Source organism: Sorex araneus, chromosome 4, assembly GCF_027595985.1.
Source record: "Sorex araneus isolate mSorAra2 chromosome 4, mSorAra2.pri, whole genome shotgun sequence".
Classification (NCBI taxonomy): Eukaryota; Metazoa; Chordata; class Mammalia; order Eulipotyphla; family Soricidae; genus Sorex; species Sorex araneus.
The window spans coordinates 24,573,289-25,726,721 of record NC_073305.1 but is presented as its reverse complement, the minus strand read 5'-3'; the positions used below and the strand labels follow the sequence as shown (position 1 = coordinate 25,726,721).

Genomic DNA, 1,153,433 nt, shown 5'->3' with positions numbered 1-1,153,433 from the left:
GATCTGTGTGTTAAGGGATGGGGGTATCAGTGGAAACAGCACTAAAGAATTTAAAAGCTGGACTCAAAATTAAAATCTGCAACCCTTCTGGACTTAGGCTTCTGAAAATTTAAAGAATGTTTCTCTTCTCTTGCCCTTACCCCAGAAGCCTTCTCAAAGAAAATAACCTGTAAAGTGAACTCTCTTGCTTAAGAGAAGCATCTCAGAAAGAAATTTATTGACCACCATGACACCAAACAGTCTACAATCTTTCCTTTCTAAAAGTAGACTTTTCGGTGACTTTTCTATAAAACCTATTTTTTGTGATTCTTCAGGTAAGATAATACCACCTTCCAACCTGCAACCAGTTGCTAAAAAAGCTCTTTTCTCAACTTGTCACCTTGTGTCTTGATTGAGTGGTTGCCTCCATCAGCAGCGGATTTAGAGCTTCATGGACACATCAATACTATAGTGAGAGGAAATATAGAGGAAGAGAGGAAATTCAAGAGAGGTTACATGAAGTAGGTCAGTAATGTCAGCACAAGCTTATTTCTAGCCTTTTGTAAAATACCTTAAGAACCACATTATTTGTCAGTGTGTCACAGATTCCAATGTTGGATTTGAGAAGGTAGAAAACAGGCTAGTGGCTCAATATTAGTGTTGCTGTGAGTAGAAAATCATAGTAATATACAAAATAGCCCTTGTCCTAGTATATCAGACAAATGAACAATTCTAACCAATTATTGTTACAATAACTATGTTAATAATCTATTCCAAAATACTTTTAACAAAAGTTATTATACTCATGAAGCATTAGATAATGTGATAAGGAAGAACAGGAGACGATTGGAGCATTTTCTAGAAGCTTTGGAATACAGAGAAAATTGTGGTTCAATTGTTTATTGCAAGTCAAAGAGCAGATAGAATGAATGAAGATTTTAGGAGAGTAAGAAAAACCCTTTCTTAGGTGAAAACCCATTTGACTCAGGTAGAACTTCAAGTTATATGATGAGAGCATAACCATAGTTTCTGGAGTTTTCAAAAACTACTACTGTGGGCTTGGTGAATGGGAAAGAAAAGCTGGAGGGGTGAAGTAAATTGCAATTCAATAAAGGACCAGTGGCTTTTAAATTCCCAAGCAAAAAATAAATGCTCCCTGAAATAAATTCTGGCACAAATGTTAAATTTAAATATAGCCACAGCACTTGTGCAACTACCCGCTGCTCTTAATGGGTCTGTGGACCAGGGCATTAGCATCTGGACTGGCTGGTGGTGTAGTCTCCACTTTAGGGGGCGTGGCCTCCTCAAAAGTGGGTATGGTCTTCTGTGGGGCCATAGTTATATTTCCCATTCCCAGCACTCCTAATTTACACTGCAACCTTTATTATCTAATTCTGTGGAAAACGACCTGGCCACCTCAAACATAGTAAAACAATGATCAACTGGTCTATTCCAATTCCACCAAAAGATCAGTGTACACAAGAAGTTGTACAGGCCAAATATAAAGTAACATCTCTTCCATGGATTCACTAGATGACTATCATAAGTCACAGAATAATTTCTGAGAGGAAGGATGTACTCTAGAAGGGGAGAAGGTTGACCACCATCAACCGAGCTTATTCAGAATTCTTTCCTGCAATAAGAGGGAACAGTGCTAGTGAACTTGAAGGTTTTAACTCTATACAACCACAACAACATGAAGAAACAGTGCAAATCTCCACTACAAGTAGAGGACAAAGAAAAGAGTCCCGAATCCTCAACAGGGGGTACCCACAAATATGATCTCTCTGACAAAAAATTCCGAGATGAAATGCTGAGGATGTTCAAGGAACTTAAGAATCAATGGAACAGACATATAGAAAATTAAAGGAAGAAATGAAAGAAATGGTGGAACAGGTAGCTGAGAAAATACAGGAAGAAATGAGAGCAGAAATAAGAAAGCTACAAAAAGAAATGTCAGAAATAAAGAATTCAGTAGATAAAATTAAAAACTCAGTAGGTGCCATCAACAGTAGAATGTCTACAGCTGAAGACAAAATCAGTGAACTTGAAGATGAGCAGCAGAAATTGTATAGGAAACAACAAACAATAGGAAAAGACTTCAAAATAGGCAAACCAGAGACCTAAGAGATGACTCCAAGAGGAACAGCATTAGAATCATCAGAGTACCGGAAGGACAGGGAGGCAACCCCAATGAAAAAACACAGTTAAAGAAATCATCACTGAAAAGTTCCCAGAGTTAGAGAATGCAAGCATCCAGATCCAAGGATCCAGAAGGGGGTCAGCTAAAAGAAACTGTACTAAAAACACTCCAAGGCATATCATAGAATTATGGATGCTGTGGATAGAGACATAATACTGCAAGCAGCAAGGTCAAAGAAAGAAATCACATACAAAGGAGCACCTTTAGATTTACAGTAGATCTATCAGAGGAAATCCTCCAAGCTCGAAGACAATCGTGGGATATAGTGAAAAAACTCAATGAAATGAACACCTCACCAAGAATACTTTATACGGCTAAACTTTCACTCAAACTCGATGGGATGATACACCATTTTATAGATAAACAATAGCTCAGAAACTTCATAGACTCAAAACCAAACTTAAAAGAAGGACTAAAAGGGCTCCTGTAAGACAAGAAGGAAAACACCCATAAGCACAACAAACCCTTATTAAAAGATGACACAAACCCCCATGACAACAATCTTTCTCAATGTCAAAGATCTAAATGCATCTATCAAGAGACTCAGAGTGGCAAAATGGATCCAGAAACTGAAACCAACATTCTGCTGCCTACAAGAAACACATCTGAACAATCAGAACAAACACCGACTCAAAGCTAAAGGATGGATAACAATCTTGCAAGCAAAAATGCTGGGGTGGCCATACTAGTATCCGACAACATAGACTTCACGTTGAAAAGATTAGAAGGCAATTTTCTATTTATCAAGGGTTATGTTCAACAGGAAGAAATCACACTCTTAGATGTATATGCACCTAATAAGGGACCAGCTAAGTACTTAAAACAACTGCTAACAGATTTTAAGGAGTACATTGCTAGCAATACAATAGTAGTTGGGACTTCAACACCACCTTATCACCTCTGGATAGATCAACAAGAACAAAACTCAGCAAGAAAATACTGGCTCTGAAGGAAGAAATAGAAGAGAGAGGGCAAACAGATGTACACAGTTTTACAACCCAAAAAGAAAGAATACACGTTCTTTTCCAGTGCACATGGAACATTTTCTAAAATATACCACATGCTGGGTCACAAAACATACCTTAATAGAATAAAAAGATAGAAATTGTATCAACTATTTTTTCAGACCACGGTGCACTGAAGATAGAAGCTAATCACACACAGAGACGGAGAACCACCTGGAAATTAAACTACTCAATGTTGAACAATGAGTGGGTCAGGAAGGAAGTCAAGGAAGAAATCAAAAGATACCTGGAAACAAATGAGAATTAAGACACGAGCTACCAAAACCTATGGGACACAGCTAAAGCTGTGTTAAAAGGAAAATTTATAGCTTTGCAAGCATTTCTCAGGAAGAAAGTAAGAGCCTAGATAGATAACTTGACTTCATAGCTCAAAACCTTAGAAAATGATCAACAAAAGAAACCCCAACCTGGCCAAAGGAAAGAAATAATAAAACTTAGACAGAAATTAACAACATGGAAACCGAAAAAACAATCTGAAAGGTCAATGAAACCAAGAGCTGGTTCTTTGAGAAAATAAACAAGATTGATAAATCAGTAGCAGGACTAACAAAAGAGAGAGAGAGAGAGAGAGAGAGAGAGAGAGAGAGAGAGAGAGAGAGAAAGAGAGAACCTTAGTAAACTTAATCAGAAATGAAAAAGAGGACATCACAACAGAAGCTAATGAAATTCGAAAGATCATCAGAGACTACTTTGAGAGTATGCCATGAAACAAGAGAACCTAGAATAAATGGATAAACTCCTGGATTCCTATCATCTCCTAAAACTGAACCAAGAGGACTTGGAATACCTGAATAGACTCATTAATATCAAGGAAATTGAAACTGTAATCAAAAGTCTTCCCAAAAAAAAGCCTAGGCCCAGATGGATTCACTAGCTAATTCTTCCAAACATTTAAAGAGAACCTGTTACCAGTTCTCCTCAATCTTTTCCAAGAAATAGAAGAAACAGGAAGTCTCCCAAATAGTTTCTTTGAGGCACATATCTCCCTAATACCAAAAGCAAGCAAAGACACCACTAACAAAGAAAACTACAGGCCAATATCCTTGATGAACATGAATGTGAAGATCCTCAACAAAATATTAGCAAATAGAATCCAACAATTCATCAAAAAGATCATACACTGAGACCAAGTGGGATTCATCCTGGGGATTCAAGGAAGGTTTAACATTCGGAAATTAATCAACATAATCCATAATATCGACAAAAGTAAATATAAAAACCATATGTTCATATCAATAGATGCAGAGAAAATATTTGAAATATCCAACACCCTTTTATGATGAAAATTCTCACCAAAATTGGTTTTGAAGGAACTTTTCTCAAGATAGTCAAAGCCATCTACCACAAACCCATGGCAAGGATTATCCTCAATGGAGAAAAACTAAGGCCCTTCCCTTTAAGGTCAGGAACAAGGAAAAGAAGAAATCAAGCTTTCACTATTCACAGATAATATGTTACTATACCTAGAGAATCCTAAAATCTCTACGAAGAAACTCCTAGAACAATAGACTTGTACAGTAAAAATGCAGGCAATAAAATCAATATGCCAAAATCCATGGCCTTCCTATATGCAAATAGCAAGACAGAGGAAAGTGACATAAAAAAACAATCCCATTCATAATCGTGCCCCAGAAAATCAAATACCTCAGAATCAGCGTAACTAAGGAGGTAAAGGATCTCTACAAATAAAACTACAAAAATGCTACTCAACAAAATAAAAGAGAACACAAAAAAATGGAAACATATTCCCTGCTCATGGATAGGAAGAATTAGCATTGTCAAAATGGCAATACTCCCCAAAGTACTATACAGATTCAATGTGATTCCTTCAAGGATATCCATGAAATTCTTCAAAGAAATGGATCATGCACTCCTGAAATTCATATGAAACAAGAAATGCCCATGAATAACTAAAGTAATTCTTGGGGAAAAGATGATGGGAGGCATTACCCTCCCCAATGTCAAACTCTACCACAAAGCGGTACCAATTAAAACAACATGGTACTAGAACAAAGGAAGAGCTGCAGACCAACGGATCAGAGTGAAATATCCCTACATACAACCCCAAATGTGTGATCACCTAATCTTTGATAAGGGAGCAAGAAATGTGACATAGAGCAAGGAAAGCCTTTTTAACAACTGGTGCTTGCATAAGTGGACAACCACATGCAAAAGAATGGGCTTAGACCTTGATCTGACATCATGCACAAAAGTCAGATCAAAATGAATTAAAGACCTCAACATCAGACCACAATCCATAAGGTACATTGAAGACAAGGTTGGCAAAACCCTCCACGATGTTGAAGCTAAAGGTATCTTCAAAGATGACATGCAACTGATCAACTAAATGGGAACAGAGATGAACAAATGGGACTATTTTAAACCAAGATGCTTCTGCACTGCAAAAGATACAGTGACCAGAATACAAAGACAGTCTACAAAATGGGAAAGGATATTAACCCAATACTAATCTGATAAGGGGTTGATATCAAGGGTATAAAAGGCACTGGTTGGAATCTGCAAGAAGAAAACATCCAACCCCATCCAAAAAATAGGGTGATGAAATGAACAGAAACTTTCTCAAGGAAGAAATATGAATGACCAAAAGGCACATGAAAAAATGCTCTTTATCGCTAATTCTCAGAGAGATGCAGATCAAAACAACTATGAGATACCACCTCACACCACAGAGACTGGCACACACCCAAAAGAACAAAAGCAACCACTATTGTTGTGGATGTGGGGAGAAACAAACTCTCCTACACTGATGGTGGGAATGCCAACAGCCCTTTTGGAAAACAGTATGGACGCTTTTCAAAAAATTAGAAATTGAGCTCCCATTTGACCCAGCAATACCACTTCTGGGAATATATCCTGGAAAGGCAAAAAAGTATAGTCGAAATGACATCTGCACTTGAATGTTTATTTCAGCACTGTTTACAATAGCTAGAATCTGAAAAAAACCCAAGTGCCCGAGAACAGATGACTGGTTAAAGAAATTTTGGTGCATCTACACAATGGAATACTATGCAGCTATTTTGAAAGGATGATATTTTATGTCCACTTTGCATATAAGTGGATCAACATGGAAAGTATCATGCTAAGTTAAATGAGTCAAAAAAGAGAGAGACAGACATAGAAAGATTTCACTCATGTGTGGAATATAAAGTAACAGAATGGGAGACTAACACCCAAGAATAGTAGAGATAAGTACCAGGAAGTTGGCTCCACAGCGTGGAAGCTGGCCTCACATGCTGGAAGAAAAGGCAGCACAGAGAGAGAAGGGAACACCAGGTAAAGTGTGGTGCGAGGACACACTGGGGATGGGAGATGCGTGCTTAAAGTGGACTATGGATCAAACACGATGGCCACTCAATACCTCTATTGCAAACCACAACACCCAAAAGGAGAGAGAGAACAAAAGGGAATGTCCTGCTATAGAGGCGGGGTGGGGTGGGGGAATGAGATGGGGGGTTGGGAGGGATACTGGGATCATTGGTGGTGGAGAATGGGCTCTGGTGGAGGGATGGGTACTCGAGCATTGTGTGACTGAAACACAAGCACGAAAAGTTGTAAGTCTGTAACTGTACCTCACAGTGATTCACTAGTTTAAAAAAAAAGCCTCAAACAAACAAACAAACAAAGTAATTTTAAAAACGTAATCTATGCACTCTAATGACATAAATACAGAGAACAAATACAGACTACATAAATATCTGTATCTAAGGAAATAAAGAGTATCCACAGGAGAAAAATAAATTTGAATATATAACTAACAATAGTAGATAAAAGAAAAGCATGCCATTCATGGAATAGAATTTTGTGTGTTGCTGCAAAATAGAAAACATATGGAATAGAATTGATATAGCAAATTACAACTGAAATAGGATAATGTGGGGCCCTTAGAAAACTTCAGACAGGATAGAACCCACATAGAAGGTATAGGGCAGTGGTTCCCAATTCCAGCTGTGCGTTGTGTTCCTTTGCTTTCTGTTTTTGTTTTCCTCCCCGCCTAAGTCAACTGAAAATTTGATTCTGGCTCTTTTAGAGCTATAGTTCCCGAGCCACATCCCAGATCAATTATGCTTCCATGCCCAACCCATACCCCATATCCCCATATCAATCATCTCTAGGGATAGTATGCAACATTAGCATTTATCAAAACTCTGCAGTAATTCCAATGTGTAAACAAGTTTGAGAACCTCTGTTAGAGGAATAATCAAAGGATAATTGATGGCAATCAACTAAAGCAGTGCTTCTCAAATTTCACCTGCATATAAATAACCAGAATGCCATTCTAAATACAGATTCTGAATTAGATGTAGAATGGAACCCAATATTCTGTAGTTTTAAACAGTTTCAAGGAATCCCAACCTTGCAGGTTCAAGAGTCATTATTAGAAGAACAAAAAGGGAAATATATCACTCTCATCCCTCTCTCCAAGCTTATATTCCTTTATGGTTAATATTACTGAAGAGTGGTTAACATACACTCTCAGCTCCGTGGTTAAAGCAATGAACCCAATTCTCTAAATTAATGGAGAATAAGTCTGGAGGAGGCTGGGAGGCAAGGACCAAGATCCCACAGTCATTCCAAACCTAATAAAACAAGAGTAGGAAACAAGACAATAAAAGCAACTGAATCCATGATTTGAATAAATTTAGGGTATAATTTTCACTCACAAGAAAAACAAATAAAAGAAGGGTATAATTTACAGTAAATAAAAAACCTTTGGACAATAATCTTAATCATCAGTGATCATGAAATCCTACAAAACTAAATGAAAATTTATGTAGCCACTAAAATATATATTGCGGAAGAATAATGATATGAAAAGTTCATGATGTAGTTTTATTTTTAGAAACCTAGCTTGGTCGATAGAAGGAAAATCAATAAACAAATGAGTAATAAAGAAACACTTTGTGTTTCTTTGAGGTCTGTCGACCCAAGGTTCAATTATCATCATCTCTGCAAAAAAGAGTGGTGGAATTGAGTTGATTTTTCATTTTCCTCTCCATAGAAACAAGATCATAGGAATGCTACTCTCTTTCTCCAAATGAAATGCTTAGGTTTCAAAGTTTGTTTAGTAGTTCCTTTGATTACTCCAAATTAATCAGACTGCTTTCTAGTATATTCTCAGACTCTCTAGATTCTGCTTCCAGTCTCTTTTCAGACTCTGATGCCAAAATACCCGAGGCCATTAAGAGAACATGATGGCACAGCAGCCTCAACACTATAGTGCAGTCTTTGGTGTTGATAAGCTTTCTTAACCTTGGTCTCCAATACTGCCAAGAGCTCTCAGTTAAGCGGACAATGTACTCGTTTTCCCCAACAAAAATAAGTCTTTAATCAAAATTGAATAAATTGATTTTTTAAATAGATTGTGACATAGTTCTTCACTGCTGAGTATATTTATGTAGCAGGATTTTTGTCTAAAAACAATAATCAATACAAAGCTGAATTTACTAATTAATGGGTTTAGGGGATGGGGAAAATGTGGACTAGATGTCACAAAAGAATGGTGGTGGATGATTTGGGGCACTTTGGTGGTAGTAAAGGTTCAGTAACTACACATCAAAACCATAAACATTAACACTGTTATAATCATATAAGTAAAAAATAAAATTTAATTGGAACATTTTATGACTGAAACCCAATCATGTACTTTGTAACTATGTATCTCATGGTGATTTAATAAAAATAAATCAATATAGTTAAAATTAAAAATTTAAAAAACAAAAAATAATATATATTAATACAAAAGACTAAAGAATATTTAGTTCAGTTGTAAATGGCCACTATGCCCTGGGTCCAATTATAATAACATTTGGTCAACAAATTTAACATCACTTTCATAAAGAAAGAAAAATTGGTCTGAGTATTTCAATGTTCTTTGTTATCGACATGGTATTTCAAAATTCTCTGGCTAATGGTTTATGGGTTGTTGCTTCTGTTAGATCATTAATCATTTAATTTCTTTATGGACAACCTTAGGTTTGAAATTATTAGCTTTTTAACCGCCCTTTGTAATTAGATCAGCATAACTTTCAGTTACAAGGAAGCAAATCAATAAGTTAGCTGAAGAAAATATTTTCCTCCCTTAGGCAGCATATAATTACCCTATTAACCTCAAATGTTAAAGAAGTAAATTTTTTACTTTTGTTATCAAATTAAAATTTCTCTAATTTATTAAGCATCCACTGTAGTCTTGTTTATACTTAACTATGATTCAGCCATTTGTTTAGTCATATTTTTATATCAAGATATCTAAATGAAAAAAATTTTAAACTGAACAACAGCCTAAGTACTAAAAAATATATTAATTAATCATTATAAAATATAGGAACAGTCTAGAGACATTGGTGGAAGCAGTTGCTGGTACCAAAACTAGTCTAGCTGGCCTCCGGATCGTGGTCAACAGCAGCAGATCTGCCGCAAAAACATGCCATAGCCCCACGCCGGCCGAGGAGGGGAAAGATCTTTCTTGTTTTTTTTCCCTTTCGGGGGAAAGCAGCATGGCGTCCACCATATTATGAAGACTATTAAGCAGGTACGAACCTGGTGGCTCGGGAAGAAAAATAAAAAAGAGGTTGGAACTTAAAACAGCGGGATGCGTGTGGGCAGTCTCGGGCCGGGGCAATATCGGTGCGTGCTCTGCCAAGATGTGACCCAGGTGGCCACGTTTGTGCGGCCACTCTGCTGCTGATGACCACGATCTGGAGGCCAGCTAGACTACTTTTGGTACCAGCAACTGCTTCCACCAATGTCTGTAGACTGCGAACTAAACCATAGCCCCATGCTGCCTCAGGAAGGGAAATGATGCAATTTCTAACATAAATCTCTCTGGACTTAATTACTAAAATACTAAAATGCAGAAATCCTAAACCACACAGCCACTATCGTGGCCGCACGACTTCATATTTCTTCATTCTGAGCAATGGAAAGCTATCAAATGCTTCCTTGTCAGCAGGGCTGTTTTTTAGGGGGAAACTCCAACAACAGTAGTGAATTTTGTATTGAAGTATGGAATGTAATCAATGTAAAGAGAAAATGAAGTGAAATTTATCAGATCCGTAGGTAGGGGTGGGGGGGTTGGGGGGAGGGAGGTATACTGGGGTTTTTGGCTGTGGAATATGGCACTGGTGAAGGGACAGGTGTTCAAGCATTGTATAGCCAAGGCATAAGCCTAGAAACTTTTTAACTTTCCACATGGTGATTTAATTAAAAAAAAAAAAGAAAGAAAAAAGAAAATGCTATCGGGCCAGTTGGCCCACAAACCTTATTCCAAATATTTCCTCCTCTGATAAAACTCCCTAAATCAGCCAATTCATAATAATCCCCTAGCAGTCCCTGGAAATCATGGAGCTATGTGGCTGTGGCTTAATTGAACTCTTCCCTCCTTCAAATGTTTGGGAAGTATACTGTGTCTCATCTGACCAGATAAAATCATGGCCATTACTTATCCTACCCTGTACCTTCACTACCTATAAGAGTTACTAATGTAGAATTGGTTACACTACACTCTAACCATTATAAACAGCTATACTTACCTTACCGGTTATTTGGAAAATTAAATGTATCAGTATATCTTAAATGTAGTTGGAACATAATATGACTTTAATAAATGCTGGTGATTATCATTTTAAAAAATATATAGGAACAAAAACTAAAACAGTAATCTTCAAAGAAAGTACTATTTGTAAAAATGTCTATTACAGTCATTTCACTTTCTTAAATTTCATCAGGAAGACACAAAAATGCAACTGATGAAAGACAATCTATAATTTTGGAAATCATGAAAAGAAATGATATAAGGTCAGAAGAGCTTGAAAACTGAAAACAAGGATCTGGCAATGATAAAATATCAGTTTTCCATTAAGACAAATGTTCCTTTAAGGTAAAAAACTCTTATTCACTTTAAAGCTTAAAAAAAAAAAAAAACCCTTGGTGCTGGAGGGATAACACAGCGGGTAGGGCGTTTGCCTTGCACGCGGCCGACCCGGGTTCTAATCCCAGCGTCCCATATGGTCCCCTGAGCACCGCCGGGGGTAATTCCTGAGTGAAGAGCCAGGAGTAACTCCTGTGCATCGCCGGGTGTGACCCAAAAACAAAAACAAAAACAAAACCCTTTAATAGTGGATACTATGTAGATGCCCTTAAAAAATATCTGCTATACAATTCATTGCTTGGAGTTGCCCTATGTATGGAAAGATAAATTTAAGGGCAAAAATATTCCATTTATTGAAAAATGATGTTCTATAGCAGTATAAATTATTCTGTAAATTCTAGAGGCCAGCGCAATAGTACAGCAGGCAGGGTGCATACCCCTTGCATACTGCTCACCAGCATTATGGTCGCTCAAGCCCCACCAGGAATGATCCATTAGTGCAGAGCCAAGAATGATCCTTGAGGGGCTGGAGCAATAGCACAGCGAGTCGGGCATTTGCCTTGCACGTGGCCGACCCGGGTTCGATTCCCAGTATCCCATATGGTCCCCCGAGCACTGCCAGGAGTAATTCCTGAGTGCAGAGTCAGGAGTAATCCCTGAGAATCGCTGGGTGTGACCCAAAAAGAAAAAAAAATGATCCTTGAGTACTGTCAGCTAGGTACAGCCCCCCAAACCAAAAGTTCAGTAAATTGTAGCACAATTTATATAATTTTTCCATAGCATTTGATTCTCTTCCAACCTTATGTTTACCAAGTGACTTTCTAATCACAAGTTGCTTGCTCCAGTTACTAGAATAATGCATAACCATTTGTCATTTATGCTCTGACATTCTGGTTTCCAAATCTTCTATGAATTGGCTGCACTGGCAGATTTCATAAAGTTTTTTTCAGTCCTTTGTGACTATACAGCATTGGATTTCTAATTGTTCAAACCTATGTGTTAAATTCTACAAGGTTCTCAAGAAAAGACAGATACTGTTAAAACCCATCAAAAACATCTAGCCAAATATATTCTCATTTCAAAACAATGACTAATCCCAGACATCAGGGGACTGGGTCAACAGCCAACATGAAGGGGGGAAAAAAGATACACAATGATGTCAGAATGTTTCAACTGGAAAGAATTATAGCTTGGTTTAGAGAAAAAACAAAAATGAATCTTAGTGCCCAGACCTGTATTTTTGTACATTCCAAAACCTGTTATTTGTTAATTTTTTCATTTTCTCATAATTAAAATATACACATTGACTATCTCTATTATTTGAGGGATAAGATTTAAGAGAAACAAAAAACATTATTATATAACATAAGGGGAGAGCAAAAAAAAAAAGGCATTCTCACTCTTAACTCCAGGTTTTCATATTAAATAAAACTCAGTCCATCTCATACTAGAATCTGTTATCTTCTTCCTGGTTTCTAAAATTGTGGCTAATCTTCCCAATCAATCTCTCTCCTAAATGGTTTATTCTATTATTCTTCACTTTCATAAATACCCATTTTAAAGATGTCTTCTATTCTTCCTTTTCTTTATATGTCAAGTTAATTTATCATAAAACTTATAAATTATTAAAATAATTCACCCTTTTAACAACCCTATTTTCTCTCCTAGGGTTCCAACCTAAGATATTTTTAAGACATGCCTAAGTAGCCAGCATAACTTAAGAATAGATAAAGTAGCTTTCTGGTTGCATTTATTAAGGTAATAAATATAATGTAAATGCTCCCATTTGCTGTTTTACATTTTTATCATGGTTCTTCCACTGAACTACCATTTTTTAAAATAGGGACCCTAATAATCATAAATTTAAATCGTCAGTTTAAATAATAGGTGACCATATTTAGATTTTTTAAAAATCTTTACTACAGGTTTTACCTGCCTATGTAAAAATGTTTATGTCTGTCAAAATACAGAGTTTCTTTGGATGTGGGCCAGTCTCCGTGATGTGAGATGATATCTCATTGTTGTTTTGATCTGCATCTCTCTGATGATTAGCGATGTCGAGTATTTTCTCATGTGCCTCTCAGTCATTGGATTTCTTCTTTGGGAAAGTTTCTGTTCATTTCATCACCCCATTTTTTGATCGGGTTGGCAGTTTTCTTCTTGTGGAGTTCAACCAGTGCCTTGCATATCCTTGATATCAACCCCTTATCGAATGGGTGTTGGGTAAATATCCTTTCCCATTCTGTAGACTGTCTTTGTACTTTGGTCACTGTTTCTCTTGAGGTGCAGAAGCTTCTTAGTTTAAGGTAGTCCCATTTATTTATCTCTGTTTTCACTTGCTTGGCCAGTGGCATGTCATCTTTGAAGATAACATTGGCTTCAATGTCGTGGAGGGTTTTTCCGACCTTGTCTTCAATGTACCTTAGGGATTCTGGTCTGATGTTGAGGTCTTTAATCCATATTGATCTTACTTTTGTTCATGGTGATAGGTGGAGATCTGAGCCCATTTTTTTGCATGTAGCTGTCCAGTTTTGCCAGCACAGTTTGTTAAACAGGCTTCTCTTCCTCCACTTCACATTTCTTGCTCCCTTATCAAAGATTAGATGTTCATATATATGGGGTGGAGTGTCAGAATATTCAACCCTGTTCCATTGTTCTGCAGCTCTGCCTTTGTTCCAGTACCATGCTGTTTTAATTACTACCGTTTTGTAATAGAGTTGGAAGTTGGGGAGGTTGATTCTCCCATCATATTTTTCCCAAGAATTGATTTAGCTATTCGTGGGGGTTTATTGTTCCATATGAATTTCAGGAGTGCTGGCTCCATTTATTTGAAGAAGATCAAGGATATCCATATAGGGATCACATTGAATTTGTACAATGCTTTGGGAAGTATTGCCATTTTGAAAATATTAACTCTTCCAATCCATGAGCAGGGGATATCTTTCCATTTCATCGTGTCCTCTTTTATTTCCTGAAGTAGTCTTTTGTAGTTTTCTTTATAGAAGTCTGGCCCACATCCAAAAAACAAAAGCAACCAGTGTTGATGTAAATGTGGGGAGAAAGGGACTCTCCTTCATTGCTGGTGGGAATGCCGACTGGTTCAGCCCAAACAAAATGGACGAGTCTCAAAAAATTAGAAATTGAGCTCTCATTTGACCCAGCAATACCACTCTTGGGAATATATAGGTATAGTAGAAATGACGTCTGCATTTGTATGTTCATTGCAGCACTATTTACAATAGCCAAAATCTGGAAAAAAACGGAGTGCCCCAAAACAGATGACTGGTTAAAGAAACTTTGGTACATCTACACAGTTGAATACTATGCAGCTGTTAGAAAAGATGAAGTCATGAAATTTGTATAAAAGTAGATCAACATGGAAAGTATCATGTTGAGTGAAATGAGTCAGAAAGAAAGAGACAGACATAGAAAGATCACACTCATATATGGATTATAAAGTAGCAGAATGGGACACTAACACCCAAGAGTAGTAGAGATAAGAACCAGGAGGTCAGCTCCAGAGCTTGGAAACTGACCTCAGATGCTGGAGGAAAAGTCAGCAGAGACAGAAAAGGGAACACCTAGTAGAGAATGTTGGGAGGACCTACTCGGGTTGAAAGCTGCATACCAAAAGTAGACTATAGACCGAACATAATGTCCACTCGATACCTCTATTACAAACTACAACATCCAACAGGAGAGAGAACAAAAGGGAATGCCCTTCAACCTTTGGTGGTGGGGGTTGGGATGAGGTGGTGGGAAGGATACTGGGATCATTGGTGAAAGAGAATGGGCACTGGTGGAGGGATGAGAACTAAATACAAACATGAAGGTTTATAAGTTTGTAACTGTACCCCATGGTGATTCACTAATAAAAATTAAAAAAAAAACAGTTTCTTCCTCTTTCAAAATACTAAATTAGTTATTCTGTGCTTCAAAATCCTGAAGCTGGCAGACCCACTTCTAAGATAATGGTCTACCTCACATGGCTTTTGGCATGAGGCCTTGTTTCTTCCCCAAGTGGGCGTCTCTCTGCTGCTTGAACATCTCAACACCGTGGCTGCCTCTGCCAGAGTGAGTAATAGGCGCAAACAAATCAGATGACAGAATATCTTTGACGATCGATCTGTCTTTGGAAGTCACACACCACCATCTCATGGTTTCCCAGATCACTTCAAATTATTGTGAAGGAGAACACACAATTGGGAGAATATCAGGAGAAAAGACTACCAAAGGCCATTTAAAGGATAAAAGCGCCAAGAACTTGCTTTCATGTTGATGCAGGTAATAAACACTTCTGTCAATCACCTTCAGTCTGCATTTCCCAAGGTCATTCTTCGTTAAAAGAGACCCTCTATGCCTAAGTTTAGGAATACATTAAAAGAAAGTCATAAATTTGGACTGAACTTTTTAATTGACATAAATTAATTAAATTGAGAACAAGTAGACTGACGTATGCTCATCACCAAAAGTTTGATTTTTCTCCTTTGCTGTAGAATTAATCCTCTTATTTATCTCTATTTTCCCTTCCCTTCTTTTAACCACTATTTGTTTTTATTCTCTCTCTCTCACACTCTCTCTCGCTCTCGCTCGTGCTTGCTCGCTCTCTCTCCCTCTGTCTCTCTGTCTCTCTGTCTCTGTCTCTCTCTCCCTCACACACACACACACAAACACACACAGAACCAAGTGCACACTTTAGACAATATTTTCTGGCCACACCCAGAAGTGCTCAGGGTTTACTCCTTGCTCTGTGCTCAGGAATTACTCCTGGTGAAATTAGGGAACTAACTATGCAGTTCTGGAGACTGAACCCAGGCTAGCTGTATGCAAAATACATACCTAACCCACAAGTACCCTCTCTAATCCCCATTTAGACCATTCTAAATGCAAAACAGTTACAGTAAATTTTCTTCCTTGCCTTATGTGCTTATTTTCAATGTTTCTTTTTTGTTTCTTATTTGAAACAACAAAAAAAATACAAAATATAGAAACTTTTAAGAATGGATTCAAGTATCAGCTGAGCTCTTTAGTCTGAGCCCTTACATAAATTGCAGTTTTGATTCCATATTTGAAAATCTCATCTTTCTCACTCCAAGTGTGGCCCATGGACCAGCAATAGGGCCATCACCAGGGAATTCACTTAAAATGGAAAATAATAAAGGGCTTATTTCAAACCCACTGAATCAGAATGCCTGTTTTTTTTTTAATTTTTATTGAATCATCATGTGGAAAGTTACAAAGTTCTCATGTTTATGTCTCAGTTATACAATATTCAAACACCCATCCATTCACCAGTGCCCATATTCCACCACCAAAAACCCCAGTATACCCCCGCCCCCACGCCCCCACTCCCAACTGTATAACTGATGAATTTCACTTCATTTTCTCTTTACCTTGATTATGTTCCATATTTCAACACAAAACTCACTATTATTGTTGGAGATTCCCCCCAAGAAAGACAGCCCTACTACCAAGGAAGCCTTTGATAATTAGTTTTCCATTAAAAGATTGTATGTTTTCAGTTTTTAGAAAAGATTGGAATTGTCACAGTCCTGCATCCTGTAGCCATGTTAGTTGCTGCTCAGTGTCGCTGGGGCTCCATCTGGAGAGGGTGTGGTGGCTGCACCTCCTCCGTCTGGATCCCTGGTGTTGCTGGCCCGGTTTCGGGTCCGGAGCACAGAATGCCTGTTTTTAACAAGAAATTTGGTGCTTCATGTGAGAATATTTTCTAGGAATCACTTCACATACTGTGAGTTACTATGTCATGTTTTTCGCCTCTCTTTAAAGTACAAAAATATAGGAAATCTCTTCAAACAGATGTCCTGAACAGTGTTGTAAGCATGGTCTCATCAAGTCCTCTGCTAATGGAACACCTTTTTCCTTGTTTTTGTTTTTCAGGGAAACAAACTCATTGCCAGTTGCCTTTAACAAAAACAGCCACTGCACACATAAACAGAGCAGAATTTGAAGAAAAAAAAATTTTTTTCATTTCTGTTTTTCTTCCTTCCAAGACATTAAGTATAAAGGTGTTAGGCTTGTTATTAAGGTTATGATTAAAACCTTTCCACTTTTCAAAGGACAAAATTGCAATTCTTACTGGAAAAATATACAGGTTTCCCAACTCCTACAATCAAATTGGGCAAACCATCTTGAGTGTCAGTAGTCTCATGAGTAAAATCTGGCTATCACTGTATCACTGTCATCCGTTGTTCATCTATTTACTCAACCGGGTGCCAGTAAAATCTCCATTCGTCCCAGCTCTGAGATTTTAGCAGCCTCTCCTTACTCGTTTTTCCCAATAACTGGAGGCTCTTTTCAGAGACAGGGGAATGAGACCTGTTATTGTTACTATATTTGACATATCGAATACGCTATGGGGAGTGTGCCAGGCTCCTCTGTGAAAATCTGGGTAGTAAGAGAAACTCATAAAGTTTTGCACACTAATAGTAAAATGTGCACACTTTAAATGAAAGTCAAGATGAATAATTAACAAACATATCTACCTTTATAATCACCATAGTAACTAAAATAGGAAACATATTCATCACACATAGTTCTGTTGACATCTTTCAATCATTTCTTTCTCCCAAAGAATAAATGGGAAGGAACTTTCTAGATAATATTTAGGAAATTGGAGTTGGGAAAAACTTCATTTTAGAGATGAAATTTGCCTAAGCCAACCAAACCAGTGAGTGGTAGAGCTGAAAGTTTACTCTAGGAGAATGAGCTATTTCTTCTGAAAGTTAAGAAATAACATAGAAGGAGGTAAACATGTGAGGTTTTTTTTTTTAAGGTGGGAACCAGGTCTTGTTCTGGCTCTGCACTCAGGGATCACTCCCGGCAGGCTCAGGGGATCAATGGGGTGCCAGTGATCAAACTCGGTTGGATGGTCACATGTAAGGCAAATGCCCTACCCACTGTACTACTACTCTGACTCAAACACAAAACTTTGCTCCAAAGTTATTTTCACCTATTATAAAATTTAATATAAATGGAATCATTCCACTCATGCCCCAGAACTCTGGATGCCTTTACCCAAAATAAAAATTCTGATATTGTTTCATATAAAGTCCTCACAGGATTATGCTAAAAATTGAATGATATGGGGAAGAGGAGAGCAAGAAAGATAGTCCAAAGCATTTTTCAAATCTAAACAAATCAAAATGTAGTTTGCATACCTTAAACTTCCCAAATTTAATTCCCAGCTACTATAGAATTAGGAGATTAGTGTCAATTTCAATTCAATGACCTACTTCTAATTCTTCTGCCTTAAATCGGATATGTAAGTCAGTTTCTGGCATGACTTTCACAAATACAATGGATTAAGCTCTCTCCAATCAGAATGTTAAATGATAAACTGTCATGTTTTTCATTAGACTAGGAAAAATATCTAATATTGAGAACTATAAAATATGATGGGGATTTACCTGGGGAAGGAGTAAGTACAAGAAAAAATTCTCCTATCTGACCATTGTCACTACAGCAACAACATACAATTATAACTACCCCAAATAGAAAGGCTTTCCCTAAACAACAATAGTTATATTACCTCAAAAGCATTCATTTTCAGTAAAATTGCTCAGCATACACTGACAAAATAATGTTTCAGCTACATTAGTCATGAAAGCTGATTGTGTGAGTGTTATCAAGACTTCAATACTGAGATGAGTGTGGGTTCAAAAATGCAATCTGGTAGGAAACAAGATGAATGTGCTGATTTATATCAATATTTCATGGCCAAAGGAAAAGACATAATTAAGATATTTGTCAAATTCAAATAAAAAAGTATACTAAAATAACAATATTGTTCAGTGCTAGTGGTGTACTCATTGAGATATACATGATTATGTGTCACTGCAGCAATAATATTCCATTTATTCCATGGATCCTAATTTTAGCTCTGATAACTTATTTTCTGATGTATTTCAGACTACTTAACCATTTAAAATTCCTTACTTGGGGAAAATTTGAGTATATGTATATAAAAATAAGTGAGTTTATCATTATTTGTATATTTTTTAACTTCTGGTGTAAGAAAACTGGCAAAATAGTATCTCTGACATCAAGGTCAAGGCAATATGTTCAATAAGAAATATCTTTTGGTTATATCTTCCTGTTAATACAATGGTGTGGATAATTTGCTGTTGGTGTTTCTAAGGTAAAGTATATTACATTATATTTTATAATTCATTGTAATAATGAATTATAGAAATCAGTCTAACAGTTAAAAGCCATGAGAAATCAAGAGACAAGTGGTTCTGGATCCTGATGGCCTGCCTTTATCAATATTCAAATATGTCATTACAAATCTGTTTTTTTCTGTATGATTATATATAATACATATATACATATATATATATATATATATATGCCTCTTGGAGACCCTGGCAAGCTACCAAGAGTATCTCACCTGCACTGGCAGAGCCTGGCAAGCTACCTTTGATGGATTCGATATGCCAAAAATAGTAATGATAGGTCTCATCCCCTGACACTTAAAGAGCCTCCAATCATTGGGAAAGACAAGTAAGGAGAGGCTACTAAAATCTCAGGGCTGGGAAAAATAGAGATCTTTCTGGTGCCCACTCGAGTAAATCGACGAACAACGGGATGACAGTGATACAGCAATACAAAGTGATGATGATTCTACTTTCTTTCCCATCAATATACAATCAATAACTGTTTATTTTAGGTTTTGATTTTGGAAAATAGCCATCTGTAATTAGGGCTTACTCCTGGCTCTACACCCAGGGAAAACTCCAAGATGGACTCAAGGGATAATATGTCATACCAGGACAGTTGCACACAAGGCACATACCTTACCCACGGAGTTCTCTCTGACCCAATTCTATATATTTTTAATATTTTAAGGTATATCATTATGACTTCATATCTGTATATAAGTATATGTATATACTTATATAAAATATACATTTATGTGCTGAAAAATGTTTACTATGATATAGTTAACATGCCTACAACTTCACATAGTTAACATCACATCGCATACTATGTGCATGCATCTGTGTGTGCATATGTACATGCATGACAACTTTTTAAGTCCACTCTCTTAGCAACTTTCAAATATAAAATGCAATCATGCTTGTGATGACTTTATTTCCAGGTTGAATTACTACAAGTGGCAAATAAAATAATTTCACACACAATTTTAGCTTCTTTAAGCTTAGTCAAATCCAGAGAAACTTTAGAAACTGCTTTGTCATTCTATGCCAGCAAGAATCTCAGTATAATTTAGGTGGCCTCATTAGTTCCTATATGCATCCAAAAGGAAAAAGACAAAATCTCTTGCTATTTATCTTTGAAACATATCCAAAGGAGCTTAACTTTACAAATTCACCCCAAAGAGGACTAAAACTTTGAGTTATGTTCCTTAGTGGGGTATTGTTAATAAAATACATATAGTCTAACATATAGTCCTGTGTTATTTTATGCTGAAAATAAACACAACTTATGCCATTTGAGAGTTTACAACTTAATGGAAGATGATTTTAAAAATGAGCAAGAAGCCATGGAAAATAAAATAATATAAACTACTGAATTTAGATTAAAATAGGTAAGAGTCTTTAATAGAGTGATTTAGTATTGGCTGAGTATACGTGATATATGGTCCAGCAATATGTAGACATATTTACTCCAGAGAAACTAAATCCTATGTTCTCAGTGTCCCTGATTCTTGATCATCGACTGAGGACAGAACTCTGGATTCCTTCTCTCATTTGAGTGAATCTTGATACTCCAAACCTAGCTCTTTCTATTCCTCTTTGGGATATCCAAATAGCATTCTCATCCTGTTTGCTTAGGGCCCAGGTCTTTGAGGCTTATGTTAGTGCAGAAAGAATGGTGGAGTCGAAAAGATTTGCCCAGAGGCAGAGGTTCTTCATCCTCTAAACCACTTCTCTGACGCTCTTGAAGGCGTTCCACGCTGCTCTCTTCCTCCTGTGCAGTTCAGGTGCCAGGTTGTTTTTCATGTTGAGTTCTCGACCTAGGTACACATAACTTCTCCATTCGGGGATGTTCGTTCCGTGGAGGGCAAATGGAACATCAGAAACTAGTTTGTTTCATGAACATTGTGTTCATGAGATTCAGCTGCAGTCTAACTTTTTCACACTCACAGTCAAAGTTGGCCAGCATTTGTGCTGCTTGGCTGATATTTGGTGTTATGAGAATGATGTCATCAGTGAAGTGGAGGTAGTGTAGTTGCCGACGGTCTATCTTCACTCCTTCACTCCCATTCCTTCCCATTCCAGTTGTCGCATGATGTTCTCGAGGGTGGCACTGAAGAGTTTCTGTGAAATGGTGTCACCCTTCCAAACCTCTCTTTTTATATCAGTGATCACTTCTTTGTAGAATGGTGAGATCCTGGTGGTGAATCCATAATACAGCTCATGGAGGATCCTGATGTATTGAGTTTGAACACCCTATTTGGCTAGGGCTTCGATGACCACTTCAGTCTCAACAGAATCAAAGGCCTTCTTTAAATCAATGAACGTTAGATAGAGTGGCATCTTGAACTCTCGCAAAACCTCAATGAACTTGGTCACCATGTGGATATGGTCGATTGTGCTGAATCCCTTTTGGAACCCAGCTAGCTCACATGGTTGTCCTTCGTCTAGTGTTCTGCCAATCCTATTCAGGATGACTTGAGTGAATAACTTGTAGACAATGGAGAACAGGCAGATAGGGCGATAATTGCCGATCTCATGACTGTCTTCCTTCTTTTTTTTCCCCCCGCCCCAATCCCCACTGACTGTCTCCCTTCTTGTACAACAGGACAGTCCTACTCATTTTCCACTGGGACGAAACCTTGCATTCATACAGGTAGCATGTAAAGAGCCGAGCCAGTGTATTCACGAGTACTGGTGGCAGATTCTTCAGGTGTTTGGGTCTGACCTTGTCTGAACCTGGTGCTCTATGCTTCTTTACTGACAAAATGGCATGCCAGGTTTCGAAAGGGAGAATGCTGATAACGACATATCCATCCTGCAGAATGTGGTATGTGAGCAGGTAGACACGCTATCAAAGAGATCCGAGTAGAAGTCATGGATAACCTTTTCCATTGCCCTTCTGCAAGATGTGATAGATCCATCAAGATGCTGGAGGGCAGTCATCTTGGTCTTGTAGTTAACTAAGGAAAGGCGAGTGTTGCGAATACTTTTCCTGGCTTCTGCCGCATCGGCCAACACTGCTGCTCTTCTCTCTTTGAGGTCTTTCTTTATCGCTTCTCTTCAGAGCTTTTCGAGCTTGGACGTTATCTTTGATTGCCTGAGGCTCATGCCAGACCTCGTTGGCAAATGAGCACGAGAGTTTCTGAAGACAGGAGACTTTTTGTGACTTTCTCTCTCTCTGCATTCCTCGCACAATCATGGAGGTTCTGAACCAGTCGATCATATTCCTCGTAAATGTTGTCAATGATGGCATCTTCCCATATTGCTGCACTAGTGCCAAAGAGTTCCCAGTTGGTGGTCATTCTGGAAGTTCTCTTCTTAAACTTTGCAGCCCTTTCTCCCCACTTCGTGAAGTAGAATTTCGCATGAAGGTGACAGTGGTCTGATCTCGTAATGAACTCAGACAGTCTCTCACCCTGTTTGTTCCATTCTAGACCATGGGTCCCATTATGGATCTTCTAGATCCTAACTTGGCATTAAGATCACTGATGATGACCTTATAGAAGGTGTGGTCTTCTTTATAGAACTTCCTTAGCTCCATGTAGAACTTCTCGATTTCTTTTTCATCGTAGTTGGATGTTGGTACGTAGACAACGAAGATAGAAACTGCCAGCAATGAGCCACATCTATTCAAATGTAAGCATTCGATTTGGGTTATTAAGCATTCAAACAAATCAATGCTCATGGTTAAGTTCATGTTGACAAGGACACCAACAGCACCGATGCCTCTACTGTTGACTGTTCCAAGGAACAGTTCTTCTCCAGTGTTGAAAATGGCATGATGTGCTCGATGCCTTCTTATCTCGGTCAATCCAATGACATCCTATTTGATCTTCTGTGCTTGCACCATCAGGTCCTGGATGGATGCTTCCCATGCTAGCGTACATGAGTTAAAAGTGCAAACAGTCATTTTAGACCTTCTTTGGCAGACTAGTTCAGCCCTGATATTTTAACAGCCTCTCCTTATTTATCCTTCTTAATGCTGCCATATTTGGGGCTCTTCCAGGGTCAGGGGAATGAGACCCTTTGTTGTAGCAATACTGCTTCTGGGAATATATCCTGGAGATGCAAAAAATTTACATTGGAATGACATCTGCACTTGTTTGTTTATTGCAGCACTATTTACAACAGCCAGAATCTGGAAAAACCCAAGTGCCCGAGAACAGATGACTGGTTAAAGAAACTTTGGCACATATACACAATGGAATACTATGCAGCTGTTAGAAAAGATGAAGGCATAAAATTTGCATATAAGTGGATGGACATGGATAGTCTCATGCTAAGTGAAATGAGCCAGAAAGAGAGTGACAGACATAGAATGACTGCTCTCTTTTGTGGAATATAAAGTGACATAATAGGAGACTAACACCTAAGGATCACTATATCTCTGTATCACTGTCATCCCGTTGCTCATTGATTTGCTCGAGCGGACACCGGTACCATCTCCATTTTGAGACTTGTTACTGTTTTTGGCATATCAAATACTGTCGTGTGGGCAAGATACTCTTGGTAGCTTGCCGGGCTCTCTGAGAAGGACGAAGGAATAGAACCCGGGTCAGCATCATGCAAGGCAAATGCCCTGCCACTGTGCTATCACTCCAGCCCAACACCTAAGGATAGTAGAGATAAGAGCCAGGAGAATGGCTCCACGGCTTGGAAGCTGGCCTCACATGCTGGGGGAAAAGGCAGCTGGGATAGAGAAGGATGGTTGGAGGGCTGCTCAGGATGGGAGATGTTTGCTGAAAGTAGACTATGGACCAAACATGACGGCCACTTAGTACCTGAATTGCAAACTATTAACACCCCAAAGGGGAGATTGAGAGAGAGAGAGAGAGAGAGAGAGAGAGAGAGAGAGAGTAAGAAGGAATGTGTCTGTCACAGAGGGGGATGAAGGGGGGTAGTGGGAGGGATACTGAATGTGATTGGATGTGAGGGCAATCTGGCTTCGACATCTGTGACCTCATTGATCGCCAGGGTTGATTCAGCTGATCTGGCTGGCTAGATGGGTGTCCCCTTCCTCCCTCACCACTCCATGTGCGGCCCTCCTGAAGCTGCGCACTCAGTCGAAGTGGACGAAGTAAACCGCCTTCCCCGAAATAGAGACGGACCCATCTTCGGTCCAGGGTATACGAGTAGCTGCATTCCCTTGCTAGAACCTCCAAACCAATAATCCAAAATTTATTAAATTAGGACTTAACTTTTTGATAATAACTCCAGATTTTCCCTGTATACACAAATGTTTTAGACTAAATAACTTGATACATTGGTTTTTTTTAAAACAGGAAATAGGACTGGAGGGAAAAAGATTATTCTCTTGAGACTTGTTCTTATTTGTGAATATAGACTCCAAATTTCTTCTAGACTTTGACTACCATGAAGGTTCAATAAAAATATCTATGCAAATATAGCATATTACTTTGAATTTTCCATGGTAACTTTAGCAAACAACATTGTTCCATGGAACTTTTACTTAAAGTGGGGAGTACTGTTAAAATCAATAATGTGAGGAAAGGTAATCAAGGTTTTAGGAGAACAATATATGCCAAAATTTTCAACCTTACTACTACTTAGTCTTATACAGTTGAGCAACATTAAGTAATTCTCATTTTCAGGCCAATAAATCTAAAAATAATGATAGTAAATTTAGGTAAAGCAATGGGTAAACTGGCACTTTCACTTACATTGCTGCTAAGAGTGAAAACATCACCTTGGAGAAAATGCTAACATTAATTATTAGATATTAAAATGCATCCCTAGGACCAGAGCCTTAGCATCTCCCAGATAAATATTTTTTCAAGTGCACAAGGAGGGTTATAAAATATTTTCTATGAGGTACTATAACATTTACAGTAACAAAGATCATATGAAAACAATCTAAGTAGTAAAACAAAATAGTAAAAATAAAGCATCATTAAAAAATATATTTTCATACTCTGGAATATGGACAATAGTTAAGAGATTAAGGATTATATGTAGATTTATATAGGGAGATGACCAGGACATATCACTAAGTAAAATTAAAGAATATATGTTATATAACTTTTTCTTTTTTAAGAAAATATATACTACATGGGGTAAAAAAAATCTGTTTCTGTAAGTAGAACTAGTCATACACACAATATATTGATTAAGTAAACATGCTGACAAATGACAAGAGAATATACACAAAACATTTTACTGGTTTTTCTTCTGTAGAGAAAGTTGTACTAGCAGATGCATGACAATAATTTCAATTATATGTGTGTATATATCATTTGGGTCTCATTCCCCTGACCCTGAAAGAACCTCCAATACGGCATCATTGGGAAGGACGAGTAGAGAGAGACTTCTAAAATCTCAGGGCTTGGACGAATGGAGACATTACTGAGACCGCTCAAAAAATTCGACGATCAACAGGATGATGATGATGGTGATGATGATAATGATGATGATGATGCTGATGTATTATTTGATTTTGTTTATAAAAATGAATTAAGCAGGGCTGGAGCGATAGCACAGCAGGTAGGGCATTTGCCTTGCACGTGGCCGACCCAGGTTCGATTCCCAGCACCCCATATGGTCCCGTGAGCACCACCAGGAGTAATTCCTGAGTGCAGAGCCAGGAGTAACCCTTGTGCATCACCAGGTGTGACCCAAAAAGCAAAAAAAAAAAAAATTAAGCAACATGAAGGAGAAATATTTATGGAAATATGGATATTTCATATTTTCATTGAAACTTCTGGAGAAACTAGTATTTTCCATGAAACTGACCTTTAATCATAAATAAAGGCTATTGTCTCCAGAATTATTGTTTTATGGGATGATGTCTGGTTTTTTAACTGAAAGGGTACTTTAACATCTTCACACATAAAATAAAAAATTTTGAAAGTGTTTCACTATAAAACCTTTGGCATTTTCTAAGAGCCTATTTCTTTCAAAAACCACCACTGAAATATTTTGAATATGTACCAGGCTAACCTTTCTCAGAAATTTTGTTTTGAAAAATATGAAAAAATTGAAATACGTGACCACATAATAACATGTCCAATATGTCATTTATACTCATAGCTCCTATTCATACACCTGTCACATATGCACGCACCCTCACAATATATCTTCCCTCAGTTTTGAGGGTGAGCTTGGCATTCACCTAGCATAGACCTTCTGAGCTTATAACCGATTTATGCTCGTCTCCTCAAGCTCCATAAACTCTCCTCTTCCATTCTCTTCTCTACTTGCCCTTTCTCTACTTAATCATTATACTTTTATCAAAAAGTACAGCATAGTATACTTTGATTCTTCCCTCTCCAGCATTTTCTCATCATCCTCTTTATAACAAAACTTCTTTATCGCAATTTTTTTCCTCTAAATTTTCTCCTATTCCCTGAGTCTTCTCTAGACTCAGTTTCTTGAATTACCAAAACTGAGTCTGTCAAAATTATCAGAGACCACCCACATTGTGAAATCCAAAGATCAATACTTAGACCTTTGTTAACAAGCATTTGACACGGGTGATTTCTTTTGACACTTTTTCATCTGATACTTTCTCTTTCATGAAACACTACTTGGTTTACCATATTTCATGTGCTTCTGGACTTCCATATATCTCTAAAACCCTTCCTTGGTCTCCTTGCCTGGTTTTTGCAGTCCATCTGCTAAGAATCAAATATAAAAATATGATAGATATATAGATAGATTAATTGACAGAGAAATGATTTTTATTATGGTTTAACAGCTACATTTGAATGTTCAAAATCTCAGAGAGAAAATGCACAGAACTTAGATTCTGATTTCCCTCCACTCCTCCCTGCCTTCAATGCCCCTACCCACAGAGAGAGAGGGAGAGAGAGAGAGAAAGAGAGAGAGAGAGAGAGAGAGAGAGAGAGAAAGAGAGAGAGAGAGAGAGAGAGAGAGAGAGAACTCTGCAATGTCTCCCATTTGAATTAATGTCAGTTATATCCTTCCAATTGAAATTTAGGTTAACATGCTAAAACTAATTTCCTTACTTCTCTTTCTGTTCTTAACGTGTAGTCAAGTGGAGTTTCAAGAGTGAACCTCTAAAAACATAAATCATATGGGCTTTATGATGGTCTCAGCAGCATATATTGGACCTACTAGGATCCCTGTTTCATTTCTCCTCTCATGTCACACTCTCCTGCTCCCCCTAACCTATATGCTAATTCCATTGTTCTCTGTCTTGTTTTAAGTCAACATAAAAGCAGGGGGAGGGTGGGAAAAGGGGGTTATACTGGGGATATTGGTGGTGGGGAATGTGCACTGGTGGAGGGACGGGTGTTTGATCATTGTGTGATTGTAACTCAAACATGAAAGCTTGTAACTATCTCACAGTGATTCAATACAATTTAAATAAATAAATAAAGACCAACTCCAGTATGTGCTGCGGTCCCCTTATTTTATTTATTTATTTTTAATAGAAAATATTTTATTGAGGTTCTGAGATTTACAATAGTCTTTTATCATATTTTAAATGAAATAGTTGTGATTTACAAAGTTACTGATAGTTGAGTTTAGGTATATCATATTTCTTTTTTTTTGTCTTCTTATTTTAAGTGAGAGTACTTTCAGGTGTTTAATTCTGTAACTCATTTCAGATGTTCAAATGTCAATATCCCATAAGGGGATTATTCTTCTCTGATTACACTGATTTCACCAGCCACATTCCTTCCTGATACTTTACCCATGCCAATGACTTTTTTCTTGTTTATTGCCTGTCTCCTTCATGTGCATATAAGTGAATAGAACAAGGAAGAGTATTCTTTACTATATTCCCATCCTTCAAAACAGCCAAGGGCCAGGGAGACAGCTGACAGGTGGGCAGTTGATCCTTTGTCTGCAGGAGGCCTGTGTTCAATCCCTGGTACCATGGTTCCTGTGTCACACCTTCACACCTGGGAGCAACCTCATGCACAGAACTAGGAGTAACCTCTGATTTTTAACACTATAGCACTGTCACTGTCGTAGCACTGTAGTACCATTGTTTATCGATTTGTTCGAGCGGGCACCAGTAACGTCTCCATTATGAGAGTTGTTGTTACTGGTTTGGGCATGTCTACACCATGGATAGCTTGCCAGGCTCTGCCCTATGGGCGGGATACTCTCAATAGCTTGCCTGGCTCTCTGAGAGGGACAGAGGAATCAAATCCGGGTCGGCCACATGCAAGGCCCTACCCACTGTACTATTGCTCCAGTCCACGTTACCCAAACTTAGAGTTATGCTATCTAAAGGCTAGTCCAATACACCATAGATCAGTTTTTATATACAACAAATCACACCATGTGCATTCTTTTTATATCTTTTACTCCATGTTATGTTTTTGTGAGATTTACTAATCTCACAAAAAGTTGCATATAGAAACAACTATTTCATTCTTAGTTTTATATAGCATTTAATTATATGAATATGACACCTTTTTATCTACTCTACCATTGAGATGTCTTCCACCTGGAATTATTATAAATAAATCTTCTATGAACATTACTATACATAGTTTTTGGTGAATGTATAGGTAAATTTCTGCTGGTACATGCCTTAGAATGTAATTACTGTCTCAGAGTTTGTTTTTGTTCAATCTGAGGAAACATTGCCTGATTATCAATTAATTGTTCCAACTTAATCTCCTACTAGAAGTTTGCTTTTTTTTTTTTCTTTTGGGTTACACTCTATTCTCCGGGATCAAGTCTGGTGGGGTTCTGGATACTATGTGGAGGGAGGGAGGTTCTGGAGATAAAATCTTGGTCAGCACATGCAAGGTAAGCTCCTTGCCTGGTGTATTATCTCCCTGGCCCTTGCTACCAACAGTTTTCCAGTTCCAGTTGTTCCCAGGTTTTGTATTAATATTCTTTGAACACTGAAGCCAGAGAAATTGCTCAAAGAGTTAGCACATATGCTAAGTGTGTGGAAGTTCTGGGTTCAATACTAGGTACCACACAGCTCCCTGTGGCATCACTGGAGATTGACCCCTGATTATGGAGCATGGATAACCCTTGAACACTGCAAGGTATGGCAGCAAAATTAGTATTACTCAACAAATAGATATTGTCTCTTAAACTTAAAATAAAAATGCCCTATTAATCTGCAAACTTGACTACCAAGTGTCACTGACTTTGAAGCACAGTGAGAAAAAAAAAGGAGACTCATAATTATCTTCCAGTTTATTCAGAAAAATTTTCAAGTACAATGGAAAATGACGGTGATTTATATTAAGAATTTTTTACCTACTTTTTAGAGTAATAAATTAATGTTTTGTTATATTTGTTTTATATATCACAGATAGCATCTATTTATACATATTACTTTTTGGATGCATTTCAGAGTGAGTTGCAGAAACCGTACATTCCCATCCAAATACCTGAGTATGCATATAGTTTGCTACAGGTTCAGAATTGTAATTTTCTCAATAAGAGGCAACATAGATTGCTAGCTCCTCAGAACCTAAAAGGAATTAATTATGCTATTGGAAAATGATTCTGGTCTCTGAACTACAAAATTGTAGGAACATGAGGGACCTTTATCCACGAGTCAGTTACAAGGAGACTCACATTCAACAAATGAAAGTAGTGTCCCTAGTGAGTGCAAGAGATGTAAATTACTTATAGTCCAGCACCTGGGGCTCAGAAGTTTGGCAAAACTATATTATTGTTAATGGAACCATATCTGTAAGCATTGGTATACAAAGCTTTCTAACATGAAGTGATATTTATCTCATCTCTTATAAAATAAATTAGGGAAGAAGCTTGAAATTTTAAAACAGATCAAGATTTGAGGCCAACTACTTCAGAGGTATAAATTCTGGTTTGGAACAAGTTATTTAACCTGCAGAGTCTCTTTCTTATCAGCAAATGGATACAACAATAGACACAAAAATAGAGTTTAATAATTATGCAAGGTTATACATGAAAACTCCAACATGACAAATAAGAGGTGATGAATAAGTCAAAATTGTACTAATTTTTCTAGGGATCTCTTCAACAATAAGCAGAGTAACACATTTTGAAGACAGAGTTCCTCCACATGTGTGGTTAACTAGGCTCCAACTTCCAAAAAATTTAAAAATAGAACATATAACTTAATGATTATACTCCTTGTTATCCAAGAGCACAAAAACACTAATTTGAACAAGATTTATGTGCACCCATATTTACTGTATGTTTAAATAGCCAAATCTGGAAATAATTCAAATGTTCAACAACAGATAAATAGACAAAAAAATTTATGAATATATATGAATAATACTCAGCTATGAAAGGATTAAATCTTACATTTTGCTATAGAATTAATAAAACTAGAGGTGTCATGTTGACCAAAATAACTCTGAAGTAAATGACAAATACCAGATAATCTCTTCATAGGTAGTAAATTCATCATCATCATCATCATCATCATCCCATTGATTGTCGATTTTCTTGAGCAGTCTTAGTAACGTCTCCATTCGTCCTAGCTCTGAGATTTTAGAAGCCTTTCTTTACTTGTCCTTCCCAACGGTGCTGCACTGGAAGCTTTTTGGGGGCCAAGGGAATAGATCCATCATTGTTACTGGTTTTGGCATATGAATACACCATGGGGAGCTTGCCAGGTTCTCCCAAACTTGCCAGATTCTCTGATAGGGAGAACTAGGCCATAAGATGTCTTTGGGAACTTGGTTTTATAGTTGGCCACTGATAGGATTACATGGTTCTGGGGGCAGTTTCTGGGTGTGACTGCCTAGCTATTAGAAAATGGGGAATCCGGGTAGAAGAGTCTCAGTCCAGATCCGAGAAGGCTTGGAGATCTTAGCCTTGGGCCCCACACACCTAGGTTCCTCTGTTGGTTCCTTCATGCGTGAGGCTCATCTGAACATGTGGAGAGGGGCCTTGAGCATGGCTGTGGCTGGACTCCAGATGTCTTTGGCTGCCAGGGGCTCTGCTCGGGGCGGGGAGTGAAACTCAACCCACCCTCTCCGAGGGGTCCCGGTGAAGACAGCCAGGTGCAGGAGCAAGAGAGTCTGCGTCACTCTCTTCCAGGAGCTTGGTTTTATAGTGTCTGGATGTCCATACATCTCAAAACTCATATATAACAGATATACACATTTTAAAGTATTATTCAAGCAGCAAAAGTCTATCAAGCCCTCAAATTATAACCGGCCTTGCCTAAAAGGAGACCAGTGGTTGCTGGGAGTTGAGAAACACAGCCATCAAACTCCTCTGCTACCTTCGGCACCCATCTCCCATTGCCCTGAGTCTGTGAGCTTTCTCTGACTCATCCAGGAATAAACTAGCAGCTCATATTTCACCCATGAGAGTTCATTTCTACAACCGGAATAGATCCCAGAGACATATAGGAAAAGTGACTCCAAGCATCAGTGTGTACTGGTTAAATACCCACTAATAATCACACAAGCCCTGGCAGACCGGATGCCATTCCCGAAGATGCTGACCAGTGCACACCCTCAAACAGGCCAGGCTGGGGAGCAGGAGGGAGCATCACCCAAAGGCCTAAGGTCCTGTGTCTCTGCCTTTATCCTTCTTTGCCCAAATCCCAGGGAAACGATAGGCAACCAGGAACCAGCTCCTAGCTGAGTCGGCCTCACTAGTTTCGGCCCCACTCCAAGTCACCTCTGCTTGCACTGTCCTTGCCCAACCGAAGGGTGGAGCTCACCCACGTGGGTGCCCAGGAAACCTCCCACCAGGTGCAATGTTTAAACTTGACTGCTCCACCCCACCCCTGGCCTCTCCCTGGGTTGGCCCCAGCCCCCAGGGCTGGACACCTGCTGGACCCAGAGGCGCGGACACGGTGCCACCGCCTCCCACCCGGGGCCTCTGGGAGCCCTTCTGAGCATGGGATGGGGGGTGCAGGGGCACACGGGAACTGAAAATGGAATGCGGAGCAGCTTGGCGAACCCACATAGGCAAAAGGTGGGTGCTGTCATCTGGGGTCCCCATACAGCATCTTTTAACAAAAATAAAAAGGAGGAGGAAGTAGAGGAGGAAGAAGAAGAGGAGGAGGAGAAGGAAGAAAAGGAGGAAGAGGAGGAGGAGGAGGACAGGAGGATGAGGAGATGGAGGAAGAGGAGGAGGAAGAGAGGGAGGAGGAGGAGGACAAAGTGGAGAGGGAGGAGAGGGAGGAGGAGGAGGAGGAGGATAGGGAGGAGGAGGATGAGGAGGTGGAGGAGGAGGAGGAGGAAGTTGGAGACATAATACAGTTAGTAAGGTACTTTCCTTGACTAACAACAAATATGTTCCCCTGAGCCTCTCCAGCCCTGAGCACAGAGCTAGCAGTAAGCCCTTTGCATTGTCAGATATGGCCCCAAATCCTGAAAAAGAAAAAAGAAAAAGAAACAAAAGAAAGGAATAGACAATATCCAATGAAACCCAAATCCTGAACTATAAAAACAGAACTGTAGTTACTAAGGAGGTGTGGGGAGAGGGATCAGAGGAGAAGTTTTCAGGAGACAATGGTGGAGAAATATTGGCACTTTGTGGTGGGTTTGGTACAATAACACTGTACCATTAAAGTATAGAAATGTACGTTATTGTTAACTATGTTACCTCCATTTAAAAAATATAGCCACTTGACTACAACATATCCAGATTAACTTGAGTTAAATTCAAATAGGTAGATCACTTGCTTCATGACAATATGAATAGAATAGTAATTGGTATATCTTTTTTTAAAAAAGTCATGATAGATGTTTCAAGTATAATTTTTGATTTTTCATTGAGGCCATATTTGGTGATATCAATGGTGAACGTTGGTGAAATAATTACCCTGCTTAGAACAGACACAGATTTTCAGGTTTCTCCTCTTTTCACTGTATTGGAATATGCATTCTAAGTTAAGTAGCACTTATTTCATTTTCGTGCATATTTGTGACCAGCAAATCAGCTGTTGTCTTTCTTTCTTTCTTCCTTTCTTTCTTTCTTTCTTTCTTTCTTTCTTTCTTTCTTTCTTTCTTTCTTTCTTTCTTTCTTTCTTTCTTTCTTTCTTTCTTTCTTTCTTTCTTTCTTTCTTTCTTTCTTTCTTTCTTTCTTTCTTTCTTTCTTTCTTTCTTTCGCTTTTTGGGTCAGACCCAGTGATACACAAGGGTTACTTCTGGCTTTGCACTCAGGAATTTCTCCAGGCAGTGCTCAGGGGACCATATGGGATGCTGGGAATAGAACCTGGGTCGGCTGCGTGCAAGGCAAACGCCCTACTCGCTGTACTATCACTCCAGCCCCAGCTGTTGTGTTTCTTAACTACTTCAATTTGCATTTAAAAAATGATCCACTATTGAGTACAAATTAGGTTGAGAATTATAGAAATGTAACTGACCTGCGATTTTCTACTGGGTTATATAACCACTAAGCATAGCCTTCATTGAATAAGTATCTGAGACAAAGAAGCTAGGTGACTTAAGTAACATAAATAAGCATGCTTGGAGTCTGAGGCTACTGGAATTCTCGATGGTTTTAAAAAGATATCTATTAACAAAATTGAACAATTTTTAGGAAAATAAAGAAAATTATCATTTTTATCTCCTAATCTATCATAATTGGACTAAACATGATATTTAGGGTAATATGGTTTACATCTCATAACACTCACTGTATCACTGTCATCCTGTTGCTAATTGATTTGCTCAAGTGGGCATCAGTAACGTCTCCATTGTGAGACTTTTTGTTACTGTTTTTGGCATATTGAATATGCCACGGGTAGTTTGCTGGGTTCTCCGAGAGGGGTGGAGGAATTGAATTTGAGTCAGCTGCATGCAAGACGAACACCCTACCCGCTGTGCTATCGCACATAACACTCACAGATTAATATCTTACAGTTAACGATATCAAGACAAAAGAAGGACTGAAAAAAAGCTAAGTTTTTAAAAGAATAGGTTTTAATCTATTCACTCTATGCCCTTACCTAGTACCCAAGCAGAAACCTACCTAAGTAAACACCCTGGAATTTGTAAGTTGGATCTCCATTGCCCTTGATTAATTGATTTGGAAATTTTCTGTCTTATCATTCATCTCCACTCCTATTATAACTCTGTCACCATAATATGTAGTCTTGTTTTTTATAGTAAATTTAGTTCATTTGCGATCTTTACAGTATTATGTTTTGAAAGTATATGGGAGTCTCCATTGCTGAAAATATCAAAGTGAATAATCATACTCCTCCCTGCAAACAAAACAGTGAAGTCACATCTTGACATTTTGTACCTCTCATTTACATGTTGTTGTTGAGCATGGAGGTAAAAAAAAATACATAAAATTCTATTAATGTAAAAATATTTTTCTCTAATGGCTAAAAGAATAAAGTGAAAATAATATCAGTAAAATAGTAACGGACTGTGTTTGTGTACCTTTTAAATTTTGTTTTTATTTTATTGGGGTTTGGTGCTAAAAGAGACATTTATATCTTGGAACTTACAAATAATAGTTATAAGCCTGTATTAAATTATATATAATATATGTTATATATTACATATGTATATCTTTTTAAAGTGTATCATTGTCATTCCATTGTTCATCGATTTGCTCGAACGGGCGCCAGTAACATCTCCATTCATCCCTATTGAGTGCTAGTGTAGCCCGATGGCATATTGGGGGCTCTTTCAGGGTCAGGGGAATGAGGACAGTCATTGTTACTATTTTTGGTATATCAAGTATGCCATGCCACGGGTAGCTTGCCAGGCATAGAAAGGGAAATTTTGAGATATTTAAAGGACACTTAGAGAAACAAATATTATTTACTAATGTTCATTTCCAGATTCTTATTACCTTACAAAATTACTGTATTCCTTTTTATGAGTTGTATTTAGCTTCTTAAAGCTTGCATCCTTAATGAATATTCTACAGATATTCATAGTTAAGTCATAAACTTTAAGCTGCTTTTTTTCATTCAAACCTACATTATTTTATTCTGTGTATGACTTGGGGTGGGAGAGGGTCTCAATACAGATATTACCAAAGCTTGGAAAACCCATTTTGATGGGCTTTCATACCTGTGGGTACTCACATTTGCTAGTCATTTCATTTTCAGTTTGAATATTTCGAACTAATTTATGCAGAACTAATTTTTGTTTCCCTAAAGATCTTTCCTAATTAATCTGGGAAACAGTTACTTCCGTTGACACAATTCAGGGTTATAGGATAAGTTGATGTCACCTTGAGTCTCACAAAGGATAGGAGAGATGAGCTGAGTTAAAAGCAAGTAATTAGGGCCCAAAGCTTCCCTCATTTTATCTTTTCTTTAACTAGATGTACAGATACATGAGTGCTGAAAGTAGACACCTTCAAATCAATATCATATTCTTTACAACATTTTTTTTGGTTCTTGATTTTCAAAAATATATTTGCTATTTTTTAGTTTGGGCCACAGCCAGCAATGCTCAGGGTTGACCCCTGGTTCTGTGGTCAAGAATCACTCCTGCCAGAGCTCAGGGGACCATAATAGGGTGGTGGGGATTGAACCGTGGCCAGCCATATTCAAGGCAAGCACCCTACCCACTGTATTATCTCTAGCCCCCAAAATGTGTTTTTATACCGTTATAAAAATATCACATGGTACACTTTCAAATATTTGGTTTACAGACATTTTCAAAAAATATGATATATTTTCTCTTAAACTCATCCCTTAGTTCTGTAAGTGGAAGTGCTTTCCATTTATATTGAGAAAGAATAAGGAATATTATGGAGCTGGAGCAATAGCACAGTGGGAAGGGCATTTGCCTTGCACTCGGTCAACTCGGATCTAATCTCCAGCATTCCATATGGTTTCTAGAGCACTGCCAGGAGTAATTCCTGACTATCGAGCCAGGAGTAACTCCTGTGCATCACTGGGTGTGACCCAAAAAATAAAAAAAAAAAGGAATATGGAATATTCAAGAATTTGCATGTCATCTTTGTGCAGGGGTGATGTTCATGTTCTCTGCACCTTTCCTATCGGCATAGTGTTACCAAAGTGAGCAAAATATTTTCCAAAATTAAACAGATAAATGAACCTATTTGAGCTGGAGTCTAGAAACCAATTATTTTTGTAGAGCAAATTATCCAGCCTGTCTTATTTCAGTCTCATGTGAGACTATAACGAGACTAAAGTCTCTAGAGACCACATGAAGCAAAATCCAAAGGCAATTAAGGTAGATCCAGTCTTATTTTACGGTTCAGTTTCCAATTCCGAAAGGTAATGTCCAAGAATAGAGACATGTATATTGTGTTCTGTTTGATTCTCATTAGTTTGATGGGGAATAACTTTGACAAGCCTAAGAATGGAATTCCTTCTCTGTTGGAAATCAAAGATAATTAATATCTGGGAACAAAGAGTCCAGCAATCATTTTGCTGAGTGACCTTTGGAAGGATATCTTTCATTAATCCTTTGGAGTGCATTGAGATTATTAAGTAGAGAATTATGTCAGTATAGATCAAAAGCCACACAATTTAGCATATCTTTTAATCACATGATTTTTTGCACCAAGCAATGACAGTAAATACACCAACACAGCTAAACAAGCAGCATCTAAGGACTATAGTTTTGTCCTTTATATTCACTTATCTCAAATTCTGCTTGAGGGCACAATTTTTCCATGTGATCAATTCTGAAGGTGTTAATTGAACAATTTGTCCTGATCTTTGACCTTTACTTTGCAGCTGCCAGTAACTCTTTTCATCAAGCTTCCTCACGTGTTTTTAAAAATGAAATCTAAATTGTTTATTATAGGTCAATAAATTTTCATTAGGGCTGGTAGTGCCTGTGTTGCAAAGTGTCTAAATTTCATTCATTTTGGGTTTTAGTTTGAGTTCCTAGAATATTAAGCTCCTGACCTCTAGAACTGCTGTGATCTCTTCAAGCTCTGGTTTTCTGGAGCAACCTTTTTTAAAGTTATTTACTTATTTCTTTTATGACTTAGTACTGATCCTGTTAAAGATCTTTCAATAGCATAAGAACTAATGAAACTAAGAAAAAAACAGTAGCAGTTTGGTGAGCAATCATTGATAACTAATATTTTTCATTTCAACCAGGTCACACAACTTACAAAGAACTTTCATGCTTACCATTTTAGTGTTATGTCTTAGTTTTCTAGCAGGACAGGAGCAATAGCACAGCGGGTAGGGCATTTTTCTTGCACACGGCTGACCCGGGTTCGATTCCCCAGTCCCTCTTGGAGAGCCTGGCAAGCTACCAAGAGACTCCCGCCCAACACGGCAGAGCCTGGCAAGGTACCCGTGGCATATTCGATATGCCAAAAATAGTAACAACAAGTCTCACAATAGAGACGTTACTGGTGCCCGCTTGAGCAAATTGATGAAAAATGGGACAACAGTGCTACAGTGCTACAGTCTTAGTTTTCTAAATCTCCAGAACTCATAAGTAAAACATCCAGAATATAGACCACTGAATTTAAGAACAGGATGCTATCCATGAAAATGTGCTATTATTATATTGTTTTGAGAAACGATGTCTCAAAACGATATCATTTTGATATGGCTATCACTGTCAACCTGGCATTACATGAGCTTTTTAAGCACATATTGAGAACTCATTCTTTCCCTTCTAACATAATACTAACACATAGGCAGGAAGATCTTGAAATTTCATGACATACATATCTAGAACTGCAGTTGAATAAGTACTTATCCTGTGCTATTTTTTTTTCTTGAATTGCCAGGGAGAATCAAATGCTAAGGTGGGCAGGGAATAAGTTCTAGATACTTATTCCCTGACATCAAATCAAGATTTTCCATTAGAAGAATTTAGTGAGTTATATATGATCTTGATGTATAGAGAAAAAAATTCCACTGAAAAGCACTGATGAAATATGTGTGTATGTGTTTGCATATCACACTTGCATTCATTAATTCCTTTCCATATACAGATTTTATAAGAAGCATCATAGAATTTCAACATTTAAGATATTCCAAATCCCTTAGAGGAAGAAAAGTATAAGACTGAATATAAATACAGACCTACTTTTAATAGCTTGTAGGAGTTATTTAAGTTCTTGAAGCATAGTTCTCTCTGCAATATAAAGAGTGTGTGTGTGTCTTTATGTGTGTTTGCATGGGTGTGTTCAACTATCAAAAATGTGATAAATATGATGCTGTGTTTTCATAAAAGAATATTTTTATTATGTAAAGTAATTTTTTTGGTTTTGGGGCCACACTTGATGATGTTCAGGGGTTACTTCTGGCTCTGCACTCAGGAATTACTCCTGGCAGTGCTCAGGGGACCATACAGGGTGCTGGAGATCAAACCCAGGTCAGCCATGTGCAAGACAGGTGCTCTACCTATTGTACTATTGCTTCAGTCCCTATGTAAATTTGGTTTTGCATGATAATAAAATAGGGTTATTAAGACAGTAGAATGCAGAAGTCAGATTGTCTTAGAGATGTTTTCTTTCTCATCCCATATTTTTGTTTATTTAGGGGTCACACCCAAAAGTTCTCAGATCTATGTTTTTTGTTCTATCTAGAACAATAGCACAGCAGGTAGGATGTTTGCCTTGCATGCTGCTGACCCAGGTTTGATTCTTCCTCTTGGAGACCCCGGCAAGCTACCGAGAATATCCCGCCCAGCACAGCAGAGCCTGGCAAGCTTCCCATGGCATATTCAATGTGCCAAAAATAGTAACAACGAGTCTCACAATAGAGACGTTACTGGTGCCCACATGAGCAAATCGATGAACAACAGGATGACAGTGTTCTTTAGTGCTGTGTTCTTTGTTCAAGGATCATTCCTGGTCGGGCATAGGGAACCATACAGAGAGCCAGGAATCAAACCCGGATCAGCTGCATGCAAGGCAAGTGCCCTACCTGCTGTACTATCTCTCCAGCCTCCTCATCACATGCCCCAGTCAACCACTGCTATTTGCTAATACCTAATCCTAAACTATAACAAGCTTCTGCCGAACACAATTGGGTCCTCTGCTCAGTTAGCCCAAACTTTGTGTATTCCCTCAGTTTTTCCAAGTACTCAGCCCTGAAGGTGTTTACTGAACAAATCACTCTGATATTTGACCTTCACTCAGCAGTTGTCAACTTCTCTTTATAACTCACTCCATCAAACAACCTTCACCTTTAAAGGAAAAGAAAGTAAGAAAGAAATCCTGTTATGTTACTAGGAAGTTTTTTTTTTTCTAATTTCAATTCCACCTCCACTTCCTTTTATTGTTGTGGATGAAGAGGTTACTGTAACAATGACCTGGGATTCACACAAACATTTTGTGTGTGGTGCTTATATGCTCTCCTCTTCTCCCTCTCCTCTTTCTTTCTCTTCCCTCTCCAATTGCTCCTTCTCCTTCTTCCCTGTCTTGTTTGACTGTGGGAATCATTTGGGGTGACACACCCAAGATTACAGTTCATGCACTTGTGCCCTCAAGCTAGTTGAGGTCAACAAGTAAAGGTTTCTGTCCCCAGCAGGGGTCACTGCACTGCTCACACATGTGGTTTCTGCTGGTGGTATGCACATACCTTTTTAGTTATTATCACCAGAGGTGGCACCCTGTAAAAAACTAAGGCTCGCCTAGGGGCGAGTGCACTCGCAGGCTCTCCGGACAGCTCTGTCTCACCACCCGCGTTCGGTGCTCTGGAACTGCAGTGTGTGGACTGGATCGGGACGGCCGGTGGTCAAGGACAGGCGAAGGAAGAACGAGGACCAAGCTGGTTGCTGATTAGTTACCATTTATTCAATCTTCAATCTTTCTCATCTCCCGCACTCCCAGCTCCGGCCTCTCTCTGGATCTACTGCCCAACTGCTGCCTCTCTCTGGCTTCTCTCTCTCCTCCTCTTCTAGTCTCTCCCACCTTGCCCTCTAGGCTACAACCAGCCAGGTAGCCAAATCAACATAAGAAAGCCCTTCCTGAGGGCAGGGCACTCCAAAGCACTTCCTCACTCTTAAGGTTTTTTTCTTTTCCTTAGTCCAGGAACTTATTAACATCTTAATACTAGTTATTTTTGTATGGACATAGCAAGGGATACATTGAGGCTTGCAAGGCAGCTCTCCTGGCAACATCTTGCCACAGGCTCAGACCACAGCACTCAGGCCAGATTAATCATTCCTCACCCTAGCAGGGTCCAAATCTAGTATCACTATTTGGATCATGACAACATTTGTCCATGATCAAGCTCTTAACTTATAGTTAAGCATTAGGCACTTTGGCCAGGCCCATCTCGATGCCAGGGTAGCACACAACTCACCGCTTGCCCTGGGTCCTTCTTGTCCCACGTCGGGACCGTGCTTTGGGGGTGCTAGGAAGTAAGGGCAGCTGAGGCTTAGGTCAAGAGAACAGATGCCCTGGAGGAAAATATCATGTAGAGTCAAATGACTCCCAGGTTACAAAAGCATAACATTTGTTAAGTCTTCCTGTGTCCATACAAAAAGGACTTGCTATGAATAAACTATGCAAAGGAGAAGAGAAAAACATTATTTACAAGTCAACAGAACACTAAGAAAGAAGCTACAAATAAACACAGAGGAATAGGAGCACTGTAACAGGAGTAACCCAATAAACCTAAACTACTGAGGCTATGTTATCCTACAGCACCCCCCTAATGGGTGGGTGTACTCACTTAGATGGAGAACAGGTGGGAATTATTTGCATAGCCAAGGTCCACTGGCAGTAAAGTTGTCAAGTTCAAAAAGGAGGTGCTGCCAGGATCATAATTTCACGTGTGGGATCCCAGGGATTTACACTCATAACTATATAGTTGCAGGTCTGACAGATAGTTTATTCCATATCTATTCCTCCAAACCCTAAGCCAGTATCTTAAATTAGGATTAATAGTGAGTCCATTTCAAAGTTGAATAGCTTCTCAGAAGCCTTCTCAAAGTCCCTTTCTCCCTTGTTATCTTGTTGTTGTTTTTAGAGTACAGTTTTACAGAATGTGTGGAATATTATTTTTATTTTCACAAGCATATTATAAATACCTGCATATGAAATGACATGCACAGTATCTATCACTGTGCTCTGCATATAGATTTTTAAAAAATCAATCTCCCTATTCTTTCAAAATATAAATAGTTCTTTTCAAAAGGCACAGGAATTAAGTGAAATTCAAGGTCTCTCAGAGCCTTGGAGGCATTTTCTGAGTTTTCGAGAGAAAACACAGTTAATATTTTTTAAATGGTTGAGAATACAAACTACGAACATCAGTGTAAAATGCCCAGGGTGTTATTCACAGTTCAATATGCAAAGTTTTCAAGGTGGGAATAATAATAATAACATATATACATATGTATATGTATACACCCATGATTTAGCTCAAAGGGGTGAGTACATGGTTTGCATGCAAGATGCGTGGGTGTGATCTCTGGGACCAGTTTTCTGAGCGCTGCCAGGAGTGACACACACCCCCTTTAGCCCTCCCCACACACACAGGACTGGAAGGACATGGGAAACAACACTAACTCACTAAATTTCAAACCTGGAATGATACTTAAAATCTTCCAAATCAACACAGTTAGGTATGTCACCAAACCACTATCATCCTATAGAGAAAAACATGGATCATAATATAACTAATATATTATGATATGTTAAATGGACTGGAGCGATAGCACAGTGCGTAGGGCATTTGCCTTGCATGTGGCCAACCTGGGTACAATTCTTCCATCCTTCTCGAGAGCCCAGCAAGCTACCGAGAGTATCCTGCCCACCTGGCAGAGCTTGGCAAGCTACCCTTGGCATATTCAATATGCCAAAAACAGTAACAAGTAATGGAGACGTTACTGGTGCCCGCTTGCGCAAATCGATGAACAACGGGATGACAGTGCTACAGTGCAGTGCTACCGATACGTTAAATACATCAAACATAAGCTCAGTTCATCTATTCTCATCAGTCTGTTTGATGCCTCCCAACCAACAGGAGATTCCCGCAGACACCTATGATGTTCATGCCACATTAGTGGTTTCATTCAAAACCCCATTAAAATTGAAGTGATTAATAGGCACCTATGCATTAGTGAAACTATGGTAGAAGCCTCTTCTCAGACCACTTTCTCAGCTTGTTTCTGAGACTACACACAGGAAGCAATAGAGAGTGACTGACAAGAGAGAAATCTGAGAAGCAATTTATAGAAGTCATTACACACAACTTGTGTCTGGGGTGGAAGGATACAAACTAAAGCGCTAATTCTTTGGTCTCTGACCAATTCTTAATAAGTCCTTTTACATGGGAAACAACACTAACTCACTGAATTTCAAACCTGGGATGATACTTAAAACCTTCCAAATCAAACATAGGTGTTAGGGTCAATTGATGTTGAAACAGAGGATTAACTTAACAGTACGATTCATATGATACCTGGCAAAAATGTCACATTCGTAAATGTCAGATCCTGTTTTCCTCAGTTAGTTGCTTTTCACCACTTACCTGAATGAAGATACAATGGGTCATTGGGTCTTCCACTGTAGCTATCAAAAACACAACGATGGGCCATTATTCATAGAAAGAAATTGTAATAAGTACAGAGTCATAAAAATAGTAAGGGCTCATGCCCTTCAATAGATAGATGGATAAAGAAGCTATGGTAGATATACTAAATGAAATACTACTCTGCCATTAGAGAAAAATCAAATCATGCATGTTAGGGCAAAATATATGGATCTTGAGGTGTTTATGCTAAGCAAAATAAAGAAGTAAAAAAACAGATGTGTCACTTATATGTGAAACACAAATAACAAATTTATTATAACTCTCAAAAAAAATCCAACTAATTCATAGACTTAATTAAAAGTAAGGACTGGAGCTATAGCACAGTGGGTAGGGCATTTGCCTTTCATGAGGCTGACCTCGGTCCGAGAGTATGCCGCCTGCATGGCAGAGCCTGGCAAGCTACCTGTGGCATATTCGAAATGCCAAAAACAGTACCAAGTCTCACAATGGAGACGTTACTGGTGCCCACCCAAGCAAATCGATAAACAATGGGACGACAGTGCTACAGTACTACAATTAAAATTAGGATGGGTACTAGAGGGAAATGGCGAGAGAAATTAATTTGGGGGCCTTTTTGATGGTGGAATGGCACTGAAAATCTGTTAGTGATATGTTGAATTCTTTGACTTTCTAGGCCCTATAGCTGTATCCCAGAAATTCTGTAGTATTGTAAGCTAATGGCAAGTCAATAGAAACAAGATTTTTAAAAAATAGTTGATGCTCAGCAAAATGAACTTTTATTTCCCATGTCATAGATGAAGAAGTCATATGCATCTCCCTAATTAACAAGTTGCCTTTTCTCAAAAAATAAGCAAGAATAAATTAAAAAAAACACAGGCAATTGCCCATATCAGCACTTGTACTATATTTCCACTGAGAATATTGAAGCTTGCTTTTCTGGATAGTCCTCCAAAATGTCAAAGACAGGGCATTAAATTTTCAGAATGACTATTTTATCTTTATTTTATCCAACACATAGAATTATCATTGAAAGAAAGACCAGAAAATCAATTAAATAGGGTTACTATTCTAATTTATAGTTGCATTTGCAGGTAAACATTCATACATTCCTTCAATAAATTGGTATTGTAGGTCTATTATGTTCTTGGCACTTAACAACTGATTATGAACATAACATAGGAATAATTCCTATTCTCTTCTCATGAGGAAGACCTATACTAATCAAGCAATTGCATTTATGAGTACTATAAGACAAATACAAAAAAAATAAATGGTATGTAGTTGCGCTTAATCATATAATAAGAACAAATTAAAATCAGGAGGGAACTAGGAACTTTTTCATGGAAAAAAATAACTTGACCTAAGATCCAGAGGAAGAATAGGTGTGACACAGGTATAAGATCTGCAATATTTCATAGATCTTGTTAAAGATATTGGTCCTTATTTTTAGAATAAGAATTGAAGTGGAGATGTTTTTAGAAATAGGAAAGCTTTGAACCTGACCCCCCTCAATGGAAGATCTTCTAAGGTACAGAATTTTAGGAGGGCTCTGGAAATGATTACAGATTGCTTTGACTTCACCTTAGGATAAATGCCAAGAATCGTGATCTAAAGCAACATTCTTAGTCATGGGGCATGTCTCCTGCAGTGCTCCTGTGTAATTTCCAAAATGCATCACAGTTTCTTCACTGTAGCCACAAGGGCTAAATCCTGAAGACAGATTCTGCCACAGAAAAAAATTCCTTTAGAGCTCTAACTCAAAAGAAAGTTCCCATTCACCCCACACTCCAATCTTGCCCCATCAAGCTACAACAATCATCAGAATTCCTCCAGTTATTTTTTCTTTCTTTAAATTTTAAAAGGCTCTCTGACATATGCTGTACAATAGTTTAAAAATGGTAGCAGGCAATACCTCTATTGCAAACTACAACACCCAACAGGAGTGAGAACAAAAGGGAATGCCTTGCCGCAGAGACAGGGTGGGGTGGTGGGGGTTGGGGTGGAGGTGGTAGGAGGGATACTGGGAATATTGGTGGAGGAGAATGGGCACTGGTGGAGGGATGTAAACGAAATGCAAACATGAAAGTTCATAAGTTTGTAACTGTACCTCACCGTGATTCACTAATAAAAAATATTTTTTAAAAAATGGTGGCAGGGAGGCTGGAGCAATAAGCAGAGCAGGTAGGGTGTTTTCCTTGCACGCAGCTGACCCGGGTTCGATTCCCAGAATCTTATATGGTCCCCCTATCACCACCAGGAGTAATTCCTAAGTGTAGAACTAGGAGTAACCCCTGAGCATCGCCAGGTGTGAACACCCCCAAAGTAGCAAAAAAAAAAAAATGGTGCAGGGTGTGAAAGGCATGTGATTTCCCGATCTTTGATACGAATACAGATTAGTGAAACCAAATTGCAAGAAGCGAGACAAAGCAAAGCAACCTGAAGAGCCAGCACACATTTTTCAGGACTCCTTGAACAAACATTAACTTCCTGGACACTTTGACAAGTTTTGGCAACATCACACACCTGTTTTGACACAGTTGCCCAAGACCTTGATCCTCAGAGGAAGTGATTTAGTTATTTTGGGGGCTGGAGCAATAGTGCAGTGGGTAGGGTGATTGCTTTACATGTGACTGACCCTGGTTCAATGCTTAGCATGCCATATGGTTCCCGCAGAGCTCTGCCATAGTGATTCCCGAACACAGAGTGAGCCCTGAACACAAAGCCTGGAGTAAGTCCCGAGCAAAGCAGAGTATGACCCAGAAACCAAACATCAAATAAATTTAAAATAGGTCAAAGGTGTTATTTATTCATTAATTAAGGAAGCATCCAGTAAGATATTGATTCCATCTGTGCCACTCAACCATGCTTGCCAATATTAGTTGTTCCTTTGCCTGTAAACCCTTCTTTTCTTTCTTTTATTTTCTTTTGAAATGAATCATCATGAATTACAAAAGTTACAAAGTCACTTATTGTGAGTCCACAAAATAAAATGAGGGATGCTGCGACCCAGAGCTGCCTCCCTACCTCCCCAGGCCTCCCGAGCAGAAAGAAAGACAGAGAGAAAGGGAGACGAGGTACCATAGCCTGATGGTGAAAATGGCCCATTTATTGCAGAGCTGCTGGCATACTTATAGAACATATGAGGGAGTTTGAGGTAAGGGCATAGGTGTGATTGATCATTTCATTAACATAGATAAACATTTGGCAGAGGAAATTATCTTGGGGAGATTAACTCAAGGAGACATTCTGTCTCCCAGGGACATCTACATTAGTTTTATCTTTCCCTCTAGTTGTATTGGGCATAAGTTATTGCCCTATAATGAGAAAGAGCGTTTTAGACTTAAAGTTTGGTTCACGCCTACAACTTCTACCACTCCCAAGGTCACACTTTGTTCATGAACTGGACATTCTCACCTGGTGTTTGGCAAGACACAGAGAGCTACAGGGCAGCACTGACTTACAGGGACCTTGTCATTCACATTGGACAGGCATGTGGTCCTAGGGACCTCTGCATGAGGAGAGGTGTAAATAAGCAACTCAAACTTGACTCCCACCAGCACTGCTATGCTCTACTCATGCTTCTGTAGCATACCATATTTCACCATATAATCACCACCTTTCTTTTCAGTACTATTGGCACAGTTTTTTTTAATTACATATAGATCACACTGTGTATTTGTATAGAAAACAAAAGAAAAACTTGGCATGAAAACTGATAGTGAAGTATGGTATTAACTGAGCAGAGTTCAGAGCTTCCAAGCACCTCATGGGTGAGAGTGCTATTCTTTTGGAACTGGGAATAGTTTCTTCATTTGAGCCTTTGCATTTTAAAACAATTCATGATTCAAATGCACCTAAGTGCTCAGGTCAGGGATCCCCATGTGGATATTAAATCTAATCAAATTCAGTGACAACTTATTGATTTCTGATTATGGCTAGAGTTTGGGAATGTTCTGATGCTCAAAATATTACAGCTCTCAGAATTACCTAAAAACTCAGTTAAAACATAATAATTGGCTCTGTACTGAGATTCTGATTCAATAGGTCTGGGATGAGACCCAGAAATGGCATTTTCAAGTTTGGAGAAAATGCTGCTACTAGTGCTTTATCAATCAGTTTGAGGGCCACTGCCCAAACCGTGAAATCACAGCACTGGATTCAGATGGCTTGTATAGGATACTGTTAATCTGAACACAAAGCAGTGTGTGTTCCTGGCACATAAAAGGCATTCAATAAATAGTTGTTGAGTGAATTAATAAATTAAAATATGAGTGAATAATAAATAAAAATGTATGTGAGATGCAAAAGGGGGGATTTATTCTGAACACAGAATATGTCATTGAAAAAGCCAACAAGGAAATTTGAAGGCCATATGGGACTAGTAAGAACAGTTTGCAAGTTAAGAAAACAGCACAGTAAAATCACACAAGAGGGAAAAGAAATGTGAATGACATTGCAGTTCAAAGATTTGAGAGGTATTTCTGCAGATCTTCAGAATCTTTTGACCCCACACCAGGCTATCTTCACTGAGGCACCTCGGAGGGGGTGGGGTTGAATTTCTCTCCCCTCGCCAAGCAGCCAAAAATCTCCAGAACCCAGCCACAGCCATGTTCAAGGCCACTCTCCATATGCTAAAATGAGCTTCACCCATGAAGGAACCGACAGAGGAACTCAGGTATGCGGGACCTGGGGCTGAGATATCAGCCACAGCCATGCTCAAGGCCACTCTCCACATGTTCGGACAAGCCTCACGCATGAAAGAACCAGCAGAGGAACCTAGGTGTGCGGGACCTGGGGCTGAGATCTCCAAGCCTGTTCAGATTGGGACTGGGCCTCCTCCACCCAGATCCTCCGTTTTCCAGTAGCTTGGCAGTCACACCCACAAACTGCCCCCAGTGCCATGCAATCTCATCAACGGCCAAGATCCAGAGACTATAAAATAAAGCTCCCAGAAGAGAGCAATGTGGTATTTCCTGGAGTATGTGGCCACATTTGTGGCCCACTGATGTATCTAAAGTGGCACACATGTGTTTGGTTTTAACATACTTGCTTGTATTCTTGTATATATGGGCTTAAATGGCCCCAGAATGAAATACAACAACCTTCACAAATTTCCCTCTTATGAAGATGCTCACTGGTTGGGTGAGTGTTTGAATATTATCTATAATGAATGATTGTGAACTACTTTGTGAAAATAAAATGTATAAAAATCATAAAAAAAGAAATGTGCATGAGATGGGGAGGTAATGACACAGAATGAGATGGGTACATAGCATATGAACATGATTCTACTTGATCCCTGTCTGACATAAGTCACTCAGCTACTATTCTCCAACCTCTATCTTCCTACAAAGCATCTGCTTCCTTTCTCAATACTGATTTCCTTTATTACTCTTATTGTTCTTTCCTCTTCAGGGAACCTAAATATCTCCTACCTGAAGAGTTGCTGGACTGAAGAAGATTCTGTGGGGGCCAGCATCTCAGTCATTCAACCCACCTCTAACTTATGGGCAGCCTTAGTAGAGGGTTCCATGGAGTAGAGGCTCTGTTCATATAGTAAAGGCACACATATGATGTTCTATAGTTTCTATTTTTCTGTCTCAGAATACCTTCCAATAACAGGATAAGCCAAAAAGAGGGCAGTTCTGACTCATAGGGTCATCAATTAATAAAGGGAGAGGGGATTCAGTGGACACTTTATTTGTCATCCATTTATCCATTCATATACTGGAAGTAGTAGTCCTCAAAGGGTATGTCATGGAACTAAACTCAGATCCATAGTGGTTACCATGTCAATTATGTACACCATACACATTATTGACTGTATTTGCTAATCCTTCTACTTTCACATCATTTCTACCTCAACCCTGTTTTCTGGGATCTTCTCCTTAATAAACTACCTGAATCTAGATTCTGGTCCCAGAAACCCAAACTGATTTACAGCCTTCATAGAAGACAGGTATGAAAAACTGGATGTTTTTCTTTAATACTTGTCACCTAAGGTGGCAGGTGAAAATTCAAGAATAAAGATCTTACAACACAATAGATTTATAAATAGCAGGACATGTATTCCCCCAAATTCCCTGAGATTGGAGCTATAGTTAAAGCACAGAAGACAAAACAGTTTGTTTTTAATTGGAGCAACACGTTTACTTATTGGAATTTGACTCTGAATTTGTGACTTAGGTCTAGTAATCATTTACTTTTGGTTTGGGGGCCTTGTCCAGTTTTGGTGTTCAGGGCTTAGTCCTCTGCCTGTGCTCAGGTATCACTCCTGAGATCCTCCTCAGAGGCTCAGAGGACCATATGGGATGCCAGGAACTGAATCCTAGGCAGCCATGCAAGGCAAGTGCCTCACCACTGTACTATTTCTCCAGCTTCAGGTCTGATAATTTTAAATGAAAGCAACCACTAGGGTAATTCAGAGATCCTCAGCTGTCATGCCTCAATGATCCCCTAAAATGAGTCTTACAACGTTAGAAAATGGAGAAATAAAAATATATCAGCATTGCTCTTAGTCCACAGACTTATTTACCTGTGAGCTAGGACACATCTCTAACCATAGTGAAATTCTAGGCACAGAAGCCAAACATGTTCTCAGTAAGGAGGTGAAAACAATAGCAGTAGGTCACGGAGACAGGTTCTCATAGTTTCATCCAAGATCCACTTCGAGCAGCTGATTCAAATTGGAAAACTGATTTCTTGAACTCAACTTGGGGTTTTTTCACAGAAACCCAGGCATATTTTAGCAGCAGGCAACTTCACAATTCCTTTCAAGAGGATGATAGCAGAGGCTTTTAGTGGAGTGAAAATGGATGGTCACCAGCATGAATATTTCATCATTCACTCCCCAGGCTCCAGGAGATCAGCATATACAAATTATACTGATGTTGTGCCAAGAGGAGACTGCCCAGTATTTGCAGGTAGGAGGTTCCGGAAAAGCACTTGAAATTCCAACCACCACATGATATGATTTGAAGACAGCTGGGAACTTTCCTAGGTATCTAAGAGTATGAAAAGCACTTTGAACTTCAGGTGTTTTTACTTTTTGCTCAAATCACAGAGGATACTGATTAGGGAATAAATTTACAAGCTGTTTCTGCCTGTATTCTTATCTCAATCAATTATCTCAGTGAAGGCCTCGGTGGCTTGCTTTGCTAAAATTCACAGAATACCCCCACCAAAAGAAAATCAGCAAACAAAATATCTTAACAGGAATTAAAAATAAGAAATCATAGTGCAAAAATTAAAAAAAATTAAAACTAGATCTCTGTGCTACATAAAGAGCTCAGTTATCTCAACACAAATTATTTATGCTCCTCAGCTCTCTTTACCTAATATTAATAAAGAACTTTATCTTTCATAATTTTCACATATATTATACCAATTGCTACTGAAAATCTCTTGCTGAAAGAAGACAGACAGAATCAAAATCTTTCACTTCATTTTACAGATAAGGGAAATATTTTTCAAAGGATCCAATTTTTTGCTCAACATTTTAACACCAGTCGGTGACTTATGATTAGAATCCAGACTTAGAAAACACAGTATAGTGTTTTCTTTGCTTGCTGCCTCTCCAGGCCTAGTGAGAGAAGCTTGGATTGCTTCCCTAACAAGTTGTCCTCATTTTAAGTTAAGAACTAATAGGTGTCTCAAGTGGGTTCAGCTATTAATTGTATATGTTTCTGTGATTTAGGCAAGCTTTTACTTTGACAACATTTGTCTCTCTTAGAGATTACTGTATGCACACTGTTACTCAATTGTTTATGTAATTAAAGTGTACCCACATCAATATTAAGCAATTTTAAATCTAGGTTCATAATTTTAGTCCTAAAATACCACATAAAATATGATTCATATTTTTAAATTTAAAAATACAATTAAATATAAGAGGAAAAATACATATGTCAAAACCACATGTGTATATTTACATGATAAGTATGATAAACAAACATGAGATGTCAATCCCATTTATTGAGGGAAGAAAATTTATGGAAAAGGATCACATATGTAGTTTGAGCTGTTAATGATTAGTTTTGAGGCCAAAATGTACTGTGGATACCTGTTTTACTAAATAAAACAAATTGTGTCATCTGTGTTTCAATACTGATAGAAGGAAACCAATTAAGGATGTTATTTCATCCAATGCAGCAGGTCCAAAATATTAAAATTAAAGTTAAAAAGCACAAAATTTGTTTCACATTATTTAATTTGTAAAAAATATAAACTATATTAGGTTTATGTATAAAGTATATTTATAAAAATATTAGTACTCAGCAGACTCTATTCTCAAAAAACTTGAAGTTCATTCCCTGGATATACCTTTGTTCTAAATCAATGATGCGGACCTTTAACACATCTCAGTAATGTTATGAAGGAAATATACTTTCACACAGCCATGTGGACTCAATTATTGCTAAAAAACATGTTCAGTTAGTGAAGAAAGATTTTGAGAAATTTGATTCCAAATTTTTTTTTCTAACCAGAGACCCCATATTTGGGCATGGCGTGGTTTTCTTCAAGTCCTTTCAAATATAAGGACTAAAGTAAAGAGAACCAAACATAACTAAAGTTTGTTATGCAGAAGCAAAGCTTTGCAATGATACAATGCCCAGATAATGAGTGCTAAGCCAACACCTCAGCTGCATCAAGTTCATTTATTTAGCTTGAAATGAGGATTAATGCTATAAATTTCTCATTAAATATTAATTCACAGCTCTCTCCTCCAAGCAAATTAGCCTAGAAAATACTGATGCCAGTGAAACTTGTCCAGGATCTAACGTGAAGGATGTCATTTTGAGCTCTAACAGGGGCAGAGAAGCAAAACTTCCCTTTTTTTTTTAATTGCATCAAACATTTAAACATAAGTTCATCATTTGTGGAGATAGATTAGAGTGAGCTTAGTTAAGTCATTAGATCTACAACAAAGCATATTATTCCTACTTATTCTTTTATAAAATATTTATCTTTCATTCTATTATTAGTTTGGGTTTTTGTGGGTTTTTTTCACATATTTTGGCCTTAGCTGAGCGTATCACTTTCCTGTAGGATTCACAAGCAAGAGCCATGGGAGAGTTACAGGGTCATTAAAAAGATATCATTGGGGGATGGGAGAGTAGAAATATTTACCTTTAACTAAACATAGGGGATCTCACGTTGCCTATGGCTCTATTCCCAGCCCACGTATGGCCTCCAGAGCACCACCAGAAGGGAGCCTTAAGCACAGAGCTAGTGTAAGACTATTTTTGTGACCCCAAAACAAATTATGCACATATATTTTGTTAAATATGAGCTGAATAGGAATCCTGTAGTAAAATAAACTGAAAATAAATCAAATTGCCTTTGCATGTACTCTAAAATCTATGCATCTCAAAAAAAAATGAAAGTTTCTATATACGGAATTAAAATTAGGAGTTACTATTTGCTCCCACAATTATCTCTTAAAACATAATTAGATAAAATAATCTTCTCAACTAGTCACAAACACAGATTTTCATATTTTATTTTATCTCAACTATTTCTAATAGTTCAAATCAGACTTCTTAATAATTGTATCCAAATTCCAAAATTCAAGGAATATCTTATAATTAGCAACCAAGAAATACTCTATTTTCCTTAAAAATGAATCACTCCTTCAGACATAAATAATGCAAAATAGAGAATTCTCATGAGGCACCTGCCATAATCCAGGCTCCATGCTTAACACTTCATATAACAATGTCTTTCATATACAGTATTTACTGTACTTACCTTCAATAAGGAGACAGAAACCTAGATGTTGGACAGTGTAAAAGAATAGAGCTAGTAGAAGGCAAAACAAAAATTACCCTCTTCCCCAGAATGGACTCACATTTTTTTTCATTATCCTTAATTGGATGCAAAGTTGTACTCAATGTGTATATTCAGTATACAGAGCCCTTAGGTTCTAGGCAATAAAAGTTCAATTTGAAATCATTTTAATAAAATAGGAGAATTAATTTTTCTCCATAAATAAATCCTGAGGGGAAAATATTAGAATTAGTTTAAATAGTAATTTAAAGTGAACTTATAAAAAGTAAAGGCAAGTTTCTTTTTTTTCCTCTCTATGCCAACTTTCCCACATGTTCAACAAAACATTCTCTAATACTGCAGTCTTGGACTGTGACTCCCATCCACCAACTGCTGAATTGATTCTTTAGGCTCTAGCTTCTTAAGAGCAATAATATTGATGCACTGGGTTGAATAATTCTCTTCTAAAAGCTAATTCTTGGCATTTGGGGATTTTTGTACTCATTGCTAACTCTACCCAAGAGATTCCAATAATGTCCTTCATCATGATAATGACAAAAAAAAAGATGTTTCAGGACACTCAATGAAGGGGTGGGAAACTATCCCCTGCAGAAAGCTTTGGGGATTGAAAAATTAGTACAGGGGAGTAAGGTTCTTGCCTTGAATGCAGTTCAGTCTATGGCACAGCATATGGTTTCTTGAGCACTACTAGTAGTGACCCCTGATTACAGCCAGGAGAAGCCCCTTAGTACCACCAGGTATGGTCCAAACCTGTTCCCTCTCAAAAGAAAAAAAAAAGCATACTATAGGAAGATCTATGATGAATCTGGTTTGATTCAAGCATTTACTGTCATACAAACATGGTGACTGTAAAGAATGGGGAGGGGATCATTTAAGATTATAACAAGTCTAACACAAACCCTATGATCAGAGTTGGGTGTGAGGAGGATTTACTGAGAAGAGTAAAGAAAAGCACAGACACAATTGCTAAGAGTCATTAAGACTGAGATCTACACCACTTTGTGTCAATTCCATGCAGAATATTGTAGGACTATATATGAGCTTCTTTCAAGTTAAATTGATAAATCTCTTATGGCTAAATGCCACATCTACCATTGCATTCAGTGTGACTTTCTATTTTCCAAGTGCTCTTATAGATTGCTTATAAATCTTTCTATCCTAACATCCAGATTCCAACACAGCTATGTTCATTGTGACATTAATAGCCAAGATCTGGTAACAACCCAAGTGCAAAATGGCAGATGCATGGATAAAGAAACTGTGGACTAAATTCACAATAGAATATGAAATTGTGCAGTTTTCTATAACTTTAGGATTGTCATACTGAGTTCAGAGAATCAGAGGGACAGATATTGAATACTTTACTCATATGTGGAATATAAGGATATATAGTAAAAAAACAAACTGATAATGGCCTTCAGAAACTACCTATAAAACTGAGTCTGCTAATCTGGGGGTGAGGGAAGATGAATCTAGAGTTAATGGTAGAATATTGACTCTTTGTGGTGGCTGCGGTACAGTGACAGTGTATTTCTAAAACATTAATATAAACACTACTATAAATCATGGTGTCTAGGTATTTGTTAATATGTGGCAAGTCTACTCGATCAGGGCACAAGATAATAACTTATATTTACTAAATATCTACTAAATGTTACAAGGTATTAACTAAGATTTTTCATTAATTTTATTTAATTCTCATAATATAACTAGAAAATAACTCTATTTTTACCTCAGTCTTAGAGAGAAAGGAATGAATTCTAGATAACTGATTTGACCAAGTTCATCTAAGTGGAACTTCAACAACACACACACACACACACACACACAAGCCACAAATGATTTTATTGGATTTTACACTAAAGAATCAGGACAAAAGCAATAAAAAGTTAATGTAAGCCTGCTTTCCCTTTTATCCAGATGTAATCTCCATTGTCCCCACTCTCATTCCTTCTCACATCCTTCCTTTAGAAACAATATGAAAATCACAGAGGCATTTTTCAAAAGCAAGTTGTTAATAAGCAGAGACATTCAATTAACTCAAAACCTAAACATTGCAAAGGGCAGGTGAGGGTTAATTAACATTTTTTCCTATTCAATTATGTTCCATTTCAGTTGATGTTTATGAAGCAAGAGGGCAAAGGGTGAACCAGATAATTGCTCTGAAATATAAGACCCAAGAGATCAGCATAATGATAGGCAACAGACTTTTGCAGAAATTAGGGAAAGTCATTTAAGATCTTTAGAATTTCTGAGCGTTACAAGGAAATCACCACAAAGCAGTCTAGTCATCAGAGTCAACAAGACCTGAACAGGAAGTTTTGAACCTCAGAAAATTTACTCCAGAAAAGACTTCCCACTCTGAGCAGGAAATTAGAAGAAATGGAAATATAGGCAGATCCACTAACGGTTCCAACTCTGCTCCAGTAATTTCAATTCACTTTATAAATGTGTATTTTGACCTTAGTTTCCTCAACTCTAAAATTCTGTGTATGTCTATTAATCATGGACCACTTTTCTTTGGTATATCTGATAGTCCAGGGTTGAGACTATGTTGTACAAAGCACATTTCCTTTAATAGTCTAACCAAAACATATGCTAAACACTTTTCTTGGCAACTCAAGTTCAACTTAGTCAGGAGAATCAAATGTAACACAGTACTCTATCTATAGAGAAGAGGTTTTATGATGGGGTCTCCACTTCTTATTGTTTTTCTTGTTGTTTTTTTAATTTTGTTTTGATGGTTTGGCTATGTAAGTGTTGGAGAGTACACCTTAAGGTACTCAGGAGTACTTAAGGTACTCCTGGTCTGTACTCAAGACTCCTATCAGTACTTGGGGGATCATCCAAGATTTCAGGTGTTGAATCAAGTAGGCAGTCTGTAAAGCAAGTGCCTTGCTTCCTTCACTATCAATCTGGCCTCTGTCATTCCTTATTTTGATGTTTTGCCTCATTTTTAATATGTCTATTGTATAGCTCAAATTTACTCTTTCCTGTGTTAAATTAGTTATCATCTGTGTTTCCAACTAGACGTAAAAGTAGTCTTTGTCTGAACTGCATATATCACTATCTTATAACTTTTGCCATAATTCCTGGTCTTATCAATCCCTGCTCTTTCTTCCACTGGTCATCTAAGTACATGAAAAAATTGGGAATCTCATCTCTTACCAATGTTTTCTTCTAAAACTATCTGATTTTATTGTTTCATAATTCTAAAGCAACCTCAACACAAGCATACAATTCTATACAAAGAGTTGGATCCTCCAATGTATACTTCAGAGTGCCCAAGAGCCTTATAGTTTTATTTTATTTAACTGGATAATATCTGAACAACCTTGCAGCTATAATACTTTATAATGCCAGAAATGCCAAAGAATTGATATTAAACATATGCTAAGCAAAAGAAACTTTCTGAACAGCAAAGAAATAGAACATTAACAGAAACTCAAAAATAGTCTATTATTAGCTACAAAATGGTTATAGATTTTCTACCCTTGACTAACTGCATCACACCTCTAGGAACAAGCAAAAAAAAAAAAAGGCATGAAGTCACATATCCCCACTATGCACTACAAAACTCTAAGTGACTTAGAGGATGGTGGAAAATGACCAAGATTCCAAGCACATTTCTCTTTCCCTTAAATGAGTGGGAACCCATATGTACTTGCCTTGTGATGTGATGTTAGTCACTGTGACTAACATTTTACTAAACCTTCTCTTTTACATCAAATTGTGGGGGTGGGGTGGAGGTGGTGAGATGCTTTTAAAACACATCAGAACAAATACATTCAAATTAATGCAGTTCTTCAAAGAACATACCCTTATAGTAACAATGAAAACTCCTTTGCACAGCTATTCTTTGGGAAGCATTTTTAAAGTCAGTTCATGAACTAATTTTTTGTTCTTTTGTTTCGGGGTCATACTTGGCAGTGTGAAAGGCTTACTCCTGGCTCTGTACTCACTCTTGGCAGGTTTGGGGGACCATATGAAATGCCCGGGATCAAACTATATCACCAGCTATATGCAAAGCAAATACCGTACACACTGTACTATTACTCCAGCTCTATTAGCTAATTTTAGTATATATTTTCTCCTTACACTGATATAAATGTACATATACATATATGTGCTTTTGAAATACATTTTTAGTTTATTTGTCTGGGACTGCATCTGGTGATGCTCCTGCTTACTCCTGGCTTTGGACTCAGGTATCACTTCTAGCAAGGCTTAGGATAGACCATACAGAGGGCTGGAGATCAAACTCAGGTTGACCATGTGCAAGGCAAGTCCCTGTGCCCTATGCTATGTCACAGCATCCTGAAATGCACATATTTTTAAAAGCCATTTGATTGCCTAGCATAATGAATAGAGCCATACACATTAGCAGGTTTCACAAGAAACACTTTTGGTTTTTTTCTAAAAAATGAAATGGTTTTTCAGAGTGTTGAAAATATAGAAATGTTTACACATTATGTCAAGTGGTTAGGGGAAAATTTTAAAAGAGAGATTTCAAAAACACTTTCAATTGTGACAACATGAATGCAACAAATTCTATGGTCTCTGGGGATAAATGTTTTGAAGTTTCTGATACTCATTAAGAAGCATACCTCTCAGCACGTCTGTCATCTTTTTCTTCATTTTTTTATTTAACTGCCCTCAATATTCCTTATTCATATCTACCATCCCTATATTTTTCAGGAAGAATATACATGGGTTTATGAGGAAACATTAAAATACACGAAACAACAAACACTAAAAGCCCAGCGAAGAATGTTTTTTTGAAGCACACACACAAGATATAAACAAATGACATAGGTGAACTTGTGACCTGAAGTGTAGTGGCTGGAAGCCAATGGGAAAAGGAAAACCAGGCCGGCCACATAATTCACAATGTCCATAAGAAAGGAAGCAAGTCAACAGCTCAGAAAGAATTGTGTAACTCAAAGAATTTCCTTTTTCCCATTAGCTGAGACAGACCCATGTAGCTTTTCCTAAGAAAAAGTTTTGACTCAATCCTCTATTACAGAAGATTAAGTGAAAAGGCCCCAACATCTATTCTATGTTGAACTCCTCTATGGAATATGATTTTAATCTTCGTAGCTTTCAAAATATTGAGGCATTGGTGAAAGGCATTGCTGATGCTTTGGTGGTGTGTGTGGTGTTGCTAAAAATCACTAACAGTATTGGAAATCACATTTCTTATGTAAAAATCGAAGGAATAAATATTGAGAAATGCACAGCAGACACATTTGCCTTTAACAATATCTGTCACTGTCACTGTCATCCCGTTGTTTATCAATTTTTTCCCGTGGGTACTAGTACCATTTCCATTTATCCCAGCCCTGAGATTTTAGCACCCTCTCCTTACTTGGCTTTCCCAACGATTGGAGGCTCTTATGGGATCAGGGGAATTCCGTGTCAGCGGGATACTCTCTGAAGCTTGCCGGGCTCTCCGAGTGGGACAGAGAATGTATATCAGCGAAAAGAGGCAAGTATGTTAAAACCAAACACATGTGTGCTGCTTTAGGCACATCAGTGGGCTAGACTATAAGAGGTTGTGCGTGTGCTTGCCTCCAGGAGCTTTGTTTTATATAGTCTCTCTGAAAAAAAAATTAAGAGTGCCTATCTTACAAAAATTTTGTTTCATCCAAATAAATCACTGTATCACTGTCACTGTCATCCCATTGCTCATTGATTGCTCAAGCAGGCACCAATAACATCTCCATTCATCCCTGTCGCATGCTAATGTAGTCCAATGGCATCTGCTCACTCTAGGAATATGAAGAGCATGTTGTTGTTACTGTTTATCCAAATAAATAATATTTGCAAATGCCTCCTGAAGTTATTTGAGTTAAGTCACTATTATGAACTTAGTAAATACCAACTGAAATGAAAGGAAAGTTATTTTATTATAGCTTTATTATAGCAAAGTCAACATGGTTCCTCTATTAGTTTATTATATTTTATTATATATTAGTTTATTTTATTTTGTGTCACTTTATTTTAAAATTAAACTAGAGTAGCTTGGGGGCTACTCCTGACTGTCTGCTCAGGAGTGACTCTCAGGGATATTCAAGATATCACAGTGGTACTGGAGCTCAAACCCTAATAAGTTGATTTTAATGGCTGTGGTCAGGCCTTGTGGGTAGATGAGAGAATAAGATTGTCAAATGGGACTCTTCCATTGGAGAGAGAATACTAGACCAAGAGTAGTTATGATAGATTCTCAGAAACTATTGAAAGAGTGTTTGCTGGACAGAGTATATGTTGATTCAGTTTTGGAGTCTTACCATGAAGCCATATCCAATATGGAGTAAAGCCAGCCATGCCAATTAAATCCAGGTATTCCAAACATTTAAATTGCTATATCTAACAAGTACTAAGTTTTCTCCACATAACTTATATATGCCTTATCATCATAGACTGGTGTGACTTAAAAATTAAACTTTGGAAGATGAAAGAAGATGATTAACTGTTAACTATTAGATATTATTATTCACAAAAGCCTTATGCTTTTAGAAATGAATCAGTGTATATGAGTAATCATATAAACAAAGTTACTAACCGCACTTGGATATTCATTTTTATTTGTAACAAAAGAATTCTATAATATGAATAAGAAATAATGGCAGGCAGTTGAACATATGCTTTTATTACATAAATTAAAATGATAAAAATAAATCATAGAATTTTATCATTGAACGGTATTTTATTCTTTACTGAGTATGGTTATAATTGGAAACTTTTCTAAATATAATTACAAATAGACATAAGTTTGGAGAAAGTCAAAACCACTGACATGGTAGCAAAAACTAATTTTTTGTTTGTTTAAGTGCTATCAACAAGCAAACTTTAGGAATAAAGGAGATGTGTAATTGTTCTAGAGGCTTGATATAGAACAACTCATTCAATCTTAATAGTAAATCTCTAGGTATTTCTCATTATCTTTACCTATAGTGGGAAAAGAAAATTTTGCAACAAGAAAAGATAGAGTCTAAGGATTTTTAATAAGTTGTTATTCTATTTAACTACTTCTGTTGCATCCAGTTGGCGTCATCCCTCAACACTTCCTAAACTTTGAGTGTGGAAGTCGATGTGGAGGTCTTGTTCCGTTCAGCAGGGAGAACCCTTCGTGGGGCTGAGAAGGGGACCCAGCTGAATGAACAGATGCAGAGCCCGGAGGAGGGAGAAAAGGCATTTATTCTATGGCAGTTACAGTATTTTATGCTTGCCTGCTGGGAGGAGCTGATATACTATGCATTCCAGGACCCCCAATAGAAATGCAGGGTGTGGCACAGGCTTTAGCTAGTAATAAACAAATGCTGATAGGATAAGGTCAGTAAGATTAGGAGTGGCAACCTTTGCTTGGTGTGGCATGGGGTTAGCTAGTGATAAACAAATAGTGACAGGATAAGATGACTATTAATATTAATAAGATAAGTAAGGTAAAATGGCTCCCTACATTTGAGGAAAAAATGCAACTTGTATTTTTTCTATCACACTTCAAAAATTTATTTTATTGTATCACAGTGAGATAAACAATTACAAAGTTATCCATGATTGGGATTCATTCATACAATGTTCCAACACCAGTCCTTTCCCTCTATCAATAACCTCAATTTCCCTCCTTCCATCCCCCATCCCTATTCCTCTCTCATTCACACTCTCTCTCTCTCTCTCTCTCTCTCTCTCTCTCTCTCTCTCTCTCTCTCTCTCTCTCTCCCTCTCTCTCCTTTTAGTCACTATGATTTGAGGTACAGGTACTGTAAGGTTATGATCTATATCCTTTTACCTACTTTCAGCACTCAATTCTTGTCCAGAGTGATTATTTCCAACAATGACACATTTTTTGAACAAAGGGCAATTTCATTCCATTTAAGATAATTTACAATCTACTAAGTATTTAGTACTTTTTCTGAACATTTGGGGTTTCAAGTAACCAAAATATAAACAAAATCAGGAAATAAGAAAAAAAGTATGATGTCATATAACATAAAGTTCAGTCATAAGTTAAACTCTAGTTTGGTTGATATGATGGGCCAAATATTATCTAAGAGCAAAATTATTTACATATTTACAATTTGCCCTGTCTGATTTCCCTTATAGATAAAGGATCCTTTGTTGAGATATCATACCCTCAATTGATAACATTTATATCCCTATCTCTTTCTAAGGGACCAGAGAACTCCCTCAGAAGTCCTCAGCCTGCTTTTTCACATTGAGCAGAACTGTCTTACATCTTCCTTCTTAATCATTCACCAGTGGGAGACATGGGATTTCTTGGATTAGCTGGACTAACCAGGATCCAATTTGCAGAGCTGGGGTGGGAACAGCATTTCCTAAAGTGTCTGAGCGTGTGAAGAATACATCATAATTGCTAAGCTGTGGGTATTTTATAAGTAATAAAGATGAATTAAAAAGAAAAGGTCAGAAGATAATCAGCAAGTGGACCCACCCTTCCCGAGTCCCAGCCTGCTCCTTGGACCCTGAGCACCCTAGCTGTCCCTCTTCCCCTGGACTGCCGCCCTAGTGGCTGGCACGCTGCCCCCAAGCACCAAAGCTGTTTTCTCTTCCTGTGCAGGTGTGTGCTATTGTAGGGAAAGGGGCGTGGCCTAATCGTGGGGGCCCCTAGGCAAAAGTGGGCGTGGCCTCTTTTCTGGCCGCAGATATTCTCCTAAAACCCATCAATATGTTGTTTCATCTCAACTTTCATTACCTATGTCATGTCCAAGAGTGATATCCTAGCTATCCGTAAACAGTAGGACAATAAAACACAAGACTTCACATCAAGAGTAGAGGAACATCTGAGCGGGAGGCCATGTTCTAGAAGGGGAAAATATAAAGGCAAGCACCATTGACCGAGCCCATCCAGAATCCTTTTTCACAACAAGAGGGAACTGGGATACTGATCTTGAAAGTCCCTCTTCCACACCACCACAACAACATGAAGAAACAGCACAAATCCCTACCGCAAGGAGAGGACGATGAAATGAGTTCAGAAACCTCAGTAGGCATTTTCTGCAAACTTGAGCTCTCTGATAAAAAATTCAGAGTTAAAATCCTCAAGATGTTCAATGAACTCAATGGAAAGATTGACAACTTAAAGGAGGACCTGACAGAAATCCTGCAACAGACAGCCGAGAAAATACGGGAAGAAATCAGAGCAGAAATAAAAAAAACCCACAAAAAGAAATTAAGGATTCGGTAGATGAAATCAAAAACTCCTTGGCTGCCCTCAACAATAGAATGACTGCAGTGGAAGACAGAATCAGTTAGCTTGAAGATGAGCTGCAAGAAGCCTACAGGCAACAACAAACAATGGGAAGAGACCTCAAAATAGCTCTAGGGCAACTCAGAGTCCTAGGGGATGATTTCAAGAGAAAAAACATTAGAATCATTGAAGTACCAGAAGGACAGGGAACCAACCTCAATGAAAAAGCCACAGTCAAACAAATCATTGCTGAAAAGTTCCCAGAGCTGGAGAATGTAGGCATCCATATTCAAGGCACCCAAAGGGTGCCAGCTAAAAGAGACCCTAACAGAAAAAACCCCAAACATATCATAGTTAGAATGATGAACGTCATGGATAGAGACTCTATACTGTAAGCAGCAAGGTCGAAGAAGGAAATTGAATACAAAGAAGCACCCTTTAGATTCACAGCAGACCTATCAGAGGAAGCCCTCCAAGCCAAAGGCAGTGGTGGGATATAGTGAAAAAACTCAATGAAATGAACGCTTCACCAAGAATACTTTATCTGGCTAAATTCTCATTCAAACTCGAAGAAATGATACACTATTTTGGGGATAAACAACAGCTCAGGAACTTCATAGACTCAAAACCAAACCTAAAAGAAGGACTAAAGGGGCTATTGTAAGACAAGAAGAACCCCTACAAGCACAACAAACCCTTACAGAAAGACGGCGGAAAATCCCATAAAAATAATCTCTCTTAATGTCAATGGTCTAAATTCACTAATTAAGAGACACAGTGGAAAAATGGATTCAAAGACTGAACCCAACCTTCTGCTGCCTGCAAGAAACACAGCTGAATAACCAGAACAAAAACAGACTCAAAGTCAAAGGATGAAAAACAATCATGCAAGCAAACAACTCTCTCAAAAAAGCTGGGCTGTCCTTACTAGTATCAGACAACATAGATTTCAGGGTGAAAAAGATTAGAAAGTATAGGGAAGGCCAATTTTTATCAATCAAGGGATAGGTACAGCAGGAAGAAATCACACTCCTAAACGTGTATGCACCCAATGAGGGACCAGCCAAATTCCTCCAACAGATGCTAATAGACCTTAAGAAGGACATCTTGAGCAACACAATAGCAATAGTCAGTTCAACACTGACCTCTAACCCCTGGATAGATCAAGAAGATTAAAACACACCAAGGAAATACTGGCTCTGAAGGAAGAAATAGAAGAGAGAGGGCTAATAGATCTATACAGGGCTTTATATCCCCCAAAAAGGGAATACACATTCTTCTCCAGCGCACATGGAACATATTCCAGAATAGACCATGTGCTGGGCCACATAACATACCTCAACAGAATCAGCAAGATAGACATTGTACCAGCTATCTTTTTAGACCAAGATGCACTGAAGATAGAAGTGAATCACACACAGACGCAGAAAACCAAATCAAACACCTGTAAATTAAACAATTCGATGTTGAACAATGAGTGGGTCAGGAAGGAAATCAAGAAATAAATCAAAAGGAAACAAATGAGAATGAAGACATGAGCTACCAGAGCCTGTGGGACGCAGCTAAAGCCATGTAAAAGGGGAAATTTCTAGCTCTGCAAGCATTCCTCAGGAAGGAAGGAAGGGCCCACATAAATAACTTGACTTCACAGCTCAAGATTTTAGAAAAGGACCAACAAAAGAAGCCCAAACCAGGCAGAAGAAAAGAGATATAAAACTTAGAGCAGAAATCAACGACATGGAAACCCAAAAGACAATCCGAAAGATCAATGAAACCAAGAGTTGGTTCTTCAAGAAAGTAAACAAGATTGATAAACCATTAGCAAAACTCACAAAGAAAGATAGAGAACCCTTAAAAACAGGATCGAAATGAAAATGGGGACATCACAACAGAAACCAAAGAAATTCAAAAGATCATCAGAGACTACTTTGAAAAGCTGTATGCCATGAAACAAGAGAACCTAGAAGAAATGGAAAAATTCCTGGATTTCTACATTCTCCCAAGACTGAACCAAGAAGACCAGGAATACCTGAACAGTCCTATTAATATCAAGGAAATTGAAGCTGTAATCAAAAGTCTTCCCAAAAACAAAACCCCAGGTCCAGATGGATTCACTACCGAATTCTTCCAAACATTTAAAGAGGACCTGTTGCCAGTTCTTCTCAAGCTTTTCCAGGAACTTGAAAAAACAGAAACCCTCCCAAACAGTTTCTATGAGGCTCATATCTCCGTAATAGCAAAGCAAACAAAGACACCACAAAAAAAGGAAACTACAGGCCAATATCTCTGATGAACACAGATGCAAAGATTCTCAACAGGGGCCGGAGCGATAGCACAGCGGGTAGGGCATTTGCCTTGCACGCGGCCGACCCGGGTTCAATCCCCGGCATCCCATATGGTCCCCCAAGCACCGCCAGGAGTAATTCCTGAGTGCAAAACCAGGAGTAACCCCTGAGCATCGCTGGGTGTGACCCAAAAAGCAAAAAAAAAAAAAAAAAGATTCTCAACAAAATATTAGCAAACAGAATTCAACAACTCATCAAAAAGATCATACACCACGACCAAGTGGGATTCATCCCCGGGGATGCAAGGATGGTTTAACATTCGGAAATCAATCAACATAATCCATCATATCAACAAAAGAAAAATAAGAACCATATGATCATATCAATAGATGCAGAGAAAGCATTTGAAAAGATCCAGCACCCATGTATGATGAAAACTCTCACCAAAATGGGTATAGAAGGGGCTTTCCTCAATATAGTTAAAGCCATCTGCCATAAGCCTACAGCAAGCATCATCCTCAATGGGGAAAAACTAAGAACCTTCCCTCTGAGATCAGGGATGAGACAAGGATTCCAACTCTCTCCACTCCTGTTCAATATAGCACTGGAAGTACTTGCAATAGCAGTTAGGCAAGAAAAAGGTATTAAGGGCATTCAGATAGAAAAGGAAGAAATCAAACTCTCACTATTTGCAGATGATATGATACTTAGAGAACCCTAAAACCTCTACCAAGAAGCTCTTAGAAACAATAGACTTGTATAGTAAAGTTGCAGGTTATAAAACCAACACCGCAAAGTCCATGGCTTTCCTATATGCAAATAATGAGAGAGAAGAAAGCGACATACATGATGAAAGTAATCCCATTTGAAATTGTGCCTCAAAGGATCAAATTCCTTGGAATCAACTTAACTAAGGAGGTAAAAGACTTGTATAATGAAAACTACAAAATGCTACTTCAGGAAATAAAAGAGGACACGATGAAATGGAAAGATATCCCCTGCTCATGAATTAGAAGAATTAATATTATCAAAATGGCAATACTCCCCAAAGCATTGTACAAATTTAATGCAATCCATATAAAGATACCCTTGACATTCTTCAAAAAAATGGAACAAGCACTCCTGAAATTCGTATGGAACAATAAGCCCCCACAAATAGCTAAATCAATTCTTGGGGAAAAGAAAATGGGAGGAATCAACCTCCCAACAACTTCAAACTCTTCTAGAAAGAGGTAGTAATTTAAAAAGCATGGTACTGGAACAAAGGCAGAGCTGCAGACCAATGGAATATGGTTGAATATTCTGACACACCACCCCAAATATATGATCATCTAATCTTTGATAAGGGAGCAAGAAATGTGAAGTGGAGGAAGAGAAGCCTGTTTAACAAATTGTGCTGGCAAAACTGGTGAGCTATATGCAAAAAAATGGACTCAGATCTCCACCTATCACCATGTACAAAAGTCAGATAAAAATGGATTAAAGACCTCAACATCAGACCAGAATCCCTAAGGTACATTGAAGACAAGGTCGGAAAAACCCTCCACGACATTGTAGCCAATGGTATCTTAAAAGCTGACATGCCACTGTCCAAGCAAGTGAAAACAGAGATAAATAAATGGGACTACCTTAAACTAAGAAGCTTCTGCACCTCAAAAAGATACAGTGACCAAAGTACAAAGACAGCCTACAGAATGGGAAAGGATATTTACCCAATACCCACCCGATAAAGGGTTGATATCAAAGATATATAAGGCACTGGTTGAACTCCACAAGAAGAAAACTGCCAACCTGATCAAAAAATGGGGTGATGAAATAAACAGAAACTTCCTCAATGAAGAAATTCTAATGGCTGAGAGGCACATGAGAAAATGCTGGACATCACTAATTATCAGGGAGATGCAGATCAAAACAACAATGAGATACCATCTCACACCACAGAGACTGGCCCACATCTAAAAAAACAAAGGCAGTCAGTGTTGGCGCGGATGTGGGGAAAAAGGGACTCTTCACTGCTGGTTGGAATGCCGACTGGTTCAGCCCTTTTAGAAAACAATATGACAATTCTCAAAAAATTAGAAATTGGGCACTCATTTGACCCAGCAATACCACTCCTCGGAATATATTCTGGAGAGGCAAAAAGGTATAGTAGAAATGACATTTGCATTTCTATGTTCATTGCAGCACTGTTTACAATAGCCACAATCTGGAAAAAAACAGAGTGCCCAAAAACAGATGACTGGTTAAAGAAACTTTAGTACATCTATGCAATGGAATACTATGCAGCTGTTAGAAAACATGAAGTCATGAAATTTGCATATAAGTGGATCAACATGTAAACTATCATGTTGAGTGAAATGACTCAGAAAGAAAGAGACAGACGTAGAAAGATTGCACTCATATGTGGAATATAAAGTAGCAAAGAGGTATGAGCTAGCAATGATGCAACTTCCGGCAGAAATTTCTCTGGACTTAGATACTAAAATACTAAAACACAGAAATCCAAAACCTCGCGGCCACTTTTGCGGCCACACAACCTCATATCTCTTCATTGTCAGCAATGGAAAACAAATTATCAAATGCTTCCTTCCCAGCATGTCTGACTTTGGAGGGGGGGATCTCCAAACAATAATAGTGAGTTTTTTGTTGAAATGTTGAATGTAATCAAAGTAACGAGAAAGTAAAATGAAATTTATCAGCTACACAGGCGGGGTGAAGGGCTGGTGGAGCGGGGGGGTGGGGAGGAGTTTTACTGTGGTTCTTGGTGGTGGAATATGTGCACTGGTGAAGGGTTGGGTGTTTGAGCATTGTGTAACTGAGACTTAAGCCTGAAAGCTTTGTAACTTTCCACATGGTGATTCAATAAAATAAATAAATAAATAAATAAAAAGAAAACAATCAGCAAGTGATGAGCCACAATTTGAAACAAGTTCAAGAGCACTTGAGCTCATGGATGGATATTATCCATTTGTCCATATTTTAAATCTTGTTTAAGGTGACAATTTATTGCTTTCCATGGAATGGCCATGAATTTTACCCAACATTTTTAGGTTTAATTCATCTCACTCTAACCTATTATCTTCTCTCTATAAGCAAGACTCCCCTGAGGATAATTCCATTTAAAAACCTTGTATAAAACACAAATCCCAGATTTCCCACCTCTCAGACTGTGCTGCCAATTGCTAGGAGGGGCAAGTCACTTGCTGTGGGACTATTCATTCTCTTCCTGGCTTACTGCTGCCACATATTTGGCCAGCGCTGTCCCACACCTGGAGCTTCTGGATCTTGCATTTCTTCTTAAATAAACACCACACTACAGATAATGAGAGCTGGCATTGCAAGAAAACACCAAAAAAGACCACATGATACAAACTAGCAGTGTGAAAATGTTAATTTTTCAAGAGAAACATGTGGTGCAATGAAAAACATCAGATGGGAAGGACACAAGCAAATATATTTCCCCCTTCTTTATCATCTCATGGTCTATAGTTTGAGAGTTTAAGTAAACTGGAGATACCCTTTACATTCAGATGAGTATCCCTCCATATAGCTCATCATCGTAAGCAACACCCAGTGTAGTCTTACAGAATTTAGCATCGCTCCATATGTTTCTGGCTTTTCTCCTCTCTCTCTCTCTCTCTCTCTCTCTCTCTCTCTCTCTCTCTCTCTCTCTCTCTCTCTCTCTCTCTCTCTCTCTCTCTCTCTCTCTCTGTCTGTCTTTTCTTTCTGCTTTTGGGTCATGTCTGGTGATGCTCAGGGATCACTCCTGGTTCTGCACTCAGGAATAACTCCTAATAATGCTCAAGAGACCCTATGGAATGCTGGGGATTGAACCTTGGGCAGCTACACACTAGGCAAAAGCATTACCCCCTGTACTACTGCTCCAGCCCTGGCCTTTCACTTTCCAGCCTCAGATTACATCTCCAAGAGACTCAATCCTTGAACCTTTGCCTCAACTCTGCTCTCTAAAACTAAAGCAATGACCAATTTCACAGAAAAATCATGACAAGTGTGTTGCTGGCTTGTCTCAAATGGATCATGATACATTATTACTTTAGAAGTATTGGCAAGTTACATAAACTTGAATGAAGATGTGTTTGGTCTACTTGGGAAGGAATATTTCATTATGTTTGAGGACACAGCAGCAGTGTACTTCACTACACTGTAAATATGTAAATATATTTTACATTACTTGAATATCTAAAAATCACTTGATTTCACTGCAGGTGACACATATAAATCTTCTCTGTGTGAATATTACCTAATTGACTTTAAAACAAATCATGCACAGACTTCATCCCATCAGGTATCAGAAACACCAGCAGGTCTTGGACTTATGTGTTCATGTCATTCTTCAGAACTTGGAGATGAAATTTTGGTAGTGGGTTTGGCAGAAGTTATATAAATTAGCTAAAAGTGTAAATTGAACATGACTAAGAATTATAATAAAACAATCACAGAAATAGCCACAGTCAAAGGAATGTGACAAGGGTGGAAAAGTTGATTCAGATTACACAAAAATATTTTTTTCTTAATTAGTTGGCTTTTGGAAAAAAGGCTTTTGTTTCTCATCTGCATTTTCCTAAGAAATTGTTCACCTAGAACCAATTCCCATACCTTCCTGACTTTTAGATTTTCTATGAATATGTGTGATTTGCCCTGAATTGTTGTCATGCATTTGTTCACACTCTCTCATATGCCTGAGACATTATTCATTTTCTAGTTTTCCAATACCTTCTAGTAACTCAGGTTCTGTATAACCTCCTTGAATAATCTTCTGTACAACTATACAATAATTGGTACACCACATCCCCTTGGTCAGGTCTGGTCCATTCTATTTTTCTCTAGGGTTCATAAGTCAACAACATTTTCAATAGATAATACTTGCAAATCATATAGAAAGAGAATATTAACTGAATTCCAGCTAAATCATTTTTCACTCCCCTCAACAACAGCAATAACAACAACAAAGCAATGGCAATTAAAAAAAATACCTAATCTCATTCTCTTCATTACAAAAGCTGGGTTATTTATTTTAATTATCTCAATAAAAATATATGGATGTTTCTTTTCTCCCATGTCATATGAATGCCTATATCTCATTGTTTGCCTTAGTCTAAAAATTGCAAATATCACTATAGTGCTCAAGAGAGAAAATCCATCAATTTCTGCACTAGAATCGTAGAACTAAAGCAGCCAACACAAAGGTTCCTTGTCCTCATCAAGCTTGTAAAGACACGGAAACCACTACGCAAGGAAGGAGAAAGGGTTTCCTCTTCCATTTCCCAGCAGCATTCGAGCTGTCTTCCCGCATCTGTATAGCACACTGTCCCCTGAGGCACAGATCAAGAGATATTGGTTAAGTAAATAGAAGGACTTCTCAGATAACATTGAAATCAGACTGCAGGCCCAGTCTCCATCAAATATACCCCCCCTACTCCCCCACCCCGCCTTTGGCTCTTGTTTAATTTAATGGAAATCCAATGCTTGGATGAAATTCAAGTCTCACTCTGTTTCCAGCAAGTGCTTGAGGATATTATGTGAGAAGCTGCTGTGAAGAGGGAGTATGATGAGTTAAATGAGAGCAGAGTCAAAAGTCTGAGTAGAATTCTACAGCATAATAATGGTTTATTAAAAAGCCCTGGCAAGGCTGAGAGATTGACAGTTGGCTCACACCTTTCAGCTTCCTTTTCAAACGGTTCAGTAAAGCCAATCTCTGCCTGGAGACCCACCATTCCACACGGCAGAACTTTTTAGCAGGAGTGTAGTGTTTACATTGGAACTCGATTCATCATATTTACAGAAAGGTCAGACGTGAGTGAAAAAGCCTGCCTAGAGATTTTGTTCAAATTTACTGTGTTTTAGGAGGCATTTTTTCAAAAATCGAAGAATTCAACTTATGCTTGGAACGAAGGAGCTATTTTATTTGTGTAATTTATGTTTCAAAGGTCATCAGCTATTATGGAACATGGTTAACTGGGACTGGGAGTAGAGAGATTGAGAGTTACTAATAAGGCAGTCTTCATGAGCATATTGATTATACTAATGCATATTGGTTATGAATACTTTCATAGTATCCATTCCTCCAACAGTTGTGCCCGGGGAGATTAGAATTCTCATTCAAGTGTTTTGTTTTAATGAATCAATTCACCAATTCAAATCATTAAAAATTAGATAGATTGGGGCCAGAGCAATAGTACAGTGGGTAGGGCATTTGCCTTACACACCACCAACCCAGGTTCGATCCCTGGCATCCCATATAGTCCCCTGAACATTGCCAGGTGTGGTCCTAATAAAAGCCCTCCCCCCAAAAATAGAAAAGAAATTAGATAGATGATAAACACTATCTTACATACATAGCCAACTGAGAGAAAAGGGAGGTGATAATGTTATATATAATAAACATGATTCCCAAATCAGTCATCTGAAAACAGAGATTAGTTATTATTCTAAAACTTTTTTTTAAAAAAAAAGATATGCAGGCAGGAACACAGTGCTTAATTTCAAAAGTAAGATTTTTAGAAAGAATATTTGTATTATGGTGGCAGCTGTTTAGGAGTCTCTTATCTGTTTTTAAGTGCGCTGATGTCATAGCAACCCATTACATATTGCTTACATGTGGTTTAAAGACAAAGGTGTCTTTGGTCAATGGGACTTCCTCCATAAAATTGACCGTCTTTCCAAGCTATTCAGTTAACTTCCGTACAAAGAAATACTGCTCTCAAGACTCAAAATTATTGTCAATGTTGATTTGAAAAAAGTAACTCAAAGATACAAGAAGATTTTGACAATCTAAGAAATAAAGGAGTCCCATTTTAAGAATAAATGAAACATGCTTTACTGTTGTGTCAGAAATGAGAATGAAGCACCTGTAGGACTGACATGCAGTCCAAGGAAGGGGTGATAATGAGGGAAAAGCAAGAAATATATCTCACTTTGATATTCTCCTACTTTTTTTCAGGATAAGTTTCTCTATATATTTAGTTTCTACCGATCTTTTGTTTTGAGAATAGCATAGTGGACGGGAGGTGAAAGAGCAATTAAACGTGGGAACTAACTTTGCCACTAGACAAGTTGGACTTGAATCCCAATTGTGCTACTAAATCATTATCTAGTTTTTCTGAACCTCAATTTATACAGGTATAACATAAATATGAAATCATTTGTTAGTTATAAAGCCTGAGTGAGATCATCTGTGTAAATGGTCCAGGAAGTTTCTTGGCTTTGATAGACTCCATAAAAGAATAATGATCGAGGTGCAGTCCAAACCTTCATTTCATGATCCTTCTAAAATTGACTCAAAAGAAATGAAAAGCTAAATCAAAAATTAAGAAAACAAACCAACATAGCAAACTCTTCTAGGCAGAGGAATTTTCTTGCTTTTTCTATATCCCTAAAGCCTCAAATAAAGACAAGTTGAATTCTTACTCAAAAACCTTTGACTTATATTTGCAGAAAAGGGGTACACCTCAAAGAACTCAGCTCATTAAGGAATTTTTTTTTCATTAAGGAAATTTTTAATCACCCTTGTGATCCACCCTTCTTTTAGAAAGGGTCTGCAGCCCATTCTTCCTAAAAATATGCTCGCCTATTCTCTTTCTACAAAAACCTCTTCCTGTGATAATTAGGACTGGATGGATACTTAGAAGACATGAGTTCACTGTCTTCTAACATGCTAGTCTGTTGCCATTAAAACTATTTTTTTTTTTTTTTTTTGCTTTTTTGGGTCACACCCAGCGATGCACAGGGGTCACTCCTGGCTCATGCACTCAGGAATTACTCCTGGCGGTGCTCGGGGGACCATATGGGATGCTGGGATTCGAACCCGGGTCGGCCGCGTGCAAGGCAAACGCCCTACCCGCTGTGCTATCACTCCAGCCCCTAAAACTATTTTTTCATTTGAGGAAACTCAATTTTTAAAATACTGTTACTGACAGAGTTTCTTTCATATAATGTTCTAGCACCCTGAATTCAAACCAAAACTCTTTCTTGACCTATCACTATATCTCTACATTGACTGGTCCTTGAGTGTAGTTGAAATTAGACCTTCATGGTTAACATTTTTACTTAGAATCATGAAAATGAAGAGGATGCTGAAAGGCCTCATGGTCCTCAACTCTGACTGCAAGTCTGAATCAGCTAAGGAAATTTCTCTTGTAAAATCTCTCTTCTACATGAATTCAACTAGAATTTCTGGGAAAGATTTATGATATTGTATGTGTTTTTTTTAAGTCATAAAACTTGTATCAGTAAAACACTACATGGATAAAGGCACATGCCTTGCATCCAGCTAATCCTGGTCTGATTCCCAGCATTCCAGCATTCCATAGAGTCTCCCATGCACTGTCAGGAGTAAACCCAAAACACAATCAGGAGTAAACCCCAAACACTGCCAGGTATGACCCCAAAACAATAACAACAACAATAGCAGCAGCAGCAACAACAACAATAAAAATTTGTTCCTGGGGCTGGAGCGATAGCACATCGGGTAGGGCATTTGCCTTGCACGTGGCCGACCCGGGTTCGATTCCCAGCATCCCATATGGTCCCCTGAGCACCGCCAGGAGTACTTCCTGAGTGCAGAGCCAGGAGTAACCCCTGTGCATCGCCAGGTGTGGCCCAAAAAGAAAAAAAATTGTTCCTAGGTAACTTTGTTAAACAACCAGGCATATGATAGATCTTCTGATTTAACCACTGCCCCTTCCGCTCCTCCCGGCACCCCCGCCCCACCACCACACACACCACTCTGGCCATCATATAAAAGCCACATTGATGCTTTTCAGTAGACAGGATCTCTTGTGGCATTTAATTGCTACATAATATTTTATTATGAGGTCCAATGACCAAATTTCTCTGCCCCATTTGATTTCTTAGTATACAACATGCTTCTTAAATAGCACCCATAATTAGGTTATTCACCAAAGCTGCTGGACTGGAGCGATAGCACAGCAGTAGGGCATTTGCCTTACACACGGCCGACCTAGGTTCAATTCCTCTGTTCCTCTCGGAGAGCCCAGCAAGCTACAGAGAGTCTCCCGCCCGCATGGCAGAGCCTGGCAAGCTACCCATGGCATATTCGATATGCTAAAAACAGTAACAACAAGTCTCACAATGGAGACATTACTGGTGCCCACTCGAGCAAATTGATGAACAACGGGACAGTGCTACAGTGATACCAAAGTGCTGCACTTTTTAAATTTTTTTTATTTTTAAATTAGTGAATCATCACGAGGGTACAGTAACAGATTTGCACATTTTCGTACTTGTGTTTCCCTCATACAATGTTCGAGTACCCATCCCTCCACCAGTGTCCATTCTCCACCACCAGTGAACCCAGTATCCCTCCCACCCCAAATCCCATCCCCTCCTCACCCCCTTTCCACCTCTGTGGCAGGGCACTCCCTTTTGTTCTCTCTCTTCTTTTGGATGTTGTGGTCTGTAATAGGGGTATTGAGTGGCCATCGTGTTCAATCTATAGTCTACTTTCAGCACGCATCTCCCCTCCTGAGTGGGTCCTCCAACTACAGTTTACTTGATGTTCCCTTCTCTATCTGAACTGCCTTTTCCCACAGCATATGAGGCCAGCTTCCATGCCATGGAGTCAACCTCCTGGTACTTATTTCTACTATTCTTGGGTGTTAGTTTCCTACTCTGTTACTTTATATTCCACAGATGAACGCAACCTTTCTATGTCTGTCTGTCTCTTTCTGACTCATTTCACTTAGCAGATACTTTCCACGTTGATCCACTTATATGCAAAATTCATGACTTCATCTTTTCTAACAGCTGCATAGTATTCCATTCTATAGATGCACTTTTTTATCTTGCTTCTTCAAAATTTCTCTGAAGATATCATTTCTAAACCATCTCACCATCATCTTTCTTCCCACTCTAGCACTAATCATCATAATATTCCTTCTTAAAAACCATAGTAGAGCACAACAAAAATTATTGTGGGCCTAATTAACGCAAATAATCATTTCTATATGCCTCTCGAAGTGGTCTACTACATGATTAGCTTCCAACTTTTAGTGGCTAACTAATATTATTCAAATTGCAGTCTGTATAACATACATTCAGAAACTGCCTGCAGGCCATAGCTTTCTTCCTTATTTTTAAACACATGTTTAGCTTTTTTAAAGCAAATTAAAGACTGCACATAAGTGAATTTCAAACTTCTTTTTGGAAACTTTCAAATAATAATTCTAAATTTTGTGATGACCCACATAAAAAATATTCCTTGTTTGGACTGGAGTGATAGCACAAGCAGGTAGGGCATTTGCCTTGCACGTGGCTGACCCAGGTTCGATTCCTCCGCCCCTCTCCAAGCCCAGAAAGCTACTGAGAGCACTGTAATTCTGGGGAAGTCTTTCCCACCAATCTTTTTTGTACTGTGGTCCATTTTCAAATGCAATACTTATTATTTGACATTTAAGTCTAGTTAATTTTTTTTGTTGGTGTGGAGTAGAGGGGGTAAAGAACTTTCTTTGTACATATAGAAAAGTCTGCCAATTCCTAGCTAAGTACTACAAAGGCTTTGCCCTCTTATTGGGTTGATAAAAGGAGAGAACTTTTAGGAGACTGTTGAAAAAGTGCATGTCTATCTCTATCCAAATGTCATGATTTATTAGGAGAAAAAAGTAAGTGTGGACATTTCTTTAAAAATAATAATAATTTTTACCTTATCAGATATCAGAAACTACAGATCAAAAGTCCAACAGTAACTGAAAATCTATTCTCATTTTGTACATTTGGGAATAGCAAAAAATAATTTCATATATTTATTCTCTTCTAGGAAGAATTTGCATTCAAGCTTTGGTAAGACTCTTTCATATTGTTTATCTTTCAAGTTTGGTAACACTATTTTATATTGTTTATCTTTCAATCCTATCCTTGAAGAAAAATAAATACTGACTTCCATGCTAAAATAAAAATTTGTTTCAGATCAGAGAAATAGTACAGTGGGTAGGATGCTTGCCTTGCACATGGCTGAACCTGGGTTCAATCCCTGGTACCACATATGGTACCCACAAGCCCACCAGGAGTGATTCCTGAGCACAAAGCCAAGAGTAACCCTCGAGCATGGCCAGGTGTGATTCAAAAAACAAAATAATATTTTTGCTGTGTAACAACCCCAATATCAGAATTTTTCCATTTTTTCCCTGGGAAACCTGGGTGGTGTTTCTTGATCACACATCAGAATCACATGTGCTGCTTATGCTACATGGTGAATTCCTGAGCTACAATCTCTGGTAGTGAGGTGCCAGAAACTTTTATTTTAAATAGTTTTTCTGGTGATATTCAAGCACCTCAGAGTTTAAGGAAATGTATCAGGGCTATTATTGAAAGGTAACCAACTTATCCAAGGGTCAATCCAGGAAGAATATTCCAAGAATCTCACTGGAAGATTTTGCACTTGAAACCTTTTTAGAAGTTGGCATCACAGTATCATAAAGAGGAAGAAATAGAAAAATTTCATCACTTCTCTTCCTAGACAGTGTGAGACAAGAAGCTTTTTTGTGATAAATAGAGAATGAAAGAATACTGTATGTTCTCACCTATGTCTGGTAACTTTCCAGACAAATACATTTTAACGCATGAATACCCATCCAGTGCCCTTTGCTCTCCTGAGATACAAGCATTAAGGAACTACCAGTCAAGAACTCTTGAAAAGTTTTCAGTAGAATAAAGCAATTGATCTACCTTCTAGAAAACTCTAAACTTCAACAACAGCCTATAGTGTGAAACTGATACATATTCACCATAGAAACCACTGCTACATTTGCATGACAATAAATTTATATTAAATTCCTACTATGCACCCCAACTGAATTGTTAGCTTAGCATTTTTGTTCATGGGTAAAGTGCTTACATATTCTGAAAGAACTCGGAAAACATCTGAAAAAGTCAATACTCAGGGAAAGAAATATAGCTCAATGTGTGTGTGTGTGTGTGTGTGTGTGTGTGTGTGTGTGTGTGTGTGTGTGTGTGTGTGCATCAGTAGTACTGCACTGGATATTCTAGGATAACAGAAAATAGAGGACTTGGATTTAAAATAACAACTAACAAGTGATTCTGGAAGAAGGCGTTGATTCCTGATTTTAACAAAGGGAAAGGATTCCAGCAGAGATGAGACAGTATTATGTCTGGTTAACTGTGGTCATTGCTGCAAACATGTGTTATTCAGGTACTATAGTAGGAACAGATAATTCTATAGGCATATCAGCAACAATCAAGGCTCAGTGAGCAGGAGCTGGAGCGATAGCCCAGCAGGTAGGGCATTTGCCTTGCACGCGGCCAACCCAGGTTCTATTCCCAGCATTCCATATGGCCCCTTGAACACTGCCAGGCATGATTCCTGAGTGCAGAGCCAGGAGTAACTCCTGTGCATCACTAGATGTGACCAAAAAGCAAAAAAAAAAAAAAGAAATCAGTGAGCAAAGAAGCATCAAATTGGTAATGAAACTAAGTCAATATTTACACAAAAGGAGGAGGTGTCACTCATTTGAGAGTTAGGAAAGGTTAGCTTCTGAGAGTTCTTTGGAGTCAGAACCTCCTATGGCCTCCTTATCCTTCAACTTGGGATAAAGACAGAGGTTCCATAATTAAATCTTAAGCCTTTGTAATAGCATTAACTGAGGACAAGATACTTTTTCTACATATGCTAGTACTAAAGAGTTCCTTAATAACTAGCAAAAATTAAAAAATAAGACCATAATGAAATATCACTGGTTGGATTGCAGAAACTCTCCTGGCTTTTATATGCATCAGTTATAGTTCTTAACCCACCCTAAAAGTTCACTGTCACTGTCATTCCGTTGTTCATCGATTTGCTTGAGTGGGCACCAGTAACGTCTCCAGTGTGAGATTTCTTGTTCCTGGTTTTGGCATATCGAATACGCCACAGGTAGCTTGCTGGGCTCTGAGGTGCGGGTGAGATACTCTTGGTAGCTTGCTGGGCCAAGAGGGACGAAGGAATTGAACTCGGGTCGGCCATGTGCAAGGCAAATGCCCTACCTGCTGTGCTATAGCTCCAGCCCACCCTAAAAGGTAAATATATAATAACAAAGACCAAATTAGTGGGGCGGGAGTGATAGCACAGCCGGTAGGGCATTTGCCTTGCATGTGGCCTATCAGGGTTCTATTCCCAGCATCCCATATGTTCCCCCAAGCACTACCAGGAGTAATTCCTGAGTACATGAGCCAGTAGTAACCCCTGTGCAATGCCAGGTGTGACCCAAAAAGAAAAAACAAACAAACAAACAAAACAGACTGAATTAGTTACAATATCTTTTCAAAGATCTAATAGCCTCTGTGAAAAGTAGATTTTTAAATATTGCTGAGAAAATGAATCTTTTTCTTTTCTTTTTCTTTTTTTTTAAATTCTTTTATTAAGTCACCATGTGGAAAGTTACAAAGTGTTCAGGTTAAAGTCTCAGTTATACACTGCTCAAACACCCATCCCTTCACCAGTGCACATATTCCACCACCAAGAACCACGATATAACTCCCCACTTCCCCCCACCTCCCCAGCCCCCCAACCCGCATGTGTAACTGGTAAATTTCACTTTACTTTCACTTTACTTTGATTACATTCAATATTTAAACAAAAAAAATTCACTATTATTGATTTGGAGTTTCTCCCCCCTAAAGTCTATCTGCTGAAAAGAAAGCATTTGGTAATTTGTTTTCCATTGCTGAGAATGAAGAGATATGAGGTCAGGAGGCCGCACTAGCAGCAGCATAGTTTTGGATTTCTGTATTTTAGTATTTTAGTAACTAAGTCCAGAGAAATGTCTGCCAGGAATCTCAACATTGTAAGCTTGTACCTCTCAGCTACTTTATATTCCACATATGAGTGCGATCTTTCTATGTCTGTCTCTTTCTTTCTGACTCATTTCACTCAGCATGATACTTTCCATGTTGATCCACTTATATGCAAATTTCATGACTTCATGTTTTCTGACAGCTACGTAGTATTCCATTGTGTAAATATACCAGAGTTTCTTTAGCCAATCATCTGTTTTCGGGCACTCTGGTTTTTTCCATATTGTGGCAATTGTAAACAGAGCGGCAATGAACATGGAAATGCAGATGTCATCTCTACTATACCTTTTTGCCTCTCCGGGATATATTCCCAGGAGTGGTATTGCTGGGTCAAATGGGAGCTCAATTTCTAACTTTTTGAGAATCGTCCATATTGTTTTCCAAAAGGGCTGAACCAGTCAGCATTCCCACCAGCAGTGAAGGAGAGTCCCTTTCTCCCCACATCCACGCCAACACCGGTTGCTTTTGTTTTTTGGGATGTGGGCCAGTCTCTGTGGTGTGAGATGATATCTCATTGTTGTTTTGATCTGCATCTCCCTGATAATTAGTGATGTTGAACATTTTCTCATGTGCCTCTCAGCCATTCGGATTTCTTCTTTGGAAAAGTTTCTGTTCATTTCATCACCCCATTTTTTGATTGGGTTGGCAGTTTTCTTCTTGTGGAGTTCAACCAGTGCATTGTATACCCTTGTTATCAACCCTTTATCGGATGGGTACTGCATAAATATCCTTTCCCATTCTGTAGATTGTCTTTGTATTTTGGTCACTGTTTCTTTTGAGTTGCAGAAGCTTCTTAGTTTGAGATAGTCCCATTTATTTATCTTTGTTTTCACTTGCTTGGCCAGTGGCGTGTCAGCTTTGAAGATACCTTTGGCTTCAATGTCGTGGATGGTTTTGCCGACCTTATCTTCAATGTACCTTAGGGATTCTGGTCTGATGTTGAGGTCTTTAATCCATTTTGATCTGATTTTTGTACATGGTGATAGATGGAGGTCTAAGCCCATTTTTTTGCATGTAGCTGTCCAGTTTTGCCAGCACAATTTGTTAAACATGCTTTCCTTGCTCCACATCACATTTCTTGCTCCCTTATCAAAGATTATATGATCATATATTTGGGGGTGTATGTCATTCCATTGGTCTGCAGCTCTGCCTTTGTTCCAATACCATGCTGTTTTAATGACTACCGCTTTGTAGTAGAGTTGGAAGTTGGGGAGGTTGATTCCTCCCATTTTCTTTTTCCCAAGGATTGCTTTAGCTATTTGTGGGGGCTTATTGTTCCATATGAATTTCAGGAGCGCTTGCTCCATTTCTTTGAAGAATGTCAAGGGTATCCCTATAGGGATTGCATTGAATTTGTACAATGCTTTGGGGACAATTGCCATTTTGACAATATTAATTCTTCCAATCCATGAGCAGGGGATGTCTTTCCATTTCCTTGTGTCCTCTTTAATTTCCTGAAGTAGTGTTTTATAGTTTTCATTATACAAGTCCTTTGTTAAGCTGATTCCGAGGTATTTGATTTTTTGAGGCGCAATTGTGAACGGGATTGCTTTTCTAAGGTCACTTTCTTCTCTCTCATTATTTGCATATAGGAAAGCAATGGACTTTTGGGTATTGATTCTATAGCCTGCAACTTTACTATATGACTCTATTGTTTCTAGGAGTTTTTGGTAGAGGTTTTAGGGTTCTCTAGGTATAGTATCATATCATCTGCGAATAGTGAGAGCTTGATTTCTTCCTTTCCTACCTGAATGCCCTTAATATCTTTTTCTTGCCTAATCGCTATTGCAAGTACTTCCAGTACTATATTGAACAGAAGTGGAGAGAGTGGGCATCCTTGTCTCGTCCCTGTTCTCAGAGGGAAGGCTCTAAGTTTTTCCCCATTGAGGACAATGCTTGCCATAGGCTTGTGATAAATGGCTTTGACTATATTGAGGAAGGTCCCTTCTATACCCATTTTGGCAAGTGTTTTCATCATAAATGGATGCTGGATCTTGTCAAATGCTTTCTCTGCATCTATTGATATGATTATATGATTTTTATCTTTTCTTTTGTTGATATGATGGATTATGTTGATTGATTTCCGGATGTTAAATAATCCTTGCATCCCCAGGATGAATCCCACTTGGTCGTGGTGTATGATCTTTTTGATGAGTTGTTGAATTCTATTTGCTAATATTTTGTTGAGGATCTTCGCATCTGTGTTCATCAGGGATATTGGCCTGTAGTTTTCTTTTTTTGTGGTGTCTTTGTTTGCTTTTGGTATTAGGGAGATATGAGCCTCATAGAAACTGTTTGGGAGGGTTTCTGTTTCTTCAATTTCCTGGAAAAGCTTGAGAAGGACTGGCAAAAGGTCCTCTTTAAATGTTTGGAAGAACTCGCTAGTGAATCCGTCTGGACCAGGGCTTTTGTTTTTGGGAAGACTTTTGATTACCATTTCAATTTCCTTGATGTTGATTGGACTATTCAGGTACTCCAGGTCTTCTTGGTTCAGCCTTGGGAGATTATAGGAGTTGAGGAATTTATCCATTTCTTCTAGGTTCTCTTGTTTCGTGGCATAGAGATTTTCAAAGTAGTCTCTGATGATCTTTTGAATTTCATTGGTTTCTGTTGTGATGTCCCCCTTTTCATTTCTGATTCGGCTTATAAGGGTTCTCTTTCTCTCTTTCTTTGTGAGTCTTGCTAGTGGTTTATCAATCTTGTTTATTTTCTCGAAGAACCAACTCTTGGTTTCATTGATCTTTCAGATTGTCTTTTGGGTTTCCATGTCGTTAATTTCTGCTCTAAGTTTTATTATCTCTTTCCTTCTGCCTGGTTTGGGCTCCTTTTGTTGGTCCTTTTCTAACGTCTTGAGCTGTGAAGTCAAGTTATTTATGTGGGCCCTTTCTTCCTTCCTGAGATATGCTTGCAGAGCTATAAATTTGCCCCTTAAAACGGCTTTAGCTGCGTCCCACAGGTTCTGGTAGCTTGTGTCTTCATTCTTATTTGTTTCTAGGTACCTTTTGATTTCTTCCTTGATTTCCTTCCTGACCCACTCATTGTTCAATATCGAGCTATTTAATTTCCAGGTGTTTGATTTGGTTTTCTGCATTTGTCCACGATTAAGTTTTATCTTCAGTGCATCATGGTCTGAAAAGATAGCTGGTACAATGTCTATATTTTTTATTCTGTTGAGGTATGCTGTGTGGCTTAGCACATGGTCTATTCTGGAAAATGTTCCATGTGCACTGGAAAAGAATGTGTATTCCTTTTTTGGGGGATATAAAGCCCTGTATAGATCTATTAGCCCTCTCTCTTCTATTTCTTCCTTGAAAGCCAGTATTTCCTTGGTGAGTTTTAATCTTCTTGATCTGTCCAGAGGAGACAGTGCGGTGTTGAAGTCTCCAACTACGATTGTGTTGCTCGAGATGTCCTTCTTAAGGTCTCTTAGCAGCTGTTGTAGGTATTTAGCTGGTCCCTCATTGGTTGCGTAGACATTTAGGAGTGTGATTTCTTCCTGATGTACATATCCCGTGATTAATAAAAAGTGGCCTTCACTATCCCTTCTAATCTTTTTCAACCTGAAGTCTATGTTGTCCGATACTAGTAATGCCACCCCAGCTTTCTTGAGGGAGTTGTTTGCTTGCAGGATTGTTTTCCATCCTTTGACTTTGAGTCTGTGTTTGTTCTGGCTATTCAGATGTGTTTCTTGCAGGCAGCAGAATGTTGGGTTCAGTCTTTGAATCCATTTTGCCAGTCTGTGTCTCTTAATTGGTGAATTCAGACCATTGACATTAAGGGAGATTATTGTTATGGGATTTTGCGCCATTTTTGTGCAAGGGTTTGTTGTGCTTGTAGGGGTTGTTCTTGTCTTACAATAGCCCCTTTAGTGCTTCTTTTAGATTTGGTTTTGAGTCTATGAAGTTCCTGAGCTGTTGTTTATCCCCAAAGTAGTGTATGATTCCTTCTAGTTTGAATGAGAGTTTAGCCGGATAAAATATTCTTGGTAAAGCGTTCATTTCATTGAGTTTTTTCACTATATCTCACCATTGCCTTCGAGCTTGGAGGGTTTCCTCTGATAGATATGCTGTGAGTTTAAGGGGTGCTCCTTTGTATGCCATTTCCTTCTTAGACCTTGCTGCTTGCAGTATTGTGTGTCTCTGAACGATGTCCATCATTGTAACTATGATATGTCTTGGGGTTTTTCTGTTAGGATCTCTTTTAGCTGGCACTCTTCGGGTGCCTTGAATCTGGATGCCCGCATTGTCCAGCTGTGGAAGTTTTCCGCAATGATTTGTTTGACTGTGTCTTTTTCGTTGGGGTTGGTTCCCTGTGGTTCTGGTAGTCCAATGATTCTAATGTTGTTCCTCTTGAAATTATCCCCTAGGCCTCTGATTCTGGCCAGAGCTATTTTGAGGTCTCTTGCCATGGTTTGTTGTTGCCTGTAGGCCTCTTGCAGCTCATCTTCAAGCATACTGATTCTGTCTTCAGCTGCAGTCATCCTATTGTTGAGGGCAGCCAGAGAGTTTTTGATTTCATGTACCGAATCCTTCATTTCTTTTTGAAGGTTTTTTATTTCTGCTCTCATTTCTTCCCGTATTTTGTCGGCTGCCTGTTGTATTGTTTCTGCCAGGTCTTCCTTGAAGTTGTCTATCTTTGCATTGAGTTCATTGAACATGTTGAGGATTTCAACTCTGAATTCTTTCTCAGAGAGGTCAAGTTTGTAGGAAACGCCCCTTGGGGTTTCCGGACTCCTTTGATCGTCCTCTGCTTGCACTGGGGATTTTCGCTGTTTCTTCATGTTATTGTTGTGGTATGAAAGAGGGCCCTTGAAGATGAGTAGCCCTGTTTCCTTTTGTTGCGAAAAAAGATTGTGGATAGGCTCAGTTAATAGTAGTTGCCTTTTTACTTGCCATTTGTAGAACCTGGTCTCCTACTGAGATGTTTCCTTCAATCCTTCTGTGAAGTCTTGTGTTTTATTGTCCTACTGCTTGCGAATAGCTAGGATGTTAGTCTTGGATAGGATGTCAAGGAAATTCTCTGCCGTTGGGTGAGCGGTGGCCGCTGGTGATGAGGCCACGCCCACTTCTCTTAGGCCACTCCCCCTTTCTATTATGCCACGCCCCTTTCCCACAACCCGGCAGCGGTCAAAGCGTGGGGTGCTCAGGGCTGCAGAGCAGGCTGGGTCCAGAAGGGCGGGTCGAGGGAGCGTCACAGACCTTTGCCGGAAGACAGAATGGCGGCGGCGCTTGAGATCGGCGTGCTGGCTACTCGGCCGGCAGTCCGCAGGGGAGGGAAGCGCAGGTGCTCAGGGCCGCGGAGCAGGCTGGGTCCAGAAGTGAAAATGAATCTTTTTCGATGACTTTTCTGACAGTAAACACAGTGGCCCAGTACAATCACTAAGTAGATGGTATTATCTGTTATCTGTCCTATAAATGGTTTTTTGCATTCTGTTAGTGGTCACACAAATAGGTTAGTCTCCTTTTGTCCCTAACAATGACCCTACTATATAAACACAGCAAGTTTTATCCTATGTCATAGAAGTTCATCGAGTAAGTGAAATTCCAAAACTAAGGCCAACCCTTCTGATTACATACATGACCATCACTGTTTTCACAAAATGGAAAAACACAGACTCAGTTCTTCCGTTTAACTATGGGAGAGCCAACATAATATGGTACTTGAGTTATGGTGAAATCAAAATCTAATATTGATTAAATGACATTTTAACATGATTTCTCAAAATGCTTTTTCTGAAACTTAATTGTAGTAAGACTTGAATAGTTCTGGCAATTATTTGTTTCATTAAAATTGCAGTCTTGTTTATCAGCATGGAAATTTCTGCAGAAATGGTTTTGTCTACATCTGTCTGAGAATAAGAGAAGCAGAGGAAGGTTAAACATGCAAATGATGCTTCAAAATTCATGACTGTTGATGCATCTGAATTCCCAGCCCACTGTTTTGGGAGGGGGAACCTGGCTATCCCAGATAAAGGGAAGTAAGCATAAAAAGAAGCTCAAGCTGTTCCAGAAAACACACCGCATTTGGATGCCCTGACTGAAAGAATCAAGCAACATAGCAAGACAATTTAAATGCTTAGTTGCTAACCTCAGTGTGAAGAAGCTTTGTGTTGGCAGTGCTCATAAGTTTTTCATGCTTGACAAATAAAGTCGGCATCCTATACTGCTAAGGAGCCACAGGAAAAAAAAAAAGAGCTTCTTTAGACAGTTCTGGATCAGACAGCCGTCACCACCTCAGGTTCATGAAGACTTTCCAAGGGGAACTAAGAGGATTTGTCATCAAAGTCAGATGCATATATAGCTTCCAAAATTTTTATGGAACCCATATTGCCAAGTGACTTTTCAACTTGCTTAATGTCTTTTGTTATATTAGACAATGTCGTGGGTCAACCGAGATTCTCCTTCATATCCTTTGGTCAGGTGTGGGTATGTCCTCTTCTCCCTTCAGTGTGCTTTTCATTTCAATGGCCAACGCGTGTCTGTAAGACTGTCTCTAGACTACTGGAAGAGAAAGCCTAAAATATCTGAAAATTCAAATGCTATTTGACGAACTCTTAACCAGGAACCAGCAGTTGTTAGAGTATGAAAGACACACACCTCCATTGTTCAGGATCCCAAATAAGCGTTTTTGTGTTCAGAATGATACAAATAGTTCTTCCATCCTTTCCATAAATAAGGGGGCACAGATACAGTTCAAGGAGTGAACTGGAGTGAGAAAAAGCCATCTTTATGTTACATATCTGTCTCTTTGAGAGGCCAATCCAATATAAATTTCACCCTTCACCACCTTTCTCAGTCACACCACCTAAAAGTTTTCAAGTATATCAACAGGAACAAAGAGGAATACAGGATGAAGAGTATAGAACAATTAGTCTATACATGAAAGTTTTTAACATAAATAGTATAAATAGATGAGTTATTCACAATTCTCTATTATAGAATAAGCATCTGGAGAGGGGTAAAAGTTTCTGTTTCAATATTCATTTGTGTTTGTATATACAGGAGAATTTGGAAATATTTTCCCTGGGAAGAAGATCTGAAAAACTAAAGACAAAAACAAATGCATACCTGAGGCAGGAAGTTACTGCGAACGCTCTGGAATGCCGTCCTTCTTTACCTGCAGCCCTGGTTCTAAAAGAGTGATCTTCAATAGAAGTGTGTAAAACACAAAAATAAAAAGAAAGGCGAGGGCGAGGGAAGGGACAGAACGGAGCCAAGATGGTTGGTCTCACTCGCAGTTTATTCCAATCTTCCCTCTATACACTCTCCTCTGGAACTCTCCTCCTCTTCTTCCTCCCCCATCCTACTTCATTCTCTCTCTCTCTCTGACTCTCTCCCGGCTCTGGGTCTCTCTTTTGATCTGTTGCTCTGGCCCCCGTGGATCTGGCCCCCATGAATCTGGCCCCCAACCCACTCCAGCCTAGTTAAATCTCCACAGCATGAAGGGGTTGGGGCATACACATAGGTGTGGTCAGGAATAGGGTAAGGTTCTTTTCCCTCAGGGGATGCTTCTCCTAGGACTTAATTCTCTTTCAGCAGGAGGATCCACCCAAGGGCGGAGCCCCATGAATGTGTTTCTCTACTCCTCAGCCAGCAAACATATAAGAATTCATAATATTAATCATTTTGTATGGACACAATAAGAGATGCATTAAAGCTTATAGAATTGCTCTCCTGGGGCCATCTCAATCTCAGACTACAGTGCTCAGGCCAGAACAGTCTTTCCTATCCCTAGCAGGGTCCCAGTCTCATAATTACTATTGGATCATGACAGCATTTGTCTATGATCAAGCTCTTAACTTATAGTTAAGAATTAGGCACTTTGGCCAGGCCGATCTCGATGCCAGGGTAGCACATAACTCACCGCTTGCCCTGGATCCTTCCCGTCCCACGTCGGGGACCCTACTTTGGGGTGCTAGGAACTGAGGGCAACTGAGGCTTAAGTGGAGAAAGCAGATGCCCGGGAGGGAATAATAGTCAAGGCCAATTAAGTCTTAAGTTATAAAAACATAATATTGTCTTCTTGTGTCTATACAAAAAAGACATAGCTTTAAAGTAAATTATTAAAAGGCATAAAGAGGAGAGAAAGGCAATGTTATAATATTCAGTGTCCTAGGAAGTTCTGACCTTACCAATTAACAGAGTTTGATTAGGGAAGAGCAGATAAACTGGTAGAAATGGTTACAGATAAACAAAGGAATGGGAGTGACTCGGGAGCACTTTGATGGGTGTGACTGATAAACCTAAGCTCCTAGTGGCAAGGGGGAAAGGACAAACCAATGATATCCAACATCAAGCAGTATCCCCTGGGAACTGGTAAGAAATGCAAATTCTCAGGTCCTACCCCAGAATTAGTAGTGTATATGCCTAGTCACTAGTGTTTTTAACAAGTCTTCTAGAACATCTTGATGAAATCTAAAGTCTACAAACAACTAGTGGAAGATATAGAATTCTGACAGAAATCATCCCACACAAATAGTTGGCATAGCCTTAACCAAAATATTAGATGCTATGGTGATTAATGATTTAGACTTTACAAATCTGGTACTAAGCTTTGGTTTACAGAAAAAGTTTGGTTAAGAAAAGAATTTCTTTTCACTATAGCTTTAAGATCTTAAAGAGAAAGGTAAAATTTCTAACCTCTAAACACATCTCTCTCTCTCTCTCTCTCTCTCTCTCTCTCTCTCTCAGAGAAGAATGGTTTCAGTCTTTTTCCTCATCCGTGTAGCAGTTCACTGGAGTTTGCTCCCTTGTAAACACCTTCTCATGCCATCTGGAAACGGTCTCCCAATGATGTTTCTGAATGAAAGAGAAGCTTTAGCAAAGATAATATGCTTCCCATTTTTGTTAACTTAGTTCTCAGAAGTCACTCAGAGGGTGAGAGATCAGGATGATAGAAGACATAATATAGGACATGGGCCAGACTCCATGTTACTAAGACTTCATTTTACTAAGAGAGAAACCACGAGTGAGCAGCTTAGATGTGTTTAATCTACTGATTTGTGAACTTTAAATGGAGTTCCTACAAGATAAGTTTTCAAAGTGTAAAAAATACAGGCATGTACACGCAGAATGGTGATGTGGTGATGTGACATGTGTTTGCGGGCTCTCCGGGCCAGTGCTCTCTCTCTCTCTCTCTCTCTCTCTCTCTCTCTCACTGCTCACATTCAGTGCTCTCTAGCCACTGTGTATGAACCAGATTGGGATGGCTGTTGGCAGTGGGCAGGCAAAAGAAGAGCAAGGACCAAGCTGGTTGCTGATTAATTGTCATTTATTCAATTTCTCATCTCTCCCATCTCAGACACTCTTCCTTCCTAGCCCTTCATTCTTAGATCCCAGATCCTCAGATTCTGACTCTGGCTCTCTCTGACCTGGATTCTGACTCTGGATTCTGACTCTTCTTCCTGTTCTCTGCTTCTCCTCCCATTCTCTGCTTCTTCTTCCCTGGATCCTGACTCTGACCCCGACCCCCTAGATTCTGAGTCTGACTACTTCTCACTCTGATGACTCCCTGACTCTCTTTTTCTGCCTCCTCTGGCTGACTCTCCTTCTCTCCCTGCCTCCTCCTTTATGCTCTGCTTCTGTGTGTGCCACTGTCCTCTCTTCTGTCTGTCTCTCTATCTTTGACTCTGTCTCTGACATCTCTCCTCTGGTCTCTTCTGATCTCTCTCTCTCTCTGATCTCTCTCACTCTGTATAGCAATCACATAGGGTGGATATAAAGGTGGGGTTGAACATTAACAAATCAACAAAGAGAGGTAAGGCCACTCCTCCAGGAGATTAACTCAAGGATAAAATCTCATCTAAAGAGATTACTCCAGATTACTAGGAGATCTGCTTAAGGGCGGGATCCCATCCAGGGTGTGTCAATTTCTTCTTTCCTGGACTAGTAATCCACTTAAATAGTTATAGTAAATTTACTTCAAATATTTCTAGCAATGTCATTCTGTATGTGCACAGTAAAAGATATATCAAACTTAAAGTTGGTTCTTCCTGAGGACATTTCACTATATATTCCAGACCACAGTCCTCAGGTCAGGTTAGTCTTCCTAACCCCAGTAGGGTCCTAGTCTCATCGTTACTTTTGGATCATGATAGTATTTGCCCATGACTGTGTTCTCAACTTATAGTTGATTATTGTGGCACTTTGGCCTGGCTTATTTCGATGCCAGGGTAGCTCATAGCTTGCCCTGGGTCCATTTAGTCCCTCGTTGGGACCCTGCCTTTGGGGTGCTAGAAAATAAGGGCAACTGAGTTGAGAAAGCAGATGCCCAGGAATAAGCATTATTGAAATCAATCAACTCCCAAGTTACAACAGCATGATATCAACTGTCTTCCTATGTCCATACAGAAAGCACACTGCTTTAAGGTAAACTGCAAAAGACATAAGTTACAATACAAGTTCAGTGTTCTTAGGAGGATCTGATCTTATAAGCTAACAGAATTCAATTAGGGAAAAAGATGATTAACTGGTTGGGGAGGAGAGCATAGAGAAGAGTTTACAAATAAACAAAGCAATGGAAGCAATGGTAGTGACTTGGGAGCACTGTGATGGGTGTAACCCAATAAACATAAGTTCCCTGCGGCAAAACTGAAAGGACAAACCCAATGTTATCCTACACAAAGGATCTAGCTAGCTTCTGTACTTCTAGAATGTGATCAAAGCTATGCCACCACCAAAACTCATAGCGTAGGAAAGAGGGAATAGTAGAAATAGGCTGGTTTTAAAACCTACAAATCTTAGTGTCTTTTTTTTTTTTTTTTTTTTTTTTTTTTTTACAGGTTGTGGAATATCCAGGTTTTATTTGTAGCTTAGGAACTACAAATAGGTCTCAACAGAGAGAATCTTAAGGGGTAGTCACTCATTCACACTGTAATAGTTCAAATAGAAATTCAGGACAAGTCTCTCAACGATAAAGATGAAATGAACAAGAAAACCACAGGGCAGCTATAAAACATACCACTGGCAGAGAAAGGTGAGGGAATTAAAGAAAAAGACAAAGAACCTAGTCAAAAAGAAAACTATAACTCAGGTAGTAATAGGAAGTCCCATACATATGGTTTGTACTCTAGGACATAATATCATTGAGAGTCCGTTGAACAGAAGCGTCCTCAGATGAAATCATCAGGTAATGGGGTATGACCAAAGGGGCAAGGGAGCCTGCATCATGTCAGTCCCATTGTTAGTTCCCAAAGCATAGAGCTGGGCAGCAGGCAAAGCTGGGTATGAGAATACAGACACACAATATTCATTCCTCGTGCAAACTGACGGCAATAGAAGTAGCATTTTTCTAAAACACACGGATAGGAAGAAGCCCAGCTGGCATAAAGTGTAGAATCAAGGGCAAGGGAAGCCCTCCAAATTCTCATAATTTCCTGACACTGTACTTGTCTTGTAAAACTTTTCATTCTCTCAAATTCCTCACAGTTCATTAGATTACATCACTAATCGTCAGAGAGATGCAGATCAAAACAACCATGAGATACCACCTCACACCACAGAGGCTAGCACACATCCAAAAGAACAAAAGCAACCGCTGTTGGAGAGGATGTGGGGAGAAAGGGACCCTTCTACACTGCTGGTGGGAATGCCGGCTAGTTCAGCCCTTTTGGAAAACAGTATGGACGACTCTCAAAAAACTTGAGGTTGAGCTCCCATTTGACCCAGCAATACCACTGCTGGGAATATATCCCAGAAAAGCCAAAAAGTATAGTCGAAGTGACGTATGCACTTATATGTTCACCGCAGCACTGTTTACAATAGCCAGAATCTGGAAAAAACCCGAGTGCCCTAGAACAGATGACTGGTTGAAGAAACTCTGGTACATATATACAATGGAATACTATGCAGCTGTTAGAAAAAATGAGGTCATGACGTTTGCATATAAGTGGATCTACATGGAAAGTATCATGCTAAGTGAAATGAGTCAGAAAGAGAGAGACAGACATAGAAAGATTGCACTCACCTGTGGAATATAGAATAATAGACTATAAGACGAACACCCAAGAATAGTAGAAATAAGTACCAGGAGGTTGTCACCATGGCTTGGAGGCTGTTCTCTCACTCTGGGCAACTCAGAGAAGGGAACAGCAAGTAAAATGTGGTTGTTGGTCATGTGGGGGAAAGATGATGCGGGCCAAATATAGACTAGAGACTGAACGCAATGGCCACTCAACACCTTTATCGCAAACCACAACACCTAACCAGAGAGAGAGAACAAAAGGGAATTCCCTGCCATAGTGGCAGGGTGGGGTGGGGGGAGACGGGACTGGGAAGGGGGGGTGGGATGTTGGGTTTACTGGTGGTGGAGAATGGGCACTGGTGAAGGGATGGGTTATCAAACTCTGTAAGGGAGAAACATGAGCACAAAAATGTATAAATCTGTAACTGTACCCTCACGTTGACTCACTAATTAAAAATAAACTATAAAAAAAAAAAAATAAAAAAAAAATAAAATATCTCAGACCAAAAATTAAAAAAAAAAAAAAAAACTGTGACTTATGGGTGCTGGTAGGTACTATCGCCAAAAATGAAGATAGAAATTTGGTAGCTGGACAGTAAGTTTGAAACCTGACTCTGGAAGATATTGGTATGACATTAAATGAGAGAAATTCTCTGAGGCTCAGTTCAATCATCTATGCTAAAAAAAAATTAGTGCATTTCTCCCGTGAAGGTTGTATGTTAGATACCTAATGCAAATCACCTGGCATAGCCCAAATCTTAGTGTCTTAACACAACGTTTTTGCTGGTCTCCTCTTTGTTTTTGCTTGTCTCCCTCTTTGATTTTCTTTGTCACTCTATAGATTGCCACAAGTTCACCAGTGGCTATTCATCCATTCTCACTCTAGAAGCTGACAATTTGCCCTCCATGAAAAAATATCCAGATCACTGTGGGAAAAGAAGAGGACAGGGAAAACAGACATCAGCACTTGAGGTTTCTAACTGGAAGCGACACATGTCTTCCCTACTTGTACCTGAGTGTGAAAGCAAGCTGTGTGACTACACCAAATAAACGGTAAGAGGGCATCAGAAAAGAATAATCCTCCATAAGGTTGTAAAAAGAATCAGAAATACATCATGGATATGATGACTCGCATACTGATGAGTTCCTAAATATTTCAAGGTAATTCAGACCTCAGACAGATAACAACTGACACATCTTCTATACTAGTGACAGTTCATTTTCATTGCATGATTACCATTTTCTGGACAGAACTGTTGCCATTGAATTTCCTGATATAACTCTTCTCCTTGAATTGTCTCTGAGACCTTACACTTAGCATTATCTTCATTTACTGAGAAAGAATCAGACTAAAGAGATTGTGATTGCACCATGCCAACCACTAGAGAATGAAGAGCTAAGATTTCAATTGAAAATTATTGGAAAATAGAAACTAACAACAAAAATGACTTTCTTCTGAGTGGACAATAGTCACAACATATTCAAATAAAGGAATGGCTGAAGACTTTTATGGAAAGTTTATCATCTGATTCCTACTCCCATTCTATCATTTCCATTCCCTTTCCTGTGATTTTTTTTCTTCTTTTGCTCACTAACCCTGATTGCCTAACCCAAGTCTCTTTGAAAACAGGATATCTGGACCAACACAGAAGGCGTGGGTATCTCTATCAGACTTTGAACTTTATCTCCCAGCCACTGAATCTCAGTTTTCTCAATGGCAAAATGGTAATAATCAGGGCTAGAGTAATAGTATAGCAGGTAGAGGACTGGCTTTGCATGAGGCTAACCTAGGTTCAATCCTCAGATTCCTATATAGTTCCTCAAACCCCACTAGGAGTGATCTCTGAGTGCAGAGCCAGGAGTATGTCTTGGGCACAGCTGGATATAGACAAAAAAAATTTAATAATTGTAAAAAACTAAGGCACGCCAAGGGGCGCATGCACTCGCGGGCTCTCCGGGGGGCTCTGTCTCACTGCTCGCGTTCGGTGCTCTGGAACCACTGTGTATGGGCTGGATCGGGATGGCCGTTGACCAAGGATAGGCGAAGGAAGAACGAGGACCAAGCTGGTTGCTGATTAGTTACCGTTTATTCAATCTTCCATCTTTCTCATTTCCTGCACTCCCGGCTCCGGCCTCTCTCTCCATCTACTGCAGCCTCTCTGGCTTCTCTCATCTCTCCTCCTACTTGTCTCTCCCACCTTGCCCTTCCTGAGGGCAGGGCATTCCAAAGCCCTTCCTGAGTCTTAAGATCTTTTTCCTTTCCTTAGTCCAAACACTTGTTAACATCTTTTTTTTTTTGTGATTTTTGGGTCACACCTGGCCATGCACAGGGGTTACTCCTGGCTCTTCACTCAGGAATTACCCCTGGCAGTGCTGAGGGGACCATATGGGATGCTGGGATTAGAACCCGGGTCGGCCGCGTGCAAGGCAGACGCCCTACCCGCTGTGCTATCACTCCAGCCCCCTTATTAACATCTTAATACTAGTTATTTTTGTATGGACATAGCAAGAGATACATTGAGGCTTGCAAGGCAGCTCTCCTGACAATATCTTGCCACAGGCTCAGACCACAGCACTCAGGCCAGATTAATCACTCCTAACCCTAGCAGGGTCCAAATCTAGTTATCACTGTTTGGATCATGACAACATTTGTCCATGATCAAGCTCTTAACTTATAGTTAAGCATTAGGCACTTTGGCCAGGCCCATCTCGATGCCAGGGTAGCACACAACTCATCGCTTGCCCTGGGTCCGTCTCGTCCCTCATCGGGACCTTGCTTTTGGGGGTGGTAGGAAGTAAGGGCAGCTGAGGCTTAGGTCGAGAGAACAGATGCCCAGGAGGAAAATATCATGGAGAGTCAAATGACTCCCAGGTTATAAAAGCATAGCATTTGCTAAGTCTTCCTGTGTCCATACAAAAAAGGACATTGCTCTCAATAAACTATGCAAAGGACTCAAGGAGAAGAGAAAAACTGTGTTTGCAAGTCAACAGAACACTAAGAAAGAAGTTACAAATAAACACAGAGGAGTGGGAGCACTGTAACAGGAGTAACCCAATAAACCTAAACTACCTGAGGCTATGTTATCCTACAAATAATCATCTTAAATTATATCATTCTAGCAGAAATTAATAGTTCATGAGAAAGCACATTGGAAAAATATTTCATATGTAAAATATTTTAGTGGTAAGATGATGCAATATCTACTACAACATGTTACAGCTGAAGAATTTGAAAAATATAATAAAAACACAGAACAGAAAAACCTTACCTCCAAAATCTGAAAGGGTTAATAGTAACTATAGAAAATATTTAAGGAATTATCTTTATAAACTTCTGAAATAAGTTAACCTGAGAGATTAACATCTACTTGTAAGGATTGTCTATTTGTTTGGCGAATAGTTTTCTAAGCCATCTCCTTAACATTCTCCTTTCTAAATAAGTTTACTTCCTTAAGCCTTTCTTCTTAAAAATCCTTACTGCATTTCATGAATTCATAGCAACACAGTTCATGTTCTATTTTATACAGTCCGTTATAATGCACAATAATTAAATGTGCCTCTGAACATTGTGTTGTGTTTACAACTCTGCTCATTTGAGGGAGGCTATCACAAAATTAGGATGCCTGAATTCTCATAGTTTTATAATGTTAAGTGAATAGCAGAGGTCAAAGTAGAATAAAAGTGAAAGTACAGATGAATAGGGTGAAAGGTGACTGCTGATAATTGGGGAAATGTCAGTGACAGCTAAGAGTCTCCATTAAAACATCTCCCATTAAAATTTGTCATGTGCTTGCTATGACCTAGAAGGCCCTAGTCACTTCTTGGAACCTTTTCCATTAATTAAGATACTTTTCCATTGTGTCAATTAGAGTAGAAACTAATAGCTCATAAGCATTCACATCCAAAGTCTGTGTAAATTGTAATATAATGTTCTTTCCTTAAAACTGCTTTGTGCATGGCAAACCCAATGGTAGTAATGGACACTGTGTGATACTAAGAGGATGTGCATTTATTATAAATTAGCAATTCTGTTGCTTAAGAAATAGAACATTTTATGCTCCCTTTGCGAAAAGAAAAAAAAGCATTCACCCTTTTTAATATTTCAAAAAACTATCCTTGTATAAGTAACAGAGAAATAAATAAAGGAAAGATCAACTTGGTGAAAGTCTATTCCTTTTATTATAGTTCAGTAAATTGCATAGTTTGTTTATTTTCAAAGTAGGGGAGAAAAAAAATCTGCCCCCTCCCAAAAAGTCTTTTGGGAATCAGTTCTACTTCATCAGAAGGACTAAATTCTCTTTCATGTGAGGGGCTCTGATAGATGAGCAGAGGTTGCCTTAGAAAGATACATACATACAAACATCTGTGTGTATTTCTGCCCAACCCAAGGTACCAGGAACTAATTTCCTTGCATACTTTCAATGGAAAATGCATAGTGTGAATCTGCATAACAGTCATACCTTTGTTGAGGCTGCCTTAGTAATGTCCCTAACTGACCCTATCTTCCCCCATCCTCCTCTGTCTTAATTATTGCAGATGATGTCCAAAGCCATGTGGTAAATTACTAAGTCTTACTAGATCTCTTCCATGTACATAAGAAGTACACAAGAAATTGTTAAAATTATTTTTGATTTTTGCTCCTATCAGACTAATTCCTATTTAATTATTTGTCCAGCTCTGAAAGCCCCAGAGGGATATGGAATAATTTCCTTTGTACTCTGAGAGCAGCACATTTTCTGTTGAGTAGCATTAGTTTCCAGGAACAGTGAATACCTTTGAACACCATTAGATTATGATGTAATCATATCTAATCAGGTTTTAAAACGGATTTTGCTCATATCTTAAGCAAAACACCTTGAAGAGATAATTAGAAAGTAAACAATTATTTGGTCACAACCACTCTATAGGGCTAGATCATCATTAAATGACTATAACATAATTCTTTTTGTTCAATCAGTATTTCTCTGGTCTTCAAAAATTTAACTTTAATTTTGCTTTCCTGAACTCTAGCTGGGCTGGAGTGATAGCACAATGGGTAGAGCCTTGCACGCAGCCGACCCAGGTTTGATTCCTCCGTCCCTCTCGGAGAGCCTGGCAAGCCACCGAGAGTACCCCGCCCGCATGGCCGAGCCTGGCAAGCTACCCGTGGCATATTCGATATGCCAAAATCAGTAACAACAAGTCTCACAATGAAGACATTACTGGTGCCCGCTCGAGCACATCGATGAGCAATGGGATGACAGTGACAGTGACAGTGAACTCTTGCTACATTTATCTATGGTTGTTTATAAATACTACTATTTATAAACTTACTAAATACTACTATTTATAACCTACTGTAGGTCATAAACTAGAGTCATGATTTGTTGCTTCTTCTTGATGAATTCTGATGCCAAGAAGCTGATGAAAAAGGGATACTATTTTTGGATAGTTCCTTCTGATTTTGCATATGTATCTATCTGTAAAGGGAATATATAAAATACAAAATTTCTGTTTTTTTTTCATAAGAAGTGTTATAAAAATACAACAATAATGTTCCAAGTAAATATTAGCCATAACCTCAAAGCAATCAAGAAGGTAAAGTTACTCCAAGGAAGGTGTCATGTTGAGTCACGGTGGTTGTTCCACTCAGTATGTGCACACATACAGCCTTTGATTGCTTTTCTTTTTTTGTTATTCTTGGTGTATGTTTCTTTGAGGAAAAAAATAGTGGAAAGGGTCATCTTACATATTTCTTTGTTGTCATTCCCTCTTAGTACCACATTGCCTTCACCATTCCTCTACAACTTCTACAACTTGTAACTGAGAAAAACTTTCAAATATTGCGTATCTTACTCTTGCATTTATGAATTTGGCTCCTTGTTATAAAACTGAAAACTGATCTACAGTCTCTAAAAAAATGTATTTCCTTCTATGTATATAATTTTCTTTCCCAAAGGCCTTTAATACAAAAAAAGAAAAGAAAAAAAGAAAGAAGCTCCTCCCCCTGCTGAAAGGCTCCCCAGGAGAACATGCAAGTAGCCACCTTTAATGCCTTGAAAAAAAGAGAACAGGCAGTCATCTCGCACCCCTTGCTGGGAAAATTTGGAAAATGAGGCCATTTACTCATATTTGGCTAATTAAAAAGTTAGAATTGTATTTTTCTGAGTCGATAGAAGTTTTTCTTTTTCTGTACTTGAATATAAACTCATGCACAGGATTTTTATAATTTAATGCTTCATAAAAAAACAATAGCATAAAATTTCTTTTAAGCATTTCTAACTCTAAACCCTAATGGTATTTCTCCACATGAAGCAAGATGATGAGTGTGTTATTCAGGTTCTTCAAGGCCTATTATTCCTAGAGAAGACTATATAAATCAACTTCCCACTAAAATGACATGTGTTCCATATTTAGGTATCAGTGTTGTCTCTGACCCTGATTTGTAAATGCCATGAGTTTTTAAGACAATAAAGTAAGGGTTCTAAGGAGAAGAGTTCTATAACTAGCATGAGGGCAGTAGAATTGGATATTTCTACTTGGCAAAGATAAAACCTCAAGTCTTCTCTGCTTTCTTTATGGAACATGATATGTGGTCTTTTTGCCCAATACAGGTTCAGCATGAAGTTCTTGTTACTTGTAGCCAATAGCATCTGAGTACATGACATTTTGTGTGTGTGTGTGTGTGTGTGTGTTTTCTTTTTGGGTCACACCCGATGATGCACAGGGGTTACTCCTGGCTCTGCACTCAGGAATTATTCCTGGCGGTGCTCAAGGGACCATATGGGATGCTGGGAATCGAACCCAGGTCAGCCACATGCAAGGCAAACGCCCTACCTGCTGTACTATCACTCCAGCCCCAACATTGTGTGTTTTTGTATTGTTTTTCTTTTAGTTTAGAAGTCAGACCCAATGGTACTCAGGCTTTAATCCTGGTTTTGTGCTCAGGTATCAAATCCTTTTGGTGCTTGGTAGACCATAGATGGTGCCAGAGGTAGAACAAAGGTTGGCTATACATGTAAGGGAAGTATAATATTAATTGCTATATTATGTTTTTGGCCTTTAAGACCATTTTGAAAGATAAGAACATTAATAAAACTTACATTCATGTTGGTGTGTGTTCAAGTAATCACACCTTCTGTGGATCACTTTCATTCTATGATTTCTAAGATTATTCTTCAAAGAGAGATTTTATTTAGGAATTTATGAAGATATTTATATAAAAATTGCATATGGGCCAGGTATTTTATCTCTGTCCCTAAAATGGTGTTTTTAATAAAAAGCAACAGGATCCAACTCTGGATTTTTTAATCTGAAAAAATGAGATATATTAAACAGAAACATGAATGGTCACTAGACAGTTTAGAGTCCAAGAGATCAGTTTTGAAACTAGCAGAAACCTAGAAAATTACAGAGGGCTTGTTTTGGAAAACCAGAAATGCCTCCAGTATCATAGACTCAAATAGTTCATTCCTCATTTTTGGTCCCTCACTCAAGATCAATAGCAACATTCTGTAGAATACTGTAAAACTAAAACAAAATATAAATAATATAAATGAAAACTCTCTACAGTCTTAATCCCAATGTTGGAACTAAGGAGAAACTTCCTTTTTCTTTGGAATCAATCACCAGATTTTCTGTGGGAACCACAAACAGGGAGGAACTTTTATATGTTGACCCTCAATAAATTTGATGGGTTAGTGGACCAGAGTGGACAGGAGCTTGTTGCACGCAGATGACCTGGGTTTGATCCCTGCAGTCTCCTGAGCACCACCCGCAGTGATTGCTGAGTGCAGAGCCAGGAGTAAGCCCTGTGGGCCCAAAACAAAATGAAAAGAAAAACAAAAGAATTTGAAGGATTAATAATAAGACAGGACAATGTCTTGGAGGTCATATTTAATCATAATCTCAGTGAATTCCACCTCTAAAGAGTGCCTTTGTAATCTGAATATGACTTCTGGGACTTTCATGGCTGTAATAATTTCTCTTGCAAAATCCATCACTCTGCCTCTGCAGATCTCTGGAAAAGCTGCTATCATTGCAGAAGCTGGCAGAAATACAGCATCCAGGATTTCTGTGTATCTAAAGCATTAAAACTAATAACTTTGGTATGCTTTGTGGTAGCCCATTAACCATTTACAAGTGATAGAAAAACTTTATTTGGGGTCTCCAAACAGCACAGCACTGCAATTAAAATACTAGATTACAAAGTCAGAGAGAACAAGAATTCTGGTTTAGCTCCTTTTAGCCTAAAGAGTTTTAAAATAGTTGCAAACTTAAGCAGGAATCTGCATGGTAAAGGATGCAATGTCCGTTCAGGAACTACTTTTCCCTAACTTTTGTATTTAGGCAGAGCAAGGACTTAACAATGGCATGTAGAAGGGACGTTTATCAGGCTGAAAGTGTTCAGAAGTCAGCTGCCTTCTTCATGTTATTTATCAGCATTAGCTAGAAAGGAGACTGGAGTGCTAGATGGTGAGAAAACCGTGAAATGAAGAGAACCTAGATTCCCAATCCCAAGGTTTTCATCCCATCTTTAAGGGGCTAGAGCAGTGGGTAGGGCTCTTGCTTTTCACGTGGCTAACCTGGCTTCTATCCCCAGCACTCCATATGGTCCCCCAACACTCACCAAGAGTGATCCCTGAGCAAAGAACTAGAAGTATGGCCTGAACACCCCTGTGTGTACCCACCCCTCCCCTAAAAAAATGTCAATTTTGTGCTGTGATGTTTAACCTGTTACACACTGGGTTTTATTTATTTTTGTTGTTGTCCTTTATTTTACCTAACACTTCAAGCATCAAATAAGTCACTGTCATTGTCATCTCATTGCTCATCGATTTGCTCGAGCAGGCACTAGTAATGTCTCCATTGTAAGACTTGTTGCTGGTTTTGGCATATTTCAATATGCCACAGGTAGCTTTCCAGGCTCTGCTGTGGGGGCAAGATACTCTCAGTAGCTTGCTGGGCTCTCTGAGAGGGGCGGAGGAACCAAAGCTGGGTCGGCCGAGTGCAAGACAAATGCCCTATCCACTCTGCTATCGCTCCAGCCCATTAAATAAGTACTTGTTGAGTATTTGAATGTATTTTCTTCCCAGTTTCTTTTCTCTAAGAATGGTTCTTCTAGATTTATGATTGCTTGTAATTGAGGGTATGCTCATATAATACAGTCTTTTATAATACATTTCATTTTAAGCTCATAGGATATTTTTCATACTTTTGTCTATTGTTATGAAAAAAATTTATGATTATGGAATATTCTTAGTTCTATATTATATTCTAGAACTTACTTCATCATTTGGTAGAAATTTATATTTTTTACTAGTCTTTCACCTTTGTGGTTTAATCTGATAATGAAGAATTTTATGATTGAAAATGCATGTGAATGTTTATTTTCCAACCTTATTTCCTTTTTATAGACAATTTTGTTTTGCTCAACAGTTCACATAATCTTTTAATGCTGAAATAAACCAATTTCACTCAAGATCAATAAAGTATTCTAGGCCAATTTTTTCCCATCTGCTTTCTGTCCTCTTTTCTGAAGGGTTCAGCAGGGGTATTCATTTCTTGCTAAAGTATATGATGTCTATGGAAAAAGATTGTTTATTATTGTTTTCAGAAGGCAGGTATCATTTGGCTCCTAGATGAAGTGCTAGTAATAACCAAATCATCAATTTTATGGGATTACTTCTGACTAACTAATTTAATAGTAGGGTTTATCTAGTCACATTGAATTAAAAGAAATGAATATTTTTATACTGGTTTTGGAAATATACTACTACCATATCAAAAACCTATTAGCTGAGGGACCAGAGGTATAGGACAGAAGTTAAAGCACTTGCCTTGTACACAGTTGACTTTAGTTCTATCCTTGATATTGCATCATGCAGTCTACAAAACACCAGTAGGAATGATCCCTATATAGAGATCCAGGAATAGTCTCTGAACATTGCTGGGTGTGGCCCCTCAAATAAAACAAAATCTAGTAGCTGAAACCTAGAATTCTACGGTATTACAAGAAAGATTTTTGATATTTAATTGCGGCAAGAAACAAAATAAAATCTCTTTCATAACATGCTGAAAATGTGTTTTCTCTATGTTCATCATCATCATCATCATCATCATCATCATCATCCCGTTGATCGTCAATTTTCTCGAATGGTCTCAGTAACGTTTCCATTCATCCTAGCCCGGAGATTTTTAGAAGCCTCTCTTTACTTGTCCTTCCCACGGTGCTGCATTGGAGCTCTTTCAGGGTCAGGGGAATGAGACCCATCATTGTTGCTGATTTTGGCATATGAATATGCCACTGGAAGTTTGCCAGGCTCTCCTATGCAGGCAGGAAACTCTCGGTAGCTTGCCAGGTTCTCCGAGAGGGAGAATTAGGGTATAAACTTCCGGGAGCATGGTTTTATACTCTCTGGATGTTGGTCATTGATGGAATTACACGGCGCCGGGAGCAGTTTCTGGGTGGTTTCAGCTATTGGAAAATGAGGGATCTGGGTGGAAGAGGCCTAGTCCCAATCCAAGAAGGCTTGGAGATCCCAGCCCCAGGTCCCACACACCTGGGTTCCTCTGCTGGTTCCTTCATGCGTGAGGCTCATCCAAACATGTGGAGAGGGGCCTTGAGCATGGTTGTGGCTGCATTCCAGAGGTCTTCGGCTTGGGGGACTCTGCTCGGGGCAGGGAGGGAAACTCAACCCACCACCTCCAGGGGGCCCCAGTGAAGACAGTCAGGCGCAGGGGCAAGAGACTCTGTCTTTCTCTATGTTGGACTCTTAAATTCAGATATTTATTGAACCAAAAGGAAAAATAGTTGAATGAATTATGGAAAAAAATAGACTTTAGGTCCCACACTTTAATGATCCTTAAGGTACTATTCCAAGTTTTTTGTTAAAATATATACTAGTACCAACAGTTAATCAATATTTTATAAAATTACAAAAAAAAACTAGAATTAGTAAGATAAATCTGAAAGGGCTGGCTTTAACTCCTCAAATTCCTTGCTTAGATGGAGGGAATATATGTTTATTTATCTTCATTCATGTGGGGAACAAGAAAAAAGAAACCTTGCCTCAAGGTTGTTGTTTTTTCCTGACTTGAATTATCTGTTCCTGCTCATTTCCCAAAAATTTTCATAATGATTTTGTGTGCTTGAGCTGTATCAGAAAGTGACAATGTGGTTTCCACACCATACATGAATAATTCCCTCATTCAGAATCTTTTTGTTTTTTTTCTTCTCCACTTTAAGCTTTACCAAGTAAGAAACAAAAATCAGCTCTCCCTGCCATTTCAGAAGCTAGAGAGCAAACATCTGTCAAATTACCATGTCTATGTGAATAGCTGCAGCAACTCACATCAAATGCTGTCAGATACACACAAGCACATCAACGAACTTGTAAACCAAACTTAGCCTCTGACAATCAAGAAAAAAAAAAAAGCAGCTCTAGGGACATTTTTGCTCAATGTAAGCAATTGATCCCTCCATCAGTCCACAAACCATGCAAGAAGTTACTCAACCATCAAGCGAATTTGTATCTAGAGACCCTGCCATAGATACTCTATGCTGTTGAATTTCTATGCGCTCTTGAATGCACCTGAAAGTATTGACAATTAAAATGTGAATCCACTGATTAAAACAAGTAAGAGTAAACTTTTGTGATATTAGAGCCATCCTTCATCTTTTTTTTTTAACCATCTTACATAACAAACTCTGAAGAATTCCCTGTGCTACAATGGGCTAATTTCATAATTATGGATAATCCAGCAAATTGATCTAGTTATTTTTTAAAAGACACCTAGGTACCTCTGATGTTTTGTTTCCAATTAATGAAATATACTTAGCAAATACTTCAGAATTTTTCTCATTGTATTATAGAGTGTAATATCTAGTCATATTTTTCTTCCCTTTCCCTCCAGGGGGTTATTTATAAATTTAGAGATCACAGCTCTGACTGAATCTCAAGCTTTTACTATTTACTCATAGATGATACAAACTAACTCAACAACATGTTTCTAGTGTATTAATTTTGTCTTTTTGTATATAGGTCGCTTTCAATATACTTCCTCAAATTCTTTCTTTTTCTTGTTTAACTTTTCTATTGACAGTTTTTAAGACTATGAAATGGGCCAGAGATATGAAACTCAACACTACCAGAAGTTATCTTTGAACGCAGAATCAAGAGTAAGCCCTCAGCACTGCTGAGTGTGACCCCCAAATTAATTAAAGTGGCAAAGAGACAGTAATTAGCTGATTGGGAAAATGAAATGTGCAAAAAGTTCATTGAAAATTTGTCATCTAAGAATGTCTCGGTGAGGTGGTTACTTATGAGTTGAGGTCTTCTTCATTAGAAGAAGCCATCATTATGATTGGAATATTCAGCAACAAACTCAAAGTCTAGTCTTAATATTATAAGTAAAGAAAGAGCCACAGGAAGATTGAAGTATGGGCTGGCATCATACAGATCTGGGGATCTACTTTTATTCTGAGCTCACCTGGCAACTCATTTAAGTGAATCTTAAGGAATTAGAGTGACAGGCTCTATTTTACATTTTAAAAGATCATGTGTACAAAAGAAAGCAATTAATAAGGAATTATCATAGATGTTTTTCTCTAGATCATAGTTGGTTACTGTACACTAAGAACAAGGAACCAGATGCATGAGAAGAAAAGTCAGTGACATGTCCTGACTCAGTCGTAAAATTTATAAATTTGAAGTTAAGAGGTAATTAGACCACCTCAGGATAGAGACAAAAATAAGGTAAAGGGTCAGAGAAATATCACAGCCGTAAGGCACTTGTCTTGTTGGTGGTCTACTCAGGTTTTTTTCCTGTCACTTCATATGGTCCCAGGAGCACTGCTAGGAGTGACATCTGAGTTCAGAGCCAGATGTAAGCCTTAAACACTGACAATTATAATCCAAAAGACAAAAAGTAGTGTAGAAAGGAAAGAAAATGAAAGGAGTTGGAAGCAGAAAATAGAATTAAGAATTAAATGCTAAAGCAGAGGAGCAAAGATGGTGTATCATGTGAACCAGGAGAATATAAACAGAAAGTCGGACAAAACTGTGTTCAAATCAACTAAATTATTGAGAAATATCAGGACAGCAAATGACAACTGGATGTAGTAACATAAATGAAAGATCTGTACATTTAACACCTCTTCCAAAACTTTGTAATGAAGGTCAACTGAAATCAGCTAAGGAGGGCAGGTAAGGAGGCAGGTAAGGTAAGGAGCTAAGAATGGAAGCCAGGGTAACATAAACTCTGTATGATTTTCTATACAAGAGAGATCAATAGGAGAATGATAGGTAAAAAAGGATTGTGTTCTTCATGTAACTATTATAGATGAGAAGGTATATTTGCATACCAAGAGGAAGAATTATCTATGCAAGAAACACTAGGTATAAAGGGAGTAGTAGGCTCGAGTTGAGGAGAATGGGAGGGATGGAACCGTGACACACAGCAGTTTCCCTTTAAGTGGATCAGGGACACTAAACTGTAACAGAAGGTTGAGAACTCAGGATCACAACTCCAAAGAGGTAGCGTACTACCAAAGTAACCAAGAGGGACTCAATCTATATATCAGGATGTAGTAATATCATTTGGGGGTTCAGAACTGTAGGTACTGGGATTCGGGCTCCAGCAAGCCCAGTTTTTTCTTTTTTTAATTTAAATTTTATTTTTATAAAGTAGGACTGGAGCAATAACACAGTGGGTAGGACGTTTGCCTTGCACACGGCCAACCCGGGTTCAATACCACTGTCCCTCTTGGAGAGCCCGGCAAGTGACAGAGAGTATCTCGCCCACACGACAGAGCCTGGCAAGCTACCCGTGGTGTATTCAATATGCCAAAAACAGTAACAACAAGTCTCACAATGGAGACGTTACTGGTGCCCGCTAGAGCAAATCAATGAACAACAGGACGACAGTGACAGTGACAGATGTAAAAATATTTTCCCCTCTAAGATTGGTTGCATTCTGCTTTAGGCCCCATCAAAGGAATACTCTTGGAATGTTAGTGGTGTGAGTTATGAGTTGTCAAGCGGCTGCAAATGCGGCCGTGCAGTCCAGGAATAAGTTCATCCATGTGTGAGGCTTGCCCAGTCCTGTGGAAAACAGCTGTGAGCATGGTGGTGGTTGAATCATTGAGGTTTTTGGCTTCTGGGGCTGTGTCCCTTGGGGTGAGAAGAGGCTTCATACACCCCTCTCTGGGGTGCTCCAAATGAAACAGCCTGACAGGGTCTGGCAGTATGGCAAAACCAGCTTTTTCACATCCCATTTCTGACTGCCTTCCAATTCTTCCCCAAGTATCCATGTGATCTCTATGCCAATTTCTCATCACTTCTAAAGTACAATTCAAGAGTTCAGAGAGTAAGTACAAGGATGAAGGCACTTATATGTGGCAACCCCAGTTCAATCTCCAGCATGCTTATCATACTAAGGAGTTTTGCCAGGAGTGAACTCAGAAAACATCACCAAGAGAAGGCTCTGATCAATATTGGGTGTGACCCGAACTCCCACCTCAGATTTTTTTTAAAGTATAATTCAAATGTTATACAATTGTAAACCCAATTGCAAATCAATACAGTTTGTTTAGTCAAGTGGAATTTTCATTTAGCCTTAGTAATAAAATGGAGTGCGTGGATGATGTGTGTAAAAAAAATTAATATCCTCTTCAACCAGAAATGCTTCAATCCATCTAGATTTTTCTATTCTCTGAAAAATTCTCTGTAGCCTGCATGGGACAAGTTATTATGCAGTACTTTCTTTATGCCTTTTATTAGCACAGGTCTTGTTTGCTCAATGGAATCAGAGCTCCCTAAAACAGTGGGAATGCAGTTTTTAATGTCTTGTTCCCTGTGCCTAAATACAAGCAAGTGTATGTTACCCTGTCTTCAGAATTGTTACTTGTTTGTAGATTATAGTAAAGCTACACAAAGAGAAGCAGGAAATTAATTACTGAGCAGTATTTCCAGACAATAGCTACTATCATCACATCATCAAATAAGCAGCAGTATTCCCCGACTATTTCCTGTTATTGCTTTGACTCTAGTTAACTAAAACCAAGTGTGTCAGAGAATCCCCAGAAAGGGCAGATCATTCTAAACTCACCCAGAGCATTTCCCATGTTTAGTAAGAAAACTTTCTAACATTCATCATGATAGGGCCTGATTATTAACTGAATGTTTTGTAGTAAAATATACAATCTTATTCAATCAATACAATCTGCATATCTCAAAGAGTTAACATATTTCCAAGTGGAGAATCCTTTGATAAATTTAAAAAAAAATCTAATTCATGTCATTATCATTTACTGGAGATAATTTATTTCCTTTGGCTTCCCAACTACCTTGCCATTAAATTATGAATATTTTCTTAAATAATTTGCTTCATCATGGGGATGTTAAGTGCTGAAACCACAAATCACACATTCTTCTGTGCTCCCTGTGTTTACCCCAGGCTCTTCTTCCTAACTGACCATTTGGATATAAAGGAGTCAATTATAGCTTGGTCTCTGATAGTGCTAGCTATTATTTGTATAGGAAATCAGTTCTGTGCTCATCTGGTGTTGACTTCATCACCCCTTACATGATGAGAATCTGAGTAAAAACATAATGCTCAAGAAAAATGGAATCTTATTAGCCAGCTCCAAATATGTTATACAAGTTATGATGATAATAACCATAATGCAAAGAAGCTAATTTTCAGTGAATTAAAAGCTGTGTTAATTCCTGTTTATTATCATTTAAAATTCCTGGCAGTGTTCTAAAACTTAACCCTTTCTATACTCTACCACCACTTGTTTCTTTCTTCTAAGTGTAAATTGGTTGAACTTTTCCAAATATTTTTGCTTAAATATCAGACTTTATGGGTGATTTACTAAAGTAGGTTCTTTCTGGTCTATCCACAGCGTAAGTCAAGAAAATAGAAGGAAAGGCAGCAAATGGAGCCAAAGTGATATGGCATTTGTTTAGAAGTCATTTACTCTTGTAGAGAAAAGGCAAAGGTTATCAGACGGAACATTCTGCAGAACTTAAAGGTAAGAAGGGAAATGCTATTGTTCCTTGTAATTTGTGGTGTTTTATTAAATGATTTTCATCACTGAGTAATAATACTTCAAATTCAAATAAAAGAAATACAATGGTCTTTTAAGTCCTTCTGCTGAAAGTTTGTCTAATGCTCTTGAAATTCTTAGTTGAAAATGACTCTTCACCTCTCCCTTACCTTTCCTCCTACTCACTAATCATAGCTCTACTCAAATCCCACCCAAAACAACCAGAAAAAGATCAGAAATTACCACTTCAAGAAAATCTACTCCAAAGGAGAAAATGATAAAACTTTGTGCCATTTGCAGTTTGAAACTAATTATTTTGCTCTCTGAAAACAGATTGCAGCTGTCTAAAAGTCTATCTAGGAAAGGAATTTTCCCTTTCTTTGAATTTTTTGCCTTTGATGCAAACATGAGAAAGGTTATCTTTAATGCAATTTGAAAGCAGTCATTTCACCAAAGTTTCAGAAGCACATTTCTAAATTGGTTTAGGATCATTGAATCTTATATCTGCTCTAATTCCCTGAGACAAAATTTCCAATTAACATTGGAAAGTTTGACAAATAGGAAAGGAACATTCTTTCCCATGGTGAGTAATACCTTCCCAATGCTCTTTCCTTCACCTGAAGTGACCTTTCGAACCTGGTCCTTTGTGTATGTGTGTGAGTGGGTAGGGGGTTGCTTTATTGGTTTGCCTGCTGTAGGGTTAGTCTCTCCCAGGATACCTCTTCAGCTCTTTCATATAGAATGAATCAGGGGCTGGAGCGATAGCATAGCGAGTAGGGCATTTGCCTTGCACGCAGCTGACCTGGGTTCGATTTCCAGCACCCCATATGGTCCCCTGAGCACCGCCAGGAGTAATACCTGAGTACAGAGCCAGTAATAAACCCTGTGCATCGCCAGGTGTGACCCAAAAAGAAAAAAAAAACACCAAAAACCATATAGAATGAATCACACTTTTGGGTGATTAATCCAAATTAATTACTCTTTTGTGCCATTGGTAGACTCAATAAGTAATTGCAGGAGCTTCCCTTACCAAGTAAGTGTCATTATTACTTTCTTCATCGAGCTCCCTCCCCTGCCCCATTACACTATAACACCTCGCAAGCAGGAGTGTGCTTTTACTCCCTCTTCATATTCTCATTGCATACCATAGGTGTTTAATAAATGTCAGGCTAAAGAATGACTCGTTGCTTCATTACTTACTAGCTTTGTAATCCTATATAATTTGTGTAGTTATTCTTTGCCTCAGTTTCCTTATTTGAGGCTAGCAATATAAGTTTTGTTGGCTTGAGGACAGGACTAAAATAACAGACTAGATCATGTAAATGCTTAGCAGAAGCTAACTATTCATACTGTTATAGTTACTAATAATTTCTGTCAGTATTAATTCTCTCTGACTCATATTTATTCACATAAAGGAACAGAAAAGTAGTCCATGCTTCCTTCTGGTGTTATTTTCTAAATAGGAATTTAATAAAATAAGATTATGTATCTTTAGAAAATAGGTTTAAAATGTTATTACGTATCCTCTGACCCCCCCTCATCTTCTCACTTATCAAGGAAACAATGAAAACAAAAATAAGTCTATACTTTAAAACATTTCAGTACTTAATTGATTTTATGAGACAGGGTAGAAAACTGAAGCAGACTATCCCTGAGTCAAACCAACTCAGAGAAGTTAATTCTGAGATAACACTTGTCAACAAGGTCTTATCCATGATCTACTCAATTGAGCTTTGACTATCCCCTAGGTGTCATCAACTTACATTCCAGCGTGAACAATTCATTAATATTTAGAGAGATGGAGTGGATTGAGCTCTGCCTTTTGGAAGGAATGTCTTCAAATTATCATATATTCCACATATTTATTAACCTTTTTTATCAACCTCTCCTATTTCGATGACATTCTTTAAAAAGTTGCAAAAGTTTCACATTTATTTTTTGTTCTTGTTTTGTTGGGGGCTCTACCTGGAAATCCTCAAGGTTCACTCCTGGCTTTGTGCTCAGGGATCAGTCTGGATGGTGTTTGAGGAGCATATGTGATGCAAGAAATAGAACCTAGATCAACATCATGCAAGGCAATCTGTGCCAGCTGTGATATCTCTCTGGCTCCAAAATTTTAGACTTCTGTAGCCACTCCAAAATTTTAAATAACTACTATTTTTTAATCGTCTCTATAGGTATTAAGCATAATGCATTAAAAAGTCCAATATGGATAAAAGTACTTATTTTTACTGTATATAGATATTTTATCAGGATTGAAATGAAAAAATGAGTAATTTTTTTCTTAAAAGTTTTGGGTGAGAAGTAATTGTATTTCCATCCATACACGTATCTAACAGATAAGGCAGATCCCAATATAAGAAAAATGCAATCCTCTAAACTATAGAGAAAGGCATAGTTTGTGGACAGCTTACAGATGCCATGACAAAGGCATAAGGATCACGTAATACCAAGAAATAGAATAGTAGCTGGGAGCAGGAGGAATCAAGTCATTGTCACAGAAGAAAATGGAAAGAGTTTAGTACTGTAGAGAAATCTGTCAAAGAAGTGGATGCTGGTGGATGGACCGTCAACACATGGAACTTTTTCATGGAGAGATTTAACAGGAGTCACTTTAGTCTCCCCATTAATGAAATTTAATCAGAATTCTGAAGATTCAGGAATCCTTTTGATGATACTTAATCAGTCAATGAAACAGAGAACGGAACAAGAAAGTACATCTGGAGAGGAAGAATCTAGGTCCAAAGGAGGTTAATTGTGAGAGGAAAGGTACTGGATTATAGCTGGCTAACATTTCTGGAAAGAATGTTTCATTATGAAAATCCTGGGAAGACCTAGAGTGGAAGTGAGAGAAAGGAAGAATAGGACTAAAACCCTTTTACCTTTCACCTAGATACACTTCAACATCAGGTCTCCATATTTCAGGCCAATTATTGGATCTCTAAACACTAAGAGATACTTCAGTTTAGATATGAGTTAATGAGGAAGCCACCGTTGGAAGCAGAAAAAGTGGAGAATAGTCAATAGTCAATCTCTCTCTCTCTCTCTCTCTCTCTCTCTCTGTATGTATGTATGTATATCTGTCTCATTGCATTTTTTTTCACTACTTGAAAAATACCTTATCTACGAAACATTTTAAAGTACTCTGCCTTAAACTCTGCTCGGCTGGGTATTGATATGGCTAACCATAAAGCAATGCATATCACTTTATAGAAAATTTTCTGAGTGTGCAGAGAGAAAATTATATTCATTTTATTCCTGTATATTTATCTATTTCCCTAAATTTTTTAGAAACTTTGCAGTAAAGTTTATGAACTTAATTTCTCTCATGATCAGATTTTGGGTGGAAATAGATTGAACCACTAAAATTGCACTAACATCTTATGTAGTCTTAATCTTAACTAAGTGAACATAGAATGTTTTTTTTAATGAAAAATGAGATATAAGGCTAAACTCCCTATGGTTATACCTATTGCAAGCATCTATTTGTGGCATACATCCTTCCAGGTCATTTGTCCATGCTTTTGAATATTTATCTACAGTAACATATGCATGTATGTAAGTATATATGCAGAAAGAATATTGCATGCAAATTCGTCTTTCATAAATAGTGAACAAATGACAGTATTTTATATAATTCTGAAGCTTATTCTTACCCCAGCTATATATGTATTAAAAACCTATGATTGTTACTCTGCACAGATTTAGTACATTCTCTTTTGTCCACCACATCTACTCTATTTATACTCAAGTATCATGCATGTTACTTGACTTGAATTAAAAAGACATCATTGATGCCTAACCTTGTCAAGTTTGGGGTTGACTTGAACTCAAACTCTAACAGCTTGTTATTTACACAATAAATTCCAAACTACCCAGGTGATCAACCAGCCCATAGTTAAAAATAATAGTAAATTTTTTAACTACTAAACTCTTAGTAAATGTTGATAAATACAGCACGCTAATTCTAAATTTTAACTAGTGCTTCTCAGCTAAGTTCCAAGACAGATGTGTCATTTACTTTCTTGCCATTAAAGCATGAAGATTCTTGTACACTTGCAATTAATATTTTTGACTAAGAAATTTGGTGGGGAACTTTTTCCTAGCTGAGCATTTCAGTTTGATTACAAAGTAAAAGAAAATTTTATAAATTTCATTTTTAATGAGGAAGTTTAGTTATTACTTTGTGCTTAATAAATAGAGAGGCAAGGTCAAATAGACTTTTCTTTCTTAAATAATTTAGAGAGCTTCCTTTTTATACTCAAAACTATGTGAAACAGTTCAGAGTCATGGAAATGTCTTGTTATCTAGAACCCCAAGTTTAAAGAAATGTTTGAAAAATGACTCTGGATTATTTCCCAGTGGTCAGTCTCTTTGGCCCTAGGTGCATATATGCCAGGGGGAAGCTTGTCTCAAGACAGACATGGTGCTAAATATATAACTCTATTCCTTTCATCTCCCAATCCAATTAAATACAGTCAAGTTAGCTGCTGTCAGAAAATGGCTATAGAAAATTGGGTCAATGCACTTTTGTGAGGAGTTCTTCTGAGCCAATCAGAGGGTCAGTCCAATTATTTTCAGTGATTTGGAGGGTGACAGAAAATCTCTCATTCAATCCTATCATTTAACTTCTAGAGGTTAGAGAGACTTAATGTTAAGCCTATGGAATATGGTGTTCTCAGCATGGACAAAGTGTGCATTTATCAGTGATCTTTGCCAGGACAACCGTTTTTTCATGAGTCATCCTTTTTTTCTACACTCAGAAAAACTCACCACTCAGCTGGTCTAGTAAAAATAGCATGTTTTTCTAAAAATGAGAAGAATCACAGTTGTCTTATAATTCACACAGAGCAGAATTATGCTTTTCTCAAATATTTCCTTTTTGGTTCCCTTTACCCCACTTATAGTACATTTGATGGTTCGTGATTTTAACCCTAGACATGTTCTAAAGCATTCTTGCATTATTTTATGTATCACTGCTTTATAAAAACAGAATCATAATACTGTATTTCAACCTTAATTTTTACTTAATATGCATTATGGGCTCTAGACAGGTAAAAAGTTTCTGCCTTGCTTGCCTTTTCTAAACAACTGTACAGGATGCACCAATTCATTCTTTCTTGATGTGAATTATAGAAGATCATAAGATAAAAGTGAACTCTCACCTTTCAAATCCAACATCTCACCTCAGAATGAGATCAGTGAAGGTTGCAAAAGCAAAGAAAAACAATATATAATTTGGACATGAAAAAACAGTCTAAGAGTTGGAGACATAGAGTTTGTGTGACTCCTACAATAGTTGACTTGAGTCAAGAAGGAAAAAAGAATGAATAGTACTGTCAACAGAGGCAATGTCAAGTTAGCATCAGCACATTATAACTGGAACTTGAGAACACTGATAGAAACATCTTTTCCTTAAAACAACAACAGGTTGTTCTAAAATGAATATGATGGAATTCCATTAAAGCACAGAAATTGTAGCATGTTCTCTTGAATTAAGAAGCACTATAAGAGTCTCGGGATATATTCCCAGAAGTGGTATTGCGGGATCATATGGAAGCTCGATTCCTAGTTTTGGAATGACTGTCCACATTGTTTTCCAAAATGGCTGGACCAGTCGGCATTCCCACCAACAGTGAAAGAGCGTCCCTTTTTTCCCATATCCACGCCAGCACTGGTTGCTTTTGTTCTTTTGAATATGTGCCAGTCTCTGTGGTGTGAGATGATATCTCACTGTTGTTTTGATTTGCATCTCCCTGATGAGTGGCCATGTGGAGCACTTTTTCATGTGTCTTTTGGCCATTTGTATAAGGAAGATTGCTCCATAGTTGGAAGCCTGCCTCATGAGCGGGTGGGGAGAGGACAGCTGGAATGGAGACGGGAACATTAAGAAAATGATGGTTGGAGGAATCGGTCAGGATGGGAGATGTGTGCCGAAAGTAGATAAAGGACCAAACATGATAACCTCTCAGAATCTGCATTGCAGACCATGATGCCCAAAAGTAGAGAGCATGGGGAATATTGTCTGCCATGGAGGCAGTGGGAGGGTGGGAAAGCGGGGGAGATATACTGGGGATATTGGTGGTGGGGAATGTGCACTGATGGAGGGATGGGTGGTGGATCATTTTGTGATCATAACTCAGACATGAAAGCTTGTAACTATATCTCATGGTGAATCAATAACATTTTTATAAAAGATCGTTATCTACTTGCATTGACCCCTCTTAATCTGCATTTATCATGAAATATTTGCTCCTGGATAGCTTCAATTTTCAAACTAAAATCAAATAAAAATAAAAACTGAACCAAACAGCCACTGGAAAAAAATAATAAACCTTTAAAAAAGAAAAATTAATGTGTCTTTGTAGTCCAAAAAGAAAAAAAAAGCACTGTAAGAACCCACCTGATAACTATATTCTCCAAAATGGAACTGAATACAGGTAAATTTTTACTACCAGAAAACTTGTTATTAAGGTCTCAGTAACATCACCATTTAAAAAAAATCACAAACAAGCTGGAGAAGTAGTAGGAGAATTAAGGTCCTTGTCTCACATACAGCTGATCTTAGTTCTATTTATTCCTAGCACCAAATGAACCCTTGAGCTTCCCCAGGGGCAACTCATAATCACAGAACCAGGAGTAGTCCTTGGCCACCAACATAGGTGGCCTAATCCCTCCCCAAATAAAAGTTTAAAGTATCAACAATACCAACAAGTAGGTAAATTAAAATAATATCATATTTTTCTCAGATTATCTTGAATGAAGTGTGACATAGTAAAAATATCTCATGATGTCCAGAAATGAAATTTATTTAGTAGCTAGAAATTTGTGAATAAATTATCATCATTGCTTCATTACTTCTTTTTTTAATCTTTTATTAATGGCATAAGTGTTTTTTACTTCCTAATTTTTTGGACTTCCATTTACTTTTAGAATGCTCAAAGGAAACATATTGATCATTTATGTCTCTATTTGAACTTTTGACTAATTACTTTGTTTGTGAGATTAACACTGTCTTTCACTGTGAATTACGTCACAAATAAAAATGTAAAATCTCCTTAAATCACTTCCAACATTTTCTGCTTACACACTTGAAGAGATAACTAGTAAAACTAATACTTGGAGACCTCATTACTTACATATTCAGTAAGATATTTTCTGAAATATAAAAATATTTTCTTTAAGTTTGATTAAAAACTATGACAAAAGTGTATGCTTCACAGTGCAAAATATGATTTAATAGTACTTGTCAAAGGCAGAGTATTTCCAATTTTCTTGATCAAAGAACTTTTCATAACAGATTCATTCTGAATTCAAACCAAATTCATTCAATCTTTTGAGGACTAGAAATAAAGATCATCACATTTATGTTATTTTTGCTGATCTAGGCATCCTTCTTAGCTGTAATATCCTACTAATTCCTTTTATATGTTTTGGATTAGTATGCATTCAGTTTATTCAGTGAACCCATGTTTGCATGAAAGATAAACTGTAGTGAGCCACTGAGATTCTAAGTCTTATCTTTTACAGTCACTAACAACACCTTAATATTTAATTGTTGGTGAACAATAAGATCATCACTGAGAGATTTGGTGAATTTAGAAAAAAAAATTGAGTCAATGGAGGGAGAAGCCAGTCAAGAGGAAAAGTGTAGAAAGCAGCACATGGCAATTTTCTTAAAGGAAATGACATATCATTTTCTTGTATGTTAGTACTAAAAGAGTTAAGTACAGGAATATTGTTCCAGAAGAGCTGAGGATTATTTAGGAGTCTCATAAATAAGGAGATGTAAACCTTTGCAGTAAAATATATGCCCAAAAGGGGCCAGAGGTGGATAGGACTTTTTGCCTTGCATGCAGTGAACCCAGGTTTGATTTTCAGCATCCCATATGGTTCTCTGAGCACCACTAGGAGTAATTCCTGAGTGCAGAGGCAAGAGTAAATCCTGAGCATCACTAGGTGTGCCTCCCCCTCAATACACACACAAAATGTTCAATCTTGGGTCTTAGAACAGATGAAAGATTTCTACTGATAAAACCCCATAATCATTGTATACCTGGAAGAGAGTTTGTGAAATATTTTATAGCAGCAGTTCTCAACTGGGCTGAGAGATTTTGCTCTTCAAGAGAACTGTGGCATTTCCTGGACTTGTTTGTCACACCTAGTGCCTAGCGAATGCTATTGACATCTAGTAGGTATACTCTAGGAATATTGCTCAATATCCTATGATGCACCGGGTAATTTCCCCTTGAAAAATATATAGAATCCTAATATTAGTAGTAACAGGATTAATCGTTTTAGAGCGCTATATGATGGTAATATAAATCTGACTTTCAATTTTAGTAAAAATTAAAATTATCTAAAGCTACTTGTAGTTTGACATTAGTCCTTAATTTTAGCGTATGTTTATTTTGTCACGATCTCATTTTTGTCTATCATGATGTCCTACGGAGAAAGATAATCTTCCCAGTAAAGTATGTATTAATTGAAGAATAGCCCAGGAGTTTGGCTTATACTTACAAAATTGCACACTGCTGAAATTTATCAAGGACAAAAGTCACTGCACAATCAATAATCCCCTGGGGTAAAATTGCTCATCTCTGCATGGATGTTCTGTTTTCTCCTTAAGATTCATAATTGTTTGCCATATTGTTGACCCCCACAGAGAATGAATAGAGAAAAAAATCTATTGTGTCAAAAGGGGTCTTAGAGTTTTCTGGCTGAGTTGAACACTGAAATAAAGTAATTGTAGGGGCTTATTTTGCCAGTGGGGATGGAGGACAGAAAATTTCAAAGGATTTGTCATCAGCAATCAGTCTAGGTTGGTTAGACATCATGCTGTGTTCTTGAAAATATCTTCCTGTTCTCCGAAATACCCTATTATTAATCTCAGCTTGCCAAAGAGAATTTAATTTATCTTTTTACATTCTCTTCATTTGAAGTTACAGAAAAGACAGCATTTATCATATTTATTTGAATGAGACCATATATATTTAAATGCCATACTGGGAATGTTTATTATAACTGTTTTACTTACATGGGACTAGAGCAATAGCACAGAGGGTAGAGAGTTTGCCTTGCACCCGGGTTCGATTCCTCCGTTCCTCTCAGAGAGCCCAGCAAGCTACTGAGAGTCTCCCGCCTGCACGGCAGAGCCTGGCAAGCTACCCATGGCGTATTCAATATGCCAAAAACAGTAACAAGTCTCATGTTGGAGACATTACTGGTGCCCGCTCGAGCAAATCGATGAGCAACAGGATGACAGTGACGGTGACAGTGATATATGTGCATGGGCTGAATATACTGAAACTATATTATTAGCAATTTATCATTAATTAGCAAGCTGAGTGAAATTGCAATTAACTTTCCTAATATCTATAGAGTTAAAATCAGAGTACTCAATAAATTTTAGTATCTCTTCTAAAAGATTTATTGGGTACTCTGATTTTGACTCTATAGATATTAGGAGAGTTAATTATAATTTCACTCAGCTTGCTGAATGAATGCATAATATTTACACTTTATTTTTTCTAGGGTACTATATATTTTTAAAATGGCAACTCTACTAAATTAGACTAGTAGCAACATCTAAAATAATTTCACTTAAGTAACATTCAGTTGTGGAACCTGTGTTCTTATTAGACTCCCAAAATCTATCTCAAAAGCATTTACTTATGTTTTTTAAAAATGTTTTTAAACCGCTTATCTTTTATAAATTCATAAATCAAGATATCCATCACATTAGTATCTACTTGATAACTTTATTGCTATGTTTAGTTTCAAGGTAATTTTACACATGAATATCATGCAATATAATGTATGTAGGTTATAAAATATTCCTTTTGCCTGTTTTTATTGAAATATTTATTGCATTAATGTGATTGTAAAATACATATGAAATGTTTACAGAAGAAAAGCAAAAAGATGTAAAAAGATATAAATAAGAAAAAAGCAGGGAAAATAAGGTGGCTTTCAATGGATTAAAGAATAATATTGCCTTTAAATATCTAAAATCTTCAAATTTAAGGTACTTTAAATTCAGTTTACTTTCTACTAAGAAAGAATGGTAATTAAAAATAGGAATTTAGAGACATCTGTAAAAATTCTCAAAATTTTAGTTAGTTCTCCAAAAATAAAGATCTCTGAAATATGAGTTAATATGGATACAAAAAATATACGTTTAGCCTAGTTTTTCCAAAAAACAATCGATTCAAAAGACAACTGAAAGGTGACAAGGGAGTTCATTACCAGAGTTGAAAGAGACCAGAGTATATATGGAGTGAATTTTGAGAAAAAAATATGTCTTAAAGAAATAAAAACCAATCTGACCTCCTGCTTGCCACTTCACCATTCCAGGTCAGGTTTACCTATTCCGAATGGGAGGCAGCACTTGAACAGGAAATAGAGCCCATCCCTCTTTGGTGGATCACAGCAACCACCACACCCAACCTGTGTTATCTTAAGGGCCCATATCTTAATATGAGAACTCCTGAAGCATCAACAAATCTACTTAACTAATAAAATGCACTCACAGTTATTCTTGATGTCATTCTGTGAGGATGGGTGGAGATGACAGAGTGATGTCTAATTTAATCCTTCAGTGTTTTCCAGGGACAGGAGGCAGGAAGTGGAGGGGGAGCGAGGAGTTAGGGGAGTTTAAATATAAAGCCTCACCCTCAGCACAGCAAGAACACTAGACAACCAATGGGGAAAATGCATAGAAACCAACCAAGCTCAATAAGCAAAACCAATATCACTGGAAACATAAACATGAGTAAATCCTCAGACAGAGTCTTTAGTGACATGATAATGAGAATATTTGATGAGTTCAAAGAAACAATAGCACAGGTAGTCAGTAAAGCACAAGAAAGTATGAGATTCAAAATGAAAAAAATATTACTGTAGTCAGAAATGACCGAAATGAAGAATATGGCAGGTGATATAAATAAATCAACAGAACCTCTGAGCGGCAGAGAAACAGAAGCTGAGCAAAAGATCCAGGAGTTCCAAGATGAGAAGGAGAAAACCAGTAGGAAATAGCAGAAGGTGGAAAACAGAAAAGAAATAAACAGCATCCTAGAGAACTATGGGCTGAGTTCAAGAGGAACAATATAAGAATCATCAGAGGGCCTGAAGAACAGGGAGGTAAAAATGATGAGGACACAATAGTTAAAGATATCAAGGACTTCCCAGAGTTGAGAATTACAGGCGCTGAGGTCCAAGAGGGCTGAAGAATTCCAGTGAAAATAGGCACAATTAGGAGAACTCCAAGCACATTATACTCAAAATGACAAAATCCAAAGATAGACACAGAACACTGAAAGCAGTTTGAGCAAAAAATAATTTACATATAAAGGAAGGAAATCCCATAGAATGTACAGCAGATTTATAAACTGAAACTCTACAAGCCAGGAGAACATGGAAGGATATATTACAAAACCTCAATGAAATGAACACCTCAGCAAGAACACTCTATCCACTCAGGTTATCATTCAGAGTTAAAGGAACTACTCAAGGCTTCATGGGCAGAACTGTATAAGGAATTCTTAACCTTGAAACCAATTTTCCAAGAATCATCAAAAGAATTTCTTTAAAGAACAGGAGGAATTACTCAAGTGGCACTCACTAATGGTGTATGTGGTTGTCCTTGTCATTATTAGAAAGGTTAAAAACATATAAGAATTAATCATCATAAGTTGACTTCAAATGATTTATTTTCTGTTAATTCTATATGCCATCTTTTTAAGTATTTTTTGACCAAGTGATATGAAATAAATATGTTATATGCCTGCCAAGAGGGCAAAAAGTAAAAGCTTCATTAATGACAGAAAAGTTATAATGATTACTACAATAGGATCCAAGCACAAAATAAAATTTAATGCAATATATTTTAGATGTCAGAGTTGAAGACATATTTATGTAAATGAAAATAGGCAGTATACTATATTGCATCAAATGATTTTAATTTCTTCATTTATACAGGCTAAAATTATATTACAATCAATCCTACAAATTGACTTTTGTTGTTTTATTTTCTGATAATTTCATTTGTCATTTCTCTAAGTTTTGTTCGAGAAGCACCATGAAATAAATTTATTACATGACTGCTAAGGAGACAGGCTGAGAGAGGCTGGCAGGTAATCTAGGGTCACTGGTGGAGGGAAGGGGACATTGATGGTGTGACTAGTGTTGGGACATTATTTGCCTGAAACAATTTTATTATGAATAACTCTGTAAATCACAGTGTTTGCCTGAAATAACCCTATTTTGAATAACTCTGCAAATCACAGTGTCTTAATAAATGTTTTTAAAAATAATAAAATAAAATACAAAAATACCACAATCTTAAGTTTCTGTGTTTTATTCTTTCATGTTTGCATCAGCTTAGAATCAATAATAATATAAAGATGCATTTTGTAATTATAGGTATATGATTACATTGTGCATTTAACTGGAAAAATATCTTAATCATTTCTTTAAAAGAGTTTCACAGTTCAAGTCTGTGCTGCAGTCAAGGCTCTTTGTGGTCACCTCGAAGTGGTTATTTTTGAAATTTAATAATCAGGAAATGTTGAATTTCTTTTTTTTTTTTTTTTGGTTTTTGGCTCACACCCGGTGATGCACAGGGGTACTCCTGGCTCATGCACTTAGGAATTACTCCTGGCATTGCTCAGGGGACCATATGGGATGCTGGGAATCGAACCCAGATCGGCCACGTGCAAGGCAAACACCCTACCCACTGTGCTATTGCCCCAGCCCCAAATTTCTTAAAATATAATTATTAGCACTGGTGAGGCCTTCTAGTTAAAATTCAAAATGAAGGAGAGAAAATAAATAATTATAATTATAGGACCATGGCCTATTTAAGTCAAATGAACTCTATTTCTGTTTTGTTTTTGTTTCGGGGGGAGGTAGGGAACACCAATAGGTAACCAGGGCTTACTCTTGACTCAGCATAATCAGGGATCATCATTGGAGGTATTCTGTGGACTATACAAGGTGTCAGTGATCAAACCGGATTGGCCAACTGTGAGGCAAGCTCCTATACACCTATCACTCCAGCACGGACTTTTTTGTCTTTAGGTATTTTTAAAATACATTCATTCCCCAATCATTGAAAGAACTATCTTAATATCAGTGACATTTACTCGCCTCCATTTCCTTAAGCTTTCTTAGATTCACTTATAATAATTATATTTAAGTGTTTAGATTGCCTTGTATAGGAAAGAAACCAATAAAGAATATGTTTGATGTTTTCAGGGAAGTATTTATACTCATATTAAAATCCTACGTGAGGAAAAAAATAATGTTCCTATTAATATTAATGTATATTAATCATGTGCATTACTAAGTCCCAAAGACTCAGGATCTAAATTGGTTACACCTAAAATAAATTACACTAAGAAGGTGCAGAAATGTTATTAATAATTGAAATTATGAGCCAGAGCAATGAGAATATAATTCACTAGATTTATTTTTAATTATTTCTTTTTATTTACCATGATTTTAAGAATAAGATTTTTTTTCAATTTTTTTTTTTTCAATTTAAAATTCCACCATCCCATGACCCTATCCCTCCACCAATGAACCAAGGTTCCCTCCTACCTCACAACCTGTGTCCATGACAGATGCGTTTTTTAAACTTATTTATAGTAGTACTTCTTGCAGTGTTGGATCTAGTGTTAAGATATATATCAATATATCTAGATATATACTTAGATATATATCTAGGTTTAGACATATACGGTTATCTCACCTCTACACTACAGATGAGCCTAAAATTTCTGTTCTCTTGCATCTATGTCAATTCTCAACCTCTTCTTACTTCTCCCATCCACTTCTCTCCTTCCTTGACATTTTTGTTTCTGCAATATAGATTCATAATATTCACTTCCACAGCATCAAAACTAGGATCAGTTAGATAATTCTGGGAAATCAAATGAAAAGAAATCATACATAAAGAGACCAAGGAGTGGCTCAGTGGGTATAAGTGTCTACCTTATAAATATGAAACCATGAGTTTCATAGTGTATGTTGATAGATTTGGGAACTCTGGTGCAGAGTTCAATAAAGAGACAAATAAAGTGAAGTAAATAGGAATTTATTGGGGTACACTCCCAGAGAACTCCACAAACTCCTGGTGAGGCTGGGGTAGAGCTACATCCTGGGAGAGACTATACGGACTTTTTAATTGTCTTGGGTGCGAAAGAAAGGGGGAGAAGGGACCAAAGACCAGTGGAAACGGTGTGCTTAGTCTAGCCTGTTAGATCTAGGAGATGGACATGAGGAAGCATGGAATGCAGCCTGGTGGCTTCCTCTCCAGGTGAGCCGTAAGTCCTGTCTTCCATGCTGGGGTTAGGGTGATCTTTGATTCTGGTGATTTTGCTCTCTCATTAGCTAATCACCATTTTGTCCCAGTCACCATTTTGTCTGAGCAAACCTAACATATGTGAGGCCTGATACTGGTGTCTTTGCTGTTTGGAACCCTCAACGCCACAACAGATTTTGTGATCACCAGTGCACATCCAGATGTATGAGCAAACCACAAGTAAAGTGTGCAAGCACCACAGTCAATAGCATCACAGTCCACACGCCCTCACCATGCCTCCTGAGAGTATGTGTAGGATAACATTGGGTTTTTCCTTTAAGCCTTGCCACAGGGAACTTAGTTTACCTTGAAGCAATGTCCTTTCCATATGAACACAGGAAGACAGTTAATATTATGCTTTGTAACTTGGGAGCCGATTGACTCCAATAATATTTACTCCCGGGCATCTGCTTTTTCAACTCAGTTGCCCTTAGTTCCTAGCACCCCCAAAGCAGGGTCCCAACGAGGGACAAAATGGATCCAGGGCATTGTGAGCAACTCTGGAATTGAAATGGACCAGGCCAAAGCACCACAATACTCAACTGAGTTGAGAGCATGGTCTTAGACAAATGCTGTCATGAGCCAAAAGTAACGACAAGACTAGGACCCTGCTGGGGTTAGGAAGACTAACCTGACCTGAGGACTGTGGTCTGGAAGATATAGTGAATGTCCTCAGGAAGAACCAAACTTTAAATTTGTTATATCTCTTACTGTGCTTATACAGAATGACATTGCTAGAAATATTTGAAGTAGATTTACTACAACTACTTAAATGGTTACTAGCTGAGGAAAGAACAAGACACCCTGGATGGGATCCCGCCCTTAAGCATATCTCCTAGTAATCTGGAGTAATCTCCTTAGATGAGGTTTTGTTAATCTCCTGGGGAAGTGGTCTTACCCCTCTTTGTTGATTTGTTAATGTTCAACCCACCTTTGTGTCACCACCCTATGTGATTGCTACATACATTAAGACTGTAAGAGAAATAGGGAGAAGACACAGAAGCAGAGCACAAAGCAAAAGAGAATCAGGGAGTCACTGGAGCCAGAAGCAGGGGAAAGAAAGAGCGCAAAGTGAGTCAGAAGTGAGAGTGGTCAGAGTCAGAAGTAAGAGTCAGAGTCGGAAGTGAGAGTGAGAAGGGCTCCAGAGAGAGAAGCAGAAGGGCTCCGGAGAGAGAGATCAGAAGAAGAGATATCAGAAGAGACCAGAGGAGAGACGACAGAGACAGAGAGAGGTCGGAAGAGACCAGAGGAGAGACTACAGAGATAGAGACAGAGATAAAGAGACAGACAGAAGAGAGCACAGTGGCACACAAAGAAGCAGAGCACAAGGAGGAGCCATCCTGATCCAGTCCATACACAGCGGCGAGAGAGCACCAAACTTGAGAAGCGAGAGAGAGAGAGAGAGAGAGAGAGAGAGAGAGAGAGAGAGCTGCCCTAAAAGCCCGAGAACAGCACACAACACATAATCGCACCCATTTGCGAGCGCACATTTGTACAAGTACATCTGTGAGCACCACAGTGAATCTCAATGACCAGTAGAACTAGAATGGGCTCAAGCACAACTGAAGTATGTGACCTGCAATAGTACTGTGGCCAAATGTTTGAGCACCACAATCAGGTGCTGTGTGTGACCCAACATGTTGAGTCATCTCAACAACAAGAACAAAGAGAAGAGAAAAGAGCAAAAAGCATACAGTAGTTAAATTACTGTGCAGAACAAATTAATATACAGGCTTTCTCAATTCACATGCAAGTTTGTATGTGCTTACATGTAATAGATTTTAATAAATTCCACTACATGAGTGTGAAAGATCTGCCTCCATTAGCAAAAACATACATTATAAGGATTTTTAAATGAATGCACTGAAGTATCTATAGTAACTACAAATAGAATAGCAATGAGCTATGTTTCAGAAATCCCAAAGGAGACCTATTTTAATGACTTGGAGGAAAAGATTTGCAATTAGCATATTCATTATTTGTATGTAAATCAATGGTTCCAACAGCTGCTTTAGGGTGTTCAAAAATATTTGTTCTATTAAACACTTTAAACATTCTTAAAAATCTTATTTACCTGTCTAATTTGCTGAGCAATGTCTTTCTTTAGATAAAGTGGAGGCAGGGGGGTGGTAGGACTCAGATTGTGGTCCCTCCTGTCATTTTCTTGTGGTAAATCCTTATACAAAATTCAGAAGAGAAGTCAAGAAGATAGCACTGGATTCAGGGCACATACATCGCATGTGGTTAAACTCCCAGCACTGCATGGTCCTGGAGCATAGATAAGAGAGTGTGATCCCAGTAGCCCCCTCATCAACAGGCCAACCAACCCCATATCAGTCAGTCTGAGTTTTTTTTATGAAGGTAAAATTATAACTATGTTATTTCTCCTGGGGGTTTTATTTTCTATCACTATTTTCTTGTAGGAGAATTTTTCAAAAGATCCTTATCTATACAAGTGTATTACAATCAGCCCTATTCCCTCTTGGCCATTCAGTAAAGAAACAAGCTGGAGACTCTTGAAATTGGTAAGAAAATGTCAGAATGATGAAGTTAAAAATAAAAGATGGACCAATATCATATACTTAAAAGAACAACAACAATAAGGACTTTTGAGAACTCTATATATACTGTCGATCTTTTCTAACCCCTATAATAACCACTTGAGCAAGTACATTTCTATTAAAACCACTTTTGAAGTGCTAAAATGTAGGGCTAAGAGAGGGGAAGTAATTTTTCCAAGATATTAAAATAAAAGCGAGGGTTGAGATCAAATCCAAGTAATTTACTCCAAAGACAAAGATCTCAAATGCCATGATATGTAATTCTCCCAGAACTAACACCATGTGAAATAAAATAGAGAATGGGCCAAAGTCACCTATAAGTCAAATTAAATTAAGATGCCAAGTTTCAGTGTGGTCAAGAATAATAAATCATATACTAAAAACTAATACAGAACTGTAGGCAACTGGGGGAGGAATCAAGTGTTAACAAGCCAAAAGTCCAGACAGATTTTTCGGTCTAACATTCTCTGATGGGGTCCTTACAGAAAAATCTCATGTGTTAACCCAAAGTCTGTATTTGAAACCTTCTCAGTGGAGAAGAATTATCATGCCAGCACCTGAAAACACAGGATTTCTTACTTCACCTGCTGGCATTGTCATCCACCTTTGTCACAAATACCACTAGCATTGAAGTGGCAGCCATTTTTCACATTTACACAACATTGACACTTACCAACATTATGGGGATACAAAACCAACTTTTCTGTGGTGATGAAAGATAAAGTGGTCACCTGGCAAACTTTAACACTGCCTTTACATCTCTATGTATCATAGGTCAATAATAATAATAATTTGGGGGATAGGGTTATGCCTCATCTTTTGTCATGAACTTTGCAAGACTGATGACTTTTCTGGGTGCTCTGGGTAGTGCATTTCTCTGATAACTTTCAAAAGAAATATAACATTGCTATGTGTACAAAGGTTGAAAACTACTAATCTGCTGTCTGTGGATTTGAGCTGCTGACCATGAGACTGTATATATAGATCAGTGTTTGTCCTTCGAAAAGAACATAGACCGGTATATGAAACAGTGTGGTGTCAGAAGGCCTGAAAAGGTTAAAAACTTTTGACCTAATCTAAGGTTTTCCCTACAACATTTCCCTACAACTTTAATGTATAAATATCCCCTTCTTGATTGAAAATGTTATAAATAACAGTTTTGTAATTATAGATAGTGCTTAAGTTATACACGGAGCGGAGTAACCTACAATGCAATTTACTGAGAAATTCAAGAAAATCTATAAAATGTTAACATGAATTATCTGTCTGCCAGAATGCCTTTCACAGAAAAATCACATTATTCTGGAAAACTCCTTGGTCCTATTAGATGTGTATCTAGAAACAAACCACACACAAAAAAAGCTCAAAGATAAGAGGCTTTTCTAGTAAGAAACATAACCACTCCAAGTCTTGTTAAGTCCAAGTCTCTTAATCTTAGTCTTTATACATAATTGAATAGCCTGATCTGTCAAACTAAGTTATTTAGATCATAATCTGAGACAGATAAGCAGAGACTTTTAAGTAAAGAATAGGATAACAGGTAGTTTTAGATAATGTATAACTTTAGACCTAGAAAAGAGTATTGGAAAAAAGAAGGAAGAGAAATAAAAATGGATATAACATTTTATGTATAGCTGCCTTTTATAAATTTTCCCACTAGCTAGTACTTGGCACAAATCCTTCCCTAGCTAACCTCTTGAAAACTCTTTTTTTCATCTTTTCATCAAATTTCTATCTTTAGATAGGATTGCCAAAATTCTCCCACGAATGCATAGCTCTTTCATTTCTTTATTTGTATTACTTCAGTGCAAAGGGAAACCATATGGTATAATAATTTCTAGTTACTATTACTTTCAGTGACTACTGCTCCTACTACTTCCTGCTGCTGGTGCTACTATTCCTACTGCTACTTCTGCTATTGGGCAGGATGTGGCCATGCTCTTCTTCCCAGAATTCTTTTAATTTGACTCACTAGATAGCATGCCATGCAGGCAGGGGAACCTGCTGCTCTAGAGAATACAAAATGTTTTCACATACATGACAATATGCCTCCGCAGGGGTGCCTAGGAAGCTAGAGCTGTTGACAAGCATTTCTATTTCAGCCTACCCAACATGACAGTCTCGATGTACTTAAACTCCATCCGTAACGGTTCATATACTCTAGAGGATGGAATGTGGAGGCGCAGGCAGTAACAGCATGGCTTTAGATTTTCCGATCGAAGCTTGGAAGTCATGAATGTCACATCCTTTATCTTTTTGGTTACAAGTGTGTCACCGTCTAGTCCAATACAAGGGGAGGGGATTAGATACCTCTTCTGATGAGTGCGCGGCAAAGTCATATTGTAGATGAGTGTAGGTAGGATCACAGACACTGAGAAGACCATCTTTGGAAAATACCCTCTGCCACAAGAGCAGAGGAGTGAAGTCAGACAGGCCTATCTTCTAGTCCATCCTCTCTGCTTTCCAAATTGTGAAATTCTTTAGAAATTTTAAGTGCCACAGAAAATGACTTGTTCTATAAACTAGGATACAAAATGGGCTGTCTCCTGTGGTTGGGGAATTATATTAAGTGAGAAGATATATCCAAAGTAATCAGGCTTTAGAAAATATTCAAAGTTGCTGGAGCTCTAGTAAAGTGGTAGCACATTTGCCTTGCACAGAGCCGAGCTGGGTTCGATTCCCAGCATCCCATATGGTCTCCCTCAGCACAGCCAGGAGTAATTGCTGAGTTCAAAGCCAGAGTAACTCTTTTGCACCACCACCGGGTGTGACCCTAAAAGCAAAATAATAATAATAATAATAATAATAATAATAATAATAATAATAGAAAATGTTCAAAACATATATTTCTCTCTCCCCATTCTAGGCCCTATAAAACCACAAACCTGATTCTTACATGGAAGTGATCTCCCCTGCTTTTTTACATCTACTTCTTCCTAACAGATGCTATCATCACTTTTATAATACATGATTTCTTCCACCTTCTGCTACTAGATCTCAATGTTTTTTTCTTCACCTGTTTTCCATGCCTCATCAACCAGATACTGACAGATGAACCACTCACTATATATCAGTCCTCACAAACATATTCATTTCTTGGGAATATTATCAATGTTCTTGATCCAATGTGAAAAGTAATATTCAAGATCACTCATAAAGAAAAAAGAATTTGTTTTTATCTTGTTAGAAAGCAAAATTTCAGGTCAGCTCTTATTTCATTCATCATGCTTTTTTTTTACATACTTTACATATTCTGCTATTTTAAACATATAGTAGTATATTCCAATGTATATACATGAGATTGTTTTTCAAAATGTGGTAAAAGGACAATTTCACTTTTAATACTGAATTTAATAAGCTATACATAAGAATATCTTTGTAAAATTGCAAATTCAGACTTTAAAACAATTAACATTGAATTTGTTATGGTAAAGTTCGTACATTGTCTATAATGTCATGGTAAGTTCAGTTACTTCTATTACTTACTGACTGTGTGCTTTTATCTTCTTCTTCCGTCTTTTCTTTTTTCTTTCATTCTTCTTGTGACAGTATAAATTGTGATTGATGATAGTCTTTCATTGTCTGAAACACATAAAATGGTGATGAAATACAAAATTTGGGCAAGTTCAATATGTGACAATGACAGATTAGTTTTGCTTCTATTTCAATAAATAAACAGTGATATAAGTCAGTCTGCTACCTCGTGGAAGACTTGAGTGAAATGATGCAGATGGGGGCTGGAGAGATAGCACAGCGGGTAGGGCGTTTGCCTTGCACGCGGCCGACCCGGGTTCAAATCCCAGCATCCCATATGGTCCCCTGAGCACGGCCAAGGGTAATTCCTGAGTGCAGAGCCAGGAGTAACCCTTGTGCATCTCCAGGTGTGACCCAAAAAGCAAAAAAAAAAAAAAAAAAGAAAAGAAATGATGCAGATGAATACCCCTGCCAGAGGAGAAAGTTGTGTTATTTTCTTACTATCGCCTATGAAACCAGCTTAAATACATTGATGAATCTTTTTGCAAGAGGCCCAAAACTACACAAATGACTCTGAAGAAACCAGAGAACACTGATTAGGATTAAAATGTGTAGATATCGTAGAGCCTCATTCTTCATATAGAACCATGTGGTCTAAACAGCAGTCAGATCAAAAGATAACTTCACCCTTTGGGGTCTGGAGTCCATTAATGTTCAATGCAATCAAAAGCACCAGCTAGAAGTTTCCACTAGAATACAAGACACAGGAATATTCAACATATAGAATCACTGCTATCTTTGTGCTTCTCTTCTGAGAAAGGTAAAGATAACCATGATCTTTTCAATGACTTGATAGCATCTTATTTCATCATAGGGAAGTCATATTTATCAGTTATGTCATGAGCTTAGAATGACCAAAACTAATTGGAAACAAATTTTCCATGGAAATTTCAGTAATATTTGAAATCACAGATTTATGCTTTTGGAAAATAGGAGATAAATAATCAGAGTACGCCAGCAGGAATATCACAGAGCCAGGAATAAGCCGAGGTATGGCTACCCCATCCCTATCCCCCCAAAAGCAAAGCCCAAGTAAATAAATATCCTTCACCTCAACCTTTTTTCCTAAATAAGTAATTTTTACTATTTGTTACAACTTTATGATACAACATTATTGAAAAAAAAAAAGAATCATGTAGGGGTGAACAACAGGATACTTTTATTTTTATCCACCAGATTTTGGTATGGGCTTTTTTTTTTTGACCTAGAAATTCCTCTTTTTTCTGCTTTTGAATTCCATAGACTCCTAGGCTTAGAAGTATCTCAAAGACTGAACTGGGAAAGAAACAAGGTTCTTGCACCTTAGTTATTTTTCTTATCCTAACATGTTACAGTAGAGGCAAGTCTTGAATTATTTAAGGCTGTGTTAGTAAGTAGCAGAATAAAGGCCAAAACCAAGGTCACAACGAAGCCACATTAAGTCCATGCATTCTGAAACTCAGAACCATGTTTATCTTCTTAATTTACTTAATTGCCACATCTCAGTACTGGAGGTAGAAAAAATAATACCAATATTTTGTGCTGCATCTCATGGTTCTTTATAGTAACCTTTATATAACCTCTTTTTCTGTTCTTAAGTTTTAAAAGGAAGTAACTTGCATATAGAAGCTCTCCATTATCACTTCAATGCTTTCTTTTCCTTGTTTCTACTGGGAAAGGTCTGGATGTAAGTTTATGAAAGATGCCATGCTCTGTGAGTTTAATTTTCTATTAAGCAAAAGTTGAGATGTTCAGAAATACTAATTGTTGATATAGTATAGAGTTTGTTAAATGTGATAATAAAGTGACTAAAAACCTATGCCAAATTTAGAATATCTGGTTCACATCTATGCTTTTCTCCTTCCGAACAAATAGCAAAAACTTTCATCTGTTTTATCTTTGTTTCATTATTTGTAATTTATAAATAATAATATTGCCTTGTCTGGCTGTTATTCAATTCTTATTGAATAAGATTACTTTGAAATTTTCTTCATGTAGCATAGCACATGATAAAACTGAATAATTCTTTAAAGTGGGTGCACAGCACATTTTGTGGAATATAACAAATACATAAGCAACATGTATAAAGCTTAAAATCACGAAATGAGGCTCCTCGTTTACAAAATACTCAAAATAAAAAGCGAGTCAGGATTTGAAAGGCAAAATGGAGTAAGGTGGTAATGAAGGCAAAAGTGAGACCTAAACTCAAATAAGCTTAGTCAGATATATCATGGCCTATGACCATGACAATACCATAAACCAGTGCCTCAAGTATTCTTTGGAGAATATATATGCTCCACTAAGGGACACACGTACATATAACCCTCAAAATTCACAAGAGTTTTCAGAATGAAGGAACCAAATCTAGTGGGGTACATTCCATTACAAAAAAAGTCCTGCCCAGCCACAGAATGTCAAAAAGAATGAATATTAATGCAATGTTGGTCAAGTCTCTCATCCAGATTAAACAGAATCGTATAGCTATCAATGAATTTCTAAGAAAGTAAATAGGAGTAAACACTCCACATTATCCTATATATGAACTTATACCCCCCAACTGTATCATGGGGGATGCACTGTAGAAGGGAATTTTCTGAACTTTCTTAATGGGAGAGTGAAAGAATTACTTTTACATTAGTATGAAAGATAATACAACTTTGTTAAAGACTGTTAATGCAGGGTAAGTTGCTATACAATGATGCAATATTATGAATTAGACATATTTAAGGTTCTTTGCTATTCCAAAATAATTTTTAATCATAAAAAAGATCATAATAACTCTTAGCTACCTAGTCAGGGAACTGAAAGGTAAAGAACTCCCAGAGAAGTTGGCTAAGATTCCTTTCCACCTACAAACAAGTGGTTTATTTATATTTCCTCATTATGGATACCAAGATAACATCATCCAGGAATGGCTATTACAATATATGGAGCTGGATATTTCTAACTTTAATGCTATGTAAGAGCCATAGTAGGAAATAACATAAGCAAATTATTTATTTGCTCTGATATACTTCTATTTCTTTTTAATTTAATTCTAAAATTTAGAAGCCACAATTTACAAAGTTGTTGACAATAGTGTTTTCAATATGCATTGTACTCAACTCCAATCATGCCACTAGACCACATACCTCTACCAATGATGGTATATTTCCTTTCCCACTCACCATTCCCAATTTGTCTCTTTGGCTGAAATGTTAGCTCCTATGCTTACAGCAGTGTTGTGTATTGTGGTCTCGATACATACAGATGCCTCACCTCTAGACCACAGATGAGTCCAAGACCCATGATCCTTTCCCCTTGTTATTTCTGGAATATCTCTCTTCCCCTCACTTATCTCCTTCCCTTACATTTATGTTTCCATAAACTAGAGCAGTTGTTTTCCCATCTTTGATAACTTAATTCTCTAGACATGTTAAATCTATATACCATAGATAAGTGAGAACATCTGGCATTTGTCTTTATCCTTCTGGTTTGCTTCACTTAACATGAGATTCTCCAGTTCTATCCAAAGTTACAGTGAAATGCATAATTTCATCATTCCTTGCTTGTGGCTGGCAGTATTCCTTTTGTATATAGACCTCATTAATGTTAGTAAGTCTTTGCTTAGCCTCCAGACCAAAGGTACCAAGATTCTATCTTAGCTATCATGAATATAAATATATATGCCTACAATTCATAAATATTTATTTGTATAATTATGTTATTGTTTACCTATGCCCTAAGGCTCAAAGCTTTATGAGAAACTGAACCTTATATATTTAGCTTATGTCCAAACATACACACATATTATTTTAATTGGCTGCCACACTCCTATGTACTCTTTTCTCCTAACACAAAATTAGATTAATATTCACTAACCCTAAAAAAAATTTCTAAAGTAAAATAAATCAAAAGAGCTGAGGCATTACATATACGTGTTATAATAGAAATGTCTAAAATGATTAAAAGGAACTTATTTCAGCATCACAAATCTTGCAGCTTTCCAACATCATTGAAAAGTTAGCAGAAATAAAATACCTTATGACATTTCTCAGAAAATAAAAAGGAAAGAATATAAGTTCTAAAGGAAAAAGAAAATGTCATCAAGAAAAATGTAGAGCAAAGGATTTAAAATAGAACTTCTAAAACTTAAAAACAAATCCTTTGTGTGACTTGGTAAATTTAATGAGGACATTCAAAATGATTAATAATAGAGTCACTACTCGAAGAATGAGAGCATCAAGCAAAGCAGTCACAAACACTGTTGGATATGAGTGACGCCACAATGTTATCTGTGGCAGAATGACTATTTCAAAAAGTAAAATCTTACAGAAAAATCCACTTTAATTTTCATCAGTACAATTTCCCTCTCCTCTGCTTTTTACCTTTAGCTATTGTACATTATCTAAAGGTACATTAGCTATTGATATTAAGCAATGCAAAAATGAAGCAGCACATCATTACATTTTTGTTCTCATTCTTCTTGTTGAATTTGTTGTCTCGCACAGTTATTATATAAGTTAGTTCAAACCTTCACATACACATAATTTTCAAAGTGTGTTTTTCCTAAAACAGAGCTTTGGTTCTTAGGATGCTTGAATCAAACACTTTTTGATATTTTTTGGGGAAATTTAGCCGTGGATTTCATATTCAGATCTCAAGTACATATTGGGCCAGTAAACCATGGGCTACATTTATATAATGGAGAAGGAGTCTCAGTCTCAGAAAATTATTTCTTTTCTTGAAACAATATATACAAGCAATAATATTTTCATTTCATATGTGAGAAAATGCTAACTAAATTTAGCTGAATATTTAATATGATACAATATTCCCAAATTTATGAAATAAGGCGTTGGGCAATTAAGATTCTTCCATTTGGTCAAAATCAAAATTCTCTTAAACAATGGAAGAGACACTACTGTACATGCCAATGCAAACCTCTTTCTTGATCAAGTCTCTTTATTTTGATGAGAACCTTTTAATGAGTTTACTTATATACTTAGAGCTATTGAAAAGAGAAGAAAAGGATTTCCTAAAGGTTAAAAGGAAGTCTTTTAAACTATAATTTAATGACACAAGATGGTATCCCAAAGGTACATAAATAAATGAAGACATATACAATATATGGATTAACATAAAACATTCTATAAACATGTATTTTCATACTTTATTAATTTAAGAGACATAAAATTGTATAAAGCAGTAATCATCATATTATACTATTAGATCAATCATAGATGTAATATGTTTAACAAAAATAGCAGCAAAGAAGTGTACAGAATATTTATATCAGAGCAAAGCTTCTATATTTTCTAAAACTAAGTGAATATTAATCTATAGGAGATTAATATTGAGTTAAGAGGCATTATATCACATTAAGGTAATATTAATTTTATAATTCTTATATAAAACATAGTGAAAACATTTTTAAATAATTATAGAGGGAGCTTCAATGTCATTAAAATAACCATCTTGCCCAAAGTAATTTATAAATGTAACATAAATCCCATAAAAATTCTCATGGTATTTTTTAATATACAGAAAATATAATTCTAAAATTTGTATGGAACCCTAAAACTCCCAGATTGGCAGTGTTCATAATAGCACAACACTGACAACTATTCAAATACCCACCACAGCAAAACAATTGATTAATGTCGTACATTCACACAATAAAATAATATAACAATTAAAATGAATAGTATTTTTCCTGTACTGCATATTATTTTTTTAGTCAATTCATATCACTGTACCACTGTCGTCTCATTGCTCATCGATTTGCTAAAGTGGGCACCAGTAATGCCTTCATTCGTTTGTCCCTGGCGCGTTCAGGGGAATGAGGCCCATTATTGTTCCTGTTTTTGGCATATCAAATATGCCACGGGGAGCTCGCCAGGCTCTGCCATGCAAGATTTTGCATTTTGTGTAGCTCTCTTCCAGGAACTTTGTTTTATAGTCTCTGGATCTTGGCTGTTGATGGTATTACACGGCACCGGGGACAGTTTGTGGGTGTGACTGCGAAGCTACTGGAAAGTGGGGGATCTGGGTGGAGGAGGCCCAGTCCTGCTCTGAGTAGGCTTGGAGATCTCAGCCACGGGTCCCGCAGACCTGGGTTCCTCTGCCAGTTCCTTCATGGTGAGGATCATTTGAGCATGTGGAGAGTGACCTTGAGCATGGCTGTGGCTTGGTTCTGGAGGTTTTTGGCTGCCGGAGCTCTGCATGGGGCAGAGAGGGAAACTGCAGCCGCCCCACTCCAAGTGAGCCCCAGTGAAGACAGCCTGGTACAGGGGCAGGAGGTTCTACCAGTCAATTCATAATATAAATAAATATTATAAGTTTAGAAAATAATTACTAAAAATTAAAAGTGAGTATTTAATGCAAAATTGAAAGAGAAATCATGTATTCCTCCTCTAAAAGCTATTATGCCAATTTGGCATACTTTGAGAAAGAATTTTCCCATGGATGATCTTAGATAAAAAATGAGTTTCTTTCTACCACATCACATTTAAAAAATTAGTCCTCTTAAGCCTTTTTTAAAAATATCTTCTCTTTGTCTTGCTCAAGTTTCCTTGTTTTGGTGTTAACGATGTTTCTCCTACCAACTTCATTATTTACTGAACACTAGAAAATACCTAGATATATTAACCAAACCCCTAAAGTTGCAATCTTTACAGCACACTGAACAATGTTAGAGAAAATAAAAGGCACAATAGAGTAGAAAGGAGAATAGCTGATCTCATCATGTATTCAAAGGACATTTCTACCACATAAAACTCCTCATTGGTTCCCTAAAGGTCTAAAACTAACATTGACTCAAGCCTTTGTATTTTTTTCTTATAAATGCAGCCAAATTTACTTTGAACCATTTCCCCTTCTATTTAACAAAAATTAGTCTGTCAGAGACATCCTACTTACCATTAAAGTTGAGAAAACAAATAAGTCATGGTCCCAACCCTCCAGAAACTCAGAGAGTCCAATAGAAAATACAAATATGTACAAACATAACTATAATGAAATATTATTTGAGCAGTATTAGAAGTGTGTAAAACATTAAGGGCACTGCAAATAAGAAGATGGTTAATTCTGGAAGGAGAACTAAAATGATTGCACAGTAGTGGAGACCAATAAATAGGATTTAAAAGATGAATACAAATTTGTTAGATGTTCAGTGCCAGAAAGTATTCTTGGCAATAAACAATGAACTATATGTAGCACATTAATATAAATATAATATAAATTAGTGAGGTACTAAAATGTAAACATTAAGGATGGATGAACAATAGCAAGGATATAAATGTATAGTTAACCCTCTACTAGTTCTATACCATCTAGGTTTTCCTCATTTGTTGATGAAGTCGTGTTAAAAGCCAGGAGAACAGTACAGGACTTGGAGAGGGTCCATGGTAGGTAGCTTGTGGACTATAATTTCAGATACAAGCATTCCTTGCAACTTTACTTGAAATGACTGACATAAGTATGGAAACAATGCAGGTACCAGTTTGGATTTAAGTTAATCATGATACCTTGGTAAAATATAAATAAATAAATAAATAAATAAATAGTAAATCATCTACTAACACAAAAGAATAAAATAAAAATGAAATGGCGCTGCATTTGTTAAAATAAGTGTCACTCCAGGGTATACTATACACTGAAAACGAAAAACAAGGAGTTGATCATTGCATACTGCCTTTTGAGGTGGAAGAAGGCATTAAATGATGAATATACATTATCAGGTTATGATTCATTGTGCACATAATGGCATACGTTTTTCGAAAGCATGGAGCTGAGGAATAGCTTTATTCTTTTTTCTCATTCCCTTTCTCTCATCTATGAAAATGAGCAAGATATACTAATTAGGATGGTAGAAGGAAGAGAGGGAAAAAATGTTAAGAATGAGAATTCATTCTCAGCTTTAGACTATCCACAGAATTAAATGTGATCAATAAAAATATTACACATAATAATTCACTTACAGTGCTTCACTAGCACAGTTTCTTGATAAATAAAGTACTATTTCATTTCTTCTGGGCATAATGGTCCTTGTGTTGAGACAAGAAACAGATACATGGAAATGATCACCCAAATGACTGTATTTCTTACTCTAAGTTAAGAGTCTGACATGAGGGCCGCAGGACATCAGCAATAGCTTGATGTTAAAGGAGAACTAAGTGAATAATGTGGATATATTTTATAAAAACTTCAAAGTACTGTGTAGTGTTGACGGGGTTATGTGAGAATTATCTCTGGCTTGGCCAGGGTCATTTTGAATGTTGTGCTATCTAAACACCCTAATTCTTGGGTAGCTTTCTTGTACCAAAAAAAAGTAAGTGGTAAAATTCCAATTCTACCACAACTTGAAATTATTGTCCTACCCTCACATTCAGATATTTGGCCTATTTTAAACTAATTTGTAGAAATACAAAAGTTAAATTTAAAAGAGAAAAAAAAATGCCATGATCCCAATAGCAGGACTCGTCCATATTGAACCTAGGAGTGATCTACAAGTATAATGCACTAAATTCAACTCCAAGTGCTTTGTATTATATTCTGAAAGAATGAGGGGAAAATATCATGTCTGTTTCAACATTCTTTATTTCATAAAGCCCTACTGCAATACTATACAGAGTAATGAGGCAAAATACCTCGAAGGGGAGCTTCTGGTTCCAGGGATACGCTTTTGTGGCTAGCGAAACAGAAGACAGAGTTCAGAGGCACTGCTTGGGACACTGCCTCTAGACAGAGCTCTTCAAAGAGTTAGCAGGAAGAGAGCTGTATCTATCCATCATTCAGCAGTTACCAGTGGGTGAAGCTCATCCCCCAACAGAAACCCCGCACAGAGTTGTTAATGGCTTCACTTCTTCAGATGTGTTTCTTTTACTTATTCCTAGTGTTTAGGCAACACATGCAACTTTTCCAGCTTTGACTTCTTGAAATGCTAGTTCTTGTCCAGACAGATTGCAGCATCCAAGAACCTATTCACCATCCATTTATCTAATTCTGCTTCTCTTCTTCAAATAGATTCCTTCATTGTAAAAGTAGCTGGTTCACGTCTCCAACCAATTTCTGCTCACCACTGCAACTTGAGTTCCACTGGCTCTCTTCCTAAACTGCAATTCTTGTTTATTCTGAAATTTGAGGTGATCTAACCTAGAAAATGTTAGGGTCTTTGTCCCTAGGGTGAGCGCCACTTCAGTTTCCTCACACTAGACAATTTTCTGGTAACTCTTCGGCATTATAAGTCATCACTGTATCACTGTCATCTCGTTATTCATCAATTTACTCAAGCAGGTGCCAGTAATGTCTCCATTCATCCAAGCCCTGAGATTTTAGCAGTCTCTCCTTACTCGTCTTTCCCAACAATTGGAGGCTCTTTTCAGAGTCAGGGGAATGAGACTGTTATTGTTACTGCATTTGGCATATCGAATATGCCACAGGGAGCTTGCCAGGCTCTTCTGTGCAGAAAGAGTCTAGGGAGGCAAGTGCCTTTTTTCCTGTACTATTTTCCCTGCCCTGGAGGGCAGCTAACAACTGCTGGAGAATAAGCCTTTCAGTACAAAGGGAGATATCCAACACAAGGGCCACTCCAGATGGAAGCTCTTTCTCAAATCCTCCTTCGAGTTCATTTGTTTTTGAAACACTGTTGCTTTTTTTCTTGGACTTATAGATCTCTTTAGTCTGTTTTCCATTTCTCTTTCCTTCTTTTATATACATACACATATACACATGCATATATACACATACATGGGACTCTGTGCCAGGCTGTTTTCACTCAGAACGCCCCAGAGCGGGGTGGGTGAGAACCCTCCCCACCTCAGGAAACCCAGCCCCAGAAGCTGACCTCACTGTCATGCTCCAGGCTGCTTTCCAGACCGCAATGTCACTTTGTGGCCGTGCAACACACTATTAGACATTTCCTACCCATTTTCCATAATTACCACACCATATTTGATGGAATTCAGACAGTAGGCAATAAATCATAGAGTAATATCTAAATACATCTATTTATGTCTATTTATAGATCTATCTCTATCTATCTATCTATCTATCTATCTATCTATCTATCTATCTATCTATCTATTTATCTATCTATATCCTGGGGAGCACGGCAAGCTACTGAGAGTATCCCACCCACATGGGCAGAGCCTGGTAAGCTACTCATGGAGTATTTGATATGCCAAAAACAGTAACAATAGGTTTCATTCCCCTGACCCTGGAAGAGCCTCCAGTCATTGGGAAAGACGAGTAAGGAAAGGCTGCTAAAATTTCAGGGCTGGAAGGAATAGAAATGTTACTGGTGCCCGCTCCAGTAAATTGATGAACAATGGGATGACAGTGATACAGTGATGCCCTCGTTTTATGTACAACTCCTACCTACTGCTCCACTATTACACATACTCTGCCTTACAGTTTCTTGGACCTCAGAGTAATTTGACCTTTGCTCAGCATTTCCACATTAATACCCCCAAGCCTTTTTCCTATCTTGAGAAAGAGAACCCCCTCAAGCTAAATGGGACATTGAGGGAGCAGATCTTGTGAATCAGCTAAATCAAACTGAAAGGTAAAATACCTCCTCCCACAGAGCCAACAGTTCTTTCATTCACTGAAAGTGGGTTAGTCTGATGAAGGAGGGCAGGTAAAGTTCATGGGTCGATTTGTACGATTCTTGATGCACGGGTTACAGCAAGAGACCTACAAATCGGGGTCTCTGACTATCAAATATTCTACAAGCAAAGCAGAAGGTAGGAACAATCTTTAAAATCTGACAAAGAAGTTAAGATTGATTAACCAAGGATAGAGAAATCACTGCCAGCCCTGCAAAGAAAGCCTTCAGAAATGTATCTCTTTTTTTCCCCTAAAAGGTCATTTGCAACCCAGTTACTATTTACACTGAAAGTATTTTCTAAGATAGATTTCAACATTTCAGGAAGAAAAACTCTTCTAGAAAAAGAAGATGTGGCTGCAGCTATCACAGAGGTTCCGTAACACTTGGAAGGGGATGAAAATGCAGCTCTATTGACTTTAACTGGACATCAGGCTAGAAGTCAGTGACTCACCTTTATTAGAACTGAGCTGGAAAGCCAAGGAACTAAAATACAGACACTTCAAAAAGCAGTAAGAACTTTGTACTATGAGTGAGAGCAATTACTGGTATTTTTAATCCTATAAAATAATCTACTATTTTTACTTCTTTTTTTAATGGAGGAAAAAGATATAGGATATTTTAGAAAAGTATTTATCTGGAATGGTAAAAATAAAATAGAAACAATCTTAGAAGAAAACTGTATTTGAAAAAATTATATTAATAAAGTATTCTTGATATAACATTTGCAACTCTTAGGTAGACAAAGACCTAGCACTCCTAAAGGGTATGTCTCTGAAGCCCAGTCCTGCTGCAGAAAAAAGGAAAGAAGCTTACATGTGACTTCTGCACCCTTGAGATCTGTTCAAAAATGCTCTGACTTTAGAGAGCTTTTGAACTGACTTGGTGCAGACAAATATGGGTGGTCCTACACCTACAGGACAATAATGGGCAGCCACAGGGAATGTGTTTCTCAAACTACCTGAAATGTTGCTCAAGAGGGAGTGACCCCAGGTGAGAAGTGTCAATCCATCTACAGAGTCTATTACAAAAGATGGTCATGATGAGATGGCCTTCCACATTCACTTGGGTCACCATTATGCCTTCGAGGACTACACCTGCCCTCCTCAAATATGGAGAACGGCATTTAGAAATTAAGATTACAGTGATTCTACAAATATACTGCTTAAAGCTCCTTTAATCTGCATCTGTTTTTTTTCCAGGGCCAATAAGATACCTTTTCAGAAAATTAGACATCACCCCAAGGACCAAAATGGTAATGATAGAAAAAGCACAGTTTTGCCCACTTCCAAGAAGGTTATTTGCCACACCCTCTTCAATCTGTATTCTGGTTGCAATTCCCATCATACTGACCACAGATAGAACTGCCGTCAGCTTTGGCTGAAATTAAGTCACCCCTAATTCTAGTAAAAATTATTTGAAGGACCCCACAGACTTCCAGATAAACTCCCACCTCATTTCTAGAATGTGAGAGGCATTCCTTCTTCTCTATGGTACTAATTATTCACTTATCTGTCAGTGTCTCCATTTATTTCTGACTTACCATAATAAAAGTTGCAGTGGCTATTCTCCCAACCCCATCTGAGTCATAAAATACTCAAGAAGTTTAATACCTTAAATTAATACCTATGGAACGACTGACAAGCAATCCAAAGTTCTATAGACCTTTTTGGCAAAATATTGAAACTTAGGAGACAAACGGTGGATTTTTCCCTAAGAAAGATCTGGACAACTTACTTGCCTTCCCTGTGTCTCAGTTTTCTCACCTGTAAAATGTCTTGGCATTTAGCTGCTACCTAGGGTCCTTAGGATCTAATATGATGATGTATGTAAAGACTCTAGGTATGTAAACTATAAAGTACACACCTAGACCCTTTATGTATATTATCACACTCCAAGAATTGGATCTTAAAAATGTCTTCAATGATCCGATACCACTGACAAATGCAACAAAATAAAATATGCACAAATAAGACTATATTAAATTGTGTTTTTGCATGACAAAAGAAACATGGACTATAACTAAAAGACAGCTAATTGAATGGAAGAAAATATTTTCATCCAACATTTCAGATACAGGGTTACTATCTAGACTATATAAAATAACCCCCAAATTAAAAAAAAAATAATCTCAACGGCCCTATCAAAAAATGGAGAGAGGAAATGAACAGACAGACTTCTCACAGGAAGACAGTCAGATAGCCAATAGGCACATGAAAAAGTGCTCAGCATAACTTATCACTATGGAAATCCAAATCAAGACAACAATAAGACATCATCTCACATCAATAAAAATGGCATGTATATATTATAATGGAGGAGCAATCTATGTTGGTGAGGATGTGGTGAAAAAAGAGCACTTATCCACTACTAGTGGAAATGTTGTCTGGTTCAACCCCCATGGAAGACAGTATGGTGAGTCCTCAGTAAACTTACAATTGAGCTGCCATATGACCCAGCAGTTCCACTTTTGAGCATCTAACCCCTGGACTTATAAACATTCTTTAAAAATGGATGCATGCAAACCATGACTCACTGCTGCACTTAGTACAATAGCTATGAATTTTTAAAGATATTTACTAAACTATGTTCACTGCAGTGTTATTTATAACAATCAAGATCTGGAGCCACCCCAAATGTCCAAAAATAGATGAGTAGATAAAGAAAGTATGGTATGTATACACCACAGAATACTATCAGCTAGAAGAAAAGATGATATTTTGTATTTTGCATCAGCTTGGATAGAACTGAAGGATGTCATGTTAAACAACATGAGTCATAAGGAAAAGAACAAAGACTAGATTTCACTCATTTATAGTTTATAAAAAAACAAAGTGAGGGAATCTACAATGATAATGAAAACAAATCCTGAGATTCTGCCTACAGAAATATGTCTGCCAAGGAGAAAGGCAACAGAGACAAAAGGAGGCATGAGTGGGAAGGAAGGAACCTAGGGTCAGTGGTATAGAAATACTGGACTCTGTTGGTAAGTGCAGTGTAGCACCATCACTCTGTGCCTAAAATGTAAGTTCTTTTGTAGATTATGATACCTCAATAAAAAGAAGAGTAATTAGGTTAAAGCTCTGCTGCCTATACTCTAGAAATGGAACAAAGCCTAGATAACAACACATCTGTTTATTACATAGTTTAATGAATATTTTAAGCCTACTGTTGAACACTGCTGCTCAAAAAAAGCTTTCCTTTCCAAATATGAGTACTCAGTGACAGTGCACCTGTTCACCCAAGAACACTGATCAATGTCCCCAGGGAGATTAATATTGTGGCAGTGACTGCTAATCCCTTCATTCTGCAGACCATAGAACAAGGACTGCATTCTTATTTTCAAGTGTTGTTGAAGAAACATATTTTACATGGCTTTAGTTGCCAAGGGAGTGATTCTTCCCAAGGCTCTGGACAAAGTGAAATGAAAAACTTCTGGAATGGATTCTCTACCCTAAATACCTGTAAGAATCGCCATGCTTTATGAAAGGTCAAGATACTAACATTCAAAGGAATTTAGAAGTTGATTCTAACCCTCATGGATGACAAGTGATTTCAGTGAAGGAACTAGCCACAGCTATGGTGGGAATATCAAGAGAACTGGAACCACAAATGAAGCCTGAAGACATGACTAAATGCAACCTCAAGATAAACTTTTAATAGATGAGGAATGGCTTCTTAAGGCTGAGCAAGAACAGTAGTTTCTTAAAACGGAATCTACACCTGGTTAAAGATCTTGGGGACATTGTTGGAATGACAATGGATTTAGAATGTTACATAAGCTTATTTGATAAAGCAGTCTGGGAGTTTGCGGAAATTGACTTAAATGCTATCAAACAGTACTGCATGCTACAGATAATTTTTTTTGTGAAAAGAAGAGCAAATCAAAGTGGCAAACTTCATTTTTGACTTATTTTAAGAAATTACTGCCTCCATCCCAACCTACATCAACCATTGTCCTCATCATTTTGTAGCCAACATCAAACCAAGACTTCTATCAGCAAATAAATTACAACTCATTGAAGGATATGATGAGGGTTATCATTTTAGCCAGAAACTTTTTCTTTTTTCCTTTTTTGGTGCTGGGATGAGCTGGAGCGATAGCACAGCGGCTAGGGAATTTGCCTTGCATGCAGCCAATCTGGGTTCGATTCCTCCGCCTCTCTCAGAGAGCCCGGGAAGCTACCAAGAGTATCTCACCTGCACAGCAGAGCCTGCCAAGCTACCCGTGGAGTATTCGATATGCCCAAAACAGTAACAACAAGTCTCACAATGGAGATGTTACTGGTGCCCACTCAAGCAAATTGATGAGCAACAGGATGACAGTGATACAGTGGACCTGGGATAAATACTGTGTTATATATCAGCCCCACTAATAAAGCAATTTTTGTAACTTTTTTGTAACTAAGTTATGTACATTTCCTTTTATTTCTTTTGTTTTTTTTCCATTTTTTAAATTTTATTTATTTTATTGAACCACCATGAGATACACAATTACAAAGTTGTTCATGATTAGGTTTCAGTCATACAATCTTCCAACACCCTTCACCAGTGTATGTTTCCCACCACCAATGTCCCCAATTTCCATCCCACCACCTTTGGACTGAAACTTCAAATATCAGTTTTTTCCACCTAGGATGCTGTTCATTGATCTCACTGATCCTGATCTTCCATTGCTTCCAAATACTGTTCTATTCTTTTTCTGTCTTTGGATTATCTCTTTTGATTCCATCTATATTCCCAATCCTTCTGGCTCCCCTAGCAGCAATGGAAAGGACTTTATTCTGACCTCAAACTCTTCCTTCATCTCCGTCTTCAAATATGAAGTCCAGATGATAAAATTCACGGCATATCTGTTGATAATCATATTGTATAGTGAGATGTACCAGGATTTGCACTGTAGAGATAACTCAAGAGAATGAGCACAGGTTTTGCACACTTGATCAGATGGAGGTCTGGGTTCCATCTGCAACACAGCTTGGTTCCTGGAGTGATCCCCATGAGCCCAAGCACCACCACTATGAGGGTCAGAAAGAGAACTCGGGATTCTAATGTGGGAGCTATAATCATGGGCCATTTATAACCTCCCTGACCATTTAATTTCATTATCTGGACAAGGAAGTATTGAATTGGGCAATCTGTAAGAATTCTTCAAACTTAAGACCATGGCATTTACCTTGCTCATGGCAAACCTGGGTTCAATATCTTCAACCCTGTATGGTCCGCCAAGCCAGCCAAAAATGAGTTGAGCTAAGAGTAAGGAGTAAGACCTGAGCACCACCAGATCTGATCTCCAAGATTGTGATGAAACCTAACTAGAAGGGAAATCACAGAATAGGAAAATAATTCATTAAAAGATTTAACTTTTTGTTTGTTTTTGTTTGTTTGTGGGCACACCCAGCTTTTCTCAAGTCTTACCCCTGGCTCTGTGGTCAAGGATCACTCCTCGAGGGTTGGAGGACAATATGGAGTTCTTCACCACATGCAAGATAAGCACCCTACCCACTATATTATGGCTCTGACCCCAAAGACATAGCTCTTCATAGGATAAAATATTTACTGTGCAGGTGGTGGTGATTGGGAATGTGAGTGTAGGAGAAAACTCCTGTTCCTTTTGCAAAGCTATTAAAATTGCTGTGATAGTTTGAAAGGAGGGAAGTGGCTATGACCTGTCTTATATCCTTTGCATAGTGACCTAATATATTATTTTTTTATTATTATTAGTGAATCACCATAGGGTACCGTTACAGACTTACAAACTGTCGTGCTTGTTTTTCAGTCATACAATAATGGGTACCCATCCTTCCACCAGTGCCCATTTTTACCACCAATGGTCCCAGCATCCCTCCCACCAGCCTCACCCTGTTCCCCCACCCCACCCCACCCCGACTCTGTGGCAGGACATCATTTGTTTTCTCTCTCTCTCTCTCTCTCTCTCTCTCTCTCTCTCTCTCTCTCTCTCTCTCTCTCTCTCTCTCGTTTTGAGTGTTGTGGTTTGCAGTAGAGGTATTAAGTGGCCATCATATTCGGTCTATGGTCTACTTTCAGCCTGCCTCTCCCATCCCGAGCAGGCCCTCCTAGCACCCTTTACTTGGTGGTCCCTTCTCTATCTGAGCTGTCTTTTCCCCAGCATTCGAGGCCAACTTCTAAGCTGTGTAGTAATACTCCTGGTACTTATCTCTGCTGTTCTTGGATGTTATTCTCCCATTCTGTTAATTTATATTACACAAATGAGTGCAAACTTTCTATGCCTGTCCCTCTCTTTCTGACTCATTTCACTTAACATGATACTTTCCATGTTGATCCACCTATATGCAAATTTCATGACTTCATCTTTTCTAATAGCTGCATAGTCTTCCATAGTATAGACATACCAAAGTATCTTTAACTAGTCATCTGTTCTTGGGCACTCAGGTTTTTTCCATATTCTTTCTATTGTAAACAGTGCTGCAATGAACATATAAGTGCAGATGTCATTTCAACTATACTTTTTTGCATCTCTTGGATATATTCCCAGAAGTGGTATTGCTGGGTCAAATGGGAGCTTGAATTTTAATTTTTTGAGAAGCGTCCATACTATTTTCCATAAGGGCTGAGCCATTCAGCATTCCCACCAGCAATCTGTGCATGGTTGACTTCTATCTTCAGTGCATTGTGGTCTGCAAAGGTAGTTGATACACTTTCTATCTTTCTGATTCTATTGAGATATGTTTTACGACCCAGCACATGGTCTATTTTGGAAAATGTTCCGTGTGCTGAAAAAAAATGTGTATTTTCTCTTTTGGGGATGCAAAACCCTGTATAAATCTATTAGCCCTCTCTCTTCTATCTCTTCTTTCAAAGCTAGTGTTTCCTTGCTGAGTTTTAATCTTATTGATCTATCTAGAGGTGATAGGGCAGTGTTGAAGTCTCCAACTATTATTGTGTTGCTAGCAATGTCCTTGCTAAAACCTGTGCGTACATGTTTAAGAGTGTGATTTTTTCCTGCTGTACATATCCCTTGACTAGTAAAAAATGGCCTCACTGTCCCTTCTAATCTTTTTCAACCTGAAACCTATGTTGTACGATACTAGTATGGCCACCCCAGCTTTTTTGAGGGAGTTGTTTGCTTGCAGGATTGTTTTCCATCTTTTGACTTTGAGTCTGTGTTTGCTCTTACTGTTCAGTTGTTTCTTGTAGGCAGTATTAAGGTGGGTTTAGTTTCCAAGTCCATTTTTCCTATTAATTGCTGTCTCTTAATTGGTGTATCTAGACCATTGACTTTGAGGGAGATTATTGTTATAGGTTTTGTGCCATCTTTCTGTAGGGGTTTGTTGTGTTTGTAGGGTTTTTTCTTGTCTTACATTAGCCCTTTAGTCCTTCTCTTAAGCTTGCTTTTGAATCTATGAACTTCCTTAGCTGTTGTTTATCCATGAAATAGTGTATCGTTCCTTCAAATTTAAGTAAGAGTTTAGCCGGATAAAGTATTCCTGATAAACTCAATTTCATTGAGTTCTTTTCACTATATCCCCCCATTGTCTTTGGGCTTGAAGGGTTCCCTCTGATAGATCTGCTGTAAATCTAAGGTGTACTCCATTGTATGTGATTTCCTTCTTTGACCTTGCTGCTTGCAGTGTTGTATCTATCTGTGGCATCCACCCTTCTGAGTATTATATGTTGAAGTCTTTTTACTAGGGTCTGTTTTAGCTGACATTTTTCAGGCTCCTTGGATCTGGATACCTGCCTTCTCCAGCTCTGGGAACTTTTCAGCAATGATATTTTTAACTGCGGCTTTTTCATTGGGGTTGTCTCCCTGTCCTTCTGGTACTCCAATGATTCTAATGTTGTTCCTCTTGAAATCATCCCGTAGGTCTCTGATTTGCCTACAAGCTATTTTGAGGTCTTTTCCCATTGCTTGTTGTTGCCTGTAAGCTTCCTGTAGCTCATCTTCAAGCTCATTGATTTTGTCTTCGGCTGTAGCCATTCTACTATTGAGGGACCCACTGAGTTTTAAATTTCATCTACAGAAACCTTAATTCGTGACACTTCATTTTGTAGCTTTTTTATTTCTGCTCTCATTTCTTCCTATATTTTCTCGGCTTTCATGTCCTCCTTTAATTTACTGGATGTCTGTTGAACCATTTCTTTTTTTTTTAAATTTATCTTTTATTGAATCACCATGTGGAAAGTTACAAAGCTTTCAGGTTTAAGTCTCAGTTATACAATGCTCGAACACCCATCCCTTCACCAGTGCACATATTCCACCACCAAGAATCACAGTATACCTACCCCCACCCCCCACCCCCAGCCCCTTACCCCGCCTGTGCAACTAATAAATTTCACTTTACTTTGATTACATTCAATATTTTAACAAAAAACTCACTACTATTGTTTGGAGTTTCTCCCCCCTAAAGTCAGACCTGCTGAAAAGGAAGCATTTGATAATTTGTTTTTCATTGCTGAGAATGAAAAGATATGAGGTCGAGCAGCCACAATAGTGGCCACATGGTTTTGGATTTCTGTATTTTAGAAACCATTTCTTTGAATTCGTTGAACATCTTCAATATTTCATCCCTGAATTCTTTATCGGAGAGATCGTATTTGTGGGTAATACTTGTTGAGGTGCCTGGACCCTTTTCATCATCTTCTCCTTGTGGTGAGGATTTTTGTTGTTTCTTCATGTTTTTGTAATAGTATGGTAGTGGAACCTTCCAGTTCACTATCAGTATTCCTTTCTTCCTCTCAGGTGCTCCTCAGTGGCTTAGGTGAGGTCTCCAGTGAAGCTACGGAGGATGTGTTCTATTATATTGGACTTGCAGAACTTCTTGTGATGCCAGTATTATGGTGCAATTGGAATACACTACTGGACTATTGGCCTAATGTGTATGAGATGGCCAGGATATTCTCCTCAGAATTAGGTGATAGAAATGAAGAGTGCATATAAGTCATGAAATTTGCACATAAGTGGATCAACATGGAAAGTATCATGGTGAGTGAAATGAGTCAGAAAGAAAGAGACAGACATAGAAAGATTGCACTCATATGTGGAATATAAAGTAGCTGAGAGGTACAAGATTGCAATGATGCAATTTCTGGCAGATATTTCTTTGGACTTAGTTACTAAAATACAGAAATCCAAATCCGGGAGGTATACTGTGATTTTTGGTGGTGGAATATGTGCACTGGTGAAGGGATGGGTGTTCGAGCATTGTATGACTGAGACTTAAACCTGAAAGCTTTGTAACTTTCCACATGGTGATTCAATAAAAGAATAAATTAATTAAAAAAAAGAAAGAAAAGGAAAAATAACTGTGGCTGCCCCAAAAGAGGCCACACCCACTTCTGTGGAGGCCATGCCCCCTCCGGTGCAGGCCACGCCCCCTACTTGGATGTGGGGGGGGGGTACCAGGTGGAGGTCACAAACCTGAGGGAGAAAACTGGAGCAGCGCTGGAGGTGGCGCAGGGGCGATTGGATGGTGCTCCTGAAGGTGGGGGTGCTCAGGGTATGAGGAGCCGTCTGGGGCACAGGCGAGGGGGATCTTTCTTTTGTTTTTTTCTAGTTTTGAGCCATATGTAGAAGAGCTCATTAGTGTTCTTGACTCTATTCTCAGGGATGACTTCTAGTGGTGCTCAAGGGACCACATGGGGTGACAAGGCTAAAAGCCGCATTGGCCACACAAAGGCATATGCCTTGTCCACTGTGTTATCTCAAATGCCAGGCTTTTTCAGAGTTAATGCTTTTATACATTTTATAGACTATAGTGTAGTGTAAACATAATATTTATATGTACCAAGAAAAAAAGGGTGTGACTCACTTTATTGTGCTCTTTGCTTTATGAATAGGAACCAAACTAATATAGGGACTAATATGCCTCACTAAAATGGAAGAGCATTGGTGGAGAGGACTGGGATTACAACTGAGTCTGCCTATGGGAACTCACTTCTGCAGGATATTCAAAGGCATTTGCATCTTGGTAGGCAGTGAGCGCCAATAAAAGTATCTCAGTGCTAAAAATTTTCTGAAAGCTTTTCTGGCTTCTTGGGTTCTTCTCCACTGCTTTAGCGGGCACCTATCTCGAGGAGGGGAAAGGGCATTAATTTGGGGGACTCATCTACCTATACTTCCTTTCATTTCAGGATTCTGATTCTTTCTGATGTTTTTGAGGGAGAGCTATATTTTTTAACTTCCAACAGATTATATTGTCAGTATGTCACCCAAATAGGTCTTCAGGAAAGTATTCTACTTTCACACAAAAATGCTGATTTTGTCATTTATTTTGTAAATTTAATCAACTTTAGTTGATGCTCTACATTACAGGCACTTTTCTAGGACAGATGTAGAGATGATAAGATTGAAATACACATTCAGGGAATTTACATCAGTCAATTAAAAGAATAACCATATTCATTTCACTGAGGTTAAAGTTGACCACGAATGTAGCATGCACAACACAATGGGAGGTTTATAATAAGAGAACCCATTTCAGAATTAGGTGACTGAAATGAAGATGTGAGTTCAGAGTGCTAGGAAAGGGGAAAATAACTGCCACTGGCCCAAAAGAGGCCACACTCACTTCTGCAGAGGCCACGCCCCCTACCACGATGTGGGTGGGGTGCTATGTTGTGGGGCACAAAGCTGGGAATGGGAGAAAATCGGGAGCGCTTATTTTAGTCATTATCTGTGCATTTTTATAACTCAGACACCTCAGTCCCTCTCCCTGAGAAGAGAGAAATGAGCTCTTTTGGGGGATGTGGGGCACAGTGAGGGATGTGTCACACCAGGTGGTACTCAGGGGCTCCTCCCAGTAGCACTCAAGAGACTATATAGTATAGATGATTGAACCCAGTTTCTGGGATGCAATATATGCCATTCAAGTCTGTTGAATTATCTCTCCACTTCAAAACTAAATTCTACTTTAAGAGTCTTTTGCATATAGGCAAAGACAAGAAGGACAAAAAGCAAGTAGAAGATAGTTTCAATCAGGTAGTATTTTGAATTCCTAAATGATCAATTACACACATCCCAGTTCTACTCATGACACATAATCTGGCTAAAAGGTCTATGAGAACCCTTTGTCGAGTGAGACAGAAGGATGCTGTGGCCAGGGTCCTGCCGGGTCTTACATATACACAGCATGCACCCCAGCCCTTTGAGCCATCTCCTAAGTGCTTCCATTGCCCTTCCACATAAGCTGTTGTGTGAGTAGAGCCTGTGAGGGAGCAAGAACTTAGTCACCTCATGGAGGCTTGTTTTTTTTTTTTTTTTAAATGTCTTTCCTTTTTCAAAAATAAATGGGGGCCAAATCTGCTAGTGCTCAGGGCTTACTCCTAACTCCTTGTTTAGGGGTCCTCCTGGAGGGGCTCAGAAGACCATATAGGGTGTCAGGAATGGAGCCCAGATGGCCCATGTGCAAGGCAAGTGCCTTATCCACTGTACGATCTCTCCAGCGCCTTTATTTTAATTCATATGCCCTTTTGGTGTGGGCCACTTACCTGGCTGTACTCAGGACTTACTCCTGGATCTGTGCTCAAGGTTCCCTTCTGGAAGTGCAGTGCTGGGAAATGACCTGAGATGATTTGCATACAAGGCAAGCACCTACCCAATGTGCTATCTCCCAAGCCCTTATTTTTAATCCTTATTAAAGCTTAGGCAACATGGTTTGTTTGGGGGAATCATAAGGGGTGGTGCTCAAGGGTTAGTCCTGGTTCTGCACTCAGAAATTACTCCTGATGGTGCTCAGGGGACCATATGGGATGCTGAGGATCATGCAAGGCAAATGCCCTACTGCTGTGCTTTCACTCTAGCCCCGTGCTTCTGAATTCAATGTACAAAGTTACTGCACCTTTACCACCACTAACGTGCTCAAGACCCTCCTCTACTGTTCTTGTGTCACTGTTAGTCCTCCTTTGCCTCCCCCCACCACTCCCATTGCTTGGTCATCTAAATAGTATAATCCAAGGATAGGATTTGTCATCATTCAATACTAACTATTCCCATATTATGTTTCTCTATATACTACAGATGAGTTAGATCATCTGGTATTTATTCCTCTCTCTCTCACTTGTGTCACAGCAGAGAAAGAGAAAAGTAAATAAGACCACCTTCCTTACTTCTCCCTAACTCTGTAGGAATTTTTCAGACAGAACTATGTCTCTGGCTTCTTCAGCATAGGATTATTTAATAATTACAAAGCCCTCCAAGGTGCTCTAAGGAAACATCCTTTGAATTGTCTTTATTTTCAGCTCTATATTGTCTCCAGCCCCATTGCATGCATTTTCTAAGTAGCTGGCCTGACTTCAGAGTAGTCTTTAAAATATATGTATATATATATATGTATATATATATTTATGTAAATAACATTACCATGCTGCAATCGTGCAAAGTTTAAGGATGATCTCAGCTACAATCCAAAGGACTTTCCAGCCTCCCTATGTGGTCTGTGCTACATGATGAGAAAGCAGACCTGGGGGCTTCCCCCTCTCAGGAGGTGCACTATAGCCCCATGAGAATTCATGTCAGAACAGAGGCCTTTCAAGTTAAAATGCATGACAGGATTTTCAAATCTGTTTTATCATCTGACTCCTCTCTCTCTCTCTCTCTCTCTCTCTCTCTCTCTCTCTCTCTCTCTCTCTCTCTCTCTCTCTCTCTCTCTCTCTCTCTCTCCCCTCTCTCATATGGAAATCAGTTCCCCATAGCACATCTCTGAGCTGCGAATTACACTACAGTCTAACAATGGTAAAGGGACATCTTGAGAGGATATCTAGCAGACATTTGCAAGCAGTTTTCCAAAATTATACACTACAAACACTCTAGACAGAACATCCAATTTGCATTTACTTCTTTTGCATTTGTAAATGGCCTTCCTTCAACTGACATCCATTACACACCACATCATGGAGACAAAAGGACATAATTATGAGCCGCTGCTTCTCCAGAGAAAGATCCCCATGAAAGGAAAGAAAAAGATTGAAGAAGCTCAATTCTTTCAAGCCAAACAAAAATCTAAGAAAATTCTCTGCTACCATTATAAATGATGCATTGCTGTGCTAAAAATATCTTTTTGTGATGATAAATGTTTCTTGTCATGATCCAACTCAAGAGACAGCAGAATGGTCATGTTGACACCCAACACCCCAACACAAGACGGATTTCTGGCTGGATCTGCGGTTCAGGGAGGTTAACTGAGGCAAGCCGTTAAAAAGCAAAGTCAGTGTGGATGAACACTTCAGCAGTGTCTGGCATCAAGGGCTGCGTGTTGCCATACTGTTGCCATAGTGTCTGACATTTCAGGAACCACCCCTGACTAGAAAAGAGTGTCTTTCTCAATCATTCTAGAGAACAAGATTTGGGAATTCTAACTCAGATTATGCATCCGTTTCTGACTTATCAAAGTTGAATGTAGCTGAACGCACTAAATAATCAAACCTGGACCATGTGCTATGACTTAGACCATGGGCAAGGAATAAATGAATTCCCCTCAAAAAATTTAGATTCATATGTGGGTAGAAAGATTTCCAAAGAAATTCAAGATGATAATACGAGATAATACTAGTAGTAGGCACTGGATGCCTCAAACAGTGTTTTACCAAGCTTAGAAAAACTAAGACCGAACCAGAAACTGAGACAAGTGCTCCAGTACTAACATAGATACAGACACGGGGCTGTTTGGAATACAAGCTGCTCAGGTGGGATTCTATTTATAACAATTTCCTCTGAAATTTTCTTTCCCAGTTCTGAGTACTTATTAAACATGGAGAGTTTTATGCATTCAAATAGCAATATTTAATCTTTCCCCCTGCCGGGCTCTATTCTATTTGCATACCTTTGCTTTCTCTCTGCCCTTTCTGAAGATTCCCTTGGGTAAATTCAGATTTGGAATGACTCGTCCCTGCTTGACTACAGACAGTGTCTAATTTTTAGTGCTAACAGACACAGACCTATGGGATCATGTACTAGGACCTGCTAACTGCCGGAAGAAGCAAGAAAAACAGGGAAGAGAACCTTGGTCTGAAAATAGAAGAAGGAGATTTCTTCTTAACGGCTGGTAAAGGGTTTATGGCCCAGCTCAGAATGACAACATGACAATTCCTAACAATGTTTATACGTTGTCTTTCCATAAGTCATAGGTAATATTTTTAACTTGTTTAAATGCTAATCCAAATGCATAAATAAATATAGGCCCAGGTCCAAATCTTGCTGAATACTTCCCTACAGACTTTTTATTATTATTATTATTATTGAGTCACCAGTCACCATGAGATACAGTTACAAAGCCCTTCATTATAGGGTTTCAGTCATACAATGTTCCAACACCCATCCCTATATCAGTGTCCATTTCTCACCACCAATGACCAAATTTCCCTTCCACCACCCCTCCTTCCCCAGCCTGCCTCTACGGCAGGTTGGCACTCTCTCTCTCTCTCTCTCTCTCTCTCTCTCTCTCTCTCTCTCTGTGTGTCTCTGTCTCTCTCTTTCTCCCTCTCCCTTTCTTTTTCTCTATTTCCCTCTCCCTTTCTCTCTCTTTCTCTCTCTCTCTCTCCCTCTTTCTTTCTCTCTCTCTCTGTGTCTCTGTCTGTCTCTCTCTTTCTCCCTCTCCCTTTCTTTTTCTCTCTCTCCCTCTCCCTTTCTCTCTCTTTCTCTCTCTCTCCCTCTTTCTTTCTCTCTATTTCTCTCTCTCCCTCTCACTCTCTCCCTTTCTTTCTCTCCCTCTTTCTCTCTGTCTGTCTCTTTCCCCTCTCTCTCTTTTCCTCCCTGTTTTGGGCATTATGTTTTGCAATATAGATAGTGAGGGGTTATCGTGTTCGTTCCTTTTCCTACTTTCAGCACATAGTTCTTATCCAGAGTGATCATTTCCAACTGTCTTTGTCTCAGTCTTCCCTTCTTTATCCCAATTGCCTTTTCCCCTGAAGCACCTAAAGCAGACTTCCAACCATGACCCAATCCCCCTGGCCTTTGTTACAAAAGACTTTATCTTATCACATCAGTCTCAAATGACATGTTCCATAAGATTGTGGAGAATCATATGGCATTTATTATAAAGTTTACGTACCACTGTTTAATCTCAGTATGATCACCCACAAGAATCCACATGGAACTGTGAGTAGTCGGGCCTGTTCTCAGCTGAAGACTGTCATTCAGGACAGCGACATCTTTTAGTTTAAGGCAACCAGTCTTTGCAAACCTGTTTGGCTCAGCATTTGCTTTTCAAAGAGGTCTGTCTACCCTAGAGACCAGAATCTTGGCTTTCCTGTGTTGATCCAATGCAATATCTGTGACAGAAACCTAAAAAGATATTTTAGTATGCATTTATTCTTGTATAAAAAAAGTTTTTTTATTAGCATAAGAGTATTGGTTGGAATCTACTCCCACCCCAGTGTGCTCCAAGATATGAACCTTAAAACATCTCTTCACTTCTCTGATGACAATTTTCTGGTTTGGGGGTTCCTATTCTATTTTGCAAACATGCTGACCCTCTTTGATATAGCAAATCCTCGTCCTGCACTATTCTGCATTAATGTTCTACACGGCAATGTACTGCCAAGATTTCAGATCTGTGGCATCACACACACCTCATTTTGAGTATTTGTTCTGCTTCTTACAAAGGTGTGAGCTTGAGTTCATTTCTTATCTATTTTGTCACAACTGAAATGTGGGCACACCTATATGACAGCATTATGTTGGCACTTACCTCTGCCCATGGTAACCATTGTTTCAAGGTTTTATTTCAAGGTCTTTGTTTACAATTTGAAAACAATTCTTAATTTCTCAATTATCAAGCATGAAACATTTTCTTCCAGTGTCATTTTTACAGAGATGTTATCTCTCAACATTTGAGGCAAAATGCTAATCACCTGCTTAATCTGGGGATCTAAAATGACTGAGATTGGGGGCTGGAGCTATAGCACAGCAGGTAGGGCATTTGCCTTGCACGAGGCTGACCCAGGTTTGGTTCCCAGCATCTCATGTGGTCCCATGAGCACTGCCAGGAGAAATTCCTGAGTGCAGAGTCAGGAGTAACCCCTGTGCATCGCTGAGTGTGACCCAAAAAGAAAAAAAAAAAACATTAAATGACTGGGATTTCTTGCTTTAGTCTGCAGCTCTTTCTACAGAGACCTTTCTTATGCCAGGGACAGCTCCTGAATTTGAGAAACATAGTCTTGCTCTCTGAGTAAGAAAACCAGGAAGGAAATCCCAGTTATGTGACAATCTTCCATGTTTAAATATATAATTGTTTAATGTGATATCAAATGCATATATGCATCGCACACATATATGTATGAATACAGATCTCAGGGGATAGAAGAGATACACTTTTAAATAAAGAAAATCTTCACAAGGAACTGAGCTATTTTGCTACAGAATATCTCTTACTCCTGAATAAAATATATTCGCCAAGACCCTTTCACCCCATTTTCTTTCTTACACCTTCATTGCTCCCCAGATTGCTTGTTAAAAGAATCCCATAATTTGTTCACCTAAACTAAATAACAGCAGCTCAGAAACACATTTTCAGAAAAATGGAATTTGACAAAACTGTAATTCCTTAGGAGCTATTTCCATACATCCTTTATGCCTTCTCAGAATTTGTGTGTGGGGTAGAGCATGTGACTGGGCACTAAAATGTTAGCCTGCCTGAGGCTTTAAGTTATATTCCCAACCCTTAAAATAAGTACAGATATACATATATATGTTCAATATCAAATTTAATTTGCTTAATATAACATTTATATCAAATCATTAAATTTAATTTGTCTATGTATACAATTTCTGGGTGTGACACCAGTTTCTGGTCACACTCAGAAACTGCCCCCGGCGCTGTGTAATCCCACCAATGGTCAACATCCAGAGACTATAAAACCAAGCTCCCGGAAAACATCTTATAGCCTAGTTCTCCCTCTCGGAGAACCTGGCAAGCTACTGAGCATTTCCTGCCCTCATGGGAGAGCCTTGCAAACTCCCTGTGGTGTATTCATATGCCAAAACCAGTAACAATGATGGGTCTCATTCCCCTGACCCTGAAAGAGCTTCCAATGTGGCACTGTTGGGAAGGATGAGGAAAGAGAGGCTTCTAAAATCTCAGGGGTAGGACAAATGGAGACGTTACTGAGACCGCTCGAGAAAATCAATGATAAACAGGATGATGATGATGATGATGATGATGATGATGATGTATACAATACATATAAGTGTTATATTGAGAAAATTAAATTTGATATTGAGCTTTTATTTGGTGTGTTTTGAATGTTTATACTTGTTCCATGCAACATGAGTTCAGTTTCTAAGAGTGATTTTAATATTTTGGCTTTCCGGCCATATCTGGTGACACTCAGGGCTTATTCCTGGCTCTGCACTCAGAGATCACTCCCAGTAGTGTTCAGGTGACTTGACCAGGTATAGTGCATGGAGTCAACCCAGGTTGGCCACATGCAAGACAAGCACTCTGCTGTACTGTCTGACTGATCCCAGAAGAGTGATTTTTTTACTTATTTGTTTATTTTTGATGTAGTTTTACATTACTTTTGATGTGGAGATTGGATAGTACCTCATATGGGCATTTTACCACTAAGCTATATCCCATGTTCTAAGGAGTGACAGTTAAAAAAATACATATGATTGTGGGGGCAAAGTCATTCCTAAGTCATTCTAAAGCCATTTTATCTAACTGAAATAAAATTAGATCACAGCTGTTTTTTATTGTTTTGGTATTTTGGTGTTTACTTTTGGTTTTGAGTCCACAATTGCCATGCTCAGGGTTTATTCCTGGTTCTGTGCCCAGGTATCACAAATGTTAGTATTCAGGGAACCATATGTCAGCCTTGTGCAAGGCAAGCATACATTTACCCATTGTACTATCTCTCCAGTCTCTAGATCACAACCGTTATCAAAATTTCATTTCACTATAGATTTGCTGTTTCATTAATTGTTCAGGTCTTGAAAGGACCTACGAATTTATATAGTTTGAATTTTTAATATTTTGTTTATTATTATATTATTAAATTTTGGGACTGGAGCCATGGCACAGCAGATAGGGTATTTGCCTTGCACGTGGCTGACCCAGGTTCAATTCCTCTGTCTGTCTTCGAGAGCCCGGCAAGCTACTGAGGGTATCCCGCCCACACAGCAGAGTCTAGCAAACTACCCGTGGCATATTCATTATGCCAAAAACAGTAACAACAAGTCTTACACTGGGATGTTACTGGTGCCCACTCGAGCAAATCGATGAGCAACGGGATGACAGTGATACAGTGACAGTGATACATATATATGTATATATGGAATAAAGTAGAGAGTATTAGCTAATTCTGTAGCTTCTTTCCATATATGGGTTGTCGGCTTTTTTCATTATATATCTTCTCAGCTCTAGGCTCACCTTTCCTGATGTATTCTTCCACTGTAAATAATTCCTTCCTCATCTTAGGAATTATTTAACTACTTGTATGCATATGTATGTAATACTCTATGGGAGAATTGAAAATTCATATATAAAAATGAACCATTACTGAAACACAAATCAGAATACAACAACTGATATAACGAATGCATGAGCTGTCAGTCATGTAGCATAAAAATAGCACATCTAATCAGAAACTGAACTTTGTGGGACCCTCATTTCTTCTCTGGTGATAGTACTGTCACAACTGGATAGATGTGGGGTCTTTGATCTAAGAAGCCAGGCTTCAGGCAGATGAGACCTTACAGCCCCTCTTAAGCACTGGCCACAAAACCACGGGAGTATGTTCTGTGGGATTCCCCTGCTAAATGAATCTGGAAGGATCATCATTCAGGGGTCGAGTTGTTGATCACATATTTCTTCAATCATCTAACTCTTTGTTACAAGGTTGTCAAAAATAATTCTTCATATGTGAAAGGGATGTATGACCAATGCCTTCTGATAGTTAGTGGGCAATTCTCTGAAGAGTACAGAATAAAGAGAAGGAAGCTGTAAAAATAATCTCACTTTGCCATTTCTCAATCCTTCCCTCACCATCTTTTGAATTCATATCATAGCCATCTTTAATAATGGAATGGCTACACTTATTATTGTTGTCACTTCTTTTCTCAAGGAACAATATTTTATTTTCTACTTTCTTGATTTAAAATAATAACTCTTAACAGTGAATTTAATAAGCACTAAATTGAACTGATGGAGAAATTAGGACAAAAATACTTTTTTTTGAAATCACATATTTAACAATTCTGAGGTGAACTAAGAGTATTAGAAACCCTGAGGCTAATCCCCAGAGAGGCATATTCTTTAACTTGACCACTGTGAAACCTTTATCAAGACTATTTTTAAAGGCAGCATAAATCTCAGATAATATAATTAAGAGCTTAAAACCTTTCCAGTGTATTTGATGGACACATACAATTGTTTGATTTAATCAGAACTTGAGAAGCAGGTACTAACAGAATTTATAAAAAGTAAGAAGACACCATTCTGTCTTTTTTATCTAGTCTAGAATGAATATAAATGTGACATTTCATGTATCTATTAAACTCCGATGCATTTTTGTGTCACCCATCTATTTACACAAACATAATTATAGTGTCAACTAAAGTTCATATAGTAAGTTTCTAACATGTTAGTGCATCTTCAAACATCCTCCATGTTGGGTTTTTTGGGGGGATTTTGACATGAATTTTTTTTTATCTGTGTCCCCTAAAAATTTTTAAATGGCATAAAATTCTTGTCTAGGAATTTTTCTATCCTAAAAGTTCCATCAACATGGTTAAATAGTGTCACCTTAACAACATGTGAAGTATGTCAGAGAGTATAGAGGGTAAGGCAATTGCCTGGCAAGAAACTGACTCTGGCTCCATGCCCTATACTGCACGTGTTCCCCCCCGCCCCCCCCCCGCCACCCCAGGTGCTACCAGGAATGATCCTGGAGTACCAAGCCAAGAATAAGTTCTGAGTACATCCAGAGGTGGCCCTACCACCACTTCTAAAATATAAGAACTCCTGTGTTTCTCAGTATATAACTTTATTTGAAACAGCATTGTGGTAGATGTTATCCAGTAGAAATGCAGTAAAACTGAAATAGCCAAGTACTTAATCCAATACATCCGGTTTCACTATAAGAAGATTATAGGACATGAGGGAAGAGATAAGGTGAAGATGGAGACAGAGATTGAGTTACACAACAGCAAGCCAAGGAATGCCAAGGATGAATGGCAACATGCAAAAGCTGGGATGAGGCAACCAAGGGTTCCATCCATTTTCTTCGAGAGAACACAACCTGACAACACCTAAATTAAGGACTTTAGTCTCAAAAACTCTGAAAGAATAAAATTCTGTTTTGTTAAGAACCAGGATTGTAACCCTTCATTATAGAAATCATAGAAAAACTAATATACTATGAGAGGAAAAGGGACCATTACCATGAGTCAGCTGAGAATAGCTCAACTTTTTTTTTTATTAAATCACCGTGAGACACAGTTATAAAACTTTCACATTTGAGTTTCAGTCATACAATGATCGAACACCCATCACTCCACCAGTGCACATTCTCCACCACCAATATCACAGTATTGCTCCCCTCTTCCAACCATTGCCTTGCCTCTATGGCAGACAATTTCCTTCTTCCTCTTTCTCTACTTTAAGGCATTATGGTTTGCAATACAGATACTGAAATAATTCACCTTCTTAGATTTTATGCATGGACAGAGTGGCCTTTCAAGGTTCCAGAAAGTCTTTTGACTGGGAGATACAGGTACTGGCAGCTGTAAGTCTAATGAACACTGATACAGCTGAAGGGATACAGGTGGAGTAAGATATAGTCTGATTCCCCATGCTGCAGTTAGAAGATGGATTTGAAGACTGAGAAAGACTCAATGTACTTTTACTAGCCTAAAACTTCAGTGACCCCACCTCTAGAATTGGCTACACTCCTGGCTTAAGAGTCAGTGAATTGAATTAACCTGAAATTGGCATTTCCCTCACAAACCTTTTGATGAAGGCCAGCTATCCACCCTTTATCCTTTGCAGTCCTTTGAAAGCCCAGCAATTTTGGCATGGCCTGTGACCTGTGATGTAGCACAGATAACAGAAACAGGACCTATAATATCCTTGTTTGCAGCCAGAAAAACATCCAGATTAGGTGTATTGGGCGTCTTATGACCATTGTCTCAAACTTCATAGCAGTCTGGAGACGTATGTTTTAAATAATTATTCCCATTTTACAGATAAGAAACTGATTTTCACAAAGGTCATGTAATCACCAATGTTCCTGTTATTTTTATTCCTGCTTCTAAATAATAAAACAATAACCAAATTTGACTTTCATAAGGTCATTTCCCAATTTGGGCCCTGTAAAGAAACTCTGGCACAGACACTGACATGGGCTGAGTTTCTGCCTCCTTGGGAAGGAAAGTGTCACTGCTGTAAGGCTTAGATAAGCATATGCCCAACACCATACTGACCTTTCAGGAAAACAGTGGGAGCAGATGCCCTATAGGGAATCAAGGGTCCTCCTACCACTCACCATATGTCAGGCAGGGCCAGGTCAGCATTTGTCTAATAGGTAAATATTCTCAGAGTTGTCATCTGGGAGCATATGGCCATTGGGATAAAAGAAAATGCCCCACTTACATGGCAGGTATTAAATACCAGTTGCCAAAAATACATATTACTTATGACAGCTACTAATTTCTGAAGGAAGTTGGAAGACAATTTTTCCCAGACAACTTTGTGGGACTGCTCGGTTATATTCAATAAGTTTCAGCAGCCATACACAGGCAAAATGTGTAGGCCTAAAGTAGTGGTATCATTCTTTGCTCTTAAAATTATGGTCCCAAATTATAATCTAGGCAATGAAATATTATCATGCAGAACAACAAATTTAAAAAATGGGTAAAAACTTACAAAAGAAGTATCCAAGTGATCAACAAACATATAAGGAAGTCCTCAGCTCCATTCTCTATAAAAAATACAAAATGCAAATTAAAACTCCAATAAGAGACGATGAACAATGGTTAAAATGAAATAGACAAACTATATCAATTATTATCAAATATGGGAATCAATAGAAAATTTCAAATACTACTGAGGAACTTGAAATTGGTACTTAGAGAAACTGTTGACTGCACTTACTAAGATTAAATATATCCTTATTATATTTAAAAATAACTCATACATCTCATAGTACTCTAATGTTGTATATGTATAACAAAAATCAAGTAAAAGATTGTTCACCTAGGGTTATTATGTGATACTTGAAAAATCAGTATTCCACATGATAGACCCAATTAATTGGTTCTTATTTTGATCTAACACTTTCTTTCTCTGTGTAACAGAGTTCCAGATAAGATTTAGACAAATAGCAACCATAAACCTGGCTCTTCAATTGTCTTAATTATATGACTTTGTACAAGTCATACAAACATAAGTTTTCTTGTCTTTAAAATAGAGGCCATAGCAATGCCCATTTTGTAACATTAATCATAAGAACACATTATACTAATGTAAATACCATAGTTAGAACGCTCTTCACACACAGTAGATGCTTCATTAATGTAAATGCTTATCCAAACTGTATCTCCCTTCATGTATATACATATATTTGTTCAGATCTGTTTCGGGTATACTGAGGTAAGTTCTGTGCGAAATGAGCTTCATAGGAGTTATCAGTTAATATACTGGTAAGCATCCAAATAATTGCAAAAGTTAAAACTGTCATGCATTTTCACTTCAATGAAAATGAAGTGCAAAAAGAAGTGCAAAACAGCAAAAAAAATTTATGCAGCACATAAAATACTTATTAACTATGTGAATCTATGACAAGCTTTTTAAATCAAGTTCTTGTTACATTTATATTTCTAGTTTAAGTTTGAAATTTTTGACAGAGTTTAAAAGAGGCTAAACAGTGTATGATAACCTGAAGGTCTTGGTCCAGAGATCAAATAGGTCACAGAAATGACAGACAAATCTGTGGCTGAGAAGGTAGTAGACTGCACTGAAGAAATAGAAGAAAAATTGGAAAGAAAAATAAAAGTAAAACACCCTTTCATTGAACTAACTGGGTTAAATTAGTACACTAAAAATAGATGGCCAACAAGCTAGAGTGATATCAAAAATAATAACATGATTTTGTCTGAACTGCAAATCCTGCATATAACTCATTCTCTTTGATCAAATAGGTTATTAATATTTATTTTCTATGTCTGAGCCTTCCCAATGGTTAGCATGCCTGACAGGAATAAAGTTTTGATAGATCCATTCGCACCTTCCAAGATAATAGTAATATTTTTCTCTCTTGGAAATCTTTACATCAGAAGAAGGAAGTTCCTGGACAACATGTATGTAGATACCTTGGGTAAAACATAAAATCTTGCATGAGCAGATGAACGCGGAGCTTAGCACTCTTGGCATCTGTAGTTGCTGAAGGGTGGAAAGGTATGAAGAAGAACCTTATAGGTCAGGCAAAGATTTAATTGGGGGAAGACGGAAGAAACAAAAATTTATGGCACTTCATGATTAAGCCAATCATTGAAATGGTGGAGAAATTATCAAAATTCCCAGGGAAAATAACTGGGAAGAGAAGAAAGGAGATGCAATCATATTACACAACTTGGTTCAGCTGGGAGCAATATCCAAGGCATAATAATGAAAACAAATATTGACTTAATACATTAGGCTATGACTATATTTTATTGAGAGTTGAATAGGATAATAGAGTTTAAGAAGAAAGAAAAATTAATATTTCTTTATCTTGAATTTTAAAAAGTGGGTTACAAACTAAATTCTCGGAGGGAGACATGAAGAAACGTGTCTGCCATAGAGACAGACTGCTGTGAGGGGTGGAGGGGAGAAAGAGAATGGAGACATGGTGTGAGGAAATGAGGAGAGGAAAAGAGGAGAGGGGAGGGGAGGGAAGGGGAAGGGAGAGAGGGAAGGGAAAAAGATTTTCTATTCGACAGAATGGTCCTTCAAATCCTGCCAGATTTAAGATAAAAAAGTATATCGTGATTATAATGCTGCAGTTTTAATTTAAGGACTCATGCTATATTTAAACTTTAAGAATTATTGTAGTACATATGCTTTTCCAGGGTAGCATCTGAGTTCCTTCTCTTTCTTAAAAACTTTGGCATTACTAGAGTACCTTATAAAATAAACAATCTCCCTGCCTCTCCTGGACACTGAGAATGGACAGCATATCTAGCATATTTTCTATTTCATTTGTAACCTGTTGGCATAATTATGAGATGAGGCAGAGCCCAGCCCTTGAAGGTTGCAGGCTCCTGAGATATTCTCCTCACATCTCTTTCTACACTCTACTATGTCTGGCAAACATAAAAAATAATAGAAAAAGAAAGCAATGAAAACTTGCTTCTGCTTCTTGCATCCTTGTATGCTCTCACATGGTAAAAAGAAAGGAAATTATTTTCAGTTAAAAGCAGGTATTAGCTTATAATCGACTCAAATGGAGTACTGCAGATCAGGAAGTCACAGTCTGATTGTGTAGAAGAACCTTAGTCAAAATATCTTCATTACTGAAGGAAACTTAGAAAGCAATTTCAGGGGCTGGAGCGATAGCACAGCGGGTAGGGCGTTTGCCTTGCACGCGGCCGACCCGGGTTCTAATCCCAGCATCCCATATGGTCCCCTGAGCACCGCCAGGGGTAATTCCTGAGTGAAGAGCCAGGAGTAACCCCTGTGCATCGCCGGGTGTGACCCAAAAACAAAAACAAAAAAAAAAAAAAACCAGAAAGCAATTTCAGGTATTAGCTCCTTGAAAAAAAATTCAAGAAAGAATGGTAGGCTATGAGAATACTGTTGAAAGAGAAAAAGTAAAATAATTATAAGTCTAGAATATGTTTTAGTTAGCCCTTCAATGTCCAATTTATACCCTCAGCACCAGCTCCAGGTAAATTTTTATTGGACAATCCATTCTCACAAGTCCAAACTCCTTTGTCATAAGTAATTTCTCAGACAACACAACTAGACATTTTTTCTTTTCATCTTATAAGCACAACTCTATCGATGCACATTTGAAAAATGGAAATATATTGAAAATATTATTTGTTATAGAATACTAGTCGACTACAAAAAGAAAAACACCCCCCAGTAAAATCTTGTAGTATATTATAAACTAATGGAACTAGAAATTATTATGCTAAATAAAAGACATCAGAAAAAGATAGTCAAACAACAGCTAAGATCTCACTTCCTTGTGTAATATAAAGATACCAAGGAAATAAGCAAATGAAAGGAAACAAAGCAGCCTGACATGGTCTTTTGTTGACTTTGACAACAAAATTACCCTGGGGAAGGAGGAAGAGGTATAGAGTGGCTCAATCTTTAGTGAAGATTCCTACTAGAACTTTTGTGATGGATTTGATGTGGCATATATATTTAGAGATGCGTTGAGATGCATTCCAAAACCTTAGCATTAAAAACCAAGGACACATCAATAAAGATAAGTATGTACATGTACACAATGGTAATGCATTATTCAAATGCATATCCTGATACATACATATATACATTGATATAATTGATATAGGACCCAGAATCTAGATCATTAACCAGTCTGTTTATTTCAGGATAGATGCAGGTGGTGGAGAATATTTAAGTTTTACTCTCAGCAAATTTCAGTTATACAATAATCTTATAAATTATAGTCATTTATGCTTTACACTAACTCTTCAGATTTTATTCATTTCATAACTGAATGTATGTGCCTTTTTTTTAACCTCTACCTATTTTCTTTGCCAATTCAAATTGCTTTCCTTTCTATTAATCTGTGAATTTAACTTTTTAAGAACAGATAACCTATATGTGATTTTTTCCACTTATATTTTCCTTTCTCAAACTAACTTATTTCTCTTAGCATAGTGCCCTCAATTACCATTTTCTTTATCGGAAAGGACATTATTTCCTTTCTTATGGTTGAATAATATACCATTGTGTAGAAAGTCATTGAAGAGGGACCAGAATGACAATCTAGCAAGAAGAATATTTGCCTTGCACATGGGTGGCCTGGGTTCAATCTCCAGCATCACATACAGTCCTTTGAGCCTCACCGGGGTGATACCCATCCAGAGAAAATCCTGAGCTTCTGGGTGTAGAAAGAAAAGGAAGGAAGTGGTGGCAGTGATGGAGGGAAGGAAGGAAGGAAGAAAGGAAGGAAGGAAGGAAGGAAGGAAGGAAGGAAGGAAGGAAGGAAGGAAGGAAGGAAGGAAGGAAGGAAGGAAGGAAGGAAGGAAGGAAGGAAGGAAGGAAGGAAAGAAGGAAAGAAGGAAGGAAGATCTTTGAAGAATACTTTCATTATAATGTTGATGAAATAAGAAAGAATCTAGGCCAGACAAATAAAACAACATTATCTGAGGACTTAATTTATTAATATGTCATTTCATTTAAACTTTCAGTTTTCGGAAATCTGTCAACACTGTTAAGACTTGTAACTATACAACACTTTGTCATTATCCATTCATCTATTAACAGGTACTTAGGTTGTTTCCATATCAGGACTATTACAAACTAGGTATTTGACCTAGATTAAAGATTTGCTATCTGCAAATCTAATTTGTAGTGCTGGAGAAATCCAATCTACCTAGCACATGGGTATTCTGCTGAGCAATTCTGGAAAAATAGGATCTTCCTGGATATTCTCTTAGAACCACAAAGGATCAGAAAGTTAATCTAGGAAAGTAAATCTTAGAGAATGGCAAAGAAAGTTAAATCCTTAATAAAACAGGCCCAAATTCTGCCGCACCTCTGGACTCTTTGTAATGTGAATCAATAAATACCTCCTATTGATTAAGCCAGTTGAACTTTCACTTCCTTTTACATGCAACCAAAAGTTTCTAATTGACTCAATACCTGAATGAACTGCACGCAAGAAGGAGCCAAAGGATAACGGAGTTAGGGGCACTGGAACAGAGAACTGAATAAGTCTGAAAATAATCCTATTCAAATAGAGTCCAGAATACAATTAAAGAAAAAAATCAGTGCTAGAAACTAGAAGATAATTGCTTAATTGCAGTTTAGAAACAGCACTTGCAAAGGGGAACATTTCACCCAAATGGGGCTGCAAAGAAGAAAATTACTCATTGTTCTCAAATTGGTAAAATCTGAAATTCCTTCTCTAAGAATTATTGTTCTTCACAATTAGCTCCATAATATTCTGGTGACTTGCTTATACACATTTTTAAGTGGCATGTTTTGTCCTAGGAGACTTAGAGGAAATGAATAAGGACACTAAGAAGACAAAGGGGTGACAATTTAATGAGAGATGCCTAAAGTTTATACTCTATACCTTTTCTGAATATGGTAGAATCTTTTATTTATCATCCATTTTAAATACTAAAGTCTGACCTTCTAGCCGGCCTCACATGCTGGGGGAAAGGGCAGCTCAGATAGAGAAAGGAATACCAAGCAAAAATGTGGTGGAAGGACCTGCTCAGGATGGGAGAGGCGTGCTCAGAGCAGACTATAGACTGTGTAAAACACAAAAATAAAAAGAAGAAGAACGCGGGCGGCGAGGCAGGTGAAGGAAGGAACGGACGGAGGCCAAACTGGTTGCTCGATCGGTTTATTTCATTTCCATCTCCATTCTCCTCTGATTCTCCTCCTGCTTCTTTCTCCCCCATCCTACTTCATTCTCTCTCTCTCTGCCTCTCTCCTGGCTCTTGGTCTCTTTCTCCATCTGTGGATCTGGCCCCCAACCCACTCTTACAGCCTAGTTAAATCTCCACAGCATGAGGGGGTTGGGGCATACACATAGGTGTGGTCAGCAATAGGGTAAGGTTCCTTTCCCTCAGGGGATGCTTTTCCTAGGACTTAATTCTCTTTCAGCAGGAGGATCCACCCAAGGGCGGAGTCCCATGAATGTGTTTCTCTTCTCCTCAGCCAGAAAACATATAAGAATTCATAATATTAATCATTTTGTATGGACACAATAAGAGATGCATTAAAGCTTATAGAATTGCTCTCCTGGGGCCATCTCAATCTCAGACTACAGTGCTCAGGTCAGAACAGTCTTTCCTATCCCTAGCAGGGTCCTAGTCTCATCATTACTTTTGGATCATGACAGCATTTGTCTATGATCATGCTCTTAACTTATAGTTAAGAATTAGGCACTTTGGCCAGGCCCATCTCGATGCCAGGGTAGCACATAACTCACCGCTTGCCCTGGATCCTTCCTGTCCCTCGTCGGGACCCCGCTTTTGGGGTGCTAGGAACTGAGGGCAACTGAGGCTTTAGTGGAGAAAGCAGATGCCTGGGAGGGAATAATATTCGAGGCCAATTAAGTCTTAAGTTATAAAAACATAATATTGTCTTCTTGTGTCTATACAAAAAAGACATAGCTTTAAAGTAAATTATTCAAAAGGCATAAAGAGGAAAGAAAGGCAATGTTATAATATTCAGTGTCCTAGGAAGTTCTGACCTTACCAATTAACAGAGTTTGATTAGAGGAAGAGCAGATAAACTGGTAGAAGTGGTTACAGATAAACAAAGGAATGGGAGTGACTCGGGAGCACTTTGATGGGCGTGACTGATAAACCTAAGCTCCTAGTGGCAAGGGGGAAAGGACAAACCAATGATATCCAACAATAGACTGAACACATTGGCCACCTAAGACCTCCATTGCTAACCACAATGCCCAAAGGGAGAGAGGGACAGAGGGGAATGCCCTGCCAAAGAGGTGGGCTGGGGAGGAGGATGGGGTGGGAGTGGGTGGGAGAAATGATGGGGTCATCAGCAGAGGACAGGCACTCGTGGAGGGATAGATACTCAAGCTGTATATGACTGAAACACAAGCACGAGAATATGTAAACCTGTATCTGTACCCCCATGGTGATTCATTAATAAGAAAAAAAAATAAAGTCTGACCTTCTAGATAAAACAATACAATATAAATTGCTGCTATATGATATAGAGCAAAAATTCTCCACTCCAGCATTTTTCTGTTCACACAGAAATTGGTCGATCTATGAGTCTCTGCATGTTTTTCTTTATTCGGTCATAGCTCTCCCTCACTTAGTACTTAGTCCAAATTAGGATTCTATTTGCTGACCTAGATTATTCTTTGATAAAAGGACTGAGGTGTAGGTATTAAAAATCACACCTACACAGGTGGCTCAGTTTTCAATTCAAGATAAAATTGTGTCCTCTAATTTGGATTCCTATGACAAAGACTACATAAAGATTATAGCTATAATTTCACACAAAAGTGTGTGTACAAAACATAACGAATAGTAAATGTTTCTAAAAAAGCAAAGAACAGAACTGCCCAGGAATTGCAGCATATGAAAGGTGAAAAATCGAAGGAGAAACTGCACTGTGTTCATTCTGAAATTCACATCCTTTTTCTCATTTAGATCTCAGAAATGGAACTGCATTTTACATATTGACTAGGCTACTGCAATTCAGTCGTTCTGATTGACTGCATGGATGTAAACCTCATCATAAATGTTCTTTCATAGTTAACATTCAGAAAGTTATGTGAATTACTGGTCTTTTGTGTATGAGACTTAGATATTTCTGGTTGTATTAGTTTACTAAGGCTATTATAACAAAATATTACAGAATGGGTGGCCTAACAACACATTTTTTTCATCACTTTTCTTTAATATTTACATAGGCACCATGATTTAAAATACTGTTAATGATAAGCATTCAGGTGTACAATATTCCAACACCACATCTAAAACCAGAGTTTTAGTCACTCTCAACCATTCCACCACTTTTCATCCCTCTGAAGGTCTCCTCCCACCCTCCCAATTCTACCCTACAGACTGATTCAATTCTGTATGCTGACTCTCAGATTCCATTGGCCATTTGTTAGCATGCTTCCTTATATTCCACATTATAAGAGAGATCGTACTGTATCAGTGCATCTCCTTCTAACTGAGTTCACTCAGCCTGATATCTTCTACTTCCATCCGTATAGTTTTTAATTGCATTATTTTTCACAGGTAAGTAGTATTCCATTGCACATACAAACCACAGTTTCTCTATCCATTTATCTGTTCTTGGGCACTTGGGTTGTTTTCCAGATCTTTGCAATTGTGAATAGTACTATAATTAGTAGAGTAACGCAACTAACTTTTTGAAATACTGATTTTGGGCTCTTTGGGTAGATGCCAGGAAGTAGAATGTTAGGTCATATGGAAGATCAATTATTGGGTTGTTGTTGTTTTTTTCCAGATGTCTCCATACTTTTCTTCATAGAGGTCAAACCAATGTTCCCACCAACATCGAATGGGGGTTTCTTTTTACCACATCACCTCAGGATTGGTCATACAATGTTTTGAAATATTCCAGTTTCACTAGCACGAGGTGACATCTCATTGTTCTGATTTGCATTTCCCAGATGATGTGATGAAACATTTTTTCATATGCCTACTGGCCAACTGTATGTCTTTTTTGAAGAAGTGTCTGCTCGTGACTTGTTTACATTTTAAAATAATTTTGCTAAAAAATTTTTTTAAATGAATAAAATAATTTTGCTAAATTTTTCAACTTTATATATTATTATATATTAGTCCTATGTCAGATGTATGGTGAGTGAATATTTTCTCCTGGACAGTAAGGCGTTTTTATTTTAATCATTGTCTCCCATTGTTTCTTTTGTAGTGCAGAAATTTCTTAATTGGATGTAATCTCATTTGTTTATCTTAGCTTCTAAACTACAGATATTTTTTCATAAGTTGCAAACACTGAATACCCAACACGAATAAGCCAATTGAACTGATTTCTCCTCAGATTCTCTCCTGCTCTGGCAGATGGCCATCTTTTTACATTATTCTCCTAAGTAATTTTCTCTGTGCAGTATAATCCCTATAGTGTCCCTTCTGTGTGTCTAAGTACCCTCCTCTTCTATAAACACCAATCAATAGGGTCTAAGTTACACTGTTTAGCTTCATTTTACCTTAATCAGCTCTTTTAAAATCTAATCACTTGTGCTAGGAGTGTGCTGGGAGTTAGGACTTCAACATGTAAATTTGGGGAGCACATAATTGAGCTGCTAATTCTCATTGCAAATAAAACCTTCAGTGGCTACTTCTTAGGTTAGGCCTTGGAGGCAATTGCACCAAAGCTTACAGAATGTTTATTGTGGATTGCTGAGGGGGAAAACAGCAAAGTATTCTTTAAGAATTATTTTTTTTGCAATATTTTGTGGAAAAATTCTAAGATGTTAAGACATTATGTTGTAGTTTGTTTTTCTTCCTTATGGTTAGGTAAAATAATGAGCTATCTTATGATAAGTAGCATCTATGCAGGTGTTTTACCTATTAGTCTCAACATAAATCTCACCATTATATGCTGTATAATGTCCTTAGGTACCCTGGTTAGTCCTGCCAATGGGAAACCTAAGAGAGAAAAAGGAAGATGAGGAGAGTCGAAAAGACTAATTTTCTGTTTCCAGTTCCTATCAACTGGATATCAGGAGACATTTGTAGCTATGGTTTACATATTCTTCTGACAATTCTAGATTATGTTCTATGAGAGACAGCCGTGTCCATATCAAACACTGTGTTCCTCATTCCTTTCAGAAGTGTCAGCACTAATCACATAGGAAAAAGCTTCTAAGTCTGGTGAACCTTATCTTGATATGTTTATAAAACATAACTAAGCAACTTGAGTGTTCGTTTTTTGCACATTTGGCATTCTGATACCTGCATAAAAAGCTCCTGTATTACACTGCTTCTATTTTACATGACATAGTTCAGCTTTATATACATGGATCCTATTAAAAGTCTTATGTTCAAAGAAATATAAAGCACCAGGATAATATTTAAGTATAATGAAATTATTTGCTCATCTTCACTTACAAGATTTCTAGGAACTATTTTATATAAAAAAAACTTTGCTTCAATTATTTTCTTTTTCAATTTTGAGCAACAGGTTTTATTGGTATTTATGGTTTTAAAATCACTGATGGATTGACTTGTATACAGTATTGGTATCATCTGACATTTGCACATGTAAAAATCCTTGTCAGCAAAAGGTAACTATATATAGACAACTAGGAATAGATAAAGAAGTACTCAAAAGGTAAACTATATAGTATTTTGCAATTTTCTATTGAAAAAGGACTTTATGTAGTGGAAGAGACAATTTTGAAAATGTTTTTCATATTTGTGGAGTATAGAATAACATCACATAAGGCTGACACCCAAGGACAGTAGATACAAGGGACAGGAGGATTGCTCCATAGCTGGAAGCCTGCTTCATGAGTGGAGGGGAGAAGGCAGATGGAATACAGAAGGGATCACTAAGAAAATGATGGCTGGATATCCCCACGCCGGCTGAGAAAAAATATCCTTCTTTCTCGGGAAGAAACGCGGCGTGGCGTTAACCATAGTATGATGTCCATTAAGCTGACATGGACCTGGTGGCGTGGGAATCGGATACAAGGGAATAAATTATTATGTACTTGGAACAGCAGGATGCTGGTGGAATCTTGAGCCGGGGCCGATACCAGCATATTACTTTTGGTTCCAGAAACTGCTTGCAGACATTCTACCAGACTATCAACTAAGCCAGAGCCCCAAGCCGGCTGATGACGAGAAATAACCATCTCTTTTGGTTTGTTTTCCCTTTGCCAGGCAGCGTGGTGATTACTAAACAGGCGTGATCTCGGTGGCGCGGGACGAGGGGGGAAAAAATAGAAAAGTTATGTAACAAACAGCGGGACTTAATATCTCTACATTCTCAGCAATGGAGAGCCATCAAATGCTTCCTTGACAGTGGGACTGTCTTCTCTTTTTTGGGGGGAAACCCTAGCAACAATAGTGAATTATGTGTTGAAACATGGACTGTAACCAAGATAAAGCGTAAACGAAGTGAAACTTATCACTTACAAGGGCGGGGACTGGGGGGGGCGGGAGGGGGCGGGAGGTATAATGGGGTGGTTGGTGATGGAATATGGGCACGGGTGAAGGGAAGGGTGTTTGAGTACTGTATAACTGACATAATCCTGAGAACTTTGTAACCCTCCACCTGGTGATTCAATAAAATTTAAATTAAAAAAAAAAAAAGAAAATGATGGCTGGAGGAATCAGTCAGGATGGGAGAAGAGTGTTGAAAGTAGATAATGGACCAAACATGATGACCTCTCAGTATCTGTGTTGCAAGCCATAATGCCCAAAAGTAGAGAGCATGGGGAATATTGTCTGCCATCGAGGCAGGGAGAGGGTGAAAAAGGAGGAGGTATACCAGAGATATTGGTGGTGGGGAATGTGCACTGGTGGAGGGATGGGTGTTTGATCATTGTGTGACTGTAACCCAAACATGAAAGCTTGTAACCATCTCATGGTGATTCAATAAAACTTTTTAAAAAATGTTTTTCATAAGATATTTTTATTCACATAAATAATCCTGCTAAATTCACATATGAGATTGCATATCTTTCTACCAGAAAGTCCTCGTGTGAGTTCTGGCCTTTACATGCTAGGCAGAAATCTCTAGATTTCACTTTAAACCATGAAAGGTCTTTGTGACTTTATTTTAAAGTTCTTACTTCAGTTTCTTGTTCTGAGAAATGCAAAGGGTTGTGCAAGTGACTAAATCCCCACTGGGCATTAAACACACATTTTTCTCACTTTTCTCTCACAAGCTCCATATTTTGAAAGATGTTCTCTACCAACAGGATTGCATTTAAATTTAACTTTCCCACAACTTATTAAGCACAATGACATCATTTTCTCCCAGATATTTGGTTTTTAAATTTTTCTTTTTAATTTACTTTGGCTTTAAAAAATTAAATACAGGTCAGTGACCCTTATTATTATGTTCATGTGCTAGCTTTGGAAAGCTGGTCCAGAGTAACATATACTGGCCTTTCTAATCTGCATGTCTTATAGTCAGGTGAACTCAACAGTTGATTTAAAAGAAAAGCTCCTTAGAATTTTCATACCAATATATAAAGCAGGAAATGAAATAGAATGGAATCAAAGGGACTGTGCTGCCATTTCCTTCAGGGTCAGTTTAATGATCACCCCCACAGAAAGTAAGGCCATCAAGAGACCATTTTTAATCCTTCAAGATTCAATCATGCTTGTAAAGATACATTTTCAAATTTCATATAATCATATAACCATAGCGTCTAACAGAATGTCAATTTGTCCAAAGGGATTCTTAATTCAAGGCCTTTGTTTAGAATGCCCCTGTCTAATATTTGTCCAAACAATGTTTTAATAAAATAAACTGCCAAGTTATTTATAATGTTCCATAATCCAAATCATGCTGACACCAAAACCCAATATTTTGTCATGTATTTTCCATCACATAAAGCCAAAGATATGCATATCTTTTAGATTCTGTAGTGACATGAAGGTATCCATTGAGTAGTCTCTACAGTTGAGGATAGCTCATATCTAGCCAAGTAGAATCCTCTGGGCAGGTTAGTATTAACTCATCTGCATAAAATGAAAGCCACGGCACCCTATGTTTTAATGGATAGGCACTGTGAAAGATATAGTTAAAGCAACCATATGGGCGATCCAGGCAATACAGTCATGATGTGATAGGAAATTCAGAGTTACCTAAATCATTCCGATTGGCATTTATTTTAGCTAAATTGAAGTAACTGATCCAAATAATCCGCATCTACCACTTATTCCATATGCCACGCCCATTAGGAAGAACACCGACATCCCCTTTAGTTGATTTTCCTCTTTTGTAACTAATATTTTTAGAAAAGATTTGTATCATCCATTAGTCAAGTACTTATCAGTTTCTAGTTTTGTTTATTTTCTTAATTAAACTTAGCTAACAAATCACTTTAAGAAGAAAGAAAAATATAACAGTTTTTTCAGGCCCAATGAATGAACTGTTTCTTATCTTATTTGGTAACCCTAGACAAGAAAGCAAACTGCATAAAACAACACTTCTAATTTTACTGCTATCATCTTAGACTGATGATTCCAAGTTGCAAAGAAAAGAGTAAAACCTCTTAGAGTACTGTTATTTATTGGAGTACTGTTATTTATTGAGAATAACAAAACCACCTTGTGTCCTCCAACAAACAACGAAAAGAAATTATAAATGGGAAGCAACCTTGAAGTTTAACAAAAGGAAAACAGACTTTCAGAGATATCTCAAATTATTTTGTGGAGGTGGAACTTGCTAAAATAAATGCAAGATTTTTTTAATCTCCCCATGCTGTCTTGTTTACTTCTGACTTGAAATTGAATACTCTTGCAGTTAAAATAAATTGTGTCCCCTTTTCAAATATTTTTTTATAACCAAGAGCTATTTCCTTTCTCATTTTCTTAGGCAAATAATTCTTTCCTTTGTAATAGGTAAGAAACCTGTTTTACTCCATTTCACAAATGCCAGTATAGCATAGGCCCTTAACTCCCAACATAGCAAATCAGAATAATGTCGTCTGCTCAGTCTCCTGCTGAATCAAAGGGCACTATTGTGGACTGAGGTTCAGAGTGGCAGTCCAACTGGATTGCCTGGATTTGAATTTCAGTTCCAGCTGAGAAAACTTAGACTTTAGGTCATTTCCCTTCTAATTGCTCAGTTTTGCATGCTGAGGAGTAGTAGTAGTAGTAGTAGTAGTAGTAGTAGTAGTAGTAGTAGTAGTAGTAGTAGTAGTAATGCATAACAGATTAATGCAAGAATCACTTATATCCTGCTCTGCTCTGTCATAGTAGCTCCTCCCCTTCCGCCTCTCACACCATTCCTCCCATCAATTCCAACTCCTGTGTAGTTGATCCTCTCTAGTTTATTTAATATTTTTGCTCAGGTGAGGTGGGGGGTGGAGCTCACAGCTAACAGTGCTAAGGGGCTACTTCTAGCTAAGTGTTCCATGACTCCTAGCCCCATTCAGCACACCATGTGGTGCTGGGATCAAACCTGGTCCTCCTGCAGACAAGGGGATTGTTCCAGCCAGTTGAGTCTCTCGTGAGCACTCATCCTTCTTTTACATACTCAAGGTAGGATTTTCCTGACCAGATCTAGTTAGACCCTGAGTGATCCAGTATCTTTTGAGTTATTGGGAGATTTAAATGAGTTTATATATAAACACTGAGAACTGTACTTAGAACTCAATAAATACAACTGATTGTTATGTATGTTTACATATTATTCTTCCACTAAGTAAAAGTCTTCTGAGCTTTACTTTTTTATGAATACAATTGAGGTCTCATTAATATTAATACTCAAATTCCACAGCTTCAATATTTCATCTGTAGGTATTATGAATCCTGAAAATTATCCACAATCTCAATATTTCTAAAGTCGCCAAAGGTGACTCACTAATAAACAAGTTGATGCTCTCTGCTTAGTAAAATTCATAATTTAGCACAATACCTCACATCCATATTGTATTAGTTTCCTGGGGCTATCATCACAAAGCACAACAAACTGAATGACTTAAAAAAATTATTACTTCACAGACCTCGAATCCTATAGTCTAAAATTAAGATGTCCACAGAACTATAGTCTTACTAAACATTCTAAGGAAGAATCTTTCCTTGACTCTTCTGAGTTCCTGGCAACTACCAGATATCCTTAAAGTAACTGTCTCCAATTTATGCCTCCACCTTACCCTAGACTTATTCCTCTGTGAACACCACCAAATCTACTGACAAAGTTACCAGTCATTAGATTGGGGTCTACCAAATTTTAACTTATTGCCTTTGCAATAAAACTGTCAAGTATAAATTCACACTGAAAGGTAATTGGAATTAGGAATTCATCATGTATTTAGGGAAAATATGTGCATCGCTGGGTGTGAGCCAAAAAGCAAAAAGAGAAAAAAAGTTTAGATATTGGGGCCAGAGTGATAGTCCAGCAGTTAAGATACTTGCCTTGCATGTGTCTGATCTGGGTTCAATCCCTATCACCCTATATGATCCTGGGCCTTCCAGGAATTATCCCTCAGTTCAGAGTCAGGAGGAAGCATGAACACAGTCCAGTGAGGCCCCAAAACAAAGACAGAAATAAAAACAAAGTTTGGATATTTTGGACCTCAGACCACTTCTTTTCAAATTATACATTTTGACCCTCAAATTCAATGAGGAAAGCACGAGACTTTTGTTCCTGAGTATTCAACTAAATCCTTTATGTTCTTTCTATATTCAATAAAGCTGCTTAATGAAAATCTTGAGAGTCTACCTATCTGCTCTGTTAGTTCGTATTGCATAAAATGTCAGTAGCACAAAGCAGGGTTTTATCATTCAGGCCTAAGAGATAAACAAGGCTATGCTCTCTGTGGATGAAATACCAATATTTATGGTTTTACCTGACTCTTAAATCATCTAGACATGACTTGATGGATCTAGGCTATGAGTCTGCTACCACACCTATACAGGCCAGAATAAATCTTTCACTTTAGATCAGCAAGATAACCTGAATTTTTTTTTTAATGATGATTGTAGAAGAAGATACATCACAATATGCAACCCCACTGCAGCTGCTTCTGCTTCTACCGACTGCTAACATCCCATTGCCCAAAGCAGATTTCACAGTTCATTGTGATGCCAAGGGCCACGGCAGGCCATGCAAACCATATGTGAGGGAATTGCAAAATGACATGACACAGTGTGAAGAATTGAAGCACTCACTGCAATTTTCTTGCTACCTTAGACTAACTATGATGAGTGGTTTCCTTCTCCCAGCTACTACCATACTGCAGTCATTCAACACATGAATTGTATTGCCTCTCCCCTATACCTTATATGGGATCTTCTTACAGTTCCTCAATAAATTTCAAAAAACCTTGTAGTTCTATGACTGTGTTTCATATAAGGCTTAAACCTATTCAAGATGAAAAGGTCATCATTTTTGAAATATGGAAGTACTTGTAGAATGGAGAAACATAAACTTTTTTACTGCAGCAGACACAAGCATTTACATTAGGTCATACTTCTCTCTGCCTCATCCCAGTATCAATATTCTCCTTCGTATTTCAACAGGTCTAAGTTTTTTTTCATTTTTACATTTTTTCATTTTTTACATTGGGACTGAAGCAATAGCACAACAGGTAGGGCATTTTCCTGCACGCAGCCAACCTGGGTTTGATTCCTCCATCCCTCTCGGAGAGTCCAGTAAGCTACCGTGAGTATCCCACCCACATGGTAGAGCCTAGCAACCTACCTATGGTGTATTCGATATGCCAAAAACAGTAACAACAAGTCTCACAATGGAGATATTACTGGTGCCTGCTCAAGCAAATCGATGAACAATGGGATGACAGTGCTATAGATAGTGCCTTTACATTGCAATTTAATTACTGCTACTACAACATATATCAAAATAAAAATTTTCTAAATCCCAATAAGGGTTCTCGTGGTTCTTTAATTTATTTAATATTTTTCTATTTTTTGCTTTTTGGGTTACACCCTGCGATGCACAGGGACTACTCCTGGCTCATGCACTCAGGAATTATTCCTGCGGTGCTCAGGGGACCATATGGGATGCTGGGCATCAAACCTGAGTCAGCCACGTGCAAGGCAAATGCCCTACCCACTGTGCTATTGCTCCAGTCCACTCTGTTGGTTCTTTTAAAGAATCAGACAATAATAGAACTCTAGAAAGTGCATTTATTGGGTTTTTAATCAGTAAACCCTCCCCCCTCCAGATTTCACTCTATTGCATGTAAATTCATAATAACTTTAATAAATTGTAGAATATAATTGGTCCTCATAAATGTTTGTTAAATCAAATAATGATTTACAACCAGAAAGATAGTACAGTAGGTAAGATGCTTACCTTGTACAGGATGGATCCAGGCTCAAACCCCAATCATCGGGCCCCACAGGAGTGCTCCATTCCCTGAGAGCATAGACAAGAGTGATCCCTGAGCACCACTCGATGTGTCCCCTCTTCTTCTCCCCAAACAACAACAAAAAAAAAAAGAAAAGAAAATGATTAAATAATGATTAACATATGTCCATGCATCCATCAATTCTTAACCAAAAATGCCCATAGAGGAATGATATGGTGATGAAATTTATAAGTAAAATTGTCTCCACCCAAAATTATCTCAACCCAACTTCATATGCTGAATAACTCTGCAATAGCCAAAAATAATGATTTAATGTTACATTTGTCTTGTTATTTTAACAGTGTAACCAGCGGAATCAGTTTTCAGCACTGCTTCAAATAAGGAAAGAGCAGATTGAAGGAGCAAACCCTCATTCAGAAGGAACAAAATGCATCTCTTCCAAACATAGGCAAAACTCTCCATATCACTGAAGCTCAAGGCATTTCAAAGATGAAAAACCAGTGACCAAGTAAGTGAAAGCAAAGATAAACAAATGAGACTACATAAAACTAAGAAGCTTCTGCACTTCAAAAGAAACAGTGTCTAAAATACAGACAACCCATGGAATGGGAAAAATTATTTACCCAATACCCATCTGATAAAGGGTTAATATCAAAGTTATATAGGATACTGATAAAACTTAATTTTTTTTCTGATGAAACTTTAAAAGAAAAAACACCCAACCCATAAAAAATGGGGAGAGGAATTGAATAGAAACTTCCTCAAAGAAGAAATTCAAATGGCCAAAGAGCACATGAAAAAATGCTCTACATCAGTAATCATCAGGAGATGTAAATCAAAGCAACAAGATATCATCTTATACCACAGAGACTGGAACAGATCCAAAATAACAAGAACAGCCACTGCTAGCACAGATGTGGGGAAGAAAGAGACTTTCATTCAGTGTTGGTGAGAATGCCGACCTGTCCAGCCTTTTAGAAAACAATATTCTTCAAACAACTAGACTTGAGTACCCATTCAACCCAGCAATACCACTTCTGAGAATATACCCTGGATATCTCAAACACACAGCAGAAACATCGTCTGCACTTTGATGTTAATTGCAGCACTATTCACAATAGCCATAATCTGGAAACAATGTGAGTGTCCAAGAACAGATGACTTGATATAGAAACTATGGTACATCTACACACTGGAATACTACACAGTTGTAAGGAAGAATGAAGTCATGAAATTTGCTTATGAATGGATGGACATGGAGAGTATGATGTTGAGTGAAATGAATAAGAAGAAGAGGGACAATAATAGAATGACTGCATTCATTTGTGGGATGTATATATATCATCTCTTGCCGGTGCGCCTGGCTGTCTTTCCCAGGGCCTCCTTGGAGGGTATGGGCTCCAGCTTCCCTCCCCACCCCGAGCAGAGCTCCCAGCAGCCGAAGACCTCCAGAGCCTAGCCACAGCCATACTCAAGGCCCCTATCCACACGTTCGGACGAGCCTCATGCATGAAGGAACCGGCAGAGGAACCCAGGTGCGTGGGACTCGGGCCTGAGACCTCCAAGGCCCCTCAGATCAAGACTGGACCTCCTCCTCCCAGATTTCCCATTTCCCAGTAGCTAGGTGGTCACTGGTGCCATGTAATCCTGTCAACAGCCAGCATCCAGAGACTTAAAAACCAGCACCTGGAAGCTCACGGCCACTTCGCAGCCATGCAATATCTTATAGCCTACTTCTCCTTCTGGGAGATCCTGGAAAACTACTGGGAGTTTCCTGCCCACATGGTAGAGCCTGGCAAGGTCCCCATGGTGTATTAACATGCCCAAAACAGTAATAAGCTGGGTCTCATTTTTCTGACCCTGAAAGAACCTCCAGTACGGCATTGTTGGAAGGACGAGTAGAGAGAGGCTTCTAAAATCTCAGGGCTGGACAAATGGAGATGTTACTGAGACCACTTGAGAAATTTGACGATCAACGGGATGATGATGATGATGATGATGATATATATGACATGAGACTAATATCCAAGGTGAGAATAAACAGGGACCAGGAGGGCAGAGAAATGGTTGGAAGCTTGCCTTGAGTGTGTGTGGGGGCACAAAGGGCACAGGTAAAGGGATATACTTGATAACCTTTATTATCTGTATTGCAAACTATAAGGATGAAAATGAAAGAGAGAGAGAAATAGGAGAGAGAGAGAGAGAGAGGGTGAGAGAGAGAGAGATGGGGGGCAGCAGGACAATTGGGACCATGGTGGTGGAAAAAGTACACTGGTGAAGGGACGAGTGTTGGAACATTATATGACTGAAATCCAATCATGAACATCTTCGTGATTCAATTAAAATATAATTAATTAATTAAAATGCATCTCTTCCACTATCGTGAAATGCAAATCCACTCATGGGTCAGAGTTACAGCTATGAAGATCAGTTTGATGAGTGGGGGAGGATTCACTGTTGTAGGACAACATATACAGTTGCTAAGAGTCTGTGAAGGACAGGAAGAGACCTCATTGGTGTGTGGGAAATGTACATTGGTAAAGGGACAGGTGTTGGAATATTGTATGATTGAAGCCCAAATCATGATCGACTTTGTAACTGTACATCTTATTATTATTAAACAAAAACTTGTCAAATTTCTGATGCTTATTGTTATACTTGTCAAAAAAAGTTACTTTTTAAATAAATTTGAACTAGATTGCTTACTATGTGTAAGTAGCTGAGTCTCCACTGATTCACATTCAGTATTTTCATTTTTATACAAAGAACAGCAAGTAGACACTGAAAGGTTCTGAAAAAGTAGAGGAAGGATGAATCAATGTACACTTCAAAAAGATCCTTTGACTGTGGTGTGGGAAATGGATGAAAGAAGTTCTACAGTGAATGGTGGAAATGTGTAGATGATAGTACCCAAGTGTGGGAGAGAGTTAGTGATAACTTAGACTAATGCCTGGTAGAACTATGGCCTTGTAGCAATCAACACTATCACTTAATGAACAAACCACTATAGTATAAAACAGGAACATTTCAATTATACCTTTGTGACTATACACCAAGCCACTGGGTCCATCATAAGACTATAGAACCTGTACAGTTCTATGTACCTGACCCCCACATTGTATGGAAACATTCTCTGTGACCCTTGTTTTTCCCCTCTTCCTAAACTCTATTCTCTCAACACCTCCAGTTTTGCAGTATTCCCCCATCAAAACATTGAGATAATCCCTCAGACTTCCTTCTTTGCTCTTCAGATCACCATCAACCATTAGAATATAGCTATTGTCAATCTTTGCTCATATTATCCCCTCCCCTAGATTTGGTCCAATACCTTTACAACTTTTGTAGCAAAATTTGACATCATCTTGAATCAAAAAAATTAATATGGCTCAGAGCAAGTGCTCTTAATCAAAGAATTTCAGTAATGTAAAAGAATCTCCCACTCCAGTGCAGGCTGTGAAAATTCCCCTCTCGGCTGCGTAAGCTCCTCACACACACGGGGATTATACCTGAAAGGATGTTCAAGGGCTCTCTGGGTGTCTCTCTCTCTCTCGCTGCCCACGTTCGGTGCTCTCAAGCCGAATCTCCACCCGGAAGGAAGGCTGTTGTCGGCCAAGCTGGGTGCAGATTAGTTGCTGTTTATTCAATCTCTCATCTCCCCCAGATCTCTTCAACTTCCCCCCTCTCTCTGTGTCTATCTCTCTCTAACTGCACAATTCTTTCTTCCCACTGCATCCGTCTCTTCTCTCTCTCTTTCTCTCTGCTATCTCTCTGCTTTCTCGGTAACTGTCTCTCCTTCAAACCACTCTCCTTCAACCCATCAATCCATTCAACCCCCTTTTTCCCCACAGCCACTTTTGTTAATCCTCTCACCATGCCTCCCCAACCATGCTTTCGCACAGGAAGTGTGATCAAAAATGTTTTTCCAGACTTCCCAACCACCTGCAGCCCATAAGGGCAAAACAGCTTTCTCCTCTCCTTAGACCTGCAACTTAATTAGCATCTTTAATTCTCATTCTGTATTTATCATTCTGTATGGACATAGTAATAGACACTTTCAGGCTTGTAAGGTGACTTTCCTGGGGACATCTTATCACAGACTCAGACTACAGTGCTTAGGCCAGATAAACCATTCCTAACCCCAACAGGGTCTAAATCTAGTTATTAATTTTATATCGTGACAGAATCTGTCCATGACCAAGTTCTTGTCTTATAGTTAAACATTAGGGCACTTTGGCCAGGTCCATTTCGATGCCAGGGTAGCTCATAGCTCACCGCTTGCCCTGGGTCCATCGAGTCCCTCGTCGGGACTCCGCTTTTGCGCTTTTGGGGATCTAGGAAGTAAGGGCAACTGAGGCTTAAGTCGAGACAGCAGATGTCCAGGAGGTAATGTTTTCTGGAGTCAATCAACTCCCAAGCCACAGGCTTGTCTTTTAACTGTCTTCCTGTATCCGTACAAAAAGCAATTGCTCTGACATAGTAGCCATCAAAAGACAGTAAGGAGAAGAGGAAAATAATATTTACAAGTCAGAGTCTGATCAGGAGACAAAGGTAATTGACAGTGGGGGGCACTCAATAAGCACAAGCTTCCAGCGACCAGGGAGGAAGGGCAAACCAACCTTATCCTACACAGTAACAGTAAGAAACAGTGAAAACAGACACTACAAAAATAGTAGCGAGTAAGGTAATATGCAAGCTTTAAAATGATCACTGCGAAGATATCATAGGAAGATGAATTTTTTTTTCTCCAAAATGGCATAGTATTAGAGTATGTAGCTGATAGATTTAGATTTAGATAAGAACATATTGTAAAAACTACAGAGAAATATATACTAAATGAGAGCAATTTCATTTTAGGATGCTTGAATAATGCTTAATAACTTTTCTCTATGATTCCTGAACTTTCTCTTCTTTTTTTGCTTTTCAAACCTACAAAATAAAGGGGGGAAGTACAATCCAGTACTTCAATTTGCTCCATTAGCTAATGCTCTATAACACTCCAATTTCATTAAAATGTATTGAATCAATTGAAACCTAGCATTACGCTTGCCACTAATGTGCCCACTTTGTAGATTTGGGAAGTAACATCCAGGGACAATTATACAAGTGGCAATATTAGGTTCCTAGTCCCTTATCTTAAATTATGCAATCCAAAAAGCTATAAAAACTAAAAGCTTTTCATAAAGCATTCAACAGAAAACCTGACCTGAAGTGACATGAGGCTACTTTTACCACTTAGTGTGAGTATTCATCCATCTTATTGCAGAAAGAAAAGTGTGTTTGATTACTACAGATGCTATCCTCATAAAAAAATTAAAAATAAAAAAGAAGTTATCCATTCCTGATGTTTAGAAGATAGGTGTTCTTTGTGCCATTCCAAAACCTAAAAGTCTTCATACACCTGTGACTTCAAAAGCTTCCTCTAAATGATGATGGGCTTGTACTATTTCTTTCTTAGATTTGAATATATATGCAAATAAATATAAATCTCCTATTGTAATAAGCTCAGTAAGAATATCTAACAGAAATACTCCTTCCCATATATGTTCCATATCTGAAAGCTTTCTAGTTGCACATATACTCAGATTTTATTTAATCCTCACAACCACTCTATGAAGAACCTTTTATTACTTCTTTATCAGGGTTTGAGGGAGCAATGTTCTCTGAGAAATAACAAACATAGTCACACAATGGCCAGCAGTGGAATTAACATTTGTGAGATTTATCTGGGTTACTTTACCAAGAGATTCATTTACTTCTCAATTAATTTCATTTCTGTGGGTAACTGTCTTCAATTTTCACCTTTCCTGGTGTAAGCAAACTCCATTCCACTCTGTCTGCTCTGTCCCTTAGCCCTGATTTGTTAGGCAAGTGATACACTGTAAAACACTAAAGCACACCGAGGGGCGTGTGCACTCGCGGGCTCTCCAGGTGGCTCTGTCTCACCGCCCGCGTTCCGTGCTCTGGAACCGCAGTGTATGGGCTGGATCGGGACTGCCGTTGGCCAAGGACGGGCAAAGGAAGAATGAGGACCAAGCTGGTTGTTGATTAGTTACCGTTTATTCAATCTTCCATCTTTCTCATCTCCCGCACTCCCAGCTCTGTCCTCTCTCTGGATGTACTGCAGCCTCTCTCCATCTCTCTCCTACCATTTTCCTCTCTCTCGCCCTTGCCCCTACCTAGGTTACACACTGCCAGGTAGCAAAATCAACATAAGAAAGCCCTTCCTGAGGGCTGTCTGGTTCAAAGGGAACACAACCTAGGGGCGTTCCAAAGCCCTCCCAGACTGCTAGTAGGCAAAATACCTCTTAAGGGTTTTTTCTCCTCTCCCCATTCCAAACACTCATTAACATCTTAATTCTAGTTATTTTTGTATGGACATAGCAAGAGATACATTGAGTCTTGCAAAGCAGCTCTCCTGGCAACATCTTGCCACAGGCTCAGACCACAGCACTCAGGCTAGATTAATCATTCCTCACCCTAGTAGGGTCCAAATCTAGTTATCACTGTTTGGATCATGACAACATTTATCCATGACCAAGCTCTTAACTTAAAGTTAAGCATTAGGCACTTTGGCCAGGCCCATCTCGATGCCAGGGTAGCACACAACTCACCGCTTGCCCTGGGTCTATCTCCTCCCTCGTTGGGACCCTGCTCTAGTGGTGCTAGGAATTAAGGGCAGCTGAGGCTTAGGTTCGAGAGAACAGATGCCCAGGAGGAAAATATCATGTAGAGTCAAGTGACTCCCAGGTTACAAAAGCATAGCATTTGCTAAGTCTTCCTGTGTCCATACAAAAAGGACATTGCTCTGAATAAACTATGCAAAGGACTCAAGGAGAAGAGAAAAACAACATTTACAAGTCAACAGAACACTAAGAAGCTACAAATAAACACAGAGGAATGGGAGCACTGTAATGGGAGTAACCCAATAAATCTAAACTACCTGAGGCTATATTATCCTACAGTACACCTTATAAATTAGTCACTGTAAAGCTCTTTTTATATTGTTTTAATCATTATGAGTTACTTTAGAATACCATTGATGATGATTTTATGCATGTATCTGTAAGCTTTTCTCTGTTGAACATTCTGGTCTTCTGTTTTGTTAGTAAAGAGAGAATAATTTCTGCATGTTAGACATTCAACGTTTCACAGACCATCTTCTTCCTGATTCCCACTAGGAATCAAGGTAAATTTTATTATTTTAGGTGAAGACGAAGAGGATCTCAGAGTTCTTCTGAAACTACTGTTTATTGGTGACAACCTATTATAGGACCATGTTTATCAAAGTAGAATGTACTTATTAAAGGCATCAGAATCATAATTATCTTCAGAACTCTTCTCCAAACGAACTACACCAAGATAGATAAAGGCCTTCAATATGTGCTTAAGGAGCTTCACCAAAATAATTCTGACACTGAAGAATTTAAATATGGTCTGGCATCATTAGTGTGGGATTTGACTTTAAATGTTTAGCATTCCTATTGAGGGCATAGGGACCAGAGAGAGAATACAGCAGGTAAGTAAGATGCTTCCTGCATATCCACACCCAACCTGGGTTCATTCCCAGTGACACATGTAATCAAATCTTCCTAGCTTCACCAGGAGTGATCTCTGAGCAGAGTCAAGAGTGAACCCTAGCACCACTGGGTGTGGTCCCAAACCAAAAACAAATCAAGGCTGCCTCACTTAACACTATTAATTCACCTATCTTTCTTTCTTTCTTTCTCTGAGACTCTCTTTCCTTCTGTATGAAGTAGAACTGTTCACAGTCCTGTTTCATGGGCTATGGAGAGTAAATAAGGTGCTATATGTTATGCTTTTAGCATGTGATGATATAATCAAGATGTTATGTTGAAGAATGAAAGGAATGAATTGAAAAGAGATGAATGAAAAAAATTAAACCTGTTCAATTTTTTCCCCCTCTTCTAGCTAGCTGTAATATTTTGCCTGGGCCTTTCCTTTTCAATAATTTCCCTCTGTGTCTGTTTATTTAAGTTGGAGAAGGCATACTTGGAGACTAAATGTCCTTCTTGTACATTTAATGCTCCTGTATTTGAGTTTGGATTATAGTTCACTCAAAACTACCAGCCAGTGAGATAAAAGAGGATGTTTGCAGACCTCAATGGTACATGCTGGGCTTCCTAAGCCTTGTTCATAAAGATGGAAAGACAAAAAAAAAAAAATCCAGAAGCTATACTAAACCCAGTATCATCTGCTAACATGCCATTAGGTGTCAAGAAAGGATTTTTGAGCATAAATGGCCTTTTCATAATAACAAAGATAGGCCTCTTTCACTGGAATAGTTTCTGGATTTTATCGTGCTCTTGATCATAAAAAGTGAACAATACCTCAAGAAAGTCTGCAGACTATGACCAGCCATTGTCATTTTTTTTATATCAACATTTTTGTGAAGTTCCTTTTGACTATATTTAGGAGTAAATACTCTGTTCTAAAATATCTTATAATAACTTATAATGACAGTAGAGAAACAATGCATCCCATTCTCTCATCTGTGTCATATAAGATAATCTGGCATTATATTCCGCTTTTTTTAGTAGAAGAATTGAGGTCAAATGCTCCAGAATATGCTGGTATCATGTCCGAGATTCCTGTACTATCTGTGGATATGTGTAGAGGTTATTTTTTTTTATCTCAAATCCTTTAGTATTTGTTCTTCTGTTTGTTTTGCTTATTTTTGTTAAGTGAATAACTTTACTCGTTTAAGAAGGAAATATTTTAAAACCCCCTTATTAATAAGTGCACAGATTTTTCAGGAGAAAATTTTATCAATGAAATGACAAGAGCCTTAATTTTCTTGTTCTGAGACTGAGGATGAATAGTTTCCCACAGACAGACTTAATTCCAAACATAATGTGCAGCTAAATTGTTCTCAGAAATTCATTAATGAAGCCATTACAAGAAGTTCATGTTTCAGATCCATTCTCCTGATCATAACACTAAAATCCCCAGTCACAGAGTTTTCTTTTTACGTTAAATCACATTACTTTAAAACGAACATATCAAAATATAGTTTGTAGATTACTTGACACTGGAAAGACAATTTCAAGACTGATGGTTTTAATTATAAGCTGTATCCATAGGATGCCTATGAATACTAGCCCCACTTTTTGTAAAGTTTGCATAATAATAAGTAGCTTCAGTTTTAGGACTTAGAATAAGACAACATACCTAAAATGTAATTGTTTGTGCTGAGTTCCATTTAACCGTAACTGACTTACAAAATCATTTCTGCTCTTCCATAATTAGAATGTCAAACTAGTGCATCAAGAATCTCCTGATCACATCTCTCCTGCTAGACTCTAGCCATTCCCTACCAATAGCAATCTGGATGCACTCAACCAGCTTTTTTTATTTTTAATTAATTCTTTGAATCAGCGTGAGATACAGTTACAAAGATTTCATGTTTGAGTTTCAGTCATACAATGATCAGACACTCATCTCTTCACCAGTGCACATTTTTCCACCACCATTGTCCCCAGTACAGCCCTTCACATTCCACCCCTCCCACTGCTTCCATGGCAGACAATTTCCCCCATACTCTCTCTCTACCTTTGGGCATTATGGTTTGCAATACAGATACTGAAAGGCTATCAGGTTTGATCCTTTATCTACTTTCAGTACATGTTTCCCATCCGGAAGTATCCCTCCTACCATCATTGACTTAGTGATCCCTTCTCTATTCCATCTCCCTTCTCCCTTAGCTCATGAGGCAGGCTGCCAACCATGGAGCAATCTTCTTTGCCCTGTCTCTACTGTACTTGGGCATCAATCTCATATTATGTTATTTTATATTTCACAAATGAGTGCAGTCCTTCTATGTCTGTTCCTCTCTTTCTGACTCATTTCACTTAGCATAATACTCTCTATGTCCTTTATGAAATATATGCAAATTTCATTATTTCATCTCTTCTAATGGCTGCATAGTATTCCATTGTGTAGGTCTACCAGTTTTTTTGGTTTTTTTTTCTACCAGAGTTTCTTTAACTAGTCGTCTGTTCTCAAGCACTTGGATTTTTCCAGATTCTGGATATTGTGAGTCACTGTATCACTGTCATCCCATTGTTCATCGATTTACTCGAGCGGGCGCCAGTAATGTCTCCATTCGTCCCAGCCCTGAGATTTTTTTTTAATTTTTATTTTTAATTAGTGAATCACCGTGAGGGTACAGTTACAGATTTATACATTTTTGTGCTCATGTTTCCCCCATACAAAGTTCAAGAACCCAACCCTTCACCAGTGCCCATTCTCCATCAACAGTAAACCCAGCGTCCCTCCCACCCTCCCCAGTCCCGTCTCCCCCCACCCCAAACTGCCACTATGGCAGGGTATTCCCTTTCGTTCTCGCTCTCTGATTAGGTGTTGTGGTTTGCAATAAAGGTGTTGAGTGGCCATTGTGTTCAGTCTCTAGTCCACATTCAGCCTGCATCCCCCTTCTCCCGCATGGCCTCCGACCGCATTATACTTGGTGTTCTTTTCTCTCAGTTGCCCAGAATGAGAGATCAGCCTTCAAGCCATGAAGTCAACCTCCTAGTACTTATTTCTACTATTCTTGGGTGTTAGACTCCTCGTCTATTATTCTATATTCCACAGATGAGTGCAATCTTTCTATGTCTGTCTCTCTCTCTTTCTGACTCATTTCACTTAGCATATACTTTCCATGCTGATCCACTTATATGCAAACTTCATGACCTCATTTTTTCTAACAGCTGCATAGTATTCCATTGTATAGATGTACCAAAGTTTCTTCAACCAGTCATCTGTTCTCGGGCACTCGGGTTTTTTCCAGATTCTGGCTATTGTAAACAGTACTGCGATGAACATATAAGTACAGATGTCATTTCGACTATACTCTTTTGCTCCTCTGGGATATATTCCTAGAAGTGGTATTGCTGGGTCAAATGGGAGCTCAACCTCTAGTTTTTTGAGGATCATCCATATTGTTTTCCAAAAGGCCAGCCATGAGATTTTAGCAGCTTCTCCTTACTCATTTTTCACAGGCTCTTTTCAGGGTTATGGGAATGAGACCTGTTATTGTTACTGTATATGACATATTGAATACGCCACAGGGAGCTTGCCCAGCTCTTCCATGTGGGCAGGATACTCTCCATAGCTTGCCAGGCTCTCTGAGAGGCATATATTTCCCTTCATGGTGATGTGTTGCGAATTGGCCGCATGGTCCAGGAATATGTTCACTCATGCATGAGGCTCGGCCCGAGCATGTGGGGGAGTGGAGGTCAGCTGCTGGGGCTGAGTCCCTTGGGGCGGGGAGTGCTCTCACCCACCCCACCTCTGGGGCACTTCTGGTGCAGAGTCCAGTGGCATGGTTATGGGGGTCTCATTTTATGCTCCCTTCCAGGAGATGCAGCCGTGAGTTCTGGAGGGTGGCCAATGAGATTATCTGGCATCGGCAAGAGGTGGCTTATGGGTGTGACCCCTGAATTGCCAAAGATTGGGGGAAGGAGGATCTCTTACCCCGGGTCCCATTGAGACCAGAGTCCAAGATCACAAAGTTCTGCATTACCTGGGTTCTGTGGGACTTCACTTATGTATGAGGCTCAGCCTAAGTGGTGATATCACAGTAGTACTGCATAAAAATAATAAAACATTCTATCAGAAAGGAAAGGTCTAACCAATTTTTGTTTACTATTAATTAAACACTTTGTCATATTTGTAACTCGATGCTTATTTCAACCAGCAAAAAAGTTTTAAATGTTTTGTCTAATTTCTTTGAGAATAGTGAGTGTGGTCTTAATGGGAGTAATGTGAGAGAAAGAAAAGTATTTCTTTTTCAAACTCCTTGAAATATATTTAATGAGTTGAGGCAATATTGTGAATATTGCTGCAATAAACATCCAAGTGCAGATGTTATTTCTACTGTGTTTTTATTTTGCATCTCTGGGATATATTCTCAGGAGTGGTATTGCTGGGTCATATGGAAGTTTAATTTCTAATTTTTGGAGGAATGTCCATATTGTTTTCCCAAAAGGCTATACTATAAAATGGTAGTAATTAAAAGATCATGGTATTAGAATAGAAACAGACCCACAGACCAATGGAACAAAGTTGAATATTCTGATACAGCCTCTCAACTATACGATCACTTAATCTTTGATAAAGAAGCGAGAAATGTATAGTGGAGCAAAGAAAGCCTCTTCAACAAGTGGTGCTGTGAAAACTGGACCCCTACATGCAAACCGTGAACTCAGACCTCTGTCTAATGCCAAGCACAAAAGTCAGATCAAAATGGGTTAAAGACATCAATATCAGACCTGAATCTATAAGGTATATGGAGGAAAACGTAGGCAGAACCCTTTATGATTTTGAGGCTAAAGGTATCTTCATAGATGAAACACCACTGACCAAGCAAGTGGAAACAAATATAAACAAATGGGACTACATTAAACTAAAAAGCTTCTGCACTTCAAAAGAAACAGTGACTAAAATACAGAAAGAGCCCATGGAATGGGAAAAAAAAATTACCCAATAACCATCAGATAGGGGCTTAATATCCAGGATGTACAAGACACTGGTAGAGCTTTACAAGAGAAAAAACCTCTAACCTTATCAAAAAATGGGGAAAAGAAATGAGCAGAAGCTTCCTTTAAAAAGAAATTCAAAAGAGCAAAAGGCACATGAAAAAATGCTCTACATTGTTAGTCATCAGGGATATGCAAATCAAAACAACAATGAGGTACCATCTTACACCACAGAAACTGGCACACATCAAAAAGAACAAGAACAACCAGTGCTTGCGCGGATGTGGGGAGAAAGAGACTCTCAACCTGCTTTTTGATCTGATTCTACTTTTTTTTTCCTTAGCCCTTCTAAGAAGCCTTTTATTTTGTACAGTTCATTAATCACTTTCCTATATTGGAGATACTACTGAATATGAATAGGTTTTTGCTCAAATAAGTTATTATATTTTTATATATTCTCAGCTCATCTCTTAAACCATGTATAAAATAGATGTAACTACCTTCTTCAATAAAATACCAGATGTTCTTACACTCACTGCACTGACTCCTTTTCCCGCCTCATTCATCTGCAAACCTTTCTAGAATATATGACTTTTGGCCAAGCTTTGGCCAAAGATGAAATAAATTCACATCCATCTCTGATTTTTAAAGAGTTAACTCATGTCTAGTATGGCATAGCCTCTTACCCTACAAAAGGTAAAATAACAACAGGAATTACTTCCCTGGGTTGTTGGAAGAAATTGGTGAATTATAATGTATAGCATACTTCATGGTCTGGAGCAATAGCACAGCGGGTAGGGAGTTTGTCTTGCACTCAGCCACCGGGTTCCAATTCCTCCACCCCTCTCGGAGAGCCCCGCAAGCTACGTATCTCGCCCACACAGCAGAGCCTGGCAAGCTACCCATGGTGTATTTGATATGCCAAAAACAGTAACAACAAGTTTCACAATGGAGACATTACTAATGTCCACCCAAGCAAATTGATGAGCAATGGGATGACAGTGATACAGTGATACAGTAGATATACTTCATATGACAATAGCTATCATCATCATCATCATCATCATCATCATTACTCTCTAAACTGAGACTTCAGTATTTTGGAAATTGTGTCAAACTCAATTGGCCACTGGTATAATATTCAATTAAGAAATACTTTGGTGCCCTTTCCCCCAAATAAGTTTCCTTTCAAAAACAACTCTAAAGTATAGCTACACATCACTTACTGTAAGTTGCTGCTTGAATTTTTTTAATATAAACTCCTAGGTAATTCAGAGCATTTTTTCTAAACCTGTTCTCTACATACAAATTTCCACTCCCAAAGTACACTGTCTAAAATAATCTAAAGCAGAACAATGATATTTCAGCGATTGATAGGACTGTTTAGCTATTTCCTGAAGCAAATATGAAAACTTTTTTATTGGTCAAAATGTTCAGGATCAAAGATAGGCAGTTTCTCTGGGTTTTCCTTCTATAATCTCTGGGATAATAAACCCGCTTTTCTCTATGAGGATTCTGCCTTGAGGGAGGATTTGCAAAGAGCTGGGGCTTTGCAGGGCTCCTCTCTTCTCTCTTGCTACCTCAACCTGAGCAATGCCCTTTATGAACTCTGATTTCATTTTTGATATGCAAAGTTCATGCGTTTCCAAAAGCTAAGGCATAATGAGGGCATGAAGTGGTCTCTCCTGGGTGATAAGATCTGGGGTTTAACAGTTCTCCCAAATGCTTGATATTTGGGAGCTGTGCATTTGAAAGGAAGGACAGTCAGCCCAATTGTTTTATTTGAGCAAGTATGCATCAATGTAATGAGAGACCCAAAAGGAATTATGAAGCAACTCTTTCTCCTGAGGGTCCAACTGAGCCTGGCTTCCCTTTTTCTTCATCCAGAGCTACCAGTTCTGTCTTAAATGCTATAAATTTTCAATCCTCCTTTTTGCTTAAGTTAAACAATGTCCGTATCAGTTGGCCACCACAAAAAGAACAACAATAAGAATATATATTGAGCACCTTGTTCGTTTGGATGTGTGCCAGTCTCTGTAGTGTGAGATGATCTCTCATTGTCATTTTGATTTGCATCTCCCTGATGATTAGTGATGTAGAGCATTTTTTTCATGTGCCTTTAACTATTAGAATTTCTTCTTTGAGGAAGGTTTTGTTTATTTCTTCTCCCCATTTTTTGATGGGGTTGCATGCTTTTATCTACCTAGTGCTACCAGTGCCTTATATATCTTTGATATTAACTCCTTATCAGATTATATTGGGTGAACAGTTTTTCCATTCTCTGGGCTGTCTTTGAATTTTGGTCCCTGTTTTGTGTGTGTGTATGTGTGTGTGTGTGTGTGTGTGTGTGTGTGTGTGTGTGTGTGTGTGGTGCAGAAGCTTCTGAGTTTAATGTAGTTCCATTTATTCTTTGCTTCCACTTGCTTAGTGAGTGGTGTTTCATCTTTGAAGATGCCTTTAGCTTCAGTATCATGGAGAGTTCTTTTATTTGTGGGATATAAAAAAGTAATATGAAACTAATATCCAAGGTCAGGGAAAACAAGCTAAGAGGACTGGCCAATGGTTGGTTATTGTTGTGGGGGGCAGTTTTTCCATTCTCTGGGCTGTCTTTGAATTTTGGTCCCTGTTTTGGTTGTGTGTGTGTGTGTGTGTGTGTGTGTGTGTGTGTGTGTGTGTGGTGCAGAAGCTTCTGAGTTTAATGTAGTTCCATTTATTCTTTGCTTCCACTTGCTTAGTGAGTGGTGTTTCATCTTTGAAGATGCCTTTAGCTTCAGTATCATGGAGAGTTCTTTTATTTGTGGGATATAAAAAAGTAATATGAAACTAATATCCAAGGTCAGGGAAAACAAGCTAAGAGGACTGGTCAATGGTTGGTTATTGTTGTGGGGGGCAGTTAATATAGAGGAGGTCCATTATGACAAGAACTGAGTGTTGAAAGTAGGCAAAGGGATATACATAATAACCTTTCAGCATCTGCATTGTTATTCATAATGCATAAAATGAGAGAAAGGAGAGGTGGCTGTAGAGGCAGGCAGCTGGGGTGGGGCGGGGTAGTTTAGAGGGATGACAGGGAAACTGAGGACAATGGTGGTGGTAGAGAGATGGGTGTTGGAGCATTGCAATGCTGAAACCCAATCATGAACAGCTTTGTAATGTTCTATCTAATTGTAATTCAATAAAAATTAAAGCATAAAAAGGAATATGTATTGAGTACCTATTAGACCATGCTATTCAATCTCTATAACTCTCTGAATTTCTAAGTTTTATAAATATTTATACATATATTTTATACATCACTTATTTTTTATATAATAAAATCCTATTATTACCTGATTTTACAGATGGAAAAACTGAGGTAGAGAAAGCTTTTGTTACTTTCCCAAGCTCTTGCAGCCAGTTGGTTTGGAAAGTTATGATTTAAACCTAAGAATAGTAGCTCAAATTTGCAGGCAATCAACCCCTTTGGAGTCTTTTAAAGGAGTTTCCTCTCTGAAAAACTTAGTTTTATTACTTATTGAGCCTAGAGACATGAAAAAATTAAAACATGGAACAAGAAAACTTTGCTGCTTCTTTTTAATCAAAATGAAGAGGTGTGATTTCCACTGACTAAAAAACACACCCTCAAATTAAGAAAGATACAAGTGTGTCTTGGATATTGATAAAAATCTCCATTTCCATGTACATATTCTAGAAAAAAAAATAAAATGACATTTGCAGAACAATTCTACTAGCAGGATCTAGATGCTAGATCCACAATAAGAGAACATTCAATCTTCCAATGAGGTGAAGGCAGGGAGTGAGAAATAGAGGTATCTTATTTAAGCTACATCTTAAACTCCCCTCCCCTCTTTCCTCACACTTTCCTCTCAATTTCCCAAATTGACACCCCTGCTTCCTCACACCTCTCTTCTGTCGTGTTTCTTGCTGCTTTTGAGGTTCAAGTTTTCTAATTCTGAACCTGCCACCCTTTAATGATGCAGACTGCCAGGTCACCACTAATGAAAGAATGTGTAATTGAAAAGACATGGAAAGGAATCACCCAAAGATAGGGCTTCTAAGAAGAGATAGTAAATGGTATCCATCATTGTAGGATAACATAGCCACAGGAGCTTAGGTTTATCCCAGTCACATCCATCAAGGTGCTCCCGAGTCACTCCCACTCTTTTGTCTACCTGCAACCACTTCTCTATGCTCTCTTCCCCAAACAGTTTATCAGCTTTTCCCCTAATCAGACTCTATTAATTTGTAAGGTCAGATTTTTCTAGGATACTGAACTTATATTGTAAGTTAATATTGCCTTTCTCCTCTCCTTGTGTCTTTTGAATAGTTTATTTTAAAGCAATGTCCTTTTTGTATAAACACAAGAAGACAATATTATGCTTTTGTAATTTGGGATTTAATTGGCTTCGAATATTATTCATTCCCAGGCATCTGCTTTCTCAACTTAAGCCTCAGTTGCCCTCAGTTCCTAGCACCCCAAAAGCAGGGTCCCAATGAGGGACGGGATGGACCCAGGGCAAGCAGTGAGTTATGTGCTACCCTGGCATCGAGGTGGACCTAGCCAAAGTGCCTAGTTCTTAACTATAAGTTAAGAGCTTGATCATGGACAAATGCTGTCATGATCCAAAAGTAATGATGAGACTAGGACCCTGCCAGAAATAGGTAAGACTAATCTGGCCTGAGCACTGTAGTCTGAGATCAAGATGGCCCCAGGAGAGCAATTCTACAAGCTTAATGCATCTCTTACTGTGTCCATACAAAATGATTAATATTATGAATGCTTATATGTTTGCTGGACAGGGGAGGAGAAACACACTCATGGGATTCATCCTTGGGTGAGTCCTCTGTGAAAGAGAATCTGTCCTAGAAGCAGCAACCCCTGAGGGAAAGAACTCTACCCCTATTGATTGTGACCACACCTATGTGTAAGCCCCAAGCCCCTCATGCTGGGGGGATTTAACTAAGCTGAAAGAGTGGGTTGGGGAGAGATCAAGAGCCGGGAGAGAGGCACAGAGAGAGACAGAGTGAATAGAATAAATTCAACTGATCAATCAACCGGCATGACCCTCGTTTTCCTCCTCCATCTGCCCCATGGCCCGTGCCACTCAGGCTGAGCGAGTGGCCCAGGACCAACCCCCTGAAACCTCGCGGGTGACCAACCAGGAGAGCCATCGGGGCTCTCCCTGGCCATGCCCCCTGGCAGATGTTTTTTACACATCATGGTCCTAACTGCATCTATTGCAGGCCCCCCATGTGCCAGGCAAAGTACTGAGCTCTTGACGTCACCTTCTCATTTCATCCACACCCCCGTCCTGTGTGGTAAACACGGTTGCTATTGTTTTAGAAATGCAGAATCATGAATATGAGAGAATTAAATAATTCTTCTAAAGGAGTGGTGGCCAGAATTTTCTTGAGAGAGGCCACAGAAAGCAACACTAGCAAATAAGCAGAAAGGAGAACCTGTTAGTTGGTGAGTGAATTCATAGAAAACCAGAAAGAAAAATAATAGGATGATTTCCAGCATAGAAGATCATTCGAGCCTTCTGTATGATGTTTCTGTTGTGATCGTTGGGCTCTGTCCTTTGGAGGAGCTTCATTTGAGATACAAATTCTAGAACAGACTATGACTGGTGAGGAAAGAGTAGTTATGTAGATATTTCATATTTCATTATCTATCCATATTTCTACCCAGAGGACAAAGAAGGAAAGATGTTTTCTACTCACTCCTTTACCTGAAAGAGAAATCATGTCTTTCTATGAAGGAAGGTTAACAAAACTATAATCAATATCAGTGATACTCCAAAATAGCAGATACAGAATTTAGACCCAGCAAAACCAAAAAACATTTCTTGCAAGGTGTTTGTGAAAGAAGTTGGGGGGTGGATTAGAACAGAGCTCCTAAACTTTTTCTGCCCCAAACCCCTTTATATTCCCCAAATTTCTTATTAACCATCTTTCAATTATATTTTTGTGTGACACTGTTTTCTTTATTTTTTATTGAGGTATCTAGTTTATAATAATATCAACGTCATCGGTTTCTAGTTCTGGAGATAGTACACCAATTCCTCCACCAGTTATCCAAGATCCATCTACCACCATACCCCACAGTTCTGTCCCCTTAATCCCCATTGCAGCCTCCTCATGTCCAAGTTTTATTGATTATATATGTCTCAGGGTTTGTTTGTATTGGGGATTGTATGAACCAATGTCAAAGAAATATTTATGGGACCCTAGGTATATAGGAATATAAACAGATATACAGATCAAATATCTACTGATAATAAATCATACATTTGTCTTCAAACAAATTTGCCACAACTTGCACATTCAGTTTTGTGACCCCATTTAAGTAAGAGGAGTTAGTAAAGCTGATATGAATTACTAATGACTCAATAATTTCCACTAAATTTAAAAGAAACAAAGCCCAGTGCTCAACCCAGAAGGAGCCTGATAAGTTCAGTTGTGTGAATAAATCAAAGAAAGTCAGAGAAATGGTTATTCTGACATTCACTCTCCCTACCTTACTTTTGGGGAAACAAACATCAGTTTGCCACCCTCAATGCTTATTTGTCTGAGCCATGCATTGCTTGAGCTTCTGAAAAGAATTAAAAATCTAAGCTTTCCCTTACTTTATGATACCAAGACATTGTCAGCCTGGCTCCATGGAACTGGACAGCCTATCTGATTAACATATTCTAAGCAGGCACACATAAAGATATATTCCTGGGGCGGGGGGGTAAATCATAGTACCCACATACTGCCTGTTTGCTTCCAGAGGCAATGTAGGTGACTCTTAGAAAACAGAATTTTGAACCTAGCATACACTCTTTCTAATTTGAAATTTCAAAGCTTGCAGAAAGAGCAGAAAAGGAGAGAACACGCTGTTTTATAGTGAAACGGAGAAGAAAGAAGAATCAGATAGTTGGGGGTCAGAAAGGATGCCATTCTCAAGTCCTCAGATTTCTCTTGTGGAGTTTTCATGGCTCCAAAAATATAGGAGACTTTTTATCCGTGGCATATTACTTGAGCTTACTATAAAAAAGTAAACACTGAGGGTGTGGTACCTTTTCTGTTGACCCCATTGATCTTGTGACCAATGATATTCACAGAGCTATACATCACTAGACTTGGAGCAATTTGACGTCCATTTAAGTCCAAAATGAGATCACTGCTGTAAGATAAAGAGGCTGGGAAAGTCACTAAGTTCATATCTGTCATTTGCAAGGTCAAGCCCTAAGAGTGAGAGCTCAAAATAGTTTATTGATGAAAAAACTTAAAAAGAAATAGAAAGTTTTTAAGATGAAGAAAGTTGAGGGAATCCCAGAAATTACCAGTTATTGTCAAATAAGCTTAATATTTTTCTAGATAAGAATTTAATTTCAAAGAGGAGAAACTGGGTTAGAGAGACAGTATGGGGAGTGAGACATTTGCTTCGCATGCAGCTGATCTAACAGTGATTCATTTTATCATTGAGCTAACTAATACCAAAAGTACTAATCACATATGATTCTATCACCTTTGTATTCAGTAGAGCCTGGTTGAGCCATGAACGCTTTAGACAGACCCTCTTTTACTAGGCAGAGGGAAATGGTAACAATACAGTCCCTGCCTTCTTGGGATTAGTGTAGACCTTAAACAGAAAAACAGACATAAATATGTAGCCAATTACTGTTCCCTTTCATGCCTTGAAAAGAGTGCTATACAAGCCACCTTGTATGGCTTTTATAGCATAAAATGGCTCGTCATATCCATGCTAATGGATCCCAGGCTAGGCTGTTTCATTTGGGGTAACACAGAGGGGGCCGGGTGAGACCCCTCCCAACTCCAAGGGACCCAGCCCCGGCAGCTGAAAACCTCCAGAACTCAGCCATCACCCTGCTCACGGCCCTCTCTCTACAACTTCGGGCTGAGCCTCACCCATGAGTAAACCTATCCCTGAACCTCACAGCCGGACATCTCATACCTCACACAACTCATACTCCAAGAGTAGCGCACCACATTTGATGCGGTTTAAAACGGAAGGCAACCAAAGGGAAATATATTTTTATTGATACATATTTGTTCAAGTGGGCACCAGTAATGTCGAGACTTATTGTTACTGTTTTTGGCATATCCAATACGCACGGGTACCTTGATATATATACGGGTGTATATATATATATATATATATATGCACAAAAGGCTCAAACCCTTAACATCAGATTAGTAATCTCTTATAGAAGGGCTTAATGACCCCTGGGTGAAATACAACAATCTTCACATGCTCTCCTCTAAGGAAAGTTTTTTTGAGCATTCTCAGTAATGTATTCATAACAAACATACAAAATAAATTATTTCAGTTCTGCTTTGGGGCAGGGGTTGGGGTTCAGGATGGAAACATTCAAAATACAGTGGTGGGAAGGTGTAATGATGGTGGGATTGGTGTTCAAATATTAAATGTTATCAAATATTGTGAACTACTTATAAAAATAAAAGAAAAGAAAAAATAAAAGAGTGCCATCAATTGTGTACTTACATATATGCTAATAATAGCTACATGTTTATTGAGCATATATACTTGAAATGTTTGCTTTATTTTCCATGTTTTTTTTCCACTATCATTTCTTTTCTTGTTTTTGTTTAATCCATTTATTGTGGTTTGTTTTCTGAGCTTAATAAACATCAACCAGGACTGCGTTTCTTCTGACATAGGTTGAGTGAAAATTAATGCCAATATAGTTCAGTACATAAACTAAAACAAGTGTTTTAGAACCAAAGATACACTGGACTTAAGAATGTGACTAACCACATGCTTTGGGTAGAACACACAAGCCTTGAATGTGTCAGATCCTAGTTCAGACATTCAACACCACAAAACCAATCAAATAAAAATCAATGATACAATGGTATAGAAGTTTAATTACAAGTTTCATTGTTACAAATGACATAATACGAAAACAGGTATTTTCACTAGGTTACACAGGAAGACACAAATATATGTGTTAATAATTCAATATATTTGTAGGTAAAGTATTTAAAGTACTTCATGCAAAGTTACAATGCTATGAAAAGTAAAACAGTAGCATAGATGCAAATTAGAATGGGGAAAGGGGTCCAGAGAAACAGTCCAGGGGTTAGGGACTTGCCTTGCAGGTAGTCTACCCCAGTTTAATTCTTGGCTCTACATATGGTCTCTGAAAATGCCAGGAGTGATCCTGAATACAGAACAGAGCACTGCTGAGTATGGCCCCAAAACTTCAATAAATAAAATAAGTAAATTAGATTCTCAATTAAAAAAAAAATACACCTGAATTTAGCTCTGGCCACATCAACTGGAAGGGAGTTTCGGATTCATCCCAGCAGCCACTTCATTCCTAGTGTGAGTGGCAGGATCTGCTTCTAATTAACAGCTATTTTTAAAAAATCACTTTTATGCTGATGCAAGCCCTTCTTCACATTTCATCATTCTATTTATTTATTAAAAGTAACTCTGAATTTTTCTTACCAATGGGAACGAGAAGATTTTAGGAAAGAAAAATCCAGTCAGAAGCTAAACTTGGCCTGGGATTCACTCACTGCCCACTCTTTAAACAGAGCTGGTAAAAAATATAAGGGCATGCATATTTAGTTTTCTTTCCTTTGATTTTCACTGTCATGGAAATGCTTTAGTCAGTGAAATAGCCTGGGGCAGACAGAAGAAAACAAAGAAGCATAAACCACTGGCTGAAAAACCAATCCCTGAATTAGAGTTGATTATATCGTCATAGCCTCCAGGATTATAACTTTACAGGGGGAAAAAAAAAGAGTAAAAAAGCAAAACACAAGAACCCTCAGAAAAGTAAACAAGATTGCTGCGCCAATAGAAAGGAAATGCAATATTCCCTCTTCTAAAATTCCAATTTCTAAGTGAAACTCCTTTTCTCTCATTCCCATGGCATTAGTATATGTGGGAGATGGAGAGCACTGGGGAGAGGAAAGAAGGGGAAATTCAGAGGGAAAGTGGGAGAGAAAGAGAATCTAAACTGAGGCTAGAGAGCTTACAGAAATTTCAAAGTACGGAAAAATTTCTGCAAGAAAATGACTCTTAATGACACCATCAGCGCTCAGATTTTTTTTCAATTCCACAAAAAGTTACATTCTCCACGAAGATATAAATAGAATGAAGAGATGGTCTTTATGCAATTGGGGAAACAACATGGGCTGCTCAGTAGGTGGTACTAAGAAATTGCAATTTTTCTTAGACACTCTGATGGGATGATGTTGTGAGATGGTTTTCCCTTGTCTAACACAGGCATAAAGTGCTATGAAGGCTGACATATTTATATTACTCAGTAGAAATAAAATATATGTTTACATGTGATACCGACTGGATTCCACGGGATGTCAAAAGAATGCCTAGCTGCCCACCTACAAGATGGTCAGGATTCTTTGTCAAGACCCTGAATGTACGTGTTCTTTGTGTTTCTGGAGAGAGGAGATGCCATTGGGCTACACTAGCATGTGACTGGGACGAACGGAGACATTACTGGTGCCCACTTGAGCAAATCTATGAGCAACAGGATGACAACTGATACAAGTGATACATGTGATAACATGATAAAAATATGGAATAGAAGTGATTTGTGGGTTGAACTCCTTGATCTATTTCTTCCTCTTCTCTCATTCTCATATTTAAAATAATAATTAAAACTGGAGTAGAAAAATAAAAATGTACAATTAATATGAAAGTCAAGTTTACAAATACTTATGGAACAAGATAGAAAATAATCAGCATGTGTACACTTTTTTTGTTTGTTTGTTTTAGCGCCACACTCAGTGGTGCTCAGATTTTAATCCCAGCTGTGCCCTTAGGAATTACTCCTGGCAGTGCTCAGGGAAACATATGGGATGCCAGGGATCAAACCCAGGTAAGCTGCATGCAAGGCAAGTACCCTACCTATACTTTTATACAAACATACAGCTTTCCTTTTTTTTTCACTTATTCATTTAACTATTATCGAGACTGAGAGGGTAGTAATGCTGACTTGAAGAAGGCAGGACATTGCAAAGAAAGTGCTATACAAATCCTAAAACATTGGTAAGATTTTCACAGGAGAAAAGGATAAGACATTCTCTTAGAGAGCAGAGACTCGGGAAAGGCAAAAATCTATCCACATATCCGACTCATCTGAGGAAGAATATGCATGAACAGAACTCTAGTGTGGATGGAGTCTAGAGGACGTGGAAATGAGTCAGGGGGTGGGTTGAGGCTGTGCTGCACTGAGTTTTACATGTCTTATCACAACTTTAGACAAGCTGGGTAAGCAGGGGGACCATATGGGATGCTGGGAACTGAACCCAGGTCGGCCACGTGCAAGGCAAACGCCCCACCCACTGTACTATCTTTCCAGCCACTTTACTAAAGTATTTTTGATAATTCCATTAGCTATTTAATTGTAACATATATAACATATTGTGTGTCTGCTAAGGGGGCAGGTTTTGGGAGTGGTTGGGAAAATGGAGATAATGGGGAAGGTCACACTGATAGTAGGAAGGTGTTGGAACACTGAAAGCCCATAGAAACTGTACTATAGAACAACTTTGTAAACCACAGTGTTTAAATATATTTTTTCAATTGTGTCACACATCTTATTGTTGCATAAACAAAAAAAAGACTAATTTCTATTCCTAGGTTAAAAGGTACAAAAAGGTATTAAAACTAAAAAGGATATCATTTGAATCTGATACACTGTAAGAATTTAGATAAATATAGCAAAACGACACCTTCAGGAGATCATTCGGCTTTACCAACTCCAAGCCCATCTGGGCAATTGAAAATGCTTGCTTCTCCCTGAGAGAAGCAGTCTCGTATTTCTTCATAGTTGCAATTACTCTATACTGGGATATACATTCTTTGGACTAAAAAAAAAATATTGTAGTACATCAGACACTTGTCCCAGCTGAAATTTTGGTCAATGTCTATAGGCTGATGGAGGGAAACACTCTTTCAATGGAGCAATATTTATATTCTTCTTCAGAATGACTAATTATTCTTGGAACTAATAATATCAGCTCCTGGCATGGTTCTTTCTCCCTTTCCAAAGTCAAGTAGGCAAAGGAATGCAGCTGTGGGAAAGCTGAGCTTATACAACACGCTTCCAGGCATGGCATTTGTTTTCAAAATCCTTTAGTTGGCCAAGGTGCTTATGCTCAGTGTGACAAATGGGGAGAAGGAACATCATCATGAGTGATGTGGGTACAAGGGAGGGTCTTCTGAGCAGAGGGGGCAGTGATTTTCTCCTTGAAAGGTCCCCAGGCTGTTGACATAAAGTGTAGATCTCTCTCTGTAGCATTCCTAGGAAGACCGTATCCTAAACACCAAGGTACCCAACATTGTCACAAATTCCTTTGTGCCTCCAAATGGAAATGGTAGCAAAACCCTCTGGATCATAAGGGGACCTTGAGCCCAGAACTTGGCATCACCTAAAACCTGGAGTTTCAGCATGGCTGTTGAGAAAGGAGAAATCTCAAAAAGGACTAAGGTTGGGTCCTGCAAGTCAGGAAGAAGGGATGATAGTTCAAATGGTGATTAACAGGGAGAAAAGAAATGTGATATATCTGGCCTACTTGACTTTGTTGTTAGTTTGTATCATTATACCTTTCTATATGAGTATTCTAAAGCCTCATGGAAGATGATGAGAAGAATGTACCAGAAAACTGTAATATGGCCTCTTTTTTCTCCTCTCAATATACTTGGTCCAAAATAAGAGGGAGAAAAAAAGAGATAAGAAAAATATGGGTAAAGAAGCACTGCAACTGGAATGAACATGATAGTAGCTTCATGTAAATTATGATTTGAAGACCCAAAAGTTGCTACACACAGTTCCACTACACACAGTTCCCTGAAAAAAAAAAAAACATAAAAGATCTGGAAAACCTAAAAAAAATCAAAGAAAAATTATGAATATCTTGTCTTTGCTTAACAATCTTAGCAAGGCTGACGTGTCTTGTGCTTACTTGCACCCGCCTCCCACCGTGGCCAGCCCAGAGGGAACACACAGGTAAGATAAGGAAAGAAGCAGGCGCTCTTTCAGATGCAACAAATCATAGGGCTAGGAAGGCAGTTCAAAGTGCTGGAACACATGTTTTATGTGCATACAGGAACCCCACATTCAGCCCCCAAATGTTCTATATGCCCCCAATTATCACTAGGTATGGCCCCCAAACAACAGCAACTTAGCTTGAGTTGCACTGTAGCACTGTCGTCCCATTGTTCATCAATTTCCTCAAGGGGGCATCAGTAATGTCTCCATTGTGAGACTTGTTGTTACTGTTTTTGGCATATCCAATATGCCACGGGTAGCTTGCCAGGCTCTGCTGTGCGGACAGGATACTTTTGGTAGCTTGCCAGGCTCTCTGAGAGGGATGGAGGAATCAAACCCGGGTTGGCCACATACAAGGCAAATTCCCTACCTGCTGTGCTACCACTCCATAACTTGTGTTGAAGTTATGTCATATTTATGACAGAAAAATATGATAAATATAGTACAACTGGTAAGGCACTTGTCTTCCATGCAGCCAACCTGGATTGGATTCCTCAGAACTGCCAGGACTGATTAGAGTATGCCCTGAGCACAGCCAGTTTCGGCCCCCAACGTAACAAAAATCATACATAGTATAACTGTGATAGCTTTTTATAACCATTTTTATAAACTCTTACATTCAACACAAATTTAGATTTTCATGTGTTCTTAGAGAACACTGAAATTTTTATAATTACTTTGTCTGGGCACAGTGATCTCTGAGGATCTTGCCATCACTGTGACTCTTTGATTCTAGCTAAGTGATTTGAGGGATATTATTTGCCAATATTTGAGAGGTTGTTAGGTTCAAGAAAAAAATATTGACAGCAGAGATCCAATTTATGGGGAAGTGATATATTTGCTGCTGAGCTTGAGTAAGGGCAATATACTGCCAATGAATGCCTTTTAAAGGTATCTACATTTAGTTCTTTTTGCCTAGAAAATTATATTGAGAAGCTGGAATAATTATATAACCAGCAGAGTATCTTAAAATGTAAAACAGTTTCCACCACCATCGGTTGTTTGGAACGGGTGTTTGACCGTTGTATGACTGAAACTCAAACATGAAAGTTTTTATAACTATAGCTCATGGTGATTCAATAATAATAAAGAAACTAATTGTAAAGCAGAAGAATGAGATCATTAGTAGTAACCTAAGCATAGCCTTAACTCCTGTGTTCTCAAGTCTTGCTCTCTTTCTCTTGTTTCCCTAGTTCAGTTCCTGGTGTCACAGAGTTTGTCTTTCTTACTCATATAGCCAATATATCAGCTATTTCCTAGTCACTGAGGCAACCACAAAAGCTTAAAACTTAAGCAACCCTAACCATATGCCCTAAGATGATGGTCCACTCCCAGCTGATTTTCTGCACTATGCCAAGTTTATCCTTTAAATCTTTGCTGAGGAGATTGGATCTTGATCTCTTCTGGGGAAGACGCTGAATTGAACCAGTCTTATGTCTCTCTAGTGGCTGACTGCCCAATATATAAACTTCATTGGGGGAATCCCTGGATGTGAATACAAAAGTAAGAAAACACTTACACTGCTATTCTACATCAAACCCTTGCCAATCCTAAGCCTCAGTTATATGACGGGATCCAGAGCTTCTAATATGAATCTGATATATCAGCAGATGAAACTTTCAGACTTTTGGTAGAGAGGTAGATGTAGAAGGAATGAGAAATTTGTATTTCCTAAAAAATAGCTGCATCAATGTTTCAGTTTCAAAGGTTCTTCCATTACTTTTCCACCAAGAGGTAAAATCCATTTTCCTATCCTCAAAACCCAGTGGGCCTTTGTAACTGACTCACTGTAGAAGTAACACTGCATGGTCACTTGTAATGAATAGGTTTTAAAAAGGCAAATGCTTCCACCTGACAATGTTGGGATGCTCTGCTGCCATAGGAATCCCTTCACTGTTGGAATGGAGGCCCAGAATACAAGGACAAAGACTATATAGATGTCCTAGTCCAGGGGTTCAGGTATCAACCAACAGCAAGCATCAATCAACACACATGTGAAACGCCCAACTTTCTGATGACTCTAGCCTTCAGCTGTCAATCATTCCCAGCTCTGACTCTTCTCTGAAGTCGCAGACAGGGTGGAGCCAGAGGCAGACCTTCTTCCTACAGTCTCCGAATTCCTGACCCACGGAATCCCTGAGAATAATATATGGTTGTTTAAAGGCACTAACAGTTGTGACTTTTGACAAAGTAATATATAACCAGAACATTCATAAAAGATGTGAGTGCCCATGATATGATTCTCCTTATATTTCTAAAAGCTTTTTTATAAGAGAAAAAAAAATGCCAAGAGCAATCTTCCAGCATGAAAACTGCATCAAATGGTCATCCAGATGGTGTGAGCACATTTCTAGAACCCTCTTTCATCCAGATTTCAAACCTCATCTTCTGTAGCCTCATTTGTGATGATCAGAAGAATAATCTTTGCTTCCCTGTCCAACAAATCCAACACCACTTCCCACTGGAAACTCTGCTCTTAGATAGCCATTGAGGATTTCTTTTACACCCACAATTTTACATAACAAAAGAGATTCACAGTATGTCCCATACACAAATTCCCCATATGCATGACTAATTATGAATGCACCTTATACTACTGAAGATCCCCTTTGCTTGTCTTGTGGCATCCACATTCCTTTGACATTCTTGCTCCACAGACCCTTCTGCATATCCATGCCCTTTGTCACCCACCTGCTGTTTCTGATAACTAGTGGCAAGGAACAGTCTTCAGTCTCACAGGTGTTGGGCTTGGCTATGTAATGTGCTTTGGCAAATGAATGTGAGCTGAAGTGGCAGGGAGCTTGTTTTATCTACAGTTTTAAGAAGCCACATAGGTTTGTACTTTTCTCTATCAGAAACATGAGTTACCTTGCAGTGATATAACCTAATAATAGAAGATTGTTGGAACTCATTTAGCCTGTTAGTGGTATAGAAGAATGTTTGAAAATAATAAAATGAATATTTGTTTTCACTGCCTAGATTCCCAGAAAACTTTTGGGTCCTTTTTGATACTTGGTTATTCTACTTCCCTTTCAAGTGCTCTCTATTGGATCAATCAATTTGTTTCTTATTCAAGCTAACCGGGAGTGTCTATTGCAGGCTACCGAAGTATAGTGGCTGATACAATGAAAGGAACATGACTAGAGATATTTAGAACAAGTCTGTGTATGAGAAGAAATCTACATCTAATCCTCCTTAAGCAAAATAGCCTGGTTCAGGAAGCAGCTCTGGGGATAAAGAAAAGAAAGGAAATGGAGGGGGGAAGAGAATTGGATGCAAAAATTCAACCTTTGTAAAGTGCCCTGGGAGAGGAGGGTGGGACTATAAAATGTAAAAGCAACAAAATTTGACCTTAACCAAAAGATTCATTGTGTTTGATGTTTATGCAAAGCCTCTACTTTCACAAAATGGGATTTGCACCGTGGCTGTTCAATTAAGAAAAAGAAATACTCTATAAATCAGCTACAGGCTTTAGCTTTCTGCTTGCCAAACAGAATAACTGAATCCCTATTAAGTATGCACTGAGCACACACATATGCTCATCACACACACACACATACATATATGAACACACACACATGCACATACGCACACATGTGCACTTGCACGCACACACACACACACACACACACACACACACACACACAGAGCAAGATTTCCTAACAAACGCAATCAGTGAGCAAATTTATCAGAAAAAAAAGACAGTTATTTCACACAATGTGACCTAGGCTCAACACTATTTCTGGGGCTATTATATGTAATGTTATTTTTATATGAGTTTCAACACGCTTGTTATATTTCCCAAGTGTAATCAATCAATCACATTTCATTATTTTCAGGTTTCTCTCAGCTGTTACTCTTGGCATGGGGGTAACTGTATGGAATTTCACAGTCCAAGCAAACATGTTGGCTTGTGTGGCATTTCCATTTCTCAATCTTGGCAGGCTATGGAAATGGGGTTCCATCACTGCATTCAGTCATTCATCCTAAAGGCACAGCATCCTTCATGTGTAGCTGCTCCCCTTTTATTTTTCTGCACTTTATAAGACATGTAATTTTACTGAACTTTAATGCTAATACAAAACATTTCAGTTTGACCTTATATTCTCATTTTTTACTTCATGAAGTACAGAGCAAAGGAAGCAGAAAAATGGAATCTTATTAGGTTCACTTCAAAATACCTCCAGATCTGGGTTTCAGGATCCTAAAATGAATTACATGCCCAAAGCTAACAGGAAAAAATACCAAACCTAAGCACATAATAAGAAACATTTTAAGGCTCTCTCATAAGACTTTGTCCGTCAGTCCTTTTCTTCCCTATCATAAACTATACTTTATAATGAACAAGCTCTCCCTCTCTTTAATGGTGGAGCTAGGAACTGGACATTTCAAACCTATCAATCTCTAGAAAAGGATATAGGGTCAAAGTGAACTAGAAAAAATATAGGGGGCTGGAAAAAACTGAGTGTAGTATATTGCTTCAAAGTAATATTCCTATGAGGAATAATGGGGGCTCTCTGTGCTAAGGCTGCATTAAAAACATGCACAAAGTAAGGATGGGGAGGTAAGGATTAAAAAATTTATATACATTTTAATTGCCTATATATACACTACTAGACTCCATTCGTCTGTTCTGCCTAATAGATATACTATTAGACTCCATTAGTCTGCTTATTAGACCATACTTATTAGAAACATATACTGCAAAGTTTACTGGTACATAGTTCATTTGAAAACATGTCAGCTTTAAATTAACATAATATGAGACTGACACCCAAGGAAAGTAGAGACAAGGGCCAGGAATATTGCTTCATGGTTGGAAGCCTGCCTCATGAGCTGGGGGAGAAGGTAGCTGGAATATAGAAGGGATCGCTAAGTCAATGATGGTTGGAGGGATTGCTCGGAAAGGGAAATGTGTGCTGAAAGTAGATAAAGGACAAAACGTGATAGCTTCTCAGTATCTGTATTGCAAACCATAATGCCCCAAAGTAGAGAGAGAATAAGAGGGAAATTGTCTGCCATTAGAGGCAGGGGAAGGGTTTAGATGTGGGAAGGGTATACTGGGGACATTGGTGGTGGAAGATGTGCACTGGTGGAGGGACGGGTGTTTGATCATTGTATGACTGAATCTCAAACATGAAAGCTTTATAACTGCATCTCACGGTGATTCAATACAAAAATTTTTTCAAAACATATCAGCTGAAATATTAAGGCATACAAAGCAATATCCCAATTTCTGGTCAATTATGAGATTTAGCTGAGCAAGATGGACTCTCCTTTGTCAGTGCCGAAAAGCCCTACAAACAAAGCAGAAGAGAGGACAAGGATAGACTGAGCAGTCAAAGGAAGGAGTGGGGATGCACAGTAAGGGAGAATCGGGGAAGGATTACCTATGGTTGGATTTCTTTTGGCCAGTGGAAACCTGTTAGCTACATGAGACCCAGGGGTTTTTCTCAGTTTTCATATTTCTAAAATATGTCCTGTAAATTTCTTGCCAACATCAACACTTTGCAACACTGTTTAGAAATAACTGGGCTTCTGTCTTTTCTTACTAAGCCAAAAGGTCTAAAACTCTGCATTACAGTCTGAGAAGAATCGCCTAGGGTAGAAAAGTGCCCATTCCTTTAAACCGGATATGGTTTCTCTGACTGGCCACATTCCCCATCACCCTCCATTGTACCCACACCTGGTCTGCTGCACTGAATCCTTTTGTCTGCCCTGCTCCCTTATGTACAGATTTAAAGGACTGAAAGATTATCAGCATACAGAGCTGGCAAAGGATGACCAGACCAAAGATCTGAGATGCTCTAGTTATATGCATAGAACCCAAAGAAACCTGGTTGAGTGCAAATGAAATAAATTTAAAGGAAATAAAGTGTGGCTGAGACAAATTGTGGGAATATTCTATGGACTCCCTTTCCTGCCAGGATGAATTAAATTGATTTGATTGGGTCAAAATGTGAAGTCAATTATGAACTTTAGATCTAAGAGTTGCCATCATACTAAATAGCTTTCAGACGATTTGTCACACTCACCAGAGTTGAACTAGGATTGTACTGTAGAAGTTCAAGTAACACAGTGACAGAGCAGTATGCAGAGTGGCATAGAATTAGTGACACTGAGAAAATTGATTTAAATTTTACTTGGAGCTGCTTGAATAGAGTGATAGAGAAGGAGAAAAGTGAATGGAGGGTGAAAGGGAAAGATTAGTAAGCACCTGTTGAGCAGAATCCCAAACTCAAATGTCTTCAGAGACAGTTCTGTAGCAGAAATATTTTTAAAATAGGAAAAAGAGGGAAACTGTCAAAGATCTGTTGAGACTCTAAGGAGCTAAAAAATGCATATCAAATTCAATTTGCAAAAGCAAAGAATAAAATCCTATATCCATCAACAAAACTTACTCTTGCAACAGAACCAACCAGAGCCTGCTACAACTTGAAACTGGTTTAGTGAAAGAAGTAGATTTTGGGAAATCCTAATATGGTTATCTACCAGGTCAGAATCAACACACATTCAGATGAGAAAGAAAGGCATGTGTTTTGATTTGTGAGTTAATAAATAACTGAAAGAATATCAGACTGAAATCATAAGATTCAGAGACTCATCCACCAATGAGAAATAGTGAGAGAAGAGAATCATCCTTAACATGGACCTTAAAATAGACCAGTTTCGGGAAATGGGACTGAAATGTCAATTTAGTAAGCAATTAACTAAGATAATGCAATGTCATGAAAAATATAAGATAAATACTATTAAAGAAGACGTAATCATTAATATGAAATTCCTAATGTAAGATAATATTGAAAGACTAGGCTCCACTGAGATGTGACCCCGGGGGCCGCACGCATGTGCGGCTCCTCTGCAGCTGCACGAGCGTGAATCCAGACCCAGCTGAACCAAATTCAACATGGGCAGCTACTTGCAGAATGTCTCCAGCCTGAGAACCAAGCCGAGACCCCATGCCCGCCCAGGAGGGGAAAGGTATTTCTCTCTCTCGCCTGTCCCTTCCCGGGGATGAAGGGCGTGGGGACCGCCATATTATGATGACCATAGATGGGATTTACAAGCTTGCAATGATCCAATATTCGGAAGAAATCTCCCTGGACTTAGTTGTTAAAGTACAGAAATCCAAAACCGCTCGGCCGCTACTGTGACCGCGCGACCGCATTTCTCTTCACAACAGGTCTGACTCTAGTGGGGTGCTCCTAACAATAATAGTGAGGATTGTGCTGAAATATTGAATGTAACCAAAGTAAATAGAAAGTAAAGTGAAATTTATCAGTTATAAAGGGGGGGTGCGGGGGTGGGCGGGAGGCATACTGTGGTTGTTTTTTTTTCCCCCGGTGGTGGGATATGGGCACTGGTGAAGAGCTGTTTGTTTCAGCATTGTATGACTAAGACTTAAGCCTGAAAGCATTGTAATTTTCCACGTGGTGATTCAATAAAATAAATTTTAAAAAAAGATAATATTGAAAGACTAGTTTAATTAAAATACCTTTCTTCTCAAAGAGTCACTTCTGTGTTAACTTTCTTTGCTATTTCTATGTGTTTCTAGATATTGGTTGTCTTTCTCAAGGCAAGTTCTCATATCTACAAAAAAAGAAACGTAAATACAAATCTTTCCCCTGACATGAACAGATGTAGGTGAGACTCGTTCTTCTACATGATCTCTCAAAATCCTATTTTCTGACTACTTTCGTTTCATTCGGAACTATCCAGGTTTTCCTGGGCATCACTCACCTCGCTCTGGGTACCTGGGAAGCAAGTAGTATAGCTGCAAATGTTCTTTAATGAGCAGAAAAATCTTCCCAGAGAGAAATCAGGATATATGACAAATCACACTGAACCTCCTTCTTAAGGCCATAAATCTGCAATTAACTTTGTGATTCTAACATCTTCACTAAAGCCAAAATTGCCCCCAAATCACCAAACTTTACCCCAAATGGCAAGGTGCAGGGTTAGTGATTTTGTTTTAAAATTAAATAATTAATTGTTCTTTCCATCTTGTTGAGAAAATGAAAGAGTGAATAGGTATGCTAGTTTTTAATTTGTAGGAAACATCTGCCATCCAAAAGCTCTTGAGCGGAGTTGTAATTCATGGCTCAGAAACATTTAACTCCCCATGGTAGAAGAGGTATTGGCAACAGAACCTGATCCCACTGGCTTCAGAGTTTTCTGAGACCCATAATCTCAGAACGCCTATGAGTCCACTTGATAATAAGCCAGGCCACTATTTACTAAATGCCATACATTTTGAACACTCAACTCTGCCAATTACCAGGCTCAGCCACAGAGGATATGGTATAGTTTCTGGTTCTATTGCAAGGATCTGATAAGTAAAGAAAGTCAGAAAGCTGTAATAAACTTACATGGCATTTTCTATCAATTGAATTGTGCCCCTTTAAAACACAGGTGCACTATGTATTTCTCACCTTTAATGCAGTGATACTTGGAGATGGAAACTTTGAGAAGTAATTAGGATAGATGAGGCCATGAGAATTGTGCCACTGTGGCAAGATTGGTGGCTTTGTAAGGAGGGGAAATGGAGAACTTGCATTCTGTCTGCATGATGAGGATGCAAAGAGATCATCTGCAATCCAATAAGAATATCCTAGCAAAGAACTGAATCTGCCAGAGTCTTGATCTTGGAACTCTTTCAGATTCAGAAATGTGGAAAATGTTTTGTTTAAATCGCCTAATATGTGCTACTTTGCTATAGCAACCAGTGTAGCAAGTATTAAGGAAATAAGCAAAGTAGCAAAGAGGCCCAGAACAGATATGACTGTACAGAAATGGAAGAAACCTCCCAAAGAAGGTGACATTTAACTGACCCTCTTGTCTCTTCTCTCTCTTAAATAAATATACCATCATTTTCCATGTAAGTATTAGCTGCGATTGCACCATGAGAGTACACTGGTATTTGAAATAGTGATGTTCTTATAGATTTATTTTTAGATATTTTACAAATTCTTTGCATGAATTATGAATTCCTAGGTTCCCTGCCATATATTGCTCCATTAAGACTTTTTAATTTCATCTCATTCACTAAAAGTGAAAGTATTTCTTTGAGGTTTAATTAATTCAGTGATCACTGAATCTGCCTCCTTAATAAGATGATAGTAGAACAAATATGCTCATCAGGAGGAAACCTCTGTAAGATGATGCATCCTTATGTAATAAGGCTGTATTACTTTTAATGTGTTTCTTTTGTTCATTCTTCTGCCTCACCTTCCTAAACTCTGACAATGAAAAAGACAGAGACCTCGGTGAATGCTATTACATACGGTTGCTCAGATTAAGATCAGTGTGATGGATACCCCTTCTTTTCACCACAGAGTCAGATGAAGGCGGTCTTACAGAAACCTCTTCACTATGGGGTATCAAAATATATTCTCCACATGAAATCCCACAGCTTTCTTATGGAAAAAGAAATACTAAGCAGTAAAGAAAGCAAGGTTTTATCTCCAAACTAAAGAAGACAGAGATGAGTCTTTCAAGTGCACTAAATGAAGGCTTCTGGAGCTAGTTTACATTGCATAGTTTTACAGATTTTGTTGGTGGAAATGTGTTTGTTGTTTGGAGGTTCACCGTGATATCTTTTTCCACAGTAAGAAAAGTCACACCACTTGCAAAACTGAGAAACTTATTAGAATCCCGCAGTGTTTGCCTGCTTCAATTTTCACACAGCAGAGCCCATGTGAAATGAAGAAGAGAGCTGTGAGCAGGAAACGGGAAACACTTGCAACAAATCACAGCAGGCTGTGGCACTTCCTAAGCTCGGAGGAAAGAAACGGGTCTTCCAACCTCCGCAGACGCCTTCTCCTTAAATGTAATAACTTGATTTTGTCTGGAGAACAAGACCAAGCTCCCGGAATCTTATAGTCGAGTTCTCCCTCTTGGAGAACCTGGCAAGCTACCGAGAGTTTCCTGCCCACATGGGAGAGCCTGGCAAACTCCCCATGGTGTATTCATATGCCAAAACCAGTAACAATGATGGGTCTCATTCCCCTGACCCTGAAAGATCCTCCAATGCAGCACCATTGGGAAGGGTGAGTAAAGAGAGATTTCTAAAATCTCAGGGCTAGGACGAATGGAGACGTTTCTGAGACCACTCGAGAAAATCAATAATCAACGGGATGATGATGATGATGATGATGATGATGATGATGATGATGATGATGATGATGATGATGATGTCTGGAGGGGGTAAAAAGTACTTTTATGGTGGAGCCTCCACTGCAGTTTGGCAATACAGTTGGAAAAATAAAGAACTGCTGTGGAAAAATGTCAAGACATTCATATTTGTTTTAATGACTCCAGCTGACTTTACCGGGATTTTGAATCATCAGGTGGTTTTTAAATGCCAGGGAGGGCTGCTGAGCAATTGGGCTGAAGTAAGATAAAGGCTATCCTAAATCAATAAGTGTGTTTGCTTTATAGTCAACTCTTTGTGAGGCATCCATCCCAACATCCCTCCCAGGCATGTTAGGAAACCTAATGCAAAAATCACAGAACAGCAAAACCCACACCAAAATAGCAATTCAAGCAATGAATTTGAAGCAGTATCATTGGAGTTGATGGAAAAAATTAGAAAAGTGTTCCCAGAAGTATGAAAACTATAGGTTCAAAGAGAGCCAAAAAGATGTCATGATAATCTATCAACTAACCTGATAATTAGAAGGGGAAAAAAACTTAAGTAACAAAAATAATTAATATTCTTTTGCACAAATACAACCCAAACCTCAGAATAAGACACCGATCCAAAAAAAAAATGTCACAAATGGACATTCTGAGTTGGTTGGGTTTTTTTTTTTCATTATATTTGCAGGGAACATATCCCATGGTATTCAGGGGCTATCCTGGCTCTCTGCTCAGGAGCGACTCCAGTTCTGTGCTCAGGGAATTTAAATCTTCAAACTAGGGTCAGGGGATGCTAAACAAGTGCTTAACTCCTGTACTACCTCTCTAGTCCAGAGTTTAAAGATACACAGTAATACACAGCAAAATGGCAACAAAGGGCAAAGGCCACACAATGGAAGAACTGATCTAACCTAAATTGAGTTGAGAGGGGGTGGATATTGAAAAGAAAGTCACAATCCTTGGAGGGAGGATGATGACTACTTTGATAACGTCTGTGATGTTGGAATTATGTGCATGAAAACCATCACTAACAGCATTGTAAATTATAGAGTGTCAATCAATAAAATGTGTTTTTAAAAAAATGGGCTGGAGCGATAACACAGTGGTAGGGCGTTCACCTGCATGCGGCCAACCGGGTTCGATTCCTTTCCCCTCTCGGAGAGCCTGGCAAGCTACCAAGAGTATCTCGCCCGCACGGCAGAGCCTGGCAAGCTACCCGTGGTGTATTTGATATGCCAAAAACAGTAACAACAAGTCTCACAATGGAGACGTACTGGTGCCTGCTGGAGCAAATTGATGAGCAATGGGATGACAATGATACAGTGATTAAAAAGTCAAACTCTGCAACATTGAGATATTATCACTCTGGTGGTAGAGGTAATGGTCATGCTTAAGCATTAATACTATTGAAAACCATGGTACCACAATAACAAAAGTAAAGCAAATATGGAAAATTAAGTTTAGAAAGTACTCGATTAAGCATAAGTTCAAAACAGCTCGAAAAATATAATAAATGCTTCAACATTTGAGAGAATCTAGTCTGAAACACTAAATGAATACAGCCACATGAACAAAACCAAAGACGTAATGACATTTGAGTACCTGGTTCCAGGAGCCCAGCCATACTCCAAATTTTTTGATCTGACATGATATCATTAATTCTAGGAAATCAGGGCTTTCTTGTTTCTGTTTTTGTTCACTAATAATCTCCTAGCATTAGACTAGTGTCTGGCATATAATAAATGTTCATATATAATTCTAAAGTAAATAAATGAGTTCTTATGTCTCTTTCTGACCAAGTTAAAATTTTATATCCCTCTTGCAATCAAGTCCAGAGTTATACAGTAGATTTCCTTTTATAATCATAACTCAGAAGGAAATAGAGATAGATAAGAAATAAGGAAATGAAACATTAGAATATATTTCTAAGCAGCTAAGAGAGTGACACCAGATGCTAACTTATACAAGATTCTATCAGAGTAATGCATATATGTTTCCCGCCTCCCCACACCGAAAAAAAAATACCAAGATATTTTGAGTTTAGGGTTATTAAAAACTCTCATGTAGAATTTAGTCTTGTTTAATAAAACACAGACTTGTCTACTTGGTTTCCATGACTGCAGACTTTAGAAACTGGAATCAAAAGACAGTCTGTCATGTGCCCAGTTTCTTGTGTATAACTTTTTCCCTTCCCTGGACTAACAGGTAAGAGATAAATAAATAGCCAGGCAGTTAAAGGCTGGCAGAAATGTAAGCAGTTGGCATTGAGCTCACTGTCAACAGGAAACTGACATTAATGAGGCCAGGTTGGCAGCAGTTTGATGTACCATCCAAGGACTGAATACTCACAAACAACCCACTAGATCTGTAACACAGAGCTTATTTGGGATAACATAATTATTGAAAGTTTGTGCAATATAACTCAATGTGCACAATGGGATGCAGCATCAGTAAATTAAAATCAAGTGAAAAATTGCCTTTCTGGCTGTAATAGTTTACCCAACAAGTCAAGAGAAATTGCCTTGAATGACATTGTATATGCTCTAGTCCTTCACATTTATTGACTACTTAATAAATACATTTATTGAACACCTTAACATTTATTTACTACCTCATCTATATTACTAAATCTATATTAGGAATTGTTGGGAACAGAAGAAAACATCAGGTATATAGGAATGAACAGAACTGGATAGATTTCTCGCACAGCCTAAAGGAGTGTTGCTATTGGAATGATAATGCACCAGCTATTTTAGACTTCAGGACTTTTATTACCTAAGGTATCAACAAAGATCACGTTTTCTATTTAAACTATTTAAATTAACTTTGATATTTCATTTACACAAGTAAGGGCTAAATGTAAGAAAAAGATAAGAGACAGTGCAATAAGAGTAGAAGGTCCAATACCACTCATAGGCCTAACACGGTAGAAAGAATAGTGGGAAAACCCATGCATTAAATAGAGGCTTGGAAAGTGCTGTGATCTTCAATCCTGGGACACAGCAAGCCTGAGGCCAGCCCATAGGGAGCAATCAAAACTCTCTGCCATCACTCCTTACTATCTCTCTGATCAGCTCAGTATTTTCTTTCAGCCAACCCAACTGGAAGCCAAACAAAAGAACTCATAGGTATCATCTATAAAAATAGCTTCCCCAGGCAGAATTTAGAGTGAGGAAAATGATAAGGATTGAATTTGGAAGGGCAAGCAGGAAATGTTTGATATACAACAGCAAATGGCCAACAGTTTTGGGAATTCACAACTACTAGGGATTCACCCCCCTTCTCCATACAAGTACTTCTTCTCAAGAAGTGATATTTTAAAAAATACCCTAGACTACCCAACAATTTTTTTAAAGTAGTATATTTCAGTATACTGGAGAGATAGCACAGCGGTTGGGCTTTCGCCTTTCACGCGGCCGACCCGAGTTGATTCCTCTGTCCCTCTTGGAGAGCCCTGCAAGCTACTGAGAGTATAGAGCCCGTGCAGCAGAGCCTGGCAAGCTACCTGTGCGTATTGGATATGCCAAAAACAGTAACAATAAGTCTCTCAATGAGAGACGTTACTAGTGCCCGCTCAAACAAATCGATGAGCAACGAGATGACAGTGACAGTGACAGTGACAGTATATTTCAAAGACTGTAGTGGGATTGACTTACATCCCAATTTCAAATTCCCATATGACATATGGTTTTCTGAGTGTAAACTAAAGACCACTCCTGAGCATGGAGTTAGGAATAACCTGGAAATCTCTGGATATAACAGCAAAACAAACCCAAAATATTAGGTATATTTAATTGTTATTTTTCCACTAATGGCTGTTCTTACCTTCTTAATCAGTAATAGGATTCTGAGACTTTACTTGAGAAATTGGCTGTCACACATAAAACATACTTCCCAGTCATGTGCACAAATATGTATGTTATGTAAGTAAGGTTTTGACTTGTGCTTAAGTAAACCTGAGTCCCATAATATCAGGGGATTGTTCTCAGTGTCCTTCTCCCACTGACTGGGAAGTTAAGACCTGATGGCTGTCATCTCAGGAACCATCTTGTATCAGGAGCTGACATTGAAAAGGGACATACTGTGGAACAGGATGGAAGGAAACTGGATCTCCGAGAGACACCATGGGACACTTATTATTTACCAGGGCTAAACAAACAAAAATTAAGGAATATAATTTTAAAAAGTTAATTTCCATCCTCTGAAATGGGAGGGAAAAATGTATTCTTGTATTATCTGTTATTATGTTCCTTAAATTGAATATTTATATATAGAAAGATCTGTGTATATATCAAAAAAAAAGAGAAGATGATCATAGTTTAAAGTGGGAGCTAATGAGGGACTGGGACTGAGAATTGCGATCAGAGTGGAATTTTATCATAGCATTTTCATAGCACTGTCATCCCTCGAGTGGGCACCAGTAACGTCACCATTGTGGGAATTGTTATTACTGTTTTTGGCATATCAAATATGCCAAGGGGAGCTTGCCAGGCTGTGCTGTGGGGGTGGGATACTCTCGGTAGCTTGCTGAGCTCTCTGAGAGCGACGGAGGAATCAAACCCGGGTCGGCTGTGTGCAAGGCAAATGCCCTACCCATTGTGCTATCACTCCAGTCCTGGAAAAATATATACATGATTAAATGTGAAATAACTAGTTTTTAAACCTATTTGCTTTTCTTCTGTTTTTTGACAGACCTTTGCCTCTACTGAGCTCTTAAATTTTAAATCTGATAACCCTGCCCATGACGGTGAGATCTAACAGAATCTACAAACTGGCATATAACGGTGTTCAACTCTTTCTGTGTGTTCAAGGGCACCTGCATGATGAAATAATGTGTGCTTTGACAGTCATCTATTGTGGAACCACCTGTATGGGACTGGTTTCTATAGAGCGGGTTATTTTTCACACAGGTCACAGACTGAGTTGTTTTGACTCAAATACAGAAACAGAAGTGGCATGCTATGCAGAAGAATGAAATAATGAAATACAGTTTGTTATGAGACCAATGATCAACAGTGTGCTATATGTTGGCTTGCATTGGGGAAAGAAAGAAAAAGATCCATCGACTGAAAATCAGGTAATAATTTTGAATAATAATTCTCAGACTACTCCCAAGGAAATGCAGTTGAAAACTGTACATGAAATCCTCATCCTACAGAGTGATGCACAGATCAAGCCTCCTTGGATGGGGATCCCCCATTTCCATGTTTCCACAGAAGAAAATTAAATTGACACTCAATGGAAGAAATACCCAGAATGTAGCATATGGAGCACTACCCTGAACCTTCATGCCTATTACAAAAATAGTATAGAGTTATAATTAGAGGAGCAGATGAATCACAAAGGACCATGGTAGCATGGCAACCTTGGAGCAATGGTTGAGGAAGTAGGTCACAGCTCTATCTGGCAGCTGGACAATATTTCTGGATTTATCACCTGTGCCTGGTGAAGTAGAGATTAACCTGGAAAGAAAGAATTAGACTTTCAAATTTACAAGATTCAGTGTGAAAAATTTATTAATATATGTATGACTATTGCTGTGGTAGCAATGTGGTTAGAGAAGCAAAAAAGTACAAAGAAAATGAAACAAGCAAAAAAAAAAAACATGGGGTAAATCATGAATGTACTCTTTCTGTAGGATAAAAATTTAGAACAATTGTGAAAGGTAGGGGAGATGTTGTGAAGGTTGATCCAGAAAAGAAGCTAAAATAAATATAAATGCAATTAAAAGATATAGGAGTTGTATTAATAAATTTAGTAATTTAATTGTCTAAGTAAACCAGAATTGTGGTAGAAAAGAGACGGAACAAGAAAAAGTTAGGGGCATCAGTTTAACCATAAAACAACAACTGGAGTAAATTCTAAATAAATTTCATTTTCTATTGTCATAGCAACAGGATACTCTTACAGAAATGGAATTAGAATATAACACACAAATACATTGTTTTTTAGGACAGAGAAATGCAAGCACCCTTTGGAGGAAGATCTCGAAGGGAGTTATGCTGCAGGACAAAGAATGATTCCAAAATGTAGAAAGGTACTTGTCAGAGTATTAAAAGGTTCCGTTGCTCCTAGGACTTAGAAGGGCTACATATTTCTTGCCTCAGCAGACTCCATTTGGTGTCAGAGTTAAGAAATACCCCTTATAATGGTATGATCACATAGTCTCACATATGTGCTTAGAAAGAAGTCTTTGAAATAAGGAGGAAGAAGGTCTAGAAAAGGCATGTGCTCAAGCAATTGATGCCTAGAGCCACTACTCTTTCCACATTTCTTGCACCTAGAGGTCTTCCCAGGGTAGGAAATAGAAGTCAACAACATTATACATATTTCTTTAGAGATAAATTCCAATCAAGAATGATCCTAGGAATGGGAGACAAAAAAAATATCTTTGAGGAAAACCTGTCTCATCATAATCTAACAACTATCCTGTTAACCAAAAAATAATATAATTCCTAACCAGGATTAATAATACATCTTGTGGTAAATCCCCAAATTCTAGCAGTGGCAAGAATACTACCCCAAAAGTCACTTTAAGATATACTTATAAGTGATCTGGCACCTGAGTAATATATTCAAGCAGAACTGTCATTGATTTGGATAATTTAATTTGACAAACCCATAACTTTCAACTCAAATTATTACTCGTTGCTTCCACCTTCATTTTTACCATTTCTAGTGCACTTGACTCTATTCAACAAAACTCTTCTTCAATCATCCAGCATTTGGTCCTGCCCACTTCATGTGATACCTATGAGAAAGACATAAAAGAATTGCTATACAGTCTTAAAACATCACGAGTCTAGAAAAAGATGCAGTTTGAAGAATCAGACTGTCTTCTACCTCCAGAACATACGTAACAATTTAAATCAGTCTGATCACTAAGCAAACTGTGGAAACATTCTACCCTACTTCCTCTTCACAAAAGAGAAAATTTGAGGAATAATTACTCATTCTACTCTATACTTAAATGGGTCCAGTCCATTGTATTACATCAGTAGGTATAAGCACTGAAATTCAGTACTAGGTGAGGTTTCCATCCAAAACTCTCCCTTCTGCCTCCAGTTTCTTGCTACTGTGTTCTCTGTAACCTCTCACTCCCACCTCTGTGGGTTTTTGTTTTGGTTTTGGTTTGATTTAGATTGGTTTTTGTTTGGAATCTAACAAGTTCAGAGCTTTTCTTTCCAATCTGGCCCCACACCAATCTCATAGACTATAGCACACATTTTGCACTTCTTAATACCATAATGCCATTAACACGAAGAGCCTTCTGTTACCATTGATACAAATTTTCTGATTTGCATGCTTTGGACATGCATGCTTTGGATATGGTAGTTCCAAGTTCAACTCCGAATACAGCATAATCCCCAGGCACCACCAAAAGTGAGTCCCATGCTTGATAGAGCCCCTGAACCCCCCAGGTGTGATATCAAATAAACAAAGAGAACCTAATGTTTGGAAGTTATGAGCAACCTAGCAGTTCTGAGATCTAACTTCAGAATATAAGATTTGAAAATTGGTTTAGGATAGCTAACTCCCAAATACAATAATATATTATTAACATTTTATTAACTCTGAAGCAATGCCAGTAATATTTAGAGGGATAGGTTTCGATCTTTTATCGTTTCTAGATTAGCACTGTAGCACTGTCTGTCCCGTTGTTCATCGATTTGCTCGAGCAGGCACAGGTAACGTCTCCATTGTGAGACTTGTTGTTACTGTTTTTGGCATATCGAATACCCCCACAGGGAGTATTCAATACTCCTGTGGGGGTTTTGAATGGCAGATGCGAGGCTCTGCCCTGTGGGCGGGATAGACTTGGTAGCTTGCCGGGCTCTCTGAGAGGTGTGGAGGAATCGAACCCAGATCGACAGATTGACCACATGCAAGGCAAATGCCCTACCCGCTGTGCTATTGCTCCAGTCCAAGATTTATGAATTCAGTTGAACTAACATATGCCTTACAAATACTTAGGTTTACTTATCATTCTTTTCCTCAAAAGAAAAGAAAAACTGAGTAATTGAAAAGTCCACGTGTTTATTCTTTTTAAGCTTTACTTAAGTTAAATGTATGAATATAGACTACAGAGTGGAACAGCAGAAGCATGCTCGGCTCATACCTGCATCAATATGTTTTTCAAATTTTTGTCCTTTTAAGATTGGGTTAACATATCAATTCCAATGTGAAAATATTCTTCAAATAATTTCCTCACAATAGTAGAATTTTTTTTATTTTAAAGATTTCATTTTTCAAATTCAGAAAGAGTTTTCCTTATACACTATAAAGAACATTCCAATTTCTGTCAATGAAGCACAATGCTTGTCTTCATCACTACATCATGTCCCTATCGGTATATTTCTGATATTAATAGTCTATTTTTTAACAACACTTTATCAATATCAATCTTCATTGCAAAATCTTTCTTAAAACTTTAATATAATTTGCTTCTACTTATTTTTCTTTAAAATTATGTAGATGAATTCTTGGCCTTTTAGTCATTCATATGAATGATATGAACCATTTATCAATTTCTATATCCAAACACAACACATTGTCACATACAACTTATTATTTAAATAATAGCTGCTTTGAATTTATTTATTAATTAAGCTTCCACATATGGAGGCTTTATTTTCTCATATATTCAAGATTTATTCATGCTTTTTAATAATTTTCATAATTCCCCCCCAAAGATCTTGTTTAATATTGCTAAAAATATCCCCAGTTTAGTGGGTCAATTAGTTACATGCAACCAACTAGGGTTTTATCTCCAACATGGCCCGTGATCCCTTGAGTACTACCATGAATGATCCCTGAGTAAAGAGTCAGGAGTAAGCCCTGAGCACAGCTGGGTGTAGACCCCAAGACCAGGAATAGGTATAATATTGACAATATCACCTTTTACATTCATACTTCTTAATCCTAGAAGAGAAACTTTCTGAGCAATAAGACAACAAAACCATAAAAAGTGAAGTTACTTCAGGCCCAGTTTGATTCTATCCTTTTCATACAGTATTACCATTTAACTAAATCTAGTAGTCTGAGAAGAAAATCTCATGTTACAGACTTTGGGGGTTAGTGTACTCTAACTTTCTTAAATTGAGACTTTTCTCAATTTAAATAAAAGTAAACTGAGACTTTTTCTACTCCAATTTAAGCTGTGTTTTTACTTGCTTTGATCATAGAGCAAGAAATGTCCTAATCCAATTTTCATCAGTTAGACTTTCCTCTTGATAGAATACAGGCTCCCTTATGGATAATAAGACTTCTAGCACTCCAAAAGATATTACCTCTTTGAAAAGAAAAAAAGACAGATAATATGTAGATCTTTTTTTAGCCTTCTAAAAAAGAACTCTAATCACTTTATAGATACCAGAAAAAGATCAACAGTCCAAGAATGTATAATGAACAAATTAAGTGCTGTGTCTTCTGCTAAAAAAGCAATTCTGACTCATCAAATAATGAACCAATCTATACAGAGCATTTAATTCGATATAGGCCTTCCATACCTCCTTCCATTCTTCCCCTAACTCAGCAATCCAATGTGTTAGTTGGATAGCAAAAGTGTTGGAGGTGAAATGTTTTATATTCCTCATGATCCCACCTCACTGGCAGTATATTAAAAGTGCATAGAAGAGATGATTTTTAAAGGCAATAGGTACATCCCTTTGGAAGAAAACCAGATTAGGACTTCCAAAATGTCCATTGTTAAAGATTCTCACTATAAACTAATCTCTTAAAAACACATTCCACCCTAAGATATGGTGAACTTCCAAAAGGCTTTCCAGGCAAAACACTCACATTTTGTACCCACAGATAAAGCTTATTACAGAGGCTAGATCTCATATCCAGTAAAGGGAAGACATCCAAAGTCTCTCTCTGCATGTTGAGGACGGTCAGTGAATGTCTGCTAACAGAATTATCCATTACTTCTGGGATAAAGATTAATTTGAAATGAACAAGGTGGGCAGCCTTTAAATATTTTGACAATTATCCTTGCTGTCTGCTAGATTTTCAGCCCCAGATGCTGTTACTTGATAGCACCATCTGCCTTGAGTGTGAGAGCCTTTTTATTTTCTGTGGCCCAGACTCTTCCAGATGTTTCCTTCTCCTGAAAAGCTAGTAGGGGGTGGGGGCGGGAGAATAATAAATGCAACCAGGCACCAGGAAGATGGCTGACCCTGCAGCAACTGCAGCTTCAGCTGGACCTCTGGAACAACGATACTTCACTTTATTCTTGATCCGATAAATGGGTGGAGATGCACTCAGTGAAAAGGATGCCGAGTTCAGTCAGAAGCAAGCAGAAGGGCACCCCTCAAGGAACTCCCCTTCTAAGGAGAGGAAGATAGATAATAAGCAGGTGAGGCAAATAAATTGTACCCATTGTATTCATAGCAATTGTATTTATAGCAATAATTGTATGAAGAGAAGAAAATAAGACAAGATGACCTAGTAATTGAGAGACAGAGATGGGGAGTTGTTTAGATATTTCAGATGAAGAAAATCATCTTATAGGAACTGAATTTTAAGGTGAAAATCAACATATAAGCCATAGCCAAAATACTTTTTAAATATATTTTTTATCACGAATCACGAATCACAAAATCCCGTTAATCACCGATTTCTCGGGCGGGCTCAGTAACATCTCATTTCTTCCTTTCCCTGAGATCTTAGAAGTCTATCTTGACTCGGCCCTCCTAACGATTTTGCACTGGGGGCTCTTCAGAGTCAGGGGAATGAGATCCAGCTTGTTACTGGATTTTGCATATGAATACACCATGGGTAGCTTGTAAGGCTGGAAACTCTCAGAAGATTGACAGTTTCTCCCAGAGGGAGAAGTAGGCTAAAGAGAAGTAGGCTTCTGAGAGCTTGCTTTTAAGTCTCTCTCTGGATATTGGCCATTGATGGGATTACACACACCTGGGTTCCTTACCCGGTACCTTCATGCATGAGGCCTGTCCGAACGTGTGGAGAGGGACCTCCAGCATGGCTGTAGCAAGGTTCCAACCTTGGTCTTCGGCTGCCGGGAGCTCTGCTCGGGGTAGGGAGGGAAGCTGGAGCCCATCCCCTCCGAGGGGCCCCGGGGAAGACAGCCAGGCGTGCGGACAAGAGACTCTCTGCCCACTCTTTATACTTTTTGAAAAACGGTCTCTTCTGTTTTATAGTATGGTATGTATTCAATTGGGAAAATGTTTCTAATTTCTTATAGGGGCCATATCAGTAGAATTCAACTGGCTGCACTTGCAGACCACATAAGGGTGGGGCTCGCTCTTGGCAAGTTTGGAGCCACCATAGCTATTGGTGGCTGGTGGGGGGTGGAAGTGGCCATAAGGTGTCAGGTCAAACTAGGGGTCTTTCAGGTCCCAGGTTCTACCACTTGCGTTATCTCCCTGACGCTTACAATTGATTTTACACTCTTCCACAGAAAAATTCTAGTATATCTTTGAAAATAAATATATCCCAGACTGGAGAGACAGCACAGCAGGTAGGGAGCTTGCCTTGTACATGATGACCTGGGTTTGATTCCCCAGCATCTCATATGGTCCCTCAAGCATAGCCAGGAGTGATCCCTGTCTGCAGAACCAGGAGTAACCCCTGAGCATCCCCAGATGTGACCTCCTAAAAACCCAAAACAAAACAAATAGCAAACCAAAAAAGAAGAGGAAAGGAAAGAAAAGGAAAGAAATAAAATAAGAAAAGAAAAGAAGAAAGGAAAAGAAAAATATGCCAAGAAATTAAATATTACCCCAAATCCTACCACTAAACACAATCACCTAATGAAATAAGGATGTCACTCTGTCTTCTAAGCCTGCTTTCTATTCTCTTTGTCCCCATTGATAATTACTCTATTTTACATCCCCCTACCCCACCAATCTCCCTCAAAAATCACTGGTAATGTGACTGATAACACAATCATTAACAAGTATTCTATTACATTCGTTTTTGATTTGGGGTTTTTCTTTATGCTATACTAATGGTACTCAGTGGATACTCCTGACTCAGCGCTTGGGGGTCACTCATAGTTAGGGGACCATGCAGTTCTGGCGATCAAGCAGAGGACTCCTGTATGCAAATCATGTACTCCAGCTATAACTCCATACCCATAACATTCTTATGTTTATTTCAAGAGCAATAAATGTAAGTGTGAAAAATGTGTGCCATATCATGAAATTACTTGCTTTAATCCACATTCTACCACTTTCCAACCTGTTCATGACTCAACCAACCCCTATCTCCATACGATCATCTGTAAAATAGTGATAGTAATAGTACTGATTTTGTAGAGTTGCTGTGAGGGTTAAATAAATGAAAGCATATGCAAATAACTTACTGCAAGGTGACATTTATTAGAAGCATATTCTGTTGGCTTTGATTTTTATGACTATCTTCATAAATCAAAAAACACCAGAAAAATACTTGCATTTCAATATGATACATTGTACACTTTCAGCCCTAGCAAGCCAATTTGAACAATTGTTTCTAATATGATGAAACAGTTTCTTAGTGTAATGATGACAAAAATAATTAATAGTAGTTAATTATGACTTGAAATAGCTTTCTCATTAATCATGAGCATGCACAATCATTTTTGTTCGTGGACTAAATATCCAGTTAATGGATTCTGAACCAGGGCTACGTGAGAGCAGCCAGAAGGTGTGTGAATTTGTGAAGCAGAGAGGGCTTGGAAAGGGAGTGTTCAATTGCTAATGCATGTGGGGCCCTGTGAAGCTGATCTGCATGTTAATTGTCTTGCTAGAAACTAAATTTTGCAGGGCAGACAGTGTAGGTGAAGTCTCCCTTTCCTGTCTTTCTCCCTGTTTCCCCTCATCTTGATAACTCCATCACTCAATCTCTGTCATCACAAAAAAGAAAAAAAAAACACTCCAACCAGTCTTCAAAATGAAGCAAGGAATGTGGGAATGGTAGTTTTTTGTAGAGTTTCCATGTCTTGTAAACATTGTCAAAATGACACTTGAACTCCAGTCATAGTAAATGCCTTTAAGCAGGCGAGTGAGTGGTCAGATTTGGCTTACAGAAAGGCCCACAGCTAAGCAAGAGGTGAAAAGAGATTGAAGAAAGACCAGTTTGTAAACAGAGAATACATTATAATAATTCAGAATGATATTATGTTCAAGGCAGTATGAACGAGGTGTGTGTGGTATGAAGGCAGACATAAATATACTTGAGAGATATTTAGGAAGTACAACTAAAGACTGAATTACAACTAGAGACAATAGAAGGATGCAAGAATCACCCCCAATTTTCCATTTTGGTAAACTGAATCCTCTGGGCCTCGAGATAATAGGTAGTTTGGATTATCATCTCATTAAATGATCTTACACACTTAATTTATTGACATAATAGATCAAATTACCCATATTAAATCTGACTACTATCAGAGAATGAAGTAAAAATTATTGATAGGAGTATTTAGGAAAATAATGCCCCACTAGCTATTTGTGTGCCATCCCAGGTACCAGAAAAGATACACAGAAATGAGTAAAATACAAAACATTAGCAAATCATAATTTTTAAGTACCAGAATAAGACTACAAAAATTATTCTATCTTGAAATACAGAAAAACATATTCATCTCAACATACCAAAATAGATAGTGGATTAAAAAAGACTACCATTTAATTTGGTCCCTCAAGGAATGGTAAAATTTTAACAAAGATAGATATAAGCAGAGACATTCCAGGTGGATAAAATGTTCTGAGCAAGACCTGACTGATCTATGAGGTTACACTTAACACACACCAGGAATTCTGAGAACACAGCTCTTCTACTCTTTAATACTCAAGGCACTATCAACATTACAGGAGTTGGAAAAAAACACACTTAAATATACACATACATTTAAAAAATACATATCACTTTTAAAAGATTGAAAGTTTTTTTTTTTGCTTTTTGGGTCACACCCAGCGATGCTCAGGGGTTACTCCTGGCTTTGCACTCAGGAATTACTCCTGGTGGTGCTTGGGGGACCATATGGGATGCCCGGGATCAAACCCGGGTCGGCCGCGTGCAAGGCAAACGCCCTACCCGCTGTGCTATCGCTCCGGCCCCAAGATTGAAAGTTTTAAAATGTAGTATCTTACATCAAAAAATGTTAAGTGTGGCATAGGAAGCATACTGCACAAGAACTTTAAGGAAAAGTGCAGGAGCAGGAGGCAACTCCTGATCTTGGGAATAATAGGGTACACTCAAAAGTTCCGGGGAAAGAAAACTAATGCTATCACATGTGTTTTAAGATGAATTCACCTTGGCAAAAAGTCAAGAAAAAAGAAATAAAAGGTCTAAATATCAGAAAGAAAGAAGCAAAATTGTCTACAGGTGATATAAGTTTTTATATAATAATTCTAAAGAACCTATAAAATAACAATAGAACTGAATGAATACAGAAATTTATCAATGTCACAACATACAAGGTTAATGGCTCAAAACATATATATATGTGAACATCAAAAATTTGAAATTAGAACCTATAAAATAATGATAGAACTGATATGAATACATGAATTTATCAATGTCACAACACACAAGGTTAATGGCTCAAAACATATATATATGAACATCAAAAATTTGAAAATTGTTCTTAATGTATCTTTTGGTAATATCATAAAAAAACAATTTACTTAGGAGTAAAATAAACAGAGGGCATGCAAGATTTTTAGTTTGACACTACGGTGTCACAAAACAATGGTCAGAAAGAAATTATTTTGCATACCCATATTCCATAACTACTGCCAGGTGAGTTCATCCTTTGACCCAACTTTACAGACTCATGATTAAATCTCAGAAAAAAAATCAAGTAAGCCACAAAAAATGCTTACTTGTTTTGAGTTTAGTTGGCTTTTACAGTGATGTCCCAGCTGAAAAGCCTGGGTGTCTGTAGGAGGGAGGGGGGTGGGGGGCCTAAGTCCCCATCTTCCCGGGCCCCACAACCACAATCACAGCCCACAGCTCCCAACACATCAACAATTCAACTCCACAGCTTCACAACTCATCTCTGCAGAGATGCCACACTGCCGAAATTTCCAAATAGACAGGTCTTCAGGCAGAGAACTCTGGAGTCTTCCTGGAGTGGGGATAAACAGCCTCCCTCCACCATCCCACCTTGTGCTTCCAGAAGCCTAAGCAGACACACCCACATCTCGAAACTTCCACCCTGTAAACTCGGAGCCCAGTTAGAGAGCCTAGAGTTCCTGCAGCACACCGCTGCAAATGCAACACCTCCATATCCTACAATAGTGGCATCCCAGTAGGAGCACACAAAATTAGAGGGGAAATTCTATAAATTATAGAAACCAGCTGAACTCAAAAGGGACATCACTGTAAAAGCCAACTAAACTCAAAACAAATGAACAAACAATAACACAGGAAGCTCAGCTAGCAACAGTTTAGTAAACCTCAGATCAGAACTTAGTGACCCCATGGTGAGATATAACAATTTTCACAAATTTTCTTGTCCTGAAGTATTTTTCATAATTCCATTGGCAATTTAGATGTAACAAGCACTATTAAATAATTGTGTGCTCCCCAAGGAGTAGGCTTTGGGGATGGTTGGGAAAATGGGGACATTTGGAAGGAAGATCACAGTGGTGGTGGGATTGGTGCTAGAATACTGAACGCCTGAAACAAAGGTATCATGAACAACATTGTAAAACTATGGTGTTTAAATAAAGGAGGAAAAAGGAAAGAAGTTATTTATAAACTTAAATAAAGTACCCTTCATACTATGTTGCTAAAAGTCAATACTTTGAAAATGTCAGTTCTCATCTAATTTAATCTATGCATTTGATATGATAAATCATAACAGTAGCAGTCTCTTGTGGAAATTGATGAGTCAACGCTAAAATTTAGATGTATTTGAAAAAGACCTAAAATATTCAAACAATTTTAAAAGAATAATACTTGAATTTACACTATCTAATTTTCAAATTTATTATAAAACTACAGTATTCAAACTGTGTAAGTGGCTGTCATAAGAATAAATAAAAGATCAATGAAGCAGAACTAAGAGACCAAACAAATCATTGCATATACATAGTCATTTGATTTTCAACAAAGGCACTTAATTAACCTAATGAAGATACAAAAAAAAAATCTTTCAACAACTTTCACTGACCATATTGATAACCAAATGGACAAAAAAATTAACCTTAGCCCTACAGCACTATATCTAAAATTAATTCGATATGGTTCATAAATTAAATTATAAAAGCTAAAGCTATCAAAATAATAGATTACATGGGCAAATATTTGCCTGGGGATAGATTGTTCTCTTAATACACTGAAAGCCACAAAATCAAAGAAAAATGACAAATTAGACATTAAAATTGAAAGCACAACAGAAACTGTGATATGCTTTTCAGTAGAAAGCTGACACCAAGGGGATAGGTTGTGGGTGGGGAAAATTCTCTGAACCACTGGTCATACTGGTGAAGGGTGTGGCGACCTAATATTTCAGGCATAAATCCTTACACCCATAATAGTATTAGAAATCATGTGATGCCAAAAACATTTTTTATTTAAGGCACTAACATCAAAATACACCATAACAACAAACAACAAAAAATAGACAAGTTATAGTTTAAGATAAAATATTTAAAGACATGTACAATGATAAACATGTTTATATATAAACTTCATTAGCTTAATAAAATGAAAACTGCAATTTTTAATAGGCAAGAAGTTGTGCACTGTCCAAAAGAAGATACACAGTCAATAAATACATTATATAAGTGATCTATATCTGTGAGCATCAGGAAATGCAAATTAAAATCACACTCATCAGATTGGCTAAAACTTAAAAGATTAGCAGCAACAAATTTTGGTGAGGATATAGAGCAACAAAAGATTCGTGCATTGTCAGAGTGTAAAACAAAACAAACATTTTAGAAAAGTCTGACAATTTTAATTTTTTAAGAAATATACGCTATGTCCCAGCCAATCCAAATCAGTGTTCTATAAAGAAAAATGAGCACACACAAAAAAATATTTTCAAACAAATGTCATAGAAACCTATTAATAATCACCATAAGTTAAAATAGTTCAAAATTCACTATAAAACGTTACTCAGAAATGTAAAATACTGTACTACTAATACACTACTAAATACTAATACACTAATTCATACTACTAATATGAATGAATTTTACTGTTCACTAGTTGGAAAATATTGGTTCCAACAAGAGATAAACATTGCTAAAAATATTAATTTGAATAGGAAAAACATAAATTTTAACTTTGAATGTATGTAATCTGAAATACATATGGGAATAAAGAATTTAACCCAAGGTGGAATAAATCCAGGTGGAAATAGAGATTTTCATCTAAGCAGAAAGGGAAAATTAAAGATTTATTCACACAAATCTAGTAGAATAGTGAGTAAACATCAGAGTTAGAACAAAAGTTTCAAGTTTGTCCAAATTTAATGGGAATAATAGAAAATAATAGGAAAGGGGAAACAGGGAACCTAAAAAAGAGGAAGAAAAGTATAACTATTGCTATATGGAGTACTTCTGCAAGAAGAGTATACTATCACAAATTAGGAAAGAATACTGAGGTAACTTCTGTTGCAAATGGCATAAGCACTCAACTCACACTGGCTATACTTCAAAATCAAATTATCTGGTGGAAGATTTAACATCAAATATGACCACAGATCAGTTTGGGTCCGTGGGACTCAGCCTCACTCAGTAACTCAACAGATAAGATGCCTATAACAACTTCATAACCTCCAAACTGGAGCGATAGCACAGTGGGTAGGGCATTTGCCTTGCACGAGGCTGACCTGGGTTCAATACCTCTGTCCCTCTCGGAGAGCCTGGCAAGCTACCGAGAATATCCTGCCCTCACAGCAGAGCCTGGCAAGCTACCCGTGGCGTATTCAATATGCCGAAAATAGTAACAAGTCTCACAATGGAGATGTTACTGGTGACCACTTGAGTAAATCAATGAATAATTGGGTGACAGTGCTACATCATTCAAACAAAAATATTCAAAATTGAATAAATTTTTCTCAAATGGTCTGCTATGAATTACAAATCCATTTGTTTAGTACTATTTAAATAAATCATAATTACTGATATTGGATCCACATGGCAGAGCCTAGCAAGCTACCCATGGCATATTCAATGTGCCCAAAACAGTAACAACAAGTCTCACAATGGAGATGTTACTGGTACCCGCTCGAGCAAATTGATGAGCAATGGGATGACAGTGACAGTGACTGATATAGGACTATGCAATGTCTACTTTAATTGCTTCCCTTGGGACTCAGAGTACAGATAGTTTCACCAAATCTCCATGAGGTTCTGATATGATTTCAAACTTCTAATTGATAAATGAATTCATATTTCCACTTTTATTTATTGTCTAGAAATCCCTTTCCTTAGTTGTGAGGGGAAGCAGAATTTTAATCCAATGAATCAAAGATTCATAATACATATACCTATGTGGGGTCTGTTTTCTAGAAAGAAATTGTTTCATAGAAAAATTCTAGTAAATTAATTTTTTAAAAGGATTGTTTCTTTCCCCATTTTCCTTCCCATTTTTAGGATTAAACAAGTGAGCCAGGGAACAACATAGAGTTTAATTTGAGCACTTGTCCTTATAAAATTATGAAGTTGGATATCATATTCACAAATGAGGCTGGACAGCAGGATATAACTTCCCACCAAATCTCCCAACCAGAGTGTGAATATCTGCATGTTTTTCAGACTACCCAAAGGGTTTAAACATAGACTAAAGTTACATCCTGTCTCCTCAGAGTACTTGACCCTCCAATCAGCCTCTCCCTCAGAGAAACCTGTTTGTTCAGATGATATCTGGAAAATGAAAGCAAAAATTATTGTATTAACTTTACAGTGAATGCAAAAACTTCCTAGAACTAGAGAAAATGCTTCCTGGAGAAGGAGGTGAAATAGACACGTTTTTATTTTGGGTTTTTTTTTAATTTATTTTAATAAATCACCGTGAGATACAGTTACAGACTTACAAATTTTTATGTTTGTGTTCCAGTCAAACAATGTTCTAAGGAAAAGGTAGCTGGGATGGAGAAAGGAGAACTAAGTCAATGAGGGGTGGGGTTGAGGGGAGGGATACTGGGAAAACATGTTTTTAGATAGAGACTAAACTTCTGTGTATGAGACAAGAGGTTGGTTTTACAAGAAGATGGAAGAAAGGAAGGCAAGCAGAGAAAGGAAGAGAAAATGAAGATGGCGGAGGAAATAGAGGGAGGAGGGAGATTGGAGGGAGGGGAAGGAGATGAAGAAGAACACTGAAAAGATGCAAGAGCAGATGGAAGAGGGAAAGGAGAAAAAATGTTTATATGTAATGTTTTTTTCTTGCAGTTTTGTTGCTTAGCCCCCCAATTCTGAATCATCAAGTCTATTCGCTCTCCCAAATCTTCATTTAGGTCTACTGTACACAGAAAATGCCTTGTGGAAGAAAGGTTTTGTTGAAATCAAAGACAATGAAGTGATTCGAGTCTGTCTATTTGGTACAGACAATTGCAGGAACACACACTGGTCCATGAATAGAGGGTCAGAGACTTTCAAAGCCAGAATTTCTGTAAAACAAAAGATCCTCTGGAAATTTGCAAGAGCTTTGTAGATTGCCATAGGGTAAGATATTTACAGTCTGACTTCATTTTTCCTAGACCTGAAGGAGGAGGAGGAAGACGCCAGCTGACTCTGACAACTGCGCCCATAAGCATCCTCATCAATAAAGCTTTAAAAATTCCTTGAGAGGTGTTCCTGCTGGAAAGCTTACATTTTGAAGCTGGATTTTGCTGGTGTGACTTATTGATTTCTGGAGATCTGAAGGACAAACTATTAAAACACCCATAATAAATATGCTGGCTACCCCTTTGCACAAAAACTACTGCTTGGCTTTTTAACAAATGACGTGAAGGGGATAAAGGCAACAGCAAAGCATCGATTTATAGAATGAGGTTCTAAAAATAAATACAGTTGTAAAAATTGACAGAATGACAAAAGAAAGGAGATGGGGAAGCAGGCCTTGTTATTTCTTAGAGTTGAGCACTTCGGTGCCCCAGTGTACTTGTCCTTTAATATACATCATTTGAACCATGGTTAAGAGTTTTACGTTGACACATTTCATGTTATGTTGGAGTGTCATTCTTAACACAGGATATGTATCTCCACCTCCATTTTATGCCTTATTACATGACCTCAAAGGATTCAAAAATTGCAGTTCTGCATGCCCGCACGCGCACGCGCGCGCGCACACACACACACACACACACACACACACACACATACACACACCCCTCTTCTGAACACAATTTTGCAAAGGTTATTAATATTCAACTTGGTTGAATAATGGTTAGGAAAGCAAACATGCTGATGAATCCATTTTAATCAATCTGTTTCAAGCTCCCTTGATGTTTAACGATGTGAAAACTTTGCCATAGATCCATACTCCTTCTGATCTAGTCTAGAGTTGGGAAAGAGCCAGGGTACATCAATGTTAAAATGGACTTTAAAAGAAAATAGTTGTTGCACTTGAAAAGATTTGTACAAAAACTTCATCACCCACTTACAGGCTTAAGTGAAATCACTATATCACTATGTCCCTAAAATGTCCTATCATCTTGGAGTAGCCTTTAAAAATTCCCCTCCCCTAAAACCTTTAGAAATAGCAACAGAAGATAGCAACAAAATGCCAATTACCCCTGGCATTTTGGAAAGACAAAATTTCACATTGTTTTTCCACATACAGAGTCTTTGCTCAGATCAAGCATTGTCTTCTGTATTTAATGACTTTGTAGTAATAGAAATTGGCACCACAAAAGCAGTGCCCCAAGGCCTCAATGAGACAAAAGAGGAAAGAGGCCGAAGCAAGGGCATTTCATGACAGTCTTCTAATATTCAAATGTCTTAAGTCGCCTGAAATAAAATTCTGATAAAAGTTATGTCTGCCATAGAACATGGGAGTTAGACCAGAAATACCCCCCCGCAGCAAATCTTGAATCCAAGTCCTATGCTTCCACTTTAAGTGCCTTGAATAAAACATTACAACAGGAAACCTGAATTACACAAAATTACGGTACCGTGCCACTTACTACCATGAGCCAGATCCTTTAGTATGCTGAAGTTTTATAAGCAATGGACTTAATATTCCACCACTGTCTTTCCTTCTCCCAATACTACTCCCTTAATCACTTTGATTTACCAAATCACTTTAATTTATCAAATCAAAGTGATTCCTTAATCGAAGTGATTTGTAATACAACTAGGACATCTTTATTTCTTCAAGTAATTAGTAAACTCTCACCTGTCTTATTATCAGGAAATATAGTTTCCCTTCTGGATGCCCCACCACCATCCCAAATTGTCTCAATGCCCAAAAGGATTGTTTCCTGACTTAAAATATAATGAACAGAAATAGAAATTTCAATCCTCTTCTAGCTCACATGGTAACACTCCACATCCTTGTCAACACCTGGGATGATCCACGTTATACTCAGCCTAATGGATATGAAGCAGCATCTTATTTTAAATTCCATTTGCATTTCTCAAGGGATGAATCATATTGGGTCACTTGCATATATTCTTCAAATAAATGTCTATTTCAATACTTAACCCAAATTTTAATTTGATTTGTTTTTTATTATTGAGTCTAATTTATTTATATATTCTGAATGCTAGTCCCTTATAGATATATAATTTGCACGCATTTTCTCCCACTTAATGGGTTTTTGTTGTGATGAAAACTTTTGTTGTGATAAAAATTTTTGTTGTGATAAAAACAAACAGTGATTTTTGTTTAGTTGCACACACTTTCACTGTCATATCTAAGAAACCATCGCTGAATCCAATGGCATGCAAAAAAAAGTATGTATTCTACCATCTTTTCCACAATAGCATTTTATATTTTACACTTAGGGCTGTGATCCAATTTGAACTATTTCTTATACATGGTGTAAGGTAAGAGTCCAACTTCATTAGTTTACATGCAGATTTTATGGTTGTTTTCTTACCATTTGTTAAAAAGTCTTTTCTTTCCACTGCTGAATTGTCTTGGCACTGTTGTCAAAAATCAAATAAGAAAAGAAAAAAAAGTAAGGATAAATATATGTACCTTTAATTACTTTTTATTAAAAAATGAAAAGAATGAGCTCAAACCAATCTGCTTAGTCTATGAGGAGGATGAGCAACATGGATAACCCAATTCTTAAGTCATTTAATTGCAAAACTATCCTAAAATTATGTGTAAATTCTTATTTATGGGTGGTGCTAAGATTTTATGATGATTTTGGTTACATTGTATCCATAGTTCATTGATGCATGTTATATTCAGAACGGGGAAGGGGAACATGTTCTATAAGTGAACTGGTCATCCCAACAGCCCACAGCCATACCTGACATCCTCTGGCTTAGAAAAGGCCCAGGTCCACATCTAATCTCAAAAGAATGACAAGCAGCTGAATCTTTTCACGTGAGACCAGTCTGTGGGCTGAAAAACTCTGGGGTATTCTCAGAATGGGGATGAGTTGAATCCCCTCACCCCCTTAAGCCACCAGAAAACAGCATGCAAAATACCTGCCATACCTGCCATGCTGCTTGGCAGAGAAACGGCCCAATGACCAAGAGAAGATGATAGTGACAAATCTTCCCAGGTAGACTGGTACGAGCTGAGAACTGTAGAGCTTTCTGGGAATGAGGACTTGCAGATTGCCCTTTCTGCCTGAAGGCAGAGCAGCCCTCAGTCATACAGGATACCCTCTGACTTAGAAATGGCCCACCTCCACAATTGAACCCCATCAAACTCCAAGGCAGCAAATCATCCCAGATCTATATAGCTCATGAACCATGTGGCTGCAGAACACCTCAAATTTTCCTAGTGCGTTCAGCCCAGTAGGGTCACAGCAGACCTGATTGGAAAGTTGCACAGAAGACCACCAAGCTAAATGATAATACAGATAATACAGAATGATAATACAGAAGGCTCAACTAGCACTCTCCAGCACAGCAGATCCTCAGACAATGACTTTAGTAACATCATGATGGGATTTAGGAATGATCACAAATTGACTCTTATTGATCTAAGTGTTGATAATTCCATTTGCCTTTGTGTTATGGGGTGGAGTGATAGCACAGCGGTAGGACGTTTGCCTTGCAAGCAGCCGACCTGGGTTCGATTCCTCTGCCCCTCTCGAAGAGCCGGGCAAACTACTGAGAGTATCTCACCCGCAAAGCAGAGCCTGACAAGCTACCTGTGTTGTATTCGATATGCCAAAAACTAACAAGTCTCACAATGGAGACGTTACTGGTGCCCGCTAGAACAAATCAGTGAACAACGGGAAGACAGTGCTACAGTACTACAGTGCCTTTGCATTGTAATAAACAATATAAAATAAATTTGATTTGCCCGCAAGGGGGCAAACTGGGGTGGTGGGTGGGAAATTGGGGACATTGGTGGTGGGAAGGTCACACTGTGGATGGGACTGGTGTTGAAACATTTAGTTCCTGAAACATCTGTATTATTAAAAGCTTAATAAATCAGGGGGTTATAAAAAATAAAAAAGAAAGAACTGGTCAGATTAAGAAAATCCTGAACCAGACATTTACATTAATATGGGAAGCAGGAGTATTATGAACAACTTAGTAAAATCACAGGATTATAACAAAAAAAATTTTAAGAAAGAAGAAGTAAATGGAGCCCAAAATTATAAATTACTTAATCTAGGTTAAAAAATTGGTGAGGTTATGAGTCTCGGGCCGAGACCGGCTCGAGCTCCGCCGAGATTCGACCCGGGTGGCAATGCCTTTGTACAGCTGCTTTGCTGCTGAACGACCAAGATCCAGAGCCTGCTATATGACTTGGGGTCTCAGGGAGTGCTTGCAGCCATGTCTCCTGACTGTGAACTAAGCTTTTGCTCCATGCTGCTCCAGGAAGGGAAATGATTCAATTTCCAACTTAAATCTCCCTGGAATTAATAACTAAAATACAGAAATCCTAAATCATCAGTGAAAAACTAATTATCAAATGTTACCCTGTCAATAGGGCCGTATTCTTGGGGGATAAATTCCAACAAGAATAGTGAGTTCTGTGTTGAAACTTCAACAACAATAGTGAGTTTTGTGTTGAAATATGGAATGTAATCAAGGTAAAGAGAAAAGGAAGTGAAATTTATCAGTTATGCAGAGGGGGGTTGGGTGGTGGGGGGCGGGAAGTATACTGGTTTTTTTTTTTTTTGGTGGTGGAATATGGGCACTGGTGAAAGGGAGGGTGTTCGAGCATTGTATAACTGAGACATAAACCTGAGAACTTTGTAACTTTCCACATGGTGATTCAATAAAATAAATAAATAAATAAATAAAACTTAAATAGAAATGCAAAAAAAAAAATTGGTCAGGTTAAGAAAACCCTGAATCAAAACATTTGCATTAATATGGGAGCAGGAGTGTGTGTGTGTGTGTGTGTGTGTGTGTGTGTGTGTGTGAAAGAGAGAGAGAGTAGCACTAGCCTACGTTTCCATGTAATAATAATAATAATAATAAAATGACCAATTTGAAGAAAGGGAGCTCACAAGAAGTGCTCAGGAATCCCAGGGGCCATGGTTTCGCAGTCAGTTCATGGGTTCTAAGATGCAGTGTTGTTCAGTGATAGGAACCGGCAGTGTCGCCCAGCCCAAGTGTTTCTGTGCAGGACATACCCAGAATATGGGGGCTTCTAGAGCTACAAATGGTGACAGTTCTGTGGAAGAGACAGGTGGCACCAGGGACAGAACCTAAGTCCGAAGCACAAAAAGCTTATGCCCTAATCCCTGCACTATCTCCCCAACACTGACCAGTTTTTTTAACTCTGAAAATTCAGACCTTGTTATTTGTGGCTTGTTCACTGTATCACTGTATCACTGTCATCCTGTTGCTCACAGATTTGCTTAAGCGGGCACCAGTAACATCTCCATTGTGAGACTTGTTGGTACTGTTTTTGGCATGTTGAATACGCCATGGGTAGCTTGCCAGTCTCTGCTGTATGGGCGAGATAGTTTCAGTAGCTTGCCAGGCTCTCTGAGAAGGGTGGAGGAATGGAACCCAGGTCAGCCGCATGCAAGGCAAACGCCCTAGCCGCTCCGCTATCGCTCCAGCCCAAAATAAAAATAAAATGGTCTCCTAGATAAAATTACTTTTACAGGGATTTCTGTTAGTTTGGTTACAGTAAAATCAATGAGGAAATTTTCACTTGGTTATCCCATTCTCATTTCCATAGTTTGTGAGCTTCTGAGAAACTCATTAACCCTGTGGGATTATAATGAGCTGGGCTCAACAAAGTATAAAGTAACTCTCATTCTGTTAACTCAGCAATGGAGGTGAGGGCTCCTTCTGGCTTTGCACTCAAGAATCACTCCTGGCAGTGCTCAGGGGACCATATAGAATGCCGAGGATCAAACCTGGCTCAGCTGTATGCAGGGCAAGTGCCCTACCAGCTATACTAATTGCTCCAGTCCCTGTTAAATAAGTGGCTGCAGCTGTTGTTTTACTTTTTTTTAATTAAATTTGTGAACATAGGAAGAAAAGTCAACTGAAAGGATATTTATTCATGAACAACTTATGCAAGTCAGAAAAATTTGTGGTGAACTATATTGGAGAAAATTCCCCTATTAAAGTTCATCTTTAAATTATTTGAAATATGCTATGATTCCCATGTTCTCTTCAACCTTCATTTCATTAGTTTTTGTTGTTGTTTCTGTGGATGATAATACTGTTTCGCTTTAGGATTTGGGGGGCTGCCTCTCAGGGGCTCCTCCTGGCTCTGTGTGCAGGAATGAGCCCTGCGGAGGCTCAGGAAACCTTATGCCATGCCAGGGATTAAACCGGGGTTGGCTGCATGGAAAGCAAACGCTTTATCTCCTGTATTATACATCCCCTGTTTATTTTTTTTAACTGAACTTCTGGTAAGAGTATTTCTTACCTTTGTTCAAATTGTTAAAGTCCTTTCCTGCTACATTTGAAATATTCTATATTATTTTATAAAGTAAACTCGTTTTTGTTTGTACTCCAGCCAAATTTATCTTTTTAAATGGCACAATGTTTTATATTTCTTTAGCATTGACAGTAGAATGTTTTGAAGTTCAGTATGTTGGGAAAAGTGTTTACCACTCAAACCACATGGCAAATTAAACCAGTTTTAAGGATGATGTGGAAATACTGCTCCCTTGAAATACAAGTCTAGGCTTTGATTGCTATAATTATCCCTCAGCAGGGGAATAGTATAGATTTCCCAGCTGTACCAGCTGCATTCTGGGAGTAGGAAGAGGGACAAAGTGAGGGACTCATGGTGTTTCTAGAGCAAACGAAAATGCAATTCCAAAAGGGAAATAATATGAAAAGTCCAAATTTGAACAAAGACATAGATAAAACAAACTAGATTTATTACTGATAATGTCAAAAAGCGATTCTACTTGCCAATGCAGAGTAGAGATCTTATCGATACCAGATATCATTTTGAGATTTCCAAGAATTTCTTTAAAACAGTTCACATCAAAGTGAACATGTGAACCAGACTCCAAATGTGATAGTATAATATTAAAAAAGAATTGGTTCATGTGTTTTATATTCTTTGCTTTCTTCAATAATATACCCTCACTGCCGGGCTAGGGACTACATGGCCCATAGTAAGCTGCAAAGACAGAAATTAGAAGTTCCTGAAGAAGCCCAATAGGCAGGCCAGGGATATGGGTAGGGAACATAGCACTGTAACACTGTCCTCCCGTTGCTCATCAATTTGCTCGAGTGGGCACCAGTAACGTCTCCACTGTGAGACTTGTTGTTACTATTTTTGGCATATCAAACACGCCACGGATAGCTTGCCAGGCTCTGCCTGTAAGGAAGATAAGGCAAAGAGAAACAGAAGGAGGATCAGAAGAGACTCAAGGAATTAAAAGTCACGACCTGGGAAATGGCCCTTCCAGACACAGGTTGAATTAAACACATCTGGCAAAAAATGAACTGTTGCTGGTGCCTGAGATAATAGTGAGCCTTAATTCCATTCCTGTTAACATCTGGATTTGCTCCTAATGCTCTGTTGCCAACAGTAGCTAGAATGTACTGTTTTGGAGTCTGTTGTACATTTAGGAATAAACTTTAGCTTTTAAAAAATAGACTGGAGCAATAGCACAGGGGGTAGGGCATTTGTCTTGCATGCAGCCAACCCAGATTCAATTCCTTCGTCCCTCTTGGAGAGCCTGGCAAGCTACTGAGAGTATCTTGCCCCCACAGCAGAGCCTGGCAAGCTACCCATGGCATAGTCTATATGCCAAAAACAGTAACAACAAGTCTCAAAATAGAGAAGTTACTGGTATCCGCTCAAGCAAATCTATGAACAGAGGGACTACAGTGCTATAGTGCTTTTAAAAAATCAGGGGCTAGAGAAATAGTATAGCAGGAAGGGTACTTACCTTGCATAGGCTGACCTGAGTTTGATCAACTATGATCCCTGGACCTCCATACCTGTAAGCCTAATCAGGAATGATTACTGAGCACAGAGCTAGGAGTGAGCCATGAACACTGCTGAGGGAGCATCCCTCAAAAAAATTCATAAGATACAACACACGTCTTCATTGCCAATTTGTTATATCTGCATATCTAAACCATAGAAACCTGGGGAACCTAGTGAAGGAAACAGTGTATGCCTGATATTCAACTATGAAGAACTTTGTAAATCATGATGCCTTTTTTTTTTTTTTGCTTTTTGGGTCACACCTGGCATTGCACAGGAGTTACTCCTGGCTCTGCACACAGGAGTTACTCCTGGCGGTACTCAGGAGACCACATGGGATGCTGGGAATCGAACCCAGGTTGGCCGTGTGCAAGGCAAATGCCCTACCCGCTGTGCTATCGCTCCAACCCCTACCTTACTTTTTAAAAAAGCAATTATAAAAGAAAATTGAAAAACATTCATAAGGTCCCTCATCCTATCTTTTGTTCTCACTCAGCGATTTCTACTGCAGCTGTGATGTCAGAAAATCTAGCATATAATTCTGCCAAAATTGTGCTCCTTTTAACTAATTGTTCTATCCAACATTCTGCACCATCTAGAATGAAACCAACTCAATTGAAAAGAAAAATGGAGTACTCCCTTACTGTTCCTCATAGCTACCCCCAAATAAAAATTATTTTCCATTGCTGAGAATGAAGAGATATGAGGTCATGAGGTTTTGGATTTTTGTATTTTAGTAACTAAGTCCAGAGAAATTTCTGCCAGAAGTTGCATCATTGAAAAGAGCTGGTATTTCTCAAGAAAAGACTTCATTACTTCTCACAGTGGAGAAGTAATGGGACCGTGCCCAGTTGTGCTCAGGACTTGCTCCTAGCCCTGCACTCAGAAATCACTCCCAGTGGCCTTTGAGAACCACATGTGGTGATGGAGATCAAACCTACATCAGCTGCATGCAAGGCAAGTTCCTTATCCATTGTACTATTTCTCCAACTCCCAAAATAAGAATTTTTAAATGACATTTAACAATAGACTCAATACTTTAAATATTTATCCGTGTAAATCTAAGACCAAAATGAATTTCAAAGATATACAATCAAACAACACATTCCTGCCCATAACTTTCTTTTGCTGGGGGCTATAAGGAGAGGAGAAAGTTCTGATATTGGTCCAACTCTATGCCACAGTCACTATCCCCAGGTCTTGGCATAAAGGTGAGAAGTAATGAAGTCTTTTCTTGAGAAATACCAGCTCTTTGCAATGATGCAACTTCTGGCAGAAATTTCTCTGGACTTAGTTACTAAAGTACAGAAATCCAAAACTGTACGACCTCATGTCTTTTCATTCTCAGCAATGGAAAACAAATTATTAAATGCTTCCTTTTCAGCAGGTCTGACTTTGGGGACTGGGGGGGGGGGGAAACTCCAAACAATAATAGTGAGTTTTTTGTTGAAATATTGAATGTAATCAAAGTAAAGAGAAAGTAAAGTGAAATTTATCAGCTACACAGGTGGGGTGGGGGATTAAGGGGGTGGGGGTGTGGGGGGGAGGTATACTGTGATTCTTGGTAGTGGAATATGTGCACTGGTGAGGGGATGGGTGTTCGAGCATTGTATAACTGAGACTTAAGCCTAAAAGCTTGGTAACTTTCCACATGGTGATTCAATAATAAATAAATAAAAATAAAATAAAATAAATAAATAAAGGCACTGAAAATTTGAAAAATAAATAAATACCAGCTCAAGAGATCTATGCCACATATAACCTTTCCAATAGTGTAAGCTGACTGCTTCACTAACATCCTCATAAAACAATGGCATAAGCACAACACAGCAGGGATAGCTGGAGAGGTGACAACCCTGGCTCTTCCATTGGTGCATATAGAATACAGCAGCTCGAATTTTCTTATTGCCTTGAAAATAGCCAATAGGAGTTAAAAAAGGACTAGTAACAGACCCGTCATTGCCCCCAAGTTCCAAAACAATAGCTCAGAGTTTGGAATAAGAAAGTCAGAGACTTGTTTACCTGATGATTGGAGGCTATGAAGGATTAGACCCTCAAATCCTCTCCAGCATAACTTGTATCTCTTGGTAAGCACTTCACGGAAGAGGCTAAAGCCTAAGGATCAAATTGGATGGGGAATTGATGGAGTAATAGGCCAGAAAAGAATGAAAATGATGAATGCCAAGAAAAGAGAGACCTATTTTCACTAATGACTCAGTGACCTTTACCTATATCCCATGAGAATTAAAAAAGTATTGTCTTTTGACGTTACATGGTTTTCCTTTCTTGTCTTTCACAAATGATAAAAGTCTAATGTTGAAATAACTTAAGTTTTTCAATATTTAAAAGTATTAATGGAAACATTTCTTTATAGGTGCAGTTACTCAACAACGTCACCAAGCATCAGGTCTCTATCTTCCTGCTACCCTTAGTATGTGACTTTTACCTCCATAAATGCAATTCAAATTCCATGTAATACTTGCCTGCATTTCTTACAAGAAGGAAGCAAGGAGAAGACCAAATGACCAAAGGCAAAAGAGTAGTCTTGGTAAGATACTTTGTTTTATTTTTACATAATATCCATCTAATTCTGGTATATTTTCTTATGCTCATTTACTGAGAATTGAAGAAATGTCTTAACTATTTCATTTTTCTCACTGTTATTTAAGTTAGCCTTACCAAAATATAATATATATTGTTCCCCTTGGTGTATAGTTCAATGGGTTTTTTGAATTGTACAGAATTATAAAACTGAATCTATGGTCCATTTTTAGCTTTTTTCCTTTTGTGTATTTTCTTGATGAATACAGATTTCTCAAAATGACCTACATTTATTTTTAAGTCTCAACTCCATTCCAAGCAACCACATTCTATCTTTCTATATTTGCCTTTTCTAAACATTCTATATAAATAGACATTTATAACATGCCATATTTTATGTCTGTCTTCTTTCACTTCACAGGATGTTTTTGAGGTACGTTCATATTGTAACATGTTACACTATTTTACTTGTTTTTATTGCTGAATATAATTCCATTCTATGATAATTATAATCCCATTATAATATAATTAATTATAATAATTAATCATTATAATTATATAATTCCATGCTATTATGAGGGAAACAAAGCATAACACTATGAACTATCAGAACACTATGATCTATCATACCACTGCGATTGTCCATTGTATTATAAAAGGAAGACAGCAAGAAAGAAATGAAAATGGGAACACCAAGAAAAGAATTGACAAAATGTCACTAGTATGTTGTTATCTATCAATAATAATCCTATATGGAAATGAATTAAGTTATTCAATTAAAAATCAAAGAGAGGTTGAATGAATAAATATAAAACAAGATTGGGTCCAGAAAGATTTAGGTGCTTGTCTTACATGAGGCCAATCCTGGTTCAATCCCCAGCACCTCATGTGGTGCCCTGGTCATCTCCAGGAGTGGTTCCGGGGCACCGAGTCAGGAGTAAATTTGGGGTCACACCCTGAGAACCACTGGATGTAATCCCAAAGCCAAAAAAGAAAAACCATTAAAAAATAAAGGACTCAATAACATTCTACCTATAAGAGACACATTTTAGCTGTTCAGATAAATATAGGCCCAAAACAAAGGGATTGGAAAAAATATTCTGTAAGTGGAAACCTAATAAAACAAATAACCCAGAAATATGCAATACCTATTCTCAAGTAAGATAGATTTCAACTCTAAAGCCATGAGAAGAAATAAATAAGAAATGCCTATGATAAAACATTAATATATTAATTTATCAAGATTTTCTAATAATTAAATGTAGGCACACATTAGAGCATCCAAATATATTGAGTAATTGGCAGATCACTGTATCACTGTCATCCCATTGCTCGAGCGGGCACCAGTAACATCTCCATTGTGAGACTTGTTGTTACTGTTTTTGGCATATCGAATACACCATGGGTAGCTTGCCAGGCTCTGTCGTGCGGGCGAGATACTCTTGGTAGCTTGCCGGACTCTCCGAGAGGGGCAGAGGAATCAAACCCGGGTCGTCCTCGTGCAAGGCAAACACCCTACTGCTGTGCTATCGCCCCAGCCCAATTGGTATATCTCAAGAAAAAAAATTGACAGTGAAAGTGTCTCTAATAGCCAAACAATCAACAACTGATATTTTAAAACAAGTGAAAAAATAGAGAAATACAAAACATTCTATTCATATCTATATATACTTTCTTTTTGTTTGTTTTATTTTGTTTTTGGTCCACACTAAGTGGTGTTCAGGGTTTACTCCTGACTCTGAGCTTAGGGGTCACTGTATGCTTGGGTAACTATATGCAGTGTGAGGATAAAACGGGGTCAGTAGCATGTAAGGAAGCACCTTAACTCCACACTATTTATATGGCATGATATACTTCTTTCTTTACTGCACATAGAGCATTTTCCAGGATACATGGTATGATAAATCGTAAAATATTATATCTCAAAACACATAAGAATATTGAAATTGTAACAATCATCTTTTCTAACTACAATGACGCAAAATTAGAAATAAGTAACAGGAAAGAAGTGGAAAATTTTTTAAATGTGGAAATATAAACAATATCTCCTAGTCAGCCAATACATCAAAAAAGAATTAGTGGAAACATTTTTAGTATCTTGAAACAAAATGGAAACAACATATCAAAAGTTATGAGATATAGCAGAAGGCATTTTAAGCAGGAGTTTATTATAATAAACAAATTAGAAAGTAAGAAAAATCACAAATAGTACAATCAATATCAAAAGAAATAAGAAAACAGAAGGACAAAGTCTAATATTAGTACAATCAATAAATGAAGTAGCACTGTAGCACTGTTGTCCCGTTGTTCATCGATTTGCTCGAGTGGGCACCAGAAACGTCTCCATTGTGAGACTTGTTACTGTTTTTGGCATATCAAATACACCACAGGTTCTTCCGTGTGGGTGGGATACTCTAGGTAGCTTGCTGGGCTCTCCCAGAGGGGCGGAGGAATCGAACCCAGTCAGCCTTGTGCAAGGCAAATGCCGTACCCACTGTGCTATCACTCCAGACAACAAATGAAGTAAAAAAATTTTGATTTTGAATATCTACCACCATTATACCTCATAACAAAAATCAATTTCTTTATCAGACCCAATATATATTATTGTAATGCTTAGTAAACAAGTCAGTTAAGCTTTGACTAGGTGACTGCTAATTATTCACTTTATAGAGATAGAGATAGTGATAGAAATATAGAGATCCCTAAACCTGGACAAGGGCTGACAGTTATCTAGACTGGTCCATAAACTGAGTATATCAACAGAACTGAGCCCCAAACGTCTCCCATTCTTCAGAAGGATATCCTGGCTTTGATTTCGTGATGATGACAGAGGTGAAAGGAGCAAGGTGAATCACAGGCCTCAGGCTAAGAAATTACATTATTTCATTTCTACAACACTGTCATCTAATGCAAGTCACAAAGCTAAGCAATGTTTAAGTAAGAAATAAATTGACTCGCTCTCTTTAATGAGAAAAAGAGTCACATGGCAAACACTTGTACATAGGGACGGCTGTAGAATCATATTCATGAAAAAAACCTCCCAACTAGAGCTTCAGGACAAAAGAAACCAAACTAGTGCAAAAATACTAGTGAAGGTCCTATTTCCTTAGCCTAAGTGGGGAGGGTGGGAAAGTTGCATGAACTGGCACATGGAAGCTATGGGGATAAGGACAAAGAAATCCATTTCAGAGACATGTAGGAGAGAATGGAGATGCCTCTGGGATTGATTATGGAGAAGAGAGAAAAAGGGAGGGATGCCAAGAAGCAGTCAAGTATTTGGCATGATATTTCCTGAGCTGTAAATCATCAGATACTTGTGTTATCAAACAAAATGATTCGAAAGAAAAGGAAGAAGGAACGTATCATATAAGTAACAGTATGACATACATTTGAATTTTATTTATCACCCAAACTGACCCATTTTAATGTTAGCTTCAGTTTAATCTTACGCTGATCTCTTGAGAGCATTACAAGACGGAATAACTTGTGACATGTGTCTGTCACTGAGATCTAGTTTAATGAAGCATTTTATTCTAAATGATATGCCGTGGGCGAGGTGAGAAGAGAAATGTTTTCCCAGAGCCATACGGATATGACTTTTGCTTGATTAGCTCTGAAAATTGTCCAAAATAAATTAGTACTTAATAAAAGCCAAAAAGCCAGATGCCAGGTTTAATGGAGAGTCACAAAATAGCATGAAAACAGTGACACAAAAGAACTGAAGGGGATTGTGAATCAAATGTTGTGTTTGTTGAAACAAATTTTATATAGTACCAGGACTGCAGAAATGCACTTAAAATAAAAAAAAAGACTTTTGAAGCATTGTAACAATGAAACACAGTATTGCAACCTTCATTTGCAAAGGTTCCAGCTTGAAAACTGAAGTTGGAAGGTGTTCTCCTGGGTCTTGAAAATTGTGTTCTCTGGGGAAAAAATTCCAAATTACTTAAAAAAAATAGAATATCACTTTCCCTAAGCCCCTAATTAAAGCCACAGAATTTCAAATACAGAAGAGTAAGAAACCAGGACCTACGAAATCTGTGCAAAGAGAGGCATATCCGGTATACTGCAGAATGGGCTATTATAGGATACCTGGTAAGCAGTGGGAAAACAATCCCTCTGAAAAAGACTCTGCATACATCATTTCTCTCCCAACACTGCCACCACCACCAAATACAGAGTGAGAATGTGAGTTTCATACCAATTCCTACAACAAGGTCTTTATTAGACACAATCATTTGCTCACTCCATCAATTATACAATGAGTTGTCGGCAAACACTTAATTCAAGTTACTGACATCATGGATGGTAAATTCTGCTGAGTGATGAGGACACAAAAATTAATAAGATGAACCTTTTCCTTCCTGAATTGAGGTAAGAATGATCGTGGTCTCCATTGAGAGCTGTCTGCGTAGCAGGCATTTTTGCATTATTTATCTTATTTATTTCCTTGAGCAACCCCAAATGTAGACATTGCTATCATTATTTAATGAGACAGAAAATGGGATCCTGAAAGGTCAAATGATGTGCCTAAGCTTATGCATCTGGAAAAGTTGTTCAAGCAGCATTTGCTTTTTGTTTTATTTTCTTTTTCTTCACCAGACTCCAAAACAGTGGGGCTATCAGGATCACCTCAGCATGAAGCCGGAATTGGGAAAGGGCTTTAAGCTATTGAGCTATTTTCTGGGACTATCAACCAGGGTTTGACTTCCTTCTCTTCTGGTCTCAAGTCTTTTGTTCTTAAGTATGCCTAGCCTAGGTTCTAAAGGGAGAGAGAAAACATGAATAAGATCATAATACGCACACTGACACACTGATTTTTGTAATGCTTTCTATATGCCCAGTGATCCTCTAAGTATTTAGCATTTAAATATTTATTCATTAAGTCTGCACTGCAATATTATAATAGGCAGACTAGTTTTCTCTCCATTTCAAAGATAGGGAAAATAATATATAAGATACTTAATAAAAATCACTTGATCAACCACTGGCAGTGCCGAGTGTGGAAGTCAGGAAGACTATTTCCAAAAATCCTTGTTATCAATATCACACAACATGGCCACTCTCAGAGAAAAAAACACAAAGACAGGTCAGAGTTTAGAGAAGAATGTGGGGGGGAACTTTTGTATGAGAGGGAGGATGGAATTTTTTAACAGTATTTTTTAAAGTAGACTTGTAGAAGGAGGGTGAGATTTAAGGAAAGAAACTCTATTTAAAAAGATTTCTCTCCATCACCCTACGTTTTTTCTCTGACTTTGGCACCATTTTCCTCGTAGCATTTATAGATAATTACTGACTTGCGTGATATTTCTTCACTTTCTTATAAAAAAAGACCTTGAGGGCAGGAACTAAATGCTTTTCATCACTGAGTGTCCAGTGCCAGATGCACAAAAGGTCCTCAGTCATCATCTATGAAGTAAGGAAAGGAGAAGAAAGGAAAAAAACAGCTAGTAAATGGGCAGCTTAGCTAAGTACTGCAGGAATTTAGGAAATCTGTTCAAGATTAGTTAAGGAGAGTTTTATGGAATGGATAGAATTTGCACCAAACATACTTTTAAAGTATTGTTGTGGGGCTGGAGAGATAGCACAGCGGGGAGGGCGTTTGCCTTGCACGCGGCCGACCTGGGTTCAAATCCCAGCATCCCATATGGTCCCCTGAGCACGGCCAGGGGTAATTCCTGAGTGCAGAGCCAGGAGTAACCACTGTGCATCGCCAGGTGTGACCCAAAAAGCAAAAAAAAATAAAAAAATAAAAAAAATAAAGTATTGTTGTATATAAATTATAAGATATACATATTTTCACATTTTAGCACTTTCAGGACCTCAAAAATTAGACTCCACTTTTAATAAATAGTATATTTTAACTTCATTACCATCTTTTTTTTCTACAATACATAATAAGATGACATGGCATTTTAAAATTGTTGGCATCAAAGAGGTGGAGGTGGGGTTGTTGGGGTTGGAGGAAGGGATACTGGGGACATTGGTGGTAGAAAATGTACAAAATGTACACTGGTGGAGGGATGGATGTTCGATCATTATATGACTGAAACTCAATCATGAAAGCTTTGTAACTGTATCCCATGGTGATTCAATAATAATAAATAAATAAATAAACAAATAAATATTTAAATAAATAAATGAAATTGTTGGCATCTTAGATTTGGTGAAATAAAAAAATACAAATAAATGGCTTATCTGACTCCTATAGACAAAGTCATTTAAAAAAATAGATGAATTGGGAGGATAAAATAAATAAAAGGAGACTGTGCAACATTCTGGAAGCAGACTTGCTAAGAGAAATAATAGAGAACCACGAGTATTTTCTGAGCAAAGGAGTGACCCTCTGAAACAAAATGACTGAAGGAGGGACTGGCCTCAGTAGTAAGAAACCCTGGAGTGGAAGACGAGGATGACAATAAAGACATCTTAGTGAGAGGCAGAAAGAACATGTCCCAAGCCAAAGGCAAGACTCCCGCTTAGAATCTTGTCACACAGGCACCAATCTTTTCCCTTCTTATCTTAATTACTTCATTGGTAAAATAAAATGACGATAGAACCATGCAGCCTGCTGGCTTTTTGTTAGCTCTAAACTTGGGTGGTCATTTCAGGGGCAACAACAGACCCCTACAGGGAACTTCAAACAGGCATCTGAACCATGTCTTGGTATAAATAGTATTTTAAGGGAAGAATGATGTGGCGCAAAGGTACAGAGGTGGAAAAAAACATGTAGCAGAGGGCAGTAGAGTCGAACCTCGAAGATGGGACTTCAGAAAAAGAGAAATGAATGAGATTTGACTGCTAACCCTAAAGGTCGAGAGCAAAAGATAGAAGCAGAATGATCAGGACGTGCTTAGGAATTTAATAATGAGATGGACATAATAAATATAATAATGTATTTCTTTGCTAAAGCTAAGATAACTAAATACCACTGACTGGACACTTTTCACAGAAGAAATTTATTTTCTTGTGGTTCTGGATGCTAGAGGTCCAAGATCAAAGTGTTGGGTTTTTGTTTGTTGCTTATTTTGGAATGGCAGCTAGAGGTACTCAGGGTTTAGCTCTAGCTTTGTGCTCAGGGATCACTCAGAAAGTGATCCATTGCCGGGGATTGAACTTGGGTGCTTTACTAGCTTTACTATCTCTCAAGCCCCCCAAAACTTTGTTTCTTATGAGGCCGTTCTCCTTGCACTGGAGCCGACACATTCTTCCCGTCACTTAATAATGTCTCTCTCTTCTCAGACATTCCTAGTGTCTCTGGGGGCCCACATCAGATTGGACTAGGACCCACTCTTACAACCTCTTGACATTAGTCACTTCTTTAAAACACTTTTCCCAAAATTGTACTATCTTTGTTTCTTCTTCCACCTCCATTGTCCATTAAAAATTCAGAAATGGCCTCAGACAAACCAAGGAGGAAGTCTAGAGCCAAATTAGAATTATCTTAAATGAAGCTTAAATGTTCAGATATCACCATTTCAGCTGTTGCATATGGGCCATCATGAAAGGCAGAGTACCTGGAGCTGGAGTGATAGCACAGCAGGTAGGGCGTTTGCCTTGCACGAGGCCAACCCGGGTTCGATTCCCAGCATCCCATATGGTCCCCTGAGCACCACCAGGAGTAATTCCTGAGTGCAGAGCCAGGAATAAACCCTTTTGCATCCCCAGGTGTGACCCAAAAAGCAAAAAAAAAGAAAGGCAGAGTCTATCAAATGACACTTTGAGCAAGGTGAATCGGGATGGTACTACATATTGTGGTTCTGTCATGTTCCAGAAAGTAGCCTTCAAGCAATGACAGGTAAGGGTTAGAGAAAAATTACCCAAGCTCACTCACCTCTTAGAGTCAGACCTGACGGGCACAATGACTCTAAAGCATTTGCTTTTCTCTCTCCTGAAACTCCCCAGTTGAACAGTCCCATAACTGCTCAGTATGATAGCCTGATTAATGCTCATTATTTATCTGTTGAAAATCTTTAGTTCCCATCTCACTTCTATTCCCTATTTGTGCTTCCTGAACAAACTATCACCAAGTTGCTTTAGGGATAATCCAATCAGAAAGATCCCCCAGATGCGTCTTTACTAATTTTCTCTATATTTTAAAAATAGATAAACTTTAAAGAAATGACCTATATCTCTCTAGACTAAATTGCCTTCCTTTTATTGCAATTTACATTTTTAAGCTGAACCAATTACTTAAAATAGTTGTGAATGACCTTGGCACATGCTAATGTGTGTAGGTGAAAACTATTCACAGAAAGTGACTAATTTCTCCTACACGATGTTTATTGTTTATCAGGAAGACTTACCCATTCAGAAAAATGAAAAACATCTTTAGTCTCTTGATTTAATGAAGCATATTCTTCAGTTAAAAACCCAGTAGACAATCAAACAATCTTTCCTGAATGGTTATGTCTGTCACTTATTTAAAACAGCTTTTGTTGGCTGATCTATTGCCCACATCTGTACACAGCAGCAGATTTCTGGGGAGACAGGCCCATATACCCCAGGGATACCTGCTGCTGGTCTATATATATAGGCAGATATGGTCTGAGGATAGCTCTCCATTGCAAAGGATGACAGATGGGGTAAAGATCCCCAAAGGAAATCTATGTCAGGAGTGGCAGTTCCATGTGGGAAATGACTACATGAACACTTTAAACTAACAACAGCTTTTTTAAGATTTAATCTTGGAATCTTGTCACAATTAACACACACACACACACACACACACACACACACAAGGGAATATCTGTTAATAGTCTTCATTTAACCAGTAACTGTTGGTCGTTTGTCATTGTCCATTTGGGTTGTCATAAAAAGCACAAAGAGGGGAAAATGAAAAAAATCCTTGGCTTTTAAGTTCAAAAATCATAAATCACTTTTCATAGGATGGTTTCAAAGAATATATATGTGAAGAGAAGTTTTGCCCTCCTATGGAAGAGACTGATTTTATCCCTGAGTCAATGACTGGGATCCATGTAGTTAATTCTGTGACTTCAGAAAGCACGAGTGGTTCATCAGAATGATTATTTTGTAGATAATGGAACAAACATGATGACCTCTCAGTGTCTGTGTTGCAAGCCATAATTCCTAAAAGTAGAGAGAGAGTATGGGGAATATTATCTGCCACGGAGTCAGGGGGACGGTGGGAAAGGGGGGTATACCCGGGATATTGGTGGTGGGAAATGTCCACTGGTAGAGGGATGGGTGTTTGATCATTGTGTGATTGTAACCCAAACATGAAAGCTTGTAACTATCTCACAGTGATTCAATAAAATTAAAAAAAAACAGAAAGCACAAGTTTAATGTGTAACAGAGAAGAAAAAAGTTATAATAAATAATATAATAAATGGTATTTTAATGAGCTTATGATTATTATGGGCATAATTGGAGCTGAAATTGACTGGAAACCCTCTGGATGTGATATAAAGCTTCAGCTCAGAATCTTCGCACCAAAGGACAAGGAAGACACTCAGACACTTCTTTCCCAAACCTGTTTGCAAACAGCTGTCCCTGCAGATGCAAACACTGTGCAATTCTCTGCTGTACCTGCACAAGCCAGAAAGATCTCATGACAACAGAAAATCAGAGAAACAAGAAGAGATGGGCACTACCACTTGCCAAGGACTCAGAAGCATCTGTACGGGCAGATCAGGTGGGTGAGGAGTGAGAGAATATAGGGCAGGACTCCAAAAGTGTTTGTTCTAATACACTTGGGGATTGAAGCAAAGACAACAAGGTACCAGGGCATAATAATAAAATACAAGATAATTTACTATATAATAATTTTAAAAGATAATACGTGACTGGGCTGGAGCGATAGTACAGCTGTATGGCGTTTGACTTTCATGCGGCCGACCCGTGTTCGATTCCTCCATCCCTCTCGGAGAGCCCGGCAAGTTACCAAGAGTATCGCGCCCACACGGCAGAGCCTGACAAGCTACCCATGGCGTATTGGATATGCCAAAAACAGTAACAATAAGTCTCTCAACGAGAGACATTACTGGTGCCCGCTCGAACAAATCGATGAGCAAAAGGATGACAGTGACAGTGACAATATGTGACTAAGAAAAAGATCTCTACTCTTCGATCTATTTCTTCACTGATCAAGTCCAGCATCTGAAAGGATGATTGATTTTATACCCAAATGCGCACTCACATGTATATACATGTGTGATCATTGATCATTGTGTGATTGTATCCCGAACATGAAAGCTTGTAACTATCTCATGATACACGATAGATTTTGAGTTCTAAGGCAGAGCAGACCTGTATTCAAATGTCTTGTAGCATCCTTGAAACCAAGCAGAGTTCCTTGAGTTCCCAAATAATTCAATACTTGAGAACTGTAACACAAAGAGAATAAGACTAATGCCAGGGAGAGTGATCGCAAAAGATATAAAATATACAAGACTAGAGAAGAAGGCAATAAAAGGCTCAAATAGGGGCCGGAGCGATAGCACAGCGGGTAGGGCATTTGCCTTGCATGCTGCCGACCCGGGTTCGATCCCCGGCATCCCATATGGTCCCCCAAGCACCTCCAGGAGTAATTCCTGAGTGCAAAGCCAGGAGTAACCCCTGAGCATTGCTGGGTGTGACCCAAAAAGAAAAAAAAAAGGGTCAAATAGTGATGAGAAGGAAAGCATGGCTGAAGCTTGGATGTCAAAGAACAAAATAGAAAATACAGCAAAGCCAAGGAAAGGGAGTATTATTGAGGTACATGATGTGGATAACAGGACCTCCTAAGAGTTATGTAAAATTGCCACCTGAAATATAGAAGCCAACATATCTACTGGGTTTCTCCAAATGCCAAGGAATGACCTCTGTATTAGCATACTATGGAAAAATAGAACCAACAGGATGCGTGTGCTCATACATGTGTATGAGTGTGTAATTGGTTCATGATTAGAGAGCAGGGTACATAGGCTTAGTTAGTAAGCTGGAACCCTAAGAGAACTGATTGGATGTATGATTCCAATGTCATGCATAACTGTCACTGGACAGAAAACAGCAGGCTCAAGACCCAGAAAGAGCTGGTGTTCCAGTTCCACTCTGAGCACAGAATAACTAATGTGCCAATATAAAAGCCATCTGGAAGGAAGTGTTCGCTCTTTCCTTGGGGGGAAAAATCAATCTTGTTCTATTCGGACCTTCAGTTGATTGTATGGGGTCCACATATGTTCTGGAGATCAATCTGTCTTCCTCATACTATGAATTTAATTGAATCCAGATTCCTCTCACAGAAACTCTGAGCACAATACTTGATATCTGGGCACCCAGTGGCGTAGTCAAGTTGACACATAAAATTAGCCACCCTCAATAGTGTTAATTCTTTTGCACTTCCAAGCTGCCTGTGCACTACAAGCCAAGCAAGATCCTGCCAATGTTCGTGAGTTTGGAAGAAGATTTCAGAAAAAAAATAAAAAAGCAAAGACTCACTCAGCACATAGACTCAAACCAGAGTCTGACAGTTGGAAGTCAAAGCCCATATGGAATCGTGGTTCAGTGCCAAGACTTCAATCAGAAGTGAAACACAAAGCCAGTGTGATTTGGGACATTTGGGACATTTGAGCATCTGATATATAGGTTTTCCAAAATTTATTAAAATTATTATTTCTCAGCCACTTATAGGGATTCTATAAAGAGATTACATTGAGTTATATGAGTATTTAGAAAGTGATGTTTCTGCCATCGAGTTTCTGTAGTCTGATATATTACTTACACATACAAAAAGCTGTAATGAACTAGATCTGATTAATCAAATCATGCTCAGCAGTCAATGGGTTGGTACCCAGTAGTTCACATTCAATGTGTCTACAGTTTATTTAGCATATAGAGTGTTACAAAAACCTAAGTTGGAAACACAAGAGGTGGGAAGATAAGTATTATTGAGTCAGCTTACTGACTAAGCCTATGTACCGTGCACTCTTGCAACTTTACCATACTTACCTTCAAGAAAAAAAAGTTTGATCTTATGTATAAGTGCCACTGTATGCAATAATCACCTAGGAACTTATTTAGGTTTACTATTTAGGTTTACTATTTAGGTAACTTATTTAGGTTTACTATCTTCTGATGCATAGTAGGAGAAAAAGCTTAACTTACTCAAAAGTTAGAGGGCATAGAAGTTAACATGAGTTATTTTCACCCAAAAACAAATGGACTCAATACATCTACGAGGCATGCCTATATCTTTCGTGTACTTAATCAATCAGAAGCATTAGACTGTCTCCTTCTCAGTTCACTTTTCTCTTCAGATTCTAGAATAATGTATCACTTGTAAACCTATTGATCTTCGATTTGCTCGAGTGCGCGCCAGTAACATCTCCATTTGTCCCTGTCACAGGCTAGTGCAGCCCAATGATATCTGCTCGCTCCAGGAACAGGAAGAGCCTAAAATCTCTTCCTGTTCATTCAGAGATTTGACGAAGAAATATGACCATCTAGTTGGTGGGTGGCCACGAGGTCTTCTGACGTCCCGGGAATCCAGTCGGTAACAGCTCTAGTCCAGCAGTCGTCTCTGAATCGCATTACATGACCAGCCCATCTGATTTTTGATGCCTTGGCAAACAAGACAGCATCCCTGGTTTTTGACTGTCGATGGAGGTCAGAACTCTGGATTCCTTCGCTCACTTGAGTGAGACATGATATTCCCAGCATAGCCCTTTTGATTCCTCTTTGGAATACCCTAATAGCATTCTCATCCTGTTTGCATAGGGCCCAGGCCTCTGAGGCATATGTTAGTGCAGGAAGAACGGTGGAATCAAAAAGATGTGCTTGGAGTCGGAGGTTCTTTGTTCTCTTAACCACCTCTTTGACACTCTTGAATGCATTCAACGCTGCTCTCTTCCTCCTGCACAATTCTGGCACCAAGTTGTTCCTCATGTTGATTTCTCAACCCAGGTACACATAGCTGCTACATTCAGAGATGTTCATTCCATTGAGAGCAAATGGAGCTTCAGGGACCAGTTCATTTTTCATGAACATCCTCTTATTGAGATTCTGCTGCAATCCGACCTTTCCACACTCATGGTTGAAGTCGGCCAGCATTTGGGCTGCTTGGCTAATGTTTGGCGTTATGAGAACGATGTCATCATCGAAGCGGAGGTGGTGTAATTGCCAACCGTCTATCTTCACTCCCATTCCTTCCCATTCCAGTCGTCGATGATGTTCTCAGATGATGTTCTCAAGGGCGGCACTGAAGAGTTTCGGTGAAATGGTATCACCCTGCTGCACCCCTCTCTTTACATCAATGATCACTTCCTTGTAGAATTTTGAGATCCAGGTGGTGAATCCACAATACAGCTTGCGGAGGATTTTGATATACTGAGTTTGAATGCCCTGTTTGGCCAGGGCTTCGATGACCGCCTCAGTCTCAACAGAATCAAAGGCCTTCTTTAAGTCGATGAATGTTAGACAGAGTGGCATCTAGTACTCTCTCGAAACTTCAGTGAGTTTAGTCACTGTGTCGATATGCCAACAACAGTAACAACAATTGGCCTCATTCACCTGTCACCAAAAGAGCCCCCAATATGGCAGCATTAAGAAAGATGAGCAAAGAGAGGCTGAAAAATATCTCGGGGATGAACTAGACTGCCAAAACGAAGAAAGACTAAAATGATTGTCTGCACTTTCAATGCACAGACACTGGCATCAGAAGCATCCATCGAGGACCTGATGGTGCAAGCACAGAAGATCAAGTACGACATCATTGGTCTGACCAAAATGAGGAGACATGAGTAACATCATGCCATTTTTGACACTGGAGAAGAATTGTTCCTCGGAACATGCGACAACAGAGGCGTTGGTGGCATTGGTGTCTTTATCAACACGAACTTGGCCATGAGCATTGACTCATTCGAATGCCTAACAACCCGAATTGGACAATTACGCTTGGACGATTATGCTTGAATAGATGTGGCTCACTGCCTGCAGTTTCTAACTTCATCATCTACGCACCAACTTCCAACTACTATGAAGAAGAAATTGAGAGGTTCTACATGGAACTGGAGAAGTTCTATAAAGAAGACCACACCTTCTAAAAGATAACTCTTGGTGATTTTAATGCCAAGATAGGTCCAAAAAGGTCTCCCGAAGAACTCCACATTGGGACGCATGGCCTAGAATGGAACGATCAGGGTGAGAGACTGTCTGAATTCATCATGTCTACCAAGACCATCCATCTCCTTCTTGCGAAATTCTACTCCACAGAGCGGGGAGAAAGTCTGTAAAATTTAAGTTTAAGAAGACAGCTCCCAGAATGACCACCAACTGGGAGCTCTTTGGCACTATTGCAGCAACATGGGAAGATGCCGTCCTTGACAACATCGACAAGGAATACAATCAACTGGTTCAGCACCTCCATGTCTGTGCGAAGAATGCCGAGAGTGAGAAAGCCACAGACGCCTGTCTTCGGAAACTCTGGAGCTCATTTGTCAATGTGGTTTGGCGCAAGCCTCAGGCAACCACAAGCTAACTCCGAGCTCACAAAGCTGTGCAGAGATGCGATAAAGGAAGACCTCAAAGAGAGAAGAGCAGCAGTATTGGCCAGTGCAGCAGAAGCCGGGAAAAGTATTTGCAACGCTCGCCTGTCCTTCGCCAACTACAAGACCAAGATGACTGCCCTCCGACATCCCGATGGATCTATCACATCCTCCAGAAAGGCAATGGAGAAAATTATTCACGACTTCTACTCGGATATCTTTGACAGCCATGTCCACCTGCCCACATACCAAATTCCGCAGGATGGATATGTCGTTCTCAATGTTCTCCCTTCTGAAATCCGACACGCCGTTTCGCAGGTAAAGATGCGAACAGCACCTGGTCCAGACAAGGTCAGACCCAAACACCTGAAGAATCTGCCATCAATACACTGTACTCATCAATACACTGGCCTGACTCTTCACACACTACCTGTCTGAATGCAAGTTTCCGTCCCAGTGGAAAACCAGTAGGACCGTTCTGTTGTACAAGAATGGAGACATCCACGACATTGGTATCTATCGCCCAATCTGCCTGCTGCCTGTCGTCTACAAGTTGTTCACTCATGTCATCCTGAATAGAATAGGCAGAACACTAGACGAAGGACAACCATGTGAGCAAGCTGGGTTCTGCACAATAGACCATATTCTAGAACAATAGCCTATTTATAAAGAATATTATTGATAATTGCTTCAGAGTTTCTTAGGCTGATTTCTTTTTTTTAAAAAAGATCTAAATATTATTCAAAGTTCCAAGTTCCATTTCAGGGAACCTTTCTCTCTTTATCTATCTATCTTTCTATCTTACTATCTATCTATCTATCTATCTATCTATCCATCTATCATCTCTCCCTCACACCCATACACACAATTCATTAGATTTTCATAGATATTTAATTCATAGATAGTCCCTTCCCATAAATTTAAATGCTATTTCCATGCCAACAACTCTGAAATTTACAATTGTATCCAAGTTTTCTCTCTTTTTATATTCAAACTGTTAGAGTATCTACTTAAGTTTCCACTTCGATACATAATAAATTCCAAAACAACATTATTTGATCAGAAATCTTGATCCTTACCCAAAGCTATTCCTCACACAATCTTCTTTAGCTTTAATTGATATCTAGTTTATCCTTCTACCTAACCTGTTCAGGCTAAAAACTTTGGAGCCACCCTTGACTGTTCTATTGTTTTCGTAAGCTAGATTCACACTATGCCCACTTCTCAACACTTCCGCTGCTTACATCATAGCTGGAACCACCACCCCTTTGCATGACTTCTTGCATTATCTTTTGAAAATTGTTTCAATAATATGCTTAACTGGATTCCCTAAGTACATTGTTGCCTTTCCACAATATGTTCTCAACATATTGCCTTAATGAATATAAGATGTATCATATCAATGTGCTCAAAATCCTTGAACAACTTTCCATCTCAGTGAGGAAGAATGTCTCTCACCACACTTATCTTTCTTTTATAATTTTTTAAAATTTTATCACTTGTGAGATAAATAGTTACAAAGTTGCCCATGATTGGGTCTCAGTCATACAATGTTCCAACACCCATCCCTTCACCAGTATAAATTTCCCACCACCAATGTTTACAATTTTCCTCCTTCTACCTCCAGCCCAGTCTGCCTCCTCCTCCTTCTTCATCATCATCATCATCATCATCATCATCATCATCATCATCATCATCATCATCATCATCATCTTCTTCTTCTTCCTCCTCCTCGTCCTTCCCCTTCTCCTCCTTCTCCTCTATATCCTTCTCCTTCTTCTACTTCTCCTTCTTCTTCTCCTTCCCCTTCCCATTCTCCTTCTCCTTCTTCCTTTTCCTATCTCTCTTTCTCTCTCTATCCTTTTGGCCATTATAGTTTGCATTAGAGGTACTGTAAACTTGTCATATATACCCCTTTACCTACTTTTATCACTCAATTCTTGTCCAGAGTGATCATTTCCAACTGACATTTTCGTAGTGGTCCCTTCTCTAACCTATCTGCCCTCTCCATTTTTCCCCCACTTGTGACAAGCTTCCAATTGTGGGCCAATTCTCCTGGACCTCATTTCTATTGTCAATGGGTAATAGTCTCATAGGGCCCTAGGAAATGGAGGCACATATTCTGCTCGTGGATTGGGAGGATTAACAGTCAAAATGGCAATACTCCCCAAAGCACTATACAGATCAGTGAAGTTCCTATAAGGATACCCATAATGTTTTTCAAAGAAATAGATAAAACACTCATAAAATTCATATGAAACAACAAACTTCCAAGGATAGATAAAGCTATCCTTGGGAAAAATAAGATGGGAGGCATCATTTCACCAACTTCCAACTACTACAAAGTGGTAATAATTAAAACAGCATGATATTAGGATAAAGAGAGACCCATGAATCAATGGAATAAAGTTGAATATCCTGGCACAGACCATCAGATATATCTTATCTTTGATAAAGCAGTAATGTGAAGTGGAAAAAGGAAAGCTTCTTCAAGTAATGATGGGAAAACTGAGCAGCTACCTGCAAAAACAATGAACTCAGATCTCTTTCTAATAACATGAACAGAAGTCAGATAAAAATGGATTAAAGAACCCAAGAATAGTAGTATATAATACCAGGAGGTTGACTCCATGGCTTGGAAGCTAGCCTCACACGCTGGAGAAAAGTCATCTCAGATAGAGAAGGGAGCACCAAGTAAAATGTGATTGGAAATCCCAATCGGGGAGGAAGATGCACGCTGAAAGTAGACTAGAGACTGAACATGATGGCACCTCAATACCCCTATTGCAAACCACAACACCCAAAAGGAGAGAGAGAGGGAGAACAAATTGGAATGCTCTGCCACAGAGGCAGATCGGGGTGGGGGGGTGGGATAGGGGGTGGGAGGGATACTGGGTTCATAAGTGGTGGACAATGGACACTGGTGGAGGGATGGGCTCTAAAACATTGCATGAGGGGAAAACAAGCACAAAAATGTGTGAATCTGTAACTGTATCCTCACTGTGACTCACTAATTAAAAAATAAGTAAATTATTATTATAAGAAAATGGATTAAAGACCTCAATATTAGACCTAAGTCCATAAGGTTCATGGAGAAAAATGAAGGCAAGAACCCTCTATGAAATTGAAGTGTAGGGTAGCATTACATGAGGCTGATACCCAAGGACGGTAGATACAAGGGCCAGGGGGATTGCCCCATAGCTGGAAGACTGCTTCATGAGCGGAGGGGAGAAGGCAGATGGAATAGAGAAGGGATCACTAAGAAAATGATGGCTGGAGGAACTAGTTGGTATGGGAGATGCATGCCGAAAGTAGATAATGGACCAAATGATGACCTCTCAGTGTCTGTGTTACGAGCTATAATGCCCAAAAGTAGAGACAGAGTATGGGGAATATTGTCTGCCTTAGAGGTAGGGGGAGGATGGGAAAGGGGGGTTATACCCGGGATATTGGTGGTGGGGAATGTGCACTGGTGGAGGGATGGGTGTTTGATTATTGTGAGATTGTAACCCAAACATGAAAGCTTGTAACTATCTCATGGTGATTCAATACAATTTAAAAAAGAAAGAAAGAAAGAAAGAAAGAAAGAAAGAAAGAAAGAAAGAAAGAAAGAAAGAAAGAAAGAAAGAAAGAAAGAAAGAAAGAAAGAAAGAAAGAAAGAAAGAAAGAAAGAAAGAAAAATAAATCGAAGCTAAAGGCATCTTCAAAGATGAAACACCACTGATTAAGAAAATGGAAGCAAAGTAAACTAATTGAACTACATTATACTAAGAAGCTTCTGCACCTCAAAACAAACAGTGACAAAGATACAAAGACAGTTCATGTAATAGGAAAAAATATTTTTACACAATACACATCAGATAAGGAGTTAATACCAAAGGTATATTAGGCACCGGTTAAACTTTACAAGAAAAAAATCCAACCCCATCAAAAAATGGGGAGAAGAAATGAACAGAAACTTCTCAAAAAAGAGATACAAATGTCCAAAAAGCAGATAAGAAATATTGTACATTGGGGCTGGAGCAATAGCATAGTGGGTAGGGTGTTTGCCTTGCATGCCACCAACCCGGGTTCAATTCCCAACATCCCATATGGTCCCCCAAGCACTGCCAGGATTAATTCCTGAGTGCACGAGCCACGAGTAACTTCTGTGCATCGCCGGGTGTGACCCAAAAAGCAAAAAGCAAAAAAAAAAAAAACACTCTACAAAACTAATCATCAGGGAGATGCAAATCAAAACAACAATGAGATATCATGTCAAACCACAGAGACTGGCACACATCAAAAAAGAACAAGAACAACCAGTGCTAGAGTGGAATGTGGGGGAAAAAAAGGACTCTGCATTGTTGGCGGGAATGTTGACTGATTTCAGCCTTTTTTGAATAGGAATTCCTCAAAAAACTAAAAATTAAGCTTCATATGACCCAGCAAAACCACTCCTGGGCATCTACCCTAGAGGCCCAAAAATACATTGCAGAAAAGCCATTTGTATTTCTATATTCATTGCAAGACTATTCACATGTGCACACCAAGGATCAAACACAGCACCTCGTACATATGAAGCAAGTGCTCTACCACTGAGGGACATCTCTAGCCAAGAAATACACTTGAAATTATTTTTATTGAGGCGCAAATATGAATTAGCCATCCCTACAGCTGAAAGGTATAGTAGCACTGTAGCACTGTCATCCCGTTGTTCATTGATTTGAACAGGTGGGCACCAGTAACATCTCCATTGTGAGACCATCTGTTACTGTTTTGGGCATATCAAATACGCCACAGGTAGCTTGCCAGGCTCTGCCTTGTGGGTTGGATACTCTCGGTAGCTTGCCGGGCTCTCTGAGAGGGACGGAGGAATGGAACCCAGGTCACCCATATGCAAGGCTAACACCCTACCTGCTATGCTATTGGTCCAGTTCGAAACATATAGTAAATCTCTATAATTTTGTTTTTGTGGTGGGAGGTAGATTATTAGACATACTGCCTATGAATTTGAGTTACTTCAGTAAAACATTACTGAAGTTACTTCAGTATCACATTATACAGGTAAATGTGATAAAAAAAAACTATTAGGTTATGTTTCAATTTGCAGAAGCATATATGTGTGGGTCTGAATTCCTCTTATAAATTAAATGTGATACTTAAATGGCAAATATACCCTTAATTTTCCATTTTTATTTCTCTTTGATTTTTTATTATAATACTTTTTCAATAGAAATGTAATTCTAATATTTGTATCTGTAAAATTTCTCCTTGGTCTCTAGGAGGCTCAGTCAAAATGGATACCGATTTGGGGATCACTGAGTGTGTTTGGCAGATATATGATCAGATGATTAAGACAGCCTCTGAAATCAAAATGAAAAATTCCCAGTCAACAAGGATTAGTTATGTAAACTTAGGCAAGTGTAAACCTCACAGCATCTCCACTTTCACTTCTGTAATATAGGAATTATGTTGTATTTATCTCATACATCTATAGAGAGAATTATCAGAAAATATAGCACAAAACCGTGCCTGGCATATAATTTGAGCTCATCAAATATTAGTTATTATTAAATTTGTAATAATCATAAGATAAACACAATGCAACAATAGCACTGCAATAAATCATCCAAAAGAGTGAGAATTTTGTATAGTCACAGAAACTACGTTATGCCTTAAGGGAGAATGTATACTGAAAATTGATTTCCTTATTTTTATAACATAAGTTCACGTTAAATTTGTTTCCAAGGTCAAAATTAATACTGCTTTGGACTTTGAAAATCCCTCCTTTAATTGTCTAAACATCTGTAATTGAAAGAGAAATAAATCTTATAAGTAAGTTTATTTCCTCTAGAGAAAAAAATTGAGGCCACCAATATAATCTTCTTGTGCATAATATAAAAAACTAAATGGGGAAAATAAATCTTCAAAGACATTACACACAAGCCCTTTAGCAGTGATGATGCCTTGAGATATATACTAACTTCCTAATTGACAGAAAGAAAATTAGATTTCATTTACACCACCTTTGATTTTTTTTAATCTTTTAAAGTTGCTATTTTAAATGGGCTATGGGAATCAATTAATAGTATGCAAATAATGTAGATACATATTTCAAACTTAGTCATACTTTATATCATGAGTACATAACTTCTAAGAATTAATTTTATGCCAACACCTTCCACTCATTCTATTACAGCTAAATGATATAGTGAGAACAATTTTCAACTAAAGAGACATTAACATATGCTGCAAGTAAAAGAAAAATCATATATTATGATACATTCTTCATATCAAGAAGTGCACCCTATTCTTCTCCCTATGGATACTGGGTTGTCAGAGTGGATACAGTCAATATCTGAATCCAGCTTATAAGAGACTGGTGGTGGCTTCTATCTTCATCTCTTTGAAACATTTTCTGGATAAAGTCAGGCTGTAAATGAAGAGACTCAGCTTTCCTAAGCTTATCATACTATGAAACTCAATACTGCTATAGGGATTATCAAAAAAGGAAAGCAAAAGACATGAAATTCTATCACCTGCATCTACATCAGCAATACAACCTAGGCACCAGATATGTTGATGAGGAAGCCTTCAAATTATTCTGGTGTCAGACACTATATATGTGCATACCTCCAAGGGAATATAAGCAATAAATATTCAACTGAATAACAACCCCCTTCAACATCTAGATTATTGAGAATTTTTTATTGTACAATAGATAGTGCATTCTCCCATTTACTAATAAAAATTAGTCAACTGCAAAGATAAACTTTCTTCTGATAGTCATTTATCTTTTACATAAAGAAGAACCTAGAATGGGGATTCAGTTATGTACCTTTATTTCACATTCTTAATTATATGTTTTCTAGTAGGAAATATTTTTTAATTTATTTATTTTTTTAATTGAATCACTGTGAGAACAGTTACAAAGCTTTCCAGTCTTAGTATTGGTCATATAATCATCAAACACCCATCCCCCACCAGTGCACACTCTCCACCACCAAGAACCCCAGTATACCCCCATCCCACCCCTCCCCCTGTCTATGTGGCAGATGATTTAGTAGGAAATCTTTTATGTAAAGAAAAACCCAGAATGAAGACTCCAGATATGCAGTTTTATTTCACGTTCTTAATTCAATATTTTCTAGTAGGAAATCTATTCTATTCCCTGCTTTTAAAGTAATAATTTTGTTACTGGAGAGATAGTACAGAGGTAGAGCGAATGCCTTGTATGTGGCTGACCCAGGTTTAATTCCTGGCATCCCATATGGGCCTTCAGGAGGAATGATCACATGATCCCTCTCATAAGCCAGGAGGGATTCCTGAGTGCAGAGCCAGGAATACCCCTGGTGTGGTCAGATGTGCTACCCAAATCAAAAACAAATTAAAATGATAAATAAAATCTGAAACATAAATTCCAATGATAAACCTTTTGACTATTCCCTAATTTACTTCATTCAGAAGTATCTACATCTTCAAAGATTAAGAAAACATATACTTAGACATGAAAGCAACATAGAACTGATGTGTCTTCATTAAAAGACATATTACAAGACATTAAGAGATACAAAGAACATAATATGTACATGGATAAGGATAAATAGCATAGCTAAAATGTTAATGCTTCTGAAAGTAAGATATACTCATAATGTAATTCTAATCAAAATTCAATTAAACATATTTGTTGGGAACAGAACAAAAATATATTGAGATTTAAGTAAAATTACAAAAGACCTCAAGTAGCTACAACAATCCTGAGAATTTCTAAAAAGATACCTGGGCAATCGGGTTACCTAATTTTAAACTATACTATAAATTGATAACACTTAAATCTGATCATTGGAATAAAAATAAATACATGATCATGGGATACAGCTGAAAGTCTAGAAATAAACCCATGCATTTACCAATAATTGCATTATGATAAATAATTTAAGATCATACAAGGAAAATGAATCTCTAACAGTGTTGGGATAAGCTAGATAGTCACATGGAAAATAATGAATTGTACTGTACCCTAATGCCATATACAGAAATAAATTCAAACTGGATCAAAATCTCAACATAAGACTTGTTACCATAAAATAGAAAATAAACTATTTTGTAGCATCAACATTAGAGATATTTTGGTTAACTTCATCCTAGTATCAAGGGAAATGAAAGTAGATGAACATTCAGAACCACTTTAAACTTTAAAACTTGTACACAAAAGAAAACAAACAAAACAAAAAGTCAATCTTTGAACAGGCAATATATTTACAAATAACTTATCTGATAAGGGAAAAATATGAAAAAAATGTAAAGAAGAAAAATCAGTCCTACAACTTAACAACAAAACAAACATCAAAATGCCAGACTTGAATAGATGCAACTGCAAAGAAGACAAAGATGATTAACAGACATATATTTTAATTTTCATCATAGGAAATGTAATTGAACAAAATAATGATGTTAGTCCAGCCAGAGAGGTAGGTTTTCTTAAGTAAAGCTCTCTGTGTGAATCTCCACTTCCATTATTTCCACCTGGAATTGTATAAAGTCCAGATAAAGTGTCTTAAACATGATTCCAGAACCACTATATTTTCTCCAGAAGGTTGCTTGTACTACATTGAATATACCACAGAAGCTACTGGACATGGAGGCACCTGTCTGACTTCATATCTCTTCATTCTCAGCAATGGAAAACTAATTATTAAATGATTCCTTGTCAGTAGGGCTGTTTTTTTTTGGGGGGGGGACTCCAACAACAATAGTGAGTTTTGTGTTGAAATATGAAATGTAATCAAGGTAAAGAGAAAATGAGGTGAAGTTTATCAGTTACGCAGGCGGGGGCTGGGGGGTGGGGGGTGGGAGGTATACTGGGGTTTTTGGTGGTGGAATATGGGCACTGGTGAAGGGATGGGTGTTTGAGCATTGTATAACTGAGACATAAGCCTGAGAACTTTGTAACTTTCCACATGGTGATTCAATAAAATAAATAATTTTCTAAAAATGAATTATTAGCTGAGGAAAGGAGAAAGCAATACACCATGGATGAAATCCCACCCTTGAGCAGATCTCCTATTAATCGGGAGTGCTGAACCCTCAGATGAGATTTTGTCCTTGAGTTTAATCTCCTAGAATTCCCCCTGAAGGAGTGGCTTTACCTTTGTTTGTTGTTATGACAATATCCAACCTCCACCTATGTGAACCCCCGTCCTTCATGATTTCTATATAATTATGCTGTAAGGGATAAGAGGGGTAGAGCACTTTGAGCTCCATGAGGAGACTAGGATGATGGAACTGTGATGACTGGGACTACGCCCAAAACTACAACTTTGATTGCTCTGTAAGGGGAGAGATCAGACTATACTAGCGAGAAGAGAGAAATAAATTGACTAACGACCAGCCTGGGGCCCTGTTTCTCCATTCCCCCAGTCCTTTTTCCGTCCATCTCCATGACCGACCTGAGAAAGCTGCTCTCAGCTACTGAATGCTCGAGTCCTGTATGCCCCCACGATTTGTCTTGAAACTTGTACTAGAGGAGATTATGGGGGACAGAAAGTCACATGCATTGGAAACAAGAGTACTGTGTCTGTGTGAATGTTAAAAAAAAAAACTGTTAATGGAGGAGAAAAGACTTTGAAGTCAGCACTCCAGCTATAAAAGTCGTGAATAAGATGATGGATGTTAGCACACTATCATGAAAAAGTAAAAACTGCCACACTAGCAAGAAAAACGGAATGATTGTCATTAGTCAGTTCGCAAACCAAAAAAAAAAAATGGAACAGTTGATTTTTAAAAAATGAAGAAGAAGGCAAAGCAGGACGAGAAAGAAAAGAACAGGGGGAAAAAACAAGTAGAAGGAAAATAGGAATTTTATAACTCGCTGGAGTATCATTTCGTAGTAAAATTCATCCTACTCTTCCACACGGAAAAAGTTTTGACTTCTTTTTAAATCTTATATAGTAGGAAAACAGAACATTACACACTGAACAGTAACTCAACAGGGAAACAATGGCCCTAAAGAAAGAAATAAAAGACATGGACTTATCAGACATAAATAGGGTCCTTCACCCCCTAAAAGTTGGATACAAAATCTTCTCAGTGTACATAAAACATTCTCCAAGACCGATGGCATACTGGGGCACAAAACATATCTTTATAAATATAAAAAGAAGATAGAAATCATGTCAACTATGCTAGGATTTAAAAATAGAATTTAACTACAAACAAAAGCACTGAAACACTGTCATCTCATTGTTCATCAATTTGCTCAAGTGGGCACCAGTAACATCTCCAATATGAGACTTGTTGTTACTGTTTTTGGCATATTGAATACGCCACGGGTAGTTTGCCAGGCTCTGCCCATGTGGCGAGGTACTCTCAGTAGCTTACCAGGCTCTCCAAGAGGGATGGAGGAATTGAACCTGGGTCAGCTGAGTGCAAGGCAAACACCCTACCCGCTGTGCTATTTCTCCAGTTCTTACACTTCTTGGCCTTTTGGCTAAGATGAAGTGTAGTATAGTACAAACAAAAATAGGAGGAAAATGAAAATACATATACACTAAAATCTTACCTACCAAACAATGAATATACAATCTGCCAGCACATATGGGATACAGCACAAAGCAGTGCTGAGTAAAGTTCATAGGAAGCAAGAAAGAGCTCATATAAATAACCTAACAGCACAGTTTAGGCATCTAGAAAAAGACCAACCAAAGGAACCTAGAAGAAAGTAAATACTCAGAGGGGCTGGAGCGATAGCACAGCAGGGAGGGCGTTTGCCTTGGACTCGGCCGACCCGGGTTCGATTCCCAGCATCTCATATGGTCCCCTGAGCACCGTCAGGGATGATTCCTGAGTGCAGAGCCAGGAGTAACCTCTGTGCATTGCCAGGTGTGACCCAAAAAGCAAAAAAAAAAAAAAAAAGTAAATAGTCATAAAAAGCTTATAGCATGTTCATTGAAATAAGCCAGAAAAACAAAGACAGACACAGGATGACCTCACTATCTATGGAATATAGAATACTGGATGAGTGAAAGGGTGATCCTTAACCCCACTGATTAAAGAGAAGACAGAAAGAGAAGGAAAGAAATCAAGAGGGTAAGGAGAGAACAAGGAGTAATAGGGGAACAAGCATCAGAGCTTCAGTTATACCAGTGATATGAGTGAGGGCCATATATCAAAACACAGACTCAACAGAACTGAAAATATGCGATCTAAGCAGCAACCACTCAAACTTTATAATGTGCCTGTCAAGTTGACAGGTGAGGGTTGAGCAGGGAGCAGGATGCAGAGGAAATTTGGGAACACTGGTGGAGGAAAGTGACACTGGTGAAGGGATTGGTGTTGAATTATTGAATGTCTAAAGTGCAACCATCAGTAGTAACTTTGTAAATTATGGATTTTTAATAAATTTTTTAAAAAACAAAAAAAGGGTATAAATTACTGCAATGAAAATTTAAAACCAATGGGAAAAAATCAGCAAAACCAGGAGTTGTTCCTTAAAAGAATAAACAAGATTGACAATATTTTTACTCCTATAACCACCTATATCTGGGTATCCACATGCCAAAAAAAGGAAAAAGAAACCTAATCCATTATCTCACACTTCATGCAAATTAATTCAAAGTGAATCAAAGACTCTGAAATTAGACCATCATCCATAGAATAAAATAAGGTAAACATGGGCAGGATTTGGTCTTCCAAGGTGTTTTCAATTATATGATTCCATTGGCAAACACAAAAGAAATAGAAATAAACAAGTGGAGCTATACCAAATTAAAATGTTTTGCATGGCAAAATAAATGCAGTCTAATATGTTAAATCACCCTACTGAATGTTGAATGGGAGAAAATATTTGCACACAATATATCAGATAAAGGACTAATATCCAAGATATACAATACACTCACAAGGATTACCTAAAAAACCTCAGTAACCCCATCAAAACTGGGAAGATGAAATAAAGAGACACTTTACTAAAAGACAGAAGATGGCCAGTAGCATGTGGAAAAGTGCTCTCATCATTTGTTATCAAAGAGATCCTTGTTACCAAATCAAGACAACAATAAGTATCATGTTACACCAATTAGAATATACCAAAAAGAGTTTAGAAAAAGACCTGTGTTGGTGGGGGTGTGGTGAAAAAGAAATTCTCAAGCTGGAGCGATAGCACAGTGGGTAGGGCATTTACCTTGCAAACCACCAACCCAGGTTCGATTCCCAGTACCCCATATGGTCCCCTGAGCACCACCAGGGGTAATTCCTGAGTGCAGAGCCAGGAGTAATCCACTGTTCATAGGAATGTTGTCTGGTTCAGCCCCTATGGAAAATAATAAGAAGATTTCTCCAAAAAGTAAGCTTTCCATATGATCCAGCAATTTCACTTCTTGGTATCTACACCAAAACACCAAAAAACATTCATTTGAAAAAGATATATGGACACTTTTGTTCATTGTTGTACTTATACAACGAAATATAAAATCAACCCAAATATTCAACAACAGAATTATGGATAATAAGGATGTGGAATATACACAGTTAAATTCTATTCAGGTACAATGAATAATAAAATCATATAATTTGCTGCACCTTGGATGGAACTGGTAGATATCACATGAAGTGAAGTGAGACAGAAGTACAAGTAACTTATTTTCTCACCAATCTATGGTACAGAGAATAACATGCCAGCAGAGTGTAAGATATCAAAGGTGGGAAAGGCAGGGAGAGAGAGAAACGAAAAGTAAGAAGAGGTGGGTGGTCTGAGATAACATAAGGGAAAGATTTAGGGGTGTTGGATATACTGATGGTGTAGAGGCACAGTATTTATATTTATCTAAATTACTACAGCCAACACAGCTGTAAGCATGAGAACCAAACTATAATAGTCAAACTTTAAAATGTGCCTAGGGCCACTCAATACCTTTGTTGCAAACTACAACATCCAACATGAGAGTGAACAAAAGGGAATGCCCTGCTGCAGAGGCAGGGTGGGGGGGGGGGTGGGAGGGGGAGGGATACTGGGAACATTGGTGGAGGAGAATGGGCACTGGTGGAGGGATGTAAATCAAATGCAAACATGAAAGTTCATAACATCCCCAGTTTCCCTCTTTCTACCCTAGGCACATTTTTAAAAAAATTTTATATTTTTATTAATGAATCACCATGAGGTACAGTTACAAACTTATGAACTGGGAGGAAGTAGCAAGCTACTGAGAATTTCCTGCCTACATGGGACAGCCTAGCAAGCTTCTCACGGTGTATTCATATACTAAACCAGTAACAAGCCGGATCTCATTCCCCTGACCCTGAAAGAGCCTCCAATGTGGCACTGTCAGGAAGGCCGAATGGAGAGAGCTTCTAAAATCTCAGGGATAGGACGAATAGAGGTTACTGAGCCCGCTTGAGAAATCGACGAACAATGGGATTTCGTGATTTCATGATAATGCTTATTTATAAATTCACAATTTCTAAATATGGAAGCAACTTAAGCTGCTTGGTTAATAGATGATTGGTTAAAGAAGTTGAGGAAGATGAAAAACTATTAAGCTATAAAAAATAAAGGACACACTTCCTCATTTTATATCCAGAAGTGCATGGTCTCCTGAGTGCTGCAGTTGTGGTCAATGACCCCATTTGCCCCATCACTACAAGAAAATAGCACCGACTTCACTGTCATAGCACTGCTGTCCCATTGTACATTGATTTGCTTGAGCGGGCACCAGTAATGTCTGCATTGTGAGACTTGTTGTTACTGTTTTTTTAGCATATTGAATACACCACGGGTAGCTTGCCAGGCTCTGCCGTGCAGGCGGGATACTCTTGGTAGCTTGCTGGGCTCTCTGAGAGGGATGGAGGAATTGAACCCGGGTCGGCCACATGCAGGGCTCAAATGCCTTACCCGCTGTGCTACCTCTGAATTTCTAAATCTTCTAAAATACACCCAAAATTGCTGTTATAGAAGGGAGAGATGGCACAATGGAAATGGATTGCACAAATGAAGGTTTGTATGTGAGAGGTCTGGTTGATCCAGACAAAAAATGATTTTCCTGAGTGCTGGTGAGAGTTGCCCGGAGCGTGGAGCCAGAAGTAGCTTCTGAGCACAAATGAGTGTGGTCTTAACTTTTTTAAAAAGCTAAAACTTCTGCTAAACAGAATAAGAAAATTAAAAAGATAAAATCTTGTCATTCACAACAAACGAGAGAGCTTCAAAGAATAATATCAAGCAAAATAAGTCAGAAGGGAAAAGACAAGTATTATTACTGCTGTGTTCAATAAGCTGCAGTACTGTAGCACTGTCATCCCATTGTTCGTTGATTTGCTCGAGCGGGCACCATTAATGTCTCCACTGTGAGACTTGTTACTGTTTTTGGCATATCGAATATGCCACAGGTAGCTTGCCAGGCTCCGCCGCTTGGGCAGGATACTCTCGGTAGCTCGCCGGGCTCTCCAAAGGGACTGAGGAATTGATCCTGGGTGGGCCACCTGCAAGGCAAATGCTTCACCTGCTGTACTATCAGAGATAAAATTGATAAATCAACAAAACAAAAGAAAAACCTATAGACATTGATAATAGATTTAATTTTACATGAAGAAAAGGAAATAGAGATTGGAATACTGAGTGAAAAGCATATACCCAGCACAGGACAGAGTGAGAAACTTATAAGCTGCAAGAAATAAGGCAGCACAACTAAAGTCAATGTAGAATCTTGAAACAGAAAAAGAATATTAATAGAAAAGTGCAGAATTCTGTATAAGGTCTATAGTTCAGTAAATAATACTCTGCCAATATGTCTCTCATTCTTGATAATTATACAGTATGTGATCCTATTCAATGTTAACATCAGGGGAATAGGATAAATCACATGGAAGAATCCTTTGTACTATTTCTGTAATTTTCCCTCAAGTCAAACACTAATTCAAAATAAAAAGTTAAAAAAGGAAGTTTAACATTTTTATTGTGTGATACAAAACATAAAAGTTTTTAGATTAACCAACCAGTTTCCAAGTTCAGTTCATCCACAAGTCAATAAAAGAGATGCACATTTTTATTTTTTTTAAACTTTTTATTAAATCACCATGTGGAAAGTTACATAGTTCTCAGGTTTATATGTCAGTTATACAATCAATATTCAAACACCCATCCCTTCACCAGTGCCCATATTCCACCACCAGAAACCCCAGTATACCCCCCGCCCCCACCCCCTACCCCCTACTGTATAACTAATAAATTTCACTTCATTTTTTCTTTACCTTGATTACATTCCATAATTCAACACAAAACTCACTATAGTTGTTGAAATTTCCAACCAAGAGAGACAGACCTACTACATTTGATAATTAGTTTTTCATTGCTGGAAATGGAGAGATATGTAGCCCCACTGCTACAAGTACATAACTCTCTCTCTCTCTCTCTCTCTCTTTTTCCTTTTTCATTTTCCCTTTTTTTTCCCCCCCTCATCTCCCTTCCTGCGCCTCATAGTATGGTGTACGCCACGCCGCGTAGGCCAGCGTGGGGCTTTTGCTTAGTTCACAGTCCAGAGAGGTGGCTGCTACATTAAAAACCTTCAATATTTCAACAAAAACTTACTGTTATTATTTGGAGTTTCCCCCCCAAGTCAGACCTGTTCAAATGGAACCGTTTCACATTGCTGAAGTCCAGGGAAAATTCTGCCAGAAATTACATAGCCCAGCTCACAGTCCCAGTGCATTGCTGTAAGAAGTCTCTGAATTCAAAGTCTTTAGGCGCAGAGGGTCCGATTCGCACTCAACGGCTCCGGATTTATCTGGGCCGAGGGCGTGCCGGTTACGCCCCCTTCCCATGAGTTCCTGGGAGCCCCAAAAGTAAAAACCGAATACCTGCGGGTTTGGAGTCACAGAAGATGGCGCCTGCCACGTGGGTGCCGCCAGCCCGCTGCTTTCCGGATGCACATTTTTAATAGTTACCTCTGTGTGTGTGTGTGTGTGTGCACACACAGACTAGGTATCAAAGTGGTGCAGCATACTGGGAATCAAACCCAGGAGCTCACACGAGCAAAATATGAGCTCTACCACTGAGCCACAAACCTAATGTTTCTATGGTCTTAGTTATATTTGTTCAAAATCAGAGTATGGGAGGAGAGTACCTTCTACAATCTGATTTTATTTTTTTGAGTAGAGGTTTTCAAAGTCATTGTTCATTTTTCTTATTCACTACATAACTTAGGAATCTAGTCGTCTCTAAAAAGTAATTCACAGATTCTTTCAATAAATTGAATGTTAGATCCTAGGGATACTGAGATAAGACAAATTTGGTATACCACCATAGGATTCATAGTCCAGCCAAAAAAACAAAACCCACCAGTAATAAAGCTAACAGTTGGTGGTATATGAGCAATAAATGGAGTAAGTACAAGGAGCTATGCTAGCAGTAACACATACTACCAGACCCAATACTAAAAATTTGAAAGTTCCTGCACATCACAGACCTTGATCCCATTAAACAGATTATGCTACTTACAACCATGTTTCAGCATTTATACAATTTAAGGTGTAAAACAATAAACTGGAAATCATTAATACTGATACAGGTTTAATTAAAAGACCCAACATGAAGGCTAAAGAAATCAGAATGCAACATATTTATTCACCTAGACCAGGTTGCACCCAGACCAAGAAGGGCAGAAGAGACCAAGGCATGTTGAGTTACTAGTTTCAAGAAAATCATGGGCAAAAGCAAACAAAGAATAAAAACCCAAAGAGGGATCATAGAGGTCACATTAGAATTTCTTCCACTTGGAAAGCAAATGAAATGGAATTAAAACAAAGTAGCACCGTAGCACTGTCATAATACTGTCAGCCTGTTGTTCATCAATTTGCTCGAGCAGGCACCAGTAACATCTCCATTGTAAGACTTGTAACTGTTTTTGGCTTATCCAATACACCACAAGTAGCTTGTCAGGCTCTGCCATGCAGGTGGGATACTCTCAGTAGCTTGCCGGGCTTTCTGAGAGGGACGGAGGAATCAAACCTGGATCGGCCGTGTGCAAGGCAAATGCCCTACCACTGTGCTATGGTGTAAAAACAAAGTATTTACAAAAAAAAAAAAGACATTACATCTTTTTCTAACTGATTTCTTCTTGTCCTGCTCTTTAACAACAACAAAATCACTTCAAAAGTTATCTCTACCTTTCTTATGGTTTCTATTAATGGTAAAAATCTATTGCAAACAGTTCAAAGTTTAAAAAATATCTTTGGTACATAAAATAATGTGCTTTCTTATTCATTAATAAAATTGAAAATCAGTTTGACCAGATTGGATACTTAAAATGCTTCCTATTATTACCATATGTTTTCCCAAGTGCAAAGCCAAGCAATTCTAAGCCATTCCTCTTAAAATACAATAGATTAGTATAATTGCTCATTGAAAACATGCCAGCAAAGTTTCATGCTAATTTTCCTCTGTTCCATCTTCTGACTATAAGAATATTTTAAGAAAAAGAATGATAAATGACAAGTATAAGTATATCCAGATATCTCAAAATTTTACTTCCTGCCCTTATTCCAAACTCAATTTCCATCTTCTAAATAAGTAAATTTCCACTGCCAGAAATAGGCCTAAATTTGGCTCAAGTACTTGGTAGAGTGTGTAAGTGAAATCAGATGTATGGGAAAGTTTATAAACTACAAGCACAAATAAATATGATTTGTGAAGGTAGCAGAATTCCTTGGATAAACTTGTGAGAAGTTTCATATTTCAAAGAAGTTTACAAAATAGAAAATGAACATTTTTTTAATTAAGGCACTATGATTTATAAAGTTGCTCATAATAGAGTTTCAGACATACAATGTTCCAACACCCATCCCACCACCAGTGTCAACTTCCTCACCAATATCCCTAGGTTCCCTCCCACCCCATAGCCTCTCCACTCAATAAGGACATTTAAAGTTTGGTTATTTTTGTTTATGTGACCTCCTCAAGGTTTACTTTTGGCAAGACCTTTTACCCAAGGAAGATCCCATTCGTGGATTGTAGGAATTAGGGATAGACCCTGACTTCCGGGCTGGCTGTTACCCGGCTGCAGAGGTGGCCTGTGCTACAACTGCTGACTCTACAGACATGACCGGACCATCCTTCTCCCTTTTTTCTTCTCTTATTTTTTTGGCAAGTCATTTCATAAGATTGATAGCACAGCGGGTAGGGCATTTGCCTTGCACGCGGCCGACCCGGGTTCGATTCCTCCATCCCTCTCAGAGAGCCTAGCAAGCTACTGAGAGTATCCTGCCTGCACGGCAGAGCCTGGCAAGCTACCCGTGGCATATTCAATATGCCAAAAGCAGTAACAAGTCTCACAATGGAGACATTACAAGTGCCCGATCAAGCAAATTGATGAGCAACGAGATGACAGTGCTATTTTTGTTTGAGTCTCCTGCTTACAGTGCTGTTGGTTTTGTGATTTTGCACATACCTCATCTCTACTCTGCTTCCACGTCTGTGGCCCCTGCCTTCTGCCCCTGTTGCCTCCCATTATGCCTTTTTTTACCTCCCCCTCAATTTTTTTCTTTCTCTTCTCTTCTCATTTCTAGAATCTAGAGTCAGGAGTAATCCAGTTATACCCACTTTGATATTTTGTATTCCCTGTCCTGTTATTCTCTATGCTACAGTTATAATCCCATTCAGTAGTTGTCCTTCTAATTTCCAAATCTCTTAGCGGGCCAGGATTATGACTCAGCAGTAAAGTATTTGCTTGCATGTATGAAGACCTGAAATTGATCTCAGCAACATATATCTTGTTCATCCTTGATACCACCTGGCCTCTCAAATACCACTGAGATGACTGTGGTGGTCCCTAGCACTGTAGAACTTGAGCAACATAACACTGTCAAGTCTCTAGCACTGAATCATAGGTCTGACCCAGTCAATGGAATATTGCCAGAGGTGCCTCAAGATTCTTTGAGCATTTCTTCAAAGGGCCTCTCTCTCTCTCTCTCTCTCTCTCTCTCTCTCTCTCTCTCTCTCTCTCTCACACACACACACACACACACACAATATATGTATATATATGAACACTTATATATATATATATAGTGATAGTAATAGAGTGTTACTAAGTGATAATTATGGCAGCTCTCCATGTTTTAAAAAAAAAAAACTGCTTCATTTTAGCCTCCACCTTCCAGCAGCATGAAAGAAAAGAAAATTGACCTTGTATTCCTGGGAAGGCCCCTACTGCCATCAGCACCATCACCCCAACACTAACACCTGCATCACACCTATGGGCCTTGCAGTCGTGTTCAAATTTCATATGCCTGGCTGAAGAGATAGTACAGTGGGTAAGGTGCTTGCCTTGCACTCACCGACCTGAGTTTGATCTCCAAAATTATATGGTCCTTTGAGCTGTCCAGGTGTGATCCCTGGCAGAGCTAGAGTAAGCGCTGAATCCTTCTGGACATGAACCAAGCCTCCCCCCACCCCAACCCCCAAAAGTCACATATCTCCCAATCAGGAAGGCTCAAATTCCGTGCTATCTCTCTTTTCCATTTGGCTCAGCACGGTCCTTAATCTGACCCATACTGCTGAATAGGACTAGAGACTTTAAAATCCAGCCTTCATACCTAACTTTTAGGTGTATAATAACTAACCGAATAAACCTCAATTGGTGACTCCTGAGCCTAAAAGGCAATTACCCTATTATCTTTTCTGACTCTTTTTAACTCTCATACTCTATTCACAGCTATGTTACACCTTCTGTCTCTTCAGATTTATAATTCTGCCTCCATCATTCTTATTTCCAGTTGGGAATTATATTTCCTATTTAATAAAAAGATAGAAATAATCCCAAGAAAACATATCACAACCATTATGCTGAGCATTTTTCATTTTCCCCTTTAGATCCCCCCTCCTCTTTCCTCCTTGTTCTGTGTAAGAGGCAGATCTCAATGGATTGCATCAGCTTTATTTCCCTTGGGACACTGGTTGATTCAGCCAATGAGAGGACCAAAGAATGAAGGATTAAACGAAATCCAGGGTTCACTTCTGCTTCCCATCACCCTTTCTGGTATTCAGATTGACAGTAATTTCATTAATCTCTTTATTGCTAATATTTTTATTGAGCAAATATGTACTTCTAGCACCCTATGTTTTAGAAGCACCATTTCACATCATTTCAAATGTTCATTGATTTGTTCAAGCAGGCACCAGTAATGTCTCCATTGTGAGACTTGTTGTTATTGTTTTTAGCATATCCAATACACCACAAGTAGCTTGCCAGGCTCTGCCATGCAGGCGGGATACCCTCAGTAGCTTGCCGGGCTCTCTGAGAGGGTCGGAGGAATCGAACACACGGATCGGTCATGTGCAAGGCAAACACCCTACCCGCTGTGCTATTGCTCCAGCCCATTTCAAATGGACATTATAATATTACCAAAGTGCCCAAAATGCTTTACGATAGCCCATTGGGCCCTCTTTTTCCCCTCTAGTAATCTCAATTCTGCAGTGACAAATCAGGTATTTGTTTTAGTTTGGTTTAGTTTGCCTCTTTGCTCTGTTGCTTTTATATCCCACACACAAGTGAAATCATCCTCTTATTCTAAATGAAGTAAGTCATAAGGAGGAATAAGAATCTGTTCTTTTTATTAAAGCTCCACCACAGCTTCTGTGAGTAGCCCTTTCCTATAGTTTTGCCATCTCCTCCATTATTATAATGTACATTTGAAATGATGTGAAATAGTGCTCCACTAAATTATAATAAAAGATTTTCCGCCTGCCGTTTCAGGCTTAGGATAGTGACAGCTCCCAGTCATTGCTCATGTGACATGTTTTACTAACTCTTGTTAGTTGCCATAAACTAGTCCATCTAATACGTAATTACTTTATGAACCTCTCTTTTATTACCCCATTTAAATATGCTATTAGCTTCCTGTAGGGATTCTCCTTACATCCATTTACCTCCAACTGTGTCACAATTCTCTGTCATCCCTCCTCTTGTAAAAACTAACAGTTTGGCTCTTTTCTAAGACTACACTACGTGCCTTCCCTTTCTTCACATTCTCTCCAGAACCTGCACCACTGCTCTTCTCTACTTTCAGGTAAACCTCTCCAAAGTTTGAACAATTCTGTCTCCCATGCCTTTTCTAATATTCTATCCAGATTTCAAATTGCCTTCTCTACACTTAAGCAGACTGGAGCAATAGCACAGCAGGTAGCGTGTTTGCCTTTCATGCAGCTGACCCAGGTTCGATTCCTCCATCCCTCTCCAAGAGCCCAGCAAGCTACTGAGAGTATCCCGCACGGTAGAGCCTGGCAAGCTATCCATGGTGTATTGGATATGCCAGAAACATTAACAACAAGTCTCACAATGGAGACATTACTGGTGCCCACTCGAGCAAATTGATGAACAACCGGATGACAGTGCTACAATGCAACACTTAACAGAGTGATACTGTTATGAATGATGTCCCATTTGCAAAATATAAAGGGTAAGAAACTCATAATCAGTACCTTTGAGTATTCACATAGCTACATTTGGCAAATTTGACCCTTGAACTACACTTGTTGAACACGTTTCCCCTGGATACAGGACAACACCTTCTTTTAGTTACATGCTACCTCACTGGCCACTCCTTTCCAATAGGCTAGGCTAGTCGTACTATCTAATGTTGAAGTTCTCTAAGATGCTATTCTCATGCCTCTACCCTTATTTATGTCACTTAGTCCCATCTTATATCTTTAAAATATTTGTATTTGCTCTAGAAAACCTCGCCTGCAAACCACAGAGTACGTAATTGACCTGTCTAGTCACCAAGCCTGGAGGAATTCTACCCTCTTCAAATATATTATGTCCAAAATTCAATTGATGAGTCTTCCACCACAACTCTTAACCCATCCCTCCTCATGTTCCCAGCTCAGTAAAGGGCAGCTCCTTCCTTCCAGCTGCTTAAGCATGACAACCATCTTTACTCCTTTCTTTTCTCATATATTCTACATATCATCAAACATGATTAGGTAAATCTTCAGAACGGATTTTTTAAATTCTACTTCTTAAGCCAGAAGAAGAAAGACAAACACAGGATAACCTCACTTATCTGTGGTATATAGAATACTGGATGAGGAAACGTTTATAGTAAAGGGGAATACCTCCATAACTCTTGACCCCAGTGTTAAGCTGCAATCACTGAAACTTTGTAAATGTGCCAGTCAAGTTAACAGGCAGTGATGGGCAGAAATTTGGTGGGGAGGGAATATGAAAACATTAGTGGAAGGAAGTTGACACTGGAAGTGAGACCAGTATTGTAATATTTTATGTCTAAAACTCAACTATCAATAACATTGAAAATCACAGTTCTTTTTTTCATAGTTCTTTAATTAAAAAATAAAATTAAAAAATTCCACTTCCAACTATCTCCAAAATAGTTGGTACATCCAGACAAGATCAGCTATTGTCTGATTTCTATAGTAACTAGCTAACCAGCAGGTCTCCCTGCTCAACTAAGACTTTGCCTGGCATCCAACATAACAAAGCAAATTCCTTATGCCTCAAATACAGCACTATTTCCCACATAGTACTAATCTTTGTAGCACTCTAGCACTGTCAACTGTCATCCCATTGTTCATCGATTTGCTTGAGTGGGCACCAGTAATGTCTCCATTATGAGACTTGTTGTTACTATTTTTGGCATATCGAATATGCCACGGGTAGCTTGCGAGGCTCTGCCATGCAGGCAGGATATTCTCGGTAGCTTGCCGGGTTCTCTGAGATGGACAGAGGAATCAAACCCAGGTCAGCCGCGTGCAAGGCAAATGCCCTTCTGGTTGTGCTATTGCTCCAGCCCAGTTCAAAGTACTCAGTACTAATAATTATCTGAAATAATCTTTATTCACATTAATTTCCTAATGCCCTTTAAACTTTATAAGACTAAGACTCTGTTTTTATTTTTTCAATATTCCCAGTGCCTAGAAGAATATGTAGTGCCAAGCAGTCACTTAATACATATCTGTCAAATGTACTATTGAATAAATATTAAATGCTTAATAAGTATTAAACTAAGCCACCTTGGATTAATGAATTAAATATATCATAATGACTAGAATGTGAGGATTTTATAGCCAGATATCAAAGGAGTGAGACCATCGGTGAGGTCAACTACTCTATGGTAAGATTTAACCTTTATGTATACCAGTTAGTAGAGAGTCTTTTCCTATTTTTTTTTTTTTTGCTTTTTTGTCACACCCAGAGATGCTCAGGGGCTACTCCTGTCTTGCACTCAGGAATTACTCCCGGTGGTGCTTGGGGGACCATAGTGGATGCCAGGGACTGAAGTTGGCCGCGTGCAAGGCAAAGGTCCTACTCAATGTACTACCACTCCAGGTTCCAAATACAGAATCTTATATTACTTCTTCATAGATTAATAGTCAGTACACTACTCCATAACAGTTGGGAAACTACTTTTAGAAGAAAATATACAAGACTTTTAAAATAAATAGAAAACCATCTCAGTTGGGGTGAATAGTGAGAGTGGATTATGACATGCCATTTTGGAAAACAGGGCCAATGAATGAGAAGCAATGAAATAGAAACATACAGGAAGACTAACTTCAAAATCATATTCATCATACATTTATTAAATTTGTACTCCATGAAAGATACTGTGCTGGCCACTAGCTAAGCATGTAAAAGCATTACTTGGGACTGCATTAAACTAAGAAACTTTTATTTTTCAATTTTTTAAAGTGATTTATTTATTGATTTGAAGAGCTTTCAAATAGTATTGGTGCACAATTATTCTTAGTGTGATGATTATAGATGTGATATATTTACATTTCACTTGAGATGCAGCATATTTAATTTCACCTGTTTCTTTAGCATTTAATGTGTAATTCCTTAAATCTAGACAACCAAGAAAATATAAATCATGTTCAGATTTCATATTAGCACTGTCTATCAGTACGTGATAGTTATCTTGAATGTGTCTAATATGCCATGATTGAATTCAGGTTTGAGTGGAAATTCAGACTCACACAGCTTTGAATATTTTTCCCTCCTAAGAAGCAATTGACATAGCTTCACACATATACATAACTGAAAAATGTAGTGTGGTGAATTGTAATATATAATGTAAAATATCAATTACCTAAGTAAAATTTATTTAAATATATGCATTTAATTTTTGGCTAATATATTTCAGTGGTTTTATAACAACTTTAGCAAAATGGTAAGAGCATATTCAGCACTTAATCCTGTTCCAAGAAAAAATATTTTATTTTTTCATTTCAATTTGTATTTCAGATACAGAAAACCAATTAACTAACATGTACTGACAGGCAAAATCCATATGTGCATATATGGTAATATGCAAATATCTATTTATAGATACACACACACATATATATACATGTATAAAGCTAAGAAACTTTTTAACTTAAAAGTAAATGGTGACAAAGACATAGAGAAATCCCAAGGAATGGTGAGAAATTATATACCCAACATCCATCTGATAAGAGGCACTGGTAGAAATTTACAAGAAACACCCAGCCCCATCAAAAACCAAAGAGAAGAAGTAAATAGAAACTTCCTCAAAGAACAAATACAAATGGCCAAAGGCAAATGAAAAAAAAAATGCTCTACATCACAAATAAGTAGGAAGCTGCAAATCAAAACAACAGTAAAATATCGTTTAACACCACAGAGACTAGCACACATCAAAAAGAATAAGAACAAGTAGTGACTATGGGGAGAAAGTTACTTTAATTCATTGTTTGGAAAAGAATATGAGTATTCCTCAAAAAAAAACTAGAAATTGAGCTACCATATGACCCTACAATACCAGTCCTGAGAATATAGTATAAGGGAATTTACCCTAAGGGCCCAAAAACACAATGCAGAAAAGCCATTTCTATGTTCATTGCAGAATTATTCACAATGACCTGAATCTGGACAAAACCCAAATTCTCAAGAACAGATGAGTGGATAAAAATACGTATATGGTACATCTGCACAGTGGATTACTACACAGTCTCCAGGACAAACAAAGTCATGAAATTTTCTTATAATGGATGCACATGGAGAGCAGCATTCTGAGTGAAATGAGTCAGAGGAAGAGGAACAAATAGAGAATGATTGCACTCATTTGTGGGATATAAAAAAAATAAAAACATAGTGTGATACTACTACATACCCAAAGACAGTAGAAATGTGGGCCAGAAGGACTGGTCCATGGCTAGAAGCTTGTCTACAAGTGGGGGTGGGGGAATAGAGGGCAATTAGGATACAGAAGGAACAACTATGATGATGCTCATTGGAAATCTAGACAAGAACTGAGTACTGAAAGGAGGTAAAGTGATATGTGTGATACCGTTTCAGTACCTGTATTACACACCATAATGCTTTGATTAAAGAGAGGGAGAGAAATGTCTTCCATAGATGCAGGTTGGGAGTAGTGGAGATGGTGACAGGGAAGCCATGGACATGCAAACTAACACATTAACTAGGATATCAGCCTGATAAATTTGCAAAAACTAGTGATTCCTAAGTCTCATCCACCAAAACTGCATCGAAATATCTAGAAGACATGCATATTGGTTTATGTATAGTTTGTATGTATGCATATGGTTATCTGTGTGAAGCAAATGGAAGTACATGTACACACAAGGATTTTTATGGTGGTCTGACAAAGCAAGTTTATAGAATATCATTTAGAATCAATGCAATTACCTGTTTTAAAGAATCATTGTTGAAAAAGTTATATAGTTCTCTAAACCAATAATGCCCTAATTCATATAGTGAGGATTGATCCATCTGAAAATGGAAGAAAATTAGAATGATATACAGCTTTACAAGGGTAGAATTATACTGACATTTAGGGGAGAAAAGGGAGGCACAAATTAGCATTCTGAAAATAGACTAAAAATAGTTCACAGAATAGAAAATAATGAACTGCACCAATTCAATAAGAAAGTATTTCTCATACATAATTAAATACGGCATTACTTCTCAGGTATATGCATGCCACACAAGCATATTTTTCCAATTTTTTTATTTTGAAACTTTGTGACAGAGTATAGCAGAGTAATTATTCATTTTCTTCTCCAAATATTTTTGAAAAAGAGAATTGCTGTCTTAAAATAATGAATACTGAACTGAATGTTGCAGAACAGATGCCTTGCCCAAAAAGACAGGTCTTGCTAATTAACTCAGAGCTCACTAAAGATGAACAGCTTATGAATCTATAACATAATTGTGCTCTGCTTTAAAAATTATAATTAGTATAAAATATAATATAATGTTTAAATAAAATACTTAGCTAATTCATCAGTCAGCCTATAACCTGCTTGGAAGAGCATAGGCCTTCCTTTAATGATGACCAATCCTTTTTTGTTTCATTTTTAATTCTAAAATTAATTTCAAATGTTTAAGTAACACTACATGGCATATTTTATGTGCCAGTCAGTCTGGGCACATTGAAAATGCTAATTCATTTAACATTCTTAATTAAACTCTGAGGTATGTACTACTGTCTCAAATAGGAAACCGGGACATGGTGAGGCCGCAAAGCTTGTCCAAGAACCACAGCTAGAAAGGACTCAAATATACTGCCTATCTTCACAGCCCTTATGAAGGCAAAATAGTTCCAAACAATGTAAATGCTTTATTGGTAAAGCTTAACTCAAAACTGAATCTGAGAACAGAAATTAGTTTGTTGTACTTCACCAACAGAAGAATTTACATAACCAGAGTTACACTTATATTTGATATTCATGTTTCTTATGTAAAACCGGTCCCCACAGAAACAAGGGCTGAGAAAGAATATGAAAGCAAGTAGTTTGGGAAATGACATGTCAAAAACATTGCAAAAGATTCTGTGTTGTAATCTTGAATTAATGTGTGTTGTTCTTGTGATGAGGAGAAAAATCAGGAATAACCTACGTGGTGGTAGTATGGTAGCACTACATTGCACTGTAGCACTGTAGTCCCATTGTTCATGGATTTGCTCAAGCAGGCACCAGCAACATCTCCATTGTGAGACTTGTTACTATTCTTGGCATATCGAATAGGCCACGGGTAGCTTGCCAGGCTCCACTGTGCAGGTGGGATACTCTTGGTAGCTTGCCGGGGTCTCCAAGAGGGAAGGAGGAATTGAACCCGGGTTAGAGTATGATAGAAGAAAAAAAAATAACTAAATCCTCAACTTCTGAAATAAGACTATAAATATTGTCCTGGTTAATAAAATAAAACATAAACTATAAAATCAAAGTATCTACTGATGGAAAGGTAAATAACACATAAACAAGTTTACATATTTCAGTGTAAGGGATGAAGGTTGTTTTACTGGTGGAAATAGATATGGGGGAAACAGCCATAAGAAAATCAATGTAATGCCAGAGATTGTACAGAGGTTAAGGTCAGCCACAGGCTTACCTTGCCTGTGGCTGACACCAATTGGATCTCCAGCACCACATATAGTCTCCAAGCACCACAAGGAGTGATCCAGGAGTGCAGACCAGGAGTAATGTAATCTGGTAACCTGATCATCGCAAAGAGTGAAATATAAGAAACAAACAAGTTAGTTATTTCTAAAACTTTATATAACCAGCCCTTTCTTTAAGTTATGAATATGTTTAAATATGGAAGCAGTAATAAAAATACAAGAAATCAAATGCTGACAGGTTAGCAATAGACCCACTATTAAGATATGTTAGTTCATTTCTATTGCCTTAATTCACACTGTATAGAAAACATACTTCATTTCTCCTTCTCTTTTCCTACTCATTCCTTTTCACCAATCATGTTGTTTTAATATGTGTGTGTGCACAAGCATGAAATTTTACTCAAAAGTACAACATAAATGTCCTAGAAGCACATGATATTTTATGTCACATAAAACTTCCATGGGACTTCCATGGATAACCATTCACTGTGCCGAAGAAACACCATTACTTATCTATAAGAAAATTAAGTTGTTACTGAAGATATATCTCCAAAACAAACAGGAGTATTCAGTGAAAAAATTCAGTTTTTCATTTGTGTATTGTGACTAGCCATTACACAACATTATAATTTAAATGTTGAGTTTTCTAAATAGTGTCATAATAAGTTTTACAATGATTTTTTTACATGCAGATATTTGAATCACTAAGTAGTTATGTGAGTGGAAGTCACCTGAATTTTCTGGGACTTAGCAAGACAATTGCCTACTCGAACAAATCGATGAACAATGGGATGACAATGACAGTGACAGAAAGACTATAGCTCAGGCTGTAGGCTAGACTATAGGCTATAGCTACAGCTTCTTCTTATAAAAATATGCAGGGGGTAAAAGAAAGTACAGTGGGTAAGGTGTTTGTCTCGAATACGACTGACTCAGGTTCAATCCCCAGCACCCTCTATGGCTCCCTGAGCCTTCCCAGAGTTATCCCTGAGCACAGTTAGGAGTGAGCCCTGAGCACAGTCTGGTGTGGACTAAAAAACAATTTTTTTAATTATATGCAGAGATATATTAGATAAGCTCCTAAGTTTCCTTCCAGCAATATTGTAAACTGATCTGGAAATGTGTTGCTCTGTTTCAAAGAAATATATCCTGCTTTCCATTGTATAGATGTACCAAAGTTTCTTCAACCAGTCATCTGTTTTAGGGCACTAGGGTTTTTTTCCAGATTCTGGCTATTGTAAACAGTGCTGCGATGAACATATAAGTGCAAATGTCATTTCGACTATACTTTTTTGCTCCTCTGGGATATATTCCCAGCAGTGGTATTGCTGGGTCAAATGGGAGCTCAACCTCTAGTTTTTTGAGAATCGTCCATATTGTTTACCAAAAGGGCTGAACTAGTCGGCATTCCCACCAGCAGTGTAGAAGGGTCCCTTTCTCCCCACATCCTCTCCAACAGTGGTTGCTTTTGTTCTTTTGGATGTGTGCTAGTCTCTGTGGTGTGAGGTGGTATCTCATGGTTGTTTTGATCTGCATCACTCTGATGATTAGTGATGTAGAGCACTTTTTCATGTGCCTTTTGGCCATTTGTATCTCTTCCTTGGGAAAGTTTCTGTTCATTTCTTTGCCCCATTTTTTGATGGGGTTGGGTGTTTTCTTCTTGTAGAGTTCAACCAGTGCTTTATATACCATTGATATCAACCCCTTATCTGATGGGTATTGTGTAAATATCCTTTCCCATTCTGTAGATAGTCTTTGTATTCTGATCACTGTATCTTTTGTGGTGCAGAAGCTTTTTAGTTTAATGTAGTCCCATTTGTTGATCTCTGTTTCCACTTGGTTGGCCAGTTGTGTGTCATCTTTGAAGATACCTTTATCTTCAATATCGTGGAGGGTTTTGCTGACCTTGTCTTCAATGTACCTTATGGTTTGTGGTCTGATGTTGAGGTCTTTAATCCATTTTGATCTGACTTTTGTGCATGGTGTCAGGTCGAGGTCTAAAGCCCATTCTTTTGCATGTGGTTGTCCAGTTGTACTATGCAGCTGTTAGAAAAAATGAGGTCATGAAGTTTGCATATAAGTGGATCAGCCTGGAAAGTATCATGCTAAGTGAAATGAGTCAGAAAGAGAGAGACAGACATAGAAAGATTGCACTCATCTGTGGAATATAGAATAATAGACTAGGAGACTAACACCCAAGAATAGTAGAAATAAGTACCAGGAGGTTGACTCCATGGCTTGGAGGCTGGTCTCTCATTCAGGACAACTCAGAGAAGGGAACACCAAGTAAAATGTGGTCGGAGGTCATGCGGGGAAAGGGTGATGTGTGCCGAATGTAGACTAGAGACTGAACACAATGGCCACTCAACACCTTTATTGCAAACTGCAACACCTAATCAGACAGAGAGAACAAAAGGGAATATCCTGCCATAGTGGCAGTGTGAGGTTGTGGGAGACAGGACTGGGGAGGGTGGGAGGGATGCTGGGTTTACTGGTGGTAGAGAATGGGCACTGGTGAAGGGATGGGTTCTCGAACTTTGTATGGGGGAAACATGAGCACAAAAATGTATAAATCTATAACTGTACCCTCATGGTGATTCACTAATTAAAAATAAATAAATTATATAAAAAATATATCCTCCTTTCAGGAATTGAAAAAAAAAGACATAAATTTTAACCAATAATGAAATTAATATTAACCAGATGTCTCAACTTTACAAAGGAGAAATTGAATTTTAGAGGTTCAAAACTTCTCATTACCCCTCACCACGACCTTCCCATTCTTTCTCTTTTTCAAGAATGAGAATTAAGGCAAGAAATGATGTCTCCTTCAAAAGGAATATTAATCAAACTTCCATATTGTTGTATTTCCGAAGTTGTTTAAATGGAGATACCAGGTTCCACCTAGGATTATGACTGTTCCTCTTCTTAACCTTGCACCCAAACAGCTAAAGCAGTTCTCAAACCATGGACTGACAATCTATAGAAGCAGTTCTAGGTAAAAGCACTGAAAGTAGAAACTCTTATCTTGTTATTTTATATCTGCTATCAGCATCTTGATGTTTTGTCCTCTAGGACCAGTAAATACTGACATTTCATATTAGATTAATAGAGAATGGGTCTATTTTGAGTTCAAGATACAAGACGGAATTCAAGCATTGAACTCAAGAGTCCTGCTGTCCCAATATACTCTAAGAGAACTATAGATAATAAAGTCAAAATAGAGTGCAATTCATATGGTCTTCTCACAATTAACTGAATGTAGTCCAGTCCCATGAAGCAGTCTACTCTGTATAGCTAATATAGTATTCACTGAGAATTTAATAATACATGTAGTGTCTCAGTTGGAAACAGCAGCAATAATCTTTCAATAATTCATTGAAGAAAAAGTAGGTAGGAAGAAAATAAATTTGGTTTTAATACATTTAATAATGACTTAAAATGATAAAATTTTGAAAGAAGCATGAAAAATAGATGTACTGTTGTTCAAGTGAGTATGCTTTTGACAGTAAAATATCTTTTTATGAGTATAAAAATGGTTTTGTTTTTTAAGATGGGCTTTTCAATTTTTCACCAAATAACTTCTAAACAGTACATAAAAATAAAATATGATAAAGATATTTCCATACACACAATGTAGATTTTATATAGCACCAGTGAGTGCCACAGAAATAGGTATTGATATGAATAATTCATAAGAAGGAAATTATATATTACTTCAGTAACATTCATCTACAATTACTTTCAACCTCATTCAGGTGCTAGCATTCTTCAAAATGAATGCATAATGACAGTACAACAACAGCAACATGACCAATAATATAAGGATAAAAGAGAAAATAAGTATCTTTGTTTTGTCCTAAGAAGCACAAACTATTTTAGGGAGACATATGGCTTTGATAAAATTATTCAAGCTTGCCTCAGCTACCTAAAAGTAACTATCATTTAAATGAATGCTGATCACTGTGATCATAGACCAACCCACCTACTAAATAACAGACAGTGAATATATTCAACTGTGGAAAAATCCACCTGTCAAGTCAAAAACAAAGGCAGAGAAATTCACAGAATGTAGTTGTTGTTAGTATCATTCATAATGCAGGAAGATTGGGCAATTACTAATTGAGAGGTTATATCACTGCTCAAAGTATATTTTATTAAACTCAGCATATGCAGCAATCCAGTCCAGTACTTTAATACCTTTTCAAAAATAAAAGCAGTAGGTCTGGAGATATAGCTCAGCAGTGGGTAGTAACTTTCCTTGCATGTGTGAGATCCTAAGTTTAATCCTCAATAATGTAAAATATACATAAATAGTTTGAAAATATTGGTCTGTAGCTAACTAAATACATGTTATCACTCTTATAATGAATAACCAGCAGTCCATTCCACCAATAATAAGAAAATCTGAGAAATAATGCAGATCCATTCAAATGTCACCTGAACGGGGCATAGGTTGTGTGTTTTTAAAAGTTATGTCCTTCTTAATATCTCTACATTCTCAGCAATGGAGAGCCATCAAATGCTTCCTTGGCAGTGGGACTGTCTTTTCTTTTTGGGGGGAAACCCTAGCAACAATAGTGAGTTATGTGTTGAAACATGGACTGTAACCAAGATAAAGCATAAACGAAGTGAAACTTATCACTTACAAGGGCGGGGACTGGGGGGGAGGGAGGGGGCGGGAGGTTTAATGGGGTGGTTGGTGATGGAATATGGGCACGGGTGAAGGGAAGGGTGTTTGAGTATTGTATAACTGACATAATCCTGAGAACTATGTAACCCTCCACATGGTGATTCAATAAAATTTAAATTTAAAAAAAAAAAAGTTATGTCCTTAAGTAACATTTTCAAAAGCTATGTCCTTAAGCATCATATCATGCGCCTTGATTTGACAGCTACAGTCACATGGCATTATCAGATACACCAAGAAGAGTCAAATCTGAAATTTCTCATAACTTCTCTTTTCAATACCTCTCCCAGGTGGTTCTCTGGGGTCAGAAATTGGCAATGCATCACAAATTGAACGCTTGACTTTGTAGAGCATTGTTTCTGTGATTAAATTATATCTTCCAACATATTTCTAAATTCTTACCACACATATTTCATCTTTCTTTAGATCAAAGGTTAGAAGATGAGTTTGAATTCCTTCCATTTTCCTGAATTTACCCTTATTCTTGCCAAGATCTCACTATCTGTTGCTATAAGTGTGGTCACAGTATAAGATGAATTTTGTTCGACTTTTTATCCAATGCTGCATAATGCAGTACAGTACAACTCTGTAGATCTCATTCTAATAGTCTCATGGCATCCAGTGGCATCTCACAAAAGCTTGCTATCTATCTTCTAATGTGGGATCCCTATATTAATGAAAACTGTCCAGAACGCTCTCTATCAGTTGTATTTTACTACTTTTCATGATCTGGAGGTCATTCTAAATATCTATGTTCTAAAAAGCTGAACAGCATTGAATCAACTGGCAGATATGGAAGCCACTCTAATGATGAAGTCATTGATTCTAATCATTAATATTATATTGGGTGGACAGGAGCATCAGTACAGCGAGTAGGATATTTGCCTTGCACGCAGCCAACCAAGGTCCGATCTTCTACACCCCATACGGACCTTCAAGCACTGCCAAGAATGATCTCAGAGTGAGTAGTCAGGAATAAATGCTAAGCACCACCAGGTGTGACCCAAAAACAAACAAACAAACAACAGATTGAATTGGGCTGACAATGAATGATGAGAGCAAATAAGACTATTTTTGAAAACAAAGTGATTTCCTACGGTGCCTATAGAAATTCCCAGCTTCAAAGTGCTGAACCATTTTTCAAAAGGGAACTTCAACAATCAACTAGAAGTTAAAACCACTAAGGATTTATATTCCTGAAGAACAAAATATTGAATTAAATAGATAACTAAGGTTAACCATTGAAACAATAGCAGAAGATGAAAGATATGCTTATCAAATTGAATCTCACTATAGACCTAAAAATATTTCAACTATACTTAAGTTCTTCTTCTGCTGTTTTGAAGTACTAGTCATGGCTAAAACTTTAAATTTTAGATGAAAGTGCAGAATAATGGATGCTATCCTGTGATAATTGTATCTGATGCTTGACCCTGTGTAGAACACATTTTTTATTCAGAGTAGCTGTATAAGTCTATGGGTAAGAGCTATATTTTTCTCTATAACCTTCATACACATTCTTCACTCTTCTCTACACTATCATGCAACACTAAATTGATTCTTTGCCCTCTATCTTCCAAAAAAAGTATTTTACTAACAGGGGAAACAGACAATCAGATGGGGAAAAGAGGAAGGCCAGAGCTTTTCTTTCAGCACTTATCTTGGAAATTGCTATAATATATCTGAGATCACAATCCAAAAGCACAGCTGTATACATAGTCCTTTCCTACATTATAGCTGTCACTAAATTATAGCAATTAATGAGTAATTGCATCTGCTCTTAACATCTTAGTTATTAGTATTCATAGGATATACCATTTTTCATGGATTTCTCTTTACCTTTTCTGGTTCATTGTAAATACCCCCATTATCTACACAATTATCTATTTGAATAATATATACTTTACCTGTAAGGACTAAAACTAGTACAAAACTAGTACAAAATCCAGTAACAAATAAAAGCAAAAAAACTCAAATAAGAACAATTGTAAACACACCAGGAAATGTCATATGCTATGCTATAAAATAATTCTCAATAGACTTCAAAAGACTGAAATTTTAAATTACTGAAACCATACTGAAATAATATCAGTCTTCCACCTTTGTCTATGCTGGTTAGAATTTAATGGCTCAGAGCTGCAGGATATATGGAATTCCATGCATCTCATATAAATACAAAGAAAAATTTGCTTCTTTTCAAATGCAGAAGATTGGACTAAACCATCTCTAAATTTTTCCCATCTTTCTTCGCCTTTGATTGAAAATCAAAGAAAATCCCCGGAACCCAACCATAGCCATGCTTAAAGCCACTCTCCACATGTTCGAACAAGCCTCACGCATGAAGGAACCGGCAGAGGAACCCAGGTGTGCAGGATACGGGGCTGAGATCTCCAAGGTTGCTTGGATTGGTTCTGGGCTTCTTCCACCCAGATTCCTCATTTTCCAGTAGCTAGGCAGTCACACCCAGAAACTGTCCCGGCGCCATGTAATCCTATCAGACACTATAAAACCAAGCTCCTGAAAGCTTGAGGTCGCATTGACATCTGATAGCCTAGTTCTCTCCCTCTTAGAGAACCTGGCAAGCTACCAAAAGTTTACTGCCCACACGGAAGAGCCTGGCAAACTCACCGTGGTGTATCATATCCCAAATACAGTAACAGATATATACATACCTCTCGGAGAGCCTGGCAAGCTACCGAGAGTATCCCGTCCACACGGGCAGAGCCTGGCAAGCTACCTGTGGCATATTAGATATGCCAAAAACAGTTAGGATAGGTCTCATTCCCCTGACCCTGAAAGAGCCTCCAATTGTTGGGAAAGACGAATAAGGAGAGGCCGCTAAAATCTCAGGGCTGAGAGGAATAGAGACGTTACTGGTGCCTGCTCAAGTAAACAAGTGAACAACGGGATGACAGTGATATCTTTTCACCATAACAGAACCGATTTAAAGTTCCAAAACTAAAAGAAATATGGGAAAAATTCTAAATGTTAGAAGGTGCTTTAAAAAAAACATAATTAATCAATAACCAAAGGAAAACAATTTAAACTAAGTGACTTAATCACAAATGGCAAATTTTACTGAATACTACTAATGTACTACTAATAAAATGTATATCTCAAAAATATTAGCAAAGAGAATTATTTTAGTGAATTAATATTCAATAAACTGGACATTAAAGAGGAAACAAAATGTAAGTAAAGGAAGCAAATAGTAATGATTAGAGTACAATGAGTGAGCAATAAGACAGAATAGCAATGGAGAAAATTACATAAATCAATATTTCTTCATTGAAAAGACCAAATTATTTACAAATACTTCCCGAATTAGATAATTTCGATAGTATATACCTTCACTTAGAAAGGCACCAGTGATCAAAATTAACAAAATTTTTAAAAATTAATAGACTAATGACTAAAGAAATTTAATTATTGATTTAAATTATTTCTACAAAGAAAAGCCAAGGTCTAAAAGGCTTTACTAATTAATTCAATTAAATATTTAAGAAAGCAATAATATTAATATTTCATAGACTCCTCCAGAAAGAAGAGGAAGGAAAACTTCTTAGCTCATCTTTGAGGCCCACACCATAAAAGATATAAAGAGAAACGCAGACCCAAATGTCTTAAATACATAGATTAAAAGATATTAATACAATATTAAGTTAAACCCAGTGATATAGAAAGCAATTGTGTGCCATAACCAAATGGAATTTTTCCTGAGAATACAAAGCTGATTTAACATCTAAATTCAGTTACTATAATACACTATAGTAACACAATAAAGGATAACTCACATGATCATTTTATGATAGAAGCAAATAGCCATTACTGATGTTTTGAAATTTCATCATACTGGGACTAGGAGACCACTTTCTTACTTTCATAGAACACATCTTTTAAAAGCTTTAAAAATTCCTCTCTAACATTTGGAATAACACTAAGTGATCAGCACAAGGTTTTAAAATGCAAATAGATAATAGATATTGTCAAACATAAAACATTTTGGCATCAAAAAGTTTGATCCAGAAAATGAAAAGACAGTACAGGAGAAAATAATTGGTAGTCACATATCTATAAAAAGCTTTATAACTGTACTATATATATATCAAGAATTGTAAGGCACGGGGTCCAGAGAGATAGTTCAGCGGATAAGGCATTTGCCTTGCACACAACGAACCTGAGTTTGATCCCTGACCTCCCATATGGTCCCCAGAGCACCATCAGAGGTTATTCCTGAGTACAGAGCTAAGAGTAAGACCTTAACAGCAGTGATTGTGCCCTCCCCAAAGGAACTGTAAGATAAACAATCCAGTTTTTAATGGGCAAAAGACCTTGAGGATATACTGCATTTAATAATATCACTGAGCATAATTAGAAAAATGTAAATTAAAACCCCTCAAATATTCAATGACCTATAGTTCTCTGTAATAGCCCTATAGCTACAAAATTTGACTATAATTTATTTTTAAAAAAAGATAGTCCAAAGTGTCAGCAAGGATGTAGAAAACTTGAACCTTTGTTCATTGCTAGTCAAAATCTTACTTTTGCTTGTGGGAAGAAAGCCCCTTGGAAAGCATCCTTGCAGTTTCTTAAAATACTAAGCATAAATCAACCACACCATTAAGCCCTCCTACATCTAGAAACCAATGCAGATGCTCATTGAAACCTTAGAGCGAGAAAGTCTGTTTCCTGCGTAGAGTACTGCAGAAGGCTGCTCCAGTTCATATTTGGGAGCACTAAAAAATGCTGGAGTAATGAAATTAGGGTGATACCTGACTGTAGGATAACATAGCCTCAAGTAGTTTAGGTTTATTGGGTTATTCCCGTCATGGTGCTCCCATTCCTCTTTGTTTATTTGTAGCTTCTTTCTTAGTGTTCTGTTGACTTGTAAATATTGTTCTTCTCTTCTCCTTGAGTCCTTTGCATAGTTTATTCAGAGCAATGTCCTATTTGTATGGACACAGAAAGACTTAGCAAATGCTATGCTTTTGTAACCTGGGAGTCATTTGACTCTACATGATATTTTCCTCCTGGGCATCTGTTCTCTCGACCTAAGCCTCAGCTGCCCTTACTTCCTAGCACCCCCAAAAGCAGGGTCCCGACGAGGGACAAGACAGACCCAGGGCAAGTGGTGAATTGTATGCTACCCTGGCATCTAGATGGGCCTGGCCAAAGTGCCTAATGCTTAACTATAAGTTAAGAGCTTGATCATGGACAAATGTTGTCATGATCCAAACAGTGATAACTAGATTTGAACCTTGCTAGGGTGAGGAATGATTAATCTGGCCCGAGTGCTGTGGTCTGAGTCTGTGGCAAGATGTTGTCAGGAGAGCTGCCTTGCAAGCCTCAATGTATCTCTTGCTATATCCATCCAAAAATAACTAGTATTAAGATGTTAATAAGTGTTTGGACTAAGGAAAGGAAAAAAACCTTAAGAGTCAGGAAGGGTTTTGGAATGCCCTGCCCTCAGGAAGGGCTTTCTTATGTTGATTTTGCTACCTGGCTGGGTGTAGCCTAGAGGGCAAGATGGGAGAGAGAAGTAGGAGGAGAGACAGAGAAGCCAGAGAGGCTGCAGTAGATCGAGAGAGAGGACGAAGCTGGGAGTGCGGGAGATGAGAAAGATGGAAGATTGAATAAATGGCAACTAGTCAGCAACCAGCTTGGTCCTCGTTCTTCCATCACCTGCCCTTGGCCAATGGCCATCCCGATCCAGCCCATACACAGCAGTTCCAGAGCACCGAACGCGGGTAGCGAGACAGAGCCGCCCAGAGAGCCCGCGGCGTGCTTTAGTTTTTTACACCTGACCTCATAGACATTTTTATTTTTTCAAATTTTCTGATTAAAGTATATATCCTAGATTGAAGGATGAATGCTAATTTATAAACCAGTCAGAAAACTATTGCCAAATATGTAAGTTGATAAATATTGCTACTTGGAATATTTGTAATATATGAAGCATCAAAATTATACACAGTACATCTAAAATTTATAGTGTTATCTGTAAAGTTATTCATAAAAGCAGGATATTCAAAAATATTAGAGAATGATCATGATAGTACTATCTATTATTAGCCCTAAACTAGAAACCATTCAATGTATATCAACTTATAAATTAATAAGATGTAATAGATTCATACAAAGTAATAGCATTCAACAGTAAAAATTAACTTTTTGTTGGTTTATTGACCCATCTATGACTTGGCTAAACATTAGAATGTGCTCCAAAGAAGACATACAAACAGCCAACAGATCCATGAAAAGATGCACATCACTAATCACTGGAGAAATGCAAATCAAAATCATAATGAAATATCACCTCATAACTATTAGGATAACAATTACAAAAATCTTTGGCAAAATAAATAAAAAGGGGTATCCTTATAGACTGATATATCTATTAGGAAAGGTAGTATAAAAATAAATTTTATAATTTTGAAAATGGAACCACCTATAATCCTACTTTTTGGTTTATAAACTACAGAAATAAAATCTTTATCATAAAGAAATACCTGGAGTCAGAGAAAAGGCTCAATTATTTATGCACATTTGGCAAGCAGGGGACATGGGCTTGATTCCTGGAACTGTGGGGTGTCTTGACCACCACCAGGAGCAACTCCCCACACTGAGCCAGTAATAGCCCCAGCTACTCAGGGTGTGGCCCAAGGCCAAAGAGAAAAAAGAAAAAAATAAATATCTGAACCTTGATGTTTTTTAAAACATTTTTCTCAGTAGCTAAGAATACTCACCTGTGGCATATTCAATATACCAAAAACAGTAACAAGTCTCACAATGGAGACGTTACTGGTGCCTGCTTGAGCAAATCGATGAACAACTGGACGACAATGCTACAGTGCTACAGCAAAGAATACAAAAACTACCTAAGCAGAAAAATTGAGATATACCTTTTAAAACTATAATACAGTAAATATATTAATAGTTACTGAGTGTACTGCATTCTTAAATTTTTCCAAGACAAAATATTTACTGAAGACTAGATCTGAAATATTTTCATCACACACACAGACACACACACACACACACAGGTAACTACATGATGTGTGATAAATGCTAGTTAGTTTTGTTTTGATAATCATTTCACAATGTACAACATATCCAAAACACCACATAGTATACTGAAAATGTATCACTTGTATCATTTGTCATCCCTCTGCTCATCGATTTGCTCAACCAGGTGCCAGTAACGTCTCTATTCATCCCTGTCTCATGCTAGTGTAGCCCAATGGCGCCTGCTCGTTCCAGGAACTACCTATGAGATGGTCAGACTTCTTTGTGAAAAGCATCAAACCGTTCACTCAGGGTCTTGACGAAGCAGTCTGACCATTTCATAGGTGGGCAGCCAGGTATTCTTTTGATGCCCCATGGAATCCAGTCAGTAACAGCTCTAGTCCAGTGGTCATCTCCAAATCGCATTACGTGTCTGGCCCACCTAATTTTCAATGCCTTGGCAAACAAGGTAGCGTCCCTGATTCTTGATCATTGACAGTGGGTGGAATTCCAGATTCCTTGTCTCATTTGAGTGAAACATGATACTCCAAGCATAGCTCTTTCGATTCCTCTTTGGTAGAACCGAATAGCATCCTCATCCTGTTTTCATAGGGCCCCAGTCTCTGAGGCGTATGTTAGTGCAAGAAGAACAGTGAAGTCAAAAAGATGTACCCGGAGCCAAAGGTTCTTCATCCTCTTAACAACTTCTTTGATGCTATCGAAGGCATTCCATGCTTCTCTCTTCCTCTTGTGCAGTTCAAGTGCCAAGTCATTTGTCATGTTGAGTTCTCGACCTAGGTACACATAACTGCTACATTCTGAGATGTTCATTCCATTGAGATCAAATGGAGTGTCAGGGACTAGTTGGTTTCTCATGAACATAGTCTTTGTGAGATTCAGCTACAATCCAACCTTTCCACACTCATAACCAAAGTTGGCCAGAATTCATGCCCCTTAGCTAATGTTTGGTGTTATTAGAACGATGTCATCAGCAAAGTAGAGGTGGTATAGTTGCCAACCGTCCATCTTCACTCCCATTCCTTCCCATTCACTGAAGATTCTTGGTGAAATGGTATCACCCTGCTGAACCCCTCTCTTCACGTCAATGATCACTTCCTTGTAGAATGGTGAGATCCTGGTGGTGAATCTGTAATACAGCTCACGGAGGATCCTGATGTACTGAGTTTGAATACCCTGTTTGGCTAGGACTTCGATGACTGCTTCAGTCTCAACAGAATCAAAGACCTTTTTTAAATCATTGAGCATTAGACAGAGCAGCATCTTGAACTTTGCGAAACCTCAATGAACTTGATGACTGTGTGGGTATGGTCGATCATGCTAAATCCTTTTAGCAACCTGGTTTGCTCGCATGGTTGTCCTTGGTCTAGTGTTTTGCCAATCCTATTCAGTATGACATGAGTGAACAACTTGTAGACGACAGGCAGATCGGGCAATAGTTGCCGATGTTGTAGATGTCTCCCTTCTTGTACAACAGAACGGTCCTGCTGGTTTTCCATTGGGATGGAAACTTCCATTCAGACAGGTAGTGTGTGAAGAGCCAAGCCAGTGTATTGACGAGTACTGGTGGTAGATTATTCAGGTGTTTGGGTCTGACCTTGTCTGGACCGGGTGTTGTACGCTTCTCTACTGATGAGATGACATATCAGATTTCGGAAGGAAGAATGCTGGGAATGACATATCCATCCTGTGGAATTTGTATGTGGGCAGATGAATGTAATTATCAAAGAATTCGAGTAGAAGTCGTGATTAACCTTCTACATTGCCCTTCTGGAAGATGTGATAGATCCATCAGTACATGGGAGTGCAGTCTTCTTGGTCTTATAGTTGGCAAAGGTCAGGAGGGCATTCAGAATACTTTCCCCGGCTTCTGCTGCATTGACCAACACTGCTGCTCTTCTCTCTTTGAGGTCTTCCTTTATTGCTTCTCTGCACAGCTTTGCGAGCTCAAACATTAGCTTGTTATTTCCTGAGGCTCATGCCAAACCATGTTGGTGAATGAACTCGAGAGTTTCCAAAGACAGGTGTCTTTTGTGGCTTTCTCACTCTTGGCACTCTTCGCACAGTCATGGAGGTGCTGAACCAGTTGATCATATTCCTCCTTGATGTTATCAACAACAGCATCTTCCCATATTGCCACAATAGTGCCAAAGAGCTCCCAGTTGGTGGTCATTCTAGGAGTTCTCTTCTTAAACTTTGCAGCCCTTTCTCCCTGCTCCATGAAGTAGAATTTTGCACGAAGGAGATGATGGTCTGATCCCATCTCATAACAAAAATGTATGCAATTTTTATTTATCAATCATACCTCAATATGAACATCACCAAAATAGCAATACTACCCAAAGCATTATACAGATTCAATGCAGTCCCTATAAACATTTCCATGACATTTTTCAAAGAAATAGATTAAACACTCCCAAAGTTCATATGAAACAGTAAACCCCCATGATTAGCTAAAGCAATTCTTGGGCAGGGGGGAGGGAGTGAGAATTAGAAGGCATCACTTATCCCAACTGCAATCTGTACTAAAAGGTGGTAGTAATTTAAACAGCATGGTATCAGAATAAAGACAGACAGATCAATGGAATAGAGTTAAATACCCTGACACAGATTCTCAAATACATGATCATTTAATCTTTAATAAAGGAGCAAGAAACATGAATTGGAGCAAGAAAAGCCTCTTAAATAAGTGGTGTTGGGAAAACCGGGAAGCTACATGCAAAAAAAAAAAAAAAAAAAAAGAACTCAGACTACTTTCTAATGCCATGTACAAAAGTCAAATCAAAATGGATTAAGGACCTTGCTATCATACCTAAATCAAGTTCATGGAGGAAAATATAGGTAGACCTCTCTATGACACTGAAGTTAAAGACATCTTCAAGAATGAAATACCACAGACCAAGAAAGTAGAAGCAAAGATAAACAAATGGATTACTTAAACTAAGAAGCTTCTGGACCTCAAAGTAAACGATGACCAGGATACAAAAACAATTCATGGAATGAGAAAAATTATTTACCCAATACCCAGCTGACAAGGGGTTAATATCCAAGATATATATGCTCTGATAAAACTTTATAAGAAAAAAATAAACCCCGTTAAAAACTAGGCAGAATAAATTAACAAAATCTTCCTCAAAGAAGAAATACATATGGCCAAAAGGCACATGAGAAAACGCTATACATCACTAATCATAAGGAACCTGCAAATCTAAACAATAGTGAGATAGCATCTCATATCACAGAGAAAGATACACATAAAAAAGAACAAAAATCAGCCCTGGAGCATATGTGGAGAAAAAGGACTCTCATTCACTGCTGGTGGGAATGCCAAGTGGTCTAGCCTTTTTGGAAAACGATATGAACACTCCTCCAAATATTAGAAATTGAGCAATACCACTCATGAGAATATAGTCTATAGGCCCAAAAGCACCATACAAAATATCAATCTATACTTCTATGTTCACTGCAATACTATTCACAATGGCCAAAATCTTGAAACAAACCTAGTGCCTGAGAACAGATTAATAAAGAAACTATGACACATCTACACAATGGAACAATATGAAGCTGTTAGGAAAAATGAAGTCATGAAATTTTCTTAAACATGGATGGACGTGGTGAGAATCATGTTGAGTTAAATGAGTCAGATGGAGGGGAACAGACACAGAATGATTGCACTCATTGGTGGGATAAAATTAAAAAAATATGAGATTAATACCCAAAGGGTAGAAATGAGGGTCTGGGTGACGGATCCATGGCTGGAAGCTTGCTACAAGTTGCGGGAGTGGGGCTCAGGGGAGAGAGTGGGGAGGGAGAAGGGGAGGCACTAAAGAGGGGTAGTACAAGTAGGACAGAGAAGGGACCACTATGACAATGATAGTTGGAAATGATCACTCTGGACAAGAACCAAGTGCTGGAAGGAGGTATAGTGATATACATGATGATCTTTCATTTGCCAACCACAGAGAGAAAGAGAGAGAGAAAGAGAGAGAGAGAGAGAGAGAGAGAGAGAGAGAGAGAGAGAGAGAGAGAAGAAAGGTGTCTGCCATAGAGGCAGGCTGATGGAGGGTGAGGGGGTTGGCAAGGGAACTGGGTGGGGATATTGGTAGTGGGTTGGGGACATTGGTAAAGGGATGGGTACTGAAACATTGTATGACTGAAACCCAATCATGAAAAAATTTGTAACTGTGTATCTCATGGTGATTCAATAAAAAGTAATAAAAATGAAACAATCGTGTCTCAATAAAACTGAAAACAAGATAAACACAAATTTTAATAATGTAGGCAAAAAGAAAATATCCACTAAGGAAACAAGCCAGCATCAAAGCACTACATAAATATTATGTATTATTCCATTTTTATTGGTAATGAAAATACAAATTTAAAGATAAAAGAAGCAGTGACTGGGTGCCTAAACCTAAGAGTAGTCACATAGATTGATTACAAAGAAGCTCAACAGAATTTTTTCGAGTGACAGAAATTCAAGAAAAAATAAACTATAATAATGATAGTATAAATAAAAAAGTCATTAAAAACCCACCCTATTATCTATCTACTATGGTGAATTTTATTTGGAGGATATTTATATTTTATTGATTTTTAAATTTTATTTTTAATTAAGATAACATTGGTTTGCAAGAGAGAACAAATTTCTATCTCTTAGAGTACAATGTGAATACACTCACCACCAAATCGCAATATTCCTCCATATGGTGGTTTATTACAACATATAAATACACCTCATTAAAACTATGAAAATAAGGTGTCATGTGACAAGATTTCAAGTACATCGAAGCAGCCAATAACCTAACTACAAAATTTAGTCAGAAGCATTACTCCAATATATAGAGAAGTGGTTGGCAATTGCATTTAGACAACTGATATATTAATAATACTTTGTTCAGTTTTGTCATGTTAACTTTGCCAAAAAAGTCTTGATATACATACTATGTGAACTAGTATAATAGCGGTCTAAACATTGTCCCTTTTTTCTCTGCATAGCATTATAAAAGAGTATTTTAGAGTTACTCCATGCTTTCCTAAATCTCCTCAATTTTCTATACTGAAAAGGTCACATTAGTTGCTATCTCTTTAAAATATCTTGTACAGTAATGTGTTGAAAATGATCATTTTCTACCTAATTTGGAACTTGTGCTGCAAACTAAGATAACCACACATTTCTTTGACATTCCAGAGCAGTGTTTCTGAATATGATCCTGCTTCAGAATAAGAACACTTATTTTTATTTATTTATTTATTTATTTATTTATTTATTTTTGCTTTTTTGGGTTACACCTGGTGATGCTCAGGGGTTACTCCTGGTTCATGCATTCAATAATTACACCTGGCGGTGCTCGGAGGCCCATATGGAAGCTGGGAATCAGCAGCATGCAAGGCAAATGCCCTACCCACTGTACTATTGCTCCAGCCCCAAGAACACTTCTTTTTTTATGAACTCAAATAAGCTCTTTCCATAAAGTATACCAGTGGATACTCAGGAGACAGGAGAAAGGATTCCCTCCTCCTATGTTTCCTATGTTCCTTGTCTCCCCCTATGTCCCTACTAAACCCTCCACCTACCAAGTAATGGCCTGCTAGATCTTAGATCTGTCCCTTCTCCTCAGAAATTGAAAGCAACCTTTTTTTTTTAAGAGGGGCACTCCCTGCAAGGCTCAGGTTTTATTCTTGACTCTGACTTTTCATTCAAGAGTGACCCCTGTCCAGGCTCAGAAAAGCTATATGTGGTGCCAAACATTCAAACAGAGTCACAGCCACCACAGATGCCTGCAATACAATTGTCTTACCTCCTATATTATAGCCCTTCAATCCACTTCTTTGGGTTTGGGGACCACACCTGCCAATGCGTGGCTCTGCATTCCGGAATCACTCCTGGTGGTACTTGGGGGACTATATGTGATGTCAGAGATCAGACCTGAGTCTGCAGCATGCAAGGCAAACGCCTACCCTTTGACCCCTCCACTTTTCTAAACAACCTCAGAGAAGTTTATTTCCTGTTCCTTGCATGACTCACTCATTAAGACTAATGATGGAGTTGAGTGATAGTACAGAGGGTAGGGCATTTATCTTGCATGCAGTCAACCTGGGTTCTATCTGCAGAATCCTAAATGGTTCCCCAAGCACCGCCAGGAGTTATTCCTGAGTGCAGAGGCAGTACTAACCCCTGAGCATCACCGATGGTGAGCCAAAAAGAAAAAAAAAAGATTAAATGATGATGTGTGTGCCTTTCCCCCTATTGTCACATAAACCCTGAGCTTATAAGCAAATCTGTGGGCTCATTCAAGTACAAGATTCTGCATATTGACTCTAATTGAGAGACAGATGACCCAGTCCCAGCTAAAAATGTCATCATGATCTGATTAGCCAACAAGATACACAAATTAAAAACCCTAGATATTCAAGCATTGAACTTGACTGCCAGATGGGGAAATGGTCAGTGTCTTAAATGATTTCTTGGAAAGTATGACAAAAGACAAAGTATGAATACACACAGTTTATTGAGGCAGCAAGCCCAAGAAAAATGCCAGGTAAATAGAAAAATACAAGGAACAGGAAGGGACTACCAAAGCTTGCCATGGTGGACAACTGGTTTGGCCCTTTCTGCTTGGCAACTATGGAAAACAAAATAAACAAGAAAATAATTATCTCTCTTCAAATCTGCCCATCTTTGGCTGAGGGAGGTCAGTGTTTATTAATCCTTGCACTTTCAGTTCTCCACATGCAGTTACGGGAAAGATGAATATCATGGGATACAGGCAGAGCTGAAATTTCTGCCTCTAAAAAGACTCTGTAAGAGAGTGACCTTTCATATGTCCTTAGAGAATCCACAACAGAATGGGTAACGAAAGATGGAGTTTCCAAGAACATGCAGTGAAAAGGGCATAAGCAGGAATACTAAAGAAGAAGGGAAAGAAGGGGGAGAGAGATCTCCCTGAGCACCATCCCATCCGCCCCTGAGCCACCCTCCAGCACTGCTCTGGGTTTTCTCCCTTTCCCAGGTTTCTTCCCGTCCCCCCCACAACCTCCTGCCCCACCCATCTCAGTAGTGCGCATGGCCTCCACAGAAGTGGGCGCGGCCTATTTTGGCCACAGTTACTTTTCCCCGTTCCTGGCACTCGGAACTCACATCTTCATTTCCATCACCTAATTCTATGGAGATTATCCTGGCCATCTCAAACACATTAGGACAATAGTCCCGTAGCATTTTCCAATTACACCATAATACTGGCATCACTAGAAGCTCTACAAGTCCAATATAAAAAACACATCCTCCGAAGCTTCACTAGAGACCTCACAGAAGCCGCTGAGGAGCACCTGAAAGGAAGAGGGCAATATTGATAGTGAACTGGACGGTTCCATCACCACACTACTACAAAAACATGAAGAAACAACAAAACTCCCCACCACAAGGAGAAGATGATGAAAAGGGTCCAGGAGCCTCAACAAGTATTACCCACAAATATGATCTCTCCAATAAAGAATTCAGAGATTAAATATTAAAGATGTTCAATGAACTCAAAAAAATGGCTCAACAGACATTCAGTAAATTAAAAGAGGACATGAAAGAAACAATGGAACGGACAGCTGAGAAAATACAGGAAGAAATGAGAGCAGAAATAAAAAGCTACAAAATGAAGTGTCATGAATTAAGGTTTCTGTAGATGAAATTAAAAACTCAGTGGGTGCCCTCAATAGTAGAATGGCGACAGCTTAAGACAGAATCAGTGAGCTTGAAGATGCGCTGCAGGAAGCTTACAGGCAACAACAAACAATGGGAAAAGACCTCAAAATAGCTCTTAGGCGAATCAGAGAGACCTAGGGGATGATTTCAAGAGGAACAACATTAGAATCATCAGAGTACCAGAAGGACAGGGAGACAACCCCAATGAAAAAAGCCACAGTTAAAAATATTATTGCTGAAAAGTTCCCAGAGCTGGAGAATGCAGGAATCCAGATCCAAGAAACCTGAAGAGTGCCAGCTAAAAGAGACCCTAGTAAAAAGACTCCAAGACATATTATAGTCAGAATGATAGATGTCACAGAGACACAATACTACAAGCAGCAAGGTCAAAGAAGGAAATCACATACAAAGGAGCACCCCTTAGAATTACAGCAGACATATCAAAGGAAACCCTCCAAGCTGGAAGAGAATGGTGGGATATAGTGAAAATTCAATGAAATGAACACCTCACCAAGAATACTTTATCCGGCTAAACTTTCACTCAAACTTGAAGGAAAGATACACGATTTCATGGATAAACTACAGCTCAGGAACTTCATAGACTCAGAACCAAACTTAAAGAAGAACTAAAGGGGCTACTGTAAGAAAAGAAAAAACCCTACAAGCACAACAAACCCCTACAGAAAGATGGCACAAAACCCATAATGATAATCTCCCTCAATGCCAATGGTCTAAATGCACCAATTAAGAGATACCAATTAAGAGGCAAAATGGATTCAGAAACTAAATCCAACATTATGCTGCCTACAAGAAACACATCTGAACAGTAAGAGCAAACACAGACTCAAAGTCAACAGATGAAAAACAATCCTGCAAGCAAACATCTCCTTAAAAAAAGCTAGGGCGGCCATACTAGTATCCAACAACATAGATTTCAGGTTGAAAAAGATCAGAAGGGACAGCGAATTAGAATTAGAAGGGACAGCCATTTTTAACTAGTCAAGGGATATGTACAGCAGGAAGAAATCACACTCCTAAATGTGCACGCACCTAATGAGGAACCAGCTAAATGCTTAAAGCAACTGCTAACAGGTTTTAACAAAGACATTGCTAGCAACACAATAGCAGATGGAGACTTCAACACTGCCCTATCACCTCTAGATAGATCAACAAGATTAAAACTCAGCAAGGAAACACTGGCTTTGAAGGAAGAGACAGAAGAGAGAGGGCTAATAGATCTATACAGGGCTTTGCATCCCCAAAAGAAAGAACACACATTTTTTTCCAGCACACGAAACATTTTCCAAAATAGACCATGTGCTGGGTCACAAAACATACCTCAATAGAATCAGGAAAATAGAAAATGTATCAACTACCTTTGCAGACCACGATGCACTGAAGATAGAAGTCAAACACGCACAGACTGCTGGTGGGAATGCCAAATGGCTCAGCCCTTATGGAAAATAGTATGGACGTTTCCCAAAAATTTAGAAATCAAGCTCCCATTTGACCCAGCAATACCACTTCTGGAAATATATCCCAGAGATGAAAAAAAGTATAGTAGAAATGACATCTGCACTTACATGTTCATTGCAGCACTGTTTACAATAGACAGACTCTGGAAAAAACCTGAATGGCCGAGAACAGATGACTAGTTAAAGAAACTTTGGTACATCTACACAATGGAAGACTATGCAGCTTTTAGAAAAGACGAAGTCATGAAATTTGCATATAGGTGGAGCAACATGCAAAGTATCATGCTAAGTGAAATGAGTCAGAAAGAGAGGAACAAACATAGAAAGATTGCACTCATTTGTGGAATGTAAAGTAACAATGGGAGACTAACACCCAAGAGCAGCAGAGATAAGTACCAGGAGGATTACTGCACAGCTTAGAAGCTGGCCTTGCATGTTGGAGGAAAAGGTAGCTCAGTAGAGAAGGGACCACCAAGTAAAGGGTGCTAGAAGGGCCCACTCAGGTGGGTTGAAATTAGACTATAGACCTAACATGATGGCCACTTAATACCTCTACTGCAAATCACAACACCCAAAGGAGAGAGAGAGCAAAAGGGAATGCCCTGCCACAGAGGCAGGGGGTAGGTGTGGGGGAGGGATGCAGGGACCATTGGTAGTGGAAAATGGGCACTGGTAGAGGGATGGACACTCAATCATTGTATGACTAAAATGCAAGCACAAAAGTTTGTAAGTCTGTAATGGTACCTCCATGGTGATTCACTAATAAAAGCACTGTAACACTGTTGATTTGCTCGAGCGGGCACCAGTAACATCTCCATTGTGAGACTCGTTACTGTCACTAATAAAAAAAATTTTTTAAATAAAAATGAAAACCTAAGAGGGAGAGAACAAGGGTCTCAGAGAAAAGCATTTTCCATGTCATCTGTTAAAAGGGTAGCAGCACTTTTATGCTAGAATCATTGTATTTGCTGGAATTTACCATATCACTATGAACAGATCAGATTATATTTTCACTGTAAAAATGAACAGCTCTGGTTCAGAGACTAAACAACTTTGGAGGTTGGAGCAATATCCAAAATAAAATTAATGTGCTGGAAAGTGAAAAATTGAACAGAGACTAACATTTTAAAATTTCATTAACATGGCCCGTAAGACAAGTCATCTGCCTCAAAGTACAAGGCTCATAAAGTTTAATCCAAGGATACCTTTGGAGGATATCTCAATGTCCTTCCCTCAAAGGCACTTGTACAAACAGAAGCAAAAATATGCAAATGGGATTATATAAAATTAATTTTCTGCACGACAAAAGAAATAATTTTAAAAATCAACATACTGGGAGATAACAGATTCTCACCAGTCATGGCAAAGGGTAAATATGTAAGATATATACAAGCACTTATAAAGCGTAATAACAATAGCCAAAAGTGGCAGATCGACATCCTCAAAAAAGTTATACTAAATAAGCAACAGGTATATGAAAAAGTGCTCCTTATCATTTATCATCAAGGAAATGCCAATCAAAATGATGATGAGCTATTACCTGACACCCCTGAGTCTGTCAGATGACATGATAATAGAAACAAACTGTGCTGGCATGAATGTGGAAAAAAAGAACCCTCCTCTATTGTCAGTGGAAATGCCAACCAGCCTAGCCCATATAGAAATCATTATGGAGACTTTTCAAAGAATTAGTCGTTTAAATTAAGACCATATGTGCCATATGACCCATTTTATTTGTGACTATATGAGCCATATGACCCATATGACCTAGAAGTTTAACTTCTTGGCAACTATCTCAAAAGTCCAAAAACACTAATTTGAAAACAATATCTGTGCTTTTAAGTTTGTTGAACCTCTGTTCACAAGTTGTAGAAAGAAACCTAGTATCGAAGCACATACAACTGGATTATGTAGTATAGGGTTTGGACAGCAGGGGTAGGGTACTTGCCTTGCACATGGCGACCCAGATTTGATCCCCAGCATCCCATACACTCCCCTGAGTCAACCAGAAGTGAGCTAAGCACTGCTGTTGTGAGCTAAACACCTGAGCACTGCTGGTATGACCCAACAAAAAGAAAGAAAGAAAAAATAATAAATTGTAGTGTATATATAAAAAGTTAAATACTATTCCATTATTAACCAAAAAGAAGATGAAATCATGCAATTTACTGCTGATTTACTGCTAGAACTAGAGGGTATTACACACAGTGAAGCCTTTCAGAAAGAGAAGAACAAATACAGAATCATTTATCTCACTTGTAGGATATAAGAAAAAATTATAAGGCCACAATAAATGGCCAAAGGCAACATAACCCACAAATTGCCTACCTAACTCAGCTTACCAAGGTGGTGGTGGGGTGGGGGATAGAAAGTAGATGGAAGGGATCAGAGTTTACCAAGGTATCAAGGGATAAAGAAGTGGTAGAAAGGGGTCTGTGGTTTCATTGTAGAGGGGAGCTAGTATTCTGCTGGTGGGTATAGTACTAAAACACTGCATGAATGAAACTATCATTAGTTGTATTGTAAATCACAGAGTCTCAAACTATGGTAAAAAACAATAATCCTGGTGATAAAAAGCGTTGGGACATGATGACAGTATGACGCCAGGTAAGACAGAGTAGGCTCACTCTCCACCCTGGACATTCACCCACACTTTAGCCTGAGATGTGTACTCTCAAATTTTCGCCTTCTGGAGAGCCCATGTTCAATTTTACATGAAATAGGACTGAATTCTGATTTTCATCTAAACTTCGATTGTTTTCATCAACAAATTAGTCCATGTTTTTTCAGGCCTTTCTTATAGTCCTGCCTTTTTCATATTTATTACCATAGGTTGAAAATATTTTCCCATCTGAATATCATCGCTCTGCACATTCAATATGATAGATCTATTTCGTCATCACTCTGTCAGTTATGCTGTCAGAAGCAAAAGATATTAACATTGTTCTTGCTACAGAAAGCACTGCAGAGAAAGACCTGAAGTAGAGCAGTGGAAGGTGCAGACCTGGAAAGGAAGCGCTGAAGTCCAGTGCTAGTCTGCCACCTACTTGCTTGAGGGACTTGGTGCATTAATTCATTTGGCATTTTATTTATTTATTTATTTATTTATTTATTTATTTATTTATTTATTTATTTTGCTTTTTGGATCACACCCAGCGATGCTCAGGGGTTACTCCTGGCTCTGCACTCAGGAATTACTCCTGGCGGTGCTCAGGGGACCATATGGGATGCTGGGAATCAAACCCGGGTCGGCCACGTGCAAGGCAAATGCCCTACTCACTGTGCTATTGCTCCAGCCTCGGCATTTTTTTTTTATTGGACATAGGGTATTAATAATGCCCGCTTTACTAAATCTACCCATCTATCATCAGGAATCACATGACTTTTTAAAACCATGTTACAACACTTTAACAATCCACAGAAATTGTTAATGCACATTTTCTGGCTCTAAAGTGAAAAAAAATTGGTTCTATGGAGTTGATTGTTACTGTAGTTGAAATTCAAATAGGAGGGTGTGGGGTTATGGCTATAGACCAAGAGGTTAAACTTTGAAATTACATCATTGAGATTTAGATGTAAGTTTTGCTATTCAGTATTTAACATCCTTAGATACGTGTTTTAATGTCTCAATTGCCAGATGGTCTCACATTTAGATGGGATTTAGAGAAGCAAAGCAACGGAACATGCAGTCAAATAAAAATGGCCTTTAAATCACAGAAATCACAGAAGTGAGTTTACCTAGGGAAGTGGGAGTGGGGAAGAGAGTTATGGAGTGACATTAGAACTTTGGTGGTAGATATGATATATTAACATATATTTTAAGGTGGCATGAAACTCTACTAGAAAATTAGTCTTTATTATAATCATTACCTCAATAAACAAAAGTAGGCTAAAGAAAATATTTATGTACTCTAAGACTTGTTGTTACCTAGAACATAGTCATTAATTTCTTAGCTAACATTATTGTCAATAATTCATGTAGAGAGAGAGAGTAAGGGAAATATTGTCTGCCATGGAGGCAGGGGTGAGTGGTAAGGGGGTGGTATACCAGGGATATTGATGGTGGGGAGTGTGCACTGGTGGAGGGATGGGTGTTTGATCATTGTGTGATTGTAACCGTAGCATGAAAGCCTGTAACTATCTCATGGTGATTCAGTAAAATTTTTAAAAATGCAAAAAATAACAAAAGAAAAAATAATAATTCATGTTTTAACAGAAAACCTACACACAATTATTCAGCCTGAAAAATAAAATAAATCCTGCCAAATTTAAAACTGGAGGGCATAATATTCCATGACATAAATTGGACAGAGCATGACAAAAACCACATGATGTCACTTCTTTGTGGAATCTAAAAAAATTTAAAATGAGATAAAAAGTTCTGAACTCGTAGAAGCAGAAAGTAGAATTGTTTGCCAAAGTAGAAGGTGGAAGAAATAGGGGAAGGATGGCAAATGGTATGTTTTCAGCTATAAGATATATATAGTCTGAAGAGAGAATATATAAAATAACTATTACAGTTAATAACACTCAGTTCTATAACTGAAATTCACTAAGATGCTAGTATCTTATGTTTTATTATCCCAAACAGCATAAACATATGATATGATACATGTCTTAAGTAACCAGATGAGAACATTTCTTTCACAATGTATTATATGTATGGGGAATTGAACACTTTAAAGTTCTTACAGTTTTATTTACAAATTATACCTCCATAAACCTTTCTACAAAAATGGAAAATTTGCAAAAAAGGAAGACTTGTAAAAGAGCATATCCCAAATGCTGGTAAAGCTTCTCATCCTCACTAGTCTTAACAAACTGAAACAATGAGTTATCACACCATAGCTTTGATGATGGCAAAACTAAAGTAAAAACAACAAAGAGCAAATGCGAGCAAGGACTCTCGCCCACTGCTGATAAGAGATGAGTTGGTAGATAGAAAGAAATTTTCTTGACGTCAAATCTACATACATTCTGTCCCCCAGACATTTTTATCCTTGGCAAATACCAGAAAGAAGTATGTGTATGTACTCAGCAAAAGATGGAGACAAAAATGTTGATAGCAGAAAATTCTGAGGAGGAGAGAAGTAGATGTACACAAATGTTCATAAAGAGTAAAACGGCTATAGAAAATATGGTATGTCCCCAAAATAGAAAATTGTAATGAGTATGTAGTTTTACTGCATGCGACAACATGCTTAGACTATACAACCTAATGTTCAGGAGGGGGAAAGTCCAGAAGTTATATTTACACACACTTATCTAAAGTATGACTTCATTCCTATAAAGTTCAAAATTAGGCCAATGTAATCTGTGGTTTGTATAAGTCTTAGAATGAATGGGGCAGTGATTAGAGGATTATGAGATGGGTTCTGTTTCTTGGTCTAATGAAAGTGCTCCTGTTGGAGAGTTTTCTTTCTTATGACTTGGGCGATTTTCTAGATGTGTGTTACATTCCATTTAAAACTACTTAAAACAACAACAAAGGAGTTGGAGCAATAGTACAGCAACTGGTTGACCTGGATTTGATCCTTGGCATCTCATATGGTGCCACGAGCCCCACCAGGAGTGATTCCTGAAGACAGAATCAATATTAATCCCCAAGCAACACCAGATGTGCCCCCACCCCCCAAAAAAGCAAATAAATAGTAATTTAATTAAATAACATGAGCCATTTAAAAAATTGGTTTTGAACTCTTCAGTGAAAATGATGAAATCGATGGGGCTGGAGCAATAGCACAGCAGGTAGGGCGTTTGCCTTGCACGCGGCCAACCCAGGTTCGATTCCCAGCATCCCATATGGTCCTCTGAGCACTGCCAGGAATGGTTCCTGAGTGCAGAGCCAGGAGTAACCCCGGTGCATCGATCGCTAGGTGTGACCCAAAAAGCAAAAAAAAAAAAAAAAAAGAAAAGAAAAGAAAAGAAAAAGAAATTGAGATAAATTCAAATTCAGAGGTTGCCTAATAACGACACATTACATAACAAAAAATAGGGAGAAATCTGGGGGCTGGAGCAATAGCACAGCGGGTAGGGCGTTTGCATTGCACGCAGCCAACCCCGGTTCAATTCCCAGCATCCCATATGGTCCCCTGAGCACCGCCAGAAGTAATTCTGAGTGCAGAAAGAGGAGTAACCCCCATGCATCACTGGGTTTGACCCAAAAAGCAAAAGAGAAAAAAAGGGGGAGAAATCATTGACCAAAAAAAAAATGAAAGGTCATAACTGAATAGAATAAAAATCAAAAGTAGAAATATATGATCTATAAATGCATTCCTCAAAAAATGTCTGTATTTAACAAAATTATCAAGATAACAGAACTTCATTTTCCCATAAACGAAGTTCTTCCCATTTCTCAGGCCCCAAATTCTCAGGTCACCAAAAAAAAAAAAAACAGTGTGTGAAACAAACTCTAGAAATCAAGTTAAGTAAACAATAATATATGTGGTTTATTTAAAAGGCAGTAATGTATCATTACTGTGTCTGAGCAAAGTAATTCTGGTCAAGGTTGCACACACTAAACAGAAACTAGACTCATCACCGTGAAAATTACATGAACAAGGAGGAAAGATGGTTCAAAGGGCTGGAGCACAGGGGTTGGAGCAATAGCACAGCAGGTAGGGCGTTTGCCTTGCACACGGTCAGCCCAGGTTCGATTCCCAGCATCCCATCTGGTCTCCCAAGCACCAACAGGAGTAATTCCTGAGTGCCGAGCCAAGAGTAACCCCTGAGTATTGCTGGGTGTGACCTAAAAAGCAAAAAAAAAAAAAAAAAAAAAGGTGGGGGGGGAGCTGGAGCACAGGCTTACATGCAGGACTCCCAAATTCAATTCTGGGATCATCTGGTTCTGGAAGCACCAAATCAGGAGTAGTCCACAAACAACATCAAATGTGGCCCTATGACCAACTAGACACACACACACACACACAATAATAGGAAAGACTGAATGAAGAAATGGAGATGATGAGAGGGAGGAAGGAAGGAAGGAATTAAGGGGAAAGCCTGTAACCCTGCTAGGAATATGTTATGAGGGGTCAGCATCCCAGAGTAGAAAATATTCTTTCTCTTGATTCTGATGTTGTAGCTTCAGAATACACGTGATTGCTGTTTTCTGCAGCTGTTTTTTTTCTACTTTAATTCTCTGTTACACCTAAAGAGGACACTGAGCAAATTGAGTCAAGAAGGTCAAGGCATAAGTATCTGGATAATGCACCAAATAGGTCACTAGACTTCTACAAAGTAGACATAAACATAGATAATCAAATGATTTCTTTTGGTTTGGAAAATATACCCAACTGTGCTCAGCTTACTCCTTACTCTATGCTTGCTTAGAGATCACTCCTGGCAGTGCTCAATGAGGAGCTTGGTCAGTTAGCCACTTACCCACAATTTTGTCTCTCTGGCTCTCAAATAACTTTGAGGAGAGTCCTTAGGCCACCGTGAAAAGTTTGTTCAGAATAATGATAGCAAAATTAAGGACTTAAGGAATTCGTTAGAGTCCTCCAATAACTTCAGAGCAAAGTTCTTATTCTTAGCCTAACAGACAAGATTTTGCAGACTGCAGCACTGACCTGATTTTCCCACCTTAAATCTCTTGATTTATTTTCAGACCATCTTATAGGTGAATCAAAATAAATGACCTGGTAAATTTCTCAGAATTGATAAGCTATTAAGAATGTCACCTCCAATCAAAAGGTACAAACTCCAGTTACAAAATAATAATTCTGGGATGTAAGATACGGCACGGTGACTATAATTAATAATAAATGGCTTGTCAACACACACATAAAATATGCTAAGCATTACTGATTACCAGGAAAATACAAATCAAAATCTCAGTCAGATACTACCTCATACCAGTGAGAGTAGCTTATATCAAAGGCAAAAATAAAGGTGTTAAAAGCAGCTTTCTCATGGGTTGTGGAGAAATGAAACACTTATGCATTATAGATGGGTTTGTGGACTGTTTCTACTTCTATATAAAATAACATAGAGGTTTTGCCATAAATTTAAAATAGAACCACCTTACTACTACTCAGCAGTACCAATTCTAAGTATCTATCAAAAGAATCCAAAAAGACTAATCTGAGATGATATCTACACATTTTCATTTACTGCAGCACTATTTATAGCAGCTAGGGGACTGGAAATAACCTAATAGCAAACGAGTGGATGAAGAAACTGTATTTTATACACAATAGAATATTACATAGGTACAAGAAAAGATCAGGTCTTACTTTGCTACAAAAGCTGGAAAAATCAACATAGAGGGAATTTGGGGTATTATTCTAAGGTATTATTCTTTTCATCATCACTTTCATCTCGTTGATCAATGATTTGCTCGAGCAGGCACCAATAGCGTCTCCATTTGTCCTAGCCCTGAGATTTTAGTAGCCACTCTTGACTCGTCCTTCCCAACAGTGCTGCATAGGAGGTTCTTTCAGGGTAAGGGGAATTAGACCCAACATTTTTACTGTATTTGGAATATTGAATACACCATGGAGAGCTTTCCAGGCTCTGCCGTGTGGGCAGGATGTTCTCAGTACCTTGCCAGGTTCTCTGAGAGGGAGAACTAGGCTATAAAGGATCGAGTGGCTGCAAATGCAGCCTTGAGCTTCCTGGAGCTTTGTTTTATAGTCTCTGGATAAGGCATTATTCTAAGCAAATTAAATCAGAGGAGAAATATAAATACTGGATAACCTTAATGATAGACTGTATGTTAAGAAGTGGGGAAAAAAAAGGAATAGACATAGTCCAATAAAAATAAAGACAACCAGCCCTTAAATTTAGGTTACCAAAAAGAATGGAAGGTTACCCGTCTGTGGTGGATGAACACTAAGATTTTCACAGTAGAAATCATGTGGCAGCATTGTACTTCTAAAATATAGAAACCTTGGTCCACCTCCCATAGTTGCCAGCACACTGACTCACCCACTGGCCCTGCTTTTCAGATTCATGAACTAAATCACCATGGAGATGCAAGACAAGCAGCTCAAATTCGTGGACACACCAGTCCACCTGGCTGAAAACTCTGGGGCACCCTCAGAAGGGAGCTGGGCTGAGTCCCCAACCTGCTGAAGCCTGGGCAACTACCCCCACACACCACTATTGCTCCCATACCAACAGCCTAAGGCCTAAAATCATGGTTTCACTAAGAATCTCTGCTGAGACACCAAACCATGTAAACTCCAGGTACCCTGGAGTTGGGCTCAGAGTTCTGGAGTCTTTCTAAGAGTGCAGTGAGCAGCCTCCCCACAGTCTCCCCACAGCCCCCTGAAGGGCCAGTGGGTGAAGCCCTGGTGCCATATCCACCTGCTTTGCCACGACCATGCCAATTCACCCACTGGCCCTGCTCTTCAGATTCACAAACTAAATCTCTGAGAAGAGGCAAGCCCAGCAGATGAAATTCATGGACACACAGTCCCTCTGGCTGATAACTCTGAGGCATCCTCAGAAGCAGGTGGGCTGATTCTCCATCTTGCTGAAGCCCCAGCATCTAACCCACATGCCAATGCTGCAACCATACCACAGTCCACAGCTTCACTAAGAATCTCTGCAGACTCATCCCAGTTCTCCAGAGCCTGAAGTTTCTGGAATATGCAACAGCATATGTGGCTACACAACACCTCAAATTTGATAAAGTCAAATATATTCAACAAAACAGAACAAAACACAAGGCTCGCTCAACTAGCAACAACTAGCTAGTTCAAATCTTCAAAGACTTAACAATGTCATGGTGACAATTTTCACAAATTTTCCTTTATTGAAGTATCTCTGAGAGTTCCCTTAACCATTTGGTTGTAACAAGCAATATAAAACAAATTATTGTGCGCCTGCCTCAGGGGGCAGGCTTGGTAGTCATTGGAAAAATGCTGATAATGGTGGAGAGAAGGTCACTCAGGTGTTAGGATTAGTGTTGAAACATCAAAAGCCCATGACTGTATTCTGAACAATTTTATAAACTATGGTGTTTAAATCAAGTTAAAAACCCAAATAAATAAAATGAAATATATAAACATTTACCATCTTGTAAGCTAATACTACCTCAAGTTTAAAACATAAAAATCTAATAATGGGTTTGTACTCAAATAAAATTTGAAAGAAACTAAGAGAATATATCTGAAATGTTCTGATCACAACAAAAATTCTGACTGTGTAAGTGAATGTTAACTTGACTTTGATAATTATTCTGTAATACATGCATACACCAAATCTTACACTGTAAACCTAAAGCTAATGCATGTCTACACACATTATTTCTTAATAAAATAAATAATCTCATTCCAAGTGTGTATAATTCTTTGTGAGACCTTAAAAGAAAAACCATACCAACAGTAGGTAATTACTAGGGCTAGAGAGATAGGGGTTAAGGTGCTTGCTCTGCACATTGCTGACTTCCATTTAATCCCCTGAAAACCATAAGGAATAATCCTGGAGCAAAGACCAGAGTGTATCAAAAACGAAGAGGAGACAGAGGGAAGAAGAAAAAGGAGGAGGAGGAGAAGGAGGAAAAGGAGGAGGAAGAAGAGGAAGAGAAGGAGGAAAGGGGAAAGAGGAGAGGGGGAGCAAAAGGAGGATGAAAATGGGAGAGAATAAATTCAAAGAGATGTCGAGGGCTGGACTTATAGCATAGCGGGTAGGGCGTTTGCCTTGCATGCGACCAACCTGGGTCCGATTCCCAGCATCCGATATGGTCCCCTGAGTGCAGAGTAATTCCTGCGTGCAGAGCCAGGAGTGACCCCTGTGCATCTCTGGGTGTGACCCAAAAGAAGAAAAAGAGAGAGAGATGTCAATCTTTCTGTGCTCATTTGTTCTCATACCCAAGAATCAAACCCAGTGATTCATGAATAAAGAACATGCTCTCTACCATGGAGCTATAACCTTAATGTCTGCATTTTTGACCATTTCTGCTTACAGATGGCTTAAAGATTTGAAGAAAAAAGACCAAGGGAAAGACTTAAAGGACTGCACCCTAGTACTACATGGCCCCTAAGCACCAACGGGAGTGATTCCTGAGCTCACTCAGGTGCTCCAGTGGTGCCAAAACAAAGAATTTGAGGCAATAATGAGAATTTTCTGTTCCAGGGCGAATATCCATGTTTAAGGGAAAGATGGAGTGCTTCTTGCTCTTTAACAGTAAGCCTCAAGAAAAGGGGGATAGTTTTGTCTTAAGAAACATTTGTCAATGTCTGGACACATTTGTGACCAATTTGGAGAAAGGTGGGACTGAGGCCAGAGATACCGCTAAGCAATACACAGGAAAACCTCTCTAAAATAAAGAATTATTTTAGCCAAAATGTCAATAGTGCAATTGCTAAGTTCTTGCATTCAGTTGGGGCCCAGAGAGAGCTCAGTGGACTGCGTGCCTGCTTTCCTGCAGAAGTCCTGGATTCAAACCCTGGCACTGTCTGATCTCCTAAGCACTAAACTAGGAGTAAATCTCAAGCACCCCATAAAGGCCCAGTCCTCACCTCTAAACAAAAATCCAGAATCCCGCACTATAGTTTGACCTGTCAATTCAAGAAAAGGCTCAAAAGAAATAACTGATATTGGGAGGGTAAAGATTGCTGCTCTTGTCGCTGCAGGTGGACAGGAGTGTTTGGTTGGCGAAGAGCCCAGAGGAACAAAAGGGCAGGACTGCAACCTGTCTCCGTTTCTTCAGCCCACACACTCTCCCACGCTCTTCCCCATATGTCCCCATAAACTCTCCAGATCCAAAAAATAGTGGATCCTGGAAACCAGATGGCCTGGCCTCTCCCCCTCTGCTTGTCCACACTTCTCTGGACTTGTTGACTCAACGTAAGTAATTCTAATTAAGATTGCTATTTCCGGCTTGAGGACAGATATTCCTTGATTGAGCAGAGAAATTAAACACTTGAAAAATCCCCAAACTTTGTAGGTGTTGGCAGTGAGCACTTCAATCTCATGTCGGAGAGTCTGGACTTGGCCTGGAGGGGAAATGTAACAGAGCATGCCACCAAAATAACTAGGTCAATTTTCAGCTTCTTCTTGGAAGGCTTTCTATTCCTTGCCTCTCCTCCCTGCTGGGTCCTCAGCCTGTCTATGCCAGACATCTCCGTTTCAAATAACTGACTCATTCCGTCTACATTTGAAAGTCCAAAGGCCCCTGGGACTGAACAAATTGCCCACCCACCTTGAATCTAAGAATACGCTTCTGCTTCCTCAATGTGAGCATCTGGAATTGGTGACACCTACCGAGTGCAAGCACTAGGCCACCTGACTGAGAATGAAATTTTGTGTGATGCCTGCTGGCAGTCTGGGCTTTGTCCACTGGTTCGATCAAAGCATGCCATGGGACCCCAGGAGCTGTTAAGTTCCATGCTGTACCTAGGGACATTGCTTCTGGCTTATGTCAGTGGAAAAAGCATTATTTATCAGGCTTGTTTTTAAAAAGCAGATTATTAAACAAAAAAAACAGCCCATTGTAATTTAAGGTATTAAAAGTCGCAAAAGAAAAAGAAAATAAAAAAACAGATGCATGAAAAGGTTATTTTCAACCAAACCTTTCACAACATGGGATCCAGCTTTTAGATAAGAGCATGGTGTGATTAAAGACATCTTCTAAAGACATTCTCAAAATTAATTTATATATTATTTTTATCTCAAAGTATCAACCCTCCCATGTTTTAATTTTATTCATTTTACATATACAAGATGCAGTAGAATGTTCCATCTTTTATACTCAAGATGTCGTAGAATGTCTCACCCATAGTTAGTGCTTAATAAACTGATTTTCAACATTCTTTTGCATACTTTACCAAGACCAATCCCAAGCATCCTTCCAAAGATATCTGTCTCTCATTGGTCAGCAGTCTCTACCCCCTGACAAGAACCACAACACGTACCCAGTGATTGTTGAGCTTACTCTTCCCTACCTAGAACTGCTTGTTCTATAATAGCTGACACCCACTCAGCAATTCATTGACTACTAATATAAACTTTGCTGTATTTGTATACTGATTGAAAAAAAACTTTGACTTTTAAAAATTGGTTACCTGTGATTATGATACTAATTGGTTGGCATTGAAAATCTACTATATTCAACTGTCTCTACTATAATGTTCAACATAGAGTAGATGCTTATAAACACTAGTTGGACAAATTCTTGCTTTATTAGAGAGAAAAACTTTTCCCAACATCATGGAAGAGAGTCCTTAGTTGAGTGCATTTTTGTGTTATATTTATATATCAAAGGAAGAGGCATTTCAAATAAACATATAATGAATCCCACACAAGCTATCGCAAGGAAAACAATGTATACAAGAAAAAAGGAATAAATCATGTTGGAAAGCATAACTTTCACCCTAAGAAAAAACCTCCAAAATCATGGATATTTCTTTATTATAATAAAATATTTCCTCCTTACTTAAAAACTAGGTGTAAATTTCTTACAATGGTTAAAATGGGCATAAATTTTTTAAATGGGAATAAATAATTTAATGGTCAAAATATTGACAGTGCAGTCTGGCAGAGATGACTTCCTGAGTGCATGCAATCTTAGAGTTTCTTTGTTAGAAGTAAGTATTTGGCAAAGACTTAAGAAGGCATTTCAAAAGAAGAGAGAATGGCATGGAATAGAGACAGCAAGGTGTCTCATGGCTGAACAGTAAAGAAGACAAGGTGAAGAGAAAAGACAAAATGATGACTAAAAAGAAAAACAAGACATTCTGAAACAAGAAAGCCAAAGTATCATGAGTAACATGTGTAAAACCTTAAATGAGTTGTTTTCTAACAATCTGTCATTTCAGAAACAACTGGACACTTTTGCCAGCATCTGCTCTATGTGAAACAGGCACCGCCCTGCAGCCTAGAAGGGTTTACTAAGTTATGCATACTTGAGAACAGTGTGGAATATAATTATAACCAGACACCAATTCCTTTGAGTAAACCTGAAGTTCACAGACTGTAAGTTATCAGAAAATTGTGACTAGAAACCCACAGGCAACTCTTTAAGACCTAATGGTAGATAGATTAGATAGATAGATAGATAGATAGATAGATAGATAGATAGATAGATAGATAGATAGATAGATGGATGGATAGGACCAGCATGATAGTACAGTGGGTAAGGTCTTTGCCTTGCACAGAGCTTACCCAAATTCTGTCCCTGGAACCATACAGTCTTTCAAGCACTTGCAGAAGTGATCTCTGAATGCAGAACCAGGAGTAAGCCCTGAGCACCACTGGCTGTATCCTCAAAACTAAATATACTGGGGACACTGGTGGTGGAAAATGTACAATGTTGGATGGATGGATGTTCGATCAGTGCATGACTAAAACTCAAACATGAAAGCTTTGTAACTTTATCACAGAGTGATTCAATTAAAAAATGTTCATTCCTGGGTGTGCACTAAATTGTACCATTAAAAAATAAGGTCAGCTTTGAAAAATCAAATATAAATAAATAAATATACTTATATGTGATTTGGGGCCAAAGCGATAGTATAAGACACATGCCTCACAGGCACCCGGTTTAATCCCAAAGACCAGGAGAACTCTTATGTACCTCTGGTGTAGTCCTGGAGGCTCTTCAGCACCATTGGGTTGGCTCAAGTAATTCCTGGTAATCAAATAATCACAGGGCCCAGGCAGTTACCATTCACTCAGGTCCTCACATTGAACCACTGTCCTGGTTGGCTGAATTACTAAGAATGCCCCTCTAGGCCCCAGAGCACTATTTAAGAGCTTGCCATATAAAATATAAGATTATAAAGAAAGAAATAATACAAATTATAAAACATTTTCCTCAAGATAACTCTAGAAAGGGCTTTTTAATAGCTATCTGGCATTAGGTAATAACAAATGGAACCAATATTTATTGACTTATAAGTTATCTTAATCAACGCCCAAATAATGACTGTCTTCTATTACATACTTAATTTGGAGCAGGTACATCTGAAGGAAACAATGTGCTAATCAGATTTCCAGATATTATGAGAATATATTGTCTTCCTGAGCAAATATTAGGCCAGAGAGATAGTAGAGCATGTAAAGTCCTTACCTTGTATGCAGCTGACACAGGTTCAATCCCAACCCTCCTTACTCCTTATGGTCCCACAGCACTGCCAGAAGTGATCCAGAACACAAAACAAATAGTAATCCCTGAGCATGATTAGTAGGCCCAGAGACAGACAAAATAAATGAGAAATGTTACTTCTTCTAATCAGCAGACATGGGAGATGTGTGCCGAAAGTAGATAATGGACCAAACCTCTCAGTGTCTGTGTTGCAAGCCAAAATGCCCAAAAGTAGAGAGAGAGTATGGGGAACATTGTCTGCCATGGAGGCAGGGGGAGGGTGGGAAAGAGGGGTATACCGGGGATATTGGTGGTGGGGAATGTGCACTGGTGGAGGGATGGGTGTTTGATCATTGTGTGATTGTAACCCAAACATGAAATCTTGTAACTATCTCACAATGATTCAATAAAAATAAAAAAGAAATAAAGAAATAAAAATAAAGAAATGTTACCTCTTCTGGTTTATAACTTATGAAAGGAAAATTTAAAAAAAATTAATTTTTGAAGGTTTGAACTTTAGTCTTCTAAACTTACTCACATCTAATACTAAGCATTTCCAAGATGTAAAATTTTATGAAACAGAAATACCTCAAAACATTTTTGAAGATGAACATAATATTTCCAACTTACAGTTTTTCTAATTAAGGAGCACACACAAATATCACCATCATGCATGAAAGAACATTTGACACCGCAAGAGTAAATAAACATCATTATAAATAGCTTGCTAATATCCTTACTTATTACATTGTCTCAAATGGGCACATTGCGTTCCAGTTAGTAACTGCTGATAATTGAACTTCTAAGAATTTTGCAAATTGGAACTGTTAGAAGAAGCCTCTTTGAGACTATGGGGGAAATAGTCTGCCATGGAGGCAGGGGAAGGGTGGGAAAGGGGGGATATACTTGGGATCCCGGGATATTGGCGGTGGGGAATGCACTGGTGGAGGGATGGGTGTTTAATCATTGTGAGATTGTAACCCAAACATGAAAGCTTGTAACTATCTCAGGGTGATTTAATAAAATTTTTAAAAAAGAAGAATCCTCTTTACAATACAGGGGTAACGAAATCCTTCTGCCTCAAATGAGATTGAATTTGCCAGTGAAAATCTAAAATCTATCAAGATCTGTTGACTTCCAGTCATGAGGATGGGATAAGGTGTTCAGGAAAAGATGCATAAGGTGAAAATTTTTACTGAAGAACCTAGTGATAACTTCAAGCCCAAAAGCTTAGGCTTGTAGTCATATCCAAATTATGGACAGATATTACATTTTTTGCTTTTCTCTATAAATATTTAAATTGTACTCTATCTCTCCATTGTTCTCTATAAATTCAGTTAAAAGGCATTTTATCTCAATTAAAATAACATTTCTGAAAGCTTAAAGAAAATTACAAATCTCCATATGGTTTGAATTTATGTACTTATACTAAAACTTGCTTAAAATTTGCATTCAGAGATAATTCAGGATTTAATAACAAAACCATGTGTGTTAATTTGGATTCTCCACTGTGTTCTTCGTTCACTCACTCCGACTTCCAACAAGCCATTAGCTGTTTATTGATCTCATTTCCCCTACTAGTAAAATGAGGAAATTTTGCTCTCCAAGCTTCCCTTCAGCAATCCAAGCTGCCTTCCTACTAAAGTATTTGCCAACATCTCAGTTAATGACTTATTTACGAGGAACTTATTTTATTAATTGCTTTCACTTTTATCTTTCCAGTTATATTCCAAATTTTCTTTTGTAAGTACCATAGAAAAGCTGAGAAATAATATTGCAGTTATAATTCTAGTGCCATCTATTTTTTATACCTTTGTATACTTGTGTTTCTCCTTAAGGTAGATGGTTATCAGATTCTTTTCCTTTACCATATAGTTCAATATTTTTTGACTGGATAAGTTTGAATATTCATCTTTATTTAACTACTTGTCCAAGATCAAACTGGAATCTTTTAGTGTGCCTAAAATAGCATTATTAACTACTCTTTTACATTTATGTTAATTTCTTTTATTCGTGTATTCTTTTAATGAATAAAAATTATTTGCTGAGTCTTTTTTGTTTTCCATTTACTTTATCTCATTTCTTATAATTTTCATAAAATGTATTCTATTAAACACCTGTATAATGAAATATCACATTTTTCTTTCAATTAAACTTTAATTCTTTTTTTTCATTTTTATGTGCCTGCAATCCTTTTTAATATTACCCATCTCCTTTTATACTTCAGCTTCTTGTCTTTACAAAGAACAGTTTTATACATCATAAATTTTGATTACTAGTCCCTAGAAATCATGCCTCCCTGTATCCAAAAGACATTGTCATTTCGCTATAGTTTATTCTTGATCATATAGTAGATCACTCCTAGGGACAAAGTCTTCCTCAAAGACATCTTGAAGTCTGTTAATTTCCAACATTGTATCATTTTTCTATTCTCTATTATTTCTGTATTGTTGTGAGTTTCATTCTTCCTTTATCTTCATCTTAGTGAGAAAATATTCCTTATTCATCGTACAGTCAGCTTTAACCACGAAAGTCTCCAAATAAATGTCAGGCCAATTGCAAGTTTCTTGCTACCACTCACTTCTGTTGAGTGTGATTGAGGTGATGGTTCCTTTAACATATTATTCATGGTTCTTTTATTTCTAAGTCAAGACAAATAAGTTACCACTCACAGAGCACAGTGCCAAGTCTAGTCACCTTTCTGCTATCTTAGCACTTTCTTTCTGGAGACCATATCTTCCAGGATGGCATCAGCCTTTGTCAGATACCCTGAGCTCCTTTGCTATTGGTCTCTAAGAGTCCCTGGCCTTTCAAGACAGAGTAGAAAGATCAATCTGGCTGTCTCAAGAGTCAGCAGTATTAGCGTTGATATTTTGCATCAGAGTCACTTCTAAGTGAGCCTGTGTCCCCACCCCAAGCGTCAGAGTCAGTAGGCCTGAGAAGAAGCATGAGAAGTGAGAGTGTCTCTCACACATGTAGAAGAAAACTGCGTGCCCTTGTCTTTTGGTAGTAAACTCAGAATGCCTTTTCTTCAGGTGAGCTTTATAACAGGAAGTCAAACTGGACTAAATTTTCCCCGGTTGGAATAAATTAAAAACTGGCTTAGTATCATATTATCAGCTAGTTCAGGCTTTCAGCAATGTTTTTCCAGTAAAACATTTATAATGTTTTACTGGAAACCAATCTTTTAAGGACTTCTAGAAGTATACTATTTTTAAGCAGTAGTTTTTTAAGTATCATTTAAAAACAATAACAACAACACAGTATACCTGCAGATGGATGTTCCATAATTGCATCCATTCTCCTACTGCTATACTCCTAGGCTATTATCGATTTTTCAGTAATAGCAGTAAAATCACATTGAACATCTGCATAAGTGAAGCTCGCTCTTTATTTTTAAATTATTCTCCTTGATAAATTATAAAAAGAATCATTAAATGTCTCCTTTCATAGATGTGGATACAAACTTACAAATGAAGTGCACTGGTGTTTTTTTCTTTAGAATTGCATTGTAACCATCAAAATTAGGTATTCTCACAAGGGCAAAACTACCACCAGTTTGTTAGTTTAATATTAGAAAACTACTAACACCTCATTGTTGTTTTATCTTTTGTCAGAGACAAACTACAAGTTTGAGGATGCAAGTTGTCTCCTTCAACTTGCATTCTCAAAGCTTTCCTGGAACTAGGTTTACACCAAAACTAGGATAATTGGGGAGGGGGGATTTGAAGGGGATCTTCAGAAACAAACTTCCAGCAGGAAAGAGGCCAGAGACTCCTTCATCAGAATATGCAAAAGATACATCAATGGTGACTGTAACATGTTTAAGGCCTTTATGCTCCTTCTTAAATCTGGGTTCTGCTAACAGTCTGACCTTCCCTATACACCTGTAAATCTACCCCCAGGATCACAAGTCCTGTGTCACTTTCGGTGCAGAAATAGATCAAGAATACAGTATAGGGTATAATGAGATAGCAGAGCCAATAAGATGCTTGCATGCATCAACCTGGGTTCGATCCTTAGCATTCCAGGATTCCCTGAGCATTGACAGTAGTAATTTCTGAGTGCAGGTCCAGGAGCAACCCCTGAGCATCACCAGGTGTGGCCCAAAAACAAAACAAAAGAAAGAACAAAGTACAAGGGCTTTCTCAAGAGGCTAGCAATAAGAAAAGGTAAATCTCCAGGATAGTAGAGGAGATTAGGAAGAGGGAATGGAAAACAAGAGATTTCTCAGTCATCTGTGGCATCTAAGAGACTGAACAAGGGAGCAGAGTGCTGAGAAATAACCAACTTATGGCCTTGGATTAGAAGATTCAGAAAGCCAAACCATGGCAGCACAGTTCCAGAGAGGTGAGGAAGAGTATAGGAGGAGATAAAGAGGGAAGTAAGAAGTGACATAGTGATGGTAATAAAGGGTCAAGGGCACTATGGTGGTGTTGGGTGGGTGTAGTTACTGATGAGTGAATAAGTTAATTTGGGAATGAACAACATTCCACAATACAGATTGTACTGTTCAGCTGGAATGTTAGTTTGAATGCTGCCCCAAAATTTATCCTTCAGTAGTTTTAGATACGTCTTTTTCATCTATGAATCTTACTTTGAGGCACGAGTTCAGAGCTATCTGTTCGTCATTTGCGAAGTGCCATGAAGCATATCTTCTGAACAATTTCAAAGTACACTTGCTTCTTTTGTTATACTTCTAAATTATTGAAACAAAAAAATTCCTTTTTCTTTTCCTCATCTCAACCTTTTTGTTGCATGTCTACTAATACAACCAAGTTGTATTAGCAAATTTTAATGTTCAAATATTTCAGGTTAAAAAGTGTTAGATGCCCTAAACTATCCAAAGATAGACATATAAAACATAAATAACTTCTACAAAAGAGGAAAAAAATAGAGACAACCAAATATTTAAAATTTTGGAAAGGGTTTTATACATCTACACAGACATCCAAATAATACATCAACTAGCCAGCAGGGAAATAAGAATTCAAAAAAAATGAGATATCTATACCTCTAATTCTCAGAAATAATAACTAAAATTAAGTAGACAACACCACAGGTTCATTACTAATTTTACAAACTTCTGAAAGGAAAAAAAATATATACCACTGGGGCAGGAGAGGTAGTATTGCTGGTAAGGCTCTTGCTTTGCATGCAGCCAACCCAAGTTAAATACCTGGTCTCCCATTTGGTTCCCAAACCCTAGCAGAAATGATCCCTGAGCTCATAGCCAGGAGTAAACCCTGAATTCAACCAGGTGTTGCCCCAAAACAAACCAAAATAGTTAAGATATATTTTTTTAATTGTACCACTGCTGGGGATGTAAACAAACACAACTTTGGAAAAGTGAGAAAACTAAACATACATTTTTAACCCAACCCTAATGACACACAATATCTAATCCCTATAATCCAACTATTTCAGCCCAAAGAATTTCTCCAACAGAAATTAGTTGTCAGGAGAATTGCTCCACAGCTTAGAAGCCGGCCTCACATGCTGGGGGAAAAGGCAGCTCAGAAAGAGAAGTGACCACCAAGTAAAGGGTGTTAGGAGGGCCCACTCGGGATGGGAGATGCATGCTTAAGGTAGACTATAGACCGAACATGATGGCCACTTAATACCTCTACTGAAAACCACAACACCGGAAAGGAAAGAGAGAGCAAAAGGGAATGCCCTGCCACAGAGGCGGGGGAGAGGGGTGGACAGAGGGATGGGAGAGATGCTGGGACCGTTGGTGGTGGAAAATGGGCACTGGTGGAGGGATGGGTACTCGATCATTGTAAGACTGAAATGCAAACACAAAAGTTTTTAAGTCTGTAACTATACCTCATGGTGATTCACTAATAAAAAAATTAATTAAAAATAAGAAATTAGTTGTCTAGTCATAAACAAGAATGTTCATGATAGCATATTCATAAGACAAAATCTGAAAATGATTCAATATATCAAGAGGCAGATGGGATGCTTTTATCCAGAATCATATATATGTATATGTATACACATATATATTATAAAATGAAATACTAATGCTGATAAGCTACTATCTCTGAATTTTATATCACAACACACATAAATCTTAAAAAAGTAATGAGTGAAAGAAGCCAGAAGCAAAAATTATACAAACTAGATGATATCTACTATATGTGATGTCTAAACTAATTTATACTGTTCAAAGTCAGGATGGTGCATATGTCTGGGAAACAGATGGGAATATCAACTAAAAGGATGAAAGAAGCATTTCTGAGATAAAGTAATGTTCAATTTCTTGACATATGGGTATTTGTTTTAATGTACTCATTTAATAATAAATAAGTAGTATATTAATGATTGATATACTTCATTCTATACACATTACTCTGTAATAAAAAATTTTAAGTAAACTGAACTTTAAGATAATTTTATTCCATAATTGTACATTATTAAAATGTAATTTATTTACTCTCCAGAAGGCAAAGAGAGGAGGCAATTACTCTTGGGAAATTAAACTCTCTCAAAGCTCTAAAACTGAAATTTTTATTATATTACTTAATAAAGATTTGTCAACAGTAAATATCAATGCATTTGGATACTTCTGGAATGAAGATACTTGTTTTGTGCTAGCAGACAACTGATTAGTTACATCAATGATAAACTAAGGACAATATCTAGTAATAACTTATATAAAGCCCAATTTTTCTTAGTAGCAATGAGTTCTAAAATCAGGAAGTCTGGCTTGAAATGTTGAGTCAATCTCTTCTCCAGTGATTCTCAAACACCTTATGTAGAGCTCCATACTTCTAAAATTATTAGATATGCTAAAGAGTTTTTGTTTCAAAAGACAAAAACAATAGAAATGAAGAGCAGGAGAACTGGTCTTCAGTAGGAAGCCTGCCACTGGGATGTGGGTGGGCATAAATAGGGAAAAGAACATTAAACAGTGATGGAGGGAAGTGTACCTGCCATAGAGGAAGGCTGAGGGGCAGGAGGAAAACTTGGGACATTGGTGGAGGGAAGTGAACACTGGTGAAAGGGTTTGTGTTGGAACATTGAAATTTAAACCTGAAATCTAACTGTGGATAACTCCGTAACTCATCACAGTGATTTAATAAAATATTATTTAAAATAAATTAAAAACAAAAAAGAGAGTTTTGTGTGATTTGTATTTATCAACTTAAAAGTGTAATCTAAGAGCAAAATGCCATCTTTATTCAAAATAAGAATATATAATATATATGTGTGTATATATATGTATATGTACATATATATATATATATATATCTCAAAGCTTCCTCACCATCTACATGGGAGAAATGATAGTGGAAAAATGGCATAATCATGTGCTTTCATTAGTATGAAAGTTTTGGGGCCAAAGAGGTAGTATAGACTTTAAGATAGTTGCTTTGTATGTGGACCACCCTGCCCTGGTTCAATTCATGGTACCCCATACAACCACCCAAGCATCACCAGGCATGATCCCTGAGCAAAGAGCCAGAAAAATCCCTGAGTAACACTGGATGTGGTTACTCTCCCCTCACAAATCAGTTGTATCTCACATTAATGTGAGTGGTGTTTCTACAGTCCTCATGTTAGTGAGATGAAAGCTAACACCTAATAATCAGGAAGATCTCATGTACTATTCATCACCATCACAATTCAGATGTATCAATGAAAATTAGGTCATGTTTTTAGGAATGAAACAAAAACCTGCATTTGAATTCTATACTATGAGTTGTAAACAATATAGTCTAGAGAAAATTATTTTATCTTTGACCTCATAGACAGTAATTACATATATTTAATTCTTACGCCCACCAGGGTTAAAATTAAATAACACATATTAAGTGTTAAGACCCACCACAATTTCTTACATACTACTGGCATTTCATAAATATTTGTGGAATATCTATGTGTCATTTTATTCTCCTATGTAATTAACAAAGGAAGTAAGCCTCTAAGAAGACAATCTACTTTCCTTGCTTTTGTCTTCTTCCCAATTCAAATACATTAAGTGATTTAAATCTGTGTGGTTACCATACTTTCCCTTTTACCCTTTTACCCAGTCTTACATTGCTTCAAATATAATCATCATCATCTTGTTGATCGTCGATTTTCTGGAGCAGTCTATGTAACGTCTCCACTTGTCCTAGTCCTGAGATTTTAGAAGCCTCTCTTTACTCGTCCTTCCCAACGGTGACGCACTGGAGGCTCTTTCAGGGTCAGAAGAATGAGACCCATCATTGTTACTGGTTTTGGCATATGAATACGCCACGGGGAGTTTGCCAGGCTCTCCATACGGGCAAGAAACTCTCGGTAGCTTGCCAGGTTCTCAGAGAGGGAGAACTAGGCTATAAAATGTCACTTCCGGGAGCTTGGTTTTACAGTCTCTGGATGTTGGCCATTGATGGGATTACGTGGTGCTGGGGCCAGTTTCTGGGTGTGACCACCTAGTTACTGGAAAATGGGGGATCTGGCAGAAGAGGCCCAGTCCCAATCTGAGCAGGCGTGGAGATCTCAGTCCCAGGTCCCACACAACTGGGTTCCTCTGCTAGTTCCTTCATGCGTGAGGCTCGTCCGAATGTGTGGAGAGGGGCCTTGAGCATGGCGATATAAAAGCACTTAGAAATTATTTATGGCTCCTTCCAACTTTGTTGTTGTTCACCCAAAACTCCTACTAGAAAACTTAAATTGCTCGCTCATTATTAGGAACCCCATATGTCTCCTGTTATTTCCAAGACAATAATGAATTTTATAAGAAATTTATAAATACATCAAATATATGAATTTTAATACATATATTCTGGACATGTTTAGAAAGATATGTATGTAAGATAAAGAGATAAGGCTATGAGATTATGAGACTGAGTGAATTGCCATATGGTTTAAAAATTGTTTCTTTAATCCAAGATTAGCACACTTTTTCTGTAAAGAACCTGAGGATAAATTTTTATAATTCATAACTCCTATTATCTTTGTCACAACTATTCAACTCTGTCATAGTACAAAGCTTGCTATAGACAGTATGTAAATAAATTAGCAAAAATGTTTTTGTTGTTGTTATTATTTAATTATTTAATTTAATCACCATGAGATACAGTTACAAAGCTTTCATGTTTGAGTTTCAGTCATACAATGATCGAACACCCATCCCTCCACCAGTGCACATTTTCCACAACCAATGTCCCCAGTATCCATTCCCCACACACATCCCCTCTCCCCCTGTCTCAATGGCAGACAATTTTCCTCTTATTCTCTCTCTACTTTTGGGCATTATAATTTGCAATACAGATCTGAGAGGTCATCACATTTGGTCCTTTATCTACTTTCAGCACACATCTCCCATCCAAACTATCCCTCCAACCATGATTGACTTAGTGATCCCTTCTCTATTCCAGCTGCCTTCTCCCCCAAATTATGAGGCAGACTGCCAACCATAGAGCAATCTTCCTGGCCCTATCTCTACTGTCTTTGGGTATCAGCCTCATATTATGAAATAAGCAAAAATGTTTTAATAAACCATTGGGCACATTAATTCTAGTTTGCTGACTCTTAATTTAACACTGAACCAAAAATAAAATAATTTTTCAATGTTAGTATGTTTTGAGGGGAAACAAACAAGTAATAGAACTTGAGGATCTTGAGCACTTGAGAAATGCTAAGGAGATAATGGTATGCACTAAGCCCATCCACAAATAATCTGGAGGTGACACAGAGCTTAGAGATAAGGCCTCATGAGTAGTTAAGGGTAGGAATTGCAGTGACTTTGTAATCAAAAATTTTAATGCTGTTGTAACACTATTGCCTAAACCACAATATAAAATTTCTATTTAAAAAATTATAATGGTGGCCTATCTCACAACATAAAAGGGCAGGGGCTTATTTTTAAATATCTTGGGGAAAATATGCAATTTAATTCAAACCAGTCCAGAACTCATACTGCCTGCTTGTTGGAGGGTCTTTCTTCTAGACATGGACTTACTGAGGACTCGTTTCTCTTTGATCTAAACTCTGACAGCTCCCCAATGATGAGACCCTGTGTTTCCATTCATTTTCTAGTTTTATCACCACTGTGCCATTCCTGTCAGCAAACTCTGGGCTGTCAGCATTTTCATTATAATGCTAGCATCTTAGGCCATTGTAAATCTCTCCTACGACATCCTAAGCTAAAAGTTAGCATGACAGCTTCCAGACCAATGTTGGTATGTTTGGAGGGGAAAAAAATCCTTGAAGAGGAGCAGGCTGGCTCAACAAAAAGTTCAATTCATACTGAGAACTAGGCCAAAAATTTACCTTCATAAATTTCAGGACAAGTTTCAGTGATGAAGAGTCTTATCCAACTCAATTTAATAAAAATTTTCTGAGTTCCTTAGGTAACCTATTTTTTACCTGCATCCCTTCCCTCAGAGAAAGCATCTCCCCAAATTCCTTGATTGACTAGTTCAGTGGGGACTAGTTAATCATCGGGTTTGGCTTTGTCTTCCTCCAGAATGATTCACATGACCTACTTGAGTCAATTAGATTATTCTCTTATACTACACACACAAAACTGATCCAGGGAAAGTTGAGGGCTTTGGCTCTTCTTTGGCTACTGAGAACAAGAGAATCTGTCTTCTTTGTTATTTACAAAGTAGTTGCATGAACTTGAGTCTTCTGTGTAGGGTAGATTTGAAGGGCCATGAAATATCCTGTAGCTGATATCTAATAGTCAGATTCAGATGGAGTTACGAATTTGAGACAGTATCATTGCATGGTATATAAGACTTCCAAGAAAAACCTGAAGTAACTTCAGGGAGTGTTCCGTAAACTGAACTATAATTTTACAACAGTAAGAACACAATTGTAAAGAACACGAGTACATAAACTAATCAATAAATACTATGTGACTACTATTTGCTTTGCTCTGAGCAAGATGCTAGGAAAATACACTTAAGAGTCAATGATAATAGTGTTGATAAGAAGAAACAGGTGCATTTATCAGGTGGGCATCTCCTGCTCCCTTCAAATTTAGGTAGTATGATGTTTAGTTTCTATACTAATGAAAGCAAAATACTTCAAAGCCTCTGTAGGGTCTTGGAGCTTAATATTTATCAATAACCACACTGTCCACTTCACATATCTGTGCTCATTTATTACTGCAATAGCCTAAACTGGAAACACATTTATAAACCCCAATAGCACTTGATAGCAATTCATTCTACATGTGTTTGTAATTTACTTTGACTTGTGATGATCATATTCTTCAACAATACAATGAACCCTTTGTAAATACAGATTATATTACTAGAACTCAGGATCTCCAACAGTCATGCCAGTATCTGTCAGTTAAGCTTCCTTTCACTCATTCTTAGACTATCCCAGAGTTCTTCAATATTTTATACCTGCATACCAGCACCTATCCACAAGCAAGGAGTTATAAACAGAAGAGTAGGCCATGATATACAACCTTTTTCATGCCTGCAGACTGGCAATGGTCCATAGGCAGGTAGTTAAAGAGTGCTGGCCCAAACACACATGAAAAAATGCTCTTCATCACTAATCACCAGGGAGATGTAGATCAAAACAACTATGAGATATCATCTCACAACACAGAGACTGGCCCACATCCAAAAGAACAAAAGCAACCGGTGTTGGTGTGGATGTGGGGAGAAAGGGACTCTCCTTCACTGCTGGTGGGAATGCCGACTGGTTCAGCCCTTTTGGAAAACAGTATGGATGCTTCTCAAAAAATTAGAACTTGAGCTCCCATTTGACCCAGCAATACCACTTCTGGGAATATATCCTGGAAAGGCAAAAAAGTATAGTAGAAATGAAATCTGCATTTGTATGTTCATTGCAGCACTATTTACAATAACCAGAATCTGGAAAAAACCCGAGTGTCCAAGAACAGATGACTGGTTAAAGAAATTTTGTTACATCTATACAATGGAATACTATGCAGCTGTTAGAAAAGATGAAGTCATAAAATTTGCATATAAGTGGATCAACATGGAGAGTATCATGTTAAATGAAATGAGTCAGAAAGAGAGGGACAGACATAGAAAGATTGCACTCATTTGTGGTATATAAAGTGACAGAATGGGAGAATAACATCCAAGAATAGTAGAGATACTGATACTAGGAGGTTTGCTCTATGGCTTGGAAGTTAGCCTCACATTCTGGGGGAAAACTCATCTCAGAAAGAAAAGAGACCACCAAGTAAAGGGAGTTTGGAGGGCCCACTTGATATGGGAGATGCGTGCCAAAAGTAGACTCAGACCAAACATGATAGTCATTCAATACTTGCATCGCAGACCACAACACCCTAGAAAGGAGAGAGAGAGTAAAAGGGAATGCGCCTGCCACAGAGGCCAGGGTGAGGGGGTGTATAGTGGGGGGGATGGAAGGATACTGGGAACATTGGTGGTGGAGGAGAATGGGCACTGGTGGAGCAGAATGGGCACTGGTGGATAGATGGGTACTTGATCATTGTATGACTGAAATGTAAGCACGAAAGTTTGTAAGTCTGTAACTGTACCACACGATGATTCATTAAAAAATATAAATAAATAAATAAATAAATAGTACTGGCCCATACTATGGAAGGAAGGCAAAGCTCACCTTTATTTGCTGTATGTGACATGGCAGTACCTGCTCCAACCTATGGTTCCAAACCAAGGCTAGTATTTTCTCATGTGGTAATGCCAGTAGAAATACAGATATGGTTGTGTGAATTTTCAGACATCTGATTGATTAGCTGGGTGGACCTAAACTAATGTAACAGATGGAATCCCCCACCTCCTGGCCCTCCCCCCACAATGTTAAGGTCCAAAGAAAAAGCTCAACAGAATGAGCACATACTTTTTTATGTAGGAGCCTGGTTTCAACCCTGGGCACCAAATGATCCCCTAGCAGTCTGGATAGTGACCACCGAAGCTCTTCCAGATGTGGCCCAAAACACAAAGGGAAGAAATGTTAAGTGATACACAATTGAAGGTTTCATTATTATTTACAAAACGGTTCAAAGTAGTATACATTATTGACAGTTACTCTTTTCCTGTGACTCTGAAACCCAAGACCCTTATATTTTATGGCACAAATAACTTGAAGACTCCTATCTCCCTGTCATAAAGAAAAAAGAGCATGAAAGAGTTACACTCTCAAATGTGCAATGCATATCACAGGCATTTATTTCCATGGACACATTTATTGCAAGTGTGGAGGTGTAAAGCATTTTTATGCCTATCCAAAATCCAATTGTTAGTACGAATAGAAGCAATAGGTGGGCAACAAGCACATTCTACAATTCTTAGCTTATCTCCTTTAAGATTATGATAAAAATCAGCAGAGAAGAAGCTCCATGCAATTCCTTTTAGCCCCTTTTATCCATTACTCAATCCATCTCTTACTGTCTTGAATTTTTCCTCTACATAACCCAAATGTCCCTAATCAACCCTCTCTCATAGTTATAGGAAGGTAAGAATTTAATAATATCTTCTGATGATAATAACTCTTCCAAATATTTTACAGACCAAGTCATAAATGTTTAATTTAATCTGATTCTCTACAAATTAAAAAAAAACACAAGAAAATTCACAACTTTTGGGACTGAAGCAATAGCACAGCGGGTAGGGTGTTTGCCTTGCATGGGGCCAACCCAGGTTCGATTCACAGCATTCCATATGATCCCCTGAGCACCACCAGGAGTAATTCTTGAAAGCAGAGCCAGGAGTAACCCCTGTGCATTGCCAGGTGTGACCCAAAAAGCAAAAAAAAAAAATTAAGAATATTCACAACCTTGCAAGAATACACCTAAAATCTCGAATAAAGCGATTTCTCCAAGTAAATTATTTATCCTGAAAATTTACCTCTTTTTCAGTACAGCATCCTTCTGTCCTGATCAGAATTCCCAGCCTCATATACACTTCTATATCCTGGGAAAATAGTGCTGCAGGCATTACTTTATTAGGTCAAAACTATTATTCATGATCCTAACTATGTTACAGAATCTAAAGTCCAGGTGCTCACTGCTCAAAGCCCAATATTCAGGAGACATCAGTTGGTGAGAGAAAGGCAGGGTTATTCAGGTGTAAGATGCTGGACTTGTCCCTAAAACATCTTACACTTAGTCTATGACTTATGGTTGATCAAGGACTGGTGGAGGAGGTAGACAAAAGCAGGAGAGAATAGTAGACTGGTAAGGAGGGTGGGGATCAGTTGGGCAACATCTTGCCCATGTCAGTACTTTAATGAAACCAACGGGGCATGCCCTAGTGGTCTTTGAAAAGCTAAAGATAAACCCACTGTGTACTGTTGGCCTTCAGAGGTCTAAATTCTATCTTCTACCACTGTGGATTATGTAATGAAATGTGGGATTCACCAAAAAAAGGCAACAAATGAAAGGTTTCCAAACTAATTTCAAACACTAATTCTGAACATTAAATTTGAAATTAATTCAAACACAGCCTAACTACATTTCTCAGAAGAGAGAAGTGGGAAAAAAGTTTAAGATGCCTTGATATATAGAAACTTAGCACAGATAAAATAATCTGTTGCTTGTTCTTTTCCTCTTATTTGTGCCTGGACCCTAGTTTTACACCAAGTACATAGTTTACAGGACTATTTCTCTTTTTTTATCTTTTGTTTTGTTTTGAGCCACATCCAGTGAACGTCAGGATGTGTTCAGGGGAATATTCCTTGCATGATCAGGGAATTACATGGGCTGAGCCCAGTAAAGCTGTACTTTCTGCTCAAACCACAGAACATAATTTTTTTAACACTTGGGGAAAAACACTCAAGTTGAGAGAAAAAATTAACAATGCTATGGAGAACAATATGGGCTTTCTAGTACCTTCTTTCTCAACTGTGGCTGTTCTTATCTGAGCACATATTTAGTTGATGCGCATATTTAGTCAACAAATATTTATTGAAAGTTTAGTATGTGCTTTACAGTAGAAAATATAGTGGAGTTGTGAGGTGGAGAGAATATAGTTTCAGAGCACTAACAATTATTGCCTCCTGAGGTGGTGGGTTGATAAACAGGTATCTAGAGCCCGATTCTCTGCTCAGACAGAAACCTGATCACATCCTCAAAGGGGAGAGAGCAGGAAGCACTGAACTCTGCTTAGGGACAGCAGGGAGGTATTACTCACCAGCACTTGTTGAGTCCCTAATTTGTGCTCAGTGCTATGAAGGGTAGCTTGAAGGCTACAGAAGCAATAAATGTTCTATCCTTGTCCTTGATGAGCATATCATCTCCATCTAGAGAGCAATAATGTTCTCCACGAGGCTGTACAGAATGCTGCAACTCAGTGAAAGGGATATTAATGATGCTAACTGCAAGGTAAGCTTCCTAGGCAAAATGAACTCTTCAGCTAAGCCTTGGAATCTTATTTTGATTTGGACAGAAATTGTAGGTTTAACACCTGCCTTTCAGAGAATGAAAATAGGGTAAGAGAGAATATGGGGAAAGAGATGCCATGTATTCCTGAAACAGTAAAGACGGTAATAATCTATAGTGAAAGCAAAAATTGAAAAGAGGATGGTAGAGGATGGCTGAAATCAAATGTTATTGAGCAGATGAATTAAGATTACCCAAATATGCAGGAACCTATGACTGAGATCTCCAAGCCCGCTTGGATAGGGACTGGGCTTCCTCCCTGCAGGTCCCCAGTTTTCCAGTAGCTTGGCAGTCACTGCCACAAACTGCTCCTGGCGCCATGTAATTTCATCAACAGCCAAGACCCAAAAACTAGAAACTAAAGCTCCCGGAAGAGAATGACACAGAATTTCCTGGACATTATATTCTGTCCATAACAAGCAATACAAAACAAATCATCTAGCATTGTCTTTTTGACAGGTTTGAGTGGTGGTGGGACTGGTGTCGAAATATCGAATGTAACCAAAGTAGAGAGAGAGAGTATGGGGGAAAATGTCTGCCACACAGACAGGGGAAGGGTTGGAATGAGGTGGGGGGTTGCGGGGGAAGAATACAGGGGATTTTTGTGGTGGAAAATGTGTACTGGTGAAGGGATGGGTGTTTGATGATTGTATGACCGAAGTTCAAACATGAAAGCTTTGTTAATGTATCTCACGGTGAAACAATAAAAAGGGGGAAAAAAGAATACTAATAAAATAATAAAATAAAATTAGCATTCTGAATTTTTAAAAAAAAAAAGAATGTGGAGTTCATGCCCAATTCAATCAGCTTAATCAATGGCTGGATAAATAGCAGTACTCCAACATTATTTAAAAAAGAGCCAGAGATTTAGTGCCTAAGGGCTGGAACAATAATACAGTGAGTATGGCACTTTCCTTCTATGTGGCTTACCCAGGTTCAATTTCCAGAACCCCATATAGTCCTCCAATCCCCACCTGGAGTGATCCCTGAGCACAGAGCAAAGAGTAAACTCTGAGCACAGAGCAAAGAGTAAGCCCTAAGCACAGCCAGGTGTGACCCAGAAATTTTTTTAAAAGATTTAGTGCATATAAATCTTTAAATAAAATATTCTAGGCAAAATATACTTTGGGTAAAGATTCCTTAATTCCGAGCTGAGTTAAGAATTGGCATAAAATTTCGATATTTAATGAACATAACTTTGTCAAAGATCAGAGCATCAGGAAATCCTATTTTACAAGATATTATAGGAAGTTATATGAGATACAAATAGATCTACACTATTCTTTTATGACAAAAGTAGATTATGTACATATGTTCATAAGTTATATTGCACAAAATTAGAAAATAATTTTATTGTTTCTTTGGAAACATTAAAGAAAACAAAAATCTTCGAATGCTAATGGATGGAAGATCACATTTATTAGCTATTTGCTCATATACTTCAAATTGCCTGGAATCTTTGGGTATCCTTGTTCAATTAGTTGGTGCATTAAAATTTATAATTTCATATTTCATTAGATGCTAATTCACTTTATATTCCACAGTACAATTTTTGAAATGTATTATTCAAATGTTCCCTGAGTAATTGTCTCTAAATACCTCCAAAAATTCATTTAAAGATATTAAATTAAACATGATGTACCAGGAAAAAATTATGATATAGGTGGGGTGGTCGATGTGATGGCAGAAGAGTGCCTTGTAAGCAACAAAACATAGACAACATGACCAGAAGATTCTTCTTGGACACAAGACTACCAGCAAATACTCTGAGAGTCAGGGGTTGGGAATAAATGGGCCAGCAACATACAAGTCAAGTATCTCATTCCCCTTCACCCTGCCCTCTTGTACTTTCTCTTCAACTCTGGGAGAGTTTTGGGGAGAGGGATATTTAGAAGCTCCAATTGCACAGTCCCATATGCAAGGGATAAAGCCAAGAACAAGACTGGGGCAGGGTAGGTGTGCAAAAAAAAAAAAAGGACTGAAAAATCCACCCACAATCTTATGAATCTCAGGCCACACAGGTCTGAGGAGGAAGCTGGACCTAGTTCTGGAGGGTCCCAGGATGGCATTTGAGTAGAACACTCATCAGTGGGTCCCAGGCAGGGACATAACCCAAAAACATTCTGGGCAGAGGCTGAAAATCTTCTACCACAGGTGAAGACAAAAAGCAACCCCTGCCCCATGGCACATTTGACAGAGCACAGAGCACAGAGTTTCACTCAGACTTGTAGAGGAGTCTTCACTCAAGATATAAGACGGGGCTGGCACTAATATGTGATGCTGCTCAAACTCAAGCATCGGGACAGTGAGACAGAGTGAGACTCACAGGGACCACAGGGGCACAGCACAGGTTTGTACTGCAAAGTCTCAGTAGTTGGCAGAAACAACACAAGCTCAGCCACAAAGACTGTGTGCAACTGGTGAACTCTCCTGATTGGCACAAAAATATTCACTCTCCACACATCTTACAAAATCTGATATCCAAAACGTATAAAGCGCTCATAAATCTTATTGGCAAGAAAAGCAAACAACTCCATCAGAAAATGGGAATAGGAGATGAACAGACAATTCCTCAGTGAAGACATACAGAAGACAAATATGCATCTGAACCAGTGCTCTTATCACTTTTCATCAGGGTCATGTGAGTCCAAATGACAACCTCACACTAGTGAGAATGGCATACTCCAAAATCAGAAACAATCAGAGCTGGGAGAGACATAATGAAGATAGAACCCTCTCTGGGAAGACTATCATCTGGCCAGCTTCTATGAAAAACAACTGAGAGATATCTCAAAAAAACTAATAAAAGAGTTCCCATATATGACCCAGCTATTCCACTTCATGGCATCACCCAAAAGCACAAAACATTGATTCTAAAAGATAGTTTCACTCTATATTCACTGCAGTTCTAGTCAGAGTATCCAAAATCTATAAACAACCCAAGTTCCCAACAACAGATGAATAAAGAAGTCATAGTATATATAGACATATGTGATGGTATGTAATTATATACACATACATATATATCATAGTATATATTTTCTCATATCTGTGTGCATATATATATATACAAAGAGATACTACTCATCTAAAAGAAGAAGAAAATTTGTAGTTTACAGCAACCTGGAAACTGGCAGAACTGAAGAATATCTTGCTGAGTAAAGTGAGTCAAAGGGAGGGCAAATAATTATCTCAATCATGTGTGTAATATAAAGAGAACAGTAAAAAAAAAAAAACAATTGTCATTGATAACAGACCTGTTAGTCTATAGAACTGGATCTGACAAATTGAGTGGAGTTTAGACAGGAAGGAGAGTGAAAAGGTATCTAGGGACAGGGGTAAAGGGATATAACACTCTAGTGGTGGATGTGATACAGAAAATAGCACTGTAGCACTGCTGTCCCATTGTTTGTCAATTTGCTCGAGTGGGCATCAGTAACGTCTCCATTGTGAGACTTGTTGTTACTGTTTTTGGCATATTAAATACACCACGGGTAGCTTGCCAGGCTCTGCCAGGAGGGCGGGATACTCTCAGTAGCTTGCCAGGCTCTCTCTCCAAGAGGGACGGAGGAATCAAACCCGGGTTGGTCGCATGCAAGGCAAACGCCCTACCTGCTGTGCTATCACTCCAGTACACGGTGTCAAGACAATTTTTAAAGTTCCAGTTAGTATTTACAAAGGTACCATTACACATGAAAATAAAACTCTTGAACTATGCATGGTGATGTATATTTCCAAAAATTAATTGTGATAATCATCTCACAATATTTATAAATATTATGTTGTACACCTGAAACTAAAAAAAATTGCCTATGGCATGCTTCAATTTAGAAAGTAAGGAGATTTTAAGGAGATAGATTATTAACAGAAATCAATGTTTTAAACAGTGTTTGAAAAGACCTAGGTGTTTTGTTCTTTTCCTACACTTTAAGATAAATCAATAGAAATGCCTTCAGAAGTAAACCAGGTTAACTGCCTACAGAAGTAAATACCTACTGAAGTAAACCAGATAATGCAAAAAAAAAAATTTAAAGGTAGAGATGAAGGAGTTATCATATCATTAAAACAAGAAAGCAAGTGAGTGAAGAATGGCAAGCAACATAATCCTAGGGATTTTTCGAAGATGGGGAACAATGATGCATGTAGCAAAGTCAATAAATCTCATCCCCAATCTTGATGGAACAGCATCGGCTAAGAGCTGACATCTCATTCCCCTAACAGCATGTCCAGTGTTTCCAATTTTTTCAAAATATTATGTAACACTGATTTTTATGTAGATATTTATTGTTTTAAAATTTGACAACATTGGGATGGAGCAATAGTACAGCAGGTAGGGCATTTGCCTTGCATGCAGCCGACCCGGGTTCAATTCCCAGCATCCCATATGGTCCCCTGAGCAGCACTTCCAGGAGTAATTCCTGAGTGCAAAGCCAGGAGTAATCCTTGTGCATTGCCCAGTGTGACCCAAAAAGCAAAAGAAATTAATTGGCAACATCAATCACATTATATAAACTATTGTTGCTGCCTGATAACTTTTCATGATAGACCTAACCATCTTGCACTTTCCGTTGCAAATGCTGGAAAAAGCAATGACTCACTTTCCTGTTCTCCCTGCATGTAAGAATGATCATAGGACAAGATTCAGAAACAAGCTAAATGCCCAATCAAGGATGAATGGATGAAGAAGTTGTAGTATATATACACAGTGAAACACGATGCATCTCTAAGAAAGAATAAAATCGTGTCTACTACCACGACATGGATGGAACTAAAGGATATCATAATGAACAGAGTCAGTCAGAAGAAGAAAAGGGTTAGCTACAGAATGACCTCTTTCAGCTTGGTAGCAACAGGGACCAAAGGTAATACAATAGGAGAACTGTGAACTGGGGCGGGGTGGGACTGAAAGGGGGAGCTATTGGGGTCCTCTGAGGAGGGAGGTGGGTACACTGGTGAAGGTGTGGTGTTGGAATTATGTGCAAGGAAAATCATCATTAACAGATTAATATCATTGTAAGTCACTACATCGCAATCAATAAAAATGTTTAAAATTTTTTATTGTAAAATTTTATTAAAATGATGGCCTTGGGACTCAGTTCAAATCATTGGGGTATAAAGAAAAGCTTTATGAAGTTATTACAAAGGAAATTTTTCTGGGTATTTCTTTCTTCCCTGATTTTAAAAAAAGAATGTGAAGAGAAATCATCGTCATTGTCCTGGCTATACCCCAACTTTTTGCTTCTAAAGCCTCTTAAGACAGCATGACGGTCTGGCAGCCATATTACAACCAAGAAGGGAAAGACAAGAGATGAATAATGGCAACCTAGAGCTCTGCATTAGTCAGCTCAGCCTGCTACAACAAAATGCCAGAGACGAGGTTGCTTAACAGAAATTTATTTTTCATAGTTCAGATACTAGGAAGTCCAGGATCAAGAACTTAGCAAGATATACTACTTTCTAAAACCTATTTTCTTGGCTTGGAAGTAGCCATAATGTAGCTGTGTACTCACATGCCCTCTTCTCTTTTTTATGGGGCGGGAGGGAAGGAAAGAGAGAGGGAGAGAGAGGGAGAGAAAGAGAAAGAGAGAGCACAAACAACAGAGAGAGCAAGAGGAAGGGAGGGAGGAAGAGAAAGTAAGAGGGAGAAAAAGAGATAGAAAAGCTCTCTCACATCCCTTTATGAGAGCACTAATCCCATCATGAAAGTTCCACTCTCATAACCTCCTTTTTCACCAATTTCCTTCTAAATATATCATCTTCAAATACTATTACATCTTGGGCTATGGCTTCATTTTTTAAATTTTGGAGATACACAAACATTCCATCCATAATAAGTTTTTATATTGTTGGGCTGCAGATAGAAATCTGGGAGCTTCTAGCTCCATTTCTGTTATATGAGATAGTAAAATCTGTTTATCATTTATCTATTAAGCAGGTAGTTGGTAAACACAGTCAAAAAGTATCTTAATTGATATAAAAATATATATATTGCTCTGCACTGTGGAGTTTAATAATCCATTGTCATAACTACAATTGAAAACTTTATGGCAATTAAATGATACTGTTAAAGCTTCAAAGTGACATCCTACATAAAATTCCACCACATATAATATGAATCTCTTTTCATGTAGACCTTTCTATAACATTCAGAAGGTCAGTACATTTCCTCAGAAATTTTTTGGTAAATGTGTAGCAATTCTAACAGTAAAGCTGTTAGGCAATGAGTTTCATTAAGCCAGTTGCTCTGGGACGATCTATGAGTATTGCCAGTGTAGAATGTTTAATTATAAGGTCCACTTTGTGATGGTGTTCTAACTTTGTGGAATATAGTATCCTTCTAAGAAGTTGAGATACTTAGAATTTCTGCTGAGAAAAATGCACTTGTAAACATTACACTGAGTTCTTAACCATATTTCCAAGAGCTTTACTAATCCCCCTAAATCATTTTGTCAGATGCCAGGGAAAATAACTCAATGACTTCAAAAGGATTAGTAGGGTATTTATTAAATTTTTGTTTGTTTATTATCATCTACCACAGTAATTTTAAACAATATTTATTGATTTCAAACCTCAAAAACTGATTAGGTTCAAGAAACTGACCTCTTGAACCCAAAATGACCACATAGGGAATGGATAATATACATTCTCTGTAAAGAAATGCCTCTGTCACCACTGGAGATAAACACCGTGAATATTACACCATCAGGACCTATTTTTCTGTCTTTGACTACAAATAAAGCCTCCAAAAGGAAAACTTTACATCATTTCACCTCTTTACCTATATTAAAATACACAGCATAATTGATTAATAAACATGAAATGGAATTAGAGGTATGGTGCAGGGGAGAAGCCCTTGGTTCCACTCAATACAGGTACTATAGTCTTTGATATATAACCACTGGATAATGTGTCTATCATAGGGAGTCTTTGACATGAAATTCTAAATTTGCTGTTATCAATTTCTCAGTATTTAGTTTTCCCTCTGATTCTCTATGTCTGAAATGCATACTTCTGTGTTGATTTGTGCCTTAAATACATGTCAAGAATTCTACTGCACTATTGGTTACAAGACTCTGCTCAGTGAAGCCAAGGATTCTGATGGGCAAAGCTCCAAATTCATCTTGGCACAGTTGACCAACCAAACAGAATGCAGCTCAATGATAATTGGAACATTTTCCTTTTTGAAAACCATTTGATTCATAATAGTGTTCTTCTTTATCTAGATTTAATCTCACTTGACTCTCAAATATCTTTTTGAAATAAAGAACATTTTTGCAACTCTGTCTCTAAACTGGAAAAACTGGCCTCATAGATCAAAAATATTAATTTATATTAATCTGAATTTTTTGTCAAGGAAAAACATAAATACAAAAATGTCTTCAGGTATCTAAAGACCACCTTTATTTCAGTTAATTAAATTTTACACAGTATTTTACTTTAGCTAGAGATGACAAATTGCCTCTTTCAAAACAAGTCAATAATATCTGAATATTTGAGGAGAATCTTCTCTCAAATATTTCTGATGGGTGGGAGGATTGGATATAATGTTTATTCTCAGTGAATAGAAAATAATGTGCTAAGCAAAAATACAAAAGAAATTGCTTTCTAGAACTTGTTTAAATTGTGTATAGACTCAGAATTATACACTGTTTGCTTTCATGTAATAGCCAGAAAGAAAAATATTAAAGGTTTAGTGAACAAGAGCAAAACTATGCATTTCCATCTCTCATTCCCGAGTTTTAGAAATCAAATTTTTTATGTATTATATATAATCTATGGACCAGAGAGATATTTCAGGAATCAACCAGAGTGATATTTCAGGAGTCAAGTAACTATGAGACCAAACCCAGTTCTATCCCCAGCACTGCATATAGTCTCCAAGAATGCCCAGGAGTGATCCCTGAGCACAGAACCAGGAGTAAGCTCTCAGCATACCCAAGTGTGACACCTCTGAAATATCAGTACAACAAAATAAAAATGCATTAAAGACATACAATTTAATGTTATATATAAAGTATAATATGCTTTATGCTTTTATTTTATTTTATTTATACTTTTATTTTATAAATAAAAATATAATATTTACTTTACATACAATTAAATTGTATATAAAGTAAATATGCAATTTAATAAAATATATTATATAAAATATAATATAATATAGAATGCTCCAAATAAACCCAATGAAACTTGTCCCATCAAATGTTTCTTCAAAATCAATTCAACCTTTATCTGATTTGTCTGGTGTGCCTGTCCCTTACAATCCCCAAGAAACACAGAAATCCTAGAGCATGGAAGCCTACAGTTTAAAATCCCCTAAGTTAAAACGCTAGTCAATAGCCTTGTAAGAGTTTTGTAGAACTAAAGTCACTAAAAATGGTAAGTGCTGAAAGATAAATCAACGGGATCATATAAGGCTTACATTTAAAAAGAAAAGTCCTTGCATGCTAAAATCATGCCCTCTAGTCTGCATACTGTACACTGCACAGCCATTTATTGTGTCTACAGCCTGCAGTCATCTCATTCAACCTATCTGGGTCCTGTTTAAAGGCCTTGGCAGAGCTCCTTCACTTGTCTGAGGCTTACCCAGAAAACTGGGAGGATTCCACTCTGGTCAAAATAGGCTCTCTTCCATGTGATTCTTCCATCTTGTTCCTATGGTGGCTAGCTGTGTTCCAAAAGTGTGAAATCTCCCTAGGTCCCTTAAGGCCAGGCTCTCAACTCACACCTTGTAACTTGGCTGCAATCTGCTTGCCAAGAAAAGCCACAACCCACCAAGATTCAATATTCAGAGAAATGATCTTTGATTCTTTTATGGGTGAAGCTGCAAAGTCCCTAGTTGAAAGAGGCATGTGTACTTGGAGAAGAGAAGCATAGTTAACAATTTGTTTCACTCTGCCAAAGAAACAAGTAACCCTAAGCCAAATTGCTTCTCTAAACAATCTAATTCGGTATGAAAATTCTTTCCACTACTTAAGGGTCTTTGCAAATTAAAATTCTTTATCCCAGTAAATATAGGTTTCCAGTTCACCCAGATGACCAGTTTTTCTTTCTAAATTCTGTTACCAGATGCTCCACTGCCCAGCAAAAAAATAATCTTTAAGCTCATATCCAGGAGAGTTTGGAGGGCAGTTTGTTCAAAAGTAATTTAAGCAGCTTCTGTCTGGCCTGGAATGCATCCATTGAACTGGAAGACTCAGGAGCTACAAAAATAAAATGCATGATGGACAAATGAATGCTTGGCTCTTTCTAATGGAGGGTACTGGAGAACAGAAAAAAAGATGGAAAAGGTCAATGCAAGAACAAACACACCACGGAATGCTGCTTTCCAAAGCCCCAACTCAAAGGAGACTTAGTCCTCAGGGGCAAAAATAAAACTGTAGGAAAGACTCCTAGCAGGAGAAAACAAAATAACCAGATAAAGCCAAAGACAGGAAAAGTGAACAGGATAAAGGAATAGTAGAAATCTAGAATACCAAAAATAGAATATGTTGAGTTCTAAGATTAAAATTTGGTCTTTTGGGGAAGTAAAATCACTAGCATGCAAGCATGCCAATTTCCCTGATACCATGTTTATATTTGAAGACACAACAATGAATATAAGTAGCTTTTTATATATAAAAGGTTAATTTACAAGTTTTTAATTATACACTCCTCTTTATATCCTTCATCCTGGGACATTTTGTCAGCTAAGTGCAGATTTATACAAAGAACTAATGAAAGCTAATAGCTAGGACTCGTAGAAATGATTCTGATATTAACTCTTTGCCAGATGAGTGGTGAGCAATTATACTCTCCCAGTCTGTGAGATGTCTTTTTATTCCAGTCACCATTTCTTGTGTAGTGCAGAAGGTTCTTAATTTGATGTGATTTCATTTGTTTATTGTCACTTCCATTTTCTAGGCCAATAGAAATTCATGATGTATGAATTCGGGTATGATAGTTAGGTCTTATCCATCAGGAATTGACTTTTGTACATGATATGAGATAGGGGTCTGAGTTCAGTTTTTGCACATAACTGACCAGTTTTCCGAATACCATTTGTGAAAGATACTTTCCTAGTTCTACTTGTTAAAGGACTTTCTAAACTCCTTTTTTCCAGATTAGTTGTTCATATACCCGATGATATATCTCTGGCCTCAATTCAACTGCAGTTGTCAGAGAGTCTATCAATTCTAGTACCACATTGTCTTCACCAACTATATTTTATAGTACAACTTAAAGTTGGTAAAAAAAAAGCCTCCAATCTACATTTTAACTAAGATTTATTTGGCTATTTAAGAGTGAGGGTTATTTCTCTATATATATATTTCAATATCATTTACTTTGTGTCCTTTAAAAATCCCATGGGTATTTTCATGTAGTTCTATATAGTTCTTTGGGAAATTGTCATTTTGACATTGTGAATATTGTCAATTCATATATAGGGGTTGTGTTTCCATTTTCTTGTATCATCTTTTATTTCTTCTGATGATGATTTATAGTTTTATTTATATAAGTCTTTAATCTCTTTTGTTAAGCTCTTTCCCAAATGCAGTCAAATTGTGAATAGAATATTTTGTTACTTATCTCTCTTCGATGACATTGTTTTCATATAGGAATACCATGTGCATTGATACATATTACTGTACACAAATTTATTATTTCAGGGTGGTTATTATGTCCTATACATATATAAAGCACTTGTGAAACTTAACCAGAAAAATCAACCCTATTCAAAAATGGGGAGAAGAGACGAACAAAAACTTCCTCAAAGAAGACATACAGATGTCCAACAGATATATGAAAAACCTATTTTACTTCATAAAATATTGAGAAATATGAATCAAAACAACCATGAGATAACGTCACATTGGTGATTCTGGAACAAAACAACTAGTGTTGACAGAGATGCGAGGGGAAGGGCCAGTGCTTTACCCACACTGCCATCTTTCTATACCCAGTATGTTGGTAAAGAAACCCTCATCCTCTGTTAGTGAGAATGCTGACTGGGTCAATCATTTTGGAAATAAAATGAACACTTCTCAAAGACTTAGAATTGAGCTTCCATATGACCCAACAATTTCATTTATTGACACCTACCTAAAGAGCCAAAAACACTATTCAGAAAACATATGTGTGATCTTATGTTCATTGCGGCACTATTCACAATAACCAAATCATGTCCAAGAACAGAAAAAAGAAACTGTGGGTGGCATGTAGAGCTAATATATATATATATATATATATATATATATGTATATATATCACTGTATCACTGTCATCCCATTGCTCATCGATTTACTCGAGCAGGCACCCAGGCTTTGCCGTGGGGGTGGGATACTCTCAGTAGCTTGCCGGGTTCTCTGAGAGGGATGGAGGAATTGAACTTGAGTCGGCCACATGCAAGGCAACACCCTACCCACTATGCTATTGCTCCAGCCTATATATATGTGTGTGTGTGTATGTATATAGATGTATATATGTATATATATATACACACACTCATAATGAAATACTAGTAAGCTGTAAAAAAAATGAAATCATGCGATTTGCTGCTATATGGATGGCACTCAGAAGCATCATGCTGAGTGAAGTCGGCCAGAAAGCTATAGAATGACTTCTTTCATATGTAGGGTATAAAGCAAAATAATAAAGGAATAACAAATAGCCAAAATAGCTTATATACAGAACTGAGCTTATCTTTGGCATGAGACAGAGAGCAGAGCAGCTGAGGAGGGTGGCCCTGAGACAATGTTGGAAGTATATGGACTCTGGTGAGAGGTGTGATATTGGAACATGGTAAACAAGAAACCTTGTCATTGACAGCACTGTAAATCACCATGACTAAAATTTAAAAAATGATTATAATGATTATGACATAATAGAAATTTTATACAGTAAATGTTAGTATCCTAACAACTCAGAGAGTAAATGTCATCATATCCCTTTGACAAATTCAAAACTTTAGGATTAGAACAGTAATCTGACTATCATAGCTCTCTGGCCCTAGCTATGCCAGATTTACCACCACTTACAGTCTCACTTCAAGTCCAAGTCCCTCAACACAGCGCCTTAGAACTCTAAGACCCATTAAAAGTCTTGTTTGATGTTGGTCACCTAAAATCAACCTAACACTCAACTTCAGTTGAGGTATCTAGCTTATGTTCTAGATCAATAAAAAAAAATCCAAGGAATGAACTACTCTGCCTCCTTCTGGGTCCAGAGTTGTATCTTACATCACATTCCTAAGAGAGGGAAATATCAGTTATTTTATTCATCCATTACAAAATTTCTTATTGAACATCTATATTCCAGGAGCTAAGTAAGGGAAAACAGAATAAACAATAAACAAAATTGCTAGCCCTATGTGAAATTTCTAACCCATTTTGTAGCAAGGTAAACACTAGATTGGGAGAAAGCCTGAAATGTAAGGTAAAAGGAAGTTTGGGGTTCCAGTGATCCATATTATTTCAGCCTTTTCTTCCTCTATCATACTGTGATGTGTCATCTCCTTCCATCAGTAACCCCTTTCTCAGAGCTCTACAATAGTAGCACTTTATGCAGCATTTTTCGTTGACTTAAAAAATCAATTGATGATCACCCTCACCCTATATGGTCCCCTGTGTGCTGCCAGGAGTGATCCCTGAGTTCAGGGTCAGTACTAAGCTCAAACATCGCTTGGTGTGGCCCCAAAACAAAAACAAACAAAAAACAACAATTGGGCCCCAACTCCCTATGTTCTGTACTTTCTCCATTAATTAAAGTTAAAACAAACTGTAGGCGCATATGCTGCCTGTGCCCATGTGTTGCTTGTGTGTCTCCCACATCTCCCTCTTGAGATGTGTACTTTCGTGCTTTTGTTTCTAGTGCTAGGATGTGTGTAGGGGCTCTCTCCATCCTTGGAGAAGCCCACATTCTCTCTTGAGCGCTTTACTCTTACTATTCTCTTTCCCACTTGTCCCTTCCTCCTTCCCTCAAAAAAAAAAACTCAAAATAAAATCTGTTTACTTCCCAAAAAAATAAAATAAAATAAAGTTAAAACAAACTGTAAATGGTAACTCTGAAACTTTACAAGTACTGGGTACATTAGCCCTCATGCCAACAGTGTGCATCCATCCAGTGAAGTAGATAAACTCGCTCCTAGGAACTTTCTCCAATGGGTGCTTACTGAAATAACTCTGTTGCAAGAGTTTGACTTCCTTTACCACTAATACAGAGGAAGTTATGAATAGCTCCAGGGAGAAAAGTTCAACACAGGGACTGGGATGCTATTGGTTTTATGGGAGGAGGTTCTGGAAAGCAGAAGCCAGGGAGTGGGGAAAGAAAACAAGAAACAAGAGTGAAAAGTATAATAAAATTGTGTATGATAACTGTGGTAGCTATTTCTGTGTACAATCAGTTCATTTATGCTTGCCTCCTATTGGGCACCAGTGCCCCACTGAGCACTTACATGCTCTCACTTTCAGGTAACATATTTGTGGATAATCATTCTTCCTTTTTCCTTTGCCCCCTTGGCAGGCAAATAGCAAATTTATTTCATATTACTTCCTCTGAACAAAACTTAAAATAACGAATTTATTTCCTATTACTTGGTTTAAACAAAACATAAAATAACAAAGTTATTTCACATCACTTGATATAAAATCTTAAAATAATGGTGATAGAATTATTATAAAATAAATAAATAAAAGTTCATCTGTGATGATTAATTGCCATGTTTTTAATCTTACTTAATCAAGTAGAGGAAAACAATATATACTGCTTTGTAGTAGAGTTTAAGTTTGGGGAGAGTGATACCTCTACTACAAAGCAGTAACAATTAAAACAGCATGGTACTGGAAAAAAGGCAGAACCACAGACCAATGGAACAGGGTGGAATATCCCTACACAAAATCCCAAATGCATGATAATCTAATCTTTGATAAGGAAGCAAGAAATGTGAAGTGGAACAAGGAAAGCCTCTTTAACAAATGGTGGTGGCATAACTGGACAACCACATGCAAAAGAATGGACTTAGACCTCAACCTAACACCATGCACAAAAGTCAGATCAAAATGGATTAAAGACCTCAACATCAGACCACAATCCATAAGGTACACTGAAGACAAAATTGGCAAAACCCTCCACGATATTGAAGCTAAAGGTACCTTCAAAGATGATACGCAACTGATCAAACAAGTGGAAACAGAGATAAACAAATGGGACTATATTAAACTAAGAAGCTTCTGCACCACAAAAGATACAGTGACTAGAATACAAAGACAATCTACAGAATTGGAAAGGATATTCACCCAATACCCATCTGATAAGGGGTTGATATCAAGGGTATATAAGGCACTAGTTGAACTCTACAAGAAGAAAACATCCAACCCCATCAGAAAATGGTGTGAAGAAATGAACAGGAACTTTCTCAAGGAAGAAATACGAATGGCCAAAAGGCACATGAAAAAATGCTCTTCATCACTAATCATCAGGGAGATGCAGATCAAAACAACTATGACATACCACCTCACACCACAGAGACTGGCACACATCCAAAAGAACAAAAACAACCAGTGTTGGCTTGGATGTGGGAAGAAAGGGACCCTCCTACACTGCTGGTGGGAATGCCAACTAGTTGAGCCCTTTTGGAAAACAAGATGGATGCTTCTCAAAAAATTAGAAATTAAGCTCCCATTTGACCCAGTATTACCATTTCTGGGAATATATCCGGGAGAGGCAAAAAAAGTACAGTAGAAATGACATCTGCACTTATATTTTCATCTCAGCACTGTTTACAATAGCCAGAATCTGGAAAAAAAAAAACCTGAGTACCCGAGAACAGATGACTGTTTAAAGAAACTTTGGTACATCTACACAATGAAATACTATGCAGCTGTTAGAAAAGATGACGTCATGAACTTCGCTTATAAATGGATCAACATGGAAAGTATCATGCTAAGTGAAATGAGTCAGAAAGAGAGAGACAGACATAGAAAGATTGCAGTCATCTGTGGAATATAAAATAGCAGAATGGGAGACTAACACCCAAGAACAGTAGAAATAAGTACCAGGAGGTTGGCTCCACTGCTTGGAAGCTGGCCTCACATGCTCAGAGAAAAGGCAGCTCAGATTAGAGAAGGGAAGACCAAGTAAAGTGTGGTTGGAGGACCCACTCGGGATGGGAGATGCGTGCCAAAAGTAGACTATAGATTAAACACGATGGCCACTCTATACCCCAATTGCAAACCACAACACCCAAAAGGAGAGAGAGAACAAAAGAGAATGCCCTGCCACAGAGGCGGGGTGGGGTGGGGGGGATAGGATTGGGGGGTGGGAGGGATACTGGGATCATCGGTGGTGGAGAATGGGCACTGGTGGAGGGATGGGTTCTCGAGCATTGTATGACCTAAACACAAGCAGGAAAATATGCAAATCTGTAACTATACCCTCATGGTGATTCACTAATAAAAAAATTACATTTAAAAAAAGTATATCGGGGCTGGAGAGATAGCACAGCGGGTAGGGCGTTTGCCTTGCACGCGGCCGACCCGGGTTCAAATCCCAGCATCCCATATGGTCCCCTGAGAACGGCCAGGGGTAATTCCTGAGTGCAGAGCCAGGAGTAACCCCTGTGCATCGCCAGGTGTGACCCCAAAAAAAAAAAAAAGCAAAAAATAAAAAATAAAATAAAAAAAGTATACCATTAGTGAATGCTATACTCAATACCACATAATGGGAAGTTTCACCTGTCCTTTAAATGAGCTCTTTTAACACTACTTGCAAAACAAATTTGAAGGCTATGAATTTTCTGAGCTGCTGCCTATCCATAGAGTCCTATAAATTCCTTCAAATCTGAATAATAATCTAGCTAAAAAGAGTATTCTTGGTGAGGTGGTCAGTTTGTTGAGCAAACTGAATAAAAACAGGAATAAAAATAATTTCAGATAATACTTTGTTACTTAAAACATAAAAAAGTGCTTTTCAGATTGATTATTTCATATTCTCCTGGTAGTCATATTAAAATATAGTGTTAATACTACCATATTTTTCTCAAGAACTTCTGAAGTTCAAAGAGGCAAGCGTAGCCTGCTTTTCAAAAGAATTTAGTGACTGATGTTCTGTGATTTACAATTCTGTTAATGATGGTTTCTCATGCACATAATCTTAACACCATTCCCATCACCAGTATGCCCAACTCTCTCCCTAAGGACCCCAACACCCCTCAGTAACAGCCTGCCTTACCAAGAGTTTCATTCTGTTTCTTTCAGTTAGAATTGTACTATTCAGAACATATTCATTTGAATACTCAGTATAACCTACACTTCCTAATTTGAAAATGCTGAATAACATTTCCAATTTTTAATTTTCAAATTATTTCAGAACCACCAACACCTGGCTCAAAACTGGCTCCAGGAGACAACTGTCAACAACTCATATTTTTCTCATCCTCCAATCCAAAACAAAACTTAGAGTACAAAACAACACTGAAAATTTTCCTGTTACTCTTAAAATATCTCCCATATAACTCATATGATAATTCTAGCAATATGACTGCTTATGCCTCATGCCAAAATTCCTATATAGAAATCTGTTGCTGAAAACGTTACATGGCCATCTTCCCATCTGTAGGGATGCTTGTTTTTCTCTGTTCCCTGCCAAACTACTTAATCTAGTCATCAAAATAGATTGCTGTTTTCTCTGCCCTCTTCATAAAATTAATAGTGTATGTATCCAAAAGAGCCTTGAGTGCTTAAAAACAGTGGAAACTACCAGAAATGATAATAGAATCAGTCCCACATTTTACTTTTCCGATCTTTTCTTTTTCAAACAGTAGGCAGCTACGCTATTTCTAACTGTCCTGGTGTGTTAAAAAATATTTCAAATGATCTTATATTTTTATCCCTTATCCTGTGGCATATTCATATGCCAAAACCAGTAACAATGATGGGTCTCTTTCCCCTGACCCTGAAAGAGCCTCCAATGCGGCACCATTGGGAAAGACGAGTAAAGAGAGGCTTCCAAAATCTCAGGGCTAGGACGAATGGAGACGTTACTGAAACTGCTTGAGAAAATAAACAATCAATGGGATGATGATGATAATGATGATCCTTTCTCTAGTCAAATCTTACTCAGCAAATTTTGCACTTTGGTAGTAAAAACAACCATAATTCCATTCGCTTAATCTAGTGTCAGACAGACACATATACTCATGGTGATATTTATGGAATCACTACAAATAAAGATGAATTAATCTATGAAATAGAAATTTATTAGAGGGAAACAGTTACATTACAAAAAATTACTTAAGAGGATAAAAACATATGCCTCTTTTAAAGTGCATCTGTCATAATTTTTAATGATTCATTTATTAGTAATGAAATCTATTTCCTATGATTTCCAATTATTCTTGTAAAAATGATGTGATGGTATAAAATTTGCACCAAAAAATAAATATATCCATACCATAACTTTTAATTTTTTGGTTATTACTTCCTGACAGTGCCCTCTGCTGTATTTTGCAAACCACATCAGAGCCGGGAGAGCCTCCTACCAACTTCCTCTCAGTGTTTACAGAAGGGTTTACTCTGCCTCTTTCTTCACCCTTTGATATTCAAAAGATCTGGGCTATAAAACCAGAGGATTAAAGAGCTGCTTATTAAGAAATTATTAATAATGAAATCTGAGTTAAGTCCACACACCAAGTTTGACAGATTTATATATGACTCTAATATATTTGTTCAACTGCAGAGAAATGTTCCACCCAAGAAACCCAGAAAAAAACTCATTAAAATGTTCAAAGAACTAAGTGGTTTTTATTTTAAACTAAGTTAATGAGAAACAGTTGCTTTTCCACAAGCTGCAAGAAAACTTCCAACACTACTTAAAGAAGGCAGATGTGTGTATTTTTTTTTTAATCTACCTTAAGGCTCACAGAAGTTTTCAATAATGTTACTAAGAATCTATTTTTTCTCACAACAAAAGTATGAAGCGAAATTAATTTCCTAAACAGGACAAAATCATAGATCTGTAATTGCTCTCCAGAAAGTACAGTGATGGAGACACAATTCTGTATTTTTCGTGTGATAATTAGTAGACATTCAACTTGAAGTCACTCTTTCCAGTTGAAAATTATATTTTGTACCATCATATTTTAAGTACTTTTTGAAAAATAAAACTTTTTTGGGAGAAAAACATATATAAATTAATAATAAATAATTAATAAATAACAAATAGGGTTACCAATAATTTTAGCCAGAAGTTTTAAGTTATTAAACTTTAATAATAAATCACTCCTTGTCTTTCTTTGCATCTTCTAATGCAAATGTAAAGAACATGTAATCTGTGCCTGATTAATGAACTGGAAATAATGAATTGACAAAAATATGGTCTCTATACTGAATTTGGTACTGGAGTTTGGGTTGCTTTCAATAGTGGAAGAATAAACATATGAAGACCATTGTAAATAAAATATTTTCTAAATAAAGCTATGCAGTATAGATATTATGAGAGACCAGAGAGAAAACAAATCAGCCCCTGACAAAGGGACTCAGGAGGACATAGGAAATGATTTTGTGTTTATAATTGAATACATTTAGTAGAGCCAGAGTGAGGGGTGTAGAAGACTGTCATTTAAAGAACATGTAGAAAAATTCTTGAATTAAGCTCAACTCCACTGGTTACTGAAAAAGCCATAGAAATGTATTGTCTCAATAACTAAAATACTCATGTATCTCTATAGATATATGTAGGTAAATATATACAATGTACATAAACATACATTATATAAATATATCCAATATATCAAATCTATAGATAGATCTATCATATATAGATATATATGATATATATGCATGTCACATATATATTATGTAGCTACACAAAGGTAAAATATCCAGATCTAGAGATTTTACACACATTATTAAAACTAGCCTTTCAGAGCAAGAGCAATAGAACAGCAGGCAGGGCGCTTGTCTTGCATGCAAGCACACCAGGAGCCATCCTGAGCACAGAGACTGGTGTAAGCCCTGAACACCACCAACTGTGACCCTGAAACAAATAAATAAATAATAGCTTTTCCACACCAACTTAATTTTTCTCTCTAAAAACACAAAACTCAGTCAGGCTTTTTTCATGCCAATGGTACAAGAGGATTGGCAATGACTCCGTGCTTATATCCTAATTTCTCAAAACCCCAGTTGAATATTTCTTCCTTCGTAAGAGATCTACAAAGACTCTGAAATTTGAGTTTATTTTATCTTATTCATGCAATCCTCTGTAACTATAGTCAAGACGATGTGAGACTGGATGAAGTTTAAGACTCAGTACAAGTGTGGAACAAATGACGTTGAGGTAAACTTGCAATTATGGTGGATCTCAACACATAAGTTATGCCCATGAAACTAGATAATTGAAATGGAAGCAAGAAAAATTCACGGTAGTTACAGAGATCAAAGTCACACTAAATCCCAAGAAAATGACATGACTCTAGGTCATATTATCTTTATAGCCTGATGCATAACACAGTCACACAAAAATCTTGCTGTTTTCTAAATTCTTTTGAAAGATAGTTGGTTTAATAAATCATTAGTAACATAATATAATAATTAATGTCATTTTTGCACTCATTGTATCTAACTCTTGCGCATGTATTGTCAGGTTACTATGATCAATTACTATTAAATATATTAAGCAAATAAGAGCAGATATTAATAGCTCTGTTTTTAGTGCCTAACCAGAAAGTAATAATAACACAGATACCTTTTATATAAAAGAAACCCAGCAAGACTAATAACTCACAAAGTTGCTCTAGTTACTTAGATATTATATTTCATAGAAAATTATTCCATATTTTATGCTAAGTATTTTTGCCAAAATGTGGGGTGAAATCATTAAGAGAAAGTGTTTATTTTTAAAAAACAATATTTTTAGAACATTATAAAGTCATTCATGATTTAATTTCAGTCATACAGTATTCTAACACGCATCCTTCCATCATGTACATCTCCCAGCACCATATCCCCAGGTTCTCTCCTATCATTCCCAGCCCCCACCCCCTGCCTGCCTCTTTGGCAGGCACTTTAAGAGAAAACTTTTAAAACTTGTGCTAGCCAGAAACAATGGAAAAATGAGAAAATGCACATTCATCAGTTGATGTGAACAAAAGCTCAGGAAAATCCTCAACTACATCAGATTTTTTAAACTGCCCAAAGAAAACTTTAGAGCAACAATCCTCTAAATGTCTAGTTATCTGGGGGAGGAGGAGGATATTGAACAAAATTATAAAGAAACTTGACTGCCCCATGAAAAAAAATGAAAAAACTCATGTAAGTAGAACCGATGCAGTTAAAGAATACACCATTGATTCTTGGTAGCGGAGTGGATGAGATAAAAATGGAATCAGCAACCTTAAAGAAAAAGAATGCAACTCCATTAATGAAGAAAAAAGTAACAGAGAGTAGAGGGTGGAGAAATGAAGAGATATTTAAAAAAAATACTAGGAAGAACAACCTCAGGATTATAAGCATTCCAGAAGTAGAGGAAAAAATTTTGGGGGAAAAATGATTAAATAAATAATATTTGAGAACTCTCCCAGTTTGAAGAGGGAGACGGAAGCACTGATTCAGAAGGCCCAAAGAGTGCCAAAGTAAATTCAACAAAGTAAACCTAAACATAACAACACTAAGTCACACTGCAATCAAAATGACAAGAACCAAAGAGAGATAGAGATCACTCAAAGCAAAAGAGAAAGCCTAATATAAAAGGGAGAATGTTTCATATTTCTTGAATTAAGCTCTATAAGAAAAAAGAGAACTGAATGATATGTTCAGAGTATTTATTAAAAAGAACTCCCGACTAATAATTCTTTATTCTGCAGGATTATCATTCATACTTGAAGAAGTGATAAAAAATACATATTCCCAAACAAACAACAGCATTTGTCAAATCTAAACAAGCTTTGCTGGGATATAGAAAGGCCTCATCCAACAAGCAAAGGTAAATAATACAAGCAATCAAAATCTCATAAATAAATGGTAATAAATTTTTTCATATCAACAATTTTTCTAAGTGCAATGGATTTAAAGCTACCATGAAAAGGCAGAGAGCGGCTTGGTGGATCAGAAAACAAAATTCAGCTTTCTACTGCTTAGAAGAGACACTATTGAACTTTCACAATAAACATAGTTTCAGAGTGAATAGCTGTGCAATAAAATCACGCAGGTAATGGTAGACTAAAAAAAACAAGGATGTTATCATACTGCACCAGACCAAATAGCAATCAATCTAAGAAAATAATAGAGAGGAATAACAATAATATCTGGTTAAAGAATCAATATAAAAGAGAATTTAACTCTTATCAATATGTGTGTGCCAAATGAAGGAGCAGCAAGCTTTAGAAAACAACTCCTAAGTGACCTGAAAATAGAAAATACAGTAATTGTAACAAAACAGTAGTGGGAGCCTAAAATACTCTACTATCATCATTGGACAGACAAACTAGATAGAAGAAGATATGTTGAAATTCCTCAAAACAACATTTAAACACAAACAAAAGAACCAATGGGGACATAGCAAAAGCAGGGGATGTTCATAGCCACATAGCAACACAGGTTTACATCAGGAAACAAGTAAAAAATCAAATAAACAACATAACCTCATCACTTGAGAATAACAAGAATAAGGCAGCAACAGAATCCCAAAGTAGAAAAAAACTAATTAAAATAGTAACAGAAATATTATAAAGAAATCAAGAAAATTCTTCAAAGAGTTGGGGTCATGGTAATAGTACAGTAGATAGGGTGCTTACCTTGCACGAGGCTCACCCAGGTTCCATCCCCAGCATCCCATATGGCTCCCACACCCCATCCACACAAGAGTGATCCTTGAGCACAGAGTCAAGGGTAAAACCTAAGCACAGCCAGGTGTGGTGTCCCATCCCCAACAAAACAAACAAAAAGTGATCCAAAGGGTAAATAAAGCTAATAGCTGTTTTTAAATGAACAAAATAGACTCCAAGACAAAAAAGAAAACAAAAATCAGATGAGAGGGTTGGAGTGATAACACGGTGGGTAGGGAGTTTGCCTTGCATGTGGCAGATTCCCAGCATCCCATAAGGTCCCCTAGCACTGCCAGGAGTAAGTTCTGAGTGCAGAGCCAGGAGTAACCCCTGGGCATCTCCAGGTGTGACCCAAAAAGCAAAACAAAAATCAGATTAGAGGTGAAAGAGAATAAATTACAATTTGGTATCTGAGAAATACAAAATATCCTAAGAAGTTACTGTGAATAGTTTTAGGTCATTAAGTCACAAAACTTAGTAGAAATTAATACAGGTTTAGAATAACACAACCTCCCAAGATTGAACCAGGACAAAGCAGAAAACATGAACCAACTAAGTATTAACAAGGAACCTGGACAGCAATTTCACAAGAACAAAATCCCAGGTCCAGATGGATTCTCCAGTGAGTTCCACCAAAGTTTGAAGACTTATTACCCACACTCCTCAAACTCTTCCAAAATATCAAAGAAATAGGAATCCTTCCTAGCAGCTTCTAGGAAGTCAACATCACCCTAATACCATAGTCAGACAGAATCATTACTAAAAATAAAACATTAGGCCAATATTCCTGATGAACATTAATGCAAATATCCTCAACAAAATCTTAGCAAAATGAATCCAACAATATATGAAAAGAATCATAAGTGGGCTTCATCCCATAATGCAAGAAGAGTTCAACATATGCAATTTAATATGTCAACAAAAGGAAAGATCAAAATCATACGGTTAGGTAGATGACTAAAAAGGACTTGAAACATTTCAATTTATTCATGATGAAATTCCTCAACAATATAACGATAGAAGGACTGCACCTCAAGGTAATAATGGTGGGGGACAGAGTGATAGTATAGTGGATAAAGCGCTTGCCTTGCATATGGCCATCCCAGATTAGATCCCCAGAATCCCATATGGTTCCCTAAGAACAGCATTTCTAAGATGCAAGCAATAAACTCAAGGAGAAAATTTTAAAAACAGTTCCATTTAAAATAGTGCTAGGCTGATTTCACCAGGGTGCCTCAGATAAGAGCAGCTGTCATCCTTCCACCTGCCCCATATGAATCCCAGAGGCCACAGACCTCCAGAAATCAATGAAAAGCCTAGGTATGTGGGGCCAGTGACTGAAAACTCCAAACCTCAAGAGATCAGGACAGGTTGCTACTTCCAATCTATCCGCTCCTTCGAGGTACTGGGTGTCACACCCAAAAACTGCCTCCAGGCATCATTTACGTGCATTAATGGTCATGATCCAGAGACTCAAAAATGAATCTCAGAACCGAGCTGCTCACCGCAGAGATGTCTCTGGATACCAATTATTTAAAATTTTAGAATTCCAGGAGCTCACGGCCACATTTTCAGGCATGCGACACCTCATGCTATTCATAAGAAGCAATACCAAAAAAATTATCTAGCATCTGCTTGCGGGGCACGCTTGAGTGGTGGTGGGAAAATTCAAAATAATGGTAGTGGGAAGGTGTAATGGTGGTGAAGATTGGTGTTGAAATACTGAATGTAATCTATTACTGTGAACAACCTTATGAAAAGTAAAATTTAAAAAAAATTAAAATAAAAAGATAAGTGCCCTAAAACATCAAGTACCTAACAACCAGCTTAATAAATAAGGTATAAAATTTGTATATCAAAAACTATAACAAATAGGAGATAACGCAAGGACCATGTTCTTGAATTAAAAGAATTAACTTTTGTCAAAATGACCATCCGACCCAAAGTATTACAGATTTCATGCAATTCCCACCCAAATACTATGATATTTTTCAAGAACAAATGATATCAAATTGTGTATGGAATCATGACTTCCTAAATATTCTGTCTTTTTGACTAAAAAAAGATGATGGGAGGTATTCACATTTCTTGGCTTAAGTCACATCATAAGCTTTAGTAACCAAAATGGTATGCATCTAAAATATAGACTCCCAGACCAACAAAATAGAATTAAGACCTAGAATTAAATACTCAGCTATATGGACAGTTAATCAATCACAAAGGAGCTAAGTACATGAAGTGGAGAAAAAATTTCTCTTCAAAAATTGGAGTTAGGAAAACTTGATAGTCACAAGTACAAAAACTGAAATTGCATTTGTATCTCACAACACATATAAAAATTAATTCAATATGGATTAAAAACATTAAGAATGGATTCTGTACTAATATCAATTGGACTTCATATTTGATTTTATTTATCTGAATTTATCCTTATCTGAGTTTATACTTATTTTAGTACCAGATTACTTTGATTACTATAAATTTATGGTATGATTTAGAATCTGGGATGTGATATCTTCCATCATAAAGGATATATATTTAGAGATGTGTTTTATGATTCAACTCCTTTGGCAAAGATTACAAAAATAAATAAATGGAGTTGTATCAGGTAACAAGAGAAATTTGAGCTAAAATACAAAGACACTGCATTGAATGAGAAAAATATTTTCACTCCGTATATATCAGATAAAGAATTCACAAAACTAAACACCCAAAAAATGTGATGAAAAGATGATGACATTTCCCCAAAGAAGACACATAGCCATCCAGTAGGCATATGAAAAAGTGTTCATCATCACTTATTACCAGAAAAATGCTAATCAAAACAACAATGGGACACTGTTTTCACTGTGAAAAATGTCACATATCAAGAAGAATGGAAAAAACTAGTTTCTGGAAGGGACATGGTAAAAGGGAACTCTCTTTAACTCTTAATGGAAATGTTGTCTAGTTCAGTCTCTATGGAGAACAATATTAAGACTTTCCTATTTAAAATATAAATCTATAAAGCTTCCAGAGGATCCAGCTATCCCAATTCTCAGCATGTATCCCAAGAAATCACAAATATTAAATTGAAAACATATGCACACCTGTGTTCACTACAACACCAAATACAATAGCCAACATATGAAAACAACTCATCTGTCCAATGGCGTATGAATGCAAAAATTTGTGGTATACTATAATATAATGGAATTCTTTGCAGCTCTTAGAAAAGATGAAATCTTGCAGTTTTCTGCAAGGTGGATAGAGCAGGAGGGCTTGTGTTAAAGACAATCAGTCATAGAGAAAAGGAAAATTACACCGGACTATCTCATTTGTCTATAGCGTACATAGAAACAAAACAAGGAAATGAACGATATTGAAGGAAGACAAACCTTTGAGTTTGAAATAAAAATTTTAAATTACATAGCAGTGGGTAAAGGGGAGAGGTGAAAAGGAAGAGATGAGTCAGATGTAACAAAGGACATTAGTGGAGAGTCTTGGGCATTCTGAGTGGTGGTGAAGGTGCGGTAATTGTATATCAAAACCATAAAAGATTGCACAGTTGTAACTGTGTGACTATGCTATGATTTTAAGTGATATATTAATTAAAAACAAATTGCTGAGATTGAGATGTGGCAATGATTATATAATGAATTAACTCCAGAGTTCATTTCAATGGCTCTTTAACTAGAGTTTTCAGATGTATTCCAGGGAGAAGTGTAGATGAAAGAGGAGACAGTCCAAAATCTCTCAGGCCTATGTTTTCTCAAACTCAAGCTAAACAATCAATGTGAGAAGGAGTCATAGTTTAGTAAAAGTCTTCTGAACCTCATTACAAGTTTGACAGTCATTGAGAATATCCCTCAAGGCACCATATTTGAAACTGGTTATCAAAATATAGCTTCCGCTTTAAATGATGACCTGCCACACCTGTCTACACTTTCAGCTTATGGCATGGCAAAGAATTAAATTGCAATGGCTTCAATGTCTACATATTTAAACATATTAATCTAGCAAAACAAATACTCATTTACTTACCTATTTTATTTTAATAAAATATTTTTGAAATAATATTTTTATTTTTATGTATTTAAGACATAATAAACTGAAGGAAAGACAGAAAGGTGAAAATCCTTACTTGTTCTTTATAGCTGGGCAGAAATTTCTGAAAAAATAAGACATTTTAAAAGGAATTTAAGAGACACTTATAGCATTTGATTCTAAAACAATGAATATTCACTGAAAAGTAAACATTAAAATCACACCTTAATTAATCACTGTCACTGTCACTGTCATCCCGTTGCTCATCAATTTGTTTGAGCGGGCACCAGTAAGGTCTCGATTATGAGACTTGTTACTGGTTTTAGCCTATCAAATACACCACAAGTAGCTTGCCAGGTTCTGCTGTGCGGATGAGATACCTTGATAGCTTGCCAGGCTCCCTGAGAGGGGTGGAGACCTGAAAATTTTCAGGTTCCCCACATATTAAATTTGATTGTATTTTCAGTAATGGTCATCTAGTTAACCACACCAAACCATTGGTATAAAAGCCTCATGTCACTAAGCAGTAGAGGGTGTTAAACTTTAGAATACACAGAAATCAAGAGAGAACATAGATCTAATAGTATTGAAATGAAGCCCAGAATCTGCATCCTTAATGCACACCACTGGTTATTAAGATGCTTCCAGGGTCTGGAGTGATAGCACAGCAGGTAGGGTGTTTGCCTTGCACACGGCCGACCCGAGTTCGATTCCCAGCATCCCATATGGTCCCCTGAGCACCACCAGGGGTAATTTCTGAGTGCAGAACCAGGAGTGACCCTCGTGCATCGCCGGGTGTGACCCAAAAAGCAAAAAAAAAAAAAAAAAAAAAAAGATGCTTCCAGTATCTATGGCCAGCAAAATAATAGAGTGGGTAAGGTACTTGATATGTCAGAAGTGAGTTGGGTTTAATCCCTGGCACTCCATATGGTCCCCAGTATTACCAAGAATGATCCTTGAGTGTCGAGCCAGGGGTAACCACTGAGCTCTGCCAAGTGTGGCCCAAAATCCAAAAATAAAGACTTTTCCAGTATTTTTCTGATATCTTGATCGTTGATTCTGTTGAGACTGAAGTGGTCATTGAAGCCCTAGCCAATCAGGAAATTCAAACTCAGTATATCAAAATCCTCCATGAGCTGTATTGTGGATTCACCACCAGGATCTCACCATTCTACAAGGAAGTGATCATTGATGTAAAGAGAGGGGTGCGGCAGGGTGATACTATTTCACCGAAACTCTTCAGTGCCACCCTCAAGAACATCATGCGACAACTGGAATGGGAAGGAATGGGAGTGAAGATAGATGGTTGGCAACTATACCACCTCCGCTTCACTGATGACATTGTTCTCATAACGCCAAACATTAGCCAAGAGGCACAAATGCTGGCCGACTTCGACCACGAGCGTGGAAAGGTCAGATTGCAGCTGAATCTCAACAAGACGATGTTCATGAAAAACGAACTGGTCCCTGAAACTCCATTTGCTCTCAATGGAACAAACATCTCCGAATGCAGCAGCTATGTGTACCTGGGTCGAGAAATCAACATGAGGAACGACTTGGTGCCAGAACTGCATAGGAGGAAGAGAGCAGCATGGAAAGCCTTCAAGAGCATTGAAGAAGTGGTTAAGAGGACGAAGAACCTCCAACTTCGGGCACATCTTTTCGATTCCACCGTTCTTCCTGCACTAATATACACTTCAGAGACCTGGGCCCTACGCAAACAGGATGAGAACACTATTCGCTATTTGGGTATCCCAAAGAGGAATCGAAAGAGCTATGCTAGGAGTATCACATCTCACTCAAGTGAGAGAAGGAATCCGGCGTTATGACCTCCGTCAATGGTCAAGAATCAGGGACACTGTCTTGTTTGATAAGCCATCAAAAATCAGATGGGCCGGTCACGTAATGCGATTCAGAGAGGACCACTGGACTAGAGCTGTTACCAACTGGATTCCACGGGACATCAGAAGACTGCGTGGCCGCCCACCAACTAAATGGTCAGATTTCTTCATCAAATCCCTGAATGAACTATTTGAGGCTCTTCCTGTTCCTGGAGCAAGCAGATATCATTGAACTGCACTCGCATTCGACAGGGACAAATGGAGACATTACTGGTGCCTGCTCGAGCAAATTGAAGATCAACGGGACTACAAGTGATACAAGTGATCTTGATCGTCACTATTATCTCAGGTGTAAAACATCTTTTGCAGGGCCAGAGTAACAGTTCAAAGGGCTTTATCATATCCTTCTCCCTCGAATATATCTGTCAGAGAGGCCGGGGTTCAATTTCTAGCACCGCATAGAGCAACTTCTGAACAGAGAAGTAGAAAGCCATGAGAACTACCAGGTGTTTCCAAGAACCAAAATAATAGTAATGATAATAATGACAACAACAATAACAATAAATTTTTAATTACTTCTTTTAATGATCCCTTCTATGTTGATTAGAAATGGAAGGATTCCTATTGCTAGATGTTGTTTTTAATTTGTATTGATAATATTCAATGTCTCCTCAATAGACCAGGTATAATGCTAGAGATTTTCATCTTTATGGCCTCATAATTATGAATGTCAGTGAATCTGACCTGTTGGAACTTGAAGATTTTTCACTGGTTTGAATCATTATGCTTCAATGAATTTAACACATCAGTTTTCTTCTCTTTGTACAAAATATCTTTAAATCAGTACCATCTTGAGAAATAGGTTGTGAAACAAGAAATAGATGTGCTTCATCAATGAATGACAGAACATTTACAAACATCAAAAGAATTCAGCTTCTATAAAATTCAAGGAAGCTAAAATCAAAGTTGGCCAAATGTACAAGATTCCCTAGCTTCAGGAAGCTTCACTAGATGGTGAATTAGCCAAACTAACAAGATCCCAAGCTGATATGAGTTCTTTCAACCTATAATCACTCTCTTTGCATTGTAATAAGCACTCTTAATTCTATTCTAAAGCTCATTCAGAATTCCTTTTTGTTATAAGATTTTTGATAACTGTTTACTTAATGGAGTCTATCATAAATATGTTTATAACTTGCTTTTATGGAATAATTAGAAATATTTTCCCTTCGTTTGTGAAAATACAAAGATACTGCATATGTATTGCTAACATTCTGAATAAGTTGATTTGAAGAAGCAAATTATTTTTTCAAGAAGAAAATAAATTTTTGTTTGCAGTGCCAGAGATCAAACTTGGGTCATCACACACGCAGTGCAAGTGCTCTACCACTAATCTACAAACCCAGTCCCAAGAAGAAAAATTTAAGTATAAATTATATCATTTCCCAAGTACTTTTCAGTTTAAATGTTACCAAGATAAATAGTTAAATCTCTACACTTCGTTTTGTCAAAACTTTAAACAAGACCATATACTCAGATATGCCATGGCAAAACATTAGCTATTTTGAATTTTAAGTGTTACTTTATATTCAGAAAAAAATACATTTAAATATTTCTGATGAAAGCTTTCTCTAATTATAATCTATATTTAACATCACCATTAAGTCACTTGGTTTATCTAGAAAGATGTAAGGTGATTTATCTAGGTTATAAATTAAATAAATTGTTGGTTAATTTAAGGTTTAGAAGAATCTTATGCCTATTAAATTATAGAGGAAGTTGGGCAGTGTGATAATTAGTAACAGTCCCATTTCCTATACCACTTAACTGGTTATAAGAAAAAGACACTATAATTGCTTTTTGTGTCTTGTGCTACAAGGGGAAAAAAAATGTTTTATCCCCAAATCATATACTTAGCTCTAGGATAGAACTAATTGGCAGTGAGTGCAGAAATAGTTTGCTGGAAATTAACTCTCATTTAGATTTTTCTCTAAATAGTCCATGACTTTGGAGACTCTCAGGGAGGAACTTCTAAATAAACTTCCGAAAACTTAAGAGTCAGAGGATTATTTTAAAGAGCCCACCTGCTTGGATAGTCAAGTGAGAGAAAGTCAGAATTTTAATTTGTCTTTCGAACATGGAATCCCACAGACTAATTACCGAGCTGTTAAAATATTTACTAAGCACAAATAGTAGGACAGAAGAGATGGGGGGATAACAGGAGGAAGAGAAGTGGTGGAAGAAAATGCAGAATACTCTGAGGAATCTACTCACCGCCTTCACAGTGTTGCCTTTCTGCTCTGGCGCAAAATCATTAATAAAGCACTTAAGCAATAGATGATTCAAATGGAAGAAAGTAACCAAGGAATTCCTCTTCCTCATTTGGAACTAATGTCTTACTTTGGTATTTCACTTAAAATGATCCATACCAATCTTTCCTTTTAACAAGATACCGATGGCTTCCACTTAGAAATATTTTTAATTATGTTAGGGCATGGAGAGATAGTACAGTGGATAAAGCATAAATTTCTTTCATACAACTAACTCAGGTTTGATCCCTGGCATCTGACATGCCACCACTGCCAGGAATGAACTCTGAGCACAGAACCAAGAGTAAGCCCTGAGCACCACTGAGTGTGGCCCAAAAATAGTACCTTCAAAAATGAATCCTAAATAGGGGAAGACTTTTTGTTCCTTCTTCCCAACCTCTCTGTCAGGCAGTAAGTAACAGTGAAAACATCTCAGGCTAAATTCTGAAATTCCCCAAATCATTGCTTAACAAGCAGTAACCACAGCAACAAAGTCATGCAACCTATAAAGAGCATTGTGCTGCATTATCCAAACCTTTCCAATTATTTGCCTTCCAGTCAAAGTTCTTCATACTGGCTTCTGTGAGACTTCAAGGGAAATTCCTTTTTCCTTCTTCCAAGAAGATGAACAATGTCTGCTATCGGCTTCTTTCGGACATGGTCTGAGAATGAAAACATTACAGAGTGTCCCCGCCATGGAGATGCAGAATGAGTTAGAAACTTGAAGTCAAACCAGCAAGAGGGTCAAAGTGGATTCAGCTAAATGTTGAATCTGGGGTAGTATTTGTGGTGATGCCTATCAGATTCTCAACCTGTTCATTTTCTGACAATTTTTTTTGACAACCACATGTCTTTAACATCATTTATTTATTCAATAAAAAATAAAGTATTGGTGGAGGGCCAGAGAACTAGTACAGGGGTTAGGACGTGTGCCTTGCATCAGATCAATCCCATGCACTGCTCTGGGTTCAGTCCTCATGTACTGCCCTGGGTGTGACCTTGGAAGCTCCCATGGTCCCTGGTAGTCCCTAGCACTGCAAGTTCTTGACAGCACTGTGTCCTCCATCCCTCACACTGAACAGCCAGTCTGGTTGGTCAAGAGTCATCAGGAATGGCTCCCACAAACCCGTGAGCAATATTTGTGGGTCCCTCCTCCAAACAAAAAGTTATACCGAACATCCTTCATGCTAAATAATGAACTTTCTTTGCAGACTTACCAAACTATTCTGGTCTACGTTTTCAACTAAGATATTTTCAATTAATTAACCTCCATTGGGTAAAAATTAGTCTTCCTGCACAGATAGTCTACATCACAAGCTATTCTGAAGTATTAAACTCAAATACAAATAAGATAATAGCAGTCCTTCATCTCACTTACATACCAAAAAAATGCAAAAATGCCCTCTTCTCTTCTCCAGAGAAACATTTCTGATCAGGATTCCAAGAATGGTTACCCATAATTAAATGACTGACTCAATGCTTCACAGGAAGTTTAGTGGCAATGGAACTCCAGACGTGACACCTTATTACTAGAGCATAGATGACCTGTCAAAAGAAGAAATTTATGGGGTCAGGTACTAGTACAGTGTTAAGCTTGCCACATTGTTGACTTAGAAACCTTGTACATCCAAAGAAAGATTGTGTTCTAATCGTTGCTGCTTTCATGAGGTAGGAATGCTAAAATGTCTTCCCTCGGTTCCTTCACATCCCCATGCTAGTGAGAAAGAGAATCATTGCTTTCTGACTTCTCAGTTAGCTGGTGCTTCCAGTTTGGCACCTTTAAATGTACTTATCCTATTTCTTAAAGCCCCAACATAGTTATTTTGAAGTAAATAATTATCATTTCAAAGAGACTGTTTTCAGGGGCAAGAGCATGGGGCTGAAGCAAGTGCTTCTTGCATCCTGTCCTCCCAGCCCCTCAGGGAGTGGACCCCATGCCTAGCACAGAGAGAAGAGCTCTCCTGCCACTTCCCAGTGTGCCCATACCCCCAAACAGAAACTGTTTTCAAAAGTATGAACACCATTAAAAACCCTGAGATATAGCAAAATATACTAGAAATAAGAACAGTGGAGAATTCCCTTAGGTTTAAAGGACTGAAAGAAGGGAAAGGGTTAAGAAAACCTGAGATAGGACATCCTAAGAGAGCACTGGGCAAGAGCTGGACCTTTCCTTGACAGTGCCATCCAGCCTGCACAACTCCAAGGAGGAGATTCACAACTAGGGGAAGGCAGATACTCACCATTACACTTGCTATCCTGCTTGTGTATCCCCCTGGCAAACTGGATTGGAAACAAAAAAGGGAGACCCATGACTAGATCTGGGTAAAGAAAGGGAACCACTAAAAGTTGCTTCTTTTGTTTTGAGAAGCAAATGGAAACTATTCAGCACTCAGGGAGTACTTCACAAGAGCACAAGCCTTGGCCCCAACTTACCAATTTATAGCCAGAGCCACTAATCTCTTACTACATTCATAGTAATCTTGTCACAGGGACTTCCCTGGCTTTTCCTATGTCAAGTCCTCAGTTAGGCATATCTACATTACCCTTTGATAATAAGCCTCAGGCCCTCATGCACAAGTTGTGAGCATACAACAAAATTTATGTTTCAATGGGAAATTCATGTTGCCTACATACAGCATATCCTTTTAAAATAAGGACCCCCAAATCAACTTTGAGTCATTTTTGTTACTCTTCATAAATCTATCACAGACAACTTTACCTTCCAAATAGAATTTACTTTTATCCTGTCTAGAAAAATCAAATTTACCTACATGTTCAGTTAAATTCCTTACAACCTTTTTCTTTCAGCTGGACACAGATGTGTATAGTTTTTCCTATATATGAGTAAAATTAAGTATTTAGCATATTAATTTCTATGTCTGTAGTAGAGTTAGGATTTTGCTTTATTTTTGCTATCTTTCAACAGTAGTCTCAATTCTTTCCCTAACAGAAAAAAAATTGGATTCTGGTGGACATATAGAGAAAAATGGAATCACTTTCAGTGTTGGTGCAAACATAAACTTATTAAGCTTTTATGAAAATGTTTAGAGATTTGTCAAAAATTAAAAATACAACTCCCAGAACTCCTTGGGCTAGATATCCAAAAAGCACATTTTAAAAGATATATGAACCTCTATGTTCATTTCAGAATTATTTGTGACACCCAAGATCTATAAGCAACTCAAGTGCCCAAGATGGATAGGTGGGTAAAGAAGATGTGATCTATATATACAATGGAATAATACTCAGCTATAAAACAAAGGGTTTTTTTTTAGCTTTTTTGGGTCACACCTGTCAATGCTCAAGGGTTACTCCCGGCTCTGCACTCAGAAATTAGTTCTGGCAGTGCTCAGGGGATCATATGGGATGCTAAGGGTTGAACCCAGTTGGCCGCATGCAAGGCAAATGTCCTCCCAGTTGTACTATCTCTCCAGGCCCAGAAAAGAGATTCTTGCCTCATACTACAACATGGAGGGACCATGGATGGGATTGTGCCAAGTTAAATGAGTCATGAGAAAGATGACTACCAAAGGTTGTCACCTATTAGTGATGTACAAGGAAATAAAACAAGCGAACATATAATATCCAATAAAAAAACTATGCCATGAGCACTGATGAAAGAACTAAGATTATCAGGAAGGGCAGCTGTGAAAAGATGCCATTTACTGGTGTGGAGGTACATTGGCATTTTGGAGGTACTTGTTTTACGGTAATATTTACACTTTTATAAATAAATGTTATATCATTTCTTTACAATATTTTTAAATGAAATAACTTGACTTCCCTAACAAATTTGTTCTGGCAAAGGGTAAGTTTAATACTATCAGTGATTTACCTCAAATGATTAAAATCATAGATATCTTGCTATACAGATTCATAGAAAACAAGCAAGTTGATTGCATACTAAGGAAATAATTATGAAAGATCAAAATGTTAATCCCTTAATAGAATTCTATAATCCCATCCTTTTGGTTTATTTTGTCAATGCAGCCATGACTCAGAACCACAGTGAGATGCTGAATTCCAGAGCAATGTTGTTTGCTTTTTATACAGAATTACTATATAATTTTTCCTCTTCCTCTTTACCTGTCAGTTGGAGACAGCAGTAAGTCAGCTTTATTGAGCATGCGAGTTATTGAATTGGCATTAGATGAAAAGCTCTGAGTGCCTCAAAAAGAATTATTTTATTAAGTCCATTGGAAAGGAGAGGAAGCAGAGAGAGAACCACCTTCAGCGAGCAAGCAGAGAAAACAAACTAAATAATACAAGTTTCTATAAATCATTACTTTTAAATTGCCTTCTAGTCACAGGCTTCCCATTTCATTAGTCAATATTATATCCTTTCAAAATGTACCTTTAAAATAGCACTGTTAGCACTGCATTGTCGTCCCGTTGTTCATCGATTTACTTGAGCGGGCACCAGTAACGTCTCCATTTGTGAGACTTGTTGTTACTGGTTTTGGTATATCAAATACACCATGGGTAGCTTGTCAGGCTCTGCTATGTGGGCGGGATACTCTCGGTACCTTGCCAGCTCTCCGAGAGAGATGGAGGAATAGAACCCGGGTCGGCCGAGTGCAAGGCAAACACCCTACCCGCTGTGCTATCACTCCAGCCCCTCTCTCTACCTTTAAAATAATCATTATTAAAATGAGAACACAAACTAAATAGATATGCTTAGTTTAAATAGATATTTAAATAGATATACTTAGTTTAAAAGATTAATTAGGTAAGCCTGATGACAGCAGCTGGATGAGTGGTTTATGGGACCTTTATCTCCTAAAACATATGGAATCTATATGTGGGTACTATAACTATCCTTTTTTCTGCTGCCTCTCCCAGTGAAGATTCCTTTGAGATAAATACACTGAAGATACTAGTCCCCTTTGCTATGTAAAAGCTTGTTCTGGTTAGATTAGCATAGATGTAAATATCTATAAATGTTAACTGTTTATCCTGTTAATTGTTGGTTTAAGACACTAAATAGGCATGTGATGGAGAATCAGTCCACAAGGTTTTGAGTCCTCTGACCTTTATCTCTCTTATTTCTGTCTCTTTTCTTAATCCTTGCAGTGCCCCTGCTTCAGACACATTCAATATGGGCTGGTTCCCGGCAATTTCCCTCAAGACTAAATATCACTTATACAAAGCATGATTGAACTCTACAAGAAGAAAACATCCAATCCCATCAGAAAATGGGGTGGTGAAATGAACGGGAGCTTTCTCAAACAAGAAATCTGAATGGCCAAAAGGCACATGAAAAAATGCTCTTCATCACTAATCATCAGAGAGATGTGGATCAAAACAACAATGAGGTATCATCTCACACCACAGAGACTGGCACACATCCAAAAAAACAAAAGCAACTGGTGTTGGCGAGGATGTGGGGAGAAAAGGACTTTCCTTCACTGCTGGTGGGAATGCCAAGTGGTCCAGTCTTTTTGGAAAACAATACGGATGTTTCTCAAAAAACTAGAAATTGAGCTCCCATTTGACCCAGTAATACCACTTCTGAGAATATATCCTGGAGATGCAAAGTACAGTAGAAATGACATCTGCACTTATATGTTTATTGAAGCACTATTTACAATAGCCAAAGTCTAGAAAAAACCTGAGTGTCTGAGAACAGATGACTGGTTATAGAACTTTAGTATATCTACACAATGGAATAATATGTAGCTGTAAGAAAAGATGAAACCGTAAGTGGATCAACATGGAGAGTACCATGCTAAGTGAAATGAGTCAAAAAGAGAGGACAGACAGAGGATGTAGGGAGACTGCAGTCATTTGTGAAATATAAAGGAACATAATAGGAGAATAATACCAAAGGATAGTAGAGATAAGGGCCAGGAGGATTTCTCCATGGCTTGAAAGCTGATCTCACGTGCTGAGGGAAAAGGCAGGTGGGATGGAGAAAAGACCACTAAGTAAATGATGGTTGAAGGGATCACTCAGGATGGTAGATGCGTGCTGAAAGTAGACTATGGACCAAACATGATGGCTCTTTAGTACCTAATACCCAAAAGAGAGAAAGAGTAAGAGGGAATGTGTCTGCCACAGAGGTAGGGGGTACAAAAGGTTGTGGGTGGTGGGAGGGACACTGGGAACATTGGTGGTGGAGAATGGGCACTGGTGGAGGGATGGGTACTTGAACTTTGTTTGATTGAAATGTAATGACGAGAGTTTGTAAGTCTGTAACTATCTCACAGTGATTCATTAAAACTTTTTAATTAAAAATTAATAATAAAAAAGACTAACCATCACTCTTACCAAGCCTGTCCTAGATTGCCAAACAACTCACTTTTGAGTCCATCTTACTCTTATCTACCTATGCAAATGAACTATTCTCTTAGGAGAAACCCAAACATCACCTTTTCCATATGTTTCCTAACCATTCCAGCTAGAAATAGCTTACTATCTGTACTTCATTTGCCATACTAGGTAACCAACTCTATGAAGGATAACTCAGAGGAGAAAATTATTACAGGCAAACAAGATCTACTGTGAGAACAAATAACAAAACTACCAGTCACATCTCTTCCTTTATAGATTTTGAAACAATTAAACACATAGTGGAAAATTGCAGGAGTCAAACTGTCAGCTCTATTGCTACCAAACTAAATTAAAAGGCACAATTTGTACCTGAGAATGAAACTGAGCTTCTTATTAGCTTCCCTTTAGTTGGATTAAGTTGCCCATTCGGTATTGAGAGGAAGAAGTAGTTAGGATGATTTCTATTGCTCCCTAATTTGTCTATACACTAAACAGTACCAGAAATAGAAAAACACAGGCATTGTTCCAATGGGATGAGCCACTCATATGCAGTAATTTTACTGATCACAAGCATAGTAAGCAAAGAAGATAGAACATGGGACAAAAGTTACTTATGATGAAAATACAGAAAATCTATTGCTAATATAGAAATAGAGGATGAGTGAAATGTGATACGCATGAAAACAAAATTTAAATTTATGTAATTTATGTCTAGGAGTGAACAACTCACCCCTCTTTGGCTTGAGATATTTTAACTTTATCAATAAAAGTTATTTCAGCCTGTGGGTAAGATAAAGCTGAACAATGTCCACAGAGTTTTGACAATGTCAGGTTAAGGGGATGATCAGGAAAATCAATGTCAGAATTGATTGAGAATTTAAAATTTTACTTACAATGTGAGGATTGTGTCCTATCATGTCCAGATAATTCTTATTTTTAAAGAACAATGTATATTTTAGTTTTAAATATCTTGAGTTTTACTTGTTGGTTCAACACTGGTTAACAGATTTCCTGGGCTTACATTGATACACAAAATATTGCATGTTTAATTTCTATTAATTGGTGAAATTAGACCTATGCATACTTAACCTGTAAAATCACAATTAAGTCATGCCTGTTCCCCAAAGTTTTTCTCCATGTCTTATAGTTTGAGGGATTTGTTTCATAGCAATAACATTTGCCATTTACATCTCTCCCATCTTACTAATTTTTAATACATAACATAGTTTTTTATAGAAAAATTTATTTCTTATAGAATACAAAACCCAAAAGTCATAGGGATATTTCACTAGTAAAAAAAATTAATTTGTGGAAAAGTTCTTCTACAATATACACAATAATGTACACCAGTGTCACTTCAAAAAAAATTAAATACCATTTTATAAAATAGTTATGATGAATCTCAAATAGAAAAAATTGTAAATTTTAAGACAGTTAATTTTCTTAATCTCCAATCATTCATATAATACATTAAGTAAAATTAAAATGATCCAATGGGAAATATCAGGAAAATATAAAGAAGGGCTTTTTAGCTAAAGTATTAAGTCTCATAAAGCAAACATAAGAAAATTTCCCCTTTTCTGATGTAACAAATAAAAGCAGTTAGCAAAACTGCCTAAATTAGGGGTCCGTTTATCACTGGCTCTTTCAGATGGATGGGCAGTTGCTCTGGCAGCTTCCTTAAAGGCTCTCTACTCTTCACTGATTGGCATTGCGACAGATGTTTCAGAGTAAATTCCCCTCACAAATTGAATAGCTTCTGGGCTCTAAGTTTTACAAATCTTCCTGAGCATAGTATTGTTGACTGGGGGTCACTTAGATTTTCCTTGAAGAGCAGAGATATTAAGAGACTACAACCTTCCAACAGACCAAACAGCATTCTCTCTACTCTATATGTAAGTAATCTTTCTTTGCCTCAGATCAGGTTTCATATTCACCATTTATATCTGCTAGACACGCTCCTTAGAAGCCAAAGAGGCCCCTAGGGAATCAGTATGTGCTGAGGGGCAAAACAAAGGCTCCCAATCTTCTTGTCACTGTAATCTTTTTCTTAAGTTCCTTCATAGCCTCTGATCACAGAATTCACCACAAAACTCTATGAAACTAGAGACCAAATTTGATATCTTTTGTAAGCTCTCATTCGTGCCTGGAGCAGTGATTCCATCTTCAGAGCCTCCTTAAATTTTTTTCTATTGTTACTATGTTAGAATATATATATTCTGTATAATTATATATGTGTATACATTTTTAAAGGACTGCAGCGATTGCACAGTGGGTAGGGCATTTGCCCTGCATGTGGCCAACCCGGGTTTGATTCCTCCATCCCTCTCGGAGAGACCAGCAAGCTACCAAGCATCTCGTCCACATGGCAGAGAGCCTGGCAAGCTACCCATGGCATATTTGATATGCCAAAAACAACAAGTTTCACAACGAAGATGTTACTGGTGCCTGCTTGAGCAAATAAATAAACAACAGGACGACAGTGCTACTATGTCAGAGAAGGAAATCTTATCATAAGCAAACCCATTCCATTTGAGATAAAGTAAATATAAAATACCAGATGTTCAACAGATAAAGGAGTAGATGATCAACCTAGAGAATTATGTTAATGGCAACTTTCTCTACCATTTTAAGAAATGGTTCTATGGGACTGGAGAGATAGAAGAGTGGGTATCATATTGCCTAGCATGTGGCCAACCCCCAACTTCCCATCTCCAGCACCCCATATGATGGTTCTCCAGGGACTTCCAAGAGTGATCCCTGAGTGCAGAGCCAGGAGTAAATCCTGTGCACTGATGCGAGTGGCCAAAAGGACTAAGTAAATAAATATTCTAGTAACAAAAGTGGTATTATATGGGTAACCAGAAATGATGCTATCTGATCTAATTTGATTACATGAAAACTATGGTCAAAAAGAAACAGGGACTGGGAGATAGTGCAGTGGATAAGGCCTTTGCCTTGCATACAGCCAACCAGGGTTCAATCCCCAGTGCCACATATGGTCCCCAAAGCACTAACAGGAGTGACCCCTGAGTGCAGAGCCAGAAGTAAGCCCTGTACATTGTTGGATCTAGCCCAGCAATAAGAGAGAGCCAGAGAGAGAGAGAAACATATCCAACACCAAGATTTCTATCATAGCCCTTCCAAACATGACAAAAATCAATTTGTAAAATATAGTTAAGAAATGAAACCTATTTATACAAAGCCATTCTTTTCATAGGTATTATAACACTTATTCAACAAAATAATTCTGCATATAAAAGGATCCCACTAATGCAGTCCAAATAAAATAATTTGACATTTCAAAAATGGGCAAAAGACTTAATAGTAATTATTTCAAAGCAAACATGCAAGTTACCATTAAGGACAGAGAAAGATGTTTAGCATAGCAATTATGAAATTAAATCAAAGATATCAGTTCATATTTATAAGGAAAAAATACTGTTAGAAAACATGAGTAAAAATATAATCTTTCACCTCACACCACAGACTGGCACATATCCAAAGGAACAAAAGCAACTGCTGTTGGCGTGGATGTGGGGACAAAGGGACCCTCTTACACTGCTGGTGGGAATGCCAACTGGTTCAGCCCTTTTGGAAAACAGTACGGTCTATTCTCAAAAAATTAGAAATTGAGCTCCCATTTGACCCAGTGATACCACTCTTGGGAATATATCCCAGAGAGGCAAAAAAGTATAGTTGAAATGACATCTGCACTCTGGAATGTTCATTGCAGCACTGTTTACAATAGCCAAAATCTGGAAAAAACCCGAGTACCCAAGAACAGATGACTGGTTAAAGAAACTTTGGTACATCTACACAATGGAATACTATGCTGCTGTTAGAAAAGATGAAGTCATGACCTTTGCATATAAATGGATCAACATGGATAGTATCATGCTAAGTGAAATGAGTCAGAAAGAGAGAGACAGACATAGAAAGATTGCACTCATCTGTGGAATATAAAATAACAGAATGGGAGACTAACACCCAAGAATAGTAGAGATAAGTACCAGGAGGTTGGCTCCAAGGCTTGGAAGCTGGCCCCACATGCTGGAGGAAGGGGCAGCACAGATAGAGAATGAAACACCAGATAAAGTGTGGTTTGAGGAGCCTCACAGGATGGGAGATACGCGCTGAAAATAGACTATAGACCAAACACGAGGGTCACTCAGTGCCTCTATTGCAAACCACAACACCTAAAAGGAGAGAGAGAACAAAAGGGAATGCTCTGCCACAGAGGTGGGGTGGGATAGGGGAAATGGGGTGGGAGGATGGGAGGGATACTGGGAACATTGGTGGAGGAGAATGGGCACTGGTGGAGGGAGGTAAACAAATTGCAAACATGAAAGTTCATAAGTTTGTAACTGCACCTCAAGATGATTCACTAATAAAAAATAATAAACTAAAAATATATCTAATCTTTGTGCACCACCAGTGGGAATGGAAAACAGAGTAATCACCATGAAAAATAATTTGGAAATTCTAAAAAAATATTAATTAAACCTGAAGTTACCATGAGATTCAGCAATAGTACTTCTCAGCTTCTATCTAAGTGAACTGAGTGTAGAATCAAATAGATAATATTTATAGTAGAATTTTTAATATGTAAAAGAAGGAAGAAACCATCAAATTATTAAGCAAGCTAAGTATCATTCAAAACAAATCAAAACTAAAATGTTGCATCACGAATCACGAATCAGGAAATCTCGTTAATCGTTAATTTCTCGAGCAGGCTCAGTAACCTCTCCATTGATCCTTTCCCTGAGATCTTAGAAGTCTCTCTCTCTCGATGTCGCACTGGAGGCTCTTTCAGGGTCAGGGGAATGAGATCCAGCTTGTTACTGGCTTTAGCATATGAATACACCATGGGAAGCTTGCAAGGCTATCCCATGTGGGCAGGAAACTCTCAGAAGCTTGCTAGTTTCTCCCAGAGGGAGAAGTAGGTTATAAGATATCGCTTTTGGGAGCTTGCTTTTAAGTCTCTGGATGTTGGCCATTGATGGAATTACACACACCTGGGTTCCTCTGCCAGTACCTTCATGCGTGAGGCCTGTCCGGACATGTGGAGAGGGGCCTCAAGTATGGTTGTGGCTAGGTTCCGGTGGTCTTTGGCTCCTGGGAGCTCTGCGTGGGGTGGGGAGGGAAGCTGGAGCCCATCCCCTCCGAGGGGCCCCAGGAAAGACAGCCAGGCATGCAGGCAAGAGATTCTCTGCATATAGGGCTGCATATAGGGCTGGAATGATAACACAGAGGGTAAGGCATTTGCCTTGCATGTGGCTGACCCAGGTTGGATTCCCAGCATCCCATATGGTCCCCTGAGCACCGCCAGGAGTAATTCCTGAGTGCAGAGCCAGGAGTAACACCTGTCCATTTCCAGGTGTAACCCAAAAAGAAAAAAAAATGTTGCATATAAACAGAACATTATTCAGTCTTAAATAGCATCAAATAGGAGTATAATCTTCTACATGCTACAACTTTAATTTTATGAGTATTCTGTTAATATAGCACATTTCTAAAATAATATTATATAATCCCATTTATGTGTGTATTAGTTTAGGTTACTTTGACAAAAATACATAAACTGAGAAGTTTTGAACAATGAAGATTTTTCATAGTTCTGGAGGTATATAAGTCGGAGATCAGAGTGCCAGTATAATCTGGTTCTGGAGAGAAAGCTCTTTCTGCTTTGCAAACTGTCATTATTTTGCTGTTTTTATGCCCTTACATGGTGAAAATACAGGATCACCTTTCACACCCTCCTGAAGTATCCATCCTCACGATTTAATTACCTCCCAAAGTCCTCCTCCCTCAAAATACTAGCACATTTTGAGAATAGGGCTTCACCACACAGATTTTTAAAAAGACACAAGCAACCCATTCATAGCAATGTGTTGCCTAGAAAAAGTCAAACTCATCAAAACAGAAAGTAAAATAGAGGCTTCCAAAGACTGAGAGAGAATAATGAAGATTACTACTAATGTATGGGTACAAAATTTCTGTTGTGGATAATAAAAATTCTCTAGAAATGATAATGGTAAGGATGGTACTACATTGTGAATGCATTTATACTACTGTGTTGAACATAAAAAATAGGATGTTAATATTTGTGACATGTATTTTTCCACAATTAAAAACAATATTAATCTTTAGATTACCAAGGCCACTGCTCTACTCCTATTTAGTGCTAATAACCAAGAAATACTAGGTATATACAATTAGAGACTTTCTTAGTTCTAAAATGACATGAAAATTTTTCATCACAGTCATAACATTATGTTGTCACAGGCATTACATACAGTGTATGAGAGCTGTCATTATCATCATCACTGTCATCATCACTGTCATCCCATTGCTCACTAATTTGCTCCAGCGGGAACCAGCAACGTCTCCATTGTGAGACTCGTTGTTACTGTTTTCGGCATATTGAATACGCCATGGGTAGCTTGCCAGGCTCTGCCGCTGGCAAGATACTCTCAGTAGCTTTTAAGTTTAATGTAGTCCCATTTGTTGATCTCTGTTTTTACTAGATTGCTTAGTTCCGTGTCACGTTTGAAGATACCTTTATCTTCAATATCGTGGAGGGTTTCGCCGACCTTGTCTTCAATGTACCTTATGGTTTGTGGTCTAATGTTGAGGTCTTTAATCCATTTTGATCTGACTTTTGTGCATGGTGTCAGGTCAAGGTCTAAACCCATTTTTTTGCATGTGGTTGTCCAGTTGTGCCAGCACCATTTGTTAAAGAGGCTTTCCTTGCTCCACTTCACATCTCTTGCTCCCTTATCAAAGATTAGATGGTCATACATTTGGGGTTGTGTGTAGGGATATTCCACCCTGTTCCATTGGTCTACGGCTCTGCCTTTGTTCCAGTACCATGCTGTTTTAATTGTTACTGCTTTGTAGTAAAGTTTGAGGTTGGGGATGGTGATGCCTCCCATCATCTTTTTCCCAAGAATTGTTTTAGCTATCCTTGGACGTTTGTTATTCCATATGAATTTTAGGATTGCTTGATCCATTTCTTTGAAGAATGTCATGGGTATACTTATAGGGATCGCAAGAGATACAGTGACCAGAATACAAAGACTATCCACAGAATGGGAAAGGATATTTACACAATACCCATCAGATAAGGGGTTGATATCAATGGTATATAAAGCACTGGTTGAACTCTACAAGAAGAAAACATCCAACCCCATCAAAAAATGGGGCGAAGAAATGAACAGAAACTTTACCAAGGAAGAAATACGAATGGCCAAAAGGCACATGAAAAAGTGCTCTGCATCACTAATCATCAGAGAGATGCAGATCAAAACAACTTTGAGATACCACCTCACACCACAGAGACTAGCACACATCCAAAAGAACAAAAGCAACCGCTGTTGGAGAGGATGTGGGGAGAAAGGGACCCTCCTTCACTGCTGGTGGGAGTGCCGACTGGTTCAGCCCTTCTGGAAAACAATATGGACGACTCTCAAAAAATTAGATATTGAATTCCCATTTGACCCAGCAATACCACTGCTGGGAATATATCCCAGAGAGGCAAAAAAGTACAATCGAAATGGCATCTGCACATGTATGTTCATCGCAGCACTGTTTACAATAGCCAGAATCTGGAAAAAACCCGAATGCCCCAGAACGGATGACTGGTTGAGGAAACTTTGGTACATCTATACAATGGAATACTATGCAGCTGTTAGAAAAAAGGAGGTCAAGAATTTTGTAGTCAAGTGGATGGGCATGAAAAGTTTCATGCTGAGTGAAATGAGTCAGAAGGAGAGAGACAGACATAGAAAGATTGCACTCATCTATGGTATATAGAATAACAGAATGGGAGACTAACACCCAAGAACTGTAGAAATAAGTACCAGGAGGTTGACTCCATGGCTTCGAGGCTGGCCTCACGTTCCGGGGAAAGGTCAACTCAGAGAAGCGATCACCAACTACATTGTAGTCGAAGGCCATGTGGGGGAAGGGAGTTGCGGGCTGAATGAGGGCTAGAGACTGAGCACAGCAGCCACTCAACACCTTTATTGCAAACCACAACAGCTAATTAGAGAGAGAAAACAGAAGGGAATGCCTTGCCACAGTGGCAGGGTGGGGTGGGGGGGAGATGGGATTGGGGAGGGTGGGAGGGACACTGGGTTTACGGGTGGTGGAGAACGGGCACTGGTGAAGGGATGGGTTCCAAACTTTGTATGAGGGAAGTATAAGCACAAAAGTGTATAAATCTGTAACTGTACCCTCACGGTGATTCTCTAATTAAAAATAAATAAATTAAAAAAAAATAAAAAAATAAAAAAAAAAAAAAAGATACTCTCAGTAACTTGCCGGGATCTCCAAGAGGGGCAGACGAATCAAACCCGGGTCGGCTGCATACAAGGCAAATGCCCTACCCACTATGGCTCCAGCCCCCTATGCATGAGAGCATAGGATTCAAATAAAATATCATGGAAAACAATCTTTTTATGCTGAAAGACATTCAAAATTTCACAAATTGAAGTAGAGAAGTTCTTTATTAAATCATCTAAATGAAGACTACAAATTTGAACCATAAGATCACATAGAAATTTGAAGGCACAAGTCTCTGATATATAACCAAGATCATGCAACAGTTCATAAATAGAATAGACTTTTACAGAAACTGTGTCCACCTTGAGATATAATAATAAAATGGCAAACCATAATCACTCACAATTTTGAACAGATGTTTTCAATTTGTTCTATTACAAACCTGTTCCGATAAGTTTTAGCCAAAGAAGTGTCAGAAGTTCATTACATGACTAGTTCAATACTCAAGATGTTGACCCTGTATTTCCCCAAGAACATCAATTTTCTAATAAGCTATAGAATGTTCTACCTGAGTTGTGTCGCATGTAAAAAAAAATCACAGTGCTAAATCCAAGGTCTCAATTTCTTTATATTTACTTAAGCAATTTACATTTTGATAGGCACAACCACTGGTTGGATTGGTCTGATCAAAGCAAAACCAGATTTAGTTGATCCAAAGTACCTTATCATTCTAGTATACTTTATTCTATTATTGCAAAAATTGCTGAAATATTCAGCTCTTCCCATCTATATACTATTAATTTGGGAATTATGAGTACCCAGTTTTTGAGTTTATGATTGCCTGCCTCACTGCTTAATAAGATGGTAGCAATTGTCAATTAAGCTTTAATGATAGTATTAAAATGCAAACCAAAGTAACTCATATACTTTTCTATGACTTAGAAATAGAACTTTTGTTCTACAGAACAAAATCTATTAAAAGAGTCTCCATAAATCGACTACAGAACAAAATCCATTAAACCAGTCTTGAAGCATGAAACTAAAAAACTATTAGCATGAAACCAATCATAATTAGCACACTTTTATAGAGCCTTAAGATTTCTAAAATGTTTTAACATATACTTCAAGTAATTCTCATTAGCATGTTTGTGGATTATAAGCTAAATATTCAAGGTTTCTGTCGTTATTTGAAAACAAAAACATAATAAAAGTAGCTATGGCTCTAAGAGTGAAATGAGAACTACCTTAAATTTACTAAAGAAAGTTTTTCTCAATTCATTTCCTTGATAAAACCAACAACAATTTCCTCTGGGACTATGACTATAAAAAGTCAATATTAAAAAGTATGTAAAATTCTCAAAGCAACCTTGATCAGGCTATCAACAGAAACTCAATAGGGAAGAAGAGAGTAGAAAGACACATTACAATCCTAAAAATAAAAATTCCTAGGGCTGGAGCAATAGCATAGCGGGTAGGGTGTTTGCTTTGCACGCAGCCGACCTGGATTCGATTCCCAGCATCCCATATGGTCTCCTGAGCACCACCGGGAGTTAATTCCTGAGTGCATGGACCAGGAGTAACCCCTGTGCATTGCCAGGTGTGACCCAAAAAATAAAATTTCAGTTAAGAAATCTCTACCCAACTATGGAGCAATCTACTTGACCCTTCTATCTACTGTCCCTGGGTGTCAGTCTTATGTTGTATTATTTTATACTCCACAAATGAGTGCAGCCCTTCTATATCTGTCCCTCTCTTTCTGACTCTTCACACAGCATGATACTCTCCATGTCTATCCACTTATAAGCAAATTTATGACTTCATCTCTCCTAACAGCTGCATAGTATGCCATTTTGTAAATGTATCAAAGTCTGGGGAGGTGGAAGGGTGGGAAAGGTGGGGGTATACTGGGGATATTGGTGGTGGGTAATGTGCACTAGTGGAGGGGTGGATGTTTGATCATTGTGTAATTGTAACTCAGATATGAAAGCTTGTAATTATATCTCACAGGGAATCAATTTAAAAAAAACAAATAAATCTCTACTCTATTTTATGTCACACAAAACTACATTTTAAGTATGTTAAACATCAAAATAGAAAAATTATTCTGAACTTAATACTTTCAAAAGTTGACACATGTTTTAAATGCGGACAACCTAGGTTAGACACCCAGCATCACATGGTCCCTAATTACCTTCGCAATAACCCCCAAATTCCAAGTGAGGTGCAGTCCCTGAGCACTGTTGAGTGTGGCTCAAACACATCTCCTGAAAAAGTAAATACAGGAGAATATTTTTATTACATACAAAGAGTGTTAATCTCCAATGACAAGATTGAGTTTCTTATTTAAGCACTGTGATTTACTAAGCTGTTCGTAATATAGTTGTTTCAATGTTACTGAAACATTGAATGTTTCAATTAAATGCATAAAAGGTATTCAATGTTCCAACATCGATCCTATCACTAGTGTGCCTTCCCCAATAATGTCCCTAATTTCCTACCCACACCCTCTACCCCTTTAGCAGGCACAAACAAATTTACTTCACATGGCTTGTTACAACAAAATGGTAAGTGGAATTATAAAAAAAAAAGATTGATAAAATAATTTGTGATAATTGTTATATCTCAAAAGGGTGCTGCTAATGTCATTGACTGAGGACTTACTGAGCTGATTGCTGTTGGTTGAGCCTTCTGTGACCTCACTCATTGAGCATGGTGGGTTTCTATGCAATTTTCCCATAATATTTACTATACTCCTAATGGGCTGCTGGTACTATAAAATTTGGAGATGTCCTGGAGTACATGTGAGACCATGCAGTCCATAAGCTGTGGAACTGGTATGATATGGTTGCTTCTCTTCTTTACAAGATTAGTTGCAGACCTGGGATGTCTTCATAGGGTGGGGGGAGCCCCTACTAGGGGCTCTAAAATTTATCTGTTTAAAAAAGTTCACAAAGTTAAATGTTAAAGTATCTGAGTCTCAAACAGCATCTTAAAAAGTTAAAACATGAGTCACAGAGTAAAAGAAGATAACATGTAAGCAATAAAAATCAATACTCAGAAAAGCAAAAGGGGGCTGGAGCAATAGCATGGCGGGTAGGGCGTTTGCCTTGCACGTGGCCGACCCAGGTTAGATTCCCAGCATCCTAGATGGTCTCCTGAGTATCACCAGGGGTAATTCCCAAGTGCAGAGTCAGGAGTAGCCCCTGTGCATCGCCGGGTGTGACCCAAAACGCAAAAGAAAAAAAAAAGCAAAAGAAATCTCCCTTTGAAAAAAATTTAAAAAAACAATTCACATATTTAAAAGAATGCTCAGACTCACTATAGTAAAGGTAACACAAATCAAAATATCAGCAAAGGACTCACACTTGCCAAGCTAACAAAAAGTAGCAAGAAATCTAAACACAGGGACCAGAGTGACAGCACAGCAGGTAAGGTGCTCGCCTTGTATGCAGCCAACCTGGGCTCAATCCCTAGAACTCTATATGGTACCTACCTCAAACCCCACCAGTAGTGATTCCTGAGCACTGAGTCAGGAATAAGCCCTGAGCACCACTGGGTGTGGCAAAAAAATCTGTGAAGACTTTTTTTTAGAGAGCAAGAGGAAAATAAAAATCTTCATACAAGTATTGACATAAGGGAAAATAGTACAATGACATGAAAAGTAATTTGGTAACATCCAGGAAAATGGAAGACATGACTTTTCATAATTTTCCTAAATATTTTATTGAAATTCTTGATATACATATATGAGAAACAGGAAATGAGATAACAGTATTGGTACATGCATACTTTTCACAAGCACATACACTTTCTGACTCATCTACAGCTGATCTACAAAGTTCAGCATTTCCATACTTTTATATATGAATGTCCATTATAATACTGCTTGTGAAAGCAAAAAGAACCCTAAATATCCATAGTTGTAAAATGGACAAAGACATAGTTCAGTAATAATAAGGATGCTACATAATAATTTAAATGAATGAGCACACTAAGAAAATCGTGATGTATAAATCTGAAAAATAAAGTTTGGAAGAAAATAATTTTAGAGGACCAGCGAGAGATTACAGTGAGTAAGTTACTTGCCTTACATACAGCCTGAGAGAGTTTGATCCCTGGCACCACATATGGCCCCCTGAGCAATGCCAGGAGTGACCCTTGTGTACAGAACTAAGAGTAAGCCCTGAGTACAGCCGGGTATGGAAACAAAAAATCTAGCTAGAGACACACACACTTTGATTTCATGTATTTAAAAACAGACAAAAAGGTAAGATTTTACATGTATACACATATTTCTCATGGTAGAGCCTGGCAAGCTACTCGTGGTGTATTAGATATGCCAAAGACAATAACAAGTCTCACAATGTAAACGTTACTGGTGCCTGCTCGAGCAAATCGATGAGCAGCAGGATGACTGTGACAGTGAGAGTGACATATATTTCTAACAAGAGTGAAGTAAATGTTAATGATCAATGTATGACTGTCATCCCGTTGTTCGTCGATTTACTCGAGCGGGCGCCAGTAATGTCTCTATTACACTCAGCCCTGAGATTTTTTTTTTACAGTTACAAAGCTTTAATGATTGAGTTACAGTCATACAATGATCAAACACCCACCCCTCCACCAGTGTGTATTTTCCACCACCAATGTCCCCAGTATCCCTCCCGCCACCCCCATGCCATCCCATCTCCTGTCTCTGTGGTAGGCACCTTCCTTCTTACTCTCTCTCTACTTTGGGGCATTATGGTTTGCAATACAGATACTGAGAGGCCATCATGTTTAGTCATTAGTCTACTTTCAGCACACATCTCCCATCCTGAGCGATCCCTCCAAGCATCATTGACTTAGTGGTCCCTTCTCCATCCCAACTGCCTTCTCCCCCTGCACATGAGCAGGCATCCAAACTGTGGAGCGATCCTCCTGGCCCTTGTCTCTACTATCCTTGTTAACCCTGAGATTTTAGCAGCCTCCCCTTACTTGTCTTTCCCAACAATTGGAGGCTCTTTCAGGGTCAGGGGAATGAGACCTATCGTTACTCATTCCCATATCGAATATCGAATACACCACGGGTTGCTTGCCAGGCTCTCCGAGAGGTATATATACATATATATACATATATATAATTCTCTATGATTTGTTGCTTCAGAGCATTAGGCGTAACCCAAAAATTAAAGGAATCAAAAAAAAGGAAAGCAAAGCAGAGTGAAACTGCTAGAAAACCTTCAGAATAATTTCAAAATAATTAAAACATTTTTTTTAAACATTATATAACAAAGTTATCAACTAGATAGCTAGTCAACTAGACAGCACAACCAGGGATTTGTTTGGGTTTTTTTCTGGGTTTTGAACATGGGTTTTTACCATATTATTCTTCACTTAAAACCAAAGTGCTGGCTCCCAGAAGCTCTCCCACCCCCGACAGAAGACCATAGTTAGGCTTTGCAAGGAGAGGGAAAGGCAGGCAGTGCTGCACCACGCAAGGGCAGGATTCAGACATCTAGGCCTGGGAGATGCTTGCAGGCGGGAACAAAGCTTGGAAGGCAGGAGGTCAGCACCACAGGGAACCAGCCACTGCCAGACACTGACCTCCAGGCACCTCCTGGACAGAGTCTCTGGGCAATGCCAGGTGTGACCCCAAAACCAAAATAAACGTTTCAAGATTTTCCTCAGCACACAGCTAGGAAGCCCAGAAGAGCAGCCCTGCACAGGCGGTGGTCAGGCTCTGCACGCCACGCTCAGGGCACCGAGGGAGCACAGAGGGAGCACCGAAAAAGCACCGAGTCAGACCCAACAAGGAAACGCGTGAGTCTCGCCAACATCAGCTGCAAGACCAGAAGTCTGCATGATCAATATAAGTCAAGTATATGCTTCAAAGAGGAGGGAGAAAGAAAGAGAAGATATTTTAAAAGGGCATAAATCATAATTTTTTTTGCTGTTTTTCTTTAAGATTATTTTTGTTGGTTTTGGGCCATACCCAGAAGGTTCAGGATTTATTCCTGGATCTGTGCTCAGGGTTCACTCCTGTTGGTGCCTAGCGGACCATCTAGGGTTCAGGGAGTTGAAACCAGATCTGTTATGTACAAATGCCCTAACGAGTGTACTGTCTCTCCGGTGTCTTTCTTAAAAGAGAAAAATGAAAAATGAAACATGTTGATTAGAATTGAGTTGTTGATACTTGCCTCTTTGGCGTGATATGGCAGTGATATTTAAAGACTGAGCATGAATCAGCTATGGGCCAGTCTTTGACTTAACTAGTCCTATTCAGGCCAGAGGCTCTTTGTATACTGCCCTGTCCTGAATCAGTTCTAAACCAGTTCCCTGTATATCACTGGCTAAGAACCATTATCCAGTTGGGCTTTAAGTTTCACTTACTGCCCTTGACAATCTGTCTTTCCAGTCCCCTCCACGCTTAGCCTCCAGTGTTCAGCTGCTTCATAAGAACATTCGAGCCCATTGCCCATAACCATGAGTATCATCTGCATGCTGACACCATTGACAATCTTTCTAACCCTACTCTTATAACCACAAAGGCTCCCAACCTTCTCGTGCCAAATGTGAAATTTCTGATTTCCCTATTGGGTGGGCCACATCTGGCAGTGCCTATGGGCTACTCCCACCTCTATTCTAGAGGGTTCTTCCCCCTGGTGTTCAGGGGAACTTGTGGTGATGAAGATCAAACTGGGGCCTCCCACAAGTAAAACAGATGCTCATTACTTTGAACTATGTTTTTGGCCCATATTTGTGATTCTTTACCCCAACACTTACATGGGATTACTCCAGGATTTGGTCTGTCTGCCTAAATCTTAATCCATATTCTTTTGCTTTGGTCTGGCTCTCTTTCAGATGCTTCCCATTATCTTTCCTTCCACTTTCAATAATCCTCTACCATTCCTTTCTATGAAATAGCTTCTTAGTCAACACCCAAACTGTGATCACAGACCACACAGTACCTGGGAAAATGGGAGTATTTGACACCACTGTTGCTATGAATACTTAGGCCTATAGTCCCAGTATCAGACATGAAACTAAGCTTCTAGTCTAGTCTTATGATTTGTTGTTTGATTTCTCTTTGTAAAGTCAAATTATTTCTTGAGAAATTAAGAGTAATATCTTATTTTTCAAGGTTAAATCTGGATAGAGAAACCATGCTGTGAACTCCAAATAGACGTTTTGAATATAGGGATTTAGAGGCTTACAGCTCTGTTGGAAAAACCATGGAAAAGAATGTTGAAGAAAACACCCACTGGTACTCCGAGCCAGGCTGTTTTCAGTTGGGGTGCCCCAGAAGGGGGGCGAGTGAGAACCCTTCCCGCCCCAAGTGACCCAGCCCTGGCAGCCGACCTCCATAACCCAACACCGCCACGCTCCAGGCCGTTCCCCACTCGCTCGGGCAGAGCCTCATGCACGAGTGAAATCCCCAGAATCCAGGTAATGTGGAACTTTGTGACCTTGGACTCTGGGCTCAATAGGACCTGGAAGCGGAGATCCTCTGCCCCTTTCCCCCAGTCTCCAGCGACCCAGGGGTCACTCCCATAAGCTACCTCCTGCTGCCGCCAGATCATCTCATCATCGACCAGCCTCCAGATCCCAAGGCTGCTTCTCCCGAAAGGGAGCATAAAATGAGGCCCCCATAACCATGCCACTGAACTCTGAGCCAGGCTGTTTTCACCCAGGGCACCCCAGAAGGGGTTGGGTAAGAGTCCTCCCCACCCCAAGGGACCCAGCCCCAGTACAACTCAACCACTGCCACACTCCAGGCAGCTCCCCACTCACTAGGGCCAAGTCTCATATATGAGTCAACATATTCCTGGACATATCATAAGACACTCCCTACCCATTTTCCATAATTGCCACACCATATTTAGTGGCTTTCAGACAGTAGGCAACAAATCATAGAAGGAACTATATATATATATTATATGCATATATACATATTTTCAGACATATATACCAAAGCTCACATCACCCAAACTTTAACAACATGTTAATGTTATCCTATGGAATCTATGGAATCTCTTAATGGCTCCTGCCAAAATAGAACAATCTTCACACTGTTTCCTTTATGAACACTTCTATACACATGTTCAACAGTTCTTCATAACAGACAATACAAAATATATCCTTTCGGTTGTGTTTTGGGACAGGGATTGGGGTTTGGGATGGAAACATCCCGAATTTGGTGGTGGGAAGGAGTAATTATGGTGGGATTGGTTTATGAATAGTAAACGTAATCAAATATTGTGAACTAACTTATGAAATTTAAAAATTATTTAAAAAAACACCCAATGCCATCTTGATTGATTCGTCTAGGACTTACTGAAAAGTTCTGGGAGTCTTTCTTTTCATGTTTCTAGCTGTAACTGCATCCAAATAACAGCACCTTTACTTATCTTTCAAATCTTATTCAACTGTTACTGCAAGAAGTTCTCAAGTAAAGCAATATGCCCAAGGTTACCTTGTGAAAATGGTTTCATTATCCTAGGTTAACCAGTCAACTACTTAACCAATGGAATATGTTGCTGTCCATTTAGTTATAGCCCTTTAGATAAACTAATCCCTGCTAGAATTTTGCACCCCAAATTGGAACTTGACCCTGATTCTTCAACCTCTGCTTTACGTTCCCTTTCAAATTGTATAAACTTCCTAGAAAAAAATGTAATGCCCAATTGATTCAGTATTCCTACTGACTAAAGTTTGCTAGAACTAAGACTCTCTCAACACAAAGACATGCAAATTGAAACATATTTGTCACATAATTTTGACCGCAGAGAGCCAGATTGTAGGCTCTTCTCTCAAGGTCAACTCTATTTCTGTGCTAGTTCTTCTGAATCTTCGTTTTCTCTGTTTTTTTACTCCCTATTCTTTCCTACTAACAAACACAGCATCTTTCAAGGCCAGTCAGATATGTTATAACAATGAAAGAATTCTGCAAGGCAATTCTTCCACTCTTCAATATCTCCAAGAGAAATTCTTGAAGCTTCCTACTACAAATGTGAACAACCTGAATTTTAGTTATAGGACAGGTCTAACATGCACAACAATTTTCTGAAGCTATTATTATCTACAAGGGATATACATGTTAAGCTTTTGGTACCTGTATTTCAAATCATAATGCCCAGAAGGAAAGAGAGAGATGGGGGAGAGAGAGAGAGAGAGAGGGAGAGAGAGAGAGAGAGAGAGAGAGAGAGAGAGGAAAGGTGCCTGTCATAGAGGCAGACTCGAGGGTGGAGGATTGGCGGGAGGGAAACTGGGGACATTGGTGGTGGAAAATGTACACTAATGGAGGGATGGGTATTGGAGCAGTGTATGACTGAAACCCAATCATGAACAGCTTTGTAACTATGTGTTTCACAGTGATTCATTAAAAAAAATAGAGGGCTTTCAACTCCATCCCCAGGTGACCCAAACCAACTCCTTCATTCTTATAATCCTTTGATTCACTAAATGCATCTTTCATCTTGTCAAAAGTCATATGGTTACCATTTCTCTGGAAGAACTACGAGGACCTGCCTCTTATAGCTTCACTTAAGCTGTTTTTTATATTTAGAATGCCCTTTTATCCCCAGTTACACCTGGGAAATTACAGTCTATTTCTCAAGGCCTATTTCAAATGGTACCTAACAAAAATTATACTTCTCAATAACAAGCATCTCATGTCAGTGCTGGCATTTTGCTATTTGAGTGATAGCCTGTTATCTTTTCTACTAAACTGAAAATCACTGAGGGCAAGGAATATTTATCTTAATGATAACCCTTACCCACATATTCACAGAAGCCTACAGAGGACAAAGTGGTCAAACATGATCAACTTTTTAAAAAACTTTCCATTTTAATTTAGGAGTTGAAAATAAATCATGAAAACTATTACCAAGTAAGTTTAAATGTTTCCAGTTTTTCCAAGTTATAAAATACATTATTTTATACAATAATTTTCTAGATATGTCCTGAAGATAGGTAAAGGAACAAACAGAATAACTTCTCAGTATCTGTATGGCAAACCATAATGCCCAAAAGGAGGGAGAGAGAAAGACAGAAAGAGAGAGAGAGAGAGAGAGAGAGAGAGAGAGAGAGAGAGAGAGAAGGAAAGTGCCCGCCATAGAGACAGACTAGAGGGTGGGTGGCAGGATGGAAACTGGGGATATCGGTGGTGGGAAATGTACACTGGTGGAAGGATAGGTGTTGGAGCACTGTATGACTGAAACCAGACCATGAACATCTTTGAAACTCTGTATGTTCGGTACCTGTATTTCAAATCATAATGCCCAGAAGGAAAGAGAGAGATGGGGGGGAGAGAGAGAGAGAGAGAGAGAGAGAGAGAGAGAGAGAGAGAGAGGAAAGGTGCCTGTCATAGAACTCACAGTGGTTCAATAAAAATAAATAAATAATATAATGTAATTTTCCAGATATATGAAACAGAGAGTTTGGATGATAACAGTTTAAAAAAATTAATAAGAAACCACTAATGGGGAAAAAAACTAGTTACCAATGACCAATGGGTTTTAGTATCACCCCATTCCAAATCTGGAGATCCATAAGAAGTATAGTTTAATGACTCTGATCATGTATCCAATTATATTCTATTTTCATCAGTTATTTTTAGTCCATTAAAACATTTACTCAAATCCTTGCGGTTTGTTTCCCTTACATCCCTTCCTAAAAGTATTTCTTTCAATATGTTAAATGAGTAACAGAACCTTCAGCTGAATCTTTACTAAAACACATAAAATGACTGAGACTAGAGCAAATAAACCTCCAAAGCCATTCAAATACAGGAAGAGCAAACATTTAAGGAGAATAATAATCTAATAACATAAGAGGTGTCAAAGATTTGGCAGGGAATCTTTTGTTTTTCACTAAAGGATAAAATTCAAATTATGGACATAAATGTACCTCCATCCTGATGAAGTGGACCCCAATGGAAAAAGTTAATAAAAAATAAAATATAAACAGTACTGGGCAGGAAAGGGACTATGGGAGGTGGGGGGAACCTCAATATCAAAAAATGCATTGATGGGGCCGGAGTGATAGCACAGCGGGTAGGGCGTTTGCCTTGCATGCGGCCGACCCAGGTTCGATCCCTGGCATCCCATATGGCCCCCCAAGCACTGCCAGGAGTAATTCCTGAGTGCAAAGCCAGGAGTAACTCCTGAGCATCGCTGGGTATGACCCAAAAAAGCAAAAAAAAATGCATTGAAAGGCCCTGGGTAAGTGTACAGGAGAGCAACCCAGGCTGAGCACTCAGCAGTTGAGAGCAACTGCCAGCCAAGTGACATTCTGCCCAACTAAACCTTCAACCTCTATGTGACTTCAGTTGGATAAGAGACATAAAACTGAGAGACAAGTCCATCCAGGAAGCTATGACAAATGATGAGGGATGTGGCTTACTGTCAGAGAATGTGCCTTGCATGCATGAGACCTTGAGTTCAGTTCCTGGGACCTCATGGTCCCCCAAACATCACTAAGAGCAACCTCCAAGCACTGAGGTGGGAGTAATACCCTAGCTCTATTGGATGCAGTCCCCCCAAAAGGATAAGAAAGATAGAAAAACTCAGTGTTAGGTTTATGCCAGATCAGAGCTAATTACCTATAAATCAAGAGATAAGGGTAGACACTACAGAACCTTAGTGAGCAGAACCAAGGATTCAAAAGTCAGATTTTGAAGGTAGAGATAATAAGAATCGTAGATGTTAGTATTAGCATGTAAAAGGTAATAAATCAAAGTACAGGTAAGGAGGACAACAAGATTTCAATGTCCAAAGTAAACATACATATGAAATTCTGACATCTTGCTCAAGGCACAGGCCACAGGAATAAAAATGTTGTAGAGTCTGATTTATAAAATAAATATTATTTTCTTTTTTTTTTCTTTTTGGGTCACACCTGGCAATGCACAAGGGTTAACTCCTGGCTCTGCACTCAGGAATAACTCCTGGTGGTGCTCCAGGGACCATGTGGGATTCTGGGAATCGAACCCAGGTTGGTTGCGTGCAAGGCAAACGCCCTACCCTCTGTGCTATCGCTCCAGCCCCAATATTATTTTCTTATGACCGGTAAATTTATGGTTTCCTCTACGCATTTTAGTAATTTGTGAACTAAGAACATAATTATAATATCTGGAAACTGGGAGCATTCCAGAAAGAAATGAGTTATGCAGAGAGTTGGAACAGGAGTAGATGAACTGATACATCAGCCTGTCTGTTCTAAAGTTGACCACAACATTCCCTCATCAGCAGCATACTTTGGCAATAAAACCTTGCCACATCCCCATCAAGAAGATAGGTTTAATTACCCTACCTGCATGTAATCTTAGCAACTTGCTTGACCTATCGAATGTAGTGAAAGTGATACTTAGGAACTTTTGAGACATAGTCATGAAAAATCTTGTAGCTTCCCAATGGGCATCTTAAACGGTCACTCTAGGGGTTCTATCTCTAAAAACAGCTGCTATCCTATATAGCTCTAAGTCACATGGAAGGGCTATGGAGGAAAGCCCCAGTTAGCATGAACACTTGACATTAACTGTCAGCCAAGTGACATTCTGATGCTATTTTACCTTCAACCTCTATGAGACTTCGGCTAGATAAGAGACCGCAACCTGTTCCCAGTCTACACATGAACCTATGAGAAATGATAATAAATAGTTGTTTTTAAATCATATGTTTTGAAGCAGCTTGTTACTTAGCAATAAATAATCAGCACCTAGAATTACATGAAGTGCTTTTGAAAATTATCAATAGCATATTGATATGGGATCATGTCACGTACAATTATTCAAACAGATTCCTAATTCACTCAGTTCTCTCTCCTTTGGTCCAAACCCCACCCTTTAGTGCAGAAAGACCAAATTTAAAAAGATAATTTAGCCAAGTCTACAATCTCTCACTCGGGTTGAAAGATGCATGCCGAAAGTAGACTGTAGACTGAACATGATGGCCACTCAATACTTCTATTGCAAACTACAACACCCAGAAGGAGAGAGAACAAAAGGGAATGCCCTGCCACAGAGGCAGGGTGAGGTGGTGGAGGTTGGGGTTGGGGTGAGGGTAGTGGGAGGGATACTGGGAACATTGGTGGAGGAGAATGGGCACTGGTGGAGGGATGTAAACTATCATTGTATGACTGAAATGCAAACACGAAAGTTCATAAGTTTGTAACTGTACCTCACGGTGATTCACTAATAAAAATTTTTAAAAAAAAAAAATTTTAGGTAATTTAGGTTCTTTTGGGAGTTTGATTTGCACTGTCTCCACAAGGTCTTTTGATGCATATAACTGTAACTTGACAATTGGAAATGTGGAAAGGCCTAAATTAAAAATCCAGGATGCAGAGTGAGCACTGAAGATAATTGAGTGATTACTAAACACCTTAGAGAATCTACACTCTGGTGATAATTGGCAATCACCAGGGAAATTTTTCCAGAGAGATAAATCAGATCATTTTCAAACAATTAAGTACCAGCAATTCTGCTGCTTATAATGTTTTCTGCATTTCCTTTTGAAATACTATAGGTGCCAGGGAACTCCATATACCTCCACACTTACAATTGTTCAGTCCCTGTTAATGCAGGAACAAAATACAAAACATAAAGAGCTTCTTGGTTTACAATCAATTCTCAATTATCCAAGGCTTATGGAATTACAGTTCAGTCCATTAGAGCTCTGCTTAAATATTGGCTGCATTGATATTTGGGAACATCTAGAAATTTAATCTCTTTAATTATAATTTTTCTAACTTCACAATTGAGTTCTTTTCAATCTAAATACGCAACAGCCTTCTCTGAAGGTTGTGCTACGTGGAAGAAAACAGGAAGCAATGACATATTATCATTTGTAATTTTTGTTCACGTTGCTTTATTTACATTATCTAATTTAATTCTTGTAGCAGTGCTATAAGGTTCTGCTATCTTTTATTTTATATAAGTAAAAAGAAATTAAGGCTTAAAGGAGTCAACTTCCTTTTCTATTTTGCTGCTTCATATTACAATTAGGATCATAACTCCAAAAGTAAGCAAATTTGAATTAATCTTGTTTTTCTCATGAACCTTTTCCATTAGAATTGATTTTCTATACATAATCATCCCTGTTTTTTTAAGTTAGTCTATAATTTAGATTTTATAAATTATATATTCATATACATACTGATTTTTTAAATTTTATTTTGGTGATTTACAGTACTGTCAATTATGCACGCAATGTACTAATTTCACACTCCTCACCAGTGTCTGCTTCCCTCCACCATTGTCTAAGGGTTCCCCCACCTTCAAATCTCCACACCCTCATATCCCCACCTCTGGATCCCCGGGATCCCCTCCCTCCATGGTAAGCTCAGTTCTGTACAACAGTTCATAGATTCTGCTGCTTTGGACCATTTGTTATTCCCTGACTATCCTTCTTTATGTCTCGTATATGAGAGGGTTCAGTAGCTGCCCCTCTCCTTCTGGTTAACGTCACTCAACATGATACTCTCCAGCTCTATTTTAAATGACCCACTTTACTTTCTTTAACATACAACTTCACCTATCAGATAAGTGCTTTGTCTTAGAGTCGAGAGGGAACAATGTGAGCAAATTGTAGCAGTAATGCCGCATTGTGCTCAAAAACAGAATAGGAAGTGGAGCAACTACAAGGTAAATTTTCAAAGGCACAAAGTATGGAAGACCTGGAATTTTTTGATGATGATCTCAAGATTAAAATCCTACTAATCAGTGTAGCCTGAGGCTTGTTTGGAAAATATGCCTCCTTTCATCTAGAAAGGAAAAGTAGACCTAGAATAATAGTATTAACACTTAGGGACATGATTATAGAATGTAAGACATCCACAAAGTCTTTTGCTAAATATGGGTCTCTAATGTGGGTACATAGATGCCTACAAATATTGCTTTAGATTTTATCTACAGTATAACTTGGACATATAAGTGGTCTGCAATGCAGTTTTAATTGCTACCTATTAAAAAAACCTTCGTAGTGCTGGCTTATCCACTAACTGAGAGACGTAACTCTGGGCAGATGGTTTTAATTCTCTTTCAGTAATATGTTGTTTGCTTGCTTCTCAACTGACAGCTGGAATTAAGCAAAGAATTGAATTTCATTCTACAGTCTGACAATCTTATGGGAACACTAAGAGGTAAATAAAAAATTAGTCTACAATCTCTCACATAATGAAATCATAAAACCATTTGCAGGCAGCACATAAGATACAACAATAGAATGCAGAGTGTTGTAAATCAGAGAACACACAGACAATGCTGAAGATTAAGTAATGACAATGCACAAATTAGCTTTAACAGTAATCATTGGAGAATACATTTTACTGGGGTAATATCAATCTTGGTATAGGCAGGCAGAGGAAGGAACAAAAGCAAAGATCAAAAGAAATGTAGCATGTATTTATAGCTTCTAAAATGTAAGGGAATATAAAAGAACATAATATTAGACATCTATTTTCATCCAAAGAGAGGTTGCTAAAATCTCAGGGCTAGGATGAATGGAGAGGTTACTGGCACCCGCTCGAGCAAATCGATGATCAATGGGATGACAGTGATACAGTGATTTTCATTGAAATTAAAGTATGAAGAAATCAAAATCATCTGTAACTTATAATCAGCTAAAATTATATATCAACCTACAGAGACCAACAAAAAATGGAGTGAAGAGAGCATATTATTTGATATTGAAATCAAATTACCATGAGAGAAAAACTTAAGTGTTTCAAAAATTGGGCAAAATAGTTTAGAAATAAAGTGAACAAATAAAATCTCATGAAGGAAAATGAACAGAGGTACATCTAGATACATAGTCTATTACGTTGATATGGAACATTTTCCTTAAGTTTTTGACATGCGTGAAACTGATGCCCCCAGACACGCTTGCCCTAGTAGTGCACTGGTCCAAATACAGGGCTTACATGACAAGGCTGAATGGGTTCTTTATGAGTGGAGAGACAATAGGACTAGAACCTCTGCAGAGATCCAGAAATAAACCCCACACATCCAGTCCATAAAATAGAAGCTAGTCTCTGTGCCCATGGAAGGTCAGCAATCAAGGGAACTTGCTTTGTGAGCAGGAAAAAAAATACTTCAGCAATACACACAGGCAATCAAGAAATAATAATATGCGAGAGCAGTAATAAATTGCTGCTTTAAGCCATGTATTTTGGGACTATCTTGTTATGTAACAGAAACCAGAACCTAATACAGAAATCATTTTTCACTACCTTCCTCAAGCAGAAATTCAAGCAAAGAAACTGACATAAGAAAACTTGTTTGGAAGAAGAATATATCTTAACAGTAATGCACTTGCCTTGTATGTAAAAAATCCTTGCTTCAATACCTGGAAATGTCAAAAAAAAAAAGAATTTAAGAAAACTGGCCTTTTGGGGCCGGAGCGATAGCACAGCGGATAGAGCGTTTGCCTTGCACGCGGCTGACCCGGGTTTGATCTCGGCATCCAATATGGTCCCCCAGGCACCGCCAGGAGTGATTCCTGAGTGCAGAGCCAGGAGTGACCCCTGAGCATCGCTGGGTGTGACCCAAAAAAAGCAAAAAAAAAAAAGAAAAGAAAACTGACCTTTGGCAGCACTAAACAAAAGCATTTGTTTACCATTTATTGCTCATTTTCCTTGTTTTCCGATTCTAAAAAGGTATATTTATTTAAAAATATACAAATCATTAAAGTAAATTTAAAATAACACAAGACAAACCATAATTTCATCAGAGCTATTAATATATGTTTAATATGTGCTTAATATCATTTATATGTGAAATTTTATAAGAGATATGTTAATATCATTTGTTATGTGAAATGTTATTTTAAATGCAGCTCAATATAAAACCTTTGATTTTCCTTTTATTTTATATTTTTTTCTATTCCACCCTAGTAAAATCACCTGAAATGGATGCTTCCAACTGCTACTTAGATACTAGTAACATGATAGAAACAATAGTTCAAGATAAGGTCACAACTTATTTTATCTTACTTTATTGCAGCACCAAGGACCTAACCCAGATCCCAATACATACAAAGGTATGAGCTTTGCTGCTGAGCCACATCCTAGGCACTGAAAAACTCACAATTTTTAGAATTGCAAATCACTTGAGGTAGAGATAGCATGTAAAACTATCTAGGAAAATTAAAAAATCTAAAAAAAAGACAGTTGACTCTATGAGTGTTCCTCTGAGTATATTTAAAAGTAACATGAATATTGAAAATAAAAACATCATTTGGGTTGGAGAAATAGTACAGAAGATAGGGTGCTTGCCCTGGACACAGTTAGCCCATGTTCCATCTCTGGCATCCCAGATGGTCCCCTGAGCACTGCCAGGAGTAGTTCCTGAATGTAGAGGCAGGAGTAACCCCTGAGCATCGCTGGGTATGGCACAAAAACAAAATATAGTTAGCACATAGCAACTTAATACATAATGTCTCACTCATGCAACTATTTATAAGATTTTAACACTCTTTAAGATATTATTGAAATAGTAGACCACTTCAACCTGCTCCAGAATTATGATGAATCTATTATTAGAAAGATTTCAAAAACCCAAGGGCAGGATGTAGAGATTAACAAAGGTACTTCTATAACTTGGGAGATTCCGAGAGTTTTAGAAATTCTATGCCAGGAACCTAAAACAAATACCAGACAATCTCCTTATTATTCAGCGCAGCTTATCTGCATTCTTTTTTTAAAAATTCTCTCTCTGCACACAGACATTCCTGACATCAAGATGCTGATATATCACAGTTGTCTTCTGAGCTAGAGAGTTCCAGTTTAATGTGCTGATTCAGCTTTCAATCTAATTTCAGCTTACTAACAACCCTGGGATATCATTCTAAATCTTTGGGAGGAAAAAAATCAAATTTCTCCACTTAGAGTCAAGAGTTTTAAGTCCAGAAAGTTATCATCAGGGGGATGAAGTCATAGGATACTTCAAGATGGGCATAACAACATACTTGGCAGCCATCAATCAACATATCTAAATATAACTTTTGTTGTCATGAAAAACACAGGTGTACAATGCAAGGGCCAACGAAATGTAAACAATGTTCTGGACACAGACACTAAATGTAGCCATCCTTCCTACTACTCTTTGTAAAGAAACAGCCCAACTTTATTCAAGCAGGATTTAATTAAAATTAACATTCTTAGAAGACAAACTCATGTTGAACATCTTCTTTCGTGGGTCCCAGTTGGTTTTAGAGACTCACTGTAGTGGAGAGAGCAGTTTGGAAGGAACGGAAGAAACAAAATACCATTTGGGAGTACTTTCTGCAATCATTAGGTGCACTTGTAGGAGACTTAACTAAGGACTTTCTAACTAGCACATATTTCAACTAAAAGAGTAAAATATGAAAGTCTCTTAACTGCAGATGTGAGTAATGAAGCCAGGTGTGAGACCCCAGGCAAGCACTACAATCAGAATGTTCACAACACAGCGAGTCAGTGCAACCCATGGCAAGCACGTGTGCCAGCACCACAACTGAAGGAGTTCAACCCCAGTAAGCACTATAGCTGCGTATGTGAACAACAGATGGGTGAATCCCCAGCATGCACATTACCAAAATGTGGAAGCATCACAACCAAGCATGTGTGCCATTCCCAGCTCAAAAATTAAAAAAAAAAGAAAATCAGAACAAGAGGCTAGAGAGGAAGAGGGAGAGAGAGTAGAGGTAAGGCACCTACCTGTTCCCCAGCATACGGTTCCCTAAATGCCACCAGGACTGATCCCAGAGCACAGAGCCAGGAATAAGCCCTGGGCATAGTCATTGCCCCTCCAACGAAAGACCATACACACACATATATATACACACACAAGCACACACACACAATACCAACAACAAAGTCTCTTTAACTACATGTGAGAAATCTACTTAGAGCTAGATCAATAAAAATTATGAGAATGTGTTCTAATGATGAAAAGACAGCGCAAAAATTCCAAGTGTAAAAATGCAACTTGCCATCAGAAATAACTGAGTTACAGGTCTCAAAGTCCTCACAGCTTCTTTTGTTTTATCTTCTCTCCCTTCTGAATTTTCTGTTTGCTCTTTCTCTGACCACAAAACTGTGCATAGTGAAAACAGCCTAGAGGTTCATTGACAGAGTCTTAGATTTAAAAAATATTGTGATCTGTATTCCAAAGAATTCATGTACATGTAATATAATACTACCCCAAATACTATTTTCATTTTTCTTTTTTGCTTTTTGGGTCACACCCGGTGATGCACAGGGGTTACTCCTGGCTCTGCACTCAGGAATCACCCCTGGCGGTGCTCAGGGGACCATATGGGATGCTGGGACTCGAACCCGGGTCGGTCGCATGCAAGGCAAATGCCCTACCCACTGTGCTATCACTCCAGCCCCGCAAATACTATTTTCTTTTTTTCTTTTTCTTTTTTTTTTTTGGCAGTACAAGGGAAGTGCCCTACAACTGAGCCATTATCCTTCACAGACTATCACTCAGCTATTTTTTTCAAGATAAAATTCTACCATTTGCAATGACAAGGATGGACACAGAGAGTATTATGCTTAGTGAAATTCTTCAAAAAATGCTTACACTCATGTGTGGCATACAGATGAGCCAAATAAATAAATTGACTATATAAATATTAAATGTAAATATAAAAATGGAAAAAATAAATGATACACACAGGCCAGGGATGTAGCTCTACAGTAAAAGACCTACCTAGAGTCTGAACCTGAACAGTAACTTATTTAGAGCAATAGTAAACTGCCATTTCCAAAAGGCAAACACAAGATTCTGTAGCTGCTTATATTTGTAATTCCTGAAAATGGAGAAGAGATAAGAAAAGCATGATGTATGATGTTATAGAAAAAAATTAAATATTATTAGTAAATAATACCAAAGATGAAGTTAAACTACAAATCACATTTGTAATATATGATAGTTACAAACCTAAGAGTCCTAAAGGTTAAATAATGTCTATCCCTCTCTTTCTGACTAATTTCACTCAAAACATTGCAGGATATAAAGAAACACACTATAAGAACAATAAGCAAAGACAATAGAAATGAGCCAGGAAGACCAGCCCATGGTAGGAAGCTTGCCACAAAGAGGCAAGGGGTGGTGGGGAGAGAGTGCAGTTAAGACAAAGAGGAGATCACTATGATAATATCATTTAGAAATGATCACTCTAGACAAGAACTCTCAGAGAGCCCGGCAAGCTACCAAGTGTATCTCGCCTGCACAGCAGAGCCTGGCAAGCTCCCGTGGTGTATTTGATATGCCAAAAACAGTAACAAGAATTCTTACGGTGGAGATACTGGTGCCCACTCAAGCAAATCAATGAACAATGGGATGACAGTGCTACAGTGCTACAGACAAGAACTAGATGCTGAAAAGAGGTAAAGTGATATACTTGATACCCTTCAGTAACAGTATTGCAAACCTCAGTGCCTACAAGGGTAAAAAAAGAGAAGAAAAGTATCTGCCATAGAGGCAGGCAAACTGGGAACGTTGGTGGTGGGAAAATGTGCACTGGTGAAGGGATGGCTGTTGAAACACTGAATGACTGAAATTCAATCATGAAGAACTTTGTGTATTTCGTGGTGATTCAATTAAAAATACATTTTTTTAATTTTTTGGAAGAAGGTCAAATAATAAGAAAAGATTTAATGTCTCAATAAAAAAAAGAGCAAGGTCTTTTATCTCTTCTTTCTTCTGTCAGAGATAGGTACAACACACAGGGCACTTGACAGGTACCCCAATTTTATTACCAGCACCACATGTGGTCCTCTGAGCATCACCAGGAGTGATCTGTGACAACAGAACCACGAGGAAGCAATAAGCACTGACAGGTATGGCCTAGAAAACCACAGAACAAAAGGCAAAGGACTTGGTAAATAAATCTATGGGGAGTATGGTCCTTCCTAATTAGTAGCGTATTTGTCTAGTCAGCTACAAACATCCTCATTTTTTCCTGACAGGACACAGAGTTTTTTAAGGATGGAAAGAATTGTTTTCCTCTATATCTCGAGAGAGTATGGAATCTTAATTTTTTTTTTATAACACAAAAGCATAAAAAAGTATAAACATCCATCTGGCCTTTGGCCCACTACTAATTGTAGAAGCATACTATAAAAGAAAAAGTATAGGGGCTGGAGTGATAGCACAGCGGGTAGGGTAGGACTTGCATGAAGCTGACCCAGGTTCAATTCCGAGCATCCCATATGATCCCCTGAGCACCGCCAGGAATAATTCCTGAGTGCATGAGTCAGGAGTAACCCCTGTGCATCGCTGGGTGTGACCCAAAAAGAAAAAAAAGAAAAGAAAAGAAAAATTATACCTCAAAGACTATAACTTGTCATTTTGTAAATTGTAACTTTTATACAAAATGATCTATAAGAACTGAAAACAGGGCTGGAGAGATAGTGCAGTGCAAGTGTAAAGTACTTGCCTTGCACAGGGCCAACACTGATTCATCCCAAGCACCACAAAGCATTCCTGGAGCACCACCAGGAGTGATCCTTGAGCACAGAGCCAGAAGCAAACCCTGAGCACAGCCGGTTGTGGTCTGAACACCGCTACCACCCCAAAAAATTACTGTCCAAGAAAAGCAATTGCAGGACTAAAGATGTGATTTGTGGTTTAGGAATAGAGCATACACTTGGTGCTATATTCATTGATGACAATTCTTTGCAACTGGTGTGCTATAATGAAACAGTAATAGTACAAATAATTAGGAGAAAATGAGATTAATAATTAAATGAGATTGTCTGTTCTTATTTATATAATTGGATATAGAGAAACAGAACAGAAAATATGTAATTTTATCTAAAGTTATGACTAACATAATTTTAGTACTCATAAGTATGCTCATGTTTATAAAGTTATGTAATTTTATCTAAAGTTATGACTAGCATAATTTAGCACTGATACGCACTCTCATTTTAGTACACCAAAATGAGAATAGAGGCACACTGTAGATAGAATGGTTAAAAGAGAATTTTACATTGTACACTCATGTTGTTCTCTTTTTCAGCTTCCCTAATAAATACCACTGCATTGCTTATTTTCAGAAAATAACCATTTTGAAATTAAAACACAAGTTATTCAAAGAGGCAGTGTTCCCTGTTCACCTTATCACTATGAAGGATGGACACAAACAGTTTTTGATCCTGAGAACAAAGGTCACAAAGGGACAGCATATCTTGCAGGCTAGCTATAAACTCAGTCTTCTTTACAAGACTAGGGAGACTTTTTTGAATACTCCTTTTACAAAATGAAACATAACAGCATATTTGGATTAAGAGCAATTTGCTTTTGATGATGGGTTCCTACCAAAATAATTAAGACATTATTTAGTCTTCAAAAGCAATAGCACAAACAATAATAGTTGCATTACACAGACAATAAATAGAATAGAGTAAAAAATCAAAACAAGGTCATCTCATTAACAGTGGGAGATGTTTGTTGAAAACATGTAAGCTCTCATTCGAAGCCACTTATTTTCTTTAATAATAGTTTTGATTTAGGAATGAGAACACCAAAATGACTTTATTTTCCCTCTCAAATGATGCTTTCATGATTGTGTTTGGGTATCTCTGAGTGTTCATGTTATCTATTAAGAATGTGATTGTGGGACTGGAGCGATAGCACAGAGGGTAGGGCATTTACCTTGCACGTGGCCAACCTGGGTTCGATTCCCAGCATCCCATACGGTCCCCTGAGCACCGCCAGGAGTTAATTCCTGAGTGCATGAGCCAGGAGTAATCCCTGTGCATCGCCGGGTGTGATCCAAACAGCAAAAAAAAAAAAAAAAAAAGACTGTGATTGATTGATGAGAAAGGTAAAACATTATATCTACAATATTTCACAAAATAGCACTAAGAAACTGCATGCTTCTATTTAATATTATTATTTTCCTATTATTATTCCTATTATTTTCCTATTTCATATTATTTAATAGAAAAATATTGTATTTTTTTCATTTCCTATCAATGTAACATAAGCTGAGGTAAGTTTTAAGTCTGGTCCCTCTCATTTAGCTCTTCTCTCCTCAGATATTTCTTCTACCTCCAGTCAAAGTAGCCAAAATAACCACCTACATTAATTCATTTCCTGGGTAACGAAGATGTCTGTCTCATCAAAAGGTTGAATTATTTCTTTGTTTGGTTGAGTGGTTAGTTTAGCTTCAGGGGCATAGCTAGAAATACTCAAGGACTTCTTAAGGCTCAGTGCTAGGGCATCATTCCTTGTGGTACTTAAGGATCATTCAGTAAGCCATTCTCATCCCTCCTTTCTCCCCCACCCCACCGCCGCCACCCTCTCTCCTTTTATTCTTTAAGAAAAAATATATCTTGAGTCAAATCCAACTACTAGATTGGTCATAGTTAACTGAGGTAAGAAAGTAACCAGAATATAGTAAGTAAGGGACAACGTACTAAGAACTTAGAGGAACCATATATGGAAAGAAAAGGCAAAGTCGCAAAGGATCATAAAAACAAGTACAGGTCAAACTTCTTATATATCTTACATTGATGAATAAATCCATCAGTTTCCATGGGAAGAAGAATATTTGCTTATAAAAGCAAGGAACTATGTTTTTTATCATCACCTATTAAGGAGCTGAAAGCAAACCACTCATTCCCAGATATGAGCTGCTTCCACTTGTAGCCACAAGTTGGCGCACTCTTCGCTCTTCACAAACATAGTCTACGTGGGGAACGTATATGAGAAATCCCATTCATAAAGCTTGATCTTCCTATCCAATTGGTTTTAGATACAACTTGCCAATGATACAGTACTCTGCTCAACCAGAGTAGCTATAGGCTTCTGTCCAATGAGAACCCTTCATCACAGATGCTAAATCTCTATAAGCAAAGCCACAGGTAAACCTCAGCAACAGACATCACGTCAGTCTTCCCTGGAGTTGAGCTTTTGCTTTGATTACATGTCTCACTCTTTCTTTTTCCTTTTGATTTCCTTGTATCTTGTTATTTCATTGTGGGTTGTGACAAGCAAGAGAAATATCATGCTGTATCAAATGAAGTGCTATACCACCCAGATCATTCTTTGAGCAAAGATGTGTTGCTTTGTGGGTTGAGGGGAGTGAAATCAATATGAGATGAGTAGCTGTCCACAGCTTCAAGTATTCACTGCAGCATTACAGTCAGCCTGCATCCGATGGCAGAGGGTAGAGGTAGAAAGAGAGAGACCCAGTCACTCAAGCCAAAGGTTAAAATATTCACGCCGACCGTGTTTGTCTGAGAGCTGCTCCCAGAAGCCTCACAGGGCCTGCATGTCAACTCTTCCTCAGATTAACGCTACCTCTGGCCTTTTCCTTTGAGAGACACACATACCTAACAAATATCTTATGCCTCACACTACATCTCAGGATCTACTTGCCGAGAACCCAGCTTTCCACTATGGAAAAATAAATTGCTCAGATCGCCTGACAATAACGGGCTATTAAATCATTTAGAACACTTGGCTGTCACTTTTTTGAGCTTCTGTGCTTCACATCTCTACACGTTGTTTATCCAGTAAATATTAGGGGACCAGGGAGATAGCTCAAAGTACTGGAGCACATGCTGAACATGCCAGAGACTCAGGTTTGATCCTCAGCATTTCATGATCCCCTCAAGTACTGGAAAGAGCAACCTCCGAGATGCAAGTTGAAGTAGCCCGTGAACACTTCCAGATATGTCTAAAACTTCTCCATACAAATCACTGTGTCACTGTCACTGTCATCCCGTTGCTCATCAATTTGCTCATAATGTCTCCATTGTGAGACTTATTGTTACTGTTTTTGGCATATCGAATACACCACAGGTAGCTTACTAGGCTCTGCCATGCAGATGAGATACTCTAGGTAGCTTGCCGGGCTCTCCGAGAGGGGCGGAGGAATCGAACCCTGGTCGGCGACGTGCAAGGCAAAGGCCCTACCTGCTGTGCTATCACTCCAGCTCCTCCATACCAATAGCAATAATAAATATTGGCCTCTCATGAGCCAGGTAACTGTGCTTGGTAGGGGATTCACCCCTCAAAAAAATAAAAGTCTGGATTGCTGACACAGTACTAAAGGAGAGGCAGGGATTAATGAAATCAACACTGAAAATGAAGTCAACACTCTCAGAGATGACAAAAGAGGGCCAGAAGGCCAGAAAGAGGCCTCATGGAGCAACAGTCACAGTCATAGGCCAGCGAGTCACAACCTGACACCAGCAAGATGAATGAAAAGGCACAAGCCGATGCGTTGCACATGGGAACTCCAGGTTCAATCCCAGCAATGTCAAAAAGAAAAGCAATGACTTCCCAGTTTGCCTATTTCTGGCCTTGTCATTGTGTTTAAAAAAAAAAAGTGACTTCTAATTGAATTTTCTGAAACCTGCCAGAAACGTAAGCCCAGATGGACAGCATCCCCTTCATCAACCCTTTCCGCACCTGATATCAATGTCATATCTCAGAAATTGTATGTGAATTTGTTGACTGGAGAAGTAAATGGATGATAGTTCTTTTATTTTACCCAAATTCCCTGGTCAAAACAAAAAATAAACCAGTAGTGAGAAGAAAGACCCTGAAATAATCTGATCCCCAGCTACCTATCCCCCAGGCTCAAATATCTCCCTTTCATTTCAAAAGCATGTTCATGTTATTCCTTTTACAATATTAACACATGAAAATGAATAAGTCAAAGCATTTCTTAGTGAGATCATTTTTACACTTTTTTCTTATATATCTCACATCAAAAGGAAAGGAAAATTTGACACATGGGATGTGGGACTATATAAATACATAGCACATTATTTAAGTGCTTCTGTTTCAGAGGAACTGGGAGATAAATGGCATGCCTATAATTATCTCCTAGCCATCAATAAGTTTCAAATTACTATCTGCTCTCACAGGTAGAAAAAATTGGGGGATATTTTTATGAAAGTTCAGAAGATACATAGTCAGTAATTTGCTATATCATGAAGTCTTAAACTCTGACGATCTCTTGAGATTTTATTTACCTGAAGGGAAGCTTTTAGTCTATTTGGTTGGAATCTAAAAGGACACCAAGAAAAGCCAGACCACCAAGCAAATTCAGGCTCCTTGAGATCAAAAAAACTTTCTACCCAAACTACAAACAACTGATGAAATGACACTAGGTTCAGTTTATCTCCCTATCAATTTCCTTCTTCTAACCAGTGTTTCCTTATTTGTTCATTGATTTACACATTTATTCAACAGACACATGCTAAACACTGAATATGGAAAAACATTGTAACACACTGGGAAAAAAATAGTCTTGGATATAAAAAAGAACAAAGCACAGATGAGAGAGAGATAAACAATTTCAATAAAATATTTTTCAGATAAAATGACCTCTGAGTTATCTTAAATAATTAACACTGGCCCAGAGATAAAGCTCAGGGGAAGGATGGTAGTCTTAAAAGTAGGAATCCATAGATTGAGCCCTAGCACCACAAAAAATAAAAATTAAAAAAACGGAAGGAAGAAAGGAAAGAAAGATACAGTGACCAGAATACAAAGACAATCTACAAAATGGGAAAGGATATTCACCCAATACCCATTTGATAAGGGGTTGATATCAAGGGTATATAAGGCACTGATTGAACTCTACAAGAAGAAAACATCCAACCCCATTAGAAAATGGGACGAAGAAATGAACAGAAACTTTCTCAAGGAAGAAATACGAATGGCCAAAAGTCACATGAAAAAATGCTCAGCATCACTAATCATCAGGGAGATGCAGATCAAAACAACTATGAGATACCTACCACCTCACACTACAGAAACTGGCACACATCCAAAAGAACAAAAGCAACTGCTGTTGACGTGGATGTGGGGAGAAAGGGACTCTCCTACTACACTGCTGGTGGGAATGCCGACTGGTTCAGCCCTTTTGGAAAACAATATGGATGCTTCTCAAAAAATTAGAAATTGAGCTCTCATTTGACCCAGCAATACCATTTCTGGGAATATATCCCGGAGAGGCAAAAAAGTATAGTAGAAATGACATCTGCACTTATATGTTTATCGCAGCACATTTACAATAGCCAGAATCTGGAAAAAACCCGAGTGCCCGAGAACAGATGACTGGTTAAAGGAACTTTGGTACATCTACACAATGGAATACTATGCAGTTGTTAGAAAAGATGAAGTCATGAACTTTGCTTATAAATGGATCAACATGGAAAGTATCATGTTAAGTGAAATGAGTCAGAAAGAGACAGACAGACATAGAAAGATTGCACTCATCTGTGGAATATAAAATAGCAGAATGGGAGACTAACACCCAAGAATAGTAGAAATAAGTCCCAGGATCTTGGCTCCACTGCTTGGAAACTGGCCTCACATGCTCGGAGAAAAGGCAGCTCAGATAGAGAAGGGAAGACCAAGTAAAGTGTGGTTGGAGGACCCACTCGGGATGGGAGATGCATGCTGAAAGTAGACTATAGATTGAACACGATGGCCACTCAATACCTCTATTGCAAACCACAACACCCAAAAAGAAGAGAACAAAATAGAATGCCTTGCCACAGAGGCAGGGAGGGGTGGGGAGGCATGGGATGGGGGGGTGGGAGGGATTCTGGGATCATTGGTGGTGGGAGAATGGGCACTGGTGGAGGGATGGGTACTTGTGCATTGTATGACTGAAACACAAGCAGAAAAATATGTAAATCTGTAACTGTACCCTCATGGTGATTCACTAATAGAAAATGTAATAAATTTTAAAAAAAGAAATTAATTGGAACAAAAGAAAAAAACAATTGAATTTACCTAAATGCACATCTACAGATGACTGGGTAGAGAAGCTATGGTACACACTCAATGAAATATTTGTAAAGATGCCATCTTTGATAAAAAATTAAAGAAATTATTTTTTAATGAAATTATGCCTTCTGGTACAAAGTAGATAAAATTTGAGGTGATTGCACTAAGTAAATTGAGTAAAGAAGTAAAAGGTAATACCAGACAGTTTGACTCATGTACGGATTTTGAATTATTAAAGCAAATGAACTGGGCTGGAGCAATAGCACAGTGGGTAGGGCGTTTGCCTTGCACGCGCCCGACCCGGGTTCAATTCCCAGCATCCAGACAGGAGCAATTCCTGAGTGCAGAGCCAGGAGTAACCCCTGAGCATCACTGGGTGTGACCCAAAAAGCAAAAATAAATAAATAAATAAAGCAAATGAATTAGCTAAAAATAAAAAAACTAAATCCCAAATCCATTAAAACAATGGTGGTTGCCAAAGGGGAATGGAAAGGCAATTGGAAGAACAAGTAGAAGAATCATTTGGATGTGAGGTGGCACTGTAATTTTCATAGTGAGTATAATGAGTATCAGGCACATATAGAAGTATGAAGCTATATTCCTCAAATTCCATAATCTTGTAAATTAATAATAAGTCGATGAAAACATAATTGGGGGGAAATTATAATATGTTCGGAAGTTGTTTACACAACAATCCAGGTTCTTGGCTCTCATTCTCTCAGAGTTTAACCATCTGTCGTAGCTAAAAATATGAAAACAGGGAAGCAAAAGTCAGATCTTAGGTGAATGCAGAAAAGGATGGAGATGAGAAAGCTTTGGGAAAAGTATTGTTGAGAATCAATTCTACTACACAGTGCCTCTTAAATTCTGCAATGCTACAATACTGCAAAACCCAAGTTCATTTGGAGACACATGTTAGTCCTCTTAACTTGATTTCAGTTTTAAAGAAAAGATTTTCAGAGTCCAGGAGAAAACTCCATGGGCTGGATTGCATGCTTCAAATGCAGAAGCCCAGTATTTAGTCCCCAGTACCACAGACTCCCCAGGGTGAGGAGGAGGAGGAAGAAGAGGAGGAAGAGGAGGAGGAGGAGGAGGATCAAAAAAGGATTTTTTAATAGAAGATTACTAGAAAAACTTTATTGTTCATCCTCGATAAGAAACTATGTAAACATTCCCTACACACAGAGGTAAGAGTTCTTAAAATTCCATTCTGTGTTCAGGAATGGAGATTGAGAATGCTACAACATATTTTTTGAAAATTTTAATTAGTTATCTACATTGACACATTAGAACATCAAACTTCAAAATTAATGTTTTTGGCCCTTGTCTCTACACTGGTGGAAGGACAGGTGTTCAATCATTGTATGGCTGAAACTCAAACAATGAAAGTTTTGTAACTGTAGCTTACAGTGACTCAATAAATAAATAAAATTAATGTTTTTGATATTTTAAAAATATAAAAGATATAGCACCAATAATCATTAGATGGAGTCTAGTTAAGGCGTTCCCTTCAGATGGGACACAGTGTGTCACCTGTTTCCTGTGACTTCAAACACTGAAGTTTTGATTACTAGCATTAAACTCCATTGATGGCATATCATAGTCAGTCTGCTCACAGAAAAAGCAGGATGTTCATAACAGTCACTGAAAGACCACCAAATGACATATGATTGTAGAAAAGTAGAATTGGAAGGGACTCGGAACCCATCTCATCAGTCTCCTTATTACAGGGGAATAGAAGCAGATCCAAGATTAGATCTCCTCATAGTAAGTTCTCCCTCCGACGGGCTGCCTGTACATGCTTTGCCAGTTAGTAAATATCACCATTCTTAATATTTGAAAATATTTTTAAGATATGAAAGCATGTATTTATTTTAACATTAAGATGTTAATTTAAGAAAATACTGTTAAGAAAATACAGTATTTTGAGAGATTTAAGGGCAACTGCGGAAAAATTCTATAGCACAAAATTTCCATGAGACCAGGACAAAATTTGTAGAACCCAAGTTGGCCAAGATCATGGCTGAGAAAATCCTTCTAGTAAAAGGAAAAATAGTAAATATTTTAAGTATTATGGGCCAAATAGTCTCTACAGCAACTCAACTCTGCTTTTGCACAAGAAAGCAACTAGACAATTTTCCAATAAACATATTTGTTAACTGGGTTCCAACAAATTTATTTATAACACCAAAAGTCAAATTTCATATTTTTTAGCTGAAATGAGATCATAGTTTTCCTTAATGTTTTTGAGTTAAAAAAAAAAAAAAAGAAAAATCTGGAAGGCAGGATTTGGGCCATGGGCCACTAGCTCTCTAGTCGAGTTCTCCAATGCGGGTAAAAAGAGCAATCCAACCTACTTGTCCTGAGTTTTCTTTATTTGAATGCAAGACTTTCTCTTTTTTTTAATTTTTTTATTGAATCACAGGGAGATACAGTTATAAGGTTATTCATGATTGGTTTTCAGTTTGTGTTCTAACACCCATCCATTCACCAGTGTACATTTCCCACCACCAATATTCCCAGTTTCCCTCCTGCACCCCACCCCACTCCTGGCAGTCTCTCTGTCTCTGTCTCTGTCTCTGTCTCTGTCTCTCTCTCTCTCTCTCTCTCTCTCTTTCCCTCTCTCTCTCTCCTTTTGGGTCTTATGGTTTACCTTTACCTACATTCAACACTCAGTTCTTGTCCAGAGTGATCATTTCTATTATTCTTATGTTTGTCCCTTCTCTAGCCTAACTGCCATTTTAACCTCCACACACTTGTGGTAAGCTTCCAACCATTCACCAGTCAATTTTGGCCCTTGTTTTACCTGGCTTGATTACAAGACTTTCTGACCTGGCTTTCTAATGACAGTATTTGAATTTTCTTCCAGTTTATCAAACGTACACAACTTACTCAATCTCTTGTTTAATCTTTATAATGATCCTTTTAGATTCAAAAATTAGGCATATATGTATGTAATATGTTGTATTAGTCTTCCAAATTAGTTCACTACTTGCACACTTTAATGAAAATAACAAAAAGGAAAATACATCCAAAGATCATCTTAAGAAACAATATTTGACTTTATATTCTCTATTCTTTCTTTATATACTTATAAGATTTTATGGAGTTGGATTCACAGTATGGATAAAATTTTATATTTTATTTTTTGTAAATATATATTATTCTATATTAATAAGCTAGTCTTATGTTGAATATATGCCACTAATATATTAATATTTTGTGTTCTACTTAATCTTTTCTTATTTACCAGTCAAAAATTTGGGAATTTTTCCATTACTTATCATAATCAATAATATTGCAATCAGTAATGACAGGGATATGGTGAAAAAGGAACCCTAATTCACTACTGTGAAACATTCAAAAGAACAAAAGCAACCAATGCTGGCGTGGATATGGAGAAAAAGGGACGCTCCTCCACTGTTGGTGGGAATGCCGACTGGTCCAACCTTTCTGGAAAACAATATGGACAGTCCTTCAAAAACTAGAAATCGAGCTTCCATATGACCTCGCAATACCACTTCTGGGAATATATCCTGAGGATTCAAAAGAGCACAGTATAAATGACATCTGTACCTATATATTCATTGCAGCACTGTTCACAATAGCCAAAATATGGAAACAACCCGAGTGCCCTAAAACAGATGACTGGTTAAAGAAACTTTGGTACATCTACACAATGGAATACTATGTAGGTGTTAGGAAAGATGAAGTCATGAAATTTGCTTATAAATGGATAAACATGGAGAGTATCATGCTAAGTGAAATGAGTCAGAAAGAGAGGGACATACATAGAAAGATTGCACTCATTTGTGGAGTGTGGGGTAGCATCACATGAGGCTGACACCCAAGGACAGTAGATACAATGGCCAGGGGGATTTCCACATAGCTGGAAGACTGCTTCATGAGCGGAGGGGAGAAGGCAGATGGAATAGAGAAGGGATCACTAAGAAAATGATGGCTGGAGGAACCAGTTGGGATGGGAGATGCATGCTGAAAGTAGATAATGGACCAAACATGATGACTTTTCAGTGTCTGTGTTGCAAGCTATAATGCCCAAAAGTAGAGAGTATGGGGAATACTGCCTTAGAGGCAGAGGGAGGGTGGGAAAGAGGAGGTATACCCGGGATATTGGTGGTGAGGAATGCGCACTGGTGGAGGGATGGGTGTTTGATCATTGTGAGACTGTAACCCAAACATGAAAGCTTGTAACTATCTCATGGTGATTCAATTAAATTTTAAAAATTTAAAAATAAAAATAAAAACAAAATTTTAAAAATTCACGACTGTGAAAATGTCATCTGGTTCAGCCTCTGGAAAACTGTGAAGAAAATTTAAAAAATTAAAAATAGAGTTTCCATGTGACCCGGATATTCTACTTCTTGGCATCTGCCCAAAGAACACAAAATTTTAATTTGAATATATATTTTCATTCCTAAGTTAATTGCAGCATTATTCACAATAGCAAAGATCTGGAAATAACCCAAGTGTCCAACAACAGATAGTGGATAAAGAAAGGGTGCTATATATACAGAGTGAAACACCATTCAGCTATGAGAAAAAATAAAATCCTGCAGTTTTCTGCAGTTTGGACGGAACTGAAGGGCATCATGCTGAGTAAAGACAGTGAAGGGGAAAGGACAAATACCAAATTACTTTACTCATATGTGTTGTATAGAAAAACACAATGAGGTAATTCATAACAGTCATTGATAATAGATCCTGAGAGACTGCCTATAGAAGTCAGACTGCAAAATTCAGGAATGTGGGGATGAAAAGGGATTTTGAAACAGTAGCAAAAGGGTTCATTTGCATTGTATTTCTAAAACAATAATATTAACATCACAGTACCTAAACAAAAATGTTAATAATTTAATTAATTTAAAATAACAAAATAAAATAATAATGCTGCACTGGGAGTCTTTAGTCATTTCACTTTTATAGCAGTTCCTCTACCAAGAGTATCCCACCCACACGGCAGAGCCTGGCAAGCTACCTGTGGTGTATTCAATATGCCCAAAAACAGTAACAACAAGTCTCACAATGGAGATGTTACTGGTGCCCGCTTGAGCAAATCAATGAACAACGGGATGACAGTGCTACAGTGCAATCCCTTAAATGAGATTTTCCAGTAAAAGGACAGTAACATTCTTTGATTATTAATCTGCTTTGGGAATTTCTCTAAAATAACATATGCCAGGGGCCAGAGAAATAATACACCAGGTAAGGCAGTTGCCATGCACATGTCCAATCCAGGTCCGAACCCTGACACCACATAAGGTTCCCCGATCACTTACAGGTGTGATCTCTGAGGACAGAACTTTGAGTAAGAATGGAGCAACACCAGGTGTCCCCTTCTGCCTTCAAAAAAACCAAACTAGATTCTGGCTATTGTGAATATATTGTGAATATTGCGAATAGTGATTCACAGACAAATGGATAAAGATACTATGGCACATCTACACAATGGAATACTACGCAGCTGTTAGGAAAAATGCAGTCATGAAATTTATCTATAAATGGATGAATATGGAGAGTATCATGCTGAGTGAAATGAGTCAGAAGTAGAGAGACAGATATAGAATGACTGCACTTATTTGTGGCATATAAGAATATATATAGTAGAGAGGGGGTTATTCACTGCACCTGTGGACTGGATAGCACAGCAGGTAGGGCATTTGCTTTGCGTGCGGCGGACTTGGGTTTGATTCCTCCATCCCTCTCGGAGAGCCCAGCAATCAACTGAAAGTATCCCGCCCACACGGCAGGGCTTCGCAAGGTACCCGTGGCATATTCAATATGCCAAAAACAGTAACAACAAGTCTCACAATGGAGATGTTACTGGTGCCTGCTGGAGCAATCAGCAAATAGATGAACAACAGGACTACGGTGCTATATAGTAGAAGACTAATATCCATGGCCAGGGAAAACTGGGGCTAGGAGGACAAATCAATGGTTGAAATCAACCACAAATGTGTGTGGGTAGAGGGTAGGTATGATAGAGAAGGGGCCAGTATGATAATAATAGCTGGAAATAATCACACTGGACAAGAATTGAGTGTTAAAAGTAGGTAGAGGGATATACCTGATAATCTATAAATATCTGTATTGCAAAACACAATGCCCTAAAGGAAAGAGAGGGAGAGATAGAGAGAGAAAAGAAAGAAGAAAAGAAATGAAGAAAGAGAGAAAGAAAGAAAGAAAGAAAGAAAGAAAGAAAGAAAGAAAGAAAGAAAGAAAGAAAGAAAGAAAGAAAGAAAGAAAGAAAGAAAGAAAGAAAGAAAGAAAGAAAGAAAGAAAGAAAGAAAGAAAGAGAAAGAAGGAAAGAGGGAGGAAGGAAGGAAGGAAGGAAGGAAGGAAGGAAGGAAGGAAGGAAGGAAGGAAGGAAGGAAGGAAGGAAGGAAGGAAGGAAGGAAGGAGGGAGGGAAGGAAGGAAGATGAGAGAATGAGAGAATGAGAGGAAAGAAAGAAAGAAAGAGAGAGAGAGAGAGAGAGAAAGAAAGAAAGAAAGAAAGAAAGAAAGAAAGAAAGAAAGAAAGAAAGAAAGAAAGAAAGAAAGAAAGAAAGAAAGAAAGAAAGAAAGAAAGAAAGAAAGAAAGAGAGTGGTGGGAGGGAAATTGGGGACTCTGATACTGAAACTGGGAAATATACATGGGTAGAGGTATGGGTGTTGTACACTGTATGACTGAAACCCAATCATGAACAGCTTTGTAGGGGTCTAAGTCACAGTGATTCAATAAAAAGAATCTTTAAAATAAAAATTTGTTGTGTCAGTTCTACAAGTCATGTATGAATATCCTAAGACAGGGCTTGCATTAACACCAGGCTTGAAGCACAGATCGTGAAGCAGCAGTTATGTCACAGTCTCACAGACTCTTACGTGACATTGAGAAAGTCACTTCTAGCTAAGGTTTCCATTTTACCTTTATCAGAAGATGGGGGTGGAGGAACCCAACTATACTTTCCATAAAGATTTAGAAAGACAGTCTATGCTAAGATGACCTGTAAAAAGATGTTCATCGTGATGATGATGGAGATGACAGTGCAACAACAGGCTTCAGCTTATATTTAAACGTCTTGCCCTGGGCAGAATGAAGCTCAGCTTCACACGTATGAGACTCTGTATTTTATCCCCAGTATGGCCTGTACACCCCATCCCTCCCCTGCCCAACCCTGTTTCCCCAAAAAGATGCTGTTGTTTTTCCCAGTGAAACACACTTTTGCCATTTTCCTTTGGTGGCACCAAGAATGTTTTGAATTTGGGAATGGGGGGTGCTATGGTTTTCATTTTTGGGTTTGGGCCACAGCCAGTTGTGTTCAGGACTTACTCTTGGCTCTAAGCTCAGGGATCACTCTAGTGGACTCAAGGGACCATCCGCAGTGCCAGGAATTAAACCAAGGTCAGCAGTATGCAAGGCAAGCAACTTTCCCACTGTACTATTTCTCTGGCCCTGTCCTGAAATTTTTTAAGATATAAATCTTTTTATTTTCTTTGTTTACTTGCAGAGGCATTCAATTTGATCTGCAAGATTTCGTTGCTCTTTTTGTTTTCTTAGTAAGGGAGAATGTGAGACAATGACTGGCTATTCTTGAGGGACGACATGTCACCCAAATTCATGAATACTGGGAATACTGCATGGAAGGCACGTGCTCCAGTCCTTTGTGCTATCTCCCTGACCCTTACTTATAAGGGGTTATTTTGCTGTTTTTTGTTGTTTGGTTGGTCTGGTTTGGAGGCCACACCCAACAGTGCTCAGGAGGCTTACTCCTGGCTCTGAACTCAGGGATCACTCCCGGCAGGCACACGGGAACATATGAGATACTACAATCGAACCCAGGTTAGCAGCATAGGAGGCAAGCACTTTATCCACTGTGCTATCTCTCCAGCCCCCAAAATCTTTTTGTTTATTAAGTTTTATAAGTTTTACATGGACTGGAACGATAGCACAGAGGGTAGGGCATTTGCCTGGCCGACCCATGTTCCATTCCTCCATCCCTCTTGGAGAGCCCAGCAAGCTACTGAGAGTATCCCACCCACACGGCAGAGCCTGGCAAGCTACCCGTGGCGTATTCTATATGTCAAAAACAGTAACAAATCATACAATGGAGGGTTACTGGTGCATGATGGAGCAGATCAATGAACAACTGGATGACAGTGCTATTCACAGTGCTAAGTTTTACATACCACCCAATCTGTTTCTTACAGATCTGAGAGTACTATTTGGCCTATCTCTAAGCTTAGTACCTAAGTCCAAGGAAGACACACTTTTTATTTTATAAATTAAACAAGTCACAGTAAGCGTTACAAGACATAATATTTGTGTCTTGCAGCCCTGCTATCAGTCTAGTCACCAAACTTACCACAACAGCCCTTTCCTTTCTGACAGTATTTAGATTGCTGTTTAAGGCAGAAGTTGACAAGTTCTAGCTCTGAATTCATTTATATTCACAATCTTTTATCCACACTTTGATATTTCAAGGTTAATGAAAGCAGTACTGCAGAAACTGAGAATTAATATCCAAGAAGAATCTATATATAAAAAATATTTCTAAAAGCATCACACTTCCTCCTCTTTATTTCTTTAAAAATTATCTCTAAGAAAGATCAAAATTTTGGTCAATAATCATCAGCTTCAAAATTTTGACCAAATCTATCATTGTTGCCTATATTCTACAATTGTGTTGGAATTTAAATGCAAAGATAGAGTCTATGAACTTTGTTGGGAGCTTTTGCCAGTATTCAAGTTCTTTTCCTTAACTTTCCTCGTTTATATTTTTGTATTTCTCTAGAAAATACAAAAAATGAAAGACACTGTAGTTCCAAATGGACAGGTATACAGTGGATGTCAGTAAATGTTCTTACGCAGGCAACTCTTAAAGCTTTGAGGCCTTGCAGACTGAAGGTCATTGTTGCAATTACTTAGCTCTGATACTCTAGCATCAAAGTATAGACGAAGTTGTATTCCAATAAAAAGTCTTTATCAAAAGCAAATGATATATCTGTAGGTCCTGCTTTAATGACCGGTATAGAACTGAAGAAAAATATGCACTTTTTTTGTTTGTTTTGGAGCCATACCTGGCAATGCTAAGGGGTAATGTCTGTCTCTGTACTAAGGAATTACTCCTGGCAGTGTTCAGGGAACAAGATGAGATGCCAAGGGCCAAACCCAGGTTGGCAGTGTACAATCAATACCCCCAAAATATGCCCTTCTTGATGTTAGGGACACTCTTAGTATTTTGGAACTCTGTAGCATTACAGCACCTTTTACGGCATGTGTTCGAGATTTGATGTTTTCTGCAGTTTTCTGCTGTCAGCTTCTTGGGACTCAATGGCACTTCTGATTAATGGCACTGAATGTTTTATGCTGTTCTTGTGACTAAGGGTGCTCATGATATTCACATTTCTAGAAGGTGATAGCTTACTGGCGTGAAGGATAAACTGCTGATCTTAAAATCATGTATCCCTGAGCTCCTGGCTCAGAAAGAATGCTTGTTGAGTGAACAAATGATTCCCTCTTACATTTCCAAATAAATTTTTTCACTAATGTTTACAATTTTTTTGTTAATGTTTACAAGTACAAGAAAAAAAATTTGCTAATGTTTACACTTCATACTTTGCAATCAATAAAGCCTGGTTAATTTGGGAAAGTGGTACAGGCCAACCATCATTGGGTTTGGATTTTATTGGGGTTTTCATTTGGTTTTCATTAAAAAACCAACTACCATTCGGTTTGGGTTCTCATTATTTTAAGTATATAATCACCCTGTCAGCAAATATTACTTTTAAATCTACTACTTACTGCGTACAGAATTACCTCTAACTAATGTTGTGTCATATCAGAGAATGTGCTTTCATCACCTTCAAGTATATTTCTTATTGACGCTTGGTTTAGCTTCTAAAAGTACTAAAGATGTGTTTCTGCATTCACAAAGGAATGCGAATGAAATTATATATGTTCCTATTGGTCTCATTTCCCAACAAACAAATATATAATTGTATCCTTCTTCTGCCCCACCTGAAGAATATATTACCGGGTTTAGAAGTTTCAGTTTTACAAGCATAAGATATTGAGAACTAAGCCAAGTGTAGTTGACTTCAAAACATAAAGTGAAAAACATTACTTTGAAAATATAAAAATAAATGCATCCATGTTCAATTAATTTATTTGTTTTTAAAATAAAATAAGCCACAGTAGCAATATTTCTGTAGCAAATTTTCAAGCTGCTCTAAAAAACCATATTGACAATCAAGGTTTTGGCACCATCATGTGGCCATTTAGATTCATCCTTTACAAACTACAGTTCTGTATCCCAACTACATTCTTTTTATTCCACATAAATCATATACTGTTCATTATCAGAGTAGGGGAAAAAAACACTTTAAAACAGTGTTCTAAGCAAATTATTTTCTATTAGAGGAGAAAATATTATAATCAAGTTATTTTCTAACCTATAAAGTTAGCTTATTTCTTTTGGATCCAGTTGTCAAGTTACCGTGGAAATTACTAGCTAAATGCATACTGAGTATTCTGTCTTCTGTCTTCCTCTGCTACCACCGCCCCCTGACAAGTCAGACACTTTTCTCTGTCTTCCAGGTGATCTGTCTCCTACTCCCCTCTCAATTTTCCTACGTACTCTCATAATTCCCTTGAATTCATTCTCTATCATACTCCCACAACGATTTATATTAATACGCAACTAACTGTTGCACTCCTAAGTCCCACCAAAAAACTCTCCAATAGCATACCACTTCTCTGAGCAGAAAGCCCAATCCCGATCTAACCTACAATCTGACATACTGAACGCCTAAAGAAGCCTCTAGCCATCGGTGGTTAAGTGAACATGAGAAATGTGGCTTGACCAAATAAACATGCTGTTAGTGTCAAATATACTCCAGTGTTTGAAGACTTTAAACATTAAAAATAGTGTGAATTCTTTTTTGGACCCGGCTGTGGAAGGAGCATGATGGAGGGGCCCGAGGGAGCGCCCTCGGACTCCAAGCAGCCCACTGAACTAATTCCGGCATGGGACCAGAGACCCCACGGCGTGCTGAAGCTGTGGGACCCGGGCATCCCCCAATTCTTTTAACCTGTCTCTCTCTCAACTCCTCCCTCCTGAGCACAGCGCAGGGGCCGCGGTTTTCCTGAGCGCAAAACGGAGACGCCGATCCAGCCAAAACAGGACGTGAGCGCGCTTGCGGGAGTCCCCAGGGGGCGGGGGCGGCGACCCCCCGCCCACCGCAGTTAGATACTTAAACCCACCTCCCCCACGTGTGCTTCCTTTTGGACCCGGCTGTGGAAGGAGCATGATGGAGGGGCCCGAGGGAGCGCCCTCGGACTCCAAGCAGCCCACTGAACTAATTCCGGCATGGGACCAGAGACCCCACGGCGTGCTGAAGCTGTGGGACCCGGGCATCCCCCAATTCTTTTAACCTGTCTCTCTCTCAACTCCTCCCTCCTGAGCACAGCGCAGGGGCCGCGGTTTTCCTGAGTGCAAAACGGAGACGCCGAGCCTCTCTCTAGGTTTCTCCATCTTATGAGCACCATAAAAGGGTAAAAGTTTGTAGTGATGTTATTTCTGGTTGTACTTTCCCTGGACTTTATACAGAAACCCAAAACCGCGCGGCCGTCATCTTAGTATGAGTCATCTTAGTATGAGTAATATGTAATGGTTCCTTTCTAATGGGGCGGACTTTTGTGGGAGATCCTAATAGTAAGTCTGTTGCTGAAATATTGAAGGCAATCAAAGTGGTAGCCATCTCACTAGACTGAACTGAGCTATATCCCCACGCCGGCTGAGAAGAAATTTTCTTCTTTCTCGGGAAGAAACGCGGTGTGTCATCAACTACAGTGTGATGTCCATTAAGCGAACAGACCTGGTGGCGTGGGAATGGGATATAAGGGGAAAAATTATGTACATGGAACAGCGGGACGCTGGTGGAATCTCAAGCCGGAGCCGATACCAGCGCAAGACCTTCGGTTCCAGAGACTGCTTGCAGATACTCTACTAGTCTATCAACTAAGCCAGAGCCCCACGCCTGCTGATGAAGGGAAATAACCATCCTTTTCGGTTTTTTTTCCCTTGTCAGGCAGCGTGGTGATTACTAAAACAGGCGTGAACTCGGTGGCGCGGGGCAAGGGGGAAAAAGAAAAACTATGTAACAAACAGCGGGACTTAATATCTCTATATTCTTAGCAATGGAGAACTATCAAATGCCTCCTTGGCAATAGGACTGCTTTTCTTTTTTGGGGGAAACCCCAACAACGGTAGTGAGTTGTGTGTTGAAACATGGAATGTAATCGAAATAAGGCGTAAACGAAGTGAAACATATCATGTGCAAGGGTTGGGACTGGGGAGGTGGGAGGGGGCGGCAGGTATACTGGGGGGGTTGGTGATGGAAGATGGGCACTGGTGAAGTGAAGGGTGTTTGAGAACTGTATAACCGACATAATCCTGAGAACTATGTAACCCTCCACATGGTGATTCAATAAAATTAAAAAAAAAAAAAACCAAATGAGAAAATAAAATAGTTTTAAAAAAAATAAAATAAAATAAAAGCATACACATAAAAAGACCCAAAAAAAATAGTGTGAATTATCCCACTGATAATTTTATAAAAATTACATCTTTAAATAAATATTCCTGGGACCATAAAGGGTTAAGTGCAGTACATGATTAAGCAATTGAGCTTGTTTTCACCTGCCTCTTTTTACTTTTGCAATGTGGACTTAGAATTTAGATATGAACTGAAATTGACAGCAAAATCTTCGTTCCCTTGAAGCTTGCAATCTTGTGGGGGGAAAAATCGGCTATAAATGGCATGCACCCAATGGAGGATGCAAAATTGAGCTGCCTGCTAGGAAAAGAGTGGCACCTGAGACACCAGGACAGAAAGTGCAATTTCAAGCAGGTCATTTTTAAGGGAACATCGGGAAGGTGACTTTTGGATCCTAGAGAAAGAAAGGGAAGAACCCAAAGGAACCTCATAGCAGGCAGAGGAAACAGCAGAGACAACAGCTGTTAGACAGGAGATTTTTTATTTATTTAAAAAATTGCAAAGCGGTCAGAATGACTTAATCTCAGTGAAATGAATCACAAAGTGAGATGTGAGGGCCAGAGACATAACAAGAGCCAGATCATTTACTACTACAGGGTGTAGGAAGGACATCAGCTTGAGGAGATGAGAAACTACCAGAAATATTAAACAACACAGTTTTGCTGACTCTGGAATTTTTATCTTCAGCCCAGCCTTTCTCCTAATGTACACATGTCTGTTCAACCATTCCAGAGCCTTCCTTGGTTGTTCAAAAGTTCTTTCTGACAATAATACAGCAGTGATTCTCAGTATATCACCCCTAAGACCTGATCCTGAGCCAGAATTCCTTGTCTTAGCAAATTGCATCAACATAAATCTATTCAGCACTTGAGTAAAAATAATTTACAGTAATGGGATTATCCTTTACTGTACATAAATTTAGAATATGGAAACAGATTGAGGGTTGGCACTCTTATCTTACAAGGGAAAAAGCAGAATGAATTGAAAGTCAATTACTTTTCTTGGATCTGTTAGAAAACTGAGGCGGCCAGACAGAGAGCACCCTGAAATCTGGAGACACAGGTGCATGCAGAGTCCTAGCCAAGATCTGCTAACCAGAGCAGAAGCCACTGGAACCATAAGCTGCTGGCCACAACTTCCATATGGCTGTGACAATTCTATTGAGAATTTGACTTCTATGTACCTAGCAGATAGTAAGACTTCTTTTAAAAAAATTATTTTACTTTTATAAAGTTTTTCATGATTATTTATTCATTTAATATTCCAACACCAATCCCACTGCCAGTACACCTTCCCACCACCATTATTTTCTATTTTCCCAACCACCACCCAAGCCTGCCCCTATAACAGGGCCTAAATAATTTATTTTGCATTGATTGTTATGAATGATTTGCTAAAAATGATCAAAAAAGTTTTCCTGAGAAAAAAATGTGTGAAGATTATTGTTTCTCACCCTGGAACCATTATCCTTGTATAAAAAATTACTAACATGTTGTTACAGGTTGAGCCTGGTGTGCTAAAATTTTCTTGATTGGGATTGATAACAAGGCTTTTCTAAATTATAAACAATACTCAGGAGTAAAGGATGTACACAAATCATGAAACCTAAAAGATTAGGATAACTAGGAAACTGAAGGACATTTGTAGCATCAATAATAAAAGGTAAATGTCCATAATATATATATAAAAAATCTACAAATAATTTTTTAAGACAACTCAAGGGCTAAAATGATGAGGCAGGGGTTAACGTGCTTACTTTGCACACAGCCATTCACAGTTGAATGCCATGTACAGCACATGGTCCCCTAAGCACTTCTAGGGATCATAGGTGGAGGAGAAAGAGAATGAGATGAGGAGGAAGATGAGGAGGAGAGGAGGAAGAAGAGGAGGAAGAGAAGGTGGAGGAGGAAGAGGAAATGGAGGAAAAGGAGGAGGAGAAAGAGGAGGAGGAGGAGGAGAAAGAGGAGGAGGAGGAGGAGAAGAGAAGGAAGAAAAGGAGGAGGAGGAGAGGAACAGGAAGGAGGAGGAGGAGGAGATGGAGGAGGAGGAGGAGGGAGAGGAGAAGAAGAAAAGGAGGAGAAGAAGAAAAGGAGGAGGAGAAGAAAAGGAGGAGGCGGAGGAGGAACACAAGATATTATAGGGTAAGCAAGTGTGTGGGGGAAAACATTTATTGTGGGGAAGTTCAGAAAATTGAGAAAAAAATCAAAAAGATTGCTAATAGGGACATGTATGAAAAGAAACTAAAACCATGGTTGTAGGCTTATATATTGATTAGCCTTTCTTGGAGGGTAATTTTGCAGTACATGCCTAAATATTAAATGGACAGGCTTTTGAAAGTCAGATTCTGGGGGCTGGAGCGATAGCACAGCGGGTAGGGTGTTTGCCTTGCACGCGGCTGACACGGGTTCGAATCCCAGCATCCCATATGGACCCCTGAGCACCGCCAGGAGTAATTCCTGAGTGCATGAGTCAGGAGTGACCCCTGTGCATCGCTGGGTGTGACCCAAAAAGCAAAAAAAAAAAAAAAAGTCAGATTCTGCTTTCAGCAATGTATTAATATAATATCCTTATATGTAAGTGATAAAAATATGATAAACATTAAAAATCTTCATCGACTTAAAGAAGGCCTTTGATTCTGTTGAGACTGAGGCAGTCATCAAAGCCCTGGCCAAACAGGGCGTTAAAACTCTATATTAAAATCCTCCGCGAGCTGTATTGTGGATTCACCACCAGGATCTCACCATTTTACAAGGAAGTGATCATTTCACCGAAACTCTTTAGTGCCACGCTTGAGAATATCATGCGACAACTGGAATGGGAAGGAATGGGACTGAAGATAAACGGTCGGCAATTGCACCACCTCCACTTCGCTGATGACATCGTTCTCATAACGCCAAACATTAGCCAAGCGGCACAAATGCTGGCCAACTTCGACCACGAGTGTGGAAAGGTCAGATTGCAGCTGAAGCTCAACAAGACGATGTTCATGAAAAATGAACTGGTCCCTGAAGCTCCATTTGCTCTCAATGGAACGAACATCTCTGAATGCAGCAGCTATGTGTACCTGGGTCGAGAAATCAACATGAGGAATGACTTGGTGCCAGAACTGCGCAGGAGGAAGAAAGCAGCATGGAAAGCCTTCAAGAGCATCAAAGAAGGGGTTAAGAGGACGAAGGATATCTGGCTCCGGGCACATCTCTGCGATTCCACCGTTCTTCCTGCACTAACGTACTCCTCAGAGATCTGGGCCCTACGAAAACAGGATGAGAACACTATTCACTATTTGGGTATCCCAAAGAGGAATCGAAAGAGCTATGCTAGGAGTATCACATCTCACTCAAGTGAGAGAAGGAATCTGGAGTTCTGACCTCCGTCGACGGTCAAAAATCAGGGATGCTGTTTCGTTTGCCAAAGCATCAAAAGTCAGATGGGCCAGTCATGTAATGCGATTCAGAGACGACCATTGGACTAGAGCTGTTACAGACTGGATTCCACGGGATGTCAGAAGACCTCGTGGCCACCCACCAACTAGATGGTCAGATTTCTTCGTCAAATCTCTGAAAGAATAATTTGAGGCTCTTTCTGTTCCTGGAGAGAGCAGGTATCATTGGGCAACACTAGCTCGCAACAGGGACAAATTGAGATGTTACTGGCACCCGCTTGAGCAGATCGAAGATCAACGGGACTACAAGTGATACAAGTGATATACATTTCCATATAGATTCCTAGCACTTATCTCAATTTTATATTAAAACATTTGCTGTTGGTTCAGAGGTTGCTCAAAGGACTTTTGTGCATGCTTTGTACATTGGGGGACCGGTTTTAATTCTTGACACTGTATGATCCCCTGAGCTATGCCAGAGTGACCCCTCACTGTAGCTGGGTACAACCCCCAAACAAAACATGCTGCAGACTTTTGTGTTTGAATTGGATGCCTATATATGCCTATTTATTATATATATACATTATATATACTATATATACGTGTGCATATATAATATGTACATGTGTGTTATTATATATACATGTATGTATATATATTGGGGATATATATATATATCCCTAAGAGAATATGTTAAATACCACTGCAGTCCAGGGATAATTTTATATCCTAAATCCTGGACGAAAATAAATATGGAGGCACAAATTGACATATATTTGGAAAAGAAGCAGTTTTGTTTAATTGTCACTGTCATCCCGTTGCTCATTGATTTGTTCGAGCGGGCACCAGTAACGTCTCTCATTGAGAGACTTATTGTTACTGTTTTTGGCATATCCAATACGCACCGGTAGTTTGCCAGGCTGTGCCGCGTGGGCTCAATACTCTGGTAGCTTGCCGGGCTCTCCGAGAGGGGCGGAAGAATCGAACTCAGATCGGCCGCATGAAAGGCAAATGCCCAACCACTGTGCTGTCGCTCCAGCCCTTGTGGTGCCTGGAGGGAGGTTTCTAGAGTACTCTGAGTCCCAGGCAACAATGCTCACACACTCTAAGCAGGTATCTCTTTCTAGAAAGTAAACATTGAGCAGGAGCATAGTGTCTAAAACTAAGTTTGAGTTTGGGATAAGGAGTTTGGGTAGTAAGGAAAAAGGTGGTAGCTTTGGGTGAGTCATGCACTACCTGGATGGGAGAGGTGCCACCCCTAACCTTTGAGAGACTTTCCTGAAATGGCACATCAAGAAAACCAGGTAGCTTCCTTCTCTCTTTTAGGTTTGTGCTCAAAAGGATCTTTCTCAGTACCGACCATTCTCTAGAATTTATATACCTCTCTGTCATAAAACCTTTTTTTTTTCTTTCAGTGCAAGAGATCCCCCTAGATAATCACTGGAAACAAATCTAATGCATTTTCTCCCAATCCTAGTGGAATGTTTCATGATCATCATATACTCTGAGCTTCAACTTGGCTTTAAGGAGCCAGAAACCAAAATACTGTGCCTGGTGACTCTCTATTCTAATACTTGTTGAAGTAATTCTTGGAAAAAACGCAAGAATTGTTGGTGTTGAAATTGTTGGTGTTAAAAACGTAGCCCCATGAGTGCTTAACACTCCAATGCTCATGCTGATGCAATGAATTTAATAAAGATTATCAACTTAAGAAAGACAACCAACATAACACAGGTCTCACTCTGCATGCTCATGTTTGCTCAAATAAAGCTTCTCCACCTTCAGAAAAATCCAATCAGATCAAAACTGGAAAAGAAACAAAACTTGGAAGACAGTCTAGAGCAGGGACAAGCCTTTACAACCGAGGGCTTTCCACCAGAAACCGTGCCCGGTACAAATCATTCTTCAAGTTCCATTTACATAATTGGCTAAACCTAGAGGTCTGCTGTCTGGCGAGCACACACTTCGAAATTTAGTTCTTTCAATCCTGTGTGAGGCAGCGCTGGCAGCTGTGATTTCAAACTTCTCTTACTATCCTGGCACCCATCGATGTGTGATTGCGCAAAATTCCATCTGGTGGTAGATGGGGTGATTTTAATTGCAACACTGCATTTGGCAAGTAGAGGAGACAATACATTAAAAGTTTTCCACATAATGAGACTGCATTTTCTATGTATTTTTTTCATTAACTGTCAAGGCAAAAACTACTTGAGTTTCAAACAAAGGCTTTTCTATTGAAATCCCGGTCTCAAAACAGGGGCTGTCACGCACTGAGCAATCACTCTGGCCAGAAGGCTTTCTTTAAAGTAAACCCCATCAACTAATTCAGGCTCTATAGAGAATACAGTGAGGCACGGGGTTTCAATGACTATCTTTGATAATTGCTCTGCCACAATTGGTGGAAAGAGAACAGGAAAATTATAGGTATCCAGACATGCATGACTTAATTGGCTTAGAAGAATGCGTTAATAATCCCACCCCTTAACATGCCTCGCTTTCATTTCTTTTTCAGTTTAGGCTGAACTTCAGTTTTCTGCCCAGGTTCAACTCTAGAGGTTCACACTGCAGAACGCAATACCACTTTTGAGTTTGGACATATTTACCTACAGATTCTATTGATGCTCTTTCCCTTCTGCTCACCAAACTCCCCCCTGATTCTAAATATTCTTAGTATGTTTTATGTATCATGTAGTGCTGATGAAAAGTCTGATATCATTTGGATTTTCTTTTCTCTGTACATAATCTTTTCTTTTAATTGCTAGAGGTTCTTAATTTTTCTTTTAAACTTACTGCTGCCAAGTTTCACTTCAAGGTACTAATTGTTGTAAAAGGTGAAAAATCTACATGTAAAAGTTCACTTTCTTTCAGTAGAAACTTCCAATTGTTCTGGCAACATTTGTTGAAAAGACTGTCCTTTCAAATTAACTTTGTTCCTTTATCATAGATGTATGAAGGTCTATTTCTGAGCCCCGTTTCTAGCCCATTCACTATGTCAATCTATAAAGTTATTCTTCCAGTATTACAGTTCACCCTGTAAAATAGATTTACCAACATACATGCCCATAAACACTGTTTTACATTTTACTTTTTTTCCACATTCCATCAACACTGAATTTTATGTCTTTTTAAAACTTCTACAAATCTGTCCGATTTTCCTCTCCATATTGCTTAAGCTTTCATTTTCCAAAATGCCTGTTTACCCCTTAATATACTGGGATGTGGGCCAAGAGATAGTTCAAAGGGCTCTGTGCATGCTTTGCATGCGAAAGGCCACATTAAATTCTTGGCACAACATTGTCCCTTAAGTACTGAGCTGGAAGTAGTTCCTGAGCATTACTAGCTGTGGCCCAACACCTCAAAATAACAAAAATTATGTGTATTTATGTATGTATGTGTATGTAAATATGTGTATATACTGGGGCTGGAGTGATAGCACAGCGGGTAGGGTGTTTGCCTTGCACGAGGCCAACCCGGGTTCAATTCCCAGCATCCCGTATGGTCCCCTGAGCACCACCAGGGGTAATTCCTGAGTGCAGAGCCAGGAGTGACCCCTGTGCATCGCCGGGTGTGACCCCCCAAAAAATATATGTGTGTATACATATGTACATTAAAGTTATATTTTAATGATTCATCAGTAATATTTAAGTACTAAAATAATGTATATATTATTGTACTTTCATTATTGGTATTATAAATAGTTACATTCAGTTTCCTAATAGTCTTTAAATATTTTTCTTCTTACTGTACAGAAGTTTTTCATGTCTATGTAGTCAAACCTGCCTTTTAGGTTTCATGACTTGTATAAGTACCTTATTTCTGGGTTTCATTTCTAAGAAAAGACTTTGACACCGGCCAGGTGTCTAAGATTCAAATATTCAATCTAATTACAGCAACCACATGGATTCAGTGGTTTACAAAATGTCATTTGAAAAATTTTGCTTTCTCATCTCAAATTACAATTTTACTAATGTTAATTAATATTCAGTTTAGTTTATATTATTTAATGTTGCCTCTATAGTAATTTTTATCATTCAGAAAACATATTACCCAGAAAAAAATGAATAAAAATTCAACTCCTCAGTATATATTTAAAATAAATGATACCAACATCTTCAACAAAAGCTAATGTAAAAAAATATTAAGATCTGCACTACCTATAATAACCAAAGGGTTGAAATAACCCAAATGCACATCAGATGACAAGTGGATAGATAAAAATGCAGATTATCTTATATTTGAGTAGTATCCAGTCAAAGCTAGGAATGAAATACTGATAAACACTACAACCTGATGACCTTGAAAACATTATGGCATGTAAAAGAAACCAGACATAAAGTACACATATTACATAATTCTATTCGATGTACATTCAGGATAGAGAATGAAAGCAGGTTAGTAATTTCAAAGGAGAATGGAGATATTATTACAAGGTAAACATGGGATTTCTTTATGATGAAAATCTTTTAGAACTGGAAAGAGGGAGCTATCATACATTTGTGGATGTGCTCTAAATGTCACTTAATTATATGCCAATATTTTTCGGGGGGCCAGGGATTGAGTCCAGGGTCTCATACATTCAAAGCACATACTTCTGAGGTATTTGCGTTACTGAGTTACATCCCTGATTATGCATTTTAAATGGTTAAGCTTATTTTATGTTAATTTTACCACAATCTGGGGGGAAGGGGCAGGGGTTGGACCATACTCGGTGGTGCTCTAGGCTTACTCCTGGCTCTGTGCTCAGGGATCACTCCTAGCATGCTTGGGGAACCATGTACAGTGCCCAGGGATCCAAGTTGGATTCGTTGCCTACCCACTGTACTATAACTCTGGCCCTTGCAACATTTTTTCACTAAAGTGAAAATATACCAATAAGCATTTAATTATAAGGTCAGTATTTTAACCCCTACCCACTTCAAATGAATACCATAATGCTTAGATGGCATGCAGTAAATGACACATTTTATAAACATCGTAATAGAATATTTCAAAATCATGATGGTGGGTGCTGGAGCGATAGCACAGCGGGTAGGGCATTTGCCTTGTATGCAGTCAACCCAGGTTCGATTCCCAGCATCCCATAAGGTTCCCTGAGCACCACCAGGAGTAATTCCTGAGTGCAAAGCCAGGAGCAATCCCTGTGCATTGCCAGGTGTGACCCAAAAAGAAAAAAAAAATTTCAAAATCATGATGGTTTTCCTTCCTTTCAGTGCTTCTCATTTGTAAATCCATTAGGACAAAAAAAAAAATTTGCTTGGTTTTTACCACTGCTGTCTGAATTTCAATACAAGGGAAGTCATGGTTTGAATTCTAGCTCATCTCTGTCTATATTCTTAATTAGGAGCAGACAGCTGGTGTTCCAATAGACTGTGTGGTCCCCAAAAAAAATACTTAGGAAGGACTGTGAAGCCTGCCTAAGGGAAGAATTCACTTCTCTGTCCCCACTAGATGTTTCTTTTTAATTTTCAATTCAAAATCTAAACATTTTTAAGCACATACTATATGCTTCCTCTATTTTAAGTATTTGAAATGCATTCACCAATATATGCAGCCTAAACTACTAACCCTTGCACTTATATTATGTAAAGGAAGAGAGAACAATAAATCATAAGCTAATGGAAAAGAAAATAGTATAGTATGTTAAAGATGATGAAGTACCATGAGAAAAAAAGAAAGTTAGGAAGCATCAAGAGGGTAAGAAGATGACTTTTTTATTTAACACAGTTTTTTGCCATAATATACATTTACAGACCCTTTGGGAATAGAAATTGGTATAGAAGTTGGTGTAGTTATAGAAAATATAGAAGCTCTTTACAATGTTATGAATAGATATAACATAAGATGCAGCAATTCTAGCTATGGGTATTTACCCAGCAATATGGAAACACTAATTTACAGAAATATATGCACCTTTGTGTTCACTTCAGCATTTTGACAATAGCTATGGAAACATCAAATTATCCAAGGACAGATGACAGCATTTAAAAATGTATTATAGGGGCTGGAGCGATAGCACAGCGAGTAGGGTATTTGCCTTGCATGTGGCTGACCCAGGTTCAATCCCCAGAATCCCATATGGTCCCCCGAGCACCATCAAAAATAATTCCTGAGTGCAGAGCCAGGAGTATCCCCTGTGCATCGCTGGGTGTAACCCAAAAAGCAAATAAATTAATTAAAATTAAAATGTATTATATTGGGCTGGAGCGATAACACAGGGGGTAGGGTGTTTGCCTTGCATGCAGCTAACCTGGGTTTGATTCCTCTGCCCCTCTCGAAGAACCCAGCAAGCTACCAAGAGTATCTCGCCCACATGGCAGAGCCTGGCAAGCTACCCGTGGCGTATTTGATATGCCAAATACAGTAACAACAAGTCTCAATGGAGATGTTACTGGTGCCCACTCGAGCAAATCAATGAGCAATGGGATGACAGTGACAGTGACATTATATTGGGGGCTGAAGTGGTAGTACAGCGGGTAAGGGCTTTGCATGCAGGGTTCAATCCCTGGCATCCCATGTGGCCTCCTGAGTACTGCCAGGAGTAATTCTGATGGTCAGGGCAAAGAGTAATCTCTGAGCATCACCAGGTGTAACTCCAAAACAAAACAAAATATAAATGTTATATATCTATGTATATGTTTATGTATTTCTATATGTCATGGAATCTTTTTCACCTATTAAAAAAACAGTGAGGGCCCGGAAAGATAGTACAGTGGGTAGTGCACTTGCCTTGCATGATCTATGGTATTCCATATTGAACCCCAAGCACCTACAGGAGTAATTTCTGAGTGCAGAACCAGGAGTAACCCCTGAGCATCACTGGGTGTGCCCCTCCAACACACACACACACAAACACACACACACACGATGAGATCCTTCCATTTGCAACAACACAGATTAACTGAAAGAATATTATGCTTAGGTAAGTCAGACAGAGAATGACATTTGGAATAGGTGATCAGAACAAGCCTCTATGAAAGAGCAGCTAGAAACAAAGAATTAAAGACTAAAGAGTCTCTAATCACAAAAAGTGCTTCAGGAAGAGCTCAATGTCCTAAGATGGGAGAACATTAGAATTTTAAGAAGGAAACCAGTGCTGTGGGTAAGGAAAGAAGATTAAGATGAGCTCAGAGAGGTAAAGGAGGCAGGGAAAGGAAGGGGAGGAACTGATCACATTGCGTCTTGTGGACTATTGTAAGGACTTGGTATTTTTTGCATATCTAGGACTCAACCCACAAGGCAAAGTGGGTGCTCTGTTTCTGAGCAATATCTCCAAGCCCAAATGTAGGCACTTTAGTTCTTACAACAAATGTTATAGGGAGCCTTGACAAGACATAGACTGCGTTAAACTCAACTTGTCATTGTCTCAATGACTGTCATTGTGTCAATAACTTCCCACTGACTCACTGATTCTAATTGTCTCAGTGATTCTGACTTAGACTATCATTTTCTGAATCAGATGCTTCTTGAGCATGCTACAAAATCTTAACACCACTTACTAGCTACTGCAGCAGTTGAGAGTTTGAAATTCTTTATTGGAGGGCAACTGAATCTTTAGTTTTTTTCATTTTTTGTTTTGTGTTGTTTTGTTTCATTTGGGGGGGGTCATACCCAGCAGGGCTTAATCTGGTTTCTGCACTCAGGGATCACTCCTGGTGAGGCTCAAGGGGACCTATGGGGTGCTAGGGATTGAACTCAGGAGGCCACATGCAAGGTAAGCACTTTGTACTATCTCTCCCTCCCCTAAATCATAATTTTTCTTTAAAGAAACTGAATACCTCTTGCTATCTTCCCAGGTATGCCTTTAAAGCTAACCCAAGCTACATTCCACATAGAGATCACTAAACATTCACACATTCTTAACTCTAGTATACACCCTTAACAATGGTAGACGATAACTATATAAAAGTTCCCATCTGTTATCTACCTATCAAGGAAACAGTTATTAACTTTGAGAAGGTGACCACAAACTTCACTTGATCCAACAAATCTCTAGTGTTATGGCAGCTCAATAATGTTCCTGGTAATTGACTTATCCTCCTTTTTATTTCATTTCTTCACTCTATCCTACACCTCTGCTCCCTAGAACTGTTCAATAAATAAATCAAATTCACATAAATTTATAAGTCTGCTTTAAGGTAAATTCAGTTAGCACCTCCTTCTACCTCCCTCAAACCCTGCCTTTAATGTTCCAGAGAGGAGTCCATGGGATGTAGTGCTTTCCTGGAATCTCAAAAATTATGAGACCTACATGATCCCCACTGACAGTTAATGACCCTACACTGACTGTTCCTTCAGTCCTTTATAGCTTCTCCTGGTCTTCTCTGAACCCTACAAGCAGATACAGAAAATGAACCTGAAAACTAGATTTCTTATACACAATGTAGAAGCAGAAGAGGTTCATTGGATATTTTTAATCAGAGGGATAGTGATCATATTTTTTTAAATAACTGGTGGCAGTGCAAAGGGGTAGAAGAGAGAAAGAAAATCTAGAACCACAAGATCAGAAGTGAGGGTTATCCACTCTGGTAATTATCTTTTTCTCTTCAAAAGTGGCCATCTGTCAAAACTATTAGACTTAGGAATGAAATCAGGGCCAAAAGAAAGGGTAGACATTCCCATCTAAGGCACATGAAGTCTTCCTGTAAGTGCTGGTCTTGGCAAGGTGGGTCCCATGGGAATAGAAAAGAGTCAATGTAGTGACATGAGCAATGTGACTGAAGGGATAGATCCTGGGACTCATTCTGAATAGGGAAGGTAGGGCAGTCAAAAGGCAGGACTCATGCTCCAAAACAACCAAAATAGTCAAAGAGCAATGGGTTTGAGAAACTGACAAGGAAATGAAACAATAATTTCCATTTTACTCTATGCAATTCTGAGTGAAAGATTTTGTACAGAAAACATGGATATTAATCAATCAAATGAGGTTCGGGGATTATCCTTGTACTTCAAGGATAATTGGAGTGAATATGCAATGAAATTCAATCCTGCTTAACTTATGGGAACTAATTATCTCATTCCAAAGTCTAAAGTGAGAATTGATCAAAACTTTCTATTCATTTAACATAAATATTAATATAAGCATAGGATGAGAAAAATGAGGCAAGACCCATAGTCTGGAATTTCTTTAGAATAATGCACAATGTGGCCAAAAGTAAATCACAGTCCTTGTGAGCATTTATAAACTGAATTTTTAATATTATTACATCAACCATATTTTTTTAATGTAGGAGTACTACTTTATTTAGCCATTCATTAAGCTGATTGAATTGGGCATGAACTCCACATTACTTTTTTCATTTAGAATGTTAATTTATTATTATTTTTGGTTATTTTTTAAGCACCATGAGATGCAATTACAAAGCTTTCCTGTTTGATTTTCAGTCACAGAATGATCGATCCCCCAACACATCTTCACCAGTGCACATCTTCCACCACCAAGAACCCCAGTATCCCCCCCATCCCACCCCTTCCCCTGCCTCTATGGCAGACAATCTCCCCCATACTCTCTTTTGTATTGCTTGTTATAAATAGCATAAGATGTCATGTGGCCACAAGAGTGGCCTTGTGCTCCTGGAATTCCAAATTTCCAGTTAATTAGGGCCTGGAGAAATCTCTGCAGTGAGCTGCTTGATTTGAAAATTCTATTGTGTGTCTCTGGAACGTGGCCATTAAGGAGCTTAAATAGTAGCTGGAGGCACTTTGTGGGCGTGACTTCCAGGGTCATATGGGAAATGAGAAGGACCAGCCCATCCCCTATCCCTTGAGGCCTGGAGTTTGTGGTCACTGGACTCACGTATCTGCACTTCTCACTGGGTTCTGGAGTTTGGTAGCCAGTGGAGTCTTTAGGGGGTAGGTAGAGGCATTAATCATCTTTTAAGGAAACTTATAAATAAATTTGATACATCAATTTGGTATGTTTTCTTTGTTCATAGTGCTGTTTAAAATACTTTCTTATATACAAAAATAAATAACTAAAATAAATTTAAATAGCAATGGCAAGAATGATATATAGAAACCACCAAATAAGGGGACTGGAATGATTGCATATTCCCTTGAGCACAAGGGTAGACCACTGACCTTGCATGCAGCCAACCCAGGCTCTATTCCCAGCATCCCATCCAAGCACTGCCAGGAGTGATTTCTGAGTGCAGATCCAGGACTAAACTCTGAGCACCACTAGACATGTTCTTCCCACCAAAAAAAGAAACTAACAAGTAAGTTTGTGTTTATTTTATTTGTCTACTTTTATCTAATTATAATATGTACACATTATCACTTCCACTAAATGTTACCTGGAAAAGTTCTAGAAAAATATAAGGCTTTATGAAACTACAATTCATATATGTATATATATATATTTATAAAAGTAAATAACAAAATTTTACTGTATTTTTTCTATTGTCACATTAGTGTTATATAATAAACTACCACTAATTCTCCTTAGCATACAAAAATACGCATTTAGTGTTCACATGTCTGTGGGTTGGTTATGTGATTCTGCTGATCTCGCTCGGCGCATTCAAGTGTCTGCAGGTTAGTTGGGTGGCTCTGATATTCTGAAATCCTGAGTGACTAAGCATAATTGGAAGCAGTTCTGCCTTCATTGTCCTTTTGGAACCAGTAGTGAAGCTAGGAAGGTCTTCTTCAGGGCAATGGCAAAATTCAATTGCAAAACACCTGTGCATCACATTTCTAACATTCCAACGCAAATTATCCGTGCAGGGTTACTACACTACATATTTCTCATAGTGGGGAAGTGCTCAAAAATTAGGACAAAGGGATCCTTTGGCTTAAACCCTTCTTTCTTCTGTCATGCAGGAATACTTTCACTTGATGTAATCTCATTTGTTTATGTTCTATTCTGTTGCCTTTATCAATGGCATCATGTCATTAAAGACCCCTTTGAGATCCAAATCTTGGAATGTTCTGCCTATATTTTCCTCAGTATACTTTATAGAGTCTGGTCTGATCTCAAGGTCTTTGATCCACTTTGAACTGACTTTTGTGTGAGATGTGAGATATGGATCCAGCTTTATTTTTTTTCACATGGTTATCCAGTCTACTCCAGCCAGCCTGTTACTTCTTTAAAAACATATTTCTTAAAGAGAAAAAATAAATTAAAAGTCAAATAGTGTGGGAAAAGAGTGTAACAGAAAATGAAGATAAAAGGAGAGAAGAAAGAGAAGGAAGAAAGCAGAACAAAGGAAAAACAGTGGTGGAGGAAAGAGGTAGAAAGAAAAATAGAAAGTGGGAGGGAATGGAAGGGTTCTAATCTTCCTTGACTTTGAACTGGTTCTGTCATGTGAGTGGCTTGAGGAAGAGAATCAGACAAGTCTAGTTCCTTAGACTCACTAGGAACCATTGGCTGCCAGTCTCATTCTTTGGTAAGACTATTAAATGTTTACATCACAGCTAATCTGTCATTTGTAGCCAAGAACTCTATCTGATAAATACCGGACCCAGTTCTGCCCTTCTGTGTGACCATGGATCATCTCTGTGTCTATCATCACCTTCTTCACAGGGATGATGTAATAAAACAGAGAGAGCTCTGAAGGACTATAAAAATTTATTTAACTACAAGTCAAAACTAAAGATATCCTCTGTTGGGGACTGCCCAGGACCCTGAACGAAAGAGGACCCCGAAACCTTTACCCTGGACAAACTGGAAAATTCCATTACCAGCTTTGCTTGACCTGAGGCAAAGGTGCCCTTGTGACAAAGGAAATAGCCAAACTCAAGAGGTAAAAGTAGCCCAGGGCAGTTAACTAAGAGACGCCATTAAGCCCCTAAGTAGAATACCTTCCTCTACCTTGTGCATTCCTCCTGCCAGATGCTCCTGCCTGATAAACCCTTGCCTTCCCCTCCCCACTATTTCTCAATCTACTCTTGAAGAATGTTGTAAGCCCACCTAATACACCCGAACCTTTCCTTATTTGGTCTGAGAAGACACTTCCCTGATGATTGACAACTTATGTACCAACCCCCTGCTAAGAAAAGTATAAAGCCAGTGTGGCAGTTAATAAAGTTGCCCTTGATCGGCATGTGTCGTCTTGGGCCCCCTGTTTACTAACCTCACTAGTCTTATTTCAGGTCGGGACCCTCACAGAATCCACCTAATTAGGAGCGCTTTCCACTGTTGTCTCTCCGCGGGCCGGAGAGATCTCCAGGGGAACGCGCAATCCTCCCATTTTTTTTAAATGTTATTGACAAATTATGTCTTCAAATCAACAAGAAAAAGCATAATGTAAAAACAAAACCAAAATATGCTAATGAATGGTAGCAATTGAATTTCTCATGTCTTTAGATTACTTCCTTCCAAAGTGAATGCTCAGATTCATTCAGTCAACTCCAAGAACTAAGCTTTTCATAAAACGCTATAACATGAATTTAAATATTATAAATTTTCTTCTCCTTAAAAATGTTGAAAGTGAGCCAAGAGACATTTTTCTAAACATAGTCACTGCAAATATGTACTAATTACAGCATAAATCCGAAGACTGCTTTTCTATGGCAGGCTGCATACTACTGTGGCTTACACTTACCATGGCACATAATGACTCAACATTTACAGCTAAGTACTTTCCATGTCTTTGCCAAGTGAGACCATGCAAACACTATAGAATAGACCTTTTGTAGAGAAAATGATTCCGGAAAAGCATAGATAATTGACTTTCTGACTTCCCACTCTGTGATTCCGATGGTTTTGTGCTTAATGGCACTCATTTGTGAGGGGAAACTCCTTTATGAACCAATTCAAACTACCCAAAATTACAGCTGAACCTGCCCTTCAAGAAAAAGATCTGTATGATACTGCCAAATCTAGCCAGGTAGACTAGTCTGGGCTGAGATCCCTGGGTCCTTCTCAGAAGAAGGGGGCAAGAGGATTCTCCTTCTGCCTAGGGTTGCAACAGCCGGCAGCCACACCCACATAGGAACCACCCAACTGCACATCTAATCTCAAAAAGAATGACAAACTGCTGAATCTTCCCACCTGGGACCAGTCTACAGGTTGAAAATTCTGGGGGATTCTTAGAATGGGGGGTGGAAACCTACCCCCAACTTCTCCCACCATCACCACCAGAAAACCCAACAGCTCGCCATACCTGCCATCTTGCCAGAAAAATAGCCCAGTGTCACATCTCCAAAAGAACACAATACTACCAAGTCTTCCCAGGTAAACTGATCTCAGCTAAAAACTCTGGGGCCTTCTCAAAATGGGGGCGGGCAGTTTCCCCTTTCAGCCTGAAGGCACGGCAGCCTGATGTAATACCAGACACCCTCCAACATAGAAACGACACAGTTCCACAACTGAACTTCATCAAACTGCCACACCACAGGATTGTTCCAGATCTTTGGAACTGGGATTGCATGGCCACAAATGCCTCCAAATTTCATAATTCTGTCAGCCCAATAGGGTCACAGCAAATCTGATGGAAAATTGCTGCATATGCCTTCACCAGAAAATCTCATGAATCATGGAATGGCAGTTTGGGCAATGGGAAGGCATCTTCCATGACAGGGAATATATGTCATCACTCACAGGCCCTAAGGATCTAGAAAAGTGACATTGAAGTTCAAGGTCTCGAGGTGGGGTGTTCCAGGGTGTTTAAATTCTTTTTCCTTCCCAACAAGGCACCCAAAATTTCAGAACTCAAAATAGCAGGCACAGGGGAGATAACTGAAAGGACTGGAGCACTTATTTTGCATGTGAGAGACCGTAGGTTTGATCTCTGGCACACACAGTTCCCTAGCCCCGCCAGGAACCCTTGAGCACCAACCTGGAAGTAGTCCCTGAGCACCACTGAGTGTAGTCTGAATATTGCAAGCTATGTACTATTTCTCACCGAGCTATAAGTCACTCAGGCAGTCAGCTGATCTATCACAGCCTTCTCCTACACTACAATGAGATGACACGTTGGTGGAGTATTGGTTGATGGGCAGAGACTTCACCAGGAAGTCTCCACCTTCCTTTCACCTCTCTGAAGTGGAAAGGAGAGAGCCAAAGCATATAAAGCCCTTCACTGCTTTGCTCTGGAATTGGCAACCTGTGAAGTCAACTACATGCCAGTAGCCAAAGCAGGTCACCATTAAACCCAGATTTAAGTGCTCGGGAAACAGACTGGCTCTTTAGTGAGAAGAGCTGCCAAGTTAGATTGCAGTGAACTGAAACCTATGGGTAGATTATTAAGGTTTAAGCTTCAGGGGAAACCCATGGATAGCCTGCTTGGGTAACACATTCCTACCCTGACATATCCTTGGGGATCGTGCTCTTGCTGAAACATTATCTTTTGTGGCCTTGTGTTACTGATGCTGTTACTTTACAGGGCAACTCAGAGAAGAGAACAGGCAAAGGGAAAAGAGGAAGAAGTATGCCAGACACAGAGATCAGGGAACTGAGCAGATGCTTTGTATGTACATGATGCTGATTTCTATCCCTGGCATACACAGCTTCCAGAGCACTGTCAAATACAGTCCTAGAAAAAAAAAATAAATAAAATTTTAAAAAAAAAATACAGGGGCTGGAGCAATAGCACAGTGGGTAGGGTGTTTGCCTTGCACGCGCCCGACCCAGGTTCGATTCCCAGATCCCATATGGTCCTCTGAGCACCGCCAGGGGTGATTCCTGAGTGCAGAGCCAGGAGTAACCCCTGTGTAGTGCTGGGTGCGAACCAAAAAGTAACGAAAAAAAAAGAAACAAATACAGTCCTAGGTCTCTGATCACTGTTGGGTAGCCCTAGTGGCATCCAGTACTGCTGGCTATAAGCATACCATGTGAACAACAATTAGTATCAAATCAGTTGGCATAACTGGTAGAGTACCATTGAGAGTGGTCCCCCCGTTTCCTAAGCAGTACTTGAGAACTCCCACCCCAGCAAAAAAAAAAGAAGATAAAAGAGGTTCCCTATGTCTGAAGAACTTTAATTTTTCCCAACCCCACCAACAATACCTCAAAACCCTCACTATGTCATCTTGGGTAAAAGTAACTTTTCACCCCCTCCAGAAGACAGGGAGAAGCTCTGTGCTTGCCTTAGCCAATGGGATATGCTACCAGAAAAAAAAATTAACATGCACTGGTGCATTAAGCAAATGCTATTGCACTGAGGTCACTGCCAGGAAAAAATATACCTTGGGTTTAAAGTTCCCTTTTTAGCATGGAGAAGGACCAGTCAAAACAACCCACAAGTGCACAAGTGAAATGCAATTCTACAGTTGTCTGCAGCTGCAATCATACGGTTGTTATGCAGAAAACACTGACTGATTATTATTAATAAACTGAATTTAAAGAATAAGAAGTCAGGGAAAATGAGAATCCTCAAGGTAGGTAACCATCAGAAAAGTTATAGAATCACCATCTTTAATTGGGCTTTATTCAACACATGAATTCTCTGGAGGAAAATCTTATAATCTTCATTCTTTACTGAGTACTAGAACTCTGATCCCAGAGCATCCTTTTTGCTGAGCTGTGGATGTCAATATGTACATTTGTGCGTAGAAATATACTTCTTGTTTAACAGCTGGTGCTAGTTGTGGCCACTCATTAGGAGAGAATTTTGCATTATTTTTGTTATTATAAGATGCAATGGTGTTTATTCAAGAACTGTCTTATAACCCCTCATCTGTGAAATGGAGATTAACACACTAAAATGCCTCAAAGGGTTTTGTTTTCTGCAAAGAATAATGGAAAAAATAATTGACTATGTTTAAGAAATGCAAAGTGACATAAACACTAAGTAATAATTACTTGTGAGAATTGAAATAAGAATTGCTTTGCCAAGAATCTTGAGTTAGATTATACTTCCATTATTTGTGATGAACAGCTAATAAGAATTTGCATTAAAATTTCTAATTGACTGATTCTATACAAAATCAGAATTATTAGCAAATTTATATCAACCAACATGAAAAAAGAATTGCTTTTGAAGCCACCAGCTTAATTTTCTTCTGGGCTACAGCTGACCAAGGCTGTCAGAAGTCACATAGCCACTACAGAAATGTATGGAACTTCCAGTAAGATGAAAATAATTTTTTGCTGGAAGCAAACAAAGGTTCACAATTCTACAAGGATACTAGGTTGGGACTTCCAAAATAGTGTTTGGAAAGCTAAGATATCTGTACTACTACCAGTCCAAAAGACTTAATACAGAATTATCTATGCATACTTATAATCATAACCAGAATAATAGTTATTACTTGTTGAACAATAAGCAAAATATAAATAAAAAAATTTTAAAAAACTATATAACAGATACTACGTATAATATATAGTTTAATATTTGGAGGTCATACCTGGCAGTGCAACTGGTGGTGCTCAGATGACCATGTGGTACTGGTATAATTCAGGCTCCCACATACAAAGTGCTCTAGATCTTTGAGGTACCTCCTAGTTCTAATTATATAATTTTTTCCCAATGCTTACCAGACATAGTAAGTGCCAATAACTGCTTAATAAGTGAGTAAACATATAAAATGTTTAGTATTGTTAACTTAACTTCTTGCAGATAATAATGGGATTCAGTGACCTTAAGAAGCTAGTACAGGCCCAAGGATATGGCTCAACAGTAAAGCACATCGCTTCCATGCTTAAATCTGAGTTAAGGCCAAAGATCTCTCTCTCTCTCTCTCTCTCTCTCTCTCTCTCTCTCTCTCTCTCTCTCTCTCTCTCTCTCTCTCTTTCTCTCTCTCTCTCATTCTCTTTATAGCACAGATACAAAGAACAGAAAGTAAGCACATAGAATTCTTGTTGTCTGAAGTCAGAGTGAAAAAGTTCCTTGCTACAGTTGGGCTCAGCCATCCTGCAGCAGTTAAGTTATCCTACTCTGGGTGACTTTGTCAACATCTCTGAATCCTGGGACTGCGGTCCATAGCAATCAGTTTAAGAACAGGTATCCTGGAGCTTCCAAGCAGTGTGCCCAGTGGAACCCCTACATCACCCCTTCCTTTGCTTAAATTAGCCTACTGTGCTACAAAAACACTCACCTGCCCGGTTCCTCTGATTCCACAAAAGTGTGCCAGTTACCCAACCTCAGGAAACAGACAAATCAATTTTTTTCTAGTGTCTCTTTATCTTCTAATGTTCCCCTCTTTACCTGACCACTCGGAACACTCACTCTATCCTACTTAGCCCACCACGTTCCTCTCTAGTGTTTGTTATAACACCACATGCAAAACACGTGCCACCAGAAACTCCAGCTTATAACAAAACTCGCCAACAGCTTATCTCTCTTTATTAAATAAATCAAAATGAGAAGGAGGACTGACTGCTTTAGATTGAAAATTATTTCAGAATTACATCTTCCAAAAGGTTTTGACCTCTTTCAGATTCTGATTTTTTAGTAAGTCCTTTTCATCTATGGGACAGGAGCAAGTGGATAGCTGACATTTAAGTATCAATTGTATTTTTTTATAATGCAGATGTTATTTGTTAATATTTATGTATAAAAATGAATTGTATATTATGTTTTAAAGAGAAGAGATTCTTCGGAAGCAGAGAGATAGTAGAGTGGGTAGGGCGCATGCCTTGTAAGCAGGCAACTGGATTGGATCCCTGACATCCCATATGCTACCCCAAGCACCATTAGGAGTAACTCCTGAGCGTAGAGCCAGGATTAACCTGAGCACCAGCAGGTAGGGCCCAAAAAACAAAAAAGTCAAAGAGAGTCTTGGGGCTACAGAGATAATATAGATGCTTGCCATGCATACAGCCAACTTAGTCAAGATTGTGGCATTTGAGTGATAGTCCTCCGAGTCCCACCAGGAGTGATCACCTAAGTACAAAGCCAGGAGTAATCCCTGAGCACCTTTGTGTTTGGCCTAAAAGCAAAAAAATAAATTAAAAGAAGAGATTCTCCTTATCTTTTAGGGCAGGAGTTGGCAAACATTTTCCAGAAAGGACTAGAGCATAAATATTTTAAATTGTGGGTGTCAGAATCTGTTGCAACTAACCCAATTATACCAGTGCCGTGCAAAAGCATCCAAACACAAAAGGTAAATGAGTGGGCATAGCAATTGTCTGGAGAATAAAACTTTTCCTCTACACACTTAGATTTAGATATTGGAGGCCTGGGAATTAAACTAATAAAACAACAAGTTAGGAGTGAAAAAAAAAAGAATTTTATTCTTGTGCTTGCAATAGGTACACATACACACACACATATATACACACACACATGATTCAAGAAAGTAGAATTTGAGCTGTTTCTTCTCATTTTAATGCGGGGCGGTGGGGGAGAAGGGGAGAAAGGGCACCTATGGGGAACCCAGTGACTTTTAGTAAAGATCGAATACAAGGGGAGGCTCTTAGGAAAACAACAGATGAGAAACAAGATACTTTTTTTAAAAAAATAGGGTTTTATTTGGGGGAAAGGGGGTTTGGGCCACATCCTTCAGTGCGCAGGAGCTATACCTGGCTCTGTGTCCAGAAGTGAGCCCTGGCAGTGCTCAGGGGAACATACGCAGTATCAAGGTTAGAGCTGAAGTCAGCTGCATGCAAGGCAAGCATGGTAGCTCCTGTATTATCTCTCCAGCCCCAGCAATACATATTTAGATGTGTGATCAACTTTCTATCTTGGTGTGATGGATCAGTCATGATTGTGAAATTCCTCAGAAGGAACCTTACAACAATTGAGTTCTTTGGAGAGGCTCTGCTTTTAAGCTGGTAAATTAAAAGAGAAAGGGTCTATTCTCAAATGCACTTAGCTCAAAATAATTTTTTGTCACTCTGGCATGTTCTGACTTTCTTCACTACTCCAATAAAACTTTGTAAACCAGACAATGGGTTGTAACTTGCTAGCTTCATTTTAGAGATATTTACTAGAGTGCTTATTTCAAAAAATATGATGCATGAGAGATGTTGCAAAATAATCAAGAGCTAAGGACACGGCTCAAGTAGTGAAGCACATGCCAAGCATGCCCAAGGCCCTGGAAGCACACGTATGCCTCAACCTCCCTGACTGCACAGCCAAATGTGGAAAGAAGGAAGGAAGGAAGGAAGGAAGGAAGGAAGGAAGGAAGGAAGGAAGGAAGGAAGGAAGGAAGGAAGGAAGGAAGGAAGGAAGGAAGGAAGGAAGGGAGGGAGGGAGGGAGGGAGGGAGGGAGGGAGGGAGGGAGGGAGGGAGGGAGGGAGGGAGGGAGGGAGGGAGGGAGGGAGTTCCAAACCCAAAATAATCAAGTAGGAGTAGGAAATGTGTGTGAAAGTGTATTTAGGTAAAATAAAGTTGCTAATGAAGGGTAAAATAACAGTACATGAGAACTTATTATAAATATTTTTCCCTGGTTTTGAATATGCTTTTAATTTTCTATCAGAAAAAAAGTAAAGCAGGGACCAGAAAGATAGTAAAGCAAGTAAGGTGCTTGCCTTGGATGTGGCTGGCCAGACTTCAGTCCCCAGCACCACAAATGGCCCCCATGAACACCTCCAGGAGTGATCCTGAGCACAGAGTCAAGAGTAAGTCCTGAGCACTACTGTATATGGCCCCACAACAAATAGGCAAACGTAGTAAAAACAAAAACAAGTAAACAAAATTAAAAACAATCATACTTAAGATTTTGTTGGAAAGAATCACTATAATTGATACACATGAATGTATTCTGGGCACTATACTAATCATTTTCCATATATCAATTCACTGAATCTTCAAATAAACCTAAAATTTAGGTAACACTGTTATCCCCATTTTACAGAAAAAGAACGAGAAATATAAAAGAGAGTAAATAAATTGTTATCATTCCAGAATTCACAAAAGGATTCAGAATCAGTATCTGAATCCAGGAAAGCTGACTTCAAAGCCCTTTTTTAAAAAAAAAAAACAAAAACATACCAGCTAATTACTAGATACAAGATATGCATTTGGAGAATTTTCTATTCTCTGTTAACAATGACTCTTTTCTAGTTAGTATGCGACCCCAGTAATGTCTTGTCTGGAGGGATTACCTGCTGGATCTCTGCATTCTATATTATTATTCGTTCATCTTGCTGAACCTCAATATAATAGCTAAGCTTAGTTTAGTTATTAAAAGAATCAAAATCCTTCTATATATGAATGCATTTTTTAATCAATCTCCTTCTTGCATTAATTTAAACTACAACTAAAAAAAAAAACCTGAAGGTAAAAATGATCCAAAGATCATGTATAAAACATGAGCATTTGAATCTGATTGATCTCAAGCATACAATGTTAACCAGGCAGGCAGATATTCAGGTCCTGAGCCAGTGTCCTCAACCGTCATCATGTACAAAGGATTTTAGATCGGCTGTATTAGCATAATCTTTAAATAAACATCAAAAAGCAAAACAGGGGACTACAAGGTCACCTCATCCCAGCCTACAGCTAGGACAGAGAGGGCCTGGGGCAACCCAGACAGGCAGCTGTCCAACCTCTGGATCTTTGGAGTCATTTCCTAGTTAACATTTCTGTGTTTTACACCGCTTGCTTTAGGGGACATTCCTGAAGTCTGAATGTGGTGCTTTTTATTTTAACAAAGCTTTTCTCCATTTAATAACAGATAAAATAGAGATATATGTGTGTATACATATGGTACCACAAATAAGTAACAAAGTAATAGCAGCAGTTGCAAGTTTATGTAGATTTACGGTATGAATAATAAGACAGAAAACCAATCTAATTTTCTGGATGTGGCATCCAAGCTCCTGGAGAGTTCATTAATATGGAAAGGACCACACTCGTATCTTAGCATAATAGCCATTCTCTATACAGAGGATTATACTTAGTATATTGATCCATCTTATTTGAAGTTCAAACCATTGTTATATTAATTCCATTTGCAGATGAGAGAACTGAGCCCAGTGACAGTGATTCAAACCCAGAACTAAACATGTGTAAATAAATAAATGAGATAATAAACCTCGGTTTTGAGTATAAATCTCTCACTTTCTCACCATTTCACTCAGAAAAGCATAGCTCTTTCAAGTCAATTGCCGGTCTTCATTCCCAAGACACCTGTATTTATTTATTTTTAAATAGGAATTTTTCTCTTCTTTCTTATTAATGTAATCCAAAGAACTATAAGATGGCCTAAATTACAATTGATAAACATCTTTTTAAAAAATTGTATTAAAGCACCATGATTTACTAAGTTATTCATAGCTGAGTTTCAGGCATACAATGTTCCAACACCAATTCCACAACCAGAATTGACTTCGCTCCACCAAAGTCTCCAAATTCCTTCTACTCCCCTCTTATACCCTTCCTTCATGATAGGCACTGTAGCACCATAGCACTGTTTTCCTGTTGTCCATTGATTTGCTCAAGCAGGCACCAGCAATGTCTCCATTGTGAGACTTGTTGTTTTTAGCATATTGAATACACCATGGGTGGCTTGCCAGGCTCTGCTGTGTGGGCAGGATACTCTGAGTAGTTTGCTGGGCTCTCTGAGAGGGACGGAAGAATCGAACCTGGGTGGGCTGCATGCAAGGCAAACACCCTACCCACTGTGCTATCGCTACACATTTTTTAATTTGGGTGCAGTAGTTTGAATCTCATATTTAGTGTTGCCTCTGTGGCCTAGATAGATAGATAGATAGATAGATAGATAGATAGATAGATAGATAGATAGATAGATAGATAGATAGACAGGCACATCACATCTCTACACCACCAATGTACGCAAAACCCATTACCTCCTACCCCTGTTATCTCCTGTCTGCCTATTCTTACTCTCTCCCTCAATTTCTTTCCTTCCCTGTTCTCATTTCTATAATTATTATAAAGACCAGGTTTCTACCCTTTGATACCGTGCATTCCTCTGTCCTGTTATTTAAATAAGTGAGATCATTCAGAGCTTGTCCTTCTTCTGACTCATTTCACTTAATTTGATATCCTCCAGTTCCATCCAAGTTGCAGCAAATTGAATGATTCTGTTGTTTCTTGCAGCTGTAAAGTATTCTTTTATGTATATATACCACACCTTCATTTTCCATTCATTGCCATTGGACACCTAGGTTGATTGCATATCTAGCTACTGTGCTCAGTTCATCAGTGAATAGTAGTGTGCATAAGTCCATGCCAGGAAGGGAAGAGGAAGGGAAAGGGAGAGGAGAGATGGGAGGGGAAGGGAGGGGGAAGAAGGAGAGGAGGGGAAGTAAAGAGAGGGGAAGAAGGAGAGGCAGGTAGGGGAAGGGAGAAGAGGGGAGGGGAGGAATGCTGGTAGGTAAGGCACTTGCCTTACATGTGGCCAACCTAAATTCAATCCCCCAGCGTTGCCAGGAGTAATTCCTAAATTCAAATCCAGGAGTAACCCCTGAGCATCACTGGGTATGGCTCCAAAACCAAAGCGAGAGAAGAAGAGGAGGAGAAGGAGGAAGAGGAGAAGGAGAAGGAGGAGGAGGAGAAGAAGGAGAAGGAGGAGGAGGAAGAAGAGAAAGTTATTTGAAACAAAAGTATTATGTAAGCACTAGCAAGTTTTTCAAGAGGATTGGGGTTGAACCATATCTGGTGGTGCTTCCTGGCTCTGTGCTTAGGGATCACTTCTGGTTGTACTTTAGGGACACTATGCAGTGCTGGGAATCAAAGTGAGGTCAAATCAAGTGTCAGAATCCCTGCACTATCTCTCTAGCCCCAACTAGTATTTTCTTATAATCTGTGCTACAATTCCAGTATTGAAATCCAGTTTTCTAATCTTAGTCTAGACCATGATACACAGTAAATGAACCTGACAGGATTGAGGTAGGGGCAGTGAAAATTTGGCTACTGAATTATAGTTTGACACCTCTTCTAGCTCCCCTAGGAGCATATTCTGTGGCCTGTTTGATTAGCTACTTGTTCTGTGAAATAACATGTTTTCTCAAAGTGGGCAAGGAATTGTTATTACTTGAGCAAAGAATTGTTAAGTATAGTCCAGACTGGCCCAGACTGGCCCAGACTGGCCCCGGCCCCAAGACTGCAAGGCCTATTCATTTGTGCTTTGTCCATGGCAGTCTTTACACTATATGGGCAGAGTTAAGAAGTTGCGACTAAGGAGAGAGGTCCAAGGGCTAGTGTGTTGCAGGCAGTTCACATAGTCCCCTGGCTCCTTTGGGTGTGACCAGCAAGGGAGTGGGGGTGGGGAGTAAAAGTCACAACAGAGATTTCATGGCCCATAAAGCCAAAAACAAAAAATACACTGTTTGACCCGTTAGGGGATAGGGTTGGCTAAACCTGAAGTTAAAGTCATTTTTGTTCAAAACTACATGCTTAATCTATAATTCAAGCTACATTGCTTGTTCTTAGCAATTCAACAAAACTACAAAGAAAACCACGCCAATTCCTTTTAGGTCCCAAAGATCAGTTGAGGCTCAAGCACCTAGAAAAAGAATTACAGCCTCTACTAATTGTGGCTGAAGTCCAGTCCCAATACCCTTGACAATACAAACTATACTAGCTAAGACAGCAGATAAACTTCTCTTTGATTCTCTGGAGCAGAAATATTTCCGTCACTATTGAAACTGAAACTTTTCTAGATGTGTTGGTGACTATCATTTGTATGTAGATGCATATGTGAGTCCCCCACTTCGCTGATTTCCGAGAACATTAATTTTTGTTCTTAAGAGCAATAAGATTCATCTTCCTGTAAAATTTTATGACAAAGGATAATATATAGTCCAGAAAAAAATTTTAGTTTATTTCTGATGGTAGCACTGTAGCACTGTTGTCCCGTTGTTCATCAATTCAAGTGGGCACCAGTAATGTCTCCATTGTGAGACTGGTTGTTACTGGTTTGGGCATGTCGAATATGCCACGGGTAGCTTGCCAGGCTCTGCTGTGCAGACAGGATAATCTTGATAGCTTTCCGGGCTCTCCAAGAGGGACAGGCCCCAGGACTACCGCGTGCAAGGCAAACGCCCTACCTGCTGTGCTATAGTGATAAAAAAAAATATGTAAAGAGGTCCATAGAGAGAGAACAGCATTTGCATTATACGTGGCCAACCCAGGTTTACTCCCCAGCACCCAATATGGTCCCCTTGAGCCCTGGCAGAGTGATCCTTGAACACATCTGGAAACAAACAAAAAAAGACATGTAGAGAAACAAAACAGGGCTCTGGAAAGAAGAGGAGGCTTAGGAAGGAAGAGAGGGGCTCTCTAGACTGGGTGGCAATAGAAAAATACATATAAGGAGAGTTCTTTGTGTTGAAAACTAAATAATAAAAGAAAACCAATGTGTACATAATTTTAAAAAAATACTGTTTCAGGACAGGCAGGAGAGGAGCCAGGATAAAGGCAGAAAGGGGCTAGCTATAATTGAAAAAGAGAACATCACACACACACACACACACACACACACACACTCACTCTAATAGGGACTGAATATGAGTGGCCTGAGGTGAGATTGGAGAGAGCTCAGGGTTGGATAAAGCAGGGATTCAGAGAGCTTGGCAAAATGTTAGAATTTCATCCTATTTCAAGAGGAGAGGCTCTGGAAGCTTTTCAGCAGGAAAATGACATGATCTGATTTCTACCATAAAAGGATTCTTTCACAGCTATTACAGGAATGGATGGTGTTCGAGAAGCATTAGAGAGTAAGAGGAGGATGACCAAGAAGTTAACTCTGTCCCAGCTCCAGGAGCAATAGTTACAGCCATATTATTGTAGAGGCAAAGAGCAGTGATTCAGACGACAGTAAGTATCACTGAAGCACTCACTGAAGGTAGGAGAAGAGAAGGGAAGAACTAAAACTGTTCTTAGCCAGCCTTCTGATCTAATCAACCAAGTGATTGGTCAAACAATTTTTTGAGTCACTTCTTTGCACATTCAACATATAGTTATTGAGAACCTATTTTGTGCCAGGTTCTAGGTTAGGCACCAGGAACTACAGCAGTGAAGTAAGCAGCCCCAACCCCACTGTGACGGTGTTTATACTGGAGAAGGGCATGTAGGACATAAAAGATCAAGCGAAAAGCAAGAAATTGAGGCGGGGGGAGGGAAACTCTGACCAGAGTCTATTGGTTTCATTTCCTGAATGTTTCCTGTAATATTTCAAGTTGAAAATGGATGACATTTGCATAAAGTCCACATTCAGGGGTGAATGTGAAAGATAGCAGGAAGTGGAAATCTTCCCAATGGGCAGAGCTGGAAGCAGTGCATCAGGCCATCCACTCTGCACAGAAACAGCTCAGGAACTGAGAGTATATAAATATTTCTAGACAGGGGCCAACTTACAGGCCGCTAATTAGGGATTTGTAGAAGAAATGACTAGAAGGTCAGAGATAAGGATATCTGAAGAAGAGATGTAGATTTTAAAAAAAACAAACCCTTCCTTGAAAACCAAAGACTTTGGTATCACACATTTATACACGTCAAAATGTATCCACCCCAGTAAGGGACAGAAACCAACAACCGAGCAGACAAAATGACTCTTCCAACTAACATTAGCCAGCTTTGTCACTGGACAACGGGAATTTGTATGAACAGCAGGAATGAAGCGACTACAGTGGCAGAAATGGAGGCTACATAGGCCCCAACGACATGGACACACGCAAATATGAATCTAGCTACGGGGAGATCTAACCACTCCGCCTCCATTCACCCCGTTCAGTTCAGCTATCCCTGCCTCTGAAAATCCAACCTAGCTCAAAAAAGAAATGCCCTTTGGCCAGCCTCCCAAGTATGGGTATTTCAGGTGCAGGTTTGCGTTTCCCGCTCACAGAGCCTCAGTCACAAACACAGTGTGAGAGTTATACCTGAGTCACAGGCCTATATAGAAGCACATGAGCAGGGGGAGATGGGTGTGGGGGGGGGGGGGGGCGGTTATCTATGCACAGCAAAGGAGACAAGCCAATGGCATATGACTCGCGGGAAGCAGCCAGCCCCGAGAACGCTGCGGGAGCCCGCTAGAGGCACAAGTGAGCATTTTAGCTGCGGGATGTGCGTGCGTCAAAGACATAAAATGAGCCGAGGATCCTGAGCACGCGGGTCCAGAAACCCAGTAGGGGTCTAAGGTGGAGGACAAGGACCCCCCTCCACTTACCATAATTCCCAGGGATCCCATCACCGTGTTGTGTTTTCCATCGATACAGCTGGGGGCTCCGGGTCTCTAAAGCGTACCCACACCCAGGCCAGGCACACAGCAAGTGTCTCACTGGACAACACGCTAGAACTACCACTAGGGAATCCTGTGACCGGAGCCCAAGTGCTGGTGGTAGTAGTTCACCCTTATCAGCGGGAGTTCTGCCTTCCAACGAGCACCAGGATGACCGTGTCCGCAGTTGTGTGGCAGACAACTTTACAGTAGAACTCATGAAGCGTGAGGCAATCCCATCGTAAAAGAGGGAAAGGGGGAAGAGGGAATATTCAAAAAGACGTCATGAAATTTGCATGATTTATAATAAGTGCTTGAATGCCGCATTGGAGGCTCTTCTAGTAAGTGTGTATAGACTTACCGCTAAGTACTTCTTTCCTTTGGTGGACTGGATCTAGGCGCTTGGATTACAAGTCTTTCATTTGTTCTCAGTAAGTTTTTTTAGCTTGTATTTTTCTATGCTCAAATTTATGCAAGTGTGCAATGAGGGAGGGCAGAGCCAGATTGCATAAATACTCAGTTTAGAGAAAAGGTTTCTTTTTTTGTTCACTGTATCACTATATCACTGTCATCCCTGTTGATCATTGATTTGCTCAAGCGGGCGCCAGTAACGTCTCCATTTGTCCTAGCCCTGAGACTTTAGCAGCCTCTCTTTACTCGTTCTTCTCAACGGTGCCACATTGGAGGCTCTTCCAAGGTAAGGGAAATGAGACCCATCATTGTTAGTGTATTTGGCATATAGAATACACCATGGAGAGCTTGCCAGGCTCTGCTGTGCGGGCAGAATGCTCTCAGTAGCTTGTCAGGCTCTCCAAGAGGAGAACTAGGCTATAAGAGGTCTTCGCGGCCACGCGCTTCTGGGAGCTTTGTTTTGTTAGTCTTATTTTGTTAGTGGGAAAAATCTAACTAAAAATCTAACTAAACTAGAGCTGGAGCAATAGCACAGGGGGTAGGGTGTTTGCCTTGCACGCAGCCAACTTGGGTTCGATTCCCAGCATCCCATATGGTCCCCTGAGCACCGTCAGGAATAATTCTTGAGGGCAGAACCAGGAGTAACCCCTGTGCATCGCTGGGTGTGACCCCCCCCAAAAAAATCTAACTAAATTGTAGGTAGTTGTTGGATATCATTGGTTTGTCCTTTCCCCCTTGCCACTAGGAGCTTAGGTTTATCAGTCACACCCATCAAAGTGCTCCCGAGTCACTCCCATTCTTTTGTTTATCTGTAACCAATTCTACCAGTTTATCTGCTCTTCCCTTAATCAAACTCTGTTAATTGGTAAGGTCAGAACTTCCTAGGACACTGAATATTATAACATTGCCTTTCTCTCCTCTTTATGCCTTTTGAATAATTTACTTTAAAGCTATGTCTTTTTTGTATAGACACAAGAAGACAATATTATGTTTTTATAACTTAAGACTTAATTGGCCTCGATATTCCCTCCTGGGCATCTGCTCTCTCCACTTAAGCCTCAGTTGCCCTCAGTTCCTAGCACCCCAAAGTAGGGTCCCCGACGTGGGACGGGAAGGATCCAGGGCAAGCGGTGAGTTATGTGCTGGCATCGAGATGGGCCTGGCCAAAGTGCCTAATTCTTAACTATAAGTTAAGAGCTTGATCATAGACAAATGCTGTCATGATCCAATAGTAATTATGAGACTGGGACCCTGCCAGGGATAGGAAAGACTGATCTGGCCTGAGCACTGTAGTCTGAGATTGAGATGGCCCCAGGAGAGCAATTCTATAAGCTTTAATGCATCTCTTATTGTGTCCATACAAAATAATTAATATTATGAATTCTTATATGTTTGCTGGCTGAGGAGAAGAGAAACACATTCATGGGACTCTGCCCTTGGGTGGATCCTCCTGCTGAAAGAGAATTAAGTCCTAGGAGAAGCATCCCCTGAGGAAAAAGAACCTTAATCTATTGCTGACCACACCTATGGGTATGCCCCAACCCCCTGATGCTGTGGAGATTTAACTAGGCTGTAAGAGTGGGTTGGGGGCCAGAGCCAGATCCACGGCGCCAGATCCACCGGGGCCAGATCCACAGGGCAGATCCATCGGGGCGAGATCCATGGGGGCCAGATCCACAGATCGAGAGAGACCGAGAGCCGGGAGAGAGGCAGAGAGAGAGAGAATGAAGTAGGATGGGGGAGAAAGGAGCAGGAGGAGAATCAGAGGAGAATGGAGATGGACATGAAATAAACCGATCGAGCAACCAGTTTGGCCTTCTTCCTTCCTTCACCTGCCTCGCCGCCTGCGCGCCCTTTCCTTTCTTTTTCTTTTTATTTTTACACAGGTAGTTACTTTGTTTTGTGGCAGATTAGTTAGGTGGTGGTGGAAATGCTCGTGAGAAAACTGGAAACGGGGACAGTCAGTTTGGGACTGAGCTGGTCTTCTTGGGAATCTGCAGGCACTCCCTTTCCTCCAGATTCCAGTGCTTTTGAGTCACCAGAAGTAACTGCAGCTGGATTGCCCAGGATTCAGCTTCTCAGGACGGAAGGTTTAGGTCACACCACCAGGAAAGAAACCAAGACCTTCCCCAAAAGTTGATGAGGTGGGTTTAGGGTGAAAAGTGAGTTAGGAAGAGCATACGGCTTGGAAACCGGCCTCACAGGCTGGGGGAAAAGGCAGCTGAGATAGAGAAGGGAAGACCAAGTAAAGGATGTTGAGAGGACCCATTCAGGTTGAAAGATGCGTGCCAAAAGTAGACTATATATAGACTGAACACGATGGCCACTCAATACCTCTATTCAAACTACAACACCCAAAAGGAGAGAGAACAAAAGGGAATGCCCTGCCACAGAAGCGGGGTGGGGTGGTGGGGGATGAGGTGGGGGTGGTGGGAGGGATACTGGAAACATTGGTGGAGGAGAATGGGCACTGGTGGAGGAATGGATAAATGATCATTGAATGACTGAAATGCAAACACAAAAGTTTGTAAGTTTGTACATCACGGTGATTCACTAATAAAAAAATTTAAAAAAAAAAAAAGATCACAGTGTAAACCTGAAACCAACATCCTCTTCTAGAAAAAGAGAGAAAAAAGTCCCTGCTATAGAGCCTATAGGTAGGGGTTCTGTGTGTGTGTGTGTGTGTGTGTGTGTGTGTGTGTGTGTGTGTGTGTGTGTTGGGGGTGGGGGGAGCGAGGGGCCGGGAGGGAAACTGAAAACATTGGTAGTGGGAAATGTACACTGGTGAAGGGACAGGGTTGGATTATAAGGCTGAAATCCAGTCATGAACAACTTTGTAACTATGTGTCTCACTGTGATTCACTTAAAAAAACTTTTTTTTAAAGAATTAAAAAAAAAACCAACTTCCTCTTCTCTATTTTCTCTCAAAATAAGAGGCCCACAAAAACCATGGAATAGCCACCCCTGCTTGAACAATTACATCTGTGAGGCAACGGTGAGTTTTTGAGGTTATGAAAATTAAGTTTCAGTTATGAAGATGAAGGCATCTCCCAGCCAAGAACCAGAACTGTGCAGAAACTGATGCAAGTTAACTCCCTCATGGGACTCCTCTCACCACAGATCAACTGCCACAGCAGCTTGGCCCACACTTTTTGGCCAAACTTCTAGAAGTTTCTCAGAATGTTTCTCAGAAAGTTTCCCACCCCTCATTCTTGTTTTCCTCTCCTCACAGATGTCAGACGCAACAGTCTGAAGACACTTGGTACCTTCTCTATTTCCTTCACAGATGTTTCCTCCAATAAGTTTCCTACATAGAAAAGCCTGTCTAGGGGCTGGAGCCATAGCACAGTGGGTAGGGCATTTGCCTTGCATGCAGCCGACCCGGGTTCAATTCCCAGCATCCCATATGGCCCCCTGAGCACTGCCAGGAGTGAATATGGAACCAGGAGTAACCCCTGTGCAGTGCCAGGTGTGACCCAAAAAAAAAAAAAAAAGAAAGAAAGAAAAGCCTGTCTAAGTGATGAACTATTATTATCTCAAGATCTCACTTTCTTCCTGAAATACAAAGCCTCCTCATCTCCCCATGGAAGAAGAGAATACTTAGGTTCAAAACTATCATAAAGTCATATACTCTTGGCCTTACAGGAACTAATTCTCAAACTTGTTGCCATTTTTCAGTATCCCAAATAAATGTAAACATACATGTGTAACAATTATTACATATCTTATATATATATTTTAGATTCTCTCTCGGAGAGCCCGGCAAGCTACTGAAAATATCCTACCCGCATGGCAAAGCCTGGCAAGCTCCCCGTAGAGTATTCGATTTGCCAAAAACAGCAACAATAACGGGTCTCATTCCCCTGACTCTGAAAGAGCCTCCAATAGGGCACTGTTGGGAAGGACGAGTAAGGAGACGCTGCTAAAATGTCAGGGCTGGGATGAATGGAGACGTTACTGGTGCCTGCTCTATCAAATCAATGAACAACAGGATGACAGTGATACAGTGATATTTTAGATACATGTGTACATGTATTCTTTAATAGTGAAATAGCGAAATGTTACAAGCTGAATAGTAATATGTGGGAGACAAGAGGGGGATAAATTGGAAAAACTTTATAAAAGGGGCTGCTAATACTAAAGCTCTAGCTCTCAGGAAACCCTGGAAAGAAATATGCAGCACCCTAGATATCCCTGAGTAATCAAGCTTAAGTACCAACTCCTGCCCTTCATTGGATACTGTCTCTAGGGAACTCAGCCCCTCTTCCTCTCAACAGCCACAAAAGAATAAACAAGATCTCTTAGCTATTTCCCATGGTAGAAAAGTAGAGGAACTATCAACATTTCTTCCTTTTTTTTTTTTTTTTTTGCTTTTTGGGTTACACCTGGCAATGCACAGGGGTCATTCCTGGCTCATGCACTCAGGAATTATCCCTGGTAGTGCTCAGGGGACCATATGGGATGCTGGGATTTGAACCCAGGTTGGCCGCGTGCAAGGCAAACGCCCTACCCGCTGTGCTATCACTCCAGCCCCATGAACTATCAACATTTCTTGTGACATGTTGGAAGCAAACACAGAAACTCTTCCCCAGCTGCAAGTTAAGAGGTCGGTAAAGGCAATGTGGTTGAGTCAACAATCCCTTCGCTCCATTTCCCAAAAGAAAAAAGACTAAGAAATACCAAGGCAGGCTAGGAAGATGATGCAAATGGCAGGAGCACTTGCTCTGCATGCAGGAGCCCTCATTGAGCCTCAGGACCAGTAGGTTCCCAAGTATTGCTAGGAATAACCTGCAGCACTACTCAGGGAGGAGGTCCAGAAGATCACTGGGTGTGGCCAAAAATAAATACCAAGTCCATTTTACTTCCTTCTTTCAGAAAACTGAAGGCTTTAGAGTTAAGGTTAATTTCACTGATTTCCCAAATCATAGTACGGAGAATACCAAGAAAAGAGAGCTAGTTAGGGAATAAATAAGCCACTGGTATCTAACTTCTGTATTCAAAGAACGCTAATCAATAATGCAAACTTCAGCCAGAGTGCTGGTACAGCAGGTAGGGCACTTGCCTTGCATGTGGCTGACATGTGTTCAATCCCCAGGACCCCATATGATCCTCTGAGCACTGCCAGGGATGATCCCTCAGTGTAGAGCCAAGAGTAAGCCCTGCGCATACTCATTATGTCCAATAATAAACAACATTAAATGAAGACTAATGCAAACTTCCAGTTAAATTTGCATTTCTTTCCAATATACAACATGGGTCTCGTGTGCTGGCAATTGTACACTTCAGGAACCTTACTCAAAACCAAGAAGCTCCTCAGCAAATGTTTATAAAATAAGTATAAGTGAAACGTCAGTAACCTGATCTAGAGAATTGGGAAAATATGTACCAGTGGTTCTCATATGGGAGTTAGTCTGTGCCCTAAGCAGCATGGTCTAGAGACATTTTTCATGGACAGAACTGAGGAGAAGGATGCTTCTGGAACCTAGTGAGTAGAGCCTAGGATCAGCATCCTACCACAATTAAAACAGCACCTCTTTTCTCAACAAAATATTATTCTGGCCCAAATTATCAACAGTGCAAAAGCTGAGAGAGCCTGACAAATAAGAAAAGATCTGGGCCTGGGATTGGGGGGTGGGAGGGATACTGGGTTTATTGGTGGTGGAGAAACTGTACCCTCATGGTGATTCACTAATTAAAAAACAAATAAATTTTTTAAAAAAAAAGAAAGAAAAGAAAAGATCTGGGCCAAGGAAATACTTTTTTATTTATCGAAGGCTGAGCACGTGTTTCAATCCCAGCAGTGCACAGGCCTCTAAGCAGCACCATACTTCTGAGTACAGCCATCTGGCTGGGTGTGTCCCCACAACACAAATAAAAAAAGGTACTCGAGTACTAATACAGATGTATTTAAACTCATACTGACAGTATCTAACTACTTAGCAGAGTTTTCTTGTGACATTTTTTTAAAAATCCACGTTTCATCACAAATGCTCTGTTCTACATGCCAGCAATACAGAGTGTTGCATTCGTACCACCAAAACCAAAGGAATTGGTGAGTCCAATACATCTGTTTTCAGCTTTCCAATCCTGCGTCTTTAGTGGAACATAGTTGAGATCAAATTCTGGTTCTGTGCAATCCAGGTTTAGGGTAGGTGGCAGTTTTCGATAAAAGCAAGCCAGCGCGGTGAACGCTGCCTCTGCCGCCCCTGCAGCTCCCAGCAGATGGCCCGTGGCTCCCTTGGTGGAGGAAACTGCGAGGGCTCGCGCGTGGGCCTTGAAAAGATGCTTGATGGCTTTGTTTTCAGCAGCATCGCCCAACGGCGTGGAAGTAGCATGTGCGTTGACATAGGTTATCTCTTCAGGCTGCACACCCGCGTCTCTTACAGCAGCAGCCATACACCTAATAAAATAAGAAAACTGATTTAAGAGAAGTTCCCTTTCAATGGAGGTTCATTATCTGTATGAAAGAACTGGCCAAATACGCTCTATGAGAAAGACTCCTTTGCTCTAATACCAGAACTACATCTTTGATTACTAGATTAATTAGAATGCCATCTGCATGAGAGAATATCACCCCTGGTACCACAGAATTAGTTATCACCATGAAATAAAGACACAGCCTATGGTTTTTTATAATCCCTATTATAAATACTTCTATTGATTTAAACTGATCTTTCACCATGCAGGAAAAAAATTATGTTGACACAGCCAAGAATATTTCTTCTAGGAACTTTAAAAAAAATTTTTTTTTTCTTTTTAATGTTTTTGTGTTTTGAACTACACTACCTCTGGCAGTGTTTGGGGGTTACTTCTGACTCGGTGCTGGGAGCAAAGGTGTTCAGAGGACCAAAGAGAGACAGGGATCAATTCCAGGCCTCCTGCATACAAACCACACACTCCTGCTCTTTGAACTATCTCCCCAGCCCTTAAAGGGAGGTAGAGGGTGTGTGTGTGTGTGTGTGTGTGTGTGTGTGTGTGTGTGTGTGTGAAGATTTTAAATCTATGCTTTAATGTTTCTTTCACAGTTAAATGTGAGCCTTCACACTTTCCTCAACAATTAAAAAATGTGTCTACTATACGCATAAACAACAGGGGAGATGTTCTAAGAAATTGGTCATTATCTGAATTCTACAAGGCCCTTCAGAGTCTTGATAAACAGAACAACGTAAAAAAGCATGAGGAGAGAAAATGCCATCAAGGCAGACACAAGGTGCATGAATGAGACTTCTGTCTCCTGGACCCTGATGAAAACACACTACAATGTCAGGAAAATGACAGTCACTAGCAGAACTTGAGGGCCACTGCCACATTCACAGTTCTTGGTTGACTGAAACATCTTTTTACAATATGTGGGTATACTTCAAAATTCTCTTTGCTTCGGCTCTAAGAATTCTAAATAGGCGACTTAATAAATAAAACTCAATGGGCTGGTAAGTAAGCTTTGCACGTGGGAGGCCACGGTTCTGTCTCCAGCATAACACTCTCAGAAAGCCATGGAGATTTGTTTGTTTTTGTTTTGTTTTGCTTTGATTTGGGGGCCATACCTCGTTATACTCAGGGCTAACTTCTGGCTCTGTGCTCAGAGGTCACTCTTGGCAGACTCAGGGGACCATACGAGGTGCCAAACTTGAGTTGGCTGCATACAAGACATATGCCCTACCAGCTATACTATCACTCCAGTGCCCTGTTTAATTTTTTTTTTATTCTACTCCACATGATGCAGCAATATTACTCCTAGGCTTTTATCTGAAGGATATGAAACCACAGAGTATTTGCACACCAATGTTCATAGTAGTATTATCCCCAGTAGTCATAACATGGAATTAACCTAAATGCCCACCAACAGATGGCTGGATAAAGAAGACGTTTTATACATATGAACTCTTAAGCTCATGAAAACTGTCATGGTTACAAGAGAACAGAGAAAAGAGGTGGGAGGAATAAATGTGTCCTTCTGCAGATGGGCATGTTGAGAATTATACACACAGAAAAGGATGAAGCTAAACCCTTAGACACCGTAAGATTATAAACCAATAATAAGACAATTTAGAGGGAAAAATATGGAAAACTGATTAAAATGGAAAAGAAACTCTACTCAACAAGGCCAGATACTATGATATTGCCTGATCTGAGACTCTAATAATGTGTTACTTGAAGGAAACAAGTAATCTTTACCTTAAGGCACCTTCTCCTTCAGGATCGGGGGCGGTTATGTGCCCAGCATCTCCTGAAAGTCCATAACCCAGAACTTCTGCATAGATCCGGGCCCCTCTCTGAACTGCATGTTCGTGCTCTTCCAGCACCAGCACAGCTGCGCCTTCTCCCATGACGAAACCATCTCTTTTGGGGTGAAAGGGTCTGCATGCCAACTTAGGATCCGAGTTTGTGCTCAGAGCCCGGGCTCTAGCAAACCCCGCAAGGGATAAGGGACTAATGCATGAGTCTGTGCCTCCAGCCACCATCACATCGGCATCACCTTGGGCTATAAATCTAAATGAATCTCCCACAGCATGCGCACCGGTGGTGCAGGCTGTGGACACCGCGTGATTGGGGCCCCTGAGTTTGTAGCGAATGCTGACTTGGCCTGCTGCCATGTTGATGAGGATTTTAGGGACGAAGAAGGGGCTGACCTTATTGTAACCTTTCGTCTGAAACATCAGGGCCGTTTCAGAAACAACTTCAAGAGGAACCATTCCCATGCCAATCGCAACCCCAGTAGCCACTTGATCCGCTTCCGATTGAGGATACCAGTTGGAGTCCTTCATGGCCAACTCTGCGGCCCCTATGGCCATAATGGTGGGAGAAGACATGACCTTGACGTCTGACTTGGATACAAAGTTCATCTCATTGAACTGACCTTCGCCGCTACCTCTTGGCACAAAAGCAGCAACACTGCAAGGGATATTCTTGTATTCTTCACCAGCCAGTGAAACAATTCCGCTTTCTCCCTGGAGAAGGCGATCCCATACCAGTTGAGTTCCAACACCAAGGGGAGTTACTAAGCCAATACCCGTAATGACAACCCGTCTGCACGATCTGGATTTCGGCACGGTTCCAAGAAACCTTTTATTTATTAACAGCTGCCATACTCTTGAATACTGGAGATGAGGGTTTGCCACTTTGAGGAAATTCTGCAAGCAGCCTGACAACATGGTTGAAATTCAGACGGTCAAAAAACACATTCCTGTAACACACAACAGGCTCAGAGAGTACTCACTGTAGCTTACATGACTTAAAGACCTAAGAAAACAATATCCAAGAATCTTTTAGACACTTGATATGAGCTGTTAACAAGCAGAGAAGATGTTACATCATTTTACTGCACGCATATCATCAAACTATACACATATTTTTTAGGGACTACACCTGGCCATCCCTATGGGTGCAGGGGAGCGGGGTGGGGTACCACACGACCATATGGGATGCCAGGGATAAAACCCGGGTGGGTTGCAGTCAAGGCAGGCGCTTTACCAGCTGTAGTATCACTCAGGCCCCCAAACCATCTGTGTGTATGTAACTTCTTTAGACTGCAGATAGTGTCAGGCATACAGAAGGCTGAACTGATGACTCACTAAAATTTATACAAAAGGGAAAAACAAAAGGCCGTCGGAGGTCTGTTAATTATTGCTGGTGGCGGCCTTTTTTGCTTTTCCCCCAGGATTAATGAGGCCTTATTCTAGATTGCATTTCTAGGGTCAGCAGCCCATGCTTCGAGGTTGGGGCAAGAGAACGTAGTTCATCCTCCACGCAGAGAAATAACCTTCCCTGGATCGAGGGAAGCCCGGGGGTAAATAAGAGACTTTCAAGGCAGCGGGAGGAGGACGGCTCCCGGCCCTGCTCCCAGTCCCCGCCGGCAGCGGGAGCCCAGCCTGGGACTCCTGCACGCAGAGCAGGGAAGCCGCCGGCCAGGGGCGCGGGGTGTGGCCACTGCGAGCCCCGCCCCCCGAGCGCCGCCACACACCGGAAGGACCCCGAGAGGGGAAAGGGCCTCCGTTCCCCGGATCACATTCCGACCACCTGAGTTTCCTAAGGAGCAGCGGAGGGCGCGGGGCTGGCGGCCATACCTGTGCGGGGCCTCACGTCGGCCGCGCGGCCGCGGTCCACGGGCACGGCTGTCGCGTGCGCAGGCGCAGGCGCACTCACGTCTGCACATGCGCGTGTCCCGGGCCCCGCCTCGCGTCACCTTGGCTGAGGTCACTGGGAGGGGTCTGTGTGTGTGTGTCTGTGTCTGTGTCTGTGTGTGTGTAGAAATGCTGTGCAAAGTGTGCGTGTGTGTGTGTGTGTGTGTAGAAATGCCGTGCAACATATAGTCCTCCATAAACTCAGTTTGTGTGTGTATAACGGGGTTGTGTGGTTGTGTAAGGGGAGGGGTGTTTCTCCATAAACTGAGTGTGTGTGTAGTTCTCTGTAAACTCTGTGTGTGTAGTTCTCCGTAAACTCAGTTTCTGTGTGTGTCTGTGTGTGTGTGTGTGCGTGTGTAAGGGGTGAGGCTTTGGGAAATGCCGTGAGACTTACAATTCTCCATAAACTTAATGTGTGTGTAAGGGGTGTGTGTGTGTAAGGGGTGTGTGTGTGTAACGGATGTATGTGTGCAAGGTGTGTATGTGTGTGTTAGAGGTGAGGCTTTAGGAAATGCTGTGAGACGTACAGTTCTTCATAAGTTCAATGTGTGTGTAAGGGGTGTGTGTATAAGGAATGCATGTGTGCAAGGTTGTGTGTGTAAGGGGTGAGGCTTTGGGAAATGCCATGCCGCGCACAGTCTCCATAACTCAGTGTGTGTGTGTATGTGTATGTGTGTGTGTGTGTGTGTAAGGGGTGAAGCTTTGGGAAATGCCAACCAGACCAGTTCTGTCAGATCACCGAAAATTGCTGCTAAAGAGAGGTGATAGCTCATCAGATTCTGGGTGTTTTACGGGGTTTATTTGTAATTATGCTGCCAGGATGGACACCGCATAGGGGGCCATGCATGCGTTGCCTGGGGAAATCAGGCATCCTGCATGTAGAGCATATATGCACGTGGCCCTGCTCGCTGAATTACTTTCCAGCATCTGAAGTTATTTTTAGTGGTGAAGTAGAACTAACTAGAATGTCCAACTTAAGAAAATTGGTCAAGCGAGCCAGAGCAAGAGTACAGCTGCTTCCTTGCACAGGGAGAGCCAGGTTCAACACCAGGCACTATATAGTTCCCCCAGTTCACAGCCAGGAGTAATCCCTGAGTATCACTGGGTGTGGCCCCAAGACAAAAATCAGAAAACAAAGAAAATGGAGCACGTATGAACATTGCACTGTCACCTGCAATAATTATATATGTGACTTAATGCAGAAGGACATTGAAGCTGTTAGATATAAAATAATTATATCTATTTAAAAAGTTTAGTATAATTTTTAAAAATTATTTTATATTAGGGCTGGCGCTCCTATAGCACAGCGGTAGGGCGTTCGCCTTTCATGTGGATGACCTGTGTTTGATTCCTCAGCCCCTCTCGGAGAGTCCAGCAAGCTACCGAGAGTATCGTGCCCGCACGGCAGAGCCTGGCAAGCTACCCATGGTGTATTGGATATGCCAAAAACAGTAACAATAAGTCTCACAATGAGAGCTGTTACTGGTGCCCGCTCGAACAAATCGATGAGCAACGGGATGACAGACGACAGATTTTATATTGAATCACTGATTTACAAAGTTGTTCATTATTGGATTTCAGTCCTATAATGTTCCAACATCCATCCCTTCACCAGAGTACTTTTCCCATTACCAATGGTCCCTTTCTTCCTCCTGCCCTCCGCCTCCCTCCCACTATGGCAAACACCTCTCTCTCTCTCTCTCTCTCTCTCTCTCTCTCTCTCTCTCTCTCTCTCTCTCTCTCTCTCTCTCTCTCTCTCTCTCTCTCTCTCTTTCTCTCTCTCTCCTATTTTAAAAAGAATTTTAAGGATGACATTGGTTGTGAGACTCCGCGCCAGGCTGTTTTCACTCGCAGCATCCCAGAGGGGGGCAGGTGAGAACCCTTCCCTCCCCAAGGGACCCAGCCCCAGCAGGTGACCTCCACTACCCAACTGCTGCCACTCTCCAGGCCGCTTTCCAGACCGACTCATTATAAGACACTTCCTAACCATTTTCCATAATTACCACACCATATTTGATGGAGTTCCGATAGCAGGCAACAAATCATAGAGTTATAGATAGATAGATAGATAGATAGATAGATAGATAGATAGATAGATAGATAGATATAACTCTTAGAGAGCCTGGCAAGCTACCGAGAGTATCCCGCCTGCACGGGCACAGCCTGGCAAGCTACCATGGCATATTTGAAATGCCAAAAACAGTAACGATAGGTCCCATTCCCCTGACCCTGAAAGAGCCTCCAATGGTTGGGACGAGTAAGGAGAGGCTGCTAAAATCTTAGGCAGGACTGGGAGGAATAGAGACATTACTGATGCACGCTCAGCAAATCGATGAACAATGAGATGACAGTGATACAGTCATATATTGGTTGTGATTTTACTTCCCTTATTTTTGCATATCCTTATTTTCAACAATGAATGTTTTTGTAGTCAACTTCTTATCTTTTAGGAAGTTGCAGATCCTAGGACGGATAGTCGCAGCTATTCAGTTCTGATACCCAGCACTGTATACCACCCCTGAGCACCACCAAGAAGGACCCTTGAGCACAGACTCCTAAGTAAAACCTGAGCAACACAAGTGTGCCCCCCCACACACACCTTGACAAATATTGCAGATAGAGAAAATATCATACCCAGTGTCTGACAAGAACAAAGATATTCATTTCTAAGTGCCTGGAAAAAAATTCAATATTTACTCAGAACTGAATATTCTATAAGGAGAAAAATAGAGCATCTTAAAATATAGCATCTTAAAGCCCAGGGTTCGATCCCTCCCCATCCTGGAGTGTAAGATTAGTATAAAGCTACAGTGTAATAGTGTATTGCTTTATTGGGGTGGATGGGGTAGGAGGAGGGAAGGAGACAAGATGGTTTGGAGAACAGTCAATTAAAGGAATACAAATGTAGGAATCAATGTTAAAATAGTAATACACAATAGACAGCAATCAATTTTCTTAAGAGGACTCAACTCATGGAAGAAAACTTTTAATTGCTGTTGAAAAAACATCTGTATGAAGCAGAAATTGATTTCAATAATATTTGTAGAGAATATGTTTTAGAAAGTGGTGGTAATGGGATGCAAAAATTCTGGCAGCAATTTAATAGAACAGTCCCAGACAGTTAGGCTGAGGCCAACACCTAATGAGGGCAAAAGCCTTGTCTGTGGGGGATTTGGGATGATAAAGGTCGTGGCAAACTCATTCGTTTCATTGGTGCTGTTCTTTTGTGTTTGTACAATGACATTTTGTACACTGATACCTACCTGATTCCTGACCCTTTTTGAAATGTTTCATCAAGCGGCAGCGCTGGAGGAAGAATCACTTTGAGCTGTGTACAGGGTAGCTTTGAGGAATGTGGAGTGAACACAGCTGAGTTGAAGTGGAACGAAGATACTTTTGTATAAAATGCAGCCTCCTGAGAAAATTGTCTTCTTTAAACCAGTTCTCAATTTTTTTTTCACCTGAGAAAAATGATTTATTCATTCCCCCGCTTTCCCTTCCAGGGGCCACACACATAACATGGCACTCATGGGGGTCATACTCCTTTAGTTGTGTTTGTACACATGGGGGACAGGCCCCCCCCCACAACTCTGTTTTTTTTCTTTTTTGGGTCACACCCAGCGATGCACAGGGGTTATTCCTGGCAGTAGCACTGTAGCACTGTCCTCCCGTTGTTCATCGATTTGCTCCAGCGGGCACCAGTAACGTCTCCATTGTGAGACTTGTTGTTATTGTTTTTGGCATATCGAATATGCCACATTAGCTTGTCAGGCTTTGCCATGTGGGCGAGATACTCTTGGTAGCTTGCCAGGCTCTCCAAGAGGGACGGAGGAATCGAACCTGGGTTGGCTGCGTGCAAGGCAAATATACTTATATTGACATATATGGGGCTGGAGCAAAAGCACAATGGGTAGGGCGTTTGCCTTGCACGAGGCCGACCCAGGTTCAATTCCCAGCATCCCATATGGTCCCCTGAGCACCGCCAGGGGTAATTCCTGAGTGCAGAGCCAGGAGTAGCCCCTGTGCATTGCCAGGTGTGACCCAAAAAGCAAAAAAAAAAAAAAGTACTTATATTGACATATATGTATATCATGTCTTTGTTCATTTAACAAATAATATTTTTCTTTTCATAATATTTTTTTCTCTCATCAATTAAAAGGCTATTTGTATATACAGTATTGTATCACTGTATTACTGTCATCCCACTGCTCATCGATTTGCTCGAGTGGGCACCAGTAACGTCTCCATTGTGAGACTTGTTACTGTTTTTGGCATATCGAATATGACACGGCTAGCTTGCCAGGTTTTGCTGTGTGGGCGAGATACTCTTGGTAGCTTGCCGGGCTCTCTCAGAGGGGTGGAGGAATCGAACCTGGGTCGGCCAGGTGCGAGGCAAATGCCCTACACACTGTGCTATCTCTCCAGCCCATATATATACTATTAGCATTAGTTTTATCATTTCTTCTAGTTTCATTAAAAGTCTCAAGTCAGGAAGGCCAGAGCAATAGTATAGTGGGTAAGGCCTTGCCTTGCATGTGACCAGCCTGGGTTGGATCCCTGGCACAGCATAGAGTCCTGAGCCCTGTCAGGAGTGAGCTCTGAATGCAGAGCCAGGAGTAAGCCCTGAAAACCGCCAGGTATGGCGCCAAAACAAAAATATCTCACTTCAGGGCCAGAGAGAACGAATAGCTAGTAGGGCACTTGCCTTGCATGTGATCAACCCAGGTTCAGTCCCCTACTCCCCAACCCCAACCCAACCAAATACAAGTCCCATGAGCACTGTCAGGAGTGATCCCTGAGCACCAATGGGGTGTGGCTCAAAAACAAAAACAAAGGTTTTTTTGCTTTTGTCTTTGGGCCACACCTGGCGATGTTTAGGGGTTACTCCTGGATCTGCACTCAATAATTACTTCTGGTGGTCATCGGGGGACCTTATGGATTGCTAGGGATCAAACCAGGTCAGCCAGGTGCCAGGCAAGTGCCCTACCTGCTGTACTATCTCTCCAGCCCCAACATAAATAAGTTTTTAAGAACAAAAATAAGCCTGTCATTTATCTCAGGGCTTCTTAAAATTGTTCCATGCATGACCTCTTTTTGCTTGAGGAAGTTTTCCATGATTCCAGATAATACAAACAAAATATTTACTACTAACAAATCAGAAACTTATTTTAAAACAAATTTTTCCACTACCCCATCTTCAGTTACATGGCCCCATATCAGCTTGTAATCCATAGTTTAAGAAGCAATGAACTATCTCCTTTGCACACATGTGCTCAATAATTCAGTGCTGGTTAGGGGCCAGACACAGCAGGTAAGGCACTTGCCTTCCACGCAGCCAACCCAAGTTCAATCCCTGGTATCCTGATCCCTGGAGCACTGCCAGGAGTTATCCCTGAACACCAGCAGGTGTGATCTCCCCTACAAGAGAAAAAAAAAAAATGAGTGCTGGTTAATCACAATTTCATTACACAATAGTGAATTATGATCAGTTCCTAAAAGTCTTTTTTTTTTCCTTGATTTTTGGGTCACACCTGGTGATACACAGGGGTCATTCCTGACTCTGCACTTAGGAATTACCCTTCGTGGTGCTCAGGGGACCATATGGGATACTGGGAATCAAACCCGGGTCGGCCACGTGCAAGGTAAACGCCCTACCCACTATCCTATTGCTCCAGCCCCAGTTCCTAAAAGTCTTGAACCCCCTCTCCTTGCTGATATTTCTTGTGAGCCCAAAATATTCTTAATTATTTTTAAATAGCAAAACTATCTTGAAAAAAAATTCAGTGAATTATTTCTTTATTCGGTTACATTTAAGAATAGTGCCACCATGTGTCAATTCTAAAGATGGTATTTCCAATATAGATGAAATATTTTTAACAAATTATTTGGAGGGGAAAAAAATCAAACAGGAAGTTCATAGCACATTTAGTACTAGAATTATTCCCTAATTGTAATGGCTAACAAAAGATTTAGTGAAGCCTATTATCATCAACTTTTCTAAAGGGGACTGAAAATTTGACTTTCAACTTGATAAGTGGAAAGAAGCTGAGAGGACAAAGAACAGGTCAAAATCCCTTATTACAATAAATTCTTGTAATAGTTTCATATCTTATGATAGCCAAGAGAAACTGTAGTTACTCAAGAACTGTAATTAAAGATTGGACTAGAGGCTGGAGCGGAAGCTCAAAAGATTGAGTTCATACTTTGCATGCAGGATGCCAAGGTTCCATCCCAGCACTACCTCATCCCCCAAGCAATGCAGCAAAAATCTCCAAAAAACAAACCTCCCAGATATTGGTGCAGAGTAACTTGGAAGAATTTCCATTTCAATTGATTTTACAACTTATTTCAAAACTCTTGAACTGATTAATTTTATAGATTGCACATTATCACAATATTAATGATATAGCATTGGTTTTCAAAATGTACTTAAAAGGCCCCCACAAGAGCAAGTTAAAGCTATCGTCTCCTAGAGGAAAACTGGATGATATTATGACCCTCTTCGCTCCACAGTCCAGCGTTAATTCTAGAACACTTCTACTTCAGAGTTCTGTGCATGCTGGTTTTCATCCTATGTTTTAATTTGAAAGAAAAGTGTCCTGTTTGGGGACCCGAGTGATAGTACAGCTTGTAGGGTGCTTTCTTTGCACATGGCTGACCTTGGCTCCATCCTCAGCATTCCATATGGTTCCCTGAACCCCACCAAGGATGATCCTTAAGCACAGAGCCAGAAGCCCTGAGCACCACTAGGAGTGGCCCCCTCAAAAAAAAAAGAAAAGTGTTCTGCTGGGCCAAAGAGATAACCCAATGGATTGAACACTTGTTTTGAATGCAGGAGGTCTAAGACCTGGCATGGCATGGTTCCCCCGTACCATCAGGACTACCCATGAGAACTGAGCCAGGAGGCCTCCAAGTACCACTAGCTGTGGCAACACAACAACAAAAGGCAAAATTTTGTTTTGAAAAAATCACAAATGTTATGTAGTATATAAAAACACATTGTTACACATAAATATGCTAATGAAAAAAAACCCTCAAATTGAGGGGAAAATAGTTCGTGATAGACAACTGACTCATTTATAACCCAATATCCCGACGTTTATAGTTTAGAATTTTAAGTAGTGCCTGTTCAACTACAGACAAAATTTCCCAGCATCAATCCTCTCATCTAAGTAGACTCATTCTTGCCAATGATAAGGGAGAGAAAATATCCATTATCGTTCTGGGACCATGTGATTAAGAAATAGGTATTATTTTTTTAAAGGTAGGTTGTGGAGAGCCTCCAGGACCGTGCTTTGCAACAACAGTTGCACTGTGCTTGTAAATTGCACCGCTCTTCGTAAACAACACCTGTGTGCTTCGAAAACAATTCCTAATAAGGAAACAGGATGTCTTGCCACGCCCATAAGCTGTAACTAACCTATCAGATGCAGACACGTGGGCTAAAACAAGCAGCGAGAGGTATATAAGGAGGGAAGCTGCCTAGCTAGGGGCTCCCCCTGGTTCCTTTTCCTTCGTTTGTCCTTAGTCCCTGCTTCGTTCGTCTTTTTTTCCGTTTGCATGAGAAGGTTTCTTAATAAATAGCTGGAAGAAGAATCTCCGGGTTGCGTGTTTTCTTACAGTAGGTATTAAATAATTTAAAAATAATAGGTATTAATTTTTAATAATTTATTGATTTTATAAATTATATTATTTATAATAATACCTATAATAACAGGTATCATTATTCTTTCCTTTCCTTCTTTTTTTGGTCAAACAATTAATTAAGTGCAGAAGTTTCTGAAACTCTCTGGCAGGAGTTATCAAACTATCAGTCAGATTCCCCACCCATTTTTTCTGTAAAGAAAGTCTCACTGAGGGCTCAGGAAGATAGTTAAAGTGGTAGAGTACATGCCTAGCTATCTGAGGGCCCAAGTTTGAACTCCAAATTGTAAGTTACCCTGAGCATCTCTGGGTATAGCTTTGGTACCCCATAAAGCACCAAAGTACTAGGCCCATACCACTAGGCCAAACAATGCCAGACTGGCTCCAGGCTCTCCATCCAGCATTGCTGGGTGTGGCTTCTATTTTAAAAAGAAGAAGTGAACACTTAACATGACATTAGATAATGAAAAGTCAATTTTTTCTTACATTGAATGTGTCAGGCAGTATTTTAGATACTGGAGGTATAGTAGGTGGGTGAGGAGAAGGAAGAGAATAAGGAAGTATTAGGTGCTTGTATTTGTGTGTTTATTTTGCTGGGTCACATCAGATTCTAGGGGGGGCCCATGTAGTGCTGGGACCAAACCCAGGTTTCTGGCATGCAATACATGTATTCCAGCCTTTGCGGTAGCTTGCTGGCTGTAAGAAAGTGTCATTGAAACCATACCTACTCACTTAAAGGTATTTTCAGCGAAATTACACATGCAGAGACAGAGTTAAATAGCTGAACAAATTCTTCTAAACATATGTAACAAAACGTTCATTGACTAATACAGGGAGAAGTCTGGGTGCCGCGATCATCAGAACAGTTGTTTATTCATCAGTGATACCTGTGTTACTAAATGGTTACCTGAGCAAGAAAGGTCTCGTTAATTCCAGTGCAAATTTTAGTTAAGCAACTTATCACATGGATCTGGTGAAATATACTGTTCTTGAAAACTAGTCCCCAAACCTACAAACTGTAAAAAACATCTCACAAGTGTCTAGGCAGATTAATGGTGATTAAAGTGGATAGCATAGCTCAGGATTTTGCTCAGGACTTGAAGAAAAGTTCAGATATTAAAAGCAAACAAAGATAAAGCATTAAAGGCATTTAAAGAGCTACTTAGGGAAATAAAAATAACATGTTCAGAACACAAGACTAAGAGAAAAGAAATATTTGTTAACCAGGGAGATTCAAAGGGCTGAATTCATGCTTTATATGCTGAAGTCCTGGTTCTTTTCTTGGTATCACTGGGTCCCTATCACCTCTCGGGGGAGACCCTTAGTACCTTACCAGGAGTAGCACCCAGCACCTCAGAATATTTTTCCAGAATTCAAAAAAAAAAAAAAGAGGAAGAAGAAAGAAAAATATGTGTTGAGGTGGAGAAAAAAATTTCTGCAAAGGAAGCCGATGTTAAAGTGAACTTCCAAGGGCATTGTGAAGCAGAAGATGGATAAGATTCATCTTGTAAAAGAAATCAAGGATGCTGATAGCATCATCTACCTGCAAAACAATCACAAAATAATGCATGCCCTTACTATGCAGGATGCACTTTTTCCCCGCTTCCTCGTTCTCCTCATTCTATTTTTGTTGTGTGTTTTGTGCTGATGACCACACAAACTGAATTCTCGGCCCACTAATACAAGTTGCAACCTTGCTGTCTTGCAAAACAAAAAGAAATAAAAATTCAAAAACCCAAAACCCTCACATCTTTACAAAGACATCAGACTATTTGAGGTGGGGCTTATACCAGAGACTTTCAATCATTCACTTCATTTTTTTGACAGAATCCCCGCCCTTTACAGCCACGCCTTTGTTTCTGAACCTGTGTGTCGCTCCTTCAGGGGGTCTTTTCACTCACAACCCTCTAGGAAACCATAAGCGAGGAGAACAAGGAAGGAGGGAAAAGTGCATCCTGCATAGTAAGGGCATGCATTATTCTGTGACTTTTGCAGGTAGATGATGCTATCAGCATCCTTGATTCCTCTTACAAGATGAATCTTATCCATCTTCTGCCTCACTCTGCCCTTGGAACTGCGCTTTAACATCGGCTTCCTTTGCAGAAATTCTTTTCTCTACCGCCACACAAATTTTTCAACACCTAGGGCGGTCTGAGGTGAGGGGGTCGGGAAGCAGATCCCGGAATACCAGCGGCATTTCCTCACCCTTGTGACTGTTCTCCCGGCGGCCGGCCCCTGGCCCCGCCCCTCGAGCCGAAGCTCCACCCCTGGACCTGCAAGCCCCGCCCCCTGACCCCGTAACCCCCGTCGGGCTGCCAGCCCGGCACCGCCTGGGTCAGCACCGGCATCCCGGGCGCGGACGGTCGGACGCCCCAGCTCCTGTGACCGGAGCTCTCCCTGCTGCCCCCAGCCCGCGACCGTCTCCGACCGCCCCGCGGCGCCGCGTCCGTCCCCCGCGCCCCGGCAGCGCCGCAGAGGCGGCCGCGCGCTCGGCGCGTGCTCAGTGCGGGCCGCGGCGCGCGAGGGGCGGCGACGGCCGCGGGCGCCCGAGCATGGCGGCGGCCGCGGCGCTGGACAGCCCGTCGGGCGCGGCGTCCCAGGCCGTGGCCGAGCTCTGCCAGAACCCCCCGGAGACCTTCCTGGAGGCCTCCAAGTTGTTGCTCACCTACGCGGACAACATCCTCAGGTACGGGACCGCGGGGTGTCCCGGCGGGCGGGGCGGGGCGCGGCTTCCTGCCTGGCCGGGATTTGCGGGGCCGGGTAGCAGGGGGGGGCCGGGGGTGGGGGTGCGCCCGACGCCGGCCTTGCGGGACAGCGGGGCGAAGGAGCAGGTCCCCGAGCCTCAGCCCCGCATCGACTCGGGGTCTCGGTGACCGCGAGACCCTCCCCTGCTGCCCCTCCCCGCCCGAGAAGAGGAAGTTTCTGTGCACTTTGGACTTGGTACCAGATGTTGGGGTGCTCCGGGCTGAGCTGGCGGGGCTGGGGATCCGGCTGGGGGGCGGGAGAGGGGTGGGCGTGCCCCCCGACCCTGGCTCCTGCTCGAAACACGAGCCGAACTGCGTCCCTGTCTCTCCGCCTGGACTGGACCGAACGGGCCCGCGCCTGGGCAAGTCCTGCATCTGACCGCAACGCCTTCGTCCCTGGCCGCGCTGGACGTCCCACCAGGAAGCCCAGCTGCCACCGGAGCGGTGGAGTCTGTTCATTTCTGTTTCCATCTTTGCTCCTTCTTTCTGCCCACCTTTCTCCGCCGATTGAAGTTTGGAGCATGCAACTTTAAAGCTAGTTTTCATGCTAGTATCTGTTGGTATCTGTTGGTGTTTTTTGGGGTTGTTTTTTTTTCCTCCCCAAGGCTGGAGCGATAGTACAGCGGCTAGGGCTGTGTTTGTTTGCCTTGCACGCGGTCGACCCGGGTTCGATTCTGCCATCCCTCTCGGAGAGCCCGGCAAGCTACCGAGAGTATCCCGCCCCGCATGGCAGAGCCTGGCAAGCTACCCGTGGAGTATTTGATATGCCAAAAACAGTAACAAGTCTCACAATGGGGACGTTACTGGTGCCCGCTCGAGCAAATTGATGAGCAAACGGGATGACAGTGACAGTGACAGCAGCTCCTTTAATTCAATAACAGTTGGTGAGATAATACAGCGAGTATGGTACTAATCACTTGCACGCAGCGAACCCTGATTTGATCCTCAACACCACATAGGGTCCTCAGAGCCCTACCAGGAGTGATCCCTGAGCACAGCCGGAGTAAGCCCTGAGCACAGCCCTCGGTGTGACCCCGAAACAGATGAATAGAAAGTAAAGTAGTGGGGCCAGAGTGATAGTACAGCCGGTAGGGCGTTTGCCCTGCACATGGACGACCCGGGTTCAAACCCTGGCATCCCATATGGGCCCCCCAAGCACCACTAGGAGTAATTCCTGAGTACAGAGCCAGGAGTAACCTCAGAGCATCGCTGGTTGTGACCCAAAAAGAAAAAAAAAAGTAACGGTGGTAACCTTGGATTACCTGTTCTATTCGTTGCAAGTGAACAAGTTCTTCTGGATGTCTAAAATCTTGCTCACTGGGGGAATTGGGAGGTTTAGGTTTATCCAGTTTGAATCACTTCCCACCTCAGCTCTTTGGGTGAAATTGGTGCGCTGATGGATATGATGGGACTTGGGGCAACATGGGACAGCGGTTAAAGCAGCTCCTGGTGCTGGCTTCTAAAGTGGCGGTAACCTTGGTTATCCGGTGACCAGGATCTTGGAGAGTCTCTGTGTCCCCCTCAGCATACCTTCCCCCCAGTTTCACCATCATCATTAGTCTAATTCCTTTCAGCCTCAAGGTTACAGGTTGCATGTGACCCAATTTGAGCGACTTGGACACAGGCAGTGCTCAAACACATGGCCATTTCAGTGTTGTTTGTGGAAGGAAAGTTAATGATTGTAAAAGTTGAAGGGGGAGGGAAAAAAAGTTCCGATTCCTTATTGTGTGCTGATGGCTATGAAATGTGGAGTGTGTTCACCACGCACAGTTGTGACCTAGCTGGGAACTGTCTTCCTCCTCTGTGCTAGCCTGTCCAGCCACCTTGTGTACCTTGGGAGTTCTCACCATTCCTCTCTCCCGGGACGGTGCTCCCGGGACTCTGCCTGAGTGAGTGAGCTCACAGGCTGAGTTCTTCAGAACCTCCAAACTACTGAAATTCCACCATTGAGAAGAAGAGAGATGCTTTGTCATGGCAAGTTACTTCTGCTTTCAGTCTTGAGCCTTTTCAACCCAAAATGCTGAGGGGGAAAACATTATGCTACTTTGAGCATGAAAATTCTTTGCATTCAAACAATGACTTGGCATCTTAAGTGTCATTTTGAATAGTTTAACCAAACTCAGAAGAAATTGACATGCTGTCAGTGCATGTTAGTTTACAACGCCCTGTATTGTGATCTTGAAAAGTTTTTGTCAAAAGGCAGTTGAGATTGGAACTCATATATCTGAAACTACCCTTTTTCAGTTTGTATTAAGTAACAATACTAGACCTTGGCCTTATAGTGTTATCTTAGAATTCAAGCCCAAATCCTCTCTTGAACATATCTCTTGCCATTCTTTGTTTCTATGCTTACCTATTTCCACTCTGGAAAAGACTGTGTTCTCTTGAACACGTCCTTCTCTCTTTTCTCTAAATGTGTTCCAATAAAAATTATCTTTCTGGGCCAAGGTGATAATACAGCATGTAGAAGCATTTGCCTTGCATGCGACCAGCCTGGGTTCAAATCCTGGCATCCCATATGGCTCCCTGAATCCCGCCACGAGTGAGCCCTGAGCCGAGAGCCAGAATTAAGTTCTTGAGTACTGCTGGGTGTGACCCCAACCCACCTCACAACCCCCCCCCCCAAAAAAAAAGAAAAGAATTGAAACTCAGGCTTTGGGAGTGGGAGAAAACACGTTTTCTGTTTGGGGGTTTTGGGACAAGGGAGAGGCATACCCGTCATTGCTTGGGGGCTGTCCCAGTGTAGACTCAGAGTGAGATCATCCTGATGATCCTTGCTGTACTCAGGAATTGATCCCAGGGCTCCCACAGGCAAAGCCTATGGTCCAGCACTTTGAACCATCTCTGAGGATCAAAACCACTCTTCCCTGCCAATACTGATTTGCTCACCTCTTTTAACAGAAAGCTCCACATCTCTTGGATTCTTAGCCATGCTACTTTTTCTAACTTAATAATAGAGAAAACCCAAAGTTTGCTGTTTGGGAAAATGTATCAGCTTAAAGATCAACACTGTGAAAGGCAAGACATTTTGGAATTCCTTGCTCCTGTCTCTAGTCTGACGTAACATTTTGTAGAAAGTGTTAAAATGAGATAGGTTGAGATAAGCTTCAGATTTCACTTTTAGGTGATGTTTGTTCTATTTCCCAAGAGTCGAAAGCTAATGAAGTTATGGAATAAAATCTGTGCTAATTTATCAGGTGACTTTAGCCAAAGATGATTATTTTCAGTAATATCTGCATTTTCAGAGATTGCTAATCATATGAGTTTTGTAGATTACTTCTTGTTATTTCCTGTATTTCATTTCCAAAATGGTGCAGAGAATCTGTTTGGCATGTTAGGCAAGATTATTGTAGTTTTGAGACCCGATTGGGATGAGTTTCATGTGGAATAATGATAGTAAGACATAGGTTTCATTTGTAAACTGTTGTGATAATTGTGAGAATAAATGTGTGTAGAATGGTAAGCAAAGTAGGCAGGAACTGTCAATTTCTTTTTTTGTGTTGGTTTTTTTTTTTGGGGGGGGGTCACACCCAGAGATGCTCAGGGGTTACTCCTGGCTTTGCACTCAGGAATTACTCCTGGCGGTGCCTGGGGGACCATATGGGATGCCGGGGATCGAACCCGGGTCGACCGCGTGCAAGGCAAACGCCCTACCCACTGTGCTATCGCTCCAGCCCCTCTTTTTTTGTGTTGGGACCACACCTAGCAGTGCTCAGAGGTTACTCTTGGTTCTGCACTCAGGGTTACTCCTGGTGTTGCTCAGGGGGCCACTTGGGATTGGCCACATGCAGAGCAAGTGCCCTACCTCTGTACTATCTCTCCATCCTAGGGACTGGCAATTCTAGATGACAATACAAATGGAATTAGTTAGAAGACAAATGTGACGAGACAAAATAACTGAAAACAATTTCAGCTTTCATATCCAATATTGACACCTGAAGAAGTTGTGAGTATTTAGGATTGATGAGTTTGCTGGCAGCTTATGTGATGAAGGATATTTTAGGTTTGTAATCAGACACTGAATATAAATCCCTCTCAGTCATTTACTAAGACTGTGATTAAAAGCCATTGATGATTCCATGTAAGGCCTGCAAAATCATGTGGTCTGGCCCTGGTACATACAGCTATACTTCTTGTCCACTATCCTTCAACCTGTATTGTCTGAATGGCTCTTGAAGAAGAAGGTTCCCCATCTCTGTTCTAGGTTTTATTTTCCTCATTTATTTTTTGGACCATACTTGGTGGTACTCAGGACTTACTCCTGCTTCTGTGCTCAGGAATCACACTTTGCAGTGCTTGGGAGACCATGTGGGCTGCTTGTAAGGCAAGCTGTCTGCCTGCTCTCCTCTATCTCTGGTACCTATTTTCCGTGTGTGTGTGTGTCTGTGTGTCTGTGTGTCTGTGTGTGTGTCTGTGTGTTGGACTACCTCCAATGAGGCTCAGGGTTTCTCCTGGTTCTGAACTCAGGAATTAGACCTGGAGGTGTTCAGGGAGCATATAAAATGCTGAAGCTTGAATCCAGGTTGACCACGTGCAAGACAAGCGCCTTCCCACAGTACTATCTCTCCAGCCCCCTAGTTTCTATATTTTTTAAAAGCAGAGAAAATCAAATTGCCAGAAACAGACACAGATAAAGCTCTGGAGTTTTGCTGGTAATGTCTCCTTACTATTATTCAGTTTTACTTATTAAACAAGCTGCATTAACTGTACAAGTTTTCCTTTGCTTCCTCTTACAGATGGAGCCAGAGATGGTTCCCATATGGTTCTAAAGGCAGATAGATGGTTTTGAAAATATATGTTTATCTCAAAATAACAGATTTTCAGAAGAACTAGGAAAACAATTTTATGATCTGCAAACCAACTTTTGTGATTAGTAATAAAAATAAAAGATTATAGGACTGGAACGATAGCACAGCGGGAAGGGCATTTGCCTTGTACACGGCCAACCCGGGTTTGATTCCTCCGGCCCTCTCGGAGAGCCCGGCAAGCTACTGAGAATATCCCACCCGCACAGCAGAGCTTGGCAAGCTACCCGTGGTATATTCGATATGCCAAAAACAATAACAACATGTCTCACGATGGAGACTTTACTGGTGCCCGCTGGAGCAGATTGATGAACAATGGGATGACAGTGCTACAGTGCTACAGGATGCCCCATGTAAATTCCCATTTGTGAACCTGGGATGGATTATGTATTCTAAAGAGGAAGAGAACTAGTAAACATATGTATTTACTTCTCGGTATTTTCTGAAGTTTTTAAATTAAGCATTTAAATTTTCTTTTTTCTGAAATGCTGTATGATCATTAAGAGGCCTTCTTTCAAAATGGAAAACATGATTCTTATTTTTTAAATCATAAAAACAAGCTAAATTTCTATAAATTAAGAAATTTTATATAGGGACTGGAGTGATAGCACAGCGGGTAGGGCGTTTGCCTTGCACGCGGCCGACCTGGGTTCGATTCCCAGCATCCCATATGGTCCCCTGAGCACCACCAGGAGTGATTTCTGAGTGCAGAGCCAGGAGTAGCCCCTGAGCATTGCCAGGTGTGACCCAAAAAGAAAAAAAAAATTATATATAATTTGGGGTAAGACAACTAGGAAGACACCAAAATGTTATAATTGAGTGTGAGGAACAAAAAATTATGTTGCCCTGTTAAGACACCATTTATCAACATCATCACAAAATAGCCCTGTCCTGACCCCCAAAATCTCAAGCAAAGATGCAAAAGAATTGCTAACATAAACAAAGTAAAAATTACAAGATGTAGTATAATTAATGGGAAGCAGAGGTATAAGAATGAATATTGAAGTTTTTTTTTTTTTTTTTTTTTTTGCTTTTTGGGTCACACCCAGCGATGCTCAGGGGTTACTCCTGGCTCTGCACTCAGGAATTACTCCTGGCGGTGCTTGGGGGACCATATGGGATAACGGGGATCGAACCCGGGTCGGCCGCGTGCAAGGCGAACGCCCTACCTGCTGTGCTATCGCTCCGGCCCCCTGAAGAGATTATTTTTAAAATATTTTTAATTTAATAAAAGATGATGATCATGCAAATAAAGGGATACTTTAGACAGCAGGTAAAGAGAAAAGTGTTTGTGTGGCGCTATTCCAAGGACAGGAAATGGAATCTGATGGATTTGAAATTCAATGGCCCTTTGGCCATGTTCTTCAGTCTTTGAGGACTTCCAGGGACTCTTTTGGCATCACTCGAGATTGTGACTGTTGTGCTCAGCATAATTTGTAAGAGGATAATGGGTTTCGGAGCTGAGCTGAATTGCCATCGCCGAACCTTGTGTGCAATATACTTCAGTGAGAAAAAGATCCGGATGATATGTGACATTCATAGATGTCATAATTAGGAAATTGCTCGCTAGAAATTACAAAGAGAAATCTAAATGAGGACTTGGAGGTGGAGAGGAACACTGGGCATCTAACCCTGGGCCTCACATCTGCCAAGCAAGTGTGTTACCACTGAGCTGCATCCCCAGCTAGAAAGAAAACTCTATAAACAACGCAAAGTCTGTACAGTAGTTGCTTTGAAACATGTCTGAACATTATAAATATAGAATTCACTAAGTTTTGTAAGAATTTTTAAGTGGTGGTAAAAGAGGAAAGAAAAATAGAAAATTAAGCCCAGTGATCATGTAAGAAATCTTGAATCTATTAGGGGAAGAAAAAAGATTAAAAGAATTCAAGAGGTTTTGTAGTAATAGGTTATATCATCTTGGTGGTACTGATAATTTGTGGAATGAGTTGAATCCTGAGAAGCTGCCTCATTTGTTTGTAACTAGCTTTGATAAGTGTAGGATTTAGTGATAGGAAGAGGGACACGTTTGTGATACGGTACAGCATGGAACTCACGGCTGTTAAACATTTTGCAGAGCACAGAGTAGCCCCAACCTCATCCCCATTTAAAGCCCTTAATGCCAGTAAGCACAGTTGACAAAGCCTGAAATACTCTACAGAATAAGAGATACTGCACATTCTTTTCTTTGTGTTTTAATTAGCTGTCATTCTCAAATCACTGAAGAACACTTTTAATATATATAATTTTTAACTAATATATAGTATTAGTCTAATATATGTTATATATACATATATATATATATATATGGGCTGGAGCGATAGCACAGCGGGTAGGGCATTTGCCTTGCATTCGGCTGACCCGAGTTCGATTCCTCCGTCCCTCTCGGAGAGCCTGGCAAGCTACCAAGAGTATCCTGCCCGCACGGCAGAATCTGGCAAGCTATCCGTGGCATATTTGATATGCCAAAAACAGTAACAACAAGTCTTACAATGGAGAGGTTACTGGTACCTGCTCGAGCAAATCGATGAGCAACGGGATGACAGTGACAGTAAACTAATGTATAATTTTTTTTAAATCACACTTAGCTGTGTTCAGGGTACTTCTGCCCTTGTGATCAGGGATCAATCCTGTATGTGCTCAAGGGACCATATGTGGTGCCAAGGATTGAACCTGAGTTGACTATAAGCAAGGCAAGTGCCCTATCCATTGTACTACAGAGAACATTGGCCACTTGTTCTTGGTTTTTTATTTGCAATCCATTGTGGACCCATGGCTTTTGTAAAAACACAGTGAAAATTTCCTGGGAGTGTTACATTACTATACAACGTTTCCTGTACTTCAAGTTAATTGGCATAGTTTTGTAGATTAGCACTAATCTGTATTAAGTAACACATCATAGTAGTTTTGTCTCTGAATATTCTGTAGTAAATGTGTGTAATTTTCTGAAATTAAGGTAGAAGGATTTTTTTAAAAGATTCAGTGCCAGGGAGATCGCTAAATGGATTGGAGCACAGGCTTTGCATGCAAGAGGCCTGGATTTAATACCTGACACCTCATGGTTCGCCCAGCACCACCAGGAGTTGCCCCTGAGCATTGCCAGCTGTATTTCCCCCTCACTCTCAAAAAGAACAGAAACAAGGTTCATGGAGAATTTATTACAACTTAGTGGTAAAGAATTGCTTGGTGGACATTAAATACAAAATTTTGAAAATTACAAAGTTTAAAATCTTTCTGGTTTTGTTTTTATATTGAAGTAGTTGGAAAACATGTATAGTTAGGGCAAGATAGTTATCAATTACTGCTAATTGATTGATTGGTCATAGCTAATCAAATTTTATTCCATACTCCAATCAACCGCAGCATCCTTTCGAGGGACCCCTGCCAGTTTCAGAATCCTTCTTAATAGTGTTGGTGTCTGATCTGAAACCTTATCCAAAAACTGTTCGGAACGTCTTTTTTGAGTATAATATAGTGACTGCCTTAACTTTGTCTTCTTTCTAATTTTTTTTTAACAGCCATTCTGATAATCAAGGTTATTAAAATATCTTTTATGTGTGTTGTCTTTTCCCATGTTTCTTGTTGAAAATATTGATCATTGCAAAATAACTTAATATCCTCATTATATGTACATATATATTTCTATTACCATACAGCACATGGAAAATATATATCACACTAGAAAACAATCATTTGGCTCATAGAAAATGAAGTGTTTGTAAAGGCATACAATAATATTGTTAGAAGTGAAATTTTATGTTCAAACACATCTCATGTCTTTGAACTATCTTATGTAACTTTGTAATTTCTTTTATATAGTTTACAAGTATTTTATTAAGCACTAGCTGTGTTGGGCACCATTCTAGTTGTTAGAGATCCCTCAGAACAATATGGACAAAATCTTCTCCCCCAGAGTAAGAGAAATAGCTCAAGGGACCAGAGTTTATGGTTTGTCTGCAGGAGGCCCAGGTTCAATACCTGACACACCATATTACCCGCTGAGCACTGCCAGAGTGACACAAAAATACTAACCCAAACAATAAAAACTTTCTCCCCTGTCTCGAGCTTCCATGGTGTTTTTATTTTGACAGTCTGAAAGTTTATAAAGGCATCTAGCTTTTGTAGCATTAAACTAAAATGTCATTTGGATATTTCTTATGGCTACACTAATATCAGCTGGGAATGAAGATAATGAGCTTGACTTAAACATTCAGTGAGGCAAGAATTACAGAGTCAGTTATCATTTCTAGCTTCCTTTCTTTAACATGGGCACATCTGGGTCTGGGAAGATAGCTCAAAGGGCCAGGGGTGCCTGTTTGCTGGCTGAGGATCTGGGTTCCATCCCTGGCATCACATGGTCTCCCTAGCGTAGCTAGATGTTGTTCTCTCAAGCACCACCAGGTGTGACCCTTGAGCACCGTCAGGGTGTACTGATGATCTCCAACATTGCAGGGCCTCTTGGCCACATCACATCTCAGACCCAAGCATTGAGCCTTCTTGTAGAAACCTCCAAAATCAAAATAAAAAGGGGATCTATATGGGACTATAGCCAGTCTCAGACATAAAAAGGAATGCAAAAACATTATAAAAATATAAATTGTTACATATAATCTTTTTGTTGTTACTGTTATCAGAAACCCTAATGATGAAAAATATAGATCTATCCGGATTGGAAATGCAGCTTTCTCTACTAGACTCTTACCCGTCAGAGGAGCTGTTGAATGTTTATTTGAAATGGGCTTTGAAGAGGTAAGTATGTAATACAAGGATATTTTTCTCCCTAGTTCATACATAAAATATTCATTGCAGTGTTGATTGATAATTTTTTACTAATCAATTTTTGGGATCTGTGGTACTGGTTGTTCCTTCACTTTTTTGTACATTTAAAGTCTCAGTAAATATACTTTAAAATCATAGTATAATACCTCTCCCACAGGGAAAAGTTGTACATCACAATCCTTTAGGATAGGGAAGGCCAAATTGTGTTTTATTTTAGGGTTTTGGCAAAACCCCGATTTGTGATCCTATCTGACATAATAGGATCTGATCACCTACCCAGTAAGAAATGGAAAGAGTGGTATATAAATAGCTAAGTTTAATTACTACATGTAGGGGTTTTCTTATTTGGCAGAAGACTCTCTGATAGTTTCGGTGTTTAGGTCAAAAGAAACATGAACTTCCACTTGTGAATTTTATAAGTTGGTTTAATTTTACAGCATGATGTAAGTAGTTGTTGAGGCTGGAGCAATAGTACAAGCAGGTTGAACGTTTGCCTTGCACACGCCATCCCAGGTTCAGTCCCCAGCATCCCAGGTTCAGTCTCTTGAGTACTGCCAGGAGTGATCCTTGAGCACAGACAGGAGTAAGCCCTGAGTACTGCTATGTGTGGCCCAAAAGCAGAAAAAGAAGAAGAAAGAATAGTTTTCAAGACTTTTGGGGGGTCGGTAGTAGCCATAGCCATTGATTCTTGTGGAAGAGGGATGGCTACTCCCAACTCAGTGCTCAGGGTTCACTCGGTAGGCTCAGGGAACCATACAATGCTGGGAATCAGACCTACATTCCCACATGCAAAATATGTTCTTCAGCTCTTTGAGCCACCTCCCAAGCTGAAGATTATCTGTCTATGCTTTGACAATTTCTGACTTGTGGTAAGAAATACAGAAACTGCTAGAGAAATATGCTAGGTTACCAACAGCTTGCACTTTCCTTCCTGCCTCTCTGCTTTCTTTCAGATTTTGTTCCTTGCCCTGGGGACACATTAGACAATTAAGATAAATTAAGATCCCTTCTTGTTTGGAACTTGCATTCTAGCAGGCCAGACACAGTAAATATGAACTAGATAGGATGAGAGTAAAGGAAAAAAATTATACATACAATGTATTTAAAACACAGCTGTATGGGGGCCTGAGAGACAGGACCTCAGGTAGGGCACTTGTCATGCATGGGTTCTATCCTCTGCTCACAATATGGTCCCACCAACAGTGATCCCTGAGCATCGAACCAGGAGTAATCTCTGAACACTGCTAGGTGTGGCCCCAGAACAAAAACTATTGTAGTGGTGGGCAGTTTCTTATGATGGGTACTCAGGGAAGGCATCTGAGGAGAACTTTTGAGTTGGGACCTGAATAACAAGTAGTTTCACTTAAGTAAAAGGATTTGCATGTGCATAGGGTTCCTAGCTAGAGTAACTTCCTCACCAAAAGTAACTTCAGGGACAGGCAGAGGTTTAGTGTTTTGAGGACGACAGTAAAGGCTTGGATTTTATTCTAAACTTAATCAGAAGACATTAGAAGATTTTTATTTTTCTGTTTGTTTTGGGCCACACCCATGGTGTTCAAGGCTTACTCCTAGCTCTGTGTTTAGGGATTACTCTTGGCGGACTTGGGGGACCACGTGGGGTGCTGAGGATCAAACCCGGTGGCCACATGACCCAGAAAACAAGAATATTTTAGAGGTTATAAAGAGAAAATCTGTTATACAAAGAGGATATTCTGGTATGGGGGCAAGGGATGAAGCAGAGATTGGCTAGAAAGCTTCAACAATTTTTTTTTTTTTTTTTGCTTTTTGGGTCACACCCAGCGATGCTCAGGGGTTACTCCTGGCTCTGACTCAGGAATTACTCCTGGCAGTGCTTGGGGGACCATATGGGATGCCGGGGATTGAACCCGGGTTGGCCACATGCAAGGCAAACGCCCTACCCACTGTGCTGTCGCTCCGGCCCCGAAAGCTTCAACAATCTCAATGAGAAATGGAACCAGGTTTTCTAAGTTCTGTGTGGGCAGGGCATTTTTTTGTTTGTTTTCTATATTACTAGCTCCTAAAATTGTGCCTTGGTACATGAAGGCTTTGAACGTTTTCTTAATTTAATACTGATGCAGTAGTGGAGACAAAGAAAACAGAGGAATCCAGGATTCTTGTTTGAAGTGAAATCTACATTTGCTTATGAGTTGCATGTGGAGTTTAAGGGAAAGGAAGGGACCAGAAATGATTTCTAAATTTGGTTTGAGCAACTAAATGGGTGGTGTTAATAATATCATTATTATTTATAGTTAATAGGGATTATAATTAATCTTAACTATTATTAAGACTGAGCGTTTGCCTTGCACGCTGCCGGCCTGGGTTCGATTCCTCCGCCCCTCTCAGAGAGCCCGACAAGCTACCAAGAGTATCTCACCCACACGGCAGAGCCTGGCAAGCTACCCATGGCGTATTGATATGCCAAAAACAGTAACAAGTCTCACAATGGAGATGTTACTGGTGCCCGCTTGAGCAAATCGATGAGCAACTCCATGACCGTGATATAGTTTATTAAGACTGAGAAGTCTTGGGGAAATCACAGATATAAAGGGGGAAGTAGTGAGTTTTGCTCAGTGGCACTCCTGTACATTGCTCAGGTATTGTTCCTATGGTGCTTGGTGGATCACATGGTACATGCAAGCCATGCACACTTGCCCTCTGAACCATTTCCTCAATGGTATGAAATACTCATATACACATGTTAAGTAGATAGATGAATATGAGCATATAACTCAGTGACACCTCGAGAGATTATGAGTTATGAGTTATGTTACCTGCTTAGAGTTCACAAACATTTAAACTTAGTATTTAAAACTGCTCTCATTTGGACTGGAGTGATAGCACAGCGGGTAGGGGCATTTGCCTTGCACGCAGCCGACCCAGGTTCGATTCCTACATCCCTATCTGAGAGCCCGGCAAGCTACCAAGAAAATACCGCCCACACGGCAGAGCCTGGCAAGCAACCTTTGGCAATTCAATATGCCAAAAACAGTAACAAGTGTCACAATGGAGACGTTACTGGTCCCCGCTCAAGCAAATCGATAAACAACGAGATGACAGTGCTACAGTCCTATTTAAAACTCTAGTGGGAGAGTTGAAGCACTGATGATTCTGTTTAAGGAATGCAGATTTGGGTTAGGGATGTGGCTTAATGATAAAGTACATGAGTTGCATGTGAGGCCCCAGGTTCAATGCCTGGCACCTAAAAAAACTTTTTTTTTTTAACTTAAAGGCAGATTTTCAGGCATTAACTAGCAGAAAAATTAGGAAAGTGACAACCAGAGACTGCTCATTTATTATTGTTGCATGTCACAGACTCATGGGGCTCAAATTTTTCTTTTAGCAAATGTTTATGAGGTAAGGAGACCACTGTCCTATTTGCCAGGATCTGTCCTGGGTTTAGTCCTGACAGACCTACATCCCTAAGTCTCTGGCAAGCCAGAAGGTTGGTCATACCAGTGCCAGGAGACAGAGGCTAGTAATACTTGATTCAAGTAGAATGACAGTTTCAGGACTTCACTGGCCCTCTCCGCAGGCCTGTGAACCTTACCTGAAAACATTCCAGTATATCCATTTCAGCCTGGAAAAGAAAAAAAAAGAAAACGACAGTTTCAGAAAAAAACTGATTTGATGATGCTTTGATAAGACTAATTTAGGGCCAGAGTGATAGTACAGTAGGTAGGACACTTTCCTTGTTTTTAGTCAACCCCAGTTCCATCCTCAGTACCACAAGGTCACCCGAGCCCTGTCAGCGGAGATGAGTGCAGAGCCAGGAGTGAGTGAAGAACGCCACCAGGTGTGACCCAGTAACAAACAAAAAGACTAATTTATACTTAGTTTCTAGTGGACTTCAAGATGTGGCATTTTAGGGCCTATCTAAATTAAATGCTATATCAGTGTGGTTAAATTGCAGGAAGAAGTAACAGCTGAAACTGATCTCTTCCGCAAAAATAGAAATGTGTTCAGTTTGAGATGAGGTAGGAATCAAGGACTCTTCTGGGCCAAAGCGATAGTCAACAGGCTGAGTATGTTCTTTGCATGGGGAGACTCTTTCGGTCCCCAGCACTAGGTGGTTGGGGCCAGGAGTAGCCACTGAGCAATACATAGGTGACCCAAAAAGTAACAACAACAGAAAAAGAACTATCCTGTACTTCGAAATATGTGTTAAAATTCTGGACACACAGTTGTCTGGGACTGCATTTTTTATTTTAAATTTTTATTTTATTGAATCACCGTGACAAAAGTTACAAAGCTTTCAGGTTTAAGTCTCAGTCATATAATGATCAAACCCCCATCCCTTCACAAGTGCACCTGTTCCCCCACCAAGAACCCCAATATACTCCCCTCCCACACCCACCCCTCTACCTGAGTGGCTAGTGATCTTCACTTTATTCTCTCTATACTTTGAATACATTCAATATTTCAACAGAGAACTCACTATTATTATTTGGAATTTTCCCCCAACAATCCTGCTGAAAAGGCATCATTTGATAATTTGTTTTCCATTGCTGAGAATGAAGATTATATGAGCTCAGTTTTGGATTTCTGTTACTTTAGCTCAGTTCACAGTCTAGATGCAGTTCTATAAGAAGCCACTGGATGCCAAAATGAGTTAGTAGACCTCCCGTCTTTAAGGAGCAGAGGGGCTGTGTCATGCGCGGCTGCTCCGGATCTTTTTTTTTTTTTTTAAATGAAATGAGAAAGGGACTGAATTTTGAGAAGGAGACTGACAAAGAATGAAATCTAAACTAAAAATATGACCCATTCCGTTTTCTTACTAAGAACCACAGGCCTTCCACTGGCCATTAGAGGTGGGCCATTATGGTTCTCAGTGACTAGAAGATACTGACAGGGTTTTGTGGATGTAGGCTACAAGTTTGTGTAACATCCGTCACTGAGCATTGGCTTAGGCTTGTTCAATACTAGGAGTCCAGCTGATTTCTTAACAACCTTACTGGATCAAAACGTACTAGGCTGTCCCGTCCCACGGGACTTGGTCAACGTGGGTAGCCAGGAGAGGGTGCGAGAGTAAAAAAGGAGACAGACGCAAGGAGAAAGAGACAGACACAGACAGACACAAGAATGGGAGAAAGCTCCACCTTTATTTCTCTTAAGCTAGTCTTTTATAATTGATTATATGAGGAAGTGGGCAGAATGGGAGAATAGCAAAGAATGCAAACGTTTAACGAAACTGGATGTGGGCCCTGATGGCAGTTTCTCTGGGCATTGTTCTGCAACCTTTCCCAAGAAGGGGTTGTTCCTTAGTTACAGGTCAGTTTGTACTGACATATTGGTTTCCAGGCATAGGTTTCTGGCCGTTTCCAGGCTTGGGTTTCTGGCCGTTCCTAGGCATTGGTTCCCGGCATTAGGCCTGTAATCTTGTCCGTTTTTGAAAATGCAGTGCTATTGATTACTTCATTTGTACAGGCATGTGGCCATGAACATCTTACTCTTAAGATGGGTCATGAAAGCATGGAAGGGAAGGGGACAGGGCAGGAACAGCATCTCTCACCGGGGCCCTCTCTGCAGTGTGCAATGGAATCTGGATCCAGACACATACTGTGCTATTTTTCTGTCCCTAACCATGGTGTTGTCTACATGTCTCAGTGTTTCTCCACTAATAAAATGAGATGAGAAGCCTCTATGTTTGCTCTTAAGCCAGATGTCTGCTTTCTCTTTCTCAGACCTCATCACAGAGATGAGATGACTTTTCGTTTAGGAAAAGTCCGTGTTCTGTTTTCAACAGTCAGCTAGCATGTAATCATCACAACTGTAGAAATGGTCCCATTTTGTCAATCCTCCCAAGTATGGGCACACCTTGGAGATTTTGTGGGCTTATTTCCAAACCACGACAATAAAATAGGTACCAAATAAGGAGAATTTGCAAATATTTTGATTTCTAGTCTATATAAAAGTTATGCTTACATTACATTGCAGTTTGCTTGGTGTGCAATGGCATTATATGTACATGGAGGAAAAAGCATAATATCTGTAGGATTGGGCACTATTCTCGGTTTCAGGAATCTACTGTGTGCCTTGCACTATAATCCCCTACACATAAGTGGGAGGGCTACTGTATGCCAAATTATTCTGGTTATATTTTAGGTATTTATTAAATGAATTACTCTTGAAATAGAGTTTTAGTGTTTTTGTATGGATTACCATTCTGTTGTCCTTTGGCTAACCAAGAGGGTATATTTTTTGTTACTGTAGAAAAATGAGTGGGACCCATGTACAGACTTCTAGTCATGTGTCTGTTTAGAAAGTTGGATTTATAAGGGTCCGAGATCATTATATACTTTTACATATGTTGTGTGAATTCCGATCATTTTGTAGGCTATTTCTGTACTATTTTATATAATAGTAGTGTCATACACTATTACAGAGAAGCTAGGAATGCATTTTTGCAGCTCTTTTTTTTTGTTTTGTTGTTTTGGTTTCCCCACCTTTCCCCTCCACCCTGGCAGTGAGAGTGATCCCTGAACATAGTAGAGCCAGGAATAGACCCTGAGTATAGCCAGGCTTTGGGCATGAACTCAGGTCGGCCACATGCAAGACAAGCACCTCACCTCCATACTGTATCACTAGACTTAGTTTTCTAGCTCTTAAGATACTTTCTGACTCTCTTAAAAGATAAAAATATTTTCTAAAGGTCTGTTGAATAAATAAAACAGCAAAATATTATGTGCCAATAAGGAGACTACTTTTCCTTTGTTACATTTTTTGGTTTATGGCTAAATATTACTTATTTCTGTCCATACTTTTCTAACAGTAAGTGCCATACTGTTAGAAAGTCAGAAGGATTGTTAAAATGTGTCCTGGGATATTGGCTTCACTTTATGTCTTACATATGTATGTAAGTATTCAGAGTATCTATGTGAATATATTCAGTATATACTTCCAACAATATATACACGTGAGTGTCAGTGGAAAGCAGAGGTTAAATGTTTTCCTTATTTTGTACATTTCAGGGAGAAACACATCTTATCTTTCCTAAAAAAGCCTCAGTGGAGCAGTTGCAAAAAATTCGTGACCTAATCGCCACCGAGAGAAGTAGCAGATTGGACGGGTCAGATAAGAGCCATAAAGTAGAATTATCTCAGCAATCGACAGCTACTCCCCGGCCTCCTGCAACACAGTCTTCAAATCCTCCTGGGTTCACCCAGCAAGCAGGGCACCGTGAAGGGCAGCCTGCAAACCCACCTTCTGCTTCAATGGTAATGTAGAATTAAACCTTACTTCTCCTCTTTCAGAGTGTGGAAATGGCAAAGTTTAAAAAGATGTTTCAGATTTATTCCTAAATGTATCCCCCCGTTATTCTTGAATCTTATCATTTTAATATGCTTACATTTTCTTAGCTCTTGAAAAAAATTGCCAGAAACTTAACAAAAGTGAAAAAAATGTTAGTCTTTTATTAATGTTCATATTACTTTTAAATCTTGATGTGTTGTTTCTGTAATAACCAAAGTTTCGTTTATCATTTGTATGTATACCTCTTGCCTTGGTTCTTAAATCAGTTACACAAATTAACGTAAGTGTAGTAATGGAATTTCTAGTCGGGGAGTATTTATGTCATTGTTTTTTTTCCACTTACCTCACTGACAGTTTCCATCTAACGTTTACATGCTGCCACTCACCAGGGCCATTATGACTTCCAACAAATTAACCATTGTCAATCCTTAATTCAGTTTAAAAAAAAATCAGCTATTTTCAGGTTTAAGTTAAGTAATAATGCACTTACTTTCTGATAGATAGTAGTGCTAATAAATTAGTTGTGCAGTTATGTACTTCTGAAGAATTTGTGCATAGATATTCTTGTGTTTGCTTGTTTTGGTTTTTGCTTGGGGGCAATACCTGGTTCTGTGCACAGGGTTACTGCCAGTAGTGTTTAGGGCAGAGACAGTGTGTTGCTGAAAATTGAATCTGCTTCTCATTTATGAGAGCATGCCTCGCCATTGAGCTCTCCTACCCACAGAACTGAAATGAAACAGGCATGGTTGGATCACTAAATGAACTTGCAATAGAAGTTGTTTTGTTTACAGAAATTCTTTTGGTTAGATGTTGTTAAAAATTCTCTTAAATTTTTACTTTAGGGGAATTTCTACTGAAATTTCTATCAGTGGCATATTTAATCCCATGCTTTAGTCTTAGTAAAACACCTGGATATTGTCCTCCATATTGCAGAGTCAGTTTATTAAACCTGCCCTAATCTACAGCGGACTCCCACCAGATTTTAACCGCCCATTCTTGATATTCACATAATTGGCAGTCATTTCTTTGTGTAGATTGGCACAGCCCTAAATTTGCCTCTAAAAAAATAAAGAATCAGGGTAAGAACGATAGTATAGCAGGTAGAATGTTCAATCTCTGGCATCCCATGTGGTCTCCCAAGCCTGCCAGGAGTGATCCCCAAGCACAGGGCCAGGAGTAAACCCTGAGTACCACTGGGAGGGACACCATCCCCACCCCCACCCCCTGCCAAAAAAAAAAAAGAAAAGAATAAATGTAGAAGGACCAGACAGGGTGAAAGTGTTGCTTTACACACACACACACACACACACACACACACACACACGCACGCACGCACGCATGCACGCACACACACGTAGTTTATAAGCTACCCGTGATGTATTCGATATGCCAAGAACAGTTACAAGTCTCACAATGTAGATGTTACTGGTGGTGACATCTCCATTCCCCCACTCAAGTGATTTGCCCACTCGAGCAAATCGATGAACAATGGGATGACAGTGCTACCATATATATATATATATATATATATATATATATATATATATATATATAGTTTATTTTCATGTTTGGGAGGACCATTCCTGGTGTTGCTTGAGGAACTATGTGATTCAAACACCCGTACAATGCATGCTTCCTGCTCTTTGAGCCGTCTGCCTGGCCCTGTGGAATTTCTGTTGATTGGTTTTCAAACTTTTGTGGAGGATTAAAATATATTTATTTGCCATTTTTTTAAATGACTTAGGTTAAATAGTTTTTAAAATAAACATTTCCCCCTCTCAGTAGTTTCACAACTAATGTTAAGCTGTAGTAACAGCAAGCATGGAGTTTAGGAGAAGCTGTTAATAGACACTGTTGGATCAGCTAGCATTGGTACTAAGTGACTGTGGACACCAGATGATGGAGCATATATTAAAGCTAAGTTGGGGCTGGAAAGATAGTACAGTGGGTGTAGCACTTGCCTTGCACATAGCTGACCCAGGTTCAGTCTCTAGCACTCCATATCGTTCCGTGAGCACCGCCAGGGCTGATCCCTGAGTCAAGAGCCAGTAGTAAGCCCTGAGCACCACAAGTGTGCCTCCCCCCCAAACAAAACCAAACCTTTGTAAATTGTCCAGAATTTTAAAGGTTTTCCTTTAGTAAAAATGATCCCTTTTCCAAGTATATGTGCTGATTCATTTAGTTCATTCTGTTACCACAAAGTAACAGGAAAATGGGATTAATCAACTCATTCTGTTTGTTTGTTGGGGATGGTTGTGCTCAGGGGTTATTCCTAACACTGTGCTTAAAAGTGACCCTTGCATGTTTAGGGGATCATGTAGGACTCCAGTGAGGGATGCAGCCAATGCGGCGGCTTGCAGGGCAAGTGCCTTACTTCCTGTACTGTTTCTCTGGCCTCTCTAGTTCTTTTGTTTGTGGGGCAGGGGGAAACACATACCCAGCATTGCTTGGGATTTTGTTCTGGCTTTGTGCTGAAGAATGAGGGGACCATATGTGATGCCAGGGATCGACCCCAGGTCATCTGTATCAAGGCAAGTGCCTTAATGCAATCTCTGTCTTTAGTTCTCCTCCACTCTTGCACATCTTAAGAAAATGTTGGTCTTCTTACAGCAATGCACTGGGACTGTGAGCTGGGCTATGTAACTTCTGGCAGAATTTTCCCTGGACTTTATACAGAAATCCAAAACATTTATAATTGTCAGCAATGTGAATCGGTTCCATTTGAACAGGTCTGACTTGTGGGGGAAACTCCAAATAATAACAGTAAGTTTTTGTTGAAAATATTGAAGGTTTTTAATGTAGCAGCCACCTCTGGACTGTGAACTAAGCAAAAGCCCCACGCTGGCCGACGTGGCGTGGCGTACACCATACTATGAGGCGCAGGAAGGGGGATGAGGGGGAAAAAGAAAAAAAAAAAAAGGGAAAAGGAAAAAGAGATGAGAGAGAGAGAGAGAGAGTTATATCAATTATAGTGAGTTTTGTGTTGAATTATGGATTGTAATCAAGGTAAAGAAAAAATGAAGTGAAATTCATTAGATATACAGTAGGGGGTAGGGGGTGGGGGCGGGGGGTATACTGGGGTTTCTGGTGGTGGAATATGGGCACTGGTGAAGGGATGGGTGTTTGAATATTGTATAACTGACATATAAACCTGAGAACTTTGTAACTTTCCACATGATGATTTAATAAAAATTAAAAAAAAAGAAAAAGAAAATGTTGAGCAGGTAGCCCACTGTCTCTTGATTTTCAAATGATGTATTTTATACTAAATGTACCTAATTGACTTTCAAGGTGGTGCTGAGATTTATTTCTATAAAGAGAAAGTATAGATCATATAAGTTGGGAAGATAAAATCAACAAAGTAGGCTGGAAAAATAGCACAGCAGGCAAGGTGCTTGCCTTATTTGCGGCAGACCCAGTTTTGAACCATATGCAGATACTGATTAGTGCCAGGAGTAACCCCTGAGCACAGATCCAGGAGTAAGTCCTAAGATGAACCTCCTTCTCCCAATGTGTATACACCCCCTGAACCCCATCAGGAGTGTTTCCTAAGTGCAGAGTTAGGAGTAACCCCAGAGCATCACCAGATGTGGCCCCAAACAATAACTGTATATAGTTAGCTCGGGAGACCATATGGGATGCCAGGAATCAAACCCTGGCTGGCCCTGTGCAAGGGCAAGCACCTTTTCTCCTCCACTATATCTGTCCTGCCTCCCCCAAAATAAAATATGACAAAGTTATATAGCAAGAAAGAGATTTAAAAAGCATTTAATTTGCTTATAAACCAGCTGAATTATGAACACTGATGAGCCTTATAATTATTATAGGATATTTTTGCTCAATACCTATTCAAGTAAAATTTTGAAATATAAGACAGCCAGTAATTGCAGCATTGGAGTTTTCAAATAAGCTTTTCCTGTATGGTATAATTTACTGGAGTATATTATTGTTCAAATGGTGATAGTAGTTAGAAACTACCTTTACTCTATATTTCATATCAATAGAATTTATATAAAATTATAAGGAGATAGTCTTTTTTCTTCTGTCCTTTACTTTGCATGATTTTAAAATGTATCCATATTGTAAGATGTGTCGATATTTTATTCCTTTATATTCTGCTTAATATTCCATAGTGAGTGGGTTATTTTCCATGTTTGCTTATTATGAATAATCATGCTGTGAACAGTCACATATAAGGCTTTGTGTGGACGTATGTTTCTATTTCTCTTGGGTAGATTCCTAGGAGTGGAACCACTGGGTTATATGGTAAGTTTATGTTTAATGTTTTAAGAAATGGCCAAGTTGTTTCCAAGATTATTTTTTTGGTATCCTCACTGACACTTCTGACACTTGTTCTGTTCTTTGTAACATAGCAATTCTGGTGAGAATTAAGACATTTCTCTGGGAGGTGATGGGGGTTGGGGAGGCGGCATAAAAAAAAAGGAAAGAAAGAAATTTCTCATTATGACTTTTATTTTGCATTTTCCAGGTAAACCATTTGATTTTTATTACATACTCTGAGGATATAATATCCCTATAAGAAATAACTTACTGGGGCTGGAGAGATAGCACAGCGGGTAGGGCGTTTGCCTTGCACGCGGCCGACCCGGGTTCAAATCCCAGCATCCCATATGGTCCCCTGAGCACGGCCAGGGGTAATTCCTGAGTGCAGAGCCAGGAGTAACCCCTGTGCATCGCCAGGTGTGACCCAAAAAGAAAAAAAAAAAAAAAAAGAAAGAAATAACTTACTGATGATCCATTAGATATTTTAATATTCTTTGCTTTCCAAAAGCTGACTTAGAACAACGAGGACAGTTTTTCAAAGACATAGATCTCACTGTTTTAGAAGCATTACGTTTATAATTTTGCAATTGTGTATAGGTTGAAAACATGTTCTGAAGTATGATTTGCTTAAAATAAGCACTTGACAATTATTAATAGTTCTTAACAGCTAGTCCAAATGTGTATTCTTATTTGGCCAATGATTTATATGAAACTTAGGCACTTTTTAATCAACTCTCATCACTGTAGAAATTACTGGGTATTTGTTTAAATGAGTGTCTCGTTAGAAGAATAAGAGATTATTTCATTGGAAATTGTGAGAATCGTATAGTATTACTGATAAATAATAAAGTGAGGTAAACTAATTTCTTAAGACACCTTCCTATCTGAATCCATTATGTGGTTTTATAAAAGAAGCAACCTTAGACATAAGATCTAAATGTCCAGTTTCAGGGCTGGAAAGATAGTACAGTGGGTAACAGTTGATGAGGTTCAGTTCCTCGCACCACATATGGTCCTGCTAGGAGTGATCTCAGAGGTCAGAGGTAGGAGTAAACCCTAAGCACTTGCAGGTGTAGCAAAAAATAAAAACAAAGGTCTAGGTTCTTCACGAATCTAATAAAATACACAGACATTCCATTAATTAATTGAGGTTGCTTAAATTATGATACATTATATTGACTGTACCATCTAAAAAAGGTTGGATATGGTCTATTTTGTCACAAATACAATTATATGGAAATTTAAAGGTAAACTGATAATTCTTAAATAAACATGATGTATATATGTGAATAATTTTATTTATGTATTTATATGATTTGGGGCCACACCTGGCGGTGTTCATGACTTACTCCTGGCTCTGCTCTCAGGGATCAGCCCTGGCAGAGCTCAGAACTATATAGGATGGCGGGGATTGAACTTGAGTTGGCCGCAAGGCAAACACCCTTCCTGCTGTACTACCACTTCGGCCCATAATTTTTTATTCTGAGTGTATGTATGCGATTTAAAAAGCTCCAGAAGCAATTTATAGACATTTAGTCTTAATTTCCTCTGAGTAGTATCAGTCATTTCATCTATGCCTTTCACTATTTCCTGAAAGTTGTTGTAGCATTACTTCTATAAATAGGGGAAAAGATGATTTTGTTGTTGTTGTTGATGTTAAGAGGTAAATGAAGTTAGTGAAGTCACAAGTTGATGAAATCTATTGTTTAAAAATTTAACACTTTGGGCTAGAGAGATAGAACCAGCATGTAAGACACTTGCTTTGCATGTTCCCAATCCGGGTTTGATCCCTAGCACGTGTATGTTCCCCTAAGCAGCACCAGGAGTGATGCCTGACACAGAGTAAAGAGTAAGCCCTGAGCACCTTCAGGTGTGATACAAAAAAAAAATAAGTTTTTGAAAAATTAACAGTTTTTTCTTCACAGAAAAGCCCTCCTTCTCTTTTGAGCACGTATTTTTCTTTCTATCCCCTCACATTTCTCTAAGTACGTTTTTTTTTTTTAAGTAAAACTTTTGTTTCACTTTTAAAAAGGGAAAGCAGTAACAATAAAGGATAAAGCATCTGCCTTGACCAAGGCTGACCGGCCCCACATGCAGTCCCCTGAGCACTGCCAGGAGTGATCCCGGAGCACAGAGCCAGGACTAAACCTGAAAAACCACTGGTGTGGCCTTAAGACCTCCCTGCCCCCAAACACAACTACAAGGAACAGTCATTTGTTTAAATCTGATTCTTGGGGGCCTTCGAGATAGTACAGCGAGGCACTCGCCTTGCCTCTGGCTGATCTGAGCCTGTTCTCTGTCACTGCCTGTGGTCTCCTGAACACCACCGGGAGTGATTGCTGACCACAGGACAAGAAGTCTGCCCTGACTACAGCTAGCTATTGGCCCCACAATAGCAAAAAATAATCCGAAAAACTTATTCTAGGGGCCCCAAATATGGCTCAACAGACTAAAGCACGTGTTTTGCCTCGAGGAGACCAGGTTTAATCACCAGCACCACATCGTCCCTCAAGAAGCATCAGGGGTAATCCTTGAGCACTGCTAGAGCTGTGACACGAAAACAAAACCTGTTTCTGAATTTAAGACCTGCTACAGCGAGGTTTGTGTAAAGGTAGAAAGGGGGCTGTGGACTGATGATGCCGTGGCATCATACTAAGTAAGGGAATCCACTAGTCTTTCACTGGTTATATCAGAAGAGATGTTGCACTTTTTTCTCATAATCTTAAATATAAACTTAAAAGATGATAGCATATCCTCACATGTCAAATATATATTATGGGAGTCTTTATAATGTAGAAATGGACTTGACATGCAGGTTCAAAAGAAACTGGATATAATTTTCTTTCCTAGTATTTCTTTGCGATTTTTAAACTGATTTCTTGGCCTCCTGGTGCTTCCCGCAGACTGTTGTTTACACCAACTTTGTAGAAGGAGGAGACTCCTTAAACCCACCTCACGTATACCTGGGCCTGGTTTGTGTTATGAACTGAGGGATATGAAAAATAAAAACCTTATTTCTTTGTATCTTTATACTAGTATCAAGAATGGATGGATTAAAATGTCAAAATTAAAAAGTAAAAGATTTCCTATAAACTTTTAAATACATATCATAAAAACAAAATAATTGGAATCCCAGTATGAATCGTGAAGAAAAAATGTTAACTAAACAGGTTTCACATTTTAAACTTCCAGTTGTACTCCAAATAACTTACTCTCTCAAAGCAATTAGTTGCTGCCTTATGTACATGTAACCCAGCTGCTGTAATCGCAATGTAATCAGCAAACTTCTATTTTTATGACTTAGTTCTTTTGGAGTTGTGCCAATGAATATGCAAAAAACAAAGGCAGGAAAATAAACTTTTATTGTTCAAGATCATTTGAATGCCATTAAAACCCCATAAATGCAGTAATACCCAGATTGAAAGTGTTAAATTGAAAATAGAAATTCTCTGAATGAGCTCTTTCTCTTCAGTAAATGAAAATATACATTTAAGAAGAAGTGGTGCCTGAGTACAGGTTGGACATGGCCCATAAAAATGAGAGAGAGGGGGGCTGGAGCAATAGTACAGCAGGTAGGGCATTTGCCTTGCATGTGGCCGACCTGGGTTCGATTCCCATCATTCCATAAGGTCCCCCGAGCACTGCCAGGAGTAATTCCTGAGTGCTAAGCCAGGAGTAACCCTTGAGCATCACCAGGTGTGACCCAAAAAGCAAAAAATAAAAAAATAAAAGTCCAATTTAAAAAAATGAGAGAGAGAGAGAGAGCGCACTGTTAGTGCCTGGTTTTTATAGCAGTTCTTTGAAATGGGGGCTGGACGCTAGTACAGAAGAGCAGATGGGGCATGCATCTATCTGACCTGAGTAGATCCCTAGCACATTGTATGGCTCCCCAAGCAGAGCGCTGCCAGAAGTGATCACTGAGCACCGAGACAGGAGTAACCTCTGACTCTGTCGAGGAGCACAGTCGAGTGTGTCCCTCTCTCCCCTCCAAAAAAAATTATTTGACATGAAAATGGAGGAATTTCTTTTTCTCTTTTCTCCTTTTGTGTGTGTGTGTGTGGTGTGTGTGTGTGTGTGTGTGTGTGTGTGTGTGTGTGTGTGTGTGTGTGTTTCGGTGAAGGAGTTTGTTTCTTCTCTCTGTTCTGAATGCCCTGGACTTCTTGTCACCAGATCAAGTTTCTTTAGTCATCTGTTGCACTCATCCCTCTGCTTAGGAGGAAATGTATCTTCTCTTAATAAAATCCTGATCCCTCCTTCTGTCCATATGTCCCTTGTCTGTTCACCATGGGATCTCCTATGTAGTTTTAATGTTAGTTTTAAATCTCCTTTTGCTGTCTTCTCAATGGCATATAGACTGTATGAACCTTGCTTCAACCCACTTTTCACCTAAGATTGGACCTTTGACATCAGAATGACCTGGACTTGGAGGTTCCCGAATAAAACTCAGACTGGCTAAATCAGAGAGGGAGGAGGAGGACCTGGAACTCTGTAGTGTTTAAGGACCTTTCCTGTATGCTCTCCGGAGAGACCAGCCAGTTAGTTGACAGACACGTCGGCCCCTGGAACTTGCAGGTCCAGTGTCTCTCACGGCCTCTTTACAGCAATTTCAGCATCAGCCTCCTGAACTCACTATCTTCACTTTTCCTATGCTTGTCTAGCAGGTTTTGTTTTTTTTTTTTTTTTCCGCTTTTAATACATACCGAATCACACTATAAGGCACTTACCTTGTCCTCTCCATATGTGAGTTTAGGAATTAAATGCATATGCTATCATGCCAGTGTAGTGTGTACATTATAGAGGAACTAAAGAGAGCAAGGAGGGCTAGTCCATGTGCTTTGCATGCTGGAGGTCTGGGTACTGTTCCTGGTACCACATGGTTCCTGTGAGCACTGGGCTGGGAGTTGCCCCTGAGTCGCACTAGCAGGTGTAGCTCAAAAAACAAAAGAGCCTGCTTCTATTTTTAATTTGACCCCCTTGCCAGTTGATTTCATATTACTTGGTCAAAAAAAAAGTAAAATAATGGCAAATAGAATTATTAGAAAATAAATCAGTAATTTGATTTCTGATCATTAATTGCTATATGTTTTTAACCTTTCTTAATCTAATAGTTGACAACCATATATAACATTAGTGAGTACCATACTCAATACTTTATGATGGGAAGTTCTCTGTCCTTTAAAGAAGCTGTTAGTGTTTCTTGCAAAACTGGTTTCAAGGCTTTGAATTCCCTGAGCTGTTGCCTATCTATAAAGCTCTGTGTGGTTCCTTCTAATCTGAATGATAATTCTGTTTGCCATTTTTTCAAGGTTTTTTGGAACAAGCAATCTGAAATAAATTTGTTTTATGCCTGCCAAAGGGGCAGGCTGGGGATTTGTAGGGATCCTGGGACAGTAGTGATGGGCTTGCTGTTACAGCATTGTATGCTTGAAACAATTCTGTTGTGAACAATTTCATAAGTCACTGTGTCTTAATTAAAAATAAATTAATATTTTGAAAGAGAACTAAAGAGTAAATATCTTTCATTTTAAAACATGTTTTGTTATTATAGTCATTTATTGAATGTGGACATAAGTATTTAAAATATATTCAAAAATACTATTTTAAATATAGTTATTTTAATTGGAGGAGGGGGCAGATTTAATCAGATTTTAGTAGACTGTGATTTGGGTTTTTTTTTTTTTCATACTAGTCTAGATTCTGGCACCACATGGTCCCCAAAGCACCACTAGGAGTGGCTTCAGAGCATCTCTGGGTTTGGTCCCCTAAAAAACAAAAATATAACAGTTGAAGGGTTCATACTAATCAGGTAGATTTCTAAGCACTGCGTTTCCCTGGCTTATGTGTGCTTGCATTATTAGGATCCACCTCAGTGTTTAGAGATTTTTGTAATCTCTGTCTTTTTTCATGTGATGGTGTCCCAGGGCCATATCCAGTGGTGCTTGAGGTGTCAGATGGTATTAGGAATGGAGTTCAGGCCCTCATAGAAGCTCAGCGTATGTTCTTACCACTTGAGCTATCTTCCCGCCCTATAATTATACTTAAAGCTAGGGTGAGGGTTGATTTAATCAAAACTGCATAGTTTAGTCAAAAATAATTTAAACTGCAAAGCTGGTTAAGTGTACATTTACTTAACCAGACACATTTGGTTGCAAAATCTTCTAAGAGTGGGTACAATTAGGAATGACCAGGCCATTACTACCTTCTCTCCTTTGCACAACTTCCTTCCCTCAGTACAGCTTCTCTAGCTATGCTAATAGCTAGGTTCTCTAGTTATATTTCAACTCTGACTGACATACTTTTTTGAACGAAAATTCAAATAGGAGATTCTGTGTTTTCTGTTTCTATTCTAGTGTACTGTTTTTGCATAGTTACCCTGCTGCATTTAGCGTAAGCATGCTCCTTGATGAAAATAAATCTCTTAAATTTGTTTTCCTTATTAAACACTATTCCAAAACTTCTCAACTAGGATCATCAGTGGCATCTGTGCTGCCTAATGTAATGGACTTTCAGTTCATTTTTGTTTCCACTTTTCCATTTCTAGTCTTTAACGGAGTTGATCACTACCTGGCTTTTCTCCTACTTTAAGTGGTTGTTATTTGCCCGGTTGCTCATCTCAGAAGTCCGTGGGTTTTCTACTTTTCTAACACCCTCCTTAGGTCACCCAAACTTGCCATCAGTTCTCTTTCCAAAGTTCTCTTCACTTTTCCTGCCTCTGCTGTAACTACCAGCCATGTCATTATTTTGCAGTTGTCCCCCACTGAGTCTCCTGGGCTGCGGGGGGAGTGGGGGCCTACTGTCTCCACACCATGGAGAATGATGCTCTGAAAACAAATCGGCTCATTTTCCTTCCTTGTTTAAATGTCTTAAAGAAGAAAGCTCTCAGGGCTGGAGTGATGGCACAGCAGGTAGGGCATTTGCCTTACATGCAGCCAACCCGGGTTTGATTCCCAGCATCCCATATGGTTCCCCGAGCACTGCCAGGAGTAATTCCTGAGTGCGTGAGCCAGGAATAAGCCCTGTGCATCATCGGGTGTGACCCAAAAAGCAAATAAATAAATAAATTAAAAAGGTCTCTCTGCTTACCAACCCTCTATTTTCCCTTTAGTTCACCTGAATCCTCTTAGTTCGCCTGAATCCTCTCCCAGATTTTTCTCAGTTTGCTAATCATACCCCAAGACAATTCCCAGTTGCCCTCTGTTCCTTCTGGCCAGCAGTATTGCTCCTTCTCTGTTCTCTTCATTCCTTTATTTATTTATTTATTTATTTATTTATTTATTTATTTTGCTTTTTGGGTCATACCCGGCGATGCACAGGGGTTACTCCTGGCGGTGCACAGGGGACCATATGGGATGCTGGGAATTGAACCCGGGTCGGCTGCGTACAAGGCAAACGCCCTACCCATTTGCTCCAGCCCCTTCATTTTTTAATTATCTTCACTCTTTCATCTTCTACTGCAGACTGCAGACTTCATTTCTTCAGAGAATTCTAAGTTTAGGATCCCTGTTGTACAGTGTCAGTAACCTCTGTTTGGTTTTCTAACTCTCACTCTGACTCTGAGTAAATTGCCTAAGTTGCCGTGGCTGCGGCATGTGCCGAACACACACTGAGCCTTGGTCCTAAATGGCACCACGTGACCTCCTGAGCATTAGCATCGGCAGGTGCAGCCCAGACGCCTCCAGCCACCAGCTGTGGCCCTGGGTCCCCTAGAACCACTTGGCAGATCAAAATAAGTAAATAATAAATTTATCTTGCTTGCCGTTACCTTTCTCCTCAGAACCTAGCAGATAACAAAGGTGCATTCAATATTTAAGCAGGGCCAGACACGTCATCCAGCAGGTGAGTCTCTTGCCTTGCATGCGTCCGACCTGAGTTCAGTCCTTAGCATGCCATATGGTCCCTCAAGCCCCACTAGGAGTATTGCCTGAGCACTGCCCAGGGTGGCCCCAAAAGTATAAAATATTTAAGCAAATATGCAGTGTTGTCTATGATTGTTTCTGCATTCATAAGGTGCTTAATATGTGGATAATCGTTTTGTCTGGCTTGGTTTCCATTTTTTTTTAAGTATTAAAAATGTATATGTATATATGCACACATACACAGTATATATGCACATGTACACACATTTACCCAGTGATACTTGTTGATTCAGTGTGATGGTTCTGACATTGTTGTTTAATACTGCGTTGTTGTTCCCATCTTAGACTTAAAGGGGGCTGTCTGTCTTGTGCACCCTCCCTATCTGTCATAGATGGGAGTTGAGTTATTTCAGTCACCCTGTAACCACCTTTTAATACATAACCCAACTCATTCATGTTTACCGTCATAGTTAATTTGCTAGAACTTCTTTTTTTTTTGTTTTTGTACCACACCTCTCAGTGTGGAGGGGGTTCACTACCCCAAGCCAGGAGCCTTTTTTTTTCCCCAGTTTTGTTTTGTGGCTAAACCCCTCAGTGCTTTGGTGGGCTGGGGGATTGGTGAGGCACATGTAGCGCTGCAAGTCAAGCACCCCACTGTATTATCTTTTTAGTCACGGCTTCAACATTTGATATAATCAGGATTTAATAATAAACATCTTACGTCCAGGAAGGTAGTTCAGATTTTAGTGCCTCACATGTGCAAACCCTATTTGGGCCAGATATAACCTGTCTACAAAAAATGAAGACAGTGGGTAACACAGATATGGTTACTCCTAATACTAATTTTGTGAAAATTTCAGTATTTTTTATATTTCTGTGAATCCATTCACAGCGCTTTATAAATAAAATCATAGAAATAATGATTTTTCTGTTTTTCTGTTTGGACCACACCTAATGGTGCTCATGGCTTACTCCTGGCTCTGCACAAGGACTTATTCTTTGTTCTGTGCTCAGGGGTCTCTCACCTGGTGGTTTTCAGAGTACCATATGGGATGCCCGAAATGAACCCAGGTTAGCCGCACACAAGGCAAGGACCCTGCCGGCTGTACCATCACTCTGGCCCCAGAACCAATAAGTTTTATTATGTTACTTGTAGCTGATGGAGAAAAGATAATCTCAGTTTTTTCTTCTTCCTTTTAGGTTACAGCTGACCACCCCGTCCTTCTGAGAGTTCTGCAGTCCAACATTCAGCATGTACTGCTCTATGAGAACCGTGCTCTCCAGGAGAAAGCACTGGCCTGTATTCCGGTGCAGGAACTGAAAAAGAGATCACAAGAAAAGTTATCGAGAGCCAGGAAGTTGGATAAAGGTAGTGATTTATAGCACCATTTACTGCTAAGTATGAGTCGTTGCTCAATACTGAAATGGTGGCTTTTTTTGTATACTCACCTAACCTATTTCTGTTTGGTCTTTCAGGAATTACAAAAATGTTGGGGTTTGGGGTGGGGAGGGATGGTGTTGGGGAGTCCACACCCATGGTCTTCATGTCTTCGTGGCCTACTCCTGGCTCTGCACTCAGGAATTACTCCTGACGGTTCTCAAGGAACCATATGGGGTGCTGGGGATCAAACACAGATAAGTTGCATGCAAGGCAAATGCCCTACCCATTGTACTATCTCCAGCCCCATAGTATAATTTTAAATATATAGTATTCCTCAAAGGTAAAATAATATATACATGTAAAACACTTAATCATTTTTTTTAAGAAACACTTTTTGCTCTGGTTTTTTCAATTTGTTTGTACATTAAATATTTTAAATATGGTATATCTTTAGCCCATGGACTATATGATGTCAGTAGTAGTGAATTTTGATGTAAATCTGACAGAAAATGCATTCAGAGTTAATCTGTATGTTTAGAACATTGACTCACATTGGTAATCAGAGAACAGATTCTGAAGCCCCTGCTTGAATATATAAATTCATTTCTGCTATTTACTGTGCATCCCCGATGAAGTGATGTAATGACTGTGGGTTTTTATTTTCTTTGCTTGAAAATAAAAACGATATTTTAAGGAATAAATAAGTTGGTGGTACATGAAACAGACTTAGTACAATATAGTTCTAAGAAGCAATGTAGTTGTACATTCATAAACCAATTATTATTTCATGTTTTCATTATTGGTCTTTGGATTATAGGTAACTTCTTCCAACTTCAGTCTTTTTACTTGAGTTTTTAAGTAATTTGTTTTTACCTGACCATTTTTTGAGCCATATTTCCTAGGAGATGGTTTAATTCCTTTTTGGTGATTACCTTAATTTGCAATAAGTGTTTATTTTGTTTTGCAGTGCCAGGTATTGGGTCCAGGTCTCTTGCAATGCATAGCATGTGTTGTACTGTTGAGCCACATCTGTGGCCTGAAATAAACATTTTAAATTCAAGCTCACCTTCAAAACCCCTGCTCTACTGCTTTATGTATATTGCAGTCACCTTTTAACAGTATTGTCCCAGTTCTTTCTTCCCCTTATGATATTGTTGTCTTTCACTTAACTTATTCATGTACCATAGTTCCCCCAGATTATGCTATTATTTAATATTAAAACACTTTCTCTGTTTCATTTTGTTTAGGGGCCACAGCTCCCAGTGATGCTCAGGACTTATTCCTGGCCCTGACCTCAGGGGTCACTCTGGCAGTACTTGAGGGGAACCATATGTGGTGCAGGGATCAAACCCAGGTCTCTGCATAGACAGCAAGAACCCTACCCACTACACCGTCGCTTCCGCCCATATTATTGAAGTGCTTTTTTAGATTAAATTAGAATAAGGAAAAATATTTTATTTTACCTTCATTTATACCTTCTTTTTCTTGACTGAAGTTTTTGACATGTGAAGAACTTTCTCTTCATTTCTTCTTTTTCTTTTTTTTAATTTTGACATTTATTTATTTATTTATTGCTTTTTGGGTCACACCTGGCGATGCACAGGGGTTACTCCTGGCTCATGCACTCAGGAATTACTTCTGGCGGTGCTCAGGGGACCATATGGGATGCTGGGAATTGAACCCTGGTAAGCTGCGTGCAAGGCAAACGCCCTACCCACTGTGCTATTGCTCCAGACCCTCTTCTTCATTTTTGAAGGATACTATCGCTAATATTTAGAATTCTAGATTCGTGGGTTTTTTTCTTACACTTTAAATATTTCACTTCACTTTCTTGCCTTCACTATTTATGATATGTCTGTTGAAGTTCTATTTGCATTCCTCTGTAGACAAGGTTCTTTGGGTGGTAGCGGTAGTACAGCAGGCAGGCTGCTTGCCTCGCACATGGCCAATCCTTGTTCAGTCCCTGACATTCTGTGTGGTTTCCTGAGCTCCTCCAAGAGAGCCAGATGTCGCCCCAAACAAAACATAGCAAAAGTATTTTTCTCATCCCAACTTCGCCACCCCTGCAGTGATTCTTTAACTTTATTCAAGATTTTCTTCAGGGCTTCTGAAAACATAGTACAATAGGTAGGGTATTTGCCTGGGTTCCATCCCCTGCATCCCATATGGTCCCCCAAGCACCACCAGGAATAAGTCCTGAGTGCAAAACCGGGAGTGATCCCTGAGCATGGCCCAAAAAACAAAAACAGAAAAGAAAAAGTTTATCTTTGTTTTTTCTGCAGTTTGAATGTATAACTAGGTGTAATTTTTTCAATGTTTCTCCAGGTTGGTGTTTTCAGAGATCTTGTTCTCTGGGGTTTTATTGATTTTTTTTGTGGAAACTCTTGGTTATTACTGCTTGATATTTTTTCTTCTCTTTTATTTCATTTCCTCTGGTATTTCAGCATGAAAGTATTCTGTGCGTCATTTTTTTTTACAGGTCTTTGATAGTTTGTACCATTTTAAAATTCTCCCACAGTTCTTGAATGTTCTGCGCCCCCACCCCCCATTTTTTCTCCATTGTTTTCCTCTTTAGTTTGCAGTTTGGTAAATTTCTCTTGATATTTGTTTTGCTTTATTTTGGAGTCACACCTGACAGTGCTGAGGGATCTGAGCTTAAGAATTACTCTTGGTGGTGTTTGGGTGAATGGGGTGCCAAGGATCAAACTCAGGCTGGTGGTGTGCAAAGCAAGTGCCCTACCTGCTGTGCCACCTGTCCGGCCCCTCTGTTGATATCTTGAAGCCCAGATTCTTTCCTTGATTGTGTCTCATTCATGAAAGGCATTCAGACACCCTTATATTTCTGTAAGGATTTGTGGGTTGTTTTTTGTTGTTGTTGTTGTTGTTGTTGTTTGTTTTTTGAGGGGGCTTGGCGGGGAGGCAGGGTTACACCCAGCAGTGTTCTGAGATGCTTTTGGATCTGTGCTCAGTTATCACTCCTGGCGGTGGTTGGAGGACTGTACTTAGTGTCTGGGGTCAAACTGAGTTTGATCACATTCACAGCAAGTGCCTTAATATCTGTACTCTCTCTCTAGCCCCAATTTTTGTTAGTTTTTGCGGTGCTAGAGGTTTGAGAGGCTACTTCTGGTGCAGTGTATGAGTACTGCTCTCTGGTCAGTGGTAACTGACCACAAAGTGCCAGGGATCATACCTGGGGCTTCTCCGCACTTTGCCTACTTTCCTGCCCCGCCTGATGAGCTGATCTTTCAGTTGGGAACCCACGGTTGTTACACTATTATCTTGTTGGTGTGATGATAGGGTTGGGGAAAGAGAAGCATTGTTGTTATTTCACTTTTTGCTTTTTGACCCACCAAGCTATACTGGGGAGGCCTAGGGGCTCTTCCCATTGTTTCTTGACCAACCAGGTGTGTAACCCAAGGTTCCAATGTTCTTCTTACCCTAAGTGTGCAAGAGCCTCCAAGTCTGCCCCTGTGATGCTCATGTGATCTCCATGTGATTTGGAGAATCCAGCAGGACTGGCCACATGTAAGACATGCTCCTCATCCCTATACTATTTCTCTAGCCCCAGGAAAAGCCTGCCTTTCTTCTTTTTTGGGGAGGAGGGGGGAGGGGTATCCACATCTGACAGTATTTAGGACTTACTCCTGCCTCTTTGCTCAGAGGTCACTCCTGACAGGGCTTGGGGGACCATATTGGGTGCCGGGGATTATACCCAGGTTGCCCACCTGCATAGCAAGTGCCCTGCCTACTGGGACTATGTTTCTGACCCTGGGAAACCCTTTCTTAATCTTATGACCCAGGTCCAATCCCTGGCATTTTATATGGTCCCCAGAGTACCACTAGAAGTAATTCCTCAGTGCAGAGCCAGGAGTATTATTACATGAGCATTGCTGGGTGTAGCCCAGAAAGAAAGTTTTATTTATGACAGGGAAAACATAATTTCCACAATAAGATCCAGGTACAAAATAAGGTATAATGCAATATGGTTTAGATGCCTGAGTTGACTACTTATTTATGTAAATGAGAACAGGTAGTATACTGTATAGTATTAAGTGATTTGAAATTCTTACACAGATTAAAATCTATAGCAATTAATTATCGCAAATTGACTTCTATTGGTTTATTTTCTGATGATTCCATTTGCTGTTTCTCTAAGTTTTGTTGGCCAGGTAGTAATGAAATTTAATTTGTTATATGTTTGCCAAGGGGACAGGCTAGACAGTAGGAAAGAAGCTGGGGTCATTGGTGGAGGGAAAAGGACACTGGTGGTGGGATTAGTGTTAGAACATTGCCTGAAACAACTCTGTTATGAACAGCAAGTCATAGCGTCTTAAATAAAAATAAAGATAAGGGGCCAGAGCCATAGTACAACAGGTAGATATTTGCCTTGATGAGGCTAACCTACATTCAACCCCCAGGATCCCATATGGTCCCTTGAACACCACCAGGAGTGATTCCTGAGTGCAGAACCAGGAATAATCTGAGTATCGCTGGACTTGTCCTCGAACAAAACAGAAAAAATTTAACAAAAAATAAAATTTTAAAAATAGACCAGAGAGGGATAAGTTAGAGAACTGTCCTTTTTCCAGTTCAGATAACATTTCAGTAAAATATTCCTGCCCACCTCCCATATCCCCCATTTAAGGAATTAATTGTGGAGAATGTTCTTGGCACACTTTTCAATTTTTTGTAAAATTGTGTTCAGGAAAGATTAGGGATTAAATCCCAGCTTCTTAATGCAAAGCCTGTGTGAGCCATCTTCCTTACCCTGCACTTTACAATTTTTATTCTTTCCTTGCTTTCAAGGGAATACTTTTAACACGTTGGGAGGGATTCATGGAGGGGAAATCTATAAAATGCTTATGAATCTCTCCCACTCAAGCTGGTCCATATTTAACCTCCATTACTTTGTCAAAGTTACGACTAATGTATATTCCTACTAGCTGTTGGTTCCAGAGATTTCTACTCCATATGGCAGATCTGTAATTCTATTTGACTGAGATTCTTTGTGTATGTCATTCTTCAAATTTTAAGGGTGACAGTAAAGTTAGTTCTTTAATGGGTGCATAAAAATAAGTGATTTTTGGCTTGTTGATAAATAGGAGTATCTTAAAATCAAAGTGATTATTTCTAATCTCTTAACATGTCGAAGCTGAACTCAGAAGTCTCTGAGGGATTATTTATGCAACCTTTGTAGTCATTTAGTTATTTCTCATATGTGTCTGTCAGATATTTGCTGCCTTTTATATTTTGGAGGATAAGGTCAATTTTGGGCCCACACTAAGTTGCTTGGGGGACCAGGTGCTGCCAGGGATCAAGCCCAAGCCTCCTGCATACAAAGCAGGCGCTCAGCTAATTGAGCTGTTACTCTAGGCCCTGTTTGGGTGGTTTTGTCTTTACTGTGGCATTTTCTTGTTTAATGTCTATTAAGGACCTTAGACTTAGACTTAATTTAGTGACAGGTTTGTTTTAAGGCTTTGAGATAGTTCCTCCTCTTGGATTAGCTATTTTAGTCACTTGCAAAATAAGAAGATCACAAAGACCCTGCCACTTCAAAGTAGGGTGGCCACATGCCTTAACCCCCCCATACTGTCTCAGACCCTGGAATCTTTTAAATGATCCTGACATAAATTTCTGTTTAGCAGGTTTTTTTACTGATAAGTGGCCTTGATTACTGATCTTGAAGCTCATAAAACACAGTTATCAGTGCCCCTTCTGACATTTGTTCTGACATTTGCCCACTCTAATTATGATATAATATACATTTGGGTGTTTTTAGTTTTTTTTTTATCCTAAGAAACACTGGAAAATAAGGGAAGACAGTGTTTATAAAACTTTGTGACCTGGAATGACTTCTAAGATTTGTGTGTATATTCTTTCATGCTATGAAAGTAGTATAATAGAGTTTTATGTCCAGGAAAGATGAATTTGATTTGTAATTTCAAATTACAAATTTGTAAAAGGTGTTAAAGACATGTAAGGTGGGAGTTAGGGCTTTTGCTCCAAATAGAGTGAAGGGCGTTTGTGGATCCAGAAGAGTACAGGCTCTAAGTGGGGAACAGTGAGTAATTCAGTTTGACTCTGTATAAGGCAGAAAGTTAGGAGAACAGTAGTGAGAGACTGGTTGGCCTAAGATTTGTGTGGTGTTGGACTTTAGGCAAAGCATATACTAAGTATTTTTTAAAATATTTATTTACTTATTTTGGTTTTCTAGGCCATACACAGCAGTGCTCAGGGGTTATTCTTGGCTCTTGCCCTACCCACTGTACTATCACTCCAGCTTATAAGTTTTGAGTAATACAATAGATCTTGTATCGTTTAAAAGTTCACTGGCAACTCTACTTACTCAATAGCTACTTGTTAAAGTTCATTCTTACTTATTACCTATTTTTGGGTTTCCGACCACATTTGTTGGTGTTCAGGGATCATTCCTGTTAGTTCCCAAGGAACCATATGGAATGCCAGATCAGCCATATGCAAGGCAAATGTTCACTGGCTGTACTATTTCTCCAGCCCCTACAGTTCATTTTTTTAAAAAAAAAATTAATTTATTTTCATAAAGTTGATAATGGATTACATTCAATATTTAGACACCAGTGCCACCACCATTATTTTGAATTTTCCTGCCACCACTAAATCCTGGCAGGTGCTAGATAACTTATTTTGTATTGCTTGTTATGAATAACGTAAGATGTCGCGCGGCTGCCAGAGTGGCTGCGTACTCCTGGAATTCTAAAATTTTAGATAATTAGGGTCTAGAGAAATCTCTACAGCGAGCTGCTTGGTTCTGAGATTATTTTGTGTGTCTCTGGATCATGGCCATTAAGGAGCTTAAATGGCACCCAGAGGCAGTTTGGGGGCATGACTGCCAGGGTCCCATGGGGGCTGGGGTGAGGGAGGGTAAGAAGACCAGCCCATCCCATATCCCTTGAGGCCTGGAGTTTGCATCACTTCTCATTGGCTTCTGGAAGTTGGCGGCCGCCGAGAGTTCTTAGGAAGCAGGTGGAGGGACGAGGCCTGCTCCTGTCTGAGGCACCCTGGATTTTAAAATCGGCCTGGCCCAAAGCCTGGAAGCATCTCTACAGCAAATTGCTCAGTTCCAAGGTTCTTTTGTATGTCTCTCTATAGTTTATTTGTAATGTAACATAATATAGGAAATCTCCCTGCAATACTCCTCAATTCTATGGTATCAGCTGTTATTAAGTGATATATTTCTTTTGTCTATTTACGCATGTAGTTATCTAATCCACGTGTCTATTAGAATAATCATATGGATTTGCATTAAGTTGATCATCCCAAGGCCAGAGAGATGGTTCAGAGGGTTTTAGTGCTTGCTGTGCATTTGAAAGGCCCAGATTTGATCCCCAGCACAGCATGGTCCTCTGACAACATTGACTATCACCTAAAACCAAAAATGTTCATCCTGCAAACACACACACACACACACACGTAAAACCAAAAATTGTCCTGTATATATTAATTAGTTCATCTCATTGTCAATATTCACTTACTAGTATATCTTAGAAATTTTTTTAAAATCTCCATAATATTCTATGGCACATGTATATACTACTGTTGATATTATTATTTTATATGCAGTGTGTGCTATTTATACTTTTCTAGAAATGGGCATTGAGATACTTTACCACGTTATTATAAACCTCACTGAATTTTTATAAAGTTTTTTTTTTTGGTGTATGTGCACATACTGCTTTTCTGGTAGAGTGTGTGATGCTTTTATATTTTAATAACCCTGCCAACCAAATTACCTGCCATTGCAGAAGTATCTGGGTTTTTTATTCCACTTACCAAAGATACTGAGCTTTTTTTTATTAAAGTTTTATGAATTTTTCTCATAGGTTTAATATCTTACTGATTTACTGACAAGTTCTTTACATGTTCTCAGACTACTTACATTTTCTTCTTTTGAAGGGTTAACATTTTCTCCCCATGTCTAATTTTATTTAGTGTGCCCTTTAAAATTCACAAATTATAAATTGCTTATAATTATAATAAAAAGTGTAACTTTTTTATTAATTTTGTAGTACATCTTGTTTAAGAAAGCTTTACTGGGGCCAGAGAGGTAATTCCAGGGGTGGGCTTCTAGCTTTGCATGCAGTTAATTCAGTTGACGTTAGTTGAATGTACTGTTCATGTAGAGCACTCCCAGAGGTCACTAGAGAGCACGAGCACCCGTGATTATGGCCCAAATCCTCCACCCCGCCAAGAAGGTGAAAGCCTTTCCTACTCCGGTCATAAACATACTTTCCTGCCACTTACACTATTTTTATATCTGTGTCTAATATTTATTTCTGTTAAAATAAGTGAAGAATATATATTTGAGTAGCTACTTTTCGCAGGTGCATTTATCGAGCAGTTCTCTTAGAACCACTTTGAAAGGTTAATTTTATTAATATTGTGTAATTTATGAAACCATCTTTCAGAATCTTGTTTTATTAATTTTTCTATTCTGGTCATTTTATAATTAGAGCTTCCGACTTTATTTAAACACCGTGGTTTACAAACTTGTTCATAATGATTTGCTACAGGTATTCAATATTCCAACACCAATCCCACCACCACTGTCACCTTCCCTCCATCATTGATCCCATTTTCCCAGTCACCCCTCAAGCCTGGCCCTGTGGCATACTCACAGTATTTTATTTTATATTGCTTGTTACCACTAAATGGCTGACAAGATGATCAACCAATGTTTCTGTAGAAGAAAATTTGTTGTATCTTACCATGGGGCCATTAAGTCCTTGTCTAGGGGTTAACTAAGCTGTTGTTGCAAGATAAGCCTGTATTAATGTTTCTGTTTCTCAAGATTGGTTGGCTTCTGGGTTATATCCCATCCAGGCGGGTGTGCTGCTACTCAGATGTCTGTGTTGTAGAGATTGGAGGTGTCGCTCCAGAAAATCCAGAGTGTTTAAGTGGGCAGTCAAGCGAGAGGCATGGCAGCGGCTTTGGGTTGTAGGACCAGCTGCCGGGGCTTGGCTAGGGCAGGAGCTAGCCCACCCTACTCCAAGATCACCCTGGAGGTCTCAGCCAGGAACAGGTGTCTGAGAAATTTTGGCACTAGTCGATCTCTTTCGAGACATATTTTGAGTCTCTAGAACAAGGTCAGTAGAATGTGGGTGTGGCTGCCAGCTCCTTGGGAGTGGGGAGAGCAGGGAGGAAGTCACCAGCCTGACTCCCAGAAGGCCTGGGGTTTTCAGCAAGGACCTGTGTGCCTGAAGTTTTCGGCAGATTAGGTTCTTTGTGGAGCTCAGTCCTGAGGTGGTGGGGTCCAGCCAGAGGCATGGCAGCAACTTCGGGGTGTGGGACTGGCTGTCAGAGCTTTTTGTTAGGGTGGAGGCTGCCCCAGCCCCCTAGGAGATTGCCCCAGAGGTCTCAGCTGGGAATGGGTGTCTGAGAAACTGACTTTTATAATGTGTCATGATATATAGTAAATGAATTTTGGGGTTTGGTTTGGGGGTCATACCTTGCAGTGGTCCAGGCTTATTCTTGGCTCTGTTTTCCAGAACTCAGGGATCAGTTCTGGCAGAGCTCAAGGGCACATACATGGTGCCCACATTCAAACTCGGGTTGGCCACATGCAAGGCAAACTCCTTAGCCCTTTTGTATGTCTCTGATTCTCATGTAAATTTTGTAGTTAACTTGTCAAGTTTCATAAAAGATATCATACTTTTCAGTGAAATTGTATTACATTACAGATCAATTTGTATAGATTGACTTTTTTTCATAGAGCAGCAATATTTCTTGACTTTGTATTTGTCATTTTCTCTTCTGTAGTTTTTCATTTTGAAATATATTAAGCATTAAGTATGGGAATGGAGTATGAATGCACACACTTAATGCCCAGCATCAGGCTTTATTAGATCTTACTATATACATTGCTTGAATGTTGTATTATGCTTTTCAGTAAAACAGTATGGAATGCCCCCTTTCCCTGACTTCTTCCTTCCCTTTTTTCTAGTGATAGTGCAGCAGTCTTCATATAGTGAAGAGAAAGTGAATATAACAATTTTTTTTAGTTTAAAAAATATTTCACCATGGTTATTTTTCTCTCAAGTGCTTCACAGTCAGTTCCAAACTGACCAGTTCCCAGAGAGCTGGTTATATCATTGTATTTTAGCGTTGTTCACAACATACTAGCAGTTGTTTTGTATCCTGTTGGGGAGTGTCTCTCATGTCAGCTTATCTGGCCTACTGCATATAGGAAATGGTGGGGTGTTTACTGTTTTGTATTCTTAGCTGACATTATGCACTATCAAGTGACCCGAAAATAATCATTGCTCGAGAAACCGGTCAGTTTGGTAAGCACCCTTTTATATGTACAGAGTGGTAGGCCATTGTATTTCAGTCTTGTTCATAATATACTAAGAGTTAATATTGCTCTTTATTGGAGAACAAAATATGTGTGGGTGTTGTTTGTTTTTTTTTTTTTTTTGTCAACTTAAGATCTTAACTTGGTTCTGTTTTAACTTCTCAGGTACTAATGTGAGTGACGAGGACTTCCTTTTGCTGGAACTTTTGCACTGGTTTAAGGCAGAATTTTTTCACTGGGTGAATGAAATTTTGTGTACCAAGTGTGGTGGCCAGACTAAGTCTAGAGGTGAATCATTATTCCCCAATGATGATGAGCTGAAGTGGGGTGCAAACAGAGTAGAAGACCATTACTGTGATACATGCCATTTAAGCAACCGGTTCCCAAGGTGGGTATTTACTGAACAGTGTAGTTCAAATAATCCCATAATAGGATAGAGAATTTATATTACCTGTGCTTTTTCTTTTCAGTTTAATTCTTAGAAATACATTCCTCTGGGAGTGTATTAGTAATGTAATTAGTCATGTATTAGTAAGCTATGACTGGGAGTTGAAGGTGACCTGGATCATCCTGCTTTTTGTGTGTATGTTTTTTTTAATCTTTTAACTTTATTTGGCAAAGCCACACTGCATAAACTAACTGTTCAGGAACTAGGACACAGCTTACACAGCATGTTCAAAGTTAAATACAGTATCAGCAGCAAATCTGAAACAGGAGAAGCAATCATACTGAGCTTCAAGTGTCTACAGTGTCTCAACAAAGGAAGAATGGTGTCGGTTCTGTCCATTTGAACGGCTGAGTGTTTTAAAGGATATCACCTGCCATCTTAAGATTCAATATTTATATGAGTCAGAAAGAGAAAGACAGACATAGAAAGATTGCACTCATCTGTGGAATATAGAATAATAGACTAGGAGTCTAACACCCAAGAATAGTAGAAATAAGTACTAGGAGGTTGACTTCATGGCTTGGAGGCTGGTCTCTCATTCTGGGCAACTCAGAGAAGGAAACACCAAGTAAAATGTGGTCGGAGGTCATGCGGGGAAGGGGTGATGCGTGCCGAATGTAGACTAGAGACTAAACACAATGGCCGCTCAACACCTTTATTGCAAACCACAACACCTAAGAACGAAAGGGAATACCCTGCCATAGTGGCAGTTTGGGGTGGGGGGAGACGGGACTGGGGAGGGTGGGAGGGATGCTGGGTTTACTGGTGGTGGAGAATGGGTACTGGTGAAGGGATGGGTTCTCAAACTTTGTATGGGGGAAACATGAGCACAAAAATGTATAAATCTGTAACTGTACCCTCACGGTGATTCACTAATTAAAAATTTTTTTAAAAATTTTTAAAAAAAGATTCAGTATTTATAAATGCTTTGTTTTAAGTGTTTTAAGGTCACAAAGAAGTTGATTTTATCTAAAACATGCTATCCTATGGTACCACATCGAAAGCTTTGAAAAGAAAGTTCATGTCTATTTCCTTAGTGCACCTGCAAACATCGAAGTCCAAGAATCTGAGCCTGTGAATAGTGGTGTTAGATGATGTGAACATAATCTGATTAAGCTCATATCAGAACAGTTAAGTGTCTTAAGAAAAGTTAAGCCACTCCTCAACAGTAATTCACAAGCCTGTATGTTTTGCAGAACCCCTTAACATTCTAAACTAAAATGTGGGCATGATAAATAGTACACAAATCTATATTTTGCCTCCTTCTACCAATGTGAAGAATTAAAAATTACAAACCACACATTTTATGCTGAAAATAATATGGAATGACCTCCAAAGCTGTGATGCTGTTGGTTTTCAGAAAGCTCTGAGTACTAAGATAAGCAGTCCACTATAATAGATACAGGTTAAGCTGATTTGGGAAATATGTGAAATATGTGACAGCTTTTGTAAATTATAATTAGGTCACGCTCATAAGGTCTAGGCAGTTGGATATAAACTGATCATGCAAATGGAAGCAGGCACAGAACACAAACATACAGAGCATTGCTCTCTGTTTTACTATACGTTAGCTATTCTGTTTAGAGTAGGGATAGTGAACAACACGCCCAAATACAGAATCAAACTGTCTATAAACATATACAACTGGCAGCAGCAGTATCAAGAAGATAAAGGCATATGATGCTTTAATTCTGCTACTTTTACTTATGTCTACAAGTTGATAAAATTAATTGCCTAAATTAAATTTAGTTTAAGCAACAGCATCTGCTTAGAGAAATCAGTCCTTGCAGAGCTCATTCATGCCACTGTCTTCTTTCCTTCCGTGTTCATGGCCACCGTCACTGCAGTTCTCCTGCTTCGCTTTGTCAGCTCAGGATCCTCCTCCACATACTAATGCAAACTTTGATGTCCTTCATTTTAATGAAAAGTCTAAATTCAGTGATTATTTCAAAGCACCTCAAAAACAATAAATTAGCCTGGCATCTTTAAGTACTTAAGAAGAATAGAATTTCAAAATGGCCATTGGAAAGAAAAAGTAAGACTTCGTTCAATTAAGCTACAAAATTTTATTAATTTGTAAAAGTTATTTATCTTTCAAGTATCTGAGCTGATTATATGCTTATTAGTGTGCTGCTAATTGGTAAAGCAAAGTTATCAAAGAATCTCTGCCTTTCTAAACCCCATTCTTTCCCGTAGGTCTATAAATTCATTGAGGGCTATACCACCGATTTAATCATTTTTCACCAAAGAATTCTAGTACAGTGCCTCATACATTCTAAACTCTCGAGTCAGAATGTAAGAACATGAAATTAAGATGGGCTTTATTGTTGAGCCCAGAAGTAATACAATATCTTCTCCGAATTTCTTGATTTTGCTAATGAAACAATTACGGTTTTGTTGTCATTTTAAACCAGGTATAATAACCCAGAGAAACTTCTGGAAACAAGATGTGGGCGGTGTGGCGAGTGGGCCAATTGTTTTACACTGTGCTGCCGGGCCTTAGGATTTGAAGCTCGCTATGTCTGGGATTACACAGGTACAGAAAGTGGTTTGAGCAGAAAGTACTTCATAGACATGAGGATTTGGGTTTATAGTCAAAGCTTTTCATTTTCTTGCTAGATTGTGCGTCCATTTGCCTTCTGAAAAATTACACAAGCCTCACATTTTTCTGTGTAGGAATTGCAAGGTATTTGTAATGCACATATTACTTTGCTTCTACTGTGGTCTATAAATATTCTTTTGTAACAGTTACCATGACATTTTTAGTAATGCTATTTTTGTATGGATCAGAATGTGTGTAGTAATATGCTATAGAAATCTGTATTTTTGTAGGGATTTGCATAAAAGATTTAGTAATCTTAAATCTATTGAAATAAAAATAAGGGCCATGTGAAATTTATATTACAGTTTCAGAAATTGCTCATCTCTCATCTGTGTGTTAAAGTTATTCTTCTTGTTCTTAGGTCTTAGGGAGTTACTTGTGTTTTGTTTTTGGTTTTGATTCTTTCTTTTTTTTCCAGAACAAAATGAAACCTTCACTCAGTAGTGACTACTATTTTATAATCGAACATAGGATGTCATTTAACCACAAAAAAAATTAGACTTCCTATTTCTGAATCTGAAAGGTTGAGAGGAGACAGTTTCAAAAAATGGCATTAACCCCTTCACGTTACAAAAAGCATCTCTATTTTTGATGCTTGAATTCTTATGTTAGCTTATTATTGTTTACATTGTTTCCAATTTTTTTAAAAAAGCTTACCTTAAAGATATTTTGCAATCATTTTCAAGAACAATGTAATGTGTTCTATTAGTCCTACGAGTTTGTTTACAGATGTCAGACTTGATTTTGCTGTTATAAACTTAGCTCTCATTCGCTGTTGCTTTCTTGTCTCTTACATGCGTAGACCATGTCTGGACAGAAGTTTATTCCCCTTCTCAGCAGCGGTGGCTGCACTGTGATGCGTGTGAAGATGTCTGTGACAAACCGCTCCTATATGAAATAGGGTGGGGCAAGAAGCTTTCCTATGTCATCGCGTTTTCTAAAGATGAGGTAGGGCAACAAAGATAAATGTTTCTTCCTGGGAATAAAATATTATATTTTTGACAGCTTCTTAAGATACAGTTGTCATATAATAAGTATCATACTTACCTTATTTTTTTTTCTTTTTTGGGTCACACCTGGCGTTGCACAGGAGTTACTCCTGGCTCTACACTCAGGAATTACTCCTGGCAGTGCTCAGGGGACCATATGGGATGCTGCAAATTGAACCGGGGTCAGCCGCGTGCAAGGCAAATGCCCTACCCCCTGTGCTGTCACTCCAGCCCCCAAGTATCATACTTTTCAAATGTACAGTTTTTAAAATGCTGTCTTTTGTGTCACCCATAATATCAACTTTATTGACAATAATGAAGGTATCCACTAATGTAGGAAAATATTTTATCCCTTTGTTATTCTTCCTTTGTTACCCCTCTCCAGGCAACTCCCTGTCACTGTACACTAATATGTATTCCTAAAGTTTTATATAAATGGAATCATGCTGCATATATACTCTAGTGGTCCAGATTTTTTTCAGCATAATTATTTTGAAATTCATTTGCATGTATTTATGTTGACTGGAACGATAGCACAGCAGGTAGGGCATTTGCCTTGCATGCAGCTGACCCGGGTTCAATTCCTCAGTCCCTCTCGGAGAGCCCAGCAAGATACCGAGAGTATCTCGCCCACACGGCAGAGCCTGGCAAGCTACCCGTGGTGTATTCAGTATGCCAAAACAGTAACAACAAGTCTCACAATGGAGACGTTACTGGTGCCTGCTCAAGCAAATCAATGAACAAGACAACAGTGCTACAGTATATATGTACAAATCCCAGTATTTTATGTGTATGGCTTAGTAGGATACCATTGCGTATACCTATGTCTGTCTGTCCGTTCACTCTTAGATGCACCACATCTCATTTGAATATTTTCCAGTTTGTTTTATTGAGGTTTGGGTTTTTCGTGGGGATTTTTTGGTTGGTTTTTGTTCGTTTGTTGTTTTGTTTTTGCCATTTCATTTTGGGGGGGGGGGAGGGGCACACCTAGCAGTGCTCAGGGCATACTCCTGGCTCTGCGCTCAGGGATCACTCCTGGCTGGCTTGTGGGGAGGTCACATGAGATGCCAGGGATTAAACCTGGGTTACACGTGCAAGGCAAGCGCCCTACCTATATCACTATGGACCCCAGTGTTTTGCTATTTTAGATAAGCTGCTGTAAATATTCAAGTGTAAAATGAGCATCTCATTTCTCTTTGGTGAATTCCAAGAATGTTGTATCAAATGTTGGATTTATGTTTAACTTTTTTTTCTTTTTCTGTGAATCAAGATGGTTTTATAGAAAAGTGTGAGAGGAGAGAGAGGGACTGGAAATAAGCAAGTGAAGAAGCGTAGAGGCAAGATAACGTGCTCAAGGGAGAACACGGGCTTGACGAGCAATAACTTTTTTAAACTGATAAACAGTTTTCCAAAGTGATTGTGCCAGGTTTTCCAGTAGCTTGTTGAGAGTGCCCAGTTTATCCCTGTCCTTGTAGCACTGAGTATGGCCTGACTCTGTAGTACTTGAACTTTAATAGATGTATAGTGGTATCTCGACATGCACTTTCCTTATGACAAGTAATCCTGAGCATCTTATGTGCTTATGAAAGTACTTTTGCCTGCATTTTGTTTTTTAAAATAAAGTTGTTTCTCTGTTGTTGATATTTGAGAGTTCTGGGGTTTTTTTTGTTTTGTTTTTTTGTTTGTTTGTTTTTTTTGCTTTTTGGGTCACACCCAGCAATGCACAGAGGTTACTTCTGGCTCTGCACTCAAGAATCACCCCTGGCGTGCTCAGGGGACCATATGGGATGCTGGGAATCGAACCCGGGTCGGCTGCATGCAAGGCAAATGCCCTACCCACTGTGCTATCTCTCCAGCCCCGAGTTCTGTATTTTAAATACAAATATTTTATCAAAAGATTTGTTAGCTCTTGCTCTGCAAAGATTTTTCCCTGCTTGTATGTTGTCTTTAATTTTTTGAAGACTTTTGAAGAAAAGAAATTGATGTAGTCTAGTTTACCAACTTGTTCTTTTATGCAGTGTATTTTTTGATGTAGCTGAGACATTTTGCCTAGGCTAAGCCAAAGTAATTTTATCTGATGTGCTCTTAAAAGTTTTATACTTTTTTGTTTGGTTGTTTTTTTTTGCCACACCCAGCAGTGCTCAGGGCTGACTCCTGTGCTCAGGAATCACTTTTGGCAATGCTTTGGGGACTAAGTGGGGTGTAGGAGATTGAACCTGGGTCAGCCACATGCAAGGCAAGCTTCTTACTCACTGTACTATTTCTCTGATCCCAGAAGTTTTATACTTTTACAGTCTGTCTGTAATCCATTTTGAGTTTATTTTTGTATATATATCATCTCAAGTTGGGATTGAAATTCATTCTTGTACATATTGGATGCGAAATGTTCTAGTACAATTTGTAGAAAAGATTTTTCTTTCTCCATTGAATTTTCTTTGCACCTTTGTCAAGAAAAAAAACAGTTCTACAATACATATTTATGAGGGGTTTTTAATTGAATTTTGGGAAATCAGCTTATCTGTGAGGTTTTTTTTTTCTATTTTTTTTTAATTGACTCACATTGAGATACACAGTGAGGTACAAAGTTGTGCATGATTGGGTTTCAGTTGTAATGTTCCAACCCCCATCCCTTCACGAGTGTACATTTCCCATCAGCAGTGTCCCACCCTCCCAGCACTTTTCACTTTTCTTCCCCTCTCTCTCTCTCTCTCTCTCTCTCTCTCTCTCTCTCTCTCTCTCATTTTCAGTCTATGAGGGGTCTTTTTTTTTCTTTTTTGCTTTTGTCGTCATACACCATGATGCTCAGGGGTTACTCCTGGCTCTGCACTCAAGAATCACCCTTGGCAGCACTAGGGGACCATACGGGATGCCAGGGATCAAACCTGGGTCAGCCACTTGCAATGCAAACGCCCTGTCTGCTGTACTATCACTCTGACCCTATGAGTTTTTAAAAGCTCAATTCTTGGAATTTTTTTTATCTTTTGTGGGGGGTAGTAGGGGAAGGGGCAGTGGTACACGTGGCAGTGCTCAGGGCCTCTCCTGGGCCATTGCTGGTTGGCACTCACTGCTCAGAGTCTATAAGGTGCCTTATAACTGTCTTTCTTAACGTTGTACCTATTAGGGGAGATGTGTGCTGAAAGTAGACTAGAATCTGAACACAATGGCCACTCAATACCCCTATTGTAAACCACAACACCCAGTTGGAGAGAGAGAGATCAAAAGGGAATACCCTGCCACAGACGCAGGGTGAGGTAGGGGGGAGATGGGATTGGGGGGTGGGAGGGATACTGGGTTTAGTGGTGCTGGAGAATGGGCACTGGTGGAGGAATGGGTTTGCGAACATTATATGAGGGAAAAACAAGCTTGAAAATGTGTAAATCTATATCTGTACCCTCATGGTGACTCATAATTAAAGAATTTTTTAAAAAGTGTACCTATTAGGAAATGGATTAGAAGCATTATCTTTATTTTCTAAATAAATGTTTAAATGCAGTATGTAACATTTTTAAGTTTATAAGGTTATATACGTATATTCTAGGTAGTTAGCAAATTATAATCTTGTTAAGTATTTGCTTTTTGTAATTTGAGGTGGTTGATGTCACTTGGCGATATTCTTGTAAACATGAAGAAGTAATCTCCCGAAGAACTGAAATTAAAGAGGATATACTTCGAGAAACTATTAATGGACTTAATAGGCAGGTATGTGTTTGGGCTTTTGTCAGTTTTGAGAAGTCATTTTAATTTTTCTACGTAAATAAGAATAACCACTTTTAACCCAGTGAAAATATTAGGAAAGTACAAAAGTCGTGCCATTGTTTTGCAAATAAAAGAATTTTTTCAAATTTTATTGAGATGTTTTGATTTTCCGTACTCTTACTGATAGTTTCATGCATGAATCATTACAGCATCACACCCACTGCCAGGGAACTGAGAACATTTCCCTCCGCCAAGATCCTGAAGGGCCTTCCACACTCCTCCACCCCCAAGCTCAGTTCTGTGAACCAACTCCCTAGTTCTGTTACCTTTGGCCATCCTGCTTTCTTACTCTGTGTCTTTAAGTCCCACATATGAGAGACTGCACCTATTCCTTTCCTCCCACTGACTTGCCTAGTTTATAAGGTTATGTACGTATATTCTAGGTAGCTAGCAAATTAAGATTGATAATTATAATCTTGTTAAGTATTTGCTTTTTGTAATTTGAGGTGGTTGATGTCACTTGGCGATATTCTTGTAAACATGAAGAAGTAATCTCCCGAAGAACTGAAATTAAAGAGGATATACTTCGATATACTAGTTCCATCCATGCAGCAGCAAATTACATGATTTTGTCATTTCTTACAGCTGCAGTGTATTCCACTGTGTATATGTAACACTGATCCATTTATCTGTAGTTGGACATTTGGGTTGTTTCCATATCTTGGCTACTGTATCAAGCATGGTAATGAACATAAGTTTGCATATATCCTTCTAATGGATGTTTTTGTGTTTTGTGTGTAGATACAAGTAGTATTGCGGGTCATACAGGAATTCTATTACTTTTTTTGCAAACTATCACTTTTTTTTAATGTAGGAATGCTATTTATTACTCGCTTTTCATAGAGGTTGAACAAGATAACATTCCCCCCAACAGTGTATGGGGGTACCTTTCTCACCACAGACCTGCTAATATTGGCAGTTTACAGACTCTTTTGATATGTGCATTCTCATTGGTGTGTGATTGTGTCTCATAGTCGTTTTGATTTGCATATCCCTGATCATTAAGTGGCAGCTCTTTTTCATACACCTACTGACCAATCCATATATATCTTCTTGGAAATATCTGTTCATCTCCCCCTGTTTTTGTATGGGAAACAAAAATGGTTTAATATGTGTCTTTGTTCATTGAACAATAGCAGTGTTGATTTATTTTCAATATTTTGATTTTATCTTTCATTAATACATCTTAAAATGAAAAGAAACAGAATTTTAATATATGTAATATTTAGCATAAAGCATGTTGTCACAGGGCCAGTGATGTGATTTTACAATAGACTATATGCCTTGCCATATGTCAGGTCCTGGGTTCCATCCCTGGCACAAAAATATAAATAAGATTGTGTTGTCTTATTTATCAAAGGTTTGTTTTTTTATATAATTACACTTAACTGGATTGGAGCGATAGCACAGCGGGTAGGGTGTTTGCCTTGCATGCGGCAGACCCAGGTTCAGTTCCTCTGTCCCTCTCGGAGAGCCTGGCAAGCAACCCAGAGTATCCCGCCCGCACAGCAGAACCTGGCAAGCTCCCCGTGGCCTATTCAGTATGCCAAAAACAGTAACAACAAATCTCATAATGGAGGCGTTACTGGTGCCCGCTCGAGCCAATCATTGAACAACGGGACGACAGTGCTATATACTGCTACCCTTCAGAGAGGCTAATCTGAAGACCTGCTGTATTTCTAGAATCCCTCACCTTGGACAACTCTGAATTCCAGTGTATGTACCACCCAACACTGTGATTATGCTAAAAATTGTAATTTTACTACCTTAGCTACAGTTCTGTACTTGACTTCTTGGCCTTTTGTCTCCTGTGACTCAGTTGACAATTGTGTGAGGTGGGGCAAGGTGCAGTGTGTTCAGTTTAACTCAACTGATTCCTTCTTCTGGGATCTTCCATTCTTCAGTTCTGGCTACCATGGTAGCTTTCATTGCTTTCAAGTGGCTCTTTATATATGAGTGTGTGTTTTCTCTCGCTTTTCTAGTTTGTTGTTACTGTTGTTTTTGCTTTGGGGGGTCACACCCAGGAATGCTCTGGGATTACTCCTGGCTCTGTTCTCAGGAATTAGTCCAGGCTGTGCTTGGGGGACTATCACAGAATGCCAGGGATTGAGCCCGGGTCTTCCATGTACAAGGCAAACGTCTTAGCTGCTCTGATATCTCTCCAGCCCCTCTTCTAGCTTTTCTTCACAGAAAGTTGGTCTACCACAATTTGTCTGTCACAGACAGTAACTAAAAATCACTGCCTCCATGTTTAATCTGCCACAGTGAAAATCTTAAGAGACTTGGATATGGTTATTAAATGGTTTCTTAACATAAAAATTTGCATTTTCCATGATGTTTTTATTTTCCAGATGATTATATATATGACATATATTATATATACAGTGGTTACTTCTTTGAAATTCTCCTTAAACTACAAATGTTTTCATTATATTCTTTTTAAAATTTTATTTCATATGTTTATTTTTTAAATTTTTTATATTTTAATAAATCGCCGTGAGGTACAGTTACAGACTTACAAACTTTCATGTTTACATTTCAGTCATATAATGTTTCATTATATTCTTATTTAGAGCTGAACCTCTGTCTACATTCCCCTAATCTTAATGTCATTTTTAAAATTATAAATTACAGAGACAAATATCTTTGTCAGAAAACAGAAGAAAAGAACTCCTTCAGAGGATAATTGTGGAGCTTGTTGAATTTATTTCTCCCAAGACCCCTAAACCTGGAGAACTTGGTGGAAGAATATCTGGATCAGTGGCTTGGAGAGTAGCCCGAGGAGAAATGGGTCTAGAGGTATTTTATCATTATAGTATGATCATTTTCTCACTTCCTGCTTCCTGTTGTATGTCTTTTCGTTGAAAAAATTGTGTTGGTCATGACCTTTCAATTAAGTGTTTAGAACAATTGCTCATAATGTCAATATTTGAAGAGAACCAATAAAATGATTGTGTAGTGCATCTGAAAGAACTAGTAAAGCATTTTGAAATGGGATTTTTGTTTGTTTGTTTGCTTATTTGTTTTTGTTTGGGGCCCAACCAACAGTGCTCGGGATTACTCCTTGGCTCTGCACTCAGGGGATCACTCCTGGCGAGACTTGAGGTACCCAGGATTAAACCTGGATTAAGTGTGTGTAGAGCAAGCACCTTTCCTGCTGTGCTATTGCTCTGGCCCTGTGAAATGCGATTTTTTTTTTAATCTTATGTAAACTATAGTAGAGTATAACTTTTGCTGAAGTAGATATAGAAAAACGCACTGGTGACCAGTGTGAATCTTAACAAATTCTGCAAACCAGAATGTTAACAAGCCTATTGACATTCCTAAATAACCCCAACTTCCCTTCCAAGTATTGTCTTCGATGCCTAAGAGTAACCTTCATGCTGATGTCTAAAAATGCTTTAAATGAAAATAACCCACCACAGAATAAATATTATAGTTCCAAGTTTAAGTTTTATATCTAATTTTTCTAAATTTGACCTCATTCCTACTTTCTTCTCTAACAAAGGAGTATGTCTGAGGGGGGGGCAAAGTATTCCCAGTAAACTTGGTTTCCTTTAAAATGTATCCTGTCATCTGTAGCAGCAGTCAAAAGTGTCAGTTTAGCCACATAGAATTACAAGATCTAAATTCAACAGATAATTCGAATCACTGCTGATGCAATGCAGTTTACAAGTATAAATCTAAATGAAGCCAATCTAAAAGAGCTAATTTAATTCACAGCTGTGTCCAATTTAAAACATCGATATTATTTAGGTCTTCATTTCTTTTTCTTTTTATGCATGGTGTGCTTCCTCTTACATGGCATGTACATTGATTACATTTTTAAAATAATGAATTGGGTCATATACCTAGATTGTTTTCCCTTTTGAGACTGTTTTTAAATTTCTCAATTACTTCAGATCATATTCAATCCATGGATTTTTAAAAATCATTTTTATCGATAGGTATATGTTTATTTCTCAAATAAATTGAAAAATGTCCAAAAAATTACGGAATAGATCTTGAAGTCATTTAGACAAATAGAACATTGGTTATATCATTTCAGACAGAAAAGTTTTAGTCTTAAATTTAAAAGACCATAATAGATGTTAACTTTAAATTTTTATTTTCATTTCATTTCTTAATGCTCTGAAATTTCATTTCAGTGCTCTGAAATATATTTCATTTCATTTCAGTGCTCTGAAATATATTTAGTAAAGAATAAATGAATTGAGAGTTATTCTTACATGCTTTTTTTAAGTGTAGTGTGCTATACATGACTATACGTAACTATAAATGATTACAATTTCTAAAAAATAATAAATTTATTTTTCTTGTAACATTTTTGCAGTAACAGTTCTTTTTTATACATGTAATGACATTCAGAATTCTAATGTATAAAATGTTATATATTCTTATAATATTTTATTTACCTTAAGATATCTTATTTTCTATTTATTAGCTCTTTGTACATTTTTACATAAAATTTTTACATTAATACATAGTACCTGATGTTGAAAAATACATTTTCTTGATTGATTGCTAAATAGCATGATATTAACATAAACTAAAATAATGGGTGATTTTTGATAATGATAGAGATAATTTGATAATGATAGAGATAAAATAAGGGGCTGGAGCAATAGCACAGATGGTAGGACGTTTGTCTTGCACAAGGCCGACCCGGGTTCGATTCCCAGCATCTTATATGGTCCCCTGAGCATCTCCAGGAGTAATTCCCGAGTGCATGAGCCCTGTGCAACACCGGGTGTGACCCAAAAAAAAAAAAAAAAAACTGGGAGAGGATACCACTGGCATCTAATGCTCAGGCTTCAGATTTTCCTAATCAGCTTATAGTTCACAGGATGATCCTCTACCACGAATTTTCTGCCCTAAAATGCCCTTTTTTTTTTTTTTTAAATTTTATTGAATCACCGTGAGATAGTTACAAGCTTTCATGTGTGGGTTACAATCACACAATGATCAAAATGCCCTCTTCTAGGAGAGAAGGAATGAATGTGTCTGTGGTACATGATATAGGATACATATATCATCTTTAAAAAACTTAGATTCAAAGATGATTTTGAAATTAAAACAAAGGGATTTCTTTTTTATTAAGATGCAAGATTTTGCCTGGAATTTTAAGATAAAGGATGAGTTTTTTATAGTAATTTTGTCTGTGCAAGATTATTTCAGAATATATGCCTTAGGAAGTCTCCTTGTTTAGAGAATCAGAAAAGGATACTCTGAAGTGGCTTTACATTGAGTCCTTAAAGATGAGAGAGAATCAAGTATATGGAAAGTAAAAAGGATAGTGCTCCAGAAAAAGAACAGCATGTACAAGGCCCATTGGCAGGAATGAGGATTCTTTAGAGAAAGAAAAGGAAAGTCATATGGTAGAAGGAACAGAGATAAAAGGGAAGAATAAAGTGAAATGTAGTTGGAGAAGATGGAGACAAATCCTAGAGGACATTTTTACCTTTGGTTAAGCTTTATGTAGAGGTGAAGGTTAGTGGAAAGTCAGTAATCAACAAGATGACATAGTCCACTCTATGTATTTGAAAAGCTACTTTGGATCAGAATGCACTCAATGGTAGAACACATATTTTTGTATGTATGATGCCCTTGGGTCCAAAAAGAATGAAAAATTACTTTCATTATTATGTGAAATATGAATGGGAGAGATTAGAGTTAAAACCTGGTAGTTAGCTTTAGGAATTGATTACAGTAATCTAAGTCTAAGATATTAGTAGTTTGAGGCTTGTATCAGCGTGATAAATAATTTTAAAGCCTATCAAATACTTGGTGATTTTTTTTTGGGGGGGGTCACACCCGGCGATGCACAGGGTTTCTCCTGGCTCTGCTCTCAGGAATTACTCCTGGCAGTGCTCAGGGGACCATATGGGATGCTGGGAATCGAACCCAGGTCGGCCTCATGCAAGGCAAAAACGCCCTACTCGCCATGCTATCACTCCAGCCCCCTACTTTCTGATTTTTTTTAATGGCACCAACTTTTAAATTTTCAAATTGAAGGAATCTCTTTATCTCTATCCAGAGAAGTTCCTCTTGTGATATATAATAATATATATTTCATTATGCCAAGAAACTAATTCTGCTTTCTTTTTAAGAGAAAAGAAACCCTGTTCATCCCCTCTGAAAATGAGAAGATTTCTAAACAGCTCCACCTTTGTTACAATATTGTGAAAGATCATTATGTTCGCATTTCAAATAATAATGAAACCATTTCTGGATGGGAGAATGGTGTGTGGAAAATGGAATCCATATTCAGAAAAGTTGAAACAGACTGGAACATGGTAATTTAATGCATGAAATAGTTTAAAATCTTTGTAATTGCTTAAACAAATAGAGGTCAGCTTTATTTTTCAGTTGTGTGTGGGATAAAATTTTATGTGGGCGCTGGAGAGATAGAACAGAGGTTAAGGTACTTGCACACGGCAAACAGTTCAGCCTCTGGAACCTACGCACATGGTCCTCCAAGCACCACCAAAAGTGTTCTCTGAGCACAGAGCGAGGGGCAGCCCTGAGCATTTCCAGATGTGTCCCTCAAACCAGGGGAAATTGTAATTTTAATTTTTTAAAAATATTATTTAAATTACTTCTCATTCTTGTTTTGCTTTGGGGACCACACCTGACGATACACAGGACTTTTTATTGGTTCTTAGCTCAGAGATCACACCTAGAGTGCTCAGGGGATGATAATGGGGTGCAGGGATTGAACCTAAGTCAGCACAGCAAGCACCCTGCCTGCTGTACTATAGCTCCAGCCCTGTAGTAACTCTGAAACTTAGTTAAAGAAAATCCTGCTCCCAGTACTGAGTTCATCAAAGCCCATTTGAAATTCATGCCTTGATATCATTGTCTCCCAACTCTTTGAGCCATGTTATTACCACCTGGGGTGCTGAAACAATTGAAGGTATTGATAATGTCCATGGGTACCTGTAAGGGGCTGGGGGGACCAAGCATTTCTGTTTGCTTAAAAATATGATAGATTTCCAGGGCGATACTGAATGACTTTTTCTGAAGACGGGATGATCGGTCTAATAAGTTTAGGAACCTCTAACATTTTTTTTTAATCAAAGAGATTAAATTTAATTCTTTCATGGGCAAAAATATTCAAATATATGCCAATTCATGTGACCAGTTTTTGCATGAGTATGTGAAGTAGATTGTTACTTAATTGTTTCACAGGTAATTATTAATTGCCTACTTGAACTATAGGTAGGGGTGCTTAACAGATTTAGTTCAAAGTTTCAAAAGCTATACATCTAATATCCTTCTGTAAGAATTGGTTGATTGAGGGGGCCAGAGAGATAGTAAGATAGTACAGTGGGTAAGATGCCTTGCAGGAGGAGGCTGACCTGGGTTTAATCCCTGATACTCCATGTGTCCCCAGAGACTGCCAGGAGTGATCCCTAAGTGCAAAAACAATGAGTAAGCCCTGAAGTCCTGAGGACAGCTGGTGTGGTCCAGAAACAAAAAAGAATATAAGTGATTGAGCAACAGTTGGTTATTCTGTCTATTCCTAAATATAAAGACATGTTTGTTAAGGTTGCTATCGTTCACTTACACCAACTTGTACTTGTCACCTGTGAAATATCATAAGAAGCTTTGCTTCTCTACTGCCCTTCCCTTTGGGGCAAATAAGCTCAATAAGTATTCTCTGTAGATCAGGCTACCATATTGTTGATGGATTTTTTTAGGAATCCGTTTATGGAAAATGCTTGTAAGTGGACTTCCTAAATGGTTGACTGGGAAGGAAGTTGTTCAAAGTCAAATTGGAAAGGTTTTTTAAAAAGTGAGCTACACTTTAATAGCTTCTTGTGACTTATCACTGTGCTAGGCAAACAAGACAAAAGTTAGATAAGATCTGCTCACTTTATCCAACCTTGAGTTTTGTTCAAAAACTTACGTTGGTGTATCAAATCAGAATTGAACCAAGAATAACTTGGAGGATTATTAAAAATTGTAGATACAGGAATTTTTGTCATTAAAGAGGATAAATAAAATGATAAAATTTGAAATGTAAAGATACTGTGTATCTGTGATTATATAGTTGTTGAGAGAGGATGAAAAACTTCTGAAGACTGACCTTATTTTAAAAATTCCTGCGAATGGAAAACAGCTAGAATCGGTTATTCACTTAAGGAATAATCCGTGCTGAAGGGAAGGGAAGGCATGGCTCTCTTCACAATCAGCAGTGTTAGTGATCTGCTGCAAAAGATGGGATATCCTGAGAAATAGGTCTTCTCAGTGGGCAATGTTTTTTTCCTTTACTGGACGAGTTCATTTGTTCAGATGATTAGTTCAAACGTGTCCTTACCAGTAAACATTTACTGTACCCCTGTTGTGTCAGGCATTGTTCTCAGCTACCTTGATAAAAATCAAAATACGGTTTTGCCCTCACAGTCTAACAAGGGAAATTGGAGCATAAACAGCCATCTTTTAGCCACGAAGTAGAGTGCTATAATAAGGATATCAACACATTGCTATGGAAACACCGAGGAGGGAGTAATTAGCTCTGGCTGTGGGAGTTGGGCAAAGCTCCACCAAGCAGGCGACATTTGAGCTGGACTCTGAAGGATGAGGAGGTGTTCGAAAGGCAAGAGAACAGCAGGGAAAATCATGGCATGGACACGGCATGTTTGGAGATCTCTAAATAGAATGTGGTCGCTCGAGAGAGTGTATTGTATGAGAAAGATTTAAATAATGGAAATGAGATGCGAAGGCCATTAAATAAGAAACAGGCCCCAATTCAAGTCAAGTTTGCCTTCTTAGGCTTTCACAAAGGGTGTCATTTTTTTTAAAGTAAGCAAATACGTTTCCGGTTACGATACTTAATACCAAATGGAAAAGTAAATATTAGACTCTTAACTGCACCCATGTATTACTCTCCCTAAATCAGTATTGGGGGTTATGGCCCCAATTACTGTTCTTCATTGGAACCTTTTCCGCACTGTACCTTTCTTCATGAATCATGAAAGAGCTGCTGTAAGATATTTAAAAACAGAGTATTCGTACCCTCTCAAATGGGGGGTAGGAGGGGAGAACAAAGGAACACAGAACACTTTTCAGGAAACGACTTCTTAAATTTTATTACTTAACAAATATATTGTTCAGTGACCGAAAGGAATATGAAAAGCTAACTCAGGAAGACAAGCATACTTTTCAGGAGGCAAGTGATCGCACCTTGAAAAAAGCTTCCTCCCGAATCTCCCTGCACTTGCCTCTGTCCCTTTAAAGATGGGCTTTCTTCATGCTATAACCAGAAAGACATTTTCAAAACCTCTCTCATTGCTGAGAGCTTAAGTAAAAAACAGCTCGCCTCTCTTCCAAGGGTGACCCCTTCCTACTTGTCAGACCTGGCCTTGCGGTTGCTCTCTGTGTCAAACTTGCACTGCCCTCTTCACAAAACCACCTTGACTTTACCTTTTAGTTGCTGAACTTTTCCTCAGAACTTGGTGTAAGCCTGTTCCCTCCAGTGTCAGATCACTGGATCCATTTTCTCTTTTATTGACTCATTTGTACCATGTGTGACATTTGACCAACAAATATGCATATAAGTATTTATCGCACTCCTAGATTGTAAAATATATCCCAGCTTGCCTTTTTTTCCACTCACTTTTTTGCTCTAGGTATTCATGTATCTAGTGTAATGCCTAACAAATTTTTAGTAAAGAATGTTGAATGTAAAAATGATAGAGTGAGGGGCTGGAGTAATAGCACAGCAGGTAGGGCGTTTGCCTTGCACATGGCTGACCCGGGTTCGATTCCCAGCATCCCATATGGTCCCCTGAGCACTGCCAGGAGTAATTCCTGAGTGCATGAGCCAGGAGTAGCCCCTGAGCATCACTGGGTGCGACCCAAAAAGCAAAAAAAAAAAAAGAAGAATGATAGTGTATATTATCATGATAATGTATAGTGTATATTATAATGATAGTGAAAATGTTGCATCTCCATAGGGCTCTGTTTTCATTCAGACTATGTCTTTTCCATGTTCCTTGGTCTTTTGAGTAGTTTCAATTTTTGAGCAGTTTTATCTTGACAAAATTGTGTCAATTTTGAACACTTTGGGTGCATGCTATGTTTAGTCATTCATTCAACATGTACATTATCAGATTTTCTGGTTTTTCTTTTGGGACCATACCTAGCAGTGCAAGGGCTTACTTTTTGCTCTGTTTTTGGGAATCACTCCTGGCCGAGCTCAGACTGTATGGGATGTGAAGGATAAAACCCGATGGGCCACATGCAATGCAAGTGCCATACTTGCTTTATTAGTCTATGATACCAAGGGATAAAAGAGAGGAGGAAAAATCATTATCCCTTCTTGAGTCAGAGAAGGCCCTGCAGAAGTCGGGAGACTTAGTGGGCTTCTCCAAAAGATAGAGTTGTTTCTTACTGCAAGGACAGTAGATATCGAAGGGGAGGAATGCGTTCTGAGACATGCAAGATAAGGTGGACGAGACCACTGAGATGAGAACTAACTGGTATATTCAGGAAAGAGTTAATTATGGAATATGGGAGGGGGTGCAGACATTGTAGAAATGCAGAACAGAAGTAAACAGTTGTCAGTAAACAGTTGTCAGGTTTCAGAGACCTGATTGATTACCTTGCACTTTTGTAATAATAGGAACCATGAAAGAGCTCAGTCAAGGGAAAGGATGTGGTCGCATCAGTGGTCCAGAGGTTATACCACAGGCTGTAAATGGAATAATCAAAAGGATAGAACTGAGATATTTAAATACATTGAGAATTGATAGTGATTCATGTTTGATTGACTGATAAAAGTGAATAACCAAAAAAAAAAGATTCATGGGCAATGTCAGTTTACCAGTATTAAAATCCACTGCAATAACACTCGACTGGATATCTGTAGGAATAACTGTCTGTGGGGTGTCTGTTGTGTGATGCTCTTAATTAGTGTTCATCTTTTGCAGCCTAAGCAGGAGAATAATTTTATGAGTATATTAAAGATGATTCAAACAGTGGAGTACAAATTGAAACTCCAGGAAACCATACCAGTGGACATACCAGCCTTGCATTGTATTGAAATTTTAGAAAATCATTTTTTCTGAGGAGGTCGGTGAGGAATGCCACACCTAGAACTGCTCAGGGGTTGCTCCTGGCTTCAGCACTCAGGAATTACTCCTGGACTCCTGGTGGTGCTCAGGGGACCATATGGAATGCTGGGGGTTGAACTAAGGCTGGTTGTGTGCAAGGCAAATTAGCTTGTTTTTTTTTTTTTTTTTTTTTGCTTTTCAGGTCACACCTGGCGATGCACAGGGGTGTTATTCCTGGCTCTGCACTCAGGAATCACTCCTGGTGGTGCTCAGAGGACCATATGGGATGCTGGGAATCGAACCCGGGTTGGCTGCGTGCAAAGCAAATGCCCTACCCGCTGTGCTATTATTCCAGCCCCATAACTTATAGGTTCTAATCACAGATACTTTGTTCTTTTTCCTCTGGGTTGTAATGTGTATCTCTCTAGATATCAAAAGTGGACAAAATGGGTCATTCTGAGGGGAAGGAGATGCTGTACATATTTGAGTGTGTAGGAGAGTCTCTGTCTTCAACTTTTACTGCCACTTCTTCTAAAGCATGATAACAACACTCACTTATCATTCACCCACAGCTTGTAAAATGGAGCATACCCCCAGTTCAGCCAGCTTAATCAATGGCTGAACAAATAGCAGTACTCCTACATTATTTAAAAGAAAAAGAAAAAAAATTTTAAATGGAGCATGTGTATGTGCACAAACAGTAAGTCACACCTGTTTAGGGAAGGAGGGGTGGGATTGAGCCCAACTATCAGTGCTAGTCCTGACTCTGTCCTTAGCATTCTCTCCTGGTGTGCTCAGGGGACCTGATGCAGTGCTCCAGGATGGAACCATGGTCCACTACCTGCAAGGCAAGTGCCTTACACGCATTTGGAAAACCACAGGAGGGCTGAAGGGAACTGAGGGCTGAGCACGTGTGTGGCCTGCAGGGGGCCCCAGTGCAATCTCCAGTTTTTTGTGGTTCCCAGCACCGCCTGGAGCAACCTCTGGGCACCACCCAGGTGGCCCCCAAGGATAGCATCAATCGCTGACAGACAAAACCTTGTCTAAGATAATTTATAAAGTTGGGCTGGAGCGATAGCATAGCGGTTGGGCTTTTGCCTTTCACGTGGCCGACCCGTGTTCGATTCCTCCTTCCCTCTCAGAGAGCCCGCACGGCAGAGCCTGGCAAGCTACCTGTGGCGTATTGGATATGCCAAAAGCAGTAACAATAAGTCTCTCAATGAGAGACGTTACTGGTACCCGCTCGAACAAATCGATGAGCAACGGGATGACAGTGAATTCATAAAGTTAGGAATAATCAGAAGTTAAGCAGATGCTGGTTTTCCTTCTTGGCCAAACAGTTAAATTATTTGAGTTTATATTTCATTCTCCTAAATTGTAAATACTGGCTTAGTATTATATGTAAAAAGGACACTCCAACTGGAGGTTTGTAAACATTTTAGGTTTGGCTACATTTCACATTACCAAACTGAGTATTGTATTGTGTATCCTTAGCACCTTTAAAAATGCTTTATAATATATTGGCCTGAATGCGGTGGGTAGAAGGGGTGGAGGGGCAGCAGGGAGGATAGGCTGGAGACATAAGATGGCAGTTAAGATGCTTAACTTACATTACTGGGGCTGGAGCAATAGCACGGCGGGTAGGGCTTGCACGAGGCCAACCCGGGTTCTAATCTCAGCATCCCATATGATCCCCTGAGCACTGCCAGGAGTAATTCCTGAGCGCAGAGCCAGGAATAACCCCTTTGCATCACCGGGTGTGACCCAAAAAGCCAAAAAAAGAAAAAAAGGTGCTTATGTTACTGACCCTCGAGAGCTACTACATCAGGTAGGGTGCCTACCTTGATTTGATCCCCGGCATCCCATATGGTTCCCTACACACCAAGAGTCACTTCCTAGTGCATAACCAGGAGTAGCCCCTTAGCATCATGGGGTCTAGAGAGAGTACAGCAGGTAGGGTGTTTGCCTTTATTTGAGCCCTGGCATCTCATTACAAATGGTTCCTTGAGCACCACCAGGAATAATTCCTGAGTGCACACTGCGGTGTAACCTCCTCCACAAAAAATAAAGGAGCTCAGTATAGATCTTTCCCAGGTATTTCTAAAGAAAAATTTTAAACTGTTAATAGTATAAATAATTGAGTAGTGGACTGGAGCTATAGCACAGCAGTAGGGCATTTGTCTTGCACACAGCCAACCCAGGATCGATTCCTCCATCCTTCTCGGAGAGCCCAGCAAGCTACCGAGAGTATCTCGCCCGCACGGCAGAGCCTGGCAAGCTACCCACGGTATATTCAATATGCCAAAAACAGTAACAAGTCTCAAAATGGAGACGTTACTGGTGCCCGCTTGAGCAAATTGATGAGCAATGGGATGACAGTGACAGAGTAACCAGAGAAATAACATAAATTTTCGATTTAATAGGGTCTGTTTATATCACCATTATGGTTTGGTTTAGCATAAAATTGCAGTTCCTTGAAATCTGAATATTTAAAATTGATATTTAGTGAATTCCATTTTATTTTTAACTTTTTAGTATCTTAAACGTTGATGCATTTAGAACTAAAAAAATAATTTTTTAGTTCTTAGGTGCCCAAGACTCATATGTAATCATGAAGGCTGTTCTTGGGATAATCAGCACATTTGAAGTGTAAATTACTTTAGTCTGTCTTTTTTTGTTTTTCCTCTTGCTGGGTGTCAGAGGCTTTTGTTTGGTTTCCTTTTGTGGGACTACACCCAGCAGTGCTCAGGAGTTGCTTAGCTGTTCTGGGGATCATGTGAAGTGCTAGGTCCCAGGATTTAGGGTCACACTGATGACCACATACTTAAAAAAAAAAAAAAACACAGCTTAACCTTTGTAATCTCTCCAGCCGCCTACCATATTTTATACCCATATTTTTGGGTAAACATTTGAAACTGCTGAGCTCTGAAACATATACAATATGGAAGTATTGGGGCCAGAGCAATAGTATAGCAGGTAAGACATTAAAACCTTGCACACAACCAGCCCGGGTTCCATCCTCAGCATCGTATGTTGTGCCCCAAGCACCCCCAGGAATAATTCCTTATGCAGAGCCAGAAGTAACCCCAAGCATCACTAGCTGTGGCCCCCAAAGACCCAGAAGTACATATTAAAACATAGACTAGAATTTTCCTCTACTCCTTTAGTTCTTTCCTGCCACCCTCCAGTAGCATTCTGATGACTTGTCTTTTCCAGCTCGTTCCCTTTACCAGCTTTTTCTTTAACAGAGTGAGTTTTAGAGAATCCCTTGGTGCCTAGTCATTTTGCACAGGTGATACTAATGACTCCCAGGGAGTATTGGTGCAAATCTGAGCCCAGGTTTTCCTCCAGACAATTACAAGAGGAGCCACGTATTTATCAAATGATATTGTGGTGAGGCTGCCCTGAGTGTAGGTGAACAGTCACAGATCTCACAGCGCCATACACCTCAGTTTGTCACATGGAGCAATTTTTATACATACCTAGTTTAGGGAATTCAAATAATTTTCCATGAAAGATTACTTAGTTCTGCAATCTGTAGCTCATTCTAAAAACTTCTGGTATTTTTCTTTGGTTTTTGTTTGGGGGCCACACCCAATGGTGCTCAGGGATCACTCCTGGTGGGCTCAGGGGATCATAATAGGATGCCAGGAATCGAACCTATATTGGTCGTGTGCAAGGCAAACTGCCGTACCAACTGTTCTAAAACGCTTACTCCATTTCTTTTCCTGGAAAAAAAAAAATACATAGGTTCCCAGATGTAAATAGAATACCAACAATGATTTTTTTTCTAGAAGATTTTTAAAGCAAGAACAAAAGAGGTTGGGTTTAATGCAAGAGAGAGACGCTATACTAGGCCCTGAGCAGATGACATGGAAATCATTGCCGTTGTGCTCCTAGAGTCCCTCAGTACCACTGGTCCTTTGCAGCACCAGGCCCCCTGAGATCTGCTTAGGAGCTCCCCCACCCACAAATTTTTTTGAAAAATAGCATTAATTTGACTGTTGTGGAATGCAAAATGTCAGGTGAGTTAAGAACTTATTTCAAAGAAATGTATGGATTATCGTGAGAAGTTGATTCAAAAGTCAGATTCTACTATTTCTGATGAGTCTTTTCACCTTTCTTAATTTGTAGGTGTATTTAGCCCGAAAGGAAGGATCTTCTTATGCGTATATTTCTTGGAAGTTTGAGTGTGGAGTAGTTGGCTTGAAAGTAGATAGCATTTCCGTTAAAACAAGTAGCCAAACCTTTCACACTGGAACAATACAATGGAAAATGCGATCTAATTCAGCACAAGTAGAACTTACAGGAGGTAAGCATGTTACTGGACAATTACTAATTATTGTAAAGTGTGTGTTTGATAACTGGGGAAGTATCAGGTTTTCACGTATTGTATGTTTGCAATAAAAAAGAAAAAGCCCTTTTACAAGATCTAAAGGTTAAAAATAGGTAAAGGGTTGTTCTTGATAACTTTTCAGTATCAATATTACAAACCACAATGCCAAAAAATGGGGTGGGGAGAGAGAAGAAAATTGCCTGCATTAGAGGCAGACAGGGGGCGGGGGTGGGGGAGTGATTGGAGGGAACCTGAGGACGCTGGTGCTGGGAAATACACACTGGTAGAGGGATGGGTGTTGGAATACTGTATGACTGAAATCCAACCATAAACAGCCTTGTAAGGGTCTAGCTCATAGCGATTCAATAAAAAAGTGAAAAAGAAAGAAAACTTAAATGTATCCGACATTTAAAAAAAGCCCTTTTAATTCAAACCTGTGTAGCTTTACTATTATAGAAGGGCTTATGTTTTTTATTGTGAAATACTAAGAGAAGGGGAAAAATTCTTTCGTCTGAAAGGACGCATTTCCTTCATAATGAATAATTAGTATGGTTTAAGGATCTTTCCTTACAAGGCAGGTGTATAAAATGAATTTCAAACTCTTTCATTCCTTCAGTTATCAAAAACAAAGTTTCTTTTTTTCTCCCTCCCAACAGATAAAACTCTTCACTCATATCAGGACTTTTCTGGTGCCACTGAAGTTATTCTGGAAGCAGAATTAAGCCAAGGAGATGGTGTTGTCGCCTGGCAGCACACCCAGCTGTTTAGACAAAGCCTAAGTGACCAGGAAGAGAAATGCTTGGAGATCATTATAAAATTCAGTGACCTTTAAGGACTGGAATGTTGTTGAAGAGCTGGCAATAATCAAAGCCTTACTCTGTTCTAAAGTAGTTTGTTGGTTCGGTGCATGCTTAGTTGGCAATTTATTACCCTCTGCTCGCGTACTTCTTTTGCTAGCTCCTCATCATGTAATGGTCATGAAAATATATCTTTATACGATGGACCATAATGAAACCGTGAATTAAAAGCTCCCTTCCTTATATGACTGTAGAGTAAAGTCTTCCTGTATCAAAATGAAATTTTAAATCTGAAAACCCAACAAGTATAGTTTTGGAAGTAAATGAAGGTATTCATGACTAAATGCTGTTCATGATTATGAGAAAGTTTTGAGTTAATGATAGTTGACTTTTTTTTTGATAAGCCATTGATTTCTTCATGAGTAAATTTTCTAAGCCTTTAATTGTTAATAAATGTGAAAGTACCTTTTAAGTTATATAATGCACAAAAATTTTTATCGTTGTAAATATGTAGGCATTTAAGAAATAAAATTAATTATTTTGCCTTATTTTTTTAGTGGTTACTTGGCTAAACAAGAATCTTTAATAAGGATAATATACATTGAAAACTGCTTAGGGGGCCTGCACAATAGTAGAACAGGTAGGGCTCCTACCTTGCATGCTGCCAACCTGGGTTCTTCCCCAACACTGTTTATGATTCTCTGGTTCTCCGAGCATTGCTGTGAGGGAAGAGCGAGAAGTCAGCCTTGAGTACCACCTGGTGTGCCCCTCTCCCCCCAAAAATAAAAAAACAGTGGAAACTGCTTATCTGAGAATTATGAAAGCATTTAATATTGACCACATAAATTCAGAGGTACATTTTAAATCCGTAATATGCGGATATTTCAGAAAAATGCTTTACTTTTTAAGTTTACTTTTGAATATTTTTATCTACCTCATTGAGTAAAATACCTGCTCTTGTCTTTGAAATTATGTAACTATTGCACAGTATTTATATTCTGTCACAATTTTTGTGTGTTTCATTTATCCTCTGCAGTTAAATTTAGTGAACATTTACTGAGGATTTGTGTGCAGAAGAATCGTGCTCTTTTTGCATAGTGTTGTGAAGGAGGCAGTGGTAAAAAAGATGCAGTTCCTTTAAATGTCTTTGTGATGTTCTACAAAGTGAATTCTTAACTTTTCATACAAGAAAAATTCATATAAGAAAAGTCTTAGAGGGGCTGGAGCAATAGCACAGCGGGTAGGGCTTTTGCCTGGCCGACCAGGGTTCAATTCCCAGCATCCCATATGGTCCCCTGAGCACCTCCAAGGGTAATTCCTGAGTGCAGAGCCGGAGTAATTCCTGTGTATCGTTGGGTATGACCCAAAAACAAAACAAAAAAATGTCTTAGAAATTCTTATCCTAGGAAATCAGCAGGCCATTTTTATGTTATAAAAATGTGTACTAGGAAACAGAAAATAAAGGTCTTTTATACTTGGTTTTGAATCATAGTCAAACTGTTAAGTATCACTTTCTTGCCAAAATGCTACATTTCAAATAAAGTAGTTTGTGCATCTGATGTTATTAGTATGTCTTGAAAGATTTGTAGAATTACAGGCTCTTGAGTTATTCATAGCATTGGATATTGGCCAAATACATTAAATTGGAGATACTTGACTGTTTCAAAGTGTCTGGCTTGGCTTAGTGGGTATTTTGATGATTAAGTGATGCAACCTTCTTAACCTGCATGAGAAAACCTGGAGAACTTCAGTTTTACAAAGATGGTAATGAAAATGTGAGAGCTCATTTGAATGTACTTGATCTGTGAAAAGGATGTTCTAATTTCTGTTATAGCTTTCAACAAAAACAAAAAGATTATTATAGAATTCAAATGTTCTGTGTTTTTATAGAATTAAACTGTTGAAGAGAAAAGTAGTTGCGCTTTTTTTCTTAAATACATTTCATTAGAGTTTTGACCCCAGGGATTCATGAAACACGTTACTAGAATTTTTTTATTCTACAGAAAAGTAGAATAAAATAGTACAGAAGACATGAGACAAAATCAGTATCTGGCCCTTCAGTGAACTGGCACTACTAATATTAGGCTGCTATGAATATAGCAATCCCTTAGAACTTTCTCATTTAATGGCATATGGTCTATTTGTCTAAAGAATAAATGTTAGTAGGAGTAAAGAGTAGCAGATCTGATCTGCTACTACAGGGGTGGGATTGTGCGGGGCAGTGGGGGGAGTAGGAAGGGAACACTGGGATCATGGTGGAAGGGAAAAGTGGCTGCCTGGAAGTCCGACAGGAAATAGGATATTAGTGGAGGGCAGTGGACACTGATGAAGGAATTGTTGTTAGAACATTGTGCACCTGACAATCAAATACCTTTGTATTTATGGCGATTCAATTAAAAAAATTTTTTTAATAATAAATGCTAAAGCTTTAAGGGAATAACTGCACCAAGTGTTTGAAATGATTCTTTAGCTCCCGACTGCCAGTGTTCATTGTTTAGAAAGGATTTATAGGCCTGAGAGCTAGTACAGCCAATAAGGTGCTTGCATAACTTGCAACTGACCCATTTGATCCCTGGAACCACAAACGGTCTCCTGAACACCAGGTGTGGCCAAAAAAACCCTCCAAAAGAGTAGGAATTATGTGATGATTTTAGGTGAGATTGTGTCATGGTGTTTTGAACTCTTAGTTTCTATTGCAGGTTTTTGTTCTGTTTTCAGTTAGTCCTTTGCTGGAAATCACATTCTCACATTAAACAAAAAGTTAAACCTGAGGCTTTGATCGCTTTACAAGGGAAAGAAGTACCTCAATTGAGACATCATGAGCTTTATTTTTTTTTTACTGGAGATAATTTAACCCAGACTCAGTTATTGTTTAAGAAACTCAAGATCCGAGAAGTTAAATTACCTGTCCAAACAATGGATTGATGATGTAGGCATGAGTATCGATTTCCTTCAGTTAATGGTTAGAGAATCAGTCATTTGTGGATTGTTACTTTAGTAGGTGTTTCAAAATATATAGGTACATCAAATGAGAATGTTCAAGTTGAGACAGTGAAAATTAATACTGGAACCAATGATTTTCCCAGCTACAGTAAAGTTTTTGTGGGGATTCAGTGTGGCAACCCCACATTCATAATGTGAGCAGTTATGCTCCCTGTGAGATAAGACCTGTGTTCCCTTTAGGAGTCTTACGGGGACCATAAACCCCCTGTGTCAGCTTCAGTGCTAAAGCCCTATTGTCAGCATTTACTGTGATACTTGTAGCACTATTCAAAGACAAATATTCCTGTTTTCCTGTCAACTAAGATGGTAAAAGTCAAAGATAGACTGTTAAAATGGATTGCCTGGTTTTAGTTCTTAGTCCACTTTTACCCAGTCGTTGCTGCTCTTACAAGTTACAAGCCCAGGGGAATGGACAAGTAGTTCAGCAGACAGAGCATCTGCCTTGAATGCAGCCTACCCAGGTTCAGTCCATGGCACTTCATGTGGCCCCCAAACCAGGCCGGGAGTAAGTTCTGAGCATCACCAGATGTGGCCCCCAAATAAAAGGTTATCTGCCTGTACATGTTTGATTTTGTCACTACCATAAGGAATGTACTGTTTTATTTGTGCATGTTTTAGTCAAGTTTAAAGTAACAGCTTCAAAATTACAACTTGCTTAAAACAGGATTATTTGACACATTGAATCGCTTTGGAAGGCATTGTCTTAGAATCTTCAAGTTATTTTACATTAACTTGTCATCATCACTTGTCATCCCGTTCTTCGATTTGCTCGCGTGGGCGCCAGTAACATTTACATTATACGAATTATTTCTGTTACAAAATGTAGGAGACTGCCCAATTTTTTTATATCTAGTTCTATTATTTGTTCCTTTCCCCAACTTTTTTTTTTTTTTGGTTTTTGGGTCAGACCTGGCTGTGCACAGGGGTTACTCCTGCCCTTACACTCAGGAATTACTCCTGGTGGTGCTCGGGGGACCATATGGAATGATGAGAATCGAATCCAGGCGGCCGCATACAAGGCAAATGCCCTACCCGATGTACTATCGATCTACCTCTCCCTAACTTATTTTAATTTTTGATGAGGCCTGGGCCAGACAGTACAGTGAGCAAGGCACTTGCCTTGCACACTGCAAATCTAAGCTCAATCCTCAGTGCCACATATGGTCCCTGAACCCCACCATGATTGATCCCTGAGTACTACTCAGTGTGGCCCAAAAACCAAAGGAAAGAAACACCTATTTTTTTCTTTGAGGCAAACATATTAAGTTCTTGGTGTTGTCCCTAGGTCTGTATGATACTCAAAATGTTGTAAATACCAGGTCTGCAGTTGTTGAACACGCTCTTCAGAGTACCTACACCTGCCTAGCACTCACAGTTGTAAAGAGTTGTCTTTGATTCCTTGTTTCTCTTCAGAAATAGCCTGTTACTGCTTGTTAATACTTGGATTTTTAAAAAATCAACAAGTGCAAAGAATGACAAGTCAAAACCCAGTAGACTCCCCATTGAAAAGTGAAATATTAACATTTTATTTCATTTCATTTTTAGCGTTTGTGGAAATTAAAATAGCACTTAGGAAGTTGAAGTCTCCTATGGATTCTCATTCATCCTTCCTACTGAGAGGCAACTAAAATAAAAATTTGCAGTTTATTTCATGATTTATATATTTATAAATTTTAATAGCATATGATATTGGTTTAATAGTTAAAAATAACTACTGGATAGGGCTATGAATAATAATAATCCTACGGGATGCCTTTTTCAGTCATTTTCTGTGCCCAGCTTCATACATGTAGATACTAACTGTTGCATAGATTTCACCATCAACAGTACCACAGTTTATTTTTTCTCCTTTACCAATCTGATGGATTGTTTGATTAATCCGAATGCTCTTTGGAAGCAGTTATTACCATTACAAACACAGCTATCTATAGCCCCGATAAGTGAGTGCATTTTTTCTACAAGATATTCCTAGAAATAGAAGTGCTGACTCACAAACTAGATGTTTTCAAATCTATTGCCAACTATGCAAGAGGTTCGGTGCCAATTTAAAGTGCAACTTACTCAAATTCCTTCTCAATATCTGGCTTAAAGTCTTACTAAATTATAATTTGTGTTAAGTAGTATATTATTGCTTCATTTTATAGTTTTCCTGATTACTGGTGAGTTTGATTATCCTTTCACATTCATTGATCATTGGGTTTCCCTGTTCTGTGATTGTTCCTCCCCTTCTTATTGGGGTTTTGTTCCTTTCTTACTGATATTTAGTCTCGACATATTCTGAACAATAATCTTTGGTGTATATTTGGTGTTTATATTCCTTCCACCTGTGATTCATATTTTAAATTTTCTATATGATCCTTAAATATCATAACAAAAGCCATATTCTCTATGAGCTCTGCTTAGAAAAGTGACAACTTGAATGCTTTCTAAGTCCTGAAGCTGCACTCAAAAGGCAAAGCACTTCGTTGCAGAAAAAAAAAAAAGAGAGAAAAGGCAGTATCTGATGAAAATAAAGAATGGTCTGTTAAATTCCTTGTGTTCTTGAAATATGACATTGAAACTCCATGTGTGATGGCAGCATGCTTATAATTTGGAGAACATTTAAGCATCGAAAGAATTGTTTGAAAATGAAAGCATTCACATGCCGAATTCTTTGGTAGAAAGACAGACTGTGATCTGAAATGTTATGTCATCCCTCGCAGATGTAAAAGACTAAAAAAAAAAGCAATGAAGGTCTTTGATCTTCACTTAATAAATATAAAGCCATCAAAGCACTTCTTGTAAACTTAAATTTGAAACAGATCCAATACTTAGGGAGAATGATGGCAGAAGTTTGTAAAAATGAATAAGGAAGTAATTGAGTTTCAAAAATTTATGGATGAAGAAGTTTGTAATTTCAAATGGGTTCAGTTCCTCTCAGATAAGGGAGTGTTAGCACTGAATGGCTGTGCAATCAAATCAGCTCTTTGCCACTAAGGAAAAATACAACATTTTAATAATATCCTATCAGCATAAAAATTCAGGACGTGCATGCAAGAATTTAAGCCTAAGTACCATCCTTTCTTTATCCAGATGTATGAGTGTATCCACTCAGATGTCACAAGTTCCTGTTCTGCTTCAGTCACCAGCTGAGGGCAGGGAGTTTCCATCCTGCTCTCATTCCACTTCTTTAGAATACTTCCATGCACCCGGCAGCTACACGAATGCCTTGTTAACAAATAGGCATGACTATTAAATAATCAGGACTCCCAAAACACATTTTAGTGGGGAGCTGGAAATACTCTACGTTTGAGTTTAGAGTCCACTCTCCACAGTGTAAATCATTACATTTTGAGGGGGAAACTTTTCATGTGAGTCCAAGTTATTTTCTTGGCTTGAATGCGGTATTGTGTTTAAAGCGTTGTTTTCTGTTCAAAGTAATTTTGCTTTCATTCACTGCGGGAGCTGCCTATGGATTAAATGATGCTATTTATGAAATAATACTTTAAAACATATACAATGGAATACATAAATAGAAACAGGAAGAAAATAAATTATGAGCTGTATATGTACAATCTCTGCTGCTTTCCTTTGGAAAGGGCAATACTTCATGCACAACAATGATTTTTTAGGCGGTGTCTCAAGTGAGGACAGAATCACGCAAGTCAGCAATCCCATGCCAACACCTGATACTCGGAGGCGTCTATTATTACTGAACATTTACTAACATGAGCTGGTTTATTTTTTTAACTTACACCATTATGTGCTAACATCCTTTCCATTCATATTTTCATTCATAGTATATAAACATAAACGTATATATTTTTTCTGTTTTCTTGACCCAGGGCAGAACATTACCCCCTGAAGGGAGAGGAACAGAGTGAGAAAGAAAAATGCTGTTTTCTGTGAACTGAGCCCATTTCTTTTTTTCCAGGGGTCAAAAGAACACTCTTCTGCTTATATTTTACCTCTCCACTTTTCTGAAGACACAAGTGGCAAGCCCCTTAATGCCAGAAATTCTTCTTGTTATATCTCCTATCTCCACTATAGTCCCTGAAGAATTACATATTCACACCCTTCTTAAGAATGACCCATTATGCTTGTTGTCCTTTACATTTAAGTACAGATGTCTTTAATCAAGATACACCACCCATTATCATCTCTCATTGGAGGCATTAAATAACGTAGGCCATGAATTTTCCACAATTCCTTAATCCAAGCGCAAGCATCCCTCTTACTATCAAGCTGATTAGCCACAAGTGCCCTCAGTATAGGACCCAAAGCACCTTTCCTCCCCACTGCTCCCCCTCCCCCAACTTATCTCACAAAGTTCTTTTCTCTCTGCTGATATGAAATGATGTTATTGGTAGTCTCACTTTGAAGGACCGAGTGGTACTGAATCAGCACCAATTAGGAGAACGTCGCAGTGAAACTCCCTGCTTATCTTTTCTGTCATGGCTTTTCTGCCATGTTCTTTTGTCTTGGTCTCACTTTTGTCACCTCTAGCTGGGTCACTTTATGAGACAGTTGTATAGTTTTAAGTAACTTCCTTCTGAGTTTGTGCTACTGTGTAAGGCATGTGGCTAATTCTTACCTTTCAAGAATGTAATTAGAATTAGATTTCACATAAAGCCTTATTGACACGGGTAAAGTAGCACTCATGGACTGTGCACTAAGGATATGATGAAAAATTCCTCTCCTTAGAGGGCCTTAATTCAGAGGGTTTATCTTGGCCACTCTTGTTTAGCTGCCTTTACCTTCATTTGTAATTTTGCTTTCCTTTGAACATCTTTTTGTAAATTTGAGGGTCTTATTCTCATATGTGTAGCAGGAAAACCAGAACCCTTACCAAAAAAAGCAAATAATAATACTTCAACACGAAAGTAATTACAATATGGAAGTTTTTCTGCCTTTTTCATCTCAAAATGTTTTCAGAATTTGGCAATAATACTAATATACATTCATTACAGAAAAACATTATAATACAGATAAGCACAACTTTATAAACTACCTACCCTTCTCATCAGAGATATTCACTGATTAGATTTGGGTATGTGTCTTTTATATAAGGATACATATTTTGAAGTTTATACAGACAGATTGATTAGTTTGCTGGTTTGCTTTTTAGCTAGGTTTTTTGTGATCAGAAATGAACCGAAAAGAAACCAGAAATGACCAGAAAATATGACTTAGGACTGGAACGCTAGTACAGTGGGTAGGCTGCTTGCCGTGGATGTGGCCAACCTGGTTTTGATCCCCGGAACTGATCTTCAGCACTCCATATGGTCTTCCAAGACTCCCCAGGAGTGGTCTCTGAGTACAGAGGTAGAGGTGCTGACACAGTCAGGTGTGATACGAAACAAAAACAAACTAAAAAGAAAAGAAAAGACTTTGAGAAACTATGTTTTTTTAATGAATTAAAATACTCGGGGAGACTCCTGAACAATCGTATAGTGGGTAGGGCGTTTGCCTTGCATGCAGCCAACCCGGGTTGATTTTCCAGCATCCCATATGGTTCCCTGAGCACTTCCAGGAGTAGTTCCTGAATGCAAAGCCAGGAGTAAACCCTGAACATCGTCAGAAGTGACCCAAAAAGCTAAACAAAAATAATACTTAAGGATCAGAGAGATATAGCACAGGAGTGAAAACCCTTGCCTTGTACAATGTCAACCCTATTTGATCCCCAGCACTGCCAATGATCCTCTCAGTAATGCCAGGAGTGGTTCCTGAGCACAGAACCAGAAGTAAAAATCCTGATTGAGGTCGAAGTGAGGCCCCAAATAAGTAAATAAATAAACAAACAAATAAATACTCAAAAATACTCAAAAAATAAGTAAATAAATAAACAAATAAATACTCAAAACATGTTCGAAAATTTTAGTTTGATTAATTAGAGTAAATTTACAGACCATTAGACACACCCTTTCCAAGTCTCCTAGTCTCCTAGTGATCAGATGCTTAGAAAACAAAACACTAGGGCTGAGAGATGGCTCAAAGGGCTGGGGTACATGCTTTGCATGTGGGAGCTTCAGGTTCTGTCTCCAGCACTGTGTGATCCCCTGAGCACTCTGGGAATGGACGTAGAGACAGAAGTAGACCCCTCACACTGCCAAATGTGGTCCCCAAACAGAAACACCATCATAACACTTACTCTCATGTAATAGAAAGATTGGTCAAATACCGTGAGAATTGGGAAGGACTGCCATACTGTGGTATCTGGTTTTGCAGGATGACAATAATTTTGAAGAAGGAAAATTAAAATAGAGTTTGGTAGATAAATATACATTTAGTAGTTCTGAAGCTGCAGCCTGTTTACAAAAATATGTACATGGAAGCTCTGATTTCTAGAACTGAGACCCACATGGAGTATACTAGTCTCTGTGAGCTGTTTGAAGGTTACTGCAGGTTGTGATTAGGTCAGTTTTTTGTAAGACAGGTGTAACTGTCAGCCGCCTGACCAGCTGCCAGCACAGCCTAAGTCTGAACCTGTTGACTGAATAGTGATGCGATACAGATAATACTTTCTGCAGAAGAAAGTAAGATTATAGAGCTACAATTAAGTCACAGCTTTCTGCAATAGATTTTATGCCTGGATAGAATTAATTAAAACTAGCTGTATCGTATATGTATGATATATATACATATATATTTATAGGAGTTGGCCCCTTTTGAACAAATAACTGCATAAATATAACTGTAACTTTTGGGAAGAAATTGCACATTAAATTCTTATGACAAATTTAATTAATCCAGCAACCATTTAGATGACCCATCCTATAAATTAAACTTATTTGCCACCAACCCAAAGCCCAATTGATTCCCTTTTCCAACATTTCTTTTTCTAGGAATAAAAATAACTGATTTTCATGGAACTTTATCAATTCCCTCTCCTGGTTGTTCTTTTAAAAATATTACTCTTAGGGGCTGGAGCAATAGCACAGCGGGTAGGGTGTTTGCCTTGCACGCGGCCAACCCGGGTTCGAATCCCAGCATCCCATATGGTCCCCCGAGCACCTCCAGGAGTAATATCCTGAGTGCATGAACCAGGAGTGACCCCTGTGCATTGCCGGGTGTGACCCCAAAAACAAAAAAAAAATATTACTCTTAAACCCATTTTTTTTCTAATTGCACAACACGATTCAAACCCTCATTCCTGATTTCTGTTCCTCTGGAATCACCACTAAAATATCTTTCTAAACAGTCATCAGGAGTCCGGAGAGAGAATACAGCAGGTGAGGTGCTTACCTTGAGCACAGATGATCCAATAACCCTGATTGCCTCCAAGTGCAGCCCAAAACCAAAAATATTTTTTTCTAAACTTTTTCAGCTCCCACCACCAGGACTAATTCCTGAGAACAAAGCCAGGAGTAAGCCCTGAGCTATGCAGGGGGTGGCCCCAAAACTATAAATAAAGAGAGAGTATGGGTAATATAGTCTGCCATGGAGGCAGGAGGCGGGTGGGAAAGGGGAGTGTATACCGGAGATATTGGTGGTGGGAAATGTACACTGGTGGAGGGATGGGTGTTTGATCATTGTGTTATTGTAACCCAGACATGAAAGTTTGTAACTATCTCATAGTGATTCAATAATTTTTTTAGAACTATAAATAAATAAATAAATTTAGGGCTGGAGCCATAGTGCAGCAGGTAGGGCACTTGTCTTGCATGTGGCAACGCCAGATTCAATCCCTGGCATCCCATATGGTCTTCCTGAGTGCAGAGCCAGGAGTAACCCCTGAGACTCATGGGCTATGACTCAAAATCCAAAAACATAAATCAATCAAGCAATTTTTTCAGCTCTATTTCCAGTCTAAATTTGCCTTTGTTTCTTCACAAACTAGATTCCTCACACATTGTAAGTTTTTAACAAATTTAAATGCCTGATACAGTAGTTCACTGAATGTTTTCCAAAATGTGAAGACTAGATTTTGGTTTTGCTTAGCTGTGTGACTCATAGAGCTTAAACTCCTACCATATTTCACCAAATAATCACTGCCACTGCATCATCATTGCACCCTGCTTTTAAATAGTAACCAGCACAATTTTTAGAAAGCCTTCACATAATGGTCATATCCCACTATATTGCCAAAAAAATTTGGCACCAAATTTGCGATTATGCAATGAAATTCAGTAACTATACTAAATATCAAAATTTACATGCTGTGCGTTACATTGATTTATAAATAGCTATGAAGCATATATATGAAGTAATTATACAAAAAGCATATATGTATATACACTCACACACATACAAAGACAAAAGTATACATACTAAATATAAGGTTATTTTTATGGATAAGTTCTTAAGAATAATTAACAGTGAGGAGTTCAAGAGAGTAGAGTAGGTAGGGTGCTTGCATTGTACCCTGAATTCAAGTTCTGACACCACATATGGTCCCCCAAGTCCTTCCAGGAGTGATTCCTGAACACAGAGCCAGGAGTAAGCTTTGAACACAGCCAGTAGCCCCAAAACCAACAGCACTGTAGCACTGTCCTCCAGCTGTTCATCATTTTGCTCCAGTGGGCACCAGTAACGTCTCTATTGTGAGACTTGTTACTGTTTTTGGCATATCCAATACACCACAGGTAGCTTGCCAGGCTCTGCTGTATGTGCAGGATACTCTCAGTAGCTTGCCAGGTTCTCCGAGAGGGATGGAGAAATCGAAACCATGTGGGCCTCGTGCAAGGCAAACGCTCTACTTGCTGTACTATCTCTCCAGTCCTAATATTCTCTACTACAATTGATAAATATAAACAAAATTGGCAGACATTAGGCAAAGTGAAAGTGGGAAACTAAATAAGTAAGCAAATAAAGCTATATAAGAATCTTAGGATCTTGAAGATTCTAAGGGCTCAAAGAAAACATGATTTTTCTTTCACCTGTCTTCCTTTTTTCTTTTTTCTTTCAGTGTAACAGAAGTGTCTCCATGAGTTTCTTTAAATCCAAAGGGTCACTAGAAGATAATGAAGATGGAATTTTCCTGTAAAGGCACAATATGAAAGATTTCTAAACTAAAACAGCACACTAATTATTTAATATAAAAAAAACTAATGAGAGGGGCTGGAGCAATAGCACAGCGGGTAGGGCATTTGCCTTGCACGCGGCTGACCCGGGTTCAATTCCCAGCATCCCATATGGTCCCCTGAGCACCGTCAGGAGTAATTCCTGAGTGCAGAGCCAGGAGTAACCCCTGAGCATTGCTGGGTGTGACCCAAAAAGCAAAAAAATAATAATAAAATAAAATAAAATACAGATAAAAAAAAACTAATGAGAAAAACCAACTAACCAATAAACATGTAACTAAATAAATAAAATAGCAGTCAAACTAAGGAGATTAAGTCTTCTAAGTTCTTTTCTATCTTTTGATATAATTTGACGTCTCAATTTAGTCTGGGTAACATTAAAATGAAGCATTCACACTGTGTGTCTTTAAGGTAGTGGTACTGATTTCAATAACCCTCATTTGCAAGTTAGACTCATTATTTTTTACTTCCTTGTATACATACAGAACTTCTTCCCATTTTTTTTATTTTCAGACCCAGTCTTCCAATCATCTATGAGTTGGTAGTGAGCAAGACCATCTCTAAACTAAATCATAATGTTAGGGCTGGGGCTACTGCATAGCAATTGGTAAATTCAATACACTGAGAATGTTAAATTTAATCATTGCATATCTAAGAGAAATCAAATGAAATGTCAGGTGTTTGCACACCATTAATGGCAGATGTGGTGAAAAAAAGACTGGAAATAGTGTAGTAGCTCTGCAAACATAAAACAATTTCAAGGGTATAAACTAGGGTACCTCAAATATTAATTTTTTTAAAGACTAGAAACAACCAGTGTTGGAGATAATGTGGTGAAAAGGAAATGTCTGTGACAGTAGGCACATTGTCTGGTTCAGCCTGTGTGGAAAACAGTACAAAGGCTTCTTAAAAACATTCTAAATATGGTGGTGGGAAGGAGCAATGGTGGTGGGATTGGTGTTAGTTGAATATTAAATGTAATGAATTATTGCAAACAACTTTATAAAAATAAAATAAAATTTAGTTTCCAAAAAAGTGAACAATAGAACTTCCTTAAAACTCTAATCCTGCTTCTTTACATCGATTCCAAGAACACAAAAACTATTAATTTGTAAAGGTGTATGCATACCTGTGTTCAGTGGAGTGCTCAGTAAAATAGCCAGTATTGGGAATTTGGTAACAACCTACATGCCCAATGACAGATGAATGGATAAAGAAGTTGCAGTAGATGTACACAATGGAATATTATGCAGCTATAAGAAAGATGAAATATTACAGTGTGTTGTATCTTGGAAGGAACTGGAGGGCATTGTGTTAAGTGAAATAAGTCAGAAGGAGAAGAAAAAATACTAGATGATCTCAGTCATCTGTGGTACATAGAGAAAATAAATAAGGGAATGGACAATACCTAATGAAAACAAAGTCTTGGTCTTGAATGCCCACCGGATTGCCAAACAGTGGAGAGAGGGAAGGAGGTGGAAGAGGCTGAGCAGGAGTAACAGGAACAATGGCAGAGCATCTGGGGCACCTTAGTGGTGGTGAAGGTAAAAGAACTGTTCGCCAAAACCATGAAAGTTAACATTCTTGCAACCACTTTGCTTAAAGGACACAAACACTTAGACCTCACAGCACACCCTCTCTTAGTCCACTCTCTCTGACCTAGATAATGCTTTATTTAGCATGGTAGAATTCCAGAAGGTCTGAATCACTCATTTGGGTATGTCAGCTAATTATTAAATCATTATATGACTATTGGTGCTAATAAACTGTTTTATTTTCCTCCTTTTTTGGAGGGTAGGGAGTCCACACTTAGTGGTGCTCAAGGGCTGTTCCTTGCTCAGGAGAGACCCAGGGTGCCGGGGTTTAAACCGTGGTTGGCTGTATGAAAGACGGGTAAGGTGACTTCAACTCTGTGTTATCTTTCTGGGTCACTTAAAAAAAATTTTTTTTGCAGTGCTGGAGATAGAACCCAGGTCTTCACATACACAAAGCAGATGTGCAATGAGTTACTTTCCTAGCCTCGGTAAGTCTTAAAGCCCTGGAAATTCACAAATCTTATTTTCTGCCGTTCAGTGACATTACAATAGTAACCATTTTCTGTCTTGTTTTGAGGTCACACCTAGTGGTGTTCAGGGGCTACACATGGCTTTTTTGCAACAGGGGTCACTCCTGCCAGATAGCAAACTGGGGTTGACTGTGTGCAAGGAAAGCACCTCAATCCCTGTACTATCTCTCTGACCAATCATTTCCCTTTCTGAAAAATCTTTTCCAGGACTGGAAGACACCTCCAATGACTGGATGCATGGATTGTTTGCAGGAGCCTAGGGTTCAATTTTTGGCACTGTCAGGATTTCTACCTCTAAGAACCAAGCTGGGAGTAGCCCCTGAGCACTTCCAGGTGTGGCCTAAAAAATCAGAAAGAACAAAAGAACTTTCCAGTGTTTAAAAAAAATTAAGAGAAAGTTTTCAAAACACCTCTCCCCCCAAGTAAATAATATTTTAGGTAAACAGAATATTTTTTAAATTCAGTTTGGAAGTGCTTTAGCACAAGGGTGCAAATATCCAGGATGGAGGATGGATATTTTTATTAGTAACAGCAAAAAGTCTGACTTTTTCCTTCCCTTTTGTTTTTCCAGTGTTCAAGCATTTTAAGGAGCAGAATCCATGATTAACTAAATTGAGGTTTTGAGGTTTTGGGGATTCAAATCATGAATGGGTTTTATTTCTTTTCTCCAAAGCAAAATATATTACTGGGCTTCTCTTCCACTATCCAAGCAGCTAATAGCTTTATTGAATTGTTCTCTCTTTTTAGAAAGGAAACGGTAATTAATCCAAGCACTTTGATTCAACCTCTAAGTAATTTAAAGATGGAGGTTTTGCTACAGTTGGTCGTAGTTTTTTCTAACATCCTTTGTTAGCCTCATAAAAACTTCTGTGGATATGAATCTTAATAGATTTCAGTTCTGTTCTATTTTCACATTCCTGCTAGTCCTGAGGGAGTAGTATAGTTTGGTTATTGTTGGTCTGGCATGCAGCTGGAAGAAGAATGTGCAGTTTATGGGAGTAGGGGCCTCTGTGCTAGCTGCTGCCAGAAATGTGCCTCATGCAACTCCTAGATTTTGTATGAGACATGTTATAGAAGGAACCATGCAAGTTGATAGGAAAAAGCAAGCCTACCTAGATAGAAAATGCTTGTAAGTAACCTATTTTGTCAAGACCGATGGTAAATTTACATTTTCTGCAATATTTTCTCCTCTCTCCTGTTCCCATTTTTTTACAAATAAGCTAGTTTCTGCTCTTGGAGAGAGTGACTTGTTTGGAGACAAAAGCAATGAATTTAAGGAGTCCTCTTAGCATGTCCTCTGATTATTTCTTAGTTGTCTCAAAGATAGAGCCAGAATTTTGACTCTGTTGCACATGAGTGGCGCAAAATTTGAAGGAATGTTAAGTGATAGATTCCAGGTTACACAGCTAGAAATATTATAGCTATAACCAGATCCTTTGTCTCCTCTTTAAGCCTCTGAAACCTGTTTATAATTTTTTTTTTACTTTCCCACTTAGTCAAGATCTAGTTAGTCATTTCATCTTTTGCTTCACTTACTTTAGCAATTCCTATCCCTCCAACAGTCCATTCTCTACTGCATTACCTGTGATTGTGTTGCTCCTGGAGAAATTCACACCGCCAACCCTATCATTATTCTGCCTTACAGCCTCTTCCCACTTGGTGCATTCTTCCTGTGAACCAGTACACCCATCTTCATAATTGCACCTCATAGACCTGCACTGGCATGTTGCAGACTTTTTATCTGCAGCTCAAATCTGCAGCTGAAGACTCTGTCCTGAGTTCTAGATCCATCACCTCCCATTTCATTGAAGTATTCACTTGGATTCATCGACTTCTCTTTGAAATTCACATCTCCTTCTATAATCAAGATTGTAGTATTCTTGGGGATCGGGGGAAGCCAATAAATCAAAAGTCAAGAACCTGGAATCCTTTGCCTCTTTCTCTCACTAGAGCTAATTAGAGCCCGAGTGCATCAAAGTCGGGCTGGCATTGTTTCATGTCATCACGATCTAAATCGCAGAGTACAGAAGTTCAGGGTTTCGTGATGGAACATGCTTGTTCATTTATCCAGCATTATTAATGGTGCCAGATATGGGTCTCGGATAAGAAGAGTTATTTAGGTAAATAATGCCTGGGTGTGCTACGTGTGTGTTTTTAAATCTGTCCCGGGATACTTTAAACCTTTCTTGAATAACCTGTTTCCCTGGTATATAAACACTCTTTCTGAACTTCTACCACCCACCTTCTCCCCTCTTAGCTCTGAGTGATCCGGATTGAAGACATTATCCCAAATGTGTACCTTTTGAATAGGAGGGGTTGGATTTGACAGAGAAGACCACTGATGATTTCCTTTGGGATGGATATAAAATAAACATCATATGAAATAGAAGAATCAGATGCTTCAGCTTGGAAAGAACTATGGGATTAACTGTGATTAAAACTTGCTTGAGAACTGATGTGTTTGATTTCTCATTGTGGGCCAGGTTCCATGCTGTGACTTGACTCCTGTGATTGCTTAGACTCCTCTGGAAACTGTGCCAAAGGCCTTTGAGCAGCCTCACCCTCACCTCTGCAATCAATGTGTCTTGCCAATGTCTCTAGAAAGAAAAAAAAAAAACACAATATAGTGATTTGGATTTTACTTCATCAACAAAGATTATCCCCCAAATAAAGGTGCACCTGTTGAGGTATGGCTTCCTGCAGAGAATTGTTCAAGTGGGAAAGGGGGAGTCAGGTTTAGGCTACTGAAAGCTATGGGATCTAGACCAGTCACACTGTTTTTCCCACTTTTTGTTTCCTCGTTTGGTAAATGATAGTTTTTGTGCTTCACATCCAAATTCACCCGAGCTCTTGTCACTTGTCACTTGTCATCCCGTTGTTCATCAATTTGCTCGAGCTAGCGCCAGTAACATCTCCATTCATCCCTGTCAAATGCTAGTGTAGCCCAATGGCATCTGCTCGCTCCAGGAACACAAAGAGCCTCGAACCGTTTATTCAGGGTGTTGGTGAAGAAGTCTGACTATCTTGTAGGCGGGTGGCCATGCAGTCTTTAGACGTCTCGTGGAATCCAGTTGGTAACAGATCTAATCCAGCGGTTGACTCCAAATCGCAGTATATGTCCGGCGCATCTGATTTTTGATGCCTTGGCAAACAAGAGAGCGTCCCTGATTCTTAATCATCGGCGAAGGCCAGAACTCCGGATTCCTTCTCTCACTTGAGTGAAACATGATATTCTAAGCATAGCTCTTTTGATTACTCTTTGGGAGGTGAGAATAGCATTCTCATTCTGATTTTGTAGGGCCCAAGTCTCTGAGGCATATGTTAGTGCAGGAAGAATGGTGGAATCAAAAAGATGTGCCCGGAGACAGAAGTTCTTCATCCTCTTAACAACTTCTTGCCACTCTTGAAGGCCTTCCACGCTGCTCTCTTCCTCCTGTGCAGTTCTGGCGCCAAGTCATTCCTCATGTTGAGTTCTCGACCCAGGTACCCCAGGTACACATAACCACTGCATTCGGAGATGTTCGTTCCATTGAGAGTAAATGGAACATTAGGAACTAGTTTGTTTCTCATGAACATTGTCTTTGTGAGATTCAGCTGCAGTCTGACCTTTCCACACTCATGGTCAAAATTGGTCAGCATTCGTGCTGCTTGGCTAATGTTTGGTGTTATGAGAACAATGTTGTCAGCAAAGCAGAGGTGGTGTAGTGGCTGACCATCTATCTTCACTCCCATTCCTTCCCATTCCAGTCAGCACATGATGCTCTCGAGGGTAGCACTGAAGAGCTTCGGTGAAATGGTATCACCATGCCAAACCCCTCTCTTTATGTCAATGATCACTTCCTTGTAGAATGAATGGTGAGATCCTGGTGGTGAATTCATAATATAGCTAACAAAGGATCCTGATGTTCTGAGTTTGAATGCCCTGTTTGGCTAGGGCTTCGATGACCACTTCAGTCTCAACAGAATCAAAGGCCTTCTTTAAATCAATAAACATTAGACAGAGCAGCATCTTGAACTCTTGCAAAACCTCAATGAGCTTGGTCACCATGTGGATATGGCCTATGGTGCTGAATCGTCGATGTTCACAACATCGATGAGGAATATGATCAACTGGTTCAGCACCTCCATGAGTTGCAAGGAATGCTGAAAGTGAGAAAACCACAAAAAGATGCCTGTCTTTGGAAACTCTCAAGCTCATTCGCCACTGTGGTTTGGCATGAGCCTCAGACAATCACAAGCTAAAGTCCAAGCATACAAAGCTGTGCAGAGAAGCGATAAAGGAAGACCTCAAAGAGAGAAGAGTAGCAGTGTTGGCTGATGCAGCAGAAGCCGGGAAAAGTATTCGAAACACCCGCCTGTCTTTGCCAACTACAAGATGATGATGACTGCCCTCTGATGTTCTGATGGATCTATCACATCTTCTAGAAGGGCAATGAAGAAGGTTATCCACGACTTCTAGTCGGATCTCTTTGATAGCCACATCCACCTGCCCACATACCAAATTCCATAGGATGAATATACCATTCCCAGCATTCTCCCTTCTGAAATCCGACATGCCATTTTGTCAGTAAAGACGCATACAGCACCCAGTCCAGACAAGGTCAGACCCAAACATCTGAAGAATCTGCCACCAGTACTCATCAATACAATGACTTGGCTCTTTACACACTACCTGTCTGAATGCAAGGTTCCGTCCCAGTGGAAGACCAGCAGGACTGTCCTGTTGTACAAGAAGGGAGACATCCATGACATCAATAATTATTGCCCAATCTGCCTGTTGTCCGTCATCTACAAGTTATTCACTCGAGTCATCCTGAATAGGATTGGCAGAACACTAGACGAAGGACAACCATGTGAGCAAGCCACAACCATGTGATTGTGCTGAAAAGGATTCAGCACAATCAACCATATCCACACAGTGACTAAGCTCATTGAGGTTTCATGAGAGTTCAAGATACCTAAGCTCTAGCTTTCAGAAATCTTCATGAAATTCAAATCTGTTTTAAAGATACAGACACAGCAACTATTATTGAGACTTGTGCAATTTTGATTTGAAGATAATTTCTATGTTTTATTTTTAAAAATCCCTCTCGGAGAGCCCGGCAAGCTACCAAGAGTATCCCGCCCATACAGCAGAGCCCGGCAAGCTACCCATAGCATATTCGATATGCCAAAAACAGTAACAAGTCTCACAATTGAGATGTTACTAGTGTCCACTCGAGCAAATCAATGAACAACAGGATGACAGTGCGACAGTGCTATTTAAAAAATTTTTTTTCATTGGATATCCTTGGATGAGAATAAGTTTTCATTAATAAAAGTTATTCACTGTATAACTGTCATCCCGTTGTTCATTGATTTGCTCGAGCAGGTGCCAGTAATGTCTCCATTCATCCCTGTCACGTGCTAGTGTAGCCCGAGGGGTATTGGGGGCTCTTTCAGGATCAAGGGAATGAGAACTGTCATTGTTACTGTTTTTGGCATATCAAGTATGCCATGGGTAGCTTGCCAGGCTTTGCCATGCTGTAAAAGTTATTACTAAAATAAATAGCTTATTGCTTTTGTAGGATGAACTTTAAAACCATGATTATGGCATTATAGACATGTGCTGTTAGCACCCAGAACCTCTTCTGTGGAAAAGTGATATTTCCTTTGTTTTCTTCTGTGGGTTGGGGCTGGGGGAGAAGATGGGCAACACCCCATGGTGCTCATGACATACTCCTGGTTCTGCACTCAGGGATCACTCCCTAGTGGGGATTGGGGGATTATATGGGGTATTGGGGATGGAACCAAGGTCGGCCATGTGTTAGGCAAGCTCCCAATCTGCTGTACTATCTCTTGTTCCAGAACAACGGTATGTATTCAATTGAGTCATCTATTTGGGATCTTTGAACCGTAAGAAAAAGAAGAGTGGTGAGTATAGGTGGGTGTTTCAGTGCGACTGAAGTGGCAGAGAGGCAGGCTAGAGGGCAGGCGGGAGAGTGTGCTGTGGGTGGTGTGAGTCCGACCAGCACAGGGCTCTCTCCTGCTCAAAACCAAAGGGCTCCTGACACTCTGTGGGTTAAGGAAAGTCCTTGCAAGTCTAGCCTGCCTGGATTCTCTGCTTCTCCAAACCCACTTTAAGCCTCCCTCCACTTGCCATTCTCCTGTATCTGGACAGGTTGACATGCTTCTCTCTCCAAGTTCCAACACTGGCTGTGCCCTCCTTGCTGAATTCGGCTGCCCCCATGGCTCATGGCCTCATTTTCATTAGGTTTCCATTTCAGTGCCAGCTCATTCTTGCAGTCTTTCTTGACTGTCACAAAGGAAAGAACACACCTCATACTCTCTTGGTTTCAGCATCCTCTCTCTTCCTTACCTGCATCTACTTTTTCATGCGTTTCCCGGTCCTCTATATTTCTTTGTTTACTGTCCCTATGTCCCTTCATCCACCAGGAAAGTTTTTTGGATGCTTGGAGACACCATGCTTATTATTGTATTCCTTGTACCTGGAAGTGACTCTTGGTAGATAATCAATAAGCATATATTTAATGAACAGTGAAAATGGTTTGCTTTTGTTCTACTTGGGCCCCTCTCACCCGCCTGTGCTGAGGGGCTACTCCCCAATGCAATGCTCAAAGATAACTCCCAGCAGCGCTCAGGATGATTGAAACTGTGCTTGGAATTGAACCCTGGACTCCCCCCATGCAAACCATGTACTCCACCTCTTTCAGCCGCTCAGGAAGGGAGAGTAGAAGTACAAAGGTCCAATTCTACCACTGCTTGATGAGTTCAATCAGTCAGAAGGAAGGAGGAAGATTTGAGAAAGAAGTTAATTAAATGAACTGACTGTTTAGAAGAGAGCAAAATTCCATCTTAGAGAATCATTTTGTCTGCACGATCACAAGCAGCACTTTCTATCAAAAAAGAACTATAAAGTTTATATTTAGAAAGGGCAGGTGGCGGCTGATGGATGTGGGATGGTCAATATATTCTGATGTGGACTGATCCTCTGATGCAGGCTCAGACATATTACAAATCTAAAGAAAATTTTCTCATTAAGGGCTCAGCCTGTATATCATCTTTCTTTACTAGACTTTTGAGGAAAGACAAGAAAAGAGAAACCTTCTTTATATTCTCAACAGCCCAAACTAAAGGAGTCTGCCAGTTTTTGTTCTGAATCTGGCTCTTAATTCCTTTTGGGCTGGTTTCAAAATCACTTTGAGACATGCTGAATCAGAGTTGTCTCTGCCTATCTAAGTGAAGTCACATACAAGCAATTGAAGAAGACCAGTTCATTAGAGAGGCCCGGGCGATAGATTGGGAATCATCTGCTTATGGTGTGAGAGTGAATAAGGTCAGTCAGGGAGGAATGAGAAAAGTGGAAAAAACTAACAGGCATCCTTGGTGAATGTCCAAGGGACAGGTAAGGGAAAATGAATGTGTGAACTAGACTAGGATGCATTAGCAAGAGATTGATATTGATAAACAAAATCAGGGAGCAGAGGTATCCTGAAAAGTAAGTTACAGAGGGAATCCTCAAGAATGAAAAACTGTCAAATGTCTCTGAGTGAGATTGGTCCTTAGAATAGGGTTCCTTGAAGGTGAAGGGAAAAAACAGCTTGCAGTGAGCTGAGGATGGGACCAGAGATAGGAAGGCCACTCTATGAGCAGGAAGGGAAGGAAAGGTATTAGTTGAGGCAGTTACAGAAGCATATTTAAATAAACTTGACAGATTGAATTAGTCCCTTGATGGAGTGAGGCCTAGAAGGTAGAGAGAGCCAATGAATTTGACAGTACAGTCTGTGGGCCAACCACCTCATCTGTTCCTGAGAATGGGAAAGAGGTAATAAAACATGTGATGGAATTTAGGCTGTGAAAGGAGACTTTCTGCAATGGCCATGTATGTTTTCTAAAACACAAGGAGGGGGCCCAGGGTGTAGAGCACTTGACTCATGTAAGAAGCCCTGAGTTTGATCCCTGGCACAAAAGAAAAGAAAAAGAGAGAGAAAGACAAAAAGAAAAAAGAAAGAAAGAAAGAAAGAAAGAAAGAAAGAAAGAAAGAAAGAAAGAAAGAAAGAAAGAAAGAAAGAAAGAAAGAAAGAAAGAAAGAAAGAAAGAAAGAAAGAAAAGAGAGAGAAAGAAAAAGGAAAAATAGAGAGAAGAAAAAGGAAGGAAGGAAGGAAGGAAGGAAGGAAGGAAGGAAGGAAGGAAGGAAGGAAGGAAGGAAGGAAGGAAGGAAGGAAGGAAGGAGGGAGGGAGGGAGGGAAGGAGGGAGGGAGGGAGGGAGGGAAGGAAGGAAGGAAGGAAGGAAGGAAGGAAGGAAGGAAGGAAGGAAGGAAGGAAGGAAGGAAGGAAGGAAGGAAGGAAGGAAGGAAGGAAGGAAGGAAGGATGGATTAGCTGACAAATGAGGAAAGTAATGGGTGGCCTTCCAAAGAGACTATCAAATGTGAAATCAGAGCTCTGGAGAACGGAATAACTCATTGCCTAAGGGAATTTGCTCAAGAGGCTGCAGAGGACATTTGTAACTGGAGATGAAGATTCTTTTAGCTGGACAGTGTTTAATGTCGCTGCTTCTCTACTTCAGTGTGCATGGGAGCCCAGTGAGGATCTTGGTAAAACGCAAACTTTGATTCCATGAGCCTGGGGCCAGGCTGAGCCCCTACCAGTCCCAGGTGCTGCTGTAGCTGACGGTCTTGGAGAAGGTCAGGTGTGTGATATTTACACCAGCAGCTCCTGGGTAGGAGTTTTGCCAGGTGGGTTCAATTGGACAATGGGATGAAAGGAAAGGACAATGGGATGAGGAGGTTAAAAGGAGCTGTACAAAGAGGGAACGGATGGTGTGATTTAAAGAAGTTGAAGACCCAAGTAAATCTCAGAGAGGGTGAACAGTAGACAACCTGCACAGCAGAAGGTGAGCATGACTTAGCCTGTGTGCTTGTGCTTGACGAGACAGAACAGAAACAACATACAGAGGCTAAGATGCTGATTCAGCTCCCTGATGCTGGCATGAGTGCAATGTGGACTGGAAACTACTACCACTTCAGTTTATAATATTTCCTAATCAGAAACTAAATTGATTGTGTTACAATCTTTATCCTCTTATTAATTCGAAGATTCCTTTTCTTCCTGTCATCTTTGCTCTGGATTTCAAATTTCTTCTTAGCAGGAACTCTACTTCAGGATGAACAATTAGAAAGTATTCCTTGTTGACAGTCTCTCTCTCTCTCTCTCTCTCCCTCTCCCTCTCTCTCTCCCTTCCCCTCCCCCTCCCCCTCCTTCTCCCTCTCCCTCTCCCTCTCCTCTCCTTCCTGTGTATGGACCAGATAGGGATGGCTCCTCCTTGTGCTCTGCTTCTGTGTGTGCTGCTGTACTCTCTTCTGTCTCTCTGTCTCTGCCATCTCTCCTCTATTCCGATCTGTCTTCTTCCAATCTCTCTCTCCGGAGCCCTTCTGCTTCAGTCTCTGGATTCTCACTCGCTCTCACTTCTGACTTTGACTCTGATTGATTCTCACTCTCACTTGCTTTGTGCTCTTTCTTTCCCCTGCTTCTGGCTCTGATGACTCCCTCATTCGCTTTCGATCTGTGCTCTGCTTCTGTGTCTTCTCCCCTGCTTCTATGTCTTCTCTCCACTTCTCTGTCTTTTCCCTCTGTGCTCTGCTTCTTTATCTTCTTTCTTGCTTCTGTGTCTTCTCTCCCTTCTTCTCTTATAGTCTTAGTTTATATAGCAATTACATAGGGTGGTGACACAAAGGTGGGTTGAACATTAACAAATCAACAAAGAGGGGTAAGACCACTCCTACAGGATATTGACAAAATCTCATCTAAGGAGATTACTCCAGATTACAAGGAGATCTGTTTAAGGGTGGGATCCCATCTAGGGTGTGTTGCTTTCTTCTTTCCTCAGCTAGTAATCCACTTAAATAATTATAGTAAATTTACTTCTAATATTTCTAGCAATCTCATTCTGTATGAGCACAGTACGAGATATATCAAACTCAAAGTTTGGGTTTTCCTGAGGACATTTCACTATATTTTCTAGACCAAAGTCCTCAGATCAGGTTAGTCTTCCTAATCTCAGCAGGGTCCTAGTCTTGTTGTTACTTTTGGATCATGACATCATTTGTTGATGATCATGCTTTCAACGTATAGTTGAGTATTGTGGCACTTTTTGCCTGGCCCATTTTGATGCCAGGGTAGCTCACAGTTTGCCCTGGGTCCATTCTGCCCCTCATCGGGACCCTGCTTTTGGGGTACTAGGAACTGAGGGCAACTGAGTCGAGAAAGCAGATGCCCAAGAGTATTTATTGCAATCAATCAGCTCCCAAGTTACAAGGTATATCAACTGTCTTCCTGTGTCCACACAGAAAGAACACTACTTTAAGTAAACTAAGTTCCCTGCAGCAAGGCTGAAAGGACAAACCAAATGTTATCCTACATCCCATTATACTGTTACTATATCAAAGTTCTCCGTTTTGAGTGGATCTTTGGTTTTTGTTTTTAGTTTTGGGTGATGCTCAGGTGCCCTGAATTAAACCTATTCCTCTGCATGCAAACCAGTTGCTGTAGCTTTTGTTTTTCTTTTTTTTTCTTTGGTTTTGGGGGCACACCTGGAAGTGCTCAGGGTTGTGCTCCTGACTCTACACTCAAGGATCACTTCTGGCAAGCTAAGGGGAACAAATGGAGTGCTTGGGATCGAACCCAGGTCAACTGTGTGCAAGGCAAGAGCCCTACACATTGTACTGTCACTCTGGCCTTTGTTCTACCTTTTTGAGCCTTGTCCCTTGAACTTCAGGAGGTCACAGTTAATTTTTAGGACCTGATGTTACATGACAGGAATACAAAGAGGTGGAAGATAAGGTCCCTACTCCAGTCTCTGGAGAGTCTTAGATTCTCATGTGGAAAATCTTATGATTAAGACCAGGCACTATGTTACATATTAGAATGAATGAAATGAGTAGTATTTTATACAAATCACTTTAAAAGAAAAAGTAGCTACAAGCAATACAAACAAAAAGCAGTTACTGGGTTATTTTGGTCTTAAGATCAATTTGGAGGCGTACTTTTCAATTAGCACTAATTCTAATTCTGTCTTGAGTATCCATTTTTTTCAATACCTAAAATCAATACTAGTAGCAGCTGTTACAAACAGTAAAATTGAACAATTATTGATTTAAAATCATTTGTCACACTGCAGATATACAGAGACATAAAAAATAACAAAATCCAAAAATGAAATATTTATTCTTTCACATGCACAAGTTTCAGCCTAGTCGGCACTCAGTAAATGTTTGCTGAATGAATAAATGATTCTCATTTAATATTAAGTGCCATGCCTCCATATTTATAGTGTCCTTGGAATCAAGGACAATGTTAAAAGATGATCTTTTTTTAAGGTGCTTTTTTGATGGTAGTTTTATGGTTGGTGCTCAGTAAATACATTTGGTTGGTTTGTTCAAAATCACCTTTCTGTAGTTGTCTTCAAACATAAACCCTAGGAAATGGAATTTAAGTGAAGTAAGTCAGAAGGACAAATACCAAATACCAAATGATCTCTATGTTACATAGAATAACAGGAGAAATGCATGGTATCAAAGGGTGGATGCCCAGATTATACATGATCACTGAGTACAGACATGAGTACAGGGAAGAAAAGAAACCAAAGTATGGAGTGGGGTGGTAGATTATAAGAGAGGGACAGAAGGCTGGGGTGTGGGTCAGGGACCTTAAGCACATCAGTGGTGTAGAGGTGTGGTATATGCATATATCTAAGCTATAGAGTCAAGAATCCTATAGATATGAAATCCAAATTACAACAACCAAATTTTAAGATCTGCCAGTCAAGGAGGCAGACTAGGGGGCAAGGAGGAACCTGAGGACACTGGTGAAGGGAAGTGAACACTGTGGTGGAATTGGTGTTGAAACATTGTACGCCTGAAACTCAACTATAAATAACTGTGTAACCCACAGTCCCTTAATATATAATAAAAAGGTAAAAATGAGTAAAAATTAAATGTGAACCCTAACTTATAGCTCTCCTTAACCTAATTGAAATCATTTTGTTTGTAAAATATTATTGATGAAGTGTATCTCTACATGTCAAGTTTGAGAAAAATTGAAATTCATTTAAACTATCATGTTTTAGCTTTGAAATTATTACATTTTACTAAACTTTTATTATTATAGCCTAACATCTCTGAGATAGCAAACTACAGATGTTTGAGTTAAAAATAGTCTTTTATTTTTGTTTTGATTTGGTGCAAGTCAGGCACCTTACCCCATGTCCTTGTCTCTCCAGCCCTAAAAATAGTCTTGAGGCCAGAGAGATACATAATGGGTTAGTGGTCTCCTTGCACACAGCGGACCCAGATTTGATCCTTAGCAGTACATAAGGTCCCTTAAACACATCAGAAGTGATCTCTGGTGTTGAAAAATGAAACCCAGTCATGAACAACCTTGTTACTGTGTATCTCAGGTGATTCAATTTAAAAACTTAAAAAAAAAAAGTGATTGCTGAGTGCAGAACCAGGAGCAAGCTCTGAGTATCATGTGGGGTAAGGCCCCCAAACAAAGTCTTATTTGTAGTCCTTATATTTTAGTGTGTGGGGGGAGATGGAAAGATAACACAGCGGGTAGGGCATTTGCCTTGCATGCAGCCAGCCTGGGTTTGATTCCTCCGTCCCTCTCAGAGAGCCCAGCAAGCTACCGAGAGTATTCCGCCCGCACGGCAGAGCCTGGCAAGCTACCTGTGGCGTATTTGATATGCCAAAAACAGTAACAACAAGTCTCACAATGGAGACATTACTGGTGCCTGCTCGAGCAAATTGATGAACAATGGGACAACAGTGCAACAGTGCTCCCAAGCAGTGCTCAGGGTGTCCAGGAAACCCTGCTCAGCCTGGCTGTGCAGGCCAGAAGATTAGTACTCTCCCCAGTGGTGCACTGGTGGTCAGCAGGGCCTTGTCCAAGTATACAGAGATTAAAGTATTTGCATTGTATGTGGCCAAGACCTGTTCGATCCCCAGCACCACAGGATCTCCTGAGCACTGCTAGGAATGAGCCCGGGGAAGATCTGGAAATATCCCTGGAACACTGCTGGTAGTAGCCCAATGAGCCCACACCTCCAAAATCAAGTGACAGATTTCTCTCTGAACACTTAAATTTCTATTACCTGCATTTTTGTTCTCTAGTCAACTCTACATGGACTTGATCATTGCTGCATTATAGTGTGCTTTTAAATTGATGTGTGGTACTCCCAAACTATTCATTCAGGGTTTTAACTAAGAAGTCTGACCATCTCTTTGGTGGACGATCATGCCATCTTTTGACATCCCATGGAATCCAGTTGGTAACAGCTCTAGTCCAGTGGTGTCTCTGAATCACATTACGTGTCGGGCCCACCTGATTTTTGACGCCTTGGCAAGTGAGATATTGTCCCTAATTCTTGACCTTTGACGGAGGTGAAATGGTATCACCCTGCTGAACCCCTCTCTTTATGTCAATGATTACTTTTTTGTAGAATGGTGAGATCCTGGTGGTGAATCCCTAATACAGCTCGTGGAGGATCTTGATGTACTGAGTTTGAACGCCCTGTTTGGCTAGGGCTTCGATGACCATTTCAATTTCAACAGAATCAAAGGCCTTCTTTAAATTGATGAATGTTAGACAGAGCGGCATCTTGAGCTCTCACAAAACTTCAGTGAGCTTGGTCACTATGTGGATATGGTTGATCGTGCTGAATCCTTTCTGGAACCCAGCTTGCTCACATGGTTGTACTTCGTCTAGTGTTCTGCCAATCCTTTTCAGGAGGACTCGAGTGAACAACTTGTAGATGACGGACAATAGGCAGGTTGGACGATAGTTGCCAATGTCATGAATGTCCCCCTTCTTGTACAACAGAACAGTCCTGCTGGTTTTCCTTTGGGATGGAACCTTGCATATGGACAGGTAGTGTGTGAAGAGCCGAGCCAGTGTATTAATGATGAAGCAGATTCTTCAGATTTTTACAGATACAGATATATATATAAGCACACAAGGCTCAACCTTTAACAACTGTTAGTGATCTCTTATAGAAGGGCCAAATGCCCCATGGGTGAAATAAAACAATCTTCACACTCTTTCCTCTAAGAAAACTTATTTGGAGCATTTTCAGTGTTTTTTCATAACAAATACAAAATAAATTATTTCAGTTCTGCTTTTGGGCAGTAGTTAGGGTTCGGGATGGAAACATTTGAAATATGGTGGTAGGTAGGTGTAATGATGGTGGGATTGGTGTTTAGATATTAAATGTAATCAAACATTGTGAACTATTTTATGAAATAAAAATAAATTAAAAAATTCTTTCCCCCCCACCATAATGAAATTCTTAATGTCATGTTTAGATCATTCTTTTATAGTTATATTATTAGGGACACAGAGAGAGACACTCAGCTATTGCAAATGCAGAGTGCTCTAAAAAGTAGAATTTTCCAGAATGCATTTCTTTTAGTGCGGGGGAGGTGGGTCAGTGGGGATTGAGGTGGGGGGAGGAGGGGAGTCCCAAGTAGTTCTCAGGGTTTTCTATCACTCCTGTGATTGATCATCTGCCAACTGGGTTGTACATTTCAGCACTAGGCCGAGTGATGGGGTGAATGGTTCAGTCCTAGGCTGAGTGATGAATGTTATTTGGGCCTCATGGTGCTGGAGTGCACCCAGCAGTGTTAGAGCAGTGCCAGGGATCACACTAGGGTCCTTCCACATGCACCCCTGACACCAATCTATCTCCTGTGCCCCCAAATACATTTCTTTGTGAAGGAAAGTGTTTTGTGGCTAAAAAGGTAATTTTGGCCAAAAATCTCATTCTAAACGTTTCAAGATACCTGTACATTTGAACAAAGGTTTGAAAAGTCAGACATCACCTTGAAACTTTCCATTCCATAAAAAGTAGATGCTTGGGCTGTGTGTTTTGTTATGTGGTCCTGGATTGGATCTTGACACCACATGCTTTCCAAGCACCAAAAAGGCCCAGAGCATTTAGCCAGAAGTAACCTCTAAACAACTACCAGGCAGGCATTGCTCCCAAACTAAAAATTAGATGAAAAATTACAAAAAGCAAAACCCTTCAATATGTAATCCTGAATACATATAACTTTTAGGTTTTTTTTAATTAAATAGTTGTATTTAGTAAATGAGTCAGTCAGAGACTTGTCAAGTAAATGATGAGGAAATCTGGGCCCAGATCTGGGACATGGGCAGCTGCACAATGGTGTGCGTGTGTGTGGCCCTAACCTCACAGCTGGATCTGTAGGCCAGAGCCTCCGGAAGGTCTGCTGGCACAGAGTTTGGCTGAATCCTGAAGACAAAGGCAGCTATTTCATAATTTTCCCTGGTCTAGATATTAATGGTTGGTCAGATTTGTTGTCATTCACTCTGTCAGTAAAAATAATTCTTTTAAGAACAGTAACATTTAAATTCAACCAGCAAAATGTTGCTTTTGGTTGTTGTTGATTTTTTTCCCTTTGGATTAAGAATTCCAAAAGTTTCATAGTAAATATTTATACAGGGGGGCTGGAGCAATAGCACAGCGGGTAGGGCATTTGCCTTGCACAAGGCCCGACCAGGGTTCGATTCCCAGCATCCCATATGGTCCCCTGAGCACCGCCAGGGGTAATTCCTGAGTGCAGAGCCATGAGTGACCCCTGTGGATCGCCGGGTGTGACCCAAAAAGCAAAAAAATATATATTTATACAGGGCTGGAGAGATAGTGCAGGGAGTAGAGCATGTGCGGGACCACAGTTTGACGGCTCTGAACATCACCAGGGGACACATCTGAACACTGCTGAGTATGACCCAAAAGAAAAATGTTTACATCAACACTTTACAAAGATAGAATAGGATATTTAAGGCTGGAGAATCAGAGCCTTCAGGAACTACTAAATGAATAGGCATGTGGTAATTTTTAAGACTTTGTGAGGGTAAGGTTAAAGAAACATGGTCTAAGAAACTGAATGCATTCATGATTTTAACTCTTACTTCTATGTGTATTATTTGAGTAATTATGTAGACATCTAATAGTCTTGTTCTCCCTCACGGAGAACCTGACAAGCTACCAAGAGTCTATTGTCCACACAGGAGAGCCTTGCAAGCTCCCCATGTAGTATTCATATCCCAAATACAGTAAAAGATATATATACATACCTCTTGGAGAGTCCAGCAAGCTACTGAGAGTATCCCGCCTGCACAGTAGAGCCTGGCAAGCTACCCGTGGCGTGTTCGATATGCCAAAAACAGTAACAATGAGTCTCATTCCTCTGACCCTGAAAGAGCCTCCAATCATTGGGAAAGACGAGTAAGGAGAGGCTGCTAAAATCTCAGGGCTGAGTGTAATAGAGATGTTACTGCTGCCCACTCGAGTAAATTGATGAACAACAGGATGACAGTGATACAGTGATACAGTGAATTATGTAAACATTTGAGCCTCCCTGAATATGTCTCATCACATTAATATGGCACTAAATGGCAACATTACTGTGTGAAATACATAAAAATGCATATAGGTGTGGATATGTGTGATACTGATGCAAAATAGCTTTGTTTCCTAGGAAGATATGGTACTTATACTTTGCATATGCTTTACCTATATCCTTCATATTTGCATTGAATATCAAGGAGCATTGGAGATTATAACTGGGTACCAGTTTTGAGTAGTTTTGCCTTTAATTGGGGGTGGGTGGGAGGCATTTCTAGCTCTTTGCACGTGAATGACCCCAGCAGTCCTCAGAGGACCATATGTAGTGCTAATGCATCAAACTAGGGTCGGCCACCGATGGGGCAAGCACCTTCCCTCCTGTTCTATCTCTCTCACTGTCCCCTAGAGCCTGTACAAACACGTGGGTTCAGGCACTGCACCAGTCTGCACTCACAGATAAAGTTAGCTTTATCTCTGGTGTTCCTTTGACACTTCTTTCCATCTAGTTGCACTATAACTCCTGTTCTTTCTTTCTGAAAGGCCAGTCGGTTCTAACAAAACAAGCACAGCTGGAGGTAGCTGAGTCCAGGCTGATGCTGTGGGAAGATTCATTGTCTAGTGAAGATCCTTTTCTGGATTGTTGATTGCTGACATCTTGCTGTGGCCTCACAAAATGAAAAGGGGCTATGATGCTATCAGTTCTCTTTTATTGATTGATTGGTTTTCGTGCCATATTGAGTATGCTTAGGGACTGCTCCTAGCTCTGTGCTCAGAGGACCACATGTGATCCTGGGTATCGAACTGCAGTTGGCCACATGCAAGGCGGGCACCTTAACCTCTGTACGACAGGCTCTGCATGCAGGACCTAACATAATCTAATATGATCAGCTGGGTGTTAGGATTTTAACACAATTTTGGGGGAGAGGGTCACAAATATTCAAACCATAGCATAACATAAAGTAAAAATTAGGTCTTCTGTACCAGAAAGAGTTGCAATTTTTGGTCCTTTCTAAATTGGGGTTGGAAGTCATTGCAATATTTTTTAAAAATTTCATCTTGGTCATGGAGGGCAGTGATATTTGGAATTCTATTTTTAAAAAATGATCCTTCTCAATACATCTGATTTTTAATTTTTTAATTAATGTTTCTTGATGACCAGTTATTATACCTCTTCCACTTGGATCTAAATCTACAACTTTCTGTTGAACACCACTTCAGCCTTGTGTCATTTGATGCTTGCTCGGCATTCAGTCTGGTGTTAACAAGTAGGGGTAGAGAGAGAGGAAAAAGGATAGCGAGCTACAAAGAGACTGTGCAGACAGATGGAAAATATCAATAGACACCAGGCCCAACAATAAGGCATAAAATGTGGTTGCTAGTATTTATTTTTATAATCCCCAGAAGGTGTATTTAAAAAAATAATTCCCTAATTAGATCTACTGATAGGAAAACAAAATTATAGCAAGTTACTGGGGGATATGATATAGATTTTTTTCTCCCTCATTTTCTGTAATTTTAGCTGATGGGCAAATTATTTGGTGGCATGTTTTAAGTTGATTGATAAAAATCTGAGAACTGGTAAAGGGAATTGAAAACAAGGGAGTTTTCAGGAAAAAAATCAACCCAACAAAAATTTGCCTCATCCATGGGGAGACCTGTAAGGGACAGGGAAAATCTACCTGGCTGTCTCTTACTCAGAAGTGAAATTCTGACTGCTTAGTTCATTATGGATCCCAAGAGTATTCAAGTTAAGGTACAACTGTTGGGACTCCAGACCAGCTCTCTCGAGTGAAAAGAGCAGTTAAATGGCTGAGATTAGGTGAAACAAGTCTCACAGAAGGGGCTGGAAAGATAGTACTAGGGTTAAGGCATTTGCCTGGCACATTGCCAACCCTTGGTTCGATGCTCAGCTGAGCACTGCTAGGTGAAACTCCCAAGCACAGAGCCAGGAGTAGCCCCTGAACACTGGCAGGTGTGACCCCAAATTACCCATCCTCCCCAAAAGTAACTTGTTTTACAGAAGCTTGACTTTATGCCCTAAATTCTCTGAAGAGGACACTAATAAAAGGGCAGGACAGCAAAATAACTTTTTTGAAAACAGCCAAAGGCAATTTTTTATTTCACCAAGGCCAAGCACAAAATGGATCTAGTGACATGTTTCTCTCTCCTAATTGTTAACCTAGAATATTTTATTTTGGAGCCCTACTGGTAAACAAAGGATGCTCTCATTCAGTGCTGTTGAAAGATACTTGGCTGTATTCATTCCAGCTAAAGCCAAAAGTGTGGGCAAAATATGAAATGTTTGGTATCAAGTTACAGAAAATAAGGTTCTCTAAAGCTGTGAAGGGGCAAATGTGACTCATTGGTCACAGTTCCCAAAGTACTACTTACATTTGAATAATGGGAAGAGCAAAAGAAATGAGAGAAATGTGCTGGAAGAGAGGCTTGACTCCAAATTTCTTCTATTTTACAGAGAAAGAAACTAGAGACTTTGAAATGAATGATTTAACAAATAAAATCTGTAAAATTGAAAGCAGGGAATTAAAAACAGCTGCGAAATATATCATTTGAGGTTAGTTCCCGGAGACAGTTGAACAAATAATAAACGGAAAAAAAAGTCCAGGTGGGAAAAAGCTTAATTAGAAAGCGATGCTTGGGCTGTATGAAATTCCTGGGAGAAATGCATTATAGAGGCAAAACACTTCATGCTTTTAGTATCCCTTATTATCAACTGCTCATAATCAGGTGAAGCAATTATTATGTGATTGTCAGACCCTTCAAGAAGGGTCAGCTGTGATGGAGACCACTACTCTCTCAGAAATACGAGCAAGCCAGGAATTTATGGATAATGTGTTCTGGGAGATTTTAAAATGACAATGGTGGTTGCCTCAACTTAATATAAGGAAGACTGGAAATTTTTTGTATATAGAACTTACTGGCAATCATTCTCTATTCATTATATCATTCTCACATCATTTATCAGTGGGGATCTTATTTTACAGGTATGAAAATTAATGAACAAAATAGAGAATCAATAGTAACATATCCTCTGATAAGCTTTCAAGATCGTGGTTCATTGTTTAATCAGATCCCTATAATTCCTCCTAAGATAAAAATTTTACATCTGTCCCTCTCCTGACTCATTTCACAACACTTGGGAGCTTGCTACAAGGGGTGGTGGAGGGAGGGCAACAGCGATGGAGAAGTCCACTCTGACAGTAACGTCTGGAAATGATTACTCAGGAAAAGAACTGAGTGCTTGAAGTAGGTAAAGGGATAAACATGATAACATTTCAGTACCTGTATTGCAAACCATAATGCCCAAAAGGGGTGGGGGGGAAGGAGGAGGAGGAGGAGGAGAAAAAAAAAACTGGGAACATTAGTGGTGGGAAATGTGCTCTGATGAAGAGAAAGGTATTGAAACATTGTATGACTGAAACCAACCTGGAGCAACTTTGTAACTGATACATTTGATACATTTCCTCCACTCTTCCACACAAATCACTGTATCCCATGGTGATTCAATAAATAAAAACAAATAAATGTAAAACATATTTGTAAAAAGGATGAAAATTTTAAGGCCAGAACTTGAAAGGGATGTTGTACTAATAAGGAGACAATATACCAGACCCACTTTATTTTAGTTTTAGTAGTAATAGAAAATATATTACAGTAGGCAAGTTAATTTCAAAGACATGGATTCTGATTTTCTTTTGTGTAAGAAAGCCTCATCACTGTTTCTATGGACTTTTCTAAGAACCAAAGATGAAAATCAAATGTGAATTAGAGTGTCTTTCTTGATCTGGCCCTACGTCCTCAACTACATTATGATTCATCTTGCATAAGTTTCACATACTATTGTTAGTCTTAAATATTACTCTGTAATTCATCCTCAAAACTCAACATAATTTTATTAGAATTGCCTTCTGTATCCCCCCACTTTGATACATTTCCTCCACTCTTCCACACAAATCACTGTTATTTATTTAAGCAACTAGATTTTAATGTCTTCCACATGCTTCATAGAATTGTAGTGTGCCTTGAGTTGACTCGACTTTATCACCCAGTGATGCATCTGGTGTATAGCAGGGGCTTAAATACCTATGGAATAAATTAAGTGGAATAACAGATGACAAATATTTGGTCACTACTAAGCACTAAACATTAACAGCTACTTTAGTTTTGAATTTGCTTGAAACCTGAGACAGTTAAACTCAGTGAAAATGTATTTCAAGATGATCCTGTTAATTACTGCCCTCTTTTCTGTGTGCATGCTTCCATGTACATATAAAAGATCTGGAAGGGCACATACAAGTTTTTTTTTTGTTTGGGGGGATCTCCCCTGCAGTGCTTTGAGGCTACCCCTGGTGGTGCTAGGAGGACTATGTGGTGCTGAGAAATTAACCTCAACGCTCACACATCTAATGCAAGTGCTCTGACACTGACACCCCTCCATGGTCATAATTTTTTTCCCTTGTGGTGTTGGGAATTGAACCCAAGTCTTCATATATACAAGGCAATTGCTCTATAGCTAAGCAACATCTTGTACACCCCGATTAAGGTAAAATTACAAGTAACTATTAGCACAGTGCCAATATACACTAAGAATCAATAACTAGCTCTAAATTATTTGCTGTAGGAAAAGTCTATCTTCTTTTTTTAAATTTTTATGTTCATTTTATTTTTTATTTTTTTAATTTTTTTATTTCTTTATTGAGGGTACAGTTACAGATTTATACATTTTTGTGCTCATGTTTCTCTCATACGAAGTTCAAGAGCCCATCCCTTCACCAGTGCCCATTCTCCACCACAAATAAACCCAGCATCTTTCCCACCCTCCTCAATCCCATCTCCCCCCACCCCACCCTGCCACTGTGGCAGGGTATTCCCTTTTTTTCTCTCTCTCTAATTAGGTGTTGTGGTTTGCAATAAAGGTGTTGAGTGGCCATTGTGTTCAGTGTCTAGTCTACATTCAGCACGCATCAGCCTTCCCCCGCATGACCTCTAACCACATTTTACTTGGTGTTCCCTTCTCTGTCTGAGTTGCCCTCTCCCCAGAATGTGAGGCCAGCTTCCAATCAACCTCCTGGTACTTATTTCTACTATTCTTGGGTGTTAGTCTCCTACTCTGTTATTCTATATTCCACAGATGAGTGCAATCTTTCTATCTTCTTAAAAATTAAAAGAAAGTAAAATCTTACAGGTTAGTGTGGTCATTAAAAGATTTCACAAAAGACTTTGTAGAACTTAAAATGTGGCACCACTCTTTTTTTTTTGTAATGCAAGTGAAGTTTACTGAAGTTTTCAATACTATCATTTTGAATACTTATAAAATGGAAACATATGTGAAAGGAATTAGTTAAGACGTTTGTGCCATTTCTTATTCGGAGTATGAACCTTCTTTTAAAAAACTAATTTGGGATCAGGGCTGTGGCTCTGTGGTAGAACACTTACCTTTCATATATGAGGTCCTGGGTTCAATTCTCAGCACTGCCCAAAACTGCGCGCACACACACAAAGCCTAACCAGGGTTCAAGGAGACAGCTCCAAGGGCTAGAGTGCAAGCGTCAAGGAGCTTTGGATTTGATCCACATAGTACTCTAAGCACCACTTGGAGCACTCTTGAGCACAAGCCAGGAGTAGTCCCTGAGCACTGAGGAATATAGCCACAAAATCAAAACATAGCGGACCAGTTTGGAGATGCCTTTCTGTCTTCCTACAACCCACTTCTGTCATGTTGGGTGATACAGCACTATTTAAACTTTTAAAGCATAAATAATAATACAAAATTGCAACATCTGAAAGTACTGAATGAGTTTTCAAAGTGAACGTTCTCATGTCTCTGTCACCTCATTATAAGAATATTACCAATACACAGACTCTTCTTCCTACAGGTAACCATACCGAGCCTGCTGAGAATCACAGATTAGTTTTGCCTGTTTTTCAATTTTATGAAGGGAATCATGCAGTATTTGTTTTAACTTTTGTAGCATAATATTGCGTGTGAAATTCATGTTAAATGTAGCATATTATTTTTATTGCTGAACAGCATTCCATTGTATGCATGCACAATATATCCACTCTATCATTCATGGGGACATGTATTGTTCCTAGTTGCAGCAACTACACATGTTGCTATGGACACTTTTGTGTCTTTTCGTACAAATCAGTTTGTATTTTTATGTGTAGAAGTGAAATTTTTGGTTCACAGAAGGTATGTGTTTAGCTTTAGTAGATGCTACTAAATAGTTTTCTAAAGTGGTTTTACTAAGCCACGTTATACAAATTGTATGTAAGTTTCTATAGTTCCACTTTCTCCAGAGTTAATATCTTAATTTTTGTAGCTAAAATAACTCAGACTTTTGGTTTGGGGAGGTTCTTCCCAGCAGTGCCCAGGGTTCTTGAGTGACTCCCAGTAATATTTGGGCCTGAAGATGTAGTATGTACTTGTGAGTACCAGAACTGGAGTGACAGTGTAAGAGCAAAAATTCTTGTCTTGCATGAGGCTGACCCTACTTTGATCACCAGCACAACATATGGTCCCTCAAGCACCATCAGGAATCACTCACTCCTGATCACAATGCCAGGAATAGCGTCGGAGCACAGCCTGTTGTGCCCACTCCCAATTTAAAAAATAATATGTATATATACACATATATATACATACATATACATATATATACATATATATGTACATATACATACCCAGGGCTGAGATCTCCAAGCCTGCTGGGATTGGGACTGGGCCTTCTCCACCCAGACCCCTCATTTTCCAGTAGCTTGGCAGCCACATCCACAAACTGCCCCTGGCGCCATGTAATCCCACCAACGGCCAACATCCAGAGACTATAAGACCAAGATCCTGGAAGCTTCTAAGAGCCTCTAATAGCCTCATTCTCCGTCTTGGAGAACCTGACAAGCTACCAAGAGTCTACTGCCCAAACGGGAGCACCTTGCAAGCTCCCCATGGTGTATTCATATCCCAAATACAGTAAAAGATAATATGCATACCTCTTGGAGAGCCTGGAAAGCTACCAAGAGTATCCTACCCACATGGCAGAGACTGCAAGCTACCCGTGGCGTATTCAATATGCCAAAAACAGTATCAATAGGTCTTATTCCCCTGACCCTGAAAGAGCTTCCAATTGTTGGGAAAGACGAGTAAGGAGAGGCTGCTAAAATCTCAGGGCTGAGTGTAATAGAGATGTTACTGGTGCCCACTCGAGTAAATGGACAAACAACAGGATGATAGTGTTACAGTTTTATATATATGTGTGTGTATGTGTGTGTATATAAGTTCCAAGTATATATTAATAGGTATTCCTGGAAACAGTCTCAATGCTAAATAAGTTTGACTTATTTGTTACAGGACCCATCATATACTTTAAAATGCTAATAAGTTTTGGACTAGGGATGTGGCTGCCTACACAAGTGCACATGCAAGACCTGGGTTTGAATCCTGGACCCACAAGGGGTAAACATGCTAATAAAGCTTAGGATTCCCTAATACACAGGTACTATACAAGAGTATGCATGTTAAAAGATTTTAATTTTTTTGAAAGTGGGGGGAACTCAGTGTTATTCGGGGTTTATTCCTGGCTCTGTGCTCAGGGTTCACTCCTGGCGAGCTCAGAGGACTATGCGGAGTGTTGGGACTCAAAGCCAGGGTCAGCTGTATGCAAGGTAAGTGTCCTACCTGCTGTACTACCCCTCCAACTCCACAGAATATACACGTTTCTGCAACCAAAGTGCGTGCCCATTTATATCTCAAGGAACTAGTATATTGAGAAGCATTTCCAAAGTTCTGGGATGAGAGATGCAAAATGTAACATAAACTAGATCGTAAAAAAGGCAGTTAATCCCTAGAGCCAATGGGCTGTCCATGAACATATCTTTCTTGTATGCCAGAATTCTTTGAGATCTTTCATGCTGTGTCAAGTACCTTCTATGGTGAATTTGACGTGATCCAAAATGTGAATACCAGAGTCCAATTTCTTGGTCTGTATTTTTCCTTCTATATTCGAAAACTAGCCGAGTGTCTTCTATCATAAGAACACTGGATTTAGATGAGAAGGTTTAAAATCCTATGGATTCAGAGATGCCAAAGGACCTGCAGGATTTGGGGCTTGGGGTTTTCTTTGCATTTCACATAGAAACTCATTTTGTAACAAAGTAGAAAGCAAGAAGGTCTAGACTGGTTTCAAAAAGATTTCCAGACAAAGCACTGTGATACTTGTCATCATAGCCCAACAATAAAACCTACCAAAGGGTTTCACCGAAGGCCAAAGGCCAGGATTATTTACCAGAATTGCCAAGTTCCTGTTACATTGCCAGATACACTACTCTGCCAAGTATGTTAGCCAAGTTGGCAGGGTGTTAACAGGGTGTGGTTTGGAGTGAAAGAGTCCTGGGTTTGAATTTCAGCTTCCTCACTTAGCTCTGTGACTTTCTATGATTTTTAATTTTCTTGACTGTGAAATAAGAACCTCTCTCTTGGGTTCTTGAGAGCTAAACTAATTACCTGTGTGAGTTCCTTGCTAATACTGTGCCACATCGAGCTTGATACACGCCGGGATTTCTTGCTTCATGAAATGAAGGCTGGGCGTTGGCGAGGCCACGGATTCTCACTGCTGTCATCAGTGTCTTTACTGTCTACACTCACTTTCACACAACTGGATGCTCTTCCCGTCTTACTGTCTCATTTCTACCCATTCCTCTCCTCACATCATGTCTTCTGCCTCCCTCCCTTCCCTTCCCCTGGCTGTGCTCAGGGGAAGGGAATCCTGGTTCTGTCCTCAGGGATCACTCCCAGCAGGGTGGAAGGGACCCCTATGCTGTGCTGGAAATGGAACCCAGGTTGGCTGCATGCAAGGCAAGTGCCTTACCCGCTATGCTCTCTGCTCCCACGTCCAGTTTTTCATTCAGTGCTTTAACTAATTCTTAATAATGGGTTAATAAGTGAGTTTAAGGTATACACAACAAAGAACCCCTGTGGGAAAAAAGCATAAACAAAGATTCTGAGTAAGTTTTGGCATCATATGAAAGGGTAGATGTTGTGTTAAAGGGAAATTTTTGATAGGTTTCAAATTCAGTATTCTTATACTTTTTGCTTCTTGGGTCACACCCAGAAGTGCTTGGGAGCCACTATCAGCAGTGTTGGGGTACCCGGAAGTCCTGGAGATAAAACCTGATGCTCCTGCATGCAAAGTATATACTCTAACCCTTTGAGCTATCTTTCCAGCCCTCAAACCCATGCACAATTGTTTTTGTTTTGGGGCCACACCAGGTGATACTCAGGGGTTACTCTATGATCTGTACTCAGGGATCACTCCTGGTGGTGCTCAGAGGACCATATGGAACGATGGGATCGAACCCATGTTGGCTGTGGGCAAGGCAAGCACCTTACCTACAGTACTATTTCTCCAGCACCTAAGTACAGTTGTTAACTGAACACCTATAACCAAGCTCTTTCCAGGATCAATTAGCACTGTGTAGTCAACTGTTCAATTCATGGATCAGGTTGGTCTAATACTTTTTTTTTCCCTAGGCAACAATAAACTAAGAAATATTTCCTATCTTGCATATCCTCCTGGGTCCCCTCTCTCCCCTGTTCAAACATTTTATATATTGCAGAATGAAAACAAGTTCACAGCTGTTGCTTTATTTTGTATTTTATGTTTTCTTTTTGGTTTTGGGGTCACACCTCGTAGTGCCCAAGGCTTACTCCTGATTGCATTCAGGAATTACATCCGGTACACGCAGGGGAACCTTATGGAGTGCCAGAGGTGGAAACCATGTCAGCTGTTTGGAAGACAAATGCCCTTCATGCTGCACTATTGCTAAGACTCCAGACAGCTCTGTCTTAAAAGTTCTCAGCTCTTCTGGAATGAAAAGACGGGTTAGAAAAAGACACTACCATCTTATTTCTTTAGCTTTGTGTCTTAGAAACCTATCTAGTAACTGAATTAGATCACTCAGGGCAACCAGAAACTTTCAAACAATTTAAAGCAGAGCCCTGGGAATGGCCGGGGCTTAAGGCAGCAAGTTTGGCTCCCAGCACCGTTCCCATGCTGGGTGTCATACCAGCAGGTCTGCTATTTGGGATGTTCCTTGGCCCGATGGGGTGAAACCTGCTCCACAAACACGGGTGTACTACCCCCACCATCACAGTCACTATGTGAGACCTGAATAAACACGCACCACTTGGCAATTCACATGTGAGGATCGTAAAATAAATAGTCTGGTGAAAGTTAGATGAGTGATAAAATCGAAGGCTCCCAAAACAGAGTTCAAAAATGTTTTATTTAATTTTTTTTGAAGTTCTAAGGTTGATGGTGATGGGGATGAGCAGAGCCAGGACAGCAGAAAGGTGCTTTGGTCTGGCACCCCATGTGCTTTCTCAAGGATTGCCGGGAGTGATCCCTGAGTGCAGAGCCAGGAACAAACCCTGGCCCAAATCACAACCACTCTCCAGGTTCTAAGGCTCTGATCGGTCTCTGGTCTCTTCCTCCTCCTCCTCTTCCACCATCCTTGTGTTTCCCTGGGGCTCACACAGGCAGGGCAAGTGTTCCAACTGAGCAACACTCCAAGCGCCTGGAAAAGTCTTCTTAACTAGACCATGTAATTGTTAAATTCACCAAATTATATAATTCTGTAGAGAATATAAGAGCTCTGAATTACTGCTGATGTAAAAAGTAAGTGAAAACTGTCCCTTCTATCTGTAGAAGTAGAGTTATCCCCAGAGGAGCATAATACTCACCTGTTTCAAACCAGTCAGAGCAAACTCCTCTGAACAAATAAAACAAAAACAGCTAAAATAAACATTTTACATTTTCTGGAAAACCTTTAGACCAGTCTTCCCAGTGATGATGATACTCAGGAAAGTGGTTTTCACTGATACCTTCAGTCATCCATCAACACGTTACTTTTAGTGTGGGAGTACCTTTTGAAGAGTAAAATTGTACTTCTATTTGGAGCAATTAAAAAAACATTGAATCAGAGTTAATATTTATGATAGAAACATTAAAAACCTTCAGGCACACTGTTAATAGCTTTCTTCCGCTATCTGGAACCTACTAAAGAAACGTAATACACTTGATTATATTTAAAACTCTTAATAGTTATTATCTGGACAATCACTTAATGAATTTACTGTAGGCCAGTTAGTTACTATGAATTTTTATTCTTAGCAACTTTTACCTTTTAAGAATTCATTAAAAACTAACAAGGAGAAGAAGGGTAAACTGCAGTTACCAAATTTTGAATTCAAATATTAACTTATTTTACGGCGTGTATAGATTAAAGATTAATCCTTTAGGCTTCCACGGAATCTCAATGTTGGAGTAATGCATGATTTAAATGGAAACTGAGTTGAAACTTTGCCAAGTGCCTAGAAATACAGTTTCAAGTTACTCTTTCCCCACTTTCCCTCCCTCCCCTCCTTTTCCTTTGTTGCACTGGCTGCAAGGGGATTGCACTTACCCTGCTCAGGCTCAGACTTGGTTGTGGTGCTCACACATGGAGTTGCAATGTTCACTGATGGTTTTACGTTTTCATTGTGCTGTTAGCACACACTTGGTTGCAGTGCACTGAAGATCACATCCTTTGTTGTAGTGTTAAGAATTCCAGATGCAGTGGGGGTGGTGGGAAGGGTGGAATTCCTGGTCTCATGCTTGCCAGGCAGGTAGATTTCACACCTCTGAGTTACTATCTTCTTAGATTGTTGATTTTATTTATTGATCAAATCACTTCTGTGTGAAGGACAAGTTTGACACTTATCAGGAACTGTTAAAGAGCAAATAGCTATAAAATTGCTTTTTTGACTTAGAGTTGAGATATTCTTGCTTTATTTGGGGTCACACCCACTCATGCTTAGGGCTCACTCCTGGCTCAGGGATAACTCCTGGCAGGCTTGGGGGAGCAAACGGGGTGCAGGGAATCAAACTCTGTGTTGGCCCTATGAAAGCAAATGTCCTATTCTCTGTACCATCCCCAGAACTATTCTCCTTTAACACAAGGAGTGAACTCAAGACAAAGACCTGACTTCTTCCTTTTGAATTAATATATCCTGAGTAACAAATGCACCATAGGTAGTTAATTTTTCTTAGCTTTTCTTTGTGTGTGTGTGGGTTACACCTAGCAGTGCTCAGAGCTTACTCCTGGCTCTACACTCAGGGGTCACTCCTGGTTCTGCTAAGGAACCAATATGTGGGACAGGAATCAAATTCTGGTTGGCTGCATAAAAGGTAAGTTCCCTATCTGCTGTATTATTTCTCTGGCTCCTAATGTTTTATTTTGGATCAAACTAATAGGAATACATAAGATACAAAATTAAAAATTTTTGAAGTCAGAAATTTTGCATTTTAAATCCAATAGAATTTACTTAAAGATGTATTAATTATAAAGGTCTTTACTATTACAGTTTATGCAACTGACTTTGATTTGTATGGTTTTTTCCTTTTGACGGGTACTTGCTTTAGATGGTGGAAATTAAGTCTTGAAACATGTACATATGAATAAAGTGTATTCTAAACAAGAGAAGCCTGATATGAGATCTTTTGAATGTGGCAATTATAGCTATAATTACTCTGTAAGCAAAAATTATTTGACAAAACTCCAGAAGGAAAAGCTGTGCTTGACCTTGTAGGGTACAATCAAATTCATCATGCAGATCTGTGAAATCTGCACATGGTTAAAAAGGCCTTTCAGAGCTGATATTTTTCTGATGTAGTCTTCTCCCATCCATCATGAATTTCTGCTTAAAAGATTGATTTTTATGTAGACTGATTCCTTTAATTAAGATCCCCCATCTCCCCAGGTAGGTCAGAAATTTCCTAAAAAGAAAACAAGTTGTATTTACTAGAGTGGTCTTCACACTTGAAGGCTGAATTCAGTGTCTCACATATGGGACAAGAGAAAAGATGAACATGAGTTTTATTAATTGATTTTACTTTTTAATATATTTTATTCATTTTAAAATCAGAGACTGATGAGCTTTGAAACCTGGGAGTTTGAAAAAGGAAACAGTACGTAGTCAATAAGTTGGCTTTTACTTAGTGCATATATCATTAAAAAAATCCTCACATCCTTAAAAATCGTATGCCTTTCAAACATAAAATATGTGTACATTTAAGGTGTAAAGTTACAGTAAATACACAGGCAAAAATCATCCTTTTAATGAGGTGCCACCGTGCAGGGCACGGGATACTTAGTTGGTCATGTTCAGAGTCCTGATTAGACCCTGGCTGGTCTGATTTACAAGCTTGCACTTCAAGTTCAAGGTAAAGAAAGGTTTCACTGTTCTGAGTCAAAGTCCCAAATATGCCAAAATCACAGGGCCTCTAGAGAGCTAATTAAAAAAAAATGTTTAAATTATTTCCACGTTTCCGAGTTGCCCACCTCTGGGCTCCAAAGGTATTTGGAAGACATGACCCTAGACATTTTTATTTTCCCTTGAGAGGAAATGCACAGTTGGAAGAGAAGTTCACAAAAACATCTTCTCACAAAGCAGCAATATGTTTTCATCTTCTATAAAAAGCCCTCTTGGCACAAAAGACTTGGTGGCATTCCATGCCCTCAAATACTTATTTTGGTGATAGTTAACTTTTCAGTTTCTCACAAGACAGCTTATACATGACTTGAAATCAGGGGGTTATTTTCATGCCAAACCCAATCAAGGGCCTGGCACAAGGGGGGCAGAGGGTGCACCCAATAAACACGTGTGGAAGAGAATTGCGTTGAAAACCAGGACAGTGTAAAGTCACCTTCCATCTGCAAAGACTTTAATGCAGCTGTACCGGTAATTTTCATTCTTGGAAAGATTTTGTGTGAATGAAATGATTCTTTCGTGTGCATTTGCAATTTCCACGGAAAGCAGTTTAAAAAAAAATCATGCTACAAGGTAGCAGGCACAGTTCCACGAAAAAGTGACCATGACATACCTGCATTGTTCAGAGTACGGAGAAAGGTCAGAGAGTGGCCACGGAACCCTCAGCTCACCCTACATTCTTTCCCTGGAACGTTCTCTTTGCGTCCCGTCCCGGATCCTTTAAGTTCTCCAAACGCACGAGAATGGAAACTGACCCTTTCGCTTTCGCGGGTGAGGGGAGGGGAGGTAGGAACGAGATGGAGGAGGTGTGTGTGTGTGTGTGTGTGTGTGTGTGAGGGGGGGAGATCACAGCAAAGGATTCTTTTGACAGCAGCGTCCACTTGGGGCCTTGGGGAGGCCGGGGTCACGGGGCCTTCCTTGCACCAGTGATCTATAACGTCTTGCCTGAGGTTTACAACTGCTCTTTTAAAATACTTTCCCTTTGGGACGGGCCCAGGCTTCTTCCTGCTCCCTCCCCACGCAGTCTCCCCCCTCCCCCACCGCGGGCCCGGAGCAAAGAAACGCCGCGGCTGGGAGGGCAGGTCTTCGAGTCCACACCACGCTCGGAGGATTGCAATCGATCCGAAGCCGATTCGACCCCTTTCCCTTGGCCGCCCTTAAATGACCCTTGACAGCAGCCCCCGCTCTCCCGTCCGAAGGAAAACCCACAGACACACACACACAACAACAACAACAAAAAAAACCCCCCAAGTCTTCCTTTCGGTTGCTACCCGCAATGACGTTTCCCCCCTCGGGTCCCGCCCCTTCGGGGGCTCGGGATTTTACGATTGGCTGAGAGACGACGGCGACAGGGCCCCGATTGGGCGCAGGGCGCTGACTGACAGCGAGACGGCCGCCGCGCCCTCCCGCCCGCCCGCCCTCCCTGGGTGTGCGAATGTGTGTGTGCGGTGTTATGCCGGACAAGAGGGAGGCGACCGCGGCGGCGGCGGCTCTGTTTATTGTCCCTCTCGGTGTGTGGATGTGAGCAAGTGCCGGGTGCAACGCAGCTGACGAAGGCGGTCTCGGAGGCCGCGACGGCTGCGGCGGCGGCGGCGGCAGGACTTCGGCTCCCCGACCGGCCTTCGCTGGAGTGCGAGGAAGGACAAGGCGCCGCTGCGTCCCCGCCACGTCCGGACGCCCCGGGCTGCCCCCGCCGGCGGCGCGCCGCGCTCGCCCCTCCGCAGCCTCGGCCCCGCTCGCCGCGGCCCCCGCCGACGTGCGTGTGGAAACTGCGCCGCGGCTCGGCCGCCCGTGCCCTCCGCCCGCTCCCTGCAGCTCGGCGCCGCTTTTCTCCGCCGCCGCGCTAGGCCCGGGCGCCGCGGCCGCCGCGCCTCGAGTTTGAGGGCGGCCGGCGGCGCGGCCTCCTCGGCGGGCTCGGCGGGGCGCGCGACCCGGGCTCTCGGCGATGGGGCGCGGGGGGCGGCGCCGCTAGGAGCCCGGCGAGCCGAGCGGACGGTGCGGAGGAGGCGCGGCGGGGCCCGACGGCCCGCGGGGAGGCGGGAGCGGCGGCCGCGGTCTCGGGGCCTGTGAGCGGAGGCGCTCGCCATGGCCAAGGCGGGCGGCGGCGGCGGCGCCGGAGCCGGCGCGGGCAACGGGGCACTGACCTGGGTGGTGAGTGGCGGGGGGGTGGGGGGCGGGGGGCGGGAGGCGGGGGGGGGGGGTCCGGGCTGCGGCATTGTTCCCAGCCCGCGACCGGGGAGGAGGAATTCCGCCGGGCCCGCGGGGGCGGGGGCGCGGGGTGGGGGCACGGGGAGGGGGTTTGGAAAAGGCGGCGGGGGTGTCGGGGCGGAGGTGGAGGGAAATCCGGTCCCCGAACGCGCGCCCCGGCGGGGGGCTGCTCCCGGGAGAACCTCGGCTCTCCGCCCCCTTTTCTTTCTCTTTACCTCCTCTCCGGAGGGGCTCCTGCGGCGGGAGCGTAGCGTGCACCGGAAAGTTGTTTTTGTTTTTCGTTTGTGGCGGGGGTGTGTGAACAGAGCGTGGACGTGCCGGGGACCCCCCCAGTTCACTCCCGTCCTGCCCCCCCCCCCCTTTCCTAGACTCTGCTCCGGGGCAGTCGGGCGTGCGGCGGGTGGGATGACAATAAGGCGGGTGTGTCTGTGTGCGTCAACTTTCTTCCAACTGGGGTTCGTTGCAGAGGGCTGCGGGGCTGCGGGCCACCGCGTCGGGGGCGCCGGGAGAAGGAGTTTGGGTGCGGGGTGGGGGGGGGGAAGGGGCGCGCGCGCGCCGAGGCTCCTGTCCACCGCGGGCGTGTTGCGGGGCTCGTCGGCGCGGCAGTCGCGCTGCGGGCCAGTCCCCATCTGTCAGGGTGGGGGATTAGCGAAAGGGAGAGAGAGAGAGAGAGAAAAAAAAGCGTTTACCGGCGTCAGCAGCTTCGCAGGTGAAGGCGGGCGCGGGCCAAGTGGAGCGTGCCGGGGAGGTGACTGCAGGGCTCGCTTCTCCCCGGGATTTCTCGGCGTTGAGTTCTGGGGAAAGTCGAAGCCGGGGAGGGAAGACCTCGGAGAGCCGCTTCCCACGGCCGATCGATAACTCCCCGGCGTTTCACTGGCGCAGCCGAGAGTTCAGAGCAGGGTCACTTCCTACAACGCAGGGAAAGCCCAGTTGGTGCTTCTCAGCCTAGGTGTCCCGGGGGCGGGAGGTGGGGGGTGGGGGGAGAGGGAAAAATCACCGCATTTTTTTCTCCAGGGACTTTTTGACTTTGTATTTTCTTAAAAAAATGTGTTACAAAAAAATGTTACAAGTTACCAAAAAAAAAAAAAGTAACTTGTCTATTGAGCTTTTTACTGTTCAGTGAATTCATTTCTGCTTGTTTGGGTGAGGTTTAGAAGAGTTGAGTAGTAGTTGTGCTGTATTGACCTGAATTCATTTCTTCTTTGTTTTTAAAGGTGACTGAGGGCAAGGAAAAAAAAAAGGTAGTTGAACTGTTCGTGGCAAAGGACTTTGCAAAATAACATGCCAGGCTCAGATGGACTATTTTGGGATTTTTAAAGACTAGAGTTTGTCCAGTGATGAGTTAATGGTCTATGAGAACAATCTGCGGGCGCATCAATGTAAAGGAACGTTTTTAAAATTAATGGCTTTATCCCTGTTCCTCAACTCAAACAACTGAAATAGAGCTGGATGGCCAGATGGTTCTCATTTACTGTTGGGAAGTGTGGATGTCGGAAAAGGGTTTCCTTAGAGGAGCTCTGACTCTAGAGTGGTAAATATTTTGCTCTAAGGTCAAATTTAATTAGCTTTAATATTTGATAGCAATCTCTTATTTATTTTGTTACTGCTTAATTGGGGTTTTGGTGCTCAGGGATGACTCCAGGTTCTGTGCTCCTAGAGATATGGGAAGGATGACGACCATGTGGTCCTGGGTTCAAACCCCAGTCTCCACATGCCTGCACTCAGCCTGTTGAGCTCTCTCTCAGGCCCTTAGTGGACCATTTTTTTTAAGCTTAGTAGGTAACTTTCATTTACGTGATATTTTGTAAACTTGAGGATCTCATTTGAATTTAGAAAAATTCAGTTGAATTTTAAATTGACTTATTAAAGATTTTTTCATTATAAAATGAGTATTGGAAATAAAGAAGTAAAAAATCACATATTCTTTTATAGATGGTATCTTTTTGAATTAGATTTTTTTTTTTTTTTGCTGTTGTTTTGGTTTGGGGCACCCATCCAGAGGTGTTCAGGGATCACTCCTGGACTGACTTCGGACTTGGGGGACTATGAGGTGCTGAGGATTGAAGCTGAGTTGTCTCCATGTAAGGCAAACACATCTGTCCCCTACATTACATGTTTTTTTAAAAAAGGTAGTCATCATATCAGTTCACTTAAAGACTTAATACTTCTGTTACATTTAAGCCTGGTATACTATAGTATAGTGTAAAATCTGCACACTAATAATAATAATGGAAGACAATATAGTGAGATGATTATGAGCATAGACTGTGATATTAGATTGATACACAGAATGAACAGATTGATATCAAATTGTTCACATATGTCTCCAACATATAATGGATCTTGGTACCAGGAACTTAACCTTTCTCTTTTTCCATCTGTAAAATAAGATTACATTGAAAATTAAGTGATACACATAGTATGGTGCTGGGCTTAATGTTATTATTGGTGAGGTTCAAGAAATGCACAGTCAGAAAAATAGACAATGTTGCTTTTACTTGAAATGTCTTTTAAAAATTTTTTCATTGTGGAACGTTGGTATTAACTGTTATTGCTGCTGCTATTACTGCTATTGGCTTTTAGGCTGTTGGTGTTCAGGGGCTCCTCCTGGCTCATTTCTTGGCTCATTCCTGGTGTTGTTTTGGGGACCATGTGGTACATAGTGACTGACCCCAGACCTCTCCATAGTCATAAACTCTGACTCTTACTTTTAGCTCTCCTTTGCCCTTTCCTGTATAATTCTTTCACAAAAGTTTAGTTGGGGCAGGATTGTTGCAGTGATCTATCTGAGAAGAGATACAACTTTGCCTCCTTTATTGAAACTGGTGTTATGTTGCCACCTACTTGCCGGTAAAAGGAAGAAATAAAAATGGAATTAGTCCCTATTAGTCTTTGTTTTACAGGGTGCAGTGCATATATTGCTGCTACTAACTTTTCTGGGGATTCTTGCCAGATTATGGTGTTACCATTGTCAATGCATAAAAGTTTACATTTTACTGCCTCAAAAATATAGCGTTCTTAGTATATCATTTTTTTCTTTAAATGATGTTTTTGTGTGTGTTTGATTTGCAGTGTCTTTAGAATTTTTTTAAAAATTAAGAAATCCTCAGTAAAATTATATTAACTAGTTAAAATTGACAACAGCTGCAAAGACTTCTTGGAAGCAAGCAGAATTTCTTGAATGAACTTTTAATTTATTAGGCTTTGATTAGTACTCAGTCTTTCGCTTATGTGACTGTAAAAAAGTAAATTTGTATAAATATTAGAATACATTTAGTCACTGTTAATATTTTTCTGAATTAATAGGCTGATTTGGTAGATTAAAAATATAGCAATGGAGCTTCAATAGTTAATTCGAAGTTACCTACTTTTATCATTATTTTGGTGCAAAGCAAATCCTAGAATTATATGACTTCATCCCTCTTTCAGTATTTATCTGAAAAGACGCAAGTCCTTTCAAACAATATAAATCACAGTTTAGTTTTTTTTTTATTTAATTTTAAAATTGTGAGGAAGGCTCCCAAATGACACTTGGGAGGCCCAAGTGCTCCACTAGTGATTCTTGGCCAGTCCACATAGTTCAGTGGGGGGGGGGTGGGCAAGGATGCTGTGCAGCTAGGAGCCTGAGGTGCACAGTGCCAGGGAATGCTGGGACTCTGACTTGGTTGGGCAGCATATGTCTAGCATGTGCCTTAACTGCTGTACTGTCTCCTGGCTCTTGTAATTTGTTTTTAAGTAAAATGCATTCAAATAAAAAGCACATTTCCCATCAATTGTGATAATTTTTAGCTCAGAACATGTGACTACTCTTTAGACTTCTGTGGCTCATTGACGCAAGTCTGAACTCCTCAGTCTTGGGGGGTTTTTTTGTGGGGGGAGTGGGGAGCACATCCGATGGTGCTCAAGGCTTACTTCTGGCTCTGTGCACGAGATCATTCCTGGGAGTGTGTGTGTGTGTGTGTGTGTGGGGGCGCGCATATGGTGTGCTGGGGATCAAACCTGATCTGCTGTGGCAAGCAAGGCAAGCTCCCTACCCGTGGTACTCTTTCAAACCTGCTTCAGCCATAGTTTAAGCCAGTTCTTTCATGAAATACATGCCCATGATTGAAATTGATTTCAGATGGTTCTCGTCATTTTTTGTTCTGTTTTTATTTTGGGGCCACACCTGGTAGTACTTGGGGGACCTTACGGAATGTGGAGGATTGAACCCGGGTTGGCCATGTGTAAGGAAAGCATCTTACCTGCGGTACTATCTTTGCAGAGCCTCATAGTTTTACCTAGTGTCTTGGCATGTCATTTGTTTTGTTTTTGTATTTTTATTTTTCATCAGCATAGAGAGGAATGCCTCTTTTCTCCTTACCAGTCTAAATCTTTTCAAGATTGACTTAGTCTCACCAATCTTATTCTCCAGTTTATATCTTTTCCCTGTTTATAGTTGTTTTTTTTTTCTGTTGTTCCTATATATTATGCTGTGTGAACAAATCCAGGCCTTCCACATACAGAGTTTTTTTTGGTGGGAAAACATCTATTTTAATGTTACTTTTATGCACCTAAATATTAACAATTATATCATAAGCTCATGATCTTTTAGTGTTTAGCTCAGAGCTAGACAAATGGAGAACTGATGTATTTGTTTATAGTGTCAGTGCTGCATCCCAGTACTCAACCTTCAGTTGTTAACAGTTTGGATATTTGGAACTTCCTGGTTTCTATCATAGTTAAACACAGTAGCGATATTTAGAAACCCTTTTTGTTAAGTCAACCAACTTTTCCCAATTAAAGTTACTTTATTCACTCTTAGTTTCATTGAAGTATTTTAGATGAGGGTAGAAGTTCCATTTACTAAATAGGACTGGGGGAAAAAAAAACCACCTTGTACTTAAAAAAAAAAACACCTCTATGGAACCTCATTTTATTATTTTGGTTGTGAGGTCTGTGGGTGGTTCTCAGGGACTACTAGTACCACTCCTGGTACTCCCTCCATTTGCAAGACATGAGCTCTGCCACTTGAAACACATTTTTTAGCTCCTAGCACCCATTTTATTTAATTGACTTTTTTTTTTTTTTTGGCCATATCTACTGGATGCTCAGGTATTACTCTTGACTCTGCACTCAGGAATCACTCCTGACAGTGCTCAGAGGAACATATGGGATTCCCAGGATCCAACCTATGTTGACTGCTTGCAAGGCAAGTGCCCTATCCTCTCTGTACTGTTGCTCTGTCCCCCAGTACAAGACTCCGTTTTAAAGAAAAGTTGAGAGAGATCAGTATGAAATCATTCCCATCCTCAGAACCAGGGTTTCTAGATTAACGACTAGGCACATGATTATGGCAGACATTTAAGCCAGGCTCATGTTCTTAGTCATTATTTCACAGCCCTCAACTTAGACAACATTAATACTAAAAAAGCAAAACAGCTATTTTCATACCCTGGTATCACAGAATAAAAAAGTTTTCTGGGTCATAGGTATTAGTATTTTTCTTTTTTTTTTTTTTTTGCTTTTTTTGGGTCACACCCGGCAATGCACAGGGGTTACTCCTGGCTCATGCACTCAGGAATTAACTCCTGGTGGTGCTCCGGGGACCATATGGGATGCTGGGAATCGAACTCGGGTCGGCCGCGTACAAGGCAAATGCCCTGACCGCTGTGCTATTGCTCCAGCCCCATTATTAGTATTTTTCTATGACCTTTCACTTTCATACAAAAAGCTATGGAGCACATTTCCTTTTTGGCATATATGTAATTTGTATAGCATATTGTTTTTTATGTTTATAGACTATAAGACCATTGGTTTCATAACTCAGTTTCACCTAGTATTATCTCTGTTAGAGTTGAGAAAACAATTTCTGCAGACCTCAATTTCCTTATCTGTAACAAGAAATCAAAATAATGATGTCTACTTCCTGAGGCTATTATCAGGACTCATCAAGATTAAATGAGGTCATCCATATAATCCCCATCATGCTTGGCACATAATAAACTTTAAGAGGGGTGTACCCCTACATATCTCCCCCCCCCCCCCACACACACATATTTATTTTATTCTCCACCTCTGAGCTTTGTTTATGGCTCAGACATCTTCCTCTTTAAAAAAAATCATTGGTACATACTTTCATTAACTTTGTCTGAAGAAGAGTGTTTTTGTTGTTAGTTGGTTTTGGCCTTCCGGCCACAGGAGCAGTGTTTGGAAGCTGCTTTCCAGCTGTGTGCTTGGGGAGCTGCTTCTCGTGGTGCCTGGCAACTGTGCCATGCTGAGGATGTACTCCTGCCCTTGGAGGGATTTCCCTGGCCTGGAAATGTGCCTTTAAACTAGAGTGAAATGATTGCCACAGTAAGTCCAATTGGCTTCCATCACAGTTAGAATTTTCTTTATGATGAGAACTTTTAAGAGCTACTCTTTCAGCAATTTTCAAATACACCATATTAATTACTAGTTGGCAGTATTAATAACTGTGATCACCACGCTGTATTTCCCCCCAGATATATAACTGGAACTTTGTGTTTTTCACCCATTTTGCTCACTTTCCACCTTTTAACTCTCCACCCACCCAACCAACATTTTGTTTTCTGGATCTGTGAGGTCACTTCCCTCCCTCCCTCCTTTCTCTCCCTCCCTCTCTTGCTTCCTTCTTCCTGGATCTGTGCTCTAGGGTCCCTCCTGACAGTGTTCAACTGCTCTATTGTTCCTTCCTTCCATCCTTCCTTCCTTCCTTCCTTCCTTCCTTCCTTCCTTCCTTCCTTCCTTCCTTCCTTCCTTCCTTCCTTCCTTCCTTCCTTCCTTCCTTCCTTTCTCTTTCCTTTCTACCTTTCTTCCTTTTTTCCTTCCTTCCTTCCTTCCTTTCTTTCTTTCTTTCTTTCTTTCTTTCTTTCTTTCTTTCTTTCTTTCTTTCTTTCTTTCTTTCTTTCTTTTTTAAAAAGAAACTGTATATAGTTTTCTATAGTGGTTGCACCAATTTCCAGTAGCTATACAGAGGTTCCCTTTTATCTGATCTTCACTAATACTTATTTCTTATTTTTTTTTAATAATTGTCATTCTAATAATTTTCAGGTGGTAGCCGACTGTGGTTTTGAATAGAATTTTCCTCTAATTAGTGATAAGGAGCATTTTTTCCAAGTACTAATTTGACCAACCATGTATATTTCTTCCTTGGAAATATGTCTGTTCGATACACTGCCCATTTAAAAAATTGGATTGATTTTTTGTTATTGAGTTGTATGTGTTCTTTGTATATTTTGGATATTAACCAGATACATGGTTTGCAAATATTTTTTTACTTTTTAATATGTTGCTTCTTAATTTGTTGATAGTTCGCTTTCTTTTTTTAAATTAAATTTTTTTTTTCTTTTTGGGTCACACCCAGCGATGCTCAGGGGTTACTCCTGGCTTTTGCACTCAGGAATTACTCTTGGCAGTGCTTGGGGACCATATGGAATGCCGGGGATCGAACCCGGGTCTGCCATGTACAAGGCAGACGCCCTACCCGCTGTGCTATCACTCCGGCCCCCTAAAAAAATTTTTTTTTAGCTTTTTGGGTGACACCTGGCATTGCATAGGGGTTACTCCTGGCTCTGCACTCAAGAATTACTCCTGGCAGTGCTCAGGGGAACCATATGGAATGCTGGGAATCGAACCCGGGTCGGCCACGTGCAAGGTAAACGCCCTACCCGCTATGCTACCCGTTCCAGCTCCAGCTTTGCTCTTTTTAAGACTGCTTTGAGGCTTTTGTGGTTTTGTACAAACTCAGGACTTTTTTTCCCTGTGAAAAGTGACCTTTGACTTTTGATACGAATTGCTGTGAGTCAGTATTAATATTTCCAACTCATGGGCACAGAATATATTTCCATTTATTTGTGTACATTTCAGTAAACAAATTAAAAAATTGAAAATTAAAAAATTAATGTCTTGCAGTTTTGTGTGTATAGGTTTTTATTCTCCATGGTTAAATTCCTATAAATTTTGTTTCTTTATTGGTATTATGTAGTGCCTAATAATTGAACTTAGGAATAGTCAGTTGCAAAGCATGTGCTTTGCCATTAAACCACATCTGGAGTCCTAAAATTTTTGTCCTTTGGATTCAGTTGTAAATGGGGTAGTTATCTTAATTTCTTTATTTGATAATTTGCTATTAGTGTACAAAGATGCTGCTTTTATTTTGGTCACACCTGCTGGTGCTGGGGATTGCACCTGGCAGTATGGTCTTGGGGGTGCTTTCTGCATGCAATGCATGCACTCAGCCTATCAAGCATCTTTCTGGCCTCTTGGGCTCTCTGACCCTGCAAGCCATATTTTAATTCTCACTGTGTGTATTTAAGCATTTCCCCTTCCCTTTGTTATTGTGGTGCCAGGGTTGCACACACCTGCTTTTAATGTCAAAGACTGAAAACTCTGTTTGACAGTATTGGGGCTCCCAGACAGCAAAGCCACAGGTGGCAGTGGCATCAAACTTGGAATCTAATGTGCAGGTCTTTTAATTTTTTTTTTTCCCCACTGAACTATCCCTCAGATCCCAGCACTTTTTTTTTGAAAATTTCATATTAAAATTTTTTTTTGTTTGTTTTTGGGTCACATCTGGTGGTCCTCCGGGATAACTCCTGGAATTACCCCTGATGGACCTCCCGGGACCATATGGGATGCCAAGGATTGAGCTCAGGTTGGCTTTGTGCAAGATAAAGCACTCTACTAGCTGTACTGTTACACTAGCGCCTTCTCCCTCCCCCTTTTAAAATGTGGTGTCAGGAATTAAACTCAGGATCTGTGCTCAGGACTCACTCCTGGTGATACTCCCGGGACCATGTGTGTTGGGGGTCAAAGCAAATGCCTTACCCTGCTATCTCTGACCTCCCCACCCCCAAGCATTTTTTTATGATGTCAAGTATACCTCATCTTCTACTTCTCTTATGCTTTGGTTTGGAAGGACGTTTCTGGTAGAGCGCAGATGAAAAAATGTTTTTCTTCTCCTCCCCTTTCCTTTGTTGTAATTTATTGTTGCTGTTACGACTGGAGCACACTTGGCTGTAGTACTCACCGGGCTCACCCATTTGATTGAGTGAGTACTTGACCACTCTTAGTTTTTTTTGGAGAGAGTTGTGGTGCTCTCCAGGACTTGAATGCTTTTTTAGCTGTGCTCACACACACACTTGACTGAGTGCTCCAAAATTATACGCTTTGTTGTGATACAGGGGATTCTATGTGTAGTGCCCTCAAACTCAGCGTGTGGGCCAGTGCTGGAGATGGGACTCATGGCCTCTGATACATGTAAGGTTGTTTCTCTACCACTGAGCTATCCCTATCTCTTCCTTATAAAAAATGATTTGTTAATATGCCCTTCTCCATTTTTTGAAGGCATAGATGGCTAAACCAAAAATCAAAGCATGACATCTTTGAGGAAGAAGGGGAGGAAATGTTGCAGAAGGGACATGTAAAATCTCGTGTGTGTGTGTGTGTGTGTGTGTGTGTGTGTGTGTGTTGCATGGGGGGGAGGGCGTATAGAAAATAGAAGGGCCTTGTTGCTGGTCTCTCACCAGTCCTCTCTGGTTGGCTTGGTGATGGTGAGATTTCTGTGCTGTTTATGTCAATGGGTGACACTTCCTTTTTTAGCACCAACTGGCAAATCATCTCTACTCCCCTCTTTGGCAGTGATTCAATTCTTCCACAGAGAAGCAGGAACTGTGGATGACTGCCCCAAATGCTCTATCGTAGGTGACAGCTCTGTGCATGGAAGAGTCTTCCTTTTTACAGGATGATCTTGGTACATACTCATTCTGGAAAAATATTTTTGTTGTTGTTTTTATTAGAATTTTTTTTTATTGTGGTCAAGAAATACTCTTGATAAAAATTGAGTCTTGGATACCTATGAAATTTATTTTACACAATAATAGGAGTTAGCTATATTGTAAAAATGCTATGACAAATATTCATATTAAAATATATTTTATATATATTTATATTTTTGTTATAGTTTAAAAGTCCCAAACAGTGCATTGTTTAAATTTGTTAGGGGTCAGAGGGACAGTTACACTCACCTTGTATGTGACCAACACAAGTTCACTCTCTGATCCCCTGCATCCCCTTATGATCTCTGAGCATGGCCAGTTGTGGCCTAAAAATTAAAAAAAAAAAAAAAGAATGAATTTGTCAGTCAACTTTTGAACTGAAAAACCTATTATGGCATAATCATATTTGTATATCACAAAGAATAGATCTAAAACATTTTTTAGATGTATGGACATTATCTGAATATGGGGTTTTTATTTTACTTTTTATTATCTTTAGATTTCTTCATTTTCTTTAGTTTTATGCGGTAATGAAAATGCTTTTATTTCTGATTTGATGTATTAATAAAGATGACCGCACAAAGAAATTAAGATTCAGAGTAAATTTTACAAAAATTTACTTTGTAAAATCTTGCTGAAAATTTATTAAGAATGTTATTAGGAATTTATTATTTTAAGGGCATATTGTTAATTTTCATTCAATGTGGAGAGCTTAGTACAATAACTTTACTATGAAATATCTGACTACTATGACTATAAAAATAATAAAGATTTAAATCATTTATTTGGAATCAAAAGATTCCTTCTTAATTTTTAAAATGAACATAATTCTTTTATTCTAGTGGTATCAATTATTTATTATTCAATTATCACCTTTGGGATTGAGAGTTTGCAAGTTTTTTTCAAACTAGTTTCTTGAGTTAATTTCTGAATGTTATCAGCCACTATTAAGACTGAATAACTACTGTGTGTGTGTGTGTGTGATGGGGAGGAGGAAGATTGATTTTAAGGCCTCATATATGCAAGGCAAGTGCTCTGCCTCTGAGCTACATGCTTGACCAGCTCAGAAGACAAAAAGGAAGTCTTCTCCCCTCTCTCTTCCCCAGGATAAAGATGGTTGCTATTACATCTGGAGGGAAGGTGATCAGCAGTTTCCTTGTTTGACATTTCTGGTCTGGTTCATTGGTGTATGCATTCACACCTGTGTTGGGGATAAGGGGTAGTTGCCCTTTTGCTTTCCCCCTAGATTTTGATTATTTAGCAGCTTGGATATCACTAGGGGGTAATTTTATACTAATAAACAGTAGCTGGAAAAAAATATTTTTCCAAGTGTCTGTCAGAAAAAAACTATAAGTTTCTCAGGAGAGAAATTTCTCTAGTGAGCTGCTAGTGAGTCAGCAAACAGCAAACTACCATTTTGTTTATAATGGAATAGTAAAGGCCATCTGACTGCAAGTTTAATTTTTGCTTTTCTTCTCTGCCAATGCTACCTGCCTTTGCTTATTTTAAGTTCACTTACCTTTTTGCCTAGGTTTTAGTGAGAAAGTTGAGATTGTAGAATAAGGAGGTGTAAATCTTTAGTAAAAACATTCTGTTTCTTTATTTAAACAAATTTTTATTTAATGTAGAAAAAAATGTGGCAACTGTTGATACAGTTATAGGATTAAAATTGATCACAAAGTTGCAATATGAATATGAATAGAACTAGAAAATAAATTTATTTTCTAAATGGTTATATCAGATTGCAGGGTTGGTAAGCCTTGTCAAAGAATTTATTAAGCATTTTGTTGCTTTCAGGAGGTGTTGCATGGCTGGTAGGTCCAGAACTTTACAGATCTATGGTCTGGGCCAAACAGTAGACAAGGTGGCAGACATGGGTGGTGGATGGGACTTTTGGGGCTTCCAGAAGGCGGGAGTGGGTGGTGTGGCGGTGTTTCCAGAAAACGTTCTATTTTACTGTAGCTTTAATTATGTTTTCACATATCTGGGCTAATAAACTTGCCAGGATAAGGATGTGGCTCAGTGATAGCCGCATGGCTGCGATCACGTGTTTGATCACCAGCACTGCAAAACAAATAAGGAGAAGCAAACATTAGAGAAAGTATAAGTTCTAGTGCAATAGTACCATAGTACGGGGCGGGTAGGGTGCTTGCTTTGCACTCTGCTGACCCAGGATTGACCCTGGCACCCCAATCCTCACCAGGACTGATTACTCAGTGCAGTCAGGAGTAAGGTCTGAGCGTCACGTCACTGGATGTGCCCCTCCCCCCAAAACCAGATACTTTAGGTATGTGTTCATTGCAGAAAATTAGAAGACAGACCAGAAGAAATAAAAATGACATATAGTTCTATTTTTCACAGTTTAATTTTATTATAATCTTGAGCTTTACTTATTTTTTTTCTATGAATGCTTATATTGCATTTAATCTGAGAGGGTGTTTCAGCCAAATCTAGTGGAACTCAGGCGCTGTTCCTGGCTCTGCTCAGGAGTGATCCTTGGTAGTACTTGGTGTGGGGGCTTGAACCAGGATTAGTTGCATGCAAGGCGAACTCCTTATCTCTCCTGTTCTATATATAACTTTTCCTAATGAGAATAAACATCTGAAAATACTTTGATTTTTACTACATATACTTTTAACAATAAAGTCCTTTTAAACGAATAGCTTACCTTTATTATCTTAATTTCAGCATATAAGTTATAGCACTAGAAGTTAATAATTAAAATATTTTTAGTACAACAGAAAATTACTCAGTGAGATAGCCAGATTTAAAGGTTTATATGATGTTTTAGGAATTATTTAGTATCATAATTGAGTTTATTGACTGAGGATATAGTTCAGCGATAGAGTACTTACCTTGCATGTTTGAGGCCCTGGGTTTGATCCCCAGAACTGTAAAAAAGTTTATTTGAAATATCTACAAAATGTCTCAAAACAGGTGGCATTTTTATGTCCCTTAATCCTTTTCATTATTCTTTTGTGACTGTGGCTGCTCCACGCTTGATGCTCTGGGATTACTCCTGGTGGTGCTGGGGACCACACAGTGCTGGTGCCTGTGTCAGGGATTGTACCTGAGACTTCCACATGCCAGTCATACACTCTGTTTCTTTGAGTGGTCTCCCTGACCCCTTTGTTGTGGGAATGATTGGGCCACATATGGTATACCCTGGAACTGTTCCTGGCTTTGTGCTGAAAAGTGAACCCTGACAGTACTCAGAGGACCATATGCAGTGCCAGGGTTTGAACTGGGCTTGGTTGGTTGCATGCAGCCAAGCATACTTCCAGTATTCTCTCTTTCTGACCTCTTTCTATGACCTTTATTCATGAATAGTATTCATTTTTCTTTACTTAATATCTGTTGCGATATTTAGGAAAACATGCACTGCACTGCACTGCCCTCCCGTTGTTCTTCAGTTTGCTCCAGCAGGCACCAGTAACGTCTCCATTGTGAGACTTGTTGTTACTGTTTTGTTACTGTTTTGTTAACTGTTACTTTTTTTGGCATATTGACTGCACCTCACTTTGGGGTGCTTCCCAGGCTCTGCTGTGCGGCCAGGATACTCTCTGTAGCTTGCTGAGCTCTCCGAAAGAGGGACGGAGGAACTGAACCCGGGTTGGCCACGTGCAAGGCAAACGCCTTACCCGCTGTGCGATTGTTTTAAGCAGTTTGTCAAACTTATTTTTTAATGCTGAAACAGTTTAAATAAAATTATAAGCAATGATCTGACAGAACCAACTACACTTTACATGTTCTCTAATTTTTTGAGATCTTATCCTGATTAGAATGACAGTTTTTGAACTTGGTAGGCTCTGGTAAGTGCCATCAAATAATTCTTCATTTTTGTGTATCTACTTAGGAGGAAGAGGAAGAGATTGGTTGTAAGAGGATGTAGAAAAAGTTGTAAATTTTTGAAAAAGTCATGAGAAGCACTTGGCCAGTTTTCCTAACTATGTGTCACTCGAGTTCATTGTAACTCTCATGTCCAAATGCAGAAGTTAGTGGGACTGAAGAGATACAGTGGATAGGGCATTTGCCTTGCATGTGGCCTACCTGGGTTTGATCTCTTGTACCTAATATGGTCACCCGACCCCACAAAGAGTGATGCCTGAGCACTCAAAACCAAACCAAACCAAAAAAACTAACCAAATGAAGCCAAAATTAGGGGTTTCTGTCTGATCTGATCTTAAAAAATACTTTCCATTTTAGAGTCTGGGAATGTAGCTTAGTGGTGTGCAGACCTTGTGTGAAGTTTTGGATTTAATCCCAGCATTGAAAGATACAATTTCACTAAATGGAATGTATTTTGGAGTAAAAGACTGAGATAGGAAAGTCTTTAACTTGCGTGGTTATTATAAATTTCTGACCTCATGCCAGAAATTTGGTTGCAGATAATTCTAAGTTAATGTTTTGTTTTGTTTGGCCGCACTTGAAGATAGCTGCTTAGGGTCTGCTTCTGGCCCTGTGGTCAGGGGACACCCCTGGCAGTGCTTGGGGATCAAACCAGTGGACTACATGCATGGCAAGTTCCTTAATCCCTATATGATCTTTCTATCCCAGTTAATGGCAAAAAGCTACTCACCTTTGATTCTCTAGCATATAATTTTGCAGTGCCAGGAACTGATCCCAGGGCCTCATGCATGCAAGGAAATAGCTCTATTGCTAATCCACATCCCTAGCTATCTCTAGCATTTATTATCTAGAAGTACTTAACATTGTGAGCTTTGTTATTGAAATGTTTATCCTAAGTATTCTGAAGATCCATTTAAAAATTCAGTTGTTTATATTGTTAGATTTTTATGAATTCATCATCTCATCATGAAAAAAATAAGGAATGTGATTAGAAATTTGGCAGTTATCTAGTAATTTTGAAGTGAGAAATTTCTTGCCAAAAAAAATCATCATGTCACTACTGTCAGAAGTATTATATGAACATTTTATGAGCCAGAATTATTTTCTTTTGTTCAAAACTATTTTTAATTGGCTGTAAGGATTATTAATGAACAGCCATATCAATAAAAGAATGGTGTTTAAAATCTAGGAAAATGAATTATTTGTAGTAATTCATATGGAAGTATTAAATGTCTTTAACTTTATTTGGAAGAGTATTTTGTGGCATTGGAAGTATATAACATTTGGGTTTCTGTAAGGTTTGTATATTCAGTTTTTGTCCTGAGGACTCAGTAATGCAGTTTGATTTTAAGCATACAATTAAAGACTGCATAGTGATATGCTTTTATTTTTATATCTTTTCTTTACTTCAAATTTATTTGCCTACCTTTTAGCGTACAATACAGTTTCATGAAATAGAACTTCACAGCTCTGCACACACTGCACACTCCACCAAAGTTCTAGTGCTTTTACACAATCAAAACGAGTCACTCAGTGTATTCCTGCCAGTCTCCTTCCCTCTCCCTCTGGCAACCATTGTTTTTTGTCACATAATCTAAGAGTTATTTTTTGTTATGTTTTGCCTGTTTGTGTACTTTGGTTATTTATATTCTGCATGCGAATGAACCATCTGGCAATTGTCTTTCACCCCCTGACTTTATTTCACTAAGTAGAATCACCTCAATTTCCAACCAGATTGTTCCAAAGACATGATCTCATTTTTTTAAAACTGCTGAGTAGTAGTCCACTGAGTATAATACGACAGCTTCTTTGTCGTCATCTATTGACGGGCATTTAGGTTAATTCCTTATTTTGGCTATAATGAATAATGCTAAGAACATAGGGATGGCAAGTACTTTTTGACTTGAATTTTTTTATTTTTTCATGAATGTGTAAGAGTGTTATTGTATGGAATCTCGATTTTTTATTTTAAGGATTCCCTATACTGTTGCCTATACCAGTTTACATTCCCACTGTGTGTGTAGAGAGTACCCTTTTGTCCACATTATTTTGGCAACATTTACTGTTCTCAGTCTTTTTGGTATGGGCCATATATGGGTTTGAAGTCAGAACTCTGGTTTTGATGTGTACTTCCCTAGTAAATAAAGTTTTTTTTTTTTGTTTTTTTTTTTTTTGCTTTTTGGTTAACACCCAGCAATGCTCAGGGGTTCCTCCTGGCTTTGCACATAGGAATCATTCCTGGTGGTGCTCGGGGGACCATATGAGATGCTGGGAATTGATCCTGGGTCGGCCGCGTGCAAGGCAAACGCCCTACCCGCTATACTATTGCTCCAGCCCCACACTGAATATTTTTTGAAGTGTCTGTGAGCTATCTATATGTTATCTTCAGAGAAAATATCTACTCAGTATAATGTGTTGAAACTTAAACGAAATGGTATGTTGCTTGTGCGAATACAAAGCCTCTTTGTTGTTCATACTAAAATTTAAAGACCTATAAGTTAAATGTTAATTTTCATTGGGTCATAGGTTGGAGTTGTGTTGGACTGTGTTTGAATTCTGAAAAGGCCATCATATTACTTTATTTTTTAAAGTGGAATATTGTATTTGCAGCGTAGGATGCAGATGGAGAAAGGTGTCTTCTCTACTATTAAGAAGACAGGGAAATTGCTTGAACTTAGGAATTTGAATCTGGAACCCTTATCTTTTTAAAAAATGGTCTGAATTAGGTTCACCAACCTCAGTTTTCTTGGACTGGCTGAAAATCTGGAATCATAGGGCGCCTGAGTATTGAGGCACTAGAGCTGATATGTTAGGAGTTTCTGTCATTATGGAATGTAAGAGTTCACAAATCATGCTTAGTATTCTCAGTTATATCAGTATGTTCTAACTACATATGTTACTATTTTTTCTTGGTTTCTTTTTTTGTTCTTTAATCTCCAGAGCTTTATGATATGAAATTAAATCTGAAAACTTCCGCAGTCCCTGCAGCAAAGTATAATCATTGTTAGCCTATCATCAGAACAGAGCTCACAATCCTTGGGAAGTTTTGGGGAATGAAAAATTAATCTGGTATTTCTATTTATGGATTGGATAGATAAGGCTGTTCCAGTATATAACTCTGTGTGTGTCTGCCTCCATTTTTTTTTTTTCCTCTGTGGAAACAGTGGTTCCACACTATTATACAAGGAACTAGACTGTCAGGATATGAACCTCTGATCTCTTTGGTATTTAATAATCAGTGAGCCTGAAAGATGTACTTTTAAAAAATAATTTATTTTTTAATTGGTTAGTCACAGTGAGGGTACAGTTACAGATTCACACATTTTTGTGCTTGTTTTTCTCTCATGCAATGTTTGAGAACCCATCCCTCCACCAGTGTCCATTCTCCACCACTTATGAACCCAGTATCCCTCCCACCCCCCATCCTATCCCCCCACCCCGCTCCGCCTCTGTGGCAGAGCATTCCAATTTGTTCTCTCTCTCTCCTTTTGGGTGTTGTGGTTTGCAGTAGGGGTATTGAGTGGTCATCTTGTTCAGCCTCTAGTCTACTTTCAGCATGCATCTCCCTCCCCGCTTGGGATTTCCAATCACATTTTACTTGGTGCTCCCTTCTCTATCTGGGATGACTTTCTCCCAGCTTGTGAGGCTAGCTTCCAAGCCATGGAGCCAACCTCCTGGTATTATATACTACTATTCTTGGGTATTAGTCTCCTACTCTGCCATTTTATATTCCACAGATGAGTGCAATCTTTCTATGTCTGTCCCTCTGAAAGATGTACTTTTTAAATTGATTGATTAATTTTTTCATATTCTACTTGATTTATTTATTGCAAATACTGAAGTCTCCACAACTTTAGGGGAAAATAAATTGTGGGTTTTTTTTTTTTAAATTTTTTTATTGAATCACCGTGAGAACAGTTACAAAGCTTCCAGGTTTAAGTCTCAGTCATACAATGATCAAACACCCATCCCTTCACCAGTGCACATAGTCCACCACCAAGAACCCCAGTATACCCCCCATCCCACCTCCAACCCTGCCTGTGTGGCAGATGATTTTCACTTTACACTCTCTTTACTTTGATTAGATTCAGTGTTTCGACAGAAAACCCACTATTATTATTCGGAATTTTCCTCCAACAATCAGACCTGCCGAAAAGGCATCATTTGATAATTTGTTTTCTATTGCTGATAATAAAGAGCATATGATTTGGGGTTTTTGGTGTTTTAGTAACTAAGTCCAGAGTGATTTCTGCCAGAAGCCACTGGGTTCCGAAATTGGTTTGTGTGCCTCTGAGATCGTGGCTGTTCAGGAGCGAAGGAGCCATTTGTGGGCAACTGCCAGGGTCTCATCTGGGCGGGGAGCAGCACCAGTACCTCCTCCCCCCCATCCTGAGTTTTCCCATGTGCCCCGTCACTGCAAACTCGTACCTCCATCCAATGGGCTCTGGAAGATGGCATTTGCCATGCCACCGCCGCCAAAAGGAAAAGCCTTTTCCCTCCCAGGGCGGCATGGGGCCGTAGCTTAGTTCACAGTCTGGAGGCATTTCTGCAAGAAACCCCTGGTTTCCAAAATTGGTTTGTGTGCCTCTGGGGCTCTCTCTATGGATTTGGGCATTATATTTTGCTTGGATATTCAACACCACTGTTCAAGCCTGCCTTTTAGGGGCAGATGCTAGATCATCTATTTTCCATTGCTCACTTTGTAAATCAAGAAAAGTCGTGTGGCCGAGCAGTTTGGAGAAATAGTTCTGGTCCCCACATACCGGAGTCATGCTTGTAGAAGCTCATGGTCGCCGGGATTCCATCTGGAGAAGGTGGGGAGACTGCACCTCCTCCATATGGGGCACCCCAGTGATATCGGCTCGGTTTGGGGCCCGAAGCATTCTCCTGTGTTACGTTGCCCGCTGGCCAGGATTCTTCACTGCTGAGTGTGGCAAGATGGTGCTGGGTTCAGGTTGAGGGCGTGACTTCTGGGTCAGAGGCAGGCTGGAGGCCAGGATGGAGGCCAGGATGGAACTTCCGGGTTCTAGTGCCCCCCCCCCCATGCCGTTCGGGGAAATAGTCCTTGTCCCCACATATTGCAGCCATGCTTGTAGAAGCTCATGGTCACTGGGATTCCATCTGGAGAAGGCTGGGAGACTGCACCTCCTCTATCTGGGCACACCTGGCTCAGTTTGGGGCCCGGAGCATTCTTCAGTGTTGCATTGCCCACTGGCCAGGATTCTTCACTCGTACTTTTTAAATTTAGAAGAAAGCCCGTGACATGTGTCCACATACATTTTAGTTTACCCCTTGGGAGATTATTTAAATTGGATTTTTTGGTTAATTTTAGACTCTTTTTGATCAGAACAATGCTGCAAAAAAAGAAGAGTCAGAAACTGCAAACAAAAATGATTCTTCAAAGAAATTGTCCGTGGAAAGAGTGTATCAGAAAAAGACCCAGCTTGAACACATTCTCCTTCGTCCTGATACATACATTGGGTCAGTTGAGCCATTGACACAGGTAATTATTTGTTAAAACATTGAAATTAGGATATAGGTATCTGTATATACTTTTGGATAATAATTTTGTGATGATCTGGTTGTATATTATTTTTTTATGGTTATGAAAAAATAGGAGAGTGATCTAGGAGCTCAACACTCAGATGGATAATTCATTTGGTTGATAGTAAGCTTTGCAAGCAAGTGGCCTGGACCTGGCAGTGCATACCACAGGACTAACCCCCAAGCACCACCACGTGTGGCCCAAAACCAAAAAAAGAAAGGGAAGAAAAAAAAATATCCCAGAAGAAAGAAGTATGGGATAAAATAGTGCTCTCTGGTTTTTTTTCTTTCTGTTTTTGGCTTCCCAAGCACTGCTTTGGGGTTCCAGGTCCACAACTAGTGATGCTTCGGTGGCCTAGGATCAAACCTTGGTCTGGACCATGCAAATAATGTGCCTAACCTCTGTAATATCTCCCTACTCCTAAACTTTTTAACCCCTCAAATTCATGCTGTAATTTAAATTTTTAAATTTATAATATACACTATGAGTTTTTTTAATTGCTTACTATATATATATCTTATATATAAAGTACATATATAAGATATATATATAGTAATAAGATATATATACTTAAATATATATATAATAAGATATATATACTTAAATATATTACCAGAGGAGAAAGCAGAAGTTTTAAATACATTTAAGTAACTTGTTGAGATCTTTCAACCAATAAGTTCTGGAATTTAAAGCCAAGTTTCTTTGTTTTCATATATCTATATATCCATGTATATGTATATACATATATATGTATACACACACACACTCCTACCTGGTGCTGCTCAGGGCTTACTCCTGGCTCTGCACTCAGGTATTATTTCTTTCAGGGTTTTGGGGTCCATATATAGTACTGGGGATCAAATCGGGTGGGCCATGTGTAAAACGAACACCCTAACCATTGTACTGGCACACTGGCCCCATCACTTGTATCACTTGTTTTCCTGTTGATCTTTGATTTGCTCGAGCGGGCGCCAGTAATGTCTCCATTTGTCCCTGTCGCGTGCTAGTGTAGCCCAATGATATCTGCTCGATCCAGGAACAGGAAGAGCCTCAAACCATTCATGCAGGGTTTTGACGAAGAAGTCTGACCATCTCGTTGGTGGGCGGCCACTCAGTCTTTTGACGTCCTGTGGAATCCAGTTGTTGTCCAGCGGTCGTCTCTGAATCGCATTACATGTCCAGCCCATCTGATTTTTGATGTCTTGGCAAAAGAGACAGAGTCCCTGATTCTTGATTGGCCCCATATTATGCTCTTATTATTTTATTCCATACTTATGATGTTAGAAAAAAATAGCATGAACTAAAGTATAAAGTAAATGTAGTCTTTTCATATTTAAATACTATTTGTTAAGCTTTTTCACATTTAAATGCTGTTTGTCAATTTTTGGTGCCTTATATTAAAGTTGTCTCTCTGAAAAAGATACAGATAAAATAAGATGAACAAGTTCTCAATTTTGAGGTCATTGAATTTGCATGTAAATAGTGAAGTTGACTGCAACTAAAGTGATTTTTTTTTAACTTTGGAGGTCTTAGTATTTACAGATAAATGACAGAATGTAGTTTGTACTTCTGTAAAGTTGGTATTAGAGACAAGTAAAAATGTGTTTTACATTTTTTGTCTCAATGCAGGTAATGTGGGTGTATGATGAAGATGTAGGAATGAATTGCAGAGAGGTTACATTTGTGCCCGGATTATATAAGATCTTTGATGAAATTTTGGGTGAGTACTTGCTTAAATTTTAATTCAGGGGCCTGGAGTGATAGTACAGGGGGTAGGGCATTTGCCTTGCACACGCCAACCCAAGTTCAATTCCCAGCATCCCATATAGTCCCCCAAGCACTGCCAGGAGTAGTGCAGAGCCTGGAGTAACCCCTGAGCATCACTGGATGTGACCCAAAAAGCAAAAAAAATTTTTTTTTTAAATTCAGCCCTTTCTATTAAATGTCATTATAGTTCCTTACGGTTAAAGTCAGGTTTACAGTGTAAAATTAAGATGAATATGCATTTTCAGAAAATGGTATCACTTGCAGTGATATTGTTGTTGGTATTGCTTATAAAATACTCAGATATTTCTCTATGTATTTTTGTGTAAGTTTGCTCATCTCTGAAAGCATATGTTGGTCTGTGGTCTTATATGTGCCATTAGTTGGGGTTTCTTACATCACTGTCAGTTGCATATGAGGGGATGTTAAAAACAAAGGCAGTAGGGTCTGACCCTTCTGGGTTCAATCAACTTAAGGTACGTAAGACATTTAAAACTTTTTCATCTAAAACTTGGATATTTCTGCTGGGCAGCCAAATTTGTGCTATCATTATTCTAAAAGATCCATCATCTCCAAATGACATTAAATCACAATAAAACATGTATTCCCTGATTGACTCTCCTAGGCAGTGCTTACACTCTGGGATTTTTTTAGCCAAGACTTTTGAGAGATTGTATGCTTTGCCATGCTTTGCCACCTCATTAGTGCAGAATCTCTCTATTTTGATGTTCTTTGGGAAAAGATTAGGAGAGTTGTTATTATGATTTATAATTTTCACTCTGGCTTCCCAACAATCCAGCTGATTTTACTTTTAGGTTACACACTTCATTAGTAACATATTTCTTTTATGATTTATTTATTTATTTATTTATTTGCATTTTGGGTCATACACGGTGATGCACAGGGTTTACTCCTGGCTCATGCACTCAGGAGTTACTCCTGCCAGTGCTCGGGGGACCATATAGGATCCTGGGAATCGAACTCGGGTCGGCCGAGTGCAAGGCAAACACCCTACCCGCTGTGCTATTGCTCCAGCCCCTGATTGATTGATTTTAATTTCACTGACAACTGTGTTGAGGTTTATTGAGACACTGAGTAATGTATTATAGACATACTATCAATTACAGTGTATGTGGAATTTTGATCTCTAAGGAAGTTCTTTGCCTTTATAATTCAAATATAATAAATATATTATTTCAATTGCATGAGTTTACCGAAGATTAGGTAAAATACATTTGCTACCAATATTAAAAACATAATCTTTTTTTAGTGGCTTAGGCCTGGTTTAGGAATACTTTCAGAGTTGGGAAAGGTTGTTAAATACAGATATTTACTTTATTTATATATTACCAGATAAATCTATAGCACTAAAACTGTAGCACTTTTTGTTTTATGGTAGAAGAAAGACATAACTAATTTGGTGTGATGAATTTTTATATAAAAAATCTCACTAGCCATTTTTATGTAATTGTTAAGTAGTGATGCACATGTGGATTTGGCTTTGTATTTATACAACTGCAGTTGCTCATCAGAATATTTAATTTTGCAGTTAATGCAGCTGACAATAAACAGAGGGATAAGAACATGACTTGTATTAAAGTTTCTATTGATCCGTAAGTATATTTTAAGTTTAATTTTTTTATGTTAAGGTGTTCTATTCAGGTAATGCCCAACTCATTAATACTTCTGAGGTAGATAATGCATATTATTAGTACTCAGTTTCCTTGTTGCTTACACTTATTTTTTCCTTGTTAGCCAGTATACTGTATTCTTACTATTTCCTCGGTTATTCATTATCTTTTTCCTAATGTACTTAATCATTAGAACTCTTAAGAGACTGTGATTTCTTCTTTCTGGATGCTGTGGATGCTATTTCAGCTGCTAATCACTAGATCTTTTCTTTGATAAGTTTGCTTTGAGATTCAAGACTAAAAATCATTGTTAATACTATTCCATTTACATTATGGGTTAAATATACTTTCCATGATTGGCATTTGGAGTTTTCTAGTATTTGTAACAATTTATAAGTAATATTATTGAATATGTTTTACGTGTTCAGTTAATTAGATCTCATGATACTGATTTTTTTTCAGGACTAAAAGAGAAAAAAATAGTTTTAAGTTAGAAAGATCATTATTCCATTTGTTCTGTTTTTAACCAGACCTTTTGTAAAATATTGCCTTTATCATTTATAGTTTTACTAGTAATTTATTATGATTTATATAAGATTTTTGAGGCATGAACACTTAACAGTTCATGTGTAGCTTCTCTGTTACCCTAAAGTTAATGCTATAATAAAAATATGAGTAATAGTTTTTTATGCCATGAAGTTAACTGTATCTTGAAAATATTACCACATAATTATGTTGTTAAAGTTCTTGAGATTTTTCTTATGAATTCTTGAGAATAAGCCGCTCAGTGGGCTGGAGCGATAGGACAGTGGTAGGGCGTTTGCCTTTCACTCGGCCGACCCGTGTTCGATTCCTCTCGGAGAGCTCGGCAAGCTACTGAGAGTATCACGCCCGCACGGCAGAGCCTGGCAAGCTACCCGTGGCGTATTGGATTTGCCAAAAACAGTAACAAATAAGTCTTACAATCAAGAAACATTACTGGTGCCCGCTTGAACAAATCGATGAGCAACGACCAAGCTGCTCGGTGCACTTATAGGTTACAACTTATGCAGTAGTTTAAGATCGCTTTAAGGAAATTCAGCTGTAAAATCTTTTGAAAATTCCTAATTAAAAATAGTATCATTTATTACACTAACATGTTAAATATTTGCCATATTTATTTAAGTTCTTTTTAAAATTAAAAATTGGAGGTTCTAATCCAAAAAGTAGGAAGAACAAATTTTCCTTATATATTTTTTTGATGAACATGCCTATATTTGTTCTGTTATCTTGATCTTTATGGGGTTACCTTAATCCAGTGATGTGGACTTTAAAAAAAAAAAACAGCTGTGGGGCTGGGGGAGATAACTTAAAGAGCTGGAGTGAATACATGGTTGTGGGGTCCTAGGTTCTATCCCTGGCACCACATAACCACGTCAGGACCACTGGGGAGTGTAGGTATAACCTCTGTGATGTCCCAAATACTGCTAAGTATGGCCTCCGTGGTCCTTAGCACTTTTGGTCCCTAGCACTGAGCCTGTACCTCTTATGCTGATTTTCACTGGGAATGAATGGCCTTGGGCCCCAGGTACTGCTGGGGAAACCTCCCTACAAAGCAAACCAAAATCTTATCATAACAAAGTAATTAAAAGTAAACTGTCAAACAACTCAAGTGAATAGTGACTTTTGGTGACATGTTTTATCTGGGCAAAGAATCATTCTGTCTCCAATTATTGTAGTGCTTCTGTTGCTCTTTCTAACTTCATTTTAATAAATGTTTCTGTGTATACATAAGTATGGCGTTGCTTTTTTAAATACTATTATATTTTCATTTGCTTGTTTACTTATTTCCCATGTCCTTAGTAAATAGTTTAGATTTCTTACTAGTCTCAATATGGGAAACTTTGCCATAAACTTGTTAACGGAGCTAATTGGGTAACTGAAATCAGAAACTAATTCCTCCAAAGTTTGGGTAAAAATGAATAGATACAGAGATGAAAAAGGTGTTCTAGGCAAAGAAAAGCCCAATAAATAGGAGATTGAAGAACTGGGAATGGATATTGGTAATGAATTGACATAGGAAAGACTAGTAAGTTGCATGTTACAGGAAATATAAGCTACATATTATAAAATAGTGGCAATAACATTTCAGTATATCTTTCAGTATATACCCAATAAAAATAGATTTAGCATATCTATTGGGATATAGATAATGAACTTTGTACATGAAGTTTTATGTTATACAAAATGTGAAAATCTGTTCTGCAGCAAGTACTGTTACTATGGAAGCTGTAAGTCTGTCATCATTATGTATTATATTCAATGGGAGTGGCTATCAAAGTGACTGTTGCAGTAATAAATATTTCAGGTGTTTATTTAAGACTCCTATTGAAATTTAGAAAGAAGAAAGAATCTATTCTGACATAAATGACACTAGTAAGTCTTGATTATTAACTAAATAGTGATCCATTTTAACTACGAATGAAAGTTATATGAAAGTTTGAGTCTAGTAAATTTGGAGAGTCGAGCATATATTTAAGTGATCTAAAGAAAAGTTACTAAAAAAATTAAAGAAAAGTTACTGTTGATTTAGGTAAAGAAGGTAATGTGTCAAAATTATTTTCAGTTTTTATTGAAATTTGTTACTTTTTGTTACTTTTTACTGAAAGTTGTTACTGAATTTGTTAGTATCCTTTGAAAGATACACTTATTCACCTAGTTTTTTACAACATTTGTTTTTTCATTATAAAAACTACTCCCAAGAACTTTAGAGATTGAAGTACATTTGTGTGAGTCAAACTATGTCTAAAAATACTTTTGAACCAGATTGGCAAATGGTAGGTAGCCTTTAAGCCAATCTAAATGTTGGTTATGAAGCTGCATTTCATTGCAAATCTAACTCTTAAGTAAGGCTTTATCTATTGGAATCTTTCTCTGTGCTATACATACTAAAATTGATATTTCATGGGAAAAACTGAGACCTAAGATAATTATTCTCTACATATTTTGAAACCATTAAAATTAGTTTATAACAATAATTTCTGCAATCCTAACTTTTACGCCTCTTTTAGGTTGAGAATAGAGCGTATTAAGACTCAGTTTTTTATTTATTTTTTTGTTGTTACCACTGAAGTTTACTTATGACACTGATTGTCACAAGACAAATAACCCACTAACATTTAGGCAGAGAATAGAATACATCTTCAGCACCATATCTTTTTTTATATGTACTGTGTACTTCTATAGCAGATAGCATTGTTAATAGAAATGAAAATATCACTGGCCCCTGGCCCTTCAGAGTTTGTGGGTCTCAGAATACTGGTAGAATGAAACAGGCACATCACAGTTACTGTATACAAATAGAAAACTGAGTCTGTAATTGACTTCTCATAAGAACTTTGTAACTTTTACGTTTTCTGGGAGGTTGAGAAGAGTCTCTTTTTTCTGAAAAATTTTGCAGTATTGTTTGCAAACCTTAGGTGAATCTGCTATGACTCAGAATGTGACTCTACCAAGGATCTTCTTGAAAAATAAGTAATCTTTCAAATGGAAATGACTGGTGTTTTGCTTATAATCATCCAGGTTTTAATTGTAAAGTAAAAACTTTATAATTCAGTATTTATTTTTTATGGAAATCAATAAATCTTTAAACTATTCTAAGCTCTAAGCTTTGCTTGTTTATTTGCAGTGAATCTAACATTATAAGTATTTGGAATAATGGGAAAGGCATTCCAGTAGTAGAACATAAAGTGGAGAAAGTTTATGTTCCTGCTTTAATCTTTGGACAACTTTTAACATCCAGTAACTATGACGATGATGAGAAAAAAGTAACAGGTAAAATCTAAATTACTAATCAGAATTATCATTGAAAATTTTTCCTCTGATAAACTTAGATTACATGAAATATTACAGGGAAGGAAATTTCTGTAGTTTTATTATAATAAAATTCTTTCCAGAACTGCCATTTATAAAAAACTATTATGTATAAGTAGTTTCTTGATTGTAGTTTGACAGACATTTTAGCTTATTTTATTTATTTATTTTTTGCTTTTTTGGGTCACACCCGGTGATGCACAGGGGTCACTCCTGGCTCTGTACTCAGGAATTACCCCTGGCGGTGCCCAGGGGACCATATAGGATGCTGGGAAGCGAACCCCAGTCAGCCGCTTGCAAGGCAAACGCCTTACCCGCTGTGCTATCACTCCAGCCCCTGACAAACATTTTAAAAGCTTAACTCCGAGAGTATCCCGCCTGCACCCATGGCGTACTTGATATACGAAAAACAGTTAACAGTGACGGACCTCATTCCCCTGACTCTGAAAGAGTCCCCAGTATGCCATCGGGCTACACTAACACGCTACAAGGACGGAATATTACTGGGGCGCCCTCGAGAAAATCCATGAATAATAGGATGACAGTGATACAGTTAACTCCGGGACTGGAGAGATACAGTATAGGGGTTAAGGATTGCCTTTCATGTGGCCAACCATGGTTTGATCTCTGCCACTGCATGTGGTCCCTTGAGCACTGACAGAAGTGACTCCTGAGCAGAGTGTCCTCCCCAAACACATTCCTCCAGAAAAATTAAAATTTCACTTAGATACATTGACTTGAGTTGAGGTTTAATTTCTTTATGTAAATTTGTTGTTACATAAACATCATGTCCTTTAGACAAATTAAATTTTAAACTATTTTAAGAGGGTCAAGATGGAAAAAATAAATTTTAAAGAGTTGAAAGTGGTTTGACCAAAGTCAAATTATACGAACTATTATTTCCTACTTAATTACACTGCCCAAGTAGGTCAATAGTTTCTTTTTTCCTTCAAAGTTAAGGCAAGGAATGATATAGATTAACATTTTGTAATAGAGAATAGACTTTGATAGAAAATTCAGATTCTTATGTAGATTTACTGGATGTTATGCTTAATACATTTGAAATTATGATAATGATTGTGAATGTACAAATTATATTACAACATGTGCTAAATCTTGTTCTTCTTTAAAAAAATTAAATATACTCAATCAGTTATGATAATAACTAAGTAGAACTGTTTTTTAAACAGATAGATCATAAATCCGTAAAGTTTCTTTAGTTTTTATTAAATCTTTCATATTTGATTATACTTACAGGTGGTCGCAATGGTTATGGTGCAAAACTTTGTAATATTTTCAGTACAAAGTTCACAGTAGAAACAGCTTGCAAAGAATACAAACACAGTTTTAAGCAGGTATGATAGAAATTAATTTTTAAAAATATAATTTATAAAGCAGGTATAAACTTTTAAGCTGATACATAAAGACTTAAGAATATCTAGAAATTTTTATGTAAGCCTGTTCTTTATTAAAATTCTTTAAAGAACTTACCCATATTAATCTTGTTAAGTATTAGTGAAATGTTGAATCTTACAGACTAAAATGCATCTGCTTAGTATGCTTGAAATTCCTCATTAATTTCTCAATTCTATCATTTACAATTTTAATCTTAGTTTTCTCTTGTAGACCTTTGAAAGGAGTTTTAAATTTTGCATTAGTTTAAATAACTTACCAGGAAAAGTATTTTTATAAAATTCTATGTAGTCATATTGAAGAATTTGAAAGATATTTTGCTAGCATTATATGAAGGTATTTGTTTATTTTGCTTATTTTCATCAGGAGGCATTACAGTAATATTTAAGATATTTTTCACCTCTAACTCATCTATTTGAAAGTTTGGTTTGCTATGGGCTCAAGTTGTGATAAGAAAATGTCTTATCTGAACTTTCTTTACCATAGTATATAGAGGCATTGTAGAAATACTGGAATGTTTTTCTTTTACAGACATGGATGAATAATATGATGAAGACTTCTGAAGCCAAGATTAAACATTTTGATGGCGAAGATTATACATGCATAACATTCCAGCCAGACTTGTCCAAATTTAAGATGGAAAAACTTGACAAGGATATTGTGGCTCTGATGACCAGAAGAGCTTATGATTTGGCTGGTTCGTGCAAAGGGGTCAAGGTCATGTTTAATGGAAAGAAATTGCCTGTAAGTGTCTTTCAGACTAGTTAATCCATTCTTATTTTGTAGACAGCTTGTGGTCTTTACTGTTTATTCTACTCATTCCCCTCTCTGGAGGTCCCATACAGCAGAGTTGTTAGGATCACCTCAGCTTCTTGCACTTGCCAGACTAGCATTTTAATTCATATATCTGTATTCCAGGCCCTCTGTCTTGGTTTTTATTTATTTTGTGTTTTATCTAATATTATTTTATCTTGGGGGTCTCCAAAGCAGTGTTCAGGGAGCCGAGGGACAATTCCTGGTAATATTGGCTGATTAGGCTGCATAGTTAAATACTTGGACCCAACTATGTGGTGAAGCTTAGTTCTCGCAGTGCTGGGGGTCACCAGAGGGACACCAGTGGTGTTGGGGTTCTGGGGCACACGGTGATAGAGTGTGCATATGCACACTTTGCACATGCAGGCCATGTCTAGTATTTTGCTCTCTCCCCAACCCACAAAGTTGAATTTTAGTTATCACCTAGTAATCTTGTTTTTGAGCCAACCTCTGGTGGTAAGAGTTTACTCTGCTTCTGCTCTCAGGAATCACTTATGGAGGTGCTTGGAGGACCACGTGGGGTGCTGGGGATTGAGCTTGGGTTGGCTGCTTGCAAGGCAAGCGTCCTGCCCACTGTACTATATCTTTGGCCCCTAAATAAGCTTTTGTTAACAGGTGTATTTAGATGATTCATGTTTCAACTGATTATTGGTAGAATTGGATTCAAATTAATCAGTGTGCTTACTATTTGTTCTTTGTTTCATATTTTCTCTTATTCTACCTTCTCTGTGTTTTAATTGAGCATTTTTTTTTTTAATGATTCTGTTTTATCTCCTCAGCTCATTTTTTTCTGCACCTTTCAAAGTCCCTTTCAGTGATTTCCCTAGGGTTTACGAAACATTTGTAAATGGTTTGGGTCTCCATTTTTGTTTTTTTCCTGGGCTACTCCTGGCTGTTCTCAGGGTTTCCTCCTGGCTCCCCTCGCAGGGCTCCTTCCTGGTGGGGCTTGGGAGCCATATGGGGTTCTAGGGATCAAACTCAGGTTAGCCACATGTTAGGCAAGGGCCCTACCCGCTGCACTATTGTTCCAGCTCCTGCTCCGGGTTTTCTTTCAAATAATTTGTCATGTGTAGTGAAAGAACCTTATAAGAACATATTCTCACTTTCACATATGCTGCGAACTCCAGGAAAAGGAGGTAGAAGAAATACATTAAAAAGTAATGTCTTTAAATTTTCTACAGTGGTGATATTACTGTTAATGCTCTAAATGTTCAGTTATCTTTACAGTAAGTCTGTATATTACATGCATTTATTTAATTTCCAAGCTCTTAGCTTCTTGATGTAGATCTGAGCTTATTTTAATCTTATTCCTTCTCTCTGGAGATCTTCTTTAACATTTCTTGTTTAGCCTATCTACTGGCAGCAAATACAATTTAGATTCCTTTGAGAGAGCATTTTTCTTTATTTTCAAAGGATGTAGATTTTCACTGGATAAACGATTGTTGGTTGATAGTTTTAATTTTCATACTTTTTAATGAGGTAGTTTCATTTTATTCTTGATTACATTACAAATATGTAATTCATATTTTTCTTTTGTTGATAAGGTGTTTTCTTTTCCTTTGACTTCTTTTAAATTCTTTTTTTTTTTTTTGCTTTTTGGGTCACACCTGGCAATGCACAGGGGTCACTCTTGGCTCTGCACTCAGGAATTACCCCTGGTGGTGCTCAGGGGACCATATGGGATGCTGGGAATCGAACCCGGGTCAGCCGTGTGCAAGGCAAACGCCCTACCCGCTCTGCTATCTCTCCAGCCCCTAAATTTTTTTTGTTTTTTCCCTTCTCCCTTTTATTGCAGTTGTTACTGTTGTAACTGTGGGTTAGGCTTGTACACTTGATCAGGCGCTCAGTGGAGACCCCCTTCCTTTGGTTGTGGTGCTAGTGCATGTTCTGGTTCTGAAACTTGCTAGCGGTTACTGTCATGCTCACACAGTGCTCAGTGGGCGACAGCTCCTGGTTGAGGTGCTTGTATGTCTTTCAGTGTGTGCTAGAGATGGCACGCTGTAGTGGTGCTGGCCATTCTGGACAACAGGGGCTCTGAGACCCTTAGGTGCATGTGGGTGGCAGATTGGGGAGCCAATTTATGGCATATGCTTACAAAACAGATGCTTTTAGCTACTTGAGCTATCCATGTCTGTTTAAGTGTTTTTTTATTTTTCAAGTTTTTGGTGATGTGCGGGACTGAGTTACTCCTGGCATTGCTCTGGAGTGCCAGGGATATCAAACCTGTGTTGGGCATGTACCAGGCATATGCCCTATCTGTTCTACTATTGATCAAGCCCTGGAGAGTTTTTAATTGTTGATTTAATTTGTAGAGTTTATTTTGTTTGTTTTGTGGGAACCACATCTGGCAGAACTTAGGTTTTACTTCTGGTGGGGCTTGAAGGGCTATGTGGAATGCTGGGGATTGAACTGAATTGGCTTCATGTGGCTTACCAGCTGTACTATTGCTCTGGCCCTTCATTGCTGTGTTTTTCTTTTGTGTGTGTGTGTGTATGTGTGTGTGGGAGGGTGTTTATTGAGTAAGATATGCTCATATGTGGAGTTTGTTTTGGGGTGTGTGTGTGTGTGTGTGTGTAGAGAGGAAGAGAGGGAGAGAGAGGGAGAGATATCCTACTGATGCTGTATGTTTTCATTCAGAATCCTTGAGTCCCCTGCAGAATAATCTTTTCATTTGCTCTAAACTTAAATGAGGGCGGGATGGGACAGCATAGAGTGTGACTGGGCAAGATACTTTATTCTCGTCATAGTGATATTTCATCAGTGCTCTCCAGGAGTAGTATTTTCTCGGTCAAGCATTTTTACTTATTTATTTATTTAGTAAGGAAAATGGGATTTGGAGAAATTTTTAGCCAACATCATGAAAAGAAATTTTCTCTATACTCTGTTATACCTTCTCTGTCAAAATCTACTGGGATTCCTTGAAGAAAAGCCTACAAAAGAGTAGAAATTCCTTGTGCCACAGCCTTTGGCTACTTTAGGTGTTTCAGATTTTCACATTTGTCCACTGCAATTTGTAAACGCTTCTGGTTTTAGTTTCTGGTGACTTATGATGTTAACTTTGCTCAGGCTCAGTGTCTCTATAAAGACCCATGTCTCTTAGTTTTTGTGTGACTAACGTGTACTATTATCTCAGTTTTCTGAGATTTCATAGAAAATAACTAATTTATTGTCTGAGCAGCTGTTTTATTCCAATGCCAGAAACAATTTCTTCTCTTTCCCTCTTCCTTTTCCTCTTTCTCCTTTCTCCTACTCTCATCTCTTTTTTTCTTTTCCTTCTGTTTTTTTTCCCCTTGTATGTCTGAATTGACACTTGAAGTATGCTTTGTTGTTCTAGAATATTAAAATTATTATCATTATGATTTTGTTTTGGGGACTATGCCTGGCTGTGCTTAGACTTAGTCCTAGCTCTCTGTTCAGGAGGTTCACTCCTGGCAGTACTCGGGGGACCACATACAGTGCTAGGGGTCTACCCATTCAGACTTAGGCAAGTCAAGCACCATCCTCCTCGCTATGCTGTCTTTACAGACCCCAGGCTAATTGCAGGCAGTTATTGGCTTGCACACCTTTTGCAAGCCAAAATAATTTATTTATTTTGGTTTTTGTAAATTCTTAAATTTCTAATAAATTAATTTTCAGATTTCCCTTTGAAGCATCTGTTTATGAATTATATATGGAAAATAAGTTACAAAAGGGCTTAGCACAGCAGGTAGGGCATTTGCCTTACACACCGCAGACCCGGGTTTGATTCCTCCACCCCTCTCGGAGAGCTGGGCAAGCTATCCAGAGTATTTTGCCCCCATGGCAGAACCTGGCAAGCTGCCTGTGGCGTAGTCGATATGTCAAAAACAGTAACAACAAATCTCACAATGGAGATGTTACTGGTGCCTGCTCGAGCAAATCGATGAGCAATGGGATGACAGTGACAGTGAAGTTACAAAAGTGTATTTTGTGCCATCATGAATTGAAACCAGGGTCTCAAGCCAAGGCATAAACTCTATCACTGAGCTATATCCTATGCCCCAATAGATTCCTTTTCCCTACTGGAGTGGTCCACACATGGTGTTTCTCAAAGCTTATTCTTGGTCCTGTTCAAGGTAGTATATACTGTTCTGAGGATCATGTGCAAGGCAAACATCCTAACCCCTGTACTATCCACACTTCTCCAAGTTACTTGTTCTTTAGAAGATAGAAATCAAGGAACAGAACATATGATTTCACTCATATGTGCTCACTATCATCCTGTTGCTCATTGATGATTTCACTTATTTGTGGTCAGTATCATCCTGTTGCTCATTGATTTGCTTGTGCGGGCACCAGTAACATCTCCATTGTGAGATTTGTTACTGCTTTTGGCATATCTAATGTGCCATGGGTAGCTTGCTAGGCTCTGCCATTCGGGTGTAATACTCTCGGTAGGTTGCTGGGCTCTCCGAGAGGGATGGAGGAATTGAACCTGGGTCAGCTGTGTGCAAGGCAAACGCCCTACCCTCTGTGCTAACGCTCCAGTCCTCATCTTTAGTATATAAAGAAATAAAAGTAGGAAATAAAAGTAGGGACATAATATTAAATGATGGTACATCAAAGCCATAAACACTGACGCTATTGTAGACATGTTACTGAAACTGTAATATAAAAGCAGAAGATAAAAATCATAAATTGCATATGTTTTTGAATGAAGGAAATCAAAGTATAGATATTTACGTAGTTGAGCTGCCAATAGAAGATTAATTGCATATTATTTTGTTTTAATAGGTAAATGGATTTCGCAGTTATGTTGATCTTTATGTGAAAGATAAATTGGATGAAACTGGAGTAGCTCTGAAAGTTATTCATGAACTTGCAAATGAAAGATGGGATGTATGTCTCACATTGAGTGAAAAAGGATTCCAGCAAATCAGCTTTGTAAATAGTATTGCAACAACAAAGGTAAGTGTACTAATTTATTCTTTCCAAGTCATGAGAACATTGTCATTCAAAAGGATAGAGTAACCAAGAATAACAACAAAATGTGCAATAAAAGTTGCTAACTGAAAATAAAATTTTATTTGCTTTTCCTCTTGTGTTGGTTTTTGCATCGGGCCCAGCAGTCTCCTTAGGGCTTACTCTTCATTCCGCACTCAGGGTAACTCCCTTCAGGCCCTGGGTGCTGAGGATTGAACCTGGTCACATGCAAGGCAGGCGCCCTACCTTCTGTACCCTCCAGCTGTGAAATCTTCTTTTCTATGAAATATCTTGAACTTTATGTACACATCGACTAGGAAATAAATTCATGATTAATGTTTGTAGTTGAATATGTATATTTTATGGAACTTAATATTATAAAGTATTTTTTGTTCAGAATTGAGAATAAGGAAGGAAGAATAGTAGGAAATGATTTTGTTTTAGGGTGAAATTGAGTAACATTTTATCTGCTATTCTGGAGTTTGAATACCCCCAAGAACTTTTAGGAGATTTAAAAATCAAATAAAATAAAAATTTTCATATAAAGCATTTCTCAATTGACCATAATATATTTTAGTCAGTACAGCTTGTACCATAGAATAATCTATAACAATGATTTATTGTTGCATTGCTTTTGTTAAAGTGTTAATTTAATATTTGTTGTTTTTTAATGGTCAAGGTTCTTTTGTTTTAGTTTGGGTGCCACACCCAGTTGTGCACAGGGCTTTCTTCTCCTGAGTTTGATGGATCATAGGAGATGCCCAAGATCAAACCAGGGTCAGCCATGGCAAGGAATGCACTTTACCTGATGTACCTTATCTCTAGATCTGTGTGTGTGTGTGTGTGTGTGTGTGTGTGTGTGTGTGTGTGTGTGTGTATGTATGTCTCAGGGATCATTCCTGGTGGGTTCAGGGGAACATATGTGGTGTTGGAGATTTAACACAGGTCAGTTGTGTGCAAGGCCAGTGCCCTATTCTGATACTCTCTTTCTAGCCTCTGTTCTTACTTTGAAGTTGGCTGCTTGATTCTGTGGTCAAAAAGACATTATTTTTTATATTCCAACCCTGATGTTCTAACTCATAATATTTCTCTGGAAAACAGGGTTAAAAATACTGAATTTACAAGGTTGTTGGGAAGATTAAATCTGAATTCTGGGGGAAAATAGACTATGCTTTTTTCTACCCTAATTTAATAGAATATTTTTAATTTTGCGTATTTTTATTTGTCTTTAGGGTGGACGCCATGTGGATTATGTAGTAGATCAGGTTGTTGGTAAACTGATTGAAGTTGTTAAGAAAAAGAACAAAGCTGGTGTTTCAGTGAAACCATTTCAAGTAAGTGATGCTTTGTGAATTCTGTTAATTTATTAAATAATATCAGTTTTGATGTTGACCCTTTAAAAATTGTTTCAACAGGTTAAAAACCACATATGGGTTTTTATTAATTGCCTTATTGAAAATCCAACTTTTGATTCTCAGACCAAGGAAAATATGACTCTGCAGCCTAAAAGTTTTGGGTCCAAATGCCAACTGTCTGAAAAATTTTTTAAAGCTGTAAGTAAATATTGTGTTTTTCAGTATTTTTAATTAAAAGTTATTTATTTTGTTTCTGTATTTAATTTGTGATTACTTCCTCTCATATTAACTGGATAAAGGCAGACTTAACAATACAAATTAAAATGCTTAATTCTGAAAATTCCAATGGGTAGAATCTGTTGATTAATAATCCATTATTTTGTCAAATATTAAAATAGGGAATCATGTAACTATTCATATTTTTAGTCTTCCATTGACCAGAATAATGTCAGATCTTCTTCTTAACAAATGTACGTTCCTCAAGGACTCCTGCTTTCATTTTTTTTACTCATTTCATCTACTGATCTTTACCTATTTTAGCTTTTTTCCTACTTTTTAGTGCTTTTTGTTTTTTTAACCATACCTGAAAGTGCTCAGGGTCTATTCATGGCTCTGAACTCAGAGGTTACTGTAGGTTGTTTGGGCAGCCACTAGGTGCCAGGAATTGAATCCAGGTTTCTTGCATGCATAACATTCAATCAAGATGTTCAGCTTTTAAAATTTGTGTTAATATGTATAGCATAACATTCACAATATTTTATATTTATATTTAGGATGCTTTAGTCTTTCTGAAACAAGGTGAGAATATAAACAATCTTAGATTTATAACTAAGCTTTACAACTACTAATAGCTTCTTATAATGTTGTACATATTAATCAGTTTTTGCTCAGTTCTGCCATTGCAGCCCATTAGTAGACATACTGAAAGGCATATATACGGTGCCTTTAAATATATGTGATATTGGGGAAGAATGTAAAGATAAACACATTGCAGTCCTTCCCATTTTAAAGTTCATTTTGTTTGGGGTGTTCGGTATAAATGGCATTAGAGATAATGTATTTGTCAAATTATTTTATTGGAATTTAAAGGTAAGTTCTCAAAAAAGTTGAAAGGCTGGAGAGAGTCCAAGAGTTAAGGCACTTGGTTTGTACATGACTGACTCTGGTTTAGCTCCCAGCACTGCATATGGTCCCTCAAGCACTGCCAGCAATAATCCCTGAGCTTTTCCCCGTGCGGTCTAAGGACCCTCCTCCACCCATTAAAAAAAGTTGATATTTAGACTGTAGTTTACTTATAGCCTGTATAAATAGTACTTTTGAATCTAATCATAATATAATTTAAATTTCTGTCCTTACAATAGTAAAATGATTTGATTTTAGGCTTTTTTTCATTTTGAGTAGATTAAGTTTAGATTAAAACAAAAACTTTATTAACTCATTAGTTACTGACATTCAATATTCCAACATCAATCCCACTGCCATTGCACCTTCCCATCACCATTATTTCCAATTTTCCTAACCACCCCTTGAGCCTACCCTCATTAGCAGGCCCTCAATAATTTATTTTGCATTGTTTATTGTAAATAATTTGCTAAGAGGATGATCAACAACTATTTCCTTGGAAGAAAGTTAGTGAAGATCATTGTATCTCACCATGGAGTCCTTAAGACCTTTTATTTTTTATTTTTTTTTTTTTTAATTTATTTATTTTTAATTAGAGAATCACCGTGAGGGTACAGTTACAGATTTATACACTTCTGTGCTCACACTTCCCTCATACAAAGTTTGGGAACCCATCCCTTCACCAGTGCCCATTCTCCACCACCCGTAAACCCAGTGTCCCTCCCACCCTCCCCAATCCCATCTCCCCCCCACCCCACCCTGCCACTGTGGCAAGGCATTCCCTTCTGCTTTCTCTCTCTAATTAGTTGTTGTGGTTTGGAACAAAGGTGTTGAGTGGCCGCTGTGCTCAGTCTCTAGCCCTCATTCAGCCCGCAACTCCCTTCCCCCACATGGCCTTCGACTGCAATGTAGTTGATGATCGCTTCTCTGAGTTGACCTTTCCCCGGAACATGAGGCCAGCCTCGAAGCCATGGAGTCAACCTCCTGGTACTTATTTCTACAGTTCTTAAGACCTTTTATAAGAGATTACTGAAATGTTAGATTAAGCCTTCTGTGTTGATGTTTTGTTAATCGAGATTGGTTGCCTTCTGTTACATCCCATCCAATCTGGTGTGCTACTCTTGGTTTATCAATGTTACAAAAGAGATGTCATGTCATACAAATGAGCTGTTGTGCCACTGAAATTGTGGCTGTGCACTCTAGGGTGTCCAGAATTTTTCACCGGGTGATATAGCTGAAGTTAAATTCTTAACTGGCACTTTGGGGCATGTGCAGGACTGCTGGACTTCTAGAAGTACAGAGAGGTGGGAGAAGGTAGCCCATCCCCAACTCTGTGAAATCTGGAGATTTCAGTCACAAAACCTGCATACCTGGGTTTTTCAACAAATTAATTTCTGGATGATGCTCATCAGAGCAGTGGAGTCCAGGCGATTGTGAAGTGTGGAGATTTTCGGCTGCTGGGACTCTGTTTGGGCAGTTGCAGGGGTTCTCCTGACTCCCTCCTGGTTGACCTGGGATGACTCTTACGGGATCCAGGAGAAATTCTGCCACTTGTAGGCCTCTTTTAAGATTTATTTTTGAGTTTCTGGATCATGACTGGTGAAAGAGCTTACATGGCACTGGAGGTGGTTCGTGGGCGTGATTCATTGCGTTTAGATTTGACAGTATGGTTCACCTTTTTTTTTTCATATCTCAATAATTCTAGGAAACTGTTTCATACATCTAAGATTAAACCATCCTTGATAAAAATAAATGATTCCAACTTAGAAATTTAATTTTCTTTATGGCACAACATCTTGCCAATGCAAGTGACACATAGTATATAATTTTGAAATCCTTATTGTCAATAGTTTAAAGCTAAATTTTTGAGTTTATCCTAATACTTCCTTTGTGTTAATATCTTCTCTGACAATGAATTTAGGGCTTTTTTTTAATGGAGGAATATAAGAAATATCAGAATCTAAAATTTCTCATCTAGTAAATTCTTGGGTGGATAACCTTTTGTGTTAGCTTTTGTTACAAGTTACTTTAGTTAAAATAATATGCTTTTCTCTTAAAGTTATTTTAGTACAATTTTTCATACTTGGTAAAGTTACTATTTTTTTCTGAATTTATATTCCAGTACTGTATGTAAGTCATTGTGATTACTGCTTGAATTAGTTTTATTTTATTTTTATTTTTATTTTTTGCTTCTTGGGTCACACCTGGCAATGCACAGGGATTACTCCTGACTCTGCAATCAGGAATCACCCCTGGTGGTGCTCAGGGGACCATATGGGATGCTGGGAATCGAACCCGGGTTGGCTCTACCCGCAGTGCTATTGCTCTAGCCCCACTGCTTCAATTAGTTTTAATGTGTACTAAAGTGTACTAGAATGTATTTTTATTACCACCATTATTGTCATACTTTATAAGCTGTGACATAGAGTTTTGTAGTTTATTTTGGCTTGAGTTGAGAATTTCGGGCTTATTTGTATATCATTTCTCTTCATTTTTTTAGGCCTCTAATTGTGGTATTGTAGAAAGTATCCTGAATTGGGTAAAATTTAAGGCTCAGACTCAGCTGAACAAGAAGTGTTCATCAGTAAAGTATAGTAAAATCAAAGGTATTCCCAAACTGGATGACGCTAATGATGCTGGTAAGATTCATGTATTGGATATATTCTGTTTTTTTTCTTTTCTTCTTTTTGGGTCACACCTGGCGATGCACTGGGGTTATTCCTGGCTCTGTAATCAGGAATTACTCCTGGCAGTGCTTGGGGACCAAATGGGATGCTGGGAATCGAACCTGGGATGGCGCGTGCAAGGCAGATGCCCTACATGGTTTGCTATCACTCCAGACCCTATTTGATATATATACGTATATTTATCTATATACATACATAGATATATTTTGGCTTTTTGGGTCACACCCGGTGATGCACAGGTGTTATTCCTGGCCCTGTACTCAGGAATTACTCCTCAAGGTGCTCAGGGGATCATATGGGATGCTGGGAATTGAACCCGGGTTGTCGGTGTGCAAGGCAAACGTCCTGTATTCTTAAATAAGTTTTGATCAATTTTAAACATTTTTATTTTCATATATATAGACATAAATAGACATATGTAGACAAAATTTTTTAGATCTAGAATTAATTTTACTCAAAAATTGACAAATGCATCACATATTACTAATTACCAGTGGATAGAAATTCAATAAAGTATTTAATATTTTAAGCTACCAAGAGTATGCCACTCGCACAGAAGAGGCTGGCAAGCTCCCTGTGGCGTATTCGATATGCCAAATACAATAACAATAACAGGTCTCATTCCCCTAACTCTGAAAAGAGCCTCCAGTCGTTGGGAAAAATGTGTAAGGAGAGGCTGCTAAAACCTCAGGGCTGGGACGAATGGAGACGTTATTGGCACCCGCTTGAGTGAATTGATGAACAATAGGATGACAGTAATGATTTAATGTTGAACTATAGTAAGTCTGATGGAGATAATTTTATAGTCTTTCCCCATTGTCATTGTGATCATTGGTTTTTCTGGCTTTATGTTTCTCATTGGTAAGATTAAGGAATTTTAATTACATGTCATTGTTTTTCTCAGGTGGCAAACATTCCCTGGAGTGTACACTGATACTAACAGAGGGAGATTCTGCCAAATCGCTGGCTGTTTCTGGATTAGGTGTCATTGGTCGAGATAGATATGGGGTCTTTCCACTCAGGGGAAAAATTCTTAATGTACGGGAAGCTTCTCATAAACAGGTATGTCTCTCTGTATCTTTTTAGTACATGCACTTACAGATGACATTTATACATATATGTGACATACAATATTTAATACTTTATTATAGTTTAAAATCAAAGCAGCTGGATTTTTAATATAAATTCTGATTCATTCTATTTTTCCACTTTAAAATTCTTTTCCTTTTTGTACAGATTATGGAAAATGCAGAAATAAACAATATAATTAAAATAGTTGGTTTACAGTACAAGAAAAGTTATGATGATGCAGAATCTCTGAAAACTTTACGCTATGGAAAGATTATGATTATGACTGATCAGGTTGGTTTGAAAGTTCATGCATTTTAAAACTCTTGTCTTTTTACAGATTATACTTTTTTTTTTTTGCTTTTTGGGTCACACCTGGTGATGCACAGGGGTTACTCCTGGCTCATGCACTCAGGAATTACTCCTGGTGGTGCTCGGGGGACCATATGGGATGCTGGGAATAACTCGAGTCCGCTGAGTGCAAGGCTATGCTACTGCTCCAGCCCCTACAGATTATACTTTTGATAGTTTTATAGACTTTCTCCAAAACAATATAAGTAAAAATGGATAAAATGTTGTTTTAATAGTGGTATTACTTTGAAGCACTTTTACCTTAGCTATTTTATTGGGTAAACACCTGTTTAGTAATTTTTTAGACTGATAAATATTGTTAAGAATGGAATACACAGTAGTATTGTCATAGGGTTAAAACTTACAATAATTAGAATATGAAATTTGCAAGTGAGAAAGATTAATCTGTAGAATGATTAATATTTGGTTTTGGTAGCATAATTTGGGATATGTAAAAATTAGAAATTGAGTAGTAAAATGGTAATAATTAGAGAATTACAAAATAAAAAAACTTTAGTCATACAATTTTTTAATCTTTTGTGCTTTAATTGAAATGATTTACAATTTTAAGGTAATTATATTTCATAAACACATGATAGCACTTTTTTGTATCATTTATTTAGGATCAAGATGGTTCTCACATAAAAGGCTTGCTTATTAACTTCATCCACCACAACTGGCCATCACTTTTGAAGCATGGTTTCCTTGAAGAGTTCATTACACCTATTGTAAAGGTACTTTAATATCAATATATATTCTATACTAATGTCTTGAAAGGTAGAAAAATTAATTTTTTTTTACCTTTATTTAAAGGCAAGCAAAAATAAGCAGGAACTTTCCTTCTACAGTATTCCTGAATTTGATGAGTGGAAAAAGCATATAGAAAACCAGAAAGCTTGGAAAATAAAATACTACAAAGGTTTGTATGTTAAAATACTTAAATTTTATGGACCATAGAAATAGTTCAGAGGATTGAATGCATGCTTTACATCTAAGAGGATGAAGTTTGATCCCAGGTACCATATGGTCACCAATACTTTGTAGTCTCTGGACACCACTGGGTATTGCTCCCTCCCCAGATTTAAGATTTTCAAGTTTCTGCTGTTACACATTTATTTTTATGAGAGCATTATAAAAATAATTTTTAAGTTTTTTCCCCTAAACTTCATAAACAGCTATTGCTGATTTTTGGAGAATTGATATAGACAGTTATATTAAAAGAACTAGCCTACGGTAGTGATTTTCAACTTTTTTGGATCTGCAAATGGTACTGGTACATGAACTGGCTGTTAAAAACCACTAGTCTAAGGGGCTTCTTCCCATTTACTTAATCATTGTTTCTTGCTTGATCTTGTTTCATATCATCTTATCAGCAGCCTATTAATTTTATGTACTCATCAGACATCCTATTATTTAATCTCATGTGCTTTAATATGTATCTCTCAAAGAATTTTTTTTTTCTTTTTGGGTCACATCCAGCAATGCACAGGGGTCACTCCTGGCTCTGCACTCAGGAATTACCCCTGGCGGTGCTCAGGGGGCCATATGGGATGCTAGGAATCGAATCCGGGTCAGCCGTGTGCAAGGCAAATGCCCTTGCAGGTAGCTATGCTATATCGCTCCAGCCCTGTCAAAGAATTTTTTTTGTTTTAAAATACGGTTATGAGTAACCTCTTTTTAGTAACCTCAGCTATTTTGTGTTAAAAATCTCCTACTTGTATTAAAATGTTCGCTTTTTTTGAGTCAGAATCCAGATAACCATCTACATGTTATGTTTGAAGGACATGTTAATAAGCCTTTAAATCTTAATCATATTGTTTTTCTTTTTATTATTTTTCCTCGCAACTTTATTCAAAAATACTTGTTCTGTAGTATCTCCTACAATTTGATATAGTGGATTATTTCTAGGCTGAGCAGGATTATGTTTTTCTACTTCTTATTTTCTGTTAACTGTATAGTTCACTTGTAAGTGTGATGCGGTTTAGATTACATTTATGTGACTAAAACATTTAATAAGTAATGTAATTTAAATGTTGGATATATTTTGTCTTTCTTTATTAAAATAATTAGTTGGTATAGGTGTCGCCAGCTTGATTCATCAGTTTTGTGGTTTTAGGGCCACACCCCATGATGCTCGGGGCGTGTTCCTGATTCTGCTCATAGATCAGTTCTAGCGGGGCTTGTGGGTACATATGGGGTGCCGGGGCTTGAACCCTGGTCAAGGCAAGTTCCATACCTACTATACTATCCTGCCTCTTTCACCTAACAGTTTTAAGCAGTTGTTAAGATTTATGATTTAATTTTTTTTCAGTTTTAGTAAGGTATGACTGACAAGTAAAATGGATTATATGGTATACATGATTTGATAAGTTGTGAGATGTTAAATCATTAATCAAATGAAGAGTTTTCATTAGTTCACCTCTGGATGTAGATCTACTCTAAGTTTAAATATACAATACAATCTTAACTATAAGCACCATGTTCTACATTAGATTTTCCCAAAATCATAATGAAAACTCATGTTTTTTATGGCCTTCAGCACCTTCCTACCACTTTTCAGTCCCTGATAACCATCACTCTACTCTCTTTTCTGATGAGTTTGACTTTTTCAGATTCTGCAGTTTTAAGTAAGATCATCACATGGTATTTATTTTTGTTAGGCTTACTTTTACTTTTATTATTAAATTGTGCAGGGTTGGGTACCAGTACAGCTAAAGAAGCAAAGGAGTATTTTGCTGATATGGAGCGACATCGCATTTTGTTTAGATATGCTGGTCCTGAAGATGATGCTGCCATTACATTGGTAATAAAGTTAATCTCAAAACTCTTTTATAGTATCTATTTCCCTGTCTGCCAGATATTTCTTCCCAGTCTTGGTTTCCTATAGTAAGTTTCTTTGAAATTCCAATACCAAAACTGGTAAATTTTAGCTTGTTCCTTTCCACTTTTCCCCCACTCCTAGAATTATGCCATGCTGTCATAGTTCTTTAATTGGAGTTTTGGTAAAAAGCCTATTGTAAAAACCTTAATGTCTCAGAAATTAATAGTTCTTTGCCTATATGTATATTTTAATTTCATAATTAATTTTTATTTTCAATGTTTGCAATAATTACCTGGAATTTTTTAGGCATTCAGTAAGAAGAAGATTGATGACAGAAAGGAGTGGTTAACAAATTTTATGGAAGATCGGAGACAGCGTAGGTTACATGGCTTACCAGAGGTTAGTCAAAAAGAGTGGTGATCTGGGGGAAGAAATAAAATAAAGTTCATGGAGTAATAATAACAGTGTTGCTATATAACTTTTCTCTTAGCAATTTTTGTATGGTACAGCAACAAAACATTTGACTTACAATGATTTCATCAATAAAGAGTTGATTCTCTTCTCAAACTCAGACAATGAAAGATCTATACCATCTCTTGTTGATGGTAAGTAATTTTGGTTTAAAAATTTATTATTTTTGTATGTCATCAGGTATATTTTAATTTTATATGCTTTAGGTCATCCTTACAAAAAAAATCTGAAATTGCTTTTGAGATGTTCAGGTAGGACTTAAATACTTTATATTCCTTACCATGAGTTACTTAAGCCATTGAGTTCTTCAGGAAAATAAACATTTTAAAAAAGTATTATCATTGATTTGTTGGTTCATAATATTATGGAATTTCAAGGGTTTAGTGTCACTTCATTAGACTGATCATCTCAAGCTTTATACATTTAGTCCCAAGTGGCATAGTTTTATCATTAATGACCCAAATGGCTTGGTTTTATCATTAATGACAATATTTTTCTATTGAGTGAGTTAAATCACAGCTTCTTTTCCCAGTTCCCAGTGAAGGGGCATTTAGTTTGATTCCATGCTAGTTATTGTGAATAATAATACTACAAATATAGATGTGCAAATACTATTTAGAATTAGTGCTTTGAATCCATCAGATATATGCTGAAAGTGGTATTGCTGGATCATGTAGAATTTTCATTTTCACTTAATTTTAAGAAATCTCCATGCTATTCTCCATAGATGACTTTACATAGCAGTGAACCACAGTTTCTTTTAATCCACTTCTTTAATGATGTTTGTTCTTTCCGATCTTTTTGATACAGACCCTTCTCATGGATGTGAGATAATATCTGATTGTGATTTTGATTTCCTTATAACTGATTTAAGGCCTACGACTGTGGATAGGTGGTTCATTGATCAATAGTTCACATTACTTCACATATGTGGCCTCAGGATCTTTCCCCAACACTTTTTTATTTTGTTTGTTTTTTTTGGCCATACCTGGCAATGTTTAGGGGTTACTCCTGGCTCTGAATTCAGGAATCACTCCTGGTGGTGCTCAGGGGACCATAAGGGATGCTGGGGATCGAATCTAGATTGACCATGTGCAAGGCAAGCCTTAGCCACTGTACTATCTCTCCGGCCACTCCTCAGCACTTTTAAATTAAAAGTGGTGAGCATTTTTTTCTTGTCTTTGTAGGTCATCTACATATATTCTTATAGAAGTAGCTATTCATTTCTTTTGCTCATTCTTTTTTGATTGGGTTTGTTTATGTTTCTGATTTTGTGTTGTTGTGTGAATTCTTTATATGTTTTGGTGGATATATTTGGCCTCTTGCCAAATATATGGACATTTAAGTATCTTCTCCAAACCACTCTATGTTGCATTTTATTTTTTCTTATACTTTGTTTTGCTGAGTAAAAGTTTTTGATTGGTATAGTCCTGTTTGTTTTTTCTGTTTGTCTTTTTAAAGGAAAATTCTAAAGCATATATTTAAGTTTTTGTTTCATAGTTGATGGCAGATTTTCTGCAATTAAAAATAAAATGGGATTTTGATAAGTTCTAAAATATTTATCAGGCTTAAAAAATGCCTTTATGCTTCAATACTCCAAAAGTAATACGCAATACTTTAATTTGAACAAAAAGCTTCAAAAACTGCTACCCAGCAGTTAGGGCAGACTATGTTTTCCTACCTAGGAATTTTTTTAAAATGGCTAATTTGTTGAACTTATTTTTTAGCTAATAACAGCTGGTTCCATCCATCCAAGTTTTTACTTTGTAATAACCTTTCTATGACAATTGCCATTTCAGTTCATCTTAGATACCTAAACTTCCATGTCAGTTATTGTATACCTCTTATTTTACTTGCATTAATTTTGTCCTCACCTACGTTATTTATTCTTAGGAAAGTGCCCATATTTTATCACCTGTTTTTACCATGCTCTTTGGCCCACAGTGATCATGAAAAACAGCTAGCATATTCTGAAAAAGTTTACTATACTCATTGGCTTAGGGGCAAGAAGAATGATAAGAAAGCAGAATGCTTTGCTTGAATTGTTTCATGTAATTCTTTTGATCACCCTATTTGGAAGGTAATTATTTCTGTTTTACTGATGAAGACACTGAGACAGTTGATATGGTAATTTATCCAATTGATTTGGTCATTGACACATGTGTTGTATGGCTAAATTGAGAGCAGTCATTGAGATTATAAAGCTTTCACTCTTTTTATTTTAATTGAATTTGCATTAACTTATAACACTGGATATGTCTTTGGGATACAATTTCATACCTTTTTAAATATATTACCATACCACCAAAGTACCAGTATATACACCACTGTCCATTGGCTCCCAGCCTCTCTTCCTTTGCCCCTCTGGTAACCTCGGTTTTGCATTCAAGGGTCTTTAATTTTGTTTTAAAGCTTGCTATCACAATGCAACTCATCTTTGTAAGTGTTTATCTGATTTGGGGTACTTTAATAATAGTTTCAAGGTCATTCATAGTTTCTGGTACTTCAGTTAAAATCAGAACTTGGGGAAATTCCTGTGAAAGGACTTTGTTTCTCTTGATCAGGTTTGTAAGGCCAGAGTTTGTCTTTCAATTGATACTCCACTTTTGGAATAGATTGGGTTGTTATGAAAATATGCTGCGGTTTGGCCCCCCAGCATAGTAAAAGTAAATAAGAATAACAGTATATAGTATATACAATATGTACTGTATTCTATACTGTATATAGAATGCTGTGTATTGTATTTTAAAGAATACACTGTTCTAAAGAATACAGTATACAGTGCTCACTCTGTTACAGATTATATAGTTAGTTAATTTTTAAAAAAAACAAATTATATCTTGCTCTTTTTCCTTCTGAATATATAAAACATTTTGATGAAAAAAGCAAGCAACAACAGTACATCTATATCTTGTATAATATTTTAAAAGATGATCAATTCTTTTTAATAATAGGTTTTAAACCAGGCCAACGAAAAGTTTTATTTACCTGTTTCAAGAGGAATGATAAACGTGAAGTAAAAGTTGCCCAGTTGGCTGGGTCTGTTGCTGAAATGTCTGCTTATCATCATGGAGAAGTAAGCATTATGATCAGAATCAATTGAGATCTATACTTACTCACATGGAGAATAAAAATTAAGTATACTACAGTTTCCTCTTATAAGAAATGTAAAGAATTTAGAGTTTGGATTTTAATAATGAAGATACATAGGAAATCTTAATCTAATTTTTTTTTCTTTTCAATATTCTGTAGCAAGCATTGATGATGACTATTGTGAATTTGGCTCAGAACTTTGTGGGAAGTAATAACATTAATTTGCTTCAGCCTATTGGCCAGTTTGGAACTCGGCTTCATGGTGGTAAAGATGCTGCCAGCCCACGTTATATTTTCACCATGCTAAGGTAAACATTTGATGGTATAAAGTTCTGTTTCAAGTTCACAGGAACCAGATGTTTACTGGAATTACAACTATGTAATGATATGATTGCTATATGGGTGAATGTTTGAAGTTTCTTGTTTGCTAATAGAATTAAGTTTGTTGATCCTAAGTCTTAATACTTATAGTTATAATGAATGTAAAATTCTTTGTTTGCCCCATCCCAATTTTCCCTTTTAGATTGAAGATAAGTTTAATGTTAGATTAAGAGGAAATTTTTGAAAAGTTATTTAGCTATACTAAGAATTTAGGTAGGTAAGTACATAATTACAATATAGTTATGTGTGAGTGAAATCTATTTGGTGATTGGTTAAGTAAATTTATTGTTAAGCAATATCAAAAATTTAGAATGCATATTTTAGAGATTTTTTAAAAGTCTTTAAATTATTACACAATTTGAGGTTGTCTTTTCTAAAACTATGAATCTGTATTTTTCTTTTTCATTAGTTCTTTAGCAAGACTGCTTTTTCCTGCTGTGGATGACAACCTGCTTAAGTTTCTTTATGATGATAATCAACGTGTAGAACCTGAGTGGTATATTCCCATAATTCCCATGGTTTTAATAAATGGAGCTGAGGGCATTGGTACTGGATGGGCTTGTAAACTTCCAAACTATGATGCTAGGGAAATTGTGAACAATGTCAGACGAATGCTAGATGGCTTGGATCCTCATCCCATGGTAATTATTTAAAACATTGATTTTGTCATAATTTATTTAATAAATGATAGTGCACAAACTATAAAGTTCAGTCAGTTTAGAAAGTAAGGGAATGATTTATTTTTATAATGTAGATACTATGACAATAATGGTTATAAATGTATATCATGTATTATAGATAATAATGGTTGTGAATAATTGTATAGCTTGGAATTTGCTTATGGCAAAAGAAACTTTAGAAAAAGCTGAGTTCATGGCAAAAAGCTATTTTGAAAATTTTTTAAAAATCCATGTTTCAGGATTTACCTTGTCTAAGTTATATAGAAAATAATTTTTTCTTCTTTTTGGGTCACACCCGACAATACACAGGGTTTACTCCTGTCTATGCACTCAGGAATTACTCCTGGTGGTGCTCAGGGGACCATATGGGATGCTAGAAATCAAACCCGGGTCAAACGCATGCAAGGCAAATGCCCTACCTGCTGTGCTATTGCTCCAGCCTCTGTAGAGAATAATTTTGTAGGCTTTTTTCTCCACAGAATGTTATTCGAGTCACTAGAGTGCTTAAAAGCACTATATATATTTTAATGTATTGCTATTTAAAAATTTTTTGGCCTTGTCCCTTTTTTCACATATTCACTATGTTGAGCTCTATCCATCCCCCACATTCCCAATATTTCTTTCTTTCTTTTGTTTTTTTGGTCACACCCAAGAGTGCTCAGTGCTTACTCTTGGCTCTACACTTAGGGATCACTCTTGACCTGGGGGATATAGGGTACCAGGGATGGAACACTCAGGTCAGCCACATGCAAGACAAGCGTCCTACCCTCTGACTCTCCCTCTGGGCTCCCCAACCCAGTATTTTTACAAGAAAAATTTCAAAACGAGTTTTTCTCTCTCCCACGTGATTTAAAATCATCTGGTAGTTTTCCTTTATTACTATACATTAAAAAATATTTTTATTATACAAACAGTAGTCCTTATGTAGAAAATAGTAAAATAACCCCACCATATAGAAACAAATTTAGTTTTTTGTGTATTTCTGAGTTTTAGTTTTTGCATGTAAATCAAATTTTAAATATTGGTATGATTTTTTTTAGGTGTTTCTCCTTAAATATTTTAAAGAACTAAAATATTTCTAGCAGAATCATTAAACTACACTTTAGTCAAGCATCAAACTTAAAGCCTAATTTTCAGTTTTCAGGCACATTTTTTAAGTATGAGTATTTATGTATCTTCTGTGTGTATATATGTATATATACATTAACATACACTCAACATTGAAACACAAATATAATACTAAATATGATACTGTACTATGAGATGATAGACAAAACCTTTTATCAAAACTTTTTTTTTTTCTTTTTGGGCCACACCCGGCAATGCACAGGGGTCTCTCCTGGCTCCGCACTCAGGAATTACCCCTGTCGGTGCTCAAGGGACCATGTGGGATGCTGGGAATCAAACCTGGGTTGGCCACGTGCAAGGCAAACGCCCTACCCACTGCGGTATCACTTTAGCTCCAAAACTTTTAGAAGAAACCTTTCTTTAAAAAGTTGGAGAAATAATAGAGTGTGTAGGGCATTGCCTTGCCTCTGCCAGATCTGGATTCAATCCCAGTATACCTATGTGTTTCCTTAGCATGTAAACCCTGAAGTCAGGTTTGACCTCAAAACCAAAAAAAAAAAAAAAAAAGATCATTTGTAGGGGAGGATGAGTAACGTTTGTATAGGTGAATGAAAGGAAGGGATTAAATTATACCAGGGCTAGTTGAGAATATTCCAGATTTTCTTGGAAATATGGAGAAAGAATAGTAGTCTGGTAGAAAAAATGATTAGAAAAAATGTTGAAAGTTAGATTGAGTCAAATTGTATAAGGCTTTCAATCTAGGATTCCAGGAGTTTAATGGCAATTAATGTAGAGAGTAGGTTTGCAGGTGATACATTTAAAAAGTAATATTCTAGGAAGGCAATAGAAGACAGTGTTAGGATTTTGAGATTATGAGGTGTTCAGATTATTTGTCCAAGTATGAATTAATATTGAGTGATTTGGAGTTGGAATATTAAGGATTAGTGATTCAAATGTTTTGTTTAACCAGTCAGCAGTATAATCTCTGGAGCATTCAGATGTAATAGAGGAATTTAGGTGAGAAATCAGAGGTTTAAATTATTTTATTATTTTTTGCAGCTTCCAAACTACAAAAATTTCAAAGGGACGATCCAAGAACTTGGTCAAAACCAATACGCAGTCAGTGGTGAAATATTTGTGGTTGACAGAAACACAGTAGAGATTACAGAGCTTCCAGTTAGAACTTGGACACAGGTTAGTATAAGTATGTGAGCTGATATGAGGAGGGCATTGCATTAAGCAGTTCTTTCTGTTAAGAATACTGTTCCATTATTGTTTACCCTAAGTCTTAATAGTGTTAAAATTTAGGCTGAGATATAGTGCTCAGTGATATAGCACTAATTTTGAATATTGATCCCTGGCACTGGAAAGAACCTAAATTCCTATCAGTTAGTTTCAGCTGCTTTAAGTCAAAGATGTTCATATTGTCTATCTCATGTCAGTTCTGCTTGATGCCTTCCTTTTTGTACTCTTAGCCATATCCTTGTCCTTTAGAGTATGATCGTATAAGAACCACTAACTTGAGTATCTTCTCTTTTCATTGAGATCCCCACATTGTCTGCTATAGTGACCAAGTAGGAGATGATAGAGAACTTCCCTTGAATTGAGAATTAAGAAAAAAAAAAAAAGTTGAACAAGAACATAAATGTACATCATGGAAAGAATTATTTATTTTGAAATCTTTCATAGGTATACAAAGAACAGGTTTTAGAACCTATGCTAAATGGAACAGATAAAACACCAGCATTAATTTCTGATTATAAAGAATACCATACTGATACAACTGTGAAGTTTGTGGTGAAAATGACTGAAGAAAAACTAGCACAAGCAGAAGCTGCTGGGTTGCACAAAGTGTTTAAACTTCAGACGACTCTCACATGTAATTCCATGGTAATTGATTTTACTTGCTTTTTGCATGCCATGAGTTGAATTGTAACTGGTTTTGAGATGTGAGTGGCTGCAGTCAGTAATTTCGTCCTCTATTTGCTAAAATATTTAGGGATACTTTCCTTTTCTACTGTTATTCACTGCTCTTAATACACTTAAGTTTGTGCATCTTGATTTGAACATGAAAAATACATACATGCTCATATGTACTGACCAAAAGGTATGAGAGTGCTTGTTACAGTATATTTACACGCTTTCTCTAGTAGCATTTTTCTTGTGGTGTGTTTATCTTTTGCTAAATTTAAATATTTGTGTTTATAAATAGAGGGGTGGTAGCAAGTAATTATTTTATTGCCTTTGTTCCTTTTTAGAATTGCTTTAGGATTTGAAAAGTAAAGAAGACAAGAGAACCGGGGAGATAGCTCAAAGGACTTCGTGTATAACTTACATGCAGGAGACTCAGATTTGATTCTCAGAATCCCTTCACTACTGTCAGGGAGTGACCCCCTGAGCAGAAAGCTGAGAGTAGCTCCTAGCATTGCGAAGTTTAGCTCAGGATCCCCCTTCTCCTGCAAAAAAAAAGTAAAAGAAATCCACTAGTAGCATAGAGGCTGAGAATAAGTACCATAATGTGCTGAAGGAAAAGAAGAAAAAGAACAGAAAAGTAACATGTTCTCAAATAATGTAGTTTGAGTGAAGCACCAAGAGTTATAAAAAATAAAAGACAAGAACATGGTGGTAGAAAAATCTTTAAATATCTCAGAATTTTAAAATAGAATATGATGACTTTTTTTTTCTTTTTGGGTCACACCTGGCGATGCACAGGGGTTACTCCTGGCTCTGCACTCAGGAATTACCCCTGGCGGTGCTCAGGGGACCACATGGGATGCTGGGAATCCAACCCGGGTTGGCCACGTGCAAGGCAAATGCCCTACCCGCTGTGCTATTGCTCCAGCCCCAATATGATGACTTTTTATTTGAAACATAGTTTTAAGAATTTTATAGTGCTGTAACTAAAAATCCTTTGTAAGTTCTGAGTTTTAAAAATTATTAAAATTAAATATTATTAATATTATATTAATTACAATAATATTATTAAATATTAAATAAAAATAATTAAACAATATTAAAATTATTTCTGTTTTAAATATTGTTAAATTTTAGAGAAATAAATTTTTGGGGGGCATAAGTACTGTATTGCTATATAATTTTGATTCTGCATAATAGCCTTTGGGATGATGTGTGTTCATATAATATATTTTTTGCTATTTTAACTGTATTTAAAATGACAGCTATGTTAATAATACCACTACAGGTTTATGTAAGGTTCAAACACTCTTTGTTTTGCTTAGGTACTCTTCGATCATATGGGATGTCTGAAGAAGTATGAAACTGTGCAAGATATTTTGAAAGAATTCTTTGATTTACGATTAAGTTATTATGGTTTACGTAAGGAATGGCTGGTAGGAATGCTGGGAGCAGAATCTACAAAGCTTAATAATCAAGCTCGTTTTATTTTAGAGAAGATACAAGGGAAAATCACTATAGGTAAGATACAACCTTTAAAATTTGAATTTTAGTTAAAATGGAAAAAAACTTTGTTAATAGAAGACATTTTTGTCAGTAGAATGTAAACAACTACAAATTGAATCTCTTTTCTTGATCCTAACTTTATTTTTCCCTCACATAGAGAATAGGTCAAAGAAAGATTTGATTCAAATGTTAGTCCAGAGAGGTTATGAATCTGACCCAGTGAAAGCCTGGAAAGAAGCACAAGAAAAGGTAATCATTTGCAGAACAAGATATTCAGAGAAGCGTTTAAAAGCAACTTCCAAAACAAAAAATCCCAACCCCCGAATTTTAAATGTAATACTGCTAAAAGTGCTGAGTTGCCTGTTGGAGACTGAAGTCTTCTGTTTATCCACAGAACAGATACAGTGCAGGAATTTGCTCACCACAAAGCACTTTGCCAGTGTGACTCAACCAGGGCCTGGAGAAATGACTCCAGGTGTGAGAAGGTAGCTCAGTCTCCTTGGCCTTTTTTTCTGAGCCTGCCACTAAAGGGTGTTGTGGTGGTGGTTTTGTGAGGTGCATGTATATTATCTGGGAACTAAACTATTAGCACATAAATCATTTCACACTGGTCAATCTGTGGTCACAGTATGGTACCTAGGCACCATTCACTTGATCTGGTTTTGGTTTCTGCTGGGAAGACTTAATACGGAATGTTCAGTCCTGCAGTATTAATCAAGCACCAAGTGTGTGCTTAAGTCTTGGGCCAGAGATTTAAATTTTACACTATGGGATTGGTCTGATATTTTATTCAGTTGTCTACTTTAGATTCTAGATTGCTGATACTTGATTAATGAAATACTGAAACAGACTGCTTTCAAGAATGTTTCTTCCTATTGTGTAATCAAAAGAAAAAATTTTAAAGGCACTACAACATTCTGATTGAGAACACAGATATACAAAAGGAAGAAACGAAAATGAGTTATCTTTTGGGAATTTAGATCATTTAGATCAATATGTGATATTGATAATATAATTAAAAAATATAGTTATGTGACATTAACTGAAACTTTAATACTATTAAGAGTTTTAAACTTTTTCAAGGTACACTGAAATGCTTCTTCTCTTACATGATTCAAGCTTTTTTTCAATTTACTAGTTAATAGAATATGATATACTGTAGTAAAATTAGAATAAATTTAGTTTAGCAATTATACATTAAGATAAAAAGCTTTATTAACATTGTTGATGAAAATAAGGGTAGGGCACCATGGGGGAGTATCCAGAATTAAGGTGATCTAAGTGTTTACATTTCATTGTGATTTATTGCATTCTTAAACCCCAATTATGATTTCTATATTAATTGCCCTTCTGCTTTACTGTTGGCTTAAGCTACCTCTTTAAAAAATGAGAAAGCTAATGAATCTAATGGATATTTTTAAAGGTAAAAGTATTTAGGGTTTAAGAATGCCCTTTTGATGGTAGTAAACTTTGTGTGTAAAATTTAGTGCTTGATTTCCATTTCATTTTCACCATCAAATTTTTGTCAGCATCTTGACTATGCTCACTTTGGGGCTCCAGATAGGAAAAAGGAGCTTTCTTACAAGAGTACCTTTTTGTTTCGAGTTGAAGAAGAGTCAGCAAAGTAGATTGCTAGAAGATTAACATTTCTTTCAGTAATAAAATTGGAACTTAAAAAGTGTTTTTCTTGATTCGTGAAATTTTCATGAGAGTACATAGTAATACTTTGGGTATCATCAAGCCTAGATCAAATAGATTTTTAAAGCATGAGGCCAAGATTTTAACACACCCTAATAATATTTTAGCCACAGTGCAACAGTCTTAATATTCCATAGCAACATAGCTGCATTTAGAATTTTTGGGGGCAGTAGAATTTATTATCTTGTCACAAGTTATGTAGGTACTTTTTAATCTTTTAGCAGTGGCATTCCTTATTCGGGTAATGTTTAATTGAATTTATTGTTTTGCTTATGTAACGAAGCAGATTGTGTTGCAATTTTAATTTTGGGGAGGGAGGCTTGGCCTACACCTGTCAAAGTTCAGGAGCTGTTCCTGCCTTTGTGCTCAGGATTGATTCCTGCTGTGATAGGGGGACCATATGAAGTGCTGGGAATCAAACCTGGATCAACTGTATGCAAGCCAAATGCCTTACCCCTGCACTATGTCTTTGGCCCCTGCAATTTAAATTTTTATTCTTTCACTCCAAAGCAGACTTTACATGTTTAATATTTTACTGATAATTTTAAATTGTAGGGATTTATTTTTTGGTTTACCAAATATTAGTTTTCTTGTTTTATGTAGCATATTAATTTGCTCATTTAAAATCATCTGGGTGCCTTAAACAATTTAGATGCAATTTTATTTAGTGGCTGTTTGTTATTTTTAGCATTTTAAAGCATTTTGTTTTTGGCATTTTACACCCAATAGTGTTCAGGGCCTTTTCCTGGCTCTCTGATCAGGGATCTCTCCTGGGGATGCTGGGGTGTCCATGTATGGTTCCAGGGTTTGAATTCAGCTTGGCCATGTGCAAAACCAGAGGTGTAAACCTCTGTACTATCTCTCTAGATCCATAAGAGGCATTTTTAAAATTGCAGCTAGTTTTATGGAAAAGGATCTTACTAATAAAAACATTATAGAACAGCACTCACAGTTTTTTAGTCTAACATACCAATTCTTAAATTCCTGAGTGAACCTATTTTCTTTAAGTTCTTACATAAATATTGTTCCTTTGGAGAATTTTTTATTAAGAATTTATTCTTAGCAAGTTACTGCATTTTAGCATGTTTATTACAATTATAAGACAGTCATCATAAGTGATATTTGAGTTTCAGATTGTTCATTCGCCAATATAAAATCCAGAAAGAAGCAGTGAGAAAACATTACTTCCACTCTATTAACTTTAAGATGTGGTATCTTCTCAGTTTATGACTTAGTGCCTGGGAAAAGCAATTAGATTTTCAATAGATTCCTGGATAAATAGGGACTGAATGTATTATTTCTTTTGAACACTTTATTGTATATTTTTAGAAAATTTAAACTTTTTATAGGAAAATATACTTTTCAAGGTGATTTGTAGAAAATATGAAATAACCCCTGGCATATTAAAAATGTAGTATTTAGAGTATAGCATTTGTGGATTTAGAATTCAGTAGTCAGTTTTAATTTGATACTAGACAGGACTTTAATATAAAGTTTGTTATGTTTTTACAGGCTGCAGAAGAGGAAGAAACACAAAACCAGCATGATGATAGTTCCTCTGATTCAGGAACTCCTACAGGCCCTGATTTTAATTATATTTTAAATATGTCTCTGTGGTGTCTTACTAAAGAAAAAGTTGAAGAATTGATTAAACAGAGAGATGCAAAAGTATGAACATTCATGGGTTAAATAATTTGAAACCATTGTAGTGTTCTCCATATTTATGTCTTTTTCCAAAAATAAGTATTTTCATTTACCCTCTATACATTTTAGAATTACTTTGGTTTAAATCATACTACTTTTTATCATAGGGGCGAGAGGTCAATGATCTTAAAAGGAAATCTCCTTCAGATCTTTGGAAAGAAGATTTAGCAGCATTTGTTGAAGAGCTGGAGGTAGGTTAGATCTCATTATAATATATTTGGAGGGGCCAGAGAGATAGCACAGTAAGTGCTTGTGTTACATGTAGCCAACCTGGGTTCTATCCTGAGTATCACATTTGGTCCCACAACCCCTAACAGTAGTGATCCCTAAATAAAGATGTAGGGGGAATCCCACAGAACAGCCAAGTGTGGCCAAAACCCAAAATAATACATCTATACAAAAAGGAAAAAGAATGCTTATAAAATAAGAATAAAAAAATGCAAAAACTATCTCAGAATTCCCTTTAATCTATAGGTAAATGTGTTTGAGTTGCATAAAGATTAAGCTTCTACATATGTGAAGTTATTAAGAAAAATTTTGTCTGATATAGATGCATATGAAAAACTAGCTGAATTTCAGGAAAAATTCTTTTTTTTTTTGAGAAAAAGTTTTCAGAAAACATTCTTTTTGGGGCCACATCTGGCAATGCTCAGGGGTTACTCCTGGCTCTATACTCATTACTCCTATTGGTACTCCAGGGACCTTAAGGGTGTTGGGGATTGGACCTGGGTCCACTGCATGCAAGGCATGTGCCCTACCAGCCATTCTATTTCTCCAGCCCCCATAATAAATTAGATTCTAATACTTTCTATTAGTTAACATTTCTTATTATGCTACTGATTCGATTTAGTATTTCTCCTTAAAGAGATAAAAGTGCCAGATATAGATCAATCTAGACAAAGATAAACATATACTGATTATTTGATTATTTGAAAATAGAATGATAGTCTCAGGATTATAACTGAGAGTTTATTTTTGTTTGTAACTTTGTTTCCCAAGATCAAAATCTACATTGGAAAACGAAAGAGGAAAATTTAGAGATACAAAATGTAAACTTTTTCTATAACTACCTGGTTTGTTTGTATAACAGTTCACTCACTTAGAAATCTTAATGAAATCACTCGTAGCTATATGGTCATATGATTTTTAGGAGCCTAAGAGAAGCTACTCCTTATTATGAGCCTTGATATGATATATTTTTACTTTTTCTCTGTTGGAGGCTGGGGCTGGGGCTTTGCGAGCTGCTCTCACTCAGTGAGACCCGGGCCCAGACTAGCACTTCAGTGTGAGGATCTGAGGATGGGATGCTGCTCAGGCTCCGAGGCTCCAGGGGTCACCTGAGCCACACCTCGTGGTTCCCTTGGGGACTGCGGGGCTATACCTGCTGATTCTGTGGAGACCAGGTGGTACTAGGGACTGAACCCAGGGAACTGTCGTCCAGCTTCCTACCCTTCTGGTTTTACTTCCCTGGCCTAAGTCAGAGTTAGAATTCTTTTGTTGTTGTTGACTTTTTTTTTTTCCTGTCACACCCGGCAATGCACAAGGGTTATTCCTGGCTCTGCACTTAGGAATTAATCCTGGCGGTGCTCAGGGGACCATATGGGGTGCTGGGAATCGAACTCGGGTTGGCTGCATGTAAGGCAAACGCCCTACCTGCTGTGCTATCACTCCAGCCCCCTGACTTGTTTGGAATTAGAAGTCATAAGAATGAATATGGTGTATTGATTACCTAATGGAATTTCTGAAATTCATTGTGCTATTGTTCTAGGATCTCTTACTGGTCTTTCAAGTGCCACAGTAGAAGTATGCCTTAATTTTTGCTTTTTAAAATATGTTATATTTAAAATTTTTACCCATTTTTTCTGTTTACACTATACATTTAAAATTAATTTTATTAAAAGTAAAACAGCATACATTAAAGGAAAATTGTCTTATTAATGATAATCTAATATTACTTTACTTTGATTACTATTAATATAGTGGGACATAGAAATTTTTTTTTGTCATACTATTCTATTTTTTCACTATTCAAAAGTCACCACAATGTCAAAATAATTCAGGTGAATCATATAACTTTTACTTTAAAATTTTTGTAATTGTTTTTCACTTTTGGACTACAATCCAGGTGTTCAGGGGCTGAAGCTGTGTCTCTGTACTTATAAACCTTTTGGTGCTTAGGGGATGTATGTGCTGCCAGGATTGAAACTGGTACCAGTTACAAATAAGGCAGGCACTTTGCCTCCCGCACTGTCTCTCCTGCCACTACTTTCAGTTTTAATTTTTCATCTTACTCAATTGTTAATAAACTAGGTCTGAAAAATGAATTTACTGTTTATTTGCACATAGTAGATTTAGACTTCAGTTTTACATTTTTTTGTATATCTTAGATTCTAATGATACCATTATTATTTGCATTCCATGTAATCCTGAGTGACCTCAACAATGACCCTGAATGAGAGAGGTTGTTAAAACTATTGCTCAGACATAGATTCTGAAACTTAGAGACTTCAAACAACTTGCATAAAGAATTGTATTATTATACTTAAGAATATTTAGTTTATCCTTCTAATGCTACAGTTTACTTATCCATAAAATGGAGATTACATGATTTTTAATGCCAGCATATAACAAGAGTAGGTATCCTATAAATTATAATTCTTACTAAGGATACATAATAATATGTAGAAGTTCTAAGATTAAAACCTAGCTTTTTCTGATTTGAGAACTTAGTTATTTGTGTGAAAGTATTTATTACGCTACAAAGATTTCTCAAATTTTTGAGAGTGTGATGGCATTTTTCCATGTACCTTTCCAAGCTTGCTACTTATGTGCAGGAGTGATTTTATAAAATCAAGAGTCTTTAATATTGAACATGATTGTATCCTCATTTACTGTTACATAGAGTTTTTTAAGTTCATCTTCACTACATGGCACTTTTAATATTTCATTCCAGGAGAATTATTTTTTATATTTCCTACTATGGCTTAAGCAATAGCAAAGAATACTACCATACTTTAACAGAACTCCTTTATGTATGATTTGCTGTTTTTAGTGATAACAGGTCATCAGAAGTCTTGATTCTATTGCACATCATGATCCTTAAAGTGGAAGGGAACCTAAAGGTTACTTAGTCAATATTTCTTATATTTTTAATACATTAAGTGTGTGTGTTTATTGGGATATGTTGTGTGCTGGCGTGGGGGGCTGCTCCTGGTATGGGCTCAAGGCCGATGCTATGCCATGGATCGAATCTGGGTCTACCTCACGTAATAAAGCATGTTCTTCTCATGTAATAAAGCATGTGCTCCTCGTCTTTTGAGCTGCCTCCATGGCTCAGATTAGATAAGCTTGAAAGAAAGTTTTATTCCTTACTTAGTGGATAAAATTAATCTCAGTCTCTTACGATGTAGTGATTATCTTTTCGAGTGAGTTATTCATGTCCCTGCCCTCTCTCCTCCTCCTTTATAATTGTACTTCAGAAAGTAGAGGCACAAGAACGAGAAGATATTCTGGCTGGAATGGCTGGAAAAGCAGTAAAAGGTAAAGTTGGCAAACCTAAGGTGAAGAAGCTTCAGTTAGAAGAGACAATGCCTTCACCTTATGGGAGAAGAATCGTTCCTGAAATTACTGCTATGAAGGCAGATGCCAGCAAAAAATTGCTGAAGAAGAAGAAGGTATGCAAGTTCTCTAATTTTGACTTTCTTTTATTTTGTCTCTGATAAAACACTTCCTTCCATATTGATCTTTATTTATCTATATATATAATTTTAATTTTATTGGGTACTGAAAAAATGCCTTATTATTTTTCTAATATATTTTACTTGTGATACAAAATCATTTCCACTTTTTTATCCAAAAGGGGGAGGGGGAGGAAGGGAGAGAGAGAGAAAGAAAGAGAGTGGAGAGAGAGAGAATATGAATTCTTGTGATACAAAGTCATTTTCACTTTTTTATTCAAAAAGGGGGCAGGGGGATTGAAAAAAAATGCCATAGAGGTAGACTGGACAGAGGGTGGGTTGCGGGAGGGAAACTGGGGACATTGGTGATGGGAATTGTATACTGGTGAAGGGACAGGTGTTGGGACATTATATGACTGAAACCCAATCATGAACAACTTTGAAACTATCTCACTGTGATTCAATTAAACAAGTAATAATAAATTTAAAAAAAACAAATTTTTTTCCCAATGAGAGCAGTTTATAGAAGAACTATATGATTGATGAAGAATGTTCATGTACATATAGAGCTACTTCTTTCTTGATTCCGTTTTTTTTTTTTTTAACTTACTTATTTTTGATTTTGGGGCCACATTTGGTAGTGCTCAGGGCTTACTCCTCGTTCTGTGGTTAGAGATCACTTATGGCATTTTTTGTGGGATCATATAAGGTGCCAAGGATCAAATCAGTGTCAGTTGTGTGCAAGTATTACCTTGTCCATTTGGTTCTGTTTTTAAAGTTAGAGATCAAGGGACTGAGTGATAGTGCAATAGATCTGGTACTTGCCTTTCACATGTCACATATCCCACCTGGGTTCTATCCCTGGAACCGCATATGACCCTCCAAATCCTGCAGAGCAGAGCAGAGCCAGGAGTAAGCCCTGAGCACAGCTAAGTGTCCTCAAAATAAACAAACAAACAAAAAACAAAAAAAAAAGGAAAAGAAAAACAAAGAGAGCAAAATGTTCAACGGCACTTTAGATGAAAACTATGGATTAATAACAGCAAAAGTTTATAGACTTTTTGAGATAAGAAGGGTTTGTTTTTGATGGTTGGGGGAGTGAGAGAGCCTTCCTAGTAGTGCTGGCACAGCATGCGGGGCTGGGGCTCGGACCTGGGCCTCCAGCATGCAAAGCATGCCTCCTAGCCCCAGCTTTTGGAAGTGTCACAGTAGCAATGTAGCACTGTCGTCCCGTTCATCACTTTGCACGAGTGAGCACCAATAACGTCTCCATTGTGAGACTTGTTGTTACTGTTTTTGGCATATTGAATACACCACAGGTAGCTTGCCAGCTCTGCCGTGCGGGAGGGATACTCGAACCCCAGTCAGCTGTGTGCAAGGCAAACGCCCTACCTGCTGAGAAGGATATTTGATTTTTAAAGTAAACTAATAGCTTTTATTGGGGGTGGAAGATTGAGGTGGGGAACAGTTGGGGCCAAACATGGTGGCGCTTAGGGGACCATGTAGTGCTGGGGGTTGAACTGGTGTCAGTCACTTTCCTTGCTTACATCTCCATAGTTTCTCTAGAGCTTGAGAAATGGGTCTAAGTGTTAGTGTGAGAGCCTGGAGTTTGTCTGTCTAGAGGCTAATCTTTGAGGCTTAGAAGTATTGTAATGCCAGAGACATCTGTCTTCTGCCATTCTGGTACAACTGTCTCCTCTCTTGTTCTGGTAAACTGAAGTCATAATTCGTGGTTCTGATAAACTGCTTCTCCGTTTCCTGACTTCCCTCCACACACAGGTTCTCTTGTACACATGCACTTGCTTTCTCCTTAGGGAAATAGTTTCTGCTTTTCCAGCAGGTGTGCTGAGTGGCTGCTCTTGACTCAGTGCTTGGGGGGTTACTCCTGATGGTGACTGGGGACCATGCAGTCCTAGTGACCAGACCTAGGCGCCTGTACATAAAACATGCACTCTAGCACATTGGGCCATGTCTCCAGCCAAAGCACTGTGCTCTTGAATTTTCACGGTCTCCTTGAATAATCTTGTCTATGCCCACGGCTTTTTTCCATTAATACTGATGACTTTAAAACCTGTGTCTCTAACCTATAATATTTCTAGGAGCACCAGGCTCTTATGGCAACTTAATTCCTAAGGCCCTTGATACTCAGCATGTGAAATTGGGCTCTTTTCCTGATTTCAAGGCACACGCTTCCACCTCTATATATTGCCTCAGTTACTGATACTACGAGCTATTATTAAAATAGGCCCCAAACTTCAGAATTTTCTCATTTAATCAGTAAGTAAAGCCTATTAATTTCCTACAAAGCAGTTCCAAAATCCACTCTCTTCATCTTGGTCTCTACTGACAGTGTTTTATAATTCCTTAATTTTTTTTCTGTGTAACAAAGTAATCTTTTTTTAAAAGTCTTCCTATGCCTGGTAATCTAATTATGAGTTCTATTCTTCACTACTTTATTCCTGTCTTTTACTACCAGAGTGATATTTTCAGAAAATAAGTCTGATTATTATACAAATGATTTTGGACCACAGGGGTACTCAGGGGATACTGCTGGCACTGTGCTCATCCTCTGTTTGTTATTGTAATGTCTCTCTCCGGATTGGGCAGGGGTGTGTGTGTGTGTGTGTGTGTGTGTGTGTGTGTGTGTGTGTGTGTGTAATGCAGTGGATGGTATATATTACGTATTTGCTTATATAATATTAGATGGCATATGTTACTTATTTACTTGTATACTACGAAATGTTTTCCCTAATATATAAGGTCTGAATGATAAGAATGTACTTTGTAGGTACTTAGCTATTGGTGTTAAAGTTACTTTCATTTTTCAAAAGCCTTGTTGTTTTGTGGTAGCCTTTTGAGTAGCTGTCGTCTCACTGTGTACAAGATTTGAATGGCAGTTAATATCATTTACTACAAATAAATGAAATCATGATCTGACCAGTCATTCTTAAAAAAAAATGACTCATTTTTTTTTAAGTCATTTTCTTTTAAGACTAAGTAGATGTACTTTATTTTCTCATCTGATATGAAGAAAGCAGTTTGTTGGCTGAAATTTGTACTGAAGTTCTAGTACTAAATGTATATGGTGTTCATTTGATAATTATTTTTACTCATAGATTTTCTTTTCAATGTGTAGGGTGAAGCTGATACCACAGCAGTAAAAGTGGAATTTGATGAAGAATTCAGTGGAACTCCAGTAGAAGGTACAGGAGAAGAGGCACTGGTGTCCCCAGTTCCAGTAAATAAAGGCCCCAAACCCAAGAGGGAGAAAAAAGAGCCTGGTGAGGAATTGTTACAGAATTTGTGTGTGTGTGTGTGTGTGTGTCTGTCTGTCTGTCTGTCTGTCTTAGAAAATCTAGTCTTACCTGATTGTGTCTTTTTTCCCCTCCCAAGACCACTAGTTATTTTTTAAATGAAATCTCATTGTTGTCTCAGTTTTGTTTTTGCTAATGATGTTTTCATGTGTAGTGATATGTGTCTTATTATTTTTAGGCACCAGGGTGAGAAAAACACCTACCTCATCTGGTAAACCCAGCACAAAGAAAGTGAAGAAACGGAATCCTTGGTCAGATGATGAATCCAAATCAGAAAGTGACTTGGAGGAAACAGAACCTGTGGTTATTCCAAGGGATTCTTTGCTTAGGAGAGCAGCTGGTATAGTGATATATTTGATTATTTAAGTTTTTCTGGGGAAGCAATGTACTTTTAATTGAAACTTATTTAGAAAGATACGATGGAGAAAGTGGGAGTAGTACATGATGAAGAAAACACAGGCTTCTCTAAAGTGGAAATAAGCAAAGAAACATAGAGAAGACCTAGTATGATATACGTTCAAGGAATAGCATGGACTTGAGGAGCAAGCCTGTGATACATTTTATAATTTGTGTATTATAGTGTATGTTATTTATGTAAGTTGTTATAAGTATTATTGGTATTATTAAAATACTAAGCTATTAGTATTTCAAAAGTTACATTTCAAGAAAACAAAAATTTCTCTCAGAATGATCTTATTGAACTTAGTTATAAATTTCTCCAAATTGAATCATGGCTTCTTATTTTTATTATATAAACTTTGAGCTGTACTACATTGTTTTAAAGACCTGGTTAAAAAAAAGTGTATCTTGCAAGTGTACCAGTGATGGATAAATATAAGTACTTTGCAGTCTTTTTTCTTATCTGTATCAGTAAAAATTTCCTTTAGTAGGAGTCTGATTCCATGCACATGGCAAAATTAAATAATCCTGTGCTAGAGTTAGGTTATGATTCCCATTCTGTTATTATCAATTGCGTGGAATTTTATTCTTTTTGGGCGAGGGGGTAGATTTGTGCTACACCAGGTAATGCTTGATGTCACTCCTGACTCTGTGCTCAGGAATTCCTTCTAGCAGCGTTTAGGGAACTATATGTGATACTTGGGTTGACCTGTGAACCCAGGTTGACCATATCCAAGCAATGCATATTTCCCTCTGGTTCCTTGTTCTTTAAGCATTCACTACGTTAGAGTCATCAAGTTATAAACTATCCCGGTACTGGAAAGATAGTAGAGCAGGAAAGGTGCTTGCTTTTCATGGATTTGGTCTCTGTCATCCTAGATGGTGCTCTGAGCACTATCAGGAAGGATTCCTTAGTGCAGAACTAGGAGTAACCCCTGAGCATTGCCAGACATGCTCCCTGCCAAAAATAAAAATAAAAAGTGACTACCCTTTGTAGCAGAGAAGGAGGCACCTTGCTTTAGGATCTTTCCTGGGCTGGAGCAATAGCACAGCAGGTAGGGCGTTTGCCTTGCATGCAGCTGACCTGGGTTCGATTCCTAGCATCCCATATTGTCCCCTGAGCACTGCCAGGGGTAATTCCTGAGTGCAGAACCAGCAGTAACCCCTGTGCATTGCCAGGTTGTGACCCCCCCCCCCAAAAAAAAATCATTCCTGATGGTGCTTTTAAGGACCAGGTAGTCCTGGGGATACAACATGGTCTGCTGAATGCAAAGTGCACTTTGAGCAATCTCCTGGGCCTCATTGTCGTTTTTTCCCCTCATTTTTGGGCCACACCTTTCTCTGTAACTGATGAATTTTGTGCTCTATATTTAGTTATTATTGTACTGATATATTTAGGTCATGTCTCCTATTTTTTTCTCATTCATCTGAAAAATTACTGTTATTTCATAAAAAAACTACCATGATGGAAAGATAGATAAGAGAAAGTTTAACACTGAAGATCTATAAATTTTTTTGTAATTGAAGAAAAAGGAAAATTTTTTTAACAATATTTAATTATCACAAGTAATATTTTAGAGGTTCGGTCAGTTTTTATTATCTTAACATAAGTAGTATTACTTCATCTTTTCCTGGGAAGTAAAAGACAGATATTAGCACTATCGAAGTAATGGGATCAAAGTTGTTGGCTTTTGTTCTCCAACTTATTTGTTTTTTCTTTCAATAATTTTAGATATAGTTGAAATATTTTTAAATGCAATATTGGTAATAGTATGTCATGTGGATAAGCCAGATTTTGATTTTAACTTCAGTTTTATTTTTCTCCTAGCTGAAAGGCCTAAGTATACATTTGATTTCTCAGAAGAAGAAGATGATGATGCTGATGATGATGATGAAAATAATGATTTAGAGGAATTAAAAGTTAAAGCATCTCCTATAACAAATGATGGAGAAGATGAGTTTGTTCCTTCAGATGGCTTAGATAAAGATGAATATACTTTTTCACCAGGCAAATCAAAAGCTACCCCAGAGTAAGTAATAAAGCAATTGCTCCTCAGTTGTATTATCTTGATAGCTGTTAAAGATCTTATAGTAATCTCTAAGAACTTGTTATTTTAGAGGATAATGCCTTTGAAGGACTATATCTGGTTAATATTACAGCTGATTTTATAAGTTGCAAATTTTGAGCATGGTTTGGCACTTTTTTCCTATAAAAGACTCAGTTAATACTTCAGGGTTTTTTGAGGTGTTGAAGGCACACCTGGCAATATTCAGGGCTTACTCCTGCCTCTGCATCAGGAATTACTCCTGGTGGCGCATGGGTGACTGTATAGTATGCTGCAGATTGAACCCCGGTATACTGTGTGCCAGGCAAGTGCCCTACCTCCACTGAACTATTGCTGCTGCCCTTATTTCTGTTGCAACTTCTCATAGGTGCCATTATAGTAAGAAAGCAGCTTTTAATGATAGGTAAATGAATAATTATAGCTATGCTCTATAAAACTTACAGAAAGTAAGCAGGCCTCTGGGACATAGTTTGATAAACTCCAATTCAAAGAAAAGTTTCTAAAACTTTAGAATTGGGATATTGAATTTTCTTACCTAGGTGTTTTATCACTTTGTATTTTGCCAGTAATTTACTGATGAAATTTATGAAATGGCTGTCAACAAGAAAATTTCACTTAGAGTTTATTTTGAATAATTTTTGTGTTTTTGACTACACTTGGCTTTGCTCAGGGCTTTTTTCTGGCTCTGTGGTCAGAGATTATTCTTGGCTGTGTGTGGACTGTATGTGTACAGAGGTTGGAACCCGGGTCGGCTGCTTGCAAAATCTGCACCTTGCATGCTGTAATACCTGTCTGGCCCTGTTTTGAATAACTTTAAACCTTTGTTCAGTTTCCATCCTCTGATATATTGTTATTGGTTTGTCTAGTATCTCTGTGTACTGGGATGACTGAAATTTTGTCATGTGATTATAATCCTGCAGTGCATTTTATACTATTTGTCAAGGTTGAGACCAGATATTTAAGTTATGTTTGTGGTGTGTGACTTTTATTTTTCCATTCTCTCTCTAATAGAAAATCTGCACATGACAAAAAAAGTCAAGATTTTGGAAATCTTTTCTCATTTCCTTCCTATTCCCAGAAGTCAGAAGATGGTATGCTTATTTTTTTCATTGCTTACTTATCAGTGCTATATGTTGGAAAAAAAAACCCAGTAAATCCTTATATCATGATTTAATTTCAGGATTTTTTTAATAAGTAGAACATTTACCTTCTTTTTACATTTTCTTTATGTTATGTTTATTGACTTTTTCTGAGGTAGTTTTCAAGGGATTGGTCAAAGTAAGCATTCTGGGTTGATTCAGATGGGCAGGCAGATGCTTAACTATACAGAATTTTATATGTGTAAGGGAGGTTGGGATGTGGGTGTAATGGTTTAAGTGAGAGGAAAAAATAGAGAAAGAAATTTGCAAAGAATGAAACTTTATTTTTATGATAACATAAATGATAGCTTTATTCATGAATATTTTGGGGAGAGTTGTTTGGGTTTTGGGCCATAGCATGCTGTGCTCAGGTATTGTTCCTGACTCTGAACTTAGGGATCACTCCTGGCAGGGCTTGGGGAACTATGTGTGATATGGGGGGTGGGACGTGGGTTGACTGGATGCAAGGCAAGCACATACCCACTGTACTATCTCTGGCCCCATGAATATTTGTTTTACTAAATCAGAGTAGCTGAAACAATAAGACCTTTATAGAAGCAAATTTAATCTGGTGTATATTTTCTATTCTTTGCATTTCTGTGTGCAAAATTTTTGAGGTCAAAATAATCTAGTTAGGTCTTACTGATTCCTTATTTTGTATGTTTTTAATATATGTATACAGATAAATAGACATAATTCTGGTACATGTCTTCTCTACATAGATGAGCATTTTTGACAGTATACCCAAACATAGTATAAATTTATCAGTTATGATGATGTAGTCATTTTAAGACACCTTCTATTTGATTTGAGAGGAGAGATAATAAGTAATTGATTAACTTGCATGTAAAAGTAGACTGAAGTTAAGCTTACATGCTCTTTACATCTTCAGTGATTTAAAATTGATTTTGAAAAGATGAATATTAGGGTCAGAAAGATAGTACAGTGCTTTATATGTGCGTGCCTCACATGTAGCTGAGCTGGAGACCCTGGTTTGAATTCCAGCACCTGATATGGTCCCCTGTCAGCACTGCCCCCTGAGCGCAAAGCCAGGTGTGGTCCAAAAATCAAAGATGAATATTTTCATATTACATCATAATTTCTCATTTTCATGAAGTGGTTAATTGTAGCACTGTCGTTCCATTGTTCATCGATTTGCTCGAGCAGGCACCAATAACATCTCCATTGTGAGACCTGCTGTTACAGTTTTTGGCATATTAAATATACCACGGGTAGCTTGTCAGGCTCTGCAGTGCGGGTGGGATACTCTTGGCAGCTTGCTGGGCTCTCCAAGAGGGACGGAGGAATCGAACCCGGGTTGGCTGCATGCAAGGCAAAGGCCCTACCTGCTGTGCTGTTGCTCCAGTCTGGTTAATTGTACTGTAAAAAATATCAAGTAATCATAGAGCTTTTAAAATTTCATTTTAAAACATATTTAATTTTTAATTGACCACACATTTATTTTTTAGTGTCTGTGTGTCTGTGTCCTTATGCCTCCAGGCAGTTCCAGGAGGCTTAGGGGGCTCCTCCTGGTGACTTTGGACAACTGAGCTGCCAGTTCAATGCAGGAGCCTGGGGATGCAGTGTCGCTCAGGCCTTGTTATGGCAGGGATTACTTGGACCACTCAACAATGGTCTGTAGGCCTTCAGGGTTATACCCAGCATGATGCTTAGGGGACCATGTGATGCTGCGAAGAAAACAGGGGTTGGCTGCATGCAGGGCTTGTGGCTTAAGCCCTGTGCTGTTACTCCTGGTTAGCTATATTTTAAATATAGCAGTTGCATAGTTGCAACTATTAAGAGTGATCATTTCTCTTTGTTTATTGTTTTAAAATGAAACTAACACTTTATGGCATTGTTAAATTTTTTTTATTTTCAGCTTTTTGTGTATTATAAATGATATAATCGCAAAGTAAAACATTTTAAGATTAATTAGTTGAAGAGAAGTTGGTAAAAAGAATCAAAATTTTAGTATTAAGTGAACAGTATTAAGTATTAAGTAAATACGGTCTCTTTACTGAAAAAAAGCTTTGTAATTTTAGATTCAGCTAAATTTGACAGTAATGAAGAAGATTCTGCTTCTGTCTTTTCACCATCATTTGGTCTGAAACAAACAGATAAAGTTCCAGGTAAAACAGCAGCTGCTAAAAAGGGTATGTATTTTATTTGATTTTCTTAAGCATTATAAACCATACATAGTTGTGAGAAACTGACAATAGTAGGGTCTCTAGTCAGCAGTGGGCATTCATACCTTATCACTTTGCACTTAACCACTTCAGTGCACATAACCAGTGTTTATATTTTTTTGCTGAGTACTTTCTCTTTCTTGGAATTCTAGAATATTAGCGTTTCCCTGTCATCAGTCACCTTTATCAGTGGTCTTTAAAAATGAGGGTATAGTATCTCTGTCCTTGCTTCTCAGATAGTTAGATAGGTATTTTACATTGGCTTCTAGAGATTCCTCACGGGCAAAATAAATCCCCAAAGTTATGACAGCTTTGAAAACGTACCCATTACTGGTTATCCTCTCTTCTTGTCTCCTTTTTATATTATCATTTTGTCATCTCCCAAATAAGCACTGGTACTTGAATCTTTGTCTTGGGATCAAGTAGAATCTATAGCTGGGGACCTCTGGAAAAAGCTGGAATACCACAATCCTTATTAGACTGTTTCCTCAGTAGTTGAATTGGTGACCAGGGGTGGCGTAATTTCTTATTGGGACTCCAGCAAGCTCTTAGCCTTCCTTTATGTGTCTTGAAAAGTATCACTGTCACTGTTACCCTATTGCTCATGGATTTGCTTGAGCAGGCACCAGTAACTTCTCCAGTATGAGACTTGTTGTTACTGTTTTTGGCATATTGAATATGCCACGGGTAGCTTGCCGGGCTCTCCGAGAGGGGCAGAGGAATTGAACCCAAGTCGGCCACGTGCAAGGCAAATGCCTTACCCGCTGAGCTATCGCTCCAGCCCTTGAAAAGTATAATTTACATAAAAAAGTTTTCAAGGAGATGATTTCAAGGTCAAGTTTCTCTGTGGGATAGTCTTTGTTTTGAGCCACCACCTGGTAGAGCTCAGGGCTTAACTACCAGCTCTCGGCTCAGGGGACTATTGTGCTGTTTGGGATCAAGCCTAGGTCAGGTGCATGCAAGGCAAGCACCTCACTCTACTAGCTCTCTGGTCCTACATCATTTATTTTTAATTCCAAATCCTTTAAATTATTGTGCAACATAAATACTGTCTCTAATATTTTACAGCAAAAACAGTTTATAGGGCCGAGACAGGTATTTTCAGGGGAATGTGGTTGCCTTACATGTAGCCAATCTCAGTTCAATCCCTGGCACCACATAGGTCCATCATCCCAGTCAGGAGTGATCCCTGAGCACCACCAGGGGTGGCCCCAAAACCAGGGAGTAGAAAAAGGCAGTTCATAGTACTCAGATATCTAAGTCTTATTTGCCTAGTAAAGTTATAAGTGCTACCTACCACTGGAAAATCTTTTGAATAAGAAATGTCCCTTACTGTTGCTACATGGGTGTCCTGGACCACCGTTCAAGACATTAGTCCATAAAATATCTTGTGTCACACTTATATTTGTTAATGGGTGCCATGCAGTTCCTGTGGTACATTTAGACATTGGGACACAGAGGGCAGAGGGAAGCCATACAGTCTGTGTCAGCCACTGCTGAAGAGTGAGGTCCCCTGATTTTTTAAAAAATCTTATTGTTGGTGGTGCTGGGGATCAAACCTAGGGCTTCACCCATGAAAGGCAAAGTAAGTTACATCCCTCGTCCTTCTTATTTTAATGAGGCTTTAGCTTTAATTTCTTATTAAAGATACGGGTCTGAGAATATGTTTTTCATAAAATTGGTGTGGATTTTTTTCTTTATAAATAAAAAATATAGTGGTTAATTCAATATTCTTTCCCCCTCCAAATTAAGTTTTTATTAATCTGATAAGACTAATTTATGAATTTGCATATAATATACTTTTAGCTTCATTTTTAGTTTATTTAAAAAATGAAACTCGGGCCAGAATGACAGTATAGCTGGTAAAGCATTTGCCTTGCACATGGTTTGATCCCCAGCAAGACCACAACAAACCTCATTTATTTAGAAGTTTCATATTTCTTTCTTTTTTTTCATATTTCTTTCCACTAGAAGTCCTAAGTTAAGATTTTAGTTTTTGGGGGGCCAAGGAAGGGGTGCATTGTTGGTGATTCATGAGCAACCAGGGATTGCTCAATGCAGTTCAGTGCAGGAACTTGAGGATGTGGTGCTGAGCAGACCCGGTGGTACTAAGGTATTAAATTTGGTGATTCGGTTAAGACATGTATTTAACCCCTGTGCTATCTCGCTGCATTCTGTTTACCTTCTTTTTGCTTTTTTGGGTCTTTCCCGGCGATGGCACGGGGTTTGCTCCTGGCTCATGCACTCGGGAATTAGTCCCCATATACTCGGGGGACCATATGGGACACTGGGAATCAAACTGGGGTTGCAAGACAAACGCCCTACCCACTGTGCTATCCTCCAGCCCTTGCTGTATTCTGGATTTCACTCTTCTGTTTGCTTTACGACCACACCTGATGGTGCTTAGGATTTATATCTGCCTCTGGCAGTGAGCTCGTATGACATGTCAGGGATCAAATCGAATCAGTTGCTTCTCTCTGGCCCCTGGATTTCAATTTTTTAAATAAAATTGGACTGGTTTCTATTTATGATATTTAAGAATCTTATGAAAATATTTTTCTTGAAAACATGTGATTGTTGAATTTTAAAAGTTAGATTTTAAAGTGAAATTAACACATGATTGTACTTGGAGTATAATTAATGTCAAATGTTTTTTGTCATGACTGCATATTTGTACTGCTTTTTTTTTTTTCTTTTTGGGTCACACCCAGCGACGCTCAGGGGTTACTCCTGGCTCTGTACTCAGGAATTACTCCTGGCGGTTCTTGGGGGACCATATGGAATGCTGGGAATCAAACCCGGGTCGGCCGTGTGCAAGGCAAATGCCCTACCCGCTGTGCTATCGCTCCAGTCTCTTTACTGCTATTTTTTAAAGTTTATTTTAATGAACATAATTCATTTCAATAGTCCTTGTTTAAAATACCTATGTTCTGCATAATTTAATAAAAAAGAATTTTGCCTTTACATTGGCATCAAGATAAACTATTTTAACTACTCAATTTCATATTATCAACAAGAAATTATGTTGCTAAAGGAGTCAGTTGACTTCCATTTAGTATATTGGTAAATATATTACAATGATGTATGACATGGAAATCTTTTTAATAGGAAAACCTCCTTCAGATACAACCCCTAAGCCCAAGAGAACTCCCAAACAGAAGAAAGTAGAGACTATAAACTCTGATTCAGATTCCGAATTTGGCATTCCAAAGAAGACTGCAGCACCAAAAGGTAAAGATCATCTTTGAATAGTTTCCATGGAGCATCATTTAGCTCACTGAGTTTAGAGAGACTGGGTATCTGTACATTTTTGTATTCTTCACTAAATGTTTAAGAAGCAGAGCCAGGTAGCTTAGGTCAAGTCATTTGGTTTTACAGATCAAGAAATTAAGACACAAACAGGTTAAGTGAACAACTTCTGTACTTAATGGTTATAGACTAGTCAACCAGTTCTGGCAGTGGACTTAACTAGAAGTGGCCATTGAGAGGGGTGCTCACTAAATCAAATGCAGTGCTCATTGGCTGAAGCTAGGCCTCTTAGACTCTGAGTTTCTTGATCATATGGAAAAATGACAGCTATACTCAGGACCAGGACCACAGAAGGTCCCCAGCACAAGTTCTGCTCACTTTCCTCCAGAATCTAGAAAAGTCAGAGCTAGAGAAAGATAATACAGGAGGTAAGGTACTTGCCCTTGTGTGCGACTGCCATTGGCTCTGATCCTATTTTGAATCCTGTTTCTAATCCCAGTATGGTCCCCTGAGTATGCCCTGAGTCACTCCAGAGTTTAGAGCCAGGAATAGGCCCTGCACACTGCCGGGTGTGGCCCAGAACTGCCCCTAAGACCTAATCAGAATCTAGAAAGTTCTTAAAACATGCATAGGTAAATCATGATTTTCTCTAAGGTTAACTGCTCAGCCTTCCATACAACTGACACAGTGTGTTTAAGAAATAAAATAAAGTGGGGATTGGGATAAGAATAGACCTACAGGGAAGCAGGAAGAAGTAGTGGTTGAGGGGTAGGGATGGGAAGGGTGGATACAGGAAAGAGGCACAGTGATAGGAGGTCAATATTTATGATACTTTTGTTTTAAAGCTTTCATAAATTCAAAAGTGTCACTATATTGATCAATATGACATGTCAAGATAATTTAGGCTATTTTTGTTATAAATAACTGGCTTGTAATTTATTTTTTCTTCATTGGCATTGTAGGTATAGAATATTAGATCACCTTTCTCCCTTTCTCTTCTAATGATAAGAAGTTAGATAAAAGAAGTAGGCTGCAGTGGTAATTCTTTGAGAATGTGGATTTGATGCCTGTTTTTAAAAGTAGGCCTTTTCAAAATTTATTTATTTATTTATTTATTTTGCTTTTTGGGTCACACCTGGCGATGCACAGGTGTGACCCAAAAATACTCCTGGCTTTGCACTCAGGAATTATACCTGGCGGTGCTCGAGGACCATATGGGATGCTGGGAATCAAACCCGGGTAGGCCACATGCAAGGCGAATGCCCTACCTGCTGTAGTATCACTTTAGCCCCAAAACTTTTAGAAGAAACCTTTTATGTGGAACAATAAGCCCCCATGAATAGCTAAAGCAATTCTTGGGAAAAAGAAGATGGGAGGCATCACCCTCCCCAACCTCAATCTCTACTACAAAGCAGTAATAATTAAAACAGCATGGTACTGGAACAAAGGCAGAGCCGCAGACCAATGGAACAGGGTTGAATATCCTGACACACACCCTCAAAAAAAAAAGTAGGCATTTTTTAGCAGTTCATATTTTATTCCTTTTTTTGTTCTTCACATAACAGAAAATTTCTTTTCAGGCCTAACAACCTATTTAAAAGATTTTGGATGGTGCAGGGGCTGGGCCACACCCAGTATTGCTCAGGGCTTTTCCTAGGTTCATGCTCAGTAGTGACCCTTCAGTGTTTTCGGGACCATGTGCTATGCCAGAGATCAAAACAGAGGTCAACCACATGTGACGCAAGCACCATTACCCTATACTTTCTCTCTCCCCCCACCGAAGCCTAAGGATCTTTTAAGTACCCTTGGATTGGTTGTTAAAATTGGTCACCATCCTTTCAACTATTGTGAATGTATGTTTGTAAATGCTTATCTCTTTAGCCACGTCAACCCCAGAACTGACATGATGAGGTCACATTGTTTCAACATCATTCTATAGTACCAAACTGGGGCATGTATAAGAAGCAAAGTATTATGTTTTGATAGTTATCTGTTTGTATGGCACTTACCTTTGGGAGGAAAATAAAGCACTTTTGTATCATTTTAAGGTAAAGGCCGAGGGGCCAAGAAAAGGAAAGCATCTGGCTCTGAAAATGAAGGTGATTATAACCCTGGCAGGAAAACATCCAAACCACCAACCAAGGTAATTGGGAGCATCTTTTAATGCATGTTTTTTTGTTTAAGTTGATCTATACTGGCTTGCTCACTTAATACCTTAAGGTATCATAATATACTTTGGGTTTTTTTTTTTTGCTTTTTTGGTCACACCCGGTGATGCACCAGGGTCACTCCTGGCTCTGCACTCAGAATGCTCAGGGGACCACATGGGATGCTGGGAATCGAACCCGGGTTGGCCACGTGCAAGGCAAATGCCCTCCCCACTGTGCTATCGCTTCAGCCCTTATCCTTTGAACTAACATCTCTTATTCAAGTATTAATCTATATATTCAGGACTATTTACTAAAAGTGTAATATAAATCGATCTAATAAGAGTATTCTTTTTCATCCAATAAAAGAGTATATTACCTGTCTGAAAAATTATCTTTTAAACCAGATTATGGCTGTATAAAATTTGATAATTTGGTTAGGGCTAATTTCATTTACAAAACAAACTTGAATTCAGTGGACGGTAGTTATTTTTTCCAACTAGTCTAGACTCTTTTTAATAAGTATATTTTCCTTTTTGGTATATGAAGAATATCAAAGACCACCTTTTTCAAAGACCATCTTTTTTTATCAGAGTGCTAAAAATATTGATTGGTAATTGGAATGTTCTGCTGATTTTGACACTGCCCCTTTCCATCCAGTCGTCTGTTACAATTCAGAATCATCTTGGTGATGAAACACTTAGGGTATACAGTACCTACTCTGTGTAGGTCTTGCTTTCCTCACAGTTGGCATATATGTGCAATAAGAAAACACGAGCTTTTCACTGGAAGAAAGACATGGTGATAAGTAATATGAAATCATTGAGGTGAGAAATTAGCTACATAATCCTTTTTTCCCCTTTCTAAAATTGAGTAGGTTTTAACCGTTTTTATACTCGACATATGAATTATAGCTTTGATTTAAAGAGAATGATTTGTACAATTTGCCGAATGTAAATAAAGTGAAGAAATAATTATTTGAATTTTTTTTTTTACATTGTCTAGAAACCGAAGAAAACATCTTTTGATCAGGATTCAGATGTGGACATCTTCCCGTCAGACTTCACTTCCGAACCACCTTCTCTGCCACGGACGGGTCGGGCTCGGAAAGAAGTGAAATATTTTGCAGAGTCTGATGAAGAAGAAGATGTTGATTTTGCAATGTTTAATTAAGTGCCCAAAGTGCACAGAAACATTTTAACAGATTCCCTGTGTTGTCCTTTTTTGTCTTTTCTGTCTCAGACTTTTGTACATCTGGCTTATTTTAATGTGATGATGTAATTGATGGTTTTTTATTATTGTGGTAGGCCTTTTAACATTTTGTTCTTACACATACAGTTTTATGCCCTTTTTTACTCATCGAAATGTCATGTACTGTCTGATTGGCTTGTAGACTTGTTATAGACTGCCGTGCATTAGCACAGATTTTAATTGTCATGGTTGCAGCCTACAGACCTGCTTTTTGAAATGAACTTTAAACATTAAAAATGGAACTGTGTTCTTTGTCTCTTTCCTGAAGATGAAGTGTATAGTAAAGGCTCCCACACACCTTTAAAATAAATATATTTTATTCTTTGCCAGGAGACTCCATGGAAAAAGGTAAACAGTATATGAACATAGAAAGCATTGTTAAACAATCTCAATGTACAAACAGAGCCAGTGAAAGTACATCACAGACTTGCTAATATATCCAAAAAAAAAAAAAAAAAGAATTCCACTAGTGCTTAAATGAGAACTAAGAAACTGACACTTGTATCTGTTAACCACTCTACCACAGCTTTCACTCTGCTTCATAGTGATTGAACAAGGTCAAAGGATGCAGATTCTCCACCCGTGCCCCAGAGGGTTAATGTGAGCCCCCAAGGCAACCAGAACCTGGAAAAACAACCCCAATATCAGGCAGGAATTAGGAAGGACACTAGCATTACATGATACAGGTGGTAGACCAGCCTGCTAATTAACCCCGAAATTTCCCAAGTGGCTTGTGAATAGGTAAACAAAAACTTCATAACACTGAAAAGTGTTTCTGCCTTGTAGGCTATCATTACTGTAAAAAAAGTGTATTTTTAAAATTGTGTATTTATGTCATTAAACAATAAACCACTTTTAATTTAAAGTGACATTAACAATCGAACAAATGACATTTGATTAACTGAACTGGCAGTTACACTGATACAGAATTCTCTTCTGCTAGTGCAGTTAATTTGTATACTTTTACTGGGCAACATGAAAGAAAAGATGCAGTCTGAGCATCATAAAGAGCAAGGACAAGCTTCCATACTAACTAAATTAGAAAATCTTTAGCCTTATCTTGTCATACTGTACAACAGTCCCGTTCCTTGATGGCTTGGTTATTCTGTGAAAGCAAGACCATTACCTTTTGAACCTTTCTTAGCTGGGCATGTACAGTAGTCTTTTATAACCTTGGTGTCTTGGTTATTTTTGAGTATGCAAGACAAAAGCACCAACATACAGTATCGAAAGAACAGAGCCATACTTCTGTATGTACAAAGTCTTCAGAAACTTAACCAGAGACAAATCATTTGACTGGGTCTTTGCCATGCAATCTTGAATATTCAAAGAGGAAAATAGAAGCTTTTAACTAGTTTCTGGTTGCATGAAATGGCTGATTCTTAGAATTTAAAAAGTTTGTATTTTTTAGGTAAGTTAGACAGTGAGGAGTATATATTGATACATACGAAAACTTCTTGGTCCTTCTTGAGTTTTAATATATTTTTCGGTCCAAAAACTAAGCAGCAGTAAAAATGTCTTTTTCTTGCATTTTAAATCCCGGAACAGAAGGTACTGGGGAATGTTTGAAGTAGCTAGAAAGTGTCTTATTGCACCAGGGGTGACTGACCCACGCCACTGTTTTCCACTGAGCTGGGTGAGATGCTGGGACTGTGCTCTGCTGTGTTCCCACTTGAACTTGGGGTCAAAGGTTCATGTCCTTCAGAATTCTCCAGCATTTCCTGGATGAGAGGTGGCATTGATCCAGGAATTTCCATTTTCAAGGTAATTACACGTTCTGCACCTTTAAAAAAAAAAGATAATAGAAATCTGGTGATAAGGAGTTAAAGTGAATAACTAGGGATCAACTTTCATCTACTTGAACAAGGGTGAAAAATGGGCATCCAATGATTCCCAGAGACTATCTTAATTTAAATATTAACTAACTAGTAGCTACTTATAGCTGAGCTGCCAAGATATGATGATAAATTTGATGTCAATCTTTCAGGAAAAAATATTAGTACAAGTATAATTACCAGCAAAAAAAAAAATTCCTGATAAAAGACTAGAATAAGTATATCTTGAAAATTAGACAGTTGAAAGGATACCATTTATCCACAAATGGAGGAAGCAGCTTTAATAATGTGCAACAATTATTTAATGTACAGCGATGATCTGATACAGCACTGTACTGACCAGTATGTTAGCCATGACCGACATGTGACTATTTAAATGTAAACTCATTAAGATGAAATAAAATGAGAAAAACAGTAACTCATTCACATTAGTCACATTTCAAACGCCTGAAAGCCAAATGTGACTCGTGGCAACTCTACCAGACTGCAGATTACAGATTTCCATAATCACAGTAATTTCTACTTGCTGGCTGCAGCTAGGGAATGGCAGTATTAAGTAGCCTTGTTTTAAAGTCACAGAAAATAATAGGTGGATGTTCGTATCTGCTTTTTGCTTTTCTGTTCTTAATCTCATGCTAGGGATGAACTGTTTTGTCAAACTTCTCAGAAGGAGCTGAAGAATCGACTCCTTATTAAACAAGCATTTTCTGAAATGTTGAGTTTGTTCCTTGGCTCACCAAGACCTTAGTGAACAGTGTGTACTAAGGGGTAAGGACACTAACAAACAGCACAGTTGGCACCAGGAATAGCTGCTGAATTCTCACTCTGTAGAGCTCCCACCCCCGGCCCCGACAACCCCCCAAAGAAAAGAAAAACTCTTCTCAACACTGAACTGTGATAAAGCTTTGGGTACGTTTGTTTTGCTCAGGTCCCTGGAAAAAACAATTACCCTCATTTAAAAAAAATTATTTTGAGATTTGAATGTTTAAGAAAAATTGTAGTGAAGTTACGTATGGCAGACCACATGTGAAAAGCTGGAATAAAATTTAAAAAAAAACTAGAAAAACGAAAAGACAGGTCATAAGTCCTTCGTGAAGTTAACTTTTTAAAATCACTGTCATCTGAATTTTAGAGCTCCTGATTTATTAACATCAGTGAGTAAAGATCAAAGGTTATGTTTTTAAAAGAGTATTAGTCCTTTTGATTTCAGTAAGAAATGAATTCCAAAATAACAAAAAGGCAAGTATAAGCTGTCTAAAATAAAAACACATTTTAAAACAGTACGACCTGATGAAGACTATGGATTTATTTGTGCACACAGTGGGGGTGGGGGCGGGTCTAAACCTATCACATACCTTTAGCGCTGATGCTGCGAAGATCTGTGATTTTCATTAAGATCTTTGGAAACATGTGAGGTTTGCTGGGTCGTCTCTTTCTGATATAAATTTTCAGTGCTTCCAGCAGTGGTTCTTGTAGCTTATCTACTTTTGTTGGTTCCTCAAGGTCCTGGCGGTCTAGATATCAGGAATTAAATGTTAAACAATTATAGGTATCAGACAGAAGGAGATATGTACTATCCAGGCTGGAGGATTTCTGCTCATTCCCCCTCTTGTTTTTTGCTACCGTATCATGGCTTTGTTAATTTTATATTCCATTCACGTATAAAGTGTGATGATAAATGCCACTGCTTTAAGTAGTGATTCATACAAATGGTTGTTCCCTTTCGTGACGGGAAACTTCTGGATGGCTGGTAACTTTCATTCCAGGAAGAGAATTACTTCTCATGACCAGGAGGTGTCACTATTGAACTGAATCAAAACAAACCTTGCACAGGACAGTTATAAAAGCAAGGTAAATTGGTCCCTAATTAAAGTCATTACTTTTTAACCAGTTATGATTTCACCTCTGTGAGCCAGTAGGGGTCACTACAAATAAGGGGGTCACTACAAAAAAAGATCATCTTTGTCCTCCAAGGCTTGCTAGGGCAACCACCCAATTCCCAGTCACAGAATCAGCAAATAGGACATGTTAGTTCCTTCGATTATTATTGAAATGTCCCCAAGTAATTTATTTTGTAACTGTCTGATCCTGCCTTTAAAAATGTGCCTGTGGGAATTGGAGAAACAACTTTTGGGTATTTTAGAGCAGAAGGATCTCCAATATCTTCAATCTATAGGATAGGGAAAAATGCAATAAACCCCAAGCATGCATGTCTGGCTTTATTCAATGTTTTGTCATGCAGAGTAACTCCAAAACGGAGGTGAGGAATTTCCCATAAATTACAAGTGAAAGTTGTTCTTCATGGACTCTCATGGGTTTTCTAGGTAGTTGGTACCTCCACAGATTAAGCAGATGGCACTCAGAAGGCCCGTTTCTGTGTCATCCATTTCCAAAGGCAGGAGCTGGTTGGCAAAGGTGAACACAAGGTCAGTCAGAGGACCAAATCCGGCATTGTGCATCTGAGTTCGATTTAGGGTAAGGCCATCTGAAAAAGTCATGGTGTCTTGCTCTGGGGTATACCTGGTGCAAATTCTAAGAATCTGGAAGAAAAAAAAAAACAAAAACACTTTATGGATCATTGAAGTCAGCCTGTCCTGGCAGTGTAAATCAGATCTAGGCAGGAAAGTAACATGCACATTTTCAAGGTTCTGAGTCACCTGAGGCATTTACCCTCCTTTTGCCTGCGAATGTCTTCTCCGGCTCTTTCACTAAAAGTCAACACAAGGGCTGAAGCCATTTAGGAAATAAAGAGAATGGAAGAAAATTTGAGAAATGTCTGCACTAAAAGTAATTCATTTGATTCAAATAAACATTTACTGAGTACCTACTTATGTCCCAGGCAGTATGCCAGGCACTGGGGATAAAAAGATGAATATGAGTAGGTTGTTGTTTTTTATTTATTTATTTTTTAAGAGCTTAGAGTCTGGAGGCAAGAAGGCAATACCCACCACGTATTAACTGTCTAGTATATATCAAGTGTTATACATGGCCTCCATTCAATCTTTCAAACAATCTGGTAAAGTGGATATTATTCTTATTTTCTGGGAGAGGTATGAAGTCTCAGAAAGGTCAAGGCCAGGCAACTTGTGAGGAATCCAAGTTAGAGGCCTTTTTCCAGGGTGCCTAACGCATGTCCAAGGGGTGGGGTGGAGCCCAGACTTGGGGGACCAGACTTTCCTTCCGGTGACACATGCTGCCGGGTACCCCGGAACTCTTGCCTTCTGGAGAGCCCCGCTCCACGGCGTGCTCAGAGCACAGAGAGTCGCAAACCTTGCTTCTGTGCAGCCGGCCCATCTCAAGGTCTTCCTGTCCTGCCTACCTCAGATGCGTGCATTCCAGGGCTCCTCTCCGCCCAGAAGGGGCCTCTGCCCACCCACTGTATTTCTTTTTTTTTTTTTTTTTTTTTTTTGCTTTTTGGGTCACACCCAGCGATGCTCAGGGGTTACTCCTGGCTCTGCACTCAGGAATTACTCCTGGCGGTGCTTGGGGGACCATATGGGATGCCGGGGATCAAACCCGGGTCGGCCGCGTGCAAGGCAAACGCCCTACCCTCTGTGCTATTGCTCCGGCCCCCACCCACTGTATTTCCACACTTGATATTTCCCTCTGAAAACCCTGAGAACAACGTGACGCGTTGAGAGAAGTCCATCCCTTAAACGCGGTCCCTCTGATTTGCCCACCTTCACGCTAACCTAGGAAGGAAAAGTTATGATGAGACGATCCCATGCTGTGTGGTGAGCGGAGGGGCCCTCTTCGAAAACCCATAGGATGCCCATCGTGGAAGGGGCTCCATATTTTAGAGTCCCCTCCCCTGATTCCCTCCAGGACTAATGAAACAGCACTGTAGGCCAGAGAGAGTCCGAAGGTTGAGGCACTCACCTAGCATGAGCCTGCAGCGGCGGCTACGACCCTGGTTTGAATCCCAGTCCTATGTTTAGTCCCCCAAGCCCTGCCAGGAGTAATCCCGAAGCACTGCTGCTGTGTGGCCCCAGACCAAAATAAGTACATGAAACTGAACTTCTGTCACATCATTCGTCTTGTCGGGAAATGCTTGAGCATGCTTGAGGGCTGGGGTCATCTGCGAAATCCTCAAAACTGCAAGATTCTCCAAACCACATTAGTTAGGAGGTGAAGCCGCCACAGGGGGCAGGTCTTGTGCTCTGGTGTTTTCTGAGCCCCTGGAGCAGCGGGCTAGGAGCCAGCCCTACTTTTATGGGCTTCTATCTTGGGGGTCTGCAGTGGATGCGGGTGGACGTGGAGTGCCGTGGAGAGGCACCTGTAATACTGGGCTTCTGTTCATAGGCTGGCACCGGTGTCTCCCTTTTCTCTCGGGCTGGCCAGGCAGTGTCCTACCTCACACGGGCTGCACCAGCAATATTCAGCCCCGCCAATGTCTTCTTTAATCTGTACAATTAAACCGTCCAAGGAGGGGCTGAAGGGAACAGTGCAATGGGCAGGGCATTTGCTTTGTCATGTGCCAACCTAGCTTCCCTCGATTGCTGGTATCCCAGATGGTCTCCCAAAGCTCACCAGGATTGACCACTGAGCACAGAGCCAGGAGCAAACCCTGGTAACTCCCGGCTATGGCCCCCAAATGAGAAATAAACACAAAAATAAATACCTCCTGTGAGTTATTTAGGATTATTACTGCCTGGTGGAATTGGGTGTGCCTCAGTTGCACTGTTGGGGAAGCGGGTCAATAAACCTTAAGCTCTCTGCGAGAGCAGCAAGGGCAACCCCGTATTATCCAACAGAGAAGGATGAATATCAGCAGGCTTCATCTCCAACTTACAATCAAGGATAATGTTGTACTGCTCAGGTGTGAGTTGTGTTGTAATTATCAACTTTGGGTAAGTACAATTGCCCCGTTTTAAAGATGGGCAAATGAACTTAAATAGTTAAGGTCTCCTTGCCTATTCCTGTCACTCTTCAAATCCAGATGGAGGTCATTTCTTGCCCAGTGTTGTGTGGATATCACTCAGAGAGGCTAACTTTGTGCACTGCATACCCTGCACAGTAGTTCCTGGGGACCTAGCTGCTGTGTGTGAGCCCATTAGTCTCTGGCCTAGAAACACAACATCTATCAACCTCACAGCACATGTCCTCAAACTGCTTAATATTCTTATTACGCGATCAAGTGGTACAGGGAACTAGAAAATCTATACATAAAAACAAAAGGTTATCAAAACCTCACACAAGTTCTTCATTGGAAGAGTGATTGTTTTTGCCTCTTGAATATGGTCCAGGGGCCTATGGGAGTGAGTCTGCGCAGTCATTCCCACGGGGTCCCTGACTGGCTGCTCTGCTCTTCATATTGGTATCTGACGGGGAGTGAAGCCAATTCCAATGTCAGAAAAGCAAAGGAATTCAGAGATCAGTGGACCTTCATATCCCAAGGAGACTCCTAGGAGGTGAAAAGTGCTCACACAGTAATGCTCCAGGACCTGGAGATCAGCAACCACAAACCCCAGTCCCCACGAGGGGACCGACAGCCTATTCAAAGCGCTCACCCAACAGCAAAGCGAGTATGTGCAGTATTAAAGGGCTCACTATCTCCAGATGCGTTTCCAGTTTGGAATGAAACAGGTACTAAAAAAGTATTTGCAGCTTTAACCTGCTGCCAAGATGAAAGTGTGGCAGATCCGTCCCTTGTGAGAATAAAAGAAGCCAGAGATTTTTTTGGATAGGCAGAAAAGTCCAGGATTAGGCAGTTGCTAGCTGTCAACATCTCACTTAGAAAGCTAAGCCCAAAGGTTGGAGCGCACTGGTATCTTTTTCAAGCTATTTTCTTCGGAAGGATTTTCCACCCCAATATTTGGGTTCTTTATTTAAACAAGGTATTTAAACTGTGTCTTGCTCGCTCACCCTAAATGTTCAAAATCAAAACCAAGTATAAATGGGCTTGTCCAGAGTGGACAGTGTGTGGCTGGTGAAGGAAAAACGGTCAATCTTCTCTTTTATGGGGGGGTGAGGGGGGTCTGCCCTCATCCTCGGCCCCGGTGGGCACCAGGCTGCCATGTGGCTTCTGGCCAGACTGGTCTCCAGAGAGAAATGACGAAGTTTCATTTTGTCACACGAAAGTCAAATGTCAGCAGCACCACCAGGATGCTTCTTGAAGACTAAAACACCCTTTGTTTGTGTCTCAAGAGCACACAGACCTCATGAGAGGGCTAAAAATAGCTCCGGCAAGGCCCGCCTCTAAGGGAGGGGCCACACAGCATTCCGGAGGGTCAAAGCAGATGGTCAGCCGGTCCGAGTATCTTTCCATTGGGACAAACCCTGACCCCAACTCCTGCAGTGCTCCTGTGCTGGCGATAAGAGCACGCGAGACTCCAGAGGCCAAGCCACATCTCTCCTCGTCCTGGCAACCCCCCTCATTCAAGCCACCATCTCTTCTCTTCCAGTGATGCCCTCGGAACTGTGCCCCTATGGACACTCCTGCCGGGTACCTGCTGGTGCCTCCACGCACAGGATGTTCACAGAGGAGACCTCACTGGTGCTGATCCCTCCAGTGCCCTCTTTTGGCCTGTGGCCTCACTTGCCTTGCCACCTTCACTGGCACCTCGAAGCGCCAAGGTGTGGCCAGGCACCTGCCTTTCTCCTCCATACTTTCCCCCGAGCTGCCCCAGGCTCGATGTTTCCTACTCAGAGCTCTTTGTGGACATACCACAGCATGAACACACTCCTTAACCTCCGTCACTTTCCTCTACACATCATCACATCCACCCGTACAGGTGCACACTCGTATGGGTGCACACACACACATACACACGTGCGTTTGGGAAGAGGGCGCCTTCAGAACAGAGGCACAACGATCTTACAACATGCCCGCAATCCTTTGCTCCCGCCTCTTACCCTTGGGGATGCTCAATCCCCTCTTGGTGAGAGAGGCCAGGCTTTGGGGACCAATGCTGAGACTGCAGAGGGGACGGTGGTGGGTGACTTTGGGGGGGGGACTACATCCTCCAAGGCACAGTGCCTCTTCCTGGGCTCCCTGCTCGCTCACAAACCGCCTATTTTAAGGGAAGCCAGCTGACTCGTCTAGAGGATGCTCCTGCCGCCCCCGAGAGGTGTCTGTGGCCAGAAGTTCTCGTGTCCCTGAGAACCGACTCACCAAGCAAGCGTGCTGATCATCTCAGGAGCTGCCTGCCGGCGGACGGTGCCACCTCAGCCTCGATGGCAGACAGGCTGAGCCCGTACGCGCCTGGCAGCCTCCACCACATCACAGCCCCCTGCACACGGTCTGCACACCAGCCCGCGGCCTGGCTGTTATAAGCATGGCAGGACCTACGGGTTTGTGGCCTCTCTACGCCTGCACTCAGCCATGCTCTGACGGCGAGTGCAGAATGCAGGAGACGGCGCTTCTCACGGCAGCACTCGGGGCAACTGGGGATGCAGCAACGTACACCTAATGCCACTCTGGGCCTGGAGTAACACACTCGCCTCAAGGCTACAGCCAACAGCTTCCCTGCCCGCTCCCTCGTGTCACAGCCCAGAAACCTGTGTGCAGATACCGATCTAGACCCACAGAGGGCCTCTCACCTCCCAGCTGCCTTGGGCGCTCCTGCTCAAACCTTCTTTCATAAGGAACAACGATCATAAGGAGTGGCTAGTCTCATCTCAATTCCTAGACATCAACTTTTCACGTGGCGCTGGGTGGGAGAGCATCTGGCGGTGCTCAAGGCTTACCTTTGGCTCTGTGCTTGGGGATCGTGTTGGGTAGGACTCAGGGGGGCAATTGAGGTGTTGGGGATTGAACTGGGGTTGGCTGCATGCAAGGCGAGTGCCTTCACCCCTGCCCCTTCAAGGCTACAGTCAACCTCTCCTGCTACGGTCCCATGTGCCTCCGCCCAGACATCTGTTGCAGAGAGAGACCCTTCTAGATCTTTGCCCTGGCCCTGATAAGATCAGTCACTTGGCCGAGTCTAGGTCTTCAGCTCAATGGAATCTCCCAGTAGACCCTGTTGTGTTTCAAGCTTTACTCCCTCCCCGGCTCGCCCGACTCCTGGCTGTGTGCATGGACTGGCAGTTCTTCCCTGCTGAGTAGGGCCTGCAGTCGGCCTTCACGGCAGCTTCATTTTCTCAGCACTGCCCACACCTCGCCAGCCCCTTCCAGCAGCATGCTGACTCTTTAGCATGTTGGGCAGTGGCCAGCACATGGAGATCACTGGACTAAGAGAACTGGACCTACCCCCCGCATCGAAACCTGCTGATGGGGCTTCGGGGCAGCAGGCTTCTTTTGGGGGAGGGTCACACCTGGTGATGCACAGGGGTTACTCCTGGCTCTGTACTTAGGAATTACCCCTGGCAGTGCTCAGGGGACCATATGGGATGCTGGGAATCGAACCGGGTCAGCTGCATGCAAGGCAAATGCCCTACCCGCTGTGCTATTGCTCCAGCCCCAGCAGCAGGCTTTTACGCAAAGAGAAGGCTCCATTTCTCTCCTGCTTCAGCCTCTACCCTGGCTGGTCTGGCCACCGACGGGCAGGGCCTGATCTGACCTGTGGGTTGCCCCTCTCGTTCTTACAGGACTGAGAGGTAGTGACAAGATGAACAGTAGCACACACGGGGCTTTCTAGGCTGTCTTCCCTGGTGGCACCTAGCCCCTGCTGTGTGATCAGCTCTGGGCAGTGAACTTGTCTGGGCGGGAGCCCCTGGCACCAGCCTGCCCCTGCTGAGAGGGAAAGCGCAGGCCCAGACTGAAGGGCTTCTCCAGCCAGCATGCGCAGGGCTGTTATCCTAGAGAGGGAAGAGCATTCTGAGCAATACACTGACTAGTGGAGCTTATTCGCCTAAGAGTCCAAGTATTTGGGGCTGGAGCAATAGCACAGCGGGTAGGACATTTGCCTTGCACGTGGCTGACCCAGATTCAATTCCCAGCATCCCATATGGTCCCCTGAGCACTGCCAGGAGTAATTCCTGAGTGCATGAACCAGGAGTAACCCCTGTGCATTGCTGGGTATGACCCGAAAAGAAAAAAAAAAAAAGAGTCCGAGTACTTTTTGTTTCGTCTCTAGGAGCCTTTTGGTGCCTCCCAAGTGGTACTCAGAGGTTCAGCGGCACCCCCTGGTGATTCCGCCAGTGGTTCAATGTGAGAGTCCGAAGCTGAGGTGCTGTCCAGGCCCTAAGGTGCCAAGGATCACCAGGGCCGGCTCAGGGGCTCTATGGCTGGATGTGGTGATGCTCTGGGGACCGTGCAAATGTCAGGACCAGCCGCCTGCAAGGCCTGTGTCTTAGCCCCTGTACTAGCTCTCCAGATCCCAGCAGTCACCATTTAAACATGCTCAGGCAGGACTGGAGTGATGGGACTGCAGAGAAGGTGTCCCTAGCACCCGTCCCGGTGGGATTCAGTCCCTGGCACCCCATATGGTCCCCTATACCCTGTCATGAGTGATTCCCCAAGTGCCGAGTTAGAAATCAGCCCTGACCTGAGTTCCATGGGTGTTATTAACCAAACACTAAAATAAAAAATAAAGTGCCAACATGGAACTAGACTTTAATATATTTGATTTAGCCTAAATATTAGATCCCAAATATTTTTGGCTAACATGTAACTAACCATGTACAAAAATTTATTAAGGAATTATTTTTCAGTTCTAAACGGGAAGGCTTTGAAGCTGTTTAGGCTATAAGGAACCTCAATTCAGAGCTCTCACATGGCAGGCGCTCGGCGGACATGGGGGCCGGATGCTGCATGGAAAATGGATGTGTGCCCACATACATGTACTCGAAGCACAGCACCAGCGGCTCACAGGTATGACTTGGCTGTTCTCAATACTGTCAGTGAGTCACTGCGGTAGGCCACACCCAGCGGGAGTGGGCTCAGAATCACCAGGGCCACCCCGACAGTGCTCAGGAGCACTCCAGGACAGGAATGGGGTGCTTCGGGTCACACTAAGGTCCTGGTCCATGCTCTAGCACTTGATCCTCTGTGGAGGTGGGGGTGCAACCTCACATTCCAGTTTTCCTCAGTGTCCCCAGGCTCACCCAGACCTTTTTTTTTTTAAGGAGACTCCAAAGCAGTGCTCAGGAGGCCCAGGTTCCCATGGAGATTCTCAGCCAACCAGGCTGGCAGTTCACATAAAAAGGCCTGAACCCCGCTGCTGCCTGGGCCCTGTAGTGCTAGGAATAGTCTGACTGTAGTGGGGCTGGGGCCTCCAGGGCCACCCCAAGTGGTTCTCAGGAGGTGAGGGTAGAACATGTGGTGAGTGCTGGGAAATCTAACCTGCCAGGCATGTACTCTAACCACTGTGCCATCTTCCTGGCCCTTGTCCTGCTGATTTTATGAGGAGGAAACAATCATAGAACATGTGGTGCTGGGAAATCTAATCTGCCAGGCATGTGCTCTAACCACTGTACCATCTCCCTGGCCCTTGTCTGCTGATTTTATGAGGCGGAAACAATCACATCTGTTCTCAAGGTGGATGGTGCAGCCAACCAGCAAACAGGAAGCAGCTAGACCCCAGCTGCCTTCTTTTCCCCACCACCCTGTCCGCGCCTCTCTTCCCCGGCTTGAAAAGCCACTCATCACTCCCCTTGCTCTCCCTGCTGGCAGACTCATCCCTTGCAGCTGTCTCCCTGGCCAATTGGCCCATCAGCACCATTTCCAGCAGGGACACAGCCCACTTACCTGGCAAGGCAACACCTGCAGTCTCAGGAATCACTCCGGCCCTCCCTGAACCCCATGCCAGGGAGAGAGAGGGACTTCCAGCCCCCAAGATAAGGACTGACAATGCCCCCACCCTCTCTGCAGCTCTAGAAACCTCACAGAGCGATTGGCAGAGGGCAGAAATCATCAGCCTTGTACAGGTGGGTAGACTGAGGTTCACGAACGGAAGAGTTTTTTTCCAGATACTGTCTCTTGGAAAATCCCCATGTCCCATGAGCTGTCCTGGGCTGTCCTGGGAAGGGTCTTGCAATGACCTGATGGGGGTGGAGGGGGACCCCAGGGGACAGGGTGACATGGACTAGCAGAGACAGAGAGGGGCCATCCCCCACCTGTCAGGCCAGCATTCCCGGTCGGGCTGCCTCATGCAGGACAAGATGTCCTGGGACCAAGAGGAGCAAATAAGCTTCCAAGCTGCCCTGCAGCCTGGGGACTAAAGTGAATTAACCTTGCCCAGGTCACACAGAGGGGGCAGAGCAAGGAAGGTCCGGGGTGCCCCCTGGGGAGAGGAGGAGGCAGGCCTCGGCGCCCCCACAGGGCAGCGGCACCCACGCACCAGGATGTCCAGACAGGCGGCCTTGAGCAGGGTGATTTGGTCTGCGATGGTCAAGCCAGTGAAGCCGGGCAGGCGTTTAGCAAACTCCACGATCTTAATAATGCACTTGGTGGCCAGCTCACTGAATTTGTCCCAGAGGCCCAGGTCCAGACGGACGCGATGGTCAGCACTGGAATTCTAAGAGGGGGACAGAGAGAGAGAGAGAGAAGAGAGAGAGAGAGAGAGAACAGTATCGAGGTTATTTCTGGAAGGGTTAACCTGAGGCATAGCTTTTTTTCATTATTTAAATTTATTTATTTTTTTAATTAGTGAGTCACAGTGAGGGTACAGTACAGATGTTACAGATTCACACATTTTCGTGCTTGTTTTTCCCTCATGCAATGTTTGAGAGCCCATCCCTCCACCAGTGTCCATTCTCCAGCGCCAATGAAGCCAGTATCCCTCCCACCCCTTCAATCTCATCCCCTCACCCCACCCCGCCTCTGTGGTGGGGCATTCCAATTTGATATCTCTCTTTCTGAGGCACAGCTTTTGTGGAGGCTCCCGAACTTGGGTCTTGAACCTGGGGGGCCCAGCTTACTCTGTAACGAATAAGTGGAATTTTTCGGCTGCAGTGATTCCAGCCGCTAAATGAGGGTGTGACGGAATGAGGAATCGCCATTTACAACCCGGGCACAGGGGGCCCGTCCTTAAAAGGAGGCATTTCAGAGTCCTGATGGAAAAAGACACCAGGGTCCATGAAATAGTCTGGAATGTGGTGGTTTGGGGCCACACCCTGGGGGTTCTCAGGGCTGACTCCTGGCTCTGTGCTCAGGGATCACTCCTGGTGGTGCTTCAAGGACCATATGCAGTGCCAAGGGTCAAAGGAGGGTCAGCTGTGTGCAAAGCAAGCCCCTTAGCCCCACAGCCTCTGTCTGGCTCCTGAGAGCACCTCTTCATTTAGTTGCAAGCGATCCAGGAGACAAGGAGTGGAGGGAACCCTGGTTGGCATCTTCAATAATGACCCTGCAAAGGAGAGCGAAATGGAAGAGGAACCTACATTCCAAACACCCCAGGCAAGCTCTCAATCTGGTGGGCAATGGAGGGTAAGTCGCTGTCTCTTGGAAAATCCCCACTGAGGGCTTGGTCACCAAAGGCAAGCCAGCAGCGGTGAGGAGGGGACTCTCAAGTGAGGAACCGTGAAACTTTCTGGAGCTCCTTGAGAGGCAGATGCAAAGGCCCCCTGACCAAGGAGTCCATTGCTATGACTTTCCAGAAAAGTCCAAACTACAATGACAGCAGTTTCCTGTCTCCAGGTGGGGCTCCAGGTGGTGCGGCTGGGGAGAGGGGAACTTTCTGGAGCGTTGGCAATGTCCTACACCTTGACAGGGTGGGGGTACGGGGCAGAGTCTGTCAAGCTCATCAAGCCAGACCTTTAATAAAGAGAAATCTTATATCACGTAATAAATCCAACTCGGAGAAAAACATTTATAGGAGACTAGGGAACCAATTTAGCAGGGGTGAACCTTGTCTGAATTCTGATCCAAACATACGAGCTAAAGAGATTGTGACAGAGAGAAGAAAATTGGAAATCTGAGCTAGTAAGGGTCGGGGTGATTGCAGCAGGAGAGATGAGACACTGCAGTCAGGCTCTTGTTGGCAGACGCCGCAAACTTGGAAAGCATTTAGGACACATTCAAATATTTACAAAGTGAGATGTTTGTCATTTATTTCTGAATCAATGTAATGGGAAGCAGGTGTGGGAAGGTGGCAGGGACCGGGCTGACCAGGGAGCGATGGTGAGACTCCTTACTCTCGTCTCCCTACTTTGACATTCTCCCTGAAATTGCCCAGAAAAGAGTAAAGGGGGGGCAGAGAGCAGGACTTTAGACTGAGAGAACAAACCCCAAGGGCCAGCGGATAGGGCACTTGCCCTGCATACAGACAACCTGGGTTGGGTCACCAGCACCATGTCGGGTCCCCTAAGCACTACCAGGAATGAACCCTGAGTGCAGAGCCAGACGGAAGCCCTGAGCACCTCCAGGTGAACTGCTCCCCCCAACACACACAGGGGGGCGGGGGGAGGGAGAGAGTGAGGGAAAGAGAGAGAGAGAGAAAGCAACATCACAGCAAAGCATAGATCCTGGAGTAGCTTAGGACTGTAGGGGCCACAGTGGGGTCTCATGTGGGGTATTTCCCTCACCCCCCCCAACTCCTTTCTCCCACCTGCACAACTCTAGCTGCCAGGTCAGGTGCCATGGGGTGCATGAGGCAGCATCAGGCTCTAATGACACTCAGACCGTGGTCAGCAGAGGGAAGCCCATGGACAATCCCCATCCTCCTGACTCCACCCTAGTCCCTAGATCCCTTCCAGACCAGTACCAATCTCTACTCAGCACCCGAGACCCAGTTTCTGCAGCTTGGCCCACCCATCTTTTTTGGGATTCACGAAGGACTCCCCTGGGAACCCATCCTGTTCCCTCTGGGATTTCCTCCACCCACTCTAAGCTTTCCTTCCTCTTCCGCTGCCTCTTCCCTCAGCCCAGGAATACTTCCTGAATCCCTCCAGGTCTCCAGGGGCTGAGGCAGAACATCAGACCCCCGTCAGGTGATATGCAGAAGCACCATGCTAGACCCCTCCGCCCCCCACCTCCCTGCACCCCTCAGCCACTTGGGAAGAGGGGCTGAGCCTCTAGAAGACAAAACAAGTCTGTCTCCAGGGCTGCATCACCCCTAAACTGCTTCCCAACTCAGTCGTGCCTTCTTTTCATGCCTCAGTCTCCCCGTCTGTCTAGAGGGGTATAGAACTCCCACCATGAGGTTCTCCGGCAGGGTTAGGTGGGATCACAGAGGGGAGGGAACAAAGGAACTCTAGCAGGTCCTGGGTTGGTCCCTGCGAGACACTTGTCCTCATCATTGCTCCTGGCCCATGGCACTGCAGAGGGCAGCACCACAACAGTGAGTGATCCTTGTCCCCTCAATGTCCTCAATGTCCACATGCAATGGTAACAAGGACAGCAAAGTCCCCACATGGCTCCCCATCCCATGGCCCGAGGTAATTTCCTATCTCTTCTCATTGAAGCCAAACACACGCCCACCGCACACAGCAAACAGAATTCTCTCAAGACCTTGTGGGAAATGGCTGTCGGCTTCAACCTTTGGCTAGGACACCAACCCTAGAGACTCAAGGGGGCTGCAGAGGGTGGTTGGCTCTCTCTTCCTGAGGCCTCCCAAGCAGCATCTCTGGTGTGGGGGAGCTGCATGTGTCTGGCCTTCGCTGGTCCTCCTGCCACCCCCTCTTCTGTCTCTGAGTCCCAAGGGAGGCCTCTACTTCCCGCTCAGCCATGAGGGTTTGGATGCGACTGTCTAACTTGATGGAGGGCAGAGAGGGCATTTGATTCTAATCTGGCTAATCAGCGCGATCATAGAGTGGTCCCTTCCCCACAGGGATGGGTCAGGAAAATAGCAGCAAAGACCAAGGAGGCTTAAGGCTGAGACTTCGGTGAGAATGATCAGGAAACCAGACCCCCGCTGAGCAACAGAGATGAGGAGCTTTCAGGGGCCTCCTGAAAAAGGAAACAAACTCACTCAGAAGAGAGAGGAGGTGGATAATGGAAAGAGAAAGCGGCCCCATGTTGATCAGGAGCTGTTGGGTCCAGCCCAACCTCAGTCATTGAAAGGATGATGCTTCAGTCAACTTCCATCTCACTTTGGTTCCTATCATTCACCAGAGGAAAAATTCAGACCAATGGGCAGTTCTAGTTACGGCTCCATGAGGGTTTCGGTCTGAGACTCTCATATTCTCTCTCCCTCTCTGCAAAGGGCTGGGGAGACTCAGGGAGCACCACCACCCTCACCTGAACCAACACCATCTCCTGCAGGGATTCTGCAAGTCTCCTCTTGAGTCTCCCTCCTTTCCTCTCACTTCCTTAAAGCCCATCCTAATGCACGGAGACGGTCCCTTTATAACAGTCAGAGCAAATTACGCTGCTGCTGAGTATCCTCGATACTTTTCCCCTAAGACAGAGTCAAAGTCCTTTCAGTGGCCTGCATGATCCTCTCAGAGCCCCCTCCAGCCAACCCCCGCTCCTCTCTGACCCCCAAACTCACTCATTCCCCCAGCCACAAAAGTCACCCAGCCACCCTGTGACAAGTGAGACATGTTCCTACGTCCAGCCGTTTCCACTGCTATTCCCCCCACCTACACTCTGCTCCCCAAAGCGCCATGATGCACCCCGACATGTCTTTGACCTGACATCACATTCCTGAGTGCTTTCTGAAGTCCTTCCACCCCACGGTCCTGCTCTGTGCTTTGAACACACACACACACACACACACACACACACACACACACACACACACACACACACACTCATATCTGAGCTTCTTGGCTTACTTGCTCAGACTTTCACCATTGCCCAGACCAGGGTCCGGTACCCAGTAGGAGCCCGGCGCAGAGCTGGTGAATGAATCAGGCACTGCAAGGCACCCGCTCCTGGTGGAGTTACCATGCCCGGGAAGTCCATCGTTTGGAAGGGGAGGGCTTTCCAGGCCGCATGAGGCCTCAGCGACATCAGCCCGCAGAGGCAGAACTGAACCATCTGAAGAAAGGCCCCTGGCACACACCAGCAGGGCGGGAAAGGGTTTCCTGCATCCCTACCCCACATCCCACGCTGGTCGCTTCCCTGACAACCAGTCCACAGAGCCCACAGAACTCGCTTTTTTTCCCATGCAGGTGGGAGAAGAATGTTAGGAAGCAAAGTGGGCAATGAGGGATCCCAGAGGCGCCCTGAGGCCACGGCCACCAAGCCTGCGGCCCACAATCTCCTTTCTGGAAAGTACACTCACATCCTCCAGATTTATCTCCTTCCTCCCTTCCTCCGGGACCTTGGTGGAAATCAGCGCGCTGGGGGAAGATCAGATCAAGATGTGTGGCCATTTGGTTTGTAATTAAATTTAATAGGCAGTTTGTCTGGTGGGTAGGAAGATGATACAGAAGCGAGGGACAGAGGCGAGCTTATGGTGGGAAATCATTTTACAACAGAGTATCCAGCCGGAAAAAAAAGACATTGCCTGGACCCAGCGAGTGTGAAGGAAATCTTCATCAGCCGCGGATGAGGTTACTTTATCAAGCACCGGGCGGGGAGAGAGAAGCTGCCTGTCGAAGCTTCTATTAAAGGTAATGCACAGCCTTCTTAACGGCATGAAAATCTCACTCACTATTATGCAAACTGAAGGGAAGAGGCAGTTAATAAAACACAAAATAACCCGGTGTTTTATGATGCCAGTGGCTGGATTCATAGGCACGCGGTTTCAAATAGCTTATCCATTCTCCCGCAGCAGCAGCCGCCGGCGGCAGAGAGCTGGGCCCGTTGGGGTTGGTGACAAAGGCGTGAGAGGGAGACTGAGGGGAGGCGCGCTCGGAGCACTGCTGAGAACCAGGCTGGGGGAGAGAGAGGAACGGGGTGGTGGGAAGAAGCCCTAGCTGACAGGCAGGAAGGAAGCAGGCCTTCCTCCCCCGGCTCTCCCTTCCTCCTCTCTGGGGTGAAGCCCCTCCGGCCGGAGCCCCCGCCTGCCTTCCCAGGATGCTGTGCAGCAGAGGCGAGCCGGGGGCTGACAAAGTCCAGGACTCCCTTCTGCAGAGAAACTACAAAATCCAACAACAAGCCCATTTTTGCCATATCAATTAACCCTTTTCTCCTTTTGTGTGTGTGTGTGTGTGTGTGTGTGTGTGTGTGTGGCGAGAGTTCATATCCTGCAGTACTAGGGGCTTCCTCTTGGCTTTGAGCTCAGGGATCCCTCCTAGAGGTGCCGGGAGTAGGACCTGGGGAGCCTGCGCAGCTGCCTTCTGATGCTGCTTTCAAATGCACCACTTCACAGCGTCGCTGTGGCCATTCTGCACCTGCAGTGCCTTGGCTCAGGAGGACACACGCCCTTGTTTAGGGAGGGGCAGGGGTAGGTGAGAGAGGAGAAGGGTGAGACGGGGGAAGGCTCAGGCCCTGCATGCGGCTGACATCCCCAGAGCCACACAGTCCCTCAAAGTCACTGTGTGCAGTCTTGGAGGCCCTGCTGGGTGGCCCAGGGAATCGCCAGCATGGAATGATTGGACCCTCGCATTGAACCCCTGCCCAGGTGACCAAGAAAGGGACCCCCCAAAAAGAGGGGGGTAAAAAGGTAATGCGGAGGGAAGGGCCCCTGGCAGGTGGGCCCCTAGTGGGCAGGGCTGCCCTGCAGTGCTCTCTCGTCCCCTCCTCTGGCTCGCCAGTTCATCTTTGCTGGTAAAACAGCCGTTCTCAGGGCCTCACCTCAAGCCAGGTGCTGTGCACAGTACTTCCCATGAGCCCTCACATTACCCTCACGAGGGAGGTGGCAGAGCCCAGAGGCGCCTGGTGACATTCAGTCACTCATGCAAGACTCCCGGCGCTGAGAGGGAGCAGCCAGGGTGACGGCCAGAAGTCAAGCTACAGCAGGGGGTGGGGGACTCCCCACTCTGCACCCTGTCACGTCTCTCACTCCGGGCCATCACATCGTCTGCTTCCCTGCCTGACCATTCTGTGCCCTGACGTCCATGGAGGCATCTGAGATCTCCCTCCCTGTGGGAAATTCTAGATGCTTCCATGAAGTGCTTCAAAGATCCCTGGTACCGCCGTGAGGAGAGAACCAGGCCAGCTGTGTGGTGTGGGCAGCTATCAGGGGTCAAGGTAGGATGACGACGTGGCCTCTAGGACGTTCCAGATGGGTTGTGTCTGCCAGTGGGGGAGGGCCCCAGCACTCTCCTGGGATCTAGACATCTCCAGCAGGTATGAAGAGGCAGCTGCAGGGGACAGGCCAGGGTTCAAGGCATGGCATCCTGGGGTGCGGGTGGCTGCTCCCACTGCACTATGGGGAGGAGCTAGTGACCTCCAAGTCTTTTCTGGAAACACCCCAGAAACAAGGGTGGAATCCAGGGCCCTCCAGGGGTGCCCAAGGGCTCCTGGGTTGGGTCATGAGTCTGATTTGTTTTTTTTGGGTAGGGGGAGTTGGGGCTACACCTGGTGGTGCTCAGGGCTTACTCCTGCCTCTGTGCTCAGGGATCACTCCTGGTAGCATTTGGGATACTGAGTCTGCCGCGTGCAAGGTAAGCACTGTACCCGCAGTACTATCTCTCCAGCCCCGGACATGAGTCCCAACGGGGTCCTCTGGCTGACTGCAGCCCCATCGGCGCCTTCAGGGACTTTAGTGCAGTGCACGGTAAGCTGGAGCCCATCAGTGTTCCAGAGACGCCCAGGAGGTGCTGGAGCTGGGCGGGGCTCAGCTGCTGTCATAAGCCTCCGGTTCTCAGAAGCACAGAAGCTCCTCCCTGCTAAGCTGCCAAAGTCGCTGACACAAAGCAGCCACGGAGGCCCCTCTCCCCGCCAGGAGGCACGGCAAGGGTTAGTGCCGGGGCCTTGGGACGTTCCCAGGCTTCCACCCCCTGTGGGTCCCGGGCTCCGGGTTCTCTGGCTGATCTCAGCGTGTATTCTCTCAGAAATCACGGCCACGGGCACCAGGTCCTTCCACTAGGTCCTTCCTTGCAGGATGCAAGCCTCCCATGAGCTGTCTGGCTCTCATGATTCTATTGGCGGCCGTTTTCCAGAATGGACTAAGGACTCTTTAGGGCTCAAGTTCAAAAGTGTCTCTGAGCACTGCTCACGACGCCCCAAGACCTTTGGGGGGATGGGCAAAGCACAGCCCCCACGCGGCCAAGGCTGCGGAGCAGAAACAGGCCACTCTGCAGCCTCCCACCTCAGTTCCCATCACTGTGTCTGTGTCAAGACATGGCATGTGCCTCCAGGAGAATCATCTGGACCCTGTCTGTACTCATGTACAGGGACTGGAGAGACAGTACTGCGGGTGCGGTGCAGTGTCCCAAATCCCACCGGGAGTGATCCCTGAGCTGAGCCAGGAGTAAGCCCTGAGCACCACCAGGTGTAGCCCCAACTCTTTCCACCCCCCAAACAAACCAGACTCATGTCCCAACCCAGGAGCCCTTGCACCCCTGGAGAGCCCTGCACGCCACTCTTATTTCTGGGGTGTTTCCAGAAAAGACTTGGAGGTCCTTTGAACCCTCACTACCCCCTCCCCATAATGCAGTGCGAGCAGCTGCCTGCATCCTGAGGGTGCCGAGCCTTGTGCTCAAGGCATTCCCCACAGCTACGGATCCTTTTATAGTCAGAGGATGAAGAGGGGCCCTGCCTGTATTGCACAATCTCCCCTCCCCCTGCCCCTTGTGCCCGGCTGGGCCAGCTGCTCTCATGCAACCCCTGGCACCCCCAGGCAGAGGGGATGCTCCAAACTCCCAAAACTCAGGATGAGCCAAGGTCAGATGACTACTTCCTAAGGAGTAATAGTACGATCTGCAGGGGTGGGGAAAGCGGGGGGGGGGGGGGGGCATAAGGCGCTACGGTCCAAGGGATGCCATGGCTGGGTCGGAACTGGAGGAAACAGAGGACATAGCCCCGTGCTGGGATGTCGCTCCGCCTCACTCCTCCTTTCTGCTCAGGAGTGCATCTATTAATGCAGCCCCCGACCCCCTCCCCCACCAGTAAAACTCTTTCCCCGTTGATTTGCGGGTGGGGCTCCCTGTTTTGAAGTCTCCCGGCGGTGTGTGTAGCTGCCGAGCTCCCCTGCCCAGGCCTGTGCATGGCAGGTTTATGTGGGGGGCATGTTTCTGCCTCCCCCACCCACTCCTACCGCTTTCTGGGGCCTCCCCGTGGGCCCCCAAGCTCTCCTAAATAGGAAAGGGAAAGAAACAACTCTTTAAAGATCTCGAGGTGGGTGGTTAGCTGCCTTCTTAATTCCTCTCTGCCCACTTCTTCCAAAGGCAGCTGACAGGGCTGCCAGTCTGGCGGAGGCGGCAGGAAGTTTCCTGGAAGTGGGTGTCACCGCTTGATCAAGCCGCTTCGCACCGGCCTGCTCCGGGGACAAGCACTGACTGACGGAAGGCGCGTTGGCTCTTCAGCCCAGCGACTCCCCCGCCTCCTACCACAGACAACCTGAAGGTGCTTGCAGCAAAGCCAGAGCTAGGGCAGCTCACTGAGAGTTAGCAGAGAATCCGGGAGCGGCAGCCTGCACTCCATTCTCCCAGCTGGGCCAAAGAGGGGCAGAGCCCCGCTGGGGGCTGAGGGGCTCTGCTCCCCAAAGAGGGGGTGAGGAAGAAGGGACCCTGGAGATCCCGAAGGAAATTCCCACCTCAAAGAGTCCTCGTAAGCAGAAGATGTACCTGGAGCGCCCAACCTCACCCTAGTATGAAGAAAATGTTCAAGAAATAGCCATGCTGGGACTGGAGTGATAGCACAGTGGGTAGGGCATTTGTCTTGCACGTGGCCAACCCGGGTTCGAATCCCAGCATCCCATATGGTCCCTTGAGCACCGCCAAGGGTAATTCCTGAGTGCAGAGCCAGGAGTAAACCCTGTGCATTGCCAGGTGTGACCCAAAAAGAAAAAAAAAATAGCTGTGAAGATAATGCTGATAACAGTAACAAGGAATCTTGATCGCAAATGGTCAGTTTCTCTCCTGTGTACCAGGGGCCATGCAGATTCCTCACCAGGCGCCCGAGTCTCTACAAAGAGTGGGTGTCACTGCTTGATAAAGCAGCTTCCACCTTTAGGCTCTTGCATTCTCTTCTGCTGTTACTGGCCCTCTACCCCATGTGCCGGGACTGCAGTTGGCCACTGATCACTATTTCCTAAAGGAGCGGATGGAAAGCAACTTGGCCCTGTCTGGGGTGTGCCTGGAGGGTCACCTCAGACCCGGGTGGCCCTGTTCCTGCCACATTCCTGCTGAAACACATCCTTTCACTGTAAATAGTTCCACTTCCTTTCCTCACCCATAGTTTACATCATCCCCATTTCACAGATGAGAAAAATGAGGCCAAATGAAGCGAAGGACCTGTTGGCAGTCTTTTTGTCTTTGGGGATGTCAGCCACATTCATTCCATTGCAGAGTTCTGGCCCCAAGGCATAGCCTCACCCTCCACTAGCTCCCAGGTGGTGGATCAACTCTGGCCTCCAGGGTTCTAGCCCAGGGTTCTCCTGGGCCCCAGTGTTACCCTGCTCCATCTCTCCTATACAAGCCCAGTGTTCTCCCACTCAGTGGGGTTTTCCCCCTGAGTCAAGCATCCTCGGGCCAACAGCTTCACCGAAGACCTGCCAACAGCTCCCTTCATCCCTGACACCAATGGCCTGCCTTGCTCTAGCTACTCCAAGGCCCATTCACTGCCTCTGCCATTTTGAGGGTGGCCTGAGGTGTCCCTTGGGAGCTGGGGAGAAATGTCCCCCATGCCCACCAGAAACCTGCAAATCAAAGCCTGCATCACAAGGAGACTGCCAAGTGCCGTGTGCACACACCAGGCTTCAAAGGCAACAGTCTGGCGTCTCTTGCCGAGTCTAGGGTTTGGCCTAAGACCCCCCTGTCCAGCCCCAGGGTCAGCCCAGTAGAAGCTGCTGGTCCCCGGGGCTGGAGCAATAGCACAGCGGGGAGGGCGTTTGCCTTGCATGCGGCCGACCCGGGTTCGATCCCCAGCATCCCATATGGTCCCCTGAGCACCGCCAGGGGTAATTCCTGAGTGAAGAGCCAGGAGTAACCCCTGTGCATCGCCAGGTGTGACCCAAAAAGCCAAAAAAAAAAAAAAAAAGAAGCTGCTGCTCCCCAAGTCTGCAGGCAGCCTCAAGCCCACCAGGGACAGGCCACCAGGGCATGTCCTAGTCCCAATTTCCATCAACCTCTCGGGCCTGCTCCTGCTCCCCGTTTTTGTTTAGGGCTAAGGCTCTGGCACCCACACCCAGGGCCTCGGAGCCTGCCGCAGACGACAGGTGCTCCGTCTGAGTTTCCGGAGTGGAGGCGAGCATTTGCGAACAGCAGGATGTGTCTGCTCGGGGACAGTCTAAAGGCGCCCCCAGGAGAGAGGAGTTCACAAGTGGACCCCAGTGGGCCCCCACTCTTGTCCTGTACCAAGCTTGGATGCTCATCCTGGCATTCACACACGTCCCCGGGCAGGTCCCCGGCCGCGTCCTCCCGGCCCGGGTATGGCAGCGTCTCTTACCGTGGTGTATTTACCCAGCTGGCAGAGCGAGGGGAAGGTTTCCTGATGAGCTTTCCGGATCTTCTCTGTGAGATCGTCCAGCTCCGCTGTCATTTCATAGCTTTCCGTGCATTCTTGCTTTGAAGGCTCCTTCTTTTTCTTGTTCCTGTCATTCCTGACAGCTGCAAAGGGGAGAGAAGGCAGATCAGGGCTCACTCGGGGCTGGGTCTGCACTGCCTGAGCCGGGAGCCTCTTTCTCCCGAGCTGCCTCGGACTTATTGAACGCTTGGCACCGGAACAGCGTGAAAAGGTACTAGAAAACTCCTCTCCCGCGAGGAAAGCCTTGGCAGCCCGGCAGCCCGGCAGCCAGCAGAGATGTTGTGTGTGTCTGTGCCAACCGGGTTTCAAAGAAAGCTCACCCACAGAGCTGCCAGCTTGAGCGCGTTTGGAGAGAACATTCCATGTACACTGGTACCTCTAAAAGGATGATTTCTCTCAGCATGTCCCCCTCCCCCCAGTTCCAGAGGGGACGGTCCCAGAGGGCCTGCAAGAGCACCCCCTTTGCCTGGGCAACATGTGCCTGTGCAACATGTGCCTGCGACAGTCCCCTTTGGTTACAACGATGTCATTATTACCCACATATTTTGGTTGACTCCTTTGCACAGCAGATTCTTGAATAGGCCCTGTTGAAGAAATTCCCCCTGGAGATGACTGGAGGAAGTCGTTAGTCTCTTTTTTTGTTTTCTGCATTCTAAACATTCTGTATTAGCCCTTGAGTCTTTTATTATGAACAAGTTTACTTCAGTATCATAATCTATATTTTATGACACCCTTGGTCTGGAAAAACCATTCATTCACTCATTCATCCATTTACATAATCACCCTAATCATCTGCAGCTGCTTGTCCAGCCCAGGAAACCCTTGGCAGGGCCGTGTCCTTCTTGGGCACCAACCCCTGGCAGCTGAATGAAGTGCTGGGCACAGCCTGGGCCCAGGACCCAGGAAATCAGAGGTCTCTAAATCCAGGAGCAACCCCAAGCTTCAGCCCTGCTCCGGACCTCCAGGGGAAGGAGACCGAAGCCTGGGAGGCGGACAGGGCACCCTGGCCAGTGCTCACCTCCTTTGGGGTTTTACGTTTGCCAGACCGTGTTCAGGGAACTGGCTGCAAAATGACTCGGGGACAATCACATCCACCCTAAGAGGATTTGCCCAGGCAACTGGGAAGACCTGAGCACTGGCCATTCTCTGGATCTTCCCAGCAAGGGTCTGAGGAGCTCAGGGGTGGGGGGTGGGGCAGGTGCTGAGAGCAGAGTAAAGCAAAGCACAGGGTGGGGGCTCGAGGGAAGAGGTGAAAGAAAGGAATGGAAAGAAAGGAAGGAAGAGAAGGAAAGGGAGAGATGGTCAGGGGGAAATCCTATAGCTGTATAAGCACTTGGGACAGTAAATATCCAGGGAGAAAATGAAATTCTGGGTGGGGTGGGGCATTACAAGGTGTCACTGCAGGGTGTCACTCCCCAGTCAATCAGGCTGGGGGGGTTGACACCTGGTGTGCGTGGTGCTGGGGCCGGGGGAGTCAGTGCTGGTACTGAACTTGGACCTTACACATGTAAGCATAAGTCCCGCCCTTTCCCCGGGCCTAACGAGGAACCTTTCCTGAGTATCATTCAAGAAACCCGTGTTGTCTCCCCTAGTTCCCTGCCTGAAATCTTGCACAGAAGAAACTGAGCCTCCAAGAAGCAAAGGAAAGTGCTTTGTTCACCCACCCGAGCGAGTGCCTTTGGCTCTGGGTCTCAGGTAGGCTTCAAGACAAGGACTTCTTGGAGAAGAAACTTCCTTTGACGATTTCCTTCCTCTAAGACTCAGGTGACACTGTTCTTTGGGACAGAATATTTCCAGGTCTAGGATGAGTCGTGGGCTGGAGCGATAGCACAGCAGCAGGGCATTTGCCTTGCACGTGGCCAACCCAGGTTCTATTCCTCCACCCCTCTCAGAAAGCCCAGCAAGCTACTGAGAGTATCTCACCCGCATGGCAGAGCCTGGCAAGCTATGCTACCAGCTATTCAATATGCCAAAAACAGTAACAACAAGTCTCAAAATGGAGATGTTACTGGTGCCCACTCAAGCAAATTGATGAGCAATGGGATGACAGTGACAGTGACAGTGACAGGATGAGTTGTGGAGATGGAGTGCATCAGGGGAGGAGACTGTCATGGACAGAGTTTCTTCAGGTACAGGCGTACCCTTGGGTCAGAGTAACCCAAGGGCAGTGGGTAGCATGGTAGAACGCTGCAGTGCAGATGGCGGGTGGCACTGGGCTTCACAGATGCAGGTAGAAGCATGCGGGAGGCAGGGACAGAGCCCAGGTGGCAGTCACCCGGAAATGGCCCTCCACAAGTCACAGTCTGGCTCTGTGAGAGAAGAGTGACTGTGGGCCTTCTGTGTGGCATAGTGACCCTCTTCTTCAGTCCACACAAGCAAAAGTCACATCTGAACAATATTATGCCCAGATTCCTGAGGTGCACAGTTGAACATCCCTCCCCTCCATAAGAGCACAGAGTTACCCAAGAACCGGCATCTCCACTTTGACTTATCTGCTTAAGAAGAAAGGAAAATGTATTCTCATGAAAAACATAAACACGAAGATTCATGAAAGAGGCATCATCACAACAGCTTAAATGTGGAAACAAACTGTCTCTCATCTGATGAACGAATGAACAACATGGGACTCTCCATAAGTGGAATGCTAAAGTCCACACAAATGAACTACTGACACATGCTACAACATACGTGAACTTCCCAAATATCATCTCAGCAAAAACAGCCAGTCTCCAAAATCCATATACTATGTGATCCTAGTAACAGGAGATCTTCATGATAAATTCCTGAATGGCACCACCCAGAGACATAAGGGGGGAGCAGGTGGAGGAGGAATCTGTCTACTGCCACATCCTGTAAGCAAGGAAGCACTCACATAAAAATGTAGGTGAGTTACACAGGCAGAAGAGGGTAAGGACCTTCCCTGTATGAATGGACTGAGCTAAATATTGAGGACCCCAAACAATAATGTAGGGTCCATGCCTACACATGACAATAATGTTTTGGGGTTTCTTTGATGGGGAATGTTTTGGCCACACCCAACGGTGCATGGTGACTATTCCTAGCTCTGTGCTCAGGTATGACTCTTGCCTGTGCTCAAGGCACCAAACTCGATGCTGGGGATGAAGCCCACAGTCAGTGGGATACAAGACAAGCACCTTGTCCCTGTACTAACTCTCTGGCCCAGTGATGATGCTTCTGAAGAAGCCATCTGGTGTTGGCATCAAACAGGCCAGGGACCACATTTGTTTCTTCACTATTTTGTCCATTCATTCGTTCAACATTTAGTCTGTGATCATTTCCCATGACTCATCTGTTGTGGGGGTGAAGTGGGGAGCCACACAGATGGTTCGTGTTATCTGAGAGCTTGCTACTGATGGTGGGAAACAGACACCAGTCACACAGTAATAGTAACATCGTCATCTTGGCTTCACTGCTACACACTGTAAGACTCACATACTGCTGCGCTATCCATTGTCACGTGGCACATGTTCAGTGGTAACTAAAGGGTTCTCCTTGACAGCTCAGAACCTCAATCCTCAGAACCACCTGAAAGTGAGGGGTCATCATCATCATCATCATGGCTATTTCGCCGATGAGAAAGTGGAGGTAGAGGAAGCAACATGTCTGGACCAGAGAGATAGCATAATGACTAAGGTGTTTGTCTTGCCTGTGGCTTACCTGGGTTTAATGTGCAGCCCCCCGTAAGGTCCCTCTAAGCACTGTCAGAAGCAATGCCTGAGTACAGAGCCAGTAGTAAGCTCTGAGCACTACTGGGTGTGTTCCCAAACCAAAAAAAGTTAGTAACAAACCCAAGGCCATGCTTCCTTTAAGTGATGGAGTAAAGATCTGAGCTCAGGAGATCTAGCTCTTTAATCACCATTCTCTGCCATGTCTCTTGCACACAGACATGATTCCAGGATGTGGTCATACTCTGAAGGATACTATAGGGAGGAGCTAGAGGATCTCTCTCTCTCTCTCTCTCTCTCTCTGTAAGAGAGCTGCTTGACAGTGGGTCTCCTCTTTCATTTTAATTGTCACTTGTGGCCATATGCTTCAAGGACTGCTCAGGCTCAGGGCATCCCTGGAGTCGGGGGGAGTGACACATGTACTCCCGGCACCAGAGTCCCCATCACAGGCAAGAAGCTGGATAATACCGTTCCATGTGGCCGTTCTTTCCCCTCGCCTGTGAAACTCTGGGAGGCAAAGGTCATATTTTACTAGTTTCTGTGACCTCAGGACAAAATGCAGCACCCAGACCACAGCAGGGTTGAAACAAGGAATCCTGTCAGTTTCCGGGCTCAGTGCAAGGCACACAGCTCACCCGAGCTTCTTCCAAAAACCAAAGACCCACCATCATTTCAGAGCCCACAAGGCACGTCTCAATACTCCTAACCCCCGGCTTCAAGGGCCAGGAGGTTGATAAGGCAGGTGGTATAGTGGAGGGACAGGCACTTGATTCATTCAAACACCTGAGAGAACGCAGTTAAGGTCTGCAAAGCACCCCTTGGACAAAAGGGGCTCCATAAAACATCAAGTATTCTCCTTGAGAGGGTTAAGTGCCACAAATCAGATTTGGTGGCATAAAAGTAACATATTTATGATCCACTATCATATTGCAAATGAAATGAATGTAATAAAAGTGTCACTTATACAAATACCTCTGATGTACGGATCTCGACCTATGAATATGAAAACAGACACCCAAGCACTTTTATTTGAATGTCTAATCATGGAAATAAATGAAGTCATGTTCATTTTAATGTGTGCACTTGTGCATGTATCTGGAATATTGATTTCCATGCACACAATAAAAATGTAATGCAGGAAACATGCAAAAGATGTGAATTTCACTTTGATTCAGGAAGAGATGAAAATAAGACCCCACAAAAATTTCATCCCTCCCAATAAAGGTTGGGGGGAGACATAAAGAAAAATACAATTGACAGTGTTTTGGGCCCATATTGCTTCCTATATTCAGTCCTGCAAAGAATGCATAAATGGCCAATTTATTCCTGCTGGGATATGAAGGTCTAGAATTCATTCATCTGGACTCTTTACCACATTGCTCAATGGAAGAATGATGGGCTGAACTTGGTGATAAGCCATGCAGGTGCCATGGGGGAGAGATGTGGCTATGACAGGGGTGTGCTGTTATGAACCTACAGCTACACTGAAGACAAAAACACAAATAGAACTTAAATTTAGCTAACACTCTTTCTGCGGGGTGGGGGCAGAGAAATAAGACAGTGAGTAAGGAGCTTACTTCGCACACACCTGACCCAGATTTAATCCCTGGCCCCCCAGGTGGTTCCCTGAACCCCATCAGAAGAGATCTCTGAGCACAGAGCCAGGAATAATCCCTGAGCAACTCTGGTTATGGCCCTCAAACCAAAATCAACACCCTCCCCCTTATTTTAGACTAATTATGGACTCTTCATGGATTGAAAGCAAGTGACTAACAGTATTCCATAATTATTTCAGGACTGAGCTTGGTGCTGAATCCTTTATGACAGAGACCAACTATAAAGCTGGGTAGATTTGGGGTGCAAAAAGATGCCCTCTAGCTCAGAACCCCTCTCCTGTGAAGGTGGAGCTTCTCTGCCTCCTGCTACAGTGCTTGCTTACTGAAAGTTGGCAGAAAAATTTCAACAACACAGCAAAAGGAGATCAGTAAAAAAAAAAAAAGCTGCAGCTAAGTTTTCGCTGCCACTAAGGAGACATGGACCTTTTGGCCCAGGCTGAGGGCGAGGACACCCACTAGTCTCTTCCTTGAATGACTCCTTGGAATCTTGAATTGAGGGTTTATAAAGGAAGTTGTATCTTCAGAGGCCCACTGCAAACCTTCCCAGTGTCTGGGCAGACCTCAAATTTTTTGGCTGTGGGCCAAACCTGTGTGAAGAGTAAGGGACAGTCTGGCATTTCTAGCACTAGGAACTGGGCTGGGAGCATAACCCAGATTGTTTACAGAGCATTCACTATGCCAGTCTGGGGGAAATGGTCTAGACAGGACTTTTGGAGAGTTTCACAAGGATCTACCAGACTGGCTCAGCTGCTTAAGTCAAGGTGCTTACAGAAAATCCCTGAAACATCAGCATGCCCAGATACCAAACTCTTTGGGGTTATACTATTTTTCTAAACTCTTCCTGGTACCTGGAGATTTCACCTCCCGTCCTAATGAGAGTGTTTCCTCTGCCTTAGAATTGCTCCGTTGTGGGGTTGGCAGGGGCAGCCCTGATGTGACTTTGCTACTATGGGGTAGGCCCGGAGTGATGATCTTCCATGCAAGGCCAATGTAAAGAGTTTTGAGGTACAATCATAAGAGAAAAGTTCCATAGTTTGAAGAAGAGTTTTCTATAAATTATAGAAAAAGCTCCTAAGATCCATTGCCGAGATAAGGAAGGGGGAACCTATTCTGGGCTAGAGAAATAGTGCAGTGGGGAGGGGATTTGCCTTGCATGTACCTGACCTGGACTTGTACCCCAGCATCACACATGATCCACTGAGCACTGCCAGGAGTGATCCGTGAGTATAGAACCAAGAGTAAGCCCTAAACTTACCTAGGCAAACCCCCAAACAGAGATGATGCTAGGGGGAGATGTACCAGACTTCTGAGAAGGTCTCCTCTGCAACCAGGAATACGTCCCGAACATGCTCGCTGGCAGCAATGGGCTGCTGTCTATGCTGGCTTCCTCAGGTGCTTATCCAGAAGAGGCTGGTAATTTTATGCTTGTGGCAGAGCCATTTAGGCAACATAAATAGGGCTGAGATGAAGATCTCCACTGGTGGCATGGAGCAAAATGCACAAAAGTAGAAACTGAAGACAACCCAGTTGGCCCTGTGTTTCAGATTCGGAGCCTAGACACACACGGATGCAAAGTCCACCTCCTGCTCTAAAGCTTCCAGTTTAGAAAATGGGTAAACCGGTGCCCCTATCCGCAACCCAGTTTCAAGGATGGGACCACTTTCTTGATATCAAGGTGAAATTCTCTCCGCAAAAGTTCAGACTGAACTTGTGTATCTGAAAGACTACTCATAGGGTGTCTGGGGAAATGCAGGCTGTTTCAGAATCGGAAATAAGTGGCCTTACATTGACGCTATGGGTCTTGCGCAGTCTGACTGAGCAGAGATGCAGGCACATTCCCCTTGGCTCCTCATGGGGTACACACAGATCACCTTTCAAAATAGTGTCCCATGGGATTGAGTAGGGGAGGGACAAGCAAAAGAAATTTCCCAGCGAAAGGCGGTGCCAGATAAATCCGTGTCCTGTTCTATGTCATCAATATTCTTCAGAATAAGTTACAGGCTTTCAAATATTTAATAACCATTTCTTTCATGATAAATTCTAATGGCCAAATTTTTCATTCCTACTATCCTCTAAACTCAATTAATTTTCATAAGGTGAATGAATTGTACTTCTTCTTGACAGTCTTCCATTATTTGTCCTCTTCATTTTTGTTCTGTTTTGTCTGGGGGTCAAACCCTGTGGGGCTCTGGGATTACTTCTAGCTCTGTACTCAGGAATTACTCCTGGCAGGGCTTAGGGGACCATATAGGATATCTGGGATTGAACCCAGGTTGGCAGTGTGTAAGACAAGCTGCCCTATCCACTGTACTATTGCTCTGGCCCCTCATTTAAATTCTTTAAACTGAAATGAGGTACTTTGCTTGGAGAAAATTCAGGGAGCAGCCTCAGTAATTCCCCATTGGGGAGGCTGACCCCTGGGTTAACCAGACATAATAAAAGTGACAGAGGTAGAGAAACAGGAAGTGGAGGCTGTACTTAAGTGATGTCTTGATGGGGCAAAGATGACCCTCATCTTCTTTTAAGCCTATGACTTTGCAACTCCTCCATCAAGAAGTGGAGATAATTCCATACCCTTTGCATTCGAGCTGGTCCTTGATTTACTCCCACCATTAAAAGGCACTGGTTTTAATATTCCAAGCCTAGACTTTAAGAGATTTTTTTTTTTTTTGCTTTTTGGGTCACACCTGGCGATGCACAGGGGTCACTCCTGACTCATGCACTCAGGAATTACTCCTGGCGGTGCTGCGGGGACCATATGGGATGCTGGGATTCGAACCCGGGTCAGCCGCGTGCAAGGCAAACGCCCTACCGGCTGTGCTATCACTCCAGCCCTTTCGCTTTTTCTTTTTTTTTTTTTTCTTAAGAGATTTTTGTGTGTTTCTGCTCTCCCCTCAAGGAATCTTACCTCTTTGTATGAGCAAGTGTGGGTCAGCCTGCCGGGGAATGAGAGACCCAGGCAGAGGTCAGCCTACACAGACAAATTTAGGTCAGCCTAAATCAACGGAGATCCTTTAGGTTCTTGACTCTGGAGGAGTGCTCCAGCAGGAGGAGCAGGGCTGCCTACTCAGCCTGCACATGCCCACAAGAGCCACACGAGCACCTAGTGAGAGCACTACCCAGATATACCTCACGGCTTTGGAGGCAATGGCCAGTTCTAGTGTTTCAAGTCACTAAGCTTGGGATGGTTTGTTAAACAGTGATAGCGACCTGATATAACCTCATAAATCATGAGTTTACACAGTAGCACATGCCCACATGCTCTTTCACCTCCCAATGTCTCTGAATCAATGGTTCCTTTTTTTTTTTTCTAGTGGCACTGTAGCACTAGCCTCCAGTTGTTCATTGATTTGTTCAAGCGGGCACCAGTAACGTCTCCATTGTGAGACTTGTTACTGTTTTTGGCATATGAAATACACCACAGGTAGCTTGCCACGCTCTGCCGTGTGGATACTCTTGGTAGCTTGCCAGGGATCTCCAAGAGGGATGGAGGAATTGAACCTGGGTCAGCTGCGTGCAAGGCAAATGCCCTATCCACTGTGCTAGAATTGACAGATAAAAATAAATTTTAAAAAATAAATAAAATTTTCAATCCACAGCAGAGGGGCAGATTCCTTGAGGGGGCTTTAGGGCTTGGGGAAATGTCTTTTTTTTTTTTTTTTTCGCAATTTGTATAAAAAACCTGTTTCACAATAGTTTCTATGCTGGCCATTCCTAAGTGTATTCTATAGCTTTAACCTTCCAAATCCATCCAGGTGGCAGAAAAGGAGACACAACTCAAGAGGGTAACAGACACAGATAGAGAGGCCTCAGGACCATCCAAGCTGAGGTTCAGGAGTGGTGGTGAGGCTGGAGCTTCTGTGAGGTGGACACAACCTGGGTTTCAGGGTCTTGCCCACGGGCAGAATAGCAAAAAAAAGTTTGCTATTCCTTCACCTCAGGGTTCAAGATCCTGCCTTATATCCGTTATAGCAGCTCACAGAAATTACAGAATTGTTCTCTTCATCAGTCTTAAATGTGGGAAGGAGAGTGGCATTCCAAAGGCCCACATTTCAGAAAAGGAAACACTAACTGCAAACTGAGTCTAAGTTTAATCATCTGAAAAATGGGGATATTATTTTTTGTCCATTGTAAGAGGATCCCTGTATAGATATATCTCAGCACAGCCGACTATGTACTAAAATAGTGTGAGACCTAAAATCAATTTATCACCACTTATCAAATTCTGTAGCTACCGAAGATACTGAATCAAATAAAGCATGGCTACTTCCTCAATAAATGAAATGCACATGATACATAATTTAGATTAGATGGGCTTAATGTTCAAAGTATTGATGGAATGCTTTGAAATGTGCAATGCTAAGACATCAGAGAAAGGGAAATGGAAGTAGGAACAAACAAAGTAAGGAAAGGAGTGAGGGAAGAAAGGAAGAAGGAGTAAAGAAAAGGAAGGAGGAAACACATTTTAACCAAGGCAGAAACAGTGCTCCAGCCTGGATCCACTAGAAGTTGAAGTAATTGGTAGAAATAAAATGAAGGTAAAAGACATGCAGTAATGAATCCGGAAGACACCAGCTCGCCAGAAATGTCTCCAGACCCCATGTTGAGCCAATTTCACCAGGGTTCCTCAGATGGAACGGGTGTCCCCTCTCTGCCCACTCCAGATGAACCCCTGGTAGCCACAAACTTTCAGGAGAAAAACCCAGGTACGCGGAAACAGGGTCTGAAGACCCCAGGCCACGTGGTGGCAGAGATGGATTACCCCTTCCCCATCACTCCGCCCCTCCCAGGGTCCTGGTTGTCACACCCATGAACTGCCTCTAGGGCATTTTTAAGCATACCACTGGCCTTGACCTAGAGACTCACAAATGAGTCACAAAATGAATTAGCCCCCTATAAAGATGTCGCTGGATCCCAATCATTTACATATTTAGAACTCCAGGACTTCTCGTGATATTCATAATAAACAATAGAAAATAAATGATCTAGAATCTGCCTGTGGCAGGCAGGCTTGAACGATGGTGGGGAAATTCGAAATAATGGTGGAAGGAAGGTTGTAATGGTGGTGGGATTGATGTTCAAATATTGAATGTAATCAATTAATGTGAACAACCTTATGAAAATAAAATTTTTTAAAACTGAAGATAGAGTATAGGCATACTGAGCAGTTAGAAATGTTTAGTGCTTTATCCCCTGTGGCAGTATTTTCTATGTGAACCTTTACTGTACCACTGTATCACTGTCATCCCATTGCTCATTGATTTGCACTAGCGGGCACCAGTAACGTCTCCATTGTGAGACTTGTTGTTACTGTTTTTGGCAAGTTGAATACGCCACGGATAGCTTGCCAGGCTCTGATGTGCGGGCGGGATACTCTCGGTAACTTGCCGGGGTCTCTGAAAAGGGTGGAGGAATTGAACTCAGGTTGGCCGCATGCAAGGCAAACGCCCTACCCACTGCACTATCGCTCCAGCCCTTACTTAGTAAAAGAAGATATGACCATGTTCATCTTGTTGGGATTCAAGTTTTTCAGCTATTGCTTAACATGTTTTATGCATCTTCACCTGAGCCACCCATGTGCCGATGAGGTGTATAGAGACGAATGGTCTGCAGGGCTTCCTCAGGTTTGCAAAATGCCCAATTTAGGATATGATTTTAGAAAACTTCCTATATATTATCAAATAAATTTTGAAATCCAAATAATTTAGAGACATAGTTTACATATGAATGTGTGGGCATTTGTAAACACTGAAATGAAAAGCTTGTACTTTAAGGTACTTTAAAAGTGTACTTAAGATGGTATGCCCCTAGTGATTCTTACTGGGGTCCATAAGTCACAAATTTTCTAAGGGTTTTCAGAATCAAGTATGTTTATTGTTCAGTATAGTTGTTGTTCTAAATGCCTCCATTACTTTGAATTTTTATGGAATTATAAGTGAGAGATATATGAATGCATTATAAATATATGTGAATAAATATAGGTGGACATACATATGAGTATATCTCTAATATATATATGTGGCCTCTAGTCTAGTATTGGAATTTATTAATCATAAATTAAGTATACTCTCCTCTTAATTGTGGATGAGTTTAAATTTATGTCAGTGTTCTGAATATCAGCTTACCTCTCCAGGTTATTTAAAAAGAAATTATTAGAAAAAAATGATCACTCAATTCTTTTTCAAAAGCAGAATTATTTTTATCCATTCATCCACTTGTCCTTCCATCCAATCTGTTCATTTATCCATCCATCTATTAATCTTTCTGACTGTGCATCCTAATTTCCTCTCCATTGATCTCTGATTCTACCTATCCATCCATTTTCCCATCTCTCCAACCTTTCCTACACTTTCCTATTCATCTATCCATTCAGCCCACCTACCATCTATCCAGCCATCTATTTATTTACATCTCCAATTGTTCAAATAGTTATTAAGCACTTAGACTGCCCAGCACTGTGAAGAGAAGGAGATAAGATTGAATGGGTGTCTTTCAAAGAGATTCACAGTCCAGGAGAAGACAGTCATCCAAAATTAAAATCTTGCAGTGAGCTAGATGCCAGAGGGAGATATTTATTCATCGATTTAAAGCAATCGAATAAAATCTAAGAAGTTGGTTGGGAGATGGCACATCTCACAGATGTGGGAGCTGACGGTTCAATCTGGGGGAGTCATGAGAAATATCACAGAAGAGGGAACTTTTGTGCTGAATGACCTCTAAGAGCACACTAGGTGGGAGCATTCAGGCAGCCTCCATGCACAGGAAGGTGCCTCGCCTATGAGGGATAATCAACAAATATGCCTTAAGTGAATCTGGCTTGGAGAGTTAGAAGCCGTTCTAAAGATGAAGAGAACCATCTGTGCAAAACCATCTGGGAGCACATAGTGACAAGAGGGAAGTCAGCACTGGGGTGGCCCTTAAAGGATGGGACATGAGAAATGCTTCCGGGAATGACTGCGGCATGTTTGGAGGAGAGCAGAGTGGCAAAAGCGGAAGCAAGAGATGGATGGGGAAATGACCTGATTGGAATAATGAAGAAAGACAGGCAGAGGGTAGGGAGGACCGCAAGAAAAAAAAATCTGCGAGATTTGTTCAACAGAATGTGGGACATGAAGAAGAAAGCTTCTTGGACTCGAGCAATATTACAGCAGGTAGGGCGCTTGCCTTGTATGCAGATGACTTGGGTTCGAACCCCAGCATCCCATGTGGTGCCCTGAGTACTGCTGGAGTGATTCCTGAGCATAAAGCCACCAGTGATTCCTGAGTAAAGGAGGAGGAGGAGGAGGAGGAGGAGGAGTAGGAAGAGGAGTAGGAAGAGGAGGAGGAAGAGGAGGAGGAAGAGGAAGAGGAAGAGGAAGAGGAAGAGGAGGAGGAGGAGGAGGAGGAGGAGGAGGAGGAGGAGGAGGAGGAGGAGGAGGAGGAGGAGGAGGAGGAGGAGGAGGAGGAGTTCAATTTTAGTCCTGAAACTGGAATAACAATGGATTTTATCAGGAAAGGAAATGAGGGAAGGTGGTGACAGGTGGAGCCAAAAAAAAAAATCAGGAGCCAACCTATGAATATTGCTAATAATTTTGGGGAATGGCAAGAAGATACAGAGATGGAAGCATATTAGTATGGGCAAGACAATAAAAATGATGAGGAAAATACCATAGAAACCAATGGGGAAAAAAATCTTGAAAAGAAGCAGTAACCACATCACCAGCGTCCAAAGTAGTCGACAGTCAGAAAGAATGAAGAGGGAGCAAAGTTCATTGGTTTTGGCAACGGTGAACATGGTGACTTTCAAGAGAACATTTATAGCAGAGCCTTGAGGATGGGAGCCAGGCTGGAGGGCAGGGAGGTTAAGAGGAGGCTAAAGAAAGCCCTTCAAAACTCAACCTAGGAAATAAGCTTAAGTTCAGGCACTCGAAAATTTGTTTTCTCTATAATCAAACCTGGAAGAGAGGTCAGTGAGACCCACTCATGTTTACAAACACAAAAGGCCGATATTAATTTCCCAGAGACTCTGAAATTGTCATTTGCAGAAGCGCACTGGAAGGTCACGACGGAACAGTGAGTTCTTGGAAGGCACATTCACTTGAAACTGCCTATGCAGAAAGCCCGAGCAAGAAGAGTCTTTAGCTCACTAATGCTGGGCGGGAGGGAGGCTTCCCGGGCAGAGGCCAGAGCAAACTACAGGCTTGGAGGGAAGCAAAGGGGCGGCCAAGAGACTGCAGAGTCCAGAGGCTGCACCTCACCTCTGAGGCTGGGACGCAGCTCATGTGATTTGTGTTATGGAGGCACTGGGGAAGGGGGCGTGTGTCGGGGATTGAACCCAGGGTCTCGCACTTGCAGGGCGAGTGTTCTACCCCAGTCCTGACTCCTTGCAGAATCCAGTGAGCTTTCCCAAGGAGATTTGGGTTGTAGGATCATTTGGGGATGTAAAGGGATGACTCATTCTTACTTGGTCTTGACTGGAAGAACCAAGTGAGAACAGGGCAATATCTGAACTCAGGAAGGACTAGGGTAAAAGGTGACAAGCTGGTTTCCAGTTTGGACAAGGCTGAGGGAATGGTGATAGAGGAGCTGCCGCAGGCAGTCCAGGAACCCAGATTCCAGAAGGTACAGCTGGTTCTCTGAGCTTAGTGCTACTGACGCCTTGGGGATGGGCTGGATGCTTGGAGAAAGTCTGTCTATAATAACCATCGCCATGGGAAACATGGCCGAGCCCTTAAGCTCCCTGGTGGTTTTTTTTCAGCTCTTAACGATTAATAATCAACTTATTGTGAACTAGACTTAGATACCTGCAATCTGACATTGATTTATTCATTCTTCAGAGTGACTGAGCTGTGACTTTTGGCTCTGGGTGTCAGGCACAGACCTGAGGTAGTAGGAAAGCAAAGGGGAGACCATGTTGATGCTGAAATAGTGGGCACAGGAGGGAACTTCTACCTAGTGTACTTGAAAGATCCCTGGAGAGTTAGTTCAGGGAGGGGGGAAGGCTACTTTACATATGGCCAACCGAGTTCAATCCTCAGCATCACGCATGGTCCTCCATGCATTTCCTGGAGTGATTCTGAGCACAGAGTCAAGTGGAAGCCCCCAAACACTGCTGGGTGTGGTCCCCCAAACAAAAAACAAAAACAAAGCCAAATCCAAATCCAAACCCAAAACCTCCTGACAGTTCCATGTAAGAAAGTACATGGAGGACATGTGTTTTCATAGTTTCAAAGCCATGAAGCAAACTCACAGGATGAAGCATTATGATATCTCAGCATTGGATATTAGGAATTTTCTATAAGAAAATACTGAGTTTCTTGTTCTTGCAATGCAATGAGGGGAGAAACTCCAACCCTGCGGAAATTCAGCTTCATGATCACCTACTGCCATGGGCCAGTGACTGAACCTGAGCTCTCAAAAGTCCCTTAGCGACCAGTACAGTGTGGCATTAGCAGAAAACATCCTCACATTTACCAATACCTCCCCCCTCTCCACACACCTTGGGGTGGGATTCTCACTGCTGTGCTAAACCACCCCCACATATCATTCCATTTAATCCGCACAGCAATAGTAGGAGATGTTACTATTATTCTCCTGATGCACAGGAGAAAATAGAGGTCAATGGAGCCTAAGTTTCTCAAAAACACTCATTGATTGCACCAGGATTCCAACCCAATTCAATCTGTTTTTCCTTTCCTTTACTCTTAGGCCCCCTTCCTTCCTTGTTTTCCTTCTTCCCTCCTGCCCTCTCTCTTTCCCTCCTTCCTTCCTTTTTCCCTTTCTCCTCCTTTCCTATCCTGCTCCTATAAAAAAAATGCTTAAAATGGCTCACTTTTGCAAAAGATTAGTATACAAGAATGTAATGAGGGACTGTAATTAGGAATTTTTCTACTTGGCCTGAGCTGTCCTGAATTCCATCGAGAGGTTACTCTCAGGCCACATGTGTGACTGCAGGAAAATGTTAAACATGAAACAGCAGAAATAAGCCACAGTCCCCAAGTCAATCTCAGCAGGAGAAGAGCTGGCCAGAACTGGAGGCAGCTCAGCCTTCCCCGGAGTGAACTTATCAGTTTCTCAATATAAATAGATCATCCCAAATTGCCTTCGCCTGTGAAGGATAGCTAGAATGCTATTTAGCTCACAAAAACCCTCTTTCTGGCCTACAGAACGTTAATTCTCAGGTCTTTATTTCTCTGGAGAGTCATCTGGGAAAGAAATAAAGCCGTCTTCGCCACTCTCTGCATAGCTCCCAGCCACATACTTGGTTGCTTGACATTCACAGAGAACTGGGTTCCCATTCCTGGGAATGCTTTGGTTAAAGGAGCCCCCCCCCCCCAACAAATGCAAGAAGTCCAAAAGCCAGCCCAGAATGTTCCTGCCAGATCTGCACAGCTCACTTCCCCCTGCCCTTCCTCTGTCCTTCCTCTAAGGCTCACACCCACACCCCAGAATGTGCTTTTCTGTTCTTTCGATCCAAAATACTGCTCATGCCTTTCAGGGGAGGGTCAGGCTGGGGGACACAGGGGAGGGGGGAGGGAGGGAGAAAGAGAGAGAGAGAGAGAGAGAGAGAGAGAGAGAGAGAGAGAGAGAGAGAGAGAGAGAGAGAGAGGGAGAGGGAGAGGGAGAGAGAGGAAAGATGCGCCAAGTGCCCCAGGACATCAACTGGACATCTATTTACTTCCCAGTCATTTCCTGGGGGGAGAGACAGTACAAGGTCGACTTTGGGATCTCTGCGAAGACAGCACACCTCCAAAATAAACAACAGGACACACAAACAAAGAAGTTCTGGCTGTGGGCAGTCAACTCTGAATGTGATCATTAGCTGAGACACAGATCTTGTTTAATACAAACACGCGAGCACCCAGGACGTGCCAAGCACTGTCGCGGATGCCAGGGGTGGGACCGTGAAGAAAACAATACGCTGTGTTTCTTGAGGTCTACTTTCTTGGTGGGGAAGGCAGGCAAGAAATAAAGACAAACAGCATCATGTGTGAGGAAAGTGTGTGTCCCCAAGGCTTGTGAGGTCGCTGGGTGGAAAGGCTTCTTTGTGAGGGGGGGCCTCTGAGGAGATTGCTGAGGGCACCAGCCAGGTGGACCTTGGGGCAGAAAAGCTGACAAAGATGGGGGAGGTGTACCGGGAGGGCAAGCTTCTACTAAATTAAAGAGAACAGCTGGAGAAGCATTTGGTAATTTACTCCTTCATCCAGTCAATCATTTCACAGCGATATTTATAGGGAATTTGTGCCCAGCCAGGCCTGGCACGGTGACAGCTGCCAGAGATGCTGACGAACAGGAAGCCGGTGCGGTTTCGCGTGGAGCTGCCTCCAGTGTGGGACGGGGGCGTTGTCTCTGGGAAAATGCTGGCGAGCAAATGGCGCAGGTCGCGGAGGCCCGACAGTGTGTCTGAGTGAGCATGTGTGTGAGCGTGTATGAGTAAATGTGTAAACACGTGCAAGCGTGTGGGAGAGAATAGGAGTGTGCGGGAGCATGTGCATGAATATGTGTTTGTGAGAGTGTGAGCATGAGTGAGTGTGTGAGAGAATGAGAGAGAATGAAAGAGTCTGTGTGTGTGTGAAAATGTGAGTGTGTGTGTGTGTGTGTGTGTGTGTGTGTGTGTGTGTGTGTGTGTGTATGTATGTCCTATGGCGCCACCCAGGACAATGGAAGGCAGGCTCACAGAAGAAGGATAGAGTATGTTGTTTTGTTTTTTTGTTTTTTGTTTTTTGTCAGAATCAGCAACATGGAGTTTGGCCCCAAGGAACAGTTTCTGCCCTGTCCTCTAAGAACTGTCTTTGTTTTTTGTTTTTTTTTTTTTGCTTTTTGGGTCACACCTGGCGATGCACAGGGGTTACTCCTGGCTCTGCACTCAGGAATTACCCCTGGCGGTGCTCAGGGGACCATATGGGATGCTGGGATTTGAACCCGGGTCGGCCGCGTGCAAGGCAAACGCCCTACCCTCTGTGCTATCTCTCCAGCCCAAGAACTGTCTTTGTTTTGGAAGCTTTTTAGCCCAAGTTAGGGAAGAGAGCATAGTTACCCACAAAACATACACGCTACTCCCAGTATTTGTTTCTGGTTCATTTGAGTTCTCAGAAGTAGGTGTTGATTGCCCTCTCTTCCCAACTATACTGTCACCTCCACTCCGCTCTCTCCAAGGACTCTCCTTCCCCTTCTCTGGCATGTCCTGCGGTGACCTGGTCTCTAGACCCTGCCCTAGAGGTGGCTACACACTCCTCCCCTCAACTTCCACACACCGCTCCACCCTGACAACAGGGCACCACAGAGCAGAGAGGCCTGACAGGAGCTTCTGCCCTGACGAGAGAAGGTGGGGAACATCTGCGCTGAGGTGCTGATAAGCAGGAGCAGAACATCTGGAACTGAGGGGAAAGCATGAGCAAAGCTCTTGGGAACACGGAGTCCTGAGGTCTGGGCCTGGCATTGGAAAAGTGTCCTGGAGAAGCTCTGGGGAGAGGTTTGCTTGCTTACAAGCCTGGAAATGAAGGCCCGCCTACAAACCCGCCACGCTGCTAGGATGACTGATAATACTTCAAAGGTGAATGCCTTCTGAGGGCAGACAACTGTCAAGGGTAAAGGCTCTGTGTTCAAGGACAATATGTGGTATGAGGGATCGAACCCGAGAAGGCAATATGTGAGGCATGAGCCTTACCCATTGTACTATCTCTCTCGCCCCAACTCCAAAATCTTATGAAACAATACCTCAGGTTATTTTTTTGGGAGGGGAGGGCAAGAACTCTCCAAAATTATAAAGTTTTTCTTTATTAAGTGTTCAGAGTTGCTCCAAAGTCAGTGCATTGCCTGGTAAGCTTTTTTTCGGGGGGGGGGGGGTCACACTCAGCGATGCACAGTGGTTACTCCTGGTTCTGCACTCAGGAATCACTCCTGGCGGTGCTCAGGGGACCATATGGGATGCTGGGAATTGAACCCAGGTCGGCCACGTGCAAGACAAACGCCTTACCCACTGTGCTATCACTCCAGCCCCATCCCTGGTACTCTTGGAAGATTAGACCAAAAGGAAACCTCTTAGCTAGCGAGGTCAAGTTCACACAGATGATGAGGAAAGATGCAAAGATTCTGGAAATTCTCTCAGGAACAGTTATCTGCTGCCCCTTCTCAGTCCCTGAGTGAGACCGAAAAGGATAGTTAGCAACTGGGGTACAGACCATACCCCCATGAAAGGCTGCTGTCCACTGAAGGGGAAGTATGAGTCCAGAGACACCTACAACAGCCATTCAGTTGGTTTCACTGAGTCAAGACTTTGCTGAAAAAGCAAAATGCAAAAGATGGCAGAAAGATTTCCTCTTCCTAGACCTAATTTATAAAAAATGTAAGCACTTCAACTTTTCAGGCAGTTCACAAAATTCACCAAACGAATTATACTATATGTTACAGGTCTTCCTTTGTAGGCAATCTGGTTTTCATTTTAAGGCTTCAACACTCAAACTCATACCTTAAGGGGTATGTTATTAATTTTTCCTATCCTGACATCTGAAAAATATGTATTTACATTCAAACATACCTATTATGGAAAATTTCAACCATAATGAAAGTAGAGAAAATAGTATAACAGCTTCCACACTCAACACCCGGCACAATTATCAATTTATGGCCAACCTTATTTCCTCTGCCGTCCCACACTGCCCTCCCCACCTAATTTATTTGAAGCAAACCCTAGACATCAAATGCTTTCGTCTGTGATGATTTCCAACATCTTTCTTTTGGAACTTTTTATCAAACCTTACTTATTTTATTTGGGGAGAGGAATTGGGTAGCACCTGGCAAAAAACCCACGTGGTTCTGGGGAACAGAACTAGGACCAGCCATGTGAGAGCCAAGTACCTTACCTCCCGCCCCCTGATTTTTGCCTTAGTGAGTGGTATTATTCCTCCCATGTAGCTTTGGGTAGGGAGAGAGGTCCTGGGTGAGAACTGACCTCTGTCCTAGAACATCCAGAACCAACAGCGACGCCAAGTTGTGAAGTTCTCCTCTTTGCCAAGCCCCTCCCACTTAACAGTAGAGTCCCTTTCAACCAGAACTGCACCTTCAGCCCCCAGCCCTTGGCATCCGATGCTTCTCACCCAGCCATTTTCATTACCTCGGGAAACACAGGGCGTATGTGCAAGCAGTTAAGTTTGGCCGAAGACGACCGATGAACACGAATAATATTTTCCTTCTTAATTCCACCCAAGTCTCTGGTCAGCCTATTCCCACACTCGCTCCATAACCTTTTGACGGAATTCAGGAAATTGCACAATGACTGGTCAGCTCTAGAACCTGCCCTGGGCAAACACGGGCTGTTTCTGCTGCCTCTTCCTGCTGAGGGGTCCCCTAAAATGCTCATCAGCTCCTCCCTTCCCCCCGCTTATCCCAGGATTGTCTCTGATGACTACATTTATTTAAAAACTGGGACATGCCAGTGAGTCACACTGTTTTTACAGGATATAGAAGGTTTTTCAAAATGACAAGAATTACAAACATGATTATTAAAAAAATGCCTGGAACTAACCTTTTTCTAGAAAAAAAAATGTCTGGATCATACCCGGCAATGCTCAGGGGTTACTCCTGGCTCTGCATTTTGTAAATTAATGCTGATGGCACTTGGGGACCCTATGGGATGCTGGAGATTAAACCCAGGTCGGCCGTGTGCAAGGCAATTGCTTTGCCCGCTGCACTCTGGCTCTGGCCCCAAACGAACCCACTTTTAAAAAGAGGACGGTGGGGGGTGTGGACTGGGTTTATCCTCTTCAAGAATAATTATTGACTCTCTGATTACTGAGAAAAGCTAAGAAACATTCAACTTGAGATGCTACAACTTGAAGTCCCCTGACATCTCATTTAATGGGTGCCCTGATTCTGGCTCATCCTTTGTCTTCTTTCCTCTATTTCTTATCTTTCATACATATACCCCGGAGGCTAACATTCCCGAGGCCAGCTCAGAACTTTCTCCCAAGCATCAGGCATGTGTATTCAGCACTCTGGACATTTTGTGGCACCTCCCCTAGGTCCTCTTCTAACGGGTTCTCCGCCACCCTACCTGACTCCTCCTTCGATGCTGCCCGGGGCCTTTGCTCCAGTGAGAAAGGAAAACCTCCCTCCTCCTCCTTATCCGATCCATCTACCCAGCTGCACTCAGTCTACACACTGATGCTTACGTCCACTCTCTCTCTGAATGGTGCTTTACAGAATGGTGCTTTTCACCCGCCCATGTGTGAAATGTAGGACCAAATGGAATGCAATATAAAGGAAACGGAAAATAGTGCTCATAGTCTGAGCCAGGGAAATAGCACAGAGCAAGAAGCTCATGGATTTCATGAACACGGTTTGATTTCTGACATCTCATCACCCCCTGGCAGTTCCTAGAACCAGAGAGCTCGAGAGGCACTGCATCTTTGGGTCTTGGCTTTGTACCATCTGGCACGGGTGGCAGAATATCTCTGGGAGTGGTACTATGAGTGCCCCAAGCAGCACCTGGAAGATACCTGCTGACAGTTCATGCTAAAGCAAACTGTTTACTTCCAAAAATTTATCCTTCCATTCTCTGTGGTTCTCATACAAATCCTGTGAACTGCCCAGACATCCTTCGGTGCTTACCATATAAGAATATCACTTAAAGTTCGTCCTTCTCATCTATAGTAAAATTCTGTCCCTATCAGCTCAAAGGATCATTTTTCTCATAATATCTTGGGAAATTCCTTTTCAACCCCTCTCCATGCATGCACGCACACACACACACACATACATGGACACACAGCCACACCACACACTCAAAATCCAGGATAATAAGCCAGCCTCAAGAACTGCCACTATCCATAGTGTAGACAGCTTTAATGAGAGCACTCACTCCTTTGGCTTGGGATGTTTCTAAATTCCAGGAACTGATTCTGAACATGTGTCCTGAATGGAGACCTTCCAGGTTTTACCACTGGAAGGAACCTTAGTGATCATCATGAATTGGTCTCTGTAGAATGTCAAAGATGGCACAATACAAGTGATCCCTACTGCAATGACCTGCTCATGGTGATCCTAAGAGTGGCTTTAAACACACTGATGTCCCCAACTACCGCCATGGAACACCACTGGTGGCTCACCTCTGGGTGTGGCAGGAATTGACATGCTGTTGTCACTTGTGCAGTTCAATACATATGTAAGTTTGAGCAACGTATTTTGTCTCTCTCAGTGTTACTTGCCATGGTCCTAGATGAATAGTCACAATCAGAGTGCGAGTGAAAACTCCGCCACTCAATAAATGGTGGCAAACTCCATGACTTCCGTTTTTGCTTATGGCTCCTTAAACAGTTTGGAAAAAATTTCTTCTTCCTGACACCTGGTTTTCTCCTTCTGTTCAATGTGTTCAGTCATGTCCTGTGGTAGACAGTTTGATCATCTCATGCCACCATAGTCAAACTTTTATGAAAATGTGAATATTATTTCATGTTTTACTGAGGTCTCACAGAGCACAGTAGTATTGCAGTTGGTACTTAGAAAGGTGGTGTTGCTACACCAATCCATCTACCAGTGTTTCATGGTCCCTTCACCACTGTCCAGGGCCCTACCTGCCTCTGGCTCCCTTAGCCCCCTCAGTTTCTAGTTCTTTGGGTCATATCTCAGGTCAACCTGCTTTCTGTACTTCAGGTGAAGTGTTCAGTGAATAAAAAAAAAAAAAAAAAAAGGAACATTGTCACACATGTGACCTTTGTACTTAGTCCCAAGTACACCAGATTAGGATTATCCTACCCACTGCCCTGATTTGGTTTATGGCAAGATGCGGGCCATCAGAAACAGCTCTGATCTTTCTCAGTCTATAGACGTGGAAAATTTTGAATCAGGATTCGATGCTCATCTCTTGCATGGTATCGTTTGCACCAGCCCAACCTTATCGTCTGTGGCGATCTTATGGAACCTTCAGATTGGAAATTTTCCTGTGGTCAGCTCCATATTCAGGACCAATGTTAGGACTGAACCTCCTGCGTCAGGCCCCTCCTTAGACGCTCTGAATGTGCTGAGGTCTGATAGTCTTCGTCTCCTTTGTTCTGCCTGCTGGGCCCAGCTGCTTCGCAGCAAAGAGCACCGCATAAAAGGGAACCCCCTGAAGTGCTACTGCTGGGGTTTGGCCTACCACGTCTGGATGCCATTTCCTCCATACCGGATCATCAAACTGAGTGCAAGTCATAATAGAGGAATTCATAATTGCTAACCTAGATTTCGACATGACGGAAATTTCTTAGAAGCTCCAAATATCAAAAAAGCACAACCAAGTCCCCAAAGTGAGTCAGGCTTCTTGGGAAAAAAAAAAAGAGTAAACACAGTCAGGTATTAGGCTCTAAATATAGAGTCAAAAACCTCCTTAAAATTAGACATCCTGTGGCTTCCCCTGAAAAATCCTTAATGCCTATTGCTGCTACAACGGATATTGGAAAAATATTTAGAAATAAAATATGGCATTTCTCCAGAGGATGTATATCAAGAGTGGGGAGAAAGCAGCAATTACTAGAAAAACTCAATAAATAACTTGGCAACCCATTACTTTTCTCCAGGTGTGCTGATGACATATATTAAAAGGATTCAAACCTTGCTGTTTCTTGTTTCTTCCCAAGAATTTTCTTTCGGGGAGTGGGGGGAGGGTGCAGTGTGGAGTCTGGTAAAGTTCCATTCACAGTATCAGCAAGAAAAGAAATACCCTATGCCACAGAATCAAAGAATTGGAATGTACATCACATTTCAAGGAAGGGGCTTATCTAAGACTTTCCCTGGGCACTGTCTTAAAATCAAGGAAATCTGAATGCCGGTGCTCCTGTATTATTCATTACATAATTGCTGTGTTTTATTAGAACTATGATCTATTATAACCTTGAATAGAGTACATTAAATGACATTGAAAATTAGATTATTCTGATTATTAGAGAAGTGAGAAATGTGCTAAACATTTGTAAGACTGATAATCAATCAGGGTATCCATTTGAGTGTAATAAAAATCAATCTGGAGCCAGTGTGTTTAAATCTAATTTTTTAAGAATGACATTTTCCTCGGAGTTTCTTTCTAAAATGTCACCATCTACTACAACGGTGATTGATTCTGTCTCTGGGGAGATGCCCTCACTCCAATTACTTCATCCACTGCAAACCATAGTCCATTTAAAAAAAAATCCAAATGAATCACAGCAATAACTATATATTTCATGGGGGGAGGGGAAGGGACCCCACAGATTTACGTCATTCAACTAGAAAACCACCCATTTTTCATCTTCCAGCTCAAACTGATAAAGTATGCTATTTAAATCATAACATAGCTTTTTACTTTCTTCCAACAGAAATGAAGAATTTTTATAGTGAATTTTTATTTCACCTGAGGAAAAAACAGGAAAAGACATGCTTATGTAAAAACATGACTCCCTTCATATCTTTTCAGAAAGAAAAAAATGACTGTTTACATACCCTTTTTTCTTTCTATTCATCTAGCCACTACCCTTTCCTTCCTTCTTTTCTTCCATCCTTTCATTCACTCATTCCTTCATCAATAAACAATCAACTCCAACTGAGGTGATTGAATCCAATCAGCTTGGGGACCTCTGAGTAAATTCAAATGTGCACAAGGTAAATAAGGATGGCTAAGGAAATTACATTCATGGAACTCTTATTGAACCAATCCTATATTCTGTAGGGAATTCATTTGGTTGACAAAAATAGGAATGGCTATCTACTAATTCAGTGTGGCCTCCTAGATTGGTAAATGTGGATATTGGTCTGGTAAGATGTGTATATTCTTCTGCCAGTGGGAGGAGAATGGGGGGAAGATGACTAACAAACAAGTGGACATTAATTGCCCACTGACGTCCCAATGGAAGAAGCCCGTCCTCTTCCCGGGCATTCGCTTCTCAAATGCAGGTCTTTCAGTAGGATAGCACTGCTGAAGGAAGGAGGGCATCTCCGCTCCTCTCCCCATTCCCACCAAAGAAGCAGGGACTTGTCTTGGTAAGTCTAAGGGACGCTACTAGGATCCGGGGTGAAGTCCTTTGGGCGCTCTCTCTCTGTCTCTGTCTCTGTCTCTGTCTCTCTCTCTCTCTCAATCTCTCTGCCAGCCTGCTTATGGGAGGAGCACACGGGTCTGCTCTCCACAGCAGAAGCTCCCAGTAGGAAGCTCTGCCTGGGGAGAGGCCTTTGGGTGTCCAGAGAGGGTGTCCACTCTGCTCCTGAGAGGGTGGGCAAACTTTGACTCAGAGGTGAAGTTCGGGGTTTCCATATGAATGTGCTGATACATGAGCACATCCATACCCAGAGGAAGGAACGTTATGCTGCCATTAATCTTTTCCAATTCCAGTCTATGGCATGGGACTTGTGACCAGGGGTATCAGGCAGGAGATGACCTTACCTACCTCCACCTACCAACAACTGCTTTGAGCTGAAGCTGCTGAGCTATGTTTTAGATAATTCATTTCTCCATATAATCTGAAAACTGTAGTAGTGTCAGAGAAAAGCTACTCTGGGAAGCCAGAGAGACAGTACAGTGGGCAGGGCACTTGCCATGTGCATGGGGGACCAGGGTTCAATCCCCAGCATCCCACATGGTTCCCTGAGCCCTGCCAGGAATGATCTCTACACACAAAGCCAGGAGTCAGCCCTGAGAATTGCTAGGTGTCACCCCTATCCAAAAGCTATTTTTGTTGGAAAGAGAAACCAAAACAGTATCATTTGTGAGTGGAGAGATAACTCAATGGGCTAGATGTAGGCTTTACACGGCGAAGGCCTTGATTCAATTCCTGGTGCTGCATTGTACCCTGAGCACCACTGGAAATGACCCCCAAACACAGAGACATGAGTAGCCTCTGAACATCAAGTTGAGTGCGGCCCCCTGCCCCCCACAAAGCAAAACTAAAAAATATAGTTTCTAAACCACTGCCATTGATTGGCAAAACAATAAAATTTGCAAAGAAAAAATACACCATCACGTAGATATAAGCCCTGCTAACATTTTAACTTCATTCTCTTTTTTTATGACTGCATGTCCATTTTAACATAGACCATATACAACAATTTTGTCTTGTTTTTCAACTAAGCTTAATTTTGTGGCCTTTTCCTCAGGTCATGAAAAAAATTGCTTTCATTGGCTGCCTAATGATTTTTTCCATGGTATAGATTAACATATGCATTCCTTCCTTGCTATCCTTTGGTATTACCAATTACATGCCAATGTATATAGTACTACAGTGAACATCTTCATATATTACCCTTGCATAAATTAAAAATCACTGCTTTAAAATTGCTTTCAAGAAAAAATTGCTAAAGCTTTTGAAATACCCGGTCAAATCACAGACAGATGTAAATATCAAACCTGGGCCTATGATGTAAATATCAAATCTGGGCCTATATGCCATAGATTTGGGGTCTGCTCTCCTTCATAGACCCTGGCCTATATTTTCCAGATGAGGGTTATTTTTGTGTTTCTAATCTCACTCACCTTTGTGGGGAGCAGATGAGTTTCACTTCCATCAGAACGACCCATCTGCTAACCCCCTGTTAACAGGGCTATTACACCATCCCTCTGGTCAATCCATCGTTCCAAGGAACATTGCTCTCATCTTTCTCACTTAGGTCAGTGCTGCTGCCTTAATAGTTCCCCAATGGGCCACAGATGGCCAATGGTCGGATATAGCAACATAATCAGATTATAGGACAACCACGACCCCTTTGGCCAACCTCAGTTCTTGCTCTGTAAACAGCCCCTACCCAGAGGGAGTGGATTTGCCAGGCTGCCCCTCCACACAGAGTTATTGAGACGCTCACAGAGAGCCTATCCCCACGCATGGGGTTTAATCAGTTTCATTGCTCGAGCACACTCGCTGACCTTTCAGCCTTCTTTCAAAGATGGACTGCAAGAAAGAGGAGAAGCCAGGTAGGGTGGTTGCTGGGGGCATTGGGATTTGGGGAAAGATTTCCTTCCTGGCAACTCAATTAATTAAAAAAGTCTTAGCAGCTGCTTCCCTCTCGCAGTAGGCTTCACCTTCTAAGAATGAGTTCAAGCCTGTGCCAGACCCAAAGCACCTGGCTCATTTTACGTGGTCAAAAGCCACGCGCCTATGTGTATCTGCATCAGGGTTTCTCGGTCGTGGCCCTTTTGGGGCCAGATGATCCTTCATTGTGGGGTCTTTCTTGTGCATGGTAGAAGATTTAGCAGCGTCCCTGGCCTCTACCTACTAGAAGTCAGTGGCACCTCCCCAAATTGTCACTGTCACTGTCATCCCGTTGCTCATCGATTTGTTCGAGTGGGCACCAGTAACGTCTCTCATTGAGAGACTTATTGTTATGGGCTGGAGCGATGCACAGCGGTTGAGCTTTTGCCCCAAATTGTAAGAAGCAAAAATGCCCACAGACATTAATTATTAGTGCTTCCGGGGCACAAAATCACCACCCCCCAATGGCTGAGATACACCAGTGCATATAAATAATAACCCAAATGAGAGACTAAGTACACAGTCTTAGGAATCAGACATGTGAACATCAGTGGCCATTTACCTTCCCTTGTCTCTGACCCTTATTTGCAAACTGGGCAGTAGTATAAAACTCACAGAGGCTGTTGAAAAAAGATGGAAGGATGAGGAGATAGCACAGGGCTAAAGGTGGTGCCTTGCTTGTGGCTGGCCCTGATTCATTCTCCGGCACCATATGGTCCCTTGAACATCACTAGGTGCAGTAGGGTGTATCCCTGGGGGTTCTTCAAGCACGACTAGGATAGCCCTGGTGAACCTTGGCATTTCAGGGCCTAAAGAGCAATGCATCTAGGGGTCCTCACCTAAAAATCTACCCGGTTGGCCTGAAAATTGCCAGGAGGGGCTACTGGCAATTGGAGGAGGCAATTGGAGGAGGCATTTGGAGGAGGCCCGGTCTCCAAGAAATATTGGAAAGTATGTGGCACAGTTCTCAAGAAGTACCCAAGAAAGGCCAGGAAATGTCATGTGGGTCTTTGCAGATATATCCAGGGAAATGCCAGGTGTTCACAGGACCTTGCAGACCTGCCAGCACACATAGCCGCAGAGCCTTACATCACGCTTGGAAATGTGGCTAAGTTTTGCCTGTCCTGGGTCATTCCTCGATGAATCAACTGAACAGAACAGCACTTCTCAATCTAATAATAGAAACAAAAGACTCTTGACTGCATCCAGAGGGGGGCATGAGTTAGTTTTCTTGTATTTATTCCTCCTCCTAACCATTATCCAAATTTCCTTTGAGGAAATTGAACCTGTCCCACTGGGGATCGTTTTGGTCAGACGGAAATCCAGGCACCTGCATCTTTCATTTATTTTAGAGGACACAAAGGCTCAATGTCACTTCTTCCTTTTGCACAGTCAGGGGTCCAGGTGCCAGTCTCTGCCTTCTCCAGGGACTGAGAACCGTAAAGAGGAAATAAATGCCTGGCAGGTCACTCTTTATTAGGGGGCAGGAAGAGGTTGACTCCATATCCCCTTTCCCTCTGCTCCCCAGTGCTCAGGAACTATTCCTCATTTTGTGCTCTGTAGTGACCCCTGGTGGTGTTCAGAGGATTACATGTGAAGTCAAGGACAGAAACCGGGTTGGCTGCATGCAAGGCATGGACTTTAGCCGCTATGCAAGCTCTGCTGCCCACGGTCAGTCTTTTTAAAGGTAATATTCTAGCCAGCCTATCCAAAGGCAGCTTCCTTGCCAGTCACTCAGAGCCACAAAGCACCAGACTCTTTCCAAACTACTTCTGCTCCTTGAAGGAGCAACCTGCATCACTGTATCCTGAGCACGGTTGGAATGGACTCTGTTTAAGCTGGCCAAATTGGTTTCTGTTGCTTATGATCAGACAATCTCTGACTGATATGTACTCCCAGAAAATTCTATGTCAGGGGGCATGGGGAAGATAAAAGTAAAGAAATCATCTAAGCAAAAGAGATATGGAAAAAAACTGCAGAAACCAGGAGAACCAGAAATAGCTCAGAATTAAAACAGACAGTCTTGTTATCATATTATTGTCATTATTGGCAAACTCCATGGACACAGAGAGGCATTTGGTCTCTTCAGATCATAGTCATCAGCTTAGAATGGATGATGGTGTTTGATGGGTCTCTAAAGATTATGTTTACAACCAGAGGGAAGACAGTCCAAATTCCCCCTTGAATTATTTTTTTTATGCTCAGAAATAAAAATGATTTTAATCGCATCTCTGTTTCCTCTCATGTTATTACATCCCTGACTTCTGTCTCCACCTTCCTTCCTTTTGACTTACTCTGTTCCAGCTCTGCTGGCCTCTTTGCCCTGAGAATTGGGGGCCTCAGTGCCCAAACTCCCTGACCTTCAGAGAGCCCTTTCTTCTCTTCAACAGTCACCCAGGTCTCCTCCAACCACGCATGCAGTGAGGTTTTCCTTTCACGGGCTGCGTGCTGCAAAGCAACAGACACCACGACGCCAACACTCCACACCTGCACTTTGCCCCTGCTTGCTTTTACTGTTCTCACTAGTACTCGTCACAAATTAACTCAGTCAAGACTTTATGTACTACCTGTCTCCTTCCCTTGAAAGCTGTCCTTATGAAGCCGGGATTGTTGTGTTCTCCACTTTGCCAAGGATGTCATATGGCACAGTGGAGGCCAGCAGCAAATGATGGGATGGATGAATGGACTGGGCTGAGTCAGGCTAAAAGCTTTCCTTTGTGTTGCTCTGCAGAGAATCCAATGTGACCCTCAGAAAAGTCCTATCTTGACTCTCTATTTGGTCACAGCCTATGTCAAAAGTGAGTATCTGACTTGGAAGAAGCGAGGTCTCACCCTGTACCAGGGAAGGCTTTTCCAAGAACTACCTTCTTCATCCTGCCCACACGGCAGAGCCTGGCAAGCTACCCGTGGTGTATTTGATATGCTAAAAACAGTAACAACAAGTCTCACAATGGAGACCTTATTGGTGCCCGCTGGAGCAAATCAATGAACAACAGGACTGCAGTGCTACAGTACTACCTTCTTCAGGACGCCAACACCAAACCATCTGCTTTGGCATTTTAGGCCTACATCTTAATGCATGCATTTTATTCCATTTAAAGGTTACCTGTAAATAGTCAAAGACTACACACATTTTAGGTATTATGAATTTTCTCTGTTCTGATTCAGAGAAACTTTTGTTACAGGGACAAAAGACTAAGTGCTGTAGTTCGAATAAGGCAGAGGCTTTAAAAATGCAGTCAAAAGCAAGATGGTGCCTGCTAAGGTATGAGTCTGGAGTTCCAGTTTTAAAAAAAGCTTTTGTCATGGTCAGAGTGACAGTACAGGGGCTAAGGTATGATACCGTGGCATCACACAGTGTCCCCTGAGCACCGCTGGTGTCACTTCTGAGCACAAGAGGCAGGAATAGGCTCTGAGAACTGCTGGGTATGGCCCCAAATCACCCTTCATAAAGTTTTGTAGGAGGCAGGGCAGCAGGACAACAGTTAGGTAAGGGTGTTTGTCTTATACTAGGAAACTCTTATGGTCCCCAGAGTCCATCAAAAGTGATTCCCTGAGCACTCTGAAAGGAGTAAAACCTGAAACCACTGGCTATGGCCCCCAAACAAACAAATCTTTGTAGACATTATTTTAATATCCTAAGAGATGAAAAAAGATGGCCGTTACGTCCCAACTTCTCTCTTTCACATCCTCAGGAGACAACACTCACTGATTATAGCCCTTTTTCTCACTGAACCTACACACAGCCTCAGAACCCTTCTCAACCAGGAATCCCAGCAGCTCCCCGCAACCACAACTAATTGATCAGCAGCGGCACTAAAAATGAAACCTCTTTGCCAATACTAACCTTAGTAATGAAAGGTATAAGTTATGTTTAGCTTTCTTTTCTCCTTTCCTCCTTCCCTAGCCCATTACGTGGCGATTTATTTGACAGCACGTCAGCCATGAAAAGCCTGGAGGGAAAAATAGTCACCTTTACACAATCGGTGGCAGATCACTTCGCTAGCACAGAGATGGCAGGCACAGAAGGGTCTCTAAGCCTTAGAAGGAAGGGGGAGGAGAAGCAGTGGATGACGTCCTAGTCTGTTCCACTTTTGCTTTGCCATCTCCCCTCACTAGGTCTCAGAAATGGGCCTTTGTGTGTTCTGGGAGATGGGACCAAATTTGCAGGGGCCGAGGAGATTTGCAGAAGAAGCTTGACTTTCATGCATCATACACAGAACCAGAGCAGGTCAGAGTGGGAACATGCGTGTGGAGTCAGAGACATGCATAGCAGTTTCTGAAAGCCCCGGGGGTCCTGGCTGTGTAAATGCTAAGCTCAGCCCCTTCCCGAGGATGTCCCTGTGTTCAGTTGCCTCCACTCAAGTCCATGTCGGCTGTTCTACAAGGTGGTAAAGAAGATGTGCTGGGATGAAACTTTCTCTCCAGATGGAGTGAGAGGGATGCGCCTATTCACAAAACATGTGTGCTGGGCATAGCTCGAGGCACGGGGGAGTCAGACACAAACAAAGTCACACAAATCTGAACCCTTTCATTTTCAGGTGATGTAAAGGGCCCGAATGAAAGGCAGGAAAGGGCGGTCAGAGACATGAGGGTAGAAAACTGAGGACTGCCTGTCAGAGAGGGAAGGAAGAACTTCCCAGGAATGAGAAACGCCCAGAACCGAAAGGGCTAAGAAATGAGGGAGAGGTGGGAAGGGATTGAGAGCACCAGAGAGGCTGGGTCAGTGATTTAGTAACTCAGCAAACAACTCAGCAAACTTTTTTTTTTTTTAAGTAAATGCAACAGGGAGTGAATATTTCCAGCTTTGCGGGCCATCCCATCCCTGTCCCAGCTATTCATTTGATTTTGTGGTTCTCTTGGGGCAGTTGCCACAGGTAATCAGCATAAAGAAATGGGCACGGCTGTGCTTCAATAAGACTTTATTTACAAAAACAGATAAGCCACTGGATTTGGCCCCTGGGCAGTAGCTTGCTGACCCCTGAATTAGGTCATTAGTAAACTTGGAAAAAAAGCATTTTATTTTCCTCCTCGGAGTGGTTGGGAAAGAGGCCAGAATGCAAGGGTTAGGAAGTGAGTGAGTCATGACTAAGTCAGGCGGCCACTGAAGGGGAAGGTTCCAGAATGAACTGAATTTCCGCCAACAAGCGAGGAGGAACCAAGTCTTCCTTCTCGCTTTAATCTTTTCTATCATTCCATTTCATAATTACAGAAGTCATACATGCTAATTAGTACATGGGAAACAATAATGCTAATGATCTCCCGCCTACCTCGGGCTGCCGGGGCAACCCACAAAAGATATCCAGTGTGGTCCTCTGCCTTGGGAGACTGGAGAAAATAATCAGAAGCACATCTGCATGTTATGGAAACAGATGTCATGGCGGTCTGCAAAGAGAACCTTCACGAGAGGCTCTTAAAGGGAAGAAGCATGAGGGGGCCACTAAACCTATGTGCCGAGGAGAAGATGCTGGTGATAAACTTAGAATCTAGAGCAGGTACCTGGGAGCTAGTTAATAGGCTAAGGAGGGTGTGGATCTTGGAGCTGCTGATAACCCCAACACGGAGGCTCCAGATCAAATGAACTGGAAAGATGAAAAGGCCTAAATGAATTTCCCTCTACAGAGCATGATTTCTTCTCAAAATAAACTATAGGATGACAACCTTGAGACTAATAGTATAGAATTGCACAGGTTGCCCCGATAGATGTTTGGTGGATATAAAGAGGAGGAAGAACTCGCAGGATAAACTAGTGGGCCCATAAATACAGTGACCAGTCAGGTGCAAATATGGATAGTTTAAAGACTTGCTTTATAATGTGATTGCAATAGTCACAATCTGTGATTGCAGAAGATCTAAAACTGATTTTCAGTTTTAGAAATAAGTAGTGTGGGTACACTTTGAGAAATAGTCTGGAGGCATTGTGGAGGGGTTGATCTTTCTTCTTCTATTCTGGATAGAGGGAATATGTGGGACGCCTGGTCCATTTTGGGTGGATTTGATTGAGGATGGTCATCCATGAATTACAGAGAAGGATGAGTGGGCTGGGAGAGTGGGATTATGGGTGGGGTACTGAAGTCAGACCACACAGGAAGCACTGGAGAATCCACGGGCAGGTACTGGGCTCACACTGAGGGGGAGGAATCATGGGAGTCCACAGCACCTCATATTGGTTCAAATATTGGGATTTTCTTTCTCAGCATCTTAGGGAGGTAGATCCTGGCCCACAGGTAAGAGAGATGACCTGGGGTTGAGTTGAGGAAGGACTTTCTAATAGCCCCTGAGAGGCACCCAAATGGAAACTGGTTCAAGTGATTTGTTCCTCCCCAATACCCCCATGCAAGCTATTTATTCCCTTTACAGGTCAATGACAGGGTCGTTGCCCACCCCCCCACTCCCCCACCCCAGCATCTCCAACAAATCTTAAGCTTCTAAATAATTAGGATCTTTCAACTGCTTCATACTTTGTTTTTAGGTCACACCCTAATGGTGCTCAGGGGTATTCCTGATTCTGTAGTTAGGGGTCATTTCTAGTGGTGCTTGGAGCAACATGAAGAACTGGAGATTGAACCCAAATCTCCAGAGTGCAAACCAGGTGTTCCAGCCCATTGGACTATCTCTCACGCTCTCTATCTCTTTAAGGAGTACGAGAGGTCAGGGAGAGAGTACAAGGGTTACGGCACTTACTGTGTGAGTGGATGGTGGTTTGATCCCCAGCATGGCAAATAGGCCCCTTTTTGCAAATAGCACTGCCAAGGGAGCACAGAGCACAGAGCCAGGATAAGATCCGAGGACCCTTGGATGTGGCACAACTCCCCCACCCCCGGGCAATTTAGTCAATTTGTTGAGGTCCAACTGATCTTATGAACTAGGAAAACTCAAATGTCATCAAAGATGATCTCTTCATAGATCATTCAAGGTCAACTGTACAAAAAGCAAAATCCTGGCAAGGTCCTGGCAGATGAGCTGGAACTTGTCTGTCATTATCTAAGTTCTAGATCTTGGAAAAAGCTGGTTTCATTCAGCTAAAGCTCGAGATTGCACCACACACAGGTTGGGCCAGTTATTTTTAGCTCTTTGAGCTCTGGTGTATCTTTCTGTACAATGGGGCTTAAAACACAATCCCCAATCCCCTCCAAAGCTGGAGGCAGCACTAACTAAGATGATGAATGCATCCGTGATAGTTTTTCTCAAACTATTTATGCCAAAGAACCAGGATTCTGGTTTTTCCCACCATTCCTTGCCCAGCAAATACTCTGAGAAGTTAACACAGAGAGATAGCATACAATAGAAGTGAATTGCTAGAGAGAATGAATGCTGTTTAAATATTGCAACAATTAATAAATTGTTACAAGTTTCTAAATGGCTACTCTCAATTCTGCCTATAGAGTCTGGTAACAATTTACCGACCATCTTGGTCCATAGACCAGACCTGGAGTTTTTCTATCCTAAAAATCTCTATAAGTACTACATAAAATAGCATTGCTAAAATGTTTAGACTTGAGAAGTTACCAGTAGAAGATATTTGAAGTCCTGATGCAAAGATAGAATTTAAAACGAAGTTCAGTTTCCAAGAGTGTCCCTTTCATTTTTGACAGTCAGTTGGGCTTAATTATATTTATCGAGTCAAATTACTGGAATAAGAAGAAAAATCCACAATTATGAAGTGGGCCTCTGCCTCCCATTCTGTCAGGTGTGTCTCAACCTTTCTGGACACTGATGTAGTGGCTTTGGCAATTTTATATAATGACCTTTCACAACTGAAAAGGCTGAGTTGATTTAGTGTCCCACAAAACAGGTCAAAAAGACAGACACTGTTACTGGGAAACACCATTTCTTTTAAAAAAGAATGTTTTCATTGTTGATGTTAAAGCGAAGTGATTACTTGGAAGTCTCTAAAAACTTTCAGAGAAAAATGCCCCAGACACAAGAGACTTTGTTTCTATAAAGCAAAGAGGCAACAGTTTGCGGGGAGTTAACTCAATAAAATAACGCTTTCTACTGGATAAACTGACCTAAATTTCCTGACTTCCATGGAGAAAAAAAATTAGGCAGGCTGAGATCTTCAGAACAAATGGGTAGAAGAACAAGTCTGGGGGGAGGTCCTGGGTGAAGAATAGCAAGATTCTTGATTTTGATTAGTTGAAACTTTCCTCCACCACTGGATAAACCGAAAGGTTTTGCTTCAGACTTTGAACAAGGGCTTCATAAAGCCAAATAGCATCACTATTCACGGCTGGATAGATAGATTAGATCCTCCTGCTGAGAAAAGTCAGAAATGTGCAATCAACACAGGTGCTCTCATGCCACACGGGTTTCTGTGTTTAAGTGATGTAGGTTTAGAGCTCAGAGGGTCACTCCCAGTGGTGCTTGGAGGGTCATGCAGAGTCATGGAGACTGAACCCAAACCTCCAGCATTGCCAACCAGAATCCACTGAGCTATCTCTCTGGCTCTCAATTGATTAAAATATATATATATAAATAAATATATATATATATATATATATATAAATATGAGGGGTCATCTCTAAAGAATTTCTAAAAAAAAAAAAAAGAGATAAATTGCCCTGCAAGAGCCTCAGTGTCTACATCTGCAATTGGGGAATTACAAAATCTGCTGTGTAAAATAATGTGTTGTGAAAATCAGCTGCATGGACCAGAGAAGGTCGACTACAATCCACAAACCACACATGCACACCCCCCCACACACATATGCACACACGCACACACACAGAGCTACAGCCCACTCAGAGCCTATTCAAACACACAACCGATCTTAAACTGCAGGGTAAGGCAACCTCAGGGGAAGAACTATATACAGTTAAAATAATTTACGAGAACATACGCTCACATTACTCAATTAGCTTGGCATGAGTTTAAAGCATTTAAATGGCCCCTTCCAGATGCTTCTTGTTTTCAGTCGCTTTTCTGTGAGCAAGCCCCTCCTGACCAACCTCTCTTCTTTCCTGCAAGGCCAAACCACACTTTCAACTCCTCGGTCCCTGAGGGTTTGGGGTCTTTTCTCAACGCAGTTCCAAGTCACCCCTTCCAACTTCCAACTGCAACAGCCACCGCCCCCCCCACAGCAACCTGCAGTGCGATCCCTCAAGTCAGAGATATTAGCTCAGTGCTCCCCAGGGGGGAAAATTTGACTAGCCTTTCTTGTGATTCTGGGAATTTTGTCTCTTACTCAATTTCTCTGAACTGGATCCGCCATCTTGTGTAAAACAAAGTGGGTTTCTTTTCTTTCTCAATGCAAAATTTCACCAGAAAACTCCCCAACTTTCTTTCTTTTTTTAAAAAAATTAGAGTTTTTAAAATTCCTCTTTCATGGTAATACCCTCCCCATCCCAGACAACTCTGATAAAACTCCCTATCACTGATCTCACCAACCTCATACCTTGGTTCTCTTTTCCAGTGAATTTCTGAGACACTGTTTACTATTTTTTCAGAAATACCCAGTTGCATTTGCTCAGGACAGCAACACATCTGTATTTAATTTTTCATTGCACTTAAACTCCTTTTAGTTGTGCCAAACTAAATTCTCTTATACACCAAGGCCCAGAGATAAACAAATTCTTTGTTTTTGAGACCACCAATGTTAAGTTATATTCCAACTTTCCCAGAGATGGTAAAACTTGAAACACCCTCCCCCTTCTCCGAATATTTGAACTGCGTTCTGCCCACTCTCTCCTCCAAAATCCTTTCCCCACACCCCTGCCCCATCCCATGAGCTTTGCTATAAATTGATTATGTGTTTGAACTGAACTGGCATACTCTAACTTCCACTGGAAGCCTTGAAGAAGCCAAACCTGCTAACTCTTCTTTGGCAATGCCCTTCATTCTCCAATAGGAATTACAGCACAACAGCGTGGAATTTGATACACCATCGTTTCTAGCCTTGCCTTTGTCACAAATCAGCTCGGTGATTTTTGGAAAAAACATGAAATTATTTCTGGTTTTAGTAGTTTCCCCCCCCCCCAAAGCTGACACCAAAAAAACTGTTGAGTCCAAATCAAGTGAAACCCTGGGGTTCTACCAAAGATAATCTGAATGCTGAAAGAACTGGTAAGTGGGAATATTTAGTGGGCCATGGCACTGAGGATGGGGCTGGGTTCATTCCCATCATGTTCAAAATCCTCTTTGCCTTGGGTAACATTTATGGATGATACTTTTATTAACACATTTTTTCACTTGTGCAGCAACTGGATGGAGTAGGAATTCCAATCCTCTCCCATTTTAGAGTTAAGGATACTGAGGCATTGAGAGGTGATTTGCCCTCTTCCAGCTTATGAAGTCAGGGTGGTGAAGTCTAAAACTAAAACTAGATTGTGTTCCCGAACACCAGACAATACTGTCCTCTGACATCACCCCAACTGAGTGACCACTGGCCCCATCCAACATATATCCATAAATAAATGAAAAATAAAGACAAGTTCTAGAGCTATTGACATAAAACCTCACAAAATAACGTAACCAATGGAACATTCAGCTGACCCAGCTAAAGACTGAGTTAAAGCCAAGCCCAATCCCTTGCCTCTTCTGTTCCACTGTGATCCTCAAGTCTGGTTCTTGTCACCCCCCATCTCATATCACTGACACAACAAAAGCTACCTGCTTCATTTGGTTTCTTCCTCAGCCACATCAATCTTTGGATCATTTCACTCATGTTACTACCAGGTAAACCCAGCATGGCTTAGAATTCAGATAACATAGCTGGGCCTTTCTAAGGAGGAGTATTGATGGGGCTAAGGGAGCACTCTCACCCTACCCCAGAAGCAGAAGCAGAACTGTTGGGGATTTTCAATGCACTGACTTACCCTGCTTTTGCCTGCTTCTTTATACAGATGATCACCTTTTGTGTGTGTGGGGGGGGGGAGGGGGTCAAACCCAGCGATGCACAGGGGTCACTCCTGGCTCTGTGCTCAGGAATTACCCCGGCGGTGCTCAGGGGACCATATGGGATGCTGGGAATCGAACCCGGGCCAGCCTTGTGCAAGGCAAATGCCCTACCCGCTGTGCTATCACTCCAGCCCCCAGATGATCAACTTTTAGGTGATAATCCTGAAGTCACTATGCCAGAATACTTCGTATTACAACAACAACAACAACAACAACAACAACAACAAACTGACTTGAAATGTGGTTCCGAGGGTCCTCATAGTGTTTTCTCTAAAAAAAAAAAAAAAAAAAAAAAACGGCTCCTGGCAAGAAAATGTCTGCATCCAGGTGAGAGTGTGGAACAAATGGTGTGCTTGCATCAAGGCAGGTTCTGCTGGGAACCTCGGAGGCAGGACACTGACAGTGTGTGTACACGCCAGGTACCAATGGACATTCCCATGAGCCTTTCTCTGCTTTAACTTGGGCCGTCAAGGAAGTAGAATGCGGAGTATTCCTCAGATTTCAGAAAAGGTTCTCAAAGACCCACGACCACAGCGCTTACCGACGTGTATGTCGCTAGCATGGCAGCACCTCTGAGCACCAGGATCACAGGTTCCTCCCCTCTTTTCTCTACCCTCGAGACAGGAGCGATTATTACTGTGCTTTTACAAATGCTGTTATTTGCGTGAGGTGGATTTTTCCCCCCCTTTTTAGCCACAAATGGTGGTACCCGATTTCTCACTCCTGTGGATTGATTCTAAACTGTGCTCATAATCTTGCTGCTTTCTGAAGACTGGTTATGAAAAGAAATTCAACCCAACACGATGAAACGTCAGAATCCAGCTGAGCACAGCAATCGGAGGCTTTCTTGAAATGGCACACAGGGAAAGGGCTTGTTCCACGGGGATACAGGGAAGACGGGCAGGGGTCGGGGTTGGGGGTGGGGAGTTTAACATCACTCCTGTGAACGCAGTCCTGGAAAAGCTCTGGGAGTTCATTGGGAGTTACTCATTCCCACAAGAGAAAACGAGCACTTAATTGAAGATTTGGAAGAGTTAAGGGATAAGAAAATAAGGCGTTTAATTTTGCCTACGAGTTCATATTTCTTAAAACCATGCTTTCAATTATATAACTTAATAACTTTTAACTATGACAGTCCCTGCTTTAACTTAAAGTTTCTGGTTGGCTTTCTTCATTCATTTAAACTCTATTAGAGTCCCGTGGGGAAACTTTTTCCTTCTTTCATCAAATCATTTTACCATTTCTGCCAATGACTGAACATATTAAAGCAATAAAGTGGAAACTTTAATAGAACATTTACAATGTAAACATTTTACTCTCTGGCATATAAAGTACGAACTCTCCTCTCTTCCACAAATAAAACACATCTAAACATTATCCTAAATTTCCATACTTATATTACCTATGGAAAAGCAAAAGCCCAAGATACAAAATTATTAGCAGTTTCATCTCCTTATCAATAACAAGCCATGAGATAGGAAAGTATTTAAACATTATTTTTGGCTCATTATCTTAATGCTTTAGACTTATTTTATTACAATTTTAATATTTCACAGTTTATCATTTCCTGATAATAATATGCTTATTTTTATATATGGGGTTTCTTCTTTTTTTCTTTTTCTTTTTTTGGAGGAAGCTAGGTGCTTAGGGCATACCTACTCCTGGTTCTGCAGTCAGGAGTCACTCCTGGTGATGCTCTGAGAACCATATGTGGTGCTAGAAATTGAACCCAGATTGGCCATGTGCTAGGTAAGCATCTTACCCACTATTTCTCCTCTTCCTATGTAGGATTTTTTTGAGGTTAGAAAAACGTAACATTTTCACAGACCTTGTTACAACTGCTGAACTTGAACATAAGGGCATACTAAGTTTATGTAAACATGATCTGTTCCCTCAATAAAATTAATATAATTATTTTCAATATAAAATACAATTTTTATTAGTGTACATTGACATGACCTTTGCAGCAAATGGATCAAATAAAAAGCGGATAGTCTGCAGTGTTTTTAGCAAGTGTTACCTTTTTTGTGGGCTGGAGCGATAGCACAGCGGTTGGGCATTCGCCTTTCACGCGGCCGACCCGTGTTCGATTCCTCTGCCCCTCCCGGCAAGCTACCGAGAGTATGGAGCCCACACGGCAGAGCCTGGCAAGCTACCTGTGCGTATTGGATATGCCAAAAACAGTAACAATAAGTCTCTCAATGAGAGACGTTGCTGGTTCCCGCTCAAACAAATCGGTGAGCAACGGGATGACAGTGACAGTACTCTTTTTGTAAAGCATTTTCTCTTTTACAAAATTCTCTCTCAATTCCTCAGTACCTTCCCATTCATCAGCTGCATTGAAAAATCCCAGAGAAGTCTAACTACAGGGCTCAGTGCTGCCTGCCACCTGCTGTCAGAATGCTGAAATTGCAGGTATAGGAGTTAAGCAGGCTATGGGTGCTGGGTACAAAGTGGCTAGACTCTAAGGTGAACTTTAACCATCCTGGAGAACTATTCCTCTTTTTCCCCAAATGCTGCTCTGCATTCCCTGGGAGGAATTTCTTTATGTTACAGCTCAGTAGCTAGGTCCATTTCTGGCTCAGTAGCTTAGCTCCATAAAGAATAAAGCTAAATTCTCACTGCACTCAGTCACAGGAAGTCTCTTCAAGGTTGCAGGCATTTGAATCATGTTAATAATCCAGGTGCTGTATCTTTAGCTCTCCTTTTGGATCTCAGCCAGTGAGCATTTGCTAACCAAATCAGTTGGTCAAGCATATTCACATAATATAGGGCAGGTTTCAAACATGTATTGCTCTTGAGAGGCAAAGTGCTACAAAAATAAAATAAATTGTCACCAGAGAAACTACCAAAAGCCTCTGAGTACTTTTTCTCTTTCGCTTTGGGGAAACAGTATCATAAATAGGAGACATTTCTTTTAAAATAAAAAATGCTATTTGTTTTTTAACAGCCCCTCTCTCTCCTTGTTTTCCTCCCCTCTGCTGTTAATAACATCTGATCTTACATTTAAGCAGGAAGAAAATGTAGCCACATGATTTAAAAAGCATGTGTTTATGACTTGCCATGTTTAAGCACTGCTGAATAAATGTATATTGGAAACATATTTCACATGAGAAGCCATAATAAGGGGTTTGGAGATATTGAATATTACTCTACTAATTCATAGCACAGCATAATTATGGAATATGTAGACTTCCTAGATGTAAATTATAATCCAAGACTTGGTGAGAGCCCTTTGCAGGTCTCCCGCCCCCTAACATTACACTCTTCAGGCAAATTGACACAAAATAGAATAAATTATGTCAAAATCTATATAGAACCATTATTCCAGCCTTAAACATTTCATTAAAAATAAGCAGCCCTAAAGCTTTCCTCCCTATTCTCATTTCCCTGCCTGTGTTGAAATGAATTAAGACCAAAAATCCTGGATGTCGTAGCTTTTTACATTTTAGGGGTGGAAACACTATTTTTACCAAAAAATAAAAATAAAAAAGTAAACCCAGATTTTTGTTCTTGTCTGTCCCTTCAGCAAAGACCCTAAGGGAAATTAAGTGGAGCTTTTCTTGGGCCCTCTCATAGCCTGACCTGGATGCAAAAGATTTCTGAAATATAATTTTTATCACTTGTAGGTGGAAGGAGTAGTTCTCTTTCTTCTCCTTAAAGTATCAGCATCTTGCCATTTTGGGAAACAATATGAGTAATTGTCAAAAAGCTAGAAATCGAACTTCCATACCCACTTATGGGAATAAACCCTGGAGGCCCAAAAGCACACAGCAGAAATGTCATCTGCACTTCTATACTCATTGCAGCACTATTCACAATCGCCAGAATCTGGAAACAACCCAAACGCCCAAGAACAGAGGACTGGATAAAGAAACTATGGTACATCTACACAATGGAGTACTATGTAGCTGTTAGGAAAATTGAAGTTATGAAATTCACTTATGAATGGATGACATGGAGAGTATCATGATGAGTAAAATGAATCAGAAGGAGAAGAACAGACATAGAATTATTGGACTCAGTTGTGGTATATTTTAAAAAATAATATGAGACTAATACCCAAGGACAGTACAAACAAGGGCCAGGAGGATTGGTTTATGACTGAAAACCTACCTCATGCGCTGGGGGAGAAGGCAGTAGGGATAGAGAAGGGATCACTATGACAGAGTTGGAAATGATCGCTCTGGACAAGAACTGCATGATGAAAGTGTGTGAGGGAGCAAGCATGATGACCTCTTAGTATTGTAAACCATAATGCCCAATATGGGGGGAGGGGGAGAGGAAATGATGGAGGAGAGAGAGAGAGAGAGAGAGAGAGAGAGAGAGAGAGAGAGAGAAGAAAAGTGCCTGTGATAGAGGATAGAGGGGAGGGAAACTGGGGACATTGGTGGTGGGAAATGAACACTGGTGATGAGTGGTGTTGGAACATTGTATGACTGAAACCCAACCACGAATAGCTTTATAAGTCTGTATCTCATACCGATTTAATTAAAAAATAAGAAAAGTATCTGCAACTTTTCTTTTTCTCAAACACAGAAAATGGGGGGAGGGGGGAATTGTGCCTCTGGCTTTAGAGGCTAGGGCAGGGCTTGGTTGTAAAAAGCCTTAAGCCTTCTCTGTAGACTCAGAAAACAAGTTGGAAAGTTTCTCAACAATCCTTAAAGGAGTCCATTTAGTTATATCCTTTGACTACACTCAGATGTTCAAATTTCAATGTAGGTCCCCCAAACAGACATTTCTGGTGGCACACATGTATCTGCCTCAGCCTTGATATGTGCAGTGTCTCTAACCCGATTTCCAACGGCCAACACTTGTATCACTTGGTCTGGAGAATTTCTCTGGTCTTAGAATACAGCTGGGCCACAGGTCTTGAGAATGAAGTGCCTCCACCCCATCCCAGGGGCTCCTGACTAAACACTACTGCCTGCTGGACGTCAGCTCTGAGGATACTCCCACTTGCACACAGGCTATTTTGAGAACATTCTCTGTATTGACTATCTTCCCTTATCTCTCCCTACTTCCCGCCAGTATTTCTAAGGATTCTCCAAAACAAAAAAAAAATAAAAACAATCTTGTTTTTCATTTTGTCTATTTCAGAATCTGCTTCTTGAAGGCACAAACTAAGAAGTCTAGTAGAAACCTGGAATCCAGATGGACATTTGCCACAGGCTGTCATTCTCTTGAATTTCAGCCGGTGATTTCAATCATGCTTTTTAAGAGGTGGACAGAATCACATTCCCAAAGGTATCTACCATCACATTTCCGTCATGTGTGAATATATTCAGTTTTGTGGGCAGGGGGAAAGGGGTGTTGGAAGTGTTACAATCATAGTGACGAAATGTGAGAAAGAACAACCAGCCACAGTCAGATTTGGAGATGGAAAGAGCCATACATCAAAGAATGTGTACAACCTCTAGGATCGAGAGCCCTCACTAGCAGAAGGGAACACAGCCCTGCCAGCTTCTCCCCTTCAGCTCAGTGAAGCCCATCCTGGACCTCGGGCCTCCAGCAACAGAAGAAAATAGACCTGTGCTGTGTTCAAGTCACTGATTTGTAGACTGGAGAGAGAGTGGGTATAAATGCAAAGGATGTAGATTCGATCCCCAGCACTGCATATGGTTCCCAAGGCTCCTCCAGGTGTAAGCCTTGAGCACAGAGCCAGGAGTAACCCCGAGTCCAGTGGGACGTTACCCAAAAACCAAAGAGTGAAATAAAATCATTAATTTCTGGAAATTTCATATCCTAGTCAGATGAAACAAACAGGCTCTATAAATTCGTATGTTAGAAATAAATGTCACCACATAAACTTTTTTGCCCTTTATCCTTTTCTGTTTTTCGTGTGTGTGTGTGTGTGTGTTTCTGAGGATTGAAACCTGGTCCTCATACATACAAGGCATGTGCTCCACCCCTGAGCCACCACCTGCCCTCCCAGCTTTTACCCCATTTCTTTTCTTACTTTTCTTCCTAGAGTCAAAAGCAAATGCCTGGATCTGGATCCAGGATCGAATCACACACACCTGTCTCTGAAATCCTATTACATACCAGACCATGTGCTAGAATTGGGAGATGCACTGGGGAGGTCACACAGAAGCATCTTTCAGTCTCAAGGAGATGAAGCTCCCCCAGGTAACTGCCACGCTGGGAGAGGAGCAGTAGCAGCCGCCATGGGGAAGTGGATTCACCAGGGAGGGTTGGGAGGTTAGAGAGGAGAGCTGGGTCATGACAAGAAGGGACTAAAGGTTAACCAGTGTGAGCGTTTTTTTTGTGTGTGGGGGGGGTGGAGGTCACACCCGGCGATGCACAGGGGTTACTCCTGGCTCAGGCACTCAGGAATTACTTCTGGCGGTGATCAGGGGATAATAAGGGATGCTGGAAATTGAACCTGGGTCAGCAGCGTGAGGGACAAACACCATCCCCACTGTGCTATCGCTTCAGTCCCCAGTGTGGGCCCCAAAAACTGCTTTATGAGTACGCTAAAAAATATATAAAGGAAAAATTACATGAGAGTTTTTAAATCACAATATAAGCATACACGAGTGTGCCAACCCTCCTTTCCCTGTATCAAATGCTTTCTCCAGCTGAGTTACCATTCGCATACTACAAAATTCACCCTTTGGGTAGATAATTAATTATTTGGGTTTTGACAACTGCATAGTCATTCGAACAACACTAAGATAATCCATAGAGCCGTTCTATGACAACACACACAAATTCCATCACATGTTTATGTGTGGTGGTGGTGGTCATGGGGATCAATACACGTATTTTATTGCTAATCTGTTACATACTTTCATTTTGTTTTGGTGTTTTGGGCCACAAGCAGCATGTTCAGGACTTACTCGTGGCTCTGCATTCAGGAACTATTCCTGGTGTGGCTTGGGAGACTGTAGGGGGTCCTGGGGATTGAATCTGGGTTGTCCATGGGCAAGACAAGTGCCCTATCTACTGTATTATCCTCTGGCCCATAGTACACCACATCTTCCCTGAAGGTATTCTGAGTATTCCTCTCTATTCTCTTCTTATTTCCTCATCCTTCAGAAGTAACTTTATCCTAAATTTTGGGTCTCTCATTTCCTTGATCTTCTTTCTAATTTGACCACATTTCTATTCATAAGGAAAAGGTGGTTTTAAAATGTTTTGAAACTGTTCTGAAATTTATATAAATAAAAAAATTTTCTGTGACTTATCCTATGTTAGTATAAAGCCCAAAATACAGCAGTGTTCTTTACTATTGTTGTATGGTATTGTACTACTCAAATTTATTTCTAAATTTCACTGCTGTTGTAACTGAAATTGTTTCCAGCATTTTGCTATTTTGAATAGAAATGCTAATTCTGTATATTTTTTTCCTACAAAAGAAAAAAAAAACAACACAATATCTACATAGACCTCAACCAGTAAAGGATCTGTGTATATCTATCTAGCTATCTACATATCTGACTTTAGAATTTCTTGGTTACATATGAATCTTTCACTTTACCAAGTAATACAAAGTCATTTTTCAAAAGTCTTAAGTCACTGATCCTCCCACTAGATGTGGATAATATTCCAATTATTTTTCATCTCACTGTCTTGGAGATTCCAACTTTTAGATGGGGAGAGCCACAATTGAACATCTTTTTTTAAGATATGCCACTATGACCAAGAGAAAGTAGGAGAGAATGAAGGAATGTGAAGGGCAGAAATTCTAACTTGAAAGTAGTTAGACTCTTAGGAGATCAGATGCTTGGAAGGAGTCTTGTTGAGGTGCGTCTCTATCCTGCTGATTTAAGAAGAAAGGAGACATTTTCATACCATGCTGCTCAGTGGAGGGTGTGTTCAGTCACACTGTATGCCTAAAGTATAAACATTAACACTATGTGACCCATGTTGCCCAATAGCAATAAAAATTAAAGGTACAGGCCCAATTCTGGAAGTGGTCATATTATTTTATTCTAGAGAGTAACTTCTTACTCTACTGAAAGTGACCTTTTGGAAATGTATGAATACAGGAATTTTTCTCTTCCACAAGGTTGCCTATTTTCACTTCCCCATCACGGGGAATAAGAAAATCCCAGAGAAAGGGCAGATACTTCTATCTGAAGTTCTTGAGAGGAGGAAAGGAAAAGAGAAATATTTTTTTTGGGGGGGAGGGGGCACACCTGGTGATTCTAGGTATTACTCCTGGCTCTGTGCTCAGGAATTACTCCTGGCCATGCTTGGGGACCATATGGGGCACTAGAGATCAAACCTGGGTCAGCCACATACTAGGCAACTGCTCTATGCACTGCACCATCATTTTGGTCCCCAAAGAGGATTTTCTAACTGGATCTACCAATTGGACTATGATGACCTACATGAAAGGAAGCCCCTCAGAAGGCAGAAAATAAGCACCCCCTCCCTCTACACCCCCCACCCCCCGACTCATCCTTTATTTCTTCCCTGGAGGAAACAAAGCATGAAAGAGAGAAACAGTAAGGTGGATGAGTTACCTCAGCTTAATACCAGAGGAGAGGTGGATATAACATAGTACGTGACTCACAGTAGAAGTCCTCCTGATACAGCCCCCTTGGTACACAACAATGAGGCAACAGGTCACATGGTACATGGAGTTGTGTGGGCTCAAGAAGGTGCACCCAGGCTTCCATTCATATTCCTGTGGTCCAACTTGGCTGAAGCCAGTGCTGGAAACCTGGGCTTGTTCTCCTTCAGGGATTTAATGGACCATGTCAAAAACAGTTTGACAAACTCCCTTGAACGCCATGTTGGCTTGGCTCTTTCTTTAAGAAACTCAGTGCTTGGCGTCAAGTGTTTCTTCCTTCCTCAAAATCTACCAGCCTCTTTACTTTGCTTTCTCTTCGTGCCAACACCTTAAACATTGCCAATTAGTCAACCCTCCGTGTTTGGCACACTCTTCCTGACATTGGCTCAATCTGAGCGGCACCTCACACTCAGGCCTCCTGCCTGCCTTTGTGAGGAATCTTGTAGCTGGAGCAAAAGTCAGAGTCATTATGCTTTCGAATAAGATGTCCAAAAAAATTTTAATACCCCCCCCAAAAAAAGCAAAAAAATCTGGCAGGCGGGGGGTCGGGGGACAGTGGTATGAGAGAAAAGTTTTCTTGAGGCTTACACAGTGAACTCATTGGGGTTTTTTGTCTTAAGTTCTGTGAAGGTAAAAATGACAACCTAGGGGCCGGAGCGATAGCACAGCGGGTAGGGCGTTTGCCTTGCACGCGGTCGACCCAGGTTTGATCCCCGGCATCCCATATGGTCCCCCAAGCACCGCCAGGAGTAATTCCTGAGTGCAGAGCCAGGAGTAACCCCTGAGCATCGCTGGGTGTGACCCAAAAAGCAAAAAAAAAAAAAAAAATGACAACCTACAATCAGTTTTTATTATTTAAGGGGAAATTGTCAAATTTAGGTTTGTTAGAGGAATACCAAGATATTTATTGCCCTTTAAAAAGCCTTCTAAAAACCCTTCAGACATGGGTATCTTGCTATAACAGTTGCTCTTTGTTTCACTCATCTTGTGAAGTCAGGTCATTGTTTGAGATCCATTAGAAGGTTCTGGACTTCCTGTATAAGTGAATCCTCTCAAAACATACTATGGAAGTCTGCTGAGCCCCATCCCACACAGAAGGAAGCCTAACTCACTAACCGTTTAGAGTTGAAATTGAATCCATAGATGACCAACTTCAAAGCCTGGCTTTCTTGACTTCTCTCTGAAAGAAAATTGATTTACCTGAAACATACAAAGACTTTTGCACCCTTTTGAGTGCTTCTCCTTCTCAAAGGCCTCCACACAGGTCTCCCTGAAGAGGAAGTGGAATCAGAGAGGATCCGCCACTGTGTTTACAGCAGAGCAGGCCCTGGGAAGGTCATTAAACAATGATGCTAGAGCATCATAAGTATAAGCTTGAAGTACAAAATTATGGCCACTTTATGACCATGGAAACCAGAATGTGGAGAGTTGTCCAAACCAGGTAGAATAGACATAGGAAACTGTCAACAGCTCACCTGGGTTACTGAGGGGGCCCATTCCTGTCACTAAATTATTAGGATCTCAAACAATGACCTGACTTTTCTAGGCTTTAGGTTTTACATCTGTACCTGGATGGTGTCAACCTCACAGGACTAACTTAAGGATTACCTGAAGTTGCTATTAAAAAAAATTTGTTTTTCAGCCTCACCCTGCCTAATACAGTGCAAGTCTCCACAAAAGCTGGCTCTCCACTCCTCTGCTCCCAGGTAATTACATTCATAACCACCTACACAGTTACATGGTTAACCACAAATGCAGTCTTCTGGCAAGGTCACTGGTGAATTATGGAATACCTTTAGCAGCAGAGCTCTATCAGGAAAATGGTGAGTGAAGAATCATGAAGGCACCAACCTGAGGGAGGGAAACCCCTCCTGACTTGCTTAAATTTCACCATGTTACTTTTTCTTTTACTTTTTTGGTTTGTTTTCTGGGGCCACATCAGGTGGTGCTCAGGGCTTACTCCTGGCCGTCTGCATTGTGAGACTTGTCGTTACTGTTTTTGGCATATCGAATACGCCACAGGTAGCTTGCCAGGCTCTGCCGTGCAGGCAAGATACTCTCAGTAGCTTGCCCGAGCTCTGTGAGAAGGATGGAGGAATCAAACCAGGGTCGGCCGCATGCAAGCAAAAGCCCTACTCGTTGTGCTATCACTCCAGCCCCTACACACCCCGAAAGTGGACCCTAAGCCATCACAGCCACCACCTCTGGATCTTTCTGGACCCTCCACCCCCTGGGAGGGTTTCACCCACTTTACAAACCCTGTTTATCACTTACCTGTGATCACACTGAAAGAAATTTAACTTCTACAAGTTGCTACAGAAAAGCTTTTGGCTTCATCTCTGATGATACGTTGGATCACTTCTCTCCTCACTCGCTCTGCCAGTTCCAAATAATCTTTCTAGATTCCTGGGAGACACTAGACATAAGCGCCAGGGCCTTCTCATCCCGCTGCTCTCACAGCCTGTGATGATGTCTCCCTTCATTGTGGATAATCAGTGGCTTCTCAGGAGGTCTCTCAGGCAACCCTAAAAGTCTTTCCCAAATTAATTTCTATCATAGCTTGGTTTCTTACATATTTGTGGGGGTTTTTTGGTGGTTTTTTTTCTTCCTACTTTGACATCTAATTAGACCTGAAGAATGAAGTTCCAAGAGCACGATAGATTATCCCCAGGTTGACTCTCAAGCACAGAGCAAAGAGTTTCACGCTTGCCAGGCCTTTACCTGGACACACTTTTCCTTAGCTCCACATGGCTTACTCTCTCATTTCCTTTACAGCCCTGCCCAAAGATGACCTTACCAGACAGATCTGTCATAATCTTTGTTTATTAGGTAACCTATCACAGACCCCCAACTGCTCTGCTTTGTCTTTATATTTCAAGTGCTCAGTAGCTATATGCACTGGTAACCAGTTTGGCCACTCCAGTGATAAGCAGTGATGACCATCTCCCACCCTGTACAGAAACGTACTGACATCAAAGACTTTCTCCAGTGCCCATTCTCAATACCTAGAACCGGTAGGTAAGGACACTATGAGTACTCGGAGCTGAAAAAACAAATGCTAACTACTCAGGAAATACATGAATAAGTAAGTGAACCCATAAATGCCTGAGAAAGAAACTGTATTTACTGAGGGTTAAAAGGCCTAAAAAATTATATTTACCGAGGGGCCTAAAAGACAATAAAGGAAAATTTTCTGACCCATAGGAGATTGCTGTTGAGAATAAGAACTAAGTGATTCGGATAAACACCTACCTTTACCTTCCTACCTGCACCCTGATCCTTTTCATTCCACACTACTGTAGCCTGTAGCCCTACCCCTCCCTTCTGCTCCACCGGACTCCTCCAAAGGACACAAGACCTTGACTGTTACCATGTGATGTTCTATGTTTCACCCCTAGACAAACAGGGTCCTAGGAATTGTATTTTCAGGTTAGAAGGATTTTTGAGTGATCTTCCCATCTGTTTAACACCACACATATGTAGAGTTTTTGAAGAGTGGTATCAGAACACTTTATAAGACTGGGGAATAAGGTGAAAATTGAAAACCTTTTGTATAAAATACAATCTTTTATTATATTCCAAAAGCCATACAGACTTTTTTGTTTCAAAAATGTGGAGAGAGAAAGAGAGAGAGAGAGAGAGAGAGAGTGAGGGAGGGAGAGAGAGAGAAAGGGAGGGAGGGAGGGAGAGACAGATAGACAGAGACAGAGACAGAGACAGATTGTAGGACTGGGCTTTTAACCCTTACTTCTCTGAGATAAAACATATTTGCACTCTCTTACTTCAGGGTCTCCTGGTTAGCTCAACCAAGATGGGGAAGATGGTGGTAAGAACAAGATTACTGGTACTTTTAAAATCAGTTTTAATTCCTTCTGAAAAAGAATTAAATTATCCTTTGATCTTCTGTATTTCTGACCAGCAGCCTGGCTGAAGAGACCTTTGAAATGAGTAATGCACTTTACCCATTTGTTCAATCTCATTTTTCAAGAAGTTAGTTCCAAATGACTATTTATCCTGGGTAACAAAAGTAGGTCACACTGTTTTTGTTGCATGTCATTCTGACTCCATTAGAACTGTCAGACAACTACAAGCTCCAAGTGCCTGGAAAGCAGGTGTGCACTGATGACAGAGTCTATGGAGAGAAAGGCACTGTTCCATTTTACGCTGACTTCAAAATGATTCTTATGCACCCCCAGAATTCCCTGTACATTTTACACAGATTCCCACCTCACTGCATTGAACAACTGACTCTATATTGAGGGCACTGCAGTGAAACCCCACAGAAATGAACCGAGCACCAGCCTTAGGCATTGCCCACAGGATGAAATGCTACAACTTTTAAAAAAGCAGTTTTTGAATTCTATCTGGTCAAGGAAACACCACTTTTTTTCTCCTCTTTCTGGACTTCTTTTTTGCTAAAAATGGCAGTTTTAAAATGTATGCCATGTGACTAACAGGTCCTGGACAAGAGAAATAGAGCTTGTAAAAAAAAAATCCCTGCAGAAGTTTTATAATTATTCTTTCCCATTTTAAATTCTGTACGTGTTTATAAAGGGCTGCTTTTTATTCAGAGGAAAGTGATATGTAAGCTACTTTCTCATTTATTTTCATGCAAAACTGAGTTTGTGAAGCAGTCTTTCAGGGAATTGTATGCAGAGCATGGAGTCGACCCAGTCCCTGGCTTCTGGATGCTTCGAATTTGTAGTTTATTCAGCTCAGCTGGTGAAAACACTCTCCAAGAGCAGAACGTATGGTTTAAAAATGGGGATGGGCATTTTTCTCTTTGGGCCCCCAAATTCTATTTCTGCCACAGCCATTCTTAGCCACTGACATTGGCATAGTTATCTCGATCTATAAATCTTCCTAGTCCTGAGTCATTAAAAGTTATTTTCAGTATTTTCCTTGCTTGCATCACAGATAATTGCTAAGCTCTTGCTACCTGGAAGTTATTTGCTCATGTAATAAAACAATCATTCATTTTACAAGAAACGGGCCCCACATCTCTTTATACCTGTCCTGTCTTCTCCTGGATCTGAAAAATAGTCTCCCTATTCACATAGGATTATCTTCCAAAGAGGCAGAAGTCAAGTAAGAACAAGGCTAGGGAACCATCCACTCTGGAGAAACAATCTTCAACTTGTGCTATTTCTTTACTTCTTTTTTGGGGTCAGTGGGGCCATACTCAGTTAAAAGATGATGCTTCCATAACCAGGAAGACAACGCAAAGGGATCAAGTGCAGGCTTGGCCTGAGTTCCATACCAGAGTTGCGTGACCCAAGGACAGTCGTGCTGGCTTCCAGCACCACTGGGCTTAGAAGCATGACATTGCTGCTCTGGGTTTGGACTCATCCGGTCCCAGAGTGACCTCGGGTTCCCCTGAACACTGCCTACGATACCCCTAATCAGTAGTCATAATACTTTTGATTATGTCAGCAGAACTTACTGAAAACCAGTGATATGCTCAATAATCATGATACCATTAACTCTTCAGCACTTGTTTCTTCTTTTCCCTTTCTTTTTTTTTTGAGAAAATCTTTCAACAACTGTTTCACTGTGCAAAATCCGAGTTCTGAGGTCCAAGAGAACTTTCTAGTCTGCACCAGACAAGTTCAAGAGCATGTAACTTGGATCCATTTGTTCCTGAACTAGGGCCTACTGTGACCATCTCCTGCCTGGGATTTGGAGACTATCTGGACTGGATCTCCAGCTTTGCAATCAGATCTGGGTCCAAAAATCTAGGACCACAATATAATGAAATAACACCTAAATATATCTCAGGGCGCCCTACGAGCTTGGGCAAGAAGGACCGGACAGAGGCGCCTTAGGGATGAAGATATGGTTCTTTGTAAGGACCAGCAGACTTCTCACTCAGGATGTGCTTCCTGAATTTTGTGTCTGGTGGACAGACTTTCCCAACATTCTTTATCTTTAATCCTGCCCTCACCCCAATTACTCTCCAACCTCTCCTTCCTTGCTTCCTCCAAATGTACTCACTCTCCTACAGGAGCCCACATCAAATTGTGATACCATCTGCCATCTTTCTTCTGAGGAACTTCTTCTTCTTCTTCTTCTTATTTTTCTTTTTGGATCACATCCAGCGATGCACAGGGGTTACTCCTGGCTTTGCACTCAGGAATTACTCTTGGCTCCTGGCGGTGCCCGGGGAACCATACGGGATGTTGGGAATGGAACCTGGGTCAGCTGTGTGCAAAGCAAATGCCCTACCTGCTGTCCTATTGCTCCAACCCCGGAACTTCTATTCTTATAAAGAAAACTGTACGCTAAGTGAAGAGAGGTTTCATGTCAAGGATGGGAAGCCTGGGGCAAGTGAGTTTTGCTTGAGACATAGGGCATGGGGGTGGGGCTATAGGTCATCTACTCAGAGAGATATATTCAGCTCTCAGGCTTCCTGAGGGCTTGTTTATAACCATTCAGGTAGTTTCTCCCCTCCTAACTATAGTTTAGTGGCAAGGAAAAGAGCAGGTACATATCCTCCTAAGGGCTATTAAATATCCATGTTCATGCTAGATGCCTTAGAAATTGCACCATGCATAATTACAACTTTGCCCCTCCTATCTCCCATGCCAAGCAAACTCCTCCTCCTCTTGACCACTTCTGCTTGAAGTATTTTGTTATATCTGGTCTCCTGGGCAAGGTAATTAACCTCTTTGTGTCTTGGGCATTTCACAGCTAAAATGGAAATACTCTTTTATAGCATGCTGTGACAGGAATATTCAGAGATTCCCCACATTAAAAGGTGACATAGGAAGAAAAAGCAGTGAGAAAAGTCAATCTTGGCACATCATTATGTTCCAAAACCACTTAACAACTCTCTGTCTACTTTATTAGGAGCAGAGCACAGTATGAATTAGGTTTCACTGTAATTGTGTCCTGGAAGCAAACATGATTTTCAATGAAGAGGTCTTACCGACTCTAATTAAAGGGATGTTACAGTCTATTGTCTCAGATCCCGTGATGTCTGGAAGGGATCCTACCAATCATTGCCTCAACACCCTTTTTTTATGATACCTACAGAAGTTAAGTGGCTGGCGCACGGCCACCCAGCCAGCTAGGGTCATGCTTAGACCCAAGGCCCCACCTTCAGGATTCTCAGTGGAGTGTTTTTGAGCTTTCTTTTATTTGCTTTTTAAATTTTTTTTTTAATCAGACTGCATTACATTGATCTAAAGAGAATGTACCCATGGCATCACACAGGTCTCCACTCCGTTTCCGGTTCCAGCAGAACCCAAGCCTCAGTGAATCTCATCCCCCCTCCCCCTCCATTCAGGAAACTGTCAGGAGCACCAGGAGCAACTTAGAAAAAGCTGTCAGCTCCCCGCCACAGCAAAGTACCTGTATGTGTTCACCCTCGAAGCAGCCACTTCTGTGACAAGTTTGGATGTGAGATGTTTGGCGCACCCCCGTTTTCATATAATTAGATGCTAGAAGGGAACTCAAAGGAAGGTGGTTGTGTCTTTCACTTGGGCAAAATTTAAAAAGTGGGTCGGAGAGGTTCTGTTGAGCCCAAAATGCATAGGGAATACCTCTTTCCTGGACATCACCTCAGAATCACCCACGTGGGAAGTTGTGAGTGATGTAGATTGCTTTATTCTTTATCTCACAGGCGGTGAGCTAGACAAAGCTTTCTTTGTACCCTTCAGGCCAACAAAAAGAAACCCTGAGAAGCTATGCTCAGGATTAGTATACATACAAAGTATTCACAGCTAGCACTTAAAAACAACCTGACTATTAGGGGGGATGACCCCAGGTAGAGTAAAATTTCAAGCATTAACTTTTTTTTTGGGGGGGAGGCTTGCTCCTTGTGCTGGGTGGTGCTCTGGTGGAATATGCAGTGCCAGAGATCAAACCTGGCCCTCCCACATGCAAAGCAGGCACTCAGGGCTTTGATCCATCTCCTCAACCCTCAAGAACAACTTCTGACTCCACAAAAACGTAATAGCTGGTTGTGCAGCAGAACCTTATTGAGAAGATAAACAGTCAATTAACACATATCTGGTATACCATATGGATTACATGCTATATTCTTAAAATGAAGTAAGCTAAAGAAAATAAAATATTACTATGAAAATCACAAGGAAGAGAAGGCGCACTGGTGGTACTGTGTTGATATTGATACTGTAAGTTGACACTGTCTGCTTACAAGACAATCCATGTGTTAGAGGACTCTTGCAGATCAAGCCACATTTTGTTCAAGATCAACTACAAAATATGTGAGGTTTAATAAAATGCAGGAGTTATTTAGACAAAGAAGTGAAATACCATAAGTTATCCTGGGTGTTTCCTGTTCCAACTCTGAGGCCAGGGCTCACATATTTCTCTTCTTCTAGAACAGCTCTCAGAGGTAATTTATAGAGAAGAATAACAAGTTCATGTAGTCACAGCTACTACTCATTTGATCTGAAAAGGGTTATCAAATACATGTTTAAGTTCCCATCTGTGCATTTTCAAAAAATTGCATCGCCTTATAGTTAGCTGCATCTCTGTTTTGTTTTGTTTTCTGGGGGGAAGGGGGGATGTGGTCCAGGTCACACCATCAGCGCTCAGGGACGACTTATGGTTCTGTATTCAGAGACTGTTTCCAGCCCTGTGCTCTGGGAGGTAACTCCTGGGTCTGTGATGAGGAGGGGCAGAGCTCAGGGGGACCATGTTGTGTAGTGGACTGAACTGGAGAGTCTCTCTCTGTCTCTCTGTCTCTCTCTGTCTCTATCTCTCTATCTCTCTCTGTTCTCTATCTCTCTGTCTCTTTCTTTATCTTTCTGTCTCTGTCTCTCTCTGTCTCTTTCTGTCTTTGTCTCTCTGTCTCTCTCTGACGGTCTCTGTCTCTCTCTGTCTCTTTCTGTACGTCTCTCTCTGCCTGTATCTCTGTCTCTCTCGGTGTCTCTCTCTGTCTCTATCTCTTTGTCTCTCTCTGTCTCTTTATCTCTCTCGGTCTCTCTCTGTCTCTGTCTCTCTGTCTCTGGCTCTCTCTCTGGCTCTCTCTCTCTTCCTTAGCTTTCAGTACAAAGATCTTTCATTTTTCCTGCACCTAAAATGATAGGATTTGGGGGTAGAACTAGGAGAGAATGACTTCATAAATTTTTGTCTCAAAGCTGAAGTTAGGTGTGGTTTCCACTCAAGTATCATGGCAAGGGAGTAAGGCGCATAACCGTTGAGAAGGTTGTATGACCTGGAGAGAAATGAAGGCTGTCGTTACAAATTGCACACATGAGGCATGGAATTAAACTCTCAGTTATTAACCAGTGTTTGTATGAATCAGAAAATGGAAAAGAGAATGAGTGGATTAGGGCAGAAGCTGGTAAGATGCTTTGGTGAAGGGTCAAAGAGTGCATAGGTTTTGCTCTGTGGCCTCAGTGGCAACTACTCAACTCTGCGGGTGAGTAGTTGGGAAGTGATTGTGCAAGATTGTGCCCCAATAACATTTTATTGATAAGAACAGAAAGCCAGTCAGATATGGTTCATAGAATTAAGTCTCTGTGAAATTCTATGAAATGTCTATGAAATTCAGGTAGATGTGGATATTGTTCTCAGATATCGAGATCTCTAAATGTATATTCTTCCCACTTGCAAAGTAGTATTGAATCTTTTCCCTCAACAATTTCTACCTAAAGTGCTATCAATATCCAGAGTTACTTATTCTAATTGTTAGACAATCAGGAAAACCAAAGTTCTAACACGACCAATCTAAGAATTAACCTTCTTTTTACTACTGAAGGAACATAAAATGGTAGGTTAAATTGTTTTGGAAAACTGATCTTTTAAAGAAATCCAATATGCATGTTCTTATGACCTCGTAGTTACACTCTTAGCATCTACCCAAGAGAAACATGTGTCTATGTCCCTCACAAAGCATATACAAGGATATTCGTGGCATTTTTATGCATAATACAAACATACATAATCGATTCCCCAAACCGGAAACAATTCAAATGTCTGATAGGGTGAAAATTCAATACTTGTTAAATGAAACAAAATGCTATCTTTAAAATAAGGATTGAATCAATATAATATGGAAAAATATCCTACAATTACAATGATGAATAGAAGAAAGCAGAATATATATGAAGGCAAACTGTGTGATTCCCAATGTATGAAGTGTACCAGTTCTGAACTCTGCCCACAGATATCAGAATACTATCTTATAAGGCATAATCACTATCACCCCACTCAAGCTACAGAACATTCCATTGCTATAAGGTCCCCATACATCTTTTCCTAACATCTTGACTTGAAAGATGAACTGAAGATTCATACAGTTACGAAAACATATTTAATAGTACTGAAGGTCCCAGTGATTCCCAAAGTGTGTTAGACTGATCTCAGTATTAGGTTGGTCGGGGGCATTAGAACAATTCCAGGGGAAGTAGTAAGCAGGTGCCTTTTGTTTAAAGGTAGATTTAAAGGTAGATTTCTGGGGGGCAGTAGACGCTAATTAATTTTGTTTCTGAAAAGAAGGTGGTAGGCCACGGAAGTTTGGGAACCTCTCAGAAAATATGTAAATCACATCTTAATGCAGGAGAAAAATGTTCTAAAGTATAACTGCCCTTTTCCTTAAAAGGAAAACCAAATAGAAATGCATCTTTAGAGGAAGCTTTAAACGATGAAGTTTTCAATGCAATACAGAGAAGAGTGAATTCTTTATTTTAGGGGACAAACTTTATTGAGCTTCGTTGAATGTCAAGTCCAGAGTTATTTCTTCTGGGGTCAAAAACACTGGCCTTGCTTTCCTCTGCCCTTTTTATTCCAATTTGGAAAACAAATGAGATTTAGCTACATGGAGGGATGTCTTAGGAAGAGCAATGAAAAATCCTAAATGACATCTCCCAGTCATTAAGGAACCCAGGGGACTCATTCATCTCAAGCATTTGCATCTGGAAAATCTGTGATTCTTCCGAACAATGAGGCTGTTTTCATCATGTGGTCGCCATGACTCTGCCCAGTTTTGCTCGACCAGTAAACCCAGAATTAAATGGTGCGTTGCCTTTGTTTAGGATACAGCCACCTCATTGCATTCATCAGAACCTGAATTCATGCTCCTGTTTTCTCTTTGGTCATTTAACTGAACATTTTTATAATTCCTTGGTTATTGTTTTAATTACAATTCACATGCTATAAAGTTCATCCTTTTCACAAATTTGCCAAGTTGTGAAAAACATCACCCTAAGATGCAATCTATTAGCAACCCAATACCAATCCCCTAATAATCTAGGCTCGGGAGATTTCCAAAGTGCTTTCTGGGTTTGTTTCTCCTGGACAGTTTCAGAAGTGGGTTCTCATGACAGGTAACCTCTAATGTGTGGTTTCTTTCATTGGGCATAATATTTTCAAGGGCAATCCATGATGGACCATGTATCAATATTTCATTTCTTTTGTGACTAATAGTTCATCATTTGGATATACTACTTTGTTTTTGTGTTCATCGATGAATGAACATATGGTTCCATTTCTAATATTTATTTATTTTTTATTGAATCACTGTGAGATATACAGTTAAAAAGTTGTTCGTGGTTGGGTTTCAGTCATACAATGTTCCAACACCTATCTCTTCATCAGTGTACATTTCCTACCACCACAGCCCCTGGTTTCCCTGCTGCCTGGCCTCGCCCCCACTTCTATGGCAGGCACATTTCTTTTTCCTCTCTGTCTCTGTCTCTTTGTCTGTTTCTCTGTCTCTGTTTGTCTGTCTGTCTTTCTCTCTTTCTCCACTACAGCCCCCTTGGGCATTATGGTTTGCAATACATGTATCAAAAGGTTATCATGTATATCCCTTTACCTACTTTCAACACTCAGTTCTTGTCCCTGAGAACAGACAACTGGTTCTTTTTTTTTGACTATTAAGTAGAATAACGCTATCAACATTTCTGACCAGTACTTGGGTAGACACAGTTTCCATTTCACTTGATCATTCACATGAAAGTCGAATAGATGGGTGATATAGCAACTTCAAGGTTAGCTTTTTGAGGAACTTTGGAAACTTCTTTAAAAATGCCATTTTACCTTCCCATTGGCCATGGAAGTTTCAAATTGCTACAGATATTCACATTTTCTTTGCATCTATTTTTGTGTGTATTGTTGAGGGTGGGGGCATTCCTGGCTGTATTTAAGGGCTACTCCCAGCTCCTCTTCCTGCTTGGAGTTACTTCCCAGCAGTGCCGGGGATTCAGTGGAGCCATGGATCAAACCTGGGCCACTAGGATGCAAGGCAAAGCATGTGCTCTATGACCTATCTCCCTGCTCCACATCCATCTTTTTGAGGTAGGTGTGAGGCATTATCTCATTTTACTTTCACTTCCTTGATGACTAAAGGTGCTGAACATCATTTCTTGACCAACTGCATATCTAAATAGGTGAAATATCTATTCTAATCCATTATACACTTTGGGGTTATATTTTTTTCCTAGCCATCGCGTTGTAATATTTTTGTGGAACTTTTAGAAACAATTCATTAGTGACCACCTGTTGCATTATTTGAAGACCACTCTATCACTGTCATCCCTTTGCTCATCGACTTGCTCGAGCAGGCATACATCTATTTAAATATAAATATGTGGATAAGCCTGTGATCTCTCTCTTTTTTTCTTCCCTCACATCACTGTAAATTTCTTTCAATAAAAACTATTTTGCTCTACTGGAAGAGAAGTATGAAATATTAAAAATACAACTCTGGAAAGAGAATGCATATTTGGGCTGGAGCAATAGGACAGCGGATAAGACGTTTGCCTTGTGTGTGGCTGACCCGGGTTCAATTCCCAGCATCCCATATGGTCCCCTGAGCACTGCCAGGAGTGATTCCTGAGTGTAAAGCCAGGAGTAACCCCTGATCATCTCTGGGTGTGACCCAAAAAGCAAAAAAAAAAAAAAAAAAAGAAGAAGAAGAGAATGCATATTTTACAAGAGTTGGAGTTTATATTTACCTTTTTGTAAAAATAACCAATTTACATTATTTAAGGTGAGTTTAAAGTGAAATTCCAATATCCTAATTCAAATTTTTAATATTATATCCCACTAACCAGTACTTCTGTGTGTTAATATCTAAATTTTAGATTCTGAATAAACTGCTCATATTCCTCGATGTGGTACTAGGAAAGAATTTGCCATTTTTATGGATTTCTTTTCAAATGTAAATATATGTTAATTTATTACAGATAAATGAAATAAATAAAAAAGAGGTAGAAAGTCATAAGAACACTCAGGGTTAGAGATACAGTACAGTAGGTAGAGCGTTTGCACTGCACGAGATCCTGTAAGGTTCGATTCCCAGCACTACATATGGTCCCCAAGCACTGCCAGGAGTAATCCCTGAGCACATAGCAAGGAGTAGGCCCAGAGCATAGCCATGTGTTCCCAAATGTGAAAACTCCTAAATGACAATGAGATATGATGTCTTATATATGATGGTTATGATGTGTATTTAGTAAATTTAGTAAAATCTAAATTTTGATTTAGATTTTAGCCCACTGTTGTGAGCTTCCCCCCAAATAAAAATGAAATAAACCCATTTCATATTAAAAATAAAATGGGGACATACAGACGGTACAGCAAGTAGGATGCTTCCCTTGGACACAGCCAACCCCCAGATTTGATCCCCATTAACCAAGATGCTCCAAGCCAAGCCAGGAGTAAGCCCTGAGCACAGCCAGTGCAGCCCCCAAACTAACAAAAGAAATAAAAATAAAAACAAGTCAATGTACTTGGTAATTTTAAAAGACATAAAGTTAATAAAATTAAATAGCCTCAAATAGAGAAAATATTACGATGACAGAAAAAACTATACGCTGTCCATGCTACCAGCTAAAACTTCTTTCTGAATTTCTCAGAATTAGTCTCAAATTGATCACTTACGAATTCAAAGTCCTATTTGCTTTTAGAGATTGAGTCACAAACGAAAAGATGTCTCGGTTTTTGTGTATCTTTTAAAGTAGGGAAGATAGGGAGCACAAACTAACTATGAAACTAGACTTCATATAGGTTCCCAAATCCCATTCTGATACCAGTATACACCACAGGCCACAGAGAAGAATTTGCTACTGATACTCCTGATAATCTAACAGGCTTCAAAAAACAATTCTTGGTGGTATTTTTTTTTTAGCTGTTTATTATTTGATAGCCGGAATAGTTTTCTACCACACAACAAGCTGTAAATGGATCCATGGGCTATTAATTCGCAGTGCATGGCACCGAAGGGAAAAGCTCCTTGGGTGGGTTGATGCGATTACAGGTGTTACATAACCATCCTCAGAGAACTGAGTAAATCAGGGATAACATCCCATCTCCTGAAGCATGCTGCACGGCAAGGGAACAGGCTTCCAGCGCGCAGAGGCAAAGGAAGAGGCAGAGTCCCACGCTTCCTGAAGGGACGTGAATCGGTGCAATGGGGGGAGTTTCCTAATAAGAGGAAATGCCACCTCTCACTCTGCTTCGTAGCCTCCAGAAGAACAGGAAGGACAGCAAGCAGTGTCCTCTCCCACAGGACTTCCCATTTCAAGCCATTTGTCTTTTCCTTTGGAAGAAGAAACACACGCATGGCTTGACGCGGTACAGATACCTAAGTGATTTTCCCAAGGCCTGCCTGGCCTTGCACCTTGGGTGCTCTCGAGGGTCAAACGACTCCTTCCTGAGAACAGGCCTCACGCTCACCTCTCGCGCACAGTGACTTTGGCTCACTTTTCATCTTTATGAAAATGGAGTCACAGAGAAAGTTCTTTTTGATTCAGAGTTCTTTTATTCAACAGTGGGCCTCCGAGATTCACTCCTGCTGGGGCGTTTAGCGGCAGCGGGTCCCTTTGTTACTGCTCGGCATATGCCATCGTTCCAACACGTCACAGTTTGTTGCACATTGTGGGGCTGAGGAACAAAGGTGTGGTTGCCACATTTGGGCTGAATAAAGCTGCTGTGAATATTCTTTGCTTCTCTCCTTCCCTTTCCGTTTCTCTGAAGGAGAAGAATTACTCCAGAGAGAATAGGTATATTTAGCATCAGATGGTACGGTACCATCTAACAGTTTTTGAATTTTTTGGCTAGACTCACACTGCCATCAGCCGCACCAGCTGCTTCCAATCTTGTCAACACTTGGGGTTGTGGCCCCTTTTAATGCCCGTCATGAAACCGCACACTTTGTCATGGACACAATTCTGTTCATCAGGATCACGAAGCCAGGACTAGGCTCTTTTGGTAAAGACCAAATGAGGCTTCACATTGCTTCATCCTGAGGAGTGCAAGGAAAGTCATTCCCAAGGGTTTGCTCAGCCCCAGAAGGCAGGAGGATGTCCTGAGGTGTCTCTTTCTGAAAGAATTTCCTGAGCCACAGTCCAGGGGTGGAAGGTGGGGAGAACATTCCGAATCTGCACGCTTTCGGCTGTCTCAGCACTCCAAGTTCAAAGAGCACCACGGCCAAGTTTCCATTCAAGTTAAAAGTGCTCAAGTGTTTTGTCCTGGACGCTCCCAGGACATCAAGTGGGATTCCTTCACTGGTTGTAGCTGCCCTTGATTTTCTTCCCATCCTCATTAAATTCCCAGGGTCAACAGGGTTTTCTACAGGCAAACAAGCCTTTTTTTCCTTTTTTTTAAATTTAATTTAATTTTTATAAAGTTGTTCACAATAGTTCCTTACAGATAATATTCAAACATCAATCCCACCACCATGCACCTTCCCACCACCATAAGAGGAAAGTGTGTGACGATTGTTGTATTTCATCCTGGAGCCATTTAAGACTTTGTATAAGAGATTACAAACATATGTGTTAAATCCAAATAAACGTGTACTACTTTTGGTACATCAACAGGCTAGAGTATAAGAGGTCACGTGCTCCAGGACTTTCTATGTCGCTCTCTTCCGGGAGCTTAATTTCAGTTTCTGGATCTTGGCCATTGATGAGATTATATGGTGTCAGGGGCAGTTTGTGGGTGTGACTCCCAAGCTACTGGAAAACTGAGGAGTTGGGGGGAGGAGTCCCAGTCCATTTCGAAGCAAGCTTGGAGATCTCCTTCATGGGTCCTGCATACCTGTTTTTTTCTGCAGTTTGAGCCTGTGGAGAGTGGCCTTGGGCATGGCTGTGCCGTTGGGTTCTGGAGGTTTTCGGCCGCCAGAGTTCTGCTAGAACAGGGAGGGAAACTCAACTCACTCCCCTCTGAGTTGCCCCAGTGAAGACAGCCTGGTGCGAGGTCAGGACTTCTGTGTCAACCCGGATCTTTTATTTGGAACTGGCCCTATCATGACTTGCTCCTAAGCAGGTTCATTTTGAAATACTCCTGAAATGTCTAAGTTCTGTTTTAAGATTTAAAAAATGTTGCTGAATCCAAATAACTGTTTATAGGCTTGGTCAAGTGACAGTATTAAATATCTGCCCCCGCCAAAAAGGGGAAAATTAAAAAGTAGAATTTTCCCCCTTTACATCAAAATAGAAGACTTCTGTTCCACACTCATTTGGAAAACAAAACAATCTGAAATCTTGCAAAATCATGGAGGTGTTTTCTATTGGCAAAATGAAGCGCTGGAACAGTTGAGTGTATCTTTGGGACAGAGTATTCCTTCTCTTGGGGAAAGAGGGTGTTTGCTCTTCTGGGTCCCAGTCCTAGTAAAAGACCTCCGTGCACCTTACTTGTTGGATAATTGCTCCAGTTTTTGTTTTCCAGCTGTGCAAAGAAAAGGATGGGCAAATGAACCTAACTATGATGGTTAATATTTTGCAATGGCAGAGGCGGAAGAGAGGGGTTGAAGTGCTCGACACCACTTCAGGAAGAGGACATTCCAGCCCCGACTCTATGCATGGATTTATGGAGCAATTTACGTTGCAGCTCTCCAGAGAATTGCTGTCACTGGGAGAAGGTACTTAAAGGGCCGTGCTCATAGCCCCAGAACACAGGGGGGAGGGAGAAATTCGGGTTGCTGTTTTCACTGAGACATTTGTTTCCAAACAAAGGGCTCTCTGCCAGCTATTTTAGAAGCACTTGCATATTTATTCAGCCAACTCTCTGTGCTGGGGATTGTCTTTGGGCACTGAGGTTTTATCAATGTCTATTTAAAGCAGAGTGAAAAATAGCTCAAGATGAAAACAGAATATTTCCAGCCTAGAATGTGAGATGCTTCCTTTCCTTCAGGGCTGATATTTGGTTTCTTCCTTGCTCCCTCCCTGAAATTGCCACCTGTCTTGAAACCTTCAGAGCACCGGAGTTTCATTAGTGCTGTTTTCTTTTTTAGTGGGACAAAACAAATTACGGATTCAATGCAGTATTTTGGGTAGGTGCATGCAGTTTGGAGAGGGGGGAAATCTTCTCTGTCGGGACCTATTGACTAGTTCTATCTGGGTTCATCCATCATGGAACAAGCTAGCCGGAGACTCCTCAAAGGGGTGTGGTGCTCGTTAGTATTCCTCTGGCACCGTGTGGGGAAGGAGGCAACCCAGGAAAGGGAAGAGCAGGCTCATCATCTCAACAGGATGTAATCAAATCAAGAGTGGCTCACTCTTGGAAAGATCAGATGAAAGCCCTTGATTCAGAATCTTTACTTCTCAAATACCTTGTCCTCAATGCATTCCAGAGAGATCTATTAAGTATAAGGCAAGGGGCTTACTGCTGAGGATTCAAATAAGAATGTGACATGAGACTCAACGACTGCCCAACTATTGTGTATGTGTGTGTTGGGGGGGGGGGGTTAGAGAGACTTTGCTTGGTGTAGACAACATCCATGTATACTCTCAGTCCTCCTCCCCACACACATGTGTACACACACAGATACACACAAACAGGGACTATTATACTATTACCTGAACTCAAAACACAAATTTGTGTGTTTGTGTGTGTGAAAGAGAGAGAGAGAGAGAGAGAGAGAGAGAGAGAGAGGAGAGTGAGAGTACACATGGATGCTGTTTATACCAGTGAAAGTCTGTCACTCTCTTCTCACTCTGTATTTTTCTGTCTGGCTGTCTATCTCTCTCTCTCTCTCTCTCTCTCTCTCTCTCTCACACACACACACACACACATTACACTATCATATGAATTCAAAACACAAATTTGATTTTGAAGGAAAATAAGTTTGATTTTGAAAGTCACCCAGTAAAGGTGCCACTAATATGTCACAAGGTAGAGATGTGAGCCATCTGCACCGCTGTTAGAGGGGTGTGTGTATGTGTGTGCGCGTGTGTGCGCGTGCACGTGTATCTGTGTGTGACTTCAGGAGGGAGGTGTTTTGAAGTGTGAGCTGAAAGAGTTGAGAGGTATCACAAGCTCCGAAGACAGCAAACACTCCCTAAAGCTGAATCAAATGATGTGTATGAAGAACTAGTAGAACCAGTGGAGGCCAACAGGGGTCATTTTGGGGATGTGACAAGAAACTGTCCTGCTGGGTGGGCTGGGGCAGGCGAAGCAGCTGGGAGGGCTCTGCCCACACTGAGACACTTGGAGCTGATTCTGTCAGTGACAAAGGGCCACAAATCCCAACGTGGAGCCAGCTGGTTCAGAACTGACACTTTGTTTTGTGGGTGTTCGGCCTAAGCCCCCAAGGACAACTGTCAAATTTAAGAGTACCTCTTGTTTTGAGCCAAGGGCTCACTGGGCCGGAAGGGACATTAGCTGCCCCCACAATCGGTGAGGACCATACTGGGCATCAGACAGGCCACTCCTTAGGGGCCAGACTGGGTGATTACCATGGAAGAGCCACAAGCGCTAACAGTCAGCTTAGCGTTAGTGCCTGCCTGCTGGCATTAACTTATACCTCCCAGCGGTCCTCTGAGGGAAGGACGATTATTTTCTCCATGTAGCAGACAATGAACCTGAGGCACAGAGATGCTAAGTAACGTGTCCCACATCACACAGAGCTAAGTAAGGGGGGGCGGGGCAGGGGGCGGGGCCAGAAACCCAGGCTGCCTTTTGAGTATAGATTTTATACTGTAGTGCCACCGGGTTGCTCCTCAGAAGATGGTGACCATGAGGTTGACAGCGTTAAATGCGCACAGAGCTGAGTTGACAGGGAAGCAACGCACAGCAGGAAGTATTGTAAACCCAGGACCCCAGGTTTAAGCCTTAAGCAGGCTTTCTCTCTGGATCCTTGGACATCCAGGAACCAAACACTATTCCTCTCCTGTCCCCACAGAGGATGAGTCCAGGTCTTGACACCAACTACCAGGTGATCATTTATGTCCTTCCCAGTTCCCTTTCCCTTTGGTGGAGAGCAAAAATTGTACTGCTGAAGAGGCCCTTAGTGAGGTGTTTCGGGGGGGGAAGGTGGGGTGGGGCAGGATGATGATGGCTTCAGGGAAAAGTCAGGTCACAAGGTGAAATGAAGGAAGAGGAGAGGTGCAAGGTTCCAATCAGAGGCAGAAAGGAAGCTTCCTAGAGGGGCACACTGCTTCCCGGGGGGGACTCACTCAGGGGTGGCACTGCTTGGGAAACCTCAGTGACCTTGCCTGGAGCTGACAGATGCAAGAAGGGAACCAGGCATCTCCTTTCTGACACCCCAGTTCGTTTTGCCCCATGGAGTTGGATTCCATGATATCGGGATCCCCTCCCGTTCTCTGATTACACATGTCCCCACATCTCTGGGAAAATGAGCCATCTGCCTCCCGGTTTCCAGTGGCCAAGGGAGGTAGATATTTATTTTAGAAACTCTGCTGTGAGCGCTCCGTTTAAAGCTGTGACCTAAGACTGGAGGCTGTGCATCTAGTCTGTGGTGTTACAAACAAGTCCAAACAAATAGAACTGCCACCCTGTACTTTGCTCCTGAAGAAGGATCAGGGGTGGTGTGATAAAAATAAAAGACAGCTGTGGTGGCAGGAATAGCACAGAAGAGAGCTTTGGCAGCACTAGGGGAGGGAGGGAGAAAACAGCTGCTGTTTATTGAGCACCTACTGTGTGCCGAGCCAGGTACTAGCTGTGCTGTCCTCATGAAATCTAATGCAATGGTTCTGAGAGGGTCCTCAGGATATTCTAAAGGGGGGGGGGGTGAATTCAGGTGAAAATTGCTGGGGGGTGGGGGTGTCACAGTACGAAGTAGGGGGCAGAGGGGCCATAGGACTGGAAGGGGTCTGCTGAGAAATCCTGCTTTAAGGCAAGGAACCAGCCATCCAGACAACTGTGATCGGCTCTCAGCTTTGGTCACCTGGGAAGCAAAGTCACACATCTTACCCAATGGGAAATAGCAGGAGGGGCTCCAGGGGAGGGCCGCAGTCAAAGCCCTCACCCCCTCCCCTCTCTCCTTCTGCTCAGTTTTGTTCCCCTAATGCTTAGGTGAGAATGTGCTGTGTGTGTCTCCTAGCCAGGAGGCATGCTGCAGGGGCAACTTTGGTAGGAAAGCTGGAAGAATTCTAGCATATTCTCTACAGCCCCAGTGACAGAGTGATGTCATGCCCCCAGGAACTGGCTTTTTGTTGTTTGTTTGTAGATGCGGTGAAAACATTAACAATTGACAAGTGGAAAGGGGTAGTTAATTTTCATTTCCCAGCTCCCCTGAGAGTGGTAGATGAGAAAATATGGTCGAGTCTTTGTTGGGGGGGGGGTGGGCGGAGGAGGAGGGGGGCCTTTTGGATGGAAGAGAAGGAAGAGGGACGCTGTTTCTCAGTGCTGAAGATAAAATGATCCCAGTGACCCATGGAGACCTAGGAACAGGCGAGGATGTAACATGGGAACAAATGAAGAAATAAACTAAAATTAGAAAGGCATTAGGTACCCTGATGATGATTTTTATGTAATTTTCCAAGTACACAGGGCAATGTACAATATGAATTTCCTTATTATGAAGCCAGTAAAATCTAGCCGTAGAACCAATGAGCACATCAATATAATTTGTGCACCAACAAAAGTGATTTTAACTGAGGTTAACTGCCTTTAATCCAAAAGGTTTGTTTTAATGTAAGTTTAACACTAAAGGGGAAATGAGAGAAGCACAGAATAAAGACAATTTCTCCTGGAAGTATCCAAGTGTCCGCATAAAGCCCATTGATTGCATCCAATCGACCCCGGGGGACTTTCATGTCTAAAGTATAAATCGGAATTTAGAGACTTTATAAAAATCTGTTTTTAAGCTCAATATGCCCCAAATGAGAAGATGTCAACGACTGCTTAGGGACTCTTAAATTCAAAGATTATTCAATCGCTCTATTCTGCAAATACACACATCAAACCGCCATGGGGGGGAGGGGAAAGATGGTGAACTGTTCTCAGACAAAACCAAACCATGCTCTCCCACCACGCAAAAGCATAAGCCACTTCAACATAAACTTGGAGAGCAATATGAAGAGGCTCATGCATAAACTAATGGCCAGTGGTTATCAGAAAGAAAAGAAAGAGAAGACAGGGGAGAGGGAATCATTGGGTTTAGGTGAAGGGGGTCACTTCAGAGCCACTCTTGGCACCTTCCAATGTGTCTTAGTTACTGACCCACGGTAGGGGGTGGGGTGCCAGAGGCCCATGGGAACCAAAGCAAACGGGAAGAACTCCCGGTTCTTTATTTTCAGCAGATCATGCAGCAGCAGCCAGGCCAAATACTTCTCTTCCATTTCCCTTTCAGCCTCCTGATCCCTTCCTATAACCTTTCTTTATTGTATCGATGCACCAAGGTTATGGACCCAACTTTTCTAAAAGTGAGCTCCAAATCCCCTCCCTTGCTCCTCTGAGCTTTTGCCCCCACACGGTTACACAAGCTGCATGTTGAACGCCACCCGTGTTCTCCAGCAAACACACAAGAAGATCTAATGTCTTCCAGGGGGAGGGAGCTGGCAAGCGGGAACAGATTAGAGAAGCACTGTTGTCCAAACAGGATTAAAAGCATCAGTTCTCACATCCTGCCCAGACTGTCAGACAATGCTCATATTCCTCTTAGCCAGGTAGAAAACACAGTGCTAAAGAAGTTGAATAACTTGTTCTGGGCCCAGGGCAGATTAAGTACAAGACAGAATTACAGAGACACACACCCAAATTTTCCATAAGCAAGAGAGAGAGGCTGGCTTTGGCTGTCAATGGAGACAGCCACATTTAAACAGTCAAACAATTGAATTACATGGAGCTTAGCATCGTGCTCAGCCCTCGGGTGACAAATCCTGTATGTAGCCTGCCTTGAAGGAGTGCAGAAGCAGCCAGGGAGTCTCACCGGGGCAGGCAGCGATCTGCTACGACAATAAAGTTTGTGGCTCCGGGAGCGATATGGGATCATAATGCACAATGGGATTGCGGTGGTGGGAAGAATGTGCAGCCCTACCTACAGTTTCTTAGAATCTGGGGTGGGAAGGATGTGGAGCTTCAAAGAGAAAGTGACATTTCAGGAGCTACTGAGGATCAACTCAAAGGAGATGGAGGTGGAAGTCAGATTTCCGGACACAATCTTTGTCCGAGCTCAGAAAGGCAGGGCTGGTCAGCCAGGCTGGCCCAAAGGGGCTGCAAGCTGATACATCTATTGGCAGAGAAGGGCAGGTGGAGATGGGAGGAGAGCTGGAGAGGACCTCAAAGCAGCTGTGAGTGGACTCCCTGGCCACCGAGAGAACCGCTTCAAGCAGAAGCCAACAAACCACAGTCTTTGAGCCAGACCAGCCCTGGACTCGCTTTTGCTAATGAAGGTTTTTTGGAACAGACACGTGCTCACATATTTTCTATGGTTGCCTTGGTGCTCTGGTGCCAAATAAGATCAAGTCTCAGAGACAAAAATCCCCTGTCCCATCAACCCTCAGATAGTTTCAATTTGCCCTTTTGAAAAAACGTGTGCTGGACTCAGGATTTGAACTTGATTCTTCACCATTAGACACTCCTCAACGGACACAAGCGTGGGGTTGTTTTTTTTTTTTTTTTTTGCTTTGATTTTTGTGTATTTTATCTTCCGTCTCTGAGCAGGGATGGGGTGCACTTTCTTCCGCCTCATGGACCATGGGCTGTCGGCATGCACCAGAAGCTTCTCCGGGCCCCTCTTTCACAACACACACACACCACACACACACACTTTCTGTCTTCCTGTCTCGTCTCTCCTTTCATCTCTTGGTTTTTATTTTCGGAGGGGTTTGCCATGCTCTTTCCGCTGCTGCCACTGTCACCAGCCTCCGCCACCACCCCAGCCTCCAGAGGAGGTTCATTGTTCAACTTTGAGTCATTTTGCTTCCTTTGCCTCCTTCCCAAGTTCTTCATAAATTTTTGTACCACTTTTAGAATGCTGCTGAAAATCGATTTTTTTTTTTTTTACTCTATTGCCGCTTTCAAATTCCATGCCCTGACAAATAGCTCTTCCTCTGCAAAAGAGGCTCCTCTCGTTGTATAAAGCCCTTGGAAAATATAACATCTACCCACCAGCATTTACAAAACAGGAAAATGAAGAAATAATCACGCTTCTCTCCTGAGCCACACTAAAGTTTTCCTTTACTAGTAAATCCCCATATACATTTAAAACCAAATTCGATCTATAAAAATTAAATTTGCACATGATTTTCTAGGGGGCACACCTCTAATAGAGAGCAAAGAGTGTGGTTATTGTTTTATTAACCACCAGCAATAAAGCTGCATCAGAAGGAAAACTCCATCTTAAAACCTCCTTTTTATAGCATACCGTTTAAGCACAGACTTTACAGTCAAATTATGCAGGCCCAAATCCCAGTTCTGCTTTTTTACTGTGTTACCTTGAAAAAGTTCATTAATCTCTCTGTGCTACAGCTTCCACACATGCCCAAAAGAAGGGAAGGGGAGGGATTATCACTAGCTTATCTCTGAACTGTTGTGGAAATCAGAAGGAATGAGTATGAACAGTGAATAATACAATACTTGGCACCTGGAAAACACCGTCTGTTAGTTATTCCTATAATTCTTAATTTCCCCTCACAACACTGACATTAAAAGAAAAAGACGAATGTTTTAGAACAGCATTATGGGATGGGAGTATGGCAGACATAAAAAGTAGGACTTGCTTTCTGTCTTTCTTCTTCCTCATTGATTAACGCTTCCCACCACACCCTTGCCCTAAACCGTTTAATGGCACGGACTGAAGTTCTGGGCTTCAGGAACTGCACAGTCTCTCGAGCAGTTCCTAGTCATGGCAGGTATGTCCTGGTCAAAATAATAAGCTCAGAGAAAGACACAGGACCCAAGTCAGATGGATGATAATAGGTCCTGGGACACTAGGGTAGTGATTGGGTAGACGATGGGCCAGGAGCTGTTGGTGGCCATGAAGAAAATGTTCCCAATGAAACTAACAGCAAAACATAGCTATAAGAGGCAAAGGAGACCAATGTCCTGCAAATAAAGACCATGGCTCCAGCCGTGTTACTCGGCAATGTTTAGTACACATTCTGATATACATGTATATGTGTGTGTATATATATGTACACATGTATACGCATATATACATCTTTAAAAATATGTAACTTTAAAAAAAAAACACTTTCCTCCAAGAGCCATGACAGAAATAAAAGAAAAGGTCAGAAGCTTGCCACAAGTGTGTGTGGGGCAAAGTGCAGTTAGAAAAGAGAAGGAACCAGTATGATAATAGTTAGAAATGATCACTTTGGACAGGCACTGAGCATTGAAAGCAGGTAAAGGGATACAACCTTTCAGTATCTATATTGCCAGCCATAAGGTCCAAAAGGAAAGAGAGACAGACAGACAGACAGACAGACAGACAGACAGACAGACACACACACACACACACACACACACACTTACTCAGAGACAGATAGACAGACAGACAGAGAAGTGCCTGCCATAGAGGCTGGGGGTGGAGGGGCAGGACGCAAACTGAGGACATTGGTGGTGGGAAATGTACATTGGTGAAGGGATAACTAAAACCCAATTATAAACAACTTTGATCCTGTGTATCTCACTATGATTTAATCAAAAAATTTTAAAAGAAAAAAAATTGACTTAAGAAAGAAAGGAAATGACATGTCGCTAGATGCAAAGGGAAACCTTGTCAATCCTGGCATTAAAGAGAAAAGCATGGCAAGGAGAGGTGACGACTGGCACTGTAATCTTCACCATGCCCTTAGCCAACCAAGGATCACTGGGAAAAACCGTTTCGTCTTTCTGGGCCCAAGTGTACTTATATGTCAAATGAGAGAGGTAAGTGAAAATCAATCTCCAAGATCCCTTTTCAGTTCTAGCATTCTATGAGTCTCTATTATTCTTGGGTTCATTTCAGTTGTATACTGTGGTATAATTGGTTACTGATTCGCCTATTTTCCTGCTTCCTTCTGTTTCAACTTTAAAAATATCCTATTTAAACCATCAACCCCTATATCCCAAGTGTTCATTTCTTCCCCTTAATTTTCCTTCTCCAGAAAATATATTTACGTTGTATACTTGGGCATAATGATCCCATTTTCTTCGCATTTCTATATTTTTAAATCTAATTAAAGTGATAAGTTCCTTGAGGGTTGGAACTAGAGTTTTCCTGTGGGTGTAAACATTATTTTTCTTAATTGCCAACCAAGCTGCCAGTTTTTACGGAGCAGCAGGATATGGGTTTTAAGTAACGTAAGCAGGAAATGGGTCTCCATCCCACACAAAATAAAAACAAAAGTACTGATGTCCCCTGAGTCCCCATCTGTCTGACTCATTGATCATTTCAGCCTGGACTGAAATTCTCCCACAGAATAGCAGGGTGCCACCCATGCTACAAAACACCAGATCCCACCCCAGAGCCTGAGGTGAGCCCCCTGGGCCATGGGAATGGAAGGGGTCTCACTTACACACACACACACACACACACACACACACACACACACACACACACACACACTACCTGGCTGTCTGACGTTAACAAGACGCTTTTCTTCAATGGGAAGGCTTGGGGCCTGAGCAGAGCGAACATGAGCTTTCTACCTGCACATTCATGATTTTAAGTAATTCAATAGCTCTCCGCTTTTCAGAGATCAGAGGGCACTGGCTGAGATGTGATCCATTCATCCATCATCGGAGGACTCAACTGTCCAGAAGGGAGGGGTCAAGCTGGCTGCTCCCCCGGTCTGATGAACCAGTCCATTACAGCATACCAGGGACCCTAAACGCGAACAAGACCCCGTTCCCAGTTGCCTTGACAGCCCTGCGCAGCGAGGAGAACAAACTGATGGAGTCAGAAGGTTGGTGTTGGTTGGTTTAGTCTTGCCCTGATGCCAGTTCAGGCCTGATTTCTGTCTGTCCTTCCACTCCTCCGTTCACAGTGCCCACGGGGTAGGAAAGCAACCACCACCCTGACACAGAGCTGGGATGGAACTCAGCAGCTGAGCCCTTGGGTTTGATCTCCAGCACCATAAAAACACAACAGTAATACTAAATACGCAAAATCAACTGGTGAAGATGGATCTAGACAGGGAACCAAGAAAAATCCTCTGTGGCAGCTCCCAGCAGCAGCAGGCTTGCCTCAGCGAAGCACCCTCAGTGCAAAGACCCTTTGCCTGGGGTCACTTTTCCCAAAGCCCTTGACCGACAATCTGGAGTGCAGACCCCACTGTGAGGCCACGGCTGAGGTAGCTTTTTGCCCCCAATTTGAAAAAACAGTGGCCATTCCTCCAGCATTTTCAGAGTGCCATGTCACTGCCTCAGCCCAGGGCTGCCCTGAGTTTGCTCTCCCACATCTGCAAGTGATAGGAGGAAGCGACAAGAGTGACCGAGGCACAGAGTCCTAGGTCTGCCTTTAGCCAGCCCGAACTAAGCCTTCCACCTGTCACCTCCTTCATGCCTATATTTAAAAGCACCAAAGAGAATGCTCATAGTGATATTATTTGGGTGTGTCTGCTTTACCTGTATTAAGACTTCCTTCCCAAATCCTCCATTTTTGAATGCAAACATACCAGTAATTTTAGTTTATTGTGGATGGGGGCCATACCCAAAGCATGGTGCTCAGGGGAGGCGGTGAGGTTTGCTGAGGGGACCATGTAGTGCTGGGAATCGAACCCAGAGCCTCACACATCAAAGGCCAGTGCTCTTCCACCGGGCCACATCTGCAGTCCTAGAAAAATTACTTTTTAGCTTCCTAAAAATGTCTCTTTAACCCTTATAAATTACATAATTACTTAGAGAAGAGGGTGGTTCTAAGCCAGAAAAAGCTAAATCTAGTATGGAAAAATGCCAGCATGACAAATCTTACATATCTCTCTCATCACAAAATTTTTATGCTCTCTCTCTTAAAAAAAAAAAGAAAGAAAAGATTATGTGGGGGCCAGAGTGATGGTACAGTGAGTAGGGAGGTTTCCTTGCATGCCGCAGCTGACCTGGATTAGATCCCCAGCACCTCATATGGTCCTCTGAGCTCCACCGGGAGTGATCCCTGAGCACAGAGTCAGGAGTAAGCTCTAAGCACTGCTGGGTGTGCACCACCCCCCACCAAAAATACCAAAAAAAAAAAAAACCAAAAAAAGAAAATGGAAAAATTATGATACTGTTACCATTCAGTCTCCTGTCTTATTTTATTACCCACAGTCCAGACAAAACTCTTTGTTGCTGTTGTCAAGATCGGGAAAGGAAGACAGCCCGCAGCTCTTTGATGTGCTCGAGTGAGGACCAGCTCTGAAAGGCCTGAAGAATAGTAACAACTCTGCCATCCATGGCACCCCATTCCTCCTGCCTTTTCACCAACTTGCCACTCAAGGTTTATCTGAAAATCCCCACAGTTATTCTATTTTCATGTCATGTCTGTTTACACCTACCCGTGGCAGTCTATCATTAGTGTCACGTCTGAATTCCATATGCTGACATGCTCCACGGCTTGATTTTGGAAGCTGAGTACATCATATTTATAGATAAGGCAAAGGGGAAGAAAAAAATTTTGAGCCTCCACTTACATTCTTTGGACATTCCCACTTCAAAGCACTTCTGGAGTCGACAGTACTGGCATCGATTCCTGGTGACTTTATTAATAACACAGTTCTTATCTCGATGACAAGTGTAAATCATGTTCTTCTGAATACTTCTGCGGAAAAAACCCTGCAAGTCAGAAAGAAGAAGGGAGAACTGAGTAAGACAATTGGACTTCTTGAGAAATCAAAGCTAACCTTATCAGTGCATTCATTGCTCGTCCTGAGTAATGAAGTGATGGCAACAGAAAAGCAAACTTCTTTAAGCCTTGAAATCTTTCTGAAATATTAATAGTCAACTCTCCCATTGTGGCAAGCCAGAAAGCCCCCCTTAATCAAAACTAGACACGACTGTAATTATCTTACTAAAGAAAATTAATACCAAGCTGATTCACTTGGGAAACATAATGTAGAATTGGGTTCTTTCCAAACAGACTTAGCTTTGTAAGTTGCTTCCTGGCTGGTCGGAATCATTTCAGGTGAGTGCTCTATGAAGAAATCCAATAGAAGAGGCATCACATTTGCAAAAGAAATTGTGTGGTTCATGCAGGAATCAGTTCTTTCCCAATGAACCTTTTCTGAATTATTTTATATATTTATCTCCTGTTGCAATCCCAGAGTGAAATGAAGCAGAGAGAAATGAATGTCCATCCAATGACACAGTAGAAATGGGCTGTCCAATACAGTGGCCCATAAGCACATAAGGCAACTTAAACCGAAAAACTATGTCAAATTAAAAATCAAGTTTATGAGTTGTTACACCAGTTTCATCTGGTCATATTTCAAGTGCTGAAGAGCTGCATATGAGGAGTGACTACACCTACCCAGAAAATCTTCATCATTGCAGGAGATTCTAGTGGGCAATGCTGTGTTAGATTATTGATGGACAAGCCCACCTACCACTTATCTAATGCACTTAGGAAATGTACCTTCGTATGACTTACTATTTACTATTGATTGCATCAAGACTCTGTAGACCATTGAAGATGGGAATATTACAAATAATATTTGTCTAGTAAAGGTGCAAAGGATTTCTGCCTGGTTGAAATATAGCCAAAGATTATTGTTTTATTGCTTGGTAGGGCATTATCCACTTTTATCCAACTTTGAAGCCTCATTATAGGATGGTTTTTTCCTTCTATCATCTATATCATCTATCTACCCTACCTTCCCACCCAGACATCCTTCGAACCAGCTTTGTCATCCCACTTTCTACTCAATGATGAGTTAACTAAGTCAATATTGCTTATCACTGGATATTTACTGAATGTCTGAGAGTTATTGCTTGTGACTTTTCATTTTGAGACAAGGAGCAATTTGTCCTTTTATGAAACACTCATGAAGGGAAACTGACACTATGGACAGGGTCTCCACCTTCTCTTTGTCTTCCTACTTATTTGAGACAACAGTCCATTGAGTCACACTTGTTAAACACAAAGATGTATGGTGGATGAACAGTATGACATACCTGCTGTCTTTTCTCCTTTCTAACTTACCAACCAAATCCTTATTATCTGCTGCAATGAAGATTAAAAGCAAGTAGTTTTTATCTACCAATTGTGATGTGCCCTTTACCTACATTAGAAACAGTTCTTTTGATCATAAGAAATGTACCGTCCAGTGTGGCAAACAGCGAGTAAGTTCACCAGCTAAGTTCCACTTTCCCTGTTAAGGGGGTTCCACTACCTTAACACTGTAGAAGTCAGAGATACAAACATTCAACGCTAAAGCCTATTAGTAAATTAAGCTCATGTGACACAATTGTTTAGGATATTTACATGGGCAACTTAATATTTAAACACACAAAAAAAACTGGCGTGAATTCAACTGTTGATGCCTGGAAATCTTATTTACAGTTATAACACCCATCACATTCTACACACACAGACACATTTTCCAAGAAAACAGTTTATTTTTGTACCTCTGAAGCTACAAATCTGTCCAGGATGTAAAATAACAGGCTGCAAATAATCCAAAACTCAAACAGAATCTGTGCAATGTGGTCACCTCAAAACATCTCTTTCCCTGAAAAAAAAAAAAAACCTACAGAACACTTCTGGCTGCCAGAGGTACAAACTCAATTTACAGAAATGCCATTGCTTTCTTGCCAAGAATCAGGAACACGATGGAAAAGACTGTCTTTCCTGCACACGGGAAACCAGTGATGGATGGAAAAAGGTGACCTCCATTTATTTAAACTCAAATATTCGGTTTAACACATTTTTTTTCCTGGGTGAACATGGAGGAAAGACAAACAGTGTCTTGATGCCCAGAGGAACAGAACAAGAGAGAATTAAGGAACTTTATATGTCACTAATTATCCAGTCAGTGAGGTTCTGTAACAATGATGGCAGAAACTAAATAGGACTTCTTGGTTTTCCAAATCAGAGTTTTGGCTGGATTTCAGGAGAAGGTCTAAGTTTCAGTAAATCATTTCCACCATGGTAGAATACTTGCTGACTAAAATATATGCTGTGAGGTATTTTTATACAGGAGTTGAGTAAACAAAATTGTCCTCAGAGGCCCAAAAGAGGTCTGCGTGGTACAAATCCTTCTTCTCCCCAGAAGAGATTCTGAGTTTCTGTATAAACCTGGCCACCTGGTAGACCACCACGATGAGACTCTAATGGGTGCCTGAGTGGCACTCTGGCTCCCGGCCACCGACATTTTATTTAATGTTTTTCTTTAGTTTGACTCTTACCTTCACTTTTAACATCATCTAAAATGGAACCCTTTCATCACTGGCTTAATTGGAAAATGAGCACCAACTGTCCATATTAAAGGGCACTTGTAATATTAGTAGAAAGAATATCAAACAAAACCCCTGTCAGATGTCATTCCACTCCCACTGGCTACTGGCTCTTCACGAGGTCGGAGCCCATCCTTGCCTCTGACCTTGCTCAAAAGGGAGTAAGGAAGTGTGAGAGCGAAACTGGCATTGACTTGAGACTTGTTTTTTGAAGCCTCCAGAGAAATAAACATGTTTCTCATTATGGGATTCAAGAAGCTACAACATTCAAGAAGCTAGAACATCCTGTATCTGCTGCAGCTAGCGCTGGGACACTTCCTTGCTGAGAGATAAAAGTGTAATCCCAAACTTACCCTCAGTAAAAACACGTGCTTTTGGAGCACTGAGCTCAGGGCCAGGTCAAGACCACTTAGGCTTGAGCAAACATTTTGCATGCGGAAGTCCAGGACTAATCCCTGGCACAGCATGGACCCCCATATTGCCTGACACATTTGGGGGACACAGTTGGGGGGGAAGGGAACACAAAGCTGAGCTGGTCCAGAAAGAAGACTTGGGGCCTGTGGAGGAGCAGGAGGACATAGTGGAAGGAAGAGCACTGGAGTGGGAGTTGCAGCTGCCTGTGCAAGGCATTACCTCAAGGACCTAAGTTCTTTCTCAACCCCAAGGGAGTGGCTTTGTAGATTTTTCCACCATATTTTACCCCCAGAAATAGCTTCCTGTTACCCCACTTGTCACTCTCTGGGCATCATCACATCAGAGAGTGACAAGTAGAGAGATGTGTGAGGATGAGGGAATTTCTGTTGGCCAAGAAAACGGGCAGAGAGGAGGTGGTATTTGAGAACCACGAAAGGAGAGACCTTCCCTTTATCTGGGCAAAAGTGACCTTCCCTGGGTCTATCGTCCAGCTTAAAAGGCAACAAGAGGACTTCCAGAAGGCTCTTCCTGTATTTTCGACTTGATCTGCCACCCTCCCAAGGCCTCTGTGAGCAACCTCCAGCAGATGTCTGAGGTGACTTAAAGTAGGAGTGCTAACACCACAGCTCGCTCTTTCCTGAGACATCCTTTCCCCAGTAAACCCAGAACCTCCTTCAGGATGTGTCTTATCCCGGAAGCTTTCTCTGGCTGATCCAAATACAAATGAATGCTTCCTTTCCCAGGCAAACCTGGTGTTTCAATTTTCCTTTATATAGCACTGATTCAAAGGTGCTATTTAGAAGACGGAACAATCCTGCCCACTGTAGCAGTGACATGGACAACATGGGAGAGTGTCAGTAGATGAGCAATGGATCCGGCCTCACCTCAGGGAGCCACACCATGTCGGGGTGCCATGATGCCACTACCAAGTAAATTGCCTTCTTAGCTGGGATCCAAGCTGCCCTGACAAAGGAGAAGGATGGGCATGGAAGCCAACTCACCAGAAACAGAGAGGGCAGGTCGAATGACCTGAGGAGAGCAGCACTTACCATGTCTACCTGAAATCAAAACAACAGACTTGGGCAGGAGGACAGAAAAACTCAAGGCAAAGGATAGTAAAAAACTGATGGGAAAGTATTTTAAAATTCCAACAATTAATAAAAATGTATTGGGACATAGCTACCGAACATTTCCAGGGCTGGGGCAGATCCTGACACATACAGCAACTAATTAATTAATTGATTGAGTATGTAAGATAAGTGAGCCAGAGTAATAGTCCTAGATACTTGATATCTTAATATATAAAATATTTCTAAATTGCAATGCATTCCTCAAGGATATTATCTGTCTTTAAGACAGTGAGCAACCAGATTTCTCCAAAGTTAGTGCAAAATCCACTCATTTGCACTTTAATTAGGTCAGTCAGTTAGAACTTTCCTTGGTGAATCATGATTAGTTTCCTCAAATCTATTTCTTGATATATAGCACTGTAGAACTGTCTGTAGCACTGTTGCCCCACTGTTCATCGATTTTCTCAAACAGGCACCAGTAACATCTCCATTGTGAGACTTGCTGTTACTACTTTTGGCATATCGAATACGCCACGGGTAGCTTGCCAGGCTCTGCTGTGTGGGCGGGATATTCTCGGTAGCTTGCCAGGCTCTCTGAGAGGGATGGAGGAATCGAGCCCGGGTCTGCTGCATGCAAAGCAAGCCCCTACCCACTGTGCTATCACTCCAGTCCCCACTTTATGAGATTAGACTAAATGTGCTCAGTTAGGAAATATATATAAAGTATTAAAATATTAGGATAAGGACTGACAGATAGAACAGTGGGTAGAGCATTGGCTTTGACTTGACCTATTAGGGTTCCATGCCCAGAACTCCAAAAGGCCGACTGAGCCCTATCAGGAGTGATCCCTGACACAGGGTAAGGAGTAAGCTTTGATATCTACTATCTATCTATCTATCTATCTATCCATCCATCAATCTATCTATCATCTATCCATCTATCTATCTACCTACCTATCTATTTAATCAGATATATTATATAGATGATGATGAACCTAGCAAGTACAAAGTGACCGGTAACTTAGCAAGTTCAGAGTGACTGGTAACTTTTGGTACTAATGAACAACTTTTTCCTAAAGCTTTCTTCAGGACAATTTCCAATATAGATTTTGTGTTCTGAAAAAGATGGAATATTATCTTAGCAAAACATATTATTGTGGGTGGGTGACCTCTTAATTTCAAAGGGCACCCCTCTGCTTACATGAATGTTCATTCAGTCCATACCAACTCACTGGGTTGGTCACGGTTGGCTCTCTGATGCCATACTCAAATAAGGCATGGTCTCTGCTCTATGTTTTTTATACCAGGAATGATAAGCCAAGTGAATACTTTGTGGCACATGTTACTAAGCATTGGGCTATACATTTTAATGGAAGCGAAAGAATAAAAGTGGCCAGTATAGTGCCTTGTGCACAAAATATAAGGAGCATAAAATGCATAGGAGCTAGAGGGGAAATGGCAGTGATGTAGTTCTAATGAAGGGGTAGGAACTGAACAGTAGGTCTTTATCTTGGGAGAGCAGAGGGGAGAGGAGGAGGGGAGGGGAGGGGAAGGGAAGGGAGGGGAGGGGAAGGAAGGGGTGGGAAGGGGAGGGGAAAGGAGGGGAGGGGAGGGGAGGGAATGGGATGGGAGGGGAAGGAGGGGAGGGGAGAGAAGAGGAGGGAAGAGGAGAGGAGAGGAGAGGAGAGGAGAGGAGAGGAGAGGAGAGGAGAGGAGAGGAGAGGAGAGGAGAGGAGAGGAGAGGAGAGGAGAGGAGAGGAGAGGAGAGGAGAGGAGAGGAGAGGAGAGGAGAGGAGAGGAGAGGAGAGGAGAGGAGGAGGGGAAGGGAGGGAAGGAAAAGGGAAGAGGGGAAGGGGGAGGGGAAGGGGAGAGGAAGAGAGTGAGGGAGAGGGAGGGGTCAATGTCAGGCATTTGCTAGGGAAGCACTTACTTTTGTATTCAGGAGAGGGTTAGGAGCAGAATTAAAGTCGGCTAAGATTTTTCATGAAGGCGAATCACTGATTTCATCATGTATTTATCTAACACAGAATAAAAGAGACTGAGTACTGAATATCAATGTAAGTATCTAAAACTCAATGCCCTAACCTCAGATCTGGGCAGGGATAGAGCCCAAGAACCTGGCTTTGGAAAAAGCACATTCACTGACTCATATTTAATGGTAAAGTGGAGAAGTCACAGGGGGTTTTGATGGAAGTGGTTTTCCAGCCTGTGAGCCTTTGCCATCAGGCTTAACATGCGTGTAACACATCAGACATGTCCAAGGAAAGGTGTTAAGTAAAAAACTTATTCCCACCACCCCCCTCCAGGCAACTTGGCACCCTAAGGATCAGAAAAAAGTCATGGGTCAGAAGAAATTCACCCCAAAAGCAGAGAGGGAAAGCGTATCTGTTTGCATTGGGCTGTTGCAGTTCATTTCTAGCCCATGAAAAGTTCCAAAAGGATTGCTTCTCCTTCCAGAATGAAAGAAGAGAAAGTGGGAAGTGTCCCTTAGTCATTTTTTCCTCTGTCACTAAAAATGGAAAAGACTCCAACCCCACCCCCCAGCAAAAAGTAGTCAGCTGGTGGACCCAGATGGCCCCTCTCCCTGGCCAGCGCCCCCCGCCCCCCAGCTCAAGCCAGCACTCAGCACAATTCCCACTGGCAGAAAGACGAGGGCCTCGGCCAGTGGAGGTGAGCGTGGAATAATCCCATCACAGCTACTTTGGGAAATGCGGCTTTTCAGACCAGGAAACACGTTGCCTTAAACAAACAAAAAACACCCTCCAGAGCAAGTGGAAATCTCTGTGTGACAATGTCGGAAAAGTTATTAATAGCAGGAGGGGGGCTGGGGAGATCAGAAGAGAAAAAGTGAAGACCTTTTCACCCCACTGAGAGACAATGGTGAGAGGGAGGGAGAAAGTAGAAAAACAGCCTCCTATTTTGATGACAAAGAGAGTTTCCTTCAAAGCATGAGGCTGCAGATGGATGCGGTGGAGGAAATGCGGAATAAGTCAGGTGAGGGAGGAGGCCACGCGAGGCCAGGAGACAGAAAACAAAGATGCCTACTCTGCACAAGAAAGTGGACTTGAACCCAGGGAAGGAGGCTGAGTGTAATTTGTTTGTTTATTTATTTACTTGTTGTAAAATAACCTCTCCAGGGGCTGGAGCAATAGCACAGCGGGTAGGGCGTTTGCCTTGCACGCAGCTGACCCGGGTTCGATTCCCAGCATCCCATATGGTCCCCTGAGCACCGCCACGAGTAATTTCTGAATGCAGAGCCAGGCGTAACCCCTGTGCATCGCCAGGTGTGACTCAAAAACAAAACAAAACAAAACCTCTCCAGCATAAGGTATTACTGTCGGGAATATTGTCATGGGAGTGAGTGACAGGAGCCAAGTGTGGCCGCTGGCTTTACAGGCTCTGGCTTCCCCACTGCACCTTCTGCCTAGTAGGGGGCAAGACTTTCCCCTGGGAAATGGACGGGACTTTCTCATTGTCTCCTTCCAACTCCACTGGGCCAGAAGCTTCTTAGGCACACTGTCCCCTGTCCAGATGAGAAAAACAAGCCCTTTCGGCTGGCAGTTGCCCGGAAGGATGGAAATGATTGCAGCCTCGGCGAAAAAGCACCTCTGGGGTTTAACACACGGGACAGGGCCGAGAATTGCCTTGCATGGGGTCAAATGTGGTTTGATCCCTGGCAATACTATGGACTTCCCTGAGCACCACCAGGTGTGGCGTCCCCAAAGCTCCAGAATAAATAAACAAAACCAAAAAGGAAACAAAACAAAATGGGCTGGAGAGCTTGTTAAGGAAATTGTCCTGCATGCGGTCATCCCAGGCTCCATCCCCAGCACTGCGCATGGGCCAGGAGCAACCCCTGAGCACCATCAGGTATAGCCTCCCCTCTCCCCCTCCCCCCCTAAGCAAAACCCAAAAACACAGGCCCTCTGTGGGAATTCTTTTTCTAGAAGATTATGATTATGCCAGGAACTCCTGAGAACTCAACCCCAGAGGCCAAGGCTCTTAATCCTCTTGATCCCCAATTAATTAAAACTCCCTGGGACTATTAATGAAAAGGCAGCCCATGTTCTAAACTGAGAACCCGAACTCGTAACATCAGAGATCAAGGTCAAAACTTCCAAAGTTTTCAATGTCCCAGGAAGGGCATGGAGCCAATGCATTCTGTTCACAGTGTTCTTTATTTTAGACTTCAGAGGAACAGGGAAGAAATGCTACGAGGCAATATGAACTGGAAACCCACAGACAGGAGAAATGATTGGGATGAATAAAGTGTCTTTTCATTTACATGGAAAACGTCTTTCTTGTGGTGTTTCCAAAACATGACCTTGGATAAGAAAATATAGATGTGTTTTAAGAGCAGAGCTATCACATAGGTCTGATTAATACAACCTCACTCTAACTGGTAGAATGCCAAGTGTGAATGGTTTGCTGCCAATATTCTCAAAATAAGATCTGGAGGTGGGGATCGTGTTGTGCAGGCAAACAAACACTCCCAGCTCAACAGGCTGTTTTTGAAAAGTGAAGGAACCTGTTCTAAGCAAAGTTGATTCTCGGGAGCATGTGCCCTGTGCGGCCACACAGAGTCCGGTACTTGGAAGCACTTGGCTTGCTTGCTCTGTGGTTATGTTGTCTTGAAATTTAAGCATTCCCACCAGGCACTGTACCCTCTAAGTGGTCAGTCCTGGCTCTATAAGGCCATCCGGAGCCGGGCTATTCAGCTACCATCCACCATCCACCTTAGTCCTCCTGGGGAATGAGGACATAAGTCTGGGACAGACAGACTCCTTTCTCCACTACTTGACATTAAGGCTAGTCTCTAGGTTATAGATCAGACAAAATGAAGAAAACCCATTACAGTCAAAAGACATTCCTTCCCCGCTATTTCCCTAATTCTTTCAGGATCCTTAGGGACAACTCCATGACGCCCTAACAACCCGAAAAGAGAACCAGCTTGGGAATACTTGCTATTCTATACCTTGACTTTATTTCCCATGATGGGGGACTTTGGAGGAACCTAGGAGTTGCAGGGAGAGGACAAAGAACTTTTTCATAAAGAGTAAGCTTTCTTCCCAAACACCCTTAGATGCAATTTCAGGAGGGTTCCCAGAAAGTCATTCATACACCTCTTAGGCATCTCTGATTCCCCATCCGGGAGTCACTGAAAGGTCAAATTAGAAAAAAAAAGGTGAAGAATAAGAGCTGACGTGTTCATCTGTTATCCAAAGAATTTCTGCGCAGCAGGTTAAATATCACAAGTACAGTGTCTTGGGGACCACTTCTCCTCTCCTCAAGAATTTGAGTTGAGATATGGTTGAGAGAAAACCTGTAAAATAGGCGGGAAACCCTAAAATGGATGATTTCATTGGGATCCACATAGCTTTCTCTAACCATGGTCTTGAGAAATGACTTTAAACCAACTGAAGACATCTGTTTTCTCGATTACTTGGGCCAGGTATTTTATGCCCTTCCATGGTGAAGCACATAGTTACCGATTTATTATCAGGATTACTCAAAATATAATAGGGCAAGAAGCCAACACATTCAAAATTCCTAAAATTTCAATTATTTTACTGAGAAAATGTACCAAAATAGCTCTTCAGCCACCGCCCAGGAGTTCACAGATCACAGCTGTGCTGCACATTAATTACTAAATCTCATCTGGACCCAAATTAAAGATCCTCATCTGTGCTGAGAGGGGATGAAAGGTAAGCAGAAGGAGACGGAGCCAAAACATGCTCAAATACTTCACTGCTTTGTGGAGGAGCATGAATTTTTAAATCTCTTTTACAAGTTTGGTATGCAACATTTCCCCATCAACAAAGCCAGGTACTTAGCTCTGTCACAACACACTGGCTGAAGACAATGTTCAACTCCAGGGCAACACATCATACGTAATCCAAAAGCCTTTCACAGACACCAGCAAACCATGTGACACTTGTGCAGTTTCATGATGTTAAGGAGGACTTAAAGCAGAAAAGAAAAAAATAAATAAATAAAGGGAAAGGAAATAAAAGAGAGAGAAAGAAAAAAAAGCCGGCTCACAACTTAGAGCTTTTCCTAAGTGAGTTTGATATGCAGAACCATTCTAGTATCTTCTCACTGGGTTTTCCCTCCTGTTTTTCTACAGCCTGAATTGAAGCGAAAAGAGAGAACTCATAGGGGTTTGTGTGTGTGTGTGTGTGTGTGTGTGTGTGTGTGTGTGTGTGTGTGTGTGTGTGTGTGTGTTGGGGAAGGGTAACAGAGGGAGGGTACAAGCAGTACCTGTAAAGGGGAGGCAGCAAAGGGGAGGCAGCCAGCCATTTACATGTCTTGCGAAGTCCAGCTGTAACTTTAGGCTTGTCCATCCCTGCAAACACCACTTTGGACAGTGCAAAACTCTTTGTAACCATTTGTTGAGAACATACTGTGCCAGTTCCAGTTCTCTGAAAGGATATTCGTATGGAAGTGCCATAGTAATACCCAGCCAGGACTAGGGACTGGCACATTCCCACATCTACAAGCTTGGCCCAACAACATGCCTTAGAGCCTGCCTGCTGGTCTACTGAACACACTCTTTGTCTGGTCATGCTTATCCATGCACAGTCCTTCTCTTTTTGCCTTTCCACTGGTGACACGACATCCTTCCTTCCTTCCCCTCCCCTGTGCTCTTTGGCTCACACCTTTCACACTCCCAGACACAGCTCCTGAGAGCACTGGCACCTTTGAATCCTCATCTGTCATTAACGCTCACCCTGCATCGGACCATCTTTATGTTTTACTTTCTTTTTTTTTTCTTTTTTTTTTGGGGGGGGGTCACACCCAGCAATGCTCAGGGGTTACTCCTGATCTGCACTTTGGAATTACTCCTTGAGGTGCTCGGGGGACCATATGGGATGCCAGGGATTGAACCCAGGTGGGCCGTGTGTAAGGCAAACGCCCACCCACTGTACTATCACTCCGGCCACAGTGTTTTTCTTTCTAAGGAGAGAATGTTGTAGGCAGAAACTTAATCCTCTTTTCGTTTTTGTTGTTGTTGCTTTATTTTTGTTTGTTTGGTATTTTTTTGCTGATCCATCTTTAGTCTGGCACCCAATAATGGGCTTCTTCTTTCACAAGCTCAACCTTTTTCAAAAGATAAGGGAGCTAATGTTGGGAAACCTCATTGGAGTTGTGGATGGATCTAGTCGCCTCCTCCTGGATGAACCCAGGCAATCCAGACAAGGTGTACCCCATGTGGTCTTGTGAAAAACTGAAGCCCTGAATGAGTCTTTTTTTCAAATTTAGTTTCATTTTTATAAAGTTGTTCACAATATTTGATTACATTTAATACTCGAACCACAATCCTATCACCATTATACCTTCCCACCACCCTATTTCGAATACAATCTTAATCCTATTTACAGCATGTAGTAACCTATATTTTATTTCACTTTATTTTGCAGCACCTGAGATTGAACTCAGAGCCTCACATATGCAAAGTGTGTACTTGATCTCTGGTCTTCATGTGCAACTTTTATGATTAAAAACAACACCGCAAATTATTTTGCTTTCTAAATATTGTATGGAAATACCAAGCCAGGCAAGCTACCGAGAGTATCCTGCCCGCATGGCAGAGCCTGGAAAGCTACCCATGGCATATTCAATATGCCAATAACAGTAACAACAAGTCTCACAATGGAAATGATACTGGTGCCTGCTCGAACAAATCGATGAACAACGGGATGACAGTGCTATATTGATTCACAAACAAAAGGAAAAAAGGAAGTGACTTTTTTTAAGAGTGAGACTTACCTACCATAAATTCAGACAGAATACTAAGTTCCTAAGTTCATGATTTATCTTGACCTTCCTTCTTTCTTATTCCAAATTAGCAAGAAATAAGCTCCAATTTCACCCATAGCTCCTCTTTCATGACGTTTAAAATTAAAGTTGCTATGTTTTGTCAGCACAGTGCCAAGATCTGAAACTAAATATGTCCCCAATGCAAGAGGTAGAGTTCTTTTCAACAACATGAACTTGCCTGCTATTAGCTCATTACAGCTCCCACCTAAACACCACGGTGCATGGAAAACACACTGCTGGAGCTACTGGGGGTTGAGAACTTCACCTTTTGTACTTTTTGAATGTATCCTGGAAGAGGGAATTTGGCAGAATACATACGATTAATTTTCTAAGTGTTACTTCCCCACTTTGCCATTTCATACCTGACTTTCGTTGATAAAAAGAATAGCAGCCTTTGGATTACACTGGAGAGGAAGAAAAAAATAGTCCCAGTAATAAAAGTACCTGCCAATTAGTTAGATTGTTCTCCAGTTTTCAATTAAAGGCAGCCTAATGGATGTAGCGGGACCTGTTTTATTTTCCCAGACAGAGTCCTTATTTTTAAACTCTTAGCTTCATTTTCCAAAATAGCTGGCTTTAGACAGAAGACTCATCTATTCTGAGTGAAAAGCTGTATGTTTTTCTTCTATTTCCTGTATCAAAATGACATTTTTTCCTTCCTCACTGTCTATTTCCCATTTGGCTTCCGAAAGCTTTCTGCTGCCTGAGATGGCCTTGTCACTAGGCTCAATCCCTGCCATTACCCCCATTCCAGAAGACGAGGTGTCACCTCTAGTACCCTGGAGCCAGCAAGGCTCACCTGAGTGCTTTGGGGGGGCATTCCAGCTCCTTTTTACATTTTTTAGATGATCCTTCCACGGAGTCCCTTACTTTCCTATGCTCTCCTAGAGCACAAAGAAGAGAACTTAGTAGGGTATGTTTGTTTTTAACTCACTAAAAGAGCTACCTCAGTCTGTCTTCTGCATTAGTCTGGGTATGAAACCTGGGAATTATTTTCCTTAGCCCATAGAGGACTGAAAAATTCCTTGGACATGTTTGGCTTTCCTTCCTGGGGCAGCTCTGGATTCTATCCACCCTTTTCTCAAAAGAATGACTAGAAGATAACCACAGGCAGGCATAGAAGCATGAGCAGGGCTCCTCAAACCCCACACCCAGCTATATTTAGCCACCAGGATCTCTGTAAAGGGTTGAGCAGTTTCCTCGGGGACAGCACTGTCCAAGACTTCAGGGACTTCAGAGTCCCTGAGACTGCCAATGGGAGTTTCCTCTACTGGCAGTGGGAGTTAGAGCGGTTGGATAAATGCTTCCAGACTAAACCCACCACCCGTTCTGGGCTAGGAAAGAACTGTGAATCACACATTCCTGGTCATTGGTGATTAAACGCATCTAGAGCGGGGAAAACATGAGACATCATGCATTAACTACCATTTGCTTTTCATTTTGCTTTGCTTTGTGCTACTTATTTATTGGTTTTAGACCACACCTAATGGTGCTCATGACTTATTCCTGGCTCTGCACTCTGGGATCACTCCTGATAGTACTTAAGGGACCAGATGGGTGCTGGAGATAGAATTCAGGTAGGCTTTGTGTAGGCTAGCATCCTACCTACTGGACTATCTCTTTGGCCTCTAATTTTTTATTTTTTACGCATCACCCAGAGTATGTTTGATTCAGCTTCTGCTGCAAGGGACACATCAGGACTAAGTATTCTGATGCACCTTGTGAAAAACACCAGGCAACGTCACCAAATTCAGGTTCTCGTCCAGCCAAGAAAATGGAGCAGGCTTTGGGGAGCCCCTTGGAAGGAGGCTTTGAATTAATGTGGAATTTCAGGTTGCCAAATGGCTTTTATGAGCTTGCTTACCCAAAGTCTTTCAGAGTATCACCTCTTTTAATTTTTAATTTTTATCCACCCTGTGCTCCAAAAATATACTGATCTGAATCATTGCCCCTCATCTTGTTATCTTAATGGGAGAAGGATAGAGTATCATGCTGGCCACTCCGCATTAGGTGTCCTCATTTACAGATTGAAAAAAAAAAAGTGCCGGACATAAATTATTTAAAATCTATTGTATCAGTGTGTGTTCTGTAAGCATTCACTACCGGCAAAGCAGACAGATTATTTTTCACTTTTAATTGTGTTGATACCTTATCTGCTTTGTTGAAAGTGGAGAGTGGTAGGCGAAACCACATCACACGCTGAGCCACAGAGATGCTACGGAGTCTATTATTTAAAGCCAAAGGAACCCTCTCTCGTGAGCATAGCTTTAGCACACTCAGGAAGGGAGAGCTTGGCGTTGCTATTTACATTTATAAGTAGGCCCTGACCTGACTGTGTCAGACATGAATGAGGGTGGAACAGAGTTTGTTCCTTCAAGAAGCTCTTAGCCAACGGAGTCGGTAACAGCAGACACCTCATGCCCCCAGCCGTGCACAAAGGCAGCCTGTGTGTGTGTGTGTGTGTGTGTGTGTGTGTGTGTGTGCACTCACACATGCGCACAGGGTGGGGATCACCTAGCACCCCCTCCCTAGTCCTCCAAGACTCCAGCTTGAGAAATGATATAAATCAGATGAGATCATTTCTTGCTGTATGGGACTACCTTGCCCTAATACAAAGACAATATTTAAAGTGATAGAAACAGATTTAGGTCACAAGAGTGCCAATCACGAGACCGGAATCTGATGGCAATGAGTCGTAAGGGCTCTGGGCTGCACGTTCAAAATGAGCCTTAATCCCTTATCTCCCTTCAATTCCCCAAGACTATGATCAAGAAATGCCCACAGGTCCTGGGTATGTCAGTGTATTCCTGCAAAGTATGGTACCACCATCTAAATTTAAAATATCCCTCCCAGGGCCAGGACTCAATGGAACTGCACATGCTTTGCCTATTTGAAGCTATGAGTGTGGCCCTGGAAAACACCAAATGCACACACACATACACATATAATACCACACATTAAAATATATATTAAAATATATTTCTGTGTCTCTGTTTGTGTGCATGTGTGTGAGTGTGTGTGTGTGTGTGTGTGTGTGTTTGATATTTCCCTTCTGAGTACAGCAATACAGGAATTCATTTGGGTGAATAGACACATAAGTGGTAGAATCCAGTTCTCATAAACTCCAGAACAACACCGGTTTGAACCGAGTCCACTTTACACATGGCCTTCCTTGTAAACAGATCATTGTCAACTTCTGGTTTAATTCAACACAGCACAGGACTGCAGATGTATTTTCTCTTCCTTATAATTTTCTTAACATTTCCCTCTCTCTAGATTATTTTACTGGAAGGATCCAGTACAGAACACATGTAACAAAGTAGAAAGTAACTATTTATATTACCAGTATGGCTTTTAGTTAAGTAGGCTAGATGTGAAATTTGGGGGAGTAAAAAGTTCTACTCAGATTTTTGATCAATGTCCCTGACTCCAGAATTATTCACGGTCAAGTGTATCAAAGGTTAAGGAGTTGCTCTGATGAGGCTTAAGGACAGTTGTCATAACCCTTTAGCTTTTATATTCTTAGCACCAAAGCCGGCACTTCACTTGGGACTCAGAAAGTATTTGCTGTTAGGGCTAGGAGGAGGGTTGCCTAAAGAAATGGCTCATTTTGCCAAACTTCTGCTGGAGCAGGACTGTGCAACGGGAGAAATAGTTAAGTACATAGAGCTGTAGGCTAGTGTATCTGCCTTTGACTTTGGAACCCTGAACAATCACTTAGATTCTTGTCACACGTCATCTTCTAACCGTGTCACACATCTACAATAATCTCCTTGCCTTCCAGCACTGATGTTTGAGCTTTCCAAGTATCCAACAAGGAAGTACTTCTTCCTCATATCCTCAGGGTGAGCTTCTGTTCTGTCTCTTTTGCAGGCTGTCTTGGATTTGGTAAGCTACCACACGGCAAAGGGATCCAATCACATACTCCCAATAAGTCCTCAATCAAAAGCCAGCAAAAGACAACTCCCCATCAAAGAACCAAGTCAACAACAGGACATAAAAGTGAAGAGAAACCTCAGTGGTATTTGTGTGGATCATTTCTACGCTGTCAAACAGAATTTGTGGCAACTTCCTCCAGGGACAGCACCAAGTTCATCACCAACCCAACTCTCCCAACCCCACCTCCCCAGTCAGTGTGAACGCAGAGTGAACTCCTGACCTTGCCCGCAATTATCCCCGGCATCTAGACAGCCCTGTCGTCACTTGTAGTCCAAGTGTGAGGGGAACAGCAGTCAGGAAGGCTCAGCCTCCCTTCCCGAAGGGAACGGAGTGAGGGAGAGGCTCCTGCCTTCCTTTCCATCTGGTTTCTCCAATAAAAGGGGAAAAAATAAATGGAAATGAAAAGTATACAATTAAAAAAAATTACATTTGACTTCCTTTTGCTAATGTCTCTAAGATGATTTTTGGCCTGGCAGGAGACTCCAGATGGGCTGTGTAATGAATATAATTTAATACGAAAAACCGGAGTTCACAGAAACACATTTTTTCAAGTCAGAAGGTAGTGGAGTGTCTCACACTGTTTAATGCAAAACACCAGGACAAGTCACTGCATTTCTTTTCTTATTGCACATTGGCCTTTAAACCTAATATCGGTGTGGCCAGACTCGAAGTCATCAAACCCAGAAGCTGTCACTCTTGGAGATGGGGTTGGCACCAGTGCATGCTCACCCAAAGGGCCAGAGACCACTAACCACACAATGGGTTTTCCTCCGGGGTCTCAGGATTTATGCCACCAATTAAGGCCATAATGAGTGCCCCGAGCTGACCTCCTAGGAGCAAGAATTAATTAAGCACAGTATTTCTTAGTAAGGAATGACATTTTCCCAAACGACTTCTCTAAGGTAGCCATATTTCCTGCTAGTACAGTGCTTCCACGGACGATGCCTAATTGTTCTCACAGAGGGAACGATCCAGGAACGTGGCTTAGTTTATGCTTTTAATTTGACAATTAAAGAAGACAATCTTGACTTTTATTCTTACTTGCAGGAGAAGGGGAGGGGAGTTGAGGAGGGGAGATACAAACAAGTTTTGAACATTTAGTGTACATTAGTGGTAGAATCTCACTCCTTTGAATGATTAACAACATCACAGAAGAAAGAAGCTAAAATTCATATTTATAGCCTTTCCCCCAACTTTCTTAAATAGAAGAATTGTGTTTCGTTTGGGGCCTTTTTTTCCTTTTGGTTGCTTTGCTATTGCTGTTGTTTTTCTGGCTTTTTTTTAAATTTTATTGAATCACTGTGAGATAGTTACAAGTTCTCATGTTTGGGTTACACTCACACAATGATCAAACACCTATCCGTCCACCAGTGCACATTCCTCACCACCAATATTCTCAGTACACCCCCTCTTTCCCACCCTCCCCCTGCCTCCATGACAGACAATATTCTGGATACTCTCTCTCTACTTTTGGGCATTATGGCTTGCAACACAGACACTGAGAGGTCATCATGTTTGGTCCATTATCTACTTTCGGCATGCATCTCCCATCCCGACTGGTTCCTCCAGCCATCATTTTCTTAGTGATCCCTTCTTTATTCTATCTGCCTTCTCCCCTCCGCTCACGACACAGGCTTCCAGCTATGGGGCAATCCTCGTGGCCCTTGTATCTACTGTCCTTGGTTTTCTGTTTGAGGGCCACGCCCCACAGTGCAGGAGAACTCAGTATACCAGCTCTGTGCTCAGAGGTCTCTCTTTGTGGTGCTCAGGGACCAGCGCGCTGGGGATCAAACCAAGCCTTATGGTTGTGCTCAGCCTCTTGAGCATTTCCTCCAATCCAAGAGGTGGGTTTTGATTTTGATTGCTGTTTTTGTTCTGGCGGGTGGTCGCACCCAGCAGTGCTCAGGGTGGTTGTTCCCTGAGCTAGGGGCTACTCTCTGCCCCGTGCTCGAGGGTCCTCTCAGCGGTGCTCAGGGAACCATGTGGTATATGGTGTCAAACCAGTGCTTCTTGCATGCCCTGCATGTGCTCCGCCTGTTGAGCTATCCTGCCCTTGCAAGAGGAGAGGCAGAAGAGTTTGGAACCTCTTTTTGGTTCTCGCAAGTGTTCATGGGTTCCTAAGTTTTGTACCCCCCCCAAAAAAAATTTATTTTTACGTAGATTAAGGCTTCCATTTTGTAAACGACTCCTCAGTGGTCTAATTTCGTGACTGGCAAACTTCTGTAAAGGACCCGATGTCTTGGTTTCAAGCTATAGACCATCCAGTCTCTGCCGTGGACACAGCACTGCCACTCCAGGGAGAGCACAGCAGACCACTCACACGTGAATGCCAATGGCTGGGTCCCAAGAAAACTTATTCCTAAAGACTGAATTTAAACTTGAGGCATTTTTCACACTTCATAAAAGCTTTCACTTAAAAAAAAAATTCCCCAAGCATTTTAAGCTGTAAAAATTACTGTTAGTTTTCAGCTGCACAAAAACAGGTGGTGGACTAGAAGGAAGCCCATGGACTGTAGTTTGGAAATAGCTGACCTCACTTTCATGTGTATTTTTAAGTAATCAGTGGGGTATGAGGATACATACTTCGGTCTCTCTCTCTCTCTCTCTCTCTCTCTCTCTCTCTCTCTCTTTCTCTCTGTCTCTCTCTCCCTCTCTCTCTCTCCCTCTCTCTCTCCCTCTCTTTTTCTCTCTCTCTCTCTCTTCCTCCCCCCCCGTCATGCACATCACACAACATACACAGGCACACACACAAATACACCCTAATTATCAACACCAGGGGCTGAGAAACCATTGACGTAACACACAGGAAATAATGAGGCTTCAAGCATGTCTCTTTAGTGCTATGAACCAGAACATGAAGAAAATTTCAGCTTTGAAGATACATGAGGATGGAAGGAAAGTGACCTCTTTCTCCCACCCCATCTCATGGAGAAAATTCCCATTCTAAATTAGAAATTCTGTCTGCTCCTGCTTTGAGGAGTTCACATAGCCAGCTCGGATCTGGAAATCCCTACCGTCTACTTGCCAATTAATGTATTTAACACTAAAGAGCAGAGGCTTTTTCATTTAGCTCATCCATCACTAACGAAACATTTTGGTAGAAAATATTAGGATTTCCAAATAACTTTATAGCTCTGTAAATTGCCAACATACCATCTGCAATTGAATTAACATTTATAACCAAACTGAAATAATAAATAAAGCAAATTACGCTGCAAATATTCACGAGTGCCCAATATGCACTTGAGAACGATAATTAGCATTTTATAATCACGCTTCATTTTCTTTATCCAACTCCCTGTCACATTAATGATAAAATATTTTAAACTCTGCTCTATCAGCAAATGGCAGTACAATCTCTAGATTGGCCATTAACTACCACAGAGAATGAAAGCAGTTTGTGCTGCTGACATGACGCATCCAGAGAAATTTTACTCATCATCACAGCTTCACATCTCACTGGCCCTTAGTTCTGTTTTTTCTTTATTTCTTTCTCTTTTTCCATGCCACAAAAGCAAGCTCCAGAAAACCTCTGCTTCCTTTAAACCATCTAACACTGAAATTCGATGAGAGCTAATTGTGCACATTCTTTTCCCCATATGGTGAGGGGCGGGGGGAAAGAAAACCCTAAATATTAATACTCTCCTCTAGAAGGCAGGGAGGGCTTTGGAGGTCAAGAAGGTTAGGTCCCTGCAATGGAGTACTGGAACCTCAAATTATTCTTTTCTAAGCTGCCTCTCCTGAGAATCTTCCATCCTCGACTTTGTGGGACTATTCTTCTGCTAAGAAAGGTGAATTTAATGAAAGAGTCAGTAGAGAGTACAGAAGTATTTCTTTCTACCACTTAGGAAAAGTCCCCTGAACTTCCACATTATATGTCTTCAAAATCACTTCTTTAATACAAGTGTGTCAGGAGCCAGAGAGAGAGTACAGCAGGTGGGGTGCTTGCCTTGCACACAGTCAACCCAGGTTCAATCCCCAGCACTTCCGAGCCCACCAAAAGTGGTCCCCGAGCAGAGAGCCAGGAGTAAGCCCTGAGCAAGCTGGGTGTAGCCCCCAAACAGGGATATTCAGATGCTTTGTTGATTCTTTTCTGCATCTCTCTCTTTGCCTTTGACATTCTAGGGTTTTCTCTCTGGGTCTAATTCCCACACATCTTTGGTGCTGTGATGTTAGAGCATAGTAGCCACTGGGTTTAATGTCGTACAGAACTGAGCCCCTGAGATAGCACTGTCCAGTCTGAGAAGTGCTAGAAGTGGAAAAGTTGTTTTACACTTTGGAGGACTGAGTAGCCCTGCACTGCACTGCACTGTTGTCCCATTGTTCATCGATTTGCTCGATCGGGCATCACTAGCATCTCCATTGTGAGATTTGTTACTGATTTTGACATATCAAATACGCCACAGGTAGCTTGTCAGGCTCTGCCATGCGGGCGAGACACTCTCGGTTGCTTGCCGGGCTCTCCGAAAGGGACAGAGGAATCGAACCCAGGTCAGCCGCGTGCAAGGCAAATGTCCTACCCACTGTGCTATCCGGAGGACAGAGTAAGAAAAGTAATACAAAGTATCCAGTTGGTTTGTATTAATTGGTGAAAGAATATTTTGAATACTGAGTCAGATACCAATTTTTACCGAAATGAATACCACTTGATTCTTTTTACTGTTTGCGCTAGTTTGTTGCTGTTGTTGTTCATTTTTGTTTTTAGGGTAGTGGGCTAAGGAAATGGCACAAAGGACTAGAGGGAGAGCATGCTTCGCATACTGGAGCCCTGGGTTCCAGCCCCAGCACCTCACGAAATACCTGAGCAGTGCCAGGAGCAATCCTGAAGTCCTGTGCCAAAAGGAGCCCCCAAGCACCACCTGGTGTGGCTCAAACAACAAACACACAAACAACACAAAAACCAAATAAATGGGTCTACTAGAAAACTTTAAATCATATATGCAACTGACAGTTGTGTCTAGCATTATACTTTTATGAACAGTGCCAGATCAATGAGTCTAAAATACAATGATCCCTAAACATTTTGTTGAGTATGTACTCTGTTGTGGACCAATGACTATTATTAAAATGCCAAATCAAGTAAAATTCAAGCTTTTTAAAATCCTGTATGAATCCTGGCAACAGACATTTCAAAGGCAGAAAGCTAGATTAAAGCCTGCATTCTGTGCATAATCATGGCTTTTTTTTTTAATTTGGGGGCCACACCTAGTGGGCTATTCTTGACTGTGCTCGGGTATCACTCCTGCAGTTCTCAGGGGATCATATGTGATGCTGAGGGTTGAGCCTGGGCCAGATGTGTGCAAAGCAAATGCCTTCGCCACTGTACTACTTCTCCAGTCCCATAATCATAATTTTATTGTGAAAAAGATTAGATGAGATAGATGCTTACATGTGTGTCACATTTATGAAACAGACAGAAATAAGATAGTGAAATAATTCTATGGGCTGTGGTGTACTCAGCCTTCTCATGGATCCATGTCTGACAGGGAAAATGGGAGGTTAGGAGTTGTAGCCTGCAGAAAGTCTAGTGTCTGTGCACTTGGCTTTTGTGCTTTTATTTTCTGGCTTATATCCGGCCGTGCTCAGGGATCACTCCCAGTAGGGCTCAGGGGGCCCTATGGGGTGCCACTGATCAAACTCGGATTGGCTGCATGCAAGGCAAGCACCTTGCCTGCTATAGCATCTCTGTGGGCCCTTGGCTCCTGCTTTTAGACAGCATGTCGCATCTTTGCTACATCACGGTGTGATGTTAGAGAAGTCGAGGGATAGGGACCAGGACCTGAGAGACTGCTCCAAGGTCTAGAGTGCAAGCTTCAGAGCAGGAACCCAAGCTTGAACTCTGGCTCCAGTGAGAATCCTGGGCACTGCCAGAGTGACCACTGAGCACTAAGTTAGACATAGACTCCATGCACCATACGTATGGCCCAGTAACCAAATGTGTGTGTGTGTATGTGTGTGTGTGCGAGAGTGCACGCGTGTGTGTGTTACCATCACAGAGTGCTTGTGAAAATTAAGTGAGCTAATTCACACAAAGAACCCAAACAGCATTAAGTACTTAACAAAAAATTGGGAGTTACTTTTAGCAGCACTGGCACTATCACTAGTCTACCCTGAAAGGCAGATTAAACCTTGCACAACACAAACAGAAGCAGCAAAGGTGCAAATAAAGAAATTAAGATAAGACAGAGAAGAAGCAATTAGGGTGTGGGTAGGAAGGGGAGGGCCCAGTCAGGAGGATCTGCAACACAGTAGACCCCATGCCTGTCACTGGCGCAGAGTGCTTAGTGCCCCCGACTCACATGGCTTATGTCTCGGGGACTAGCTGTTTCCTTCGAAGCGCATGGACTTCTATTTCTGATTATAAAACGAAAGTACCTGTCAGGTATTTCTGCTGGTTTCAGGGCTCACTTTCGTTCGGCAAAAGTTTTCCGCAATATTTTTGATCACAGAGAAGAAACTAAAAGCACCACAATCCTTTTCTCTTTGTCCGTTATATCTGATGCGCGTCTAAAACAGAAGTTGCAAGCTGCTAATCTGCAAGCTGAAAGGAGCCAATAGCCGTGTTTATTTTGGCTCCAAGCACAGTGGCCCGCACAGTCTCTTAAAGACTTTTACATTCGTTGCCAATACTTAAAAAGAAGGAGATGTCAATGACAAGCGATTGACAGGTATTTCTGCCTAACATTTTCTTGACTAATCAGAGTAAAGTCTGAGTGTGTTTCCATAGCGATGTGTCTGGAAAAGCTGAAAAGAAAAATCAGAATCCTCACGGAGCAGAGTTATGTTTCTAAGAATTCTGTTTTTCTGTTTATTTGTTTGTTTACTTGCTTGCTTGTTTGTGTTAGCTTTTTGGGTCACAGCTAGGAATGCTCAGGGGTTACTCTTGGCTCTGCACTCAGGAATTCCTCCTGGCGGTACTTAGGGGACCATATGAGATGCTGGGAATCGAACCCGAATCAGCCGCGTGCAAGGCAAACGCGCTACCCGCGGTGCTATCACTGCAGCCCCCAGAGAGGTATGTTTCTAATACAGGAAAACCTGGCTAAGTTGGTTCCAAATTCCCACTGGGCAATTGCTTTCAAAATGTGATCCTGGACTAGTTTGTTGCAAATGCAAATTCTGGCTTCACCCAGAATTTTGGAACATGGGGGTCTGGTCTACCCTTAAAACTTGAATCCAGCTGGTAGAGGGTAACAACCCATGAGGGAAGAAGCTGTATCTTCTCACATTCCACACTACTTTGTGTGGTGCCAGATTCATCGGCATCACCCACTTACCTCTGGGCACTCTGGATAAGGTTCACAACTCCAGTGATAAAATGAACTTCAGTAAGATAAAGTGAATACAATTTCTCAATGGGCCTAATTTTTGTAGAAAATGACCAAGTATCCTTTTACCCTAAACTTGATGAAATGGATTAGAATAGGTAGCACTGTATCACTCTCATCCCATTGTTCATCAATTTGCTCGAGTGGGCACCAGTAACGTATCCGTTGTGAGACTTGTTGTTACTGTTTTTGGTGTATCGAATACACCACAGGTAGCTTGCCAGGCTCTGCTATGCATAGATAATGACTATTATTATCTCTAAGGTAGGTGAAACATCCCTGCCTTAATTTTAGCAGGGGGTGGGGGGGTGTCACAAGTCGGAGAATGCTAAAGATGAAAGTGGGTGACCTGAGTTACTATCATTTGAATCTATCCTGGCTGACATCACAGGTAGAGAATCAAATTCATAAAAGTGAGGAAAGCCAAGTAAAGAGTAACCCATTGACATGGCTCAGGACCTACCTCCCCCGCCACCCCTGAAAAATGTGGCAGTAATATCACCCTCATCATAAAACTGTTGTGAGACTAACTGAATCAAAATAAGTATCTGGAATCCAAGAGGTTGGCCCAGTGGTCAAATGAACCTGTCTAAGCATGACGTCTCAAGTTTGATCCCTGATGCTGCATACAGCAAGCATGATCCCAAGGACTGTTCTGTCTGAAACCTATGGTATCACAAAATATGATCTCCAGCACACAGTCAAGCACAACAACTAATGTGCGCAACAGGTCTCCTCCCTCCACCCCCTGTCTCAGAATACACAAACAAAAGCATGTAACCCTTGGTCGCTACAATGAGGCCAATAAAGGGAAGGACGGGGGCTGAAGCAATAGCACAGTGGTTAGGGCGTTTGCCTTGAACACAGCTAACCCAGGTTCCATTCCCAGCATCCCATACGGTCCCCTGAGTACTGCCAGGGGTAATTCCTGAGTGCAGATCCAGGAGTAATCCCTGTGCATCGCCGGTTGTGACCCAAAAAGAAAAAAAAATTTTTTTTAAATAAAGGGAAGGATAGAGGAAAACAAATTTAATAAAAATAATAAAATATGTGTGTAAGGCACATATATATTATATGTAATATTATAATATCTGTTTGTCAAAATAATTCCAATGGAATTTTCCTCATTGTACAAAAGATGAATCTAAGTGTCTCCAGTGGCTTGTCCAAGAAAGATAGGGAGGCAAGGAATTGAACTCAGGCTACCCAGTTCAGTCAATGGGAACCACTAGATTGGACTATGGGGATGTAAGGCATCAATAGGAAATGTATGCACTGCACTGAAGCAGTATTCCAACTCATTAAGCTTCAGTCCGTTGGAAGCACACGGATCTCTCCTTTCCAAAGAGCACAGCCAATCTTGTAATTCAGAGATAATGGTCAGTTTGTGGATCTTTCAAGCTCTTTTCTAGCCCCCTGGTCACTGCATGGTTGTTAATGCTCAGTCAGGGGAGAGAGAGGAAATCAAATCAATCTTCACTTCTATGGGGTTCTTACTCAAAAGAAATAGTGATGGGATAAAAGTGTATAGTGAAATTCATAAGACTGGTAGATTCGGTTATTAGTGATAACCTAGCCCTGCGTTCCTCAATCCTTTTACTCCTGTGACTGATGTACCAGATAAGACTGATGTCTTATGTACCAGACCTGCAGTAATACCCAAGGTGGTAGACCCATGGTTTTTAACCTTTCTATGCTAGCCCACGACTGGTGGTTGAAGAACACTAAATTCTAACCAATTATACAACAGATACAGGGGAAGACTTGGTGGGTGGTGATTCAATTACTTGTTTGAGCTAAGAAATTAAAAGATTTCCAAGATCTCAACACATTGCTTAAACAACAATCAAAAGCAACCAAATAGATAGAATCAATTGCTCTGTGATTCTATTGACTGTCTGAAAAATCCACAGAACTGTACAACAAAAGAATAAATAATTGCAGAGATTTACTTAGCATTTCTGTTCAAGCAAAGAATTAAAGGGCCCGATAGATAGTTCAGGGGTTAAAGTACTTTCCTTGCATGTGGCCCCAGTTCAATCCCCAGTACCACATACAACCCCCCAAGTTCTACCAGGCGTGATACCTGAGCCAGGAGTAAGAACTGAGCACCAAGTGGTGTGGTCCCCCTCTCCCAAGAATACTTGAACACAATTAAACACAATTTACTTGGTTTTGTGTTTAATTATTCAATAGAAACAAATTAGTAAGTTGTGGGGTTTTTGGTGCTTTAAGTTAATCTGCGACATACAAAAAGGGAAAATAAAATTCAGATAAGGTTATGAACTGCATAATATGAATGCAAATCTGAACATTTTGGCAAGGTTAAAAATTTTAAAGAAACCATTAAAAATCAAGACACTTCTCCTGTCATAATACTCTTACAATAAAACCAGTGGACACACCATGATGGATTCGCTGAGTAATTTTTAAGTAAATACCCCTGCATATTTTCTCACTGCCCTTCCCTTGACATGCTGTACTTTACAAAAATTCATGTCCAAGTTCAAAGAGGAAAAAAAATTGAAGGAAGACAGACAGCATTTTTAAAAACAGCCCAGCCTTGGAAATATGTACAGAATTTATGCATATTTCAAGTGCTCTTTCTCCTTTGCCAGAGGGTGTAATTAAAGGCCCATAGACAACTTCCAAACAGAGGCCAAAGAGAATTTTGGTGGAAGTCAACTGGAGTTCAGCACCCTGACCATGCACAGGAATAGATTGCCCAAAGAGAAATAAATAACTATCTTGGCAAAGCACACAGGGAAACACAGGGACAAGAGCATCTCACGTTAGAACACTCCGTGTAGTAAAAACTAAAATTCACTCAGTGGCTGACAATCAGTAAGCTAATAATCGAATGATCTGACATCAGCCGGGAGCAGGGTCTTCTGGTTGTAAGGCTGCTTCCAGGGAGAAGAGCAGGTGGTTTTTCTCACCTAGATCTTCTGTTTGTAACTCTCTCCTCCCTATTGCCGTAAATATTTATCACATTCATTTCCTTTTTCTAACACATTTCATTGTTCTTAGTCCTTTGTAAAGCTCACAGCAGCTTAAAGGTGGATGGTAGCCCCCAAATCACCTGCCATTCATGTCAGGGAGAAAAAGATAGGGGTAGAAACCCCAAATTACTTCAGTTCCTTTTGGTCCACCTAGTTTTCTTTTAAAATAACTTTTTTCATTATTAAAACAACATGTTTCACAAAGCTGTTCATAAATACAGTTCATAATACAGGCACACAATGTAGGCATTCACGATTCCAACACCAAAACTACCACCAGTGTGATTTTCCCGCCACCACTGGCCCATATCTCCAACCACCCTCCAAGTCTGTGTCCTTAGCAGGGACAAAATAATTAATTTTATGTTGCTTATTATAACTAAATGGCTAATGGAATTAGCGACAAATACTTTAGTAAAAGAAAATTTGTGAAAATAGTTATACCTCACCATGGGGTCAGGAAGTCCTTTCTGAGTTGTTCATAGCAGTTGAGCCTTCTCTGGTATTGTGTATTGAGAAGAGTTGGCTTCTACATTACTTTCCCATCTAATTTGGTGGGTTCCTACTGTAGATTTTTGAGGTGTCATGAGGCTGCAACTGAGGCTGCGCCTTCCCAAAACTCCAAGATATGTAACTGGGCATTGAGATTACACAATGAAGGTTTTGAGATGTGGATGTGGCTGCTGGGGTTTCCAGAAGTGAGGTGGGGTGTGTAGGAGGAGGGTTCCCACCCCTACTCAGGGAAGATTCCAGAGTTCTCAGCCTGAAAACTAGCAGTGCACCTAATTTTCAAGGTGAGCCATGAAGGCTGAGAGAAATAGTAGAGTGAGTAAAGCACTTGCCTTGAATGCTGTCAACCTGACCTGACTTCTATCCCCAGCATCACATAGAGTATCCTGAGCACCTCTAGGAGTGATCCCTGAGCCAGAGCCAAGAATAAGCTGAGCACAAGAGAGAGAAAGGAAGGAAATAAAGAGGGACATAAGGAAGGAGAGAAGGTAGGTAGGGAGGGAGGGAGGGAGGGAGGAAGGAAGGAAGGAAGGAAGGAAGGAAGGAAGGAAGGAAGGAAGGAAGGAAGGAAGGAAGGAAGGAAGGAAGGGAGGAAGAAAGGAGGGAGGGAGGGAGGGAGGGAGGGAGGGAGGGAGGGAAGGAGGGAGGGAGGGAGGGAGGGAGGATAGGAGAAAGGGAGGAGGAAGGGAAGGATGGAGGAAAAAGGAAGGGAGGGAGGAAGAAAGGGAGGGAGGGGAAAACAGGAAGGAGAAGGGGAAGGGAAAGGAGACACACAAATAAAAAATCAAAGTGAGCTGTGTATTCCCTGTATTACAGTGTATTACAGTGGGCTCTGAAGAACCAGTCATCTATTTTGTCTGACATCTAACTGAAGAGCTGGTGTAAAACAAAGTCCAGCTTGCAGCAGATTGAATTTTCTAAAAAAGATCTCAATGAGTTCTCTCAGCCAAGACACTCTTCTAAAGTGATCCTGGCTCTGTCCCAATAGCTGCAGAGTCTGATCACCACCCCTCTGGTATCTGGTGGGTCTGTGATCACTTTAACCAACAAAAAGGACACGCTAAAATTTCAAAAGTTAGGTAGTCACAAAGTCCCATCTGTTCCTCCCTCGCCTTCTACAAACTTGATATTTTGGCTCTCTGAGCCAACATGGGATAAGGCTCATGGCCCAGAGATTGCCACTTCGTGAAGAAGCCCAAGCCCCACTAAGGAGCTCTACCTGACTACTCGATCAACAGGTGCCGACATACAATGGAGGGCACCTCCAAATGACTGCATGGGCCAGATTTTGAGGCACTGCAGATGTTGAGTATTTTTAATTCAAGTCCTTGTCAGCACAGATAAGGCATTACCCTGTCTAACTTCCTGTCTCACAAACAATATGATGGGTTCGGGGGAGGGATAGAAAGGAGCCTGGGGGAGGTGATTTTGTGAGTCTGGGGGGCTATTACAATAGAGAAAGTGCTTGCCTCACCTGCAGTGAACTACATTTGATCCCTGGCACCACATATGGTCCCCTGAGCATAGCCAGGGGTGATCCCTGAGTACAGAGTCAGAGGTAAGCCTTGAGTACTGCCAGGTGTTTTTCCCTCCTCCCAAGAGAAGTTTTATATCTCTAAGGTGTGTGATGTTATTTTTGTTACGTAGCAATGGTAAATTAAACGTGGTTTGGTAGATTAAAGATCATTTAGTGCTGTTCATTTTTTTCTTGACACTCATTTTAGAAGTTAAAACCCAAAGGAGGATTTCACTCTCACCTATTTAATAATGTATGTAGTATAAAAAGCAATGAGATACTATTTTGGTAAGCCCTCATATGCTTCAGTATACCTGGTGGTCTATAATTTATCATCTTAAAATGAAGAGAAGACACCTATTACTTTACTGGTATAAATGACACATGGGGAAAGACCAATATTTGAAATTCAAGACCAGTTCAACTTGAGGCCAAGAAGCGACCTTAATAATTGATAAGAAAATAGCCATCCCTGGCAGATACCAACAAGCCATCTCATCGGGTAGCAAACTGAGAGCCCAAATGTTGCCCTTGCATCATCTACCTCAAGTCCAAGAGTGATGAGGCACTGGTGACAGAATGACATAGCAAAATAGATGGGGTAGATACCACAGCACACTGCAAGTGCTTTGAGAAAAATGTCTCACAAAATAAAATGAAGTGAATCATTACATCTCCTGAAACTGCTCTTCTTGGCTGGGAAGACAGCTGGAAGGTCCGGAGCACATGCCTGGCAAGAGGGAGCCCAGGGTCTGATGACCAGCATCACATTCCCGGGAGCACCACACTGGGGATGCACAATCACTGCCCTCAACCAAAAAAGACACAGAAATTGTGGACTTGCTGTTTCTCCATTCCCATCTGCTGGACATTCTCAGCCAATGTTTTGTCAAACAACATCTGCTCCATCTACTCCTCCACCAGTGCTATGGCTCAGATCTGATCATAATCATGGGCACAAATGTGCTGTAAGCGAATTTCTTTTTAATAGATCCATTCAGCAAACACATTTTGAGGGCCACATAAAGTTAAGCTTTGTTTTGAAGATCGGAAATACAGATGTTGTAGAGACCCTATTTTCACGGTACCCATTTTTCAGTGGGAGAGAACATCAATGACTATGTAGATAGTTGCACTGTAGCACTGTAGCACTGTCATCTCGTTGTTCATCGATTTGCTCGAGCAGGCACCAGTAACGTCTGCATCTCGAGACTTGTTGTTACTGTTTCTGGCATATTGAATATGGCAGTGCGGGCGAGATACTCTCGGTAGCTGGGCCAGGCTCTCTGAGAGGGATGAAAGAATCGAACCCAGGCCGAACACGTGCAAGGCAAATGCCCTACCCACTGTGCTAACGCTACAGTAATATAAAAAAGATTAAACACGGCAAAAGAAATTCCACTATAGGGGATCCTGGCATGTCAAGATAGCTGCCAGCAAATGCATTTCAATAAAGATCAACCAGCCACACTGAAGAAAGAGTGGCTGCTCTTAAAGAGGACAGATGCATGCCAGGACTGGCTCACTCCCAACATCCAGAAATAGCAGCTGCCTTTCCCCTGGGGGTGTTCCCCCAGAAAGAGGAGATTAACAAAAGTAAAATGAGAGATAAGTTAAGATCAAATCCACGTAGGGACAACTTTAGGTGGGGCATAATTTTCTTTCTTCTTAATCTATCCTATGGCTATATTTCTCAGGACTTCTAAACATGTTTGGCAGAGAAGGCATATTTTTAAAAAGGAGAAAAAACTGCGGTAAGCAAAAGGGGTGGGTAGGCAAAATGGGAAAACCGAGTCAAAAGCTATAAACTTCCAAGGATAGAATCACGAAGTCATGGGGATGGAACAGACAGCAAGGCGACTTGAGTTAATCACATGATACTGAAGGTTTGAAAGCTGCTAAGAGAAAAAAAATTCATGAAAGTTCTTATGACAGGGGCTGGAGAGACAGAGGTAGAGTTTAAGTACTTGTCTTGCACTTGACTGGCTGTAGTTTATCCCAGCATCCCTTTTGTCCCCCAGGCACTGTCAGGAATGGTTCCTGAGTGCAGGGCAGAGTACTACTGGGTTGGCAAGATAAAAAGTTCTCTTCATAGATAAATATTTTCTTGTAACTATGTATGGTATTGGATGTTAACTAGACTTACAGTGGAAACTGGAGCGATAGCACAGCAGGTAGGGAGTTTGCCTTGCATGCGGCCAACCCAGGTTCGATTCCTCTGTCCCTCTCAGAGAGCCTGGGATTCTACCGAAAGTATCCCACCCGCAAGGCAGAACCAAGCAAGCTCTCCGTGGCACATTCGATATGCCAAAAACAGTAACAATAAGTCTCACAATGGAGATGTTACTGGTACCCGCTCGAGTAAACTGATAAACAACGGAATGACAGTGCTACAGTGCTACATGTCCATTATACCCAAAACCAAATGAGGGGCTGAAGTGACAGTACAGCAGGTAGGGCATTTGCTTTGCAAATGGTCTACCCTGCTTCAATCTCCTGCATTTCATAAGATTCCCCTGAGCAATGCCAGGAGGAATTTCTGAGCGCAGAGCCAGAACTAACCCCTGAGCATTGCCTGGTGTGGCCAGAAAAACACAAAAAACAAAAAGCAACTGAATAAATTTCAAAGTAATGAACAACTAATAATATTTTTTAATAGACGGCACACACACACACAACAGAAGGCACAGAAAAACAAAAGTGGTTTTCTCAAAGATTTTTACATTAACCCTCTTGCTAAGTGTCTGGCAGAGCTCAGTAGTGATGGGGGAAAATGTCCTCTCTTATGGCATATGGATGCAACTTTGCATGGAGACAAGTGGGATTAGTCATATTTACTAAGTGTTCTTTCCCCTTTTCTAGAGGCAGGGTACTATGGCCTGCCTTTATTCCGTGCTACCTTGCTGACTATAAGAATTTGCAGGCTGGAGCGATAGCACAGCAGGTAGGGTGTTTGCCTTGCGTGCAGTCGACCTAGATTTGATTCCCAGCATCTCATACAGTCCCCTGAGCACCGCCAGGGGTCACTCCTGAGTGCAGAGCCAGGAGTGACCCCTGTGCATTGCTGGGTGTGACCCAAAAATAAAAATAAAAATAAATAACTTTGGGGAACAGGCTCAAAGGACTGGGGCTCACGTCTTATCTGTACAACACTCAGAGTTCGATCTCAGCACTTCACAGTCCCTTGAGGAACAGTGGACTCGAGGCCTGGTGGGCTCCCAGTACCTCTGGGTGTGGCTCTAATGCATCAAGCCCAGCTGAGAGAGTACCACAGGGGTCCCTGGAGAAGCATTAGGGAACATCCCCTATTCTCCCCAAACAGCCAAACACATTTTAGGCAATATCTTGTGGGTGAAAGGAACAGAAAGTGTGTGAAAGAACTTTGACGCCGGAGACAAAAGTTTCAGCAAGGCTGGACTCAAAACCCAGCATTACCTGCCCCTCCATACACTGCCCGGAGTGAGACTCTCAGCAGCAGTGAGAGTCACAAAGACTTCATTTCTCTTCCTCCCAAAATAATTAAAGCACTGGTTTAGAACCTACTTTCTTTCTGTTTGCTGTGGCCTTTTAGGAATTTCAGTTTTATTATTTTATTTTATATTTATTTTATTTTTTCTTTTTGGGTCATACCTGGCGATGCTCAGGGGTTACTCCTGGCTCTGCACTCAGGAATTACTCCTGGCGGTGCTCAGGGGACCATATGGGATGCTGGGATTTGAACCGGAGTTGGCTGCGTGCAAGGCAAATGCCCTACCCACTGTGCTATCACTGCAGCTCCTCAGCTTCATTATTTTAAAATGAGTTTCCAGGACACTAAATACTAAACATCCTTAAGCATAACTTATCTTCATGCTGTCTGTTACGTGGGCATGGCTGGAGTAACTGACAATGGCTGGCTGACCAGGACATAACACAGGCAAAGATGGATCCCAGGGAGGTCACTAATATCTCCCTCCAACGCTCTTGTTTCTATTAGCGGACACAACAGAAAACAGGAACAGCCTATCTCGGGCCCAGGGTTCATAAAGGACAGGCTGGACGAAAGAGGCACCTATCACAAAGGAATCCATGATACTAATTAGACACACGGATTCAAAGATACTCTTGTAAAATTCTTAAGACATCAGGTCCACAATATCAATCTTGTATAAACTCACAGCAAACTCCCCACACTTGCACAGAGCAAAGAAATGACTGTGGTATAAGTTTGTGTTTAAAACAGATATATTCAGTGGTGAAAGACCACTTAAGCTGTGTTATGTAATTTATAATTTTGTGCAGCTTCTCTCTGCATTCTGTCTTCTATTTCCAGGGAAAAAATCATTCTAATCATTATATTTATATGTAATATTCTCACAGGACTCAAATTTGGGGTCATCAAGTAGAAATGGCACCAAATGGGCACTTAAATAGGACATATTCCTCACTTCCCTCTTACAGTAGGAAATAATAATTTCAGACCAAAACACAAGTAGATCAGGAATCTGACATTTAATTCCATAGTGGCAACCACCAGAAAGAGCAAACTAAATTTCTAATTCTCTTACCCATCATTTATGGCATTGAACTGATAATTTTTTGGAGTAGTTGAAAAAAAAATATGATTACAATACTTGATGGACACAGTTACTGCAATCCAACACATCCAAATTTCCCCAGATCCTCCACCACTGTCCTTATTTTACTGCTAGTTGTCTTTCTCAAAATCATTACTCCAAAACTATACTGAATGCAAGTCAAGCACTTTATCATCAAATCATAAACATAATGTACTCGACATTCAAATAGAATAGATGTTGTCGAGGGGGCTGGAGTGATAGCACAGAGAGTGGGGCATTTGTCCTGCACACAGCCAACCTGGGTTCAATCTCAGGCTTCCCATATGGTCCCGCAAGCACCATCAGGAGCAATTCTTGAGTGCAGCATCAAAGTAACCCCTGAGCATTGCTAGATGTAGCCCCAAACAAAACCAATAGACAAACTAAACCAACAAACAAAAAAGAATAGGTGTCAAGAGCCATCTTGCTGAAGGCTAATTCTGTAAGTGTGCTGGTGGTGGGACGAAGCAGTTGGAGGGCCAGTTCATACTGCAAGAACTGCCTCTGGACACTGACAGTACCCAATACCTGAGCTTCCTTCTCCAAATTCTATGATTTTTAAAACAAATCTTTTCTGCTTCTGAGGAGTAATCGAAGGTAGCCAAAAGCTTTCAAGAGGATTTCTTGGCTCAAAGTAGGGCCATACTCCCCAAGTTCCAGGCTATAGCAGAGCTCATCTGTAATTAGAGTTTGACACACAGAGTGTGCTGCAAACTAAAATTCTCTTGTCCCCCCTGGAGTGGTGAGAAGATCCCTGCCAGGCCTGACTAATAAGGATAATTTTCATCATTTGGGGGGACTTTCCCCGACCCGCATAAATGGTGGTGTTGTATACTTAGAATGCTATTTTCAGATGCTAAAGCAGAGAGAACTCCCATTGCCTGATCATTCTAGTGTTGCCAGATTTGTTTAAGCATAAAAACTCTTTGTGAAACCAAAGGATCCTCGCTGCTCACTAACCTTCCTCAGGGTTTTCTATCGCTCATTATTTTCAGGCTCACAAAACCCAAGAAGTACATTTTCCATGCCCCAGTTCAGAGCTGTAGCCAATATAAAGGAATTTATATATATATATATATATATATATATGTATGTATATATATATATATATATATATATATATATTCCCAGAAAGGGGTGGGGGGGGAAAGAGCAGGGAGGGAAAGAACCTCCATAGAAGCAGAACTAAGAGGGTCACTGAAGATTTTGCTTTTCCTTATTAGAAGATTTACTTTGCAAATCCACCCACTCTGCTATAAATGAAGCATGACATGAATCCCGGGAGAGAGGTAGGGGCCCGAGTTAGAATTCCCAGGGCCACCTCAGGAACACTCGAGAACAAGTTCTCAGTGAAATGGGCTATATGTGCTTCCCGGGCTGACTGGTGGTGAGCAGGAAGCAGACGGTCTCTGGCAGTCGGGCCACCTTGATGGCAGGACACGTCTGATGACTCGCTTTATAAACACAGTCCTGCCGCACACACTTCTGCAGCCTGCGCTTCGCTGCTTTTGGAACGCAACAAAACCAAGCCAAACACAAGGGCCCCCGGCGATCGTGCTGGCCACAGAACGGGTGCCAGAAATCCGGGCAGGACGTTCCTACCCAAGGAATGTCATCCTTTCAGGATGGAACAAGAAACAAGGCTCTAATGGGGCCAGTCTGCCAGTACCCTCAGCTTTTCCTCTTCACCAGGGACAATGCCAGCATTGTGCCCATGGCAGATGAGCACAGAGTTTTCTTCCCCTCTCCAGATTCCCCAGCCCTTCCCCCCCGCCCCCCCTGCCCCGCCACACAACTCCCCAGATGAGTTCTAGGGTCCACACAACCAAAATTCCTCGCCCCCCTCCCCCGCCTTCTGGCACTGCTTACTCATATGACACATTGAACTGTCTGTCTGAAGTGGAAAAATACTGGGGAGGGGCGGGGAGGGGACTTAAAAAGAAAAGTCAGTTCATAAAAGGCACAAGAAAAATTCCAGCCCCCGAGAAACTATGATGGCAGGAGAAACTTAGTAACAAGTCCCTATCTAGAGAGCGGAGTGACTTCACAGTCTGTGCATTGTCGCACGCCCGGTGCCGGTACTCAAGGGCACATATTGTTTGAAAATAATGATTTCAGCTGGTGCGCCAACGAGGGCAAAGCAATCTGTTTCCAACGCTGGAGGAAGAACGGGCTCTGGAGGTCTTAATGAGAGACATATGTTGGTCTAGAGCACTTTGCTGTCCGGTGGGAATTTCGGGGGTCACTCTGGCTCCATGTGACTTTTGCCTTGCCGAGTTTGACGTTGGAATCTAACCCCTGATAAAGGTCTGACTTTAATGGGCAAGGCCTTCGCAAGCTCTCAGAATGTCAAAACAGAATCCACAAGCAAGACGGAGATGCTTGAAATGATAGACTCTGAGAAGAGTTTGATAAGATTCCGGGGAAAATGAAGCACAAGAGATGCATCCAAGGTGGTTTCCACAGTAACCATTTGAGTAGGAGAATTAGATTAGAAATGAAGGGCTGCCTGGTAAGACAGTCCTGCGAACGCTTCATTTTCTCATCTGTGAAGTAGATAGAAAAAAGACCAAAAAAAAAAAAAAAGTCCATGCTACTTCTCTAATTGTTATGAGGAGCAAAGGAAAAAGCCGAAGGCAGAAGCTGCTGGCTCTTCACCAAGTTCACAATTTCTTTCCATTAAACCAGACCATCAAGATCAACGATATCCCACGCCATTTATTTGGGCAGTATAACTGTTTTTTGTTTTTTTTTTACCACTGATGGACGCCAAGCCAGGCCCTAGTTTTTAAGAAATCGGGCTCTTCCAAGCCTGATTCTTCTCCCAGCAGTTAGAATACAATAAGCGAAGGAATCAGCGATGCCAAGCTGTAACATTAAAATGAGGGGCTGGAGCAATAGCACAGCGGGTAGGGCATTTGCCTTGCACGCAGCCAAGCCAGGTTTGGTTCCCGGCATCCCATATGGTCCCCTGAGCACCGCCACGAGTAATTCCTGAGTGCAGAGCCAGGAGTAATCCCTGTGCATCGCCGGGTTTGACCCAAAAAGAAAAAATAAATAAATTAATAAATGAAATTAAATGAGACTGCTTTATCTTACTTTTCTTTTTCTTGAGTATGGGGGCATGTGGCGGGTGGACATTGAACTCAGGGCCTCACCCTTGCAAGGTGTTTTTCTATACTGAGTTCTGCCCTCAGCCTTATGACTCTCTCACTATTGTGTAGAAGGAGAAAGGTGCCAGCCAGGAAAACATACCTAAAACTGTGGCATGAGAAAGAAGGCCTGTATATGACATTTTTCATTTTGGAATGCAAGCTAAAGGCCTTCCCAAGTTCAGACAAGCCTTCCTAAAATGAGAAACGTAACTAAGATGAGTTTCCTTAACGACCTAGAAGGATGAAAATTAAGGGTATTACCCAGAATCAGGATTTCTACAGAAATAAAATATCTCTCAGAGAAACTGATCTACATGGAGGGGAAAACATCTACTTACAGGGCATATGTTTTTCATCAGGAGTCATTCTTCTCCTCATGAGTCCCCCATCTCTCGCCTCAAACCCCCCAGGCTTCTGTGCCGTTCCTTAGCTTAGGGGATAAGCCCACATTTTACTTCACTGATTCTAAAATGACCATCCTCATAGATTCTCCAGACATAGTAATTCAATCTGTTCTTTTCCCCCACTAATATATCGGATGTGAATTTGTCTATTTCACCAGTCAGAGGGGTAGAATTCAGTGGGTAGAGGAAGATTTTCTCTCTGCCCCTCGAAGAATATTGTTTTTATTCACCTCAGCTATGCTCAGTCTAATGTAATTTTCCAGGTGTGAAAATGTTTTAGAACAAAGGAAAGATTAAGGCAAAATGTTTTTCTTCTTCCTGTAGTTTCACAGGGGTAAGGAGGTGGGAGAAAGACACCATTCTGTGAGAAAACACCTGGGGCTCACTGCCAGCCCTCAGAAAAGAAAATGATAATACAGCAGGTAGGGTGTTTGCCTTGCATGCAGTCGACACTGGGTTCGAAGCTGATCTGAATTTAATACCTGTTCAATCATATATGGTTCCTAGCACATGGCTAGGAGGGATTCCTGAGTGCAGAGTCAGGAGTAAGTCCTGAGCACAGCCTGGTATAAACTCAAAACAAGAAGGAAGGAAAGAAAAAAGGAAGGAAGGAAGGAAGGAAGGAAGGAAGGAAGGAAGGAAGGAAGGAAGGAAGGAAGGAAGGAAGGGAGGGAGGGAGGGAGGGAGGGAGGGAGGGAGGGAGGGAGGGAGGGAGGGAGGGAGGGAGGAGAAACTAAGAAAAGAAAAAAGATATAAAAAGAAGATTCAAAAATATAAAAAGAGGGAAGTAGAGGGGCAGGGTAGGGAAGAGGAGGAGAAGGAGAGAGGAGAGCCGGGAGGAGAGCGGAAGGGAGGGTAGGGAAGGGAAGGTCCTGATCAAATTCATTTCTTACTGCTTCTTTCCAAGAGTTTACTTAGAAGAAAACATTGATTGGAAAACTATCCGTGGCACCTCCCTCCTGTATGGTATAGGAGAGAAGGCTGAAATCCTCACCTTCCACACTTAAATAAATCAGTATTTATAATAGTGTCAATTTTATTTACCAAGAAATGATCACTGTCACTGTCATTGTCATCCCATTGCTCATCGATTTGCTTGACCGGGCACCAGTAACATCTCCAGTGTGAGACTTGTTGTTACTGTTTTTGGCATATCAAATATGCCACGGGTAGCTTGCCAGGCTCTGCTGTGCGGGCAAGATACTCTTGGTAGCTTGCCGGGCTCTCTGAGAGGGGCAGAGGAATCAAACCCGGGTCGGTCACGTTCAAGGCGAACACCCTACCCACTGTGCTATCGCTCCAGCCCACCAAGAAATGATAACCAGTCAAAATTTAGATTATTCTCAGGAAACTACAAGAGCCTACTTTCTTTCTCTAGGGGGAAAAAAGACATTTTGTTTTGTTTTGGTATAAATGCAATATACTGTCACAATTCATCTTGAAATGACAGTTCCAGGAAATCTGGCAAAAGCAACTTTGATTGCTCCCCCACTCTTGATTTACTTTAAACTAGAAAATAGAAAGTTGATCTTTAGTAATTTGTTTTCATTAATTAAAGGGTAATGAAACTTACTCACTAGGAAGTAAGTCATTTCTAAGTCAACAGATTAACTATGAATCTGGGAATTTTGTCTTAACCAGATTACAAAAGCAAACCTTTATTGAAAAATTATAGACCTGTCTGTGGCTTGTGTAACAAAAGCAAATGAGGCTATTCTAAATGTTTGTTTTAGTTTTTTTCATTAAAAAACACTGAAGAGGGGCAGTTAGGCAACATTCAACAGTGCTCAAGGCTTACTCCTGACTCTGCTTAAGAATCACTCCTAGAGGTGCTCAGGGGACCATCTGTGGTACCAAGGATCGAACCTGGACTGGCAACATGGAAGGCAAACACCTTTAGCCCTATATTATCTATCCAACTTCTCCTGATCTTTCAGTTTTTTGCTTTGGGGGCCATATCTGGCTATGCTCAGGGCTTTCTCCTAGCTCTATGCTCAGGTTTCCTACATAGCTATGCTCTGGGACCATAAACGGTGCCAGGTTCAAACCCAGATTAGCTGTGTGCAAGGCAAAGCCTTTACCAACTGTAATATAGCTATAGTCCTGTAGGTAACTTTTAAACAAGCAACAGAAGTATTTAAATAAATATTTATGATCTTTTAAAGATAAAAAAAAAACCCAAATCACTTAAAACCATCAAATTATTTTTAGTAAACCAATACAAGTGAAAAAAAAAGGAGGGCTACAAGAATAATAAAGAATTCATTCTCTACTTCCTGTTTATTAATATACCAGGAAGGAAATAAAGACAGATTTCTCTGCTTTTTCAACTCAAAATGATATCTCAATCAGAAACAACCTTTGCACAAAAGAAAGGCTTCTCCTGTGGCCAGAACTATGTCTAATACTGAGAGGGATTTCCATTTTAGCTGTGGCGATGTCTCCAGATATGAAAGCAGATTCTAGATGTGCAAGTTTTTACTCTCTATTATGAAAGTACTAATAACTCAGCGTATTCTTGAATATGTATCCTTTTAGTTGCTGGTTGTTAAGAGTTTGCATAAAGGTGCTATCAAAGAGAGCACATTATTTTTTGCTGCAAAAGACTAACTCTGAATCTGGAAAAAACCCGAGTGCCCTAGAACAGATGACTGGTTGAAGAAACTTTGGTACATCTATACAATGGAATACTATGCAGCTGTTAGAAAAAATGAGGTCATGAAGTTTGCATATAAGTGGATCAGCCTGGAAAGTATCATGCTAAGTGAAATGAGTCAGAAAGAGAGAGACAGACATAGAAAGATTGCACTCATCTGTGGAATATAGAATAATAGACTAGAAGACTAACACCCAAGAATAGTATAAATAAGTACCAGGAGGTTGACTCCATGGCTTGGAGGCTGGTCTCTCATTCTGGGCAACTCAGAGAAGGGAATACCAAGTAAAATGTGGTCGGAGGTCATGCGGGGGGGAAGGGTGATGCGTGCCGAATGTAGACTAGAGACTGAACACAATGGCCACGCAACACCTTTATTGCAAACCACAACACCTAATTAAAAAAAAAAAGACTAACTCTGATAACTCTGAGCTGAAAGGCAGAAATTACTAAGACCACTGACATTAGCTACCAAAGATGTCTTCTTATAAAATTTCACATTTGTTTACATGAATGTTTCATAACAAACCTTATCGAATCAGATGCAATTCCTTATGTAGTTAAATGAAATATATAAAATTACACTATACATTGCCACTGACTATATCTGTTGTATCACGTGTCATTTATAACTATCAATTAGTATGCATAGTTAAATTACCAGTTAAACTTTATCCACTGAATAGAATTCTGCACCAAGCCCTACTATACGCAGAGCACTGGGATCATGTGAAAAAACATGTGAGGAGAGATTAGACTTAACCTTCTGTAGTTCCAAATCTGACAAACAGAGCAAAACAGTCCGATAGCAAACACAAGCATAAATAATGTTAGTTGCAATTGTATAAAGATATTAAATGATAAATGCAGAAATCATAAAAGAAGACCTAGCCTGCAGACTCCAAAGAAGGCTTTTCTGAGGAAATAGTAAAGAGAGGTCTTTGAGCTCTTGTAGCGCTTGGCAGATGCCCTGTTGTTACTTGTACAGGGTTGTGTAAATTAAATGTTCATAAACGGGGATGCTTCCATTTCCCACATTCTTCCTAAGTGATGTGAAATATCCTTGCTTCCCGGTCTCACCTTCAGCTTCCACCAGAAACACTCCTCTGCCCTTCCTCCTCCAGAAAAGACACATCAATAACATGACTGCTTCTAGCAAGGCTTCCCTGAAAGTGCTAGAAGGATCTGGGGCTTCCTGTCTGTGACATTCACTCAATAAACACCAAGTACCTATTGACTGAAAAAGCACTGTTCTATGGACTTTTGAAACATCGGGATGCAACACTATCAAGTCCCTGGATTTCTATACTTAATGCCCATTTCAAAAGGTGTTTTTAAAAGGAGCTGGGCAGCCGGTGACAGCGTCCATCCCTGGCATCCCACAGGGTCCCCCAGCATCATGAGGAGTGAATCCTGCTGGAAGGGTCGGGAGTAAGCCTTAAGCACCACCATCTATGACCGCCAAAAGAACAAAAACAAATTTGAGAATATCTTCTTTATTGGTGGCTGATTTTATTTTTATCTATTAATTTTGCTCCTGGGGGTCACACCTGACAGTGCTTAGGACTTACTCCAGACTGTACTCAAAAATCACTCCTGGTTTGGGGCTGGAGTGATAGCACAGCGGATAGGGCGTTTGCCTTGCACGTGGCCAACCCAGGTTCAAATCCCAGCATCCCATATGGTCCCCTGAGCACTGCCAGGAGTGATTCCTGAGTGCAGAGCCAGGACTAACCCCTGTGCATTGCCGGGTGTGATCCCCCCCAAAAAAAAAAATCACTCCTGGTGGTACCGAAGGGGACCATATAAGGTACCAAGGATTGAACCTGGGCCAGCTGCATGCAAAGTGCCTTACCTAAGGTTGTGTTCTCTCCAGCTGTGGTATCTAATTTTAATAAGGATAACTGTTTGGGACTCTGATGGGAACTTATTCTGTGTGGCCCAGAGATGACCATAATGAATTTGATGGCAGGCTTCATGTTCCTTTGCCAAAGGACTATTTTGTATTTGTAATCATCTTTACTATGTTCTTGGGGCTCCATACTGCACCCCTAAAAAAGATGCAACCCTTAGGAAGAGCAGAATCAAAAATATTCTCCAGAGTATAATGTTAGTGTTTAATCATGTCAGTTAAAAAAAAAACAACACATAACATCAAAACAATGTCACTTTCAATGGACTCAGTCAAATAAAATCACCAGGCACATTTACAGTATCTAATAGAAATTCTAAAATTAAGTGCAGGCATCCATCTTCCCCATTGCAAAACTTTCTGTCACTGCACATCGTACTTGCTGGCTGCCAGGGGGAAAAAAAAATAGAAAAAAACAGTCCCGACACTCCACACTGTCAGGGATGGGAGGAAGGCCTCCCGTCTTCAGAAGCAAGAAACACAAAAAAACATTTGAGAAAAATGGACGAAATGAGTCCTGAGGGACAGAGGGGGGCTTGAGGAGCTGGAACTCCTAAAGGCGGCTTTAAATAGAAAGCTGCGGCGTGACCTGGAGCGAGCGTTTCCTCTGCACCCTGGTGCAGAAACCGCGCCACCGTGGCTGCGCCTCGACTCACCCCGGGGACCTCCAAGTCCCGGGCCGAGCCTGTGGATGGGAAGTTTCCACTCTTCCGGAGCCCAGCAGAGAAAGCCGGGGCCCAACACGGCTGGGCAGTGTCTATTGACAACTGTCTCTTCTTGGGAAAGACCGCCTTGGAAGCTTTTACATTTCATGGTTAAAAAAAAAAATGTCCTTTTTTTTTTTTCATGGAATGGTTGAGACAGTAGGGTCATTGTTGAAAGTGTTCCCACAAGTATGTTTTCAGTTGGGTTTTCAGTAACACACCAGGGTCTCCTATCTTCTGTTCAAGGCATCTAGGGCTGTAGAGGATTAGCAAGGGGCAGAGGACATCCATCCTAGCCCGGGAAAAATGTGTATTGGTATGACTCCGGGTCAAGTTCCTGAACCTCTTTGAACTCCAGGTGCCTCATCTGTGAAGTGGAGTTTCAGGGACCTAACCTTGATGCTGCCTGAGAATAAAATAAAATCAGAATAAAATGATGTGTTTCTAAGCTGCCCAAATACCTGTTGTAGAAAAAGTATGCCATAAGGGAAGTTTTCTTTTTCCCCAGATTCACTTGCAGACCCAGATCTCGGATTCACTGAAGCCACCCCAGACAGAAGACCAGTGCTGGCTTTAGTGTTTGAATTGACTTAGCCCTGGAGCTAAACTTGGCAGATTTACTTTCATTTTGTAGATTTGTTGAGGTCCAGAGAAATGAATGGATGCAGTGAAGACAGAGGAAGAAATGCCCCTGAATCCAAGTGTTTTGCTCCTGACCTAAAACACTTTTCCCTCCTGTTCACACAACTCAGTCCTCCACAGCTGTGGGATCTCACCTGATCTCCCTTTCAAGAAGGTTACCAGCCAGTTATTTTTCTATCAGATCTTTTTACTCATTTTCTACCAGCTCTGTAGAGTTAGCCTATAGTAAGTTTCAGTAGGACTCTGACAGCTGTGTGCACTATTATATCTCTTAGAAGAAAGTTAATAAATATACTCTGAAGGATGACAGCGTGGTGAATATGCGGGGGGCAGAGAGAATGTCCACCTAAAATCGGGGCTCAACAGAGAGTATATAATCAAATGACAGCTCAGGTACCCTTGCTCTACTGCAAGGTGACTCTGTCGCTTTCGCCCTTTAGAGGTGGTTTGATTTCTCCACCCACTGAATCTAGTCTTGACTACTAACTGGATTGATTGGCTAATGGGACAGCCACAAATGTGATAGGACCGGAGCATGACCCCTCAGTGTTTGTCTTTATCTGACTGCTAGAAATGCAAACAAGTCCTGTGAGGCTAACAGATGAGGCGGACACGAGGGACCAGGTTCCAGATGTCCTGCCAGGTACCACTCATACGAAGTATGGCCATCCCTAAACCCCCTGGCCCAAACCACATCAACCCAAGCAATGAGATCTGTGCTGAACGGTAGCGAATAATAACGGTCTACTACTTTAAGTTAACAAGCCTGGGTAATTTGTTAAATAAGAAAAGCTGATACAGAGCTCAGAAAATATGCTCTATAGAGATCTCCAAAAGCAGGACCAAGCTCTGGGGCAAGTCGTTTACTTCTAAGGAAACTGTTCGTTTCTCTGACTTTGGATGAATAGGAAAGAGGAAGTGAAAGTGAATGAAGAGGTAGAGGAATCTGAATCTGGGCAAGTGGCCTTCAGGTCACTAAATCATGGAGTCCTGAGCAAGTGTGACAGCAATTCTGGAGCACAAAAACAAAGCAAGGATCCCAAGTCGAGAGTCCACCCAAATCTGCTGGGCCTGCCACCGATGGCACGGAGGATTCTGGATTATCAGCTTCTGAGTTTCGGAAATTGTGAGAAGGGAAACATCATTATGTACTAGGGCAGAGATCAGGAGGGTAAGCTTAAAGCCTGGCATCCTGCTTTTTTAAAAATTTTTTGTAAATAAAGTTTTATTGGAACCCAGCCAGGTCCAGCCCCACCTTTGATATAATGTTTATGACTGCTTTCAAGTCGCAGTGCAGATTTGAGTAGTTGTGAGGGAGACCAGATGGCCCTCAAAGACTGAAATATTTGCTGTCTGGCTCTTAATAAAGATAATTAGCCAACTCCTATACTAAGGTTAATCAGGGGAGGCTCCATACTGTGGCTGGGTCTTACCCTAAGTCTCGAAAAAAAGAGACAGTGTTTATTTTAGTATAAAGGAATGGAGAACTGCAGTAAGAACATGCAAAAAAAAAAGTTAGGATTATAGCTGACATTACAACAATGTGTACATAAATCACGTTAGTAAGTTAATGCAAACAAGAACTAAGCACATACACACATATCATGTACTATGTACTAGATATTATTCTGTATGCTTTTTAATAACTCATTCTATGCCCATAGTGATTATTATGAGATAGGCAATGTGATCTCTATTTGTTCCATCTGAGAAAAGAGGGCATTAAAGATACTTGTCAGAAAGCTAGCAGGTGATGGCTTAGCCAGGATTCAAAGCACGGTAGTATCACTCTGGACTCTTTGAAAGCTGCCAAAAATGAAGATGCACAATATGCTGGAGGTCAAAAGTGTGCCTCCATTCTAGCTGTGAGCCACAAGACTGCTTCTTCAACATGTGACAGTCTGCTTTCTTTCTGTATATTGTAAAACCCCCTGGGCTAACCACACCACATGTTCATTTTGTGGACCGTTTTTTCCCTGCCAACCCCAACCCCTTGCTCCACGTCCACCAATTTGCCATCATTCAGTTGGAAATCCCCCGTGCACGGCACCCACCTCATGTGCCCAAGCTTTGCTGCCATGGTGATGCTGGAGCAACACAGGAGCCAGTGAACATTCCTAGAATGTCCCACTCGCTCACTGAAGTCTGAGACTGCCATCTGGTCTCTTAGAAGACACAAAATCTCTTCTCCCAAAGAAGGGTCCCACTGTACTTTATAAGCAGAGATCACCTTAAGCATTATTTTATTTGCTTTCGATCCACACCCAATATGCTCAGGATCTATTCCTGGCTCTATGGTCAGAAGTGTTCCTCAGCCATATTTGGGAGACCATATATGGTAGCGGGGATTCAAACCAGGGTCACCAGGATGAGAGGAAAAGCCTTAATCCCTGGATTATCCCTCTGACCCAGACACTGCTTTTTAAAGATACAAACCAAGTGGGGCTTGAGAGATAATTACGGGGGTTAAGATGCTTGCCTTGCATGCAGCAGACCCAGGACTGATTCCCCAATACAACACAAGGTCTCCAAGCCCCATCAGAGAGTGATCCCCGAACTCAGAGGCATGAGTAAACCCTGAGCAGGTGTGGATGTGGCCCCCCAAATACAAGTACAAAAATATTTTACTTAGGAGTTTGACTTTAGAGAAAAAGTCTCCAGACCATAGGAATGATCTCAGTCTAAGGCTGAACTTGCTTGTTTGGATCAACCAAGGAATCCAATTCATCCAAAATGCATCGTACATGGCACCTATTTCAAGCAGCCAAATTACAGGCAGAATTCCAGAAAAGAGAAGTTTGTTTTTGATTTATTGTCTTATTATCACAGGGAGTAAATTCTAAATGGTCTCCAATAAGTTGTTCCTTTTTATAGACTAGTTGATAATACCTTTTTTTTTGAAGGGCATTTTGACTATTTGTATGAAGAACCTAAAAAAAAGTACAAAGTGGTTGACTTTAAAATTCTACTAAATGTATTCTAAGGAAGTGTAACAGAGCTGATATACCTAAATGCTGTCTATTAAGTAATTATAAGAAACTTTGGAAATAGCCTAATTGAACAACAGGAGATACATTCAATAAATGATGAAATAATCAATACCCATTATGCCAATGGCACAAAATTAAGCTGTTATTTAAAGTTTACTCAGGAAAGATTTTTGAATATAAGAAGTGGTTAAGGGGCCAGTGAGCTGGTACAGTGGATAAAATAGTTGTTATGCATGGATGTATTAAAATAGTTGTTATGCTCTGGTTCTATCCTTGGAACCATGTGGCTCCCAGAGCACCCCTAGGAAAATCTCCCAAGGTCAAGGATATAACTCTGTGGTCAATCACATATCTCTTGTGTATGAAGCCCTGGATTCATTCCTGACACAAGACTATGAACTAAAGGGCAGGGAAGTGGCTCACTGCATGTGCCCACCTTGGGTTTGCTTCCTGGTCAAGCCCTGTCCTCTGACACCTCCAGGAATGACCCCCAGCACTCTTGCCCTCTTGTCCTGCTCCATACTCAAATAGGAAAAAATAAAAAGCAGGTCAAAATCAGTACACAATATAAAGTACAACGAAAGAGTGCACTCATATACAGCTATCGCTAGAATACCACAGATTGGCTTGGCAAAAATATACAGACTGTTTTCTACCCAAGGTTTTATATCATGTGTTCAACCCACAGTAGATACCCACGTCCATGAAGAGCCACAGCTGGTTGATTCCCCAGATGTGGAATCTGCCCTATGGGCAGAGTCAACTCTGTGTGAGACATGTCCTTCTGGATGAAAGGGAAATCAGAGTCCTGAACCCACTCTGCTCAAAGGCCCACAAGACTCAGAGAAAAAATAAGTTCAACAGGGTTGGTTTCTTTGCTTGTTTTTCTCTCTCACATTGAACAATTGTTATTTCAATTTCCTATTTTTGGTACCCCCAGATGCTGCATTGTATGGCTAAATCTTTAAAAGGCAAATAATAGTTAAAATTACATTTTTTTTCTTTTTGGGTCAGACCCAGTGATGCACAGAGGTTACTCCTGGCTTTGCACTCAGGAATTACTCCTGGTGGTGCTCAGGGGACCATATGGGATGCTGGGAATTGAACCTGGGTCGGCCGCATGCAAGGCAAACACCCTACCCATTGTGCTATTGCTCCAGCCCCTAAAGTTACATTTTTAAGTTATTTTTTATATTCTTTGGATGATACATCAGAACTTTTGCCTTTTTTGTGTTTTCTGCTCTGTTCATTCTATTGCTTCTCTAAGTAAGCAAAATGCAGGCTGTTTCCTTTTCCAAGAACTAGAAGGAAAAGCAGTCAGTCCCTGCTCGGAGGGGCCCATCCATACTACAAACATTCTCAGATTGAGCCTCTCTGGCCTCACTGGACTTAAGGTTTGTTCATAAGACATTCCAGAACACGACTCTGGGCCCCTTGACTGAGTTTATCAAAGTGGCTTGTGCTAGTATGGGTTCTGTTTGTGTTGGGGTTTTTCCTAAAAAGAGTCAGAATCCCAGAGTAAAACAAAAGGTCAGGGAAGTAGCAGGCTAAGAGCTGACTAAAACAGTTTGTGCTGTACAGATTGTGAAACAGCTGAATATGGAGGATCTGGAATCTGCCACGAGAAGAGACACGCTGGATCATTTCTTTTCCCGGGACATAATGGGAGCAGGTAGGCTGCGTTACAACATCACCTCATTAAGATCTCCAAAGAGGAGATGACTTAAAAGTTGTCAGAAATGAACGCGTGTCCTTTCATTTAACTTTCAAAATAAATATTTTGATAAAAAAAACCCCGATTCATTTATTAATACGTTACACAACACATGGACGAAGTGAATGGATATTTCAGCAGGAACTTTCCAAATCTCAGACTAAGTTTCAGGAGGCACAGCAAGGGGAGAAAATAATGAGATGCACGGAAGTGTTGCTTTGTAGTGGGCTGTCGCCTGCTTGCCATGCTGACCTTCCCCCATGGTCTCTCTGAAGGCCCTGAAGGAAAGGACATTCCTTGAAAACAAAGCAACGTCAGTGCTGAGGCAAAAAGACATGTCCAAGACTTTCAGGAATTTCCCCGAACTGGCCTTCCCATGAAAAAGAACATATTTATTCCAATGTTTTGAAAAGAAGAAAAATGGGTCAGAAATAGTATAGTGGGTAAAGCACATGCCTTGCACATGACTGACCTAGTTTCAATTCCTGGTATCCCATACGGTCCCCGTGAGTACCACTGGGAGTGGTTTCTGAGCAGTCCTGAGTAAGGAATAATCTTGAAGCATGGCTGGGTATGGCCCCCAAACCAAAATAAGTAAGTAAAAGGGAAAACTCACGTGACTACTTGAGGGGTTTGAGAAATCATTTATGCCTTGGTTAAACAAACATCTTGAAGCATCTAAGACAAGGAATAAAAGGTACCAGGAATAAAGCTGGGGTCCCTGTCCATTTTGTGTTCCTACACAAGGCATGTGGGAGATTGTAAACCAAAAAAAATCAAATTCCCTTGTCCTGTATCCTCATCTCTTACGAAGTGACTTTGCAGTTCCATGCATTAAATTTAGTTCATAGGCTGTAGAGATAATATAGGAGGTAAGACCCTTCCCTTACACATGGCTAACCTCAATATGATCCTTAGCATCACACACGGTCCTTGAACACCATCAGAAGTGATTTCTGAGCACAGAGCCAGGAGCAAGCCCTGAACACTGCCAGGGTATGGTCCAAAAAAGAAACAAAAAGAAGTTGAGTTTAGGGGCCTCGAAGTAAGCTCAGTGGTCAGGTCAAGGGCATAAGCTCTGCATGCATAAGGACCCAAGTTCTATCCCTGGCAAGACGTAGTACCCAGAGCCTCATCAGGTATGACCCTGGCGGCCTCCACACTGCTGGGTCTGAGCACAATGTCCCCTCCTACCTGGTTGTCTGGTCATCACCTAGCCCCTTTGCCCTGTTAGGAGCTCCCCACCCCAAAATAAGTTGAGTTTCTGATCCTGCTTGAGTATGAACTGACCCTATGGCTTGGTTCGAACAATCTATTGCGGCAGAAGGGACAGTGTGGCATGTGCAAACCCAAGTCTTTGGAGATTTTTATCCATGGACTCTCCTTTGCACCCCTTCCTCTGGAAATAAGCCAGCCCAAAGGGAACAAGAGACCATTGAAAGGATTCAGAGGACCCCTCCCCCACTAATAGGCAGCATTTCCAGGGGAACTCACTGGAGACAGTGGAGTAGAGAGAAGACCAGAAAGCCATCAGAGGAAGCCTGATCTAAAGAACTGACCTAGAGTATCTTACACTAAAGAAAAGGTTGTTTTACTCCATTCAATTTTGGGATGATTTGCCATGCATCAGGGCTTAAGCAATACATACCATGACATTTGGTGCTAACTCTGAGAAGCCAAATCCAAACTGCAGGGAGCACCCGCAATAATATCCACTGTGTTTACAACTACCAATGAATCATGCAATATAGATATAAACAGCTCTGAACAACTCTCCAGGAAGAACTTAAGTAAGTTGTATATCTAGGGAAGGCTGGCACAAGACAGTCATACTTCCTTTGAGAAATTCTCTGTGGGTGAGCAGAATTCACGTATGAAGTCTTGCTTTATGTTTTTTCTTTCTTTCTTTTTTTTTATAAAAAAAAAAGTGTTTTCACTCAATTAAACATACTGGACTTGATAACAATTGTCTAGCTTGATTCAAAGCAGCCATTTCCTTTCTGACACATGTTCAACCTCCACTGCTCGGTAGGCTAGCATTTGAAATCCAGCCCCCCTGAATTTATGACACACACGGTAGCAAGTCCCCACAGGCTGAAAATCAAACTGTAATTCAAAGGCCACCGGGCTGAGGAAACAGCTAGAAGATAAATTCCAATTTCAACCTTGGATTCTCTGCCAGTTGATTCAATGGATTGTCAGTCATATTTAAAAATAAAATAAAACTACAAAGACACTAGACAGCATGTCTTCAAGAGAAACAGAATGAGGCGCTTCAGGACTTTCAAAGGCTCTTATTACCTGAAAAAAACTATTTTGGGGGCCGGAGCGATAGCACAGCGGGTAGGGCGTTTGCCTTGCACGCGGCCAACCCGGGTTCGATCCCCGGCATCCCATATGGTCCCCCAAGCAGTGCCAGGAGCAATTCCTGAGTGCAAAGCCAGGAGTAATCCCTGAGCATCGCTGGGTGTGACCCAAAAAAAGCAAAAAAAAAAAAAAAAAAAACTATTTTGGGGGGGATAGAGGGGTGTCCCTGAAGGCCCCAGAACATTTGGCCCCAGCAGTCACTAGCAGAAATTTCTAGATTTTAAACCAATGAGATCAAAGGAAGAAATGAGAAACCATCAAATACAACCCTGCACACCACACTATGATCATTGCAGAGGGCCAAGCAACCCATTTCTGGTACAAGATCGTCACTTCTCACGAGCAGCTGATGAATGACCTCACAGCACTCACCTTACACCCCTCGCAGGCGCTGACCCCATAGTGGTACCCCGATGATTTGTCCTGGCAGACGAAGCACGGCTTGTAGACACGCGGAGGAGGAAGTGGCGAAGGAGGGCTCGGGACGAGTTCCTCCGAGCTGGTGCTCTGCGTTTCAATGGCTGCAACGGGGAGAGGGGCAACGAAAGAGAAAAAATTGTCTTTCAGTTCATTGCTTTATCATCCGTCATTCGCGGCCTTTGTCCCATATTCAGCCCCAACACTAGCACATCTGTCATTTCTGGCAGAGTGGTGGGACCACCGCTGGGATGTGGGACTCTACAGTCTGCACTGTCGCCTGGGTCTCTTATCTTAAGACGCAACCCAGGGGCTGCAGTGACAGTACAGTGGGTAGAGCACTGCTGGCTTTGCCCGAGGCCCACCTGGGTTCTAGGTCTTAATTCAATAAAGAGGTATTGCTCACCCTCCGAGTCTGCGTCGCACCAGCATCTCCACCTCACTCCTGCATTTGGGGTTCCAGGAGTTACAGAATCCTCTTATATCCTTAACAACACAGTCTCTGGCAGCACATGTCCCATCCACCATCCACCACTGCCCCTGTGTCGAGTCCCCCCTCCCCAGTGCACCAGGAGAGACACCTGAGCACAGAGCCAAGAATAAGTCCTCACTATAGTCAGGCATGACCAAAACCCAAAATAAAATAAAAAATGCACTCTAGCATGGTGAGAAAACAGTTTGGGATTATTTTACCCACAAGAGAAACCAAAGAAGCCAGAGAGGTAGTACAGCGAAGGTGCATGTCTTGCATGCGGCTGACCTGGGTTTCGATCTCTGGCACCACATAAGGTTCCCTGAGGCTTGCCAGGAATGATCCCTGAGCACAGAGCCAGGAGTAAGCCCCGAGCATGGCCAAAAACAAAAAACAAAACCATAAAAGAAAGCAAGAAGAAGAGAAGGGGGAGAAAGGGGAGAGGAAGAGGGGCAGAAAAAAAGAGGGGAGGGAGAAAGAGAGGAGGGGAGAGACGAGAGAGAAGACAGAGTGACAAAGAGAAAGAGAGAAAGAGAGAGGAGAGAGCGAGAGTGAGAGTGAGAGTGAGAGTGAGAGAGAGGGAAAAGGAGAGAGAGAGAGAAAGAGAGAGAGAGAGAGAGAGAGAGAGAGAGAGAGAGAGAGAGAGAGAGCGCAAACTCAGAGGAATGTAGATTTCGCTCAAGATGAAGAGGGCAGTCGGTGGTAGAGCCAATACAGATTCAGATCCCATCTGCCATCCCAGCCTTGCTATACTCTTCGGTCTCCCCTTGTTTCGAACTCACTGAGTCTCTGAAATGACACATTTGACTTGTTCACTTAACCAAAAGTCAACGTCCTCAAAACTGTAGCTCTGTAGCACTGTCATCCCATTGTTCATTGATTTGCTCGAGTGGGCACCAGTAACGTCCCCATTGTGAGACTTGTTACTGCTTCTGGTATATCGAATATGCCATGGGTAGCTTGCCAGGCTCTGCTGTGCAGGCAGGGATACTCTCTCTCGGTAGCTTGCTGGGCTCTCCGAGAGGGATGGAGGAATTGAACCTGGGTCGGCCGCGTGCAAGGCAAATGCCCTACCTGCTGTGCTATTGCTCCAGTCCTCAAAACAAATGAAGGAATTGCCCAAAGGAGTCGTGTGGTGAGGGGGACAGGGGTAGGTAGACCTTTGTCATAAGCCACTTATGGACCTCCACCAATAATAATAATTACACTGTCATCCCGTTGCTCATCGATTTGTTCGAGCGGGCACCAGTAACGTCTCTCATTGAGAGACTTATTGTTACTGTTTTTGGCATATCCAATATGCACAGGTAGCTTGCCAGGCTCTGCCGAGTGGGCTCGATACTCTCGGTAGCTTGCTGGGCTCTCTGAGAGGGGCGGAGGAATCGAACTCGGGTCGGCCTTGTGAAAGGCAAACGCCCAACCTCTGTGCTATCGCTCTAGCCCCAGTAATTACAGTAACGGTAATAACACTGGGAAGACCTTCACAACTGCTTCACAACTGCCTCTGCATCACTCCAGAGTGAATTAGGAAACAAAGAATCAGCTAAGAATCAATTCATCTTACTTTCCTAACCAAAGCCTCCACTGGTCAGGAAAGAGATCAAAGTCAAGTTTATGAGAGAGGGTCCTTTAATAATATGGCTGAATTCGCGGGGTCTCTAAATCCCCTTTCTTGAATAGGCCGAGCTCTCAGGCCACTGACCAACTAGTGCACTGACCATGTCTGCTCCCTGAAGAACTCGCAATGCATGTGCCTGGATCTGTGTCCCAGGCCTTCAGCCAGTGACCTCAGAAATGTGTTTTTTATGGTGCTTCTGACATACTGGACTTGTAATGACAGAATGAGCAAGTTCCCTCTGCTGTTTCCCATTATTTTATTTCCTATAAAATGGCAAATAGGGTGTACTGTTGAAAAGTTTCTGGACAATTTTACGTTTCACCTATATCATTCCTGCGTTTGGGGTTCCAGGAGTTACGGAATCCTCTTATATCCTTAACAACTACGTTCCAGGTCGAGTGTGTGTGTGTGTGTGTGCATGTGTGTTTGCTTTATAAGGTTTTGTTTTGGGGTCATAACTGGTATTTCTCAGGGATCACTCCTAGCAGTGCTCAGGGGACCATATGGGATACTGGGGATCAAACCCGGGTTGGCTGCATGCAAGGCAAGCACCCTATCCGCTACACTATCACTCTGGTCACACACTCTAAGCAGAGTGCCCCTCTCAGTTGCAAAAGGATAAAATTAGAAGCCATCCGCTTGCTTCCTTTACAAAACGTGATTCATTACTCTTTGGAATAGACTCTTCTGTAATTATAGTATTTTGGTACAACAGGAGAATCTTGGAATGAATTCCTGGGCATAACAGAGACATCTATTACAGTCTTTGCTGGGTAGAGCTTAGGTTTCTGGGACAACGGAGCGCTTCCTCTGGACAGTGTGACACAGTGGTGGCAAACTGTTCCACAGAGAGGTTGACAACTGAACAGGCACTGCAGCTTATCCTATTGGCAATCAAGTTGTAAATGCAAAGCAGTCTGTCTCACGCGAAGCCGATCAGCTTCGCTGAAAGCAAATGAGTAATCATGACATCAACCAGAGAGTGGTACTTGTTAAAAGTCCAAAATAATATATTGCCCTTTGCTAAAGTCTAAGAAAATAAACACACAGAGCAGCAGCCACAATCCTCTTCCTCGGAGGAAAGCGCCGGCATCGTCTAAGCATATATCTCTCCAGACCACTTTTCTCTGCAGGGAAACGTTTCTGGTCGGTTTGTTTACAACAGTGGAATTATACTCTAGATTCTGTTTAGGACTTTGTTTAACTTCTTATGTCATGAGTTTACTTCCTTGTCAATAAATATTTTTTTTCCCTCCCTGAAAAACATTCCATGAGGATGAGTATCTTCATAGCTAATCTCCAGCACATCTCTATTTCCTTAGGATAAATTCTCCAAAGTAGAATGATTCGTCCAAAAGCTAGAGTTATTTATTGGTTGATTGGTTTTTTTCATCCATGTTGACAAAAATCAATGAGTTCTAGAAAGGCGGTGGCAATTTGCACTCCTGCCACCAATGTGCCGTGACATAAGCCCTTCTCCACACTCCCCCCCCGACCGTTTCTATTTGTCTGCGTCGTCTGTCACAACTTCTACCCAACCGTTTCCACGACTCTGGCTGAGCTCTGTCATCGGCACCATGATCAATCTGGCATTGTGCTCTCCACAGAGCCAGTGGTGTATGCACTGGGGACCTGGAGCTGGGGGGGCGGGCAGTGGGGTGGGTGTTTTCATGTTCTACTCCTTCATGTAGAACAGCTAATCTGGCTTGTCTAGGAAAGCTGTAAATAGAATTCTGTTCGGGCTGGATTCAGCTGTTAAAACTATGCCCTGAATTTGAGAAGTGGGTGGTGATTTCCCTAAATATGCCACTAGAAGTCTGTGGACTGAAGGAAGTCCAGCCTGTCCTTCTCCCCGCCAGAGGACACAGAATGGTGAGCAACTTAATCCCCGAGAACCTGGGGGCAGAACACACGCACAAAAAAGGCAGGAGGCCTTCAAGATCCCAAATTATTTGACAAAAGTTGGTTAAAGCCTTTGTCCGTGGAGGAGAGTCATTTATAACAAACGAATGAATGCAGAAGGCTTTTGCTAAATGGTTGCCATGAATGAAAATGTTCCATTGTAAGCAATCAATAGTGAGAGCGCTGGACTTTTATTAAGGCTGTGGTGATTCCACAAGCCGTGCTCTGAACTTTCCCATAGGACAATGGATATTCATGGATACAAGTGCTTTTTTCACATGCCGGGCATTGTGTCATATACTATGGATGGTGCGGGATATAATCCAGTAGTCTTGACAAGTCTACGCTAATAGAGAGTAACCCAACAATCAGAATGTTATACAATGATTCTCCAACTTGACTGTGTCTTAGAACTATGGGAGACGCTTTTTAACATCCAAATGGACATATTATAGCTCAGACTTACCATGTCAGAATGTCTGGGAATGGGAATTAGACATTAATATTTAAAATTAGATAAGATAGATAGATAGATATTTCCCAGCGACTGCAGCAATTTGAGAATCACTGATACACTACAGCAGAAATTCCTAAAGAGAATACCACTTGGGGAAGAGGGGCAAGGAGAGGCACACTGGACCCATCCAGGGGGCAGTAGTAGCCTTGCAAGCAACTGGAGGGGGTGGGAGGATTTCTGTTCTCTTAAAGAAGTCATATTTTTAGAGAGATACTGAGAAATTGTTTTTATGAAAAGGGGCAGTCAGTCAAATAAAACTGATGGGAGCCTCTTGTGACTATAATGACAGAAAGGGCCGTAAGTTTGATTTGCTCTAGGGCAAATCAAGGGAGTCTTCCAAGAGGAGGTGACCAAGCTGTTTGAAGAATGAATTGAGTCCTTTTACTGTGGCTTGTAATTGAAATCCTAGAAATGTCATTATCACCTCCCACACAAACATAAACAGAAAGAACTTTAGATAGGACCAAAAGGTATCTTCAGAAAACTGTTCCCACCGGTAGTAAAGAATATTTGACTCACTCTATATGTTCAAACGGCACTTAAAATCGATCAGTTATGGTCCTCTGTTTCCTTTGTGTGGTAGACTAGACAGAATAATACAAAGGCAAAGGGTAAGGCAATCTCTGTGGGGCAGTCAAAATCTCCGCGCCAGTCTTGAGCAAACTGGCAGAAACAAGTTCTGAAATTACAACCAGGATACGTCATCAGTACAAAAGCAGATTGGTACTTTAATGCAACCTCTGGCCTTTTGTTAATGCAAAAGAAAAAAAATAAATAAAGCCTCGGCAGAATTTATAAAGTGTTCCTCTTTCACTTTTGCCTTCCCCCTGCAGAAAGACAGTGGAAGACAAGGGAGGGACAGTGGATGTGTTGCCCCTTTCACTGGTTACTTTGGTGTTTAAGGTAGGTTGGCCATTGATCTGCTCAGTCATCCGGTTGAAATCAATAATCTATTAGTCCCTTTAAATTAGAGTTAGATTCATCAAATGCCCTTGAGAGGCCTCAAACATTTTCTTCCTTATTCCAGGCTAGCACAATCAGTCTATGGAATGATAAAATTTTTGCTCGAACACTCTGCAGGCTCAGCAGACAATGCGTCCTGTATTAGCTCATTCAGCGATCTCAGGCAGGCCCCAAAAAGCAGTTTTTAGACTTCCCAGGGGGAAAAGAGGCTTGTGTCATTCAATAAAACAACTGTACTCCAGCCGTCCTGATGTGATTTCAGTTTGGGGAAGCAGCCTTTAAGGAATAATTCAGATCTGCCTTTTGCCTCCCGTGTTTTTATTTATTTCCATGCTGACTTATTGACTTAAATTCCGTTCTGTTGGCCGATCGCATCCCCGACACACAGCCGCCGCCACGGCGGCATCCAAGCTGCTGGGCAGATGGGCTGCCTTGCTTCGTCAGGGAATGGGCAAGTCAGAGAGGAACTTCTGCTCCTCCGGCAAGATGGGTTCCTGGCACCACGGGCCCCTGCCCAGAGCAGAGTCAGCACCAGAGGCACTGAGGGGGCTCCTCTCAGCTGTGCTCAGCCAAAAGGAGACGAACTCAGCCTAGGCAGACAAGAAGCTTCTAGCCCTTATTTGAAAACTTCCCAGCTCTGTACATAAAGATGCTTTCACCGAGGAAAGCCAAGCTGGAACCATCTCGAAGACAGAAATGTCATTACTTGTTTTATTGACCTTGAAACCAGTACTCCTAAGAATGGGGTCCAGGGGCTGGAGCGATAGCACAGTGGGTAGGGCGTTTGCCTTGCACGCAGCCGACCCAGGTTCGATTCCAGCATCCCATATAGACCCCTGAGCACTGCCAGGAATGGTGTGACCCAAAAAGCAAAAAAAAAAAAAAAAAAAAAAAAAAGAAGAATGGGGTCCAGAGCAGAAACCAGCATCAGAATTCCTGGGGGTGAGGTGGGGTTGACATCTGCTATAAACAGCGTCTAAGAGGAGCTACCCCGTCAGTGTTCATGGGGCCCTGTGATGCTGGGGATCAAACTCAGGGCCTTGCATGTGCCATACATGTGCCACCATTTCCAGGCAAAGTGTTGCCTTTTAAGGAGTAGTTTTCCAACTATGATAAAGGGTCATTACTTTCTTTTGTTTTTCTTAAATGGATTAATACGATTCCATAAGAATGAATCACTGGATGCATACATACATATTTGTGTAAATGTGTGAACATGTCATATATGTATATACTTAGGAATTCACTTTATATTAATCCCATTCATATATCATACATAATGATATATATTAGTGTGTATATATATGTGTGTATATATATATACATATATATATATACACATAGCACTGTTGTACTCTTGTCCCACTGTTCATCGATTTTCTCGAGCGGGCACCAGTAACGTCTCCATTGTGACACTTGTTACTGTTTTTGGCATATCAAATACACCACAGATAGCTTGCCAGGCTCTGCCGTGCGGGCAGGATATTCTTGGTAGCTTGCCAGACTCTCCAAGGAGGACGGAGGAATCGAACCCCAGTTGGCTGCATGCAAGGCTAATGCCCTACTTGCTGTGCTATCGCTCATGTATATATATATATATGTATGTGTGTGTGTGTGTGTGTGTGTGTGTGTGTGTGTGTGTATAGATGGATGTATATGAGCTTCTAGGGCGCGAGGGAAATGAATTAAGAAACAGATGTCCAAAACAGAAGTGATAATAACCCAATATTACAAAAAGATTTACCAGGCATGAACTAACTCCGTCAAAGTGCTCTCAGAACTTCTAATACTAGCCCTCAAATTCTGCACTTTTCTTCCCTGAACTGGCTACACACACGGGTCCAAAGTTGGCATTTTGAATGGAACTGCTGTGACAGACTTCAACTGAGAGGCTGTTTACAGACAAAACACAAACAGACTAAAGGAAATCTCCACTGAGGAGCTGGTGCAGAAGCAGAAATACCAGCATTTGCTCCCAGTGACCAAGTTTTCTTAATCACTGCCACAACTCTGAAGCTTAATTCATTCCCAAAACAAAAGGGGGGGGGGGATTAATGCAGTCACCTGTTGTTAAGAGGACTTGGCACTTACAAACCTAACTCACCTGAGAAAACACAACATAAATGTCCTGGTTGTTACAGCACACCTGAGTGTCATTTAAACACACAGAAAGTCTCCAACAATAGCTCCCTTCACAATTCCTAACATGCTTGGCATTTTTCTAAAGGTTAGATTAAGTAGCAGATAACATTTTTAAGAGAGACCCCAGTATACTATTTTTTTTCTTTGTGAGAACTAATTTACTGCTGGCTTAAACCATGTTGACAGATCTCAGGATTTTATGCAGGGCCTGATTACAGGCAGGCAGGCAGCATCAGGCACTATGAAAGCCTCGCCTTTTTACTAGAACCTTCCATGATTAAGACAGTATTTTAATGCACTCTCTGGGCAGCTGAGCCTTAAAAGAAAAAGGAGTTGTAAAGCAAAAGGCATTTCCTGCATGGCCCCAGGGGATTTTGAGCCCAGAGCTCTGGGACCCGGTGGGAGGGAGTAATTTCAGCTAATTAAGGGAGAATAGCAAAGTGTTGCATTTGGTCAAAACATTCAGTTGGGCTTCATTTTTGTTGGCACCAGAGAGCCAGTCTGGATTCCCCCCTGCCCCCTTTTCTGTGGACTCGCTGCAGGATTGCAGGGCCCATAGCTCGCATACATTAGGGAGAAAGTCAAAGGAAACGCCAAAGTTCAACTAAAGTACAAGTAATTAGAACCAGATTCGCTGGTGCGTGCGTGTGCGTGTGCGCATGCGTGTGCGAGCGCGCGTGTAGACGTTTGATTAAAATATAATTTACATGCCTCCCAACATTGAGTGTGGGGCGGGGAGGGCCTGCAAACTGTCGCTCATTTCATTTTCCCCGTCGCCTCTTCTCGAGGCTGGGAATCTGCTTTTAATCAGCTTTCAGGAGAAGCGATTTGTTTCCTCCACACATGGTTTTATTTTTTTGTTTGTTTGTTTGCAAATCTGTGACTCGCACTCTGAAATTAGGTAATCTCCCCATAAGGGGAAAAAAAAAAAACCAAAAAACCTGCTTTTGAAAACGTCTGATCTCTCTCGGCCGCGGGCTTTGTTATTATCCAGCGGCTCCGAGATCAGTCCCCGGGTTTGGAGAAGGCCCGGAGGGGGAGGGGCGGGGAGCGGAGGAAAACCTCAGCGCGGGGCTTTGGCAGTCTTGACTCGGTAACCTGCCCGTGACCCTGGAGGAGTGTGTGTTTGCCCGGGTCACCCGGGATCCTGGCCCAGGGCTGGAGCTGGGTTATGAGAATCCCAGCTATTCTGACCACACATGCCACAGGTGCTGAGTGCAGGCCGCCGCCGAGGAGGAGGGCGGGAGGGGGCAAAGGTGGGCGTGGGGACTGCAGGGGGGAGGCGGGGAGACTCGCGGACTTTGCTCTGTTGCAGCCTTCAAGCCCGGCCATGCCAAAAAAAAAACAAAAAACGATGGCCTCAGGCCAGCAGCTGCAACATCACCTGAAAACTGGTGACAAGCACCGCTCCGTTTCACCCCAAACACAGCCAACTCCGAAGAGAGCTGTCGGAATCCGAATCCTCAGATGATTTCCGTAGGCATTAGCGTTTGGACGTAAAGACATCGTATTGTTTGTCTTCCCCTCTCCAAACCCCAAACCTAAGCGAGTCAATTTGGCCTGGGAAACTCCTCCGTCAGCTTCCCCTTTTGCACAGGTCCTTCTTAAATACTCCACCTTGTTAAGTGCTTAAGACATTAAGATCTTCAGGCTGTGCGTGTGTATTTACGCTCACCAGAAGCCAGAAGTCTTCATTCTCCCCCCGTGGAATGTTGGCAGTGGATTTTAGTTGGCAGCGGGTTCAAAGTTGTGCTGGAAGAGCTTGAACTAATAGTATCTACTATCTACTGAGCACTTACTATGTGCCAGGGGCGGGGCTCGATGCTTACTAGTGTTAAGACATTCACCCTGCTCCAAAACCAGCGGGAGGGGAGGGGCCAAGAATGCTGCAACTTAGCCGCCCAAACGTCAAAACACAGCCCCATGCTTTGGGCCTCTCTGGAAAAGATCGAAATCACCTCCTGTGGCTTACTATTCTTTTACTAAAACCCACCCGCTATTGAACATCTCATTTGCTCCTCCCTCATTCATTTCATGGCTAGAGATGTCCCTGGATGTGATCTGCTCAGGCCTATTTTCTCAAACTTGAGAGCTGCAGAATTATGCACTTTTTTTTTTTTAATTCATGGCTATAATTTTCCCGACGTTGATTTGATTCTAGACATGCTTACATTTGACAAGATAGTTTGGGCCTTAGAAAAAAAGAAAGAGTGAGGCTCCAGAGCCACAAATCATTCTGGATAGTAGCTACACCTGCCTGGGCTCCTGGCCAGCAGCAGAGATTATTCCTGGGACTCGCTCTCACCATGGGAAGTACTGTCATATTTTCATAAGGGACTGTGACACATTCAACACCTACATTTCATTTTTATAATATGCTTTCTTGCTTCAAGGAACAGCGTTGGAAATTATCTCATAGGTTGTTTTGGGTGACATTTTTAACGGACGAGGCTTTATATCACTATTTTCTAGGACATACGAAAGCTTGTGACAGGGTTCAAATAAATTCTCCCTTAAAATCACTTAAGGGGCCGACACATCCAACTACTTATTAATGATCTGGACTGAGAGACATCAAAAATGGGGCTGCATTAGCTGAACAAATGCTGGGACCAACTGGGTCTCTGGAGTCATGCGTAGATGAAGCTAATTGCACTGCAATATTAAAGTCCCCCTGAAGAGTTTATCTCAACTCCAAATGAGTCAGTTCCATATTCTGCTTCCAATCAGGATGGCCATAATTTTCAAAAAGCAATTATTGCTCTAATAAATGACATTCTATTATCTATTCAAATTTCCTGCATGGAAGGGGATTAAAACAGGAGTGTTAAAATGCCTATCAACTAGACACACAATTCATTGCTTATGTGTTTTATATCTATATATATATGTACATGTTTATGTATGTGTATATACACACACACACACACACACACACATACACACATTTGGGGGTAGGAGAAGGCATATCTGGTGATGCTCAGGAGTTACTACTGGCTCTATGATCAGGGATCATTACCTGGTGGTACTGGGGAGGGGGAAGGCATCAGGAAGAAGGAGGGGGTGCTGGGAGGGACTGTATGTGGTACCAGGGATCCAACTGGGGTCTGCCACATGCAAGTCAAGCACCATAACCCCTGTAACCAACCCTGTAAAATTATTTGAATTGGTACTACTAGTCTTGCAGAAAAGTCATAGGGGATTGCTATAATAATATTTAAGGAAGATGACAATGAAATTAGGTTTGGTCACATGGGTAACCTTGCTACTCTTCTGAGATCTGAGGAGGTTCAAGAGTGATTACTCCAGAATTTAGTCAAACCCCTCTTTCCTCAACAAAATACCTTGCTTACTCAGTTATAAGTTGGCTACAAAAGAGCTTGTTTTTTTTTTTTGGTAGTCATATCAGTGGCCTTAAAATTACTCTGAAGCCCATTTTAACCTTGACCGTGTAAGTTTTTGTTCCTAAAAAGAACAGAAACACCATGAGCTTGCAGAAGACTGTGTGTAGGAGGTGACGGCAGGATCTGGCTTTTACAGTCTGAGGGACTTGGACTTAAACCCCTCTTCTGGCACGTTAGAATTTAATGGCCATGGAGGAGTGCGTGCGTGCGTGTGTGTGTGTGTGTGTGTGTGTGTGTGTGTGTGTGTGTGCAGCACACACGCACTGCACATGCAATGCCTCTGTATCCTAGTATCTCCTTCATAAAAACTGCAGCTAATTCTTAAGTCCCTGTTGGTAACAATGTTTGCACCATGTATGGCACACAGGAAAAGCTTCATAAATTCTACCCAGCTCCCGTATCCACCTCTACCACTCATAGATTTCCATCTTCCTTCCTTAACTTAGGACACTTTTCATCTACCCCTAACGCCAACTCTTTTTTTGTTGTTGTTGTTGGGGAGGCAGGCTTTCTTTGTCTTTTCTTTTTTTTTTTTTTCTTACACTGAATATTTATTTATTTATTTATTTTATTTTTTAATTTATTTATTTTTAATTAGAGAATCACCGTGAGGGTACAGTTACAGATCTATACACTTTTGTGCTTATACTTCCCTCATACAAAGTTCAGGAACCCATCCCTTCACCAGTGCCCATTCTCCACCACCCGTAAACCCAGCGTCCCTCCCACCCTCCCCAATCCCATCTCCCCCCCACCCCACCCTGCCACTGTGGCAGGGCATTCCCTTCTGTTCTCTCTCTCTAATTAGCTGTTGTGGTTTGCAATAAAGGTGTTGAGTGGCCGCTGTGCTCAGTCTCTAGACCTCATTCAGCCCGCAACTCCCTTCCCCCACATGGCCTTCGACTACAATGTAGTTGGTGATCGCTTCTCTGAGTTGCCCTTTCCCCGGAACGTGAGGCCAGCCTCGAAGCCATGGAGTCAACCTCCTGGTACTTATTTCTACAATTCTTGGGTGTTAGTCTCCCACTCTGTTATTCTATATACCATAAATGAGTGCAATCTTTCTATGTCTGTCTCTCTCTTTCTGACTCATTTCACTCAGCATGAAACTTTTCATGCCCATCCACTTAACTACAAAATTCTTGACCTCCTTTTTTCTAACAGCTGCATAGTATTCCATTGTATAGATGTACCAAAGTTTCCTAACGCCAACTCTTGCTTCATCTTGCCCTACACCAGTTTTCCCCTCTGATAGACACTGTGTCTGTTAGAATTGGGGCTGCTAGTAGCATTTAGTGCGGCCGGGGATTCTACTCAACAACCTACTACAGACAAAATAGCCCCACCCCAAACAAAGTATAAAATCATAACTAATTCTGAGGTTGAACAATTTTGATCTAGAGTAAGGTTGAAAGTTGTGCGGGGACTCCAGGACAAAGGAGAAGGAATTGCCAAAATACCCATGTCCTGGCACCAGCCAAGTGGAACTGCGGCATCCTGGGAGTCTGATGGCAGAGCTTAGATTCTCACCTGGGGGGTGCGTGCTAGGACCCATGTCACCTTCCAAGCCTCAGTTTCCTCAACTGAAAAGTGGAGATGACAAGCATGCTTCCTCTCTCCCTAATAGGACTTAAATTCTATAAACTATACAATTCTATTTAAAAAAAAAAAAAAGATCTGACATCCTATTATTGGAGTATTGGGAGAAAAAAGACGGTATTTTCATATTTTAATAGTCAGACTGCTATTGCTATTGTTATGGACGGTGATAGAAATAGTTCTAGACTCAGGTTAGATCATCACATGACAAGCAATAAGAGAGAAGATTTGGGGGCTGGAGCGACAGCACAGAGGGTAGGGCGTTTGCCTTGCACGAGGCCGACCTGGGGTTCGATTCCCAGCATCCCATGTGGTCCCCTGAGCATTGCCAGGGGTAGTCCCTGAGTGCAGAGCCAGGAGTAACCCCTATGCATTGCCAGATGTGACCCAAAAAGGAAAAAAAAGAGAGAGAGAGAAGGTTTAACATACATGTACTGTGGGCTGCCTATGTTTTTCTCTAAGCATTACAGTTTTTGTTTTGGTTTTGCTTTTGGGGGGGGGTCACGTTTGGTGGTGGTGTTCAGTGCTTACACCTGGCTCTGTGCTCAGAGATCACTTCTAGAGGGGCAGTATGTGTGTGGGGGGGTGGGGGGGGGTTGCTCTCTGGCAGGATGGGAGGGTCAAACTTGGCTCCTCCATATGCAATTCAAGTGCCCTACCCAGTGGACTATCACTCCAGCTCAAAGCGTAACATTTATCAATCCATTTGATGCCCCAAATAACACATTAGATACCTAGTCTTATGATCCTTTATGAAAGAAATCTGGAAACATGGGGTGGGTTGGTGAATGCTCAAGTCCATACAATGGAAACACAGCAAGGATTTGAATTCCAACGGTCTTGGGTTCAGGCAATGGATATGTATAGGGGTTGGGGAGGAAGCACCGTGGGAACAGAAGAATATTCACACTTAGAACAGCCTAGCACCCAGAGGTGGTCCCTGGCAGCAAGTTTTAGGACAAACTCCGTCTGCTTCAACTGCGCACCAGAGTTATGTCATCTTAAGGCCCAAAAAGGAAAGCAGAACTGAACAAAACTGAAAAGCTAAGAGGAAAAAAATGCCCTTTGCTTTTTTTTTTCGTCAGAGCAATAAAGATGGAAAGTTTACTGAAGCAAACATAAAACTCAACACAAACACACACACACACACATTCTCTCTCTCTCTCTCTCTCTCTCTCTCTCTCTCTCTCTTCTCTCCTCTCTCTCCTCTCTCTCTCTCTCTCTCTCCTTCTCTCTCTCTCTCTTCTCTCTCTCTCTCTTCTCTCTCTCTCTCTCTCTCTCTCTCTCTCTCTCTCTCTCTCTCTCTCTCTCTCTCTCTCTCTCTCTCTCTCTCTCTCTCTCTCTCTCTCTCTCTCTCTCTCTCCTATCCTGCCCCAAGCAGACAGAATGGCAGCAGCAAGGACCAAAGTTCCAAAGGCCTTTGGCAGCGGCCCAGTGCTGTGTGATTGCACCCTGCGGGAAGCAGCACTCTCAGACAAAACTCAGCGTGCACACTGCCAGCTCGGGGCCCTGCTAGGAGGAGGGCCAGGGAGGCAGTGCACCCCTCCCCTGAGCTGGTTCTCTGGCTGCCACGGTTCTAGGATCACTCCTTTAAGCAAGGAAACCAACCTATCTGCCGGCTAGCTCACCTCTCCTGGCTACAGCTACGGAAAGCCCCAGCGAGGAAGCAGAGACAGCTCGCTCAGGTCTGGGGTGTGGGGGAGGGAGCGAGGCAGAACGCAGTGAGCACTGGGGCTGGAGCGATAGTACAGCGGGTAGGGCATTTGCCTTGCATGCAGCCGACCCAGGTTCTATTCCCAGCATCCCATATGGTCCCCCAAGCACTGCCAGGAGTAATTCCTGAGTACAGAGGCAGGAGTAACATTGCGGGGGGTGACCCCTTCACCAAAAAAAAAAAAAAAGAGAGAAAAAAGCAGTGAGCAGTTTGGCCACCTTTTAGTTGGGCTAAGGAGCATTTTTTCAGAGAGCTGGACATAAGCGCACACTATTCTCTGTTATGGATTCTCCTGGTGGTTGATATTTAGAGTCTTTAGTTTCTGTGTGGAACCGTACAGAGGGTAAAACTCATGTAATGTTTCTTGGTTCACTGGTTTTCCTTCTTCCCTAACAACAGTTCTCGATGCCCTCTCAATATGCGAGAGGCCTTCTTTTAGGAGGGTCAGAGGTTTAAAGGACTTTACTTTCAAAAAAAAAGCAAAACTTTTAAAACTATGTCCCACTGCAATAGGGCATCCAGACTCGGGTGCTTGTTCCCGCCTTCAGAAATTTTGTATCTCTTTGTTTGTAACACGGAGGCTCGTGTTTGGAAGGTGTGAACCTCGGGACCTGCCCATCTGGATTCACATGAACTCTGTTACTTATAGTGCATGTTCAAGCAAGTTACTTAGCTTCTCTGATCCTCCATTTCTCCTCGATGTAACAGGAAACCTCTCACAATTTGAATTGCTCTAACATATGGCCTTGTGGGGTTCTGCAAGCAGAGTTATTATCAAACTATTGAGATCAAGTCTGTGGTGCTGATTTCAGTTACTTTTTTTTTTTTTCTCTTTAGGTCACACCCGGCAATGCACAGGGGTTACTCCTGGCTCTTGCACTCAGGAATTACTCCTGGTGGTACTCAGGGGACCATATGGGATGCTGGGAAACGCAAGGCAAATGCCCTACCCGCTGTGTTATCACTCCAGTCCCAGAGTTACCTTCTATCCCATTTTCCTTCTGCCCACTAACTGTACTTCACTGCATAATCGCCATGGAGTTTATGTCAAATGCTTTTTGGGGGGGGGGGGAAGTGGGATTGAGACTATTATGTGAAGCTTGTTTCTGAAAAACTGTGCCAGTATTACTGGGGAAAGACAAACAACAAGGGTTATACTGTAACATTGCAGCACTGTCATCAGGTTGTTCATTGATTTGCTCGAGCGGGCACCAGTAACGTCTCCATTGTGAGACTTCTTGTTACTGTTTTTGGCATATCGAATATGCAACAGGTAGCTTGCCAGGCTCTGCCATGCGGGTAGGATACTCTCGGCGGGTAGGATACTCTCAGTAGCTTGCCGGGCTCTCAGAGAGGGACAGAGGAATCGAACCTGAGTCGGCCGCGTGCAAGGCAAACGCCCTATCTGCTGTGCTATCGCTCCAGTCCCAATGATTATACAGGAGAGGCAATTATACAGTGAAGTACATCCCAATTAGTTTAACTTCACTTCCACTTCCCCCTTCAAAGCCACGTTGTTCTTTCGTTTTCCCAGGAGATCCAGTACAAGGCACAACTAAGAGATCTCAGCAGGCACATTGGGTTCGCTTTGCTCCTCTACTCTCTCCCCACTGCCCGCCTTTTGGGAATTAGTTCAAAGAACAGCATCCCCCATCCATAAATCTAGAACCCCAGAAATAGCTTCTTAAAATATATCCTTAGCAGGGCTGGAGCAATAGCACAGCCGGTAGAGAGTTTGCCTTGCACATGGCCTGCCTGGGTTTGATTCCCAGAACCCCATATGGTCCCCTGAGCACCACCAGGAGTAATTCCTGAGCACAGAGTCAGGAGTAACCCCTGTGCATTGCTGGGTGTGACGCCCCCCCCAAAAAAAACCCCAACAAAACATATCCTTAAAATAGGAATCTCTCTTGAGAGCCTTCCACAAATGCCCCGAAGTCAGTCTTAAACCCTCCCATGGATCACCTGGGCCAGTGGGTGGGGCATAGCCTGGATATCAAACCAATGGCATCCGGCTGCTGACAAATATTTACTGAGCAGCACTCAACAAGGTGCTAACTGCTGGTTACCAAGTCAAGAGAGCCTGCTCTGGACCCATAAGGGACAAGGAAAAGCACCAACGGGCACAAAATCCCTCCACCTTAGGGGGGGCTCTTGTACCCAGCCCTTCATTATTGTTTCTATTTAATCACCGTCAAGATGAGACTAAAGTTTAGAGCAGCTAGGTGACTTGACCAAGGTCACACAGGAAGTGGCTGTAATCCAGAACTGACCCCTTGAATCTAAGCACAGATGAGTGTAAATTAGAAACAAAGCACTCATGTGTATACTAAGCTGCCCTATTACTCTCTGTAATGCTTGAAGACAAGGTCAGCAAACGTCTTCGGTAAGGAGCCAGAGAGCAAAAATTGGGGCCATACCGTTTCCGACACAGTCACTCAACTCTGCTCTTTGTAAAAGGAGAGTGGACGCCAGACAAGACGTAACGAAAAGGCGTGGCATGTTCCGATAAAAGTTTATTTACAAAAACAGGCTCCAGGCCACATCTGACTGTTTCCTGACCTCTGTTTTAAGGTAAATGAAACAAAACTCTTCCTTTTTAGAGTAACTGCATGGTTACTGTAAGACCAGGCTTTCCTTTGCTTCCAGGTTGAAGACAGTGTGCTTTCCAGATGTCTCAGAGATGTGGAAATACTTTAGGGATGCTAACACTGGTGTACTTAGTATTTATGTATACCATAAATGTGGAAGGTCTGCACATTTCCTTCAGAACTAACCTCATGTATACATTTTCATTAGTCAGGGAGGTCAATATGTCTATCATAAATACATTTTAAAATTCCTTCCTACATATCCTGTCTATTGGGATTATTTATCATGCTTTGTTCTCTGGCCTAGAGCCAGGCAGAATATGGGAGTTTTAATACCATTAATCCATTACATGGATTTTTTTAGAGCTCAATAAGACAAAATAAAATGTACTCTCATGGTCATATATGCAATAAACTCGATATACCACTTAATATTTTACATCCCATGTTATATTTCAGTGGTGATGGTTTCCAGCTTGCAAGATACAGAAAGGACGCAATTTCAGCCACCATTTTTGCTGCAGTCTTTTGCTGTTGTTGTTTATAGAATTTCTGACAATTCACATAAGCAATAAATCTCACAGCGGGCATTCGGAAAGATTATGAGGCTTCTTAATATTTTAAAGAAATCTGCAGTCATTGCCCAATGACATGCCCAAGGCTGTTATGGACAATGTGATGCTGTTTTAGATTCAGTCCTCTTTCAGGCCATAGTAGCTTATTTTGAAAAGAAGGTGTGCATTTATTTCAACACCCATGGTAGCTTGTCTGCAGAACTGGCCTGCTCAACTGGTTTGAAGCACCCCTTCAGGAAGCCTCACCTTTTTGTCAGCCCTTTCTCTTGAATCTTAGATTCTACCCAAATTCCCTGCTGATCATCAGAATATGCTACCTAGAGAGCTAGGGTGATGCTACCAAGAAATTGAGATTATGAGAGAGCGGCATACTGCAGGGATGTCTCTCCACCCCGCACCAGGCTGATTTCACCAGGGCCCCTCGGAGCAGGGCAGGTGTGTACCTCTGCCTGCCCCAAATGAACCTTGGGAGTCACAAATCTCCAGTACTCAATTGCAGCCAGGCTTATGGCCTACCTTCACAGGCTTGTCCCGAGCCCCCCACTCATGAGAATAAATCCACTGAAAACCCCAGGTATGCAGGACTAATGATGGAAAACTCCAGGCTTAATGGAGTTGGGGATGGACGACTTCCCCCCATCTCCCTGCCCTTCTGGTTTCCTGGCAGTCATGCGTCATTTAAGCACATTATCGGTCACGATTCAGAGACCCACAAATGATCTCAGAAGAGAGGAGCATGCCGCAAGATGCCTCTGGATGCCAAATATTTAAAAATTTTAGAATCCCAGGAGCAATCTCATTCTATTCGCAACAAGCAATACAAAATAAATTATTTAGCTTCTGCCTATGGGGGCAGACTTGGGTGGTGATGGGAAAATTCGCAATAATTGTGGTGGGAAGGTGTAATGGTGGTGGGATTGGTGTTGAAATATTGAATGCAAGCAATTGTTGTGAACAACTTTATGAAATATTTTTTTTTCTTTTTGGGTCACACCCGGCAATGCACAGGGGTTACCCCTGGCTCTGCACTCAGGAATTACTCCTGCAAGTGCTCAGGGGACCATAAGGGATGCTGGGAATCGAACTTGGGTCGACTGCATGCAAGGCAAATGCCCTACCCGCTGTGCTATTGTTCCAGCCCTGAAAATAATTTTTTTTTAATTTAAAAAAAGAAAAAGAAAAAAAGCCAAGAAATAGCTGGTTTTTGGGTTGCAAACACAAAATCCATGGCTAGTACACACCCTTGAAAGAACTTGGGAATTGGAGAAGCATTTATCATTGAATTTGCTTTATTGAAATAATTTTTTCATTCAAAAAAGGAAACCTTGCAGTTTCCACCTAAGTTCCTTGCAACGGCATCTGGGTAATGTCATGTACATATCACCATGCTGCTGGCTATCCCACCTCTCAGAGGAGGCCCTGGGTGAGCAAAACCTCACCTGAGGAAGGAGACATGTGACTGGAGAAGCAATCTTTGAACATCCCATTTAATCTGGCCCTTGTATGAACCCAACCCCAGTGCTACGCGAGTATAGTCACATGAGAGGTACCAGGTGAGATTGAACCTTGAAAGTTGGCCATAAATTGTGTTTTAAGTCACTACATTTGGGATTTGTTTGTTATGTAACAATAAAGAACTGACATGAATTCCACAATTAGTTTTAATTTCAGACTATTTAGCGTGGAGCTAAAGATCCTGTGGTCAGAGTCCACCTCAATTCTTCAAAAATCCAGCAGAAAGAAATTCCATGGCACATGCTCTGGCCAAGCTTTGCATGCATTCCTGCAAGTAACAAAAGCAATGGCACAATTCCACCTAAAAAGAATTAAGAAATTCTGGGTAAAATGGAGTACGATAATTGTTCCACTATGAATGTCTGATTTTACATTCTCAGACCGTAATGAATAAAATATCATAAAATAGGGCTCTTTAAGGAGATCCACTTTAATGCAGTGCTTCCCTCTTTTTTTCCCTCCAATTGCTTATAAAACTTGCTTACAGCCACCTGAGCCCACATGTGAACACCACCTGCCTATCACCTGCATACAACTTCTTATTTCGAGATGCAGATGTCGGCTTCTAGTATTGCTGGGTTTTTATTTGTTCCTTCAGGGTACAGAATGAATTCTCCTCCCCACACTGGACATTGCAATTCAAAATAATAGCCAAAGACCTGCAGGTAATGGGCCATAAGACTCACTTGATACTCACTAACGGAGGGTTTAGATCACTTGTTCTGTTACCTTTCGTGAAACATCTGTTTCATATGAGCCAGTTAAAAGTGCATACATCTGTAAATAATAAGCCTGTGTGTGCACATAATTTAATGAATTAGGACATAAAAAGGAATTGAACAGTAGGGGCACCGTAATTAGAGTAACTGCCCATTTTGTTAAAAATGTATTGTTTCCAGCTTTCACTTGGAGGCCCTTTTATTATTCTGTGGGTTCTGAGGCTTCCAACCTTCCTTCTTCCTCCTCCCCCCAAAAAAGCCAGGAGTTTACAAAAACAAAGCAAACAAACAAAAAAATAGGAGATGGCTTTGTGTGGTGGCAGAGGGAGAACCCCACTAGAAGCAAAACTAAGCTGGAACTTCCCACAAACTTGGTCCTACTCAGGAAGCCGGAAGAGGCTTGCCAGCATCTCAGGGCCTACGAACTCTCAGCTGTAATGTGGAGCAGTTACAGGGTTGCCCTATGCTTGCAGGAGGTTTCCACATCATCCATCTGGTATACCGGGCAGGTAATACACACTGAACAAAGTATGATGATGGTGATGGTTTCATTCTAACCAAAACCAATCACAACTCGAAAGTACTACAGGTGGGGTAGGGAAGCAAACCTTGGTTAAAAGTGGCTCTTGATGGTTAATTTGCACTTGATTCTTTTTACTTTCTCCACAGTGTTTCAAGAGATGGACCAAGCAGGCAGCAGATAGGGCTGTGGTGACAGCCCTGTTAGCAAGGAAGTAGCAGCAGAAAATCTGTTCCAAACACAGCCCAGGAAGAGAGAGAGTACAGTGGGCAGGCGGACAGCATTTACCTTGCATGCAACAGACCGGGTTCGATCCCTGGCACTTCCTATCATCCCCTGAACCCTGCCAGGAGTGATTTCTGAGCACAGAGCCAGGAGTAAGCCTTGAGCACCACTAGGTGTGGTCCCAAGACAAACAAAAAAAATAGCCAAGGACTTGTGCCAGAAGCCTAAGGAAATATTCATTCTCCCGTTTTTAGCCAATTTTCTACTATTTTTGAGTTTTTTTGGAAGCACTCCTGGTAGTGCACAGAGACTACTTGCAGTTCAGTACTAAAAGATTGCTCCAATGCAGTGCTCGGGGACCATGTGGTGCTTCATCCAGCCCAGGCTTCCTGCATGTAAAGCATGAACTCAACCCTTGAGTTACCTGCGATGGCCCACAAGCTTTCACTGCTCTCACAAGTGCTTGCTACAACAACTCCATCTTCTCAAGTTTTCTTTAGAGCCCTCAAGTTTACCCTGTGTGTTTTAAATAACCCCCCATATAGGCAAATAAATAAAAGCAGAGACCACTTGAGATGCTCTGACTTTCAACTATTTTTGTTTGTTTAGTTTGGGTTTAGTTTGGTTTGGGGGCCACACCTGGCTGCGCTCAGGGCTTCCTTCTGGCCCAGTGCTCATGGATTACTCCTGGTGGAGCATGAGGGATTATACGTGGTGCTGGGAATTGAACCAGGGTTAGCTACGAGTAAGGCAGATGCCTTACCTTCAGACTGGCACCCAACTATTTTAACAACTGAACCATGCTCACTACATTTCCTGAGTCCTTCCTGTGTGTCAAGAACTGCGCTACAGGCTACAAAGCAGAGTACACACACACACACACACACACACATACACACACGTAGGAGGAGATGCTGGTGGAAGAATGAGCATGGCAATTTCTAGAACACACACACACACAAACACACACACACACACACACACACACACACATTCCCAAAGTGTCAGGCCAGGTCCTCTGACTCTTTGAAGTAGAAGATTATTTAAGCTGCAATGAAAGTAGCTGGAAAATGTTAGAAATTATTCTGGTTTTTTTTTTTGAAAACCAGGCAGGCCTTGGAGCACAGGAATCAAAATTGTTTGCTACCACGATATGATGACTATAAGGAATCTAACTTAAGGCCAGCCCACTGGGATTCTGTGAAAATTGTGCTTTAGTTCTGCTAAGTAAGTGTTAGCAAAATAAGTATTTGCTAGGGACCTGAAAAAATAGTTCCACCCAGAAGAAAAACAAGTTAAACAATGACTGAAATCACCACCCTAAAGTATTCTGTTTACAATCTCCCACAGTCTATTTGCCATCTACCAAAGAGATAATTAGTGCTCCTTAATAGCAAATAAGAATAAGAATAAAGGCTAAAGGAAAAAAAGTAATAAAGAGAATGAGCAAATATTGAAAAATATATTAATAGAAGTATATACAGCCACATTGTTCAATAGAGAGGCCACTAGCCAAGTGTGACTATTGTAAGTTAAATTAAGGAAATTAAACAAAATTAAAAATTTCACCTCCTCCGATTTATTTATCACACTTTAAGTGCTCAAGAGCCACAAACAGCTAATAAAAACTGTATTGGGTAACAAGAATTATAGTTTATTCTCATCATAATAGAAAGTTCTATTCATTGGACAGTTCTGATAGTTACTAATTTGGGGTTATGCATATATGCGTTTGTGATGCATTTCAGCTACGGTTGTTAACTGAATAGCGAGCAGGTCCCGGAAACTATACTAATATTGGGAAAACAGAAGTAATCCCAAAGACGTCCCAAATTATGAGGAACCCAGTTAATAAAACCAAGCGCGCGCACGCACACACGAGAAATGGATAGAATCACTAAAAACACAGCAATTTTATTTGGGGGGAGTTGTTTGGGGCCATATTGGGGGGCTATTCCTGTCTTTCCACTCAGGAGTGACTTTTGGCAGTGCTCGGAGAACCATATATGACATGTGGACTAAATCAGGGTTAGCCAATGCAGCTGTATGCTAGGCAAGTACCTTATCTTCTGTACTATCTCTTCAGCTCCCCACACTGATAACTTTAATGGTAGATAGGGTGATGAGTTTCCAGGTGTTTGCATTAAAATTCTTTCAGTATTTAAAGCAAATTTCAGGGTAATACCTACTTACTGGTGTTATATATCTTGTATTTTAAGTACACTTTCCTTCAGGTCAAGGATAAGCTTGCCAGGTAAACATTATGGACCCATTGTGCAGATGACATAATTGAGGCAACTTGGAGCTGCAGAAGCAGGGCATAAAGAGGGTAACTGTTGTAACACCCTGTGTACAATGTAACACATAGCATCACCTTACATTTTACAGACTGAACAGCCAATTCTATCTAGAACTCTCTTCATCGCTTCTAAAAGGCACTGCAGTTGATCCATATCATAATTTCCTCAAAATGTTTATTTCAACAATAATTCAATTTCAAAAACGTAGGTAAACAAAAATCCAAGACACTGAACAATATATTGGACTTAAAAATATATTTGAAACCACTAAAGTAAGGGTCTTATATGAAAAGCTAATCACTGTAGCACTGACATCCCATTGCTCATTGATTTACTTGAGCGGGCACCAGTAACGTCTCCATTGTGAGACTTGTTACTATTTTTGGCATATCAAATATGCCACAGGTAGCTTGCCAGGCTCTGCCATGTGGGTGAGATACTCTCGGTAGCTTGCCGGGCTCTTAGAGAGGGATAGAGGAATCGCACCTGGGTTAGCTGCATGCAAGGCAAACGCCCTACCCACTGTTCTCATTGTTACTAATATCAATTACATTAAGCAATAATATTTTTCTTAGGTTTGGGACCCTCTAAACAAAGTCGTTTCTAAAAATAAGTGACAATGAGCCAGATATGTGCTTAGTGCCAAAGTGCATGCCTTGTGTACATAAAACCTGGGTTAGATTTATCTGAGGGAGGGAGAGAGAGGAAGAGAGAGAGAGAGAGAGAGAGAGAGAGAGAGAGAGAGAGAGAGAGAGAGAACCTTAAAGTAGTTAAGGTGGTAAATATCAAAATATTTATTTAACTTTATCACCTCTCAACAACTTTTCTTTCCTTTTTTCCCTTAAAAAATTAAGAGAGAGATTAGTACTGCTTCACCAAAAGGTTCCATTAGTAGGAACCATTAGATACTTCTCTAGATGAAGGTTATGAATGAACCAGAGTCACAAGAAAAACCTTATTTCTCAGCTTCCGACCAGGCCTTAGAAAACACAAGACTAATACTTATCCTAACTGCTATGAGGTATGAAATGATTCATGCAGATTTCAACCACAAACAGGGGAAGAACCAAAGAGCAAAACCATGAAATACCTCCACAGTCTATTCTCCCAGGTGGAGGTCCAGAGCTGCTAGCACAGAAATCATGCAATCAGATGATATGAGTGGTTTTGCTGCTCTTAGTCTTATTCCTGCATGTTCCCCCAAGCCCAGAAACTCCATGATCCTTTCCTTTTTGTCATTCTTGTTTTGTTCTATTTTGGTTTGGGGTCACACCTCACTGTGCTCAGAGAACCATACATGGTGCCAGGGGTCTAACCCGGGCTGGCCATAAGCAAGGCCAATGTTCTCTCTCTCTGGTTCTTTTTCTGCTTCTTCTAAAGCACAAATGTTTTCAAGGAATTCTTCACTCATTGGAGATGACGCTGTCAAACAACATCCTCCCTGAATGAAGAAAATTTCCAGCTCTAGGTCACGACTGGCTATGTGACCACAGTCACAATATTCACCTCCTATGAGCATCAATTTCCACGTCCACAAACTGAGAAGAATCACGCCTAACTCCTGGGATTGTGGGGCTTAACTGATAATGACATAGGTACAATCACTAGAAAAGAATTCCGTGAAATATTTAACCAGAAAAGTAAAACTCCACCATAGTTCTTCAACGGAGCCTCAATGTCAGAAGGTGTTTTCTTTTTTTATTTTATATAATGGTATATGAAATGATGGGCTGGAGTGATAGCACAATGGGTAGGGTGTTTGCCTTGCACGCGGCTGACCCGGGTTCGATTCCTCCGCCCCTCTCGGAGAGCCAGGCAAGCTACCAAAAGTATCTCACCCCTCACGGCAGAGCCTGGCAAGCTACCTGTGGTGTATTCAACATGCCAAAAACAGTAACAAACAAGTCTCACAATAGAGATGTTACTGGTGCCCGCTTGAGCAAATCGATGAGCAATGGGATGACAGTGATACAGCGATATGATATGATTATTAGGTGCTACTGAAGCAGGTGGCACATTCTTTGTCACTCCCCTCCCCCCCCCAGGGTGATGTGCCAAATGTGGGCTGAGACTGCTGAACCCAGAGAGCATGGTCAAGTCCCTCCGGTGCTTTCCTGGGTCCAGCTTTTAAGAGGACAGGGAGCTTCTGCCTCTCTCCTTCCTGTCTCCTGCAAGGCCCCTTGCACAAGGCAGCCGCCATGCTGTGAGAGGCAGAGACACCTGCAGATTGCATAGCTCCAGCTGAGCTCTCTGCCAACCTCCACCAATGACTGCCAGCTCCAGCAGCCAGCCTCCTTGGACTTCAGCCAAATCGAACCCGGGATGGTGATGCAGCCTCCGCTGGCATCCTGGGGAGCAGAAGATCTGCCCAGCTGAGCCCAGTCCATCCACAGAATAATGAAATAATAAATTGTTAGGCCATACCGACCGAGGTGGGGTGGTTTCTTACACATCACTTATAAATCACGGAAACTATTATAAAGAAATAATAAGTGATATGTTTTGAAGCTCATTTAATCAGACCCACACCCTCAAAGAACATGACTTAACAAACACGCCAGAAACATGCATGTGAGATTCTTCCTTAAAAGCTTTCAGCCTGAAAGGAAGGCAGAAGTGCCCATTAATCAACTCAACTCCACCCACTACCTTTCGAGATCTCCTCAGAATCCTGCATACCGAAAAATCACACCTGCTCCTTTAGGTCAAAATGTGCAATTCACTTGATTGCCCACCTTCAGGGCTGGTTCTGGTTCTCAGCCGTCTTAATTCTTCCCCAAAATTTAGTTTCAAAGTTCCAAGAAGAGTCTTGTGTTTGTGTTAGAACAAAGTTGTGTCATAAGGATTTGGGGAGACAAGTTCCTCTCCAAGAGTTTGAGCCCAGAGAGAGCAAGGATACACTGATTCATCCTGGTATCCCCCGGAAGAACATACCAGAGAGCCGGGAATATGGCAGGCACCCAAGAGTTGTTTATTGACTGGAACACTGGGAAATCCAATCCATCAGTGAGTAATAAAAATGTACCCCAGCTTGACAGCATCTTTGGGTGAAGCGTATTGCAACAACTTTGGAAGTGTCAGTGTTCATTGTAAAAGTCAATCATTTGTCCTAAATCTAGGCATTGGGGAAATGGATGCCCCTAAATCAGGAGCATAGTGTCATCCTGACTGTGACAAATGGGGAGGGTTGATGCCTAGGTTATAAGCCATAAACAAAAGGAACCATTTCACAGAGGAAATGAGAGACCAATCGAAGACACAGTTCATTCTAAGAGAGGGTGCAAAAGGCACCTGCAGAAATCAAAGCAAAAGTTCTTCTCAGGGATGTCTGTAATTTTTTTCAGGGTGAGATAAAATCCTCATTTACACAAACTCTAATCCTTCGACCAATTCAGCAATGTCCACATTATTATTTCCATTTCAGTGCTGTAGACATTGATCCTAGGTCAAGTCCGGCAATTTCCATTCTCGTGGCCCATCAGCAGTGACAAGGAACATCTCCCCACCAGGATGCATGGGAGGGTCATGTTTGTGAGTGGGAGTACAGAAACAGTAAAGCTCAGAGTGAGTTTTTTCACTCCGCTAGTCTGAGGGTGAGATCCTTACACCTGTTCCTCTGGAGAGCCAAAGGAACAGGTGAGAGAAACACTGTTCAGGGTATTTGCAACTTTGCTAAGTGTATTTCCAGTCTGCTCACTGAGAAGTCACCCTGGGTTTCTGGAAACACATGTCCAAAAGCAGAGTATTTCCCTGATCATCCGAATCCGTCATCTTCTTCTGAGAATCCAAACCTGTTCATCCTATCTCTAATCCCTATTGTTTCCTCTGATAAGCAGGGCCCCAGTGAACAATTAAAGCTTTCAATAAATAATCTCTAAGCACATTCATTTGATTGACTGTTATTTGATACAGCAGTTAGTTTCAATGGGGCAGTTAATATTGATCACATAAAGTACTCCAGACAAACATGAAACAGTTCCAGAACTCCATGGATTATTACCCTTTATCTGCCAGTCATCTAGGTTCCTTGTAATGGTCACGGAATTTAAAATCAATAATAACAATTAGTGTTCTGTACACCCAAGCAGATGAATCATGTGAAATGGGTTTTCATATAAAATCAAAGGTAAAGCCTATGATAGAACATCGGCTCTCGGAATTACCAGCACACACTCCGGAGGGTACTTCCAGGCAAGTCTTCAAAACAGGTAGTGGGAGTTTAAAAAGACTTTTGGAGAAGGTGCAGCTATAAAAATGCATCCCAAACCCCTGACAGTCTTCATCCAAAAAGATGAAGCGCAGAAGATCAAAACAAGTGCTAATAAATGTAGTAAAATTAACGGGACTGGCAGTTTGCTTCACTCAGATGCGCTTCTAGCCACCTTCCGTCAGCTTCCGATTCAGAGACATTCATTAGTTGTGATTTTTTTTTTTTTAGCAATAAAATGGCAACAACGGTATCTTAACTCCATGGCATGGCTCCCGTAATATTTGGATAATTAAAATGCAAAGCAAAAGAGAAATGTTTCATCATGAAACTGTAACCAGCACACGATGTGAAATCATCCATTCCAGAGATTTGTTTTTCATCAATTATTTGTTATTTATCTGATGTAAATATAAGAAGGACTAATTAAAATGTATGCCTTTTTATACAGCTTCTTGTCATTAAAGTCAATGAAAGCATTCTGAGGACCATAATGAAATAATTATGTTTGCCTTTAAGAATTCTCTTCAATAACACATGGCAGTGCTGAGCTAAATTAAAACATCAGGAACTAAATTTTGCTTGCCTCCATTTCCATTTTAGTTAATTATACCCCCAAGCTTTCCAATAGACCAGACCCTAAAAAATCTTTTGAAGCTGAAATGGCCCTCAGATCATCAGCCTTTTTATAATTATGGACTTTGATGACAAGACAAAGGTACTGTTGCCCTAAAAGCTTTAATATTTTTTTGAGAAGAGGGATTTTATGATAGGAGATCTTTCTTCATTTGCTCTGGAAATGAGAGAAAAACGAAGGTAAAACTGATCCAAATCTTTTTTTCCCCCAGCTAATTGATGCACTCATCTTATCTGATCTTATCTGGATCATTTTTTACCACAGTATTTTGAATTTGGCTATTTGCTTTTTCCGGTTCGTGAAACCTGAACTGGTGGCAAACACTAATTTGCCAATAACAAGAACAAACGTTTCACTTAACTGGAGTCCATCTGGGAGACGAACTCCTTATTCACTGCTAAAATGAAATAAAATGCAAGTCAGTTTTTACAAAGTAGTATTCCAAGGAGAACCTATGAATTAAGACGGGCGGGGGGGGGGGGGAAGAATCTTTTGGTTCTAGATTCTCCTCCAAACGTCAGATCAGAGATATTTGCAAAGAAGGCTCGGGGCCGGGGTGGGGGACCAGAGTTGAAGAGAAAAGGAAGGGGGAAGAGAAAAGGAAAAACTGCTAGTGGTTGAAAAATGGGGGCGAGTGAAAAATGGCTTTCCCAGCGCTGTCACCTGATGCGGATCAGGGTGGGAACTCCCTGCTTAGAAAAGTAAACAGGAGGACCGGGGGATTAGCTCTGACAATGTGAATTCCCTCCCATTTTGTTCTGTACCAGGGGCTGGCACAGTTCACGGGTGATAATATAGGGTGACTGCTGGGCCGGCCGTCGTAGGAGACGTCAGAGGGAAACTCCTGACAGTTGGGGAAACAAACAGCTATTAGGTGACCAAGTAAAATAAATGAGTTATAATCTCAGTATCTGATTTTAGGAAAATCTTCTTGTTCCTTCAGCAGCCGCCCCCACCCCCCCACCCTCCAAGTTACTAGTTATTCTGATCAAAGAAGGTTTCTTGGGAGAATGAAGGACATTTGTCACCCACACTCACCCCTGTCCACCCACCAGTTCCCCTGGTCTGGGAGGCCCAGAGACTCCTGGAATCCATGTGTCCTGCCTGGAGGAAATGTACGGCCAGGCTGGGTCGCCTCGCTAACGTCAGTTCCTGTTATCCTCGCCTTATCTTGCAGGGGGCCAAGAGTCTTATCTTACTGAATGTCCCCCCCCCCCATCCCCACCCAGCAAAGGCCAGAGAAAAAGCAAATCAGCACTTCCACTGCCTGTCTGAATTCCCACCCCAGAAGCCCTGAACGTCAAGACAAATAACCTCCTACCTGAGGACTCACCCTCTCATTGATTAGGTAGAACAGCCCTTGGCCACTGGGTTTTGTTTTTCTTTTAAGAGTTTGGACACAAAGGGACACAGGCTTCTCCATGATGAAGCCAAAGAAGTCAGGAAGGAGAAGAGGAAAATTCCCGGCAACATATTGACTGATGAGGTGGTGTTATTAGATCTTACAGATGGAGGAGGTTATCTCATCTCCTATTTAACAAGAGGTACTTAGGCCAAGCTCCTCACAGACAGGATACTGATAAATCTGAAACCTGAGTTCACTCTGCTCGCCTCTCGCCACCGTCCCCAATTCCGACTTTTAAGAAGAAGCTGTCCAAGAATGGATGGAGCTTCTTCTTACCGTAATTCTCTGTAAGGATTCTTCACCACCCTCAATCCCACATGCTAATCAGAACCACAGCCCTAGTATTTAGATTCCTTGTGCAAGAGATGTCTTCTTTAAGGGAGCTCCAGTTTGCCACAAAATGAATTCAGGTTTGGAAGAACGACCCAGAAGCACAAGGAATCCTAATGGTAAAATTAAACTGTGAGCATTCCAGTTATATTGACTATAGAATCCAAACAAAGCGTTTCTGTGCTACTCCTGGGTTCAAGGGGCAGCCTACGAGATGTCGTAATATAGAAATATCTGGCATATTTCAATGATTTATGTAAGAACTATGACAGTATATTTGAAAGTGGGTTATTCTAGAAAATCAGAGATATATGATTGCCATAACTACCCTGTAATTTGAAAGGCAAGATCCCACATTAATATCCTTTGGAAAGGTTTTTAGGCAAGACTGTTCTGATTAACCTTCATCAAAAACTCCCATTTCTGAAATAATCTATTTAATTGATAGTTAACTGAATTTATATTAGAACATTGAAAGTGTAAAAATGTCATTTAAGAATAAATTTATTGGCACTTACTTATAACTCAAACTCTATAGAAGATTCTTTTAAGATGTTCTGAAATGAACACTACACTTATTTTTTAATAAGTCTTGTGTGACTTTAAAGGACTTTTATATTTTGTATCATGGTTTTATGTCTTCATCTTCCTCCTAGAGAATAACTTCTAATTAAAAAAATCTCCAGCTTTCAATAGTTAATTTAAATACAAGTTCCTTGAAAAGAGAATTTATAATCATCACCATGATTTATCCTATATTCCTCTGAGATGGTGTCTTGATGTTTGTGAAATAAATAAAGGAGAAAATGGCAATATTTTTCCTTTTCAGTCTCTTAAGATACATTGAAAAGTAAATTCTAAGTACATGATATCCAGAACAGCTCTCTTTTACTTTAATGCTTTGAAGACAAGTTCATGGCAATACTGACTAATTACATATGGTCAGAGCCAGGTTTTCCTAAACAAGAAGAAAACTTCTGACTCAGGTCAGCTAGTGTATCAGAAATTACCTTCTGAATGATCATGTATCAATTAAGGGAATGGGGGAAGGTCTCCTCCCATGCCATGGTTTAATTTCTGAGCTGGCGAGTACAATTCTAAGCAGAGCCTCCAAAACATTGCCATCGTTTAAGTTTAAGCAGACACATGCCTCTCTCTTCTAGTTTTATTTTTCAGCATCCATTTTATTTCTAGTAATAAAACTGAAATGCAACATATTTTTTCTGAGTTGCTTATTCACACTTCCCTTCCCAATGTATCAAGTTATGAGGATAGGAATAATATTTAATATTTATTTTTTTCTTCAAGGGAGGAAAACTTTGTGAATCTTCTCTTTATTTTTAAATAACACTGTTTCACACTCTGAGATTTAAGAAAAAGTCCCCTTTCTTCTCTTCTCTGATGGTATTAGTTACTGTCATGTGGCCCAGAAGCAGAAAATTATGTCCTACTTTAGAAAAACAATTGAGCCTTTTCACTGAAATATTTATTCAAAACCCCATTCAATTCATATGGTGGCTGTCAGTCTTTATTTAGTCTTTCTTTCAGAGGGTATCTTTGATTTTGCCACTTTGACCCCAATTTATATCTTGCTAGGAGAGAATTTAGATACTGTTTAATGCTTAAATTTCAGGTTCCAGGGTTTGGAAACAGGACTTTTTCCCCTCCATTCTAAATCATGCATTGCCACTATTAAAAAAAAATTTTTTTTAATTACTTCTCATTAATGGGAAAAATACTATTTCATTTTTTTCCCTTCTGCTTCTTTTTTTAAATGTATAAACTGAGTAAAGAAAAGACAGGGAAAAGAGCCAAGAAGTTGTCACTCTCAGGATTTCACTGAAGGCAACTATATTTAGACCACAAATATTAGAATTTATCCTATACCCACTGAGCAATTAATGCTGAAAACATCTGGAACAGTCTAAAACCAAGATAATCCAGGAGGCATCTAAATAGAAACTTGGTGACTCGAATACCTTGCAGGAGCAGTGTTACAGTGTATTATTTATACCACATTCCCTTAGTAGCCCACTAATCCTGATGTCCAATGTTTGTAAGTAATTCACAGGCCCTATTCCAACCTGCAGCTGGCTGGCATATCATTTTTCTAGTTTTAAAACTAAAAAAAAAAAAATGCACACACACCTTGCAAAAAAAAGCTTCTGGTATGCCTTGTTCTCACAGATTTCACTCTGAATTAAACACATAGGAATACACACATGCCATCCGACAAAATTAAGGAGGATCCTCAAAGAAGAAAATAGTTTGGGTTGGAATTTAGTACTATTTTTTCCCTTCTTGCCCGCTGTTTCCTCTGTGTTAAGAACACAAACAGATCTGCTTCTCGTCAAAATAGTCATTAAGTGAAATGGAAAAGGTTGTGGTTTTTATGCTCTTACTTATACAAACGAAGCCCTAATATGCTATTATTTCAAAAGCCTTCACCATCCATGCTACCCTGAATGGGTGGCAGAATTTTTATTTATGCTCAGAAACTTAATTACTTAACTAAACCGAACCCATCACAAGTGGTTTCTGGAGAATCAAGCAATTCTCTGGAGGCATAAGCAATATTTACATTTTATTCCTTTAACCTGGATTTGGGATATGGGATTCAAAACCTGGTGAAATTGACCACCATAAGCACTAATTGCCCTTCTTACAAAAATAAGACATTGGAATTTCTGAAATCCCTTTGTCCAAAAGCCTTTATTTACTTTTTCTAATGTAAGTTTCTTTGATTAGCTGAACTTTGCTGTTATCAACACTTCTTGCTTATCGGCTGGCCCTAGGCGAATGACACATTCACCACTCGCTCTCCCTAGATAAGGCAAATCCCTTGTTTAACTTGTTCGAGAACAAACAAAGCTCCCCCCCCCACCTCCAACTTAATAGGCATGTTTGGAGGGTTAATTACAAAAGGAAGAATGTATACTTGTAAAAGCTCTTCTAGATCTATTAGTTTTCTGCCAGGGTTCCCAGAATTTTCCCTGCTACATTAAAATATATATATATATATATATATATATATATATATATTTCACTGGAACTTTTCCTTACTAGAAAAAGTTTTTTAAAAGTTCCAGTTCCTTGGGATTCCAAAGGAAGGCAGTCAGGTTGTTTAATTCCAGAGAGGATGGGTCAAAAAGGATGGGTGAAAATGATCTGTTACTAGGTTGGAAAACTATTTTGTAACACTCATTTTCTTTTGAGTTCTCCAAAATAAAACAGGCAGCAGCAAAGGGAAGGCATTTAGGGAGCAGCTGAGGATTAAGACGCCTGAAAATGATATTCTTTTTACCCCGGTTATGGCTCAACAAAATATTAAGTCAGACAGCCAGACTGTTGGCATCAAATGGCTATTGATTTTTTAGCTACAAACCTGTTGATTTCCTGGCCCAAGGAGCAAGTCTTTCTTCTTAGGACAAAGTTTCTGAGCTGGCAGTTTAAGTCTTGTCATTGTCCCTCTCCTTTTTCTTTTCTCTTTAGATAAGCCACCAAGTTATTAAGAAAACTCAATTTCTTCTAGTTAAACTTTGACCTCTTTGAAAACAAAGATTTAAAATGTCATTTTCAGGCTGATGCTCCAATGAATTGTCAAATAAAGTACTAGAAACATTTTGATAGATAGCTGAGCCATTTATCTAAATCACTGTCAGGTCGGTAATGCATCCTGCGGGCTCCCCCTCTAACCACCCGAAGGTGGGATTTTTCGGGGACTTCTGGTCATTTCTCAAGGCTGCAGCCAGGCTACTGTGGATCAGATGCGCGCCTGGGCACCCTATCAGATTCAGATAACCGGGGAGTCGATAAATTTCTTCTAAAAACAAGGCTACTACACTTATATTTCCTTTCTTTTAACCCAGGTCCACGTTCCTGGTTGAATTGCAAGATATAGAAATAATGGATGGCTCAGCCCAAGGGGTGTTCGTTGCCAGTAGTTTTCTAGCAAAACAGCAACTTCTTAGAGCAACAAAGTGACTCGGAGAGGTGGCAGCAGGGTCAATGCTAAGAAATATTGCCTTTCCTTAGCAAGGAAAACATTGGAGGCAGAAGCTTTAACTGGTGGTTTATGAACTTCAGGAGTAGCAGCCACCATAATTAGGTTAAATTCCTTGCAAGGAAGATGTCATATTTTAATTACTTTGGACTGTTCAAACGCACACTGTATCTATACATTTATATACATGTACATGTATATAAAGACATATATGTAAACCTAGTAGCTAATCCAAAGAACATCAAAGTTAAATTCCTCTATGCATACATTTTAGCAAAAATTGCACAAATGTCAAAATGCCTTACTTGAAGAATGTTTCAAAGTCCTGTGGTGACCCTCCACTTTTTCTCCCCTCCCTCCACGCATATTTTAAAAACTGTTTGCAAGCAACTGTAAGGTTGGTAAAGAGAGGAGAAGGGCTTGGGGAGGGGTGTTTGGGAAGAAAACATTTAACAGGAAATTTTCAGCAGCGCGGAATCAATATGCAAGCCAGCATATCACACCCTTTCAGCATTAAATCATTAAATCCTTTGTCTTGCTACCAATGCAGTTTGTTTCCAATGTCTTTATTGCATGCAAGAGAGACATTTTTTTTTTTTCTTGGTAGAAGAAGGGAAAAAAATAAACCTACATTGAGCAGTGTGCCGATGCTGCCATTCGGTTTGGGTCAATCCACTGAAGCATGCTTTGAGAGCTTTCTCCTGGAGCATGCAGGAAGACGGACTCGCAGTGTAGAAATCCAGGATTTGCCCGGGACTCACTGACAGAACATCCATACAGTCAAACATGATCTCCCCTGCACCGAATGTCTGCAAAAGTGCTTATCCTCTAGGTGTGGAGGCAAATGGCATAGAAAAGTCCACCCAACTCCATCAAACTCTGCCCCTTTTTTGGCACGTAGGCTGTTGGTCTTTTTCCCAGCCCCGAATCATGAATTATGACAGACAAGCCAGCTAAAAGCCTGTAATTGATCCAAATGATCATTTACCATTTTCCAGGCTTGCTCGGCCAATCCAGCCGGGGCGGGGGGTTCCCAGAAAGATTCCAAGTTCTCCTTCCAGGCAAACGCTTGCAAAAAGCCTTCCGAATGCGGTCCGGATCCTACCCCGACGGTGCCCGGACGAACCCTGCCCGGCTCGCTCGCGTCCTCGGCATCCCAGTCCTCAAACAGCGCGCATGGGGGAATTCTGGTCCCCCCTTTGGCAAAGAATAGACCCTCCTGCCTCTGAACAGCTCACTTCCTACTACTTCTGTCACAGAGAATGAAAGATTGAATTGCCTAATATATGCGAGTGAACTTTCGGTGAACCCTTCCCGGGCTGCTAACCTTCAAATGACCCAACGAGTCTGACATCACCAACTCCCAGGATTCTCACAGAGCTTAAAAACTCCCAGCAGCCCTGCAAAAGCAGACAGCCAGAGAGGCAGGCAGCTAGCGAGTGCAAGCCGGCTCTTTCTTGCCCATTTCTCACCTTAAAAAACAATGCAAGAAGTGCTTTTAAAAAAGCGAACCGGGGAGGGAGGAGCCGGGGCGGGCGCCGCTGCGGGCTCTCGTGGAGCGCCAACTTCTCTCTCCCTTTACGCCTTTTTATTTACAGCCGCCGCTTAGCCTGCAAGCGCGGTTCCCCCTCGCCCGCTCGCCTCCCGCCCACCGCTCGCCCCCAGCCCACCCTGGAAATTCCTCTCCGCGCCTCGCTGTCTGTTAAATTCCTTGTAACTTATGTATTTTTCCACTCCTGAAAAAGCTCGTGCATGCCTTAAGCTGGAGAACAGAGAGCTGCTACCCTCTCGGGGAAGCCCTGGGCTGAGAAACTTTCCATTTGAGAGTCTTTTCCTCTTGATCCCTCTCGCAAGTTCTGGCCGAAGGGATTGCATTTGCTTTGCTCCGGAGTGAAAATCCAGCTTTCTGGATTTACTTTTTAAAAAACAATTCTCAGGTCTACAGGAAGCATTTGGAATGAGTGGTGCAGCATTAAGTCTCTCTCTCTCTCTCTCTCTCTCTCTCTCTCTCTCTCTCTCTCTCTCTCTCTCTCTCTCTCTCTCACACACACACACACACACATCAGGAAACAACATTTCATATGTTGTAAAAATCGAAACGCCAACCCCATCACATAAAGGTTAAGAGCTTTGTAACAGGCAGCCTGAACTCTGCGATTCAAATTCTACACCTTGCCTGCACTGCCACCTGGAACAAGCATTTGAGCCTCACTGGGCCTCAGTTTCCTCATCTGTGAAATGGGGATTTAATATTACCCACGTTATGGTGCCAGAGAGATAGTATAGCAGGTGGGGCACTTGCTTTGCACGCAGGATCCGGCTTCCATCCCGGCTGTCCCACCAGGCCCCCTAAATCCACCAGGAGTGATCCCTGAGAGATGCTGAATGTGGCCCAACCCCCCATAATCATGATGATTGATGATGATGATGATGATGATAACAACAACAAAACAGTAATAAGTTAGTGGGGGGGTTGCTGTGCAGACCCAAAAAGGGAAGAGGGGTGCGCGCTTGTACAGATCTCAGTACATGCCCTGGACCAAGTATTAATTCTGTGATTCAGTGCCTCCTTCTTTTATTTTTCCCACTGGGGGAACAGAGGCTCAGAGAGACAGGGCGTGCCTGTGGTCACAGTGCTCAGAGCCTTGATTGACTAGAACCTACTTCCCTGAACTCCCCAACCCAGGGGAGAATGACAGTTCCCACAGCCTTGCGCCCGGCAAAGCATGGTGTTGGCGCCTCTCTTCACGTACCCCATGCCCCCTCCACATAACTAAACATACGATTTGAGAACTGGTGAAATGTGGCTCTTTGTTTTACCAGTATTCCCCCCCCCCACCCCATCAGACTACTTACTAGAGTCATTTCTAGACAAAAGCCCCCACCTCATTTTTTTTTTTTAAGCTCCTATAAACAGGGCTAGAGTGATAGCACAGCAGTAGGTGTTCGCCTTACAGGAGGCTGACCCGGGTTCGATTCCTCCGCCCCTCTCGAGAGCCCAGCAAGCTATCGAGCGTATCCCGCCCGCACGGCAGAACCTGGCAAGCTTATTCAACTTGCCAAAAAACAGTAACAAACAAGTCTCACAATGGAGACGTTACTGGTGCCCGCTTGAGCAAATTGATGAGAAACGGGATGACAGTGACAGTGACAGTTCCTATAATTTTTTCTCAACGAGAGGAAAGAGAAGTTTGTTAATCAGCCTTGAAACACGGAGGACAGATGCAATATTTACAAATAAATCCAGGCCTATGTACAAATAAACCCAGGCCAAGCAGAGAGTTTTAAAAAGGGAGAGAACCAAGCCACCCTGTGGCCATTTTGCAGGACTAGCTTAAAGGATGCAACTTACATCAAAGAAAGGAAACTAGGGAGGAATTAAATTCTGCAATGTCTCTCCAGCTTTTATTTCATCACCAAAAAAACGGTAGTAGGCAAGTGGGTGGGCATGAGGCATGAGGGGTAGCAGCTTCCCTGCCCTTTGTAGGAAAGAGTGTGGCTCCAGACTCCTTTCGTGCCTCTGTTGGAATGTGCTTTGGCATCCGGGCCTCTAAAAGCCTGTCGGGGGGAACCCCACCCCATGCTGAACTGCAGCTCTGTCGGTGGAGCTGCTAAGAGGCTCTCATGGTCTCACATGAAAAGTATGCATTGCACCCACTTCCCAAGTCAAAGAGCCTTTGAGGAAGATACATTAACATGATTTTTCAACCGACCAGGTTCAGTTCTTCCTACTAAAAAAGTCCCCGCAGTAAAAATGTTGCTGTCATGTTCCACTCTTCCATTCTGACCGTCATTTTGTAATAGAACTTTATTAGATGAAACCCTGGAACTTTGGGTTTTTTTTTTCTTTTTAAAGCAAGGTATATGGAGAAATTTACAAAACTTAAAACACTGCAATAAGAGAGCTGTAAAACTCCAGAAAGTGCATTGTTCTATGTCAGTTGCCACATGGTCCACCAGACTTAACGTCTCCAAATACTCAAATAAGGTTTGGGAAACTGGGTTCGTTTTAGAGCCAATAATGAAGGTCAAAGAAATGTCGCTGGAGGAGAGGGAAAGAAGCAACTACACCAAAGTACAGCAGGAGGAACAGAATCACAGGGGAGAAAAACACACCACTAACAGGGATGAGTGGGCAGGTATGTGATACCCAGGCAAGGCCAGGGAGCTTCCTTATTTGACATCTTTCCAAAGGATAGGGTACACTGGTCTTGGGGAAGTGAAGATGGAGATGGTGTCCCCAAATTTTGTTTACTCTCAGTACTCTTTTTTTTTTTTTTTTTTTTTTTTGCTTTTTGGGTCACACCCGGCGATGCTCAGGGGTTACTCCTGGCTCTGCACTCAGGAATCACTCCTGGCGGTGCTCAGTGCTCAGGGGACAGTATGCGATGCTGGGAATTGAACTTGGGTCAGCTGCATGCAAGGCAAATGCCCTACCAGCTGTGCTATCGCTCCAGTCCCTACTCTCAGTACTCTTACATTAGAGAAACAACTTCATCTCAAAATGGAGATGCCTGTTCCCAAATTTCTTCCTTCAGTTCTCACTACACCGAAACAGTGTGTGTGTGTGTGTGTGATGTGTGTGTGGGGTGTGTGTGTGTGTGTGGTGTATGGAGTGAGGTGGAGATACTGAGTTTCTTAGAACAAGAAAATTTTAAATTTATAATCACCTTGGGGTCCTCTTAACTGTAGAAAAATAAACCTGGGTCTTGAAAGGAATGATTAGTATTTAAATCCTCATGAATAAAATATTATGGGTTTCTTATAATGCAACAGTATTGACTAGTCAATTCATTATTTCTCATCATGAATTAATTATGCTGATAGCAATTATTAGAGCTATTATTTCATCCCAAGTATTAATTTATAAAGCAGTCCAACAATTTAGCCTCGTGTTTCTTATCCTATCTTCATCAGTAAATCTCTGCTATTGTTGTAATTTTTAAAATCTTGATCTTTCTTTCAATTCTTCATCCTAAGTAAAATTAAGGAAAGACACACAAATGAGGAGAAGTCTTTAAATGTATATCCATGTACAAAAAGGATTAATGAATAGGTAGCAGGTGAAAAATGGTCTAGCTAATTTGTTGGTAATGAAGTTTAAATGATTAAACTTCAAGTAGTTTAAACATTAATCAAACAGGAAAAAAAAAAACCACCTCTCCCAAATTCCATCTTTTTATGGCTGAAAATACCATGATCTGTGTCACCTTATTTTCTTTTGTTTGATCAATGGAAAAAGAAACTCTAACCAAAGTATTCCCAGCCACAAATAACAACAACAACGAAGCAAAAGTTTGAGACCCAAATTCATTTCATTTCAGAGTAACTGTATATTTGTCAGTGTGACACAGCACATTTGAAACCCATAATCATAAAACAAAAATTTATAGCCAGGGTTCAGGGTCTACATCTGTTTCTCTGGTTTTTGTACAGCAATTACCCACTGGACAATCCAGAAAGAAATGCCATGAATCATACTCTGCAAACATGTTTGAACAGGAGAGTTTTGTGAGCGAAGAGCAGGAGTCTCTGTTCACCCGTATTGCAGCCGGTCTGGTTCAAAATGGATCAAATGCCTGAGATGTCTAAATAAAGAGTCTCGCAGGGCCAGACAGACCCACCCCTGCAGCAGGCATGTGGGATGCAGGGAGACAGGGAGGTGGGGGTGGGGTAGTGACTTTTAAAAGACACTCCTGCCTCTTTCTGTATTTTTAATTTTTACTTTAATGTATTTACTTGTATTTATCCCCCCCACCCCCCGCACACATTGATAATCTCTTCTGAACTTTCCCCACCCCCCTTTTTTGGTTACATTTTTCTTTAATTCTTTTTATTTGTTTAAATTTTTATGTTTTATATTTTATTTTATTATATTTTTGCTTTTTGGGTTACACCTGGCAATGCGCAGTGGTTATTCCTGGCTTTGCACTCAGGAATTACCCTTGGCGATCCTCAGGGGAACATATGGGATGCTGGGAATCGAACCCGGGTGGGTCATATGCAAGGCAGCTGCCCTACCCGCTGTACTATCACTCCAGCCCCATTCTTTAATTCTTTTTTTTTAAATTTATTGATTGAGATTTTGTGGTGTACCATACTATTAATAATGCTTTATCATGTACATAATTCCAACATCACACCAGCACCAGTGTACCTACCTCCCTGTCACAAGGATCCCAACTCCCCTCCCTTTCAAAGCCTCCTTCTCACCCAACTCAGATGTGTGGATTAATTTTCCCAGTATTTTGCCGTTGGACCCTTGTTGCTACTTCGCTGTGTATCTATGAGCCCCACATATGAGGGAGTTCCTGCTTGCTACTGTTCTGTCACATTAGATGGAGAGCACTAAGAGAGACCCAAGGCAGGGCTGTGTTGCCAGCACAATACAAGTACTGTGGCTTTTTCCGGACTTCCACACCCCAGGACAGGCGGATGCTCTGGGTAGCCAGACGTTCAACCAGGAATCAGCACATAACACTGCACTGCAAGGTCTTTCCATCTGAACTCTGCTAACCTACCACAACTCTTCCCCCACTGAGTTGTTTTCTGTAACAGTCTCCATCTTTAGTGGTATCTTGTTTTTGGTTTTCATTTTGGGTCACACCTGGTGATGCACAGGGGTCACTCCTGGCTCTGCACTCAGAAATTACCCCTGGTGGTGCTCAGGGGACCATATGGGATGCTGGAAATCGAACCAGGGTCGGCTGAGTGCAAAGCAAATGCCCTACCTGCTGTGCTATCGCTCTAGCCCCAGTCGTGGTTTTTTTGTGTGTTTGTTGGTTTTTGTTTTGTTTGGGGGCCACATCCGGCAATGTTCAGGGGTCACTCCTGACTCTGCACTCAGGGATCACTCCTGGTGGTGCTTGTGGGACCATATGAGATGGTGGGGGTCGAACCTGGGTTGGCCCTGTGCAAGGCAAATGCCCTAACCACTGTACTATCTCTCTGGCCCCTTGGTCTTTACTTTTTATGGACCATGCTCAGGGGCAATTTCTGGTTCTGTACTCACAACTGACCCCTGGTGGTGCTACTGGCAGTTCATATGTGGAGTCTGGTATTCGAACCAGGTTTGGTTGCACACAAGGAAGCACCTTACTGTCTGCAGTCTTTTGCCCTGAACTCTACTTCTGCTTCTGTGTGTCTCACAAAGGCACCTGCCCAAGACCAGAATCTTTTATTGGCACTGAAACTTATGTATTACATATCCTACTAAATGTCTCAATGTAGAACAAAGAATTTCTACTCGTTCTTCTACTGACTGCCCCTTCTGGTCATAATCTCTCAGTCATCTCTTTCAGTTATGAAATTTTCAGTTTCATTAGGGAAACCTAACTGGCTACTTCCTCTTATTCCTCCACCTTCTTTATTTTGAGTTAAGTAGACTTCCATAAAAATTAAGTTTTATCTAGAAGATATTCAATGCATTGTGTGTATATACACACTATCTATCTATATATAGGCCATATATATATAAATATCTTGCATATTTTCTAGGGGTCTGGATAGTGATAGCTACCTGGCAAATATCTGTCTATATATTTTAGTGGGATTGTTTGTTGTCTTAATACAAATGTCATCAAGTAAAACTTATTATTATGCCATATTTTAAATTTAGCCATATAACTTGAACATTCCTTCCCAACAAAGAGAAGTATCTCATTTAAAACTTGAGAACAGGGGCTAGGGAGATAGTGCAGCAGGTAGGACATTTGCCTTGCACATGTCTGACCCAGGTTTGATTCTTGGCATTCCATATATGTCCCCAAGCACTGCCAGGAGTAATTCCTGAGCAGATTCAGGAGTAACCCCTGAGCGTTGCTGAGGGTGGATCAAAAACAGTAACAAAAATACTTGAGAAACAGAATAGTATCTCTTGACATTAATGTCCCGAAATTTATTTTCCCAGTGCCCAACTACTGAGTATTCAGCTTGTTAAATTTCTCAGGGCTAGAAGGAGCCCAGTGAATGGGGGCTGGAGAGAGAGTATAGAAGAGAGGAGCTTGCCTTGCACACAGCCAGTCCAGGTTTAACCCCCAGCATTATATATGGTGGCCCAAGCACAACCAGAAGTGAATCCTGAGCACAGAGGCAGGAGTAAACCCTGAGTACCCTGGGTGTGTGCCCCCGCCGATACATAAATAAAAATAAAAGAAGTCCAGTGGATGTGTAAATCAAAATGTATGCTGTATAAAATTTCAGTTGGCCAAATTGCCAGGTCAAAGATAATAGGGATTTTTAAAAATTCGATGATCTCACAATATGGCAACCTAAGTCGGTTGTGCTATTATAACTCTGTTCTGTTTGAACAGAGATATTTTTGAACAAATGGTTTCTGAATAGGATTGAAGGAAATATTTGACGCCTTATCGTCTATGTAGTTTCTGTTACAACTACTCAGTCTGCCTTAGGCAGTGACTTTTGACCTTTCTATACCTTGATCTGGCACCTCTTGGGAAGTGGTTACACGTCACTAGCAAGAAGCCAAGGACCATATATAATTCACTTATATATAGGGGCTTTAGTGTGCCTCATAAAGCTGCTTACCAAACCAGCAACAGAATGGGGTTGACCCATGGGTTATGTCTATTTGTCCACATGGATTCTAAACCAATATTTTTCCATTTACCCAAATTCCATGTACCTCTATCCCTATAAACCCAAAGGACACATTGGGACACAAAGGATACATTGGAACATTCAACTAGTGCTTCTTATGGTCTCTTTTAAAGACTTGACTGGGTTCCAATTTGAGTACCACATGAAGACTAATATGACCCTTTTATTATATGATTTCAGCCAGGATCTTTCCTTCTCCCCTGGCTCATAATTACCCTGCATTCCTATCTCACTCTCTTCACCTCCTTCTTAAGGAAGGGTTGTGATTACATCTCTCCTTCATGTGAGACTTCCGTATTCTTTCTCCTCCAAACCAAACCCACTTTTAAGTGCCTTGTTTCCAACAGCCCCTCCCTATGTATTGAAAAGATGAATAACATGACGACAGTTCCTCATCATAAATATGTCAATGACACTACCATGTTCCAACCTACCCACGATGTCCCTACATTATTGTGCCAGATTTTTTTTTTCTGTCTCATCTCAATACATCTTCCGCTGAGCTAAGATTTGACGGCAGTGCTAACAGAATAGGGAGACTCTTGTCAAAGATGGAAAGAAACACAAAGACTCTACGTGTGCTTTGCAATTATTTCATGTTACTATTTTAATAAAGGGTATTGTCTATAACCGAGAGGCCTACCTTAATTCCTAGTTCAGCACCTCACATTTTGAGATCATACGTATGAACAAGGTACTAGTGGGCTCTTCAATGGCACTGTTTCAATTAATTAAAATTCAATACAATGAAAACCTTTGCTTCTCAATTATGCTAGCTGAATTTCAAGTATTCAAAAATCACATTTGGGGGGCCGGAGTGATAGCACAGCGGGTAGGGCGTTTGCCTTGCACACGGCCGACCCGGGTTCGATCCCCGGCATCCCATATGGTCCCCCAAGCACCGCCAGGAGTAATTCCTGAGTGCAAAGCCAGGAGTAACCCCTGAGCATCGCTGGGTATGAACCCCCCGCAAAAAAAAGCAAAAAAAAATCACATTTGGTTAGTGACCACCATGGAAGTAGGTCAGCATAGCTACAGAACATTTCTGTTGTTGCAGAAAGTCCTGTCATACTGTGCTCTAGAAAGTCAGCTCAGTGAACAGAGAGGCACAACACGGTGTGTGGGTCCATAAAGACCTCCAGACCCAGTCTGAACCTCAGCCTTGCCTCTTACTGGACTTAACCAACCTCTACCTGCCTTAAGTTTATCACGAATGGTTTCCACACTAAAAGGATTTGGTCCTTATTAAATAAGGTAATAATAGTATTACCTTATTAAATAAGGTAATAGAGGTAAAATGGTGCTAAGAACCCATAGTTCTGTAGCATTGTTGTCTGTTTTTCATCGATTTGCTTGAGTGGGCACCAGTAACGTCTCCATTGTGAGACTTGTTACTGTTTTTGGCATATCGAATACACCACAGGTAGCTTGCCAGGCTGTGCCATGCAGGCGGGATACTCTCAGTAGCTTGCCGGGCTCTCCAAGAGGAACAGAGGAATCCAACCGGGTCAACCGCGTGCAAGGCAAATGCCCTACCCACTGTGCTATCGCTCCAGTCCAAGAACGATGTTTGAGATAAAAAATAACTACTTTAAAAATGCTGGTGGAATGTCTACTTGGAGAAAGCATGTTCCGGAGCACTGGACACAAGAGTTATTTAAATGCAGCTGCTAGCAGGTGCAAGGAAACTTCTGTCAGAACACTACTTTTTTTTTCCTTTTTGTTTTGGGCCACACCTGTCTGTCCTCAGGGCTTACTCCTGGTTTTGTGCTCAGGGACTGCTCATGAAGGTGCTCTGGGGACCCTATGCAGAGCCAGGGATCACACTGGGGATGGTCAGGCAAGTACCCCTGTACTATCTCTCAGGACATTGCTACTGGTGGAGGTTCCCAGGTGGATTATGCGAAGTGGGAGGAAAAGCAGCAGTCTTGAGAAGGAAATCAATTTCCTGCTTTTCTCTACCCACCTCTGTCACCCCAGGGAAGCACCTGCGAGATCCAGGACCCATGAAAGTCTGCTACGAGCCCCCGCATATAGTGTCCTCGGGTCCTGCCAGCCCTGGGAGTCTAGCTTGAAGTCCACTAGTTCTGCACAGCGTGGAAGATGATCTCGGTCCTAATCTGACCCAGGGATTTCAGTTTGTTGCTGTTCTCTTAGAGAAAAGAATTTCAGTTTGAGACAAACAGGGAAGTATAGCAAATTTATGGGCAATGATGGGAATGGAGGGGAGAGATAAGTTACGATAATGTGTCCCAGAGAGAACATGGTCTTCTCCAGAGCCGAGAGCCAGTGAACATTGCAACATTCAAGTATGACTGTACACATCACAAGAGGGGAGACGTGGGGAACGTGTGAAGGCAACATGTGCCTGACAGCCACATAAGTGTGCACCTTTCCCTCTGCCAAGTTAGTTTATATTCACTTTTTCTAAAGTTTCCTGCCCCCCTCAGGGAAGTCTGGAGAAGTTGATGGTCTTGATATTCTTCACCTTGCCTTTGTTCCAAGGGTGGAGCCTCTTCTCCCAGGAAGTCTCCTTCACTGCCTTGGAATTTTGCAATTCTGCATCACGATGGTTTTCCAGGCTCCAAAGTTAGGTCCTTAGAGTAAAAGGCTTCCATGCCCTCAGTTGGGTTCATGTTTCAGAGACTGTTTTCCCCTAACATACAATACCATACTCCTCCCCCATCTTCCTGCCTAGAACAATATTATCTTAAGTTATTTTGTTGTAATTTCTCCTTCTCCTCCTCCTCCTCCTTCTCCCCCTCTCCTCCTCCTCCTCCTCCTCCCCCTCTGCTCCTCCTCCTTCCCCTCTCCTCCTCCACCCCCTTTTTTTTCTCTTCTTCTTCTTCTTCCTCATCCTCCTCCTCCTCCTCCTCCTCCTCCTCCTCCTCCTTCTCCTCCTCCTCCTTCTTTTGAATTTTCAACTCTTCCCAGTCTGCCCCACCCGGTGCTTAGGGTCACTCCTGGAGGTGCTCTGGGGACCATGTGGTACAGGGAATTGGCCTCATGCAAGGCAAGCACCCTAAAACCCACACCATCTCCCCAGCCCATCTTTTCTATCTTTTCCTTTTCTCCCAACACTGTGTCCTTCCTTCTATCTGTTCAATGTAATGATTCATTTAATACCTGTTTCTGTACCCGTCTAACCAATCATCCATCTACCCTTTATTTATTCATCCACTCATTGGTCTGTCTACCTATATATATTCTCCATTTACCCAACAATGTTCTCAATCATCCTGGACCCATGATAAGACTGGAGAGAGGAGGGCTTTTGGCAATAAGAAGAGGGGGGAGAGGGGGAAAGCAAATTTCTGAGAGTATGTATGTATGTGTGTTTCTCTAGACTTCTTGAACAGGCTTCCCTGATGTGATGTGTTGGTAGAAATAAGGTCAAAGGCATTGGCCACGGGAGATTTCAATTAAACAGGTTTGATAAATCAGGTTGTGGCTGGGAGCTCCTTAGATCTAACACTGATCTTTAAGAGCATCCCAGGATTTGAAATGCTAATGAAGTTGACTTCCATTAGCAAAACAAAAGTTTCTGACTCTGAGGAAAAGCTAAAGACCCTAAAGGAATTTCCATTAGATTCTACGAGGGGGAAAAGGGGATGTAAAAAGTAGCAAATACATCAGAGAGGCATTTGGAGAGGGAATGGAGTTTAAATTCATCCTTGTGTCTGTCACAGCAAAAAGGCAAAATAAAAAGCTCAGGGTGATTGAGTGGAAATTGTGAGGGCAACACAAAGCCAAGCTAAAAAAAAAAAAGTCTGTAACCCGAGTATCACACCACTTTTGATGGGGTTTAAAGTAGAAGGCAGCCAATTTTAGGGGGAAATATATATATATACATATATATATGTATATATATATTTATGCACACAAGGCTCAACCTTAAACAACATGTTACTAATCCCTTATAGAAGGGCTTAATGGCTCCTGGGTGAAATACAACAATCTTCACAAACTTTCCTCTAAGAAATCTTTTTTGGATCATTCTTAGTGGATTATTCAGAGCAAGCAATACAAAATAAGTTATTTGGTTCTGCTTTGGGGGCAGAGTTTGGAGTTCAGGATGGAAACATCTGAAATACGGTGGTGGGAAGGTGTAATGGGAAGGTGTAATGGTGGTGGGATTGGTGTTCAAATATTAAATGTAATCAAATATTGTGAACAACTTTATAAAAATAAAGTTAAAAATCTGTAACATTTCTGTTGGGGAAACTGGGGAGATGTGTAATTAAATATATTAAAGACACACAGTGTGAAAACAGTATAAATGCTTTAGATGAAAAAAAAAAATCTGTTGCCTCTTTTTTCAATCTGTAGGGACAAACCATCTACTTCAACACCTCTCAATATCTACCTCAATTTAAGACTTGGAAAACTTGTTTGAGAGAACATTGTGGTAACTTTAACTATGAGGTTTTTTTTTTTTTGTTTTGTTTTTTTTACATTTTGGCAAATGTTTGCTTACTTGTCTTAGAAATGCTTTGGGGGAAGAAGTAAATATTTTTCAGAAGGCAACAGTTTGAAAATGTGAGGCAACATAGAAGCATGGAAGGGCAAGAACAGGCCGCTTCTCTTTGATTAAGCTGAAATGTAATAATTTCTTTGCAATCCTATGGCTTCACACCCAGGACTACCTAGTGGACCACTTATCTTCAGACCATTACATGAGATAAAGAAACTTTCATTCATCTGTGCCACCATTTCTGTGTGGAAAGACGACATCTAAAATCTGATGGAGTAGAAACAATTAATCTGCACTTTAACCACGGCCCTTGGTACTTTGCGCTGCAGTGTCATCCTCTTTGCTCTGATGGGACTTTTCTATTTGGTGAATAACAAGGCACAGGAAACCCTTTCGATGTGTTAAAAAAAAAAAAAGATAAATTGATAGGAATTGCCTGAAATCTTGTGGCCTGTGGCTTCAATTTCATAATCCTTCTGAGCCTTCCTTAGTCTTCTCGTAACTGAAAGTCATGCCTACATTTAGATGATCGTGACTAATCCAAAGGAAAATCGTATTGAAAAATTAAATGAAGTAATTTATGAGGAACAAGCTTTTTTTTTTGTTTTCTGTTTTCTTTTCTTTTTTTTTTTTTTGCAATGTTGTGCATGATTGAACTCAGATCTCATGTCAGCAAAGGCATGGGCTTCACTGCTGAGAAAGTTTTTTTCTTCTAAATCTGTATTCTGTGGTATTCTTCATCACTATTAACAAACAAGGTAGAGACAGAAGGAAAAGAGAACTTCATTTCTTGGTATAAATTCTCTGGCAAACTGCTCACCAATAATCCATTACCCACTTAAAAAATTCCAAATAGTAGATGGAGTATGGGACTGGAGCGATAGCATGATAGCACAGCCGGTAGGACATTTGCCTTGCACGCAGCCCACCTGGGTTCGATTCTTTCAATTCTTTCATCCCTCTCGGAGAGCCTGACAAGCTACCTGTGACCTATTCGATATGCCAAAAACAGTAACAACAATTCCCACAATGGAGACGTTACTGGTGCCCGCTCGAGCAAATCGATGAGCAACGGGATGACAGTGACAGTGACAGATGGAGACACATGTGACACACGGAAACACAAACATTCCTAGCCTCTTTTGCAACAGGAGTGATTCAGTGACCATATGACCAGAATTGCCAGGTCCATGTTCCATGTACCATCCTTAGAGAATAATTTCCCACCTCCCACTTCCTCTCTTCATCTGAATCCCTGTTGGCTTCTACACAGACCACATATAGGACAGCCTGAGTAACCAAAGACCCTGAGTACTTTTATGGAGCACAGCGACCCGGCCAGTTGCTGTGCTCTATAAAAGGAAAATCTACTCTTTTTCCCGAAGGGGAACATACCTTCTCTCCTTACTTCCTGAGAGCACTGGTCAGTAACCAAGACATCACAGATTTCCACTCAGTCCCACCTGTTCTCCTGATGAAGACAAACTTAGCAGTGTTTTTAGATGGTTTGGTCTGTGGCAGAGATGGAATGTGACAAAACTTTATAGAAGCCATCGAGTCTAGCTTCAAACACTAGCAGCAGCTTCCTTATAAAGACTTTCTGAGGCCAAACAGCCCATCCTAGCCATCAAAGTTGCACTCAGAGCAGGATGCTCTCTTACCGTCACCTCTGTGAAGTGCTGTGTGGCAAAACTGGAGAGGTAAGGACAGGCTAATGTCACAAACCTGAGTTGAGTGGCCAGATATTTCTCTACTAATAGCTTGTAAGGACTTGTTCGGTCTAATCAGCAACATGGAGAGGACACTGTGACTCACAGTGGCAAACAGTTTGCTGAGCTGCCTCATCTGAGCCCAGGACAGAATTAGTAACATCCCTTTGAAAAATCTAGGTGAGGCTGCCCAATACATGACTAGCCCAGGCCTGCTATTGTAAAATAAAATTTACAAGCACACTCATACTTATTTTATACATTGTCTATATCTACTTTTATACAACAGAGTGATTGGAATAGAAATAGTGCATCTCACAAAGCTGAAAAAAATTTTTTTTTTTTTTGCTTTTGGAGTCACACCCAGTGATGCTCAGAGGTTACTTACTCAGGAATTACTCCTGGCGGGACCATATGGGATGCCGGGGATCGAACCTGGGTCAGCCATGTGCAAAGCAAATGCCCTAGCCTCTGTACTATTGCTCTGGCTCCAAAGCTGAAAATATTTGTGATATAGATTCTTGCAGAAAAAATGTGAGGCCACAGTGAGTGATAGTACAGCGGGTAGGGCTCTTGTCTTGCATGAGGCCGATCTAGGTTAGATCCTGCACCCCAGAAGGTTCCCTGAAATCCTGCCAGGAGTGGCCCCTGAGTGTAGAGCCAAGAGTAACTTCTAAGCTTACCCAGGTGTGACCCAGAAACCAAAATTAAGAAGACTAAAAAAAAAAAAAAAGAAAGAAAAGGAACTGCGGGATTCATTTAAATACCCACTGTGTGTGTGTGTGTGTGTGTGTGTGTGTGTGTGTGTGTGTGTGTGTATACATCCGGAGGGTCAGCTCCTGACAGTGGTTGGGGGACCATGTGGGGTTGGGGTGAAGCATGTGCTCCAGCCCTCTGATCCATCTCCCTTGCCCTTCAATTGGTTGTGAAGATGAAATCTACTAGCAACCTTTGAACTAGCCAATATAGAGGATTTCTTTAAGATTGAAAATTCTCAAGTCAGATACCCTAAGAAACCTCCATAGTTATTTTGAAAACATAACAAATAAACTCCTTTATCTTCTTTGAGTTTTCTTTTTTTCCTCTGCCTGGAATATTTATTGTTTGGATATAAACTTACTTATTCCATCCCTTTCTCTGATCTTTATGAATATGTTACCTTAATTGACATATTGATGGTTCTATTCAAAATAGGACCTAATGGACCCTATTAGGACCCATTAATGGGACATTAGGTCCTTAATGCCCATCATTGTTCCTTGCCCCTACATAAAAAATTTTATAGCCCTTATAACTACATAGGACACATTTATTCTTTATTGTATACATCCCATAAAAGTAAGGGCTCCTTGAGAGCATCAGCAACTCTATCCAGTTCACTCTAGTGCCACCGCCCCCCAAATCAGTACATGGCACACAGTAATTCTTCAACAAGTGTTTGTTTAATAAATAAACAAATGGACTAGCAAACAGCACTTTTTGGAAAACACTGATCAATAGAGACATGTACAGCTAGGCAAATATTTAAAATTGGCAGGAACTATGGTCTACTGTCCTAAGGTAATTAGAACAAATTCACTGTAAGTACATATAATTAGGAATAATTATGAAAAGGCTTCACTACCGGGTCTGGAATACAGTTTAGTTGTAGAATAAAGATGAATCTACTGGTAACGTCACATATATGAAGCCCTGGGTTCAACTGCCAGTACCACACACACACACACACACACACACACACACACACACACACACACACACACAAATGAAATCTACAGTTTAAACTTTGCATTTTTAGCTCACAGATATGGAGATTAAGTCTTATGCAGATTAGAAGAAAGGATAGCTTAAAAATCCAATGTGGAGGGCTGGAGAGATTGATAAGAGAATACAGAGGCTAAAGTCCTTGCATTGGTCCGCTGAGCACCGCCAGGGAGTGATCCCCTAGCAGAGAGCAGAATTAAGCCCTGAGCATTGCCAGGTGTGGCCCCAAAACCAAAACAAAACAAACAGGAAACCCCAAAACAACGTTAGAAGAGCTAGATAGCCATTACAAAAGAATATATACACATATATGTAGTATATATCCTGAACAAAAGGTTATTTTCAGACACCAGAAAAACCTTATGATTTATAGTTAATTCCACATACATATCATGGGTTCTACATGTGAAATAAATCTATATATATTTATAAGGAAAAATGAAGAGAAAACCTGATCTTGTGTTGAGCACAGGTTTTGATGCTAAAATATAACACATGAAAATCAATTACTTGGAATGTATCAAACTTAAAAACCTTTGCCTTTGAAAGATGGTTAAAAGAATGAATAGAAAAAAATTAGTGATGGAGAGGACCGCAACTATACATCAAGCACATGATTAATAATGAGTTTATATGCCAAAAATACACTTTAAAATTTAATAATAATAATAATAATAATAGTAATATTGTTAGAGTTCCTTTTTTACCCCCAGTGGGTAAATGATTCAAACAGAAAATACACCAATGGAAAAACAATGCCAAATAAATACATGGAAAGGTGATCAACATCAATTTTCACTAAGGAAATGCAAATTAAAACCATACTGAGATACTAACCATACACGCATGGGGAATCACTAAAATTAAAAAGACCCCGAATTCCAACTTCTGCTGTAGATGTAGGAACCCTTACACACGAATACAAGAAGTGTAAAATTATATAATCATTTTGGAAAATGTTTTTCTTCTTCTTCTTCTTCTTTTTTTTTTTGCATCACACCTGGTGATGCACAGGGGCTACTCCTGGCTCTGCACTCAGAAATTACTCCTGGCAGTGCTCAGGGAACCATATGGGATGCTGGGAATTGAACCTGGGTCTGCCATGTGCAAGGCAAATGCTCTACCCGCTGTACTATCACTGCAGCCCCTGGAAAATGTTTTTCAAAATAGAGATTTTGTTTTGTTTGGGGGCCATTCCTGGTGGTGCTCAGGGCTTATTCATTGCTCTGTGCTCAAAAATCACTACTGGGCTCTAGAAAGCACATGGGATACAGGGGATTGAATGCAGGATGGCTGCATGCAAGGGAAGTGTTCTAACCACTGTACTATCTCTCCAACCCCTGGAGCTTTATTTTTTTAAATGTTAAACATAAACCAACCAACTGTTCTAGTGATTCTACTCTCTTTTTTTCTTTTTGGGTCACACCCGGTGATGCTCAGGGGTAACTCCTGGCTTTGCACACAGCAATCACTTCTGGCAGTGCTCAGGAAACCATACAGGATTCTGGGAATCAAACCTGGATTGGCCGCACGCAAGACAAATGCCCTCCCTGCTGTACTATCACTTCAGCCTGTGTTTCTACTCTTAAGTTTTTACAAAAGAAACATGAAGTTTACATTTTTACTCATTAACATAAATAGTCCAAAACTGGAAATATACTTATTGTTTATAAGAAAATGAAATGATAAATGCTGGCATTTCTGGAAAATGAAAAAGTTATTAAAAAAAGAATGAAGCTACTGATAAATTCAACAACATAGAGAAATATCATGATAATTATGTCAAGTAACAAGTCTGCTTTTACTTGGCATAATTGGCATAATACTAGACACAGATGGTATTTAGTGTAAAGTACTGTTTATATAAGAAGATTCTAGGAAATGCAAACTAATATCTAGCAGTGGAAAGTAGAACAGAGTTGCCTAAAGACAAGGGTTTGGGGGGTAGAGAGAGATAGAAAGATAAGATCACAAAAGCAAACAGATAACTGGAAAAAAAAGTACATAGAGAAAACTCTGGAGAAGGTGGTAGACATGCTCATTCTGTTTCTTTCTAAGGGAGGTATAAGTGACATATAATATATTAGTTTCAGTTATACAAATCACAATTTTATTTATTTATTATTAAAAAAATTTTTTTTACAGACTTACAACTTTTTGTGCTTGTGTTTCAGTCAAACAATGCTCGAGTACCCAACCCTCCACCAGTGCCCATTCTCCACCACCGATGATCCCAGTATCCCTCCCACCCACCTCTGTGGCAGGGCATTCCCTTTTGTTCTCTCTCTCTCCTTTTGGGTGTTGTGGTTTGCAATAGAGGTATTGAGTGGCCATCGAACATCACAATTTTATTGATCTCACTATAATATATCTAGTAAACATCGATAATCTGATAGTCACATTCTTTTCTTGTGATGAGAACCTTTAAGATCTACTTTCAAATATATAATACATTATTACTATAATTTTTATTTTGGGGTCCACATTCTGCACTGTCCAGGGACCACACTTGGCTCTGTGCTCAGGAGTCACACCTGATGGCATTTGGCACACAGTGCCGGAATTTGTTTATTTTTTTTATTTATTTATTTTTATTTATTTTTTCAAGCTTCCTATTTTAATGATATGTTTACATATTTTTTACATATATTTTTAAAGAATTAAATGTTTTTAATTAAAACATGTAATTAAAAGATATGTTTACATATTTTTTTTAATTCTTTAATTAGTGAGTCACCATGAGGGTACAGATACAGATTTATACGTTTTCGAGCTTGTTTTTCCCTCATACAATATTCGCACACACATCCCTCCACCAGTGCCTATCTATTCTCTACCACCAGTAAACCCAGTATCCATCCTAACCCCTAATCCTATCTCCCCCCCCCACCCCACCCTGCCTCTGCGGCAGGGTATTCCCTTTTGATCTCTCTCTCCAATTGGGTGTTGTGGTTTGCAATAGGGATATTGAGTGGCCATTGTGTTCAGTCTCTAGTCTACTTTCAGCACGCATCTCCCTTCCCACATGGGATCTCCAACCACATTTTACTTGGTGTTCCCTTCGCTGCCTTTTTCCTCAGCATGTGAGACCAGCTTCCAAGCCATGGAGCCAACCTCCTGGTACTTATTTCTACTATTCTTGGATAACAGTGCCGGAATTTGAACCACTGTCATGGCTGCTGCTCATGAAAGCAAGTACCTTGTCTTCAGCACTCTCTCTCCAGCCTAGAATATGCTCTTTTCTGTTTTGTTTCGCTTAGCATAATTCCTTCATGTTCCATCCATTTTATTAAAAATGGGAAGTGTTTATTTTATTTATTTTTTCCTTTTTGGGCCACACCTGGCGGTTCTCAGGACTTACTTCTGGCTCTGTGCCAGAGATCCCTCCTGGCAGTGCTTAAATATGGGCTTCCAGGAGTTGAATCTGTGTCAGCCCAAACAAGGCAAGAGTCCTACCCACTGTACTATCATTTGGACCCAAGATTTTATTTTCCTAATGACTAAAATAACTTATAGTTATTGGGATATATAGAGGCTCATGCGTGAGGCTCGGTCCATGCGTGTGGAAAGCGGCCTGGAGCATGGCGGCAGTTGGGTTGTGGTCAGGCCGAGCCCCACGCATGAGCGAAGTCCCATGGAACCCAGGTAATGCAGAACTTTGTGATCTTGGACTCTGGGCTCAACGGGATCCGGGAGCAGAGATCCTCTGCCTGCTTTCCCCAATCTCCGGCAACTCAGGGGTCACACCCATGGGTCACACCCATGGGTCACCTCCTGCCGGGTCAGATAATCTCCTCATCCATCTTCCAGAACTCACAGCTGCTTCTTCCAAAAGGGAGCATAAAATGAGGCCCCTATAACTATGCCAACGGACTTGGCGCCAGCCTGTTTCCACTCGGGATGCCCAAGAGGGGGTCGGATGAGAGCCTTCTCCACTCCAAGGGACCCAGCCCAGGCATTGGACCTCCACTACCCAACCACCACCACGCTCCAGTCTGCTTTCTGGATTGACTCATTATAAGACACTTCCTACCCATTTTCCATAATTACCACACCATATTTGATGGAGTTCAGACAGTGGGCAACAAATCATAGAGAGTAATGTGTATATATACACACATGTATATGTATAAATAAATAAATAACATATATAAATATATATACACACACACATACCTCTCAGAGAGCCCGGCAAGCTACCGAGAATATCCCACCCACGTGGGCAGAGCCTGGCAAGCTACCCGTGGCATATTTGATATGACAAAAACAGTAACGATAGGTCTCATTCCCCTGACCCTGAAAGAGTCTCCAATCATTGGAAAAGACGAGTAAGAAGAGGCTGCTAAAATCTCAGGGCTGGGAGGAATAGAGACATTACTGGTGCCTGCTCGAGTAAATTGATGAATAGTGGGATGACAGTGATACTATGTTTTTTTATATCCCACAAATGAATGTGGTCATTCTAAATATATCCATCTCCTGTGTTCATTGCAGCACTATTCTCAACAGTCAGAACCTGGAAACAACCCAAGTGCTCAAGAACAGATGACTGGATAAAGAAGCTATGGTACATCTACACAATGGGATACTATGCAGCCTTTAGGAAAAATGAAGCCAGAAAATTTGCTTGTAAATTGATGGACATAGAGAGTAATAAGTATCTTTGTAAACTAGTGTTTAAAATATGGTATCACATGGCAACTATCTTTTAATATTTTTTAGGAACATTCATACCGTTCTCCATAGTTATTATTCCATAGTTGCTGCATTAATTTGCATTCCCAAAATGATACACAGGATTTCCCTTTTTTCCATCTTAGCCAACATTTGTTATTTATCTTCTTAGTACTTGCCATTGTAACGGTCTGAGTTACTATCTTTTTGATTGTTTGTCTGGTTACACCTGGCAGTGATCAGGTGTTACTTCTGACTGTGCTTGGGGGAACATATGGAATGCTGGGGACTGAACCCAAGTTCGCTGTGTACAAGGCAAGAACCCGACCCACCTATCACTCCAGCCCCTGAAATAATATCTTGCAGAGTTTTTGATTTGCATTTTTCATGATGTCAAACACCCTTTCATGTACCTGTTGGCCATCTGTATGTCTTCTTTGGGAAAATGCATATTCAGATTCCCTACCCAACTTAAAATTGGATTGTTTGCTTCCCCAACATTACGTTTTACGCATTTTATATATTAATGTATAACATTTTAGATATAATAATATTTGAATATTATCCTCTTATCAGCTATGATCTCCGCCCTTCTCGGAGAGCCCGGCAAGCTACTGAGAGTATCCCACCCGCCTGGCAGAGCCTGGCAAGCTACCCGTGGCATATTTGATATGCCAAACAGTAACAACAAGTCTTACAGTGGAGACATTATTGGTGCCTGCTTGAGCAAATAGATGAACAACGGGAAAACAGTGCTACAGTGCTATTCTGGAAAAATGTTAACCAACCTCTACTGTTTTCTGATAGACCTTAAATTCTTGAAAGTAATGATACCATTCTTATGAATGCATACACGCATTCATGCAAAAAAAGTATTAAAAACACAAACAAAATGGTCATAGCAGCACTAATTATAATAGCGTCAAACAGTAAACTAACCTAACAGCTGTCAATACAAAAACAAATAAGTATATTTTCACACAATAGAATCTATTGAGCAAGAGAATAAGTGAATTTCAAAGTATGAAGTAGTGTTGATGCGTGCAACAAACAAAATGTTTAGTGAAAGAAGCCAGAAACATACTTTGATTTTATAATTTGATTCATATAAAGTTTAAAACTAGTTTAATTAGTCTGCACTCAGGATTAGTGACAGAGAGTGGAAAGGAACTTTGCTGTCTGGTTATTTACCCCCCTTTAATCTGGATACTGATAAAATATCATATTCATAGTAAAAATATTTTGTCAAACTGTATACTTCATATTGGCTCACTTTTCCCCCATGTCTATCTTAATTACAACACTTCCTTAAAAAGGAAAGAATGGACAGGACATAACCCACACATTAAAAACAAAAAAACAAAAAAACCCTCTCAATTGGTCCTTGTATTGAAAATGTTTGAGAACATCTACTCTGGTAAACAATCATGATAATCTAAAGAGCTCTTAGACTAAGCAGATCAAACAGTGGGAAAGGAGAAAGCCAGGAGGCTAGGACTCATGACAGAACCAGCTTGAATATTTAACTCTAAAGTTCAAAGAGCATTTTGACAAAACCTCATGTCAGCATCTAATAAAACCTTACGTCAGCATCTACCTAAGCAAGTTCCTTAGTTAATATCAACATCTAATGAAGAAACACCAAAGTCTCAATACATCAAGGTGCCATGTTTTCCTTTTGAGGCTAGCTGGGGGTTTGGGTCACATCTGGAAGTGCTGACGAGCTATTCTTGGCTCTGTGCTTAGGGAGTCATTCCTGGTGGTACAGGGAATCCAATCAGGGTCAACTGCATACAAGGCAAGTGCCATACCCTTTGTACTATCTTCCCGGCCCTATAGTTAGCACTTTTTCTAATTCAGAAAAAATAATTTTGTTGTTGTTTTTGCCATATATGGTGATGCCCTGGGCTCTAAACTCAGGAATCTTTCCTGGTGGTGCATGAAAGATGCTAGGGATCAAAGTGGAGTCAGTCACAAGCAAGGCAAGCACCTTAATCACCGTACTCTCTTCCCCAGTCCCGTACATTTTTTTAAATCTTTTATTTATTTATTTATTTTTCTGCTTTTTGGGTCACACCCGGTGATGCACAGGGGTTACTCCTGGCTCTGCACTCAGGAATTACCCCGGGCAGTGCTCAGGGGACCATATGGGATGCTGGGAATCGAACCCGGGTCAGCTGCGTGCAAGGCAAATGCCCTCCCCGCTGTGCTATTGTTCCAGCCCCCCCTTTTTATCTTTTAAATAAATATCTAGAAAATTAAATGCAGGGGGAAAATGGGAATGTGGGACAGAGGGTAAAAGAAAAAAGAAATAGCTATTCTCTAGATCTGCAATCAATTCTCACCAAGAAGCATCTGGACCACATGGAGTCAAAGAAAGCCAAGATAATTTACAGTTCATTTCCAGAGAGTTCGTAATTCTGTCATGGCTCATGATGACTGTCCCCATGTCACTCACAACGGCTGGTGAAAAAGAATCTTTTAACTCAGATTGGTGCTTCCACTCAGTTTGCCATTTTGCCAGCATTAGTGGCTTCATTCTCTTCCTCATCCAGCCTTCTACTACTAGATTTCTTCCAGAATAAGAGTCCTGCTACTTCTCCTACCTATGTTTTGATTTTTTGAATGTTTGGGTAGTCTGGACCTTCCTTTGGGTGCCCAGGAGCACCATCATTTTAGCTAGTAAATTCTCCTTTCTCCTTTTTTTTTACAATAATTTTTTTTATTTAGTCACTGCAAAATTACAAAGTCACTCATGATTGGCTTTCAGGCACTCAATGTTTCTACAAATTTTCCTCATACCAGTCCATCAAGACAGCAAGTTCTTAAGGGTAGGGTCTTTGATCTCAAATCAGTTCTGGTTTCTCAATCCAGCAGAATTTCATGTAAGTTGCTTTGAGAGATGTTTTATTTGCCTCTTTAGGGGCACTATCCTGGCATTATATGGGTGATGCCAGAGTTGCCAGTTGTTCTTTATGAGAAAGAATTACCCTAAGTACATATGATTTTCTAAAATTAAAATAAAATTCTAATGTAGGTAATTCTCATAGGTCAATAATTTAGGAACAAATTTCTTTTCATATATTCATACACAGTTTCATGGAGCATGATTTTCATATGTATCGGATCATAGGACATGCAATTAACTTGTAGATTGAGGGAAAAACGTCTATTTCACTTTGGAGAATTTTACCAAGAGCTGTTTATAGTTTCATAAAATTACAGCAATTCTTCCAAATCTTATCTCTCAGTCAACACTGTACCTGTTGCTTTCATACCAGCTTACATAAAGGTCTGAGTACTTTGCTACCTCATCATTTTTCTTCAGCAGTTATGTCCAAACATTTGAATAATAAAATACAAACTCATCTATTATAAAGTGTTCACTTTTCCTTCATGTCATATTTGAAAAAATTTTTTTTCAAAGTTCTGTTTGTGTAAATTATATTATCTATGCATTGAACTTCAGAATGATCTAGGATATATAAAATATTTAGTATAAAAAGGAGATAATGAGTCTCAAAGGATTAGGATTCACTGATTTAGTGAAACAGCTCTAATTTCTCTGATAATGTTTTAAATGTTTTTGTAAGATGTTGATTTTTTAATGCCAAATATAGCCTGACCTTTGCCCGGTGGTGTTCTGGTAAATATTTAATGAGTGGCTCCTTGTTGGGAAGAAGGCCTGATTCTCAGTGTTTGCTGACTTCCAATGGTACAAATTCTTGGCCCATGGTCAATTTAAAGAATCATCAAACATGGCATCACCGAACATGGAATAGAGTAGAGATACTAAAAAACTGCTCTTATGAACTTATACAGGACACACTGGTCATCAAACTTCTTAGACACCATCCTATTTTCTCCCAGTTTTAGAATACTAATCAAAAACTAAATTAATGGAATAAACAAAGAGGAAGAAACCTTACACAGCTTACTTACCACCAGATTCAGACAGTTCATTGTTCCAAGATACAAAGAGAATGAAGATAACTATAAATTAATATTTTATAAAGTGGGCTGGTAACAGTGAAAATACCAGGATGAGACAAAAAACTTTGTCCAGATGAGAACTATAGCACAGAGTAATATATTGCTTGCATTTGTTCTGCTGCTAAAATGAGACGAATTTGTAAGACTATAAGGGCAGCATCTGCGAATGGAAACTCATGGGCAGATGAAGTTATTTGATTGCACTATAGCTTGAAAATACTGCTTAAGTAAAGGAAGGCAGTCTATAGAGAGAGACTGGATTACCCAGACTCAGTTGTTGTGTTTTCAGTCATTTTCAAGATTGGGAAATTAACACAGTCTATTCAAGCCAGAGTAAAAAGTCTCACCAAGAAAGGGTGGTAGATGGATTATTATGGCTAAGAGAATGGACAAATTAAAGAACTGAACTGGTGTAAATTGTGGGCAAATATGGAAAAGCAATCAAAATCTGCAGCAATTTGTGCCTGTATACTCTGCATTCTCTCTCTCTGTCACACACACACATATACATATATATATATATACACATGTATTTAAATGCTCTCAAATATTCAGAAAATGTAAGGCCAATCCCACTTTGGAGAGTTTGATAGGCCATATAAAAAGGAATAAAATTATGAGAGTTCATATTCTCTCTGATTTAGAATATTCCTGTTGATCAGAGGAGATCTTGATGCCTCATGACACGACAGAGTTAACACAACTTTGAACAAAGCCTTGAATTTATGATGAATGCATTCCAGACATGCAAAAGTTTACAGTGACTGTCAACCAGGAAAATGTGCAACCCCAGCAGATAAAGGCATATGGTGTGCGATCTGATAAGGGGGAAGAGGTTCACAGAACCTTCATTAGCAGATGCTCTATGACAAAAGAAAAGTCAGTTGTATGGCCTAATGGGAAAATAAGAGGAAAATAAAGGTGAGAAAATTTTGCTGTGTCAGTAGAAGATATTCATGAACTGCACATTTCCCCCTGACATCAGGGATGGGTAGCACAAACTCCTGGCAGTGACCTAGGGCCACTTTGTTCAGAGGGACTCAGGTTAGCAAGGAGAATCCTAATGGATCTGCTCTATTGGTACTCTACTTCCAGAGCATTATTAACAGCATCACAATTTTTGTTCTTATTTTTTCATATGTCATCGTGGCATTTACTATGCTGTTGCTTGCTCTGTCTGAACCTAAGCTAATGATTCCCCTAAGAATCATTTTGCAGAAAAAGAATGCTTGCTAGCATTAGGCACATGGAATGAACCATAATTCCAACTTCTTCCTTGGCAACTGTTGGGGTGGAAACAGTTGTTTGCAGCCCATTAAAGTTAGGTGTTCCTGAGAAACAGGAAGTGAGAGAGGGAGTCTGTTCTGTGTAGCTGATGAAAAGGCACACACCGTGTTTGGGTCTTTGGGGAGGGGATTCCCAGAAGCAACTATGGAGGTATGATTTTGAGGGTAAGTGTTTACATGGGATGGGGGAAAGGATACCAGGAGGCAGTAGTAGGAAAATGATGTGCTATGGTGATGGGATAGATAAAGCTATGTTATTCAGGGCTCCTGGAGTTGAGCCTGGCTGAAGATCTTGGAAGAACATGTAGAACACACTTGAGAGTTATCCTCACTGAAGTATAGGAAAGCTCATTCACCAACTTTCCATTTATACTTCAGGCTGCTTAAGTTCCAGATATGACTAGAATTCTGACAGTTTCATGCAATTGTGTGCATGTGTGTGTGTTCAGGTATTACAAAGAAACACACTTTGAAGAATGGGACTAAGGTACATTGATAGGCATAAAAAAGAAAGAGGACTGAGAGGTAGCCAAAGAGCCTGAGAATATTCTTTCCATGTGGGAGCCCCCGTTTAATTCTCAGCACCACAAGGTCCCCCAATTGGGACTGGCCTTCCCACAAAAAAGGAGAAAGAGAGAGAGAGTGTGAGAGAGAGAGATCATAGTCAGCAGGTGAATAATGTACTCAATGCACAGAGTCAAGGATAGCATTAGCAATTATGCTTTTAACTGAAAAATATACCATGATCAGTCAGGGACCTTGCATATTTTTCTAAGTCTTTCTCTAGCAATATTTGTGGTAAGCATCAGTCTTATAAGACAACTTAATGAAACTATTTATAACTGACAAAGTAACAGAATTTCATGAGATTTATATGAATTGGAGATTGTTTAAATTGGAAACCAAGGTTTTTGTCTATTGTTATTGGCCATACCCAGCACTGCTCAGGGCATACTTCTAGCTTTGTGCTCAGGGATCAATCCTGGTGGTTCTCAGGGAGTCATGACAGTGATCAAACCTGGGCCAATCATGTGCAGGGTAATAATACTATCTTCTATATTAGCACTCTGGCTAGTAACCAAGTTTTTACTCTAAAGACTGTTCTAGGGTATATATGTTGTAGAGTACATATGTTGAATGTGTGAAGTCCCGGGCTTGATTCTTTGAAACACATGGCACCCTGGGCATGTGGACCCCAGGCACAGTTATGTGTGGTTGCCCACAATAATAATAACACTATATTTTTCATTGGAGAATCACAGGGTATTTTTGAAAAGAAAGGCATAAGCTTTGGCTGGCAAAAATATGAAAAGACCATGGTGGAGACAGCTAACTGTAAAACTGTGAAAAAAATTAAAAAATAACCCATATGGGTGGTTGAATAAAAAACTGGTTATGAAAGATATGTTTACTCCAGAAAAATATAGACGGTAAATTACTCCAATTAAAGGCCAAGCTATTTCAGGCAACATAACTTACAACTCAGATATCAAAACAGGTTGGAAGTGTCTGTGAGAAACACCAAGAACTCGAGTTTCATTCCCCTGAGTGGAGGCAGGCAGAGGAGTTGAGCCAAAAGTGTGATGTGAGGGTAGTGGATGGGCGCAGGGTGACTGTTTTTTGCTGTGACTGACCTGGCTGTGAGGAAGATGATCCTTGTCACTTCATGGCTGCTATGCACGGAACTATGTTCTTTGAAAATTAATGTGCTGGAGTCTTAACCCTGCCACAGAATGTACCTATATTTGGATGAAGGTCTTTTTGTTTTATTTTGTTTGAGGGCTACACCCAGGGGTGCTCAGGGATCACCTCTAGTGTTGCTATAGGGTCAATATGTGGTGTCAGGGGTTGGACCAGGGTCAGTGGCATGCAATGGAGGGAAGGTGTTTAAGGAAGTGGATGAGCTATAATGAGGTTGTCTGTGTGAAACTAGAAACCAATATGACGGGTGTCTTTGTAAGAGGAGACACCAGGTTCTCAGATACTCAGGGGTACCACTAGTTATAGAGGTAGCAAGCTAAAGAGAGAGGCCACAGGAGAAACTAAAACTGCTGTTACATGGACCTTGGACTCCCAGCCTCTGAAATGTGAGATAACAGTCTATTTTGTTTAAACCCATCTCTGTGACGTATTTTGTTAGCTTTGCACTCACAAAGCTACAACAATCCCTGATGAAGACTGTGCTTCCTCAGAGCCCATGCCCTCCCAACAGAGAGGAAGGTGATGCTTTTGGACTCTCTGGGATCACTCTACTGGGACTTCCCCACAAAAGGCTCAAGTACATGCAACAAGGAGGTCCTGTGTCTCTGTAACATGAGTGTGTCAAGCTCTGAGTATGTAAAGATGCTGAGGCATGTTGGCAAAGGTTAGAGTTATAGGTATAGGTAGCAACCTCATATTTTTTTAAAAGGAGGATTGAGTAAAAATAATAGTAAAGTACCATGGACAGTACTACATAAAGTTAGCTAGGAGACTTCTAAATAAAGAAACCTCTCAGCAGACACTATGGGATTACTTCTTCCCTTGCTGCCATCCAGCATGCTTTGACAGTCCCCCCCAATTTTTTTGGTTTGTTTTATGGGGTCACACATGGCTGTGCTCAGGGATTACTCCTGGCTCTGCACTCAGGGATCACTCCTGGCAAGGCTCTGGGGACCATATGTAGTGCTGGTGTTTGAACACAGCTATCTGTGTGCAAGGCAAAAATCCCTACGTGAAGTTACGATCTCTTTGGCACTGTTGTCCCTCCTTTTCATCCATGCACTGCTCTTCCACTAAGGGTTAGCTCAAATGGCACATCTGCCATGAACCCTCCCATGTCCAGTCTAAAAGAAGTGCCTGCTCAAGCCCTCTGAAGTGCTAGGGTAGCAAAGGTTGACCGAACTTTGTGCAAGAGTGGATACAGACCTTTACCCTGCAGTACCGTACACATTAGTCACAGGTGGCAATTTAGTACTTGAAAACCATTCAGCATTGACTAAAAATTTCTTAATTTCATCTCCTTCAGTTGAAATTTAAGAGTCACATGCTGCTAGGGGCTACCATAAATTTGGTAGCATAGTTCTAGAGGGTTAATGATGCCAATTCTGTCTTCAACCCCTACTGCCTTGGAAGATGGACATTCCTGTACAGATTTCAGGTCTTGGTTCTTCAACTGTATCTGGTAAGGCAGGTGAGATCAGGGGCTCTCTCCCCTCTACTCTCCATGTCACTGCACCCAGCAGTATCCATGGGGTATTCTAAGCTCTGTGCTCAGAGGTTGATCCTGATAGTTCCAAGGGGGCCATGGGGTGCTGAAGATTAAATGGGCCTCCCACATGCAAAGCACTGAGCTCTCTCTCAGATCCCTGCCATCTACTTTAAAGGGATTTAGGTTTATGTTCCTTGAGTTTCCCCTCTCCGGATTGAAAAGACAGAGTAATTGCCGATTGGATGTGAGACCTATTAAGATCCTGAAAAGATGCAATAAACAAATACATTATTTGGGACACAATCAAGCACAGCTCAATGGACTGAGTGTTTTGTATGTGGGAGGCCAGTTTCTAGGTCAGAGGCTGGAAAGCTGCACTTGTTACAAGAGGTCCCATCTTTTCTCGGGTAGGCCTTGAACAACAGAGGCCATGCCTAAGTCATGATGTCTCTGTTCCCTGCACTTTCTTTAGCCACCCCCCCCCCGCCCCTGCAATTCTGAGGATGTTGTTAATAGCAAGTGCTCGAACAAATTCCAGAGAATGAAAGAAAGAGAATATTGAGGACAAGTTCCTTTTACCTTCCCTCCACTGGGTCGGTATTCCATTTTTACATTTCTACTCCTATCCTTCGTAAAAAAGAGGGTGTTAAGGCAGCTCTCTGGGCTTTCTTTAGCTTTATAAGCAGTAATGCTTGGAGAGCAGAGACTCCAGGAAGTTAAAGAAGGGTTTACTTCTCCCTTTAAAAAATTTTTTTCTTAAGCACCATGATTTATAATATTGATAGTGGCAGGGTTTCTTAGATAAAGCATTCCAACACCTCACCCTTCACCAGAGTGTTCAGTTTCCCCCCATTGTCCCAAGGCACCCCGCCTATCCTACTCTGAGAGGGGAGGGAGGTGTTTCACTTTCTACCAGAGGGGGTGTTACTGTTGGCGCTCTAGTTCTCCAGGCCAGCTCAGCTAACCCTGCTGGAATGTCAACCAAAGTGCAGCCAACACCTTGTAAATGTGGAAGGAAACCACCAGAGTTTTGCCAAGACGACTCATCAGTGAGAAGAGTTTTCTGGAAAGAATGCAGCAACAAAGATGACTGAAGTAAGTGTAAAGCAACCAAGAATCCAACGACATGTTGACAAACATCACTCCTCCCTACTTTCCTCAAATTAAACAGACGAAATAGCAATTTCTAAGGAGAGTTTTCACAGTAAAATACTGGGCTCTTCCTTGTCTTATCAGCAGCCTCTGAAAGGTTCCAGGTGGATCCTGTCCAGGAAAAAAAGAAATCCTAAAATATTCAGTGAAAAGTTATTAGGGAGGCTTTATCCTTCAACCTTAAGCTTCTGGGGAAAAATACAGTTTTTCTTACTAAAGAAAAAGGGAATTCACAGATTGTAACATTTAGCATCTTTTCTTAAAAAAATGTTGGTTAAAATCATAAAATGAAAAGAAATAGAAACAAAAGTGATAAATACTAGCACTGAAATGTCAAATGCAACTTTTTAAAAGGCAGATAATCAGATGATAAAAAACCTGGAAAAGTTATTAGGAGGGCACTATAGTCTTACTTCAGCAACAGTTAAAGGAATAAAATCACTGAGCTGAAATTTTTATATTTGTTCTGGTTCTAAAGTTAAGCCAGAGTAACTTTATCTGCGTAGGTTTATACTGGTTTAAAGGCAAAGCTGAGGTCAAACTTAACACCAGTGTCTCATTCTCTAGCCCAAATAACATGAAATCAATGAAAGCTCACATGATTTTACTTCAAAACCATGAACAAATAAATGTGTAGGGTAAGAATTTTTTTAAGTAATTGAGTATTAATTAGTTTGGGGTTTAAATTAGGTTGTATAATGTGTGATGCTTCCCACCAATTTTTAAAAATTCATGTTGCCCTTTCCTCTTTCAGTTTGCTTTTTTTCCTCCCTTCTTCCCTCTTGTAAATTAAAATATATTAGTGAAAGTTTTGCTTTTTTCCCCTTCTTCTTTTTGTTTTATTTGGTGACATCCAGCTATATTCAGGGGATTACTCAGAGCTCTGTGCTCAGGGATCACTTCTGGCAGTGCTTAGGGACCATTTTTGGTGCCTGGGATTGAATCAGGGTGTTAACCATATGTAAGGCAAGTGGATTAACCCTCTAACTACCTCTTCAGGCCATAAAAGTAAAAGTTTTCAGCTAGAAGATAGTATAAATTTTGAGGTGCTTACATTGCATGCAGCTGTCACTGTTATCCCATTGCTCATCGATTTGCTCGAGCGGGCACCAGTAACATTTCTATCGTGAGACTTGTTATTGTTTTTGGCATATCTAATACGCCACAGGTAGCTTGCCAGGCTCTGCCATGCAGGCAAAATACTCTCGGTAACTTGCCAGGCTCTCCGAGAGGGGTGGAGGAATCGAACCCTGGGCAGCTGTGTGCAAGGCAAACGCCCTACCCGCTGTGCTATCGCTCTAGTTCAATATCTAGCACTACATTGTTCTCCAAATGCCACTTATAAATTGAATTGTTTCAAAGTCTTGTATGACTTCTTCTGTGTTTTCTATCCATTTACCTCTCCTCCATGCTACAATCAGTATTTTTCCTGTGTTATAAGATTATAAATTACTTAATTCTCCTTAGCTGGTCTAATCTACTACTAAACTGATCCACTAGTCTCTTATTTCAGGTTACATATAAGTTTAATTCAGATTATTATTTGATTATTTTGGGGGATTCACACACTCTGTGGAGTACAGGGCTTCCTCCTGGCTGTGCTCAGGCATCTCTCCTGGTGGAGCTGAGGGGACTATACGTGGTCCTGGAAATTGAACCATATGTGGGTCCATCACGTGTAAGGCAAGTGCCCTACTTGCTGAACTATCTCTCTGGTCCTATTTAATTCTTTCTTCTTTCTTTCTTATCTGACTCTTAAGTTATTTTCCTGGAACAAGTAATCTGCTGTAAACGACAGCATCAGAGCCAGAAGTCACTGTTGAATAATCACTGGTCTTGCAAATCATCATGATATTGCAAAAAGCAAACTCTTCTTTTTTCTTTAAGTTTTGTCATTTATTTCTTATTTGTTTTCATTTTGGGGGTCTGAACTGATACTGTGTTCCTCACCTCCCTGCCTCCACTCCCAACCCCCAAACCCACATAATCTTTGACTTCTCTAGAACAGCATTGTTCTTTGGCCAATTTGCTTTTGTGGACAGAAGAAAAACAGGAGAAATATTTCATGGGCTGACTTATGGCTAAGATAGAAACCAAGATAGATAGTATTTTAGTTATTAAGTCCAATGTTACAAAGTTATAGATTTTTAGCTATGATTTGGTGGAAATTTTTGGTGGACTTCCAGGACTACAGGTTGAAGAGCAGAACTCTAGAAGATCAAGGCTGATACTTGGCTGCAATCTTCAGATTTGCATTTTTCTTCCCCATCACGACCCATATCTGGGCAAATGTCCCTACCCGGTCCTCACTTTGAGTACTATTTTGTGCAGGTAAAAATAGAGAGAAGGAAGTAGTCCACTCTACATGGTTCTGCCCTTGGAAAGGGCAAAATATGAGTTTTGTTTTTGTTTTTTGGAGTCACATTACTCTGTGCTCAGGGATGACTCTTGGGAGTGCTCAAATGACCACATGTGGTGCCAGGGATCAAACTTGGGTCAGGTGCATGTAAGGCAAGCACCCTATCCACTGTACTATCTCTCTGGCGCCTATTTTTAACTGGCACTTTGCAACACTAAAGACAATGAGAATTTTTTTCATAGCGCAGACAATTGCCATGTATGATCTTGAGAACTTTTGCAAGTGTCACTCATTGTGTATTCCTTTTCAATAAAGTACGCCTAAAAGCACGCATCTCCTACTTATTCCACAGAAATATTACCAACATAATAAATATGAAAAATTTGAAATTTACTAAAGTATTTATCAGGGAATATTTAAAATTGGAAATGAAGACATGTAAATGGAAACTGGCTATTTTGATAATATTTTCTAAGTCCACCTAAAATCCTATATGTATCTAATGTTCTAATATTTCATATTTATAAATACACTAATACAGATAATTTTGTCACATTATAGCACACATACATATGTATTTATGTATGTATGCACTGCTTGCTTAATATAATTTTGTGATACTGTTGTAATTAAATGTGGCAAAATTGACTGTATTCAATTTTCTCTTGAAATTTCGGCAACCCCCTGGTTGCCTAATATACTTTAGCTTATTGCAAGTAGGAGGGGGGGAAAGAGCTTGAAATTATCAGTGTATCTCAACATTAAAACTGTCATTCCTCCCACTGGAAATATGGCAAGTGCGTTGTGTTTTCCAAGATATATGCCAGCAATATTTCAAAATATGATTAACAGTGCCAATACCTTGTAAAGTTGGGCACATCTTTTCTTGTTTTGTCTTAGTGCTACCGTCTATCTTTGTGAAAGCTGATATATTAAATAGCTTTTTAAAAGCCTTATTGTGGCCTTTTTCTCCCCTTGGTATCATGGTGTAACTTTTATGGATAATAATGGGAGCACAGGAGGTGGTTATGTGACTTCTGTAGTTAATGGTGATGGACCAGCCTTGAAACCCTGGCCTGGAGTTCAGGAGCCTGTTCTCAATTATTTAAGCTCTCAGAAGGGAATGCAAGGTGCCCGGCCACATAGCTTTAAGCTAGCCCCAAACTTGGAAGTTTTTCTGATTTTGTAGAAGAAACTAGTGGGCGAATGCATACATGGTACGAGCTGCAAAAATAGATTTTTATGAGAAATTGTATGATATACCAAATGCAAAATTAGTGGAACTTTCATCCCAAAGATTTGCAGGGCTGAGGGGGCAGTCTGGTAGAGGGTTTGGTGTTAGAACATAGTATGTGTGAAACCCTATCAGTAACAGTAGTGTAAATTATGGACTCCAAAATGAGATATGTAAAACTAAAAACAACAACACAAGATGTACCTGATTGTAAGCCTGAAATTTAGTGGAGTATATGCAAAATGATTGCCTTCCTTGAAAGGCTAAATATATCAATCTTTGAGAATTAAACAAGAAAATATAATTTTCCTAGTAAAAAAATACCTCTATTTAAAAAAATTCGTATTTGAATTATAAAGAGCTGTGTGGGCCAGAGAGGATAGCAGAGGGGTGAGTGCCCTTGCTGTGAATGCAGCCAACCTTGGTTCAAATCCTGTCACCACATATGATTCTCTGAATACTGCAGGAGTGATCTCTAAGCACAGAATAAAAAAAAAAAAGCTGAAGTGGGCTTGCTTATTTATTTATTTATTTTGATAAATAAATAAATTTATTTTATAGATAAGAATAATCATGGTTCAATGAATCACCAAAGTCAAGCAGTTTTTGACTTAAATATAGAAAAACTGGATATAGAAAAACTCAGTAACAGGGAAATTGACAACTGCACAAATATAAATGTATACATGGGACACAATGGATAAAAAAATACATTTCCCCCCTTTGGTTTTCGGCCCACACCAAGCTGTCTCAGGCCATACTCCTGGCCATGTGGTCAGGAATCACTTCTTTTTGTTTGTTTGTTGGGCCATGTCTGGTAATGCTCAGGGATTGATTTCTTTCTTAACCTGCTTCCAGGAATCACTCCTGACAGTTATTCAGGAAGCATATAGGATGCTGGGGACAGAACCCGGGTCAGTTGCATGCAAGGCAAGCACCGTACCCACTGTACTGCCTCTCTGGCCCCTCAGGGATCACTTCTGGCAGTGCTCAGGGGACCATAAGTAGTGCAAGGGATCAATCCTGGGTCAGCTACATGCAAAGTAAGTACTTTGCCTGCTGCACTATCTCTCCAGGTCTCAAAAATAGTTTAAAAATACATTATGTACTAGGTGATTAAACTCAAGTAACAGTTAAATTGATAAAAAGTTTTATTAAAATTTTTTATGCTTATTGAAAATACTAGCACAGTGATAGGGCATTTGCCTTGCATGTGGCTGACCCAGGTTCAATTCCTGTCTCTCTTGGAGAGCCTGGCAAGCTACTGAGTGTATCTCACCCACACAGCAGAGCCTGGCAAGCTACCTGTGGCATATCCGATATGCCAAAAACAGTAACAACAACTCTCACAATGGAGACATTACTGGTGCCCACTTGAGCAAATTAATGAGCAACGGGATGACAGTGACAGTGACTGAAAATACTAGAAAAGACAAATATAGGCATACAGGTCTGCCTTGGTTGAATGGCCACTATACAAGAGCTAAATAAACATTTGTTGGTTGAACGAAGTGTGCCCAAATTTTATCATACATAAGTTCAAATTATATTTCATTTAATGATGAGTTTTATTATTATGAAGTCCAAACTTAATCAATACAATAAGATATACATCTGGTTATTCTATTTGGAATATCTTAAAACCTAGATGTATGTAAGAATATGTAGAATCTTTTAAGCACTACATATTTTAAATCCATTTGCTCTCAATGGAACTAACATCTCTGAATGCAGCAGCTATGTGCACCTGGGTCGAGAATTCAACATGAGGAAAGACTTGGCGCCAGAACTGCGCAGGAGGAAGAGAGCAGCGTGGAACGCCTTCAAGAGCATCGAAGAAGTGGTTAAGAGGATGAAGAACCTCTGGCTCTGGGCACATCTTTTCGATTCCACTGTTCTTCCTACACTAACGTATGCCTCAGAGACCTGGGCCCTATGCAAACAGGATGAGAATGCTATTAGGGTATCCCTAAGAGGAACTGAAAGAGCTATGCTGGGAGTATCATGTCTCACTCAAGTGAGAGAAGGTATCCGGAGTTCTGACCTCCGTCGACGGTCAAGAATCAGGGACTCTGTCTCCTTTGCCGAGACATCAAAAATCAGATGGGCTAGACATGTAATGCGATTCAGAGATGACTGCTGGACTAGAGCTGTTACAGACTGGTTTCCACAGGATGTCAAAAGACCACGTGGCCGCCCACCAATAAGATGGTCAGACTTCTTTGTCAAAACCCTGAATGAACAGTTTGGGGCTCTTCCTCTTCCTGGAGCAAGCAGATATCATTGGGCTACACTGGCACGCAACAGGGACAAATGGAGACATTACTGGCACCCGCTTGAGCAAATCGAAGATCAATGGGATGACAAGTGATACAAGTGATATTTTAAATCATATTTTCAGGAAGAAAATAATTATTCACTAATAGTTCTGGGATAGCATGTAGAAAACTGCAGAACCACTAAATCCAAGGTTTTACCATATTTGACAGGTCACCCAGCCAATCTGACACCTAGAATTTCATCAGGATGAAGAATTTCTGGCCCCTCCTTCAGGAACGTTTTTCAGAGATCCTCAACCTGGAAAAGTGTCTTTTGGCTAACAGCATATGTTAAGCTGTGTTCAGACCCCAGCTTGCCACACTCCACATATTCCAGAATTATCTGCCTTTCTATCTTTCCTTTCCTTTCTGCAGTCAGAGTGTTTGTCCCCAGACCCTCATTCTTTGGGGGAAGACTGTGTGTTTCTACTTAATCAACTGAACAGGAACATTTTGGGAAACTGAGTCAAAAAATCTAGTTTTACACCTTCAAAGGAAAATCTGCTAATATCTAAAACAATATCTAGAGGGTTGGTTTTTTTTTTTTTACTGCCTAGAAATTCACATGACTAAGGAAATAAGGAAAAAAACCTTCCCCACCTATCCCATACATTTGTGAATATTTTCAAGGCCATCATTGTTTATAGTGAGTTCTATTCATTTTTGTCAGCAGGTTTCCTTTGTACAGCTTAACTATTTTATCAAGATAAACTTTTTTTGAATTATCACAATAGTTAATGGGTAATTATATATCAAATACTATTTAATTTTAAGACATTTCTGCCTGATTATTTATCAACTGCAAATTTCATTTGCAAGGACAAAAAACAATTGGTTGGCTCTATATTGAAAATAGTTTTCCAAATAAATTCTGATGGTACACTTATCAAGTCCTCTTATCTTTCATTAAACTAATGCTTTCCAGCATAATTAAGAAGGGGCTAGGAGACCAAGTATATTATAATTCTCTGGTATTAAAGGAGACATATCAAAATAAATTTGCAATTGTATCATTACATCAAACTCATCTACGACTATGATTGTATTATAACCATAATTAATTAGCTATGGTACAAATTATTAATAAATCTTTAGAAATTAAATACCTAACTTTCAAAACCATATGTCCTTGCAAATTGATTATTTAGAATTTAGAGGCTTTTTAATTAGGAAGAAATTTATGCAAAGCTGTATGTAATAATTAGGAATCAGCTTTTCTGCAATACTTTGAACATCAGCAGAAAAATTAAATCTTGGGAAAATAGTCTGGGTTAATTATAGTATTTCACTGTCAAAAAATCAACATATAGGTAAAAAAAAATGAGAGGTTAATGTGGCCTCTCTATATCTTTAACTTCTACCTAGCCTTATGTTCTTAGTGCTGGAATCATTAACCGAATCCAAAAATCAATGATGGGGGTAGGGAATCCCTGCTGATTTATGCCTCTAAGAAAGTTTTCATTTTATCCAATAGTTTCAGCAAACCTCATCAATCCAGGTTAAACATTTAACACTCTTTCCCCCTTCCCCCTCCTCTATTCCCGAAGGATAAAGCAGAGATATTTCTGAGCCTCGCCATCATTTGGGGTAAGTGATTATTTTGACATGCGGCACAAAAGCTGCTTTGTCAGGAGGGTGGGAACATCATTTGGGGTCGAACAAAGGCATTGCTGAGTGCGACCTCATTATGTGTGTGGTCAAAAGACCCAAGGAGATGGGGAAGAGGACCTGATGGTGAGCCCTTTCCCCTCCCTGGGACTCGCTGCAGATGGATTTCAAAGCCAAGGCCCACAATGTCTAGAGCCTGGCTGGGAGGGGCCCTGGCCACATCCTGGTCCTGCCTGCACTAAGATCTGTAGGGACATGCGCAGAAGAGACCACAAATGAGGCATCCCATAGAAACTGGACTTTCACATTCTCAAAACCAACGGTTTCCCCTTCTTGCTTCACCTTTCTCCTCTTCGGTCCAATCCGGGAGTTTGCATCCCACGGTGCTAAAGGAATAAAGCCCACCTATGTGGGATTCTCTTTTGCTCGTATAAGGACTTCTGTTCTCTATTTGAATTCCTCTTCCTCCACAAAGAGCTGAATTCTAAAGCCAGAGTGCCCCTGTCTGCCAGAGTGCCCCTGTCTGCCAGGGAAACACAATCATTCTCCCCTGCCAGTTCCTAAAGGACTTAAGACACTGTTTTGTCCTTTTGGCTTCCCTGTATCCCCAGGCCATGGCTTCATCGGAAGGTCTCCAGACACGACAAAAAATGTTTGAGCACACGTCGGGGTGACACTGCTGACAGCAAGCAGTGCTTCTGTTCTGGCGGAACTGGTCTTGAATTGTTTGCAAGAGAAAGGAAGAGTGGCACAAGCACCCCCACCCCCCCTTCACTGTGGCTGGCAGATAACACACTCAAGACGAAGTCACATTTACAGGGGAAAAATTGCTTACGCCCACAGAATGAGATTTCAGCTCTGACAGCTTCTAAGTAAGTCAATGAGAGTCATGTTATTCTGGGTAAATGCAATACAGCACGTCCCGAACAATGAGGAGAAGGTAGCCGGAAGGTGGTGACACCCCAGCTTGTCTTGTTCAGAAAAATCTCAGGAGGAGAAATCAGAGACCACTTGACCAAATAATCACCCCCTTATCTAAGCATGGCTTGTCACAATCTAATTTATTTGTTTGTTTGTTTTGGGTCACAGTGATGCTCAGGGCATACTCCTGGCTCTGTGGTCAGGGATTAACTCCAGGTGGTGCTAAGGGCACAATATGTGGTGCAAAGGATCAAACCCAGGTCAGCCACATGCAAGCAAGTGCCCTACCTGCTATATTATCATTTTCTTCTTTTTATTTTTTGAAACGCAATCTGAAAGGTAAAGCACAGCTCCCTTCAAAGGGAATGTTTAGAAAACAGCTTCGATGCCTCAACTAACTTCTTTCCTTCCTTCCATCTTTCCCTTCTTCCTTCCTCCTTCACCACACCTGGCATTTCTCAGCAGCTACTCCCAGCTCAGTGCTCTAGGTTGCTTCTGAAAGTGCTGGGGGGATCATCTGGTACCAGGAATTAAACTGGGGCTTCTTCCAGGTAGCGGATACTGAGCCCGTCAGCAGAGCTCTTTCTCTGATACCCTCCTTTACTCTTTGAATATCACATGGTGACGCCGAGACAGTCTTAAAAGGGAGTCAAAGACCTCTGTCAGAAAGAGAGAAGTTTAGCTCATGCCTAAAGCCTTCTTTAAAAATTAGCTTTTTCTTGTTTTGGAGACATACCTAACAGTTGTGGAGGGCTACTCCCAGCTTGGAGGTTCTCACACCCAGTGGGTGCTCAGGCACGAAGCCTGCACAGGCACGAAGCCCCCGCAGGCATACTTGCCCTTTGGACAATCTCCAAGATCCCATGCCTCGAGACTAGAGGAAGGCAATGACTGCTAGTGAGAAGGGTAGCAATGGTCACAAAGGGGTTAAAGATTGGGAACCAAAAATTCTATACTTACAGGAACCTTTCTCAAATGAGTGGGGGGATACAGCTTCCAGAAGAAGAAATAGGTGCTAGGCAGACAAACTCGAACAAAGTCCATTATGTTCTCCCAGCTTATCACTGTATCACTGTCATCCTGTTGATCACCGATTTGCTCGAGCAGGAGCCAGTAACGTCTCCATTCATCCTAGCCCTGAGATTTTAGCAGCCTCTTTTTACTCGTTCGTCCCAGCGGTGCCGAACTGGAGGCTCTTTCAGGGTAAGGGGAATGCTTATGCCATAACTTTTTGTGCAGACAGGAAGTGTGGCTTATTGAACTGTTTCTGTAGTCCCTATGATTCTGCTTGGCATTAAGAAGGCAGTGAACAACCCATGTTGAATTTAATGCCAGGATTTAGGCATTACAGAGAGAGCAGACATCCAACATTCCCCAACTGGTTTACCGACTACAGTCTCCATCCTAGAAATGGGGAAACTTCTAATAGGGGAATGCCCCACTGCTTGAAATCCTTCAGGGGCTTCCATGTTACTAGCAAAAATTCCAGTTTTTTTTTTTTTGTTTGTCTTTGGAGCACACCCAGGAGCGCTCAGGGGCTATTTCTCACTGTGCTCAGGAATCACTTCTGGTGGGGCTTGGGTGGGTGCCATATGCAGTGCTGGGAATTGAGCAGGCTGCACATAACGTAAGCCCCTTACCCCCTGTGCTAGCCCACCCCTCACCCTGAAATTGTATTTCTATAGGGTGTTGCCCAAGGCCTTCCAATGCTGGTCCCTATTAACCTTCTCAAACTCTTTTTTTTCACCATTTCTCAAAAATGAAAAGAAATGCTACACTAGCAAGCTTGGAGAAAGCATAAGTTGGGGTCACTGGGAGTTCCAGTTTCTGATCTTGGTGTGTAGTCTGCCTCTGCCCCTGTGCCTCAGCTGAAGGTGTGTTGGCTCTCAAGGGAAGGATACAGTTGTGTCTGCCAGTCGGGGCCTGGGCCCAGATTCCCTTTGTTCCATTGTGAAGGGTTTCAGGGAAGAAAGCTGGTTATTTCCTCTCAATCCATGTGCCTGCCCTAGACAAGAAACGGGGCTCTGGTTTAGGGAGGTGATAAGGATATAATAATCCCATTCATATGTTTCCGAATCCTGGATACAGGGGGAGTAAAGAGAAACAGGGAAAGGGCGGAAGTCCCTATGTGGACCACCACTACTTCAACACCAGTAGCAACAAAATCTCAGTGACCAAGTACTTAAGTATTTCTTTCTTTATTTTGGCTTTGGGGCTACTCCTGACTCTTCTCAGATGTCACTCCTGGTGGTGCTTGGGGGACTACATATGATATGCCAGGGATTAAATTAGGGTTGGCAGTGTGCAAGGCAGGTGCCCTCTCCTATGTACTCGCTTTGACCCAATAAGTATGCATTTTTAGGCAATTGGAGGTTGATCCAAAGAGACTTGACAGATTTAAGTTGCAGGTCAGGCAGATCCAGGCTCTTTGTGGTGAGATGAACTCAGGTCTATTCCATTTATGTGCCTACTTTTTGTTTTTTGGCTTTTAGGGTCACACCTGGTGATGCTCAGGGGTTACTCCTAGCTCTGCACTCAGGAATTACTCCTGGCAGCACTTGGGGGACCATATGAGATGCTGGGAATTGAACCCAGGTTGACCGCATACAAGGCAAATGCCCTACCCGCTGTGCTATCATTCCAGCCCCTATATGCCTACTTTTGCGATCAAGGGTGAGGGAGAAGCTGTTCTTGCATCAATAGAGGAGCAAGAGAAGAACTGAAAATACGCGGTGGGTCTGAAGAAGCAGTCTTGGAAGAGAGGCACACATAATTTTGTGTCACTCAGCCCTGTGTCATTCAGCTAAGCAAGTACCAAGGCTGAGGCAGCAAAGACAGGGAGGAAGGCAACAACTACCACTAGCATCTTCGGGCACTAGCAAAGGACACAAGGGATTTAGAGATTGGGAGTCAAAAATTTCAATAACTATAAGAACCATTTTTCAAATAAGTGGGGGGATATGATTTCCAGAAGAAGGAATAGGTGCTATGCAGACAAAACCCAATAATGCCCATTATGTTTTCCCTGCTTATACCATAACTTTTTGTGCAGACAGGAAATGTGGTTTATTGATCTGTTTCCGTAGTCCCTAACACACTGCTTGGCATTCAGAAGGCAGTCAACAATCCATGTTGAATTTAATGTCAGGATTTAGGTATTATGGAGAAAGCAGACATATAACCCACTCCATGAAGAATTTGAGATTTAGTTCGGTAGGCTGAAGTTCGTGTAAGGTAAAGGTGCTCAAATAGTCAGGTAATAGGCTAGAGCATGCTATAAAGGAAGAGGAGCAACCCCGCTAGGTAATGGGGTGAGGGGGAGGGGGGTAAGAAGAGATTGACAAGAGGTTGGGGCCTGGAGCATATCAGTGTGGTATATGTGTATATCTGAATGACGGATCTAATGATACTGTAAATATGAGATCCAGACAACAGCAGCCAAACTTAAAAAATGTGCCAGTAAAGAAGACAGGCTGGAGGCTGCAGGATGGCAGGGAATTTGGGGACATGGGTGAAGGGAAGTTGACATTGGTGATGGAGTTGGTGTTAGAACACTGCACACTGATTCTTAACTATTAATAACTGGAAATTGCAGTACCTTAGTATTAAAACATTTTGAGAATTTAATCAAAAAGTAGTGTCTCTAAAGCGGGTGGTGTTTAGACAAAGCTTTAAAGGAAAGGAAGCAACTTTGAGGATTTGTATGTGCTAGCCATCCTCCTGAGCTGAAGGCTGCCACCTCGTTCCCCCAGCACAAATCTGAGACGGAGGGAGGCATCATTCAAATGACTGCCCCCTTGATATTTATGAAATCAAGTGTCCAGACTTATCCAGTTACACATTGACTGAGACTGATTTGCACATAGAAGAGTCCTGCACCTTCTCATTGGCTGTGTCTTGCACAGTGAATGGGACTCAGCACAGGTGCCATCTATGTGCCTCATCGATCATGAACACTATTCAATAGTCACCCCAATGGGAAAAGATCATGAAGCATTGAAATTTTCATCAAAAGAGATTGCAGGTGAGATGTACAACCCCAGCTTGGAAACTGTATGCTTCGAGTCTTTTTATTATCAACATGTCTGATGCAGAAAAGAAATGCACTTATTAGGGAAAATCACTTATTGCTTTTCTCCTGTGAAGCTTTCCGAATGAAAAGAACATGGCAAGCGAGGCTTCTTAAAAGAAGTCTTGGACTATCAGCTTCTTGGGAGAGAACGCAGACACTGAAATGAACCGCAACTCACTGGTGCTGAATATATCACACATCAGCCCACCTCCTGCCACCGTGAGCTCCTTGAAGAGAATAGAACTTTCTCAGGTGAGAAGGAATGTCAACTTCATTCTAGAGAAAGGGGAGCCATTCCTGTGGGTGGGTCTGATGACAGGGCTTGGGTTCTGATGCTTTAAAGGGAAAATATAGCAGGAACAGGTTCCTGGCCGAATATTTCTAACACTCTCACATCGAAGAGGGGCATAGGAGTCAACACATTTCAGGATTCAACACACAGTATCATTTATACATTTTTATTGTTCAAGGCAGGAGAGTCCAGTTTCTAATACTTTCTTTATGTTTTAGGGGCCACACACCCTGTGGTACTCAGGGGCTACCCCAGGATCAGAGTTTACGGTTGCCCTTCATGGCTCTAAGGGGATCCTGTGGTGCCAGGGATCAACCCCTCTCTGTACAAAGCGTGTGTTCTAGTCCATTGTGCTAGCTCTCCAGCCCCCCGGTTTCTCATTCTTAACATTCTTAACATACAGAGGCCAATCCCTTCATTGTGGATCTATAGGCAGTCTCCTATCCCACCCTGTTGGTTAACAGGAAATAACAACTCTAACAAAGCTTGCTTTCAGAAAGTTACTCTATGACCTTTCAGATAACAGCCAGACAATATAACTATGGCCATGTAGAAATGACGACCTTCCTGGGTACCAGGACCCCAGATGATTCTAAATAGACATGCTGAATATTTGGAGAGAGTTTTTGTGTTTGTTGTAAATGGCTCAGGGAATAAGATTATGCTAAACTATGTTATAAACTATGTTTTAAGCATTAAATTATGTTTTATTCTTTTTTGCCTCTGTAGAACCTAACCTAACTTCCAAGTAAGACATTATATTATAGACCTATGTGGTCTAGTATGTGGGCTATGCTGATTAGATAAAAGTATAAAATTTAGTTCCGCCTAGTGGCTAACATATGAGACAAAAAATAAGCATGTGTTGCAGAAACTGGAAGTTCAGTTGTATCGTATAGATCATGGTCATCCTTTCTAGCATTGTAAATCCTCCTGGTTTATCACCTTAGTCTGAGGGAGAGTATTGGAGGATAGAATAGACTATCAATACAACGACTGGCAAGTCTAATAAATTGATCTCTTTTCCACTTCATAGATTTGGAAATGACCAATTCCTATCGAGGACTCATGCTGTTTCCACGCTGAAAACCTGTGCTCCAACCCCACCCTACATTGTGTGCTAAAGGAGCCATATTGTTCATGAAAAACACCCGGAAGTGGGACTCAGACACCATAGGCACTCCCTGTGGTAATTTTGCACCTTCCATCCTTACAACCTCTTTGAATCTCAGTTTGTGAATCTTTAAAATGAAATTGAGCAAAGAAGTTTGGTAGAGTAAGTGAACAAACATCTGTACACTTGAAGCAAATGTAGAAACTCACACTTACATAGTGACCACATTAGCAGCACAGCTTCAGGAATTGTGGCTCTGACACTGTCATGTGGCGAGTGAGCCTTCAAGACTAGATGGTCCATTCAGGTTCTAAGGAAAGACTCCCTGAACTTCTGGAAAATTTGCCTGTGGTTGAAGGTAGTGCCACTGAGCTACTGTCTTTTGGGAATGTATAGTAGGGGAGGTCACTTGTGTTTTCTTGATATGATTTTTAGGAGACGTGTATGTAATCCATGCCCCCAAGCCAACAGAGTTTCATAGATCCCTGTGGCTCTCTCGTCAGGACATAGGCAGTGACACACAAGTCACAACGATGGTCCATGTCCTTCAAAGAGGAACTTCTCCAACCACCAAAGATCTCTTGAAGGAGATTTTGGAGATTTTCCCTAAATAGTATCAACTTTTTTGTTTGTTTTTGTTTTGGGGCCACATTGACAGTGCTCAGGGTTTACTCCTGGCTTTGCACTCAGGAATCATTCCTGGAAGGCTTCGGGGGCAATATAGGGTGCTGGGGATAGAACTCAGGTAGGCTGTGTACAAGGCAAATGCCCTATCTGCTGTACTATCACTCCAGTTTTGATAGTATCAACTTTGGAAATTTCTCAAAATACTCCAAGGTGGGCAACTTGGAAACATTCATTAGAGGTTACTGTACATTTCTTGCATTTTAGGATGATTATGATGAAGATGATTTTGCTCAGGGCTTATTCCTGGCTCTTTGTTAGGGAGCATGTCTGGTGGTGCTAGGGGACATACAAAGAGCTGTGAATCAAACCAGGGTCAGCTATGTGCAAGGCAAGCTCATTAACCTATGCAACATGTATCCATCCCTGACTTGATTATTTTCAGAAGTGAAAGGCACTGATGCTGAAATTTATAAATACCCTATCTAATTTTATCTCCACCATTACAATAAAGAACATTTCTTGGTTTTGTTCTATCCCTCCCTACTATATGCTAGTAGACACCTATTACTTGTACTCAAAGAAGCAAGTAATTTACCACTGAAGAGTCAAGGAAGATGTGATCAGAATATTCTTCAATTAGAATATTACTTGCTCCCTACTCAGATTACTCCAGTGAGTGAGATTATGGGCCATACAAAGATTTGCCATATTGTTGTTGTTGGGTATGAAATAGAGCTATTATCTGTATTCTGGATGCATCTCTAAATATGCATCCATCAAATCATTAATATCTTCAGCGTCATAACAATCACTGAAGGACTTGTTAAATATTGGATTGCTGGGCCCACTCTCCAAGTCTGTGATTCAATTGGTCTGAAATGGTCAAAGAAAGATATTGGGAATTTTATTTTCTATCAATTTCTTAGACACTGGGGACTGGAGCGATAGCACAGTGGGTAGGGCATTTGCCTTGCATGTGGCCGACTCGAGTTCAATTCCTCCGTCTGTCTCAGAGAGCCCGGCAAGCTACCAAGAGTATCCCACCTGCACGGAAGAGCCTGGCAAGCTACCCGTGGCGTACTTGATATGCCAAAAACAGTAACAAGTCTCACAATGGAAATGTTACTGGTGCCCACTTGAGCAAATCAATGAACAACAGGATGACATGCTACAGTGCTTCTTAGACACTGCTGATGGTGCTTATTCAAGGACTGAACTTAGAGATCCACCAAGAGCAAATCTTCTCAAACCTGACCCGAGGGAGACATATAAGAGAAAGTGCAGTTTTCAAGATAAAAAAAGCATTTTCTTTCTTTGTTTTCCTTTATCCCATTTTTAATTTATCTTTTATAATAGACTGTTTTAGGGCTGGAGTGATAGCACAGCGGTAGGGCATTCGCCTTTCACCTGGCCGACCCGTGTTCGATTCCTCTGCCCCTCTCAGAGAGCCTGGCAAACTACCGAGAGTATCTCGCCTGCACAGCAGAGCCTGGCATGCTACCCGTGGTGTATTGGATATGCCAAAAACAGTAACAATAAGTCTCAGAATGAAAGACGTTACTGGTGCCCACTCGAACAAATCGATGAGCAACAGGATGACAGTGACAGTGACAATAGACTGTTTTATTGATTCTCTGAGATAGACCCTTACAAAGCTGTTCATGATTAGGTTTCAGTCATACCGTGTTCCAACACCCATCCCTCCACCAGTGCACATTTCCCAGTACCAGTGTCTCCAGTTTCCCTCCCATCACCCCCCACCCCTATGCAGCCTGCCTCTATGGCAGGCACTTTTCTTTCCTCTCTCACTCTCCTTTTGGTCATTGAAGTTGCAATAAAGATACTGAAAAGTTGTCATGTATATCCCTTTACCTACTTTTAACACTCCAGCGTAATCATTTCCAACTATTATTTTCATACTGGTCTCTTCTCTATCTTACCTACCCTCCATCCCCCACACGTTTGTGGTACATTTCAACGATTCATACCTTCTGTTTTTCCCTCGCCTTGGATATGAGTCTTATACTATTTTGTTTTATGTAACACAAATGAATGCAGTCATTCTATGTCTGTCTCTCTCCTTCTGACTCATTTCACTCAGCACGATACTCTCCATGTCCATCCATTTATAGGAAAATTTCATGACTTCATTTTTCCTAACAGCTGAACAGTGCGTTTTCTAATGCTTGATACAAACATGAGTAATTAATACAAAATAACTATGAGTTGATACTTGCATAGCTCTACTGTATCACAGGCATGATTTTTAAGTACTTTAATATATTAACTCATTTATTCTTCACAAAAATTATTTAAAGAGGATATTATGTTACATTTTTATTTGGCAAATGTGGCTCAGAAACAGACCTTTTCTAAGATTACACAGCAGAAGTGAGCTGTAGAGATGGGGGTTGAACACAGGAAGTCTGGCACCAGAGGCTAGAGCCATTTTATGGCCTGGCTTCTACCTCCCACTCTCCTTTCATTTCCAACTTTATCTTTATCCATGTGCAAATGACAACATTCTTAAAGAGAACACTTCTTGGGAGCTTCCCCTAACTCTGAAGCTAACAGCCTTGAGATAATCAGATAGCAGACTCAGGCAAGTTTATTTTAAGTTCTGAATAACTATAACAGTACGGTTGGTTTCAGATGTGCCTATACCCTGACATTTTTGGAGTATCCTTGATTCAATAATTATTTTACAAGGGATGTAGAATGGCTTGACAAGGAGAAAAACGGAAATCTGAGTGAAGGAAGAGAAATAATAAACAGGAAAAAGAAAATAATAAAGCAATAGGAAGAAGGGTAAAAATAACCAGATGGAAAGGTCGAAGTAGATGAAACATGGGAAATAAGGGTTCTAATGGAGAAAAATATATCTGAAAGCTAAACAGGCATAAGAGAAAAGTTAAACTTTGGGTTCATGTCACACTGACATGAAAATATATATGTATAAAACTGAAGAGTAAAAACAGTGAAAAGGAGAGAATACAGGAAATGAGGAGGGAAAATTAGTAGGGGGAGGGTGACAAAAGATGCCACTAATCGGATTTTGAACTCCAGTAATTATAATTGGGCATTTAAGCTATATCAACATTCTTTTTCATCTGTAGGCTATTTTGCAATCTTAAAATACAGGAAATGCCATTTGATTTTGTCCCAACTCGGGCTACTCAAGTTCTGCTTGCTTGTTTATTTTTTCTTGAGCAAAAGAAGTTTCACTAGAGGTTGGCATGTGGGATAAATCTTCTAGAGGAAAGAGGGGGAAATAATTCAATGGGAAGGAAGGATTCATTATGACAAGGGCCAGGTCAGGGAAATGGCCACATAACTGCATTCCTAAAGCAAAGGACTTCGAAAATGAAACCTGCATTAAGGCTGTTGGCTCTGCCCTGGGATTGAGTCGGGGGGTCGCTTTAAAGGCCAGTCATAGAGCCTGAGACTCTGAACGTTCTGTTTTAGATTAAGAGCTGGGTTCACCCAAGGGGTACAGCATGGGGAAGAGATTGGAGGGCTTGCATCCTGCTAGGAGCATTGCTCTGGATCCTTTCTAGAAGCCGGCAAGTTCCATTTTATGAGCAAAGGATGGTGGGTAGGTAGGAGCACAGCATTTGCCTCTTATTCTGCCTTCTTTTTTTTCTCAGTTGATAGTTCTTTTCCTTAGAGTTCTCTCTTGAGGTAAAAGGAAATTCTTGAATTTTATCGTGGAAAGCTTGCAAAATTTATGCCTTTTCCCCAAAGTTCCAAAATTAGGTGGTTTCCTTCAAAATCTTTCAGAATTTGTCTTTCCCTAGCTTCCTCAAGCCCAGAAAAGAGCTATCTGCGATGCCATATCGCTTCACCTCATGGAACCTGACAATTGCAAAAACAACAAAAGTTTTAGATATGGGGAAAACTTTGGGGGTGGGTGGGTGTCAGGTAGAGGTGGGGTCGTGTAAAGAGAAAGGGGGAGGGGAAGAATGTGTAGAGAGATCTTTTGGTAATAGAATGACTCTGAGGGGCTGGAGTGATAGCACAGCGGGTAGGGCGTTTGCCTTGCACGAGGCTGACCTGGGTTTGATTCCCAGCGTCCCACATGGTCCCCTGAGCACCACCAGGAGCAATTCCTGAGCGCAGAGCCAGGAGTAACCCCCCTGAGCATCACTGGGTGTGACCCATAAAGCAAAAAAAAAAAAAAAAAAAAACAAGTGACTCTGAAATCTGGCTGGTGGGTACAGTGTCTTATATACATAGAAAGGCATGAAATTAGATCATATTGCATTTATAGATTCAAAAGAGGAAAGAAATAAGGTATCACTGCATGGCAAGAAAGAGGCTCAATTATTTCATATTCCACTAAGAAAGAAAGGGTAGGTTGCAGAGAGCTCAACAGACTGAACTCAGAATTTTCATGTAGGAGTCCAGGGTTGACTGCTGGCACCAACTCAGCTATCCCTAGCAGAGGGACATGCTACCACTCCCACATTCCTCGCCAAGCACAGACAGAGTCAGGTATAGCACCGTGAGTGCTGCTGGAGGTGGACCAAATCACTCCTCCCCCACAAAGAAAAAGAAAAAAGAAAGGAGAAAAAAAGAAAGAAAAGATTTGCATATTCAACCTTGAATTATGAGATAGACCACAGTTCAGAGATGTTCCAATATCAAATACTCTCGCTATTCATAAAACGCTCCATTGCTTCTATTAGACTGTAAGCTCTTTGTGAGCTATGCCTTTGTCCCTGTATTTTAACGAATGTCCAATATAGACAACAGCACTTGCTAAAACAGTATTTCCCAAGTCAGCTCAATAATTTTAATTTGAGGATATATATGTATATGTGGGTGAGATACTCTCGGTAGCTTGCCGGGCTCTCCAAGAGGGGCGGAGAAATGCCAAAAGCAGTAACAACAAGTCTCACAATAGAGACATTACCGGTGCCCCCTTGAGCAAATCGATGAGCAACGGGATGACAGAAATACAGAGATATGTATATGTGTAAATATATGTGCATTCAATCCTGTATTTGTATATCATTTGTATTCTAGGCTAAAAAATTTGCAAGCTGATTTTGTCCTTAAAATTTCTCAAGAAATTCAGGAGCCAGACAGACAGAGGCCTTCCCCTTATCTTACAACCGATCAGCCTGTGGCTCAGCACCGTGATCTGATATACTCACGTCGCATTCCCCCTAAAAGCTGAAGCTTGGGCCCAAAGCTAGGTCCGAGCAAGCCTTTTCCTGTTTTTTTCAAGACAGAGCAGGAAGCTACAGACTGCATCTCCTATCCAGCTTCTGAGGAAACTGCACTTGATTCGGAAGAAATGAAATGTGTCCACATTCTACGCTTCGGCACGGGAACCCATGTTTTATCTCAGTGACAGGTCCTTGTCAGTGTGTGGGGCTTGGAGGTGGTGGTAGGGAGTTTGTCCACACCAAGACTATCTAAACAGACCATTAAGTGGTAGTGAAGAAACACATGTGAATGACAGGTCAATAAATCCCAACAACTGATAGTGTCTGCAAGGAACTGGCTATGGCTGAGAGTTGTTGTGTTTACATAAAATCAATTTTACAAGCGTTCTTGAATAATTAGGGAAGACACTGTCCTACAGAGGATATTCTAAATCCATGGCAATACATTTGTCATGTATCTCACTGGTTCCTTTTTATTTTATTTTTTAATATTTTGTGTGGGTGTTTTTTCTCTCAAGCAGTTTTTTTCTCTCCTAGTTTGAGATGCTGGAAAGTTTCCTTACGATAAATCAAGACACACATTCTTTGTTTTGTTTTGTTTGTTTGGTCACACCTCACTCCTAGCTTTGCCTTCAGGGATAACTTCTGGAGAGGCTTGGGGGGGGCATACAAGGGTACTGGGAATCAAACCTGGGTCGCTGAATTATCTCTCCAGTCCCCAAAATACACACTCTTATCAATATTCTACAGATGATAACCCTGAAATTACCTATTAACGGAATCTTCCTGAAGCTCATCATTGTATGAGTCCTCCCACTCCCTTTATTTTTAAATCCCAAGAACTCAAAACATTTGAGAAAGAGATAACCTGGGGAAGAAGTAGGTCTCATACCAAGCACAGAAGTCAAAAGAAAATTAAAAACTATGTGGAGGGGCCAGGGTGATAGTACAATGGGTCAGGTACTTGCTTTGCATGCGGCAGACACAGGTTTGATCCCCAGCACTGTATACGGTCCCCTGAGCCTACCAGGAGAGATTCCTGAGCTCAGTGCCATGAGTATGTCCTGGGTACCACTGGGAGTGGCTCAATAAACAAAGATCAAGAACACCAAAACTAAAACCCAAACCAAAAACTATGTTAGATGTATAACACAGAGAACATTTGACAAATGTGGATTTCTCCCTTATCATATCCTAATCTTTTTTCTTTGTTTTATTTTGATCCTCACACATGAGTGAATATATTCCTGGACTGCGTGACCGCACATCATCATAGAGGGAAATAAATATATATGTCTCTCGGAGAGCCCGGCAAGTTACTGAGAGTATCCCACCTGCACAGCAGAGTCTGGCAAGCTCCCCAATGGTGTATTCGATATGCCAAAACCAGCAACAATAACAGGTCTCATTCCCCTGACCTGAAAGAAGCCTCCAATAGTTGGGGAACATGAGTAAGACTATTAAGGAGATGCTGCTAAAATCTCAGGGCTGGGACAAATGGAGATGTTACTGGTGCCCGCTCGAGTAAATCGATGAACAACGGGATGACAGTGATGACAGTGACAGTGACAGTTTTTTTTTTGGTTTTGGGCCACACTTAGCAGTACTCAGGAGTTTTGCTTGGCTCTGTACTCAGGAATTATTGTGGGAGACCCTATCGGATGCTGGGGATTAAACTTGGGTTAGCCACTTGCAAGAAAAATGCCCTATCCACTCTATTGTTACTTCAGCCCATAAATTTTCTTTAAAAAGTTTAACTAAAACGGATCTTTTATTGATATCAAGCACATATTAATGATGCATCAAAGGGTATTGGACGAAGCCAATGGTACCAGGGGGCAAAAATTCCCTTCAGGGATTCCTATATCCAGTGACTCACAGGCCAGAGGAGATAAACATCACTTCAGATGCTTCCTCAGGTAGAAGGAAGTCTTTCTGGCTTGGGAGGGCAGTGCTTTAAATTCACATTTACCACGGTTCCATCTGTTCCCTAAAGTGCCTACATAAATGAAGTCTCTGCAAGCCATCTGCAAAGGGCTCTCGTGTGTGCATGCTGGAGTCTTGTGCTAATGCAATCTGGTGATTTTGCAACTTCAAATAAGGTTCATTTAATTGTCATTGTTAAGATCAAATGCTTTGCAGCTGCCTCTCTTCTACAGATGAAAAGCATAACTTTGATGGCTAACAAGATGAACTTTTACCATCTATTTTCTCATCTAAATTGTCACACTTAATTGTGTATAGTATGTATCTAGTAGGCATTTAAGTAATATTTTCGAAACAAAAATTAATTCTTATCAGGAAGAGGTGATGAGTAGTGGGAAAAATATGACTTCAGAGAAAAATATTGGCCTAGATCCTGTTTATTGCACATATTACTTTGTATGATGGAACCCTCTAGGCCTCATAACTGGGTATGCCGGAGTAAGTGATTCAGGATTTCCTGCAGGCCCTGAAATTTGGGATCTAAATTTTAAGCATATTTCTCTCCTGGGTAATTCTAACCTTGTTTGAATTTCCTTATCTAGTGAACATGAATCAATTTGGAAATTATGTCTCATTCTCCCTTTTCATTTACTATCCCAACTAAACCCTTACATAAGCCAGTCCAGAGATTGTCAGTTATCATTAATCACCTATTTTAAATGAAGCTACATACAATAAAAGATGACTTAATTAACACTGACTTGTAATTTTTAATCTTCTTAAGAAATCCGATTTCCTATTACTGTTCTTTAAATAAAAATTAAAAAAGCAATTTATGTGAAGAAATATCTGGTCATACAGTGCCATGCTTAGCATATAAGAGTGTTCCCACACTGTTGGAATTGTTTATATAACTCCACATATGCCTATCTGCAAGCCTTTCTGTCTGCCTTGCAGAGAACAAAAGCCATACACAGCTCTGGACACTGTTTTTGTCCAGTCCCCTTTTCAGTATGGTTGGTTCTTTGCCTAACAAGAAAAGCAAAGAGAGAACAATTAGGTCAAGCTCAGGAATACCTGTTCTCTCAGTGCTGATAAGAACAATTGTGTGGGCCATGTCTGAGCGGATTCTGTCATTAGCACATTGTACTATTTGTCCAAACATTTATAGGTCACATTATTTCTCTACCAGCCAGTGAGCAAAAGTCAAACCAAGACAGGTTATTAATCACTTAGTATTTCTCAAGCAACTTGGAAAAAAGGAAAAGGGCCAACACAATGGATTGAAAGATGATTAAATGAAGGAAAAACAAGCATTTTTCATGATCATGAAATGGGCCCACCGTGATCCCACCTAGTTGCTGTGTGTTGCGCATGGTGGACCCAACGCACTTGTGAGGCAGAATGGGTTGGAATGAGCTCCAGTGCCTAACCAAGAACACTCTGGTAGTTCTCATTTCCTCTAGAAGGAAAGAGAAGTTCATATTTGCACGTCTTCAATATTTTGTTGGAATTGTTTTCAATAGGGGTGTGGGTAACCCAGATGAATGCCTGAGCCGAACAATCCTTGGACCAGACTGATACCATCAGAAACCCGGGAAGAACAAAGAGTACATTAGTGCCAAGTAAAAAGAAAATGTGGGTTTCTAGCTCTCCACAGTGGTGAGAGTGATAGGGAACTGTGTAGGTAGGTACACTTTCACACGCTTATCAACAAAAAACAGTTTCTTAATTAAAACAAATACGCTGCACAGTAAACATCATATCTATCGGTACCCTCTCAGAAGGGGCTTGGTTCATCAGGGAGATGCAGATCAAAACAACTATGAGGTATCACCTCACACCACAGAGACTGGCACACATCCAAAAGAACAAAAGCAACCGGTTTTGGAATGGATGTTGGGAGAAAGGGACCCTCCTCCACTGCTGGTGGGAATGCTGACTGGTTAAGCCTTTTTGGAAAACAGTATGGACACTGCTCAAAACAAGTAGAAATTGAGCTCCCATTTGACCCAGCAATACCACTTCAGGGAATATATCCTGGAGAGGCAAAAAAGTATAGTCAAAATGACATCTGCACTTGTATGTTCATTGCAGCACTGTTTACAATAGCCAGAATCTGGGAAGAACCTGAGTGCCTGAGAACAGATGACTGGTTAAAAGAACTTTGGTACATCTACAGAATGGAATACTATGCAACAGTTATAAAAGATGAAGTCATGAAATTTGCATACAAGTGGATCAACATGGAAAGTATCATGCTAAGTGAAATGAGTCAGAAAGAGAGGGACAGAAATAGATTGCACTCATCCATGGAATATAAAGTTACAGAATTCGAGACTAACTCCAAAGAATAGTTGAGATAAGTACCAGGAGGTTTGTTCTATGACTGGGAAGTGAGCTGCCCATGCTGGGGAAACGGCAGCCCAAATAGAGAAGGGAACACCAAGTAAAGGGGGTCTGGAGGATCTGCTCTGGATGGGATATGTGGGCTGAAAGTAGACTATCGACCAAACATGATGGCCACTCAATACCTCTATTGCAAACCACAAAGCCCCAAAGGAACGAGAGAACAAAAGGGAATTCTCTGACACAGGGATGGGGGTGGTGGAAGGAAGAATGGGCACTGGTGGAGGGATGGGTACTCGATCATTGTACAACTGAAACGCAAGCACCAAAGTTTGTAAGTCTACAACTGTACCACATGGTGTTTCACTAATAAAAAAAAATAAGAAGATATTTGGTGTCCTCAAGTAGTCAGAGAGGACAGAAATAGGACATGTGACATTCTCAAAAGTATTGAGAAATGTGTGATAAGATTTTAAGGGTAAATGTTAAAGAATAAAAAGTCTTATTAAAAAAGAAGGGGCTTGGTTTTAGAACAAAGTAAGGATTAAAAGGTAACAAAACAAACAGCCAAGATCCAACAAAAAGCCATAGCTGGATCTGGGGGTTATAAGAATTCTAACTCCCAGATAATGATGCAGGCACACATTTCTTTTAATTTTTGATTTTAGGTCACAACTGGTGATGCTCAGAGGTTACTCCTGGGTCTGCACTCAGGAATTCTTGTGATGGTGCTCAGGAGACCATATGCGATGCCAAGGTGGAAACCCAGGTCAGCCATGTGCATTGCAAACGTCTTCCCTGTACCCACTGAACTATTACTCTGGCACCAAACATTTCTTTTTCTTTTAATGTCCATTTTAAAATGAATCACTGTGAGATACACAGTTGCAAAATTGTTCATGATTCGGTTTCAGTCATATAATGCTTTTAATTTTTTTACACTATCAAAACATAACACTTTGATGAAAACTAGTCCAATGTTTACTGGACAGCAAACAACCCACAAACATCATTTGTATCTCTACAATGTCTAAGGCACTAGACACTTCTTTGGATGGTCAATAGGGGCTTATGGGGAGTTCGGGTGGTTGAAGCATAAAAAGGAATAAAGAGCTATCTAAAGAAGAGTAAAAAAGAAACCATTTATGTGTTTTTTTTACTTACAACTATAATGCTAACTTGACTTTGAGTCATTCTTTTCTTTGGGGCAAGGGGTTGGGCTACACCTGGTAAGACTCAGAGGTTCTCCAGTTAAATGCTCAGTGCTCATTTCTGGTGGTATTTGGCGGATCATGTGGTGCTAGGGATTGAACTTGAGTTTCCTGCATGCAAAGCCATGTTTATTACTCCTCTGAGCATTTCTCAGCTCAAAGATTTTCTTTCCTATTTTCAGTGATGGGGTTGGTGGGTGGGTGTGGGGAATAAGCTCAGGGCTTCATACATATAAGATACCACTAAACTTCTCTGGCACTGAGGATTTCTTAATTAACAATCATTAGATCTTCAGATAAACGAACAAAGAAAGCAGTAGTCTAAGAGCTAACCCTTACAGAGAACTCTGTATGGATGAGATGTGGTTCTAAAAGTGCCCCTTAAGACCTTAACTTATCATTAAAATTTTTTCTTTTCCTTTCCCCATTTTACTTAAACACTGTGGTTTACAAAGTTGTTTATGATGATTTATTACAGGTATTTAGCATTCCAACACCAACCCGCCACCACTGTCACCTTTCCTCCACCATTGTCTCCTTCTTCCCAACCACCCTTCAGACCTGTCACCATAGCAAGCCCACAATAATTTATTATCACTAAGTGGTTAGAAGAATGATCCAAAAAATTTCAGTAGAAGAAAATTTGTAATAAATCTCAAAAGAGACCAACTAGACAAAAAAAGTTCTTGGATATTCATTTCTGACTGAGACTTCTAGGGTAGATCTTGGAGCGGAGCAAGCCAATTCCTAGCCAAACAAATCCCTAGACAAGTGCATATATCGTTACCTTTATTAGCTGATGTATAACACCCCAGTTATTCCCTCTATGAAAGTGTAAAAATGTACTTCTTCCATCCCCAAAATTAGTCATAATAGCCCCCTGGAAAACCCACAAATCTGATCACTTCACTGATCTCCAGTGTCTTATGGCTCTAATGTAGCCAATAACACCCAGGGCTGTCCAACATAAAATAGATCATGCAGTCATTTGTTCCTAGAGTGGTAGAAATACATCATTATTAGTGATAAGGCCTTGGCTAACCTACTATGTGCAAGGTCCTATATTACCTTTTTGAAGCTAAGGATTTTTCCAGACATGGAATTTTCTCGTGGAGGATGATTTCCCAGGCCTTATTTTCTTCCTGTAACAGTTTTCCATTCCTGCACTCTTGGAGTAACGGTTTGTCATTGTTTGTTGACAACTTGGTTTATTTCTTTCTACCTTAAGTTTTCAGTAAAAACTATTCTTGTCTTGGAAGCTAACCAACCAGTGTTTCCTGCACTAAATAAAAGGCAGTGGGTTTCAGAAAAAATACTCAAGTGACATTTTAAAAAGTAACCTAAACTAATTTTCTGGATGTGATTCTCTAGTGTTTTCCTAGTCAAAATCAAGGTTAGAATCATTGACAGCTAAACCGAAACACCTTGCTCACTCAGAAGAGAGGAAGAGGGACTGGAGCAATAGCTCAGCGGGTAGGGCGGTTTGCCTTGTATGCGGCCGATCCAGGTTCGATTCCCAGCCTCCCATATGGTCCCCTGAGCACCGCCAGGGGTAATTCCTGAGTGGAAAGCCAGGAGTAACCCCTGTGCATCGCCGGATGTGACCCAAAAAGCAATAAATAAATAATAAACAAACAAACAAATAATTTAATAAAATTGAAAAAAAAACAGAAGAGAGGAAGATGCCAGTAGACAGAATGCAGTCATGCCGGAGGAAGGGGCAAGAATGTCTTCCTGCTGCCCTTTAGGTATACTCGCCACAGTGCTTCTCGCGCCGGGAGCCAAGTCTCTTCTCCGGTTTTTAATTGGAGCTTGACTTTGTAAAACAATGAGCCAGACGCTGAGATGCAGCCCTCCTCCCATCCTTGCTCCCTTTCTTCTGTGGGATGGCCCCCTTCACCCTTCTCACATTATAATCTCTAACCCTTTCTGCTCCTCACCCTTCTAGTTTGGGCATGATTGAGCCCGATTTTTGTCAGCATCAGGATACTTATTTATCTCTAAATAAATGAATTATTTTTATTTTTAAGCCAGAAGCATTGCTTTGGCTTCTTGTCAGTGTGATACTATGATTTTTTGGTGTATATCATTCCTGTCAGCAGCCTGCATTGGATGTTCAGCGAAGGCAAAGAAAATTGATTTTCTTTTGGATGTAATTCAAGGGATGGGCAAAAATCAGAGGTGTCCAGATGTATTCGGCCTACTGTTCTTTATTCAGTAAAAGAAATCACTCAGTGCTTTCCCTGGAATTCTACTTCTTTAAGGTAACAACAAAAAAAGCACACCTCAATTGCATCCAAATCTATTGTCAACCCCCTTGTATCATCCCATGGTATGATTCAAGGGCATGGTATAGCTCAATCTGATAAACATTGGTATAGAGGATTGACTCACAAAGTCCAAAGATAGTATGTGGCCAATTTCCCACCACAGCAGTAGAAAGATATCTATAATCAGTCCCTTTTCAATGATCAGGAGAGAATACCCAAAACATTCAACACAAAGACCATGAAACAACTAGCTCTTTCAGTGCTTTATAAATATTGTGCAACTTGCCAATAGATGGAAATTTATATAAAAGTGATGATTCAGAAGAAACATTTAGGATCCCTCAATACTAACAAGATTGTTGATATTAATTTCTGGGCAACATTAACATTCCTTGTTTTTCTAGTGCAACAAAAGCAATGTGTAAAGTCTTTCATGTGCCTTTTAATGTCCATCACTGATTTTTTTGGATACTCCTTATCTACTGTTTTATTTTTCTTTCTCTTTTATTTTGGGGGGCCCCCAAGTAGTGATCAAAATGTCTTGAAGTCCTATAGATGATTTTCAGCCAACTGGGTTACTGGTTCAATCCAAGGGCTTGAGGATGGGATGCTGTATAGACCCTGTGGGTTTGGGGATTACTGGGGGTGGGGGGCACACCTGATGATGTTCTGGGGACCATGTGGTGCAGGGATTTGAACGTGGGTAGGCCACATGTATCCAAATTACTGCACGATCTCACAGCTTGCTTTCCTGATTTCTTATGTTGGTCGCTTCTCTGACAGAAAGTAGGTGTGATGCACCCCATGCTTCATCCTGAGATGCTTATTTTCTATTCTATTCTAGTTCTTTCTCCCCTCTCCCTGTTTTCTCTTGCACTTGTTCAGAAATTTCATCTTGACCATTGTATTAAATCCCATCTATATGCCAAAGACTAAAATTTATTTTTCTAGCTTGACCTCTCTCTTGAACTCCAGATTTCTATATCTAACAGGCTGCTTGATTCCCTACCTCAGACATCTAATAGATGTTTCAAGCAGAACACATAAGTATCCTTCCAACGGTCCTGCTCCACTACTATTCTTTATGTCAATTCAAGGTACCACCAATCATCAAATTACTCAGGCCACACAATTTTGTGTCTTGCATTTCTCTTACACTCACTTCAGATTTATTGGTATATGCTATAGTATATGCTTCCGAAGCATATACTAAATCTACATGTTATTCTCCTTCTATTAGAAACCACCACCTTAAAGCAGACTTTAGCCTCCTAATCAGTCTTTGAATTTTATGATTACCTTCCCTTCAAAAAAATTTATTTTCTTAGCAGACAGAGTGACTTATTCTGAGAATGATATTATCCTGCAGGGCATGTTTGGAAATAGCTGAAGATACTTTTTCTTAACACCATTGGGGAGAAGGAGAATAAGGAGTACATATATGCAAGAGTAATTTTTACCCAGAGCCAACATTTGTACAAAAACACTTACTGGGCACCTGTCAAAGGGTAAGTGTTCTTCTCAACTGGCAGCTAATGGATAGAAGTCAGAAAATCTATCAAACCTGGCATTATGCACATGTTAGCCTCCAATACAAAGAATTATCTGCACAAAACTGTCAATAATACTAAGGTTGAGAAGCCGTGATTTAAATGGAAATCATACTGTGTTGTGATTTAAAATCTTTTAAAAATCTTTTATGTCTTCTAAATCACTACTTCTAACCATGATTTACCAGATCTTAAATAATGTGGTTCCCAGTACTTTCTTGGGCCCCCTCACATCCTTCTTTTACTCATTCTCACAGTTCCTCAAACAGGCTGAACTTGTTTCTCAAGTTACTGACAGCAGCTGTGATTTCATCTCCGAGATTTTCCCAGGGTTCAATGTCACAGGCTATCTCCTCAGTAAGATTGTCCCTGGCCAACCAGTCTTATAACTCTCTTTTACACCATCATATTTTCATTTCTTTTTGCATTTATTATTTGATTCCTGATTTATGTATTATTTACACCTCAGTTGTTAGTGCCTAGGAGCTGGGAACACTATCACACGTTATCTATAAATCCTCAGTAGACGCTTTATAAATATTTGTTGAATGAATTAATTTTATGTTTGTGTAGTAAGCTCCACCGGCTTTGTGTGCTCTTTTGAGTGGCCTAATAAGGAGTACATATATGCGAGAGTAATTTTTACCCAGAGCCAACATTTGTACAAAAACACTTAATGAGTACCTCTCAAAGGATAAGTGTTCTTCTCGTTTCTAAATATTTGCAATTTTCTCTTTATTGGCTTGCTTGAAAACTCATTCATTTGTTCATTATTTCAATACCCAGCAGGCCAGGAACGTTGGAAAGTGCTTTTTTCTTAATAGTGGCTAAGAAATGTCTGTAGTCCTTGAGAAATCCTCAGATGATTTGCCAGCTCATCCTCTAAGAAATCAAATATCATAGTATTATCTGTCTGCCATAGAAAATTTTAACTTAGTGAGTTGGATTTTAGACTTAGTGAGTTGGATGGTGAACCCCAGTCTAATCCTGAGAAACTTTGAAGATGACATTATTTGGGGAAAAGATAATTTTTTAAAAAGCCAATGCAATTCAATTAAGGATTTCTGGAAGAAAGAATCCAGATTATCCAGATGCCCTATATGCAGTGACTCATACAATGAGAAACACACATAATAGAGAGGAGAGGGAACATAAAGGTAAAGGCAGAGATTGGAAAACATGGGGATACAAACCAAGGACTGCTGGAGCCATAAAAAGCTGGTAAAAGGAAAGAAGGATTCTCTCTGGGAGCACTCAGAGGGGTACAGTCCAGCTGGGTTTGGACTTCTGGTCTTCCCAAACCACAAGAGAATAAATTTCTCTCTAAATTATGAGCATTTTGGTCATCTGTTACCCCAGCCACGGAAAACATGAGGACCTAAACAAATGCAACTGGTTTGCCAGTATGTCACTCCAGGCCCTCCTAGCTTTGGCATTTGCCTGCATTTTTACTTGCATGCCCAAATTTACAACTGTTTTTCACTTCCTGCACATCCCCCCAGATACAAGTATGCTTTTATCAGATTTTTTTCTAGTCTCCATAAACTCTTACGCTTATTCTGGTCTTTGGCCTCTGCCCAATTTGCACTCTGATTAGACCCAACACTTTGCACTTTCCTAATGCTCCCTTAGTTCACTACTGTAAGTAGCTTACTGCCGTGCCAAATTTCCATTGCTTAGTGCACATATCTCTGTATAGTAATTTTAGTTTACACTAATTCTTATGCTACCGGAGCTTGAGAATTAATTTTAATTAGAAGTATTTTGTGAGTTCAAATAAGTTTCTTACTTAAAAAGAGAATTACAGGGGTCACAGAAATTGTGGGTAGGAAGCTTGCTTTGCATTGCGGTCTACTTGGGTATGAAGATGACATTCTGTCATCAAGAGATGACAGTTTGCACCCCCATTGAGTCCTCCAAGCACTGCCAGAGTGATTCCTGAATGCAGAACCAGGAGTAAGCACTGACCACAACTGGGTGTGGCCCCAAAACCAAATTAATAAAGAAAAGAAAATAATTAATTAAAAATTAAAAGCATGGGGCTGGAGCGATAGCACAGCGGGTAGGGCGTTTGCCTTGCACGCGGCCAACCGGGTTCAAATCCCAGCATCCCATATGGTCCCCTGAGCACTGCCAGGAGTAATTCCTGAGTGTAGAGCCAGGAATAACCCCTGTGCATTGCCAGGTGTGACCCAAAAAGCTAAAAAAAATATTAAAAGCACTATAGATAATATTGGGCTGGAGCGATAGCACAGTGGTAGGGCATTTGCCTTGCATGCAGTTGAGGGTTTGATTCCTTCGTGGAGAGTCCAGCAAGCTACCCAGAGTATCTCGTATCTCATCCACACAGCAGAGCCTGACAAGCTACCCGTAGCATATTCGATATGCCAAAAACAGTAACAACAAGTCTCATTATGGAGACATTACTGGGGGCCACTTGAGCAAATCGATGAGCAACGGGATGACAGTGACAGTGACAGTGATAGATAAAATTAAAGCCTCTTAAACCACCACTTCCTCAGGTCTGTTTTCCTCACCAGAAACATTCTGCATTTTTTAGATTTTGCTTTTTTCCCCTTTTTTCTTTTTTGTTGGAGGGAAATTGACATATCTGGCAGTACCCGAGGACTACTCCTGGCTTTGCTCAGGGATCACTCCCACTGATGCTGGGGACCATACAGTGCTGGAGAATGAATACAGGGCTTCTGCGTGCAAAGCATGCGCTCCAGTTGGCTGAGCTCTCTCCCAGGGCCCCTCAGTTTGACTTGTTTCTTTCCAAATTGGTAAGTAAGCTGAAAATGTACAGTATTATCTTATTTGTGCTTTAAAAAGATATGTTTTTTTGTGTGCAGGTGTATGTGTGGAATTATCATGTATATACTTTTCTTTCTTTTTTTGTGTAGGGGATGGCCACACCTTGTGAGTGCTCAGGGCTTACTCCTGGGGGTGCTATGAAGATATGTGGTTCCAGGGATCGAACCCTATCAATGCCTGTATGCAATTTGTTCACTTGACTGTCTCTCTGACCCTGTAATGTATATTTCCTTCTGCTTGGAGCTTTTTTACTTAGTCCCTTAGTACAAGACACATGTTTGTGTTGTTTTCAATTCACCCCTGCTAAAGCGTGGAAGAGACCCTTGAGCCCTGTTAGTTACATGTCAAGGCAACAGCGCCCTTTACATTGATTCAAAGAGGTAAGATCAAGAGGCAGGGCCCTTGTATAAAATTTTATTTTTGTTTTATTTTTATGTTTTAAAGTTTAGCAAATATGCCAAAGCATCCTTTACTTTGGGACTGGAGTGAGAGATTTAGTTTTTTTAATTGAACTTCTTAAGAGTTGTCTATACTCATGTCAAACACCATGAATATGAGAACTTTGTTTTTTCTTTAATTCTAGATTACTCTAGTTTAGGGGAGCTGTAGAAATATTACAGGAGGTAAGATATTTGTCTCACATGCAGCTGATGCCAGCTTGCTCACCAGCATCACGTAGGGTCTCCCGAACATCACCAGGAGTTAGCTCCGAGTACAGAATCAGGAGCAAGCCCTGAGCATCCCAGGTTTGGTCCAATAGAAAGAAAAAGTGTTCTATTTCCCTAGAACAGGGAGAAGCACATGACAGGCATTCAGAAAATGTTAAAGGGATTGAGGTTTCTCTATTCCAGTTGACTGGGAGGAGCTTCTGGGCAGAATAAATGTCTCATTCTCTCTTGCAGCCTGATGTCTCCCTGTAAATACTCTGACAAAGTGCCCACAAATAGTGATGTTAGTTAATGAAAACATTCTCAGTACTATCAACTCCGAACCCACTTTTTTCAGTGTTTAGTGCAGCTTCCAAGAGCTCATGAAAACCAGAATAAGCAAAAGAAACTGTTATGTAGTGAAAAATGGAAGTTGTGTTCTCAAACTACTTCTTTGCCCAGTCGAAAACCATTCTAATGGAATATTTCACACATCCAGTCATAAAATGTCACCCATTTTTAAAATATGCGATTAAAAACCATCAATTATATGTAGTATGTGTAATTATCTACACATAATTATATGCAACTCATTATACTAGACACAGGAAATGAACATAAGTACCTACATAACATATAAATTGTTCTGCTGTATGTTATTGAAGATCTTCTAGCCTTGGCCTATGTATATATTTATAATGTATATTATAAATGGCCTATGTATATATATTTATAATGTATAAGACCGTGTGTCATATATTTATAATGTACACATTTGTATAATATACTTATACATACCTACTGTTACATATCTACCTATCTATATCTTTTTCAAGAGCACAGAAGTCAGAGTGATAGTAGAGTGGATAGGTGGTTGCCTTGCATGCGGTCAACAGGGTTTGATGCCTGGTACAACATATGGTTACCTGAGCTTTCCAGAGGTGGATCCTGAGTGCAGATTCAGGAGTAAGCTTGAAGTATATCCAAGATGTGGAAATAAATAAAACAGCACATAAAGATAATGTGACTCAACTCTCTTCATCCTATTCCCACAGAGATGCATACAGACATTCCACTCCCAAGTGAGGAGTTATTCCAAGAGTCTAGATCATATGCTAGAGCATATTGGTAAGGAATAGAGGGAGGGATAGCAAAGGAGCAATAGATCCCACTGATTGACCCCTAGGCTAACACCGTGTGTTACATTAGGCAGATTTCATTTAAAATGTAATGAACACACCTGGAAATCTGCTTGCAATTAGAAGTGGGTAATGAACTCATCTATCAAGATCGGGTCTAGTCTTTGGCAGCTCAGGCAGGAAAACTAGGAATATCTTGTGATACCAGATTTTCAATGAAAACACAAATTCCTTATGAGCAGATTGATGCTGGTTCTTTTTTAATCAAAATTCCCAGTTTTTATTGAGAGCTTTATATTTAATAAATATAGAGATATACAATAGAGTTCAACAGAAATTATGTAAGCTGTGGGGGTAATTATTCATTTAAAAATAAGAGAGAATACATTTTTGAATATTATATACTTAAGTATTCTACACTCAAAAGAGAAATACAGAAGTCTACAAAAGATTGATGCTTTTTGTGTTCACATGTAGAGATAGTTTTGGGTTTTTAGGAGTATGAAAGAGTGTTTATGGGTATTTAATCCATGTATTAAAATAAACATCTTGGAAATTGATAAAGAGTAAGTGCTATTTAGTAGTATATATCCTAATTATGCCAGGTATGAGTGATAAGTAATTTTTTTCTCAAATACATGGTGTACCTATTTGAGACAAAATTTGTTGTCAAATGACTTTATACAATTATTTAGTTTCTCCAAAGTGACAAGGGATAATTCTCAATGGCCTAGAAGTTCCTAGATTTTCACATTTTATGGAATGGTTGAAAGGAAAAAGAAAATCATAAATGAATTTGGGGTCTGTTATAGCTTGCTAACTTCTCATTTTGGCAAGGAAGAAAATAAAAGCAAACAAACCAAGAAACAGCTCTCATTTACTGCTCTCATTTCACGAAGGGAAAGGCTTGTTTCTTATCCCTCTTTCACTAAAAATGTTCTAAGGACAATGTCAGAATAAAGGGAAGTCTTTTAGTTTTCAGAAATTTAGGTTTAAACAAAACTAATTCCCAGACCTGAGAAAAAAAAGTGAAGGGAAGCATAAAGAATAATAAAGAGCATTTTTTGGTGGTGGCATGGTACTAGAAATTCAGTGGTGGGAATAGTAAGCCCTATACACATATAAAGAAATTTCCTGATATTCCCTAGCATTGTAAGCAATGATACACAAATGAAAGTGAAAAGCAAAAGCAAGCTACACAAGAAATCAGCAAAATAAAACCAAACCAAATGAAATATAGGTTTTTACAAGATTTAGGTTTGCAAAAAGATTTCCTGTTTCACAGAGGAGTATTGAAAACACAGCCACCTGTAAGCACTATGCAAGAACCAGGGCTGGAAATAATCTTTTTAGTATGGATGCTCAGTACACCCTAGATGACTCTAACATTCTCCACTGAAATTTAACACAGTCATAGTTTTCCTGGCGTAGGGCAATTCCACCAGCATTTATTATGGGCTATCATGTGGTCAGCCTTGAGCTAGGTGCTTTCCTAGAGGATATTAAAGCAAAAATGCTGTTCTGTAAGGTAAGACAAGTTCATTCCTGTGCTCCTTTTTGGCATTAAAAGGGGTGGAGTTCCTGGCAAAGACTGGAATGTGGGAAGAAAATTTTTGTGACAAAGTGTGACTGATGCCATTATGTTGGCATCAAAGGAAATTGTTCAAGTACATCCATAACTTGGAACTCTATGCCAACGTGGTGTTCTGTGCCGAGGTTGAAAACACAAGTTTTAGGTAAATGTTAATAAGCAGGTCTGTCTTCTGATTTTCCTGGTGGCGATTCCAACCTGATGAAACTATGGCAAGTCTTTTGAGAACTCTAAATTCACATGTTTAGATTGACAAGAAGATAACGATGGGAGATGAAGTCCTGGCATAAAGAAGGTATGAGACTTCTGCCAATTTAAAGGTCATCCTCTCCTCTTCATTTCTTGATCCAATTTTCTTTTTTATATATGACATTCTGCCTTTTTACCACAATCCTGGGAAGCTACAGAAAAGGCAAAAATGGCTATGGACTGAGCCTTACCACTCAGGGAGTAATGAGTTACCTTATGAGGTAAAGTGAAACCTGTGAACTCTTTTCAAATGGGAGGACATTTTTTTTTTATTTTTTTTTTATTTTTTATTTTTATTTATTTATTTTTTTTTGCTTTTTGGGTCACACCCGGCGATGCTCAGGGGTTACTCCTGGCTCTGCACTCAGGAATCACCCCTGGCGGTGCTCAGGGGACCATATGGGATGCTGGGAATCGAACCCGGGTCAGCCGCGTGCAAGGCAAACGCCCTACCCGCTGTGCTATTTTTTTTTAAAGGCTCTCATTCAAGACTCTTGAAAGATCTCATTTGCTCTGTCCCAGAGATAACTGAATTCATTTGCATTCACATAGACCCAACACTTGTAGGCAACTCCTAATATAGATCAATGAGTCTCCTTAACAAAGGTAAAATTTTGGAAAGGAGTGAAAGGAGTATTGGCAGATATATCAGAACAATAGCCTATATGTATGCTAATATGTATAATTTGTATCCTAGAAATTATTTTTTGAGTGCCTTTTAAGTGATCAAGAGGCCTGGGGATAACTCCCAGAAAATTTCGGCCACTGAGATTGCGTAGTTCAATTGGTAATCTATCTGAGAACAATACTAACTTGACCACAATGATAGGAGTGTAGAGTGGTTAGATCCTGAACATTCACTATAGAGTCAACAGGATTTCCTAACAGGTCAGATATGGGAGAAAAAAATAAAGAAGGCAAGGATGATGCTAGGTTTGAGTCTGGAAAAATTGCAAGAATGGGGTCCACCAACTAAGATGTGGTGGGGGGATAGGGTTTTGAGGCGACTGGAATTCTGTGTTGGACATGCTGTTAACTATTTAAGTGGAGATGTCTAGATGGAAAATGGATGAAACAAGATTCTCAAGGAAAGGTGCAGCTGGAGATGTACACTTGGGAGTCAATTTTAGATGATAAAAAGAGACATCTGACTGCCCCAAGAGCCTATATCCCTTTTTGAACCCCACACTTGCCTACTTTACTCTATCTTCCTAATGAAAATGTTTACATTTTCTCTGCACAATAGTTTTCTTTATAACTGTTGTCATTTTCTTTCTTAGACAATAATGTCCTCAAACTGTAATTTTTGTCCCTTGTTTTGTCTCTAAAAATTATTAGTTTAGTTACTCTCCTTTAGAATGCCAAATTTCAATTTTCAAAACTATTGATGAATTGAAAGTTATAACTGAATTCTTTTCCTCTACTAATCAACATTTGACATAAAATCCAAGCTTAGTTTTCATCTGTCTTTAATGGCAATATTATAAAACCACTCTTTTGGTCATTCAAACTGACTTTTAAAACAGTGAAAATATTTATTGTAAATAAAATTTGGAAAACTATCAAAAGACAAAATCACTCAGTAAAAAGTCAGGAAGATTGCTGGATACACTATTTGCTGTGCTTAAAACTAGATATAATCAGAATAAATATTAGTAAGAAATAGATCTTTTAGTTAGTAATCTTATAACTCCTTTCTATCAACTTGAAAATAAAGGATTTTTTACATAAAAGAAAATTTCAATAACACCAGGCATTTTCTATGTATGTATTAAAAAGTCTTTTTAAGTTTCTTTCTGCCATTTTTCCTAATTAATTGTAGCTAAGTTAATTATAGAAACATCTCATTAAAGAGAGGAGATCTAATCACAAGGCAAGCAATTGTTTTTTTACTGTGTATCTTATGAGACTTCAGAATAAATGACTAAAGCTGAATCTTGTGATTCTTACATTACAACTATGTTAACTAATGGGGTTTCAAAAAGTTTTGTGCTCACAATGTTGTCCTTCCTTTTTGTTCAAGTCTGCAATTAATCATCAGCATTATTGTGGTTTCCAAAAGAGACTTCTCAAAACTGATTTGGTGCCACTATCTATAAAGTAATAATATATATTTTTTTAAAGGTCAGCTCAGGCTCAGTGGTTAAGAGTGGAAGTCAGCCACAGGTGGGGAGGAAGAATCAAATCAAAACAAAGTAAAAGACCCTCCCCCCACACACACCTCCCTTCAGTCAAAGAAATTCCTGTCAAGAAAAGAATAAGTGGTTTGATTGAAATGCCTCATTGTATGACAAAGGAGTTAAACCACAGGGATTCGAGAGAACAGATGATCTCAGATCTGAAAACCCATGGAACATGAAAAGGCCAGCCAAGGAAACTTTGCTCTCAGAAGAGTTGATGGAAAAGATTATGACAATAATCAAAAAACAAAGGCATAAAGTAAAACCCATTACCACCAACTCACTGGAGGTGGTAATGAGGCTTCTGTTTGGAATGTACCCATGTAAATTCTAAGATAATCCCCTGTAATCAGATTTATTTTTAAAAAATGTACACTATACTTTCTACATGTTAGGAAGAATTCAAAGAGTTTCATACATATTTTATGTTTTCCATAAACCCTATTAGATAAGCAGTCTTACAATGGTAGAGGAGAATGGCAGGCAGAGAGGGGTGGTCCTATAATTTGCTCCCCCAATTGCACAAATTAAACATAGGCAAACTGGGATTTAAATCCAGACCATCTGAATTCTGAGTATGTGATTTTGGTCACTATTCTAGAAAGAAAGAAAGTGGAAAAAAAACATAAACAAATGAATTTAAGTGGTTCAAAACTGACTTTTCCCATTTCAAAGTCAATAAAACTGAAAACATTCTTTAAAAGTTGTGTAGCAGCAAAACAGGCTGCTTTAAAAAGACCAATCCCTCTTAGGTTGGGGATGGTGATGCCTCCCATCATCTTTTTCCCAAGAATTGTTTTAGCTATCCTTGGACGTTTGTTATTCCATATGAATTTTAGGATTACTTGATCCATTTCTTTGAAGAATGTCATGGGTATATTTATAGGGATCGCATTGAATCTGTATAACGCTTTAGGGAGTATTGCCATTTTGACAACATTGATTCTCCCTATCCACGAGCAGGGTATATGTTTCCATTTCCTCATGTCCTCTTTAATTTCATGGAGTAGCGTTATGTAGTTTTCTTTGTAAAGGTCTTTTACTTCCTTGGTTAAGCTGATTCCGAGGTACCTGATTTTCTGGGGCACGATTGTGAATGGGATTGCTTTTTTCATGTCCCTTTCCTCTGCCTCATTGTTTGCATATATGAAGGCCATGGATTTTTGGGTATTGATTTTGTAGCCTGCAACTTTACTGTATAAGTCTATTGTTTCTAAGAGTTTCTTAGTAGAGGTTTTAGGCTTCTCTAGATATAGTATCATGTCGTCTGCAAATAGTGAGAGTTTGATTTCTTCCCTTCCTATCTGGATGCCCTTAATCTCTTTTTCTTGTCTAATAGCTATCGCAAGTACTTCCAGTACTATATTGAAGAGGAGTGGTGAGAGTGGGCATCCTTGTCTTGTGCCCGATCTCAGAGGAAAGGCCCTTAGTTTTTCCCCGTTGAGGATAATGCTTGCCGTAGGCTTGTGATAAACGTCCAAGGATAGCTAAAACAATTCTTGGGAAAAAGATGATGGGAGGCATCACCATCCCCAACCTCAAACTTTACTACAAAGCAGTAACAATTAAAACAGCATGGTACTGGAACAAAGGCAGAGCCGTAGACCAATGGAACAGGGTGGAATATCCCTACACACAACCCCAAATGTATGACCATCTAATCTTTGATAAGGGAGCAAGAGATGTGAAGTGGAGCAAGGAAAGCCTCTTTAACAAATGGTGCTGGCACAACTGGACAACCACATGCAAAAAAATGGGTTTAGACCTTGACCTGACACCATGCACAAAAGTCAGATCAAAATGGATTAAAGACCTCAACATTAGACCACAAACCATAAGGTACATTGAAGACAAGGTTGGCGAAACCCTCCACGATATTGAAGATAAAGGTATCTTCAAAGGTGACACGGAACTAAGCAATCTAGTAAAAACAGAGATCAACAAATGGGACTACATTAAACTAAAAAGCTTCTGCACCGCAAGAGATACAGTGACCAGAATACAAAGACTATCCACAGAATGGGAAAGGATATTTACACAATACCCATCAGATAAGGGGTTGATATCAATGGTATATAAAGCACTGGTTGAACTCTACAAGAAGAAAACATCCAACCCCATCAAAAAATGGGGCGAAGAAATGAACAGAAACTTTACCAAGGAAGAAATACGAATGGCCAAAAGGCACATGAAAAAGTGCTCTGCATCACTAATCATCAGAGAGATGCAGATCAAAACAACTTTGAGATACCACCTCACACCACAGAGACTAGCACACATCCAAAAGAACAAAAGCAACCGCTGTTGGAGAGGATGTGGGGAGAAAGGGACCCTTCTTCACTGCTGGTGGGAATGCCGACTGGTTCAGCCCTTCTGGAAAACAATTTGGACGACTCTCAAAAAATTAGATATTGAATTCCCATTTGACCCAGCAATACCACTGCTAGGAATATATCCCAGAGAGGCAAAAAAGTACAATCGAAACAACATCTGCACATGTATGTTCATCGCAGCACTGTTTACAATAGCCAGAATCTGGAAAAAACCCGAATGCCCCAGAACGGATGACTGGTTGAGGAAACTTTGGTACATCTATACAATGGAATACTATGCAGCTGTTAGAAAAAAGGAGGTCAAGAATTTTGTAGTTAAGTGGATGGGCATGAAAAGTTTCATGCTGAGTGAAATGAGTCAGAAAGAGAGAGACAGACATAGAAAGATTGCACTCATCTATGGTATTTAGAATAACAGAGTGGGAGACTAACACCCAAGAACTGTAGAAATAAGTACCAGGAGGTTGATTCCATGGCTTCGAGGCTGCCCTCACGTTCCGGGGAAAGGTCAACACAGAGAATCGATCACCAACTACATTGTAGTCGAAGGCCATGTGGGGGAAGGGAGTTGCGGGCTGAATGAGGGCTAGAGACTGAGCACAGCGGCCACTCAACACCTTTATTGCAAACCACAACAGCTAATTAGAGAGAGAAAACAGAAGGGAATGCCTTGCCACAGTGGCAGGGTGGGGTGGGGGGGAGATGGGATTGGGGAGGGTGGGAGGGACACTGGGTTTACAGGTGGTGGAGAATGGGCACTGGTGAAGGGATGGGTTCCCAAACTTTGTATGAGGGAAGTATAAGCACAAAAGTGTATAAATCTGTAACTGTACCCTCACGGTGATTCTCTAATTAAAAATAAATAAATTTAAAATTTAAAAAAAAAAAAAAAAAAAAAAAAAAGACCAATCCCTCTAATGTTCTTCTCCAAGTGTGCACAACTCTGTTAACAATAAATCAATATCTCAAAGAGCAAAACAAAATAATGGAATATTTAACTCAGAACAGGCAACCAAAAGAATAGTTTAGAATATGCAGAATGACTGAAAGGTAGGGATTAAGGGATCCTTAAAATCCAGTTTCCAGTTCTATACATGATGAGGAATAGCTATTCTGATTTCCTGTACCATGTGAAGGTTCTCCATTGCCTGTCATAGTCCTTTTTCCCTTTGTACGAAATAACATAACATAAAATAAATTAGTAGCTTACTCTTTTGGGTTCAAGAGGATGTTGATAAAAGTTTCGGAAAGAAGAACAGACCACCCCCAAGAGGAAATTCCACAGTGGAAAAACATACCATCAGGGTGCACACGATCATAACTTGATTTAGCATCCTTTAAAAACCACAGTCTCCTCAAGGATTTTCCTGATTACTGTCTTCAGAAGCATGAAAATGTTACATGGGATTTTCCTGATTATTGAATGCAAAAGCATGAAAAAGTTTCATGAGTCATACAATAGACTTGTCTAATTCAAAGTCTACCAACAGAGAGTTTGTAGGCTTACACTTTTATTACTGCTACAGAGGAGTTCTGGGAAAAGAAAAATATGTTAGTCAAAAGCAATCACATTCTCCAAGAGGACCAGAAGCTTTCAATAATCTATTCTTAACTGTTTTTGCTTTGGTGGAGGGAATGGGAAGGGTCAATGATACTTTTAAGAATGCAGGGAAGGGAGAGGAAGTATGGGTGTACAGCCCAGAAAAATGCAGGGCACGTAGTCATAAGACTGTATTTTATTCTACAGAGTCCACATACCTTAACTTTCTGTCCTTAGAAACAATGCTCTATGTTCAATGTTATAAGTCCTGAGGGAATTTCTTAGATTAAGATGATAGTGCATCATCACTTGAAGACAGTTTATTGTAACAACTATCTATTTCCTGTCACTCTCTAATCTCCCAAATATTAATCTCCCAAATATTATCTGGTCAAAGAAGGTGTAAAAAGTTTGGAAACACCCAGTTATGGCTGTAGTCCTCTAACAAAGAATAATCTGAATTTTGGTTTCAATTATTTTTTCACAGTGATTACTGAATTCTGTTGGGGTAAAATGAAAAATCTGGGCAGCAATTTCCCTGTAGAGATTATTAGTTGTAAAGCCAAATTGAACAAGTTAAGAAAAACTTTATTTGGGTGGGGCAATAATACTTTAGTAGGTCCTTGCTTTGCATCCACCCAACCGGGTTTGATCCCTGGGCACCTCATATAGTCCTCCATGTCCGCCAGGAGTGATTACTGAGCACAGAACCAGGAGCAAGCCCTGAGCACTACAAGGTGTGGCCCAAAAAGAAAAGACTATTTCTAGTGCAAACTGACTGGTAATAAAATGGGAAGAAAAGGAAGACTTTCTCAGAAATTTCCACTGACACTGATAACACAGGAAACTATTTTATCTGGGGAAAATTTCCTCATTCTCTCATTCATGACTTATTCATAAACTTATTTATGCAAGTTTCCATTGAGAACCTACAAGATGGCAGGCACTATGAAATGTGATACCCAATTAATTCAACTGATCCTATCCAGAAGTAACAATAACATATTATGAAATTCAGAACTAGAAGTTGATTACCAGTGAAAATCAGTTAAAGAGATGAGTGAGAAAACCCAAGTCAAACTCTGGGAGATCTGCTCTGGGATATCAGGGAGACAGACATAAAGTAGAGAAATCTGTGTGCTGATGATTATAACAATGATGATACCACTCCCCAAAAGCAGCAAGAGACTTCATTTTATTCCCATATTTCAAGTCTTCATATTGATTGGCATATAATAAATTCACATTTATTTAATGAGTGCAAGGTAGATCAAAACTTTTGCTTCTCCTTTAGTTATCCAATGGTTCCATAATAGTCAGGACAATCAGCATTATTCCTATTTTTATAGATGATAAAACTAATTTTGAGGAAGGTAAGTAAATGCATAAAGGTAGTAAAATTCATACATTGCAGATTCATATCTAGCTCCCAGTCTGATATTCTTTTCGTTAAACACACAGTTCAACAGGGATGTAGACATGGGTGATTTTATGTATTCCTGAAATAAATGCAGTAAATCATGGAAGGTGAGGTTTCCTAAGTTTCATAAACTGATATTAGTCTTAGTCAGCGATTCTTGGTAATACTATTTTCCTGACATTAAATGGCTCAGTTTCAAGAAAAATGAGCAATAAACTAGTTACTGGGCTGAAATCTGATGAAAAAAGAAAAAGTAAAAGACTTTAAGGAAAACATTAAATTTCTTTAAAACCATCATAGGTTGTACATACAGAAATCAGACATGAGCAATGCTAAAAGCACATCTATTTGCCAAAGGGGTGGGACTATAACAAGTGCTTTTAAAATCTTGCTTCTTGTAGGCTTAGATTGTCAGAGACTTCAAGACTTTCTTCCAAACAAACAAAAGAAAATCTGGAATTGTTTACTCTTCTCAACTTTGAAAAACTAGGGAGCATACTCATATGAGAAAAAGTGGGGATGCAGATAAAGAGGAGAAAGGAAGCTGGGGTAATTTCAAAGAGGACAGCTCATTTGCCACTTTTTTGAGGTTCAGCCATGCATATGATCTTGTCTTCACTTTCAGGAGCACAGGAGGACCATTTTGATACTAAACTCTAGGTTCAGGGAGTTATGACTGTTTCTGGGTAGGCAGTATGGAGCAGGATACAAACTCCACAGGAGTCAGTGGATTTTTATTTGGACTCCTAAAACACACATGGTGTTCTTCCAACTCTAGGGTCTGAAATGCCTCTGATATTTCAAATGCACTGCGATGGCATGCTTGATGAAATTTCTCCTAATCAGAAATAATGCTCATGTTAGAGCTTCTGAAAAACCTATAGCCAGACAGCCTCATCCTGCCACCAGACTGGACGGACCAAAGAAAGGGTCACTATACTCCAGCAACATGGGAGAGAGTAAATGGGTGTGAGATGGATGGGGGCAAAACAGGGAAAACAAGATGTAGAAGAAAATAACCAGAATAAACCTCCAAAATAAATTTTCTCCTCCTCCTCCTCCTCCTCTTCCTCTTGCTCCTCCTCCTCTTCCTCCTCCTCCTCCTCTTCCTCCTCCTCTCCTCCTCGGACTCCTCCTCTCCTTTTCTTCCTCCTCCTCTACTCCCTTCACCACTCCCTCCTCTACAGATTCTATTCCAACAGCAACAACAAACAACACTCAAATGGCTTCTGGGGTGGGGGTAGGGGGTGATGGAGACATATTGCTGTGGGTGGGATGCTTGCATTGCGCCCTGGTTTGATCCCTGACACCACATATAGTCCTCTTAGCCCATCAGGAGCGGTCCCTGAGCATAGCCAGGTGTAGCCCAAAACCAAAACAAAGAAAGAAAACAAAAGCCTTCTGGGCTAGTAAGATACTGAAAACCACTATAAAGGGAGGAGCATTATACACAGAACCAGGAGGAACCAGGGTGTTGTGCAGATAAGAACTCCTTAAATGGTTTGAAATAGATGAGAATTCCAATAAGAGGCCTCACAAAAGATAGATATAGGTGACCTGTAACCAAATCTGATACACGTACATAAAATTCACTAGGCTATCTGATTTGCTTTTCCATGATCAATAAACAATCAAAGAGTAAATGGACACACCAGGATGAGCTGAAACAGGACTTTAACCAATAACACCAGTGTTTGAGAGAAAGGTGTAGAAAAAAATGCAAGAAAGGAAAAATCGAGAGGGGGAGAGAAAGAAAGAAAATCTTTCTCTACATCCTAGTGAAATGCAGAACACAATGAAAAACTATCTGGTTAAGCCTCTTTTTAGGAATGAATAGCTAATATTCTCAGTACCTAGTTTTAGCAAGGTTGAGGATATCCAAGATTTAATTGGAAATAATATAGCATTGCACCAGAGGCTGTTCCTTAAAACTGAGGCATTAGATAAAGCCAGCTTCATATTTCTCCTACTTCTGTATTTGGAAACAGGAGCACAATGCCTAATTGGCCAAATAAAAGAGTCAAAGGCTCTAGAGAAAACCCTCTAAACCCATGATTGATGCCCATTGATATCTCTGAACAATAACACCATGGGAACAAGCAGAGGGTATATACCGTAGGCAACAAGAGGGTACACAGCCCAATCCCAGGGGTGGAAACACAGTTATAGCACTATAGGAGAGCAACTGACTTTGGAGTGGTCACTTAATATTCATCGATTTAATGAGCAGTTTTAGCAGAGCTTCTCTCTATCATACACCATTCCTGATGTTGGGCATCTGGCAGAGAGCAAAGAGATTGAGTCCTCTAGGAGTTTTCCATGGGATGAACATTTATGTGGAGGGAGACAGATGATAGCCATGCTCACAACTGCTTAGGGTGTAAAGCAGTGGGGAGAGCTGCAAAGAAAAATAAGGCAGCAGGATACAGGGAGAGAGTAACCAGGGGAATGTTTTGGCAGGATGTTGAACAGAGGAGCCTGGTCAGCTGATACATATTCTTGTGCTCTGTGAATTCTCTCAGATAAAGTCAAAGCATGCTTTCCTCATTAGGAGGCTTGAACATCCTTGCTGAGGTGGATACACTATCCAGGTTTATGACGGTCTGCTGGTCTGTGGTATAAAATGCAAAAAACTTTCAAGCAAGAGGAAATAAGCGATCTGATGAATAATCTAAACTAATGGGCTGGAGCGATAGCACAGCGGTTGGGCATTCGCCTTTCACGCGGCCGACCCAAGTTCGATTCCTCTGCACCTCTTGGAGAGCCTGGCAAGCTACCGAGAATATTGAGCCAGCACAGTAGAACCTGGCAAGCTACCCGTGGCATATTGGATATGCCAAAAACAGTAACAATAAGTGTTTCAATGAGAGACGTTACTGGTGCCCACTCAAACAAATTGATGAGCAACGGGATGACAGTGACAATGGTTGGTTGATTGCTGTTTTGATGGTGGCCCCAGTGGCCCAGACTGCCCCTGTGCGACAGTCTCATGCCCTGTGTGAACTGTTTCATTGACTTCGGGCATGCCCATCTTTAACCAAGAGAATGTGATGGAAGCAGTGTCAGCTTCACGATTAATCTTAGGAAGACCTGGTGGGTTTTGCTTTTGTACACGGGGTCTTGTAAGAATGCCCTGCAGGCTTGAAACCAGCTTGCTGTGAGATGCTCAGCCCACCTAGATGGTGAGATCACAAAGAGGAAAACCCGGACCCCACTCATCAACCCAGCACCAACATCAATAGTTGTGAGAGATACCAATGTGGGAGTATATGGATTTGTCTCAGTGGACCCTCTTTAGCTGTTCTCATAGGGAGCAAAAGCAAGCTATTGTGACCAATACAGCTCAGATGGCAGAGTCATGAGTAAAGAAACAGAATGGTGCATGTTTCAAGCAAAGAAGCTCTGCATTTTGGCAAGAAGGATAGTTTTGTTATTTAGTAATAGTAAAGGAAGACAGTGGCTTTCAGTTTCAGATTCTAAACATATTGTGCAGTGTTTGGGCTGGGAAAATGTATGTATATATATATATATATATGAGGTGATTTAGATTTGTCTTAGTTTATCCCTTTCATTTTGAAATATCTTATTTGAGGACATGCATTTCTGTATCTCAAAGAGGAAAATATGTTCGGTCTTAAGGCTTAAAAATAGAGATGTCTGCTATTAGGAAGACAAGAATACATTTCTGCTGACCCAATCATCTCATGCAGGCCAAGCTTACGTCCTGCCATAATTCTGTAGGTAGGAAGCTGAACTGGAATTGACCCCAGTTAGCATTTCCCAACTCAAGTGACAATACCCCGCCCTGGAATTCCTGACAACATTATCAACCTCAGACAGCAGCCACTTTCTGGTTATCCTTGGAAAGTGCTGGCAACAGGGTCTTGTCCAAACAGGGAACAAATCTGCTTGACTTTATGCAAAGGAAAAGGAAAAGCAAAGCAATTAATTCACCCCGGGGAAACATGCTGAGGCTATGAATTCTCCAGGTAGTGCAAAGTGTCAGCTGCCTTTTCAGAAAGGATGCACCATCCTTCCCCTCTCTCTGAAACCTTGCAGTCTCCAGGCGTGGGAAGTAGCCATGGGTGATGGTGTGAGTCTGGACAGGATATGAATGGGTAGTGAGAGCAGAATATAGTAGTCACATCACTTCTCAATGTTACTCATTTTAATGACATATGTGCTACAGATATCAAAGGTTTGGAAGAGAATATAACAGAGTCTTTGAAAGAATCTACTAAAATGATTCTCAAAAGTAGGTACAAATACCACTCCCAGCAGCAGTCTCATCTGAGAATTTGCTAGGAAGGAAAAATCTTGAGTTTATTCAACATTGGCTAAAACTGTCACTCTGGGAGTAGTGTGGATTTTAACATCCCTTTCAGCTGAACTGAAATACTGTCAAGTTTGGGAACTACTAACTATTGAAATTCAGGAAGAAAGATTTAGTGTTTATGCTTATTTTGAATCTAATATGGAAAAGCATTAAGGGTTAACTGCTTTTGTAATTTTATCTTATATTCTGTTCTCTCTTGGTCCTAAAACCTTGTATCGTATTTGATATGAAGTTTCCACAACATAAAGGATTTTGAAATTATTATTTCTACTTTGTCAGCTTGTTTGAAAGAATAACTATTTACATAGGCCCATTAGTGGATTTACACTTCAAACTACCTAGTTTTAATTTCACCAACCTGTCTTAAATGATAGAGAGACTTATAGGATTAAAGGATTTCTACAAAAAATATTCACCATGAAGAAGCAAACAAGAAAACGGGCAGAGTTAACACTATTTTGTGGGGGAAGAGCAGTTGAGCCATACCTAGTGGTGCTCAGGGCTTATTCTTTGTTCTGCGCTCAAGGATCACTCTTGGTGGTGCTCAAGGGACCACAGGTAGTGCTGCGGCCTAACCAGAGTTGGCTGCATGCCTTAACTCTGTACTATCTCTCCAGTCTCAGAACGGATACCTTTAAAATGCACTGCATTGTTTCCACTATAACTATTGCTTAAAACGAAGCAAATACCCAAAGTTTTATTCAACAAAGTGAAATATGCTAGTTGAGATATCCATTATTTCATCTCGTATATGTCTTAATAGATGCCCTTTCGTATAGCTTGGTAAAATAAAACATATTTGTACAGAAGTATCATTATTTATATCATACACATATCTTGGGGATACAGTCTCAAAACCTTTTATTAGGATACACCAACGTGCTCTATTGTACTCTGAAAAATAAAATTTCTAAGTATGTGTGTACAGATTTGCACAATAAATTCTAGATAATGCACACACAAATCTTGATTTCTTTTAATGCTAGGCAAATGGAAGAAATCAAACAATAATCAAAAACTCTTTGGAATAATAACACGAATAAATATATGCAGTATAAAAACATAAAATTCTTCCTAGAGAAATATCAAATTCCAAAGGACAGGAGTACAGGTCTTCAGTAGGAAGCTCGACACTGGGGCGGGGCAGAAGGATAAGTTAGGGAAGGGAACACAAGGACAACGGGGAGGGGAAAAGTACCTGCCATAGGTCCAGGCCTGAAATTGTGGGGGGGTAGGGAAACTGAGGACATTGGTGGAGGGTAGGGGACACTGGTGATAGGGTTGGTGTTGGAACATTGTATGCCTAAAGTGCAACCATGAGTATCTTTGTAATTTTGTGGTTCACAGTGATTAAATTAAAAATATATATGAAATTCTAATGATGGTTAAAGTTGAAAGAATCAATGGTATAAAATGAGCAGGAATTTCTATATAGAAATGACCTACTTTATTTATTATTATTTTTTAAATTTATTCTTTTATTGAATCACCATGTGGAAAGTTACAAAGCTTTCAGGTTTAAGTCCCAGTTATACAGTGCTCGAACACCCATCCCTTCACCAGTGCACATATTCCACCACCAAGATTCACAGTATACCTCCCCTCACCCCCTCACCTCCCCAGCCCCCCATCTTGCTTGTGTAACTGATAAATTTCACTTTACAGAAATGATCTACTTTAAAGAAACAATTTCTATTTAGAAACACTTTAATAATATAGAATCAATTTAACTTGAATGATAATATTTTATATATAAGATGCTATTTCAAATAAATGCTTGATAAATTTGATTTGATTGACAAGATAACAAGCTTAGAGTGGTTCTATTAAATTATAAAATATTTCAGGGAAAGATTTAGTCTCTTTAAGCTTTTGTTTGCTGCTATCAGGTGATCTTACCTACACATATCTTTTTAAAAGAGAGTTGCTATTGTTGGAACACACATCTAGTGCTCTTGGGGATGGGGGAGTTAGGGACATTCTAAGTGGCGTTTGTGGGTCACAAAGGCTACTCTAGGCAGTACTGGAGGAGCTATGAAGTGTTGGTTATTGAAACCTGACCTAATGCTTGAAAGACATATGGTTCTGCCACTTGTACCATACCCCTGGTCTCTAAATGTGACATTGTTAGCTTTTGAAGTTCATAACTATGATGGAAGACATAGGTGGACCAGATAAGTTTAGAGCCAAGTGAAGATCTGTATGAATCTGATATCTGGTATGAATTTTGGGAAGTCAGGGTCAGAGTACTCTCAAGAAATCTAGGCAGGGGGTTGGAGTAGATGTACAGCAAGTAGGTGCTCATCTTATATGCTGCTGATCTGGGTTACATCTCTGGCACCCCATATGGTTCCTTGAGGTCCTCCAAGGATTGATCCCTGAATATAGAGCCAGGAGTATCCCTGAGCACTGCTGGATATGGCCCTAATGCCTCCCTAGCTCTAAAAAAAAATGTAATGTCGACTAATTTATGGTAGCACTGTTGTCCTGTTGTTCATCGATTTGCTCGAACGGGCATCAGTAGCATCTCCATTGTGAGACTTGTTGTTACTGTTTTTGGCATATCAAATACACCACAGGTAGTTTGCCAGGCTCTGCAGGCAGGATACTCTGGTAGCTTGTGGGCTCTCTGAAAGGGACAGAGGAATCAAACCCGGGTAAGCCGAGTGCAAGGCAAATGCCCTACCCGCTGTACTAATAGAAATTCCTTGAAAGAGTCTCTCACAAGACATATATGAATGATTGGAGTTGGCATTGTAGTATCTTTTCATAATATCGCACAGATTCTTTTTCCTTCATAAAATAGACATCTTGGAACTGGTGTGGATTTAAATAACAAGGGTCTTTGCTGAGTTTACAAAATGTATAAGCCTGAATTTCCTATCACTGTCCTTTTTTCCCACTGTATTTGGGCAGCTAACTTTTAATACTCAGTTAAAAAAAAGTCAATAATAGATCCAGAGAGATAGTACAGCAGGTAAGGTACTTGCCTTGCATGTTGCCAACTGGGTTTGATTCCTTAACACAACATATGGATCCTCTGACCACGGCCAGGAGTGATCCCTAAGCACAGAACCAGGAGTAAGCCTGAGTACAGTTGGGCATGGCTCCAAAACAAACAAACAACCTCCCTAAGTCAGTAATTAGAGGCTTGAGAGTTAGCTCCTAGTGCTTGAGCCTATGACTGACATGCAGATTCCTGAATTTGATGCCTGGCATTGTGATGACCCCCTAAGAACTTCTGGATGTAAGTTGATAGCACTGAACATTACTGGACCCTAATAACAGTGCATGTCTGGGTTTGATTATTGAGCCATTTGGCCGATGTAGGCTACTTATCACTAGGAGTGACTCTGGACCGTAGAACTCTGCTTGGGAGGCCCCTGTCCCCCAAATAAGATAAAGAAAATAAACTACATTAAAAATCTAAGTCTATACAAAAAGCATCAATAACAAGTAATGGTGAAGGTGTGGAGGAACAGGAACACGTATGAAATATTGGTGGAAATGCAAATTGTTATAGCCATTTAAGGAAAACCGCAAGGTATTTCCTTAAGAAACCTAAAGATAAAGACTATCATATGAAACAGCAATTCCACTTTTGGATATCCAAAGAATACACAAGCTTTAGCATAAGGAGTTATTGCCATCCCAATATTCATTGCAGTGTTATTTACAAGTATGGAAGCGACCAAGTTTTCCAGAGGCAGATGACTAGATAAAGATGTGATACATTTATACAATGGAATAGCCTCCATCAATAAAAGAGATGAAACACTGCAATTTACAAAAAAATAAAAAGACAGGCTATATAGACATTGATAGAAACTGATAATAGAATACTTAAGGACAAGGAGGTTGGGGGAAGAAGATTAAAAATGAAAGGTTTAAGTGTGTCTTAATAGAATAGTTATTTATCATTATAACTATTATTTATCATTTTATAACTTATTGATAAGCATGAATAGAACAATTTTATCAAGTTTCATTTTCAGGGGTGTGTCAATGACTGCTCTGAAATGGAATAGTTCCTCAATCAAGGGTTTCACAATTTTACCAGTGGCATCTGCCTTTAGGGTTGGGAAGTTTCACCTATTTCACTTACACTATTCACTTGTCTTATATATATATATTTTAATATATATATATATTTGCTTTTTGGGTCACATCTGGCAATGCACAGGGGTTACTCCTGGCTCTGCACTCAGGAATCACCCCTGGCGGTGCTCAGAGGACCATATGGGATGATGGGAATTGATCCCGGGTCAGCTGTGTGCAAGGCAAACGCCCTACCCACTGTACTATTACTCCAGCCCCACTTGTGTTATGTATTTTAATCATCCCAGCAATGTCTTGTCCGTGCTTTAAGTTCTCTTGACCCTGGATAATTTATCAGCTTCAATTTGCAGGCATCTGGCTCTAGCTATCTTTAATTATCCAATTTCTTAAGTTCTGTATCTGACAATGTTATGTTTTCCCAGTCAATCTGGTCCTTCAATCTCAAGCCCCACAAATTTAAACCTTCCTTTCTGTCCTCATAATATTTCATAGCTTTTATTGACCTAGTTGGAAAGTTGCTGGTGAATAGGTCTCTTAGAAGCTACTCATGTGGGCAGAATTTTACTTATCTTAGTCTCTGTTTGGGGGTTTAGCATAGGGTAGATGCTCCAATATGCAAGTGAATATTTATGGTATTATGAGACCTCAGAGGCTCCTTTTCAAGCATGACCCTTGTGCCATGTTCCTCCGGCCCTCTACCCCCCATGCCAGCAAGCCTTGTAGGAGGGCCTAAAACAGCTTTGTCCGAACAGCTGTGTCAAAACATCCTGTGTTGATGGAGGCTGTAGTCAGCCACTTCAAATTTCCTGATTAATTGGTCAGGGATAACTAAGGAAAAACATTTTGCTGTGGTTGCAGAGTTTATAAGTGGTGTTCCATGTTAAGTCATGGATAAAGTTTCCAAGAGCAAAATTTCCAGGGGCTGGTGAGCTTTTCTGAGATACACAGGAAAAAAAGTAGAAAGAAAAAGCAATAAATTGAATAAAAATTCGAACCATTTAACCATCAATTTTCAATCACTTGACTATCATGTTAATTAGTTTTGTTAGGATTATGGTTCCTTCCTGAAGGCATTTGGGGTTGGTGACCATAAAAGACAGAAATACAATAGCATTAACAGTTATTAAAAACTGAGCCAGAAGAAATGTTGACCTTCTCTGGACTTACTGTCTCAAGAAATGCAGAATTAGGCTAGGAAATGCTGCCCTTGAAGACGTTCTAAAATGATACAGAGTAAAGAAATTACAAAAGAAATTCAGAGACATGGGCAGATGAAAAATAAATAGAAAATGTATGGAATTTTCAACTGAATAGAAGGAAGGGCCAGGATGGCTGCATGACCCCATGGAGTGAGCCCTCAGCTGTCCTTGTCTTGGCCATCCTACACCAGACGGTCCACAACTAACCCAGCGGCTGGCCACAGATGCATGACGGAACCCAACTGAGATCAGTCAATCCCATCCCAGATCAGAAGCACCACTCATTTGAGCTCTTCCCCAACTGCAGATTTATCCAATCATGAACTCATTAAAGGGTGGTTGTTCTAAGTCACAAGTTTAAAAGAAGTTCCTAATACAATAGAAGCAAAACTGATACCTATTTATTTGGAGAAACAGATAGTTGTTTGCTTCAGCCTTCAATTTTGCATTACAAAAAATATCTATCTGATGTAATTCTTTGATTAGATTTAAATTTGATCTTTTCATGAATTTCATGTAGCTTACCTCTGTCTGTCAACATTAAGGTTGTTGAATCTAATAAATACAGGAGAAAAATTAAGTACTATGACTTTGAGCTTTAGTAGCCTCACTGCTTTCATTTTATGGCAAACACAACACAAAATACACAGGAGGTTAAATTTGATTTCTACAGCACCAGACAAGCAATTTTGTGAGTTTTGTTTATTTAAGTTTTTGTGCTCCTGGAGGGTATAGATACTGCTGAATTTGGGTTGAGGATACTTTTTTCTTTGGAAACTGAGTCAGAAGCTAACTGAGCATACCGACACCTACAAATATTTCATTCAAGGTAGAAAATCAGACAACCTGAACTTTAGCATATCTGTTCTCCCATGTTAAGATGGTCTATATTTGTAAACCAAGCAAGCATAAGGAGAAAAAGAAATAAAATGCTTAAGAACACAAGTATGTATTTTAACTTAAAAACACAAACAGGCCAAATGCTTTTCAGAGAGCATGCAAGAGAATGACAAACAATTTAAGCTTAAACCTTAAAAGCTTTCCACTCTCTTTAGCTCCCACATGTATATAAAAGGTTTAAGTGAACAAGAAAAACATGATGGGATTAGGATTTGATTCCAAAAAGCTTTTCTAGTCATATAGAATGACCAGGAGTTACACTAGCTTCAAAAGACACACCAAACAAAAACTGATTTTTATCAAATGGCATTAATACTTTATGGACCAAAGTTGTTTTCACAAAGTATTTACATAATGAGGAGCTTGCCAAGCTGTGTAAATGTTTATGGCTTTAGGGTTCCCATCTTAGAGCTTTTAAATTCAGTCAAAAGAAAAAACCATGTGTTTATTTGAACTTTAAATTTGTCACCAAATATCAAGCTCAACACTTCGGAAGCCCCCAAGGTAGGCCTAATCCTGACTCAATTTACTGCTCTGACACAGTGATCATTACATACAAAATAACGGAGGCTGCAGATGAATTTTGATAGGTTACTTCATTTCTTTGCTAACTGAACAAAGCACTTGAAAGTCTCTCTGACATACACATCACTTAGAAGTGAACAGATTTTGATTTGTCAATGAGAAAACTTGCCCAAGATTTGCAGAGTCTAGGATAAAAGGGTTGAACAGAACAGCTTCTCAGAAAGTACCAAGTTATTTCAAATACACCACTTGGATTTGTTCTGGAAATAATTTAAAAATTCTCCACCATCTTGATATTCTAACATATTTTAAGTAAATATGAATATGTGAAGGGAGCAATGTAGGGTTTCATGATCCCATTATCCCAGAAGTAATCAGTTTGGAGAAGTGACCCAAGCCAGTCTGTGGAAGTTTCTGGAATATATCTTCAGAGTCTTGATTCTTAGGTTTAAACTCTTTCCACTTTTTTTAAAAAAAATTATTCTTTTATTGAATCACCATGTGGAAAGTTACAAAGCTTTCAGATTTAAGTCTCAGTTACACAATGCTCGAACACCCATCCCTTCACCAGTGCACATATTCCACCACCAAGAATCACAGTATACCTCCTCCCCACCCCCCCCACCTCCCCAGCCCCCTACCCCGCCTGTGTAACTGATAAATTTCACTTTACTTTCACTATACTTTTTATTTTTTGAGGTGTAAGAGGGCTTCCTAAGAGTGCTCAGGGTACATTCTGGTTGTACCCTGTACAAGGACGAGGTGCTGCTCAGGACCTATGGAGCTCAAGGGTCACCAGGGCTGGACCTGACAATTCTCAGGTGTCCAGGCAGTGCATGGGATCAGAAAGAGACAAGACGGGCTGGAGCGATAGCACAGTGGGTAGGGTGTTTGACTTGTATGCGGCCGACTGGGGTTCGATTCCCAGCATCCCATATGGTCTTCTGAGCACCAACAGGGGTAATTCCTGAATGCAGAGCCAGGAGTGACCCCTGTGCATCGTCAGGTGTGACCCCCCCAAAAAAAAGAGTCAAGAGCATATTGTGCTTGTACCCCCACCCCTGTGCTATCCTCCCTGCTTCTGTCCCCAACTCACTTTTGTTTTCCAAGTTAAGACATATATTTAGGGATCAGTGTGGCAGGTGTGGACACTCACACCTTGCTCTTATAACTTCTGAATCTCTAAATTTCTCATTTTATGACTTGCCTTCTATCCTGTCAGCAACTTCTTTCTATGTGCCTCTTTATTTTCCTCATTACAAACCTTAAGATATAAAAGGCAGTTATTTTCAATTAAAGTCACAAGTGAGTAAATGATAGAGTAATCAATATTCTATGCTACATTTTTGTTGTTGTTGTTGGGGAAGGTGTTATGAAATCCTTTTAAGGTAAAATAGTTAAAAAAAAGGGTTTTGGAGAGTAGCAAATAATGAATATACCTCCTTGAAAGACAGTACACATGAGCAACAAATTCAGAATTTCTTAAATGAAATAATTTATCTAATTTGATTTATTTACTTAAAGCATGAGGCCATATATGTAATATAATGTCCTGAGAAATATAATTTACAATATTTTTCTCCTACATTATATTATTTTCTTGAGTAAATATTTTATTTTTTTGGTTATAGTCTCCTAAATTCACTTTAAATTTTTTGTTCTGATTCAGAGCTCCATGTTCTCATCTGTTCAAAATAGAATCTTTACTTGAAATTAAAAAAGAGGGGAAAAGAACCTCAAACTTCTACCTTCATATTTTAGTTCTATCTTTTACAGTTATACATTTTAAGGATCAAGAAAAGAAAATTTAAGAGCTTAAATTGAATGTAATGTTGAAATTATGTGCATGGGAAACCATTATTAACAATATTATAAATTACAGAGCATTAATCACTTGTTTTTTTTTTTTTTTTTTGCTTTTTGGGTCACACCCTGTGATGCTCAGGGGTTACTCCTGGCTCTGCACTCAGGAATTACTCTTGGTGTTGCTCCAGGGACCATATGGGATGCTGAAGATTGAAACCTGGTCCACTGCCTCAAGGCAAGTGCCCTACTCTCTGTCCTATGGCTCTGGCCTTCCTTAATACCTTTTTTAAAAAGAGTTTAAATTCAAGAAATATTGACAGAGATAGTCTTGCAGGCATTTCTCTCTTCTGGAACTAGAGAAACAGGGGGAATAAAGACATGGTCCTTAGCTCCAAAATTTGACAGTTGAGGTGTTAAGAGTGGCCCAGTGGTGGGGAGGGGAAGAGGGAGGAGGGACTGGGGGGACAGTGGCAGAAAAAGATAGGAGTGCTTTGAAATGGACCCACAAAATATTTAAATATGCATTTGAAATTCTTATCTCAGAATCACCCATATACTGGGCTGGAGCGATAGCACAGCGGTTGGGCTTTCGCCTTTCATGAAGCCGATCCGTGTTCGATTCCTTCGGCCCTCTCGGAGAGCCCGCACAGCAGAGCCTGGCAAACTACCCATGTGTATTGGATAGGCCAAAAACAGTAACATAAGTCTCTTAATGAGAGATGTTACTGGTGCCCGCTCAAACAAATTGATGAGCAACGGGATACCAGAAATCAGAATCAGAATCAGAAGAGGGGTGAAAAGTGGGGAGTATAGGGAGGAGCCCTGCAAATATAAATGGGAAGTCATCCAGGTACACTTCGTATCATATTGTGTCAAGATTATTTGCTTCCCCCCCTCCCTCTTTAAACCCAAAGCTCTGGCATCTGTCTACTGCACTGACTACAAGTCCTACTGAGTTCCACATTAATCTTTCAATGCCACAATCTCTAGTAACTCGGATTCTTTTATTTATTTCGTATTTTAAATGAGATTTTAGCTCAGGCTGTCATGCTAGTTATCTCTATTTCTGCCCTGGCATCATTAAAATGATTGCAGAGACACACAAGCAGCTCAGACAAAAGAATGGTATCATCACGTAGGAATGTGTTCAGCTGTAGGTCAGAAAAAAAATCTGTCCACAGGACGAAACAAAAATGGGTTACTTTTCTCACTGGATCATCAATAATCCAGTGTTTGTTCCAACCTAATGTTGGTTCCAACCTGGAGGAGGTAGATTGTTGTCTCTTTTTCTCTCTTCCTTGCATCAGGAAAGCACAAGTTTCCAGGATGCCCATCTCTCAAGAGACCTCCTTATGATTCCATTGACCAGATTGTGTGCCACAGTGGTGGACAGAATGAGAAAATGAGTGTCAGAGGAACTGTGGAAGTCAACTGAGGAATCTTGGGACTTAATGGATCTTGGTTTCGTTTTGAAGAGTTTTTGGTCATTATGGATGTTCAAGTTCTTCATAACACTACAGCAAATCTAAACTCAAAAGTGTATACATAAAGGAGTCTAAGCTATAATTCAAACAACCATTCACACCACATATGAATTTATTACTTCTCTGAATTAAAGCACAGGTGGTGTCCAGGACCAGCTGACAAAACATCAGTTGACTGCTTAAACTACAACTCTACATCTTGCTTATCATTTAATAGTACTCATTTGTTGATTTGTTCATTCAACAGCTTTTTACTGAGGTATACTGTATACCAGGCCTGGTGATATGGTGCTGAGTGAGCTACCATTTATTTTTCTACAAGACTTTGTTTGTTTTGTTTATAGGCCATGCTTGACTGTGCTTTGGACTTCCTCTTGGCTTTGTGCTCAGGGATCACTTGCGGTGGTGCCTGGGGAAATGTATGTGGTGCTGGGGACTGAACCAAGGTTGGATGCATCAGGGCAGGCACTTTACTATCTCTTCAGCCTGAGACTTGGTTTTTAATGAAAATAGTGTATTTAATTATAATAGTGATAAAAATGAAGTGGAGGAAAAGTACAAAGTGAGATGTAGATATTTATAGGAAATTAATACCTTTCCAGGCATATCAGGGAAAATATCCTAAAGGTCCATTGAAACTAGGGTTGCTAAGTCTCAGCACTACTGATGTTTGAGGGCTGTCCTGTGCATTGTAGGGTATTTAGCAGCATCTCTGACCTCTACCCATTGGGTGTCAATAGCTTTCCCCCGAGTCCTGATAACCAAAAGTCGACCTAGTACATTGGCAAATATGTCAGAAGGAGAGAAACTGCTCCCAGTTCAGAAAAAGCAATTTAAAGGATAGCTTAAAAGATAGATAGGAAGGGCTGGAGAGAGGATAGTATGCAGGGAAATGTACCCAGGTGTGATCCCCAGCATCTCAGGTGGTTCACTGAGTATCTCTAGGAGTGATCCTTAAGTGATGAGCCAGAACTAAGCCCTGAACACTGTTGATTGTGGCCCCCAAACAAAACAAAACAAAACAAAACAAAACAAAACAAACAAGCAAAAAAGGAGACTCAATCGTACCAAAAGGGAGGAGAGGGGCACGACATTCATTGGTGTGTATCTTTTAGCCCACCTTTTTTTTCTTGGTAAATCTTCAGTATCCCTTGGCTTTATTTAAAGAGCCTTAAAATCTCTTTTTCTAGGAAGTGTTTGTTGAAGAGCTGGAAAATAGGTGTCAGACTCCCTGTGGTTCACATCCTGAATAAATAAGTAAAATAGTTTCTGCTCACTCTTTAACAAACTACAGGGTGCCCAGAAAGTCTGGGACACTTTATTGGCCTTAACCTTAATTCACATTTTTACAGATGCCTTTAATGACACTGTGCATAGTTACCCAAGCTTCCAGACATTATGGACACCCTGTGCTATTAATTCTTTCTTTTGACCACTATAGAGACAAGATCCGGGGGTTGGCTTGTTTGGTTAGGGCGGTAGCTCAAGTGGTAGAGCGTGTGCTTTACGGGTATGAGGCCCTAAATTCAGTCCCTGGCACTGCATGGCTCACTTTTGGGTGTTCTAAAAATGGGGGTTCAAGGTCAAGGAGATAGGTCAAAGTCCTAGAGCACATGCTCTGCATACAGAAGACCTGAATTCAATTTTTGCCACCACATGGTTCCCCAAGCCCTGTTGGGTGTAGCTTGGGTGGTCTCGAAGCACCTCTGTCCAAGCAACATCTTATCACTAGGTCCTAACACTGAAGCTCCAGGCACATGAGCCTGATCATGTATAGCTGGGAGAACCTCTGGATCCCCTAGCAATGCTTTCAAGCCCTCTTACCCTTCCTCAAAAAAGAAGGTGTCTGCCAGGTACTGTTCAAGATGCTAATGGTTTCAACATGAATGAAGAACTATGGGTTCTTCATTCTATGTTGAAGAACCTTCAGCTTTCTATGAATTCATTTGCTTGCATTCTCAGGTACTATACTGAGGAGTCCTTGGGGCAAATATTCACTGTTCAATCAATCTTTTCTGCTAGTCTGCATGCCCTTTCAAATGAAAACAGATCGAGAGAGCAGGGCAATGCCTATTTAGTTCATGATTCAGCACCTAGAATATCATCGAGAGAAGATCAATTGAAGATTGGTTGATGATAATTCTGATATTAAATGATGAATGACAATGAATCTGCATTCACTCAGACAACTGAGTGAATTAAACTGGAGAGCCTTGAGTCTTCATAATTACTTGCTGAATAAAATCAAACTTGGTTTTCATTTGCTCCAAGCTGTCAATAGCGTCTCCCAAATAAGATCTCTCCTGAAATTCTTTACTAGGCTTTTGCCTATTTTCTCCTTCTTTCTCCCTCCTACTCAAGTCAGGGCTTCCCCCTAGAAACTCTGTTGTTTATCACCTCTTTAGCTAACTCATCCACCAAGGAGAGGAAGACTGCAGGGAGGCAAGAGGCAAAGTATTTCTTTGCTGCATTGTAAAGCCAGATATTTCAAGTGGGAATAAAAGGTCCTCTTTTGCTTTCTAAGTTATTGTTTATTTTGGTCACAGCCACACATTGATCCACTTGTGTAGGCTGCTCATAAAATAAAACCAGAGGCATAAGACTATAAGAACAAGCATTTCTATTTTCTTTTTCCACAAAGGCAACCTTGATACTGGTGACTCATCACTTGACTACAGAAGAGCTGATTTAAATTTTTTAAGAAAATAGGGCTCAAAAGCCAGTGGTGCTTAGATTGAATCTTCAAGTCATTGGGAGGTTGAAAGCAAGAGAATGGAGGTTAAAGTAAGGAGGGAATATCACTAAAAGATGCAATGATGTAAAAACAGTAGCACGAGAAAGATAACTATCTTTTTTCCTTTGACTCTTCAGAAACATTTGAATTCCTCTTAACACACTCATGACATTTACTCCAGCACTCATTTTTTTTTTTTGAGAAAGAAAAATTTGTTGGCCGTAAAAATCTTTGTATCTTAATCTCAATGACACTTGCCCTGCGTATTTTTCTGAATCATGTTTCTAACCAATTCCACAAGGTGGAATAGCTTCTGTTTCATATGGCCATGTAGGGATCTTGAGCCATTCTAGCAACTCCTGCTTGCTTTGAGTGCATGGTTATCTCCGTCGATGGGCTTTTGATAACTTATTTCTGAGAAATTATCTAAATCATGGAAAAACGTTACCTAAGCTATGTTACATAGACACTGCCAAGGACAAAGTTCTTCTCCAGAAAATGAATAGGTTGCCAAATATTGCGACATATGTAATTAGTTGGACCCAGGCCTCAAACCTTCTCTGGAAGCACAGTGTTATGGAGCCTGGGAATGCAATTGCAGTTGAGATACATGTACATCTCAGAAGTGGAAAGAGAGGTCCTTATATATGTGTGGGTGGACATGTTAAAGCCAGAATATCCTTTCTTGGGAAATGCTCTTGAATTGGGCTAAGGGTAGTTGGTTTATGTGGTGGGCTAAGGTAACAGAAAGAAAGAGACCCCGAGAGACTTCTTCAGATGTTTCAAAATAGTTCAATATTTCCAGAGATGGGGAACTTTATATCTGTTAGCATATCTGGATTTGTTATGAAGGAAACACATAGAAGTTTCAAATGGAAGTTAACTGCCTGTACATTTTCAGGCAGTGTGATATAATAATATTTATCATGTAGGAATGCTGTGGTCACAACAGACCTCAGTCGTTCTCTGATAGACCCTTTGTGGGGTCCATGCTATGCTAACCACTAACCTTTCGGTGGTAGAATTGGGAAGGTTTACTGGTGACACTCCTGGTAATATACCTGGGGCCCCTCGGGGTGGGGGATGCTCATAGTAGTAGAATTCAAGTATTCTAGAATTTTAATAGTCTGTACAGCTGTTTCAGTGCAAATTATTGAATCAGTCTTATTTTTCTGGATAAAAATAAATAAATGAACATATGAATAATTTAACGTTTTATGAATAATCAGGCTAGTCTAAGTCCTGCAGAGTCTATAAGTGCTTCCAAAGGCAAACTCATTTTGTTGAGTTTTTCTTAAGAAACTTCTTCCAGTTAAAAGGTAGACAGATTTAAAAAAAAAAAAACCAACCCCCCCCCCCCAAAACCCAGGCAGGCTGGCACCTGTCTTTGGGCCATCTGTCAGAGTAACCAGAGATGGTAAATGATTCCAGCCAAAGCCATAAATAATTGAAAGTAGGTAATTTAGTACACATATTCCCCAGCCGCCTTTCTACAAAGGTGGCAAAGAGAATGTTTCTCTGTTTCTCTTCACACATTCAATTTAGACACAAGCCTGTCCCCAAAAAGTGCCACACATTCCAATCATGAAAAACAAATGGTGTGACAATAGCCAGGGGACCTTCAGACCAGAGCAATCCCTCAGTAAACAGAACCCCCCTAGATGCTATCTATAGCTCTCACGGAATGCCTGCTGCAAAACAGGCTCAAACTTCAAGCTGTCTGGAATGGGAAGTTACAAACTAAATCATCTACGTGACCAAAATGTAGCATGTGGGTCCAAGAAAACTTTATTGTTTTGGTACTTTGACTAATTCCGTGCAAGCACACACTCATACACAGTTTGAGTCTGAGGATGTGTTTTGAATTACTGAAAACACACACACACACACACACACACACACACACACACACACACAAATGCTGATTGCTCAAAAAGTCTGAAGCCTATATGGTTCAGTAGAAATTATAGCATCATTTGCAGAAGACCTAATAGTTTTATTTTTTGGTTTTGTCTTTTGGTAACACCTGGAAGTGGTCAGGGATTATTCATGGCTGTGCACTTGGTGATCACTCCTAGTGGGCTCAGGGGGTCATATGACACCATGGATCAAACCTAGGTCAGCCGCATGCAAAGCAAGCACCCTGCCTGCTGGACAATATTACTGGTCCCAAGTTTTAGATTTAATTCGTGAGCTTCCTTAACCTATTTTTCCTCAGTAAGCTCATATCAACTCATTTACTCATTCAACAAGTACTTGTTAAGTATGTGCTCACATAATCTACTTTTCCAGGTCTTGAGGATATAGAAAATAGGGCAAACAAGAAACATTTTAAGGAAAGAGGGAAAAGCAAGTAAATAAATATTTCATAAATTTAGATAATCGTAACTAGCCTCTAAAGAAAAATGAAGTAAGCTAAAGGGGAGAATGGGAATATCTAGGTATGGTGGGTGATTAGGAAGTGTCTGAAATAAGGCAATCTCTGAATGAAGTACTGAAGAATTTGAGGGGGAGAAAACAGAACAGATCTTGTAGAACTATATTTCAGGAGAGGAAAGGGAGCCACAGAGAGGCGGGATGGTCTTGTGTTCAAGTCCTATCAAGAAAGCTAGAATCTGGAGTGCAAGGATGAAAAGGCTTCAAATGTAGAAGATGAGTTTCACTATAAACTAAAGTTCCTTGAGATTAGTTTCCAGACCACTGCAGTGCTTGGGAGATTCTATGAAGTGCCAAAGACAGAATGGAGGTCAGCTGCATGCAAAGAAAGTGCCCTAATCCCATAGTATGTCTCTGGTTCACAAATGACTTTTTATTTTTAAGAACTAAATGTTTTAAAACAACTGCGATGATAGTAATCAGGACATGTACTACAGAATCTTGTTTGCAAAAATATTTTTTTTGTAAATGGAATACTTTTCCATGGATTCTGGAGTGAACATGTTTTATTCCTTCTCTTCTTCTTTTTTAATGGCAGGGGAGGGTCAGTATGTTGATGGTAGTGGTTGACGTATCTAGACAAAAAACACGACATGCAAAATAAAGCAAAATGTGCTTTTCTGATTCCTGTCTTTTCTGATATGGCACATAGCAACAAATCTGTTTCTCCTTTATACACACCTTACTTTTTAGTGATACCCCATCCCAACAGACTGGAATCCAATAAAGTTGAAGAAGAATATAATTTTTATAAGGTTTCTTCGATAAATGTTAGTCTTATAAAGTTCTATAAAGGCTTAGTTTCCTAAGGCTAGTTCATCATTGCATCCATGGTATTCTGCAAAGAGTTATTGAATGCATGAATATACTCTGCCTTGCTTCACTTACTTACTTACTTGCCATTTCTATTTACCCCCTTAAGTCTCACAGAGTAGAACTGAGAGGGGAACACCACAGGGTATTCCAGCTTTCCCAAGAGTGAATTTCTACAGTGTCAATCACACCCTCTCATCCTGAACTTAATGTGCTCCAGACCATTTCTTGGAAAAACCCCAATTCTCCTGGTATTGTCGGGCCACATTAACCTTTAGGAAATTGGCACTAAACTTAGGAACAGTTGAATGGAGTTCTGGTTAATGAGAGAGGTGGTCATATTTGTCCAAATGGGTTCTGTCATTGCAGAGAAATTATTCTGTTATGAACAGAGGACCATCATGCAGACACCACCCTTCCCCAAACTGGCATGTTTAAAAGCAGTTGATATTAAATAATGAATAAAAAAAAACTGGCCAGGGATTTCTATTACAGAGAAGTCTGAGACCCTATGGAGGAAAATGGTCATAATAAGATATGATTTAATTGAATATTAAATATATAAAATAATTAGTTACCAATTATCAAAAAATATATAAATAATTTAATTACCAAAGCATACTGCTTTCTAAAATCATATAGCAGATAGTAAGATAAGAAAATGGTACTAAAGAAATCAGAAGAGGTTAGGGACTCAAGTGTTTGTGGAATACAATTGAGTAATTTGTCTTAAGACTGTCACTCATTATTTTAATTATATATTTTTCTCATAGCAAAATAATAAACTTTTTAAATAAAAACAAACAAAAGAATAGAAAGGAAATAAAAACTATTCATAATCTCTGAACCCAGAATGACCTCTCTTAACATTTGGTTTATTTCCTTCCCGTTGTCTTTTTTTTTTTCTTTTTCCTTCTTATATAGATAAGATCATGAAGAATACAGAAGTTTGCTTCCTATTTTTGTTCTAGGACTCCAGCACGCTCCGCATGTTTTCTTGACTGTTGTTTATTGGCTAAATAATATCAAAATCAGTTTATCAATTATATTTGGGAAGCATCCATATAGATATATGAGCACATACTCCAAAAAATGTCTACATTGGAAGGATGAGTCACACTTTCCCCCGTGCCTTCGTTTTGTTTGTTGTGTGGTCATATAGGTGACAGAAAAGTCAGCTGAAGTAGAGAATAGAGCAGGGTACAAGCTCACTATCGGCTGTCAGCCTCTGCATATAAAAAAAATGTAAACACTGAGGATTCTGTCCTTGGCTGGGTAATGTGGTCTGGGGCAAGGCTCCCATGGGAGTCAACTTTCCCAAGTGGCCCTTCGGTGAACAGTAGAAAAAGAAGTGACTGCTGTTAGGAGCCTGCTGGGTAGAAACCTTAAGAGATGCCTGAACCAGTGGAATTACTGGAGCCAAAATAAAGTAACGGAGTGGCAGATCTGGCCCGGCATGTCAAAGGTGGGGGATGGAAGCCAAGCATATCCAGACCTGGAGGCTGGGCTCAGGCAGCTGTCAAATGGTACACTGCTTTTGTAAAGTTGTTTTCATATTCATAATCAGAGCCCTATAACTAATCATTATAACTAAAAATCTATGGGCATGACTTCCTAAGTAGTGTAGATGACTTTCTAGCATGACACTTAGCATTTCAAAAGATACGTGTTATTAGCTAAAGCACTGTGTCAAAAGAAACATAATAGTTGAGCACTTTCTATTCCAAAGCCACTGAACTCCCCTTTCTTTCACTTAAATCTCCTTTAACGCTTTATGCCACCTTAGTTTGCCAATTGCCTTATATTGATATTTTTTAGTAAATCAATTTTTTTTAAACATTTATGTTCTTTATGAGACATAGGTGGACCAGAGCGATAGCACAGTGGGTAGGGCATTTGACTTGCATGTGGTTGACCCAGGTTCGATACCTCTGTCCCTCTCAGAGTGTCCGGCAAGCTACCGAGAGTATCCTGTCCACATGGCAGAGCCTGGCAATCTACCATGTGTATTTGATATGCCAAAAACAGTAACAACAAGTCTCACAATGGAAACGTTACTGGTGCCTGCTTGAGCATATCAATGAATCCATTTGTCATTTAGACTATTAAATATTTTCATTCTCATTTCATTTCAGTGATGACTGCTACAGTGCTATGAGACATAGGAGCTAGCCTTTATACTAGTCTTCTTTTCATCTCTTAAAACACATTTCTCTCTTCTTTTTGTTGGTCTGAAAGCATTACTCAACTGTGTTTAGGCTTCATCCTGGCTCTGCTCTCAGAGATCAATCCTGGTGGGGAATGGGGGACCATTGTGATATGGGAAGATCAAACCATGGACACTCTGTTCAAGGCAAGAGTCTTATCTTCAGTTCTATTTTTCTGACTACTAAAAATACATTTCTTCTTAAAAAATTTTAAATTTTTTTGAATTGCTGTGAAATAGAATATTAAAAAAAATTCGTGATTGCGTTTCAGTCATGCAATGTTCCAACACCCATCCATTCACCAGTGAAATTTTACAGCACCAGTGTCACCAGTTTCCCTTCCACCCCTTCAAGCCACCCTCCACCTCAACCTGCTTCTATGGCAGGCACCTCTCTTCTCTCTCTCTCTCTCTCTCTCTCTCTCTCTCTCTCTCTCTCTCTCTTCCTCTCTCTCTGTCTCTCTCTGTCTCTCTCTCCCTCTTTCTCTCATTTTAGGCATTATTGTTTGTGATACAGATGCTGAAAGGTTATCATGTATATCTCTTTACCTGCTTTCAACACTCAGTTCCTATCCAGAGTGATCATTTCCAACTAGTACTATCATAATGGATCCTCCTTTAACTTAACTATCCTCCATCCCCCACACCATTGACCAACCATCGACCAGTCCTCCTGACCCACAGGTCCCTGGCCTTGGATATTAGATTAATACTGTTTTTTTTCACATCCCACAATAAAAATACATTTCTCATGATATATTGGGTTATATTTTTAAGAAGAGTTTTTGTTAAATCAATAGGGTTTTAAATACTGTGTACTATTTACTGCAGTCATGTAGTACAAAAGTCACAATCTTTCATATCTGTACAAATTAATTCTAAATAACTTCTCTTTTGGGATTTGATTAAGTTTCTAGATACCTGTTCTTAATTTCCCCCATCATTAGTATTATTTTACAATAGTCTGAAGGACCACCAATAGATATATTAATTCCTTTTGTCCCCTTTAGAGAACATACCAGAATTCTTCATTCTCCTTCATTTCCTTGATCTAATCCCTACACTTTATTTTCTCTAGACTCATGGTACAATTTCCATTCACCTTAATATTGCTTTCCATTTCTGCTTTTCTGTGTTGGATACTCTAATTCAGAGATATTTCCTATTTTGAAGTAGATAACACGCTCATTTGGCTAAAGCCAAACAATGGGGAAGACACAGGGGAGAGAAATAGAAACAGCTAGCATGAGCTGAAGATGTTTTTATTCTACTATTATATTAACTTTCTAAACCTTGCAAGTTACAAGTGGAAGCAGGTGCTGAATTCTAGGTTGAAAATAGTTTTTTTTTTTCCTCACAATTATACAAATGTTGCTTTTTGTTTTCTGCGGCATGTCTTTCTGATTTCAGTTCCTTTCAGTAGACTTCTCTGCACTTTGGGGCAATGATTTTTGAGTTTTATAATAACTGTTATTCTGATATAACCTAGTATCATTATTTGGTGTGGATCCTTCTATGTATTCATTTTTCAATCACTGAATCTAAGTATTTGTTGTGCACTTTCAGTTTAGAACTTCATGTCCTTTGTTCTTAGAAACTTCTCTTTTTTTCTCTTAAAGAATTTTTGTCTATTCTTTATTTCTGTAATTACTAATCGCTAATTGACTGCCTTGAACTACTAGTCAAATGATCTACCTTTTAGATCCCTCCCCCATCACCTTTCATTGTATAATCCCTTTGTCATTTAGACTATTAAATATTTTCATTCTCACATAAGAATGCTAATGTCACTTTTCAGGTTGCTTCAGAGTTTTAGAAAAGTCTCTCGTGGCTAGAAACAGGAGTTCCCAATCCACCAAGGAGATACTAAAGGATGATGAAACCACAACTATAACAAATTTGTTGAAAAGATATTGGACTTGGAAGGCTAAAATCAGGAAATGATTTTTTAATAACATTGTCTGTCAACTATATTATTTTGAGTATTTTCTTCCTGCCCTTGAAAGATCTTTGGGACACTTCCAGGTATTAATAAATAGTTTCAAATACACAAATGTCTCCATAGATAATAAGGGGCTTCTACTCTGTCTTCAAGGGGTCCCAAAAGGATGACTCAGTTTCTGCCCCCTTCCATAGTTCTCACATTTAACCAGTGGAAGCAAAGTACTGTAAATACAGCTCTTTTCCTGTTTTGCTGTTGGGGTCATTAGGCACCAATCACCAAATCTCCCAACCTTTTAGGCAGATATACAGGAATGAGCATTACTAGAGGGAGCTGCATGATAACTATGTTTCTTTAGAAATTATTTTCCCCCAGGGAAGGGAGAGGGAAATTTTCAAGAAGGTTACTCTGGTAACTCTAAGAGGACTCTTACCATTGAACTTCCTCCCTAAATCTCCTCACTTCCTCTCAGATAAGCCAAAGGTGGGTGATGACAAGGGAGGCAAAGCTGTCCCATATATTCCTTTCTGCAAACTAAATATGTGACCTGAAATCTGCTGCTTGTGGACTTAGCTACAATGGGGACCATCAGAAAATTTGTAATTAACATCTTGTTTCATTTTATTAATAGAACCGTTATTTCTAAGAGTTCTTCCCAGTTTCTTCTCTCTAGTTTCCCGTTCTTTATAATATTCAAATTTATCTGTGAGTATCAGTTAGTGATTTTTATTTCATAATCTTTTGTTGTCATTTGTCATCTCTGTTGTCTTTGTCATCTCTTTTTCCATTAGGTTCTTTGCTTTGTTTTATTTTTTGCTTTTTGGATCACACCAGTGGTGCTCAGGGCTTACTCCTAGCTTTCTGTTCAGCGATCACTCCTGGAAGGTTCAGGGGACTCTATGGTTTGCCAGGAATCAAACCTGGGTTGGCCATGTGCAAGGCAAAGGCCCAACCTATTGTACTATATCTCTGTCTCCAGCCATTAGGTTCTTCATTTGGTTGTTGGCTTCTTGTCTTTATTTTATATAGAAAGATCTTCTCATGTGCTTGGAGATTATTTCCCCTCCTCCCCCCATCCACTCCTTCCCTATCCTCTGTTGCTGCTGCTTTGATGGCCAAAGCTCACCTGTACTTGGCTGAGGTTATCACTTTAAAAAGAGGCCACAGACGTTAGCTTCAGTGTCACACTTTTAGTTGTGGAACTTATTGGGAGTTGTGGTGCTTGCACATATGCTTACTCTGGGCTTTACGCCTGGTCTCGAACTGATTGGCACTCCTGTGCCAGACATCCCACACTTGATTTTAATGCCAGAAGTCGGAGAGCACAGCACTTTCAGGAACATGCTTTGTGTATGTTCACAGAGGATCCAACTTCCAACCTCAGGCTCGAAAGTCAGTTGTTTTTTGTCACTGAGCCATCCTCCAGGTTCCTTGATTGGTGACTCTTTTTTTGTCATCTATTGTCATTTAGGAGTGAAGAACTAGTGTCTTGTGGTGTTTAGAACCACAATTAAACTTGTAGTTAAATTCATGACATGCAAATGGAAATTGTCTTCAATTTTTGAATCATAAATTTAATATAACTTTTAAATATTATCAACTCATTAATTTATTTTAGGTCAATGGCTTATGTTTATTTTGTGTTATTTCTTATTTTTGTTTCTCCTTTTGGTGTGACCTAAAACTCCAGATGAAAAATGTATTATTTTATTCTGAGCAGCATGGATTTTTCTGACTTTCCAATCAGAGTTTTCCAATTTATGGGCAAAGCTGGAAACTCTGATATAAAACAAACTTTTATATCAAAGTTGAGATATAATATATCTGCTAAAGTGATAGCATATGCTTTCCAATTCCATGTATAGAGTCACCATTTTTTATTTGAGGAGTTTTTGAATAAGTTGCAAAACAAAACAAAACACTTGGGCATTTATATCAAGTAGATTGCTGTGATAATTTACAGTTACTCCTAGATGACTGTGTTTTGTTGAATACAGCTTCAAGGGCACAAATGGGAACATTTATGTGCTAAAAGTGGCACATTTCTTAGGGCATCACACTGTGGTAAATTGCCTTTTTTTGCAATGCGACCCTATGATTCCTCTCTCTCTCTCTCTCTCTCTCTCTCTCTCTCTCTCTCTCTCTCTCTCTCTCTCTCTCTCTCTCTCCCCTCCCTCCCCCATGGAAACCGTCTCACCAAAAATATCAGCAGGTCCTGTGACTTATTTTAACCAACAGAATATGGTAAATGTGACACAAAAATACCTGCCAGGTCCAGCCTTTCAGAGATCAAATGCCTTCTGGTTTTGCCCTATGTCTTCAAATAGGTAAGCTCAGCATATTCTGCTTGAGAGAGATTATACAGGATTTCAGAGTTACCATAGTAGAAACAAGGATCCAGACAAGTAAAAGAGGTCTTTATGGGCCCTTTGGCTCCAGGAATGTGTGTAGCCTGTTAGAAGCCTCTTAGCACTGCCAGGTGTGGCCCCCGAACACAAACCAAACAAAAAAGATTGTCCCAAAGCAAGAGTAAAAAAAAATATTATGTATCCTTCCAGAACACGTAATATTAAGAATCTGTTTCAAGAAATTAAATTGTTTCATATGTATTTATATAGATGTTTGTCTCTCTGTAGATATTTTTTAATTTATGTGTAAACTTTAAAAATTTATTTCTAGCACTGTAGCACTGTCATCCCATTGTTCATCAATTTGCTCGAGTGGGCACCAGTAAAGTTGAGACTTGTTGTTACTGTTTTTGGCATATTGAATACACCACGGATAGCTTGCCAGGCTCTGCCATGTGGGCGGGATACTCTCGGTAGCTTGCTGGGCTCTCCGAGAGGGAGAACCTGGGTCTGCCGCATGCAAGGCAAACGTCCAACCCGCTGTGTTATGTGTAAGGGCATATATTTTTCTCAGTAAGAAAATTAGAGTCTTGAAATAGATATTGCAAACATTTTATGATAATTTGCCTTTAACTTGTAATGAGAGCCTAATTTTGCATTGTAGGCAAATGTATTATTTTATACTTTATATCTCCTACATTTTATTTCACGGGTCTAGAAAGGTGTTTTCTCCTTGGACTTTAAATATTTTTCTCTGATTTAATACTTTATCCTTCTAAGTTTTATAGAAGATATAGAAGATATATCCGTGATAGGAATAGAACCCAGGTTGACTGTGTGCAAGGCTAACAGCCTACCCTTTGTATTATTTCTCCAGAATCCACTTTGTATTTCACTTCGATTGATAATAATTACTGCAGTAAGGTAGAAATATCAAGATTAGTGTTTGGGCCTGAGGACATTAATTACAGTGGACAGGATGCTTGCTTGGCACAAGCCAACCCTGGTTTGTTCCCTGGCAGCACATCTGGTCCCTGAGCACAGAGCCAGGAGCAAGCCCTTGTGCACAGCCAGGTGAGGTCCAAAAATAAACAAAAGAGTTACGCTTGTGTCAGTTCAATTAATTATGAGGATTGTATTTTGAGAGCTTTCTCGTATTCTGCATTTCAGATCTAAATATTGATACGGGTTTTATTTTGATTTCTTTATAGAGTTTGTTGTTTTTGATTTGGTTTGGTTTTTGCACTGCGCCTGGCTGTGTTCCGGGTTTACTTGTGGCTTGTTGTTCAGAGATCACTCCTGGTGGGAATGAAACCTGGGCCGTGCAAGGCAAGTATATTGCCCACTCTACTGTATTTCCAGCTCATGTCTTAGAATTTATTTTGGGAGGGCCGTATCTGGTGATGCTTAGGGGTTGCTCCTGGCTCTGCTCAAGAATCATTCCTGGCGGTGCTCAGGGACCATGTTGGATGCTGGAAATTGAACCCAGGTTGCTTACCACTGTATTCTCTGACCAGCCCCTCAAGTTTTATTTTTAATAAGTGAGTATAAAGATTTTATAAGGGCTTTGTATTTCATGTATAAAATTTTTTGATCTGTTATCGGGATATCAGGACTTTCCCTTTGGAAGTTCATTTGACTTCCTGCCAGTCTTTTAGGGCTTATTTAAGCCTTGAGAAAAGGTTAGTGCTGAACTAAGGACATCAGTAAAGGCTGGATGAACTGTTGTCCAATTTTGCCAAAGAAGTTATAACTCCATTTATATTCTCTTGCCTTCTCCATGGGGTCTGCAGCAACTTCTTAAAGCATTTCATTTATGAATAATAACACCTTAGTTCATTTAAGAAGCTTTCTTAAGCTCCTCATTTGATATTTTCTTTTCTTTTTCTTTTTGGGTCACACTCGGCAATGCACAGGAGTTACTCCTGGCTCTGCACTCAGGAATGGATCCTGGTGGTGCTCAAGGGATCCTATGGGATGCTGGGAATCGAACCTGGGTCAGCCACGTGCAAGGCAAATGCCCTACCCACTGTGCTATTGCTTTAGCCCCCTGATTTTTTTTTACATGATAAAAGTACATAGATTTTGGGGCTGGAACACATGGGAGAGCCTCGCAAAATCCCCATGGTGTATTCATATGCCAAAATCAGTAACAATGCTGGGGCTCGTTCCCCTGACCCTGAAAGAGCCTCCGTCATTGGGAAGGACGAGTAAAGAGAGGCTTCTAAAATCTCAGGGCTAGGAGGAATGGAGATATTACTGAGACCTCTTGAGAAATTCGACGACCAACAAGATGATGATGATGATGATGATGATGATGATGATGATGAAGAAGTTTTATTTAAAGTTAAGTTTTGGTGGAAGGAATGATAGAGGAAGTTTACATAATTTTCAGACCTCATCATCATATTAGCTTAACTATACATTGGTGGTGGTGGGGGGGTTCTTTCAGGCATACCTGTCTCTGCACTCAGGGATGACTCCTGGTGGTGCTCAGGACAAAAAATGCGTGCAGAGATCCAATCTGGGTCAGCTTCATGAAAGGCAAATGCTCTATCCACTGTACTATCTCTGTGGTCCTGAACTGTACATCCTTTTAATATGATTTGAATAGTCATCTCGTATACTAACTGGATTCAGCACTCTCCAGTCACCTTCCTATTCCAATATAGGTAATACTGTTTCAATTTTTATTGTTTTTAATGCACTTGTAAGGAAGTCCTCCATTCTTTGTCTTTCTTCATATTTTTTGGTAATCTCTTTAATTTTGCAGGTGAACTTCAAAATTATTACATCATATTCATATCCATTCTCCAATTACTTGCATTCTCAAATACCCCAAACATCCTTCTTTAGAAATGTCTCAGTACTTGGTGTGTGGGAATAGATCACCTCCAAACCATGGGGGGCATGGGAGTGGGGCGGCACCAGCCTAGCTCCCGATTTGCCCCGTCCTCCGAAAGTCACACCCTTGGCCCGCCCTCAGTGCCATCTTGCCATAACCAGCAGTGAAGAATTTGGGCCGCTCTGGTGGGCACCGCTGGCTGGAGATTGCTCCAGACCCCAGACCAGGCCAACAACACTGGGGGGCCAGATGGAGAAGGTACAGCTGGCACGCCTTCTCCTCATAAAGCCCCGGTGACACTGAGCAGCTACTAACATGGCTCTGGTGTGCGGGACTGGGACACCTCAAACCAGACCTTTCCTGATATACAAAATATAGGCTCAGGAATGGCTCTGCCACCCCTGGGTGTCCATTATCCCAGAGGCACAGAAACCAATCTCAAAATGCAGCAGCTGCTGGCATTTATAATCCTTTTCGTACCAGCAGCAACTTGCAGAATGTCTCCCAGACTGAGAACTAAGCCTCGGCCCCATGCCTGCCTTGGAGGGGAAAGGTTTTTCTCTCTCGCCTTTTCCTTGCTGGGGGAGAAGGGCGTGGCGACTGCTATATTATGAGGACCACTAATGAGAGATACAAGCTTGCAATGATCCAATTTCTGGAAGAAATTTCCCTGGACTTAGTTGCTAAAATACAGAAATCCAAAACTGCGCAGCCGCAATTGTGGCCTCATATCTCTCCACAGCAGGTCTGTCTCTAGTGGGGAACTCCTAATAATAATAGTGAGATTTTTGTTGAAATATTGAATGTAACCAAAGTAAAGTGAAATTTATCAGTTACACAGGTGGGTGGGGGGTGGGATGGGAGGTATACTGGGGTTGTTTTGGTGGTAGAATAGGTGTTTCAGCATTGTATAACTGAGACTTAAGCCTGAGAGCATTGTAATTTTCCACATGGTGATTCAATAATAAAAAATAAATAAAAAATGAAAGAACAGGAGCAAAACAGAGAAAGAGTAAAAGGGAATGTGCCTGCCACAGAGGTGGTGGAGAGGAGGGAGGGGAGAGGGGGAGGGATACTGGGAACATTGGTGGTGGAGAATGGGTACTGGTGGAGGGATGGGTACTCGATCATCGTATGACTGAAACATAGGCATGAAAGTTTGTAAGTCTGTAACTGTACCTCACAGTGTTTCATTAAAAAATTTAAAAATTATATTAAATTTAAATAAATAAATAAATAAAAGTCTCAGTACAGGAAAACTATAGTTTATTCTGAGAAGTTACAACTTTACCAGATAGAATCAATCTTCCTACTCAAATTCATGATACCTTTACATTTATTCAAGCACTAAAAAGGTGAATGGCTCATTATTTTATTATCATCTAATATATGTGTTATATTTTAAACACATACAGGTTTATTAATATATGAAAAAAGATTCGATTTCTTCAGTACAGGTGGCAGAGCAGCCACTGCTGTTGGCATTGACTGCGATTGTCAACCTCACCTTTACAGGGTGACTCCTACCTCAAACAACACTTACACAGAGGTGAGGTGGGGGAGCACAACAGAGGGAGTACCCACGTCCCAGTCTGCTGGGAGGAGGGACTTGAAAATTGCATGATCCTGGGAAGCAGATGTCTCGGCAGAAGGATAGATGCCAGCAGGCCTCCGCCTGGCCTCAGAGGCGGTGGGGCTACAAGTGTGCGCTTGTGGGGGCGCCCAGGACTCAGGCGCTCAGCAGAGGCCTTCTGCCCCGAGCAGCATCACATCATCTGGTTCCACAGCAAGCTGGGTACTCTGCGTGTGAAATGGGGACTCTGGGGTGGGGGAGGAAGAACAGACCAGCAGGAACTGACAGGTTGGGTCTCAGAGCAGAGAAGGATCCCTCAATGGCACAAGTGTAGAGTGTGTGTGTTTGGCCTTGGTGAACATCCTTCCTATGGCCATCACCTGTATGGATCAGTTCCCAGAGGACATCAGACAGGATTCCAACGGAAGTTTACATGAGTGTATGAGAGAGAGCAAACATGGTCATATAACGTATGGTTGAATGGAAGACCTTCTGAGCCATTTTAATACACTATGATGTTTTGAGGAAAAACAATGAAGATGTGAAAAGGAAAGAAAGTGCCCTAATATTATTTATACAAATATGGCAGCAAGCAATCTTGGGGGAATTGGGGATTAGCAGGTTGTAGAAATTGTGAGACCTGTCAGGATCAGAGGCATCCTAGTACCTCTCACATTCTCATCTTTTCTAGATTGATGCATCAAGATATCCAAAACCAACATATTAGTTATTAAAAAATAATCTTTATTACTTTCATTCTTAGTTCCTGAGGGCAAAAAAACTGTACACTGCTCTAGAAGCAGACTGATGTACAACAAGCCTTTGACCTCCCAAATCAGGTTAGAATGTTAAGATATCCCAAGTTATTTACTTTTTGTGTTTGTTTTCTTTTACTTTTGTTCTTTTTTGTTCTTTTTAAATGAACAGTTAAATTTGCTCTTTTTTGGCCACACCTGGTGGTGTTTCAGGGCTTATTCTTGGCTTTGTGCTCAGGGTATCACTCATCGAGGAGCTCAGAGGACCATACATGGTACCTGGGATCAACTTGGGTCCACTGTCAGCAATGGAAGCTCCCTATCTACTGTATAACTGCACCAGTCCTCTACTTACTCTCAGCAGTGATTAGTTCCAGGGCATTTCACCTTTCCAAAATAACAACAACACTAACAATAAATGGCTGAGAGTTTATCTGGGATAAACATCAGAATCTCAGACAGGACAAATCCACCGGAAACATTTTTTTGCTCTGGAAGGCAAAACTCCTTTTTAGTTTGTTTGTTTTGGGGCCACACCCAACTGTGCTCAAGGTATAACTTTGACTGCACACAGGAATCTTTCCTGGTAGGCTCAGGGGGACTATTCGGGGTGCTGGGGATTGAACTTGTGTAGGTTATACAGAAGGTAAATGCCCTATTTGTTTACCATCACTCTGTCCCCTAGAATGTGAAGTTCCTTAACACACACAAACACATATCCATTCATTTCATCATTAGATAACTTTATAATCACCATAATATATGCTGATTTGGAAGTAGTGAACTCTGTTGAAGAAAATGAAACTAAACTTCTATGTATTTACGGCATCATGCTTAACAGAGTCCCTAGGACTATAAGGGAACACACACACACACACACACACACACACACACAAACTTCAGTCATGAGTAGGCATAGTAAAGATCACTTTTTAATTTGGGTGGGTTAGATAAACTTGTCTGGGCTGAGAGATGCAGAATGGAGATTGAGAGGGGGAAAGGAAAATAGAATTCATGATAGTTCTACTCAAAATGCAGCAGAAAGGCAAAACTCAGGATCCTAGGCCCTGAGAAGCAGGACTCCACAAAAAGAAAATGAATTCTATTGCCCAGGAATGACATGGAGGCTATTGATACAATCCCCTGGGTATTTAGTTATTCGGAAACTGCCAATGTCATGATTCTTCATGTCCACCCAAATTTCAGACTCATACCAGTAATTAAAACCTATCACCTGTCATAGGATAACTTTCCACTTACCAGGCCCAAGAACACATATAGATTGGGCAATATACCACTGAAAATAGTTAATAAGAACAAATAGTTAAATCAGATCTTTTTTTCTTTCTTTTTTACTTTTTGGGTCACACCCGGTGATTCACAGAGGTTACTCCTGGCTCATGCAGTCAGGAATTAACTCCTGGCAGTGCTCAGGGAACTATATAGGATGCTGGGAATTGAACCCGGGTCAGCTGCATGCAAGGCAAATGCCCTACCTGCTGTGCTATTGCTCCAGTCCCAAATCAGATCTTCTTAAATCTACATTATCATTCAGTCATCAAACACAAACATCAAGTTCAAGGAAAGGCATCATAGGAGATCTTAAAAATTCTGGGCACTGGAAGAGTTAACATAAAAGGTTGCTGAATGAACTCAGAAAGGAAAATACATTCAGAATATTGCCCAAGGACAGTGCTGTGGAAATCAAAACCCTCCTGAAATTCTCCTCTGTCTTGTAGATCAGGAGAGAATACCAAGGTGATAATTTTTAAATGTGGGGGCCCCTTCCAGTTCTTCTAATCACTGTTATAGTTACCATGTGGTTGGGTGGAAATCATCTTTTCAGGAAGATCAAAAAAGTCTGCATTATCTCCCAAAGAGTCCTTTCTTTAATAAGAACTTGAGAAGATCCCTGTCATTGTTCTAGATAATGGATTACCTATACATACATTTTCAAGTGTAATGACACTCTTGCTTATTAAAGACCTCTCAGTGAAGGGGCAGAATATTATGAACTGGCCAAGCCATTCATTTTCCTGAATATGCTATTCAGTATTTTATGCTAAACCAGCAATACACCATCCATTTTAGTACAATGATCCTTATGTTCAATAAAACTGAAGTGTCGCATCATAAATCATTATAGTCATTTATTTTACATTAGACACATTAGCCACTATATTCCATAATCTATTACAATAAGGTGGATTTAAATGTACCCCAAGGAACTGCAATAATAACTTGAGAACCAAATATAGCAATTTATGGATAAAATATGCTTAACCTAAAACTGCACTAGCTATCGTGAAGGCTGTGAACTCTGAATGAAATTGAGTGCTGATGGCGACTGAATTCAGCAAGACACAGAGGAGGAAGAGGAGGAATTGCACACTATCTTTTATTTTTCTGTTCATTGGTTGAAAAATACATGATTAGTAATTATGCCATCAGTGAGACAAACTTTGCTGGAGGAAGGAAAATTAAACTTTTTCTAGTTAATGCATGTACAAGTTCTCTAGCGAAGTAGTCACATGAGGCCCGTTTTGTCTAATAATAGTGTCATCCAAAATATCTTTGTCAATTTAGACTAATTCTATTAATTCCAAATTTGTGACTAATAAGACAGAGGCTGGGTAGTGGTAAGAAAAGTGTATATCTGGTTAAAAGCATAAAGATAGAGCTAGGAAAATTTTGTTTTTCAGGCCATACCTGGTAGTGCTCAGGGCTTACTCCTGGCTTTTCCCTCAGGGATCACTCTGGGTGGGCTCAGGAGACTATATGAGGTGCTAGGGCAAGTACCCTACTCACTGCGCTATTTCTCCAGCCCCCTTATGAAAATTTTTGTTGTTGTTCAGAAAATTGCTTACAATAATTCATTGACCTGGAAGAATAGTGCAGTGACTTAACCCCCCCAGTCTTGTAAGGGCATTGCCATGAATTCAACCCCTGGTGCTACTGTATGTGTGGAGTATAATCCTGATAACTCTGCTGTTGGAGCCTGATTTCTCTGCTGTCTGTGACTCCCGGTGCTGCAAGTGATTTCTGAACATACTACAGCCAGGTGAAAGTAATGCAAAGGGGTGTGATCTCTGGACATATCATAGCTAAAAAGTTGTGCAAGTGGCATAGCCAGAAAGTGTGAGTCCTGGCAAGTAGGTTAGCAAGCACTGCAATCAATGGACTGCAAACTTTGGTGAGAATCTGGGTTAAGCATATGAGAACTGTAGCCTGATGTCTGATACGTCCTTGGTGAACACCCTGCTAAAATATGTGTGAGTACCACAACTATGTATGTGTGTGTTTGCAACATCCTGGTAATCTGACATTGTAGCAACAACAATGAGAGGAAGGGAAAATTAGAGGGGAATAAACAAAAGCATCATTACATTTGTATGGGGGCATTTTTACTTCTAATGGAGCTGATAATTACAATTCTTATCAACTGATGAAAAAAGTTGTCCTCAATGCTTTCCCCATAATAGGTTTAGTCTATTCAATTTTCTATCTGAGAACAAACAAAAACAACCAGTGTTGGTGTGGATGTGCGTGGGGGGGGGGAAATCAAACCTCTTTGGAAAACAATATGGGCAATTCTCAAAAAACTAAGAATTGTTTTTTCATACAATCCAGAAATTCCACTTTTAGCTTCTATTCCAAGGATCCAAAAAGACATTTGTGCCCTTATGTTTACTGCAGCAATACTCCCTATAGATAATATTTGGAAACAATGCAAGTGTCAAAGAACAGATGACTTGATAAAGAAACTATGATAACTATATACAATTAAATACTACTCAACTATCAGAAAAGATGAAGTCATGCAAATTGTTGCTCTGTGGATAGATCTGGAGAGTATCATGCTGAGTGAAGTTAGTCACATGCAGATGAACTATACTGAATAATCTCTCTCACAAGTGGAATATAAAGAAACATACTAAGTGGCCAGAGCAATATTACAGTGGGTAAGCACTTGTCTTGCATGCAGGAGACCTGGGTTTGATCTCTGACACCTGATATGATCCCCTGAGTACCACCAGGAGTGATCCCTGGGTGCAGGGCTAGGAGTAAGTGCTAAGGATCACCAGGTGTGGCTCCAAAACATCAACAAAAAGAAACATAGTTAAGGGAGAAATAAATGGCCAAAGGCAATGGGAAATGAGGACTAGTCTGTAGAATTAAGTTTACCAAGGATAGGGGACAGAGGTATGTGGATGTTAAGACATGATGGAGGGGCTGGCGCGATAGCACAGCGGGTAGTGCATTTGCCTTGCACGTGGCCAACCCTGGTTCAATTCCCAGCATCCCATATGGTCCACCATGCAGCATTAGGAGTAATTCCTGAGTGCATGAGCCAGGATGTGTAACCCCTGTGCATCACGGGGTGTGAATCTCCCCAAAAAACATGATGGAGGGGGTGGTATTGGAATGCTGAATGCACGAAACCCTATTATCAACAATATTATAAATTATGGTGGAACAAATAAAAGCAATGCAGTTGTACTCTATAAATCAGGTATTTTACTAATTTGGTATCATTCCACTTAGTCTTAGATAATGAGGTTTTATTAGTAATTTTAGGCCGAATGATGATGGCACTCTTGGACACCTATCTTGGCAACCTTTCAGGCCTCCTGCTTATGAAAATGAGATAGCTTTATCTTTTTAGTGGCTATGAAGCCCTTGCTGTTAAGGATTATTAAAAACTTATTTGTTGCTACATTCATTAGGAGATAGCATGGCTCAAATTGCCAAGTTTAATTCTTCTGCAGGAAATGAGAGAAAATATTCAATTCCCATTTGAAGTTCACTTTCCCCTCTCCATCTATACACTCAGTGTTGATTCTTTGTCTACTTCCCTACACCTCTCCTTCTGTTCAGTAAACCATTGAGTACAGTCACTAATTCATGGTGCAACTAAAAATATCCAATATCTATTTAATGCCTTTTTGTGCCATTTATGGACTGGAGCGATAGCATAGTGGGTAGGGCATTTGCCTTTCATGCCACCAACCTGGATTAGATTCCTCTGTCCCTCTCGGAGAGCCCAGCAAGCTACTTAGAGTATCCCACCTGCATGGCAGAGCCTGGCAAGCTACCTGTGGCATATTTGATATGCCAAAAAACAGTAACAACAAGTCTCACAATGGAGACATTACTGGTGCCCGCTCAAGCGAATAGATGAACAACTGGATGACAGTGCTACAGTGCTTGTGCCATTTATGTAAGGATACAATTAAGATTAAGTTATGGTAAGAATCCTTGCCAGAAAGTATTTTTTAGTAACTACATTTTTCTATGCAAGCAGGTGCCCCTTTACACCATCAACAGCTGTCCAATAAAACTAGTTATTACTTTTCTCTTGTCAACATTGAATAATTGTAAGTTTATACAGAAACAAAATTCTATACATTAGAGAGGGCTTTGTTTGGCTAAATAACCTTATGTGAATTATGAGTGTTCTTGGATTTTTATTTTTTCATCTGCAATAAGTGGATTCATTAGGGAGTTTCAAAGACCCACCCTTCTTTCCTTCCTTCCTTCCTTCCTTCCTTCCTTCCTTCCTTCCTTCCTTCCTTCCTTCCTTCCTTCCTTCCTTCCTTCCTTCCTTCCTTCCTTCCTTCCTTCCTTCCTTCCTTCCTTCCTTCCTTCTTTTCTTTCTTTCTCTGAATCACCATGAGATACAGTTACGAAACTTTCCTGTTTGAGTTTCAGTCATGCAATAATCAAACACCCGTCCCTCCACCAGTGCACATTCTCCACCACCGATGTCCCTAGTATTACACTCTCCCTTTCCAACTCTCCCCCTGCCTCTATGACAGACAATTTTCCCCATACTCTCTCTGTACATTTGGACATTATGGTTTGCAATATAGATACTGAGAGGAAGGACGCTTTCTTAAATTCTAGGATATGGGTAGTTTTCTTATTCTTTACAGCAATCTGTCCTATTGATGAAATGTTCTCAATAAAAAAAAGACAGTGAAGTACAAATCTCATCATTGTCGTTCTTGTTAGTTTTCTGCAATTCATGCCACATTGCCTTTTCTTTTCATTGCCTTTTATTAACACTGGATTGGCTCTTTGCTCATCAATTTGCAATCTAGTTTATGCTTTTAAAAATGACTAGCATCTGATTACTGTGCTAATACCAAAATTTCTGTCACTATTACCATATAATCTTTTTGCAGTATTACTACCATTCTTGTTTTCTTTTTATTGACATATCTTAATTATATATTATTTCCCCTGGGCATGCTTTTACAAGTGAAATAAAATTTGATTTCCTGTTCCTAGTTCTAATCGCATAAAATCTTTTAGCCTAAAATATTTAAAGATGTCACTTTGTACTATTTAAAACAATAATTTGGCCCTACTGCATAGATCATATTCTGTGCTTTCAGGGATTCTGAACTATGTGGCCTACAATTGAGACTTTAATACCATGTTATCACTGATGTATTTGTCATTATGGTGAAAAATGATATTCCCTACTTCTCAATAAATAAAATAAGAAGCCATATGCATGAAGATAATGACGCTCAGAGAAACCTGTGCCATATATATATTTGGAGCTAAAGACATAACACAGGGTGAAGGCACATTTCTTGCATGCAACTTACCCATACTCCACCTGGAGCACCAGCCTGAGCATAGAGCTAGAAGTAACCCCCAAGCATTGTTGGGTCTCCTCTGAAGACACCGAGGCCCCCAGAAAATGTCTTTTACTAAACACATTTCTAGTACGTTTGTGCAACATTTCTAGGCCAAATTCAGAGTTATACAAAAACATTCTGAGCATAAAAATGGTATGGACTAAAGTACAAGGAAAGTAATATTATTCCAGGGGACTCAGTAAAATGAAAATAATAAACAAAGAGTTATATTTTGGAAGAGTTAAAACCTGGTGGACTGGCAATTGAGATTCATTTAGACAGGAAAATATACATGTCCTAGAGATAAAGGGATAAAAGGAACAGAACCTGGAAGAAGAACTTGGTGACTTGAAAAGCCTGCCTTGCATATATGAAGTCTCAAGTTCAAGCCCAGGTATGCCTGCATGCACCTAGCATGATCCTGGAAGCTCTATTGGGTGAGCCTGGCTGTCACACTGCCTGGGATCCCCTGCCAAGTACCACAATTAAAAAAGATGTGTGAGCACAATGGCCAAAAAAGTGCAACTCATGCAATCTCCTTGCGAGCGTTGCATTAAACTCCAGCAAACACTACAACCAGAATGTGTGTGAGTACCACAACTAAAGAGTGTAAGTCCCAGTGAGTATATGTACCGGTAGCAAAACTAATGGAGTGCACCAAACTGAAAATGTGAAAACACCATGGCCAAGAGCATATGTGACCCTTAGCTATTGCAACAAAAACATAAACAACAACAAAGGAAGAAAAGAAGGAAACAAACAAAAGAGTAAAATGAAATAAATAAAGATATGGTACTATCAAAGGCCAGGAGATCTCTCACCCACTGCTTGTACTTTATTTTGCTCAAACCAGGCTGAAAGAAGTGGACATAGAGCAAAATTATCAAGGACCACATTTATAAAAAGACGTGGTACAGAGTGAAATTGGCAAGGTGCACAGTTAGGGGAAGATATGGATATAGCATAAAATTATCAAAATTCACTTTTTTTTTAAAATTGGCTCATACCCAGCAATGCTCAGGGGTTACTCCTGACTTTGTATTCAGGAATTATTCCTGGAGATGCTCAGGAGATCATATGGGATACTGAGGTTGGAACCTGGTCAGCCATGTTGCAAGGCAAACACCCTCCCTGTTGGACTATCACTCAGGTCCCGAAAGCTCACATTTAAGGATCTCGCTTAGAAAACCTGGGAGAGCGCTAGCAACTTTTATACATGGTCATACCCATCCACAATTTGAAAACTCAGATGTTCTATTTTATTTTGCTGTTCTGGGGAGAGAAACTAGGACCTCAAAGGCAGGGACTTTACCACTTAGCTACAATCCTGGCCTTGAAGGCTTTATTTTAATTTATGTCTCCAAATATTTGTCCTCTGAAATCCCCTCTGTTGCCCCTTTGCTCAGGTTAGGTGGAATTTGAGTGTACATGGTTAGGAGCCACCGAGGGCTATTTGGTATGCAGAGGTTTAAGAAGTTAAATATCCACAGACAGCAAATTGGCCCATATCTTAAGAATGTCTTCATATCTTACTGGGATTTTCAATGCTCCAGTAGATTCTTCAGGGAGGTGAAAAAGGGTTTTTCTGTGGTCAGAATAGGTGATGGTAAATTATGACCAGGCATGCTGCCATATTTAGCAGACATTCTTTAACACAGGACATTGATAATGATGACAAATCAGTTGCACATATGAACTGATTTGATATCTTATAGCTCTCCCGTGAAAGTAATCCCAAGGACATACCTTTTGCAATGAACTTAAAACTGACACAGCAGCACTGAATTGAGAATTGAAACTTTCATTGATGGTCAGTAATAAAAAATTGAATTTCAATCAGAATACTCCTTAGAATTCTAAATTGTGACTAAATTTATTTCTGTGGTTTCCTAAAAAAAAAGAATCATTATAGGAAGAAACAAAGAGTAAAAAGCAAAAAAAATTGTAGGAAAAAAAGCACAGTAATCTTGACAATGAATTAGTAAAAATGTGATGTCATTTAATACTTTTATTCGCTTTTATTTTTTTCTCAAAGTAAAAATTTCAAGAATGATTGTTTATTATAATTATGTTCCTCTTTACATATAATTTTGAGTTACTGTCATTTTAAAGAATCCAAACTGCATAAACTTCAGGCTCTACAAAGCTACTAAAAAAACAGTTGAGAAGTGTGTTTAATAATGTTTACCTAATACGTCATAGAGTAGAATGGGGGTGGTGTGGGGGCATGGGGATGAATCTGAGAGTCAAAGTAAAGTTATGCACTACAGGATCTTACGGAGGTTTTCAGTTTCTTTTGTGGCCCAGAGAACCAAACTTCAATGATACCCAAGTAGAGAATGGCTGAAATACCAGTGAGTGTGGGAAGTCCACATGCTAGCTATGTAAGCCCACATGCTAACTATGTTAGCTACGCACCTGAGCTGCACTGTTGACAGACTGATGACGGATTTTGAAAGACACCACTAACATAGCTACCATGCCTATACCCAGCGCTGTGATGTTGGTCTTGAAAGGAAAATCGTATACGCATGTGTGCTTTGGGAGTCACTAGTCAATCCAAGTTGTGCTTATCTTCATCTGGTTGGAGGGCTCATTCATTTGGGCCCATGATGTGAGGGAAGACATCTTAGAAAACAGAACATTCCAATAGTATGATATTAGAAGAAAATAAACACCAAAACAAATCCTAAATGTTAACTCCTGTGTCACCATTTATCCTTGCTAGTTTACAGAATGGAAATAGAAATGAAGCTCAAAATCAAGAGTGCCAGGAGGTTATCTAAAGACTTGGGAACTCCAATTCAAATGCTTGCAGTCAGAGATGAGGATGGTTGGGAGAAAAATAACAGCATGGGATTGATGGGGAGTATGAGCTGAAATTGGGACGACAGAAATTGGTGGGAGCTGTGGCAAACTGAAGATAGATATGAAGATATGAAGATAGTTATGAAGAACTCATATCTATCTGAGAGAGTTGACGCTAAGCTCCCGCCAATCCCATGTGGTCTGGCCATGTGCATGGCCAGTGGGGCTAGGTACGCTGATTGTGCTGGCATGCTGAGTATGCTGGTCAGGGGGGCTAGGTATGCTGATTTTAAAAGGTTGGAAATCTATATTTCACATCGTGAAATGTCCGGATGATGATTATTGATGATTTCATTATTATTTGGGGGCACATGGGAGCCATACCAAGTAATTATTTGGGATTACTTCAGATTCTGTTCTCAAGGGTCAACTCCCAGTGGTGCTTAGTGTACTATAGGGTTCTTGGTGTTGAACTGGGGTTGGCCACATGTGAAGCAAATACCGTCACCCAAATATTGTCTCTCTAGCCCAAAATGTCTTTATTTTTTAATTTAATAATTGAAAACAAATTGTCACTACTCTTTGAACCTTAAATGTACAAGCCCTTTTGTTACTAGACTACAACTTTAGGCAATTTCTGCTCTAGAGCTAAGTGACAGGAGCTGTCAAGCTACCCACTGAACCACATGGTCACACCTCTAAAATGGACTAGAGTTTTTAAACAGCAGACAAACCCTAGTCTTTGCTTTCTCCTCCATACTTGACCTGAAGGACTAAATCCCTAGTCCTGATGTTATTGTTTATTAATTGACTAAGTTTGGGTGAGCCCTTTTATTTCCCATAATTTTAGTTTCTGGTCTGTCAAACGAAGATTAAAAAAAATATAGCATATGTTGCCAACCTAGTATTGTGAGAATAAAAAAAAAAAACTAAGGTTATGAGCGTGTTTTTAAAATGATCACAATCTACCGACTAGCCAGTATATTGCTTTCAATAATAACCTTAATTTTCTGAAGAGTAATTAGGCAAAATTCCCCCTTTCCGCTTATAGAAAATAACCTTAATTTTTCTTCCGTTTCTGATTCTACCCTGTCTTCCTTGGCATTTCAAAAATGATTGCTTTGGATTCAGTAAGTTCATTAACCGTTTCCCTTTACACTGCAGGAAACAGCTCATCTACCCCAACTAACTTCCAGTTTGAACTCCACATTTATTTTTTTTCCACATATCTTCTTACCTTTATTATCACGCTTAACCAAATACCACATTAATGAGTTTGATTTTCACTTATATTTGTCTTTGGAGACCTAAAACTAACTTGAGTGAGAGGGAGTTACTGAGGTCAACGGAGAGGCAGACCAAGGGCAGCTGGAGTACGCATCCACATCCCCCATCCTTACTCCCTGCATTGTTGGAGAGCTTGTGTCATGAGTCTCAACAGACTATGCACTCTGTGTGCCCTGGAGGAAGAAATTTTCATTCAAAGGCACAAGTCCTTCACTTCTACTGAGAATGGAAATCATGTGGCAATGGTGTTCCTCTCTATAGTGCCTCTTTCAGGAGAGTTTGAGGTAGACGTGGGCTCACCCTGCTTCTCCGTGGAAACTCTTAGCTGCCCTACTTAGAGTGATTTGGCTATATCTGCCAGCAACAATGAGAATGGCAAGGAGGTACCATCTGTTTATTTGATATGCAGCTATCACTAATTCAACATAAATTGTAAACATAAATGAAGACAGACTAGTAAAGCATTGTCTTCTGTTTGTTCGCTCTGTAACACACACACACACACACACACATCTCTATCTCTCTTGCTATGGGTCACCTTTATTTATAAAATAGGAAATGAATGTATCTTTTACTATGTGCCTAAACAGTATGGATAGCTGTATTCTTTCAAAATTCTTTGACTCTTCTAACACAACACTCTAACAGGTTAAGAGTTCCCATAAAACAGGTTTTTTTTGTTGTTGTTGTTGTTCAAAATTTGACCTGAAATTTACCAATAACAAAGTGTAACTTGGCTTCCTGGGATTAAGAGATTAAGAGGAAAAACACCCAAACAAACACAGATATTCTGGTAGACACTAGCCTGAAGGAGGTGAGCATCTTGTTTCTGAAAGCAGTCAAGTGAATACAGGATGATCACTTTGACTACATGGTAGCAAGTGGATTTCAGCATGCGGAAATGGGTAAAGGAAACAGTGGCCCAGAAATGCAAAGTGGTTAAAATTAGCACTTATCTCCCTGACACCTTACCATTTTTCTGGCCTCTCTCTGATGATTGCACAGAGACTCACACATCTGAAGACCCTCAGACTGTGCATCTTGCATTCTTCCTCCCACTCTGCATTTGCAGGAATTACAGAAAATGCCCAAACCCACCATTCATACCAGGATAGAGATGTTTGCTTTGTATGCTAGCTTCAGGGCTTTTCACTTAGTGGGTCTTACACAAAAAGCTGTCTAATGGTTGAATGAATATGCGGGAGATAATGTATCAGCCATTAGCCACTGTTAACCATCAGCCAGGAAGCAGGTTCTCACCAGGAACTAACCTGCCAGCAGATAGGCTGTGTTGCAAAAACAAACAGCCCCAAATCTCAGTCACTTAAAAAAGCAAAGGATTATTTCTCACTCAGGTTCCATGTAGGTCCTTATTTATCAGGATAATCGGCTCCCTGCCTCCTGATTGCACAATGCAGAATGATAAAACAGTCACCATTTTGATTACCACTGGTCACTGTGCCAGAGATAGAGGAAGCAATGAAAGGTTTTGAACTAGGAATTAAATGCTTGACCTGGAAGTGACACACATCATTTCCATTCACCATTCAGTGTCCAGGTTTCTCATAAGGCTTGCCCATTGGTGACGCCCATCAAGAATTTCTTTGCTTTTGCCCCTCCACTTTCATCTGAAGTAAGTCAAGTAGGTAGAAGAAGAGTAAACAGTGTAGAAGCCACTTTTGATTTTGATGGATGACGAAAGAATTTGAGACATTTGTTCTAGTACTTCCTAGTTAAGGGATTCTGTAAAAATAGAGACATAGTTGAATCAATTATGACTGGACAGATGGAAAAGAAGACAAAAGTAAACAAATCAGCTATATATATATATATATATATATATATACATGTATCTCTCCCTTTTTCTCCCTCCCTCCCTCTCTCTCTATATACGTACATATACATATATATATATAATATTATATATATACATGGCAGAGCCTGGCAAACTCCCCATGGCGTATTCAATATGCCAAAAACAGTAACAATAATGGGTCTCATTCCCCTGACCCTGAAAGAGCCTCTAATACAGCACCGTTGGGAAGGACGAGTAAGGAGAGGCTGCTAAAATCTCAGGGCTGGTATGAATGGAGATGTTACTAGCTCCTGTTTGAGCAAACTGATGAACAATGGGATGACAGTGATAAAGTAATACAGTGATAAATATTAGCAAGTGGGTTTTAGTTGATACAATGAACGGAAAGTTTGTGTCTCCAATTTATAGACTGACACCGTAACTCAAGGTGATGGCATTTGGAAATGGGGTATTTGGGAGGTAATCATGTTTATATGAGGGCATGATGGTGGCAGTCTCCTGCTGGCATCAGTGTCCATAGAAGAGGAAGATGGGAAGGTGAAATGCTCAAAGGACTGGGACACATGCTTTGCCCATAGTACCCCAGGTTCAGTCCCTGACACCGAGTGGTAGAATAGAATAGGTTTGGTCCCTGTTTCCTGAGCAGTGTCTGGAATTCTCCCAGGCCCTCCCCTACTGGGATGAAGAAGAAGAGGAAGATAGGAAGAGATCTCTCTATTCATGTGCAAAAAACCAAGCAAGGCTACCGCTGCCTACAAACCAAGAAGCGGGTGCTCAGAAGGAACTGAATATACCAGAGCACCTTAATCTTGAAATCCTCAGCTTCTGGAATCATGAGAAATATCCCTTACATAAACCAAGTAGTCTACGGTACTCTGTTTTAGCAGTCTGAGCCGACTAGGACAGCTGATTTCATCTACAATCAGATTCTACAGTGACCTGTGATTGGCCCAAAGTCAAAACACATTTTAATTTGCAGTAGTAGTAATATAGCCTTTAAAAGAATATAGATGATGGTTCTGCCTAACTTCACACTGGGAGAACCACATGTGGAACAATGCGTGAATACCTGGTGATGAATCGACACACCCAGAGAAGCACAGTGGATTGGTAAAGGATTCAATACTTAACCATAAGAAGAATTAGAGACCATAAACTGGAATCTCTAGCTTGAAATATTAAACACTCAGGGGAAAAATAACAATAGTTCCCAATACCTGAATGATTATTGCATTGAAGAGGGCTCATCCTTCTCTGCATGGCTACAGAGAAGAGAAATATAAGGACAGAAAGAACTCACAAGGAAACAGACGTTTCTGTTTTTTACTAAGTGCATGGGTGAATTCGTAACAGAAGTATCAAAACACAGAATGGCATGTTGAGGGATTTAGCAATTTTTCTAGTACTGGAAATGATTGAGGGTAATCAAGCATCAGTCACTTGGAAAGCACGATGAGGTGATTTCTAAGATTCGACATGACTCAAAAATCCGCGATTTAAAATTCATAACTTAACCTCTTCTTACTCTTTGTGCTTGTGATGCACGTCTAGAAAGCAGCTGTAGTCACTCTTGGGCACTGTAATGGAGGAGGGTTTAGCAGAACTCAATACTTTAGGCCAGCGATTGGCAAACGTTTCTGTGAAGGGCCAGATAGTAAATATTTCAGGCTGTGCTGGCCATATGGTCTCAATTGCAACTACTCAATTCTGCTGTTGTGTTGCAAAAACAGTCACATACACCATGTCAACAAATGTCTGGGTCTGTGTTCCACTCAAACTTTATTTACAAAAGCAGGTGTCAGGTGGGATTTGGTCTGTGAATCCTAGTTTGCCAAACCCTGCTGTGGAGATTGAGGAGGATTCTAGCTAGAGGAAACTAAGAAGCCAAGAAATAGACATTCTCCAAGGGCCTCATCCTCTCTCAACTAATAAAGACGCTGAAGCTGAAAGGTTGGAGAATTCACTCATCTTTGTCCAAAGACAAATAATCCAAACAGTTCCAGGCTTAGCAGGAGACCGAGAGAGTTTCACAGAAAGCACCAATATTTGGGATAATAACTTAAAAATACAAAGGATTAGGAAAAAAAGAAATGGACTTTCAGAAGAGATATTTTTCTTCTTCTTCTTCTTCTTTTTTTTTCACACTCGGTGATGCACAGGAGTTACTCCTGGCTCTGCACTCAGGAATTACTCCTGGCAGTGCTTGGGGGACCATACGGGATGCTGGGAATTGAACCTAGGTCGGCCGCGTGCAAGGCAAATGCCCTCCCTGCTGTGCTATTGCTCCAGCCCCTTGCTTAACTTTCAAACCTGGCTCAGGGCACATCATAAGAAATCAAAGAGTAACCAGAGTTGCCACAGAGACCTCCAGGGGTTAGCAATGGGTTTTTTGGGGACTAGCAGTGACTGTGCAATAAACCCAGGTCTATATACCAGGAACTCATGTGACTATATTTTAGATATTAGCTAACTCAGGAGACTAATTGATAGACTCCATCAATATTTCTGGGCTCTAGTAAGGCCAGATGGAGGTCTCTAACTGAAGCAGAACGTGAAGGAATGTGTGTGGGCTTGGGTGACTAACCATATAAGCTTGGTAGTGCAAGCGTGCACCTCCATGGTTCTCTCCACGGACAAGGCCCACACAAGCAGACAATTAAAACAGACACATGTCCTTTGATTTGAATTAAGGAAAATGTTCCTCCCTCCCTCCTAGAAGCATGCTTGGCTCATCATCAGGCATTATTGTAATGGCATGCAAATTGTACAAACGCAGACATTCTTTCCAACTATGTTTTCATTAAAGATGCAGCTTTCCCCCCACCACCAGAATAATAGTAAATGACATGCGAACTTCATATGAACCATAGGTCATGAAAGGATTTAGTATTGGCATTTTTAATCTAAAAAGTCTGGTGCCAGAAAATCAATATGTTTCAGTTGCAGCATTCGAATGCAATTTTCCCCACGTAACAGGGTTTCTTTCTTTCTTCTTTCTTCTTCTCCTTTTTTTTTTGTTTTGTTTTAAGAATGAATAATTCCTGGTTTTTCTATGAAACAAGCTGCTGTATTATAAGGTAATGACATCAATAACACATTACATGTAAACAGAAAATGAACAAAAAATCATTCAAGGCCCTTTTGAAACTGGAGTGCTTTTCATCAGCACTATTACAGGTTCCATTCACATTATCGGATTGAACCATCCTGCATAACCGAGGTGCTGACAAGTCCTGATTACCCAATAACTCCTGTATCCCTTTCAGGCAGGTTCACGGAGAGGACAGGAATGCCAGGCCTTCCTGGGGGGCAGCCGGCCTGCCACGGAGACCCAATCCATGAAACCCAATGCCCTTTCACTCCCTTTGGCCAAAAAAAAGTGGGTGCTGCACTTCCTCATGTGTAATTGGCCTGTTCCTCCCATGTTCTCAATTGTATTTGATAACAACTTCAGAATACAGCCCAGGAACACCACGCAGTGCCATCCACACTCTTTCCTCAGAAGGCCGTAGTCAGGCCTCAGGCCCGTCTCTTCAGTAGTGGAAAACACTCAGGGAAAGATGGGTTATAGACGGGATGACTCTCTCTAAGTCTTTGAATATTTCCAACAACCAATCACTTGCTTTAATTTCTCACTCTCAAATTGTCCCACTATCAGCATAACCAAAGGCACGGCCCTCCCAGTGTTTTCCATACCAAGAGGGGACATGTGACTAATTCTGCAGATTAGTGAAAGGTCATGCTCCTGTTTCTCCACCATTAGGACTCCAGCCAGCCAGGGCTGGGTCTGTAGCACAGTGGGTAGGGTGTTTGCCTTGCACGAGGCCTACCCAGGTTTGATTCCTTCATCCCTCTCGGAGAGCCCAGCAAGTTACCAAGAGTATCTCACCCGCACAGCGGAGCCTGGCAAGCTATCCATGGCATATTCAATATGCCAAAAACAGTAACAACAGCTCTCACAATGGAGACATTACTGGTGCCCACTCGAGCAAATTGATGAACAAGAGGATGACAGTGACAGTCTCCTCCCCTCCCCTCCCCTCCCCTCCCCTCCCCTCCCCTCCCCTCCCCTCCCCTCCCCTCCCCTCCCCTCCCCTCTCCTCTCCTCTCCTCTCCTCTCCTCTCCTCTCCTCTCCTCTCCTCTCCTCTCCTCTCCTCTCCTCTCCTCTCCTCTCCTCTCCTCTCCTCTCCTTTCCCTGTTTTGAGCACATGCCACAGTGCAAAGGGACAATGCTTGACTCTACTTTGGTTCAGGTGGTAGGTGTCAAGGATCAGACCCAGGTCTCCTGCCTACAGAGCTGTGCACTCGAACCAATGTACTTTCTCTCTAGCCCTGGGGTGTGAACCAGATTCAAAGTCTAGCTTACCAGGTCACTCACTCTGTACTTTGTGGCAGTCTTCAAACCTCTGTGCCTCAGTTTCCAAATATATAAAACATGGAAAAGGCTTATAATAGTGCCCTATCGAGGAAACATACATTAAGTTCTAGCTAGTTATAATCATAGGAAGAGTAAATTCCGTGGGAAGAGTTTGAACTGTATTGTGTCTTAGCACAACATAGTGGATTTGATCTTAATGGTGCTGGGGCCCCCTGTACAGTTCTGAATAGGAGACAGAGAGGAACAGACTTGCAATCTTAAAGATACTCTCACTGTTTTAAGGGTCAAGTATGGAAGTTGGAAGACCTAGTGAATGACTATGACAATTACTCAGGTGAGATCAGAGGTGGCTTGGACTTGTGGAATTTATCAGCATAGATAAATGTTGCCTACCTTTCAAGATAGGGCCCACTGATTTTTTAGGCACTGTAGCACTGTAGCACTATCATCCCGTTGTTCATTGATTTGCTTGAGCGGGCACCAGTAACGTCTCCATTGTGAGTTGGAGTTGTTACTGTTTTTGCATATCGAATAATTCACGAGTAGCTTTCCAGGGACGGAATACTCTCGGTAGCTTACTGGGCTCTTCGAGAAGGAAGGAAGAATCGAACCCGGGTTGGCCACGTGCAGGGCAAATGCCCTACCCGCCCTACCTGCTCTGCTATCACTCCAGTCCGATTTTTTAGGAGGATTACATAATTGGAAAAAGGAAAGAAGGATTTATAGTAAATTCCAAAGGTGGGCTAATACTTGGACTGATCAATCTGATAATAAATCCAAGAGAGTGAAGATGTGATACAAGATGAATGAATTCTAGAGAAACAGATGGACACAGGTGGGTTAAGGAAGCAATGCCAGAGCACTAAAGTTACTAAGATTAGAGCACAGATATGGTTAAGTTTGGAACCTTGGGCAGGCAGAGGGGATCTAAAGGATATTGAAAGAAGAAAGAGCTTCAACAAAGGTACAGGAATGAAAGAAATTGTTAATGTCAAGGGGAAAGGCCGGTAGAACTGAAAATATCAGTTTTTTTTTTTTCTGAAAACCATCAGGCAAGACCATCAAGAGTCTGTTGCAATTAGGTTTTAGGTAGTTTCCATCTAGCCCAATGATGAGCCTGGCACCGGGACACTTGGCTCTGAGATTCAGCCATCAACTTTGTGTCACATGGCAGGTCACTTCATCTGGTGAAGTCAGAAAAGCTGTCAATAAACTACCAGACGTGAAGGGATGGGTATTGGGACACTGTATGATTGAAACCCAATCACGAACAACTTTGTAACTGTGATAAAATTAAACAAACAAACAAACAAACAAACAACCCCCTTGGCCTCCCCCTTTTCTCCAAAAGAAAAACACATCTACCAGACATAGGGAATTCAAACTTTTAGGTCTTTTTATTGCCATAGGGTCTACCAAAAATTTAATGATCTACATTGATTTTTATATTTTGATTTTTTTTATTTTTTGGACATATGAGAGCACAATCTACACATTTCAAAATTCCAAATTCAGTTCACTGTAGGGTTTTGGTTATATGCACTATAGGAAATTTATATTTTCCATATATTCCTTTTGCTATCTAAAATTCCATGCCTGGATGCATTAAATATTGACACAGAAACCACACAGGCCTACAGACACAAGACCTCTCACATTCTACTTCATGGGGACAGCTTTCTCTTCCTAGTTATTTCCTTTGAACAAAAAGTAAATTTGTTCCAAACACTGGCTCAAATTTTGGCCAGCATATTGGAATGATCTGGATAGCTTAAGCACCCCTGAGATGCTTGGATTCTGCCCCTCAGAGTTCTGATTTAGTTGTTTGCACTTAGGCCCGAGGTCTGGACTCCAGGCTCCTTAAACATTTCTTGGAGATTAACTCTGATTAATTTCAATGTGCAGCAGAATTTAAGAACTAATGCTTTTGAGGTTTACTTTGCTTGCTGTAGGGTTATTTTATTTTCTAGATGAGTCAAAGCCAGGTATGTGAGTAGTTTGTTTTGGAGGTAAAAGGGCTTCAATGTTGCTCTGATGAAAACTCCAGGTGCCCGTGGTAGAGGTGCAGTGAAATTAGGGAAAACCACAATATTTAGTATTTCTGGAACTTTGAAGCTATTTTAGTTTTTTTTTTTTAAATTTTATATCAGGTACCATCAAACCCCAAAATCGTACTTGCTATGACCAGGCAGTCTCTGCTCATGTTTTGAACTAGTAGACCACCCACAGCCACACTATCCTTGAACCCCTGGACTCTGCAGTTTGCAATTAAGAAACAAACCAAGACCAAACAAAATAAAATACAAACATTCTGCCAGGCTGGCTCTATGGGACTCCAAGGCAGCTCTATTGAAATTCTGCGGTAAGTTGTTATTGCATCCTGAGTTTCCTAAAGCAGGAAACCGGAGTATCTAAACAATCCATTTATCAAGGGAAGAAAGATGATGAACGCCGCTGCACAGAAATCACTTTTACTTGATGAGGCTTCATCTGTGTGGTGGGTGCCAGCGGATGTGTCCTCGCTAAGGATCATGGTGGGATTACAGAGAGAAGCTAATGACTGGCCAGGGTGGGGACAGGGTCTTCATTTGGCGTTCACTCTCCCATGGCCCTTTGTTTTACGTACTCTTTGGGATAGCTCAAAAAATTAGCTGAAGCAAAAGAAAATAGTTGAAGCTCGGCTTCTCTATTGTTGTCAAATATTATGTTTGAGCTTAATTGTAGTTATTACCGAACAGAAAGGCCCGTGACAAATTTAGTCAACAGGGGTTCATTGTTAACAGCACTTGAGGAATCAGATTAAAGGGGCTCAGCAACCTGGCGGGGATAAAAATCAGTGTCAGTTTTCTTTGCTCCTCGGGTCACAATCTCAATGAGCTCGAGTTTTCCCATCTGCAAATGGAGATAATAATACCTCCCAAAGTTCTGAGTGTAATAGGCTTTGGGGCTGGAATTACTGTGCAGTCAGGAGGCTGTTTGTGGCAAGGACCAAGGAGCCTCCCGGGAACAAACTCCAGGGAATAAATCCAGGCTCTGATGGCCCATCAGGGTTATAGCCGTTCCAAGGAGACCATCAGGCTGCCATTCTGATTATCTTCCAGTTCAGCCTCCTTAGAAATTGAGAAATGTGGATGCAAAGGAAAATACTGAAAAGCATTTTTGCCTTTTGCACACATCCAAATACATTTTTTGACAAACAGATATGGTACTCTAATACCCAAACTGCTGAGATGTGGAAGAAGAGGGGTTATTCTCCCAGAACCCTGTACGACTATCATGGCTCACACTTTTCTATTTAATAGTTTAATTGAGATATATGTCAAATAACTTAAAGTTTACCCTTTTATGTGGAAAATTCAGTATCATCGTTTAACCAATTGTTATTATTTCCCTTGCACTTTTGATAATTCTTGCTCACTATTTATCTTCTAGGGAGTTAGTTTTCACTTGAACCCAGGTATCCTCTTCAGCTTATCTGTTTCTATTGTGATTTATTTTTGTGTGTGACAGAATTCCTTTTATGCTTGATAAGATCTAAAAGCTATTTTAAAAGTCTTTAAAAAACATTTTAAAGACTTTTAAGAATTATTCGAACATTCCAATCTCATCTGTTAATTCACTCTTCCCTTTGCTGAGTTTTCCTTTCTCTAAGGTCAGTTTCTCTTTGTTACTCAGGTACTTTCCATATGCCCACAGGAGGGTTCTCCCTTGTCTATTGTGCTCAATTACAATCTGGCAGTAAGGTGGTCTTGAGGCATGGTTGGTTTCAGGAACTGAAACAGTCTAAGCATGGCTACCATCTGCTTTTACCCATGAGGTCTTGCCTGCTTCCTCCATTTCTATCGGTGGAATACATTTCCTCTGCATATTTTGTTGTGGAGCATATTAGGCATTTGTCCTTGTTTCTTATATCTGTGTTTTATGTTGGAATGTGTCAGAAGTTGAGTTTTGCCTGTGTTCCATCAGCCATCTTGAATGTTTAGGATTCCAGATCATGCACGGGGCTCAGAGTCCACGTCTTAAGCACGATAAGCATTCTTCTCCCAGCATCTAGGCTCTTGCTGTGGCAGTCCCAAATACCATGGCTTCCACCATGTTGAAAGGCAGCACCAGTGTCAAATGAGGGAAAGTGTGAGCAACAGTCCTGGGATCAGGATGGTTGAGTCATCATTCTCTCAACATCCCCAGAACAAGCAGAAATCTGAGCCATCACAGGCACTCAAGGGAGCCAAAACAAGGAAGAAGTAAAATTGTTCACAATAGTTAAATTGTCACATGCATGTGAGATGCCTATGGGAGATGCCAGGAAACTAAAGTAGAGGAGACTGGGGAATCCCTAAAAATTACTGAACATTGAAAGCAAAGATTAAAATTTTGGGAAGAAACTCCAAGAAAAAGAATCTGATGGCACAGAAATATTGGCAGGTGTGGGCTGAGGAAATCTGTCGATTAAATGAGGCAATGGTATAAAGAGAGTCTAGTAGAGAAGCACTCACATGAAGTAACTCCGTTTTCCCTGATTGATAGAGAATTAAGAGACAGGCCATCTTGCTCGGTGCTTGGTACCGCTCAGGGTCTCCACAGGGATGTGCTGTGGACTCCCACAGTCGGGTATAAATCCAGCCCTGGATCTCTGGAAAACCCTAGGGCTTTTCTTTATGAGCCTTTAGGATCCTATAACAGAAAACTTTGATTCCTTTAGAACTGCCTTACACCTACCGTTGTCCCAGCAAATTGTGGACTATTCCCCTTGGTTTCCTGAATGGAACAGTAGGACAGCCTACTCAAGTCTCTTATTCCTTCTAGAAATTGGAATAAATGTTTTAGAGGCTGATGATCATCATTGCTAATGGCCAAACCAAGAGCTCATGGTGGGCTGAAGAACTATGAACAAACTGTGTTATAGCCATGAGAAAATTGCTTGCATATGAAACACCAGAACCTCGTTTAGCATGTTTGAGTTCCGTCTTCCTAAAACAGAAGTTGTGCCACATTCCCAGCATCTCAATTATTTTTCTTCATAGGAAAGCATGTGTTTGGGTTGCAGAGATTAAGATGTAGGATTGTTTTTATAGAAAACAGGGTGCAATTTTGTCATTGTTAGACACATAAAGAGGACAGAGAACTGGAGCTGATCTCTCGTGCTTCCGCTTTCTTCAACTCTATCTCACTTAGCATTAGCTATGAAACTCTGAAACAGATTCAATGAGGAGTTTGGTGTGGAAATCGAATCAAGGAACTGAAAATCAATTTGACATATTCTTAATGCCACGCATAGTTGTAATTATACTGTCTGGCAAATATTAGACTCAAAAGGCAAACTACTCAGGTAAATTCATACAATTATTATGACTTTTCCACCATCATTTGAGGAGGGGAGCAAAAAGTCTAGAGGAGAAATAATAGGAATTAATATTTCTTAACTTTTATACTTCTACAGTTAAATTATTTAACTTTTTTGGGGGGTGGTACCATAGACTTTTACTTTTTTGGCTAGGCTTGTGAATTTCTCAGAAACATGTTTTTAAGAGAAAAGATATATGATTAGAAAGAAAATAAGTTTTATGAAAAGACAGTTGAATAACATATTAGTGGTAGGCCTTAGCAATTAGCTTAACTTTGAAATAGGGATGAGCATAAATATTATTATGAGATATTACATGCATTAAGAGAAAAAAATCATAGGCACTGCTAAGAATGTAGTAGTTGGCTGCCTCCATTCAAAATCCTAATTTTTAGTTAGGACTGATAATAAAGACAATTTATTTTGTTCCAACCAACTAAACTGATTCTCAGAATTAGATCAAGAAAACCTGTCCTGAGGGGAGAGGTAATAAATCATTAATTGCAATTGTTCAGTATATATTCACTAAGATTTGTTCTACAAACAAAAACTGCACTAAAAATCATTTTCATGTGACCTGACATGGAGCACATACACTGATATGGTAGGAAGACTTCTTCATGTTATTGCCAACCAGTTTACTGGCACGGAGTAATAACTCAATAACTGCGTGCATAATGATGGCATAGGCAACGATTCCCGTACTGTGAACAGTGCTCCCTTAACATGGACCACTCCGGGCGGCACACATCCATGCACCTAGACATGAAGCTGTACATGCCTGCTATGGCAGGAACTCACTCTGATTCTTCAGTGCTCTTTCCCTAGCCTTGGGAGCCAGGAATGATGCTTTTTATCTTCAAGTCCCAAGAGCTCTTGGACAATTTGGTGAGTGGAAGAGGCGCCAATGTTCAGCATCAGATTGCATACAGATGTTCTTGGAGAGTCCTTTGGAATTCATGAGTTTTCATCTTCAAGCCCTCCCAGGAAAGCTAAGACGCTTTCCTCCTTTGTAGCCGCAGACTCCATGCATTCAGCCTCTGCACGTGCCCTCTCCCGCCCCATCCCTCCTTGCTAAGGTCAAACCAGGAGATGAGGAGGATGTGTGACATTCACAGTGTGGCCCTCACACCTGTGACTGGGAGATATTAATGGGCTCTAACTGGGTCCTGCGATTTGATTCTTCAACACAGAGGCACAATGTGATGTTGAATTAAAGGAATGTGGGAACGGCCCATGCTGGCTCTTCCCCACTGCCTTGAAGGCAAGTTTTTAAGCATATACAAGATGAAAAGATTTGGTAGCAACTCTTAATAAAATTATATGGGTGTTTACATAGTCAAAAAGGTCCTTTTGTAAGCTGCAAAAATAAATACTATCCAGCCCTCCTGCCCCCCACCCCCGCTTTGGAAGCTCAGCTTTGAAGAGGCACACATGCTTAGCTGTCCTTTGTCCTAGATTACAAAAGAAAGCCCCTTTCTGTGGAATATCTGAATCATCCACTGGCAGTTTCTCAAGGTAAACAGAGTAAATTAAAAATTAATGTCTCTCATATGTACATACATATAGTCATATATGAATACTTGTCCCACCAGGCATTAAAAGCCGCTGGGCCATCCGTCTTTAAAAAGAAATACTTAAAAAAGTGAAAATGTTAGAACAACATCAAAAAATTCTGAAAACAATCGCTTGGATAAAGATAGATGTTCTTTTAGTGATTTGTCTCGTCTAATTAATCCCATGCGTGAGACCAGACTGGGGGATGCACGGAAAAAAAAAAATTGGATCGGCTTTTGCTTTTAATAGGGGAGAAAACAAAAGCAAAAAAATAATACTTTATACTCCTGATATCTAAAAGGAAAGGAAATAAAACTATGACAATCTGCTTTTTCCTGCACACGATTATCTTCTCATGAATTAGGTTTTTGATAAAAGCTGTTTCAGATTACAAGAAAACAAACAAGCCACGGTTCATATGAGTTTGTATTATATTACATCTCTGTAGAGAAGACAGGAAAAGCACAGGTCAGTCTAAATCCAAAATCAAATTAAAATTAAACTGTAAGTTGGGGGAAAAGGAAAGTGGCTTCTGGGTTTTCAGATTTTTAACAACAATAGGACAGGGAAGGGGAGGCTGTAGCATTGAATGAGATGATTAGGCCTCTTTATTTCTCTAATATACTATTTTTTAGTTAATGGTATAATATTTTTCCTGGTGGGGGATCTGGACCATAATTCCCTTGCTTTATATTAAGTCAGTGATATTATTATTTTAGCCTTTAGAGAATAAAATGCAATGAATTCTTGAATTCTCTTCTAAGGAAGACACACACTTAAATAGGCACCTACCATTTTGCATCTCACCCATAAGTAGTTTAAATTTTACATCCACAGAGGTCTTTTATTTTTACATAATTGTTATAGGGGTCATTACAGTTACTTGCGGACCACAGGGCCATACTCTATACTAGCTAGTGCTAAGGGAAACATGCACAGGGGATTCTACACTGGATCTCATACATGCAAAGCATGTACTTTACTACCTATTATTACTACCTCTAATTATGGGCATCCGGGCCCATAATTAGAACTCGTTGTGTTTTTTTGTTTTTTGCTTTTTTGGACACACCCTGTGATGCACAAGGGTTACTTCTGGCTCTGCACTCAGGAATTACTGCGGACGGTACTCAGGGGACAATATGGGATGCTGGGAATCGAACCCGAGTCGGCCGCATGCAAGTCAAACTCCCTACCCGCTGTGCTATTCTAGAACTCTTAAATCCATAGAGACCAGATAAAGGGCCTGGGTCTTTAGTCTTTTAAGAGTCCATTTAATCCTTTCTCATTATACAAATCTTAAGGACTTCAGGAACCAGATTGGTCCATGAACTTCAGGAACTTCCCCTGATAATGATAAATAGCTCCTCCCCTGGTTCAACAACCTTTCCAGAAGACATGGAAAGTAATGCATGTCCTGGGTGGCAGTCTGAGACATCTGGCTCACTTAAGTATATTATGGATTTGGGTGAGAAAATACAAGTAGTAAGACTTCTAAATTACAAGCAGTAATAATGACATGGATCACAAGGGGTAAGATCAGAGATCCACCCTAAGAACCAGTGAATTAAATAGGAAAACAATCTGGACAAGGAATTACTTGACCCTTTAAATCCAAATGAGTTTTTCTCTTTCAGATTATTCTCATCCTTCTCTTCTCTGAATCATTTACCTGAACTTTTAAAAACATCTTATTTTACTGAATCACTGTGAGATACACTTACAAGCTTTCATGTTTGAATTTCAGTCATACAATGTTCAAACACCCATCCCCCATCAGTGCACATTCCCCACCACAAATATCCCAGTATACCTCCGCTTTCCCACCCTCCTCCTGCCGCCATGTCAGACAATTTCCCATATACTCCCTCTCTACTTTGGGGCATTATCATTTACGTGAACTTTACCACCCAATAATTAAAAGACTTGAGCTAAGAATTCTGGACGTTTATGACATACCAGGCACTACAAAAATTGGTTTTAATCTCACATCAACTCAAGAGATGGGTACAAATAAAATAAGAATTTTACAGATGATCACACAGAGGTGCAGGGACATAATTTGTGAGCTGCAAGACAGGAAATTCCTCCTATCTTTTCCCCACAGAGAAGGCTCTCTTAATGACCCTCGAAGAAGTAGCCTTGAGCAAAACTCTATTTCTTAGTTTTTTTTGGGACAGAAGATCTCTTTGGAATATTCCAGCCTACCTTCAGATATTATTCTGTAGGTAAGAGGATTTTTCTTAGTTTCTGAGAAATATCATGATGTATTCATTTCCTGATCCTTTTCTAAATTGGTTCTTTCAAGGCTCTTTGGGGATCTGCTATCCCCACAGTTTACTGTAGGATAAGTAACTGTTGGATTAGGCATCTTTGAATATACTTTTGTTGAACAATCAATTCAAGGAGATCCTAAGTTCCCAATACAGAAACTCAAGAATGTTTACTGAGTTAGTGGACAAGAGAGCCTTTTATTTTTTTATTTTTATTTTTTATTTTTTTTGCTTTTTGGGTCACACCCAGCAATGCACAGGGGTTACTCCTGGTTCTACACTCAGGAATTACCCCTGGCGGTGCTCAGGGGACCATATGGGATGCTGGGATTCGAACCTGGGTCAGCCTGGGTTGGCCGCGTGCAAGGCAAGCGCCCTACCCGCTGTGCTATTGCTCCAGCCCCAAGAGAGCCTTTTAATAAGCTCCATTAATCTAAGGGGAGATTTTGGGAGACCAAACTCCCCTTTCTCCATGTCTGCCACATACCCTTGTCCTCTCTTTTGGTTAGGTCTTCATTTTTCTTTTTCTGGTGCTCATTGTGTGGCTGAAGAGTTATGAGACTTGATTTCAACATACATATTCCTGCTTCTGAGAATCTGTTCAAAGTCAGCTTGGCATCTAGTATCAGTATCACCACTGTCACCTTAGTCAAAACAGAGAGACACTTTGACATCCAACAAATGAATAATAAAAGTAAGGCCACTAATGTGCCAGAACTTAGGCAGGGTCTAACAAAATTTTCAGTTCCAATTTAGGAGACTAGAGCCCTATACCATTAGGTAACTAAAAAAATAGTATGAGGTTAAGGCTATTATTATTTATAATTTTATCGTCACTCCCCCCAAATATTCAGAGACCTAGAGCCACTCCCAGAAATACTCAGCAACTGAGCCAGACAGCAAAGTGTGTGGGACCAACAACTCAATGTTTCTTGGGCCTGGGTGTCCTGTAGGTAACCAGGACTAAACCCTATGGTGTTTGGGTTCCACCAACGCTTTAGGAATCTTGCAGTGCCAGGGATCATACTTAGAACCTCACACATGAAGGTACGCACTTCAACCTTTTGAGCTATCTTTCTGCCTCTGGGGGTTATTTTTGGTTCTTTACTTGCAGATGATGAAAGAGGGGAAGAGATGTTAAACGATTCAGCATTCTACAATAGACACAACCAATATTTGAGTCCATGTTATACCTCAGAGTATCATCCTTCACTCCTCCACCATAGCACCTCTATCTTAAAAAAAAGAGTTTTACAATGGTGCCAGAGAAATAGTATAGGGTTTTAAGGCACTTGTGTGCATCCTGTAGAGAGAGGTTTGGATCCCTGGCATCATATATAGTCCCCTGAACACCATCAGGGGGCACTTCCCAGCACAGAGCCAGTAATAGCCCCTGCACACGATTGAGTATGACCCCCTAAAAACAAAACAACAAGAAAAAAAGAGTTTCATGGTACTGAGCATCATTTAAACCTAACGATTAGGGCTATAGATTAACTTTTGGGGAAAGATAAATGGATTGACTGTCTTTAGAGGAAAACACGCAGAAATACTTCCCTGTATTGATGATGTTGGAATAGAGGGACCCATCATAGAGCATAGGGTAATCTGTGCCAATATTACCAATATCTGTGTCAGGGCACCTTGATAAAGAGTCAAGAAGGGGAAGGACAGGGCATAAATCTGGGCTCAAATGAAAAAAAAAATTGTTCTGTTTTTATTTTTTGTTTTGAGGCTACAACCAGTGATGCTCAAGGTAAGCGCTGGACCCAATGTACAATATTTTTTTAATCTCAAATATAAAAACTTTGTGATACTCTCCTTTTAATTTGTACAGGAAGAAGAGGAATAGGGGGGAAGTATGACTGTATGCCATTGCTAACTGGCTTGCAGGAAGTTTCCACCAAAGGGGAAGAAGCTTACATATCATACCCGCTCTCAGCGCTTGGGGGGGGAAATCTTTTCTGAGATGCTACCTTCCGTGTCTACCTCAGCTCATGGAACCAGGAAGCACCCTCTCTACCCATTGCTAATCTTTGGGGGTGAAAGCAGCTTCCTGCTAAGTGAATGTCTGGTTTGCTTCAAATCCTGAGGTTCCTATTTTAGCTCTTCCATTGAATACAGCATCAATTTCCTGTATTCACTCCCAATTCTTTCTGTTACAAAGAGCTGAAATGGCTGAAAGTAGACTATAGACTGAACATGAAGGCCACTTAATACCTCTACTGCAAACCACATCACCCAAAAGGAGAGAGAGAGCAAAAGGGAATGCCCTGCCACAGAGGTGGAGTGGGGTAGGGGTGGTGGGAGGGATGCTGGGACCATTGGTGGTAGAAAATAGGCACTGGTGGAGGGATGGGCACTTGACCATTGTATGACTGAAATGCAAGCACAAAAGTTTGTAAGTCTGTAACTGTACCTCACAGTGATTCACTAATAATAATAAAAAAAGGGCTGAAATGATGTTTAGTTTTCCTTACTAGAAGTCGACTGAGGGACAGTAGAATAAATTTAGAACCAGGATTTGTTTAAAGTCACAGAGTGATTACTGAAGCTTTTGGCTTCAACTCTCTATCAAAAACTTAGGCCTCTGACAAGGACAAGCTGTTCCTCGGTGAATTACCAATGTTTAAAACTTAATTTATAACTACTGCAGTTAGAAGTTAACTAAGTTAGTCCTTAACTAATGTACATTGGTTTTTGAATTTGAAAAACATCGCAGTCTCTTGTATTTCAAACCCAGTGATTTATTTGGCAAGCCCTGATTTGGTCACCAAATTCCTATTTCCTGTGAAAGAAGCTGCTGTTTCCTTGGTGAACTTTTAGGTAAGCTCCCTTCTTTACCTCTGAAATGATCATTTTCTTAACACTTGTGCTGAAGTTGAGGAGACTTACTGAAAGGAACAAAGGCCAAGGCCTTCAAACAAATGGGTAGGGTGAGAACAATTGAGCAATGATTAGCTAGTCCTGACGACAGCACATGTAAGGTTGGGCCCCAGGATTCTCTACTTGAATTGCAACAACTGAAGCTAAATTGTGACTCTGGAAGCTTCGCAAGAAGGTGCAAGAATCAGTTCTTCATTTTGGTGACAGCAAACAGAAGGGAAACACACACACACACACACACACACACAGAGAATCAGAACTCTTGAGCCTGAAACATTTTCATCATCTTGGATCCTAGGCAAGAATAGATGTACCAGGTATTGTTGGTATTATGCAGATAAGGGGAGATATTGCCACCGGCACAAACTTATTCTTATTTCTGCATCTTCTCAGAAGAGTATCGCTAGCCTTAGGAAACTATTTTCTCTTTGGCCAAGCTTCTGAAAAATGTAACCTGAATGGGAAAAATACTGTGTTGTAGATTAGACAATATGCATTTTTCCCTGTCATCAGCAATATCAACTACTACAGAAGCCTAAAAATATAGCAACCAATGTATGAGGGCTTGTGAAAGGTGAAAAACTATTCTCACTTGTTTATTAAAACACACTGAATTAACAACCTTATAGACTAGGTTCTACTCTAAGTTTATCTTACAGATGAGGAAAGAGAATAAGGAGGTAGCTGGGACAGTAAGCAGAGACCTGGGGTCTGAATACCGACAAATCAGTATTCAGGGGTGCATGGTTTTCCCTACCAAACAGCATTTTCACCTCAGGATGGGACAAGGCACTGGGCCTGTGGTGGAAAACCATGCATGAGGTTTCTGATCTGGAGAGACTGATCTAGCTAATACAGCTCATCTTTTAGCTTCAGCTGATCCTAGCCATAGGAAAGAGAGATCAACCCCTGTTTCCCGAGTATGTAGGATCCTTTTCAGCCCTTGAGGGTTGTGCTTCTTTGCAATATAAATATTTATTTATTTATTTATTTATTTATTTATTTATTAGGGAAGGAGTTGCGAGTCTTTCAGTTTCACAGGCCCCAAAGATATTTGCAGACAAATGCTAAGGCAAAGGTGTTTCTAAGAGACCAGTCTTGCATAGTGCAAAGCAACCTCATCTCATACCAGTCCAAAATCAAGGGCTCTTTGAAACAAGCATATTTTGAAATCAGTTCTTTTTACCTTCTTGCCAGTGGGCATAGCTGACCTTATCAAAAGAAAGGGAGCTCCTAAAGGGTCTGGTATCTGTCAAGTCTGATTTCTGAATATTTAAGAAAGCTAAAGGGGGAGATTTATATATATATGTGTGTATATAGTATATACATATACTATATATGTGTATACACACACATATATATATATCATCATCATCACCATACCATTGATCATGGAATTTCTCGAGCAGTCTCAATAACGTCTCCATTCGTCCTAGCCCTGAGATTTTAGAAGCCTCTCTTTACTCGTCCTTTCCAATGGTGCCACATTGGAGGCTCTTTCAGGGTCAGGGAAATGAGACCCATCATTGTTACTGGTTTTGGCATATGAATACACCACGGGGAGTTTGCCAGTCTCTCCCATGTGGGCAGGAAACTCTTGATAGCTTTCCAGGTTCTCTGAGATGGAAAGCTAGGCTATAAGATGTATTTTTTTTTTTTTTGTCTGAGCCTGTCTGTGATAAGACGCTACACAGGACACGTAAGCTCCCTCTTGTTTTAGAAGTATTTTTTAATCTCATAATCTAAGTTGGGGAAAAAAAAACTACAAAGGTTTGTTTCTATAGGTTCCCCTTCCGCTCCACATCTCTCTCCACTTCAAAGGCAGCCAGGCCATTTGGCTGGAAGATGCACCACAATGTGACCCAGCCCACATGAAAGGAAGTACTCTGTGTGTCCCCGACCTTGCCTTCATTCTTTATGATACCAGGGAGGATTGGTTCCATGCATATCACTCCTTGAATATGTTTCCAAAGGACATTTTGGTGTGTTAGAGGGGTCCAGGGCCAGGGTACATCTCAAAGTCTGCTGGTTCTTTCCTGCTTCCCGAAGAAACAAGAGGGAGCATCCCTGGATTTTTTTGTTAATTAGTTCAATGATCTTATTGGGGGAACAAGAGACCCAGTTTCCCTCATCAGCCATCTCAGAAGCAATATATTCCCTAAGCAAATGGTGGGGAGTTTGCAAAACAATTCATCTCTATCAAGATTTGGCAAAAAACAATGAGAGAAAGGACGGTTATCCCCCTTCTCTTATAACAGAAGCAAAGTAGTATTAAATTGGTACAATTTTACTGAGAGGAGAGGTACTGTCCTGTCAAACACTGCAAGGTGGGGGTTGGAGGGGGGAGGAGAGTTAAATCCCTAGGTTAAAGATTAATATTCCAAGTTCAGAACAAAAGGATGCTCTTTTGTGGCTCTGTGCTTATGCCTCTGAATGTAAACATTGTTCTGAGAGCCATTTTTTTCTTTGCCAGATCTTTAAAGGGTAATAAATTAGCCCGTGGACAGCCATACAAGCTGCTACTAGATGTGAATGTGAATGTGTCTGAAGAAAAGGCTGACTTTCAATCAAAGTCTATTGAAAGAATGGTTGGATTTTCTAAAGAAGCATGTTGTGCCTATTAACCAACTTACAAAAGGGGCCATTTCCTTGATTTATGTTTGGTTGCTATAGAGATCCTGCAGCCCAGACTGGCAGGTGAAGCTCCCCTCTAACAATCTCAGAGGTTTTTCTTAGTTATCCTCAGAGGCCAAGCCGCAGCGCTGGGTAAAAGGCAGTGTGCAAACAAGCTGTGTGTGCTCAAAAAAAATCCAGCATCAGACTTGAGCGTATCTTCTCTATGATGAGTTAGTGTATGCAAGACTAAGGAAAAGTACATTTTTACAGCCCTAAAAACATTTGCAAAGGCAAGTTCATTGTTCTTTTGGGGGCTATTGGTGACTTGTTTCTGTGAATGCAGCTTATTTGCTTATTTTATAGAATGGATGCCACTAAAGGTTTGAACTCAAACTGATCTTCAAGAACGGAATGGGTATTTATGATTCAAAGAGAGAGATATATGTGTGCACTTATATCTGCACTTGTATATAGTATAATTTAGAAGATGGATTAAAATCACTGTCACCTTTGGGCTGGAGAGATAGCACAGCGGGTAGGGCGTTTGCCTTGCACGCGGCCGACCCGGGTTTAAATCCCAGCATCCCATATGGTCCCCTGAGCACGGCCAGGGGTAATTCCTGAGTGCAGAGCCAGGAGTAATCCCTGTGCATCGCCAGGTGTGACCCAAAAAGCAAAAAAAAAAAAAAAAAAAAAATCACTGTCACCGTTGCTCATCGATTTTTTCGAGCGGGCACCAGTAACGTCTCTTGATTGTGAGACTTATTTGTTACTGTTTTTGGCACATACAATACGCTACGGGTAGCTTGCCAGGCTCTGCCATGTGGGCGTGATACTCTTGGTAGCTTGCTGGGCTCTCTGAGAGGGACGGAGGAATAGAACACAGGCCGGCCGCGTGAAAGGTGAATGCCCTACCGCTGTGTTATCGCTCCAGCCCGGATTAAAATAAGTGTGTATTAATTCTGAGAGTCCTTATCATGACTTTTGTCTGACATACTATTTTTCAGAAGGGGAAACTGAGGTATTTTAGAACAGCAGTAATATGTCCAGTGAAACATAGATGATCTGGAGAAGAGCAAAAACTGCCTTTTTTACAGTTCTTATTTCTATCCAGCTATCATCCCCATCATTAAGACGTAAAGAATTCCACATTCAAAGGTTGGATTGGATTACTGGTCTGGGGATAATTTAACATATAATTATCAAGAAAAATATATCACTGGGTCAAAGGGAAGGAAAAGTTTGTATTCTGAGGGAGAAAAGGTGAATGGGGAAAGAGAAAGAAAGAAATGGAGAAATGTGCAGAAAGCCAAGTATGCTTTTCATTGTCAATGGGCCTTATGAAGGGAGCGATGTCATGGCTAGAGGTCAAGATAGCCCAAGAGGCTGGTTATCAACCTTAGAGCAAAGTCTCTCCAAGGACACGGCCTGTATGAGTAGGTCACTTCTGACTTTCGAATCAAATATCCAGGGGAAATTTCCTGCTATCAAGGGTACTTCTGGATACCCTTTTTTAGTTTTAAAGGAAAACTCCTCCCTCCCCCCCCCCCAATGAAGGCATATTCTGGATTTTCTTTAATATAATGTTTTAATTGACTTTTGCCACTAAGACAAGGATCACAGACTGGGTATCTTTAACAGCAGCATAGAGGTTGGAAGTCAAAGGTCAAGCTGTTGTGGGCCTTTCTGCTTGAGATGACAATCTTCTACTCTTTCTCTCTTTTATCTCTCTTTCTCCTTTCTTTCCTTCCTTCCTTCCTTCCTTCCTTCCTTCCTTCCTTCCTTCCTTCCTTCCTTCCTTCCTTCCTTCCTTCCTTCCTTCCTTCCTTTCCTTTCTTTCTTTCTTTCTTTCTTTCTTTCTTTCTTTCTTTCTTTCTTTCTTTCTTTCTTTCTTTCCAATAAAGCAACATAGTTTTTGTTCATTTGTTTTTGATTTTGGGCCACACTTGGCAATGATCAGGGGTCACTCCTTACTCTGCACTCAGGAATTACTCCTGGTGATGCTTGTGAAACCATATGGGATGCCAGAGATTGAACCCATGTTGGCTGTGTGCAAGGCAAGTGCTCTCCTACCTGCTGTACTCAGCCTCTATAAAGCAAGATAATTTTTATTAAAACTTATTTAGAAAGATGCACGGGCTGAGAAGCACATGTTTAGGAGAGAACATGGGCTTCTCCAGACTGGATATAAGCAAGCAAAGAAACAGAGAGAGAAACAAGCAAGATACGAATATGAAGGAGAACATGGGCTTGAAGAGCAAGCTGGGGAGTTTTCATGGTTCCCTCCTTGAACGTGTCTGTCTCCTAATCTGCTACAGTGAGATCGATCTAGGGCTCAACCTCATGACCATCTTAAACCTTATTTACCTCGTTCCAGGCTTTTTATTCAATTAAAGTCAGATTTTTAGGCATGGTGTAGACTTCAACATAGTCTGGGGAAACACATTCAATCCAGGATGTAGAGATTTCTATTTGATTAGCACAACACTTTGTCAGTCTAAAGAAGGGGGAAACATTCTCCAGAAGCTCTTTTCCAATCTCCCAAATCAGAGGGGATTTCCATAAGCCCTATCAGTACCTGCCAGAGTCTTTTTCTCAATTTCCAGTAAGGTCAGGATTTCTTCATAGCTCAGAGTTGTGGTGATAGCCTCTCAGCCACTAGGAATTTCTGGTAGCCTCATTCCCCACAAGGTCTTAAGAGTTTTAAGACCAAGAACTGTTTGCTAGTGGCTGAAAAAAAAATTAATTCTTTGGTTTAAATCCAAAAATAATTTATGGCTTGTTCCAGTGCTCTCTAGTACTTCCAAGAAACTGAAGGGAATGGCCCAGACTGACCAAAAAAAAAAAAGAAAAAAATCTTTTCCTCCCTCCCACTCCTTTATTATGCTATAAACATTTGTTAATAGAGCAATTATCTTTTGAGTTATAAAGGCTAAGTAAGTAAGAGGAAGAAAGGGGTGAAGGAAAAGTGCAATTCTTCAAGCTTAATGAAGTCAAGTGAAATTGTTTCAAGTGGATGTGAGTTATGGAAAACAGAATCCCCCCCTTTTTTGCCAGTTTAATAAATGACGACATGCCATTCTGTTGATCTAAGCCTCCTTTCAGCTCAGTTTTGTCAGACAACTTACATAAATGCACAATAAAGACATTTGTGGATGACCCTGGCCTTTTGGAAAGGTAATTACTTGTGGTTAAGGGGTGTTTGTTAGTGATAAGGACTGTAGAGCCTGGTCTCTTTGAAATCCCCTAGTTCATAAAGCTATCTTCATTGAACATTTGCCAACATTTGCCATATGTATGTAAAGCACTATCCACCATTGTGCCTAGGGCTTTATATACATACCTCATTCAATCCCACAGCATTCCTATAAGAGAAGCTTTGAAGCTTTTTTAAGTCTTTGAAAAAGAAAGAAATAAGATGAGACATATTAAGGACCTACTCAAGGTATCAGAGTATATGGGATATAGAACTGACACTTGCTCCAACATATTTGTCTCTAAACCTGGGCTCTATTTTACTACATGGCACATCATAAAGTCTTCTGTGCTCATTCAAATGATGCAGTCATTTGATGTTATAATTCTGTCTCAAGAGTGGAACAGTATAACTGAATTAACTAACTTTGGCTCATGAAATAACTATCACAGAGCTTTCGGTTTTCAAATACAGGGGGTATGTAAGAGAGGAGAACTTTCAGAAGGTTCTGATATTCTTGTTGGAAATGATCATAAAAAGGGGATTTATAGAGAAGGGAATAGGTGGAGTAGAGATCAATGTCTTAAGTTTTATTTGTGACAATTTGAATTTTGAATCCTTAGAAGTTAAGGAGTTAAGGAACAAAATAATATAGGAAGACAAAAGATGATAAGTTTTTATTGGAAATGGCAACTCTGAGGTGATTTTACTAGATGTTACTCTGTCATTGTTTCTGTTGTCGGGACTTTTGCTGATAATCAGTATGAAAGCATCTTAGTAGGGAAAGACATTTTATCGTCAGCCAATCATTTACCAGTTGGATACCAGAGGGAAGAATCTCTTTCCACTTGCAAATTGGCCTGAGTCAGCTCCTGGACTCTTGGGATATCTGAATGAACATAGCTGATATTTAATTTCAAATGTGGAAAAAATACTGAGTGATCTGCACCAAATGGCTGTGTACTCTCTGTTTCATTTAATTTGGTAATTCTGACAGCAATTCTCACCCCTGCTTGACATGATTAGGTGGGGGAATGATCAGCCATCTTAGAGTTGGCTTTTAACTCAGTTCCAAAGTTGCTCTAGATAACTTAATGTGCTGTATTATACATGTATGTGTGTACTTTATTCCAGAAAATTTTAGCCATTTCCACTTCTCCCGGACCACCTCCAAACTTATACTATAGAACCGAACTAACTCCTTTTCCTGTACCTGTTTTACAGTGTTTGCAACTTGACTTTATTTTTGAAAATGTTTTGTTCTATTTGCCATTTGCTTGAATACTGAATTCAATAATTTTTTGCTATGTAGACACACTAAATATTTAATTTTATTAAATATAAATGCTATTTCATAAACCACCAGCTTTACAGAAAAAGCAATATTGAAAAATTTCTTTCCCCTACCCTTCTTTGCACTACACACTAAATGAGTGGCTGTGAGCCTACGCACATGGCCTGAACACTTATGATCACAGAGCATATCTGCTTTCAGCAAGGTCAGAGTGAATATATCTAAGAACAAGTGGAAGAAAGTATTTCTATTTCAAACCGCAATCATTCCTCAAGATTTCTATTTGCATTTTTTCTGTATTTAATTTTCAAAAGAAATCAGCTGGTGAAAAATATAAAATAGATGTATACTATAATTATATGAAAAAGCACAATATACAAAAGGTTTCCCTTTTGTAGATTCTCATCAGTTTAAAAAGGGGAACATTCTTCAAAATCCTTGAACATATACAAAAGGACCTGGGATTTTCAAGGGGATTCCTGATGCTGCGGCAGGCTACTGGCTAGAAATCAAACAATGAGAAGTGTATCTGTGTGGACCAGGATGGTTGAAAACACTTAACCATCTATGTATGCTTCCCCATTCTGCCCTGCTAATGACCTCAACTTTGGTCTAAGTTACCAAAATCTTTGGAATGAGAGGTTATTTAGTTTTGATATGAGTGTAGTCTTGGGACTCCCTGTAGAGAAATTGCTTATTCCAAAAGTTGTTGTGGTTGTTGTTGTTCTTCTCCTTCTTTTCTTCTTCTTCTTCTTCTTCTTCTTCTTCTTCTTCTTCTTCTTCTTCTTCTTCTTCTTCTTCTTCTTCTTCTTCTTCTTCTTCTTCTTCTTCTTCTTCTTCTTCTTCTTCTTCTTCTTCTTCTTCTTCTTCTTCTTCTTCTTCTTCTTCTTCTTCTTCTTCTTCTTCTTCTTCTTCTTCTTCTTCTTCTTCTTCTTCTTCTTCTTCTTCTTCTTCTTCTTCTTCTTTCTTCTTTCTCCTCCTCCTCCTCCTCCTCTTCCTCCTCCTCCTTCTTCTCCTCCCATGCCTTCTCCTCTTCTCCACTTTCTCCTCCTCCTTCTCTTCTTCCTCTCCCTCCTCCTCCTTCTCCTTCTCCACTTTCCTCTTCCTCCTCCTTCTCTCTCTCTCTCTCTCTCTTTTAAATAAGTGAAACATAGGAATAAATGTGGTTTGGAATACTGAGTATTTGGGAAAAATAAAACCATGTCAGAAATGACATTTGGTTGGAGAAAGAAGAAACATTTAGTGTCTGCTGGAAAGAGAATGCCAGAATTTGTATAAGGGAACACTGGGTTATCACTTTGATCAAGATGGTGCGCATTTCTACAGTGCAATTTTCCCTAAGATGTGAGATCTGCTTCACTGATAGCATGTGAATTTGTATGTATAAAGGGCAAAAATGAATGATAACACTCAGCCACCACACAGGGAGAAACAAACAACCCCTTTCCTGGCTTCTAACAGAACTAACAGTCTGGAAGTTACAGTGTCTTTACTAAATTTCTAACCTCCCCTGCATAAGAATATCATAGGTGACAGGGATTTTTTCATTTGTGGCTGTGACACACACATATATATTTATATATACACATGTCCACATACACATGGGCATACATAGTTTCTTTTAAAATATATCTATATAAGCAAAAGCAAAGGTTTATTGAAATCAAAGTGCCAAAAGATAAATAGTACAGTTGCATTCACTTAAGATTCAACCACTTTGGGGCAACTAAGAAACAGAGAAAAATAATGAGGGACCTGATTCGAGAGCACTTTCTATCAAATTTTCCCATCCATGGCTCCCTTATAATCCCCTATTGATTATCTCCTAGTATTAAGCAGGGGTCCCCACTGTGTGATTTTTGTTGTGGTTCCCTTAAATATCCTAGGACTCCCCAGGGTACCCTTTGTCTCCTGATTGAGATATGCTTGACTAAGATACTGAGTTAGAAGGTGGAACTTTAAGGTAAGCTAAGGCAACTGAAGATTTGAACAGCATGAGAGATGATGAAAGAGGTGTAGAAAATCAACCCAGAAAAGTCATATAGGACATACTGGATGAGAAAGAGGCTGGAGAGGAAGAGAATGTAGAAGGTTGCATCTTAGAACTAGCAGAGCAGCAGTAGAAAGAGAAGAGAATATATTTAAGAGAGATTATAAGAGAAGGACCAAGAATTAGCAACTGACTAAATGGAGCTGGGTAGTAAAAGACTACTAATTGGGGCAAAGGAGTCAAAGTATGGAGGACAGAAAAGTGGAATTAAAAATATTTTTTAGTTTTGTGTATGGGCTCTCCTATCTATATGCATGTGTATGAGCACACACCCATGCCACTGAGCACATATGTATGAACATGTGTGTCTAACTTTGTGTGTACTGGTGATTATAAGGGTGAAGAAAGAAGAAAGGGAATGCTCAGTCCGATGCTTAATTATCTAAAATGGCACTAAAATGCAACTACAATAGTGGTTCTTTATTCTTTGGGAAAGTTGTCAGCCACCCTAAACCTCAATACAGAATCTGTAAAATGGAGATAGTCATTTTATCTCTTCTGCATCGCCTCCAATTCATCATGCAGTCTGGCCACTTCACTTGACAAATATCTTAAAATTTTCACCTGTCTTTTGCCTTTACCCACCATTCCAATATAACACAACATTTTCTCAACTAGATTATTGTAAGAGCATTTGTTAATTAACCTCCTGGATCAACCCATGTTCCCTTTCAATTGGTTTTCAATACTATAGCCAGGATAAACTTTTCAAAGAGCAAATGTGACAATGTCACTACTTGGTGCTCTCTTTATGTGACCACTCTTTGTCTCTCTCTGTCTCTCTGTCTCTCTCACGTTTTATATAAATACTGTAGCTGTACCACAGCTGTAAAAATAGCTATAACACAGCTACGTATTTCTCTCACTCTCTCCTGAGTACGTCAAAACATATTAACAATGAAAATCAGGCCTTCACTTGTACTTTGTTACTGGGATTCTCTTTGAATACAATGTTCCTTTTTTACCAATTCATTTTTTTAAACTCATTCTTCATTATGATTAACTCATTACTTAGTACTTACCACATCTATTGTGATCCCATGATTTCCCTAACCCTATTCTGAGATGGGTCAATTTCCTTTGAGCTTTCAGTACTCTTACTTTAGAATTATTGCCTCTCTCATGATATTGTCTATGTCTGCCTAAAATAATTACTAGCGGTGATACCAGAGTGATTTTACAATGGATAGGGTGTTTGCCTTGTATGCAGCCACACTGGATCTAATACCTGGGTCCCCTATAGGGTCCCCTAAGCATGCCAGGAGTGATCTCTTATCACAGAGCCAAGAATAAGATCTGAGCACAGCCAAACAACACCCCACCTCCCAAAATTACTGAAATTACTGGTTTAAAACAACATTTATGACGGAGAAGATGCAGCCAACCCGCCTTCTCCAGATGGAGTCCCGGCGACATTGAGCTTCTACTAACATTGCTCCGGTATGTGGGACTGGGACAATCTCTCCAAAATGCGTGGGGGCACTGGAACGGGGAGGCACCAGCCCAGCTTCCAGCCTGCCCTGCCGCTGGAAGTCACACCCTCCAGTATGTGGGACTAGGATATCTCTCCAAACCATGCGGCCTCATAAGCCTTTCCTGATATACCAAAAAAAACAAAAAACAAAAAAAAAAACAACTCAGGAACGGCTCCGCCACCCCTTAGCGGCCATTATCCCAGAGGCATAAAACTATTCTCGGAACACAGCAGCTGCTGACAGATATACTACTGGACTGTGAACTAAGCTACGGCCCCGTACAGCCCCGGGAGGGAAAGGGGTTTTGCCCCTCGGCCTTTTCCCCTTTGCGGCAGCATGGCAACCGCCACTGTTCAGAGCCAATTGTACAGAGAGGTAGGAGCTTGCAGTGATGGGACACAAGGGGAAAATCTCACAATGGGGGAAGCAGAACCGGCCCTGCTTCCTGCCCAAATGAGACCCCGAGCGTCTGCCCATGAACAGCTCCTCTGCTCCTGAACAGCCATGATCCCACAGGTACACAAACCAATCTCAGAATGCAGTGGCTGCTGGCAGAAATACCTCTGGACTTAATACCAGAATCCCAAAACTGGGGGGCTGCTTTTGCAACCGTGCAACATCATATGCTCTTTGTTATCAACAATAGAAAACATACGATCTAATGGTGCCATTCTGACAGGTCTGACTGTTGGAATGAAAACTCCAAATAATGATAGTGAATTTTCTGTCAAAAATTGAATGTAATCAAAGTAAGGAGAGAGTAAAGTGGAAATTATCTGCCACACAGGCAGAGTGGGAGTTGGAGAGGGGGTACGCTGGGGTTCTTGGTGGTGGAACATGTGCACTGGTGAAGGGATGGGTGTTTGATCATGTATGACTGAGACTTGATCCTGAAAGCCCTGTAACTGTTCTCACAGTGACTCAATTAATAAAATAAAAAGAAAAACCACAACATTTATAACTTCAGTTTCTTTTGTCAGGAATCTGAATGTGACTTAGCTTTACCTTAGGGTCTTTTATTAGCTATAATCAGGGGGTTGACTGGGCTAGAGTCATCTTAAGTTCAACGAAGGAAGGGTTTTTATTTCAGGTTAATGTACATCTTTGCGGGATATATATCCCTGTGCAATCAGTCTTAGATTGAGTACCTTCGGTGCTCCATGGACACTGGCTGAAGGCTCCCTTCAGTATGGTGACCTAAGCCTTCCAAAATGGCAGCCACTTCTGTCAAATGAAACATGATGATCAAAGAGGAAGGGAGAGAGATTGCCATGAAGACTAAAGTCATAGTCCTAGAAGAGCTAATTTTGGAAGTGAAATTCCAACACTTTTGTCATATGCTCTTAAAAGACAATCACTAGGTATATTCCCCACAAGAGAGGGCATTATACCAAGGAATATAACTAGAAACAGTAGGAATCATTTGAGAAGACTGGTTGCCATACTCACACAAATGTTCAAAGGTTGACTTAGTAACTACTCCCTAATCTTGTGCATCTGGGCCTGAACCCAGCACCATTCACAAATTGGTCCCTTAGAAATTCCTGTGGTTGTTGTTAATAATGGAGCAATTCTGGTTGGTACAGCAGTCACACAGTAGATGACCTTATTGATCCAAAGCTTAAACTTTCTGCATTTCTTCACAAGGTGTGTCAGAGAGAGAAAACGTCCATCTGACCCAGCAAGGTCATACTTACTCCATTTCCATTAAATAAATATTCACGGACTCCAGCAAGCCACCTCCAAGGTGTCAGGTATTACACTTTAATTTCAGCAATTATGTGGCCTCCTGTCAGATTGATGTGACACCGGTGTTGAGATTCAAAAGAACCAAGGAATTTCCATTTGGGGTCAGGCCCCAAATAGAAAGGGAAGTCATTTAATGTTCTCCAACCAAAGCGGAGTGAACTGGTTATAATAGCGAAAAAACATAATGTGGAAAAGACACAGGCTTTGAGTTGCTAGTCTCAGGGTTTTGATTGATTTTCACAAGGCCAGCTCTGTTTTCTGGTCTGGTCAACACCAGCAAGACAGGGGTGACTGCCTTGATTCCAGCAGAGGGCAAAGCCTTCCCTTAAAGTCTTGATTTTGTCCAGTCCTTAGCAGTCAACAGAAGTGGTGTTAAGGATGAACATCAGGGTTCAGGATGAAAAACTCTTGTGGGATCAGGTCAGCTTAGGTATATACTGTGACACCTAAAGCCAAAATATGATCCTCAGCCTCGGTTTCCCTACCTGAAGGGGTGCAGTAGTAGTTCACCTTCCCAGAAGGTCCCGTGCTTCTCCAATCTCCATTACCCTTCCTCTATTTGGAGATGTTTGAAATACAAATTGCACCTTTGCCAGATTATCTTCCTTGAAATTTGGAAGGTAGAAGTGAGGCAGAACAAGGAAGTGAACATCCATCCCCCCACCTCCCATCCCCGCTTTCCCCTCCCCCACCAACCTGGCACATACTGGAACCTTCTGCCCAGGGGGAAAAGCTAGGGGGAGAAGGTACACAATCTGCTGAAGCCAGCTTCTTCCACAGGAAGCCCCTAGACTGTCTTTCATTCTAATCTCATCATAACGTGAAATGATATATCTATCACCCCAGAGGTAGGAGGCAGATATCCAATTCTGAAACTTGTCTACCCAAGAAGAGGAAGAATTCCTAAAAACCCTGCTTCAAAACAGAACATTCTACCCTTTAGTTATGAAAACCTAATAATAGCCCAGCCCTTGAATTTCAGAAGGCTAATTTCTCCAGGGGCCTCACTGCTCTTTAGCTTCTGCTTTTACTTTTATTTGGATTGCCGTTTTCACTTTAGATTTATCTAATAAGCTTGTGTTGTTGTTGGTGGTAATTCTGCTCTAAAAATCTTTGACATAGTGTGGGTAAGTACCTGAGTGAGCTCTGAAATGAAGGAAATGTCTCAGAAGGGTCCATTGGCGAGAGAACGGAAATGAAAGCCATTCTTCTGGGGCAGAGAAAACTGGTGAAGAAGTGCCCCCCAAACATGATGGGGTGGCTCAGAGATAGCACAGTGGGTAGCGCATCCAGACATGACGGGCGGTGGCTGTACATAAGAAACCTCACAGTGAATTTCTGAAGCAAGGGTGGTGTGAGTGACCATGAACTCTCAGGTTAGTGGTGTCAACACCCTGACTTCCTCTCTACCAGTACTTCCCATAGGCTCCTGGTTCATACAGTCAATGCACAAGTCCCAGCTTTATTTCAGACACTCAGCTAGGGACTCATCAGTTAACAGTAAATAGAGACTCCCCTGGGTAGACTCACATTCTTTTATACAGAGAGGAAGAAATATTAATTAAGTCACTGTCACTGTCATCCCGTTGCTCATCGATTTGCTCGAGCAGGCACCAGTAACGTCTCCATTGTGAGACTTGTTGTTACTGTTTTTGGCATATCGAACACGCCACGGGTAGCTTGCCAGGCTCTGCAGTGAGGGCGAGATACTCTCGGTAGCTTGCTGGGCTTTTCGAGAGAGATAAAGGAATTGAACCCGGGTTGGCCGGGTTCTCCGAGAGGGGTGGAGGAATTGAACCTGAGTCAGGTGCATATACGGCAAATGCTCTACCTGCTGTGCTATAGCTCCAGCCCCCGAAATTACTAAGTGCTAGAAAGGAAGAAACTCCAGGATATGGGAAGTCAGAAATGTTGGAAGACCTGCTAAAAGTTTCATGTACACAGGTTTCTTGGCTGAAATCTCTGGGCCTTCTTGGAATCGGGATGGGTGATCTTGCCCCACCAACCTGTACTTCTGGAAGGGAAGCCCTGGTGCCACACCCACAGCCCATGTCAACTCATTTCCTGGCCTTGTTCCAAAGACTTATAAATAAATTCCAAAACAGGTAAACTAGCCATAAAAGTTTTTGGGTACCCAATCCAAGTGATCTTGGGAAGGGATAGGCCACGCTATCAAAACCCTGGCAGCCACACTCATACCCCAAGAGCAGCCTCCATGCCTCTGACCAGATTGCCCGGTTAAATATTCTGGATAGTCTGGAGTTTGTGGCTGCAGTCATCTCCAAACTCTACAACACACCAGATTGGGTGGTAATTTAACATAGAAGTTAACTACCCTCGACTAGCAAAAACATCATCACAGAAGGCTTAACTTGCAACAAAAGCTTGGTAAACCCTCAGACAAGTACTTAATGGTGAGATATAAAAATTTCCACAAATTTTCTTTTACTGAATTTTTTTTTCTTATTCCATTAGCCATTTAGTGGTAATGAGGAATACATGATAAATTATTGTGGGCCTGCTTCAGGGGTAGGCTTGAGAGATGGTTAGGTAAATAGAGACAATGGTGGAGGGAAGGTGACAGTGATGGTGAGATTGATGTTGGCATATTGAATGCTTGTAAGAAATTGTCATGAACAACTTTGAAAACCACAGTGTTTAAACAAAATGGTGGGTGAGGGGTGGGCAAGAATTTATGTGAAAAACAAAAGAAAAAGAAAAAAATAGAAAAATGTTGGAAGTGAGAACAAGCTGAAAATTCAAATCCAGCCACTGAAGGAATCTTTGATGAAAAGGTAAGATCTGGGAAAATTTGAATGGAAGGGGCAATTGGCTATGTGTTCTGCATAGAAGAATATTCTAGATAGATTGAATAGATAGTGTAAAGATCCCCTCAGTGGAGAGTGAGATCTTCCAGTTCTCTTTCTTCCTTAGAACAGGAAGTAGCCTGGCGTGGCTGAAGACCAAAGGTAGGAAGAGATGAACAGGGAACAGAAGGGCAGAAGGGTACCTAACTTCTCTGTATTAAATCCCTTTCTGCTAGAACCAACTAGAATGATGTCCTCTAGGCACGGAGCTTGGGGGAATCTTACAGAGCAAGCACTTGCTATATAATTATTAACGAACAAAGCTATTTCCAAATCAATGTCTCTTCCCAAATAGGAGACATCTCTGTGGGAGGACGTGGCCCTCAGTATGGCTGGATGTGTGTGTGGGGGGATAAAGATCTTTCTCATTGAAGTAATACATTTAGTATTCTAATGAAGTAATTATAAAAGTAAGTAATTATTGAAATAACCACATCAACTCCCAGTCATTAAAATCCTCCTAAACAGAGCCGGCATGATGACTTAGGCTATTAGAAACCTTGGCAACCACCCAACGCCTACAATAGCTTCTAATTAATTGATCTCACCTCTAATCTGCTATTGTTAGCCCAGTGCCGATCATTTGTTTGGCCTACAGATCCTATTGCCCCTTCCTTCGGATTGTATTTGTTACTGTACCCTCTCTATCTCTTTCAATTAAGCACAGGTTAAGTGGTTCACCCGCAAGAGAATAGGAGATAATGGCACCAATCAAAGTAATCTCTTTAATTTGCTAAATGGATTACAGGGAAACCCCAGCCAAAGTGAAGTCATAGCTAGTGGCCTTCACTTGAACTATACACAAAGAGTATCTAATTATTAACCCACCATAAGCCAAACTTCATTGAGAAATAAATGTCTACAAAAGTTAGTAAGGCATAAGCACTTTTCAATATATGGGAGGGCTCCCTGGGACTGAATTATTCCCAGGGTAAAATGTTTCCCTGGCTCCTTTCCCAAATTTCTTGCTTCCCTTAACTTGCAAGTGCAACACACATCCTCGTATACAGTCAAAGTCCTACCCTGCACACCAGTCAAGAGAGTGGATTTATAATCTCTTTAAGGACATGCTCCAGCTAGAATTCATTTTTCTTATTTGTACTATAAATGCAAATGCAGTTTCATAGGCACTATGGCTCGAGCTTTTGCTGACTCTGAAAAAAATATATTTAAGAGTAAACAACTTTGTCCTTAAACTGGTAAGTGATCTTCTCTTTGTGGCTCTGCTTATTCCCACCCTCACACATATACACTCATCCCCCAACCCCCAACCACCACACCGCAACGGGTAACATACAGAAAGATCCCACATCACAAGGATCTTTGCACATGTCCTTGATTTGTCGTGTGAGCAAGCGGGCAAACAGACAAGCATGCAAGTAAAGAATGTTGAATCAAATCATTTTCCAAGAGAATAAAAATAAAGCGTAATGGCAAGGATACACGTGGAAGTACAATAAAATAGCAAAACCCTTCAAAATATCCTCTATACAATTTTCAGATTGAGATATCTGGAGCCTCATTTGAACAAATTGATAAATATCAATGTAATACGTCTTCAAGTTTTCCAGCTTCCTAGAATCACTTTCTGGATACAACCCCTCAATAGTCCATGTCCTACAAAAAGTCTGAATTTTCTAATATTTCTAAACACTCCTGCAGAAGCTTATACACAGATAAGTTCCACTAACTCTTCTAATTTGACCCATCTCTCAACCACCTCTTCCTGTCTTGCCTCCGGGATCACTTGATCTCTCTCTTCTTTAAAATGAAGACTGGGAGCTGGAGTGATAGCCCAGCGGGTAGGGCGTTTGCCTTGCACGCGGCCGACCCGGGTTTGAATCCCAGCATCCCATATGGTCCCCTGAGCACTGCCAGGGGTGGTTCCTGAGTGCACAGCCAGGAGTAACCCCTGTGCATCGCCAGGTGCGACCCAAAAAGCAAAATAAAAATAAAAATAAAAATGAATTAAAATGAAGCCTGACTTCACTCCTTTTCCTGAATTTTCTGAAGTACTAACAATAGGGAAGGTAAACAATCACATACACACATACATACACACACATATACACACACACATACACACACACACATACACACACACACACACACTGATGCTTAGTAGTAATGTGGAGTTTGGGAGAAAACTGTGCAAAAGGGTATTATGATGTAGAGCAAAATAGAAAATACCTAACAATATTGTATATCAGTTGTGCTCAATCATACTTACCACAAAATTTATTACTGGCCACGCTTTCTCTGGGACATATCCAGTTACTGCCCATAGATAGAGCCACTCTAGTCTTCTTGCCATTGCTCCCCTTTTGCTTCCAACCTTCCTCTCAAGTTGTCAGGAAAAAGACTCAATTATTTTTTATCTATTCACAGCAGTATATGTCTTTTCCGCAGGTGCTGCCCAGAGACACAGGCAAGTGCAGGGCTGAACTCCTTGCATCGACTGTGCCGATCTGGCTAGTACTTTCTGCACGTGAACAGCACGTCCATGCACAAGGTGTGTGGCGTGTTTGTCAGCTTGCAGATCGTTACAACATACCAGTTGACCAAAAGCTTGCATTTGGTAGACTGGGAGCACCTGTAAGGGCAATTAGAGGCCGCCCCCAAAGCCTCTGTCCCTCTCGGAGAGCCCGGCAAGCTACTGAGAGTATTCCGCCCACATGGCAGAGCCTGACAAGCTACCCTGGTGTATTCGATATGCCAAAAACAGCAACAGTAATGCTCTTCGTGTTCCTGGGGCGAGCAGACACCATTAGGCTACACTAGCACTCATCAGAGACAAATGGAGACGTTACTGGCACCCGCTCGAGCAAATCGATGAGCAACAGGATGACAGATGATACAGGTGATGTGTCTTTTCCAGATTGTTCTCTCAACTTCATCTTTGCACAATTCTTAAAGATTTTTCTTAGAATGCTGTTCTCTGCACTTGAACTCCTATTCCCACACCTCCACCCTCAGCAATTCTGAACTTCTAAACAACTTAGTTACTGCCCCTCATACCTCCCCTCCACCTCCCTGCCCCCATCCAACATACTCCAGCAGGTCTGAACACCTGGAACAACTTACCTAGAACACAACCAGCTCATACAGAAGCACATGTTATGCTAAGCATATAAAGCATCACTTCGCAGAAAGAGGTGCAGAAGACAAACAGATTATAGGATAAGGAACTCTCTGTTTTAAAGGCATTTACAGTACATTCAAGGGATAGTAGTTCTGTGAGGGAAGTTGGAAGACAGTGGATCCAAGTTAGTATTAGTTCTTTCCTACTTCATAATGTGCTCATGGACAAGACACACGCTTTCTGAGCTTTAGGTTTAGGTAACAGAGGTATGTTACCTAATCCATTCCTAGGGATGACTCTGAGGAGAAAATACATTCCAAGGGATGACACTGAAGAGAAAACTGTATCATGTGGTTAGTTTGGAAACCATGAAGCATTGTAAAAATTTTGCCTCTCAACTGTGTTCTCTTTTTTCATGTTTCTAATTGACTAGTATGTTACTATCTTAAGTATGCTTTATTAAATGTTCACAAGGATAGTTTCTCACACACTCTGATAAATGTGCAATTTTCCTGGTAGTTAGGCTGATATTTTGCTATATCCTATTCCTTTTCCTTCAGTAAACTCTACTTTGTTTCTACCTATTTTATGACTTACTCAATATTACTTTAATAGTGTCATAACTTATAGAGTTTCACTTGCAATAGAAATAAAATCTATATATCAACAGATACTTGACAGTGCTATTGTGCAGACATTGGTGAATCTATGCACTTTTGGCCTATACTAGAAAGCTACCACTGTAGACCCTTTGTAATATGTGGGTTTAGAAGAACTATGAGTGGTAAGAGAATATCCTAGCACAAATATTGGACTTTTCAATAGGTACAGCAAAATGGTAGAGGCAATGCTTATATTTATGTCACACTTAAAATTTATAGAGTTTCACATAAGTCCTTTCATTTCACCTGTCCAGGAAACCTGTGAGGTTGAAATAAATTTCATTTCCAAGCTCTAGGGAATATGATAGAAATGCTCAAATGTGTACCACCACCCCCCCCCTGCATGTCCAAGATAGCTAGTAGCTACAATATTCATAGACATTCCAAAGCTGGAACATCCCAAAAGTCCATGAAGAAATGCAGGATGAAGAAACAAATTTGCTTGTACCATTATAAAAGAATCAATCACAACTAGCGCTCAAAAGAAATAAGTCACTCAAACATCATGTGAGTGAAAGGAAGCAGACACAAAAGAGGAAATATGAAAAGATCTCATTTATATAAGGTGTAAAAGCAGCTTGTCACAGAGAGTGGTAAAATCTGGAGGAAGGCTATGACTATTTGGGGGACTTGGAGTACTTGTTGGAGATGTAAGGCTGCTATATTTATTATGTTTTTGGATCTAGGTTCTAATTATCTGGGTGCTCACTTTATAAAAATTAATTACTCTGGCAATTATGTGCTATACTTCTGTAAAATTTAAATCAAATAGGCAAAGGACACACAGAGGATTGCAAACTTCTATTTTTTTTTAATTAATGGCATTACAAAAACAAACCAACCATGAATTACCTTCCATTATCTCAATATAAATATTTTAAGACAGGAGAGAATACAAAGAAGTAGGGAAGGTACACAATATTTTACACTGCATAAATCAACTTCATGAAAAAATTCACCATCCACATATTAGCATTATTTTCTCACTTTACTGTAGATCCCTAGACTGTAGTATTCTGAAGCCAATCCTGCTTCAATATCTTGAGAACCATTGTTTTTGTGGACCTGGAGAAAAGCCTGGAGGTGGATTCCTTTTATTGGTTTAAAAATTTTTTTTTTGCTTTTTGGGTTACACCCGGATATGCACAGGAGTTACTCCTGGCTCTGCACTCAGGAAGTACCCCTGGCAGTACTCAGGGGACCATATGGGAGACTGGGAATTGAACTTGGGTTGGCCGCATGCAAGGCAAATGCCCTACCCACTCTGCTATTGCTCCAGCCCCTGTTTTATTGTTTTGATCCATACATTTCATGCATATCCTTCCTCTTCATTTCTCCTCCAAGTGACCCACTGGGACTCTCTGAGTGTATGGATTAGAAAGACTTATGGGTGACTGAGAAGCCCCTGGATCTCATGCCCTGGGATGTTCTATGAAGTGACCATAATGTTTCTGCCCTGCCCACCCATGTAACCTGTCAATTATTTGACACCCTTCTGGAATTCTTCATTACCAGCAACACCTCCAGATATGCCCGGCAGTTTTAAGTTTTTGATAAGTAGTTAGCAAATGCCAGAGAGTTATTTGGTAATAATATTATTGGAATTACAAAGAGATCAGTTTTATCTACTTTGCATTTCTTTAAGAGATCAAATATTCACTTATCTAGCCACTCTTCCTTCTCTTTTTCCATTTTTCCCCTCTTCTCAACCAGAAAGGATGACCAGTGCTGGATCTACGTTAGTTTCCAATTTATGAACTGTTCATTATTCAAAACACAGTCAAGATAAACTGTATTAAGTCATGTTCTCTTTATTTAAAAGTCCTCCAAACAGCCATAGGCAAGAAGATTGATCTGACAAAATTTGTCCTGTCACAGCAACTGGATTTTCCTACCAAGAGGTTGGCCTTCCTTAAGGAACCTGCAAATAGATTTTCAACTGGCTTTGTTTGCCCCCAGACCTTCCATATTGTATGTAGTCTATCATTTCTATAATTATTCTTTGAGCTAGGAAGGCAATATTTTCTGAAAACCTCTTTATCCTAAAACTCTGATAAGTTGCATGTAAAAGTCTGGGAAGTACTTGGCTAGTTCTCTAGTTACTAAGATAGAACAAATGAGATATAAGAATGAATCTAATGACATTCTTTCCATGATGTTTGACTTTAGTTTGGTTTTTCTCTGTCTTGATATATCTACAAATTACCTACTTGATTCTTAAGGCTTTAGCACTGTAGCACTGTCACACTGTTGTCCTGTTGTTCATTGATTTGCTCGAGTGGGCACCAGTAACGTCTCCATTGTGAGACTTGTTGTTACTGTTTTTGGCATATTGAATATGCCACGGGTATTTTGGCATATCGAATACGCCAGGCTCTGCCATGCAGACAGGATACTCTAGGTAGCTTACCAGGCTCTCCAAGACGGATGGAGGAATCAAATCTGGGTCAGCTGTGTGCAAGGCAAACACCCTACTTGCTGTGCTATCACTCTAATCTATTAAGGCTTTAACATTTTTTTTTTGGAAGCGTGTGTTCACATCAATTATCTTATTGAATCTTCACATAACCCCCATGATCCAAAATTCATTTATAAATTAATTTAATATGATAGAAGAGAAAATGAACCATATTTTATATAAAAATCTCTACTTTAAATACTCTGGGCTGGAGCTAAAACACACACAGCAGTAGGGTGTTCACCTTGCATGAGGCCAACCCGGGTTCGATTCCTCCGCCCTTCTCGGAGAGCCTGGCAAGCTACCAAGAGTATCTCGCCTGCACAGAAGAGCCTGGCAAGCTACCCATGGCATATTCGATATGCCAAAAACAGGAACAACAAGTCTCACAATGGAGACATTACTGGTGCCCACTTGAGCAAATCGATGAACAACAGGACAACAGTGTGACAGCAACAGTGACTTCAAATACGCTGAGTCTCATCTTTCTGTTAAGAAATGCTGTGGATGGCTCTAACATTGTTGCCCATTATAGACTAATTTCTTTTAGTTGAATAAACACTTACAAGAGCTAGTGTGCCAGTACTGAATTTGGCATTGGACATCCAGCCATGAAGGAAAAATGGCTTCTTACCAGCTTCATGCAGCTTCATGGGGCTTCTAGGCTATGGGCCATATAGAATATAGATATTGAATGGTGCTGATTTTGAAGGTGATTCAAAAAGACAGACATAGGGTCCTTCTGGAGCTGACAGTATAGGGAATGCTTCTGGGTACCTGGCAGTAAACTGAGTTCTAAGAAACCCAGAACTGAGTTAACTGGGACTTTGCATGCCTAATGGTGTTACATGGAAAACATGAGGGTATAAAGAGGTGTGTGAAGTGGGACTGAAAGCACATGATCCTGGGGTGGAGATGTGTTAAGTCTTGATTTTAAAAAACAGCATTTGAAAGTCCCCAAGAAAAATTTCACCAGCAAATTATCATTTTAGGTAAAGTGGGCCACATCTGGCAGCTTTCAGGGGCCACACTTGGTTTGTGCTCAGGGGCCACATCTGGCTGTGCCAGTGTTTGAACTGCATGTATGTCCTTATTCTCTGTACTATCTCTCAGGCTCTATCAGTGTATCTTATTGATATGGTAAACAGGGTTGTTAATTGGCTAACATCTTCCCTCCTTGTCCTGCATGGTCACTGAGGATGAAGGCTACTTCTCTGACCCACTCCAGCTGAGCTTGGTCACTGATGTGCTTTGGTCAATGGACAGTGGACAATGAATAGAAGACTATAGTCCCAAGTCTGGTTTTAAGATTCCTTATATTTTTCCTCCTCTCCACACTCAAACCATATCCTGCCACCACTCAGGAAGACGATGTAGAGTCAGAGCTGCAGATCTCAGAGCAAGGAGACAAGAGGAGCAAAACCAAAAAATACCTGCATCCAGGGTCAAGCCAGTTATACCCACTAACCCCTATAAGGCCCCACAGAGTCCAACTGATCTGCAGAAAAAAAAAGGGTTACAAAACACTGGGATTTGGGGATTTTTTTCATTGCATCCTTACAGAAAATACTCATGGGAACTGCCTCCAGCTCTATTTCCAGACAGATAGCCTCAAGAAATTTATTCTACTCTCCTCACTATGTCAGAAACCTTGAAAAGAGAGAGCCCTACCATGATTCCCTTCTACAAAAGAGCAGTCCTTCTACCAGACTCAGACATTCTTCCACCAGACTCAGACATTTTGCTCCTTTTCCCATTCTGTTTTCTCTTAGGGCAGAAATAATTGTTCTACCTGGGATGCATTTCCTCCAGTCTTCTTCTCAGTCTTTTTTTTTAAAACCAGAATACACCCAACTAATAGATACTTTATTGGGCAAGTAGATGAGTGATGATTCACTTTAGAGAGGTTCTCAACCACAGCTGTATACTAGAATTATTTGAGGTATGAAAGCACCCCCTTTCCAGCAAACTAAACCTGGGTCTCAGTAAGAGTCTGTTCAAATGGATCTGGAGTGAGGTCTGGTCTTCAGGTTTTAAGAAATTCTCCAGATGATTGTAATACGCAGCCAAAGATGAAAACCACTGAGTAATGAGGGGAAAAGGGTGGTGGGAAAGGGATCTGAGATAATTCTCTAGAGCAAAATGTCTGATCTGAGTCTTACAAGGTGTACTGGAGAAGCCTATGAAAAGGGTGGGAAGAGGCAGCACTACACAGTCCACACCTGGTGCACTAGAAATGTGCCAAGTTCAACTGAAACGTGTTCTACATGTCGAATGACTGAGTTTGAAGACTTGGTGTGGAAAAAAGACTACTTCTGTATTTAATGAGTTTTATATTAGTTATGTCAGGACTTAAAAGCAAGCTCCCAGAAGTGATATCTTATAGCCTACTTCTCCCTCTGGGAGAACCTGGCAAACTGTTGGGAGTTTCCTGCCCTCATGGGAGAGCCTCTCAAGGTCCCCATGGTGTATTAATATGTCAAAACCAGTAACAAGCTGGGTCTCATTCCCTTGACCCTGAAAGAGCCTCCAGTACAGCATCGTTGGAAGGATGAGTAGAGGCTTCTAAAATCTCAGGGCTTGGAGGAATGGAGATGTTACTGAGACCGCTCAAGAAATTCGACGATCAATGGAATTATGATGATGATGATGGTGATGATGATGTCAGGTTGAAGTGATAGCACAGTGGATAGGGCATTTGCCTTGCACGAGGCTGACCTGGGTTCGATTCCTCCGCCCCTCTCAGAGAGCCTGGCAAGCTACTGAGAGTATCTTGCACAGAAGGCAGAGCCTGGCAAGCTATCTCTGGCATATTCGATATGCCAAAAACAGTAGCAACAAGTCTCACAATGGAGATGTTACTGGTGCCTGCTTGAGCAAATCGATGAGCAATGGGATGACAGTGATATTAGTTATGTTGAAATAATATTGCAAATGTGTTGGATTAGCTGAAATAAATATTTGAGAAAAATTTCCCTGCATTTGCTTTTAAAAAAATGCAACAAGTGGGTTTAAAATTACACAAGTGGGGAGGTGGAGTGATACCATAGTGGGAAGAGAGCTTGCCTTGCACTCGTCCAAGCTGAGTCTGATCCTTGACATCTCATAGGGTTCCCTGAGCACCACCAGGAGTTATTCCTGGGCATTGTTGAGTGTACTGGCCCCTCAAACCAACACCAACAAAACAAAAAATCAAATAAATAAAATGAAACAGGTGGCTCAAAGGATGGGTTTTCCTGACCAATGAAACAACCTGACCAAAGGTCAGTGTGAGAAACATTCCAGAGTGGGGAATGGGAGAACAAGAGTTGTATCACTCAGGGTGAGAAGAACTAGAGACGACAGGCAGAAAGTATAGGATAACATAGGGTTTGTCCTTTTAGCCTTTCCGCAGGGAACTTAGTTTACCTTAGAGCAATGGCCTTTCTATATGGACACAGGAAGACAGTTAATAATATGCTTTGTAACTTGGGATTTGATTGACTCCAATAATATTTACTCCTGGGCATCTGCTTTCTCAACTCAGTTGCCTTTAGTTCCTAGCACCCCAAAAGCAGGGTCTCGACGAGGGACAGAATGGACCCAGGGCAAGCTGTGAGCTACCCTGGCATCGAAATGGGCCAGGCCAAAGCTCCACAATACTCAACTATAAATTGAGAGCATGGTCATAGACAAATGCTGTCATGATCCAAAAGTAACGATGAGACTAGGACCCTGCTGGGGTTAGGAAGACTAACCTGGCGTGAAAACTGTGGTCTGGAATGTATAGTGAGATGTCCTCAGGAAGAACCAAACTTTAACTCTGTAATATCTCTTACTATGCTCATACAGAATGTCATTGCTAGAAATATTAGAAGTAAATTTACTATAACTATTTAAGCAGATTACTAGCTCACACCCTGACACACCCTTGTTTGGACCCCACCCTTGAGTGGATCTCCTTAGATGAGATTTCCTTAGATGAGATTTTGTTAATCTCCTCAAGAAATGGTCTTACCCTTCTTTGTTGATTTGCTAATGTTAAACCCACCTTTGTGCTACTGCCCTATGTAATTTGCTATAAAAACTAAGACAGTGGTGGCACTGGGAGGAGACAGAAGAAGAAGACAGGAGATACAGAAGAAGAAGACAGGGGAGACAGAAGAAGATCCAGAGAGAGATCCATAACCGGGAGAGAAGCAGAAAGAGAGAGTGAAATAAATTGGTCGAGCAACCAGTTTGGCCTTCTTCCTTTCATCGCCTGCCCTTCACCAACAGCCACACACAGCGGTTCCAGAGCACCGAACATGGGTGGTGAGACAGAGCTGCTTGGAGAGCCCGCAAGTGCACACACCTGTCAGTGTGGCATTAGATTTTTATAAGAAAGGGTTCAGGGAAGACAGTCCACGGAGACTTAAATATCACGCCAAGGGCTGTAGCCATATTTTGGATGTGCTCAGAAAGGATCTTTCTAGATGCAAGGTGCCCAGGCATTGCACAGACATTTGGTGGTGGGTTAGAGAGGAGACTAGCAGACAGTGAGAAAATGAAATATCTGCAATGGTGAAGTCAAGTGCCGGCTAGCAACTGCTTTCCTATTCTAAGGCACTTACAGTTTGATTCATGGGCAATTTGAAACCATAAGCAGTTACAGTGATGAAACATATAGACCAAATGATATCACATTCCTTATCTTTGCCAGTGAGCAGACTTTCCCCTCTGCCTGCTGTCACACACACTGTCACCTTGAAAGGTGCTATCCCATCACTATCTCTGATGGCTGAACAGGGAAATGTCACGTCTAACAGCACCGTGAGATATGGGCCCATTGGAAGACATATTGGGCAGTTTCTAAGGAAGTGGGCTTCTTTGGCAAAGAGAAAGAGTGAAGAAACTCAAGGTCTAGCCAGATTAGAATCTCATATAAATGTAACTTTCACTTCAATGCCCAGAAGGTGGTGATTTTGGAGGTGAAGTATAAAACCTTCTGGAAAAGAAAATGAACACATGAAAAACTTGAGATATAAAAAAGGGACATTATCTCATCCTGCATAATAACTGAGGTCAGTTTGTTAGATATGCACTTATCAGAGATGATTCTACACTTAATACAACATGAGATCTACCAAACACCATCAAAATCTTCTAAACACAGTTTCCAGCCCTTTTAGTATGCCCAGGCAGTTGGAATTATTTGGGTAAGATCAGAGCTATTGAGGCTGCACAGTATCTGCTTATAGTGGATGCAAAATGTATATGAAATATTTGAGATATCAATATATGAGATTTTATTTTTATAATTTAACATAAGAGTTCTATTTTCCAGATTGAGTAGGAACTGGTATCAATCGATTGATAGAATTTAGGTATGAATGAGAATCAATACTGTCTCATTAAATAGAAAAAAATATTGAGGCCTTGAACAGATGAAAAATGACCCAATGCTACAACTAGTCTGTAGGAAGACCATACATCAAACCTGAGTTTCTCAGTTTCTATCTGGGTCTTCTAGATGATATTGCTGACCCAGAAGCTGATATGTGTTGGAATAAGATAACTTCACATGCTTGGCATAGGTCTAAGGGAAGTGGTTCTTAACCCTGGCTACAGACCAGAATATTTTGTGCATATTCTGAGAAATACTGTTCACAAAACAGAACTCAGAACTTCTGGGCATAGGGCCAAAAGTCCTCTAGGTAATTTTGTTTTGTTTGTATTTGGACCACATCTGGCAATGTTCAGGGGTTACTCCTGGCTCTGCCTTCAGGAATTAGTCCTGGCGGTGTGTGGGGGACCATATAGAATGCCAGGGATGGCACTTGGGTTGGCCATGTGCAGAGCAAATGCCTTACCCTCTGTACTATTGCTCTGGACCTTCCTGGTGAGTTTTTAATGTGTGGTTGAGAATAACTGCCTAAGGGAACACCAGAGTGATCTCAGAAAGCTAGAAAGACCTAGCTTTCAAATGAAAGACATCACCTGCCTGAGATGATGGCCACGTTCAGGGTTACCTAGAGAGCTTGTTATAGAGGAGGTTGAGAGTAAACAAGCAAGATCATATTGAAGCAGACAAAGCATAAGACTTCTGTTAGCTAGATACACAAACCCTAGTAAGTTGCAATGTCACCTCATTGGTGCCCAGAGAAAAAGCTCATGGGCTCACCTGCCAGCTCTGATCGGCTTTGTTCTCACATGATACACCTTATCCAAATGTCATCAGGATGGCACATAAACAAAGATGAACAAATTTTTCCAACAAGCACATTGACTCTAAAAGGCTTGCAACAAAATCCCTAGAGCTTTCAGCAATGGTGAAAATGTACCAGGTATGTGGGACCAGTGATTGAGATCTCCAAGCTCCCCTGGAATGGGGCTGGGCCTCCTCTCCACAGCTCCCAGTTTTCCAGTAGGTTGGCAGTCACACCCACAAATGGCCCCCACCGCCATATAATTTCATCAGTGGCCAAGATCCAGAGACAATAAAATAAAGCTTCTGAAAGAGAGCAACACAGAATGTCCTGGAGCTCGAGAACTCTTATACTCTAGCCCACTGATGTACCAAAAGTAGATACATATGTTCGGTTTTAACATGCATTATCTTAATATATCATATGAGGCATTAATTGGTTCCAGGATGAAACTCAATAATCACACACTATCCTCTTATGGTGGTGGGAAGGTGCACGGTGGTGTGATTGGTATTTGAACATTATTTGTAACGAACTATTGTGAACAACTTTATAAAAATAAAATATAAAATAATTGGTGAGAATGTGCTCCACCCAGTCAAGTATAAGCTCACCAGTTGTACTGAATAGCTTTGAAATGTTGCAAGTATAGAAACCTGAGAGCTTATTTGGAGGTTCTAGCAGGGGAGCACAGCTACTCGTATACCCTCGACCGAAGACCATCCATCTCTATTCGGGGAAGGCCGTCCTCTTCGACCGAGCACACAGCTTCGGGAGGGACGCACATGGAGCAGTGAGGGAGAAAGGGGACACCCACCTAGCCAGCCAGATCAGCCGAATCAACCCTGGCGATCAATGGGGTGACAGATGTCACAGCCAGATCGCCCTCACATCATCACAGTCTCTTCCCTGGGGCTCCTCGGAGGGGATGGGCTCCATCTTCCCTCCCCACCCCGAGCAGAGCTTACGGCAGCCGAAGACCACCGGAACCTAGCTACAGCCATGCCCGAGGCCCCTCTCCACACGTTCGGACAGGCCTCACGCATGAAGGTACCAGCAGAGGAACCCAGGTGTGTGTAATTCCATCAACGGTCAGCACCCAGAGACTTAAAAGCGAGCTCCCAGAAGATATCTTGTAGCCTACTTCTCCCCCTGGGAGAAACTGGCAAGCTTCTGAGAGTTTCCTCCTGCCCACATAGGACAGCCTTGCAAGCTTCCCATGGTGTATTCATATGCTAAATCCAGTAACAAGCTGGATCCCATTCCCCTGACCCTCAAAGAGCCTCCAGTGCGACATCATTGGGAGGACCAAGCCGAGAGAGACTTCTAAGATCTCAGGGAAAGGATGAATGGAGAGGTTACTGAGCCCGCTCGAGAAATTGATGATTAACGGGGATCTTGTGATCTCTCTCTCTCGTGATAGAAACCTGAACTTTAAATCTCATTTCAATTATTAAAAGCTTAAATTTCAATTTAAGTCATACAGGAGCATTAACCATGAAGATGAAAAGAGCATCTCAGATATGATGCAAGATAGAGGGAACATAGAATTTGTGATGACAAAGAAAAATATTTAAAAATATTGTGCTCCTGCCTATTTGTTCTTGACATGTCAACCTGCTCAGTAAGACTGAATAGTGAAGGGGGTATGGTGCCTCTAGAAGGTAAACCTGTGCCTGTGGGTTGAGTGTATCAACATTCTGATGGTGCCTTCAGACTTCTAGATACCCCAAAATTGCTACTCTGCCTTTGGCCAGACCCCAACAACTTGGGGCCAAGTTTACCAAAAAATTGAACAGCCAAAAGTTAGGTATGTGGGAGCCACACCCACAAACCACCTCCAGCTCAGCTATATCAACTCACTTATTGGCCTTATTTCAGAGACCCACAAATCTCAAAAGAGATCAAAAGATGTAGTTAGGGCCTGTAGCACAGAGGCAGGCGAGACCCTGTGACTGAGATCTCCAGGCCCGCTTGGATCGGGACTGGGCCTCCTCCCCCCAGGTCCCCAGGTTTCCAGTAGCTTGGCAGTCACACCCATAGAGTGGCCCCCTTGCCATGCAGTCTCATCAACGGCCAAGACCCAGAAACTATAAACTAAAGCTACCGGAAGAGAACAGCACAGAATTTTTTGGACACTATATTCTATCCATAACAAGCGATACAAAACAAATCGTCTAGTATTGCCTTTCTGGCAGGTTTGAGTGGTGGTAAGACTGGTGTCGAAATGTAACCAAAGTAGAGAGTATGGGGGAAATTGTCTGTCACACAGGCAGGGTAAGGGTTGGAATGGGGGTGGGGGTGGGAGAATACTGGGGATTTTGGTGGTGGAAAATGTGCACTGGTGAAGGGATGGGTGTTTGATGATTGTATGACCTAAGCTCAAACATGAAAGCTTTATAACTGTATCTCACAATGAATCAAAAAAAAAAGGTGGGGGAAATTATAATAAAATAATAAATAAAATTAACATTCTGTATAAAAAAATAAAAAAACAATGTGGAGTTCATGCCCAATTCAATCAGTTTAATTAATGGCTGAATAAATAGCAGTATTCCTACATTTTATATATACATATAAAAAAAAGACTGAGCAGTGAAAAAAAACTAAACATCTTAGCAGATATTGGTTTATGGCAAGCCAGAGAAACAATTTTTTTAAGTATTTTTGGTTATTTGATTATTCTTTATAAATAGAATTACTGAAGTGAATGAGAAAACTCCTGTCTTTATATATTCAAGTATATGATGAAAATTAGTTTTAGGAACTGCAAGCATCTCATTGGCTTTCTTTCAAAAGCCTAAAAGAATTGTTACAGGAATGATGGAACTATTTCTTCATCTAATGACAACCTTTCCATGGAAACTCTTCTCAAAGCAAGTTATTTTAATGCCAATATCAACGTATTCTCTCAGAAACCCATAAAACACTAAATTCTCCTAATGCAGGGGCTCTTGGCCAAGAAATATGACTAAACATTTATGATCACTTCTTTTAGTTTAAAAAACAGACATTCTCTGGCCTTGAATTTGAGATGAGATTCTTGGGATATTGGTATGCTTATCCAAGATGGTATTCCAACAATTAGCTATTTTTGGTGAGCTCTATTTTTATATAAAATATCATGCTTATAAAAATGCAAATCTGCTGTATATTTATCTTAATATTTTAACTCATCCTTAAATACTTGAAAATGTTTTTTGTTTATATTAACATAAACTGAAAGCTCATAAATTGAAGTCATATTCCATCGTAGTTGGGGTTGTACTATCTTTGGCCAACTGCCCATCACTGTTGTAAACTCAAGACTCTGAGGGACCCCTGATTCTTTGCCAGCTGGAATATGAGCACTATTTTCAATGTGCTGAAGGTGGACTAGGTGATTCATTTTTGGAATGAAAGAATATCTGGCCAACAGGTGGGATGATTAAGGAGAGAGAGCATGGGAGTGGGCGCTGCGGAATTGTGCTGTAAGTCCAAATGTCAAATTTAACAGTAATGCAACATGGGATGTCTACATCACTTAATTTTTCAATGATCCAGTTTCCTTATCTGTACAATAGGATTAGGAACAATATTATCTTCAAGGGTGCCGTGAGAACATCATAAGCTGATGTATATTTCAATGTCTGGAAAACTGAAAGCATCAGCCAGGTGTGGATTATAAACATGCGATAACAAGGCCAATTCCATTCTCAATGAGTTCTACACATATTATTCTTTAAAACAATCCTGCTGTGAATTTGTGAAAATGCATATGCAGTACCTCAAACATGACATTCACTTAAAAATGTTATTTTTTGTATAATATATGTACCAAATAATATTTTAACTTTAAAAAGTATATTGTTAAGTGATGTTAGGTAAGTCATATTACTGTAAAACATTACAAGTATCCATGTCCAAACATTCCCACTGTCCCAAATTCAAAGTCTGCACTCACTTAACAATGATACCCCATTCCCACTGATCTTTCTTCAACACTGCCTCCCTCCCCACACCTTCTCTGGCAACTACCGTTTGGCTTTGTCTCTATGAATTTGATTATTTTATTGAAATGTATTGTATTGTATTGTATTGCATTGTATTCTATTCTATTCTATTCTATTCTATTCTATTCTATTCTATTCTATTCTATTCTATTCTATTCTATTCTATTCTATTCCAGTCCATCCCAAGGTACCATGGTATAAGTAGAATCACCCAATATTTATCCCTTAGTGTCTGATTTATTAGACACTAGGTGTTTTACTTAGTATAATGTCTTTAAGGTTCATTCCTAAAAATATATGCTGCAATACATATCAGAATATCATTGATTTTTAAATATGAGTAATAAATATTTTATGTTAGAATATACCATATTTCTTTATCTGTTCATATGTTGATGGATATTTTCAGTTTTCACCTTTTCTCTATAAGTACAAGTACTAGTTGGTGTCCCTGATTTTAATTCTTTGTGTATATGCTCAGAAGTGAAATTCTGGCTCAGATGATAATTGCACTTTTTATGTTTTTGAGGAGCTGATCCAGCATTTTTAATCATTGTTGCACTCTTTTGCCATCTCTTCATTCATATACAAAGAGTCCCAAATTTCTACATCCTCATAATATTTGTCTTCCTGTTTGTTATATGTTTTTTTCTGATCATAGTAATCTTAATGGGTGTGAAGTGGTATCTCATTTAGACCTTGATTGCATTTCCCTAAGAATTAATGATGTTCAGCATTTTTTCATGCTTACTGTCCATTTGTAATCTGTGGCAGAAATTTCTATTCAAGTCTTACATTTAAGCAGGGTTTTCCTAATGATGTACTCATGTTTTGTTAAAAAATGTGTTAGAATATAATCACAAAGTCATAAAACCATTCAAACTGTTGTGTTGTTATAATTATTACTGTTTTAAAAATGAATTATCATGATCACTACTGTTTTATCTAAAATAATTGGGTATTACTCATGTTCTATGAACTTTTCTAAATAGTATTCATGTATTGAATATGTCTTCATACCCACTCAATGAATTAAATCTTATAACAGATTGAAGATATCAAAGTTTAATGAGGATAGGTAACTTGTCCAAGGTTTATGTAGTTAAAAAGTAGAAAAATTGGGATTTGAACTCTGCTAGTGGGTCTCCATAGTCATTGCTTTTACACTCCACATCTAACTGCTTCTTAATGATAGATGTTATTCAATAATCTATTGATTCATCTTATGGAACAGTAATTTGAACAATAATTAATAAGCTATTGCTTACAATCTTTCATTTCAGCCATTTAAGGGTATCCTGATACTCTTCCATTCATTTTTTATTACAACTGTGCATTCTATATTCAAACAGTTGATCAAAGGGAATCTGGGAAGTAATGAGTGACACTGGGGTGCCATGAAACTGTAAATCAATACAAACTGAAAACGGTTTGCGTATTTCCTTTCCATATCCACATCTTCCCAATAATCATAGCATAGAAACATATGTCGTGGCAGTGCCCTAGAAAACAGAAACCAACTAAACTATCGATATCTTACTTTAATAGATAATTGCAAAAAATTACTCTTGTTCTTTAATTATCTACTTCAGAAGCCAGATCCTTTTAAGTTTTTTCAACAGAACAGAAATTTGGGTTCAGGATAGGTATATTAACAGATTATTTTTATGATGCTCTCTACGAGATCCAGTAACTTGACAACCATTTACTATTATTTAGTAGCCCAATGATAAGATGTATTTTGGAATACATCAAAAAATTATATTTCGGGGCTGGAGCGGTAGCACAGCGGGTAGGGTGTTTGCCTTGCACGCGGCCGACCCAGGTCCGATTCCCAGCATCCCATATGGTCCCCTGAGCACCGCCAGGGGTAATTCCTGAGTGCAGAGCCAGGAGTGACCCCTGTGCATCATGGGGTATGACCCAAAAAGCAAAAAATAATTATATTTCATAACATTATATTGTCTTGGCCTGACCATTTACTAGGCAGGGGAAGATCAGGTAAACTTTTTTTTGGGGGGGTGGTGTCAATCCCAGCTGTGTTCAGGGCATAGTCCTGGCTCTGCATTCAAGGAATCAGTCCTGACAATGCTCAGGGGACCATATGGGCTGGTGGGCCAAAAATCAGGTGCAAGGCAAATGCCCTACCTGCTGTACTATTTCTCTGACCCCAGAATTGCTTTTGACATTCAGTCTTTTTTATACTAGAAGATAATACTTATGCCTCTGTTTATTTATTTCACAAATTTTTATTCAGTGCCCATTGTGTGGTAGGGTCCAGTAGTACCAACAGAAAAAGTTCCTGCTCTAATGGGTGATAGGAAAGTTACCACTGGCAATGTACATGCAGTTGCATAAAATTTTATATATCAAGTAATGAGGGGACTAAGAAGATGAGGGAAACAAGTAAGAAGAGAGAGAGTCTAAAGAATGGAGAAGAACTGATAACTTAGACATGATAGTGAGGGAAGACTGATGAGATTATGCTCCAGAAAGCAGAATGGTTGAGGAAATAACAATGGGAAAGGAACATCTCATGCAATGGGATCCGCTGGTGGAAAGACCATGAAATAATAACCCATCTGTGATGTTTGTTCTGCAAGAAGGCTGGGTGAGAGGAACAGAGTGAAGGGTTGGACATGTGAGCCAAAATTCCTTAATTCTGCCCTTCCTTGAATTCTCCATAACAACAAAAGCATTTATTAAACAGCAGTGACCCACGTGGGAGTCAAGGTTGAACAAATTCTTACCTGAAATTTGAGTTGGGGAAATAATACAGAAAACAGATTTGTTTTTGTAAAGTATGTTTTTTTATACATTCTGGATTATTTTTCTATCTTTAGGGGATCCTAAATCATAAATACAAGCAAAAAGAATTATCCAGAAGATAAGATACTTTTAAAAGGAAGTGTATTGCTTATATACACACACATTCACATGCACATATTCAAGAGGGAAGTTAGGATTTCTTTTACATCAAATGATGAACCCTTCAATGATGAATTCATTTTCTCATAAAATGATATTCGTCCACTCATTTTTAATGAGGAAAGTGAAATCTACTTTTGAGGTTGTTAGATTAAAAGAGGAAGATTGTTTGAGGGCTACTTGGTGAGTTCAGTTACATATTTTTATTGTAAAATTCTACTTAAAAATTGTGTCATTCAACACTCTCCCCAAAGTGCTATTAAATAATTTAAGAAAAATAGAACACTTTTAGAATTTGGCAAAAACTGAGGAATTACTCCCAAGTTAAGTATATTAAATCCAATGTTATGTATGTATACATATATACACATATATATTTATTTGCCAACTTTCCATATTAGTTTCCTATAGTTAATTCTGAATATATCAACCCATAAACAGTGGAAAATAAGAGTACTTAATTCTATGCCATTATTATATATAATATTCTGATTTGTAGTATATATTTAACCAAATACTGGAGTCACCACAAATTATAGCCTTTCAGCTATTATGGAATGAACTTCCACCCAGATTACTTTCAAATTCAAACAATTTAAATGACTGTATTTCAGAATAATACCTACATATTAAAAAATCTCTTTCCCAAACCAGCTTGCCACATTTGCTACAGAGCAAAAAGAATCTCAAGTCAAGTGCAAACAAAGGAAGAGTTCTGGAAGATTTCAGGTTCTCAAAAATGACTGTTAGGTATGAAAATTTATTCTTATTATAAAAGAGGATTCTGGACTAAATTCTAAAATCACTGAATGTGTAGAAGAATCAAATAAGTAGGTGAAGGAGACAGGTCATCAATGGAAAAGGAGCGAGGGAGACTAAGACTAAAATTGAATTCATCTCTAGAGCGATAGCACAGTGGTAGGGTGTTCGCCTTGCATGCGGTCGACCCATGTTCAATTCCTCCGCCCCTCTTGGAGAACCTGGCAAGCTACCGAGAGTATCACGCCTGCATGGCAGAGCCTGGCAAGCTACCTGTGGTGTATTCAATATGCCAAAAACAGTAAGTTTTGTCTCACAATGAAGTGTTACTGGTGCCCATTTGAGCAAATCGACGAACAACGGGATGACTGTGACTGTGACTGTGACTATCGAGAGAATCATTGGCGGCAGCCTAGGAGAAAAGGGCAGATTAGAAGCCATGGTCACTGTTTGGTCTCTGGAAAGAGGTTTTCACTGACTCTATCAGTTCAAACACTGTGTGCTCCCATTTCTCTACAAAGCCTAATTAGGCATTTCTCTACAATTGCCAATACAATATAGCTGCTCAAAATTAATAGATGTACTCTAAATAAAGTAAATGTATGCGTTTAATACAGGCTAAATCAATCTTTCAACTTAGGGTGGGAGTACAGGCAACACCAGCTTCTACCATAATTATTTCTTTAATTACATTTAAACTTTATAAAAATGAAGAAACAGTGTACTTTTTCTATTTAAAAAAGACATTTACAGTGAACTGTACTAAAATAAAGCAGTCAGTAATTTTGGCTCCAAAGTAATTAAGAGTAAGTTAATTGTAAGTTATTCAATTAGCTATCTTAGACTTTTTTGAAGATGTCAGCAACAGAAAAACTAAAGACTGAATTCATACAGCTTTGTTCCAGCTCTTTGCAAAAAGTCGTGCCTTCGCTTTCTCTCCCACAGAAGGAAATTAAATTGTGGTCCTTGCCTGCATGTGTTTCAAGAGAGGAAAGAAGTTTCCCTTTTGACCCCAGGGTTTTTAAAGGCAGATTGGGATGAAGGCATCTTTTAGAGCTCTTCAAGTTTATTTCCTCCCTTAGATTAAGAATGGACCACACTGTGGTCTAGCAAAAGCTTCAAATTCGGCGAAAGCTACCGTCAGCTTTCTAAACAAATTTGTTTGCAACGAAACAGAATTGACCTCTAAAAAAATAGTACCCAAAGTAATAAATGTGTATTATTCATTTACTCGGCCACTAATTGAACCACTGATAGACGGGAAGGAGTTGCCTGAAAATGTATGAATTTTGTTGCCATCGAGCAAAACAACCTCCTAATATCCCTCGCCTTTGATGGCTTCTATTACATTCGAGAGCTTTAAGAGAAATCAGCTTGTCAGTGCAAAATGCCTTCAAGGGCTCTCCCCCTTTCAAACTGCTGAGAAGACGTAGATTTTGTTGACTGAGAGAAGGCGATCTGTGTGTCCCCTAGAGACAGCATCAAAGGCAGATGCTGTAAGCAACCACAGATTTAATGCCCCCCTTTCCTCCATCTTTCCTCCCTGGCACACTGGCCTTCCCCTGGGACTGACTCTCATCAAACTGACAAAATGATCATGTGTGGACTCACGGGGAGGCCCAAGGATTTTCCCAAAGACCAAGGTGGCTTTGAAAGATAATACACAGCTCATTTTTACACTTGAGGCCCATCGTCTCTGTGCCTTAGAATTTTCTGGCTGAAACATCTCAGATGGAGCCAGCTAATTCACTTAGTTTTTTTCCTTCAACCCACAAGGCTAAAAGCTATTGAATTTCATGAGAACTAAACAAAATTTCAAATTAGCTCCCATTTATGAAGACTGGACACAGAAGGGATTGTTTGGCTTGGCAAAATACAGTGGTTAACTCAGACTTACTGTATGTGAGGCTGGCTGACATCAGGCAAGTTACTTAATCTCTCATGCCTCAGTTTCCACAATCATACAATGGACAATAGTAGTTATGCAAACAAAAAAATGTGTATTTCTTTTAGAAAACTCAATGAATTAACATGTGAAAGCACTAAGAACAATGCCTGATATGTGATAAAATATTAATGATAACAATGAGTAATTCAACTACTTCTTAATAATAAAGATGATGATGATGATGATGATGATGATGATGATGATGATGATGATGATGATGATTATTATTATTGTTACCTGGGACTAGAAGAAGTGGAAAGTTGGTGATTTTTGGTTTGTTTGTTTTTTCCTATTTTTGTTGTTGATGTTTTGTTTTTGTTTTGTGGTGTCAAAGATCAAATTGTGGTCAGGTGCTCTACCATTGAGCAAAACTCCTGCCCTGAGAGTAATACAACTTATTAACATCAAATATTGGTTGATCAATTTTCATATAAGTGGAAACATTATCTGGGGATGAGGAATTTGGCCTACACCCAGATTTCAGGGTTTTCTCGGACTCTGTGTTTAGGGATCACTCCTGATGGTCCTCAAGACTACATGTGGCATACAAATTGAATCTAGTCAGCTGCATGCAAGGCAAGCAACTTACCTACTGTACTACTGTTCTAGACCCAAGAAATGAAATTCTTAACATGAATAACTGTAATTACTATGCAGATAATTCCCTCTTTTATACTGATTCCTGAAGAAGCAACAAGTCATTGCTAATTATTTGAATTACCTATATTGTTTCAAAATCTTTACTGAGAGTTTACTATTTGTTTTTAATGTAAGGATCCAAAAATAAATGAGACATTAAGAAGTTTAAAGGTAAGCAAGGGAGATGATGAAATATACAAATGCTAAAGCAATAAATAAATGTATAGTGTACAATATAGTCTATACCTTTAATTTATATAGTACTATGCAGTAAATTTATTCCAATTAAAAACATTCTAAAAATGCTGTGACAATATTTATTATGTAGAATAAAAGAGATAAATAGAACTTTATGAAGATACAGAAAGAAATAGTTTGGTATTCCTTTCCTCTAAAGATATCCATACCCTAAGTCCCAGAATGTAGGATATGTTATGTGTATCTCAAAAAAGAGCTAAGGTTGCTAAACAGTTAAATGCAAGCTAGAGATCACATACTAAATTTCAGAGAAAGGTCATATCAGAAAGAAAGGATGAGAGGTAAAAAGAAGAATGGGTCAAAGTGATGTGATGTGAGAAGGATTCAATCTATCATTGTTGGATTTGATGTGAGATGAAGAGGTCATGCACCAAGAAATACAGGTGGTCAGTGGAACCCGAAAAAGGCAAGAAAATGAACTCAAGCTTTCACAAAGGGACAAGTTCTGTAGAAACTTTTAGTCTAATGAAATCTCTAATATATTATGGACTTGTAGAATTGTAAGGTAATAAATTTGTGTTGTTTTAAAATATTACATTTGTATTGTTTTGTTGTTTTAAAATATTCCATTTGTGACAATAGGCTATGTATATGCAAAAAGCTGCTATGGATATAAAATACAATATCTAAGAAGAAAGGAAGAGGAGCTAAGGATTAGGAGATGAACATGTTCTATATAGTGAGGATACTCTCAGCAGAAGTTCCAACTAGAACAAACTTAAGACCAGCAGAGTCGGAGAAATATTATGTAGGTTCAGGTCCTTTGCTTGCCTGTGGTCAGGCATGGTTCGATCCCCAGCACCACACAGTCTCCTAAGAACTGCCAGGAGTAACCCCTGAGCAATATGTGATCTAACACTCATTACCCATGCCCAAAAAAGAAAAAAGAAAAAAATGAAAGAGCATAATAATCCTAGATTTATTGATTCTTGTGAGCAAAGTTTGAGAAACAGAAGTGACCAGATAAATATGCAGGTGTGAAATTTTAGGGAGTGATTTTGTTTTTAAACTATAATTGGGAGCTCAGTCTTAAGCTTATAAAAGTGGGTTGGGGGCTCCAAGGGTTATTGTTCCTGTGAAAAAAGTGTCATTTTTATGTTTTTGGAAGTATTAGGAGAGTAGAATGAAGGATGAGTATAAAGTGGGGAGGCCAAGAGAAAGGAAATCATTTAAGATGTCCATGTGAAAGTTGATGGCATCTGATATTAAAGATATGAGCATGAAAAGAGAAAGAAGTACTTAATATGGAAAACAATAGGAAAAAAATTGGCAGGAATTATTGATGGGAGGCATGAGGATAAGGATGTATCCAGATGATCTATTTTTGCATTTTTAATTTAGTTGGCTAGAGAGAGAAAGATGCTCTAAATTGAGAAGTAGAGTAGAAGAGGAGCTGATTTAGGTGAAAGATGATGAGTTTCTTTCTAATGATCTGGATAACCAGATGGAGACAAACAACTAACTGATAGGTACACCTGAAGCCTATGGGAATATGGACTGATGAGGCAGATTTGGCATCTGAAATGAAGTGTCGTCATTGATATAGCCAGTATAATTTTATAGGAAGATTTAATAAAATCTGTCCAGAATGAGAAGTTCTGTGACAACAGCTAGTAATAATGCTACAAAAAATAGATATTCACGAAAAATATGGAGGAGAAATGAGAAGGAAAATTATCTGGTGATCTGACAAGGCTGGTATTCCAAAAGCTAAAGGAATACAAAATTTCAAGAAGAAAGGGAAAGAGAAGGGTCAGATATAGCAGAAAGTTCCAAAAGATAACTGGATAACGATAGTGATGGTGGTGGAGGTGATCATCATATAACCATGGTAAAAATGATAATACAAACGAGCTATTTTTGAGCATTCGCTATTAGCAAATTACAATGATTAATCAACCACATATATAGAATGTATTTCCAAGCAGAAAGAGCTATAAGCATTAACTCATTTGATTCTGATAACATTCCTATGAAATACACCATTATTGGAACCAGCTTTAAATAAAGAAATAGAAATACAGAGAGGCTAAGTGGATCCCACAAAATTATTCAGTGAGAAAGGTAAGACTGCCAAGATGTCACACTTGCAACCACTAAGTTCTTTGATCTTATTGAAATTTTTTTCTCTTATCTCACTGAAATTTTTTGAGAACTAAGCCAGTGAGTAGGTTCCACTATCATTCTAACTAAAGTTCATCAACTTGGACAAAGCCAGACAAGTAGGAAGTCTAGCCTAACAGGATTAGGCTGAATGAACTAGCCTGCATATTGAAACTAATCATTACAGGTATAACTGGAAGGAGGAGGCTACTTCCAGTTATCATCTGGAGGGAGGTTTGGCAACTTTTTCTTCTGCTGCATTGAAGTGAACTTTTTGTGTTCTCATTTAATTTACTTGATGTCTGTTCCACCATTTCTTTGATTTCATTGGACATCCTCAACGTTTCATCTCTGAATTCTTTGTCTGAGAGATTATATTTGTGGAAATTTTCTGATGAAGCTTCAGGGCTCTTTTCTTCATCCACTCCTCATGGCAGGGATCTGTGCTGTTTCTTCATGTTGCTGTGGTAGTATGGAGGTGGGTTCCTTCAGTTCACTATCATTGACCACCTCTCTCTGCAAGGGAGGAATCTAATGGGTTCGGTCGATGGTGGTCTCTCTTTTCCCCCTTTAAGAATACTACCTCTTCGGTGCACCTCTGTGCCTTATGTAGGGCCACTAGTATAGCTTCAGGGGAAGTGTTCTTTTTCATTAGTATTGTTCAATTCTTTGTGTTCACTGTTATTTTTGTTGTTTGGGGGGAGCATTTTGATTGGAATAGGCTAGTGGACTATTGGCCTAATGCGATTGGGATAGCCAGGATGTCCTTTCAGAATTAGGTAATGGAGGCTTGAAGTGTACTTTTTGGTCGTTCGGTTCCTGTACAAATGAAAATTTTGGTCATTTGAATTTAGTATAAAATGGCAGACCAACATCTGGGACTGTTCACCTTGAGAGTAAGAGTCTTTATTTAAACTTAAAACAGAACACAGAATCCCAAAGACACTTATCTATACATTCTTTTTCTACACATAAAAGTGCAGTTTTCTTCGCAGGAAACAAAGCCCTGCCAAGCTCTGATGTTCTTGTATTTACTGTCTTCCCACTAAGCTGAAAGGAATGCAACTGAAGTCTCCTATCCCAGGGAACTGTGACCACTGGTATCAGAGTTTGATCTCAGAACTGTCAGAACAAACAACAAACAAAGCCGAGACTCAGCTGGGTCCTGTGCCCAAGCGAGCCAGCCACACATGAACTCACACCATGGGGGAAGGAGAAAGAAGAAAACAGTTCCAAAACAAAGTGAGGAGAGAGAAAAAGGCAGGCAGAGAAGCTGGCTAACACACTACCTCCCCTTTCCCCCAACTTCCCCAAACCCTAGTACATGAGAGTCAAAGTCTTAGAAAAAAATTTCCTAGATTTGCCCAGGGAAGAGGCTTGGTCTCTGGACTGATTTGAAAAACAATGATCAAGAACTTTACAGAAAATTCAGAAGGCACTGGTCCAAACAGAAAATAATTTTATAAAAACAACAACCAAACACCAGAAATGCTTTCACATCAACATTTTTAGGTAGAAATCATTCAAACCAAAGCTTTTAGTTGAAAATTATTGGATTAGTTAAGATAATAATAACTGCTATAATAGATAACCCTGCAATCTCCATGGAATAACAGAATAGGAGTTTATTGTTTGTTCATGTAAATTTTAGTGAAATGAAGATGTTGCTTAATCTTGGCTCCAGAAAGCCATCCAGCAACTTAATATTTGAAGAGGCACTGAATATTGACATCTGGTTAGCAGAAAGGAGGAGAGAGTGGAAGATAGATTTTTATTCATCAGGTCAGCAAGGGACATTTGGTACCTTCACCTATCAGACATATTTGTCTACCAGACAATGCTCAGTCACATAGCCGCACATAAATGTAAGTTGGAAGAAGTAAACTGGCAATCTCTTGCTAGCAAAATATTTCTCATCTTTTGGAAAGAGAACACTAAGTATTGATTGGTGGAAGCAAAAGCTCCCCCTCCAAGGCCATTTTTTAATTTTACCAATACTTTTAAAATTTTATTATAAAAAATAGAGAAAGAGAAGGAAAAAAGTCACCAAATCTGCTGTTCAATGTTTAAGAAAAGAGCCATCTACCTTTGGGGTGATATTGTTCTTTCCTTGCTGAATCACTTCTCCTATTTATGTAGGATGTTTTCATCTTTGATCCCTGCTCACTTATGCTAAGCACTCTTAGAGACCATGAAAACCAAGAGTGCCATCCATTTCTAAATGCTTTCCTTGGGGCTAGTATTACCTTGACTGAAAATCAGTTATGTTTGCAGAAATATTTTTCAATGGTAGAGCATGTGCCTTACATGTATAAGGTCCTGGGTTTGATTAATAGCTCCAATAAGAATTAGTCAATGCCTTGAAAGATCTATCTTCCCTCTTCCCCATCCATTCTCTCTCTCCTTCCTTTTTCTTTTAATTCCTTCTCACTTCCTCCCTTTCATTTTCTCCCCTACCCCTTCCTCTCTCCAAATTCTTTTTTTCTATCAAATCTACTGTAGCATTGTAGCACTGTCATCCCATTCTTCATCGATTTGTTCGAGCAGACACCAGTAATGTCTCCATTGTGAGACTTATTGTTACTGTTTTTGGCATATTGAATATGCCATGGGTAGTTTTCCAGGCTCTGCTGTGCAGTCAGGATACTCTCGGTAGCTTGCTGAGCTCTCTGAGAGGGACGGAGGAATTGAACCCAGGTTGGCTGTGTGCAAGGCAAACCACCTACCCGCTGTGCTATTGCTCCAGTCCATCAAATCTGCAGCATTATATAAGTGAAGTGTGTGCTCTACCATTGAGCTACATTCTTGGCCCTGCATTGGCTATTTTTTGCTCTGTTTTGATTTTGTTTTGTTTTAATTTACTTATATTTTGGTCACATGTTTACAACAGTGCTGACTCTTATGATTTGATGAACATAGTTACTTCACCTCTAATTCACTGAAATTTTCATTGCCTTGGCTCATGCTGTTGTATTAGATACTCATCTTAACCAGGAAACTTTCCAATGACTTCAAACTTGATTAACGTTCCCCTAAGAGATCATATATCCTGCCTACCATATCAAGTGTGACCATAAAACACTAAACGTTACTCCACTGCCAACATCATGAAAGGAGCTACCTATTCAAACCAATCATCCAGGGGTGACTAGTCACTTATTGTAATAAGGTCACAATTTATTTAAATATTGTGAAGGCATGTTTTGGAAATCATTTTTAGAAACAATACTATATAGGAATGGAATCACTGAATTTGAGGTGACCCTAAAGATTCCTTAGTATCTAATGTTCTAAATTTTGGCATATAATTCATCAAGCAGAATTCTTGTTTTTTCATGTGTGAGGTCCTGGGTTTGATCCCTAGCATGGAAAAAAAAATCGAAAGGAAAAAAGTTACAATCTATTGTTTGATCTAGTGCTTCAATCATTAATATCATGACTGCCAATGGTTTCCTCAAACTTTATGCATTTGACATTGTGTGTCCTGAGGCACTACCTTGATGCTGAGCATGATGAATTAACGGCCACAGTTACTGGTCTTATAATTTAATATGAGATAACTGCTATGTGAATATGTCTTATATGTCTTTTCCGTACAAGAAGGAAAATATCATGGTTCTATACTAGAAGTTCCATCCATGTTTTCCACACAAGATCAAAAATGCCACGGCAAAAAAGGCATGCTACAGATAGCCTATAAATGAAGAAGGAACTCAGCTTTTCGAGTAGACATCTGCTTTGTGCTTTGATGGAGAAAGTTGAGTTTTCTGGTTTGAGAGTTTCGGTTGGTAGTAAGGGTATCATTAGGCATGGACTTGGTGAGACACCCTTATTATTGCAAGGGACTTGGAAGTGGAGAGGGCTTAGGAGATTTGGGAACCTCCTTGGCCCTTTGGGAGCAAGGGACTTGGAAAGACAGAAGGGGAATGGGACAGATGAACAGAAAGGTATGGGAGCTCTATGAAATAGAAGGTATAAAGCATCTAAGAGTGGTGGAGGCAGTAAATCCACTATGAAATGTGCACGGCTTGGAGATAGAATAGTAAGTTTAGATGGGCAGATCTCCTGGAGAATCTCAATTCATGTCTAAACGAATTTAGTTATTCTAAAGATCTTCTTACTAATCTTTCCAAACATGCCCACTTTTGTTCTTACCCTTCTACTCTCGTAGACATGTAAATAGAACATAATCAGGGCCACACATCAGCCTTCTGGTGCCTATAGGAAGTTGTTATGCTTCCATGTATATTTCCTCCTTTCCAGGCTAAATAGCCCCTTCTGATGTGTTTTCTTTGAGGATGTCTTTAATCTTCTCTTCTTTCTTATCATAGTCCTTTGTGCTGGACATATTCCAGTTGGTCAGCATTTCCCTAAAAATGTGGTACCCAGACGGAACACAATTCCAAGTGTGGTTCACCATCACAAGCTTTGATCTACGTCTGAGCATCAAATGACGTTACCAAACAGACACAGTGCATTACTCAGTCATGCTGAACTTCCTGTCAGCCACCACAAGAGCTGCTGGTAAGCTTATTCCCGATTCCATTTAGGGGTAGATTATTTTTTGAATGGGAGTGTTGAACTTCAGATAAATCAAGTTTTGCTTCCCTGGTTAAGATTTGATCAATTCTTCTGGCTGTCAAAAGCTTCTGGACTAGTTACTATAATTTTATGAAGTCTTGGGCAAACAACATAAGCATAAAGCCAGGATCATCATCTCAGTTCTTGGAAATAACACACGGAAGCATATTGAGACAAAGTTAAGCATGAACTCCCTATATTTTGCCAAGCAAGACTTCTCAAGATCAGGCTATTTATACCATTCTTTATTTTCATCCTTGGATATCTTTATCTCTTCCCATATTTGAACATCTTCCATGTTAATATATAGGATCATCTGAGAATTCATGGGCAGTTGAATTGTTTGCTTTATCTTTCCTGTGCCATTAATAACAAAGAAAAATTTTAATTTCTGACATCCTTCTATTTTTTAATAAAAGACTATCCTTTGAGTAATTATCCATAATTTTTTTGTTTGCTCATATATTTAAAAAACTGAAGTCATAGTTCAATGTCTAATTATAATGTAATATGCAATATTTTGTGTCTTTCTCAATTCCTCTAAAGACACAGATGATGACCTTGAAGAGCTCATCTCTTTAATCAATCCTTATTAATGTCTTTAATTAATTGCTTCCTAGGGAGTAATGACATTTACCTTATTGTTCTTATAATCTAAGAGATAATGTATAAAAGGATAACAAAAAAGGGTAAATGCTTTTTAGATGGATAAAAGGACAGATAAGTAAAGGGAAAACAGCTTGCAGATCCCTCATGTATTGTCTAGTTCACATATCCTGAGTGGATCTGCATTTTCTTGGTGTGAGGAAGGGACTGTGTTTCTTCAATCCTTCTTTTGATTCTTTTCCTACCATTGAAATGAAGTGACACAACCACATTGAAGACTCTGTGAATGTTTTTGAATCATGCATAACAACTAAAACACATTGTACACTTTTTAGATGCACACAACACTTCAGCCAGTGGTTGAGACAAGCTACGGTTTACAAAATCCCTCACAAAAATATTCAGAAATACACAGATACTTGCATGATAGCTCAAACAACAGCCATAAATTAAAGTTTAAAGGGAAAAATTACTTGTAAGAAATCTCACCAAACTAGGTAAATAGGTAAGAAATAAACAGTTAAAATAAATTTATAAGCAATTTATAACAATTTAAAAACACACATGTAAGCACAGTGATTACTAGTTCAAGACAATTGTACAAAGCAACTATTTTAAAACTATGCTCCCAAAGTTATACATTTAAAAGACCATCTTCTAGCTGTCTTAGAACTGAGCGGCACAAGTAATATATAAATAAAACGGTACTATGCAAGTCTACCTAATTTGATTTATAAAGTCTCTGCTATAAGAATTTAAAATTATGTTTTTTTAAATCCATATTTTTAGCTCTGTGAAAGCCCTATATGGCAAGTACTGATTCTGTTCATCAAGATAAAATATTAGCTTTTATTTTTTTCACTTCTAAGGAGCACAATGATTAGAGATTCTGGTTGCCAAGGGTGAAATACTGCTTCGAACTCGAAGTTCAATTGTTTTGTGAATTTGTAATTGTACCCTTTCTGAGGGATGGGAAAGGCAGAGGAGGAAATTCACAAAAAAGTGACACAAAGCAGATAATAACAGAGTTCCAAGGAGAATTCATAATGATGCTCAAGGTATGAAGGGGAAAACTTTTCATCACTAAGAATGATTTCTGATCACCCACTGGTAGACACTATTAAAATGACCTAAGGACTCACACTTGCATTGGTTGATAGATAAAATAACTAGTCTTGATCTTTAAAGGAAATTCCTACTTGTTTTATCCATTGTGGCTATAAAGAAGGGGGATAAAATGGTTTGAGAAAGAGCAGTACTTGGAACTCATACCTAATGACAGAAATTGGTGTATATTATTCAAAAATCAGCAAACTTTACCTCTTGGCTAATGCTGAAGTAGTCCCTAGGTGCCAGTGAGAGAGAATTAGAAAGATGCTTATATTTGCGAGAATATGTTAGACATCATACATTGTGCTGGATGTTTCATAGAAATTCCTTTAACCCAATTCAGGAAATGATAAACCTTTTTTTGGTGTGTGTGTGTGTGTGTGTGTGTGTGTGTGTGTGTGTGTGTGTGTGTTGTGTGTGTGTGTTGGGCCACACTCAATTGTGCCCAGAGTTTACTCCTGCTTAGGGATCACTCCTGGTGGGGTTCAGGGAATCATATGGGATGCTGGGGATGGAATCTGGTTTATAAAATTAGTTTTTGACAGAGCCCTGACTTCTCAAAAATACCATAACACTGTCCCCTGCTTTATCTTTTTGTTGAATTCTTTCTCTTTGCACCTAGAATAGGGATAGATAAATTTTATAATATGGTTCTCTTGTTACCCAGCTCATGTTATATTGTTATACACCTCCCAGTTCCCTCCACACACGCAGCCTAAGGATTTGAATAAAATTTTTGGCCAGCCAGGCCTACAATTCAACGCAAAGGGCCTGAAGATGCAAAGGTGTTCATCTTCAGGCTCTGTGGTGTTGGGGATACCTGGGTCACCTAGGTGGTGCTGGGATCCCCAGGGCTCAGGATGATGCTTTGGTGCTAGGAATCGATTTTGGGTCTAAGCATGGACTCTTAACTACTTACTGTACTATTTCTCAGCCCTGATAATAAAGGTTTTAAACTTTCTTTCAACATCTACATTTTAGAAAGCTTTTTGTTTGCTTGATTTTTTTTTTCCTCCAGTGAATTGGGAGATGGAACCCATGCAAAGCAAGTGATCTACATTCTTGGCTTAAAAGCCCCTTCTTAAAAGACACATTAAAAGAAAGCTGTCAGAGAATGTAAAGGCAGTTAGCTGCTAAAATAGATCTTCAAAGTGGGCATTGTCTTGGTGTAATCTCTGTTACCTGCAGTAAGTTATGTGCTTTGCAAAAGCAGAAGTTAGATACCATTTGTTCACTCAGAAATGATCAGGTTTTAGGAGACTAACTTTAAGCAAGCTTGCAAACAGATTTCACATACTGTCGCCTATTTAAAAAATTAAGTGCAGAAGCTGCCTATATACAGAGACGTAAGACGTATTCTCCACAGAACCACTTAATATAGGACACCAGAGACATCAAGGAGAGGAAATACACCTGAAATCTATCACCCTGCCTGCAGAAAGACCTAAAATCATCTTTATTTTATAATTAAACACGTATATTTGATGAATGTTTACAACAATCATCCTTTATCTTCTTTTGACAATTCTCAAGAACACTGACAAATTTTTAATATTAGATTTCTTTTTCTGTTACTACTAATTTCATAGTATACCACCCAACTAGATGAGCTGACATTTTATTGAAATAATTTCACCTTATGCTTCATAAGATACACTTTGGAACCTGGTTGCAAACTTTTCTTATTGGCATTTAGTTTGAATTGGCTAAGGTCATCCATTACATAAAGTGGATGATGGTACACCTAAATATTCACATGCAAAAGAATGAAGTTGGATTCCTGCCTCATATCATACACAAAAATGAACTCAGAATAGATCAGAGTTTCAGCATAATAGTTGAAGCTAGAAAATCTTTAGAAACCATATACATGTAAACTGTACAAGCTTCAATCAGACAATTTTAAAGATACACCAAAATCACAAACACAAAGGAAAAAAACTGGGAGTTAAATCAAAATTAAAGATGTGCTTCAAATAACACTATAAAAACCTGGAAAGAGAACTGGGGGAATCCCGTGGTAGCAAAAAGTGACTAACTTATATGTATGAAGTTGAAAGTTCGATCCTTAGTATTATCTGCATGTACCAAATGTGACTCTGGAATCACTATTTTGGGCCCCTGGTACCAAAATAGTGTACAGTATCCAGAGAACTGCTAACTGCTTCATAATTAAGTGCCAAGCACAGTAAGTCTGATGGCTGAGAATATAAGCACTACAACCAAACATGTGTGTGATCCCTTGTTATTGGAACCACAAAGAAAGAAAGAGAAGGGTAAAATAACTGGAAATAACTTCAGAAGGGGAGGAAAAAATTGTAAGTTATATATCTCCCAAGCTAATTTTATTTAGCATATATAAAGACCTCAGGATTCTTGCCACCCCAAAGCCACTTGCACACTACCCCGGAGACCTCAGAACTCTTACAAAAAAAAATTAAAGTTAACTAAAATGTATCTCACTACACTTATTCAAAGATAAAACACAAATGATCCACAGCAAACAAAAAGATGTTCAGTATCATGAGGGAAGTAAAAATCAGAACAATGAGAACTTTCTTTATATCTACTAAGATAATCATTGTCATAAAGATGCGCAGATATTGCTAGTGGAAAATGTATAACTGTATATTTGCACTGGAAACCTTTTTCAAAATGTTAGATATAGAACTTCATGACCTGACAATTTCACTTCTTGGTCTATGACCAAGAGAACTGAAAATATATGTCTGGACAAAGTTTGCAGAGTATTTATAGTGGCTTTATTCATAGCAGCCAATAAGTATAAAGGAACCAAATGTGCATCAACTGAAGAATGGATAAACATTGTATATGTATAGAGCATGATATTATTTATCCACTAAAAAGACTGATACATAAAACATCAAGGGTGAACCTTCCATTCATTATTATATGTAGAAATCAGTTACAAAAGGCCATGTATATAGGTACATTTATATGAAAGATAGAGTAGGCAAATCTATAGGGACAGAAAATGGAATCACCATTACCAAAGACTGAAGGAAAATAGAGGAGAGTGACTGCTAATGGGAGTTCTTTGGGGGATGATGAACGTGATCTGGAATTAGGGAGTGTGAAGGAACACAACTCTGAAAATACTAAGACCCACTTTATTAATCTAATAGGACCCATACTTAAAAGTGGCAGATTAAATTTATGCTATGAGTTATACTTCAATAAACCCACTGCAGTACAGTTAAAAAAGATAAACCTTGTACGTAATTTAAAAAATAGTATATGAGTAACTGATCAAATGTTTATATATCATTATATGTTTTTTCTTCTAGTCTCCCTCTCCCCCTTGCTTTTTTTTTTTTTTTTTGCTTTTTTTGGGTCACACCCAGTGATGCTCAGGGGTTACTCCTGGCTTTGCACTCAGGAATTACTCCTGGCAGTGCTTGGGGGACCATATGGGATGCCGGGGATCGAACCCAGGTTGGCCGCGTGCAAGGCAAACGCCCTACCCGCTGTGCTATCGCTCCGCCCCCCCCCCTTGCTTTTGATATCAATGTATAGGACTCACAAACTCTTCTTTTTGTAGCTCTTGCACATTTCCGTTGTGGGTCACAATCCAGGTTGCACACAGAGCCATGATGTTTGGTGGTGACTGCACTCTTGTAGTGATAGTTCTTACATCCTCACATCCTCACAGGTGAGGGGGGAGGTCACACTTCCTGTTGCAATGCTCACATACATTTCGATTGCACAGCTTGCTGGAAGCTGCTTCAATTCTTTACATACGTGGTCACCAGGCATGTCACTTCCTGGCCGTGATGCAAGCACAGCTTTCAGTTGTGGTGCTTACCACAGGTACAGCCTTTAGTGGAGGTGCTTCCACTCACATCTGATCATATCCCACTGCAGTGCAGTCTACACTGCCAGGGACTACAGACAACAGAGCTGGCCAACGCAAACAGCTAAACTGTCAGGATCATGCTCTAGGCATGTGGTGGTGCTGGGCATTGAACATGTGACCTTAGGTTTGCAGAGCTCTGTGCACCACTGAGCTATTCATCCAACCCTCTCCCACCGACCCTCACCACCCCCCAGGCTAAGTTTTCAACAAAAATTACTATTCAACATAAAACAAAGAAAGCAAAGAACTGTTTAAAGTATACATTTTCTCCCCCTGTGATATAAAGTGAAGTATCATATCGTATTTGGCATCTTAACACAGAGAGAAAAACGTGACAGAAAAGAAAAAAACAGAATATTTATTAACATTATATTCTGGTTACTTTAAGGTTATTTTATAATGCTATTTTGGGAAGTCACAGGGTGAGGTTGTCTAATAAATGGCTCTGAATTAGTATGAGATTACTTCAGCTTTTAAGCAACTAAATTCTCTAAATGCATTGCCTAAAGTATACTGAATATTGTTCTATATAGAACTCTTCTGTTGAGAGGTGTTAATGCAGGAAAGCTTTTAACTGTTAAAGAGAATCTTTGCAGATAAAGAGAATTTTATTAAATGGAAAGATGGCAATTATGATAATAGCACAAGATATTCTCTTTCAAGTAATACCTGAATTACAGAAAAATATCAAATGTAGAAAGTGCACAGTCTGATTAGCTTAATACTGGAAGACTTTTAACCTGTGTTTAGAGTTAGGTAGAAAAATATGTGTCGAGATCATAACTATATGATGAGACAATAACTAAATTATTCTAATAAGTTCTAGATTTTTAAATGAAATTTATGTTAAAATGGGTATTAAGCATAAGTATTGATGAAATTCTAGATAGATAATAACATATAAATTCAAGAACCTAACACTCTTTATAGAAAGTAACACATGAAGAAGGATTCTAATCTACCAAATAAAGAATTAAATATAAAATGGTATATCAATGATACAAAATAGGTTGTTGATAAAAAATTAGCATTATCCTTTATATGTGTATGTGTTAGCATGAAGAATTTGAGGGACCAATTGTACCATATTAAAGTGCAATGAGAATACTTTATTTCTTCTTTTCCTCTTTACCTTTCCTTCCATCTCCCTTCCATCCTTCACAACTCACTGCATTCTTTTCCTCCATTCCTCTTTTATAAGCAACCTAATTATCACATACATATTTATGTATTTTGATTCTAAGGTTCAAGCCATCTGTTTAAGAAGCTGGTTAATCTTCAGAAAACCAGTACAATGAAAATTTGGCCATAGAAATAGGAATCAAAAAATGAAAAATTTATTGTTCTGAGGTGATAATAAAAAGGTTATCATAGTCTTTAAAATTGTCTGCAGTTAAGTGCTAGATAAAATGAATCAATAAAATTTAGATGAAAAAATTACTATAATAATTATTATTATTATTATTTGCTTTTTTTGGGGGGGTCACACCTGGCGATGCACAGGGATCACTCCTGGCTATGCACTCAGGAATTACTCCTGGCGGTGCTCAGGGGACCATATGGGATTCTGGGAATCGAACCCAGGTCAGCAAACGCCCTACCCGCTGTGCTATTACTCCAGCCCCTATACCTATTATTTTGATTTGCTCTTTACTTTTTTTTTACAAATTTTATTTTACTAAAACATCATGAATTATAAAGTTATTCATAGTTGGATTTTTGACATACAATATCTCATTACCCACTGATTCTGCTACTGGTGTCAACTTCTCTCAGCCAGTATTTGCAGGTTCCTTCTCCTATCCCTGCCCAAGTCCCAGCCTGCCATCTTGACAGGCACCTTTCAAGTTTGGTTATTAAAGTTTGGGTATTGTGATTTCAGAGTTGTTGACTCTGTGGTTAAAAAATGTTTGGGTCATACCCAGTGATTCACAGGGCTTACTTCTGGCTGTGTGCTCAGGGACCACTTTGGCAGTACTCAAGGGCACCATATATGATGCCAGAGATTAAACCTGGGTCAGCTGCATGCAAAGCACATGCATTTCCTGCTGTACCATCTCTGCATCTCCTTGATTTACTTTTTAACTCTAAAAAATAGCACTGTTCTTAGCATAGTGTTTGCTTTTATTTGAGCAGAGAAGAGCATATTGGAAACTTGTATCAAACTAAGTAATAAAGAAATTATGTGTTCTCTAATTATATATTATTGGAAGGATTAAATGAGGTAAGGCATTTATTACAATCATGGCATTTTGTGATGGTTAATTTTATGTATCAACTTGATTGTATCACAAAGTGCCTAGATATTTGGTCAAATATTATACTAGGAATGTCTGTGAGTGTTCTATTTTCTTTTTAAAAGTTATTCCCATCCTCTATTTTTGTTATTATTGCAATGGCTAGTAATCACGTGCTTGACTGTGGTGTTTGAGAGCATATTATTTATAAAGTTATTTATACATGGGTATAAGTTCCACACAAATAAATCATACATATTAATATTTCTGAGGCTACACAAAGAGAATATACAGAAAAACCAAAGAAAGTTATCATCAAAACAGATTTCTTGAAACAATTCTCATATACACTTTAATCAGGTTACTGGATGTAGGGTTGCTGATCTTATAAGGTGTCTTGAGATGTTTGATTTATATGGCCCCAGAGTTTACTTTAATGAAAAAAACAGAATGATGAAAGTCTCTAATAACAATACGTATCAGAATGCCTTTTAGATTCTGTTCATTCATATACATACTTTAAGGAAAATTTGCATAAATAGAGTGAATAATGGTCAGAAAGGGTTTTGATAAAAACAAAACATTTCCACCCCATGTGTGTATCTGTGTGTGTTTCTTCACTCTGACCTATTATCTTGTAACTTCTCAGAGCTGCAAGAAGCAGAAAAGTGGTTAACCACATGAAACAGCAGACTTGCTTATTACATCTATGGAATGTTTTGTCTGTGATTTGAGTGAGCAAAAAGCTTGATGACTTTTACAGACACAGAGAAAAAAGGGCGGTTGAACTTCCACTGTACTGCAGCATGAACTTCAGTCACCTTTTGCTGAAAGTCCGAGAATACATCCTATCGCTTTACCATGAGGAGGAGAAGATGCTTCTTTTAAAGTTTAGAATCCCAGCCCACATCAAATATCTCAAAACTTCCAGAGCTTTTGTATTATAAGTCCAACTTCCAGAAACTTCTCAGTATCTGAATAATATTTTGCTTAACTCACTTGATGGTGAGAATGTACAGTACTTGCCAAGATGGAGGAAGTCCATTACCAACTCGCCCCCGCCCCAACTTCGCGACCAAAGGGTTCAAACAGAAGGCGATTAACTATCTGAAGACTTGGAGAAGTAAGCACTCAAATGAAGCAGATAAGGAGAAAATCAAAACCTGAAGAATGACAAGTACCACTGGCTTTTCTAGTATATGGAGGGAGGGTAGCCGGATGGGCCAAGTGGCTGTGGTCAGGAGGAGCAAAAGCTAAGATCAGAGGAACAGAAAACGGGATCCTGTGACCTGGCTACTTCAAGGATCACTTGCAGTTGTTTTTTCCCTCACCTGCCCTGAAAACGGGCCCAATTACAGTGCTGTAATGATGTGGTGGGGACAGCAGAGTGGCAAAGAAAGTGCTGACAAAATTCAGAAAGGAAAAACCTGCATCTCTTACCAGAAGAACCAGAAAATAGAGGTCTTTGAAGTGTGTGTGTGTGTGTGTGTGTGTGTGTGTGTGTGTTTGTGTGTGTGTGTGTGTGCGCGAGAAGAATCACCATTCTCTCATCTCTGTTTTCTCCTGTTGCTCACCCCAGTGACGCATGCAGTTACTCAGAATGTACAAGAGTTTAGGGTAAGAAACTCATTTTTCTGCGGAATCGTGGAAAGGGGTCCCTTTGGATTATAGGAAAGTTCCAAGGAGAAAAGAAAGGAACGGAAAGAGATCCTTATCACCCAAATAAGAAGGCAAGAGTAAAAATTGTTTCTATTCACACGGAAGATGATTGGCTACATAGAAAAATCTGAGGTTCTTTTTGAAATGGGGGCGGGCAGCCATCTCCCACTCCCCAGCCCTATACTTTCAGCCCTGCATCCACAACCAGAGCCATATAAGCTCTTTGATAGCTCTTAACGTTACAGACTCGTGATTACATCTTTGAAAAGATCAACTAGCTGCAAAAACTCACAGTTACGTTGGTCTGGCTGAAACTCTGGCGCACCCTTGGGAGGGGAGCAGACCAAATCTGGAGCCACCGTCACATCCCAACATCTGCCTTAATACCAACAGCCGGACTCCAGCGCCTCCCTATTGAGTCACCCAGAGACACAAAACTGCCTAAAACTTCAGCGACAGGACTTTGGGGGACAGAAAACTCTGGAGTTCTTTTTAGGGAGGGACACATAGCCTCCCCTTGACCTGTGTACCTCTAGAAGCTCCCGCAATGAAATATTCTGAATTTTCTGTAGCAACATCTGCAAACAGTACTGACATCCCAGTAAGACTACATCAAATTCCATGGAAAAGTAACACAGAAGCCAACTAATCTCAGTAAATAAAAACAACACAGAAGGCTTAACTATCAATAGCAGCTTAGTAAACCCTCAGACAAGGACTTAATGTACCCATGGTGAGACATAACAATTTTCACAGATTTTCTTTTACTGGAATTTTTTTTGATAATTCCATTAGCCTTTAGTTTTAATAAGCAATCTATAATAAATTATTTTGGGACTTCTAAGGGAGCAGGTTTGGGGGGTGGTTGGGGCAATAGTAAAGGGAAGGTCACACTAGCGGTGGGATTGGTGTTGGAATATTGAATGCCTGTAACGAATGCGTCATTAACAATTTTGTAAACCGTCATGCGTGAATAAAGCGGGGGAAGAAAAGAAACTCCCTAGGCACTTATCAATATACATACACACAACTTCTGCCATAGTATCAGTATTACAGAAGCAGTATCACACTAGCAGTATCACAGGATAAAGGTGAATTTGCGAAAGAAAAGAAAACCATTGTAATTTCATGTGTCACCAATGATGTATATGATTGGTAATTAAAGAGTTTAAAGTACCATTTACCATGGTACATAAGAAATATTTAGACATAAATCTAAACACATGTGAGTAGGTTGCATATGTTGGAAACTATGAAATAGATACTGGTTAAAATATCAAAGAACTTCTAAATAAGTTAAGAAGTATACTATGTTCTAAGATTAGAAGTTTTGATATTAGCAAGATAATTCTTTTCAAAGAGACTGATACATGTAGAGGGATTATATTGAGAATCAATTTGAAGACATTGACAATCATATTCTAACACTTCAAAAGAATTTAAAAACAGAAGTAGAATTTCCAGAACAAGTAACTTTGAAAAAGGAAAGCAAAATTGGAGCACTATTCAGGTTTAAGGTTATGATAAAGATATAGAAATAAAGATGATATGATATTTGTAAAAAGGTACATAATTAGATTAATGGAAAAGAAGAGGGACCTGAAACAGGCAAAATGTAGTCAATTAATATTTTTACAAAGAGTCAGAGGCAGTTAAATGATGAACTGATAACCTTTACAGTGAAAGGTCCTTAAAAAAAATTGACACTTATATGCAAGAGTGAAAATAGTCTAATGCCTCATAGATTCAGATATTAGACATAAAGCTACATGACCTTTAGAACAAAACATTTGTGAATTTATCCAGGCAAGAGAAATTCTAAATGAAATAAAAAATACATAAATAATTAACATCATAAAACTTAAAAATTTTTGCTCTGTGAAAAGCAGTATTAGGAGAGATGAAAGACTAACAATCAACTGAAAAAATATATTTGCGAATCATATCTCTAAGAAGGTACTTATTGGCAGAATATATAAAGAACTCTTATATTTCAACAATAGGAAAGTGAGAAAACAATTTTACAATGCGAAAAAGATTTGAAGACATGACTCAAAGAAGTTACAGAATGATAAGTAAACACATATACAAATATTAAGCTTCATTAGTCATTCAGGAAGTGAAAATTTATAGTACAACCAGCTACGATTATATTCTACAGTGGATAATTTAAAAAATAAAAGATATTATTACCATACTGACAAGATTAGGATCAACTGAAATTCCCACACTGCTAAATATTGATAAACTCTAATTTCTCACCCCAGGTCATTCCATTTGATTGCTTCAGAAACAGGGTTGCTGGTGAGGAAGTGAAACTACAAATCTACAGAATTTCTGGCTTTGAAGCTCCATTCTAATGGGCTGGAGATGACAGTAACCAAAAGGACATTTTTTGGTGCTTCTGATAAAGATTATAAGTTAAATCAGCAAAATTTAAAAGAAGGGACAACCTCTATTTCCTGGAAAATGCAGGTGTTTGCTTCCTTGTGTCCTAAAAAAATAGTTATTTAGTTAAACTTTTTTTTTTCCTTTTTAAATTTTATTGAATCACCATGTGGAGGGTTACATAGTTCTCAGGATTATGTCAGTTATACAATACTCAAACACCCTTCCCTTCACCTGTGCCCATCTTCCATCACCAACCCCCCCAGTATACCTGCCGCCCCCTCCCACCTCCCCAGTCCCCACCCTTGTAAGTGATAAGTTTCACTTCGTTTACGCTTTATCTCGATTACATTCCATGTTTCAACACACAACTCACTACCGTTGTGGGGGTTTCCCCCCAAAAAGAAAAAGACAGTCCTATTGCCAATGAGGCATTTGATAGTTCTCCATTGCTAAGAATATAGAGATATTAAGTCCCGCTGTTTGTTACATAACTTTTCTTTTTCCCCCTTGCCCCGCGCCACCGAGTTCACGCCTGTTTAGTAATCGCCACGCTGCCTGACAAGGGAAAAAAAAAACCGAAAAGGATGGTTATTTCCCGTCATCGGCAGGCATGGGACTCTGGCTTAGTTGATAGACTAGTAGAGTGTCTGAAGCAGTCTCTGGAACCGAAGGTCTTGCGCTGGTATCGGCTCCATCTCAAGATTCCACCAGCGTCCCGCTGTTCCATGTACATAATTTTTCCCCTTATATCCCATTCCCACGCCACCAGGTCTGTTTGCTTAATGGACATCACACTGTAGTTGACGACACGCCGCGTTTCTTCCCAAGAAAGAAGAAAATTTCTTCTCAGCTGGCGTGGGGATATAGCTTAGTTTAGTCTAGAGAGATGGCTACCACTTTGATTGCCGTCAATATTTCAGCAACAGACTTACTATTCTTGTTAGGATCTCCCACAAAAGTCCGACCCATTAAAAAGGAACAATTACATATTGCTGATGCTAAGATGACATTAGCAACTGCCGCGGCCGCGTGGTTTTGGGTTTCTGTATAAAGTCCAGGGAAAGTACAACCAGAAATAACATCACTACAAACTTTTACCCTTTTATGGTGCTCATAAGATGGAGAAACCTAGAGAGAGGCTCGGCGTCTCCATTTTGCGCTCAGAAAGCCGAGGACCCTGCGCTGTGCTCGGGAGGAAGGGGTTCAGAGAGAGAGGTTAAAAGAATTGGGGGATGCCCGGTTTCCACTGTCTCGGCCCGCCGTGGGTTCTCCGATCCCGTGCCGGAATTAGTTCAGTGGGCTGCTTGGAGTCCAAGGGCGCTCCCTTGGGCTCTTCCATCATGCTCACTCCGCAGCAGGGTCCAAAGGCAGTTAAACTTTTTTATAAGCATTTTGTTCTTACATCCAAACATCTCTTGCAATACTACAGTAGTATGGTTCTTACAATATTAGAGTTAAAATTTATCCTTGGATACTGAGTATTAAATATTTATTTAATTTATCTATTGGAATGTTATCTCTTTCAATAGTTCTTAAAAAGTTAACACTAGAGTTAAAATTTATCCTTGGATACTGGGTATTAAATATTTATTTAATTTATCTCTTGGATTAGTTATCACTTTGAATAGTTCTTACAATGTTAACAGTAGAGTTAAAATTTATCCATGGATACTGGGTATTAAATATTTACTTATTTGGGTTTTTTTTGTAGGGCACCATACCAGCAGTGCTCAGGCATCACTCCTGGCTTTGCACTCAGGGATCACTCCCGAAGTGCTCAGGGAACTATATGGAACACTAGGGATCAAACCTGCGTTGACTGAATCCAGGTTGGCTGCATGCAAGGTAAGGTCCTTACCTGCTGTACTATCTCGGTCCCTATTTGTTTTAAAAAAGGGTCTCATTCTAGTAGTTGAACATCATTAAAATAAACTTGTAAGGCAATTTCTATATTTTGTCAGGATTTCTTATTTACAAGATTTAAGAAGACTCCAGAAGTATCATAGTTCTTGTATAACAGAAAACAAAAAAAAATGACTCTGATAATAGACCAACAGGATCTGTGTTGTTCACTATCACAGCCCTATGTGCCTATTTGAATTTAACTTTAAGTAAAATTTAGTTTCTCTTCCATTAGTCACATTTTTGGTTTCTATTTTTGTTTGCTTGTTTTGGTCACACCTGGCAATACTCAGGGCTTATTTCTGGTTTTGTGCTCATCAAATTAGACACATTTTAAGTGCTCAATAGTTTCATGTGGCTAGTAGCTACTAGACTGAAAAGTACTTTAACAGTATGGTGTAAGAAATGTGGTTTCCATCTTATAATCTCCGGCAACCCAACCTGAGATTTTACTCTCCGTAAAACAAAGAAAGAACACTTCCCATGTTTGACAAACCAGGTGATGTGTAAAAAATGCCTATCAGTGTACCAAATACTCAATGAAAATTTAAATAATTTAAATAATTAAAAAATTAAATAATAATTATTGCTGGAAAGTGACCATAAGGTAAATATAATGAAGAATTCACTTAAAATTTTGACTATTTCATTATTGAGTAATAATTTATTGTTATAGAACATTTATTGTTATGTATATAGAACATTAATTTGATTTTTCCTGCAAATCTATCACCATAAGATTGGGAATTAGTGACAGATGTGAAAAAATTTCAACATATTAACTTATAATTCTATTTGATAAGAGAAAACATGTTGGTCACTATAATACTTTATTTTCAATATATCTCCATATTTCCAATGTGGAGGGTATAAAAAGGCAGGGTATATTTGGAATTTGGGACAAAAATGCTATTAATTTACTGTTCCTGATAACTATAAAATAATTCCTTTCCAAATAATTATTTACAAATGAAACCATTTGGAGTGAAAAGTATCTGTCATAGAGTGAATGGCAGTAGGATTCCAAAAGTGATAAAGGGAATTTTGATAATATCAGGAAATTCTAGGCTAAAACTTTCGGATAAGGCATACTTTATCCATTCTTTGTTTTTATTCCTCTGGTGTCACTAGAGATCATCACTCACAATGTATTTATTCAAGATCCTTCCCTACTCCAGAAATATGGTTTACAATACAAGTCTTTGATGATCTGAAAAACTATAGTACACTTCATTATAGAGTATACTTAAAGAGAGGATGAGCTTCAGTTGGGGTGACCTGTTACACCCAACTCATCCATTACATCTCTTGTCACAACTGTTTACTTTTTCACACTGTGCTGGAGCCATTAAGAAGAAACACTAAGGTAGGATTGGCTACATGCTGTTCTCCTCTTGACCTGCCAGGGAATTAATCTTGAATGCTCAATTTAATGCTTTCTAACAATGACTGTTGGAGGAAAAAAGTCTATTGCATAAAAGAAAAAAAAAACCACCCATTTAAAACACAGAACTTAATTTCTCTGACAGATCATCCTATTATTTTCTCTTTTATAGAGAAATGGTAGCAAAATTTCCACATGTCTCTTTTACTCTACACAATGTAATCAGTGCTAGCTGGTAGCTGGGATGGAATGCTTACTTCCAAATTAATATAGGTGAATATGAATAAAATAGAACACTTTGTAAATGATCATTTCAAATGATGGCAATTTATAAAGAATTATGTTTTGTCAACTAGGAATTTGGCAATTTCTACCAAATTTTAAGACTTATTTTTTTATATATCAAATTTTGTATTCTATTTTGAATATGTATTTTGTTGGGGCCACACCCAGCAATACTCAGAGCTTACTCCAGGCTCTGCATTTAGAATTACTTCAGGCAATGCTCAGGAGACCATATGGGATACCAGTGAGACCAAGGGATCCAACACAGTCTGGCTACATCCGAGGCAAGTACCCGATCCTATCACACCGGCCTTATTCTGTATATTTTAAAGAATTCATATGAAGTACATTCAGGAAAGATGATAAAGTATATGCATATATATGTATATATGTTCTTTCCTGAGATTCATGGGAATAAATAAAAGGAAAAATAGTTTATAAAATAAAATTCAATACCTCTATTGCAAACTACAACATCCAACAGGAGAGAGAGCAAAAGGGAATGCCCTGCTGCAGAGGCAGGTTGGGGTGGTGGGGGGTGGAGTGGGGATGGTGGGAGGGATATTGGGAACATTGGTGGAGGAGAATGGGCACTTGTGGAGGGATGTAAACAAAATGCAAACATAAAAATTCATAAGTTTGTAACTGTACCTCACAGTGATTCACTAATAAAATTTTTTTTTAAAAATTCATGAGTCTGAAGAGATAGTACAATAGGCAAGGTACTTGTCTTGTACCCAGTCAATCTGGGTTCAATGCCCAGCACTGTATAAGATCCCCTGAGCTCAACCAGGAGTAAACCTTGAGCACTACCAGGTATGGCTCAAAAATAAAATAAAAACAATACATCTTTGCAAGCCTTAGCAGGTCTGTTGCAGGCTATGCATTTTTCTAATGATGAGTTAGTTGATCCTAAGAGAACCAGATAATACTTCCTCCTTGAGCAGAATGAAAGTCAATAGTCCTGGCTCATTTTATTGCAAAGACTATTTTTTTCTTTGTTCATTTGTTTTTTGGTCACTCCCAGTGGTGGCCAGGCTTATTTCTGGCTCTGCATTCAGGAATCACTTCTGGTGGGCACGGATATCTTCTTTGGTGAGTGCCAAGATCATCTGGCCCAGGCATTGCCAAGATTATTATAGAAATTGAAGAGATAAAGGAAAAAAGAAGACAGAAGTTGTAATTTGGTGAGGATACCTCACTGTGAATCTTCCTAACCTCTGCCTCAGTGACTTGCTCTCCTAGAGGATGAAGTTTCTACTGAGAAGTTATTTTACTGCAAGTGTTCATGTTGGTCTCAGAATACTCTCCACATACTTGCTTTGACTTTTTTAGCAAAGAGCAAACAAAACCACACCCAGCTAAATGGAGCACAACAGGATTCAACAGGATCCCTGGTTATTACTGCACTCTTTTATTTCTGCTCAGAAATATTAAAGAAATATATTAAAACCCATATGAAATGGTTCATAAATAAAGACTAGAAATAAATATTCTGGACCAGTGTTACTCATATTTTTCTGGCATTTTCCCCTTTTGACTTTTCTTTCTGTGGCCCTCATTTATGTGAGTTTTACCTGTGGCTCCTTAGAATATGTCCTGGGGGCTCACAGAGGCCCATATAGGCCCTGGTTGAGAAGCACTGATCTAGACACTGAAAAAATTCAAAGTAAGCGCAGAGGGAACAGGGGTCGGACACTAGTCTGGCTGACCTGGGTTCAATTTCTGACGCCACATAGAATTCCTGAGTTGTTCCACGAATAAGCCCTGAGAACAGTTGAGTTATTTTTCTTAAGTAAAAGGAAACTTTTATATCAGAAACAGCTAGAAGTATAATGGATATGGATAAATAGAGAGGCAATGACATGGAAGACAAGTATGATAAAATGACATAAAGAGAACTAGTGAAGTCATATTAGGTATGACAAGCAAAAAGTATACAACAGGTCCATAGCTTTTAGGACTGGGAAGACAGATGGAAGGACTGGAGTCTATTTGCTGTTGGACCTCTAGGCTGATACTGGGCCTCACTATTACCACGAGATGACATCCCAAACTTGGAGAGCTGGGAGGGGCCCCTGAGGGCCACAGGGTGTGAGCCTTAAAAAACAATTGATAATAATAATGTTTCAAAGGGGCTGGAGCGATAGCACAGCAGTTGCGCGTTCGCCTTTCACGAGGCTGACCTGAGTTCGATTCCTCCGCCCCTCTCGGAGAGCCCGGCAAGCTACTGAGAGTATCGAGACAGCGCGGCAGAGCCTGGCAAGCTACCCATGCGTATTGGATATGCCAAAAACAGTAACAATAAGTACTCAATGAGAGACATTACTGGTGCCCACTCAAACAAATCGATAAGCAACGGGATGACAGTGACAGTGACAACATTTCAAAGAGCATCTTTTCTATTAATGAGTAAAAGAAAATCAAATCCTGGTAAGAATTCACATATATTATTCTAGAACCTGCTTTCATTGCAGATTCTTTAACTTAGTTGTAGTTCCAAGAACCAAAGACTGTATTTTCAAAGTTGAAAACTGGACAGATGAGCAACCAAAAAAGAATTATTGAAAGCATAATAAGAGAAAAATTTCCTGTGATAAAATAAGTCCTATATCTGCAGAACCAAGTGGCATACCACTGTACCACTGTATCACTGTCATTCCGTTTTCATCGATTTGCTCAAGTGGGCACCAGTAATGTTGCCATTCGTCCTAGCCCTGAAATTTTAGCAGCCTCTCATCCTTCCCAACAGTGCCGCATTGGAGGTTCTTTCAGGGTCAGGGGAATGAGATCTATCATTGTTACTGTTTTGGGCATATGAATACACCATGGGGAGTTTGCCAGGCTCTGCCATGCAGGCAGGATATTCTTAGTAGCTTGCCAGATTCTCCAAAAGGGAGAACTAGGCTAAAGAGGTCAAAGCTCTCATCACCCAAAATGCAGCTTTCCTAGAACACACACCTTCAGCTCTCAGTACTCAGGTTATATATCTAGGGCCCACTGATCAAACTTGAATTTTGCCCAAGAAAACCTTAGAAAAACAAAGCTCCCAGAAGCTCCCCAAACAAAAACAAAACAAAAAAAATAATGTTGATAGCAGAGTTTGAATTCAGAACTTTTAACAATTGATGTTTATTTTTTAGTGTCATTTCCCAAACTGTTGTGGAGATACTGTGCTTCTTTTAGTATTATAGTTAAATGAAGAGAATTGGGTCTTGGAAAATCTTATCTGAAAGATAAGTGGATAGATTTTGAAAGTCAAGTTGGTAGCTAGAGAAGTAGAAATATGCAGGCACGGGGCGGGGCGGGGGTGGGGCAAAGCAGTAGTTCAATGCTTAGGGCATTTGCCTGATACCTGTGGGAGCTAGTTCAATCCCTGGCACCCCGAATGGTCTCCTGTGCTGTGCTAGGACTGATCCCTGACTGCAGAGCCAGCAGTAAACCCTGAGCAAAGCAGGATGTGGCCTCCAAAAATCTGATAATACAGAGACTAATAGCTTTAAATCACCTACAAGGTATAAAAACCAAGCTGGCCTCCAATACACTATAGCAACTACTCACTCCCAGGAGGCACAAAGGCAATACCTCCTGATTCTTACAAGAAAAACAGAAACCTAATAGACACAGCCTAATAAAGACTAAGTTAGTTTGAAAGAAGTTCATTTTGGAAAAAAATGATTGATAATGCTACTTAGCCCATCAGGAAATGAAGAGGCAGACAACGCATGCAGAGAAAACTGTAAAATTAAGGGCTGATATACCTGAGTTTATGTACACTGAAAACACCGTAATGATAACTCACCATAAGAATTTTCTAATTTCTCTGATAATAAAAGAAAATGTAAATCTTCATATGAAAATCTAATAATATAGCAAACAAAATATGGTTGTGGCAGGAATAGGAGGAAGTAACAGTAATTTTATTTTCCATAGTGTGATGTCGAAGATTACTCTTTAAAGGTATCTCTGTGTATCAACATAGAGATTATTTTCGATAAATCTAAAATGTGAGCACTTGAACATTTTTCACTTATGAGGAGTGAAAAACAATAGTCACAGATCATATTTATTCATACAGTATGAAGTTTCTGCATAGCTGTTCAATTAACACCAAAAGAATCTCCCTTTTGAAGCCTAGTCTCTTTCAAGATTAGTCAAAATGTCCAACTGATGATGGAGTTATTTTCTTGCATGACTTACTCTTTGAAAACATTTCCTTTGTTTTAACTCAAAATACTGAAATTTATTTTGATTTCCTTCTTAGGTCTTTAATTTTCATATGGTATCAGTAGACATATTTACCTGACTAGTGAGCTCAGGAGTCCATCCTAGTTATAAACACGACATCTCACTCCTGTGAATTTCGTTAAACAATATCTTTTCTATGGCCAACCACCGTCTGGAATAAGAAAACCTAAAACCTGAAACATTAAGCTAATTGAGATCATCAGAGAAAGCAAAACACCTAATCAAATCAGTCAATAATGATCATACTTAGGTTAAAAGTTGTGGGCTATCATATGATTGCTCTCTTAGATTGTGGCATGTTATGAATCACGAGAAAGAAAATCTTTAAATACCTTCAAATTTTCTACAGTTAGATCTAACTATAGATGTAGGAGCCTGGTACATCCAGATGAGTTTGTGTTTGATTTAGAGAAATCTTATAAGAAGAGATATTGCATATGGGAAAGCCTGTCGGAGGTGAAGGGAGAAAACCAAAGGGAGAGACAATTTTAGCAATTCAGATAGCAGCCAATAGCTTGAAGACAAGTTGAATGTAAAATCAAAATCATATCCCTCAGCAGATGCTGTACTTGTTCACCTGTCATAAATGTGCCATAGACTAGATCAAGACATAAGGATTGACAGGCTTGCAGGTTTCATTCTGAGAAAACAAGAAAACTTATGCAAAGAGTTTCATAAAAAACTTGAGAAATTCATCATAAAGTTGATTTCAGATTTCTTCCAGAACAGACTGGCTCTAGGACTTCTTTTTTCCCCCTAAAAAAAAATATGGCACTGGGGCTGTTGGGGGTTAAAAACAAACAAAACAAAAGGAAACACAAATCTAAGTGATCTAAGTCAAAGCAAGTTTGTTCCTGCTTAAAGTAAATGCAAATTAGCTCCATTGTTTAATAAAGGCTCTCCTACTACAGTCTAAAATAAACTCCGGTAATGCAATAGAAGTACATAATTTCACAGAGCAAATGAAGTTTAAATAAAGATACTTGTAACTCTATGAATTATCTAAGTGAGCAAAATGAAGTTTAAATAAAGAATACTTGCAACTCTCTGAATTATCTAAGTGAATGAAGGAAAACCTAACATTTAAAGAAAATCTGATGACAAGTACTAGAAAAGTGCACCTTCTCTCCCACTTAAAATGGAATATTTGTGGGCCAGAGAGGTAGTCGGGCAGATCAAAGTGCTTGTCTTGCACATAGCCAACCTGGTTCAATCCAGGCACCACCTGGAGCCCCACCAGAAATGATTCTTGAACATAGAGCAAAAAGTAAGCCCTTAGTACAGTCGAGTATAGCCCAAATCCTGTCCCCTCATTAAATAAAACAATAAATTGAATATTCATGAGGCAGTTTATCTAAAAATGCTGTAACTATCTTGATCAACTACATTTACCAATGAACATTTTAAGTCACCCAAAATTTTAAAATTACTATTATTATTATTATTATTTTTTAATAATATACCTGGTCTGGGGCTGGAGCGATAGCACAGCGGTTGGGTGTTTGCCTTTCATGCAGCTGACCCGAGTTTGATTCCTTCGCCCCTCTCGGAGAGCCCAGCAAGCTACTGAGAGTATTGCGCCTGCACGGCAGAGCCTGGCAAGCTACCCGTGTGTATTGGATATGCCAAAACAACAGTAACAATAAGTCTCTCAATGAGAGACGTTACTGGTGCCCGCTTGAACCAATCAATGAGCAACGGGATGACAGTGTGTGTGTGTGGGGGGATACCTGGTCTGAGGTTTTAGAGGTTAAAAAATTGAACAAAAAATGTGAAAAGTGAACAAAAAATTGTAACACAAAAGTCTGTTAATGAATACTAGATTGCTCAAATCAAAGTTGTGACTGCAAACTTTTTTTTTTATTTCTATTTTTTGGAAGGAAGGGGTTTGGACCATACTAGGTAATACTCAGGGCTTACTCCTGTCTTTGTGATCAGGAATTGCTCTGGGTGGTGGTGCTCAAGGGACCATATGCTGTGCCAAGGATCTAAACAAGGTCAGTTGCATGCAAGTCAAACACCTTGACCCCTGTACTCTCTCTATACTCTATTCCTATTGAACATGATATATTAAAGTCCTGGGAGTACTTTTTTTTGAAGCCAAAACATGATGTTCTATTCTTTCAATATTCCATTTGGGATATCATAGTACAGTATTAAATCTATTTGCTATATTATATTAAGAGAAATTTGAGGATTCCAGAAAGCACAGAGTCTTAAAGAATTCCATCTCTTTGGTACTAAAATAAACCAAAGTAATTTTGTGTTAGGTAAAATCACCTTTATCATGTTAATCTATTGAAATGCTTCTCATAAAAGGCCTAGCATTCACATTGACTTTGATTTAAGTTTTCCTAATTATCTTCCCACAATGAGAGCCTGTGCTTCTCTTTGCACTATCAGAACATTTCATTTAATTATTTATTATAGCATCTAACCACTCATAATAGACATTCTTAGTTGCTGGATGGTTTTGATGGATGAAAGACTGGAGAAGACAGGGACACACTAAGTGCTAGTTCAGGTATCATCTTGATGAATTCGTAAAACAAGTAAAGTTTAGTTGTATCTTAAAGGTTTACCAGATAAAATGTAGAAATTTCAAAGGCCTATGTCTGAAGGCCAGGGGACACATACTTTGCAGACAGAAAGCTTGGATTTGGAGGCAGTCTGGTGAGCAACGCGGCCGGAGAAATGCTCCGGACCCGAATCCGGGCCAACAACACCAGGGATCCAGACGGAGGAGGTACAGCTGGCACACCTTCTCCGGATGGGGCCCTGACGACACTGAACAGCAACTAACACGGCTCCGGGTTGCGGGACTGGAACACATCCGAGCCGCGCGGCCGACTGAAAACATACAATCTTTTAATGACAAACCAATTATCAAATGCTTCCTTAGTAGGGCTGTCTTCCTTGGGGGGAAACTCCAACAACAATAGTGAGTTTTTTTTTTTGCAATATGGAATGTAATCGAGGTAGAGAAGTGAAATTCATCAGTTATACAGTTGGGGGGGGCTGTGGCGGGGGGTATACTGGGGATTTTGGTGGTGGAATATGGGCACTGGTGAAGGGATGGTATTTGAATATTGTATAACTGAGACATAAACCTGAAAACTTTGTAACTTTCCACATGGTGATATAATAAAAATTAAAAAAAAAAAAAAGAAAGCTTGGATTTGATTTCCATGGTCCCGTGAGCACAGCCAGGAGAAACCCTCTTGCACTAAAATGGGGTGTAATCTGAGTACCACTGGATGTGGCCTCAAAACAAAACAAATAAGCAAAAAGAATGCCAGAGGTCTACATCTAAAGACATTTCACTTGAATTAATATCCTTGTGAAGGTTAAGTCATACATATATTCCATGACAAGAGCAAACCTAATCTATTAAGAGTTCAGGTGAAATCAGTTTGGATGCTTTCATTTTCAATTTCTCTTCATTATTTACTAACACAAGTGAAATGAACCATTTAATAAAAGAAACAGTGACAACTAATGTCCATCAAGTGGAAAAAAAAGATGGAAGAAAGGCAAACTTTATTCCTGCTGAAAAAAAAATTGTTTCTACTATGTTTATTTACTTGGGAGAGATAACATATCTTAAAAAGCAAACAAGATTTAGTTTAAAGCATAAATAAAGAGATTTTGCCAGCTGCTGAGATGTCCAAGTGAGTTGAAGTTCAGTGTGTGTCAGAATAAAAATTGGTTTTATATTCATTCTGTTTTTTAAAAATAGGGATAACAAATAGTGGTGCTGTGGAGGATGGGGAGTTCGTGCATGTGGTGCCAAGGATCAAACTCAGGATCCTTCATGTTAGGTATTTTCTCTGATACTTAAGCTATTTTCCTAGCCCCATCTTAGATGTGTTTTTCTTATCTTAGGATGGATTCTAATTCTAGCTATTCAGCTGCTGGGGAAAGCTATTTTCCCCATGACATCCTTTAAAATACAACTCAAATTGCACATCCTGATTTTACTGAATCAAGATGAAATATAAATAAGTAAGCAAGCTAAGAGTGTTTTCTTGTACTGTGAATTCAATGCTGAGAAATAACTGCTTGAGTATTAGATTAGTCAGCTACCAAAAACATACCTGTTATTATACAAATTTTGTCACTAGATATTGTATGATGTGGATAGCTCAACTTTGAGGTTCATTTTCCTTTTCTGCAAGATGAGGAAATTAAACTAGGCCATCTTTAAGTGTTAGCATTCTATGGAATTCTATTACCAAGAATACTATCCTGAATTCTACTTTCAATGTCAAGAAAAATTCCTGGAATTGAAGAGAGCACATAATTCAGAGAAGTAGTAAATATTTAGAAATACTTCTAGAAATAAAAGGACAGGGACTATACACAAAGTAAATTTACTGAGTTTATTACTCCAAAACTGAGAGCTCAGGATTAGAAGTTACTGATGAAAAAGGTTTTAAAAATGCACTGGTTATAGAGCTAAAAACAGGTCTGTAAGAAATCTGAAATATGTGCATAGTAGACTCACTTTACAAGCACTTCTAATGATGAGTGTTCAGTAAGTGGTAATGAATGTAACTTTCCTCTTTATCTTTTACTGTTCCTCATTTTGAGAGACCGGTCTCTTTACATGACTCTTGTACATAGATGATGAGCATCTGTTAATGTCTTCATTCAGTTAACAATGATTTATTAAGTACCTAGTAAAAGCAGTCACTGGGCAAGGTATTACAGATATAATGACAAGGTAGAGAGTACAGTTTCTACCATCATTTAGCTTTCAAGATTGCCATTGTAAAGTATTAAAATGATATATCAAAAGAGAAAGTATTTGTTCTCTATCAAAGCAGGAAAATGTATTGTCACCTCTATGCTGGCTATTAAATTCATATAGATAGTCTTTGTTGCAACTAGTCTCAATATTCCATAAGGTTTCTTTTCCCTATGAAAAAAATTTAATACAATACTATCCAGCAATAAAAATGAAAAATATCAATATATGCATCAGCATAGATTCAAACTGAAAAAATTCAAACACAAAGGATTATCATATATGCTTTCATCTATATGGAATTCTAGAAAAGGTAATGCTAGTGACAGAAGGGAGACAGTGGTTGTTTAGGGGTAAGGTTGAGAAGGCGATCTTACAAGGTAGCACAAGGGAGGTTTATTAAATTTTTATTTATATTTTAGCATCCTAGAGCTGTTCAATATCTTAATTGTGGTCTTCATAGAATTAAATATAGTCATCAAAATTCTCCAAAATTGATACCTACAAAATGTAAATTTTATTGTTCATAAATTATACTTTCAATAAAAGAAAAATAAAAAGTTACTATATATTTCTTAAAAATTAATTGAAGTGATATTTGAGAAAAAAACAGTAGGAAGAGGTAAGCAAACTTATTCCTATGGGTTTTCTATTTCAATTAGTATTTATACTCAAACCACATTAGCAAAAAATACCTTAAATGAGTATGTCCTAAATATATTTGACTTTATTAAAAGATGATAATAAGAAATCAATATAAAGAATATTACTGCAGTTTTAGTGATATTACTACCCAAAGTAAAGCCCATTAAGTTCATTAAGGTATCTTAGCTATAGATACAAATTAAATAATTTTATGAACAAAAGGGTTTTCTTTCTTCAATTCATGATTGCTTTTAGAATTTGCTTCCCAGAACCTCAGAGACAAATATCAATTGCAACAGTCACATAGGCATTTATTTTTAGCTATATTGTACCTTACCTACTTTATTGTTACAGTGGTATCATTGTAAAGCTGATAAAATATTATACACTTTAGAATAATATAGTATCTGAACCAGATGGAAATTCATAAACACCTTGAAAATGTTAGCTATACAACTGAGCTTTTATGGAGGTAAAACTTTTCAGGAAAGAACCAAGTATCTCAATCACACACCAAAATGAGAGAAAGTAGGCTGTTCTGGATGAGTAAAGAAATTAGAGATAAGTCAGAAAAAGAAAATTAGAAGAGTTTGGAAACATATGGGCATAAATTTGAATAGATTAAAAATAGTTAACCTGCAGGGTAAGGAGGAGGGTGAAAGGAAATCCATCCAATAGTCCCTCTAGAGCCTTTGACAGTATCATCCTACACCTGGCCCTGGATGTTCTCTGTACTGGTTAGCCATCCTCTGGAGTAACACCTTATTAGTGGGATTCACTCCATTGATGAATTGCTCTAATGCATCATTAGAATGACAGGTCACACTGGTGATGTATTGCCAAGGATCTTAATGAGAGCAATAGCTCATTCCGATTACTCTCCCATGAAAGGACCGCTCTGTCTCCAGAAGAACTCATCTACAAGCCAATTCAGCTTAATTATAGGATACAACATGTGCTAATAGTAATGTCAAGATGTTCCTTGGCATCAAACTTTTGGCACTGATCAAAATATAATTTATGGTCATACTCTATACACTTGGAGACATTCATTTGGAATATAGTTTCAAGAAGGGAAACAAGAACCTGTAATCCACTTGGTTTCTAGACTGGATGCTTTAATTTCTAGTGTAGGAAGTCGCATTTGCTTCTAAAAGAAATGGGAAAGTGGGATGGAGCAACAATGACTTCCCTTTAGTACTGGCAGACACTGTTTATTACACAAATTGCATCTTCACAGTGACAGATTGTTTTTAAATAAATTAGACCTAAAAATAAACTCATCACTATCTTAGGCTTATGAAAAATTTTTATACCAATATAAACTGGAAAACCACAAAACATGATGGTGAAGAAAATTATTTATTAAACATCTAATAAAAATCACTGGTTTTGCCCGAATGCCCCAGAACGGATGACTGGTTGAGGAAACTTTGGTACATCTATACAATGGAATACTATGCAGCTGTTAGAAAAAAGGAGGTCAAGAATTTTGTAGTTAAGTGGATGGGCATGAAAAGTTTCATGCTGAGTGAAATGAGTCAGAAAGAGAGAGACAGACATAGAACGATTGCACTCATCTATGGTATATAGAATAACAGAGTGGGAGACTATCACCCAAGAACTGTAGAAATAAGTACCAGGAGGTTGACTCCATGGCTTCGAGGCTGGCCTCACGTTCCGGGGAAAGGTCAACTCAGAGAAGCGATCACCAACTACATTGTAGTCGAAGGCCATGTGGGGGAAGGGAGTTGCGGGCTGAATGAGGGCTAGAGACTGAGCACAGCGGCCACTCAACACCTTTATTGCAAACCACAACAGCTAATTAGAGAGAGAGAACAGAAGGGAATGCCTTGCCACAGTGGCAGGGTGGGGTGGGGGGGAGATGGGATTGGGGAGGGTGGGAGGGACACTGGGTTTACGGGTGGTGGAGAATGGGCACTGGTGAAGGGATGGGTTCCCGAACTTTGTATGAGGGAAGTATAAGCACAAAAGTGTATAAATCTGTAACTGTACCCTCACGGTGATTCTCTAATTAAAAATAAATAAAATTAAAAAAAAATCACTGGTTTTGTTACTTACATAGAATAATATAAGGTGCTAGACAATTTTACTGTGCTTATCTTAATTCTGATAACAACACCATGAATTTGACGTTACTATCACCATAGCACTGTAGCACTGTCATCCTGTCATTCATCGATTTGCTCTAGTGGGCACCAGTAATGTCTCCATTGTGAAACTTGTTGTTACTGTTTTTGGCATATCGAATATGCCACGGGTAGCTTGCCAGGCTCTGCCATGCAGGCAGGATACTTTTGGTAGCTTGCCGGGCTCTCCGAGAGGGACAGAGGAATTGAACCTGGGTCTGCCGTGTGCAAGGCAAATGCCCTGCCCGCTGTGCTATCACTCAAGTCATAACATAGACAAAAAATGAGGTCTCACAGAGATTGTTCATTTAACTTGCTACTGAATGAATGCTTCAGAATTCAAAGCATGTCCAGAAAATCTATCATTTCAAAATTCAGTCTTAGAAAGATAGATACTCTTTAGATAGCCAAACTAACCCTGAGTAAAAAGAAGATTGGAAAGATCATGATTGCTTTCCCAGATCTAAATTATAGCATAGAGTTACAGTTACAGTAATCAAAGTAGCACGGTATACAAATAAAAGAAGACACTCAGACTAATGGATTAGAATCAAGAGCCCAGAAACAAGCCCTTATATGTATATATTTTTATTTTATACCGGAGGACATTACATGGCACGGGTGGGGGGGAGGCAGTCTGTGGGTGTGACTGCCTAGCTACTGGGAAATGGAAAATCTGGGTGGAGGAGGCCCAGTACTGATACCAGCAGGCTTGGATCTTTCTCTGCAGGTGAAGCTCGTCCGAACGTGTGGAGAGGGGTCTTGAGCATGGCTATAGCTAGGCTCTGGAGGTCTTTGGCCGCCAGGAGCTCTGCTCAGGGTGGGGAGGGAAGCTGGAGCCCATCCCCTTCAAGGGGCCCCAGGGAAGACAGTCAGGTGCTCGGGCAAGAGACTCTCTGTGTCACTCTCTTCCAGGAGCTTGCTTTTAAGTCTCTGGATGCTGGCTGTTGATGGGATTACATGGCGGGGTGGGGGGTGGTTGTGGATGGGGGCATTCCCTGGATGTGACCGCCAAGCTACTGGGAAATGGGAAATCTGGGTGGAGGAGGCTCAGTCCCAATCCAAGCAGGCTTGGAGGTCTCAGCACCAGATCCCACACACCTGGGTTCCTCTGCCGGTACCTTCATGTGTGAGGTGCCATGATATTTTACAAATAAAATATAAAGTGGCCACGTGATATTTTATAGCGTACTTCTCCTTCTGGGAGAACCTGGCAAACTACCTAGAGTTTCCTGCCCACATGGGAGAGCCTCGCAAAGTCCCCATGGTGTATTCACATGCCAAAACCAGTAACAAGCTGAGTCTCATTCCCCTGACCCTGAAAGAGCCTCCAATGTGTCATCATTTGGGAAGGACGAGTAGAGAGAGACTTCTAAAATCTCAGGGATAGGATGAATAGAGACGATCAATGGGATGATGATGATGATGATGATGATGATGATGATGATGATGATGATGATGATGATGATGATGATGATGATGAACAGAGGACATAAGAATAAAGTGGATAAAGAAAATTGTACCCAACAAATGGTATAGGGAATGAGATAGACACATGTAGAATAATGAAATTGGCTCACTATCACGTGTCTTGCACAGAAGTAAACTCAAAATGGATGTTATTCCCCAAATCATAAAATACAAAGAAAATGTAGGTAACACACTCCATGATACTGACAATGCTGTGTTTGGGGTTTAACTCCATGGGCAGGGGAACAGAAGCAGAGATAAACACATGGCATTACACCAAACTAAAATATTTCTGCACAGCAAAATTAGGTATAATTAAAAAAAAACTACATCCTACTGAATGGCATAACATATAGAATCACCATATATCTGCCGAAGACCTAATATCTTAGATATAGAAAGAATTCTCCAAACTCAACAACAAAACCAAACAGCTCCATCAAAATTGGGCAGAAAAGCTAAGTAGACATTTCACTAAATCACTAGACTCAATACTATTCAGATCATGGAACCCAACCTACAATAATTGAACTTAAAAATGTATCTATCAAGGAGTCAGACTGGGGGATGGGAGGGAACCTGGAGTCATTGGTGGAGTTATTGGAGTCATGGAATGGTGGGGCCGAAAGTGGGAACACTGTATGCCTGAAACTCTGTTGCAAACAACTGTGCAAACCATGATGTCTAAAATGAAAAAGAGAGGTTTAAAAATGTCCTGTATTCACATGAAAAAATACTCTTCTTATTCTCATTATTGTCAGAGAAATTAAATCAAAAGGACAATTAAATATCATCTCACACTCATGAGAAGGGACTTTGATCAAAAAGACCATAAAAAAACAAATGTTGGTGTGGTCAGAATACCGCATATATCATTTGTCAGAATAGAAACAGATTCAGATTCTATAGGAAAGAGCTTTAATAGAAAGAGATATAAATATTGCAAAATATTAGACAACAAGCTTCTATATAATCCCACAATTACTCTACTAGATATTTGCACAAAGAACATGAAAACATCAACCAAAGAGAAATGTCTACACTTAAGTTTATTGCAGTACTATTTACTATAGCAAAGGCACGGAGGATAAAATGAAATTCCCATTAGCACTTGAGTAGTAAAGAAAATATGACTTATATAAACAATAAGATACCACTCTACCCTAAGAAACAAAAAATTGCTTTTTCAACAACATGTACAGGAATGTTCCAACAACATGTATGGAGGCAATCATGCTAAGTGAAATAAATCAGGAGTGAGAAAAACACCAGATGATCTAACACTCATGTAGATAAAGAAGAGCAAAGTAAGGGTACGATGTCCCTTGAAAACAAACCTGTGGTCACTGACCAACAGAACTGAGGTCACTGGCCTGAAAGTTTAGAGGGGGTCAAATGAGCAGTAGTATATAGTTATTGACCTTTTGGAGGTGACTGTGGTGTGGTAACATAAATCTCGAGAGACATGAAATTGCATCCCTAAAACATAAATGTTAATGTCAAATAACATTACATCCAAAAAAAAAACCGAGAGGAAAGTCACCTGAAATAGGTGACCGATTAAAAGTTTCTGGGCTCCATAGAAGAGAGACAAGTAAAATATACAGGGAGGCGGATTCCAATTCAACATAAGTAGCAATTCAACATAAGTACCAGCTTGCTACCAAAGTACCAATTTCCCATATATTAAAACAACTTGGGATAAATTGAGCGGGACCCAGAGAGCTAACTGTGAAACAGGGATGCAAATAGAAGTGGCTTCCATGTTCAATACATGTTCTGACAAGTTAGCAAAATTAATAAAATTTACAACCCTAGTGCTAAATAGGTCATCAAATCCCTTTTATTAGAAACTGATGGGCCAGATGTGCCTACAAATTTGGAATTTCTTGGAGTTTAGAAAGGTAACCGAATATATTTGCCATATGATATGTGTGACCGCTCAGCAACCGGGCTTAGAGAAGTGCTCCAAAAACACATCAATGTATCTACTTTTGTTTTAAAATTTCACTTTATAGTTAAGAGACTATAAATAACTGCACATCCGCTCTGGCCAGGTTATGGTTAATTATTAGATCAAATTTTATTGTGAAATTTAGTTGTGAAAAATCTTGGGTGTTGGAAGTTTGCAGTAAATTTTGGAATTTAAAATAAGGTACACTAGAAATGTATTAACTCCCGTGTACATGTTGAGATTTTATGGCAGATACTGTGTCTACCAGCAACTGTTTTCCTTAGTTGCTCATAAACAGAGAAACTAAGGAAATAAAGTGACCTTTCTATGCCTCTCCAGTACATGTCATTTTAGCAATAAACGTTTCATGTGGCTGTAAAACCGTTCTTGGCCAAAAAGGATTGCGCCCTATAAGACATCATGTGCTCTTAGGGTGTCACTGTCACTGTCATCCCGTTGCTCTTCGATTTGTTCGAGCGGGCACCAGTAACGTCTCTCATTGTAAGACTTATTGTTACTGTTTCTGGCATATCCTATATGCCATGGGTAGCTTGCCAGGCTCTGCCGTGCGGGTGCGATACTCTCGGTAGCTTTCCGGGCTCTCCGAGAAGGGTGGAGGAATCGAACACGGGTTGGCCACGTGAAAGGCGAACGCCCTACTGCTGTGCTATTGCTCCAGCCCATCTTAGGGTAAACTTTCTCAATTCAGCTTAAGCCTGTCATTTGAATTTAGTAATTTTCTAATATATTTATCCTCTAATATCACCACTAAGATCTAGATATCATTAAGAAAAAGTAGGGAGAGAATTAAAGAGAAATTACTACAACTCCCACCTAGTGTCATTTCTGAAGTTTACAAATAGGAACATGTTTTCTTCACATGAAATCAAGATGTCATTAAAACACACAAAAAATAATTCTAAGGACATCCTTCATTTATTTAATGTGTGGACACAGTACTCTAAATGTAACCCTTAATATTCAGAGTAGTTTGATCATGACCAAGTCACAAATAATCAGCTTTTAAGTGCATCCACAATAACTCTTTACCTACTTTTAACACTTAGTTCTTGTCTAGTGTGATCATTTCCAACATATTATTGTCATACTGGTCCCTTTTTTATCCTACATACTCTCTGATTAATAGAAGTTGTTCCTGATCGTTTTTCCTGCCAATGTTATCTGGTTGCTATTCACATATCCTTGTTTGAGTCGATTTTATCTTGTCTGATTCCATAAGATTCCTCAAAAGTTTTTTCTTTGAAATTTGGAACAGAAATTACAACTCAAAAGGAATAAATTAGAAAAAAGTCAAGCGTCTGCCCCACCATTTGTGTATATGTATTGCTTTAAGACAAACTCAAAAAGAAATGTTACATTATTTATTGCTTTATATTTTCACAAGCATTATTTTTCTCACTTAAACTGCATCAGAGACCCTCTTAGAAAATCAAGATCAAGAATCACTATCTTTGCTTAATACACAACTTGTCTAATATTACATAAGAAATAAGTGGTTGAGTAGGCTTTTGAATATGAATCTCATAACCTCAAGATCAGTTTTTTTCTCTTTCTCGTATACAGTATAGTTCCTCCAAAAGAATCAAAATACTAATCAAGACTTCTGATAACTGCTAAAATAGTTACAAATTACAACTCAACAAAATGAATTCTCCTATGCATAATATGTGCTGTTTTCTAGCAAAAGAAAACTATTAGTCAGTGTGATCACTGAACCATGCAGTTAGGAAAATACAGCTGTCAAACTGGCTGAGCTTGAGTTACTTTGAAGAAGTTTGAGGCAGTTCAACTTAAGTATGTAATCAATGGTTGAATACAAGGGTATGAAATATGAAAAGTAGTGAATTTGTTATGCACAATGCACAGATATACTATATAAGATTATCCCAAATGGATATTCAATAATTGTTTATAGAAAAAATAAATTAACATTTTTTTTATCCAAAGTGGTAACATAGTTTAACATGGTAATATAGTTTAGAAATGAACCATGTTATAAAGATTTACTCCTATTTTTGACCCCAGTTGATATTTTTTATTCCATTTCAAGGAACATATTTGACTTTTTTTGTATGAAGCTAAAAACCTATATGGGGGTGTGGTACTATCAGCAGGTCAACATGTACCTGAGGAGCGAGTGCATCAGCAGCCTAGTGGTGTCTTCAGGTTTCCTGATACCCCCAAATTGCTGTTGTGCCTTTGCCAGACCCCAACAACTTGGGGCCAATTTAACAAGAAATTAAACGGCCAAAAGTTAGGTATGTGGGAGCCACACCCACAAACCACCTCTGGTTCAGCTATATAAGCTCGTTAATTGGCCTTATTTCAGAGACCCATAAATCTTGAAAGATATCAAAAGCCACAGTTAGGGCTGGTGCGATGCACTTTGGGCAAAAATGTGCTCCCTGAAGGGCATATGAAAATAGTTTATTTCTCTGGAAAAATGAAAACAAAGGCCATGATCCAAAGACACACATAAGAATCTCCAAACCAAGCAGCTCATGCAGAGATTTCTTCAGCCCTAATTATCTAAAATTTTAGAATTCCAGGAGCACATAAGAGTAGCTGCTCTGATGGCAGTGCAATATCTTATCTATTCATAAAAACAATACAAAAGAAAGTATGGAGGAGAGAGTCTACCATAGAGGCAGGGGGAATGGCATGATGTGAGGGGATACTGGGGACCTTGGTGGTAGATGTGCACTGGCACATTCTCCCTCCCTCCCTCCCTCCCTCCCTCCCTCCCTCCCTCCCTCCCTTCCTCCCTCCCTCCCTCCCTCCCTCCCTCCCTCCTCCCTCCCTCCCTCCCTCCCTCCCTCCCTCCCTCCCTCCCTCCCTCCCTCCTTCCTTCCTTCCTTCCTTCCTTCCTTCCTTCCTTCCTTCCTTCCTTCCTTCCTTCCTTCCTCCCTCCCTCCCTCCCTCCTTCCTTCCTTCCTTCCTTCCTTCCTTCCTTCCTTCCTTCCTTCCTTCCTTCCTTCCTTCCTTCCTTCCTTCCTTCCTTCTTTGTGAAATAACATCTACGTATGGATAAAGTTTTACACAACTGGGCAAAATACCCTGAAATCCTCCTCAGTTAGTTGGACAGAGTTTGTCTAGTCGGGTAAATCATGGGGTGAGGTCTGTCTCGCTACATCTGGTTTCAGCAACAGCTTTCCCAGAGAATGTCCACCCCCTTTAGAAATAAACGGCAACTTCAAAGCATGTTTCTTTCTGATGATGATTTTCTCTCACAATAGAAAGGAACAACTTAAAAAATGTACAGCAGCGCAATGGGGATTTTGAAGGGATCTTGAGGGTAATAAAGAAGCATTGCAAAAGGGGAGGGGTCCATGTACTAGAGAGGGGTGGCAAGAGTGACTGCTCTCACAGACGGCTGAAAAGAAGCCAGAGAAAACTGTCTTCCTGAGAAGCTGGAGTCTTCCAACTAGATATAAGTCAGGGTGTCTCTCTTCTGACTGGGAGACATGGGGGCTGACACTAAGACCAGCCATTTCAAAAATTGGAGAAGCTGGTTTGTATTATGGTAAGAGGCTTGAAGAAACTACCAGTTTACTTTCCTCAGAAAACAAAGAGAATTTAAATAAAACTGCACGATAACAACAAAAACTCTGGATGAAAACAAAATAGAGGACAAGGAAAGGATAAATAGGACTATATGCACTACCGGGCTTACATCTTTAAATGGCAACTTTTCTTAGGGTTACCCTATTTTTATTGTTTAATCTTATTTTGTTGTGGGGCCACACCTGGCTATACTCAGGGCTTCTGGTTTTGTGCTCAGGAATCACTCCTGGGGACAATACGCAGTTCTGGGGACTTAACCAGGAACGGTCACATGCAAAGCAAGCACCTTATTCCCGAACTATCTCTTCACCCCTGATTCTAATAAACTTACCCTTAGCTTTGCTTTGAAATCACTGCTTCGTGAGCTCAGTTTGTAGTCCCAGAGTTTGGTAGGTCAGAAAAGGGAAGGAAAGCTTATGAAATTCCTACTGTGTATTAGACACTGGACTGGCTGCTTTGTGTACATTGGCAATAAAAACATAGAGAAACAGTTCCGGGAATCAAATGCTTGCCCTGCATGCAGCTAGCCTTGATTCACTCCCCGGGACTACATAACGGCCCCACAAACACCATCCCTAAGCACAGAACCAGGATAACTCCACCACAACATACATAAGACTCAGACTAATGTTATGATGACAACTTTCTTCAGAGGAAGAAAGAGCATTTTTTGGAGGCTTAAGGAGGGATCCAAGGGGTATACAAGAAAGCTTTCTGGAACCAAAGAGACAATACAGGGAGTACAGTGGGTAAAGCTTTGCAATTTACCTCATGCAATTTACCTCACTTCAATTGCTAACATTGTATATGGTTCTCTGAGGACCTCCAAGAGTGACTCTGAGCACAGAGCCAGGGGTATTCCCTGAGCACTGCTGGATGTGGCTCAAACTCTCTACCCCCCCTAAGATGATCTATTTTTTTTAACAAATAAATTGCAATGGAGTAAAGAATAAAAGAAGTGAATGGCAAAAGTCTAGATGAAGTGATATCTAAATGATATTTTAAAAGTTTAAGTCAGCTAATGCTAGCAATAGTGTTTAGGAATGTACATTTGGATGTCAACAGAAAGTGAAAAGATGATAACCATAAAATTCAGGATAGCTGTTCCCTTTGGACAGGGAGGAGAGGATTGGTCAAAGGAGGAGGTGAATGGAGGGCTTTTGGGACAGTTAAAAAAGTCTAGAACCTTCCATAGGGCGTGGTTATAAGGGTGTTTAATTTGGAGAACTAAGTCATGCATTTGTGTTCTAATAACAAAATTTTACATGTAACAGCATATATGCATCTCAGTGCATGTATACATATAAAGTTAATGCCACTATATATAATGATAATACTGATTACATTTATAATTATAATAGCATCATCTTTGTACATATGACACTTACCCATATATATTTCTCTTCTCTGATTTGTTCCAGCATAGATTTTTTTAAGTAGCAGTATCCTGAGCAGATATCATTGGGCGACAGGGACAAATGGAGACGTTATTGGCGCCCGTTCAAGCAAATCGAAGACCAAAGGGATGACAAGTGATACAAGCGATACAAGTCATCCTGAGCTCTGAATATGGTCATTCTTCAAGTGTGAAATGCACTTCTGGGGAGGATTCTTTTAAAACTTGGCTGATTTAGGGGTCAGAGAGATAGTACAGAGGTTAAAGCACTTGTCTCGCACGTGGCTAATCCCAGATCAAACTCCAGGTCCCACTTATGATCACGTGAACACCACCAAGAAACATTCCTCAGCACAGAGCCAGGAACAGCCCCTGAGCACTGTTGAATGTGACTCAAAATTTTAGAAAAACAACCCCCTCACTCAAAAATCTGTACATACTTTATTTAAAGTAAAAAAAAATTCTAAGATGATGTCCTCTTCATGATTTTCAGTTCTAGTCTCTAGATTCTCACACCAAAATAGATCAGGAACGCCTTTCTCCTACCACACCGCTGCCTCCTGGCGAGGCAGTTCAGGGGCTAGTGTTGGCTCTGAGTGGGGCCCTCTCTCTACCCCGCCTCTGCAACTCCTCTCTTTTATACCATTGGCCTCTCCTCACACCACATTTCTTTCCTGGAGTTTGTGGGCCACAAAGACGGTTATGGGCCAGTCACTAGGAAAGGCTGACTCCAAATCATTGCATAAAACAGGCTCTCTTAAGTAGCCTTCAGAATGCCCTATCTCTCCCCCTCTTTCCCCCCACTGGGCTGGGTGTCTAATTACTTTCATAAATTATGTTCTTCTCCATTTATCTCTTCATTAAAGTGCCATATGTAGAACAGTTTGCAGTTTGTCAAGCCCTTTCACATATATGCTTTCATTTTATGCTTTCTTTTTAAAAATTGCATCCATGATTTAGATTTAATTGCTTAGTCTACAAAGGCATTTAATCTCAATCTGTGACTCTCAACTCTGGTTGCAGAGAATCACCTGGGAAGCATTTCAAAAATACACGGCTGCTGGGACTTCATCCTCAACCCAACGAAGCTGAAACTTGGGACTGGAGCCTGGGCCCTTGGTGGTTCTGTGTGCAGCTGGGCTAAGCCACTGGCAGGAATCTAGTGTCTGGGTGATATCAATCAGCCCCTCTTGATAGGTTTTTTTTTCTCTCAGATTTCCCATTTGGTAATCACTGTACATATGTTCCAACCACCATTCTTTTCTTATTCAATCATTCTTGTTATAATTGTGTGTGGTTTACTTGCATCCTCAAAAATAACACTGCAAAGCCTCATTGAGTGAAGTGTGAGATCATGGAAAGAAGACGGGGGCGGGGTGGAGGTTGTTCAGAGCTCTGCTACTTGCTAAGGACATGGCACTGGGAAAGGGGCTGAGCCTCTTTCCCTCTGGTTTTGTGCACATGAAATGGGAATGACTATGTTATCCTTTCAAATTCCTATGAAGATGGGAACCAATATTCAGAAAGAACCTGACCCACCATCAGAGCATAAAAACCTGGGAATGTTGGATCCTCTAATCCTCTGGGAACCAGGAACCTTATGCAGACCCTCTCAAGCTCTGAAATGCTCTTTGGCACATTCTCTGACAGCCTGTCAAAGAGTTCAGTGATTTTAGGGTAGGGAAAATTCTTCTGCAGTCCCATGAACTCAGTGTGAAAATTCCAGAACTTTCACAAATATTTATATTCTAAATTTATATTTAAATCATACTTTGATGTTTTGACTTTTAACGCGTAGACAATTTTAGGTCTTAGTTTTAATTCTAATTTGGTGGAGCTATCATTGGTTTAAATCCCTATACATTGGGGGAGTACAAGTGTCATCCCATATGTTCAATCTCACTAACCCTCACTAAAGTCTTGCATCACTTCTCTTTGCAAATGGAATAATATGTTATTTAAAAGAGGGAGTAATCCTCTGAACACTGTTGCCTCAGTCTCCCTATGTGTGGCACTGACTCTCTTCAGAGTGAGCCAGGCATCCTGCTAACACAAGGTCCTACAGATAGGAAATGCTCCAGAATAGCCCATTTGCTCATCTTACATTAATCCTTCCAGAAACACTTTTTTTTTTAAATAAACCTAGCCAGAGGTTCTCCTTTTGAAGTCAACAAGAGCTGTGCCAGTACAAAGAGAGAGAGACAGAGCAGCCAAGGGCAGTACCCCACTAAAGAGCTTCCTCTTATGAGTCTTTGTGTGTGCCTTCAGGCCAGAGTTCCAAAAATTTGAACTTCAGTTAAACTGGGAGAACCCACACTTTACATTTGACCTGACCCTTTCTTCTATCAGTGCAGTCTGTCTATATGGTTTTTTATCCTGACAGTAAAAGTAGAATCAAAATATTGCAACTTCACAGAAATTTATCAAATGCTTTAATGCATCATATTGACAAGAAGCCTTCACTGATTTCTTTTTTTTGGGGGGGGGGGGTTGGGTCATACCCAGTGGTGCTCTGGGTTGACTCCAGGCTCTGTGTTCAGGGATCACTCCTAGTGATGTTTGGGGAACCACATGGGATGCGGGGGATTGAATCCAGGTCAGCTGCATGCAAGACAAGTGCCTTACTGGTTGTATTATCTTGCTGGTCCCTCCTCTAGATTCTTAAACAGTTTACTACATAATATTTACCACTATTTCTTTTTCTTTTTTTTTATTAGTTTATTTTTAATTAGAGAGTCATCGTGAGGGTACAGTTACAGATCCATACATCTTTGTGCTCATGTTTCCCCCATACAAAGTTCAATAACCCATCCCTTCACCAGTGCCCATTCTCCACCACCAGTAAACCCAACATCCCTCCCCCCCTCCCCAGTCCTGTCTCCCCCCACCCCACCCTGCCACTATGGCAGGGAATTCCCTTTTGTTCTCTCTCTCTGATTAGGTGTTGTGGTTTGCAATAAAGGTGTTGAGTGGCCATTGTGTTCAGTCTGTAGTCTGTATTCGGCCCGCATCACCCTTCCCCCACATGACCTCCAACCACATTTTACTTGGTTATTTACCACTATTTCTATGTGGTAGATAAGCCAACTGTATACATAGAACATATTTCAGAATGAAATATATTTACCAAAGAGAGAACAGGTCATATTGGTGAAAGAGCAATTGCAAAATGCCTTCTTCAGAGAAGTTTATCAGTGGAAAGGTTGAAACTTTCAAATTGATGCTTACCTTGTTGAAGGAGCCCACCACTCCCTTATGTTTTAAACAGAGATAACTTTGTATGGTTTGCCATTCTTGCTGAGTCAAGGACAACATATTTGAAGTAAATTATGATTGCTGCGATGTTCCAAGGCAAGCAGTCTCTAGTCTGCATACTCCTAAACAATCTTCTTGTTCTCATTGTAGTTGTCATCCACAAGCTGCCTTGAGCAGCTCCAACTTCTAATGATTGATTTAAAACTGCTGTGAGATATGGTATTAGGTAAGGCACTTGCCTAACATGTGGCTCCCCACTATGTCTACCCAATTCCCTCATTCTCTATGGCCTTTTTTTTTGACACTCATTTTCTTAAGGGATAGTGCACATAACATATGAAAATTAAATATACAATTCAACAACTTAAAAATATCTGGGGAATAAAGAAAAAAGATTATTGGTATCCTGGGGCCCTTTTCCTGCCTTATCTAGGATCACTCCTGGTAGTGTTCCAGGGGAATCATATGTGAATCCATTAGGCTACCGGGGCAGCCATAGGTTGTATTATATGTGAATTGAATCTAAGTTGAATCTAGGAAGATGGCAAACAAGACCTTTCTAGAAGTAGTTCTTGTCACACAGGGCAGATGGCTGCATATAGTATAAAATTTATTCTGAAATCCATTTTCATAGGCTCACACTCTAAGCCTCAGTCCTTTTAGATTTTCAGTTGTAGCACTGTAGCACTGTCATCTGGTTGTTCATCGATTTGCTCAAGCAGGCACCAGTAATGTCTCCATAGTGAGACTTGTTACTGTTTCTGGCATATCGAATATGCCACGGGTAGCTTGTCAGGCTCTGCCACGCAGGCGGGATACTCTCGGTAGCTTGCCAGGCTCTCCAAGGGGGATGGAGGAATTGAACCCAGGTTGGCTGCATGCAAGGCAAACGCCCTACCCACTGTGCTATCGCTCCAGTCAGATTTCCAGTTATATGGAAATGATAGGAGAGCTAGGAGTAGAAGAGAATTAAAAACCTGGATCAACTCTGCCCAATATTGCAAGCTGCTCTCAGTTGAAGTGGGGTAGATCCAGCTAAGACAGCGTGGAGGAGTTGAAAAGCTTTACTTCTAGGGTGATCCCCTGATCAAGCCTCACAAAAGTACCCTATGATTTAGCCATAGTCCTGTAAAACACTAAGCAGGAAATCTTGGGATCAATTATGATTGCATGAGACGGAAAATAAAACAGGAGCCTGTAACTTTCTTAGGTCTCTAGCAATTTGGCATAAATAACCTGACTTTGCCAGCTGACTGATGAAGGGGTCAAGTGGTAGGGACACACGGAAATGCTCAGCTGAACTAAACTGACCTGTGGATGCCCATATATTTATGGCCACTTGTCACAATGGCAGTGAGAATAGGTGACACATTCTCAGACTTCTGTTTTCCTTTTAACTGAACATCCTGATCTCAACACAGGGAGCCATGATTCATTCTGTTTTCAAACATTAGACTTTGCCCAGGGTACTTCATTGCTTATGTATGCTGCATGGCACACTCTATTAGTGAAGGGTTCCTTGATAAGAGAAAAGACCTTTTCATGAACTCCAAAGAAAAGAAGTACTCAAGGGCTTCACAGGAGGGTGACTGGCCTTGTGTCCAAGTCACCTTCCCTCTCTGGTTAACAGAAGGTACATGTTCAGCAGCTTGAGGAATTGGCAGTCAAATCCACGGGGATTTGATCCCATTACTTTGTTTAAGAAAAAAATGCACCTCTTCTGTAAAACAAATGAGAAAATAAAAATGTCGGGCCAAAATACTGGATCAAATGTAAGTTGTCTTTTTTCTAAAAAAAAAAAAGCAGAGTGGAAAAAATGGAGAGATAATGTTTGTCAGTACAGAATGATGTTGTAATGACAGCGAGAGATAATAAACAAGATGTAAAGGTAACCTATCAAATGAGAGAACTTATTTTCAAATCATATAACCAACAGAGTTAATATCTAAAATCATAAGGAACCATTCAACTCATTAACGAAATTGAATTAAAACTATTAAACTCAAAATGGACTGGGGCTCAAGTGAACATTTTTCCAACAAATATGTGCAGATGACCAACAGGTACATGACAAGATGCTTAATTCTCTGATTACCTGGGATATGCAAATGGGAACCACAATGAGATATGAACTCATATCTTCAAGAATAACTATTACAAAAATGACAAGGAATTACAAGTAGATTAAGGGAAAGGGATATCTTTCCTGCCTGTGCACTAGTGATGGAATAAAAATTGGTGCACAGCAATGGAAAATAATATATAGTTTACTCAACATGTTAAAAATAGACTATCATATGATTAATTCCACCTTTGGTCATTAATCTGAAGGAGATACAATTACTTTCTTTAAAAGATATCTGCACCCCCATGATCACTGGAATATAAATTAAAATAGTTTAATACATGGGAACAATCTAAGTGTTCATCAATGGATGAACAAATAAAGGAAATATGAAACATACATACAAGTACATACCACTCACTTATGTATTCACAAACTAATACCAACCAATAAAAGGCCATTTATATTTATATAGATTGTCCCGGAAGCATTTATGCCATGTAGATAGACATGTTCTGTGTAATTTTACTTACATGTGGAATCTGGGAAAAAAAAAACCCAAAACTAAAACAACCAAACAACCAAACTGGACTCGTGAAAAGGAAAGTAGATTGGTATTGTTATTTGCCAGAGATGGAAGATAGGGTTGGATGATGTAGACAAGAGAAGTCAAAGGTAACTTTTCTGTGTAAAATATAAGACCTAGGGTTGTAAGTACAATGTGGTGATCATACATAACAAAGTCTGGCTTGCACAAATATTTTTGTTATGACTATATTCTATATTTAGTATTGGGACTTACAAGGTGGCCCTATTGGTAAAATTTTTAAATATAGAAAATGAAAAATGAGACCGAATGATTTGACCAAATAATCAATAGGTGAAATTCAACTGAATCATCAAAATGAAGGATAGGAACCAGTATGTGACTGAATCTTATGTTGAGTCATGGTTTCTAGATAGATTATAATATTCTGATGATTCAAAACTTGAGAATGCTTGAGTATGAGAAAATTAGCTTCCTCTGATAGAAACAAGCATTGTTGGATCATTCAGGTTTAATTCAAAACTATAAAGTGTATAATTTCCATGTGCATTCATTTTCTCATTCAACAAATATTTATTAAACATCTTTATGTTATTCAAAGTGCTTACAGTATATAAGGAACTAAAACAGACAAAAATAATTGCTATTTTTGAGTTTTAATTTTAACAAAGAAAAGAGAAAAAATGAGTAAATGGTTTGCAATATTTGAAGAGTTTAACATAAAATTTAAGCTAGAGGAAAGAGGAATATTGTCACTATTTTTATAAACTAATTTTAAATTTTACTAGTCATTAACACTTGTCAAAAATTAACAGTTGAATATTTTATGTCTGTTTGATGTGTGTTTTGCTGGGGTGCCTTGTATTATTCAGAATATATAAAAACACTGAAGTAGGAAAGAAATGTGATTACTTTTCCAAGACATGCTGTTTCTTTGTGAAAAGTATATGATATCATTCTATCCAAAGTTCCTTATATTTGGGATAAGGATTGATAATTCATCTCGAAGATTTTTTTTGGTCTTAACCTCATAATTCTATGATTGTAAATCAAACATTAGTTTAAGTGAAATATTGGAGAGAAATAAATAAACATATTGTGCTTCATTAAAGAAGATATACAGCTAAGAGGCTTGTAAAAAATTATCATTATCACTTATTACCAGGGAAATGTAGAGAGAAAGGCAATGAGATGCCCCCTCACACCTCGAAAACAACCTACATCAAAAAGTTAATTCACAATTATTGGCACGAAGGAAAAGAAAGACACCATTGGTTGAAATGTTGGTCCTGATGCAGTGGACAAAAAACACTATGGATATTTCTCAAAATAATGAATATATTTGTTATATGATCCAGCAATTACTCTTATGAATGTCTATTCAAAGAACACTATTAGAAAAGATACATGTACACTTGGACACATGTTCATTCCAATACTATTAATTATAGCTAGATATGAAAACATTCCAATTTAGCATATATAAATTATATATATATTGGAAAATTGCTCAGCCATAACAAAATATGAAATATTTCCTTTTGGAACAGCCTGGATAAAACTGGAGGGGGGTCATATTAAGGGAAATGAGTCAAAAAGAGAAAGACAAATACCAGATGTTCTCACTCATATGTGGGATATAGAGAAGCAAAGCAAGAGAATATACAAAACCAAATAAAAATAAACCCAAGGACTTAGACCATAGAGCTGTGGTTACCAGAGGGGAGGTAGGTAGGCAGGGAAAATCAATGGGAAGAAGGAATGCAATGGACTGTGGTAGAGGAACATTGGATCATTGGTGGCGGTGTGGTAACACATATTTTGAAAAAGGTGTGAAAATTTACCCCTAAAACACATGCAGCAACATTAATGTTTTCTTAATTTAAAAAAAGTGCTGTAGGCAAAATCCCTTCCTTCCACCAAATGCATTGAGACCCATTTTCACAAGATTGAGGAGTTATGGGTATAAGAACTGTTCCATGCCATGTGCCTGGGGCTGACTAATGGAGTCACTAACAATTGATTCTATCACTCAGGGCAGTCATCAGTCTAATTAAATAGTAAATGTGGGTGAGCAAAAGTCAATCCAGGGTTTGGGGAATGTCCTGGAAGCTATCAGGCATGACTTGGCACATGGTCTAGCACAGTGGCAGTCTATAAAATATTTTATTCCTGAAGAAATATCTAAGATAGTTGTAGGGTACCTCCATCTATAATAAATCCAATGCAATTTTTTATGTGCTATTGTATTTCATTCAAACAAATACATTTCCAGTCAACTCCTAAGTATTTTATGGCCAATCAGCAAACTTTTTAAGAAAAGAATTGTGATTTCTACATTTTTACTTGAATGTTAATGTATAACCTGGATAAGTTTAGAATAGGAGTTTAAGTGTACAATAGAAATTTTCTCTTTAGAATTAAAATTTTTACTTGGAAAAACATTAAAATATCAATAAAGACAAAAAACCAAAAATATCTAAATTCTAGAGGGATTTAGATATTTGGAAAGAGAAATAGAGAGCGACTATCCAAGATGAAACATTTTCAGTGCAGAGAAATTAGTGTTGGAAAAACTAAACGTAGTTATAAGATGTTTGCTTCTATAGTGTGTAAGTATGTGGGTATTAGACATAATATGAAAGGCACTAGAAGGTTGGTAGTAGTTGTCCTGTTTTAAAAATGGTTGGTGAGTTCACTGCTTACCTGACATGTAAATACCAGTATGCATTACTTGAATGATCACACGACTAGGAGGCCACCAACTAAGCAATTATTTAGCAGATGCTATAACTAGGGACAACCCAGAAATCCTGGGCACCTAATCCTTTGAAGATATCCCATTTGTGGGTACTTGGATCTTCTATCTCTTTCTTTGCAAGAGGGCTGTCTTTGGTCACCTAAGTTCACTTTCACATAGGTGTGGTACCAGGAAAGGTTGAAAATAGCATTCTTCCCATAGGATGTTAACCAGTGGGTTAGTGAATAAATACCTAAGCTGTCCATGCCCTAGGAACTGGGGAACTCAAAGATGCACTCTCTGCAACTGTCTCCCGCAGACCTGCTGTGAGATTGAAAGCCAGATGCCCGTGGCTAATCTGCATTAAAACAGACATTTCCTTAGCTTCCCTCTCCATGCTTCACTTTCTTCTCCCCTAATTCCCTGTACCTCCAAATATTAACTATTTTGGGGGCTTGAGGAATGGTATGGCAGGTAGGGTGTTTGCCTTGCACACGGCCTACCTGGGTTCGATTCCCAGCATCGAATATGGTCCCTTGAACACTACCAGGAGTAATTCCTGAGTGTAAAGCCAGGAGTAACCCCCGTGCATGGCTGGTTGTGACCCGAAAAGCAAAAAAACAAAACAAAACAAATATTAACTATTTTTACTCAAATATTTTTCTCAGAATCCACTTCTGAGGGAACCCAAATGAAGTAACTAGACAGATGCATTTAGATTGCTTCTCACTCGCTGGTCTGTAATAGTTCCTCATGAGAAATATAACATAAGTTGTGTATAAGACTGTCCCATTTACTTTTTTCAGGGGAGGCTACACCTACCCATGAGCTCAGGGCTTACTCCTGGCTCTGTGTTCAAGTCTCACTGTTGGCTTGCTCTGGGGACCATATGGAGTGCCAGGAAGTGAATCTGGATCAGCCATATGCAAGGCAAATGCTCTATCCACTGTACCATTGCCCTGGCCCCCAAAATGTCCCATTTTAAAGGAAGTATTATAGAAGAAAGTTTTATTTGTGGATAGGAATTTTTTTTAATTTAATGATATACCTGATAACCTACTAAAGGTGGGTGCTAATAGCTATAGTTTTAAGTGAGAAGGAGGTTTAAAAAGGAGTAAACAGGAGAATAATGAAAATTAACTCTGCATGCCCAACATCTAGTTGGCATTATTTACTAACCAAACAGTTGATATAATAGTCATAACACAGAGTCTAAGAAATTAATAAATGATATAAATTTCAAATATATATGTACATACATATATATAGCTTTGGGTACTTTAAGGAAGCTGCTTCTATCTTGATATTATATAACTACCAATTTTTTTACAGCATGTTTTCCCTTTAAATGTGTGATTAGATTCACCAAATTTCAACATACAATTTAATTTTTCACACCTTCTCCAACCTGAGAAAAAAAAAGCTGTAATTTCATAACAAATTGATGATGAAATGAAATCCACTGAACTGAAATTCACTATCAAATTAAATTTTCAATGTACCTTTGTTCCATAAAAAGCATTTATAACTCACTGAACTTTGTAAGGTGCTAAGAAAATGGTTGGAAACACAGTAAAGAGGGAGAAAGTAGTAATACTAGAGCAATATGATGGATTTACCTGGAATGAAATCAGAAAACTGAAAATGATACCAAGTGCTTCTTTCTTTTGGAATATTTGAATCATATTAAGAAATGCTACCTTAACATGTAACTACCAAAGTCTACCAACCAACCAAATCTAATGATATTAAAAACCAATTTCCTTACCCCCATGAATAGCAGCTGTAAGTAAGTTTTTACCAATTTACACTGTCAGAAATGGAGCATATAAGACACTGCATATATTTAGGTGATCTGATTTCAAATATAAAGCTTGTGTTCGTGAGAAATTAGAATATTCCTAAGAAATAAATATATGAAGGTGAAACAGTTTGGAAAAGAAATTCACATATCAAGATCTACTGGAAAAAATAGGTAATAGTTTGTGCAATATGATTTTAATAGTATCAGAAGGACTATTGGTTTTGTACCAAGGAATGTCTCTCGCTTCCTAAATACTGACCTGATGTCAAACATACTTTTAGTCACATTTTAATCTTCTTTGTTAAAACCTCAGCTATGATAAGGTGTAAGGAGCTGTAAGATAATATGCCACATTAGTCTTTTGCTCTTTGGTATAAATTAATGTCCTTTTCCATCATACTTCTAGCATGCCTCTCATTCTTAATGAGAAGAATTAAGGAGAATCAGGAAAGAGTTATTACTGAATATTCAGAAAAGCACAGACCAGATCAATCATCACAATTTGATACTACCAATATTCCTAGGAAGCAGCAATATCTCACAGTCTTATCTTAATACATAAAAATTCTATATTTAAATAATAACTTAATTGGTTGACAGCAAGTACAAGAACTTTGTTCACTATGATTTTAAATGTACAGGCAAATAATTCAAGACTGATTACAAAGTTTATGGTGAGAAAATACGTCAGATAAATACATAGAATGTTCACATAATATATTTATATGGTCTCTCCCATTTTCCTTCTTGTTTTTCAGTCTGATCATTTTTTTCTTACTCCAAAAAGCAGTAATCTACATACATAACTGAAACTTAGCAAGGGTACTGTTAAAATAGCTCCCTATAAAACAGATTACAACAGCTGTTAGCAAAAGAACACATTCCAAACATGCAGAAATAGATGTGGGGAACATACACTAAAGTTATGAACAATGAAATTTGATTATTTCTCCTCTTTTTTTATAACAAATTTATGGCTTAGAATGAAATACTGACAAGCAATTACAATTGAGTTAATTGAAACGTATAAAACAGTAAAAAGCATAATCAGATTGTGGGCTCAATGGAACAGAGAAGTGATTTCTGAACATTTTAGGGTCTCAATGTTTTAATGTTCTTAGTTTTTAACTCCAGTGAAAACATTCATTTTTTTGCTGTAAAATTAAAATTTTGAAGACATATTTCTCCATTGGTATAATTTCTGAGGTTACAAGACACCAAAGGGAGTCTGACTTGCATTCCATGAGAAATTAATTTTCTTTGAATTAGAAAAAATGTAAAACGTAGGAGGTAGAAAAAGTTGGGATCAGTGGCAAAAGGAAACAGACAATGAAACCAAAGGGTCAAGATCAAAAAAGGGTTTGAAGAATCAGCGGTACAATGTTTTCTAATTGTTTGAAATGTCATCAACCTTTATGCCCCTACTCCTGCAATTCAGTTTTCTTTGGCATATTTACTTGGCTACATGGTGAATAAAAGTTTGCATAATGCTTTTACCACCTACATAGCCTGAAATAATATCTATTAATTTTCTTTCTAGAACATAAATTTCACAGGGACTAACTTTTGGTTTTATTCACAGATATCCTAAGTGCCTCGCTAGATGAGTCTCGATGCTCTGTAAGTGGTCAGGCTTCTTGTCAAGGAACCAGGCTTCTTGTCAATTATCTGATTCCATAGGTCAGTAAAACTTATCCTACAGATACTTGTGTTTCTTACTATGCAGAATGGTTTTGGTGGCTATAGTTTGGGTCCCACCCCCTTTGTAGTGCAGGATTGTCTGGTACAAATAAGATGTAAAACATCCTTGGCTGGTACCCCACTTGGAGAGATATGCCCCCACCTGGAATGGCATGCCAATAAATGCCTACATATTTCAAATTATTGTTCAGTGACAGTTTCACTTCCCAAGAGTGTACCCTAACTGGAAAACCGTTAAGAGCTACTAAATGTCAGAATATGAAAAAGCATGATAGGTTGTTATTTATTTGAATATTTTCATTCTTATTATAGATGTAAATAGATGCATTACACCACCTCCACTTTGCTGATGACATCGTTCTTATAACACCAAATATTAGCCAAGCGGCACAAATGCTGGCCGACTTCGACTGTGAGTGTGGAAAGGTCAGACTGTAGCTGAATCTCCCAAAGACAATGTTCATGAGAAACGAACTAGTCCCTGAAGTTCCATTTGCTCTAAACAGAATGAACATCTCTGGATGCAGCAGTTATCATGTTAAGAACTTAACATGACAAACTACCTGGCAAACTGGCACCTGAGCTGCACAGAAGGAAGAGAATGGTGTGGAATGCCTTCAAGAGCATCGAGGAAGTTGTTAAGAGAATGAAGAACCTCCTGCTCTGGGCACATCTTTTCAACTCCACCGTTCTTCCTGCACTAACATATGCCTCAGAGACCTGGGTCCTCCAAAAACAGGATGAGAATGCTATTCGGGTATACCAAAGAGGAATCGAAAAAGCTATGCTTGGAATATCACTTTTCACTCAAGTGAGAGAAGGAATCCAGAGTTCCAACCTCTGTCGACAATCGAGGATCAGAGACACTGCTTCGTTTGCCCAAGCGTCAAAAATCAGATGGAATAAATAAATAAATAAATAAATAAATAAAATAGAAAATCAGAATGGTCGGACACGTAATGCGATTTGGAGATGACCACTGGACTAGAGCCATTGCCAACTGGATTCCACGGGACATGAAAAGAAAGCCTGGCCGCCCACCTACGAGATGGTCAGACTTCTTCATCAAGACCCTGAATGAATGGTTTGATGCTCTTTGTATTTCTGGATCGAGCAGATGCCATTGAGCTACACTAGCACGCAACAGGAACGAATGGAGACATTACTGGTGCCTGCTTGAGCAAATCGATGAGCAACGGGATGACAAGTAATACAAGTGATTATAAATGTATTAAAAGTTTACCCTCAGTATCTACATAACATTTTTCTTGAGTAGATGTTTTTTATTTTTAATCATTTCTCTTTGAAGTTGGTTTTCTGTGCAAAACCTTTGAACAAGTCATTTCATTTCTGAAACCTTATCCAAGAAAAAATCTTTAAAAATAGAGGACAAAACTGAATATGAGAGCTACTGTGTTCATCACCCATAAAAAAACCTCAAACCTCAAACCATATACATGCATATTCCATATATATGCATGTATGGAATTACCTCTACTCCATAGGGCATAAAAATTAAATAGTAATTATGAGAAACATAATGGTAAGAGCAAAATAATAGTTTTCTTAAAATGATTTTAAGTGCTCTATATGTCATTCACAAATAAACGGAAAGAAAACAAAAAATTAACTAAAGATTTTTACAATCATATGAGGAAAGAAATCTGAAGCATAAAGTGAGGTACATCTGGAAAATGTTCACCATAAATCCTGCATTTAAAGTGGACTACAAAGGAAAAGCTAAGACTTCTAAGAAATAATACAAAAAAGGGAGTTCTGAACATCGAATGAACCCCTGTGGCCATCAGATGGAAAAAATTTGTTTTTGCTCACTAGAAGCATGATTATTTGTGCTACAGAAATCAGAAAAGCCATTTCCTCTGTAATGGTTCATAAAGAGAACACCGTGGAATAGAGCAAGCAATATCCTCAACAACATCCAACTGAGTACCGAGCAACATTGGCAATAGGAAGAAAAACAGAAACCACAATTAAAAAATTGTTTTTGCTTTATAACTCCAATGACATAAGATGCTTAGTGATCTATGCATATGGATTAAAGCCAAAGGTAAAGAAAATATACTTTAATTTACTAAGGTTCTATTTTAGAAAAATTCTTCTCTATTATATCCTGCTATCTCACTTATAGGGATATTTGTGAATATATCTCTCTAATAAATATACACATTAAAATAAATTGTAGGTTTTCATATCCCAAAATAAGTATGAGAAAACAGTCCAAGTTGTAGTTGCTGATATCCAAATATCTTTGTTGTGGCTATGAAAACAAGCTAACTCCATAAAATGACTAATAGTTTTCAAGCAATTACAATGACTTCTTCTGCCAATGAAAAATTTTCAAAAGGGTAAGAACTCTGGAAATTAATTAGCTGATGAAGGGTCCTAAGAGACTACAGTGCTTTATTCTGATCTATAAATTATTTAACTATGAGAGGTTATTAAATTGTAGCTAAAGAATAATACCCAACATTTTCTGATTTCCAATCTGATAACTGATGAAGTCACCGGGCAAAATAATACCTTTATGTCCATAAAATACAAAGACGAAAATAATGCAAATTCAATATTCAGAACATTTAAAGCGCTCGTTGCACTTCTGCAAAGCTGTGGTAGTCAGTGTTTCCACGGACTGATTCTGTATCATGTCAACACTCGGTCTCTTCCTTTAAGAGGCCCCACTTCACCCCCAAACCCTCCTGCCTGCTTCACATTAAAAGAAACCTATACATCAGCAAATTCACAGGATTCTTTAACTGTGTAATCAGAGACAACATGGGGAACTTTTTTTTTTCTCCAAGATTTAATTTGTCATCAAAGCACACTACTGAGCTTAGTTACACTAGATTATAGATATTTTAATCTCCTTGCAGGAACTATAATTTAGAAACACAGCATTCCTGGTTTGAGAGGTAATATTTTAAGTCTTAGATACGTCAATGGCATAAACCAAGTTAAAATTTTCTCCCAATACAAGTTACCTAAAAAATGCCCACCTTAGTTTTTCTAATGTAATTCAGGTAAGAGGCTTAATAAATTCAATATGGATCTTTACATTTATTTCCACATGTGTCCTGGAATGGAAATTTGTAGTTATCAATTTATTATAGAATAATGATAGAGTTATTATTCTTTTGTTTGGTTGGCTAGTTTTGGACCACACTCAGAGGTGTTCAGAGCTTATTCCTGGCTCTTCCTGGATGAATTTTGGTGGTGCTTGAGAGACCATATGGGGTGCCAGGGATCAAAACTTGTATTCAAGGCAAGCACCCTAACCTCTGTAGTATTTCTCTGGCCCTCCAAATTCTTTTCTTAATTCAGAAAATTAGTGACGCTCTACTGGGTAAAAGTCATCATTCTAAATGAAGTTAGAAGTAATGTACTACTTACTAGCAACAAGTTGACAATTTTATAGGGGAGATAAATGCTTAAACCACTGACACTTTATAGGGTGGAATAGCTAAAATTCAGTGTTAGAGATAAAAAGCTCAAGCACTAAGGATTTTAAAGAAGGATTCTCAGTAGTAAATTTCATTCAAAAGGGAAAATATTATTCCAGAAACAGCTTCCAAATATTTATGGAATAATGGAGACAGCATTGTGAATGTCAGACAGACTATATGAGAAATACAATTGGGACTTTTCAAATTTTTCCCTCTTGCCCCTTGATTGGACTGAAATATACTTTAACACACCAGAGAACCATAAGACTGTGCTGTGGTTTCTAATACTTGCTGATAACCTCCCAGTAACTCTGCATTTACAGAATTCCTTTTTTTATTTTTTCCCTGCACACTGGATCCATGGGGATAAATAGGAATAAGATGGGCAAAGCTCCCAACACAAATCCATGCAAACGAGAATCAGTTACCTTCAGGGAATTCATTGACTCTGACTCAATTTATCACAAGTTTCTGAACCGGATGATTTTTTTTGATGGCACATCTGGCAACATCATAAAAACTCCAAGTCCCAAGTGATTAGACAGGAATTACTTTTGTAAATCATTTATGACTATTACTGATGTGAGCTCATTCGGAGCAGCCAGCAACAGAAGTGGCCAAGGACAAAGAGAAAAAAAAAAAAGACCTGGGGGTGGGGAGAAGATCCTTTCTCTTTGAGATGCCTTTTAGAAAATGCTGCCATTTATCATTTGAAACTAGAAAATTGCCGTCATTAATAGATTGGAATTAATTAAGCATACCTCAAGGAATCACCCAGCAGTCTCTTTCATTTGCCTGTTAAAGAAATGCATTCTTTAGTTGAGCAGTTGAAGCTTTCCATAAAAAAATGTGGCACATTGTGACCTCAGAGAGAACTTGCCAGTTAAACATCTCCTGCTGTGCTCTGTAATGCAAGGACCACAATAAGATTAGGGGAGATTTCTTATACTACCGTCCCCCCAAATAAAAACAGAAGATTGTTGCACATATCAGCACCTTAATGACCACACTCAAGAAAGACATTATCGTTTGGAACCATAAACCATCTTTTCCCATCAGGTTATTTGTTGAACTTTGTGTCCTTAGAGATGGGTTTAGGAGGGAAAGGCAAAGAGGAATGGGGATGTATGTATGTGTGTGTATATACATACATACATGTATATATATGCATATTTGCATATTTATTGACTATTCCTTTCAGGGTGCAAGAAAAATTAATCCAGTGGTGAAATCACACTCACAAATCCATCTGCTCGGCTGAAGCGCTAGTTTTCCTTTTGGGAGAATGAGTCTTTATTTAGATAGAATTCTTTCCCAGTCCCATCTTGTCTTCAAGTTCTTCCTAAGCCTGCATATCATCTTCGAGTTCCTTGTCTTGGAATCAATAAATGGATCCACACTAAGGAATAGAGCCTAACTGAGGTTCTGTGTCAGTTTGTCTCCTGCTTTCATTCTTTTCTTAACGTTGGTCCCACGGTGAGAAGATACGATAAAGTGGGCAAGAGAGAAGCCAATAGGACATTATGTTGTTAATCCAAGGATCCCACACCTGGGCCAAGGGTTTCTCTGACCCCAGGGTCGATGCTTGTAAAGATGAGGCTCTACATTTTCTATGACCTGGGGCCTGCTGGAGCAGGTTCAGAATTGTTCTGTGAGGGAAAAATCCGTTCCTAGGGTTGGGGGTGGGCCCGTGACTCCTCAGCTCCTTGTCAAGGGAGCAAAACCTTAAATTCATGGCTTCTCCATGCTTGCAAAAAAATCCTTGGCTGTGGAAAATAGTTTTTATGGAGAATTGCCTGAAGGCTATGAAGACCATTTATTTATCGTGACACCCTAATATTTATTTTTGGATTAAGTTCAGATTGCAAGAGAGCTATATACCTGGAGACATTGTTGGGGCTCCCCACAGAGATCTGCTTTCACGGACTGAGCTTCAGAGTGATTAATTTGGCTTACACTGAGGGACGTTATTAGGAACACACACACACATCCACAGAGTTGAGCTTGCTAGAGCCATGGTAGGTGCTTCAGGATGCAGTGCTGGTATCCCCTGTGCTTTGCAGGGCGGGTGGGTGATAAGCCCTATTGACCATATGGCTGTGTGAACAGACTTTAGGGTCATCTGAGAAAAGTTGTTATTGACCTCATAGGATGCTTCTTAATGCACCAACCTCAAATGGTAGCAACTCAAGTCTGGCTGCTCATTTTCTCTTTTATAATAGACTGTTGACATGATAGATAGATAGATAGATAGATAGATAGATAGATAGATAGATAGATAAAATATGTTTAGTAGTATCTATGGATACTATGTTTATTTTTATTCAATTCCTCAATTACATTTTTCCACCCTAGTCCTACTTAAATCATTGTTGAAAATGTATTATATCCTTAATATGACAAAATTATAAAATATAAGCTCCTGTTCATCACGTGTATACCTACTTTCAGTCTTGCTAAGAGGTGTTTAATTGTGTAACATTTTCCCCCAGTATCCCTAACGATTTTTTTCAAAGTTGTTTTCTTGTAAGTTGTCATAAAAATCATTTTCTTGTGCCAACTAAACTCAGTTATATGTAAATAAATATATTTTAAAAATTTTATGTGTATTTTGTAAAAAGTAATGGAGTTTCCCATATGGTAGCAATTGTGACTAGATAAGATGGAAAATGTTTTAATTTATCTGGAGGCTATTAAAATAGAAGAAGCCTTAGGCATTGATGGAGTTCTCAGAAGTCATATGTATAATTTTTGAAGAAGCTAGTAGGATAATTTTCTTTAGTAAAATGGTTTCATAGATATTCTACCATTACAGAGTTAAGAACTGTGGAACTTAAAAGTTACTATTTTAATTATTTACTATTTCAAAATGCGAATGCTTCTATGAAGGATTAGTTCTTTGGAAGTTGAATCAGATCTGAATACCTTAGTATATATGCAATAGTTATTTCTTAGAAGAGAAGGATCCTGATTTAGGCAAAATATTTTTTGTTGAAAACTATTGCATCATCTCAATAAATATGTTCCTTTTAACTGCAATTTTTTATTTGATGCACTGATTCATACAGCAAATATTCGATGAGCACCTATGCCAAGCACTCAGCAATGAGAAAACCATGGTGAACAATAATCATAATCTCTGAATAAACATTAAAACAATCACACATAATTTCATGGCCCAGAAATAAATACTATTAATATGCTCTCAACTCCTTGGTCTAAATCCATAGATACTACTAAACACATTTTATCTATCTATCATGTCAATAATCTATCTATATGTCAAATAAATATTATGTGTTCTATATACTTAATTCTAAATTCTAGTAGCTTGAGTTACCCATTGAACACATTCATTATGACATTTTTTCCAATATTTTAAGGGACAGATTATTTTTGTTTCTTCTCTATTTTAATCAATCATTTTTTGTTGTTAGTGAAGAAGTCTGTCTCTAGTTATATTAATTATAAACAGACTGTAATAATATCTGTGTTTTTCCAAACACACTAAAACATCTATTTCTGACAGATAAATTCATAGTAGCAAAAATAAAAAGCCATCATTATGAATATTTTAAGGCCTATGTCACTTATGGCAAAATTATTCTAGAGAAAGGATATATTAATTTTCATTCTCACCATCAACTTTAGAGATAAGTGTTAATTTCTCCACAGTCTTAATAACAACAGGAGCATTTCTTTAAATCTCTGACTTCTCATAAACAAGAAATAATATCTTAATTTGCATTTCTTTCTTAAACTTTGCATTTATTCAAAACCACAGTGAAGTACCACTTCATCTCCCCTCACCAGTGAGAATGACCTATACCAAGCCGACTGGAAGCAATAAATGTTGGTGAGAGGATAGAGAAAAAAGAACCTCTGATACATTGCTGGTGGGAATTCACATTTGTGCAGCCTCTGTGGAAAATAGGTTGGTACAGAGAATAGAGGAGTTCTTTAAAAAACAAAAAAATAGAAACACTTAGGAATGGTCCAGTGATACCATTCCTAAGCATTTACATAGAGGTTATGAAAATTCAAGGCTGGAAATATAATACAGCCAGTAGGGTGCTTGCCTCGTACATAGGCTAATGGGGCTTGACCTCTGATACTACATATGGTACCTGAGAACTGTCTGAAATGGTCCTTGATCACAGAGCAAGGATTGGGCCCTGATTACTGCTGGCTATGGGCCCCACAATAAAAGATATAAAAATCCTACTAAAGTAATTGCACCCCTTTGCTCAAAGCAGCATTATTTTAAATAGCCCAAATATGGAACCAATCTAAATATCTATCAATTGATAACTAGATGAAAAAGTTGTGGTGTATATATGTTCATGGGAAACCAAGCATCAGTGTCATCAGATGAATCATGCCTTTTGTGGCAACATGAATATGAATGAGTTTTAAGGTGATTATGCTAAGCAAAATAAGTCACAAAGTGAAAGACCATTGCTGGGAATCTTCATTCATATGTGGGATACAAATAGCCAAAGCAAATGAACTGGTAAATCATACACAAAAAATGACTCTGAGATGTGTGAACAAAATGGTGACTTTCAAATGGAAGGAGCAATGAGGCTGGAGGAAAGACTTGGGGGGTATTTTGATAGCATGACGATACTCCAAACTTGGGTGCAGTGAAAATAATACACATAGGTGTGTACCTTTTACAGCATTGCCAATCAAGACAATTTTATTTTAAACCATAAAAAAATTTGCATTGGTATAATTACCTTTAGAAATTAAAATTTTAAAATGTTTTTATTGGTAATTCAGCCTCCTACCCATTTTATTTGGTTGGGGAGAAAAGCAGTGTCTGATGATATACTATTTGGGCTTTGAATCTGCAAAAAGTTTTATAATGGAAAGAGAAGTAAAAGATGAATTCTGACCTTGCCTATAAAAGGTTAGGTCAAGGATTGTATGAAGATCACTTTATATCTTAGATATTCCCATCAGAATTAAAAGATAACTGTATTTTCTTGACTGTTCCATCAGATCATTCTAAGAAGAGGTAGATTTTCTTTGAAACAATCTAAGCATCATTGAAATGCTACTTACTTGTGTGAAATGTCAATGTTAATTATTTTTCTTTAGGTATATTTAGCACATCGGGTAGGGCGTTTGTCTTGCATATGGCCAACCCGGGTTTTATTCCTCTGTCTCTCTTGGAGATCCCGGCAAGCTACCTAGAGTATCTCACCTGCACGGCAGAGCTACTCACTGTGGCGTATTTGATATGCCAAAATCAGTAACAACAAGTCTCACAATGGAGCCCACTCGAGCAAATCGATGAACAATGGGAAGACAGTGCTACAGTGCTAGGTATATTTTGTCTTGGCCAACTTCATAACTGTCAATAGCTGCTACTCTTAGAGCAGCTAATGTTAAGCATAGCACTCATCAATACTAAAAGAACAACATTAAATTAATCAAAGAAAAATAATATTTGAGAAATACATACTATTATGAACACCAAAGAAATTAAATTAAGCATTATTAGAGACTGTTTATAGAGACTAAATAACCTTCAGAGCCTGCAGGCTTAGGGATGAAAGAGAGGTCAAGCCTTTACCCAAACTCCCAGACTCTGAATGAAGAGGATATTTGTGAACGAGAACGTCAGATACATGTGTGTTGTTTTTTGAATATGTACTTTTACTAGAAAGGCAAAATTTTAAATCTGACTATGGTTCTTCATAAAAGAGTTATCTTTACACTAACCTCAAAGTTTTCTCCTGGAGAATGTTAAACTTTAAAGGAGAATCTTTGCAGATTAAAGCTCTGTGATGTGAAAACTTTTATGTGCCAGCTATAGACTTATTTAACAGAGGGGGAAATACAAGGGCATATAGAAACACCTTTCCATTTTGGGAGCAATTGTTAGCATGCACAGTGGACAGAATGAAAGTTGATGAAGTGACAGTCCTGTGACAAGAAAGGTCTTTGGTTATGAGTGGCAGATTACCACAGAGCACAGGTAAGAAAAATAACCATTATTACTGATTGAGAGCTTCTGCCCTAAGTATTTCATATGTATTGATTGATGAACATCATATCATGATCTTTTGGTAACACCTTTATTATTTTTAGTTTATGGGCAAGAAAACTCAGAGAGTTGAAAACCTTGATCAAGGAAACAGTCTTCTGAGACAACTTCTCTTGCTCATTTCTTATGTCCTAGCCTCCTGTGCTTAATTCTTATGTGCAATCCATACCTACTACTGTCAGCTTTAATACCATCTTTTTTGGTTCAACAAAATTAGAAACTGTGTGTTTTTAAATCTTTGGGTGTTAGGGGCAGTTTTTGAACAGGACCTCTCACATGGCAATATCACGTGTGATTCACAAAATCATTGCCAGTATGAATTTCACTCCACCATAGTCACCTTATTTAGTTATTTTATTATTTTGTTGTTATTTTGGGGGGCACACCCAGGGGTGCTAAACTCTTACTTCTGACTTTGTGCTCATGGATCACACATGGTAGTGCTCGGGGTTCAATGTAGAGTGCCAGGATCAAACCCAGGTCGGTCACGGGCATGGCAAACACCTTATCTGCTGTAATATTTCTCTGGCCCCTTAATTCACCATATTATATAAAATGACAGTGATCCAACAACTACCTAGAGAAAATGCTAACCAAGGATGGGCTCAGTGAGGCCAGGATCCTTCAGTAAAATTTGCAGGTGGTGCCTCAAAACATTTTTTCAAGGTTTTTGACCATAGGGAACTAAAAATGTCAAAACTAAAGGGGGCAGATGTAATGAGCAGTACACAGAGCATATTTTCATGTGATAAAAACTAGTGTCTAGTGAGAAGAAGGATTCTACTGGAGAAAGAAGCATGTCAGGGGCAGGACAAAGAAGTCACTGAAATTTGTCTGATCAAAGAGGGAGACGCCACCAAGAATTCAAGAAAGTAAAGTAAAGTCAACTAAATTTATAGCCCATAAATCTTAAAGATTGCTAGAGGAGCCAATAAAATGATACTCTAGACAAGAAAGGACCAATAATACAATGATAACATCACTGCCACCAATAATCCCTCAGTGACTGGAATCTGAAATGTGAACCTGTAGTTGGTTGATTCTTCTGGAGAATCTCACAGGCTCCAACAGGACACTGATGGGTGACTTGACAGAGTTTGAAAATAAAGCCTTTAAAGTTAAGAGCAAAGTGGACATTAAAGGAAGTCATGGAGAAATAGGAGTTTAATATTAAATGAAAGGATCCAAAAGAAAGCTAGAGAAGCAAATTCATTTAAAAATAATTAAGTGGGCTAGGAATTGGGGCTCAGCTGCAGAGCACTTGTGATGACTGTGCAGCTGTGGGCTCAATTCCTCGGACTAGAAATTAATAAATTAATAAAAATTTAAAAAATAAGTGAGATGAGTGACAAAACCCTTTTGTCTTGTAGATTCCAAATTAAAGAGACTGGTTATTAAAAAAAGTAAGTTTGGTCTGGAAATATTATTTATAACTTTGACCTAATGGAGCTACAGAATATTGAAAAAGTAAATAACCTGAAGGATAAAATTATAAGAAAAATCAGAACCAGTAAGTTTTCAGAAGAGAGGGTAGACATAAAAAAAATCTATATTTTCCTTTTTTTAAAGTGGTAAGTTATTTGTCTCTAAGAGCTGCTATAGCAAAGTACTACAAACAATTTTGGAGACTTGAAGTCCAAAATCAAGGTGACAGTATTTTTCCATTTAAGAGCTATGAAGAGGATCTGTTTCATCTCTCTCTTCTGGCCTCTGGAGGTTTACTGGCAATCTTTGATGTTCCACAGCTGATGGCAGATCTCTACAACCCACACATGGCTATCTCCCTGTGTTTCCCATGTTCAAATTTTCCTTTTTTTTAAATAAGGATACAGTCATATTATATTAGGGTCCATCCTAGTGACCCCCTATGAGCTTGGCCATATAAGACAACTCTATTTCTTTTTTTTTTTTTTTGCTTTTTGGGTCACACCCGGCGATGCACAGGGGTTACTCCTGGCTCTGCACTCAGGAATTACCCCTGGCGGTGCTCAGGGAACCATATGGGATGCTGGGAATCGAACCCGGGTCAGCCACGTGCAAACCAAACGCCCTACCCGCTGTGCTATTGCTCCAGCCCCAAGACAACCCTATTTCTAAGTAGTCGCTTTCTTGGGTTCTTGGGGTAGGACTGAAACATTTTTGCAATATTATTTTTTAGTGGTGGTACTGGGGATCACAATACAACCATAGAATTCCTGTGATGTTTTACTAATCCTTGAAAGAATTGCTCATAGCAGGTAGAATCTGACATGACAAAAAAAGAATTGCTTTACCCAGCAAGTTATCAAAGAGATAATCTGGCTGATGTAATATGCAACATACCTGTGTTGAATAAAGGATGAAATCAAGAATAATAGCACATTTGAGTTCCTCTTGTACACCTAGGGGCAATAGCTACACATTACGAAAAGAGGCATGGACTTGTAAGCCATCCAACATTTAATGTTAAACAAGGAACCATCTATCCCATGCTAAGTACACATGCCATTGCAAGATGGGAAACTTCAACCCCTCCTTGGTCTACTTTGTAAGGGTTTTCCTAGCACCACAATCACTCTCTTTCAGGCTTGACCTAATTGTTGAATTCATTCTTGTAAAATTTTCTCTTTCTGTTCCATTTATAAACTACCATCCACTTAGGAGGTAAAATATTTACTTTCTAAGCAGTCAATGACATTATTTTCACTGATACAAATATGGATTGAATTTATCCATCCCTATTCATCCAATGCATACATATTTTTAGTAATACTCAAACTTGGTTGCAATGTCTATTTAAGTTTCATATTTTATAAACATCTCTTAATATTTCAAGGTGAAAGTAATAGATAATACAACCCACATACACATAATATTTCAAAGAAGTAAGTGTAATGACAACACAAAGGTGAATTCTGAAAAAGTAAATTATAATAAAATAATAGCTATTTCACTGCATAGATTCTTGGGTTTAAAAGGTGCTAAAATGGGGCCAGAGAGATGCACAACAATAAGGATTCTTGCCTTGCATGAGGTTAACCTCAGGTTTGATCCCAAGCGCTGTATATGATACCCTGAGCACCACCAGGAGTGATCCCTGAGCTAGGAGTAAACCCAGAGCACCACTGGGTGTGACCCCAAAAACAAACAAAAAAGCTAAATAGCTTACCACTATATGATTACAGTAAACATTTTAGCTAAAAATACAGATTGACAAAAAATTCCAGTGACTAATACCAAGATGATCACTGTTTTGATGACATACTTTTCTGAAAGGGTAAATGGGCCTTAGAAATATTCAAAACTAAACAAACACTAATTGACTGTCAATTTACACAATTATATCCCTAAAAATTCAAGTTAGAATAAATGCAATGCAAACGACAGTATTTTATAATTGTAAAATGGAATCATAGACCATGTTTAGTTAATCATAGTTTGGGGGGGTGGGGAGCAGGTTAAAGCACATTGAGAAGCTGTGGCAAGGTGAGGCATTTTTTTTATTATTTGCAACTATGGAACACATCACTGGACATTTAGCCTCTTGTCTCTGCTCAGTAAATGCTTTCTGTGCTGCTAATCACTTTGACATCCTGAAACACAACCATAAATTTCCAAAATCCTCCACCAGCAGGAACCATTGATTCAGTCGTTTCAAAAACTTTAAATAACTTTGTACTGCGTGCCAGACATAAGATTAAGGGAGGAGCAGCAGTGGATACACTCTAAAAATTAAAGAGAGCAGCATAGGACTGTCACTGTCACTGACATCCAGTTGCTCATTGATTTGTTTGAGCGGGCACCAGTAACGTCCCTATTGTGAAACTTCTTGTTACTGTTTTTGGCATATTCAACATACCACGGGTAGCTTGCCAGGCTCTGCCGTGTGGGCACGATACTCTCGGTAGCTTGCCAGGCTCTCTGAGAGGGGCGGAGGAATCGAACATGGGTCAGCCTCGTGAAAGGCGAATGCTCTATCACTGTGCTATCACTCCAGCTCCCCCCCCCCCAAAAAAAAATAAGGATTTAAGATGGAAATGTCTTCAGGTCATTTTAAATTCTTAGAAGTATAAGATCCTTGAGTAAATATAGTGCTACAGATACTTTTGCATCACTTCCAGATCTACATTCTACCATGGTGTAAAAGATTAATTGCTTTGTTCGGAGTTCAAGTCCACTTTTTACTATTTTTGTCTAAGCAACCACAGGAAACTTGATCACTTGGGTCTTTGAATTCCATTTAACTTCCCAATTGGAATATAGAGATAGTGCATGCACATCACTGTCACTGTCATCCCCGTTGCTCATCGATTTGCTCCAGCGGGCACCAGTTATGTCTCCATTGTGAGACTGGTTTTTACTGTTTATTTTTTTTCTTTTGGATCACACCCGGTGATGCACAGGGGTCACTCATGGCTCATGCATTCAGGAATTAGTCCTGGAGGTGCTCAGGGGACCATATGGGATGCTGGGATTCGAACCTGGGTTGGCCGCGTGCAAGGCAAATCCCTTACCTGCTGTGCTATCACTCCAGCCCCTGGTTGCTACTGTTTTTGACATGTCGAATACACCACAGGTAGCTTGCCAGGCTTTACTGTGTGGGTGAGATACTCTCGGAAACTTGCGGGGCACTCGGAGAGGGGTGGAAGAACAGAACCAGGTCGGCTATGTGCAAAGCAAAGGCCTTATCCGCTGTGCTATCGCTCCAGCCCACACACAACATTAAATATCTGTTAAGCTACCTTTAATATTTGGCCGCATGGTAAAGTAAGTAAAGAAATAGAACTAAAATTATCCAGCCATTGGTGGGCCCGGTGGTCTTAAGCACTGAAAGGTAGCCTGCAGCTTGGTTAACAGGGTGAGAATCTCTCTTTCTCCTGGCTTGTCACCACCCTGCCTTTCTAACCTCCTCCTTCCACCATATACAGAATTACTAAGTACTATTTAAATGTCAGAGGGAGCCAAAGTAGAAAATAAGAGAAGCAAAGAAGACTATTGAGCAGTATCGTTTTAATGACCCTGTCTAGAAGTTTACAGCTTCCCTGGAGCTGTCTAAGGTGCATCTAAAAGATGGGTCACCTGGTAGCAATTCCACCTGTCCCTTTCCATCTAGCTGGAGGTCAGTCTCACTCAAGATCATCCAAAACAATTTATCATGTGAGGAGCAAAATAGCCCATCTGAAATGCACTGAAGCTCTACATTGATGAATTCATCATGCCTGATAGTTGAAAGACATTGAAGTCACCTCAGCGTTCTTGTGCCATTCCATTTTTAGAGGTTCATTTTTTATACAGTCAAAAATGTTCTTTTAAGATGTTTGTTTGATCTTACTATTTATTTATTTGGTTGTTTGGGCCTTATCTAACAGTGCTTAAGGCTTACTCCAAGCTTTGTGGTGGATGTGGTGCTTATGGAATGGTATGCAGTACTGGGGATTATACTGGAAAAGGAAAATGCCTTAATACCTGTATTATCTTTATGGCTCATCTATGTTTAATTCAACTGTCTAATAAATAAAATATCTAATAAATTCTAATATATACTCTATACCATAACTCTATATGTCCTCTAATCCTTGCCATTTTAAGAGTATACACTCTCCCAAAGATGCGCTTTCTAGAGATAATCATTGCTAGGAGTAACTTAGAGGTAAATAAATTGCTGTTTTTATGATCACCAATATGAACTGAAGTTCTGTTCTATTCAAGAATACACCTCCAGAGTTGAAATTCTCCTTTGGGCATTGCAGCTAATTCAATACAATTGAAAAATTATCTTTTTCATTTCAAATTCATTTTCACATATTCTTTATCTCTTTGGAGTATAGTTTAACAAATAGAATGAGCCCAGCTCCTCACTGGAATTATTCAAGAGATTCCATTATGCACTCTATTAGCGACTAGGGAAATTGTGCGGACATCAAGATGACACATTGATTCCTTTATTTGGGGGCAAATAGATTTTGAAGAATAAATAGCTACTTGCCTTTAAGGATTGGACACTTACATAACTGTACAGTTAGCCCTGGATCCATGCCGAACCACAAGGACAGTTCAATCATGTTGGAAATAGTAATTATATTTCAAGAAAGTTTTTAACTTCCCCCAGGTTAAGAAGTTCGATGATACCCAAAAACCTAATGCAGATAAAATGGGAAAAGTTGAGATTACCAAGTTTACTCAAATTCCAAAGAAGTTTCTTTTATTTTACCTTATTTTTTTGACTTAGAAACATTAAATATTCACACAGATTTAATATTTCCGCTATTTATAACTGCCAGTAATTTACTAAGCCTTTGACATCTCTAAGACATAATGCCTGACCAGTGAAGTGGTTTCATTTGCTTAAGGACAATGCAACTTATAATAGAAAGAAAACAGGATAGCAGAACAAGGGTGAGGGGTAAGAGGAATTAATAGGTAATTTTAGTTAGCATCACACAAAATGTATTTGAAACATGATCAATCTTTTTAGAGGCATGTCCTCAATGTACAATAAGAAATTCCATTTTGTCTGCATACCCTGATGTAGACAAACTGGAAAACAAGGCCCCTCATAGATTAAGCAAGCAATGCAAACAGGACTCATTTTATGTTCTGGCATTGTTAACTGAGATTCGAAGTCTGTCTCCCCAGAAGGTTAGAGTTTTTTTTTTTTTTTAAGAGTATCCTGATTTGTGATTTTGACAAGACAGCACATTCTGATTTTGAAATGGGGAAAGAAACAGGGGGAAAGAAAGCTCATTTAAGAAGCTGGAGTCAAACTAAGATCATTTTGTGAGTGGCTCCAAAGCCAAAACTCTTAACCATATTTTCCAGCTTACAGCAACCTATAAAAAAGCACATGTGTGGCAATAAAACAGAACAAGCAGCCATGAAAAACGCATAAAGAGAGACAAACGGACAGTTGTCCAACTTTCATGGAGAGCTCTGGAACATTAAATTTTGAGTGTTCCCTGGCACCGCCTATCAGATTTTCCTCCCAGTGGAAGTCTCGATTGCCTGGAGGTGACAAGCTCCTGCCTGCAGGATTAAGCTAAGCAGAGGCATCTGTAGTGACTTCCTGATGATCAGCTCTACCCCAGTCTCTCTGTTTTGATGAAAAAGTGATAGCTGCTTCCACAGTAGTTGGTGAATTTAAAATGGTTGTGAAGTCCTTTAAAACCCTCCTTAATCTTTAAGGGAAAGAGAGATTCAGTGGAGATGTAGTTGCCTGAGATCTTTAATTGGCCTTTTTATTCCCACAAAGAGAAGACATGAGCATTGGGATCCCACGACTTGGCTGGAGGGATTTGGTATCTACGATAAATAGTGCTTAACTGTCTCCAAACTTTGCTTTATTCATCCATCCACCATATTACTGGGTAATGGCCTTGCAGGAACATTAGGAGGCTATTATAAAAGATTAACAATAAAAGTAGGGGTCAGGGATGTAGTTCAGTGGTAGATAAAATTACCTTGCAAATGTGAGGCCCTGGATTTGATCCTGGGCATCACAAAATTAAAAAAAGAAAAATAAAAAAGAATAATATTCTTTAACTACTTACTGAATTATCCAGGAGGTGCTGGGCACATGGTAGTTTTCTTTGTTACTTATTTTAACCATCTTTTCTTATATGGTTCCTGATATCTAAGCTTAAAGCTCCAGAAGAGAGCAATGCAGAATCTCACATGGCAGAGCCATAAGCTGCCCGTCGAGTATTCTATAATCCAAAAACAGTAACAATAATGGACCTCATTCCCCTGACCCTAAACTCGACAAATGGAGACATTACTGGTGCCCGCTCAAGCAAATCGATGAACAATGGGACTACAGTGATACAGTGATACAACATCATCAGGTTGAAAGAATAAAATCAAATATAAAGACAAGAACTTGGGCATATAAAATAAATGTCTGAAGCTCACTTCTCTCTCACAAATAGTTTCTTCTTTCTAGAGAAAGTCCTGGATGATAGTTTGTAAAATTATCCCTCTGAATTATGAGTGATCACAAATGCTCGTGCCCATAGCATTTATATCACAGAAAATTAGGGCCCACCAAAGCCACAAATTAATAAGACACAACCTAATTGCTGGAAATGGGAAGGGACCAGGAGAAAACCTGGTTTATAATATCTAGAATCATTATTTGTTATGAGTTGAATGAGCTTGAAATGATAGAATTTCACCCTATTGTTGGACAAGTTTTATTTCTTATTTATAGCTTAACTTTCTCCACCCCTCTTGGAGAGTCCAGTGAGCTAATGAGAGTATCTCACCCACATGACAGAGCCTGGCAAGCTATCCATGGCGTATTCAATATGCCAAAAACAGTAACGAGTTTTACAACAGAGACCTTACTGGTGCCCGCTCGAGCAAATTGATGAGCAACAGGATGACAGTGACACTGACAGTGACCACTTAACTCCATCCTGAGGAGACTATAATTATAAAAGCCTGGGTCCAGAGCTATAGTAGAGTGGGCTGTGTAGGGTAGAGCATTTTTCTTGCATGCAGTCAACCCAGGATTGATCTTTTGCATCCCATATGCTCTGACAAGGATTCCTAAGCAAAGAGCCAGAACTAAGCCCTGAGAATTTGTTTGTAGGTATGTCTCCCTAACAAAAACAAACAAAATAATTATTCTATAAACAACAATATTTTACAGCTAATGGAGGAAAAGTTCAGAGGTTAAATGATCAAAAGAGATGTTGGGTCAAGGATATCTTTACCCAAGATGGGAATGGGGAAACATGTACTCTGGTCTACATTCACATGTAGAATCTTGAGTCTTAATAATTTCATGGACCATAAAGAATCTTTTTACAGGAGCAGGGGAGTTTATTCTTTTTGGATAAGCTGCAAAATTGAGGCATGTATAGATCGAAAATGAGACCTATTCTCAGGGCTGGAATAGAGACGTTACTGGTGCCCGCTTGAGTAAATCTATGAACAATGGGATGACAGTGATATAGTGATAGATTGAAAAAGAAACATCAGCAAATCCTACAGTTCAGTGGCATGGCTCTTTCATCGAATCACCCAACACATTAGTTTCCTCTTTATTCCAGTGATTTCTTTTTCCACCCAACCATGTGTTTTGCTAGTTATTAAGACTTTATAGGATTCAGCTACCTCCCTAACTAACCTCAATACACGAATAAAATTTTTATTTTTAGCTATGTCTGCTTTAGATTTTATCCTTGTTTCTTGGTCCTTCTTAGCCACAGTTTTGACAAAGACAACTTCATAATCAAGGGCCAACCAACAGACTACATATTAACAGTGGTCTCTTTAAATGTTTTTCATCAGAGTGACTTTTATGTGCTTTAACTACAGCAACAAATAATTAGACAAGTGACCAAGGCATGAAGCAGGCCAAGGTTTTAGCTTCTGGACTGAAATTTCTGTTTAATTCATTCTCAGTCTCTTCTCCAGCCACCTTGAAATGTCAGTTACACAGTACTCTCTCCCCAAAGTCCACAGGGGAACAAACAACAAAATATAACCCATCACATGATGCCACTTTGACACTACCAATTCTCACTTTCTAAAAATTTAATCACATCAACATGCCAATATTTAACCAATTCAGATTTAGAAAATTAAAATTGAATGAAGGTTATTTTTTAAAGTGATTGTATTGTGCTTAATTGGTAATTGTGAAATAAACAGAACAACCTTGTACTTAGGTAAAAGAGGCCTTAGCTAAGATGTAACCCTGCTCATTCAGAGAACTATGAGGCATTCATAAACTTAGATTAAAGAAAGGAATTGGAAGAGCTAACATCAGAATATGGGTTACATATGGGGTAATTTGACTTCCATCCCAATTCTGTAATCTCTATGAGAGGGGTCAGCACACTTATTTTTTCTGTAAAGGTAAAGAGAGTAAATATCTTAGGATCTGTAGGCTATTTGATCTCTAACTTGTAGTATTAAGAAACCACAGATGTGATGTGAGCAAATAAATGTGGCAGTGTTCCAATAAAACTTTATTTTCAAGAGCAGAAGGCAGGTTAGATTTGGTCAATAGGCTCTACTTTGCTAAGCAATGCACTATTAGAATTCTCTGACCTAAAAATATCTGCGAACAGATGGATAAGGTGTTGTAGATTGAGAGCCTGTCCAAGTGTTTAAGAATTCTAATCCAGTATGAATAAGTCTCCCATCTTACATCTACCATGTGCTTCATTTCCCTTAAAATCAGTAGCCAGAAAAGCTCAAGTTTTCTGGTGAAACTCTGGGCTGTACCTGAGTAAGAGCTTACAATATACAGGATTATATCACCCAGGATGGTAATAAAACTTATATCTTAAATCATTGGTAACATCTACAAAACATACTTCTCATCTCAGAAAAGGAATAGGCTAAAACATGCTATGTGCATCTTGCTGACTGAGCATGGGATTAGATTCAGAAGCTCTTTTTGGTCAAATTTTAATAGTTTTAAATGTCTCCAGATGATCACTTAGTCAGATTTCTTCATGTGTTAGCTAAATGCAATTCAATGGCATTATTTGCATGTTAAATGAACAAGGTATTGACACCTAGATAATCAAGAAATTTTGAATCCAAGCACTTTTTCCATCTCTACTCACAGCTAAGAAGTTACTAAGAATGTATTTCACTTTTAACATGAGAAGATTAAGTTGCTTAAATTAAGAAACTTAAAGACTTTATGGATCACATGATCTGGACAGAAATACAAAGCACAAAAATGGAAAAATTATAATTATGTCATTCTGAGAAGAAAAACATGTTTGTATTTATCAAACATTATTGCAGTCAACATTCTTGCAAGTTTATATGTTTATCCCACCATCCATCATCGAAATATCTTGACATCCAAACATATATCCATAATTTTTGAACACAAAATACCAAGAGCTTAGGTACTCCATTAGGTAGAATAAGTTTCCAGCTTCCAGAAAGTGCAGTATATAGGAGGGGAAAAAAGTTAAGTAACAAAAAGTACAGTCCAGAAAAGTCAAGGAAGTGTTGAAACAGACATGAATCAAACCGAGTTTAAAAAAAAACAACTTGTATCAAACCTGTTTTGATCATTGAAAACCCTCACAGGGCTTCTACAGTTTGTCTTTTAACATGAACAAATTGAGAAAGAAATGATCTAATAGGGATGCTTTTAATAAGCAAGTTAATTCAGACTTTAAAAATTCTGACTCATCACTTTTCTTTTTTATATTAATTCACATACAATATTTTAGAGAAAAGTAAGACTTTAGTAAAGAGTTTAACACTGAATCAGCAGTGATTTGAGAACATTAAAAAATCTGGATGTAATATAAACTGGTATTAAAGGTCCCTGGATAGTTGTCATTCATTATGGATATTTCCTGTACTGGAAATGGGATGGCGATTCAAAGAAGACCCCACAATCAAAGTCAGTGTTAAATCCAGAATTATCACGAATCACTTTTATGGTATCACCCCTAATTCACTGTTCACATTTTGTCACAAGTGATTAATTGTGTCCAGTGTCTTGGACCCAGTTTAGTTGTAGATTACTTTTATGTTTATATTTTATAAAATAGAACAAAATGCCAAGAACATTTTCCATAGACAAAATCCATAAATCATTGTTTATCTGGTTTCAAATTACACTTCTATTAACAGAACTGAAAGAACAATCCTGTAAATCAAGAAAAACTAATATCAAATGAAATAAGAATACACCCTGGAAAGGAATCGTTCTGTTTTCTCAGTCTTTCAATCAACTAAGAAAAAAAAGAGAAAACATCAGTGGCACTTACTTGCAGGTGATGGGGTGCTGCATCCACTGGGAGGAGGGTGGCCATGGAGACCATGGAGAGGAGGCAGGGAAAGTCCTCCAATGACGGGTGGAAAGAGTAATGGGTAAGGAGCAGCTGGATAGTGAGTCATGTGTCCATTCACTGTTGGGACAGGACATGCGTGGCTACTGGTGGTCATGATTCAGGCATCACAGATTGAAAGGTGCTCTGGTGTGGGAACACATCAGTCTGGGTCAAGAACCAACGTAGGGCACTGGTAAATTCAGGGCAAGAGTTGAGTCAGAGGTGTGTTCTGGGCCAAAGGCAAGATGGTTCAATAGATGACCTGGCTTCTTCCCAGTTTGGGTTTTCCACCACTCATTTTGTCATGCTGATTATAAGATGATTTTTGAAAATTCAGCTTCTCAGTTTAAGGTGGGGGGATATTCTTGTTTTAAAAGTCCAAAGCAGCTAATCCTGTAAGATAAATATCTAGTATTAATTTGAGTTATGAGACCCAATTTTTCTCTTACATTCTTTTCCTTTATTTTCTTAAATTTTCACATAGAATGCAAACTTTTACACAATACCAGGATAACCTTATCTGATGTTAAAAAATACCCTTCTCCCCCACTATTCCTGTATTCTTCACTCCGCTCAATTCTTTCCCATGGTACTCAGAAAATTTGATATCATGCACGGGATACATGTGAGAGGTCTTTTTTGTTTGTTTGCTTGTTTATTTTTATTGAGCCATCATGAGATACACAGTTACAAAGCTGTTCATGATCGGGTTTCAGTCATATAATGATCTAACATCCATCCCTCCACTAGTGTCCATTTCCCACCACCAAAGACCCAAGTTTCCCTCCTGCCACTGCCCCTTCTGCTTCCTCATTAAAATATATTCACTAGAAAGGGTTTTTCCTTTGTTTTGTTAACAGCAGTGTCTCAAGTTACTCTAAAGATATCCGACAAGCAATAAGTTCAATAGGTATTTGATGTATGTTAATGAAATCTCTTTGATTTAGAGAAATTAATAGTGTATTGCTTGTTGTTGTAACTTACACGCTTTCAGATTTTATATATTTTATGTGAATAACTTTAGATGTGAATGTAGTCAGTCAACAAGATAAATATAATTGTGAAGAAAGTTTAATGAAAGATAAATAAGAGATGGTAATCAATGATCAGTGAAATATTTTATTCTAGATCCAGTTATCAATAGTATATAAGAACACCATTTTTTTCTATCAATGATGCATACAGCCATCTATTTTTTAATTTGTTCAATGATCCAAGTATAAGTCAAATCTTACCTTACTATTTTGTAAGTTAGGTGCTAATGTAGACACTAGAGATATATGGCATGGAACAATGTAGTGTAATTCTCCTATCATCAAGGAATTTTCAGTTTAACTCTTGATTGAGTTCATATTATGAAGGAGAGATAAACTATCCTGTCTCTCATAAAGCATATACAAGGACTTATCAGCTTCTAGAGTTCTTCACCACTAGAAATGGAAACCTGAAATAGGTTCCAAAATGAACTGATAATATACCTCACAAATTCACTTTGGTTCTGATAATCAATCTTCAGTAGTCCATTAAAATCAAACTCTCATTGTAAATCCATGTGGCATAGAACAAGGCCACCAGCCCAAGACCAGCATTATAATAGTTGTTAGGAGCACTATTTCAGAGCTACAATATTATACCCTTGCACCCTTGGCAATTAATTATCTTACCTCTTTCTGTCATTTTTTTAAATACAGAGATAACTGTCACTGTCACTGTCATCCGGTTGCTCATCGATTTGCTCGAGCAGGCACCAGTAACGTCTCTCATTGTGAGACTTATTGTTACTGTTTTTGGCATATCCAATACGCCACGGGTAGCTTGCCAGGCTCTGCTCTGCGGGCGCGATATTTTCGGTAGCTTGCCGGGCTCTCCGAGAGGGGCAGAGGAATCCAACACGGGTCAGCCACGTGAAAGGCAAACGCCCTACCACTGTGCTATCGCTCCAGCCCACAGAGATAACAATCAAACTTACTTCATGAGGGGTGATGGGAGAATTAAGCAAAGTAATAAAATAATACCAAGAGAAGACCAGTCATTGGTGGAGAGTAAACAAATTGTAAATGGCAGCCAAAATTTAACATTAACATTGTCATCACATAATATGCTCTTAGCAACAAAATTGCTAAAATGGATAAGAATCTTTGGGGCAAAGAGCATAAAAGAGAACACATGACAGCTAGGAAGTTGTGCCCTAGGAAGAGAATATTAGACTAAAAATTTTGTCATAAAGAAACAAAGGTAGATCTGGGCAAAGTTGAGAACAAAGACATATTCAAGTTTACTGATCTGTTTCTGAAGATAGGTTGGTAATTACAACCCCCCCAGATATTCTAATCAATAATAACTTCTGTTAATTTGTATACGGCATTTACTTATGATCTACAGTCTAACATTTAGGATAGAGCTATCGGGCAATGCTACTTTATTTTCCAGGAGACAAAGTAAATCTCTGAGTTTAAATGATTTACAATATCAGAGTCTCTGGCTATGCCAGAATTTGAACCTAGATCTTGCCAGTTCTATTATCTTTGCTCTTTCCTGTCTACATATGTGCTTGTATATACTGAGTTCCTGTCTTATGTGCCCTACGGAGGAAAAAGCCCATGAGCAATCGCAATGTGAGTAGTTTTCCTCCTTCACAAGACATTCTCCCCAGGACCTTGCATCCTTGGCTTATTAATATTAAAAATAAACACTGTCATCAGTGAGACCATATGGTCCTAAGCTCCTGGAACCTCAATGAACCTTACAAAGGAGACAATATTCCCAGTTGACTTATGAAACTCCACAACTGTCACCCCGCCTCCCCAAATAAAATATCAACATCCTTTGCAAACTTTCCAATCACAACCTGGATCTTTGATGAAAAGAAAGACAATGAGAAGTGAACATTTTCAGTGCTCTCTCCTAAAAATCACATAGCATCTAATATATTTAACACTTTTATGCTGTAGTTTGTAGCAAATTAATTAGAAAATAAACAGTGCCATTTCGTATTTGCTGCATTTCCACTCAATTTGATTTTTAAACCACACACAAAGCCCAGCATTGTTATAAATGGTCTTTTCTATCTCCATTAGACAAACTACCTCATTAACTGGTAGAGCAGACAGTTCAGCAAACCTACCCCCGCAGGGCACAATTCTTAGATTTTTAAAAGCTGTTTGTTTGTTTCTACCAATGAGGACTCTTTCTACCCACAATAATCCTTCATTGCTCTTCGCTTCCAAGTACTGCAGATACTCGGCAACTTGCCTCTCTGGTTGAAAGGTCTGCTATCATTCCTAGGATCTTTAAAAACAACAACCAAAAACCACACCAACAACCTTTTGCTGATAATAGACCAAAAAAAAAAAAAGAAAGAAAGAAAAAAGAAAATCAATGCGTTGGGAAAATCCTGTTATGCTGATGGAAAACTGGGTCTGTGTTCACATATGTGACTGATTAAGGCCATTCCTGGAAGCAGAGAATTTCCTTTGTTTCAGGCTTTTAGAAAAAAAAAAATGGTCATTGGGATTAGCAGTGCCTTTTTTTTTTTTTTTTGCCTCCATGCCTGGTTTGAGTTTAGGCTCATTGAGGGTCTTTCTCTTGCCACAGCAGGCAAAGCAAATGGAGGGGGGGATGGAAACGGGGACCGGGTCAGGACCGCTAGAATCAGGAGAGTTCAGGGATGAGTTTTGGTGCCTTTGCAAAGGGAAAAGAGCAGGTTTCACATTCCCTCAAACAGTTGCCAGACAACAAGTGTTCTACAACAAACAAACACCACCACCACCACCAAAAACCCAAGAGTTTATCTTAGAAGAGGAAGCCTAAGAGTTTCGAAACAACTGCCTTTGCTCAGCAATGAGATGCCAGGAGCAGCACCAGGCATCTCCATTGGATCTACGCCCTGCAGTGAGGGACAGCAGTGTTCTGTAGACATCGAAGCCTGTCCCTGTGACATCTCAGTACAGATCAAAAACAGCAGACCTTCTCTAGTGAAATTTGTGTATGTTTTTGTTCCATTTAAGGCTTAAACATTTGCACTTTAATTACTTCTTATCATGGTTAAATCCTGTTGCTCTGTTTTTTTTTTTTAACCTAAATCTGCACATGAATCTCAGGCTTAGAGCAAACATTAAATATTTATTTTTGAAGCATATGCGTGATTTTTTTTTAAAGGCAACCAATGTCTTTGACCTGAGATCAGTGAGTCTCAGGTCAAAACTAGAAGTTTGAGGCATCACCTAGAAACGGATTAAAAATGCAGCAGATTCTCCTGGCACATCCTAAATCAGAAACACAAGAATGGGCGCAGCAAGACTGCCAGGTGATGTCAAAACAGCCATCATCAGCAAACCACTGCTGCAGATCCCAAATTAGCAAATTTCTTTTGTAAAGAACCAGGGAGTACATGCTTTAGATTGTAGGACACGTAACCTCTGGCATAGCTTCTCAATTTTGCTTCAGTATCAACTTCTTCGGGGCATAGTGCGTCCACGGACATTCCAGAAATGAGTGGGCATAGCTATATTTCAATGATATTATTTATGAAAAATAGGTAACTTGCCAAACTTGATCTATGGGTATAGTTTCTTGATCATTGCTTTGATTAAAAAAAGAAAAACAAGGGACAAAGAGATAGAGCATGTGGTAGAATATGTTTAGGATATTCAAGTCACTGATCATCATAGCCACTTGTTAAAAAATACTGCATTTTTAACAAAAATAAAAATAAACGGGTTCACTTTCTAACCTTGAACTCCTGCCTGTAAGCCACCACTAAAACTGCTTTGCACTGTAGCACTGTTGTTCCGTTTTTCATCAATTTGCTCGAGTGGGCACCAGTAATGTCTCCATTGTGAGACTTGTTACTGCTTTTGGCATATCTAATACACCACGGGTAGCTTCCCAGGCTCTGCTGTGTGGGCGGGATACTCTAGGTAGCTTGCCCGGCTCTTCGAGAGGGACAGAGGAATCGAATGCGGATCGGCCGCATGCAAAGCAAACGCCCTACCCGCTGAGCTATATGGCTCCTGAGATTTTTTCCCCCTGTTGCTTACAGTTGTAGGTAATATACCTGTTATTTTTCACATAGTTTCACATCATTTTGTTTTGTCTCTTGGTTTCTATTATAGATGTGGGCTTGGTATGGTGCCAAGGATTAAATACAGGACCTCACATGTAAGGCTATATTCTATCATCAAGCTATATTTCTAGCCAACTTATTTCTATTATAAATATAGTTCAGTTCTCTTTGATTATTGCCCACATATCAAAACACTTTCTTCTTCCTTATAGCATAATTACATTATGATTTTAAAGATAAAATTTACATTATATGATGATGTCTAAATATTGTTCCAGCTGTGTTACATGTGGTACTATGTTTATAGTTCCGATCTTTATAAAATTTACCTTTGCCTTAATATACATTTGTAATATAATCTGACACTCTTCTTTATATCTAATATTTCTTTACCGGGTCTCTGAAATACAATTTTTTCAGAGATTTCATATGATACAGGGATTTCAAATTGGAGGCAGACAATTCCTCATACTCTGGGGCTGAAATAGTAGCTTTCCAAACCTAATGCAGAGATGGCAGACTAGGAATCACCACCACTACCCCTTCTCTTTACTTTGTAATCTTGCTTCCAGATCTCATCATGTCTTCTTTCTTGACTTCATCAGTTGGTTTGCTTTTTTTTTTCTAGCCCTAGATATCTGTGCCTAAAAGGAAAATCTTATTGGGGCTGGAGCAATAGCACAGCGGGTAGGGCGTTTGCCTTGCTCACGGCTGACCTGGGTTCGAATCCCAGCATCCTATATGGTCCCCCACACAGCGCCAGGAGTAACCCCTGTGCAATGCCAGTTGTGACCCAAAAAGAAAAAAAAAAAAAGGAAAATCTTATTGCAAGTTGTTCTAATATGCAAATCTTGTTAAGTGTTTTCTTGCTGTTTTTTTTAAACCAAAAAAGGGTCATTTCATTTGGGAGTCTCTAAATATTAGATTTATAGGCTTTATACTTGGACTTCAAAGGTGGTAAAATGCACTACCCTAAAATACACTTCTTTGTTATATTAATGATGATGAATTGCAGGCACTTAAAATACAGTAAAAGAAGAGGTTCTGTCTGAACTTTTCTGATATGCATATAGACAGCTCTTCCAACTAGAAATATTCGTTATTTATGGACTTTTCAAAAGATTAGACTTTTAAAAGATCAGAAAGATAGGGCTAGGCAGGGACTTGAAAGTCCCAGTTTCAATCATTGGGGGTTGGCCCTCTACAACCTCTGGGGGTGGCATATGACAAAAACTCAAAACAGAAAATAGATTTTCTTTTTAAAAATTTATTTTATTTTAAATTTATTTTTTATTGAATCACCATGAGACATACAATTACAAAATTGTCCATGGTCAAGTCCCAGTTACACAATGGTCCAACACCCATCCCTTCATTGCTGCGCCTTTCCCACCACAAATGTCCCCACCCCAGTTTCCCTTCTGCCTGCCTCCCTCTACCCTTCCCGTCAGACACTTTTCTTCTCTCTCTCTCTCTCTCTCTCTCTCTCTCTCTCTCTCTCACATCTTCCTTTTAAGCACTATAGCTTACAATGCTGTTACTGGAAGGGTATCATGTTTATCACTTTACCTCCGCTCAGCAGAGTGATTATGCACAACTATTATGGTTGTAGTGGTCCCTTCTCTGTCCTCACTGCACTCTCCCTTCCCCTGGGTGCCTTGCTTCCTACCATGAACTAGTCGTCCAGGAAATCCATTTTCAAATCTCAGTTCAAATGCACACTTTATTTATGTTGCTCTTTTTGGTCACCCTGTGTTTGGGGCTACGATTTGACTCTATACTTGATGATTACTCTCAGTGTTGCTCATGAGGTAGAGAGGAATGAATCTAGGGCTCTCACATGCAAAGCATGTGATCTAGTCCTTTGAACCATTATTCTGTCATCATATATAGCTCATTATTTATTAAGTGCAGCAGAACCCATGAAAAATAAAAATATCTAAGAAAGTCTAAGCTATGTGGCATGAGATCTGTAAACAATTCACTAATATTTTCCACAAATTTTTTGTGATATTTTAATACCACATTACCAAATAGTTTAATGTAATTAATTATTTAAATAAATTAGTAATGATTGTAGTAATTATTAGTAGTAATTAATTAGTAATTAATATAGTAATTATTTTTGAAAGAACAAGTCCATCTAGAATAATTCATTTTAACAGATCACTGAGAGTTTCAGCAAGTCTCTATGTGAATGAATTATAAAGACAGACTATGCAACTAATAAACAGATTTTCTAGTATCTTTTACCTTTAGCTGTATAAAATGACATTAATTCATCTAGCTTTGTGATATTTTCAAGATGTTATTTTCTTCTTTATATATAAAATATAATATTTTATTATTTTGTAAAAGATTACACTTGGGGCAGGGAGATTGTTCAAAGAGCTGGAAAACATACTTTTCATGCAGGAGTCCTGGATTCTATCTTCAGGACTGCTTGGAACCTTGGGTGATATCAGAAGTAACTCCCAAGCACCAGTTGAGTAACCCCTGAGCACTGCCAGGTATGGCACAAAAATATATATTTATGTGTACGTCTTTATATAAACATGTGCATAAAATTATATATACATATATTATATATAATTATTACGATCACGATAGCCCGTTAAACACCGATTTCTCGGGCGGGCCCAGTAACATCTCATTTCGTCCTTTCCCTGAGATCTTAGAAGTCCATCTGGACTTGGCCCTCCCAACGATGTTGCACTGGGGGCTCTTCAGGGTCACAGGAATGAGATCCAGCTTGTTACTGGATTTTGCATATAAATACACCATGGGAAGCTTGCAAGGCTGTCCCGTGTGGGCAGGAATCTCTCAGAAGACTGCCAGTCTTGGGAGAAGCAGGCTAAAGATATCTCGCAGCCCCTTGAGGCCACAAGCTTCTGAGAGCTTGCTTTTAAGTCTCTGGATGTTGACCGTTGATGGGATTACACACACCTGGGTTCCTCTGCCGGTACCTTCATGCATGAGGCCTGTCCGAAGGTGTAGAGAGGAGCCTCCAGCATGACTGCAGCTAGGTTCAGCCACTGGGAGCTCTGCTTGGGGTGGGGAGGGAAGCTGGAACCCATCCCCTCCGAGGGGCCCCGGGGAAGACAGCCAGGCAAGCAGGCAAGAGACTCTCTCTATATAATTATAGATCATATATATACTCTCCCTTACCCCTGCCAGAACATCTTCCAAAAGGAATACAAAGGTCATAAATCCTCTTACTGGGAATTTTATTAACCAGATAACATTCCTGGTTATCGTTCCTGGTTAACATTTTCAGATAAACTAGAAGAAAGTCAATGATATATCAGGGCACACCAGTTTTTCACAAATTATGATGCCTACTTGTCTATTCTATGGGTTTCTCCAAAACCATTTATTCTCTCCTAAAAGATTACACACTCCCTCCACCCCTACCCCTTGTTTATATTCAAATGGCATTTAATTCCAATTCTTAGCCACCTTAAAAAATTACTCATTTTTCTCTGGCTATTTCCCACATACAAGAGGCATACACGCTCATGAGGTTTTTGTTTTCCTCTTGTTTATGTGTCTTTTAATACTGGATCTAGTCAATAACGTAGAATTGTAGAGGACGATTGTTTTTCTTCTTCTAAGGACTCTTTGAATACTTCACTAAGAATTTCTTTAAAAGTTTTAAGGATGGGAAAGAAAGCAAAAAGGCTTACTAAAGAGTCTATAGTAGTTGAATGGAGGAATGAGTTTGGGATTGTGTTGTGTTATAGTTTTCAACCAGAATGTAGTGGTGAGGTAATTAATTGCTAATATCATTAATAGAGTTAATAGAATTAATTGCTCTTGTTTAGAGTATCAACCAATATTTCCTTCCCAATCACTTCTGCCTTTCAGAATATCCGATGTCTTTCCTCTCTGTGACTGTCTAAATCTTACAGCTTGCATCTCCTTTGTAACTTAAGCACTTAACAATCTGCTTTCTGTACTTTATTAATTCACTCATTACTGCTACTATTTTACATCTTCAAAAAATGTTGTTGCCTTGTCTTGTCTGTCATTAGCATATCTCATATTCGTGTTAACTTAAATGCTTTATGCATTTTATATCCCTTGTCATTTTAGTGAAACTTGGGGAGGTAATAGGGAAAAATTCCTGTTGTGCTATTACATTAGGAAATCATTCAATTAATCTGTGAACAGAAAGTTTAGAAAACCTACCCTGGTTGATTTCATGTTCTTTTCAGCTTTAAATTGTCTCCTATGAAAAGGAAATGAAAACTAATACAAGGAAAGAAAACTAAATAAATTAATTCATTGATAAAATCAATGTATATGCTATTGTCCATGTATAATATATAAATGTCTCCAATCTAAGATTGAAAAACAACAAAATAGTGAGATACGGACATGCTATGGGGCTGTGTCAGATGCCCTCTTGATGAATAAAGGTGGGATTTGACCTGATTTAACTTTGCATTTACAGACATATTGGCTAATTAGAAATGTCATTTAATGTCCTCTTGGTTATACAGGTTCTTTCTTTAAGACTCCAAGTTGGAAAATTATTATAGAGTCTGACTTGATACAAAGGAGTGAAACAATTTAACATGTTGAGAAGTGTTAACTTTATACTCCAGTGCCTTCAAGTGTAATCCAAGCAAAACACAGACAACAGTTTTGGAAACACTGTATTCATTTTCTCCTATTGCAATTTAATGGCACCATGGCTGATGTAGCTGACCTAGAAAACAGGCAGAAGTGAACAAAAGATTGATTTTTAAAATGTCTTGTGATGGAGCACAGAAAACTCTCCTGTATTTCTCAGCTGATTTAGAATTTATTGTGGGGAACTCTTTACTTCAACAGATGCTACATGCACATTCGCTCTTTCCCAGTGTATTTTAGCTTAAATCTCTCTACTTATTTAAGGCACTGGTTCTGGGTAATGTCACTTAAATTTCTCAAATGCATTCAGCAAAATACCTGTTTTCAGCAAAAAATGCCAAACTCAGCACATATACTGTCAGTTGCTTTTACTACTCTTCATGAGAGAAAAGAAACATGGCTGTAAAGAAGTCAGTTCTGCATGCCTCATAGTTTTTCAGCCATCCTTCTATCTGCTGCGTTCATCATAAATATTACTAATAAAATTATGTTCAACTTCAACCAAAGGGAGGTCACTGTAAGTAACAAATTTGACTGAAGATAGGTTATTTTTTTATTCCTTTTCATTTAATTTTGAAATGGAATAGTCATTTATTTTTAATGGGGGGGGGGGTGGAAGGGAATGGACCACACCTGGAAGGGCTCAGGAGACACCATATGGGCTGACAGAGATGGAACCCAGGTTTGTCTTGTGCAAGGAAAGTGCAAGTCAAGCACCCTACCCACTCTACTTATCACCCTGGTCCCAGAAGAGAGAATCATTTAAAAGAAATAATAGATTCAAAGGAGTTGTTAGGCCGCAAGTAAGTATAAGATGAAATCTAAACTGATCATCTGCAACAGGAGACAGTCATGAGGCATGTTAGAGACCATTGCTAATACATGTATAAGGTGTCTGTGTTCCCTATTAGATCTTAAAAAAATAGGTCCCATTTGATTAATGAATGCAAAGTAAAAATATCGCTTGCAGAAAATTACAAGAGGAAACACATTTATTAGAATATGTAAAATGCTCAGATTTTAATTCTATAAATTATTAGTGAAGCAATGTGAATATGGACTTTCATGGAGTCAATATTTAGCCCCAATACATATGATATTTATGCTGGCTTTAGACACATATCCTGGAAGATTTTATATCAGGGATTCCACATAGGGTCCAAAATATAAGGTATTGAGTATGAAATTGGTCTGTTTGCTTATACCGCAACTTGATTTTGAGCAAAACAGCTGGAGATGACTCTTCGTATGATGGTTTCCATGTTTAGTATCATGGAATCTCACTAAGTGAATGGATCAGAATTTCACTGTCTATAGAGTAGCTAGAGTCTGACGTATCTTAGAAATAGTTTTCGCTTTGGGAATCTTTAGCCTGGAGGGTGAATCCCCTGGCCTAGCATAATTATAGCATTGATTGGTTTTTGAATACCACATCAGGCAGCACAGAAATACAGAAAGCTATAATAAAAATGGGAGAACAAAAAAGAGAAGAATATACTGACAGAAGTGAAGAGGAGAGGGATAACATAAATGAACATGTGTGGAGTGTGGTCACTGGAGCAGATAAGACCTGACCTTGCAAAGTGTCCCAGAAGCAAAGCCTCACAAGAGGGAGTGTCTGGGCAAAGTTGGCAAGAACAGGGTGTCAGCACCAGGTGTCTGGCCTTGGGCCTCACTTGACCTCCTAGTCACATGAGCCCTAGACTCAGAAACTGTCACGAATGTTTTTAGCAAGTCATCCTAGCTGCAGCATCTAGCCTTGATTGGGACTGGACTGGGGCAAAGCAGAGTTGGAGAGGTGATAGGCCAATAATGCTGAACTTCATGTGATTGGACTTTCTTGTAAGCCAAGATGCTCTATAAAATATGTGTGTATCTGGCAATAAGGTGAATAGCCATCAGCTGCTCCCAAAGGGTACTTCTCTGTACTCCCTTCATCCTTGGCCCCAAGTCTGCCCAGACCCAGTGTGCAACGTGTCCGGGCACGTTGGGGAAAGCTGTTCCCCAACAAACAAGGGACCTGGTAAAGAGAAACACAAAATTATAGTATTAATATAAAAAGAAAAAAAAGTCCTAAGCAAACCACATAAAATGAACCATAGTTGCTAGTTGTATTTCTAATGTTGGTTTTAACTGAATGAGGAAAGACACTTACTCATAATGTATCAGACAAGAGGGATGATGCCTAAAATATATGAAAAGCTCATGGTACAATTGAAAATATAACAACATGATAGGAACCAGTGATAGTATAGGGGTTAAGATCCACGCCATGAATGCTCCTGACCCAGATTCTAACCCACCACCACATGGTCTTGTAAGCAGTATTAGGGGGAAGCTCTGGAGACCCCTGAGCACTCCCGGGGCAACCTGGGTAATTTATGGCACTGCAGGGCCTGAGCACCAATCGGACTCTCACATTGAACTGTCTACCCAGCTGATGGAGAATTACCAGGAAGGGCCTTCAAGAGCTTCCAAACACTGCATAGGAAGGCATTCTACCGCACCCCCCCCCAAAAAAAAAAAACCAACAAACTGATTATAAAATGGGCAAATGATCTGAAAAGACATTTCTCTCAAGAGGACACGCAGAAGACTAATAGGCCTATGAAAAATCACAAGAATGAGATATCATTCCACACTGTGAAAATGACTATTATTTAACAGAGCCAATAGGAAATATTGTAGAGGACACAGAGAGAATTCTTCTACACTGTTGGTGGGAATGTAAATTGGTGCAGCTATTATCAAAAGCAGTATGGAGATACCTCAAAAGGTTAACAAAAGAAATTTCCTATCATTTAGTCATTTTGCTGCTCGGCATTTACCTCCAAAATACAAAAACATTAATTCAAAGAGATATAAACACATACTTATAGCTATTGCAGCATTCTTTGTATTATTCAAGATCTGGAAACAGTCTATAGTCATAAAGAAGATATAGTATAAATACATGATTGAATACTATTGAGCAATAAAAAAGATGAAATCCTGCTGTTTGCAACAACATGGATGAACGTACTTTTGCTTGCTGAAGACAGAGAAAGACAAAGCCTCTGATTTCACTCAAATATGGTACACAGAGAACACTTACAGATAAACTAAATAAAACAAATAGACAAAAAAATTTTTTTTAAGTTGATTAAAAATGAATAAATAATCTGAACAGACATTTCTCTCAAGAAGAAATACAAATGACTAGTTAGGCATATGAAAAATCAAAACAAGAATGAGATAAGGGGAAGAAGGTTGAGTAAATTGGGAGAGTGTACAGCAAGGGATAAAAATGGACATTTAGTGGTGAACTCTATTTAATGTATATACATGCTCATTTTCAATTATAAACACCTGAAATATACAATGGCATAATGCAATGATTTTTAATTAGATAAAATTAATTGCACACACTTAAATTTTCAAAAATTTCTCATAAAATCAGAAATAATTTTTATAGTGTTCAGAAATTTAAGACTGAGTCTCTGGCTGTACAGTTGCTTTGCATTTTTCCTTGTTTCTTAAACACAAATTCTAAAATTGTATCTTTAGACTTAGATTCCTAACTAGCTTAGAAGGACCTAACTAGCTTAGAAAGGTTAAAATAAGGTGATTAGTCTTCAGTTTCTAGACGACTGAGAAACTATCAATTTACTGGCACAAATTGAAAATATCAATTAACTTTACTAGCTCGCTTCATAACTACTAAATAATGACTTCAATACTATTGTAAACTATGATAGCTCTATATAGTTTTATTTTTAATTCACTATTTGAGAAGTCTTTGTTGATTTCAAAATTGATTATTTCATAACATCTAACTTGGAAACTATTTAAAAACTATTTTATTTAGAAACTCTGATAGAAAAACAAATTAACTATGCCAAAATATCAAATATATGAGACTTTATCATTAACAGTATCATAAAACATTGTGCCTCTATAAAATTTGGATAAAAAAATTGACCACGGGCTGGAGAGATAGCACAGCAGGTAGGGCGTTTGCCTTTGCACGCGGCCAACCCGGGTTTGATTCCCAGCATCCCATATGGTCCCCTGAGCACCACCAGGGGTAATTCCTGAGTGCAGAACCAAGAGTGACCCCTGTGTATTGCCAGGTGTGACTCAAAAAGAAAAAAAAGATTAAAAAAAATTGACCATGAAACACACACACACACAAACACACACACACACAGTAAGACCCAGAAATAAATAAATTTGTATATTGAGCTAAGGCTGCTATGATTTAAAATAGAAGTTGTGTCTATTCATAAATGGCACAGAACTAGAAAAGAATTATAGACATATTTGAGGTCCCTTGATCCTTACAGCTTATAACTTAATATGGGGATTGCAAAAATAGACATAGAGTAACTTTGCTGTAGTCAATCTCAGTATACATATGCATATCCATCGCTGTTTAAAAATAAATTCATGGCATGTTTCTTTAGCCACTTTATAAAAAGAAAATCCTATCGTAGAAATCATAATATGATCCCCAAAGCAGGGAACTAAAGAATTGCAGCATGCTTATAACTTTTAAGGGTTATATATGCATATATTTTACAACATGAAGCCTAGGTATAAATATATTTTCTATGAGTACAGATTTGCTTTTAATAAATCAAGATAACAAAGAGAGGTTTCAAAATACATTTAGGCAAAGATGGTCAAATAAGTGAAATGGTCACATGGCTTCCACCTTAATAAATAATAGACATTTTTTAAGTTGCTATAGTTTCGGGCAATGTACACATAACTATCCATTCCCTCTCTGAATGGGTTGAGTCTCTGGCACTAATACTAGTCTCCCTACTTATATGAATCCCCCTTCTCTCTCTTCCCACCTCATACTGAATTTTCTTAAATTATGAACTTCATCACTTTTACTGTTCTTATTTGTTTTTATTCCTCCTGAAAGATATTTTGTCAATAAACTTGCACCTGTTACTTAAAATGTATTCAGCATTTTGAGAAAAAGAACTAATCAGGATATTTATGCACATAGAACTAGCTCTGCAAAGAGGCATGCATAAGGAAAAGCACTGAGAAAAGTGGGGAGGCAAAGGGTGGATGTGAATGACAAGGGCCTTATATTTTTGAGCAGGTGAAAACCTCAAGGAAGTCTAAAGAAGCAAAGCAGATCGTTGACATATAGCCCCATGTTAAAGGGAAAAGGATGTTTTCTTGGCCTATTCAGGCTGCTAAAACGAAGTACCCCAGACTGCATAGTTTATAAACAACAGAAACTTATTTCTCACAATTCTAGAGGGCAAAAAAATAAAAGTCTAAGATCAAGGCGTAATTATAAGCAGCACCTTCTCATTGGGTCCTCACATAGAGCCAGGATCAGGCAAAGCGAGAGGATCTCTTTTACAAGGACGCTGATGCTGATCCTGAAAGCTGCACCTTCACTGGCTCATTGCTACAAATGGTTTCACCGAATATGATTTCCCTGGAGAGCTAGAATTCCAACATTTGAGTTTTCAGGAAGGGGGCTCTATTGTTTACAGTCTGATTTCCAAAGTTATTTTACCTATAGACCCTTTTCCAGGAAAAAAAAAAAAGAATCCTCAGTGTGTCTATTGAAATCTTCTTGTTTTGTTTTGGTTTCTGGGTCACTATCAACTGTGCTCAGGGCTTACTTCCGGCTCTGTGCTCAGGGATCTCTTTTGGTGCTACTCTGGGACTTGATTCAGCCTCCTGTAAGCAAGCTTGTTACTATCTTGCAAGTTTAGAAATTCACCTTCTTGACTACATTCATTTGTGGAGTGCAGGGTAGCATTACACAAGGCTGACACCCAAGGATGGTAGATACGAGGGCCAGGGGGATTGCCCTATAGCTGGAAGCTTGCTTCATGAGTGGAGGGGAGAAGGCAGGTGGGATAGAGAAGGGATCACTAAGAAAATGATGGCTGGAGGAACCAGTTGGGATGGGAGATGCATGCTGAAAGTAGATAATGGACCAAACATGATGACCTCTCAGTGTCTGTGTTGCAAGCTATAATGTCCAAAAGTAGAGACAGAGTATAGGGAATATTGTGTGCCATAAAGGCAGGGGGAAGGTGGGAAAGGTGGGGGGATATACCAGGGATATTGGTGGTGGGGAATGTGCACTGGTGGAGGGATGGGTGTTTGATCATTGTGAGATTCTAACCCAAACATGAAAGCTTGTCTCATCTCACGGTGAGTCAATAAAATTTAAAAAAAAGAAAAGAAATAAATTCACCTTCTTTAAGCCTAAGAAAGCATCCTTAACTGTGTTGGAGGCTACTACCATCCTTTTCACCACTCCTGGGTAAATCTGTTCCCCTGTCACACTGGAGAAATGTGTGGTATTGCTCACATTGGGAAAAACTGAATAGATCACAGGAGACTTGAAGTTTAGTCTCTGTAGAAAATCTGCCTTGGAATAGCAAGATAATCACCCCAACAGCGCCGGAGTCATCTATGTTCTCTTGGAATCTGGAAGTATTATGTTACTTCCAGAAGTAAGGGATGTGATCAAAATGGAAAGATTTTGACATATTTTATTGTTGTTGTTATTTGTTTGAGGTTTACATACAGCATTGCTAAGTGCTTTCTTTTAGCTCTGAGCTCAGGGCTTCCTCCTGGCAGGGATTGGGGACCATATATGGTGCCGCACGTAGGGCATGTGCCCTACATTTCCAGCCCTAAAAGGAAATATTTTGAAATAGTGAGATTATCCTCCATTATCCAGGTGACTCAATGGAGGCAGGCAAAGAGAGAGTTGTGGAGGGGGGAGAAAGTTATGGGATGATGTGGGATAATGTGCTTTGAAGTAGAGAAAGTGTGTGAAAGCTAAACAATATGGTCAGTGGCCAGGAAATATTCTCTCCCAGAGCTCCAGAAGAAAGTAATTCTGCTGACATTTTAACTACAGTCCAGTGATTGTGGACTTCTGACCCCCAGAGTTGAAGAGGAAAAATCTGTGTGGTTTTTAAGCACACCAGCATTATTCCTAATATCCTCAAAGCTGAAACAACCCAAGTATCCATCAATGGCTGAATGGATAAGCTGAATATGGTCTAAGTTTGTCATTGGTGATGGCTGCAACAGAAAACTGACAGAGCAACTACTCCGAGCCCTCAAGGATGGAGTCAAGGACTAAAGCCATAAACAGAGACTATGACTAATTTTGGGACCAGTAGACAGTTCTGTTAAAATAGATTTTTTCCTCCCTGGGGGAAAATTCCAGAGAAGATCATAAGGGAGAAAAACCCGAAGATGCTCAGCACTGGCTATCAAAATTTCCTGCAACACCAACAAAGCACAGGGGAAGGCGAGTGAGGTCAGTCTACAGAAACGGGGCTCAGAGTGGGTGAGATTTAGGAGAGGCCCTGTGAGCAATGTGAAGAGGAAATGCAAAAGGGTGGTGACTTTGTTGGGACACAAGCCACTGCCGAAGGAAAAAGGGTTGAACAGGTTTGACTCTCTTGTCTGTGCGTTATGTCATGTGAAAATTATGCAAGGTCATTTCCTGGCTTCTCTGAAAATTGCCAGAGTCTAGACATATGTGAGAGAGCTATTTAACCTGAAATGGATGCAATGAGGCAGTTAAAGAAATGGAGGGAGTTTCACACACACACACACACACACACACACACACACACACACACACACACACACACAAACACACACGGCTGTGTTTGTCAGAGATTTTGAAGTCAAAATGAAAATTTTCAGTACTTATTTTTAAACTTTTTAATATCAAAAATTTACTAGTTTTGGCCCTCAACCTAGGGCAGTAGGTCTGTTGAGGTTTGTACACATACAAAGATGTGAAGCTATACTTCAAGGTTTATATAGTAATTATATAATATAATAAATACTCTATAATATGTATCTATAGAGTATAAATAGATATGCATTAATGTATCAAATCAAAAACATTATGCATATTTGTGTAGTGAATAATAAGTCTCTAAAAATATATATATTCTGGGACTGAGTGATAGTATAGTGGGTAGGGCATTTTGTTTTGCATGCGGCTGAACTGGGTTCAATCCCTAGCATCCCCTGAGAACCACCAGGAGTAGAGCCAGGAGTAACCCCCCGAGCATCACTAGTTATGACCCCCAAACAAAAACAGAACCCTAATAGTTGGAAGACTAGTAAAAGTAAAAAGGAGGGCCAGAGATATAAGACAGCATGCAGGGCATTTGGTCAATGCAGTTGAGCCAGGTTTGATCCCTGGTACTATATATGGTGGAAAAAGGTGTTTATAAACACATAATCAGCAAAGAACTTATATTCAGAATAAGCAAAAATCTCCTATAAATCAACTTAAAGAAAAGACAGAGTTTAAGAGAAGACATATATACAAGACTACACAAGCAAGTGACAAATGAAAACTTCCAATAGATATCCTAGGATTATAAACTCTGTTAGTGTTCAGTGGAAGAAAAATAAAACCAAAGTGAGATGGCATTGTGGACTTACCAGAATGTTCATCATTAAATAAACTAATCTGTCTATGTTGGTAAGGATGTGAGAAATGAGGTTTCACATACTTTTCATGAATGCACAATTAGGAATATTCACTTTGCAAACCAGATTGATGAAGCTGACTAAAATGGAAAATGTACAAACTCTATATTCTAGCAATTTCATCTTTTTTAGAAAGAAAAGTCTCTTCATATAAAGAAACTTGTATAAGAATGTTCCTAGCATTATTTATAATAGTTCAAAATGGAAACAAGCCTAACTTTGACCAAAAAAATGTAATGGAATACTATTTAGTAATGAAAATAAGTAAAATATATGCTGAAACAGGGGTGAATCTTATATTGTAATGAGACAAATCCCCAGACATGAAAGAGAATATACTATATGGTCTCATTTACCTAAACATCAGAAACAGACAAAATTGAATTTTCCAAGAGCCAATACTTAGATAGTAAATGAGCATAGAGAAAGAAATTATTTCTACAAAAGTCAGAATTATGGTTATGTGGAGAGCGTAGAAAGTTATAAAGAAGAAACAAGGAGATTTGGGGGGATGCTAGGAAATTCTGTGTCTATTTGAAAAACTTTATTAACCTGCATGTTTATATACTATATATTTTTTCAATACTGTTCTGTATTTCATATTTTTTACTTAAAATAGCTCAGAACCAAGGGTGTAGTTAAGAGATATAAAATATGCTTTGCATGTGTGATGCCCTGGATTCAATCCCCAGCACCCTAAAACATTTAAATAGGTTAAATAATTTTAAACTTGGGACTGGAGAGATGGCACAGCCGGTAGGGCATTTGTCTTGCAAGCGGCCAACCCAGGTTCGATACCTAGCATCCCATATAGTCCCCAAGCACCACCAGGAGTAATTCCTGAGTGCAGAGCTAGAATAACCCCTGAGCATTGCTGGGTGTGACCCAAAAAAGCAAAAAAAAATTATTTTAACTTACCAGAAAAATACTAATTAAAGCTCAGATCCTTTCCTCTTTTTATATGCCAACACTCTTTTTCCTTGACCCTTTCTCTTTTGAATATTAATAATTTCTTGGAACATCACCCGAGTCCTTAAAAGAAAAATAATCTTCACTCTATTAATGATCCAATCTGAGATTCTCAACAGATTGAAAAGGAAAGGAAAACACAGGTGGCAACCTCCATTTTTTATATTTAAAAATATGTCTTAAGTAACTGTTTTATTCCAATATGGTGAAAAAAAAAACAAGAAAAACAACAACAATAAAATGCTAGTCTCATTTGAACACTCACTTTGGTTGCCTACTCTAGGGAATACCCTTTCATTTTCTTTGTTTTAGCCCATTCCAATGTTTTCTTTTGCTGAAGATTTGTCAGTTTGTTGTGTGATGCCCCTGGCCAACCTAGAATCCCTATCTGCCCGTCAGAAAATTTCCTAAAGGATGGCTGGTAGATCAAAGAAGACAGATCTCAATACTATAGCTTTACTTAACTGATCTCAAGGAATCACATAGACAAAGTGGATCAAATACAAACCCCAAAATCTTCCATAATACACTTCCCAGGGACACCTTTCCTTTAAAGCAGCACAAGTGGCTCAACAACATATCCACATTCTGTTGCTATTATTCAAGACACTTTTGGAATACTTTTGGAAGTATTTTGGAAGAGAACACCACTGGAGGTAATGCGGCAGAGCAACTGTTAGTCTCTTGCCAAATCCCATTTCCTTTTCCTTCTAGTTACACAGCCAGACAATATTTCCCAACTTCCCCTGCAATTAGGTGGGGGCATGAGACTGAGGTTTGCACTGTGGAACGTGGGTGGACACGATATGTGCCACCTCCAGGCCTGGTTTCCCAAGCTTCATGTGGAATCCTTCAAGTTCTCTCCCAGTAATTGCGGGCAGGAGGCAGAAGGTCCAGAAGAAAAAGCTGGTGATCTCAGAAAGCTGGTTACCTCAGAAGTAGTGGAGGTGTTCCACTTAACGGAGGTACCTGGGTTTGTGGTGCAGATGTAGCAATGACAGTAAACTCTGACATTAGTGAGAAATAAATTGGCATTGTACAAAGGCATTGAAATTTGGAAGTATCTAATATGACCAGACTAACAGTTACTGGTTACATAAACATAATCATTTTATTTTTGATTCCCAGGATCTCCTTCCCTTACGGACTAGATGTTGTTTGGAGAAAGAGAGAGAGAGAGAGAGAGAGAGAGAGAGAGAGAGAGAGAGAGAGAGAGAGGCTGAGACTACTTTTGGAACACACCCTGCTGTGCTCAGGCATTACTCCTGAACCTGTGCTTAGGGATCTATCATTCAAACAGGGGTCAGCTCCATTAAGGCAACTGCCTCTTTTTTATTTTATTTTATTTTTAAAATCTATTCCAAGGATGAAAGGTTGTTATCATTCTCAATAAACTAATACTTGACTGAAAGGCAAATTAAAAATTCAAAAGATACCATGATTGTTAGTCACACAATTAACATAGATATACAGTGTTTTTTAAAGATAAACTTTGCAGGTGGGGGTATGATGATAACAGCAGGTCAACCTGTACCTGTGGGGTGAGTATATTAACAGCCTGATGGTGCCTTCAGATTTCCAGGTACCCCAAAATTGCTGCTGTGGCTTTGGCCAGACCCCAACAACTTGGGGTCAAGTTTACCAAGAAATTAAGTGACCAAAAGTTAGGTATGTGGGAGACACACCCACAAACCACTTCTGGCTCAGCTATACAAGCTAATTTATTGGCCTTAATTCAGAGACCCATAAATCTCAGAAGAGATCAAAAGATGCAGTTAGGGCCTGTAGCGCAGATGTAGGCAGGAACCCATGCCACACTCAAGGCTGCTCCCCATGTGCTCGGGCCGAGCCTCATGTATGAGTGAAGTAGTACAGAACCCAGGTAATGTGGAACTTTGTGCCCTTGGACTCTGGGCCCAATGGGGCCAGGAGTGGAGATCCTATGCCTGCTTTCCCTAATCTCTGGCGACCGAGGGGTCACGCCCATAAGCCACCTCCTGCCAGCGCCAGATAATCTCGTCATTGGCCACCATCCAGATCACATAGCTGCTTCTCCTGAAAGGGAGCATAACATGAAGCCCCTATAACCACGCCATCCATCGGACTCCGTGCCAGGCTGTTTCACACGGGGTACCCTAGAGTGGGGTGGGTGAGAGCCCTCTCCACCCCAAGGAACCCAGCTCCGGCAGCCAAAGACCTCCACAACCCAACTGCCGTCATACTCAAGGCTGCTCCCCACACGCTTGGGCTGAGCCTCACTTTTGAGTAAACATGTCCCTGGACTATGAGGCTTCAAAAGCGGCTGCACAACACATCATAAAACACTCGCTACCCATTCTCCATAATTACCATGCCACATTTGATGGGGTTCAGATAGTAGGCAACAAATCACAGAGGGAAATATACATATATATGTATATATACATATTTTCAGATATGCATACCAAAGCTCATACCACCCAAACTTTAACAACATGTTAATGATATCCTATAGAATGTCTTAATGGTTCCTGCCAAAATTGAACAATCTTCACACTGTTTCCTATATGAACACTTTTATGTAAGCGTGTTCAGCAGTTCTTTATAACAGACAATATGAAATATATTACTTCAATTGTGTTTTGTGACAGGAATTGGGGTTTGGGATAGAAACATCCTGAATTTGGTGGAGGGAAGGCAGAGGGATTGGTGTTTGAATATTGAGTGTAATGAAACATTGTAAATTAACTTATAGCACTGTAGCAATGCCGTCCCATTGTTCATCAATTTGCTTGAGTGGGCACCAGTAATTGTGCGACTTGTTGTTACCATTTATGGCATATTGAATATGTCACGGGTAGCTTGCCAGGCTCTGCCGTGTGGGCGGGATACTCTTGGTACCTTGCCAGGCTCTCTGAGAGGGACAGAAGAATCAAACCCAGGTCAGCGGTGTACAAGGCAAAAGCCCTACCTGCTGTGCTATCACTAACTTCAGTCCCTATATATAATCCATTTCATAAAACTCATGAGCAACCAGTATTAGATTAAATCGGTGAAATAATTTAGCTCTTATGGTACAAAAAGTTGAAGGAAAGTGTGTAAATAACTGTCCTATGTCAAATTCAAGCTAATTTCAAACTCAAGTTAATGTCAAGTGAAATTAACACTATCTTGCTTCATAATCAAAGCAATAGTACAAGTGGAAAGGGAGCCTGGCTTGCTGACAGCTGACCAGATTTGTCCTCCTGAGACCTGTCAGGACAAACAAACAAAAAACAAAACAAGGGGCCGGAGCGATAGCACAGCGGGTAGGGCGTTTGCCTTGCACGCGGCCGACCCGGGTTCGATCCCCGGCATCCCATACATCCCATATGGTCCCCCAAGCACCGCCAGGAGTAATTCCTGAGTGCAAAGCCAGGAGTAACCCCTGAGCATCGCTGGGTGTGACCCAAAAAGCAAAAAAAAAAAAAAAAACCCAAAACAAAACAGTATCTCTCCCGTTCCTGCAACCCAGATCCACACCCCAGACATTTCTTATCCCCTCTGCTCTGACTAAAGACCCACAGTGCCTGGGCTGTTCACACAAGCCATGTTCCCCTTGGTCTCCTACGTATGTTCTTTAGCAACCTGCTCTCTCCTTCCTAAAACCAAATTATTTCCAACCCTCCACTATTGCTGATCGTGTTCTATTACCATCCCTTTTGTCTGGATCCTCGTCCTGCCTACTCTAAACTGAAAGAACATTCCACTTATCCTACCATACTTTTATAAGTTAGTATGGCAGAACTAACTTATAAAGTTAAAAAATTAAAAAAAAAGCAATGTGGAATTCATGCCTAATTCAATAGCTTAATCAATGGCTGAATATATAGCAGTGCTCCTACATAATAATAATAATAATAAAAGAAACTATGCAGGAAAAAAAGGACTCATTTTCATATAGAAAAAATCTTGTTTTGTCTTTTGTTTTGGGGTGCTGGGCAGTAGGCCTGGGTCTTGCTTATGCATGGCAAACGCTCTACTGTTGAGTTAGATCTTACAGAGAAGAGTCTACGTTGAACTATAACAGTGGTGAGAATTCTAGCTGTGGGATGAGAACAAGAGTATTTTGTTAGATGACAAGGATATGGATCAGGTGAACAGGTAAAGAACTGGGTTTGCCATGGCTTCGAGGCTGGCCTCACGTTCCGGGGAAAGGGCAACTCAGAGAAGCGATCACCAACTACATTGTAGTTGAAGGCCATGTGGGGGAAGGGAGTTGCGGGCTGAATGAGGGCTAGAGACTGAGCACAGCGGCCACTCAACACCTTTATTGCAAACCACAACAGCTAATTAGAGAGAGAGAACAGAAGGGAATGCCTTGCCACAGTGGCAGGGTGTGGTGGGGGGGAGATGGGATTGGGGAGGGTGGGAGGGACGCTGGGTTTACGGGTGGTGGAGAATGGGCACTGGTGAAGGGATGGGTTCCCGAACTTTGTATGAGGGAAGTATAAGCACAAAAGTGTATAAATCTGTAACTGTACCCTCACGGTGATTCACTAATTAAAAATAAATAAATTATTAAAAAAAAAAAAGAACTGGGTTTGATGCCAGCAGGTATTGTATTGTCTCAGAGTAGCTTTGTTGATCCTCTTCCTCCCAATCATAATAATAACAAAATAATATTTTTAATGACTACCATATTAATAATCACAGTATTGTAATAATTGGAACTTGATTGCTTTATATCCCCTATAAGGTGGCAGTATGAGAAATAGGGAAAATAGTGTGCTCAATTCTAGATTAGCAATAGGAGCTGGGGAGTTTGTAAGAAAAGAAAGCAATGCCCAGCTGGTGTGGACCAAAAATAATTTAAAAAAGAAAATAAAAGGAAAATGAAGCAATGATGTAATATCTTGGCAGTTCTTTCTGACCATGCATGAACTATGATGTTTCTGAGTTGTTTATGTATTTATGTTTAAAGCATTTAACTCAGTTATGCAAACATTTTATTTGTAAATTATCATTTATCAACTACTGTTTTCTTTCAATGTCAAGCTATCCACACTTTTGAAGTTAACATATGTCAATTTAAAGATATTTGTGATAAACAATAATCTCCTACATTAAGTTCTGGCCTGTTTGATTAAAAGTGGTAGGCATATTTCTCTGTGATTCCATGTCTTGCAAATGAAGATGTAAAACTAAAATGAAGACAAAGGGTAAAGTTTCAATTTCAGTGAGTCTCAATTTTCTGATTGATAAAATGGGAATTTTATCAGTACTGACTTTGTGACAAGAACCAAATAACTCCATGTATATAAATGAGTTAGAACTATGACTGATACATAGGAAACATAAGTGAGTCTGCCAGTCTTAACATGATTGAGTCCATGATAACTTCAATTATATCTGATGAAAGTAAGTTAATGCTCAAAACACATTATATATGTATATTTCAAATAATTTGTTGCCTCCTATGGTATTCACCAGTGCCTCTATATCAGATAAATGCTTAAATGCACCCATTTTGCTGGGGTAAGATGAGTGTTTGGTCTTCACCCAACTGTGCTCAGGATGTACTCCAGGCTTTGTGCTCAGGTATTACTCTTGGCAGTGCTCAGGGAACCATATGTGTTCCCATAGATGGAACCTATGTTGTCTGTTTCCAAGGCAAGCACCCAAATCCCTGTGTTATCTCTTCAGTCCCTTATATTCTATTTTTTTCAATTTTTACTTTCAGAAGAAGCTTTAAGAGAAGGAAAAAGATTAGAAAACCTTCCACAGTGGAGGAGGGTCTTCTAAACAGTATTCAGACTTGTATTTTTTGGTGAAGGTCAAACTTCTTGATCTGGAAATAGAAATTTAGGAAATTTCTTTGGGAACTCAGAAATCTATGAAAATGATCATAATTCTTCTTTTTACTTTTTTTTTTTTTGAGAGAGAGGGCAGGCATTCCTGGAGATGCTCAGGGGGTACTCCTGTCTCTCCACTCAGGAAATACCCTTCGAGTTGCTAGCGGGACCCCATGGGGTGTTGGGGGTCCAACCTGGGTAAGCTGCGTGCCAGCTAAGCACTCTCTGCACTGTACTGTAGCTCAAGACCCCATGATCATGATTTCTACTTTCTGTGATTTGAAAAATACTTTCAATAATTTTTACCTAGACAGGCTCCAGCATTTCTGCTGGTCAACTGGCCAGGAATCCAATTGGATTCTTTGACTATTGTGTCTTTGCAGCAATCTGTAAGAAAGAGCACCTCTGCTACCCCTGTTCCTGTTAAGATTCATGTTGTTGCTCTATTGCTTAAACTCTATTTTCAAGAATAAAAAAAAAATCAGCCTAAAAATTCCTCTAGGCCAAAACATAGCCTTGGGCATCTTATCATATATATGATATGATAAGATCTGGCAGATAAATCTGGCAGAAGCATTTAAAAAAATCTGTTTCAGGGATGAGAGCATCTCCATTTATACTCAGTATGCAGTTATATTTTAAAAAACTAATTTAATTATTTTCGTGTTAATAAGCACTTAAAATATTTCTTGATTAACAGAAAACACCAGACACCATTTTCTTTTTTGAAGTTGGTATAAGAATTTGTGTGATTGGAGTCACTTAAAATAAAGGGGAATTAACAGTGAGAACGTTCTCAGTGGCAATGTGAATGAATGGCCACATTTCCATGACATTTTACTGCATTTACTCAAACAGATGGGATTCCCGGGCTAACTGGCCTCTGTTGAGATGAATGAGATTCCACAACTATTAGCACATTGGCATAGAAATGGGCTAGATTCAGTTGCAGAGGCATTCTTGCAGAAACAAAGAAGATCACAAAGCTATCCTGTCCCCAGTGCCCATCAATGCTGGCCCATTCGTTATGGAAACCCATTCATCCCAGCTACAGCTACATTCAATATCAGATGTCACTTTCCAGGCACCTCACAGAAATCCTGAGGATCTGATCAGCTATTAACTACCTTGATGCTGATGTGGCTCTTTGGCTACAGAAGAACAAACAGCACTCTCACAAGTGGTGATGCAAGTCAAAAAAGGGTGAGGCAAAAATCAAACACTCAGAGGAAAAAGCAAATTCACTGATAAGCAAAAGGACTAAGGCCTCCTGTGTTGGCAAAGGTCACCCAAGACATTGAAATTCAATGAAAGGGGTTTTAAGTTAAGGAAAACAGACAAACACCAGGGAACCTCTCATGTAAAAAGGCTGGGGACTAATGCCCCTTCTCCCATAGAAAGGAGCCAGCATGGGGTATGCTTTGCAGATGGACTGGGGTAGTACATGAGATGAAGAGCACATCTGGCACACAGGTGTATGATCTTGTATTCCTAAGACAGCCATCAAAAGTCATATGCAGAGTTGTTGCTATTTTAGGTAGAAAGCAAGAGGAAAGCTCAGCGATTATAATGCTTTACAAAAAAATACTGTATGGGTTCCTGCCAAAACATTCTTCCTCTTGCAGATTATATTTTTAATCCACCTACTTAATTAACTAGCTCCTCAGTGGATCAAATGATATTAGTGAGTTAGAGTAATATTGCCACTGGAATGGCCATTTAATTCTGGCAACTCTAAAGCAAATTATTTCATAAATGGATAGTTTATTCAATTCAGTTCAGTTCCGATTCAATTCTGAGCCCCTTCCACAACCAAAGCACTGAGTTAGACCCATGAGGGAACAGAGTAAGGAAGGAGCAATCTAACAAGGTAAAGGTGAGCAACTACACCAATTACAGCAAAGTAATGCACGTAAGTCAGTGCGTGTACCAGTGATACTGTGAGAAAAGAAAGAATTGCCAAGAAGTGGGATTACTTTTATGTGTAGCAAAGCAGAAAAGATTTGATGGAGCAGAGAGCTTGAAAGACAGATACTGAAATATATTAAAAGGAGCTCAGTCCAGACGAGGGATTTCAGTCACTTATGAAGCCGCATTAGCTTAGTCCAGATGGACAAAAGAACAAATAGGATAGAAGAGTAGTCTAAAACTAAACTAGAAGATGACAGCGAGAAGAGATAGAAGGGATGTGAAAATTAATAAAAAAGCAAATGATTGCATGCATTGGGCAAGTTTCCTAAATGATTGGTATGTCACTGTCATCCTGTTGCTCATCTATATGTTCAAGCGGACACCTTGAACGTCTCTAATTGAGAGACTTATTGTTACTGTTTTTGGCATATCCAATACCCACGGGTAGCTTGCCAGGCTCTGCCGTGCGGGCGCGATAGTCTCGGTAGCTTGCCGGGCTCTCCGAGAGGGGCGGAGGAATCGAACCCGAGTCGGCCGCGTGAAAGGGGACCGCCCTACCGCTGTGCTATCACTCCAGCCTGATTGGTATGTATTTAATCTAAATGGATCTTTTATATAAAAATAAAGACATTCCAAAGTTGACCACAGCTTGCTAGGGGAAAAAAGAAAACTCATTAGAGTTTGTTTCACGTTCTGATAGAAGTATGGACACAATATTATAAAAGTGCCAAGGATGGGCACCTGAAACTAGCAAAGGAGTAGTGGGAGGAGAAAGAGGAGAAATGCACGTAACCTGACAGACACAATGTAGGGTTCTGGTCCAGGAACTGGACCACGGGACTATGAAGGTATTAAATGGAGAAGAACTCTGAGTACACTGTCATGAAATCTGAATTGCAATCTTAAAAGTCATGACCAAGTTTTACCAGTGGATTTGTAGCATGGAATTTACATTTTTACAAAGTTCACTTGGGACACTATGTAAAGATTGGTTTAGCAAAAAAGATGGGAGATTGCAAAACCAGACCAGAAATTAAGCAGAGTCCTGCTGAGGTCTGGGAATTTGATCCCTGACCATGATGGATCCAAAGGATATTAATGTGGTAGCATGGACAAAATGAGACACAGATATCAGACAAGAGGATGTTAAAGGAGGGCAAAGAAGCAAGGCTCACCTTGGAATTCTTAATTTTAGAAAATGTCATCAAGATGGAGAACAGAGTAGCAACTATAGGTTTCAAAGAAGGATAACTGGCTTTGTATTTGTTTAAAATCCTGCGAAGTATCCTAACAAAGATGTTTATTAGCAACACTGATGCTGAAACAAGTCCAAATCCTATAGAAAAAGGAAGAAAAAGTTTTTTAGCGCTGTAGCTATAATGTACAATGTACATGACTGAGCAAAAAGAGGGGTATCAGAAAGGACATAGTCCTACCCACACTGCAAGACATTGCCCATGCGCAAATCCATGATCAGATAGAACTTACTGGAAGATGAGGCACAAAGAAGTGCTTTGGAATTTAGAGCAAGGTGAGCAAGAGACAAAGTTCAAGAGAAGAGTGGGTGATAATGAGCTGTTTTTTACTGAAAACTTGGTATTTTCTGATCACGGATTTGTTTTTGCGTTAATTTTGATTTTTTAAAATGTGTTGCATTAGTAATTTGATTACCGTCTTTTTACCCCCCTTTTGTTCCCTTAAATTGTTTGTGGGGAGGACAGAGCAATAGTTCAGTAAATAGGAGACTTCCCTTGTACAAGGCCAACTGAGTTTGATCCCCAGCACTCCATATGGTCCCCTGAGCACTGCTTGAGTGCAAAGCCAGGAGTAAGCCATAAACACTAATGAGTGTAGCCCTCAAACCAAAAGTAATAAATAAATGAATAAAAATAAATTACCTGGTGGAGGTGAGAGCCATACTCCCCCTCATCCCAATCCTGGATCAGAAATAGTTATTTATAATTTAGAAGAGGCTAACCAACACCAGGGGCCATCGAGTCCAAATTATGACTTCTTTCTCCTCACTTATTCAGGTATTATAATTATTCTACATCCTTTTTATAAACAAAACTACCTCCTCAAATCCATTTCACCAATAACTACTATTTAAACTTTAAGGCAAATCTTGAGAGTAATGAGAAAATAGATGATGCTATTAATTAGTTCAATTTAACAGTCTGTTTCTTTTAAGGGTAAACTATAACCTAATCTAAGTACATATTTTGATTTCCATTGAGACGATTCCTTCTCTCCATGCCCCATCAGGTCTAAACATTTCAGAACCCAACATAAATATTTTTAGCAGACAAAAGAAAATGAGTTTGCTGACTTCTCCACTAGTTCTAAGCTCCCTGGGGATAGGAATTCTTTCTAGTGATTTTTTTTTTCTGTATCCTTTGTACCAAGAATATAGAAAACAAGTGATTTTTTTTCTGTATTCTTAGTACCAAGGATATAGAAAACATATGAAGTGTGCCCAGACAGTGCATACTTGATAATATACTTGCCTAACAGTTGAGTAGAAGACTTAGCTGTAGTAGTAATCACTTACCAAGTAAAAAAAAATATTTATGGTATTAAAATATATCCTTGTACTCATTATTATTTTACATAATTTAAAACCTGTAAAAATTCAAGGTGTCATTTTCCAACTCTAACTTTATTGAATTGTTACCAGAGGACCAACCTGAAGGTTGGTACAATTTGTACAAATGAACTTGAATACTTTCTACCAATAGCTCAATGAAGAAATGATGTCTGCATGCTCTGATTAGAAAATAAAATTTGGCCACTGGTCACTCAGTACCTATATTGCAAACTACAACATCCAATAAGAGAGAGAACAAAAGGGAATGCCCTGTTGCAAAGGCAGGGTGGGGTGCTGGGGGTTGCGGTGGGGGTTGTGGGAGGGATACTGGGAACATTGGTGGAGGAGAACGGGCACTGGTGGAGGGATGTAAACGAAATGCAAACATGAAAGTTCATAAGTTTGTAAGTGTACCTCACAGTGATTCACTAATAAAAATTTTTTAAAAAAGAAAAGAAAATTTGGAACCACATTTTGGCAATGAATTAGTGATATTTTGATGGATCACCTAAAATTTTTTGCTACAGTCCAATAAAGATGTGCACATCGCATTCTCTGTTTATGTCTCTGTGTGTGTAGACCTGACTTAAGCATTTATTTGGTAAAAGATCTTAATCAGGACAATGCTCCTCTACTACAAGCACACACCTATCTATCATAGGTCTATTAGTTGGATGGTTTGGGTCATGAATGTTGGACAAGCAATAAGGAATTCCATGAAAGAAGTTTGAATTAATAATTATCAATAGATTAATAATTGTTCTCTGTTTTCCCACCGAGTTCCCTTCAAATGATTTGCCCAAGTTCCACTAAAATAATGCATAGAGAAAGCTCCTATCAACTACTACAGCCCCTATACTTTTGAAGGCTTTTTATTATTCTTGGGAAGTGTCCCCCAGTTAGTGGCCTACCTGGCTTGTTTAGTATTTGAATTCTGATGAGCACATGTGTCAAAACATTAATGGTATAAGTAGTATTTTAAATTATTTTAATGTACTCATAAAAATTTGCCTGCCAAGATCTCACATTTGTATGAACTTGACACAATGGAGTGTGTATGTAATCTTCTTGCTTTTTTTGTGGGGCGGGCACAAGTCATGATGCTTAGGGCTTACTCCTGGGTCTGTGCTCAGAGATCACTCCTGGCAGAATTTAGGGATCTTATGTGGTTGACAGGGGTGAAACTTTGGTCAACTGTGTTAAGGCAAATGTCTTACCAGGTATATTATTTGTCCAGCCCTACTTATGTATAACTTTTTAAATTTACGAGTAGTTTTAATGTAGCAGGTGGTTGGTATTATTATATATATGTATATGCATATATGATTTATGCATATTTGATATATAATTATTGTGTGTGTAGTTTCACGGAAGAGCCTATTTGTTTCCTTCCCTAGGTGTAGTATTTAATTCTAATTAATTGCAGTTTACATTTACTCACTTTCAGTTCTATAAAATAAGATGTCATTGATTGTTTTTCCACTCAATTGTTTTAACCTTAATAACAATATAAAATCTCTTTAAATCTAGAAGGAACAAAAGGAAACACTTCTAATCTATTATTTTGTAATATTTGGCACCAAATTAAAAATGTGTTAACCAGGTACACATGGAAAAGAACCTGATCTTTCCCTAAGCAATCCTAAACTAAAAAGATAAGTTGAAACATAGCAACCTAAATGAGAAAGAAAAGCACCTCTATAGACAGCCACATGTCCTGAGAGTATTTAAACTATTTTACTTTATAAACTTCAATGGGGGATGTGATATCTGGTGTTCTGGCTTATAGAATCACTTGGGAATGAATAATTCATAGGCTTTTTACCAAGTCTCAAGTGTAAATCAGTCAAATATAGCAACATGATATTCATGCTGAATTTCTAAGTACTTAAAACATTTAGATGGAAACTTTCTTTTTGAAAGAGTGAAAGGAAGAATGTCATTTTTTCTGCTGCTCACGTGGCCCCAGCCTATTTGCATTGCAGACTTAAAGAAACTTATACAAAGGGATTTAATTAAACAATAAACCAGTTGTGACCGTGAAAGTGAAGAAAAGCAAAAGAAAACTTTCTCAGTGTTATGTTTTCTTTATTAACATACTGATGTGAAACTAAACAGAAAAAGCAATCTAATAACAAACATTCCTTTGAGACATGTTCAGGGAGCAAAAGGACATCCACTTATTGTTCCGCCCATCCGATTGGTCCATATATGGCAATAAAGGTACAATAGACGGAAACAGGAAACAGACTGGCACATCTGTAGTATCTTATTAGCAGCTAATGGATATCTGAGAAGAACATGCATATAATGCTGAATCGTCTGGACCAATCTCCTAAGCAATTACTCTTAATTAGTGGGTTCTGTTTATAGATTCAACTTAGTGTACCCTTATGTATCAAAGAGATGAAGGCAGCTGGAGAAAAAGAAATGAGGCTCTTAAAGGAAGAGTATTACAAGATGTTAGAGGATTCTTTTCTGGTGAAGGGAAACTTAATTTCTTTCCATTCCTTACAAGCACAACAGGGTTTTCTCCCTTGTGAATGATTAAAGAGAAAAAAAAAATTCCAAGGTTGCGGGGTACTGAAGGTATTCTTGTCATCTGCTGTATGAAAATGTAAACAAAATTAGTAAAAATGAAATATTTTTGGAGGACAAAAGATACAAATGAACAATGTATTTCCAGGAGGCATCCTTCCCATTCCAACCAAATATGGCCTTTCAATTTGGAGAGACAACACCTGCATTTGGTGACTGCCAAATTGGAAGCCACAGGGCAAAAATGGGCAGTGTGACCAGCTGTATCTCCATAAAAGAGAAAATATATAACAATTTTTCCAGGCGAATCTAATCAAAAAAGATCTGAGTATAGACAGAGTCAAGGAGCCAAGGGCCCACTCAGCAAATGGAAAATTTTTTTATCCCAACCAACACAGACCATATCCATGCCTGTAAAGAAAAGTTTGGGGGGAATACTGTTTTAGGTAGAGTTTGCCTTGTACATGACTTCTTGATAAGTTAACAGCCTTTCTATATCTTCCTTAGGGAAAATAAATCACAGGCTTGGTCTATTGTGTTGCTATAGATTATTTTTAGGCATTTCTGATTTGTTTTGCAACACAGGTCTCTCTAAATTCTTTTCCGGTTTTATATAATCCCATTCAAGTAGATGATTGTGAAAGTACTGTTGTTGCATTAATGTATCCACTGACTCTTCTCCCAAATGTTATACTCTGTGTATGAGAACATTGGGTTGGTATTCTTAGCAGGTAGGAGAGAAAGCTTCTTATTTATAGTCAGGACAGGAGTGATTTCTTTGCATCTGTTTTACAGGATGTCCAGGAGTTTGAACATTACTCGCTCCCTCTCTCAGGCCTCTGAACCAAGAAAAATCAAAGATTTGGCTTTTTCCACTCTCAATTGTCCAGAGGATAGGATAAGCAGTGCTAGCTCTGATCTTGGAGATATATCAAAGACAATGGAGGAGTAGATTCCTGGAGGCAGCTGTGGCAAATAATGATGCTTTTCTCCAAGGATCTCCCTCTTCTGCTTGAAAACCAGCTTCAGTCTATTCCTCAACTTGCCAGAGGAACCCCCACTTGCTCTGTTACATCAAAAGATAATTTTTTTTCAGGTCTAGATTTTAATATTCTTTGCAAATTGTTTTGAGACCCATGAATATGGAAAAAGTGGTTAAAATATCATTGTAATATTGCTTTTCTGCCTACCTCGTTTGAGTGTAATATGGTGGTAGGCAAAAAAAAAAAAAGTCATTTTCACTGTCACTGTCATCCCATGCTCATCGATTGGCTCACGTCTCCATTGTGAGACTTGTTACTGTTTTCGGCATATTGAATACACCATGGGTAGCTTGCCAGGCTCTGCGGTGTCGGCAAGATACTCTCGGTAGCTTGCTGGGCTCTCCGACAAGGGCGGAGGAATCGAACCCAGGTCGGCCGAGTGCAAGGCAAACACATGCCCTACCACTGTGCTATCTTGGAGACTTTTCTAATTTCAGGGAGAGGAAGAGAGAAGTTGCATGTTATATGCATTTATTTATGCGTAGCTTAACTCTATTTTCTGTGGATGTGGGTGCTAAGTAGAAAATAGAGGAAAATATTCTAGGGCCAGAGCAATATTACAACTGATAGGTCATTTGACTTGAATGTAGACAACCTGAGTTCAATCCCAGACTTCCCATATGGTCCTCCAAGCACTGCCATGTGTAATTTCAGAGTGCAGAGAGAGGAGTAAGCCCTGAGCATCACCAGGTGTGGCCCCCAAACCAAAAATAAATAAATAATAATTCTAGATGGTTTTCTTCCATTTTATTGTGTGTGTTTTTGTTTTAGCACTAGTATTTAATGGGAACTTTAAATGTGTCTTCGGTTTGACCTGTTTCCTTGGTGGTTTTTTCAGCATCATCCTATTTAGCTGGTCATGGATATGACTCAAAGAAAAAACTTGTCCACAATGAAATTTTTTTTCTGGCAAAATTTCAGTTTTTATTCTTTATCATATATTATTGCACACGTTAGACGTCTGTATATCTGTTTTACTACAAAATGTTTTAGAAGACAAGCCATAACATCGGTCCTGTCTCCATGACTGATCCATTTTTTTCATTACTTTTGACATACTCATTTATTAACAGAGGAGTTTGGGGGGATTAGATTGCACCCATGATTTTACGCATATAAGGCAATTCTCTACTACTGAACTATGTGCCTGGCCCCAGTAGAATCATTCTCTACCCCTTGTCCCCTACACCCCCCCAAGTATTTTAGGGAAAATTCCGGTGGAATAATATCCATAATGACATTATTGTTATATTTTTCTACAGATTAGATCATTTTCTTATCCCCAACTATCGCCCTCCTCTCTCCCAGATAAATGCAGTTGACCATTACTTTTTATGGGCTCAATTTTTTTTTCTGAATGTTGTTCAGAGAGAGTTAATAAAATAACCATGCTGCTAGATGGTTTTTAGCCCATCTCCCCAGTATAATCACAAATGTTTTATTCATATTTTATGTCCTTCTGTTGTGGATGGACCATGCACCAGAAGTGTCCAAGTTTGCTCAGGGAATGAGTCATAAAAGAAAGAGAAGGAAACTCTCACAACCACTTTCTGTAGGAGGTGAGGTACTACAAGGAGTGATGCCCAAGATATGCTTTCAAAAGAGAAAACAAATCTTTGCCAACATACTAGCTTATGAAGCTTTATGATTGTCACTTTTACACAATCATTTAGCTCAACCCTTTTCATGTGCTGAGAGCTAAGGAATAATTGCATATGAGGAAACTGAGGCATAGAGAAAGCACGTAATATGTTATAGATAACGAAGGTCGTTTTTCTTTTCAATGAGATTTTGTGGTTTATTTGTTTATTTATTCTGTTAATAATGGTTTCAAGTACACATATTTCCAACACTACCCTCATCAACAGGGCACCCAGATACATCCCCCCACCCGTATCCCTATTCCCCTCTTTCTTAAGCACTTCCCACCAACTCAATTGTATGGATTATCCCTCCTATTATGTTGCCTTTGGACCTCTGCTGTTACCCTGGTATCTTTAAGTTCCACAAGTTTTCTTTTCTCTTTTTTTTTCTTTTTGGGTCACACCCAGTGATACACAGGGGTTACTCCTGGCTCATGCACTCAGGAATTACTCCTGCTGGTGCTCAGGGGACTATATGGGATGCTGGGAATTGAACCCACGTTGGTCTCGTGCAAGGCAAACGCCCTACCTGCTGTGCTATCACTCCAGCCCCCCACAAGTTTTTAAGCAGGGCTTAAGCCTATATTTCATATTGCAGCACTTGTTTCCATAAGGAGGCAGCTGTAGTGTACATAGAAATTAGTCATCATCCCAGTAAATATTGAAGGATATGATCTTGCAAATAAAACTAAAAGCAGATCCAATAGAAAGCCATTGCTTCTTTGAAAGTGTCGTTGTCATTAATTTCACATTCTGGTTCAAAGGAAAGAACTATTCCAATGATTTCATAACATATAAAGGTTATTATTTGTAATAAATAGAATTAAAAACTTTTCCCCCCAAATTGACAAAACATCAGCTCACATGACTATTTGTATGTTAAAGGTAGAGTTTCATATCATGTTAAAGAACATAGTACTATTATCACATCACAATCACCACCAGAGTACCAGAAACCCTCTGCCACCATCCACTAGACCCACTCTCCCTTCTGATGCTCTCCACCTTTCCCCTTCTTAGGTAACTAGAGAATTGTGGTCCAGCTTCACAGATTTGTTTGCAGTGGACATAAACCACTGGAAACTAAGTTGCATGTTAGTTGACAAAACATTTTCTTTTAAAATTTCTGCTCTTGATTAATGGAAGCAACCCACCACCAACCAGTGGAGAGAACATTTCTGCTTTTAAAAAGTACTAGCCAAGGGCCTTCCCCTCTGACTCATTCAGAAGGCTTACATCAATACAGCTGGGTGTTAATGCTCTTACACATTGCCCCCTAGGTAATTGAGAAAGATTCATCTTACATACCTAGCAAAGAATTCTTTTGACTGCATGAAACAAATGGTTCTAAATGGTTGTGGGAGTAAAAGTATGGTCACATATTGTGGAGACAAGGTAAAGAAGGAAGAAGTGAAGTCAAAGAAGTCATCAAAACCCCTAGATCCCGCTTATGTCACCCCCATATTTTTTCTACCATTAATAGCATGATGCTTTCTGCCTCTAAGTCACAGATGTTTTCTATAGTCAATGCAGAATAAAGGGGAGGAGGTTGTAATCACTATTATATACTGTTTACTAGCACAATCAAAGCTTTCTCAACATGATTTTGAATATTTAAGGTGTAAGTCTGATTAGCAAGAGTAAGCAAAAACATGATGAGTGCTTACTACAGAGGAATCTTCTTCTGGCCCCTCTCTAACTGCCCTTTGCTCCCCACACACTGTCGCAAGCTTCCAACTATTGAGCAATCCACCTGGTCCCTGTTTTTCCTGGCCTTGGATAGTAGCCTCATACTTTTTTTTTTTAAATATCACACAAATGAGTGCAGTCTTCCTATATCTGTCCCTCTCCTCCTAACTCATTTAACTCAGCATGATACTCTCCATGTTCATCCATTTATAAGTAAATTTCATGACTTCATATTTCCTAACAGCTGCATAGTTCTTCATTGTGTAGATGTACCATAGTTTCTTTATCTAGTCCTCTGTTCTTGGGCACTCAGGTTGTTTCAAGATTCTGGCTATTGTAAATAGTACTGCAATTAACATAGAAATGCAGATGGTGTTTCTGCTTTGAGTTTTTGGGTCCCTAGGACATATTTCCAGAAGTGGTATTGCTAGGTCAAATGGGAGCTCACTTTAGATTTTTTGAGGACTGGAGCGATATAGCACAGCAGGTAAGGTGTTTGCCTTGCACGTGGCCATCCCATGTTCGATTCCTCCGTCCCTCTTGGAGAGCCCGGCAAGCTACCAAGAGTATCCCGCCAGCATGGCAGAGCCTGGCTAGCTACCCGTCGGATATTCGATATGCCAAAAACAGTAACAACAAGTCTCACAATGGAGACGTTACTGGTGCCTGCTCAAGCAAATTAATGAACAACAAGACAACAGTGCTACAGTGCTACAGTTCATATTGTTTTCCAAAAAGGCTAGATATATTGGCATTTCCACCACAATGAATGAGAGACCCTTTCTCCCCTCATCTGTGCCAGCACTGTTTGTTCTTGTTCTCTTGGAAGTGTGGACTGTGGCCAATCTTAAGCAATTGCCTCACTGATGTGTGACGACAAGAGGATTTTATTGCAGACAGTTAATGCCGTATTATTTTGGTTTCAGACTTTAATTCACAAAGTATCCTATTTATTTTTTATTGTAGAATTTTTAAAAGTCTAATACAGCATCTTATCTGTAGTCCTTTAAGTACAATTTTTAAACTTTGGATGAAATGGAGTGATCAGTGTTCTGATTTAATTCTAAGAGCACTTCCCAATGATGTCCTCTGCCATTCACAGAATGCCTAGGTATTTCTCAGGTTAGTTAACAGTTTGACCACTTATAAGACTTATAAGCAAATGCCATCTTGGATAATTTATTTATCCTCTATATAAAAGAAAAATATGCAGTCTTTTTGGTCCTAAGCTATTGCCCCACTTGGTATACAAATGTCTTTCTTTGACATTAAGTCGAGACACATCCTAAAACTTAGAATAGCATTTGAACAAAAAAAATTTGAAATATCTACAGTTAAAGTAAGTTCTCTGGCCATTGAGTGGCTGTCCCAGAAGTATGGTCATGACCTGTAAGAACAGTGGCCTGCCTTACCAGTAGGCCTAGCCGTAGTGTTGGAAATCAGGTTCAAGACTACTAATATTAATGGCAGAAACAGAGTAGAGAAGGCACATTTCTAAACTTGACTGAATATAAGGATCACTTGTTAAAAAATACAGATTCTTGAATATAAACCCATAATTATATTAAGCTTTGCAGATGGGGTCTAGAAATCTTTCTCTTTTAAAAACTAATAGCACTGTAGCACTGTCGTCCCATTGTTCATCGATTTGCTCAAGCGGGCACCAGTAATGTCTCCTTTTGCGACTTACTGTTGCTGTTTTTGGCATATTGAATACGCCACGGGTAGTTTGCCAGGCTCTGCCATGCGGGCAGTATACTCTGGATAGCTTTCTGGGCTCTCAGAGAGGGGACAGAGGAATTGAACTCTGGTCGGCCACATGCAAGGCAAACGCCCTACCTGCTGTGCTATCTCTCCAGTCCTTAAAGACTAGTACTCCACTAAATTTTATCATCATAAATACTCAATACCTGATGACAATAAAATAATATGGAGAGTTAATGTAAAAGACCAATGACTGAATTTTCCATGATGCGACAAAAATATCAGAGCATGCAGCATGGATTTAATATTTTTAAAATAATGTGCTTGATTGTGGGAAGCTCACTGATCCCTGTCACTTCAAGTTCCCCTGAGCACCTCTGAGAGTGACCCCTGAGCACTGCATCAGGTGTAGCCTCAATCCCCCAGACCCTCCCCCAAAATAAAAGACAAAACTGTCAACAGATCTGATGCAGATCTCACTAAAGCAGCAGCTTTGGCATAAAAGCCAAATGCAAATACTCCAATTTAGATCAAAACTTAAAGCTAAAGGAAGTAATTCAGGGGTCAAGCTGTGGCCTACAGATTTGGTTGGCAAGTAAAATTTTTTAAGACACACCCATTTCTTTTTATGAATTTTATGTCTGCCTCTCAAGCTCGCCTGCAGAGCTGATTAGTGATAAAAGAGGTTGTATTACGCCCATAAAGCCCCAAACATTACTCTCTCACTAACCCTCACACACACTGAATATCTACACCAGGGGTAGGTAATAAATACCAGTAGGAAGCCCTGATTTTACACACACACACACACACACACACACACACACACACACACACACACACACGATGGCTCAGTTCTGAGAGTTCATTTATATCTATTAACTCGTTAATCTTCATTTTACCAATAAGGTACCTCAGAGGTTGAAATATCACCTGATTGGAGCTATGCAAAGAACAAGATGAAGATTTGAATGGGATTGACTCCAGGATATACCTTAGTATATTCCTTCTTAATTAAATTCAACTGTCTCTGAGGCATTCTTCCAAGACAAGGTGTCAGAAGAGCAACGGAGAGTTGAGAGGACAGACAGATGCCTCGACAGTCTAAACCACCACTTACTTTTCCCTTGTGCCTAACATCCAGAAGAGCAGCCAGACTGAAAAAGATTCATTTTTTTTATCAAGCTTGAAAAATGGGGTGTGCTGAACTGTACAATTTCTTTTTCTTTTCGAAATTTACAATGTTCAATATGACTAACTCTATAAGCTGGAGCGCTAAGAATCACTCAAGGTTCCCGGACATATGGCATTATGATCACTTCCCTGGCTGCATTAAGCCTCACACCCTTAATTTGTTCCGTGATATATTCAATATGTTCCTAGTTTTCCACAGGGTCAGCAGGATAGACAGTTTGCTGGTAAAGATTAGACATTATTCTGGAATCCCGTTTGCAGTGGCTGTTTGTCAGGGGAACAGCAAAGCAGTTGGAAGAGGAGAACATGCGGCCATTAAACGCAGAGGAACAAAGACTATTCAGTGGTTGGTAAGACAAAAATAGCAATTTTATTGTCAATATTTTGCTTTACAGGGAGCCAATAAAGCAATTGAAGGAAATAAATTATACACTGAGATAACCCAGCCCACAAAAGAGCCTTGTGGGTACCTTCTGGCACATCTGACATTAACAGCAGCGCACACATCACTTCAGTGTGGGGACAATAGCCTCAAAAGGTTTTTCTAATTCATTTGCACTCCAAATGCTTATGTTCCTAAAGTTAGTCACATTATAAAAAGAAGTGTTAATCAAACAGAAAAATGAAGGGATATGGTGGTCCTAAGTTATGATATCTCATCAAAATCACTCTTGATTTATGGACAATTGGCTTAGATATCTTTGAAATGCCTCATCACTGGCATGTCACCACATTCTAACTTTATCTGCTACTAACCCATACCAGACATTTTTTACATGGTGTAGTGTGCCATTACTGCTGTGGTGTGACCCTCCAATGGGAGAGCTGAAGTAGGTCTGCAAGATGTGTACAACAGTTAAGATAACCCTGCTTAGTATCTTGCACAATGCTACAAAGCAAGGTAATATTGAAAGAGTATCCTATTTATTTAATGAAGCTTCTCCTTCTTTTTTGGTCTTGCTATATCACATTGCCATTTTCTTTTCTATTTGTGTGCTTAATGTGGATTTGATATCAATTCTTTAACCAAAGGGTGTAGATCGATGATTTGTTGCTCCTCTTTCCTCCCAACTCTATATTGGAACAGATCACCTAGTGCTTCCATTCTGAAATGTTTTTTTTAAAGTGCTTCTATGCTACAAAATTTCAGGGAAGACTTTTAAATTGGCAGCAGCACATCTAAACTATAGTACTCACAACATCCTAAGCATAAGACCCAAATTACAACAACTAAAATTAAAAATGTTCCAGTTAAGGAGAAGGATACCAGGTGGGAAGGAACCTGGGACATTGGTGGAGGAAAGTTCACACTGGTGGTGGATTGGTGTTGGAACATTGTATGCCTGAAATGCTATTATGAACAATTTTGAAAATTGTGGTGCTTCAATTAAAAAATAAATTAGAATGAAGGGTGAGAGGATAGGGAAGTAATACATATATGTGCATATATAAAAATAAATATAAAATACATATTACAAATTTTCAGGGAACGATCTGCAGGCTTCTCTTGACCCAGAGATTTGCAGCTTTTTCTTCAATTCAAGGAGAAGTGATTATTCATCAGGATGTTTTTCCAAATGACCACATGAGTACAGATCGTTATTAAAGACAATACTTTAGAGTAATAGTCTTCAACCACCAATGCATGGACTAGAATTGGTATTGGCTTGCAAGTATAGAAAGGTAATTTATAGCTTCTAGTCCCCAGACTAGTATGCAAAACAGAAACCAGTTCAAAGGCTAAGGAATGCTGCATTAGAACTTATGTTACAATCTAGAAAGTGCAGATTTGGCTAATGGTGGAGGCTGGAGAAAAAGGAAATGTGATATCCCTGGGCTTGGCTTCCATTGCCCCCAGCATCATAGAGCTCCAGAAAGAAGAAAAAACAAAGCAGAGAAATCCCTTTCTTATGAGAACATTCAAATTTTGCTCTCTATTTGACTGACTTTACATACTTTTAAAGAGTTTCCTTGCTTTCCAATGCCTACTGGTTTTGTTGAAATCCGAATACACCACTCAATTTTTGTTTTAAATAATACTTTGTTCAAGATACTTCTTTTATTTATTTCACACTTTATTTTTAATTTCTACTTTCATGGCATCGTGGTCTGAGAAAATACTTGGCATGACTCCTATTATTTTATTATTTTGTAACTTTATAGATACACTATGTATAAGTGTATGATATCCTGGAGAATTTTTCATGTGCACTGGATAATATATATAATATATATTTATATAATATATGAATATATAATATATATATATTTATCTTGTTGGGAGTGGAGCATTCAACATATGTCTATTATTCCAAGATCTTCCAATTCCTCAAAGTGGGATGATAAGCCTTCCACTACCATTGAGTTGTCATCTATGTATCTCCTAAGGTCTATTAGAAATTGTTTAATAACTATGTTACTTCTTTATTTGGTACACATATGTTGATGTAAGTCATCTTGATCAATTGATCTCATCTAATTTGTAATGTCCATCCCTATCTCTTATTACCTTGTTTACATTGAGTGCTATTTAGTCTCATACAGGCATGCCCATCCTAACTTTTGAAATAATCTACTAGTTTGTATGGTTGTTTCTATCGCTTAACTGTGGCCTGTCCTTATCATTCAGACTCAAGTTTAACTTCCATAAGCAGCAGAAGGTTGGATATTATTTCCTTGTCTATCTAACCACTCTGAGACTTTTGATAAGAGAATTCAGTCCATTTATGTTTAGGGAGATTATTGATATGAAGGATTTTGTTGTCATTTTTCCTTGATAATTTTGTCATACTTGCTAGTCAACATTTGATATGTTGGTTTGGATAAATAAATGCCTTCAGCTATTGTTTGGTCTGAGAATGTTTTTATCCATCCCTTAGATCTGAGTGATAGCAATGTAAGGTATAGGACTCTTGATTGCAGGTTATTTTCATTTAACACTTTTTTGTTTTTATTTGGGGGAGGGGGTTGTTCTTGAAAGTGGGACAGTTCTGGGTCATTCACATTCAATGTAATAATTGAAGGGAAGAGAAGAGTTACAGAGAAGTTAAAAAGGCGTTCCATGGGTTAAGGAGGAGGACTGAGGAACATAGTGCCCTGTTTTGGTTGTTAAAGTGTCCAGTGACCAAATTCTCACCAGAGCTGATTTGACACATAATTATGGAAACCTTTCAAATGGAAGTTGCATTATTGGGGTTCAGTGTCTAAATGTTAAATAATAAAAAGAATAAAAATGATAGCTAAGATTAACACAGAAAATCTCATTCTTAATATGCCATACCAATTCATTATCCCACCTCAACCTACATTGTCAGAGAAACTTAGAAGCTGACTCTTTCAATTTACCTCAATGCGTTAGCAGCTACACACCAAGTTTTAACTTCAGAGACTGCGAAATGAATAGAATATGTGTGTAAATATAGATTGGAGGATAAAAAAGTGAGCAAGGAATTCATTGACAAGGAAACATTTACCTGGTATCAGTATATACTCTAAGGCTAACTTCTAGTCAGGAAAAAAAAAAGGCCTTTCAGCTAAAAGCTTAACTGCCTGTCCCAGTATTCAATTCCTCTTTTAGAAACAGTCCAGAAGCTTTCTTTTATGGTATGATTGTTTTAAAAACTCATGCATATTTTATGCATATACCATTATTTCTGAGGTTGGACCCACCAAGAAAGGAAAAGCCTAGATATGAGATAGGTCTGGTTTCAGGTACTAAATGGGTATAATTCCTCATTGGCTGCATTTTCTAACTCATTTTGAACACAGGTGCTGAGCTAATACACAAGCCAGCAGCTATAGAATATTTGCTGATTTTCTTCCTGTCCTTGGTTCCTGGAGGCTCTCTGGGAGGCAGTATTTTCTCTTCCCAAGGCAGAAATACCATCAGCCTGTTAACCCAGGGTTACCTTTCCCCAAAGTTAATGATGGTGGCAAATGGCCATATACTCAGACAGTGTCAATGGACTATTTTAAAGAAAAATACCAGCAGTGACTTCCTGAATTGGAAGAGAATACTAGTGAGGGGATGGAGGGGTGGGAGAAGAACACTGAGATCACAGCTTTACCTCATGTGAGAGGACTATTGTGAGGGATAAATAACGTGGTCTTGGGAGTAATTTTAAAAGCTAAAGATACAGGGATGGATTTCCTCAATTTTAATGTGTACGCTTGCTTCCTGGAGTTCTTGACAAAATACTGATTCCGATCCAGGCATTATGCAATCAGAAAACTGCATCTATGAGAAATTCTTAAGTAAGGCCAGGGCAGCTTGCCTTTACTCTACCCTTCTAGAGGTAAGACTAACAGAATGATAGATATAGAATTCCTCTGAAGAACTAGTATTTACAATGAACAATATCACAATCATCATGTTTGTCACATGCATATTCATTCCCCCCGATTTTTCATGCCACTATAAAAATATCTATAGAAAGTGAGGGAGATACTATTTTAAAGGCAACTTCATTTTACAAAAAATTGAATTTATCAAACAGATTTTTATATATCTTTAAAAAAAGAAAGAAATTTCCTGTTTGTGGCTTCCTAGAAGTAGAAATCTCCTTATAATTAGGGAAATAATGATCATTTTTTAAAAGTTCTATATTAGATCTAGAAGTCTAGGAAGTCATTCATATTTAAGTCACTTAATATCTAAATTGGGATATGGCAGAAAGATGTTAACACCACAGGATTGAAATATCAGTCCTTTGGCTTTCCATTTGAATGGCTAAATTTGTCACAGTCCTAACGCTTTTAGCTGCTCCCAGTCAATGGGCGTAAATGTGTTGTTCCTCCAAAGAGGGTTTTAAATAAGGAGGCAGATCATTCTACCTACAAGTGACTACCTGGGAAGTGAATGAATTGGGTCAGCATGAAGAGGTCAGGAATTTCTTCAAAAACCATTAGAGATCTAAAGTTAAGCTAAAAATAAATCAAAGGCACCTAGAGTTTATTCTATTTGTATCATCTCAATAATCCAATATATTAAATTCATATTCTGGCAGAGTGTATGAATGATGCTGCCAGTGTCAAAAGTTCCAGAGAAAGATAAAATATGTTTGAGAACATCTCTCAGTTTCCTGATACTATGGACTTAATCCCCCAGTGTTTTTGAAGAGTCCCTTTAAGATAATTTTTTATACAGGAGCATATGGTAAAGAGAAATTTTTGAACAGAGACTTCTTATTAATTAGTGATTCTATTATGCATTTAGTTATGTGTGAAACTAATGGCTTAAAAAAAGCTTATATATTGCCTCTGCTGAAAACAGTGATCTGTCAGAAACATTAGTCACATTTGACAATTGCTACAGATAATTTTTAATGGTGACAACATGCAATAATCTTGAATATTTACTTTTCTTCTCACTGAGAAACTAATATTTTAATGTCTCCTCATGCTCAAATATATCACGCAAGAGGATTCACATTATTAATTAGAAAATTTGGTTTGGAGCTGAAATTAAAATAATACACAGTAAGTCGTGATGACTATTGATGAACCATGGGTAGGGGCTGAGTGAGTGGTACTATTTGAACCAATGCTCAACCTAGAAACAGAAATAATTTTTCTTTCTTTTAAAAAATCATCATTGCAGTGTTACTTTTAAAAGAATGTGTCATAGCCTAGGGGAAAGATATAAACAGCTAACTTTTAGTAATTTCTTCACAGATATGTCTGCTTTCATCCATGCACCACTGTAACTTGAGCATTCGCCAACACACTGCACTCACCTCCTGACTCAGCCATGCCAGATGTTGGGGAATTGCTTAAAAGGCTCTGTTGTAGCTCCCTAAAGACTAGAATTCCCTCTAACCCTAAGGTATATCATCTGAAGCCAAAACAAAACTTTCCACAACTAGTTTTGTTTGAGTCTTTTATCTCTTCCTTTGCCTGACCCTGCTGTCCCCAAATGAGATCTCAAATCTGATCATAGAGGAAGAGGATGTTTTGAGTACCAGTACTCTTTCACAGACAATAGCTATTTAAGAGAGTTTTAGTTTTTCATCAGGAGAAGATTCTTTTAAACCCAACCAACCTTGGTCTTAGAGAATAGTCTGCCTCTCATTCAAGGCTTAGGGCTATAAGAATAAAAGGGAATTATATTAGCTGGCCCCTTGGGCCAACATTCTTTAAAAATTGGCAGTGGCATATTAACAACAAACTTTTGACTTCTTATTTCACAGTCATTTAAATAGAAGCAAACAGAGCTGCAGCTCAAAGACAACCACCGGACTTGTAAATTTTACTGGAAGGCATCGATTTCTGCTGGTAATACAGAATCACAATCAATACAAAAATATCTTTACACTTTAGAAAGTTCTTGCAACTTCAACATCTGCATAGAAAATGAGAATTTCTTGGGGTGGGAGAGTAGAGTTGTGCCACGTTCTCCAGTGCTCAGGGCTTACTACTGGCTCTGAGCTCAGGGATCACTTCTGGCAGGGCTCAGAGAACCATGTAGGGTCCTGGAAACGGAACCCAGGTTCACCATATGTGAAGTAAGTATCCTACCACTGTAGTATCTCGTTAGCCAAAACGTTTTCTACTAAAATAAAAAATTTGTTAGCCTTAACAAAATTTGTTAGCTTTTCTTATATCACACAAAACTGATTTTATGGATTTATTTTTTGTAAATTTTTGTAAACCATTCATAAACAAACAAAAACAAAAGGTTCATTGTACTCATGACCCAGAATTCCTGAATTTTAACATTACCAACTTTTTTTAAAAACTCAGAACAGAATTCTTTACTTAAATCTAATTCATTGTTGACACAGAAAACATATCTTACAATATCAAGCTATACCCTACGCAAAAATGAGAAATTATAAAGCATTCCAGCTGCATTCAAAAATTCCTTGAATTTTCAGTTCATAATACTTGTTTTCTTTGGCTGTACAAGCCCATTCTTTTAAATAAATACTACTCAGTCACAGTAAAAAAAAATTCTTTTAAATTGTAGAAATATTTAGCATTTTAATAAAATAGAGTATCTAAAAGCAATGTTTTAGTCTAGTAGTGATTACACAGAGGGGGAATATTCATCTGTTGCTTCTTTGAATTTTTAAAAGATCTTTCAACAATTTAGATGTAATGAAACTATTACCTATTTTGTGCTCCCAACAAATTGGTTTGATATATAATATCATGAACAATCTCAGCCCAATCAAACTCACCAGATAGATGTATTTATTTTTCTCTTGAACTATTTTCTTAGGATACCTTCTTCATCATTCCCTGAATCCAAATTCTATTACCCTGTGATGGTTCTTGCAAGGCCCCCTTTATCTCTAAGTGTGGATCATCTTTTAAGACTGAAATTCAGTCTTGCTCCATCTATTTAGTCACTTCTCTTCCCAATTTAAATACTACAAGTTGTAGACTCCAATTGGAGGTATAAATTCTATTGGACATTTAGCTTTTTCTGATTCCCATATTTTGGGCTTCGATGGTCATCTCAATTATTCTCATACCATTAATACTCTATTATGCTCTCATTAGGCAAACTAAAATTTATATACAGCCATTTATAAAAAGTGGATATGCTTAAGAATAGACATCTACAAAACAAACCACTCTAATATGGATTATGGGTAATATCTACCAAGATATAAAATAGGTGCCCCTATTAAGGTTAGGAACCAAGAAAAGTTTTTGGAAGAAGTCATAAAACTATCCAAAGAGGAACGGCATATGAATCTGTATACAACATTACAACATCACTGTCACTGTATCACTGTCATCCCGTTGTTCATTGATTTACTGGAGTGGGCACCAGTAACGTCTCCATTCCTCTCAGCCCTGGGATTTTAGCAGCCTCTTCTTACTAATCTTTCCCAACGACTGGAGGCTCTTTCAGGGTCAGGGGAATGAGACCTATTCATACTGTTTTTGGCATATTGAATACACCAGGTAGCTTGGCAGGCTCTGCCCGTGAGGGTGAGATACTCTTGGTAGCTTGCTGGGCATATTGAGAGGTATGTATATACTGTCATCCCATTAATCAACAATTTGCTTGAGCGGGCCCAGTTGTATTAATAATATTAATAATATATTATTATATTATTCTTATATTAATATTATATTATATTATTTATTATATAATTGTGGACTGGAGCGATAGCACAGCGGTTGGGCGTTCGCCTTTCACGTGGCTGACCCAAGTTCGATTCCTCTGCCCCTCTTGGAGAGCCCAGCAAGCTACTGAGAGTATCAAGCCCGTGCAGCAGAGCCTGGCAAGCTACCTGTGTGTATTGGATATGCCAAAAACAGTAACAATAAGTCTCTCAATGAAAGACGTTACAGGTGCCAGCTTGAACAAATCCATGAGCAACGGGATGACAGTGACTATTATAATAAAATATGCAAAAGCCTTTTTAAAAAAGAAAGAGAGTAGCATGCAGTCCCCTCCTGACTCTGTGACCCGAGGGGGCAATCATATGGTTGGACTGTGCTCAGTGAGTCCTGTCTTTGGAGGACAAAGCACTCCGGAGGAGTGACATGGGCTGAGGGGAGAGATGACTCAGTGGCTTACAGTGTCTGCCTCACCAGCAGGAGATGGGGGACTTGATACCCAGTGCCATGTGGACACCGAGCTCCATCCTAATGGCTCTGAAGTTTGTGTGTACACCATATCTGAATAAAAACCAAAAGGGATTTATTCTGTTATTGTTCTTTGGTTTTTGCTTTGGGGCTATACCCACAGATACTCAGGGCTTACTCCTGGCTCTGCACTCCTGGGGGGATTGGGGTCCATATGGAATGCTGGTGGTTAGCTCCCCAGCTTGGCCACATGCAACAAAAGCACCCTACCAGCTGTACTATTACTCTGGTCCTTCCTCTTCCTCCTCCTTCTCCTCCTCCTCCTTCTCTTATTCTACTTCCTCCTCTTCTTATTCTACTTCCTCCTTCTTCTTCTCTTTTATAATGAAAGCATAAATAAAGACAACATCTTAGACATAGGTAGTGTGGCCCTAACATCAGCTCCATCCAACTAGCACCTACCATCTTTAATAGAACCTTTAATGAGCCTTTTGACCAAAGCTTCCATGATATGTGCTTACCAAATGGTCAGTCTTCTACTGGGGAAACTGTGGAACCAGTGGACCAAAGTCACACCATAATTTAGAACTTTTAAGCAGCATGTTATTCTCCTCTCCAGAATTAAGAAAAAACTGGCTACAAGACTGTAGAATCCAAGAAGGCTGGGTCAAATGAGTGGTTCCATATAGGAATTCTGCTTATTGTTTCAAATGTTAGGCTAGTGCCTAAATTTTTAAACATGAAAAATTTAAACATTCAAGCTTTTTAAACATAAAAATTTTAATTTTGCTGTCTTTAAAACATTTTTTTCAAAGGTAACTTCAGCTATTTGGGAGGGGGGTGGTTGGGACACTGCAGCAGTGCTCAGGGGTAACTTCTGTACTGCTAAGGGAATAAACCAGAATCAGCTTCAGCAAAGCAAATGCTTTGTCCACTTTACTAGTTCTCTGGCCCTTAAGCTATTTTCTGATGATTTAGTTTTAACATTATGAATTTTCTCCCAGAAACCATGACTTTCTTTGGAGTTTGCCCTAAATCGAGCTTTTCCTTTGGTAAATGGCCCCAGATTGATATGTTGTTATAGTTCTATTGTCTACTTTTTTCCTATTTGATTTCAGTTTTATTTGTGCTTTACACACTGCCTGTTTCCCAGAAATGACTTAATGCAGTACTTGCTTTTAAAAAATTTTTGCTGTCTTTTTTCTACCATTAGGCTTTATCTTCTCGCTGACATTTATGTGTTTCTGGCATACCTGGCTGTCTTATTTTATGTACAATTGTTTAGGTGAGAGTCCCAGTGTGCCTCAACCTATTCCCAAAATATTGAGCAAAACACTTTGACACCACCAAGAATCATTTGTGGCATAGGTTAAAAATGGTTATTCTCTGTTTTTCCAGCTTTCCTTGGGTTTTTTTCTTCTCAAAGCTAGTGGATAGATGTTTATATTTTCTAAAATCTAAATGTCTAGGTAAGAGGGGTGATTTCTATGGTTTCCAAGAAGATGAAATGACATAAAAAAAGAGGTTTTATAATTGTGTTGTCCAATATGGTGTACACCAGCTACATAGACCTATTTAAATTAAAATTAATTAAAATGAAAGATTTTGTTCCCCGGTTGTAGTAGCAATGTTCTAAATACTCAATAATTATATACGGCTAGTGACTATTATATACCAGATGGTGCAAAAATTTTTAGACCATCACAGAAAGTTTTGTTGGTCAGTGCTGCTTTAGAGGCTCAGGAGGAAACATGTTCTGTGCTCGATTAAATATAGTCTATTACTGGAGAAGAAATAATGGGGTCCAAAGAACCTTTAGTCCACTTGTCTCCAATTCTTACTACTTTCTTTTCAAAGAAATCCATCATAATGTATTATAGTCTTAATGTACTGCTAATAACTTTAAAGCTCACAGAATAAAAATATAATATTGGGAAAAATTTTTGTAATAGGAAGTTTCAGATATGATTTTAGTTTTATAACTCAGACTCATCAAGAAGCAGATGAATCTATCTAGTTGCATGATGATTCAATGATGATTGAATAAAAAGTACAAATCCCGTAAAAAAATAAAATTACAATCTAATTGCATTTCAAAAGTTTTTCGGAGAGTCCTAAACTAGCCTATGTAGTATAAGAAGATTGAATACTCAAGTGTTTCAGGAAACAAAATACTGAGTTGACTGAGAATAATCACCAAATATATCCTACTAGCTAGTGTCACTGAGTGAAAATTTTGTATTAAATGATTTAGTTCTTAAAGCAAACTTATTAGTGTGATACTTGACTTACCCTTGAGAATAAGTTCAAGAATATAAGGAAAAAACCCAAGGGACAACAACCAGCATAACCAGGACAGAAATCCAGATAGGCTGATGATAGATGTCTGTCTTCAATTCAGTCTACTGTGTCCTATATATCACCGAGAGTTCCAAATGTTGAGTCAGTTACACTATTTCACAAATAGTCTGTTGCAAATTCTTCTCTAAATACCATTTAATATTTCTTTGCTGTTTACGAAAACAGTTCAGATGTTATCAGGTCTCCTGATTTTCATTACAGGCTATAGTTTTCACTAAGCAAATGATTTGTACGGTGTTGGTAACTGAACAGGTTTGGACGACAAACTAATTTACTCTACTTCTGTAAGTATGCATAAAAATAAAATAACAAAAAGTAAAAGCAGGATTGGTAGGAATTGCTTTAAGTACTGAATGTTCTTTGAAATAATGGCAAAATGTCTTTTTTTCCCCCAAATAAAAACAGTGCTCCCCAGGATATCTCAGTTTTTGTTTTTGTTCAACCAGGACTGTAATATTTAATTAACTTCACAGCTGGATCAACATATTGATGACATTTTATACTCATTTTTCTTAACTGTTTCAGTGGAAATGATCTTTCCACCAATCCTTCTCCTGCTTCTTGCCCCCAAGTCACACTTTTAATTTTTGCATCAGTGTTGATCAACTATTTTACTTGGAAATGTGTGTTTGTGTGTGCAGTGCATTCTTGCCCAAATTTCCCTTCATATTAAACCCTATATGTTAGGCATAGTTACAGAAAAAAAAACCTTTAAAACAGATATTAGGTTAAAAAAGATAGGATGATTTTTTTTTAATTAATTTTTTAAAATTAATTGTTTGGATAACTTGAAAAAAACATAATATGTGGGATTTAATTTTAATGTCATCTGAAAGCAAGGAGGCAGTAAATCAACATACCACTGATGGTAATCCATATTTCTTTGCATTTTTACTACTTTTATTTATAATTCCCGTTTCAAAGGTGTTACTTTAATGTTGTTGTCATTGCTATGAGTGTATGGGAAAACTTGCAGAGGTACCAGAAGCTTGGAAAATATCTGAGAAAAGCAGTAGATTTCTCAAAAGAGACATTGTAACACATACAGCTGACCTGGTTCATTCCCCAGCGTGGCACTCTGTATGGTCTCCTTTCTACCATAGGAAAAAGTCACCATAGCCTGAATTGTGGCTCTCAAACAAAAAACGTACGTTGAAATGGCAATATTACTGAGAATACAGAGTATGATACTTCTTGGAAGACATTTGGTGATGCAAAGTAATTGAGAAGAGTTCATCTCTAAATATGGGTATATATATTAATTTTCAACCATTTTATTTTTCTTATACTTTTTTTTTTGATATACAGTTGAGTCACACTCTTTTGTGTGACTCATATTCATTTCAGCTCTTTGTTTTGTTTTTGGGTCACAACAAGCTATTCTCAGAGTTTTCTCCTGACTGTCTCAGGGATCATTATTTGAGGAGTTCTGGGGGGACCATTTGTGGTGCTGGGGATTGAACTACAGTCAGCAGCATACAAGGCAAAACGTCTACCTCCTCTACTATCTCTCTAGCTCCTGCCACAGCTTCTTTACCCATTCATAAATTATTGGATATTTGGGCTGTATGTAGAAATGGAATACTATCCAGCTATAAGAAAAGATGAAATCTTCCAGTCCTATGGAACATGGGTGAAGCTGGAGGGGATCATGTTAAGTGAAATAAGTTTGAGGGTGGGCAAACACAAGATTACCACTTTAGCATCTTTGGTATTTAGAGAAACAAAACAAGAGAACAGAATTATCAGGCAATGACAAACTACTGGACTTGAATGACAAAACTGAGATTTTTTAAGAAGAAGGAGAGAGGTGAAGGAATGAAGAGTGGACTAGAAGTAAAAAGAATAGTTGTGTAGGGGCTTGAGCAATTCGGGGTGGTGAGCTGCAGTAATCCACCCAAACCATGAGCATTAACATTATTGTAAAATGCTATTTTAAACTATAATAATTGTTTTTAAAGTCCCCAAATCCCCAAACCAAAAAAAATTAATTTTGTCATCCCATAAAGTCATAAGATAAAATTTTATAATTGAAAGAACAGAATCTCAAAGATACTGGGTCCTTTTATATCATTATTGGTATAAACCAACATCTCATAAATTATTTAAATTAAAAAAATAAAATGTGCATATTTTTCAATTAAAGAGATGACATAAACATAACCTACATCTAAATTATATCTTAAAGAACTCTCAAAAAGTTAAGGGAAAAAAATTCCAAGTGTTGAGAAAGCATAATACCACAGTTTAACTGCTAGGATATTTTAGTGGTAAAATAATGGTAGGTCTTACTGGAAGAGCATCTTAGAGTTGATGGAATACAATAACACAGAAACCTAGAACATCAGTCCATGAAAACCAAGAAAAGGCTCCTTCATCTACTTTTTACTACATCATCTACATCTACCCAGTAAAATATTTAATAAATTATTTTACATCTCTAACTTTTAATTTCCTCCTCTCTTACATGAGGATATAAAAGGATTTAGACTATATTTTTTCGGTGATAAATTAAATGAAATATCACAGGGAAAAGGCCCATGCACAATGCCAATCTAACAAGGACTTAGAAAATGCTTGTTCCTGCCATTATTATGTATTAATCTGGGAGTGACAAAAGTCCTTTATGCAGTTTCCTGAGCTGTCTTGTCTAAAATTTCATGTCACAGGCATGTCACATGTAGTGATATTTGTGAAAGCATAAAATGTCGAACTGAAATACAAGTACAATACTGTTCATCACTGTATCACTGTCACCACTGTCATCCCATTGGGCATAGATTTGCTCGAGCGGGCACCAGTAATGTCTCCATTGTGAGACTTGTTGTTACTGTTTTTGGCATATCAAATACTCCACGGGGAGCTTGCCAGGCTCTGCCATGTGGGCGAGATACTCTCCATAGCTTGCCGGGCTCTTCTAGAGGGATGGAGGAATTGAACCCAGTTGGCCTCATTGCAAGGGAAACGTCCTACCCACAGTGCTATCGCTCCAGCCCAAGTTAAATTAAAAGACTAAATTTTAGAGGCTAAGGATATCTGGAAAATTATGTCTTTTGAAAAGAATTATAGGAAAAGAGATTTCTAGTTAAAATAACACCCTAAACCAAATAGTTATGGACTTCCTCAAACAAGATAGTGAAGGAAAAAGATAAGCATAAAGGGGGAAAAATTTAAAAAGAAGATAATGGCAGATAAAATGTGAACAAAATGTTCAAATATGGAAAGTGCATGGATGACTGGCAATTACTGATCTATTTCACTTTTACGCTGTGAAGCATGGAAAAAAGAGTTATTTCATAAGTGGTCCTGATATGTCACAGTGCAGAGAAAACACCACGAGTGCTACAAAGTAAAGCATGATATAGCGACATAAGGCATTCACAGCCCAGACCGCTTCAGAAATTTGAGGAAGGACCTTTTACTTCCATGAATGGTGGAATCTAGTTCAATTTCAATGGAAGAGTGATCATCTAATTACTTGTCTATATACTCATATCTGCTCCAACACAATCTTTTTTTTTTTTTTTTGGTGAGGGGGAGATGATTAAGTCTCTTATTTGTTTTGTGGACACCTCCAACTGTGATTAGGGTTTACTCTCAGATCTGGACTAAGGGGTGCTCCTGGTGGTGCTTAGAGGAACATATTTGATGCCAGGGATGGAATCTGGGTCAGCTGTACCTTAGTTCAGAGCTGTTCATGATTTTATGAATTGGTTTCTTTCCATAATACAGATATTGTCTTTGATGATATGCACTTTGGTATAGATAGGATTTGCTCCCTGTGTTCAAGCAAAGATAGAAAGGAGAAAGAAATGGAACATTTTGCTGAAAAGTGAAGTGGAGAAACTGAGAGGAAATGATCTCTAAGATTCTTTACACTTGTAAAGTTTTTTTGAAGTTTAGTATTCATAGCGTGTGTCTGCAGAGACAGTAATCAAGATGGAGAAATGTGTTAAAGTGGAGGGAAAAAAAACGTTGAGGAGAGTTAAACACTTGATTTTAATGGGGCCACAAAGCCCTTTGACCTTGCCTTTTATTTTCTTGACATCAATCCCTCTTCTCCAGCTTTGCTGTCTTTTGTACCCATAATCCCATTTCCTCTCCCATTTCCCAAGAGTCCAAAATGTTCTCTGACAACCTTAGTCCCTAATAGATATAGAGCTGCAACTTACTGGTGAGAAACTTCTTAGTTCTCTATTTGTTTCTCCTAAATCTGGAGAGGGCTAGTGAGTGGCAGGGGGAGAAAGCGTTGGTTTTGTCACTAGATCTCAAGTTTGAATTTTAAATGTATTTGGGGGTCTGTCTCTTCTTCCACTGGCAAGAAGGGCAAGCAGTTCTGCCCTCTACCTCCCTCCTCCCTTGAAATGTTTCCCATGGTGAATAGGATCCATCACAGACTTTTGATTCCTGCAATCTGAAACCTGTACAAATATATTTTTCTTAGCAGATGAGGAACTTAGAAAAATTATAGCATGCCAGACGGTTTTAAACAATTCATTTTGTATGTTGAAGCTAATTAGACATGCAACATAAACACTGCCATGATGAAAATGTACAGAAAAGGCATTTTACAAACAATATGACTATAAAACCCTAAATCTGATTGAAAATGTTTAAAAAGAAGCAAGACTGGGCCAAGACTATTTTCCAGAGTCCATTATGTGGAGTGTGATATCTGTAGAAGGAGCCAAGTCACTGAAGGGCCTGATGTCAAGAAGTGAAGAGCTCAAACTCAACACAAAATGATTAGGAGCTCGGGGAGCAGGCCTGGGTCTCCATGGGCTCTTGTTGGCTTTGGCTCTAAGCTTGTGAACTGTTCTCAAAACTTGGCTTGTTCTGTAGGCACCTCACCTTGCATAAGTTCTGGGTGTGATTTCTGTGCATATCTTAAGATGTCAATGAACATTCTCTTTGGAATGCTTTTGAGAAGAAAAAACGTTGATTTCACATGTAAATAGTGAGGCTTGGAAAAACGAATGTAAAGCTTTTTCAAGTCCTTTGGGATACATTAATGTATAGCATGAGTGGAAGAAGGAAGGGAAGGACAATATGTATATTTAAAATCCTAAGGAACAGGAGAGATAGTACAGCAGGTAGGATGCTTGCCTTGCATGTGGCTGACCTGTGTTTGATGCCAGGCAACGCATATATATATATTTTTTTTAAGGGCATATACTTTATTTTTTTTTATTTTTTTTTAATTTATTTATTTTTAATTAGAGAATCACCGTGAGGGTACAGTTACAGATTTATACACTTTTGTGCTTATACTTCCCTCATACAAAGTTTGGGAACCCATCCCTTCACCAGTGCCCATTCTCCACCACCCGTAAACCCAGTGTCCCTCCCACCCTCCCCAATCCCATCTCCCCCCCACCCCACCCTGCCACTGTGGCAAGGCATTTCCTTCTGTTTTCTCTCTCTAATTAGCTGTTGTGGTTTGCAATAAAGGCATATATATTTTGCCTGAGAGCAGAGCCAGGAATAAGGCCTACTTGAGCACTACCAGGTGTGACCCCCATATGAAACAAAACAAAGAATTCCAGTAAAGTCATTTCTACATACAAGGATGTAATTCTGAGAGATGAGTGAGGTAAGATTCTGGTCTTCAGGATTGCTGCAAAGAAGTCAAGTCACTATAGTAGGTGACAATGTTGATCTTGAACAGATACAACACATGCCCCATTCTAACATTTTAATATACATATATTTAACACATACGTACCAAGGCTTATTAGATGATATAATTCTGGGGAAGAAAGAATGAGAAGAAAAATGCAGCGAAATAAGGAGAACAATAAATCCAAGGTGGTACATTACTCATCTGGCTTCAATTTCATAAAAAATAACATAACAACTTGTTCAGTCTTGCTGGAGAAGTCATGCAGAAACATAGTACGTTGGAACAAATCCTTCATCTCGGATTGTCAGACTTTGACAAGGAATGGCAACACTTTTGTTATGAAAACAAATTTTGTTCTGAAAAATTGACTAGCTGCATAGCATTTCACATTTTCTTTCTCTTTCTCTCTGTCTCTACTTTTTTTTTTCTTTTAGGGTTGCACGCAGCAATGCTTATGGGTTACTCCTGGCTCTGTGCTCAGGAATTACTCTTTGAATTGCTTGGGGGACCATACAAGAAGTCGGGGATCCAACCCAGGATAGCCGCGTGCAAGGCAAATGCCCTCCCAGGCTGTGCTATCACTCCGGCCAGCCCGCTGTCTCTATTTTTTAAAAGACTACTAAAGGGAAGAAAATGAAAGGCAGAGAAGCTTCCAGATATGGGAAGGGTCTCCTAAAGAGATTTGCTCACATATTTTTCTAAAGCATTAAAAAATGGTGCCCACCATAGGTGACATTAGCTGAGCCTGAAGGACTAGTAGTAGGAACACCCGTGCATTCCAACACGGTCAGTACTGAGCAAAGACCAAGGCTACTAAAGGGCAGTTGTTTATCTCTTCTACCAAAACAAAATAAAACAAATCACCACCAGAACAAAGTAGACCAGACATATTCAAGGCCCGTGAAATGCCTTTTTGTCTTATACCACAGTCGTATACAGAATGTAAGAGCATTTTAACTTATAGTTTCCCATACAGGCTAGTGAAGTCTCTGCTAGGTCTCAGAGAAGTTTCCTATGGATATTCCAAGTTGGGTTTTCAATCCCCAAGAATGAGTTGTGAGGACTGCAGAGGGTTCAGTGAAGGGAATACCATACCAAGGGAAGTTTATACAATGAAACTATATAAAATCCACTTTTAATGGGTAGAAACATTTCTAAACAACTTCTAATCACTTTATTCCTCTATCATTCCGTGCCACGAGTATGTAATTAACACCAAAAATAATGACTTTTTAAAAAAATATCAAACCCAACAAACATAAAAACAGGCTTTCATTTACAGTTTTCTTTAATCAAACTTCAGAAACTCTGAAATTAATTTAGAGTAGTCTTTAATTCACTTATTCATCAACTATATGAATAAAATTAATCATGTGATCTTTTATTCACAGATTTTTTTTTTTGTTTCTGGTTTTTGGGCCACATTTAGTACTCAGGTCTTACTCCTGGCTCTGTGCTCCAGGATCATTCCTTGTGAGCCTGGATTGGCTGCATGCAAGGCACATGCTATACCCATTGTACTATCTCTCTGGCCCCTATAAATTTGTGTTGATTCATCTTAAAGATCTTTTTTTTTCTTATTTGTTTTTTGGGGTGGCCACAGATTGTGGTGCTCACAGCTTACTCCTGCCTCATTTGGGAATCACTCTTGGTGAGGTTCAGGGAACCATGTGGAGTGCTGAAATTCAACTCAGGTTCATTTATAATAAAAATATTTTCTGGTTTAATCTGGAATGAGCTGTTTTAGTATAGAGTCTATAAAATGTGATTCTAAATAATCTAGACTTTTAGCAAATGGACACAGGAAAACTGACACAATATTTCCTACAAAAAATATCACTCTATTGATGCTTCTATATATATTATATATATATATGACAATAAAATAATCCGTCTCCCATAAAAACTCAAGTCATTTAAACATGTACAATTTTTATTAAAAATGGGATATTAGTATAATCCTTTTTATTACTGTTTCTATGTTGTTTTGATAGCTTATTCTTTAAGACTAATAAAACATTGAGAAATAGATCTAGTTTAAAATTAAAGGGATTTAAAAACTGACAAAAAATCCAATGATTTGTTTAAATACTGATTCTTTTCAAATTATTTTTCCTTTTCACTAGAACTTATTTGGATCTTCTTAGCCTACACTCCAGATCATCTAGTTTTTGTTTTGTATTCCATCACTTTACTTCTCTAAACTATGTCATTGTTTCATACCCACCTCCCAGTTAATGAATTCTTCCTTCAGAGGGTTCTATCTACCCATCCACTGAATTTTAATTTTCATTATATTTTTTGATGTAATGCTTTTTTTTAATTCTCTTAAAAAATGTTCTCAAATCTGTTATTTTTTCAGTGACTACCAAATCTCCCAAAGTGTTTAGCTGCTTTCAGAAAGGAGATTGATCTGGGTGTGGAGTTCACCAGGACATGACCCCAGGTAAAGAAACCTTGGGCTACTGTTTATACCACATTCCACATAAAATGGATCTATGATACTGGAGACACAGGAAAAATGTAAATGGCTATGCCATTTACAGGGGATGATAAATAAAGGTTGTGTTTGGAGTACATAGTTCCTAGTGTCTCCTAAAAATAAAGTGTACTGATTCACGTAAATGATTTAAAAACTCACCACAATAGGAGCTGGAGCTATAGTATGGCGGGTAGGACATTTGCTTAGCACCCAGCCTACCTGGGCTTGATCCCCAGCATCCCATATGGTCCCTGAGCACCACCAGGAGTAATTACTGAGTGCAGAGCCAGGAGAAACCCCTGTGCATTACCAGGTGTGACCAAAAAACCAATAAATAAATAAATAAATAAAAATAAAACAAAACAAATAAAACAAAACTCACCACAAAACTTATTTTCATGACTTAGATGAAAATAAGAAGGGTCAGGTACACTTTCAGAGCCACATGACTAAGGAGCAAAGAGCTGAGATTTGAACCTTGATTGCCTTGACTGGGTAGGCTCCAAAAGACACATTCTTTGCAGGACCCAATGTGGACTCAGTTCCAATGTGGACTCAATTACTTTGAGGTGGGTGATCCCTGCTCCTTTGGCCTTGATTGTCAACAATTTGGAACACTCTACTAAAAAGATCTAGAACAGGGATTAAATTCAGAAGTGGTCAGAACACTTCCTTCAGCACTCTGACCAGGTATTATCTTTGCCTTAGTTGACCATCTAGGAAATATTTGCTTTGTACCCCTGCACAGCAGGCCTAGAGCTCTGTCAGCACAAATACATTATACAGAGCTGAGAAAATTCTTAAGTGTCATTCTTATGTAAATTTTCCCAAATGGTGTCTTTTTTCAGCTCATTTGAATTTCTGGAAATAAAAGTTAATGATGTTGCTAAAACTCAGCACAGAAACGAACTCTTTATAAAAAGAAAATTTAAATTCTTAATGTTACATAGAAATTTCAGTATCTTTTCTAGAATATGGAAAGATAATCTCTAATAGTGCTCAATATCAAGCTAAAATTATAATCATTTAATCAAAGGTAATGGGATGAGGACTTTCCTCCAATTTCCCCCCCCACCCCTCTCCTCTTCCCTCACCCCCTACCTTCTTCCCTTCCTCCCGACCTCCCCTCCCTCCCTCCCTCCCTCCCTCCCTCCCTCCCTCCTTCCTTCCTTCCTTCCCTCCTTCCTTCCTTCCCTCCTTCCTTCCTTCCTTCCTTCCTTCCTTCCTTCCTTCCTTCCTTCCTTCCTTCCTTCCTTCCTTCCTTCCTTCCTTCCTTCCTTCCTTCCTTCCTTCCTTCCTTCCTTCCTTCTTCTTCACTTACTAAATGCCATATCTTAAAAAAAACTTGTATTCTAGTGTTGTGGTGGTAGTGAGCAGGAAAATAAGTAAACAGATATGAGAAAAAAAAATTCAGACAGTGGCAAGACTATCACTGTATCACTGTCATCCCATTGTTCGTCGATATACTCAAGTGGGCACCAGTAACGCCTCTATTACACTCAGCCCTGAGATTTTAGCAGCCTCTCCATACTCGTCTTTCCCAACGATTAAAGACTCTTTCAGGGTTAGGGGAATGAGACCTATTGTTACTGTTTTTGGCATTTCAAATACGTCACTTGGAACTTGTTGGGCTCTGCCATGTGGGTGGGATATTCTCAGTAGCTTGCCGGCCTTTTTGAGAGGTATGTATATATCTGTTACTGTATTTTTTATATGAATATGCCATGGGGAGCTTGCCAGGCTCTTCCAAGTGGGCAATAGACTCTCGATAGCTTGTCAGGTTCTCCAAGAGGGAGAAGTAGGCTATTGGAAGTAGGCTTCCAGGAGCTTGGTCTTATAGTCTCTGGATATTGGCCATTGATGGGATTACAGGGGCCAGGGGCAGTCTCTGGGTGGACTGCCTTGTTACTGGAAAATGGGGTATCAGGGTATAAGAGGCCCAGACCCGATCCGAACAGCCTTGGAGATCTCGGGCCCAGGTCCCGCACACCTGGGTTCCTCTGCTGGCTCCCCCATGTGTGAGGCTCATCTGAACATGCGGAGAGTGGTCCTGAGCACTGCAGAAATCTCCAGGACTAAAAATGAAAGAAATCTGGAAAAGGAAATACAGAAGAGGAGACTGGAAGAATAAGACTGTCTCCCCTGCACAGGAAAAGTCTTTTACACAGAGAGAAGAAATGGTGCAAAGCTCTGCTATGGCAAGGAGATTGGTGCATTGTGTTTTGGAAGATGAATTAGGGGATTTCTTTAGACCCCAGTTAAGAGGTATTGGTAGATTATCTAGATGACTGGAATGATGTGATAGAGATGGAAAGTAGTGGTAATTTTTAAAAAGAATTTTAAATTTTTATTTAATTAAAAACATCTTTTATGTTCTTTTTTTGGCCACACTTGGTGATGCTTAGACTTAAATCCTGGTTCTTCACTCAAGGATCACTCCTGGCAGTGGTTGGATGCCAGGACCAAATCGTGGTCAAATGCATGCAAGGAAAGTACCTGGTCCATTGTACTATCTTTCCAGGTAGTATTTTGAAGTGCAACTGAGTGCCATTTACTGAGGCATTGAAGTATGTGAAGAATTGGATAGATTGATGATGACAAAATTTTGCTTTGAATTTTTGTATCCAGATGACTAATACTTAGATAAAAGAAGCAATTTCTCAGTATCTCAATTAAATAATTCTGGCCAGCGATCTAAAAGAAACTGAGGGACCTGCAGAAAACTAGTCTGATGCAAACACAAAACTAGGGTTCTAATAATCAGTGATGCAATTTATCTTTTAATAGATACAAATAAGCATGAAGAGCGTTGGTGCTTAAAGCATATTCTGAAATGCAGGGTCTACCCACCCACCCCCCGCAACAGACACCCCACCCAACCCAAGGACTCAGAACCTGCTTTGTCACAAAATTCCCAAAAGATTTTCATGAATCCTAACTCTAGTGATGCAGTAGGAAAGAGATGCTCTGAATGCAAGACAAACACATTATTGTTATTTTTTTTAATAGAATCATGTTTGGGTCTCCTATTTATTTAGTGTTAGGGACTAAGCAAACAGAAATTGTGTTCAACCGAACAACAACAACAACAACAACAACAAAAGATCCAAATAGAACATTAAATTGAGCTCCTATAAACTTGCTGCAAATCACATTTACTACGTCTTTCCCTTTCTAATGGTCTTCTTTTCTTGTCATTATATAATTGCACACATGAGGATGGAAATCTGCACAAATCTGGTTAGCAGACTTCAGGGTTTTGTGGTCAGGAATACTGCTCTCCAGGAATATTTTAAAGGAAACATTACTTTCTTCAATTATAAATAGAGGTCACTGCAATTTCTGCACAGACCCCTAAATGTTTTATGATGTTTTTAATGAAAAAAAGGCAAAGGAGCCAATGCTTCCATATATCACACACACTAGAGCAGTACAAAATTATAATAAAAACTTACGTGTCCAACTACATTTTCCACCCGCAGTGAGTCTACTGAGAATGAAACCGCTTATGTATAGTTGATTTCTTCCCTGTGTCCAGGGGAAGAGAGAAGGGTATTTCCCTTGAAATCTGGTTTCTTTCTGGAGAAGTGATCCCCAAACCAAATGCAAAGAGCCATCTTATTTTAAAAACTAAACCAATATGATTCTCAGGGCAGTGGTACTAACATCTCTGTGTTAGCTTGCAGAGAGATTATGAAACAAAGCTGAGAGAGAACCAAAGTTCCCATTTAATTCAACAGTATGTATTGAACACCTATAACACTTAAGCTTTTTGAATTATGTACATAGAGAGCTACTGAAATTTGCTGATTGAGAAGTTTCCATATTGACAGTTTCAAAGACAAAAGGAGTGAACTTTCCCTCAAACTTAGAGGGAATCACAATTATGGAGATTTAGTTCCACTCTGGAGTGCTAAATTTATTGTTGATTCTTTTCTCCTTTTAGTGATCTAGTTCTATCACTAAAATATCCCTTCCACAGTGATAGCTTCCCTGTTCATCTAACGGAACATCAATTTTTGCCCTTGCTGTTCTCTCAAATAAACTTCCTCTCACCTTTGATCTCATTTTGTATGTGCTCTCATTCTATTTTGTGTGTCTCTTCTTCCTTCACACTTCTCATTAGATCAGTCCTCATGAGAACAAAGACTGGTCTGATCTAATCTCCAGTGAACACCAGTTGAAGAACCCTCTGAGGCAAACACATTTTTCTTGAATGAGTACACAACAGCGTTAACTGTCAGAATCTCCTATAGCTCCAATCTCCTCATTTCAGACACCCTGATCAAAAATAATACTTTTCCTTAAATTTTCTTCTATGTTCTTATCTACTTAAAAGCATCATGCCTATCTCAGTAAATTATATTCATCTTGCAGAGAACGAATAAGTTTTCTGATCTTAATTTGTGGTTTTCCTAATCAATGAACAATTATGCACTGTCATAGAATTTCTGTTACTATTATAATTTAAGCCTCTATGTGGAAAATGTTAGAAAACAAGATTATCTTATTCAATCAAGCTCATTAGTAACAAAAGTGAAAAAATGCAGGCAAACATATAAGTTAATAAGGGCAAAATTCTAATGAAAAAATTTTGCCTTCTGCTTTACTAAACAACTATAGCTATATTTCACATGAAATCAGAAAAGATTGATCTATGTAGAAAATGTACAAGGCACACACACCACGTTGGCCCTGTGGAATGATTCCCAGTTTACACATGGGCTTCAAGACAGCTAGGATTAAACTGACAATGAAAAGGAAGCAAATGAATCTGATGGGCCACAAACAAGAAACATCAATCAAATTGAAGGAGAAAGCAAATACCTTAATCTAAACTGGTCTCCAGGTCAAAACTTCAAAGCTGCATTTTGGCGGATATGTTTGATGAGGAGCGTGATGGAGGAGTTTGGAAAAATATTTAGAACAATTTCTGAAACAGCCCCTTCTGCTTCCAAAGTAAAATGAAGTAAATCTTGAAAGAGTTGATTTGAATGCACAGATCAATTATGCTAGAAAAATTGTGAAGAGAGACATACATACTCCATAATATTTCTAGCATGGGATCAACTATATTAATTTTCCAAGTACATTTTCAGTATATAATAAAAATTATTAAAGAGAATTTGGGAACTCACAAAATAAAGAACCCCTTTTACAATGCTATCATCACCAAAGGTCACAACCGCAACAGCAAAATAAAGTTTGTCTTCTATTTAACAGCTTAATATACTTGGCCACTAAGATTTCTGGAAATTTCTTAGAATATTGATTCCAAAGGGTAGGGCACAGAATGCATTCATGATGAAATGGAAAGCTCCATCTCAATTATTTACATTCTTGAGATTTCCAAAAATTTTCATTGCTAAATAATCAGAGGACTAAGGCTGGGAAAGATTCTGAAAGGCCATTTAGCCGATTATATTGACTGATAGGATTCATTCAGCTCATTCAAGTCCTATTTATATTGGATTCTGTAAAGGACTCAGATTCACAACATTTGATGTACTCCTTTCTGATTGAGGACTGCTAACACATTTCGATGCATTTCTCACTACAAATAGAACATAGCTAATTATTCAAATTATCCTTGTTCCTGACAAAATCTCCTACCTCCATGCCAGGCTTTCTTCACTGGGGCCCCTTGGAGGGGGGCCAGGTTGAGTTTCTCTGCCTGCCCCAAGCAGAACTCCAGCAGCAAAAACCCTCCGAAACCCAGCCACAGCCTTACTCAAGGCCCCTCTCCACACGTCCAGATGAGCCTCGGGCATGAAGGAACTGGCAGAGAAACCCAGGCGTGCAGGACCAGGGGCTGAGATCTCCAAGGCTGCTTGGATCGAGACTGGGCCTCCTCCACTCAGACCCCCTATTTTCCAGTAGCTTGTCAGTCACACCCATAAACTGCCCCGCCACCATGTAATTCCATCAATGGCCAAGATCCAGAGACTATATAAAACAAAGCTCCCGGAAGCTTCGCACCCGCGTGAACTCTTATAGTCTAGATCACTGATGTGCCTAAAGCAGCACACATGTGTTTGTTTTTAACATACTTGCGTGTATACTCTAATGTACATTCTCCATTCCTCTCGTAGAGCCCAGCAAGCTACAGAGAGTATCTTGCCCACACAGAAGAACGTGACAAGCTCCTCATGGCATATTCGATATGCCAAATACAGTAACAATAACAGGTCTCATTCCCTTGACCCTGAAACAGCCTCCAATCGTTGGGAAAGACAAGTAAGGAGAGGCCACTAAAATCTCAGGGCTGGGATGAGTAGAAATGTTACTGGCACCTGCTTGAGCAAATCGATGAACAATGGGATGACAGTGATAGAATGATTCTTATTCCTAAAGTAGTTCAGGACTGAAAGTTACATGAAGCAAGTCCCTTATTGTCTTGTGAAGAACCAACCATAAAGCTAAATGAACAATGTAGATGGTAGTTGAATGAATGGAGGAAACTTCCTAGAGAAACAGAGGAATCTAGCAGTTTAAAAGAATCTGCATATCTGTGTGTGTTGGCACAATCCTTGCTACTTTTCCTGAGATATGACAAGGAAAAAGTGAGTTCAGAGAGGTTCTGGCTTGTAAGCAGTGACATAAGGGAATGGAGATGGAGATTGGAATTACAAGGTTGGCAAGGGCAATCTGGCTAAACTTTCCCCTCTAAAGCCCAATATTTTTAGGGACACCATTAGAGTCAATATTCATGTAAAGGCATGGTTAGTGCAAGAAAAATATAATAAAGTAGAGAAAATATGTTCAAATTAAATTTGGAAGTGTTATTGGTCTGAGAAATGATTATATTCAAATAGATGAGAAGTTATTATACTGAGAAAAGAAATTATAGGAGTGTCTTACAAAATCCATAATGTGGGGCCAGAGAGAGGGGGGGGAAGAGAGAGGGATAGAGACTATAGTGGGTAAGGCAATTTCCTGGCACACATCTACCTGAGTTCAATTCCCAGCTCTACATATAGTTCCCTGAGAACTGCCAGGAATAACTGTTGAGCACAGAGCCAGGAGGAAGCCCTGAACAGAGCTGGTGTGATTCCTCCCTCCCAACAGCAACAACAACAAAAACCCCAACAACAATAAACTAACAACCCTGTGATGGCTCAAGCCCTCTGTGATTCTTAATTCTCTGAAGTGACATTAGCAAAAGCCAGATTGAAAGAGTGAGCACCTAATGACTAGCTTAGAGAAAACAATGGAGGAAAACAAGAAATAAAAGACTCATCAGTGGACAGAGCAGAGGTTAGAAAAAATTAGGCATGAGACCCTTCAGAAGAATTAATTTACATCCCCCATACTCTTTCTTTTGCCATGAACTTGACCACTGTTCATCTGTCGATTTTCATGATGCATTCATCATGAAAGCATACTCTAGGGCAGAGATTCCCTAACTTTCTCAGTTCATAGACCTTAATATTTGAGTTATCTCTTCATGGTAACTCTAGGCCTAAGGTAATGTGTAATAATTTGGTTTTAAAATTAAAATTTATGTAAAATGTAAATACATATTCCCAATAGTCATTATTTGAAGAAATATGTTCAAATATTTTATTTTTATCAACTATAATTATTTATTAATAGAGTGCATTAATAAAGGTGTGCATCTGTTGAGCTTTTTACAACTTCCCAAATACCCCCAACCTCATCTCCTATCCAACTTTGATTTTTACACAACACTAATTTTGGAAAATTATTACTTCTGCAAAGACATGATGGCATTATAGAATGAGATCTGACTTTGAAAATGAATGGATCTATCTTATTTGCAATTGGAGTTCTTTTGTTGTAGCAGTGTGATCTTACTAGTATACTGACTAAACTCTTTGATGGCTTTCTAACAAACACAAGAATGTGTTTGATTCACCAACACAGTGAATCAAAATGAGGTATAAGTCTTCCTGGTACATAGTAGACTTCCTAAGGGCTAAACTAGAACTAATGAGAAGGAACAGGAAGAATTCTATAAGTACCTTTTGATACAACCTTCCAATGAGCATGATAAACCTCCAAATGTCCTCCAATGGCTTTTTTAGTGAAAGAAAATGATCAAATCTTCAAAAGATAACTTTTGGGGAATGAGTAGGAATTAAATGTAAATTATTTTTATTAGTATACTTATTGATTCAACAAGCATCTTAATATCTAAGCACCTATTAGATGCTAAGATAAATAAAAACTATGTAATGCCACTACATGTGGAATATATTCTTTGCAGACTATCCTTAGGAGAATAATTAAAAACTTTATTTTGACAGATTGAATTCTAATGCCTTACCAAAAATCAAGTGCTTTCAACACCACTCCAAAAGGAAAAAAAATAGATATATTTCTCATGGATATATTCATCATCCATTTTTGTTTGCTTTTTTTTTATTGTTCACTGCACAGTGCCGATGAGATATTCCTGTCTCTGTGTTAAGGAATGAGCCCTTGAAATACTAAGGATTAAAATTGGAATTGTCAGCATGCAAGGCAAGGGCCTTACTTCCTGTACTATCTCCTTGGACTCTCATTCTCTGTTTTTTCAATTGGGTAGTTCACAAATCAATTTGTTATGTTGGTTATTTCTCAACTACTAAAATTGGGTTAAAGAAGCTATTCTTTAAACATATTTAAATATGAACCTGGGCATTCTGATAATTCTCAAGGATGTTGGCAATTCTCTACTGTTCTCTTGACATTCCTGGGAGTCTTCAATCCTTTTTTGCCTTTCATTCTTAGATCTTTACCTCTCATAGCTGAAATCATTAGCTGTGATGCAAATATGCTATTCCTCAAATTCTGTCTTCTCCATTCGGAATTGTCTATTATCTCAAAAGTTAAGTCATATATTATTGTTTCATATAGTATCCCAACCTTTCCAAAATTTCCTTTCAAAACCTCTTTTCTCAGTCACTGTCATCCCGTTGCTCATCGATTTGTTCGAGCGGGCACCGGTAACGTCTCTCATTGAGAGAATTATTGCTACTGTTTTTGGCATATCCAATACACATGGGTAACTTGCCAGGTTCTGCCATGCGGGCTCCATATTCTCGGTAGCTTGCTGGGCTCTCCAAGAGGGGTGGAGGAATAGAACACGGGTCGGACACGTGAAAGGCGAACGCCCAACCGCTGTGCTATTGCTCCAGCCCTCTTTTCTCAGTACTTTACATATACACACATTTTGACCTGCATATTTCTATTATAGTATTTTTGGGGGGAGGTCATACCTGGCGATGCACAGGGGTTACTCCTGGCTCTGCACTCAGAAATTACCCCTGGCGGTGCTCAAAGGACCATACGGGGTGCTGGGAATCAAACCTGGGTCAGCTGCTTGCAAGGCAAACGCCCTACCCGCTGTGCTATTGCTCCAGCCCCTTCTATTATAGTATTTTTCTAATTAGACAATCACGGTAGGTAAATGGTGCCTGCTTAGGTCAGGAGTTTAGGTTTTTTTCTGAAAAGTTCATGGCAACAAATGTTTGAGGTTTTGTGGGCCAGAAGATACCAGTAGAAATAATTTAATTCTTCCCTTGCCACAAGGCAGCAACTAGAGATGATTTCCAAGTGAAAAATGTGGCTGACTGTTAGGAAGACTTTGGCTGCAGTTCATATTTGGTCATGGGACAATAGTTTGATGACTTCAGATTCAAATATTTAAAACAGGCATCTCATTTTGCTGATGGTGTTCCTTGTAGACCAGTTTTATTTTTGGCGGAATAGGAGTTTGGGCTACTTGACCAAGTGGTGTTTGCAGCTGATTCTATGCTCAGAGTACACTTCTGAGTTTGGGGACTATAAATGTTTATGGCTATTCAAACCAGAGTTGGTAATATGTAAAACAAGTTCCTTACCAAATGTATTATCTCTCTGGTCCATTATTTGTTATCACAAATGTGGTTGGTCATGATAAGTTGTTTCTCAAAATTTCTTTGGGATACTTGAACCATAGGACCCTGTTTTGGCTAAAAAGTTTTGAAAAAGCTTTAATTGGCAATGTATGTAACTCACATACAATGTGATGTAGGTGAACTTTGTGTTTAAGAAATTAAACTTAATTGGGCACACAGATATAATGTTCTCTTTAATCTGTGGTGTTGAACCTTACAATGTCACATTTCTGTATGTTATTTTAAGCTATAGATGTTTTAAAAACTGATGTTTTCTATTCCTCCTGACAACTTGGAAAACTTGATTATCCTCTCTCCACTTTGGTAAATGGAGATAATCAAAGCTCAGTGGATATTCCATTTATTAAGATTTTTATTTATTGTTGTATTTTGTCTCTCGGAGAGCCTGGCAAGCTACCGAGAGTATCTCTCCTGCAAGGCAGAGCCTGGCAAGCTACCCGTGGCGTATTTGATATGCCAAAAACAGTAACAACAAGTCTCACAATGGAGACATTACTGGTGCCCGCTCAAGCAAATTGATGAGCAACGGGATGACAGTGACAGTGACAGTGATTTATTTTGGGGTGTTTTTGGCCACACTTGGTG

At 39.8% G+C, this 1,153,433-nt stretch overlaps 4 protein-coding genes, 1 long non-coding RNA gene and 2 other non-coding genes across 11 annotated transcripts; 2 read left to right on the top strand and 5 right to left on the bottom strand.

The window, feature by feature from the left end:
* Positions 1-36,097: 36,097 nt before the first annotated feature.
* On the bottom strand, positions 36,098-36,201 carry LOC129404608 (U6 spliceosomal RNA). The gene has a single exon (XR_008629991.1). It is a non-coding gene; the product is annotated as a U6 spliceosomal RNA (small nuclear RNA).
* Positions 36,202-454,663: 418,462 nt separating this feature from the next.
* OXSM (3-oxoacyl-ACP synthase, mitochondrial) lies at positions 454,664-459,061 on the bottom strand. Of its 2 annotated transcripts, XM_055135753.1 has the most exons (3): positions 458,987-459,061; positions 457,098-458,106; positions 454,664-455,322 (listed from the first exon to the last, which is right to left on the bottom strand). In XM_055135753.1, the coding sequence occupies exons 2-3, from the start codon at positions 458,072-458,074 to the stop codon at positions 454,920-454,922; spliced, it is 1,380 nt and encodes a 459-aa protein (XP_054991728.1). In that variant the 5' UTR covers positions 458,075-458,106; positions 458,987-459,061; the 3' UTR covers positions 454,664-454,919. The 2 variants fall into 2 exon arrangements, with proteins under 2 accessions (XP_054991728.1, XP_004604004.1); XM_004603947.2 differs by lacking the exon at positions 458,987-459,061 and having other exon boundaries at positions 457,098-458,845.
* Positions 459,062-469,206: 10,145 nt separating this feature from the next.
* NGLY1 (N-glycanase 1) lies at positions 469,207-536,029 on the top strand. 2 transcript variants are annotated; one of them, XM_055136897.1, is made up of 12 exons: positions 469,207-469,373; positions 478,871-478,985; positions 486,005-486,250; positions 499,625-499,793; positions 510,301-510,523; positions 512,998-513,119; positions 513,988-514,133; positions 517,763-517,873; positions 520,565-520,729; positions 524,041-524,226; positions 533,125-533,302; positions 533,983-536,029. In XM_055136897.1, the coding sequence occupies exons 1-12, from the start codon at positions 469,240-469,242 to the stop codon at positions 534,156-534,158; spliced, it is 1,971 nt and encodes a 656-aa protein (XP_054992872.1). In that variant the 5' UTR covers positions 469,207-469,239; the 3' UTR covers positions 534,159-536,029. The 2 variants fall into 2 exon arrangements, with proteins under 2 accessions (XP_054992872.1, XP_054992873.1); XM_055136898.1 differs by lacking the exon at positions 533,125-533,302.
* A 39,055-nt stretch (positions 536,030-575,084) lies between these two features.
* On the bottom strand, positions 575,085-581,095 carry LOC129404453 (uncharacterized). The gene is made up of 3 exons (XR_008629882.1): positions 580,845-581,095; positions 576,102-576,370; positions 575,085-575,271 (listed from the first exon to the last, which is right to left on the bottom strand). It is a non-coding gene; the product is annotated as an uncharacterized LOC129404453 (long non-coding RNA).
* On the top strand, positions 579,370-655,333 carry TOP2B (DNA topoisomerase II beta). 2 transcript variants are annotated; one of them, XM_055137268.1, is made up of 36 exons: positions 579,370-580,098; positions 599,128-599,283; positions 600,955-601,045; positions 602,639-602,702; positions 606,388-606,533; positions 607,830-607,927; positions 608,517-608,729; positions 613,551-613,724; positions 614,972-615,073; positions 615,155-615,292; positions 618,717-618,855; positions 619,808-619,965; positions 620,140-620,265; positions 620,946-621,056; positions 621,136-621,241; positions 623,016-623,125; positions 623,450-623,542; positions 623,634-623,748; positions 626,569-626,690; positions 626,867-627,015; positions 627,498-627,729; positions 629,896-630,030; positions 630,526-630,726; positions 632,076-632,271; positions 632,414-632,505; positions 635,467-635,622; positions 635,766-635,849; positions 639,138-639,332; positions 642,472-642,616; positions 642,828-642,989; positions 644,877-645,078; positions 646,126-646,205; positions 648,296-648,406; positions 651,548-651,670; positions 653,737-653,831; positions 654,841-655,333. In XM_055137268.1, exons 1-36 carry the CDS (start codon positions 580,033-580,035, stop codon positions 655,006-655,008), a joined length of 4,854 nt encoding a protein of 1,617 aa, XP_054993243.1. In that variant the 5' UTR covers positions 579,370-580,032; the 3' UTR covers positions 655,009-655,333. The 2 variants fall into 2 exon arrangements, with proteins under 2 accessions (XP_054993243.1, XP_054993242.1); XM_055137267.1 differs by having other exon boundaries at positions 599,113-599,283.
* RARB (retinoic acid receptor beta) lies at positions 655,146-1,084,932 on the bottom strand. 2 transcript variants are annotated; one of them, XM_012931688.2, is made up of 8 exons: positions 1,084,569-1,084,932; positions 802,564-802,712; positions 752,689-752,830; positions 679,186-679,346; positions 668,144-668,320; positions 659,257-659,461; positions 658,277-658,435; positions 655,146-656,869 (listed from the first exon to the last, which is right to left on the bottom strand). In XM_012931688.2, the coding sequence occupies exons 1-8, from the start codon at positions 1,084,744-1,084,746 to the stop codon at positions 656,673-656,675; spliced, it is 1,368 nt and encodes a 455-aa protein (XP_012787142.1). In that variant the 5' UTR covers positions 1,084,747-1,084,932; the 3' UTR covers positions 655,146-656,672. The 2 variants fall into 2 exon arrangements, with proteins under 2 accessions (XP_012787142.1, XP_004603890.1); XM_004603833.3 differs by lacking the exon at positions 1,084,569-1,084,932 and adding an exon at positions 836,598-837,276.
* LOC129404663 (small nucleolar RNA SNORD50) lies at positions 1,003,923-1,003,997 on the bottom strand. Its single transcript, XR_008630033.1, has one exon. It is a non-coding gene; the product is annotated as a small nucleolar RNA SNORD50 (small nucleolar RNA).
* Positions 1,084,933-1,153,433: the final 68,501 nt, after the last annotated feature.

Excerpts from the sequence above, each read along its gene's own strand:
- OXSM (XM_055135753.1), bottom strand. The coding sequence starts at position 458,074 with ATGTTGTCAGGCTGCTTGCAGAATTTCCTCAAAGTGGCAAACCCTCAT. Across the intron at positions 455,323-457,097 it reads GAAGGAGAAGGTGCCTTAAG|GTGTATGGCTGCTGCTGTAA; the intron begins GTAAAGATTACT and ends TTATTTTATTAG.
- RARB (XM_012931688.2), bottom strand. The coding sequence starts at position 1,084,746 with ATGACCACCAGTAGCCACGCATGTCCTGTCCCAACAGTGAATGGACAC. Across the intron at positions 658,436-659,256 it reads CATCTGCTTAATCTGTGGAG|ACCGCCAGGACCTTGAGGAA; the intron begins GTACCAACTACC and ends CCTGATATCTAG. Across the intron at positions 656,870-658,276 it reads TCGCAGCATCAGCGCTAAAG|GTGCAGAACGTGTAATTACC; the intron begins GTATGTGATAGG and ends TTTTTTTTAAAG.
- TOP2B (XM_055137267.1), top strand. The coding sequence starts at position 580,033 with ATGGCCAAGGCGGGCGGCGGCGGCGGCGCCGGAGCCGGCGCGGGCAAC. Across the intron at positions 623,749-626,568 it reads TATACCATCTCTTGTTGATG|GTTTTAAACCAGGCCAACGA; the intron begins GTAAGTAATTTT and ends TTTTAATAATAG. Across the intron at positions 642,617-642,827 it reads GAGGGAGAAAAAAGAGCCTG|GCACCAGGGTGAGAAAAACA; the intron begins GTGAGGAATTGT and ends TATTATTTTTAG.
- NGLY1 (XM_055136897.1), top strand. The coding sequence starts at position 469,240 with ATGGCGGCGGCCGCGGCGCTGGACAGCCCGTCGGGCGCGGCGTCCCAG. Across the intron at positions 486,251-499,624 it reads ACCCACCTTCTGCTTCAATG|GTTACAGCTGACCACCCCGT; the intron begins GTAATGTAGAAT and ends TCTTCCTTTTAG. Across the intron at positions 510,524-512,997 it reads TTAAGCAACCGGTTCCCAAG|GTATAATAACCCAGAGAAAC; the intron begins GTGGGTATTTAC and ends ATTTTAAACCAG.